This window comes from Suncus etruscus, chromosome 3, assembly GCF_024139225.1.
Source record: "Suncus etruscus isolate mSunEtr1 chromosome 3, mSunEtr1.pri.cur, whole genome shotgun sequence".
In the NCBI taxonomy this organism is placed as follows: Eukaryota; Metazoa; Chordata; class Mammalia; order Eulipotyphla; family Soricidae; genus Suncus; species Suncus etruscus.
Window position 1 is genome coordinate 106,805,541 of NC_064850.1, and position 1,082,417 is coordinate 107,887,957.

General features: G+C 36.2%; 8 protein-coding genes, 9 non-coding genes and 3 pseudogenes across 20 annotated transcripts; 8 read left to right on the forward strand and 12 right to left on the reverse strand.

Moving 5' to 3' along the window:
- Nucleotides 1-1,675: 1,675 nt before the first annotated feature.
- On the reverse strand, nucleotides 1,676-52,078 carry GUCY1B1 (guanylate cyclase 1 soluble subunit beta 1). The gene is made up of 14 exons (XM_049769616.1): nucleotides 51,920-52,078; nucleotides 51,220-51,293; nucleotides 35,474-35,574; nucleotides 34,463-34,581; nucleotides 20,212-20,409; nucleotides 14,937-15,167; nucleotides 13,369-13,485; nucleotides 11,718-11,851; nucleotides 9,235-9,432; nucleotides 6,904-7,141; nucleotides 5,819-5,959; nucleotides 4,654-4,808; nucleotides 4,254-4,380; nucleotides 1,676-2,879 (listed from the first exon to the last, which is right to left on the reverse strand). Exons 1-14 carry the CDS (start codon nucleotides 51,920-51,922, stop codon nucleotides 2,856-2,858), a joined length of 1,860 nt encoding a protein of 619 aa, XP_049625573.1. The 5' UTR covers nucleotides 51,923-52,078; the 3' UTR covers nucleotides 1,676-2,855.
- A 1,564-nt stretch (nucleotides 52,079-53,642) lies between these two features.
- LOC126003439 (40S ribosomal protein S28-like) lies at nucleotides 53,643-53,954 on the forward strand. Its single transcript, XM_049769634.1, has one exon. The coding sequence runs from the start codon at nucleotides 53,659-53,661 to the stop codon at nucleotides 53,866-53,868; it is 210 nt and encodes a 69-aa protein (XP_049625591.1). The 5' UTR covers nucleotides 53,643-53,658; the 3' UTR covers nucleotides 53,869-53,954.
- A 28,512-nt stretch (nucleotides 53,955-82,466) lies between these two features.
- Nucleotides 82,467-907,568, reverse strand: GUCY1A1 (guanylate cyclase 1 soluble subunit alpha 1). Of its 2 annotated transcripts, none has more exons than XM_049769613.1 (9): nucleotides 907,558-907,568; nucleotides 113,510-113,838; nucleotides 107,442-107,503; nucleotides 101,695-101,753; nucleotides 98,974-99,683; nucleotides 96,733-97,218; nucleotides 92,996-93,139; nucleotides 88,852-89,006; nucleotides 82,467-83,197 (listed from the first exon to the last, which is right to left on the reverse strand). In XM_049769613.1, the coding sequence occupies exons 2-9, from the start codon at nucleotides 113,762-113,764 to the stop codon at nucleotides 82,996-82,998; spliced, it is 2,073 nt and encodes a 690-aa protein (XP_049625570.1). In that variant the 5' UTR covers nucleotides 113,765-113,838; nucleotides 907,558-907,568; the 3' UTR covers nucleotides 82,467-82,995. The 2 variants fall into 2 exon arrangements, with proteins under 2 accessions (XP_049625570.1, XP_049625569.1); XM_049769612.1 differs by lacking the exon at nucleotides 907,558-907,568 and adding an exon at nucleotides 139,901-140,256 and having other exon boundaries at nucleotides 113,510-113,867.
- Nucleotides 257,452-257,587, reverse strand: LOC126005010 (small nucleolar RNA SNORA2/SNORA34 family). The gene has a single exon (XR_007494197.1). It is a non-coding gene; the product is annotated as a small nucleolar RNA SNORA2/SNORA34 family (small nucleolar RNA).
- On the forward strand, nucleotides 370,231-370,335 carry LOC126005662 (U6 spliceosomal RNA). The gene has a single exon (XR_007494704.1). It is a non-coding gene; the product is annotated as a U6 spliceosomal RNA (small nuclear RNA).
- MAP9 (microtubule associated protein 9) lies at nucleotides 402,969-437,049 on the forward strand. 2 transcript variants are annotated; one of them, XM_049769614.1, is made up of 14 exons: nucleotides 402,969-403,156; nucleotides 404,018-404,155; nucleotides 404,995-405,079; nucleotides 408,273-408,590; nucleotides 415,045-415,277; nucleotides 421,194-421,287; nucleotides 422,081-422,328; nucleotides 424,399-424,469; nucleotides 426,341-426,509; nucleotides 427,698-427,787; nucleotides 429,990-430,151; nucleotides 430,272-430,417; nucleotides 430,585-430,717; nucleotides 436,592-437,049. In XM_049769614.1, the coding sequence occupies exons 2-14, from the start codon at nucleotides 404,081-404,083 to the stop codon at nucleotides 436,712-436,714; spliced, it is 1,947 nt and encodes a 648-aa protein (XP_049625571.1). In that variant the 5' UTR covers nucleotides 402,969-403,156; nucleotides 404,018-404,080; the 3' UTR covers nucleotides 436,715-437,049. The 2 variants fall into 2 exon arrangements, with proteins under 2 accessions (XP_049625571.1, XP_049625572.1); XM_049769615.1 differs by having other exon boundaries at nucleotides 402,970-403,156; nucleotides 415,048-415,277.
- On the reverse strand, nucleotides 495,937-496,315 carry LOC126003437 (10 kDa heat shock protein, mitochondrial-like; annotated as a pseudogene).
- LOC126004660 (U6 spliceosomal RNA) lies at nucleotides 511,136-511,242 on the reverse strand. Its single transcript, XR_007493926.1, has one exon. It is a non-coding gene; the product is annotated as a U6 spliceosomal RNA (small nuclear RNA).
- Nucleotides 511,998-512,261, forward strand: LOC126003438 (40S ribosomal protein S29-like; annotated as a pseudogene).
- Nucleotides 539,302-540,757, reverse strand: NPY2R (neuropeptide Y receptor Y2). The gene has a single exon (XM_049769628.1). The coding sequence runs from the start codon at nucleotides 540,742-540,744 to the stop codon at nucleotides 539,596-539,598; it is 1,149 nt and encodes a 382-aa protein (XP_049625585.1). The 5' UTR covers nucleotides 540,745-540,757; the 3' UTR covers nucleotides 539,302-539,595.
- On the forward strand, nucleotides 567,969-568,105 carry LOC126005245 (small nucleolar RNA SNORA51). Its single transcript, XR_007494413.1, has one exon. It is a non-coding gene; the product is annotated as a small nucleolar RNA SNORA51 (small nucleolar RNA).
- On the forward strand, nucleotides 604,398-604,504 carry LOC126005706 (U6 spliceosomal RNA). The gene has a single exon (XR_007494745.1). It is a non-coding gene; the product is annotated as a U6 spliceosomal RNA (small nuclear RNA).
- Nucleotides 606,419-606,546, reverse strand: LOC126005374 (uncharacterized; annotated as a pseudogene).
- On the reverse strand, nucleotides 658,946-659,051 carry LOC126004708 (U6 spliceosomal RNA). The gene has a single exon (XR_007493971.1). It is a non-coding gene; the product is annotated as a U6 spliceosomal RNA (small nuclear RNA).
- LOC126004739 (U1 spliceosomal RNA) lies at nucleotides 741,958-742,121 on the forward strand. The gene has a single exon (XR_007494000.1). It is a non-coding gene; the product is annotated as a U1 spliceosomal RNA (small nuclear RNA).
- RBM46 (RNA binding motif protein 46) lies at nucleotides 875,858-896,320 on the reverse strand. 2 transcript variants are annotated; one of them, XM_049769618.1, is made up of 4 exons: nucleotides 896,170-896,320; nucleotides 894,700-895,167; nucleotides 893,176-893,958; nucleotides 875,858-876,057 (listed from the first exon to the last, which is right to left on the reverse strand). In XM_049769618.1, the coding sequence occupies exons 1-4, from the start codon at nucleotides 896,318-896,320 to the stop codon at nucleotides 875,858-875,860; spliced, it is 1,602 nt and encodes a 533-aa protein (XP_049625575.1). The 2 variants fall into 2 exon arrangements, with proteins under 2 accessions (XP_049625575.1, XP_049625576.1); XM_049769619.1 differs by lacking the exon at nucleotides 875,858-876,057 and adding an exon at nucleotides 882,261-882,316.
- Nucleotides 889,794-890,009, reverse strand: LOC126005461 (small nucleolar RNA U3). The gene has a single exon (XR_007494536.1). It is a non-coding gene; the product is annotated as a small nucleolar RNA U3 (small nucleolar RNA).
- Nucleotides 907,569-932,900: 25,332 nt separating the features above from the next.
- LRAT (lecithin retinol acyltransferase) lies at nucleotides 932,901-936,890 on the reverse strand. The gene is made up of 3 exons (XM_049769640.1): nucleotides 936,873-936,890; nucleotides 936,085-936,616; nucleotides 932,901-933,053 (listed from the first exon to the last, which is right to left on the reverse strand). Exons 2-3 carry the CDS (start codon nucleotides 936,613-936,615, stop codon nucleotides 932,901-932,903), a joined length of 684 nt encoding a protein of 227 aa, XP_049625597.1. The 5' UTR covers nucleotide 936,616; nucleotides 936,873-936,890.
- A 35,014-nt stretch (nucleotides 936,891-971,904) lies between these two features.
- On the reverse strand, nucleotides 971,905-972,011 carry LOC126005516 (U6 spliceosomal RNA). Its single transcript, XR_007494568.1, has one exon. It is a non-coding gene; the product is annotated as a U6 spliceosomal RNA (small nuclear RNA).
- An 80,627-nt stretch (nucleotides 972,012-1,052,638) lies between these two features.
- FGG (fibrinogen gamma chain) lies at nucleotides 1,052,639-1,062,211 on the forward strand. Its single transcript, XM_049769624.1, has 10 exons — nucleotides 1,052,639-1,052,781; nucleotides 1,052,883-1,052,927; nucleotides 1,053,089-1,053,272; nucleotides 1,053,387-1,053,480; nucleotides 1,055,893-1,056,023; nucleotides 1,056,326-1,056,459; nucleotides 1,057,507-1,057,691; nucleotides 1,059,306-1,059,583; nucleotides 1,061,348-1,061,514; nucleotides 1,061,991-1,062,211. Exons 1-10 carry the CDS (start codon nucleotides 1,052,704-1,052,706, stop codon nucleotides 1,062,003-1,062,005), a joined length of 1,311 nt encoding a protein of 436 aa, XP_049625581.1. The 5' UTR covers nucleotides 1,052,639-1,052,703; the 3' UTR covers nucleotides 1,062,006-1,062,211.
- Nucleotides 1,062,212-1,082,417: the final 20,206 nt, after the last annotated feature.

Consider the following 1,082,417-nt stretch of genomic DNA (forward strand, 5'->3'; position numbering starts at 1 on the left):
AAATACACCAATTATAGAATTCCATTTAGATAAAGTGTTCAGAAGAAGCAAATATTTAGAAACAAAAAAATTTGTAGTTGTGAAAGGCTGCAGAATACATAATTTTAAGTACTTGCTTATATTTACAGGTAGTCTTTTGAGGAAAATAAAAGTTAATCTAGTATTCACTAATTGTAAACCTTACAATCATTGACAAACATACTTCAAAACTGTAAGTATGTTACCTTTATGATACGTTAAAAATACATTTCAGCAAACTGCAGAAATCTAGAAAATGAATTTAAAGAATTTTGAAAGTACTTTAGTAAACTTTGGTAATTATAAAATATGTGTAGTAGGCATAGAACTGTACGTGTGCTTTTCTTTTGATACTCTCACCAAAAAAATGCTGAGATAGTGTGAGTGATAGAGGTCATTCCTAGTGTGTGAGGCCAATTCCATATTCCAACTACCACATGGGTCCTAAAGGGCAATACAAAGTATGGACTGTGTGGTCTTTCTAGCACTAGCTAGTAGAGTATCACAGAGTAAAAACAGAATACTACTCAGCTTTGAGAAAATATTAAAACCCCACAGTCACTTCAACTTCTATAAAACTGGAGGAAGCAATTCTAAGTGAAGTAAGCCAGAAAGAAAATTGCAGACTATCTTACTCCTTTAAATTATTAAAAAAACAAACAAACAGGCAAGACACTAGACAATATCCAAAGGAAACAACTTTGATATATGTTTGATAGAACTGTGACATGTGTGCATGAATGTGTGTACACTCAGATGTATGTGTGCCCAGGGCAGAAAGTGGCAAAGGGAGAATGGGACAAGACATTGGTATAATGGTGGTGGAATTCTGACAGTCTGGTGGTAGGCACAGTGTGATAACACTGCAAATAAGAAACAAGATTTGTGTACTATTTTTTTAAGTGTGAATCTGAAAAAAATATGTTAGGAAATCATTTCAGAATGAGGAAGAACAAAAAGAGAATTAAGAAAATAAAGAGCTTCCAAGGTAGCCATCATGCCAAGATAATAGAGATACTGATTATATTCACTGAATTTAGAAATTAGGAAAATACATTTAAGTTCAGCCTTGTCAGTGAAACTAGTGCAATTTTGTGTGTGAAGAACAAGCAGAAGAGAAACTGGGGACCTAGTACTGACTGCTGGACCAGAGGCAGAATCCTACTTCTAGTGAAGGTATTTAAACTCTAGCATCATATAAACTACTTATTTCTCTGTGGACTATGTTCCTCTCCTTTTATGTCCTCTCATTTTCTAATTCTTTAAGTTTGTTTTATGCCGCAATAATTTTCACCATACTAAACACCATACACTGTAATTATTTGTATGCATATATTTCGTTCCTAAAATATTCTAAACTGTTCAAGGTCTCATGCCATTTCCTACTGATCTTAGTAGCTATGCCTCCCCCAGGTCTAATCAAATTCCCAGTACTAAATAAAATATACTGTGATGATACTAAAAAATAAAATAACCTTTGAGAAATATGCTTGCTGTATAGGGTCATTCAAATTTATAATAAAAATTAAAGCATTTCCTTTAATAAAATTTTATCAAAATTAATCTAAAAACATAAAGAAAGTTATAAAATGCATTTACAAAATGTCCTGGAAAAGGTAACAATGATGTCAAGATAATTTTATTGAAATAAAAGAACTATCTAAAGACAAGTGGAAAAAATAATTTATTGCCAATTCTTTTACACATGAACATGGAACATTTATACATATATTGATGTGCTGATATGAAATACTAAATATAAAGACAGGTATTTTTACACAAAAGTAGTCGCACTCTAGTTCAAAAAGATAGACATTCATAAATTATTGAAGACGTTTAAGAACAGCATGTTAATTATCCCAACCAGAAAGCTTTCTATGCCAAAATAAACTAAAGTTTCTTAACCAGAAGCTCTAGATGGAGTCATATGCTTCTCAGCTAAGAAAAAGAAACTCAGTTTTGTGAATAAAAGTCTGGGTATGGTTCTGACTAACAGAAATATCTCAGCAGTTCTTTTCCTCTTATTCCTAGATATGAGGAAAGACCCTCAAGATGTTCCCAAGCTAATGTACCATCTCAAGATGCAGCTTTTAATTGCAGCTGCATGGAATTAGGAAGATGTAATACAAGGGTTAACATAAAAATATAGCATTTGGGAGGAATTACAATTGCCACAGGACTTGAATGAACAAACAAATATTTTAATAACAGTAATGTATATTCTATATTACCAAAGGGAAAGAAGCATACTTCAAAATAGACACTATTTTCTTAGCCTGTTCTATTAATTATTATTTTGAAAGTCTGAAAATAAATCACATTTTCCCCTAAATCTAAGAATTCACTCCTTTAGAAAATGATTTCTACAATGACATATGCCAACCAACACGATATAAACTTTGTTATAGGCTATTGTCATGAAAATATACATGTATGGGGATCACTAAATAGAGTTGGCAAACCATGGTTAGCTAGTCACATAGCCAAATACTGCTCAGTTTCATTTCATTCAATTCAACAAATGTTTATTGGGTGCCCACCACGTGCAAATTACCATTTGGGTAGTGCTCATAGTGGATTTTAAGACACATGAAGTTCACATCATTCACATCTAAAGCTAAACTTTAGATTATAGAACAATCTGGGAAATAACTGGAAGCAGAGCTAAAGTTGAAGAGTGAACATTGAAAGATATACCTACAAGAAAGGCCAAAGATAATTGAAAAGGACAAAGCAAAATTGGAATCCATGGGGAATCTGCTTCTGTGTTTGGCCTGTGCTGGCAGATAGATCACTGAAACCTAATCTTCTGTCCTCTTCATCCCACCATTCAAGGTTCAGTTATCATCCTGCTGTGTTTCCTTAAAAAATAAATGTGGAAAATACAGAGCTGATTATTAGTAATAACAAAGCACACCAAACTCTGGTACTTTATGAGAAAATGGTCTATGTGCAGCTTTTATATAGTGTTCCTAGTCTTTTCCATCATAACTCTGGATGAATCGGGACCACCCAGTGTGAATTTAATTGTTCCAAAGAACTTCAACAAGCATGCCACCCCATACGTAAGTCATTTAAATTCAAACCAGCTGGTTTTTCATTTCTTTTAAGATTTGTTACACACTTAAAAACATTTTGAAGGAATGTATACATATAGGAAAAAAAATATAATCAAGTAATCTTACCTCCTCTAAAGACTCTGTGATGACATGGGAACAAATCAGCAGAGTTGCTTCAGAGAACAGAGGCAGGGTGGGAAAGGTAGGGTAGAAAATGGTGTGCGTAACCCTACTCTGAGTCAGTGTGGGACCCTGTGTTTACAGGTTCCCCCAGGCAGAATACCTATATCCCTACAAGCAAAGTAATAGCTGCCTTACGAAACCTTGTTGGTTCTGGGAAATGAGAGTTTCTACTTGTTTCTGGGATGACTCTCAATCCCAAAGATCTCCAATCACTCCAGGCAGAGACTTCTTGTCGCTTAAATGATCTGACCTTTCATTATTAAGACATGGTGGAGCAAGTGTTACTTGCCTTGTAGGTGATAACCTAGGACGGGCCATGGTTCAATCCCCCAAGTCCCCCAAGTCAGGAGCAATTTCTGGGCGCATATCCAGGAGTAAACCCTGAGCGCCACTGGGTTTGGCCCAAAAAACAAAACAACAAAAAAAGACACCTCCTCTTACCTGCCATTCCTTGGGGTAGAATAGAAAGAGCATAGCAGGTAGGACACTTTTCTTGGCATACAGCCAACCTGGATTAAATTATCATTACCATAGAAACTCCTCTAGTACCATTAGGACTGATCCTTTAGCACAGAGCAAGGAGTAAACCCTGAGTATTGTTGACTGCGGCACCAAATCAACAAAGAAAAGGCACTTCTATGACTAGGCTCTGATGGTGATGTTAGGAGAACTGGAGGCTGAATGGAGAGAGGCAGGAAATCCTTTTACCACCTCATTTAGAGCTAAATTAGTAAAAAATAACAAGATAAAATAGTAGGTGGTCTCCCTGTTGGCACCTTGGGCATCAGCTCCATTTCAGAACAAGAATGCGACAGACTAGTATCCCTTGAGAAGTGTTTATTGTTCAAACTGGCATCTACATGGGTCAGAAATTTTTATACTTAAAAGTTCATTGTTATAAACAAGAATTCTTTCTAAAGAAAACACTGTCCATGAATATGCTCCTATGTTTATACTCATTTTTAAAAAACGAATTATACTGATTAGTCATACCTCTGTTTCTGTATTTTTTCTGGAGAGAAACCAAACTTGCATTGGTTCCTTTTTGCCCTTCATGGACACTGGGCCTCTGTGTTCCAAGTGGAATTGAGGATCAGAGTTTTCTGGGGTCATAAGACATCTATGAGGCAGGAGATGGGCAGGAAGATCAGATATGTGGAGAAAGCAAAAAGACCAAAGTTATAAATTGAGACAGTAAGGACATATATTAAAGTAGTGTTTAAAGATCATCCCAAAATTGTCATAATTATTTCAACAGAAATTGTTCAGAGGGCATAAGAAGCATGTTCCATAGAAATACTGACACCATCTTTTCAATCAGGTGACATTAGATAGTAAAGTGACAAAAAGACATTTTTCTTGTGAATTTGGAAATACCAACGTGATCTCTTACCTGTATGTATATTCGGATACATTTATTTTTCCCTTTTCTCCAGTGGTTTCCGTTCTGCTTGTGAGGTTTACAGTATTGCCAAAAAGACAGTAGCGAGGCATTCTCTGGCCAATGACCCCTGTCACAACCTCTCCAGTGTGGATCCCGATTGTTATCTGCAGAAATCAGAGCTCTGCTGTGTCTACTTAGCTCACAGATATACTCCTGGTGATTTATAGTTATAAATATCCAATCCTAAAAAACTTCAACTGGGACTTTAAGTATAAAACAAACAAAACCAAAATCCTGCAAAAATATTCATTTTCCAAAAGAAACATTCTGTCTGAAACACAGAAAAGAGATTTCTAAAAATGAACCAGAAACTGGCCAACATGACAGCTCAGAGGCAGTGCAGCGAGGGAGCTTAATCTGTGCATGGATGGGATTCAATTCCTAGCACTTGGGGGCCCCAGGTATAGCATTAAAGGCCCCAAGGCAGGAATAGGCACTGTCCTGGTTACCTCCAGATATGGTTACTCTGGACAATACTGCATTGCCAGGCTTAGCACTGATTCAGCTGAATATCGTGAATATCACAGGAGCTTTATTTGGGAGACCCCCAATATGACCCAAAGGGACAAGTGATTTTATTTTACCCTCTTGGCTTCCAGTCTATATAAAAGGCTAAGTAATTTCAAATTGGTTGATTGATATTCCATTTCTATGGATAAAATTAATAGCATGAGTACATGGGTTCAATACATTATCAGAAATTTTGCTTTCCTTATATATATTGATAATTTCTTGGTCAAGAATACAAATCAGTTGTCTATAAAGGCCTATCATGTCTAATATATATTATAAATATATATTTAGTTATTATATTTATTCATTTTATATTATATTATATATATTACTTATTACTATATTAACTAACTAATATATCATATTTTAATATTAGTTGGTATTAATATTTTAATGTTATTTTAATAGTCATATCAATAATATTTTAATGTCATAAGTTAAAATATTTTTAAAATTTTAATATTAATTCAATATTTTAATACTAATTAATATTAATGTTAAATAATATTAAAATATAATATATAATTAAATGATTAGTGTATTATATTTTATATTTATTATATAATATATTTATATAAATATAAAATATATATTTACTAACCTGAACAGATTCTCCATCTACTTGAACCTGGCCAGCAATTTCCATCATGTCCAAAGCCAAGTGGCAGATAGATCGTGCATGGTGGATGCATGGTTCTGGCAAACCACTCACTGTCATATACTTATCACCAACAGTCTCAACCTAGCACGAAAACAGTCATTGAGACAGATGTTCAATGGTTAGCAGAAGCACATTGTTTCCTTGGTCACCTTAATGCCAGCCGTGTTCTCTCAGTACTATCAGTAATTTTAAACTTGATGTTCCTAGGTCTTTGATTTTATAACCATTCAACTTCATCAAGATTATCCTTAGAATTACTTTAATGGTAGGCATTAGATCACTTGTTACAGAGAGTGAGACAGTACTACTTTCCTCTAGTAAATCCTCACTTCTTTTATCATTTCTTGATCAAGTTATACAATTTATAACCTTGTTTTTTTTAAGAGAGTGATGCTATGATGGTACAAAAACCACTGCCTGAAGTTCAATGATTTATAACAGACATCAAGCATTTCTATATATGAAGTGCCCCCAAAGTGTTACACTGTAATTGAAAGCATACATAAAATAAATAGTCTCTGTGGCACTATTTATTATTCCAGATGCTTGGGAATGGTCTTTTTAATATCCACTGATTTCACTTGTCTCATATTGTATTTGTTTCTGAGTAAAGCAAAGGTCACACATGCCCTATTAATATACTTAGGTTGATTCATCTACAAGTCAATTGGTCACCCATCCCCTTCTTATGCTTAGAATGCTTCACTGGACAAAGCATCTATATAACTTAGTAAGAAAAAAGTCTCTTTCAGGGCATTAAAAATAATCAGACACTTATAAGACATGTGAAAAACAAATTTCAGATTCTTATTAATATAATTGTATAAAAGCTGCTGAATATTTATTTTGAACAAGGTAATCATCTGTTCCATTCTCTTTGGTTACAAGAAAGAAAATACTATATAACAAGAGGGAATCACTGAAGAAAATGCTAAAAAAATGTGAAGACAATGTCTACATTCAGAGTGAGCAAGTACACAGTCTCAACACTGTGAATGTCGTCAGAAGCTCTGCTGGGGACTTGCCTTATAAACAAATGGATTTTTCCGGGAGTCCGTCAGAGTATCAAATCTGGTGTAGAGATCATTGAGAAGGTTGACAATCTTCATGGCCCCCTCTCCAGAAGCGTGTTTGCTACAGAAAGCATTGAAACCCACAATGCCACTGAATAGGATGGTGACATTATCATATCTCTTGGCAGGCACAGGCCGCTTGTGTCTCAGTTCATTGGCCACAGAAGGAGGAAGGACAGAATATAGCAACCTGTTGGGCAATTTGGAGCAAAAGTTATACTAAGTCCTGCTGAGGTGAATGTAACTGCTTCTTCTGTCCAATTTTGACAACAGTAATGTCACTTGCATTATACAGATTTGGATTTCTAGTACACTTAAATTTTTTCTTTAGATATGCATACTATTTATAAGTAAACACATTTGTAATGTTTAATCACATAAACATAGTCTGAGGTCAAATCTCTTCAAATCAAATAAAAATATGCCAAGCAAACAAAATCAAGAACTAGAAACTAGAAGCTAAATGGTAGCCTTGACTTCTGATCCCACATTCACTATATGATAGTTGTTGTTATCAGCCTGTAAATCTTTTCATTAATAACACAAACCAGAAACATATCTGTCTCTAAAATAAAAATGTGTCTCAGTTGTTGTAAAGTACTATTAAAACAGCTGGCTTTCCTCTGGGCTCATTCAGAGCTTCCTCCATGGAAGTCACTGATAACAGAAGCAGAAACTGGTCTAACTAGACAGGATTTGAGTATATTGGCATATTTTAAATGGCATAGGGATCATGAAGGAAGCAGAATGGGAAGCAGTGCAGAATGAAGGTTCCAGCTATAAAGGGATGGGAGCAGAAACCTGGGAGCTTTAAGTCAGAACCCAAAGAATCACACTCTCAGCCTTTTTCTTCCCAGTTGCCAGAGGACATACTGTGCTTTCCAGTCTTTTGTTTTCAACAATTCCTTGTCCTAAGGAGCAGTCCTTTTGTATACACAGCAGGCACTTTACCACTGTCCCACATTCTACTCAGGTTTTAAATAGAGAATCTTTAATAAAATACTTGAATAATAAAAGTGAACGTTAGAGCACTTAGATTTAAAGCAAATTAAAAGTAGATGGCTTACAGTTAAATCAGCTTCGAAACTAAATAGCTAAGAAAGAATGCCAGATGGTTTTCTAACATAGTTCCCATAGCAGAAAGCTGATTAGCACACATTTATAGACCCATAAGAGAATGAGCCTTCAAAGCATTTTCTTACAGGCTTCATAAAGTGTACTATTTTTTCATGGATCGTTTATCAGGTAGTAATAAAGTATTATTTTGAGTTTTTACCCCAAATAATGAAAATATATATTCAGACTTTCCCTATACTCTTTCTGAGTTTACAAAAAGTCTTAGCTAAAAAGAGGGGGTAAGGAGGACATGAGTAGTTGGTACTGCACTTGACTTGGTCATGATACACCTGGGTTAAATCCCTGGCATTCTATAAGGAGGTCCCTTAAAAACTGTGAGGAGTGACACCTAAGCACAAACCAGTGCCTTTGTACTGCCAGGTGTGGCCACAAAACAAAACAGAGCAAAACAACCCTCCCAAAGGGGACTGTTCAAAGAAGTAAAGTGGTCCCAAAAGAAACAAAGATGCTTTCAGCTTCAACATGCCAAGTATAAAACCGAGTGGATTAAAAGTCTGCAAGTGAAGAGAGCAGTTTAAAATGAGGTTTTCTAGATCACTCATGCTATTCATGACTATTTAGCTGATATATTTCTGAGGAGTACTATCGTTCCATAGGGAATCACAAGTGCATGAGTGGGAGAAAAATACAGAAAGTGTTGTTACTAATATTTTGGGCTTTCAAGTATTGTAACTCTTATGGAAGTAAAGAGGATCATTTTAATTCTCTGACAAGATAGATTCCTATTATATGAGCATTAAAAATAAGTACTAGGGCTGGAGAAATAGTATAGTGGGTAGGGTGCTTGCCTTGCAGGCAACTGACAAGGGTTCCAGCCCTTGTACCCCAAGCCTCACCAGGAGTGATCTCTAAGCAGAAGGCCAGGAAAAAGCTCTGAGTACAGTCTGGTATTAACAAAAACCAAAGATAAAATAAGTAAAAATAGAAACACAAGGACCTGAATAAAAATCCCTTACACATTTATTGTCATTTAGTACTTTTGATTAATAACACAACAAGGCTATATAATATACACACATCAAGTATTTGTTTAAGTGAATTAACGTCAACATCACCTACCATTGTTTACAAGTTTAATTCAGTATCCACAGACACATACTACCTATCCCTATCTGAACCAATCCTTCTTTAACCATAGGCTCTTACGTGTCAGTCTTTTTCTTCTCATCTTCTAGGGCCCGTAAAGTGAGCTGCAGTCTGTCTGTGAGGATCTCCAGCTCCTGAGTGAGTTTGTATTCCTCCCGGAACTGCTCCCCCAGAAGGACAAGGTCGCGTGTGGCATCGTGCAGAGGGATATCACTGAGGTACAGCCCTCTCCTTGTCAGGTCGTCCAGGTTCATCACACTGTTATGTGGTCAAACAAGGCAAAAATCACTCTCTCCTTGACTCTGTGGCAAGACTGACCCTGAATCCTGGGAAGGCGTATCATTCTGTTATTTCCTAAAGTTCTGAATGTTGGGTTTATGGCAAGGAATTACAGTATAGGTGTCAAGGCTTTTGCGTGCCAGAGGGCCAAACATTGGTTTGCTACCAGCACAGCAAATGATCCCTGAGCACCACCAGGAGTGATCCCTCTGCACTGCGAAGTGTTGCCCAACCCCTCCCTCAAAATACAATTGAAGAAGAAATAGAGATTGCAAAAAAGAATAACTTTATTTTCTTATAGTATTAAAAACCTAATCAAAAACAGTGAACTTGCTTTTTAGCCAGGCTAAACTTCTTTTTTAATCCCATTAGCTTGTAAAAGAGAATACAGAGAATATTAGTTGATATTAAGCACAGGCTATTATTTGTTACATCAACAATTTTCCTTACAGTACAAGGAAGAAAAATTATCTTTATTAGCATGAATAAGCAAAAATATTCTTTTGGAGAACTAAATCTTGCCTTTCAGATTTTATGATTTATAACTGTTGGAATTCTCCTTTGAGTGACATTACTGAAAATTTATAACCTGACTATAATTCATTTTTATCAAGCATTCTATCAATTTTTGACTTTCTAAAGTATATTGTATGTGCTATCTGTTTGTTTGTTTGTTTGTTTGGGGATTACACCTGGTCATACTCAGGGATTATTCCTGGCAAGTTCAGGAAACCACAGTGGTGCCAGAGATTGAGCCAGGGTCAGCCACCTGCAAGGCAAATATCCCCCATCTGTAATATTGCTCTCACCCCTATGTGTTCATATTATTTTGGATTTAGGTTGTTTCTGTTTGTTTAGGGGCCACACTTGGTGGTGCTCAGGGGTTACTCCTGGCTCTGTACTCAGAAATTGCTCCTGGCATGCTTGGGGGGAATTATATGGGAAGTTAGGGATCAAACACAGTCTGTCCCAGGTTGACCGGGTGCAATATTATACAGCTGTCAGGAGAGATAAAGTCATGAAACTTTCCTATATCTGGATGGACATGGAATCTATTATGCTGATTAAAATAAGTCAGAGGAAGAGAGATAGACACAGAATAGTCTCACTCATCTAATGGCTTTTAAGAAAAATTAAAGATATTATTGTAATATGCCCAGAGATGAGGGCCAGAAATATTGGCTCATGATATGAAGCTCACCTCAAGGAGGGGTGAGGGCAGTTAGAACACTAACAATCTCAACAATGTTAATGAGCAAGTGAAATAAAATGTCTGTCTTAAATACAGGCAGGGGATATGGGAGAAGGGAGATGGTGGCATTGGTGGTGGGAATGTTGCACTGGTGAAGAGGAGTATACTTTCTGTGACTGAAACCCAACTACAGTCATGTTAGTAATAATGGTGTTTAAATAAAGGTATTTAAAATTTTTTCTTAAAAATGAGGAACATATGTGGTGCCAGGCTTGGAACCAGGACCAGCTGAAGCTAACACAAGCAAAGCAAGAGATTAACCTCCTGTACCATTTAAGTAGGTCCAGAACTATGAACAAGGATAAATGCAGATTTTTTTTTATTTTAGGTGATCACTCACCATAATATGTATGCTTTTCTCAAAGGTGTTACAAAATAATGAGCAACCCTTTTGCTTGTAGCAAATTAAAAATAAATAAGTATTATTAACAAGATACAGAGACAACTCAGGGGAATTTATATGTATTTAGTTTTCAATCCCTAAATTTCTTTTAGGGAAATATGTGTAAACTGAGGAAAATACCAACCTACAGTTTTATTTTTCTCTAATGCTTAAACTGAGTAGCATAATGTATATAAATTTAAATTTAACAGTTTAGACACTAAATATTTTAAATATGAAATTATTCAAATGCAAGAATAATAAAGCATTCATTTCTTGGTGCTCATGGATATCTGCTATAATAAAAGTTTTATGGAATAGCTTTTCTATATGATTTTTGGAAGATATAAAGTTATAGAAATAACTAAATGCAAATTAGTTTTCTTATGATTTACTATCACATATATTACACAAATTGATTAAACTATGGTAAGTAAAAAGAATAAACAATTTTTAATTTTACTATAAATATTAAGTAAAATTATTCTTTTATAGAGAGCTGTATCACAAGGATATGGGACGTAATTATATATACTTCAGAATATGATTCTACTACTGAGTTAAAAGTCATTGAATTCATTGTAAGTAGTAAATACTCATATCTATTATTAATAAAGTAGAACGTATTACCTTGGTGAACACAGGAAAAGTATGCTATCTGCTTCAGGTAAGTAGATCATTTGACCTTTGAGACGTAAGCAGCTGATTTCTGTCCCAGTCAATTCATCCTCACATTCTAATTTTTCTACATCCAACAACCCTTCCTTAAAAAGGAAATATATATTCATCAATCAATATCTTTATTCCTACCTAATAATTTAAAAAAATGACACACATATCTTATCTACCACTATAAAGGGAATAAAAACTCAGAAGGAGTTCTAACTGCACTTACCCCTTCTTGAGGTGAGCTTCATATCGTGAGTCAGGTCACTAACAAATACCATAACAATGTTAATGAGTGAGAAAAGTAGAATGCCTGTCTCGAATACAGGCAGGGGGTGTGGGTGGAGGGATATGGGATGCATTGGTGGTAGAAATGTTGCACTGGTGAAGGGGGGTGTTCTTTTTGTGACTAAATCCCAACCACAGTTTGCAATCGTGGTGTTTAAATAAAGATACAAAAATTTAATAAAGAATAAAGATAAGAGATAAAAATAAAATTAAAAAATCAGAAAGAAGCATGTGCTCTGGTTACAACAGATGGCATCCCACCAGAATCCTATCAATTGTTTAAAAAGCTTTCCCCTCCTTTAAAACTTCTGTATTTTATTTCTGATTTTTCATGTGGCTACAATATTTATCAGCTTCTATTATAGAATAAAGCAAGACTTCTGTTCTCCTTATATTCTTGGAGCAGCAGAAAGGATTGAATTCTAATTATATAAAACATGCAAAAATAAGACCTTTTGGGATGACAAAAGAGGACAACGTATATACTCTAGTACAGACTATTTTGCTATGTATATCCCCAAACCAGAAATGATGAGATATGGCCAGTATGTAAATTATCAGTGATTCTTATTTGTTTGTTTGTTTGTTTTTTAGCTTCACCTGGCTGGTGGTCAGAGGTTACTCCTCACTGCACTCAATCCTGGAATGTTTGGGGGATCATATAGAATGCCAGGGATAGAATCTGAGCTGATCAAGTGCAAGGCAAGCACCTGAACAGCTGTACTATCTCTCAGGCCTCTGAATAAGCCAATGATTGAATCGTTAAACTGAATTTCCCCACAAAAAAAATGCTAAGGGTGAAAAACAGATTACAGAATGCTATATCACTGACTTTGTATTCTTTTGTTTTTGTTTTTGGGCCACACCCAGCGACACTCAGGTATTACTCCTGGGTATGTGCTCAGAAATCTTCCCTGGCTTTGGGGGACCATATGGGACGCCAGGGGATTGAACCTAGGTCAGCCGCATACAAGGCAAACACCCTACCTCTGTGCCACCATTCCAGCCCCTGACTTTGTATTTTTATCAGTTACTCTTCTGATATTTAAAGTAGGATACTGCAACTGTGTAGATGTAAATATTACTATAGAGAATAAGGTACTTCCAACAAGTCATCACCTAAAACTTACTCTTGCTAATTCTGATCAGCTGATAAAAGTTCCAAGGCCCCTCACACCAAAAACCAGTAGCACTTATTTTGAAATAAAACTGGCTTTGATGATGTTTTCAACACATTCTTCTACACATTCCCATCTCATAGAATGTAATTGTCGCTAATTTCCCCTCCTACAATATGCTCACTTTAATAAAATATTAATTTGATTACCTTGCTTCTCAATACAAAAACTGTATTGATGTGTGAAAGGATTCCATGGAAACTTATGTCAATATGAGGCCGAACCAGAGAGAAAACAGATAAAAGGCTACAGTTCCCAGGTTGAAGCTAAAATATAGAAAATAAATAAACAAAAATTTAAGTAATCAAATAACTTTAATAACTTGATAACAATTGTTATATTAAAATAGCTAAATAATATTTATAATATAAATATAAATATGTATGAAAGATATCCAAACTATGAACTTATCTTGACCTATGCAACTCCATGTTTAAAGCCATCAAATCAACTTTTGTATAAACATGTAATATAATATGAACCAGGATATTAATATTCAATTATAAAACTAAAAATAGGTAAATAGAAATGGTTTTTATAAAGTAACTTATTCTTTAAAATATGGCTTGAAGTATCAATATCTATAGCTTTGAAATGTACATATCAAAAATTCAAGATTGATTAAGAGATAATAATAACATCTGACTACTCATTATGGATCAGGAATATGACTATATATTTTTCATGTGCTTTCTATCCGAATAATGAGACAAAAGAAAAATAGGCAGAGTCAAAGAACTGTGTTGACAAACATACCATGAAATGAAGATAACATAATCAGAGAAATGCAGAGCTGGTCTCTGAGGCTGTACTCTTATTTTGTTTCCAGATTTATAGTTTTATATTCTATCCCATTTGAATTATTCTGAATTAATTGTGTCCTTTTAATTTTACGAGCAAAAGGTCAGATGTCATTCATTTCTAGACATATGTCATGTGCAACTCCAAAAGTTATGTTGGAATTACTGTTTTATGTTAGAATGCATATATTACAGATTTGAGGCCCTAGGCCACAAACAAAAAATTGTAGAAGGAAAACATTATTATTTTATACATTTTGTTCTATGAAACTCCCCAAGATACTTTTTTTGGGGGGGAGTTTGTACTAAAAATGAAATTTAGGGTCTCATATGTTGGGGGCATCATGCACTCTACCACAAAACCACATTCTTGGCCTTTCATTCTCTTTAGTAATTTTAGAACATCCTTTTATCTGTCTGTTTACATTGAAAGTTATCTGCTATAGGTGTCCAATGACTATTATTCAATGAATAAATGCATAATTGGCAACTGATTGTTTCTTGCTGTACTTTTACTCCTAACACAAATATGTTTTCTACATTTAACTTCCCCTCTGATTTTAGAAAACATATCTGAAGAAAGCCATACCGCACACACATAGATCAAAATTTAAACATCTGGACTGGGGCTGGAGCAATCGCACAGTGTGTAGGGTGTTGCCTTGTATGCAGCCAACTAGAAACAGACTCAGGTTTGAACTCCAGCATCCTTTATGGTCCACAGAGCCTACCAGGAATGACTTCTGAGTGCAAAGCCAGGAGTGATCTTTGAGTGCTGTGCCTGTGGCTCCTCCCCCAAAAAACATCTGGACTATTCACAGATTATGTGGATATGTCATGCTATATTAAATAAAGAGGCTAACTCTACATGGCCCTGTTTGATATTTTCACCTCAGCTCCCCGGGATTCTGACGTACCTGGGGGAGCACACGATAGATAGCATTGCCACACTGAGTAATCACTAAGTCCCGATCAAAGATGATGTGAAAAGGAAAAGCTTTACAGAAAGTATATGGACTGATACGTGATTCCTGGGTTCCATTTTCTTCAAATCTGTCAAGATCTTCATAAAAATCCTCCTCTTTTGATTCTTTTTCTTCAATTAAAAACTGGGTGTGATCACATTCTTCATTTCTTTGCTGAATAACCTGGATATCAGCAGGAAAACTAGTGTGAATTATCTGCATTTCAACTGAAATCAGACATAAATATCTAAAACACTGGGTTGGAGAGTTGTATTTAGAAGACTTACCAGAACATTTAAACATGTGCCAATACTACTCATATCCAAAATATCATACTATTTATGTGCACTGATATATAAAATATGAAGATTAAATAATTATATACAGAAAAAATGTAAATTAAATATCATCCCCTAATGAGCCCCCCTAGTCTGTTAGGCAAAATGTGAAGAAACAAACTCTTGATGGGCTCAGCATCATCTATCTTGAACACCATATAGCAAATGACCTAAAGATCATATGGAGTGGCACAATTTAATTTTCTTATTTAAAATTATTATTTAAGTAATAGGCATACATATCTAAAATTCACTCATTGTCATTAATTATGTCATCTATAGACAAACATCTCAAGTGCATAAACCAAATTTTGTAGTAAACAGAGAGAGTCAATTCAAAAGGCACTATTGGGCACATAGATTGATCTAATCTTTCTGAAAGGGAGATTTATAGCATGCATTAAAAGTCCCTTCTAAAGGTATATCTTCAGAGCTGGAGAGATGGACAATGGGTAGGGCACTTGCCTTGCATATGGCCAACCCAGGTTCATTTACCAGTATTTCATGTGGTCTCTCTGAGCACTGTCAGGAGTAATTCCCAGAAGCAGAGCTAGGAATAATTTCTGAGCATTGCCAGGGCTAAACTAAAAAAACAAACAATAACAACAACAACAAAAGTATATTTTCTTTGATCTACTCCCAAGCCTAGAAATTCATTATATATAAGCAACCTCAATTGTGAAAAAAATCAATAATTTATTAATAAAACAGAGAATAGCAAGTATTTGTTCCTTTGTGTTAAAAAAATACTAATTAGCATGAATTATTAGACAGAAAAGGTCTGTCTCAACTAGTCAAATCCAAATGCAAAAGAACAGAAGTAAAAATGGGTCTTATTTTGTTTCTTTTTTTTTAATATTTCACTTCATTACAATAAACTCTCAAATATAAGAACAGGTTAGAGCTAATGTAAATGATATTATTTTCTCTTCTCCTCTCCCTTCTCCTCCCCTTTCCTCCCCTCCCCTCCTCTCCTCTCCCCTTTTTTTCTTTTCTTTTCTTTTGTTTTATTTGGTTTACGGCTACACCCAGTGGCAGGTTAGAGCTAATGTAAATGATTTCTTTTCTTTCTCTTTTTTTTCCTTTTTCCTTTCCTTTCTTTTCCTTTCCTTTCCTTTCTTTTCCTTTCCTTTCCTTTCCTTCTTTTCTTTTTTCTTTCCTTTCCTTCTTTCCTTTTTTCTTTCATTTCCTTCTTTCCTTCTTTCCTTTTTCTTTCCTTTCCTTCTTACCTTTTTCCTTTCCTATCCTTTCATTTCCTTTCCTTTCCTTTCCTTTCCTTTCCTTTCCTTTCCTTTCCTTTCCTTTCCTTTCCTTTCCTTTCCTTTTCCTTTCCTTTCCTTTCCTTTCCTTCCTTTCCTTTCCTTTCCTTTCCTTTCCTTTCCTTTCCTTTCCTTTCCTTTCCTTTTTCCTTTCCTTTCCTTTCCTTTTTTTCCTTTCCTTTCCTTTCCTTTCCTTTCCTTTCCTTTCCTTTCCTTTCCTTTCCTTTCCTTTCCTTTCCTTTTCCCTTTCCTTTCCTTTCCTTTTTTTCTTTCTTTTGTTTATGGCTACAGCCAGTGGCACTCAAGAGTTACTTCTGGCTCTGTGCTCAGAAATCGTTCTTGGCAGGCTCAGGTACCATATGGGATTCCTGAAACCAAACCCAGGTTTGTCCACCCACCGTTGTATAAATGCAACGCAAATATCCTGCCATTGTGCTATCACTTTGGCCACAGCTGTAATATTTCTTATATGGTTATGTTGTGACCTCAGACTTAATTAAACATATAGACTCAACATAAAATACTTTAAGAAATAAAAAATAGCTTTGAAGTGAAATGTAAAAAAAGAAATATATTCCAGAAATATGTATCAGAATATTTAAATATATGAAGGTCACAAGACAAAATAGGACTTTATGTATCATGGACCACACAGTAAAGTAAAAATGTGAATGTTATTAATGTGCTAATTCTGTCAACCTCTGATGTCAACAGCTCTTATAACCAGACTGTCCTAATTTCTATTCCTCCAACTGCCCTGAGGCTACTGAAAGCACCTGTTTCTTACTCTGCTTGGATAAATAAAAGTCAAAACCAAGAATAAAAACAGTATTTCAAAAACCCAGAGTCTGCCTTGCTCAGTAGATGTGGTGTGTTTCGCTAGTTTCACAATCTAAGATTAGAAATAAAAGGAATAAAATAATTTGGTTCAATTCAAATGAGCTTCTTAAACAAACATTGTGAGAAAGTGTTCCCTGAACAGAAACCCAAGGCTGGGATAGTCCCTTGGGTAAAACAAGTTTAGCTAGTTTAAACATGAAGGCAGCAAAACCTGCACCCAGGCCACAGCCAAGAATAAAATAAAACATGTTAGGGTAGTTGATTTATTCTGGGCAGCAAATATGCACCTAGACTAAAAAAAAAAACAATCACATGATTTTATATTATACATTAAAGATGACTGCTAATTGGTAATGATAATTTTTTGATGTACCTGCTAACTCTCCTTAATGTACCTGTTAATGTAAATAATGGCTCATGTGTCTGGAGCCAGGATGGGGGAGCAGAAACTGTTCTCAATAAATGGCCAGTTTATCCCCTTGTTTTGCATTGCCAAAGCTAATCTGTAACCAAGACATGGCTCAGCATCGCTTTTTGAACATGGCTCACTTTTTGCAAACAGCCTTCTAGATAGAGACCAAAGGTATCAATCTGATTATCTTTATTGTGGTAAATTACCTCAAAACATAAATTTGGAGGCCGTCCTAGATTGTTCTCAGAGTGTCCAAGAAATATTTTTATTTCCCTCAAAGGATATCCTGTGTTACCAGGTACACCCAATAATCAGCTTTCCTGGCAATCAGAGATCTATATTGTTTCTAAGCTTTTTTGAACATACCTTTCTCCCCCCAAAGTGCATCTTATGGAGCAAATGCTGCCTGGAGTTGAAGCCTAAGTGCAGGGGAGGAGAACATCTAAAACTATGTGGACTTGTGGTCAGATGCATCTTATAGAGTGAAAAATATGGTAAATAAAATCTGTGCAAGGGCCCCGGGAATGCGAACTGCTCAGGCCCTGCAGTGCTTGGGACACATTTGGGGTAACAGTGCCGGGCCCTCCCAGGGCAGCACAGTACTTTGGAGCTGCAGTGCTTAGGAGCTACACCTGACTTGCGGGGGTTGGGGGGCAGGAGGCCGGGAGGGAGGGAAACCATTTGGTTCCACAAGTCAAACCTAGGTAAAGTGTATATTAGGCACATGTCATAATCACTGTATTATCTTCTGTTCTATTAAACATTGATTCTACTCCTTTTATAAGATGCTGATATTTAAATATTTCTGGATTAGATAATATCAAGTCACACACGATTCTAGTTTCTAAGTTACAGTAAAATCATGGATGTACAAGTGACTCTCCAATAAATGCCCAGGCAGACTTGACACCAATTCCTGAAAGAAATAAAGCTGAAACCTATGGCAGAATTACTTGATAAATTATATTTGCTACATTTATAATAGAATCCACTTATACTGTTATAATTTTAAATTTTGTGTGAAACTTAACGTTTGGGACTGAAGAGATAGTACAGGCTTGTTTGCATGTAACCAATACTGGTTTGATCCCCAGTACCTTCATGTGGTCCCTTGAGCTGCAGTAGTGATCCCTGAATACAGAGCCACAAGTAAGCTCTGTGCACTGCCAGGTGTGGCTTAAAGACAAAGCGAACCAAAATGGTACTTTAAAATTTGAACTTGCCACATGCATTAGGACATGACTAGAGAGCTAAGCAAGTGATGACTCATATTTTATAGGAAGGAAATATGTTCTTCTTCTCCCCTCTTTTCTCAAACATAGGGACGCAGATGGACTGCTGAAGACTAGACTGGACAGACAAAAAACAGCTCACTTGGAGAGACCATGTGGGTCAGAAAAACAATGCTAGCTGCATTTCATCCTCATGCCTTTGCACTGATTTCATTTATATGAAATATTCAAAACAGCTTAGAAACAATTTTGATCTGTGGTTGCCAAGAAAGCTGATACAGGGGAGTACCTGGTGATGCTTATAAGATATCCTTTGGGGAAAATAAAAAAAATTCCTTGGACACCCTGAGAACCATTCAGGACAACCCCAAAATTCATGTTTTGTGGTAATTTACCACAATAAAGACAATCAGATTGATAACTTTGATCTCTATCTAGAAGGCTGGTCGCAAAAATTGAGCCAGAGGGATGCCGAGCAATGTCTTGTTTACAGATTAGCTTTGGTAATGCCAAACAAAGGGATAAACTCTCTATTTTTTGAGGACAGTTTCCCCACCCAGGCTCTCTGGCTGCAGTCAATGAGCCATTCCTAGATCAACTCGTTCAATGACTACTCAAAACTAACAGGGTACTTAGCAACACATTTTTAAAATATGAGATCTGGCTTCCTTCCCTAATAAACAACTTTTAGTTAACAGCATGAACTATTCTACCTCTATTTCGTGGGCAGTAAAAAAAATTGGCAAATGAATGTATATCGGTATAAAGTATTTAGTTTTACAATAGCTCAGAAATTGACTTAACATATAGTAGAGTGTGCTTTTTGTATTCTGATCACCACAGCTCTGCCATGCCATGTGCAAAACAACCTGAATTTAAGAAATCCATAGCTAGACAGAAAAATATTCTGCGACAAGAAAAAAAATAGCATCATGTAAAATACATTTCAATTCCAAATATGGAAAACTTGCTTGTGTTGTCACTAATATGGCCTAAATATATCTGTAGTGAGGCCCTAACATTAGTAAAAAAAATAAAAATATAGAAAACTAAAGTTAAAATGAAGAGTGCCAAAAAAATAAAAAATGAAGAGTGCCATTTTGAAGATTCAATGCCATGTGTTTTCAGAAGTCTTTGGAGCATTACCTTCATGTCAATTTCAGTGCCATGGATTTGCTGAGCTACTGTTTTAATGATTCCAATGACAATATCCTGAAGTCCTTCCCGTTCAGAGTAATAGTGCAAAATGAGTCCCTTTCCCTTTTCTGCATCAGTACACCTAAAGGAAGGTGCACGCATGCCTGGGTAGATAGTGGCAAGATGATCATGTAGAGCATCTAGGTTCTGCAATAAAGAGAAAATGAGATTAATAAATATAACTTTCACAATGGCAGCCTGCATTGGGAATGCAAGATAAGAAAACCAGACTCAAATATAAGCTAACTAGGCAGATCAATCAAGGAAATAATCAGTAAACATATGCTTCCATTGCTACACCCACACATCTGTAGCAAAGAACCACAGAGAACTCAGGACTAAAATAGAATATTAAGAAAAACATCTATGGCTATTAAGAGACACAACTTTTTAAGGAAGGATAAATAAGCAAGTGCAATATAAAAAGAATGCCTGGACCAAAGAAAAGAAACTTAGTTAAGAGCCAAAACTAAACAAAACCAGAATAAAACAAAAAGCAAATTTATAGGACTTTTGGGCTATGGTTATGCATGTTATGATAAGCAATATACTACACCCATATGATTGCATAGTCTTCAATTCATTGTAAAATCCTGAAATTTAGTTTTTATAAAAATATAATTAAAATATAAAATTAATTTAATTTTTATAATAATTACCAGTTGTCATCATTAAAATTATTAAAATATATAATAAAATTATATAGTTATAACTGTAGGAAAACATAAAATTATTTTTGTAAAATATATTTTTAGAAACTAAAAGCATTTATTTTGGGGGTTTTGGACCACACCCTGCAGAGTTCAGGGGTTACTCTTGGCTCTGAATTCAGAAATGGCTCCTGGCATGCTCGGAAAACCATATGGGATGCTAGGATTTGAACCACTATCTGTCCTGGGTTAGCTGCATACAAGGCAAATGCCCTACCTCTGTGTTATCTCTCCAACCCCAACTAAAAAATTTTTAGAAATAAAAGCAATATAACTTCTAGAGTTCTATAATAGCCTACATTTCCAAGTTTAATTCCATGGATAATCTGGAAAATAATTAACTTTGGAAGTAAAATCTTAGAAGCTTAACAAGGTTGTTGATAAATATTTTCTGTTCTTGTAGTTTGCCATTCATTTAGATTATGTCAAAATACCTAGCACTTTGAATAACTCAAGTTTATACAAAATAGATTTGTATAACTATTTTCAGAAGAAAATGACATCAGCTATAAACTTTACTGTGTCTAACATGTTTTTTCAAAACATTTAGTTCATAGTGTTGCTCATATACAGTAAGAAAAAGAAATAGCACCAAATAGTGTAGGAGTCATGATCATGTTAAGTGCAAGTCAGTATTAATTAGACTTTGATTTAAAGTATGACATTGCAATCTCATAGTAATGTATCTAAGTTAGATATCTGTTCTAAGACTGTTCTTTGTGATAAAACAGGACAACTAAGATAATATAGTATATAAACATACATATGTAGAGATACATAAATAAAATTCACTTAGCAAAACAGTTACATGGACAAAATAATGGTTCACTCAAGACTTCTTTTTTTTTTTGGTTTTTGGGTCACACTCGGCATTGCTCAGGGGTTACTCCTGGCTGTCTGCTCAGAAATATCTCCTGGCAGGCACGGGAGACCATATGGGACACCGGGATTCGAGCCAACCACCTTTGGTCCTGGATCGGCTGCTTGCAAGGCAAACGCCGCTGTGCTATCTCTTCGGGCCCAGCTCAAGACTTCTTTAATCTCTTTAAATACATTACTCCATTTGAATCTAATGAAATTTTTTCCAGCTGGAATGATTAGGATTATGAATCATGAGTTAGATTGTCATTGATTACTCAGGTGTGCTCAGCCTAATCCTAAGAGTGACAGAAACCACATAAGTCAAGAACTTTTCTTGCTTGACAAGAAAAATGTGCAATAAGTGAGGTTCATGAGATGGTAGCATGACCCAGAAACAGTACTGTCACTGGTTCTGAGAAGGTGACATGCAAGAACTTCAGAAAAAGCTATAGGCCCTTAACACACAGTCCAGTAAGGAAATTCATTCTTTGGCCTTATAATCTCACAGAACTGAATTATCAACCCTTAATAAACAAGAAAATGTCTATCTCTTAGAGCCTTAAAAACAAGGGAGGGCCACCTTGATTAAGCCAAGTGACATCTACAACTCATTAATTGGATGCAAAATAAAAGCAGATGGCCTGCAGACAGACAATGAGATGCACACATGTCTGTGCCATCATGGGCCAGGCCTGGGACATTCTCTATTACTACAAGGAGCATGACCCTGCTGTGATTTTGTCTAGTAGGACATGGTAAAAAATTTAACCTAAAAAAGTTGGACAATAATAAATTAATGTGGTTTTAAAACTTACATTTGAGACAGTGTTATTGAAGAAGTATAAAATGCATCAAGTAAATAATAATCTATTAATAACTGGTGACTATTGCTAAGAATGAGAAAACCAGAAGTTCTCAGAATGTCATTCATAGGGTCTGGAAAGATAGTCCAGTGTACAGATGCTTGCCTTACACACAGTCAACCTGGTTTGAATCTCTGGCACCCTCTATGATTTTCCAAGACCCACAAAAGTGATCCATCCAAGAATTCAGAACCACCCTGGCTTGCCCCCCAAATAAATTCACTTGTAAAAAAATCACTTCTGAAGAGATGTTACATTAGATCAAAATTAAATTTCAGCCTGGTTCCATATATCTCAAAGAGGAGACTAGTTAGGGAAAGAGAAATATATATAGTGGATATAAGGTGGTGTGGGAGGGGCTGAAGAAAAATTATGGGGACTCATGAACTCTCATATTCTATGTCTCCAATAGTTACTGATGTCACTGTGGTTTAATTATCTGTCCTTTCCATTCAATGACTCATTCATTCTATAAAGTTATTTTGATAATTGTACTGCATGTACTCTAAATTTAAGGCCGAGTAGAGGACTGGATATAAATATACACAATAAGAACCCTGAATTTAATCAGGTGATGATTTATATAAAAAACAATGTGTGGAGTTAATTTTCATGCACAAATAAAGAAGTTAAAAGGACTCATATGGAAAGAACTAGGGCCAAAGTCTTCAAAGTGATGAGACCTGAGCTAGTAAGCCAAGCTTACATCCTGATTCAGATCAGTAAATCAGTGTTTTAAAAATATCCTGAATCTGGAAAAGGAAAATCTGGTTTGTTTTTGAATAGCCTTCATGCATGATATTTTTGTTTTCCTTTTAGAAAAATTACACCTATTAATATGAAATCATGCCAATTCTTGAAGAGTACAACCCATTCTCCCTTAATGCCTCTAGAGGCCGCTATTGCTGCATGAATATAATCCAATATGGCAGACATCAAGTTTGGGACAGTTTCTATTAATTACAAGCACTGGTGAAAGGGTATTGTTACTGTAACTGACACCCAACTACAAAAGTGTTTGTAATCATGGTGCTTAAATAAAGATATTATTATGGGAAAAAATAAAAAATACACATTATTAATAGGCAAGACATATATGCAGACTTTAAGTAACTAAAATATCTCATTACAATGTGTACTAAAATGTCTGTTAGCTAATATATTCATTTATTTTATTCAATATATATATATATATATAACTTATATTTTGAACTTGTATCACTTCAAAAAAAATTACAAGCCAAAGCCAGCTGACCTAAAACCTTTTCACTGTTGAAATTCTTCCCCGAGAGGGGGAGATATGAAGACTACTCTTCTGAATTCTTTATTTATTTAAAACAAGGTTCAGTAAAATGTGAGAAAAAATCTGATGAGGAAAAAAAAAGTCACCAAGAGTTTTATATTTATCTCCATTTCCCACAAAGTCTAAGTAGAACTATTGCTGCTGCATTTCGGAAGTTCCACATCATAGGAAGACTTAGCTATTTGGTGGTTCACTTTAAAAGTAATACAACATCGGATACCAAAACACTATAAGTTGGAATGCTCATTTTTCAAGGCTTTTGTGGCAACTCACTCTGTGGAGTTGCTGTTTTATTGAACTTGTCTTAAACAACAATTCAAAATAGACAGACTTCAATAATTTTTTCATTTTTCTCTACAAAAATCAATAAATATAGCATAACTCTGTGTAGTTACATCATTTTCATACTCATCTTTTTTTTTACTGTCTGATTCTACTATGAGCACATTTCTACATGCAGATAGTATAGATGCAAAAAGCAGCAACAATTGACACCTTTTAAGTTAGCTGTGCTATAGCTGCTAAGGCTGATATATCATGAGTAAAAAATAGACACTCTATATGACTAGCAATTTTATTTTATTTTATTTTATTTTATTTTTGTGTTTTTGGACCACACCTGGTGACCCACAGGGGTTACTCCTGGCTTTGCACTCAGAAATTGCTCCTGGCTTGGGGGACCATATGGGACGACGGTGTATAGAACCAAGATCCGTCCTAGGCTAGCGCCCGCAAGGCAGAAGCCTGCCTTACCGATCCGTGCCACTGCTCAGGCCTAAATGACTAGCAATTTTAATTTAAAGAGAGGTATTGCTAATACTGTGTCATGAATATTAATAACAAAAAAGAGCATAAATGTATCATTTAAAAGCATACCGGATACCAAAACACTGTAAGTTAGAATGCTCATCTTACAAGGCTTTTGTGGCAACACACTCTGGGGAGTTGCTGATTTATTGAACTTGTCTTAATTAAATGGACAAGGGAAGTGCTTTTCTGGAGTGTAAAGATTTAACATCACTCAATGTGATATTGATTTTCTTTAGATAGAATGTAACAGAAAAAATACTCTTGGGATGTCTTTGGTTACATTTTGCTTTACTTGGTTGGCTTTAATACCTCAAGTTTTTGCCACAATCTGACTATTATGAGAATGGAATTCATGATAATAATTAAATCAGGCTTTCTGGGGTCACCCGTTTCCCATTCTGGGGGATATGTAGTTTGTGATGCCTTGTTTTATAGTATGCCACCCTGGAAACCACTCTTGTTTAGGGGCATTGAGCTTCCTTTGTTTGAAGTGTGTGTGTGTGTGTGTGTGTGTGTGTGTGTGTGTGTGTGTGTGTGTGTGTGTGTCTGTCTGTCTGTCTGTCTGTCTGTCTCTCTCTCTCTCTCAGCTGTTCTCAGGGTTTACTCCTGACTTGGCTTGTATTAAGGGATCACTCACTGCTGGCAAGTTTGGTGAAATATATAGGATTCTGGGAATCAAACTTGTGTTATCCTCATGGAAGGCAAATGTACTTTACTCACTGGCACCCACTTCAAATAATGTTTAATTAAACGATTTTCACTCAAGACTTATATTGCTAGAAATGTGTCCATATCAGCTTAAAAGTCCTCCAAAGGGGCCTCAAATTTGTGAAGAGAATATGCTCACCTCATCCATTCCATGCTGTTTTTGATGCTGTTTTACCCTCAACTATAGCTAAGTAATGTGGAAGAATTTCATTTATAAAACATATTGCTTTATTTTTTTTAATACTGCAGTGGAAGGAGGTATAGAAAGGAAAGACCTGAGTGAAAAATAGTGATGGCAAAGGACCCATTAAAAAGACTTAGAGAAAATGTAAACGCATGTATTTCAACACAGTAGATTCTCAGAAAACATGAAGACTTAAATAAGCTCTGACTCCATTCTCCTTAGTTTTAGAAAGTAAGAAATCTGGAAAGGGACAGAGGGCTCTATTTCATTATTACTCTATTCTGCCTCAAGTTGCTAAAAGGTTTGTAGATTATTCTTATTTTAGTTCTTTGTGCTTTGACATCATTGTACCATTTATTTTAAAAGCAAAATGAACTCACTTGCTCTACTTGGTAATTCTGTTATCTGAAATTCCAATCCAGCTTGTCACCTAATATTTATTATTTGCAGAAAAAAAAATCAGTGTTGGCAATCCTGTAAAACTCTACTGAATGAAGTAACAATGAAGAAACACTGAAGCTTCATTCATGGCTTAGGAAATAAGTAGGAATTTTTTAATCTTTTGAGCTATGCTTTGAAGTTCCATCCTTTTAAAGTTTACAATAATATTTCAAAATAATTGAAAACTTTTTCTTTGCAATGTGAATGACAAAAATATTTCATCAAAAATTGCAAAAGCAGGGGCTGGAGAGGTGGTAGGGCATTCACTTTGCACATGGCTGACCTAGGACTAACTGTGGTCACCAAGCCAGGAGCAATTTCTGAGTGCATAGCCAGGAGTAACTCCTGAGCATCACTGGGTGTGGCCCAGAAACAAAAAAATAAAGTTGCAAAAGCAAAATTTTCTGGACTTTAACCACTCATTTCCCTATTTCCAGAGCATCTAATTACAAATTCCTAGAAAATCAGCCTAAATGAGTGAAGTGAGAACTTGCCGTTAAGAGGATTGGAGAGAAAATTTTCAGTTTAAGATATTTATCTATGTGGATGGCAAAAGGAAATTGTTGGTGTTATTTGAATACATTGCTGACCTAGAAGGAATATTAAATTCAGTCATTGCAAGATCAGCATCAATAATTGCTGAGAAGGATCCTATAATTTGCAACATATTTCAAGTTTTCTAGATGAGAAATTGTCTTTGAATTGGAAAATAAAAATTTTTAAGCAAGCAAGACCTACATAAGGTGGAAACTCCAGCCCCATGGAACATACATGTCAGGGTATGAGTACTCTAAGATTAAAGCAAGTTGTAAAGGAATGTTTAAATGATGCTTATCCTGACTTGTTCAGTTAACAAGAGTTTTTAAGTCAAGAGCTATCGCCAGAAGTACACAGAAGATGGGACCAAATTAGGCCACATTTAAACTAATAATTCAGTGCAGGACTAATGTTATAGAGCACAGGTAACATTAGGGACAATTAGAAGGTACCAGAAAGAAAAAGGTGGTGAGGAAGGCAGGATCACAGATCAAACTCAGGACCTTGTATATGTTACTGTCCTACCACTTGAGTCGTATCTCTATCACCCAATCTATTTTATTTTTAATAAAAAAAGTATTTTAAAAATAATTTATGCCAGAATCACTGCCAAGTTTTAGAATGGTAGTAATTTTTCAAGGTTGCATAAAGTTGGGCCTGGGGTCAGGGGCACAATCTTTCATATGCAAGACACTATTTCTATCCTTGACACCTCATTATCTCAGCTCAGTTCCTCTTTATATAGCTTTCTTTGCAAGGCCCCCAAGCGCTATCAGGTACCATCCTGAGAGTAAGCTGAGGACTGTTGGGTGTATATGATGGTTCAAGCACCAAGAAACTATGAACAGCTGCATCCTCAGGTCCTGGCACTGGTCCTCTGGAATGGTCCCCAAGTCCACTGAGGCCAACAACATAAAAAGATGTGCTATCTCTACCGTCTTTCCAAGAGATGTATTTTAATAAAAAATATTAATTGGATTACTGGTGAAAATAGCTCATTTATTTACTGCTTTCAACTTCATGGTTTTAAATACCCAGCTTAGATAATACTACTTTGACAATCCTTATTTTGAAAAATCATGTATAAAAATATTATTCAAAAAAAAGATAGTCTTAAATTATAAAACCATTAGCTTCTTTTACAAGTTTTTACTTGTCAATTTTAAAATCACAGGTTATAGAAATTGACAGTTGAGTTGTTGAGAAAACAGTTTGTTTGAAACTCAAACATTCAAAATAAAATGAATGATGAATTTTTTCCCTTAAGAGATATTATAAATATTTAGGGGAAGTCTTAGAAATTCACAGCTGCTCGTGAAATTCCTCAGAATTTCCAAAATATAATTTTTTTCACAAACACTGAAGAATTTTACTTGGCCCACCAATCCCAGTTTGTTTCAGAGAGTCTTACTAAATCACCTTTTATGACCATATATGGTACCACCCTCTGGAATGGAAGGAAAGTTCAACACTTAAAGATTGCTTCAACCCTTGCAGTAAACTTAGACCATTGCATGTTGAACACAGATAGGCCTAAGAACTCCTCTTTAGGAACTAAATTAAACTGTCACCTTCACAATATCACTGTACAATAATAATAAGAAAAAAAATTTTTTTTTTGGTTTTTGAGCCACACCCGGCGATGCGCAGGGGTTACTCCTGGCTGTCTGCCCAGAAATCGCTCCTGGCAGGCACGGGGGACCATATGGGACACCGGGATTTGAACCAACCACCTTTGGTCCTGGATCGGCTGCTTGCAAGGCAAACGCCCCTGCGCTATCTCTCCGGGCCCATAAGAAAATATTTAAAATTCATATTTAACTTTTTCATTAAGAATGACAAAACCCGAGGGGGAGCAATAGCACAATGGTAGGGCGTTTGCCTAACACGTGGCCTATCCAGAACAGACCTTGGTTCAATCCCCAGCATCCCATATGGTTCCCCAAGCCAGGAGTGATTTTTGAGCACATAGTGAGAGTGATCCCTGAGCATCAATAGGTGTGGCCACAGAAACCAAAAAAAAAAAAAGAAAAAGAAAAAGAATGACAAAACCCATTTTAAGTGAGAATATCAAATCTATGTTCAAATAGAAAAAATGGGCACACATAAGACCAATTTTCTTTTCTTATGAATACAGCTAATTATTATTTTGTAATTTACCCAATACATTACTTATACCTATTAAAATATATTTTTGAATGGGAAAGGAACACCTCCAGGTCCTCAGGGCTTACTCCTAGATCTACACTCAGGGATCACTGCTGGTGAGATCACGGAGCCTAAAAGGATGCTGAGAATTGAGCCACACTCAGTAGTGTGCCAGACAAGTATCTTACCCACTATACTCTCACTTTGGCTCAAAAATTTAAAAAAAAATGTAAACCTACATATTAATTTGAAGCTTCCAGAGAACAATAATATTTGTACATACTAATTTTTTCAAAATTTTCCTCTAAAGCTCTTTTTTATATTTTATTATTCCAACCACATAAGGTTTTTAGCTAATTTTGGAAGTAAAAATTATTTGAATAAGCAGGAACATGGGTTAGATATTGTTAACAAGACTTTTCAACAGAGGTTATCTATTACGTAGACTGTTTACTTCATTCAACTTCAATTGATATATTATTGGTCTAGTGTGATAGTATAGGAGATAAGACACCTATTGCCTCGATCTGGCTGTGAAGGCTGATGCCCTGGATTGAATCTTGACACTATATGTCATCCCTGAGTACCACAGGTGTCCTGAGTATAGAACCAGAAATATCTCCGGAAACTGTGGGGTGTATTTCAGGTCAAGGACATCTTATTCCCAAGTATCTCTCCCCAAGGACAATTTAATATTGATGAATTACATTGTGGAGGCCAGGACTAAACTTCAAGTACAATATGACTGTGAACATAAAATTCCTACAAAGAAAAGCATAATTACCTATTTTATATATATATATATATATATATATATATCTGTAGGCATTATATATATAAATGTATGTATACATACATGTTTGCATATATACATATGCAAATATGTAATTCAGCATTAATTTAATTCTATTATCTAAAGACTTTTTAGGTTATTTATTATATGCAGAGAAAGATATTAAAATATTGAAATTCTTAAAAGAAAAAAATGTGTACATTTCACAAAAAGCATTCTCCTTTTATTCAAGATTGATTGCTGACTTAGTCCTGGGGTCAATCCTGGATGTGTTAGGGGCCCCATGTTGTACCAAGGATTGAACCGAGACTCAGCCTATTGAGGTATCTCTTCAACCCATAGAGAGGTAGTCATTTTTGTCTGGTGGTATTCAATGTTACTCCTGGCTCTCTACTCAGTAATCACTCCTAGCAGTGCCCAGAGGACCATACATGATGTTAGAGACTAAACCCTAGACAGCTACATACAAGAACCACACATGACATATTGCCTTTGGGTACGATAAAGTCATTCTTAAAATATCCACTGAGATTTGGGACATTGGTGATGGGAATGTTGCTCTGGTGAGGAGGGGTGCTCTTTACATGACTGGAATCATACAACTACAATCATATTTATAATCATGGTGTTTAAATAAAGATAATTAAAAAATATCCACTGAGATACAAGAGAGAAACACTTACAGGGCATCTCCTAGGAATACCGAGAGGTACACAAAGTAACCCAGCTTAAGGCATGTACTAATGAACTTCTGCATCATGACTGGATTCTGCATCATGATTGACTACTTCACTGTACTCAAAACTTTGGGCAGAAATATAGGGTGAATGTTTTAAAATTTTCAATACTCATAAGTAAATTATATAAATCATTTCATAAACAATTATGTGTATTTTCTCATAAAATGGAAATTGGTCTAATTTCTGTCTATTCTTTTTTATTTGAATTTAGGCTGCAATGATAACAGTAATGAAATTCTATTTAAAATGTTTTTGTGCTACCTCTAATGAAAAATTTAATCACGAACCATTGTGTATTTGCTTCCTGTTTTTGTAACACAGTAATTCTTCATAAAACAGGTATCTGAGGAGATATCATCATTCAGAGATTAAGCCTGGTATCTGCTCTCATTCAGTTTACATTCCAGGCAACAAACAGGAAATGTTCACAGTGAGAAAGGACTGTGTCTGGAGAAAGACTGTGTTATGAAAACATAAAAAAAATACCAATTACTCTGACTCAGATAAGGTGGAGACTGGAGAAAGTCTTTCTGGAAGAAGTCATTTCACCAGCCAGATGAATAAGATTCCTCTATCTGAAAACAATGAAGAATAGTGTCCCAGACAATCAGAAGAGGAAACACTAGAGCTCAGAGGATAGAGGGAATGATAAATGAAATGTCCTTTGAAGATGTGCTGCTCAGGGGCTAGAGAGGTAGCCCAGCAGACTGAGCACATGTTTTGTATATTGCTGACTGGTTCAATCCCAGTTACTTCATGGTCCCTGGACACCACGAGGAATGATTCCAGCACAGACCTTAGAGTAGCCCCTGAGAACTACCAGATCTGGTCCCCAAGACAAAACAAATCAGAAACATTCTGTTTGGCTGCCTGCCAAAAGGAAGCTAGAGGAAGGATGAAGAGGGATATATACAGACTTTTAAATTATTTTTGACAGTTTCAAAGAGCAAAGGAAAGTAATGACAGAGTTCTAACAAAAAATAATATGCTGAGACATTTGCAATTCAGAATCATTATTAGGATGCAGATGAGATTGGAGGAATCATAAAGAAAGGCAAGGAAACTTCACAATCTGTGTCTATGGCAAATTCTTCCAGAAAAATGCTGGGAAAATTAAGAAGAGAGGTAGAATCCTCAAAATTTAGTATTTAGTAAAGAAAGAATTTCTTAATCAATTAAAATGATCAGTGTGAGAGAAAAAGTTATAATAGGCTATGGATTTATCTTACTCTTTTGAGGGTTGAAATCTACCATAAAGATTTATTATGTTTTATTAATTTAGTCAACTATATTATACATTATACATAAGCAAAAGTCTTAAAGCAATTTATCAATTTATAAAAATTAGTTGCTTTCTTATCTAATCTGTGATACAGAAAATATCTATTAAATTTCATTTCATTAGTTGGATCATAACAAAGATCTACCTTAAAATAAAGTGGCATTTGAATATGTTGAATGTGGTCATGATATATCATTTCGAATGTAGAAAAAGAAGATTATGTATTGGTGAGGGGAATGTTGCACTGGTGAAGGGGGGTGTTCTCTTTATGACTGAAACCCAACTACAATCATGTTTGTAAACACAGTGTTTAAATATATTATTTAAAAATTAAATTAAATTAAATATATATATTAGATTAAGGAGCCAGAGTTATAATTCAGATTAGGGCATTTGCCTTGCCATGGTCGATTTAGGATAGGCCCGGCTTTGATCCCCAGCATCCCATCTAGTCCCCTGAGCCTGCCAGGAGCGATTTCTGAGTGTAGAGCCAGAAGTAACCCCAGTACGGCTGGGTATGGCTCAAAAAACAAAACAAAACAAAAAAACAAAAACCCAAAGTCATTAGATTAAAATGCACAATATTAATAAAAAAATTTATAGTACTCTGTAGTACTCTAACTTTCTTTAAAGTTTTATTGTTGTTCACACACTCAAAAATACATAAAATTAAAATGTATATAAATGAAGTCTGTATTAACCTAAGCAGTCTACTGAATTTGAGGGGAAATGGACTTAGAACTACTTAAATAATATTGCTTAGTGAAAATAAAAGACAAAACAGAGACTGCACAGGGAGTACAAAGGGTAAGGCACTTGACTAGCCATCACTATGGCATCACATATGTCCTCCTCCCAGGTGTGGCCATCATAGAATTCCCAGCCACCTAAAAAGCAATGCTAGATTCTAAAGAAGACCAAAAATTATGTTATTAAGTTATGTCTATATGCTAAATGTTTTAGTAGGTGAATTAAATGCAATAATATATGTTATATACTTAATGCATAAAATAATTCAACTTGAAAAGAAGATGAAATATTAATGAACTACTTGATAGTAGTCAGGAGTACTAAATTTGAAATTGGATGTATACAGCACAACACGTTTGAGTTCTTGAGTAGACACTGTGGCTAGTGGAGGTTTCCTTGGGCAGCATTTCTCTAGAGCTATTTTATGACTTGTTTTACCTTTAGTTTCCACTAAATGGCATTGCATTTAATAGTACTGTAGAAGGTTAGAATACTATACACTGAGCCGGAGAGATAGCATGGAGGTAAGGTGTTTTGCTTTGCATACAGGATGGTGGTTCAAATCCTGACTTCCAATATGGTCCCTTGAGCCTGCCAGGAGCGATTTCTGAGCATAGAGCCAGGAGTAACCCCTGAGTTCTGCCAGTGTGACCCCAAAACAAAACAAAACAACAATAACAATAAAAATACCATAGACTTTCCACCAATATTATGAATTTATCTAATGAACAAAGAAATTCTTTTCTCTGTAACAGTTGCTCTCAAGCTTAACAGAAGTTCAGAGAGAAAAGGTTAAGACAAAAATAGCCAAACCATTTGGTGATTTTCTTTGTCATGCAGATGTGACCATTGAGAGAAAAAGTTAAATTGAATGCAGAAGAGCTACCAGTTGGAATTTTGCTAATAAGGTGACAAAACTCATGAGAGTACCAAAAAATGGAACATGCTTTTAAAAAATCGGGAAGCTCAAAATAGTTTTAAATACCAAGCCCGGATTCATTTTAAGTGATTTAAATGCTACTTGTTTAAATTTAATTTAAATATCTCCTGGCAGCTACTTCATTTGGAAGTGGCAGCTTTTTTTGACACCAGTAGTTTGGTAAATCCATGGCAGGCAATTGCAAACCAGCTTTCATTTTGATTTAATGCTGTTTTAAGTTTACATGAAAAATGTCACAATGTAAACAACAGACATTTTGATTAAACACTCAAGTTCTTATTTTGGCTGTTGAATCAATAATGCAGCTGGATTGGAAGTAGTTTACATTCCCTCAAAACTGGGCTTGGGTTCAGCTACTATTGCACTGACATCATTTTCCAGCAAGATCTGGCTGCTTTCAGCAGCCAACTTAGAAATAACCTTTACAAACAACCACATAATTTTCAAAGTTAACACGTTTCCAGATGAGGGTCTCACAAATGCCAGTGTTTAAAATAGAACAGTCTATCCAAAAATAGTGTCTCATCTAATGTGTAATTTACTATGAAAATTTTTTCAGGCAACTTAAACAAGAACAGAAGACAAAAGATTTTAGGGTTCCAATTTATCTCTTTTGCTTCACCTGTGAGTGACTTCTGAAAGTTTTCTAGTTTCCTTTTTATAGTAGTTTAATTGACAGGTAATTCAGAGCAAAGGTTCTCAAATTCATCTTGGTGGCAGAGCACAGTTTTATCCTGAAAACTAAGCATGCTCCAATTGTCACAGCTATTGAAGTGATATGAATTATGCTACCCACGATAGAAATACAAAACAGAAAACAAATTCATATTATCTATATAAAACATAAAATTACATGTTATAATTACTAAAAAATAAAGCAAGTGAACATAACAAAAAACTCTAGTACAATGACTATAACTTATTCAATACCAGTAAACAAAAGTCAAAGAAAAATTGGGATGCAAAAATGTTCAAATGTTTTCAAGACCAGTTAATAATTATAATTTTATGCAACCGTTGATTCCATTTCAGTTGCGAGAAACTTTTTGCTGGGTGTCTGTACATTTTAGAGCTGAAGAGAATGAATCAGAAACTTTAAACTATTGATTACAGGATCTCAAAGTACTTACCTGGAGAAATTCTCTGACGTTAGATCCCAGAACACGCAAGATTGTGTCATAACCAGATTCTTGACAAAAGACAAAAAACATCTTTCCAAACATTTGAAGGATTTCTCCAGCATTGAGATCTATTTTTATAGGTTTGAGGGAACAACAGCAGAGGTAAAGAAAAACATATATTATAGATAGAAAGTAGTTCATGGGACGACAAAGATAAATGCCTAACAACAACAATAACAAAAGATTTTTAAATATACTGTGCAGAATGAATATAGAGAAGATGGAAAACTTGTGACCAGCATAATAGGATAAAATCTGAGAAGACAACAGTGCAATATGCTAAAAGTGTAAAAATCTGCACTCACAAGTAGAGCAATTAGATTCTCAGTTTCCATGACAAACCACTTAATTCGTTCTGAGCTTCAGTAAGCAGATATTCAATGAAGTATATACTTTAAAAAAAAAATGTAACAGAATGATCATGGAGCTATCCCTAGCCCTGTATGGTTTTGTAAAAATCACTAGAGGCATCTGTTGGACAATGAGTTAGAAGAACTCAGTACTCAGTACCACATGGTGTGGCCTGAGAACAAACCAATAAAAAAGTGCATATTATTTCTCTTTTAACTAACTTCCCTGGACTAGCTAGGTAATTTTTTAATTATCAAACTTATATTTAAAGTTATCTTCTTATAGTTTCCAATCTGCTTATCTGCTAATCTGCTTGTATAGTTACCACTTGCTAACACTATAACCTTGAGTTATGGTTACATTATATTAGCATTTTATCCACTTTTATAGCATGGTTTCCAAATATGGGTAGGTGTAGAGTGCTCATACATTTTATTATTAGCTTGTTAAAGGAAAATGAGAATCAAATAAGGCCTGAACTTCATGCTTCACATTCTTTATCAGGGTTGTGCGGTCCACAGCCTGGACATACACTGTGACCTTGAAACAAGCATTCCTTTAGACTTCTATGTGCAATTAAGCCAAAGAAAGGAAACTACACCAACTTACTGAGGACTTTGCTTGCAGCGGCAACCAAATCATAAGTTTTAGAGTCATCGTATATTATTCTAACAAGAAATTGTCCTTCTTCATCTAATTGTGCCTCTTTCCTGGAAAAAGAAAAACAAAACAAGCAAAAACAAAAACAAAAAGATATGAGATAGATGATAAAGACTTGAACTAGAGCAACAATGTTTGTTCATTTATTTGGGGTCATTAAAGATAAAAGCTAAACCTGTTTAACAATATAATGATTAATGATTTAAAAATATTTCAGATACTTTTAAACAAAATGATATATTTAAATATAATTTAGTAAAACTAATTTTATACAAGACTTTATTGCTCATACAACAACTGGCATATAATATAATAAAAACAATAATTAATAGTCAGCAAATATTTGTCGAGTCCTGAATTGTACTAGGCATCATTCCAGGCTCTCGGGCACATATTATTCCAGCCCTTGGTAAAATAAATAAAAATATCTGACCACTTGGATGCAGTGTTCTCTAAGAGATAGCTGAGGCATAAACCTAGTAAGGCATTTAATGATGAGTGGTATGAAGAAAAATAATGCTTAAGGAGTGAATAGGAAGCTAAAACACACTTATTGACAATTAGGTGAGTCTGAAGGATCCCTGGGCTTGATCCAGGAGCAATTTAAGACAATTGTTCTGGGGCCGGGCGGTGGCGCTGGAGGTAAGGTGCCTGCCTTGCCTGCGCTAGCCTAGGACGTACCGCGGTTCGATCCCCCGGCGTCCCATATGGTCCCCCAAGAAGCCAGGAGCAACTTCTGAGCACATAGCCAGGAGTAACCCCTGAGCGTCACAGGGTGTGGCCCAAAAAACCAAAAAAAAAAAAAAAAAAGACAACTGTTCTAAGCAAAGGAAAGAGCACAGGAGAGCAGCGTGTTTAATATGATCTGGGTGTGGGAGGAACTTCAGAGTCTGCTGGGCTGGAACAGAAGGAACAGCAGTGTTGCTTGAAGCAAAAAGAGGTCATCAGGGTCCTAGATGGTCACTGGGATGATAGGTCCTACTTGGAAGATGGAAGTTCCTTGTGTTCAGGAAACGAGCAATGGAAAATTTTACTTAGATAGCAGTTGTTTTGAAAATGGGCCACTCAGATATAGATCCAAATATATTCTGAAGGTTAATTCCACATAACTTTCTGGGAGACTAGATATGGGATGTGAGAGTAGGGAAAAAAAAAATGTAAACTGGAAAGATGATGTCATCAATAGTGGAAAGACTGTAGAGCAGCGGGAAAGACTATTGGACTATGATTAAGATGAAGAATTATTGCTTTAACCCAAACATTGAGTTTAGGTTACAAAGTGAACTAATAATATTTTAAATATATTTTAGCTAACTAAATACATTAACTTAAAGTATATTACTAATTAAAGGATACCATTTTAATAGTTGTTTAAGTATGTAAGTGTATTTTTTTCAAATGAACTTAAATTATTTTTCTTAATCAAGTGTCCAGAAGTGAGGAAATACATTAACCAAAATATTGATAGCTGTGGATTAGAACTGACAAATTCCCACATATCTTTCCCAACGTTAAAAACACAGAAATGCACTGAAAATCAGTGAATCAGTGCAAATCACTTAAATTCATGTATATTGTTCAGAAAAGAGAAATTAGCTCTGATGAAAGTCAACACAGTGACTCAGGTAGCACCTAAATGCTAAAATAGCTCCCTAAATGCTATTGAAAGGAGCTCTGGCCAGCCAAGAACATTTCCTACCCTAGGAAACAGTAGTGTCACAGCTATTCAAGGAAACAAGTCTCTATGGCAGCAAGTCACAGAATCAGGTAGAATGATAACGTACAAAAGAGTGGTATACTCTTAACAACATACCACTTATTTGTCTATAGTTAGGCAGAACAATGCAGAAAAAGAGAGGGAGGAGGGAGGGAGGGAGAGAGATAGAAGGAGGGAGAGAGAATGAATGATTTTGTCAGGCATAGATATCAAAATTTCACACCCTAGAGATCTGAATCAACTTGGACAAATCAAACAAAATACATCAGCACTCAACTTCCTCTATAAAAAAAAAAAACAGGGCAATGATATAACCCACTTCTGAAACTGTAACGATAAAGTGAGCAAACATGCATTCTAATTGGAGATATACTTATGTATATCCCTAATAAAGTGCTTTATGTGTTTACATACTCCAAAAGTTACAAAGCAATATGGAAGATGTAAAATTATTTTTGACAAAATTACAAATTACTGAATGAAAGAAACAAAATATACTCTGAATTTTATGTTCATAAAAAGGCAAAGTAAGATAAAGAGAAAAACTAAAAGAACAAATTGACCCAGGATCTTGAGTAACAGCAATTACTATATTTAAGTTGCTCATGTTTAAAAATGCTTATATAAATAACACACACTTGATCATTCTGCTTTAAAACTATGTTTTGAATTAATATTTGATGTAACCCTTTATATTATGTAAACAATTTTTCTATACCATGGTTGCATAAAAAGTACATTGTAGTGCCATAAATTCTGCAATAAACACAACTTTCTGAAACTTCTACCAATCATAAGAACACCTTATATGAGTGAAGTACAAACAAACACAATCCCTCAGTATAGAGAAGGCTATTTTCCTAGAAATCCCCCATGTATGAATTAATCAATGTGTTTATTCCTTTTATTAAAGTAAGTCCTTTAGCTTCAAAGCTGTATTTCTATTTCTTTTGTTTTGTTTTGCCTTTTTTTGTTGTTTTTGTGGTTTTTGGGTCACACCCGGCAGTGCTCAGAGGAAACTCTTGGCTCCATGCTCAGAAATTGCTCCTGGCAGGCACGAGGGACCATATGGGAAGCCAGATTCGAACTGATGACCTTCTGCATGAAAGGCAAACGCCTTACCTCTGTGCTATTTCTCCAGCCCCCAAAGCTGTATTTCTTAAAAAGATCACTACAACACACTTCCTGGATGAAGGCCAAAATATAAAACAAGTGGTAGTATATGAAAAAATTTATTTCTACCTCAACTTTTCACACTGGATTCCCATAAATTATTCAAAATACCTAGGCTTCTTTATTTGCCTTTATTTAAAAAATAGTTGGGGATTGCAAATTTCCCATGAATTATTCTAAATGCCAACCTTCTAAAGAAGCTTTGCATCAAATATTACTATATATATATATATATATATATATATATATATATATATATATATATACACGAATAGTATTACTAAATATTCCAGGGACTTAATACTCCAGGAATTTTTACTGTAGCTCGGAATGAAATATAGATCCTTGCCCTTATAGGGCTTGCCATTTTGTTGTCAGAAACAACAGATAATAATAAATAAATATAAAAGGTATTCAAATATGTTGATGAAGTGATGAACACCATGCTGAAAAATGGGTATAAGTGGGGAGAAGTGAGAAGTGTGTAGATGAAAGGGACATATGTAACACTTAGTCCCATGAACCCTAAACATTTTCTGGAGAAGTGAACAACTTCAGAAGGGATAGCTTGTGTCTCTTGCCTGTACTTTCTGATTCCATTTTCCTTTAGTCAAGACCTCATTCTTTATGTTCTTTTTCTGAGGAAAAGCCCATTGAAGATATTACAATATTTGACATGAATTGGTAAATAGATCAAACTGTGCACAAGAATGGAGTGCCCAAAAGGAGTATTGCCCAAGTCTGACTTGGCCCAAGAGAACTGGTCATTGAAGTAAGTAGACATTTGAAATCAATGGAACTTTCTCCATCTGTCGGTTCACAATATAATTTCTTGGCAAAGTCAAATTTGTTAAGACTTTATGCAGAGGGGCCGGAGAGATAGCATGGAGGTAAGGCGTTTGCCTTGCATGCAGAAGGTCAGTGGTTCAAATCCCAGCATCCCGTATGGTTCCCCCGAGCCTGCCAGGAGTGATTTCTGAGCATAAAGCCAGATGTAACCCTTGAGAGCGCTGCCGAGTGTGACCCAAAAACCAAAAACCAAAACCAAAAAAAAAAAAAAAAAAGAAAGAAAAAAGAAAAAAAGACTTTATGACATTATGCAGACCCTGTTTTTTTTTTTTTTAAGGGATATGACAATAAACTCCTAGAGAGATCTGCAGGCCAATATTTATATAGGAAGTAGCAATGGGCTTCCTTAAGAAGGAACACACTTCCTTCACATATTATATAGCAATGCCTTGTTAACCAACTACCTGAAATTACAATAAGTAACCAGCAAATGCAAGAAAAACTGGAAAAGAAACATTCTCAGATGGTCAAATAGTTATGTAATTCAGGTTACAGTTGCATAATTCTCCACCCGTCACTATGTCATCCTATAAAATATCTCCTTAAAAGTAGAAGCTAAACCAAATACAGAGATCTAACATTTTTATCAATCTTTGAGATTTATTTTCTTGTGAGGTGGGGTTTTCTGAGTGTTTAAGTTTTCCAAATTTAATCATGTACCAACCAAATTTTCTAGATTAACTCATTGTTTGGGAATAATTATATATATTTTAACACCAGCTTTGTGTACATTATTGCATTACACAAATCACTTATGCAACTTCATATTATTTAAATTAGACTTTACAAATACCTAAAAATTTAATAGTATAAACCTTACTTAGTTTACAAAGACTACTCTGAAAAAAAATTAATTTAAAATTTTCCCTCTTCTAAAACTCAACACTTGTTTTTTTGGTAAATAACATTTAGATAACAAAATTAAATCATAGGTAAATTGGATTAAAATGCATTCACAAATGTTCATTTATAAAATGAATACCAAGTGAATTTTTGTACGATTCATCTTAGTTTGTATTACTACATTGTGTTTACTCTTGTAATTATTACATTATTTCCCTTTACCTGTAGGAATAGATCCAAGTATATGTTTGAAAATATGAATATTAACTAATCTTATATATGTGGTGTTCCAACATATATATGTGTTCCCAAACACATATATATCTGTGATAAAATTTTATAAATTAGGTACAGATTATCAACAAGTAATGAAAAAGAGCACACTTACGATAAAATACTATACCTGAAGTTATTTGAGAGTTATCTATCTCTTTCTAAATATATTGTTGCACTGTAATTATTTTGAACACTGGTAATAATAAAACTGTGCAAGGCTAAACCACTGAAAAAAGATTACCTATATTAAAAAAATGTTTTGGGGGCCAGAGTGATAGCACAATGGTAGGGCATTTGCCTTGCACATGGTCAACCCGGAACAGACCTGGGTTGGATCCCCAGCATCCCATATGGTCCCCCCTGAGCCTGCCAGGAGTGATTTTTGAGCACAGAGTCAGTAGTAACCCCTGAGTGCTGCCGGGTGTGGCCCCCAGAACAAAAGAAAACAAAAAAGGTTTGCATCATTCCAAATAAAAAATAGTCTTAACACTGATTCCAAGTGACTTGCAGTAGTTTTTGTGATTTTACCTGATATTCTGTTTTCTTCTTGGGGAGAAGTGATCAATGACAGAGATAGGACACAGGGCCTTATGTATACATCTATATATATATATATATGTATGTATATATATACATTTATGTATATATATACATGTATGTATATATGTATGCCTACCACTGAGCCACATTCCCAACTTTTTACCTATATTTTAATAATTCTTTTTGGGGATAAGCACTGATTTATCAACAGTCAGTAAAAATATCTAGTGATGATATTACAGTGCCTTCACTGAAATAATATGAGGCGAATGGATACTTTGGCTAATAATCAAACTTTGATCCTTTGTTTATTTTCATGAAAAAATTCAGCATCTGTTCCCTGCACAAGGTGCTAACAAAACGTAGTCATTATAAGAGCCAAAATCAAACAAGCATTATACCCTAAAAACAACACAAATGAAGTCCAAACTCCTATCTAGAAATTGATCATCACATTCAATCTTTTGCAGACATAAAGCCACAACAATTTTTTTTGTTTGTTTTTGGGCCACACCTGGTGATGCTCAGGGGTTATTCCTGGCTATAGGCTCAGAAATAGCTCCTGGCTTTGGGGACCATGGAGGGACTCTGGAGATACAACCCAGGTCTGTCCTGGGTCAGCTGTGTGAAAGGCAAACATCCTACCACTGCATTATCACTCAGATCCCAACCACAGCCATTTCTAAAAGATGATTATATAAAAACAAAAAAATTTTTTCCAGTTAGCAATTAATGTCCTACTTAGTCCTGAAAGGGACTACTTATTACAAATCAAAAGGATTATTTGTTTATACTAATTACCTTTCCTCCAAAGTACAGTTAATTATTATTTAAATTTTTTTTTTGTCTTTTGGGCCATACTCAGCAATGCTCAGGGGTTACTTCCTGTCTCTATGCTCAGGAATCATTCCTGGCTGTCTCAGAGGACCATATGGAATGCCTGGGATGAAACCTGTGTCTGCCATGTGCAAGGCAAGTGCTATACCCGCTGTACTATCCCTACAGCTCAATTAATTATTTATTTTACCATGATAGGTGCTTTTCAGTCCAATGTTTTCTCTTCTTTGATTAAAAAATATTGTTGTGACTCATGTTAACTGAATTGCAAAATATGCTCAATAAACCTGAGTATTTTAAAAAATTTCCTACCCTTTTATTTATTTGAATATTTTAAAGTGAGGGCATGAACTGATTAAATAAATTTCACCACAAGTTTTCAAACAATTTAATGTCCATAAACTTGCTTTCAAACTTGGGAGCTTTTTATAATTTAGTTTTTGAAAAAATGGGTACACAATTTTTTGTTTTGTCCAAAATACAAAATATTTAGGTAGATTCATACATGTCTTTTATTTAGGGGACATCCCTATATTATAAAATGTGAGTGCACAAAAACTAATTCACATTCTGCATCTGGGAACCTGATCTTGCCCATTTTCAAGCTTAGCATACCAGAATTGCAGTTTTCTGGGTAAGTTCCTGATGGAAGTTGAAATAAGATATGGTTGAACATGGGCACCCTAAAAGTGGGATCTCCAGATGGTATCTGGTCTCAGCAAAGAAAGTTAGACATGAAATCATCCATTAACCCAAGGACAAAATCAGAGCATGTGTTGTATTAAAAGATATGAACTTGCCATCATCTTAATTATAAGCCCTAGTTTAGAAACAATTTTTGCAGGTGTCTTTGCTTGGAGGCCACACCTACTGTGCTCAGGGCTAATTCTCATCCTATGCTGAATGATCACTCCTGGTGGGGCTTTTGGGATCATTTTTAGGGCCAGGGATTGAACCTGAATCTGCCACATATAAAAAGCGCTTTACCTGCTATATTGTCTCTGGTCCCAAGGATGGCCCATTTTAAAGAGTTGTTAGAACATCCTAATTGTTGAGTCATATCCTCTATTGTTAAAACTCCTTATGTAAAGCAGAGCTAAATGGCTAAAATTTTATATGGATAGTCTCTGAGTTGTGAAGCACTTAGAGTTATGACATTTTCCCACCATTTTTGATGAAAATTATTTATTTAAGCAGCATGGTTACAGACATGTTCATAATTGGGTTTCAGCCATGAGGAGAAATACAATTCCTATCTAAAAATCAGGCAGATATGGGGGAGAAGGAAATGGGGGACATTGGTGGCGAGAAAGTTGTACTTGTGAAGGGGTGTGTGCACTTTATGGCTGAGTTGTGACACTTTTCAATATTCCAAACAAATGAGTCTCCGTATGTCTGAACCCATGAAGATTCCAGTTTAATGGAGTTGGTGAAGTAAAGACTGTCCTTTACAGTACAGTGACAGGGTCTTTCTATGATCCTTTTTTGGTTGACAAGACCATTCCTTTTAAGTTAATGTGTCTACTCATCAAAGTACTGTTAATGTACTTGTCAAAGTCCTGAATTTAAAGAAAAATTACACTGCTTGTGGTAAAATTTTACACTTATTCTGGCTCTTTTCAAGATTTTAAGAGATTATCTCTAGTCACTTTCAGATTTCTGAAGAAATCCAAAAAAAACACTCCAAATAAACTATTCCAGTGTCTTCATCAAATTAAATACCTTAGACCTCTGGATGTATGTTTCCTAATTGCTTGTTTTAACTTTGAAACACTTTTTGAAATTTGTTTTGTTTTATTTTGGGTTTTGGGGCCACACCCAACTGCAGCACTCAGGGGGTTACTCCTGGGTCTGCACTCAGAATTGGCTCCTGCCAAGCTCAGAGGAACAGATGGAATGCTGTGGGTCAAACAAGCTTTCATCCCTGGTCGGCCACTTGCAAGATAAACACCTTACCATTGTGCTATCACTTGAAATTTATTTTAAGGGCAGCAGTGAGAGTAAAGGGCTTAGGCATATGCTTTGCATGTGACCAACCTGGGTTCAACCTCAAATACCACATATTATCTATTAAGCACCTACAGGTCATTTTATGTTATATTATGCCTGACCACAGAGCTAGGAATAAACTCTGATCACAGCAGGGGTGGACTCTAAAATATCATTTTCAAATTTGTATTATTATGTGGTTTAACATGCTATTAATAACAGTTTCTCATGTACATAATTCCAACACCCCACCAATCACTAATGTATCCACCTCCCTCTTCCAAGAACCAGTAATTCTTTTTTTTTCTTTTTTTTTCGGTTTTGGGGCCATACTGAGTGACGCTCAGGGGTTACTCCTAGCCATGCGCTCAGAAATTGCTCATGGTTTGGGAGACCATATGGAACACCGGGGGATCAAACCCCAGTCGTCATAGTCTAGCATGGGCAAGGTAGATGCCTTACCACTGGTGCCATCAGTCTGATCCCACCAACAATTCTTGGTTTTATACTTACCTTCTGAGTTCCCAAATCTCATCTCTTCTATATATATACAAATTACTCAAAAGCAATACTCAAAAATTCAAAGGCTCTGATATTTCAGTAGATCCATGGGCTAATGACTAAAACAACTTTAACAAAACATGACAGTCAATATCACCTAGACCAGTGATCGGCAACCTTTTTTTTCAACTGAGCCAAATCTCGCCAAAACCACGATTGAAATTTATTTTGAAAGCCACACAGGGCACACTCTGACAGAGGGCAGGAGCAGAGTCCTGACTCCTGGAGCGGTCGCTGGGCACACAGAAGAGCCAAATTAAAGGTGCAAAGAGTCACATGTGGCTCGCAAGCCGCAGGTTGCCAACCACTGACCTAGACAATGCTTAAAATATCTAGGTAAACAAAACATAAATAAGAACTAATAGCTCATATGTTCATACACACATATGTGTTACCTTGCCTAATTTAAACTTCTAGAAAGGAAAGTCAGAGATCAGTTCCCTGGGAAAAGTACATAGCATTATTATTTAGGAGTCAATTACATCCAAATCCCTTCTTTGATCATTAATAGCTGTTGGAATGAGACAAGACTTTAGTATCTGACAGCCTCAATTCTCTTATTGATAAAATAAAAATGATAAAATCTACTTTTGGGGTTAGATGATATGAGAAGTAGGTGAGATAAAGCATACAGAATGTGACTGTAAAAACCTGAAGTGTCCAATAAAATGACTATAAATGTAACAATAAAATTAAACTCAAAATGGAATAATACAGTCAGTATTCTCATATGCTATTTTACAACTAATTTCAGCAGGATTTAAGAGGATTTGTCTGCAGTCTAAGAAACCAACATTATACAACACCACATACACTGCTGCTTTAGACACTTGCTAACGTAGTCACACTTGCCCTGAATGTGATCAAATAATTGACCTTGAAACTGGCCACAAAGCAGTTGTGTTCTGAATCTTGTTAATATAATCATGTTTGAAGGGTGATTATATACAAGGACTTTGAGATTTTCTCAAAAAAAAATGCTTTACTCTATTGCTATGTCCCTTTGCCTTTCCTTATGTAAAATATATTCACTTGGAATATTTTATTTTATTTTATTTTTTAGTTTTTGGGTCACACCTGGCAGCACTCAGGGGTTACTCCTGACTCTAAGCTCAGAGATGGCTCCTGGCAGGCTCAGGGGACCATATGGGATGCCGGGATTCAAACCACCATCCTTCTGCATGCAGGCAAATGCCTTACCTCCATGCTATCTCTCCGGCCCCAAGGAATATTTTATTTATTTAATAAGTAACTGATGATCTCATCAATAAAGGATAATAATTTCTGGTTGCTAAAAATTATAGTTGAATAAAAGTGTGTCTTACTCTTTGGAAATTAAAAAAGATAATGCATATCTATTATCTACTTTATATATTAAGTATAAATAGAACACATCTATATATGAATTTCTGGATACCTTTATAGAAGTATATTTTTATATAACTATACATTTACATCTATTATCAATCTGTCTAGGAAAAAAGCAGAATACACTTCTCCAAGGCATGTTTTCTCTTGGGCAATAGCCAGATTTTAGAATCTGGTAAGACAAAATAGATACTAATGCAAATAATACAAGTACACAATTATACACTCTTGCATATACTAGGAAGGAAATATATAGTTTTGAAGGTGAAAGAAATACCCTTTTAAGTAACAGTGTACAGATGTTAAGACTGGAGACACCAGTTTGATCCCTGGCACTATCTATGGTTTCCCAAGCATAGCCAGGAGAGTTCCCTGAGCAGAGTTGAAAGTAAGCTCTGTAGATTGTGACCCAAGACAAAACAGAAAAAGAAATGATCTCCGTTTTGTTATCCCCAAGATGAAGATTAGTTATACTCATGGGAGGGCATGAGTTGATGAAGAAAATGGAAAGGGAGAAGTATTATACACAAACAGATACAAGTCTACATTTTTACATGAGTTGGTCCATGAGTCTTGAATGCTGATAGCCAGGGAAGCATGTACACTGGACGCTGTCCATGTTTGTGTGACTTGGTAACTGGACATGGAAAAATAATAAAACAACAAGGCAATAGAGCTAGAATGGATGTCAGAAAGATTAGAATAAACAATAGAACCAAACTGTGAAGTGGCAGAATGAACACTTGAGAATACTGAAATCTTTGTAACCTCAACTTATTTGTTCTTTTTGGTGTTTTGGAGCACACCCAGAAGCACTCAGGGCTTAATCTTAGTTAATCTAATTTCTGAGCACTCAGAAATCAGTCTTAGCAGATTTGGGGCATCATATGGGATGCTGGGGACTGAACCTTGGCTGGCTACATGCAAGGCAAACAACCTAGCCACCATGCTATTGCTTAATCCTCCGTATTTTCAGTATAAGAAGCTGGGTCATTTTGCTCAGTTTCTTCTTTAATAAGAGGCAAGTGATTAGTGTGTAGAGAAGCTGCAAGTATGCAAGCTTGTGAGATTTACTCTCTCAACTGAGCCAAATCTACAGATTTTGCTCAAACATCCATTTCTTTTCCTGTGTTCCATTAGTGCCTGTCCTAAACAACCCTAATTTTGGCTTTCCAACACACTGAAAAGAAACATTTGCTCAGGACTGTTATTTTGGTGAGAGAGTAGAGATGACAATATTCCTTGCATGCAGTAACGGTGTTAATATTTGCTATAACTAGGTTTCCATATCTGAAAGTAATGCAGTTTTTTTTTACTTTTCCTCTGGTGTTCATTGTAAAATTGTTTCTAACATCATATTTTCAAAACTTACATAATAAAAGACAAAAAAACATTCCTAGCTCAATTTCTGACAGATATTTAGATCAAAGAAGACAGGCAGAGTCCAGATTCTGGATAAAACCAAGTAAACTAGATAATGTAAAGATAGTATCTGATTCATGTAGAAAGATTTACCCTAGAACCAAATCTTTCAGTTAGTCTAAAAGATAGAGGTAGGTATAAAGAGGCAGGCAAGTTCACTAGTACCTGAAGTTAGAGTGCAAATGCAACTAGCTATTGAGTGTAAACACTTTCAAATACACTGGTTAGCACGTTGGTGTTTCAGAACTATTTACGGGCAGAGGAGATGGGCTTGATTGATTCCTGACACCTCACAATTCCTTCATGCTCTGGAAGAGACCACTCAGCTCTCCTAAACCAGTAAAGAATAGATTTAACCTCTTGGCCCACTTTACAATAGGAAAAATACTAAGTTTAAAGCAAAGTGTATTTTTGTAAGCATGTTAAGATACTTTTAGACATCTTAGATATGTTTTATCTTTATGCTTCTTGAAGTTAAAAAATTTAAAATCAAACTATAATTTATTTAGCTTGTTGTCCTGTTTTGTTTTGATTTTGACCACATAGAGCTGTGCTCAAGGTTTAATACTAATGGCGCTGTACTTTGTGATCAATCCTGATTGTGCTCAGGAGACAATAGCGGGTACAAAGGCTTTAATGCAGGTCAGTTATGTGCAAGGCAAAATGTCTTGCTTTATTGACTACACTCTGGTTCATTAGCCTAGTGATCTGATGCAATGATAAATGTAACCAAGATTAATGGGAGGCTAACAGGGATGATTTAATTAGGTATTGATGCATTTTGCTAATATGAAAATATTGGTTTCATTATTTTCTTAAATGATGCTTGACTTGCACAACCTTAGCAGCCTTGGCTTCATGAAAATTGGAAGGAAATCAAGAACATATGATATAAAGTAGATTTCAAGATTGTTTTGTTTTTGTTTTTACCAGTACTTACTAATTTAATTCATTGGGATATAACCACATTCTGTGGGTCATATCAAGTTAACTACCTGATTTTGTCTGGTTTTTGGAAAAAGAATGGTCTTCATTCTTGGGGGAAGGTTTGCATCACAAGTGGTGGTGTTTAGGATTTATATTACTCTTGGTTCTGTGCTAAGGATCACACTTGGGAGTATAGGGTGGGGGGGACCATACACAGAGCTGGGGAATCAAATCTGGTGTAGCAGTACTGAACTAACCTACCCAGTTTTCACGGTTTTGAATAGCTCTATTTTAGCAAAGATGAACTTACACTATGTCATCAATATTGACTTCTGGCTTAAAATATTATGATTTTGGTCCTCTAGTGGAGCTTTGAACTTCTTGTGACAGATTAAATTATTGGTAAGCAGAAAAGAGAATAGAGAGTTTACAATAAAACACTCTTCCTTATCTTATGTAGAAGTTTTTGGTCTGGAACTTATTACTTATGATTTTATTTGACATTAAATGTTTGACATTCATTCTTGTAAAGGACAAATGGTCATTTCAGACTAGCTCACTAAAGCATTATATAAAATTTTATGTGTCTTAGTTTTGAGTAGGTATTTACTCAATGATATTATTTTCATATACTTATTTTTTTCTAAAAACTTAGTACTAAACTCTTGAGCTATTGCCATTCACAGTCTCAGTGCTATAAGAGGTAGATAGCTGAAAGAGGGATTGGAGTTTCTCAAGGAGCATTTAAAAAGTAAATTCTCAACATCTCACCTGTCCCAAGACAGTAGGAATTGCTCATTCTGAACTAAAAGAACGCTCTTCCAGGGAGCAAGCAGTAATCTCTCTGGGGTATTGTTTGGGAGCCAAAGAGGTAATGTATCTCCCAATGGAGGAAGCTAAATCATATTTCCTAGTCCAGATGCTAAACTGGAATAAAAAAAAGATGTCTCTACCAAAAGGGATGCTTAAATTAACACACAAACAAAAAAACGTTAAAGAGAATTAAAATTAACATGTGGATTACAAATACTACCTTAAATTATTTTAATTCCTTGTAGAGGCATAGCATCTCTGAATCAATTTTATAAGAAGGAGATCCACATCTTTATTTTATTTTATCATAAAAATAAAATAATTAAAACTTCAGCACTTAAGCAGCTTAAGATACTACTTAAATCTACTTAAATATATTTTATAGTTTAAATTTGCACATTGTTTTAAAAGTAGAATGCAGTAATATTCTTTTTCGGAGGCTAAGATGTCTTTCTTTGTTATTATAATATCTTTTTTAAGCACCATGATTACAAACATGTTTGTGATGTAATGCAATAATATTCTTAAAATGATTTTGCAAAGTTATCATATCAGAGGGACACTTTAAAATATTCCTCTTTAAAGTATAAAATGTTTTTACTTTGTGAAAAATGGACCATGTAAACAAGTAGCTTGATGATTTTAGAGATTATTCTAAGTTATTTGTTGATGAAATAGAATTTTAATCTATGCATAATAAGTGATTTAAATTGATATAGGTAGGATGCATGCTCTAAATCTGATTAAAAATATGCCTGTTTAACAATGATAGCTATCTTTTACTTGATCTCAAAATGCTAAAGATATTGTCACAGCACATTAACCAGATCATTGGGGATTTCTTTCTTATAAATGAGAAAGTACTATGTGGGGGTTAGTCTGCTATTCCAAAATTGCCAAAGATAGAGACTTAGAAATAACAATCAGGTAATTGTATTAAATCTTGCTGTGTGCACTTTCTTTACAAATATCTACCAAAAATAGTTTAAAATTTTTTATAAATGTCTGTTTTCACAAGGTGAAAAAATGTACTCAATCCCGAATTAGTTCTTAGTGCCCGAATTCACATTTAATTGAACCACATCATTGCCAACTCTCTACTTTCTTTTATAAGAAGATGATATGCCCCTTGGTAATCAACTGTTAATGGAACATGAAAGAATGCACACTAACATGAAGCCAGGAGGAAAGAAAGAAGTTGCACTGCAGTGCTCTAAGCTTGACCCTGATTACTCTCACTGAAAAATATAGATCTAAAGAAATGACTAGCATGTAATTTCATAGTATGGCCAAATAAGACTGGCTGCTCATAATTGCGTTTATTAAGGGAAAACAGCATGGGAACATCACTTATTTGGTATAACAAAATAAAATCAGTTAAAGATCACAATGCACTCTCCTTTTATCCACCTAAGAAATTTCCCTTGGCTGACAGATTGTTGTTCCAATATGAAAATGCGGAAACATGATTTTGGTGTTGCCCATTGGTTAAGGTTGGTATCGATTAACAAGTGAAATGCAAATTTCCTCAAATTGAGCGGGAGGAAAACAGAGAATATTGTTAGATTGAAAGGTCCGCAGTGATATCCTATCATTCCAACAGATCTAAACTCAGTCTGCTGTGGTACTTCCTTTGACATCCTGAAGTCTGGCCTCAACTCTTCTAGCCCACAACTAGAAGGCTGAAACTAGCTTGTCCCTCTGGTGACCCCTCCACAAGAATCCAAAAAAAAAAAAAAAAAAAAAAAAAACACTAACATGGGATGGAGAAGAGGAAAAAAATGAAAGAGAAATTTCACTTTATTTCAAAACGAAACTCACTTGATGCACAATCCCTTAAGACACGGTGGTAAGAGTTTTTTTGTGTCAGAAAAAAAAAAACGGCTGTTGTCTATATCTGCAAGGTGTGAAAAATAACAGAGTAGCCCCCAAGATCTTCCGTGTGCTGTCAGTTCTAGGGCCTCTGGGAACATGATCGTCTTGAGGCCACTGTGGGTCCTTCCCAGCGCGTGGGAGCCGCCTGGCTTGCAGAGCCTGGGAGCGGTCCAAGGCTTTGGCAGCATAATTCCCACGCTCAGGCCAGGTCGGGAGGTCTCGGCGGCCCCCAGGGGTTCCTTCCCCAGCTCTGGCCTTCCCAGGCCCGCCCGGACACCCTCCTCTCCCTCTCCGGGTCTCGGTTTGGAGCGTGGGAGCGCAGCTGCAGCCGGGAGCGGCGCGCCGAGGCAGCTCCCAGGACGCGCTCCCGTGACCTGGCCAGGAAGCCAAAGGCGAAGCGAGGCGCGGGGACAGCGCCCGAGTCGCCGGGGAACCCCGCAGCCGCCACCACCACCGTGAGTGCGCCGCGCCAGCCCGGGCCGAGCGAGAGGGCCCGGCCACTTACTTGACGTCTTCCCACACCTCCGGCCCATAATTGCGGATCACCAGCAGCTCCAGCGCGTGATTCACAAAGCCGTACTGCGGGGGACAGGGAAAACGGGGTGTCAGGGATCCAGCTGTAGGCAGGAAGGGGCTCCCCCAGAGCTGCTGTATCAGAGCTACCAACCCAGCTGGTTCCACCTTGCACCCTGCTCCGCTGCATGGGTGCTGAAAAAGGGGGCACCATTGGGACTCGATCCGCCTCTCCACACCCAGGTTCACCTGTCACATTCCAAGGCAGGAAGAGTCCGGAGGAAAACCGGGCGAACCCCGAGTCTCAGCCCCCCCCCAAAACACACACACACACACACACACACACACACACACACACACACACACACACACACACACACACACACCAGTCCAGACGGCCTGAGCCTGGGATCCCTAGCGTCTTGGTCACACGTCCCCCTTGCCCGGACTCTGGAAGCCACGCAGGAAGCAAAGGCTTTTTTTTGCCTGCTGGCCCCGCGACTCTCCAGCGTCCCCACCACTGGCTCCCGCAACCCAGCACGGAACTAGGTTCTCCGCCGCCCGCGGGGCTCTCCCCGGGCCCCGCGCCAAGTTCCGATGGCGCTGCGGGTTCCCTGGGGTAAGCTGGTTCCCGGGGGTTGGCCAGGCCCGGCCGGGCGGGAGGCTTCTAGAAGCCCATGGAATGCACTTACCATGGTGTCTGCCACCGGAGCCGGGGAGGCAGGCAGCCGCCAGGCAAAGGCGCGGTGGAAGGGACCCAGGCGGCGGCTGCAGCGGCGACAGCGCAACAGGACCGCGGCTGCAGCTGAGAGCTGGCAGGAACACAGCAGCTGGACCCGCCCTGATTGCCACCTCTTGGCAGCCAATGCCGAGTCGAGCCGCAGGGGGGCGGCCGCTGCCTCGCAGTTTCCAGCCAACGGGCGACAGAGGAGGGAATTCAGATGCTCGTAGTGCCGCTGCGCTCCAGAGCCTTCCCGCCCCCGCCCCGTGACAAGGCTTTCATTTGAGGCCCTAACAATGACGATGAGAAACCCCGGCCGTGCTCAGGGCCTGAATTCTGGGCCAGGGTGAATGGAACTGCTGGGGTTCCACCAGAAGTGGTCGTGACCTCTTAAAAAAGGGAGGATGCCCTGATGAGTTGCAAAACGTGTGTGTGTGTGTGTGTGTGTGTGTGTGTGTGTGTGTGTGTGTGTGTGTGTGTGTGTGTGTGTGTGTGTTTCAGGAGACAAGCCTTAAAAGGAATATGCCCTAATGGTTATTTTATTATTGTCTTGAAGATAGCATTTCCTTTGTGGTTTAGGTCCTCAACAACTTTTGATAAACTAGAAACTAATAATATTAACCTTAACACACTAGTTGAGGGAACCAGGTAAAATGTGCAATAACATAGTTTGGAATGGATAGGTTGAAACCGGTATTGTCCATTACAAAGCTTTCCGCCAAGATGTAATTGTGTCCTGTTTTTGCTTCTGGGGGAATGCATAAGCTACACTGTGGAATCTCTTGATTCCAGGGAGTTTTTAACATGTAAATTTGTTTTTTGTTTCTCCTTCTTGCAGGTAATGGAAATATTGGAGAAGACCAAGTACAAAATTAACAGTTTTGAATTCATATGGTCCAGCAATCCACTTCTTGACATTGATTGCAAAGGCCCAACCCTTCTATTTGGAAAAGCATTTATACTTTTATGTCAGGGGTCTCAAACTCAATTTACCTGGGGGCCGCAGGAGGCCAAGTCGGGGTGAGGCAGGGCCGCATAAGGGATTTCGCTTACCGAATATCAAACTCACAAAAAATCGCATTAAACATTTGCATATCCCTAACGGAACTGCTCGGGATATGCAAATGTTTAATGCGATTTTTTTTCTTACTAATGCGATTTTTATTGTGATTATTCGGTAAGCGAATAATCGCGAATACTGCGATATTTGAAGGCCGGCCGCGGGCCACAAAATGTTGTATTAGGGCCGTGAGTTTGAGACCCCTGTTATGTCCATAGCAGCACTAATCATAATACTCAAAATCTGGAAACAATCCAAATGTCCAAGTGGAATACTACTAGACTATAAAAGAACAAAACCTTCAATTTTCCACTTTATGGATCTAGAGATACTCATATTAAGTAAAGTTAGAACAAGAGACATGAATACAAAATGGCCTAAGTTAAATATGGGAAATAAAGAAACATAATAGGAAAATAATTAATGGATAAGACATACCCAGATAGTGAGAATTGTTCTACAGAACTGAGCTTACCATAGTGGGGAAACAGAAAGGGTTGCTTAAAGGAGATGATATTATGAACATTGTGGTTTAAAACATTTATATACATAAACCTCTTATTAATAGTACTCTAAGTCATTGAGCCTCAAAAATTCTTAAAAATATGAGCACCTCTCTGCCAAGACAGCCACCGCGCTGCACCGCCATCATGGACACCAGCCGCGAGCAGCCTATCAAGTTAGCCCGGGTCACCAAGGTGCTAGGCAGGACCGGATCGCAGGGACAGTGCACACAGGTGCGCGTGGAATTCATGAACGACACGAGCCGCTCCATCATCCGCAACGTGAAAGGCCCCGTCCGAGAGGGTGATGTGCTGACCCTGCTGGAATCCGAGCGAGAGGCCAGGCGGCTGCGCTGAGTCAGGTCCCAGATGTTCTTCTGCCTCGATGTTTTGTGCTCCCGTTGATGACCTGTTGTGTTAATAAACTGTTTCTACCACCAAAATATATATATGAGCACAATTTATGTACAACAGTCTACTAGGCACTTCAGTTAAGCATAGTTCAAACATAGCAGTAAAATGAGTAGGAGGAACCCATGGGGGTTGGCTAATCTTAGTTCAAGAGCAAGGATGGCAGAGTAGGAGAGAAGCTAAAGGAGCTAGACATTTGCCTTGCATGCAGCTGGCCTGGCACTAGGTCCCTAAGCACTATGACGATCCTCGAAGCACTGCTGGGAGTGATCTCTGAACAGTCAGGAATAAGCTATCATTTCTGTTGGTTATGGCACCCTCCCTGGTCTGAATTAAAAAGGTGAGAAAGGAAAGTAAGCTTCTAAAGACATTAGTCTCAAGTGACTCAGACATTTGATTGGAATTCAATGAAAGAATAGTTTGATATGAGAGCAATTTTAATATAACATAGAAAATGTCAAAACCAAATGTTACTTGCTCTTCCCACTATATTTCTGTACCCTGGTGGGCATGAACTTCCTGGTCCATTGGTCAAGAGCATCAATAATGCTGAAAGTGAGGCAAACATCTGGTGCTCAACGGGCCATGTTGCAAGGTTCTTGACAGTAAGCATCGAGCAAAGTTACAGGCAGGAATTAGAAACCACTGATGACCTCAGAGCTGGGAAATTTTTGAATCTCCAGGCAGATTGAAAAAATATGGTGTGATAAACTCCAGATTTGATGTGCATCTCAGAGATCTAGAAAAATGTCAGAAAAACCTCTCTCATCTCATTTGGTTTCTTTGCACTAACAACTTCAGATGGCATTATGGACCATGAAAAGGCAACAAGTTAACAAGAGGGAAAATTCTGGAATTTTTTTTTATAGGATCTGATTTTTCTTCATTATACCTATGAATAAATAAAAAGTCTCAATGGACTCTCAAAATAATCAGTCCATAAATAAAGTTCTACTAGATTACATAGCTAGAGATTAATGTTGAGGCATGATTGATGAAGAAATGGTTATATTGCAGACAAACAAAAGAGCAAATAACTTTTGAACATCCAGTTTCTATAAATGGGAGAATGACAAGGCATAAAACAGAACATTTAATTTCTACAACAAATTTTCTTAAATTTCTGGATCACACTGAAAGTACTACAAATGCTTAGTCATGATTCTGTGCTAAGAGAACATAGATGTATAGTCGGTGATTGAACCTGAGCTGGCAGATTACAAGTCAAGTGCCCTGCCTGCTGTTCTATCTCCTTGGCCACTATTCCATAAATTATTAAAATATTAAACTTTTGTTTATTTTTAATTAATTTTTCCATCAAAATAACACTATATCATAGACAAACATGTAAAAGATAGATAAGGATTTGAAAGAAATATAAAATATTAGCTAGGTAAATGGCACATGAAAAAACTATCTCTCTGTTACACTCTCTGATTTGTTTTTCAGTAAAGGAAGTTAATCCAGTTGTATTACTAATGGAATATATGACCTGTGGCTGAGGAAAATTTTTGAACCCCATGAACAATTTTATATTTGGTGCCCTCTCAAGTTTTTAATAGTTTCACCAAATAGGGTACTCTGTTATACATTGTTATAACTATATTATAGGAAGCTATTTAGGAAAGTCATTTTTTTTGTTTGTTTTATTTTGGGGCCACACTGGCAGTATTAAGGGATTACTCTTGGCTTTGCACTCAGGAAACACTCCTGGTGCGGCTTATAGGGACTATATGTGATGCCAGGGAATGAAACCTGGTTGAGTGCATGCAAGTCAAACATCTTCCTTACTGTACTATAACTTCAGACTTTGTTTAGAAAAGTTTTAATATAGCATTTGTCTGCAACAAGAACCGGTGAGTGGGGAGAATGAGAATTTGTCAGGTTTTGAATTATAACTTTCTATACTTTTGATTTTTGTTTAAGTATAATACTTTTAATGATTTTTTCTTTTTAAAACTGTGCTATATTTCTCTCTGTCTTCTTTTGAACATATAATCAATACTGTTTTGATTGGCATATCACCTGTGTCTTTGTGCCTTCGATTTCCTAGAAAAAAGAGGAGAGTAAACTGCTCTCTAATGATTGGAAGTTCACCTGGAGAAAAACAAGAGAGGAAAATTAAAGATAAGCTTCCAGACTAAAAGCAGACTTTTTTCCCTTCTCTGACGGTGAAGAAAGTATTATCCTCATTAATCTTTTTGTGCTAAAGTATTTCTTTCTCAATTACTGCCCTTTTGTCTACCACCTATTTTCATTTGTAAAATCTATTACATTATTTTGTTTTCAAATTGTGTTAGGTTCACTCTACGTTAATGAAACTTTTAATGTCTTTGGTTTCACCCATGAGATTTTATGATGTTTTAGCAAGAGAAGGATATTCATACCATGAAAGTCCAATATGGGATCACTTTTAAACACTTTTAAGCACTTCTTAAACACCTTACTCATTGTCACCATTATGACAAAGAAACATGGAAATAAGGTGTGAAATATTCATGGGGAAAATATATTGTAATCTCTTTCCAATCTAAGGAGAATCAGAATCAGTTCAAAACAAAAGGGAAGCATTTAGGAAATGGCTTATCCAGCTCTAAGTTTAGCACACATTTAAACTAGTTTATGATCACCTAAAACCTTTAAAGTAAATTAAAAAATATATAGCTTCAATTTTTAGCTTACAACAACAAGTAACATGGGTAACTAAATATATAAGTCATGTAAAGACATGATAACAACTCCTTGGTTGAGGATAAAGAGGAATACATATTTTTTAAGAATATTATGAGGTTGGGGCTAGAGTGGCAGTGCCATGGAAGGGAGCTTGCCGTGCACACGGCTGACCCAGGACAGACCTTAGTTCCATTCCCCAGCATCCCATATGGTCCCCCAAGTTAGGAGAGATTTCTGAGCACATAACCTCTGAATATCATCACCAGGTGTGGCCCAAAAACAAACAAACAAACAAAATATTATGAGGTCTATGCTTCCATTTTTTAACACTTGCTATTTTTTTTCCAGTTTTCCTCAACATGATATTAGGGTTTCTGTTTTTAGTTCATTTCATGAGAATCCCATTCTGTAATGACAAGACTTTCTTGCTCAACAATTTGTGATGTATTCTTTTGCTTCTTTAATATGCAGTGTTTAGAGTTTATTTATTGTTTCTTCATAAAGTACTAGTATTAGTCTTGAGAGAACTCAATAATCACAACTGATTTCTACTAAAAAGTCACTCAGTACACATTTCTGAATGGCTGTAAGTAAAGAGAAAAGTTGATTCTAAATGGCACATTGTATGTTGGAGTTCTGAATCAGTGGGAAAGAAAGAGGTTCATTAATAAACATAACCTCTGATTTATTTAATTTTCAAATTAACTGCAATTTAATCAAAGTGAAACACTTATTGGATATTACAATAAATACATTTTAAAGTATCTCATTAACAAAGGCTTATTTTTTGTTTGTTTGTGTTTGTTTTGGGGCCACACCCAGTGACACTCAGGGGTTACGCCTGGCTGTGCACTGAGAAATCGCTCTCGGCTTGGGGGACCATATGGGACACAGAGGGTGGGGAGAATAGAACCTAGGTCAGCCACGTGCAAGGCAAATGCCTACCATTACAGCACCACTTTGGCCCCTCAAATGTTTTTAAATGTTTATTTTCCATCAGAACTTATATGCAAGAAAAATACATGATCACACACATTAAATATATAATGCTTGTACTCTGTAGGTAAATGGAAAGATGAAAAATGAATAAGAATGATATTTGTTGTTGATAATAAAATAATTAGAAGCATTGACCTAAATTAACTTGCCATTTCTATAAATAAATAAAAGTTGCTTATTTGTATAAAAATGATATCCAGGGGCTGGAAAGATAGCACAGTGGTAGAGCGTTTGCCTTGCACGCAGCAGATCAGGATGGATGGTGGTTCAAATCCCAGAATCTCATATGATCACCAGTGCTACCAGGAGAGATTTCTGAGTGCAGAGCTGAACACTGCTGGGTGTGACCCCCCCCCAAAATAAAACAAAAAATAAAATAAAAAAATAAAAAAGATATCCAGATCTAATATTATGCACTGTAATTATTTTGATTCAAGTAGAAACCAGCAACCAGTTGATATTACTTGATCCACTGTCCAGTGGATCTTGACTGGGAAACATAATCAAACTTTTAATAATGATATAATAAATATAAATAGTTATATCAAACATTAATCTAATTATACAGTTAAGATATTTAGAGTCAGTAACATTTTTTATATATCTCAGGAAATTACTTACATAATTTAATTTGTTGGGGAACAATGACTACATAAAATCTTAGCCAAGATGCAATAATTATTGGCCTCTGAAGCCGTGGAAAATTTTAAGGCTCCCATAGATTTAGAGCTAAATATACTTTCTAATATTTTCATATAGTAGCAGTTACCATGTAACATTTCAACATAAGAGTCCAAGAATTTATCCATTTCTTCCAGGTTCTCATTTTTAGTGGCGTAGAGTTTTTCAAAGTAGTTTCTGATTACCCTTTGAATCTCTGTCATATCAGTAGTGATCTCTCCTTTTTCATTCCTGATACGAGTTATCAAGTTTCTCTCTCTCTCTTTCTTTGTTAGGTTTGCCAGTGGTCTATCAATCTTGTTTATTTTTTCAAAGAACCAACTTTTGCTTTCGTTGATCTTTCGGATTGTTTTTTGAGTTTCCACTTCGTTGATTTCTGCTCTCAGCTTTGTTATTTCCTTCTGTCTTCCTATTCTTGGGTCCTTTTGTTGAGCATTTTCTAGTTCTATTAGCTGTGTCATTAAGCTACTCAGGTAAGCTCCTTCTTCCTTCCTGATGTGTGCTTGCAAAGCTATAAATTTTCCTCTCAGTACTGCTTTTGCTGTGTCCCATAAGTTCTGAGAGTTTGTGTCTTTATTGTCATTTGTTTCCAGGAACCTTTTGATTTCCTCCTTGATTTCATCTCGGACCCACTGGTTATTGAGCATGAGGCTGTTTAACTTCCAGGTGTTGAAGTGTTTCTTCTGAGTCCCTTTGGAATTCACAAATAATTTCAGAGCCTTGTGGTCAGCGAAGGTAGTCTGCAAAATTTCTATCCTCTTGATCTTATGGAGGTATGTTTTATGTGCCAGCATGTAGTCTATCCTGGAGAATGTCCCATGTACATTGGAGAAGAATGTGTATCCAGGTTTCTGGGGATGGAGTGTCCTATATATATCCACTAGGCCTCTTTCTTCCATTTCTCTCCTCAGGTCTAGTATATTCTTGTTGGGTTTCAGTCTGGTTGACCTGTCCAGTGTTGACAAAGCCGTGTTAAGGTCCCCCACAATTATTGTGTTGTTGTTGATATTATTTTTCAGATTTGTCAACAGTTGTATTAAATATTTTGCTGGCCCCTCATTCGGTGCATATATGTTTAGGAGAGTGAATTCTTCCTGCTCTACGTACCCCTTGATTAATATAAAATGTCCATCTTTGTCCCTTACAACCTTCCTGAGTATAAAGTTTGCATTATCTGATATTAGTATGGCCACTCCAGCTTTTTTATGGGTGTTGTTTGCTTGGATAATTTTTCTCCAGCCTTTTATTTTGAGTCTATGTTTGTTCTGACTATTCAGGTGCGTTTCTTGTAGGCAGCAGAAGGTTGGATTGAGTTTTTTGATCCATTTAGCCACTCTGTGTCTCTTAACTGGTGCATTTAGTTCATTGACGTTGAGAGAAAGAATTGTCCTGGGATTTAACGCCATCTTTATTTCAAAATTTGGTGTGTCTTTTGGGTAGTCTTGTCTTAGATTAGGTCTTTCAGTTTTTCTCTTAAGACTGGTTTTGTGTCTGTGAAGTTTCTGAGCTGTTTTTTGTCTGTGAAACCATGTATTCTTCCATCAAACCGGAAAGTGAGTTTTGCTGGGTATAGTATTCTGGGTGAAGCATTCATTTCATTCAGTCTTGTCACAATATCCCACCACTGCTTTCTGGCATTGAGTGTTTCTGGTGACAGGTCTGCTGTAAATCTCAGGGAAGCTTGCTTGAACATGATTTCCCCTTTTGATCTTGCTGTTTTCAGAATTCTGTCTCTATCTGTGGGATTTGTCATTGTGACTAGGATGTGTCTTGGGGTGGTTTTTCTGGGGTCTCTTTTGGTTGGTACTCTTCGGGCATGCAGGATTTGATCACATATATTCTTTAGCTCTGGAAGTTTCTCTTTAATGATGTTCTTGACCATTGATTCTTCCTGGAAATTTTCTTCCTGGGTCTCTGGGACTCCAATGATTCTTAAGTTGTTTCTGTTGATCTTATCATAGACTTCTATTTTCGTCTGTTCCCATTCTTTGACTAATTTTTCCATTGTCTGCTCATATGCTTTAAGTTTTTTGTCCAATCTCTCCTGCTGTATGGAATTGTTATGTATCTCATCTTCCACAGCACCAAGTCTATTCTCAGCTTCTGATACCCTGTCCCAGAGCTTATCCATTTTGTCATTCACTTCGTTTACTGACTTTTTCAGTCCTGTTAGTTGACATGTTATTTCAGTTTGGAGTTTTGTCATTTCTGCCTTCATATTTTCTTGGTTCTTATTAGTGTTCTGTTCAACTCGATCCATGGTTTCTTGGAGTCTGTTGAGCACCTTCCATATTGCTAGTCTAAAGTCCTTATCTGAGAGGTTGATTAGTTGTTCAGTCATTATCTGGTCCTCAGAATTGTCATCTTCATTCTCTATGTCTGATGCTGGCCTGCGTTGTTTCCCCATTGTCACACTTGTATTGTGGGTTTTTCTACGTGTTGTGGTGGTATTCATTGTCTATATGATGTAGGCAGCACACTCCTCTGGCTCCTCCCTTTCTGGATGGGCTGACTTGCCTCTAAGGGAGGGGAGTCCTCCGTGGATGAAGCCTCACACTGGGTCAAATCTTAGGCCCGAGCATGCAACAGAGAAGACAGTCCAGAGAGAAATGTTTGCTTCTGTGATATAGCGCCGTTCTTAGTGTGATTTTTCCTTCTTGTTGCAATGGAGTTCTTTTCTTAGAAAGAGTGCACGGCCGCGTAGCAAAGCGGAGCGGCCGTGCTCCTCTGAGCCTCTTTTTGCCCCACTCGCAAGAGTTTCACGCAAGAGGACAGTAGACAGACATAGACAGGTCACACTCACAGTCTTTCACAGTTGAGCCCCACTGGGCCGGTGTACTTTCGCGGATTTTCCCCGCCTGGTGTCACACACAGGGAGCCGGCTTTTGCCCAGATAGCATTGTTATCTCTTCCCGAATGTAGTTTCTTTGGAGTTATCTTCCCATGGCTCTGAGGAGAGCTTCCAGAGTTCAGGAAAGACAGAGAAGGGTAGGACAGGGCTCCCTTCCGGTGCTCAGTTCCTCAGAAGAAGCACAGCCCGGTGGAGATTCTGCAGGTAGAGCAGTCAGCACTCTGCCTGGAAACCCCCACCTGCAGCCATTTCTCACTCACTCACTGGCTCGCTGGGTAGCTTCTGAATGTAGTTTCTTTGGGGTTCGCTTCCCAGGGCTCTGAGGAGAGCTTCCAGAGTTCAGGAAAGACAGAGAAGGGTAGGACAGGGCTCCCTTCCGGTGCTCAGTTCCTCAGAAGAAGCACAGCCCGGTGGAGATTCTGCAGGTAGAGCAGTCAGCACTCTGCCTGGAAACCCCCACCTGCAGCCATTTCTCACTCACTCACTGGCTCGCTGGGTAGCTCCCGAATGTAGTTTCTTTGGGGTTCGCTTCCCAGGGCTCTGAGGAGAGCTTCCAGAGTTCAGGAAAGACAGAGAAGGGTAGGACAGGGCTCCCTTCCGGTGCTCAGTTCCTCAGAAGAAGCACAGCCCGGTGGAGATTCTGCAGGTAGAGCAGTCAGCACTCTGCCTGGAAACCCCCACCTGCAGCCATTTCTCACTCACTCACTGGCTCGCTGGGTAGCTTCTGAATGTAGTTTCTTTGGGGTTCGCTTCCTAGGGCTCTGAGGAGACCTTCCAGAGTTCAGGAAAGACAGAGAAGGGTAGGACAGGGCTCCCTTCCGGTGCTCAGTTCCTCAGAAGAAGCACAGCCCGGTGGAGATTCTGCAGGTAGAGCAGTCAGCACTCTGCCTGGAAACCCCCACCTGCAGCCATTTCTCACTCACTCACTGGCTCGCTGGGTAGCTCCCGAATGTAGTTTCTTTGGGGTTCGCTTCCCAGGGCTCTGAGGAGAGCTTCCAGAGTTCAGGAAAGACCTAATTTTCTTTTTAATTGACTGAAATGCAAAGAACAAAGTTTGTTTTTGGAACAGAATAATGTGAACTATCGCAAGTCCCTAGTCTTGCAGAAGCAGGAAAATTTTCCATTCTTAGCTCTGTCCTTATATCACTTGTTCTTTTGTATGTATGATGAACAGTGGCTAAGTATTTGTTAGAATGTCTAATAAAATAGAAAAAAAATCAATACTGATGTTATCTTTCACCTGATAACCATGTAGATGGGCAGAAATTGATGAGCTGAATCTTTACTTTCCTTGTTTACAGAAAACTTTTCTTGTTTAACTAAATATCTTCTATAATGTTTTCTGAAATGATTAAATATGAAGCTTCACATGCACAGTACAGTTTAATACATTGTTTTGCTATGTTTTTCTAAATTATACACATTATGAACATATTCCATGTGGAAATGCCATGAAAAAAATAAAAAATATAAAATTTATAGGAATTCAAACTTTAACCATACTATTAAGATATTACTAAACTTTCTAAACTCCTAAAAAGACTAACTTCAAGATAAAATGCTAAATGTAGTTTAAGTATATCATTTGACAAGTCTGGAGATATTTCTCACAATGGATTGAATGAATGTGTCTCAATTCCTGACATTACATGATCCATCAGGAGACATTCCGAAAATGAGCTGGAAGTAACACCTGGGTACTGGCAGTGTGGACCAAAAAGCAAGCATATAAAACTGGCATATTACAGAGCTTTACACATAGTAGATATTCTTTAATGGGAGCATCATTATTTTCTTAAGAAATACGTTTATAAATATGTATACATTGTATTTTCACATATGGTGCATTTGAGTTATGATAGCTTGGTCAATCTCTACTCTTGCATTACAGAAATGGAAGCCAAGGTTTCCTGATTTTTTCTGTGGAGTTCTAGCTCCACAGATGGGTGGAAAGATTAGCAGAGTAAAGTCACCCAAGTCATAGCTCAATATAATATCATAAAGTCAAAATCAAACCTTCTGAGTAGGACTTTAATGTCTAGCTACCAAAACAGCATGCAATTGCTTTATTGAACTGCTCTTCTTTCTTTCTCTTTGGTAATGATTACTGTAATTTTCATTACTGCCAAAAAATCAATAAAAACCATGGATAATTGGCCAGCATTTTTCGTTACTTTTTCCCCCCCTGTTCTGAAAATTTTATTTATTTATTTATTTTCATGGGTAAAAAACATTTAATATGAAACAAAGAGAATTAAGGTGGTGTTATGAGGAAAATTATTACATAATCCAGACGGTAACGATTCAGTATTCTACATTATAAAACCTCTTCACTGGGCATGTGTGAAATGACATTAAGCAAGTAAGCACTTGTACTGAATAAAGGATCAGCCTATTGAACCCTGACTAAAAGATATATATTCTCAGTAAGATAATAGGCCTAAGTACCACAATTGTTTAAATTAAAATTACTTTCAATTTCAATTTCATTTTTTTTGATATTTTTCTTTTTGTTCTCCATTTTCTCAATGTATTGAAGAATATCTTGTTAGAATTCTTTTATTTATAGTTTCTGTAGATTCTATTGTAAGAAAGAATTAGTAAGAAATAAGTGAAGGACATGGCTTATTTTAACTCAGTTTACTGGACAAATATCTCTCTGGATTTTGATTACCCTAATTTTTTTTAGCAATTACCTGTAGATGATAAGTCGAATCTCCTCTTATGTTGTAATATACAGCAGATTTTTTTCTTAATCTTCTAATTGCAGTGTATTCTACAAAATGTTCGGTGAGGACTGAAGGTGTTTCCTACCACACAAAAATCTTAACATCATAGGACTGTCCAGAAAACATTGTTACCACTTGAAAATAGTTTTAAAACGTCTATATATTATATTCAAATATGACTGAAAATAAAAGTAATGAATATTTATCCTCCTGTTTTAAATGTCATAAAAAAGTGAGTATATGAGACACTGGAAGATTGCATTTGCCTTTCAAATTTAGATAGGAGCAGTGTCCCATTGTGAAGCCCTGGAAAAGTCTGTAAAGGATCTTCTTCATATCTATGAAACCAGTTTATATATTTCTTGCTCTCTGGGATATAGATAATTTTACAACCATAACTGTAAATTGCTGTAGGGGAATTATGTTGAAAACTTTTGAAAGCTTCAAAATAATGCCCTAAAGACTTAATTATATTTGATCCATTACTACATTTGAAATAATCTAGTCTTGAGGATTTATCTTAAACCATTTTTCAATCATTATCACATATTTGGAAATTTTATTGTAAGAAATTATTCAAGAGACAAAATTGATTAACATAATGAGGTAAACTAACATAACATAATATAGTGACATAACATAACATATAATATAAATGATATAATAATAATACATGTAAGTCAAAGAAAGTTTCTGATTAAAAACATATTTTTCCATAATGGCTTACATATCTTTCACATTAGTATTTTAGATACATATTAACATTGAGTCAGGGTAATACCCATCACCAACTATGTCCTCCCCGCATTCCAGTTCTCTTTCTACAACCCATATATCCTGCCATCACCCCCCGGGCTGCTAGAGTAGGTGGACCCCTCTTTGTCTGGCTTGCTATTATTAATCACATATCTGTTTGGTCCTGGAACCCTCGTTTCCCCTTCTATTTAAGAGGCAGAGCTAGAAAAATCGAGGTATATGGTTTTGTTTGAAGGCAAGAAAAGCAATAGAATGGGGTACAAAATAAGAGGAGAAAAAAAAAGAAGTCAAAAGTCAAATACGCTGAAAATGGGCTGAGTCTCTCTAGAGGCTTCCAACCTCAGTTTGAGAGAGGATGTGAAAAAGGTAATTGAAATACCACAACAATACAGAAAAAATTATCGAATTAAGTAACCGGTGAGCACTATAGCAATAAAGATAGGCACCACACAATAGTCTCGGTTCTGAAATCAACTCATGCTCGAGTGCAAAAAGAAAGAGAAAGACAAGACAAAATAAAATAAAATAATATTGGAGACATCAACCGTAATCTCCACACCAAAATAAAGACGTCAAAAAAATTGGTCAATCGATAAATAAACATGTGGAAAAATGATTGTTTTGTGCTTTTTTTTTTTCTCCTTTTCTTTATCCCCCTGCATAGGCACAGTAACTATTGGGGTTATTGTAGAGGGAATTCCCTTGACCTAGGAGACACAGGGTTTCTCCACCCCTGAAGTATATTGTCATGGGATTAACTCTAGACTCCTTGCATGATCATTTACTATCCCCTTGCTGCTTTCGTGGTGTGCGGAAGACTTCTGCTTTGCCTTGGATGGTAGAATCAGACCTCTGTTTCTAGAGATCTTTGTGGCTGTGCAGTTCAGGGAATGGAGTTTATGAAGTCTTTCTTTGTGGTTCTAGCAGTTATGTTTCTTCAGTGTCGTTTTAATCCATCTTCTGTAGTTGGTGTTCTTGGTGGTTATGTTGCTCCTAGACTGGAGCCTGGGATAAAGTCTTTCGTTATGTTTCCGCAAGACCTGTTCAGTTGCGGTTGTCTCAGTCAACCTTCTGGAATTGGAGCTCTTGTTTGTTGAACAGATCATATTCCAAAAGCTAGGCTAGAGCTTTTTGTTGCTGTTGGTGGTGGTGGTCCCTGGATGTGTACTGTCCAGTCTTGGTTGCAACAACCAGTATATAGCGATCTTGGCTTTTGCACATATCAAAGGGTGACCTGTTTTCTGATTTTGTCTTATCGATAGCTGATGAGGGAGGACAACTTGCTCTTAGATCTAGTTGTTCCCATTTCCTCCTTGTCAGGTTATCAATTTAGGACTGGCTCATGTTGGTGTCAGAGCAGCGGCTGTAAATGCCCTGGAGGGGATTTGGTTCTTTGAGCTGTTGCGGAGAAATCTGTCATATATATGTCTGGAATCCAGGATTTAAGGCTGAACAGTCAGTGTCTAGTTCCCTGGAGCTTAAGTTGTTTCTGCATGACATACATTCAGGGTGGGATATGTCCCTATGTTGCAAACAAGTATGAGTTCTTATCCCTAGTAGGTAAGAGCTTGTTTTTATAAGTACAATTTCCCCTTTTTTAATATGTCTTTGCAGGAGGAAGTGGTGCTATTATTATATTGCTGGTGGATTTGGGGGGTGGAGAGAAAAGAAACCAGACTCCCAACAAAAACTAAGAATATATATGCTCACACTATCTAAAAGAAAAAAAGTTTCTTTTAAAAAAAAAGAAGATTAAATAAAAGATGTAATTAAAGGGATAAAGTGGGGCCAGGAGAGATAGCATGGAGATCAGGCATCTGTCCTTTCTGTAGAAGGGCAGTGGCTCAGAACCTGGCATCCCAAATGGTCCCCCTCCAGGGATGTTCTCCAAGCATAGAGCCAGGAGCACCCTCCGAGCGCAGCCAGGAGTGACCCAAAAGAAGCAAAAACAAATCAAATCCAATAAAAAAAACTAAAACAAGGCAAAACAAACAAAAGAATCTAACAAGAATAAAAAAGAAAAGACAAATAAAACAGAGAAAGGGAGGGAAAGTGATACAGGAGATCACTTTACATTTGGGGAGAAACAGGATAAGATGTAGTGTTATATAGGTCTAAACTTATGATGAAAGAATAGGGTTCCCCCTTGTCTTTTGAGATTTCATTGTGAGGTGTGGGTCCAGGCAGGGAGGTCTTGGGTAGAGTTCTTGCAGTGGGGGTCCTTTGGAGCTAGTTCCGATATCAAGCCACAGTCCACATTAGGGAGAGGTGATTAGGAGGGCCATACTTCATGAGTCTGTCAGGGTGTTGGTTTTATTTTCTTGCCTGGAACGAGGTGAGAGCTTGAGTGGGTGTCTCTTCACTTGGGTAGTGGGTACTGGCTCGTTGTGGTAGGAGGTCTTTCTTGGTGCCTAGTGGATTAAGAGCTGAGGGTGAAGAGTTAGAGTGTGGTGGGGATGTCGGGGGTGGGATTGAGGGGTGAAGGGATAATCGGATTTCTGGAGGAGGGAGAGGGGATAGTATATGGGAGGGGTTACATAGGGTATAGGTATGAGTTGTTTGTGGTTTAGGTTTGTCCCTTAAGGAGAATTCCTGTCTCTGTGTGCTCCTGCATATATATAAACATATAGAAGTTAGCTTAGGTGTATATTAATGTAGAGAGGTGTGGAATGCAAGAGGTGCGCTGAGTACTAAGTATATTACTTGTAAGGAAAGGAAACATTTGATAGATCAGCTTTTGGGTATGTATAGGTTTCGTGTCTCGAGTACTGACCATTATGTTAGTGAGGTCTATCTATATAGGTGTTTACCCTTTTCAGTTTTGTCCACAGCACCCTATATGTCCGCATTCCTTTCCTATAGAGGAGGTAACCATGTGGTTTTTATTTGACATAGTTTGAGTTGATTATAGTGAGGATGAGAAGGTGAAATAAGAGGGAGAAAAGAAGAGAGAATAGGAAAAACAAGACAAAACAAAACAAACCAACAATCAAACACCCAAAGCAACAAAAATACGAAGTAATGAGAAGAGAGGCTATAAGAGCAAGGCATGTTAGTTTGGTTGAAAGGGATCGATGCTTGGGCCCTGTGGTAGAATGAAAATTTTATTTTTAATCTAACTTAAAAACAGATTTTTAATGAAGCTAGTGGGTTTCCCTCTATATAAAATGTCAGAAAAAACCAAAACAAAACAGTGAACTGAGCAAATAGACTTTGCTGTAAGAGATGAAATACTGCCCTCCTTTTCCCATCCCACACACCCAGACATCCACTCCAGGGGCCGGAGCAGTGGCGCAAGCAGTAGGACATTTGCCTTGCACGTGCTAACCTAAGACAGACCACTTTTGATCACCTTGCACCCACATGATCCCCCAAACCAGGAGCGATTTCTGAGCTCATAGAAAGGAGTAACTAACCCCTGAGGATCACTGGGTGTGGCCCAAAAACAAACAAAAAAATCTAATAAAACAAACTATTGTTTAAAGCCACTACATTTCTAATAATTTGTTGCAACTGCAGTAGGGCACTGATATAATGTGCAGAACAATTATTAGAAACCAAATTCTAAGCTCTCTCAAAGACATTTTAGGGAACTGAATTTTGTACCCACTGAAGTGATGAAATCCTACTTAATTCTCAGTGTGCTGTTGTTATACAATAAGACTTTGGCAAAAATAATTAGTTGAGATGAAGTCACAAGAGTAGGACACTTCTAATGAAATTTGTGTCCTTATAAGAAGGGGGGCTTTACTATGTAACAATTTAGTAAGAAATTAGGGGAGAAGTGCTACATCTACAAACATTTTCTCACCAAGAAAGAAGTCTGTAAGAAACTTGATTTTAGGGGCCGGAGAGATAGCATGGAGGTAAGGCGTTTGCCTTTCATGCAGGAGGTCATCGGTTCGAATCCTGGCGCCCCATATGGTCCCCTGTGCCTGCCAGGAGCAATTTCTGAGCCTGGAGCCAGAAATAACCCCTGAGCACTGCTGGGTGTGACCCAAAAACCACAAAAAAAAAAAAGAAACTTGATTTTAGTCTTCCTGTGCTCCAGGATTTGGAAGAAAATATATATTGCTTAAGATACTCAGTTTATTTGGTATTTTACTGTAGTAACTCTAAATAAGACTCTAAATTACTATTGAATACTACTCTTTAAGAGAACTTGATAAAAAATGGGAAGATCTAGTGAGAGGATGAGGAGGAGGAAGAGGAAACAAAGAAGAAGAGGAGAAGCAAGAGGAGGAGGAGGAAGGAGGAGGAGAAAGAGGTGGAGGAGGAGGAAGAACATGTCTGACATATAGGCAGGCAGAGTGGGAGGAAGGGAAGAAAACTTGGGATGTGGTGGCAGAAAATATGCACAGATGAAGGGATGGGTCGACATTGTATAACTGGAACTAATCATGAACAACTTTGTAACTATCTCATGGTGATTCAAAATAATTATAAAACAACAACAACACCACCAGCAAAAATAACTCAGTAAGAGTAGAACGTTTCCTATTCAACAGAACTCAGTAAGAGTAGAACATTTCTATTCAACACTAATACTGATGCTCTAATTAGCAATCTCTTTTTTTCTACTGGCCAAGTTGCATTTGGTTGAGAAAATGAGAATACTTGTATAGCTTAAATATAACAGTATGATCCCCTTGTACTATACTAGATAGATATAATCTTCCTTAAGAGAGTAATTTTTCTATAGGATTGTTATAAAAATTGTCCATAAAATTTTTACATTACAAACAACAGAAATTAACTGTGGTTGACTTAATCAGAAAAGATACATGAGAGTCTTAGGCAACCTATAAACTCATGAAGACTGGACAAATAGATGTAGTGAAACATATTATGTAATTCTTTTTTGTTATTTTGTGGCCACACTTAGTGATTTTCAGGAGTTACTAGTGATCCAGTCTTCAGGTATTTCTCCTAGGGGAGGTCTGGTAACCATATGGAATGCCTGGAATTATACCCAGGTGAGAACCGCAAGCATGTTACCAAATATGCTATAATTCCAGTCCTATATCTTGTGTAGTTCAATTCATTCATTAAAATCTATTGATTTGGGTTAATTGCATGGCATAAGTGATGTAACTGTATAGATTTAGTGACTTCTCACTACTAATATTATAAGTAGCCTTTTTTTTTTAGCTAAAAATGCTTTCTCCATCAACACTAAAATACACGTTAAATTTCCCAACAATAATAAATTTTTCATATTACATTTTAAAATCAGGATTATGGAGAGAGAGGAAGTTCATCCTAAGGGATAATAAGGTCGTAGAGATGCTATGACTGGGGAAGAAAAAAGAGAGCAGGCAGAAAATGCCTCATCTTTGGTGAGATGCTAAAAATGTTCAAGACAGAAAATTAGTCACACTTTAGTAATGAGGCTGTGGATAGAAATATAAACCTCTCTGGTACTGGAGTACAGTGAGTAGGGCACTTGTCTTTATGAACTAACCAAAATTAAATCTCAGGAGTCTCTCTGAACCCCACCAAGAATGATCTCTGAAGATCAGAATAGCTCCAATGGTGTGACTCCAAAATAAAAAAGACTCCAAAGTATAAACTGCAATTTATGATTAATAGCATTAAATATCTTGAATATGCAATGACAATAAATGCAATAAAGCCCATTAGGCCAATTGTTTGAATGTTTTCAGCTATAAATTCTATTGCTAGCCTGGGGGGTAAAGGAGGAAGGTATGGGATGCATGCTGGGAACAGGAGTGGAAGGAGGACAATATTGGTGGTGGGTAAGCCCCTGATTCAATGCCGCTAAGTACCAAAAATTTACTGTAAAAGATTTGTAATACACTTGGTCAAAAAAATTTAAAAAATTCTACTGCTCAATCTCCTGGACTGTTGCCTACCTAGATTACTCTTAAGCAAAGGTTCCAATATCTGTCATTTATTCTTGATGTGATCAGATATTATATTAACCTGTATTTTAGGATTGTCTTATCAATTTTCTAAGTATTGTAGAAAACACATTAATATTGTCCACATTTGGGGCTATAAAACTACAAATAAGCAAAATGAAAAGAATCCAAAAAAAGTGTTACATTGCCATGCCTTTCTTAAAAAATAGCTATTCGTTTGGAGGTACAAATAATATAAGTTGAAATGCTTACTAGTGGGACAAACTTTTAACTGTGGTTGCCCCTTGCCATCCGCTGGGGAAAAACAGTTATTTTAAAGCTTAAGTACTGGGAATGAAAGCTTTAACAAAAAATTTTTCACAAAGTTCTTTTAAAAGGCAACACTGTGTTTATGGTTGATCTGTGCTTCCTCTTCACTCTCACCCCCCATCCTCCCCTTCTCTAAATCTACAAGTATACTATGATTTACAAAGTTGTTGATAGTTGAGTGCCAAGTATGCAATTTAACAGCTCCAAATTTACCACCAATGTCTATTTTCTTTTATCAATAACCCAGTATTCCTATCAGCCAAACCTGTCTATTAATAAACCTGTTTCTAAGTTTAATGATTATAGTTTGTTTCTCATGCTCAGAGTAGTGTTGGATCTGCATTTATAATCACCACTCTTTCTCCAAAATTTCTAAAGTTGATTATACACTGAGAGGACCATTGTCCCATTCCAAGAATTCAGATCTTCTTTACTTAAACTTATAATTAAAAAACAAATAACGGGGCCGGGCGGTGGCGCTGGAGGTAAGGTGCCTGCCTTGCCTGCGCTAGCCTAGGACGGATCGCGGTTCGATCCCCCGGCGTTCCATATGGTCCCCTAAGAAGCCAGGAGCAACTTCTGAGCACATAGCCAGGAGTAACCCCTGAGCGTCACAGGGTGTGGCCCAAAAACCAAAAAAAAAAAAAAAAAAAAAAAAAAATAACACAGTATACATAGTTTCCTGTGAAAAATGGCAAGAAATACTCAAGAGGCTGCTCAACCCCCCTGGTCTTTATGCACCTTTCCTCTTGACTTTGTTTGTTATTTCTTTGCACCATCTCTGTTGCCTGACCCTTCCATTCCAGTATCTGCATGAACACAAACACGGGGAATACTGAGAACTGAAGGCTAAAACAGCCCCCAGGTAACCAGTCTCCAAAGGAGAATACATGTTTTCTCTTAACTATCTTAGGTAAAATATTATTGATCCATTGTATCAACAAATGATGAGAGACTCAGAAAATGATGAACATAATCAAGAATACCAATCATGATTCTTTTCATTATGGAAAAATAAAAGAAAATACTATTTTACTGTATACTCAGCTAGATATTTTGATATCATTCCTTGGAAGGAAGGGGGCGTACTACCAAGTAGGTAAAGAGGGTCAATTACATGGTAGTAAATGAAAACTAAAAATTCAGAGGTGAACATATGTAGTGTATATCAATATCTCAATAGAAAGCTTAAAAAATAAATAAATTTTAAAAATAGAAAAGATTCTTCCTAATAAATTTAACATTATAATTATATTGATCATTAGCTCCCAAATCTCCAAATGATAAAAGAAAAACTTTGAGTGTTTAAAACAATAAAACATATTTTGTTTCTTTGTCATGACATCATCAGTTCCAGGCATAAATATAGTACTAATTTAGACCAAAATTATCAATTTCCTCTTCATGTAAGGCTCTCATATCATACTTAGAAGAACTGGAGAATAATGCTTAGCCTGAAATACACCACCACCACTGTCTATACCAGGGATCCCAGTAATCATCCAATGCAATGATTCTCATTATTTTTCTAACTTCCTCTGCAGGAAGACTGTCCATATCACTTCAGAAAGGATGTGTGATAGCTCCAACCTGCTACATCCTTCCCAGCTGCTAATGTGTACTTATGTGCACAATTCATAAAGAAAGCTCTGGGTGGCTCTCAAGGTGAGATGCTGCTCGGCTTGGCTACTGAGCTCTTGAAAGTGACATTTCCATTGACTTATTGTGACATGTAATGCACTCCCACCTTGTTAATTGTTGAGTTAATGAACTCATCCTGAAATGTAAACACTGGGTATGAGAGTGATCTGGCAGTGACATCAGCCCCCACCGCCTTCATGGCAAGCATTGATTCAGCACACAAGAGAAACAGACTGTGCTGTAATCAAGGGTATTTGAATGACTGTACTTGCCCTGAGAGAGCTTTCAAACAAGTTTTCAATGACTATTTGTAAGAGAACCTAGGGATATCAGGTTTCCAAGATTCCAGACATCTCCAAATGAGGTGCTATGTGCTGCAGTTGCCTTTCAATTACGGAAAGACAAAAATATGAATACCAGACTGCAAAGTCACAAGGGCCTCATGGGTTAGGCATTCAGATTGATAAAAACCTAGTAGAAAATTTATAATGGCCTTAAAATGACTTGCTTAGTGTCTGCATCAAGGAGATGACAAATCTCAACCTCAGAGGAATTTGGTGCCAACACTGAAATTTCGCAAAGAATCTGTCACCAAATCTGTCACCCTGAAAGTGTGCTACACAAAGATAAATGAAGGGTTTGAAAATCCTCAGTACTCATATTTATCTACATGTTGCTTTTATTTGGGAAGAATCTTAATAGGGGAGAATCTCCTTTAGTATTTATGAGACAAGGTTGTAGGATCTTAGAAAACACCTTTGTAAAACACATTGGGTTGTAGCTGAGACAATATTACATCTAAACATTCCTATAAGCCCAAGAACAAAGTTGCATTTGCTCCCGATTCCCATTATTATACTGCCCAATTCCCATGCATTGTATTTATATGGCCCATTCCATTAAGAAATTTGGCAAGAAGGGCCAGAGAGATAGTATGGAGGTAAGGCGTTTGTCTTGCATGCAGAAAGTCGATGGTTGGAATCCCGGCATCTCATAAGGTCTCCCGAGCCTGCCAGGAACGATTTCTGAGCGTAGAGCTAGGAGTGACCCCTGAGCACTGCCGCATGTGACCCAAAAACAAACAAAAAAATTGGCAAGAGAATGGCTTGTAGGTGCAGAGGCATAAAATTGTCACAGCTTCATTTACCACCCCCATTATAAGGATGCGTCCTCAAGGGCTTGCTCATTTAATAACAGGATTAGGAGAAATTTCTAGAATTGTGTTTCAGTAACTGATATCTGGGTTCTCATTCTCTAAAAAAAGTTATCTACCAGTGTTCTGTGTTCAATGAAAGCCATGAAAGGCTCAATTAGTCACTGATTGTATTAGATAAGGGCTTCTTTCCTGCCAGTCTTTATTTATTCCTTGACTTGTCCAAACATTACCTGAATCTCTGCATTTATATTTGCATAACATTCTCCCTGGGAAAACCTTTTTATAAGGATAATAGTAATAGTAAATAAGACTCCTGCCTTATTTTTGTATAACCTCATCTTAAATAATTCCATTTACTGTAGCCCTGGTTCCTCATATATTCACATTTGATGATTGGGTGATTAGGACTTCAACAGTTAAATTTTGGAGAATATGACGCAAGCCATAACAGTGCCTTTTCTGTGTTTTCTTATGAGAGTTTGGTTCAGAAAATTTTTTTTAAAAAAAGAGTCAAAATTCCATTAGGAAAGTTAGGACATATTGCAAAAACTTCAAGATGTTTACTATCTCTGCTCACAGAAGATGTTGATTTCTTTCCTTTGCATTAGATGCAAATGAACAACTGTAAAACTGTTGTTCAAACGAGTCAGAAATCTCTTATACCCCAGGAATAGTTTCTTTACAATGGTATAAACTTGAGTCTGACAACCTAATTGAAGAAGGAACATCTATTTACCTAGACGAGAATTAGTGACAATACCACCACTCTAAAGACAGCTGTCTTTGATATGTAATGTATAAAGCCCTCACCAATTCTTTCTCACTAACTAATAAAAAGAAGAATCGTTTATCATGGTAGGATATATTTCTGAGTTTGTTCTGAGGAACGATCCCTAGTGGTGCTTGGAGAACATATATAGTGGCAGGGATTCAACAAGTGTAGGGTCTTAACTACATTGCAAAGGAAAAACCTTACCCCCTGAATTATTTCTAAAGCTTAGATATGCAATTTGTTAACTAATTTGTTGCACAATGTTTGCTATCAAGCTCTATGAATTATTTACTCAAATCCTATTTTATAAGAAGAAAGAACCGTAGCTTCCCTTTATCAAGAAGTAATACATGTCTTTGCAAAAACTGCCAATTTCTTCTTTTGGGGGTGTAGGTGGGAAGGGAATTGGGCATGCCAGCTGTGATCAGGGATTATTCTAGACTCTGTGCTCAGGGATCTCTTCTAGTGGTACTAAGGGGACCTCATACAGTGCCAAGGTTTGAACTTGAGTTAGTCATTTACAAGGTCTTACCTTACCTATTTATTATCTTCCCAGTCCCCAAACTTCTAAAGCTTTCATTAACTATAACCAGAATTTTCACTAGCCTGGGAGCCAATAAAACAAACTGCCTCCATTTTACTGAGGTCAGAGACACAAGGATTTTGGGCCAGGGACAAAATATTCTAAGGACTCATACAATAGAGACCATCAGTTTGATCTTGCTCTTTAGACCCTAGTTTCTTCCTTGGAACAATGTGAAGAGGGTCCTAGGACCCCTGCACACAGTGGATTATGCTATTTTAAGGAAGATGCTTGAGTTCACAACTGTAGATTGATTCTAACAGATGTAAATCTACTTTTTACATAAGATAGAATTGGTATGTCCAGTTGAAGGTTTCTTCCTACACAGACATTTGCAAAGATATTTAAGAACAGTGGCTACCGAGCCAATGTATGAACATCTAAGATCCTTAAAACATCCTTAGAGTGACACAGTTGAAAATCTCTTAAATATGGGTTGTAACCAGAAACTAGAGAGCTAATCAGAAGGACAGATGACTGAGGAAAGTAGCATGCTCGGAAAAGGGCCAAATTTGAAAAGAAATGTTGAGAAACACTGGCATAGACCAAAATTATTTTGTATATAAGTTTCTCTACAAAAATGGAAGAAAGTAATGTCAAATTGTTCCCTAAGATACATTCTGAACAAATGACCTCACACTGTGACCTACTGTACTCTATTACACTGAGCAGAGTTTAACCCCTCCCAATAAAATAATAATTTTATGAGTTATTTTAAAAAATTACAGATAAATCCACAGCAGAAAACTTTAATATACCTGAAAATATATTTTGCTTATGCATGAGTAACTTATTAACAATGAGGTTTTGTGCAGTGATTTTGAACACTTTGACCTGAACACTGAATGCTGAAATAATAGTTGTTGGTCCTGTTTGCCCACATAGCTGCTCTTATCAATTGCAGCAAAAGCTACATCAGAACCAATGTATTTTCACAACCTGGAACATTATTATTTTAATTTGACTCTATTGTTCATTTTTCTTGTAATAAGAACTCATTTTAAGTCTTAACGTTTTTATTTGAACACTTTTATTACAATATTTATGTGGCAGTTATTTCTAACAAACTTCTGAGACACAGGAGATATTTTTGATTGACTTTGAAAGTCTGCCAAAACCAAAATTCAAGATAAATATACTATTTAAAAAAAACTGTAAAAAAAATAATAAAAGGAGTGCTGTTAGTATAAGGATTTCAATACAGCAGCTAGTGAGTATTCCAGTACTTAGAGCTAGAGGGAAGAAAGAACTTAACTTATAAAAAAAGTCAATACAAGTTAAAATTTGAGATACTTTTAACAACTTACATTTTCCAAAATCTAGAGAAAAAATATATTGAGAGAAACAAAGAGGTTTACAGAAATCTTTATGTGCTTTTATATAAGGCTCATGAACACTTACAACCTTTATAAACCAATAGGAATAAAATAATAAAACTCTGTTTCTCAAAAATTATCTAACCTAAAGGATGATAAATTTCTTTGGCTAAGTCACTCTTCTCTTATATCTAACATTATTATTGTTCATTACTTTTTTTCTAGATAGCTCTTTGGGAGTTTGTGAACAGTTTAGGGGTATTTTCAAGGGAATCCCCTACCTTAGGATTCACACACACACACACACACACACACACACACACACACACACACTCTTTTATCCTGTCTCAAAGCATATGGCTATATAATCTCGAAGCCTTGGTTTTACCTAGTAAAAGTCAGCACTGGTTAATGGCAACTGATTCCAAAGCAAAATTATGGACAATTCACTGGGGTAAGTAAATATGTGAGATTTTCTATTCTGCCCATTCTCACTCAAAAAATACAGTGAACTCTGTGATGTTGAGAACAACATTTTATTACCTATTTTATTATTGATAATACATTTGAATATACTAAATGGTTTTCTAAATAGTGAGCAGGAATCCACAGGTTTGGATAACATCTTCTAGATGAGTACATATCAAGTTCTGTCACATGAGTCTGCAAGACATCTTTAATTTCCATGTGGGAGGAGGTGAAAGAACAGTAAATGCTCAAATGCAAATATAGTTTTATTCACTTTAAATTTGTGAACTATTATTTATCTGGAGAAGAGAACAGCTCATAGGATTGAACAATGTCTGGATAATGCACTTATTTCTAAATTGATGGCCGTAACTATTCTAAAGGCACAAAATTTGATTACACTATAACTTGCCAAATGTTGTAGTTTTTGGTTATCTCATTACAGATGTTTATAATATATAAGTTGTCTAATTTATTTAGTAATGCTTATTTTGCTTGGTTTTAGATTTTTATTAAACTAATTCATAGTACTTTTGTTTGTACAGATGAGTTTGGAAATAATTCAGAATTTCTCATATTAGCAGATACTTTCGGTAGGACCAGGGTGTCTTACAAAGTTGTTTCACTTTGAGAAATTCTTCATATTCTTCATAGTGTAAGATTAATGTTCAATTTACCACTTTGATGTTGAATACTTAAAACAATAGAAAGACAGAACAACCATATAGTAATTTCCCAACAGATTATTTGTGATTAATATAGATTTGCCATTATTTGTCTGATTTTCTCTCTATTTAAAGTGAAGATATCAATATTTTCCTCAAACTAACTGTATTGTGTTGGAAAGAAACTATACAGATGATTAAGAAAAAAAGCCTGGTGTTAGAAAATCATTTTCCCTCAATTTAAAAAATGGAAAACTATGCATTGCTAAGCCTTTTTTTAATCCCCTTTCCCCCAGCCCAGGTCTGAAGAAATAGAAAGGAATAAGCATAATTAAGAAGGTTAGGGATTTGTTTGTATGAAGCAGCATGTGGTTTGTGTAAGGTAGTGAAAATGAGCATATGTGTGATAGGTTAAGATAAAAGGTGCCTCAAGAGAAATTAGATGTAAAATGCCTGAAGTAGCTGAATGGCAGAATGCTTAATGAGTGGACATTATTGGTATAACAAAAGAAGTCATTGAAAGGGACTTTCAAACTTTACCTAAAATCTAGAATGGAGCATTTAAGATAAGATGAAAATTCAACACAATGAAGACTACAAAAGACTTTTCATCAGCTCAAAGTTTCCACATGGAAGTTACTCTAACTTTCACATTAGAAAAGAGAGATTGACCAGAATCACAGAATGTACAGTATAATTCTCCAAGCCTTGGTTTAAAATTGCACTTTGGGGTTCTCTACTCAAAAAAAAAAATAAAAAAGACAGCTTTTCTGTAGTTGTTTAAAAATAAGACTGCTTCTATATCATGTCACACTAAATGTGTTGGAAGATTGTGGTAGATACTTTACAGACATTGTAACTCCTCCGCCTACCCCTATTTTAATAAATTTGTTTTCTCCTCTTTTGGTTTACTCCCACCCATCCTTTCACCCACCATATATGTCTTTATTTAACTTCACATGTACAACTATTTAAAGAATGTCCAATTACGCAAAATGTGCTATTATTCAGGAAACCATCATCATTGATCTAACCATTTCACCTATATGTATCATTATTTACTTATTAATACTGGTCAATATGAGTCAACTTAAAATGGCCACAATAATTCACTGATCTATTCTCATATATATATATATATATATATATTATTTAAACACCTTGATTACATACATGATTGTGCTTGGGTTTCAGTCATGTAAAAAACACCACCCATCACCAATGTCCCAAATCTCCCTCCTCCCCACCCAACTATTCTCTTTTAAGCTATGAATTTTTGCTTTAACAGAAATTTAGCTATAAACTTTAAACACTATACAAACTTAGACTTCATTTAGACTTTGCATGTAAAATTCAATTTGGGTATATTTCCAGTTGTATAATCCCAGGGGCCATGTGCATGCCCTAGAATCATATGGAGAATAGAAGCTTTTCATTCATCTTTCATTTTCTATGTAGCCCAAAGATCTGTTTTCTGGCCTATCATTGCTTTTAACCTAACTATAATATTAAATTGGACAGGGCCTGTTTGTGTGACATTTTCTGGGAGAAATAATATGGATGAAAGTACAGTTAAACGCAGAATCAATTCTTCCTTTTTATGAAAGACTGTGATGGCCTAAATGGGCCAAGAGTAACATGAAATACCAATGTCAGGTACCCATACTGCATTTTTCATTCTTGTTGTAGTTAGGATAATTTAGAAATCACTTCCCTTGAATATATAGAACCAATGTTCTCTTAGTCATCTGTGCAAGAAAATATCCAACCTGGTCTACGCTGTTTCTGATGCTGCCTTAGGAAGCCACAATTCTTGTTTTTTGTTTGTTTTGTTTTTTTTGGGAGTCCACAATAGATGACACTCGGGGATTACTTCTGGCTATGCTCTCAAAAATGGCTCCTGGCTTGGAGAACCATATGGGATGCTGGGGTAACCATGGTCAGTCCTAGGCTACTGCCTGCAAGGCAGATGCTTTACCGCTTGTGCTACCACTCCGGCCCCAGGAAGCCACAATTCTGATTGTGTAGTTAGCTCTAATATTTGATGTTTCCCTTCCCAGTAGTTTTTAAATAGTTAAAGACAGAGGCAGAGGCTAATGGGTGTGTTTTCTTTTTATTGTTTTTTTTTCATAAGATTTATTTTAAACAAAAAGCTTCAAAGAAATTTAAAATGACTAATCATCTACCTATAACTCCTAAAGTTAACTTCTTTACCTAAAAATAATTCCCTTCATGGTTTGTGTTCAAATAATCTTTCACTTCTCACTCTCCACTAATTCCAAGTAATTTACTGTCCACTATACATAATAAATTTTTAAAACCCAATTTTTTTGTGAAAGTCAGTTTTCCTGTTTAAATTATGCAGTTTTCCCATATTATCTTTATGAAATCCTCTTAGGTTCTCCACTATTACAGGAACTCCAAGTAAGGAGTATTTGATTTGTGTTCCCAAAGAATTTTGAAGGTATTTATTTTATTATGTTCATCTTTCATTTCCTTTTCATTAAAACATACCTTATCTGTCATCATAAAATGATACTCTAAATTTATAAATAAAAATGATAAAATAAATATTTTAGATTGAAGCTTTTTTTATGACCAAAGTCTTGATAGAAATAAAAACATGGAAAAATGGGAAGAGTAATTTTAATGCTATATTTCTCTTTGTTTCTCAATAAAATGTTTTCAGAAAACTTCAATGGAATTTTGTTTGATTAAAAAATAATTATAAAGAGAAAATTAATTTTTATTGCACAATAAAGTAGCCATTAAAGAAGCCATAAAGGTAAAAATAAAAGCAGAATGAAAAGAACTACTAGAATTCTCAGAAAAAGTTAAGATGGATGCATTTAGGAACCAACATTGTCAATTAGAAAAATGGACAATAAGATTTAATATTCTTAATCATTGATCACATCATAGATCATCTTTGCTCACTCTCTTCTATTTCAATTCTACTAATAGTTTCAGAGATTTTTCCTACTCTGATCTTTTACTTTCTTTCAAAATTGCCTCCTAGGTTGTCTGATACTGGCTAGTGATTTGGATTTGAAAAAGTCTCCACAATATCTACCTTCCAAATACAATAAATAAAAGAAAAAAGAAGAAATTCCTTAAATTTTTTAACTTGAATGTTTTTTGTTTTTTAACTACATCCTGCTTAATACTTGGTGGTTTCTTCTGGCTCAGAGCCTGGGTGACCACATGTTGTTAAAGATCTAACTTGGACCTACTTTGAGCAAAGCATATTCTCTAGTCTATTAAGTTATTTTTCCATCCCCTTGAATATTTTCCATCATTAAAATATTGTGTATTCATATCATTAAAGCTCCACAAACTGTAAAACTGTAAAATATATGTATATATATATGTATATATATATATATATATATATATATATATATATATATATTACTCCTAATTTTGTACTCAGGAATCCTATCTGTTGGTGTTTAATGAACAATATGGGGGTATCTAAGATCAAACCTGGTTGGCTGTGTGCAAGTGTTCTGTGTACTTTACTTTAACTCTAGCTTCTATACTATAATTTATGAATTATAGAATTTTGGGAAACTTTACTAAAAATATTCAAGGAATCATAAAAGGCTTTTCCATGTAGCTTTAACTGAGATTATTTAGATTTATTTCTGTGTGCTTATACATAGAGTAAATATGCATTTTCAGATCTAATTTCACATAAATGTTTACAAACCAAGTTATGATCCAATTGATGTCAGTTTAAATTTTTGATGAAGACATTGTATCTTGTACTTAAAATTAAAGTTGATTTAAATATTAATTTTATTGTCTCAATCATAGATGCCCAGTTTCAAACAGAAAATATATTTAAAACCTTTTTGTTTTAAATACTTTCTAACTATAGAACTGTTGAACTCTTTACTTTCCCAGTAATTAGTACTCTCCAAAAACATGTGTAACATTTACAAAGATATTCACCCCTTCAAGACATTGGGGTATCATTTAGTAATAATTAATAATGATTGTAATATTTAGAGTAGTGTCTTGGGATACTAAAATTGGGCAATCAATAATGAACTCCTATTCTCAATTTAACTATGGATATTAGTAGGGATGGTTAAAAAATTGTAATCCAACTTCATTCTAAGATTTTTTTCTAATAATCATCTGATGTATGCATGACTCTACTGATGCAGATTTTTAAAACTATCACTAAAATCTATGACATCCTAGCTTTGAAGCTGAGGTTTTAGAAACAAATATTCAACCCAAATCAAGTAATTTATAAATTATACTATAGAGCTTGCCAGAAATCTTCATCTATAAAAAGTAAAACTAAGCTTTAAAATTCTTCCAAAATATTTAGAAATATCAATAAGGTAATCACAACATGGTATTCTTTTTCAATAATTAACATTCTCTTTTAAAAGTCTTTAAAATTAGATATTTGAGCTAAAATTAAATTTCACAGAAGTGTTCTTAAAAGAAAAGAATCTTGATTTATGACATTGTCACATACCAAAGTTTTCAACACAAATACATTAAAACAAAAATAAAAGTTATCAAGGTAAAGATGTCTCATTTACCACAGTGAAATTAAAAACTTTATTGGAATTCTTAAAATATGGCTCAGCATGGCAATGGAGAATGTCTGCTAAAATAAATTCAATTACTCCATGTATGTGTTTGTGTGTGTGCATAAGTGTGTACATTTGTATAATATGTGTAAATATTTTACCTTAGTCCTTTATAGTGGGTTGATCATATACTTAATTACTCTCATGTTGTTTCTGGTTAAATTAAATAATAATATTATTGCATTTTAATATAAGTGATAAGTTTCTATGACTGATATTACACTAAAATGAATTATTAGGAATTATACTAGTAATATGAATTAAGTAGCCTTCATCATGCACAGAGTAAATGATATCAAACAAAATGTAACATTTATACTCATGGAACATTATGCCTTAGATAATTTTTAAAAACTAATACTTGATTTACAGAAGAACTAGTTAAGGTTCATATTACATATAACCCATAATCACTTATTCTCTTAAAATAAAGCAAAGAGTGTTACAGAAAAGGAAAGATGCATTTTGCTATATTCTTCTGACATTTAAATGAGAAAATTTAACAGGAAGCAAAGTTGAAATGATGAAAGTTTCAAACTTATGGTACCAATGACTATAAACTTTATAAAAAGCTTTGCGGCAACACTATCACAAATATGCTCGGGGGACCAGAGCATTCCCCCAGGGCACAAGACTGCAGGTGATGTCATAAGACTGCACAGGTTACTACAATACATTTTTTACACAATGTGCTGCTGCTTAGGTACATATAGTAAGTGATTATTATCTAAAAGAAATAGCCTCCAAAAAGTCACTTTTTTTTGAGGCATATTTTTCCTCACTGAGGAATTGGAAGCATGAATGTGACTCTATTTTTGTCATGTTAAGTAGAAGAAACAATAGGTCTTGACTTCACTCCTCAAGGCTGAAAATACTGCTCTTTGGCCATCCACAATCCTAAAGTGCTTTCAGTAGCTCCACATCAGCTCTAAGAAGTCAAACCCCAAAGACTAAGAACTAGTTAGAGATTTAGCTAATCAATTCCTGATGCTTTGCCTAAGAAATTGGCATTGCCATCTGAAACATCTTTCTTTTGGAACATGAGTTTTGAATCTGTTCTTTGTTGATAGGATTCCAGAAAATAACAGATTCCAGGAACTTCACTGGGGAAGTTTGGTGGGAGGTCTTCTCTGGATCGAGGGGTAAACACAAACCCAGGGCAATCTTGGAGTAGTCTGAAAAGATGAGAATTGATATATTAATATTGTTTTTAACATTTGTAAACATGAGTAATCAAGAAAAGATAATATAACTACATGGATATTTTCCTGAAACTATTATTAAGTAGAACTTTTTCAGTCTGACTGACAGAAAAGACTTAATAGTGTTAATATCTTCACAGAAGCACAATGAAGCATCAATTCACAATGACAAAAATATCTGGTGAATGATATATTTACCCATATTAAGAACATAATTATGAATTTTTTTTTGGTTTTTGGGCCATGCCCAGGGACACTCAGGGGTTTCTCCTAGCTATGCCCTCAGAAATTGCTTCTGGCTTGGGGGACCATATGGGACACCAAAGGATAGAACCATGGTTTGTTCTACGTTAGCCACTTGCAAGGCAAATACTCTACTGCTTGCTCCACTGTCCAGCCCCATTATTCTATAAAATTGTTAAATGACATTGTGGGCAGGAAATTTTAGAGAAATGTCCCATAAAAATGAAGGGAAAATTCTAATTAACTGTGTACTTTTGTGACATCTTATGTCAAATTTTCTAAATTTGATCGCAAATTTAGTAGGTCTAGACTAGAGAAAGATTTAATTGAACATATTACTTGCTGTTTGGCATTTGCAATGTTTTAAACAGTAAATTTATCTATTCTATCGAATTTCAGTATTTCAGTTCTTTTTGTCTATAAAATAATAAAATTAGTGCAATATATAATATATACAATTTATATATAATAAGTCTAAGTTAATTTTAAATTCTAATTTTATGTTTATGATTTACTAATTGTTTTTATATTAGCTTTCAGTCAAATGTCAATATGTGTCCTTTAATCTATTTTTAAGTCTGCTAATGAAATATGTTGATTATCCTGGCTCTAAGCCAACTTTACAGAAAATAACTTATATCTGTCCAACTGGACCATGGATTTCTACTCATGAAACCCAACAGTCAGGTATAAATGAAATAGAATGATGGTGTTCATTTAATTTTAATTAACCTTTCAAGGAATGAAGGCAAAGCTTTAAGATATATAGACCATGAGAAGATAAGAACATGAAGTGCTCTTTTACTAAATTTTTAGTAAAAAATTATTCCTGGTAATGTGTTTCTCAGAAAACTAGGAGGCAATTCAATGTTGGAGCTTAATGATGTGGTATTGCTTAATCCCTGCTGGGAATTACTGGGGCAACCCAAATACAGTGTTTGATGCTTGGAGGATCAGGCACGTGACTTAAACCTTTAACTTAACTCAGGGCCCACTAATGATTGTTATCAGTACATCAACAACTATGTAATGTACACATAATAAAATGAATTAAAACAATGACTCAGTAATGAATTGTAAATATTTCAAATACCTATCGCTTATAAATCATAACACATTATACATATATTAAGTTAAAGAATTAAAAGAGTTAGCTTCTTGGGGCTGGAGAGATAATACAAGGGGTAGGTGTTTTCCTTGCATGTGGCCAAACAGGTCTCTCTCCCCCACCAAATTTTTTTTGTTTGGTTTTTGGGTCACATCCAGTAGCGCTCAGCGGTTACTCCTGGCTCTATGCTCAGAAATCACTCCTGGCAGGCTGGGGGAACCATATGGGGTGCCAGGATTCAAACCACTGTCCTTCTACATGCAAGGCAAATGCCTTACCTCCATGCTATCTCTCCAGCTCCTCTCCTCAGAATTTTATATCGTTTCCTAAATATTGTCAGGAGTATTTCCAGAGTGCAGAGACAGGTAACCCCGAGTATTGCTGGGTGTGACCCAAGAACCAAAAACAAAACAAAACAAAAACCCCTTCAGAACCAAGAACGTGTTAGCTTCAAAGTCTAATAGATGTAATTATGCCAATTTTCTAGTCTTTGAGAAGTGGGGATAATACTGTATATCTTTTAGAACCAATGTGAAGATAAAACGGCTAATTCAATAATAGAAATCAACTTTATCTGGATATTATAAATACTCACATATTAATAAAAATTATAACATCTAATAACATCAGACTTGGGGGAATAGAGCCTTCAAATATTGTTTAGAACATGTATTAGCAAAACTAATTATGATATATAATATATTAATATATTTATATTATATATATATCACACATGCATATAGATCTTGTGAGAAGAAACTGTTTGTTGGGAATTTTATAAGCCCATTACTGAAGTGATAGAAGCCTGTAGTGATAGAAGAAATTGCCCCTGAGAAATTGGCAAATGTTAGAGAAGAGGAATTTACTCCTTAGTTCCCCCAAACTAATGTTTTTCAGCATCCCATGACATAAAGGTGTACTTTAAATAAATGGACTAGATTGATGTGTCATTTTGTTCACAGATTTCTCCTGAAAATAACAGTTCCCAGATATATTTAAAGTTTTATATTTATACCCACACTTATATATTTACCTACTCACACTACGGGATACCTCCCACACTAGTTTTAACCTCGAACTAACATTTTTGTCTTTAGTAATCATCATCACCACAAAATTCACCACCAACCATCCACTGACCTGTCATTCATGCAACAACTAATCTAGTCCATAAGTTCTATGCATCTGAGTAAAATAATAAAATTAGGGGATTATTATTACACTGTAATACTTGAACTTGATCATTTGAACTTATTCATTAGAAAGTTTGAAGGTAAGATTTTTGTGTGTGTGAACTAGTATTCTCAACCCTTCACATACATTTATTTAACGTAGCAAGAAAGCTAGGCTTGCTATTTCTCTCTCTCTCAAAAATGTCATCCCAGAATTCAATATTCTGTAAAAATTATTCTCCCCCCAAATATCTTTCTTATGTATACAACCTTTAATGTTATTTGTTTGTCCTGAATGTGTAAAAATATAATTTATTGGTTTATAATCAAATTAAAAATTAAATTTCATAAATCACAGACTTTTGATAAAAAATAAAATTGTTAAAAAATTTAAACTTAAAGGGTGGTGATATATTGGCAGGCCGGGACAAGAGGTGGTGTTAGAGGCTGCATTCTGGGTCCTTAAGTGGAGGGAGGTTGAACTGGTGGTGGGAATGGCCCTGATTCACTGTATATCTGAAATCCAACTATGAAGAACTCTGTAGATCACAATGGTTTCAATAAAATAAAATAAAAAATTGTATCTAAAAATTAAACATTTTTATTCTCCTTTCAGTCTTTTATACTGTATAGAAAAAAATATTTTTGTTTGGGGCCACATCCAGCAGTTCTTAGAGCTAACTTCTAGCTCTAAGGATTCCCTCCTGGTGGGACTTGGAGACTGTACACCATGCCAGTGATCAAACCAGGCTTGGTTACTTGCAGGACAAGCACCCTATCCACTGGACTATCAGTCAGGCCCCCAAAATATAGAAAAATATTAAATGAAAACCTTTAACAATCTTGTTTAAAAACATTGTATTCACAAGCACTTGCTCTACAGATTTCATTTTAAATTTTATAACACACCTTATATTTTCTGTTAATTTATAGGATTTTATATGGCAAAATAAATTTTACTCTAATATATCACTCACATCAATTAAACATGGGGAAATGAATCTATAGAGTATCTTACTACAAAAAGTAGAGTGACATTAGGAAGTGCATTAAACTTTACTATAAATTAAATTTTTATTTTCATTTCTGTGTTTAAATGAACATACTAAAATAACAAAAATAGGCAAAATGTGAAATTATTACTTCTGAAAGGTGAGGCTGTAAACTACTTTTATTTAATTTATGTTTATAATAGATACATAATAAATATTTTATTGATAATATTATAATTGAAATAAAGATATATAATTATTTCTGATATCACTAAAATGTAGCTCATATAAAGAGGATATAAATTATTATCCTTATGCTGTCAATGAAAGGTGCATCTGAATATCATGCTCTTCTATTGGTATGCCAAAGAACATGAATTATGTTGAGGGAATAAAATGGGTAACTAATATCAGTGTTTTCTATTAAAGACCACCAGAATCTGAGATCTGGAATAAAAATTTTTTTGAAAGAGTTTAATTTTATATTGCTTAAAAAACCAGTTAAGGGACCAGACAAGTGCTCAATGGGCTGAGCATGTACTTCGCTTTCAAGAACCCCAAGTTTATCCTCGGAACCATATGGTGCCCCTTACCACCTCCAAAATAATTTTTACGTACAAAGCTGTCAAGTGTCAAGTGTGAATTCAAAACCAAAAAAAAAAATTAAAATACATAATTTTTATATTCAGATATTTTGCTTTATAGATACAATCATAGGCAAGGAACCCTCATATTACCCACTAACTTATGGTTCCATACTTAAACCCTGGAGAAGTAGTACATGTATCAAAGAAAGAATTAGAGGTTGATAACTTTGTACTTAGAGAATACTTCCTTGCAAATCCTTCAAAGAGAAAAAAAATAGTTTATTTTGAGACTGAATTTGATGACTGATCTATAGGAAAATTATTTACAAATAACTAGGAACCATATCCAATTTCTCAGGAATTAGAGTGAGTCATTTTCATAACAGTCAGAAAACTGATCAGGTAGTACTTATTTCTTCCCTGCTAGCTTCCTGACATGATCTGTGTGTTGAGGGTACACTGATTACACATCATGACATGTTCTAGTTAAGGAATGGATACATATTTTACTGTGATCCTCAAAGATTTATATTCCAAGCAATCAACATAGGAGGATAATATTCTCTAAAGGGAAGTACTCTACAAAGATAAAGTAAACACAAACAAAAGATCATTTCCGAGACAGTCATGTACTGAGAAGTTCTAATCATGAGAAGGGAAGGCTAATGATGTAGCTATGGAAGTCAAGGAGCAGCTATTAATAGAAGTCTCATGGGGGCCAAGGGCAAGATAATCCAAAGTTAAGTCATATGGTCCCCCAAGCTTGTCAGGGGCGATTTCTGAGTGTGCAGAGCCAGGAGTAACCCCTGAGTGCCACCGGGTGTGCCCCTCCCCCACAAAAAAAACAAAGAAAAAACAAACAAACAAACCAAAACAAAAAGGATTTAGACAGGAGCTAGAGAGATAGGAAGGTGAGTAGGGCACTTATCTTGCATGTGGCAGGCCCTGGCACCACATCTGATCCCAAGACCCAACAGAAGTGAGTTCTGAATGAAGAGCAATGTATAACTTCTAAGTACAACTGGGGTTGTCCCGAAAACTAACATAAAAATAATTTAGATACAGGTGGCACCTGCAGTAAGGATAGTCATTGACAAACCAGCCCCTAAATCTTCATGAGGTCAATGCTACCTTAAGGAAACTCTTTGGAATTGAACTCTAGAGAACCAACTTGGTGTCAGAAAGCTTGAAGAAGTATGGAGTGTTCCAGTGAAGCTTTGAAAAGATGTGTAGATGTGTGTGTATGTGTGTGTGTGTGTGTGTGTGTGTGTGTGTGTGTGCGCGCGCGCGCGCGCGCGACTGTGAATATGTGTGTCAAAAATGGTAGCTGAACTACAACTATCAAAGAAGAGGTGCTCTTTATGAGGCGAATGAGTGGTTCTTATAGTTTAAGTTGAAGAAAATACAAGTTACTGTTTTTCTTCTTCCTTTAAGACAGCAATTAGCATGAGACAAAACAAATGGAGGAAACGACAAATGTATATTCTAGAAAACACAGATTCCAGGCGATTCATACAATCAGTACCTGTATGTTGTTGGACTGACATTGATCTTCCGTGGTACACTGCAAGATTCGAATTTGTTAGCCAAGGTAACATTGTTTCCAAACAGGCAATACCGGGGCATCTTCACTCCAACAACTCCAGCAAAAACAGAACCAGAATGCAGTCCAATCCGCATCTGAAAACACAATGTACATGGTTTTCTTGGTCACTGGTAAGACACTTCTCACTTGTCAGAGTCACTTGAAGGTTATTTAAATAATTCGAATAGTTCTAACATATAACACACCTCTCTTCCTCTAACACTTCAGCAACTTTCCCTGTTCTCACAAACAAGTGAAATACCGTGTAGAATCGGCCATATCTCTTCTCCCTTTCTTTCTTCCATAGACTCTTCTCCCTCTCTGCACTTATGTTTTAAAGCAAAGTCACTCCAAAAGGTTCAGAACATGCATCTTCTTTGGTCACACAGACTATTTTTGAGCTGAAATAGGAGGAGGCCATGTAGGGTCAAGGAAGTCTTACCACTATTTAAAGTACCTAGAAAGATGTCAAATGGAAAGGGGACCTTTCCCAGAGTTAGGTCAGGACCAACAGTAGCCTTTCTATGTGAATAACCTATCGAGATGCAGGGCAAACATAATTATAGATTTACAGAGCATCTGTTCTCTGTCTTGTGAATCATCAGTGATTTCCTTTCCTCTCTCTGGAAAGTCTCAGGCCTTTTTCTATTTCTTTGTTAAAGATATACACATAACATAATCTTTTCTTTGGATTCTTGTCATTGGAGGACCCTGTTACATATAGATTTTGCAAAACTTAATCTAATGTTTTACCGAGTAGAGAAATAACCAGCAAGTTGAGGAAAATCTTCCTCTTCTCCCCCATTGTCTAGTATAGAAATAATTTTAATCTCATTTGTCTTCAATTTCTGATGCAACTTTCCACATTTACCTATCATACTTACCAAAATAGCATGGCTGTGTGTCTATGGGTTGTTTGTGTGAACATGCATTTTTAAACAAACATCAGTGCTTACTAATTTAGCTATAAAGAAGTATCAAAACAACTTTAAGTTCTTAGTTTTACAGGCAATTTTATCTCCTAGTATAAAATTTCCAAAATAATTTTCTTCAAAGATGTCAAGTTGTAAATTCTGCAAAATTTTACACCAGGGCCAGAGAGACAGTATAAGAGGTAAGGTGCTAGCATTGTATATAACTCTTCCCAATTTGATTCTCAACACCACATATAGTGACTCAGCACCCCCAGGAGTAAAACTTGAATACAAAGCCAGGAATAATCCTTGAGCACTGACAAATGTAGTCCTTGAGTAATGAAAGACGGTCTCCTCCAAAACAACCACACCAAGATAAATTTTTAAAATTAAAAAGTTGAAAAATGTATTCTGTAAAGCTTAGATACTATGGTGCTTATATGTGTGTACATATGTACATATATATTATATGTAATGTATATATTATATATATACATTATATGTGTATATATACAGGGTGGAAATAACCCCATGGTACTCAGGTCTTACTACTGGCTCTGTGTTCAGAGATCACCCCTGGCAGTGCTTGGTGGACCATATATGGTTCTGGGGATCGAACACTGGCCAGGCACATGCATAGCAAACACCTTACTTTCAGTACTGTCTCTCTTTCAATATCCAATCATGTGAGGACAGATATGTGGCTCACGTAGTAGAGCTCATGCCTTGCAAGTGAAAGGCAATGAGATCAACTCCCAAAACCCAACAAATGCTACAGTAGTCCTAACAGAACCTAATATTACAGGGTTCTAAAGCATTCTCCCAAACAGAAAATCCACAGGCTGATTATTTCAGACTCTTACTGACAACAGAGAACAAAAGTCCTCTCTTCTGTACAGATATATACTTTTTGTATGTCTAAAAAATTGGATCAACAAGCCACATATCTGTCAGCTCTTGGTCTCTAGAACATAGCTTGGCATAGAAGAAGTCAGCTTTGACTATGAGGATGACATGAAAGCATCACCTAAGCAATGGGGTTGACAGTTCCATGTGAACACAGATTCAAGAATCCCATAAAGAAATAAATATAGATAAGAGAAGTGGAATTCTTGAAATAAGTATTCCAGTTCCAACTGGTACTATTTCAGCCATTCTCAATTCCCTCAATCATGGGAGTAGCTTCAGCTGAGGATTTAGTTGTAGAGCAACAAAAACTTCATGATGAACAAAACTCATCATTAATGTTTCGTGGTTTTATGCTGCTATATTAAAGGGATTTTATAAGACTAACTGGGAGAATAATTTATTTAGAAATCACAGTAAATATTTATAGAAAATACTCTGAAGAAGAAAAATAGGGATAAATAGCTAAGTATTTATTTATTTATTTATTTTTTGGTTTTTGGGCCACACCCGTTTTGACACTCAGGGGTTACTCCTGGCTATGTGCTCAGAAATCGCCCCTGGCTTGGGGGGACCATATGGGACGCCGGGGGATCGAACCGCGGTCCTTCCTTGGCTAGCACTTGCAAGGCAGACACCTTACCTTCAGCGCCACCTACCCGGCCCCAAAGTATTTATTTTTGATTTTCACATATTTCCTTTCATCACACCATATTTATTTTAAAACATTTCAGATAGCATCCTATCTTACTTCAAAGCACATTTCTGAAGATCATCCATTAATGACTGTTTTATAAAAATAAGGTAGGACATTTAATATAAGTAGTACATCTAATGATAACCATTCGTATTAGTATACCTAATAATCCAAACATGTTAATTTCATAATACCATTTGCCATCAAGACATTATTCTAGGATTAGACTGGTCTAAAAATGTTGGCATGTTATATGCCTTGAAAGATGCTAGTGTACATGCCTGAATATTCATCTTATATGATATTCTTCTCACTAGAGATGGAAGAAAACTAAAATTTACATATTTTATATGCTCTTGCAATGTCTAGTTATATATCTCAAATAGATACATTTAATACTATTTGTTATATTATTTGTTATTTTTTATACCAGAACTTATTAGAACTATCTTTTGTGGCACCCAAGGGCAAGCTTAACTTTAGAAGTCTTTGGGTAAAAAAAAATTGGAATTTGTGATTTTCCTTGCGAAGTTCAGTTTTTGTCACTAATTTTATGGGGCTCTGATGCAGAAGTTTCACGTTCCTGACTCAAACAGTAGTGGATACACTTTTGTTCTGTAATCAGTTGTAGAGACAGCAGCTTTCTGAACATGTTTTCCTGACTGATCTTGGGTGCATAGTATGGAATCAATTTCAATATCATGGAAAAGGCAGTGTTTCTCAAAGGTGGCTTGAAAAGACTTTTAAAGACATTCTTGCAATAATTTTCAGAGACAAAAGAGAGGAGGGCTGGAAGTTACAGCCCACTTCATGAACCTCACCACAAAGAGTGATGAGTTTAGAGAAATAACTACATTGCGAACTAGCCTAACAATGAGAATGTATGAGAGAAATAGAAAGCCTGTCTAGAGTACAGGGGGGGCGGGGTGGGGAGGAGGGATATTTGGGACATTGGTGGTGGGAATGTTGCACTGGTGATGGGGGGGTGTCCTCTTATATGACTGAAACCCAACCACAATCATGTTTGTAACCAAGGTATTTAAATAAAATATTATTTAAAAAATTGGAATGCTAGTTTATAACCTAGCTTCTTAAATCTGGTGAGAACACCATATGGGGCCATGGGAATAAAAGTAAGGAGTCATAAAAAGCTGCCATCAGTACATATTTCTTAATGTTCAAGGACCAAAAAATTAATCCTAAATCAAATAAATATGAAGTTTTTCTGACAGCAATGTTGCATTTCTTGGGTAAAACAAGGTCATGAGTTTAAAAAAAAAGAAATTAAGGAACACTGGTTTACAACACTATGTATGTTTTACAGCACATAAACTTCAAATGTACAACATCAGCCCACACCTACCACCACATTTATAAGCTAGTTTTTGAAGACTGAATTATGGATGATATTGATTCCTATCTATGGTTCTAGAAACTCTTTTGTACCCTCTCTAATGACTTTCTGAAAATTCGAGATACTGTTCTCTGTAACAAAACTCTTCTTTTGGTGCCAATGGGGAACATCTGCTCTCCAGGCATGGTGTGGTCAATAGTTGACCTGTCTTACCTTGATAGGTTCTCCATGGGGAGACATGACCTCGTCAGAGAGCTCCATCATCTTCAGGGCCATCAGCGCTATCTGAACAGCGTGGGTATCACTTTCTTTGTGTAACCCTCCAGCTACGCAATATGCATCTCCAATAGTCTCCACCTACACATAACAAATGTTTCATAATTTTAGTACAAGCTCTAGAAGAGACATAGCATACATCAGATAATAGAAGTTAAGAATCATGAAGGAGCAGAGTATTTGAGCCTTGCAGGAAGTGAGAGATAAGTGGATGTTATCAGAAATGTGCTTTTTTCCTTTCAGAAAATGTGAAAATATGCAAGTTTCTACCAGACAACAGGGAATAACACTGAAAGACATACGAAGAATCCTAGGGGCACAGTATCAGAGGAGCCTCCACATCAGACTTGGTTTTCCATTTCATTTAGTCACTTTGCCTTTTGCATTTGGCCAAGAAAGAAAATGATCTTTGAATTTCAAAGACGTGATCATTTAAAGAAATGTCCATTTTGAATTTAAACTGAATGGACCCAAAATATTGAGATCACTTACCAATTCAATATGTTTTCTGCAAAATAGAATGTTTTATGAATGGTGTGCCCCCAAAGTGCCTTTTCTAGATTAGAAAAATAATGCAGAAATTAAGGCATTAATCTTGCATGCTACCCAGATTATATTGCAGCACCACATTTAGTTTTCCCAAGCCCCAGACAAGACTAACCCTTGAGTTCAGAGACAGAAGTGAGTCTCCAGCAAGCTGGTGTGGCCCCCTGAAAAATGTTTGCTTCAAATTTTGTGTTCAAAAGGACTGTGAGGGCATTCCTAGCAACTGTTTATATTAAAGTTGGCCACAAAATAGAAGAACAAAGATGCTATGTTAAAAATAAGAACTACTAATGCCTAGACAATTTTTGAAAATCAGACTATTAAAAATCATACCTTCTTACCATTGTTAGGGCAGGCAATTTTTATTTGGAAATCTGATATAAAGTCACATTAATCTCAACCTAAAGGTAATTTACCAAACACTAATAGTTATATTTTTATTCTTTTCTAAATGCCACTGTAATTTATTAGACCGCGTTCCTCTCCTTTTCTGAAGTCTCCAAGGTGAGATAACATAGACTAGAAAGAATAGCCTTACTGAATAAATGCAGAAACATTATACATGCTCCAAGGTTCCTGACTTTTCTGCCTACTAATCTGATATTTTTTCCTTACTGTCCTTCTTGCATACTCTGTTCTAATACCACTGGTCTTTCAGCACACCTCTAACATACCAAACATGCTCTCACTTGCAATTCCTTTGTCTGGAGCATTATTTCTGAAAATAACACTTGGCTTATTCTCTGTTTCCTTGGGTGCCTACTAAAACATAAAAAGGTCTGTTCTTTCTGACCCTCTATGATACAAAAATCAACACCAGCTCTCTTCTTGTAAAAAGTGAGAACATCTGTTTCCAAGTTTAAGGTGTAGAATGTTAACCTTTGACCTTACATTTCCCAAAACTGCCTTATATTTTCTTCCACTATATTAGGTGTACTGTAATAAAAAAAAAATCACCTAATGTATAGTCTACCTTTTGCCTAGTAGAATAAAAATTCTCTAAGTTAGTCTTTTATATAAACCCATTAGTGTATTTGATAATGAAGGAATCATACAGAAAATGAAGATTTTCCTCAGCATTAATCACATAAAAGTGCTTATCAAGGCTAACAAATCACAGGCATCAACAAATTCTATGAACTAGGGAAAGTGGCTCCCCTCCCTGGTTTTAGAGGCCCTTCTCCCATGTTGCAAGAATATCTGGTACAGTTTGAAAAGGAAATGGACATCCATCAGGCAGTTAAAATTTGGTGGTTTACAATAAAACTAATCACCCACCAAATATAAACTTTTATAGGAATTGTGCCTACTGCAGTTGTAAACAATGAAGGACTCATAAATAGTTGCTCAGATCATAAATGAATATTTGAGTGACAACAAAAATAAAAAGTTAGAAAGAAATTTGAATAAGTTTTAAGTATAATTAGGTCACAGAATTAATAACTATGCATTGTAAGGCAACATAGTATCCTTGGATAATACATCCTGTATATTTTACATGGATTCCATGAATAGGAATATTATTGATTACTAGCAGTCTCCAAGTATCAGAAGTCAGGAGAAAAGAGAAATGAGGACTAATAGAAATGGCCACTATTATCTAAGTCAGCTCTTCTTGCATTAGTGAAGATTCTGTGTGGCTACTATTCTTGGTGAGAAGCACTTAATCTAAATATTTGATAATATTCTGCAAATCATTCACAACAGTTTGCAAAGGGAAGCAAATGTTCTGTGAGAAGTTCTGTGAGAAGGAACATTCTTAAGATAGAAAATTATCTGCAAATAAATATAGCAAATTCCACAAGAGGCCATCAAGCTTAACCCAACAAGCCCACTCATTTATCTGTAATTATACATGAAACTTTTTCCCAAGGGAATCATAGCTTTGCCTGAAATTTCCTGTTAGAAGCTGTAGAAAGAAAAGTTTTACACTTTTCACTTCTACATTGGAAGAAAGCAGAAGGTTATGTATTCTCATAGTAATGACCATTTTCTCCTCAAAAATGTATTTCATGTTGGGGAAGCTGTAAAATACTCGCTTGACTTGGCAAATTAAAAATGTTTCAAAAAAATTTTACAAGTCACAACAAATGAGATGCATGTTTTCTTCCTAATGAATTAATGGCAAAATAAATTAAAACTCATTTCAGTCTGTAAAAATATGTATTGATTTTAAATGAATAAATAGAATGTAAAATATCTCCATAAAGCATATGAAGTTTCATTTTTAAAGATTATTATGGTTTAGAAACAGGCACTTCAGTACCACAAACAACATCATGGACAAAAGCATCACTCAAAACCCTGTTGCCTGATAAGAAACAGATACCATTTTCCATGCTCTTTTGATATTCTTTCTCAGGAGGATTAAGGAGAGCATGCATATTATTCATGCATGTCAACTTTGCAAATACATCTTATTATCTGCTTTAGAAGTGAAAGAATTTAACTTCTTCAGTTTACAGAGTCAAATAGAGAAAAGGCTGGAGGGCCAGGATTCCCTGGTTCCTATGTCTGCAATGATCCTTTCCAAGGTGACTTGCAACCCAGTTCACTGGTAATGAGAAATAATAAGACTGTGTTAAATAGATTTATTTACAGACAGGTTATATAGTACTTAAGTTTCTTGACTTATACAGATAGGAAGGGTACACTTTCCCTGTAGAGGTTCTACTAAGAATACTTTTATATTTCATCACTCAGTGTTTAAATCATGTCAGATTTGTTGACTTTTGAACTTTACCTTTTCATGGAACCACTCCTCTAGACCCACCTTTAGCTCTGTCCTCCATGATATCTATAACCCCTCCATTTGGTGGTTATTCTTGAAAAACAAACAAACAAAACAACAACACAATGAAATTGTTCTTTCATTGAATAATGATTTCTGCTTCTGAGCAGCTGCAGTGGTATTTCTGGCTGGAGAACACTCACATGATTAATGCACAAAGTCTGCTCCCAGGATGGGGTCTGCAGGGCCTGCAGTGCAAGGTTTTATTTTATTTATTTACTTATTTTTATTTATTTATTTATTTTTATTTTCTTTTAACTCAGGTCCAAGTTGCAGTGCTTTATCTACAGCCACTTGGGCTGTTGAAAGGAACATCATTGCCTTGTTCCACACTCACCTTGTATACATCCAGCTCTCCGCACTGCTGGTCAAAGCGAGTGTACAGGGCATTCAACATGGTGATGACTTGGAGGGGTGAGCACTGAGAGCAAATGGCAGTGAAGCCCACGATGTCTGAGAAAAGCATGGTGACATGACTGAACTTCTTGGCTTGCACAACTTGCCCTTGCCACAGTTGTTGTGCAACCTCACAGGGAAATATAGAGCACAGCAAATCAACGGTTTTTTTCTTCTCTTCCTCCAGGGCAAGGTGGGCTTGCTCAAGGGTCGCCTTCAGTTTTCCCATCCTCTTCTTCAGGCCATCTTGAGCTCTGGCTTGTTCCCCGATCAAGACCACATCCCTCAGAGCATTGTGAATGGGGATGTCTGACAGATAGAGCCCTCGCCCTGTAAAATCTTCCAATCTGTCCACACAAGGGGACCCTAAGAACAAGATGGCACTGGATTCCACAATGTAGATCATTTGGCCTTTGAGATCCATAACCTGTGAGGCAAAGGGAAATCAATTGTGTTTTAGTAAAGTTTCCTATAGCTTTGTGAGTTAAAAGGAGAAAACAGAGATACAGCAATCATTCTTTCGTATTTCACATCATTATTTTCTATTTGACAAAAAACATTCTGCTTTTTTATTATTATATTTCAGTTGGAGTTCTTAAATGCTTAGTGACCTTTAAGACTCTATGGGCATAGAATGTACACAGAAATATTGCTTTTCAATGTCCCACATTCTAGCTTTTGTACTATATCAGTAACAGGGTTAGCTGGACCCTGTTGAGCTCTTTGATAACAGAAGCCAGCAGAATAGATGATGACAAGAAAAACTTAGAAGAGATGTGACTTTTGAGTAACCAGATTTACCACATATGGAGTTATAAAAAGAAGTAAATTTGTGATAGATTGCAGCAAAGCCTCAAAGAAGGTCCAAAATATGGCTAGCAAATAAAATAATATTGAAAAGTAATTTTTGTCCTTAGTATAAAGGTATATTAGCTAGGTCTTATTTATTTATTTATCTATTTATTTTTATTTTATTTTGGTGCCATATCTGGCAATGTCAAAGCTTAGTCCTCACTTTGCACTCAGGAATCACTCCTGGTTGTGCTCAGAGGACCATACAAGGTGTGAAGGATTAAACCTGAGTTGGCCACATGCAAGTCAATTGCCTTACCCACAGTACAATTGCTTTGCTCCTAATTCAACAGTTTTTATCTACAGTGAAGTCTTAAATATCATCCACTTTAAAACATCGGGTCTGGAGCAATGTAAATCTGTTAAGATTAAAGGCAGATGACCCAGGTTCCACCCCAGGCACCCCAGATAGCCCCAAAGGTCACTAGAAATAATTCATCAGTGTAGAATCAGGAGTAAGCCCTGTACTATGCCAAACGTGGCACCCAAACAAAATAAGCAAACAAGAAAGAGTAAAACATTTAATTTACATCACCTTTACAATAAAAGATAAAAATCTACATAATCCTTATGAAAAATATAATTCACATCATCTTTGTGATAAAATCTGTCTACATTGTGGTAAACAGTTTGCCTGACAATTATGCAAGTTTCCATGCATAAGTCTGTTAACTTTGCTTGTACTATAGCTATGACTCAGCAAGTACTAAGCAATTACCACAGTTCTCTGCTAGGAGATAACAGAACATCCTCTTGCCACATTCTCTAAAAATTTATCAAGTTATTTATTTTCCATGTCTATTAAATATTGATAAAATATATATTCAATTGCTTTCTATAGGAAACAAGTATTTTTAGTTGTATGGTACAAAACTACCTTATATTGTTTCAAATTAAGTTACTTATGGGATGATAACTCAAAACATTTTTATATAATTTATCTGATTCAGTTATAAAATGATTAATAAGATGATTAAGAACGCAGAACACATTTGTAGATTAACTGTGAGGTGAAAAATCAAGAAAGAAAGCAAGACCAAAAAAGGCTTTTACAGAAAGAATTTTGTTTCAATTGTTTTCTGGCTAAAAATTATCTTAGAATTATTTCGGACATAAATGTCATAATAGTATTTGAAGTGATGCATACAATTTTACCCTCTAGGTTTCATCCTTAAGTATGAGTTCAATCCCTGGCCCCACATTTGATTCCCAGAGCCTGCCATGAGTGATTCCTAGTGCAGAGCCAACAGTGACCCCTGAGCACCAAGAAGTGTGACCTCAAACATTCAAACAACAGTAACAAAAATGTAAAGGGAAAATTTTTTCTTACCCGAGAAGATTTCTTCACCGAGTTGTCCCATCTCCTCACTCGGACGATGAACTGCATGTTTAACATAGTCATGATTCCACTAAATGTTTGTGTGATCTTTGGGGTCAGAATTTCAAAGTATTCTTCAAAGTGAGGTTTTCCTTGAAAATCTCGCCTGTTCATCAGCCTCCGGATGCCATTTCCGAATTGCAGAATTGTCATATCTTTGTCCAACATGAAATGGAACGGAAACGTCTTACAGAAGAGAGAAGTTGGGATGACCAGGGAGGATTGGGGCTTGCCAGGGGACAAGGAGGCTTTGGTGCTCTTGACCTGAACGGAGAACAGCACGTAGGGCTGGTTAACAAACTCGCTGCAGTCATTTCGGAAGCAGGGAGGCAGCAGAGACACATCCACTTCGGTTTCGTACAACGTGTGAGCCGCTGCCTTAATGATGCCTGGAAGAATCAGAGATGTGATTTTCTTGGGGAAGAAATAGTAAACGTTTAGGAAATGGTCGTCCTTTTCCAGGCACAGAATGGAGGCCTCCTCCAGCCGGCCTCTCTTCTCTGCTTCCTGGCAGTGGCTGCTCTGCTTCAGGAGGGTGCTGAAGCTGTTCAGGAAATCCTTGAGGGTCCCCCCGACCACTCTGAGGATGTGCTCATCTTCTTCATAGCATATTTTAAAGAGCTCTTCCCCAAGGGATTCTTTGATGATCTCCACAGGAACTCCTGAAAGCACAGAATATGGTGTTTTCTTCTATACCATTCAGGGGGAATTTTACTATTACCCAATTAGTTTTCCACCTGAACTTGGTTCATCATTTTTGTCCTTTTATAACAGAGAGTAAGTGTTTCTGACCAATTACCAACACATTCAAATCATCTATAATAAATGAGATTCTAAAATTCTGACAATCTGAGTAAAAAGCCCAATTCAGATAATTGAACAAAAATATTAAATCAGCATAAAATACAACTTCAAAAAAGCATAATCAAGGGACCAGAATGATAGTACATTGGTAAGGCACTTACCCTGCAACAGCTGATCTGGGTTTGATCCCTGGCATCCCATCTGGTCCCCTTAGCCAGCCAGGACTGATTTCTCAATGCAGAGCCAGAAGTAACCCCTGAACTCTGCTGGGCATGGCTCAAAGCCCCATAGACCCTCACACAGAAAGATTATTTAAACTTCTGGGATCATATCCATTTCAGAAACTCTTTCCATCCTGTTTGGTAACTACAGAAATGGTACGTCTTCACGAAAGTGCACGTGTTCTCTTTGGCAATCCACTAACAAAGAAAAGTTAATTTAATTTTATTCATCTGGGGAGAGGTGTTTCTGCCACACATACCAGTGCTCAGGGTTTACTCCTGGATCTGTGCTCAGGATAACTCCTAGTATACTCAGGGCACCACATGTTGTGCCAGGGATCAAGCCTGTGCCAACTGTATGCAAGGCAAGTTCCCTCTCTGCTTAACAGTTTCTCCTCTTCAGGTTAATTTTAAATCATTGGTCCTGAAACTTTTTATTTTTACATATGACACAAAATACCTTTTTGTTTCCCAGAGTAAAATAATCTTGTGTTGAAAGTTACCAGAATATGTATTTACTTTTTTCTACATAATTTCCTTTCATCATCATTATTGTTTACATTCCATGACATGAAACACATTTTTATGATTTGTGACTTAAGATAAACAACAGTGCCTTCTACATAGCAGTGTTCCATTGCATGTGATAGTTTAGGCTAGTAACTGCCTCCTACAAAAGTTTCAATGCATTAAAACAAAATTTGGGAGAGGGTGATGGAGGCTACCACACAATTCTCAGAGAACCCATGAATCAATCCTGGAAGTAACAAGACAATGGGCCATATGACTCAAAGGTGAAACCTAGCAATGTAGTAAGCTTGCACCCAGTGATGCTGAGAGTCTCCAGGTCCAGTGGGCCATGATTTGGGGTCCCTACAATGCTAGTGATCAAACTTGGAATCAAGTGTATGCAAACTTGAATTCTAGGACATGTCTGTGCTCTAAACTCTGAACTTTCTCACTACTACCATTATTACATTATCATATGCATTTAAAAAGATTTTTTAACATATCAACTCATATAAAGTTTGAAAAGAAGTCACAAAGCTTTTCAAATAAAAACTAATTAATGTAAAAGCACTTAATGTATTTATTTTTATCACCTCCAACCTTTATGAAAATTTAATTTTATTCTACTTAGTAAAAACTTTCATCCATAATTGGAGAGCACTTAAACATAAGATTATACTTAAGATTAAAATATAAAAATATACATGAGTCAGTTTCCCAAAAGTTTTACCTTTGTCTCAACAAATAATATAAAAGGAGAACATTTTTACATCAAGCAAAAATATGTTATAAAGAGAGTTATTCTTTATGGTAGCAATGCATAATAATACCACCAGCAAATATATGTGTACTTTGGGGAAAAATAGTTTCCAAATATTAGTTCAGTAAGAAATATAGTGTTTAGGGCATTTGCTTGCATATGGAAACCTAGGTTAATCCCCAATATCCATATGGTCTCCCAAACCGGCGAGGGGTGATTCCTGAGTAAAGAGCCAGGACTAACCCCAGATTACAGCAGAATGTGGACCAAAAAACAAAGAAAAATATGTTTCCATCATTGGAAAACAGTATTTTATAAAAATATAGTTTTATAAGTGAAATTATTTTCTAATGGCATATCTTTAAATCATTTTATTACCTGCAGCAATTGCTTGGTCTGTCACTATATTTTCAAAATCTTCTTTCTCCAAAGATTTCCTGAAAATAGTTAAATAGTTAGATCAGAAACTGACAAATGAAAGTTAAAACTTCAGATTATAACACACACACACACACACACACACACACACACACACACACAGAAATGTTACTAGGGAAGGAATAGTGACTTGTTTATGTCAGGTACAATTACTGAAGACACTCATGACAGCTTTGTTGTAGACAACTTATTCATTTAAAAATGTATTTATGTTTCTGTTAAATTAATTAAATGAATAATTAGAGTTTCTGTATTTATAAAAAAAAACAGTATATATTAAAAATTCCAAGGAGAGAATGCCTTAAAGCAGTCTGGGTTTTTCTGTAGTGTAACTAAGAAAAAAAATCTCTAGTGATAAATTTTACTTATACATAAGTACTACTGATAATACATAAATATTAATACTTTTTCTAAAGAAAATACACAAAATAGTATGTTTTGGGTCTTTAATATAGACATATATAACTTTCAGACATTACACTCATGCTTTATTTTTTTTTGTATCAGACATGTATTTAAGTAAATCTTTTATCTAATTTTGGTTCTAGTTTCTATAGCATTGAAGTTGATGACATAATAATCTTAATTTTTATTGTTTGCAGATTTTGATAATTTTAACCTGACAACATGCTAATTCATGTTTCTTAGTTATTTTTTATTATTTCTTATAAATAATCACCCATGTGAACAAATTTGTCAGATCACTAAAGCAAAGCCAGTGAAAATTACTGGTTTGTTTCATTTTTTGTTTTGTTTCGTTTTGGGGGTTTGGGGGGTTTTTTGGTCACACCCAGTGGCGCGCAGGGTTTACTCCTGGCTCTGTGCTCAGAAGTCTCTCCTGGCACGCTCTGGAGACCATATGGGATGCTGGGAATTGAATTGGAATCTGTCTGGGATTGGCCATATGTAAGGCAAAAGCCCTACCACAGTGTTATTGCTCTGGTCCCCTACTGTTTGTTTCATTCAATTTGTTATTAACTGAAAGTTAAAAAGGGTATGTATAAATATACACTTATAAATACATTGCACTAATCTTTGTGTAGAGAAGTTTTAAAAGGAAATATTTTCAATAAGAAAGATTGCTCATTCCATAACTTTTCTACATAAAGGTAAACTGCATTGTATTAAAATAGAAATATTTCTGTACAACTAAGTTCACTATCTTAATACTTTAAGTATAGTTCTCCAGGGGCCGGGCGGTGGCGCTAGAGGTAAGGTGCCTGCCTTGCCTGCGCTAGCCTTGGATGGACAGTGGTTCGATCCCCCGGCATCCCATATGGTCCCCCAAGACAGGAGCAACTTCTGAGCGCATAGCCAGGAGTAACCCCTGAGCATTACCGGGTATGGCCCAAAAACCAAAAAAAAAAAAAGTATAGTTCTCCGACTTTTTGTCACATGTAACCTTTATATTGTATTTTTTATTTTATATTAATTATCCTTTTGGACCTGTTTTTCTCATGTGAGTAACTTCTACTTTTGCTCTCAAATAATAAGATCAAATCTGCTCATAGAACTCTTAGATATGAGTAAAACTTACTAGTCCAAACAGTACTTAGTGCAATGAAAAATAATTTTCCTATCATTTCTTTCAATAAATATAGTTGTAAGTGCATGTGTGCCATGGATGTATGTGCTTTATACACACACAGCAGCTATTTTTATTAATATTATGATATATCAAATGATTCCCCAAAAAGAAAAGTTCTTTCTACAATCAAATTCAGAGGCTTATCATAAATAGTATTGTTAACAACTGCATTATAACTCATTTACTTACCATGAGTAGGGTTTCTAGTCTTTCATTTAAGGACAATTAATTGTTTAACACATTGGGTTTTTGCTTTTCAAGTTATATTAGTGGTAGTCAGTAACTGGCAAGCTCAGAAGAGTAGAGATTGTGGGCAATTGTTAAGAAAAGAGGATGGAAAGAGGAAAAGAAAGGAAGGGAGGGAGGAGGGTTGGGAAGAGGGAGGGAGGGAGAGAGGGAGGAAAGAAGGAAAGGAGGAAGGGTGAGAGAAAAGGAAGAAGGAAGGAAGGGAGGAATGAAGGTAGTGAAAAAGAAAGTGAGAGGGAGGAGAAAGGAAGAGAGGGAGGAAAGGGCAAGGAGGGAAGGGAAAGGAGGAAAGGAAATGGAGGAAGAGGAAGGGAGGAGGGATGAAGAAAGGAAGAAAGGGATGAAAGAAAGTGAGGAAGAAGGGAGATAGGAAGAAAGGGAGGGTAGAGGAAGGAAGAGAGGTTGAAAATAGAGAGAAAAAGAGAAAGAATAAGAAGAAAGAAAAAATAAAAAGAAGAGATGAACAAAAAATATCAGAAAGGAGAAGAAAGAAAGAAAGAAAGAAAGAAAGAAAGAAAGAAAGAAAGAAAGAAAGAAAGAAAGAAAGAAAGAAAGAAAGAAAGAAAGAAAGAAAGAAAGAAAGAAAGGAAGGAAGGAAGGAAGGAAGGAAGGAAGGAAGGAAGGAAGGAAGAAAGAAAGAAAGAAAGAAAGAAAGAAAGAAAGAAAGAAAGAAAGAAAGAAAGAAAGAAAGAAAGAAAGAAAGAAAGAAAGAAAGAAAGAAAGAAAGAAAGAAGGAAGAAAGAAAGAAGGAAGAAAGAAGGAAGAAAGAAAGAAGAAAGAAGGAAGAAAGAAAGAAAGAAAGAAGGAAGGAAGAAAGAAAGAAGGAAGAAGGAAGAAAGAAAGAAGAAAGAAAGAAAGAAAGAAAGAAAGAAAGAAAGAAAGAAAGAAAGAAAGAAAGAAAGAAAGAAAGAAAGAAAGAAAGAAAGAAAGAAAGAAAGAAAGAAAGCAGGCAGGCAGGCAGGCAGGAAGAAAGAAAGAAAGAAAGAAAGAAAGAAAGAAAGAAAGAAAGAAAGAAAGAAAGAAAGAAAGAAAGAAAGAAAGAAAGAAAGAAAGAAAGAAAGAAAGAAAGAAAGAAAGAAAGAAAGAAAGTAAGAAAGAAAGAAAGAAAGAAGGAAAGAAGAAAGAAGGAAGAAAGAAAGAAGAAAGAAGGAAGAAAGAAAGAAAGAAAGAAAGAAAGAAAGAAAGAAAGAAAGAAAGAAGGAAAGAAGAAAGAAAGAAAGAAAGAAGAAAGAAGGAAGAAAGAAAGAAAGAAAGAAAGAAAGAAAGAAAGAAAGAAAGAAAGAAAGAAAGAAAGAAAGAAAGAAAGAAAGAAAGAAGAAAGAAGGAAGAAAGAACGAAAGAAAGAAAGAAAGAAAGAAAGAAAGAAAGAAAGAAGGAAGAAAGAAAGAAAGAAGAAAGAAAGAGAAAGAAAGAAAGAAAGAAAGAAAGAGAAAGAAAGAAAGAAAGAAAGAAAGAAAGAAAGAAAGAAAGAAAGAAAGAAAGAAAGAAAGAAAGAAAGAAAGAAAGAAAGAAAGAAAGAAAGAAAGAAAGAAAGAAAGAAAGAAAGAAAGAAAGAAAGAAAGACAGAAGGAAGGAAGGAAGGAAGGAAGGAAGGAAGGAAGGAAGGAAGGAAGGAAGGAAGGAAGGAAGGAAAGAAGAAAGAAAGAAAGAAAGAAAGAAAGAAAGAAAGAAAGAAAGAAAGAAAGAAAGAAAGAAAGAAAGAAAGAAAGAAAGAAAGAAAGAAAGAAAGAAAGAAAGAAAGAAAGAAAGAAAGAAAGAAAGAAAGAAAAATGAAAGAAAGGAAAGCAAAGTCATTGAACCTATCATCAGCAGTCACAGAAAAAGAGTTCCTTATCTTTCAACAAATAAATGATTGTTATCATTAGAGAAATTTCAAAATGTGACCATCAGCTCTTGAAGAAATCAGGAAAGGGGTGAAAGCATTTGCAAGTTTTCCAAAGAAAATAATTTCTGTAAAGTTTTGAAATTAAAAAAAAATATCTCCATCTCCTGGAAGGCATCCTAATGAAAAATGTCTGCAAGTAGTTTAGGAACATTCTGAACACAAACCCTGAGAATAAATGTGAGTAAACTGGCTGCCAAGGACTGAGCAGAAAGCCCCAGTAGCGCAGCAGCACTGTCTAGCAGTTATCTTATCATCCTGACTGAGAATTCAGGTCAGGCATTCTGGAATGTTTTTCCTATCTTTACTGTAAACAAAGCTCCTGTCAGACACATAGATTCACACTTTCTACTTCTGGATCCATCAATGATCCCTTCTTGGCTTGCTTATTGTCTGCAAATCTGGGACCAGTTAGCCCTCAAGGAAAATGAAGCACACAAAAACCACAGAGCAATTTATCCACTCATATGCAGATGAATACATTTATAAAATATTTCTGACAATGGCACCACTTCAATGTTCAAGTCTGCAAATTTGATCTCAAGCAGTGGATTATGCACAAGTGAAATGATCCTTGGGTTTGAAAAGAACCAGCAAGTTCTCTTCTACCAACAATAAATATGCCAAAATGTATTAGAAAATGAACTATGTAAATGAGATAAATGAAACATCACTTTCTATATAACACACAGCCTAAAATCATTTTGAAAGAAAATCTCAAAAAAAATAAAAATCCAAGAGAAATAATAAATGATTAGACTGGGGACATAAAGGCTGCAGTCAACTTGATCACTAGCACCATGTAAGGACAACCTGGACTCAGCTGACAACAGCTTTGCCAGCCTGCCGTAGGCAAGTAGGTCCCCAAGACTGTCACGATGGTGCTACAGAAGCTAAGCAATGCAGGTCTGAGTAGTACAGCATCCTCAGGATCCTGTAATTGGACATCGATCCAGCTCAAATAGAATCACCAGAAGTAGCTCCTAAACTAAGTGAGCATGGGGCCAGAGAGATAGCAAGGAAGTAAGGTGTTTGCCTTGCATGCAGAAGGTCGGTGGTTCAAATACCGGCATTCCATATGGTTCCCCAAGCCTGCCAAGAGTGATTTCTGAACATAGAGCCAGGAGTAACACCTGAGCGCTGATGGTGTGACCCAAAACCCCCCAAAATTAAAAATAAAAATAAATAAATAAATAATAAAAAATAAACTAAGTGAGCAATGCTTGGGAATTCTACTTATGTCCTACCCTGGACAAAAAACATGAGAACCATACTCAGGCCCTGCACAACAGTATAACCAAACTAGTTATATAAACAACAAAGCATGCACATAAGTCTTAACTTTTGCTTAGAGAGTCTCCAGAATCCCTCCAGCTAACATACTTGATGTGTCCACCTCCTCTTTATGTAGCAGCTAAAAAGTTTAACTGACATGTGACTGTGTGTGTTTCTGTGAAAGTACAAATGGCTATGTGTGGGGAGACTGTCTTATTACAGTCCTGCTTCTGTGCACACAGCATTCTTCAGGCAGGTTCTAATTGTTTGCTAACCATGCCTTATTTGCCTACATATAAAATATTTTAGAAATTAACCTTTAGTAAAAAAAAAAAAAGAATTCCCATGAATACTTATTAAAAGCCACACAATGGATTAAAACTCTCTCTCTCTCTCTCTCTCTCTCTCTCTCTCTCTCTCTCTCTCTCTCTCTCTCTCTCTCTCTTACTCACTCATTCACGCTAACCTAGGCTTAAAACTCAGTCTGCCTTTTCCTATCATCTTATTATCCAAGCATAAAAGGTGGGAAAAGAAGTGTATTTACTTTCAGTTTAGTAACAACTCAAACACTGTGTCCACATGCTGGCATACTGCAAAGCTTACAAAGATGGTGGCATATCCCATCAGAGCTGGATACTTGTAGAGTTATTAGCAATGGTACCCAGAAGTGCCCACAGTTCAAGCAGTTCAGTTTACCTGCTTTCCTCGAGCTTGTGTTTTGCCAGAGTTCTCTGCAGAGCAAGGTTCAGCCTCTCAAACTAAAAAAAGAAAAAAGAAAAGTTTTAAGCACTTGCTTAAGTAATAATTTATTTAAAGGTGCCTATTTTTGTTTCTAAAATTCACAGAAAACGCTCTTTCTGTAGAAGCAGAAATATTATGACTATCTTGATCAAGTGTTGTTTATTGGCATTAGGAAACAAGGAACAGAAAAGAAAATTAGACCTGTATCTCAATAATATTTTATATCAAGGAAAAAGAATGTGAATCTTATGTGGATTTTTCAAATGTGGGAAAATGATGAGCTCTGATGAATTTGAATTTGGATCTGGGTGGTGGCCCATAGCCTTCTCCAGCATGGGTGGTCTCATTGCAGCCACAGAACACGGACGAACTGGGGCAGAATTCAAAGAATGAGCTGGGTTTGGTAAGGTCGGGCCCTCCAAGAAGGCTTTATGGACATTGTTCCTCTGAGTCAGGAAATCCCTTCACAACTGCTGCCAATACTTCAATCTCAACATGGCTCAGGCCAAGTAAATTCTTGTTCTTTTCACAAACTCTAGACCCAGCTGGCCAGTGGCTCTTGGCCCTTAATTACAAGTGTATTCTTACTTTTCAAATATCCTTTTCATCTCTATATCTATATACTGCTTGGACTGGGCCTGTCTCTGCCTATGCACTTCCTTTTTTCCCTTAATTCCAAACTGTCATCAAGGTTAATTGATGATAACATTTACCCACATTTGTATTGAATTTCTTTCGTTGAACTAATGATCTTCACCAAATATTGTCTTCTCTTTTGTTTCTTTCTGAGCACTTTATGAATATCCTCTTATATATATATATATATATATATATATATATATATATATTCACATATTAGCACATATACCTTACTTAATACTTTATTGACTATTTCTCTTAACATCATTATCAAGCTATTCACTATATCTAATTAACCAGATAATAGAGCACTGGGGAGCATCTACCATTTTATTTTGCATTCCACATAAATATCACATTTATAATAATCTTTGATACTTTTTGCACTTTACCCAAAAGAAAGTAAAAAAAATGTTGGCTAAGTTCTAAATTGGGAGTTCAGAACAAATACCCATGCCCAAATCAATGACAATAAAATCAAAAGACCCAAGCTATAACAATCTAAACTTAAAATGTTACACTAGCAGGCCAGGAGACTAAGTGTGGAGGGGTATGGGATGCAAGCTGAAAACTTTGGTGGAGGGAGGTCAACATTGGTGGTGGGAATGACCCTAATTCACTGTCACTGTATGCCTAAAATCCAACTATGAAGGACCTAGAATCCACAATGGTCTCAATGAAATATTTTTTTAAATTAAAAAAATTAAAAAACATAAAACATAACAAAACAAACAAAAGAGTACTGTTTATAGTGTCCTTAGAATTTCCACTGGTAGGGGGAGGGCAACAACAAAAAAAAAAGAATTTCCACTGGTCAAATGAAGCAGTTAGGCTATGCAGAATAGATCAAGAACAAGATTCTATTCTTATGAAAGGAATTATAAACAAAATTGTCTTTTTTAAAGTGGTCATAAAGTTTAGGAAAGTAAAATAAAATGTATTGAAAGGTAAAATTTATTGAAATTCAATCTGGAGATTTCTAATATAAAGATATAAACAATCACCAAAAGTGGCCCCTGAACTAAGTGAGTAATGCTCATTTAGGAAAGAAGAGGAGAATCTTAAGTTGGTGAAATTAAAGTCAGATAAATTTTAAAACTAGGATACTTGAAATTACTCTGCCATCACTGATAATGGCTTAGTAGTATAGAGTTCAAGAAACCGTAGCTCACTCTGATCCCCTCCTGAAAAAGTACATTTTTGTAGGTGAAGACTTCAGAACCAAGGTGAGGGTTTACTATAAATTATGAGCTTTCAGATTTTCACAAATTTTAATCACATAACATTTTTAATTAAACAATTTTTAATAAAAAGGATATTCTGTTATTTACACATATAGTTAACAATGGATTCTCTTGCACCACAGAGCAATTTCAGCACCACACTATCACCATTGTACCTACCACCCTCTCCCAAATCCCCTTCTTTTCAACTCATTGCACAAAACTCAGTTGTGTGGACCAAATTTCCCACTGTTTTGCCATTAACCTTTTGTTACTACAATGCTGTATATCGTTAAGCACTACATACAATAAAAATTTTGTATTTATCATTCTTTATATGACTGACTTCACTCAACATAATCACTCATCATTCGCTCATTCTCTAGTTCCATCTATGTTGCTGCAAATCGCATGACTGTCCCATTTCCTGGTGTCTTGTCAAGGTAATATTTAACTTCTCTATATTTCTTAATATTTTCCTTGACAAAAAATAAATAAAAATATTTTCTTATGATTGAAATATTTTCCTTTGTTTCCATCTTTTCCTTAACCTTTATTAAAATTATTATTTTGAAAGGCTTCATAATATTTTCAGATACTTCTAGTTACTCTATGTATTTAATTTAATGTACTATTTATAAGCAAATCAAATTGAATAGACATAAATTAGTGGAACTTAGTTTGCTCCCACTCTGGCTTCTATTTTATTGTAAGTTCTTTAGCAATACTGTACTTGAAGGTTGCCATAAGTCAAAATCCACAGAAAAATAATCAATACTGTGCAGAATAGCAATAGACTACATATTAGAAACAAAGACTTCTGCAATTCTCTAGGTTTTTAATGTAAGTTGCATAATTTATATGATAAAATTCTTCAAAGAGAAATGAAAAAATTGCTATCTGTGACCAGTCAGATCATACTAAACTCAATGAACCCACTACTCTTATTGACCTTACTCAGACTTAATGTTTAACCCACATAAAAGGATATTGGAGGTAAACTTATTCTGATTACCAAAAGCAGGAACTATACTGTGGCCAAAGGTATTTCAGATCATCCTTTTGGGCTGCCAATTATAATCAAATTAAATATATGCAGATATAAGTCTGAATAATTTTAAAAGAATCCATAAAAGAAAGTTCTTATTAAGGAATAATTTGTTGTTGTGATAATAATTATGATGATTATGAGGAGGATAATGAGGATAATGGTGATGATGATGATGATTTTGGAAGCATATACTGTGTCAAATACTTAACCAGGGCCAGCTACATGTAAGGCAAGAACCCTAACCCCTGTACTATCCCTAAGGCTCAAAGATACAAAGTTTAAACTGATAAGCTATTCTAGATCAGAGTCTCTAAACATTGTCCAACTGGGACAACTGTTTTCTTCCTGGATCCTCCCTTTCCTATTGCTTTATTTTCTAATCTCATCTTGCCAGGTGTCCTCTACTTATCATTTTCACCTGTAACCTCCTTGGAATATCCTGAGCACCCAAGGGAGCCATATGTTGCTAGCTGAGATACACTATATAGATTATTATATATTACTTCTATACAATTCAAATGTATTCAGCACTGGGGCGATTACCATTAAACAGTAAATGGTCTTGGTCATTGGAGACAATTAGAACTAAATATCCCTTTCCTCAGTCTCCTAGAATTTCTATAGCTTTGACTTCTCTGCATTATGGCACAGTAGGAACATTGTGTCAAATATTCTTAAATTCTTACAAGAAAAACAGGTTATTCTAGTTAAAAAAAAAGTAAAATATTTAAAAACTTATACTCAAAATGTTTTTAAGAGTGATTTCAACCTGTAACCAAGTTCCATTCTTGGAATTTATCAAGTATTATGAAGTCAATATGGTCATGTACAGATTCAGGGAAAACCAGGAAACTAGCTCTCCAGTCTTATTGTCACTGTTCATCCAAGTGCACTTCTGCCCTGAGTAAGGAGAATACCAGCCTCTTCCCAGACAGTGATGCCCAATCAGCAACCTGAAAAGATGCCATTCCTCATGCTAGCCAAAGTTAATGACTAAAAAAAAAATAAAATTAAATACCGAATTATTAAAATAAATATTAATTTTAAAAATTAAAATTTATTATTAAAATTAAATAAAATTTAAATATTTCTAATTCAAAGGCCAGTGCAGACTATTTGGCTAATACTTTTTAAGTTTCCTCAATTAATTCTAATTACATTTCAATTTCTATCTCTTTTTTCTCAGTAACTCTAGCCCATATTAATGACAGAAAAAAATTGCTTTGCACTTCCTTAGCTGATTTACTTTGTTCAGGTCACTTAACTTCCCTAGTTTATTTTAGGAATACAAGATCCACTTTAAAGTTCCTTCTACTCCTCAGATTCAATGAGTTTTTGTTATTCAGAGATTACATAAAACACAGAATTGGTGTGGAACTGATTAGAATTACCACTAAATTATGGTAGCTGGAGTCTGACTATATCATTGTCAATCTTCCATGGCGTGAGTTTACACAAAACAGAGGAAAGGAGGTACCATGAAGATAAACAGTGGCTCTTATTTTTAGCCTAATATGTCAAAAAGCACTTTACATGCCCTTTCTATTCTTAAAATACTTAACCTAATTAAGAGAAAGCTCCAGGCCTAGAGATATAGAAAAGGGGATAAAGTGCTTGCATTGCTTGCATCTGATCTGGGCTTAATCCCTGGCTGCTCATAAAGTCCTTTTCCTGTCAGGAGAGATCCCTAAACACAGAGTCAGGAGTAAGCTCTGAGAATAGCAAAATACAGCCCCAACACTAAAAGAAAACAAAAATAAAAGAATATGCCCCCCCACTCAGAATCCTCTTAAAAGTGCATTAGCAGGCTAAAAAGGACAAGCCTCTACATAAAGATATTGTCATAGCTAAAAATAAACTACTTGATTTGCTTAATATTCAAGAAAAAAGGAAACATATGATGCTCTTTAGAATTAGAGGTGGAAAACCAGGTAGGAAATATGTAATGGTCCAAAAGTTTTATTATAAATAATAGTTAACAACTACCAGGCACTTAAGGTATAGAAATGATTTTTTGATTTCACTTAATATTCATTTAAACTCTACAGAGTAGGGACTGTTATTTTTCTGATTAACAAAGAAGCTGACTGGTAAGCATTGCTCAAAGTCACAAAGTCCATCACAGTGCAAAAACCCTTGATTTGTTGTTAGGGAATACCTGGCAATGCTTAGGGGATACTCCTGACTGTGCTTAGGAATTACTCTTAGCACTGCTCAAGGGACTCTATGAGATGCTGGGGGCTCAATCCCAGGTCAGCTGCATGTAAGACAAGTGCAAAAATTTAAATTAAACATAATTTTTTTTAGTCTTGGGCAATACCCAGAGATTCTCAGGGGATACTCCTGGCTCTACACTCAGAAATTGCTCTTGGCAGGCTCAGGGGGACCCTATGGGATGCTGGGAATCAAACCTAAGTCAGTCCAGGGTTGGTCACATGCAAGGCAAATGCCCTACTGCTGTGCAGCCCCTAGATTAAACATAGATCACTCCAATCCTTAGATTAAACATAATTTAAAATTATTATTGATTTAAAAATATTTTAGATGTTTCCAGGAAATGTAATACATTTATTGTAACTTAAAAGTGAGAGAGCAATCGTTATCACTGGAGTGCTCACTGGATATTTGACACTTCTTTTTGTACTGTTGGGGTGTTTCACCTTCTTTTTCTCCTTCATCTTTCAAACCAACGAGGAGAGCCTCTAGAAGGATTCCTCCTATTTTCGGCTTATTAGACTTTTACCCCAGTTTATTACTTTTCTCTTCTTCAAATAAAACCACATAACTTGAACTATCTAATCCTGCCTCCCAGTTAGAGGGGGGAATAAGGGAGGCACCAAGACCAAGACTAGTAAGTAGTAAGCTAGGTACAGAGGGAGGAGGATATGGGAGGTAGGATGAACACGGAGGTGTAGGGAGGACAAATTGGTGATGGGAACCCCCCTGATTTTATGTAAATATGTACCTATAATATTATTGTCAACAATATGTAAGCCATTACGATCAAAATAAAAATTATATTAAAAAAAGTGAGAGAGCAAAACAAAAAAAGTGAGAGAGCAATTTAGGATGTTTTCCTTAGAAAAACACCTCAAAAGGCAAGCACTCACCTCTGGGAATATCAGTTTGCAAATACTCTCTGCTAGCGTGTGAAGATAAACTCGGCTCCGGCTGGTCTTCCTTTGAGGGACATTTCCTCTCGTGTTCTTCTCTGGCTTCCCCTGTGCTGTGGCCTGGGTTAATTCGTGACTTTTTGAGCTTTCTGCTACCTCCTCGGAGGACTCTTTAGGAACCTGTCCAGGTGCCAGCAAGGAGAAAGGACACTCTCCAGTTATCTTCAGATCCTTCAATTTGGTGCAAAACATGGTGTTGCAGGTCTCTTCCCAGATTCAGATATACTATGATAAGTTTTATTCGTATGTGGGGAGATCAAATAAAGGTCCGATATCAGATCAATGATGCTGGTACCTGCAGTATTTATAAGGAGACAAAAGAAGAGAGAGTCTGTATACATCATTGCAAATCAAGAAAGACAAGTGTAAAAAAGCAAAGACCTTTGGTTATTTTCAAGTAAAAAGAAAAAGACATTTTTAGTGGAAAGATTCAATTAAAAATGAATGCTACATTTGGTAAAAAAAAAAACTAAATTGTATTTGCATATGCATTTTTTCTGGCTTTGGGACCACACCCAGTGGTGCTCAGTGATAACTCTTGGCTCTGTACTCAGGCATGAATCACTGCTGGCAGTACTCAGTGCTGGGTATTGTATTCAGGTCAACCATGTATGTCCAAGACATTGCTTGCTATTTATCTTTTTGAGCCCACATATGCATTTTAATATTAATATAGTAGTTAGATAATTTCCTTTAATATTTTAATGGAGCATAATTCTTCCTTAAAGTTTTAATAGAAATTACTAACACATTATTATTTTTGTGACTTATATGTCCACTTTCTCTAATTTTATTTCCCTTGAGACTTCTAAGGCTTTATGACAAAAGTCAAGTTGAAATCTTTGTCCTATTACATTTTCACTATTATTACATTTTCACTATACAATCCTTTCTTAAAAGATCAGAATAGCATAAACCCAAATCTCTTAGATATACCTAAATAAATGCAAATACACACATATATAAATAAATGTATACCTAAATATTTTTCAGACTTAAAACCCTGGATTTCAAATAATAAATTGAAATAATTACTGGAAAGGATAGATCTATCTACAGAAAAAGAAAAATTAGAATATCAAAATGAAAAAAGAATAAATATCTGGGATCTGAGATAGCAGGTAAAGCACTTGCTTTTCACTGGTTTGATTGCCAGAATTTCATAGGGTCCCTTGAGCACTGCCAGGAGTGATTTCTAAGAGCAGAGTCATAGGTAATCCCTGCACACTTTCTGGTGTAGCTGTCACCTCTGCCAAAATGACAGTAAAGAAAGACATATAATCCCTAAGAACATGCTATTAAGCTTGAAGAGGTCTATGACTCCATATCTAGATGTTACTATAAGCTAATAGCTCTCTTCCTGGGGCCCAATAATGTCATATGCTGGGATATTTCTGAATATTTTCTCTGGCACTTTCTTATTGTTATGAATTCCATAAAACTCAACAAACATCATTAGTTATATGTCACCAGAATGTCTGATCATAAACTCCAGGTTTCTGATAAGTTAATGATCTTCGTTGGCTGTGTCTATCAACTCTTTCCAATCTTAGAAAATCCAAAACAATGATAAAAAGTGAAAAATAAATCACATTAATTACCCCTGCACCTACCTGGTATGGCAACTAGCATCACATATCACTTTGTATATTGCTAGGAGTAGCTACAGATTATTACTAGGAGTGGCCCCACAACAAAGGTACTGTATTTATTCGAGTATAGCGCACACCCATGTATAACGCGCACCCCTAATTTTCATTTAAAAACGGTATAAAATTTTGTTTCACACCAAGCATTGTATTTAACAAAAAGACGTGGTTGAATACGTGCGGCCATGATAAAGATCATTTATTGACGACGTAAACTGATGTAAACACAATACCGAAATAAAATTACCGGTAGCAATATTTATTTAAGGGCCCGGAGAGATAGCATAGCGGCGTTTGCCTTGCAAGCAGCCGATCCAGGACCAAAGGTGGTCGGTTCAAATCCCGGTGTCCCATATGGTCCCCCGTGCGTGCCAGGAGCTATTTCTGAGCAGACAGCCAGGAGTAACCCCTGAGCAACGCCGGGTGTGGCCCAAAAACAAACAAACAAGAAAAAACAATATTTATTTAAAATGCTTCCAAGTCAGATTCATCCTTAGATACACTAAAGAGTTGTTCCCATTCTTCTCGAGTTAATTTTTCATCAGTGTCCCAGTTGGCCTGAACATCTGTTTCTCAGTTTCTTCGCTTTCTTCTGAGTCTGAATTCCACAGCAGTTCGTCTTCTGTCCGTCCATCTTATTGCTGATGCCTGTTTTCAAAAAACTCTTGATGATCATTTCTTTTGGTATGTCTTGCCATGATGTTTGAACCAAATCACGAGAGATAGGCCAGGTTTCTTGAGTTTTTTTTGTTGTTTTTTTTTTTTTTCTTAGCCTGGAAAAGGGCAGTGCAAACTCACAATTCGCCTGCGCCCTCATAGGACCGGCCACCACTGCCGCCCCACCCCAGCCCTCATTTATAACGGGTACCCAAACTTTGATTTCTTTTCTTGGTAGAAAATTCTGCACGTTATACTCAAATAAATACGGTACAGGAAAGGCTAGATCTGATGAAGACAGATAATTGCTTCCTAAATTAAGTTATTTTGATACTTTTTAAGAATCTTAGTATTGAACTTGAGCTTATAAAATAGTTTATAAAACAAAAATCTATCAAATAATATTCTTTTATTATAACTAGAGATCAATTTTTGTCTATAAACATTTCAATTTTTATTTTCATCTTCCTAATTAGTCTCTTTAGCAGGAAATAAGTAAGTCGTTCATCAAACTTTTTTCTCCTGTATTACATTGTATAATTTTGCAAAATGTACTTAATTGTTGGAGCCAAAAAGATAACTCAATGGGACTGAGTGTATCCTTCAATATATAAGGCCTGGATTCCATTCACCTAACATTCCCCTGAGCATGACTATGAATAATATAGAACATTAACCCAAGAGTAATTTCCAAGCACTGCTAGGTACAGCAACACATATGCCCCAAATATGTCTTTTATTAAAATATAAACAGTAACAGAAAACAAATTGTGCTTACTTTTTAAGATCATGTAAGTGGTTAGACTCATTGAATTGCATATGTGTAAACAAGCTAATTAGCATTTTCATTGCTCAACTTATGTAATTACATTATGAAACAGATGTACATGTTCCTAATACCTTGGGAACCTATATTTGCTTTGCATTTGTTTGCCAGAAATACAGCAAATGTTCAACCACAATTGTGATGACTATTATGCAAAGCGAAAAATTCCTAGCTAGTTCAATCAGCTGCTCTTCTCAGTGCATAGCTGATTAGAGAAACAAAAAGCAGTTCGTATCAGAGAAAATCACTTTCAAAAGCCTAGACAAGAAAATGACTTCAGTTCTCCACAAAAAACAGTATTTTGGAAATAAGTATAGAGGTCTAAGAAATAGTACAATGGAGAAGATGCTTACTGTGCACACAGTCAATCCTGATTCCATCTTCAGTATCCCTTATGATTCCCAGAGATCCAGGAATGATTCCTATCACACCATCAATAGGAATTTCTGCATATCTATGAGGGCCATGAACAGAAGGCTTGCTAAATCCTTAGCATGGATGGCTATTTCGTATACCCCCCAGAAATATTTAACCAGAAGATCATCTCGAATATTTTTTACTCCTCTGCATGGATCACTGAAAATATTTCTGAGATTCGTGTTATGGTACTGACATTATATTCCCTTCATATTATTTGGCTTAAAATTATTTTTCCTTTTGTTGCATATTTACAGAAAAAAATATAGCCTCAATTAAATTTCTCTTTACCTGGAAGATTTAGTATCAAAACAATTTCTCTTCTTCTTGTCTTTGAATGCCATAGCAGTTTGTAACAAAAAAAAGATTGCTTTGCTTCAGGGACTTGCCCTGGATACTTTGAATACCTGCTAACTAATATACACTCCAAAAAGTTTTGGCCAGAATAGTATTGGGCTATTGAATTTTACTATAGATTCTGTAACCTTTTATACACGTTTATATCTATCAAAACCAAACCTTAGGATGTTAGTCTTAGTCCCTAGAGCTAGAAATCTGTTCCCTTAGGTAAAGAAAATTTCATATAGGAAACTTGGTTTCTTGCTAATATCTTAATTTATGAGACCTTGGGCCAGGCCAGAGAGGAACTAATTTGAAATGTTAAAACTTACCTTCCTTTTATCCTCTGGGCTTCTAACTGAACTGTATTTTATTCTAAGAATAGAATATATATTCTTGTATATAAAAAATATTTATAAGATAATTTCCACTAAATAAAAATCAAAACCTCCAGGACTCAAAGTACTAAATATTTATGCATTAAAACTTCTCTAATGTTATAATTATCAAAATTAAAAATCAAAATCAGCATTTAAAATTGCTTCAAATTAAATAGCATTATTTTTATGATAAGAAGGACATACTGATCATGAAAACTGGATAAAAGTTTCAATATTTGATCTTAAAAACTATAAGACAATTTCCAACATTCTTTTTTTGTTCATTAATTTTTGTTTTGGGGAATGCACCCAGTGGAGCTTAGGGGTTACTATACACTCTGCACTCAGCAATCACTCTTGACAGGTTCAAGGGGTCATATGGAATACGGATTGAATTCAGTTTGGCCGTATACAAGGCAAACACCCTACCTGCTGTACATCACTCCATTTCTAATCCTATCATTCTTTTTTGTTCGTTTTTGGTTTTGGGCCACACCCAGTGATGCTCAGGTATTACTCCTGGCTATGCACTCAGAAATTGCTCCTGGCTTGGGGGACTATATGGGATGCTGGAGATAGAACCCAGGTCTGTCCTAGGTTAGCCATGTGCAAGGAAAGTGCCCTACTGTTTCACTACCACTCTGGCCCCTATTCTAATCTTTCTTATGATAGTTTCATTGTTAAAATATTTTTTACAGAGACTTAGTCATTTTAAAACATATTTACTAAAATATAAGTGATGTGATTCTTTTTAATCATATCTAATTCCATCTATTTTCACATACATGCTATAATGTAACTGACTCATACACAATTAAAAAATAGGATGCTTGGGGCTGGAGCAGTGGTGCAAGCAGTAGGGCATCTGCCTTGCACAGGCTAGCCTAGGACCAACTGCTGTTTGATCCCCCGAGTCTCATATGGTCCCCCAAGACAGGAATGATTTCTGAGTGCATAGCCAAGAGTAACCCTGAACTTTTCCTGATGTGGCCAAAAAACAACAACAACAAAAACAAACGGAAAAATAAAATGCTATCAATGTACAGTAGCAGCCTATATTTGTACCACATCCATTCCATTCTGGACCACTTCCAGTATACTCAGCAGGGATCTCCAGTGGGACATATGATTGTGCAAGAAGGACTCTCGTGGCACTGGGGATCAAGTTAACTTCCTAGCCCATGACTTTCATGTGTACCAAAAAATTGGGTAACTCAAAAGCTTTCATTCTTTTTTTAATTTTCATAAGTCAGGTTGGTCTAAAATAATATATTTGGAATCATAAAAATTCATGGATACACTTACCCACTATTTTCTCTACTCTTTAATGATTTTTGGTGTCTGAAAAAATATATAAGTATATCTTGCATTATCTCTCTATATTGTCATACAAATACATGAAGAGGAACAATAATACCATGAAGGAAGCTTCTTTATTGGAGATATAATTTCTCACCAGTGTAGGTGCTAGGCTCAACTTGTGTGTTGTGTCAAGTCAGTGAGCCATTATAATTTCAGGCTATAATGATCAAGTGCTATGACCTTAGGAAGCTGTAATTTTTGCTCTTCACTTCAAACTTCACTTTACTTCACAGTTTTCTCTGGCAAACAGAGAAAATCACAGTAACACCTTCTAAATATATTCTGAGTAAATAAACCTATCTTTCTAAAGGACAAAGAAATGCCCTGATCCCTTTTTATAAGTAAATATTGATTGTCATGTTAATTTTTGTTTATTTATTTGGGTGATGAACCTGGAAGTGCCAGGGGTTTCTCCTGCTTCTGTACTCAGAATTATTGCTGGTAAGCGCAAGGACCATAAGGGATACAAAAGTCAGCTGAATACAAGGCAAATTCCCTACCAAATGTACTCTAATTCTGGCCCTGTAATATTCACTTGCTAACTACTTAGCAATAGTTGTTTTCTAGGGCATGTTTCCTAGCCTCACTGAGCTTCTTGTATCTCACCTATAAAATGAGTGTATAGAAACTGAGAGGAAATACAGCCTTGGGAATCCTATAAGACACTCAGGCTATCAAAAGTGACAAGACAAATGATTAATACATTGATTCTATATTCTCAGAATGATCCAGTATCATACAGTGACTTTGATCACAGAATCTCTTTACTATTTAGGAAAACTCTGCCCTATAGAAGAAAGTCTGTAGCATCCTAAAATATAGAAAACATTCTCCACGAGAAGAACATTGATTGATACTAGAAAATAATGCCAATGTCAATAGTGTGTTTTTAATTAGATCACAAAAAATAAAAGCTCACAGACAGAACAGTACCTTTCTATCTTAGTTTTACCTTATACATTACCATTATCAAATAAATTTGATTGCAATAGTTTTAGTAAAATACTAGAATACAGACTTATTCTCCACTCCACCATGAATATTGTTCTACATTTTAACCTGTGTGTATTCTCTACTTTTTCTTTTATGAAGAAGGCAATTTTTAAACATCTCTCTCAATTTTTGTCTTTCTTTTTCCCTCTTTCTCTCTTCCATCTAGCATATTTCTGAAGTACATTTCTTTAAAACTATTACTATTAAACTATTACTATTAAAAATTAGAAGACAAAAATTTAAACCTTTACTTAACTACAGTATATTTAAAAAGGTACATATAAAAACAACTTGTCAACATGGCAGAGAGATGGTGCAGTGGACAAGGCATTTACTTTGCATTCAACCAACTTGGTTTATTCCTTATCACCACAAATGGTCCTCAAACACCACCAGAGTGGTCCCTGAGCACCAAGCCAACAAAAATTTCTGAGTAGATCTGGGAGACTCTCCAAAACTTAAACCAAGCACAAAAAAATATTTTAATCATTCCAAAATTTTAGGATGGCCCTAAAAAGAAAAAAATGGAATTAAACATTTTACTAGTTAAGCTAAGATTTCAGGTTTTTATAGCTTTGATAAAGAGAAGATATTTGCATTTGAAGTAAATTAAGAAGAGACAACATTTATTTTTTGTGATTACTGATAATTCCAACATTTTGACTATTCAAAGATTGTATTTACATCTGAGATACAAGGCAGGATGTACCCAAGTATGAGTAAAAAGACATCCTTAGCATGAAACAGCACAGATAAAGCAGGTGGATAAACAAATGAGACTACATTAAATTAAAAAGGTTTTGAGGGGCCAGCGAGATAGCATGGAGGTAGGGCATTTGCCTTGCATGCAGAAGGAAAGTGGTTCAAATCCTGACATCCCATATGGTCCCCGAGCCTGCCAGGAGTGATTTCTGAGCCTATAGCCAGGAGTAACCCGTGAGCATCAAACGGGTGTGACCCAAAAAACAAAGAAAAGAAAAGTAAAAAGTTTTTGCACCTCAAAAGAAATGAAGACTAGGATACAAAAACTGTTCATGAAACAAAGAAATTATTTACTCACTCCCCATCTGCTAAGGGTAAAGAAAACTATGGTACATCTATACAATAGAATAAGCAAAAATGAAGTCATAGCATTTGCTTATACATGATTGGATATGGAGAGTATTATGCTCAGTAAAATGAGTCAGTGGGAGAGTGACCAACACAGAATTATCACTCATCTGTAGGATATTAAAAAAAAAGTAGTATGAGAATAAATACCCTAGTGCAATAGAAATGATGTGGGAGACAGAGTGTAGTGAAGGAAGAGAAGGCACCACTATGACAATAATAATTAAAATTGTTTGCTCCAAGGGCCAGAGCAGTGGCACAAGGGGCAAGGCGTTTGTCCTGCCCACACTAGCCTAGGACTGCGGTTTGATTCCCTGGGCTCCAATATGGTCCACCAAGCCAGGAGAAATTTCTGAGCTCATAGCCAGGAGTAACCTCTGAGCGTCACCGTGTGTAGTTCAAAAAAAACAAAAAACAAACAAACAAAAATGATTGCTCTGGGGGCCTGAGCACTAGGGTGTTTGCCTTGCACACGGCCGATCTTGGACGTACCTTGGTTCGATCCCCTAGCGTCCCCTATGGTCCCCCAAGCCAGGAGCGATTTCTGAAGCATAGCCAGGAGTGACCCCTGAGTGTCACCGGATGTGGCCCAAAAAGCAAAAAATTAAAAAAAAATAAAGAAGATTGCTCTTGGCAAAAACTGGGAACTGATAAAAAATAAAGTGATGCCTCTTCAGTAATAGCATTGCAAACTATAGTATCTAAAAGGGAAAACTAGGTGAGGAATAGAGCAAGAGTGAGAGCAATCAGATGACAGAGAGAGGGAGGGAGACAGAAGAGGGAAAGAGAGGGAGAAAGAAAGAGCGAGAGAGAGCACGAGAGAGAGAGAGACAGAGGAAGAGAGACAGAGGGAGGAAGGGAGGGAGGGAGGAAAAGTGTCTATCATAGAGGCTGACTGGAGATGAGGGAGATGGGAGGGTAACAGACGGAATGGATGTGGGGAAATAAACACTGAACTGGTGAAGGGATGGTGTTGGAACATTTATGACAAACTCAACTATCAGGGCCTGAGAGACAGTATAGTGTGTAGGGCATTTACTTTGCACACAGCTGAACTAGGGTGGATGGTGGTTTGAATCAAGGCATCTCATATGGTTCCCGTGCCTGCCAGGAGTGACTTCTGAGTGCAGAGCCAGAAGTAATTCCTGAGTGGGTGTGAGCCCCCCAAAAAACAGAAACAGGAAACTCTCAACTATCAATAACTTTTTAATTCTGTATCTCATGGCTATTTAATTTTAAAAATATCCTTGATTTAAGGTTTCTTTCTTTGGGGGGGGTTATTTGTTTGTTTTGGTTTTTTTGTTTGTTTGTTTTGGCTTTTGGGTAACACCCAGCAGTGCTCAGGGGTTACTCCTGGCTCTATGCTCAGAAAGCGCTCCTGGAAGGCTCGGGGGACCATATGGGATGCCAGGATTCGAACCACTGTCCTGCATGTAAGGCAAATGCCTTACCTCGATGCTATCTCTCTGGCCCCTGATTTAAGGTATTTTATATTCAGAAAGTGTGTTAAGGAATAAGGCTTTAGATTCTAATTATTGAATAGCCTATTTAATGAAAGTGGCTAGAATTATAAATTGGATTTAGTGATTTTTGTTGTTTTTGCTTTATAGTTCTAAGGAAAACTTTCTCCCCTTGAAAGATGAAAGCAGATGGGAGAAATCCCTCTTGCCCTTTAGAAAACGGTTTCTTCTTTTATAGCAAGATGAAATGAACCCTCAAACACAGAATTCACCACTAAATAACACAAATTAAAATTATTGGAGTTGACACCTGTCATATTTAAAAAGAAGTTTCTAGGAAAAAAGAGACCTCATAATTCTTCTAATGTAGACATTGGAAATAAGAAAATTGAAGGATTGTAAGGATTTGTGGAGACAAATCTTTTCCAACCTAATGCAGAACAAATTGGAAATATAGAACTGCCTGGACAAAGGGCAACAAATGGGGGGGGGGGGCGTAAAGAAAGACAGAAAACAAATGTGTGGATGATGGTGGGAGGTCAGGAAATGCCCAGTTGAGATGGCAGGCATGGAGCACCTGACAATACTAGAGCAACACTGAAAACATGGGGCACTCAAGACTCTGGGATGGGATTAGCAAGCAAAGGCTCTGGACCCAACCAGCCTGCTATTTGTGGACTTCAATTTAAAAATGGTCTTTAAGTTGTCAAATGATGAAATTAAAACCAACAGATTTCATGATACATGAATATTATATGGGATTTAAATTTGTGTCTATAAATAAAATTTCATGGGAACACAGCCAAATTGTAAGAGAAGATATACAAATTAGACCTCTGCCCTTGTTTCAAGGTACTAAAGAGTAATTGCTCCTAAAATCCTCGGACTCACGAAAATGACAAATGGCTTTGTGTAGGCCAAGAGGTTAGTGGATAGATGAAGGTTGCTGGAGAGTCTGGAGCAAGAGCTTGATGCTGGTAATGAATAACAATTTGAGACTTACAATCTCACCAGCAGGGACAGTCCTGGAGAGGAAAAGGATTTGCCATTCTCCATACATTAGCAAGTGCATGTCTTCTATGTGATGGTTTCTGAGTTGTAGCATTTTATAATAAATTAGCAACATAGCAAGTAAACTGTTTTGCTGAATTTTACCATTTACTATGCATATTATGGTACCAAAAGAGGGAATCATGGAACACATACATATATCAGTTGGACAGAAGTAGCAGAGACCTTAACTTTTGATTGACATCTCAAGTGCAGCATATTATTGGATTAAGCTATAAATTTGGTACAATTACTTTCATATAAATCACAGATAAATAATATAATTTTGGGACATATAGCTGGTGTTGGGAAATTTCTTGGTGAAGAGGATTTATGCATTTGGTATCAGATGTGAGGTGTTGAAAGTAGAAGGGAGAGCCAGAGAGGTGGCACTAGAGGTAAGGCATCTGCCTTGCAAGTGCTAGCCTAGAAAGGACTGCTGTTCGATCCCCAGTGTCCCATATGGTCCCCCTAAGTCAGGAGCAATTTCTGAACACATAGTCAGGAGCAACCCCTCAGCATCAAAGGGTGTGTCACCCCCAAACAAAAATCAAACAAAAAAACAAAGTGAAAGAGTTACAGGTTCATTTATGTATTGTTTATGGCTCATATTTTTGAACTACTTTACAAAATAGAGTAATTTTGAAACCACAAGGTTAGCCAAGTTTGATATATTTGCCACCTTACCCTTTTATAGAATAGATTTGCTGAGGTCTGTGTCTTGTTCTATGGGGAAGATTGCATGAGTAGGCATTTTGTACATGTTTGTTTCTGTATATGTAACACACAAAAAATAGATGTGTAGCCAAAATATCATGGTTTGATGACTACCAATGAGTGACAGCATTAAGAAATGAATATACTAACTCTGATTACAGAGTTAAAATTGAGGTGGCCTTGAGAAAAAGGGCACTTTTTATGGAACCTAGTGATTATTATACAAGCTCTTTCAGCAAAAGATAAAACCTGGAAAAACAAAGATTCATTTTCTTTGAAAGACAAAAGAAAATGTAACCTCAAATTTCCAGTTGAATGTAGGAAACATTAATTAAGGCAGTAAGTGTAGATATTCCAGAAATACAGGTATGAGATCTTTTTGGAATCCTTGTGACCTTGAAAGAAATAGTTCATTGTAATATTTTACTTTGAGCCTCAGGGGGTTTAAGTCAAAGTCAAATTTAAAGACAACTAGAAATACAATGGGTATCTCTACATAAAGATCCTTTATAAAGAAGAAAAAATAAACTGGTTCTCTGATTTTCTTTTAAAGTCTTAGAGAAAAGACTGATACAAATGAAAGTAGGAAAATTTCAGCTAGGTTAATGTTGACAGAGAAGAAAACTGCATTATGAATCAGACCTTCTGATTTTACCATTTAACCCAACACTCCCAATCCTAAGGAACCAAAGGAGAAAATTTTTGGAATAATTGTGGAAAAATGTTAATACATTTTTAATTTACTGAGGAGAAATATTTTTAAATTTTCTTCCAAGTCTGGATGGGTTATATGAATATTTAATTTTTATAATTGACCATAATAAAAAGTGGAGAATCAGTTTAGCTGGAGGGTCATTGATATTCTAAGAAATCATACTCTTAAACAGTGTAAGTAAAAGGATAATGAAAGAAAGCTTTTTGGCATGTACAAAATATGATTCCCATTGCAAATGTTTAAAGTATGAATATAATGACATTAGTCAAAGTTCATGCCATCAAAGGAAAACAATGCATGCAGTAAAGGAAACTGTGGTGAGGGGGCAGGAAAGACTGAGTACCAGAGATACTATAAAATTAAATTTTCATTATATTGCAAGAAACTAGATCTGATGAACAAAATGACTTGAGGTTTTGTGTGGAAAGATAATGGGGTCATGAATAAAAAGATGCCACAGGGGGCAGGAGTGATACTGTGTTTGCCTTGAGTGTGGCTGACCTAGGCTGACCTAGATAGGACCATGGTTAGATAGATCCCCCAAGCCAGGAGCGATTCTGAGCTGAGTGTATAGCCAGGAGCAATTTCTGAGCTGAGCGTATAACCAGGAGTAACTCCTGAGCATCACGGGGTGTGGCCCTAAAGCAAAAAAAACAAAAAACAAAACAAAATAAAACAAAAAGATGCCACAGAAGTAGGCTGGAGAAGGGTAGTGTTGAATTTTTTGAATATTTGGACCATGAATGACTAGAGAGTAGAAATGTATTTAAAAATTGGAGTCTAAGTCTATTCAATGCTCCCTAGTTAGGCTCCATTTTTTTTTTTTGGTGGTGTTTGTGGTCCTTTGTAAGGCACGAAGTCATTCAAATCAGAAGTTCAATTGGATTTATCCAAAATCAATGGGCTGCATGCAGAAAGCCAAGGGAAATATTTATATATGAGAATTTCAGAGAAAACAGTTTTTAGCAAAGTGCATTTTCTCATTGGTTTCAATGGGACTTTTCAGCACAGAGACAAGTGACCCTAATTTCAGAGCAAAATAAAATGTAAAATAGTAAGCAAAAATAGAATTATAGAAGGATGACACGACTAAGATAAAAGCAACAGGGGCCTGAACTGTGGTGCTAGAGGTAAGGCACCTGCCTTGCAAGCGCTAGCTTAGGATGGACAATAGTTCGATCCCCAGGTGTTCCATATGGTTCCCTTCACCAAGCCAGGAGCTATTTCTGAGCATATAGCTAGGAATAAACCTTGAGCGTCAATGGGTGTACCACCCCCAGAAAAAGCAACAGTAAGTAACATTAATGATGGACAAGGTGCTGGAATTATGCACATGAAATATTATTATGAATACCACTGTAAGCCATGGAATATCAATGCAAATGCTTTAAAAAAGCAACAGAAATCCAAAACTGCACGAATAAAAATATAAAATGAAAGGGCACATGTTCAAAAAGAAGCATATTTGGGGTGTAGGAAAAAAGGATAAAGTCAGTCTGGATTGTCAAAATACTTGAGACTGGATGATTGGAAACAGAAATTCACTTGTTTGAGCCTGGATGTTCCATCCATTGTCAGGTCAGTCTCTTGTCCTGGTGAAGGCTTTTACAACATGCAGGGGATCACATTTTGGCTATGTGATTGGAAAGGAGAGGGTTGGGAGTGAGGGGGACAGAAAGTGTGACTGCTCTGATGTCACTTCTTAGAATAGCCTACACTTATCTTTTCATGAGGGTGTCACCTTCATGTAATTTCATGTAAACCTAAAATCTCCCAAATGTCTCAACTAACAATATCATCACATTGGAGTTAAGGTTCACCCTATGGATTTTGTGGCAGGAAGTTCGATCTGTAATAGAAGGAAGTGTTCACTGACTTTTAAATTAGAAATGCATTTACAATTTTATTAGATAAATTCTAATAAGAAGAGTAGAGATAAATTGAAAGAAATTAAAAGTAGAGTGAGGAGAATGAGGGGGAAAAGTAGAGTGAGGAAAAACTATAGAGTCTAACTGAACACAGATTACATGGACACGAACCAACTGAGAAATTGCAAGTTTGAATGGATACTGAAGACTGGAAAGTATCCTGTTGCTTATGTACACTGGTAAGAAAGGCATATATTATACACATTATGTATCCATTATATATAAATATAAAGATATACTAAGATCTATTAAGGTATCAATATTTTCTATTGATTTCTATAGATTCAGTACAATCCAATTCTGAATTTCAGCCAACTGTTTACCAGACATTCATAAATTAATCACAATATTTCATAAAAGACAAAAAATAATTAAAAACTAAGGAAAACAATACTATAGGACTTTTATACTATAAAAGTAATAGAAAGTGACATTAATTAAAATTTGGAGACTCTTCCCACAGAACCTATATAACTTGTTTCTTTCTCTATATATATAGAGAGATATCTATGTTCAATGTTATCTGGAGTGAAGAAAATGATTCCCATATCTCCATGTCGGACACAATATTTAACAATGGCAGTAGTATTAAGATGAGGAATAACTGGAATACTTAGAGAAATTCTCATAGGTGATAGAAATCTATGAAGTTGCAACCATTTTATATAAGTATTTCAGTTTTTCCTTCCCTTCTTCCTTCTTTCCTTCCTCCCACCCCTCCCCTCCCTCTCTTCTTCCCTCCTTCCTTCCATCATTCCCTTCCTTCCTTTTTAACATCCTTCTTTTCTCTCATTATGCTTTTGGGTCACACAGTCAGGGATGCTCAAGGCTTACTTCTCAAGAATCAGAGCACCATATGTGGTGCTGGAGATCAAATCCAGGTTAACTGCATGCAAGAAAACACTTTATCCACATTTTTATCTCTCTGGTACCATATGTCATTTTTTTAAAAAAATGTTAAACATGTTATTTCATACCATCCATTATATTTCTCATTTTTACCACAAAATATGCAAATTTTATTTTATAAATAAATTTTATTTATTTAAAAAATGTGAAAATATTCATAGAAGTTTTATGAACAAAAATAAATAAATTAGAGACCTTTCAAATCTTTCATCATGTGAATGCCATTGATACAAGGAACTATTATTAGCAAGTCCATGCAACAAAGCTAAATCTTAAAATTTTGATGTTGAGTAACTGATACCACATATCCAAATTAACACACTATAAGATTCCTTTTATATAAACTGAAGATACTCTGAGCAAACTTTTTTAAATTGCTTAAACTAAAACCTTCAGAAATATATCCAGCAGTAATAAGGGTGGACAGAATCAAACCTATGCATTAATGTTAGTGTGAGCTATCACGCAGAATGTAACAGCGAGAAAGAACTAAACCTTGAAATGGTGTTTTTGTAAACATTTCCTGGAAAAACAAAGGACTTAAGAGAAATCTTGTAGAATAAGAAACAGCAAGAAATTTAGAAAAGGCCTTCTAAGGGTCAAAGCTATAAATGCAAAAGGTAGAGAAACAAAAACAAGTAAAATAACAAATTACAGTGAAGGCAATTTGACTGTAATGAAGTGTTCACCTAGAAGGATGGCATTATCTGAGGTGGCAGATTTAGGTCCTAAATTGTGGCTGCTGGAAGACTAATTAACTTAAAGCTAAAATTATTATAATTGTAATAATAACAAGTATTAATATTATCATCATTATTTTGGTTTTGGAGCTACAACTGGAGATGCTCAAAAATTACTCTTGTCTCTGGATACAGGGATCACTCCTGGAAGCGCTCAAGGGACCATATGTCATGCTAAGGATTGAACCAGAGTAAGCCTCAAATGCTTTACCCCTTTTCTATCTCTCTACCCCAAAGCTACAATTATTAAATCATTCCCATATCACTTAAAATAGTTTTTGATACATCACAAGCGGCAACATTTCTTTAATTTCATACAGTAACTAAACATGAAGTCAGATCCAGGGCAAGTTTGCAACCAAGCCAGAGAGGGACCACTTAGGGTGGAGTGGGAAGGCAGAGGATAGGTGCAAGGAGTCTCAAATCAAACCCTCTGGGAGCAACTTTGGGGAGACTACTTGTTTATTCTAGGTGAGGGTAGGATAGTAATACATGTACTCAACCAATCAGGTTCAAAGAATTGCCTTCACAGGAAGTTTAAAAAGGGGAAGTGAAAGCCATTACTGGTCATAAGATATTCTGGTGACGTTTGTGTAAATACAGTGTTTAGTGTCTTAGGAGAAAGCAGTAATATTTTTCTTTAGGAAGACTATGATAACATAAAACTATAAATTTACCCTACTGAAGCCAACCCAATAGTAAGACAGGAATTATAACTTAATTTTGCACAAGTATTTATCCTAATTGAATTCTGGTTCAGTTGGCTCACAAATTGTTGGTAAAGAAAAATGTTTTAACTACCCCCAATAATGAAGAAAATTAATAGATCACAAAAGTGTGAAAATTAGTCTTTTTTAGAACTTTCTCACCATTCTTTTAGTGTCTTCCAATTGGCATACCACATCACTTTCCAAAGTACTCTTTTATCTGCATTTTCTTATCTATATCTTATATGCTCTGTCTCTCTCCTGTTATTGTCCATGTAAGATTATATTGTTCTTATAAATTAATATCTGTCCTGGGCATCCTAAGAATACAATCAAATAATTGAATGAATTCATAGGATTCTGGGACATATGACAGGACATGTTCCAGAAAAAGTTCCCATGGCAGTGGGAGATTCCTTAATAGACTAACATCTTTCTCATGACCTCAGCAGGGGAGTTGCAGATAGTAACTGAGTCTTAGGAAGGATGATCTTCAAAGGAAGTGAGAGAAAAAAGAGATGGTGAAGGCAGTTGGCAGTTGCAATTAGAGTTGATTACTCCCCCCCTCCAAGTATAAAGTATATCAATAAGCTTTATATTAGGTTCAATCCTCAGCACCATGCATGGTGCTTCAGGCCCAGCCAGGACTGATCCATGAAGGCAGTAGCAGGAATAAGTCCTCAGCCCAGATAGGAATGTGAAAACACTCCCCTAAAAGAAATTTTTCAGCTCTCTTCAAACCACTGTTTATCTTTCTTTTTAGCAAAGGACTATGCTGTGTTTGTCACAAAAATGAATCTGAAGTTGATGTAAGTTGTGGCATGTTGGTATACCTTGGTGAGACCCTGGATTTGGTGTAGATACCTAAGACTCACCCATTTCTGGGAGGGGTCTTGGGAACCGAATATTAGGTGTGACCTTACCTGCAAGACCCGGCCCATTCCTGGGAGGGGTCTTGGAAAAAGTTAGATAAGCCTTGAACCGAGGGAATTCGCCCCTTTTGGCCCTGCTGAGCTCGCTGGCTTTGGGGTCTCTGTTTCTGGTCTTGGACCAGGATGGAGGCCAAAGGGAAGATGGCTGAAAGGGTTAAGACGCAGGGTAGCCTAGAATGGTTGAATGCTTAAAAGGTTATGAGATAGGCCACACACATGTGGTGAATAGGGCATGAATAAAGTTAATGCTTCCTGAGGCCTGCCTGTGAGTGAGTCTTGATTACGCCAATTACCCCGGCTGGATGGGGTTGCAGAGCCACGTGGCCTGGAATGGCATCCACCACCATCCAGCCCCATCGTTAATTATTTGATACAACAGTGGCACATTAAATTCTTATTTGTGGGAGAAGCTGGCAATGAGGAATATTACTTATATTCAGTTAATAGCAAATATTTCAAGATACTTAATAAGTGAAATATTATCCAAAGGGTTTTAATTGGGAGAATTGACTTTTGGTAATTAAATTGACAAGATCTAGAGTGATTACAGTAAAAAGTATATTCTACTTTAAGTCTTGATATAACAAATATGGACAATATTATGTTTATACGAATTCTTTGTATATTATGCAATATATATAATTTGTATGTACTATATGAAAAATTCTTCCTTGTTACACTATAACCCTCTGAATAGTGAAAAAAATGAACTATCTTAATTAAGATTACATGATACTCATATATCATTAGAATTTCTTCCCGGAGTCAGAGCAATGGTGCAGCGGTAGGGCATTTGCCTTGCATGCGGCTGACTCAAGATAGACTTCGGTTCATCCTCAAAGTCCCATATTGTCCCCCAAGCCAGGAGAGATTTCTGAGCTCATAGCCAGGAGTAACCCTGAGCATTACTGTGTGTGACCCAAAAATAAAGATAAAAATAATTTTTTCTCAATATTTTATAAATGTAATAATATATAAATTACATATAATTTTGCTACATAGGATATATCTATAGCTGAAAATGTTAAAAATTTGAGTAGAGACAGACAGCTGATAGCATAAAAGTACATAAAAGTAGACTAACTTAATAACAAATATTCTCTAATAAAAGCATTAAATGTTTAGGGAAGAGGTTTTCTTAACTTTACCAATGGAGCATTTGATGGAAGGTAAAGATCCAAGTAATTTCCTAGCTATGTATAAGCATATCATACAGAATGTGTTGAACTAATTTATGAAGTTCTAATTTAAAATAACAAACCTTTTCCACAACCTCAATAAAAGAAAATGGTTTCACATTACTGAGAAGAAATAAAAGAGCCTAATTACTGGTTTATTGTAACCTAAACTCTCTTTTTCTTAAATAGTTTTTATGAATAACACAACCTTATTGCTATGGGAGACTATATCATATCACAGTTTACTGAGAGTTTATTGCCCATGGAACGTATCTATTAGATGTCTGTGAATAGAACAAGAACTAAACAGAAATAGCATGTCCTCCCACAGAGCATTAGTCTAATGGGAAAAAGAGAAAATTTAGCAAGTGATTCTAGTATAGCATAATAACATGATAGGAAAAGTACAGAGAGTTTCAGGGAATCATAAGGCCCTCACTTTTGGATGGGAAAATTAAGAGAAAGTTTTTTCAGAGTAGAACAGAGTTTGGGATTTTCAGACAAAGAGCTCTTAAAGATCGAAGAAAGGAAAGGTAGAAAAGGAGAGGAGATTGTAGTATTTTCCACCAAGAAATAGTATAAAATTGTTGTCCTTTTCTTTTCTCTATTCTTCTGTGTCACTCTCCCTTATTCTCTCTCTCTCTCTCTCTCTCTCTCTCTCTCTCTCTCTCTCTCTCTCTCTCTCTCTCTCACTCTCTCCCCTCCCTCATTAAAACATTCTCGACCATGACAGCTCTTCCCACTCTTCCCTCTATTTAAAGCCTACAGTTCCTATGAACTGAAAAGTCCAGGGTTGGTTTTCGAACACTCACCAATTCCAGGACAGTCTCTCATGTATCTTCTTCAGTATGGCAATTCTATAGAACTTGCTCCCTTGTTTGAAGTCCCAGAGAATGTATAAACCCACATTACATATACTAATCATAGAGGTCAGTGTTAAGAGTGAGAGTTTTAAGACTATTTCTAGATTCTGTTTTTTCCACATGCAGACTAAATTCCTTCCAGCCATCGACCGTTTCATAAGCTTTGTTACCACTTCCCCCTGTAACAAGCATTATCCATGATAAACTACTGAGAGAAATACCCCAAAAGTGACATCTGAGCAGAATATTGTTAAACAGAAGATATAAACTAAACTTCAAAAAATCATAAATTTAATTGGTTACATTATAAAATTTGAAATTATTTCCAGATAAAGGGATAGTGGTATTTTTATAAACTACAGGAAAAATACGTTGCTGGGAAAGTTCCAATGAGAATACATGACTAGGGAAAGAACTACCCTCAGCCTCCTTGTTTTCTCTCCATTCTTCAAGAAAAGAATAGTCATACTGGCCAAAAAAAAAAAAAAAGACAAATAATAAGACAATGCATTCAAGGTTCAAAATATAGCTTGTTCCTAAATATTTAAAATAAATTCAAAAACATGAATTTGGAGAAATTATATTTGCCAAGGTGTTGCTAAAGGGGACAAGTAAATAGCTAAATCTTTTTAAATATTATGATGTAGTAAAGGGGTAACAGAGTACAAACTATATAAATATTCAAAAAAGAAAGGATAAGCTCTAACAACTTTGGCTAAAGAGTTTGATGGTCTTCCTGTAACCCCCTGACCTACACCAATGAGAGCTTCATGAAATGAAATAAGTACTCAGATTGTAAAGTATGATTACTTATAGGCCAGTAAAAGTTACAAGGCATATATCAGCATAACCTAAACTAATATTATTCACTGAAGAAAAGAATGACTTGATATTTATTCTGCAGAAAGTGAAAAGCATTTTGGGGAAGAATAGGACCAAACCTGTCACATTCTACTAACTCAAGCTACACAAAGCAATGTGAATTCCCATAAAAATAAATTATTTGAACTGATTGGAGAGCTAGAACTAATTCATGAATTCATAGAAAACAAGAGGAAATATCCTGGATGCTGACAAATATACTTCCAATTCAACATTTTATATTTAGTCTCATATTTATATTTAGATTTTAGATTTACATTTAGATGAGGGTATTAATCATATATGATTTTTGTTATGTCTTTAACTTGGGAAGAATGGTTAATATAAATGATGTATCAAAAATAATTCCTAAAATAATTTGATTACATTTAATTTCTAACTTTGAGAAAGTGGGAGACTTACACATATGGCTTGCTCTGTGTTCAGGGATCACTACTGGTGCTGTTAAAATTGACCATTGTAAATCAAGTTGAAGGCAAGCTCTTAAACCCCTGTGCTACCTCTATATTTCACTATAAGTCTTTCTAAATGGCTCGAGCCAAATTGATAAAATATATCATTGTAGAAGAATGACCAAAAATATTGCGTGATTGGGGACTAGAGTGATCATATATCCTCTAGGACACTGGCTTGTATACCACTGACTAGAGCTCAACCTAGGTACCCCAGATAGTTCGCCAAGACCTACAAGGATCAATCCCTGAGTATTGCCAGATAAAGGTCCAAAACAAACAAAAATGCATAATTAAACTGTAGTTTGAATGATATATATACCATCTATAATAGAATTTATATATGTGGTACATACACACATATATACGCATATATATCCACACATACATATGCATATGTATGTATATACAACATATTTAATGGAATATAATGATTTCAATGAACTCCTCTATGTTTAGCTTTGGAGACTGAACTTTTAAGAAAAATGGGCATTCCTTAATAAAAATAAGACCCTCAAACCTTGCATATTAACAATGAATTGAAAGTATAGACTATTACCACAGATTAAAGAACTAGTATGTGTTTTAAAAGTTGGTATAAGTAATATAAAAGAAATATAAATATTACAGATCAGAAACATAGCTCACTTTGAGATCTGCACTGCACAGAACAGGAGAAATAAAAGAAAACTTTCTTACATTTATGATGAATAGTTTTCTAAACTTATGCTAATATTCTTCATAAATTTGGAAATAAGATCATCTGCTAGGAGTGAAAAGAGTGAAGATAACTGGGGTGAATTGGTAGACCTAGAAAACTCTGTAAGCAGTCCTCTGGAGAATTCACCAAAAAAGAAAAAATAACTCACTAGCATTATTAACTATAAATTCTAAATTCAAGTGAATTGGTTTAGTTGATTAAGAGAAAATCATATCACTTGCTAAGCTGCATTTGCAGCAGGGAAGGCAGAAGCTACTAAAAGTGAAGCAGGTAGATAGGACTACATAGGTCTAGCCACAAGGCATTTGATGGCTGAAGGCATCAGTATTGATGTGATAAGTAAAGTGAAAATTGGGTGTTGAAGGAACAATCATGAGGTAGGAGAAATTAAGTGAGTACTGAGTAATTTTAGCTATTTGAAAGGATAGGTGCCAAGAAGAACAGGAAATTCTCAGCTTTCTGAATCAGACCCCTGAAGCTGAGAAGATCCCTGTGAACAAATCCCAGTGAATGCTCAAAAGGATTTGCTCAGCCCATTCATGCAACCTTTTGACAGTTAACCATGTCAATACTGAAGGCAGTGCCTGAAAATGAAAATTGAGTAAATGTTAGAAAGATAAAACAACTCTACATTTTATATTTCTATGAGAGTGGAATGTTAGGAGCTCAATAAACACTAGTAAGTAATAGGGAGAAGGATGCAAATGTAGAAAAACAAAGTACAATTGGGCAAGAAGATGATAAATATTTACATTGAGTTCTGAACAAGGTGAAAGGCTCATGAGAGTAGAGCAGATAATGTCATTTTCCAAACAAGACAAAAATGCAAGATCACTGCCAAATAAATGTTATTCTTTACATTATTTCTTGAAGAGACAAACCTATACTATCAAGGCACACACACACACACACACACACACACACACACACACACACACACACACACACTTACACATACAGTGTGCTTTTGGGTTAGGTGAGGTGGTATGGGTCAAACTTTAGTGTGCCTTGGGGTTATTCTTGGCTCTGTGCTTAGGAATGAGTCCTGTTGTATTTGATTAACTATATGGGATGCTGCAATGTGAATTATATCTCAGGATGCAAGATAAGTGCCTTAACCCCTGTAATATATATCTGGCCCTCCACAATATAATTTAATAATTAAAAGGGGACAAAATTTTATCTGATAAGATACCCACTATATGCCAAATACTTCAAATCTGGTATAAATATATATATATATATATATATATATATTTATATATCTTGAAGGTTATTCAATTTGGGGAGAAGATAAAGGTATCTCCTGCCATTGTACTTTCAATGTAATGTGGCACATAGCAAGGTCAGATCTGGCACAAAACTCAAGAGTAAGCTTTCCTTAGTTTGCCCAGTTAACTTGGCCCAAGGTGCCCATTCCCAAGGCATGGCCCTCTGTTCTCTCCTGCTAATTTCCACTATGGTGAGCAGAAGTGGTGATCATCTTTGACTTTCTGAAAGGGAAATTTCCTTACAATGCATGATTTTAATTGCCAGAAAGTATTCCACGTAAGCCAAGTTACTGAGAAACACATGTTCTTTGTAGCAAAGGACACCGAGTCCCAAGTACCTCCAGTTTTATGATGTACTTATTATTTTAGTTAAGGAGCTAAATGTGGGAGGAAACAGTTTTAAACTCCAATCTAGAAAATACATTTTTTCCACATTCCATAAGCCTCAAGTCTCCAGTAAGATAATGTCTATTGGCCTGAAACTGGGAGAAAGAAACAAATATGAATCAAGCGAGACACTTGTAAACTGTTTGGGAAGACAAAAAGACACAGCACTCATAAAGACAAACAATTACTTCCATCCCATATACACCAAATAATCTATAGCCAACTAAATTTATTCAGACCTGAAAATAGCTCAGAGATCCTCCTGTATCAAGTCAAAATATATTCAAAACAAAAATAATGCTTGGGCACTATAAATACTCAGAAATATATCTAGATACCCAATGTTAAGTCAATAATAGGAATATTTAAAATTCTAATTTAAAAAGAAAAGATATCTTTATGTATCTACATAAAATAGTTGCTTAAATAACATTTATAATACTTGGTATAAGAATTAGTATTTTGGGGCCAGAGGGAAAAAAAACAGCAGTAGGGAGTTTGCCTTACATGTGGGTGATCCAGGATGGACCTAGGTTCAATCCCCAGCATCCCATATGGTCCCTCACGCCAGGAGCAATTTCTGAGCATATTGTCAGGAGTAACCCCTGAGCGTTACAGGGTGTGGCCCAGAAACAAATCCAAAAAATAAAAGAAAAAGAATTTAGTACTTATGTCCCAAAAAAGCAATATATCCTGACATATGTAATGGAAACACTCAACAACTTCCTGGCAAAACCTAATTACAGTTTCTGAAGTATCCCTTCAAATATTTCAAAGTATTTTGAATAACTAGTTTTCTCCAAAATTTTCTTCTTCATCAATAATACCTTTGGTTTGATTTATACTAATGATGCTAATGATGTTAAAAGCTTGCTTACTGGGCTGACTGTGGGTTTTACATGTAGGGGACTTGGGTTCGAATAGAACCCTCTTGGCCCTGAGCAGTGATGGGACAATCCCAGAAATTTTAAAAGCACCGCTAGTTGCAGCCTCAAATTAAAAAAAAATTTAAAATATCACTTATATATTTATTACTCTTTATTTAGAAAACATCCTTCTCAAGGATAATATGAGTTTTATCTTTTTAAAAATTTTTATGTTGAAAAAGTTAGTGATTTGAAGAATTACATGTTGTTTATGACTACTTAAAAATCTATACTCTCTATTTTGTACTCACACTATTTTCAAGTGTAATGAAAACATTTAATTTACCTTCTATGATTTCTAAAATATTCAATGCCATGTAATACACTGAATGTCAAAATTGTTAATGAATACTTTAAATTTTTGAGAACTGTTTGTGACAAACTGTTGACATTCAGTCACCAAATGTTTTGATGTGTTTATAATAATAATTTAATTTTGGTTAGCACCTCTTCCTTTTTTACTACTACATAATATTAAAAACTTTTGAAAATACTTAAAATAAAATCATTGACTGCATTTTATTATCAAATATGTATTAATCATCAAGATGTTGCTACATTGCATTTTTTTCCCTTTGGTGCTTTCTCATTCTCTAAATGACAAAATAATCCCATGTATCTTATTTCATAACATCTAAGAAGAATCTTTATGAGATTAATGTATACTAGCACCAGGAACACCATGCCAATCATGCATATTCTTCCGTTGGGTTTCAAAAAGAGAAAAACGTTTATTTTCTCTGCCATACTTGAAAACATCTCATAATACAAAAATAAGAAAAATGTATTCAACTCTTTAACCACTGCAAGTTTCAAATGCACAAATTCTACCTACCTAAGTTCTTTTATGATGGCATATGATGGTAAAGATCCTCAAATAGGTCATAGATTATACATGAAATGCTTTTTTATTAAAACATCAACCACTCCAGTTGTTCCTAAGTCTGCAGTCTTTATGGGAAAAAAAAAACAACAAACAAATACCAGATTTGGCCTGAAAATCCAGATTAGACCAGATAAAGTGGGTTCTTACTTAATGAAAAACACTTATTTTAACTTTGTGATTCTTTTCTTGTCTGTCTGTTTGGCAGGTTTATTTTTGTTTAGGGGCCACAGACGGCAATGCTCCTGGCTGTGCTCAGGAATAGAACCCAGGTATGTACTTCTGGCATGGCAGGGATCAAACCCAGGTTAAAAAAAAAAAAAGTGCAAGGCAAACCCTTTGTACTGCCTCTCCATCCCCTGAGATTTTATTTATTTTTTTTAATTGGGTCCCACTACCCTTCAGTTATTTCAGGCTTAACTCCCCCAAAATGCAGCACCTCAAATGTCTGAGTGCAGTATCACAAACTTCTTTGCTCCAGAAGCTGGTCCACATATACCTCCTTTGAAAGAACTTTTTTTATGAATTTTAGCAACCAAATTTGAAGGCACTGAAATTTGAGGCATTCTGATATTGCTATTATATTATTATTGATTTCTAACACTCCTTATGATAGCACTTGAAATGACCATTCCTCAAGTAAAAAAAAAAAAGCCATTTTAGAAATAAACAAAACAAAAACAGATGACTTCTCCACTGTGAATCTGTACCTATCATGAAGTGCTTCAAAATGTTTCTGTATAGCCAGAGGGTTAGCCATGTTTCTACAGCCCCGTCCAGTTAAGTGGACAATGCAATGAAACCTCCATGAGTACTGTGATCACTGCTGTGTTACAAATGAAGCCCTCTCTTAACCCCTCTCTCTAAATATAAATAATATACAAATATACTTATTAAATATAAAATATAAATGTGTATAAGAAAAAAATATATAAATATGTATAAATATATAAAAGTCCCGTTCAACAACAAATTCAAAACATCGAGATGCTTTTGGACCAGTCACCCTTCAAAGGAGCCACAGAAGAAAGACCAGGTTTATTTCTGCTGTTGTAAACCCCCTTTCCCCCTTGCAAAGAAAAAGAACCCTGAAAACCAGAGATCAAAGCCACGAAATTCACCGCTTGAAATCACATGGCGGCGGTGTCTGGCCCCTCGCACACGTCACAGACCAGCTCCTGAGACCCCCCAGGACTGCAGGTGCAAACAGAACCGGTGGGGACCCCCTTCCCCGAGCCCGCGGGTTTCCCTTAAGTGCCACAGTTGCAATGAAAACAGAGAAGTCATTGACACTCACTCGCTCCCCGGGCTCCAAGCCGCCTGCGCCTCGCTGGAAGTTTGCTTCCCCGGTGCGGTTCAGCCTCCGCGCCGCCCGCCCGCCCGCCCTCCACGCGGCCCGGCCACAGACACTCGCGATCCAGCTCCGCGGCGGCCTCCAGCCGCTCCAACCCGCGCACTTCCTAACGATCCCGCGTCTCCTGGCCGCCCCGGCTTCTCGCTCGGGTCGGAGGCGCTTCGCGGGCGGGACTGACTGCGGGCTCCGTGGGAGAGCCACGGCCCGGGCGCGCCCGCACGTTCTAACGATCCAGCAGCAGCCGGCGCCGCGCGGCCCCGGGCCCACCCAGCCCGGCCCCCCTCCCTTGGGCGCCCCAGGTCCCTCGGGCCCCGAGCTGAGCCCCAGGCGCCGCTCCTTTGCTCCCTCGTTCCTCCCCGGCGTGGGAACCGGGGCTCGGCCCCGCGGGGCTGGCAGGCTAGCTGGGAGCGATTCCCAGGCCAGCTGCCCGGGGACTTGCTTGCTGCTGGGTGGCCGCGGGCCAGCCCTGCCCGGGCCCGGGAGAGAGCCTGAACCCCCTTGACACGCTGCACCCACTTACTTCGCAGGCTTCCCCAACCTTGGGGCTGAGTGTCCGCTTCGCCAGCAGCTCCGGAATGTGCATCTGCGATCCGTTCAGCCAACGCAGAAATGGGGGTGAACGTCAGGGGCGGGAAGGGGGCACCCCTCTAGGTACCTGTGCTTGAGCACCTTCACAGTCGGGGTGCTTGCTGGAACTTGGGTTTTTACTCCGCCCCACTCAACAGGCTGTGCGGGACAGGAGCTCCCGGGAAAGCGGATTCCCAGCGCGGCAGTGAACGGCGTTACCCGGATTCCTCTAGATCCCTCCCGGCGTCTCCAGATCTCTGCGAGACCCCCTGGCATCCGTCGGAGTGCCTTTTCCTTCAGCAGTTTGACTTCTAGGCTGAATTGCTCCCCCTATGAGCCTCAAAGGGCTGAAAGGAAAATAGCAGCTACAAGGCACCGTGGTGGTGAGGTCACTGGGAGGCGGATTAGGGGGACAACGACCAGGGCTTGCTCTTGGGCGCCCACCCCCGCAGGTGACCTTCGCCTGGCTGTTCCCTTCTTTTCTGTTTCAGCCTAGCAAGAAAAGTAGGAAAACTTACTGGAAACAAAACACAACACATCAAAAAGGCTGTGGAAACTTAGCTGCACTGTTCTGGGTCCCACCCACTATGCCTGGAAGAGGCCCCAGACTAGAATCCAACCCTACCCGCCCCCCAGCACCCAATCACCATCCCAAGATCTACTATCCAGAGGATTTAAAGGTGGCAGGGCCATGCAGGTAAGAGAACCCGAAAGGGAGAGAGAGGATTCAAGGCCCCCTCATGGGATCCAATGAAATAAAAATCACTAAGCTGGACCTGGGAGAACTGTAGTTTTCTATAGTTCAAAACCACTCCATAAATTTGAGGAAGTAAATATTCTCAGGGATGTTCTTGCCATCAAGTTTAAATAATAATAATAATAATAATAATAATAAACATTTTTGCAAATATGGTGGTAAAAGGTATTTTTTTCTAGAAAGATCCGGATTTGTTTGGTTCTTTTATTCTTTGTGTGCATGTTGAGCACAGAAATATTAATTCTAATTTTTACTTTTTGAGTCACCTTTCTGACTCAAAAAAGTAAAAAAAAAAAATGGCCAGTCCCATTCCAGTGATTTCATAGATCATCAGATTTATTCTGGGATCTTTCATCAGACGCAAGAAAAGAACCAAATTGTTATCTGCAAATCTCATTTCTTCCCAAATCTGTCACCGAATCTGGTAATATTTTCAATTCCTCACACTTGTAGGATTTTCTTTCAGTCTTGCCTACTAAATATGCTCTTCAGTAGCAAGTTTCACCAAAATAAGAAAATTAAGGAAGAAATATAAGTGTATGTGGGGGTAGTGCACTTAAATAAACTCTTTTACTACCAGGTAAAAGTTCAGAGCTATAAATTTGCACTTTTTTTTCTATCATTTCTCTACTTTATTAATCACTTCATGATCATTTTTAAGATCAGTGAATTATTTTTTACACAGAACGCCTTGAATTTAGTACTAGAAAGATGAATGAGTAAAAAAAAACACCTAGCATATAATTAAAATGCTCTTTCATATATAGAAAGCAATATATACATATAGATAGATATCTCTATAGATCTCATATACATCTCTCTATAGATCATATGCATCTATCTTTATATGTACAGTACCTCTGATCCAAATCAGTGCCTTACATATGCAAGGTAATTGAGTCAACACTGAATTACACCTTGGCCTAAACTTCATCCGGTTAGAATAAAAAGACATTAAAAGATATATAATGTTTTCAAAACATATAATGTTTTCAAAAGGAATAGCTATCCTCCAAAATAAACATTTTATTATGGGGCAGCAGCAAGGTTGGAACTTAGAAAGAAGTTTATATTTGGAAAAACATGGATAGAAGCACATTTCGGTTTAGTTTTGTTTTCTTCTGGAAGAAAAGTTAAGAGCCAAAGCATAGAGGTAGGAAGGCATGACACCAATTTTCAAGGAACTGGGAGGGAGGCCATTTGGCAGATAGACAAAGTACATTTAAAAATATCTGGGAAGATCAGGTGGAAAGATCAATTGTGTCCACATGGTCTCACTAGCCTGTCCTCTTTGTCACGCATCATAGGTTTATATAAAAACTGTCTTTGTTTCCCACCACTGGCTTTTCCTCTTATCAATATTGCTTTCATCTTGAACATGACTTGATTAACCCATTCATTTCTGCATTTATAGTCTCAATTTGAACAGCACATAAGACTCCGTCTTAAATATTGCATTTAACCTCATTGATTTCTGCTCCAGCTATTTGAGTTTACCAAAGTAGATTCTTAGTAAATGACAGTATTGTTTTATCTTTAATAAGTGTATTGTATTCTCTGATCCTCTGTTTTGAGCAGTAGTATGTGAGCAAATGGAACCAGTCTAGTGGCTTTAAAAAAAAACCAAAAAGTCATTGTGAAAGATATCCCATCATCTGGATGTCTGACAAGCCATGAACATGTACTAAAGGTTTTTTGCATTTAGGGAAATGGAGAAGTAAAATTTGTAACCCAAGTACCCACGAAGGAACCATAAATAAAGCTCATATGAGCACAATTCATTTAGAGATTTAGTTACATAAAAATTTTGTCATCTTCCAGCTCTGTTCTGTTGGCATTTGTGTGCTGAGTAGTTTAACTTCCTGTTCCATTTTGTTTATTTTTTTGTTTGGTTGGTTTTTTTTTCTGATTTTCTTTGTTTGTTTTGTTTTAGGGCCACACCCAGTGTTGATCAGGGGTTACTACTGGCTGTACACTCAGAAATCACTCCTAACAAGGTCTAAGGATTATATGGGATAACCAGGGATTGAACCAGGGGAGCCTCATGCAAGGCAATTGCCTGACCATTGTGCTATTGCTCCAGCACAGGCCCCCATTTTATTGTTAATAGAAATAGTATAATGATAATTTAGTAAAAATGTTATTAGGTATTCAATATAAATTAATCTTCTTTGGCCATATTGTTATCTTATTCTTCTTCTTATTATTATTATTGGCCTTATTATTATCTTATTTCTACCTAAAGACCAAGATTTTTTTCTCAAGAAGTTTTATTTGACCACTACCCACAATTGATAAAAATAAAAAAAATCCAAAAGTGCATTCTGTTTACACTTGTAAAAGGCAGTGGAAACCAGAGATGTAATCTATTTATATGCTGCTCAGAGTGTGGTTTGTGTATCAGTTGGATCAGAGTGATCTACAACCTCCTTGGAGGATCTGTAGTCACCCAAACCTAGGGAATCAGCATATTTAACAAAAACTTCAGAGAATCCCTTTAAAAGCAGTTAAGTTTATATATTAAACTCAAAACAAAGGTTGCCTAAATCTTTTCAAATACAGACATTTTTAGAGTCAACATCTTCCTTTACTTTCTGAAATATTATTACTGTATTTGTTCCAATGAAGAAATGGTACTTATGCATTAATCTATACTGTCTTCTATATCTATACTGTCTTCTATAATAAGCTTCGATAATAAACCAAAGGAACTAGGAGAAAAAGTGTGAGAGAGTCATAGAGTAGGATAGAAAGGAATGAGACAAATATTATAGTCTCAAAATATGTGAGTAGATTTTTCATATGTTTTATAAACAAACCGATCACTGATTATACCATTTATCACACTATGGTAACTCATTAAATGCAACTAGGATAAGATGAACTTCATTAACTTTTTCTTAAGTATTTTTATCTTACTCTTTTTCATAAGATAATTTACTTGCATTTTGTTTCATCTCTACTTAGATTCATTTTATACTGACAATTTGAATTAGAACTGTGTTAGCACTATGAAAGTCTTGTTTTAGCATGAAAAGTTAAAAAATTAAAACCAAAGTTGCTATCTACAGAAGACTGACTTTGGCAAATATGGACTGGACAGAACCTATCAAGGGACCAATGAGGAAGTTCCTAGCCTAGACATCAGCCTAGAATTCATACAAATACCAAGATCTCTAACCCCAGAGGTCTGACTTAGACAATTGCAACCGAGCAGAACTTCTGGAACAATACTGAAAGAATATATCTAGGCTCTGTCCTAGGATCTGAGCAAAAACCAAGACCACTAATTACAGAAGACTGGTTGCAACAACAGTGATGGAACAGAACTCCTAAACCATTAAAAAAAAAAAAAAACTATCTCCTAGCCTTCACTTTATGGCCTATGCAAATAAAAAGATCTCCAGTTACAAAGGCAAGATGTCATCATCCACTTCTGAGGGGAAAGTTTTCTGGCACTACAGAAAAGACCTTGGGGTGTGTAAATGAGTAAGTATGGATCCTGTAATTGTTCCCATGGCAGTATGTTTCAGGGGTGGAGGAATCCTATATCTCCTAGGCAAAGGAATTCCCGTTTCTAGTTTCCCCAATATTTACTGTGCCTATGGAAGAAGAAGAAGAAGAAGAAGAAGAAGAAGAAGAAGAAGAAGAAGAAGAAGAAGAAGAAGAAGAAGAAGAAGAAGAAGAAGAAGAAGAAGAAGAAGAAGAAGAAGAAGAAGAAGAAGAAGAAGAAGAAGAAGAAGAAGAAGAAGAAGAAGAAGAAGAAGAAGAAGAAGAAGAAGAAGAAAAGAAGAAGAAGAAGAAACACCGTTTTATAAGAAGTTTGCTGGTCTTTAGGATTTTGGGTTTTTCTTTTTTCTCTTGTTTTTTGTTACCTTTTCCTTCTTTATTCCCTTTCTTCTTCAAAATGGATATTTATACCACCTAGTTTTTTCTTTTTTCCTTTTTTATTTCTTTTCTTTTTTCTTTACTTCTCCCATATCTTTTCTTTTATATCCAATAGAACTACACTACTTAAATCACCTTAATCAGCCTCATAATTTGAGAGAAAAAATGGATGGTATCAAGACCAGTCATATGTTCACTTGGTGGAAATAAAAACTGATCAGAAATGAATACCAAATCCAAAGTCAACAACAACAGAATTGATACCCAAAATACAACAAGCTATGTAAGGGGGGCAGTTTTACTAGTATTATGGGGATAAAGGAGGGAGATGTGGGATGCATGCTGGGAACAGGGTGGAGGGAGGACAACACTAGTGCTGGTAATGTTCCTCATTCATTGTCACTATGTGCCTCAAATATTACTGTGAAAAAATTGTAATTCACTTTGACCACAATAAAAAATTTTTTTAAAAAGTTAAAAAAGATCAAATGAGAGGCCAGAGTGGTGGTGCAAGTTATAAAGCATCTGCCTTGAGCTCACTAGCCTAGGACAGAACGTGGTTAGATCCCCAGGCTTTTCATATGGTGCCCCAAGCCAGGAGTGATTTCTGAGTGCCTAGCCAGGAGTAATCTCTGAACTCACTAGGTATGGCCCAAAATAAACAAACAAACAAAAAAAAGTCAAATAAAATTAGATATCCTAAATTATTTCCAATCATGGTAAAAGAGTTACAAAGCAGCTTAAAATATAGTATATTTTAAAGAAATTCTGTTGATTTAATTTTCTCAAAATAGTTGCTATTTTTAGTGGTAAGTATGATAGACAGAATAATGTTCACCTAAAAATGTCTGTATTCTAATATTCAAAGCCTGTGATCATATTGTTAAATGACATGTATGCAAGAGAAAATTCAGGTTGCACATAAGTGAATCAAGTGATCTTGAGATGGAGAAATTAATTGGAATTATCTATACAGCTCAGCATAACCTCCAGTTTTTTAATAGATGAGGAAGGAAGGCAGAGAAGTGAGAGACAGTCAAGTGATGCAAAGTGAGCAGTATTTTATTACCAATTTTAGATTTATGGAAAGATATTATTATCCCAGGCACATATGCAATCCCTACAGCTGGAAAATTTACAAAGGCAATTTTATTATAGGGTCTCAAGGAAAGAAGTATTCATGTTCAAATTCTGATTTTAATTTCATGAGAATCACTTTTGATGTCTGGCTTGCAGAAATAAAAGGTTTTTGTTTGTTTTTAGAAATTAGGTTTTCCATAGGGGCTATGGGCAAATATGGCCGATTTAGATTCTGGAAGTGAGATGCTACTATAATAAATAAATAGATAGATAGATAAATAGATAGATAGATAAATAGATAAATAAATAAATACATAAATTTGAGAACACTTTTAGAAGGTACCATGGATAAAACTGGAAGAATTATGTATAGCCTATTTCATAAAATATGTAAGTTGGTTGGATTGATTTACAAGTTAGAGTATGAATAGTCCCTATGGAGGAAACAATTATAGTTAAAAAAGAACATGGGGCACACAAGAATGGAAAACAGTATTTTCTAGCTATCACCTCTATGGCATGAGTGACTGCTGCTAAAAATATGCATTTAAGTGCCACAGATGATTGTGTTGATGAAGGTTAGAGACTCACTATCGAAACCTGAGGAAAGAAGCTCCTTAGACACAGAGCAAAAAAGTCTAATAGCAGAGAAACTTTAAAACTACATGTTAAAGATTCAAAGTGATTTATTTTGCTACTTATTATAAAGTTAAGAGGAAAGATAGAGTAAAGAGGATGGAGAGATATATTAGTTGAGGTCCTTGCTTTGTATACAGTTTAGCCTAATACAATCCGCAGCATCTCATGTGGATGATGATTTTTCCAGCACTGCCAGCAATGATTTCCTAAACCTAGAGCAAGGAATAAGCCCTGATGCAAACAGGTATGACACAAAAACCACCTCCACCCCTTGATCCAGGAAAAAAAGTACTCAAAAGTGCCAAAGATTTGGTGAGCAGGGACAGAGTGATTGTACAGGGGGAAAGACATTTGCTTTACAAGTAGCAATCGGTATGGTCCCAGAGCCCACCAGAAATAATTAACAGAGCCAGGAATAATCCCTGAGCACCACTGGGTGTGTCCCAAAGCCAAAACAAAACAAAACAATTCCCAGTTAAGAACTTGATGATTAAGGAAATCCTCAGCTGTAATTGGTGTCACGCAAGCCTTTCCCAGAAAAATAATAACAATACACTTTGGTGACACTGATTTTATTATCATATTTGAAAAAATTCAAATATGTAATATACAATTGCCTTTACATGTTCTATTGTATGTATTAATTAATATTCATGTAATGAATTCCTTTAGGTTTGTATAATTATATAATACTTGTTGGCCATAAATGAAACTCCCAATATACTTAAAAAGGAGACCATGAAAGTACTCTCTAGAACTTGATGTATTTATTGCATTTAAAATGTATTTATTGTATTTAAAATCCTTCCTTTCACCAGGAATTTGTAACAACTGCATTGAAAAGAAATAACATTGAAAAGAAAGACTAGAATGGAAATAGTGACAAAATAGTCCCCAAAATGAATAGATTGATGATGAAGCAAAACAAAAATTATAGAAATTTATTTGAAAATACTGTAATAATATATAAAATATGTATTAGCTATAACTAGTAGATGCCCAGTAAAGCATTTTTCACTTAAAAATAAAAATTTAGGAGCCGGAGCGGTGGTGCAAGCAATAGGGCATGTGCCGTGCACTTGCTAATCTGGGCCGGACTGTGGTTCGATCTTCCTGTGTCCCATATGGTCCCCCAAACCAGGAGCGATTTCTGAGTGCATAGCCAGGAGTAACCTTTGAGCATCACCTGGTGTGTCCTAAAAAGCAAAAATAAGAGAAAAAGAAAGGAAATTTAAAAATAAAAAAGTCAGCAATACAGAAAAATACATGATAAAGAAAGAAGTACAGAACTATTATTAATCTCTTATGCTAACATTTCAAGCACATATTTGATTTATTGCCTTTTTATTTTCCCTCCATTTTATGAGAAGATTGGTTGTATTCAGCATTTTTTCTGTCATAGACCACAGTTCTGCATTAAGGAGATTCCTTTACTCTCTAAAAGAATTGTTTGGCGCTGTTGACTGAACCTTTAAACATACTATTTTATAAATAAAAATGAATTTCTACTACCAACAAAGATTTGGGCTATTTAAAATGCTCCAAATTTTGGAAAATTGCACACTGATATAATGAACTATTATTCTATAATAGAAAAGAGAGGACTATACACATAGAATTGCAGATGGATAGATAGCAAACATCACTCTTTTAAGAGGAAGTTCATAGCTATAGAGACTTATACCAGTAAAAAAAAATAAAGAGGCTCAAGAAAATCACTTAACTTCATATTTTTAGAAAATAGAAAAAGAACAAGGAAATTAAAAAATAAGTAGAAAGAAGACTATAATAAAAATTAGAGTGAAAAGATGATATAAATAAAGAAAACACAAATGATCAATTGAGCCAAGAATTGTTTTTGTGAAATTATAAAGAAAATTGTCAAGGTCTTAACTAAATATAATAAGAAAGAAAGTAATATTAGTTGTGAAATTTGGATAAATTAAAATAAACAACACAAAACTACAATAAAAAACTTAATATAAATAACTATGTAACACCAAAATTATGAACCTAGAAGAAAAAGATAAAATTTTTGAATCAGTGCTAGAGCAATAATTTAGTGGATTGGGCCCTGGCTTTGTACATGAATGATCAATGTTCAGTCCTGACTCCACATACAAGCATCAAGCCAGCCAGGAGTGATCTCTGACTGCAAAAACAGAAGAACCCTGAGAACCACTGGGTGTGACCCAAATATCAAAAATCAAAGCAAAACTAAAACGTTTTTAGAATCCTACAACCTTCCAAACTGATTTAGGAGAAAAAAGGAAACCTGGAAAGGTGACAGCAGAAACAGTAACCAAAAGTTTCCCTATAATTAGAATATCAGGACTGGTGAGCCTTTTCTGTATCTTAAATTCTACAAAACCTCAAGGACCCCTCCTTGAAAACAATCATTTTTAGAAACAATAAAGTAATACAACAAAGTGGCGAGTTACAATGTCAATGCAAATATAAGTTATATTTATATATGTAAACAATGAATTTGAAGAGAAAAGTAGAAAAAATGTTTTTTAAAAATGTGCCTTTCTTTCACAAAGGAGCTGAAAGATTTGTTTCACACCCTACATAGAAGATTTTAAAAAAATGCTTGGTGAAGATTATAAGAAACTATTTAAAACTAGAAATAGATTCAGGGAAATTGAAAGCTATTTGTGTTCCTGCATTATAAGATTTAATAATATTACTATGCACATCTCATCCAAAATATTATACAGATTAAATGTAATCCCTATCAAAATTCCAATGTCATTCTTCAAATACATAAATAAAATCATTATAGATGTGTGTGGAACCATAAGATTCCTCTAATAGCTAATGCAATTCAGAGAGGCATTCCATATTTATTATAAGATATACTAATCAAGCAAAGAGGTAGTGTAACAAAAGCTGACTCTCATAAAAAATGAAATACAGTTCAGAAACCATAAGTAAGCCATTGGGTGTGTTTACAGTTAAGTTATGGGAAAGGAGTTAAGTGCATAAGATGAAAAATGGAAATCTTCCTCAATACATTTTATCAGGAAAATTGGAGAAAAGAAAGAGAAAATGGGGTGGGAGTGATAGGACAATGGTAGGCCATGTGCCTTGCTTGCAGATGACCCAGGATGAATCCTGGTTCAGTCCCAGGCATCACATATGGTCCCCTGAGCCTGCCAGGAGTGATTTCTGAGCACAGAGCCAGGAGTAACAACAAAAAAGAGAGAGAAGGAGAAAGAAAAGAAAGAAGGAAGGAAGGAAGAAAGGAAGGAAGGAGGTAGGAATGAAGGAAGGAAGAAGGAAGAAAGGAGGGAAGGAAGAGAAGAAAGTATAAAAAGGAAGAAAAAAGAAAGAAGGAAAGAAGGAAGGAAGGAAAGAAGGAAGAAAGCAAGCAAGGAAGAAGGTCTTAAGGAAGTAAAAAATAAAGTAAAAAGGGAAGAAAGAAGAAAGTAAAAAAGAAGAAAGAAAAAGAAAAGGAAGGAAGAAAAAGAGGGAAGAAAAAAGAATAAGGAAGTAAAAGAGGGAAGAAAAGAAAGCAAAAAAGGAACAAAGAAAAAGAAGAAAAAAGAAACAAAAAGAAAAAAGAAAGAAAGAAAGAAGAAAGAAAGAAAGAAAGAAGATAGAAATAAAGAAAGAAAGATAGAAAGAAAGAAAGAAAGAAAGAAAGAAAGAAAGAAAGAAAGAAAAGGAAGGAAGGTAGAAAAAGAAAAAGAAGAAAGTAAAAAGGAAAGAAAGGAAGAAAGACAGAAGGAAGGTAGTAAAAGAAGGAAGAAAGAAGAAAGTAAAAAGAAAGAAAGTAAAGAAAGGGAGAGAGGGAAAGAGGAGAGAGAGGGAGAAAAAAGGGAGGGGAAAGGGAGAAGAAAGGGACTGAGGAATAGAAAGAGGGATGGAGGGAGAGAGGGAGGGAGGGAAGATAGGTTGGAAAGACTGCTTAACAGATTGTGTGCATGCCCAGCCATTCAGTTCCTGGCACTACATTATCCCCTAAGCAGGTTGAAAGCCAAGCAATTCCCAAACATAGAGCTTAAAGTTCTCCTCCACAGAACAGACAAGTACACCCCCAACCCAAATTAAAAGAAATTAAAATAGATGAAAACTATAATATATAAAACTCATGGAGGAAACAGAATTCTACATGATATTGCCTTTAGATATAGTCTTCAAGATTTGACTCCATTGTCAAAGAAAGCAAAGTTGTAAATAAATAATAGGAATACATCAAACAAATACATTCACATAATGTGAAGAAAACTCTGCTAAATAGACACCCCACTCTGCTAAATAGTCACACTTGATAAAGATTAAGATCCAAGATATTTAAAGCACTCACAAATCTCAATAGCCACCCCCCTCAAATATGGAAAAGGAAATCAACAGACACTTCCTCGAAGAAGACATAAATGATCAATATGTATGTTCATCATCCCTGAGTATAAGGAAGTCAAAATCAAATTTGTAATTGGATATAATTTCATAACGGTGAGAACAACCTTTATTAAGTAAAGCTGGTATAGCTGTAGTGAAAACAGACTCCTCATTTGCTATTGATTAGATTGTTTACTGTATATTGATGATTTTGAAAGGTTCAGTTCCTATAGCATGGAAACTATCTAAAAAAATTAAAATATAACTTTTATATGAGTCGGTGACTCTACTTCCTGCATCTGCCACAAACAAAAGACATTAATTTATAACATATACATGCATATAAATATTGTGATTTCATTTACTATAGCTAAGATATGGAAACATGTCAAAGGCTCAACATAGTTGACTTAATACAGAAATTCTGGTGTGCAAATACAATAAAATACAGAGTTATAAGCAAAGATGAAATCTTCGTTTCTATTATATGGATGGAAATAGAGATGGTTCTGTTAAATGAAGTAAGTCAAGGAACATGGGCACTGGATAAATTGACTTGTATGTGGTACCATAAAGAAACAAAATGAGGGAACTGAATGTCTAATGCCTACGGACATTTGCACTCTGACAATAGAACTGAAGCTCCAGCTATTGTAGGTGCAGTAGGTATGAGGGTGGGAGTTTCGGGAAGGAAGGCCTATTGCTGATGGAAAGGGGCCTGGTACAGTGACGGAGCTTTTGTTTCCTTGGGGGGTAGTTGTAGTGTAGAAACATTGAATATTAGAAGCGACAGCATAAATGCAATCATAAATGTTACCACAAAATAATAAAAAATTAACAAGAATAAAAGGGAAATGACTTGATTTATAATGCAGTGTTAGGTATACAACTTTTTGAATATACAAAAACTATAGTGTATACTTTAAATGAGTGATGCGTGTGGTATTGAAGAGGTAAAAAAATTCCTCAGGGAAAAACACAGATGCAAAGTAGTCAATGTACATACTCCCTTTATATAAAATTATAATTAAAAAAGGAAGATCTAATCAATAGTAATAGAGTATAAGCCAGTGGCTTGTTGCCTGAAGTCAGTGAGAAAAATTCCCAGCACAAATCACCAGGGACTGCTGGATGGAAGTTTTCTATATTTAATTTTGGTACGGCTGAGAATCTGTCCATATATCAGAGCTCATTTAACTGTGAACTTAAGTGATTGTACATTGTCCTATGCTACTTTTATCTTAATGGCGTTGATTTAAAATAAGAGCTGAAAGCATCATCATCAATATCATCATCAACAGCAACGACCAAAGTATTTAAAAGGAGGATAAATGAACTCTTTTCTGGGATCATAGCATTTTACTTGTCAAGAAAGAAACATAATAGCTAAGATTAACTATTTTAAGTGCTGTATGCATTAGATCATTTGTTTCCTTAGTGATACTTTGAGGTAAGCACTATTACATCTGCTTAACATATGAGAAAATGGAGGTAATATTGAGAAAATTAAGTGCTATTATTATATCCGCTTAACAGCTGAGAAATTTAACACTATTATTATATCTGCTTAACATCTGAGAAAATTGAGTACTATTATTATATCCTCTTAGTGTCTGAGAAAAGCCACAGCTAGCAAGTGGCATATGCAGGACACACACAGGCTATTTGGCTCATAAACCCAGGGTATGAATCACTCTGGTCATTCTGTAAAGAGCTAATTAATTATTCAAATTAAAGACCCCCAATTCAGACTTACTAAACAGGATACTCTGGGTACTGTCAGTCCTCAAAAATATATTTTACCAAGAATATATTGATCATGCTGATATTTGAGACATACTCTCAGAAACGTTATCTACACCTTGTGAAGCTGCCATTAAAACCAGCTGTTAGGCAGCTGGAGTGACAGTCTGGTATGTAGGGTACTTGTTTTGGACATGGCTGACAGGGGTTCATTCCCAGCACCTCATATGGGCCCCTGAACCTGATAGGCATGATCCCCAAGCACAGAGCCAGGAGTAAGCCCGGAGCACCACTGAGTATGGCCTCCACAAAAACAAACAAAAACGTTGGGAATGTAGGTGACACCACATTATAATGGTTTTGAAGGTTAGTATTTTCCTTTCATCCTGTTTGATCAATAGCTTCTTGAGTTCTTTGCTTGATACTCAGTAAAGTTACCAAATATTCAATGGAGAACATGAGTTTTAATAAGAAGGAAGGAAGGAAGGTAAGAGGGAAGGAAGGAAGGAAGGAAGGAAGGAAGGAAGGAAGGAAGGAAGGAAGGAAGGAAGGAAGGAAGGAAGGAAGGAAGGAAGGAAGGAAGGAAGGGAGGAAGGAAGGAAGGAAGGGAGGGAGGGAGAGAGGAAAGGAGGATGGGAGGTAGGGGAAGAGAAAAAGGGAGGAAGGAAGGAAGTAAAGGAGGAAGGAAGAAAGGATGGGTGGAAAAAATAAAGAAGGAAGAAAGGAAGGGAGAAAAGAAGGAAGGAAGGATGAGAGGAAGAAGGAAGGAAGGGTGAGAGGAAGAGAGAAAGGAAGGGTAGGAGGAAGAGAGAGGGAGGAAGGAAAAAGGAAGGAAAGAAGGAAGGAAGGGAGAAAGAAAGAAAGAAAGAAAGAAAGAAAGAAAGAAAGAAAGAAAGAAAGAAAGAAAGAAAGAAAGAAAGAAAGAAAGAAAGAAAGAAAGAAAGAAAGAGAGAGAGAGGGGGGGAAGGTGGCGCTAGAGGTAAGGTGTCTGCCTTGCAAGTGCTAGCATAGGACAGACTGCGGTTTGATCCCCAGGCATCCCATATGGTCCCCCCAAGCCAGGGGCGATTTCTGAGCACATAGTCAGGAGTAACCCCTGAGCGTCAAATGGGTGTGGCCCAAAAAAAGAGAGAAAGAAAGAGAGAGAGGGAGGAAAAAAGGAAGGGGGAGAGAGAGAGGGAAGTAGGGAGGGAGAAAAGGAGGGAGGAAAGACAAAGAAAGAAAGTGAGAAAGGAAAGGAAGGAGGAAAGTCAAAGGAAGAAAGGAGGAAAGAAAGGAAAAAAATAAGGGAGGAAAAGAGGGAGGATAAAAGTAAAAAAAGTTAAGAAGGAAAGAAGAAAGAAAAGAAAGGAGGAAAATAAGAAGGAGGAAGGAAGGGAAAAGTAGAGGAGGGAGAAAAGAGAGGAGGGAGAAAGAGGGAAAAATGAAGGGAGAAAAAAGGATGGAAAGGAGGAAGAGAAAGAGAAGTGAGTCAAAGAAGAAATCAAAAAGGAGTTAATGAAAGCAGTTGAAAAGGAGTCAAAGAAAAAAGGAAGAGTGTTACTAATAGTTTGCAAAATATTTTAAATAATATTCAACAAAGCTATATGTAGGACAAATATTAAAAAAATCTACTTTGGTAACTTCTAATTCTTCAAATATTGCTAGATCGACTTGCTCATGCCTCTTTTCACAGGCATGTCTTACAGTATACATTAGATAAACAAATGTCTTCAACAGAAAACCATAGCTGTGTGTGTGTGTGTGTGTGTGTGTGTGTGTGTGTGTGTGTGTGTGTCAACACCAGGCAGGACACAGTGCTAACACCAGGCTCTGCACTCATGGATCTCTCCTGTTGGGCTATGGGAAACAAAATGTGCTGGGAATTGAACCTGGGTAGGCAAAGAAAGAAGAAAGGAAGTTACTAGCAGATACAAGCAAGAGTCCTACCTGATGTGCTATCACTCTGGTGTTGGAATCAAGTTTCTTTTGCACTTTCCCTTCTTAGGTCTGGGAGCACAAAAGTCTCACTCATCTATGGGATTTAAAAAAATTAAAGGACATTATTGTAACAATACCCAGAGACAATAGAGATGAGGGTTGGAAGGACTGGCCCATGATATAAAGCTTACCACAGAGTGGGAATGCAGTTAGAGAAATAATTACACTAACAATTATCATGACAATGGTAGTGAGTGAGAGAAATAGAATGCCTGTCTGGAATACAAGCAGGGGAAGGAAGTGGAAGGGGAGGAAGGAGGTGCATTGGTAAAGGAAATGTCACACTGGTGAAGAGGGGTGTTCTTATGACTGAAACCCAACTATAAACATGTTTGTAATCATGGTACTTAAATAAAGATCTTATTTTAAAAAATAATAAGCTCTTTAGCATCTTCTGCAGCAGAATGAAAATCTCCAGCTCCAGAGTTCACTGGGCTTCTGCAGTGATCATCCTTGGGTGATGATCACTTTGGGAGGAAAACATTGACTCAAAATTAAAAGATGTTTTACATGTGATTATAAGTATAGAAATGGCATCAATTCCTTACATTTTGAGAGCAACATTCTAAGACAATATGCTTTACTCTGGGTAAAAAACAGTTTTGTGAAAAGACACATTCGCAACTTTTGAAATAGGGACTTTTCTTCACTTAGGGTAAAAGGAAAACTCTCTAGTCAGTCAAGTGTCCATTCTCTTTTCAAAATTGTGACAGATGAAGCACTTTTTGCTTTTTATGCTATTTTTCTTGGAGTTTAAAGCTCTGAAATACCATGAGTCAAAACACAGCTCTTGTTAATTAGACCTGGTGTTCTTGGTGATACCAGCACAAGACAGTCCCCAACATATGGCATGTTCTACTCATGATTCTGTGCCAGAAATGATTTGTGAAAATCTTCCATTTTTCTCTTCAAGCCATTTAGGGGTTCAGGCAGGCTTTGGGGAAAATGATAGGTGCCAGATTCCAAAGCTGGAAAAGGCAGCCCAGGAGAAGGAGCTGCTCATCCCAGCTCACCAGACTAGACCAAAGGCACATCCAAGACTGGGGTTTAAAAAAGGAAACTTATTCAAGTTTCAAAGTGAAGGGAAGACTGTTTTGACATAAGGAAAAGGCAAATTATGCAGAGGCAGCCTTGTTGAAATATCATTTTATGAAGATGACAGTTATGGCTGCTGCTCTCATATTTATGAAATACTTTGTTTAAACAGTTGACAATATTACCTATGAGAAATAATGTCTTACTGCATCACTTTCTTGTTACTATTTTTAAGTACATGCTATTTTGGTCTGATTATAAAGATAATGCAAGTGAAAAAAGGAGTAACCCATTTCCAAGCCCTGGCAAGTGTGAAGAGACTTTTTTTGTTCTGTTCATATTGCCTTACAATGCTGGATAAAAAATTGGTTTGAGGCTCAACCAAACTATGATATCCTAAAATGGTAAGGGTTGAGATTAGAAGCAAGAACAATGAATTTTACAGATAACAAGTGTAAACACTGAACGTTTATTAATAGAGTAAAGAAAAGATAAATGATGAAACTGAATATAAAGAATGAAAAGACCTTTTGTAACAACAGCATGTCATCAAGATTTGGAAATGTCCTGCCATTTTTTTTAAGTTGAATGGAAGAAGGAACAAAACAAGGCTCTCCTAAGTGTATCTGATGCCAGGAATCACTTTCAGTTTGGATTGGAAATACACAAATTTAATACATTGAAAATGAACAGAAAGAAATTATTTAAGTAGTAAGGTTTTGGGAAACTTTACGTGGAAGACTTACAGAATCATTACAAATCCTTGCTAGGGAGTCTACTTTAAAGAAAGAGCGCAAAGAATTCTCATCGATGACAATTAGGAATAAAATAAGGCTGAAATATAGAAGTCACTCCATGTATAAGGAAAAATACTTTCACAAATATTATAAAGAAAACGTAATAAATTTAAGATATTCCACAAATTTCTACTATTTCATAACAATATAAATATATATTTAAATCTAAAACTCGATGACTTTGAAACTGGAACCAAAAGAATAGATAAAACTAAAAGATAAACTGAAAATTAACATTCATATAAAGGTTGAAGAGCAGGTCAGATAAAACTAAAGAGAAAATTTTTGAATTCAAAAGTAGATCTAAAGAAATAAACAGAATTTAGACAAGGAATTGCACACAGATTGAAAAGGTCATTTGAAATTTAACAAAGATACTGTCAACAGAGTGAAGACTTAATAAAAAGGCAATACTAAAAGTGACAATAGTGAAGGATTTTAATTGAGGCTTAATTTAGTCACCAAATTTTCTTGTTAATCTACATTTTTCACATAAGATAAATAAAAATTCAATAAAATTATTTATAAATGAGTTTGATATAAATAAACAATAGGATTTTAAAATAATACATTTACATATAGTTATATAGCATTACCATTTATTTTACTAACCATATACAGAAACAATTGGAGGTATATGAAAAGTGATAATTTTCACAAATTGCTAGACATGCAAGAAAACATGAGTCACTGATTTAGAATTGTATATTCAAATTCCTTCCAATAATTGAAGAGTGAGGTAAAGAAATAATAAGTTCAGAATTTTGTAATTGATAGGCCCTCAATAAAAAAATTAGAAATGAAACAATACATTGTAATTTGGAAAAAATATTAGTAAAACTATTATCAATAAAATGAGCTAATATAGGAGAAAGAGGAGAGAACAAAATAAACAAATACCATGTTTCTTGTTGCATAAACATTGTTATTCAAATAACATTGTTGTTCAAATAAACATTGTTATTTGAAAACTTTTGTTCAATAGAACCTATAAAGAAACAAGTCAAAACAAAACAAATTTCTTTGAAACATCATTAAAAGCATAGGAACAATTCTAGGAATATATATATCAATTTGTTTAAATTTCTAATATTTTCTCATGTATTTGTAGAAATTAGATCCATAAACAATCAACTTTTATTGTATTTGTACTTCTATATAGAAATCTCTGTCAAAAGAAATTCTGGGGGGCCGCATGATAGTACAGTGATTAAGGTACTACCTGGGGTTTGATCCTCAGCATCCCAAAAGTTTCCCTGAGCATCAGTAGGAATGATTCTTGAGTGCAGAACCAGGAGTAACCCCTGAGCACCATCAAGTGTGACTACAAAAACAAAAATAAATTCTGGGAACTGTAACTGTATGTCTGATTGTCGATTAAAAAGATTAATATTGGACCCAAGTGATAGCACAGTGGGTAGGGTGTTTGCCTTGCACATAATTGACCTGGGCTTGATCTCCTGCATTCCTTATGTTCCTCTGAATCCAACAGAAAAGATTCTTCAGCACACAGCTAGGGATAACTCCTTAGCACCAATGGTGTGACTCCAAAACAAACAACTACACAAAAGATTAAGGACAGAAACAGTAGTAAAGTGGGGAATGTACTTGCTTTCCTATGGGCTGACAGAGTCAGTACATGTTGTCCCAGGAGCACGGTCAGAGTGATCCATTACTTACAGTTTTCTTTGTATAGGACCTCCACTTCTTTAGTTAATTTGACTCCAAGGTATTTTAATTTCTGTGGTGTTATTGTGAATGGGAATTTTTTTTAGTATGTATTTCTTCTTTATAATTATTTTTGTATAAGGAGGCTGTTACTTTTTGTGCATTAATTTTGTAGCCTGTCACTTTGCTATATGAATCTATTGTTTCTAGGAGCTTTTTGGTAGTCTTTAGAATTTTCTAAGTATAGTATCATGTCATCTGTGAACAGGAAGAGCTTGATTTCTTCTTCTATCTGAATTCCCTTGATACATTTTTTTGCCTCATTTCTATTACAAGTTGTATAAGACATTGCTTCAAAAATAAGAGGACACAAGAAAATAAAACATATACCTTGCTCAAGGATTGGAATGATTAAATCATTAAAATGGCAATACTCCCCAAAGTGTTGTACAGATTTAATGCAATCTCTCTAAGGATTCCCATGACAGTCTTCAAAGAAGTAGATCAAACATTCCTGAAATTCACCTGGAACAATAAACCCCCCAAGAATAGCTAAAACAACCCTGAGGGGAAAAATATGAGAAGCATCACTTTCCCCAACTTTAAATTGTACTACAAAGCAAAAATCATTAAAGCTACATGGTACCTATATAAAGACATGCCCTCAGGCCAATGGAATAGACTTGAATATTCAGAGAATGACCCTCAGACATACAATCAATTAAACTTTGATAAAGGGGTAAGAAAGCCAAAATGAAGCAAGAAAAGCCTCTTCAACAAGTGGTGTTAGGACAATTGGTCAGCCACATGCAAAAAAATCAAACTCAGACCTCTATCTAACACCATGCAAAAAGGTTAAATCAAGGCTGGAGCAATAGTGCAGTGGTAGGGCATTTGCTTTGCATGTGGCTGACCCAGGATGAACCTCGATTTGATCCCCAGAGTCCTATATGGTCCCCCAAGCTAGGAGAAATTTCTTTTTTTTTCTTTTTTCTTTTTTTTTTCTTTTTTCCTTTTTTGAGCGCATAGCCAGGAGTAACCCCTGAGTGTCACTGGATGTGCCCCCCAAAAGGTTAAATCAAAATGGATTAATATCAGACCTTAAACTATAAATTAAATAGAAGAAAATGTGGAATAAAAACACTTCATGAAATTGAAACTAAAGGCAGATTCAAAGAGGAATTACCACTGTCCAAGCAAGTGGAAGCAGAGATAAACAAAAAAGGATTACATTAAACCGAGAAGCTTCTGCACTTCAAAAAGAAAAAAAGTAACCAGGGTATAAATGTCACTTATGAAGTGGAAGAAACAATTCATACACCACCCAACAGATAAGGGGCTAATATCTAAAATATACAAGGTACCGACAGAATTTAACAAGAAAAAAAAAGTTTAACCCCAACAAAAAATGAGTAGAAGGAATGACCAGAAATTTCCTCAAAGAAGAAATGCAAAAGACACATGAGAAAAATTATATCACTAATCAGGGAGATTAAAATCAAAACAATGAAATATCATCTCACATCACAGAGACTGGCACACATCACAAAGAACAAGAACAACCCCTGCTGGCATGGATGAGGGGATAAAGGAATTCTCATTCACTGGTGGTGATAATGCCAGCAAGTCAAACCTTTTGGGAAAACAATATAAACATTCCTTAAAAAAAAAAAAAAACTAAACATTGGGCTCCCATATGATCCAGCAAAACCACTCCTAGGGATATACCCTAGGATTACTAAAACAAATACAATAATGCCCTCTGCATTCCTATGTTCATAGCAGCACTATTTACAACAACCAGAATTTGGAAACAACTCAATGCCCAACAACAAATGAGTGGTTAAAGAAACTGTGGTACATTTATACTATGGAAAATACTATGCATCTGTTAGGAAAAATAAAATCACAAAATTTGCTTATACATGGGTGTATTTGGAGACTATTATGTTTAGTGAAATAAGTCAGAGGGAGATAGAAAAGCACAGAATAGTTTCACTCATATGTGGGATTTAAGAAAATTAAAGACAATATAATAATAACACCCAGAGACAATAGAGATGAGGCCTGGAAGGACCAGTCCTTGATACAAGCTTATCACCAAGAGTGGAAAGTGCAGTTAGAGAAATAACTACACTAACAGCTACCATGACAAATAGAGAAATACAATGCCTTAAGACATGCAGAGGGTGGGGTGATGTAGGCATTGTGTAGACAATGGTGGCTGGAAAGTTCCACTGGTGAATGTGGGTGTGCATTTTATGGCTGAAATCCCATTACAAACATGTTTGTAACCATGGTTCTTATGTAAAGAAGTTATAAAAATAAATAACTAAAATTAAGATATATTATATAATATATAACATATATTATACAATATATATGTATATATATATATACATATAAAACATATATATATATATATAAAATAAGTGATCCATGAGCAGACCCAGGAGTAAGTTTTGAGTTCTTCTGTCTGTGCCCTACTCCCCGCCTCCAATAAAAATAAAAGTAAGATTAACTTTAGTCTAGTAAAATGGTTTAAGTGGTATAGGGGGAGCATTTGCCTATAATATGTGACTTTAATATCCTAACTTTGATTCCCAGAATTGTTATAAAGAAAAAAGAGCAAAGAAGGTTGATGAGAGGAGAGGATCGGATTGCAAGTTCTGTTAAACTTTTAAAATTCTTAGTCTCTATTTGTTTGTTTGTTTGTTTGTTTTAGTATCACATCCTGCTGTGCTCCCCGTTTACTCCTGGCTCTGTATTCAGGGACTACTCCTGCTAAACTTGACAGACCATAGGGGGTAGCAGGGATTGAACCTGGGTCAGCCATGTGCAAGGCAAGCTCTAACCACTATACTATCACATAGCCCTTAGAGCTTTTAAAAGACATCTTTTTCTCATTTTTTCCTTGACATTGAAAAATAGAAACAATCTGTGCATTTCAAAAGAAACAGATCATCAGAGAACTATTAAAAGACCTTAGGGAGAAACGTTTAGATGAGAAGATTACTTTGATGATATCAGCTGTCTGCAGCCTGAGTGTGGATGATACAGACTTTCCAAGTCTGTATCTTGGTCTTTGCAGGGGTCTGCTACTGCCAAAGAGAAGGAATCATTTTTGTCTCTTCCATCTAAATCCCACAGGAAATCAGAAAATGAGAGAAATGTTTTGATTTCCTGATGAGATATTCTGGGAACTGAAAGGTCTACTATCTCCATTTAAATTGAAGGAAAAATTCTAGAACAGGAGAGGTTGATTGTCAATTGATAGGAAACAATCTTTAAAACAAGATGCTTGAAAAAACCCACCATTACAGTTGAAGTATGTCTTTTTCCAATTATCCCTTATACTATATTTATTACATGACACTGAATTTGCTCATATAAATTGTAAAAATTTTAAATGTCATGTTATATGAGCATATTATATTTGCTCATATAAATTGTTGCATGTAATTATCATATGAGTTGTAAGTTCTTAATTGTTCAGAAGTTTGGAATCTAGAGAATCTAACATTGTATGGTGGTAGAGTTGAGGTTAACAAGGAAAGAGACTTTCATTTTATGTTTTTTGGTAAAGGCATCAATCAAGAGCTATATGAACTTCAACTCATCAATTGCATTTTAAGTAATTTATGAATTTTACATATTTAAACGCTTTTCTGCCCTTTCATGAGATAAATGAGTGCAACAAATATGTTTCAATTTACCAACTGTCACTTGATTCACTACTATTCTATTGGTTGTGTAGTGTCCTAACCATCAAGACTAAAAAAATCCAAACAAGCAAAACAAACAAAAAAGAACTTATCATGGTCCTCAGGTATCGCAATTTAAAGAAAGAAAAGTAAGTAGTAAAAAATGGCAACTATGATGTCAACAACATATTAGAAAACTAAGAAAGGTAATGAATAATTTTAAAGAACTGATAACAAATTTCTAAGTTTCATAGATAATGTCAGTCTTACATTAAAAAAAAAACAAAGTGTGAAGAAATCAAATAATTGTAAAGTTGTAAGAGTTAAGTTCTTTTTGCAAAAAGAGTTGAATTGCCTTGTAATATTTAATAAATCAAAGGAAAGGTGAGAGATCATCTGATATCCCAGAGAAACAGGTGTAGAGATTATCAAATTTTATTTTTGTTTTGTTTTGTTTTTGTTGTTGTTTTTAATCTCAGGCAGCGCTCAGGAATTACTACTGGCTCTGTGCTCAGAAATCGCTCCTGGCAGGCTCGGGAGACCAGATGGGATGCTGGGATTCGAACCACCATTCTTCTACATGCGAGGCAAATGCCCTACATCCATGCCATCTCTCTGGCCCCAAGAGGATCAAATTTGCTAAAGTTTCCTAAGGTTTATATTTTCAAATTTCAAAAGGCAAAAAGATTACTGTTGGGTTTTCGTTGTTTTATTCACTTATGTTTTTTATGTTCTGTTTTTATGTCTTACATAAATGTGGCAATTTTTTCTAAAATTAATCTGCTAACTAATGCCAACAATGAAAAAAACATAACAGAAACTTCCTGAAGGACCACACTTAAATTAGTTAAGTATAACAAAAGGAACCAAGAGGGTAAGGGAAAAACTTAAAAGGAAACCTACAATAGTTAAAATACTTTATAGTTTTGCAATATCTTTAATATTTCAACAAAACATTTTAAAAATTCTCCAAATATCTTTATATCTGCTTTTAAAAAATCAAGTATTAATTTTAGTGAGAAATGGATATATGTAAGAACAAAGATTTAAAAAAATTTATTTAAAAACGGGCATTACATAGTTGACATAACTAATCATAATACATTTGTTTTAAGGAAAATCAAAGTTATTGAGAAAAATAGAAAAAAAAGGAAAACTAAAAAATAAAATGGAAGAGAAGAAAAAAGGAAGATGAAAAAGCTCACTAGCAAGTAAAATTATTGAATCCTCAGTAAAATCATTAATACCACAGCAGTAGGTTTAGTAAGCTTTTTCATTTTATTAAAGATAAGAACAATGATTTTAGCCTAGAGTCCACAGAAAATGAACAGCTGATGATACAGATTTTTTAATGTTTAAGAGTAAAATTAATCATTTTAGTCATAGCAAACAAGCAAGAATGTTTTTCTTCTATAACTAATCATCCTTCCTTCAACAAATAATGAGTGATTCTTTGGAAGTTGTTTAAATCAAAATAACTCGAGAATTTGATATGTACAAGAATAATTGAATAATTTTTATTAATAAAATATAATAGTAAAATGCTACCTATTAATATTGTCACATTAATCAAAGTGTACTAATGTAATTATTCCTATATATTTTTTGTTATTAGTTTTGAGCTCCACATCTGGTGTCCATAGCTTATACTTAGCTCTATAGCCCCAGATTAGTGGCATGCCAGTCAAGTAGCCTACCCTCTATATTTATTGCCTTAGGCCCTATCTCCTATCTCCCCTTTTAAATAGAGTAATGAGGATGTGAAACATCTCTACAATTATTACTAATTACTCATTATTGTAGGATATTTAGAAAATTTGAGAATATTCAGGAAAAATAGATAATACTTTTTATATTTTCTATAGATAAAATTTTGCATATACACCTTCAGAGAATATTCATTACTAGATAAACATGGAACATTATTATTATTCTTATTTTATTTATTTATTTATTTATTTATTTATTTATTTATTTATTTATTTATTTATTTATTTATTTTTGGTTTTTGGTTTTTGGGCCACATCCGGAGGTGCTCAGGGGTTACTCCTGACTGTCTGCTCAGAAAATAGCTCCTGGCAGGCACGGGGGACCATATGGGACACCGGGATTCGAACCAATCACCTTTGGTTCTAGATCGGCTGCTTGCAAGGCAAACACCGCTGTGCTATCTCTCCGGGCCCAAACATGGAACATTATTAAGGTTAGAAAATTATTTAGTTTCTGAGCTTATAAAACAAATTTGATTATACTTGTAGAGTATTTTATGTCAGATGTTTTATTTTACTTCCAAAAGAAGGCAATTATCACACTGATGATTTGAAATACTTCAGTTTTTCAAAGTGTATTAAGATAGAATTTTGAAAATATAAGTTTTTATAAAAAATTGTTACATTTTTACTTATAATCCATGTTTTTCATGAGCAATACATTCTCCTAAATTCTTGATAATTAACATACTAATTATCGACACATAGACATCCCCTTAATTTGACCCGCATAAGATGACTGAAGCATTTAAAAGAAAGAAAATATTTAACAGTAATTCTCCTTGTTAAAGGGGAAATTTATGAGAAAATAAGTATGACTTTACTATATGGTTATTATAACAATCTGGGCTCTCAAATTTTCCTAAGAGTTTGAATCATGATTTGGGGATTATTAAAATTGTTTGAATGAAATTGCTCTACAATTCAATTTCAGATAAAAGTTATTGTTTTCTGTTGGGTATTCTTTAAAAAGTACAGGGTAATACTTGTATAGCTTCTCTAATGATTGTATGTAAGGAGATAAAAAACAGTTCCAAAAACAGGGATGATTATGAACATTAAGTAATTTAGAAATGTATGTTTTAAGTTCACTTCTGTATTTTCTATGTAATACTTACATTTTCATAAAAAATAAAGACTACCAATCAACTTCTTAGCTAAACAATAACAGAATTTTTAGTTTGTTTTATTTTTCATTGTTCAGTAAAACTTTATTTTTAAAACTTGCTTAATTTAATCTTGTTTTTCTTGAATAACAAAGTGGAATAAATCCAAGTTATTATACCTCCATAGAATAAATTTTCTTAAGTTATTTAAATTTTCTATAAAATAAATCATAATGAAAAGCACTCACTGTCAGAGTTTCTCTTTATTTTAAGTGCTGTAAAAAATATTCAGTTCCTTTCTTTTAACTTATTTTTAAGAAATTCCACAGCTCAGCATTTTCAGTATTTTCTCTCCTAAGTCTAGGTTCGACTCATATATCAATTCTCCTACAGCCATAAAATATTGAGAGAAAATATAAAGACATCCCTAAGTTTGTTGTGTAGTCCTTAGTAATTGTGCATATATTTTAATTACAAAACAATTATTATAATTCTCTAATATTTTAGATAAAGGGGCTTTAATGTTACTGATTTGAGAGGCAGTTACTTAAAATAATGCAGAAGAGAAGATACAATCATCACATTATAACCACAGTTATCCAAGGGCTTAGGCTCTCTAGAGAGCAGAACTGACTCCTTAGATATTCATCCAACATTCATCTTAGTCAACTAAACGTAATAAAGCTAACATTAACCTTAAGGTTATTGGAAATCTTCTCTAGGACATTCTCATATTTAGTTATTTAAAAAGAAAAGTTACTCATTAGAAGGACTCTTCTTATCTAATGATTATTCATTGTTATTTGCTTTATTCTATGAACCTAACTATCAGTTTTAAAGATTTAAAATTCATTTGTTATTTTTCCACTTGTCTCCCAAAAGTCATCATTTGTATTAGTTTCTAAGGGCTGTAAAGGTACATGTTCATAAATTTGGTAACTTTTCACAACAGAATATCTTCTCCCATAGTGCAAGAGAACAATAATCTTGAATTAAGATTTTGGCAGAATAGTTTTTTTGTAATGTCTCCGAGGGAGAATTAATCTTCTCTCCTAGCTTTGTTGGAATAATGCTTAGCCTTTCTTGGTCCATTGCTGTATCATTTTCATTTCTGTCTCCTGCTCTATCATTTTCATTTCTATCTCCTCCTCCAAGTGGCCTTTGAGGCATCAAATCTTCTCCTCTAATGTCTTTTGGATTTAGGTGCCACAAGGCATTCTGAAAGTTCTACCTTCATTTTAATTAAGAAAGCATTCTTAGATTCCAACTAGCTCTATCTTGTGGGGACCAGAATTCAACCTAATATGTTAGAGAAGTCAAAGATTATACAGGTTTGTGAGGTTTTCTTTGCTTTATTTTAGTTTATTTTTAGTTTTCAGGCACTATCCAGACCACTGTTGTGACAAGCATTCAACCAAAGTGGGTTGCATATAAAGTAATTCTCTTACTTACTACACTGCTCTCCATCTCAATTAACTACTTTTAAAGTAATTTTTATTTTGCATGATTTTTATGACATTTTTAATAGTTAGCTTATCATATACACGTTAGCATTATGGCATTTCCAATACTGATAATACTGATAGTGTTATTGAATCACCCCCTTTTTGTGCTATACAAAAAGAGAAAAGTAGAGTCGTTTTTTATCTTATGCTTTTCACTGAATTTAAAGTCTAAGAAGTCTCAGTGAACATAATTTGAAAGAAACTAATCAGTTTGAAAAACAGTGCAATGTAACGATAAGCCAGAGAACTGCAGGGTGTGGTCCCATAACCAGAAGAAAACTAAATGTAAGGTTAGCCCAAAGTTATAGTACTACCTCAAAAAGCAGAGGGGACTGGAATGATATGATAGTATAGTGCACAGGACACAGCTAACCTGGGTTTGATCCTGATACTTCACATAGTCCACAAAGCCCACCAGAAGTGGTCTCTTCTGAGTGCAAATCCAGGAGTAATCACTGACTACTGCTGGGTGTGCTTCTCTCTACTCTTTCCCCACTTTCAAAGGAAAAAGAACCTAGAGAACCCATCTCATTGTTGTTGGGAGAAACTTAATCTACAAATCCCTAAATTATGCATTGTCTGTAAAAAAAATATCTTTTGGGGGTACCGAGAATTATCCTATTTATAAACATGGGGAAGAGGAATAAATCTTAAGGAGAACATAGAGGAAGGATGGCTAGTCTATGGGATGCACCTAGCCACATGAATTAGAATTAGGACTAGGGTTCAGACATGGGAATATGAGTGCCACCAGCAAAGGAAGGGCCATTCTGCTTAGCAACCTTGACAGATGTCCTTGAGGCAGGGGCACTGACAGAGACACTGCTTTTCATTAAAGGAACTCACTTCTTTGCAAAATGGCCTTACCCTTGAAATGAAGAGTTGGGTCATGTTTATTCCTAACTCTAAGGTTACAGAACAACATGGAGAACCTTTGGGACTCCAGAACATTGAAATATATCCTGTTCTATTAATATTAAATATCATTTTTACACATAGAGTGTGGATAGAATATAAATGTTTTAGTAGCCTTTCTTATATTATATTTGAACAGTTCTTGTAAGTAGATATTTTTTTCACAACTATATTTGTGATTTCTTTTCTGGCAACATAGCTCTATAAAAGGCATTTAGATGGAAAAATGTATAATAACAAATTACAAGATCATATTAAAGTAGGGGTATATTACTGTTAGCAAAAATAATTAAGATTACTGTTGTAACTGAAGTATGTATATGATTCTATTAAATTTATTTTAGGCAAATGAGTCAATATCACTATTGATGATTTTTTAATTTAGCAAGATTTTTCATTTCAATTCTTTTTTTTTTTTTTTTTTTTTGCAGGGAAGGTCACATCAGGTGAAGCTTAGGGGTTACTCCTGGATATGTGCTCAGAAATTGCTCATGGTTTGGGGACCATATGGGATTATGGGATGCCGGGGGATCCAACCACAATCCGTCCTGGGTTAGCCGTTTGTAAGGCAAACACCCTACCTACCGCTGCACCATTGCTCAGGTCCCATTATTTTAATACTTTCTGTGTTAATGTTACACAAAAGGAAATATTTGTATGCTAAAATTCTGTAAAGTTTTTAATTGTTTTTCAAATAATTCTTCAGCTCTCTTGTTCTTTTTGGTAAGTGTTCTATTTACAAGTGTTTCTTTTTAAGCATTTAAAAATGTTCACATAGTTCTTGAAATGCCTATTATATTTTTCATCTTTTTCTTGTTTTTTGACATATTTATTATATTTGGATAAGGCTACACGTGTTATATTGGGTCACAGAAATTAAGGACAATAGACATTTTGCACATATTTCAATTATATAGGCATTGGGCTACAATTGATGCTTTCTTTAACTGTCAATATAACTTCCTTATTCCTCTTGCTATTTTAATTTCTGCTCTTTTAATTGTTTTTTAATCTCTGGGCTTTCCTAGATAACATTTTTCAGTATAGTGTACTTCTCACAACAATATTAGTTGTAGTTTACTGCTGCCATAAAATCTTTATAGGTGTGGAGGTAAGTTATTATTGAAAGTTTTTTACTATAATCTTTAGATTAAAATTCAATCACTTAGTAGACATGACTTTGGAATATGACTTCCATTAGCATCACTCTAGTGGATTAGTGTTATTTCTCATGTTAAGGCTTAGTGGTAAGCCTTTGTTACTTATGTAAAAGGAAATGATGGAATTAGATAAACTCCCCCTGACAAGGTATCATTTTTCTTTAATTTATGAAGATGTTTAATTTTTAATTTTAAAAGAATAAAAATTGAAAATAGACATTATGAAAAGATATATATAAAAGTTATTATTGTTAAAATAGACATTTCAAAAGAATTAATTTTAATACATTCCCTCACTCCAAAATGTTTAATTTGAAATAAAAATTATATGGCAAATATCAAGCGCTAATAGATATAAAATCATATTGTCTTAATTCCAGGTCTTTATTCTATCTACAAAGACTCACTGTGTTGTAAACATTGCTCAAATCAAACACTTAATAGATGTAAAATTAGGTTCTCACATTAGCAGCAAATGTAGTATAATCTCCTATTACTAAATAAAATAAACTGTTATAAGCAACCAACAAATATCTGAATATAATATTATCTAAGATTTGTTTTGCAAGATGGAGTAAATCAATTTTTGTGATGAGAATTTATCAAGGATTTGTATTGAAATACTTACATTCCTAGGTGGGAAGAGATGTTAGTAATAATAATTTCTTAGAAGTTATGCAAAAGGAAAAATCTGACTTCCTCTGTTTATAACAGAAGTTTCCTAAGTCCACATTAGAAGGTTCTGTGGCTTAGAGGTCTTTTTTTTCTCAGAAGAAATGTTGTCTAACTGCAAAACTGGATATAACAAAAGAACAGAAAATATAAAAATATGATTTTCCCTAAGCTTTTCTTGAAAATGCAAGATAATTTTCTTTCAGGTTTTTGATATTATAGAAAGAGAAGTGCAATGAAAAAGAAGTAAAAAGTCTGGAATGTTTCATGTTGCAATTTAGAAATAGAGGATATCACAAGTAGACAATGATATAGTATATAAAAAATTGCAAAATTAGTCATATATTTCTCTTTATTAAATAGACTCTTTCCTAAATAAACAGTTGCTAGTTAAAGTAATATCAAATCAGTTTAATATTTTCCCCACTGCCTCAGAGGGAAGAAACACTATGTATATATATATATATAAAATTATGTATATATAATATATACCACTATATAAATTTAATTAGAAGAGTTAAGAATTTAAAGTACAGATAAAGAGGAACATGAGATCTTATAAAGGTATTTCATCTTTGCATGTGGTAGTTGGACATATGCCAAAGGAAACGTCTAAAATGAAGTTAGATGAAATGTGAAGAGTACATGAGAATTGAATGGAGTATTAGGAAAAGTGTTACTGACGGAAGGAATATTAACAGTGAAATATTTGAGAACAGCAAAATGAGTATGTTAGAAAATAAAAGGAATCTAGTTTAGCTGGTTTGGAGACCTAAGGAATGAATAAATTAATATTCTGATCCATATAGAGAAGAAATTATCTCTCAGAGTCAGATCTGTTTAAATACTCTCTAGACCAGGGTAATACAGTAGGCAAACTGCTTGCTATACAACAGCAGACCTAGATTTTATCCCAAGGATTCCATAGCACAACCAGGAGTGATCCCTAATTATATAGACAGAGGTGAGCCCTGAGCACATCTGAACCAGGAGTTACCCCTGGGCACCACTGGATATGGTATATAACAAACAAACAAAGGCGACAATAAAAACAATAAAAGCCCCACAGTATTCTGTGGAGCAATATGAAGCTCACGCCACGAATTTCATATAGAATTTCACACTCTGTACCTTATTTTTACTCTACCTTTGTTCATATTTATTTTTTCCCTGGAAGGTTTTAAATAAAGTTGATTAGAATGGGAGAATGTCGGGCTCCACTTCCTTGCAACCTTAAGATTTGTACTTAGGAAATGAGACATACCAGGCACAACACTGGCATTCCTCAGATTTTACTACATTTGCCTGCTTTATCTTTCTGACATGTCAGGGCTTCCTTAACAAAATTTGAGCAAATCTACATAAGACTCAGAACATTTTATTGCAGTACTTTCTATGTATCTTGTCCATTTCCCAACTATGAGCTTTTTGAAGATAAGAGCTTTCTTAATCATTGAAGATTACTAAATATTTATTGAATGAGTGAGTAAACATCAGCTTAAAAGTCATTTTATAGTTGAAAATATGACTAAAAATGGTAGAGAATAAATCTTCTATGGTGAGGCTCTTAACTGTCTACTGCACTGCATTGCCCCAAACCACCCGGGGCACACCCACACACCCACACAGAGAAGCAATAGTTTTGCTGCAGGCTTTAAGTGAAGTGAGTGATCCAATGATCCAGTGAAAAGGTGCTTCACTCCTTGAAACAATCATAGAAAGGTAACTTTGAAGAACATATGTCAGGACAGAAATTGCTTCCAATATAAATCTATTGCCCTTGACTCTGATTGGCCCTTATGTTTTGGTTTATTTTGAATTTTAGAATAAAATAATGATCTTACTTGAATAGTTTCCATTTAAGAGTCTAATCTAATCTTCAGCTTAGAGTTCCTATGCTTTTATTTATCCCAACAAAGCATTATCTCACAGGTCCCAAGGATTTATTTAAACAATAATTTAACCAAAAGAAGGCATGGCTTCAGTGGACTCATTAGTGACTTTTCTCCCCTTCTACTCAAGAAGACATTTCTTTTTTTTTTTTTTTTTTGGTTTTTGGGCCACACCCTGTAACGCTCAGGGGTTACTCCTGGCTATGTGCTCAGAAGTTGCTCCTGGCTTGGGGGACCATATGTGACACCGGGGGATCGAACCGCGGTCCGTCCAAGGCTAGCGCAGGCAAGGCAGGCACCTTACCTTTAGCGCCACCGCCCGGCCCCAAGAAGACATTTCTAAATGCTAATGAGAGAGAAACCTTTGTAAAAATGACAAATTAACTATATATAATTCACAAGGAAATGTTGCCTAAACAAATGTATCATTGAAAGTGGTAAAGCTTTGAACACATAACACAACTTCTTGACAAATTACAATTTAAAAGGTCTATTTCATTTAATACTGTAGCTTTGCATGAATCAGGATATTTCATCTATTAAACTTAAGGACATTTTATTTTAGGTGAGTTCAACATCAATGAAAGAATCTTATTACAGTAAATACCCAATTTCTACTTAAGCACTCTGATATTGATGTGCATGTTGAATTGTACATGTTGAAATCTACCTATTTAGAAGTAACAATCTCATCATTCGGAGTTTAATTTATAGTTTCACATAGAACCTCTGCTTTATGTGATTTATCAAAATTGGGTCCCAGAGAGTTCTACCTACTTTTTTATTTTATGTCGTTTATATTTTAATTTTTTGTGTGTGTGTATAAAAGTGGTACACCTGTGGTGCTCAGGGCATACGCCTGGCTTTGTATTTAGGGATAACTCCTGGCCATCTTGAGAAACTATATCCTGTACAGGGGATTGAACTCATGTTGGTCGAATGCAAAACAAGTGCCTAACATGTGCTCTGCTTCCAGTGTTAAATGCTTTCAACAAAAATTACATTTAGTTGTGAGAATATTTTAGAAAAAATTAAGTTGTTGAATCTGGTTGACCCATATATCTTGCATATATTAAAATTTATATAGTATATAAATTTAGTTTACATTTTAATATATTTTGTTTATGTGACTGATATTTGATGATGTTTTATCAACTCTATTATTGTTTTTTTGATTGTTTTTGGGTCTCACTTGGCAGCACTCAGGGGTTACTCCTGCTCTGTGCTCAGAAATCACTCCTGGCAAGCATGGAGGACCATATGGGATGCTGGGATTTGAACCACCATAGAATCTGGATCACTTCATGCAAGGCAAACGCCCTACCTCTGTGCTATCTCTCCGGGCACCTGTCAGCACTATTATTACTAAACAAATTCTTAATAATATTTTATGTATTTCAGTAAAAGTCATCAGCTCACTGATTTTTGGTTTGAGATAGGAACTATAGTATTCCATATGCAATATGCTTGGATCATGAAAATTAGTTTTCTGATATTATTTTTGCATCACACAGCAGACAAATCATTTTAATTTTCCCTTAAGATACTTGGTTAGTCAAGAAACTTTAAATACCATAATCCCAAATGAATTGTGAGCTTGATTCAGTTGGCAGAATATTTTCCATAGCAGAATCTGTCATGTATTTCTGTTCAGTTTCTCTATAATATTGTGGCTTCTTTCATTTGTCTTCCTAAAAGTTTAAGAGATGAATGAATTTGACCAAGACTTAAACATTTTATTGACCTGTGACTTGAAATCATATTTTGAAACTAACCTATGTATATTCCATGTAAGCAGAAATTGTCTCATTGTCTTTATATTTACAAACCAGTTGAAAATGTATTATGTGATTGAAACGTTAAATAAGTAATTTTTATTTTTAAGAAAATACTGTAATTTAGAAGCCAATTAATAATAAGATAATTAATAGTAATAAAATTAAGAAAATTAATTTATCCACTTATTATTCAATATTTTAAAGTAGTGATTTAACAATATAAATGTAATTTAAATATTCTGATTTAAAATAATAACATATTTATGATATAATAAACAAAAAATAATAAAAATTTATATTATTGTTATTGTTTCTGTTCGGAGGTCACACCACACCCGACAATGCTCAGGATATGCTCCTTGCTCTGCACTCTGGTGGTGTTTGGGGGACTGTATGGGCTGATGGGAATGAAACTCTGGTTGGCTGCGTGCAAGGCAAACACCTTGTAAGCTGTACTATCTCTACAGCCCCTTTGTTAATTACTAATTTGAAATATATTCTTGATGGTTTGGGGCCACATCTGGTACTGGCTTTGTATTCAGGAATCACTCCTATAGGGCTTGAGCGACCTATTGGATGGTGGGGACTGAGCTCTGGTTCACCTCAGGCAAGGCAAGAGCCCTACCACTATGCTATCTCTTTTTTTATATTTTAAAATATAATATAAAATATAATTTTATTTATAAGTGACTATAAAAACTCTCAGAGCAAGGGCATAGAAATTTGTTACAAAGTGAGTTTTAAATGTGTCTTAAAGAAAGAGTCATATTATGTATTGGTTCAAAAAGCATTACCAAACTCAGTATTTTCAGTATGTTTTTAAAAAACTGCATTTAAAGAGCTCACATTACAAAGAAAATATATCAATAAGATATTATTGGACTTTCCATAGCTATTAGAATTCTATTTCAAGCACTTAATAAAAGTATGTGCAATCCAATAAAGTTATCAAAAATCCCTTCCTAGAATATACAACATAATTCTCAACCCCAAATTTATTGAAACTATCTAAACCTAACTTACCAGGCCTTTACTCCTAAATAATGACAAAGATAAATTTTGCTGGAGATTTGACTTAAAAAGGTACAAATATAAAATCTGGCTCAACAGATGGAATGTTTAAAACAGAAACAGCTGCTTCCCATCAACTCATTTCTTAGCAATTTCCTTTCCACTCATTAAAACTTTTTCAAGTCCAGGCATAAAATTTGATATAGCTATTTTGTCAACACAAATCTGCATGATTTCAAAGGCTACATAGTGTGATTTTCTAATGTTATTACTGGAGCTTATTTGGTAAAATTCAGAATATAAAAAAAGGAGAAAAAATAACTTTCAATAGGAATCCAGAAGATACGTCCTAAAAGAATAATTACAACTTTGTACATTAGTGTATAATAAATGTATGTATTATGATGGCTTTGAAAAGCGCAGTGAAAAGATTAGCTGAGATGCAAAAAATAGATTATAGGTAAGGAGGTGCTAACACAGTGTTTGCATAAGATTTAAAATCGACATACTCTTCCTCTCCTAAAATGAAGTTTATTTGAAATGAGTGTGATAATGACTTCTGAATAAGAATTTAGCAATTAGCCGAAAACATTTTCTTATTTTGGGATTGTAGTGAAGGATGAAAGAATACTGCTGAACAATAATACTGTTTGTTAATAAATAGCATTCATACTGTAAAACAGTAATTGTTTATATATTTTGTGTTGATTCCATACATTAAAAACAACTATTTTCATATGGTCCCTTGTGCCTGCCAGGAGCTATTTCTGAGCAAGCAGCCAGGAGTAATCCCTGAGCACTTCCAGGTGTGGCCCAAAAAAACAAACAACAACAACAACAACAACAAAAATCCCAACTATTTTGAACTAGCAAATAAAATTTACACATTAGATATAGCTATGTATAAATAATTTATGTATTAAAGTTATTTATTACCCTTCTATAGTATTGACTATAATATTTATCAAAATGATAAATTAGTTATTTCTTTTTTGTCAATTCTAGATGATTAGACATAGTTGCCTGGGCATCATGTTGAGAAAGATTCTGAGGACTCAAGAAGTTTATAATCCAGGGGAGTGTTGTTTGATATAGGTTGGATGAACGATAACTCAAATACTTAATGGATGTTGCATAAGAAAGACTAAATTTACTATTATTTACAATTTTGCCTAAAATAGTTTTAAATTTTATTATATGTGTACTAAGGTTTTAATATTTTAAGTTATATTTCTATGGACTGTGGTGACATTCATAAAGTTTTTATATTTGGGGAATTTACTGGTTGTGAAAATAAAAGAATATTATAATTAACTGGTCATACATCCTACTCTTGACAGAGTATTTAAAGCAATACTTGACATGCAATCAAAAACTCAAAATTTCTTTTTAGCTGCTTCAATAGGCAGTTTTAATCTTTTAAAATTATAAAATTCAGGGGTTTAAGTAACAATAAAGCTTACTTGAGTTTCATACTTAGTACTTCATATTACCTTCTGAGCCCTCCAGGAGTGACACCTGAGTGCAGAGCCAGGAGTAACCCCTGAGCACCATTGGGTGTGTCCTTCCCTCCCCACCCAAATTGCAAGAATTAAATAATTAAGTTAAATAATTAAAGAATTGAAGATTGACCCTAATCTACATAAATAAAACTTGCTAAAAAAGAGATTATAATTATGTTTAGTAAAGTTATAGGAAACATTAGTCATTTCAGAGCAAATTCTATAAGATACCTAGAATTTATTTTTAGATTTAAATGTGCTCACTGTTTTTTTTTTTTTTGGTTAATGCTGAAAATGTCACAAGAAAAATTACTGAGGAATTGGTGACATAATTGGAAAATTTAATCCAAATGTAACATACCATTAGAATAATACATCTGTCTGATGGAAATTAATTGGGGTCATAATTGTACATTATGGAAACCTTAAAGTAAATAACATTAAAAATCAACTTTATTTTGTAAAGATATTTTTAAAATGTCCCTTTAGTTTTTATTTAAAAGGAATAGACTCTTATCTGTTAACTGCTTTCAAAGGAAGAATGAGTCATGTCAGAAATGTCTATTTGGCAATATTTGGCAAAGGACTTTCTATTTTCTTCATATTTTATGAGACCTCAAAATAGATTTAGGAATTCCCCATCATGGAGTAAACATTATAATATCAACTTTCATTTAAAATAAGTTTTTGTTTTTCAAAAGACTTTCAACCTATACTATGGAGCTTTTCAAGTCCAAACAACATTCTTCCTATGGAGCAGAGGTGTTAAAAACTCTGTTTTATAAATGAGAAAACTAACAGATGACTTTTAATATGATTTTCCAAAGACACATAGCGCTGGGAAATGAATCCTAAATTATCTTACTCACTAGTCAAATGTTCTGGCTATTTGGTGTTGAGTGATGAGAGCAAGCCTCAGCAAGAGCAGCCTATTATTATTAAGGAACAGGGTAATAATGCAATAGGCAGACTGGCTCTTACTAAAGACCACAGAAAATCGTTTTTATGCCGCATTATCATATGGAAGAAGAGTGGCCAAACCTACTGTTTTTCAGGGTTTAAAAATGGCTCTTTGCTCAAGGATCACTCTTGATAAGGCTCAGCATCAAACCCGGTTGGTTTTGTGAAAGTGCAATGAAAATCCTGGTGCCCTAAACTACACTTCTGGTCTGTGTTTAATACTAATACTATTACTAATACTAATGCTATTTTTAAGGATGATATCAATCAATCCTCACTTTGTCTTGCAAACTATATTCAGATAACTCTTACTTAATATCTCTAATTCAATTTTTCCTTGTTCTATTATTTTAGATTAAAATAAATGTAAAACTAATACCATTTTTATTTGACATTTTTATGTGAAATGTTAGAAAGGAGTTTGTCTGAGGGGTTGTCTGAGGTTTTCGGTTTTTTAGGCGTTTGTTTATATTTTTGTTTTGGCATATGACAGCACTGTTTTCCAAATGTATCAAATAAGAATCCATAAGTTACATTACAGAAAAAAGAGAGAGCACCCTTCGTGTCATTGAATCTAGAGGCATCTTCAACAATTCAATATCATTGGCCAGGCAAACAAAAACAAAGATAAACAAATGGGATTATATAAATCAAAAAACTTCTAAACTATAAAAGAAATGATGAACAGAATAAAAAAACATACCAAAGATTAATAGAAAATATCTGCATACCACTCATCTGACAAAAGGTTAAAGTCCAAGATATTTAAAGCACTAACAAAATTTTGCGAAGGAGGGGGGAACAAATTACTTCATCAAAAAAATGATGGGGAAAGATGAACAAAAATTGTCTCAAAAAAGAAGCATAGAAATCCAAAAGTTATATGAAAAATATTTTATATCACTAAACATTAGGGAAATAAAGATTAAAACAGCAATGATCATCATCTCACACTAGTAATACTGGTAAACATGACTAAGATTTAAATGATGTTGTGTTGGTGGGGGATGTGGTAAAAATAGAATCCTCATGCACTGCTGGTGGAAATGTTAACTGGTTCAACCTTTTAGAAAAAAATACAGAAATTTCAAAAAAATAGGAAGCCATATCCCATATGATTCAGCAATTTCACTTCTTTGGCATTAACCACAATAGCCCCAAAATTCAATTCAGAAAAGATGTTTGCAATTCTATGTTCATTATAGCAATATTCACAATAAACACAATCTGAAAATAGCATGATTCAAAGAACAGATGATTGGATAGTGGCTGGAGGGATAGTATATCAGTACGGCATTTACCTTACACGAAGTCAACCCAGATGGACAGTGGTTTGATTCTCAGCATCCCATATGGTTTCCCAAGACTGTCAGGAGCTATTTCTGAGCACAGATTAGGAGTTAACTCCTGAGTGTTGCTGACCAAAACCAAAAAGTATAAAGAAAGAAACTATGTTGCTTCCCAGAGAACTTCTCAACTACAAAAAAGCTGTAATTAGAAAATTAGAAAATAACTACATTTTGAACTGTCCTAATAATGAGAATGTATGAGGGAAATGGAGAGCCTGTCTAGAGTACAGGCGGGGGTCGGGTGGGGAGGAGGGAGACTTGGGACATTGGTGATGGGATTGTTGCATTGGTGATGGGTGGTGTTCTTTACATGATTGAAACTCAAACGTAATCATGTATGTAATCAAGGTGCTTAAATAAAAAAAAATTGTGTTTTTCCTTTCTCCCTCTCGTCTTCCAATTTTTCCTTTTCCTTCCTTTCAATTATGTCCATTTTAAAAGTCTCTGAACTTCAATAAATTTACTGTAATTAACATTTTAAATGAATCTTTCCATGGATCAGACCTTCTGCACATGGGGATACTAATAGAGAATAAATTTTTTAAAAAAAAACTATATCCTAGATAAATCCTAGATAAATTAGTTGAAGGATAATAGAGAAAATAAAGTATTGGCTCACTGAAGATTAAATATGCCTCAAGATTTTCAGCCTGAGAAAATACTGACATATTGGATGTACTTAAGATAATTTGGTATTAAGGCTTCTAGAATGGATGAGAAGGAAAAGTGAGAGGTTATGCTTAAACATACTGTGTTTAGAAAGACAGTAATTCTTTTAAGTGGAAATATACAGCAGCTAGTGGAGATTTAAAAAAAAATAATGAAAGCCAGAAAGTCAGGTTTGATAAATGATATACATAAGGAGACATATTTTTTAAGTATTCAGTGTGACTCTGAAGAGAAAATAGAGAGACTGGCAAGAGAGTGAGGAGACAATCTCACAATGAAAGCTTCTAGAGAGAGAAAACAGAAAAGATACAGACCAGAGGAATTATGCTTCAAATAACAGTGATATATGTTTTCTGGAAGCCTGAGTGGAAAATATCTATGGGAGAGCCAGGACCACAGGTGGAAGAAGCAAGGAGCTGTGATGCCATATATAAAGATAGTCTAATATTTCTACTCTTGAGTAAGTAAGACTTTAACTCTGAAGAAAAGAAGTTTTGAGGTTGGAATAAACAAGCTGTCTGCACTGTGACAGTGTCAGACTGCTCTTAATTATAAGAACTTGGCATTGTGCAGATACTGCTATGAAGAACCCATCCTTCCCAACATTTAGCATTTTTTTTTTGCAATACCTGGGATTGAATCCAGATCCTCACACATATGAGGCATGTGCTTCCCACTGAGCCATATTCTCAGGCCCTAAGAACTACTGTTACTTTTTTAAAATTTTCACCAGATCTTCAGCATGCTATTGACCATGAAGTAATCCTCCATTTTGGTAAAGATTCTCTTTTACTCAATATGAACATAACATGGTTATTTTGAATGCTACAAAGCACTTGTTAAACTTAAGATCAGTACTGAGGTTTCATTGGAATTAACTAAGGTGTTTGTTTGTCTGATGGTTTTAAGTAGGAATGAGACATAGTAGAGCTATGGGGCAACTAGGGCTACATTTAGTAGTACCGAGGAGGATCCACCAAAGCCACATTTTATGTGTTGGATGGAAGGCCATCTTTTTGTTTTGTTTTGTTTTGTTTTTGGGTCACCCCCAGCTGTGCTCAGGGACTACTGACAAGCACAGGGGACCATATGGAATTCGAACAACCATCAGTCCTGAATTGGCTGCAAGCCAGGCAACTGCCCTACTGCTATGCCATCTTTTAGATATGAGAGGTCATCAATATCTGAGGCTGGGCTCAGGCACAGCTAACCAAACTGGTTTAAAACCAGTTGAATTGCTTCCTTTACCTCCATCAAGCTGTGCTGATCACAGAGATAAGTCAAATGCAATTATTGTCCAAGCAATAGGTTTACCTGAATAGCTTTAGAAAGATGTCTGGACTCTGTATTTAGCATGATATAACCTTCCTCTTAGCTCCATCTCTTTATGAACTAACATATTCTTTAAGAACAAAAACTAGACTACTTACAGAGCTGTGTTCATAGGGAGATAAGCAATCAGAGCATACATTTAATATAAAAGTATATTGATAATATCTTGTTCTCCCCTAGCATGCTTTCTGCTTAGCTTCATGAGCTGCAGTCATCATATCTCAGCTTGTTTTACCCAGGGAACAGTCCTAACGTTGATATCTTTATTAGGGGGATATTTTCTACAAGTAGCCTCAGGAAGTCAAGTGAAATAGCTTATGTTAAGTTAAGCTTCCCATCATAGATCAGAGGTTGTGTAATTGGTGAATTAAATCAGATATAGACTTGAGAAATTTAAAAGTATTATGACTCTAGGGCCAGAAAGAACATTCAATTGGTAAGGTGCTTGCTTTACACAAAGCTAAACCAGATTCAATCCCTGGCACCCTGTAGGGCACCCCAAAAAAGCACAAGGAGTGATTTGCCAGTGTAAAGCCAAGAGTAAGACCTGAACATCACCATCTATGACCCAAAAATAAAACAAATAACAAAAACCAAAAGGATAAAAAAAAAAAAACTATGGCTCTTTACATTTTATTATGTCTAGGATATAAGTGTATGAGAGGTTTCAAATAGTTTGGTGTTAAATATCAAAAAATTTAATATAGTAAAGATAGAAAAAATCAGCCAAATATACAATGTAGAGTGGAGTAACGAGATAAATAGGGGGCCTCTAAAGAAAAGATAATGGCTAATATTATATGTTTTACTGTAATTTTCCTATTCCTAAACCATTAATAGAACTGTGATATTACATTATAATAAATAGAATCACTTAACATATTTTTACCATTAAACTATTTGATCATTGCTGTAGTTGACGTAAACCAAAACATCAATGATGGGAATCCAGGCTTACTGTTTAAGAGAACAATTTTTTCAAGTTATTCCAGTTTCCTGAATTGTGAAACACATTGGAGATATAAAACCCTTGACTTAGAACTAGGAAAACATCCCATCCAGTATGTGTAAAAATTATTGTTTGTGTACTTATTTTTCAGATATGTTTTAGTTGATTTTATTTATTTTGCCACTAGAAATTATGCTTTGGATTCAGAGAATTTAGGAAATGATATCATAATGAATGCAATCATTTTAAATTTTTGCTCAACTATCCTGAGTAGAGGACAGATTCATCAATTTAAAAAGGTTGCCAACAATTTCACAAAGTACTGCTTTCACCAAATCCATAATGATATTAAATGTAAGCTTTTCAAGACTTCTGCTTTTCTCTTTCAAATGTATTTTTTATATAATTAAAAAAACTAAAATTAAAAGAAGTGGGTGAAAAGAATGTTATCAAAGTATGGCATTAAACTAAATTAAAATAAAACATTAGCACTAAAAATGAACTCAGTTTCTTGATAGAAAATATTGACATATTGGGACCAGAGCTGTAGGACATTTGCCTGGCACGACCCAGAATGGACCTTGGTTCGATCCCTGGCATTTCATATGGTCCCCCAAGCGAGGAACAATTTCTGAGTGCATAGCCAAAAGTAACTTCTGAGTGTCACCGAATGTGGCCCAAAAATCAAAAAATAATATTGACATATGTGTGTACATATGTGATTGAGTCAATGTTTTGCCTTCACAGAGCTCCTCCTATGTGTGATCTATCAGGCAATGGAAAAAGTACTCAAGGAATGTGAACAGATGAAAATAGAAGTCTTTGATAAACTCAACAGAAACAACATAAGAATCATTGGAGTCCCAGAGGCCCAGGAAGAATCAACTGTCAAAGACATCATCAAAGAGATACTCCCAGAGGTAAACACTACATGCAATCATATCCTGCATGCCCGAAGAGTACCAGCTAAAAGAGCTCCAAAGAAAAACACCCCAAGACACATCCTCATTACAATGACAAATCCCACAGACAGAGATAGAATACTGAAAGCAGCAAGAACAAAAAGAGAAATTACATTCAAAGGAGCATCCCTAAGACTTACAGCAGACATGTCAGAAGAATCTCTCAAGGCCAGAAGACAGTTGTGACAAGACTGAATGAAATGGATGCCTCACCGAGAATATTGCACCCAGCCCGACTCACTTTCAGGTTTGAAGGAAGGATACATAGCTTCATGGATCAACAGCAGCTCAGAAACTTCACAGATGAAAATCCAGCCTTAAAGGAAAAACTGAAAGGTCTACTTTAAGACAAAAGAGACCGACAAATACAGCAAACTTATCTACAAAGATTATATTAATTCCTATGACAATCATTTCCCTCAATGTCAATGGACTATTTTTACCAATTAAATGACACAGAGTGGCAAAATGGGTTAAAAAGAAGAATCCAACCTTCTGCTGCCTACAAGAAACACACCTGAATAGTCAGAAGAAACAAATTCAAAATCAAAGTCTGGAGGAAAATCATTCAATCAAACAACACCCTTAAAAAAACTGGGTGGCCATATTAATATCTGATGATACCAACTTTATACTCAGAAAAGTTGTAAGGGACAAAGATGGCCACTATGTACTAATCAAGAGATATGTGCAACAGGAAGAAATCAGACTATTAAACATATATGCACCCAATGAGAGACCAGCAAATTATCTACCATATTTGCCGGCATATAAGATGACTGGGCGTATAAGACGACCTCCTAATTTTGCAGTTAAAACATAGGTTTAGGCCTATATTCACTGTATCAAACAGAACGTTCCTGTGCTGCAACTGTATGTACCACAGTGAGCCAATCACAACAAGCAAAGATTCAAAGGTTATACTGTAATAGACGTCCTCTCTGACCCTGGCCAATCTGAGTAGGCTTTTTACAGTGTAGATTCTGGTCCAGAACATTATCTAATTTGCATGCATAAAAAGCCTGCTTAGTTTGGCTGAGTTAGAGAGACGGTCCAAGCAGCCCTGCAGTGATTGGTGCAGGATCGAGTTGGAAAATTCAGACAATTTTCGTTTAGCGGCATATTTAAAACTTTTTCAGGATATACTCGGCGTATAAGATGACCCCCGATTTTTGGTTGACTTTTTTTTGTTTCAAAAGTCGTCTTATATGCTGGAAAATAAGGTAATACAATTACTGACAAATCTGACATCAATAATAACACAATAATTGTGGGAGACCTCAACACGGCCCTGTCAACACTTGATAGGTCAACCAGACTGAAACGCAACAAAAACATACCAGTCCTGAAAAGAGTAATGGAAGAAAGAGGACTAGTAGATATATATAGGACACTCCACCCCAAAAAACCTAGATACAGATTTTTCTCCAATGTACATGGGTCATTCTCCAGGATAGACTACATGCTGATACATAAAACATACCTTAATAAAATCAAGAGGATAGAAATCTTGCAGGCTACCTTTGCTGACCATAAGGCTCTGACGTTAGATGTGATCTACAAAGGCACACAGAAGAAAAACTTTAATAATTGTAAATTAAACAGCCTGCTACTGAACAACCAGTGGGTCCTAGATGAAATCAAAGAGGAAATCAAAACTTTCCTGGAAACAAATGATAAGGAAGACACAATCTGCTAGAATATATTGGACACAGCAAAAGCGGTCCTGAGAGGAAAATTTATAGCTTTACAAGCACACATCAGGAAGGAAGAAGGGGCATCCTGAATAACTTAATGATGCAGATCATAAAATTAGAAAATAATCAACAAAAGGAACAAAAAATAGAGAGACAGAAGGAAATAACAAAACTGAACGCAGAAATCAATGAAGTGGAAAACGAAACAACAATCCAAAAGATCAACAAAAGCAGAAGTTGGGTCTTTGAAAAAATAAACAAGATTGATAGACAATTGGCAAAACTCACAAAGAGAGAGAGAAGGGTGATAACCCATATTAGAAATGAAAAGGGGGAGATCACAACAGATATTGCAGAGATCCAAAGAGTAATTAGAGACTACTTTAAGAAACTTTATGCTACTAAACATGAGAACCTAAAAGAAATGGGTAAATTCTTGGACACTTATAACCTTCCACAATTAAGTAAGGAAAATGTAGCATATCTAAACACCCCCATCACTATTGAGGAAATTGAAACTGTAATCAAACATCTACCCAAAAAGAAAAGCCCAGGCCCAGAAGTATTTACTAATGAATACTTTCAAACCTTTCAAGAGGACTACTACCAATTCTAGCCAGGCTCTTCCATAAAACTGAAAAAACAAGAACACTCCTAAACAGCTTTTATGAAGACAACAGCACCTTGATACCAAAACCAGACAGAGATGCTGCCAAAAAAAATTACAGATCAATATCCCTGATTAATGCAGATATAAAGATCTTCAACATAATCCTGGCAAATAGGATCCATTGCATCATCATCAAGAAGATCATACACTATGATCAAGTAGGTTTCATCCCAGGAATGCAAGGATGGTTTAATATCCATAAATCTATCAACATCATACACAACATCAACAAAAAGAAAAATAAAAATCACATGATTATATCAATAGCGGCAGAGAAAACATTTGATAAGGTCCAACAACCATTCTTGATAAAAAAAAAAACTCTCAGAAAGATGGGAATAAAAGGAACCTTTCTCAATCTAGTTGAAGCCATCTACCACAAGCCAACGGCAAATATTATCCTCAATGGAGAAAAACTAAAAGCCTTTCCTCTACATTCTAGTACAAGACAAGGCTGTCCGCTCTCACAACTTCTCTTCAACATAGTACTGAAAGTGCTTGCTATAGCGATCAGGCAAGAAAAAGATATCAAGGGAATCCAGATAGGAAAGGAAGAAGTCAAGCTCTCACTGTTTAAAGATAACATGATACTCTACTTAGAAAACCCTAAACACGGGGCCGGGCGGTGGCGCTAAAGGTAAGGTGCCTGCCTTGCCTGCGCTAGCCTTGGTCGGACTTCGGTTCGATCCCCTGGTGTCCCATATGGTCCCCCAAGCCAGGAGCAACTTCTGAGCGCATAGCCAGGAGTAACCCCTGAGCGTCACCGGGTGTGGCCCAAAAACCAAAAAAAAAAAAAAAAAAAAAAAAAAAAGAAAACCCTAAACACTCTACCAAAAAGCTTCTAGAAACAATAGACTCATATAGCAAGGTGGCAGGCTACAAAATTAACACACAGAAATCAATGGTCTTTTTATACACCAATAATGATAGGGAAGAGATGGACATCAAGAAGGCAATCCCATTCACAATAGTGGCACACAAACTCAAATATCTTGGAGTCAACTTGACCAAAGATGTGAAGGACCTATACAAAGAAAACTATAAAGCCCTGCTCCAAGAAATAAGAGAGGACACACAGAAATGGAAACACATACCCTGCTCATGGATAGCAAGATTAACATCATTAAAATGGCAATACTCCCCAAAGCATTGTACAAATTTATTAAGATCCCTCTAGAGATACCCATGACAGTTTTCAAAGAAGTGGATCAAAAACTTATTAAGTTCATCTGGAACAATAAACACCCTCGAATAGCTTTTTTCCTAGGGAAAAGGAAAATGAGAGGCATTACTTTCCCCAACTTTAAACTGTACTAAAAGCAATAGTTATCAAAACAGCATGGTATTGGAATAAAGACAGACCCTCAGATCAATGAAATAGGCTTGAGTTCTTAGACAATGTTCCCCAACATACAAAAACCTAATTTTTGACAATGGAGCAAGATATCCTAAGTGGTACAGGAAAAAACTCTTCAACAAGTGGTGCTGGCAGAACTGGTTAGCCACGTGCAAAAAAGTGAACATAGACCCCCAGTTAACGTCATGTACAAAGGTAAAATCTAAATGGATTAAAGATCTTGATATCAGACCTAATACCATAAGGTATATAGAACAACACGTAGGTAAAACACTCCATGACATTGAGACTAAAGGCATCTTCAAGGAGGAAACTGCACTTTCCAAACAAGTGGAAGCAGAGATAAACAGATGGAAATACATTAAGCTGAGAAGCTTCTGCACCTCAAAAGAAATAGTGCCCAGAATACAAGAGCCACCCACCGTGTGGGAGAAACTATTCACCCAATACCCATCAGATAAGGAGCTAATATCCAAAATATACAGGGCACTGACAGAACTTTACGAGAAAAAAAAATCTAATCCCATCAAAAAATGGGGAAAAGAAATGAATAGACACTTCAATAAAAAAGAAATACAAATGGCCAAAACGCACATGAAAAAATGCTCATCACTGATCATCAGGGAGATGCACATCAAAGCAACGATGAGATACCATTTCACACCACAGAGATTGGCACACATCACAAAGCGTGAGAACAATCAGTGCTGGTGGGGATGTGGAGAGAAAGGAACTCTTATCCACTGCTGGTGGGAATGCCGTCTAGTCCAACCTCTATGGAAAGCAATATGGAGATTCCTCCAAAAACTGGAAGTTGAGCTCCCATTTGACTCAGTTATTCCACTCTTAGGGATAAACCCTAAGAACACAAGAATACAATACCAAAACCCCTTCCTCACACCTATATTTATTTCAGCACTATTCACAATATCCAGGCTCTGGAAATAACCAAGATGCCCTTCAACAGACGAATGGCTAAAGAAACTGTGGTACATATACACAATGGAATATTATGCAGCCGTAAGGGAGATAAAGTCATGAAATTTTCTTATACATGGATGTACATGGAGTCTATCATGCTGAGTGAAATAAGTCAGAGGAAGAGAGAAAGGCAGAATAGTCTCCCTCCTCTATGAGTTTTAAGAAAAATAAAAGTCATTTTTGCAACAATCCTCAGAGACAATGAGAGGAGGGCTGGAACTTCCAGCTCACTTCATGAAGCTCACCACAAAGAGTGGTGAGTGCAGTTATAGAAATAACTACACTGAGAATTACCATAATAATGTGAATGAATGAGGGAACTGGAAAGCCTGTCTAGAGTACAGGTGGGGCTGGGGTGGGATGGAGGGAGATTTGGGACATTGGTGTTGAGAATGTTGCACTGATGAAGGGGGGTGTTCTTTACATGTCTGAAACCTAATCACAATCATATTTGTAATCAAGATGTTTAAATATAGAAAAAAAAGTTTAAAATTAAAAAAAATTCTTGACCTAGTATGGGATGTTAGTCATTCACACACATAAGCTTTAATATATATATATACATATATTAATTTTAATATATTAAATTCTAATTAAAATGGATTACTTTTTGATGCCTTGAAAGCTAACAAAATTGACTTGGGTAGATAGCATAGGAAGGTGTTTAGGAATGGCCAGTTATTTGTAATATTTAATTGTTTAATTATAGAAATTTGTATATTTAAGGCTGAGAAATATTTTTACTTTTGAAATTTTTAATAAAATTCAAATATTGTATTCTCTTCCTCTCTTCTTTTTTCCTTTCTTTAAACATTGTAGTATATTTTCTCTGATAGTAGTTATAAAAATACGATCTTTTTAATTATCTGCTTTTATTTTGGTATCACCCCTGGCAGTGCACAGAGGCTACTGTTGTATCTCTGTTTAGGGATTCTTCCTGGTAGTGCTGACAAAAGCATAAAATACTGGGAATCCTATTGAATCCTCCAGTCTGCAAATGCCATATTCCACTCTGTTTAATTAGCCATCTGGCCCTGAGAATAAGGATTGTTATAGTATTGAGAAAATAAAATTGGACCATTTAATGACTGCTATATTCGTGTCATAATGTTAAATTTAAAAACCAAGGCCGGTGTGATAGTATAGCGGTAGGGCGTTTGCTTTACACGTGAATGATCAGGGACTGACCCAGGTTCGATCCCAGCATCCCATATAGTCCCCCAAGCCTGTCAGCCTGATAGGAGTATCTGAAGTCAGAACCAGGAGTAACTCCTAAGCACTGCCAGGGGTAGCCCAAACATTAACCCCCTAGAAAAAAAGCAGTGAAATTTAAAAACCACTTTTAAAATATGGTTCTCATGGTTTCCTCTGACAATAAAAAGTGTATTTTTATTATAATGTCATTATTATATTCTTCGTAGTTACATTGTCAATTTTCTGAGGATAGTTAAATCATTAAAAATTTAATGTCCTAGGGCCGGAGCAGTGGTGCAAGCGGTAAGGTGTCTGCCTTTCCCGCGTTAGCCTCGGACAGACCGTGGTTTGATCTCCCGGCATCCCATATATATGGTCCCCCAAGCCAGGAGCGATTTCTGAGAGCATATCCAGGAGAAACCCCTGAGTTTCACAGGGAGTAGTCCAAAAACCAAAAAAAAAAAAAATAATAATGACCTAAATCAATTATGAACAACTATACTATAATCTGACACTTTTGGAAATTGCAGGTCAGGGTAGCAAAATTCTTCAAATCAAGTCACAGGAGTCTCATAAAAGATTTCAAGGATTACATACCTTCTTTACTATATGATATGTAATATTTTTCTAATAATTCCCTCTAAAATATTTATTCTTTCTTATAATATGGAGGAAGATGTGAAGCTTATCAGGTAAATTTTAGTGTCTAGTTTTCATGAAAATATATTTTCAAAATACAGTCACCATGATTTATAATACTATTCATAGTAATAGTGTAGTCTTACAGTGCTCCAATATGACACAACTCACTGTGCTAGCATCCTACCATGTCTACAGGGACCTCTTGCTATCCCATTACCATTTCAACAGGCTCAGCTCCAAGAGCTAACTCTCAGACTCTATTATGATTAGCTGATTTTCAATCACTTACTATGTTTCTACACATATGAAAGAGATCACTCTACATTTGATCCTCTTCTTCTGATTTTCATTAGGATAATATCCCACTTAGTACAGAGCAATATTTCATCTTTTTAATAGATGAATAATATTTATCTATTTTGTTTATAGATCATAATTTCTTTATCTTGTGATATTTCGAGATATTAGGTTGGTAAACAGTGATAGAGTGAATATAGTATAAGTGCAACTGTCTCTTTAAAAAAAAATACTTTTGGAATCTTGGGCGTAGATGTCAAGAAGTGGAAATCCTGGGTCTTACGGAAGCCAAATTCTTGAGTTTTTTATATGTCTCCAAAATGTCTTTCAGAAACTCAACCAGACTACATTACTGCTGACATAATTTTAAGGTTCCTTCTCCCTCTATCCCCAACAACACGGAGTGATTCTTTTCTTTTTGATACAGATCCATCTCTTTGCAGTGAGATATCTCATTGCTGATTATTTTTAATTTTATCAATTAAACAAAACAGAATTACCCATCATGTCAGTTGCATTTAAGCATAATCACAGAAGGGCCAGGTTTTTCTTAACTGATAAAATATATAATCTTTGGTAAGAAGAGTAACTATTGTTAAGAAAATATCTAAATGCCTAGAGAGAAAATTAAGGGCAGTTAAATAGATGAGAAGATAAGAAAAGTCTCTAAGTAGTTAGTATCCAATGACTACTCAAATTTCAGTATTAATGTCAAATAGCTACTCTGGATATTTGGATATATTTTTTTATTTTTTGGGCCACACCCATTTGATGCTCAGGGGTTATTCCTGGCTAAGAGCTCAGAAATTGCCCCTGGCTTGGGGGGACTATATGGGACGCTGGGAGATTGAACCGCGGTCCTTCCTTGGCTAGCGCTTGCAAGGCAGACACATTACCTCTACCGCCACCTTGCCGGCCCCGGATATTTGGATTTTTTTCTTCATTTTCCTACTATTAAACATGGAGTGTGGTCAAAGTTAAACTTCTACATGCTCTCTTATAATGACAAAAAATGAGAACCATATATAAATAAGCATAGTAATTTCATATATTCTCATGTTTATTTTCTCTGAGGCCTACCATAAAAGTAACAAGACATTTGATTCTTCCAAATTGTCCTTATAACAGTTTCAATGATTTGTGCATGATAAATTTCTTTAAATCTATTACATATTGGCTACTTCTGAAGGGATAGGGTAAATATTTGTAGCTCATTTGCTATTATTTTGTTATGATTTGTTCACAATTGGGAACATCTGCTCTAGTAAAAACAAGAAAAAAGAAAAATTCACTAATAAGATTTTTAAGTCAATTTGAGGTTGAAATGACTAATTGCTTTCTCACCTAAAAAGGAAATCATATTTAATGTTGGTCTTTCATCAGGTTAACTGGCAAAAAGTGATTGAATTAAGTATGGTAAGGGTATTGTTAACTTTACAATTTGCTTGGAATTAGGCTGTGGGAAAGAGGAGTTTCTACAGGAAATCAAGCCAAGTTAAACAGAGAAGGAAATAAATACTATATTCCCTTTACTCCAAGTCTGGGTTAAAGGGCTGATTATGTGGGAAGATGCCAAGGGGTCAGATATTCAAAACCATGGAATTTGGCATCTTGACAAATTCCTAAATATAGCTTATGGTTTTAGATACGTTTTCTTATTTTGTTCCATTAATTTGAAGATTTTTATATAGATAGTAACAAATTCTAAAGAATTTTTGGCTTATATATTTATGAAAATAATTCTGTGTATATGTAAGCATAATTTTATAACATTATTTTAAAATAATTCATATATAAAATGTGCTGTGTTCATTACACAAATAGAATAGCTGTACTGAGACTTACTTCACATGTAATGTATTATGATTTTTAATTGTTAGTAGAATTACACATTTTAAATAAAATTTTATATTTTCCTTAGTCAAAATAGTAAACAACATTAATTGGACACTATTATTCCTTAAAAAATTGACAAAATGGAATCATCAATTAATTTAATTATTAAATTATTGCTCCTAAACTCTGGGAAGAATTTTTCTTTTTAAAATAGTCTTAGTTTGAGGCAAGAGTGGTGGTGCAACTGTAGGACATTTGCCTTGAGCACTGCTGACCTAGGACAGACCAAGGTTTGATCCCCCAGCGACCCATATGGTCCCCTGTGCCAGGATCAATTTCTGAGCGCATAGCCAGGAGTGGCCCCCGAGGGTCAGTGGGTGTGGCCCCTCTCCCCCCCCAAAAAAACAAATCAAAATAAAAGACAATAAAATTGTTTTAGTTTGCTGGCCAGATTGATAGTACAAAAGCAAGGCATTTGCCTTGCATGCAGCCAACCTGGTAAGGACCCTTGTTTGGTTCCTGGCATTCCATATGGTTCCTGAGCCTACCAGGAGTGATTTCTGAGCACAGATAGTAGTAACACCTGAACACAGCCAGAGTTTACACTGTCAACCACTCTGTGGCTGACTATATGCTATGTTGCCTTATTTCAGCAGAATTTTAATTTACTATATATTATCCTTTTTATATGGCAACAGCAAACTAAATAAGATAGGATTGTCTGCTAGTAGATCTTTTATATGTACTATTTATTTAATTGAAAAATGTTAGATTCTTTTCCAAGAATCTTAGTGTTGTTATTCTTTAATTTTAGACCATTGTTGCAAAATTATTAATAATTGGTTTTTAGACATAAAATATTTCAGGTCCAATCCTACCACAGTATCAACCTCCAACACCAATATATTCGCAGCATGCATCCAATATCACTATCCACCCAAGGCTGCCAGCTTAACAGTTCCATTTTTAATTTTGGTTGTTAAAGTTTGGGTCTCTTTATTTCACTGTTGTCAACTCTGGCTTTGATATTTAGTTCTATACTTTCATAAGGCCACCAGTGCATCGGAAACCCATTAGCGCCTGTACCACATACTTTCATATTTGTCTTTCTCCTCCCCCACTCAATTTCATTCCTTTTCCTCAATATTATGGGGGCATGCATAGTGCTATTATTTGGGGGGGGGCACACCCAGCGGCACTCAGGGGTTACTCCTGGCTATCTGCTCAGAAATAGCTCCTGGCAGGCATGGGGGACCAGATGGGACACTGGGATTCTAACCAACCACCTTAGGTCCTGGGTTGGCTGCTTGCAAGGCAAATACCGCTTTGCTATCTCTCAGGCCCCATAGTGCTATTATTTTAAGGTAAGATTTATGCTCCTTTATTTGTAGATTTTTTGGGGGTGTCACACATGGCAGCACTCAGGGGTTACTACTGGCTCTACACTCAAAAGTCACTCCTGGCATGCTCAGGTAATCAAATGGGATGCCTGAATTCAAACCAGGATCTGTCCTGTGTTGGCCTCATGCAAGGCAAATGCTGTACTTCTGTGCTATTGCTCCAGTTCCTTATTTGTAGAATTTTAAACTCAAAATGAATCTCCAAAATTTTCTAGAAACACAAAACAAGATTTTTTCTTTCCTTTTTCTAGCCCAATATCTTATTAATGTTCTTTTTTATATAGGCTTTGAATAAATTGTTCCTATGACCAATTTCTTCTTTTATTTTTTCATTTTCTTCTTTTCTATTGGGGGATGGACTTTGAGGGAGAAACACATCCAGTTGTGCTCAGAGCTTACTCCTGGTTATGCACTTGAGAAACACTTCTAGTGGTACTCTGGAACCATATGAGGTACTGGGAACCTAATCTGGATCATCTGTATGCAAGGCAAATGTCCCACCGATGAACAATTTCTCAGGTTCCAGTGTTAATAATTTTCTCTCATAATTTTTTCACCCTACTTTACTAACTGGGGAATATTTTAAAAATTAATTGTATGTGTTTTATTTTCTTGAAATATGAGAATTGTTATTATTTGTTATCTGACATGTAAGCAAACTGAAACAGCAAATGAGGAATTAAAATCAGATCTTAACCCAGTAATTTAATGAGAACAAATAATTCATACATAGTCTCTTAATTAAAAAGTGTTTTTGGGGTTAAAGAAAATATATATACATATATATAATAGAAGAAATAAAAATAAATTTAAGGGGTTGGAGAGATAGAATGAAGGTAGGGTGTTTGCCTTGCATGAAGAAGGACAGTGTTTTGAATCCCTGCATCCCAAATGGTCCACTGAGACTGCCAGGAACAATTTCTGAGCATAGAGCCAGGAGTAACTCCTGAGCACCGTCAGGTGTGACCACCCCCCCACCCCCATCCCCCCAAAAAACAAAAAACTTTTAAAAAAGTGATGTAAGAGGCTACTTTACATTTGGGAATAAACAGTCTAAAAGGTATTATTATAGAGGTATTAAACATATAAAGGAAATATAGGCTTCCCCATTGGGTTTTTTGAGATAGTGAAATCCAGGGCACAGTTTTATCACCCATCCTGGGCTTGTTGAGTTGAGAAATGATTTGCGGCAGAAAGGGATCAGATAGAGTCCTTGCCCTGGGGTCCTTCTGGAGCTGAATCTGGTATCATGCAAAAGTCCACATTTGGGAGGGTGAGAAGAAGGGCCACAAAGCATGAGTCAGCAGTAGTGTTGGCTTGGTACGAAAACCTACAAGAAAAAGTCTTGCTGGGATAAAAGCTCAGGTCAAAACCAGAGCACAGAGATTGTGTAGCCAGATATTCTTACCCTCAAATGCACCAGCAAAATAATATAGCTCCACTCCTTTTTGCAAAGGCATACTAAAAAGGAAGGGAATTTTATGTATAGAAACAAGCTCTTATCTACTAGGGATAAGAAACCATACATTTTTTAATTTAATTTTTATTTTGATCATAGTGGCTTGCATATTGTTGACAATAATATTTTAGGTACATATTTACATAAAATCAGGGGGGATTTCCATCACCAATTTGTCCTCCCTACACCTCCGTTTTTGTCCTACCTCCCATATGCTCTTCCCTCACCCCCAGGGCTGCCAGAATATGTTGTCCCCTCTGTATCTAGCCTAATACTTAGTAGTCTTGCACCTGTTTGGTCCTGGTGCCTCCCTTATTTCCCCCTCTAACTGGGGGGCAGGACTAGCTAGTTCAAGTTACATGGCTTTGTTTGAAGAAGAGAATAGTAGTAAACTGGGGTAAAATCTAATACGCAGAAAATAAGCGTAATTCTTCTAAAGGGTCTCATCCTCAGTTTGAGAGACGAAGGAGAAAAAGGTGAAACAGTACAAAAAGAAGTGTCAAATATCCAGTGAGGACTCCAACAATAATGCTAAGCACCACAACAACAAGAAAAAGAAAGAAAGAAAGAAAGAAAGAAAGAAAGAAAGAAAGAAAGAAAGAAAGAAAGAAAGAAAGAAAGAAAGAAAGAAAGAAAGAAAGAAAGAAAGAAAGAAAGAAAGAAAGAAAGAAAGAAAGAAAGAAAGAAAGAAAGAAAGAAAAGAAAGAGAAAGAAAGAAAGAAAGAAAGAAAGAAAGAAAGAAAGAAAGAAAGAAAGAAAAAAAACGCCACAGTCTTGAGATAAGAAACATGGCAGAGCACATAAAGAAAGAAAAGAAAAGAAAAAAAAGTGTAAATGGGGGCAACAGCTTCAATAACCACACCAAAACAAAGAAATCAACCAAAAATAGATAGGTAAATAAAAATAATAATGATAATAAATGAAGATAAAAAATAATATATAAAAAGATAAACAATATTTTGTGTTTTGTTTCTTTCCCTCCTGCCCTGGCACAGTAAATATTGGGGTCATTCCAAAAGGAATTCACTTGGCCTAAGAGATATGGGGTTTCTCCGTCCTTGGAGTATATTGTCACGGGATCAACTATAGACTCTGGTCAAGATCCTTTACTCTCCCGGTGGTGCTTTTGTGTTGTTTGGAAGACTTCTGTTCTGTCCTAGGTGATACAATCAGACCTCTGTATCTATCGATCTCAGTATCTGCACAGTTCCAGGGATGGGACTTATGATGAAGTCAGTCTTTGTGAAGAACCCATACATTTTATAATACAGAACTACTCCCACCTTGAACATGTGTGATGTGGACCCAATTTAGATTCCATGTGATCAGAGAGCAATCGTCCAATCCCGAGCCACAGATCCCAGACATGGAACAAACACAGTTCCTTGCAACAGCACCAGGAACCAAACTACTCCTGGGAAATTCCTAATACTGCTCTAGCACCAACTTGTGCCAGTTTTGACATGACATCCCGAAAATGAGAAAATGACAACAACTTGATCTAAAAGCAGGTTGTTCTATCTAATCACGTAACAGTAAGATGAAATCAAAAGATACAGCGGTAAGGTGTTTGCCTTGCATACAAAAGGATGGTGGTTCGAATTCTGACATCCCATGTGATCCCCTGAGCCTGCCGGGGGCGATTTCTGAGCATAAAACCAGAAGTAACCTCTGAGCGCTGCCGGATGTGACCAAAAAAAAAAAAAAAAAAAAAAAAAAAGAACTAAGCAAATTCTCAGTACCACACAGAATTTACCACCCAAACATTTTAAGTTCTCTGATAATTTCTAATTATCATAATAATTTCTAATGTCTCTAATTTTTAGTAGCCATCTTCTCTAAATAAAGTTTATTGTTTGGAATTTCTGTGCAACTGAAGCTACCTAAATGGCACATATTTTACGCAGTGGTTTAAAGTAAAAAAGTCAAAAGAGAAAAAAAATGAAGAGTCAGAGTAGAAATAGAAAAGTAAAACGGGGGCTGGAGTTGTGGTGCAGCAGTAGGGTGTTTGCTTTGCACATGGCTGATCTAGGATGGACCATGGTTCGATCCCCCAGAGTCTCATATTGTCCCCCACACCAGGAGCAATTTCTGAGCGCATAGCCAGGAGTAATCCCTGAGTGTCTCCAGGTATAGTCCAGAAAACAAACAAAAAGTAAAATGAAGATATATGGTGAAAAGTGAGGAGAAAAGGACCATGTATAGTGAGAAAAGAGAAAGAAAAACAAAAGACATATCACATGGATTATAAAAATGAGAATTAAACAAAGTGGGTGAAGCAAATAAGCTGAGATTATAAGACATTATAAAATGTGAATGTTTTTGTGGAAGTTACCTCTGGACATGGAAACTTTACTTTCTTTGCATTGGCAAAGGTGTTGCTTTTAGTGACTTTGAGATTGCAAGAAGAAAGTCTACAGTCCATCCATCTCATCAAATTGATAGATGCTTATGATTCTAATTTAGTCTGGACACCAATATAAAATGCTGCTAAATAACACTTGACAGATGAAGGCTCTGCTGCTAGGACCCTTGTTCAGCTGAGATAGAAAACTTGTTTTGAGAATAAAAATAAAAGAGAAAACTTATTTTGAGTTGAGGGAAGGAAAGAAAAGGGAAGAAGTGAGGGAAGAAAGAAGTGAAAAGAAGGGAAGGGACGGGGAAAATAAAAGAAAGGGAAAGGAAGGAAAGAAGACAGCACTATTTATAATAGCCAGACTCTGGAAACAACCAAGATGCCCTTCAACAGATGAATGGCTAAAGAAACTGTCGTACATATACACAATGGAATATTATGCAGCCGTCAGGAGAAATGAAGTCATAAAATTTTCCTATACAGGGATGTATATGGAATCTATTATGATGAGTGAAATAGGTCAGAGGAAGAGATATAGACGCAGAATAATCTCATTCATCTATGAATTTTATAAAAAATAAAACACATTCTTGCATTAATTTTAAGAAACAAAAGAGAGGAGGGCTGGAAGTTTCAGCTCACGACATGAAGCTCACCACAAAAAGTGGTGAGTGCAGTTAGAGAAATAACTACACTGAGAACTATCATAATGTGAATGAATGAGGGAAGTAGAAAGACTGTCTAGAGTTCAGGGGGGGTGGGGAGGAGGGAGATGTGGGACATTAGTGATGGGAATGTTGCACTGGTGAAGAGGGGTGTTCTTTACATGATTGAAACCCAACTATAATCATGTTTGTAATCAAGGTATTTACATAAAGATATTAATTTAAAAAAAGAAAAGAGGGGAAGAAAAGATAAAAGGAAAGTTAAAGCTCACTTTATTCTTATGGTACCTATTAAAATAGCTCTAGACAACAAAGATAATTCTATCTAAAATGAGTTGTCCATATTCTGTTAATAACTCATATCAGAATGATTCTTCTATGATATTCATTAAGCCTCATAAATATTTCCAAAATTTTTTGGTTTCAAATGATATTAGTTGCTTTGCTAAGTATTTGTGTTGCCAAGCAATACCTCTTTTATATCAACTTTATTTTTAGCTTTATCACTCTTCCATAAGAAGAAAAATAAAAGAAAATGACCCTTTGTTTCCAAAAGACATGCATGATTTCCAACAGCTAATGCTTGCTCTTTTTCTCTTTGTCTGTTCTATTCATTTTGAGGGTATATCACATGAATTGACACCTTTCATTTCATTTGTGGTAATCATCCCAGCCTAGGCAAAAACTGCAGATTCTGATAAATTTTTCATAAGATAAAATTCGCACAGCTGCATACAGATACAAATCTTTTATTCACTTTACAAATGAGAAAACTTCAAGTGAAGAAGATTTAATAACAAACTTCTGTGAGACACAAGTGTGTCATGATTTTCACTTTGATCCTTAAATTTTTTATGAAACTTATAAAAATTCAAATAGACTTCCAAAATATATATCTGCTCATTATTTTGTTAAGTAGCCTCAATACCTAAAATTATTAGCCAAAAGCCTAGTAAAATTCTGCTTAATACAGAAAATTTATTATATTCTGTTATAATAAAGCAAGTTCTATGTTAAAAATAATTTCCAGAAGTGTTACCTCTGAGAATTAAATCTATTATCTTAACTTCACTATTTCAAAGTGACCAGTGATGGATAAATGTGAGCAGAAAAACCTGTATCTAGTTTACAGAGTACTAATATTTACTGAAATGTCAGATTAACTTTTATATCACAAAGACTACTCAGAAATTTAAAAAAAATGTACTATTGCTTTCCAGATATGTAGCCACTGGTTGTTATGATTATGAAAAGTGTGCGCTGATCAGTTAAGATAGAATTTAAAAGAGGGTGACTCCTATTTGATAATGATGATCTTTTTTTCTTACTGCTTGAGGCCAAGTCATGATGAAAACACTTAATTTTCACAGATAGGCTTCTCACAATTTTCTGTCTCTATATGGAAATATTTTAAGAGGGGTTCAAGTATTATAAAGAAAAAGACATAATTAGGATCTAAAACAAGTGTTTACGAAGCTATTTCTTTCTTTGTTAGCCCAAATTACATTTTAATTCTATTATAATGTTGAATTTACTCATTACATTTTAGTAAGATTTCAGTGTTCAGATTCTCTGACAGGCATAAAAATGTAGTGAGATGGACAGATATGTGTTTGTAATATATATTTATATGAAAATAAATAGAAAGGGTATGGGTAGAGGATGATACTGCAAAAGTGTTGGTAGAAACTCCAGACAAGCTCTTTAAAACTGCCAGGGACAGCTGTTATATGCTCCTTTTAGCTCACTTTCTCCCACTTCACTTTCTTTGCATATTTTTATGTTGCATTATCACAAACTTGTCTTAAAGCAGCATGTATATTTTTATTTCATAACTTTTATTTGTATGGAGAGCAGGAAGAGCTCAGATGGGTCTTTATCTTCAGAATTTCTCTGCTGTGAAGCCAGATGATGAATTAGGCTAAAGTCACCAAAGGTTTAATCAGGGTTTTCTACTATTCTCCTTTTTTTTTTTGACATAATTTACTCATTTTATTATATTTTAATTTTAAACATTATTTGTATTTAGGCATTATGATTTATGAAGTGGCTTACAATAGTTATTCACATACCATGTTCCCAACCAGAATAATTTTTATAACTATGAGTCCAGTGGCTTTTTTTAACAGACCATTGTATTTCTAATTTTTTTTAAATTGGGATTTATATCATTCTATATGTTCCAGGACTTATATTTAACAAAACTTTATAAAAGGTGAGTTAGGAAGCCAGAGTAATAGTATAGCAGATTGAGGTTTTGCATTCTACACGGCCAACTCAGTTGTGATCACTGGCACTCCATCTGGTCCTCTGAGCTAACCAGGAGTGACCTCTTAGTGCAGAACCAGGAGTGATCCCTGAGTACTGACATATGTGGCCAAAATTTTTAAAAAGAGAGTTATTTCTCTATGCTCACCATTAAAATACTTAAATCCCTGAATAAATATCTGTTAGATGCTCTCCACTCTTTGTACTTCTTCTACCCTCTCCTTTCGTCAACCTTAGTTCTGTCATCTGAATTCAGAAGCTAGTTTGGGAATGGTTCTGTCTGGTGCTTTTATTTGCTATATCATACATAAGGAGACAATGATTTATTAACTTTTATAGCCAAAGACAAAATTCAAAGGCATTCCTGTTGTAATGATCATTAGAAATGGAACTGTCACCTCAATATGACACTTCTAATGTGAGTAATATTCAGTACTATTATTCAAAACTGAGATGAAAACATCTGATGCTTCAACAAAATGCATGGCAGAAGTTATACCTGCATAGTGATAAGACACTCATCTCAAATTCCATATGGGTGAATGGCAAACAATTATCTTCCACAGTGGATGATATTTGATATCTCTAGATGTTTTAGCAAAACTAAAAAAAGGCAAAAAGAAGAAAGAATACTTTAGCTCTAAGAGCATGCAAACACAGCATAGCAAATTTATTTTCTGCAACTCAGCAGCCTATATGGGGAGGGAAAATAATAGTCATAATACACCACAGCTATGAAATAACACTGAAATACTGAAGCTATTTCTATTGTGTGATTAGTGAAGAGTGTGCATATAACTGAGGAATTAACTTTAAAATTTTTTAATTTAATTTTAAGTTATTGAAATTTTTATATTTATGTTAAGTTCAAGCATCTGAACATCCATGTTTAAAACTAGAATTGGGATACTATAGTTTGGGGAATTTTGTTTATACATGACACAGGTTAATAGCTTACTAAATGACTAATAAGGGCCATGTCATTTAAAAACTTCAGAGAGATTTGGAAGATTAGCAAGACAAAAATATATCAAGAAATTAAATAAAGGTCATGATGCCGAGGGGCTGGAGAGATAGCATGCAAGTAGGGCATTTTCCTTGCATGCAGAAGGACGATAGTTTGAATCCCGGCATTCCCTTTGATCCCCCGAGACTGCCAGGAGCGATTTCTGAGCCTAGAGCCAGTAGTAACCCCTGAGCACTGCTGGAAGTGACCCAAAAACAAAACAAAACAAAAAAAACAAAAAACAAACAAACAAAAAGTCATGATGCCATAGAGATAATACTGTAGTAAAGGCACGTGTTCATGACCACATTGGGGGTGAACTGGGTCTCACAAGTTCCTCCAAATTCTTCAAGGTCTCAGGGATGACCATGAGCACAGATCCAGGAGTAAGCACTGAGCACTGCCGGATATAGTCCATAAACTAAATAACAAAATAAAAAAATTAAAACAAACAGTTAGATATGCAAGGCCTTGAGGAAATAATTCCACAGTGGATCCTTAACAAACAAAGTTTAAGCAAACAACTTCTGAGAAATTTAGAGAGAAAATTAGCAAGTTAGGAAACTTTATGTCTAATTATTTTATCATTCTGATAACAAAATGCGAACAGAAAAACAGAAGAGTTCATGGTTCTTTCATAAAAATTTTTTTAAAAAAATCTTCAAAATTCCAGTGCTAGGATGGAATTTTATGGGCAAAGCACTTTTCTTGCATATGGAAAATCCAGGGTTTGATCCCTGCTTTGGCATAGCCTCCCAGGAACCTGGTAAGACCTTGGTGAGCCTTTGCCAGCACAGTCCATAGATAGGGGTTCTCTACCCAAAACCATCATTAAGTGTGGCCTCCAAACAAGCAGAGGAAATAAACTAAAAAGATATCTTAATAGCAGTTTTGTAAAACACATAATATTATACTACTTAGGTGTAAGAAGTGATACTACAATATGGGTGAAACTAGAGGATGTCCTGTTAATGGAAATAAGTTAGAAGAAGAAAGTTTGCAAATGATTTCATATATGTTGTATGTAAAATGGAATAGACAATGTACAAGGAAAGCTAACACTTAGACTATGACAATAGTACTGAGGATACCACGACTGAGTGACAGGTAGGAAAAAGGGTGAAGAAGAAAAAGGGCAAACAGACAGGGACCTAAGGACAAAAGGAAGGTACTTTGTTGCTTTAGAGATGATTGTGGTGAAGTAATATCATAGAGAAAAAATAAAAAAAAGTTCAATTATCAAACTTTTGTAAAACTTTCAATATATAAAATACTCTGAATTGTCCTTCTGTTTCTATACATATATTTGTATACATATAGGATTACATGACTATATATGTATATGTTTATATATACATAAATCTCATGTTAACACATCTTTGTATAATTAACGTAATTTTTTCTGGTTTTGGTTCATACCTGGTAGTACTCAGGGGTTACTCTTGACTTGGCTTTCAGAGGTCATTCCTGGCAGTGCTCAGGGGACCATATGTGTTGCTGGAAATTGAACCCTAGTCATTGCATTTAAGGCAAATGCCCTACCTGCTGTGCTATTTCTTCAACCCAATTAACATAATTTTAAAATTGATGAATAAATTTTTAATTGAAGCACTGTGAGATACACAGTTATAAAGTTGTTCATAATTTAGTTTCAGTCATAGAATATCCAACACCCATTGCTTCATCAGTACACATTTTCCAGCATCCATGTCCCCATTTCTTTCTCACCCCACCCCACCCACTCCCCTGCCTGCCTCTGTGGCACACATTTTTCTTCTCTCTCTCTTTCTCTTCCTTTCTCTCTCTTTCCCTCTCACTCTTTTCTTTTAGACTCTAATAGTTTATCTAATCAGTGACATAATCTAAATCATATTTAACCTAATTATCTTAGGTTAAGAAAAATAATATAAATACAGATAATGAGTATATTTATGTGATTAGTCATTTATTTTCAGTATTATTTCAAATGGGAAGCTACATATGGTGGTATATAGCCACTGAAAGTTCAGAGTTGAACTAGCTGGGCCCAAATCCCCAGGCATTATTTGCTGTTGTGTCCCCTTTGAACTTTCTTTATCTCATTTTTCTACAGGTTACTGAGACAAGGAAATCAGTAAGTACAATTTATGTTTTACAACACTTGATACAAAAGTTAAATTTTATTATTGTGACTTATAGTTGATATTATTCTATCTTATGACTGCATCATAGTTTAAAATGAAAGCCCAATGATGTGCTTCTCCTTGAGTACCCAGGAAGACTTCAGGTTTTACTTAGAGGTTGAGGGTCCAGTAGTCACAACTCAGTCCTAACAATGCATCAATAGGGTCATCAAAGCCTTAGCTTAACTTTAGACCCAGTATACAAATCCAGGCTGCCCTGCCCCCACTCAAAAATAGTAGAAGATTCGATTTATGTATATGAGTAGAGAAAGAGTGAATGAGTAATAGGCAAAGACTTGATTCACTTGGCTGTGTGGCGGAGGGTGAGGGGGCAATCCCGCCCTGCTATGAAAAAATGAGTGGCTATAGCGGGTTCCACATTTCAGGAAGGGGTGTGGGAGAGCTATAATAGGAGCCCAGAATATTCCCACTTACAATACAAATATTTCGTTTTGCTGACACTTTACATTTTACTTACTATGCAGATAGTCTTTGTGAGTTTCATTGCTTCCACGTCTTGGCTGCTAAACCCAGGAATGATTCCTATCCTCAAATCTAGTTGTATCCACCCCATTCCAATGGTTGGAGAACTCTTACTGATTTAGTGTTGCAAATAAACACAGATGTTCCCGACGTCAAAAAATAAATATGTTCTTGGGGGCAGATTCTAATAAATATGCACATCTTTATTTACTACAGCACTATATGCAATATTCATGCTATGAAACAATCCAAGTGTCAGCAACAAATGAGTACATGAAGAAACTGTGGTCTATATATATATATATATATATAGTAGACTACTATTCAATTATAAGAAAAGACAAAATTTATACTCAGTTGCAACCTGGATGGAACTAGAGAGTTTCATGTTTAGTGAGGTGAGTCATGATGTAAAGGGTAACTAAAAAAATTATCTCATGAATATGTGAATAAAAGGATCAAAAATGGGTTAGACTGTACTCGGTAGAAGTAAATTGAGGATTTGAGATTGAGGATTCAGGAGTGGTTTGGGAAAGGGTACCAGGAGATAATGCTTGAGGGATTGATCTTTAAACTTCAATGCATGAACAGGCACAGTAACTCTGTAACTGTAAAATGACTTTAATAGAAATATACTCTATGATACTACATTAAAATATATAACAAATAAGTGGATAAACTAAAGATTCAACAATTTCAAGGTATTATACATCTTATAAAATCTGTTCTAATATGTTTGAAACAATCTATCTATAGTACATATTATTTTTATATATTTATTATATTAATATATTATATTAATATATATTAATCAATTATATATTAATTAATGTAATAAATTATATATTAATATATTATATTATTTATATATACATCAAATATATCTATTATGATGACATTTCTACTTAACATTTAAAAAGAAAAATAAGGCAAAAATCATATTGGATATGCATATATATATATATATGAGAGTAAATATTCTGGACAATGAGATAGGACAGCTGGTAAAACACTGGCCTTGCATGCAGTCAACTTAAAGTTTTACTTCTGGCAGTATATGAGGTAGAGGGGGTACTAGGAGTAATCCCCGAGAGTGATCTATGAGCATGGTGCCAAGAATAAGCCTTTAGGTATGGCCCAATATGTATCCAAATTTTTATATGTATCCAAATTTACTTTATAAAATTGAGCATTTTTCTTGTTTAATATCTATTGGATATATAATATTAGATCTACTTTATGTGTATATAATAATCTCAAGATATGTGTATAACATAAAATGATTAACACAGTAAATTTAGTTAATGGCAGCACCAGATTTTATGTACTCAAGACTGGTAACTTACAATTGTTTTAGAATTAACATGGTTTCACAAATATTGTATTTAGTAGAAAAACTGTCAATTACAGTTCAACTGTAAATAAATCACTTCAACAATAAAAATGTGGAATAGAACTTTTAGACTATAATAATTCTGTAAGAATCAAACAACTCTTAGTAAATAATTCAGGAGTTTGTCTCCATTCACAGGATGTTGACACTGATTTGCTATTAACCACAATTCAAAACATTGACTAAGGATAACAATACCACAAGTTATAGGAACTACTTGATAGGAAATCAGAAGACTCTTCAGCAAGTCTTCAGCAAGTTGCTGCTATTTTCTACTTATTCCAATTCCTATTCCTGGAACATTGTTGACTCCCATAGTGTTCAGCAATCACATGTGATTACTAGTTCCAATTTGTGGTTTTCAAGGTTACACTGTGAAATAGAAAAATGCCTTAGTTGGGTGGGGAGTTCTCATAAGGCATTGAAGTGACTGACCCCTTGGTATAAACATATTTCAGTATGAGGGTGCTCATTATCAGGAAGGGAAATTGCTAAAAACTGTTTACCTCCCTCTTCTGTAAATCTTTGCCAAATTTGTAATTATAGACTCTGAACATAATACTGAACAATTCAGTGTATCTGGCAATGCCACGAAGCTTAAGATGTATTTAGAAAAGTGTTCAGGACTCTGTAGCTTGTGCTCTGAAAATTCAAAGGTTCTAAAGTCAGACCCATGGAATTCTAGGGTTTCTGGCAGGGCAGTTGCCAGCTGACATGGAGTGAAGATTTCTCTGGCATTCAATCGAAAGATCAAGAGACCACAAGTTTTTCAGAGCATTAGAAAAAGAATTTCTTAGTAAGGAAATGTACTAGTAGATTTTTTTTTTAAGTATCCAGCTTCCTATTGCTAAGAAAATTAGATAATTTAAAAACTGCTAATTGACAATCAGTAAGGAATGATTCACACAACAGTAAATATTTGCCAAGTTAAGACTTAGGAGATCGATTCTCATCATGAGAAATCTGGCACAACTTCACTGGACCTTATGACTCTGCCTTTGATTGTGGGCGCCCTAAGTTTTTTTATTTCCTTCTAAATTCTTTTGTCATCATATTGTTATTCCTCCTTTATTGCCACCCTTCCTTCCTGCCTTTCTTACTCTAATAACTGCTTATTAAGACCATGTTAGAATTGGCATGAAGACTGAAAAATCTCTCACTCATCCTTTGCCTTTTCCTTGAGAAACTGTATTGACTACAGAAAAGATATTTGAAAACCAGATAGATAATTAAGAAGTGTATAATTTTAGAATATAACTTAGGTCTTCTAATATGAGTTTTCCATTTCTTAGATCATGTAATTTCAAATGGAACCTGGACCTCTCTGCCTTCACAGCTCTTTTTTTTCATCACTCAAAGTCCTTCAATCACAGCTCTGGCTAAACAAAGTTTAGAATTCAACCCTATTAAAGTAGTTCAATGGGTCAGATCACATGTTTTGCATGCAGGAGTCCTGACTTCAGTCACTATAATACCATATATTTCCCCCAGTACCATAAGCAAAAATCCCAGAGCCTGAAGCTAGAAGTAGTCTCTAAAATTGCTAGTGAACTCATTTTCTACTCTCCTCAATAAAGAAATCATGAGGACAGAATTAAAAAAAAAAAACCTAGAAACTAATCTAGCTATTCTGATTTAGCCCGATTATCTGATAAATATGTAATTGTAATATATAATGTCTATAAACATAATACATTATATTATAATTCTATAGAATTAGAATACATTCATTAAATTATTCACATTTTTATCCTTTTTTAGATTTTATTTCTTCCATTAGTCTTTTTGGATTTTCTTTCTTCCATTAGCCTGGACTTTTATAATGCCCCTTGTATTTTAAATGTATATGAAACTTCAAAAGGAAGGCTGTTGTATTCTTTTCATACTCTTTCTGACCTTGTGATCATTTGCATGACCTATAGTTTTTTTAATGCTTTTGTGGATTACAGTTTCTCACATTCTTCTTGCTGCACTGGATTGAACAGCAACTGACCTTGGCTCACCTAGAGTGACACAGGTTTGATCCCTGGCAACCAATATTTTTCCTGAACCTACCAGGATCAATTTCTGAATGCAGAGCCAGGAGTAACTCCTGAGCAAAGCTGGGTGTGACCCAATAAACAAACAAACAAAAACTAGGGAGTTTTATTATCTACATTCAGGCCTGAAAGAAATGACAATAAATGACTTGTATTCCTTGTTTCATCGTGTTTCCAATTGTGTACTTTATCACAAGGAAAATAGATGCATCTTACTCCTATTCTGGACTAATTAAAGAAGAAAAGCCAAAGGTTCAGATACTTGAAACAGGTGGCCCACTCAAGGCCACTCGTTGTGTGTCACACAGATGGCTCTTGCTCTGTAGCCCCATAGATGCTATTCTTTATACTGCTCAGTCTTTACTGGATGAATAAGTACTACTAGCTGTGCTCTCTGCTTTTATTGTGGTGATTTCAATGCACTTTTGAAGATAAACAGGAGAGCTATTTTGAAGATGTTAAGAACTTATTAATTACTATTTACATATTGAAAATATTTGTTGGAATAAAAAATAAGTATGAGGGCCCGGAGACACAGCACTGCGGTGTTTGCCTTGCAAGCAGCCGATCCAGGACCAAAGGTGGTTGGTTCGAATCCCGGTGTCCCATATGGTCCCCCGTGCCTGCCAGGAGCTATTTCTGAGCAGATAGCCAGGAGTAAACCCTGAGCACAGCCGGGTGTGGCCCCCAAAAAAAACAAAAACAAAAAAAATAATAAGTATGAGGGGCTGGTGCGGTGGTGCAAGCGGTAAGGCATCTGCCTTGCTCGCACTAGTCTAGGGCGGACTGTATTTTGATCCTCCAGCTACCCGTATTGTTCCCCAAGCCAGGAGCGATTTTTGAGCACATGGTGAGGAGTAACCCCTGAGTGTTACTGGGTGTGGCCCAGAAACCAAAAGAAAAAAAAAAGAAAAAAGTCTAAGTGTTGCTGTGACTATGAGGTCAAAATAAATAAATAAATAAATAAGTAAATAAATAAATAAATAAATTTATGAACACAACAGCACTAATAGTGAAGTGAAATTAGTGATTACTGCTAATGCCTAAATTGTTAGTAACCAGGCAAAATAGCAACAATCTGGTCAAGATTAATGAACATCTGTGCATGCTATTTCTGCTTGAGATCTTAGAAGAAAAAGAATTTTTAATGCAAGACATTTTTCTGCCAAGTTCTGTTTACATATCTACTGTTGAGTGGCATTTATCTCCTTCAGATGACCCATCACAGCAGGTATTTCTGTTCCTGTCTTTCACACAGTTGGATAGATTGTATTTGTGGGATGCTACCCTTTCTAATATTATGTGATGATACTATTATGGAGTATAAATTTTACTTACTTGATAGAGAGACTTAACTGTAACCTGAAGGAACTTTTGGCCCAGGTTAGAAGAAAATTAATGAGCTACGTTCTAAACATGACATGACTTGTTGAGATGATAAAGTGAAACACGTGTTTCAGATGAATAATGCAAATGTATTTATCCAAGCTTACTTACACAATAAAAACAATGGTGTCTTGAAAACAAAACAGTGCTAATCAACACATGTGAATGTAATGAAACTGTCAGAATTATCCTAAACATCAATTGTAAATGGTAATTTCATTGGAATTTCTTAAATAAATCACCATTTTTAAATTTTATTTTTGTTGATTTATAAATGGTTGATAGAATTGTGAAGACGTTATCCTGGGGCCTAACATCACACCTCTATACTTTGTATATAGGCGAATCAGGGTTTAATCACCACCAGTACACGCAAGTACTCGTGGAAATGAGCCGTAGCGCAAAGCTGGGAAAGATGCCTGAATACCACTAAACTGTGGTCCCAAAATGATGTAAATAAATAAATGCAATCATCTTAATATATACAAAAACCACTAAAATACATCTGTGTTTAATACTTTTAGAAAAAATAAAAGTATTCAGCTTGATAAAAATAATAATATAAGCATCATACTACAGTTATTAAATAAAAATGTTTTCTTCTTTCACATATTCTACGGTACTCTGCACTGACATTATAGCTAATTCAAAAGGCAGGAAAGGCAGTTAATTAACATACAGATATACATACTGAAAATAAGAGATCAAAATTTATTTAGAGGTAGTATCATCTGTAAAAAAATACTATAGGACAGTCAATTAAGTGTTTGCAACTTTTGGATGAGAATTTTATTCTTTAGAGGTTTATTCCAATAAATGTCTAGGAAAACAATGGGGACATGGTGGTGATTCAGTAGAAGATACAGTAGAGAGCCGAGAGTGAGCTGAGCCCAGGGTTTACTCTTGACTCTACACTCAGGGATCACTCCTCGCGGTGCTTGGGGTAGCATATATAATGCCGAGGATACAACTGGGGTTGTTTGCCTGAGAGGCAACTGCCTTAACTCTATGCTCTCTCTGAATGAGCAGCTAAAGTTTTATGTTCTAGAATCTTTCCTGGTTTAGAATGTCACTTGACTAATATTTACTATAAAGAGATGATCCCTCTGCGTGAACCATAGAACCACCTGATGTTGGAGATTTCCTTGACCAATTTTAGGGAAAGCAATTGAATGATTGTTTGTAAAAAATGATTTAATAAAATACTCAAAGTGATCTAAAAATTTTTTGGTTTGGTTTGGGGACCACACTTAATGTGTGGTGGTGTAGAGTATATAGTACCATATATCAAACTGGGGTTAAATGCATGCAAAGCAAGCATCTGAACCCCCATATCATCTCTCTGGTTATGTGGTTTTTAAATGTAATGCCACTCTAAAATCAATGCTTTGTTGAGTAAGATGAAGTCTGAACTCAATTGTAGTTATCTAAAGCTTCATTATTTATATTGATTTCCTTTCAATTCTTGTATCGGACAACTGTCAGTACCTAAGTAGTTTCACTAAATTATGGATAGGCATCCAAATTAGTCTCCTAAAAAATTCAATTGGCAGTCTGCTAATCACAGATATCTTGGCAAGACTAACCAAAAAAATTGATTACTCATGCCATGATTCTTACATAAGCATCTCAAGAGGCCCATATGAAGAAACCTAAAATTTAGCTACAGCACAAATTACAGAAAGGACTCCTGGTAACCCTGGGCAGACCATAAAGACGGTCTTCTCTTTTCTGCCAACTGTCCAATTATATAATAAAGTCTACGTGTAATCTGTGCTTCAATTTCTATAACCACTTGAAAGTCACATTGTTTCTCTCCACTTTTATCTCTCCTTTGCACCTAAACCGTAAAGAATGAATTAAAATCTTGCAAGCCATAGAGATAATACATGTGAAGCACTCGTCTGGCACATACCCAACTTTAGTTCAATTCCCAAAATTCCTTATAGTCTCCTGAAAACTGCTAAGAATCCCTGAGCATAAATGCTAGGTAAATCTTGAACATTGTTGGATGTAATCTAAAAAAAAAAAGTAGCAAAATAAATAACTTTTCCTTGCTTTCTATTTCCTGCTTCAATTCAGCAGAGAGGTGATGTGGTTCTTGAAGAGAATAGCAGGACAGATGAGTGTGAAGTAATTTTTAGGGGCTTCTACTAGAAGAATTTGCTGACTGTGTAACATGTCCTTACCTAAAGAACACAGCTATCATCAAGAAACTTTCTTTCTCTACCCACCTCAGTAACTCTCTGAATTTCAGTAATGTCTCCCTCTTTTATTCTAAGAATAAAAATATAACGACTGTTATTTTGGCCAGCTATAGAGTGAGCATCACACTTATCACTTATCACACCCCCAACTCTAAGTGAATATTTTAAATAGTTGCTTTCCAATTAACTGATGTATGTGCCATCTGCTTCATACATAGTTTGTCCAGTGCTAGTGTTGAATGAGTATAAGAAATCTTTGGTTGGGTATATGAAAAATGTAGGGAGGAGCTGTTATTGTGAAAAATTGACCTGATGGACTGACCACGAAGTTTGATATGTAGTACACAAATGCAAATCATGTTGACAAGTATATGTTGTAAAATAGAAAGACACTGTTTTAAGATGTCTTATTATTTATATGAAATAAATAGCTAAATATAAGGCCACTAACATTCTGAAATCATAAAGTTGTATGCAACTTTGTTTGATAGCTAAAATAGTATAGTCTTCTTGGTTCAAAATCTTGGTTTTGATTACTTTATCATTTATAGTTTCCTTTCTAGTAATAGACAGTGAATACACAGGAAAAGATATTGAGAGTCTAGAAGATAGAAAAAAAATAGGATCCTAGGCAGGGGTGGGGGAAAGCCAAATCTGAATTAGTCCTGAAGTTACATTTTTCTTATTGGACATGATTGAACAAAGTTTTAACAAAATGTCTTCCTGATGATTCTTATTGGAACCAACTCAGTTCTATTTTACTGAACACTTAATGATGGAATAAATAAAAAATGATCAAAATTGTGACTTTCTATAAAGCATGAGTATGTAAGTTTTATGAATATGTGTATTAATCAGATTATTATATAAAGGGGAAGTTTTCATGTTGGCATAAATATCAAGTTGGTCTCATGGTGTGTGAAAACCAACAAAAGTCATATGAATTGAACCTGCTTGGATCAGTTTGATTGTATCTTATAGTTCTCTAATTCTGTAGTACTATTTCCTTCAGCCTAAATTCTTAAAATATCCTGAGTTTTGCTATTCTTATTTTATCTGATCAGCCTCTCTTGATAAGAGAAACATTAATAGCTGGACAGTGCATCTAATCAACACTCTCTCTCTCTTTTTTTTTTGTTTGTTTGTTTTTGGGCCACACCCAGTGACGCTCAGGGGTTACTCCTGGCTATGCGCTCAGAAGTCGCTCCTGGCTTGGGGACCATATGGGACGCTGAGGAATCGAAGCGTGGTTCGTCCTAGGCTAGCACAGGCAAGGCAGACACCTTACCTCTAGCACCACCATGCCAGCCCCATAATCAACTCTCTTAAGAGTAGTTTTTTCTGGATAACAGTTTCTCAGATATCAGAAGAATAGAGGATGTTCTACATCCCTGACATTGTGAGTTTCATGAATTTTAATTCAAAAAGAAGTTTCTCAAATGAATATGCAATATTTTGAAAAGTGAAATAAGTTGTAGAAGATGAAAATGCCTTGACAATAAAACCAGCTGGACTCTTTCATTGCTTAAAATGTGGTTTCCTTGATAAATGAATTGGCCTTCAGGGGAGAAATTTCTCAGGAATATAAACTCTGATTACTTTCAATCACTATAAGCTCCAATTAAGCAAAATGATCTGCATAAATAAAGACTATGAATGCTGGCATTTGCTACTGAATATATTTTGCAAAGATATCTTTGTATGTTTTTAAAATGTGAACCTGGGATGGCTCAGACGAAATGGCACCATAAGCCACCACTTTTCACACTCAAGTTTGCATATAAAGATAAAGAGAAAATATTTTATCTTCTTGCAGCAAAAATAGATTCTCATAAAAATCGAAGAGTTTTTCCCAAAGGTTTATGAGAAATGGACTGTTGTATTTCTGGGAAAATAAACTAGCAAAGACTTCCTCAATCCAAAGAGTAAAATATGAGTATATTATGATATTTAGAGTTCCTTCAATTCAAAAGATTATTTATTCTCTGCCTTTAACTTCCATCATACATACTTTCTACTCTAGGGTCTAAAATCATAAAAATAAAGAAATACTTATGATAATCTAAATATTTTGTCAGTACTTGACTTCAATCTTAAAGTGTTGAATTCCTATCAGAGAAAAACGGGAGTCTGATGAGTCTATAGATCCTACTCTAGCCTTTGTCTCTCTGACCTACTTCTACCCCATTGTGTTCCTTGCTTACCTCCCCTCCCCCCCCCCCCACACAACTCTGACCCATGTCTGTTCACAGAACATAGAGGCTTAGTCTTTTCTTTTCTATGGTTGTCCTTTCAGTTACTGGGGACTTAGCTTTGTCCCTCAGACCTAGCTTATGTTCACTTGCACAAGACCAAACTTGGCTGCTTTTCTTCATAATTCAAAATAGCATTCATACTATTTTCTCTTTATCAACTTGATCTGCTTTCATATCCATTGTTTTCAAAGCATAAATCACCTTCTAAAACAATGTATGCAACTTAGTCATAAGTGAATTATTTATTGTTCATCACCACTGACACGAGACAGACACCATTGTTTGGTATTTTTATTAGAGATGCATTATCATTTTCCCCCTTGGGATATTAGTTTATGAGAACTCATGTGTTTTAGGCCTCAATGTTATACCCTTCAAAGCATTACTATAATACTCCCCACCTGTGTGCAATATCACATCCATCCACCCACCCATTCCCACACCAACACATTGAGACAATTGAATCATCTTCCTTTTTGTTCCATCATCTCCTTACCTTCCCTCTATAGTGAGAGTCTTGTTGGTATTGATTTTTTCTGTTCTTGTGCCTCAATTTTCTATATCTCACATGTGAGTAAAGTTACATGCCATTTGTCATTTTCCTTTTGACTTAATTTTGGTTGAAACAATAGTCACAAAAAAAACATTTTTTCTATTTAATTAATTGGGTTCAATGAAGTTAAATGAAAAATATCATTACATATACTTTAGATTAATAGTATTACTTTCACAAATTATATAGGCTGCACAATGGTATCTACCAAAATGTGAGTTTCCATAGTTCTTTTGTCATGAGCATTTCCTTTCTCTGTAGAGCCACGCCTTTTCTGTCTTTGGAATATAGAAAATAAATGTTTGTCTAATTTTGAAGACAGAATATAAAAAAAGTATTCAAGTTAACACATGAATTAACTTGATATACACAATTTTAAAAATTAAACCCCCAAATCTTTCAAACACATGAATTTAACTGAAAAAAAAAGAATTAAATAAATACTTTTTTGCAGCCAGAGTTATAGTACAGTGGATAGGACATTTTCTTTGCACCTGGATAATCAGGGTTTAATTCCCAGTACTCCCTAAGGTCCCAGAGAATGCCAGAAGTGATTTTTGAGAACAGAGCCAGGAAGAAGCCAAGTATTGCTGGTATGGCCCCAAAACAAACAAGAAAGAATTCTAAAGGTTTAAAGTTATCTATATTTTAGGTATACTATATTATATTTATTATACGATTTTTCTTGATTTAATATAGCTTTGAAAATTTATATAAGTTTTAGTTATATATCATAGATTCAAATTTATCTATCTCTATATATATTACATTAAGGGTAATGAATTCTAAAAGTCCATCCTATCTTTCACCATACTCGTTTATAAGCTTTATAGATTACTATCCATGCCAGCTGCAGGTTTGAGTAATCAATTTCATTAGAACATAATCAAGTGCATTGACTTATCTAGAAGATAAGGCTGATTTTTCTCTACTCTAGCTGAACTAAGGAACTATGAAAAAAATAAAAATTTTTATATCTGCAAAAAAAATAAATTTTAAAGAAGACTAAAATATTATCTGGTCTTAACGTTGCTAACCCATGATTTAGTTCAAAGTTACTTACGTCTTCCAGCAGTTATCCAAGTAAATGTCAGAATGTATATGTTAAGAATGGAGGAATTTAAATAAGAGACATCTGAAATGGTCATTTGCTTCTGCATTACACTACTCTCTCTTTACTATCTTTCTCTCCTTATGACATGCTTTATATTTGAATTCCCGAGTAATGTATATATTTGAATTCAAATATGTTTGCCATAATTCTAAATGTATTACATGTTGAGGTTCTATCTTAAATTATATATAGTATTATTTTTCATTTTATTTGCATGTGATAATATATTAGAGCATCCAGTTTAGATGTCTTCAGTGCTGTCTTTCTATTTTAAAAACATTTTTCTTGACATTCTTGGCAAATTATTTTTGGTGTCATACTATATTTATACTTTAATAATTTTCTCAAAGGAAGATATAATTTTCTTTAACATTTAATACAAATGTACAATTAGTTACCTTATTTAGCAACATCATTGTTAATCTAACAGCTTCATTAAAATACATGATAAAGAAAGAAAGAGTAAGATGACAGATTTATAATTAAGCTTAGAAAAAATTTGATATTCGTATTTTAAGGGACTGCATTTTGGTGCTATGCTATTTTAAATAACATTACATTATATACAGAAAGAAATATTCTTTAACAAAAAATAGAATCAATTGGATGGAAGTTTCTGAATAAATCAGGTGAAAAATTATCTTCCTTAATTTCTATAGATATCTTTAAGAGATGTTTATTAAAATATGATAATAATGATGATAAAGAAGTGAAAGATAAATAGATAAATAAATAGAAACAAAAATAGAAGGGGTCAAATTTATTCTGTATGGAGAAGGTTCTTTAAAAATATTTCCATCAAGACTGTTCTTTTTTGTTTTCGATAAATTATTTTATTTCTCTACAAATAGATTTTGGTTGTAATAAATAACTTCTAAAAATTATATTCAATAGAATTTATGGAAAGCACTAAACACATTCTTAAAGTTTTAATATTAGCTGGGTTATCTAGTTAAGCATATTATATTAAATATCCAGATTAAAAATGGCTGTTTAATTTAAAGCTCCATAAAGATGAAACTTAATAAAATTTACTGAAACATATACCTGAGCTTTATTAACAATAGTAGCATTAGTTTTATTGTCAAATATGACTACAGTTAAAGTTTATAATTAGGAAGGAACAAACACAACAAGTACCTGGGACATATTAGTATTCATTTAAGTGATATGTAGAAGGATATGAAGAGAAAGAAAAAGCAGAAGTTTAGATAAAACCTTCATCCCAATTACCTGGAAAAGAAAAATGAATCCAGAAAACATTTCTTGTTTATATCTTTAAAGTTCTATGTGTAGCTCACAAGTACATGAAATTTATTATTTAAAATATTTTAAATTTAGGCAATACTGTTATGATTTATAATACTGTTAATAAAAGGGTTTTCTGCAACAATATTCAACACCATACCTCCCACCAGAGTGTACTCCTCATTTTAACTTAACACACTATACCCTCCACCCACCCCTAAATCTGTCCCTCACCATAATATTAGTTCTGTAGACAAGTTCTCAGCTCTGTTGCCTTTGCTCATTTCCATTCCTAGATCCAGTGAGTAACCAGAAAAATAAATTGTTTTCCTCTCCTTCTCCTCCTCTTTGTTCTCCTCCTTCTCCTTTTCCTCCTCCTCCTCCTTCTTCAGCTTTCTTCTTTTCCTCCTGCCCTTCCTCTTCCTCTTCTCCTCCATCCTTTCCTTCTCTTCCTCCTCCTCCTCTTCCTTATTACCCCTCCTCCTTATTACCCCTCCTCCTTTTCTTCCCCCCATACTCCCCCATCCTCCTCCCCTCTTCCTCCCTACTCTACTCCTCCCCCTTCTCTTTCTCCCCTCTCTTCCTCCCCCTCCTCCACCTTCCTTTTCTACTATCACTCCTTTCCTTCTACTTCTTTTTTTACTACTGTTTCTCCTTTTTTATATGATATTGCATGCGTTTTAGGAGAACATTTTTACATTGCTTCAAATGTTTGATGGACATGAATTCCACCACCAAATACTAATAACCTGATCCATATCCTTCTATATCCCTCCACCATTGCTACCACACTTTGATGTCAGTTCAAAAGCCAGGATTCAAGACTATTTTTGCTCTGATTTTTCTGTTCTTTTGTTTTCTTTATTTATAGTGCACAGATGAAATAATCTAGAATTTGTCTTTCTCACTTGGCCTAATTTTGCATAGAATTATGTCTGCCATTTTTACTCAAGTTGTCACAAATGGAAAGACACGTTTTTCTTGTTTCAGCATTGTGAATTGAAAAGTGAAATTTGTTGAGCTACCAACAAATTAGTTGCACACTTAAATTTGTGATGGAATCACACTCAGTGGAGCTGAACTCAGAGCATCACACATCCAAAGTACATGTTCTAATGTTGATACTTATCCCTAATATTCATATTTTAATTTTTAAAGATAATGGTATCACATTTTGTTTATATGTTACATTTTTCTTCTTTATAGAGTAACATATTTTTGGACACCTAGGTATGGCTTCATATCTTGGTTACTGCAAATAATTCTGCAACTTACACAAAAGTGGATATGTTATTGAAAGTTATGTCTTTAGATTCTTTAGGTAGACACCTTGGAGTGAACTGAGTCATATGGCACATCTACTTATAATTTTTGAAAAACAGTCATAAATGCCAATCTACATTCCACTGACAATGTTAAGGGGTTTATTTCTCTCCATACCCTTTTCCACAAATGTTTATTTTATTTTTGTATGGTAAACCTCATAAGCATGAGGTAATATTTCGCTTGGGTAGGAGTTTTGATGGGTATTGTTTGGGATGACCCATGCTCAGTAATCTGCCTTATCCCAGGAAGACCATGTGATATCAATTATTGAAGTGAAGTTGATCAGATTCGAAGCAAGTGCTTTATTACATGAAATGCTTCTCTGGCTCATCAATTTGGGGGGATTTTATGTGTTTACTAATAAGTTATTATGGTTATTGTTTTGTTGAAGGTCTGTGTATTAGGTTTTTTTGTATTTTCAAAATTTGTATTGTTGATTTTCTCCTTTGTTATTGTTTATTTATATAATTTATATTTTATTTAAAAATGCATCACGTAGTTGATATAGCTGACCAAAATACATTTGTTTTCAGATATGTGAGAGAAAAGTTATTGAAAAAATGGAAAAAAAAGAAAAATTAAGAGAGAAAGAAAGTTTTTTTACAAGGGTAAAAAGAAAAATTACAGTAGCAAGCATATTTGTGAAAATTATTGCAAATTCAATAGTCATTGATGCAATGGCAGATGGCTTAGTAATTTTTGTTTTTAGGTGTCAATTCTGTTGAATTGGTGTGTTCCTACAGGAATGACAGCATCAAACAAATGAAGTTGTCCAAACCTTCAAAGATACTGTAACTTTTAGGGGCATACACCCAGCTGCTAGGCAACCTGAAGATGGAAGATATTTGGGGAGGGTGCCCACACTTGCTCCAAAAATTCCCTGGTGATATCAGCCCCCAAATTGGCATACCTAAAATGTGGTCAAATTTGTGTGCCCTAAGGGTGCTTAGTCAAGACATTGGGAAAATTGTGATTCTGGGTAATAGAGGTAACAGGTGTGGCTTTGGCAGTGAATAAAGTTGGCAACACTGTCTTTATTTTTATAACTTAAATCCTTGTTGGGTGTATGACCTAAAACATTTTCTCCAAATCAATAGAACATTTTTTAATTTTGACAATAATTTAAGTTATTGTGAAGAAACTTTATTTGATATAATCTCATCTGCTCAATTTTGCTTTGAACTCAAATTCCCAAAGATATAACTCAGGTCATACATGTTGTTGAGTTTATAATTTATGACAATACTATGTGCTCTTTTTATTGTTTTGCTTAGTAACCATTTTCTTTATTTCATTTCTTGCTTTGCTAGTTACTACACTTTATTCACATCTCAGTTTAAAACTCTTCTTTTTTTTTTTTTTTTTTTTTTTTTTTTTTTTTTTTTTTTTTTTTTTTTGGGCCACACCCGGTGACGCTCAGGGGTTACTCCTGGCTATGTGCTCAGAAGTCGCTCCTGGCTTGGGGGACCATATGGGACGCCGGGGGATCGAACCGCGGTCCGTCCGAGGCTAGCGCAGTCAAGGCAGGCACCTTACCTTTAGCGCCACCGCCCGGCCCCTAAAACTCTTCTTTATGATAACCATCCTTATATATATTTGACTTTCTCAATTATTATCCCTTAAATATTTTCATAAGGATCATAGTCTTTTTTCATTATATCTCTATATTTATTCTAATGAATATGTCCTTTGTGTAGCATCTATAACTGCAATGACTTGGATAGATACACAATGGATCAAAGAAACTTCTATTGAGAGGGATCTGTCATGAACAATAGTATGTTCCTTTGAGTCTAAAGTGAAGATACCAAGATATTTGTTGAGTTAATCACATACAATTTTTATTTATATGTGAAGCAATAAAATATGGACAGGTACTATGTAGATACTATTATATCTAATCCTAACCCTAACCCTAACCAGATATAACTGGTTTCAAATAGAGTGAGGGAAAAAGAAGAGCGTTGGGTAGAATGAGTGCACCTTTAATAATATTTGTCCAAGCCAAAGGTGTTTCCTGCCAGAAAAACTAATTTAAGAATCTTGTATAATTTAAGTGGTTAGGCCTGAGTATTTCACCATGCTGAATCATGAGATTCACACATCCATAGAAACCAATGCACAAAAATGTGTCTATCAGTCAATTTTACTCCCTGAAGGAGTATATCAATTAGTACATTTTGATGGTATTGTATAGTAATACATAGGAATATTTTTATCAAATTTTATTTTGTATATTCACTTATAAAAAACCCTCAAAGAAATATAAAATATATAAAATATAAAATATATAAAATAGTCACAAAGCAACTCTATGAGTAATAATATGCTCTGCTCAAGTCATTCATTATGTCTTACAGCATGCCTAGCTCTTATATAACTGCAATACATTTTTCTTCTCACATTTTCCATTTCCAAAATTAAAGTAAACATATCTTAGGAAGATTTTAGAAAGATTAAAACAGTGCTTATATATGGTAGCTTCACAATAATTAGTCTATGTGTACTTCCCATACTCTAACCTTTATGCTAAAAGGAAATTTTTTGTCATTAATCATCTCTGATGTACAATTGTAGCCTCTTATGAAAGACTAGCCAAGGAAAGCATTCTGGATGATGTATTCTATGTTCAGTAAATACCCAACCAAGGTACTTTCAACATCTAGGATTTTCTTCAATACTCAAGCCTCATTGCTGCCTGCATTTTTAACAAGCTAAGCTATTTAAAACAGGGAAATGTATTACTTACATTACCCTATAGAAAATATGGATATTTTGACACAAAACTATCCAGAGACTAACATTAAGAAAAGTAGTACAACCCATGTAAGTATATACCTATATACTGACATATATATATATATATTTCATTAAAATATAAAAAGTCTATAGACTATAGACTGACAATGTTTTATGTCAAGTTATTTATCACACTTCATGATAATGTCATAAATCCTTGATTTTATGAGTGGCATTTGAAAATTTTTCTAATTTGTCAGGTGTCTAATTATGACAAAACTACGTGGACCACCAAAGATGCAAGCTGAATTTTAAAGTTCGGGTAAAATAAAAATATCAAATTTCTTCTGTCAAGATTTGAAATAGCAAAGGACTTTCTGTTGTACTTGGAGGATTGATTCTTAAATAATCACTGGGGAAGCTTAAGTTTTTAGAAAAGTTATTTGGGTAGCTTAGTATTTGCTCAAGATCTGAAAAAAAATAGAGTCTAGCAAGACAGGATCCTGAGAAATTCGAAAAAAGGGATTCACTTTGAATATTTTATTTTTTTTCCTTTGAGAAGATATTTACAAAATAAAAGAAATGTGAATGCATTTATCAAATAAAAGGTAGAGAAAAGATCATTAAAGAATATATTCAGGGTGTGAGAAATAATGCAGCATGTAAAGTTAGATTTGGAAACTCCATATGGTTTCCTGAGCCCTTTTAACAGTAATTGCTGTGCACACAGCAGAAGTTAGTCCTCAACACTGCTGAGTGTGTCCCCCCCCCAAACAAAACCAAACAAATAATATTTTCAAGTTTTTGCAAAGTTAAGAATGCTGAAATATAAAAATAATATAAAAGTACAGCATCCAGGAGCCCAGTAGCTCTCTGGAGGACATTTTGCCTTTCTGTTCAATAATCATGTTTCCATGACTTTATTATCCATTTTTCCTTAAAATGTATTTATTGAGTGTCAACCTATGGCTCAAACACTGTTAAAGAAAAGAGAATTCTTGCCAAGGGAGCAAAAACCTGGCCTTTTGGAGCTTACTAAATAGGGTTATAAGATAGCTAATAATAATAGATTTGCATTAATATATTATATGCAAGGATTAGGGGCCGGGTAGGTGGCGCTGGAGGTGTCTGCCTTGCAAGCGCTAGCCAAGGAAGGACCGCGGTTCGATCCCCCAGCGTCCCATATGGTCCCCCCAAGCCAGGGGCGATTTCTGAGCACATAGCCAGGAGTAACCCCTGAGCGTCAAACGGATGTGGCCCAAAAACCAAAAAAATATATATTATATGCAAGGATTATTAAATACTAAAGGTAAAAATTAGAGTACACGATTAGTTCTTGCAGGGAAAAGGAAAAGGGCAGTATGAATGACTTTTCCTAGAATTCTATAGAAAAGCACAGGGCTAAGGTGACATTGGGTAGAAAATAAATTAGGGGAAGAATGAAGAGCTTACAAGTATCTTGGAAAGGAGTAAAACTAAAACATTCAAGGCAAAAGTCCTGAAACTAGAATCCTGTTGGACAAGTTACAGGACTATAGAAAAGACCATTGTGACTAAAATGAAATGAGCAAGAAAGAGTGTAGTAGAAAGTTATCTATGATAAAAAATTAGATATGTGATATGATTATTTGAGGCACCATAACAAGATATCAAAGGCTAAGTGACTTAAAGAATTTATCACCATTCTAGAGGCTGGTAGTCCAAGATGATGGTATATATGTACCTTTAGGTTTTGGTGAAAACGCTTTTGCTGAATTATAAGCAGGTATTTATTTATACCTTCATGTAGTTGAAAGTAAAAAGATATCAAGCATTCCATTTTCAGTCTCTTATTATTGGGGCATTAGCCCCTTTCATTAGGAATCTTTTTTATTTAACTTCCTACAAATCATCTTTTTTTATATTATCAGGCTTGGAAGTAGGACTTCATACTAACTGGGAAGTGAAGATATATAAATATTAATTATATTAATTCTTCAACATTAGGGGTTTCTGGGATTTACTAAACTTTTGAATTTAATGGGAAAGACTGGTGTTCTGTTTTAGAAAAACGGGAACATTTTGAAGCCAGGATCTGAAGATGGCAAGCTTCAGCCCCCAGCTCTGATGAGAGTCATGATTAGGATGCATGTGTGGTAATTCCATTTGCTCTAGGCTTGGTGGAAATTTGTACGAATTCACATACAAATTGTTGATTTCTATAATCCTTATTATAAAATCTGGCTTCTACTCTAACAATTTTAAGAACAGGGCTAGAGCCTTATATATGGCCAACCCATATTTGATCCTGTACTATAGATGGTCCCCCAAATCTTCAGGAGTGATCCCAAAATGCAGAACCAGAAACAAGCCCTGAGCAAGTGAACTATGGGCTAAAACAAATGAATGAAATGTTAGCTACTTGTTTTGTCATCCACAATGTTGCCCTTTTTAAAATTTTTAATTTTATTAAAACCATTGTGATTTAGAGTCCTTCATAGTTGGGTTTTAGACATACAATGAATCATGGCCAATCCCACCACCAGTGTCCACCTCCCTCAACCAATGTTTCCCAATTGCATCCTATTGCACCCCATACTTCCAAGCCTGCCAGTATAACAGGCCTCTTTTAAGTTTAGATTGCTGAGATTTGCGTCTATTGATTACATTGTTGTTGCATTTGGTTTGGATATTTAGCTCTGTCTTTTTTTTAACATTACCAATGCACCTGAGTTCAAAAGGACCCTGGCCCTCCTTTGTCAAAGATTAATTGACCATGTAATTGGAATTTTTTCACTGGATATTATATTCTGATCCATTGGTCTGAAGTCCATGTTCCAATACCATGCTGTTTTGATCACTATGGCTTTGTAGCAGAGCTTTAGATTAGATAATGACATGCCTCCCAGATTCTTGTTATTCAATGTGGATTTGGCTATGCTAGATATTTTATGGTTCCAAACAAACTTTATAATAGATTGTTTCAAGTTTTTGAAGAATATTTTTTGAATTTGAATAGGGGTTGCATTGAATCTATATAGAAGTGTGTGAGATAGTCATTTTGATAATGGTTCTTCTAATTCATGAGCATGAAATATTCTTCCATTTTCTTAGGTCTTTTTCAATGTCTTTCTGAAGCATTTTCAAGTTTTTATAGGAGAGTCCCTCACCTCTCTTGTTAAGTTGATTCTGGACATTTGATAATTTTGGACACTATTTAAAAGGGATACACTCATTGATCTCTTTCTCCTTTGAGTCATTATATAAAAGAATACAACTTTCTTTCCTGTATTGACTTTGTAGACAGACACTTTGCTCTTTATATTTTGGAAGAGTCTAAGTATTAATGGTAGGAACTATTTTCTGTTTGATAAACTCACTTGTAAACCCATCTGATTATGAACTTTTATTCTTGAGGACTTTCTTAATTACCATTTCAATTTCTTTAGTTGTGATTTGCCTGATTAGGCTTTCTACTTCCTCCTCATTTAGTATTAGGAAATTATATTTTTTTCCAAAAATCTGTCCATTTCTTCTAGTTTCTCTAGCTTAATAGAATACAGTTGTTTAAACAAGCTCTCATGATGTCTTGGATTTCTTGGGATTCTGTTTTATCTGTTTTAATCTCTCCCCTTTCGGGTTTTTTTGTTTGTTTGTTTGTTTTTGTTTTTTGTTTTTGGGTCACACCCCGCAGCACTCAGGGGTTACTCCTGGCTCTACGCTCAGAAATTACTCCTGGCAGGCTCAGGGGACCATATGAGATGCCGGGATTCAAACCAATGGCCATCAGCATGCAAGGCAAACACCTTACCTCCATGCTATCTCTCCAACCCCCTGATATGTACATTTTGATCAGAGTTAATATTTATTCTATTGTTCCCCTGATCAATAAGTAGTGTCCATCCTTGTCTCTAAGTACTTTTTTGAGTTTGAATACAATTTGGTCTAATATAAGTATGGCTGTCCCAGCTTTTATTTTGTTTTGTTTTCCAGTAGCTTGTATAATTATTTTTCCATCCTTTTACTCTGAGCCGGTGGCTATTCTGATATTTTAAGTATGTTTCCTACAGGCAGCAGATGGCTGAGTTTTGTTTCCTGATCTAACCCACCATTCTGTGCCTTTTGTTGGGGGAGTTTATTTCATTGGCATTTAAGGAAACCATTGACAGAAAGGGCTCTTGTGCCATTATATTGTGTTTGGGTGTTGCTGTTACAGTTTGGTTTTTATAATTGATATTTGAGTAGTTTATTTATAGTCAATTTGGTTAGTGTGAATTTTGTGAGTTCTCTTTTGTCTTAGAATGTTTTTATCCCTCCCTCCCATATAAATGAAATATTTGCTGGGCCATGGACTCTAGGTTGAAAATGTATTTCATTCAGTAGTTTGAATATATCATTACACTCTCTTGCCTGGATTGTTTCAAATGAGAGATCTGGTTTTATACTCATGTTCTTTCCTTTATACTTAAGGTCATTCTTCTCCCTTACTAAAATAGTCCATATCTCTCTTTTTTTTTAATTTTGCCATTTGGATTATTATATGTCTTGGTGTTGTTCTGTTAGTTTTCTGTCTATTTTGTTTGGTACCCTTTTGCCTCTTGGATTTGTACAGCAGCCTCTTTAACCTATCCCTTTTCCTCCCCTTTTAGTATTTCTATAATTTTTTGTCTTTGTTCATTAACTACCTTCCATTTTCTTTCATTATTTTTTCCTCTCCTTTATTTTTTGACTTTTTTATAATGCTGGTTTGTAATTTGTCTTCAAGCTTATCAATGAAATTATCCACTGGTATAATTTTGCTACTATGACTTGCTAACATTTTTTTTATTTCCTTTAGTTCCATTATTATAGATTTTCTCATCTTCTGAAAGAATTGTTTGAGTTGGTTGAATTGTACATTTATAAATTGCTTAGTTTTGCAAGCTAGTAACTCCTTGATTTGTTTCTAAAACATTAAGTGTTGATTTTAGGTTTTCATCATTAAGTCACAGGTGTTTTGGTAGGCTTTTAAAATCTGCCAGGGGTTCTCTCTATAATCCTAATTGCCATTGTTTTCCTTAATTTTTCAATTGTTCTTTGCATTTATTGGGTTGTAATGCTGGAGTTTCAGGTTGTTTATGAAAGTTATCTATTACTTTGTTTATAAAAGGTGGCTAGAGGTATATCTGATTTATAGATTATTTTCCTAAACATACAAGGTTATCTAAGTCTGATAAAAAAATTATTGCCAACTAATTTATTGGTTTATTCAACTGAGTTTTGAGTTGTATATTTTCTAAAAGAAAGAAGCACAAGGTCGACTGTGCCTAAAAATGTCTAATATAAGTTTAAAATGTTTTTTTTTTTTTTTCACAGTTCCACGCACTTTGGGAAGAGGAGGGTTGATGGAAGGGACCAGAGGGCCTCTTTTTTTGCAGACAAACCTGAGATTGTTTGAGAGATAGCAGAAAGATCAGGACTGACGGTTGGGCATGGAAGAAGCCTGGGGGAAAATTTTGAAGGCAGCACTAGCTGCCTTTGATTGAAGGGATCAGAGTCCCTCTCTCTGCATGCAAGATACAACAGGGATTTCAGCGCCGATTGTGGGATGCAAAAGCAGCTTAGGGGAAGGCTTTAGAGGTGGCACTGGCTGCATTTCCACAATGTTATCTTTCAAGGTGCAAAAAGGTACAGCTTCAAATTATATGAGAATAGCTAGAAATAATTTCTCCATGGAAATGGAGATCTTCCTTAAATTTAGGACTTCCTAGAATTTTGCAAGCACTGTATTTGCTGAAACTAGGAACTCTGAACTAACTCTTGTATGAGATGCTTCCCACAGTGCCCTTCCTCTCCTTGTAATAACTATTCTGGGTGTTGCAGGGAAGCTGGGCATTGTGGCATTGCATACTACAGTTCTTCATACTTTGTATCCATCATGGAGTTAGGGAATCGCATAATTAGACCCTTCAAAGCATGTATTGTCACCTTTGCTTGTCAGACATTCTCCACAAATCAGAATTTAAGAGAACAAAGCTAGAAAATGGTTTTAGGCCTTAATTCTTCCAGTATCAAAATATAGCACTGTAGTAGTAAGAGCAAATAATTCTTTTCTTCCCCTCATTACTTCAGAGCTATGGGAAAGCTAGATAGAGATTACTGTTCAAGATATGAAAAGGTTAGTGTCATTACTTACAAAGCTGATTAGATTGTGCTTTTAGACATGTAGCCAAGCAGGCTTATAAATAATTTATCTCCTGGGGATTAGATTTTTTTCTTTTAGTCACAAGACAACTTCAAGGTTTCTCAGCAGGCAAAGAGCTCACTCAGAAAGGTCAACATCAGGAGTGAGTAGAAGATGGGACAGGATGTGTCCAAAAGACAGAGGCGAGAAGGTCTCCGATTCCACACTGCAGAGAAATGACTTCCCTCACAGAGACCCCTAAATCCCTAAATACAGAAATGTGAAATCAAAAAGATTTCTATAACCCGAGTCTTTCAATGTGGGGACTTAGGACAGAATTCATCCTGATTTGTCTACTGCAGCAAAACCAAAGTAAACAGTAAATTTATACCATAACTATAAATTTTATATGGTATTTTAAAACAAATTCAAGTTCTCTTTCTTTCTATGCAGTTCATAGCATGACCTGTTCATAGCCTTCCTCTATGATAAAATAAATAATGACTCTCACATACAATCTTTCAAGTGTTAGTTTTCATGTCCCAGAATATAATATTTTCAGATTTGGTCCTACTAAATATTTCTGCCTGATTTTGCCCAATAGAAATTACTATACCAATAAAAAAGATTCCAATGAAAATTATTCGTTTGAGTGACATTGCTTTCCTTGTTGTATCCCCAGTCAACCTAATTTTAATCTTTCAGCTCTGTTTTTAACTCTTATGCTCATACATTCTTAAACCAACCAATCAAAATGTCCTTTCTTTTTCGTTCTCATGTCTGTATTATATATTATATCTTTGCACATATTAAGTTGTCTTATTCAAATATTACCCTGTGTGGATGAAAAAGAAGTGCTTTTCAGTTCTCTATTTTTTAAATTTAAAATAAACAAGATTCTAGAGAAGAACCAAGTCTACATGTTGTGTTCGTTGTGTTCTTTCTCTTTAGGCCTGAGAGATCACTATGCAGATAATAGCTGGTCAGTGCTTCTCAGTGACTGTGAGATAAATAAACATGAGGTTGATGTGCTGTGTCACTTCCTGCCTGTGCTCCCTGCCTGAATGGCCAGCTGAACCTTCTCATAGCACTCTAAATTGGGGTCAAGGAATTTGGTCATCAAATATCCTTCAAACATAGTTAGAATTTAAGCTCTTGACATTTTTCCCTTTCTAAAGCAGAGATAATTTATTACAAATATTAAAACACAGTGATTTACAAAATTATAATAGGCATACAATATTTCAGCAACAATCCTACCACCAGTGTCAACTTCCCTCTTCAGTGTATTCTTCTACCTTCCAGCATGACTTCTTGATGGGCCTGTATGTCTAAAACTCAGAGTTAATAATGTCGAAAGCACGAGATCCAACTACCACAACCAAATTTGAAAATGGAATAATACATGTATTATCTTTGGGAGTAGGGATATTGAAGGGAGTCAGAGACACAAGGCTGCTCTTAGTTTTGTGCTCATTCTTGGTGATTCTGTGGGACCATCTATGGTGTCATGGATCAACCCAGTCAGCCACATGTAACACAAGTGCTTTAATTACTATACTCACTCTGGCCACTTGTTATTCTTCTAAGGCTTTGTCTTTTTTCAAAATTAACTAGTAATTAAAAGTTTTGCTAGCAATTTTCAAATTTGTAGTTAGCAGAATTTTTATTTCAAATAAAGTATCTTACTTCTGAATTCCCTAAAAAAATTAACTAGTAATTAAATTATTATAATTACATCAATAAAATCAGCACATAACTTAATTGCAGTTTACTTTTTCATGTTATATGTCTCCTTAGGTTAGTTTCAAATATAATTTATGTTTATCTTACATGTAAAAACTCATGTGATTATTCAAACAATTAAATATAATTTATAGTTATCTTACATGTAAAAGCATATGTAAATACTCAAACAATTAAAATATTTTTATTGGACATGATATAAGTTTCAGTAAAAATAATAAAGATTTATTAGGAATTAGGGAGAATAGTACAGTGGATAAGGCACTTGCTTTGAACAATGCCAATCTGGATTTGATACCCTAGGACTTCATATGATCCTCCAAACCCATCCATAAATAAACGCCCACACTTCTGGGTTTGGTCAAAAAATAAACAAGCAAATAAAAAATTTTGATTGGAGATCATTCAAGTGTAGAAAAATATCCCTAGCATATAAAATCAATCATTGACACCACATTATTCTCCCATTCAGAGTTGCTGGTACAGCTCAACTAACCCTTGAACACTACCAGGTCAAGAGCAACACTGCATCATTGGTTTGAACAAAAAACTTTGGGCTCACATAGACATAGGGAGTGACTCCTATTTAAAAATAGTGTTTATCTGCATGGTATTTTGAGGTTCCTAGGTTTCATATCAGTACTATTTATTATAGCCAGAAAGTGGAAACAACCCAAGTGCCCAAGAACAGATGTGTGGCTAAAGAAACTGTGGTACATGTACACAATGGATTATTACACAGCTGTTAGGGAAAATGAAGTCATGAAATTTGCCTATACATGGATGATATGGAGAATGTTATGCTAAGTGAAATGAGTCAAAGGGAGAGGATTAGACATAGAATAACATCACTCACTTGTGGGATATAAGAAAAATAAAAGACAGTATGGTAATAATATCTAAGATGATATAGATGAGGATCATGAGAACCATTCCATGGTAAGAAGCTTATAATAAAGAGTGGTGAGTGTAGTTCAGGTCAAAAATGTTCACTAAGACAACCATAATTAAAATTGTCACTCTGGACAAGAACTGGGTGCTTAAATGGGATTAGTGAAAACCACAAATGTCAAAAAGGAAATAGGAGAGAGAGAGAGAGAGAGAGAGAGAGAGAGAGAGAGAGAAACAGAGAGAGAGAGAGACAGAGAGAGAGAGACAGAGAGAGAGAGAGAGAGAGAGAGAGAAGCCTACCCCAGAGGCAAGCAAGGGATGGGGGGAAGGTAACTTGCAACATTGGGGTGGGAAATGTGTACTGGTGAAATGTGGTGCATATTGTATGACTGATACTCAATTATGAACAATTTTGTAACCATGATGCTTAAATAAAGTAATTATAAAAATTGTTTATAAACTTCTGCAATGACATACATAAAGATGTGAAATAGCTAAGCATGAAAAATGCACAAAAGTAATACTACTTTTAGCACTTATTGACTGGAAAATATTATTTTTTAATCCAATGAACTATTACCCTTTATTGGTTTCAGTAAGCCAGGGCTGTTTTGGAAACAATTATATCTGGAAATATATTTTCCCTTTATTAATGATATGTACTTTAAATTATTATTATTAATATGTACTTTATATATGAGTATTAAAATATGTTATCAACAGAATTCAAACAAGAGCTGCTCATGCTGTGGATTTAATTATGTCTGTGAATGTTCAGTTAGCTGTGATAGAGATATGAGTTAGAGTTCACATTTTGTCTTTATACTAGGATTAGAAATATTTCTACCTGTATGCACTTGGAAAATTCATCCTTTCTAAAAGCTAATAGACTGTGCACAGTAATCTGCTACAGCAGCCGGCACAATTTTATTTGCCTCTCATAAATGATATGCACTCTGATGTGTCATGAGAACTCGATTCTGTGTTTTAGAGGTCACAGAGTTAATGATTGAGGCATGGCTTGCAGGCAGCCCTTCCCTTTTACAAACAATGATAAACGCTCAGATTTTGCTTATTATATATAATTTAGAAAATAACAATGGAAAATAAATATTTTAAAACAGAGAATTAAGGCATTGAGAGCAAGAGACTGGATATGTGTTTATGGAAGACATCTGTAGACTTTATAATAACAAGTTATTTTTTTCATAGTACCTTTTGTCCTGACTTCATGAGGCTATTTTAAACACCAATAAATTAAAATATGGGAGCAGATTTAATGAACAGCTCACTGTCATACCACACTTGAATGTCTGGGACATGTATTTATATACATCCTATATTTTTTTAAATATATTTATTGTGTGCTCTCTGTTCCCAACACTGTAGTTTAGCTATGAAGTCATTGCTCTTAGGACTTGAACATTCCAATTTGTGTCACATACTTTTCATTTTAAGTTGACATCCTTGGTTCCTACCACATTCCTACAGCATTTTTACATGGAATCTGTCAAAAGAAATGATGGAGTTTCCTTCCAGGTTTTCACAATTCCTCCACAGGCTTCTGTAATCTCAGATGACTGAGCACCACCCACAGAGGGAATCTTGAGACTGCTCTGGGAACTCATCAAGATACACTCTCTCTGGTTTTTGTTTTTGCTTTAAATCACCACACTTTACACACAAACACACACACACACATCCCTCAAGACATTGTTCCATAATTACTTTGAATAACATGAAACTTTATTTTATTCTATTTTACTTTGGGGACCATATCCAGCAGTGCTCAGTGTTCAGGGGCCAAAAGTGTTTAGAGATCACATCAGGGTAGGTTACATGTAATTTTAAAGCTTATTAAGTCCTGGACTATTGTTCTGGCCCCAGGTTCTTCTTGAATGTTATATTAAGTGGTTTTTCTCATGTGTGTCTGGAAGGGAGGGACTTCTTTCATTTTATTACCTATTTTAGGCTATCTTTTATTTTCTTAGTTTCTTTATAGCTATCTTCATTCCTTAGCTTCTCTCTTAGCAGTAACCTCGTACTTAAAATTCCTATTTATTTCCTATTTGCTCCCACATTTACCACATTCATTTGAAGGCAAGTTGTTAAACCTATCTTCAGAATTAAAATAATATGCCTGTCATAATGTATAACATATATATGAGAATATCCATAGTCATATTTTGAGTAAAAAAGAAATCATTTCTTTGGCTACCTATCATCACCTTCCTATGGCAGAGAACTTCTCCCAGTTGTTGGAAGGCTGTCTTCTCTCTCCTGGAGAACATCCACCTCATTGCTGTGTGATGAGCAGCTGTCTACATTCAAAGACTCTCTTCAAAAACAACCTTCCTAAGCAGTAGATTGTGAGGAGGACAAGACAGGAAAGTGACTGACATTTTATATTCACTTTTAAAGCAAATGCCAAGAGATTAACTATCTTTTTCAAGGTTATATTTTGGGTTTATCTGACTTTAAAGCCCAGCCCATGTCTATACCAAATAAGCTTGGCTGATGTAATAAGATTGAACTTCTTATCTGCCAACTTCAACCCTGTAATATACTGTATTCTGTACCTCTTGGAGAAAAAAAAATGTAGGATAATGGTTGCTGGGCAACCAAAGCACCAGGATGTCCTGGTTGCAGGGTAATCAATTGGAATTTGGCACACTTCCCAGAATTAAAGAAACAGGAATAATTATCTTCCTCTAATATACTCTCAGTTTGCCTTGGATTCCAATCTTGTATACAATCTGTGTTAGTATCATGGCTAACTGTATTCCATAGGAAACATAATTATCTTCTTTCAAATAATTTAAAGATCTATTACCACTGATTTTGTCTTTTGATGAGTTTATCCCATATTATGACATCATCCCTGAGACAGTTTTTGCATGAACCATAATTTTTTTTAAAAGAAAATTATGGGGCCCGAGCTATCACTTAGCAGTAGGGTGTTTGCTTTGCAGGCGGCTGACCCAAGACAGACCTAGGTTCGATCCCCTGGCATCACATTTGGTACCCCAATCCAGGAGCGATTTCTGAGAACATAGTCAGGAGTAACCCCTGAACATCACCGGGTGAGGCACCCCAGAAAATAAAGGGAAATTATCTTGACTTTAAGACACATAATCCACCTGCATGAATTATGTATTTAGATAATTAAAATGATTTAAAAATAGTACTTTTGACTTTTGAGTAATTAGTTTTATCATATCAAGTAAATTACTGGATCAGCGTCCAGAGTGGGTCAGGCACTTCCCTTGCATAGAGATATCTCATCTGGAATATCCCATATGGTTCTCTGACCTTCATTAGGAGTAATCCCTAAGTGCAGTGTCAGGAGTAAACCCTACATATGTGAGGGGTTGCCCAAAAGCAAACAAATAAATAAAACAAATCCAGTCATATAGAGTACACAAAGAGGGGTTCCAGAATATTCTGTGTTAAAATGATTCACTCACTGAAAGTAGAAGAAGTTTATAATTGAGAGTTGATTGCTGAGACTTCCTTTGAGGAGACTACTGCATTGCTGTATGCCTCACCCTATTATACCCCACAACTACAGGGAAAGAAGGCAACTGAGTTTTAGACTCAAGAGTATGTATAAGCTTCAACAAAAGGCACAAAAGTAGGTGACACTAAACCTGCATTTGAAGGGCAAAATTAACTTACAATTTATGCTAAAAAAATCTAAATTACCAGTTGCCTGCAATGAGTGCTTTTGTATGGAAACCTGGGAAAATGCTTGGAGAGAACCGAGAGTTATACTGTGGGTGAGATGTTTGCCTTGCACACAGCCAACCTGAGTTTGATCCCCTGCATTCCTTATGGTCTTTGAGCCCATCAGGAGTGAGCTCTGATCACTGTTAGCCAGACTAACCCCTGAACATCTTTGTATGTAGTCCAAAAACTTAAAAAAAATAGAAAGAAAGAAAAAAAAGGAAGTGACTATTCTAAGATATGTGTTTCTAATGGAACTAGGGGCCACTCCTGAGAATGACAGGAGAGATTTCCTAACATTGTAAGATCACCGAACAAAGATAAAAACCTAAAGGAAAAAATTGCCAAAAGGGGCTCAACTATATAGCCCAGGACAAGATAGACATTGAAATGGCAGTTTGTTTATGGGAGATAAAGACATATCTCTGTGAGCTGAGAAAGAATGCCAGTGTCAGGCTTGGTATGTGAGAATAAGAAGACAGTGGCTCTTTCTCCGGTCAGCCAAGTTATGGGGAAGAAGGTACTTTTATCTCGAATCAGTTCTCAGATGGGATTACAACAAATATTTAGATGTTTTTATTATTGAATAGATTTATTTTGGAGGACAGCATGGATGATGGTCTGTTCACTATAGGAGTTCCTAGAAGAATGTATGGAGCTTATTTTAAGGTTTGTGAGAGAACTATTGTTGTCTTTTTTGAACGAGATGGGTGGAAGCAGAGCAGGATGATCATCAAATAGTTTTTGTTTTATTCAAACTCTTTCCTGTTTTCCTATTACGTTCTTGACAGGAGAGCTCTATTTTTAATTCTGCTAATACTTGGGGTATATCTTCAAATTCTTTTTTTGTTTGTTTTTAGGCAACATCTGGCAGAGCTCGAGTTAATCCTAACTCTACGTTCAGCAGTCACTCCTGGCAGGCTCAGGGAACCCTATGGAATGTCAGGTATAGCTCTTGGGTCTGCGATGTGCAAGGCAAACGCCCTCCTCATTGTGCTTTCTCTCAGACCCTATCTTCAAATTCTTAACAAATTGAGTTTGCTAGTCTGCAGAAAATAGTTGGTAAATGGAAAGAGATGGGATAAATCACAGTGATTGGGAATGAATCACAGTGACAAAAATGACAAATGGCAGACACCATTCAGTGTCTGTTAGACTCAGAATCTTCATCAAATGTAATCAAGTCTCGTTAACTTGAGTTGACCGAGTGAAAGTAATAGAGATTTGTCCATGTGCCAGACACAAGATATGTGGTTTCCAAAGCTACCACACTTCTCTGTGCAGTAATGAGAATGAGACATAGTGGGGGAAGAAACTAAGAGCCAGAATGGCTTGAGATTGAGGCAGTCTTACGTCTTTGCTCATTAACTGCCTACATACATTGATTCTTTTTTATACTTTACAAGGCTTAGTAGTGTCTAAGCTTTACAAGTAGTGTTTAAGCCTTATAAAACTTCGTAGTATTCTAGGAAATTGTGAAGGTGTACATTAACAGTCCCATTTCATGAGGAAGAAAATAAAATTTTATAAAGATGGTCTCTTAATTTTTTCCTAGAGAACTAATATTCAGGGCCAGAGATATGTCAGTGCTCTAAATGTATTCTTTGTATATGTGAGGCCAAGTTCAGTCCCAGGTACCTCATTGTTTCCCCTGAATATGTCCAGGAGTGACCTCTGAGCATTGCTGAGTATGGTTCAAAAAATAAACAAAACTTATCAAAATTACCAATGGAGAATTTTGTGCCAAATCAATAGCAAACAAGGAGTTTCCATGTTTGCTGTGATTTGCAAAAAAAAGTTATAATCTATATATTATAAACTATAAATATAATATACAATATAAATTATAATTTATAAATTGTATTTTGTAAATTGACTTTTATGAGCACAATATGGTTCCTAAAATAGAACTTCTTCACAATTGAGCAATTTAATGTTATCTATATGGGCAATAACTTTATGATGTTTGGGAGGGGTACACTTTGGCAATAATCAGGGCTTTCTCCTGGGTTTGCACTCAGGAATCGCTCCTAAAGGTCCTCAGGGGACCAGAGAAGATGTTAGGGATTGAATCCAAATTGGTTATATGCAAGACAAGCATCCTAACCATTATACTATTACTCCAGCCTGTCCTTTATAAATTTTGATTAAAAAATAATATTATATGTTAGAAATTATTCTAGGAACACTTGCATATACATTTATTTTATCATAGTATAAAAGTCACCAAGCCATATTATTTCATTTCACAGAGGAAGTTGACATAAAACTAATATAGTTAATAATTTTACCATCTATATAAGGTAAAAAATTTTACCTTGTATAAAATATCACAGTAAATAAGAAATAAGTCAAATGCAGATGTAGTTAGCCTAACTTTAGAGCCAGTACTATTAACTTTAAAATTTTCATTTTTATTTTACTGGAAAAATATTGAATTGTTGGGGCCGGAGAGATAGCATGAAAGTAAGGCATTTGCCTTGCAAGCAGGACAGTGGTTCGAATCCTGGTATCCCATATAGTTCCCCAAGCCTGCTGGGGGCAATTTCTGAGCATAGAGCCAGAAGTAGCCCCTGAGCACTGCTGGGTGTGACCCAAAAACCAAATATATATAACAATTATATATATATATAAAGCAATTATATATATATATAATTGTTATGCTAGCAACAAAATCCATGGAGAACGGGTTATTATTAAAATGAAGAGCAATGGCTTATGAATTGTTTTAAGTACGTTTTCGTAGCAAGACATATTTTGTCTAAATGATTTATGTAAAAAAAAAACCCTATACATAAAAATTCTCGAGAGTGAATGAAAAAGATTAAGCACAAAGTGGAATGTGAAGCAATATTTACTCAATATTTAGTAACATATTCAATATTATAAATAGAACTCCTAGGAGTTTTATTGATTCTATAGAATCAATGGTGTTATTTAAATCACTTTCACTATCACTATGTGATCTTAGAAAAATCCAATTTGGTTTTTCTTCTATTTATATAAAGATGGATTGTTCTAACATTCCCAATTATCCAATGAGGCTATGCAAAGAAATGCTTCTCATACATTAAAAACACATAAAATTTAGTGGAATTACAATTATTATTATGTACAAAAGTTTTAAAGCATGTTTAAAAGTAATAGCTTGTTTAAAAGTAATAGCAACATTTGGAGCCTGAAAGATAGCACAGCGGTAGGGCGTTTGCCTTGCAAGAGGCTGAGCCAGAGGGACCCTGGTTTGATTCCCGGCAACCCGTATGGTCCCCCAGGCAGGGTCAATTTCTGAGTGCAGAGCCAGGAATAATCTTTGAGTACCACAGGGTGTGGGCCAGAAACCCATCAATCAATCAATTAAGTTAAAAAAATAATAGCAAAATGTTATATCAAAATATTATGAAACACATTTTACAAAATTGAAATTATAATCAATATAGTAAGCAAAATTATTCAACTGAATAATTTCTGTTGCTCTATGAAATAACAGTACAATAAGAAGCAAAAATGAAAAGACATAAATCAATTAAATCCTATGACACTGAGTAATTTATCATGCTTTCTAACTAGTTCATATGACAAAATAATATTTAAAGCTACCTATGAATATTGTGAAAGTATGTTAGCTATGAGATAATGAAAGTTAAAATATTTTTGTAAACTGTGAAAGAATATATAAAAATAATAAATTGTTGCATGAAATATGTCCTAAGAAAATTCTAAATTATGTATTTTCAAATGCTATTATCTTTGATAACTATCTCCAACCAATGCTTAAGTTTGAATGGTCAGTTTTTGTTTATGTATCCATGACATTTTATTGTAAAGTAATATACATATAGGAGAAAAGATATTTTACTACATTTTTAAAATATTAGTGTTTGCTATACAGTAATTGTAGTTACCACTAAAATTATATAAAATGTTGATCATCACAATTATCACTACAAGTTTTATATTAGAATGTTGATCTGGGGGCTGTACTCAGTGGGCAGGACACATGCCTTGGAGATAGTTGACATGGGTTTGAGCTCCCCATTAAGCCATGTCGTCTCCCACGCACTTCTTGGTGTGGGCCCCCCCAAAAAAACAAAATAAAAAACTTAGAATGTTGACTTTTATAGGGTCTTATGAATGATGGTTTTATTTATAAATTTCTTCAGCTGTAATTTTAGAAAAAATTTAATATTTCTGTTTCCTCTGAAACTTCTTTCAAGATGAGAATTACAAAAACTTACCAAGTAAATATTACAAGAATATTTTTTTTGTAAAATAAAATAGTTTGTCTAAAGATAAATTAATTCTGAGAAGTGTAGGTCATGTTTAACATTATCAACTATGTCCCATCCCTTCAAAACTGTTCACTGGACAAGTTAGATGGGCAAAAAACCTTTCAGATAATTTAAGTTTAATTTTAACTTCACATTTATTATAGGCCTATCAGCCAAAGTTTGTTATTCTTTTGTTATCTGTCTGCAGTGTCTCCTGCTGATTTCCTTCACTTTAATCGCATCATGATATCTATTAAAGAAATGAGGAAAGAGGCTGTAGCTAGAATCGGAAGGTTCAGTTGCATCATGATGCACGTACCAACAATCCATCAGGATACAAAAACTGTATGGAACGATGAAGTATTATTGATAGATGCATATCAAAGATTAAGGGAACACAGCAATGATAATAGAACGCAGCAGAAAATAATGATGGGCTTGACTTTTCATTCCTCTTCCTTAACTGAAGTCAAGTTATCAAACTGGGGCCCGGAGAGATAGCACAGTGGTGTTTGCTTTGCAAGCAGCCGATCCAGGACCAAAGGTGGTTGGTTCTAATCCCGGTGTTCCATATAGTCCCCCGTGCCTGCCAGGAGCTATTTCTGAGCAGACAGCCAGGAGTAACCCCTGAGCAACGCCGGGTGTGGCCCAAAAACCGGAAAAAAAAAAAAAAAGAAAGAAAGAAAGAAAGTAGTTAGGGTTTGGGGCCAGAGAAATAGCACAGCGGTGTTTACCTTGCAAGCAGCCAATCCAGGACCTAAGGTGGTTGGTTCGAATCCCGGTGTCCCACATGGTCCCCCGTGCCTGCCAGGAGCTATTTCTGAGCAGACAGCCAGGAGTAACCCCTGAGCAACGCCGGGTGTGCCCCCAAAACAAAAACAAACAAACAAAAAAATGTTATCAAACTGAAATAATAAAACAGATAATTGGGAAGATATGAGCATAACTTGGAGTACTGAATCTATCAGTCTGTTTCAAAACTTGATAAAGATGCTCTAATTTTAAAAATGACTTTTTTTTTGCCTTGTCCCTTGCCCCTCAGAAAAAAAGTTACTAGCAAAATTTGCCTGTTAGTAAAACATTCTGAGTGCCAAAATCACGTTTTCTGTTTCCATAGGAAAACTGAAGAATCTTTGAAAAAGTGAATTGAAATTTTAGAGAGCTGAAAATTGATTTCCACGCAAAACATGCACAGATATTTATAACTGACAAAACATGGAAGTAACTAAGATACCCTTCAGTAGATGAGTAGGTAAATTTACATCCAGATAACTAAATTTTATTCTGCACTAAAAACAAAAAAAAAAAAAAAAACAAAAAAAAACAAAAAAAAACTTGAAAGAACTTGTAAAGAACTGACAAAAATGTCAGTCTTAAAAGGCTGCATACAATATAATTTTATGTATCTAACATTCTAGGAACCAAAATGGCAAAATGACAAATATTGAAAAAGAACCAATGGTTGGGCAGAAATAGGATGGTATATGATAAGTAGGCAAAATACAGTATTTTAGAGCAGTAAAAAATCTGATTTTGCAATGGTAAATATGCTTTAGCTTACATTTGTGTAAAGTTAAACAAAGAATTTTCAACACCATTAAACTCGGAATTTTGAGTGATTGTGATGTCTACAAATGCTATTCATACTTTGTTAAGAAAAATATTTTTTTCTGTGTAAAAGGACAATAAGGCTTTCCTGAAAAATAGAAATGAGAAGTAATTTTGTCTGGGGTATATAGAAAAAAGCATTTTCTTCACACCATAAGAACACCAGGATGAATATTTTTTATTCTGGGATAAGATATTTTTAACTCCTATAAAGATAATTAAATTATAAACATAAGTGAAAGTAAACAAATAATTCTTCCTTGAAGTACTGGCAGCAATGTTCTCAGCACATTATTATTATTATAGAAAATAAAATTAAAACAATTAAATATGGATACATAATAGAAAAGGAGCAGATGCAGTGGTCCTCAAACTGGCCCGCAGGCCACATATTGTATTTGTATCTGTTTTGTTTCTTCATTGCAAAATAAGATATATGCAATGTGCATAAGAATTCATCCATAAGTTTTGTTTTTACTATAGTCAGACCCTCCAGTGGTCTGAGGGACAGTGAACTGGCCCCCTGTTTAAAAAGTTTGAGGTCCCCTGGATTAATGTGTATTCACTGAAGTCTAGGAGGAGACTTAATTTTGCTTTTAAGCTATCTGTGTTTTTACAGACCCTGGAAGTTCTCTAAGAAAAAGATACTCAGCTTTTCACTAATCAGCCGTTAAAACATATTTTAAATATTCCACCATTATAAGATTGTCAAATAAACCTTTAGGGATTGAGAAAGTTTTGTTGCAAATTATCTTTCTGACAAGCATAGCCTGAAGAGGATAAAACAGCTCACATTGTACATTAAAGTAATTATAAAACAATACCCAGCATGAAGCATGCATCAAGAAGGAAATTGGAGAAAGCTAAAAGAAAAGAAAGTGACAATAAAATCAAAGCCTCATCTCATACCCTGAGTCACAATGGGCCACACCTGCAGAAATGACAGGCTTTTGACACATGAAAGAACTGGAAGCAATTTTCTCTTGACAGTTAATAGGAACTTCTTTAAGACAAGTTGGCAAAAATTGCAAGGTAGAAAAAGAAGTCACAAATTTGGAAGTCCCAAGGTCAAAAGTCGGCAAAGACTCAATTAAGTAAATCAGTAACTGCCACTTCAACTTTAGCTGATGGAAATGATATAAACTGACAGCATGCACTGAATAGCTCTGCTGGATGCTCCCAAAATTCAGAGCAGGGTTGGGAATGGAATTGTGGCTGCCTTCACTGTTAGCACAGATTTGTTGAGATTTGTCTCCCCAGGGCACAAATGAACTTTTTATATTAAAAAGATATTTGTATGCAGGTATCATGGTTTACAATATTTTTCATAGCAGGGTTTCAGGTCTACAGAGTTCCAATTCCACACCTAAATTCTGAGTGCATTTTCTACAGTTCCTCCATATCCTGTCCCACATGCTCCAATACCACAATTAGTAAATTCTCAGTTTCTGTTTGTTTGTTTGACCCACACCTGGTGACGCTCAGGGATTACTCCTGGCTATGAGCTCAGAAATCGCTCCTGGCTTAGGGGACCATATGGGACGCCGGGATTGAACCCATGTCCTTCCTGGGCAGCCTTGTGCTAGGCAAATGTCCTACTGCTATGCTATCGCTCTGGCCCCAGTAAAATCAGTTTTATTGGCCAACTCTCAGATATTATTTCAGTTGGCATTTTAATTCCTTTACAGTGTTTCTCTATAGTCAACATATGAAAGAGATCAGTTTGCATTTGACCCCTGTCTTCACTCAAGTTTCATCTACCTAGCAATAAACTGGATGATTTTATCTTTTATCTATATACCACTTCTTTATCTATTCATCTGTTCTTAGAAACTTTGGTCGTTTCCAAATCTAGCTGTTGTGAATATGCTTAGCTGAGTATTAGGAGCACTGGTGAAGTGGGGGCTGTTCTTTTTTTTTATAACCGAAACCCAAATACAGACATATTTGTAATCAAGGTCCTTAAATGCAGACATTATTTTAAAAATAAATAAAATGAAGTAGTGCTTTGGGATCCTTTGGAAAGATGCTAAGAAGAATCACTGGATTGTAGGGAAGTTCAAAGATTAAATTTTTGATGTATTCCTAATTTTTTCACAGAGGCTGAAACTAACAGAATTATCATAGTTCACAAATATTTGTCTTTTACTGCCTCAACACCAGCACTGATTGTTTCTACTCTTTTTATTTTATTTTATTTTATTTTATTTTTATTTTAGGGTTTTAGTGATCTTTCTTTCTTTATTTTTATTATTTTTTAACTTTTTTTAAGCACGAAGATTACAAACACATTTGTACTTGGGTTTCAGTCATAGAAAAGAACACCCCCCTTCACCAATGCAACATTTTCACCACCAATGGCTCCCAACTCCCTCTACCCCACCCCCTGTCTTTATTTGAGAAAGGCATTCTATTTCTCTCATTCATTATCATGATCCTGATAGTTGTTAGTAGAGTTCTTTATCGAATTGCACTCACCACTTTTTGTGGTAAGCTTCATATTATGGGCTTTATTATACCATTTCTATTGTCTCTGGGTATTATTACAATGTCTTTTTATTGTTCTTAGATCTCACAGGTGGGAGACTAGTCTGCATCTATCTCTCTCCCTCTTACTTATTTCATTCAGTATACTATTTTCCATGTCCATCCATGTATATAAAAATTTCATGACTTGTTTTTTTCCTGATGGCTGCATAGTATTCCATTGTGACATTGTGAACTGCATCTGCTCTGTCGTTTTACTAGTCTTTTTGTTGGGTCTCAGTCTCACTGGTATATGGTAATATCTCATTGGTATTTTAATTTGCATTTCCCTAATGATAAGTGCTGAAAAATAATTTTTATAAAGTCATTTGGTATTCTTTGAGAAAGTGTCTGTTCAGCTCTTTGAATCAATTTGATGGTATATTGTCAATTGTTGTGGGTAAGCAAATATTTTCTTATTATCAGTGGGTCCTCTTTTAATTTCAGCCATAAGAAGTATGTGATACTTCTTTTTCTTGTCATGCACAAGTGTCTCAATGTTCATGACCAAGAAAACAAAGAAGCAAAAATAATGGGAGGTCCTACACTTTAAAAAATGTGCTAATAAAGTTTCTATTTATTTCACATGATATTACATTATGTTTGATTCAATATGGCCACAGATGCAAAAAATTTAAACTTTATAAGTACAAAGTTTTTCCTCATAATTACATAATTACATAATTTCATTTTTTTCTCTCACATCCTATACAAATCTGTAAGAAATTCATGTGAATTTTTCTTTCTGAAAATATCCCAATTCCTATCACCCTGCTCACCTTCACTGCTACAAAGTTCCTTTGGACCCCAGCACTACTCATCTGAATAAGCATCACCTATCTTGACTCTTTTTTTAAATGATATCTTTAATTATGCCCCATGATTACAAACATGTTTGAAGTTATGTTTCAGTTATAAAAAAGATCACCCCCCCCCCGGGCCCGGAGAGATAGCACAGCGGCATTTGCCTTGCAAGCAGCCAATCCAGGACCAAAGGTGGTTGGTTCGAATCCCGGTGTCCCATATGGTCCCCTGTGCCTGCCAGGAGCTATTTCTGAGCAGGCAGCCAGGAGTAACCCCTGAGCACCGCCGGGTGTGGATCAAAAACCAAAAAAAAAAAAAAAAAAAAAAAAGATCACCCCCCTTCACCAGAGCTCTATTATTTTACTCATGGTCTTTCTGTAGTACCTTCTCAACATGAGGGAGGCTGGCTCTGACTATAAAATTTAAAATCAATTGATTTATAACCAAGCAGTCTTGTGAGGCTACTTTTGTGGGCAAGCACTGCAGTGAAAAATCTGAAATGCTCCTAGTGATCTCCACGATGCTCCTTTCCATCTCTATCCTCTGGAACTCTGCTCCATACCTGCAAGGTTCTCCTCTATCCTTTAGACTTTGCTCCTCCTGTCTCTTATGTTCTTTCCACAGGTAAAAATATATCCAAGACCGTCACTTGTATCAAGAATCAAGCACGAAATTCTCAATGAGAAATCACCTCCAGCTACAAGTTTCCATACATTTGTATTATTTTTCTTTACAGTACTTTTATCTACTACTATATATACTATCTTTTCACTTCAGTTATTATTATTAACTGTCTCTCTAAACTCCATGAGAATTGAGGTCTTTGTGTTGCTCACTTAGCTAAATTAGACTCAAAAACTATTTGTTCAATTAATGAATTATAGATGATAATATGAAAGATCAAATTAAGACAGAAATGAACCAAACATCAGTTTTTATGATCTAGATTTTTAAAGGTTGTATAGTTCAATGATGAGGCAATGTTCTTGCATGTGTCTTGGTTTGAACTTTTACACCTCCAAAAATAAAAAACAGAAAATGGTGTTATCTTGGATAATTAAAAAAAAAAAACTGAGGGGCCTCAGTTTGAGCAGTGGCTCAAACGGTAGGCATTTGCCTTGCACGTGCTAACCTAGGACAGACCGTGGTTTGATTTCCTGGCATCCCAAATGGTCCCTCAAGCCAGGAGCGATTTCTGAGCACATAGTCAGGAGTAACCCCTGAGGGTCACCAGGAGTGGCCCCAAAACTAAAAAAAAAAAAGAGAGAAAATTGAGCTACATTATTTTGGTATACCTAATAACTAATTTTCACATTTAGTGAAATATAAACATTGTCAGCAACATTTTGAATTGATCACACAAATTAGGCTGTTATTAAGAAATTTACTGTTAGGAAATAACAAGAAATTTATGAATTAGAGTTAAAATGATTAATCTACTTAGAATGGGTTTTCTGTTTATCCATTTAAGTAAACTATGGTAATAGATAGTAACATTTAAACACTAATAACACTTTGCAAAGAACTTTTCTTTGTATTCCATGGTGGTTTATGTTGTTGAGTTGAGGAATAGGGGGTGGCTCTCTATTGCCAAATCCCTAACAGAATGGTCTCTTAATACACAAGAAAATTGAGGCTCAGGACATATTAAGAGTCTTTATCCAGTTTACTAGTTGATTTTAACACTATTCAGGCAACATCTTTGCTGGCGATGCCAAAATTCACATGGTGACTTCTATATTAAAGAGAATGAGAAATTGGAGTATCAATTGCCTTGATATTACTATTAATTCTTCTTTGTTTTTGCTAAAAAGAGGTGTCCTTTATTCATGTTTGTTTCAACTTTTTCTAAAGCACTTTTGCATCCTAATTGAATCCATATAAAATCATCTCTCAATGTGCTAATGTGCTAAGAGCCACTATATATGTCATCTTGATGTTGTGTAATATATATACACATATATATACATATATACATATACATATATATTTTTGGATACATTCTGCAGCACTCAGGGGTGTAGAGCACTCTGGCTCTACACTCAGAAATCTCTCCTTGTCAGGGGACCATAAAGAATGCCAGAGATCGAACCCATATCCTTTCTGAGTTAGCCGCGTACAAGGCAAACTCCTACCACTGTGCTACCACTCTGGCCCCTGTACGATATGTTTATTTTAATTTTTTTTAGTTATTTGATATTGGGAAGAAAAATTATTAGACAAGTCTATTAAGATGAACCATGCTACAGAGATTACTAATTTGATTAGTTTAAATATGCTTTAAAAAATTTGTCAGCATAACCTAGATACCACCATTCCTTTAGTGATTGTGAAGATTGCTGTTTAGAGGCCACACCTGACAGTGCTCATAAAGTACTCCTGACTCTGCATGCAGGGTCCACTCTTATGGAACTTGGGGAACTATATTTGGTGCTGGAGATCAAATTTGGGTCAGCCACATGCAAGGCAATCACTGCAGTTATAATGAATGCTTTATTTCCCCCAAATATACCAAGAGCATTTAGACAAGAATTTGGGCTAATGCAGCCCAAAGATACTCTGTCTTTGCAAAAATAAATTAAAGTGAACAAAGCATGATATGTAAATGTTTTAAGGTATTTTTATATTTACAATATTGAAAGCTTCAGGGATATAGCTGCACAGTTTGACAAGTGTGTATACCACACCACTTCCACTACAAAGAGAATAGCTACTGTCTATACGATCTATCACACTCTTGTCTGTTTCTCCTACCCCTTTATTCTTTTGTTCATCATCACTCTGTTGTCAGAAAATCACCATTTGCTCTTCTTGTTTGCTCTTTTTATTCCTTTAGAATCATACCCACTGCTTATAACAAGTTGTTTTAAAGAAAACATCAGATTGCAAAAAGAAATTATAGGAACTTTTCATCAGATTGGTGCAATATTAAAGTACTACCATGGTCTGAGTCATGTGGTACTCATCATAAGTGTACAGATTGTGGATCTCATAAACTAAGCAGACTCATGTCATTCACATTCAGATAAAGATACAGAACAAATAGGTCTCCTGAAACTACAGCCCATTCTAATCACTTGTAAAACCTCTCCTTACAAAAATGGTCTTCACTATATGTCATGAAATATTTTCATATTTTATTTTTGTTATTTTCTTTTTTAAAATTTAATTAATTAATTTTTTAGATTATGGTGCTCAGGGATTACTCTGGCTTTGCACCCAGAAATTACTCCTGGCTCTGGGAAACATATAGGATGCTATGTCATATGTCAGCTGTGTGCAAGGCAAATGCCCTAACAGGTATGCTATCATTCAAGCCACTTTGTTATTTTCTATCTGTATTAAATTATGATTGATAAATGAAAATTGCAAACATTTTATCACCATACAGTCTGATGAGATGATTTGATATGGACATATATCTTTAATGATCACCACCATTAACTTCACTGATACATATATCACTTTTTTGTGTGTGTCTGAAGTGAGAGTACTGAAGATTCTTTTTGTTGAATTTAACAGTGTGTATGGGGCTGGAGACATAGCATGGAGGTAAGGTGTTTGCCTTGCATACAGAAGGATGGTGGTTCGAATCCCGGTGTCCCATATAGTCCCCCGAGCCTGCCAGAAGCAATTTCTGAGCATAGAGCCAAGAGTAAGCCCTGAGTGCTGTCGGGTGTGACCCCAAAACAAACAAAAACCCAGGGTGTATGAAGTACCCATTTACCCAATGCCTTAACCTTTCTATTGAAATATTAATCTCACCTTGATGGCCAAACCCACCTACACCTGGGAGGGGTCTGTGGTTTGGAATAAAGAAAAAAAGGTGCTGGCTGGGGTAGGGAGGGAGAGGAAGGGAAGTGAGGAAGCATGAAGAGCAGCTGAAAGGAGACAGAGAGCTCCTGAGAGAAAGAAGAGTTAGGCAGACATGGCGCAGAGTCTGTATGATGGTTAGGGCCATAGAATAAATCGATCTGTCTCTGATGAAACTGATTGCTTATTATTTCTCTGCAGTTATCCTGCGTCTTCAGACCCACTGGCCAAAGGGCCTAGAGTCGACGTGTTGAGAAAGACCTCATCCAGACATATGGACTTTAGACTTTTTATGTTTTATATTAAATCAACAAGTGTGCATATTGCTAAAAATTATTCAGCCTATAACCAAATAAGTGTTCCCTGTAGCAGGAATTTAACTATATTGTCCAATCCCAGCTGCTGGAAATCACCATTCTACTCTGGTTCTGAGTTTGACTTTACAAAATTCGGTGTATAAGTAAAATCCTGCAATATTTATCTATCTATGTCTGGTTTATTTCACTTAGTGTTATGATCTCCAGATTCATACATATTGTCATAAATAGATTGCTCATCTATTAATGGTACTTCTACACATTTGGAGTTGAAATTCATATTGGAACAAATATGGAAACTGCTACTCTACAATGAAATGGTAAAAGTTGTGAATGACAGGAAAAGTGTCTTGGTTTTAAATTAAGACTAAGCAGCACTTTTATTTTTTTGCTGTTGTCTTATCATAAAAAATGGGATTCTACATGTCCTGCAGATCATATTGTCATATATATATATGAATTGTATGGGATGTGCATGTTATTAAGAAAAGAGGGAGGAAAAACTGAAGAAATTATTTTATTCTCAGAAATAATACAATTAATTTAGAAATATATTTTAGGCCAAAATATAATAGAAAATATCAATGATTTAATTTTTATAATTAAATGAGTTATCATAATGTTATAATTTTATTTTTATAACTGATCTATTACACTTTTCTTAATATTGACTATTTTAAGAATGTCCAAATGATGTTGATATTTCATTCAAGGATACATCAAATTGCATACATTTGATGTAGTTAAAGTTTTCTTAGGGAAAAATACTGCTGGAAAAGTAGTTTTATTGATACAATATGCTTAGCATTATGAAAAGGAATCTGGTAAGTAGCTACATTTGTCCTATCACACTGAAACTGAGAATATTCCAAACCTGTAAATTAATAGCAGGTTCTTTTCACTACCAAAACATGAGTTGCTTTGTCCCAAATAAAAAAAGAAAAATATGTTTATTTTGTATTGTTTTGTTTTTATACATATGGAATACACTTAATAATTATATAGCTTCATAGAATAAATAAGCAAAATGGAAAATAATTATCCACAGTTCCATTAAAAAAAAAACCTCTGAAATATTTTTCTAAATATTTTCCCTTTTTATTTTACAAGTACATACATGGTTGTTAACGATATCACATAACACTCAACATATATTTTAGAAGTAATTTTTGTTATTTATTGATACATTTTAAATTTATTCTCACATAAATAATTATTGGCTTTGGGTTTTTTTTAAGGAAATTAAAATGTAGAGGGTCTATAACTTGTACAAATTTTGACTGATTTTTGAAGGAGAATATTTAAACTCAGGTATGACAGACAACTGACCAATGGCCTCTTTGTTTCTTTGTACCTGACACTACTTCTCTAAATCTACAGACACTACTTAGTAGGTACAGAGAGTAGCTCTCACTACCATGACATTTTCATTTCTATTCTTCCTTTTTATCTCCTCCAGACAATGAGGATCAGAAAACATCTCTACAGAGAAGATAAACTTTTGACTAGACATGCATCCCATGAGATATTTGCATCTCATTTCTCAGGTTCTCTGAAAAATACACAAGGTGAAGACTCATGTTACATCTTGACTTGCAATAAGAAAGCGGACAGTGAATTGGAGGTCTAGGAAGTGGCCTAGACATGTCACTGTTTACATGGTAAAAGTGGGTCCCCAAAAAAGATGAAGGGTTTCCTGAGTCTCTTGAAAATAATGTTAATTTTTTTATTACTCTAACATGCCAATTATGTAGTAGGTTATTCTATTTTTTAGAACAATGGTAGTAACCTCCAGGAAAAAAAAATTTACTGTTTACTTGCTTGGCTTACCTGTGTCATTGGGTAAAGTTTCTGCTATTGGTTAAAACTAGTAAAGTCATCTAAAAGTCACCTATTTGGTGGAACACTACTAACATCTCACCAACCCCTCAAGGCAACTATGAAGCTGAAGTTTCAGGCTGTTGTAGACTGAGGTTGAAGAGAGTAATTGCTCTGAAAAGAAAAAGAAAAGTCCATCCTATATTATACCCAAGTTCTCCAGCACTGTCATCTTCCCTCACAAAGAAAAATTTTAGAATGTGACAAAATCTCTGTACTAGTCATCTGGTCTGGTCTCAAGTTCTACAGTAAGTGTCTAATCAAATTTGTACTTTGCTTTTTTTTTTTTTTTTTGGTCCAAACCTGGTGTCACTCAGGATACTCCTACCTATGCACTCAGAAATCAATCCTGGTTTGGGGGATCATATGGGACACCAGGGATCAAACTGCAGTTTGTCCTAGGATAGCGCCGGCAAGACAGACACCTTACCATTTGCGCCACTGCTCTAGCTCCAAAATTTGTACTCTTCTTATGTGCCTTTGTCTAGCCATGGAGAACTATAGAGGTCCCAGATTTACTTTGATGTCTTTTTGTGTCTCTGCCTCTCTCTCCAAATCAGTGCTGTCTTTGAATCTCCTAAAGAGTCATTTGTTATTTTGAGATTTATCTTAAAATCTTGGACTCGCTGATATCCTAAGTCTATGCCCAGATATCTATAGTCAGTGAAACTGCGAACTATTTGAGACCAGAAGTCAATTTCTGTTTACTACTTTTTGTTGCCTGACACATAGTAGTTGATACTAAATTTAATGGATCATATAGTCATTACTTCATAATTAACTATCCCCAAACAATACTTTAAAACAATAAAAGTAATTATATGATAATTACATATTTAAGTAATAATTTTGTTAATTGTTGAGCATAATTCTCAATGAAAATACCTATAAGTTTTAAGTATCATTGTATTAAATTAGAATAAAAATTTAAATTTAGATAATAACAGGGATGACTTAGAAGACTTTGTATAAATATATAAAAATACTTATATATTATAATATATATATAAACTATATAAATAAAATATTTATATAAAATAAAATATTAATAAAATAAAAACTTATTTACATATGCAATAAAAATAATACATATTATAGAAAACATTGAAGTAATGAACTTAGTAAGAAAATTTAGTAGCTCTCCACAGATTGTTTCCCGTAATTCCTTATAAAATATTTTTATAGTCTTTATATATTCTATTTATATTTCATTACCTTGGGAATGAACACTAGTAGTTTTCTCCTTTGTTAGCTAAATATAGTTAAAGAAATACATTTCTCTTATTGTCAATCTTCTAAATAAACCAGTCTATAGAAACATTACAGGACAATGTTGTCATATAACAGGAATGAATAATTGTAATATTATTTACTTTTATTATAAATATTAAAATAAGAAATGTAAGATGTGTGAGAACTTTTTTTGCTATACTGGACAGTACTTTAATGGTTTATATTCACTCTTGATCCCTTGTAGTGTTTAGATATGATATTTTCTATATCTTGGAACCATGTTCCAACAGCTCAGAATCATTGATGTAAAATGAAAATATTGGCTCTTTGTTCATGAATCATAAAGAAATAATTTTCTTCTCTTTGTTGATCCACAAGTCTCACTTGAGCTGATCTGATGCTTTCTAGTTGCTATTTAATATTCTTTGAACACAAACATACATTCAGGACAACGCAGAATTATAGATTCTTGTGACCCTATACAAAAAACCATCAGTTTTTAATTTCAGGCTGTAGGCTTGCCTGATCAGGGGGAGAGAAAGGCAGCAGTTACTGAGGAGTTGGTGACTGGAGACCTCCAGGTAGGCAGCAAAAGGAAGAAGAGTCCAGGTATGAGTGAAAACTTTAAAATCTGGAAAGTGTTTCAAAGTGCCACCAGCTGACACTTAACAAGCACAATTTAAAGATAAAATTGCTAAGACTGTCAAAAATGCAGTAAGAATTAAACTACAAGTGAAGGACTTACTTCTGAATGTGAGGTTTAAGTAGGGCTCTGCTAATGGCCTTTACTGAAGGATTATTATATATAACAGACAAATTCCACAATTCTGCTAATTCCATAAAATAGAAAAACCTAGAATTTATGCCACTGCCCAAGACTAGATTTTTGGAGCTATAGCCAGAAGCTTGAACATGTACTCTAACCTTGGCTACTCATTGCATAGGATGAGAACATTAATACCCACCCATTGACCTACCCACCAAACTCCCACCTTGGTTTTCATTTGTTCTAGGTTCCTAAACTTTTCTCTACTTTCTCCTTCAAAGTGACTATACTACAATTTTCTTTGCTTTCAGGGACACATCTTTTGTCTGAAGCTACATGGAGTGAGTGATATGGAGCAAGTGAGAGATCAGAGAGAAATGTTTGTGATGGGGATTCAGTTACAAACCCTTTTTTATTAGATTGTGCAAGGCATATACCAAATCCACTGTACTATTGCTCTCAAACTTAGTTTACTGGGGGCCGCAGGAGGCAAAATCGGGGTGATTCTTGAGTGCAAAGTCAGTAGTAAGCCTTGAACATTGGGGGTTGTGACCCAAACAACTAAAACAAAACAAAACAAAAAAAGATTCCTCGAGGGCAGGGCCACAAAATGTTGTACGAGGGCCGTTTGCGGCCCTTAGGCCGTGAGTTTGAGACCCCTGAGAGTGAGTCCCTATGCAGAATAGTCCTAAGGTCACTATTTTTATTTCTACCTACAAGTCATATATGTATTGTTTTTTTGAAAAGTTTATAAAAAATGGCAAGTTTGGGAAATAGTTAAACTTGCTGGAGTACACACTCTGCATGCAGAAATCCAGGGTTCTGCCTTCAGTACCACATGGCTTCAGGAGCACTTCCAGAACATTGCCAGATATGACCTCAAATAAAAACAACCATGGACATATATTTTCCTTAATAACATTGATTATAATTGTGCTAGTCTTTAAGACTATTGTATCACAGTGTATCACAAACCAGTGACAAAAGTTGAAGGCAGGTGTATGGTTTCTGAGCATGCTTTCTTCTTAAGGTGTAGGAAAGTGTTGTGGCAGGGGCAAACTGCTATTCACCTTCTCCTTTCTTCTGGTGGTCTGTTGGCTATTTTGACAGTGTCCAGTTTCCATGTGATCAACCTGATCTCTGATTTTATCCCCAGATACATTACCCTGATCTCTGATTTCATTTCCAAACCTGATTTTAAAATTTCCACTTTTGTAAGGGCTCCATTCTTAGTAAATTAGAGACCTACTCTATACCAATACATTCTCACCACAACCTATTATGTCAAAATAACTAGTTCAAGACAAGGGTACTAATAAGAGATTAGGCTTTAATAATTCATTGTTTTGTTTTTTTATTTATTTTTGTTTGTTTTGTAGTTGATGGTTTTGGTTTTTGGTTTATTCTTTTTTTCTTTTTGTTCTTTTTGTACTTTGATTGTTACTGCCTTATTGTTTTTTATTTTATTTAGTTTTTTTTTGTTACCTTGTTCTTTTTTTCCCTTTCTTCTTCTCAATGGATATTTATAACCCTAGACAGACTCCTCCTAGGTTTTGTTTTTGTTTTTGTTTGTGCTCTTGTTTTTTCTTTTATTCTTCCTTATCTTATCATATATCTCCAATAGAACCACTTTACTGGAATTATCTTGTTCAGCCTCATAATTTGAGGGGAAATAGTCATATGCACATTTAGTGGAAATAAAAAATGATCAGACTTGAACACCAAACCCAAAATCAACACAACAACCCAATTTACAAAAAGCTGGGAACAGAGGTGGAGAGAGGACAACACTGGTGGTGGGAAAGCCCCTCATTCATTGTCACTATGTGCCTTATATATTACTGTGAAAGATTTGTAACTCACATGACCACAATAAAAATAAAATAAAATAATTCAAGACAGAAATTTGGGTGGGGGAGAGAGGAATCTGGGAAGGGTAGACACAAACTATGACCAAAAACAATAAATCTTTGTAGGGGGGGTTGAGTGACAGCTGGCAGTCCTCAGGGGTTACTTCTGGCTATGAGCTCAGAAATCACTTCTGGCAGGATTAGGGGGAGAGGGATCATATGGGATGCCGAGATTCGAACCATTGTCGTTCCTGGATTGGCTGCATGCAAGGCAAACTCCCTACTGCTGTGCAATTTCTCCAGCCCCTAATAAAACGTTTTTCATCTAATGTAAAACAAAATCTTACTGGGGCTGGAACAGTGGCACAAGCACTAAGGCATCTGACTTGCCCATGCTAGCCTAAGATGAAATGCCGTTCTATCCCAAGCTTCCTATAGACTCCCCCAAGCCAGGAGCAGTTTCTGAGTGCATATCCAGAAGTAACCCCTCAGTGTGTCCGGGTGTGGCCAAAAAACAAAAACAAAATCTTACCATAAATACATAGGAATAAAAATTTGGGATTTACAATCTTCCAAAACGAAGCTATTCAATTAGAAAAAGCTGATGGCATTCTTTTGACTAGTAAGTCTATTTGCATAAATAATTAAAGTGGGGCTAGAGCAATAGCACAGAAGGTAGGGTGTTTGCCTTGCATGTAGCTGATTAGGGTTCAATCCTTGGAATCCCATATAGTCCTTTGAGCCTTTCAGGAGTGATAGCTGAGCCCAGAGCCAGGAGTAACCTCTGAGCACCACCAGATGTGGCCCCAAAACAACAACAAAACAACAACAATAACGTTTTCTGCCATAGTGTACAAATGAAATTTAAGTTTTCCCCAATATATGTTCCTTTCTAATAAAAAATAAACTGACAGTTGAACTGACAGGTGAACTTTAGAATAATCAGCTAAAAGAATTTACTTGGCCAAATAAAATTGGAAAGGCTTGCTTTTAAGGTTAAATATCCTCTTTAAAATTGTGCAATGAACAAATTAATTTAATGATAGACATTATAAAAGTCAATTGAGCTATAAAGAGTAAAAGTGAAGAATAGTTTGCCATTTTTAGATTTTCATTGTTGGGAGGAATAGAATTCCTACGTAAGAATGTCATTACGTATCACTTTTCAATCAGTTTTTGTTCAATTTACTTTTTAAATCACTATTAACTACATTCATTTAGTTTTATACTCACTTTTGAAAAATAAGATTGATGGGTCAGTTGCTTGTACAGGTGGGATAAGACCAGGAAGAAGTTCGAGATTGATGGCTTGTCAAAAATTTGGCAGATACATGTCAAGAGTGACAAACCAAGATAATGAGTTGAAAGTGCTCAGAGAAATAACTATAGTTTTTATGCTAAGGAAAAAGTTCTCAGGTGAAATATTTAATCTGTAACATGAGGCAACCCCAGGTACTCTTAGGCAGTTGTTAAAGTCAACTCATCCTATGAAGGTTCAGGACACAAGATCAGTTTGCCTGTTTCCCATCAAGATTTTCTCCAACTCAGGAGGCTTTTCTTGAGAGAATGTAAGCATCCTCAGAAGATGGTCTAGCTCCTTTAATTTGGTCAAGTAGAAATCGGAAAAGGCTTAATTAAAGTCATTTATAAGATTGGAGGTAAGAGAATCATATATCAGGAACTCAGTTATGAATAATAAATCAAGGTCAAAACTTTATTAAAACTTTTTGAAGGACTATATCAACATCATGTGATTGGAAACTGAAATTTATACAATTGAGTGAGATAGTTCTCTTTTAAAATATATCCTTCACAATTATAAACATAAAACTAGGTTGAGTATAAACTTTAATTTAAAAGGAATTCATACTAGCTTCTAGAAAGATTAATCTTTTTTCCTGAAATATTGTTAGTCAATTTATTGAAAATGTTTTTTTCTCACATGTTCCCTGACTGCAGCATGCCTCAATTTCCTACCTAGATATATTGCTTGTCTTAGCAGCTTCCTTATCTCATAAAGTCCAATTCCAGAGCTTTCTCTAAAGCTAAATCTTCCTTATCTTTGCTAGAATCTATTTGTTTTAGATACAATGCAAGATAATTCTCTATTGACAAGGCTTCGACATAAAACTGACAGTTGAGAATACCCATATTAAATACTAAGTTCTAAAAAATGAGAATTGGAGACCATCTTGACTAAATGCTGTATTTCTCGTATCAGTAAAACTAAAGCTTGATCGATGTGGTGGTGTCGCGCTCTCCTGGGCCGGGCCTAAGCCGCGCCAGACGAGGGACGGACATTCATGGCGAATGGGACCGATCTTCTCGCTCTGCCAGCGGGCCCCTCGCTTCTCCCCGCACCGGGTGTGTCGTGGGTGGGCGCAGGGGTGCGGAATCCGGCCCGACCCCGCTCTCTTCGCTGAGGGCCGGGGTCCCTCTGACGCAGCAGACAGCCCTCGCGTGGTGGTCTTCTCGAGCCGGCTAAAATTTAAAAAAAAAAAAAAAAAAAAAAAAAAACTAAAGCTGAGAATTAAGGGAATTACAATTTAATGACTCAATAAAAACAGAACAAAATATCAGGTAATTATTAAATACATTTTCTGTGAAACATTAAATACTGTATAATATTCCTATTAATAGTGATTAGCATAATAAGATTATACATAATAAGTTAGTATGTGACTTGTTTTATCTCTTCAGGTACCCTGGTCCAATTTTCTGCCATCACTAAGCTATTTTTCCTCTATTGACTTTCCTTTTGGCCTGTCTTTACTAAGCTGCAATTTTGGCTTTAAAATCTGGTTTATTTTCAATTTTCTTCTAGCAAAGTTGTTATACTTCAAACTTAGTTTTGGGAAGGTCAGTGCTTCAACACTCTTCACATCTGCCTTTCATTTCCCAGAAAAGAGTTGTTTGTTGGTAGCATTTCTCATTTGCCTCAGAAACTTTGACCTCTGGAACTAGCTTCTTGCACTGATTGTCTCAGAAAAGCAAAAAGGGGAGGCTGTATAAGTATCTTATTTTGTGATACTTTGAGAAGACATTGCCGCTGCATTCTTTGTTTATTGTAGGGTCCACCTTTGGGTATAGTAGATTTTACTCTGCTGTGGACTTTGTCTTCTCTTGTGTCTTTTGCTTGTGAAATTCTACTGGATTCTGAAGATCTGAACTTTTTCCCCCTGAATTCATTATGCCGAGCTTCAGGGCTGAATACTCCTGCCCCAGCACTTAACCCTGACATGACCTCTCCTAATTCTATGATACTATTTTGAACTCTGGTCCCACATTGATGTCACAGTCTGTCTAGTTACCTAAATCAATGATGCAAGTGGATTTCAGTAGGAAGTTTGTAATTGTCTTATTTTATTTGTCTTATTCCTAATACATGCATAAATTTTCCACTTGTATTTATTCAAGAAATGTTTAGTACCTGCTAGATATTGGGTTTTGTAGATAGATTAAGTTATAATAAAAACATATTTTGCATATAAAATTAATGTCTACATTTTCCATTTTATTATTATCACCAATGTGAACTAAGAAATACTAATGGAAATATATTGCATACATCCAAACTGCAATTTTATAAGAATTTTATACTTTTCTATTTTATGTTTTAGGAGGTACACTGTTAAAAATTATATCCTGACTGCAATATGGGATATGCAGACTCAAGGATCTTTAATACAGAAGCATGATACCAACAACAGAGACTATGTGAGGAATGGAGGTGTATTGCCACTACAGACGATGACTTGAATTGGACAAACTAGTTTGCCTGGAGCCTAGAGTCAGTCCTGTGCCAGGAAACTTCAGGGGTAGGGTCTCCTTGTATTTAGACCATAATTTGTCTTTCCATGTCCCTTATGTTTTGGTGGGCCTATGCAAACAAATGCCATTTTAATACCGTTTTTTACTATGTTCCCTTGACTCCAATCCTTAAGAAAAACAACCCACTAAAACTTTTGAGGTTAACTTAAACTAGTAAGCATGTGTATGGAACTAGAGATATGTACTTTGCCCTCAATGTTTAAGGAGTTACATAAGTCTAATGTCTTTAGATTATATTGTGTGCTGCTAAGAAATAGTATGTACTACAACTGGGGATTTGAGGGACAAAGTAATTGTATTGTACATGGGTTCAGTTTTGTTTTTCTTAATGTTCTTTGGCTGAAAGTTCAAGACTGGGATATCATCGATGGGACTACCGAGAATTCTGTTTATGGGTGATTGGGCTTCCACTGTAACTTTACCCTGTCCTCTTTCTTTCCATCTTTGTTGTCATAATTAAAAAAAATTTTTTTGAGGTTAACTTAAGCTAATATGCATGTACACGGAAATGTAAAAAATACTATGCCTCTAATGTTTAAGGAGTTACGTAAGTTTTATGGCTTTAGATTGCCTTGTGTGCTATTAAGAAATATTATAATGTGGGGCCGGGCGGTGGCACTAGAGGTAAGGTGCCTGTCTTGTCTGCGCTAGCCTTGGACGGACCACGGTTCAATCCCCCGACATCCCATATGGTCCCCCAAGCCAGGAGCAACTTCTGAGTGCATAGCCAGGAGTAACCCCTGAGCGTTACTGGGTGTGGCCCAAAAACCAAAAAAAAAAAATATTATAATGTGTTACAATCTGGAGACTTGAGGAACAAAGTAATTGTACATGGATTCTGTTTTATTTATCTTAACGTTCTTTGGCTGAAAGTTCAAAGTTAAGATATCAGCAAGGGGACTTCTTCTGAGAATTATGTTACGGGTGATTGTCCTTCCACTGTAACTTTACCTTGTCCTCTTTCTTTGCATCTTTTGTTCTCATAATTCAAAATAAAAAAATTTAAAAAAATCATCTCATTTAGATCTTCAAACTTGAATATTCTTGATCGCTGCAAATTAAATTAAAATTGTATATGTGCTATTTTCTTGTGTTTAACACATAAAATGAATCACTTTTGTATAATATTAATTATGTAATTTTAACAAAATCCAAGCTAAATAATTAAGTGATTTTCTAGATACATTGTTATAAACTTCTATTTTAGAGTTATTAATTGATTTTTCTATGCAACCTATAAAAAATTTAATATAAATTATAGAACTTACCAGAAACCAGTTATCCAAAAGAACTAAATCAAATTTTCTTAGAAACTATAATCTGTGAATTTTTTATTTTCTTAAAAATAATACCGAGACATTTTTGTTCCCCAAACCTCATGATGCTCACAAATCATGAGAATTTATTATTCTATTTTGTGGAGATAATACCATTCAAACTGTATATCACTGCTAATTTTCACCATATATAATAAAAAGAGAATAATATTTACCCTCTATGTAAACAAATCAATGAACAATGTAATTTTTTAACTTTTAGAAAATGCTATATCAGAACTGAGAAAAAAATTCCCAGGGTTATTGAGCCAATGTGTACTTCATATTTATTTAAACTTTGCAAACAAAAATTATTTTTGTTATGTATCTTTGAACCATTTTCTAAAATTCCTTTCAATGAAAGCTCAGTTTTCATTATTTTTACTGACCAAAGAAAGCATTGACTCCAGATATCTTGCTTGTCTGGTTAGCAGTGTAGGAAACTGGCCCATGCATTGATCTGGCTCTCTTATAAAATGGACTAAGACAAAAAGGCTCAATCATTGATCATTGTTGTAATTAAAAGCGAACAGACTTGAAATTAAGTCAGGTTATTTGAAACATTCTTAGTAAAAGAATAAAGAAGGGGCCGGAGCTGTGGTCCAGAGCAGTAAGGCATCTGCCTTGCCCGTGCTAGCCTAGGACAGACCATGGTTCGATCCCCCAGCGTCCCATATGGTCCCCCAAGCCAGGAGCGATTTCTGAGTGCATAGCCAGGAATAACCCCTGAGTGCCACCGGGGTGTTGCTGAAAAAAAAATAAATAAATAAAAGAAGAAGAAGAAGGAGGAGGATGAGGAAGAGGAGGAAGATAAGCATTAAAAAGGCAAGGAGGACAGGTAATAGAAGAAAAAAAAAAGACTTGAAGGTCCTTATGGATTCTCTATCCTGCCATTAGGTCCTGGAAGAGTCATCAAGTCACCCAACACAATCTATGAAGTCTTCATTGTACATTCACCCTTTAGTAAAATTGACATTAGTAAATCTCCTCTTCTTAGCAATTATCTCTGAGAGGTACATGCACACATGTGTGTGTACTTGTACTTGTGTACTTGTGTGTGTTATTAATGAAGCCAATTATCTCAAAGTTATCATGTACTTTAGGGAATTCAAAGTTAAGACAATTGGATATAAAATTGTTATTAACTTTCTCTTAAAACAAGAATTTATTAAGGAAATATATATTGTAATTTAATACAAATCACATGCGCAATATGGTATTTGAGGAACATAAAAGAATGCAATCTGTTTTATAAGGAGTTGTGGATGAATGAAAGCAATGTGCTACCCATCACATTTTTTACCAAACCATCATAAATGTATTGTCACAGTCTATCAGCTGAAAAAACAACTATGATATAACACTAGTGAACAGCCATGCATTTTTTATGTTGCCAAGGTATCTTCCCCAGTCCTGAATATGGGGATTTAAGTGAAATATCTGCCTATAAAAAGAAGACATGTTTATAGAAAAACAGCTCTATGGCTTCTGTTCTGAGCAATGGTAATACATTTACATTGGGAAATTAAGCTTTGTGCTTTATTATTGTCTGGTGTTCTTTTTATCATTGTTAGCATGTAATGAACTCTTTAAAGTATCCTCTGCCACCAAGGTCACAAGCAGTGAAAGAGCTATTTGCTAGCTTTCTGTTTGTAAAATGGCCGATGGCGCCAAGGGATTACTCAGGAAGCAACTGCGTTTGCTAACATAAACCAAACTAAAAGTTTTAGACACAAAACAATGAGATTAAACCAGCTGAGCCCTGTGAGGACATTGTATATTCTCACAGATATGAAATGGCCAAGGCATGAACTACCTTTTTCTTTTCTTCAGTGCTCTGGAAATAGAATTATGAAGTTATCCACTATGTTAGAGATATAACTATGGTGCAGATATAAACAGAATTAAACAGTATTTCCTGAGAATGTCGATTTCTATTATCCTTCATACATGTTTATTTGAAAAAAAAAATAAACTATTAAGAAAACAAATTAAGACACCCCCCCCCATGGCCCTGATTAAAAAAAATTTGAGGTCTGGGGCCCGGAGAGATAGCACAGCGGTGTTTGCCTTGCAAGCAGCCGATCCAGGACCAAAGGTGGTTGGTACGAATCCCGGTGACCCATATGGTCCCCCATGCCTGCCAGGAGCTATTTCTGAGCAGACAGCCAGGAGTAACCCCTGAGCATCACCGGGTGTGGCCCAAAAACAAACAAAAAAAAATTGAGGTCTATTTTGTGACACACTTTCTTTGCAATTAAATTAAATAAAGCATAGTCTTTTATTTCATGGACATTACAATCTCGTACAAGTAAAAGAATGGCATATGTATGTTAGCTTGTTTGTACCAAGAACCTACATCCTCAGTTCATGAGGTGAATAGGTCCTTGGACACATTTGACATTAAGTGAAAGCATATACAACAAAAATAACAGTGTTTTTCAACAATGTTCTTTTTATCAAAGTTGGCCAGAATTAGTTTTTATAATTTGTTATAATGAAATCACATTGAATTGAGTAATTTCAGAACTTCCTATGGAAATCACACGGCTGGTCAGTGAGGTTGAAACACAAAGTAACAACACATGCTCTGCCCTCACAGATGAGAAAAATTTCTTTCCTAACTAAGTACCCTAAATTGTTGGATATAATCAGCACAAATGATCATTTTCTCACAGCCTGGATCAAAAGTGGGAAGTCTAGATGTTTGTGAGCTCCTAAAGCCACTTGTAGATTATTTTTAGTTTGTGAGCTGTATCCTAAAGCCACTTGTAGATTATTTTTAGTATCTACTCAACAATCGCAAGTTTTCTTTGACCGCTGACTATTGGTTGGTAACCAAACTACAGTATCTCCTTTTTTTTTTCTTTCTTTTTTTTTTCCTTTCAGATGTTTCTTTCTAACGAATTGACCATTACACTTTCGGATTCTGAAATGGTCAACAGACCATAGAAAGAGATTTCTTTAGGCTCCTGTTTGAAACCAGCAGTGAAAGCAAACTGCAGGCCTTGATTAAAGGACAACAGTATCTCCTTTTGACATCATTTATTCATTATCACTCTATCTTTGTCTCCAAATCATCCTCTTCCAAAGGCAGGTACTAGCCACGTTGGATGAGGGCTCTACCCCGCTCACTACAAATTTATCTTAAGTAACTAAATTATTAGTAAGTTTACTAGTAAATTAGTAAAATTAATAAAAAAAAACTACTTAGTAAAATTAGCAAAAAAAACTTATTTAAATTGATATTTTTTCTGATGTATTGGGATAAAGACTTACTTGGAAAACTTAACATGGCTATAGAAATGTGTATTTATGAAAGATGAAACAACTACTTATCTGCATAAAATAATGATTGAGATACAAAAGCAAGCAAAGGGGCAGGAGCAGTGGAGCAAGTAAAGCTTCTGCTTGTGTGCAGTAGTCTAGGATGGATCGTGATTTGATCCCCCTGCATCTCATATGGTCCCCCAAGCCAGGAGCAATTTCTGAGCGCATAACCAGGAGTAACCCCTGAGCGTCACTGGGTGTGGCTGAAAACACAGACACAGCAAAGAAATATTGTATAAGTGATTATTAAGTTATTTGAGTTTTGGAGTGAATTGTAATAAATTTCCAAATCTTAAAGATAATCTAGATAAACTTTTTATATACTCTAATTCAAATAAAGTTACTTACACTTTTTAGTTTATTTTGAAAATGCAGCACATTGTTGTTATTCCAGCATGCATTTTGTCTAGAGAAATTTCAAGGAAATGAGAAGATATAAACTCACAATGGTCCATTCAATATACCCTGTTCCCAAACTGGTTATTCCAGTGGTAGTCTACCCAGAGTAAACATGGTGCTCACTGAAACACAAATCTCATATGAAGGACACATTGCAAGCAGAGATTTCACTATCATTGGAGTTCAACATCACTGGGCAAAAAGAATAGTTGTGGCAAGTACCCCTCTATGTGATTTGGTCAAGCAGCTGGTAAATATTTCCTCCTGTATTTCCTCATTGATCTCATTATTCTTAACAACTTAAACTCACATATACATATGGACTTTACCATAACGCATTGATATAAAAGGTTTAATTTTTTTGCCTTTGAAAATATTGCAATAATCTTCTTCCAAAAATATCCATTGCATTTTATTCCATAAATAATAGAAAGCACTTAATAGAAGCCGTTGATTCTATTGATCCATCTTTGATTCAGCTTACTTATTAGGATTTCCCCTTCCTTTAAATTAGAAATGTTAAGTGACTAAAAGTAACAGAATGAATTTGATCTGCTATTTTCCTTGAATCCATTCCAGATTTAAGAATATTTATGGAAGTTTTGATATAAAATATAACTTTTAGGTTTTTTACTTCCTAAACTGCTATATACAAACATTTAACATATTTTTCATACTATAAAACAAGCAAATATCACCCTAGTCACTAGGTATTTATACTGAGAAGAATAAAGTAAATAAACCAAGGGAAATATGTAATAAGAGGTGATGGGAAATATCTGGGGCAGAGGGTAGAAGTCTCAGACATATTGGTAGGGATTAGGTATGGTGTATGTATGTATGTATGTATGTATGTATATACATATATTAAATACAGAACCAACAACACTGAAATCATAATATTTAAACTATAGCAACAAAACTTAAAAATGTACTTATCGGGCCAGCGAGGTGGCGCTAGAGTTAAGGTGTCTGCCTTGCAAGCACTAGCCAAGGAAAGATTGCAACCACAGTTCGATCCCCCGGCATCCCATATGGTCCCCCCAAGCCAGGGGCAGTTTTTGAGCTCTTAGCCAGGAGAAACCACTGCGTATCAAACGGGTGTGGCCCGAAAAACCAAAAAAAAAAAAAAATGTACTTATCAGGAGGCAGATGGAAAATGGGGACATAGGTGGAGGGAAGTTGATACTAGTGACAGGATTGGTAATAGAAGACTGTATTCCCAAACTCAACCATGAATAGCAGTAAATTACCATGTCTCAATAAAAAAATTAAGTATGCTCTTATCAGCAAACATTTTTCCTAAGAAGATAGTAGCAACAAATATTTTAAGTTTTTCTTGTAATTGGTGTTCCAAAATGTCTTCCTAGAAAAATCAATGACAGAAAAAATAACAAATATATAACTTTAGATCATAAAAAATTTTTCAGACTTGAAGGGATCTTAGAGATATGCACAAACCTGAAGACAACAATAAAAAAATTATCAAAGATGCTTGTAGTATACTTAGAAGTGTCTAGAAATTAAGGCATTTTAATAAATTATAATATAATATATTAATGAGTTACAAATGCCAAGCTACTTATGTGAATTATTTGATTTCTCAACAATTCTATAAAGTGTTCATTACTGTGTGCTTCTTGAATAGATACTAATTGAGGAATCTGAAAATATTCCTAAGTTACCATAGTGTAGGAAGAATAGACTCAATGACCTACTTCTAAGAATGTTCTTAGAAGTTTAAATGGTAAAAGAACGCTCAGATTCTAAGTGCAGTTGTACTATTTAAATATATTTTTCAATATAAGGTATATAGCAAAAATACCTGTTTAGTAGGAAAAACACTCCAGGACATTGAGAGTAAAGGCATCTTCAAGGAGGAAACTGCATTCTCTAAACAAGTGAAAGTAGAGATTAACAGATGGGAATATATTAAGCTGAGAAGTTTCTGCACCTTGAAGGAAATAGTGTCCAGGTTACAAGAGCCACCCACTGAGTGGGAGAACATATTCACTCAATACCCATCAGATAAGGGGCTAATATCCAAAATATACAAGTCACTGACAGAACTTTACAAGAAAAAAAAATCTAATCCCATCAAAAAATGGGGAGAGGAAATGGACAGACACTTTGACAAAGAAGAAATACAAATGGCCAAAAGGCACATGAAAAATGCTCCTCATCACTAATCATCAGGGAGATGCAAATGAAAACAACTATGAGGTACCACCTAACACCCCAGAGATTGGCACACATCACAAAGAACAAGAACAAGCAGTGCTGGCGGGGATGTGGAGAGAAAGGAACTCTTATCCACTGCTGGTGGGAATGCCATCTAGTCCAACCATTATGGAAAGCTATATGGAGATTCCTCCAAAAACTGGAAATTGAGCTCCCATTTGATCCAGCTATACCACTCCTAGAAATATACCCTAGGAACACAAAAATACAATATAAAAATCCCTTCCTTACACCTATATTCATTGCAGCACTTTTTACCATAGCAAGACTCTGGAAACAACCAAGATGCCCTTCAACAGATGAATGGCTAAAGAAACTGTGGTACATATACACAATGGAATATTATGCAGCTGTCAGGAGAGATGAAGTCATGAAATTTTCCTATACATGGATGTACATGGAATCTATTACGTTGAGTGAAATAAGACAGAGAGAGAGAAAGACACAGAATGGTCTCACTCATCTATGGGTTTTACGAAAAATAAAAGACATTCTTGCAATAATATTTTTTAGAGACAAAAGAGAGGAGGGCTGGAAGTTACAGCTCACCTCATGAAGCTCACCACAAAGGGTAATGAGTTTAGTTAGAGAAATAACTACATTGTGAACTATCCTAACAATGAGAATTTATGAGGGAAATAGAAAGCCTATCTAGAGTACAGGCAGGGGTGGGGTGGGGAGGAGGGAGATTTAGGACACTGGTGATGGGGGTGTTCTTTACATGACTGAAACCCAACCACAATCATGTTTGTAATCAAGGTGTTTTAATAAAATACAAAAAATAAAATATAAAAATTATTCATAGATTGGGACTGGAGAGATAGCATGGAGGTAGGACATTTGCCTTGCATGCAGAAGGACGGTGGTTCCAGTCCCGGCATCCCATATGGTCCCCCGAGCCTGCTGGGAGCAATTTCTGAGCAAAGAGCCAGGAGTAGCCTCTGAGTGCTGCTGGGTGTGACCCAAAAACAAAAACACACCAAAAAAAGTTATTCATAGGTTGCTTTTCCTTGGAGAATCAAAAGGTGATATGAGTAAATAAGATTATCATAACTTTGTATCTGTCTAATCCTAAATTGTCTCTAAAAAACAAAAATTAAAAATGATCAGACTTGAACACCAAATCCAAAGCCAACTACAACAGAAATTCGATACCCAATCTACAACAGGCTAGACACAAAAGAGACAACTTGTACTAGCAGCTCAGGAAGCAAAGGAGGGGGCGGTATGGAATTCAGGCTGGGAACAGGGGTGGAGGGAGGACAACATTGGCGGTGGGAGTGCCCCTGATTCAATGTCACTATGTACCTGAAATACTACTGTGAATGATTTGTAAACCGCTTTGGTCAAAATAAAAATTATTAATATGAAGAAAAAAAACCCAGATGATTGGGGTGGAACAATAGTGCAGAGACTAAGGCATTTGCCAACCAGGTTGATCCCTGATATCCCAGATGGTCTCCAGATTAATCCATAAAAAATAATTCCTGGGCCGGAGAGATAGCACAGCGGCGTTTGCCTTGCAAGCAGCCGATCCTGGACCAAAGGTGGTTGGTTCGAATCCCGGTGTCCCATATGGTCCCCCGTGCCTGCCAGGAGCTATTTCTGAGCAGACAGCCAGGAGTAACCCCTGAGCACCGCCGTGTGTGGCCCAAAAAAACAAAAAACAAAACAAAACAAAAAATAATTCCTGTGGACAGAGCCAATAATAAACCTTGAGTACCCCCAAGTGTGTTTCCCCACCAAAACATACACACACACAATGAATTATTTAAACAAGGACATCTTTCATGAGATAATGAGTATTCTAATGCTAGGTATCATGTCAAGTACTGTTCTTCTTTCATATGGCTGACTATATATAATATAAATCACCAAAAAGACAAGAAGCAAAGGCAGTTATTTCTGAGCCTTCTTCCATCTAGTGTAGCTCTAGTACTGCCAATGTGAAGGCATCCAGTAGGTGCTTCTCTCTCACCAGTGATGTTAATATTCATTTTGTGTTTTAGCTGAAGAAAGCTTACCAGTTAACCATTTGCTTTGCAAACTCTTCATAAAACTTAAATTTTCTCCCAACTCTTTTAGTTGCATGAAAAAATTCTTTGATAAATTGCAGAGGCTATTGAAGAACAAACTTTCTCTTTCTAGCACAGCATAGTATTAATAGCTCTATTTTAATTGAATAGAACTTTCATTTTCATTTTTTCTTTTGAGAGAACCAATCTGTGCTTGTTATGGAAATAATTATCTAACATACAGCTTTAAAATATCTATTAGTACAATCTCTTGAGAAATTCAAAAGTCAGGCAGGATTAGCTTTTCAAAAGGGACGACAGTTGTTTACAGTCAAATGTAGTAAGGTTCAGCAAATCTGCAAGGTTTATTTTTAGTCTAAATTCAGCTATTTCATTTCCTCCTACAAGTGAGTGAGGACATTAAAATGATTTATAGTGTCCTAAATCACTGCAAAAACTTATGTTAGTAAGATAGGAATTAGATTATGTATGTAAGGGAACAGAAAAAGGCTGTGAATTTTTCATTTTTACTTCATTTTATTACAGTAATTTTTCAAATATCATCTTCTCTGCTTCCTTTAGTGTTCCAGTTCTAAAACGTCTGAGAGACCATTTCATAAAAGAGTAAAATATGGGGCCGGTGAGGTGGCGCTAGAGGTAAGGTGTCTGCCTTGCAAGCGCTAGCCAAGGAAGGACCGCAATTTGATCCCCCGGCGTCCCATATGGTCCCCCCATGCCAGTGGCAAATTCTGAGCATTTAACCAGGAGTAACCCTGAGCATCAAATGGGTGTGGCCCGAAAACAAAACCAAAAAAAAGAGTAAAACCTATATTGCCTTTGGAAAAATAAATCTAAATGATTTTCTATTTATTAAATTTATTGAAAGTATGAAAAATAGTTTTATATAATGATGGTAATATTGGTAAATATTTTAAGTTCCAATGAAAATATCCCTGTTTTTAACAGTAACATTTTACTATTAATGAAATGAGGTGGGTATTTTATATACATTTTTAATTGTTGGCCAGAACGGTGGCACAAGAAGTAAAGCCTCTGTCTTGCCCCTGCTAGCCTAGGGCAGACCGTGGGCTCAATCCCCTCAGTGTCCCATAAGCCAGAAGCAATTTCTGAGTGTATAGCTAAGAGTAACCTCAGAGTGTCACCAGGTGTGGCCCCCAAACCAAAAATAATAATAAAAATAAAATAAACTTTTAATTGAATAACTTTGAGATAGTTACTAAGTTTTTTGAGTTTTAGTCATACAATATCCTACATCCATCTCTTCACCAAGACCAATGTGCCCAGTTTTCCTACTGCTCTGCCACCCCTCTCCCTTTCTCCTTTAATTTTCTTTTAGACACTGTGGTTTGCAATATTGTTACTAAAGAGGTATTATGTATATCACTTTACCTCCTTTCAGGAGGTAAAGTGTCCTTTCAGGACAGTTCCTGTCCAGGGTGATCATGGTGATCCAACTACTATTATCATAGTGGTATCTTATCTACCTTAGCTGAGCTCCCCACTCTTTGTGACAAGATTCCTATCATGGACCAGTCATTCTGGCCCTTGTCTCTATTGTCCTTGGGTATTATAACATTGCTATTTTTTTATATCCGTGGGGGGGGGGTTTAAAACTGGATATTTTCTTTATTATTTTTTGTTTTGTTTTGTTTTTTATTTGGGGTCTTGGGGCCACACATTGCTGTATTCAGGACTTAGTCTCATCTCTGCTCAGAGATTGCTATTGATCATGCTAAGGGGACTTTTTATAGTGCTATTTAAGAAACTGTGATTGACACATGCAAGACAACTATCTTATCTGCTCTCTTTCTTGATCACTCACTCTAAATTAGTATAATTGTTAAAAATTTTTGTGGAGCCAAAAAAATTAATCTGAGAACTGTTTGACCAGCTACTACTCAAAATTTCATGAAATTATTGACATCTAAAAAGATTTTTAACTTACTAAAGGGAAAGGGGAAAGATGAGGAATGGCACGTTAGGTACCAAGGTACCAAAGGTACATTGAAAGGTTGAATGGCATTGAAATATTAGTGGTGGTTAAAAAGTGTCTTGTTTACATTTAATAGTTAGGCTATATTCATATAGTTCTGTAATATTGTGATCTAATGATCTGTCAGTTTTTAAAAGATGACTCAATTTAAGTACAAAATTCTCTTGCCTGAAGACAAAATGTCCATTACAAATAAAAACGTTCTTTTTCTTTAGTTTTTATTTCAGCGGGGTTTGTCTTGAACAGATGGAAAGTAATTCAGAAGCAGGTGGGATGTGTATATGTTTGTTATGTAAGAAGAGGCATAAGCTTTGGCTTAATGAGAGTCATCTTTAGTTAAGAGTGTGGGAGGACATTTTCCATTGAAACAAAAGCGTAATGAAGAAATACTAAATCTGTGAAGAGAAAAATTGCTTCAGCAGCTATGTTGAGTTTCTCTGTGTCTGAACAAAGGAAGTGTGCAATGAATGACTTCATGGAAATTTAGGAGAACCAATACTGGGGAAAGCAAAATGGGGTTATGTGACATCATTGTTTCTCATTTAGTCAGTTTTATTCTCTTGAATTTTGTCTATACTGTGACGTATTTTATGTGGAAAAAATACATATATAGACAAATAAAATGCAATCATTGATTTTTTTAAAGTGGGTTATTTCTGGCTCTGTACTCAAAGATCAGCTTTTGTGTTGCTCAAGGAATTGTTTGTGGTACCAGAAACCAAACCAGGAAGTGAGCTGCCTGCTAGGCAAGTGCCTTCCTCTGTACTCTATCTTCCACCCATCTACCTACATATATTTTATTTTACCATTATAAAGATTTTGACTCAGCCATACTAAGACTAACCTGTAGGAAAATACTAAACTTTTAAGACCTTTGAAAGGAACATACTCATGTAATATTTATTTTTCTGTTTCTGTGACTTTAGCTTTGAAAATCAATACAACTCAATTACAGAGAGAAGTAATGGAGGGCATTCCTTCTGGCAAGATTCAATAATTGTAATGATGATTGAAGTAGACATTTTTGGTTTAAGTAGGTCATATCAAACCAGAACAAGAATGGTCTTTTGATTATAGGTATGTTCATTTTTGCCTTGATATGAATATGATGCTTTCCAGGAAAGGGATTACTAAAGGATTCCTTAAATAATTTTGATGCAGCTAATGCTAGAAGGTACTGTTGTTAAATATACATTCAATTGAGTTTTCTCAGAAGTGTATTCATTTATTTTCTTCTTTGTTACATATTTGAAATATAAAATTTACAAAGTAAATTTGTTGACCTTTCTGCGATTAAGCAAATAGGACAGGTACTGGAGAGATTAGACTGGGTATGGCCCATGAGACTGTTTCAAATCTCAGCATCCTATATAGTCACCCAAGCCTCCCAGGATTACTTCCTGAGCACAGAGCCAGGAGTAAGCCATGACTATATCTATGTGTAACCCAAAAAGAAAACTAAAAAATTTAAAAAGAAAAATGAAAACAAGGACTGTAATATTTTTATTCTAGTAACTCAGTTTAGATGTATCTTACAGAGATTTGGTTGGAATAAGTTTAGTTATATGTTCTTAAAACTAACAAAAAATTAATACTAAAAATATCAATGGAAACATTATAGGAGCTCTGTTCTCAGAGACCATATAGCTGAGCTCAGGAAAAAGGTTTCCTCTTTAAAGTAAAAGCTTTCTTACTTCTAAATCTCCTATTAGAACTTTGTGTTTCCAGGGCCTTAAAGAGACAAGAGAAATTTTGCTTTATTATAATGGGTGAACTAGCTAGAAAATAAAATCAAGGAATCATTGACAGACAGCAATAAGAATCAAGGGATTCTTGAACACATGTAAAACATTGAATCTGAATAAAGTTTCATGCCTATAATTTACCTTTTACATATTAATTGCATTCATGAATGCCTCAGAGATAAAAGTAGTGATGCCTATGAACTGTCACATCTCAATGTGCCCTGTGAGGAGGACATCTTTAGAGAAGAGAAAATAGACGGCCAACAACTGTTTCCTAAGTCTACAAGGTTCTAAGAGAGCCTGCACATTTTAGCACTCAATAAATGCCAAAGCTATAAAATAAGGAGAAGAAGGTACAGATATCTGATTTTCCCAGAGAAAGGTACTTAGAAATGTGGTTTTATTTGGGGGATATGAACTAGGCATGAGAAAATTTGTTTGGAAACTTGTTTCAGAATGTTGATCAGAAACAATTGAGGATCAAGTTTGTTTTAATATAAGGACATAAAAAGTTCAATTCTTATTTGTCCAATTGCATACAAAATAATTTTTAATTACCACAATATACATTCAGAAATATATTATTCACAACCCCCAACAATTTGTAGAAACATTATCTTTTAGAAGTAGTAAATAGCTTTAGATATACCTGAGTTCTGGGTTAAAAATAAATGGTACAGACAAGGTGAAGCTATACATATGGTTTCTGGTTATCTTATAAAAATTTCTTTTGTTTTATTTTGTTTGTTTGTTTTAAATTGAATCAGCGTGAATTAAAAAGTGATTTGTGATTTAGTTTCAGGCTTACATTCTCCCAACACCAATTTCTTTACCAGAATCTACTACTTTCCACCAGTGTCCCAAATTGTGTGTCCCCAGACAACCTCTATGGAGAAATTTTACTCCTCCCCTATTGTCCATATCTCTCCCCAAGTACAAACTCAGTGATAAGCTTTTTAGTGAACAAAAGTTTTTTCTTGACTCTCAAAGTTTATTCTTTGTCTCCTCAAATCCATGACTTTTTACCTGGATAACTCTACCCCATTACTATCATTTTCACTTAAAAACTCAAATGGTCAGTTACTGGGCGAGAATTTATTCTATAAGCTCTCTGGTGAAGAATTATAACAATTTTGTAGTGGCTTTTAGGATAAAATAAGGAGTCTTTGAATTATATGAAATTATAGTGGCCTGGAAGATGAAATAGTAAATTCTATGCCACAAAACTACTCAAAAAAAAAGTTAGATCATTACTTAAGAGAAAATAACAGATTTATTTCTTGCATTGAATCATAATAATTAAATAATAGTTAAAGCTTCTTATTTAATAAGTTACACAGTGGGACTTAGAATGATAAAGGGGCAGAAATATAACCACAGTGTAGACTGGTGACCACACACTAACCAAACAAACACACCCAAACACTTATAAACAGAGAAGTTCGCAATTCAAGAACATGGGTCAAATGTCATGAATCAGATAGGTAAATTCAAAAGTTTAATATCCAGAAATATTTTCATACAGGTCAATTTAGGGGTTTGGTATAAGAAATATTTTAAAAGCCAAGGTAAGTTCACACACAAAAGATAAAAGGCTGGAAAAGTCATTGGTCAACTTCTAGGAAAGAAACAAGCCACAGAATCTTAAAAAAAATAATTCTTAAACAAAGAACTGGCTGCCACTCATTGACATGAGAAAGGAAGAGCAAAAGTGAGGTCCAGGGCTGGTAACCATTTTACCAACAATAGTCAGGAAAACCAAAAATGGAATTTGAATGTTTAGAAGAGTCAGTATGTAAAAAATTTGAAACCTAAGACCTTCCAAAACAAGTTTGCTGCTTTCCAAAAGCAGGTAAAGTCAGAGTGGCCAGAACTACACAAATTCAGTGATTAAGGGAAGAATAGAGACAGAAAAAGTGCTATATAAACAGGAATAATATTATTTAAAAATTTTGTAGAATGTATATAAATATGGACTTTATTTCATTTCTGAAAGAAATCACAGCTTTTGTGTTGAGCAGCCCTGAATAGAAAATATAAAAATGGTAGGAAACACACATTCTTTCCTTCAAACTACTATTGCAAAGAGGAGAAAAGGAAAGTTTAAATTATGTCCACATTATATATTTAGGTATGAAGAACATTAGGATTTTTAATCTTGTAACAAGTTTCCAAATTGAGTATGGAAACTGCTCCAAATGTCCAACAAACACTGCTGTGAATTTTATAAACAAAGTAGACATAATACTTCAGCCCTTGAGATATGTGACTAGCTATAATTTTAGAAAAAAGAACTAGTGATGATATCTAATTCCCTAGTACCAGCCAGTAATTGCTTCTATTTTCTTTATAGAAAGACCATAAACCAGGAATTGTGGTGCCTTGGTAAAGCCATCTCTGAAATTAAAGTAAATAGATAAGTACAACATAATCCTGTTTCTAAAGTCAATAAAAATGACACTAACTAAAATATAAACACACTAAAGTTAAGATTCAATTTCAGATACTGAAAATAATCCACAAGTACTGGTATTATAAAGTAGTCTTTAAAACCTTAAAAATGTCAGTGGAGTGAATGAAGAAGGGAATTAGAAGTAACATAAAAATGAAGTTTTGTAGGCACATTGATGATGGTAGATACATACATGCTAACACTTTTATAACCATTTTGAAAAATTATAATAAAATAACATTTTAAAGAATAAATTAACAAATTATAATTAACAGAATAATCTATATAAAGAGTAAATTCAAAATAAGGTATGATAGTCAAGTAATATTTTTAACTTAGCTATCTATAATCTGTATACCTTTCTATTCTTATGGGGTTTTTTTGTAGGAAAGGCTTGGGTTTTAATATCACAGGTAAAGAAAATTATAATGTATCCAAGGTATAATATCTTAGGTTGAGTGGTGAGCTGTTTTGAGTTGATTTCTATGCCAGAGTGAACTGAAATACCTAATTATATTCTGTGGCAAAAAAAATGAAATTAATCAAACTCCCCTGGGGAAAATAGCCCAATCAACAGTACATTATGCATCTTGAGATGTCATTAAAAGAAAATTGGTGTGCTTGTTGTTTCAAAAATGTTGATCTAATCATTTAAAGGAGTACAGAATTATCAGAGTAAGAGTCTTGTCATGTAATAAAACTATAACAACAACTGTGTCTAGCAACATAAAAAGCTGAAAATACTTAAAGAGAAATATTATTTTCAAGACCTTATTTTTTGTATTTGGGCCACATTCAGCAGTGTGCAGGTGTTACTCCTGGCTCTGTACTCAGGTATTACTCTTGGTTGGTTCTTAGGACCATCTGAGATGCTTAGGATCAAACCCAGGTCATCTCTGTGCCAGGCAATTGACCCCTCCACTGTGCTATATCTCTGACCCCTTAAGATTTTTCTTTATGGGGGCAGAGCAATAGTACAGCAGTATTGCATTTGCCTTGCACATGGTCAACACAGGATGAACCCCAGTTCGAATCCCAGCATCCATCTGGGCCTCCCAAGCCTGCCAGAAGTAACCCCTGAGTGCCATAGGATATGCCCCCCAAAATATTTTCTTTATGGTCTCTATCTGTGTACTTGTGCATGACAAACTTCATATTTTCTCATCCATAGAATGCAAAATATATGAATGTAACTAATAAGTCCAAGGAGAGTACTTTTTTCTGAGCTTTCTCCCCAGTCCCTAAACCTTCTTTTATTTACTAGCTTTTTCTGTAATATCATTCATGCTATTATATAAATTGTTTTAATTTATAGTTTATATACATCATATTTAATTCAAAATTTTTGTTTCAATCTAAATAGTATTTTATAAGAGAATAATCTCCAGGTTTAAATTACTTAAATCCATGGTTTTTCCCTGATTCTTATTTGTTGTAATATCTGCTCCGCTCCTGGTTTCCTCATTTAAAAAATTATGATAGTCAGGGCTGGAGCAATGATGCAGCAATACGGAATTTGTCTTGCACATGGCTGACCCAGGATGGACCTAGGTTCGATCCTGCATCGTCCCATATGGTCCCCCAAAGCCAGGAGCGATTTCTGAGCTCATCTGAGGGGTTACTCAGGAGTAACCCCTGAGTGTCACTGGATGTGCTCCCACAAATAATAATAGTAGCAACCCTGTAAGATTACAGTGGTAGAACAAAACAAAACAAAACAAAAAGATTGCAATGGTAGGAGTAAACACTTAGAATTGTGCTCAGACCTGGTTGATTTTCAATGGAGTTGGTCCAATACTATTAATTTTCTGTTATGATATATATATATATATTTGGTTTTGGGGCCACACCCGGCTTTGCTCAGGGGTTACTCCTGGCTGTCTGCTCAGAAATAGTTCCTGGCAGGCACGGGGGACCATATGGGACACCGGGATTCGAACCAACCACCTTTGGTCCTGGATCGGCTGCTTGCAAGGCAAATGCCGCTGTGCTATCTCTCCGATGATATATTATTTATAACATACTATTCTTTTTAATATACTATTAACTTTCCTGGCATTTAGGTTGTTATATATAAAGTAGTAGTTTGTTTTTGAGGATGTTATTTCCTTTTTTTTAATTTGTTTATTCAACATTTTGAATTTAAAATACCATTCTAACAATCTTCAAAAAACTATGTTATTTACTTTCATAAGTAATTATTTAGTGTTATTATATAGATGTTTTCATACAGCAAGATAACTACTGTTTAGTCCTAAAATCCTTCTAATTCACTTTCCTTTCTTATGCCAGTATCTACTAGGTAAAGGATTTTGCTTCTAACTTTGTCTTATAGACAAGTCTAGCTAGAGAGAGCTGTGGAGTTTTACTCGTTCCCTCCCACATATGATATTAGTCAAACTTATTCTTTGAGGTTGACCTGAACCACTCACCTGGTCTTTACATTTATATCAGTAAACACAGTTCCAATATCCTCATGGAGGTAGGAATAACACTTCACATTACATGTTTTTTATGTGAGCTTATTCTCCTCTCAGAAAATATCTCATCTTTGGGTCCTTTCAGTAAGAATTTTTGACAGTCATCACATCTGTACAGAATCTATTTTTTAATCATTTGTATTGTGACTAAAGTGAATTACACATTTTTCACAGTTATATTTAAGGTACATAGTGGCAATGAATCAGGGCCATTCCCATCACCAGTGTTTTCCTCCCTCCATCCCTGTTCCCAGCATGCATCCCATATCTCCCTCCTTTGCCTCCTGGAATGCTAGTATAACTGGTTCCCTCTTGTACAGTTTGTTGTAAATTGGATATCAATTATGTTGTCGCTTACTTTGGGTTTGGTGTTTAAGTCTGATCATTTTTTATTTCCGCTCAATGTTTATATGACTGTTTGGTCCTGATACCATTCACATTTCCCCCCTCAATTTATGAAGCAGAACAAGATGATTCAAGTATGTGGTTTTGTTGGGAAAAAAGGAAAAAGAATTGGGAAGAGTTTGTCTATATGTTATAAATATCAATTTAAAAGAAGAAATAGAAAAAAGAAGAAAAAGATAACAACAACAACAAAAAAAAAACCAGAAACAACAAAACCAAATAAACAAGAAAACAAAACCAGAAACTACAAAAAAAAAAAATACCCTACAGAATCTTAAACATCATAACTATGCTACAAGAGTCCAAGTTTAAAATAAGATATTAAAAAAATTTAGCCAACACATGACATTAGAACATTCCTCTGTTTTTAACTGATTTTGAAGACTAAATCTGAAACAGCATCACTCCGAATGAAGTTCTGTGGGAGTTTTCTTTTAAATTTAGTTAAGATCAACAATTGAAGCACAGAGGGAAAGTTAGGTGGTAAATTCCCACAAAGTAAGTAGTTAGGAATTAAAGTGGAGTCAAATTTACATGTTGATTACATTTTATAAATGCTTAATTAGTGATTTGTTTAATAAGAAAGGTCACATTAAAATGCCATTTGCCTGATATTAAGTTTATTCAAAGTAAGTTTTTCATATTCCCTTGCATTTCCAGTTTTTCTTCCCTTTGTTATTTAAAAATATTCAGATGGGGGAAAACTTTAAGCAATATTCTTTTATTCAAAAACCAATACATAAAAAATTCTACCAGTTTGATAGCCATAAAGCTCAAAATTAAGAACCAGATAAGGTTAATGATTTATTTAAAGTCCATATTGTAGATATTAGGATCAGGAGAGCTTTATTTTGCTATAGAAGAATAAATCATATTGTGCAATTAATGTTATATGTCAATTTAAAATGATAATAAATGTTCATATAATTGGCAAAATACTGAAGATATATTTGTAAGTATACTTCTGAAAGGATTAGCAACTGAACCATAAAATGGATATAGAATAGCATCCTTAAAAGTGTGCATGGAGATTATCCATTGCAGGTTTGAAAAGAATGACAGAGAGGAGAAGCCATTTGCTTTTTTTTTTTTTTTTTTTTTTTTTTTTGGTTTTTGGGTCACACCCGGCGGTGCTCAGGGGTTACTCCTGGCTGTCTGCTCAGAAATAGCTCCTGGCAGGCACGGGAAACCATATGGGACACCGGGATTCGAACCAACCACCTTTGGTCCTGGATCGGCTGCTTGCAAGGCAAACGCCGCTATGCTATCTCTCCGGGCCGAAGCCATTTGTTTTATCCTCTCTTTTCTTTGGGACATAGAAGCTCTGGTTCCCAGATCTTTCATCTTGGAATATAGAACTAAAAACTCACCTGATTCTTCAGCTTGCAGATAGCAAATTTCAGGACAACTTGGTCTTCAAATTCATGCAAAACAATTTATATAATACATCTCTTCACATGATGCCCTACCGCTGCATCATCACTTCAAACCCATCTATCATCATTTTTTAAATGAGGAAAGTAGGAGCAGATGTTTAAAATATTTTTATTCAGAGTTTTACAACAAATAAAAAGCAAGGAAAAACCATGGATTTAAGGTATGTATCTATATCTATATATAGATAGATAGATATATAGATATATATATATACCATCAATATCTATATCAATATATCCAATTGCTTCTAATACACATAATGAAGCAGATAATTTATTATTTTTACTTTCATGCTATTTATTTAAATTGAGAAACAGCAACATTTTGAGCATACTCACTAACCATATATATTACAGTCTGAGTATTTATTGAGGGATACAACTCAAATCCTTTGACTCTTTTTCCATATTCACAAAAAAAGTGCATAGTAAAAATAAAATTAATGTACTTTTAAAAATTAACATACATGTAAATTGTAGATACAGTGATGCATGTTATTATGAATGTGTTTAACATATTCAACTAATGTAAGAGCCAGACAGTGAATCCACATATTCTGTCATTTGCTTCTGCAAATAGAAAATAAAATTCAATTTAATTTTTAAAGAAAATAGCATTTTTTTTTCTGGCTCCTTGACACTCACACAAGTCCTAAGTTCTTTCCCTTAGATCAGTAGCCCAAAATGAACGTTTTATGTGTAGATGAGCAGAAATCCTAGGGTTCTTTTTGATATTGTTAAAGAACATTTGGCCCTAAAAATGCCCTTAGTCTAGTTTAACAGGAACCCCAGGCTCCAAAACGAGGATGTAGTGAGATGAGGGTCTGGAAGCAAACGTCGACACAGGAAACAACCCACACAGTGAAAAGGTTCAAGAACGGGTTCAGGAAATCCAACACCCAAGCCAGGAATCCCACCACACAAGTCTTCTGCTCCTAAGAAGGAAAGCAGGGGCCGGAGAGATAGCACAGAGGTGGGGTGTTTGCCTTGCATGTGGTCAATGCAGACAGACCTGGGCTTGATACCTGACATCCCTTATGTTCCACCAAGCTTTCCAGAATTGATTTCGTTGATTTTTTTTTTAGGGTAAAGCAGAAGACTCAAAGTTCTTAAGAGACTTTTTTTTACTCCTTGTATGAGGCAATCAAATAATCATCAAGTGTCTTCCCATGAGGAAACCAGATAAAAGAGGTCAAATAATTCCTCCTGAATCACATAACTCTGAGAAAGATCATTGAATCAAAGATCAGAAGACTCTGTTATCTTTCACCCAAGAATCTTATGTTTTTGGAACCAACTACATTAAACTTCATATAAATCATCATCAAATTGCTTGAAACCTGGAAGAAGATGAGGGCTTACATAATTCAAATAAATCATAGCCCCCAAAAGATAGCCACAGTTTGCCAACTCACTAAATAGTTGGCAGATCTTTCTTTCCTTTTTAGATTTCTCTTTCTAGAGTTCATATTCAGGTTAAAAATTCTGAGGTCATTATATTAATACCACTTATTTTTATTTAGAACTTCTGCCAATTGAATCATCCCAAAAATGCCAATCAAGAACATTTCCAGTTAGGAATAGAGGATTCCTAAGTGTGAGAATGTAGATCTGGGATAATGGCCTGATATAACTTCAAGCCCCAGTTCTAATAAAAATCTTCTTTAGAATTAGTCACAGCCACCATTTTATCCTCAAGCCTATTGCAATTCCAAGTCAGATAACTTTGAGCAAATGTACCACTAGAACATGCCAAGACTCATACTCCAATTTCTGGGAAATGTTTTTATTTTATCACACTATTACCACAAGATCCTCTTGAATGTTATAACCTCAGCTAAGTAGCCTAGCATATGAGTTATCAATTAATAAGTAGCTTATAATATTAGTTATCAATTAAAAATAAGTAGGTGTACATAAGTAGCCAAAAACTCAGTAGCATAAAAACAATAAATAATGGCATGTTTCTGAACAGCTTCTGTACATAAAATAGCTTTGAAAAAGTCTATTAAAAGTCTATTCTTAGCTAAATAAGCTGATCCCAGATGGGCATTTGTACATAGTAAGAGTCTAGATTCTGACCATATATCATTTTAGCAAAAGTTAGAAAGTTTAAGAACATATGGTAGCATTGAAGGGAAAGAGAATTGTGACCAGAGAGACAGAAAATATATTTAGTATTACCTACAAAATAGAAGACTATCTTTCTGCCACATTCAATAACAAAAGAAGGAAAGAAATTCAGGAAAACTTTAGTGTATAAAAATAGATTCCACCCTGTGATTGGAAAAACTACAATTTCCCATTACAGAGACTATGAATACAACAGAGTGAGGTAGAGTCAGGAGAAAATGGAATCATCTTTGTTTTTTTATTTTTTATTTAAACAACTTTATTACATACATGATTGTGTTTGGGTTTCAGTCATGTAAAGAACACCAGTCACCAATGTCCCAAATCTCCCTCCTCCCCACCCAACCCCTGCCTGTACTCTAGACAGGATTTCTATTTCTCTCGTACATTCTCATTATTAGGATAGTTCAAAATGTAGTTATTTTTCTAACTAAACTCATCACCCTTTGTAGTGAGCTTCATGAGGTGAGCTGTAACTTCCAGCTCTTTTTTCTTTTGTGTCTAAAAGTTATTATTGCAAGAATGTCTTTCATTTTTCTTAAAACCCATAGATGAGTGAGACCATTCTGTCTCTCTCTCTCTCTCTCTCTCTCTCTCTCTCTCTCTCTGACTTATTTCACTCAACATAATAGATTCCATGTACATCCATGTTTAGGAAAATTTCATGACTTCATCTCTCCTGACAGCTGCATAATATTCCATTGTGTATATGTACCACAGTTTCTTTAGCCATTGGAATCATCTTTGTAATTGACATAGCACACATAAGATCTGAATCCCAACTCTAAATGTCACTTAATTCCACTAATGAGTTAGAATAGCAAAGCTGGATCTCAATGAGATTTCTTTTTGGCTGGAAATGGTGATATGCTCTTTACTTTTCTTCCATGTTCTTTATCCTTGACCTTTCTGTTAATTGTCAATGAAAAGTTTCTCAAACAGTTAACACATCTAACAATAGAAAAACACTGCTCTAACAGAATAGTTGTCCATAAATAGATGTCCATAGTCCATAAATCTTCTAAAATAAAACCACTGTATTGATTTACAGAGGAACACCTTCCATTTTTCAAGAGAGAAATGTGTCAACTATCAGTCTTAGATGTAAGTTCTTCATTATTCTGCATATGTAGAAGACTTCTTAAAAACTTCACAGATATAATCAAGGTAGTTCATAGTCAATGTGAAATTAATATATAATTTTATATGTACATGTACATATATAATTAATTTTATTTAACACCCATATATTTTATATGTATTTTTTAAATTTATCTCATTTTCAGTGGTAGGGTGTTTTCCTTGCACGCAACCATCCCAGCTTCAATCTCTGGCATCCCATATGGTTCTTTGAGCCTGTCAGGAGCGATTTCTGAGCTCAGAGTCAAGAGTAACCCCAGAACACTGCTGAGTAATTCCCAAAAGCCAAAAAAATTGTATATATTTGAATCTAGCTGCTTTTCCAGAAATATAACTGATTCAGGGAATCTATTCCACTGGAAAATATGACTATCTTGAGAGTGCAATGACTTAAATTTAATAGAAATTTTATAGATAAATGCAACCATACCTTCACACTCCTGAGCTTTATTAACCATTAAAAATTAATGTGTCAAATTGATGGCAGTTTTAATGATAAAGGGTGATTATAATAAATCCAAAAATTATCCTGATAGAGAATTTAAGGAGGTTTTTAGTCAGTAATAAGGCAAGACTTTTATTTGTTTCAAGTAGGTAATCTTAACAATCATTTAGGTTATATCTAAAAAAAAAAAAAGAACAATGATTTAGGTCATATCTAACATAATCAGATGCAAACAGTCTTTCTACATATTGTGTAAATATATTTTGCAAAGGAAAAGACTGAGATAATACAAAGAACGTCATTAAATTTTTATTTAACAATAAGCGTTTTCTTCTGTAAAAGTTCTGAGTGGACAGACAACTCTGCAGGGGTTAAAATCAAAGTATATGCAGTGCATATGGTTCTACTATTGAACCATGTACAGAGAATATCGTAAGAAGCAAAGAGGTGTTCAACCTAATAACATATACAATTGTAATTTGAAAAAAAAAACAATTGTAATTTTATTTTATATAATGTCACTTTTTACCAGTGTCAAGCTTCATCTTTAGATTATCTCCTGAGACTCAAAAATATTCTTTAGCTTGTTCTTAATCATTTCTCAGCAACCAAGAGGCTATTTGAAGACAAGCATTGGCTCTATAGCTTCTGTTCTTCAACTCCAAAGTATAAAATCCTAGGATATGGACCCTGAAATAGTAAATAGGACATTTGCCTAGTATGCTGCCAATGCAGGTTCAATCTCCAGAATCCCATATGGTCCTGTGAGCACTGCAAGAAGTTATATCTGAGTGCAGAGCCAGGAGTCATCCCTGAGTATCACCAGGTAAGGCCTCCAAAACAAAAACAAATCAATCTATAAAATCCTAGGAGATATCTTTTTCTCTCTTCTTCCATTAAACGGTGTCAAAAATTGTTGGTTATTTTTATTTGCCTAGATAAACCATATTGATGATTGCCTCATGGATATTATAATGTATAACTATCATTTTATTAATTATTTTATTAACACAATTGTGATCTTTCAATTAGAAAGTAATTTTATTTTATAAAATCATTTTAATAAATAGGTTAGTACAATTTTAATAAAATAATTTAATCACAGAATAAATAATAATTGGGGCCGGAGAAATAGCACAGCGGTAGGGAGTTGGCTTTGCATTCAGTCAATATACGACAGAAGGTGGTTTGAATCCCTGCATTCCATATGGTCCCCCCATGCCTGCCAGGAGTGATTTCTGAGCTCAGAGGCAGGATTAACACCTGAACATAGCCAGGTGTGACACAAAAACAACAAAAAAATAGATAATAATGTAATATCAGAAAATACATAAATATCATAACAATGACAATATAGTTGTCATATATAAGTGACAAAATTAGCATGTTAGACACTTAAATTTAGTTAAATGTCAAATATATTTCAATAAAAATTTACTAGTAATTTTCAATAAAAAATTACTAGAAGTCTTAAAATTAACCATAACTGTTTTAGTACATATGTTCTTAGATATAATAATTGTATATATTGTCATATTTATGGCATGCTATTAAATGTTATAGTATGCATGCATTGTTCAATCATATCAAAAATATGGAAAATGATGTTGGTCATTCATTTTTTAATTACAAACTAAATAATATTTTTAATTTAAAAACATGAAAAAGTAAGCCTGGAGAGAAAGCCCAATATTTGTTTTATTCATGGGTAATTCTCATTTAATCTAAGCACTGCATATGTTCTGAGTAATGTCAGTAGTTATCCAAGAGTAAGTATTATGCACCATTGGATGTGGCTCAAAAACTACCTCACACATATATGGAAAGGAACATTGATTTAATTCATATCAACCTGAAGCAAAATCAAACAGCAATAAAGAAATTAAATACCACTAGCATAAATGGATCCAAATATAATTAAAATTTAAACTAATTCATTACTGATATAAGACTGCCAACATTTTTAGAGTAAACCCATTAAGCAAATATTCTTCAAGTATTGTTTGGAATACAGTCAAAGCAGAAAATGTTTTGGAAATGTTTAAACTCAAAAAGAAGGATGAAAATTTGCAAATGCGACAATTTCTCAAGTGCTTTGTAAGTATGTTATTTACTTTCTATTTTCAGAAAAGCCTGTGTTACACCAAAAAAAGTGAAGTTGCAAGACATCCCTAGAGCCCCTGCAATAAGTACCCATTGGTGAATTTTAAAGGAAGACTTGGTTAGCTCAAACATGTTCATTATCTATGTTTAAACATAGAAATCTCTGTTCTCACAACATAGTTTTTGAATTCTCAGACAAAAGCTGAGGTAACAAAATTAAGACACCTAGTAAGAATTTTGAATTAGCTTAAAATATCAGTCATAATGTTTATTTTTTTGTCCAAGATATGCGGTGAAAGAAACAGCAACAACTGTGCGACTAGTCCCTGGATTTGTACTGATGCATTTTCATGCATGTAGGGCAATATTTACGTTTCATTTTGGTTCTATCAGTAACAGCTTTGCCGTTTTATACTTCCGTCCTTGAAACGTTCTTCAAGCTCCAGCATCTTTTTCAAAGGCTGTCTTTTAAATTTGTAACTCAAATGCAAAAGCAGAACTTACTCTAGAGAAAACATTTCTAGCATCTCTTAATTTAGGGCATGAGTCAGAATCCAGCAGAGCTATTCCATAATTATGCTGTATACAATTTAATTTTTGGCATTAGACCAGCAAAACAAAATTAATAAAAATAATTATAAATAACAATTCTTCTAAAATATCATCAAAACTAAAGGAATTAGATGGTCAGACTTTCTTTTGTGTTTTGGTGTCAAGGGATTCAAATGCAACACAGAACAAAGAACTTTCAGTATTTATCAAAACATTTTCAATAATTAAGTCACTTTTTTTATGTTGCCTAACATTTGCTGGCACCAACTGTGCACTAATCTCCAAGAGGCCCCCCCCAAATCAAGAGTAATGATCTTCTACTGCTAATCCATGAGAAAGATAGTGATTTTTACTGTAAAACACTGTTGAATATAAATTGCAAATTTGTCATCACTAAACAAATATCTTGAAATGATAGCAAAACATAGAAGAGGGGGTTAGAGAGAAATGGATGGATGACTATTATAAACACAAACCTTCTGCATAAGTAAAAATTAGAGAAGAATTGGTATAAATGCTGGAATTGTGACAATGAATTTAAAATATTTTATTTAGGGCAAAAATAAAATAATATGATATTGAAGGTATTATTGAGAATATGGGTTCTACTTGATTTTTTTAAATTGATAAATGCATAGAACTTAGAGAGTTGCATCTGTTGTGATTTCTACATGTTCTATAGACTGTTATCTGGAGGAATACAGGGTCAATTTGGAAAATTTACCTAATGGAGTCTGATGAATGGCAATAGAAACTGCTAATCTAATCTGTATGAAAGTATTACTGCCCTCTGATGTTTGAAAAGATACAATCTAAAACAAAAATTAAGATTATTTTTCATGGCTTTCGAAAATGAAACAAAAAACTGAAGAGTCAGGTTTGTTTTGAATTAAATGAGACTAGTTTAATGTTCAATTTGATGTTGTAATCAAATTTCTTCCACCAAAGCTCTGTTGTGTGTGAGTGTGTGAGTGTGTGTGTGTGTGTGTGTGTGTGTGTGTACACATTTTTTTAAAAGATTTCAGTTGATGGGGCCGGCAAGGTGGCGCTAGAGGTAAGGTGTCTGCCTTGTAAGCACTAGCCAAGGAAGGACCACGGTTCGATCCCCCGGCGTCCCATATGGTCCCCCCAAGCCAGGGGCAATTTCTGAGCACTTAGCCAGGAGTAACCCCTGAGCATCAAATGGGTATGACCCAAAAAAAAACAAAACAAAACAAAAAAAGATTTCAGTTGCTAAGAAAGTATGCCTGTTATGTCTTTTGGGGACTGCTTTTAACTCTTTTGTTTGGGGCCACACCCAGCAATGTGAGAGGTTATTCTTTTTGTGTGTGTGTGTGTGTGTGTGTGTGTGTGTGTGTGTGTGTGTGTGTGGTTTTTGGGTCACACCCGGCAGTGCTCAGGGGTTACTCCTGGCTTCATGCTCAGAAATTGCTCCTGGCAGGCACAGGGGACCATATGGGATGCCGGGATTCAAACCGATGACCTTTTACATGGAAGGCAAACGCCTTACCTCCATGCTATCTCTCCAGCTCCGAGAGATTATTCTTAGCTCTTCAATAAGAAATTCCTTCAGGCTCTGTGCTAGGGTCCATTTGGGATCTTGGTGTTGAACCCATGTTGGTCACATTCAAGGCAAATACCTTGCCTGCTGTACTATCTATCACTCCGGTCTCTAATACACTAATGTATTCCTAGAACTTGTACCATGCTAGCGGCTGGGCTAGATATCTTTAGAAGTTTAAAATAAATCTTATTCTTTTACAAACTAAAATTAAAAAAAGATAAAAGACAACTGAGTTTTTAACAAAATTGTAATTATACTGACAAGTCTTTGTGGCCTGTTGAAATTGCTTTAATTCCCTTCTATATGCTTAAACTTTTATTTGGAGAGAGGATGATGGGCCACAGAGAGACCACTGCTAGTTCTATGCCTAAGGCTCACTTTTATATGCTTAGGAAATATTTATACAGGTATGGGAATCGATTAGGGGCTCTTCATTCAACATAAACATACTACCTCTTCAACACCCAGTTAATGCAGTTTAGTGTTCTTTTTTAAAGTAACAATTCATAAACAACAAAATAAACTTTTCTTAATTCTTTTCTTTCAGGGTGGTCACTACAATAATAATGGTTAACATCTTTCATCACAACAAAAATAACATAAAATAATTTTATGTTTAACTTAGTAATTTTAAATCATAGGATATTTATATAGATTTATATGATAACTACAGTCAGATATCTAAAATACTCATGAGTTTAAGTTACTGAGGTGACTTTCTAAAGATAGAGGTTTTAAGATTCCAATCTATCCCCAAAGCATCCTTTTGTTCCCTCTAAAAAGCTAATGATAGAGACAAACTAAAAAAGATGTCCTTTTGGAGGAAATTAAACATACTTCCATGAAAACGGTGAAATTCTGATATTTTTAAAACCTATATGAAATCCATTTTGTGAGCTTAAAGTAATATCAAACTTTTATTCCTAAGCAGTGCTAGAGTTCCCACTATGGAATTATAGGTATATATGTTAAAAAGACATAATGATAAGCATCACCATTTAAAAAGCTGTTTCTGCATAAGGACATAGAATTTCCAAACATTGAAAATTTTCTTTAATTATCTAATTCAGTTTCTTTAAGATAGAAGAATATAAATATATGCCTATTCTTTCTTGAGATTTTAAGAATATAATTTATTTCATGAAGGTTATGTCTTTCATTCACCATACTTACCATATATTTATCCTTAATTAGTTATATCTCTTATTTCTGTACTTAATCTTTCCCTTCTTTTTTGTCATTCTCTCTATTCTTTACTATTTCAGAAACAACTAAACATTTCCTCAGTTTCTCTTTAGGCAGTCTGGATAGAAAAATGAGTACAATAAGCCCATTTGAAACTAAAAAACAAGGTAGAGAGATTCCAATTTAAGAGGTGTAATAAAATACACATTTATATAATGAAATATTCCTTTATATAATCCTTACTATAACTCAAAATATAAACTAATTTTTCTAATCATTTGTCCACATTTATAGTTAAAACTGGAATAAAAATCACCCAGGGAATGCTGTTTCTGTTTTCTCCATAAAGTGATGTTTATTTTTTCATCAATAAAAAAAAGTCTGGTGGCAGTTTGCAGTTGCAAACTTGGACTACACAGCTCATCAAGATGCCAGCTACATTCGACTACCAATCCCAGGAGCTTGGCCCAGGATTACATCCTTCTCTGCATCAATTTCTGTATTGTCAATTTCAAGCTCTCAAACCCAGTGACTTTCTACAATGAAATTCCAGATGAATCAGAGAATCTCTAAGTGAAATAAGTTGGGAAGTGAAACATAACCAGATGGTCACACTTATCAACGAATTATGCATAAGTGAAACAAAAGAATTATCAATAAACAAAAATCTAACACTTAGACTTTAAAAACTCTTGTGACTACCAGAGAGTAAGTAAAACAGTGAGAACAATGAACTAATATCTTTTTTTTTTTTTAGGTAATGGATGGAACTGGGAATTTGCTGGGAGGAAAGGAGAGTAGTGACCACAGAGTACAGAGCTAAAGCCTTAAATTCCATGATATTGTTAAAAAATGTTTTACATTAAAACAGATATAAGTTGTTAGTTATGGCAAATAAGTAACTAAATTTTCCCTGGGAACAAGTTAGAAATTTTTCTCTTCCCTTTTATATTATTGTTTTTAAAGAAAGAACTAAGAAATTATTTTCAAGGCAACTGACACTCATTCTTATAGATTCCACAAATACTAGCCTGAGAAAAAAGCTTATAATTTTGATACCAGCTCCCCACAGGAAAGACTAAACACAGACAATTACAAATTATAAATATATATATGTATACACAGAATCCATTATTTTGTTTAAAGATGAGTGTTCTCAAAGCCATGGGAAAGCTATCAAGAGAGAAACTGCCTGTGGGAAAAGGTTCCAGAGAAATGTAAGCAGTACAAAAGAGCTACTTATAAATCAAATGTGGAACTTAAAGGTAACCTCACTCTGCTAACCCTGATATTTTTCAGGTTATGAAACTATAGAGATGTTATGAATGAAACAAGTACAAAAAATTATACTACAGAGAGTCACATGAAAACTCAGAACTCTTGAGGATTTATTTAGAGTTGCTTCCACCAAGAAATATTTAATTTTATAAACAGTAAGAACTTTGCCCAGTTCTAATCTGGGTGCTGTATATACATTAATGTAAACTTTATACAACAACTTAAATCCTAAAAGAAGGAAATAAGTACCTGGTACTTAAACGAGCAATAGTGATTTGTGTCCCAAAAAGGGTAGAACAATAATCTGCTACATTAAAAACATTTAAATACAACTTTTGATATGTATGAAATGCTCAGTAAATTTCCAAATATTAATTTTTTTTTCTGTTGTATATGCTCTTAAAATAGTTTGTTTTCTGCTTCTATGAAGGCTGTAATTGACTACTGAGCCATAATTTTTTATCTTTTAAACTTTTTGTCTATTTTGAGGTACAGGGGATTGTGCTATATTCAGAAATACTTGGGGATTACTTTAGATCTGGAAAAATTCAGGGCTTATTTCTGATTCTGTGCTTAGAGATCACTCTATGAAAATCTCAGAACCATATTGGAAGCCAGGAATTGAACCTGGATCTGCAACACGCAAGCATTCTACCCACTGTATTATTTCTCTGGCCCTTAATTACATTCCCTCCTTTAAAAAAAATAACTTTTTTATCTTGACCTAAGGGAATTACAAATCTTTCACAGTAATATTTTAGGTACATAATGAAATTGAATCAGTGAATCAGGAGCATTCCCACCACCAATGTTGTCCTCCCTCCACCCCTGTTCTCAGCGTGCATCCATATCTCCCATCTTTGCCCCCCAGCTGCTAGTATAAATGGTTCCCTCTGTGTCTAGCTTGTTACAGACTGGGTATCGATTCTGTTGTTATTAGCTTAGGATTTGTTGTTTAAGTCTGATCATTTTTTATTTCTACTCAATGTTCATATGAGTATTTGGTCTTGGTACCATCCATTACTTCTCCCTCAATTTATGAAGCAGAACAGGATGATTCAAGTTATGTGGTTCTGTTTGAAGAAAAAAAGGGGGATCAAAAATCGAACAAACAAAAAAACTGGGAGAAGTCCTTCTAGAGGCTATAAATGTCAATTTAAGAGAAGAAAGTGAAAAAGGAAGAAAAACATAACAGTATAGAAAAAAATCAAACAAAAAAAAAAACGAAAGTACCACAGTAATAAAGACAACAACCAAACAATAACCACGATCTTGAAATAAAAACAAAACAAAGCAAAAAGAACAAAAACAAACAAACAACAATAACAAAAAAAGATTTGTGCTTTGTTCTTTTCTTTTCTTTCTTATCTTTTCCTTCTTTCTCTCTCTCTTTTTTTTTTTTTTTTTGCATGGGCACAGTAAATATTGGGGAGATCAAAAAGAGAATTCCCTTCGCCTAAGAGATACAAGTTTTCTCCACCCTTGAAGCATACTCTCATGGGAATAACTACAGGCTCCATACATGTTCTTTTACTCTCCCCTGGGTCTTTTTGTGGTGTCTGGAGACCTTTTTTTATTTTATTTACTTAATTTTTAAATTTATTTTTACTATATTTACTTATTTTTCTTTCCTCCTCTCTCTTATCTTTCACTCTCCCTTCCTCTCTTTCCTAAGCCATACCTAAGCTGATTATTTATCTTAATTCAACCAGTCCTTAAGAGCTCAGACCTATCCTATTAAAGTCAGATCTCCAACAACTCCTTAAGAATAGATCACTAATGTATATCTTTATGTGGGCATAAGTACATAGACAGAGGACTCCTCCAGGAGAACCAAACCTAAATTGTAAACAATCCATGCCTACCGTGTATATAGCCCCTCCTATATACTATTCCTCTTCTTATTCAGAAATTCTACTCTCCCTTCACACATACCCCCATTCCCAATTCGATATCACGCCTTATTAACGCTCTTTACCCTTCAGTTCTTAACCCATTAGGTATCAAGACCAACCTCCTGCCCCAGTAAGCCATCACCCAGCTCCCAAGCGAAAGGACACCCTCTCAGCCCCACATCTTGTCCCCTGGCAAGAAACTACAACCAACACTCCTGCTGACTCATGCTTTGTGGCCCTCCTTCTCATCTCACTCCCCCAAATGTGGATTGTTGCTTAATACCATATTCAGCTCCAGGAGGACCCCCAGTGCAAGAACTCTACTTGAGCCCTTTCTGCCACAAATCATTTCTCAAACTCAGTAAGTCCAGGGTCTGTGATGAAAATGTACCCTGGATTCCACCCCCTACAAGAATATCTCAAAAGACAGTGGTTTAATACCTCTATAACACTACCACTTGACCTGTTTATTCCCAAATGTAAGGTAGTCTCCTGCATCACTTTTTTCCCTTAATTACATTTTTAAATTCACTTTTATATATATATATAGTCCTGTTTTTGTTTTCTTCTCTTCCTTAACTTTACCTCTTTTGGTTCTGCTTGGTACAAAAACCTACAAGAAAAAGTTTTACCTGAGATAAAAGCACAGATCAAAACCAGGGCATAGAGATGATGGAGCCTGACACTCCCATCCCCAGATGCACCAGCAATATAAGACAGCACCATTTCTTTTTGCAAAGGCATACTAAAAAGGGGAAAATTTTATAGCAAGCTCTTATCTATTAGGAATAAGAACTCAAATATTTTACAATACAGGGGCGTCTCCCACCTTGAACATATGTCATGTGGCCCCAACTTAGTCTCCATGTGATTAGACAGTGACTGTCCAATCCCAAACCCTAGATCTCAGATATAGAACCGACACAGTTCTCCACAACAGCTCTAGGAACCAAACTCCCTCTGGAACATTCTTAATACTGCTCTGATACCAACATGCACCAGCTTTGACAATGAGGAAATGGCAACAACTTGATATAAGAGCAGGTTGTCTTATCTCATCAATTAACAATGAGATGAAATCAGAAGATAAGTCATTCTTTTATCTGTGCAAAAGAGTAAGCACTAAGCATCATTCAGTTACACACACACACACACACACACACACACACACACACACTCACACTGAAATGTAATCTGGAGCCCGAAAAATAAGGCATTTGTCTAAAAACTGGTGATCAAGATTTGATCCCAGAACTACATAATCTGAGTAGTGCCATGGTGATCCCTGAATTTATAGTGAAGAATTACAATCTGGAATAATTTACCTCCTCCCAGAAACTCTATTAAAATGGATGGGAATGTGACTCAGTGGGAGAGCATGTGCCTTGCATATGGGAGACCCATGGTTGAATTTCAGCATCACAATCAAAAAAACAAAAAAAATGATCTGCTAAACAATTATAAGTGCCTCTTAAAAGTACTTCAGTACTTTCATTTTGATATGTGATTTAAAATAAGCAACATAGATATTTGGTCTTGGTTTCTGTAGCTGGCACCAAGATGTTAATCAACTGAAAAGATTAAATTTCTAAGTCTAAGAGATAATAGCAAAAATGTGTGTGTTAATTTTTTTTTAACTGCACCTTAGGTACAGGGCTGGTTACCACGAGGTTCACTTTTGATTAGATAATTAGAACTTTTTAGACAATATCTTGAAGAGAAAAGGTCCACAAGCTTACAAGTGGCCAATCATTTTATCAAAAATACATATATATTAGTTTCTAGAGAGCAAGAGGTTTAGATGCAGAGATTATCCTTGTTAATTTATAGATATTTGAGAAGTTGTTTACTAGTAGAGTGCAAAGAAACTCTGAACTCATTCTTTCTGCAGGTCTTCCTGATGCACTTCTTCCATTTGGCTGTTTCTGAGTCATATGTATACTTTTATTTAAAAAAAAAAACAGCTAGTGGTTAGCAAAGTGTTTCTCTAAGTTTTATGAGCTGATCTATCAAATTATCCCAAGGAAAGGATCACTGTGTTGCTAGGAAGTTAGAAGTTTAAGCAATGGCCTGTTTAAAAGAGTGGCTGAAGGGTGTGTATCTGAGGTGATTGTTATTGGGTGTTGTATGTGTCTTGGGCACTGAGCCCTAAATTGTGGGATCTAGAGTTGAGTGGTTTGATAGCATTTGGTGCTGGAGAACTGAGATTTCTCACTCCCACTCTCTCACACTATAATTGAATTAAAGAAACAAAACGATGAAATTTTTTTCAGTAGAGTAGAAAATAACAGAAAACTTTCTGTTTGCCATCTGTAGTTTAATGTCCAGAAATCTATTTTAAAACTGTAAATTCTGTATTTTTAAGACTAGGACTCAACAATTCAAATTAATCAGGCTAATTGATAACACCAAAGTAAGTATGAATATGAAACAGATGGTTCTATAAAAGGATAATAGTACTTTGTAAAATGTTATTGATGATGGCCTTTGATTTTACTCACTTTATTATTTTGACTGCTAATATAAACCAGGACTCAAACACACAGAAACACAATTTGATCTCCCTAATTACTCCCTGTGTTAATTTTCATAAGTTGATGTGACAAAATTCTCTCAAATGGGTGGCTCAGTTAACAGAGATTTTCAGCCCTGAAGTCTGGAACTCTATAATCTCTGTATACACAGGAATGCTTTCTATTCCATAGCTCTCACTAGTTTCTGAAGGTTGACTGATAATATTTGATTTCCTTGATCACATAACTATCACTTTGACATCTGCTTTCATTGTGTATATCTATGCATGCATGTTTCCATCCAAATAACCCTTTATAATTTAAATCAATTGAATTTAAACCTATTCCATTCATTATTGTAAAGACCACACCTGGCAGTGTCCAGAGGCAAAGAACCACTGATCCAGTGCTCAATGATCAAACCCAAGTTATACCTACATGGCATATATTCTATTGCTGTCATCTCCAACCCCCAAGCATCATGTTTTCAAAAAGAAAACTATACTACAAAAATTCAATTTTTAAGGGTAGGAGTACTTTGCACACAGCTGACCTAGGATGGCCATGGTTCAATCCCTCGGCATCCCATATGGCCCCCAAGCCAGAAGCCATTTCTGAGCGCATAGCTAGAAGTAACCCCTGAGCATCACCGGGTGTGACCCAAAAACAATTCAGTTTCTACACTATGTCATATTAAGAGATGTTGAGAGGTTTATGACTTCAGCAGATGAAATTCTAGACAGACATAATTCAATTTATAACACCTTTTATTGGAAAATGAGAGAGGTGGTGAAACATAATTCTGTAATAAAAAGTAATTGTTTTTCAGGATAAGTTTAGAAGAAACTGTAGCTAAATGATCGTGTTGGGAATAAGAATTCTAAACAATTACCATATTTTCCGGCATATATGATGACTTTTTAACCCATGAAAAACTTCTTAAAAGTCTGGGGTCATTTTATACAGTGTTATACAGCATGCTGAAACTTATTCCAGTTTCAGTAATGAGTGATCTGCCCCCCTCTTACCACCACATCCCATTCAGCTTCCAGGCGTTATCACTCAGTCCTCTGCTTGTCCTGATTAATCTTTCAGAGCACACAGAGGAGCTGAGTTACTGAGAGCTGCATCCCATCCAGCCACCAGTTTCATCTCGTATGCAGCTTTTTGGTGCTCAGTCCTCAGTTCAGCTTTTATGGGACACAGAGGAGGCACTCTGTCTCCTTCTAGCTGTCCTATTAATCACTGCACCCCAGCCAGCTGCTCTTGGAGGAGCCCCCTCTTCCTGCTCTCAATGTAGATCACAATTAAAAAAGCAGTCACTCACTACAAATGACAAATGTTAAGTGACTATTGTCACTGCAAAGTTTAACTTAAACATATACTGTTAACCTTTGAGAGTTTTACTCTTTTTCTCTTATGTTTTTTAATTTCCATTTGGTGTGCATTAAAAGAGAGGTAGTCTTATACATCGAATATAGCCCAAACCCTATATTTTAACAGGAAAAGTATGGAGTCATCTTATATGCTGGAAAATATGGTGATTCGCTCATGTACCTAAAGAAATTTATATTTCACTTTTGATCAAATGTGTTCTCCAGGGATCAGAGTGGTGGCACAAGTGATAAGGTGTTTGTCTTGCACATAGCTGACCCAGAATGAACTGTGGTTCAATCCCCCAGTGTTCCATATGGTACCCCAAGTAAGGAGGGATTTCTGAGTGCATAGTCAAGAGTAACCCCTGAGCATCACTGGATGTGGCCCAAAAACAAAACAAAACAAAAACAAGAAATATGTGTACCTCCAGCAGAATGAGGTTACTGGTAGATGGAACCAAAAAGATGAAATGGAGAGAGACGATTGATTGATCAATATTAATTTTATAGGCTTGCCTCTATTGTATTCTATTCTATTTGTCTGGTTCATAGGATTCAGTCCATGTAACAAGGGTGTTAATCACAGGGTTGAAAAAGAATAGGAAACAAATGTCCTTGCCTGTTGCAAGGAGACAGAGCCAGACACTTGCATTATAAAACATGGATGTTTGTCTATAACTCAGCCTAATTATCTCAGTAATTTATTATCTAGGGTAATTATTATCTAGGGAAATATCTGGTCCATATGGGCATATGTTCCAGGCTCAATGCTATCCCAGGCAGGCTGTCTCTCAGGCTGCTGTCTCAGTTTCCAAAACATTCATACAAGTGACCATATTTGAACCCTAAGCCTTGGCAATGCTTGTACTCCAATAATATGCAGTTGGTTAGAATGGTAAATGTATAATAAAATAAATGCCTATTTATGAATAAAGTAATACCTTTTTCAAAAAACATTGTTTCAGTTCAGTATTACTCTTATTCTTTATCTTTGTAAAATCACATATTATTTAACTTTTTTGAAAAGTTATTGATATAGAAATAACTACACTGATAACTACCATAATCATGTGAATGAATGAGGGAACTGGAAAGCCTGTCTAGAGTACAGGTGGGGGTGGGGTGGGATGGAGGGAGATTTGGGACATTGGTGGTAGGAATGTTTTACTGGTGAAGGGGGGGTGTTCTTTACATGACTGAAACCTAATCACAATCATATTGTAATCAAGATGTTTAAATAAAGAAAAAAAGAAAAAAAAGGAAAGTTATTGAGACCAGAATATTCAAAATGTATTCAATATACAAGATAAATTTTGATTTGTCATTGTTTCACTAAATTAATAAAGACAGGTAGTTTATTCATGATAATGTGTACTCTGAGCCAAATTTTCTTTTTTTTTTTTTTTGGTTTTTCATTGGCTCAGATTATTTTTAAGGAACTAGCTTTATACCTTTTCATCACACCACCAGCAAAGATCTAATGCCATTTCATTATGTAAAAGATTTTCTACCCATTCAAACTGAACCTTCCTCCACTCTAGTAACCACCATAGATTTAACTAAATTTATAGAAACAGTTACAAAGGTTGAAAAACACTGGTTGAGAATGCAGAAATAAATAATATCCTTATAATAAAAAGTCTGTATATTGATTGTTGTATAGCACCATAATAAATTTCTCAAAATGAAAATTTTATATTAAGGAGAACAGAAAATTTCTAACAACTTTGTCAGATTATTCTTCAAAGTTGTTCTTATATCAACATTGTAAAATACAAAGTAAGTACTTACCCATTGTACTATCTATCTGGCCCTGACCACTGAAATTTTATCATATCCATCTGGAGAAGTCAAGAAAATCTAACTTAGATCTGCTAAGAGCACATGTGAATAAACTATATACCATACCAAATAATACAGATCCACAGACTTTGGAATAAGAATACACAAATATTAAGAAGTATTCAATCTATCTTAAAAAGCTTTTTAAAAAAAGTAAAGCTTTGGCTAGAACCACACAATTTTTACAATGATAGTCTATAGTTTTATAGTTTATAAATAAAGACTATAAGATATATTTCTCAAATTCATCATCAATTATACTAAATATATAACTTGAAGAAAATAAAAAGGTCAAATAATTACAATTTATAATATATTTTTATTTTCTCATTTATTTTATACATGAATGACTTACCCTTATTTCTGTATATTTTCTTTTGGGGGGGCCCACACCCGGTGACGTTCATGGGTTACTGCTGGCTATGTGCTCAGAAGTCGCTCCTGGCTTGGGGGACCATATGGGAAGCCGAGGGATCGATAGTGCAGGCAAGGCAGGCACCTTACCTCTAGCGCCACCACCCGGCCCCTATTTCTGTATATTTGCATCTCTTTCCTAGATATTCTGGTTTTTGATTTTGGGGCTTTTTTGGGGAGTGACACCAAGTGTTACTCAGGGATTGCTCCTGGATCCACACTCCTGGCAGTGTTCAGGGAACCAGATGTATGCCAGGGATTGAGTCTGTGTTAGCCTCATGCAAGAAAACTTCTTTACCCATTGTCCTCACTCTCTACCCCACAATGAACATGCTGAAGGATGACTACTTTTGAAGATCCATTTAAAGAATTGGAGTGGATCATAGACTCAATCTGATTTCCACTGTGGTCTAAAGAAAAAAATATGATGACATATAGTTAAATGTTTTTCACTAATATCCCATAATTATATAGACATTTTTCAATTCATTTCATAAGCTTATTTAATGTGTAGGATGTTGTGGGGGGGCAAAGAAACCTGGCTCTGTATGTGTTTGTCTTTGCAAATTTTTAATGACTGCTTGATTGAACCTTTGTGTTTGTAACATGATAGTTCAAATTTAGATAACTAAACATTTTACAGAACAGTATATTCTCTACTCATCTTTATCTACTACTTTCACTGATCTTTAATTTACAAAAATTTTAAGACATACTTCTTTGCAAAATATTTAGCATCATTTCAGAAAATGTAAGTTCTTTATTTTTACACTACATTCTTTATACTACATTCTTTTGCATCTTTGATGCTTACTAAATATTTCTAAAAGCATAAAATTAAATATCTAACCATGTTATAGCATAACAATTCATAAATGTTTCTATATGGTGAACTATTGTTTAACAATAGGATAAGTAAAGTGGTAAGATCAAATCTATTCAATAAGGAATTCCTATCAGTGATGTTTCTTGATACTAGAAGAAAAATAGAAATTGTTTCATTTAAGTAAATATAGCATTTTAATTGAAGATAGTAATTTAATTTTTCTCGTAAGTATCTGCCCTGAGGAGAATTTCTATTAACCTTCTATGACAGGAGAAATTTTATTGTGTTTTTCCATTGCCTCTTGCAACAGTTTCTTATCATGGGTCTGGAATTAAAGCATATTTTCTCTTTGTCCTTTTGCCAGATTTCAGATTATCTCGCCTCCCTTCTCTGGACAATCTTTCATTTTTCATTCTCATCTTTGACTGATCCAATTATCTGAACAAGGTCTTTCATAAGCCCATATATTACAAAGTCTGTTCTTTGTTTCCTGAACTGGTCTGGGTTCTTAGCTATTCATTTGCACAAATATTGTTCTTCCACCTCTTTAGACTCTAAAAACATTGCCTTCTAAATGTTTCTACTATCTTAGTCTTGTCATTTCTAATAAATACAATATTACTATACTTTTATTTCTTTTTATGTTTGTTTGGTTTTTGGGTCACACCCGGCAGTGCACAGGAGTTACTCCTGGCTCCACAGTCAGAATCGCTCCTGGCAAGCTGGGGGGACCATATGGGATGCCAGGTGACCTTCTGCATGAAAGGCAAATGCCTTACCTTCATGCTATCTCTCTGGCCCCTATTTCTTTTTCTAATCCTTTGCCATGCAATCTCTTTCTCTTCTCAGATTCTATTTATTTCTTGGACTTCAGTACTCCAACTATCAGAAATATTAATTCTAGGATTCTCTCTATCTCCCTCTATTTTCTTGCAGCATATGTTTTGATATCATAAATTTTATTCCTAATGTGGGAGACAGATTCCTCCATCCCCAAAATGATCCACCTTCTCTAGAGAGATCTAGGGAAATATTTCTAAAATAAAACAATTGCTCTAATTTCCCCTTACTATCAAGAACATCATTACTAAGAATTCCTTACTGAATAAATTTAATTTTACCACTTTACTGTCCTGTTGTTAAAAAAATAGCTTAGTTTATTGTAAACGTTTATAAAGTCTTTTTTTAATCTCAGAAAGAATGAGAAAGGCAGGTGCTGGGGACAGAGAAAGCACTCTAGTACTATCTTCTCAGCAGAGGATTGTTATATCACACACACACACACACACACACACACACACACACACACACACACACACACACACACACTATTCTTCCAGATCCAGCCTTTTTTTATTTTTTAAATTAAAAAAGTTCTTGCTTTATAATAGTTAAGAGCCATTCATGTAAATTTCAAAAGATGATTGATAACTGTTGAATAAAACAACTGAAACATTGACAGAAATTCCTAAATTTTCTGATAGTACTCTGACCTGTATAGAAATAAAGGTTATGACTATTATTTCTTTGTCACACTTCAAATGAAGAATACAATATATGTCAAACTGAGAGAAGCAAAGATAATATTGTACATTAATATTAAATCCATTTTATTATTTTTATGCTTGTTATAAATAAAAAGAAAACATAACCCACTTGTGCTGAAACCAACTAAGAACTCAGACTTGTTAACTCTGAATGCAATTTTAGCCTCATACAAAATTTTAATCTTTTTTTTGGGGGGGCCGCACATGTTTGATGCTCAGGGGTTACTCCTGACAAAGCGCTCAGAAATTGCCCCTGGGTTGGGGGGACCATATGGGATGCCGGGGGATCAAATCGTGGTCCTTCCTTGGCTAGAGCTTGCAAGGCAGACACCTTAGCACTAGCGCCACCTCGCTGGCCCCAAAAGTTTAATCTTAAACCTTTCTCTCTGAAGTTCTACAGAATAGTGAGGCAATCTGCAAATGAGAAACCCAGGCCTTTTTTTCAGGAAAGATGTCTTTATAGGAAGCAGTCTTCCTAGATTTACTATTAGCTTTGTCCTAGTACTCCTGTGAGAACCTTTGTTGTGACATTCTACCTTCTATATAGGAGGTTTCCCAAATCATGGGTCATTTGACAAAGTCCAATAGAGCCAGAGAAAAAGTACAAATGTTAAGGTATTGCATGTGGTGGATCTGAGTTTGATCACTGGTAGGTAACTGTAAATTGTGACCCAAACACTCTCCATCCTGAAAAGAATTCAAATAGATTCAAATTAATCAGTTTTGTTTTCAACTTGTCTTTACATGATCAGGTTTACTTGGCATCTATTACATCATAAATCTCTACCTCAGTGACACCCTCATAATTGTAACAGTCAAGGTGAACAATTCTATTAAAACTTCTTTTGGGGGGGGGGGTTTGGGTCACACCCAGCAGCGCTCAGGTATTACTCCTGGCTCTATGCTCAGAAATCGCTGCTGGCAGGCTCGGGAACCACATGGGATGTTGGGATTTGAACCACCATCCTTCTGCATACAATGCAAATGCACTACCTCCATGCTATCTCTCCGGTCCCTAAAACTTTATTTTTTGATGAAAACTCGAGTTATGTCCATTTTAAGTTGGTTTCTAGATTTGTACTGTGAATAATTAAATTAGTAAATTATATTTCTGAGATATCAATTTTAGAACCTATTTCTAGTCTCAGATTGTATTATTTTCATCCAAACTGCCTGAAGTTCTATTAATGAGAACACTCCCTACCATGTTTGAGGTCATAGAAATGAGAAGTGAAATCTAAAACCACTTTCTCATAGCTTTTAGCTTTTTCACTTATTGCCAGTGATGATAAACTTGAATTTTTTTTTTTAATTATGTGCTCATTGTACCAGCACTGGGGAAATGTTTATAGAGTTCTTTTTTTGGTGCATATCAATCTTGGTGCTGCTTTTATTTTATCTTTGTAAAACATTTGAATTAAGAAATTCATTTTAAAACAGAGCCCACTTCGAAATAGCAAAACTGTAAACCACCTAGTTTCTAGTCATAATACCTTTCTCTGTTTATACTCCTTAATTCTACATCTGGAATTGGTGATTTCATGGAAATAAATTCTAAAAGGCATGTGTTCATATAAACAAAAAAAATTAAATGTTAAATAAAGGTTAGGCACTGTCTGCTCCCTTTTCCTTACATTTACTATACAGAACATTTGCCAGTAGAATAGAATTTATCATCTTTATTGCTTCTGTTTAAAAATATTTAATTCTATGGCTTGGAATTAGTTTTTAATAAACACTAGTTTAGTTCTTGGGTGGCCAGTTCATGGGAGAAGAAATTATAACAATATATGTGAGTAGCACCATCTGCTTTATAAATTTCCCTTTGACCATGTAAGTTGTATATGAAAATTAATTAGAAGTATTATTAAAGAATAACCTTAAGGATAGCGGGATTCTTTAAAAGTTGAAGCAAAGGAGAGGATAAGAGATGTTTCTCTAGAAAATTCAATAGTTCTAAGAAGGCAGGGTCAGTCTGAAATGCAGCCTCAACAACAAAAAGGGAGGTGGAGGGGGTGGGGGAGAGATTCAAGATGATAAAGTTGTTTTAGGCTAGGCAAACATCCAGTTTGCTAGCGAAGTCTTTATAATAGATAATAAACAAAAAAAGAACTAATGTGGTAATTAAATTTATATCACCTTCTTTCTGGTTTATGGTAAGTGCCTTAAAAAGATAAATACTGAAATATTACAGAAAGAGATTAAAAGGTCATCTGTGAAGTTTGAAGAACAGGTGAGGAAACTGGCACGTAAAAGGGAGATTGGCTGAAATGTGTTTCCATGAACATAAAGACATACAGAGGAAAACAGAGCCAGAGAAAGGGAGATTGTACAGAACAGAGAGGTAGTAGGATCTGGGTCATGAAAAAAAAAAAAAGGTTTTAAACAACAGTTTTTATCCATGGGGTTTAGAGGTGAATTCGTGTCCCATCATTTCCTTAATTTGCACAAACTCTTCTAAATGCACTCCCTTTTCTTCCTCTCTCCTGTTGACTATTGACAAACCTTGTGCAGCCTGCCAAGAACAAGCCGTCTGTTGCTCAGACCCACCCATCTGCTTGTCACAAGCCTCAGAGTATTCCTCTTGCTTGCTTACTCATATTTACATTTTTATATTAAAAATATTCAATTGTTTCCCCCTTTTCATGCCTTCAGTTTTTCTTCTCAATGGTATGTATCATGTTTTGGGAGATCATATAATTTGTAATTAAGCTTGCTAGTAATTAAGCTCAACCATATAAGTAGAATTTATTTTTTAAATCATTAATCAGTTTTATTAACTAACCATTACTTTATTCTGCAATAAAGTTTCAGAAGTTCAGCTTTACACAGAGCAGGAGTTATATCTAGTTTGTCTTGGTTTTCTTTGTTATTTTCTAGGATCCAAGTGTATGTTAGGTGCTCCATACAGTTTCCTGAAATATATGAATAAAAGAAGGCATCATCTACAGACATTTGGGTGTTTCGGCTCACCCAGCGATGCTCGGGGCTTTCTCCTAATACTGTGCTCATGAATACTTCTGGAGTTGCTCAGGGAACTATGTAAAGTTCTGGGGGTTGAAATGGGGTCAGTTGCATTTAATCAAGTGCATTGCTCTGTACTGCAATCCTGGCCCCTTGCAGTCACTTTGAAGATTGGCTGTTTCTCCCTCAGACCATTTCTTTCTTCCAGACCATTCTTCCTCTCTTTACCACAAAATCACCAATGCAATTTTATACTATCAAACTCCAGTCCTATTATATCGTTCTATGATAATCTTACACCCTCCTGCACACTCTCTTGCATGTAATCATGTCCTTCTTGCTTGTTTTCTCTACCCCAAGCTGTCAAAATGTCTAATAACTTCAATGTTCACACATATGAGAACCAGATTACCCTTCAAATGACTTTGGCTTTTATTTTTTCTCACAATCACATGAGCTTCCAGTTTCATCAAATAATTAATTTCCTTCCACTGACATACCCTTAATCTACTATGAGTAATGATAAATAACTAATCGCACTTTAAATCTATCTTAATTTTCTATAGCTGCTGTATTTCAAACGGGATGACTTAAACCACCATTTCTCAACAAGAGTCATACTGTTCTACTGTGGATTCCAAGGATATTTAAAGGAGCCAAGGAAAAATTGTACAAATGGTGATCAGGACACAAGACGAGAGAGAGAGAGAGAGAGAGAGAGAGAGAGAGAGAGAGAGGAAGGCCATTTGGAAAGAAATTAAGAAACAATGACTTAAACAATTTAACTTTATTTCCTCACAGCTCTGAACTCTGAGAGGTCTGAGATCAAAATATTGAATATTGGCAGAGTTAGTTGCTTCTGAGGACCATGAGAGATCATAGTATTCCAGATGTTTCCCTTGCCTTGTGACTACCCATCAGATATCTTATTTCCAAATATGTTTTCTCCTGATACATAAAATAAAATGATAAAGTCATTGTATATAATTTTCTTTCTTAACTAGAAGCTCTTTAGCTTTATTAACTTACATTTGTTTCTTTTTTTTCTTTTTATTGTCTTTGATTTGGGCATCATATTTTTTAAAAAGAAATCACTACCAAGGTTATGGTCACTCCTAATGTTTTATTCAAGAATTTGTATTGTTCAAATATTACATTCTATATTCCATGTTATCTTTAATCCATACTGAGTTGGATTTTGGGTACAGCATAAAGGAGTGGCATGGTTTACTCTTTTTCATGTATATTTGACTTTCCCCATGAAGTTTATTAAATTGTATATTATGGGCTCCTTTGTCAAAAATAATTGACTATACGTATTTTTTTTCTTTTTTTTATGGTTTTTGGACTACACCTGTTGGCTCTCAGGAGTTACTTCTGGCTCTGTACTCAGAAATGGTACTTGGCTGGCTTGTACCACTGTATGGGATGCCAGAAATAAAATCCGGGTCTATCCTGGGTGGATCACATGCAAGACAAATGCCCTACAGCTGTGCTATCTCTCTGGTCCCTAAACATGAATATTTCTGAACTCTCTGTTCTTTTTTATTGGTCTGTTTCTGCTACACATTGTTATGTTACTTTACAATACAGCTTTGTATTTCCTTTATAATAAAGTTTGGAAAGAGGAAGTGCAATGCCTCTCTTTGTTTATATTTCTCAAGTTCAAACTATAAAGGTTCTCTGGTGGTTAAACCTGAATTCAGGATTGCTTCATCTATTTCTTTTAACTTATCTAAAAATGACATAGTATCAGTTTGGAGAGTTATATGTATTTTAAAATTAACTGTTCTAATTCACAGAACAAGATACCTTTCAATTGTTTATATATTATTTATCATCTTTAATTAATTATTTGTAGTTTTAAGTTATAACTCCATAACCTCATTCTAATGTACTCTTAAGTATAGTATTCTTGTCATTTTCAGTGTAATTCTTTTTAATTTTCTTTCTAAGGGTGAGAGTGGTGGCACAAGCCATACGGATCTACCTTGTACATGGTAGCCTAGGATGGACCACAGTTCGATTCCCTGGTGTCCCCTATGGTCCCCCAAGCTAGGAGCAATTTCTGAGCTCACAGCTGGGAGTAACCCCTGAGCATTACGGGGTGTGGCTCAAAAACAAAAAAAAATTTTTTTCTAATGATTCACTTGTAGCACAAAAATTACTTAATTTCTATACTTCTATACTCTCCCACACTCACCTATTCTTATAATAATAAACTATCAATAAAATTATTGTCAAATATTTATTCTCTCCAAGATCTTTAATAAAGAAACATGATATCAACAACAGAGATTGTGTGAAAAATAAAAGTGTGTTGGCACTACAGACAATGTCTTGGGTTGGACAAACTAGCTTGCCTGGAGCCTAGAGTTGGTCTTATGCCAGGAAACTTCAGGCGTAGGGTCTCTTGTATTTAAGCCAAGGTTTTTCCTTTCCATGTCCCTCATATTCTGGTGGGCCTATGCAAACAATATTTGCCACTCTAACACCATTTTTACTGTGCTCCTTTGACTCTAATCCTTAAAAAACAAACCCACTTAAACTTTTAGATTAACTTAAACTAATATGCATGTGCATGGAAATGTAAAAAAAAATACTATGCTTTTAATGTTTAAGGATTACATAAGTTTTATGGCTTTAAATTGCTTCGTGTACTGCTAAGATATATTATAATGTATTACAATCTGGGGACTTGAGGTACAAAGTAATTGTACATGGGTTCTGTTTTTTTATCTTAATGTTCTTTGGCTGAAAGTTCAAAGTTAAGATATCAGCAAGGGAACTTCTTCTGAGAATTCTGTTTATGGGTGATTATCCTTCCACTGTAACTTTACCTTGTCCTCTTTCTTTGCATCTTTGTTCTCATAATTAAAAATAAAAAATTAAAATAAAAATATTTATTCTTTAAAACAAAACTTATTCACAGAATATTTACTCTATCTTTTTATCAAAATTTGAATAGATATATGGGACCTGAGCGGTGGTGCAAGCAGTAAGGCATCTGCTTTGACTCCACTAGCTTAGGAAGAACCACAGTTAATTCCCCCAATATCCCATATGGTCCCAGAAGCAAGGAGAGATTTCTGAATGTATGGCCAGGAGTAACCCCTGAGCATCACCAATGTGTTCCAAAAAACAAAACAAAAAAATATATATATGAAACTTCACAAGAATACTAACAAAAAATACAAGCACAGTAAAAAATAGAACTTTAGCTTCACAACAGTTATCTTTTCACAGAATAATGCTAATATAAGATTTTTTTCTAAATACACAGAAACAAATACTTTATATAGAATCCTCAGACTCATAAAAGAATTAAAGGACACTTTTATTGTATGATAACCAAAGCTGATAATGATTAAAATTGACATTACAGAGCTAAGTGTGGTAGGCCTGGAGGATCAAACATAAATAAAATGAATCAACTCACTTTACCATACTGTTATAGCATATAGATAATTTTAACCATTTTAAATAATAAATCCCAAATAATATTTTCATATTTGGAGAACCAAGTGTTTCTGACATGAACTTAAAATGACTATAAGAAAATTTACCTATAAAAAATCTTAAATATGTTGCATTTTTAGTTATTCATATCAGATCCATGATATTTTGTTCATTAATTTTAGAATTTATATTTAAAAACTGACTTTAGTGGTGTTTAAAATTTACTGTCCATTAAATTTTTTTCCATTAATAATTGGCTTCTTTGGAGGTTTATTTGCTGATGAAGATGAATTGAATTTATATTTTATATTAAAGTGTTGCTTCAATCAAAAAGTAAAAAAATCAACTATCTGTCGAAGCCTTTATGAACACTTTCTCAACTATCTAATCAAGTAAGAAAAAAATGCTTTGGTTACAATCATGTCTAATTTCCACAAATACAATTAGAATATTTCTTAATCACAATTAAGAAATTGTAATGCTTTTAAAAAGTAATATGGTAAAAATGGTGTTACTTTGTATTTAAAAATTAATTTTTTTCAATAAGAACATTTTTTTTTTGGATCATACCTAGCAGCACTCAGGGGTTGTTCTGGCTCTGTGCTCAGAAATTGCTCCTGGCAGACTCAGAGGACCATATAGGATGCCGGAATTCAAAACACAATTTCTCCTGGGTCAGCTGTATGCAAGGCTAACGCCCTACTGCTATGCTATCTCTCCAGCCCCAAGAACATTATTTTTAATTATATCTTTATTTAAACACTATTTTTATAAACATGACTGTAGATGACTGTAGTTGGGTTTCAGTCACAAAAAGAACACCCCCCCTTCACCACTGCTGCATTCCCACGACCAGTGCCCCCATCTCCCTCCACCCACAACCCCTGCCTGTATTTGAGACAGACATTCTACTTCTCTCACTTATTAACATTGTCATGGTAGTCGTTAGTGTATTGTTTCTCTAACTGCACTCACCCCTCTTTGAGGTGAGCTTCATATTGCTAGCCAGAATTTCCATCAGTCATCTCTGGGCTTTATTACAATAATGTCTTTTATTTTTTCTTAAAACCCATAGATAAGTGACACTAATTTGTGTGTCTATCTCTCCCTCTGACTTATTTCACTCAGCATAATAAATTCCATGTACATCCATGTATAGAAAAATTTCACTACTTCATCTCTCCTAACAGCTGCATAATATTTCATTGGATATATGTACTACAATTTCTTTAGTGATTCATCTCTTGAAGGTCATCTTGGTTGTTTCCAGAGTCTCACCATTGTAAATAGTGCTGCAATAAATATAGGTGTGAGGAAGGATTTTTGTATTGCATTTTTGTGTACCTAGGGTAAAACCCCAGGAGTGGTATAGCTGGATCATATGGGAGATCAACTTTCAGATTTTAAGAAATTTCTATATTGTTTTAAATAAGGGCTGGACTAGATAGAATTCCCACCTGCAGAAAATGAGAGTTTCTTTCTCCCTACAGCCCCCTAGCACTGATTGTTCTTTGTGATGTGTGCCAGTCCCTGTGGCATGAGATGGTACATCATTGTTGTTTTGATTTACATCTCTCTAATGATTAGTGATGTGGAGCATTTTTTTCATGTGCCTTTTGGCCATTTATATTTCTTCTTTGAGAAATTGGCTCTTTGTATGTTCTCCATATTTTTGATGGGTTAGATTTTTTCTTGTTAAGTTCTGTCAGGAACTTGTATATCTTAGCTATTAGCCTCTTGTTTGACGAGTATTGAGTGAATAGTTTCACCCATTCTGTGGGTAGCTTTTGTATCTTAGGCACTATTTCTTTTGAGGTGCAGAAGGCTTCTCAGTTTAATATAGTCCCACCTGTTTATCTCTGCTTCCACTTGTTTGGAGAGTTCTATTTCCTTCTTGAAGATGCATTTAGTCTCAATGTTATGAAGTATTTTGCCTACGTTTTGTTCTATATACCTATAGTTTCAGGCATGATATCGTGTTCTTTAATCTATTTGGATTTGGCCTTTGTTCATTGTGTTAGATGAAGTTCTGAGTTCCATTTTTGCAAATGGCTGATCCATTTTACCAACACCACTTGTTGAAGAGGCTTTATTTGCTGCGTTTTGCATTTCTTACCCCTTTGTCAAAAGTTAATTGATTGTATATATGGGGCACATTCTATGAATACTGTAGTTTATTCCACTGATCTGGGGATCTGTTTTTATTCCAGTACCATGCTATTTTAATGATTATTGCTTTGAAATACAATTTAAAGTTGGTAAAATTATTTCCTCCTATACTCCTTTGCCCAAGAGTTGTTCTAGTTATTCATGGGTATTTACTGTTCCAAATGAATTTCAGTAGTGTTTGATCCAGTTCTTCAAAAAATGTCATGGGTATCCTTAGAGGTATTGCATTAAACCTGTACAAAGCACTATGAGTATTGCCATTTTTATTATGTTAATCCTACCAATACATGAACAGGCCATGTTGTCTTCATTTCCTTGTGTCCTCTTTTATTTCTTGAAACAATATTTTAGGTGAAGTATTCATTTTGTTGATTTTTGTCATTATATCCCACCACAGCCTTTTGGCCTTGAGAGTTTCTTGTGACAGATCTGTGGTAACTCTTAAGGATGTGCCTTTAAATGTAATTTCCCTTTTTGATCTTGCTGCTTTCAGTATTCTATCCTTATCTGTGGTATTTGTCAGTGTGACTAGGATGTGTCTTGGGGTGCTTTGCTTCAGGTCTTTTTTAGCTGGTCTTCTTTGGGTATGCAGGATTTGGTTGCATACCATTTTTAGCTCTTGCAGTTTCTCTGTAATGATGTCCTTGACTATTGATTCTTTCTGGGAATTTTCTTTCTTGGTCTCTGAGACTTCGTTGATTCTTATGTTGTTTCTGTTAATGTTGTTAATGTTGTTTCTGTTGTCAATGACTTCTATTTTCATCTGTTCACATTCTTTGAGTGTTTTTTTTTTCATTGTCTGTTTGCTTTAAGGTTCTTTTCCAGTCTCCTTTGCTGTATGGAGTTGCTCTGCATCTCATCTTCCAGCTCGCTGATTCTATCCTCAGCTGCTATTACTCTGTTGGAGAGGCTCTCCATTAAGTTTTTACTTTCATCTACTGAGTTTTTCAGTCCTAGCATTTCAGTTTGGAGTTTTCTTTTTTTTTTTTTTTTTTTTGGTTTTTGGGCCACACCCGTTTGACGCTCAGGGGTTACTCCTGGCTATGTGCTCAGAAATCGCCCCTGGCTTGGGGGGACCATATGGGACGCCGGGGGATCGAACCGTGGTCCATTCCTTGGCTAGCGCTTGTAAGGCAGACACCTTACCTCTAGCGCCACCTTCCCGACCCCATCAGTTTGGAGTTTTCTGATTTCTATCTTTGTGTTCTGTTTAGATTGATCTATGCTTTCTTTGATTTCTATGAACATCCTCCATATTTCTACTCTAAACTCCTTATCTGAAAGGCTAACTATCTGTTTAGTACTTTTTGGGTAATCAAAGCTGTCATCCTCATTCTCTATAAATGTTGATGCCCAGTGTTGTTTTTCAATTTATATGCTTGTAGTGTGGCTTTTACTGCATTTTGTGGTGGTGTTCATGGGCTGGGAAATGCGTGTGGCTGCGAAGTAAGTTGAGTGGCCGCTGTCTTCCCTGCTTTGTCATTTATGGCTCATCTCCACTTACACAGTTCCAGCAAGGGCTTCTCCTTCAAATTTAATAATTTTCCTATACCCATTTTAGATATGAAAAAATGTTTCCATATTTATTATTACACAAGTTTCAAGCTTTTGTTAACTTAAACCTGCCAAAATCTTATGAACTGGGGAAAAGAGCAAGTATTGGAGACTTTCACATGCCAGGAGTCACCAGAGAAATGAAGACCTGAGAAACCAAACAAAGAATAATTAGTAACATTCAGAGAACAAGAGATTTGTGCTGATGCATTTTCAGCTCTGAAGATGAGCAAAGTCACAGTATTAATGATACAGGTTGTCCTTAGAAGCAGGAAAGGGAATGGAAGAAAATTTCTTCTAGATTCTCTAGAAGACATAGGATATCAAGTTGGCACCTTGATTTCAGCCCAATGAGCCCATTTTTTAGACTTCTGATGCCAGAAATCTAGGATACTAAATTTTGGTTCTTATAAAACAACTACCTCTGAGCTAACTTATTATTACTACAGCTGTAAAAGATCAGTCCAGGATAAAATACCCAACTTTTCTCCATTTATTTTGACTCAATATTCTTTTTAATAACTTTATTTATCTTAATAATCTTAAATGATCAATACTACCACAAAGCCATAGGATCAAGAAGTCCTTCAGGAACTTAGTCTTCTAATAAGGCAAATGAAAGGTTAAGAGGGTTTCTGTCGTCATCCAGTCTTGAACCATTGTTTGCTATGTGGATATATATATTTCAGAGTTTGAGATTTCTTTAGGTCTAGACCCATTATGTTGTTAATTTGTACTCTCTCCCAAATTTTTTCCATTTCCATGGTAAAGAGAATGCCACTACATTTAACCTTCCCTTTAGGTTCCAAACCAGCACATGAATTGTCTATTCAGACATTCGCCTGAATTTTTTCAAATATATCTAAAGTTTAGCATGCTTAAAATGAAATCAGATTGTCCACCCAAATTTGGTTTTGACATTGACCAGAACTTTTTATTAATGAAGTATTTTTTTCTTCAAATATACTAAATAATGTTGGTTCAACATTGGAAGTTTAGAACCTAAGAATTTGTCCATTTCTTCCAGGATCTCATATTTTGTGGCATAGAGTTTTTCAAAGTAATCTCTGATTACCCTGTGAATTATCCTATTAATTTTATGTAATATCTGTAGTAATTTTCCCATTTTTATTCATTAAATTTCTCTTTTTCTTTCTTTGTGAGTGTTAGTGATTTACCAATTGTTGCATTAAGCCCTTAGGATGGACTTGGATAGTTAATGGAGGCCTTTGTCCTTAGGCTCAGGACCATGTGGCTCCATCCTCCATTAACCATCAGGTCATCATCTTCAGGTGGTTACGGCAGGTATTGAACTCACTCACAGGCAGGCTTTATGAGAGATAACATCTTTATTCAGCCCTAGCCAACAGATGTGGCTGCTAACCATTTACGCATGCCATTCTTAGCTTGCCCTGCATCTTAACTCCTTTCAGCCATCTTCCCTCTGACCTCCATGCTGGCAAAGACCCAAAAACCTCATCCCTGGGTCAAAGCCCTTATCTAACTTTTCCAAGACCCCTCCCAGGAAATAGAAGGGTTCTAGCAGGTAAATATAATGTAATATCCGCTTCCCAAAACCCCTCCCAGAAATGGGAGGGTCTCAGGTAGATACACCAGATCCAGGGTGGAGTTACAACCAATCTTGTTTATTTTTTTTATAGAATCAATCTTGCTTTCATTGATCTTTTGACTTGTGTTTTGTATTTTCCATTCATTGATTTCCACTCTAAGCTTTATTATTTTCTTCCATATTCCTATTTTTGGTTCATTTTGTTGATCAAGTTCCAATTATATAAACTGTATTATTACATTATTTATGTAGGCCTCTTCTTACTTCTTCATGAAGGCTTGCAAAGCTATAAATTTTTCTCTTATTACTGCTTTATCTATGTCCCACATATTCTAAAATTTGTCTCTTCATTCACATTTGTTTCCAGTAATTTTTTTGTTTGTTTGTTTTTGTTTTTTTTTTTGTTTTGTTTTGTTTTTGGGCCACACCCGGCGATGCTCAGGGGTTACTCCTGGCTGTCTGCTCAGAAATAGCTCCTGGCAGGCACGGGGGACCATATGGGACACCGGGATTCAAACCAACCACCTTTGGTCCTGGATCGGCTGCTTGCAAGGCAAACGCCGCTGTGCTATCTCTCCTGGCCCTGTTTCCAGTAGTTTTTTAATTTCCTCTGATTTCATCTCTGACACACTGGTTGTTCGGTATTGAGCTGTTTAATTTCCAGTTGTTAAAATTTTTCCACTTCTAATTTCAGTGAATTATAATCTGAGAAGATAGTATGTACAATTTCTGTCATCTTTATTTTATGTAGGTATGTTTTATGGACTAGCATGCAGTCTGTTTGGGAGAATAACCCATGTACTTTAGAGAAGAATGTGTATCCAGTTTTCTGGGGATGGAGAGGCCTATATATATCTACTAGGCAAAATTCTTCCTTTGCTCCTTTCAGTGCTAGTATATTCTTGTTAGGTTACAGTCTGATTGACCTAATAAGGGGTGATAAGGCAGTGTTGAAGTCTCCCTCGATTAATATGTTGTTATTGATATCTTCCTTTATGTTTATCAGCAGTACATTGTATGGTATAAATCCAATTATAAACATGTTTGTAACCATGGTGCTTAAAAAATCAATTTTATCAAAAAATAATTTTAACAAAGTATTAAACCCAAAATAAGTTTTCTGCATGTTACTGTTGAGAGTTGCATTAAAATTTTTGCAACATAGAGAAGTAGAGAATAAAAGAATTTTTAAGTGAATGAAATAAAAATATTATGTAATCTAATAAAAAGTCAATAAACAGTATATATATATAAAGACTGAATAACAAAAGTTGAATCATTGTACTCGTTTTCTGTTTGTGAGTGAATTATTAGAAGATAGAATAATCACATATAATAAATGGTAGAGCAGATTGTTATTAACGTAAATTTGCACCTTTTCTAAGCAGAAGTTAAACTAAGTTTCCTTTTAGATCTCTAGAGAAATATAAATCCTGAAATATCTACCAACAAAGAATTAGCTATTATTTTCTCACATCTTAAAGATGATTAATAGATAATCAGAATCAAAGAGATACAAGCAATTTCACATCTTTTCTTTGAAGGTACATTCAGGAGGTAACAGAAATTTTGCAACAATTTTATGATACATAGATGATAGAATTAATAGAAGAGATGAAAAAGTCTATGGTCCCAAATAAAAAATATTTTTATTATATCAGCAAAAAGTAAAAAATTTAAGAAAATATAATTAGGTTTTTATAAAAGAAAAAGCAATGTGTAAAATGTTATTATCTGCAGACTATCTCAAAGAGCAAATTCAAAGTAACTAAAATTTTTATTTTAATTATATATCCCCTCCATTTTAAATGAATAATCTTAAATGCTTGTCAAACAATATTATAGTACAAATCAACCAAATAATAAAATAAATTATATATCACTTTCATAATGAAAGCAAATTTAAGCCTCATTCTGAATTAATATTTGAGAAACACTTCCCAATACCTTTATAATTGTGAATACTTGCATTAATTTATAGCTATTTTATTTGTTCATCAGAAATAATAGCCTGGGAGTATAAAGTTCAATGTACTTAAATTGGTAACCTCAATGATCAGCACCAGAATATAATAGAAGTACAAATTTTATATACATCAAAAACTCAGAAAATATTTTCAATAATATCAGTCACCTTATGTATCATTTTAATTATAAATTTATTAAATTTAATTTTATGAACATTTAAAGTTTCATGGCAACTTTTTAATGTACGAATGGAGAGAATTTAAAAGTACATTTAAAAAAAAGTGCTGTCTCCTTTCAATCAACTTATGGTGTTGAGACCATTAATGACACTGATGAGACACAAATTTCTGCAAAGAAAAAGAAGACTAACAGCTACTGAGTCATCATCTTGAACACTTTCTATAAACTGAGTATTATTATAAAAACTTATATTTACTTTGTCAATAAAATTGTGCTTCCAATAACAAAGTACCGTATAAATAACATACTTGTTCACAGTTCTAGAGCCAACTTGCTTGAATTCAATTTATCTCAAGCATCCCAGAGCACCATTAAAAGTAATTCTCTTTCTTTTTGCACTCGAGCATGAGTTGATTTCAGAACCGAGACTATTGTGTGGTGCCTATCTTTATTGCTGTAGTGCTCACCGGTTATTTAATTCGATCATTTTTTCTGTATTGTGGTATTTCAATTACCTTTTTCACATCCTCTCTCAAACTGAGGTTGGAAGCCTCTAGAGAGACTCGGCCCATTTTCAGCATATTTGACTTTTGACTTTTTTTTCTTCCTCTTATTTTGTACCTCATTCTATTGCTTTTCTTGCCTTCAAACAAAACCACATACCTCGATTTTTCTAGCTCTGCCTCTTAAATAGAAGGGGAAACGAGGGTTCCAGGACCAAACAGATATGTGATCACCAATAGTAAGCCAGACAAAGAGGGGTCCACCTACTCTAGCAGCCCAGAGGGTGATGGTGGGGTATATGGGTTGTAGAAAGGGAACTGGAATGGGGGGAGAACATAGTTGGTGATAGGTATTCCCCTGACTCAATGTTAATATGTATCTAAAATACTACTGTGAAAGATATGTAAGCCATTATGGAAAAAAATATGTTTTTAATCAGAAACTTTCTTTGACTTACATGTATTATTATTATATCAATTATATGTTGTTATGTCACTATATTAAGTTATGTTAGTTTACCTCATTATGTTAATCAATTTTGTCTCTTGAATAAATTCTTACAATAAAAAAATAAAAACAAAAACAAAAACAAAAGTAATTCTTAATTCCATAACCAGGAGTAAGCCCTGAGCATTACTGGGTGTGGCCCCCAAATTAAAAACAAAACAAAACCCAAAAAATCCCTAAAAATAAAATGAATAAATTTATATATAGGGTATGAAAACAAATTTGAATGATGGGACATGGTGAATACAATATTGTAAATAACTGCCTCTCAATTGCTTAATTTATTTTTAATGGGGTAGAGGAGAAAATATAAATTAAGGATAATCAGATTATTTATTTTAGAGATGAGAATTCTTATTCTACTCTCAATATTATATTTATTAGAAAAATTAAAATATGACCCAGAATGTATAATTCAATTATTTTTCTTTACTATTTTATTATCAATATAAAGTATAAGAAAATATTTATAATCTAATTATAATTGAATAATTAAGTTGTTCAAAGTCAAAATAGGCAACCTCATGTAGGAAAAATTCTCTTTAATATCTTTTTGAACTTTACTTTTCTTGAAGAGTGATTTCTTTTTCTGTTTACAGACAAAAAATTTAACAAATGAGAATGTTTAATATGGGGCCTAAGTGATAATAAGGTGACTAGAGAGCTTGCCTTACAAACTACTGATAGAATTTATCTCTGGTACTGTATATGGTCCCCTGAGCACTGTCAATAGTAGTCTCTGAGCTTCCTTGGGTATAGCCCACCTAAACAAAATAAACACTCAGAAGAAAAGCAAATTATCATATATTATAAAAATATAGCCCTGACAGCAGCAAACATAGCCCACAAAAGCTTCACTATCAGCAATAATGCTTGAAATTCCCAGACAGCTGCAATTTTTTTATACTGTCATTCCAATCAGAACCAAAAATTAAAGAGAAAATGAATATATATACATATATAGTAGAAGAAATAAATAAAAACAAATTTATAAAAACTAGTTGAGGAAGAATAAAGTGATGTAAGAGGCTACCTTACATTTGGGAATAAACAGACTAAGGTATTATTATAGAAGTATAAAGGAAATATAGGCTTCTTGTGGACTTTTGAGATATTCTTGTGGGAGATAAAATCCAGAGCACATTTTCATGACACACCCTGGTCTTTTTGAGTTTGATAAATGATTTGCAATGAAAAAGGATCAGGTAGAGATCTTGAGCTGGGGGGTCCTTCTCATCCCACCCTGAACATGTGGCATGAATACCCAACCTGGACTCAATGTGATCAGATAGCAGACATTCAATCCCTAGCCCTAGAGCCCAGACATAGAACAGACACAGTTCCCTGCAACAGCATCAGGAACCAAACTACCCCTGGGAAATTCCTAATATTGCTCTTGCACCAACTTGTGCCAGTTTTGATATGATATCCCAACATTGAGGAAATGACAACAACTTGATCTAAAAGCAGGTTGTCCTATCTAATCACCTAATGGTAAGATGAAATCAGAAGACACGTCATCCTTGATCTGTGCAAAAACCAAGATCGCTAACTACAGAAGACTGACTTTGACAACCATGACTGGGAGGGCAGAACTAATCCTGGGACCAATAGGAAAAACCCTAGCCTAGGCTTTGGCCTAGGATTTGTACAATAACCAAGATCTCTAATTCCAGAGGTGACTTTGACAACTGCGACTGAGCAGATATTCTGGAAACAATGAAGACTCTATCCTAGGCTTTGTCCTAGGATCTGTGCAAAAACCAAGACCACCAATTACAGAAGACTGATTACAACAACTGTGATGGAACAGAACTTCTAGAACCATAAAGAAAGACTCTACCCTAGGCTTCATCCTATGACTTGTGCAAATACCAAGATCTCTAGTTAAAGAATTGATTCTATCATCCACGACTGAGTGGAAAGTTTCCTGGCACCATAAAAAGTCTTTTGGCTGTGAAAAAGAGCGTGTATGGAGCCTGTAATTATTCCCATGACAGTATGCTTCAAAAGCGGAGAAACCCTGTATCTCTTATGTCAAGGTTATTCCCTTTCTAATTTCCCCAATATTTACTGTGCCTATGCAAAACAAACAAACAAACAAACAAACAAAAACTTGCCACACCAGCCCTCCTTCCTTTATTCTTTTCTTTTTCTTTCATTCTCGTGGTTATTGTTTGGTTGCTGTATTTGTTGCTGTAGTGCTTTGTTGTAGATGCTGAGTTTGGTATTTTGATTTTTGTTTCTTTTTTGTTTTGTTTATTTTATTGTTGTTCTTTTTGTTTTTTATGTTTTTCTTCTTATTTTTTCTTTTTAAATTGATATTTATAACTGCTAAACAGACTCCTCCTGGGTTTTTTTTCCTTTTTTTCTTTTCTTTTTTTCAAACAGAACCAAATAGTTTTATTTTTTTTTTCATAAAAATTTTATTGAAAACAAAGATGCAAAGAAAGGACAAGGTGAAGTTACAGTGGGATGGCAATCACCCATAAACAGATTTCTCAAAGAAATCATCTTGCTGACACCTTAATTTTGAATTTTCAGCCAAAAAAAAAAACATTAAGAAAAATAAAACAAAATACAAGCACATTTACTTTGTCCCTCGAGCCTTCAGATTGCAGTACATTATAACATTTCTTAGCAGTACACAAAGCAATCCAAAGCCACAAATAATTTGAATCATCTTGTTCTGCCTCATAAATTGAGGAGATAAAACTGGATGGTACCAGAACCAGTCTATGGACATTGAATAGAAATAAAAATTGATCATAATTAAACACCAAACCCAAAGTCAACAAAAACAGAATCTATACCCAATCTTCAACAAGCTATACACAGAGGGGACCAGTTATACTAGTAGTGGGGGGGACAAAGGAGGGTGATGCTGGGAATAGGGGTCAAGTGAGGACAACACTGGTGGTGGGAATATCCCTGATACAGTGTCACTATGTACCTTAAATATTACTATGAAAGATTCATAATTAATGTTGGTTACAATAAATATTTTTAAAAAAATGCTGTCATTCCTGGGAAACACACCAATTAAGATTTTTTGTATCTGAAACCACCTAATGTTCAGAAATGAAAGAAGTAACAGAATCATCTAGAATAGATCAACTAGGAACAAGAGCTTACTAAACCTTCTGAAAATGACTTATTGGTATCATTGAGAGACACTATAATTTCCACAAATTTTCTTGATGCTGTACTTTTTTTTCTACTTTTTTCCTTTTTTTAAATTAATTTTGTTTTTACTTACCTAAAAACAAAATGTATTATGCTCAACTATGTGTATATGTGACCTTTAAATAAAGTAATTTGTATTTAAAAATATATTTTCCAATAAGAAATTAAAATTTATTTGCTCATTGTAATTATTTTTTGGTTTCTAGCCACACTATGTAGTTTAGAGAAATGTTTTTCAACCACTGTGTCATGGCACACCAATGTGCTATGAGATATTGTCTGGTGTACAATGGGAAAAATTCCAATTTTATTCATAACATGCGGCTTTGGCTCAGAAATAGACCAATCATTAGATTATTTCATAATAAAGTAATTATAAAATAATTTGTTTATTTGATTCCTATTCAAGAGAATTATTTATATATTAGGCACAGAGTTAAAATTTTTTTCAACTTTTTTTTTTGGGGGGGATCACACCCAGCAGTGCTCAGGGGTTACTCCTGGCTCTATGCTGAGAAATCGCTCCTGGCAGGTTGGGGGATCATATGGGATGCCCGGGTTTGAACCACCGACCTTCTGCATGAAAGGCAAATGTCTTACCTCCATGCTATCTCTCCAGCCCCCTTTTTAGCATTTTTTAGTGGTGTGTGCCTCGTGATTTTTTTTTTCATGAAAAAAAAGTGTTCCTTTGCACAAAACACTGGTTTAGAGAGATGTTTTGGAGTCGATATGGTACCAGGGATTGAACTTGCAAATCATGTGGTCCAGACCTTTGAGCAATGTCTATGGCTGCATAAAATGGCTACTTTTTTAAAGAAGGTTAAGTGTGGGAGTATTTCTGGGACTCAATATTTGGCTGGTTTCCCTGGAGTTGATGGCTACCGTGTAGCTTGCTTGCAGCCGCTTGCAATTCAAGGTATTTCAGTGTTCATGTTTGTGCTGATCCTGAAATGGATGGGTTGGCAGCACACAAGAAACCCAGGACAGAATCACAGGGGAAAAGTGCATATTGGCCAGGGTTGTTGAGCAGTTTCTTGAATCTTACTGAGTCAGCAAAGTTCTAGCTCTCTGTTGCTTTTCCGCTTTTTTTTGGGGGGGGGTTGGGTTTTTGGGTCACAACAGCAGTGCTCAGGGATACTCCTGGTTCTATGTTCAGAAATTGCTCCCGGCAGGCTCAGGGGACCATATAGAATGCAGGGATTTGAATCACCGATCTTTTGCATGAAAGCTATCTCTCCGGCCGCTCTGCTCACTTTTATTACAGAAAGTTTAACATATATCACCTGAGGATTGAATTGATGTTATTAAGGGTAATAATTACCCTAATTAAATATGTGCTAATTAACTCTGAATAGGTGAAAGTAAAATGTTATAGTATGACAACAGTTCAGTTACAAAACAGCATATTTAGATTCTTTTCAGTGTGCTAGAAAATTTAATTTGAAGAAAGTGGTGATTTAAACATTTGGATAGGAGACCAAAGAATTTAACTTATTTGACTACTGATTTTCTAACATCCTATATACATTCTATTTCATACATCTTTGGTTTCACTTTTCACTAGCAAAAATAGACACTTTTCTAATATTACAATTTATTCTATGTGATATGTGATATGCTGAAATGAAAAAGACCTGATAAGTGAAAGAAGCAGTTTGCTCTTAAAAATTATAGTGGATGAAAATTTGATTCTTATTTTTACAGATCAAGTGGGACCAGAAATATAGTACAGTGAATAGGGCACTTGACTTGCATGTGCCTGCCATACTTTGATTCATCTGGTGCATCTCTTGAGTGATGTGTTAGTATATTGCCAAGAGTAAGCACTATAGTTTGTTAATATTATTTCTTTAGACCCAAAGCATACCTACTTACCTGTTTAACTAACTATATACTTATATATATAAATACATGTGTAAGTATACAAAACTCTAAAGAGCCATATCAAAATTGTGAATAGCTTCTCACATAAATCAGTAAAAAAATATATGTAATGTTTAGTTTGGTATATAGCTTAAACTATAAAATGATACAAGAAATATCCTTATCTTTCACTCTTCTTAGAAAAGGGGATCAAGAGAAAGTGTGTGAAAGAATTCACACCATGTATCAATATTCATTACAATAAACATGCAAGCCTGTGGTTATTAGTAAAAGGAGCAACACAGAAAAGTTAGCAAGTGGCATTTGGTGAAAGGGAGGTGTTCAGTTTTATAACTGAAACCCAACTACAAACATGTTTGTTACCAGGGTGCTTAAATAAAGATATTAACTAAAAAAAAAAAAAGAAACATATTGAAGGAGGAAATGTTAAAAAAATCACCACTGATTAATAATTTAATTCTAATAATCGAATTTAGAAAAATATCTATAATTTTGTTTATCCTCTAATTGTAATATTATATAATTTTTGCAATATATGTATTAATTTACATAGAGTATTCAACTCAGTTTTGAAAGCTGCATTCCTGAAAATACCACAGTAATATTAAAATATTCCCCATCTCTCCTAAAGGTTCCTTATGCTCCTCTGTATTTCTTTTTTTACTCCTGGTCTCCAGTTCACTTCTGTTACTTTTTGGTCTCTATAAAATGTTAATTAATCTTTTTGTGTTACTATTTCTTTGTTAAGATTAATGGGAGGTAAGACAGAAACGGGGGTGTAGGGAGGACAATTTGGGGATGGGAATCCCCCCTGATTTTATGTAAATATGTACCTAAAATATTATTGTCAACAATATGTAAGCCACTATGATCAAAATAAAAATTATATTAAAAAAAATACTAACAAAAAAAAAAAGATTAATGTTTTAATGTGTTTTAATGTTTTAATGTGTACCAAATAGGTCCAGATTGTTTCACATGCCAATCCTTCATTTCTATTGTAGAGTACTGTTCATTCCACTGTATGAATATATTATCCATTCTATTTTTATCCATTTTCTCCTGCTGAGGTTGTTTCCTATCTAAGCTATTGTGCATAATGCATCTATGAAAATTCTTGTATAAGTAATAGTATGAAATAAAAGTCACTTTGGGGCCGGAGTGGTGGTACAATGGTAGGGCATTTGTCTTGCAAGCAGCTGACCTAGGAATAACCGAGGTTCGATTCCCAGGTGTCCCATATGGTCCTCTAAGCCAGGAGCTATTTCTGAGCTTATAGTCAAAAATAATCCCTGAGCATCACCGGGTGTGGCCCAAAAACCAAAAAAAAAAAAAAAGTCACTTTATGTTATTACCAAGAGACCAAAATGGAAAATCTCTCAAATAGCTAAGTACCTTTCCAGTCTAAATTTAGCATGATGCTCCTTTTAATTAGGAATTTTATATCATGATATATTTACATCAGAATGAGTGGTTTCTCATCACTAAGGAAACCAAAATATTCAAACAGATCCCTAGTCCCTCTGGTACTTTGTCATCTCCTGAGAGCAAAATTGAGCTAAATCACATGTGTAAAGATAAAATATGTTATCACCATTTCAAGTTCAAAAATTTTAAAGTTTTTATAGAAAAGCAACTGAATGCATTATGATGAAATTAGCTGCTATCTTTTGGAAGAGCAATTAGATAGATAAATGTTAGTTTGAAGTATGAGTTCTATGTGCCCTTAAAATGACAATAGAAAACATTGTCAATCACTTTATTTTAAATAAAGTTTTGTGGGCTAGAAGTCAGTCATTAGAGAAGGCTTTTATTTTTGTTCCTCTGATACTCAATTTCCATACTGGGTGCCAACACATAATTTTTGTACTGTGTAAAATAAGATCACAAAAGCAATTTATTAGTCAAAATCAGAAGCCACATCCATGCAGAACATTTTATGCTGAGATTCTGCTCCCCATTACTAATATCTTTTTTTTTTTTTTTTTTTTGGTTTTTGAGTCATACCCTACAACTCTTGGGGATTACTCCTACCTCTGCTCTAAGAAATCACTCCTGGCAGGCTTGGAGGACTAGATGAGCTGCTGGGTCAGTCCCAAGTCAGCACGTGCAAGGCAAAAAATGCCTTACCTGATGTGCTATTACTATGAATTCCATTACTAATATATTTAGATGATTTTTATTTTTTTACCTAAAGCTACCTTGCAAGTATCAAACTCAAATAATAACAGGAGAATTTGTTAATGTATCTCAAATATGCTTCAGGATTGAAGAAAAGAACACCATAGTAGAGATCTGTTTCCTTGAACATTGAAGATAGCCAATGTCATTTGGTTCTTGGTGCCTCAAATCCATCGAATTCCCTTTTTGCCCCATACTATGTAAGCTCATTCCCCTTAGCAGATCTCCAAATTTTGACCTATTGTCAAACCAATCTTATCCATCACTAAGTTTTATATTTCCTTCATTGTATTTCCTTTTCTTTCTCTCAGAAACAGAAATCTTCAAGTTTGAATGTTTTCTTACATAGCTGAATAAACTTCAAATCTTATATTCTTCATTCTGAGCAGAGGCGAGCTTTCCTATCCAGGTTAAGTCTACCCACCCTTCTCTTTTCAAGTAATTCTTATTTTGTGTTGTGGAGAATCAAACCTAGGGTCTCAAGCATGCAAGATGCATCCCAAACTCCTTGTACCCCTGTGTTAAAAAACTTCACTTTATCAAATATTACTTTTTCACTATATGAGCAAAATATATTTTATCTTTAACAATGTAAATATTACATGTTCCAAGTTCAAAATAAAAAAGTCTCTTGTTTTTATTCGATATCTTTTATAGACATTAACCAATCACCAGTTGTTGACCATATTGGAGTGCCCATTTCTACATATTAATTGTTCAAACCACTATATCCTGCTTCTGTCAAATAATTTTCTTTTTTATCTATACATATTATTTTCCAAAAAGGCTGGACTAGTCAACATTCTCTTTTTTATTTTATTTTTAATGAAAGTAATTTATTTAAGCAGCATGATTACAAATATTTTTGGAATTTGGTTTCAACCATAAAGTGCCCACCCCTCTTCACCAGTGCAATTTTCCACCAACAATGTCCCCCAGTTCTCCTCACCCCCACCCCCTGCCTATTTTGAGACAAGCATTGTATTTCTCTATCATTGTCATGATAGTTGTTAGTGTATTTATTTCTTTAACTGAATTTATCACTCTGTGTAATAAAGATAAATTGTTCCAAATAAATCCCAACAAATAAATTCCAAATAAATTATTTCAACTATTTTAAGATTAACAATGACTTATTTCTAACTTTTATTTTCATCTCTTTGTGGGATTTGAGTCATATATTCACTTCAGTTTTGTTCAATCCTTCCATAAATTTTGTATATCTTCCTATTTCTCTGATATCACTTTTTCTTCATTTCTCTTTAAGTTAATATTTTTCATCACATCTCTATGAACATAAGTCAATCTCTCATCAAATTTTTAGTGCTTCACAAAATAAAAATGGTAATGCAAAATCAATATAATAGAACAAGTCAAAAAGTTCTAGTAGTTAACATATTTATTTTTACCATGGTCTTTACCTGAATTCCCTACACAAAGAATTACACATTAGAAGCATTTTTGGTCCAGTCTAAATATTTTGTATCACTTATTCAACACACCAAATCAATCTCCAACTTCTAAATTTACTATTACCTTCCAGTTGACATATAAATACGTCACAGATATTAAAGAAGGAAGCTAGAAAGGAAGGGAGGGAAGAGGTTAAAAGTAAAAGACAGTCACTTTCCCTTTCTTTATCCAACTATAATCCTTATTTCTCAATCTATAGTCACACCAAATTTGATTATTGCTCCCTATACAATCTTTCCTTTCATCATTGCAGTTGAAGCTAGAGATCCAGACTATAAATCTGATTATAATAAAATCCAGATTATATTATTGACAATAATTATTTATTCACTTAGTTAAGGTAGTTTAAATATTTAAACAACAAGATCCAAACTTTGGTAACACAATGATTTAAAGTATAAAGACACAAACTACCAAACTAACAGTCTTTGGCATCTTCAACAAAGTAGTGGAAGCTAATCAGAATATCACTGTCCTAGGGGACCAGAGCAGCAAAGAGAATGGATGCATCAATAAGAAGCACTTACCACAACTCTCTTCCATTCACTAGATAGATTTCAGTCACCAGGCTATATACTTTCTAGGAGAGTTGACAAAATGGTCAAACTTTGACCTACAAAAAGAAAAAATTTTGGTTGAGAATTATCAACCTTTGTTTCAACCATTCCCACACAGAATCAAAATACATTTACATTCCAACACACTAAACCTGTTCATTTCTATATCAACAAGAATCAGATTCTCTACTACTGAATTTGATAGCCTGTGCTCAGCCATACCAACTGCTTCTCTCAGAATTTCCATTCTCCTTTCCTATTTATAACATCCTTGATGCTCTCCTCTGTCTTTGCATCTTTTTTTCTACTAGCCCTTCATTTCTTTACCCACAATCTCATCTTTATTCACACCTCAACTTGACACTGGTTTCAGATGAGTTATCTGTGTTCTGACAATATACCACAAAGAACATTCAACAAAAATATACACTGATTTATTTTTACAAAATTGTACATTTCTCCCACTGACTTTACTGATAGATCCTATTCATTACAATTATCATGTAAAATTATTTAAGTTATTTTAAATGATTTCTATAATTATTCTTAAGTAATACATTTAGCCAAAATAAATGTTTTAAAAATGTATGAAAATACTGAACACTTTAGTTATTTGTATTTATCAAAAAGATAATAAATCATCCTTCAGTTCACTGTGCACCTCTTGAACTCTAATTAGTAAAGAGCTATATTCATAATCTGAGTTAAAGTTTCTCTTTGCAGTTTATTAACTACAACATTGTAATTGCAAACACAATCCTCAGTAGATTTTACTCACAGGATTATGAGGTGAACCTTCAGACAGAGGTTGTTAAGGGGAAAAGGTGGGTGTCAATTGCATAATAATAATTTATAGTCAAATGGTGTTGTTACAGGTAATAGATGTAATTAGCAGATAATACTTGCACTTAAGAAAGTAATATTTCAGGGCCAGAGTGATAGCATGGAGGTAAGGTGTTTGTCTTGCATGCAGACCCGGCACCCCATATGGTTCCCCGAGCCTGCCGGGGGCTATTTCTGAGTGTAGAACCAGAAAAAGCCCCTGAGCTCTGCTTGTTATGAACCCAAAAAAAACAAAACAAAACAAAACAACAACAACAAAAGAACATAATGTTTCATGAAAAAAATGCTCCACATCACTAATCATCAGGGAGATGCAAAGCAAAACAACAATGAAGCACCATCTCATACCAGAAACTGACGCACATCACAAAGAATAGAAACTATCAGTGCTGATGGGATGTGAAAAGAAAAGAATTCTTATTTGCTGCTGGTGGGAATGCCGTGTAGTACAACCTTTATGGAAAACATATGGAGATTCCTCAAAAAGCTGGAAATTGAACTCCCATATGATCCAGCTATTCCCCTCCTAGGGATGTACCCAAGGAACACAAAAATACAATTTAAAAATCCCTTCCTCACACCTATATTTATTGCAGCAATATTTACAATAGCCAGACTCTAGAAACAACCAAGATGCCCTTCAACAGATGAATGGCTAAAGAAACTGTGGTACACATATACAATGAAATATTATGCAGCAATCAAGAGAGATGAAATCAAAAAATAGAGAGATGAAATCATGAAATTTTCCTATAATGGATGGACATGAAATTTATTATGCTGAGTGAAATAAGTCCGAGGGATAGAGAAAGACAAAGAATAGTCTCACTCACCTATGGGTTTTAAGAAAAATTAAAGACATTATTGTAATACAGCCCAGAGGCAATGGAGTTAAGGGCTTGAAGAGCCTAAAGGACCCACTCACAATATGAAGCTAACCACAAAGAGTGGTAAATGTTGTTATGGAAATAACTACCCTAACAACTAGCATGACAAAGTGAAAGAATGAGAGAAGTAGAATGCCTGTCTCGAATACAGGACGGGTTGGGGAGAAGGAGGGTGGCATTGGTTGTGGGAATGTTGCACTGGTGAGGCAGAGTGTTCTGTTTAAGACTGAAAGCCAACTGCAATCATGCTTTAATCATGGTGCTTGTATAAAGATTTTTAAAAAGTACCAATTTTTGTGGGGGGCATACCCAGCTATGCTCAGGAGTTAATCCTGGCTCTGTGTTTACCAATTTCTTTTTTTTTTGGGAGGGATTTTTTTGGGGGCACACTCGGTGATGCTCAGGGGTTACTCCTGGCTATGCGCTCAGAAATTGTTCCTGGCTTAGGGGACAATATGGGACGCCAGGTCCGTCCTGGGTCAGCCGTGGGCAAGGCCAACACCCTACTGCTTCGCCAACGCTTTAGCCCCTGTGTTTACCAATTTCTTTTTTTTTTTTTTCGGGCCACACCCGTTTGATGCTCAGGGGTTACTCCTAGCTAAGCGCTCAGAAATTGCCCCTGGCTTGGGGGGGACCATATGGGTTGCCGGGGGATCGAACCGTGCTCGCAATATTTCCTTGGCTAATGCTTGCAAGGCAAACACCTTGCCGGCCACGTGTTTACCAATTTCTAAGTAAAAGTTTTTCTCAATCATATGAGATCTCAATAATATGAGGCTTTTCATATGTGATTATGAGCAGGTTTTAAATATATGTAAGACATACATATATGTATAAATTTTGACCTGTGGAAGTTGAAGGTTTTTTTTGTTTGTTTATTTGTTTTTTATTCTTTAATGACAACACAAGCCTGCACCCAGGAAGAACAGTTGACACTGTTCTTCCCATTGGTTACAGCTCTTTACGTGCATGTACTTTCAACAGTAAGCAGTATCATCAACAAACAGAATAAAAGCTTTCTTTCTCCCAGTGAAATACCACTTGAGGAAAGACAGCTTGCAGAGACTAGGTAATTGCTCATTAAATTATATAGAACTCTGAAATCCTTATCTAGTATACTTTTTTGTTTGTTTTTTGGGCCAAATCTAGTGATGCTCAGGGGTTACTCCTGACTATGCACTCAGAAATCGCTCCTGGCTTTGGGAGACTACATAGGAAGCTGGGGGGTCGAACCCAGGTCTGTCCTGGGTCAGCCGTGTACAAGGTATATACCCTACCACTGCACTGCACTATAGCTCTGGCCTCTACCTTTTATTATATCTTAAAAAAAAATTCCCATTGGACTAGGACTTTGTTCATTTATTTTAAACATGACAATTAGTATTCTTGTGCCCAAGTTCCTGGCGAGTAGATCCTTGCCTTAATTTACTTCATTCTCTCTCCAATAATAATAATAATAGGAATATTATGTACATGATGAAAGTTTATTCATCATTTCTGTTTTTTTTGTTTGTTTGTTTGTTTGTTTGTTTTCTTTGCTTGTTTTTTGTTTGCAGGGGCCACAACTGAATTGTGGATTACTTCTGGCTCTTTACTCAGAGGTTATTCCTGGTGGTGCTCAGGGGACCACATAGAATACAAAGGATAGAAAACAGGTCAGCCATGGACAAAGCAATCACCTTATCTCTTGTACTATTTCTCTGGCCCAAATTCTAATTTCTTTTAATAGCTATGTTTACTATCTTGATTGCAACGAATAACTGTTTTTTTTAATCAGTAGTTTCCTTATTCCTGACAGAAGTATAGTACATCCATGATTGATGTCTGTCATCATCATAGTCACCATCATCTTCAGTGTAATCAATAATACTTGCTGAAAACCTGCTAGTTTTACTTTTACTGAAAATAAATGAAGTTAGACTTGGCTTTTCAGTCTGTTTACACATATGCATATGCCTCTCTTCCTCCTACTGAGAGGTTAATCTTCTTGATCTCTATCCCTCCTCAGCAGGATCACTTTTTATCTTCTTTGTTTCCCAGGAGGATATGGCCCAAAGATTGGAGGCCTCTCTATTACTGATGAATTAATAAACAACCTTAAAAGCTTAAATTGTTTGGAAGGGTTCTAAAATCCTCTCTCTTATGGTCTTTTATGAAGTAGAATAAGTTTATGCATTTCACAGGACCTATATTTTTAGATCAATGACCTTTGGGTGTGTGATTCATTCTGATTTCATATTTTCCCAGTGGGAGCCATTTCACATAAGCCTATTTAAAAACAATAAAAGCAAGCAATTTCTAAATGGAATATAATCTATTCTACACCTGTTTCCTTAGACTATTTTGATGAAAGAGAATGGTTTCTATAATAAACAGTTTCTATGATTATATTTTAACAGTGCAAGTAAAATATTTATTTTTTATTAGTGTTTCATATGAATATTTTACTTAAAAAAAGCTAATTAGATATAATGTCTTCCCATAAAGTCAAAAGAAGATATTTTCAACTTAACTGACAGAAATACTCTCTAAGTATCATATAACTGGACAAGAATTTATTGTGTAGAGTTTTCTTGGTTTGTGTTATGAGAAATGCACTAAGCTAAAAATAGCTGCTAAATATAAAATTAGGTAACACAATCTATTTACAAATTTTTGCCCACTTTAATTACCAGAATATAGAGAAATCTAAGTAGTTTTTATATAGCTTCATCTCTTTATATGCATTTACATATAGTAAGTCACTGAATATCTATAATATTTATATCTTTATACATGTAGATATATGTAGCTTTTATATATATTTTATAAACTATCTATATACTATATATTTGTATATAGATAATATATCTATAAACATTATTAGCTATACCTTCACTCACTAATATTTCTTTTTTTTTTTTTTTTTTTGGGCCACACCCGGTGACGCTCAGGGGTTACTCCTGGCTATGTGCTCAGAAGTCGCTCCTGGCTTGGGGGACCATATGGGATGCCGGGGGATCGAACCGCGGTCTGTCCTAGGCTAGCGCAGGTAAGGCAGGCACCTTACCTTTAGCGCCACTGCCCGGCCCCTCACTAATATTTCTAATAATAAAATATAATATTTACTTGAAGATAAGATTAAAACTGTTAGAACTACCACTGGAGCATTGCTGCCTTTATAAACTAGAAAGGCACATAGATTTTACTCTATTTTACTTCTTATTCAATGTATTTAATTTATTTTACATGTTAAAAACATAATTCTGGAGCCTGAGTGATATAGAGTGTTTATCTAGCATGCAGCTAACCTAGATTAACAGCACCCTATATGTTCCCCCAAACCTGCTAGGGGTGATCCCTGAACACTGCTGAGTGTGTTTCAAAACCACAAAAACAAAAAATGAAACAATCGATTTCCTTTATACCTTGAAAACAATTGTATGATCATTCCATGTGTAATAAAATTTCCAGCTAAGGAAAGATTATCTGGTCACTTTCAGCTTCTATGACTATATATTTTATCACCCAATTCATATCTCTGTTAAAAGCAAAAAGGATGACTATTATTACCTATTACCGTTATTATTGTACTAAAAAGAAATATGGTAAAAATCAGGGCTGTCATTTGCACATCAATATATGTCGCCACATTTCTTCCATGCACTATAAACCTCAATCCTTCCTTAATCACTCTCTCTCCACACCAACTCAACCTACTTTTAGGAAGACTGGAAACGAGAAAGGGGCATGTAAGGCTTCTTTTCTTCCATTATCTTCATTGCAATGGTATTTTTCATAGAGTATAAGTGAAAAACAGGAGGAATGGGGTGAAGTGGAGGTGCTTTCCACCTGACTGATACAACTGTCATATGTTGGCAAACCCATTAGGAAAAACAGAGTTTCAGCTCATATTTATTATTCCATTAGAGGAACTAGAATGACTAAAGTAGTAGTTATGCCTCTCTTTCATCAAGGCATTTCTGATTCTCTACTCATCACTTGAAATTATGATAATTTTTCCTTTTGGGGGGTTTGACTCATCATACCTGTAAATTGTCCTGTCAGGCAAGATCCCTCCCAAAACAACCCCAGATTATGCCATTTCCAATAGTTGAAGTCCATGTCAATATTTGTTGTGTGGCAAAGATGTATTTTTTTCTTTGCCTTCAATCAATGTTTATCTTTCCTACACTGCAGCCTTGGGAAACACATGTCAAACCTTTTAAGAAATGTGATTAAAAATTCTTTGTCATTTGGTACAAGTCAGAATAATGCTTCCCACCACTGTCCACTCATCTAAGCTGGGGTCGTGAAATGGGAGAAATTAGTAAGACATAAGTGACCCTCTAAAATGATTACATTAGTCATTAGTATTCCTGCTTACAACCCTGGTGTCTTTTATTTCTTAGATAGGCTGGAATTGGGTGGCTAATTCTTCAAATCTGCTTTCACTATTTCATAGTGGCTCTTGTTTAAGTTATGAAACACTTTGCTCTGGGTTCTGTGTTGGCTTTCAATTGTCCATTATTAACTTTGACTTAGAGGGCTACTCAGTCTCTAGTATTTAATTTGATAAACCTATGCAGGCTATATTAGTTTATGTTAGATTAACATAGCTTTACTTTAACTATGTTAGACTAACATAGCTTTACTTTATCTAAGGTCTATGCTCCAGTATCTCTTGTCAGAATATCATAGAAAATGCACAAGTATGAGGAAGAAATTATTGAATATGATGGTACAACATAGGTAAATTAAATTTATTAGCAATAAATGTAAAAGTAACGAATCAGTAACCTCGTGTATTCAACATCCTCAAAATATAATGTGACTAAAAGATTTAGTCTTATGATATCTTCATTGAACTTTATAGACTCCAGTTGAGTCTAGTCTCACGTCTATTGCTAAAATGAAATTCTTTTTGAGGAAACTCTTCATATAGAATTTAAGAAGTTATTGATATAATTCTAAAAAAATCAACTGTGGAAAATTTCTTTAGTTTCACTAAACTATGGTAAATTCCTGTGGAAAAATATTATAAAATTTATTTGGTTGATTGATATAATATTTGTGATCAATGTGGGATAGCTTGTTTTGTCAGTTTTCTGATAATGGTGTTTTACCAGCAGTAGTAGAATCAAAAATGTTTCAGAAATCAGGGGCAGGAGTGGTGGTGCAGCAGTAGGGCATTTACCTTGCATGCGGCTGCTAGGATGGACAGCAATTTGATCCCCCGACATCCCATACGGTCCCACAAGCCAGAAGCGATTTCTGAGTGCATAGCCAGGCGTAACCCCTGAGCATCACTGGGTGTGGCCCAAAAAAACAAAAACAAAAAAAAAGGAAAAGAAGAAAAAAATGTGTTTTAGAAATCAGAGTGTTTCATGAGAACTTAATGTAGGTTACATAACTTTTCAATACTTTATATAAAGCATACAATATTTTGCTTATCTTTTAAAAGATTCTACATTCTCTAACACCCTATAATTATGGATCCCCATATTACAATATTTCTGAGTTTACAGGGACAAGATTTTTTGTACTATGATAGAGTTAAACACTAAGTATTACACAATATTTTGACATGATAAAATGTGTTTGCATGGAATCCAAATATAAAACTTATTGTCCTGCTATAAATAAGTATTTTCAATGAAACATTTATTTTTTTAACATTTCCCCAGTCTTCATTTTTCTTCTATTTGGTTACCACCATAACTTTAATTACCTTCTTTATTTTAAGCTAGGACTAGAAATTTAGCAGAGTTGAAAGGAACTCATTTTACATACATAATTGCATTAATAACTAATAATTACAAAACAGAGGACAAAATGGAATGGAGGAGCAGTAAGGAGACACATTGTCTTGCTTTTGAGGCTCCTGTGTGTCAGAGGGCTTAAAGCAAGACTGTTCCTGCTATAATATAAAATGTCTCTCTGCTTCAGAAACTACCATACTTCAAACTTTACTCTCCCTACTTTTCAGGCCTATTTGGGACTAATATGCTATTATTTCCAGGAGTATTCAAACTTTTTTTAAGTATTCAAACGTTTTAAATAGCATCCAGTTCACTGTCTCTCATAGCCTTGGAGGGCTGGACTATAGTTTTAAAAAAAAAGAACCATGAACAAATTCCTAACACACTGAATGCATCTTATTTGAAGGAAAAAAAAATCTGGGAACAAACACAATAAATCATGAACAATTTTAGTTAAATAAACAAACGTAACAATATTTCAATGGGAACTATAGGCCTGCGGTTGTTTGAGGACCCCTGCCTGAGATTGAAAGGAGGAGTCAGAGACAGAGAGAAAGAAGAGAGTCAAGAGAGTGGGGCACACCACCCATCCAACGGCCTGGGACAAGTCTGCTGAAAAACAAGATAGGGAGAGATGGCAATTTCTCATACTGGACAGAATAAATGTCTTCAGCAAGCTGCATGTGGTTCAAGGACTGTAGTTTGAAGACTCTTGATTTAAACATTAGTATCAGAGAAACCAAAACTTAACAGAAGATTAAAATTTTTTATTCAATAATCTTTTTTTTTAAATTTTTACTTTGATCATAGTTGCTTACATATCTTTCACAGTAGATTTTAGGTACATATTAACATTGAATCAGGGGAATACCCATTACCAAAATTGTCCTCCCCCATCCTCGTTCCCTTCCTGCAACCATATCTGCCTCCATCACTCCCTGGGCTGCTAGAGTAGGTGGTCCCTCTTTGTCTAGCTTACTATTAGTGATTATATATCTGTTTGGTCCTGGTACCCACCCTTATTTCCCCCTCCATTTGAGAGGCGGAGCTCGATATTCGAGTTATGTGGTTTTGTTTGAAGGAAAGAAAAGCAATAGAATGGAATAAAAAATAAGAAAAAATAAATAAAATAAGCTGAAAATGGCAGAGTCCTTCTAGAGGCGTTCGTCCTCAGTTTGAGAGAGGACATGAAAAAGGTAATTATAACACCACATCAATACAGAAAGAAATATCAAATTAAATATCCAGTGAGCACTACAGCAATAAAGACAAGCACCACACAATAGTCTCGGTTCTGAAATCAAACCATACCGAAGTACAAAAAGAAAGATAAAATAAAATAAAATAAAGTATAATAAAATAAAATAAAATAAAATTGGAGACATCAACTTCAATATCTACACCAAAATAAAGACGTCAATAAAAATTGATCAATCAATAAATTTATATGTGGAACAATGATTATTTTGTGCTTTTTTTTTCTCCTTGCATAGGCACAGTAACTATTGGGGATATTATAGAGGGAATTCCCTTGGCCTAGGAGATACAGGGATTCTCCACCCCTGAAGTATACTGTCATGAGATTAACTATAGATTCAATAATCTTTAACACATGTGTTCCCTTCATTTGTTTTAGGACTAAAACCATTTTTATAGTTTTATGACTGAAATTATTTTTTCTCATAGTTGCCATAAATAGTTCTTCTTAGTAGCTGTAACTCTTCCACTGGCTCTCTTTTGACAAATATTAGGTCTAATAATGCAGAGAAATTGCTACTTTAAGCTGTGCTAGCAATGTGTTGTTAGATCAATGTGCTGTATTCAGTTTTCTTTACCTTATTCCAAGCCTGGATTTCTTCAGAGAACAATTCATAATAATATCAATCCATAAGCTTCCAAAATATTTAGACAAGATTATTCTCTAGCCATGATATCCTCAAGATTGAAAGGAAACTTCTTAAAGGCAGAGAAAGCATTTCTATTATATTTTACTCATTGCTTAAAAGATAAATTATTCCAAAGAAGGTATTACACAACTTGATATAAAAAAGTATTTAAAAATGTAATAACTCTGACAATTCCTAAACCTTTGGACAATGATTTAATGATCTTATTAGATACAGTAACTTTCACAAATTTTCTTGCAGTTGTACTTTTTCATTTTCTCTTCCTTCTTTTTCTCCTTTCTTTAATTTTTTTAAATAAATTTATTCCCACTTACCTGGAAACAAAATGTATTATGATCAGCTATACAACTATGTGATATATGCTTTTTAAATAAAGTAAATTAAAATTTTAATGTAATGATTTATTTTAATATTCATTGACATGCTTAATACTGACAAGATGGGACAAAAATATGATTGAAAAACATAAAAAAGCATAAACTTTCTTGATGTGGGGTATTATTATGGGTTAGAGGAAAGCACCTTGAGATTATAGTTCAGTGATCCTGATAATCAAGTGCTGGAGAGGATATTTCAAAGCCATAGGCAATAATATATTGAAATGATAGATAAACCCAATATCAAAAATTAATTTTTATCTCAATTAAAAATTGTTATCTTTAGCCTTAAAAATAAGATAAGTGTGTTCACCAAGATTCCCTTGGTTTTAAGAATTTTAATTTTAACATACAAATATATTAAATACTTGGACTCCAGTACTCTCTATAATTATATCATTAACAATGATCCTGTGAGAAAAGCTGCCTTGTAAAAGTTTTATGTCATTTGGGTAATCGGTCCTTCAACAATGGAGTCCTGAAATAATAATAATAATCCATATTGAGCTTTGCTCTGGGGAAAAAAATGCCACTACTCTCCACTTCAGTATATGAGGAATACAGAAAACAGAGATAGCAGAACTCTAAAAAGAGAATTTTTGTAGAGAACAGAATGAGCCTGTTGCTCTCTTAAAATAACCAAGGATATTTATCAAAAAAAAAAAAAACATTGTCCATATAAGTAATATAAATAATCTTAGATAAAATGTGTTGGTTTTTATCCTAGGATAATATTGAGTTTCTATGGGTATTTGTATGTTGGCAAAGGAAAGAGGGAGGAGTGCCAGTTATTTTTAGATACTTATGCTTACATTAGTACCAAGTGATTTGTCAGATGTAATATAGAAGATCATTTGACTATCTGAAAATTTCAAAATTTTTCTTCCAGCTTTAAAAGATAACTGTTGTTGGGCCGGAGCAATAGCACAGTGATGGGGCATTTGCCTTGCATACGGCTGATCCTGGAAGGACCTTGGTTCAGTCCTCAAGGTCCCATGTGAACCTCTGAGGGTCACAGGGTGTGGCCCAAGAAGCAAAAAATAAATAAATAAATAAATGATGTTGAGGACAGATTGTAATACTGGCAATTTTCTAGACTATCCACTGCTAACTGCTACTACATATATACACACAATGGGTACTGGAATTTTAGTATTTTAAAATAAATGTCTTCTTGATTTATCAAATAGTCATCATTAATAAATGTCATGTACTACATTTCTTTCTCTTGTTTCTTATTTCTATTGTCCTTCATGGTAATTGCCCCTGTATTCAGAGTTGCTACTAACATCACATAATCACTACAAGATACATTTCTGAGCTTTGTGTTTTGCTATGCATGAGTGATTTCATATGTATGTGATCATACTCACAATTTCTTATTTCAGTTAATTCTCAATGACATATATCTGTATATGTTCTAGGTTGGGGGTTCAATATTCAATACCCACGAGAAAAAAAGTTGTACACAGAAAGGAAACCTCCATCAGAATGCAATTAAATGACATTCAAATGCAATTAAACGAGATAATTCACAACACACTAAATAGTCACAGTATGAAAAATTCATGCTTTTGAATGAATAATAAACTTTTTATGTGACTTAGTTATTGCAAATAAAATATGCCTTACCCTCCAATATTTCATAGGAGAAAATTAAGAAAGGAAATTACAAAGTTAAGAATCCAGTCAAATGTTGCATAAGCTAACCATTGAGGCAAGATTGCAGTCTCCTCCACAGTTTAGGAAATTTATAGGCAATAGCTGACCTTCAGGCACTTTGGTCTGAAGAAAGCATTTGAAAACATTGAGCAACTTATTCTCACCATTCGGGGTGGCCATTTCTGCTTTTATATTCAATCAGCAAAGGTCATGCTGCACTTACTCATCAGTTCAAGTTAACAATAGCTCTGGAATTTATGTTATACTAGTAATTGTGGATAATTCTACCCACAAGAAATCGTGTGAAAGCTGAAGTCATTAAACTGAGATGAGGGTAAGGTCAACCCCATCATAATGTCAGAAAGAAAAAAATACTCAATTTTAAAACAAAAGTAATTCTCAAATAAATGGCACAATAGGAGGTGGCAATGGATTAGAAAAAGAAGGCTCTGTCTTGGCATATGCTAATTTACCTTGTGACTTTAAAGGAGTCAGAGCATACCTAGTTCTTAGTTCACTTTTTTATGTAGCAAAGGAGTAGCATGTCTGCTTGTAAACATAAATCCAGTTTTAACCTTTCTATTTTTGGAGGGAAGACATAAAATGAGGCAAGAAAATTTTATTAGTGTCTTAACCCATCAGAGACTTCATTTAAGAGGGACCAGTTTTTAGTTAGATTCATTTTATGTTCTGCAGAAAAAGATGTGCTGGAGAGAAACTAAAAATGCTTTGTGAGTCTAGGAGCAAGTTCAAAGGGCATGGACACTTGTCTTGCTTATGCTAGTTCCTGAGTGTGCTTTTTGTAGAGTTACAGCCCTTAAGATTGCTTGGAAGGTGGTGGACACATGGAGGGACCTTTCTCTGCCATCCCAGGCCACGTGGCTCTGCAACCCCCTTCAGCTGGCAGGTCTCGGTCCAGGAAATCAGCGGGTATAGAATTCACTCACAGGCAGGCTTCTAGGGAGATAACATCTTTATTGGCCCTGGCCCACATGTGTGGCCTATATCATAAACCTATTTAAGCCTTTGCCATTCTTAGCTTGCCCTGTGTCTTAACTTCTTTCATCCATGTCTCCTCCAACCTCCATGCTGGCAAATTCCCTTCCTTCAGTTAAATGCAAATTCCCCCCTCTGGCCCTGAGGCCACACCATTTTTGGGAGGGACTTGCAGGTAATGATACATGACGTAATATCCGCCCAAGACACCTCACAGAGATGGGCAGGTACTTGCAGGTAGTTACACATAATTCTGTAAATACGGGGTGGAGTCACACTTTCCGGGATCACATGGTCCTCTGAACACTGTCAGATGTGACTAACTGTTAGGTGGTCACTGGCAACTTTGGGTCCCAAGTACTGTGCCATGAAGAAGACACAGCTATGCTGAGTGTTAATGGGAATATTCATCTTTATTCCTTATGCAGAGTTGAGAGATCCCTCACCAAACAAGCAAACAAAACAATTCTCTTCATATTGCTAGTCATGATATATGAAGAAAAAAAACCTAATAGTTTTTAGTTTAGTTAAAAATGCTGAAAGAGGGGCTGGCACGATAGCACAGCAGTAGAGTGTTTTCCTTGCACCCAGGACTGACTTGAGTTTTATCCCCAGCGTCCCATATGGTCCCCCAAGCCAGGAGTGATTTCTGAGCACATATCTAGGAGTAACCCCTGAGCATCAATGGGTGTGACCAAAAATAACAAAAACAAAAACAAAAATGCTGAAGGACACAGTAGGAATAAAGTGTTACCCTCCCCCCAAATATGTTAGGTTAATAGTTTAAAACTATTTTCTGATTTTGTGGCCACACATGTTATGCTCAGGCATACTCTGGGCTCTGCACTCAGGGATCACTCCTTGTAGTGTTCGAGAGACAATATATGTGGGGATTGCACCTGGGTCATTCATATCTGAGGCCTTCCTCGCTATACTATCTCTCCGGTCACTTCAATTTTTTTATATTAGTGATCTCGGGATTCTTTTTTTACTCTTTTTTTTATAATAATATCTTTATTTAAGCACCATGATTGCAAATACATTTGTAGTTGGGTTTCAGTTATAGAAAAGAAAACCCCCTTTACCATTCCAACCTTCCCACCACCAATGATCCCTATCTTTCTCCTCCCCTGCCTGTATTCAAGACAGGCATTCTATTTCTCTCACTCATTATCAGTGGAATGATAGTGTTAGTGTAGTTATTTCTCTAACTGCACTCTCTACTCTTTGTGGTAAGCTTCATAGACATGAGGGCTGGTCCTTCCACACAGACTATTCTGTGTCTATCTCTCACCCTCTGACTTATTTTATGCAGCATAATAGTTTTCATGTCCATCCCTGTATAGTAAAATTTTATTGCTTCATTTTTCCTGATGGCTATATAGTAATCCATTGTGTATATGTACCACAGTTTCTTTAGCCGTTCATCTGTTGAAGGACATCTGAGTTGTTTCCAGATTCTGGATATGGAAAATAGTGCTGGAATGAATGTAAGTGTACAGGAGGCATTTTTGTGTTGTGATTTTGTGTTTCTAGAGTATATTCCTAAGAGTGGTATAGCTAGATCATATGGGAACTCAATTTCCAGTTTTTTGAGGAATCTCCATGTTGTTTTTATAAAGATGGTATTCTTTACCATTTCAAAATAATATGTGTTAATGCCTTAAGCTTACTATATTTAAAGTAACCTCTCAGCTTTTCTGTCCACAGGCATTCTTGGATACAAAGAGTGGACAACCTAAGATGGCACCTCGGAGCTAAGCCACACGAGATACCATACCCAGGTTGCGTTATGAAATTGCCTCGATAAAACTCTTTACATACCCTTTATCTCTAGGTTATACCTTCTTTTAGGACCTAAAGCACGTGACCAGCCAGACCATCGAAGCAGCAACTGTGACCTACAGACTTATACTACAGGGCCTACTCATCAAACACATTCAAGCAAAATAACATTCCCACACTCTTCTCTCCTCTCTTCTCACTACTACTACTTCTTTTTATTCTTTTTTCTTTTTCTATTTAACCTTATTTTCTCTTTTTTTCTTTTCTGCCCCTTCCATATACTTTCTCCTTTCCCCCTTCTAGGAATCCGACTATCCTTTCATCCCTCAATCCCATCCAGATTTCCCACCTTATTAAAACTCTTCACCCTCAGTTCTTAATCTATTAGGCATCAAGACTGACTTCCTACCTCAACGAACCAGTACCCAGCACCCAAGCGAAGGGACACCCACTCAAACCCACACCTTGTCCCCGGCAGGAAAAGACAACCAACACACCTGCTGACTCATGCTGTGTGGTCCTCCCTATCAACTCTTCCTAACCTGGACTGTTGCTGGATACCGGACTTATCCCTAAAAGGACTCTCAATGCAAGAACTCTACCCAAGACCTCCCTGCCACAAATCTTTTACCAATCTCAAGAAGGGCAGGGTGTGTGGTGAAAAGGTTCCTGGGAACCCCACCCCACAAGAAAATGTCAAGACAATGGAGAAACCTATACTTCCATCATAAGTATAAGACCTGTGTAACACTACCTCTTTACCTGCTTTTCCCCAAATATAAGGTAGTCTCCTGCATCACTTTGTTCCATTTATTAATTTTTATTTCATTTTTTAAAACATTCTTTTTTATACATATGTGAGCAGCCCCTGGGGTGAGGGTGAAGGATATGGGAGGCAGAATGGGAACAGAAGTGGAGCGAGGACAAAGAGGTGATGGGAATTCCCCAGAATCAATGTTAAAATGTACATGGAATATTACTGTGAATATATGTAAGCCACTATGATTAAAATAAAAAATATATTTAAAAAATAGATGGTATTCTTACCAGCAGTGAATGAGAGTTCCTTTCTCCCCACATCTCCCCAGCACTGATTGTTCTTTTATTTGTTTTGTGATGTGTGCCAGTCTCAGTGGCATGCATGAGATGCTACTTCATTGTAGTTTTAGTTTGCATCTCCCTTATGATTAGTGATGTGGAGCACCTTTTTTTTTTTTTTTTTTTTTTGGTCTTTGGGTCACACCCTGCAGCACTCAGAGGCTACTCCTGGCTCTATGCTCAGAAATCGTCCCCTGCAGGCTCGAGGAACCATCTGGGACGCTGGGATTCGAACCACCATCCTTCTGCATGCAAAGCAAATGCCTTACCGCTCTGCTATCTCTCTGGCCCTGTGGAGCAATTTTTATGTGCCTTTTGGCCATTTGTATTTCTTCTTTGAGGAAGCGTCTGTTCATTTCTTCTCCCCACTTTTAGATGGGTTTATATATTTTTTCTTGTTATGTTCTGTCAGTAACTTGTATATATTAGATATAAGCCCCTTATCTAATGGGTATTGGATAAATAGTTTCTCCCATTTTGTGAGTGTCCTTTGTATCCTAGTCACTATTTCCTTTGAGGTACAGAAGCTTCTCAATTTAATATAGTCGCATTTGTTTATCTCTGCCTCCACTTGTTTGGACAGTAATGTTTCCTCCTTAAAGATGCCTTTAGTCTCAATGTCATGGTGTGTTTTACCTACTTATTGTTCTACATACCTTATGTTTTAGTTCTGATATCAATGTCTTTAATCCATTTTGATTTGACCTTTGTGCATGGTGTTAGTTGGAGGTTCAAGTTCACTTTTTTGCATGTGGATGACCAGTTGTTCCAACAGCACTTGTTGAAGAGGCTTTTCTTGCTCCATTTTGCGTTTCTTGCCCCTTTATCAAAGATTAACTGATTGTATGTCTGGGGAACATTCTCCAAATACTAAAGTCTATTCCATTGATCTGAAGGTCTGTCTTTATTCCAATACTATTCTGTTTTAATGACTATCTTTTCTACTCTTAAAATTTTTGAGACTTCAAAGAATTTTTCTATATAGGAGATAGATAAATGCTAGATAGATAGATAGATAGGTAGATAAATAGATAGATAGATGGTAGATAGATAGAGTTAGAAAATAAAACTAATACAATTTAAAATATTTCTCGAGTCAGGTGACTTAGTATATTAAGCAAGGCATTTGCCCTTCATGCAACTGATCTAGATTCAGTCCCTTGCATTTTATATGGTTTCTCCAAGCCCACCAGGAGCACTTTCTGTGTGCAGAGCCAGAGTAATCCCTGAGCAACACTGGGTGGTCCCAAAATCAAACAACAACAATAACAGCAACAACTAAATTTTTATTGTGTCCTAAAAATAATGAAAACCCTACTCAATAATAAAAATATAATAATAACATCATTTAATAACCACAAATGTATTTTTAAAAATATATTACCTAGAAAGGTGGCATTTCTTTTTATTTTGTTAATGTTTATAGTTTCTATATAACTTGAACTGTATTCTCATGTTTTCTTCTGTAATCAATCTGTTCTGTTTAGTTTTGGTTTGGTTTGGTTTTGAGACCGTACACAATGGTGCTCAGGGGCGATTGTTGACTCCACTGAGCTCAGTAGTGAACCCATAGTGGTGTGCTGGGATCCACAAGTAGGGCTGTGGATTTAAACAGAAGGTGCCTTACTTCCTGTACTTTCTCTCCAAATATTTGTATTGAATTTATTTTTAATGTACTATCTATTTGGTTGAAGTCTTTTTTTTTTTCAAATTTTGTCCGATACATTATTTTGATTCTAGTGGAGTGTTTCATTACATTTAATCAGTTAATTTTCAAATGCCAAGACAATTTTTGGCCATCTCACTTTCAACACTTTTTTTTAAATAATATTTTATTTAAACACCATGGTTACAAACATGATTGTGGTTGGGTTTCAGTCATACAAGAGGACACCCCCCATCACCAGTGCAACATTACTACCACCAATGTCCCAAATATCCCTCCTCCCCACCACACCCCCAGCTGTACTCTAGACAGGCTTTCTATTTCCCTCATACATTCTCATTGTTAGGATGGTTCGCAATGTAGTTATTTCTCTAACTAAACACATCACTCTTTGTGATGAGGTTCATGAAGTGAACTGGAACTTCCAGCCCTCCTCTCTTTTGTCTCTGAAAATTATTGCAAGAATATCTTTCATTTTTCTTAAAACCCATAGATGAGTGAGATCATACTGCATCGTTCTCTCTCTCTCTGACTTATTTCACTCAGCATAATAGATTCCATGTATATCTATGTATAGGAAAATTTTATGACTTCATCTCTCCTGACTGCTGCATAATATTACATTGTGTACATATACCACAGTTTCTTTAACCATTCATCCTTTGAAGGGCATCTTGGTTGTTTCCAGAGTCTTGCTATGGTAAATAATGCTGCAATGAATATAGGTGTAAAAAAGGGATTTTTGTATTGTATTTTTGTGTTCTTAGGGTATAATTCTAAGAGTGGCATAGCTGGATCATATGGGAGCTCAATTTCCAGTTTTGGAGGAATCTCCATATCACTTTCCAAAAAGGTTGAACTAGACGGCATTCCAACCAGAAGTGGATAAGAGCTTCTTTCTCTCCACATCCCCACCAACACTGCTTGTTCTCATTCTTTGTGATGACACATCACAATCTCTGTGGTGTGAGGTGGTACCTCATAATTGTTTTGATTTGCATCTCCCTGATGATTAGTGATGTGGAGCATTTTTTCATGTGCCTTTTGGCCATTTGTATTTCTTCTTTATCAAAATAGTCTTCACTTATCTTAGCCAAAAGGCCGAGAAGCGATTTTATCAAAGTAGTCTTAAAGAAAATTTGATTTCTCAAAGTTTATAAAGGGGAGAAATAATTTATTTTTCCTCAAAATAGTTGTGGATATTATTTTCAATTTTGCATAAAAGATTAAGAAGTTTTATATGTGTGCATATATGTATATATATTTGGTTGGTTTTGATTTTGTACCCACATCTAACTTTGTGTTCAGGTGTTGCTCTTGCAGGGGTCCTCAAACTTTTTAAACAGGGGACCAGTTCACTGTCCCTCAGACCATTGGAGGGTCTGACTATAGTAAAAACAAAACTTATGAACGAATTCTTATGCACACTGCATATACCTTATTTTGCAATGAAGAAACAAAACAGATACAAATACAATATGTGGCCTGCGGGCCATAGTTTGAGGACCACTGGTACTAGTGGGGTTAGGAATTAAATGCAGGTGTCAGCATGGGCAGCAAGTGCACAGTTCTTAAACCACCTTTCTGGCTTTGGGAACTGTTTCGAAAGATTAAGGAGAGTGGGAACCTGAAGTCTTATCAACAACTTTGTGTATTCTAATACACATTGAATTACTTTGTTTAATTTTGCATTTTGAGTTATCTAATTTCACACTATACTTTAATGCACAGTCATTGAAGAATATTGGTTTGATACCTTATAAAGCTTTCCTCAAATTTCAATACAATATACAAACATATTCACCAGCATGACCATAGAGCCAATTGACAAAGTATATGAGTACTATGAAGTTGTCAAGCTTCTTGAAACAGTTTTTAAATGTTTAATTTTCTGTAAAGCTTGAACTTTTTACCATTACAATACTGTTCAGTTCACTCTGTTCATTTTCACATAATACCTGTCAGTGCCCATGTGTGATTAACCATAGTGCTTCAATCATTCTTTCATACAAAACGGTGATTTTGACAACAACCAAAAAAAAAATTTTGCTCACAATTTAATTGCACAATAATTTTTCTAAAGACAATCATTTAATGGCTCTGCCATAGAAGCTTTTTAAATTAACTTGCTTCTTCACAGAATGTTAAAGATTCAAATAAAAATAAATAATGCATATTTATTTTTCAAAAAGAAACTCTTAAACGATAATAACTTAATAAAAAACGGTCATGGGAGCAATAATACATAGGTGCTTGTCTTTCAAATACTTGCCTTGCAAGTCCTGGTTTCATCTCCACCACTGCATATGACCCCCTAACTACCACCAGCAGTGATCCCTCAAGTCCAGAACCAAGAATAGCCCCTAAAAATGGCTTGATGTGACCAACCCTTAATTAATAAATAGCAAATTTTTGAATAATAAAAATATCATACAGCAGAAAAATTCACAGTAATTTTGGGAATTAATGTTTTCACTTATAATGTAAAATATGTTCTCAGTTTTATCTATCACAGCTTTATTATCATTGTTACAGGTAAAACATTGAATATGCCAAACGAAACACTAAAAAAACTATACAAAATAGTTCACATATGAAATCCTACTAATAGTATTTTGTAAACCACAGTACCTACCCCAAACATTCAATTTTTGAAAAGGAAAGTAGAGCAAGAATCTGGGGAGAGCAAGCATATTGCCTCTGATATTGCCCAGTAAGTGTAAAGACTTTGAATGAGTAACAATACAACTATCAAAGCAAACCAAACAAATGAAAGTGAATTGCTCTCTGGAATATTTCATAGTATTAAAAATTGTAATGACAACTATCCAAAAGCATGTGTCACTCTCAACTTCACTTACTTTACAAAAAAAGTAACACAAACTCAATTGCTAGCAGCTTCAACAAATTTTGGTTTACTTTTCCCCATCAAAATATAAATTATACACTATCTAAAAATATACTACAGACCTGAAATAGCATATTTCTCACATCTTTCCTCATCTCTTCCTTTAATTCAAAGTTTATTAACAAAATATTTCATCTTGAAAAAGTTTAATTTGAAATTAGATAGATTAAGACATGATGTAAATTTGTGTTCTTTGACTCCTAAAAGGGTTTTATATGTACCAGAAAGACTGTAAAGGAGTTAAGTCACTTACTGACTTACATGCAATTGATCCTGGTTCAAACAAGCACTGCCAGGAGTGACCTCCAAGTAGTCAGAGGGCTGTCGAACAAAACAAAGTATTTTATATATTATTTTCCATTGGTCATTTATGCCTATGAAAAGTCATTCAGATCATTCATCCTGTATCGTGACTGAAGTCTAAGAGCTGAACATTATTAGATTTTGTCTGTGTCCCCAATGCACAGGTATAGAAGTGTGTGCATTGCATAGTATAAAATCTTATTCTAGTGGAAATGTACATATAGGTAAAAGACAGCAGAGATCTTCATATGTAAACCTGCATCACTCATGCTAGTCAATAATTCTTGAAAAATATTATATAAACATAGTAAATATTTAAGTACTTATAGTGAATTAATTTCCCTTTGATGAAAAGAAGAATCACTGATACTCTAACTTTTTAAAAGCATACATAATTTGAGAGTCCATCTTTATAAAAAGAGTGCAAATTTAAAATATAAAACTCACGGGGTAGGGGCCAGAGAAATAGCACAGTGGTAAGGCATTTGCCTTAGACGCAGGACAATGGTTCGAATCCCGGCATCCCATATGGTCCCCCAGCCTGCCAGGAGTGATTTCTGAGCATACGGCCAGGAGTAACCCCTGAGAGCTGCTGGGTGTGACCCCCCCAAAAAAACTCATGGGGTCAAAGATAGTTCAGTGGGTAGGGCATTTGCACATGATCATCCTGGGTTTGATGCCTAGCATCCCATATGGTCCCACAGGCATGTCCAGTAGTAATGTCTGATTGCAGAGTGAGGAGTTATCCTTGAGCATGGTTGAGTGTAGCCCAAAGACAAAAACGAAATTTTTTAAAACCAGTGTTTTAAAACACAGTGTGTTAATTATAATGTTTCTATAATAACTCTTTACCTCTTTGTCCATAGTAGTTTTTGGAGATATAGGTTGGTTGCCCTAGTTTTTACATTTTAATGCTATATCACTATAAACTCCAAATACAGTGCTCATTATGGTAATGTCTTGACAAGATAATTTATCCATTTTCCATTTGCTTATGCCTGCTAGTATGATCTAATGTTTATATACACAGAGACCATTGAAATAGACACTGCACACCGTGGACTTTTGTTACAGCCCCAGTTCATTAAGTTTTTGAAATTTATTTTTTCAATTCAAGTTACTTTGCTATTATATCATAATGCCATGTTATCAATTTGCTTTCAGAAAAAGAAACTAGATGCTCAAAACTCAGTAGATAATATTTCATGTAAGACTACTCTTACAGTGCTCACTACCATATTGCTTATTACTTTAGATGTGAAAATTATGATTGTTCCAAGAATGCTCCACACACAATCTAACCCTGAAAGGTTTTATTTAGCAAAGTTTACCCTTACCAATGATGACTTGCCTAGAAACTGGAAAAATTTTCCCCCTGATTTGCCAGCCTCATATTTTTAAGTGCTCTAACTCATCCCACAAGGGTCAGTTCTTCAACTGCAACCTACAAATCTATCTTCAATGTCGGTCTATGTGAGTGTGTGTATGTAGTGGATACCTTTTTGTCTATCTAATCTGTGTTGCCTGTCTATGTAGTATATAGTCTATATATAGTTTATAGTATATTTTCCTGTCTATATATAATGCCTGTCTATGTTATATATAGTCCTTTCTGTTATATTTAATTACTCCTTTTCGCCTGCTCTGTTTACCACCTTGCAAATCCTCTTTGATTCTCTCACCTTTTCAAACCCGATTCATTATGTCTCCCTAATTAACCCTCTTTACCCTCAGTTCTTAACTCCTCAGGAACCAGAACCTTCTCCCTGCCACAGCAAGCTGCCAGCCAGCTCCCAAAACAAAAACAGCTTCCCAGCCCTTTTTGTGTTGTCTCAAGAAGAAACTGCTGCCACTGCTCCTGATGATTCATCCTATGTGTTCCATTTTCTCCCACCACCCTTCAATGTGGACTGTGGCTTGCTACCGAATTCTGCTCCAGAGAGACCCTCAGCTTGAGGACACTATCTGTTCTCTGACTTCTGAAAACTATTTTTCATACTCCACAGGACCACAGCATGGAATGAAACTGTGCTCTGAATTTCTGCCACCCACCCAAATATCTCAAAATATTTAAAGGGGATACCTATATTTTCTTTGTATGTTTCTTTAGATGTATTTCCCTAATAGTTATAATTTTTAGTGTATATTTCCATTTATAAAAGAAGCTTTCCCCATCTTTTCCCCATCCTTGCTTAGTAGGCTTATTTTAGTAAATAAGCCTCTATTGAAATCTGAGTTTAGGTTAGAACCAGGTAATAAAAATTGTTTAATTTGTTCTTTTTTACCCCCATATCAACCAGTATATCATGTGGCATTATTTTTTTTGCATAGACACATTAAAATGGGGAAATTTTACATATAGAAAAGTTCTTATCTAATAGGTATAGAAACTCATAAATTTTACAGTGTAGGAGCACCCTTCACCCTGAACATTTGTCATAGTGACTCAATTTAGGCCTCAGTTGATCGGACATTAACCATCCATCCCTGAACCTTGGATCCCATCCTTATAACTGGCATGATTTTCCTCACCAACATCAAGAATCAAACTTCCACCAGAGGAGAGGCCCTAATACCACCCTGGCACTGACTTGCTCCAGGGTAGTTTCATTTGACACCCTTAGGACCAGAAAACAGCAACAACTTGCTTTCAGGGCAGGTTTCCCTGCCTTGCCACCTAACAATGAGATGAAATCAGAAGATGCTCTATGAGCCCCCCCAGCTTTGACATAGAATCTGTGAAAAAAAAAAAAAAAACACAATATCTCTAATTATAGAAGCCTACAACAACCATAATGGAGTAAAACTTTTGCTGTGACCATAAAGAAAGACCTTAGAGTTGGACAAGTAGTATGCCCGGAGCCTGTAGTAGTTATTATGACAGGATGCTTTATGGGTAGAGAAACCCTGTTTATTTAGGCCAAGAGTATTTCCTTCCTAATTCCCCCAACGTTTGCAGCATCTATGTAAAACAACAACACCCTGCCATCCCCTTCTTTTTTAAATTTTATTTGTATCTAGATAGGGGTTCTAGCCTTTTTTAACAAACCTTGGGATATGAGTTACTTTGTTTTACCTCATATTTTGCATCATTCTACAAATGGAGAAGAGAAAAAAAGAAGATGGGGCCCTGGGGCCAAGTGCATTTGTGGAGAAAAAAAAAAGGTCAGAACTAAATACCCAAACCAAAGTTAAGAACAGTAGGATCATGAGACCCAAACTATAACAATCTAAACTTAAAATGGGCCTGTTATACTGTCAGACCAGGGGGCTAAGAGTAGAGTTATAGGATACATGCTGAGAATTTTGGTGAGGGAGGTCAACACTGGTGGCGGGGGGATGGCTCTAATTTACTGTTACTGTTTGGCTGAAATTCAACTATGAAGGACTTGTAATTCACAATGATCTCAATAAAACATTTTTAAAAATAAAAATTATTAAAATATCTTACAAACATTAATTTGCTTAGACTAAGTTTTAAATCCCAATTAAATATAAACATTTTAGAAATGACGCCTTAGTTTTTCTGAGATCTATTTAAATAATGACAAAGCTATTTATACATATAACTATTTTCATTTTTATTTATATAACATGTCTCTAATAGTGATAATGTTTATGGTATTGATGTACAAAGTTACCAGACTTTCTTTAAATACAAAAATAGGTTTTAATTACAGAAGACATTGCCCTCTGCACATGGAATGTCTTAAAAAAAAAGTTCCAGAAATTCCCATCTTTCATAAAGGCTTAGGCAAGAAAGGAACTTTACAACTTAAATTTCATTAGCTTCACATAAGACTTTGGGGGTGCATTAACTAGTATTGCCTAATATGAAACTATAAGTACTCCACAGGTGTTACAGGATGCAAAATATAAGTACAGTGTTTGGATTATGTTTTAAAAAGTTCAGTAGTTCTACCAAATTGGAGATGAAGGGGGGAAATTGTTTTGTAACCACACTTTCCCAAACTTTTTATCACTGATATTTTTGTTTTTATTGTACTTTTTATTATACTTTTTATTGATTAGATCATTAAGGTTTTTAGTCAAGCATCAAATGTATTTTTATATAACTAAGAATGAACTAATTTCATCTGCTTTCAAGTATAATAGAACATAGCTGAAAAGAAGTCACATATGAAGAAAGACACTTAAATATATACACCTACATATTCCTATATATATGACGATTTGCCTGCAAACCCCACTCCAATTTCCTGTTTTTAAACTTTTAAAAATCTAGTGTCATTATTACTTTAGACAAGAAAATTTCTGCCTAACTCTAATATCTTTAAATTAGCATACTTAAATTACATTTGTTTCTGAAAATGCTTCAGAGATTTTTTTAAATTTTTAATTTGGGAGGTGTGGGGTCACACCCAGCTGTGCTCAGAGGTTACTCTTGAATATGTACTCAGTGATTACTCCTGGCAGTGCTTGAGGGACCATTCGAGATGCTGACTATAAAACTCGAATGGCCTCATGCAAGACAAGAGTACTCTCTCCACCCAGTCTCTGAACCATTTTCATAATTTTTAGATGACACGGTATGAGCCAAAATTATGCACTCCACAGTATCCAAGGTATAATAACCACCCAACCCATAGTGTTAGCATTTCTGCAGAAATAATTCCATTGCCTGTCTTGACAATGAATTGACTTGATTTTGTTCAGGATCCTGATCACCTCTGACACAGTTTCTTTCCCTGGGTTCATAGGTATTTTCCAGAAAGTATGCATGCATATAAAACCTTTGCAAGCCTGTCGCTGCCTAACTTCATTCTCAAAACTAAGCCCACTGTCATCCCAAGCAACATGAAGGAACTCCACCTTTTTCCCCTTGCTGCCCAATGACTTCCAAAAAGAAAACAGCTCTCTCCAACAGAATCAAATGCTATCTATCATTAGTCCCAAAGGCTGTTCTTCTATTCCAATGGGTCCTGGGGTCCGTCTTATCATTTTTCATATGCCGGAAAGAGAACAAAAGGTGAAAAAAACACGGCTTGTGTTTGGCTTCTTGCAGCCTTAGCCTGGATTCTGGCAAAACCTTAAGCATCCTGAGAGCTGCAGCGTTGAACCATACTGCCCCCTGGAGACAGTTTCCGAGAACTGCGCAGTCTGTGTTCCAAACAAAGTGAAGTCTTTTTATAAACACAACCTTTAATTTGCAAGATTCTTTTGATTTTGTTTAATTTTGTCCCTAAATCTGTTAAGAAATCCGAATAAAAAAGCATGGGAATTCTGCGTATCTTTTTTAATAGCCTTCATCCTCCAAAGATCTAGTGGTTTTTGATGATCCGTTTATCTCAAAGTGACACAGAAATTCTCTTTATTAGGTACAGATAACTTTGGATCGAGGGTCACTTATAGTACCGAGATGACTGGCTTATAAATGAGAGAAAAGTAACTTAGTAAAGGCCAAAGTTCCCCTCCCCCAAAGTGGTGGGACAAAGGCAGAAAGATATGGTGCAAGGCAGAGAAAGTAAAAGATTTCTGGGTAGTGTCAGTCAGGAGGATGCAGCTAAGTTGCAAGGAGTAGTAAGTAGGGAGAGTTCCAGGAGGACCATGAATAATCAGAGCAGAGGAATGGAGCAGAACAATAAAACTTCGGTCATCTGTCTCCTTATACACTGTGTGAAATCAAGTGTCCTGAACTATAGAGGATGGAGGATTAAAGAATGGAAAAGAGTACATTTTTATAAAGAATTTTTTCTATTTATTTGTTTATATATACATTTTTGCTGTGTGTCAAGCATATAGTAGATCAGAGACATCTAGACTGATATTCTGCTCATGTATGAACCACTGATTCTCATTTAAAAGTAAAGCACCAGAGAATATTTGCATATGCTATTTTATTTAATTTTTTGTAGTTAACTATACTAGTACATAATATTTTTGTTCATTTGTTTTACTGGAGGAGAGAGTTGAGGGGCCAGTAATACCCAAATGAATAAGTCCGGGGCTTATTTCTGACTCAGTGCTCAGGGATCAGTCTTGGAGGTACTTAGGGGAATCATATAGAGTACCAGGAATGGAACTTGAGTAAGCTACATGCAAAGCAAGTGTTTTTTTTAATTGTTCTTTTTTGTTTGTTTGTTTGTTTGGAGCACACATGGCATTGCTCAGCAATTACTCTTGGCTCCGTGCTCAGAAGTTACTCTTAGCAGGCCCAGGAGACCATGCCAGGGATCAAATCGGTCGGCCATTTGCAAGGCAAGCACTTCCTGCTGTGTTATCATTCTGGCCCCAAAAGCAAGTGCTTTATCCAGGTACTACCTCTTTGGGCCAATATTGACTACATTTAGTATACTTTTATTTTGAGTTTTGATATCATACTTTATGTGCCTCAGAAATTACTCTGCCCAGGGATCACTCCTGGTGGTGTTCTGGGGACCATATCGTATGCTGTAAGTAGATCCACATCAGCCTTTCACAAAGCAAATTCATTAGCCAATGTATTTTCTCTTTCCAGATATAGTATAATTTTCTAATAGTGACTTTGGTTACAAAAATGTATTGAATTATAAAATGTCCTGTTATGTTTTAAGATAATTTTCTAATTAACATTTTTATTTATAAGCAAATATAATTCAACAAAGTTTAATTATATTGCTTATTTGTTTGGGGGGAGTTGTTTGTTTTTTGTTGTTGTTTTTGGGCCACACCCAGCAGTGCTCAGTGGTTACTCCTGGATCTGTGCTCAGAAATCACTCCTGGCTTGGGGGACCATACATGTCAGGGATCAAACCCATTTCCATCCTGGGTCAGCCACATGCAAGACAAACACTCTACTGCTGTGCTACCACTCTTGCTCTATATTGCTTCTAAACTAATTTTGAGATGTAGTTCTCAAAAAAATTCACAAATTAGACCATGTCGAGTTGAGTCACTTTCATCAACTTACTCTTTTCCTGAATCAGATGAAAACCAACCTGTGAAAGATTATAGCTAAATAGGCCTATTCAGCACAAAGCTGGCCATCTCAGGAGCAGAGATGGGCCAAGCCCCTGCCCTGCCAAAGCCATGCTTGCTGCCTCTATCACCTATGTTCACCATTTCCCTGATGGCCCTGCCTCATCTATGACCTTCTCTGATGCCCTTCAGGAATACCAATCTGACCACACTTCATGAACACTGACTAGGGGGCTGATTTACACCACAGCAGTTTGGAATAAGTGTGGGCATGGTTCCCCATATCTTCCTTATTCTGGGAAGCCTGGCAGATGGGTATATGCCTCAAAAAGTCATAATATTAGTAGTATTGCTTTGAATTTCTAGACAACTGTCATCCTTAAAGAAACACCCAATTTGACAGAATGGAAGGTAACAATAAGAGCTTATTAAACCCTTTTTCATTGTATTAATAACTTCATTGGAGATACAATAATTTTCACAAATGTATTGGCTACTGTACTTTTTCTTTTATCTAAATGTGGGATGAGGGACCAGAGCCTGGGACACTGGTAAACACACTATCCTTGAAAGAAAGATTAATCTTGAAAGAAACATAACAGGTCAGGTAACACTGCACCCTTGTGCTGGAGAATCTTATTTTATTCCCACTGTCTCTCACCTTCAACCCCACAGATTGTATTACTTGGTCCATCCAGAATATGGATGCTACTGGGATTCTGGGCAAAATGTTTCTGTCTGTGGTACCAGGGCAGTACCAGTGGCAATCAAGACTCACAGAAGGACTGCCATATCCTCTGTGGATCATGAATCTAGACTTTTTCCTTGAGAATCTGGTGGTGGCACTTTCCCAGGTGACATGAGTTCCCAGTTCTCTTTCCAGGACCCTTCACTCTAGGTGTGTGAGCCTGTCTTCAGTCTCTTGGCATTGCTGCTCCTCTTCTAGTGAGAAGTCAGCATTGTCACAAAAGGGAGAAGCAACTAGAGAGAAAAATGTCTGAGTTGATCCAAGCGAAATACGACCTCATTGATGGCCTGCACATTGTGTGAAACAAGAGTACTTGGATACGCAGACCAGCCTGGAAAAGCCTCAGCAGTCGGGCCTAGCCAAGAATAATATCAGTAACTTGGACAACAGCAAAGTCCTGACATGGAAGGTCAATGCTCTGGTTTAAGAACTGGATGAAGAGAGACGCTGCAGCTCACACCTAGAGGAACACTTGGCAGAGATGCTACAGGAGTTCAAAATCTTAGAAGTGTTGATGATGAAGATCCAGGAACTGCCCTGGATTTTGGTTGTTTTTGTTTTTGTTTGTTTGTTTTAATAGTAACTTGCCTTGGGTTTTAAAGCAGCTCAATTCTCTTCCTTCCATTCAGGCTAAATTTCTAGATTATGATAAGTCCCCTTTGTCACCACTTGATAACAGGAGGTTAGTTAGTGAATACAAGGGAGTCCCCCTCCAATCCTAAGACCACAGTTCTTCCAATTTGCTATGCTGGACACAACTCTTAACTATCCCATCTATAATATATTATGTTGAAGCCTACTTGTATAAGAAAGGGTTGTGCTATAACGCTGGGCTCTTCAGGGCTCCAAGCACCTTTAGAGTATTATTCTATTGGTTCCCCAGTACTCTTGGGGCCTGAGCACCATTTTATCTTGAATTTTCCATCCTGGGATGGACTAATCCTGCTTAGTTTGCTCATCATCACCTGGGGTGTCCCCAGGATCTTCTCTATGTTACCCTCATGTACCTTTGAAGAAAAATAAAATGTTTAATTGCTGAAACACTAAAAATGGTTGAACTGCATTATTCACAAACTGGATTGTCTCATATGCAGAAATGTATGCAAAATATTCTCCATTCCTTCTTTTCATATCTTTGTTAAGTCATAGAGTTCAATTAGTTTTTATAATTATGGAAAAATTGGTGACTCATAAATTTGGTAATATAAAATATTAAAGAATATTAGTCATACAATCCACTTACCATATTGAAATAGCTTGAAAACATTTATGAAATAATAAATTTCTGTTGTCTCTTTAAAATAAAAAAATATTAAAATTTACAAATCAAAAAGTGTCCACCCACTTTATTTGCTTTGTTTAGCAATAGATGCTTGAGGAAGAAAAAATTATTAGGATTTTGACATTTCAAGTTCAATGGATTGAAAAGTACCCAATTTATATATTAAACTCTGTCCAGTTCTGCTGAGAGTTTTCACTTTTGATATTTCTAATAGTTCTATTCTCTTGATATTCTAAAAATACTTTGTTTTAATTTATTATAAGTGCTATAGAGTATGTGGCATTTCAGAACAAGGCAGGACTCTCAAGATATTTTATATTTAATAGTTTTATTTAAAAAATTAGCCCTGGTCATTGAGAAAATTATCTATCTATCTGAGTGTGCATGCTAAGATAATAAATCTAGAGGCAACATATGTATTTGAACAGAGAAAGGAAGTGTCAAATGTCTAAAAAATTAAAAACTTAAAAAGTGGTTTAGTGGCAAAAGTGCCTGCCATGGGGCAAGGTGGGTAAATAAGGGTAAGGTGGGTAAGGTGCTTGCCTTGAAGCTGTCAACCTGGGTTCAATAGGTTTGATCAACCAAGCACCACCAGAAGTGATTCTTTTTTTTTTTGTTTTTGTTTTTGTTTTTGTTTTTGGGCCACACCCGGCGGTGCTCAGGGGTTACTCCTGGCTGTCTGCTCAGAAATACCTCCTGGCAGGCACGGGGGACCATATGGGACACCGGGATTCGAACCAACCACCTTAGGTCCTGGATCGGCTGCTTGCAAGGCAAACACCACTGTGCTATCTCTCTGGGCCCCAGAAGTGATTCTTGATTGCAGAGCCAGGAGTAACCCCTGAGCATATCTGGGTGTGGATCCATAGAAAACAAACAAAAAAGTACCAACCTTGGAGGCTCCATTCCATGTACTCAGCCTGGTCTCATTGACCTTGAAGTTCTCCTGGCGCAACAATTTTTCTGCTCTTATGGAGAATCTCCAGACACATATGAGTGTTACACTAAAATGTGTGTGTGTGTTATTGAAACAATAGACGCAAAAAAAAAAGGAGGGGAGGGGAAAATACTCAGTAAATAAACATAAGGCAGAATGTTATTTTCCCTTAAACCTCCACTTAATTCAGAGTGCAATATGAAATGATATGTTTTTGACATTTATTTCATAGACATTTTCTGATCAGATTTCTTTATTTTCAAAAGTCAAGGTAGATGATGTACTCTTAGAGGAGTTGTAAAACATTATGTGTTCATGGTCAAGTTCCAATAATCAGATATGGTAATAATGTTCCAAATGGCTCAAAAATGTCATCTCATCTCATTTTTTAAAAAAAATCACACAGAAGGACCAAAAAGATTGTCTAGACGAAAGGTCACTTACCTTGTAGACAGCAAACCCCAGTTTGATCCCTGTAAGTGCCTATGGTCCCTGGGCAACTCAAGAAGAGGTACCTGGGCATAGACAAGAGTAAGACCAGAACACAGCTGGATCTTCCTACTTCTCTCCCAAATAAATTAGCAAAATATATATCTATACAGAATGACTATAAAGCTTTTTTTTTGGACAGCATTAAGTGCTATGGACTTTTAACCAAATGTATTTAAAAGTAACTTTTTTTTAAAGAGGAATAAAAGGAAATAAATTCTCATATTACATCCAACTTCCCTTTTCTTTTCTTTTTTCACACCGAGGAGAATGGCCTATATTTTAAAATCCAGAAACAACAAGTACTAGCAGGGATATATAGAAACAGAATTATCATTCACTGTCAATGGAAATATAAACTGGTTTAGCTTCTGTGGAAACAGCATACAGATTTGCTTTAAATTTTTGGGCCAAGTCATAGTACAACAAGTAAGGCACTTGCCTTGCAGCCAATAGGCCTAAATTTAATCCCCAGAATCCAAGCATCACCAGGAGCATTTCCTGAGGACTGAGCCTAGAGTAGCCCCTGAAAATCACCCATATAGCCCCCCCCAAAAATAAAAAATTTTTAAATAAAATTATGGTCCAGCAATTCCACACAGAGTCATCTATCCAAAGAACACAAAAACATTAACCCAAATAGATACATGTGCAGCCAAAATAGCCAAAATCTTGAGTACCCAAAAACCGATGAATAGACAAAAAAGATATAGTAAATATTCATAGTAAAATACTAGTCCACTGTAAGGAAAAACAAAGTCTTGCTTTTATGCTTCTCCTCTGATGTCTTTCTCCTAGAGGAAAAAGACAAATACCAGATGATCTGACTCATAAGCAGTATACAAATAAACAAAACAAGGGAATAGACAATGACCAATGAAAACAAACCCTTGAACTCAAACAACAGAACCCAGGTTACTTAACACAGGGACAGTAGATGGAAAGGCACTATGAAATATGGGGGAAACTTATTGGCTTTCTGGTGGTGCACATAGTATAGAAACACTGTATTTCTAAAATATAAACACATACTCTTTCAAGCGAATGATCCCACATTGAATTAAAAATACGTTAAAAGAGTGAGGCCTGTGTCTGGGTGGGAACAGGGAGGCTCCAGTCCTAATCACCTCTACCAAGCTCGAAGGAACGGTGCCTCCTCTTCTCTCCAGCCTTCCCTCAGTCTCCTTCTGGGTTCCAGGGCCATCACTGTTCATCTGTACTTTGGGACCAGCCAAGTTGGTGCCGGAGAGGGAATAGGGAATGTCACTTCTTAATCCCTTCCACAAAACGGCAAATGGGGCTATCTTTTTGGGTCTGTCCCAGCATCCTTCCTTCCTTTCGATCAGACCTCATTTTCCCGAACCGGGCAGACGTGTCTTTTCAATTTATATAACAGACTTCCTGTCAGATTGGATTTAGCACTTCCTTCAGCAGCCTAAAAAATCCAGCACTCCAAACCACCAAATGTAAAGTACAATGGGGAAGCAAAGGAAGAAGACATCTACTGTGGGGGATACGGAGAGAAATCCTGGCAAATCTCCAAGTCCACCCATATATATGAACTTTATATATGAGGACGAAAATCAACACTTAATGGTTTAGCAATGGAAATCAAGGAGTCACTAGCCTGTGAAATTAAGAAATATATAAATGAACAATTCAACCAACTGAAAGAACTCTTTCAGAAGATGAGAGAATCCATACAAATGAAACTGAAAGAAGTCAAAAGCATGTTAGCAAGCCATAATAGAAGAATAGATGAACTTGAAGATAAATTACAAGCCAGCTGGGATAAGAAATTCAAAAAAGAAAGGAGAAACAAAACCCTAGAATAAAATGTAAGGGATTTAATGAACAAAGACATGAGAAATAATCTTTGAATTATAGGAATTCCAGAAGGGGAAGAAAATGGGAAAGGGGAAGAACAAGTAATGAGGGAGATAATAGCAGAGAACTTCCCCACCCTTGAGAAAGAGGTTTCTCTACAAATCAAAGAAGAAAAAAAGAGTGTCAAACAAATAGACCATAACAGAACAACAACAAGACATTTGGTAATCCAAATAAAAAAAAAAAGAGATAGACTTTTTAAAGTGGTAAGGGACAAAAACCCCTCAAGTATAAAGGAAACAACATTAGAATCAAATTAGATCTTCCATTTGAAACAATCCGGACAAGAAAAGAATAGAATTTCAAATTCAAACTACTAAATAAAAGAAACTTTCAAACTTGAGTCCACTACCCAGATAAACTTTCATTTACATGAAGGGAGGGTAAAAAAAAATTTTCTCAGACAGAAAAGAACTCGCAATTTTTACACTAACCAAACTGACCCTAAATGGACTACTCATAGAGCAATTACACAAACTAAATATATAGTTGTAACAACAACAATCCTACACAATATAATGGCACAAAAACCCTTTCTGTCAATAGTTTCCTTAAATGTCAATGGATTAAACTCTTCCATCAAGAATAGATACAGCTGTTTAGTTTGAACAGGTGTCCAATCAACTATATATATATATATATATATATATATATATATATATATATATCCAATCAACCTGTTTAAAATATATATATATATATACATATAATGTTCTAATGCTTTTATCTACAGATATGGGTGGAGAATGCATTGGAAGCATTTGGACTCCCACTATAGTGGGAGTTTTAAGTAGTTTTAACTACAATGTCTTGAAACAAGCAACCCCCCCCCATTCCTATTCACAATTTATGGCTGGGAACCAATTTAACAAAATAGTAAAATTCTTTATACAAAGAATACTGTAAACACTATTAAAAGAAATAAAATAGGACACAAATAAGTGGAAATACATCCCCTAAAAAAAAAGAAAAAAAAAGTAGTTTTAATGTCTTAATTTTCCTGTGTCTATAATAACTCCTTTATCTTTTTGTCCATAGTGATACTTGGAGATATAGGTTGGTCATGCCAGTTCCACATCCCAATGCTATATTATACTAAACTCAGAAGACAGGGTTCATTATGATAATGTCCTGACAAGAATTCTAATCTATTCATTTTCTACTTTATTATGCCTGCTAATATAATCTAATGTTTATATTCATAGATATGCAACTGCATGAAATGAACTCCTGCTACAGAGCGCATTCATTGAATATGTCATTGTAATCATTTTCAATTGTAGATAGTTTCCTATTATACCATAATCCTCATAATTTTATATTGCTTTTAGTAAAGAGAACTGGATGTTCAAGACAAACTAGACAATACTTCATGGTATAAACTCCTCTTACAGTGTTCATTACCATATGACTTAGTTTTCTAGACTTGAAAATTATGATTGTCTTTAAGAATGCTTTATATACATGGGGCCAGAGTGATCGTACAGTGGTAAGACATTTGCCTTGCACACAGCCAACACAGAACATACCCCTATTTGAATCCCAGCATCCCATAAGGTCCCCTGAGCCTGCCCAGAGTGACTCCTGACCAGGATCTCTAACTACAGAAACCTGACAGCAACAACAGTGATTCTGAGGAGCTTTTACTGGGACCACAGAAAAAGACTTTGGGATTGGACAACCTAGTATGCCTGGAGCCTGGAGTTGGTCTTATGCCAGAATACTTCATGAGTAAGGTCTCCCTATTTTTAGGCCAAAGGTTTTTCCTTTCTATTTATTCCATATTTTGCTGTGCCTATGCAAACAACAACTGCCACACACACCTTTTTTATTGTATTTTTTATTTTTTATCTTTTAGAAAAAGTTTACTAAATCTTCTACTATTGTATTAATGACTTTATTGGAGATACAATAATTTTCACAAATATACTTGCTACTGAACTTTTTATTCTTTTTTCTTTTCGTTCATTTTGTTTTTTTAGTTTTGCTCTCTATTTTTTAAATAACTTTGCTTTCTGTTATCTTGAAACAAATGTACTATGATCATTTATGTCAACTATATGAAGCATTTTCATTAAATAAAAAATAAATAAAAATAAAAATGCATTAAAAACAAATGCATACTTTTCATGATAAAAAGCTCAATAAAATATTGGCCAAATTCTTAGAGGAAAAAAGTGAGGCTGACCTAATCTAATTAGTGACAAATAGCTGCTTTGTCTATAGAATAGAAGAAAGTCAATTTGTTCAAGATATGGCAGAATAAATTTAATTTTGAAAATTCAAAATAAAAGGAGAGAGTTCCATGTGTTCATTTGTAATATATATGCTTTATTTTAATAATTAATTTTGACTCATGTATGGTTTATGTTGCTTATTTTATTTTTAAAATAAGATTTGGCTTTTTTTTTTCAAATTTCTTTTTTTAATTGTATTTTATTGAAACCATTGTGATTTACTTCCCTTTTAATACCTTGCAAACTGGACATATTTTTTACAGGACCAGTAGCCTCAAGCTTTGTATGTCAATCACAGAAAACAAGAGGAAGACCTTGTGAAATCTGTCAGAGAAAGCAAAGACTGACAGCAGGAAAACATTCAGGAGCTTGATCTCAAGCATATCTGTTGGGAGATCTTCTGTTCTCATAAGCCAACTCTCTCCCAACACACACACACACATACACACACACACACACACACACACACACACACACACACACACTTTATTTCACAATTTCTCTCAAATATGTTTTCTCTGCTGTCAATTTTATTGTTATTTGAAAAAATTTAGTCAGAAGTTTTATTTTCCACAATCAAACATTTCTATGTCTTAGACATACTTTTAACTTTATCATTTTTTATACTCAGCAAATGAAAAATGGAAATTCAACAGCACACTCACTCATCTAAAGTAGAATTATTTTATTGGCCTAATTACATGTCAAATGCACTTATTTATTTATTTTAGTCAATTGTCACTGGGTCTTTTAATACAGAAAAATATGAGTTTTTTTTTAATTTTATTAGACCATGAAAGGCAGTTTTAAATCTGAATAGAAAGGATTGGTTCATAGTCGGTAATGAGAATCATGCTTATTCTGTGAAAGGGAGTGGTTGGATTACTGTTCCTATCCTAATAGGTATTTGTTCTCCACCCTAGGGTGGGATCTGATGATGGTATATTGGATTATTCCCTACTGGTATTCCTCTTGATATTCCTGATGCCTGATTCTTGTCAATAAAAGCAGGGGTCTGAGGAAGGCAGAGACTCATTCTTTGGACTTCTTCCACTGAGCTGCGTTCCTTCTCAGGAGCAGAAAGCTTGGGTGGTTGAATTCCTTGCTTGAGCACTAGATTTCCTGAAACCATTCTTGTACCTCTTCACTGAGAGAATTACTTTCTGTATCAGCATTTGCTTCCAGGCCTGTGTCTCACCAGACTCTCATTTTGGAGCCTTACACTCCACTAACAGGGAGTGATAAAGAACCAAAATCCAAAAACTGAATAAATCTGAGTAGAATGACAACATTCTCTCTGTTACCTCACTTGTAGAAATTTTATAGCTTTAATTCACAATTTCAATCTAAACAATAACTGTTATGAAATCTCAATCATAAAATATGAAGGAACTGAATTGTATATTCTAAAACAAAGATCACCTCTTTATATCTTTCTTATTATTCCTGAATTATTCATCATTGTATATAATATATTCATCATTAATTCTGAACACACCCACCTAATTTTCATTTATTTTGCATAACACCATGTTTGTTCTAGTCTTTTCTTATATATTGAACGGGAGGTAAAGTTTCACTAAAAAGAATTTTTATCCGGCTGTAGAAAACATACTATTTTTTAATCACCATACTTAGAAATCTAAAAAATAAGTTATGTTCTATGTAAGAAGATGAAACTTCTCTAGAAAAAAAAAGTTAGAATGCTATAAGAAATAAGCTATGGAAGAAGGGACGTATCAATTGGCAAGTTGAAATCAGTCAGTCAGGCTCCACTTTGTCAGGGCTTTGAGGCAAAATCTTGAAAGAAATGAGAAAGTTAGTCAGGGGTGCAGCTAGAATGTATTGCAGAAGTAAAGAACTGTCTGAGGCAGGACAAAGAAATCTAGGAAGCAGGATATGTGGCATAGTTAGGAATATAAGAAGGTCAGCTTTCTACCCAGAGTGATAGCATAGTGGTTATGGCATTTGTCTTGCATGTAGCCAACCCAGGTTTGATCCTTGGCAGCCTAATGGTCTCTTGCATGATCCCCTATGACTGCCAAGGATAATTTCTGAGCCTAGAGCCAGGAGTAATCCCTGAAAGCTGCCAGGTGTGGCCCAACCTACCCTCCAAAAAAGATCACTTTTATGTGGGGCTGTATTTTTTTTTTTTAGGGTCACACGCGGCGGTGCTCAGGGGTTACTCCTGGCTGTCTGCTCAGAAATAGCTCCTGGCAGGCACAGGGGACCATATGGGACACCGGGATTCGAACCAACCACCTTTGGTCCTGGATCGGCTGTTTGCAAGGCAAATGCTGCTGTGCTATCTCTCCGGGCCCTGTGGGGCTGTATTTTAAAGAAGGGGGGGGTTAATTAGAAGGCTGCTGTGTTAATTCAGAAGAGAACTGATTAATGTCTGGACAGTAAGAGAAGCAGAGAAGAGTCAAAAACATGAACAGGTTCATGGGGTTGGAGAAGTGGAGCAAGTGGTAAGGCATCTACCCTGCCTACTCTAGTCTAGGACAGACCGTGGTTCAATTCTCCAGTGTCCCATATAGTCACGCAAGCCAGGAACGATTTTAGAGTGCATAGCCAGGAGTGACCCCTCAGCATCAATGGGTGTGGCCCAAAAAACAAAAACAAAAAACAATGATCAGGTTCTGAAAATATATTAAAAATAGTGTCAACAGAATTTCTGTGTAAAAGTACTCAGTATATGAGTATTATTATGTATTATTTTTATTTTTTATTAAAAACAAAAAGAGAACACTAGTTTGTCATTTACTAATGCCTTTTAGAGCCACCGTGCTGAGTTGCCCAAGGTCTTTGTGCTTAAATGGCAGCAACAAACAATGCAAGTAAAAGTTTTAAGAGTCATTTTCTAGAACTGGAAATGTGGTTCAGTTGCTGATCACATGTAAGGCCCTGGATTTGAATTATAACCATACCCATAAATCAGTATTTTAAAAAAGCATTTGAAAAGTAATAATGGATTTCCAAGTCTTTTCTTATAACTCAATTTCCTTAACTAATTAACATATAAAGGACTCCAAATATATAGATGCTAAAAGAGCAAGAAGTAGAATTCGACTATTGCCAGATTCTTGAGCAAGTTTCTAAAAGTTAGCTATCTGAGAAATCTAATTGGAGTAAAGAAATCTATAGAATTAGAAATCTTCATCTGGGGGAATAAAAGACTTTTCCAAAAGTTACTCAGAAGTAGATAGGAGACCAGAAGATAAACTTCAAAATAGAAAATTCCTGAGAAAAGCAAAGCTGCCAAACAAAATTCTTATTTCTGACCAAGCATTGAAATGCTATTAATAGTGCAAGCTGGAGTTATACAGAGGCCTCCAATCTCTTATTCACATAACCTTACTTATCCCAGGACTGGAATTATGTGCTTTGTCCTCTACTGAACCCAAAAACTTGTACAAGACTGTTGAGTCTTTGGCTTTCTCAGGGGTAATAAAGTTTATTTCAAATAGATTGATATTAGAGAATACTCATGGCTTGTGCACCAAATATATACAAAGGAATGTCATGTGCATTGTTGGCCACTGAGGCAATGACTCAGTATTCTCATTCTGTGATAAGAAAACTCAGTTTAAAATGCTTCAATATGGTTTAGCCTTGCAAACCAGTAATTGTAGAACTGAAGTTTTCTTTTTTGTTTTGTTTGTTGTTTTTTGGGTCACACCCGGCAGCGCTCGGGGGTTACTCCTGGCTCTATGCTCAGAAATTGCCCCTGGCAGGCACAGGAGACCGTGTAGGATGCCTGGATTCAAACCACCGTCCTTCTGTATGAAAGGCAAACGCCTTACCTTCATGCTATCTCTCCGGCCCCTGAGAACTGAATTTTTAATAGAAATAGGATGCTTAGGTCTCCTTCCTGAAAAATCATGTGAGATCACTATATGCAAAGTTTGCAAAGTAACAGTATATACAGAACAGAAAATCCAGCAGTTTATATATTATCCCTGTGTTTTTCCTTTCCAAATTATATAATTATTGATGAAAGAGGATTCTTTTATCTTTTTAACTCATGACACTTTATCTCAACTATATATCATCATCTTTGATGAGGTTAGAAATTTAACTCAGAACATTCTTTCTCACTAAACATTTCTGCCTCATCAGACTTTGCTTCCTCTCTTGCCCCCTACCTCAGATATTAGAGCTGATTTAAGTCCAAACCACCTGGTTTTCTCTTATCTTCTCTCATTTCAGTGAACTTATAGTTTTCTCCTATTGCTTTTTGTTCATGGCTTTTTGTTTTGTTTCATTTTGTGTCCATACCCAGAGGTGCTCAGAGGTTACTCCTGACTCTGTGCTCAGGAATTACTCCTGGCAAGACTTGGGGACCATATGGTGTGGTTGATATCGAACCTGATATCCTTGCTATGTGCAAGGCAAAAGCTCTACTCAATGTACTGTGGCTTCAGCCCTCTTTTCTTTCCTTTTTAAAATGACTATACTTTATTTTCATTTCTTGGAGGCATACTTCAGGTATTCATCTTTTTCATTCACCACTCCATCCAATTACTCTCATTTGTGCTTTATTTTATCTTATCTCCTTCTCTGAGAGCAATTTCAGGTTAATTTTCCAAGATGTCTAGTCAACTATTGATAAGCCCCATTTGGCTTTTCTGGTGATCAACAGTTAAGTGCTTTTATGTCAAGCTGGTGTTGCTACCTGAAGCTATAATTTTATCCTTTATAACCTTATTATTTCAACCAAGTTAAAATTGCACATATTATGACTAACATTTTTCTTCATTAAATGCATTTCTTCATTCATGCATTAAAATTCTAACTTTCCGTGTACCAAAGCCATGGAAGAGTTTCTGTGATCTAAAAGAATGGTAAAAACAAAGCAACAACTTCAGAATTCCTGACCAAATCACATACTGTTTATTCCTCCCGACCTTGTATTATATATTTAGATGTCATCAAAATTTGTCTCTGATGACAGGAACCAAGTATTCTCAAACTTATGCTAATGCAATAGATGTTCATTAATAATCAAAGACAATAATAGCAAACTAAATTTATAAATAGGAGGGTATTTTTCTCTCCAACTTAGACTAATGCAAGGATATGATGCTTTTAAACAAACACAAGAATTTACAATATGTTTTCCATGATGTGAAATTTTGAATAGCACTTTAATTTGATGAATATTGTCCATTTCTTATATTTTTGATTATTTAGATACCCTCAATTATATAGTAATAGTCATAATTCCTACTGATCTACTGATTTTGATTTATCAAGTAAAGCATATTTTGACTTTAAATAGACATTAACATTTTGCTAAGTGTCAAAATTGTGCGATAAAGATATATTGCATTGTAAATATTAGAATCAAAGTTTAGAAATTGAAAAAAATAGTCTCAATTCACTTTCTCCCATTTCTCTCAAACATAGCAAAATTGTCTGGAACAGAGAGATAGTATAGAAGATAAGGTGTTCACCTTGCATGAAGCAAACCACTGTTGGAATCCCTGAATCATTTCTGGCCTCCCAAGAATCTCTAGGGGATGACTTCTGAGCATTACTGGATATGCTCTGAAAACCAAAATAATAAAATATAATTAAAGAATATAATCAATAAATTTTGATTAACGTGATTATAACTCAAATTGATTGCTTGTACTTTCCAATAAAACTATAATTGCAAGTTATACAGTTATAGCTTCTTAAAAATAATAATTGATATACAATAACTTAAAATAATTACAAAAATAGGCATTAAAATAGTAGACTGAAGAGCACTAGCACAGCAAGTAGGTCTTTTGCCTTGCATGAAGCTGACCATATTTGCAGCATCCCCAGCATATGGTTCCCCAATTCTGCCAGGAGTAATTTCTAAATTTAGCACCAGTAGTAATCCCTGAGCACCATTAAGCATGGCTCAAAAATATTAGCAACAATGACAAAAAAATTGGGACCAGAAAAAATAATACAACTAATAGGGTGCTAGTGTGCTTTATTTGCAGTCAACCAGTTTTTAATACCAGCCCCAAAAGACTGCCAGGAGTGAACACTGAGCACAGTGGCAAAAGTAAATTTGAGTACCATTGTGTGTTGTCCTAAAACAAAACAAACAAAATAACTTAAAAATAAAATAAAAAAGTTATAGACTCTTTCTAGTATTGTAACTATTTTCATGATAAATTATTCATACACACACACACACACACACACACACACACACACACAATTAACAGTTCTCTTTTAGGATCAATAATTGAATAAAATCTGTAGGTTTCCCCAAATTGAATTGCTAGCAAATTTGTCTCAAAACCAAAAATAAAATTTTCTACCCATGCCAAAGAGCTTTTAATTAGTGTTTTAGTGAGTTACTTCTGAACAGTGCGGCCTATCCTAAACATATAATGAACCTTAATGAAAAGTTTTAGTACATAAAATAGAAAATAGAGCAATAGGCCCAGAAGAAAATTTAAATATTTCACAAAAATATAAGAAAGATATCTATCAATTAATAGGGGGTAGTAGAAATAAATAGGCTGAAATTTTGATAACCTTTACAAATAAAACAGGGGAGCAAGAGATAATTTATTGGGTAAGATGGTTGCCTTGAAAGTGGTCAACCACTGATTCTACCAGCACAAGATATATTCCTCAAAGTTATGCCAGCATAGCCCCTGAATATAGAGCCAGGAGTAGGCCCTGAGCACAGTCAGGTATGGTCTAAATTTATGTTTTTTAATCAATAAAACAAAATAGAAAGACACAGGAAACTATCAAACTTCTCCCACAGAAAAAGTTGGGATGGGAAAGGCCTGAAGGATAAACCTTTGATGCTCAACTGCTCAATAAGGAAGTTTTAAGAAAGAAAGAATGAAAGATGAAGGGAATAATTATTAAAACCAGAGTTGAAGATACTGGTAGTTTTCAGAACTGAAGGATATGAATCTTAACTGAAAACAGATATTGTGAAACCAAAGAATGATATGGTACACACTCCAATGCATTTTACTGTAAGTTGCACAGTACCAGAAATAAAAATATCATTCCTTAAATCTCTCAGAAAAATATAATGACCAATAAAAGTTATTTTTCTCAATAGCAAAGTCAGATGAAATAATTTATAAATAGAAAAAATAAAACTTCTTACTTCAAAGTCACAAGGTAGAAGCCAACCCTCTTTGGATCCCAGACACCATGAATTCCCAGAGCACTACCAAAGTGATCCCTCACCACAGTGCCAAGAGTAAGCTCCGAGCAGTGGAGCATAAAACCCAAAAAACAGACAAAAAAAAAAAAAAAAACCAAATAAATAAAGTATTGCATGGTAAGTTTAATTAGTAAGTTGTGAGTTTTAACCAGTTTTTAATACCAGCCCCAAAAGACTGCCAGGAGTGAACACTGAGCACAGTGGCAAAAGTAAATTTGAGTACCATTGTGTGTTGTCCTAAAACACACAATGTGATTTTTCTTTGTTTTGTTTTGTAGGAATGCTTAACTCCTCATGATGAAGGGCCTGAGGATGGGGTGCTTTAGCAACTCTTCTGTGCTCTTTACTTTTTCAAAAAAAATTAAGTAGCATCATACAGATCACTTTATCTCCTTTCAGAAACCAGTTCTTGTCTAGAGTGATTATTTCCATTTATCATTGTCATAATGGTCCATGCTCTGCCCTATCTACACTCTCCCACTATTTGAGACACAAAGATTCTTTGGGGTTTTTTTTCTGTTGTTTTTTTTTAATTAATAATTTTAATTTTGATCAAAGTGGGTTACAAATCTTTCACAGAAGTATTTTAAGTACATAGTGACATTGAATTAGGGTCATTCCAAGCACCAATGTTGTCCTTCCTCTACCCTGTTCCCAACATGCATCCCATATTGCCCATCCTTTGCCCCCCAGGGTACTATATAAATGGTTTCTTCTGTGTTTAGCTTATTGTAGATTGGGAATCGATTCTGTTGAGTTGGCTTTGGATTTGGTGCTTAAGTTTGATCACTTTTTATTTCTACTCAATGTTCATATGACTGTTTGGTCTTGGTGCCCTCCATTATTTTCCCTCAATTTGTGAGGCTGAACAAGATGGTTCAAGTTATGTGATTCTGTTTGAAGGTAAGAAAAAAAGAAAAAAAAAGGGGGGGGGGACTCTTTGTTTTTAGAGTACTTAATTTAAATACCTTGATTACAAGATTGTTCCAAATACAATTGGTTTCAGGTTTTGTTCTCCACAGATACAATGTTGTTCATGATTGATTTTCAGTCATACAATGTTAAACACCTTTCACCAGTGCACATGTTCCACCATCTTGTCACCAGTGGGAAAGGCATTTTACTTCTCTGTCTCTGTCTCTGTCACTGTCTCTCTCTCTCCCTTCTCTCTCTGATTCTTCCCTCTCCTCCTTTTAGACACTGTTGTTCACAACGTTGTTAATGAAGAAGTATCATGCCTATCACTATCTCCTTTCAGCAAATAATTCTTGTCATGAGTGATCATTTCCATTTCCCACCACATATTGCAAGCAAGTGTAAGAAAAAAAGAAGAGGGGGATGAGAAATAAGGGAAGAAGAAATAAGAAAGAAGAAGAGAAGAAAAAAGAAAAGAAGAGGAGGAAGAAGAGGAGAAGGAAGAAGAAAGAAGAGGAAAAAGAGGAAGGAGGAAGAAGAGGAGAAAAATGAAGAAAAGAAAAAGAAAGAGAAGAGAGAAGAAAAGAAGATAAAGAAGAAAGAAGAAAAGATGATGAGGAGGATGAAGAGGAAAAGAAAAAGAAATGAAAGTAAAGGAAGAAAAAAGAAGAGGAGGAAGAGGAAGAAGAGAAGAAAAGAAGAAGAAAGGAAGAGAAAGAGGAGAGGAAGAAGAAAGCAGCAGCAGCAGCGGCAGAAAAGAAGAAGAGAGGAGGAGGAGAGGAGGAGGAGGAGTAGGAGGAGGAGAAGAAGAAGAAGAAGAAGAAGAAGAAGAAGAAGAAGAAGAAGAAGAAGAAGAAGAAGAAGGAGAAAAAAGAAGAAGAAGAAGAGAAGGAAGAAGAGAAGAAGAAGAAGGAAGAAGAGAAGAAGAAGAAAAGAAGGAGGAGGAGGAGAAGAAGAAGAAGAAGAAGAAGAAGAAGAAGAAGAAGAAGAAGAAGAAGAAGAAGAAGGAAGAAGAGGAAGAAGAAGAGGAGGAGGAGAAGAAGAAGAAGGAGGAGAAGAAGAAAAAAGAAGAAGAAGAAGAAGAAGGAAGAAGGAAGAGAAGGAAAAGAAGGAGGAGGAGAAGAAGAAGAAGAAGAGAGAGAAAGAAGGAAGAAGAGGAGGAAGAAGAGAAGAAGAAGAAGAAGGAGAAGAAGAAGAAGAAGAAGAGAGAAGGAAGAGAGAAGAGAGAAGAAAAGAAGAGAGAAGGAAGAAGAGAAGAAGAAGAAGAAGAGGAGAAGGAGGAGAAGAAGAAGAAGAAGAAGAGAAGAAGAGAAAGAAGAGGAGGAGGAGGAGGAAGAAGAGGAAGAAGAAGGAGAAGAAGAAGAAGAAGAAGAAGAAGAAGAAGAAGAGAAGAAGAAGAAAGAAGAAGAAGAAGAAGAAGAAGAAGAAGAAGAAGAAGAAGAAGAAGAAGAAGAAGAAGAAGAGAAGAAGAAGAAGAAGAAGAAGAAGAAGAAGAAAAGAAGAAGAAGAAGAAGAAGAAGAAAGTAATAAAGATAGGGAGATGTAAAGTGGAAATGTGGGAGGGAAACTGGGAACATCAGTGGCAGGAAATCACACTGATGAAGTGTGTTGTACATTATATGACTGCAAACCACGAACATCTTTGTAAAATACTACAGTGAATGATTTGTAATCCACTTTGGTCAAAATAAACATTATTAATAAAAAACATTAGGTGATGAGATAAGACAAAAAAACTTATTAATTAAAAAATTTCTAAATTGGGGCCAGAGAGATAGCACGGAGGTAAAGCATTTGCCTTTCATGCAGAAGGTCAATGGTTTGAATCCCGGCATCCCATATGGTCCCCTGAGCCTGCCAGGAGCGATTTCTGGGAATAGTAACCCCTGAGCGATGCCGTGTTTGACCCAAAACAAACAAAAAAATTTCTAAATGCCTTAAAAGACATCTTTATTTTCTTTATATACTATTCTAGGTCATATCATTCTGGATGTACCCAATCTTGTGTGATGTCAGAAGTGTAGAACCTGGTTATTAATTACACCAACACTAAAATATCTAAAAATTAGAGTAGTTTTCTCATTAAAAACTCTTCCCGGGGCCCGAGAGATAGCATGGAGGTAACGCGTTTGCCTTTCTTACAGAAGGTCAGTGGTTCAAATCCCAGCATCCCATATGGTCCCCTGAGCCTGCCAGGAGCAATTTCTGAGCGTGGAGCCAGGAGTAGCCCCTGAGCGCTGCCGGGTGTGACCCAAAAACAAAAACAAAACAAAACAAAATACTCTTCTCATAGTACAGTGCCATATCATGGGTAATAACTCTCTCTGAAGAAGAAAAATTAAATTCTAGACACAGGTTTTAAAAGTAATTGATAAACTTCTACATAGACCAAAAATAGAATGGTAAACATTAAACAAAATCAGAATTGAAAGGGGAAGCATTATAGCTGATGCTTCAGAAATATGAAAGATTATTTAAATAAAAAGCTAAGTGACCATTTTGAAGTCAGCAAACTGAGTAACCTAAGAAGAAACAAAATTATTGCAAATATACAAACTACCAGTACTAACTCATGAATAAACAAAAATTCTGAAAGCTCATAGACTTTTTATGGGTATTGAATCACAATAAAAATTTCCCCAACAATTAAAAACTGAAAACCAAATGATTACAATGGGAAATTATACCAAACATTTAAAGAATAACTAATGACATTCTCAAGAATTTCCAAAATATTTTGAAGAAGGAAATAATTCTAAACTATTCTATGAAGCTAGTATCACCTCAAAACCAAAGCCAGCAAGCTAATACCACAAGAAAACTAAAAACAATATTATTGCAGAACATAGAGCAAAATAGGGGCCAGAGCTACTGCTCAGTGGGTAGGGCATTTGCCTTGCACATGGCCGGCCCAGGGACTGACAAAGGTTTGATCTCCTGCTACCCATATAGTCCTGCCAGGAGCAACTTCTGAGCATGGAGCCAATAGTAATTCATGACCACCACCCGTTGTGGCCCAAACACAAAAATCAAAACAAAACAAAAATAAAAAAATAAAAGCAAACCAAATCAACATCATGTTAGGAAAATTATAACACCATTAGTCATCATTAGAATATAAGACAGATTCAAAAAATATAAAATCAATTAACACATTTACCTACCCTAAGGTATTAGAATCACAAGATCATGTCAATTGATGTAGGAAATTTACTAAACTATACAACCTTCTCATGTAAAACTCTCAAGTAAGAGTAGAAAGTAAAAGACTTACACACTGAATTACAATTTAGTAAGACACCCTTGAAAAAAACAATCCATGCTCATGGACTAGGAGAAAATATTTTCTAACTGTACATCTCTTAGGTAATTAATTTTAAAATATACTAGGTATTAGATATATTTTTCCAAATAATGGGTATACATGGTTTACTTTCTACAGTTATTCGTATATCTAATAGACACCATTGTAACTGTGATGTAACTATCATAGATGAACACCATCCTAATTATTTAGAAAATGTAAATAAAATCAAAATCATGACATATCTTTTTAGAGTACTATTATTTTAAAAGTATTTCAAATCACTAATGAAATCTAATAAAGATAGAGAAAACTTAGGACCACTGTACACTCTTAGGAGAATACAAAATGTGCGGTCTCATTGGAAACAAATATACATATTTCTCAAATTAAAGCAAACTACAAATATCCAGTGAAACATACAATTCTACTTTAATATATTTGTAAAAAATAATTGAAATCCAAATCTAAAAAGCATAGAGCAAGTTCACATTCATTGCAGCACTATTCAATATAGCTATCAAATAGAAACAACATAAATGTCAATAAATGAGTTAATAAAAAATGTTGTACATACATGCATCTACATTAAGCCTTAAAATAAAAAAATACTTCAAGTATTCTGTGACAGATTAAAACTGGAGATCATTGTGCTATGTAAAATAAACTACTTGAAGAGAGAGAACAAATTGTGTGGTTTTATTATACGAGATTCCTAAAATAGCCAAAATCATAGATGCAGAGATCAGAATAGAATGGTGGTTGCTAAGGGATAAAATGGGGGACAGGAATGCAGAATTGCTAGGCAACCGATATAAAGTGCCAATTAGACAAAATGAGTAAGTTCTAGAGATTTTCTCTATAACATGGTGCCTATAATTAAAAATACTGTAGTTTTACTTTTAAAAAAACCTATTAGAAGATAGATTCATGTTAGGTGTTTTAATTATAATAACTTCTTTTAGGCACCATGACTTACAATGCTATTAATAATCTAATCTTAGTCAAAATGCATTCTAAATCCAAATTCACCAACAACGTTAGGTCCCTCCACTAACGGTTTCCCTTCACCAGGTTACCTCCTCCCACCCACCATCTTTGTCTCTTTGTCAGACTCTGTTTAAAATGTAATTCTTATAATGTGGGTCATGTAATTATAGCAATGCTCTATTTTATTGTTCTGATATATAGTTTTCTCACTTCTATACCTCAAAATGCAGAAGTCTTTGATCTATGCTCTTATGTTACCAAGTGTCTGTCCTCTACCTCCTCCATTTTCCCCTTATTTGATATCCCCACTTCTGTAATCTAGGGCCACGGGACTGATATCTTCAATCTTCTTGTCAGTCTAATTTTATACCTCAGATAAGTGGTATCACATCTTTCTCCTCCTTCTGACTTCACTTAGCACACCGCCCTCTAGTTCCAACCACGTTGCATGGAATTGCATGTTTTCATTCTTCCTTGGGGCTACACCATTCCAATTATTTGGATAATATAAATAAAATAAAAATATTTTATTTTTATATATCTGGGGTAGGGGGAAAGAAAAAATATTTTATTTTTATATATTAAATATTTATTTGTGGGCCCGGAGAGATAGCACAGCGGCGTTTGCCTTGCAAGCAGCTGATCCAGGACCAAAGGTGGTTGGTTCGAATCCCGGTGTCCCATATGGTCCCCCGTGCCTGCCAGGAGCTATTTCTGAGCAGACAGCCAGGAGTAACCCCTGAGCACTGCCGGGTGTGGCCCAAAAACCAAAAAAAAAAAATATTTATTTGTAATAAATAAAATATTTAGTGTATATATGTGTGTCTATATAATAATAATAATAATAATAATAATAATAATAATAGCTTAATAATTTCTTTATCCACTCATTTGTCATTAAACATTTGAGTAGTTTCTATCCTGGCAATTATATTAGGTACTGCAATGCAATCTGTGTATGCATTTTTATTTTTGAATTACTGAGTTGTGTTCTTGAAGTAAAATAGTGAAACCTTTCTAAATGGAAGAAAATGTTTGTACACAGTACATCAAATAAAGGACTAGTATCTAGGATATATAAAACTCTCACAAAACATAAGAGCAAAGTAACCAATAACTTGATTAGAAAGGCAAGAAAGATGAACACTTCCAGAAAGTGGAAATATGGATAATTAATACATATACTTAATCACTTACCAGGTAAGCCAAAATCAAACAAACAATTAAATATCTCATGCTAGTAAGAATGAAATATAAGAAAAAAGAAACAATTGACATTGGCAGGGATGAGGCAAAAAGAGGATTCTCAGTTACTGCTGGAGGGAACAGTCTGGTTCAGCTCCTATTGAGAACAATATAGAAATCTCTCAAAAATATAGGAATTTAGTGCCCAGTTGACCAGCTATTCCATGAATATTTCAAAAGAATCTCTTAAAGATTACCCTCCTAAACATTAAAATAATTAGCCAATAAGAGAAAGACATACAACAAATTTAAGAATGATCCAATCCAAAAGATTAAACAAAGACAAACCAGAGTTGATATTTATAAGAAAGAAGTATACAATGACCTAATGAAAAAATTGGATAGAATATAGGTATGCAATTGTAAATATTGAAGATTACTACAATGATTTTTATAATAGAGAAGCTCTATAGATTTTTTGCTTTTGTTGTTTTTAAGGACATATTACATCTATTGTACTGGGTAAAAAAGAATTGCATAATATCACAAAAATGTTCAGAGCTGTTCTAGAACTGCATTAGCTAATAGTATGCATGTTAATAGGACTTTAGACCTTAGTAGCCAGTGAAGAACTTTCTAAAGATGACCATAAATATACCGTATTGTTGTGTTAAATAATTAACAATGGGGCTGGAAGGTGGATGATGCCATCCAGCCCACATGGCTCTGCAACCTCCATGCAGCCGGCGAGTTCCAGGCCCAGGTGAAATCACTCACTCACACGCAGCCTTCAGGAAGAATCATCTTTATTTATGCCCTAGCCACCACAGGTGTGTGGCCTATGTCAACCTTTTAAGCATTCAGCTATATTTTGCTAGCCCTGCATCTTATCTCCTGTTAGCCATCTTCCCTTTGGGCTCCATGCGGCCCAAAGATCCAAAAGCCAGGAAGCCAAGCCGGGCCAAAAGAGAAACGGCAAAAGGGCACCAGCCCCGAATCCCCTGGCTCAGAGGTTTATCTATCCTTTTCCAGACCCCTCCCAGAAATGGGAGGTCTTGCAGGTAGTTACACCTATTATCCGGTTCCCAAAACTCCTCCCAGATATGGGTGGGTCTTGGGGTACACCACATTTCCCCCTTTTTTAAATATTTTCATGCGCCAACGTAATAAAGTGAAAATTAATATACCAGCCCTTTTCAAAAACATATCATTTGCAAAATATACTTTACACCTGTAACCTAAAATTCTATTAATGCTTTTTTACCAAGCACTATTTCGGAACTTTCATGTTCCTATATTTTTAAACTATATTGGGGGAACTTCACTGTTCCTATATTTTTTCTATACACAAGTACTTCAGCATACATGCATAACATACATTTTAAAAACAGGCTAAGTACATTAAAATACACAGTAAAACATTTTGCAATTGAAAATATTAACTCTGAAAGACAACAAAACACATTTAAATTATAAAGAAAATGACTTAAGACAAAGATGCAGGTGGTTAGAAATTAGATGTTTTAGTTGGGCTAAGCTGTTTTACCTTCCTTTATTTTTATTTTTTAACCACTAACTAGCTAAAACTTATCCCATTACCAACTATGAGTGAAATATATGACTATTTGCTTAGTTTCTACACCTAAAATCACAGTTTAAATGATTAATTTGTCCCACGCTGATCTCACCATGTTGATTTCACCATGTGGCTTTTGTAAATTTTTAGATTTTAGATGCTGGTTTGTTCCACGCTGATCTCACCACGTGGCTTCTGTAAACTTTTAAAGTTCAGATGTTTTGTCCCACGCTGATCTTACCACGTGGCTTTCTTCCGTAGTTCCAGGCTCCGCTGCCGGTTTGTGATCTGGAGCGAGGATTCCAGGTTTTTCGCTTTTTCGGGCCAAACTGAGCCCAGCCAAGCCGATTCCAGCCGATATCCCAGCCGAGCCGAGCTGCTTGGAGCTTGCCGCTTGGAGCTTTTTGCCGCAGGGGCTTCACCGCTGCCTTTTTTCCCCTCTGGGAGCACTTTGGATGTTCAGAGTTCCAAGTGATTTAAACTAAAAGTTCAGTTCGAAATTTCCAAAGTCGAAATCCAAATTCAAGCCAAAGGTCATTTTCAGAAAATCAGTCCACTTTAAATACAGTCTTTTTTCTCCTCCGTTTCCAATTTAAGCTTTTAATAAGTTTTTGTAGAGGCCGAGGTTTTTGGTTTTTGTAACAAAGTTTTAGTTCTGGGCCTTGGCCAGAGGTGGTGCAAGCTTTCACCTCTTTTGTTTTAATGGCCTTTGAACCCCCAGATGGGGTGTCGGCCATTTTTAAAAATGGTTGCACGTGGCCCAGGGTTTTGGGCTCAGTGCACCCGACAAGAGCCAAAATTAAACTGAAAAGCAGAAATGTTACCATTGTTGCTGGTTTCTTGGGTCCAGGATTCAGGTCAAAGTTCGGAGCGCCAGATGTTGTGTTAAATAATTAACAATGGGGCTGGAAGGTGGATGATGCCATCCAGCCCACATGGCTCTGCAACCTCCATGCAGCCGGCGAGTTCCAGGCCCAGGTGAAATCACTCACTCACACGCAGCCTTCAGGAAGAATCATCTTTATTTATGCCCTAGCCACCACAGGTGTGTGGCCTATGTCAACCTTTTAAGCATTCAGCTATATTTTGCTAGCCCTGCATCTTATCTCCTGTTAGCCATCTTCCCTTTGGGCTCCATGCGGCCCAAAGATCCAAAAGCCAGGAAGCCAAGCCGGGCCAAAAGAGAAACGGCAAAAGGGCACCAGCCCCGAATCCCCTGGCTCAGAGGTTTATCTATCCTTTTCCAGACCCCTCCCAGAAATGGGAGGTCTTGCAGGTAGTTACACCTATTATCCGGTTCCCAAAACTCCTCCCAGATATGGGTGGGTCTTGGGATACACCACACCGTATCTTCTAGAATTATGGAAGCCTTGTGAATTTTGTATCCTTCCCATAAACAGAAATAACATTTTATGACTACAGGACTAGCTTAAAGGGCAAATTACATTCTCCTGTACTAGCCAGTACTGTCTTTCACCCTTGCCACTCTAAGACTATTACAGTTAAAATCTGAAAACACTGGGGCCACCATACCATAAAAAATAATCTATCCTACAGGAAGACACTTGCAGAAATTCTGATTGCATTTCTACTTCTATTACAAACAGAAGTTGTAGAGACACTTATGACCTTGTATATGAAGGGCGAGAAACCTGAAGGTGATTCTAGCCTGGGGTTGTCATACCAGCAGAAGTCTTAGTTATCTTGGAGCCAAAAAATGACAAACTATCTCAGATGGTCACCATTCAAATTCTATCCCAGAAGCCATGTGCATGATTAACAATTGCTTTTTATCACTAAGTGTTGGGTTAGTCTATTTTTTAATATCTTAGGAGTCAATTCCAATATGCTTAGAGAGCCAAGGCATCACTCCTAGAATGATGGTTATGTGCTTGTGTTGGTATGGCAGCATTGCTTGATTCAATGGTGCTCGGCGATCAACAAGGCTGTTCTTGAAGTACTCTAAGGAACCACAATGTGCTAAGAATCCAACTCAGGACCTCAAACATAACTCAGATCTTTTCCACTAGCCCCCAGGAGGCTTATTTTACAATAACAGTGATTAAAAGTAAAAGACATAATATTTTTGTTCCAGACTTTTAACTTCCCATCTGTAAACTGGGCACAATAATTCCTTATGATTTTGTGGTGATGCTTTAAAGACCTGGAAACATTTATAAAATATTTGGTTGTAAAATATATGTTGTAGGAGTAACTAAAATTATAGTTTTGTTTTATTACTGAAATTACTCACCTTACCCAAGGATCTGAAAATAGAAAGAGCATAATAATATTTGAGTACTATATTAAGCAATATGGTGCTAAGTAATAACAATATTAAAAATCATAGCAGTGCTCACTTTGGCAGCAATATACTAAAATTGGAATGATACAGAGAAGATTAGCATGGCCCCTGCACAAGGATGACATGCAAATTCGTGAAGCATTCCATATTTTAAAAAAATTATATAGCACATTTATAATAAACATCACTGGCATCCTTACTATACTTGTGGGAATCTATTTTTGTGTCTCCCATTTTGATTTTAAATGATGTAAAAATAGAACTTGTGTTTCTATAAAGAAGGAGAATGTAAAACAGAGACAGAAGCAGAGAAAGAGTAAACAAAGTCAAAGAGATGTTGATTTGTTAAGTTTAAGGGAAACCAGGTGAAGAATCCAAAGTGGTCGAACCAACTGTATATAGATAGTATGTTGTTAATTAGCTAAGTTCTATGTTATACTCAAATAGAAAATGTTTAGATTATATAAATCAATGTATCATAGTTCTTATGCTCTACAGAGATGATTTTTAAGAAACATCATTAGGAATAGCCCCTCTCCCATTAATTATAGTTGGCTTAGGGGTTGAGAATCGAGATTCAGAATTATGAAAAATTTATTGGAAGTTTTTCAGTACTCTTTGTATACTGTATATTAGTTGTGTTGATCACTAACCTGAAGCTTTAAAAAAAATAAAGGGCACAGAGAGTACCACTTGCTGTTCTTGCAGCAGACCAGTGGCACGCCATATGATACCCTAAGCATCATCAAAGAATGATCCTTGTGAACAGAATCAGGTGTAAGACCTCAGAACAGCTGATGCTTAGGACTTAGTCCACTCCCAACCCCAACAAAAAACAAAACAAAACAAACAAAAAAAAAACCACCTAAATTAAGGACTCAAGGATTTATAAATGATAAACTAAAGGATTTCTTGTGATACATTATATCCTGCCAGAACAATGAATTTCTATTGCTGTTGCATCAGGCAGAATTTTATCAGTATTTTCTTAGAGAAGAATAAACAACTAGGCAGTTCTCTTACAGAAGAACATAAAGGACTACCCAGAAATCACTTTAATGTCAAAAGAAAAAAAATAGAATATATTAAAAAATGTTAAAGGTACTTTTTATTTTCAAATATATATAAATAAATATATATAATCTTAGATTTAAAATATATTCTATGTGTTGCTCCTGCATGCATTTAACTTGAAATCCTTGGAGATACTTATATAGTCAGAATCTCATCAACCTTCAGCACAAAGGAAGTGGGTTCAAAATTAAAAAGAAAATAAAGTACTTTGAATTAGGCAAATTTTCTGAAAAGTAGAGCTATGAAACACTCAAAATCATTTATGTCATTTTTAATCTTTTTAAGGAAACAAGACAAAGCAATGGAAAGAAAACTTAATTGGATGTGTGGGATTCAAATATGGAAATGCAAATTGGACGTACTTGAATGACTCTAAGTATAACAAGCTAATTTGGTGTTCTTTATATAAATAAGTTTAAACAAATTGCAGAACTTGAAAAAGAAACCAAGTTTCATTGCCTCAAAATCTCACATCAAAAGCATAAATGCTTTAAGTGAATTTGCCTAATAGCACATAGATAAAATCTTTAATGCTATGTATTCATAAAGAGGACACTGAAGAAATGCTTCCCTGAAACAATAAAATATGCATGAAAGAATACTAATAAGTATATAATTTTATTACAATTTTTATAATTTTTCTTATTGGAAGCTAGATGGTATTTTTTTCCAAAAGTAATCTCAACTCTTGCCATTAGTTGTTGTTTGCCTTTATATTTATTACTGTTACTTTTATTTTTAAAACTTCCTCCACTGGAGTACAAGCTAAAACTCTTGAAATCATAAGATATTTGTTACTTTGATTATAATATGATGGATTTTATGAAAAACAACATAACCTTAAAATTCTACCTCAATTATTCTTAACAGGATTTTTCTGACTGTTCTCTAGAAAATTACCGTGGTCTCTATAAAAGTGAAAGATTGAGTCCTAGAGATATTTGTTATTCATAGCAAGAATAGCACCTAGATAGATCTTAGAAACTAGTTGGGTCACAACAAAATAGGATAATAGGGAATTGATTGACCAATTCCAGATATAAAGTCCTTACACCTGATTCTGAGACAACCTATAAATAAATGAAAGTTAATGACTAAGCAGTAGTCTTTGTAGACTGACTGTACTATGAGGCCAAGGAAGTAAGAGAAGACAGGAGATAAGAAAAGATGTGGTATCAGCAATAGATTAAGTAGGTTTGTCTGGCCTGAAGATGGTTCCCAAAAGTAGGAGTTTTAAGACCAATCTTGGAAATGTCTCAAACTGGAAAAAGTTGGCTTCTGATGTTCAGAGGCTCTCACAAAGAAACTTGGGAGTGTAGATTAGGTCTCAAAATGAACTGATGGGAGGCAACTGACCTATGACAGCAATAAATACAGCCAGGCCATATGTATTTTTTACAGGATTCTGGGGTGCTCACAAGCAGTGCTGGGGCAGAGGGGAGGGGATGGCAGAGACCTCTTTTGCCCTGCTTGGCTCAGGGTAACTATTTGGTACCAAAGCAGGATATGCCCTGCTGCTGCACTCAGGGAACACATTACTTAGTCCAGGCACGACAGCCTTTTTAACTATCTCCCAAACACTGAAAAACTGTCATTTTTGTTTGAAGGGGCCTTCCAAGCTTGAGGCAAGGGCCATATGGTGCCAGAATTCTAAAAGAGTCCTAGGAATTGCTTTGCTGGCATGCAAGAATCTTAAACTACTTCCCTCCCGAGACTGTCTTTATTTAAATGTTGTCCTAAAGAAATGTAAAGTGCTAGGACATTTGACTTTTCAAACATTAACAATAGCCAGGGGGAAGTTTTCTGAATAACAGCTGCATATTTTTCAATTAACTGGGGGAAAGTAGCTCAAAGATGACACAGAACTTAAATAGGGACTTAGGGATGGGAAAGAAAAGAGGGAAACTAGTGAAACTGATGGTGAGAAATGAACACTAATGAAGGGATGGGTATTGGAACATTGTATGAATGAAATGCAATCATCAAACAACTTCCTAACTCTGTATCTCATCGAATTTAGTAAAAAAAATTTTAACTAATAAACTATGCTCAGTTGAACTATGAAAAACATTTTTCTATATACTTAAAGTACTTGAGTTCTGTCAAAATTCTGCTGAGATAAGCAGGTAACCTATTTCTGAAGCTCTTTGAACATAAAAGATATTTTTCCAGTTGTAAAAATAGATTCCAATCAAGATCTCACTCTTCCTAGGTTCCCAAGAGTTGAGTTTCAGAAGTGTTTTCCTTTCAAATTTTTAGCTGTATGAAATTTATAGGAACCTAGGTAACCTGGAATAGTTATTAATGAAACACAAAAGAAATATAAACAAAAGACACCAACATAAAATTAAATAAAATCCCATAAGGTCACCAAGTTTTAAAACTGTGGTCTGAAAAAGGTCCAAATCCACTGTTAATTAGGAAGTTAAAATACATAAAAAGCTTAAAAAAGCAGAGGGGGTGGGGCCGGAGCAGTGGCACAAGAGGTAGGGCTTCTGCCTAGAACAGGACAGACCACTGTTGGATCCCCGGAGTCCCATATGGTCCCCTAAGTCAGGAGCTATTTCTGAGAGCATAGCCAGAAGTAACCCCTGAGCATCAGAGGGTGTGGCCAAAAACAAACAAACAAACAAAAGCAGAGGGGCGAGAGAAAACACAGGTTCACTTGTTTGCCTCGCAGGTGTTCAACCTCAGTTCTTTGTCTGGTATCTGGTTCTCTGAGCAACTCTAAGAGTGAGCTCTGAACCAGAGTCATGTGTCCCCAATTTCCCCTCCAAAAATTGAGGGAAGGTTAGATAATAAGAAGTGTTACGAGGTTATAAGGTGTTGAAATTCTCTCTCTCTCTCTCTCTCTCTCTCTCTCTCTCTCTCTCTCTCTCTCTCTCTCTTGCTGGTACAAATATAAACTGCACATGTTATTTTGGAAAACACCATGGTCCAATTTAATGATTTCAGAAATTCTGAAATCCAGTGACTTACTTTGTCTTATAATATATATGGCTGTGACCAGAGCTATAGTTTGTTTGGATGTTTGTCTTTCATGCAGCTGACCCAGTCTTGATCCCATGCACTCCTTATTGTCTCTCTAGCTTGCCAGGTGTGATCCCTGTGTACAGAGCCAGAAAACCTGAGCACCATAGAGTAGAGCACCAAAACGAAACAAACAAATGAATAAAATATAAAGGACTGCAGAGGGGTTAAGATACTTGCATTGCACACAGATTGGGTGACAGCCTGAGTACAAAACTAGAAATAAGCCATGAACACCACAAAGAGTGACCCAACCCCAAAAACCTACAACTAAAGTTTTAAAAATATGACCCCAACATTTACTGTGCCTATGCGAGGGCGGGGGGAGAGACAAAAAAAACCACTAAATAATCTTTTTTATTATTATTATTATTATTTTATTTTATCTAGTTTTGATCAAATTCTCTGTTTGGGGGTAAATATTGAAGTAGTGGTCCATTTTTTAATTATATACTTACTTTTTCTTTCTTCTTCCTCCTTGCGCCTTGTCATATTTCCTATCTCAAGACCATGGCAACTATGTGGTGCATATTTTTATGGCTGCTGTGCTCTCTGAATATCTTATTTGATTCCTCTTTTTGAACTGCTGTGGTGTTTCACCTTCTTTTCCCCATCGTCTCTCAAACCAAGGACGAGAGCCTCTAGAATGACTCCACTCATAGTCGGCGTAGTCAATTTTTACCCCATTATATTACCTTTCTCTTCCTCAAACAAATCCACATAACTTGATCTTTCTAGCTCCGCCTCCCAACTAGAGGGGGAAATAATGGAGGCACCAAGACCAAACAGGTATAAGCCCACTAAGTAATTAACTAGACACAGAGGGGACCACGCATTCTAGCAGCCCCTGGGGCAAAGAGTGGAGGATATGGGAGGCAGAATGGGAGCGTTTGTGGGAGGACAATTCGGTGGTGGAAATTCCCCTGATTCAATGTAAATATGTACCTGGAATATTACTGTGAATGATATGTAAGCCACTACAATTAAAATAAAAATTATGTTAAAAATATTTCAACAAAAAAAGATACAAATTTTTGTCTGCATAAGTTTAAATTTTGTCTTAGGTGAAATAATTGTAACTAATTTTAAGAATGCAGATTCTGTTGCTCAGCTTAAATTTTTGTTTGTTTTGGGGCCACATCCAGCAGCTCTCATGGGTTACTCCTGGCTGTGCACTTAGTAATCACTCCTGGTAGGCTCAGGAGACCATATGGGTGCCAGGTATTGAAACTGGGTCTACCATATACAAAGCGAATACCCGACCCACCATGCTATCACTCTGGCCCCAGCTTTAATTCTAATATGGAATTTAAGTTCTAGTCAGTTCACTACAGAAACTATAGTGATGTTTGGTTCAGTTTCTGTTTTGTGCCACACCTCATGGACTTTCTCCTGACTCTTGCTCAAGGATTACTCCCTGTGGTGCATATGTGATGCCAGGAATCAAATCCTGGTTGCTTAGTGCAAGGAATGTATCTCCCCTGCTATATTATCTCTCTCTGGCACCATATGAATAATTTTGGTTTTTGGGTCACACCCGGCAGTACTCAGGGGTCACTCCTGGCTCTACACTCAGAAATTGCTCCTGGCAGGATCGGAGATCCATATGGGACGTCGGGATTCGAACCACCGTCCTTCTGCATGCAAGGCAAACACCCTACCTCCATGATATCTCTCTGGCCCCACCATATGAAAATTTTGAAAGCACTATTAATATGACAAAATTCTGGTGTTTTACTGAAAGAAAATAGTATATAACAACTTTGCTCTTTTGTTTGTTGATAAATGTTTATTTATAGAAAAATGTACTATATTACATATTTTGATCATAATTTCATGACAAGACAAAAAAGTAACTGGAATCAATCTATATTTAATTCTTAGTTTCTAAATTAGTTTTATTATAAATAAACTAATGGTTACATGGACCAATTTGAATTGTGTCAGTTCAAACACTTGTTCATGGAATCCTAAAATAATAACTAAATATCATTTATCACAAACATTTGAACCTGATACCCAAGTGTTTATTAATTTCAGTCAGATACAATTTATAGATTTTTGTAAATAGATATCGTAAAACAAATTATTAAATCAACTTTTCAACATTCCCAATAAAATGTGGAAGTGTGCCCTGGGCAGAATTAGAACACTTGTAAATCAACAACTGAGACAAAAGACATTATTCTAATTAAATTACATGGCTTTTAAAAGTGCAGGTACAATTTGTCATCGGGAATATTTTGTGACTATTGTTCAAAATCTTTATAGATGTTCTCTTTGAAGAGAGCAACTCTATATTGTTTATTGAAATAATGACAAAAATTAAAAAATGGAATTTTTCTTTGTTAATTTTCAGGCTTACAAGAGTATATTAATAGTATTGATAAATGTATTATGAAAGGATTTTTTCATAAGCTGTTTGTATTTATTTTGTTTGATTTTTGGTTTTATCCAATTTGTACCGAATTGCGTGATTTCATATTTTTCTTTGTTTTGTTTTGATTTTGTTTTGGGCCATACCCATTTGCACTCAGGGGTTACTTCTGGCTCTGCTCTCAGAAACGGCTCCTGGCAGGCTCGGGGGACTATATGGAATGCTAGGAATCAAACCCGGGCCCTTCACTGATTGGCCATGTTCAAGGCAAATGCCTTAGCACTATGCTATCTCACTGGCCCCAGTTGTTTATATTTTTAATAATAAATATATCATACATGGTATCCTAGCTGCTTATAATATTATCATGATTATATTAATTAAAGTAATATATTTTGCTCCCATCAAGCTGCCATGGATTATTTTTTGTCAGAGTAACATTTACACAAAATACAGGCTTTTGAGTTAAATTTTTTTTAATTAAGTGGATTTATGTATTCAAAATGTTGTGTACCATCACCTCTAAATTGCTCTAAAATGTTTTCCTCGCCAGAAATAAAATAACAAAAATGTTATACTAGTACTCATCTCATATTTACCCATCTCCATCTCTTGGATAATATTGATTCATATTTACTTATTATTGATATTGATTTGATATTATTTCTTATTTACTTATTTACTTATTCTGAAAATTTCACATGAAAATATTACATGTGAGCACTTGGCATGTTATTTTTAAGGTAGCAATAATTCTTTAGAATTGAATGATATTAAGTTGTATAGGCATATCACCATCGCTTATCTAGAGTTTCATTGATGGATACTTAGGTTGTTGGACTTTGAGGCTCTTATAACCAGTATTCCTCTGAATCTTTGTGAATGTACATGTTTTTGTTGAACACCATTTCTATTTGGGGCATAAATTAAGAAGTCATATTACTGAGTCATATGATAATTTTATATTTCATTTTGAGAAACTACCATAAACGTCTCAGTAGTAGTATCATTTTACACTCATATTTTAAAAATACACAGACTGTAATTTTTCCACGTCTTTTTCAAAACTTAATGTTTTTTGTTTTCTAATACATGAATATAGAGTGGTATTTCCTCTTAGACTATTAATTCAAAGTTACTTAGTGACTAATGATGCTGAAGGTCTTTTGAGTGTTTATTATCCACTTGAGTTTGTTTGATTGTTTTTGGTTTTGGGGCTACACCAGTGACACTCTGGTTACTCCTCAGTCCTTCCTAGGCTAGTGTGTGCAAGGCAGATGCCTTACCACTTGCACCACCACTCCGGCCCCTTGAGTATTTTCTTAAGAAAAATGTCATTTCAACTCTTGAGCTAATTTTGTTTTAGATTGGGTTCTGTGTGTATATGTGTGTGCATAAATATATGTATTTATTGTTGTTGAATTCAGGTATAGGTTTTAAACATACCTCTTACAAATGCAATTTCAGAAACTTTTGTGGGATGGAGAAACTAAAAATGCCTTTTTACTAATAGATTGATAATACAGGTGCTCTTCTTGCAGGAGGTTGATTCAGATTCAATGGCTGGCATCCCAATGGTCCCCTAAGCCTTCCAGGACTGGTTCCTAAACCTAGAGACAGGAGTAACCCTTGAGCATTGCAGAGTGTGACTCAAAATAAAACAAAACAGAACAAACGATGGGAATGCCTTTTTCTATACAGTCATAATGGAAAATATAACTTACATGTGTGAATGTAAACAACTAATAACTCTCCTTGTCTCACTGTATAGACAGACCCTGCAATAGCTCACCCAGGAGATAGAGAGTCAAAGAACAAAACTCTTAGCCAGGGTTAATGCCCCATGCCACTCTGAATTAACTGACTTAATAGAAAGATCAAATTACCCTACTTTCAGAGCTTCATGTGGTTAGCTTTGAAATAAACTAAGGATTCTGATAATATAACTCGTTCCAGTTCTATAAAGTCTAGATAAGAGATCATAAAAACTTAAAGAAAATTCTTGAGGCCAGAGAGATAGCATGGAGGTAGGGTGTTTGCCTTGCATATAGAAGGATGGTGGTTCTAATCCTGGCATCCCATATGGTCCCCCAGGTCTGCCAGGAGTGATTACTGAGCCTGAGCACTGCCGGGTGTGACCCATAAACCACGAAAAGAAAAGAAAAGAAGAGAAGAGAAAAAAAAAGAAAAGAAAAGAAAAGAAAAGAAAGTTCTTCAATAAGATGAAATCATATGGGGCAGGAGCGATAGCATAACAGTAGGGTATTTGCCTTGCATACTGCTGACCCAAGACATAATTCAATATGGTCTCCTGAGCCTGCCAGGAGCAATTTCTGACAGCAGAGCCAGGAGTAACTGAGATCCTGAGCGCTTTTGGGCCTGCCCCCCCCCCCCGAAAAAAAAAAAGAACCAAAAAGATAAAGTAATACAAATCATTACAAATTGGATGGAACTGGAGGATATAATTTAATCAAAGTAAGTCAGAAGAAGAAAGACAAATACCAGGTGATGTTACTTATCCATGGTATTCAACAGAATAAGGGAATGCAAGTTACCAAATAGGGATACTTAGATTACTCTGGTCCCTAAATTACATAATAAAGAAGAATAGGTAAGAGAAGATATTAAGAGGAAATATCAAGCAAGGATATCAAGCAAAATGTAAAAAGAGACAGACAGGAAGTAGCAGAGTAGGGATCAGGAAGGAGCCTTGGGCTCTTGGCACTGTAGAGATATGGCAGGTCCTTATATCTAAACCACAGAACTAACAAAAGAAAATGGTCCAAATGACAACAAACTTCAAAATGTGCCTGCCTAAATTCAACAGAAAAGTGGGATCATCTTATTTATTCTTCTGGGCAAGAGAATGCAATGTTCTTAAGAGGAAAAAGGGGACCTAGATAACTTTTGACTGCAGAACAGAAGGAGAAAGACAAGAGGGAAATGGAGTAGGGGAAGGAGAATGTGAGGAATGGAAGTAGTGGGGCAATAGTGGCCAAGGAACTCTGGCACGTTGAGGATCGTGAAATCTCTCCAAACACACACATGTACAATGAACACATAATACCCAAAGCTTTCAGTGTCTGCATGGGGATTGGGAAGGAAACATGGGATACTAGGCAAAGGAAAAGTGTGAAAACTAATTTATTACATTTTGGTATATCTTTATACAGCCCTCATTTTATTTTTAGATTGCATTCCAAAGATAGACATTGACTATTATTATATTAAATTTGTATAATAATCATGTTAATAAGAGCGGAAGGACTAAAAGTAAAAATAGATATCAATAGAAAATATTTATATTGTCTTTGATTTTGTGTTCCTGATCTCTTTTGTTTTCCTTGTTTATTTGTCAATCAGAAAAATATGGTACTTGTTTAAGGATGCATACAAGAGTCTTGATTACCTCATTGAGTCAAACAGGCATTTCACGGTTGATGTCATTTCTTTGAAGCATGTTACTTGAAGCACTGGGAAGTATCTGAAGAACACTGCCTAACATGCTTCAGGGAGCTTCTTATGACCAGTCATGGACTATAGCACAGGACATTCCACATTGTTCATGATCACTCTTGCATTTCTCTACGGCATACCATTATCATTTAGATTGCTTTTCCCTAATTTCTACCCAAAGGCTCTTCTATTATTTAGTAAACATTCAATTCTCTGTGTTTTACTTTTCTGCTTTTCTTCTGAGAGAACTCTGCAAAGAATTTTTTTTTTTTTTTGGTTTTTGGGCCACACCCAGCGGTGCTCAGGAGTTACTCCTGGCTGTCTGCTCAGAAATAGCTCCTGACAGCAGAGCTTCATTGACCCCCAGATAAGGGAGGGAACAGAGAGTCAGGCTCAACAGCGCCCGCAACCAGTGTGGCCAGAAGCGGAACTACACCTGCTGACAGAAATTAAGAGGAAGACTGACTTCCAAGTAGTAGAGGAGAAAAAGGAGAGGAGAAACAGTGCCCCCCACCACTGTGGTCAGGAAAGGGCCAGTACTAGCTGCCAACAAAAGGGGAAAACAACTAACCAGGCCACATAAAGAGTACAGGAGGATCAAAACCTCAGCGAGTTCACCCAAAAGTCCCTCTAGAACCACCCTCAGGGAGGGAACCAACTCCCACACCACAGGGGATCAAAACAGGTGAAAATTAGAAGCACAGCACTCTAAAACACACCATTAAATACAAAGAAGTATGCGTAAATCAAGGAGATCACTAATATCTGGAGATATGGTGACAAACTCTTGCAAGCTTCCAAGTCCACCAAAACGCACAGATACACGCGATGAAGACCTAAAAGCAGCCATGAGGAAGGAAATGCAAGAATTAATAAAAGGAATTAGAGAAACCCTCGCTATCGAGTATAAGAAATCTATGGATGAACAAATCAGCCAAATTAAAGAAGAAATGTTAAAGAACATGAGAGATTCCATACAAAAAGAAGTGAAGGAATTAACAGACAAAGTAACAAGCCTTACAAGCAGAAACACAGAATTGGAGAAACACATTGAAGAACTCGAAGGAAAACTGCAAACAAAAAATGATCAAGAAACCAACAAAGAAATAAAAGGCAAAGCACTGGAAGGAAAGGTCCAGTATCTAATGAACAAGGACAAAAGAAACAACCTAAGAATTGTGGGTATACCAGAAGGGGAGGAAGTAGGGAAAGGGGAAGAACAAGTAGTCAGAGAGATAATAGCGGAGAACTTCCCCACCCTCTGGAAGGATACTGCAATGCCAATACAGGAAATAAAAAGAGTTCCCAATAAGATAGACCCCAATAAACAAACACCAAGACACATGGTAATCCAATTGGCAAAAAACAAAGATAAAGAAGAACTCCTTAAAGCAATAAGGAAGAAAAGAAACCTCAAGTACCAAGGTAGGGACATAAGAATCAAACCAGATCTCCCATTTGAAATAATTCAAGCAAGAAGACAATGGAATGACATATTTAAACGACTGAATGAAAGAAATTTCCAACCTAGGGTCCAATACCCAGCAAAACTTACATTCATATGGGAGGATAGACTAAAAACATTCTCAAACAAGAACGAATTTGAACTATTTGTGCAAACAAAACCGATCCTAAACGACTTACTCAAAGACGAATTACACAATCCAAACCCCCGATTGTAACAAAAACCACCCTACACAACACAACTACACAACAATCCTCTCTCTCAATAATCTCCCTAAATGTTAACGGACTAAACTCTCCAATTAAAAGACACATAGTAGAGAACTGGATTAGGAAAAATAAACCGGACTTCTGCTGTCTGCAAGAAACACACCTACAGATGCAGGATAAGCACAGGCTTAGAATAAAAGGATGGAAAGTAATTATTCAGGCCAATGGGAAAAAAAAAGAGCAGGGACAGCAATTCTTATATCAGACCAAATTGCATTCAACCTCAAGAAAGTGATCAGAGACAAAGAGGGTCACTACTTACTGATCAGGGGAACATTAGATCAAGAAACACTAACCCTGGTCAATATCTATGCACCTAATGTAGAGCCAGCAAAATATGTGAGGCAACTACTGGCAAACCTGGAGAAACACATGAAGGAAAATGTGATAATAGCAGGGGACCTCAATACTCCACTATCACCACTGGACAGATCCACCAAACAGAAAAATAGCAAAGAAATAAGAGCTCTGAATGAAAAATTAGAAGATTTAGGGCTAATAGACTTATATAGAGCCCTCCACCCCCAGAAAGCAGAATACACATTCTTCTCAAGCCCACATGGAACCTTCTCCAGAATAGACCATATATTAGGATACAAAGCCAACCTATATAAGACCACAAAGGTAAGGATCATTAGAAGTACCCTCTCAGATCACTATGCCTCAGAGCTCAAAATTGAGGTCAAGAAGAAGCAATGGAGAAAAACTAATACCTGGAGATTAAACAACATGCTGCTCAACAACAGCTGGATCAAAGAACAACTCAAGGAAGAAATAAAAAGATTCCTTGAGACAAATGACAATGAAGAGACAACATGTCAAAATTTATGGGACACAGCAAAAGCAGTAATTAGGGGGAAACTCATAGCAATACAGGCCTATGTCAAGAATCAGGAAAATAACAAAACCAACAGTTTAAAAGATCACCTCAAAGAATTGGAACATCAGCAACAGAGAAGTCCAACCACATCCAGAAGGCAAGAAATAATAAAAACCAGAGCAGAAATAAACAACATAGAAACCAAGAAAACAATACAAAAAATCAATGAGACCAGGAGTTGGTTTTTCGAAAAAATAAACAAGATAGACAAACCACTGGCAAAACTCACCAAAAAAAAGAGAGAAAACACCCAAATCAGTAGGATCACAAATGAAAGGGGAGAGATTACAACAGAACCCCAAGAAATACAACATATCATGAGATCAACAACTATACTCAACTAGGCTAGAGAACCCAGTAGAAATCGATAGATTCTTGGAAAAACACCCTCTTCCAAGACTGGAAAAGGAAGATCTAGAAATCCTAAACAGACCAATCACCTCAGAGGAAATTGAAGATGTAATTAAAAAACTCCCTAAGAACAAAAGCCCAGGTGAATTCTATCAAACATTTCAAGAAGACTTACTACCACTTTTCCATAGGCTCTTCCAAACCATAGAAAAAACAGGAATCCTCCCCAACTTCTTTTATGAGGCTAATATCACACTCATTCCCAAAGAAGGCAAAGACACTACCAAAAAAGAAAACTACAGACCAATCTCACTAATGAACATAGATGCAAAGATACTCAATAAAATATTAGCAAACCGAATCCAGCACTTCATCAAAAAGATCATACATCACGATCAAGTGGGATTCATCCCAGGAATGCAAGGTTGGTTCAACATACGCAAATCAATCAACATTATACACCACATCAACAACATGAAAGACAAAAACCACATGATCATATCAATCGATGCAGAGAAGGCATTTGACAAAATCCAACATCCTTTCATGTTAAAGACACTCAGCAAAATAGGGTTAGAAGGAACCTTCCTCAAGATAGTTACAGCTATCTATGAAAAGCCTACAGCCAACATTATACTCAATGGTGAGAAACTAGAAGCATTCCCACTAAGATCAGGAACTAGGCAAGGCTGTCCACTCTCTCCACTCTTATTCAATATAACCTTAGAAGTCCTAGCAATAGCAATCCGACAAGAGAAGGAAATCAAAGGAATTCAAATTGGGAAAGAGGAACACAAGCTATCTTTCTTTGCCGACGATATGATGATCTACATCAAAAACCCTAAAGAGTCCACAGTAAAACTCCTAGAAACAATTAACCAATACAGCAAAGTGGCTGGTTACAAAGTCAATACACAAAAGACAGTAGCGTTTCTATATACAAACAATGAAGTTGAGGAGAGAGAGATTAAAAATACAATTCCATTTAAGATAGTATCAAAAAATATCAAGTATCTAGGAATCAACCTTACAAGAGAAGTGAAAGACCTATACCAGGGAAACTTCAAAACACTCCAGAAAGAAATTGAAGATGATCTAAAGAAATGGAAGAACATCCCATGCTCATGGATAGGTAGAATTAACATAATCAAAATGACTATCCTACCCAAACTCCTATATAGATTTAATGCAATCCCTATCCAAATCCAGACACAATTCTTTAAAGAATTAGAACAAGCATTCACAAAATTCATCTGGAACCACAAAAGACCCAGGATAGCCAAACAAATACTGAAAAACAAGAAGCTGGGAGGCATCTCCTTACCTAACTTGAAACTATACTATAAAGCCATAGTAATCAAAACAGCATGGTACTGGAACAGAGACAGGACATCAGACCAGTGGGTCAGAACAGAATTCCCAGACATAAACCCCCAGGTATATAGCCAACTAATATTTGATAAAAGAGGCAAGAATCTGAAATGGAACAAAGAAAGCCTATTCAACAAATGGTGTTGGTACAACTGGAAAACCACATGTACGAAAGTGAAAATCAACCCATACCTTACTCCTTATACAAAAATCAACTCAAAGTGGATCAAAGACCTTGAAATCAGACCCGAATCCATAAAGTTTATTGAGAATAAAATAGGCAGAACACTCAAAGACCTATATATCAAAAAGGTCTTTGAGAATGGAGCACCAATGGCAAGAACGTTAGCATCAAATATAAACAAATGGGACTACATCAAACTAAAAAGCTTCTGCATGGCAAAAGAAACCCTGCTTAACGCAAGAAGACAGCTAACAGAATGGGAAAAAATCTTTTCACTCGACATATCAGATAAAGGGCTGATATCTAGAACATACAAAGCACTCAGAAAGCTGAGCCCCCCAAAACCAAACAAAGCTATAAAAAAATGGGGAGACGAAATGAATAGACACTTCTCTGAGGAAGACAGAAGGATGGCCAACAAACACATGAAAACATGCTCACCTTCACTCATCATCAGGGAGATCCAAATCAAGACAACAATGAGATACCACCTTACACCAGTGAGGATGGCCCACATCAAAAATAATGGAAACAACCTTTGTTGGCGGGGATGCGGTATGAAAGGAACTCTCATCCACTGCTGGTGGGAATGTCCCCTAGTCCAACACCTATAGAGGAAAGTCTGGAGAGTGCTCAAAGAACTCAGAATTGAGCTGCCATTTGACCCAGCAATTGCCCTCCTAGGCATATACCCACAAGATGGAAGGACATTCATTCCAAAATACGTATGCACCCCACTATTTATCGCAGCACTCAGTATAATAGCCAAATCTTGGAACCAACCTAGGTGTCCAACAATGGATGAATGGATCATTAAGATGTGGTACATATACACAATGGAATATTACATGGCAGTTAGAAATGATACAATCACAGACTTTGCAGCAACGTGGATGGACCTAGATCATGTTATGTTAAACGAAGTAAGCCAGAAGACAAAAGATAAACACAGAATGGTAGCACTATTCTGAAACACCTAGAACATATATTTTATACACAACTAATACCTAACAATCATATAACAGGGTTTAACAGGGTAGAAACTCCGATCACTGTAATAGTCAACATATACGTGGGAGCAGTGTCCAAAATACATGAAAAAGGAACAATGCAAACTCTTGACTGCACATTATACCACAAGGAAAACAGCAACAACAGAAACAGCAACATGGAGAGAACAGGTATGTAACCAGACTCCTACAACAAAGGCCCACAATAATCCCTTAGAGATCGTAAACAGGAACACAAGTATAGAACACCGCGGGAAATCACGTAATGCAATGGCAACATACCATAACACTACGTTTTAATCCCTTTACCTTACTATATTTTAAAAATAACCTCTCAGCTTTTCTTTCCACAGGCGCCCTTAGATACAAAGGGCGGACAAACTAAGATGGCAATTCGGGATACCACACGAGATACCATACCTTGCTTGCACTATGAGATGGCCACGAGAAAACTCTTTAACATACACTTTATCTCTAGGTTAAACCTTCTTTTAGGAATCGAAGCACGTGACCAGTCAGACCACCAAAGCAGTACCTGCGATGTACAGACCTAAACTACAGGCTCTAGTCATCGAACACATTCAACCAAACCAGCATTCCCTTGCTATTCTCTCCTTTCTTCTATTTTTTTTCTCTTCTCTTTTCTTTTTCTCTTCTACTCTTCTCTTTACTTTTTTCCCTTTCTCTTCTCCCTTTCTACGGTATTTTCTCTTTTCTCTTCCTTCATACCCCTCCCATATACCTTCCCCTTTCTCCCCCCCGGAAATCCAACTATCCCTTCACCCCTCAATCCCATCCAGATCTCCCACCATATTAAAACTCTCCACCCTCAGTCCTTAATCTTTTAGGCATCAAGATCGACCTCCTACCCAATGAACCAGTACCCAGCACCCAGGCGAGGGGACACCCAACCGAACCCACACATCGTCTCCTGCAAGAAAAGACAGCCAACTCCCCTGTGGACACATGCTGCGAGACCCTCCCTACCAACTCCCCCTAACATGGACTGTTTCTTGAAACCGGACTTAGGTCCAATAGTATCCCCAATGCAAGAACTCTTCCAAGACCTCCCAGCTGCAAATTTTTACCAATCTGAAGGGGGGCAGGGGGTGTGATTGGAAGATGCCTGGGAACCCACACACCACAAGAAAAATCCAAAAGACAATGGGAAAACTGTACTTCCAACATAGGCATAAGACCTGTAATACACCAACTCTTTACCTGTTCTCTCCCAAATGCAAAGTAGTCTTTTGCACCACGTTGGTCCTTTAAAAACTTCGCTAACTCATTTTATTTTTTTTTATTTTTTTTAATTAACTTATTTATTTAAATGTTTGCCTTACATATACATTTGTGGGCACATACACTTTTATTTCTTTTTTTTTTTTTTTTTAAATCGTCTTTGGGTATGTGACCTATCTCTGTTACCCACTCTGTCCACCCCAAATACTCCGACATATAATGGAGCACCACTTCCCCCTGCAAAGGCACACTAAATAAAGGGGAAATCTTACATATTTAAAAAAAAAAAAGAGCTCTTATCTACTAGAGATAGGAACTCATAGTTGTTTACAATACAGGGTTATCTCCTACCTTGAAAATATGTCAAGTGGAATCAACTTAGACCTCAGGTGATTAGATACCATTCAACCAGCCTTGAACCCTGGATCCCAGACATAGAAACGGCACAGCTCCTCACAACAGCTGTAAGAAACAATCTCCATCTGGGACAGCCATATTACTGCAGGGTCAACAACAAGGGCCAGCTCTAACATGATATCTCGACAATGAGGAAAATGTGAACAACTTGACCTTAGAGCAGTTTAGCCTACCTCACCAGCTAACGACAAGACAAAACCAGAAGACGCGGCACCCTTTGGTAGGTCCAAAAGCCAAGATCGTGATTTACAGATGACTGGATACTAGAACCACGACCAGACTGTATACATCTTGGGACCAATAAAAAAGCCCTAGTATAGGGTTTGAACTAAGACCTGCACAATAAGCATGATCCCCAGTCCCAAAGGTCCGGCAGAGACAATTGTAACGGAAAGGGGCTTCTGGAAGAACAAAGAAAGACGCTATCCTAGATGCCTTCCTAGGTTCAGCGCAAAGACCAAGATCACCAACCACAGAAGATGGATTAAAATGGCACTGAGGTAACAGAACCTCTAGATTCACAAAGACTGACTTCACCATAAGTCCCACCTCAGGATATGTACAGATACTGGGACTGCTAAACACAGAGCTCTGACGGTATCACACTGGACAGAGCAGAAGCCTTCCACACACCAAAAAAAAAAAAAAAAAAAAAAAAAAAAAAAAAAAAAAAACACAACCTGGAGAGTAATGATCCTGAGCAAAGACTAGAGCTGATTCCATGACAGTATACTCCAAGGACGGAGAAACCCCATATCTTATAGGGCAAGTGAATTCCTTTTCGAATGACCCCAATATTTACTGTGCCAGGGCAGGAGGGAAAAAAAAAAATACAAAAAACACAAAACCTTGGTTATGTATATATATATATATATATATATATCTTACCTTCATTTATTATTGTTATTATTATTTTTATTTACCTAGCTATTTTGGTCGATTCCTCAGTTTGGATGTGATTATTGAAATTGTTGGCCCCAATTATTCTTTTTTTTTTTTTCTTTTCTTTCTCTTCCTTTCTTTTCTTTCGTTATGTGCTACGCCATGTTTCTTATTTCAAGACCACGGCGTGTTTTTTGTTTGTTTGTGTTTGTTTTTAGTTTGTTTTGGTTTGTTTTTTATCTGTTTTTTTTGTGGTGCTTATCGTTATAGCTGGAGTCCTCACTGGATATTTGACACTTCTTTTGGTACTGGTGGAGTGTTTCAACTTCTTTTTCTCCTTCATTTCCCAAATCGATGATGAGAACCTCTAGAAGGATTCTGCCCATTTTCGGGGTATTAAACTCTTACCCCGGTTTATTTATTTTCTCTTTTTCAGGCAAAACCACGCAACTTGAACTAGCTACCCCTGCCCCTACTTAGAGGGGGAAATAAGGGAGGCATCAAGACCAAACTGATGCAAGACTACTAAGTAGTTGGTTAGAGACAGAGGGGACCACATATTCTAGCCGCCCTGGGGGTGAGGGAAGAGGAAATGGGAGGTAAGACAGAAACGGGGGTGTAGGGAGGACAATTTGGGGATGGGAACCCCCCCTGATTTTATGTAAATATGTACCTAAAATATTATTGTCAACAATATGTAAGCCACTATGATCAAAATAAAAATTATATTAAAAAAAAAAAAAGAAAAAGAAATAGCTCCTGACAGGCACAGGGGACCATATGGGACACCGGAATTCGAACCAACCACCTTTGGCCCTGGATCAGCTGCTTGCAAGGCAAACGCCACTGTGCTATCTCTCCAGGCCTTGCAAAGAATTTCTGAGAGAAATAGCTGCAACCAGAAATAGTTCCAGCACTATTGAAGAGAATGTTCTGTAACAACCCCAAAGAATATCTTCCTTGATTGGGCCAAGGTCATCATTTACTAGAGCAAATCTGAAGTTTAGTCTGATGTTTTTAACTGCCAGTTGAATTTACAAACTGGGCAGCTTTTTTTTTAAGACTTGGTGAGAAAATTATAGATCATGAAGAACTGCACTTGAGATACATGAAGAGAGCAGGCTATTATGATGACCTTTGACCCTTCGATTCTACTGTGCCTGTGCAGAAGAAAGTCTTCCTTTTTTAATTAATTAATTAATTTTAATTACTTTATTTAAATATTACAATCACAAAATTGTTCATTATTGAGTTCCAATCATACAATGTACACCACCATTCACTGTTGTGTATGTAAATATTTTAGGGGATGATGATGTTACTGACCCTAACCTGATTGGTGATTGTGCCCTACCTTAGGGTGTGACCTGGCATTCTGCCCCCACCCTAGGGTGGTACCTGATTCTGCTTCCACCATTGGTTGGTATCTGATCCCACCGTTGGGTGGTACCTGATTCTGGGGGATAAAAACAAGGGTCTGTGGAAGGCGAGAGGCTTTTTGCTGGAACTGAGGCTGAGTCTTTGGACTTCAGTCTTGCCCACCGAATAAAGCTAATATTTCCACAAGCCTGACTGTCTGCGAGCTGCTTACTCGCCGTTTCACCTCACAACCGTCGGCTAGACAGGGTGGCAGACGCATGCTCCGAGCTGAAGGGGAAAGACCTCATCCTCCATCCCTCCATCAGTCAACCTCTTCTGGGGCTGAATTGCAACAATTCACCAGTGCAAATTTCAAACTACCAATGACCCAGTTTTCCTCCCTACCCCGCCCCTACCTGCCTCTGGGACAGACATTTAAACAGTCTTTCTTTATTGGTCTAGACAGAGGATGTTAGGTTTTCTTTCTTAGCAAGCTTGATTTCTTATATGTGAAACATTGTTTTCATTTCTCAGAATACACTTATTTTACAATTTATAATCTCAAATTCCATAACTGAATCTAATTCTGAACATTACCCATGTAAACAAGTAAAAAGAATATGCAAGAGAAAAGATATCATGTATGCCAAAATAGTATTTTTTATAGACTGAAACAAAAAGCTGAGGAATACTTATGGAAATAGATTCTACGGTTTGTAAAATGGAAAGGAGCTAATCTAATACTCAGTATGATCATATTCATTAAGAAGGTGTTTTAGCTCAGAGATTGCCTTTTCAATATGTTATTTCAAACATTTTAGAGAAGTTTTATTGGGTTTCTTTATGGTTAATGAAAACCTGAGCTTAATAGTATTGCATATTTAATGAACTTGATATTCCAGACCTCAAGGGCTATATTGCAGAAAGGAAGTCCTGGAAGAGGTCTTCTCTTAACAGTAGTTCAAAAGAACTATTTTTATAAGTGAAATTATTTTTAAAAATGTTATTATATTCAATCAAGACTAGTACTAACTCTAATGTAATTTTTGTTCCACAGTCTGTTTATCTGTAACAGAAAGCGAGAGTCACAGAGCTTGCTGTTGAAGCTTTTAATAAAAAAAATCCTTTTTTCTATCTAATGATCAGCAAATCACAGAAGGAACAACTTATTTCACATGGTAAAGAGCATTTGTACATTCTGTCTTAAATCAGAAACCCAATTTACCTTTGTCAGAACCAGGTCAAAAGCACATGATAATAGATAAAGTTCCTGACGAAAGATCATTGTTTTTATATTAACATATTCAGTCTATTAACCTGGTAAGCAAGAAGTGGTCTATTGGTAAGCCACATGTTCTCTAGGGGATGAAAGTATACAAATAAATAAATTAATACATACTATTTTAATAAATTATTAAATTAATAAATACTAATGAGCATTTGCCTCAGGGAAGGGCTTAAGACCCAGTGTCCTGGGCATATTTAGGTGCTTCCTTCAGATTAAAAACATGTTGGATCTTCTAAACCTTTCTTATTACTAAGAAAAAGGAAAGTGTTTGCTATAGGGAGCGCAACACAATAAAACAAGTGCATTTCTACACCAAACCTTTCACTATGCAATCTAGACAACTGGCAGATTTGATTAGCTCCAGATCTCGAGAAGACTTACGTTTTTCAGCTTTACCTAATGACTATCTTTGTATTCTATGTTACTACGGTATTTAGGTAAAAGTAAGGATAAGAAAGTGATAAAAAACAATGGCACAATCATGTTTACCAAAGCAATAACTAACCACTTGTTTCTTTGTTGCTTAGTGGAAAATCATCAACTAAGAACACATGAATTGGGGAACTCAGAGAGCTACTACAACCAGTAGGATGCTTGCCTTGCCCAATGAGGACCTGGACTCAATATCAGGCATCCCATATGATACCCCCAGCCCTGCCAGAAGTGATTCTTGATATCTGAGGGCATAGCCAGGAGTAACACCCGAGTGTCACCGGGTGTGGCCCTCCAAAAAACAAAAGACAAACAAACAAACAAAGAACAGTATTATAGGCCTTTGTAGTGAGAGATTGTTTGAACACCTGTTCAATCTAAACATCTGTTTTCCTGTTGCGGGTTTCTTTGTGGCATAAAAGAGAGTCAAGGCTTCATGTTTCTCCTCTTCCATTTGAATTGTTCCCTTCTCCTCGCTATACCTTGGCACCTGCTTTGTTCAGAGTATCTACCATTTAGACCGTTGTATTTCTTTATGGAGTATTATATGTATATATGGTATATATTCTAAATACCACATAGAAATGATATCATTTGTATTTATCCTTCTTCTGGCTTACTTTAATTTAACATAATATTTTCTAGTTCCATCCATGTTGCTTTAAGATTGTACCATTTTTTACTTTTACTTTTTATTCTTTAAAATTAATATCTCTTATTAATTAAGTAATTAAATATCTGATAAGTTTTGTACAGTTTAGTTCTATACCATCATGCTAATAAAGGTTTAGATATAATAGATTAAAAGTTTTTACAAAACATGCAACTTTCAATAAATCATTGTAGAACAAAATTTAAAAAAATCAAAAGATGTAGTCACATACATGATATAATAATTTCCTGTGAGGATTCATTCAATTATACACTCCTTTAAAGTTTATAAATTTCCGAAGGCAGGGTATAGATTTAGTATAGCAAGTAAGGAATTCACCTTGCACCTATCCCTAAAAGGGTTTGATTCCTTATCTGTAGCACCGCATATGGTCATCTGTGCCTCAACTGCTGGGTAAACCCTGAGTGTAGAGCTGGGAGTAAGCCTTGAGTCAGGTGAAACTCCAAAATAAAAATAAATAAATAAATAAATAAATGAAATAGACAAAAATACATTTATAACTTTATTTAGTACCCTAAGTTCTAATCACAGATAGGTCTTTGAAAACTAGTAATAGACGTATTTAAATAGTTAAACAACTTTCTTTGACAATTTGTTAGAGGACCAAAAAAAAAAGGCAAAATAATCCAGGGGCTCCCAATATTTTTGCTTTCTTGGGCAGAAAAGAGACGATGACAGTTCTCTATATGCAGACTTTAGCCAATGGGATATAGCAAAATGACCTTATCTTAATCCTAGCTGAAAGAACATCCACAAACTTTTTTTGTATATGTTTTTTTGCAATGTTAAGCCAGTGTAGGTTGTTCTTTCACCTTTCATCATTACTCTTGAAGGTCAAAATCAAATTATACTGTCCAATAAAATCCCATCCTGGTGCTGAATATTTTTAACTATTAAAATATTAAAGAGGAGATAGAGACAGTATAGAGGATAGGAAACTTGCCTTGAACACTATCAACCCAGGCAGGCTCAATCCCCATCTCCCTAGATGAGCCTCAAGACCTCCAGGATTGACACCTGTGCACAGTCAGCAATAAACCCTGAAGACCCCCAGATGTGCCTACCCTCCAAGATATGAAAAAAATTTAATTGGAGGGAATGTGCAAACTTTTCCAATGTAAAAATTTTATCATGTTTAAAGAGGATTAGATTTACTTGTTCTAAATCTAAAAAGTAAGTATGTCAATGTATAGACAATAAGACCAAAATTAATTATAAAGAATAAAATCATGACATATATATCCTATCCAATGTGAGTTCCTGTGATTGGAAGACTTCAAATGGGAATTTTATCATAATCTTGTCAAAGAAGTACATGTAATTAGAATTACATGTTTTTTTTTTGTTTTTTTTGTTTTTTTTTTTTGACTCTCTAAGGTCCTAAATGTATTCTCACAAGTGTGGACAATGTCAAGTAGTCAGTGCAGTATTCTGAGACATAATATTCTTGAATTGTTTTATCTAAATAAAATATAAAGCATTTACATATAAATACTTGTTATTTATGGATCCCCAGACATAATGAGAAGTAATTGTCAACAGAGTCAAGTGTGCACAAAGACAAAAACAAATTTAATGTGCATAATCATGCAAGGTAATGACTCATTACTTCATTATCTCATTTCACATCAAGCTATGAATTTTTTTTAAAAAGAAAGCCCAAACTTACATAAGGTTTAGAATTTTTAATTAAAACCCTCTCCAAAATATTCTGTCTGTACTATCTATAACTTTTCAGAGATTACTAATTTTTAACTCCAGGCATATGACTCAAACTTCAAAACAACACAAATAAAACAAAAAAAAAAAACAAGAAAAACAAAACAGAACAAAACAAAAAAGAAGAAAACAAGGAAAAAATAGAGAAATTTTGTTTGATCTAATGGACTGGATTTTTTTACTTTCTTCCTGCCTATGGACTGGTTCTTTAGAAGAAAAAATTTTGTGGGCTTTAATCAAAGAAGGAAAAGAGAAATCAAAACATATAATACTGAACAAAAGAAGGCTATAAATATTTTATAGCATTATTCTTTGTTATAGTAAAAATATTTAGCTCACTATGGGTTGCAGGAATCTACTGTTATAAAACAAGTTGACATCTGGTCACTGGCCAAAGAATAAAAGCATCTTTATATATGTTTATTCTGGAATCACAGAAGTTCATTGTAAGGTTAAAAAGCATCCAAAGTAGAATACAATTTTTTTAAACAAAGTTTAAGTTTGGTTAAAGTATGTATACGGCATGTTAAACGGAATGCATGATTGGGCAGCTCTATGTCTTTGAAGTGACATAAAAGGTTTCATTCATCACCACCCCTTTAAAATATGAACAGCTTTCATATTTTAACTTTTGGTTCCCACAACTTTATAGATTTCCTGAAGAGAATTTTATGACATAGTATCTTCCTGGCACTAAAGATAATAATAGATTAATCAAACTGAGATTTTTTTTTTTTAGCCATAGCGCATTTTCTGGTTCTATTTAAGCAATTTCTCCTTTCCATTAATTCTTAGTTTCTTTCTTAAACATGGAATAAACTGATATCTTATGTTGATGGGTAATTTTTTTAGAAATCCTAGACTATATAAAAAATTGTGTTTATGTGGAATGAAACAAAGAAGAATAAATTAAAATTAGTGTATGTTTTAAAGTTATTTAAAGGAAACAGTGGATTTGCACAGAATAAAATAAAAAGTAAACAAAAGTATGTAATCTAAAGCTATCGAGTTAATGATATTGTTAGGGGAAAACTTCCCAGGGAAGGAGGGAAATGGGGGAATTTGAGATATATCTGCCCCCCTGGTGCTCAGGGTCTATTTTTAGCTCTTTGCTCAGGAGTGAACCCTGTTAATGCTCAGGAGACCTTAAGGAAACAAGGAAAATTTCTTAATCATTGTACTAGCTCTCTGACCAAAAGAACTGTTTTGCTGATGTCCACTGAGAGACAATTTAAAACATTTTTTACTCCTTGGGATACGATTCAGTAGTAGATTCCTGTCCTGAAGGCAACAAATTTCAATGTCCCTGCAAGGCTCTACATGCTAGATACTTTCTTGGGAACACTGTCATTTATGATTCCAAATGCTGAAATGCTATTTTAACATTCAGAAGGCTATTTTGCACAAACAAAATGCTATTTCTTGCACAACTCAAGCAAGTGTCTGGAAACATGAGAATAAAGTGAAAACCACAACTCTACACACATACACACATACACACACACACACCTACAAACACCAGAGCCAGAATATAAGTAACACTCCCAAGTATGTGTAAACCTTGGACTTTGCACAAGAGGAAGAGAAATACAAGAGAAAAAAAATCGCATGTTGGCAATAACTATGAAGAAAGTTAATGTACATGTACTTTGATCTAATAATTTCATATCTAGGATTTTATTTACAATAAATAACCAAGAGTAGCACACCATTTATTCAAGACCACTCTTGAAAATTAGAAATAAGAACATAGGAAGTAATTGCAAATACACATAAATCTATAACCAGAGAATAGTAGTTTATTGTGTGATAAAAGTTACATGTAAAGATTATCATGTATAAAAATTCAGGTTTTCAGTAGCTTGAAAATATTTGATGATAAAATTATTCATTTAACTTTTCATTATACTTTTAAAAGTAAACTTTCAATTATAGTTTTATACATATTGTGTATATAGACAAAAGAGTATGTAAACTTATTTACATAATCATAGCTAAGTTTGAGAAAAAAAGAAAATGGACTAGGGGTGAGCTGTTTACACAGTCTTTTAAAATCATTATTATTTTTTTTATTTTTATTTTTGGGTCACACCTGGTGGTGCTCAGGGGTTACTTCTAGCTGTGCACTCAGAAATCAGTTCTGGCAGGCACAGGAGGAAGGAAGGGGGACCATATGGGATCCTGGGATTCGAACTATCATCTGTCCTGGATTGGCCTCGTGAAAAGCAAACGCCCTATGGTTGTGCTATCTCTCTGGCCCTTTAAAATTATCTTAAAAAATATTTTCCTATCAGAATAAACTACAGTATTCCCAACTTTGTAAAATAAGCATTTGATGATCAAAATGCATAATAAAATGACTTTAAAGGTTGTTTTTTAAACACTCTAAACAAAAAAATAAATTCCTAAATTATTATGATCATGTTATATTCCTGTGTCCTAAATCCTTTGCTGCCATCTTCTGGAAATCTGTTACTAATGCATACGATGGAATTTCCCAAACAAAAAATAATGAAGCAATAATTACATTTTTAATTAATGAAATACTAAAGCAACATTAGCTTTTATCCAGAGCTTTGTGTAATTTGTTTCACTCTTGTCACCTACGGTTCATCTCTGATTCTTCCTATGAAGAGTCTGAATGGAATTACTTTTTACAAGGAAATTTTTCAAAGTGATATCAGGCTTTACTTAACACTGCATATTAATTCTACAAAATGTCATAAAATGCATGAATATAAACAAGTACGTATATGATTTTCTTTTCCTTCAAAGAAAGGTACACAATGCTGAAGGAGTTGAACAATTCTTAAAAGGGAAGTTAAAATGGCAGCAACACGTGGAAAAGATGACATACCAAATTGCCTTATAAATGATCAGGAAAGAAAATACTAGACAAACATCTCTGGTAAGAAAATGTGAATTTTTTATATATGAAATGTTATTCAAATAAACCAATATCATAATATCTGTATAATTTAATAAAAGGCTATTAAAATCAGCATTTGATACATTTTACAGGCAAAAAATAGTTTCTTTCAATTCTACCTGTGTCACAAGATGCTACAGTATTTTCACTTTCTTTTTGTCACTATATTCTGGCAAAATTTATCAGTCTTCCTCTTTTCCCATTTCCTCACCTTCCACTCCCTTTGTAGATAAGCAATTAGGCTCCACTTCTCTACTATCTGGAGTACTGAAAAGTGTTTTGCTCTGAATTGGGGGATGGGGAACCTTGATTTGTAGCATTGTTGTATTTACAAAATTGTAAAAAATCACTCCAAGAGTGAAGTCACCGTACAAGTTAATATCATTGGCCTCTGAGCTGGGATTAAATTCATCTCTCGCATGCAGTCATAATTGACCCTAGTAGAAGCTGTCCCCTCATGATGGACCAATGCTGGTAGGCAGCAAAGTACTCTCCTCTATGTATAAATTACAGGGATGTAGTCTCCTAAACTTCCAATACAAACCATACACCTCCTTTAGCTACTTGGCTTCTAGTTGCCCATTATGCCTTTTAGGAAATTTTCTACTCCTTGGGGTTTCTCCTGATTTTTTTTTTTTTTTTGGCAGCTACTTCCCTTCTCATGCTTCTTAAGCCTACCAGCACCCTGCTGATGGTCATCCAGAATTCATCTTTACTTCCTCATATTTCCCTTCCTCATTATCCCAGCCTCATGTCCATTCCCAGGCATTTATCACAGGTTCAACAAATTCAACAACACCCAAACCATAAGGTTTTGTACCCCTCTTCCTCTTTCACTTACCCTCACACATATCACTCCCATCAAATTACCAAGCAATTAATTTGAAATATTTCTAAAAGACATCAATTTTCTATTTACTGGGTTATTTTTAATGTTCATGTCGTATCTCTCCTAAATAAATTCAATGGTTACCTACAGAATATAATTCTTCTGGATTCTTTGATACCCAACCAAATCTTCAACTAATTTACTACAATTTGACAGGAGAATGTGTTGAGCAACACCCTGTAGTACTTGTGAATTTCTCTTGGGTCTGTTTGGGATTGCACCTGGCAGTGCTTGAATGACATTTTGCAGTGCTGGGAATTGAACAAGGTTCAGCTGCACAAAAGCAAACACCTTAATAAGTACTAATTCTCCAGCCCATTACAGTTTTAAGCACCATAAATTATAATGTTTCTTAGTTTTTTTCACATTTGTACTCTTGTCTAAACTTTTAATTAAACAGAAAATTAATAAATTCTCTAACTTCAGATTTCAGTCATTGAATGGACATGGTTGTCTTGTTTCTCAGTAATATATAACAGGCACTATATAAGAATAAGATACATAATATAGGAATAAGATACATAATATACATACATTGCCTAAAATTATGTAATAAATAGTTTACATAAAAATTGCCTAGAATTTTCCATTTTGTAGCAATAGCAACTCATAGAAAATGCATGTATATAAAAATATGGAAAGGGGTCATATTAATATCCTGGTATTGGCATTGCAACTTACCAACAATGGTGATTCACAAGAACACATATTTCTCGTCATCGTTTTGGATGACATAAGTCTAAAATGGATGAACACAATAACATATCTTGAAGGTGTATTTTCCAAGTTTTCCCCTCAGGAAACAACTCTGAGTTCTTGGTGTATGACCACACATCACTTACCTCTATTTCTTTTCATTTCCTTTCCTGGCTCTTCTTTCTGTCCCTTTCTTGTAGCCCACTGTGATTCCAGTGAATCTGTTCAGATTATTCAGTTTTTTTTTTATTTTAAGAATTTTTTGTTTGTTTGTTTGTTTTTGGGCCACACCCAGCGGTGCTCAGGGGTTACTCCTGGCTATCTGCTCAGAAATAGCTCCTGGCAGGCACAGAGGGACCATATGGGACACCGGGATTCAAACCAACCATCTTAGGTCCTGGATCAGCTGCTTGCAAGGCAAACGCCGCTGTGCTAACTCTCCGGCCCCTATTTTAAGAATTTTTAATGTATCTCTTTTCTTTCTATTTTACCATTTTTATTGAGGTGCCATGATTACAATATTGGTAACTGTAACTATAGTTTTTATGTATACATTGTTGTCAGAACAGCACATCTATCACAGAGTGCTCACATCTCTCCTCCGATGTCCCAAGGGCCCCTCCCATTCACCCCCTCCCAGGCAAACTCAGTTCTGCAGGAAAAAAAAAAAAAAAACCTCCAGTACCAATGGTTTTGGCTATTTGATGTTCCCTTACTATGGTTCTTTACATCCAACATATGAAAGATATTTTACAAAGGTATTGTGGAGGTGGTGACAGATTCTTAATTCCACAGAACATGCTATTCACCACCTCTGTGGATTTTGTTGGGATGCCAAGGTCTTGGTGCAATTCCAAGTGCTCGTTGACTCTAGATGAGCCTGCTGGACTCTGAATACTGATTCCATAAGTCATAAGATCTTTTTTTGGAAATAAATTTTTCTTTACCTTCATTTTCACCTTAAATATAGAGATAAAAAAGGGCAGTTTCTCTTCTTTTACAAGCTCAAATAATAGAGAACAATATGAGTTGCAATACAAATAGAAATATACATGTGGTAGAGGTGACATTCACCCAAAACATTTGTCTGTCTGAAATACTACCTGGAGAGGTCATTTAGCAGAGCACATTACCTTTATATAAAAAAAAAAAATATTCAGAATGGCAAGTTAGAATGAAGAATCATGCTTTTCTTGCTGCATAGTGATGCACATATCTATATACAACAAACAAAAATAATATTCACTGATAAATTTAATAATCATGTTGGTTTTCTTTTTTTCAAAAGATGCTGATACTTTTTAGAAGTGTAGTTTGTCATAATTTTCCTTGCAATTCTGGTATTTCCCTTCAATAAAATTCCTATTGTGTTCATCCTAGAAATCAATAGTAAGTACACTTGAACCAGAGCACTTGCTTTCACTCTCTTCTGAGAAAAACATTCAGTGTTTAATTAAGCCGAATCCTTATCAATTGGCACTCAAGGGGATTTACTTCCTGTTATTCATTTCTAAATTGCTAGATAGGTGCTTGAGTTATTCAACTGGGCTGGCTCTGAGTACAAGCTTTTTTGTCTCTAAACTGTGTGGTCAGTTACAGGACTAAAACTATTTTCCTGCTGAGGTGTGGTCAGGTAGCTTTTTAAATAGTCACTTTTCATTTGCTTCTTACTCTAAAAATGGTTTAGGAATAACCTCTTTCTAAGCACCATCCCCCTCCTTTTTTTTTTTTGTTTTTTTGTTTTTATGTTTTTTGTTTTTTGGGTCACACCCAGCAGCACTCAGGGGTTACTCCTGGATATGAGCTCAAAAATCACTCCTGGCAGGCTCAGGGGATCATATGGGATGCCGGGATTTGAACCACCATCCTTCTGCATGCAAGGCAAACATCTTACCTCCATGCTATCTCTCCGGCCCCATCCATCCTAAACTTACTTTATCCCACTAGGTGAAATCATTTATTACCAGACAATATGCTGGCAGTCCACTCTGTTTAAATCTACTACTGATCATTTCTTCTTTACTAAACAAATGTAACATCTCAAATTCTCCAATCTGTGACAACTTTCTGCAGTTACCAAAAAATGATGTTTTGCTCTTTCTTGGCAATTTCTTTGCTCTTTAATTGAGAAAATTTCACATTATGTAGTCACTATGTGTTTTCCTAATGTTCTAGCTTTCTGTTAATCAAATCCCTAAGCAGAGTTAGCCAACTTTACTTTTGAAACTTCAAAATTGCACCCAGAAGGTTATAGATATAGGCATACTGAATGAATGAATCAACAAACAAGTGAGTACAAAGTTAAGAAATAAAAATAATATTTTTAAATGTCGGATAAGGAGTTGTTCAAGGGAACAAAGGACATGTTTTGCATGCTGAAAACCTAGGTTCATCTCTAGCACATCAAGGTCCCTAAGTACCATCAGTGATGACACCCAAGTCTCTGAGCTTCGCTGGGTATCAAGTCAAAAGCAGAAAGAATTTGATGTGCAAATACTTCTAGTCCATAGATATATTAGAAAGATATTCAAAGGTCACTATAAAGAAATTTATGTCGTGACATAAATGAGTTATTGTACACTTCCTTTGGAATGTTTCAAAAGCTATTTTTCAGTTGAAAATCAATTCAATAACAATAAAATAAAATAAATTAATTAATTAAAATAAAGTTTATTCAGTAACAATTATGTATTTACTACAGGCATGCTTTTGGGTAAAATTAGCTCTCAAATCAGATGGCATTGTCACTGAAGTGACCTGAAAATATTAATGAATTATATAAAATTTTCTATCAGTATAATAATAATAGGACTTTGTGTTTCATGTCTGTGAATAAATTTACTAGATTAGGTCATACTATCTTTATTTACAATGGTTTTGTAAGCAATGGACAGTTTGATGTTACTTGCTAATTACTTTTTATTAGATTAAAATAAAAATTTAATGAATTTACAAGAAAAGATAGAAACTTTTCCTAATAGTTTTTCTCAAGATATGTTTGTGAATTTTGTTTTACCATGTCATATCTAATGAAAACTATACCAGTTAAATAGATACACTAGTAGTGTCTTAAGAAAATAAATATTTTAATACAAGCAAAATAGTACTATTCACATCTTAAAAATATGAATGTGTTTTTTCCCTGAGGGCAAAGATTCAATAACAAAATTATATATGTTCATAACATATATATCAGAAAATATATGTTTCTGTGAAAATAGGACTTAATCATATTTATTTTAAAAATTTAAGTGAATTACTCAATAGGAGTTTTCAGAGCAAGAATAAGTTAAGTTTAAGCAGAGTACAATTTATTTTAAGAGCTTTGTCACAGGTATGGATCCTGGACCTGGAGAGAGACTACAGCAATTCACCCCTGGTTCAATACTGGGCATTTAAAATAATCCCCTAAATCTTGCCAAGAGTAATTCCCAAGCACAGAGCCAGGAGTAAGCCCTAAGCACTGCTGGGTGTGGTACCCCCAAATAAACAAACCCCAAGCCATTGATATAGAAAAGAAAAATCACATTTTTGGTTTACTTTTTTAACTAAATTTTATAACTCTTGTAAGTACATTTAATTTTCTGATACATTCATTTATGAAATTTGTTCTCATGCTGTAACTTGCTTATAGTTCTTAACTAGTGCATTTTAAGATATCATGAAAATGTAGGAACAAGATTAGTTACTAGTCAGCTAATTTATTCAAGCTAAGTTGAATTAATCTATTTAAAGTAAAAATTGTAGAAATCCAAGTATTGTAGTGTATTTAATGAGTGTTTTGCCTTGTTTATTTTTTAAGGATTACCTATGCTAAATAAATGTAATCTTTATTAATTTAACAGTACTTGGTCCTCCACCCTACTAAACTATTTTGTTGATTTTAATTAATTACGCCAAGCAAAGAGGTAAGCTTTACATTAAATACAACAATCGGGATGGGCTTTCACCTTTCCAGTATGAGAATTCAATATGAGAATGAGCTAATGTTGAGTAAAAGCAATTCCAGGCAACTCTTGCAAGTAATTCATCTGTGTGGTTCATTCAATATTCACAACTCTTTAAGATAGCTATTAATTGCGAAAAATGTGTGTGCTACTTTGTGAGGATGGGCGTGACTATACAAACATTTTTTTTTTCTAAAAGATTTTTTTCTAAAATCTAAATCAAATTATATGCTGACAAGTGGTTGGTACTTGAAATGTCTATGCACCAATCATTCTTGACTATCCTGAGCTGGACTGAAGAACTTCTTTTATTTTGTGGGAATAAAACAAGCAGAACAGTATATTTTTAACCCTAACATTGGAAAATAAGAGTTATTATTATCATCATCATTATACTTATAATTATCATCATTATCATTATCTCTTGTTCCAGAAGAAGAAACTTAAGTCATAGAAACTCCAGTTTGCAGCATCTGGCTTTAGGACAAAGGAGGTGATGATTCAAAAGTCAATTTAACTCCTGGGCCTGCACACTTCACTGGAGCGCTCTGCGCCCTATTTGTCTCCTTGTAGGTCAGTCCACTATTCTGACTTATAGAACTTGATGCCCTAACTGTACTTAGAAGTCTACAGAATCCATCAGAAAAGACCCTGATTGCAGAGAGGGCTTTCAGGCCAGGTGGCAGCCAGGGTGGGTCCTGTCTCCTAGGAAACAGCAGAAGCCAAATGCAGCCGTCGCCAAATCCTCCTTCAACCTGGACCCACGGCGTGACGTCATTTCCTCCCTGTAGGCCGTTGCCCCAGCGACCGAGGAGCCGAAGGGCGGCGTTGGGTACCCTGGAGACCCGGCGGTCGGGAGTCACTTCCTCCTGGAGACGCGGTTTCCTAGCAACCGCCTCCCACCTCCGCCTTTAGCCCCGCCCCTAGCTCCCGTCTCGACCCGGTCCGCGAGCTGCTGCGGGTGGCCGAGTCGAGGCCGGAGGCGCCTTCCCCGAGCTCGCCCCTGGGTCGCGAGTGTCGCCGGAGGGAGCTGGGTGAGTCCGGAACGCGAGGAGCCAGAGGTTGCGGGAGAACGGGGCGGAGGCTGTCTGCACCCGCCTGCGATCAGGCCTGCGGGGCTCCGGGAGCGGGCGGGCGGCACCTGGCCGGGCCCGTGCAGTGCCCAGGTGCGCGCTGCGGCCTGGGCTTGGGGCGCGAGGAAGGCGCCTGGGTGCAGAAGGATGGACAAGGCTCCGAGGGGACGGAGGCTCCATTGCGGCCCGTTGCAGAGGCTAGGCTTTGTCTCCTTCTGCAATGGACTCTTTCAATGCGAAGAAATTAAATCCCTATTGAGGAGTGTCTCCCTCCCCGTGTAGGGGTCGCCCCTCTGGTTTCCTTTCCTTGCCCTGCATTTGGTGGTGGCGGTGGGGGGATGCAAGGGAGGTGGGGTGATGCACTTGCGTTGTCTCCTCGCTCTAGCTCTCTTTTTCTTGCAGCCCTCGTGTGGTCGCCTTTATGACAGTTTTGGAGGCTGTGTCAATAGCCAATTCTTCTCCCCACTCCCCCCAGTGGAAGAGAAGGGAAAAAAGGCTCTCAGGTTCATTTGCAGCAGTTTGAGGATTAACCACTGGTCTTGCACAATCTTGCAAAATTGTTTAGAAGGTTTTCAGCCTAAAATTTCGAAAATATTATCATGGGGACTTGGTCTTCAGTAAAGATATTGCTCGGGGATTAATGAAATAAGATGCTCTCTTGGTTTTTCTCTTGCTCTCTCTCTCTCTCTCTCTCTCTCTCTCTCTCTCTCTCTCTCTCTCTCTCTCTCTCTCTCTCTCTCTCTCTCTCTCTTGCACCAAATATGATCATAGAAATACTAAAGCACGCAAAAAAAGTCTTGTTTTCTTTTTTGTGCGTTTCAGCTGTCGAAAGTGATTACTGTATTCCTACCATTTACTAACAAAGGTACAGATAATAAAAACACCATGTCCAATGAAGTTTTTAGCACAACGCTGGCATATACAAAGAGTCCAAAAGTCACCAAAAGAACGACTTTCCAGGTACAGTGAGACCATTTTTATTCTGAGCGATTGTACTAGGTGAATTCTGTATTAGGGCTATCCTAGGAAGTTCTATATAAAGCTGAAGTAAATCTTAATTTCTAATAAGAGGATGGTGACAAAAGGAACCTACTATTCTGTATTGCTAACCTCAAAAGCAGGTTCTTAGCTTCTTAAGCATTAAATCAGCTTTTAAACTTAGCAACTTTGAATTGCTTTTTTTTTTCGGTTCCAATATTATGATATTTACTTTTTCTCTGTCCGGTCTACATTTGTGGTTTTGAACTCAAATATAAAATACTGGTTATATCTAGAGAATATATAGAGAGATGGGGACTAGAGAGATAGTTGAGGGGTTAAGGTACTTGCCCTGTGTGAGGTTTACCCTAGTTCAGTCTCTTGCAGCTAATGATTTTTAAATCATCTGGTGTACCGAGTACACAGGTGATTTGAGTAATCCCTGATATCTCTGTCAAACCAGGCATATGCCCCCAAATGTATATTATGTCTGTTTCTGTAGTATACTAAAGACCTTGAAAGTACATGTATTTTCCAGAATACAGGTTTATAAGCAACCCCTTGTATACATGTATTTCTTATTATTGGGTTCCCAGTTGAACTATAAGCCCCATGAGTCAAGTTTCTTTGTGATACTCTTTTGACACTGAGTTTGATGCTCGAATTTATAGCAGAAGGTAAACTCTAGTGAAATTTCATTAGCTAAATGAGCCTATGTTAGAAGCTCCAATTAATCAAGTATTATTTCTGTAAAGAATTAATCTGAATGTCAGCCCTCCAAGTTTATTTGGGTGAAGTCAATTTTTATTCTCTCATTTTAGGATGAACTAATAAAAGCAATTACAGCTCGCTCAGCCAGACAGAGGAGCTCTGAATATTCAGATGACTTTGACAGTGATGAGATTGGTATGTGAGATGGTGGGCAAGGAAACCACTTCTTTTAAATTCCATGGTTACATTTCATCCAGTCCTCCAAAAGAATCACTTTATGTTTCCCAGCTTTTTTTCTGTGAATATATATCTACTCTTAGTTTTCAAGAAGTTGTGAGATTTTCTCCTAGTAGTTTTGAATATGTGTTTGAAAATTAAAATAAACCAACAGCAGATTTGTAGAAATGGCAATTAAAAGCATAGAAATTGGAGAGATTAATGGTTGCTCTACACTTAAGTTTTTTACTCCTAGCTCTGTGCTCAATGATCACTTGGTTGGGGCTTGCACAACCATATGGGATGGACTAGGACAGTTCCATGCAAGGCAAGTGCACTACCCACTGTACTATAGCTCCCCACAGACATTTTTAAGGTCAAACTCTGTGAGATGCTATAGCAAGTTTATAACTACACCCTTAGAACAAAACTTTGGTATATTGGAATGATTTTTATATTTGTGACTATAATCTCAAGTGTGTTAAAAAATCAGTTAATGGGCCTGGAGAGAACATATAGCAGGTAAGGCCCTTACTAACCTTGCATGCAGCCAACCTGTGTTCAGTTCCTGGCACCATGTATGGACACCCCCCCCCCCCAACACCATCATGAGTTACAACTGAACACCGAGCCAGGAATAATTCCTGAGTACAGCTAGGTATGTCCTCAAAACACAAACAGATAGTCCAAAAACCCAGTAGTGAAGTCAGAGACAGAAGATAGCAGGGAGGACTTTTGCCTCAAACACCACTGACCCAGGTTAATTGCTGTCACTGCATACTGTCCCTCAGCACTGCCAAGGATTCTTGAGGACAGAACCAGGAAAAATCCCTGAGCACAGCTGAGTGCACCCAATTAAATAACAAAAAATTAAATAAAACAATCAAACAATAAAAACCCAAAAACCAAAGCATAGTAGAAGAGCTGGAGAGATACTAAAGGGATAAGGATTTTCATGTGGAAAATCCCAATTGAATCCCTGTAACATTTTGTGCCCTACCATGCCAGGTGTGGATCTGAAGGCATGTATTCTTGGGGTTAACCAGGTAACTTGCAACATCCAGGGCCAGAGCAGCACTGCATCGTCAGGCTCTGAACCCCATTTCTGGTTGGTCAGGAGATGCAGGGAAGAGCCTCTTCCCAAATTTGAAATAGTTAATTAAAATATATATACACCAGTACTGATATAAGTTAATTTGTTTTCTTATTTTTGATAAAAAAATTTATATTTTAGGTTTCAGGAGAAAACACAGAATACTAAAACGTAAAATGTGATTTCTTATGCATGCCAGAGTAAGAGCACAGTAGATAGAGCACTTGTGTTACCTGTTGCTGAACCAGTTTTGATCCTCAGCATATACAGTCTCCTAAGCACACCAAGAGTAATTTCAGAGCACAGGCCCTGAGCATTGCCAGGTGTGGCCCCCAATACCAAAATAAGTAAATGTCACACTGTGACCAAAAATTTACAGACTCCAGGATGTGACAGCCACTCAGGCAATAGCTGCTGTTCTGTTGGGCTACATGTGCTACCCTTAACACACACACACACCTGCCTGTGAATACACACACACACATACCTGCCTGAGAACACACACACCTGCCTGAGAATACACACACACACATACCTGCCTGAGAACACACACACATATTCCTGCCTGAGAATACAAACACACACATACACACCTGCCTGAGAATACACACACCTGCCTCAGAATACACACACCTGCCTGAGAATACACACACACACACACATACACACACATACCTGCCTGAGAACACACACATACACACCTGCCTGAGAATACACACACATACATACCTGCCTGATAATACACACACACACACACAGACAGACACACACACACACACACATCCCTGCCTGAGAACTGGCTTGTTCTCTCTGGGCATCCCAGAGGGAAGGAAGATGAGAACTGTATATAGGATGACTTAAATAAAACTTTATTGACTAAATACACTTAACAAATAAGTAAATGGTTTATAGTTTAAAATTCAATGAAAAAATCATTAAGGTCTCCACAAAATTAACCAGAACTGGGTCAGAGAGATAGTATTGAAATAGCTTCTTGCCTTGCATGCTTGGGTTTGAGGGCTTGATCCCCAATACCACAAATGGTTCCCTGTGCACTTCCAGATGTGACTCCTCCGCACCAGGAATGACTCCAAGAACAGAAAAAAAAGGGGGGAGGAGAGGACTATGCAGTAGCACAATGGTAGGGCATTTGCCTTGCACACAGTTAACTCAGACGGAAGGTGGTTCGATTCCTGGCATCCCATGTGGTTCCCCAGGCCAAGAGCTATTTCCCTTTTTTCTTTTAAGCCCTCATTTATTTATTTATTTATTTATTTATTTATTTATTTATTTATTTATTTATTTATTTATTGGTTTCGGGGCCACACCCAGCAGTGCTCAGGGGTACTCCTGGCTCTGCACTCAGAAATTGCCCCTGTCTGGCTCGGGGGACCATATGGGATGCCAGGATTTGAACCACTTTCCATCCTGAATCAGCTGCTTACAAGCAAACACCTTCCTGCTGTGCTATCTCTTTAGCCCACACCAGGAACCAGGAGTAACCCCTGAGATCACCAGGTGTGGCTCAAAAATAAAAAGGGGTGGGGGGGAGAAAGAATATCTCAGGACAATAGTCATGTCATTACTATATCATTACTGTTATTACTATTTTCAAAGTAAAATCTAGATTCTCTATAGATGGAATGCTCATATTTTATGGAAAAAACTGTAAAGATAAGTTTCTTTATTTACATATATTTTAATTTATACCATAAAGTAGTTTGCAAATATATTTTTATAGTCAATTATAATTTAAATATCTAGTACTGATTATTTTTCAAGAGTTTCCGATAACTTTTCTTAGTGAAGTACAGTTTTTATATTACACTTCTTGATACTGGATTTTGAGTAAATGAAACTGACATTTTTATCTTTTGCATATAATTAAGATCTACTAAAGTTAACTTTTTAGTCATGTTTTCTGTTTATAAAATATTCCTACATTTATTTATGATTGTAAATTCATTGCTAGTCGTTAATCTTTGAATCTTTGATTGATGTAACCTCTGAAACTTTAAAATACACTATTAAAAAATACACTACTGAAAGCATTATTCTTTCCTGTCATTTTTCTTTCAGTTTCCTTAGGTGACTTTTCTGACACCTCTGTAGATGAAAATTCAGTTAAAAAAAAAGTTAATGATTTCCACCTATCTGATGAAGAAAGAAATTCTCCCAAACTATCATTTTTGAAAACCAAGAAATCAATCAGTGACATAATGAAAGACGAACCAATATTTTCCATCCAAAATGATGAGGAAAAGGCCCTTTATGGCTGTAAAGATGGAGATATAAAGCCCTTACCTGAATCAGAAAATAAAGACCAGGAAATTGTACAGGAGAAAATTGAAATGAAGCCAAAACCTAGAATTCTCTCCATCCAAAGCACGTCCTCAGGTAATTTGTTAAGTTCCCATAATTGTGTTTCTTAAAAGCTTATATTAAGACAATCAGCCCTCAAATAGCTTGAATTGATAACTGATAGATTTTAAGGGAAAGCCAATGAACTAAATATCTCAGTTTTATAGAGGTAAAATGATAGAGTGGAGAGAAACCTCTGAATTTGATGGGAAGGTATGTGACATATGCTCAGGTTCCTGGCAGGTTATTAAACCTTCACTCATCCACAGCTACAGCCTCTGAAGCCTCTGCCTTTCTGTGTTCAAGGCTCAATAAATCCTCCTAATGCATCTCACTCCAGAGAGTAGAGTAACAGCAGTATTTGAACATTTCCCTAAATCAAGCATTTCCATATCACACCCTTTATCAGAACATCTTTTTTTCTCTTTGTGGGTGTGGGGGGCAAGTTTTGTGGCCACACCTGGTGCTTAGGGCTTACTCTTGGCTCAGGACTCAGGGATCACTTCTGGCAAGGTTCAAAGGCCTATTTGGGGTGCTGGAGATTGAACCTGGGTTGGTATGTGCAAATATATGCCCTTCTCACTGTACTAACTCTCCAGCCCCAGGACAATTTTGACATTTTTATGTTTGAATGGAGGGAGTTCTGTTGTCCTTTGAGCTTCTACATTAGAGGTTCCCAGACATTTAGGGGTTTCTGCTAACCTTTCAGAATGATAAACTCAGCATCTCTGGACAAAACTTTGAAGCCTGCCTCTTGGCCATTCTAGCATCTATTTGGGGAACATCTGCTACAGACCCCTAACTGATGTCAGTCCCCATTTAGTGTTTTTAGAATTTCCCTAAGCAATTCCACCAAAATCCTGTTTTTTAATGGGGTGTTCATGGTATGACCTTGGTATTACAGCAAATTCTACCAGGATCCTTTTGAACTCCAGACAAAGCATAGATAACATGCAATAGACCCCATTCCTTCTGAGATCTAAGGATTACTACACCAAACTATGGGCCCAGAAGCCCAGAGGTTTGATTTATTCCAGGTCTTTTTATTTTGTTACATAGGAAAAAGCAATAGTTGGCGCTAACCTTCTTAAAAATATATTTTCTGGGGCTAGAACAATGGCATAGAGGTAAAGCATTTGCCTTGCATGTAGCTGACCCTTGATGAACCCAGGTTTGATTCCTGGCATCCCATATGGATGCCCAAGCCTACCAGAAGCGATTTCTGAGCACAGAGCCAGGCTAACCCCTGAGCGTCACCAGTTATGGCCCCCAAACAAAACAACAGCAACAACAAAATACATTTTCTTTATATAGTCAGTAAATACTGGTATTTTCTACTTTGGATAGTACCTGTCACTAGTAACACAAGTAAGTCTTTATTTCACACCTGTGTTAGACAACTGTGTCCATTCTCCAACTCAATGAACTTTCAAGTGAAGGGGAAGAGAGATTGGCAGAGCAAGAAAAACTAGAAAAAACACCACTGTGTATTAATTATGTGTGTGACCTCAACATGCAGGATAAGGCTTACTGTCCTCAAGCAGGAACGAAAAACCTGCTCTTCCTGCCCTGCAGAAGTGTTGAGAGAATCCTTTGAAGTGTTTGTGAACTATTAAATTTTACAAAATTGTAAGCAGGAGGCATAATGAAGCATAATTAACATGCTGAAATGTAACTTCCCAGGGCACCGAGTAGAATCAAAAGCAGTGAAAAGAGACATAGCTAACCGTGGTAGATAATCTAGTACTACACTGTTTCCCAAAGTATTCTCCACAGGTAAAACAGTTAAAGAAACTTCAAACTGATTTATTTATAATTTTTATGGAACCATTAAAAAAAAAGTAAGTGGGGTCAGAAATAAAATTTCATGGGTAATGAACTTGTTTATCCTCAGCATTTCATATAGTCCCTTGAGCCCAACCAGAAGTGATCCTAGAGCACTGAGCCAGTACCATAGTCCCAAAACAAAGATATATGCAAGATGTATTTTCAGTGATAATCTAGGCATTAGGCATAGTTGAGCTTAGAAAAATTTATTTACAGATGATTATTTTAATTTTTTGATTTAATATGTATTTTATTAGGTTAGTAAGAAAATGTGAGTATGTAGAGAATAGAAAAATTGATGAGGAGATAAGAAATTTATGGTGCATGATCAGCAATGACCTATTTGATATTTTGTATTTTATTTTTAACAATCTTATTTGAGTCACTATGATTTACACTATCACAGTACTATCAATGCTATTTTTGTGTATAACATTCCAAGACCCTACCCACACCAGAGGATACATTGTCCTTCACCAATGGGAGTCTCCAACTCCCAAACTCCCAACTCACCTTTTTTTACTTCCCTCCCCATCTCATCACCATGGTAAACTAGTTTCCTAGACTTGTTCTTGGATTCTCTTTTGGCCTTTCCTATGCTACTGCATATCACAAATGAAATTATTCTGAGATCCTGCATCTTAACCACAAGATGGCACCAGGATTAAGTGTTACATGCACAAACTTTAGTTTTGAGTCATAAGAATCGTTTGCAACTTGGTATATGTTTTATGAAAACATTCCAATAGATTAATTGCTTATATTAATTTTACAGTAAAGCACTTTGAAAATTTATATGCAATTTTTGCCTGAGAACTTGATACATGAAATTTTTGTACAAAGTATATTAAAGTCATTATTCCTTTCTTCTTTAAGTTGAAAATAGCAGACCTGTAATATTGAGTGTGTTTGACATAAGGAATTCATTAAGTATTGAATAGAGAGATAGCAGATAATTTATTAAGGAATGTGATTCATGCCTATAGAATTCATTATGTGAATATATAAAATTTAATGATTTAATTTATTAAAGTATTTTTATGCCTACAGAATTTATTAGCTATTTGAATATATAAATAGTAAACGATTCTATTCTTAAAGGTACTTTCATGAACCTATCTTTATGCTGCTTTAAATCTTTAGAATTTTTTTGAATCTGGTAGTCTATTTTTCGAGTTGGAACATATATCTAAGATGGCAAAATATTGCTAAGTAGCAATTTTTTTAATAAAAAATTAGAATCTCAGGGCCAGAGATATAGCACAGCGAGCGGCGTTTGCCTTGCAAGCAGCCGATGCAGGACCTAAGGTGGTTGGTTCGAATCCCGGTGTCGCATATGGTCTCCCATGCCTGCCAGGAGCTATTTCTGAGCAGATAGCCAGGAGTAACCCCTGAGCACCGCTGGGTGTGGCCCAAAAACCAAAAAAAAAAAAAAAAAGAAAAAAAGTTAAAAAATATGAATCCCAAAGTTTTCTTTGGTTTTGTTTATCTTTTGTGAAAGATTTAGTTGTCAGATTCTTTGATTTTATAGTATAACTATTGAAGGATGTGTTGTTTTGATGTTTAGTATTAAAATCATAAGCTTTGGAGCAGTCAAAAGCTTTTGCTTTAAACATGTAACTTAGCTTGTATTGACTCTTTGTTCTTTATTTTACTTAATTTTCAATGGGATAATAGTTGAACCACACTAGACTCAGCAACTAATAAATAACTTTCATATATGCAGTCTTAGAACAATATTCACACAAGTTAAGTGCTATATGCCTTTCTTTATTTTATTTATTTTTGGTTTTGATTGAACTCATATTTTAGTGTTTACTCTGTAATTTAATGTTTATTTTATTAATATTCATAAGCATTAGACATTAGGACTCCAGGGTAAGAATTTTGAGGGACACATTTTTCCAAGCACAGCTAAGACTTTACTGTATTGTGGAGCAATGCAGAAAAGGTTCCATAAGGTCATAGGAGAGTTTTCTGTGAGTGTCTGAGGGAAAGACGCTTTTTAGAGTTGTCAGTTATAGCAATAGTGGACAGTAATAATAATCATAGTCAGAACACTTCATTTGAAATGGCTGGACTTGAAGCTTCAGTGGGAAGGGAAATATGTTTTCTTGCTGAGCCTTACTGTTAGAAGCCTCACTTTATTTACTTACTTACTATTTATTCATTTTTATTTCTTGGCCACCGCATACCAACTGTAGCTAGTAGGCCTTGCTCCTGACTCTACACTGCCGGATCAGTCTTGCTTCTGACTCTTTACTGACGAATAAGTCTGAGAGAGTTTGGAGGGTCCATATGTGTTGCTGGAATTCAGTTCTGGGAGGGCCACTTGCAAGACCAAGTGCCCTACAGTTGCACTGTGTGTTCTTCAGACTCTGAAGACCTTGATTTAGGTGGGGTTAAGTTTAGAGACTTAATCATCAGATTAGGCCATCTGTATTCTCTCTCTACCTCTTCCACTCTCTCTCTTTCTCACTTCCTAACTACTATTCTCCCTTACTTCTTGCCACTCTGCTCACACCATACTTTGGTCATTTGATTTCTCTGTCAGGCTGCTCTTCACTTCTCCAGGGCAAGGTTACTAGCAGTTGCCAGACCATATTATCCAGCTTCTATGTCCTCCAACTCTGGTTGGGAAAAGCCTGACCTCCCAACTACCTAACTGGGATCGAGTCCTAAAAGTTCTGTGATAAAACTATGTATTGTGTGTATATGGACCCCACCCTTCTCAGAGAAAATGGAGGAGAAATTATTAATTCAAAACTCATATGTGGATAAGAGGAGAAACTATCCTGAAGGAAACAAGGGTAAGACAAGCCAGCAAGAGAAAAAACGTTTATCACAGTCATTGAAGTTACTCTGCATCAGGCAAGGAGGTATACACTTTGCTTATAGAATTTTAATGAATGCTGGCAGCACTTTACGAATTTCTCCTGATTTTACCAGTAGAAGTCGAAGGTGGACATCAAGTGATATATATAAAGTTATGTGTATATAAGACCTATATATGTGTGTGTGTGACTAATTAATATTGAGATGTGAGCTAATGCGGTCAACTTGGGAGATGTCAGAATGATGATTGTGTAGTGCTGGAGCACAGTGAGATGGAAAATCATTCTTATAAGTACAAAATTGATTTATTCAAGATGAAGTTTGAAGCAACCCACTGTAGAATATAGTATCTGTATTAGTAATATTTATGTGAACTTCATATACTAAGAGGATAGATCTCTTAGGTATTCTTGTGGAAAAAATATTTTTTGAGTTAACATCTTTCTTCAGGCATTATACAATATTTGTTTAAATATAGACTCGAAAGACACGCAAGCATTTGTCAGGAGCTAAAGCAAGAGTCGGACATTTTAGGCAGAGGGGTCAGCTTGGGTAAAAGTAGGACAGTAGGAGGGATTGTAGCATAAGACAAAACCACCATTAGCCCAGAATTTCAGAAACACAGATGACGAAATGGAGTAAAGCCAGAGAGAGGGCAACTCAGGAAGCCGTAGAACAAACCAGGGAAAGCTTTTAGCTGGTTCAAAGGCAAATAAGCTTTTGTTCTGTGATGTAGAGCCATTGAAGAAATTTGTGGAAAGGCACAGCATGATCAGATTTACATAAATATAAGATAACTGTGAGATAGTGCATAGTGAAGGGTAGTATGGAAACTGACAGTGGGCATGGAAAAAGTGAGATGAGTGAGAGATATAGCCAGGCATATGCAGTAAGGTAGTGGATACAGACTTTTGATACAGGAGCAGAAATGACATTCAAAATTGAGCATTTGGCCAGAGTTAGAACAAAGGAAAATTGGTACTGAAACCTTTATGGTAATATGGAGTTGCTAAAGTTGTGGAATATTTTAGAAATACTCATATACATAAAGTGAAATTTTGAATCAGATGTTTTGAAATTTTGGATATGTATAATAAGTCAAATGGTTAAAAATTCTGCGAAAACTCATTATATAATGCTTTGAGTAATGAAGAATAACCAGCATTAGTTTCTTTTAAACTTGCAAGTTACAACTAAGAAATGTGAATGACTACCAGAGCATTCATGAATATGAAAAATTACTTCTAGATCATCAAATTTTTCTTTCCTCCCTCCTGAAAGCTATAGTACTCTGTCCCCTCAGACACCATCTTCACACTTGTTACATTTTTCCCCTTATCTCATTATTTTATTGATTTAGAATGTTCTCTCTTTGCTATCTGAAAGGTCGTGGTCAGGGATATGGTCATTGTCTTGATTGATGTCCATTACTGTCAACATGGCCTGGTAACAGATTTGATGGGCGAGACCCCTTGTTTCATAGAAGTAGTACCCAAGCATTTGGGTTTTTTTGGTTTTTACTAAGAAAGTTCGTAAAGCTGGGTTTACTTTTCACAAAACTAAACTATTGGTTAGTTCCTGGATGGCAGTTTTACTTGCAGCTTTCTATTGTGGTCCATTGCTGGTGTTTTCCTGGAGCCTGTGAGAATCTTCTGGACTCTCTAGGACAAACAAAGAAAGTTCCTAGAGACTCTTGGGCACAGGAGCAAGTTTATGATGGTGCCTGAAGTGTTGGTGGCCCCAATGTACACAAATACCTTAAGGTATTACTTTAAAGCTAAGAGTACCTTACAATTTTAAGTGTTCCTTAAAGCATTTTCTTTATTAGCAGAAAACAATGACAGCCTTGATGTCAGTAACCAATTTAAACCATCCCCTCTGCCACGGAGCATGGTGAGAAAGCAGAGCCACAGAGATGAGAAAGATGAGCTTCTAGAAGACCAAGAAACTGCCCTTGGGGAAGAGTCCAAGACTCCAGATGCTCCCTTGCCCCTCCCAAGACTGAATGGCAGACCCCTGGAGGCTGAAGGAAACTCCTACTCTGAAAACTTTGATACTGAGGTTAGCACCGTACAACTGCTTAGATCTAAGTATGCAAGAGAATATGGGTGTGCTTGGGTGGCACATTTATGGTGATGAGCAATTGATGATTAATTTTAAGTTTCTTTTAATATGCTGCATAACACTGAATCTAATGTGCTTGAATCTAATGTTCTAAGAGAGGCCACCATTTGCTATTGCCAAGAAAACAAAGTCGAGCCATAATGCACTGGACATTATAAAATACATCTGCTTTAGAGAAAGATGTGCAAAAGTAGGTCCTTTTGGATCTCTGCAATACTGTGTCTCTTTAACTTTGAGCTTTTATAGTTTTATATGTTTGATTAAATTATGTAATTTGTGCCTCTGGATAATATAGTTTATCCTTCAGGGCCACAGTGGTAGTACAGTGGGTAGGGTGTTTGCCTGACACAGGACCAACTAGGGTTCTGTCCCCAGCATCTCATATGGTCCCCCAAGCACCACCAGGAGTGAGCCCTGAGCACATTCCCAGGAGTAACCTTTCAGTATCTCTGGATGTGGCCCAAAACAAAACAGTAAACAGTACAAAACAAAAAAAGGTAATCAATCCTTAAGAATTTTATCAGGACTTTTTTTTATATTGTTATTAGGTTAAGCATCAGACCTCTCTTTATTTACACTGGTCAGTGAACTCCCACCTCACATTTCAGAAGACCCGGGTGGGAAGATATTCCTTATATACAAAGGGTTTGAGCAGTATAGGTACCAGATGGTACCTGACTAAACTTTTCATTTTCTTATTTATTGCCTCAGCAAGACCCCATAGGATTGGTTCCCACACGGAGGTAAATTAAAGGGCTGGGCAGAATTCCTTTGGGTTGTGATTCAGGCCAAGAATCCCTCTTAATTCTGAGCAGACTTCTAAACACTCTGGAAAACAGATTTGCATCTGCTGTCTTTAAGCTTTATGGGAAAGCAAACCATCTAATGTTTCTATCTGGCTTCACTGTGGTATTTTCCAATTTGTACTGACATTGGAAAGAAAAGAGGATTTAAGATTCTATTACTTCAGTTCACCACCGCTGCTATAAGTGGTTGCAACTAGAGGACGTACAACGACTGAAATGTATTTTCTTTATTCTGGAGGTGGGAAATCCAAAATCAAGATGTGGGTGACTTGTACTCCACCTATGGGCTCTAGGGAGGGACTTTTCTTGCTTTTAGTCAAGTTTCTACCAGCAGTCTCCAGGTTCTAGTGCATGTTGCTGTTCTGCATTCTGTTAGTCCCTTTCTTTGTCCCTCTTGTCCCTGAAAAAGACACCACACTTGTATCTAGGTACATCCCTAAATCCAGTTGTTCTCATATCAACCTATTGTATCTATTAAGAGATACTTTTAAATCAGATTCTTACTGAGGTCCTGAATGGGCATAAATTTTAAGGAGACAATATTCATGAACCCTTACAAGGTGCAGATAATGACATTTAAATGGTTTTTGCTATCAATTATGTGATAATTTAAAAAAAGATATATCAAAAGCAATATCTACCTGCAATCCTTCTACATAGTGACACACTGTTGTTGTTTCACTTTATCCTCTTTGACTCATTTTTCTGCTTTATCATATTTGCTATGATAACATGCTTACTTTTTATTATGATTTGTTGGATACTTTTTTTTTTAATCTCAGCATTATTCTAGTGTGATAGGGTGAATTTGGAACCATTTTCATATAATGTCAAAAAAGTAGAACTAATTTATAATCTTTGGATATATAAGACAGTTTATTTTTAAGAACATAAGCTTTCTCTTTTTTCTTATTAAAGAGGCATCATGTGCTCCAAATCTTCTTTATGCCAACTCCTCAGGGCTTACCTCTCTCTTTTGTCTGGCCACTTTCCCTGTTGTATCTGCACCCTTTCGTTTTTTACTTTTACCTTTTACAGTTTCGGGGCAATACCTTGTACTCATGACTTGAACTTGGCTTGCACTCTGCTATCTTCCTGGGAGGACATATACAAGGCAAACACCCTACACGTACAATTGCTCTGGCCCGCTCTCGCCCTGTAGCTGCACCTTTTGGGAAGTCTTTTTCTTCCCTCATTCAACTATGTTTAAGATTTCTTGATACTGTATGAACTTCCTTAACATAGCAACTCTCCCTCTATTGCCTGTCTGTCATAGATGTCACAACATTGGAAGACAAACACACATATACATAAGCGAAATAGTCATATATTAAACTAACATAGTATTCCTGGAATAAAAATCTGGTTGATTTGTTATTCTTTGACTTCTGCAGCTGTACTTATAAAGACTATTCATCTATAATTTTTTTGTTTGGGACTCATGAGTTGGAGTGACCGTCCTTCATTTTCTAACAGTGTAGCTTGTATGATATAAAAAGTTTTTTTCATAATTGACAGAATATTCTTGAGAAATAACTTTTTTTGTTATTTTTGGCAACACCCAGCAGTGCTCAGTGGTAACTCCTGCTGCTGCACCCAGGGCTTATTTCTGGTGATGCTTGGGAAATTACATGGGCTGCTGAGAATCGAACCTGGGTTAGCTTCATGCAAGACAAAAATTCCCTACTTGCTGTACTATTTTTCTGGCCCTACTTTTGAAATTCTTTGTACCTGAAATTTTATTTGTGGAAAAGTCTTTTCACATTAAATTTGATATTTTGAGATACGTCTTTGTACTCAAATTTGATTTCATATTTTTGTAATTTCTGTCTGTTGCAAAGTATGTCAGTTTCATTTAAGATGTTGAATTTATAATCATAAATAGCCCTTTATTCTTCTGGTGACATTAAGGAATGTCATGCTTCCATCTTTTATTTCTAGTGTAGTCTATTGTTTTTGTTTTTTTTTTTTTTGCTTTGTTAAATCCCATAATGAGACATTGCTCATTTTATTAAGCTTTTCAAAGAATCAACTTTTAAGTTGGTAATTTTTTGTTATTAATTTGTTGTTTCACTGTTTTTTTCTTTTAATTTCATTCACTTAGGTTGCTTATTTTGTTAGAAAATTTGACATTTCACCTTCCTACTTTTCTAATAACATTATTGAAAATCATAAATTTTCCTCATGCATTGCTTTAGTGCCTCTGCTTTGATGTCTTTTATTTTCATTATAATTTATTTTAATTTGTGTGTATATATACCATATATTTCTTTTCATACTACTTTTCTTTCGAATTCTTTTTCTTTGAGTGATTCTCTGTTATCCCAGTTTGCTGTCATTTAACATCTGGTGATCTGCATTATTCTATTTACAAGTGTTTGGTACATTTACTTTTTAGTGTAAAGACATGTAGGAGCAATTTATTGCCATTGTTTTATCTTTTGTCTTTTAAAAATGATGTTGGGACTAGGGTTTGGCTCTATATTAGAGATTTGCTTGTGTGAGTTTTAAATTTGATGTGCAAACTTGCTTACTAAGAAGAGTTGTTTTCCTCTCTAATAAATTTTCTATCTCACCTCCACCTTTTTTTTGGGGGGGGGTATTGGGCCACACCCGGTGGCGATTATGGGTTACTCCTTGCTCTGCACTCAGAAATAACTCCTGACTCAGGGGACCAAATGGGATGCCAGGGATCAAACCTGTCCTCGATCAGTGCATGCAAGGCAAACCCCCTACCACCATGCTACTACTTGGGCCCCAACTACCTCACATTTTTAAAGTTGATCATATTTTAGTTTACCATTACAATTTCTCTGCTGCCTTTTGAGCTGTACCTATTCTTTGTTATCTTTTTGTGAATTACGAGATGCATTTGTAAGTCATCACCATCTAAAGTTGGTGCTGTCATCTCCTGTAACATTTGTGTCAGTAGTGTCTTTGCTAATTTCTGTTTCTGGGTGCTCTCTTGGTTGGTTGCTATTAATTGCTTGAGTTTTGCTGTCATGAAGAATTGCCATGTTGTTTCTTAACCTCTGATGACTTCTGATTCTTTTATGTTCCTCTGAACACATTTAAGCATAATGAGAATATACTGAACTCACCTTGCCCGTTTTGCTTCCTCTGCCATGCATATCTGTTGAATTTCTACCTAGTATTTCCCTATTCTAGCACTGGTGGTTCCCACAGGTTCTCTGCTGCCTTTTCCATGCAGTGTATAGTATTTCTCCATGTAATGCAAGTATTTTGATTGGATTTTTCTTATATAGAACTGAGGGTCATGTGGCATTTGTGGCTCCTCCCCAAATTTATTGATTCCTAGTCCTAAATTTTATTTTCAACTCCTATGAATTTTCTGGAGGGAATGATTTCATGTCAAAAAATAAAAACTTATGATTTATAAAGGTCAAATGATGCTTTTATTCGTGAGGACTCCGAATTTTCACCCTTCAGCTACTTTGCAAAATGTTTTTTATTATTGACTGCTTTTAACATTAAATTTTCTTTATGTTTTGACAAAATATTGCTTGAAAAAATTAAACAGCATTATTTGTGTAAAACATATGAACTTCCATTATAGCCATCACTTGTAGGTTAGAGTGCTTTCTGTGAAGAAATGTTTTGTCTAGGCAGCAATATTTCTTTTTTTTAATTTTTTTCTCTTTATTTGAATATCTTGATTACATAAATGATTGTGATAAGGTTTCAGTCATATAAAGATCACCCCTCTTCAACAGTGCAACATTCCCGCCACCAAAGTCCCAAATCTCCCTCCATCCCACCCCACCCCCACCTGTACTCCAGACAGGCTTTCCAGTTCCCTCATTCATTCACTTGATTATGGTAGTTCTCAGTGTAGTTATTTCTATAACTGTGCTCACCACTCTTGTGGTGAGCTTCATGGAGTGAGCTGGTATTCCAGCTCTCCTCTAATTGTCTCTGAGGATTGTTACAAAAATGACTTTTATTTTTCTTAAAACCCATAGATGAGTGAGACTATTCTGCGTCTCTCTCTCTCCCTCTGACTTATTTCACTGAGCATGATAGATTCCATGTACATCCATGTATAGGAAAATTTCATGACTTCATCTCTCCTGACGGCTGCATAATATTCCATTGTGTATATGTACCACAGTTTCTTTAGCCATTCGTCTGTTGAAGGGCATCTTGGTTGTTTCCAGAGCCTGGCTATTGTGAATGGTGCTGCAATAAATATAAGTGTGAGGAAGGGGTTTTTGTATTGTATTCTTGTGCTCCTAGGGTATATCCCTAGGAGTGGAATAGCTGGGTCGAATGGGAACTCAATTTCCAGTTTTTGAAGAAACCTCCATATCGCTTTCCATAAATATTTCATGTCAAGTTAGGGAAATAGCTACACTAACAACTAGCATGACAGTGTTAATGAGTGAGAGAAGTAGAATGCCTGTCTCGAATAGGTGGTGGGAATGTTGCACTGATGAAGAGGGGTTATGACTGAAACCCAACTACAATCATGCTTGTAATCATGGTACTTAAAGATTTTATATAAAAAATTAAATTAAAAAATAAAAAATGACTTACAAATTAAAAAAAGAAATATTTCATTTCAGAAATAATTTGGGAAAAAACTAAAGTGAGTGGAATCTCTAAACTTCCCCATCTAAAGTTTACACTAATAGTCTTTTACTTGGCTTTAAAAATTGCATTTATTTGACCAAATTCTATATTGGTTTTAAACAAAAGGTTTTTATTTGCTGTCTTTATACATTTTTAAAAGGAAAGATAAATTATATATTTGTCTTAATTTTTTAGGAGACTTCATTCTAAGTAGAGTGTGAGTTTTGAAGATTGCTTAAACAAGTAGAGAGGAGGATATCTCTTGTGCTCTAGCAATCCAGGCTTGCCAGGAAATGCCTCACTTTCTCCAAATGAACACTATTGATAACTCTGGAGTAGGCTCCTAGTAGTACAAAGTTCAGAGGAATGAATTAGTCTTAATCATGATTGTTAGCCCCCATAACTCTGGAGAAGTAAACTAATATAGCAAATGCATCTTTTTTCCTTTTAACAGGATTCATGGTTAACAAGTCCCTCATCATCATCTCTTAAAGAAATTCTTGAAGATTCCCTTTTACAAGGACCTGAAGAAAAAGTAACTCTAAAAGGTAGTTCTATCTCTGTCTCATTGCTGTATCTACTTCTGAACTCTATAACTTGGAATACTGTTTGTGTTCTGTCCAGAAAGAAATAGTATTTTGCGTCTTTACAGGAATGACATATATTTGCCTTTATAAGTTACAGCCATGCAGTTTGCTGATTTTCCTGCTATTTTAGATACCGAACATAATCTCTCAGCACCCAAGTTTTCCTAGTCCTAGTAATTCCTCAGTAATTAGGCTGTTGTGAAAATTAATACTGTGGTTCTAGCCATCCATCTCTATTCTGGCACAGGCAGTGGTCACTGACTATCACCTTCTAATATGTGTGTGCTGCGCCAGCAGTCTACAGTAGAGCACTGTGGGTAGGTGAGTAGGTAGTAGGAGTCTAGTATGGACTTGGATTCAAGTCATGAACAGAGGAACTTCTCAGGCCATGTATATTCATCCCTAATAAGAAGAGGAACCTGGGACTGGAGAGAAAAGTCTATGTGCTTTGTCTGACTTAGGTTTGATCCCTGGCATTCCATATCTCCTGAGCCCCACCAGGAGTGATTCAGATCCAGGAGTAACTCTTTATTATTACTGATTGTGACCCCATTCCCTCCCCCTAAAAAGATACATCTTCTGATAGGCTAATTGTGAGTTTCAGTGAGTTAGTAAAGATATCACACTTTTTGCAAAAAAATAAATAAATAAAAAGGTTTATAGACATTATTTAGTGGATAACAAATGAATTATTATCCACCTTATTAATTCAGAAGGGAGATTTAGCACTCACTGTTCCTCTGTCTCAAAATAGATCAAAATGAAGAATACACTGAAAATCATCATTCTGTGAACTCAAATGAGAATGAAGAGGATTCATTTTTGATAGAAGATGATACCATTGCACTTGAGAAATCTAATGGAAGTCAAGTGACTTCTGATGACTTTGAAGAAGAAAAGGAGAAAACTGAACTGATTGTAACCGAAGATTTAAAAGTTGATGCATCGCTATCAAAATCTCAGCATACGTTACTGCCTACCAATGCCGCAGAATCTCCAAAGGTGATTATGCAGAACTTTCAAATATTTAATACTTTGTTATATACTTATGAATTTATAAGAAAACTCTTAATAATGGTATTATTCTATAAATGTTTTTTACTCAACAGAAATGTAGCTTTAGAAAAAGTTTCAGTGACTGTCATAAAAGCCAGTATTTTTATTTAAGTTAACTGAGGTATGTTCATTATATAATTTAGAGATCACTAAAGTATATACCACTAAAGTACATGCATACAGAGACATATACATATTTCTGTAGATTGTTGTGTTGAAAAATGCAGCTATCTAAACAGCTTTTGAGGTTCTTAGTTATTTCTTTAGTATGACTTTTAAACTTTAAAAATTTTCATGACTCTTTTAAGAAGCAATTTTTCAACTTTCATGTTTGTTTAAATGGATGAATATGATTATTATCAGTAACATTGTAACTATGGGAATCATTTGTGCTAAATAAGATTAAGTGTTCCGTTCCTGAACTAAAAATATAGCGGAGGGCTATTATATTATAAAAATTTATGACATAGTTCTTCTAGTATTTCTCTTGAATTTAGTATTCTGGAAGCATCAGAGTACTGGAGTGGAGGGGACACCACTCCCTATGATTCTCAGCCAACCAGTCCAGTGGTTCAACACAGGGGACAAGGCCTCAGTATTAATTACTTAGGTCTTTCAGGTCACAACTATGGTAGCCTGAGGGCTTCCTTGGCTGCACCAAGCATGATTGGGGAATGATGTAGTGCCAGGAATAGAATTCTGGTTATTAGCAGTAAAGCATAGGCCTTTGACCTCTGTGCTATTTCTTTAAGACCTAAATTTAGTTTTTAACCTATTCTAGCTTCAGTTAGCAGGTGGCTAGGTGTATTATAATTGGGGAAGACAACAGTACTAACTGAAAAGTTGTGACTAAGCAGGACTTTCATAATAAAGAATATTAGCTCTTTAATAAATTTATGAAGAAGTTTCATTCTACCATGTTCCAAGTGTATTGTTCTTGTCTACTTCTCTAATGAGGAAACAATACCAAAGCTAGAGATGTGTTAATATGTTTGCTCTCTGCTCTCACTTTTTCTTTGTATAAAGGAGAAAAGCTCAAAAAGGAAGAAGGCTAGTCTTGTGTTTATAGACAGAATATTAGAAAATGTATAATGCATGTTATTCTGTATTAAAAGAATTTATATACAAGTAATTTGTGGACACTATTATTATTCTCTATTAAGTTACCTTTCTTAAGTCTGAATCTAATTATTCTCCAGATGAGATCTCTGTTGATTCTCTTCAAAATAATGAAATTGAAACTCTGAACTAATTTGTAGAGATCCCACAGGATTCTTTTGAGACCACCTATTCCTACACTCTCTTCACCATTCTCTGTGTTTTAGTATAATTCACTCCTTTCTTTTTCCCCAGATTTTTTTTATCAGGCGTTTTCTTTTCTGAGTCCTTCAGCATTTCCCGATCCTTTTGTTCTTAACTGCTCCCATTGAAATAGCCCCTCAGTGCCATGCTGGCACTTTTTTTTTTTTTTTTTTGGGTCACATTCAGCAGCGCTCAGGGGTTCCTCCTGGCTCTATGCTCAGAAATCGCTCCTGGCAGGCTCGGGGGACCATATGGGACGCCGGGATTTGAACCACCATCCTTCTGCATGAAAGGCAAACACCTTGCCTCCATGCTGTCTCTCCAGCCCCATGCTGGCACTTCTAAGTCACACTTGTTTATGGCTATATTGTTGATTCTTCACTCCTCTGCCCTATCTCTCCATGGGCCTTAGAGAGAGAGCACTTGCTTTACATACATCCAAGCATAGATGGATCCCTAGTACCACATATGGTCCCCAAGCATCACCAAGAGTGGTACTTGAGCACAGTGTGGCTTTAAAATAAAAAAAAATAACTATAATAAAAAGGTAGAACTCAGGTTCTTAATGGTAATTCATTTACTAGTTCTCAGTGATTATTGTACTTAATGTTTGACTATTTGGAAAAAGATTCATATGACTGGAAACTTAACCTCTAAGATTAAATGAGGTAGTTGCAGGAATTAACCCATTTTCGGCTTTTTCTATTTTAATAGAAAAAAATTGAAGACAGAAATATGAAGACTAAAAAGTCAACTAATAATAGAGCATCCAGTGCCACGGCCAGGTAATAGTTACTAGTGTCCCTCATGTATCTGATTTACATTCCAACAAAATTGGTCTTAATATAACTAATAAGAGAAAAAACTTATTGTTACTTTTTTTCTGTTTAATTTCTATTATATGAGTAGAGTTGTTACTTTATAATAAAACTGTTCAGTTGATTATATTCATTCATAGAAATAAATTAATTGGGCATTCATAGTTCTGTACATAGCTCCTAGGTTAAAGCTTTTTTCTCCTGTTTAACCTGAAACATAAAAATGATGTACCATATTTTCTGGCATATAAGACGAACAGGCATGTAAGATGACCCCCTAATTTTGCAGTTAAAACATAGGTTTCGGCCTATGTATCAGACAGAACGTTCCTGTGCTGCAACTGTATGTACCACAGTGAGCCAATCACAACAAGCAAAGATTCAAAGGTTATACTGTAATAGACTTCCTCTCTGACTCTGGCCAATCTGAGCAGACTTTTTACAGTGTCCATTGTCTAATTTGCATGCATAAAAAGCCTGCTTGGATTGGCTGAGTTAGAGAGGCGGTCCAAGCAGCCTTGCAATGATTGGTGCAGGATCGAGTTGGAAAATTCGTTTTGTGGCAATATTCAGACAATTTTCATTTAGCGTCATATTGAAACATTTTTCGGGATATAGTCGGCGTATAAGACGACCCCGATTTTCGGTTGACTCTTTTTTGTTTCAAAAGTCATCTTATATGCCGGAAAATACTGTAATAATAAATCTGAATAACTTTCTAATCTCTGTTATATGTCTAACAAAAGAAAAACAATGTTCCTAAGGGCTAGTACAATAATAATTCAGTGGGTAGGGCATTTGCCTTATATGCAGGCAACCTGGGTTTGATCCTCTGCACCCTATATATTCTCCTGAGCTCCACTAGGAAATGATTCCTGAATGCAGAGCCAGGAAGAACTCCTGAATATCACCTGATATGGCCCCAAAACAATGACAAAAATAGGTTCCTGGGTCCGGAGCAGTAGCGCAGTGGTAGGGCATTTGCCTTGCATGAGGCTGACCTAGGACAGAGCACGGTTTGATCCCCCCCCACCCCCGGCATCCCATATTGTCCCCAAAGCCAGGAGGAATTTCTGAGCGCCTAGCCAGGAGTAACCCCTGAGCATCACTGGATATGCCCCCCCCCCAAAAAAAAAACAAAAAATATTCATAAAGTTTGGTGGTTTAAGGACTAAATTTATAAAGGTATTTGTACGTTACATCCAAATTGATGATAATAAAGCTCTAACTTACAAATACTAATTAAAATCTTTTGACCATTTCAAATTGTCATTAAGAATAGCATTAATCAAATGGAAATTTTTTTTCTGTAAATTTCAAGTTGGAACATACATTAGGCTTGCAGACCATACAACTTCTACATTAGTATTTTGACACTTGTAGTAAGAAGCAACCAAAGACATTAATGATGAATAATATAGTTGCTGTGCCATCACTTATATTTACCATATTAAATGATGCATGAAATTTTCCTGTAATTCCATGGAATGGAAGGCATTTTTTTCTTCTACCTTTAAAACCGTTTATATAACAAGTGATTTGAGAAAATCTTAAAATACACTTTATTTAGAATGTATCTATGTAGAACTTGAAATGTCATTTCTGTATTTTAAACATGTTCCTGTTGCAAATATTTAAAAAAAGAACTGTCATTTTAAAGCTATATAACTTAATAAAATTTAAATTAGGTTGAATTTAATTTCTAAAAAAGAACTCATCATTTTCAAATTAATTGCAATTATTAAATACAATGTAGGATTTAAATATGAGTTGCAAATTTTGATGACTCTTTCCACTGTATATATATATAAATAATATTTTACTTTGGATCTTTTCAGATTAATGACATCTGAGTTTACAAAGAAATCGAGTGCAATTAGAAAAGTTCCGTCAGCAACTACCTCTTCTCACTACCTAGGAACCTTGAAAGTCTTGGACCAAAAGCCCTCACAGAAACAGAACCTAGAACCTGACAAAGCAGATAGTATAAGGGCAGCTGTTTATCAGGTAGGTATGCAAGAAAAATGGAAGAAATATTCATATATATCAAGTTATTTTTTATCATGGGTAGAATTCCCTGCAGAAATGATGTAATCCTTTAATTTATGGGATTGTCCATAACTATCATAGGGTTTTTAATCGTTTACATCTAAAATTTCATTGATTATAGGTATTTTTTAAATAAATTTGCCATGGTAAGTTATTATAATGGTAAGCCTTTACTTCTATACTTTTCTTAAATTTAATATTATTATGAACAAAATTTAGAATAATAATATTTTTAATTTTAATTTGACTAAAAAAGAAAAATGTTTGGGCACCAGAGCGGTGGCACAAGCTGTAAGGCATCTGCCTTGCACGTGCTAGCCTGGGATGGAACATGGTTTGATCCCCTGGCATCCCATATGGTCCCCCAAGCCAGAAGTAATTTCTGAGAGCATAGCCAGGAGTATCACCTGAGCATTACTGGTTGTGGCCAAAAAAAAAAAAGAAAAATGTTTTACTAATTTTCACTGTTTCAAGAGGCTTTTTGCTTATTATGAATGTCATAAAAGTATACATTTGAATGTTTTAAATTAATTTTTATTGTGGCTGAAGTAAATTACAAATATTTCACAGTAATATTCAACGTTCATAGTGACAATGAATCAAGGGCATTTCCACCACCAGTGATGTCCTCCCTCCACCCCTGTTCCCAGTATGCATCCCATATCTCCCTCCTTTATCCCCCCAGAATATACTAGTGTAACTGGTCCCCACTTGTAGATCTTGCTGTGGATTATATATTTGAATTTTAAATAAATGTCAATATATATAGCAATGTTTGAAATTTGTTATTAATATTAAGAAATCATTATATATTTATATCACTATATATTTATATCATTTTATTGGGGCTAGAGAGATAGTACAGCTTGCTTTGCCCACTGCCAATCCTATTCAATCGGCATTCAATATAATTCCCCAAGCACTATCAGGAGTAACTCCTGAGCCCTGCTGGGTATAGCTCAAAAAGTCTAAACAAAACAACCAAAAAGGAAATAACATGTATGGCATTAGAATATCAGGAAAATAATAGTGATACTTGTTTTATATAGAATGGTGTTTTATTTTAAGTTTACTTAAATATTTTAGAACTAGATAAAAATTCTAATTCATTTTGAAAATGTTGAATATAATATTCTGTTTTTACAGGAGTGGCTAGAAAAGAAAAATGTGTATTTGCATGAGAGGCACAGAATTAAAAGAATTGAAAGTGAAAACTTAAGGATCCAAAATGAACAGGTACTCTGAGACTAAAAAGTGAAGTATATTCTAGACTTTGTTTTTCCTTTTACTTTTTGGAGTGGTAGTGGTTGGGGTCTTACCTGTGGAGCTTGAGGTTTCTCCCCCTCAGGACCTACCCCTGTTTGCCCTCTGAGAACCATGTGGTCGAAGAGCTTGATGTAGGAGTAGCTTGTTGCTACTCCTTTATGGAAAGCTTGTCCTCCTGGCCCTTCGATCCACCTCCCCAGAGCTATTCTAGATTCTCATGTAAAATACTTGAATAGTTAATATAGTTGTGATTTTGTTTTGTTTTGTTTTTGATTTTGATTTTTGTTTTTTGGGCCACACCCGGCTATGCTCAGGGTTACTCCTGGCTCTCTGCTCAAAAATAGCTCCTGGCAGGCACGGGGGACCATATGGGATGCCGGGATTCGAACCAACCACCTTAGGTCCTGGGTCAGCTGCTTGCAAGGCAAACGCCGCTGTGTTATTTCTCCGGCCCCTAGTTGTGTTGTTTTCTAACAAAATAGCTATATAAAAGAATCGGTTTCTTTATTTCTCTGGTACTTTGCACATTTTCAGTTTGATATAAAGATGTAAACTTTTAACATGTTAAAAAAGGCTCTTGGTTTGTAATATATAGAATAGCTTTGTTTCTACTGATTATTAACTTCTGTTGCTTGAATCATGGGTTTTAATCTATACCACATGCACATCCCCCCTCAACTGCAATACTGTCATGTTAAGACTCTGACCCCAAGGACAGCAGTAAACAACAAAAGAATATCAAAGCCCTTCATCCATTAACCTTGAGTTGCTTGTTTTCTGTCACAGATTTTACCTGCATCTCAACACCAACCTTTCACCTTGCTCTTACCGGCAGTCCTTCTTTCTTATTGACTGAAACTTGGCTTTCTTTTCACACTCTTCTGTCTTTCTGTCTCTCTTTTTTTCTGATTCCTGCTCATTTTTCCCCCTTTTCTAAAACAAAAGACCTGAGGAGTTGGGGTCCCTTCATTGTACTATTCAATACCAAATGCAAGAATAGCTCTAGAAAGAGACCCCTTCCCAGATGTCCTATGGTGTCATATGGTGCCTCCCTGCTCACCTTGTGTCTCTGAGCCAAGACATGTCTCCATCTCTGGGGTATCATTGCTAGGACAGAGAGAGTCCTCTTCTCATTTGATCTTTACCATTGGGTGAAGTAGTAGTATCATGTATTCTTTTAAGAATTGTCTCCATAAGCAGTAGCTATGTCCTCTTGTATTTTTCAGACCAGCATACATTTTTAATATTTTTTAATAAATATTTATTTAAGCGCTATGATTACAAACATGTTTGTAGTTGGGTTTCAGTCATAAACAATACCCCCATTCACTAGTGCTACATATCCTTGATGTGTTTTATGTTGTAATAATATCAAGCTTCCTTTTTTAATTCCTATTTAATATAAAACACTGAGAAGTTAGAGGATAATCAGTACTAATGATTGCCTAATATATCACCACAATAAGAATAAGATGCAGTAATTGATTTCAAATAAATAAAAGTTTTACCAACAGTACTGTAACAAAATCTAAGTATTCATCATTTTGTAGCATTGATGTAGTTAGAATTTAAAACGAAGACTGTAATATATTCTGACACTATAAGCCTTGTCTATTTTTTTTACTAAAATAATTATCGTGAACAAATTTAAAGTGCCAGCCAGCCTATTAAGTCAGTTTTGATATTTGTGTAGTGTACTTCTCTCTCCTCCCCAAAAGTTGACTTTCTTCTGAATAATAGTTAATCATATTTAAGATAAAAACGTTCAGAAACATATTTTTAATGCAGTACATTATTCTTATGACATTTCATTTTATAAATTCAGCTAGACCAGAATTTATCAGTATTACTTTAACTTGGGGTGCACAGGACCAATTTTGTGAGGTGTCCATACAGTTAATGGTGCTTTAACTTTGCTTAAAAGGGTAGATTTGATGAGGACTAGGTGTGGGAGTATTTTTTTTTTTTTTTGGAAAGAGGAAAGCCTGTGAAATAGATTTGGGAACCTCTGGTTTGTACTTTTGTAAAATTTCAGCATCACAATTTGAAATCTCTATATGATAAATATCAAGGAGTTAATAAATGCAAGTAATCTGTCTATTCATTTATACATACATATTAAACTATTAATATTAATATTAAACATATAAAATTACTATTTTTCCAAATTAGAAAAGAGCTGCTAAGAGAGAGGAAGCTTTGGCATCATTTGAAGCTTGGAAAGCTATGAAAGAAAAGGAAGCAAAGAAAATAGCAGCCCAAAAACGACTTGAGGAAAAAAACAAAAAGAAAACTGAAGAAGAAAATGCTGCAAGGAAAGGAGAAGCCCTACAAGTATTCATGAGCTTGAATAGTTTTCTTCCCTGATTTTCAGTATTTGAGGTCAAAATTGGTGATTAACTTCATCTTAATATGTTTATAAGTCACACTAACTACAATTCTGAACTTTTTCAGGCTTTTGAAAAATGGAAGGAGAAAAAGTTGGAATATCTCAAGGAGAAGACTAAAAAGGAGAAGGAGTATGAAAGAGCAAAAAAACTGAAAGAGCAGGAAACAGTTGCTGAGAAAAGGAAAGACAATTTAACTGCTTTTGAGAAATGGTAATTCAAAATGATGAATACAGATTTTGGTACAGTACTAAGTTCGCCAAACTTTCATTTACTTGAAATCTATTACTGAATCTTATTCTTATTCTTATTGTGGTGAAATATTAGGCAATCTTTAGTATCGATTATCCTTTAGCTTCTCAATGTTTTATATTACACAGGACTGAAAAAAAGGAAGCTTTTTTCAAGGAAAAAGAGAAGGAAAAAATAAATGAGAAAAAAAAGGAAGTACTGAAAAAAGCTGAGAAAAAAGATAAAGATAAACAAGCTGTAGATCAATATGAAAAATGGCTGGTAGGTATTGTTTATTAATTCAGCACTTGTGCCTTTTAATGTTTTCTTTTGTGATTTTCCTGTCTTTTATTTCAGTTTTATTTGCCCCATGCCTCCTGATCATTGCTACTTAGAAGCTGCCATGTTGAATTCATTCTCCTTGGACAAACAGTTTTGAGTTACTCATCTTTCTTAATGATGCTTCTATTTCCTAAGACATTCAGAACTAAAACTTCAGTTTATGATGTCCTTTTTTCAATAAGTCCTCACATGGAATGAAAATGTAATTTTTGTTGTTGCTTTTTTTTTATCTTTTTGGGGGGCACAACCAGAAGTTCTTAGGGTTGGTGGTGTACAATACCCACAGTATTGTCTCTCCAGCTCTCTTCAGAATATAATTTTATTTTCAGGTATGATATTTATTAGTCTTTTATGACTTTTATTATTTTGTTAAGTAAAAAGAGAACTTCTGTTTAACTTATAATAACTTTATAGTTGTAAATCGTAATAATTTGACATTTGGTCTTATTCTTCTGATGTATTGTGGGATTCCAATTTTAGGATTTTCAAAAGTTTTTTTTATAAAGTAATTTTTCTTCACCCACTGATTTGTGTTATTTCCTAATACCATATATTTTCTTTTTTTTTTTTTTTTTTTTGGTTTTTGGGCCACACCCATTTGACGCTCAGGGGTTACTCCTGGCTATGCGCTCAGAAGTCGCTCCTGGCTTGGGGGACCATATGGGACGCCGGGGGATCGAACCGCGGTCCATCCTAGGCTAGCGCAGGCAAGCAGGCACCTTACCTCCAGCGCCACCGCCCGGCCCCGCATATATTTTCTTATTTTGGATCTATTTCTTGACTTTCTGTTTTATTGTCAGAGCTTTATTGTGTCTTTGTGTCTTCATCTTCTGGGTTAATCTCTCTTCATAGCTCTTCTTAAAGTATCTCTTACTGGTTTTGTTTATCTTTACAAAATTTTTATAACCAAAGTAGCCAAGAAAGCATGTTTTATACAAAGCAGGCTAAAAATAGAGTAAAAGATAAAACATTTGAACTAAATACAAGAAATTTACAAGACCAATATGAAGAAAACTTAAAAAATTTCCTGAAGGACACAAATGAAGACTCAGGAAATTAGAATACAACCGCTTGTGTGTAGAAACACTCAGTCTTACAGTGATGTTACAAAGATGTCAGTCTTCTATGAATTAATGTGTAAGTTAAATTCAATAATAAAAATGCCAATAATTTAATGTTGTTTATTACTACTTATCTGCCAAAATAAGATCAACAGTGGTTCCTGACTGCAATGAATAATTTGTTATAATGTCAGCTTTTATTTATTTATTTTTGTTTTTTGGGTCACACCCAGTAGTACTCAGGGGCTACTCCTGGCTCTATGCTCAGAAATCGCTCCTGGCAAGCTCAGGGGACCATATGGGATACTGGGATTTGAACCACCGACCTTCTGCATGAGAGGCAAACACCTTACCTCCTTGCTTTCTCTCTGGCCTGATGTCAGCTTCTTAAATAAGAAGTTGTCCTCTAATATTGTCCCAAATATGACCTGTAATTCACTGTAAATATTTTAGTTTTGTTTCACATTCTCTCTTAAATGACAGAATTTCCTGAATGATGAAGTCATGCATTTAATTTGTTTTATTTTATCATTTAATCACTTTTTCAATCTAGTCAGTCTTCTAGAGAACAAAAACTTATCTAATAAAGAATGTGGGCAACTGATTGAGTTTGCTATGTAATATAACCTCTTTAAATAAAGTAGTACCGGGCCCGGAGAGATAGCACAGCGGTGTTTGCCTTGCAAGCAGCCGATCCAGGACCGAAGGTGGTTGGTTCGAATCCCGGTGTCCCATATGGTCCCCCGTCCCTGCCAGGAGCTATTTCTGAGCAGACAGCCAGGAGTAACCCCTGAGCACCGCTGGGTGTGGCCCAAAAACCAAAAATAAATAAATAAATAAATAAATAAATAAATAAATAAATAAATAAATAAAGTAGTACCAGGCTGGAGATATTGGGTAAAGCATTAGCCACCATAGGTTCCATTCCTGGCACCCCCCTATGGTTTCCAAACACCGTCAATAATGATCCCTGAACATAGGTATAAGCCCTGGCCACCGTAGGATGTGGCCCCAAATATTAGACAGATAAATACATTTCTACCCTTAAAAGCTTCCATGTACAGTATATTATAATTATCCCACTCTTGTCAATTTTTCACTGGAATTTATAGATAGAATGCTCCATGGCAAGTTGCATCTTAAAAGTTGATATAGTAGCCTATCTAGTGAGCATTTGGTGGGTAATTATTTAAAAAAAAATAATATTGTAGTCAAAGAGCATGTAAGACTTCATGCTAGTTCACAGATCAAATGAGAGCACCTTTAATAAGAAAGTGAACAAAAGATTCCATCTCTAGCAGATGCAGTTAGAGGTGTTTCTCACAAGGTTCATTGAATTATTACTCCAAATTACATTGATGGATGTTAATTGCTATTCAGAGTGATATTTAATTGCTGGTTTTCTCACCTGGTTTTTTTTTTTTATTCTTCTGTTAAGATCATGAAGATTAAACTTGTTTCAAGTTTCTCTCTCTTTCCCACCCCATGCCAAATGAGATGGGCAAAGGGGAGTTTACCCACTCTTATCTGGACACAGTCTTGGTACTGCTCCCTATGCCCCACCTTTCACGCAGTGCCTACAACCTGGTTAGATAGGCTGCCCACTAGCCGTAATCTAATACATCTATTTTTTCTCAATTTCGATTCTAAAAGATACTCTTAATAGGAATAACAAGCATGCAAACATTCTCATGACATGAGAATTAAAATAGAAAAAGAAAAGTATAGGTTTTTCACCCCTTCATTGTATGGGAATAAATCTATGCTATGAAACCTTACATTTCATATTTTCTTCATAACCTCTATGAATTCTGTACATGAACTGACTGAGAGGCATAGATACACAGTCCTGTACCAGAACACTCCCCAAACCATTCAGCCTACATACTCAATCAGCTGCTACTGATTGAGGAAATCCACCAGTGAAGAAACAACAGACCAGATATTATCAGCAGAGACAAGAATGGAGACAGAGCTTCAGGATGGAAAGACCAAATGCTATTACTGTGCCAAGGCTTTCTAGAATTCAATTGCAATTTCATATAGTCAGATAGGTTTTGTGATGTCTTTAATAACAAAGTTCCAGAACTTACCTGGCCTAAAAGACAATGGGAATACACAGGATAATATTTTCCAAACAATCTGAGTCTGTCCAATCAGATGATAGAATATAAACTCAACTTTTCACTCCTCTGTGATTTTCTCATCATATTCCAAACATTCAGTCTAAAATACACTTTCTTACCCCCCCTTAAATAAACTTTTTTAATTCTCCATTTTCCTCTAGCTATGGATCTATTTTTGAGTTTTTTAATGCTAGATTTCTAGAATATCTTGATTACAAATCTTTACATCCTCATGTTTGTTTAATCCCCATCTCTGTCAGAATACTACACTCTATTAGAAAACAGTTTGCCAGGCCATCCACCCATTAGAAAGGTATACTTTGCACTATGTCATAGACCCCTTCATGGTCTGCACTCTGTTTCTCCTTGTCTTGCATTAGCTGTTTGCTCACTAAAGATCAGACCTACTTGGTGTCACTTGATGGTGTCTTACATGCATTCTAAATCTTCATCTTGCCCATTTAACATTACTGCTCTGCCAGTTTATTCTCTACTGGAAGCCTTTCTCCCACCTCCCACCAATTATTGATCCCAAGGTTTATTGACTTTCTGCTACGTGCCAGCATTTTCTTCTTGTCAGAGACCTCAGACCACACACTTATCCTTGCATGATATACCTCTTTGAAATGCCTGTTCTTGTGACTTCTTTTTTTGCATGTCTTACAGAAAAGGTAATTTTCCTAGAATCTTCTTCTCTTGCAAGTAAAGTAGTACTTCCTTTTGTTTTTTATCAGACACAACCATGTGTCTATTTTGTAGAAATTTACACCTGTTGACTTTACCTACTCATAATGCAGGTTACTTATGTTCAATCTTTTTGGGGGTTGGAGCTGGATGTTTGGATTTTATAGTCATTTATCTTGTCCCCCTGCATGCTACTTGACTTAGTATCTTACTTCTGAGCAAGTGAAGAAAGCACAAATCAAATAATATATGTCAAGAAGACAGCCACAGGTTACCTCAAAACTGCCACTGGCTGTAAAGGGAATGGATGAAATGAGATAAATGATTTCTATTTTTTTTTTAATTTTTATCTATAATTTTCATTTGGATTTATGTTTGTTTGTTTTTACAAATTTGTTCTACAAAGTTCCTTCTACAAAGCATAGCAGTAGAAAACCCAAAGGAATTAAGGCACTATATCTATAATACCTGATAATCAAAGAACCAAAAGATAATAAAACAGTATTTGTTAAATCTCTTGAGGATGAGGTGCTCATATATGTCTAAAAGTGCAAAAAGAAAGAACAAAAGCAAAGATGAATAGAGCAGATTTTAAATTATGTGAGTTCTTTAAAAGGTCAGAAAAATTGCTGGCTGCAGGCTAAATTCCTAGCTTTAAGGAATAAAGTTTCAATGTGCCTATAAGTTGGATGTCTAAATATCCTACAAGCCATATATTTCACTGTTAAAGCCTATTAATAAATAAAAACCTTTATATTATGTACAGAGAACCAAGCAAGGATATTTGGAACATTTTTGTCTTTCAATTGGGGGGAAGTGACAATGTCAGGTTATTTGGGGTGCAAGGGAGGGCGCTGAGGCTATATCCAGTGTTGGTGCTCAGGTTTTACTCCTGGACCTGTATCCAGGGATCAGCCCTGCTGAGTTCAGAAGACCAGATGGGATGCCAGGGATCAAACCCAAATTGGCTACATGCAAAGTAAACACCTACCTGCTGTACTCTGACTGTGGCCCTATACTTGCTCAACTTATATTCACAGTTTTTGACACAGACAAGGAAGACCTGACATGTGAGAGGAAGATAAAGCAGGATATCTAATGAAAATTTGCCTAGCAAAAAGGTGTCACAGTAATAAAAGAAAATGTAATTCTGTTAATCTGCTTGGTAGTCTTCACTAAGTTTTAATAATTATTTTCTTTGAGTAATCAAATGTTGGGCCTTTTTGCCATTTCATACAACTTTTACATTTTTGGGGGGCCACATCTGTTTGATGCTCAGGGGTTATTCTTGGTTAGTGCTAAGAAATTGCCCCTGGCTTGGGGGGACCATATGGGACGCCAGTGGATTGAACCGTGGTCCTTCCTTGGCTAGCGCTTGCAAGGCAGAGACACCTTACGTCTAGCACCACCTCTCCGCCCCCACAACTTTTACATTTTTAATATTTAAAAAATTGAGAAATAAAGTACATTAAATTAATATCGGCATTGCTATTCTTTATCGTAGTAATTAAATGGGGAGTTCTCATAAGCCTTATAGTAGGTTTTTTTTTTTTTCATTTGGTTTGGTTTTGGGTTTTGTACCTGAGACCGAGTAGTACCCAGGGTTACTCTTGACTCTACTCAGGGATCACTTCTGGTGGTACTAGTGCTGAGGATTGAACCTGAGTTGCTGGTATAGAGCAGGAGCCTTATTTATCCATTGAACAATCCTTAGCCTGGTTATTTTGTTCTTAAGCAACCACCTCAGTGGGAATAAGGTGTGTATGGGGCCGATTAAGAGGACTGACACCTGTGCTCGAGATTCAGTCCCTGGTACTGTAAGGTCTCAAGCTTTGAGCCAAAAGTATCCCCCAAATACTTTCAGGAATGGCCCCCAAATAAAAATATATGCATAGCTACCATAAATTCATATTTCTAAATTTCTAATTTTCTGTCTTTCCTAGGAGAAGAAAGAAAGACAGGAAAGAATTGAACGAAGACAAAAGAAACGTCACTCCTTTATTGAAAATGGGGCACACCCTGCATGGAGCCCTCCGAACAGAACTGTGTCCTCAAAAGTGTTCTGATAATTCTTAATGATAATGCTAATTATTTAACATTCACCAGGTGAAGCCATGGGTTTTTTTTAACTGCTCATTATTTATAGTTAGAAGAATATTTTAATTAAATGTTAGCACTAATAGTGATAACAAATGAAAAAGATCCTTTTGAATTTATTCACTGAAAATATTATTATTAATGTGCCAGGAATTAAATCTGGGGCCTCACATGTGAAGCATATGCTCTATTGTTGCTCCATATCTGCAGTCCTACAAAATTAAGTTTTGTTTTTAGGGGGCCACACCTGGTGGTAATAAGGGGCTATTTCTGTCTCAGTGCAAATGGATCATTTCTGGTGGTACTTGGGAATCTTGTGGAATCAATGATTGGTCCCTATTTTTCTGCATTCAGACATGCATTTTAGTTCAAAGATTTATCTCACTAACCCACGAGAGCATTTTTTGAACATAGATAAACTGCCTCAAGTGAAAAACTAATGATTAGATTGCTTTTAGCATTAACATACATAGCACTTTATTGTGTTCCGGTGATTATTTGGTAGATTTGACCATGGTTTACTTTTCACCGAACTGTGTAGCTTATTTAAGTATATGTATTTCTGGGAATGAAAAACAAAGAGCCTTGTAGCTGCCCTGATCATAATTCACTGAGTTTCTGAACGCTTGTGGGTCTAGATTCTGGTCTTTAAAATGAATTAATTTTGAAGAAAAAGCATAAATTATTTCTTATAAAATTGGACTTTATTTCAAAGCTCTTGCTTTTACACAGTTCACAGTAGAATTTTGGTCAGTTGTTTCATTAAAATATTTCTGAGCATCAAGATAATTTTATATAAAGTTTTGGCTTTTTTGTCTTAGGGGTCACACCTGCACTAATCAGGAACTCCTCTGGGCCCTGTCAGGGGCAACTTACATTTTAATATTCATTTGTTTCAGGCTATGTGACTATAATTTAATGATTTGACCTATGAAATTATTTTTATATATTCTATTTATCTATTTCTTCAGTGATATCAGAAAATAGACCTTTCATAGTAGTAATGATCTCACATATTATGAGTTATGTAAATTCCATATAAATTTAAAGTCACTATGACTATTGAATTTTCAGACAAAAATGATGATAGGTGATTAAGGCAGTTTCAAGTTTTCTGCTTTATATGTAGAAAAAGCTGAACAGGAAAGAATGTAAGCCAAAAAATGGTTGGGAATTACCTTAAGGGCTGGAATACATGCTTTCAATGCAGGAGGCATGGATTTATTCCTAGCATCCCATTGTCCCCTAGAGCACCTTACCCAAACACCATCATGTATGGCTCAAACCAAAACTAAGGGTTGTTCAAAGAACCTTTCTTCTACCTTTGAATATCCTTATTTTTACTTGCATTAGAATTGACTGCTAATTTATTATAGAGTAAATGTATGCACTTAAGAGTTGAAATGCTACTTCAACCATTTATGCCATGCAGATAATGGATGAGAACATGTTATTATTTATTTAGTACCAGTTGACCTGCTGAATCTTTATTATTATTTCTTATTCCTGGTGGTGTTAAATGCTTCATATTGCAGATAAATGCTGAGGCTCAGAAATCAAGTGACTTGCCACACAGGAGTTGATTTTAGAACTGATTTAGAACTTTCTCCCCTCACAGTTTAAATGCTCTTTCGTGCTCTCCTGTGGCTTCAGAGAATTGTAATTTCTTCATGACCTTTGTACTTTTATCAGTCTTATAAACACATTTTTACCTCTCAGAGCTTAAATCTTTGTGTTATTGTTCAGAGAGTATCTGCCCTTTAAGAAATAATTTTATTATTAGAGCTAGTGGGCCTACTAAGTCTATAAAATAAAGATTTGTAACTGTTAAGGGGCTATTTTACCATCTCATACCTACTATCAGTATGCCAGAAAGTCTTCAGGTTATGGAACATAGCCTTGTTGAAAATCTCTCAGGAGGCTTTGTACTATGAAGATTAACTTTAAGACCTTGTACAAGATTAGAAAGGTGATAGGGATCACTTTGTAGGATTACATCAATGTCTTTTTTTTACTGCCAGAATTAGAAGAATGCTTAATAGAATGGAAATGGTTACCAGTAATGTGTATAAAAACTCTGTCTTTTCTACCTATGCATCCCCATATCAGTCTTGACAGCATCCAGAGCATATTGTGAAGTGTTTATTGTGTAGAAGTAGTATTTATGAACTGGAAAAAATGTAAATTCTAGAAAAGTAAAGTCAATCATATAAGACCTTCCTGATCATTTTTATGTCTTACCAGATTTAGTGATTTATCATCATTACCTCATGAGAATTGAGTAAGTTAGTTAATGTAATATGTAAGGGACATAATAACTTTATATACATATATAATATAAATATAAATATATATACTGTTGTCACTACCATGTGTCCCACATTATGTATTTTAAATAAAAAATTACTTTGTTAGCCAGTTCAGGCTTTACCACTTATAAAGAATATAGAGATTTTCTTGTAATATAAAAGGAAAATATTAATTTCATATACAAAAAGTTGTTTGTAAAGTAGGATGAAAAGGCAAACTGCAATGGTGATAAGACCCAACAAGTTCTACCCCTTAAATGGGATCTCTGTCTTAGTACAAGAAATACTATATTATTTTATGTTTAGAAAAAGCTGTGCTGAAATTATGAATAGAATGTAATTATGTTTTCTCCTGTAATAGAAATAATATTGAGTTTTGGAAGCTAGATGAAAATACAATAATGTTTACATTCTGAATGCAAAAGGGAGAGCCAACCCTTTGTAATGTTCTCATAAATATGTTTTATCTATGGGGTATGACTTTCCCATATTTCCTTAGAACATTTATTTGCTCGTTAATTTATTAATATGAATAAACTATAATACCAATTAAGGACTCAAAGTCCATATATAGACTTTCATATCAAACTTCTGACTTTGGGGCTAGGGCTGTGTCTCAGTGGTGGAGTGCCTTCTATGTATTATACTCTGGATTCAATCTCTAGTATTGCCAAAAAAATTTAAGAGTTAATTTTTTAAATAAGCTTTAAAAGATTTAGAAATAGTGCAATAGGTAAGGCACTTGTCTTTCATCCAGTCAACTCTGGTTGATTGCTGGCAGCACATACAGTTACCCAAAATCCACTAGGAATAATCCCTGAGCACAGCCAGATAAAGCCCTGAGTACCACCAGGTATGGTCTAAAAGCCAAAAAAAAAAAAATTAACTTTAAAATAAATTAAAAAATTAAACTTTATACTTTGTATTGACCACTTAATGAATGCTTACACTTTATGGGGCCGGAGAGAGAGCACAGTATATAGGGCATTTGCCTTGCATGCAGTCGACACAGGTTCAGTCCCTGACATCCCATATGATCACCTTAGCCTTACAGGAGTAATTTTTCTGAGCACAGAACTAGGAGTGACTTCTGAGTGCAGCCGGGTGTGAGTGTTGCCCAAACACCAAAAGAATGCTTACACTTCAATATTAAAAAATAAAGATCTGTGATTATGTTTAAGCTCTGGAATAGTTTCCCTAAAAAGTTAAATATTCATAACAAAATAGGTTTAATATAAAATTCTAGGTTTCCCAATAACAAAGATAAATAATAATAATAATAATATTTCATAAATTAAACATTGTATTTCAGATTTGGAAAAGGTTATGTTTTCTTAGTGGAAGAAACATCAAAGAGAACAAGATTCCAGTGGCCTATATTGTATCACATTCTGTGTAGATCATTTTAAAGTATTGTAAAACATTTTTCACTGTTACCCAGCAGTAATTGGTAGTAGTTAGTGTCCACAGTTGCATGTACAGTGGGTGATATCTGCATATGAAAAGGAGCTCAGTGATTTTACAGGCCTGGTCGATACCATTATTTTTAAGGAAGAAGTTAATATCCATCACCCAACTTGGACCTGCTCAAGCTCAATAAGAAATCGGGTATCAGGGTTTGCAGTTGATCTCCAGGACTCAATTTTCATATTATGATATTTTCACATGTTCATATTGACTCAATTATGATAAAACTGTCACATAGACTTATGTAATTGGCTCCTTTACTTTGTTTTTCTTCTCCTTATTTTTCCTCTGACTTTCATAACTATCAGTAGATAGAGCTGTTTGAGCAGTCACGTTACTAGCTAAAAGTAGTGAAATACTGACTTTTCTTCATTCCAAATCAGGAGTTTAAGATTCCACAGATAAAAGGAATTTCATGAAAAATGAGTTGCATGTTAGTTGTAGTTCCTAAGAAACAGATGTCCCTAATCTCATTTTGACTATTCAGTGGTAAAATATTTATACCCATATGCTAGCATTTTACAGAAAAATAAAAGATTTGCTGTTTTCCAGGTACATTAGTGATAGAATAATAATTACAGGTGTTTAACTGGAGATTTTTGGAATTCCTTTTCTTTAAAATGCCTTGTGACTATGTTTCATAATACATATGTGACTTGCAATCATATCATGTTAACGGGTAGAAGAAATGCTTGATACTGAACTGCGGTTATTTTGAGAATGATTTGAGGAGATATGTTTAATGTGTGCATTTTAGTGGCACATTTTAATGTAATCTTAATTAAAGTGATCCATTCAAGATTTATTGGGTAATGTTGTTTATTGACTGTCAATTTCATTAGTTATGTTAGAGAATGTGGCTTGTGGTTTTTAAGAGGGTTTGGTGGAATAATCTTGCCATATTGATATATCTTAATAGAATTGACTCAATTCAGATATAAAATTTGCCTTTGCTTAAGAAAACTACAGATGGGCCCGGGAAGGTGGCGCTGGAGATAAGGTGTCTGCCTTGTAAGCGCTACCAAGGAACGGACCGCGGTTCGATCCCCCGGCGTCCCATATGGTCCCCCCAAGCCAGGGGCGATTTCTGAGCACATAGCCAGGAGTAACCCCTGAGCGTCAAACGGGTGTGGCCCAAAAACCAAAAAAAAAAAAAAAAAAAAAAAAAAAAAAAAAAAAAAAAAAAAAAAAGAAAACTACAGATTACATAAAGAAATTCAAGTATAATTTCAAATCATTGGAAAATTAAAACTCAATTAGTCCACTTTCATTCACAAAACATATTTGTCTTTCATCGTTAGTTTCAAGTACATTTTTCATTAGTTCTTGTGAGTGTAAGCAAAGAAAGTTATTTGGCTGTCCTCTTTCATGTTATGTATATGCATATAAACATATCTGTGAGACTAAAGTATGCATGCTACACTGAATATGTACATATTAAAATAGCATACATTGTTAAAATGGAAAGGTGATCCTATTTGATAACCAGAGTTTTCTGTATTTGGTATTAAAATGTCAGAAAACTGCAAGGTATGGCCATAGATTCTGAGAAACCTTCTGTCTGCATTTCCTGGGTCACACTGTAAGATCATGTCAGTGCTGGAGAGAAGTAAAAAGTATTTAATTTTTTACTTTTTAAGTTTTGGTACTATACGTGGCCTTGCTCAGATTTTACTCCCCTTGACTCTCTGCTCAGGGAATGAATCACTGGAAGGATTCAGGGGACCATAACCTAGTTCAGGGGTCAAATCTGGTTCAATCACATGCAGTTTCTGCATGTGAGCCTCGTAATCTGCTGTACTGTTTCTTCAACCCTGAGAAATAAAAGTAATTTTAGAATTATTAAAAGCCTATTTGTACATCTTAACCACAAATTTTGAATAGTAGTTGTTTGATGGGTTTTGTGTTTCAGTTTTGGAAGACCAAGTTCTAAGGACTGCAGACTAGAGATATATTTTTTATTTAAGACTTAAGATAATTATTACGGTACATATTTGTATATGTTTTAGTGCAAATTTTAAATTTGTTTTGCATAGCTGAAGCAAGAAAAAGTAAAGAATGCTCATTCACTCTAGAAGAGATCTAAAGACATCATTCTCCCTGATTATAGAATATGTCCTTTCTTTTGATCTGATTGAGCCAAATTGCTTATCCTTGATGACTCATGGTTGATTCAATTACAGTTGCTATGAGAATGTCATCTGCTGATGGGCTTTAATCTAGTTTGAATTCTGAGTAAGAAAGCAATTCAGCTAAACTTCTTAATAATTCTTAAGATTTTTTTCTTGGATATTCTTGCTCACCTAATATCTAAGATAAATTTTGCAATTCGAAGTTTTTAGAGCAAATTTACACTTCTTGGTAGAACTGCAGTAGCCATTAAAATAAATAAGATCTAATGGAATCTTCCCTTGTAGAGGTCCTAATCTCATATTTTGTTTGCAAAGGCATTTGATTTTAGTAGTCTAGTAGTAAAGTGTTTGCTTTGTGCCAAGTACTCTAATGCCTATCCACCCTATATACACAGAAAAACTTAAGTTGCTTTTATAAGCTCTTTTCCAACCCCAAATAGCTAGTTGAAATCCATACCAATGTAAGTGGCGAATCTATTCTAAGGTTTTTTAAAGAATATCAACAATTCTCTTACAACTTTTTTACTTCAACTATCAAAGGACTGTAGCAAATATTTTTTTTTTTTTACTTAAAGAGCAGTTTAAAATGGAATAAAGACCAAAGAGCTAGTGCAGGGAGGGATTAGGCACTTTCTTTATATAACTAATCTTGGTTTAATTCTTAGTACTATATGTGGTCCCCAGGAGTGATCTTTAACAACAGAGCCTGAAGTAAGTCCCTACTTATACACACACACACACGCGCACACACACACACACACACTCTCTCTCTCTCTCTCTCTCTCTCTCTCTCTCTCTCTCTCTCTCTCTCTCTCTCTCTCTCTCTCTCTCTCTCTTCATAAAATGGTGAAATATTTGAAATTGACATACATCTGTATGTCAGTAAAATATATTGATAAATAAAAAAACAAGTTTATATCATAATGCCCTTACAGATTGAACATAAAAGCTTGTGAATAGGGGCCAGAGAGATAGCATGGAGGTAAGGCATTTGCCTTACATGCAGAAGGACGGTGGTTGAAATCCCAGCATCCCATGTGGTCCCCCATGCCTGCCAGGAGCGATTTCTGAACAGAGAGCCAGGAGTAACCCCTGAACGCTGCCGGGTGTGGCCCCAAAAAGGCAAAACAAAAAACTTGTAAGTAGTTAACATTTTAATTTTGAATATTACATACGTTTAGGTTGTAAACTTTTTCAATTTCAAGCAATGCAAAAAAGAAAATAAACTTTTTAAATGGAAATGGTGTTTGTTGGGAAGTTCACATTAATTTGGAAGCACATTTATTCTAATATTGACAAGTGAATAATACCAACCCTTTTTTTTTAAAAAAAATATTCATTCTTCTGTAGTAAAATTAGCCAACAAAGAAAAAAGGGAGCTCAATAGGGAGGAAGGTGGTGGGAAGTTGAGAAAGCCTTTGATGTAAAAGATTGCTTGCTTAGTTTTAAGATTAGAGGGGGCCTCTGGAGAAGGAATATGAGTTGAGCCTTGAGAAAATAGAAAGCAACCATGGGAAGTAACCTTTTGATGCTAAAATTAATATCTAATCACTTAATAAACAATATGGAAAATGTGAATCATCACTTGTTTTCAAAGAAATACAAATAAACACAATAGTACAATGGTGTATTTTCACTGAATAAAAGTGAAATAACCAACCTGTGTTAGCAGGATGTGGTGACAAAAGAACTGTTTTTCATTATTAGTGGAAATGTTGGTTAATTCAATCTCTGTTGGGAACAGTATGGAGACTTCAAAAATTAATGCAAAAAGTATGTCCAACAATTCTATTGTCATATACCTCCAAAACCTTAACCTTAAGTACAAAGTATGCACACACATCTGTGTTCATCACTGGGCTAAGTGCTATTGCCAAGATAGAAACAACCCATATTCCCAAGGACGAATACAAAAGGAAGTTGTGATATAAAATGATGGAATAATATGAGATGTCATAAAAACAAATTTTGCTGTAACTTGGATAGAATTGTAGGGTTCCTGTTAAGTGGAATATGTCAAAGAGAATAAAACTAATATATGATCTAACTCATCTGCCTTATAGAGAAACAAATGGGAATAGATACAAGTGAATGAAAACCATTTGCAAAACTGAGATTACTAAGTGGGAGAAAGAAGAGAAAGAGACAGATTCAAAACTCAAAGTGACATAAGAACAGTGATAGAGGGATTGGGGTACTTTGTTGATGGTGATTGTGCAATAATTTTGCACATCAAAACAGTGAAAGTTAATATAACCATGCTATTTAAATAAAAAATAGATCTAATAACCTTTAAAAATTGGACTAGAAAGATGATAGATACATCAGGTAAATTATGTTCTTCGTATGCAGTGAACCTGGATTCTATCCCAACTTATATGGTACTCAAACTCCTCTAGAAGTGATTGCTGAGCACTGCCAAGTTTAGCCCAAAAACAATAGCAGCAACAACACATCAAATCTGATGCTTTTTCAGGTTCTTTTCCATTTAAAGTTATACATTTCTATCCTTGCTTTAAAAATATAATGGGGTGAGAGAGATAGCATGGAGGCAGGGCATTTTCCTTGCATGCAGAAGGATGGTGTTTCGAATCCCAGCATCCCATTTGGTCCCTTGTGACTGCCAGGCATGATTTCTGAGCTAGGAGTAACCCCTGAGTGCTTCTGGGTGTGACCCAAAAACAAACAAACAAAATATATATATTATACAAACCAGCCATTAACCTTGTAATAATTAATGTTTTAAATTGCTGACATTTTAAAATGCCAAGTTTTGAAAATATTCTATAGATAAATAACTATTGGAAATATGTAATTATATTTACACTATCTATAGAAAATATATTAAATATATATTTATAAAAGTATACCTACACAATTATTTCCATATTAAAGGAAGTACGGGAAAAATAGTTTAATAATGCCATGGATTTATGTTTAGTACAAAAACATTTTTCTTTGCAGAATATCTCATTTTAAACTATCCCCACATCAAAAAAATTCTAACCTTCAAATAAATTATAATAGTTGTCCATGAATCATGAAAGCAAATGAAATATGTAATAATTATACTATATAAAATGACTTCCACATGTTTTTACTGGGAGAAAGTATATATTTATGAGTCATGTGTGAAAGTTAATTATAAATTCCTGATAAGATATATCAAAGATGAAACCAATGTATTCTTGTCATTATGCATTCGAGCTGAAGAAGAAGGTGGTTGTTAACTGACAAATTAAAAATTAAAATACATGAAACTGAAATATAAAAATGTGATTAAAGAACATAAGAATCTTTGGGGCTTCAGCTTAGAAAACTAGAAAACTTTACATTTAATTTCTCCTTCTTTGACCATTATTTTTAAAGTATCAATACACATTTACTTTCCTTTCTACTTGTAAACAATAACTAAGCTCTTGAACAGAGCTGGGTTTTCAAGATGCAAATCAGCTTCCCCATGGAAGCAGAAATTATAAATATAGGACAATATATAGTCTTTCTAGACATATGGCATTTTGCTCACTTTGTCATTTGATATAAACAAATTTCCTCTTCAATTTTCTAGGTTTTTATATATCCTGTAAAAACACACATAATCAAAAAAATCAGGTTAGATTTTTTTCCTTCTGTAAATTAGAGATTATTGTGATAACAATATCACTCACCTAACCAGTGTCTATCAGTGTCAAAATTCTGCTTATTTCTGATAGCTATACAAATAAATGATAGTAAAAAACTTCTCAAAACTGCTGTAAAAACTAATTATGAAAGTTAATGAAGCAAATATTTGTGATACATGCAAAGAGACATACCTTGAGACATTTATAATGGAAATTTTAGGAGTTCAAAAATGAAAGTAAGAATATGAAAAGTGACTCAGGGGAAAAAATAGGGAATTTACAAAGTCATTCCTAATCAGGTTTTTATCAGAATTTTCAACAGATACTTTCTATAGATCAGGAGAAAATCTAATATATCCAAAATAGTAAATGGGAAAAACTGCCAATCAAATATACTATATTTCGGGGCCGGAGAGATAGCATGGAGGTAAGGCGTTTGCCTTTCATGCAGGAGGTCATCGGTTCAAATCCCGGCGCTCCATATGGTCCCCTGTGCCTGCCAGGAGCAATTTCTGAGCCTGGAGCCAGGAATAACCCCTGAGCACTGCCAGGTGTGACCCAAAAACCAAAAAAAAAAAATACTATATTTCATAGTGGTCTTTCAGATATAGAGAAATAAATGCATGCATAGACAAAAGTTCAAGGATCTAGTCAATGCTAGAATTCCTACTCAAGTTAATTGAATATAAAATCTCTTCTATTTATTTTTATTGATTGATTGGTTTTAGGACCATATGCAGTGATGCTCAGGGATTATTCCTGGCTCTACACTCAGAAATCGCCAATGCTGGAAATTGAACTGGGTCCCTCCTGGGTCAGCTGTATGCAAGGCAACTCTCCTACCACTGTGCAATCTCTCTGGCCCCAAATCTCTTCTATGTAAACAAATAAAAAAGTTTGCAAAATATTGAACAAGGAAATAAAGAAATGGAATCAGATTTCTAAAGCCATAATGGCAGGCGTATGCTTTCATAAAACAGTAATCAACTTAGTATAAATAGTCTAAGCTTACCTATCAGGAAATGCAATGTCCAAACATTAAAATACAAACCCCAACTGTAAACTGCAAGATATTTAGGTTATAAAGGCAAACATATTTATTGTAAAAAGATAGTAACTCATTATCATCAGTAAAAGAGCTTTTAACCCCCCAAAAAGAGATGAAAATGAAACTTATATAACATTAAACAAAAGATCATGTAACAATTATAAATATAAACATATACACAAGACAAAATTTGTAGAGTTCTGACACCACATTGGTCACCATATGGAGGGTTCTGGTGCCAGGTCCCCCGACGAGGCCAATTCAAGGGTGGGTAAGGGTCTCTTCCAGCCCATGGCCTCCAGGCCAGACTCGGGAAAGAGAGGGAAGACTGTGAGCCACAGACCACTCTCAGGGAAGCATTGTCAGAGCAATGGACTTCATTTATTGAACGTAGGGACAAGGCTTTTAAGGGTAAACTTTAGGTGGGAAACAGAATGTGGTAATATCGTTTAGACATTACTGCAACAAGATGGTATGCAGAGACAACAGTCCCAAGGTACATGGCATCATTGATTTGGATGGTATGCAAAGATAGTTAAAATGCCCATTGCATCAGTAAATCAGGAAGCATGTAAAGATAGTATAGCAATACTCATGGCATCATTAAATCAGGAAGTATGTAACAATAGCGGTTGCAATGTTTGTGGCACTATTAGCCTAGACGGGTTGTTTGACCTGGATGACTTTCTCCTGTACTCAAAATAGCAGGAACACAAGTCTCTAAACAGAGACTTCCTTTTATATTCAAGGCCAACTTGCAGAAATCTATTTATTTCCAGTCCTCTCTCCCCACAAAAATTACTGAAATATATAAAGCAAATCTTAACAGAACTATCAAGAGAACAGTGACAATAGCATAACAGTAGAAAAGTATTATACTCTCACTTTCAGAAAAATAACCTAAGAAACAAAGACTTTAAATAACAAACTAGATTAGATAGACTTGATATTTATATTGAATGCTGCCTCTCTAAAACACTAGAATATACATTCTTTTAATATGTTCATTAAATTCTCTAGACCATGTTAGGTCACAAGTTATCTCAGAATATTTATAAAGATTGAAATTCTATAAATTATATTATCTAATATAATCATGTGTGAAACTAGAAATCAGCCAAATGAAAGGGAAAACAAAAATTGGGGAATAAAGTATATGTTACTAAAAAAATATTGGTTCAATGAGGAGTTAAAAGTTGAAATCAAAAGATAACTGGAGAAAGGAATTTTTTTGATGCAGAAAAATTAAAACTTAAAAGGAAGTCTTGTCCACCTAATTCTTACTCATCCAGTATGGATCCACTTAGATAATAGTTTTTTCGTAGCCATTTCATCTGATAATATGAATGGTTGCTTATCTCTTTACTCCAATTTCATTATGAAATTTCCAATGCATTATCTTTTTAGTATTTTCAACTACTCTCATGAAAGTCGTGCAACCCATTGTTCTCTTTATTGTAAGTTTTCTTTTTCTCAGAATAGTGCCCAATCAATATGTACTTCTTAAATATCAAACTAGTAAATTGGTTGAATAACAACTACTTATTTGCTCAACATGGACTTATAGCAGAGCACACATCTTAATAAGTCCCTAGATTTAGTGCTCCATCAAATGAATTGCCCCAAACTCAGTGAAGCAGAATTCAAAGATCAGGATCAGGCTTTCAACTTTCAAACCCCACTCTCTGACACTATGGAAGATGCAACCTGAATTTTCTGAAATATTCAAAATAAATTCTACTTGGAGAACATATAGCACAGAAATTCAATGGGGGCATGACTCAGATTTTCAAAGGAACACACAATTACAATCTGAATTACAAACTGAATTACAATCAGCTTTGTGGTATAAGTATATGAAAGAGAAGAATGATGAAGTGTGTAATAGTGTAGAAAGAATATTCTTGCCTACATTTTATGTTTTAATTATATAGTAGCAAACCTATAGTAAGCAAACCACCAAACAAGGTAAAATAGTTCAAATTCTATAAAGGAATTGCCCTTTGATACTGTTTTCTGCAACATTCTTTTTTTTTTTTTTTTTTTTTTTTTTGGTTTTTGGGTCACACCCGGCAGTGCTCAGGGGTTATTCCTGGCTCTAGGCTCAGAAATTGCTCCTGGCAGGCACGGGGGACCATATGGGGCACCGGGATTCAAACCGATGACCTCCTGCATGAAAGGCAAACGCCTTACCTCCATGCTATCTCTCCGGCCCCTCTACAACATTCTTATCTCCAACAAAAATAAAACAGACTGAGCTTCTAAAGCACAAAGGAAAATAACAAGCTAATAAAACAGTTTATCTTAATGGTGAGATAAAAATGAAAAATTGATACTATTTAGCTTTTTTACCTAATGATATAATGTTCCTAAAGGAAAGAATATTTGGATAACTATTGTAGGATCTCTTAAGAAACTCAAAAATAGCTGAAAATAATATTGCTTTGATTTTTTTATTCTGATATAATCATAGATACATACATCCCCTATGAAAAACTAAAACCCATAGAATTTAGGTTTTAATCTCTGACACCCAGGAATAAAATTTAATTAATAGTAGCATTCAATAGAAACAACAATGTTTTTGTTTTGTTTGTTTGGTTGGTTGGTTGGTTGGTTTGGGGTCACACCTGGCTGACTGCTCAGAAATAGCTCCTGGCAGGCACGGGGGACCATATGGGATGCCGGGATTCGAACCAACCACCTTAGGTCTTGGTTTGGCTGCTTGCAAGGCGAACGCTGCTATGCTATCTCTGGCCCAACAATTGTTATGAACGTATGTTTTGGAATTAGAAAAGTCTAGGATTGCATCTGAAGTCTCTTGCTTAAAACTCAAGTGGCTCAAGAATCTCTGTCTTCTTAAATCTAAAATGAAGATACTTAAAAAATAGTTTGGAGAGGATATAAAATAATATGTATGCTATAATGAAGAAAAGTCTCTGTACTGGATAAAACATTTATGTTTTCAACATTTGCTTTTTCTGCCTTAGCCAGAGCTGAAGAAAGTTTTCTTTATGTCCAAATGGACAAATGTCCAAATATCCAAGTTGTTGAAGTGATTTCTCTTTCACATGGACAAATATACTAATTTGGAAGAGGTGCACGAAGCTAATTTGCCCCTGAGATGTTTTTCCACAGAGAATAAGAGAAAAGCCACCTTATGCAAGGGACAGTTATTGGAAGATGTTTGAATTAGGTCTCAAAAGAAAGAGAAGGAGAAGGGAGTCTACTTGCTGATACCCAAAAGTATCCCTAAATTTAATCACAAACATTAGAAATAATGATTGGAAAAGCAGTAAGGAGAGAGTCCAGAAGGCTCAAACTGCAACATGTTTTCTGATAAATACCAGATTTTTTTCCCTTCATTTTTCTATAGCAAGGAGCTGTTTTCCTCTAAGATCAAATAGCTGTTCTATTAAGTTTGGAATAGAAAAGTAAAAACTTTTTATTCTAGACATGAATTAGACAAAATTGTATCTATCTTGTCAAGTGACATCACCCGCTAACCTTTATTCTGCTTCATTCCACGATCGCTATAGTTAGTCTCTCTCTTGACCAACGTGGCCTTCACGTTTGCCTCAGCTTGTCTCAATTTTAGATTAGTTTCCTCTTGGCATTGCCTTTTGACTTCTCTTTTCTTAAATATTTCACGTGGAAGAACTAACCATTATAAATTCTTCTGCCTCCTCTGTGATAAATAAATCTCCCAATCTCTGGCTACTTTTACAGCACAGAAATGTCTTCCTCAAGGAGCTATAATTCACCTCTTTGACGTGAAATCGGCAGAACAGATGACACCTACCCGCTGCCCTTTGGGAAGGAAGCAGCCTCGTATCTGGAAATAGCGACCATGGTCTGATCACCTGGAATCCTAAGAGCTTCCATTTCCAGTCTTTTTTCATATTGAAGGCAATATAGCATCCCAACACTATACCCTCACCAGAGTGTCCATTGCCATAGACTTTCTTGCAACTCTTCCTGCATATCATCCCACCATAAATTAATTCTGCTGCTCAGTTCACGAATTTTGTTGTTTGGGTCATTTATTATTCCCTTACTTTACTTCTTTATACCCCACAATTGATAGAGGTCATTCTATATCTTCCCCTCTCCTTTTGACTGTTTTCATTTGGCATGATGCCCTCAAATCCATCCATATAGCCCCCCAATCCCAGCCAGGATGACCCTGACTTCAGAGCCAGGAGTAAACCCTATGCACTGCGAGGTCTAACTCAAACCTTCCCTTCCTCACAAAGAAAGGACTTTATCCAGTCTATGTGAGCATTCTAGAATAGTAATGAAAAGCAAAGATGCCTAGTAGACAAATTTGAACTGGAAACTTGGATAACAATAAACACATAGACCCTTGCAATAGGAACAATGATACTAAGCAGAAAATCAAGTTAAAACAAAAATGGAGTCTTTTAATTAAAGAAAGGAATTCAGATTTCCAGATGAGTCAGAAATATATTAAGGCAATTGATACTCAGAAAAAGAATCTCATAAAAATAAATTAAGTTGGGATCAGAACTATGACACTGGGGTAGGGCGTTTGCCTTGCACCTGGCTGACCTAGGACAGACAGCGGTTCCATCTCCCAGTTACCATATGGTCCCCCGAGCCAGGAGCAATTATAGCCAGTAGTAACCCCCTGAGCATCTTCAGGTGTGGCCCAACACCCCCCACAAATTAACTTATGGGGCTGAAGCTATAGCACAGTGGTAGGATGTTTGCCTTACACGTGACTGACCCGGTGTCCCATATGGTCCCCAAGCCAGGAGCGATTTCTGAGTGCATAGCCACAAGTAACCCCTAAGAATCATCAGGTGTGGCCCAAAATCCAAAAAAGTTAGTACAAGATAAATAGAGAATTAATATAAATTATACTTTTATCATCAAGACACATTCATACAGGGCCACATTTTTAATAACTTCTATGTGAAAAACATGATTAATTAGTGGATTTAATGTGATGGAGAACATCCTTGGTAGTACAGTATGATCATAGATTGTCTGAGAACTTAAGTAAAATTTATCTATTTATATTTTTTTCTCTAACATCACTATCATTACTTCTCCTCCTAGTGATGTTTGTCCAGAGTACTTTGATGTCTCTGAATATGGTTTCTTTCTGTGACAGGAAAAATAAATTTCGTTATTGAGTAGAAATTCTTTCACAAATAACTTCTATAATGTTTTGAAAGAGTTTCTAACTGAATAATTTGAGTTTTACAAAATAAACAATAAATGTATAGCAAAAAGAAAACAGATTGTTAGCCAAACCATCCAATACATGCTTACAAATTATTAAAAATTAACTACTTATGAAAATATACTTGCTCATATTTTATAAAACACACAGGTACAATCTTTTTTTTTTTTTTTGGTTTTTCGGGCCACACCCATTTGATGCTCAGAGGTTACTCCTGGCTACGCACTCAGAAATTGATCCTGGCTTGGGGGAACCATTTAGGATGCCAGGGGATCAAACTGTGGTTCTTTCCTTTGGCTAGCGCTTGCAAGGCAGACACCTTACCTCTAGTGCCATCTCGACAGCCCCTTCTTTTTTTTTACAGGTACAATCTAATAGAGTTTCACCACCCTGGTAACCTCCCTAAATTTTACCAGTTGCAAATGGAGAACCTGGGGCCTAAGGGATGGTGCAGTGGTAGGGTATTTGCCTTGCATGCGCTAACCTAGGACAGATCGCAGTATTGATCCCCATGGTGTTTCATATGGTCCCCCAAGCCAGGAGCGATTTCTGAGCACATAGCCAACAGTAACCCTGGGTGTCACCGGGTGTGGCCCCAAAACAAAACAAAAATAAATAAATAAAGCAAATGGAGAACCTTCCTAAAAGCATTCTCTGCACTATTTTGGTTATATAGAGTAATCAAAATACTTACAATACATTTGTTAAGATATAAAATTTAAGATTTGTTAATTTTGTCAAGTTATTAAACCTTTATAAACCTCAATTCTCTAATTAAATTATAATCATAATAAGGATGTACATGGAATCTATTATGCTGAGTGAAATAAGTCAGAGAGAGAGAGAGAGAGAGAGAGAGAGAGAGAGAGAGAGAGAGAGAAACCAGAATGGTCTCACTCATCTATGGGTTTTAAGAAAAATGAAAGAAATTCTTGCAATAATAATTTTCAGACACAAAAGAGAGAAGGGCTGGAAGTTACAGCTCACCTCATGAAGTTCACCACAAACAGGGATGAGTTTAGTTAGAGAAATAACTACATTTTGAACTATCCTAATAATGAGAATGTCTGAGGGAAATGGAAAGCCTGTCTAGAGTAAAAGTGGGGGTCGGGTGGGGAGGAGGGAAATTTGGGACATTGGTGATAGGAATGTTGCACTGGTGATGGGTGGTGTTCTTTACATGACTGAAACCCAAACACAATCATGTATGTAATCAAGGTGTTTAAATAAAATATAAAAAATAAATAAAGTGGTGAAAAAAAATAATGCCACATAATTTAGTTACTAGAAAGATTAAATGATAGTGATCAGAATATAAAATACTTAGCAGTGTGTGGATTGTTAATGTTTGTTATTACTATTCTTGTGTCATTAAATGTCAATTTTATTCTTACAAAGATTCAAAAATAATATTAATATCAATTAAAATATGTGATGTTCTAAACTAACTATGGATAGGTTCAAATCTGAATTATTTAAGTTTTATACAAATAATGTAATATTGTTCTCTTTGAATCACTGTAGCATAATATGTAACAATGAAAGTGCAAATAGAATGAGGATGATAAATTAAAATGTAAAATAATGCTTAATTGTATGACAGTTGTTTCATTATAATCTGGAAAATAAATAGAGCTTCTCTAATAAGTCACAAATATGTCATTAAAACTAAGTAAATATTTAATTTTCTATGGGATTTGGAAATACCTTTAAACAAATGTACAATTTACATTACTGATGAGAGGATACCTTGTTTTTCTCATGACAGATTTTAAAGTTCCATGCATTGCTAAAAATTCCACAATACAGAATTAAAAAAAAGCAAACAGAGAAAAACTTGCACAAATTCCATTTACCATATATACCACCCATGCCAGCATTTGTAGCTTCTATTCTGTCTTTCTTCCTTCTATTAGAATAAAATGTTTATCTTCTTTCTAATTATGGTTAGAAAACATTTTATCAACTCGCTAAAGACTTATCTTGTTCAGTAGATTCTACATTCTCTTTTCATCATATTTGTTCAAGGACTAAGTTTTGGTAATAGATCTTTATACCCCAGAGCCCATAGTACCTATCAAGCTAAACTGAATATTTTGTACGATAAAAAGTGAGCACTTATTATTTCCTCAAGAGCTCATATCAGTTATACCATTAGATATACAATATTTTATTTACATATTGAAGGTAGAAATAACTGTTTCAGAGAAAGTTTTCTAATTTCTACATAAGACAAAATGATACAAATATAGGAGTGTACTCTTAAATTATTTGAATCAAAGTGCATCTAAAATGAATTTGTTGCTACATTATATTGCTTCTCCAGAAATATGCTATTCAACTCTTCATTTTCCAAATGTGGAAACTAGTCTAGAGGAGTTGCATGATTTACTCTAACCCTCACAAAATTTTAATATATATATATATATTAAACTCTTTGAATAAAAGTTAAGTTCTATCATGATGAAATAAAGGTTAACATATAGTTTTGTGTTTTGGCAAGATGATAGAAAGTATCAAAGAAGGCAGAAGTGTGGGTCAGACTATTGGTAAAGTCTTCATGAAGAAGATAAGGAATTGGGTATAGGGGCCATAGTGATAGAGAACAGGTAGGGTGCTTGCCTTTCACATGGCCAATTTAGATTAAATCCCTGAGCACAGCTGTGTGTGGCCCAAAAACAAACAAGACAAAGAAAAAATAATTGAATTTGGTCTCAGAGAATACACTGGAGAAATTTGAACTGGGAATACATCCAAACACATGCCCAGATATGCCAAGCAAAGATTTTCAACATTTAAGGGACAAGGCATAAACAGGTGGGATGATATTACGATATGTGTTGAAGACTGATGTGCAAAATAAAAAATTATCCAATGGGTGACCCAAGATGAATTAAGGCGAGTTTTCTAAATAGAGGCCAGCTAAAGATAGTCCTTGCTAATATAACAAAGTAGTACCAAATTAGTTTTTATTATTTATTATTATATTATATTATGTATTATATATTATTCTATATTATAATATTATTTATTAGGTCATTGAGGAAATTCCAGAAGAAGTTACAAAAGTAGATTATACCTGACAGAAATACATGATTATCCGCATATATAGGTTCATAGCTTATCTCTCTAAGAATACATAAATAACTAGACCATTGACTTGTTTTGTAGCTGTTTGCTATGAAGCAAGTGCTAATGATATAGTTCTACCTATCCTGAAACTATACTTTTCATTCCTCTTCCCTTATTGTCAGAGCCAACATTCCCATATATTTGTGTCCTTCCTCCTCCTTATCTCTAAGACATATTTGACCCAGTGTTGGTTCACAAGAATGAAGGAAAGATTCTCACAGGAGCCTCTCCCTTTCTCCATGTTTTAAAATGTTCTGGAAGAATGTGAAGTTGATGTGACTAAATTCACTCTTTAATTGTGAATTTTCATGGCTTACTCTTGAATCAGTCATCTATGCCCACAAAATGTCAATCAAGTCTATTTAACAAAGTACTCATAAAAACGCAAAGGGGCAACATTCAAACAGCTTCCTGGTTAGTGAACACCTGGAGATTCAGGGGGAAAATGGTATCTCAGAAAGGCAAGAAAGTTTTGTGCCCTTATCATGTACTTAGTTTTATGGAATTTTCCTATCTAGCTACACCTGAGGTATATCCTTTGTGATAAACTGGTATTCAAGGAAGGAAAATTTGAACTATTGTGGAAAGTTAATTAACACACACACACACACACACACACACACACACACACACACAATTGAAGGTTCCAATGCATTAGAACCTCTGGCCTCTAGGCAGTTGGTGAACAAAAAGGAGTAATCTCAAGAGACTAAGACTTCACTTTGGGATCCAATTGTCTTCAAGTTGACACATTAAAACTGAGCTGATGTGGAGAACATTCTACTGGGGTCAGAAATGTTTGGTAATGTAGGGGGATATCTCACATTGGAATTAGGCACAGAACACTTAGAACTTGAAGTACATCAGTATGGATAATATTTTCTTTGAAAACAAAGAATAAAGAAAACATTACTTACTTTTTTATCTTTATTTTACAAAATTGCTAATAAGAAAAAAAGTTACTACAATATTTAGGCTAACAGAAATTGAAATAGATCACAGAATCAGACTACTGTTGCAAGCAATAATGGGGAATGGCCCTTCTTACTAAGTCTTTCATATTTCAGCATTTTTGATCATTCAATTCTAAACTGATATTAGGCACAATATTCTTATCTCTTTCAGATATGAGAATTTATACAATTGAAAAAATCTTTCAAGTGCATCTTTTGTTTGTTTGTTTTTTGTTTTTGGGCCACACCCGGCGGTGCTCAGCCGCACCTGGCTGTCTGCTCAGAAATAGCTCCTGGCAGGCACGGGGGACCATATGGGACACCGGGATTCGAACCAACCACCTTAGGTCCTGGATCGGCTGCTTGCAAGGCAAACACCGCTGTGCTATCTCTCCGAGCCCTCAAGTGCATCTTCATGAAACCGTACATTATTTTCTTTTTGTTACCAACTGAATTAAAAGCCTATGCCACACATAGATTCTCGCCTGTCTTATAGATCTGTCATTATCATTGGACAGCATTTAGGGAAATTGTTTTTAGCACTGAAGACCCTGTTGGAATTGAGCCCGGAGGGAAAAGTGCAGGCTCAAACCAAGGCATTTCATCCTTCTTTGCTCCCTGCAGGGACAGATTTAGACCCTAGCAGGGACAACACCAATAAAATGTCACTTAGCAGAACATTTTGTGTGGATTATTTGTCCTTTCCAGAAAGAGAAATAAAGCATTCACCATTAGAGAAGGTACAAGGACTTACAAAAGGTTTATCTAAAATTACTTTGTAATTTTGTTTTCCATTACATAAATGAGTACCTATAAAGTTGTCGATATTTTCACAGGCTGAGTTTTGTTTAAACTGGCTCTATCATACTTGAGTGCATTTTATATAATATGTGGCAATATATTTATAATCATTGTGTCTCACATATAAAGAATTGCTGATAAATGTTACAGTCTTTTCTCAGCAAGGCTTTATATAAAATACCTCCATGGATAGGGAGAAACTTTACTGAGTCTCTGTGCCCAGCATTCAGCCGGAAAGACTCCTTAGTTTCCTGTTTCACAGCTAGACTTCTTTTTTTGTTTGATTGTGAATGCAATTTAATTTACAATATTTTGTGCATCACAAAATTATAAGACCACTTGCCTGTGTATATTCGTGTGTGAGGGAAGAAGCCCACACCAGTTTCCCCAAGCCAGGATGGATCTCACAAGTTAATTTTCGCCTGGGTGGAGAGGTTTCTTCTAGGACTTGAGTCAATTACAGATCATTATCAACTCATTTATTCAGTGAAATCCACTTGACAAAAATATAAACATGCAATTCAACTGTCAGTAAAAGATGCTAGGTGATGAATCACCAAGAAGATATTTAGCAGACCGGCCCAGAAAGCTGTTAGGTTCTGAAATCCAGTTTCTCCTCGCAGCTTCTCACTCAGAAAGTGAAAAGTCATTTCCTCTGAGCAGCGTCAGCTGCAAATATAGCCATCCCCCACACACAGGGAACCCCAGGATTCTCAGACTGGCTTAAATTTATATTATTTTCAAGTTAAATTATTATAGTCCCTGTTAACTTAGGAGGTCTTGGACTCTTGCCTCTTCTTGGTTAATATTTTCCTTCTCATGAACAAGTGATTATGTCCATTTTAACTAGTACACCATTCCACTTCCATGACACCCATTTTTCTTGATCAGTGGAGATAATTATAACACCAATTTATCTAACACCAACTAAGATGATACTGTCAGCACCTTTTTACTGACTCTTTCAGATTTACTGATACCCCTGGTCGCGTTGGAAAGGAGTGTGGTGGGACCATGGATTTTTCCTTAAGGCTGGGATTGTGGGAGGCCCTCTGCTGGCAGCAAATGCAGCTTTTAAAAAAAGGTATTTCATTTTATTGAAACCATTGTGATTTACGAAGTCCTTCATATTTGGATTTCAGTTATACAATGAATCAGGCCCAATCCTACCATCAGTGTCAATTTCCCTTCATCAGTGTTCCCAGATTATATTACATACCACCACCCCCTGCTCCCAGATTGCCAATAGGCCCATTTTTAAGTTTAGAATGTTAAAGTTTGGGTCTCCTGATTCCATTGCTGTTGACTTTGGCTTGGATATATAGTTCTGTCCTTTTATTAACACCACCAATGCATCTGAGAACACTGGCCCCTGGTCCTCATCTTTTCATATTCGAGTTTTTTCTTCTCTACTCAATTTCTTTTATTTTCTTCACTATTTTTTGGGACCTAGAGTATTCACAACTCCCATTTAAAACATTGTGTTTCTTCATGCAGTTATTCTAAATACCGCATATAAGTGATATCATTCTGTGTTTATCTTTCTTCTTCTGGCTTACTTCATTTAACATTGTATCTTCCAGTGCCATCATTGTTGCAACAAATTGCATCATTGCATCATTCCTTACAGCTATGTAGTATTTTAAAAGTAAGTTGAACAACCCAAAGATCATGTAATTTTGATCTAAATTTATTTCTGTTGAATTCTTGATTTAACCTGCCTTGGAACTGTGCATCTCCGGACATATTTTATTTATGAACTAACCTACATTTTCATTAATCAAGCCAGTGTGGCTTTAGTTTTTCTGTGATTTTCCACTGAAAGTATCTATATTGATTTTGCTCCCTCCACCTTGTCCTGAGACAGCTTGGGTTTGGAGACAACTCTCAGCTGAGGCATTATGCTTCAGAGAAATGGACTAAAAGTGTATTCACCCAACAAGGGTAAGTATCATAAGTTCATATTATTCACTATAAATAAATTTCTGTGAGAGAAATTTCACATTTTATAATGATAACAGAAAACAAAAATGCAGAAACTCAATTGTCTTATAGGAAGAAAATATTGCCTGGATCTCCATTTTTATTCTATACATTTTGTAGCTTAGAGAACTTTTACCAAATCCTTTCCTATCATTTCTCAAACTTCGTGCCTCTCAAATGGTTACTAGATTCATGTTTCCAGGTTGCAGATATTTTTTCCTAAAAGTTAAATATAATACTTTCATTTACATCTTATTAGTCAGAATTTGTCCACATGGCCATTGCTGCCAAATGGAAATTGGAAAATGAAGTGTTTCTCTGCGTTTTAATTTTTTGTTGTCATTGGAGGAGAGAGGTAACCCTGGCAGTACTCAGGAAATGCTCCTGGCTCTGTGCGTGGGAGGCCATACAGTATGGGGATTAAATTCAGGCACAAGGCACGCAATGAAGGCAGCCACACTAAGCCTTTGAGTTCTCTCTCTCCTCATTCCTCTGAATTATATTATTCCTCTAAATATAATTCTTCTTAGAAACTCTTTTTAAAAAACTTAGGAATTAAAGACTTTTAAAGATTTTGTTTTGAAGAAAGAGAAACAGAGTAGACTTTGGTATATATATATAAACTCACTGCAAAACAATTTTGTTTGTGCTTATGTAATACTTTTGTCTTCTGAGATTTTTAAAAAATCTGAATATCATAGAAAAATACACATACAAAATAATTTTAACCAAGGACTGCTATTGTTTTCCAAATACATTTCACATCTTCCAAATACATTTTCACAATGACACCTTTTGTTGCTACCAAACATACCTGTTGTTGGTAATCACTTTTTGTCTCTCAATAATGTGCCATGAATATCTTTTAATGAAGGTTTTCCTACTGTGTTGTTTCGATGGGTTAGCTGCTAGATATAACCAATAGTAAGCATAATTCCCTGCTGCAGGTGAAAATAAGATGTAGACTGTGGCTCTAACAGATGTCCTGTGATAAGCTTTGTTTTCTTTAACACATCTTCATATTAATCAATTTACTCAGAATCAATGCTTAGAAGTGGAAATTTCAGGTCAAAATATATTTAACTTTATAATTTTGTTGTAAAATAGCCCTTGGACAGAACTTATAAATGTTTATGGCTCCTAGAAAATTACTTTTAGCATGCTTCTTACTCTACATTTTGTTTGTGTTATCATTCTTATTTCCCACCTGGCAGGAAAAATTAGTGCTAGCTTCATTCTTATTTATTATGACCAGTTGGACTTTTCTTTCATATTCTTTTGCTGTAACACAAGGATTTTTTACGTTAGTCATTGCAAGTTGCTGTATCTAAAACCAGAGATAAGCTAAGATCTTTGATACTGTATTGCTAGGCAAGGTCATTTTGTTTTGTTTTCTGTATGACTTTAAACTTAAACCTCTTTTTTATTGAAAAACCAAATTAAATTTATTTGTTACAAAAATATAATGTGTATTTTTTGTATATGAAACAATTTAAACTACTGTTAGTGATAGGATTTCAGGCATACAACATCACACTTTCATTGCAAATGTTTTGATGGTAGGAAAGTGATTTATATTTTGTGATCTATTTCTGAAAAGTGGAACAATGATTAATATTTAAAAATGAAGAGAAAATTAAATAAGTGCAAGATGAAAGTATACTAGGTATTTTTCTGAAGTCTGCACTTGTTGACTTTCTCATTTTAATGATTAAAAAAATAGCCCATATCAGTTTAAAAATTTTTATTCCTAGAATGGTGTCTAATAAATGGCAAACACTAGTTATTTGTTGAATTAGTGCAGAAATGTAGAAAGAAGAACAACTATCATTTTTATTATGGTTGGAATATGTATCCATGCATATTGTATGAGCAGATTTGTTTCCATGCCATATATATATATATATGCTCAGGGCTTACTTCTGACAGTGCTTAGAATCACTCTTGGCAGTACTCAAGCACCCACATGTGGTGTTGGGGATAGAACTTGGGTTAACCACAAGTAAGCAAGAGTCTTACCTGTTGTATTATTTTTCCCTTCCCAAATTTTTTCAGTTTTATTAAACCAGTTATATTTTCTCCTGCTTTGTTTTATAATTTAATTTTATATATAAAATAACATGATTAGAGAGTAAACCATTAACTGAGAATATAGTTAATTATAAATATATAAAGGATTTCTATACTGACAATTAGTAAGACATGAAAAAGGCAACTTTTGGAATAGGAGGATATTACAGCAGGTAAGATAATGCCTGGCATACAACTAACCTGGGTAATATTACCAGCACCAGATAGTTCCCTGAATATTTCAGGTTGCAGCCCTAGGGGCTGCTCTCCAACACCATAATGTATGGCCTTGACACCCCCAACAATGCTGGTGGTGGCCCTGTCCCCAAGGAACATTACATCTTCAGGTCCTTGAACTGAACTAAAAACCCATTTGGCCAAGAATGAGAAAGGGGCCTCCTTACCACACTACCTCCTGAGCACTGATTGAGAAACCAAAGAAACCAAAGAAAACTCTTTATATAAATATTTAAAAGAAATATTGGCAAATATTGCAAATGCAATATTTATTTATGTTACATATGGAAGCTAGACCTTCACTATTTTCCCAGTCATAATCACCTTGTGCTACCATCCGTCTGTGCTTTCTATATGAGTTCTCTTGTTTTAGTTTTGTAGTTTTAGATTCCACATATAAGTTAAATATGTATTCCTCTGTTCAATTTATTTCACTTAGCATCATGCCCTCAGATTCCATCTATTTTGTTGCAGATGGCTGATTATATATGGTTGAAAACATTTCATTATATATGTGTATATATTTGCTACATATATATAATAAATTCTTTCTGTCTATTCATACTACATTTTCTTTTTCCATTTATCAGTTAATGGACACTAACACTGTTTCCATGTGTAAGCTACTGTAAATAATGTTACAATAAATATGGGGGTGCAAATATACTTTTAAAATTGGTGTATTTGGGGCCGGAGCAATAGCATAGTGGTAGGGAGTTTGCCTCTCACGCAGCTGCTCGGATCGATTTGATCCCAGGCATTCCATATGGTCCCCCAAGCCAGGAACAATTTCTGAGTGCATAGCCAGGAGTTACCGGGTATGTCCCAAAAACTAAAGTAATAATAATAATAATAATAATAATAATAATAATAATAATAATAATAAATTGGTGTATTTGTTTCACTTAGATGTATACGCAGAAGTTGAACTGCTAATGTAAATTTGATTTTTTAAATTTCAAAGCTAAGGTTCTCTTTTCAAGTTATTGAAATCTCTATGCTTTCTTTATCATGACTCCACCAATTTATAGCCCACCAAGAGTGCATATGATTTCCTTTTTCTCTATTCTTACAGGTTTGCCTTTTTTTTTTTATCTTTATGACAATAGTCACACTAAGAGTGATGAAATATCTCATTGCTACTTTGATATGCATTTCCTAGTAAATAGCACCACTGAACACTTTCTTGGGTATCTGTTGCTAACTATGTGTACTCTTGGGGGAAATATCTATTCTGATTCTCTGCCCACTTTAAAAGGAAATCTTTTGTTTGTGCTAGTGACATATGAGTGTTCAAAATATATATTAGATATTAGTAACTTATCAAATATGTGATTTGTAAGAGTGTTCTCCCATCTCATAGATTGTATTTTAACTTATTTGTAGTTTGCTGTGAAGAAACGTTTTAGCTTGATGTAATGCCACTTTAACTATCTTGCCTTTGATTTTTCTGTTAAATCCAAGCCTTCATTGGCAAGGATAACCCAACAAATATTTTCTTTATGCTATTTTCTTCTAGGATTTTTGAAATTTAACTTTTACATCTAAGTCATTGCTATTTTTTAGCATTCATTGAGGTACTGTGGTCTGTGGGTGTACCTATTTAAAACCCTGAGACCCACCCATTTTTGGGAGGGGTCTTGGAAACCGGATAGTAGGCGTAACTCTACCTGCAAGACCCGGCCCATTCCGGGGAGGGGTCTTGGAATAGGTAGATAAACCCGGAAGCCAAGGGATTAGGGGCTTTTTTTGCCTTTTGGCCCTGCTGGGCTCTCGGAGGAAGATGACTGAATTATAAGATGCAGGGCTAAGAATGGCTGTATGCTTGAAAGGTTATGAAATAGGCCACACACATGTGGTGGCTAGGGCATAAATAAAGATGATTCTTTCTGAAGCCTGCCAGTAAGTGAGTTTTGATTACGCCAATTACCTGGGCCTGGAACCGCCGGCTGCATGGGGGTTGCTAAGCCACGTGGCCTGGAATGGCAGAGAAAAATCCACCGCCATCCAGCCCCATCCTTAATTATTTAATGCAAGAGTGGTCCTTAGCATTTTTGAGCACACTTTAAAGTATTGTGATCTTTAGCATTTTTAATATTATGATTTAATAACAATTTTCTACACTTATTTCTGGGGGGGTTAAGCCCAGCAATGCTAAGGGGTCACCTGGCTTGGGGCATCATATGGGTACTGGAGATTGAATTCAGATTGGCCAAATCCAAGAAAAATATCATATCTATTTACCATTTCCTAGTTTTCTAATTTTGAAAAAATGTAGTAATTTAGGATTAATCATATTTATTATAATATTTATTTTACATACTTTATTGTTTTAAGCAATTCATTTTATACTACTAATTGAAATTTTTTATATCAATGCTATGTGGTAAATTATAAATTTGCTATCATGAGTATAGTGACAACTTTATTTTTTTATCTTAGTTTAGCTTTGTGAGTTATACTGCATTCAAACTTACATGTACTACAAATAAGCTGGGTTTTTTGAAATATTAAATATACAACTATACAATAGTTAATAATGTTTCAAATGTCTATTTAAGTACTAGGAAGTCTATTTTTGGATTTGTTGAAGGAAGAAGCCATATCCAAAGTTCTGTGCTCAGGTACGACAACAAGTAATGCTCAAGGGATCATATGTAATGCTGAGACTACAACTGGGTTGACAGAATGAAAGATAAGCACTTTATTCTCTGTACTTTTTTCACTTCTGATTGCCATTTTTGTAATGTTAAAAGGTATTATGAATCTATTACAACTATTAATTTTTTAAAAAATCATATTCTCAGTTTGTGAACTTAACATGTAATTGATTCTTCTCATTTTGTAAATAAATACTATACTGTGAATTCATAAGATAGGTGGCAGTAGTCATAGCTCTATATGTTTTCATCATAGTTTTAAAAAGTTGGGGACAGAGTGATAGTACAGTGAGTAGAGTATTTGTCTTGCACCCAGTTGACCCAGGTTTGATCCCTGGCATGCCATATGATGCCCTGAGCCCAACCAGGAGTAATTCCTGAGCACAGAGCCAGGAGTAATGTCTGAGTACTGCCTGGACTCTCCTCTCAAAAAGGAACAAAAAGTTTGTTTAGAATTATGGTTAATTTGTAGAATGTGTTCAATAAACTATTAGCTATTTATTTCTATTCTGATTCTTGTTATTGTGAAAGTCTTTTTGCCTATAGAAGCTTTCAATGACAACAAAAAATGTTAGTGCTTTATATTTTCAATTTTAAATAATTTTTTATTACTTATGATAAAAAATTTAAAACCATCAATATAACATAAGAAGGTTTAGGACCATATGAAGTCTAATAGACCCACTAAAGAAAATGACTTAAATAATTTCTAGCTATTAGCAAAGAATCAAGTTGGACAAAAGACTTTGAATATATAAATTGTGTAAAATTAAGAAATTAGTAACTAATGTGTACATTTATCATTGTTATCACTGACATTTTTACAGTTCACGGTTGAATATCATGGTTAATCTATGGTGTCATTAGTATATATGAAACATTTTCTCTGAATTCACATTGCATTATAACTAAGGGGATAGTTATCTAAGACTAAAGAAATGCCTCGATACAGCTTTTAAATTTTATATGAAATGTAAAAGTTGGAAAATATTATCAAATAAGAGAAATGACCAAATTAGTATGCTTGAAGTAGGTTTATCAATATTCATGAGTCTGTTTTGAGTAAGAAATGCAAGTACATGAAAAACATATAATACTCAAATTTTTTTTGAGCCATTACACCTTATTTCTTGAAGAGCTGGTTTAACGACAATCAGAAAATGCTAAGAAAGAGACCATATTGCATCAGCCTGAGAGAGAAGCACTAGGCAGAAACATAGATTCATTAAAGACAACAATCTACACTGGGATCCATAAAAATATTTTGTGATAAAAACTATTACTTTAAAATTATATTTTGTGCTATGTGAAGTTAAGGGGCCAAGATTGATAAAAATTATTCTTATATAAAAGATAAGAATTGACAAATTTCTTTTGTATTGTTTTGTTTTGTTTTGGGGCCATAACAGCGGCAGTCAAGGTTTAATCCTGACTCTGCATTCAGGAATCACTCATGGTGAGCTCAGGGAGAGTCATAGGATGCCAGGACTTGAATCCATGTTGGTTGTGTGCAAAGCAAGCATTCTATTAATTTTTACTCTGAGTTAGATCATAAGTAAAATATAATGTCTTAATACTTGGTGGTAGGATACCATATTTCTCTTTAATTACTTATAGACTAAATTTCAAAGCCTAAAATGATTATCTCCATTCTTTGGAGGTGACTCAGCTGCACAAAGTAAAATAGAGAAAGTTGGTGTAGTTTATTACTCATTAGGGAGCTTCTACCTAACAATTTTCAAATTGGTTTGTCAAAGGGAGTTAACAAAACACTTCTGGGCAGGTAGTCTGCGCAGTACATGTTTTTTTTTTTTCCCAGAGGATTCTTATGTATTGAATAAATGGCAGAACTCTGTATTTTAGTGGCTTTAAAAAACTTTTATCTTCAAAGATTTGTATTTTCAAGTCTAACCTCCAGTAACCCAGTGTGTGCTACTGTTTTTAAAAGTTATAACCTTTAAATGATAATTTAGGATTTCAAGAGGAAAATTTTTTCCTAGCTAAGAATATGTTCAAATGGCTCAGAGGTATGTGAATTCACTGATCAGGACAAGATTAACAGGAAGAAAAGAGAATATTCACACATAGTCAGAAATACTCAGTAATGAGAAACTCACTGAATAAATAAAGGAGAAAACTTGTATAAAAGACTAAAAAAAGGTCAGAATGTTATCACAGAGTGGTAGAATACTGGCCTTGCAAGTAGCCAACCCCTGGTATACCTGGACCCCACTAGGAGTAAATACTGGATACAGAGCCAGAAATACATCCTGCGCTCTGATAACTATTGCCCAAAATATAATTAAAAAGAAAAAGACTAACAAAAGTGGCTCTAATAGCATCAGTAATAAAAATATAGGTTTTACTTTATATCTTGATCCTAAATCAGAATGAAAGTTTTCTCATCATATCTATTGCTATTGTAATTATACTGACTGATTAAATTATTATTTACATTGACTTAAAGGTGTGAATGATTAAGTTGAAGTGGCTAGCTTTCTATCACTGCAGAGGTGGGGAAAGTAAACAGAGTGATAAATGATCATTGTAAGTAGACACGTATTAGGAAAAAAATGGATAAATATGTAGACATGTGAGAGGCTTCAAGTACATTAAAATTAAAATTACTGGTCCTAATAATAAACCTGAATTATGGTATAAATTGGGCCATCTAATTGAATTAGATTTGAAAGTCTTTCTGGAATCTGCTTATTGTCTGAAGATCTTTCAATTGAGGGCCACAATAAGTACTGTTTTTTGGTTGTTTTGGTTTTTTTTTTTGGGGGGGGGGGACACCTTTGACGCTCAGGGGTTACTCCTGGCTATGTTCTCAGAAATCGCTCCTGGCTTGGGGGACCATGGGACTCCGGGGGATCGAGATGTAATCAGTCACAGGCTAGTGCTTGCAGGGCAGACACCTTACCTCTAGTGCCACTGCCAGCCCCTACACAAGAAGTACTCTGAAGAGATATTTTCTCCTTTTTGAAAAGGGACTGCTACAAAGTAATTCGGCAAATCTCCACTGTTGTTAGTCATTTAGTTGGTCTCTTGAACCACCATATATATAAGTATATAACCACTATATTTATAGTTTGTACCCCCTCCCTACAATCTTTACTTTAAATTTAACTGTAAGCATATATTGTTGTAATGTGGATTTTTCTAGTAAAATCAGATAGTATATAGAAGAAACTGGTTTGCATTCCAAGGTGAAAATTACCTTTGTAAAAGTGGCAGTTATTAATCTTGAAATTGGACCTGGTATTACACCTTTCTGGGTGAAAACTTTACTGGAGAGACTGGTTGATGTCAATTAAAATTCCACTTTTAGTTATGAGTAATAACCGTCATCTAAACAAGAAATTAACCTAATAGAAAATAGGAATTGTACTTTAAGATTCTTTACTTAAGTTTATAAATATATATGCATACATATATATATATATATATTTTACTTTCCATTGATTGCTCAGATGCTTTTGGTTAAAATAATATAACATTTTGGTGTGCAACTAACTCTATGCTTAATCCACCCTAATGCAATATGGTGTCCTAATAACAACAGAAACCAGATTGAAAAATAAGAAAGTCAAGTGAACAGTAAGACAGCATAATATATATATATATATATATATGTCAGGGAAAATACCAAAAAAAGCAGCCTTTTTAGCACACGGATATCAAGCTCCTTCTGCCTCCAGAACTGAAACAAACTATAATAAATATCATTACTGTTGTTTAAAACTCTCATTCAGTTATACTTTGTAATAGCAACCCCACAAAATGGATCAATTTAATTTTATTCCTTCTAATTTTTATTGATTCTCTCAAAAGAAAACAATATCTGTACATAAGAGAGAAAATAGAACAAGTGTTTACTAAGACTCTGGGTACTGTTGAATGTTCCAAAAGATGTTTTCTAATCTGAAGTGGAAAAGCACAAGAACAAATCAACCTGCTTTGAGCACAGACTGTCAGTGCTATAAGGCCCTAATGAAGTGCAGGTTGGGAAAAATGTTATAAATCCTGTAAGGCACCAGTTCCACATCTTCTTCAACTCTAAGAACTCCAAGAATTTCAACCTAAATTATCCTTAAATAGCTCTGAATAAATCAAGGACTTCACTAAAACCAGTAAACATTTTAGAGAATCTTTGAGACGTAGGGCTAGGCAAAGAGTTCTCAGCTTATTCCAGGACACTCTATCCAGTGTCGTATCTCTTGGCCCCCAGTTCTTAGATTTTTCACCAAAAAACTACAATATTTTAGAAAAACAATTGCAATCAGAGAAATAGCACAGGAGTTAAGTCTCTTGGCTAGCACACAGCCGGCACTAGTTTGAGGTTTGATTCAAGGTTCCTTATATGGTATGTGGCCCACTGAGCACACAGAGTAACTACTGAGCACATAGCCAGAAATAAACCCTAAACATTACCAGGTGTGGCTAAATCCTAACTGCTAAATAAATATATAAAAAATAACTAATAAAAAAGGTCTCAATGCTACACATTTTAAAGAACCAACTTTTATCTTGTGATTTAACTTGAGAGAGAAAAACTACCCTCTTAAAACTCAACCAGAATAAAATATTAAAATTATCGAAGAAAAGGAAGAAAGCAAGAAAAAAGAAAGGAAAGGAAAAGAAAGAAGAAAGCAAGGAAGGAAGGAAGGAAGGAAGGAAGGAAGGAAGGAAGGAAGGAAGGAAGGAAGGAAGGAAGGAAGGAAGGAAGGAAGGAAGGAAGGAAGGAAGGAAGGAAGGAAGGAAGGAAGGAAGGAGAGAAAAGAAAGATATCCACCTGGAATTTTTGTTTGTGTTATAAATAAAAGGAGAGGGGGAGATTTCACATAACAAGGAGGGAGATTATATAATTTTTACTTTGAATTTCTTAGCTAGATTTTTACTGATTAATACCTGATTTATAATTCACAAAGTACATAACTCTAAGTCATTCATACTAAAGGGAGCTATAAGCTTATTTAGTTATGAAAATAAAGTTCAAAGGACAGCAGTTCTGGGGCAAGAGAGTCTTTTCAGATACTAGAGCCATTATTGATTAAATTAAAATAATCTGCATTATTAAAGATAACTAAAAGTTGGCTCTAGTTTGTAGCAGAGAAGACTACTATTCCTCCTGAAGGAACAGTATCATCCACTTTAGGAAAGACTATTCCAGACCAAGAGATAATACGTTTGTGAATAATTGGCAAGACAATAGGGTTTGGGTTAGTGATATTAAATAGCAAATAACTAGGAAGATTAAAATTTAACAAGGATTCTTTTTTTTTTTTTTTTTTGGCGACACCCGTTAGATGCTCAGGGGTTACTCCTGGCTATGCGCTCAGAAATTGCCCCTGGCTTGGGGGGACCATATGGGACACCGGGGGATCAAACCGTGGTCCTTTCCTTGGCTAGCGCTTACAAGGCAGACACCTTACCTTCTAGCGCCACCTCGCCGGCCAAGGATTCTTTGTAAAGATTTCTTTTGTCAATTCTCTGGTTCTGGTATCAGACACTGTTCTGTTCCTAAAGGTTGATTTCCAGTGGATTGCTGAATTTCTGTTTCTTTTTCTTAAAGAAAAAATTTCTTAAAATAAATCTTTTCCAACCCCTGGAAAAGATATAAAAAGTTTCATTTTCTTGTACTCATTTCTTCCTATAAACTTTCCTTTGGACATGTAAAAAAGTAATAAAATATCTTTCTCTCTCTCACTTTCTCTCTTGCTCTCTCCCCCTCACTCTCACCACAACTTCATTGTCCTAGTAGACCCTTTTATACTCTAGCTACATTCACAGCTCTTTTTGGCAAGCTTACTACCCTGGGCTGGACCTCCTGATTGTCTCCTATCAATATCAAACCTGGGATCAATATTCAATATTGATCTAACTACTCAGTATTCAAAACTGGGGTCTAGAGAGGTACTATCGCAGATACAGTAGCATCAGATAGAGGTACTACAGCAGATAAGGTGCACACAGCCTACCAGGATTCCTTGAACCCTCCCAGGGGTGATCCCTGAGCATAAAGCCAGAATTAAGCCCTGAGCACCACCAAATGTGGCTGCTCCTTCGATTCTTCACCTCCTCCTTTGTAAAGGTGGCAGTTATTAATCTTGAAATTACATATTCAGGGACTGGCGCGGTGGTGCTAGAGGTAAGGTGTCTGCCTTGCCAGTGCTAGCCTAGGACGGATCGCGGTTTGATCCCCCGGCATCCCATATGGTCTCCCAAGCCAGGAGCGACTTCTGAGTGCATAGCCAGGAGTAACCCCTGAGCGTTCTGGGTGTGACCCAAAAACCAAAAAATAAAAAAATTACATATTAAAATATATTCAAATCCAATCAGGAATTCAAAAGGGACTAAGGAGAACATTTTCCTACATCCAAGTGTGATGACTTTAAACCTGTGATACAAAGGAATAGTAGTAAGTACATACTGGGACTGTGACCCTGAGCACCAACAGGAGTACCCAGAGCACAGAACCAGGAGTAGCTTCTGAGAAACACCAGCTTCTGAGAACCCCCACAGAAAAATAAAGTTAAAGACATCTATGCCTGTTAAAAACATAGTTTTTAAATTTTCAGAGAAGTGGGGCCGGGCAGTGGCGCTGGAGGTAAGGTGCCTGCCTTGCCTGCGCTAGCCTAGGACGGACTGCGGTTCGATCCCCCGGCGTCCCATATGGTCCCCCAAGAAGCCAGGAGCAACTTCTGAGCGCATAGCCAGGAGTAACCCCTGAGCGTCACAGGGTGTGGCCCAAAAACCAAAAAAAAAAAAAATTTTCAGAGAAGTGTTTAAAACTGTTTTTAGAATATTTTAGTAGTTTTTAGAATGTATTGTAGAATAGTTTTAGGCTTACATAAGATGGGGAAATGGTATATAACACTTCCACTATCTCCTATATCCCTATTACTGACATTATACCTTATATTGGTTACATTTATCACAATGGATGAACCAACATCAATACGCTATTATCTTAGATCTATCTTTATTAGATTTTCTTTGTTTTATTCAGCATCTTAGTTTTGTGCAGTATCTCCTCCAGGATACAGGCTGCATTTATTTGCCATATCTCTTAGATACTCTTATCTGCAAATTTTTGCTACTTTGGGTTTGGCTTTGGGAGATTTTTAGTTTGTTGTTTGTTTTGGGACCATATCTGGCAATGCTCAGAGGTTACTCCTGGCTCTGTACACTCAGGAATTATTCTTGGTGGTACCGGAGACCATCTGGAATTTCAGGGATCTATCAGACCCAGCTTGACTCTGCATGAGACAAGTATCTTTACTGTTATACTATTTCTCTAGCCCTGACTACTTTGGCTTTAGTGAAATTATTCTGGATATATTTGAGAAGTACTAGCCAGGCATTTTGTAGCTTGTCCTTTTTCTTATTGGAATTTATCGAATGTTTTTATCATTATGATGCGTTTGGGGGGAAATCTCATTCTCATCACAGCATATCAAAAGTATTATGGGATTTTAGAATCTGGTATTTTAATATGAGAAATATCACAAAAACTTCTGAAGAAATTCTCAGAAATTGGCTTCTGAATAAAACCTTTGAAGACTGTGACCCATGACTTTGATTTCTGTAAGTACTTTTTCTCTAAGCAGAAGACTCCAATTCCCCTCAGTACTAAAATTCTGTTCCTCATATTGAGGCAGGAAGGTAAGGAAGAGCTTGCACATGAAAATGGATTCTTGAGACAGCAGGGAATACTTAAGAGGTAGTAAATGTTCTCAGGATATAATAAACCCAGAGATTTGATTTTGGGGATCTGGTGGATTTGCAGTGTACTGATAAGATTTTTACCCTGAGCCTTTGCAGAGCAGAGAAGGTTAGAACCCCTCAGAGAAAAGTTCCAGCAGAGAAAAAGTCCAGGAATGGTATGTCAAAGACCATTAATTACCCTAAATTCCCTCTCTGGTAACTAACTACCTTGGGAGAAATCCTCACTGGGAAGATTAGGAGACCCCTAGAATAAGGATGGATGCACATGTGTGTTGCCTGGCCTTGCACAAACATATCCCCAACATGTTCTCACTTGAGATATGGACTCTCGTGTTTTCATCCTTTTACACTTGGATATGTAGTAGGGTTCTTGACACTGGTTTCTTGATCTGTGGTTTATGCTCACTTATTCTTTCCCCCTCTCTCCTTCTATCACTCCCTCCCTCTTCCTCTTCTTCCCCCCTTTCTCACAACTTATAAATAAAACCTATTTTTACTTCACTATTTGTCTTCTGCTGAAACTCTTCTGAGAGAAGGCAATGGGCCTGGCAGGCATTGTTAATGTTTACAACTGACTCCTTTCCTGCAAAAAGAAGGGGTCACAGTTCTAGATCTTCCCAGACACTTCCCCTGGGTGGCAGAGGTGGAAAGAGAGAAAGAGGAGATTCCCTTCTTGAGGTTGCCTCCTCTCTCCTCATCACACACACAAATCACCCAGGGATCAACACGATTCAAGAAATTGACCCTGTTCTGTGAGGGGTTCTTAATATCAGGGCTGCCTCAATGGAATAGGAATTGTGTGATGTGTATGAAGCTGGCAAGAAGGATAGTAAAGAGGGCTTAGTGTATCAGCAATCATACTGCACTGTGACACAGTATAGAGTACTATTAGCCTGTGCAAAATTTCATCAGTGCCCAATCCAAAATTTTAGTTATAAAAGTGGGAGAGATATTTTCTCCAAACTTGGGGAATTTTGCAGTCTCTTCAGCTTCTTTAGAACAATAGCTACAAACCTATGTCTAAGTTAAATCCAACCTTTGTCTACTATAAGTTTTATAAAAACTTTTTAACTAGATTTAAATTGCTTTCGCTCTTAATCGGTTAATAGATCAAGCTCTTAGTTTGTTCCCACTTAAGCATGAAAGATCTAATTAGATTCTTATTAAAATTATCAGAGTTGAGACTTTTAAACCGCCCCTTTTCTTCTTTTGTAATATCCCCTCATATTATCTGGTATAGTTTCCAACAAGCACTCAAATATGACAGAATGAAGAAAAGCTGAAGATGACTTGAATGGTGCACAGATTGGTCCTCATTGACAAGCTGAGAATTTATTGTTCTGAGCTCTGGCATGTGTCACCACTTCATACCCTGCAGATTTCAGCTTTCAGGAATTTTAGTCCTTGCCGTGTCAGCCTTGGGAGCCAGTCACCATGAGAAATGTAAGTGAGGCACACAGCCCAGATTCCTGCAATGTACAGAAAGTTGGATAAATACAGATGGAATCTTCTGAGATAGGTAAATACATCAGGTTTTTTTTCTAGTTCAACTGCTATACTCAAGTAGCAAAAAAGTTCTCCCTGACATTTGGAAAATATTAATGTCCACAGATGGGAAGAACAGTTTATTGGCAATTGAGTTCAGTTTCTGCATTTAATAGGCACAAGATATATCCCAAGGGTGCTCTATGTAACTGGCCTCTGTTTATGAATCATTATTTTTAAACAGAATGCTTTATCTATTCCCATTACAATATTTATCAGTGGGAGAAAGTTAATCATTTTGGAGGGGATGCACCTAGCAGTGCACAATGGTTAATTTTGGTTCTTAGGAATCACTTCTGGTGATGCTCAGAGACCTATATGGGATGGAAATTGAACCTAGGTCAGCAGTATGCAAAGATAGTACCCTAATATTTCTATAGACCCATTAATTGTTATTCCTAAATAGAATACTTTACCTATTTCCATTAAAATTTCTTTTATGTGGGGTTTGGAGTGATAGCACAGCAGGTAGGGCATTTGCTTGCATGCAGCTGACCCAAAATTGATCTGGATTTGATCCCCAATATTCCATATGGTACCCAGAGCCTGCCAGCAATAATTTCTGAGTGCAGAGCTAGAAGTATACACTTGAGCACCAGTGGGGTGTGGCCACAAAACCAAAATAAATAAATAAAAGAAGTTTTAGTAAAGTAATTTTTAAAAAATATTATTCAAACTAACCTTTGACTTTTGGAAATTTTTTAATGTATAGTATAAAGTAAACAAGATCATAGCAGGAAAACTTCCACTTTGATATTTAAAACACCTCTTTCCTTACATTTTGAAAAATATTGCTGATAATCTCAAGGGTTCATGTTCCATGGAATTCTATGTGTACAAGACTACTGATTCAATTTGGTGATTGCCCACTGATGTACATACTTAATCTCTGCCACAGAAACTCTCTTTGTTCCTTCTCTGTAGCCTTCTTCATTTCATACAGAATGATTCAGTACGAGTCTAACTATACTAACAACTAGTATGACAATGTTAATGTGTGAAAGAAGTAGAATGCCTGTCTCGCATACAGGCAGGGGTAGGGGAGAAGGAAGGGGATCATTGGTGGTGAGAGGGTTATACTGGTGAAGGGGTGTGTTCTCTTTATGACTGAAACCCACTTATAATCATGCTTATAATTATGGTGCTTAAATAAAGATTTTATAAAAGAAAAATAGAGTCTAAGATCAAAATTCACACCCAAGTGGTGGCACTCAAGTAGTTTTGTTTCTATATTCTTTCTAGTTATTTCAAACCCAGATTATGATTGAAGAAAATGAAAAACATCTGCTTATAAGTAAACCTTTCACTCCACACTCCTCAGTATCTTTTTTTTTTCTATTACTCAAAAAGCTTAAATTTGATAAAGAATATTATCAAGGACCTTTGTAGTAAAATTTAAACCATCCTTATTATTTGTATTTTGATGTTACCTATATGTCAAGAAATAACTTTTGGGCCAGAGTGATAGTACAGTGGATAGGGTACTTGTCTTATACATGGCCCACCAGATTTTTTTGATCCCAAGACCCCATATAGTTCTGTGAGTATCATGAGCAGTAATTCCTGAGTGCAGAGCCAGGAGTAAGCACTGAGCACCTTCTGATGTGTCACTAAATAAAAAGAAGAAAACAACAGTCAATGTATAATAAGTTTCTCTTGTTTGTTAGTTTAATTAATAGTTTAGTTAGGTTTGGGGAGTTCAAACATCACAGTACTTTCTCCTGACTGGGTTCTGGGGACCATTTGAGGTGCAGAGAGATTGAAGTTAAGTCATTCAAGTATAAGGCAAGTACCCTGCCTACTGTAATCTGGATTCTTTTTTCATCTAAAGCTTGGCACAAGGACAAAAATGTCTTGTTTTGTAAGTGCTTCAGTATTAAAAAAATAAAGGAAAAATTATCTGTTTTTAATATCGTTGTAGGGGACACTGTGTGGTGCTGGAAATGGGGACATGTGATTGTCTAAACCTTACATTCGAGGAACATGCTTTACAGTTGAGCTCTGATGTCATGTTTAAATTAAGATGACTTTTTGAAGGTCATTAGCAATTATGTGGAGGCAACTTATTAGAGGGTGAAGGAAATATAGGGAATCCAGTGAATTTAAGAAGTACTAGCTCTTTTGTCTCAGGGAACTCTTCATATTTTTTGACACCAAATATGGAGAATTTCCAAACTGAGAAGTTTCAAGTTCTCTACAGCCATCAGAAGAAATTCTTGCATTCCATTCAAGATACACAGGGTCAATGTAATATGCAAAGTTTTAGAGACTCAGTCCCATAAGAGAGTATCCTGTGTTAAACAAAAATCCCAACTTGTCAAGTCCAAAGTTTATTTTTAACCAACTGGGTATAAGTTAGAGGTTCCAGTACTCTCTACACAAATTTAAAAATTAGGTTATAGCAAGGTTAACTTATGTTTCTAAATTTATGGTAAATTTATTATATAGACAATAAATGGGCAGCCAGATTAGGTGTTATTTTGGCCAAGGTTGCAAGAATTCTCAATGCTGAAGTTTTATCCCAGTTTAGCTAAAAGCCACTGTATTGGCACATGGATGTGTGATCCAATGAAAGGCCATTTCCTTAACATAGGAAATAAAGTTCAATTACCAGTCTTGACTTTACTAGATACTTAGAATTTCTTCTTGGGGCACCAAAGATCAAAACCTACTGCTGCTATTGAGCCTAAATAATTTTCTGTAGGCAGGTTCTTTAATACCCTATTTATAGGTGATTTAAAATATTCTGTTCCAGCAATCATAGGTAAGATTAATATATACTTCTTATTATAACACAATATGACAGATATTTTGACAAACATATGCAATGAAGGAGAAATCATGTATAAAATGTTTCAATTGTCACAAAGTACCTGATAGAAGAGAAGAAATTTTATTAGACAGATTAAGTGGGCACTGGGTAGTTGCTCCTTTAACCACAACATCTTGTTCTCTTTATCTTCCAGAACTGTCAATTAGGGAGACCACATCCATAGTCCATATGCCACAAGGAACCAAACTAGCTATGACAAAGATGTCCCAAACTAACCCAGGCTTATTTTGGTCAAAAGCTTTAGATCTTGGGGCCGGAGTGGTGGCAGAAGTGGTAGGGCATTTGCTTTGTATGCACTAACCTAGGACAGACAGTGGTTGGATCTCCCGGCATCTCATTTGGTCCCCCAAGCCAGGAGCAATTTCTTAGTGCATAGCCCGGAGTAACCTCTGAGCAACACCAGGTGTGGCCCCAAAAGCAAAAAAAAACAAAAAAAATTAGACTATGTTCATAAAACCATAATTCTAAAATGTGAACAATTGCCAAAAATGTATGTGTTTATCTTAACTAACATTTTTATTCTTAAAAATTGAAATCTTTATTTATTTTGTTTTCTTGGGGCCACACCTGATGACACTCAGGGGTCACTCTTGGCTATGCACTCAGAAATCACTCCTGGCTTGCTGGACCATATGGGATGCCAGGGAATGGAACCATCCTACATTAGCATGTGCAAGACCCTATCGCTTGTGCCACTGCTCCAGCCCCTAAAATTGAAGTCTTTAATTACTATCAACTAAATTTAAGTTTACATATGAGCTAATAGGTTGACAGATTCGGATATTCTAATGATTGCCTGGTTTATTTGAACTCTCCAGTGTCTCCAAATTGAAAGATGCCCAGAGCAAAGTAATTAGTCCTTATCTTAGTCACTTCCTGGGTGACAGGGAGTGGGTGGTTGATTGGCAGGAAAGAAGAATGAAGAAGACTTCTATTTCAGTTTTCAAAATCAGGTATAATGTATTATAGAACTGTTAGTTCTCAAGTAAATCACACAAAAATGCACTGGTCATATGTTTCCTACAATGATCAAATTTTTGTCAGTAGATTTAGAAATGATGTTATGAGGTTGAAACAATATAATCACTATTTCACTTATCTGAGAGTAGAGATATGTAACTATAGAATAAATATGAGTCTAATGTTTTCTTCTCTCCATTATAAAAGTTGTAAAATAAATTCTACGAGTTGTGAAATCACTCCGTGCACCATATTTATAACCCTAGAAGGACAGGTCTGATCCAGATAGGGTAGCATGAAGAATTACCAATAAACTAGTCAGAAAAGAATTATGGAGTCAGTTTGCTTCTCAGCTTGTGGTATCTCTACATGCCACAGGCCAAAATGTCTCTTTTTTATTCTCTAGAACAAAATCCATCATGGCAGGGTAGGGTAAAATGATCTGGGTGAGCTTTTGCATATCAAAGGAAAGGTTCAAAAGAATGTGAAAGATGGAGGAATACCTTTATTTTAGATTAATAGCTGGTATTATCTTACAGTAGTCTCAGCTGAGATTTGTTCTTTACTTTGTTTTTTATAAAATTGCTTTCAGATTATGGTCTAGGGTTTGTGCATTTGTGATATATTTTTTCTCTTTCACCATTTTAACTTATTTTATTGAAATAATATTGATGTATAAGAGTGTAAATTTAAAGATTTAGCACTATGGTTTACAAAACTGTTAAATGTTTTTATACTTTTGAAGTATGAGGTTATGTATATTATCATGCCTATCACTAAAGTGTAAGTATTCTTCTTCCACAGTCCATTGGACCTTTTCAGCACATTTAGGGTGTATCTCTGCCTGCCAACTCACATACCTTGGAAAATTTAATTTCATGATCAGAGTTTAAGGGTTTATTTTATTTTATTGCACTGTTATTTTTATTTTTGGGGTTGTACCTAATAGTGCTTAGGGCTTACTACTGGCTCTGTATTCAGGAAGCTGTTCATTTCCGGGGGCACTCAGAATGGTGTCCAGGATCTAAGTGGAGTTGACATTGTGCAAGGTAAGGTTACAAACTATTCTCTCTCTAGTTCATAAGAATTTGTTTATAAAGCAGGGAGATTGAAAGGGGATCTATTTTAGGAAATATAAAAATAATGATATGATCTAAAACAAAGCTACTCCATCCATCATCAGTCCTAAAGTAGTCCAGAAACTTTAAGCCTGAGCCCTTTAATAGATGCAGAAAATGAGGCTTGATAAGACAAACAAACATGTCGCACTAGACTCTTCAGGATAGGTAAACATCAACCAGGACCAAAAGCTCTAAATAATAATAGAAAAATATGCAAAAAAAATTCCAAGTTCATTTTCCTTAACACCTTCACAAGATGCATTGATCTACAGTGAAACTCCAACCTGGGACAGTATAGTGGGGAAAAAAATGCCTAAAATCCAAATTTACAAAAACAAGCAGAACTCTCTTCCTTTGAAGAATTATTTCCTTTTCTTTAATTTGTTACCCTTTGTCTTTCTACCTTCTTATATTTCCTATGTAAAACTGTTTGCTTCCCTATGTATCTCTTTCTGAAACTCTTTTCCATAAGAGTTTTTCTTGGGCAACCCAAGTGGAGATCATGTCAAATTTTCCTCATACTCCAGAGAGCAAATGCCTCACCTAAGTCTCAGGTCTCAGCTCTTGGAAAACCCTAGTGGTAGGAATCAAATGCCCTGCTGTGTAAATGAAGTGAATTCAGGGGACCTTTGATAGCTCCTTGTTGGGTTGATTGGAAGTTGAGTAGAGCAGGAGGTCCTGGTAAATTTATCACTTTTATTATGATTTAGGTTATGTGTTCAAATTATTGCAATAGTAAGTAATTCTCAACCACAGTTGCAACCTAGGACCATTAGAGAAATGTTGGCTACATTAAAGCCCAAGACATCTCTCCAAGAATTCTGATTAATTGGGCTGAAAAAAAGCACAAAATGTAGACTCTTATTTTTTTTTACTAGGGGTAGCCAAGAGTTCAATCGTGGCACTGCATGATTCTTCTGTAGTTACACTCTAGTTACAACTCTTGAGTACCACTGAGTGTGATCACAAAACTAACCAAGAAACACACTCGTATTCTAACCAGGCTTAGCTACTGACCACCTGAAAGTTTTAAAAAATGAGAACAAAAGCAAAATTCAAAGCTAGGAGGGTATCACTATTTGAAAGGTTGAAAATTGTTAAATAGTGATGGAAAAAATAAGAATTATATTCAAAAGATATAGTAAAAAGAAAATAAATTAATTCTATTAGAAATTTTATGTAAAAATTTTAGAAAACATGGGAATATTTTAAAAATGCAACATACTAAACACAGAATGTTAAATATTAATATCCATTATAGAAAATTAAAGAGTTTTTACTAAGATGCTCTTATGAAAAAAATTCAATAGATGATTTTTTGGTAAATTCTATTAATATTATTCAAGGAGGACAAAATATTGATATTGCACAAACTATTGAGTAAAGTTAGCATTGATTATCATTTTCTGTAACATTATTACTGAATGTATTATATAATTCATTACATTAATGGTCAATGTAACATTAATACTGATCTTACAGATATTATGTGAAAACAGAAAATTGCTACAAACCAATATTTTCCTGTAAATAGATGAAAAATTACATTGAAAACATTAGCAAATTAAATCACTACAAATTATTTATTTAATGCAGATATTGACTACTACAGGAAGTCAATACCGAATAAAAATAGGTGTTTAAAAAAAGAAACCAACAACCAAATATAATTATTATCTACTACAAATAGTTAATTTGTGATTATTTCCAATATAATTATGAATTTGGGGTTTGGGAAAACATCAAAGAGAACACCATAAATACTTAGAAAATTATGTAGTGCTGGGGATGGGATCTGAGAATCTGTAAAAAAATATTTGTTCCAATCCTTGAAACTTGACTCTATCTCATACCTATATTTTTATATGAAGGGTGGTTAATTAGATTTTTTGAAGTGATATCTAGAGTAAGTGAGAGTATCTCCCTACAAATTAGTGGATCAATGTCTAATGCAGAGAAACATATTTGTGATAAATATTCCTAAAGTTAGCTGAAAGATCATCAGGGAGCTGGACTTATGTAGGAACTCATGGCACTGCATGAGGATTACAATGAAGTGCAGCCACAAAAAAGAAAGAAAGATACAGAAAGAAAGAAATAAAGAAGAAAAGATAAAGAAAGGAAGAAGAAAAGATAAAGGAAGAATAGAAAGATGAGAAAGAAAAAAAGAAAAGAGAAAGAAAGAAGGAAGGAAGAAAGAAAGAGAGACAGAAAGAAAGAAGAAAGAAAGAGAAAGAAAGAGACAAAGAAAGAAGAAAGAAAGAAAAAAGAAAAAGAGAAAGAAAGAAAGAAGAAAGGAAGAAAGGAAGGAAGGAAGAAAGGAAAAAGAAAAAGAAAGAGAAAGATACAAAGAAAGAAAGAAACAAAGAAAGAGAGAAAGAAAGAAAGAAAGAAAGAAAGAAAGAAATAAAGAAAGAAAGAAAGAAAGAAAGAATAAAGAAAGAAGAAAGAAAGAAAGAAAGGAAGGAAGGAAGGAAGGAAGGAAGGAAGGGAGGAAGAAAGAAAGAAAGAAAGAAAGAAAGAAAGAAAGAAAGAAAGAAAGAAAGAAAGAGAAAGAAAGAAGGAAAGAAAGAGACAAAGAAAGAAGAAAGAAAGAAAAAGAAAGAAACAAAGAAGCAAAGAAAGAAAGAAAGAAAGAAAGAAAGAAAGAAAGAAAGAAAGAAAGAAAGAAAGAAAGAAAGAAAGAAAGAAAGAAAGAAAGAAAGAAAGAAAGAAAGAACAGAAGGAAAGAAAAGGTAAAGAGAAGAAAATATCTGAAGCTGTTAGGAAATTATAACAAAATCTTTAATTCCTAGTCATCATTCTGTGATTCTCCCTGAGCTAGCATAATCAAACTTTCAAGAATTTATTCTAAACTTGTGGTTCCTTTGCTCTTAATGTACACTTAATATGCTCATTGCAAACCCAGTCATGAAGGCCTAATTACTACCCATATCTTGATTTTTTTTAAGACTAGAGACATTTGCAGGAATTCCACCATCTCTGTAGAATGTATCATAAAATCTTTCTTTTCATTGGAAGGTATTACTTATCTCTACTTTAAAAACACAACATAACCATAAATCTAAATATGTATTTATATAGCTAATTTGTTCTACTCTAAGCAGAATATATGAAACTTTGAGAGATATGCTATTTTATGTCATTTTAGTTATGTTTCTGAACTTCCTTTTTATGATTTGGCACTTACTTTCTTATTTATCCTCTGCATTCTTGGCTGGTATTGCAGAAATTTCGATTAAAACTATCACTTACTTGTGAGCTTTCATCAAGTTTAATCAAGTAACAAAATTGCCTTGTAAAGTCTTGCTTTTTGTATCAAAATTCAATATTATCCAGACATTTGAAAGTACACTTAAAATAAAGATGATTTGGAATAGTAGACAGAACTTTTGGCCTGACAGGCTTACTGTTTTAAGATGACCTAGGAGAGAAAGACTGTAAATTATGATTTTATGATTCATGAAAGCATACTTCAGAGTAAGTAGTTGTTTTAAATCTAGTGCCGATAATAAAACAAGATGTTATTTTGCAGTGCCACTCACTTATAAAGCCATCAGTGTGTGTTTATGATATAGGGTGTGGTTAGAAGGGGTAATGTTCATCGAGTTAAAGAAAGGAGACAGAGAGAAGATACTTAAGAGAAAAATAATTTAAAAAAAGTAATAAACATAAGTGACCATATCTCTCTAGAATTGAGTGCAGAAGTACATAGCAACCAAGTCTCCATGGCTTATTCCTCTTCAGGAATTGCATGCTCTCTGTTCATCATGATCTGAATACCTGAAATCTACATTTTCTATTTTTCATTTATTTATACAGATAGCATTGGTCCAGCTCTTGATAAAAAACATAAAATTATTAAATGGGCATCTAAGATCATGTCATAAAACAGGCATGGACTTGATCAACTCAGGTTTTTTTTTCCTCCTAGAAAAATATTGTGATGCTAGAAGAAGAGGGAGAAGAAGAGCTAACTTGTGATTATGAGGACAAGAGTAAGCCCAGGTCATTGAATCTAGTGGACGCTGATGTGCTCATGGCAGGTTACTTCATTTCAACTTGCTATTTGTGAGAAAAGAAAGCAAATACTTTTTCATCCACTTTAAGTGTGGTTTTATTTTAGTTTCTTTTGCGAGTATACATCCTGAAAGCAGAGATATAACCTCTAAATTGTAGAGGTTTACTTATTGAAGATCTTGTAGTAATAGATAATAATTTTTCCCTCAAAAATTTTTCCAAAACAAGAGAAGCAAAACAGTTTCCCCCTCTGATGAATATGTACCATCATGAAAGATATTGCTCAGTTTTTTTGTTACTCTTTTTCTATGTCAGGAAGCAACATGGAAAGATTAAGCAAAGCATGTTTCTGACTAGAGAATGGTTCTGAGATCTTGTTCTCACATCAACTTTATTCAACAGAAATTCACTGGTAAAATCCAGGAACATTAGAAATAAGGGCCAGGAGAAACAGACCATGTAGGAAGCTTACCACAAGTAGCAGAGCAGTGCAATTAGAGTAGAGATGAGTCCATTATGACAATGGTAGTTGGAACTGATGACTCTGGACACCAACTAGGTGCTAAAGGGGACAAAGGGATGTGCATGGTACCCCTTCGTTAACAATAGTGCACACCACAGTACCAAAAGGAAAAAAAAGAGTGTCTGTGTGAGAGGGAAGTAAAATATCTGCGGGCAGGTGGGAGGGAAACTAGAGACATGTGGTGGGAAATGAGCAATGTGAAAAAGGGTGGTGTACATGGTATGACTGAAACTCAATCATGAACAATTTTGTAACCATGGTGCTTATATAAATTTAAAATAAATTAGCCATTATCCTTTAAATTTCCAGAGTCCAACAGGCCTGAAGCAGGGGTGCTGTGAGATTTAAGAAAATAAGACAAACATATTAGAGAAAATCATGGGGAGGGGGCTCACAGCCTCTGAACCGAGAGTCTTGACTATCCTTCTTATATAGTATTTATTGTTCAGAGACAATCAACATGGGAGGAAGGGCAGCCTCCAACAGGCAAACACCTATCAACTGCTAATCAAGCCTGCGTAGGCCTTTCCATCTCAAAGAGGGATGTGTAGTGAAAGAGGAAGCTAAAGTAAAAATCTCTAAAGAATATTTTTCTCCCAGGAAAGGTGGAAGATAAAAGATTCTTCCCACGCAGGCAATCCCTTCGGGCACTTGCGTTCTGGTAATTAAGAAATTAAAAGCCCTCAGATCTTTTCCTGCTCCTCTCCTCAGCCTATACTCTAGCTAAACTTCTTGATGTAGGGCCCGGAGAGATAGCACAGCGGAGTTTGCCTTGCAAGCAGCCGATCCAGGACCAAAGGTGGTTGGTTCAATTCCCGGTGTCCCATATGGTCCCCCGTGCCTGCCAGGAGCTATTTCTGAGCAGACAGCCAGGAGTAACCCCTGAGCATCGCTGGGTGTGGCCCCAAAACCAAAAAAACTTCTTGATGTCTTGGATATTTTCATCTCCAACATAAACCATAATTTAGGATTTCACAAATTTTTTTCACTGAACTCTTCCTTCTTTTTTTATATTCTTTTTTTAAATTAATATCTTTATTTAAACACCTTGATGACAAACATGATTGTGGTTGGGTTTCAGTCATGTAAAGAACAATCCCCTTCACCAGTGCAACATTACATTCCCATCACCAATGTCCCAAATCTTTATTCTTAAATCTCACTTCTTTTTCTGAAATCTTGAAGCTGGTTTTTAAGTCACTTACTACAAAGACAGTGTGTCAACATGAAATTAGGTGAATTGCTAAGGTTGGACACAATACTCAAGACTTGAAGACAGAGCAAGCAGGAAAGTTAAAGTTAGAAGTAGAAATAGTTAGCTTTTGGGAATTAAACATTTTGAAATATCCCCCCAATTTTTTTCAATCATTAGAAGTATTGCCATATTTTTATCTTTGGATTTACTTAATACTAACTTTTTTTTTTTTTTGGTTTTTGGGTTACACCCGGCAGCACTCAGGGGGTCTCCTGGCTCCTTGCTCTATGCTCAGAAATAGCTCCCGGCAGGCTCGGGCTACCATATGAGATGTGGGGATTCGAACCAATGACCTTCTGCATGAAAGGCAAAGGCCCTACCTTCATGCTATCTCTCTGGCCCCAATACTAACATTTCTTAATAGTTAGTTTTGTGGTTACATGTAACCCATATCTTTATATTTATCTCTAATTACTAATCAAATACTCTTCATAATAAATGTTATAGACTATGACTCTAGATTGAACACTTTCCGGACACTGAAGGAAAAAGAAATAGTGAGTTAGTATATTTCATAAGAAAAAGGTTAACTATACATTTCTCACTCTAATTTCTTAATAAGTTTGCTATCTTTGTTATGCTGGTGTAGAGAAAGACAGGCATCAGTTAACAGGGTATCTAGTATAAAAGAAATTAATAAAAGAGACATTTTAATAAAAATCAAATATGTTTATTTTAAATTTGCTTATAAAAAGCCATCAAGTGCACTCCTAAGAAACACTGATAAAAATCCTTTCACAAAAAGTATTATACAATCAGATCATCTCTGAAAAGGTAGAGTTTTCTTTTCTGTTACTTTGTGTCTTCTCTTTTTCTTCCTTGTTCTTTTTGTTTCTTTCCTTCTCCATTCTTTTCCTTCCTTTTTCTTATTTCATCTTTTCTTTCATTTTTTTCTTTGTGTACTCCCAAGTCTAGAATTCCCATTTAGTGCATTTATGTAATGCATCACCTCATATAATTATTTGTTCTTATATTCAATCATTGGTATTCTCCACAACAGTTCTCTGACACTGCTGTGACATTTAATTAATCTCATTTATGACATCCATAAAATATATTTTAATTATAAGCAGACTTTAATAATAAACACTCTTTAAAATCATCTCATTCTGAGTTCTGGTGTGTATTAGCAGTGAGGCACTTGCCATGCAAGTGTGAGACCCTCAACTCCTAATTAGGCAGATTGTTTCATTTACATAATAACAACCATTTTATCTTTACAAAAACATATATACACTGCACTCACCCCAGAAAAATAATTCAGCTTGTCAAGTCTATGCAACATGAATTTCTATTCATGTTAAGCAGTCATAAATTAAGTAAAACTGCAGGGAAATGGGGTAATTAGTTTTTCTGAAATTATTTTCTTTTTTGTCTCCCTTTAAAAAGCACACACATTACTTACATTTAGATATGTACATTTATTTTGTTACATTTAGTACTTGCAATGCAAATGAGGAAGGCAGGATCAAAAATGAAGACCCTTGATTTTTGCTATTATGCATGCAATTTTTGCTATTATGCATGCAATTTTTGCTATTATATGTGCAGTCTGATTGGTCATTATAAAGGTCATTTGATTATGTAACCAATAAGGTTAATCAGCTTTTCAAAACCTCATTGACATTATACATAAGCAGTTGGACTATAGAAACAACTAAGGATGTGAGTACTGTAAAGTATATAAGTATAGTAAAGTATATAAAGTATAGAAGTATGTGGGATTGTTGAGCAGAGTTGAGGTTGTTGTCCTTGTCACAGAGACTGTTGGACTCTAGTGGACTGTAAAAAAAAATGTAACACTGAGGGCATTTATTTTATCAGAGTGGTATTATTCACAACCCATAAGAATTTCCAAACTTGAAAGCAACATTTATAATGTTAATTATAAGTACTATTACATAGTATGTTTTTCTTTTTCTTTCTTACTAAAAAATATGTCCAGTCAGGCTGGAATACAGCAGATAGGGTGTTTGCCAGCCTGGGTTTGATCCCTAATATCTCATATAGTCCTTGAGCCTGCCAGGAGTAATTTCTGAACACAGAGCCAGAAGTAACCCCTCAGGGTACTGCCAGGTGTGCCTCAAAATCCACGGGAGTGTTTGTATGTGTGTGTGTTTTTGTGTGCAATCAAGAAATACCTCATTACAAGGCTCATGCTAAACGAAATTCCTTTCTATGTACTTATTAGCATATTCTCGATAGGTAAATGAGAATATCCATCCCTCATAACTATCACAAAATAATTAATAATAAATATTCTAGGGGCCAGATAGTACAACTGGTTTACTGTTTGACTTTTATGTGTCCAATCCAGGTTTAAACAAGGCATCATAAATGGTCTGATCCACTCTAGAAGTAATCCATGAGCTCAGAGTGAGGAGTACGCCTTGAGAACTGCTGAGCATGGCTCAAGACATCTATAACAACAAATAATCTATAGGTATAGACTTGATGGATTTTATTGTTTATATCACTACCACTGCTAACAATAGGTATAATACCTCCAAAATAAAACTGTTATCAAATTTTGTCTAGACCTTTTAATGAAGTTTTAGGCAAATTCCATACAATGAAAAACTTGATTAGATGTGAACACATTGCAGAAGGAGCTCCAACTTTCTGAATGACTTGAGCAATGTCAATGTACATTGTAAAGATTTCTCTTATTGTTCTGCAATATGTCATTTTGAAGCAAAATTTTAAATTTATTTTACTTTCTATTGTTTCATGTCCAAATGGTGCAAGGGTTTTTAAATCCTTCAAGTTTAGTTTCTTCTTATGACATTTCATATTGAATTGTCATAGATGGTGGATTTCACTTGTCTGTTTTTTGTAATTTTAGGAATTGAGTGTAGGAAGATTTTGAAATGTATTTTTTTCCTTGATCTCTAGATTATCTTCCCAGGCATTCTGTAGTTTTTCTTTCTCTTGTGAAACAGTCTGCTATGAAGGGACCATTTCTCATCATTTTAATGAGAAATGAAAATGATTCTCAACACTACTATCAAAATAATTGTGGACAAGAGAGAGTTTCTGGGGATGGGAGGATGGCCTCAGCCTGGATTGGTTATATTCAGCTTATCAATGTTCTTCTCCTAGTCATCAAAAGTCCAGAAGGCAGACAGGAACTCTCAATTGAAGATTGATCTCATTAGGAGAAATGTCCACTATGTAATTAATCTCATTTAACAACTATCTGGTTTGAAGAAGGCAGAGGGAGAATTTGGATTCTCTTCTTCAGAAAATGAACAGCATGGAAAGCTGTGTTGTCATGTTACTGGCACCCAGGTATGGGCTGGAGGATATCTCTATTCTTGAAGAGTAGATAGTCAATTGGGGCTAGAAAAGGCTGGGCTGTTGCAAATGAAATAAACTCTTGATGTTATCTGCCTCAACAACAAAGCCTAGAATGTTCATTTTACACTAAACGCAATTTTTTTTTGGTTCAACTCCAATTTTATTAAAACCAATAATGGAACTCAGTTTCCTGAAGTTATCATCTTCTACTTCTCTCCATTCCACCAAAAATAATTTACTGAGAATACATCTTTTCCAGATTGTGTTTTTGTTAAAGTATTTTTCTCTAGAAAAAAATGTACAAAAGCCTAAAAACATAAAAACATGACACCAAAAGCAAACAAAACAATGAAGTGAAAAGACACTATGAAGAAAAACCAAGTGCATACACGCATCTTGAGAACATTTGCATAAAAATATCAAAATTTCATTGTGGTGAAAATAGGAGCTTTTAAAAAAATCTCAGTATAAGTGTTAGAGAATAAAGAGAAACCTCCCCTCTTAGAAATGTGAATGCTCACACGATAATAAATTACTCTCAGAATTCTGTACTCTCAGAATTCTGTAGTAGCAAACTATCTTGTATCAATTGTCATTTTTAGGCAAATGGTTGCATGAATATATGAATCCTTTATGTAGTCCTCATAGTGTTCAGAATGAATATGTTTCTTTTGCATTTACAATGGGAAGAAAATAAACCTTAACTAAATCTATTTGATTCTAGATTAGTAGCACTTTGAGGCAACTAGACAAATAAGAAAAGTAAACTCTTTTTGTAGGAAATTACTTCGTTCATATATTGCAAAAGATTCAAAGATCTGAGGCTGACTGATGGGGGTGGCACTTGCCTTGCTTGCACTTGATCTGGGGTTGATCCCAAGCATCACATATGATCCCCGGAGCCTGCTAGGAGTAGTTTCTAAGAAAGAATAAGGAGTAACCCCTGAGCACCATTTTTAACCTCAGGTTAAATGCTCAGGTTAACATTTTAAGCTCAGGTTTAATCTCATTTTTAAATGCTCAGGTTAACATTTTAACCTGAGCACTCACACAAAACTCCAGGGATCATTATTTGGATTTATTACTTCTCATAAATGAAAAATTACCCAAAGAAAAGGTGTTCACTACAAAGGCTGTGAGAAATTTCAGGAATCAAGATTTCATGGAAAAGGCCAGTGCTTTATGAGTTCAAGACATGCTTGACTTGTCCAGTATATTAGACTTGAACATATTAGAGCATTAGCCAATCTCACGAGAGTCTAATGGAGTAAGAAGAGTATTGCAATGATTTCATTCCTTCAATGAAAGAAAAGCACAATGGACTAATCTCTAGGAGTAAGATTGGAAAAGAATTAGACATACACTTAAAAATACTAAAAACCAGATTGAAAACAGATCAACTCATATTCTATTAAAGTCTCCTGCTTCTGCCTTGATTGTCTGCCAAAGGTAAAAGTAAATCTTTTCTGGAAGACAATAATTATATCCAGAAACTCGAATTACCTCTGTAATTTTTTTCAAACACAATGTCCAGCATTCAAACAAAATAAGAAGACATGCAAAGAAGACAAAAAATTAGACAAAACTCAAGAGAAAAATAAATAATATAAACGTCGCTTCAAGATATCAGAGGTAGGGGTGGAGAGATAGTACAGGAGGTAAGGCACTTGCCTTACACGCTACTAACCAGTTTCAATACCTGGCACTACTTATGCTCCCTGAGCCTCGCCAGGAGTAATCCTTGAGCACGTAGCCAGGAGTAAGTCCTAAATACTAATAGGTGTGGCCCTCAAAACAAAGAAAATGTCAAAGAAAATCAAAGTTTTTCTGGCTCTGTACTCAGGAATTACTCCTAATGGGGCTTTTTGGATGCTGGGATCAAACCTGAGTCTGCAAGGCAAGCATCCTACCCACTATATTAACTCTCTAGCCCTGAAAGTAGAATATGGGGGAGGTATTTGGGCCACAACCAGTGGTGTTCAGGGGTTATGCCTGGCTCTGTGCTCAGAAATTGCTCCTGACAGGCTCGGGTAACCATATAGGGTCTGTCCTGGGTTGGCTACATGCAAGGAAAATGCACTACCATTGTGCTATCACTCCAGCCCTTGAAGAATTTTTAAAACAAATTTTATGTTACTAAATATGATTTTTTTAAATTGTAAGAAAAATACAAATTCCATGGTTTAATTTTAAAGACTACAAATGTTATCTCTTTAACAGCATGGCTTTCTTCTGAATATATTTTTATTCTGATTAGAGTTTATCCTTTTATGATCTCTGACAGGAACTATCTATGTGTCACATACATACTTAATAGTTCCTTTTTAAAAATTTCCCCAGCTGATTGAAGCTCAAAGTGTATTTTAAAATAATACATCATGGCCAAGTAGCACTGATTTTCAGAAAGTAAGAAATTATGCATCAGAAAGATATAGCAAAGTGATTCGCCACAGAAAGTCAAAGGAAAAAATTCTACACGATCATCTCAATACATATGAGACTGTCAATATGCTCAACTGCTAAATTGTCAGCCCTCAACTTTGCCTTACTACACTCTCGCCTAAGGTCTCCTTTGCCTTGCAGAAATTCAGAACCTTATGTCCCAGGATCTCCTTTCCTGCATTATTTCAATCTGTGTTTGCCAACATGAACATCTTTCACAATATTTGGAAAGTGAACTGGAGGAGAGGTTTTTCTTTTGAGGGCGATTGTGGCAACCAAATGCCACAATTTCCCAGATTTCTCACAAATTTCTGCTGAAGACTTATACCAAGACCTCAGTCTTTCCTAGAGGCATGACAATTGCTGAATCTTCCTAGTAAACATGGGACAATCGATCTGAAGCCCTCATTGACCCTTGACCTTCTATGCAGTTCTTCCTGTTCTTACTCATCTAACTCCTCCTTTCCCTTGTAGTAGAATCTCTCCTTTAATAACACAACATTTTTAAAAATAATTTTTATTTCGACCACAGTAGATTAAAAATCTTTCACAGTAATATTTTAGGTACATGGTGACATAATACCACAACTTTTATGACGATAATATTTAGAGTGATCTTGTTTTACTCAGCCAGACGTATCGAAAAAATTAAAAAATTAAAAAGTAGAAAGAAATAAGAAGCTTTTTCTGCTTTTAAAAACAATATAGCCAAAATTTGTAAATAGACTTACAGAAATTTAAACTTATTTTAAAAAATAAGTAAGTTTAATATATAAACTACAGTCTTAAATAAAAAAAAACATTCCCATCAACACTGTAACTATTTAACCAAACTGATTCTAAGTTAAATTATTTCAGAAGATTAGCATTAAAAAGGTAAAGTAAGCATTACTTATGATGATATAGCATTTACAATTAAAATTAAAAGATTTCAGCAAAAGGTTAACAAAGTACAAAGGATAAGGCATTTGCCTTGCATGCTGCTGACCCTAATTTGATACTGGCACCACATATGTTCCCTAGAACACTACCAAGAGTCATGCATCAGCACAGGGATAAGAGGGTCTCTGATCACTACTGGGTGCTCCTACAAATACAAAAAAGATGTTCAATAAAAATATACAATGATAAAAGTATAATACTACATTTGTGAATTAAAATATAGTAGTATTCATACCACCAAAACCAATCAGAAAGTGTAAGATATAAAATAATTACAAAAATTATCAACAATGATTGGGTTCTGAAATAAAGGGAAAGAAGATCAGATCAACTCTGAGATAAGAACAGTTGTGGAAAGTCATGAACTCTTTAGGAGTGTGGTGGATACTAACTTTGTACATCATTACTACAAATGTTTAAATTGTCATAATTATATTACATCAATTATTATTATTGTTATTATTATTATTATTATTTGGTTTTTGGGTTATATCTGGCTTCGCTCAGGGCTTACTCTTGACTCTGTACTCAGAAATCACTCCTGGCAGGCTGGGGAACCATATAGGATGCTGGAAATCAAATCAGGGTTAGTACAGTGTTGGCAGGTGCAAGACAAAAGCCTTACCTCTGTGCTATCGCTCTGGCTTCATTATAAATTTTTTTTTGTTTTTTTTGGGGGGCCACATCCTGTGACACTCAGGGGTTACTCTTGGCAATGAGCTCAGAAATTGGTCCTGTCTCGGGGGACCATATGATACACTAGGGATTGAAACAAGGTCTGTTCTGGATCAGTCTTGTGCAAGGCAAATACCCTACCACTGTGCTATTGCTCCGGTCCCTCACTATAGCATTTTTAAAGAAAAATATATACCACATTAATAGCAATAGCTCTTCTTTCAGCAACTACAACTAAAGCACAATTGAAAAAGTGTGGAGGTTAGACAGTGTAGCATTCCCTGAAATAGTGACTGTCTACTGATCAGAAAGAAATTCAATATCCTGGCTGACCACCTGGTGCTAAAGTCAAGGTACATGTTTCAGAAGTTGTTATGGCATCAATGAATTTCTATGTACCTCTGCAGTAACATCATTGTCTTTTAGCTATAAATATTACTTGACATAATACATGTGTAATTGCATTGACTCTAGGCTACTGTAAAAAAGCATTAAGAATGATTTCTTATTTCAAGCTAAGATCTAAGGAGAAATCTGAGATTTGCTTGCCTCATTGTAGCAGGCTTCCTAAAACATAAGAAGGCAAAACTGAAAAGCTAAAGCTCATTTAAAGTTTCTGTTTCAAAATTATATAGAGCATATCTTCTTATAGCCCATTAACCAACCAAAGTTAACCAGAGAAACAAACCACCTGCAGGAAGACACAGCAAGTGCAGGGAAAGAATAATGTACAACCAGGGAACAATTGACCTTATCTATTTATATGAGATGTGAACATAGAAGCATTCAGTATTTTCATTCTTCTTATTGGATTCCCACAATAACCATAAAACAATTTTATTGCGAGAAAATGACATTTCAGAATAGCCAAATAACTTTTATAAGGGCAGCACTAGGATTTAAGCCTAAGTATTCTGTCGTTACAGATAATGCATTTTATACAACCAGACAATAGTGATCAAATGCAAAATGCTCATAGTGTCCTCAGAGAGACTCTACAATTTTGAACTGAAAAAGCTCCAGCCACTAAAACTATGGCTGATGGATTTTCTGTAGATTATTGCTTATGGAATAAATCTTATTGAAGCGTTAATATGTAAGCATTAGGACATAAGTTCATTAACTGGCTGATATGATAAAAATGTTTTCTATTTCAGTTATTTTAATTAGGGTAAGTTTTACTAATATTTAATTCAACCATTATCTACTTGACAGTGATATTCTTTTAGTAGAGTAAAGAAAACCAGAAACAGAGCCAGTTGTCAGTAGGAAGCTTATCATAAGGATGACTAATAGGAGACACTAGGACAATGGGGAGTGAAGACACTCTGGAAGAGGGAGTGGTATTGAAATGTTTTATATATGAAGCTATACCCATAACTGTTTTTTAAGATATAGAGTTTAAAATAAAATTTTAAAAATATTTGGGTTTACTCTCTGAGTTAGCACTAATAAAATTTTATGCTTATGTGAAAATATCCTTGTCTAAAAATATTTTGCGTATTGGTGATGGGAATGTTGCACTGGTGAAGGTGGCTGTTCTTTACATGACTGAAATCCAACTGCAATCATATTTGTAATCAAGATGTTTAAATAAAGATATTTTTTAAAAAGCATTAACTCCAAACCTTAAAACAACTGAATTTTGCATATAAAAAACATTAAAAAAACAAAAATATTATCAATTTGTGGATATGCTTAGAGATTAGTTTTATGGGGCCTTTTTACATCATATCGTGATACAATTTAGAGTATGGTTTGGCTATAAATACATAAAATCTCAATCTTATGCTCATTTAACTTTGTTTGCATTCTACCTGTGCATAGTCTCATGAAGATGCAGTCTTACTCATTAAGCATTTGTATTCCTTCAATTTCATATTGCACTTGTAATTTGGAGATGGAATCTCGAAGAAGCAATTAAGGTAGCAAGAGCTCTCGAAGGTTGGATACCTCATTATCTTATGATGAGACTAGTCCCCTTACATCTTTTTTTGGGGGAGTCACACCTGGCAGGGCTCAGGGTTTACCCCTGGATCTACACTCAGAAATGGCTTTTGGCAGGCTCCGAGGACCATATGGGATGCCGGAATTTGAACCACCGAGCTGCTGCATGCAAGGCAAACCTTACCTCTATGCTATCTCTCCGGCCCCATCCCTTACATCTTAGAAAGTTTCATTTTTCTCTCATGTTCTCTTCCCTAGTTGTCCCTAGAGGACACATAAGACTGTAAGGTATCAACATCTTGGCAGGAAAAACATTTTTTCCAGACTTTGGCTTAGTCATTACCCAAATGTTTGACTTCCAACATCCAACATATGAGAAGCTAAATTTCTGTCTTTTTATATATTTAAATTTTTTGTTTGTCGGCCACACTCAGTAGTGCTCAGGGCTTACTCCTTGCTCTGCAGTTAGAAATCACTCCTCGTAGGCTCAGAGGACCATAGAAATTACTCCTAGTAGGCTTGAGGGACTATATGGGATTCTGGGTATTGAACCCAGGATGGTCACAGGATGGCAGACTACAAGGCAAATTCCCTACCTGCTGTGCTATCGTTCCAGCCCTTAAATGTATATTTTGTCAAACTACCATGTTTTACAAAATTGTTTATGAAACAATTGATTCAGGACTACAATGTTCCAATACCAATCCTACCACCATTGGGACTTTCCTTCACCAATGTCCCCAGTTCTCTCCTCTCACTCTCTTCGCAGACACATAACAAATTTACATCATATTGCTTGCTTTAACAAAACTTAAAAATAAAAAAAATCTAACCCCATCAAAAAATGGGGAGAAAAATATGAACAGATAATTTCTCAAAGAAGAAATACAAATGCCCTAAAGGCATATGAAAAAATGCTCCACATAACTAAACATCAGGGAGATGCAAATCAAAACAACAATGAGACCACACCACAGAGACTGGCACACATCACAAAGAACAAGAACAATCAGTGCTGGCAGGGATGTGGAAAGAAAGGAACTCTCATTCAGTGCTGGTGGGAATGTCGTCTAGTTCAACCCTTAAAGAAAACAATTTGGAGATTCCTCAAAAAACTTGAAATTGGACTTCCATTTGATTCAGCTATGCAATTCCTAGGGATATACCCTAAGAACTAAAAATACAATTCAAAAATATCTTCCTCACACCTATATTCATTGCAGCACTATTTACAATAGCCAGACTCTGAAAACAACAGATAAATGGCTAAAGAATCTGTGGTACATATACAGAATGAAATATTATGCAACTGTCAGGAGAGATGAAGTCATTTAATTTTCCTTTACATGGATGTACATGGAATCTATTATGCTGAGTCATAAGTCAGAGGGAGAGAGAGACACAGAATAGTCTCACTTATCTATAAGTTTTAAGAAAAAATAAAAGATTCTGAAATAATTTCCAGAGATGAGAGCCAGAAGGACTGGCTCAAGATATGAAGTTCATCACAAAGAAGGGTGAGTGCAGTTAGAAAAATAACTATGCTGAGAACTATCATAACAATGTTAGTGTGTGAGAAATGAAAATGCCTGTCTCGAATACAGGCAGGGGGTGGGAGAGGGAGGAGATGGGGATATTGGTGATGGGAAGGTTGTACTGGTGAAGGGGAGTGTTCTTTTAATGAGACCAAACTACGATCATGTTTGTAGTCAAGATATTTAAATAAAGATATTATTATTTTAAAATAAAAGTTAAAAATAAAAAATTAATTAAAAAATTCAAATCGTTTTATACAATATAATATAATGCTAATTATATTTCAATTCTCACATCTAAAATACTGTATGAGGCTGACCTGGACAGATCCGGTTTGATTTCTAGCATCACATAAGGTTCCCCGAGCTTGCCAGGAGCAATTTCTGAGCACAGAGCCAGAAATAACCCCTCAACATCACCGGGTGTGGCCCAAAAAACAATGAATCAATCAATAAAATGCTTCTAAAAGTGAAAAAATTAAAATTAGTTACTAAGATATTTTTGGAATTTATGTAGAATAGGTGAAACCTACAAATGTAAAATTTAGAAAGAATGAAGAGAATTAAGAAAATTTGGAAGATAAAAAATGAATAGGCCTATAAACACAGTGTTTTTTTTCTTGTATAGCATTAGTTTATTATAAAAGAGACACGGAAATTATTTACATGATGAAAGATTTCAGTACTTCAATGGAATGGGCAGCTTCATAGGATGTCATTTCAAGTGTGGTATTTTCAGTCTGCATACTTTCCAAGAATGTCCCCATCTCTAACCAAGAAATAATCCTTGTCATCTATCACCACTTTGGAGCCTCCATATTCTGGTAGAAGAACTTTATCTCCAACTTTTACACTAGCAGGTTCAATCCCTTTGGAGCCCGATCCAACAGCAACCACCGTCGCTTGCAACACCTTGCCTTGAGATTTTTCTGGAAGCATAATGCCTCCTTTGGTTACAGTCTTAGCCGCACTCCTTTCCACTAGAACATGGTCAAAGAGCTGAATACATTTTTCTAAAGGCCTGTCCTGCCATGATGCCGACTGCTACTCTGTGCCCTAAGCGGTCAAGCCCAGAGACCCGCCACAGTCCAGCCCCGCGGACACGTGAAGGGAGGAAAAGGCCGCACCAGTGTTTTATTTTGAGATAAATTTTAGTCTCTCAAGCCAGCAAATATATTAGATGTTGTATAGCAACCAAAGCTGACTATAATAGTGAGATGAGAGAAAAGATTAATCATGACTAAGACATAATCATCACCTTCGGTCATACACAATCTGATTCTAGGCTTTCTGCATATTAAAAAATTACTTAAAAACAAACTTTGAAGAGTCTTCAGATATTTTTACTGTGATCTTGATTTTTGTCAGCAAGACAATCAGAGACAGATTTTTCTTTTTACATTCTTCTTTTAATTAACTCACACACTGGATTAACCATTAATAAATAGTTATTGAGTCCCAATAGATGTCACAGTGTTAAGCACTAAAGCTGTAAAAAGGATATAACAGAGCAGTTCTATAAAGGTCACTATTTCCAGGGCAATTTTTATAATTGGATTTGAAAATAAACTATGCGTAAGTCCTTATTTTTTGCAAGAGATAGCTTTTTCTTTCTAGGTGTTTGAGCCATATTCTATTGTGATCAGGGCTTGTTCCTGGCTCTGAATTTAGGAACCACAACTTCTGGTAGGGCTCATGGAAACATATGGGGCTGCCGGCAATTAAACTTGAATCAGCCACAAACAGTCCTTATTATTATAACTTTTGTCATACTTCTACTTCTAATGTGTTATTAGAAAGGAACATTACTAATAGATTTTGTGGAGCTTCTATTTTTTTAATTTTCACATGTTTGTGTCCCCCAATTCAGTTTATATTGAAGTTTCATCATTTACAATAGATATGATATTGTTTTATATTTGCAGAGTTGTTACAGGATATCACTACCAGAGTCAAGATTCCTCCACCATTGCCCACCTTTCCCTCTCATTCCATCCTCTGTCCACTGTTCTATTGACCCTATATGTCAGGGTTTGTTGGCCTATGAGGATTGTCTGATTCCTTTCTTTGTGTTTATTTTTTGTACCCTACATTTGAGCAAGGTCTTTTGGTATTTGTCTTTTTACTTCTGATTCACTTCACATGGCATGGTACTCTTCAATTACATTGTAGAAAACTGTGAGATTTCACTTACACTACTCATACTGAGTAGTACTATATAGTGTAATTACATTGCAAATTCTTTTTTGTTGGTTTTGTTTTGGTTTGGGGGCCCACATCCAGTAATGTTCAGGATAACTCCTGGTTTTGCACTCAGGAATTACTCCTGGCACTTCTCAGGAGACCATATAGGATGCTGGGAATTGAGCCTAGGTCACCATGTACAAGAAAGTGCCTTACCCACTGTATTATTTCTCCAGCTCCAGCATTATGATTTCTTGATCCACTCATTTGTTACTGAGCACTTGACTTATTTCCAGGTCTTGGATATTGTAAACATTGCTGTATTGAGCATTGTAGTGCCTATGTTCTTTCAAGTTATATGTCTTGGATTGATGTAAAGAATTGGAATTGCATGGCCATATGAAAATTCTATTCTTAATTTCTTGAGGAGTCTCCAAATCAATTTCCAAAAGACTCAGTAGACAGTAGTCCTATCAGCAGTGAATGAGAATTCATCTTTTAGTACATCTATGCAAGGACTTACTTTCTGACGTAGGCATTATCTCTGATATGAGGTACTATATCGCTTACAATTTATCTTCTAATTTATGATGATGAATAATTTTTCACATGCTTGATTGCAATGTTATCTTTTTTGAGAAAGTGTTCATTTCCTTATCTTATTTTTATAGATTTGATTGATTTTTGTGTGTTGGGGGGAGATGGCTTGAGCTTTGGGGGTGTTTCTGCTTATTTTTTTCTTTGCAAAGAAATCTTATCATTAAAGATTTATCTGAGGTCAATATTATAAAGAATTCTGACTATCTTTTCTAATACAGATTTTGATACATACCATCAGAAAAATATCCAACCTTGGGGGCCATTTCTGCAAAGAATTAATAATGATAGACTCAGGAATAAATTTTCCCAACCAGAGGATGAAATGGCCTTAACCTATGAAGGTTTAAGTATGCACAATCTAAATCAGTTTAAGAAAAGCATGCACTCAGTAGGGTCTTCTTGCTCCTTATTGTATTATTTTATTGTATTTTGGTATCTGGAGTAATGATGCAAATTGGACCCATAAAGATTATAAATGTGTGGTGAAGATCTGTCTCGACCCATCTTAATATTTACAATGGAAAATGTATTTCCGTAAGATTGCTTATGACAGACAAAAAACTAGATAACTCTGGAAAGATGATTGCAGAAATCCAATTGAATTATTATATACTTGTAGAAGAAGGGGAATTTGGAGTCGTGGAAAAGCAGGCTAGATTACCAAGTACTATTTTAAGAATGATTAGGGATCTCGCTTTAGAGACTAGAAAAAAGGTTGACTCTAAAGCTGAATATATTGGTAGTTATGCCAAGATTGTTCAGGAAGCTACAAAGCCATATGCAGATTTTCTAGGCATATTACAAAATGCAGTTCAGAGACAGGTGGAAGATATTGATGCCAGGCAATGTCTAATGAAATCTTTAGCAACTAATAATGCTAATGGTCAGTGTCAGGCAATATTACACCCTATAAGAGAAAAGGAGGATGCAACCTATATGCTTGCAGAAATGTCAAATATTATAATAACCCACATCATATCCCACAGTTTTCCTCCATATATTTTATAGATACAGGTTTTGATACTAAGTTTTTTACTCATTTTGAATTAATCTTAGTGTGCAATATGAGACAAGGGTCTCATTTCTTCACCTTCCTACCTTCCTTTCTTCTTTCCTTTCTTTTTTCCTTTCTTCCTTCCTTTTTTCCTACTTCCTTCTTTATTTCCTTTCTTCATTCCCTTCTTTTGTCTTTCTTTTTTTCTTTCATTCCGTCATTCATTCCTTCTTTCCTTCTTTCTATCTTCCTATACATATTTTTTTCTTTCTTTCTGAGGATATTCCATCCTATTGTCCTGATTCATCTACAACCCTGCCAGAGAATTTTTATTTTATAGTGCAGTCCACTTACCATCCTTAAAACTAGAATAAATTTTCTATAGTTTCACAATTTTAAGGATTGTATCATAAATATTTGTGTCCAAAATCATATCACTAATTTTTATTATTTTTAATTTACATTAGTAATTAAAACTTAGATTATTTACCCCATCTTATAAAATTCATTTATTGATAAGAATAAATTAAATATTAATTAAAATATCAATCAAAATATTTTCCAAGGCTTAATATAATTACAAAATTGTCTAATAATTTTCTTATACAATAAAGGTGAATAAAAATCTTTTCACATATTACAACATTTAAATTTTTTAATGAGCTGATCTTGCTAATCTCTTATAACAAATAAAATTCTATGATTAAAATAAACTCTAAGAATTTAAGTACTAAGGCGTCTGCATTTTCTATATATGATTAAAAGAAATAAAAGTATTAATTTTTCTCAGTTATCCATTGAAAATATTTGATGCAAAATACTGATGAAAATCTTGGTGCTCTATGTCATAGAAATTCAAGGAAGTTTTACTCTACCTCAAGTTATGTAAAATAAACACACACATAAAATGTTTACTAAAAATAAACATGAACAGGTGTAATCCCTGAGTACAGAGGAGCTGCTGAGCATTGCTTTTGCCACCCCAAAATAATAAATAAGTAATAAACTCTTTAAAAAGAATTCTTCATTACTTAATCAGTTACAAAATCCTATATTGGGTTGCAGACTACAGTTTAAGAAACTAGGTTTTAGAGCTAGAAAATCAGTTAAATTTGGTAATCTGTTAAGAATGCTTAATCCTGTTTTATGTTATTTTTACAATTTTTAAGCCAATGTAAAACTAATGTATAACTTAATGTGAACAAAGCAATGCTTTCAAAGAAACTCAAATTAAGAGTATAATTTAATCAAAAAGATATACTGATAGGCCTAACATTAAAATTGGCTTTGATGTTAGAATGGTGTCATTTAAGATCATTGTCTATTGAATTTGCTGCATTGAACATGAATAGCATGGCAGCAGTAAAGAGCTTGACTATGCATGAGTATATTATCCACACTGGTATAATGAATTTTAAGTGCTTAGTCCTTAGTTTTTAGCCCTATTACTGATATTTTCAAAATATAGAACAAAATAGCAAGTTAATTCTAAGAAATGCCTTTTCCATATTTGTATTTTGTGGATTATTTTGTTTGTTGGTTTTTTTGGTTTTGGGTCACACCTGGCAGCACTCAGGGGTTACTCCTGACTCTATGCTCAGAAATTGCTCCTGGTAGGCTCGGGAGACCATATGGGATGCCAGGATTCGAACCACTGTCCTTCTGCATGCAAGGCAAACACCTTACCTCCATGATATCTCTCTGGCCTTATATTTTGTGAATTATTAAATGAGGCAGATTTCACAAAAAAGAGAAGATGAAAGGGTAGGCAGATAGCTAACATAGTCAAATTGTGTAAAAAAATAGAGTGAAGAAATGATTGCTTAGCAAGAATGTTAATTACATAATATAAATCAATCACTACTACAATCAAGATAAAAATACAATAAAAATAAAAATACTTTCTCATTGTTTAAGTATGTATCATAATTAATTGTTTGAACTTTCCTTCTATCTACAAATATAGAGGTCCACCAAATACACTGAAAATGATATGGGGGCTGGTACAGAGATAATAAGATAGTGAGAATTATATCTTACCATAACCCATTGCCTTTCAGCTTCCCTACCTTGAAGTGGTGGCTGGACAATCATTGCTGATTGTGTTAGCCTGGCTGACAGGAACATGCCGCCAAGTTCAGATTCAGTACCTCATTGCTTGGAAATCAGATTAGGAGGATGAAGTGCTTTAGCTTCCAATCGAGAGATTTAAATTAAAAAACATGTTATGAATATAATGGACAGTACTTTTTTGATTGCTTTGAGCTTCAGAATTTGGATGATATGTTTTCCAAATCTCCAAATAGGCAAAAGACCATCAATGGGAGTCAAAGGTGAATATCTCTTACAAATGGCTTCTTTGAACTGCAATTGTTTAAGCAATGGAGGAATTTGGATACTGAAATCGTAACTGACCAAAGAAATTTCATTAGTAACAGTATTAAAGGTCACTGGGACCTTAGATGGCTAAAGATAATATTTTACCTTGGCTTTTCTACTGGCACCAAGAATTTAGGGCAGTGACTTGTGGTCAGCCTGGCAAAGTATTTCTGATGTCCTTCCAGGGAGCATTACTCATATCCTTGATAATATTGCATTTTCTAGAAATCATGAATGCTTTAAACATGGAGCAATGGGACTGTCACTACCTCATAAATTTAAGTATATATGCAAAAGTGAAAGTGGGGACCGACTCAGCATGCATTTAGGAGTGGGAAATAAGTCAATGAGCATTTATGAAATGCCTGTGTGAGAGCAATTAGCCACTTGGGAAATGTGAACTGGGTACTTAAACTCAGCCCTATCATTATAGTTAATGTGACATCCCTGTGGCTTCATTCATCCAAAATATACCTAATGCAGCCTAATGTGGTCAAGGGGTTTACTTACAGCTGCTTTTCCCCCGAATGAATTTAAAATGATTCGCAGCCCCTGTACTTTTCAGTTCTGATGATTGTCTCTAATGAGGAATTCACACAGCTTAATCACTGTTCACCTTACTGAAAATATAATGCTTTGAAGCCCAGTAATGGTGAGACTGAATATTCTGACAGCTTTGCTGGAAAAAAACTTAGATGTTTCAGTCCTTTGCAACAAGTGGTCTTGTTTTTAGCCTTCTGAGCCAGAAGATGAAGAGTTTTCTTCTTTTAATATCGAAACCAGGTAGTTCAGTCCTCAGAATGACTGGAAATATACATATTAATTTCCAAAGATACATAATATTGTAGTACTTTTCAAATAAAATGACCTGACAGTATTATAGTGTCTTGGGGTCAGTTCAAAAATTACAATAGAAATAATTGAATATATAGGTTAATGTTCTTTTGACTTAATATGTTGACAGGTAGATTGAGACCTAACCATCTCATTAGTCAGTAATGATTCTGTACTATAAAATTGTGTAATTAGAAAGGGAAGCACAGAGTTTTTTTATGGAAACTATTAAAATATATCACTAACTTTGTTTGGGGTAATTAGAATAGGTAATATCATCTATTAAAACTAATAATTTTGACAAAATATTAGATGTGGTTGCTGCCACATCTGCAAGCTGCTTAGATCGAGAGTTGCCCTCTGTCTTGAAAGACATGATTTTTTTTTTTTTTAGTTTTTGGTTTTTGGGTCACACCCGGCAGCAATCAGGGGTTCCTTCTGGCTCTATGCTCAGAAATCGCCCCCTGGCAGGCACAAGGGACCATATGGGATGCCGGGTTTTTGAACCACCGGTCCTGCATGAAAAGGCAAACGCCTTACCTCCATGCTATCTCTCTGGCCCCTTGAAAGGACATGTAAACCAAGCGTGTGAGAAATTTAAGGGTTCTCTAGCCATGCAGCTGAAAGTCTCCACCCTGTGCAACCCATAACCCACAATTGCCTCTTTGCCAATGCCCACTTTCACCACTCCTCAATAGTTCTCTGTAGAGGACACCAATATAGTCAAAACTCCAGTTATGTCCATATTTGGGCTGATATTATCAGGGTCTTTTCTTGGAGTGTGTGTGGGCACCCCCCCACACACACACACACTTTCTTGTACTTCCAGAGACCCTGGCACCCTAAAAGGCCCCATAAAATCGCAAAATCAGCAATAGTGTTTGGAATTCCCGGATGTGCTGGAGCACCAACCTCACTTTTGTTTAATACTGCCATCCCAGAGGTACACAAGTTAAACTGCAATGTTTCTCTGAAGCTGCCTAATGTTCAGGAAACAAATGAAGAAACAGAATAGACAACTAGTTATAAGACCTTATTCACCTTCTGACAATGACTTAATGACCTCACTTGATACAATAATTTTCACAGCATACTTATTGCTGTACTTTTTTCTCTTCTTCTTACTATTTTGCTTTCTTTCTTTTCATTTTTAATCATTTCTCTCCAACTTACCTAGAAATAAATGTATTATGATGAGTTTATGTTAACTATGTGTGATAGATACTCCTCAAATAATTAAATTGAATTTGGAAAAGGTAACATTTTCTTATTTTTGATGTTATTTATGGTCCTACAAGAATGGCCAGACTTGGGGCCGGTGAGATAGCATGGAGGTAAGAGCATTTTCCTTGCAGGTGGAAAAAGGACAGTGGTTCAAATCCCGGAGTCCCATATGTGCCCCCCGAGCCTGCCAGAGTGATTGTCTGAACATGGAGCCAGGAGTAACCACTGAGCGCTGTCGGTGTGACCCAAAAACAAAAAAAAAACAACAACAAAAAATTTCAGACATAAAGATATATGCTTACACACAGAAAGTCTAGAATTACATTTATTTGATATAAGAATATTTACTTGAGAGACTTTCTTTTTAGGTGCATACATCATAAATTTTGGCACATTTTATAAATTAGAACTAAAAATAATCATATAAAGCTAATATTTGCAAATATGACTATTTTCATGTTTAATGATATAAGTTATAGATATAAGATATATATATATATATAAATTTATAGGTATAAGTTCTTAGAAACTGTATGTGCTGGAAAATAGTAGAGTTGGTAAGGACTTTGCTTTGCATGTAGCTGGCACAGTTGAGTCCCTGGCACTACAAATGTTCTCTCAAGCCACAGCAACTGTTATCCCTGGACACAGAGCCAGGAGTAAGTCCTGAATCTTGTTGGGTTTGAAAAAGAAAACAAAGCAAGCAAGAAAGAAAAACAAGAAGAGAAAGAAAGAAAGAAAGAAAGAAAGAAAGAAAGAAAGAAAGAAAGAAAGAAAAAGAAAGAAAGAAAGAAAGAAAGAAAAAAGAAAGAGAAGAAGAAAGAAAGAAAAGAAAGAAAGAAAGAAAGAAAGAAGAAGAAGAAAGAAAGAAAGAGAAGAGAAAGAAAGAGAAAGAAAGAAGAGAAAGAAAGAAAGAAAGAAAGAAAGAAGGAAGGAAGGAAGAAGGAAGGAAGGAAAGAAAGAAAGAAAGAAAGAGAGAGAAAGCAAGAAAGAAAGAAAAGAAGAAAGAAAGAAAGAAAGAAAGAAAGAAAGAAAGAAAGAAAGAAAGAAAGAAAGAAAAAGAAAGAAGAAAGAAAGAAGGAAAGAAGGAAAGAAAGCAAGAAAGCAAGAAAGAAAGAAAGCAAGAAAGAAAGAAAGAAGAAAGAAAGAAAGAAAGAAAGAAAGAAGAAGAAAGAAAGAAAGAAAGAAAAGAAAGAAAGAAAGAAAGAAAGGAAAAGAAAGAAAGAAGAAAGAGAAATAGAAAGAAACAGACAAAGAAAGAAAGAAGGAAGGAAGGAAGGAAGGAAAGAAGGAAGGAAGGAAGGGAGGAAGGATGAAGAAAGAAAGAAGAAAGAGAGAAAGAAAGAAAGAAAGAAAAGAAGAAAAGAAAGAAAGAAGAAAGAAAGAAGACAGAAAGAAAGAAAGAAAGAAAGAAAGAAAGAAAGAAAGAAAGAAAGAAAGAAAGAAGAAAAAGAAAAGGAAGGAAGGAGAAGAAAGCAAACAAGGAAGGAGAAAATAAAAATGGAAGAAAGAAAGAAGGAAGAAGAAAAATTAAAAATGAAAGGAAGGAAGGAAACTGAAGGGAGAAAGAAGAAAGGAAAGAATAATTTTTATTGGAATAGAAATAAAAGTTTTGCCTTGCATAGAACTAACTCTAGTTTGATTTCAGGCTAGGATGGTTTAATATATTCCCTTGAACACTGTAATGAGTTGCTCTTCAGTAAAGAGGTAGTAATTGCCCTTTCAGGATTACCAGGTGTGCCCTAAACTTCAGTATCTAAAATTGAATATCACAGTTCTACACGGAATGTAAATACATGTATTTACATTGCAATGTTTTCCAGACTATGCATTATGGGAGGTTGTCATGAGAGCTTGGACACATGGTACCAATGAGGATTAGGAGCATGGTGTTATCCTTGACTTGATCACTTTTTAAGTCACTAATCCATCTTTCAGGCTCTTTTTACATGTGGATTCTAAATAGCAAAGCTATCATGATAGTTGTATTATTAACAAGAGTGAATGAGTAGATAATTCTAATGGCAAAGATAGGAATGGCATGGAGCGAAGCAAAAATATTTAAGGAGATATGTATTTTATTTATATAAGAATATATATTAAGGAGTTGAATTTACTAGTTTAAGCCAAAGGCAATTGTAGATTAAACTTAGGTACTAGTGGATGAAGACATAAGTTGTTAGATGTGAGGAAATTGCATTGAAGTTCATACAACTTGGAATTGAACTGCATATGGGCTATATTGATACTGATCTTGATACTATAAATAACTCTCTTTCCATTTTTCTGAATACTTATTTCCTTTTTTCCAATCCCTTCTTGTGGCTATATCCCAAATCCTCATTCTCAACTAGTACCCTTACTCCCAAGTCACTAAATAAATTGAAGAATTTAAAAGACAAACACAGAACTCTGAAATTGCATGTATCTACTTATCTACCAATATCTGCATCTACATATTTTATTTTCGTATGCTTAGCCTGGCAAATTTTGCAAAGCCTTTGTCCAAAAGTATCTTTCCACAAGAGAACTTGATTCAAACTACTTTAATTCTCTCCTGCATCAGCTTTATCTTTTTCTTGAGTCATTCTCAAATATGTGAAAAATAATCTTTATAGTCCTCAGAAAAAATATGATCTATATTTTCTTATACCTATCATGGTTTATTTTATTTTGTTTTCTAAATTTTATTTTCTTGGTTTGTTTCTAAGTAAACTTACTTTAAAACATATTTGTACCTTTTCCTCCAATTAATCCTGCTACTACCCTTTCAAACCCTTTCTCATCTTGCTATTCCACCAAAGCTATATAATTCTGTCAAAGCTATAAAACACCAAACCAAAGATTTACTTATGCAGAATTAAGAAACACAAAGCACAGAAGAAATAAAGCCCTTTAGCCTCATATAGTGCTATGTTCAACAATCGTTAGGACAAACCAGCAGCCAATATCTTTGGTGCATATTCACAATATTGACTTCCTAGCTGAAATAATTGCAGGAGGAAGGTCAATTGGATAAACACTAACAGTTATAACCTTGTATGTCTCTTCTTAGTTGGCTTCTTAAATACTTGCTGTAATTCACAGCTATCTCAAAAATTTAAATATTGATTTTCAACTCTGTTAAATTTGGGGTTGTTTTTAAGTCTACAATGGTCTTGTCCTAAGATTTCAAATAAGAAAAGTGAAAATGGATGCCACAAGAAGAGCAGAATTTAGAACATATCAAAACAAAGGGAGAGAAAGTCTTATAACAACTGATTTCCTGAAGCAATTTGTCTTAGTCACAATATGTCTCATACTGAAACAGATGAAGGCAGAAAACAGTATATAGTACATGGAGTAAAATGAACAAAGATTTATTATAACTAGAAATATAGTTATGATAGAGTTACAAATGTCACATAAATAAATGGGTCAAAACTAGACTTTATTTTGAGGAATTTAATACAAATTTATCAACTGTTAAGACATTCTACATTTCTGTAGTTATACAGCATTTTCATTCAAATCCAGCATACATCTGGCATACATAAAATTTGAATCTCGAGATTGTATTTATAATCAAGAAAATAAGTTCATTTACAATATCTCACAATGCAATTTAATAATTAAAATTGTTATTTTGGTGTTGATAAGTATTAAGGATTTCAACATAAAGAGCTGAGCTCTTTTTAAAGCATCACATTTTTTGCTAGAAATGTTTTGTTAATCACATTTAATGGGAGTGTGTGACTGGACACCACATGGCAATACTCAGGGCTTACTCCTGACTCTGTGCTCAGAGATCACTCCTGGGGGCCATATGTAGTACCATGGATTGAATCCTACGCATAGCTTTCAAAATAAGATACCTACTTTACTATTTCTTTAGTCCTGATCACATTTCATTTTTCATCTCAACTAAGTACCATTACCACTTTTAATAGATTTTAGTTAAAAAATAAATCTTAGTTATACATTAGTGAAAATATTATATTTAGTTTCCTTATGAAAGTAAAATATCTAGGAAATACTAAGAAAATCAATGACATAAGGACATTGTTTTTCTTTTTTATCACAAATTAAATAACAGCTAGCTGGGATCTTATTTGTTAAAAAAAAAGTAAAATAGAATAAAACAAATGACTATTTAAATGCCTAAATAAGCTTAAAGAAATGTGTAGATGCCAACCCTGAGGAGAGTTTTATAGACTTAGCTGCCAATCATGATTAAGGTCATATTCAAAGGGATGATGTCTTATTTGAAGGGGTAACCCCTTTTAAGGCTGACTGATGCTGGACATCAGTTCTAGAAATCCCCTTTCTTTTCATATTTAGAAGTTTTTAGGGTAGGTAATTCCAGGTAGGCCAGATCCAAAGGGCTGTAGTTTAGTGATGCCTTCAGATGTGTTCAGAGTAATTAGGGCATGGCTGCTTTTCCATCAGCTTCAGCTGATGATGTTATCAGATCTGCTCAGAAGATCAGAAATTAGCACATTAAAGCAAAATTGGTTCTTTGAAAAAATAAACAAGATTGATAAACCACTAAAAAAACTCACAAAGAAATGGAGAGAGAAAAACTTAAACTGTATTAGAAATGAAAAGGGGGAGGTAGCAGGGTGCTGGGGTGACCCAAAACCCTGCTTTAAGAACTAAAAGAGGACACAAGGAAATGGAGACACATACCCTGCTTATGGATTGGGAAGATTAATGTCATTTAAATGGCAATATTCCCCAAAGCATAGTACAGATTTAATGCAATCCCTCTAAGGATACCCATGACATTCTTTAAAGAAGTGGACCAAACATTCCTGAAATTCATTTGGAACAAGAAACACCTGAGTTGAGGCTGGCGCAGTGGCGCTAGAGGTAAGGTGTCTGCCTTGCCAGCGCTAGCCTAGGACAAACCGCAGCTCGATACCTGGCATCCCATATGGTCTCCCAAGCCAGGAGAGACTTCTGAGCGCATAGCCAGGAGTAACCCCTGAGCATCCCGGGTGTACCCCCCCCAAAAAAAAGAGAAACACTTGAGAATAGATAGAACAACCCTTGGGGAAACGAATATGGGAAGCATTGCTTTCCCCAACATTAAATTATATTATAAAGCTATAGTCATTAAAACAGCATGGTATTGGAATAAAGAAAGACCCTCAAATCAGTGGAATAGACTTGAGAATTCAGAGAATGTATCCCAGATATACAATCAATTAATCCTAGATATAGGGTCAAGAAATGCAAAATGGAGCAAGGATAGCCTCTTCAACAAGTTATTTTGGCACAACTGGTCAGCAACTTAAAAAATCAAACTCAGACCTCCATCTAACACCATGCACAATGGTCAAATCCAAATGCATTAAAGACCTGGATATCAGACCCAAAACCATAAGGTATATTGAGCAACATGTAGGTATAACACTCCATGACATTGAGACTAAAGGCATCTTCAAAGAGGACACAGCACGTGGGACTATGTTAAACTGAAAAGCTTCTGCACCTTAAAGGAAAATGTGCCTAGGATACAAAAGCCATCCATAGAATGGGAGAAACTATTCACCTGATACTCATCAGATAAAAGGCTAGTATCAAAAATATGCAAGGTACTGATAGAATTTAAGAAGAAAAAAATATCTAACCCCATCAAAAACTGGGAAGAAGAAATGAACAGTTTGTTAAAGAAGAAATGAAAATGGCTAAAAGGCACATAAAAAATTGCTCCACATCACTTATAATCATGGAATTGCTAATCAAAACAACAATAAGGTATCATCTCATGCCACACAGAAACTGGTACACATCACAAAGAATAAGAACAATTGGTGCTGGAGGGAATGATGAGAGAAAGGAACTCTCACTGCTGGTGGGAATGCCTTTTAGTCCCACCTTTATAAAAAGCAAAATGGAGATTCCTCAAAGAAACTGGAAATTGAGCTCCCATATAAATCCAGCTATACCTCTCCTAGGGATATAAAAATACAATACAAAAATCCCTTCCTCACACCTATATTCATTGCAGTGCTATTTACAATAGCCAGACTCTGGAAACAACTAATACGCTCTTCAACAGATCAATGACTAATGAAACTGTGGTACATATACATGATGGAATATTATGCAGCCGTCAGGATAGTTAAAGTCATAAAATTTTCCTATGCATAGATGAACATGGAGTCTGTTATGCTGAGTGAAATAAGTCAGAGGTAGGGAGATATACACAGGATTGTCTCACTCATCTATGGGTTTTAAGAAAAATTAAAGAAATTATTCTAATAATGCCCAGAGACAATAGGAATGAGGACTGGAAGGACTGGCTCATGCTATGAAGCGTTCCACAAAGTGGTGAGTGCAGTTAGAGAAATACCATTGACAACTATGATGACAATGTCAATGAGTTAGAGAAGCAGAATGCCTGTCTCGAGTATGGGTTGGGGGGGAGAGACTGGGGACATTGGTGATGAAAATGTTGCACTGCTGAAGGGGAGTATTCTTTTTTATGACTGAAACCCAACTACTATCATGTTTGTAATCAGGAGTTTAAATAAACATTAAAATAAATAAACAAACATACAGCTATTACCTACAAAAAATAAATTAGCATATTAGCACATTTCACGATCACTTTGCAGAACATATTTTATGTCTCAGGTGTTCACTACAGGGAGGCTTTTTACTTCATTGTAAAAGGTACAGAAAACATAAAATGGAAGCTTTTTCTTTTAGTAAATATAGGATATCAACAATTACACCAAACTATTTACAGCAATGGAAAATTATTAAAATTTTATAAATTCAAATTTTAAACCTATAACTATGTTGTAATGTAAACTCTGTAGTGAGGAATAAGTATTGGTGTGGTTGTGGGATAAAAGGGACCATCATTCAGTGCTGGAGGGAACATTGACTAATCTAGTCTTCTTGGAAATCAATAAAGACAATTTTGAAAAATTAGAATGGGGGCGCTGAAGTGATAGCACAGCAAGGAGGACATTTGCTTTGCACTTAGAAGGCCAAGTTTGATCCCCAGCACAGCACAGCCTGCCAGGAGTAATTTCTGAGCACAGAACTAGGAGAAACCCCTGAGTGCTGCTGTTACCCAAAATTCAATTTAAATAAATTAGGATCTCATAGTTGATTGCATAATACATGGCAAAGTATTATTTTGGAGTTAGGTCATATAACTTCTGCTGAGCAAGTAAGGAGTGGTTGGCTGATCTAAGTCTCCTTTTCTGGGAAAACCAAGCATAGAAACTCAGTTAAATTTTGAATTGCTGACCTGGGGCTTAACATGAGCAACTCCATCTTGGGTGTAATCAAGTTATTTTAGCATTGCTTGGTGAAGAGCAAGGCATGTGTTAGCATTAAGCAATGCTGGAAGGAAAGGTCCAATTACAAAGGAATATCATCACTTTTAATAAAAAATAAAAACTGAGACAGTGATAGAAGAAATGAAGATAAATGAACACTTAAAAGGATTTTTTTGTAGAAGATGAGAAAATTCAAGGTAATGTCATAGTGGAGTATTAATATTACTAAAACAATCAGAAATTTAAGCAAGAGTAAAAAATGTGAGGGAACATAGTACATGAATTTAGTGAGTGCTAGAAAAATTGTTCTGTTTGGATTTGAGCATTCTCAGGCCTAATCTGTCCTCTCAAATCAGTGTTATGTTTGATACATATCATGAGACATTATATGTAGCTACAATTTTTTTTGCCAAGATAGTGATGTTTATTTCCTTTCAAAAATATGGAACGCTTCATGAATTTGCATGTGATCCTTGCACAGGGGCCATGCTATTCTTCTCTGTATAGCTCCAATTTTAGTATATGTGCTGCCGAAGTGAGCACACAATTTATTATTTAATGCTGAATTGACAATATCATTTTGAGCCTGAAGCTAAAGAGTCGATTTTGAAAGCATAATTTCTATATTCTTAACATGTGGAGACTTCTTTACATAATCTAAAATTCTGCATCCCATTGAAATAAAATGATGTCTCATGGATAGTGTTTGAGATAACATCTAGTGATGAAATGTAACTCTTAACTTTATTAATTAAACCAAATGTCTCATGTATTTGAATATAATAGTATTATTGCATACAGTGCATAATTTATTCAATAAACAAATAATTTCGAGTCATTTGGAAGCACAGGCCTCTTGTTTTCTTAATGTGATAATTTCAGTGACCCCCCAAGGCCTGCATAATTGTTTCTCAGCCTTTTGACTAACAAGTATAGTTTCTTTCTTTTTATTTATTTATTTATTTATTTATTTATTTATTTATTTATTTATTTATTTATTTATTTATTTTTGGGTCACACCCGGCAGCACTCAGGGGTTACTTCTGGCTCTATGCTCAGAAATCGCTCCTGGCAGGCTTGGGGGACCATATGGGATGTCGGAATTCGAACCACCATCCTTCTGGATGCAAGACAAATGCCTTACCTCAATGCTATCGCTCCGGCCTCACACACAACAAGAAAAAATAAAGCATTTTAAAATAAAATGCTGATATATAATTTACATAATATTGACTATGTTATAGGTATATGTGTGTTTCTTAAAGGTCTGCATCTCCCCTTTTGCCTTGATGCCGCCGAGAAAGCAAGATGGGTCACCAGCAGCTCTATTGGAGCCACCCGAGCAAGTTGGACAGAGGTCGCGTTCTTGCCGTGTCTGCTCCAACCGGCACGGCCTGATCTGTAAATACGGCCTCAACATGTGCCGCTAGTCTTTCCGCCAGTACACGAAAGACTGAAGTGGACTTCTGGAAGTGGTCATCAAAGACATCTACCTGACATCAGAAGATGCTGTCCCTTTGTATATAAGATAAAATGACTTCAATTATGGTAATAATAAAAAAGGTCTGCATCTCAACATGAGGTCCTCAAGGTTTTTCTTTTAAGTAGCAAATTACAGAAATAAAAATAAATAAGAAATTCTTAGAAAGTCATTTAGAAAATTATTAGCTAAAGACTCCAAAATTTGGACCATGAGAGTATTTTCAATGCTATGATTTTATTAGCAAAAGAAACAGAAACAAAAATAAACAAATGCGGGGCCAGAGAAATAGTATGGAAGTAGGGCGTTTGCCTTGCATGCAGGACAGTGGTTCGAATCCGAGCCTGCCAGGAACGAGTTCTAGGGGGAAGAGACAGGAGTAAACCTTGAGTGCTACCGGGTGTGACCAAAAAATAAATAAGTAAAACAAAAAAATAAATGTGACTCTATCAAAATAAAAACCTTCTGTATGGCAATAAAAGACATGAACTAAAACTAAAATTTGCTCTCAACAGTAAAATAAATGGTTTAGTATCCAAGCTATATTAAAAAAAACTTTTATATATCAACAAAAAAAATCCTCTCATAAATGGGGAGAGAAAAGGAACAGACATTTTTCTGAGCTGGTAGGTGAATGACCAACAAGCACATGAAACAGTGCTCACTTATTATTAGGAAATCCAAATCAAGTCAAAAATGAGATATCATAGAACACCTGTGATACTGGCATATATCAAAAACAACAACAACAACAACAAAATGGCAGAGCAACCTGTGTAAGTGGGGATGTTATAAAAAGAAATTCTCATCCATTGTCCATGGGATTATTACCTGATTCAACCCCTTTGTAAATCAGTATGAAGATTTCTCAGAAAAGTAAGAATAGAGTTGCTACATTTTGCACTAATTCCATGTCTTGGTATCTACAAAAAAAAATCCATTCAAAAAGACATATGCACACCATTGTTCGTCACAGCACTTAGTACAATAGCAGGGATATGAAATAAAGCTATATATCAAATGTGGATGAGTGAGCAATGAAGGCGTGGTACATATACATAATATAATACTACACTCTTTTTGGTGCAGGATAAAATCGCACAATTTCCTGAAACTTTGAATGGACTAGAGGTTATTTAATTAAGCTATGTAAGTCAGAATAACAAGACAAACAGTAGGGGTGCCGGAGAGATAGCATGGAGGTAAGGCATTTGCCTTTCATGCAGAAGGTCAGTGATTCGAATCTCATATGGTCCCCTGAGCCTGCCAGGAGCGATTTCTCAGAATAGAGCCAGGAGTAACCCCTGAGTGCTGCTGGGTGTGACCCAAAAACCAAAAGAAAAAAAAAAAGACAAACAGTAAATCTGTTTACTTCTCTGTTGTGTATAGAATAAAAGGGCAAGTATATACAAGGTATAAAATACTCTGGTATCTGTATTATAGAATTTAAAACAATGAGGAAGTGAAGAAATCAAGGAGACAAATAAAAAGCAGCAGGTGGGAGGTCATAGGGTAGGGTACAGTAGTCATGGAGGTATAGAGGTATTCTTTATAAATATATTTGAATGTAAAGATTAGATCCAATCTACAAAAGCCAAACTTTAAAATGTTCCTGTCAAAGCTGAGGGGTGAAAGAGAACCTGGGCACATTAGGGGTGGGAGTTGACATAGGTAGTGAGGTTGAAATTGGAATCTGTGTGTCTGACAACCTTTGTAAGTCAATCTACTTTAATAAAAAATAAAAAATAAAAAAGTCAGAGGCATATTACTTCTAATTATTTAAATACTCTTTGAACATCAAAATCCTGTTTAATTTACATGTGTATATATATATACACACACATATATGTACACAAATGTACTTTTCAGTCATGAGAAAAGATAAAATCACAGTTTTCTATAATCTGGCTGAAATTAAAGGGATATCATACTAATTGAAGTAAGTCAAAAAGAAAAAGACAAATACTAGATTACCAGATGATCTCACTCATATTTGGAATATAAAGAATCAAGCAATATATGGTTGCCAAATACCAACCAGGGGTGATCCTGAATTCAGATCCAGGAGTAAACGCTAACACAGCTAGGAGTGATTACCCCTTCCCCAAAAAAGATTCAGTTCTCATTTATCTTAAAAAAGTCTCATACAAGGAAGAGGGAACAATGGGACAGAAATAGAGGGTTATTGACTCGGGTGGTGGAGAGACTAGTGAAAGAATAGAACAATAATATTGAGCTGGTGTATGCCAAGTGATCTACGATCAATAGGGAAATGTATATCTGAATTTACTAGAATTCACATTTCAATATTTGCTAGAATTTATATTTTAAAGCTAAAAATAATGTGCTCTTTTTCCTTAGCTTTACAGATGTTGACTATAAAAATGAACACATGAAGTTTACATGATGCTGCATGCAATGTTACTTTAATAAAATATTTTAAAATAAAATGCTGATATATAATTTACATAATATTGACTATGTTATACATATTTGTGTGTTAATTTGAGTAGATATTGCAGAATTATCATCACCATGATGATAGCTAATACTTAGAACATAATGAAATTTTTTGTGTGTGTGGTGAGAACATTAAGAATACTTTTAATTCCTTTCAATAATATAATACAGTATCATTAACTATAATCATTAAGCCATGCATTAGATCCCAGAACTTATTCAACTTGAAACAGGAAACTTATACTTCTTAACATGTACTTCAGTGTTCCCCAACTGCCAACACTTAGTAGTCATAATTTTTTATGTTTAAACCAGATATTTTTAGGAGCTAGAAAGATAGTACAGGGGAATGGGTCATGTCTTGCATATGGCCAACCTGATTTAATTCCCAGTACCACTTATGGTCCCCCACTACAAAGCATGAAAACTGAGTACAGAATAAGAAATATGCTCTGAACATTGTGGGTGTGCCCCCTTTTTAAAAATTGATATTTTTTATTATTTTAGGTAATATAATACAATGTCTTTCTCTAATATAATTTCATATATCCACAATTCCAATACTGTCATCTAAATACAACTTCTTTTTCAGAATGTATATTTGATTATGTATCTTCATTTCTATTTATATCTTTATGTCTTAGCATCTTTAGACATTCATTTGTAGATACATGCTTAGGTCCTTTGCATAATTTGGCTAATTTGAATAATGCTGCACCAATTCAAGAGTGCATAGAATTCATCAAGACTCTTTCAATGTCTTTTGCAAATATTTTTCTAGTTTATCACTTGTGTTTTACTCTTCTGGTGGTCATTATTCTTTAAAAAATAGAAAATCAAGGGTTTTTTAATACTTTTTAAACATTTTTTCTTGTAAGTCAAAAATTGTAAGTATAACATTTTTTAAGTACCTGACCTGCTTTGAAGCTTGTCTTCTCCCTTGAACACATATCTTGCTTGCTTGTCTCTGTTTCTATGCTTGCTTTTTCCAATCTGAAGAAGCCTGTGTTCTCTCTTGAATATCTATTACTCTCTTTCACTCCTGTCATGTTTTTCTAAGTAAACTTCATTCAAAAAAAAAAGCAAACTACCTTACTTCACTGCAGTTTTTAAAGTAACAAACATTTTCCAGTACTTTAAAATTTTGTTAGTATTTAAGACTGATTAAGCTAGATAGAACAAGCATTATTTTACCCAAAAATGTTACTATGGGCTTTCTGTGGAAAATATTAAGTAAAGGACAGAAATATTATTAAGACAAGTGACATTCAATCTTCTTCTTTATCCGGAAAAGAATGTAGCCATGGAGGCACTGGTTCATATATCAAAATAGCCTGTGTATTTGTTAATGTTTCCTCAGAGATCCTGCCTTGAAATGTGAATCTTTTGCAAAATAAAGAGAGCAAACTTGAGTGAAGATAATGAACTGGGATGTCCAGTTCATCAAGATGCTGTCTTCTAGACCCTCAAAACAATGAAATTGACTTTAATATCCTGGGTGTGACTCTCAAATATATGATCAATTAATCTTTGATAAAGGGACAAGAAATACTAAGTGGAACAAGAAATACCTCTTCAGCAAGTGGTGTTGGGAAAACTGGTCAATTACCTGCAAAAAGCTAACTCAGACCTCTACTTAATAATGTGTACGAATATCAAATCAAAATGAGTTAATGATCTTAAAATTGATTCTGAAACCATAAGGTACAAAGAGGAAAATGTAGAAAGAAAATTCCATGACATTGAAGCTAAAGACATCCTCAAGGATAAAACATCACTGATCAAACAAGTGGAAGGAAAGATAAACAAATGAGACTACATTAAACTGAGAAGCTTCTGCATCTCAATGGAAACAATGACTAGGATACAAAGACTGCCCACGGACTGGGAGAAATTATTCACCCAATACCCATCTGATAAAAGATTAATATATAAGAAAAATAAGGCACTGGTAACATGAAAAACATGAAAAACAATTCTAACACCATCAAAAAGTGGGGAGAAGAAATGAACAGAAATTTCCTCAAAGAACTACAAATGGTCAAAAAGTCATGAAAAAATGCTCTACACCACTAATCAATCATCAGGAATATACAAATCAAACCAACTTTGAAACATCATATCACACCACAGAAACTGGCACATATTACAAGACAAACAAACAAGAACATACAGGCAGGCATGGATGTGGGGAGAAGGGAATTCTCATTGACTGCTGGTTGGAATGTCAACTTTTTCAGCCTTTATGAAAAACAATGCTGCTCCAAAGACTATACCATAGGAACCCAAAATCACAATGCAAAAGACATCTGCACTCATATTCATCACAGCACTACTCACATTAACCAAAATCTGGAAATAAATCAAGTGTCTGAGGAAAACAGATGAGTTAATATAAACTATGGTACATCTACATAAAGGAATATTCTGCAGCTGCTAGGAAAAATAAAATTATGAACTTTATATGTGAATGGATATGAAGAGTATTATATAAAGTTAAATGAGTCAGAGACATTGAATGATCACACTCATTTGTGAAATATAAAAAAGGTAATATAGTAATAATACCCAGAGATAATAGAGATGTGGGCCAGGAGGACCAGTTCATGGTAGGAAGCTTGCCATAAGTAGTAAAGAAGTGCAATTAGGGTTAGAGAAGGGACCATTAGACAATGATAGTTGGAAATGATAATTTTGGATGAGAATGGGTGATGAAAGAAGATACAGTGATATGCATGTTACTCCTACAATAACAGTATTTCAAACTATAATGTCTAAAAAAAAGAAAGGAAGAGAGAGAAAGAAGTGGGAGATAAAGAGAGACAGAAATAAAAAGAGACAGAGGAGGGCATGAGGGAAACTGAAGACCTTGGTGGTGGGAAATGTGCACTGGTAAAAACATGGGTGATGAACATTGTATAACTAAAACTCAATCATGAACGGCTTTGCAACTGTGAGGAGAAAGAGCTGTATGATGAACAATTGTGTAAACCACAAAGTTTAAATAATTTTTAAAAACTAAAAAAAAAAAAGAGGGACTGGAGGGGTGGCGCAAGCGGTAAGGTGTCTGCCTTGCCTGCGCTAGCCTAGGATAGACTGTGGTTTGATCCCCTGGCGTCCCATATGGTCCCCCAAGCCAGGAGCAATTTCTGAGCGCATAGCCAGGAGTAACACTGAGCATTACCGGGTGTGGCCCAAAATACAAACAAAAAAATTAAAAAGAAAAAGATGCCTTGTTTTTAGAGTATTGTCAGCTGTTTACTCTTCAAATTAGGACCTTCGGAAGGTCCACAAAATTGGAATGGTGTCTGCCCATGAAGTGTGAGGCTACTCCATTTCTCCTAAGATTTGGTATCTTTGACTAAATTAATGTTTACTAAATGAATACAATATATGAACTGTAAATAGGGCTGGTAAGGTCAGATTCTGAGGTAGAAATCACTGGTGAGGTCAGATCGGTAGTGAGATCAGAGTCACTGGATGTAGAAGTCACTAGTAACGTCGGATCTCAGGCCAGTAGAGCATTCACAAAGAAACACGCACCAGCCACATAGGGAGAGTAACTCCATTTATTGTAGATGGGAAATGTATATTTATATAAGGGGAGAGTCTGTGTCAGCTGGCTGCACTCTGTGACAGCCATTCAGGAAAGGGGATTAAAACAGGGTGTGTGCTCCTGTGTTTAGGGAAGACAGGGTAAAAAGATTAGGGAAAGCATGGTGTGTGCTCTGGGTGTTAATACAGGGTAGATGCTTAAGGTGATTAGCTACAATGAATATAGTGCCCAAGACAGTAATTATAGTTTTCTTCCTAGAAATCTACAATATCTTAAGGCCAAATTATTTTTTTGTTTTTTTAAGGCCAAATTATTTGTAAGCCATTGGTTATATGATTAATTTGCAACAACTGACTTGAAATTCCACATTTAACATATGTTGCCAGTAATGTGGATTTTTCACTGGACTCATCACAAGTTCTATTTATATCTCAAAGTAGTTTTGGGTTAATGCAAAACATTTCAAGTGAAATGGTTTCATTTAATATTTATCATTAGCTGAACAGTTAGTCATCCTTTTCTCTTGGATTAAATTGCTCCTTACTTTTCCAATAAAGTTTTTAAGTTATCATGACTTTCCAATTTGATTTTAAGAATACGGGGCCGGGCGGTGGCGCTGGAGGTAAGGTGCCTGCCTTGCCTAGGACGGACCGCGGTTCGATCCCCCGGCGTCCCATATGGTCCCCCAAGAAGCCAGGAGCAACTTCTGAGCGCATAGCCAGGAGTAACCCCTGAGCGTCACAGGGTGTGGCCCAAAAACCAAAAAAAAAAAAAAAAAAAAAAAAAAAGAATAGCCCTATAATGCTGAATATTTTTTCATGCAATATATATGTACATATATACACATATAAATGTACATATATCTCAAAAACTTTGCTCCCCTCTGTAAAATTTTAAATCTGTTCTTCATAATTATTCCATGTGTTAACATAATAATTGAATTATTTATTTTGAATGCTATTATGAATAAAATAATTTTCTTTAAATTATAATTATTAATCTATTATTTACATTTAACAAAACTACAGATTTTAGATTTTTAATCTGCACCACACAAGTATTTCTCTTATTTTATTTTCTATTTTTAATTTCTAGTACTGAACATCTAGTGTTATTACATAGTTAGAACTGATGGTAAAGTTTGGTTTGAGAAAAACATTACTTATAATTTGTAACATTCCTATTCCATTATTACAATGTATTTAAATTTTATATACATTTAAACAGTAATACCATGACCAAATAACATTTTTGCAGATATATTACCAAATTGAAATGTTCTAATATGAATATTTAATATTAGGAATAGCCAACAAAAATAAATAATTGTGGTAAGATCACAGCTGATGTTCAAAAGGCACTAAAAGTCATACACATAATCTTCAGGGTTTTTTAAATGTCAAATATTTGTAACCAATGTTGTTCTAGTTTGGGTGAAGGGAGCGGAAGGAAGACTATAAAGGCATGTCTTTTATTCACTGTACTATAAATTCTTGATCAAATTCACTCGTGAAACCATATGGGACCTAGTCAGGAATGAAAAGTCCCACATGAACAGAAGATAAATGGACAAAGGCAGAGAGCAGTGAGCTGGGTAGGCAAGGGCTTGTTCTTTATAATGCAGGAGCTCAGTGTACTAGAGAGGAGCTTTGCTAAGTGCATGTGATGCAGAGATCAGGTCTTTATGAGCGTTTTCAAATATTTCTCCTTTGCCCATTGATTTGTGTTTAGACAGGCTAAAACTTCATCAGAGTGAGTTTGGAAAATAAGTATTTTGCTGGAGTACAATCTATGTTTTCCCAGTTTATTTTCAAATATTTGAAAAATATTCTTAAAAATTTATTGTTAAGTAATTTATACACCTATTATAATTCTACTTAGTTCATCTTTTTTACATGATTGGTGTATCTATATCTATTATGCCTCCTAATTGAGGTTATATTATTTATAACATTGCCTTTTTCTGATATTAATTTTATTAACTCCATTTGATAATAATTTTAAAATTTATTGATTTTCGGCAGAAGCAATAACACAACATCAGGACATTTGCCTGTACACAGCAGATCCAGGATAGATCTGGTTAAATCCCTGGTGTTTGATATGGTCCCCCTACTTAGGAGCAATTTCTGAGTACATAGCCAAAAGTAACCCCTGAGCATCACTGGGTGTGACCAAAAATTATAAATTTAAATTTTGAGTTAACTCAGAAATTTCTCTAAAATGTTATCCAAAAATATCAAGAAAATATACTTGAAATCTCATTATACAATGATAGCTACTACCCTTAATATTGAGGTCTATCATCCAGAGAACCCAATCATGTTAAACTATAAATAAGTAAAATCATGACCTAACAGTTTGATAAACATATGTTTTTCTTTAACACTTTAATAACAGACTTATTTTATTTTTTAAAACGAAACAAAAGTGCAGTGTTACTATCAATTTTAGTGACTTAATAATGTTCTTTTACCTATAACATGGCCTAGCTTAAGCCCCTAAAACATAATTATTCATTATTAATCATTAGCTAATGATTAATAATTCTATTATCTAATAGGTTAATCTTCTATCTACAAGATCTGGCATGCAGAGACCATTTTTGCTAACAAAGTCAACCTTGCTGTTCCTGTTAACACCAAGAGTTCATTCTGATGGTTGTCCCATGTCTGTCTTTGGACTAGCCTACTTACTAACTTTCCTAGTTTGGCTCAAACGACCTTTTATGCAATTTATTCCCTTCTTAGAATAAGCTCAGAACTAGTTTATATGCAACTCTTTTTTTCCCAGAATAGGCTACACATTTCCTGCTCACTCATCTCCCAGAATCAACTAATCTCTAGAAAGCAAAAACCCTACTATGTAGCACAGAACATGCAATAAAAGATTTCCCAAGACTGTGCTCAGTGGATCCTTTTCTTTGAAGGCCCCCACTGTGATCAGGGTTCTACTCACTTTTATTACACTTACTTTGCTCTCAAGTAAAACATTTCACTATCCTGGTAAATTATTTTATCACCTCACCTCTTGGACTCAGTGGACCAGGGTTTGAGTTTCTTCTTTCCCTTCAATTCACAATCCTATGTAAATAAAAGAATTTACTTTCGAGTTTTGTCTTTATTTAAACGTTGTAAAGACTCTCAAATTCTATTTTATTTTTTCCTCCTGACTATTTTAAGCACCATGGTTATATTTTGAAATGCCTCTTTTAAAACGTTTGCTTGTGCATATTTGTTTTAGACAGCTTTAAATTTAATAGCACACCATGGAGCTACTCTAACTCATAAGTAAGATATAAAAATGCATGGTGTTTAATAGCTCCATAGTATAAAATGCATAATATTGTGCTATGTTTTATTCAACAGTTTTTCCATGTTATAGATATTATAACTGTTCCAATTTTGGATCCCTTCAAGTATCTTTCTATATTGCTCCTCAAAAACGAATCCTTCCCACACAAACAAATGTTCCATTTGGAGAATCTATAGGATATGTTGCTGATTTAATGCATTTCTATTACATTTTAATAGTGAAATAATTTGATTTCTGAAATGATTGCAGTAATTGGCATACCTATATTTACTGTATGTTGAGCCTATTTTTAAATATCACCAGTATCAAGAATGGCATTTAGAAAACATTTATTACAAAGTAATAAACATCCAGAAAAATATACCCATCATAAATACAAATTGGTGAACTTTAACAAACTGAACACATATAATCAAGAAACATTAAAAGTATTTTACTAGTCTCCCTGTGCTACTTTTTGATAAATTATTGATTATAAGGCTGCAATTACCCTGACTTCTAACATAAATTCATTTTGACTAATCATTGAATTTATGTGAAAGTAATGGTATAGTTTTAATATCTTGTGTTTGACTTCTGCTGTAATGACTCTTGTGATATTTCTTCTCCCTGTTTCATATTGAGAGAATGTATTCCTCCTTAAACATAAAAACCTATAGAGGTAATGGGCATGTTTATTATTTTGATTGTGGTGAAAGTGTCATGTGTGTGTTCAAATGTTCAAGCTCATCAAATTAAAATGTGTGATTTTCTTTGTATATCACTTACATTTGAATAAAGCTGAAAATGTAAGACTTAATTCTGTGGTAATAAAACTATTCAGTCTGTCAATGTACAATTAATACCTCAATGTACAATCAGTGTCACAGTTTTCAACTATTTTAAATAGTACACATGAATACAAAGTTTCCTGTGAATTATTCTGGTGAATATTGTCATGCATTTCTGCTATAGAGAGAGATAAATTACTTGGTAATAAAGTGGATGATTCACCTATCAGAGACTTTGCTAGATTTTTTAAGTGACAGATAATATTCCCATTTGTGGTACAGGAGAATTGTAGTTACCTTCAATCATTAATAATTGAGTTCTTCATACTTTTCTTATAAGTATTGATGGTATATAGTTAGATATGCCATTTTGTTTGACCTTTATTTTCTGACTCTAGTTTAATAGCTGAGCACCTATTTTAGATGTAGGAGAATAGGAATCAAACTCCAGAAATGTGTAATCCATAAGCACCACATTAGGAACAATTCTAATCACTGAGCCAAGATAAACCCCTCAGCACAGTGGGTATGTCCACAAAACAAAACAAAAATTTGTTTTCCTTTAGATTTTATGGTGAAAAGTGAACAAATAGGCTTAAAATTTGACATATTAGCAAACAGTGATGTGAAAACTACTCGATAGAGGTTAGAGAGATAGTACAGTGGTAGGGAGCCTGCCATGTACATGGTTGACCTGGGTTTATTAGTCATCATTCTCTGTGTTCCCCTGAGTTTAAGGTGTAATGAGTTCCAGAGTGCAGAGCCAGGAGTAACCCCTGAGCATGCAGGGTGTGTCCCCACTAAAATGAAACAAAAATATACCACTAGAAACCTAAAAATTAGAAATGTATTAGTGTTGCCATAATTGAACTCAACTACAACGTAGGCCATATATAAAGTAAAAAAATTTACACGTGAGGTATAGAATAATATATAATAATATGTAGAATAATATGTAATTAAGTAAATATCTGCAGATCAGTTCACACAGAAGAAATGGTTGAGATTAATTTAAAAAGTAATTATACCCAGATAAGAGCTATGGGCACATTCGGTGGAATGTTTGTCTTTTTCAAAGCCTACATGAATCCTAAGAATCCCATATGGTCCCCAAGCCTGCCAGTAGTGATTCCTGAGCACAGATCTGGAAGTAACCTCTAAGCACTGCCCTTCCAAAAAGGAAAAATGATCATAATTAGATCTATGTGGGATCAATATCAAACCCCATCAGAGAAATTATTAGAAATGTTGTGAAGTGGGGCCAGAGAGATAGCATGGAGGTAAGGCATTTGCCTTGCATGCAGAAGGATGGTGGTTTGAATCCTGGCATCCCATATAGTCCTTCGAGTCTGCCAGGAGCTATTTCTGAGCATTGAGCCAGGAGTAAACCCTGAGCTCTGCTGGGTGACCCAAAAAACAAAAGAGAAAGAGAGAGAGAGAGAGAGAGAGAGAGAGAGAGAAATAGAAATGTTGTGAAGTTAAAAACTAGAAAGAACAAGGAACCAAGTAAAGCAAATTCAAGACAAAAGTAGATTGAACTGTCATCACGTTTTGTTTTGTTTTCACAAAGGCAATATTTCAAAAACAATACTTAAATTCTATTTCTGGAAAAATTTTCAAAGATACAAATAGATATTTATCATAAAATATACACACGATTTTGTCTTAGGATCACACCCAGTGTTGTTCAGAACTTCTGACTCTGCATTTAGGAATCCAGTTGGACTTGGGGTACCTACCAAGTGGTGCTGTGGATAAAACCTAGGTCAGGCTCATGAAAGGTAAGCACCTTACACATTTTTTAATCTTCCTAGACGCAATTTGTAGAACAAGTGAATTTCTAGTTATTAAAACTATTAAATTTAAATGTTTCATCTGAGAAAATTGGTACTTGTAAGTAATTTTAAATCAGTATTACATTTTCAGTGGAGCAGCCATTCACTTGCTTTTGCCTTCTCCTCTAACTTTTCCTATCTTGTTCCCGCCTAGACTAAGATCCAAGTATTTGCTGATACTGTTCCAGTACTTATTGAGCATACTGAGTCCTTGGACTTGGCTATTAATTTGATCACCTGATGAAGCTCTAAATGTTGATTGACATTCATTTGCAAGCTAATGTTGGATGTTCAACAGCCAATGTTCATCCATTGCTGCTCTAAGAAATATATTTTAACTTCTCCTGTAAATACCATTCAAATCACCACCTTTCCAGCCAATTGTTGACAATGCACAGGAAGATTGAAGTATGGAAGAATAGAAGAAAGAAACTGGCAAGAGGTAGGGTTGAGAATAATGGAACCTATTGAAAAAGAAAGTATATGAAACTACGCCTGCCCAGTGGGGACCAACTGTGAAAAATTGTGAGGCTGCCTGTGTGTGTCTGTCTCCTGTCCTCTCGTGTGAACCTCTTGAGAGTGGGCCGAAAAGAGGCTCCAGAAAACTCGGTCTCCCAGAGGCTTATTCCAGGGCAGGAAGGCCAAGGAACTGTTTCATAATGTGAAAACCGGCTATAAGCAGTACTTTGCAGAAGTCAGGTCCCCTGCTTCTATGTCAGGATGGGAAAATCTACGAAACTACGTCTGCCCAGTTGGGCCCGACTGTGAAAAATTGTGAGTGCTGTCTGTGTGTGTCTGTCTTCTGTACTCTCGCATGAACCTCTTTGGAGTGGGCTGAAAAGAGGCTCCAGAAAAGCACATCACACACTTCGCTATGAGGCCATGTGCTCTTTCTTTTTTTTTTTTTTGTTTTTTTTTTGTTTTTTGGGGGGGGCACACCCATTTGACGCTCAGGGGTTACTCCTGGCTAAGTGCTCAGAAATCGCCCCTGGCTTGGGGGGACCATATGGGACGCCGGGGGATCGAACCGTGGTCCTTCCTTGGCTAGCGCTTGCAAGGCAGACACCTTACCTCTAGCGCCACATCTCCGGCCCCCCATGTGCTCTTTCTAAGGAAAGAACACAATCGCAACAAGAAGAAAACATCACAATAAGAACTGTGCTGGATCACTGAAGCCCAGCATTTCTCTCCAGACTGTCTTCTCTGGTGCGTGCATGGGCCTAAGATTTGATCCTGTGTGAGGCTTCATCCACGAAGGACTCCCCTCCCTTGAAGGCAAGTCGACCCACCCAGAAAGGGCAGAGCCAAAGGAGTGTGGCTGCGTACATCATTTAGCCAATGAATACCCCCACAACACGTAGAAAAACCCACAATACAAGTGTGACAATGGGGAAACAACAGCCATCTCCAGACATAAAGAATGAAGATAACAATTCTGATGACCAGATAATGACTAACCAACTACTCAACCTCTCAGATAAGGATTTTAGACAAGCAATATGGAAGATGCGCAAAGAACTCAAAGAAACCATGGATCTAGTTGAACAGAACACTAATAAGAACCAAGAAAATATGAAGACAGAAATCACAAAACTCCAAACTGAAATAACATATCAACTAACAGGCCTGAAAAACTCAGTAAACAAAGTGAATGACAAAATGGATAAGCTCTGGGACAGGGTAACAGAAGCTGAGAATAGAATTGGTGCTATGGAAGATGAGATAAATAACAATTTCATACAGCGGGAGAGACTGGAAAAAAATTAAAGCAAATGGACAGACAATGGAAAAATTAGTCAAAGAATGGGAACAGATGAAAATAGAAGTTTATGATAAGCTTAACAGAAACAACATAAAAATCATTGGAGTCCCAGAGACCCAGGAAGAAAATTTCCAGGAAGACTCAATGGTCAAGAACATCATTAAAAAGAAACTTCCAAAGCTAAAGAATATATGTGATCAAATCCTGCATGCTCAAAGAGCACCAACCAATAGAGACCCCAGAAGAAATACCCAAAGACACATCCTAGTCACAATGACAAATCCCACAGATAGAGACAGAATTCTAAAAATAGCAAGATCAAAAAGAGAAATTACATTCAAGGAAACATCCTTGAGATTTGCAGCAGACCTGTCACCAGAAACACTAAAGGCCAGAAAGCAGTGGTGGGATATTGTGACAAGACTGAATGAAATGAATGCTTCACCTAGAATACTGTACCCAGCAAAACTCACTTTCCAGTTTGACGGAAGAATACATAGTTTCACAGACAAAAAAACAGCTCAGAAACTTTACAGACTCAAAACCAGTCTTAAGAGAAAAACTGAAAGACATAAATAAAGACAAGACTAACAAAAAGACACACCAAATTTTGATATAAAGATGGCATTAAATTCCAGGACAATTCTTTCTCTCAATGTCAATGAACTAAATACACCAGTTAAGAGACACAGAGTAGCTAAATGGATCAAAAAACTCAATCCAACCTTCTGCTGCCTACAAGAAATGCACCTGAATAGTCAGAACAAACATAGACTCAAAATAAAAGGCTGGAAAAATTATCCAAGCAAATAACACTCATAAAAAAGCTGGAGGGCCATACTAATATCAGATAATGCAAACTTTATACTCAGGAAGGTTTTAACGAACAAGAAGGGACATTTTATATTAATCAAGGGGTATGTAGAGCAGGAAGAAATCACTCTCCTAAACATATATGCACGGAATGAGGGTCCAGCAAAATATTTAATACAATTGTTGACAAATCTGAAAAATAATATCAATACCAACACAATAATTGTGGGAGACCTCAACATGGCTTTGTCAACAATGGATAGGTCAACCAGACTGAAACCCAACAAGAACATACTAGACCTGAGGAGAGAAATGGAAGAAAGAGGCCTAGTCGATATATATATAGGACACTCCATCCCCAGAAACCTGGATACACATTCTTCTCCAGTGTACATGGGACATTCTCCAGGATAGACTACATGCTGGCACATAAAACATACGTCCATAATATCAAGAGGATAGAAATTTTGCAGACTACCTTCGCTGACCACAAGGCTCTGAAATTATTTGTGAATTCCAAAGAGACACAGAAGAAAAACTTTAACACCTGGAAGTTAAACAGCCTCATACTGAATAACCAGTGGGTCCGAGATTAAATCAAGGAGAAAATCAAAAGGTTCCTGGAAACAAATGACAATAAATACACAAACTATCACAACTTATGGGACACAGCAATAGCAGTACTGAGAGGAAATCAGGAATGAAGAAAGAGCTTACCTGAGTAGCTTAATGACACAGCTAATAGAACTAGAATATGCTCAACAAAAGGACCCAAAAATAGGGAGACAGAAGGAAATAACAAAGCTGAGAGCAGAAATCAACGAAGTGGAAACCAAAAAAAAAAATCTGAAAGATCAACAAAAGCAGAAGTTGTCTCTTTGAAAAAATAAACGAGATTGATAAACCACTGGCAAAACTAACAAAGAAAGAGAGAGAGAAACTTGATAACTCGTATTAGGAATGAAAAAGGAGAGATCACTACTGATATGGCAGAGATTCAAAGGGTAATCAGAAACTACTTTGAGAAACTCTACGCCACTAAAAATGAGAACCTGGAAGAAATGGATAAATTCTTGGACTCTTATAATCCTCCACGGTTGAAGGAAGAGGATGTAGCATATCTAAACACCCCATCACTATTGATGAAATTAAAATGGTAATCAAATGTCTGCCCAAAAACAAAAGCCCAGGCCCAGATGGATTCACTAATGAATTCTTTCAAACTTTTCAAGAGGAACTACTACCAATCCTGGCAAGACTCTTTCATTAAATTGAACAAACGGAAACACTTCCAAATAGCTTTTTTGAAGCCAACACAACCTTGATACCTAAACCAGACAGAGATGCTATGAAAAAAAAATTACAGACCAATATTGCTGATGAATGCAGATGCAAAGATCCTCAACAAAATCCTGGCAAATAGGATTCAATGCCTCATTAAGAAGATCATCCACTACAATCAAGTAGGTTTCATCCCAGGAATGCAAGGATGGTTTAACATCCATAAATCTATCAACATAATACACAACATCAATAACAAGAAAAATAAAAACCACATGATCATATCAATAGATGCAGAGAAAGCATTTGATAAGGTCCAACACCCATTCTTGATCAAAACTCTCAGCAAGATGGGAATGGAAGGAACCTTTCTCAATATAGTTAAGGCCATCTACCACAAGCCAGTGGCAAATATTATCCTCAATGGAGAAAAACTAAAAGCCTTCCCTCTACATTCTGGCACAAGACAAGGCTGTCCTCTCCCACCACTCCTATTCAAAATAGCACTGGATGTACTCACTATAGCGATTAGGCAAGAAAAAATATCAAGGTAATCCAGATAGGAAAAGAAGAAGTCAAGCTCTCACTGTTTGCAGACGACATGATACTCTACTTAGAAAACCCTAAAGACTCTATGAAAAAAGCTCTAGAAACAATAGACTCATATAGCAAGGTGGCAGGCTACAAAATTAATACACAAAAATTAATGGCCTTTCTATACACCAATTGTAATAAGGAAGAAATGGACATTAAGAAAACAGCCCCATTCACAATAGTGCCACACAAACTCAAATATCTTGGAATCAACTTGACTAAAAATGTGAAGGACCTATACAAAGAAAACTAAAACACTGCTCCAAGAAATAAAAGAGGACACACAGAAATGGAAACACATACCCTGCTCATGGATTGGCAGGATTAACATCATCAAAATGGCAATACTCCCCAAGGCATTATACAGATTTAATGCCATCCCTCTAAAGATACCCATGACATTCTTCAAAGAAGTGGATCAGGCACTTTTGAAATTCGTTTGGAACAATAAACACCCTAGAATAGCTAAAGCAGTCATTGGGAAAAAGAATATGGGAGGAATTACTTTCCCCAACTTTAAGCTTTACTACAAAGCAATAGTTATCAAAACAGCATGGTATTGGAATAAGGACAGGCCCTCAGATCAGTGGAATAGGTTGAATACTCAGAAAATGTTCCCCAAACATACAATCACCTAATTTTTGATAAAGGAGCAAGAAATCCTAAATGGAGCGAAGAAAGCCTCTTCAACAAGTGTTGTTGGCACAACTGGCTAGCCACTTGCAAAAAATTGAACTTAGACCCCCAGCTAACATCATGTATGAAGGTAAAATCCAAATGGATTAAAGACCTCAATATCAGACCCAAAATCATAAGATATATAGAACAACACATAGGCAAAACACTCCAGGACATTGAGACTACAGGCATCTTCAAGGAGGAAACTGCACTCTCCAAGCAAGTAAAAGCAGATATTAACAGATGGGAATATATTAATCTGAGAAGTTTCTGCACCTCAAAAGGAAATAGCGTCCAGAATACAAGAGCCACCCACTGAGTGGGAGAAGCTATTCACCCAATACCCATCAGATAAGGGGCTAATCTCCAAAATATAGAAGGCACTGACAGAAATTTACAAGAAAAAAACATCTAATCCCATCAAAAAATGGGGAGAAGAAATGGACAGACACTTTGACAAAGAAGAAATACAAATGGCCAAAAGACACATGAAAAAATGCTCCACATCACTAATCATCAGGGAGATGCAAATCAAAACAACAATGAGATACCACCTCACACCACAGAGAATGGCACACATCACAAAGAATGAGAATAAACAGTGTGGGCGGGGATGTGGAGAGAAAGGAACTCTTATCCACTGCTGGTGGGAATGCCGTCTAGTTCAACCTTTATGGAAAGCGATATGGAGATTCCTCCAAAAACTGGAAATCGAGCTCCCATACGATCCAGCTATACCACTCCTAGGAATATACCCTAGGAACACAGAAATGCAATACAAAAATCCCTTCCTTACACCTATATTCATTGCAGCACTATTTACCATAGCAAGACTCTGGAAACAACCAAGATGCACCTTCAACAGACGAATGGCTAAAGAAACTATGCTACATATACACAATGGAATATTATGCAGCTGTCAGGAGAGATGAAGTCATGAAATTTTCCTATATATGGATGTACACAGAATGTATTATGCTGAGTGAATTAAGTCAGAGTGAGAGAGAAAGAAGCAGAATGGTCTCACTCATCTATGGATTTTAAGAAAAATGAAAGACTTTCTTGCAATAATAATTTTCAGACACAAAAGCGAAAAGAGCTGGAAGTTACAGCTCACCTCAGGAAGCTCACCACAAAGAGTGGTAAGTTTAGTTAGAGAAGTAACTACATTTTGAACTGTCCTAATAATGAGAATGTATGAGGGAAATGGAAAGCCTCTCTAGAGTACAGGCGGGGTCAGATTGGGAGGAGGGAGATTGGGAACATTGGTGATGGGAACGTTGCACTGGTGATGGGTGGTGTATTTCACATGAGTGAAACCCAAACACAATCATGTATGTAATCAAGTTGTTTAAATAAAATATAAAAAAGAAAAAGAAAGTGTTTGCTACAAGCTTGACATAAACTATTGCATACTCATGCACCTATCTTTCAGAAAGTGCTGGTGGGCAATATGTATTGAGTGATAGTGAATATATCAATACAATTGCTAGCACAAATTGCAAAACAGCTCAACTGATTTGCATTACACTTATAATTCTTTTATTTTCTATATTGTTGGTTTTATTATAATTTATTTGACAATACGTTCTTTTGTCTTCTGTTATGTATCAATGTTTTAGATTCTGTACAAGATACACTATTAAAAAGTTACAAATTGAAGAGATATTAAAGCATTTTAGGCACTTCCTTTGCAAGTAGATGATCCTGGTTTAATTCCTGGAAATGCATATGGTTCCTGATCATTACTAAGAATGATCTCTGAGCACAGAGCCAAAAATAGTCCCTGAACACTAGCATCACTTGTGACCAAATTTCTGTTCAAATTCTCTAATTATATTCAGTAGAAAAAGATAATACTGTTTTCTTTTTAAAAAAAATGTTAATAGCCATGACTGTAATTATCTGACTCACTTTGTGTTAGAATATAACAGCAATTAAAAATAATACTCACAAGAGTCCTTATATATAATGAATGCCTACATCTACTTTTAGACTTCAAGCTAAAGTCCAGAAAATATACATACAATTCTCATCTCAGAGACAGACTATATTTGCCTAACTCTTAAAAAATGTTTGAGGTTATAATAAGACATTAATAAAGCATATTTTCTTTATTAGCTGAGGCAATTATGTAAATGGTGTTATTTTTCAGTGAGTAGAAATTATTTCAAAACACCAAAGAAGGCTTTGATTGTCAAACTTTTCTTATTACTTTAATGAACCTAAAAATTGAATTATCTTTGTTTTCCTAGAGTCCATTGCTATATCCCTCAATAGAATCCGGTTCAATAGGATCCAGACATTACAGACTTATTTTGATAGATGGAATGTGAGTCCAAGTTAATAAACACAATGTATGTAGCAATGCTGATCCTACAAATGTCCCTTGAGTTCTTTTTTGTTCTCACTCCAATTGCATTCTCAAAACAAAATTCTGATTTGCTTCTATGTGAGAACACAAATAATTTCTTTGTAGATCTATATGTCCTGAGATGCTGATCACTGGTCATTTTACTTTTTTTATTAATAATTTTAATATTGACCGAAGTGGTTTACAAATCATTCACAGTAGTATTTTAGGTACAAAGTGACATTGAATCAGGGGCATTCCCATCATCAATGTTGCCGTCCCTCCACCCCTGTTCCCAGCATGCATCCCATATTGCCCCTCCTTTGCCCCTCGGGCTGCTAGTATAAGTGGTCCCTTCTATGTCTAGCTTGTTGTAAATTGTGTAACAATTCTGTTGTAGTTGGCTTTGGATTTGTATTTTACTTTAAAAGATGACATTAATCATCGTTAAATATGCCGGTGCTGAGAATAAAGTCCTGGTTTGATATGTGTCATCTTTAATTATCAATCACTTGAGCAGAAAAATTTCATAAACTAGGAGCTTTTAAAATTGCATATATTTCAGTTATGTTTGTTCATTCAGCATATATATCCTTCTCATTCTTTACTACATAGAATCCAATGACTTCTATAGGTACAACAAGAAAAAGTCTAATAGCCACTTTCATATGGTTGTTATTCTCTACACAACGTATATTATGTATGCATATATCATACATTTATATGTATAATGGTGTACACCAGGGATTGTTTGTAATTAAATGTGTGAACACAAAAATCACTTTTCTGCTCTCTCTCCCTGCCCTTTTCTCCCTCCCTTTCTCTCTCCCTTTCCTTCCCTCTCCCCTCTCTTTCCCTCTTTCTCTACCCCTCTCTTCCTTTCTTCCTCTCTACCCCTCTCCCTCTTTCTCATTCTTTGTCTACCTTTCTTCTTCCCTCTCCCTTCCTCTCTTCCTCCCTCCCTTCCTCCTTTCTTACCCCTCTCTCCCCTCTTTCTTCCCTCTCCCTCTCTCCCCTTCTTCTTTCTTCCTTCCTTCCTTCCTTCCTTCCTTCCTTCCTTCCTTCCTTCCTTCCTTCCTTCCTTCCTTCCTTCCTTCCGTCCTTCCTTCCTTCCTTCCTTCCTTCCTTCCTTCCTTCCTTCCTTCCTTCCTTTCTTACTTTCTTTCTTTCTTTCTTTCTTTCTTTCTTTCTTTCTTTCTTTCTTTCTCTCCTTCCCCTCTCCCTCCCCCCCACTCTCCTCCCCTCTTCCCTTGGCTCTGGAGCAATCAGTAGAGAAATTAAAAAATCACTTTTTCCATACCACATGCTAGTAGTATACTATATGCTACATTGTTAGAATAAAAATCAAATTTGTAATTATAATTTTATTTTCAGTAAGGATAATATAACACTTTTACTTATATAATTTTAATATAACCACACTTGCCTACACCTGGGGTGTTAAACAACTAATTTTCTGAAGTGTTTAAACTTGACAGTTTCATGTCTAAAAAGAAGTGAAGATTTAAAATTAGTCATTTTCATTTATATTCATTCAGTAAAACATTCACAAATTACATAGAAAGAGTTAAAATTACAGGTAACATTAAATTGTTATAACTAATTATCTGTATTTCTTATATGTCTTCCATATCAGGAAGATTTTCCAAGACTGTGAACTTATGCCAGGGTCAAGATTTCACAGGCAGGAAAACTTTATTAAAACCCAATCTGTCACACCATCAATAGGAATTTCCATATTTCTTTAGGAGATGAAATAGAGAGCCTCTAAAATGACATATTTTTCATGTGGATGGCTAATTTGTATATCCCCAAGGGGTTTTCACCAAAAGGCCCACTGCAGAAGTATTTTACCCTGCGTGGAGAGTTGGGGAAGTTTCGTAGAGAAATTTTTGAGATTCATATTATGGTACTGACATTATATTCTCTTCGTATTATTTTGGCTTAAAATTAATTCTCCCTTCTGCTGTTATTTACAGGCAAAATATAGCCTTGATTAAAACCCCTTTACCTGGATAATTTTTAGCACCAAATCAAATACAATATTCTCTCTCTCTCTCTCTCTCTCTCTCTCTCTCTCTCTCTCTCTCTCTCTCTCTCTCTCTCTCTCTCTCTCTCTCTCTCTCTCTTCAAATTGTGCTTGCAGCATCAGCTTCTGAGATACAAGGTCTTGGCCAGAATGCAGATTTTGGGATATCTATTGACTTTTTCAAGAAATTGAGAAATACACATTTGTGGATTTAGCTCTCTCTTTCACTTCCACCTCTAAAATAATGGAGCCTCTCCCATTGAAGACAAGAATTCCTATAGAATTTTTTTTACTTCTCACTAATCCCTTATTCCCTTATTTTACATCTGAGGCTAGCTTATCAGGAACTTCTTTGAAATGTTAAACTTGACCTTCTTTGTAACTCAGAACTCTTACTATTTGCACCCATAGCTTGATCTATTATTGTTATGCTCTGCTTTGTAATTGTAAACATTCTTCTCATACTTATGACCAATAATCACTCCCTAAAAAACTCCTAGCTGAAAAATTAAAGTTAGAATGCTGTTCTCCACACCATGTATGTGTGTGCTATTATTGCATCCACTCTCCTCAAGAGGACTCAAAAGAAGCCCTCTAATTCACACCTATCCCCAAGAGCTAGTCCATAACAAATCTGTAATAATATCTTGTTTTCTAAAATTCATTTACCAAAATTTACTAAAATTCATATCATCATTTAGTGCCATGAAATGAAACTATGTTTGAATTATGCGATATGTGTTCTTCTTTTTTAACTTTTAAGGAAAAGTAAATATTGTCTTTTTTTTTTAGCATTAATGTTTTATTTTTTATCACCTTGAAATATTTAAAGACTATTTTCTTCTTGAAGAATCCATCATTCCTTTTGTCCTTATTTATTCCTTTAGAGCAGTGGTCCTCAAACTATGGCCCGCAGGCCACGTATTGTATTTGTATCTGTTTTGTTTCTTCATTGCAAAATAAGATATATGCAGTGTGCATTAGAATTTGTTCATAAGTTTTGTTTTTACTATAGTCAGACCCTCCAGTGGTTTGAGGGACAGTGAACTGGCCCCCTGTTTAAAAATTTGAGGACCCCTGCTTTAGAGTCACTCCAAATTTTTTCTTTTTATTTGCTTTACTTTTGTTGTATTTTGTTTGGGGGCCACACTCAAGTACTCAAGATTTAACCCTTGGCTCTACACTCAGGAATTACTACTGATAGAATTCAGGAACCATATGGGGTGCCAAGGATCAAACCAAGCAAACACTCTACCTGCTGATCTGGCCCCAAAAATGTATCTTTCATATCATGGTACAAGTATTAGTGTAATTCTTCCCTTCTCCATTCTAATTAATTGGATATAGAAATTATATCACACTTTACTCCTCAGTTTATTTTATTAATGTGGGCAATTTGTTCTTTTTTTTTTTTTTTTTTTTTTGGTTTTTGGGCCACACCCTGTGATGCTCAGGGGTTACTCCTGGCTATGTGCTCAGAAGTTGCTCCTGGCTTCTTGGGGGACCATATGGGATGCCGGGGGATCGAACCGCGGTCCGTCCTAGGTTAGCGCAGGCACCTTACCTCCAGCGCCACCGCCCGGCCCGCAATTTGTTCTTTTTAATTCTTGGATTTTGGGCAACAACCAGCAGTCCTCTTGGCTCTGCACTCAAAACTCACTCCTTGCAGGCTCAGGGGACCTTATGAGATGCTGGGATCAAACCTAGGTTGGTCCCAGGTTGGTTCCTGCTAGGCAGTGTGCAAGGCAAATGCCCTACTACTGTGCTATTGTCCAGCCCTGTAAGGACAATTTTAAGAGTAATTTTAACACATTGGTGTTGATAACAGAAAGAAATAAACATGATATAGTTATTGCATTGCATTATTAATCCAAAGAGCCACAGTGAAGAAGAGGATATATTTGAATCCCCAAATTACACCATTGGGGGTAATTATCAAGGGCGTTAGATTGTCTGATAGCAAATGAACATCAAATTGTCTTTTCTATACTCTCCTATAACTCAGGGACTAGAAACCTAATTATTACATTTACCCCAGATCCCTGACAGCCAATGTAAGTTATAGACCACAAATGAAACAATTACATGAATTTTGGAAAGCAGAAGTGAATCAACAGATATTAGTGTCTATGGAAATAGTGTGCTGGTTTCTGTATAGGGATTCTGTATAGGGATAAAGGGTTCAAGAAGATAAATCTGTCTTTTTTCTCTTATGCATCATCCACTTTGGCACCATAGACATTAGTCATGCTTTTCTGCCATTTTGTATTTCTTGATTTCCTCAATGCTAATGGAAGCTTTTCCTGATCATCACTTCTTCAGTTCCTGCAGAGGTTTCATAAGATTTCAGTTTCTTGCATTAAATAGCTTTTAGAAACACTTAGACTGGTTGCTCTTTAGTTCTCTGAATCATAACTAATGCACCTCATTGTCCCCTCTTTGCTTTCCGAGTACCAGGTTTTAGATCATTTGGAGTAAATCATAAATAAAATTCCTGTATAAAATTATTTACAATTATGCAAATGTATATTAACTATGGCAGTTACAAAATTAAAACAGTCCAGTCCTGAATAAACAGCCCTTTTCTGAACTCTTAGAGAGCTAAACCATTCTTCTCTTCAAGTTGAATAATAAAAATGGGAATATTTATGGTGTTTTGTCTTCAAATTGCAGAATAAAAATAGGAAAGCTTGTTTTTATGCCTTATAAAATTATCACCAAATCTTGACTTTAAGATTTGACAAAATAACTTTGGTTCCTTGATGAGCATTTACTAAAGACTAATAGTGTGAGGAATTAAAACTTCCTGATTAAAATAATCCATACCTCATTAATTCAAAATTTAGCTTAGTGGCAAATATTGCATGGTAAGATCATTTGCAAAAGATCAATTTACCTAGAAACAACTACTGAATATCCGTTCAAGTTACATATTTTTAATTCATCATGAAACTCATTGAAGAGTTTTCATCAGGATAGTGATCAGATAGATAAGAGTTGTTTAAAAGTTACTCTCCCCAGTGGGTAAAAGTTGGATTGAATGAGAAGACTGTGCGGGATAAAGAAATAAGTCAGTCAGACAGGTGTCATGTTGAACAAGAAACATAATAAAGATTTGGAGAGGTCATCTCAGCCTGAATTATATAGGGAACATAGAGATACAGAAAAGTGAATTGATTCAAGGTACAATTAAAAGTTAGAACAAAATGTGAAGATCAATTAGACTATGATAAAGAAATAAAGTAAAAAGAATACAAGGGTGGGCCCAGAGACCTGTGGTCCTTCTACTTCTGTGCCTACCCACCCTTAGTTATCCTAACCTATCAATCCTTTGTATCCTCAAAAACCCACCTTGGGTTGGCCTACTTGCGGCAGCCCTGTCTTGCAGCCCACTCTTCCACATCCTGATGTTGCTGGCTCCTTCCCATAATCTGTGTTTGCACAAGTCTCCAGAAGGCCTTTTTTGACCCTACATTCCAAAAATCATTCTTCATACATTCACCAGCTTTATTCTCACGCTTCTTTATTTTTTTCCTGCAGATTTAATTATTACTTATTAGCATAATCTCTCCCCATAAATTAGGCTCTCACATCTTTCGTTACTATAATCTCAACATCTACGTATATATTTTTGAAGGGAGAGGGGTAAAAGGTGACTTCAAAATGCAAGATTTTTCAGAACTGGGTAAATAATATAGTCCTACAGATCAAAAAACAGAGGAACACTCTATGTGTGTGTATATGTGTGTGTATGTGTGTGTGTGAATGTGTATATGTGTGCATGTGTGTGTGTTGGGGATGAGAAAATTGGGTTTAGTGTCCAATGCCAGTTTTTGACAAGCTTGATTTGATTTGAAATTCAACAGAAATTGTATTAAAAGTTAGGTACTGTCAGAATATTGTAACTACTCTAAGTAGATCTTCTAAATCATACATATGTGCAGAATGAAAAGAGAATTAGATCACTAAGAACCACCTTTACATTCCTATTTTAAGCTGTATCAAAAGCTTACTATCCTATCATGAATAGCAATGCTAATATAAAAGCATACAATTTCTTTAATTTCCCAAATTATTTTTATTCCAACAGTTAAAATAACAATCTAAGTTCTATTAATGCATTAGCAATTAAGTTGATCCCATGACTGAAATCTGATAATTTATTAATGGTGACACATGTATGTTAGCAAGCACATTTCTTACAGTGTAAGAATTTTCCAACAAGAAGAAAAATATTTTAACCTACAATTACCTATTAGCATTTTGAACAAAGTAATTGCTCTTTAAAAGACAAAAGACTGCTTCTTGCACATTTATTTCAAATCCAACAGAAAGTGTAATTACTCAATTGATTAATATACCATATTATTGTACATTATTAGCTGTTTAATTAATAGTTTTTCACCTAATATAACTTCTACTATTTTAACTCTTTTTTAAAATTCAAAAAATCTAGTCCACTTCAAGACCAGTCCTTTTTTCTAGCATGAGTATAATTAAATAAGTAATAATTTAAATTTTATACAGTAATAAAATTAATATCTCTAGTTAAAAGTTAATGTTTATAACTAAATACAATACTTATGTTAAATATATTTAACATTTAACTTATGTTAAATATATTTAAAATTTAAGCTACATATTTACAGATTCAGTCACACTTACAAAAATATGATTGCAATGAAACTTCTTTAACAGCATCCAAAAATACAATTATATTATTATCTCAATTATCTTTTATAACATAAAAGTTTTAAGCATCTTTGGTTGGGTACTATTGAGACAAAAATTATATTCAAAAGATCAGCAACAAATACTATAGTATTTATGCTCCCATACTTACAGGTATAATTTAATATGTATTTATTCCTAAGTTATAAAAATATGGCCGATTATTTTGAAAGGATAATTTATTCTGAAACTGTTCCAAAGAGAACATTTGCAAAATGAAACAAATCCAATGTGCTTAGTATTTCTTACCAGATGGGTTCAATTTTGGTGAAATTATATTTTTATTAATCATGAATGGGTCCACAGAAGATAAATTAAAAAAATAATAACATTAGAGTTGTATGAACACATTAAAGCTATGTTTCTGTGCCAAAAATGCTTACAAACATAAAGTGTTACAAAACCCAACAAAATTAGTTTTACTGAAGATAAACTCAGGTTTAACATGGGAATAATTCATGTTCCAAAAGGTATAATAATTAGCAGTGATTATGATTCATGTTTGCTACCGAAATAGAATCTATAGAAAGTAGGGATAGCTTGAAATAAATTAAAATGATGGTTTACATTTCTATAATACAGAGGATTTCAGTCTTTAAGTCTGACTTGAAGAAACCTTTACCAAGCAGTAAAAACAGCTGATGGTGCACTTATGTTTTTCCCTCATCATTTGCTAAAATACGAATAACATAGAAAATATCAGTTTATATACTTGAAGTTACTCAAATAGTAGAGAACATTTAGAAGAGTTTCCTGATGGGACAGACCATTGGAGGGAAAATAAACAACCAAAATACAATAAGCTGAGCGTTTGCAGCTCCAGGGAGAACAGACATTTGGTGATATTTTATTCAAGAAGGAGGAAATAGAGAATCCTTAATTACACCCTACTATGGTGCAAAAGTCAACTCATCTACTCTCTTTAACAATGACAATAATGCCAATTCCTTTTTCAGGTTTCTTTCACTCTGGAAATGGCCAAAAGCATTTCTCTCTGCTTTTATTATAACTCAACTAACTATCCAATGAACTGTCAGCAAATTGTTTTGCTACCCTGTCTTTGGTGAGTTCATTCACCAAAGCTGTTACCCACAAGCTCTCTCATGGCCTACAAAACCGATGCTTCCATTCAGATGCTTTCGGTCTTCCTGTCTGAGAAAGCAGGATGCTCCTGCAAACTTATCGTCCAGAGGTATGCTCCGGTCAAAAATCTTCATGTATTTTCACATTGCAGCTTCCCTAGACATTTGTAGCCCCTGCGAAAGAATCACTGACCCCACTGTTCTTTTTCACTTCCAGGTTCTTTTTGGCCTTGAATGTCACTGACACCTCAGAGTGAATGGCGTCCAACCTCTGCTCACAGCGGAAGGCTGAGAGAAAAGCCTTCCTATAGTTGCTGTTCATCCAGCCATAGAGGATCGGGTTGGCAAAGGTGGAGCACATTGCAATGATGTGGAACACGGTGAAGATGAGTTTGTACTCCTTCAGGTCCAGGACTTGGCTGTCAATGTCAACGGCAAGCTGGAAAGCATGAAGGGGCAGCCAGCTGACAGCAAACACAACCACAACACATACCAGCATTTTGGTGGTTGTTCGCCTGCGCCGATGGTAATGATCGTTAGCAGCTCCAGGACTAACGTGGTTTTTCAGTTTACTCCAGATGCGAGTGTAGGAAATAGAAATGATGAGCAGAGGTAAAAAGTAGAGGATGATTATGGTGGAAAGGCTGTAAATGGTGCCATAGATACTCTTTTCCTCCCCAGGCCACTTCTCAGTACAGGCCATAATTTTAAAATCAGTAACAATCTCAATCAGTGAATATTCGCGAAAGATGGCCAGGGGACTCGCTAGCAGGGCACTGATGGCCCAAGCCAAGCCAATAATCAAAAAACTGATTCGTTTGGAAATCCTGCTCTCCAGGTGGTAGACAATGCAACGATGCCGGTCCAAGGCAATGACTGTCAAGGTGATTGTGGACACTTGCACTGCGAGGGCCTGGGCATAGGGAACCAAGTGGCATAGGACTGGACCCATTGTCCACTCACCCATTAAGGTATAGGTCAGAGTGAATGGCAAGCAGAGGGTATTCACCAGGAGATCTGCCACAGCTAGATTAGCGATGAAGAAGTTGGTTACTGTGCGCATGCTCTTGAATTTGATCACCACATGGATTACCAAAGAGTTGCCAATGACACCAAGCAAGATGATGGTGGAATACGCCAAGATGAGAATAATCTGGACCTCGATCAGCTTGGTACTGTCGATAAGTTCTGGCTCAGAGTCATGAGGCAGTTCCGCTTTAGGAGTGGTTTGTTCTGATCCATAATGCTCCGCCTTCATTTCTTCCACCGTCTGGTTCTCCTCAGCCTCAGCACCAATAGGGCCCATTTTCAGCAACTTGTGTAAGAAACTAAAATAAATAAATAAATAAATAAATAAATGTAAATAAATAAGGATCAAGAAAAACACAAGGGTGAAGCCCTGTGTGGTGGTTTAGGGACTGAAATACCCTGACCCTAAAATTGCACAAAGAACAAGAATTGATCAAAGAAGGTCCTTTAATAAGGACCTGGCCACAGAAAACAAATATGAATATAAAAAAAATCTTTGAAACTTATACCACAAAAGTAAAATATAATTCCTAGGGTAAAGGATAATTCCACTATAAATGCCCCCAAAATGATCTGACTTGTAAAATGGAGTAAATATTAGAAACAGTATCAATTCTTTTTATAATTTCTCAATTTTCTTGAAATTCATTCTACAAAGCATAAATTTTGTTCACTATCTTGACAAATTTACAAATGCTGCACAAATTTCACAGAAAAGAGGAGAGTAAATTTCTTAAGGGAAATGCGAGGTCTTCATTAGTTTTATTGTTTCTAGTGTACTGGTTAACATTTTTAAGAGGAAACTTGTCTTCAACAGCTACTTTTAATTTCTATTCAATTATAGCAGAATTTTACAAAATTATTACATGAAAAAAATATACCCACATCTGAACTATATCATTCTCTTTTGTCTACATATGAAAGCTTCAAACTTTTCTTTCCTACTTAGCTTTCCAAACTTAAAGTTTCCTTCATATGCCCTTCTTTAGTCTATGCTATCACCACTGACCTAAATAAGAAGGGAAACAAAACAAAACAAAACACAAAATCAGCTATCTATTCTAGACTTTTTGATCCCTTTAATTATTAATTTATTTTAGTTTTGGAGTCATACATGGTAGTGTTCAGGGCTTACTCCTGGCTTTGTGCTTAGGGATTATTCCTGGCAGACACAAGGATCAAATGGGGTGCTGGGGATTAAACCTAGATTGGCCCAATACAGCTTAAGTGCCCTACTTTCTGCACTCTCTTCAGCCTTTTCCCCAACTGTTTATTTAACTTACAAATTTAAGAAAACAATATCCCTGGCCTTTTATATCTCACTCCCACCCACCATTTTATTTCTACATTAGTTCTGTTCTTTTCAATTCTTACCACAAATACATTATCTTCTAATTGATATCCTTTTTTTCTTCTTTCACTCATTAACTTACTACAACTGAATACCTCATACATCCTCCTAATGAACAACTTAGCCACGAAGATACTTCTGCTTGTTCACATCTGCATAAAATCAAGATTTATTGCAAATTTACTTATGTCCCCTTGAAGTATATATGTTTTCTCCCTGGACTTATGCCACTTTTAAATTCCGTAGGTCATTTAAAAACTTCTGATTAGAATAAGAATCTGGGGCCAAGAAGATGGGGCCTGGTTCATTCCTTGCATGTGGGTAATCTCTGGCAGTGTAAGGCCTTACAATGAACCTTCATTCAGTTGACTAAGAATTTTGGGGAGGTTCTGAGTCCCTGAGTTCCCTGAAGACTACTGGAGTAGCATCCACCCTCCAGAGAACTAGAACTGGGTGTGGTGAAAACAACAGGATATCTGTTCTAAGATTCTTACATTTCACTGGATTGTAACATGATCTTTTTGTGGACACAGTTCAAATGGGAGAGCAGATTCTGAACATGTGGAAATCACCAGCACTACATGATTCTTGAGCACTAGCCTCAAACAATGTTAAGCTGTACCTGATGTGGCCCAAAACTTCCATTAAAAAGTTAAGAAGTTCAATATGTTGCAAGAGAAAAGAGGTATAAAAATAATAGTCTTTCTAAAAAGCACTTAGATTACCTAAAACAATATTGGTTTCTATTATTGTTCCTTTCCAAGTCTATGAGAATATTCAGAGCTATACATTGCAGGCTGAGTGACCTTTTGAATATCCCTCATAGTTCTGCCATCACCGATTCAGGCCTTCTTGTTTGAATTTATTTTCTTAGTTTTGTTTTGAGGCCACAGCTAGTGGTGCTGGGGATAGAATCCAGAAATTGATAGACAAGTCATGATTTCTGAGCTCACAGACATTGCCTGCGTGGGCCTATGTATCACCTGACTCTCAAGTCATGGAGATGCTGATTGGGTTCCACCAGTGGTCCACAAGGCAGGTAGGTCATTGGACAAGTCCATGCCATAGAGGGAAGCCATAATGTCTTTTTCCTTTCTCTACTGTCTACATAGAGCTCAGCTCCCTGGCTCTAGTTCTTCCAGGACTAATCAAGGGCGACTTTTCTAGCAAAGGGCTCCAGTGCCCTAGTTCTGCTTCCCAGCTCCCTTCAGCTTAGGTAATGAAACTTTTTGTTCATGCTAATCTTAATGTCTCCTGTTGCACAATTGGGAGAGGGGCTTGCACACCCATTTGTGCTCAGGGCTTATTCCTGGCTCAGTTGTGAAGGGATCTTTCCTGGCTGGACTCAGAGGATCACATGCAATACCAGAAATCACACTAGGTATGCTGTATACAAATCAAGCTCTACCTGCTGTAATCTCTCTCCAGACTTCATGTTCTTCTCTTTGGCCTGTTTGAGTAAGGTTTAATTTCTAAGGTCTGCTGATATCATCAAGCATCAGTGCTTTATTTTGTGCTTTTCCACTGAGAGCTATGCATACCAGGTAAGAATGTGGATATAGAGGAAAAAACTCTCATCTTGGGGCAGGACATAAAGAGCCTTTCTGGAATTCATTCCTGCCCAGCCTATTGGCTTTGTGTCTTCTGATATGTCAGTCAGTACCTTATTGTAACATATTGTCTACATCATTGAGGTACTCATTGTCAGTACATATTGTCTACATCATTGAGGTACTCAGTACTTTAGTAAAACAAATGTGCAGCTGAAGGAAAACATAATTTTACTGACTGAGGTCAGTAAAATACAATGTATCATTTATAATCAATCTATGCTTACTCTGGTTCTTAATTCTAATATGATATCCTGGGATAGCAGTTTGGTTCTTAGTGATGTGAATTCTACATTTCCCAAGATGCCTTTTAAATAAGCTCTTGGTAGGACATAAATTATTAGTCAGCAAACACTGAAAATCTTCTGACTCCAGGATAGAAAACATATCCACAGTCAGTCATACAATCACTTCCATACACATCGCCGCTGAGGCTTTTGTACAGAAAAAATTCCACGTGCTCTGTACTAATTTTACAGATCTGTGCTTCTTCCCTCTGCATACATTTCAAGTAGACTCTTTCAATGAGTGCAGGCTCTCATTTGCATTTGCTTCTACACCTTTGGCACCAATGAAATGAGGAACAAACCATTTAAATTTTGCAGTGTGTATTGGATCAGTCATACAATTTCCCTTAGATTAGAAAAGATTGATTTTGCAGGAGCAATTAGTCCATTCTGGCAAGTCATTAACAGAATTAACAAGACTCCAAGAGGTCTGATTTGGAGAACTGCAGCAAACAAAATTAAGAGTAAGCCTAGGCTAAAAGTGTATCCAAGATGCATTTGATTTATTAAAGTGTTTTTTTTTTCTTTCCCCTTCCACATTCTGTTTCGTGGGGTTGTTTCAGTTGCTGTGGCTGTTATTTTGAATGTCAAAATCCCTTTACTTAAAACTTCTCTGCAGGAACAACTACTAACCTATAGTTCACCATCATACAAACTAACACCTGTTCTCCAGCCTTCTACTTGTTCTCTACAAGGTTACAGAATCTCCCATGGGAAATCCCCTTCATCAGTGCTCTTCCAGAAAGTTGGAAGGGGCAAAGGGACATGTAAAACTGTCTGCCAGATCAAACATGCAAAAATTGAAATCTGAGTTAATTCAGAGATAATAATCTCTTTTCCTAAAAAAAAAAAATAAAAGGCAAAAGGAAGCATTCATATTGTTCAATATCCTTAAGGCAAACTTGCATGGTGCTCTCAAGATTTGGTGATAGAAAACATTTCTTTGTAGAATAGGAAAATGGCTTTTTCTTTTGTTTTGTGTTTTCTTCTTTGCTAAATTAAATAACTTCTAATGATCTGAGAAACAAGCTCAAACCATGACTCTATTTAAATTGGTAGATCTCTTTTGCAACAGTATTTCTGCCATCACAATTTCATAATCACAAGACCTTCCAGGAAGTTTTTCCTATAAGGAAAAAAATTTGCCAGAAATCATACGAAATGCTCAATTGCTTGCTTGTTAGTCCCAGAGAAGGAGAGATGTCCAAGAAAGCAGTGTATAAGATTTGATAGCTTAACTGACCAGCAAAATTTTTTTTAAAAAGTGTAAGAAAACACCCATGAAAGACGGAAATGTCTCTGCTGAGAGTGCCTGAACTCTAGACTCCTTGGAAAACACTTTTGTTGTTGTTGTTGTTATTCTTGTTTCGGGTCACACCCTGCGACTCTCAGGGGTTACTTCTGGCTCTGTGCTCAGAAATCGCAGGCACGGAGAACCATATGGGATTCGAACCAAAGCCTGTCCTAAATCTACTGCATGCAGAGCAAACGCCCTGCTGTGCTATCTTTTTGGCTCTAGAAAACACTTGTCTATGTCATACCACTAGGGTTAAATGATGCCAGCTTACCTATAGCAAGGATGTTTTTCTTCTTCTATACCAAAGGCTACTCTGAATAGGTGAACCGTGTTGGTGGAAGACCGATTACTAATCTCAAAAAAAAATCTGTCTTTTCTTAAACAGATTCAGAGAATACAGTCAAAATAAGCTATGCTTTGGGCAGATGTGTTATCACTAAGGCAGGCATGGTAACTTGTTCTGCAAAGCTCATGCCCTTTCACTGGGTCAGGGAAATAATTAAGAATTTTCAGGAGAAATAAATGATTGCAATGAAAGTAGCAAAAAAGGATGGGACCTCCACCCTCATCCCTGCCTTCGACCTAAACTAGAAGGGGGAGTCCCTATACTACGGAAGACTTCCAGCATGCTTTATATAGGACCCCAGCCCTTTCTAGAGGGATACCCCCCCCAGATGAGGAATCCAGTTAGAAGTGGACACTGAACTCACCGGAGCTCCTGTTCCTGCTGAGTCGTAAAAGCCAGACATAGGCAGCCAGGCAATCCGAGGATCCTCTGGGTCTCTAGCTCGGAGAAAGCAGGAGGATGTCTCCTAGATGGAAGGTCCCCAAAGGCACAGGCACAAGTCGACTTGGGTTTGCTGCGACACTCTGGACCGCCCTGGAGAGGCGCGCGGGGAGCAGGGAGCGCAGCGTGCGCCCAGAGTAAGAGCTCCAAAGACCTCCGGCTCGGCGCCGCCCAGAAGAGGGTGCGGGGGGCGGACCCCTACTTCCCTCCAGAGGAAGATGTAGGTGCTGTGTCTGGGGGGGCTGGGGGGCGGGGGCGATGGTCCACAAGCCCAGAGAGCCGGATGAGAAACAAGAAGTTTCCGTGCGAGGGATCCGAGTACTGCCACCCACCCCTTCTGGTCTCAAAGCACCTGAAAGCCCTAGAACTTGGACCCTCGCCTACGCGGCGCCCTCTCGTGGGTCCCAGCAGCCAGCAATAACTACGATTCCCTCTGGAGCCCCATCAAGTTGAAGATGAAGCGTCTTGACAGCCTCTTTCCCTTTGCTTTTGGCTCCTGCAGAGGTGACAGGGAGAGGGCAGAGTCCCCCCATATCCTGCCCCGGGTTCACCAAATATGCCCCCAGGAAAGGAACCAGATGTTGGATCAAGAGGGGGAGAGATGTTGCGGAGTTGGGGCGCATGGGAGGGGGCTGAAAAAGAGAAAAGAATATTTTTTTGCACGGGTCCCAACCTCCCAGTCCGTCCGCGAACTCTCACCCCCTGAGTCGTAGGGGCAGAGGTGCGGTGCTGCAAGAAGAGGAAAACCTTGGGGTCAGCAACTCAAACAGAATCTCACTTTACTCCATGAGCTGACTTGGTTCCTTCGCACCGAGCGCGCATCTCTGAAACTCTCCTAGGAGCTCCTGCAGGCCGAACCCTCCTCCGGAACACAGCCTCTCTACCGCTGAGGTCGGCCTGGGGGGTGCGAAACCCGTTTTTTGACACTGCAGGCAACATAGCTGCGAGCTCATTTTCCCTCGGGGATTCCTCCAGGCTGAGCAGCCCAGTCTTTCCTTCCAGCAGTTTGGCAGCCCTCCTCTCTTTTCCCTGGCTGAATTTGTAGAGGGGCTCAAGCAAGAGCCCAGGGAGGGTAGGAAAAACTAGCCCGAAATTGGAAATCTTTCTTACCACACTTCTGTATATGCTGATCCGCTGCAGCCCGGTTCGGTTCGGTTCTGCAGTGTGGATCGTTGTTGTACTGTTGTTGGTCTCTTGGCAGTTCGCTGAAATATGTACAAAATGATTATGTCTACTGAAAAAACACGCTCTCACACCCCAAATAATGAATTTAAGGCAACACGAAGGAATAAGGGCTGTGAGTGACGGGCTTGCCCCTAATATTACATAGGTAAAGCATCTTTGCACAGCTTAATCTGAAAATTATCTTTGCTTAAAGTAGGAATTATGCCCGCAGGAGTATATAAGTTATTTATAATACAACGGCGGCTTGGGCTTTGCAATTACTTAAACATAAAAGTAAACAGAACTGAAAATATCAAGACGTTCAACACAATTATACTTTCAATATTTGAATTTTTTTAACATGGGGAAAAATATTCCTCGTATATATGTAGTGTTGTGTTTAATTGCAATAGGTCTTACTTTTCTTAAGCTATATCAGTAAAGAATGAACTATGTATTAAGGGAGCCGTCTTTAGAAAAGTAAGCACTGATTGAGATACCCCAAAAAAGCAAAGACAAAAAGAATACTGCAATCCTTTTGAATAATTGCTTGGTATTGAATTTAACTAATTTCACTGAGACTTATTGCACAAAACCCAATTTTTGCTCTCTTCAAACATCTTTGTCTCACTCCCCTTAAAGTCAAGTGTCTTTTGAAGATTTACATAGTCCCTACTGTCTGCAGCCTTTTTAAAGTTAAATCACTAGGGGACTGGAGAGACAGAACAGAAGGGAAGGGTGTTTCGCCTTGCATATGATAGACCCTAGGTGTCTGATCCCCCAGCACTTCATATTGTGCTGGGACTCCTTCTCATGAGTAATTTTTGAACACAGGGCCAGGGACCAAGCTCTGATGAGAGTCAGGTGTGTGCCCCTTGAGACGGACTGGCAGATAGAACGGTATTACCATGCACAAAACTATTTTTAAGAGATTTAAAATCAGTTATTTGACTACCATGGCCCACTGAAGTACAGAGCTGGTTATGAAACATCCATTAAATTAAAGTCAGTTTTATTTTATTTTATTTTTTATTTAACCAACTTTATTACATACATGATTGTATTTGGGTTTCAGTCATGTAAAGAACACCCACTCATCCCCAGTGCAACATGTCCCGTCACCAATGTCCCAAATCTCCCTCCTCCCCCACCCAACCCCCCACCTTACTCTAGACAGGCTTTCTATTCCCTCGTACATCTCTCATTAGTTTGGATAGGTTCAAAACGTAGTTATTTCCTTCTAACTAAACGCATCCCCTGTTTGCGGTGAGCTTCATGAGGTGAGCTGTAACTTCCAGCTTTTTTCTCTTTTGTGCCTGAAAATTATTATTTGTAAATATGTCTTGTTCATTTTCTTAAAACCCATAGATGAGTGAGACCATTCTGCATCTTTCTCTCTCTCTGACTTATTTCACTCAGCATAATAGATTCCATGTACATCCATGTATAGGAAAATTTCATGACTTCATCTCTCCTGACAGCTGCATAATATTCCATTGTTGTATTATGTACACAGTTTCTTTAGCCATTCATCTGTTGTGGAAGGGGTATTTTGGCTGTTTCCAGAGTCTTGCTATGGTAAATAGTGCTAGCAATGAATATAGGTGCAAGGAAGGGATTTTTTTATAATTGTATTTTTGTGTTCCTGAGGGTATATTTCCTAGAGTTAAAGTCATTTTTATTGCTGAGTCATATTGCAAACAATAGTTAGGAAAAGTAGCACATTTGGGGGACTATAAACATCTAATAGGTATATTTTATAGTATAGCATATATGCATATATATGCATTTATATATATACTGTGCAATATAATCACTATGCATCATTTTGACAAAAGTTGTGGAAATGGTGATGTATACAGATGAGTCCAAACGGGAAAGAAATAATTTTTTGCTGGCCTTATTCTCTTATTGTAAAATCTTGTTAGTTTCCTCTGGCCGTTCAGCATCTAACCACTATGTGTGCTCACTGATTTTTCCATAGAGAAACAGCTTCAGAGGAACAGCTTCAAGTCCAGATGTCTACATAACTAGAGCCAATGACTTATTACTGCAATAGCTATGCTGGAGAAGACAGTGGGGAATAGTGGGGGACATGGCATCCTAGAAAGTACAAATACAAGTGTCCTCTCCCCTTCAGAAGATAAGGGTACCTTCAGGTTCCATAGACCTTGCCCTGCAAAATCTAGGACCCAGGATGGTCTAGTAGTTTTACCAAAAATTTACAAAAATTATTGATAGATGAGTTTTAGACATATAATGTTTCAAGCACCAGACCCCATGACCACTGTCCACCTTCTATTCTCTCCACCCAATGTCCCCCAAGTTCACTGCTGCCCCCCTCCTATGACCCCCCCTCACACCCAGTCCTGACATCTTGACAGGTACATTTTAAAGTTTTGGTGGTTGTAGTTTATTCTTACCTGTTCAGCTTGTTGTTAGTCTGTGGTTTGGTCCCTCACATTACTAAATATAATCCCATCTCTTCCATTTCTCATCTTCTTCCTCCTCTTCTCCTTGATCCTTGGTTTCTTTTCTCTCCTTTTACTTCCTTTTCCTTTGGGGGGTCAAAATCCTCCCCCCACCCTATTACATTCTTTTATCCAGTTATTCTTTATATATTCTTTATATCAGCAGATAAGTGGAATCATTATGCTTTTGTAGTTTGTACCTTTTTGGGATTTTTTTCGGGGGAGGAGGGAGATTGGGGACATATTCTGCAATTTTCAGTGCTTCACTTCTGGCTTACAGTCAGAAATCATTTCCTGGCAGGCTCAGGGGCCATGTGGGATGCTGGGGATTGAACCTGGGTCAGCTGAGTGCAAAGCAAACACCCTACCTGCTGCCATTCACTAATGCTTAGGCCTTTCATCATATATTTGTATTTCAAGAGAAGTTAAAAAAAATATATAATATTACAATCTTCCAAATAAAAATAATTCTATTTTAAATGGAGTATAGTAACTTTTAGATGTCCAAACTGTCAATTGTGTCATATGTAAGCATGACAAAATAAAGTATGGGAAAAGAGAAAAGGAGTGAATTGACCAAACTTTAGCCTGGCCCGTGCCCTTCAATATAATTAATAGTAATAAAAGAGTGTTTCACAACCCTATAATTTATTTCCTCAGTGTAGATAAATGTAAAATAAACAGAGCCAAAGGTTTAATTGCCAAGTAAGTACTTTTCTTTTTCACTTGTGATTGAATAGATCTTCCTAATGAGACTCCAACCTCATGTCTAACAATTCTGTATTTCAGAGTTAGAATGAAGCAATTATGGAGATGGTCTTCATTAAAAAAAGAAAAAAGCCAGACAGTAAAGCATAGAAGATCAGTTATAATACATATATTTTAGATAAGTGTATAACCATGGAGTTAGGTTTTATTAAATATAAATTAATTCTAAAAAATTTAAAATTAATTCTGAAGCAAGGAGACTTCCCCCAAGTTGTAAATAAATTTTATTATTGGTGTTGATCATAAAAACCAATTATAATGCTTGTAAAAAACTAAATCAAAAATGGGCAATTAAAGTAATCTACACATGATCTAAACTCAGTTTGTCTCAGAAAGATAATAAAATGTAGAATTGTAAAAAAAAAAAAAGTTAGAGGTCATAGTTTTAAATATACTCCCAGACTTGGGGCCAGGAGAGATAGCACAGCAGTAAGGCGTTTGCTTTGCATGCAGAAGGACGTTGATTCGAATCCAGGCAACCCATATGATCCCCTGAGTCTGCTGGGGGAGAGCAATTTCTGAGCGTAGAGCCAGGAATAAACCCCTGATCATTGCCGAATGTGACCCAAAAACCAAAAACAAACAAACAAACAAAAAACTCCCAGACTGTACACTTATAGTTAATTAAACCAAAATTTAAAAACTCATGATTTCCAAAGTGTTGACTCTGATCTTAAACAAAACCAAATATTCCTTGTGTTAGTTTGGCCTTAATAATTTTCCTAGCATTTCAGCTCTAGAAAAGTATGTATAGCTCTTCTACCACTCTTAAAAAAAGAAGTGTTTCTAGCAACTAGACAGAAATAAAAAAGTATTCCATCATTTGTGTTTTATAAACTGAACTATATTTGCAAAAACTGAGCCTCAAAAACAAACTTTTTATATTTTATTTATTTATTTATTTACTTATTAGGTTTTTGGGTCACACTCCAGCAACGCTCAGGGATTACTCCTGGCTCTATGCTCAGAAATCTCTCCTTGACAGGCTTGGGGACCATAATGGGATGCTGGGATTCAAACTACCCGTCCTTCTTCATACAAGGGCAAACGCTTTACCTCCAAGCTATCTCTCTGGTCCCATGAATGCTACATTTTCAATATCTTCCCATTCTAAAATCTTAATTTGGAGGGGAAAATAACATTTGCTCTGGTGAAAAGATAGTACTTCTACTTTGTTACAATACTTGAATTCCATTATAATAAATGGACCAGTAAAATTCATAAATAGGCATGAAGTGGTCACCATGTAATTTCCACAAAATTGAGGAGTTGATTTTATGAGTCTGAATTATGTTATAAATACAGCTGTAATGATCAAAAAGAGAAGCCAGTCATTCAAAGCAGAAGTTATTGCTTATCCCCCCTAAGAAAGGTTTACATGTTGTTTTCTATGATTTTATTTCTAAGGATTTGGAGTTTTTATTTTGGATTTTCAATATTTAATTGCAGATTCAAAGTAATTAAGCAGGATTGTAAGCAACATATGCAACATCGTGCTGAGAATTTTTATCCTTGTATTCATCCCAAATGGATATTGAAGCTGGTGAGGAATAAAATCCAAAATAATATTTAAAATGCAAATGACTCACAGTTCAAAATTTTAAAACAGAACAAAGGAAGGGGCATTTTTATGGGGAATTCAGAATTTAATCAATGCAAATTTTCATTTGATTATGAGGAAACATGCACCAGAAGCCCATGGCTAAAGAGGAAACATGCGGCCCTTTTTAAAAAATTTCAATTATATTTAATAAGTGTTTATTCTCCTGTCGCATATTAGAGACATACATAAATAGTTTTGAACAATATACTCCAAATCGACTTTAATTTTCAAAAAAAATGAGTGAGTAAAATCAAAGCTCTCTAATTCTAAATTACTCGGGTGTACGCATTCATAAGGTGTTGAAAAATGTGTATTTAATTTTTACATATCATTTTTAAAGATTGTAAAATGTTTTACTTAAGTAAACAAATCCAAATTAACAAAATAAACTGTGCAAGTAAGTTTAGTTCACTAAAACGTCACTATTGTTTTTTGATAAAAAATGATTTATTATTCACCAGGCTTATTAATTCACCTCTAATTTGATATGGGAATTATGCTAGGAAAGATAACATTACATATAGATGAAGTTTACAAAGAGATTTTTCACTGGTTTTCTCTAGACTATTGAGGATATATCAAAGTCAAGCAATAATTATCATAAATAGATTTAGAGTCTCTGAGAGACAAGGGAATAATAAACTTGGGGTTATCAGAAGAAAACCTTAGTTTTTTAATAAGTGTGTGTCTGGGAAAAATTAAGGAAATGATCTGTGGAGGAAGTTATTCAATCAACTAAACTTAGATAGAGGTCCTTGATTTGACCAACAATGGGAACTATTTGCATAGCCTTTACCATTAGTGACTAGGATATGGGCTAAGTGGCAATGTAGGGAAAACATTTACTTATACTCAGGTATGAATTAAAACTTAGGCTCCCAAACCAGGACCTGGAGAGACATGGGTCTGGAAGCAAATGACACAGGAAATAATCTATAGAGAGAAAGGGGTCAAGAACAGGTTCTGGAATTCCAACACACAGCCTTCTGCTCTTGAAAACAAGAAAGGGGGGTGGGCAGTGAAGTGGCGCTAGAGGTAAGGTTCTGCCTTGCAAACACTAGCCAAGGATCAGGACCGCTGTTCGATCCCCCCCTCCCCCCCCCGTCCCATATGCCCCCCCCTCGAAGCCAGGGGGCAATTTCTGAGCGCTTAGCCAGAGTAACCCCTGAGCAGCAAACCGGTGTGGCCTGAAAAGAAACAAGAAGGTCAATGAAAGAATATCAGAGTAATGCATGCCCCTGCCTTCCTGAAACATAGGGCTTTTAGATTAGAAAGAACCAGACCAACCCTAAGGATGGAAAAAAAAATACTAAGTAAGAAAGAACCCAGTAATCTCCAATTACCATATCACACCCTAGGGTAGAGGAATAAATATTGAGTAGGGGCAGAACCCAGAAACCCAACACTGATATGCCCAACGTCAAACTTTTGACAAAATCAAAAAATGGTCATTCTTTAAACAAGATACATAATAGGCACGTGTCAATCAGTGATGTCTTTAACAAAACAAACAAAAAAACCTAGAAGTCAAACTTTATTTTTCAAAAATTTAAACTAGTAGAGAATGAATTTTAATCACAAGTGTAAATTGTAAAATCACCCCCACATACTGTATCTCTAAGGCCCAGGTGAAAGAGTCTAAATCAAGGTCCCACACAAGAAATAATATAAACCAGGTTGAAGGTGGAGCACTCTGGTCATCTTCTACCGAGTATGGGAGTGCCCTCCTGCCTGCCAGAACTACATTTTTATTGAGTATAGAGACTCGCTCCAAGGTGGAGCAGCAATCCTGAGGCCTGCCCTGCCCAGGTAGGGTTTACATATAAGACAATCAGTGTTTTTGGGTGAAACCATGTTGTAAACAAACAGTTTACAAAAAAAATTAGAAAAAACTTTGTTTTAGGTAAAATAAGGTGTATGTTACGTTACCAAAAAAACTCAACTGATTCCTATGCTCATAAGACAGTGTTCCTAGCACTACAAAGGATCAACGCATCTGATTTTTTTTTTTAGTGCTATCCAATAGGACTTCTCCTAAACTTAATGTTTTTATAAAACAGCCGATTCTAGCTTCTAACGGTGAACTATAAATTCAGGAAATGCTTAGAAAAAGTGATTCAGTTAGGATACACCGTGACATCAACTGAAAGGTCAGGGTGGTCTAATTTTCCCCACAAGGCTAATATGCTTCACTCCACACATCTGGATGCTGAGCTGATTGAACATAATTGCTAGAGGTTGGATTGTATTCTTCTCTCACTGCACCTGGCAATCTCAGAATAATTTGGTTTGTGGCATGATTTGTTGACTTTTTCATAAAAGGAAAATTAGATCCCCAGGCAAAACCCTACAAAACTTCTAAATTTGAACCTTTCAAGTCCCAGAATATCTCTTACCGACCCCCCGTCCTTTTGGTTAAAGGAAAAAAAAAATGCTCTGACGTCAAGTCATGGACACAAAAAAAGAAAGGATTTTCTTTGTTTGTTTGGTTTTTGTTTTGTTTTGGGGCCACAACCCCATCAGGATTTTTGCTTGTTTGTTTTTTTTGACAGCCGCAACCAGTGATGCTCCAGTGGTTACTCCTGGCTATGCACTCAGAAATCACTCCTGGCTTGGGGGGACCATGATGGGACATTGGGGGTGGGGGGGGAAATCGAACCTCAGGTCCGTCCTAGGTCCAGCCGAGTGCGAGTTCAAACACCATCGCTCCTGCCCCCAGGAAGGATTTTTCAATCTCTGAGTGTAGCGGGAGAAAGGAATTAATGGTTCTCTCTAACAAACGGTATTCTCACACACCCCTTTCTTTACACTGCATTTTTGTACTGATTTGTTTGCTTGCTTTTTAATTATGTATTCATTTGTTTACTTTTAACCCCCACTAAAAAGGAATTTTCAGGAAAAGAACAAGCTTTTAAAAATTCTACAATGTGGGGCCGGCGAGGTGGCGCTAGAGGTAAGGTGTGATGCCTTGTCAGTGCTAGCCAAGGAAGGGACCCGCGGTTTCGATCCCCCGGCGTCCCCATATGGTCCCCCAAGCCCAGGGGCAATTTCTGAGTGCTTAGCTAGGAGTAACCCTTGAGCATAAAACGGTGTGGCCCGAAAAACCAAAATAAATAAAAATAAAATAAAATAATAAGAATTCCACAATGCAAAGCAGGGTCCAGAGAGCTGACCTGAAAAAATGTGTCGCATTCTCTCAAAGTCACAGTAAACATCTACACCAAAACTTGCATTAATCAGGAGTCAGAGAACTAGTAGAAATTGTGAGGTGCTTACCTTATATACAGTGAAACTTGGGACTAATCTCCAACATCCTGTATGGGTCTCCTGAGCACAGCCATGTGTTGGTCCCAAAACAAAAAGAAAACCCTAAAAAAAAAGCCCTTGCATTTAAATGGAACATGTGTGAAACCTCATCATTCTAGACAGATTTGATCCTGGGTACACCCTCTCCTAAAAAAGAATCCTGCCATTTCAGCAACAAGCTGCAATTTAAAAGAAAAATTTAAGATGCAGGATTCTATCCAGGAATGATAAGTGTATATATGTAGCGGTGGGGGGTGAGGGGCAGGGAGTAATAAATTGTGCTTGTTAAAATATAAAGTGTCAATAAATTAATAAAAACTGAAATTATATTAAGTGTCTTTTCACTATCATAAATGCTATAAAAACGAAAATTAAACAAAAATGAAAGCTGGGGAAAATTCAAGCTATGAGAGCCAGAGTGTAGGGGTGTTTGCCTTGCAATGTGACTAGACCTGGGTGTCAATCCCTGGCATTTCATATGGTCCCTCAAACATGTTCAGGAGGAGTAAATTGGTCTGAGCCACAGAACCTAGAGTAACCTCTGACACTGTTGTGTGCCTTTTACTCAAAATTAATTAACCAAACAAAAAAATCTAAGCTTCTAGAGTTATGCTATTGATAATTATTGATCCAATAAGTTAAGTAAAACAGATATAAAAAGACTACTGTAAATAGTAGTACAATCCACAATGCCCACATAGAAAAGAGGGGGGAGGAGAGAGGGAGGGGGAGAAAAGGAGGGCATCAGTGAAGACGAGAGGGAAACTAATAACACATGATGGCAGAGAAAATGTGCAATGGTAAAGGTTATTGTACATTGTATGACTTGTAAACTCAATTATGAACACAACTTTATCTATAGGGAAAAAACCCCTATATTATGAACAACTAGAATCCAGGATGTTTAAATTAAAAACACATTCAAAAAGAATGTATCTTTATCTTGTCCAGTTAAAGAATATTAAATGTATATTGTTTTCATTTTTGTGAAATCATAATTTTAGCATTTCTTAGGCAAGGTCTGAATAACAAAGTTCAACCAAAATCCATAATAATAAGTAGACTCTATCTCTACACAAAGAGTACTAGCAAACATGGGGCTAAAGAGATAGCACCTAGCAGTAGGGCATTTGCCTTGCCTACAGCTGATTCAGGATAGACGGTTTTGAAATCCAGCATTCCATATAGTCCCCTATGCCTAGTCCCTGAGTAACGCTGGGTGTGATCCAAAAAAAAACCCAAAAAAAAAAAAAAAAGTACCTGCCAAACAGAATTGAGGAAATTTTAAAAATTGGGACAAACTCCAACCTTATGGAAAGCGAATATGGAGATTCCTCCACAAGCTGGAAAATGAGCTCCCATAAGCGATCCAGCTCTCCCACTCCTAGGAATATACCCAAGGAACACAAATAATACAATACAAAAATCCCTTTCTCACACCTTATATTCATTGCAGCACTATTTACAATAGCCAGGACTCTGGAAACAATCAAGATGCCCTTCAACAGATGAGTGGCTAAAGATAACTGTGTACATATACCACAATGGAATACTATGCAGCCGTCAGGAGGAGATGAAGACTTGAAAATTTTCCCTATACATGGATGTACATGGAATCTATAATGCGGAGTGAAGTAAGTCAAAGGGAGAGAGAAGATGCAGAAAGGGTTTCACTCATTTATTGGTTTTGAAAGAAAAATGAAAGAGACATTTTTAACAGTATCTCAGAGACAAGAAAGATGAGGCTGGTAGGGGCAGCTCATGACATGAAGCTCATCACATAGAGTGATGAGTGCAGTTAGAGAAATAACCTACACTGAAACCTATCAGAACAATGTGAAGAATGAGGGAAGTAGAAGCTGCTTCTCGAGTATCAGGGGTGTTGGGGACACTAGGTGGGGAGTAGGGGGAGATCTGGAAATTGGTGGTAGGAATCTTGCACTGGTGTAGGGGGGTGTTCTTTACATGACTAATCATACAATTACTATCATATTGTAATTACGGTGTTTAAATAAAGAATAATTTAAAAAAAGTTGGACAAACTTTTAGAATTACATAGCACCCACAAGATGTAATAGGGAGAAAATATAAATTTAAACAGACCAAAGGACATGGAAGAAAATTGAAATTGTAAACGGACCAAAGACATGGAAAAATTGAAATTGTAATATAAATTTTCCCTAAAGCAAAAAGTCCAAGTCAAGATGAGCTACTAGTGAGTTCTTATGAATTTAAACTACTAACCCCTATAAAATGATTATTATTAAATATAATACCAATAAATACATACCAAATAAAACCTTATCTCTTTCACTGTTTCTAACATTGAAGAAATAGTTCCTTTGAGGATATTAACCCTGATACCAAAAGCAAATAAACCTCAGAAAAATTTACAAATCATTATCCAAAATAATATAGATGCAAAAATAATTCTAGAAAACTTTAGAGAATTTACTTCAATAATGCATTAAAATGACCACATATCTTGACCAAGTGCAATTTTTTCTGAAGAGATGTAACAATGGCTAATTATGGACAAATCAATTAGTATGGTGAAATCAGATATTATATTAAATAAATACATAACTATGTAATTTGATGCAAAGAAAGATTTTGACAAGATTCATTGTATACTTATAAAAATGCTCAAGATAGTGGCGATAGAAGGAATAGTCTTAAATATGGTAAAGGTCACAGACATCAAACACAATCTATTCTACATAGTTTGGAAACTTCTAATTACAGTTTTGACAAAAAAGAAAGAAAAGAGATTAGAATTTAAAGAGTTAAAGTAATTGCAAGTGAACTAGTAATATACATAGAAAATTCCTAAATAATCAAAAGTGAAAGGAAGAAAGAAAGAAAGAAAGAAAGAAAGAAAGAAAGAAAGAAAGAAAGAAAGAAAGAAAGAAAGAAAGAAAGAAAGAGAAGGAAAGGAAAGAAAGAAAGAAAGAAAGGAAGAGAAAGGAAAGAAGGAAAGAAGAAAAAGAAGAAGAAAGAAAGAGAAAAGAAAGAAACAAAGAAAAAAGAAACAAAGAAAAGAAAGAATAGGAGAAGAAGAAAAGAAATCACAAACAATAAACATACATTGAAATGCCCAGATTCCAAAGTGAATTTTTAAAAAATTTGCCATTTCTATAAGCAATAGACTTGAAAAAGAATGATTTTTGTCGGTTTTGTTTTTTCCAGATGATGATCAGGGCTACCTTCAGGCTTTGGCAGTCAGGGATCACTCCTGAATGTGCTTGCGTGGACCATATGGGATGCTGGAAATTGTATCCCAGGCTGCCTATGTGCAAGGCAAGTGACCTACTGCCACTATATTATCTCTACATCCCCTAGGAAAAAAAAAATTTTTAAAACAAGTATTTACTGCATTAAATGGAGTCAATTGGGCCAAGAAATTATTAAAACACAAAGAAATTATTTTATAATTACTTTATTTATTTATTCATTTTATTCAATTATTTATAAAAAATGAAGTATTTTATAATTGTTGATAAAAATGAGTCAATTGCTAAGAATCTATATAAAAGTTGAAATAAATATATAAATCACACTTAAAGGTAATAGATGAAGACTTGGGAAATGAATAAATATCACATATACATTAGATTGTACAAGGTTATTAATTATTAAATAAAAAGGGAAAGTCCATTAAAGAAATAGGAGAGAGCATATTTAAGGGCATCTGACACTGAAAGTCAATGAACTGCTTCTCTTTACTTTTGCATCAAGTGATATTGTATAAATTTAAAATAAGCTATTTAATATTTACAATATTATTGCATAACTTTTAGAAATTTGTTGTTGCTTAATTTGAGCTTCCTAAAGTGGCTATTTGTATATGTTCACACTAGCTAATGTTTGCAATAGATGTTATCTCTAAAACATATTGCACAATAGTGAACAATTTCACATGGCTCTAAGCCCATAATTCTCGACTGCTCTCAGTACTCAGGCTATCACAAAAAATGCAAATGATCCCTTAAGACATATTTTGAATTTTGAAGGGAAAACTTATCCTTTCTCAACATATGTTGGATAGAAATGCTTGACTCTTATTAGACACTGTATAAAAACTACTTGAGTTTAGTTCACAGATTCAACATGAGATTACCAACACTTTTAATGACATCTTGTTTTTGTGAATAGGGTTTGTAATGGCTGTTGGGATAAAAAGCATTTCAACATGAAAACTTCATGGGGAACAGGAAGTGAGAGTGGCAGTGTCACAGCTGATTTGAAAGTGTGAAAAGTTGTGAAGGGTTCCTATCACAAGGGTACATTTTCTTTCCCCTTTGTTTTTGTAATTATATGACATGATGAGTGCTAACTAAACTTAGGAGGTATTCATTTTACAATATGATATTGTGTATATACATATAGCTTTCAAAAGTTTTCATAAAATTGGAAGGGGGAAAACATAACTAGTGAGTGTTTGCATTACAGTGCAAACACTGTAGATTATGTCTCTAGACATAATCATACATTATTAATATCAATTTTTTGAAATAAAATACTTTATTTTGGTATATTTATTTATAGGAGTATGAGGGATATTTGAAGAGAAAGAGGTAGACACCAGATAGAAAGGTGTTTAAGAGTCAAAACAAGATTCTCCGGATGGTTAAAACAATTAAGATGATATGTCACAGATTGAGATGAGGAAAAATGTCCAAGATGGAGAATGGCAGTATTATATTTACTTTAAGAATGAATGGAGAGGAAAAATGAACAGGCACTTCTCTGAGTAAGATCAATAAATGGCCAATAGGAATATGGAAAATGTTCATCATCACTTTAGGAAGAATTACTGCAAAACTGTCTTTTATTTTTCCTAAAACCCATAGATGAGTGAGACTATTCTGTGTTTTTTTTTCTCTCCCTCTGACTTATTTCACTCAGCATAATAAATTCCAAGTACATCCATGTATGGGAAAATTTCATGACTTCATCTCTCCTGACTGTTGCATAAATTCCATTGTGTATATGTACCACAGTTTCTTTAACCATTCGTCTGTTGAAGGACATCTTGGTTGTTTCCAGAGTCTGGCTATTGTAAATAGTGCTGCAACGAATATAGATGTGAAGAAGGGATTTTTGTATTGTATTTTTATGTTCCTAGGGTATATCCCTAGGAGTGGTATAGCTGGATTGTATGGAAGCTCAATTTCCAGTTTTTGGAGGAATTTCCATATCGATTTTCATAAAGGTTGGACTAGATAGCATTCCAACCAGCGGTAAATAGGAGTTCCTTTCTCTTCACATCCCCACCAGCACTGCTTATTGCCATTTTTTGTGATGTGCGCCAATCTCTGTGGCTTAAAATGGTACCTCATAGTTGTTTTGATTTGCATCTCCCTAATGATTAGTGATGTGGAGCATTTTTTCATGTGCCTTTTGGCCATTTGTATTTCTTCTTTGACAAATTGTTCATTTCTTGTCCGCATTTTTTTGATGGGGTTAGATAGGTTTTTTCTCTTGTAAAGAGCCTCAGTACCCTTGTATATTTTGGATATTAGTTCCTGATCTGATGGGTATTGGGGTGAATAATTTCTCCCACTAAGTGGTAGTCTCTGTAATCTCTGGGGGCACTATCTCCTTTAGAGGTGCAGAAGCATCTTGGCTTAATATAGTCCCATCCATTTATCTCTGCTTCCACTTGTTCTGAGAGTGTTGTTTTCTTCCCTCCTTAAAGATGCCTTTGAGTCTCAATGTCCATGGAGTGTTTTATCTACATTTTGTTCTATATACCTTATGGTTTCAGATCTGATATCAAGGTCTTTAATCTATTTGGATTTTACCTTCATACATGATGTTAGCTGGAGGGTCCCAAGTTCGCTTTTTTGCAAGTGGCTAACATTTGTGCCACACCACTATTTGAAGAGGCTTTTCTAGCTCCATTTAGGATTTCTTGTTTCTTTTACAAAAACGAGGTGGCTGTATGTCTGGGGAACATTCTCTGAGCTACTCAGGGCCTATTCCACTGATCTGAGAGTCTGTCTTTATTCCAATACCATGCTTTTTGATAACTATTGCTTTGAATACAGCATAAAATTGGGGAAAGTAATGCCCTCCCATTATTCCTTTTTCCAAAGAGTGCTTTAGCTATTTGAGGGTGTTTATTGTTCCAAATGAATTATCAGAAGAGTTTGATATCTACTTCTTTGAAGAATGTCATGGGTCTCTTTAGAGGAATCGCGTTAAATCTTGTACAATTCCTTGGAGAGTATTGCCCATTTTAATGATGTTGAACCTGCCAATCCATGAGCAGGGTATGTGTTTCCATTCCCTACGTGTCCCTCTCTTATTTCTTGGAGCAGTGTTTTTATAGTGACGCTTAGGGGTTACTTCCTGGCTATGCACTCAGAAATCGCTCCTGGCTCAGGGGACATATGGTTACAACCAGGATTCAAACCAAACGTCTTTCCTGTAGGCAACTTGCAAGGTAAACACCCTATTGCTGTGCTATCCCCTCAGCCCAAGGTGTAAGAAATTAGGTAACAACAAGAAAGATTGATTGCTTTGCAAGTAGCAAGAAGCTGGTTTAATTTTCCCAGCATTCTATAGGGTGCCCCAAGCACCTGCCATGAGTGATTTCTGAGTGTGGAGCCAAGAGTAGACCTTGAGCACCATCAGGTATAACCCAGGAAAACCAAAAGAAAAGAAAAATACCATTTAATTTAGTTAATTATATTATTTACTACTTGGGAATTCTTATAAAATGTCATTAGTTTTGAACATATTTTTAGGAAAGCTATTAACTGACTGAAAGAGTCTTTAAAGAAACACTATGCTGGAGTCAGAGAGAGAAGGAGAGAGAGAGTGAGAGAGAGAGAAACACAGGAATTGTCTCATCGTGGTGGATTTAAGAAAAATAGGTGATAATATATGGTAATAAATACCCAAAGACAATAGAGATGGAGGGCCAGAAGAACTAGCCCATGATATGAAGATTAACACAGAGAGTGGTGAGCACCTGTTAAAGAAATAATTACACTAACAACTATCATGACAATGATAGTAAGATAGATAGATAGATAGATAGATAGATAGATAGATAGATAGGATAGATAGATAGATAGATTATAGGTAGGTTATGTAGTAGTAGGTAGGGTAGAGAGAGAGAAAGGAGAGAGAAGTGACCAGAATAAAACATTACCCAAAAAACCTAATTTCCTATATTTTTTTATCTAAATTATGTCATTGTAATCCTTCATGTTTCTTCTTGACTTTATTGAGTCATCAGTTTGGATAAAGAAGATAGTGGTTCCAGCAAAATGACATGCAGTGCATTCTCAATCTTTATCTGTGCAATTCATAGTATCTCTTAGAAGGAATGGAATCATTATTGTATCATCCAAATAAATCCCCTCTCTTCCAGCCTCCTTTAGTTCTTCTAAACCAGGGTCTTAATTAAAATCAAATTTGGCACTGCTGGTTTAAGGAGTTGGGAAATCTGGTGGTCAGTGCTGACTCTACTTGACTCAAACTTTTCTCACCTCAGATCGTTCCTCGGACAACCCCCTTCCTTTTGGCCATGTTGCAAATCCCCCCCCCCTTTTTTTCTGTGCCCCTAAGACAAATTATACTTACAACTCAATTCCAGACAATTATAAAAAATATTCAAAAGAAATGCTTTACATTCTCAATCCAATTCATTTCAAATCACCAGGAGGTGTTTTCAACTCCCCTTAAAACTCATCTAGAAAACTGTCCTCTACTGCTCTTCCTTTGAGATCATGCTTATGTCCACTTCTGTTCAAGATAATTATTGTTTAACACTTGTGTGTCTCTTGGCATCTTTTTTCTCCCACTCAAAGCACCTTAAAAATTAAACATGTGAGTTTTTATTTTGTTGCTTTTTTTCTTTTTTCCGCCATCATCACCTTCTCACTTGTGTAATATAACACAATGCTGAATAAAAACTGAACAGAAACAAGAAAAGTATGTGAGTCCGTATAAGCTGAGGAATAATAAGTGTGTAAAAATATATTTTAGGGTTTCATTTCACCTTTTAGATTTTTATCAATAGAGCTCTTATGTTTCTGACAATCATGTTATTATGTATAGATGATATATTCGCGGTTGTTTGTTAGGTTTTTTGGAAATAATCTCTGAAACTGTTAATTTAATAATTTACTATCTGCTCAAATAAAAAAATTCATTTTCCAGTGATACAGTCTACAATTTTTATTATCACTAAGTGATTTTCTTGATCCTAATTAATGATGAACAAAATTATTATAGGAAAACTTATCAATCACCTAGGCATTTCTATTTGCTGATACCTTTATTTTTTAAGATGGTACAAAATTTATTCTGCAACTTCAAAAATAAATCAGATGGGTCAGGGATGTAAACCATGTGAGGTAGAGTGCAAGTCCTTACAGGTATGAAGCCCTAGAATCAGTATCTAACACCCATATATCAAATCTCAACCAACAGAGTGCCCCTCTACCAATTTTTTTTGTTTTGTGTTTTGGGTCACACCTGGCAGCACTCAGGGAGTTTCACTCCTGACTCCGAGTTCAGAAATCACTCCTGGCAGGCACAGAGAACCATATGGGATGCCGGGATTTGAATCCCCATCCATCCTGGATTGACTGCTTGCAAGGAAAATGCCCTACCATTGTGTTCTCTCTCTCTCTCCTCTCTCTCCTCTCTCTCTCTCTCACTCTCTCTCTCTCTCTCTCTCTCTCCTCCTCTCATCTCTCTCTCCTCTCATCTCTCTCTCTCTCTCACTCTCTCTCTCTCTCTCTCTCTCTCTCTCTCTCCAACGACAATGACCAAAAGTTTTTTTTAAGTAAAAAATTTAAGGGCTGCATCCTATGAGGGTCAGGCCTCTAACAACATCTTAAGAATAGATCACTATGGGCCGGGCGGTGGCGCTGGAGGTAAGGTGCCTGCCTTACCTGCGCTAGCCTAGGAGACGGACCGCGGTTCGATCCCCCGGCGTCCCATATGGTCCCCCAAGCCAGGAGCGACTTCTGAGCGCATATAGCCAGGAGTAACCCCTGAGCGTCACCCGGGTGTGGCCCAAAAACCAAAAAAAAAAAAAAAAAAAAAAAAGAATAGATCACTAATGTCTGTCTTTATGTGGGCATGAGTTTGTAGGACAGTGGACTCCTCTCTGAGTGCCAAACCTAAATTGTAAACAATCCATGCCTAAAGTGTATATTTCCCCCTCCTATATACTATCCCCTCCCCCTTCAGAAATTCTTCTATCCTTTTATCCTCAGATCCTGATCCTATATCCCTCTTTATATAGCACTCTTTAACCTCAGTTCTTAACTCATTAGGCACCAATACCGTCTTCCTGCCCCAATAAGCCACCCACCAGTTCCCAAAGTAAATGGACACCCCTCTCAGTCCCATATCTCATGTCCTGGGCAAGAAACTACAAACCAACACTCCTGCTGACTCATACCCGTGGCCCTTCATCTCTCCCTCAGTGTATTCTGTTGCATGATTCTGTATCAGCTCCAGAAGAACCCCCAGCATAAGGACTTTACCTGACCCCTTTCTGCTGCAAATCATTTCTCAAACTCAATAAGACCAGTGTATATGTTGAAAATGTGCCCTGGATTTCACCCCCCCATAAGAATATCTCAAAAGATGTAATGGGGAAGCCTATATTTTCTTTATATGTTTAATACCACTATAATAATGCCTCTTAGTCTGTTTATTCCCAAATGTAAGGTAGCCTCTTTTTTTTTTTTTTGGTTTTTGGTTTTTGGGCCACACCCGGTGGTGCTCAGGTTACTCCTGGCTGTCTGCTCAGAAATGGCTCCAGGCAGGCACGGGGGACCATATGGGGCACTGGGATTTTAACCAACCACCTTTGGTCCTGGATCGGCTGCTTGCAAGGCAAACGCCGCTGTGCTATCTCTCTGGGCCCGTAAGGTAGCCTCTTACATCACTTCTTTTCTTTAATTATTTTTTTAAATTTATTTTTATTTATTTCATATATATACATATGTTGCTGGTGTGGATAGGGGTAAGAATGTCAGGTTATTCAATCTCTGTGCCCTGGTTTTGACCTAAGTTTTTTATCCCAGGCAAGACTTTTTCTTGTAGGTTTCATATCAAGCAGAATCAAAACAGGTAAAATTAAAGAAATATATATGCTGATATCTTTTTTAATTTTTCCTATATTGTGGCAGTATAAAAATAGCTATAATAGGACTGTTGACTGGTTCATTCATCTTGCTCTGAGCTTGTTAGCACATTGAAATTTGATTAAGAAATGGTTTGTTTGAAGGCATCAATTACCTCAATTATGTTACTTATCACAGGAAAACATACTTTCCGTCCTATTAAGTGTTGTTGTTGTTGTTTTGGTAGATAAGTATAGTAGAAAGACTAACAAATACTCAGTATGAATAGAATATATAATATATAAGCTAGGTCTGTATTTGTTAAATCAAATTCCTAAGGTTCTGTTGGTCAGAGTCACCTATAACAGTCTTATACCAGAGTAAAGTTCAGGCATTAATCCCCTCCAAAATCCCTGTACAGCAACCCAAGAAACTATTGAGTTGAGAGATACAATCTTCAATTATTAAGCTCCTCAGCTACTTTGAATATGCTTAATTTTTGACAAGTACCAATCGAGGCTGACATACTGCTAACATGACAATAAATGAAAGAAGGGAGAGTTTGATCTGTATTATAAGGACATGTCATGCACTTCAGAACTTGCTAGGCAGTGGTTTAAGAGAAAGTATAGTTGGTAAAGTGTTTGCCTTGCAGTCAAGCCAGAATTGATCTCCATTCCTATTTGGTCCCCTGAGTATCACCAGGAGTGAAACGGATAATTATGAAGGTAAACAATGAGAATGGCCAACCAAAAACAAAACAAAGCAAAGGAAAGTGATCCTGGAGCACAGAAATTTCTGGCAAGTCTAAAAAGGTAACTTAAACTCAGTACTTGTTTTGCATGCACTGGTGCCATATGGTCCCCAGAGTAATACCAAAAGCAACCCCCAGCACCAACTGGGGGGGGAGGGAGGAAGGAAGGAAGGAAGGAAGGAGAAGGAAGGAAGGAAGGAAGGAGGAGGGAGGGAGGGGAGGGAGGGAGGGAGGGAGGAGGGAGGGAGGGAGGGAGGAGGGATTAAATTACTTGTAAATCAGCTATTTAGTGTGAATACTTGGTGAAATATTTCTTGCCTTAAGAAACTTTCACTGGTCAGATAGGGTAGGCACTTGCTTTTATGTGGCCTATGTGGCTTGGATTCCCAACATGCTATTCTCTCTCCCCGCACGCCCCCCCCCCCCCAAATATCAGGAAGAATAAATTTTAGTGCAGAGTCACGAGTGGCCACCAAACAAAAACCAAACAAAAAAAAAAGTAACTTTTCAATTAGAAATCAGAAATGCGTTCAGAGACACAACAATTATCTCATCTTGCTAAACAGCTGAAATATCTCTAAACTAAAAGTTCTTAGCTTCTCCAGAACTCAACTGCCTCACATCCTTTTTTTTTTTTTTTTTTTGTAAGGCTTTTAAGTTTACATAGTTGGGTGATTCTTTTCCTTTCAGGAATACCTGATTTCTTAAATAAAGATCCTAAGAGCATGTTCTATGTCTGTTTCACACCCACAGTTTACCTTTAAACCCTTGGAAAGTGCCTCTGAGGCAGAGATGTCAATACATGCTGTTTAAAGTATTCTTGGGTCATTTTCTATATTGCCCACCTTGGCATCACTATATTTAAGGTCACACCAATTATTTGGAAAGTTCTTCTTTTTAATGGCCAACCTGACCTCTTCCTTTCCCCATAAGACCTAACCTTTTCAAGTGAATACAAATGATGCCATTGCTTCTCCTACACTTTTTCTCCCAAGAACATTATCATCTACTCTGATTAAAGATAGTTTCTTCTTAATCTAAAAAAGAGCAGATATTTGTTTGCTGCCCTTTAGGTCCTCAAACTAGGGATTTCCTGCTTGCAGACAGTACTTCATCATAAGGCAAATCTCAGCCCACCTTTTCTAGACCTCTAATAACCCTTTACTAACTCCTGGGCACTCATTCAGAAGTGATTAAAAGCACTGATGCAACACAAAAACTCAAAAACAATTTACTGCTGAATAATCAGGTGTGTTTATATGTGTGATTGTATGTGTATTGGTATCAAATACATTCTACTGACAGAATTCAGAGCTGTTGCAAACAGAGCATATGGATTTTAAGGGAAAAATAACACTTTCACTTAGAAAAATTATCAGAGATATCAGTCATAGGTATTAAATTTTGCATCCCAAAATATTTTAAAACAATGACAATGGGTACAAATAAGCTATTAGAATTTTGGCTTTGTCTATAATATGTTAGCCTCAAATCAAAAAGTTATTGACCATCTTACATTGTACTTGAATGATTTTTAAAAAGGTATTTCCAAACTTCTAGAATTCTAGAAAGTTCTTGAAGTTATTAATGCTCAAGTACTCTATAACCTCTTACAACAAAATCACAGGTTCTTTCAACAGGTCACTTATGACAAGCAAAGCAAGGCATTTATCTCTGCCAGCCGTCTTGATCACCATAATAATACTGTTCTGAACACAGAATTTATCATCTAAATGGTTTTTACGATTTCATGATCAAGTAAAAATGAATTTGAGTATACAAGGGTGGTCCTTAACTTAAAGAAAAATGCTACAAATATATCAGGTGTAAGGCATTGTAAAAGGAAAGTTAACAAGGCACTGGTTGGAAGAATGAAGCCTTTCAAATTATTCAAATTATAAAGGGATGAGTTTAAAATTTATTAGACATAAATAATACTGGAACGCAAAACATAACTAATAAGATTTTTCTTAAAAAAACATATTGAAGAAAATATAAAGGGCCTCCCAATTCTTACCACAGGCTGTGTTCTTTACACTGACTTTATAGAAAAGAAGAGGTATGGTAAATGCACCCCCAATAAACACTTCAACACAGGTCCTTTGGCCTGGCCTGTATTGTGAATTGGGGGACAAAAAAAAGAAAAAAGAAAAATGTATTAAGTATACCACTATAAGCCAGCCTCTAGTTATCCCTGCAGTATTTGTAACCCACAAGAAATTAAAATCTAGGTAATTAAGTGGCTATATGGAAAATATAACATTAGAAGTCTACAAACCACACATTTAGTCTAGAAGAAACATAGAGTTAATTTCCCCTGTGAAGAACTGAAAGGATGTGGAGTAAGTAGTAAAGTAAACATGAGCAAAGAATTTAAAAGGATGGAGTTAGATTTTGCCAGCCCTGAAAAAAACTCAGTCTCTGTTCCTAATGCTCTGCTTGACCAAGTATTATACCCTCTGTTTTCTCTGGAACCTCCCTTTTTCTTATCTTTCTCTTCCCTTTACTTTTCTTCTGTTCTCACAGTTCTATGATTTTTGAATAAATCACAAGTGCAGTGCTTAATTTTTTCCAACTGAATATTTAATTATCTACTTAGGAAACTTTTTTAAAGTTCCTCCCAGCTATAAAGATTCTGTGATAATTAAGAGACATTTGTTTTCCTCTAATATTTGAATTTAAAATTTGGAAAATGGAAATTAAGTTTTGGAATTGATGACAAAGCAAATGGATCATTTGTTTGTTTAGTTTGGAGACACATGGGGTGGGTGGTGTTCAGTGGCTGTTCTTAGTTTTGTGCTCAGGATAAGCCCTGTGGCTTTGGGAATCAAGCTTTGCTAGGGTAGAGGATAAATTCAAGTTATTCTTTTGCTCCAGTTTATAATAATCTCTTTTTAATGCCCTATGTGTAATAATTGGGGAGGAATCAAAATGGACAATAAAATATGGAATTAGGAGCTGTGTGCTATCAAATAGTGGGTAAGGAGTTGCTTTACAAGCAGCCAACCTGTGTTTGACCCCAGCATCCCCATATAGTCGTGCCAAGCATCACCAGAAGTAGTGATTCCTTAATCAGAACCAGGTTTATTACCTTGAGCCATGCTAAGTGTGACCCCAAAAACTATATAAAAAAAACATAGAATTTGGCATTTTCTACCCTTTAAAATGTCTTGTGAATAATAATTAACAATAAAGTTATTATTACATTGTTATATAATATAACACTAGTTTAATAATATCATTAATGTACATTCACTTATGTATCAAAGAACTTAAAGAACACTCAGTATAACTTCTAGTTTCTAAACTTAATTCTAGTTTTATTGTGTATGGGAAAATTTCTTTTCTAATATCTTCTTCATCCTAAAACAAACTTATTCTTGTGACTATACAATAAAATTCAAATGCCTTAATTTAAAAATACATGGACATACTTTTATTTTTATATCTATATATTTGTATATTTCCCTTAAATGTTAACATACAATTGCAATAATAATATTAATTATTTTATAATTATATGATTTTCTTTTACCCCCGAAATTCTTTTCTGCTAAAAAAGGATTCGAAGCATTTGTGTAGAGGAATGGCCTGAATTTCTAGAAAAGAACAATTTCTGGCTCCAACCGGAGTTTCAAAGGCTCCCGGAGAAATCGTGTGCCCAAGATAATCTCCAAGTCGGGAATAATAAATGAACTCCAGACAAACTCCATGGCTGCCTCATGGATCTGGCAGGACTAAGCATCTGTGCTGTGCTGTTGCTGTGGCTGCGTATATAGGAGGCCTGAGCAGGACTTGACCAGTCTGATCCAAGCCACGCATGTATTTTTTGGAGGGAGGGGGGATGGGGCACACCAGTTGACAATCATCCAGGTTACTCCTGGTTCAGGGGACAAGATGGGATGCCAGGGGATCAACAACCCTCGTCTGTCCTGGGTCAGCCTCATGCAAGGCAAACACTATACACTGGTGCTACTACTACCCCGCCTCTAGAGCACAGATTCTTTTATTCTGTTTTGTTTGTTTTTTTTTTGGGGGGGGGGTTTGTTGTTTGATTTGGGGCCACATTCGTGACACTCAGGGGTTACCTCCTGGCTATGTGCTCAGGAAATCACTCCTGGCTAGGGGGACCATATGGGACTCTGGGGATCCAACCCAGGTCCATTCTGGGTCAGCAGCATACAAGGCAAATGCCTTACTGATGCGCTATTGCTTCTGTCCCTATAGCAGAGATTCTTTTTTTTTTTTTTTTTTTTGTTTTTTCCGGGCCACAACCCCATTTGATGCTCAGGGGTTACTCTCTTGGCTAAGCGCTCAGAAATTGCCCCTGACTTGGGAGACCCGTATGGGACACACCGGGAGATCGAAACGCTGTCTTTCGCCAGACCCAGAATATTTTCTTTTCTTTGTTTTTTGTTTTTTTGTTTTTTGGGCCACAGCCAAGGCTGTCCCTCCCTCACCACTACTATTCAACGTAGTGCTGGAAGTTCTCGTCATAAAAATGAGGCCAAGAAAAAACATATCAAGGGCATCAAGATAGGAAAGGAAGAAATCAAGCCTCTCACATCTTGTAGAAGACATGGATCCTGTATTTGGAGACTCTGAAAAACTCTACCAAAAAGCTTCTAGAAACCAGAGATTCATATAGCAAAGTGCAGGCTACAAAATTAACACACAAAAGCAATGGCCTTCATGTACACCAGTAATTGATAGAGAAGAAATGAATATTAAAAAAATCACATTCAAATTAGTGCCACACAAACTTACATATCTTGGAGTCAAATTAAGTAAGAATGGGAAGGACCTATACAAAGAAAACTACAAAACTCTGCTTCAAGAACTAAAAGAAGACATAAGGAAATGGAGACACATACCCTGCTCATGGATTGGGAGGATTTACATCATTAAAATGGCAATACTCCCCAAATCATTATACTGATTTAATGCATCCCTCTGAGGATATCTATGACATTCTTTAAAGAAGTGGAACAAAGACTCCTGAAATTAATTTTCACAAGAAACACCCACAAATAAATAGAGCAGCCCTTGGGAAAAGGAATATTGGAGGCATCACTTTCCCAAACATTGCATTGTATTACAAAGCTATAGTCATTAAAACAGCATGGTACTGGAATAAAGACAGACACTCAAATCAGTGGAATAGACGAGAATTCAGAGAATGTTTTTCAGGTATACAAAGAATATATCTTTGATAAAGGTGCAATAAATGCAAAATGGAGCAAGGAAAGCCTCTTCAACAAGTGGTGTTGGCACAACTGGTTAGCCATGCAGAAAAAAGAACTCAGACTTCCATTTAACACCATGGACAATGGTTAAATCCAAATGGATTAAAGAACTTTATATCAGACCCGAAATCATAAGGTATGAACAACACATAGGCAAAATATTCCATGACATTAAGCCTAAACATATCTTCAAGGAGGAAACAGCACTTCCAAACAAGTGGAAGTAGAGAAAAACAGATGGGACTATATTAAGATTTCAAAAGAAGGAGTGCCTAGGATACAAAAGCCACGCATAGATTGGGAGAAACTATTCACCCAATACCATCAGATAAGGGGCTAATATCAAAAGTATTCAAGGTACTGACAGAACTTAACAAGAAAAAAAAATCTAATCCCATCAAAAATAGGAAGAAGAAATGAACAATTTCTCAAAGAAGAAATACAAATGGCCAAAAGGCACATGAAAAAATGCTTTACATCACTAATCATCAGGGAGATGCAAAACAAAACTATTCTATCTAGCATGCAGAGACTGACACACATCACAAAGAACAAGAACACTTAGTGCTGACGGGGATGTGGAGAGAAAGGAACTCTTATTCACTGCTGGTGGGAATGCCATTTAGTATAGCCTTTATGGAAAACAATATGGAGATTCCTCAAAAAGCTAGAAATTGAACTCTCACAGCTATAACACTTTTAAGAATATACCCTAGGAACACAAAAATACAATTCAAAAATCTCTTCCTCACACCTATAGTCATTACAGTGCTAATTATAATAGACAGACTCTGGAAACAACCAAGATGCCCTTCAACAGATAAAAGGCTAAAGAAACTGGTACACATACACAATGGAAATATTATATAGCCATCAGGAGAGATGGAGTCACAAAATTTTCCTATACATGGATGTACATGGAATCTATTATGCTGAGTCAAATAACTCAGAGGAGAGAGAGAGAGACATAGAATTATCTCACTCATCTATGGGTTTTAAAAAAAAATTCTTCCAATAATGTCCAGGGAAAATAGAGATGAGGGCTGGAAGGACCAGCACATGATACGAAGCTCACCACAAAAACTAGTGAGTGCAGGTAGAGAATTAACTACACTAGCAACTATCATTACAATGTCAATTAGTGAGAGAAATAGAAAGCTTGCCTTGAATACGGGGGGAGGGAGTTGGGGAGGAGGAATATGGAGGCATTGGTGACGGGAATGTTGCACTGGTGAAGTTTGGTGTTCTTTTTATGACTGAAACTAACTACAATTATTTTGTAATTATGGTGTTTAAATAAAGATATTATAATAAATAAAATAAAGTTTAAAGCTAGCATAAAAAACACATTTCAAATAAATCATTCTCATAAAAAATTTAAATGCTTTTAAATGTCCAGGTTTTAAAAAATGTAAGAAATACTATTTTTCCCTTCAGTATTATAAATTTACTAGTCAAAAAATAAAGACTCTATTGTATCTTATAAAACGTCAGAATTACAAACTGTATAAGCCACACAAATTGGTGAAAATTAATTTTGTCAGCTGAATGAGAAGTACAGTGATAAAAACCAAATATCATTATTCCATTTAATCTACTGAGCAATTATGTTGTTTTGAGATGAGGAAAAATGTAGAAAATCATCTGAATAATGAACTATACTCAAGTAACATTTCATAACAAGAGGATGTTTCAGCATTCTTTTGTGCTGAAAGAAAAATAGAACTTTTCTGGTTGCATTTATAACGTTTATACAGAATTAAAAAATTCTCAGGAAATGTTATTTTCAAAATTACTGACAGCAGTTATTCAGCATGGGAGTAACAAATTTCAGAATTACACTCCTACTCTAAATAAGTGGAAAAATAAAATAAAGACAATCACTATACTTACAGATTAGAAGACACTATGAATGACTATTGTCACTGAAAGAAGTAAATTAACAAAGTCAGCACCATAAGCCCTACACGTTTCTTCCCAGAGAAAATTCTAATCTAGACTAAGGTTAGGTAAATAAGCACAGCCCATTTGGTCTTTTCAGAGACAATGATCAGAGTCTTGAGAGTTGGATCAGAGTCAAGAATTTACAGGGCAGAATATCAGTGAAAAAAGAACCTTGCAGAGAAAATTTTATAGCTGCTCCATGGTGCTTTTTGTTGTTGTTGTTTGTTGTTGTTGTTGTTGTTTCTTTTGGATTTGTGGCTACATCAGGAGCTGCTCAGGGGTTGCTCCTGGCTCTGCACTCAGAAATCATTCCTGGCAGGCATGGGGTACCATATGGAATGCTGAGGATCCCTCAGCCTCTTGTAAGGTAAACACCCACGGTGCTGCTCCAGCCCCCTACATGATCTTTTTTGACTGATAGAGCAACAATCCGTCTATACACAGGCTGAAACCTCATGAAACTTGAAAACGTAAAATTCACTTCTAAAGAACAACTATCACAGAAATGTGAGGTGAGTTTCCAAACCAGGACTTACAAATTATTTGCCTTACTGAGAAGATTCATTAGGTGAACAGAATAAGCAATAGATTGTCCTGAAATGACGATGGTTTAGAAGTAGAACTAAGTGCAAATGTATTTTTTAAATGTTTAAGCAAAGATTAATTAGATGAGATTGTGTCGACAGGTTAATCAAGTACATGCTAGCATTAATTTAACAGAACTTAAAGGATTATGACAAAACCAGACAGATAACAATATGAATTATATAAATAAAGACAAATGAAATAGTGGCATGGCATTTGGTCAAGAATAACTACACAGGAGCTAGGAAGAAAGCTCAAGCAGAAAAGCCAGGAGAGCATATCCCTAATATATGTGAAGTCCTGAGCTTTCTCTTCAGCACTGCCCAGGATTCTGAGCATGTCTGGGTATGGCCCTCGCATCCCAAACACCATTGTTATATTAAAAATATAGTATATATTGTGATATATAAAATATATTATGACATATTTTATAACATATATATATTATATAACATTATATAATACTCAATTGTGTGTATTATTTATATTATATAAATATAATATATTCAATTATATTTATATAATATAAATATGTAATATTGTATATGACAGATTACCTTATAAATATAGTTATAATGTTATATTTCATAATATGATGTATTATATAATTATATTATATCATTATTTATATATGTGTGTGTATGTATGTCCATGCAAGTTCTCAATATGCTCAGAAAATCATTAACCTGTACAGGAAAATCAACTTGAATATCATTCTTATCAGAGTCTCAGAATTATGAAGAAGGTCGGCAAAAATATTTGGATAAATGTCATCCAAAAATATTCCAAATTTAGTATATACTAATGGATACAAAACATATTTAATAAAATACAATATTAGCCAGCCCAAACAAGAGAATTTACAAATGTAAGTTCTACTTTTAAGAGGTCATGATAATCCTACATGCATATGTCTCAGAAAGATCTTCAAATATATAAACTAAAAGTTGGAAGAAGTAAAATGACTGGGCGGAGAAATAGTACAGTGGTAGGGAGTTTGCCTTGCACATAGCCAACTGGGGATGGGCCCGGGTTTGATTCCCAGCATCCCATATGGTCCCTTGAGCCTGCCAGGAGCGATTTCTCCCCCCCCCCTTTTTTTTTTATTTAAACACCTTGATTACATACATGATTGTGTTTGGGTTTCAGTCATGTAAAGAACACCCCCCCCATCACCAGTGCAACATTCCCATCACCAATGTCCCAAGTTTCCCTCCTCCCCACCCGACCCCCGCCTGTACTCTAAACAGGCTCTCCATTTCCCTCATTTCTGAGCACAGAACTAGTTTTAGAGAGAGCTCTAAGTAAGGAGACCCCATTAGGCACATAGATCTTGCTTGGAGGCCTTCCCTGACTTGCGGGGACATGTTCATACACTATAAGGGGGGAAACTTGCTTGCTATTGTGTTACAACAGGATCTCAGACCAGAATTAGGGGCTTTGCCAAACAAGAATAAGGAAGTTGCTGGTGTAGTATAGGCTTGAAATTAGACAAACTCTCTAGGCTTGTTAAGGAAACACTGGAGGGGCTGGATTGGATCTTGTAACTTCTATTGTTAACTGCATTTGGTGAATTCTGTAAAACCTGATTGGCATGCTTGGCACCCCTGAATTGCCCCTTTTTTCATATATAAGTGTGGAAACTGGCTGCTCAGGGCCACTCACTTACATATACTGCTTGGCCAGTCATGGTGGCCCTAGCATGCTAGCTTAATAAACTTGTTTGCTGTTGCGTTTTTCTCAGTCCGTGGAGTCTTCATGTTGAGCTGGCTGGCTTCCTCGGACTTTACAATGGGGGCTCATCCGGGATGTTCAATAAGCCCCTCAACAAGGACCCTAATGATTTAGAGAAGCAAGTTTATCAGAAAAAGGAACCTTGCGGATCCTGATAATTCTGGTATCAGTCTGAAGTTTCATTGGCTGTGTCAAACTCTGGAATAAGACAGGAGTTAGTGATTGCCCTGAAAATCCCTGCCTGGCACAAATTACTGAGGTGAAAGAATTCTAAGGAAAAACCTGCGGGTAGTTGGGGACAGTTTAAATAAAACTGAGAGGCCCAATTTAAGGTTGCCAGAGAAAGTTCTGATATTAAAAAGTAGAAACTGAGCAGGCCTGGCTAATCAGGGTGGTCTGTCTTGAACTGAGAGGGCCTGACTGAGGAGGCCCCTAAAACTGGGGGGCCCGGGTGTGAGACTAGCAGACGTGCTTTATATCGCCCCCAGCAGGAGGTTCTCCAGGCCGCCCCTGTACTCTTTTGTACTTCTTGGAACAGTGACTTCCTTTTGGGTAAGATCAGAAGGGGAGGAAGGAAAAGGCCTTGCATAATCATGCACGCCATTCTAGTGTGTGTCTAATTTCTTTGTTGTCTATGCCACGGGTCTTCAAACTTTTTAAAGTGGGGGCTGGATTAAGGTCCCTTTACAGAGCTGGAGGGGCCGGACTATATGAGCTACTAATTCCTACTCACTACACTGCACATATCTTATATAAATAAAATGAAAACCATGTATAAATAAACAGATCATGCACCAGTATTTCAATGGGAACTGTGGGCCTGCTTTTGCTGAAGAGATGGTCAATGTCCGGTTCCATATTTGTCACTGCCAGCCGGTAACAAGTGATGCAAGTGGGCATCAGTTAATCTTGATCTGGTTGGTGATTTCAGATGTTTCATTCTTGAAAAAGTCTGTTCACAGGCATAAGTGCTACCAAAGATGGTTACTATTTTTGAGTGCATGGTTCCTGATATTTGGATATACACTGTATATGCTGGCAGGTATCTTGGCAACCAAATAGCGCTCACTGCTGGCAGGCCGGGATCAGACTCCTCTGCAGGCCGGCATGTGGGCCCTCGGGCCGTAGTTTGAAGACCCATGTCTATGGCCATTCCATGTGTGTGTCTAATTTCTTTGTTTGTCTACCCTTGTTGTCATTTGTGTTTCTGTGTGTTTCTAAGCCCTGCCTCAGCAACAGTCAAGGGAAGTGCCTCCGTTGGGGCTAGTTGCAGTGCTTCTCAATTATTTTCTGTCATGGCCCCCCTAGGAAAGAAGAAACCATTTTTTCACGCCCCTCCACGTGACTGTAAATAGTATCGTTATTAAAAAAAACTTTAAGCTGCAAAACAAAAATATATAAAATAATTTGAGCTTATTTTTTAATCAGAGGTGGTCTGGATTAATGGCTACATATAGGCACATTTGCAATGCATAGCTTTTCAAAGCTGAGTTTGAAGTAGGGACACAGCAACTCTCAGCTCCAGAGGACATACAGAGACATAAATACGGGCTTAGCTTGTTATGACAGTGTTTGCCGAGGGTCAAACACCCCCTTTCCGGAGCCTCGTACAGGGCTAGTGGAAGAGGCAGTCTGCCTGAGCTGGAGGATGGGGCATCATGGGGATCCATGGGAGTGGGAGGAGTCCTCGACTTAGCCTTGGTCTTGGGCCTTATGAGCTGTGGGGCGTGATCGGATGAAACATAAGTCACCAGTTTGGGGGGTGAATTTTGTCCGACCATCCAAGTCCATGGAAATCTGTCCTGATTCTCTCTGTGCTGCGACTTGGCTCAATTCGGGTCCTTTGCTGGCTTTTTCTGGCCCAGGACTACATTCCAGATGTAGGAGAGGGAAGATATTCACTAGATCTTCACCTGGCTCTTCCAGGCAGTCAACTATATAACTATTATATACATATATATACATATACATATATATAACTATATAACTATATATATATATATATATATTAGTATATATTATATATAGTATGATCTACCAAGAATCATATCCAAGAAGAAAGAATAAGGATTTTTATGATTTCTGTTGACTACCAAGAATCATATCCAAAAGGCAATTCTAGGTACTTTTCTGATGGTTGGTTATGGTAAATAAAACTAATAACAAAGAATTTACAATATACTTAAAAGTTTAGATGATTGTCTAATGATTATGGCTAACACACAATGTTTATTCTATAGCAAAAACATGTTACACTTGATCTGGCCCAACTTCCTACTATTGATAACTTTTTGCTTAAATATGAAGCAGAGTCCCAAATTAAATTGGACTCAGTTTCAACTACCCTTGAGTGTGTTTGGTTTCTGAGTACCCACTCTTTGCTGACTTCCTTGCTCCCATCCTCCCTATTAAATAACCCTGAATCCCCTCTCAGGGCTGTCCTACTCAGCTAGCCTGCAACATGATGTAATCATAGAACTTCAGAGCTAGCGAAGGGTCATAGGATCTAAGTTTCCATATAATGAAAAAGAAGAATTCTCACTGGGTGGATGATAAAGGTAGCTGTGAGTCTATACTGAAGTTGTGTTGTGTTTATGTCTATACCAGTCTTTATAGCATTGAACTTACCACTGACTATACGGTAGGTGACCGTGTATTTTAATTATTAAAAAGTCAAAGAATGGCTTCAATGAAATTAGTTCTCGTGCACACTCAGTTCTATTTCAAGCCCTTGAAATGAATAAAAATTAGTCAAGGGCCAATTTTATAATATAAGATGATCTTATGTTATAATGATTTAAATCAAGATTCCCAAATATATTTATATTCTCTTAAACTTTCCAATTGTACCTCCCAAAACAACCCTTTTCAAACTTTATTCTGTGCTCAGAATTCTTTTTTATTATGGGTATGTCAGACAAATTTAGGAATAAAAGAGAACTTTGTTCTTATAAATTGTGTTTAATGAGTCTGTTTCTTTATGCAAAAAAATAAGATAAATATAAAGCAAGTATCAGAAAATGGATTTTTTTGGTTTTGATTTTTGTCTTGGGGCACACCTTGTGGTGCTCAGGTCTACTCCTGGCTCTGCACTCAAGGATTACTCCTGAATGCTCAGGGGATTCTGTGTATATAAGGGATGGAAACCCAGGTATGCCACATACATCATGCAAGTCCCCCTACCTACTAGAATACATTTCTAGTTGCTGGAAATGTATTTTAAAAACATGACATATGATATTCCAGAATATCCTATCCAAAGTGTAATATTGTGTTTTTTCACTAACAACTTATGTAGGATAACTGTTGTTTTATTTATAAAATGAAAATAGGGAGTATCTGTAAAAACAGAAGAAAATACTTCAAATAAATTTCAGGAGTGAAAAACAAGTGAGATAAGTTAAAAGTATGAAACCTAGAACCTGGTATATATTTTCTAACTTAAATTCAATATTAATTACCTTAAGATAAGCTCAGTTGTAATTTCATTAACAGAAATGAATTAGAAATTAATGAGTTACAAGTTCTTTGTATTTTTGCTTTTATGTTTTTGTTTGGAGTCACATCTCGGGTGTACTCAGGACTTACCTCCTGGCCTCTGTGCTCAAGGTTTACTCCTGGGCACTATTCAAGTCCATATAAAATCCTTGGATGCTTCATGCAGGGAAAAGGGCCTAAAACCCTATATTATCATTCTGCCCTTAATGACTTATTCTAAACCTAGCATTTCTTTAATAAGATCATGTAAATTTCTTACCTAAAAAGTAGGAAAATATTTTTTTCTAAGATATGAAGTAAATGGGATTTCTTTCTAAATATGTCCCTAAAATTGCAACTTGAGTTGACATTTTGAACAATTTTTTTTTGTTTTTTTTTTTTGGGGGGGGGGGCCCACACCCGTTTGATGCTCAGGGGTTACTCCTGGCTAAGCACTCAGAAATTGCCCCTGGCTTGGGGGGACCATATGGGTTGTCGGGAATCAAACCACGGTCTTTCCTTGGCTAGCGCTTGCAAGGCAGACACCTTACCTCTAGCGCCACCTCACCGGCCCCTTGAACAAATTACTAACTTGGACTTTCTCCCAAAATAATTTGGAAATTTGGATAGTCCAATTTGTATAGTATTAAAATATTAATTAAAACACGAGAACTCTGATGCCAGAAAATATTCACATTTACTGACATGAATTTAGGCACAATAATAATAATGTATGTGAAGCAAAATTAACCAAAAACAAAAAAAAAAAAAAAAGTACATTTTGTTTTTTATGTGTGATAGATTTTTAGCAGAATTTGAGTTCATGAATCTTTCTTAATCTAAATAAATTTGTTTTCCAAATACATAAAATCCCTCCATACTCTTAACCCCTGTGAAGTTAAAAGCACAAAAACAAGCAAAACCATGGGAAAGGGGAGACAATCTAAAAGAACTTATGATATAATAAGATGTGGTATTAGAATATAAATAATTTAAGTCCCTGCCTTTTAATCCTCCCTGAATGCTAAATTACCTTGAGCACCTTAAAAATACATGTAAATGCTTGATGTTAAAACCATAGTAATTCTCATTTAATTAGTCTCATTGTGTTGCCAAAATATTTTATTTTAGCAAAGTTGTCCAGGTATTCTAAAGAGCAACAAGGTTGAGATGCAATGAGAAAAAGGATTTTACTGGGATCCAATTTCCAGGGGTTAAAACCCTGGCTTTGTTTTGCACAATTTCTGTGTACACAACTGAATTGCTGAACAGACCCAAGGTTTAGTTGCTATGAAACGTAATTTATTACCCACGTGCTCAGCATAATGCTGATTTTTGTAATGCTATTTTGTTATAAAATATTTTCCAAAAATACCAAATAATAGCACTCTCTGCCCTGTTAGTATGTGATTTTTCTATGTTCTTATTATTCTGACACCTAATCAATGAAAGACCACATTGAGATAATGGGTCATTATTTTTGCATTATTGTTTATTTGGGTAAATACTGAAAATCCTTCTTAAGTGAGCTGTACCTTTGCAAATTGAGCATTTTACAATAAGTGATTTTTAATCTATTAAGAAATTAACGCAGCTGTATAGCATTTGCCTTTGCATGCAGCTGACCCCAGGAAGGACCTGGGTATCCAATCCTCAGTGTCCCAGATAGTCCCCCAAGCCACAAGCAATTTCTGAGCACATAGCCAGGTAGGTAACCCCTGAGCATCACCAAATGCTGGCCCCAAAAATAAAATAAAAAAAAAAATTCACCTCTGAAATTTTATAATGGTGAAAAAATTTTGAGAGGAAAGAGATGACAGAAAGAAGAGATGGGGGAAAGGTAAGAAAGTAAAAAGAGAGATTTCTCATATATTATAGGAAAGAGAAACTAATTGGAATACACCTTGAGCTTTGGGATTCAGAAATTCCATAATGGAATAAGACTATTTTGTATCTCATAAAACTCAAATGAATTACACGATAAGCTGTTTCCAATTATTTCAATGACCTCAAACATGCTCTATCACATCCCTTAGATCTAACTTACAGAATCAGTAGCAAAATGGTCAGAATCATTAATATAAATAATTGTATCTCTTTCCTTTATAAATGTGATATAAAAATCAAAGTTGTGTGGTAAAATTAGGTTAATAAAAGTTTAATTAAATTTATTCTCTGTGATTAAATGATCTCTGATAGGCGGGTCTTCAGGGCCACACCTGGTTAATCGGGTCCTGGGGGTAGGGGGGAGAGAAATTCCTCCCTTATGCATCCACAAACTACAGAGGCAGGGGTTGGGCTCAGAAGACTCCACATGCCAGGACTTCTGGGTGTCTTCAACTGGTATGTTGGGGGGCTCTGGGCAGGACAGCTAGCCATAGGCCACCTGGGCTGACCACGTAGTCCAGGGGGACTGAGATCCCCCCACAACGAGGCGGGGTCTTCAGGGCCACGCCTGGTTAATCACGCCCTGGGTGGGAGGGGGGGAGAGAAATTCCTCCCTGTGGCATCACAAACTACCCACAGCCAATGAGCACTGCGTGTATTGAGTTATACCCTTATCTTTATGTATTGTTTGGCATATCTAGAATGTCCATTTTTGTATTCTGCCCTTTCCCACACCCCTACAAAGCTCATTTTTATTCCTTAACTCTCTTGCAACCCCCCCCAAACATCACTAACCCACATTACTCTTTTTAACTTCAGTACTGGCACAATCCTAATCACAGACCAAAGCCGTGCATTGTGTGTATCAACCCCAAACTGTTTCAAGAGACTTAAAATGAATACATATTTATTAGAATATTTTGTGTTTTTTCTCTGACAGCTATAAGTCTTACTAAATGTCTCTTATATAGTGACAATTCTAACCACTTTTTATCTTCTCTTTATGAGCTGTTAAACAAGGAATTTTGGTGAAAGAGTCCCCCAGTTTAATGCTTATGATTGGAACCATGTCATGAGGATTGTTGGACTTGTTCTTTATGGCCCCCATATGTGCCAATAACACCACGTGGCATTGCTCCTTTTTTGCATAGGCACATAAAATGGGAAAATAATATACATACAAATAAAATCCTATCTAATAGAGATTGGAACACACAAATCTTTAGTGGCAAAGGGACCTTACACCCTGAACATTGACATAACGACCTGGGCACAGGCTTCAGAAGAAAGGGCATTTTCCATTCACTCCCTGAACCAGGGAGAGCTATCCACAAAACATCTAGGTTTGTCTATACTATCACATGGAAGCAATCCTCTACCATGGAAGACCCTACCACTGCTCAGACATCGACCTGCTCAAAAGAGACTTCCTTTAACACTGAGAAGACTTAACAACAACAATGACTTGCTTACAGGACAGGGCCTCCCTGCATTGCCCTTTGATTGTGAGGTGAAAGGAGAGGACGCTCCACAACCTGACTTCAATGTAGGATATGCTGATTCCAGGATCTTTAATACAGAAACATGATACCAACAACAGAGACTGTGTGAAAAATAAAAGTGTGTTGGCACTAGTAGACAATGTCTTGGATTGGACAATCTAGCTTGCCTGGAGCCTAGAGTTGGTCTTATGCCAGGAAACTTCAGGGGTAGGATCTCTTTGTATTTTAGGCCAAGGTTATTCCTTTCCATGCCCCTCATATTTTGTTGGGCCTATGCAAACAACAATTGCCACTCTAACACCATTTTACTGTGCTCCTTTGACTCTAATCCTTAAAAAAAAATAAAATAAACCACTTAAAATTTGAGGTTAACTTGAGCTAATATATCATGCATATGGAAATGTAGAAAATACTATGCCTCTAATGTTTTAAGGAGTTACATAAGTTTTATGGCTTTAGATTGCCTTGTGTGCTGTTGAGAAATATTATAATGTGTTACAATCTGGGGACTTGAGGGACAAAGTAATTGTAGATGGGATTTTGTTTTATTTATCTTAGTGTTCTTTGGCCTGAAAGTCCAAAGTTAAGATATCAGCAAGGGGACCTCTGAGAATTATGTTTATGGGTGATTGTCCTTCCACTGTAACTTTACCTTGTCCTCTTTCTTTGTTCTCATAATTAAAAATTAAAAAATTAAAAAGATGTATCTCTGATAATGTGGAACTGTTTAACTAACTAACTTAAAAAATAGGAATAGGTGAAAAAAGGTGGAGACGTGTATTTTATTTAATATGAAATATCAGAAGACAAGTTCACACTTTTTTAAAGGAATAGTGATCGTTGGCCACACTTTGTGCTGGTTAGAACTTGTTTCTAACTCTGTTCTCAGAATTCGTAGTTGTACTCAGGTACCTGGAATTATAAAAACCTGCTAGCAAGGCAAGCATCTTGTCACCTACGCTGTATTTTTAGGTCTCAAGATCAATTTTTCATGTAGAGAGGGCATTTACTACTCGTATGAATACTTAAAGATAAAACTAGCATGCATATTAAAATCATATTACACATCATATATAATACCATATTAAGATATATCATGTTAGAAGTAATTGAGATACTTTTCTTTTTGAAAATGTATTTTTTATGAAGTAATATCTTTAAATACAATAAAAAGCAAATAAAACAATTTCTATATGCCTCAATTTTAATTATAACTCTAACTTATACAGATACACAACTCTGTTGCCAGAGCTTCCTTGTACATAAATTAGAAGTACTATCATGAAAAAGAAGAGAAGTAGTGATTGTAACAACATACTGATCTTAATAACAGGCTTCAAGTACATCCCATAATTCCCAGCAAGGCTTGGAGGACTGTGAAGTATATACCCTTTCCTTCTATTTGTGGTGGAAATCTTTAACTTCTCCTGGATTACTGAGTGAGCAAAAAGATTAAAATATGTGACAATATTATATACAACTATAATTACAGTCTGAAGAGGAAATGCTTACTGGATTTGAGAAATAAAGTGGTCATATTAGAAGGGTCCATAATGGCCCATATGCAATGAAGTGAAAATCACCTTGGAGCAAGTGCCAACAAAACAATAAAGCGACTGTATGATGGTCAACTTTATTAAACTTATTTTTCACAACATAAAGTGTGGTGAAAAAAGATTATTAATAAGTAAGGGGTTTTCTTCCTCTACAAGTTTTCATTTAGAATCCAAATGCCTTGGATATGAAAAACCAAGATCCAGCTCATGTCTTTCAGGAATTTAGTGCACACTCCATGAATGCTACTTCTTCCAGCATATAACAAAACAAAACAAAAAACTGTACTTGGCAAAGCAAAACTAAATAGGGAGAGGGAGAGTTTTTTAAGTCTTTCTTTTTTAAGTAGTAAATGTTAATTGATGTAAATAATAAATTTAAAAAAGACAACCAATTATACAATCGGTGATTTATCTTTAAATAACCACCTACTATAGCTAATAAATGTCTACATATATAACACTTATAAGAACTCCAAAATCCTCTGCATGTTTTTAAACTTAGCTGTGATTTGGCAGGTAGTCATATTTCCTTAAAATTTTCTTTTTTAATTGAAAAATTTTAGAACTGTAAGCACGCCCACAAACGTCACCATGTTCAAACTGGGCCAGCTCCATAGAATCACTCTTTTTCTTGAATGAGATATAAACTGAGCCAAAAAAGATCATGGGTACACTGGCCCATGTAGCAAAAAAGCTGGCCATCTGAGGTGGAGAGGGTGGGGCCAGAGCCACTACCCTGCCAAAGTCATACTTGCTGCTTTCATCACCTTTTTTTCCCTGATAGCCTTGCTTCATATGTTGGACCCTCTATGATACCCGTGGGGACAATTGTCTGACACACTTCAGGATAGTTAGTGTAGGAGGCTGATATCACCAGGGATTTTTTTGAGCAAATGCAACCCCCGTTATTCCCCCTCCTTTCTCTATTGGGAAGCCCTGGCAGCGGAGTACATGCTTCTAAAAGGCATAGTGTCAGTAATTGTGCTTTGAATCTCTAGACTTTATTTGTTTGGTGCTTTCATCCCTAAAGGAACAACCCAATTTAAGAGAATGAACAGCTAGAGAACAAAAGCTTACTAACCCTTCTGTCATTTTATTAATAACATCATTAGAGATATAATCCTTTTCACAAATGTGCTTACTAATATAATTTTTCTTTCTTTTTTCTCTTCTCTTCCATATTAATGTTTTTTATTTTTTCTATTAAATACACACAATTAGAATGAAAAATACCTGATTAGGTTGAACATTTACTATAGATATTTTCTATATATTTGATAATGCTTCCTGCTATTAAAATTGACCTTGTCTATTTGTAGTTATTTAGAATATTTAATTAAATTGAACATTTAGTAAGCTATTATCAATATTTTTGTGCATGACATTTATGTTTAATGAAATTTTAACCATATATCTTTAATTTAATAACTAAATATGCTAGAGTCTCAAATATATACACCCCATACATACTAAATTGCTGGGAAAAATATAGTAGCAGGGGTGGGCGAACAAGTTGACACAAAGAGGCCAAAATTTTAAACTGTGAGATTCAGAGAGCCACACCACGCAGTGGACCTGCCAAAACAGACAAACACTCACACAAAAGCATATAATTTTAAACAATAATATATTAAACATATATTGCATTTTGCCATTTTGAGTGAGGGGTAAAAAATCCTGTTTGCCACCCCTGATATATAGTATAAAAATTTATCTGTAATCAATATTAATAAATATATATAGAGACTTATAGGTCATGTAGCACTAAAAAAAGTTTAGGTCATTATAAATACTACATTAAATTCACATTTTTTCATGTAACTTGCTGGTAATACACACACACATTTTATTTGGGGCCACAGTGTATCTCCTCAGATCTTACTCCTGACTAGCTCTGCACTCAGGTATCTTTCCTGACTGGGAAAAGGAGACAATATGTGGTGCTGAGGATTGAACCTGGGGTCAGCTTCATGCAAGGCAAGTGCCCTTTCTGCTGTACTTTTCCTTTCTCCAGCCCCATGGACAATATTTAAATTGAAGTATCATAGATAATAGTATTAAAGTATGTAATAGTAGCAGAGTATGATACCAGCCCCTCTGCCAGTGTTTCAAGGGTTATCTTCTATAAATTATGGTCCCTTCCCTTCCCTCCTCCAAATCCCGCTATTCTCAGATATTGATCATGCTTCCACATTTAAAATTTATATTTAACAGCCAAAATTAAATTATTTTAAACTGCTTTTCGTATACTAGTGGAAATAGACTCCTATTGACTCCTATCAATAAAATTAAATAGAATTCTTCCCAAAACCATGACAAAATCTTAATTCCTGGAACAAACATCTTCCTTCCCTTGCCACCTTCCCAATATCACAGCCCTCCTCCAACCAGATGACACTGTTTTGTGCATAAGTAACAGAGACATTCATCTTCTTATCATAGAGACTTTCTCCTCACATTTCCCAGAAAAATAATAAATGGGTGCCTCTCTTTTAGAGTGGCACCATGATAGATGAGCAAATTTGAGAATTAATGCCTCCTTGTTGTACTGAAGAAAGTCCCATCTCACAACCATTCTATATGAGACATAAGTGACTCATTTATGGTCAGTGTTTTGCAAAACAGTGAGATTGAGAGGGCAAAGTCCTATCGCTTATAATTTTGCCTGGCTCATACAGAATGGCATGGGTGTACTTTTACTAGAAAAATAAAATAGTTTTTGAATGAAGGCACTTGAAGTGAGAGGTATTGGTGGAGAAAAGACATAATCAAGATTGAGGGTAAATATAAGGAGAAAAAGTAGTCTTTTTTTTAATTAAGTCATGAAATTTGTTTATATCTGAATGGTATGGGTGAGTATTATGCTGACTAAAATGAGTCAGGAGAGAGATGGATATACATAAAATGATCATATTCATTTGTGGTTTATAAAAAATAGTACAGTAATAAAACCCAAAAGACATAGAGTTGGGGGCCAAGGAAACTAGTTATTGTCACAAAGAGTGGGGAGTACAGTTAGGAAATTAACAGTGAAATGATCACTCTAGACAATACTGGATGTTGAAAGGAAGTAAAGTGATATGAAAAATATACTTTCAGTAACCATATTTCAAACTATTGTGTTAACAAAAAAAGAGGCAAGCAAGAAAGAAAGACAACGAAAAGAAAAATGCCTGTCATGGAATGCAAACAGGGGAGTAGGCAGGTGGGAGGGGGTAACTGGGGACATTGGTGGCAGCAAATGTGTACTAGTGAAAGGATTGATGTTGGAACATTGCATGCCTGAAACTCTATGATGAACAACTTTGTAACTGATCTTATGGTGTTTCAATTAAAAAAATATTAAATGAAAGAAAAGTTGTCATAGGGCACAACCTAGTTTGAAAGAACAAAAGTTTTCCAGCCACATTCTCTTTTGAGACTCAAGAGAAAGTTACAAGATAGAGGTTAATCTTCTTATGTTATAATTCCCTTTAAATTTGCTTTTAATCTTCAGTAGTAACATTTGCCTCTCTTTGCCTAGGATACTTGTTTGTTGAATACCACAAGGAATAACAAATGTAATGTGGAGATAAGGACATGTGACCTTTGTTGATAGAAAGACATTTTCTAGCTAATGGACATAACCCTGTCTACCAGCATAACTCCAATGTAGACATATTAGACTAATACCCAAAATTCCAGAGTCAGTGGTCTAAGAACATAGATATAAATCTATGCTTATAAGTCCAAGTTCAGGGCCCATACTGAGCCTGTTTTTTCACTTCAACATGCTGCTGAAGCTGAATTACATCTTCTTTTATTTTTTAAAAACCTTTTATTAGAAGACAAAATTTTTAGTTTGGACGACTTACAATTTATTGTTCGCTTATTATATTTCTTTGTATTCCACATTCAGGTTGGGGTTTGGGATTTGGGTGGGCCATACCCAAAATCCCTGATTTTGATGCTCAGTGGGTTACTCCTGGCTATGTGCTCAGAAATCGCTCCTCGCTCAGGGGAACCATATGGGATTGCTAGGGATCCAACCGAGGTCCGTCCTGGGTTAGCCGAGTGCAAGGCAAACACCATACAACTACGCTATCACTTGGGATCCTAAAAGCCATTTTTATTGAGGTTCCAGGATTAATAGTATTGTAGATCAGATTTTTCATGTAAACAATACTGCAGCATCAGACCCAGCTCCAGAGAATCTGCTTCCCTTCATCAGTTTTCCAAGGATTTCTTCCAACCACCAAACCCCATTAAGCACATTTAGATAGACAAAATTTTTAGTTTGGACGACTTAAAACTTCTTGTTCTCTTATTATATTTCTTTGTATTCCACATACAGGATATTTGTGTGTGTGTGTGTGTGTGTGTGTGTGTGTGTGTGTGTGTGTGTAGGTGGTGGCACCTATACACATATAGATGAATAAAACTAATATCCACTATTTTGTTGATTTTTTTTGTTTGAGGGGTTTTTTTTTTTTTTCCTTTTGGATCACATCAAATGGTTCTCAAGGGTGATTCCTTGCTCGGCACATAGAAATTCTTCTGGCTGGGCTAGGGGGACCAGAGGAGATAATGGGGATTGAACTTGTGTTAAAAGGGAACACGAAAAGTGCCTTACCTGCTGTACAATTGCTCTGGCCCTAGATCTCAAAATTGTTGTACTAAAGCTTTTTTTTCTTTTGGTTTTGGGCCCACTCCTGGTGACACTCAAGAGTTACTCTGGTATGCTAAAAGCTTTAAACCTTCAAACACCTCAAAAAGCAACTTTAGTTGAAAATAGGTTTTTTAAATAAATAATTGAGATAAAGCAAATCAAACGCCTAAGTGTTAATCTAACAAAGGAAGGCATTGTCCACCAACAGGCTAAAAAGTGACAAAAAGAGCTCAGATGAAAACAATTCTACCAAGACCTTGATCTTGAATTTCCAGTCTCAAGAACTAGGGTGAAAATCTTCCTATTATCTAAATTGCCCAGACGGGTGTTTTGTTATATGACGAGCCCTAACAAAACAATACACATATTCACCCAAAAAAAGGGATGTTTCTAGCTGAATTAGAAGCTCTGTGTTTACCCAGCAAAGTAAGGACATTTTAAAATATTCTTTGACTGTGCTGGTGAATGAGGCACTTACTTTCTTTATATTTTGCAATTAATCGATTTGTTAGAGAAAAAAATGTTCTTTAGCAGAGATGCATTTAAACATTGTAAACCTTGATTTAAGCTGATTCTGTGAGAACTTAGCTAATGGTCCTAATTCTTAGTTTTAACTGTGCAAGTAGCACAATACATCACAGTAATGTCACAAAAAATTGTATAGAAATTACATTTCAGAATATTCATTCCAATTCGTTGCTTTTATAACTACTATAACATTTGGGTACAAAAATCTGTTTTTCACATAGATTATATCAAATGGAAATGTGTTATTAAATTATATTGCCACAGAACACCTTATGTTGGATGGATAGAAAAATGTGGGCTTATGCTAGAAATTGTCAACACAAATTTTTATAAGTCTTAAATTTTATTTTTTTATTTATTTACTGTTTTTTTTTTTTTACCACACTAGATGTGTGCAGGCTGCTCCTCCTCCTTACACATTAAGGAATGACTCCTAGTAATGTTTAGGGGACCAAAGGTAATGCAACATCAAGGCAAAGACCCTATTTGCTATACTCATCTCTCCAGAATTAGAACGTTTCTCTTTTAAATGTGGCATTTTCCTAGTCTAATTGATAATTAGAAAAAAAAAAAAAGGTGAATATAGCAATGAGTTCAATGTTTTTGTTTGTTTTGGTTTTGGTTTTGGGCCAGCACCAGGTTATGCTCAGAGGTTACTCCTGGCTATGTGCTCAGAAATCTCTCCTGTCTTGGGGATCATATGGGACAGCAGGGGATCGGAACCTCTGTCTGTCCTAGGTAGTGCATGCAAGGCAGATGCCCTATCACATGTGCCACAGATCCAGTCCTTGATTCAATATTTCTTATGCACAGTATTTTATAAGAAACACAGATTAGTATAGAAAATTGCACACATTACCTATGCACACATCACTGAACCTCTATCAGCCATGGTTCACTGTATGAATTATGAGCTGTATCACCTGTATTCAATGTTATAACTTCTGTAGAATTTCAGATCAATTTCCTTTTACTACTTTGTCATGATTTATAAGCTGAAAGACTTCTAGTATTCATGTACATAGCAAATTTTAGGTCATGTTCAAAGGAAAGTGCAAAATTAACTATAGAATTTATGAATACTGAAAATACTTAATATGAGTAAAACAGTACTGCCCATTTTAATTAGGTTTCTGTCTTTATTTTTATAGGCCATAAAGTTTTATTGCACTATTTTTGCATAAAGCAGCACATTTTAGGACTATGGATGTTACATTATTTTTTCTGTAAAGAGACATGGGTTTCTCTTCTCTTGAAGAAACTACCCACAGTTTTCTGTGGTGTTTATCCTAACCTTCTGAGAATCTGTTCTTTGTCCCTATCCTCTTTAGCCATACCTAATATAGGCACATGTGTTATGTGCTCTCTTTAAAGATTTCACAAATTTATTAACCTGTCAATTAAGAGAGTGATGATGCATTGGAAAATAAAAGTTCTGATATGTCAGGGTAGAGGAAGATGTTAGTTCCAGTCCATGATGCAGACACACTTCTGTAAACAGGGGAAGTGTGATATATTAGAAGACCATGAGGAAAGGCTATAAGGTACATACTTGTTTTACTTACCACACTCACTAAAGCATGGGACTATTCACTAAAGTGTCAGATCAACCCCCACACTTTATCTTGAGTCTCTTTGACTTCTTGTGACTATTCTGGAATGAATATATTTGAATTATGGCATTGATATGTAAAATAAATTCACACAGTTGTAGATCAACTTATGCACTATATTTCTAACCCCAGGATGATGGATCTGAAGAAGGAGGGTAGTAGCAAAACATTAATAAACCAAGTCAATCAGGAAAGAATCAAGGAGTCAGATACCAACTCATCTCTTGGTATCTTTCTGAGCACCAAAGCTAGAACTCTCTTTATTAACCCATTCTTAATTCACTTGGAGGAAGTTTTGGAGAAAGAAAGGTACCTATCCAGGTACCCTTTTACATATCAAAGGAGAGATTTAAAGTAAAGAGGAAGATGGGGAAATGCCTTTGTGTCATCTTACATTCATGGATATAAGCCTTTGCCTTACTTTATTCTAGCTCAGCCAGAATCTGTGTTGGTGTATCTACACACACAAGACTCATCAACCAGGAGCTGTTGAAAAGACCAGAAGAGTTCAAGGCAGTTGCTTTGCTTCTGAGTCATCCTGCCTGGTAAGCTGAAAGTAGGGAAATTTCATCATAAATTCTACATATAATAAATTTTCTTTTGTGCTTACAACCCTGTATTGCACTAAAATGTTTTATAACATAATATTACAACCAATAATCATAATTTCTTGTCAAACTACAAACATTTTTAAGTTGCTAATTTATAATTAAAGGTAAAAACATTGTAAATTAAATGACAATATCACAGTGTCTTGTATAAAAAACAATAGAAACAGCATGAAGTTCAACCAATAAGAATTATTGAAATAGAAAATAATAATACAGGGAAGCCTTCCTTTTATAACATTTAAAAGATAACAATTGAATTTTTTCTGAGAAATATGACTAGGGAGAATAGGAAGTTTATGTTTTTGTAGTACTTCACCTGGATAACTTTATAATTACTATTACAAGAGCATAAAACTAGAAAGGGGATTCTAAAACTTAACACTAACAGAAAATGGTGGTCAGACACATTCACTCTACAAAGGATCTTCTGACACCTGACAAGCAGTGACTTTGGGAATAAGTGTCACATCAGAAGTTAAGGGGGGGGAAATTCAGAAAGGAAATAAATGACTTATTTAAATGAACTTATTAGTACTCAAGTCTTCAAATCTTGTTTTGTTGCTCTTTCTAAAGTTATGTCACCAGATTATTTTATAGAGGAAAATTCTAAAAGACAAACTTAGAGTAGTTTTGAATGACCCAAAGAGCATAACTACATAGGTAAGTAGGAGTAAGCAAAAGATATGTTGAAGATGTAGCCTCTTCACATCTATAATAGGATCTTATTTGTAAACAGGGTTATTGTTTTCTGCCATCATGTTAAAATGAAAGTCAAGCTGGAAGCTCTGATGGTCTACTCATAAACACCTGGCATTCTTATAAGAACAGCAATCAGACAGGGGGAAAGCCACCATGAGATAGTGGAGACAGAGATCAGAATCATGTTTTGACAGGTTGAGGCACAAAGGATTTCTGGGCAAACATCCAGAAGTGAGAATGAACCTACACAGAGTTTATTTCAAGAATTCATAATGAGGGGCTGGAGTGTGTGGTGTAAGCGTAAGGTGAGTCTGGCCCTGCCCACGCAAGCCTAGGATGGACTATGGTTCGATGCCCCTGGCATCCCATAGTGGTTCCCTAAAGCCAGGAGCAATTTCTGAGGCGAGTAGCCAGGAGTAACCCTTGAGCATCACCGGATGTGGACCCCAAAAAATAAAAAAACAAAAAAAAAATGAAAAAAAAATGCATAATGAGGAAGGGCCGTATAAACACCGTGGATGCCAAACTGCAAGTTTCCAGAATTAGGGAGACAATCCACTGCTATAACAACAAGCTTTCCAGGCGGTGGTACTCTGTAATGCCAGCCCAAGAAACAATCACAGCAGGGTATTTCATGGAAGAGCAGATGATGTATCCTGGCACCAGAGAGTGTGGCAGACACTGTTTGGTTTCCTAGCCAACCTCATCCCTGCAGCATCACTTTTCTACTCTGCTATAAGAAGTCATATTTTCTCCAGATATTAAACTTTCATTTACCCAATGAAAGGCATTGGGTAAATCACACAGGCATGTCAATTTATTTCCTGATGATATATTTTTTACTTTACCACAGTTTCCCTTTTAAACACAGTCTAATGAAATATCTGTTGTATAAATCTGTGGTGGGAATTCTGAGTATCTCTTTTCTGAATAACATTGTCTCTGTTTCTCTCTTGCTCTCTATCCTCCTCTCTCTGAGATTCACTAGTGATATTCAGAGACTACTCCTGACTCAGGGATCAGAAATGCATCTATTGGTGCTCAGATCCAACCTAGACCTCCTGCAAAAGATATTTTCCAGTCAGTGGAACTATCTCCCTGGCACCTACTCAGGTCTTTTTTAATTCACAATCCAAGAATAATACTCATACTCTTCTACCTTAAAACATTATCATATGGGAAAATTAAAATTCATAGATGCTTCAGCTAACAAATATAGTCACTTGTTTCATTCAGCCAGATTGTAGTGATTAAGGGAAAGCAGAGAAGAATCACTGAGAAATCAACCTGGATTCTGAAGAGTGTTAGCTACAGAATACATCTGAATAGGAATTGCCTTATTCTGAAATTTTTACCAGGCAACAGAGCATCTTTTCTTACTATGTAATTGGAGTTTTCTCTTACTTGTTCAGAAAGCGTTTTAATGTATTCAAACATCGAAGCGGTAGGAGGTCCTCAATCTCCACTTTCTTATTTTATTGTCCCTGACGATTCGCTCTAAGTCATAGAACAGTTTTAGAAACTGGTTGTATTTTTACAAAAGATTTCAGATAAGACTGCATCCATTCAAAGAAATGTTACAACATATACAATTATTCACTTTATGCAAAATATTTTTGATAAAATTTTATAAATAAGGCAGCAAGTCAGTATAAAAAATGCATTTCATTTATAACCAATAAAACAAAAAAAACAATAATTTAAAAAGTAAACTTCGGGCTCGGAGAGATAGCACAGTGGCGTTTGCCTTGCAAGCAGCTGATCCAGGACCAAAGGTGGCTAGTTCAAATCCCGGTGTCCCATATGGTCCCCCATGCCTGCCAGGAGCTATTTCTGAGCAGGACAGCCAGGAGTAACCCCTGAGCACTGCCCGGGTGTGGCCCCCCCAAAAAAAGTAAATTTCTTTTCCTGAAATTGCTGCTTTATATTGTAATTTCTATATCATTTCTCTGTCTCTGTCTCTCTGTCTCTCTGTCTCTCTCTGTCTCTCTCTCTGTCTCTCTGTCTCTCTCTCTCTGTCTCTCTGTCTCTCTCTCTCTTCTCTCTGTCTCTCTCTCTCCTCTCGTCTCTCTCTCATCTCTCTCTCCTCTCTCTCTCTCTCTCTCTCTCTCTCTCTCTCTCTGGTTTTTGGATCACTCCTGGCAGCACTCAGGGTCATTCCTGGCTTTAACGCTTAGAAATTGCCCCCGGCAGGCACAGGGGACCATATGGGATGCCTGTATTTGAACCACTGTCCTTCTACATGCAAGGCAAATGCCCTACCCGCTGTGCTATCTCTCTGGCTCCCTTTCTCTTTATAATCTTTAAATTAAATCTCCACATAATTTTTGGCAATATTCCCACCAACAATGCCCTCCATCTCTCTCCTCCCCCATCCACTGCCTGTATTCAAGATAGGCATTCTACTTCTCTCACTCATTAACATTGTCATGGTAGTTGTTAGTGTAGTTAATTCTCTACCTGCACTCACCACTCTTTGTAGTGAGCTTCATATCATGAGCTTCCGGCCCTCATCTCTATTTTCTCTGGGCAATATTGGAAGAATGTCTTTTATTTTTCTTAAAAACCCATAGATGAATGAGACTATTCTGTGTGTTTGTCTCTCTCCCTATGACTAATTTCACCCAGCATGATAGTTTCCATGTCCATTCATGTATAGGGAAATTGCATCACTTCATCTTTCCTGATGGCTGCATAATATTCCATTGTGTATATGTACCACAGTTTCTTTAGACATTCATCTGTTGAAGGGCATCTTGATTGTTTCCAGAGTCTGGCTTATTGTAAATAACACTGTAATGAATATAGGTGTGAGGAAGGGGGTTTTTGAATTGTATTTTTGTGTTCCTAGGATATATCCCTAGGAGAGTATAAATGGATCATATGGAAGCTCAATTTCCAGTTTTTTAGAGTAATCTCTATATTGTTTTCCATAAGAGCTGGACTAGGACAGCATTCACATCAGCAGTGAATGAGAGTTCCTTTCTCTTCACATACCCACCAGCACTAATTGTTCTTGTTCTCTATGATGTATGCCAGTCTCTTTGGTGTGAGACGGTACCTCATGATGTTTTGATTTGCATCTCCCTGATGATTAGTTATGTGGAACATTTTTTTCATGTGCCTTTTGGGCATTTATATTTCTTCCTTGAGGAAATTTTTGTTCATTTATTTTCCCTATTTTTTGATGGGGCTAGATTTTTTTTGTTAAGTTCTGTGAGTGCTTAGTATATATTTTGATATCAGGCTAATTTCCACGGGTATTGGGTGAATAGTTTCTCTCATTCTGTAGGTGGCTTTGATATCCTAGACACTATTTCCTAGGAGATGCAAAAGCTTCTCAGATTATATAGACCCATTTGTTTATCTCTGCTACCACTTTTTAGAGAGTGCTATTTCCTCCTTGAAGATGCCTTTAGTTTCAATGTCATGGGGATTTTACCTATATGATGTTCTATATACCTTAAGTTTTTGGTCTGATAAAAAGGTGTTTAATCCATCAGAGCTTGCCATCTTCATTTAATATTTCTGATGTTGGCTTGCGTTGTTTCCCCAATGGCATGCTTGCTGTGTGGGTTTTTTTCTCCATTTTATGGTGAAGTTCATTTACTAGAGATGCATGCAGTTACAAAGCGAAGTGGAGCAGCCATGCTCCTCTGGGTCCAACCTGCTCAGGTATTGGTTTCAAACCTGCAGTGCTCAGGAACCCTCAGTAATGCCATAGGCAGTGGCAATCTGGACTCACCCCTGTTCAGGCATGTCCAGGTTATCTCAGTCTCAGCTTTCTTCAGGGATCCGGTGCAGGGGTTGGTCTCAAACCCGTGGTGCTCCTGGGAATTGGAGGAGGGAGAAGATTCTTCAACTCTTGTTGAAGTCAGTGCTCAATGAAGGAGAAGGGATGATACCCTGACTATATGAATGGGAGGCCCTTTAATCTGGATTAAATTTTTTGATCCATTTTGCATTCTGTGTCTCTTAACTGATATATTAAGTCCATTGACATTAAGAGAGTTAATTGTCATGAGACCTTAATGCCATTTTTGATGTAGAAGTTTGCTGTGTCTGTTGGTCTGTTGTGTCTTAAAGTAGGGCAGTTTTCAATTTTTCTTTTAAAGGCTGAATTTAAGTTTGTAAAGTTTTCTGAGCTGTTGTTTATCCATGAAGCTATATAAATTCCTTCAAACTGAAAGTGAGTCTATCTGTGTGCAATATTCTATGCAAAGCATTCATTTTGTTAAGTTTTGTCACTATATCCAACCACTGCCTTCTGATCTTGAAGGTTTCTTGTGACAGGTCTGCTTTAAATCTTTTTTTTTAATATCTATATTTAAGCAACAATGATTAAAAACAGTGTTTGTAGTTGGGCTTCAGTCATAGAAAGAAGCACAACCCTGTCACCAGTTCAAATTCCTACTACCATATGTTACTCTTTCTCTATCTTCCCAAACCCCTTGCCTATAGTTCAGAGACAGAATTTATATTTATTTCACTTATCAATATTGTCATGATAGTTCTTAATGTAGTCCTTTCTCTAAATGCACTAACATTTATTTGTGGTGAACTTCATATCGTGAGTCTTCCTTCTGCTCTTCTCTTTATTGTCCTGGGCATTATTACAATTATATCTATTTTCTTTTTCCCCTTTTCTTCCAGGATCTCATGTTTCATGGCATAGAGTCTCTCAAAGTCTCTTGTCACTCCCTGGATCTCTGTATTATTTTGTAGTGATGTTTTCATTTTCATTTCCAATCCAGTTAGTCAAAATTTTCTCTCTCCCCCTATTTGTGAGTTTTGCTAGTGGTTTATCAATTTTGTTTATTTTTTTAAAAAACCAACTTTGCTTTCATTGGTCTTTCAGATTTTCCTTTGGGTTGCCACTTCATTTATCTCTGCTCAAGCTTTGTTATTTCCTTCTGCTTGGGTTCATCTTGTTGATCATTTTATAAGCTGTATCATTAAGCTACTCATGCAGGCCCCTCCTTCCTTCCTGATGTGTGCCTGCAACTTTGATTCTGTGTGTTTTCTGACTATTCAGATGCGTTTCCTGTAGGCAACAGAATGTTTTGATTCAGTTTATTGATCCAATTTTGCCACTTTATGTCTCTTAACTGGTGCATTTGGCTTAGTGACATTGAGAGAGATCATTGTCATGGAATTTAGAGCCATCTTTATGTAGAAGTTTGGTGTGTCTTTAGGCCAGTATTGCCTTAAAGTAGACCTTTCAGTTTTTTCTTTTAAGGCTGGGTTTTGAGTCTGTCAGGTTTCTGAGCTGCTGTTCATCTGTGAAGTTATGTATACTTCCTTCATACCTGAAAGTGAGTCTAGCTGGGTGCAGTATTTATAGGCAAAGCATTCATTTCTTTGAGTTTTGTCACTATATCTCACCACTGCTTTCTGGCTTTGGGGGTTCTTATGACAGGTCTGCTGTAAATCTTAAGGATGCACCTTGGAAAATAATTTCCCTTTTTGAACTTGTTGCTTTCAGTATTCTATTCCTATCTGTGAGATTCCTCATTGGTGAGTAGGATGTGTCTTGGGGTGCTTTCCTTCGGGTCTCTTTTAGCTAGTTCTCTTCAGGAAATGCAGATTTGGTTGCATGTCTTCCTTAGGAAGACTCTGGGAGTCTTATAATTTTCTAAATTTAGAATTTAAAAATATCTGGGAGTTTCTCTGTAATGATGTCCCTTGACTATTGATTCTTCCTGGGGATTTTTTTTCCTGAGTCTCTGGGACTCCAATGATTCTTCTGTTGTTTATATTGAATTTATCAAAGACTTAAATTTTATCTGTTCATATTCTTTGATTATTTTTTCATTGTCTGATCACTTGCTTTAAGGTTGTTTTCCTTTTCAATCTCTTTGGATGTATGAACTTCTTCTGCATTTCATCTTCCATCTCAATGATTCTGTCCTCATGCTGGCTATTACTCTGTTGGAGAGGTTTTTCCATTGAGGTTTTCATTCATCTACTGAACTTTCAGTCCTGTTATTTCAGTTTAAAGTTTTCTGATTTCTATCTGTGTGGTCTGTTCAGCTCAATCTATGTTTTCCTTGAGTTCTATGAGCACCCTCATATTTTCTCTCTAAATTCCATATCTAAGAGGCTGACTAGGTGGTTGGTACTTTTCTGGTCATCAGAGCTGCCATCTTCATTATGCATGTGTCTTCCTGCCTTTGTTTCTTCATTGTTATGCTTGTGGTGTGGTCTTTTCTATGTGTTATAGTGGCATTTATTGGTTAGAAGATGCACTTGGTTATGAAGCTGAGGACCACACTCCTCTGGCTCCACCCTTTGTGGGCAAGTCAGCTCACCTCTGAAGAAGTGTCCCCAAGGAATGATGGACAGGGAGGATCAAGGTTCAGGACACAGGAGAGTAGAAGAACATAGTCCATGATGTCTGCCTGCTATGTTTCAGAGCACAACAGCAACAAACATCTCTACCCTTTATTGGGCAGTACAGCTCACCTCTGAAGAAGCTGTCCCCAGGAAATGATGTCAGGGAGGGATCAAAAGCCAGGACATAGCAGAGTAGAGAATGCAGTCCACAATGTCCTCCTCACATAATTTAAGGCTTAAATATATTAAATTATAACAGATTTGGGAAATATTAAAATTCATTTTTTATCCACCATCCATTTGATTTTTTTTTTTTTTTTTTGGTCACACTTGGCAGTGCTCAGGAATTACTCCTGGATCTGCACTTAGAAGTTGCTCCTGGCAGGGCTCAGGGGGACCATATGGGATGCTGGGATCCAAACCAGGGTTCATTCTGTGTTGGCTGTGTGCAGGGAAAATGCCTTACCACTGTGCAATCACTCCAGCTGATTTTCTTTTCACCAAGTCAGCAAAGATATAGTATAGCCCATGTACTTGGGTCAGGCTTGAGGCTTCCTTCTCTGGCACCACATAGATTTTATCTTTACTACTGCCAAGCATTGACAGATATTACTTGAGAAACAACCAGGAACTCATATTTGGAGATGCCTACCACAATTATTAGAGGAATTATAGTTTTTCAGAAAATTTTCCTTTCAAACTGAAAATGTGTCATCAGTGTATATTTTATAAGTGGCTTTAATTTTAACCACTGGCTCAACAGAGTTGTTTGTTCCTTTTTCCATGTTCTAATCCTAATAATCTATTCTATTAACAACAAAATGTGGTTTCCTTCCAATTAATCTCCCATTGGAAGTTAACTATATAATTTTATACTGCAATCAGCAATTACTAATATAATATCTGTTAAAGAAACTGCTCTGAGACAGATATTTAGAATAGAGTAGAACAATTTCTAGGCTATAAAATATAGTTAAAGTTGAATTTGTGGGTTTTTATTTTACATTATGGTTATATTTAATCTGAACTCAAAGCAGTTTAGAGAACATTATATTAAAAATAAATATCAGCACACATATATACTTAAGACCAAAATGATTTAACCAGTTAAGATGAACATAATTGTTCCTCATATATTAATCATTATAATTTTATGAGTACATTAAAAGACCATTTGGTAATCCTAATTATTACCTACCCTGCCACACATGTTCAACTTGCATAGGTTTACTATGCCAAAATTTTCCTTCTTTACTTATTTTCTTGATATATTTGATCTATAGGTTCAACAATTTATTATTTTTTTGAATCCAGAATCAGCTACCTGCATCGTAATAGCATTTTTATAGATATGCAAGCTATAATAAATGAGAGTCTTTTTTATTGTTTGTATTTTATTGTTTTCTACAAATAAATATAATCAATGTAATTATTTCTTGTGAAGTATAATAGTTAGAGTTAGTGAAATTGGGGGAGGGAGGGAAGGAAAAGCTGAAGGACAGCTTAGTAACTAATTGATTGATCCAGGAAGCATAATAGCATTTGGGCTATTATACTACATTTTATTGCCAAAAACTTAGCCTGTGAGTCTAATATAGATTGTCAAGGAAGGCTATGACTTTAGGAAAAAAGAGATCTTTGGTGGTGTAGTGGCTATTAGGGATGAGAGAATCGTGAGGTGGCAAACATAGGTGAACCCACTGTTTTTAAACTTTGTCTGTGAAGACAGTGCTGAAATTTCCAACTCAACCTATAGTAATATTTTATACAATAAAACAACACTTGTACAGTTCTTCACTTACAATTGCTTTTGTCTTAAGAGCAGCCTATTAGTCGAGATACCATATTTTTTTAGTGATGTCTCTAATGAAAATACAGGAACTTGAAATTGTTTGATTACTATCGCGTCAAGCCAAAAATATTTTCCTAAGAGGATCATACAATAGTAAAAACTATTTTTCAAAACATTTATATGTATTAATATATTATATATATTAAGTATAAATATAATATATATTTATATAATACTAATATAAATATATATATGCCCTTAAACTCTGAACAAAAAGTAATCTATCCATGTTATCAGTAAGACTCATTCTACTTCAGAAATGGTCAATTAAGTTTCTGCTAGATTGAATCTCTTCAGGTTGACAACTAAATATTCTGGGAATGATTATTTTAAAAACTCAGATAATTTACTCAGTGAAAAAATACATGATTTGCACATGGAGAGGCCCTGTGTTCAATTCCTGTTAAGTCAACAACTAACTGAAACACTTGAAAGGAGAAGACTCACATTGATAAAACTTTCCACTAGTAGAAATATTTTCCTTTTCTTTCACTTTTATTATTTATTTTTTGTTTACTGGGCCATATCAGTTTATGTTTAGGGATCACTCATGGCACAGCTTTGGGAATCATATGGGATGTTGGGATTTCAAACCAATGGTCAGACCATGTGCAAAGCAAATGCCCTACCCACTTTATGTACTAGTCACTAAAGGCTCTGTAGTCCTATTACTAAGGTATTACTACTCTCAGAGATTACCACAATCTATGCTAAGAAGATACTTATATTAGAAAAAGTAAGATATACTATGTTTCTGGGTTAAAAGAAGCCATTTTTTTTTCATGAAATCATATGGAGTTTCTTGAAGAAAGTTTGCTTTGAAGAGATGTAAGAGAAGAAAGAGGAAAGGAAAGAATGTATCCAAAAGAGAATAAAGTCCCAAAGAGGAATAAAAGCAAGCAAGCAAAATGACATAGAGAAGAGATGAAGCAAGCAAGATACCTTCTCAAGGAAGATCAACAGGCTTGAAGAACAAGTCAAATTTTAAAAGAATTAATATAGGTACAAAAAATTAAGATCTCTAATTGCAGAAACATGACTGTGACCATTATGATTGAGAACTTTATACTGGGACCAAAGTTGAGGTTAGATAACTTAGTAATGCCCAGAGCCTGTAGTTGCTTTAGGGCAAGATGCTTAATAGTAAAATTCTCTCGTTTTTAGGCCAAAATTTTTTCGGTTTATATTTTTCCAAACTTTTGCTGTGTCTCGCAGAAAACTGCCACCAGTCCATTATTTTTGTTGTTTTTACTTCTTTTTTCATTTTTAAATAGAACTTTGGGACATGATTACCTTGTTTTAATCTCATATTTCTTGCATTTTTTCTAAAAAAATTAGAGAAGAAAGAAATAAAAAAGAAAAGATGGGGCCAGGGACCCACCTAGTCTCAGGTGCATTGGGTGGAGAATGAACAGAATGAAATATCCAAGCCAAAGTCAATGACAATAGAATGAAGAGACCTACAGTTTAACAATCTAAACTTAAAATGGGCCTGTTATACTGGCAGGGTCAGGAAGCAAAGGGTGGTGCTATAGAATGCACTTGGGATCATTGGTGGAGGGAGGTTGGCACTGGTGTGGGGAAAGACCCTGACTCACTGTATCTGAAAGTCAACTATGAAGAACTTATATAGACCACAAAAGTTTTAAATAAAATAAACTATGAAATAAAATGAAATTAATGCCTGTGACCAACACCTGGTTGAAAACTGGTCAGTTGAAACAAACCCAAGGAATCAGCCTCAGAGTTTGCTCTTACCCCAACAGACTGATGTAGCAGAATGCCAACATTTTACACCACCATGGCATATACAAATTGAAGTTAATCAGCATATAAAGACAGAGGATTCTTCATATAATTCACTCTCAAGGAAATAAAACACTCTACTGGGCAAAGATTCAAAGACTATCCATATGCTAGAAGTTAGGGGCTTAAAAGGACTTATCATAGACTATGCCCAGGGTCATAAAAACAAATCACAGAAGCAAAGAACTAAAGGTTGGAGAATTGAAACTGTAAAAATAGAAAATATAAGGAAACAAGTTGTAGTTCTAAAACTGAAAAATACAGTATCAAAAATTTTTTCAAAGATGAATAAAATAGATAAATATAGGATAATAGCAAAGTGCCTATATAATTGAGAACTATATTAATATAAATTTATTTATTTATAGTAGAGGAAGAATAAGTTAAAAATAAGCAAATCTTTAGTAACTAGAGAAACAATACACAATTTGTCTCAGTAAATATAATTAGGATTCCAAGCAAAGCAAATTTTGAAAATTTGGTTTTTTTTTTTTAAATTGATTGATTGATTGATTGATTGATTAAGCCACACCCAGCAATGCTTAGGGGTTATTCCTGGCTCTGCACTCAGAAATCACCCCTGGCAGGCTGGAGGAATATATGGGATGCTGGAAATCTGAGTTCCTCCTGGGTTTGACACATGCAAGGCAAACTCCCTACAGCTGTGCTATCTATCCGGACCCTGGGGCATTAAAAAAAAAAAAAAATATATATATATATATATATATATCTTGTTTGGAGGACTTGTGAAACTAAAATTGACAGAAATTAGAGAAAAATTGACATGTTTGTTTATTTTAATGGTTCTCACAAAGATTTTAAAATACTTAAAAAAAAGCTACAGAAAACCTGACAGAGCTCTATCAGCAACACCGACCTATGACAATCTACAGACTCAGTATTCAACAACCATAAAGTGTTTATTCTTTTTGTTTTGTGTTTGTTTGGGGTCCACACCCATTGGTGGCCAAGGTTACTCTAGGGTTTTTTGGTTGTTTTTTGTTTTGTTTTGTTTTTTTGTTTTCAGAAATGATTCCTGACAGTGCTCAAGAGACCATTTGCCATGTAGTGCTATAGATCAAACCTGGCCTGCTGCATACAAGGCAAGAGCCCTACCTAATGCATTATCTTACCAGCCTCTAAAATGGTTTCACTATGCAAGTTCTCATGGTAGTTTCACTAACACATAACATATGTTTGGCTAGAAGAAAGTCTCTATATTTTAAAAAGAATAAAAATCATACAGAATATGTTCACTGATCACTATGTAAAATGAGAAGTCAATAGCAATAAAATGTTTCTAAACCTCAAATCTTTGAAAATTAAGTAACTGACATTTGTTGATCAAAACATAAATTATTATAAAACATTCAAAATGTTAAATGAAATAATATTAAGGTATGGTGCATCAAAATATTTGGCTCAGTTAAAGCAGTGCAGAGGGAAAATTGTAGCCTTGAATAATTAGAAAGAGTGCAAATATCAACCAGTGTTAATAACTTTTACTAAAGAAATAATAAGAAAATAATGAAAGTATATGCTCTTCAAGTAAAATTTGAAAACATCAGAAAGATCATTAATTAAGTCTGTCTGGCTTCACCATTACCAAAGATGATTAATTCTTTTGTTTTGTTTTGCGGGGGCCACACCCGGTGACGCTCAGGGATTACTCCTGGCTATGTGCTCAGAAATCGCTCCTGGCTTGCTCCACCGCTCAACCCCAAAGATAATTAATTCTTATACAATACCTTTCTTTAAAAAAAATCCCAGCCCGTGTGGTTTTCTAGTGATTGAAATTGAACAGTTACGATAAAAATAACACCTTATTCTTCAGCAAAGATAGGAAAATTCTCACTTCATACCATTTAACAGCATGAAAACAGCTGCAAAGAAGACACAAGAAAAGCATAAAATCATCCAGTTTTCTACCACTTGAATGGACCCGGCAACTCTCATACTGAGTGGAAAAAGAGGAAAAATGTTTGAGCTCACACATCTGAGTTTATGATAGACATGAAGCAAGGATGTAGGCTATATGGACTGATGACAATCTTGATTCCAGAACTAAGAACTCTATGCTGACTGGGGAGTGGGATACTGAAAAAAATGTGTACATGAAAACCAAATATATCAGAGTAATAAAAATACATATAACCTAAAGAATAATAATGTTTAAAAAGACAGTGATGGAGAGTTGTGGGTACTTGAATGTTGATACAATAACTTTGTATATAGAACTAATAAATACTAGAACAATTGTAGCTATCTGACCTAAATTAGAAACACAAGCCACAGAGGCAATGATATTTAACAGAGTGATATCGAAATTTTAATGCCAAAATAAAGAAAAGTGTCCATTTCTCTATGTAACCCTGGCTATTTAGTCTTTAAGAAAAAAATAACACGTGCTTGCTTTGGCAGCACATATACTAAAATTGAAACAATACAGAGAAGATTAGCATGGCCCCTGTGCAAGGATGACACGCAATAAAAAAAAAACACATATATTTATTGAAGGCAGATATCCCATAAGCTATGTCATAAGCATGCTTTCCTCCTTGGCCTATTTGACTTGTTTGGACAGAAAGAGAGTCAGCATTTTTCTGTGTCTGTTGTAACTTGGCAGAAGCTTTTGTTTACTTCTTGAGCTCCAGCCCACAACAGATTGGTCAAATGAACAGGTTGAGCGATAATGAAGGAATTCCTTTTTTTTTTTTTTGCGAGGAGGAGAAAAGTCACATAACAGTTCCCACTAACAGGCATTATTTAGCACTAATATCAAATTTTGTTTTAGTTAAACTATTGATTTTATGCAGCACATTCAAGATCGAATTTTTAAGGAAAATAGAAATATAAATTGAAAGTGTTCAAAGAATGTAATAAGCTCACAAACACAAAATATTCAAGTGGCAGTTCTTAAAATGACCTTTAAAAATATGTCCTCTTTAATTCAGTTTAAAATGTGATAATAAAAAAAAAGAAAAAGAACTTTCTAAAAATAAAAAAGCATGGGGATGGAGAAATAGCATGGACATAAAGCGTTTGCCTCACATGCAGAAGGTCAGTGGTTCAAATCCTGGCATCCCATAAGGTCACCTGAGCCTGCCAGGAGCGATTTCTGAGCATAGAGCCAGGAGTTACCCTGAGCACTACTGGGTGTGACCCAAAATTCAAAAATAAAATAAAATAAAAAATAGAAAGGCAGGGGACTGGAGTGGTGGCGTAGCAGTAGAGCATTTGCCTTGCACATGGCTGATATAGGACAGACCTTGGCTCGATCCTCCTCTGGTGCCCCATATTGTCCCCCAAACCAGGAGCAATTTCTGAGTGCATAGCCAGGAGTAATCCAAAAACAGGGCCCAAAAAACAAAACAAAAATAGAAAGGCAGATAGAAAATTTTTTATCAATAATTGAATTTTTTTTTAATTAAAGTTCTTTTAAGGAGAGATATTAGGCCCTACCCAGTGTACTCAGGGTTTACTTTACTCTGCTCTCTGGAAGCATGCCTGATGGTACTAAGGATTAAACTGAGTTAATTGTATGCACATCTTACTCCTTATTCAATATTTTCAGCCCTCAACTAAACATCTAAATCTTTCTTTCTTCTTTCTTTCTTTCTTTCTTTCTTTCTTTCTTTCTTTCTTTCTTCTTTCTTTCTTTTCTTCTTCTTTTCTTCTTTTTCTTTTCTTTCTTTCTTTCTTTCTTTCTTTCTTTTTCTTCTTCTCTTTCTTTCTTTCTTTCTTTCTTTCTTTCTTTCTTTCTTTCTTTCTTTCTTTCTCTTTCTTTTCTTTCTTTCTTTCTTTCTTTCTTTCTTCTTTTTCTTTCTTTCTTTCTTCTTCTTTCTTTCTTTCTTTCTTTCTTTCTTTTTCTTCTTTCTTTTTCTTCTTTCTTTCTTTCTTTCTTTCTTTCTTCTTTCTTTCTTTCTCTTTCTTCTTTCTTTCTTCTTTCTTTTCTTTTTTCTTTCTTTCTTTTCTTTCTTCTTTCTTTCTTCTTTCTTTCTTTCTTTCTTTCTTTCTTTCTTTCTTTCTTTCTTCTTTCTTTCTTTTTTCTCTTTCTTTCTTTCTTTTTTTTTGTTTTTGGATCACACCCAGCAGCTCTCAGGGGTTACTCCTGGCTCTATGCTCAGAAATAGCCCCTGGCAGGGACAAGGGACCATATGGGATGCCAGGATTAGAACCACCGTTCTTCTGCATGAAAGGCAAATGCCTTACCTCCACGCTATCTCTCCGGCCCAGTTTAAATATCTTTCATACCTGCAGAGCCACCAGAGAAATATGATGCCTTCAAAATATTCATTTATTGAACATTTACTTCATGAGTATCGACAAATTTGAACCAATAGATACTAGGTTCAGTCCCTAGTTTTTTGTATTCAAAACCAATTATTCATCTTACAAAAATATTTCCCTATCTTTTTTTTTTTTTTTTTTTGCAGTTGAGTTTTTCACATGTGGGGAAATTGCAAGGGTCAGCACACCCAAAGTGCAATGGATGAGTCTCTTCCTGGGGAAATCACCTTCATAATTATGATATTTCCCTTGCCAGGTAAGTGTTATTTTTCTATCTTTCAAAAAACTTATATTTCAAGATGAATGCTGAACATAAAATACTGAACATAAAATGCTGTACACTGCTGTACATAAAAAGATTTAGAGAATCTTTTCTGTTTCTGCCATATATTCCTACATTGACATCTGGATGGATAAAAAATCATTTGACCACCATTGTACTATTCTCCCTTGGAATGAAATACTTGGACACACATGGTCCTTAAGCATGACTCACCTTGGTTCTTTACTCTTGGTTCAGCTCCACTCGGATCACTACCAAGCTCCTTGATTTTTTAACCATTTTGCAAGACAAGCTCTCCTCTCCACTTTCAGCCTACAGACTCCAACCACACATACATACTATTACATCCCCGGATATCCATAGCAATTTCCCATTATTCTAATACTATTCTTATTGCTTTTTTAACTACATCTTTTCTATCCTTTCCTCCCAGTGATTACAGTCCCACTGAACTGTTTGTTCTCCCTATAGGATAGGATCTGCCTCTTAGTGTGGGTAGTGCTCTCTATCCGAATGCTCATTATTATATTGGTCATACTTATTTTGTTATTTGTATCTGCTTTTACTTTAAATTTCATTTCTCTTGCTAGAATGTTAACAAATCCTATGTTTTATAGATTATGTGTTAACAAACTTTTCATAAATTAATGCATGATTTCAGCAAGCTAAAGCTTATGAAGATAGAGTTGGAAATCATCGATATGTCAACAAAATGTCATGTTTAAAGCAAACTTGCATTAGCATTAAGTATTGAATTTCTTTAATGTATACTCAGGCATTCTTAGAATTTTAATTAGGGTAATGACATAATTCATTTTACATTTTTCAAGGGCAATCTCACTTCTCTTCTGAATGTCCTCATCCATCGTGTCATGGTTCATGATAGTGCATTTACTTTTAAGTAAATGATTGAATTAGCTTCAATGCTTTAAAAGCTTTTAAGTACTTTAGACAAGGTGTGCATGATTAAGTTTATTCTGTTAAGAGGCCACCCTCAAATTAAATGCTTCCAGTAATGACCTTATCTCTCAGTTCTAATGATTACCTGTTTGCTTCTCTAGATTTGAAAGGGTCTAAGTAGCTTCTTTTAGAGAGCTCTCATCTGTAGTTAAGAGGGTGGTTCACTATGACTAAAGCATATACAGACCTCATTCAGGTGAATCATGGTTAACTGGGACATATTAGTTCCCCCAATTGATGGGGTGACTGGGAAGTGTCTAATTCAGACTGACACGAAGAGTAAAATTAGCCCATCAAAATTAAGAGCTGAAGGGTTGGAGTGATAGTATAGCAGATAAGGTGTTCGACTTGCACAAGGCTGACCCAGGTTCCATTCCCAGCATGCAATGTAGTCTCTTGAACACCAACAAGAGTGATATCTGTGCACAGAACCTGGAGTAAGCCCTGAGGACTGCCAGATATAATCCAAAAATCAAGAAAAAATGAGAAGAATGAAGGTAAGTTCTGAATTACCAGCAGCTCTGCTGGGCAAGAGCAGTTGTCCTCATCTTGACCTTGGCCTAGAAATTAAATTCTTAACTTGTTTAAGTTTGCTGGTGATATAGTGTGCCTCAGATAAACAACTCATGAAGATGTTTATTGATCATTTTGGCATCACATACATCTTCAAGCCACCCTTCCAAAAATTTGTTTTCCTGATCTTTTTCTCTGTGAATTTTTTTCTCGTGACCATGCAGGCAATATCACTTTATGAACATGAGTTCATCATCTTCCAAATTGGTGCCTTGAAACCTTTTCTCCTACTTATCACCATTACTTTCTGTACCTATCACGTTGTGATATATTTAACCCATCATCTGTTTCTTGATAACTGGAAGAGAGGCAATGAAACTAGGTTGTTATAGATAGAAGAAGCAGATATTAAAAATGAGTAAAGGATAAGCTCAAATGCATAAGCCATTTTTGTTTTCATGGTCATGAGGTGCCTCACAAGTAGATATCAGTAGGACATAGAGACCTATTTGGGATTCTCAGGCAACCAGGTTGAAGGTTTAAGAAGGTCCAAAGCCAGGGCTCTAGGGTGTTATGACACTTCAATCCTGTGGGGCCAGGAATTACCAGGATGATCCTGACATTCATACCTGAGACTGAATCTTGATAGAGGATGCTAAATTTTGCCACCAGAAGTGTCTTGAGTTTCACAACATGCTTAAGTTTTAACTTGAGACTCTTGCTAGTTAAAGAAATTGCAAATAAAATAAGTATTTTATTTATATTTATATAAGTAAAATAAAGTATTAATACTTTAATCAATCACAACCCAACTCCTTCATATTCTCTATAAATCTTTTTTCCAAACTCATCAGTCCTTCCAATTAGCTAATCACCTTTTATAACTATATTATCTACAACTAAATAAATGATTATTTCATTTATTTTTATTAGACATTTTTCCATTTATTATTATGTTATTTATTTTTAAGCATTGTTATTTTAGGCATCATGATTTATACAGATAATGGCAAAATTACATGTGAAAAACATATTAGTATCACCTTCTATCAGAACATCAGCTTCTCTCCACCATGTACTAGTGTCCCCCCTATAGTCTATTCCCAAATCTCACAGTGATGTGCTTCCTTTTAAAGACCAGCTTCTAGACTCTGTTGCTTTTGAGTATTTGTGTTTGTTTTATTCCTATGATAATTTTCATACCACATATGAGGAGATCACTCTGTGTCTGTCAGTGTCCATCTAACTTCATTAAGCATATGCTCCAGATCCAGCCACATAGCCACCAATTTCATCTTTTCTAAAAACCAAGTAATATTTCATTGTATAGAGAGTACTTTTCTTTAATCCAGTCATCTGTTCTTAGAACTTTGGGCTCTTTCCAGATTTTTGCTACTGAGAATAGTGTTATAATAAACATACAAGAAGAAATGTATTTTCTGAAGAAAGTTTTTGGAACTTTAGGGAATACATAAATTATATTAATGAAATAATTGGCAGAACCCTTCATGATATTGAATCTAGATGCATCTTTATCTTCAGCGATTTAAAGCCATTGTCAAACAAATGGAAGCAAAGACTAAACAAATGTGACTTTTTATTCAAACTAAGAAGCTTCTGCTCTGTCAAAGAGACAATCACAAGAATAAAAATACCCCAAAGACTGGAGGAGTTATTGTCCTACCTCTCATCTGACAAAGGGTTGATATCAAAATTATATAAAAATAAAATATGTAATAAATTATTATTGTTGTTATAAAAATAATTAATTATTAATAATAAAAAGTTATATAAGAATAAAACAACCCCATCAAAAATGGGTGGAAGAAATTAACATAAACTTTTTCAAAGAAAACATACAGGAGGTCAAAAGATATATGAAATAAATGCTTGGCATTATACAAATTTTAAAAAAGAGAGAGAGATCATCTCATACCAGTGAAATTGACAGATAGAAACACAAAGATAAAAAGCAGTGCTGGCAGGGATGTGAGGGAAAAGATACGTTCGTCCACTGAAAGTGGGAATATCAACTGACCCAGCCTCTATAAGCAATAGGTACAGTTTTCAAAAAATTAGGATTTGATCTCTCATATGATTCAGCAGTTCCACTTCTTATCATTTACCTCAAAGGTCCTCAAACTCTATCATTAGTTTATTTATTTTTATTTTTTTATTCTTTTTCCTTTGGAAGGGCCACACCCAGTGATGTTTAGGGGTTACTCCTGGCTATGTGCTCAGAAATTGCTCCTGGCTTGGGGGCCATATGGGACGCCGAGAAATCGATCCTCGGTTCGTCCTAGCTTAGGGCGTGCAAGGAAAACACCCTACCATTTGCATCACCGCTCCATCCCCCTATTTTTTTTATAACTTTGTTTATTTACTAGTTTATTTATTTATTTATTTATTGGTTCTTGGGCCACACCCAGCGGTGCTCAGAGGTCACCTGATTCTGCACTCAGAAATCACCCCTGGCAGGCTGGGGGACCATATGAGATGCCAAGAATCCAACCGGGTCCCTCCCCAGCTGGCTGCATGCAAGGCAAATGCCCTGCAGCTGTACTATCTCTCTGGCCCCTCTATTATTAGTTTAGAATGCCATATAAATATTTGTGTAATAGCCCTAATCTCTGATTATCACATCAACTCATCAATGATGAGTTTATGTCTCATTAATACTACCAATCAATACTACCACCAAATTTCTTGAGCCACTTCCATTATCCAATGATTATGATATGAAGGTCTTCTTAAAAAATGGTCTTGCAAGGTCAACATTTTCCCTGTATTCCAAAATGCTACAGTCAATCATTTTTAATTACTTAAACATAATTTTATGTGTCACAATATTCAATTTTCCAGTGTGAGATAGAATAAGAAGCATTTTAAGAAGTCAATGTACCAGCCCCTGCTTGCAACCACAAGTTATTTTGCTTATCACAGCAAAAGAAAAAGCTAAGCTACTTGACCTTGAGCTACTTATCTCAGAGAAATGTAGTGGGATATAGTTTAACTTGGCAGAAAAAAAAACAGACTAAAGCATCTTGTGCCAATATGGACTCCAATTCTGACCCATCACTTAACTGTATCCTCAAATTTTTTTTACAAAAATTATATTCAAGGAATGGTAGTTTAAAACCAATGACTTATAGGTTCCATAAAAATGCATACTTTTTCCACTTAACCTGTGCACCTGACTTCCTATATTCTTCTATCCCTACCTGTCTGAATATCATGTCTTTTCCTCTTTTTTTCTAAGTCTTTCTCCAATATTTGAGCAGAGAGTCAGTCAATATTCCTATCCTTGTGCTTAAGTTTACAATAATAAACAGCCTGAATTTCTATTTGGTATCATGACATTTCTTTTTTTTATATAGTAATTTCTTTATTTAAGCAATATGATTATAAAATTGTTTGTAGTTGAGTTTCCGTCATCAAAGGTACAGCACCCTTCACCAGAGTAACTTTTTCCCACCACAATGTTCCCTATTTCCCTCCTCCTAAACCCCTGCCTGTCTTCAGGACAGGCATTCTATTTATCTGTCTCATTGTCCATTTCTATTATGCTGACAGTCAATGAACCCTTTCTTGGACTTCCCAAAAGGTACTGTCCAGTAAATTGTTTCAACGTTAATGTCACATTTCTGTTTAATTTTAATTTTTTGTTAGTTGGAAGCTCCCCTAGTTCAGATAGAATTGTCTATCAGTTCATTTCTACTGCAAAGTAAATAACTGTCCCAAACAAGTGAATTTCACATGGAAGAAGCATAGATCACAAAATTATTTCTTCACTATTTAATAAGTCAAGGTTGGGATAATTCTTTGATGTTGGCTGGCTATCTATAAAGTAATGAAGTCAATAAAGTAAATAAGATGATCATTACTAAATTCTCTCAAACACTCCTTTCAGTTGGAAAGCTGGGTATGTTCTCAAGAATGGCCTTTCACAATATCTGACTCTAAACTGGGTTATAGTTTGTCATACAGAAAGCAGAGTACTAAGAGCATTTAGAGAGCAAGCCCTAGTGTGCAAGCACTTTCAACATGCATTTGCTAATCTTCCATTAGTCAATAAATCTCAGGGGTGACACAGAGTTTTTGGTATGTCAAGGCACTAAAAAGACTAGAATACAGGATAATAAACCATTGCAGCTTTAAATTATATTGCATAAATGAAAATATCTACTATAAACTACCAAATAATAAGTAAAAAGAAAAATAACCACTATACTAGCTATTGGAATAAGATAAAATTCAAGTTATATAAACATTTACAGCAAAAGTCCTGAGATTTTATTTCAGTGAAATAGAAATATCATGATAGGCTGGAGTCAGCAAGCTTTAAAAAATACTTTGAATTTAACCAGTTACACACCACAACTTGTGTGCCTTTAGAGACAAATCAACTCCTTACCCAAGCTTCTTTCAGTTTTAAAAATCCCAAATTTTATGATCCAAGCAGTTTGTACACAATAGTGTTTATCTAGATGGATTACTTTTTGGATTTATTGTAATGGTGAACTGTACTTACAGGCCACCTAGTCTCTTACTTAGAGTTTAGGCAACCTAGAATCTTACTTTTACCTATATTTAACCACCAAGGATAAATGTAAAGGTCTTTGTTTGTTTGGCACTGCTCAGGGGTTACTCACAGCTCTGGACTCAAAAATTACTTCTGGGGGTATTTGGGGAACCCTATATGGTGCTGATCATTTAATCCAAGAAAGCCTTAAGCAAAGCAATCACCCTACCCACTTAATGTCATTCCAAAACCAAGAATCAATTTCAAGGTGTTCACACTGCATGTATTAAATCCCATTTACATGTGAGATAAAGAGATACCATCCATTCTATGTTCAGTGATAACATTTCAAACAGTAAGAAAAGAAAGTTCTAGACAATAGTGAGTTGCTATGCGAAACTGATTTGCAGATGAAGTTATTGTCAAATATTAAAGCACAGAATCTAGGAGACCCATATAATACATTAGCTTTCAAAATTCTAAATAAAACTAACTTGGAATGAGAACTAGTCTTGATTTTTGTTGAATAAAAAAGATTATCAACTATGGCAGCATTATTTAATTGCAGTGAACTCAAATAAAATTGGGCTGGGGCAAGTTCCAAGAGAAATGTGGGGGAAAGTTTAATTAAACATTGTAAACAGTTCAAGAAAATAAGAGAGAAGAGATTATTTTAGGAAAGAAAAGAAATTTTTTAGAGTTGCTTTATTAGATGTGAGCATGATAAGTATATCACATATTTTTATACATACAGATATACACAAATTTATACAAGTTATGAGAATATTAGAGCATAAACATGAGATTATCTGGGATCAAATCTAGGTATTGACACCTATGTCATCTGCTCTACAAACTGAACCATATCTCTAGCTTCCTCCTCCGCCTCCTCCTCTTTTCTCTTCTACTTTATTCTTCTTCCTCTTCCTCCTCTTCCTCTTTTTCTTTTTTCTTTTCTTTTTTTTTTGGGGGGGCGGCATATCCCATGACACTCAGGGGTTACTCCTGACTATGCGCTCAGAAATATATCCTGGCTTGGGGGACCATATGGGATGCCGAGATTTGAACCACCGTCCACCCTGGCTAGGCTACATGCAAGGCAAACACCCTACCGCTATACTATTGCTCTGGCCTTATCTTCCTCTTTTTATTCTTCCTCTTTTTCTTTCCCAACCTCTTCCCCTTCTTCTTCTCCCCTTTTTTTCTTCTTCCTCTCTTCTTCCTCCTTTTTCTCTTTTCACTCTTCCTCCAACTCCTCTTATTATTATTCTCTTTCTGGGTCTCTGGGACTCCAATGATTCCAAGTCTGTCAAAGACTTCTATTTTCATTTGTTCACATTTTTTTGAGTAGTTTATCTATTGCCTAATCATTTTCTTTAAAGATCTTTTCCAATCTCTTCTGCTGTATGCAGTTGTTCTGCATCTCATCTTCTGGCTCAGTGATTCTGTCCTCAGCTGCTGTTACTCTGTTGGAGAAGCTTTCCATTCAGGTTTTCATTTCATATACTGAGTTTTTGAGACCTGTAATTTCAGTTTGAAGTTTTCTGATTTTTATCTTCATATTTCTTGTTTCTTATTTGTATTCCATTCAATTCGATCTATACTTTCTTTGAACTATATGAACATCCCCCATATTTCTTCTCTAAACACCTTATCTAAGAAGATACCTAGATGGTTGGTACTTTTCAGGTCATCAAAGCTGCCATCTTCATTCTTTATACATGGGGTTGTGTAGAATAAAATAATAAAAAAAGGCTCTTTAAATGGAGCTGGATGGTGATGGGATGAATGGAGGGGCCTTTCTCTGCTGTTCCAAGCTTCGTGGCTCCAATCTCCTCCAACTGGCGGGTATCTGGATTCAGGAGAGCAGCAGGTAGAAAACTCACATGCAGTCAGGCTTCAGGAAATATCAGCTTTATTCATGCCCTAGCCACCACATGTGTGGCCCACCATAACCATTTACGCTGGTTTCCTATTCAGCCCTGCATTCTAGCTTTTTTCAGCCATCTCTCCTCCTGCTACTTCTCCATCCAGGCAAATCCCCTTTTGCCCCTCAGGCCAAACCTTTTTTTTTTTTTTGTGGTTTTTGTGGTTTTGGGGTCACACCCGGCAGTGCTCAGGGGTTACTCCTGGCTTCATGCTCAGAAATTGCTCCTGGCAGGCACGGGGGACCATATGGGACACCGGGATTCAAACCGATGACCTTCTGCATGAAAGGCAAATGCCTTACCTCCATGCTATCTCTCCGGCCCCAGGCCAAACCTTTTGTAACCTCCCCAAGATCCCTCCCAGAAATGTGTGGGTCTTTCTTGTAGGTAAGGTAACACGAGGAATGGGGAGTGTGGTAACAGGGTTGTCCTGATTTTTCCCCATTACCATGCTTGTAGTGTGATTTTTACTATGTGCTGTGGTAGGGTTTGTGGGTTAGAAGATGCTCACAGCCACCGCTCCTCTGACTCCACCCTTATTGCGTGGGGACAGCTTACCGGGTGTTGTGCCCTGAGGAGATTATGTTTGCTGTCATCTTCTTGGCTGCCCTCATGCAGAAAAGTAGGCAGAAAGCAAGACAGCAGACCTTGTGGCACTCTTGTGCCCAATGGCTCTCTTGTGTCCAAACACAGGGGAGAAATCAGCTCCCACCTTTCCTGGGCGGGTACAGCTTACTGAGTGTTGGGCCCTGAAGAGATTAAGTTTGCTGTCATCTTCTTGGCTTCTTCATGCCAAGGGAATTTTTTTTAGTTACCATCATAAATCTAGTCATATAGAGACAATAATGGTTTCTAATGGTAGCATCAGAAGTAATGAGTTTCCTTGAGCATTCATTTTTAGAATTTAACAAAAGCATAAGCCTTCATACATAATCATAAACATTGAATAAAAGTATAAAATAATAAATTAATGAATGACCTATTGTGTTGTTCTTGTTATATTTTGAATTCTGAGTATTCAATAGAGGTCATATAAGCAATAAAAATTTTCTCTTTAGCTGTCTGATTAAATATTGTTATCATTTTTTAAAAATAATGTTATCTTAATGTTTATTTCAGCCTATATAATTTAAGACATAGGCAGCTATACTAAAACATTAGTTTACTTTAGCATTTTGAAATGTGGAAATTCTAGGCTATTATATTTAGTTGACTATTATTCTACTAATAAAAATTTTTTTCCTTGTTTGTTTTGGCCCCAGCACTCTAGTCTCAGAATCAACTCTTGACTCTATGTTTAAAGAGCCCTGTGGTTCCTGCTCAGGGAACTATATGTGGTGGAGGGGATTGAATTGTTTTTGGCAACATATAAGACAATGTCTTAACCCCTTTACTTTCCCTCTGACCCAATTTATCTTCCTATCAAGATAATAAAAATCATTAAGGAACTAAGAAATCAATGATGAGTTCTTATGTATGTTATTTTACACACACAGACACATGGAATTTTACACACACACACACACACACACACACACACACACACACACACACACACACCTGGAAACACTTTTAGTTGCTAAGTGAGAGAATAGATTCTTGGTATTATGAGAATACAAAGCACCAAAACAAGCAAACAATCAGGAGCACAAGTTTGAAAGAGGGGAAATGGTTGATGGATAATGTTGACAAAAAGCTCTGGGGAAAAAAAAGAGATAGATGTTTACAAGTTATTAGAGATAAATTTAATTCTAAGTTTAATTATAAATTTAATTCTACATTTGGGCAATTGAATGTTTGAAAGTAGCTGAAAATATATTTATTAATAGAAACATCAGAAATTGGAATCTGACTTTAATATCTATGTAGCCACAACTACCGCCATCATTACTACTTAATAAATGTGTCATGTCCCTGCCGCAAACCTTTTGCCAATCTGAAGAAGGTCAGGGGGCAGGATGGAAAGGTGCCTGGGAACCCACACACCACAAGAAAAACCCAAAAGACAATGGGAAAAACTGTACTTCCAACATAAGCATAAGACCTGTATTACACCACCTCTTTACTTGCTTTTCCCCAAATGTAAAGTAGTCTACTGCATCATTTTGGTCCTTTAAATACTTCTTTACTTTGTTTTTTTGTTTTGTTTGTTTGTTTGTTTTGTTTGTTTTGTTTTTTACTATATTTTTAAATGTGTCTGTCCTACATATACATATATGAACACATATATTTTTATTCCTATATATATACATACATATATATATATTTTTTTTTTTTACCTTCTCTGGGTGTGTGACCTGTTTTTGTTTTCCCCCTTGTCCACCCCCAAATGCACCGACAATATAATGTAGCGCCATATCCCCCTGCAAAGGCACTTTAAAAAAAGGGGAAATCTTACATACAAAAAAAGAGCTCCTATCTACTAGAGATGGGAACCCATAGTTGTTTACAATACAGGGATATCTCCTACCTCGAAAAAATGTCATGTGGAATCAACTTAGACCTCAGGTGATTAGATACCATCTGTCCAGCCTTGAACCCTGGATCCCAGACATAGAAACACAACTACAGGAAACAGATCTCAGCCAGGACAGCCTTAATACGGCAGGGTCACCAACAAGTCCCAGCTCCAATATGATATCCTGACAACGAGAAAAATGGGAACAACTTGATCTAAGAGCAGATTACCCAACCTTACCAGCTAACAATAAGACAAAATCAGAAGACTTGTCACCCTTGGTAGATCCAAAAGCCAAGATCGCGATTTACAGATGACTGGCTGCTAGAACCATGACCAGATGGTATACACCGTGGGACCAATAAAAAAGCCCTAGTCTAGGGTTTGAACTACGACCTGCACAACAACCATGAACCCCACTTCCAAAGGTCTAGCAGAGACAATTGTAATGGAATCTGGCTTCTGGAAGCACAAAGAAAAATTCTATCCTAAGTGCCATCCTAGGTACAGTGCAAAGACCAAGACCACCAACCACAGAAGATGGATTAAAATGACACTGAGGGAACAGAACTCCTAAACCACAAAGACTGACGTCATCATAAGTCCCAACCCTAAATCTGTGCAGACACTGAGATGTCTAGACACAGAGGTCTGATTGTACCACCCACAACAGAACAGAAGTCTCCCAAACATGACAAAAGACCACCGGGAGAGTAAATGATCCTGAACAGAGTCTATAGTTGATCCCATGACAATATACTCCAAGGACGGAGAAACCCATAGCTCTTAGGCCAAGTGAATTCCTTCTCGAATGACCCCAATATTTACTGTGCCAGGGCAGGAGGGAAAAAAAAAGCACAAAACATTGTTTACTTTTTATATATTATTTTTACCTTCATTTATTATTATTATTATTATTATTATTATTATTATTATTATTATTTTTACTTACCTAACTATTTTTGGTCGATTTCTCTGTTTGGGTGTGGTTATTGAAGCTGTTGTCCCCAGATATACCTATTTTTTTCTCTTCTTTTCTTTTCTTTCTTTATGGGCTATGTCATGTTTCTTATCTCAAGACCATAGTGGTTTTTGGTTTTTTTGTTTGTTTGTTTGTTTGTTTTTGTTTTTGTTTTTTGTACTGATGGAATGTTTCATTTTCTTTTTCCTCCTTTACCCCTCAAATCGATGATAAGAGCATCTAGAAGGACTCTGCCCACTTTTGGAGTATTAGACTTTTACCCCAGTTTACTACTTTTCTCTTCTTCAAACCAAACCACGCAAATTTAACTAGCTAGGCCTGCCTCCGAGTTAGAGGGGGAAATTAGGGAGGCACCTAGACCAATCAGATGCAAGACTACTATGTAGTAGGATAGGTACATAGGGGACCACATATTCTAGCAGCCCTGGGGGTGAGGGAAGAGGATACGGGAGATAGGACAAAAACGGAGGTGTAGGGAGGACAATTTGGTGATGGGAATCCCCCCAGATATTATGTAAATATTTAACTAAAATATTATTGTCAACAACATGTAAACCACTATGATCAAAATAAAAATTATATTTTAAAAAAATAAATAAATGTGTCATGTAGTTAAGTGAGCAATATACACAGTTTATTAAATTCTGTAATTTCATAAATCCATGTGAGAAAAGAATATAAATATTTAAACAATTCAATATTCATATCAGCAGAACAATAATTTTATACATTAATAGCTCATAAAATGGATAACTAAAGAGATAGTATGTTTCTTCCTTTCAGTAACCACAGTTCAGCCTCCAGCATCTCAGCACTGCTAATAGGAGCTTCTAAGCAGAGAACAGGAGCACAATCTGGCTTCTCCAGGTGTACTTTAATGACCCAATTTTTATAAAATAGCTAAATTAAAATTATAATACATACTTAAATTATATTATAAGTGTATATATTTTCAGCTGAAATCAAACTATGGAGTTTGTGTATCTCAAATTTATTATGGTACTTCAAGAAGTACCCAAATTTTTGCATTCTAAAAGTATTCCTAAGAATTTAGAAATAATCGCTTCTCGGCCTTTTGGCTAAGATCAAGTGAAGAATTTAGAAATAGTCTATGAGTCAATTAGTAAACCCAACAAATTTCAGAAAGAAGCTGTATAAAAGCAGTTAAGAATTAAAGTACACGGAATCTATTATGCTGAGTGAAATAAGTCAGAGAGAGAGAGAGAAAAACGCAGAATGGTCTCACTCATCTATGGGTTTTAAGAAAAATGAAAGACATTCTTGCAATAATAATTTTCAGACACAAAAGAGAAAAGAGCTTGAAGTTCCAGCTCACCACAGGAAGTTCACCACAAAGAGTGATGAGTTTAGTTAGAGAAATAACTACATTTTGAACTTTCCTAATAATGAGAATGTATGAGGGAAATGGAGAGCCTGTTTAGAGTACAGGCGTGGGTCGGGTGGGGAGGAGGGAGACTTGGGACATTGGTGATGGGAATGTTGCACTGGTGATGGGTGGTGTTCTTTACATGACTGAAACCCAAACACAATCATGTATGTAATCAAGGTGTTTAAATAATAAAAAAAAAAGAATTAAAGACCATTCTTTACAAGTTTTTGTATTGCTTGCTGCCCACCAAGTCATGTAATTCCTCATCAGTTATAAAAATGTTTTGGGTTGAGAAAAATTTATAATATTGTGTTTTTTAATAGAAATGCTAAAAGAATTTTATCAAGATGTTCTCTTTAACCTCTCATTAGGACACTACTCCACATTCTATCAAACAAAATTGTCTTAAAATTCAATTCAAACTACTCTTTTTAGGAATCTCCAAATATAATTGCCCTCTCTAGAACACAATGTTTTACTCTTGTTGACTTTTTCATTATCTTCAAACCCTTTTAAATTCCTGCTTTTTCTTATGAACTTGAGTATCTCTTTAAAGTCAGAAATGGATTTTTATTCATAACAACCACGTTAGTGCTGGATGTCTGAATATTCAGCAGAGAGGCAAAAACAAGATTCCTCTTTAACCATAACAAATTTTACACAACTATTTCATAATCATCAACCTTGAACAAAATATGGGCAATCTACTGGCCTCAGTGAAATGCAATTACAAAACAGGTGGGAAATACATCAATGTTCTTCTGCTAGAAAGAGAAATATAATAAATAAATTGTAATGCCAATTTTACTTACAACATAAGGTTTTAAGATTTTTTTAATTAATATTGTTGGGTTACTGGTCCTACCCTAATCAATAATTGTACTCCATCCTACAGTGTGACATGGTGATAGTATATTGGATTATTCCTTAGTTGGTATTCTTCTCCCACTCTAGGATGGGACCTGATTCTTTTCAATAAAAGCAGGGGTCTGAGGAAGGCACGGGCTCAGCGTCTTCTTCCACTGAGCTGCACTCCATCTTAGGAGCAGAAAGATTTTGTGGTTTAAATTCCTTGCTTGAGCACTAGATTTCCTAAACCCATTTTTGTACCTTTTCACTGTGTGAATTATTTCCTGAAGATCTCTACAACTGGAACTGTTCTCCCTGTCCTAGTTGGACATTGGAATGGGAACTGCCTTTTCAATCTGGGAGCTCTGTGGGAATCAAATCTCAACCAATCTCCTAGAGAATGTGACACTTCAAATATCTTTATTTAAGCACTATGATTACACACATATTTGTAGTTGGGTTTTGGTTATAAAAAGAACACCCCTCCTTCATGAATGCAACATTCCTACCACCAAAGCCCCTCATCTTCCTCCTCCTCCATCCCTGCCTGTATTTGAGAGAGGCATTCTATTTTTCTCACTCACTACCATTGTCATGATATTTGTCAGTGTAATTATTTCTCTAACTGAACTCACCACTCTTTGTGATAAGCTTCATACTATGGTACGGAGGTTTTAAGATTTTGAAAAATTGATGACACTGGTTGTTTTCGAATTTTACGTCAAGAAAAGAAAATCCAAGATTTGACCAGCTTATATACTGAAATGAATCAATCCACTAGTCCATGATTACATGGAACATTTGTTTAATTTGAAGGATGTGTCTAGCATGAAGCATACAGCTTTCAAAATGACATATGAAATACCCCTCATCAAAAAACAAAGTGGATGACTATTATTCACTCTCTGTTGTTGCTGGTTGTTTTTGTTTTTGTTTTTGTTTTTTTTTGGGTTTTTTTTTTTTTTTTTTTGGTTTTTGGGCCACACCCGGTAACGCTCAGGGGTTACTCCTGGCTATGTGCTCAGAAGTTGCTCCTGGCTTGGGGGACCATATGGGACACTGGGGGATCGAACCGGTCCGTCCAAGGCTAGCACAGGCAAGGCAGGCACCTTACCTTTAGCGCCACCGCCCGGTTCCTTGTTTTTGTTTTTACTACATTTCCAGGATTGAAATCCAAGATCTTTAATGTAAAGCATGCACTTTACTATTGAGTCACATCCCTGTTAGTCTCGATTTTCAACAATGAAAGTATAGATAGGTAAGTTCTTCAGATTCACTTCATGAGGAAGTGGAAGTATTGAAATACAATGAGTTTTCTAGCCCCATAGTTTTCTTTTTTCCATGTGTTCAGCTGCTTTACAAAATCCTTAAACATTTATTTTCTTAGCAGAATATGGTGTGCTCATTGCTACCTGATTGAACAGGCTGTACAGCAAAATAAAAAGAATATAAAAAGTACTTCTAGATTTATGATTCATCTTTAAAACCAAAGTGAAATTTAAAAAAGCTGAAAGGAAAAAGTGAATTGCTCTTTGCCGTTGGCTGTATGTTCTCAATTCTTGAAGGACTGGAGACTGACTTCTAAAAGATTCAGATTCATAGAATATTTGACAAAGTTTTGATATGTAATGGAGCCACTCTGACTTTCTAAAGGGAGCTGTTATCTGCCAATTTGTTGAATTCTTCAAGAAAGCCCATGTAAAGTTTTGGAATGTAGATCACATTGATAAGGCAGAAAAGAGAAATCCTTCTTGAAAAACATAGATCTGTTGTACCTAAACACTATTAGTGGGTGTTTATTATTCCAAATGAATTTCAGAAGTGTTTGATCCACTTCTTTGAAAAATATCATGGGTATCTTTAAAGGGAACACAAAAATACAATTCAAAAATATCTTCCTCACACCTATATTCATTGCAGCCCTATTGACAATAGTCAGACTCTGGAAACTACCAAGATTCCCTTCAACAGATGAATGGCTAAATAAACAGTGGTACATATACACAATGGAATATTATGCAGCCATCAGGAGAGATGAAGTCATGAGATTTTCTTATGTGTGAATGTACATGGAATCTATTATGTTAAGTGAAATAAGTCAGAGGGAGAGAAATAGACACAGAATAGTCTCTCTCATCTATGGGTTTCAAGAAAAATTAAAGATATTACTACAACAAGGCCCAGAGACAATAGAGTGAAGGACTGGAAGGTCTGGAAGGACCGGCTCACTATTTGAAGCTCACCACAAAGAGTGGTGAACTCTTTTAGGGAAATAACTACACTAACAACTAGCATGACAATGTTAAAGAATGAGAGAAGTAGAATGCCTATAGCGAATATAGGTGGGGGGGGCATTGGTGGTGGGAATGTTGCCCTGGTGAAGGGGGGTATTCTGTTTATAACTGAAACTTAACTACAAACATGCTTGTAATCATGGTGCTTTAAATAAAGATATATATATATATAAACTCAGCACTGAAAGGAAAGAAACAGATTGACTTTAATTTAAAGGGTATGATAACTTCTCTGTAGGAGAGGTATTTGGCCATTCATTCGTCTCTGATGCAAAACAGAACCCCTAGGACACTTTTGTATTGATCAGGACCACAAGCCCCAGGGTGGTTGGCTTGTTTTAGCTAAAGAGGCTGATCTATGGAACTTTTCTCAACCTCTATGCAGTAGCCTTTTTATCAAGCATACTAAAACACACCATTTTCAATTGCATATGCATGTTGTTTTCTCAATTAATAGTTTGCGTTTTCCTTGAAAACCTACTAGAGTGTATATAAACCCTTACTTTACACTATCTAGCTCTCTGTGACATTAAAATCAGACATATATTTCCTCTCTCCAAAGCTTGTCTTCCCATCTCTCCTGGAAAACATCTTTCCCAACATAATTTCTTTCACGTCTATACAGCCCCTCTTTTGTTTTATGATTCTGATGTTTTTTCAGACAGCAGGCCAAAATGCAGTGCAAGTTTCCTTTGGTACCCATGTGTAGTATGGAAAACTTAGTCAATAGAGCAAGTTTTGTCATCAGAGCTCACAGAAAATAAAACAAGCTCAATTTTGCTTCATTTTTTATTTTATTTAATTCCACCAATTTTTATTACTGTATTTTTTAACTCTTACCCCCTTTTTTTTTTTAAAAAAAAAAAAAGAAGAGCTTACTAAACTTTCTGCTGGTGCTTTAATGAATTCATTGTGATATAATAATTTTCAAAAATATATTGCTAGGGGCCGGCGAGGTGGCGCTAGAGGTAAGGTGTCTGCCTTGCAAGCGCTAGCCAAGGAAGGACCATGATTCAATCCCCCAGCTTCCCATATGGTTCCCCCCCCCCCGCCAGGGGCAATTTCTGAGCGCGTAGCCAGGAGTAACCCCTGAGCATCAAATGGGTGTGGAGCCCAAAAACCAAAAAATAAAATAAAATAAATACTTGCTACTGAACTTTTTCTTCTTTCTCTTCCATCTCTTTAGTTTTTTTTTTTTTTTTTTCAATTTTCTAATTGTTAAAATCATGTTGCTTTTGGTCTTTTTAAAACAAATGTATTATGATCAGGTATGTCAACTATGTAATGTGTTTTCTTTAAATAAATTAAAAATAAAAGATAAAATAATAATTCCACAAATCTATTTTCATTTAAAAAGGTGACAAAATCAAAATAAGATTGCTAATATTCCTTTCCTCCAATTAATGACTTCATTTGTAAAGAAAATATTTTATGTAGGTAATTAGAAGAGTAAATAATTAGCACTTAATTGAATTTTGAGAAATTTCTGTCTCCTCAAATTTAAATTATTTAAATATTAAATTTAAGATTTGGCATTTAGCTAATTAGGCAACATAAAAAGCATACTTTATTTCTTAAAAAAACAAAAGGTATCCATGGGAACATACATTTGAAGTAGGGAATATACACTTATGGATAATAACAATATTAATATTGGTCATATTTCTTCTGGAAAATAATATTAATGGTACACGTCTTGTAATTGGTGCTTATTATTTTCTGAAAGAAACTCAAACATTGTTCACAGTTATCTTGATTTTTAGTTGAAATAAAATATCACTATTGTATGAATGAAAAAATCTTTATTTTCAGAGTTGAAAGCTTAGGGCTACTTGGAGGAAGAAACAAATGGAACTTAGCAACTTTCCCGCTATATCCAAATGGAAAACCCAAGTAGGCAATATTGTTGGGGATTGCATTTGAAATAATAGAAAAAAATAATTGTATTTTTATTGGTCATTGAATTTTCCTATATCCTGATTGCACACACAAAACAAAAAAAATGTCTATGAACTTTGAAATCTGAGGCAAGATGTAGTATACATATAAGGAAATGCAAATTCAAGAAATTAGGATGCATTATACATCACCCATAGTGGGTGAATGTCAGAAACCTTAGCTCTCAGCTGTTAATAGTTAGCCTAACTTTATAAAGATGGTCTCATACAAAGACTGGAATGTAGATAGGTGATGGACCTCACAAGACTTTTACATAGACAATTATAAAAAGGAAGGATGATGTCCACACTCAATCAATCACTAAAAAATAAGGTTCAATGAAATTTACATCTGTCCAAAGCTTACTCCACACTCTTCAGGTCCTGCTGGTTGTAGTTTGGAACAGTTCACATTTCACTTTGATACTTTTATCACTCTTGAACAATTCTTTTGGATAAAAATTAAAGAAATCGGCTCATTCATATGATCAACTTACAGCCTCCACACCAAGAAACTATTTAAGAGCCTGTATCATGAAGCTGGAGTACAGTGAGTACTAATATGCTCCCATCTGTGTTCTATCCCCTGATCTCCGTACTGTCTAATGAATTCCCCCAGAAATAATTCCTGACCACTGAGCCAGGAATAAGCTCTGAGCACTGACAGATATACTCATTCCTATTCCCCAAAAAAGATATTATATCAAGTTTGAAGTTTTGTTTGAGGGTTTTATTACCTGTGTATAGAGTGTTTCAAAAAATATAAACAGTCTCTTTTTGGTCTAAAATTTCTTTATTTTAAATCCTGTAATTAAGGTCCAGAAAGATAATAAAAAGGTTAACATATCTTCCAGTCAGCTGATTCTGGTTTGAACCCAATATAATCAGTTTTCCTGAAAATAGTCAGGAGTGATCCTTGAATGCAGAACTATGAATAAAGACTGATATTGGTCAAGTGACTTTGTGTGATCCAATGTATCCCCCTCAAATTTATCCAATTATGCTTTTTTAATGTATGAAGTTAATACATAAGAAACTTTTTTTTTTTTTGGGTTTTTGGACCACACCAGTGACACTTAGGTATTACTCCTGGCTTTATGCTCAGAAATTGCTCCTGGCTTGGGAGACCATATGGGACACCAGGGATCGAACCGAGGTCTATCCTGGATCAGCCGTGTGAAAAGCAAATGCCCTGTGCTATCTAACCTGTACTGTATAACCACTGTGCTATCTCTCACACTCAAGAAGGAACATTTTTGTTTGTTTGTTTGGTTGGTTGGTTAGTTTTTGCTGTTGTTGTTTTGGGCCACATCTGGTCACATTCAGGAGTTACTCCTGGCTATGTGCTCAGAAATTGCTTCTGGCCTGGGGGGACTATATGGGACACTGGGGGATCGAATCATGGTCCTTCATAGGTTAGCCCATGCAAGGCAAAAGTCCTACTGCTGCGCCACCGCTCTGGCCCCAAGAAGGAACATTTTCTAAGAGAAGAAATTGAATCTGAGATTGAGAAAGCATTAAAGAAGGAAATTTCATAAATTTTCAAAAAGAGAAATATGAAGAACAATACAAGTATTGGCCAACAAAAGTATACTTGAACATTGCCTGGACCAGGCAATCATTGATCTAATTTTTATATGTACCCATCACTGTTGTTAAACAGGAAGCAGGTGAAATCAGAAGTGCCTGTGCCAACAATGCTATGTGTCTCTTAACCTTTCCATAGTCACTTGATAAGAACAAGTCTTCCTTTCTCATGCCAGTTCTGTTTAAATACTAGAAAATGCTCTTACATTTTATTATCTAGAACCTGTGTACTACAGCCTGTAGAGTTATAAAAAGAGAAAAGCTAGAGAAAGACATGTGTCTACATATACACGCACATATGTCTGTGCTCCTATTGCCAGTGGGTACTTGGGGAAATAAACAAGAGAGCAGGTAGCCATTAGAAACAATGTGCTTTAACACCTTATACCTCGTCCCACCCCTGGGATCCCTCTCACCTGGGAGGACTGATGGGAAGACAAGAATCATGAAAGCCTGCAGACACTCCTGCACAGTGTATACTGCAATTCATATCTGCCCAGGTCTCCCAGGCTCCTTGTCATCTCTTACATCAAAAACTTTTATAAGACAGAGTGAAGCAGAAAAATTTTCCTTCAAAAATCTGTGGGAGAAGAGACAAGAGGGAGCAAGTTCCCAAGTTAACAAAGTTTCTACCGAGAAAAAATGTGAAAGTATTATAGATGAGCTGCACACCACTAATTGGGGTGCAGAGGTTAGAGTGTGCTCCATAAATTGAAAGAAAAAGGCAGGCAGAGCAGTGAATTGGGGTCTAGACAAAGCTCAGGTAAGATGGAGAGTGTTTTCCATAAATAGAAGAGAATTAGTTGCTCAAATAGAGTACATAGATGTGAGTTCTCTGAGACAATGGCCAGTATCTGCCCTTGGATTCGCAAAAGCAGATCTTTTCTGTAGTCTAAGCTATCCCAGGTTGGGTGGGTACAAGTGGGTAAAAGAATTTACCAAAGTCAAAGTGAAAAGAATTATTTAGGACATGATTGTAAGTGTGAGTGAGCACATTTTAAAGGAAGATGGCTTTATCTTCTTGAAAGTGTCTGATGAAGTAGCAGGATGTTTTGGTGAGTTGTCCTGAGAGAGTGCCAGCTCCCATTGTGCAGTTAATACAGTTAATACAGTTAATATTAATGCAGTTAATACATTGTGCAGTTAATACATTTCTTTTGGAGGCTTAGACTCTGTTCAAAAATCATTCTAGGGACCAAATAGGTAGTACAGTGATAGGATGCTTGACTTGGCAACAGTAAACCTGGCTTCCATCTCCTCTATGGTCATCCATGCAGCACCAGGAATAGTTTCTGGGTGCAGATCCTTGAATAAATTTAGTGCATCACTGGGTATGTTACAAAAAGCAAACCAGAAAAATAATCATTTCAAAACAATAGAAATAGGATCAACATTAATTCTCTGAACAATGAAAACAGAGGCATCTTCAATTATCTCTGAATAATGAGAAGAGGGGCACTTTAAAAGATAGTCCAGGGAATTTCTGAGTCCTTCAATACAGTCTTTGGAGATAAACATCCCATGAATAATAAACATGCATATCTCCACTCTGCCACTGTCTTCATCTGACACTTCCAGAACTGTGAGAAATAAATCTCTACAGCACTTTCTGAGGCACCAGGTCTTCATTTCTTTAGTTAAATAGCAGCCTAAACAGACCAAGGGAAGAAAGCAACTTTTTCAATACTTACTCAGTTCTTTATTCAGTCTAAGTACTGACTGTGTGAGATGATCATAACTTTTTTTTATTAACATCCTCACCTCTTGAGAGTGCAGAAAGGTTGACTCAGAGCAGAAACTACACCTCCAAGGCAATTTCACATCACTTACAAAACCACTTTGAACCCAGGTTACAGTGAACCTATACTCCTCCCACTCACCTTCTCCCTCTGCTCCAGAGACTCAGAAGAAGGAGGAAAGTTGGGGGTCTAGAAGACAGAGACGTTTATAAAAAAAAAAAACATAACTTAAAGTGGCAACCCTCACAGAGAACATTCAGGAGCTCTTGAGTCTGTTGTTTTGTTTGGGGATAGAATCGATGTGTTCAGGGTCTAATTCTAGCTCCATAGCTAGCTGGGACAGGGCCCAAGTTGGGCCTCTGTTACTGCATATTTACCCACTTCAAAAAAAAATTGAAGGGGACCTAAAAAATTGGAAGAACATCCCAGGCTCAAGAGTAGGAAGAATCAACATCATCAAAATGACTATCTTACCTAAACTACTATATAGATTCAATGCAATCCCTATCCAAATTCAGACATCATTTTATAAAGACTTAGAGCAATCAATTATGAAGTTTGTGTGAAACCACAAAAGACCTAAATTAGCCAAATACACATTGAAAACCAAGAAACTGGTGACATTTCTTTACCTAACCTGAAGCTTTACTATAAAGCTATAATGATAAAAACAGTATGGTACTGGAACAAAGACAGAGTCTTAGACCAACGGTTCAGAATAGAATATTCAGTGACATACCCTCAAATATATGGTCAACTGTACTTGACAAAGGAACCAAGAAATTGAATTGGAACAAAGACAGTCTCTTCAACAAATAGTGTTGAAACAACTGGATAACTACATGTAAGAAATTAAAGATTGACCAATACATCACATATGACACAAAAGTCAACTAAAAATAGGATAAAGACCTTGAAATCAGATATAAGTTATGAAGTTTATTGAGGAAAACATAGGCTTATACCTTAAAATGCCTTTGATGATATAATGCCAATGGTAAGAGCTATAGTATCAAACTTAAATAAATAGGACTACATCAATTTAAAAAGTTTCTGTAAGGCACAAAAACATGGGCTAAAACTAAAAGACAGCTAACAAAATGGGGAAAAATTAGACTCAACACATCGGGCAAAGGTTTGATATCTAGGGTATACAAATCACAAACAAAAGGTTAGCTCTATAAAACCTAAAGAAAACCATAGACAATGCATCCAGTGAGATAGCGCAGTGGCAGGGGGTTTGCCTTGCACGTGGCTGACCAGGACAGACCTGAGTTCTATCCCTAGCATTCCATATGGTCTCCCAAAGCCAGGAGTAATTTCTGAGCACATAGCCGGGGTAACCCCTGAGCATCACTGGGTATGTCCCAAAAAACAAACAAAACAAAAAAGGAAAAAGAAGACCATAGACAAATGAGAGAAGATAAATAGACACTTCTCTTGGGAAGACCAACAGATTGCCAGTAGATACATGAAATCATACTCACCATCACTCATCATTAGGGAAATCCAAATCAAGACAACAATGATGCACCACCTCACACCAGTGAGAATGGCACACATCAAAAACAATGGGACCATTCTCTGCTGGTGGGGATGTGGTAAGAAAGAAACTCTTATCCACTACTGGTGGGAATGCTGCCTGGTCCAACTCCAAGGAAAACAGTATGGAGGGTTCTCAGTAAACTCAGAATTGAGCTGCCATATAACCCAGCAATCATGCTCCTAGTTATCTATCCCCAAGACAGGAAGGCATTCATCCAAAAGTATGTATGCACACCACTATTCAATAAGACCACAGTGTGGGACAAAAATGTGCCCAGGATCTCATTCCCTCCCCCAAAGACTAACTCAAAAGACTTAATGGGGATATCTATATTTTGTTTATAATATAATAATATGCTATATATAATATACTATATAATAATGTACTATATAATAATTATAATAGTTATACCACTTAGTGTGTTTAGTTCCAAATGTAAAGGTAGCCTCCTTCATACCTTTTTTTTGTTTTTTCTTTTCTTTTTTTATTACTTTTGTTCTGATAAGTACAAAAATTCTAGTGGAAAGGACTTGCTTGGGATAATAGCTCAGGTCAAAACCAGAGCACAGATATTGTATAGTCTGTCATTTTACTCCCAAATGCACCAACAATATAATATGGCTTCGTTCCCTTTTGCATCAGCACATGAAAATGGGGAAATCTTATATATAGAATCAAGCTCTTATCTATTAGGTATAAGAACCCATAAATTCTCTAATGCAGGAGCTCCTCTCACCCTGGACATTTGTCATGGGGACTTGACTTAGACCTCATGTGATTAGTCATTGACCATCTATCCCTGAACCCCATATCCCAACCTTGAACTGGCACAGTTCCCAGTAGCAGCACCAGAAAGTAAATTCCCTCAGGGAAGTCCCAATACTACACTGGTACTAATTTGCCTGGAATAGGTTCATATGACACTCTGTCGATGAGGAAACAGCAACAACTTGATCTAAGGGTAGATTGCTCTACTCCATCACCTAATGGTAAGATGATATCAGAACACACTCTGTCCTTTGATCTGCACAAAAACCAAGATCACTAAATACAGAAGACTGACTACAACAACCGGGACTGAGCAGAACTTCTGAAACCATAAAGAAAGACTCTATCCTAGACTTCAACCTAAGATCTGTGCAAAAACCAAGATCTCTAATTACAGAGAATTCATTTTGACAACCACAACTGAGCAGAACATTTCCTGGCACCATAAAAAGACCTGGGCATTCGATGATGAATGTGCCCAGAGCCTGTAGTTGATTCCATGAGAGTATGTTTCAAGAGTGGAGAAACCCTGTACTTTTCTGCCAAAGAAATTTCCTTTCCAATTTCCCAATACTTACTGTGCTTATGCAATACAAACAAACAAACAAAAACCAAGTTGTCACATTAGCCTCTTCTTACTTTTTTGTTGTAGTTATTGTTTTGGTTTTTGTTTCACTTTGTTTGGGTTTTTCTTTTTCTTTTTAAATTCATATTTACAGCTTCTAGACAGGTGCTCCTTCCCTTTTATTTTAACAGAACCATAGAATATGAATCATCTTGTTCTGCCTCATAAATTGAGGAAAAAGAAGAAGGAAGAAAAATAAAGTGGATGGGACTAGGGGCAAGTAGTCTCATGAACATTGAGTAGAAATAAAAAATTATCAGACCTAAATACCAAACCCAAAGTCAGTGACAACAAAAATCAAGAGACCCAAACTACAACAAGCTATACACAAAAGAGACCTGTTAGACTAGCAGTTCAGGAGGCTAAAGGTGGATGTATGGGATGTATGCAGAGAACAGGGGTGGAGGGAGGTCAACACTGGTGGTGGGAATTGCACTAATTCACTGTCACTATGTACTTTAAAAATAACTGTGAAAGACATAATAAAAAAATTTAAAATATAAAGGGAACAGGGAACAGCCACAAAATCTTTGTGACAGAATTACTCTCACTTAACCCCAGGATCCCATTCACTTTTTCTGTGAGTGCATTTCTGTGTCAGCACACATTTACATTCATGAATACTCTAAAACATAAACAGATTGATTAGAGATCAGAAGATCATTTGAGATAGAACTTTTGATAGACTGTCAGAGCTTGATTCCAAAAGATGAAAACTAAAAACAATTTATATTCTTTCGAACAAAGCAAAAAGCAATATATTTTGAGTGTACTGTGTGGAGCATAGGATAACTCCACTAGTACAGTAACCTACTGCTCTGTGTGGGTCTCCATAGAGATAATGCTTGAGCTTCAAACATAACAAACTCAGCCTTTACAGAGACAGCCTTTTGGAGCTTGGTGAAAGGAAATTAACATTACTGATGGAAAAACATGGAGATGAAATAAAAGATATACATTTTTTTCTTAAAAATATCCTACTAAATATTGACAATTTTATAATTGCTTAGAAACATTCATGAGTGGCAATTACTACACATTTAATTCTCAGCAGATACATTTATTTTTTTAAACATCAAAAAGTACTAAAAAAAACCCAAAAAATTATCTAGATTCCCAATACCAGGAAGTAGCTTTATTCTTATACCAATAGGAAATTTAATATTTCAGCATTTCCTCTCAGTTTTGTCATTTTCAAAACTATTGTTTTAGTCAACATTTTTTTTCAAATACAAATTTTAGCCTACTTTAAAAAGTGTATATTGAAGTAACATATTGGAATAATTTATAACATTATATGTAAATTTCAGGTATGCGGCATTACAATTTGATGTCTATGCTTTCTGTGGTGTAATCACTAGCAAAAATATATCCTCCAGGGCTAGAGAAATATTACAGAGGTTATGATGCTTACCTTGCATTTGGAGACCCAGAGTAAATCTTGACACTGAATATAATCACCCAAGCACCAACAAGAATGATACCTAGCCACAGAGTCAGAATCAGTTCCTGAGCACTGATGATGTATCCCCAAAAGTAAAAAAGAAGCTGGGAGGGAATCTCTTAGTCTGGGGAAAGAGAGCTAATACAGCACATAAAGCACTTGCCTTGTATGCAGCCAACCCAGGGTAGATCCCTGCTACTGCATATGGGCCCCTGAGACCACCTGAATTAATTCCTAGACACCCAACAAATATTTTATTACCACAATACAATTCAGTCCTTTTGCCCCATTTTCATACCTTCCCACTTTCCTCTGATCACTTTTTTCTTTTAATCTGAAACATTTTTGTTTTGTTTATGCACTCATTTTATTAGTCATCCGCATATTGACCAATTTACATTTTATTAATCTCTTTCTGACTTTTTCCACTGATCATTTCCTGAATGTTTATTCATTTGTGCATATAGATATAGACAGGTCAATAGAGGTAGATAAATATCAATAGATAGTTATAGATCCCACAGCTTCTTTTGTCACCATTCATCTATTGATATTTAGGTTGTTTCCAAATATGATTATATTTTAATTAAGATACTATTGTGTAAAATATTATTTTAGAAGTACAATTATGAATGTCATTTTAGTAAATAAAATTATGTGGGTATAAGTATCCACATAATTTTATTACATTTTATTTTATTATTTTATTTTAGTATATTTTGTATATTTTATTATTTTATTATATTTAATGGGATTGATTTAATACTTGTTCAAATTGAGGCATCTCAGTCAATAATTATTATTATTTCTTAAATATCTTGAATTGCACACAGCAATTAGTTTCTGCCCAGTCATGGCAGATTTCAAACTCGAGGATGATAAGCTCCTTAAATATGGCTTTCAGCGTTCAGTAGCAATATAGACAGCAGCAGAGCTGTTTCTACACATGTGATCCTCAATTCTTGCTGAATATAAGAAATGCCTTAAAGTTCCTTTTATAAAAATAGGTTTTTTGCCTGAACCTTCCCCCATAATAATGCATCAAAAATCATCAATATATATTAAACACCACTGACATAATTCTAATGCAATAACAGCACTAAGCATCAAACCCTTAGGTGCTGAAAATTCTAAACAGCTTTTTATTTCACTCAAAAGGAAGTTTAAGCAGAATTTCTCACCCAATTGAAAGATAATCATAAAGTCTTTATATAAATTTAAGTGTTTATAAAATTTGTATTTATTTGTATTTAATATTGTAAACACAATTTATTATGCTACTCCTTAAATGTATAACACAGTAGCTAAGCTACATGCTAGCTTGATATCTACCTTTTCAAATACTGGTCTACTGGTCAAAAAATTTAGAAAATATATAATGTTAATCTTTGATCATTTGTTTCCATTTCCTTAACTTCAGATAATTTTATTTTTCAAAAACAAATTATCGTGACTCAAAGTATTTTGAGTACCTTAATGACATAATATATGTACATTAAAATTTAAATTTTTTCCATAACCATGGACATAAGGATAATAGATTTCTTTAGAATTAAACTCCAAAGAAGCAAATGTTCAGTCTGAAGGAAGCATTGTTGAAATCTAGTGGAGAAGGGGGAATTTCTGAATTACTTACAAAACCTCATGTCCTTGGTACTTTGCCAAAAAGCCAATTATTATCCATTGGGGGTCTACTGGCATTGAACAGCAAAAACTAAACATAGCAGCTGACCACTGCAAAAGCCAGCACGATGTACCGGCAGTGATTATGCCTATAAACACTTTGGGAAGAGAGATGTTGAAAAGGACTTATAGGTTCTTGTTGAGTGACAGGTACAAGCCAATAAAGAAGAGAAAAAACACCAGAGTCAGATATAGAGTGCCTAGTGCTCAAAAGATCCTACAGCCCAGAATTTCAAACCATATTAAGGAAAAATATTTTATCAGAGATGATATTTGGGTTAAGGCTGGTGTCAGTTTGATCCCTAGCACTAAATATGGTCTCCCAAGCACCATCAGGAGTTATCTCTAAGAACAGATCCAAAAGTAAGTCCTAATATGGCTCAATCCCCTTCCCAAACATGGCATCCTATCATCCACAATGACAGAGACAAATTTCTATTTAAAAACAATTTGAAAATAATTTTGAGGCTTCTTTTTAGAGTATTTCTGAGAATATCTCTGACACATACATTACCAGCATTGGCATGATTAAGCCCTGCAAACCATTAGAGGAGGACAAAAAGGGAAGCAGAACATGGTCACCCCTTTGAACTTCACCAAGTGGATTTAGTATAAATGCAGTGAGCCATGACTTGTTTGCTTACTAGTCAGACTGATTTAGGTTGAAAAGAGATCATTCTGGTTAAAACTCTGAACATAATGGCAAAAACAGCAATAATCTGCTTTTATTTTCTTGATCTTCAGTAGGCAAGAGTTGATGCATTTAGTTATCTCCCTATTGAAAACAATACACACATCCCTGAAATTGCTATTAGAGATCTCATTACATTTTATTTTATTCAGAAACTTTACTGTACCTTTCCCTCAGACTCTTAGAAAAATAGTATCAATGAATTTCAAAAATTAATTTTGAGTAAATATCACAGAGATCCCTGAAATTTTAAGATAAAACATTATTATTTTAGACTTGGCACCAAGACGAGTTCCCTCATTATTGTCAACAAAATTTTGCATATGCTTTGGAATTCCATATGCAACCTCTGAGTCTACATATTATAAATTAATGTGAATATTAAAAAGAGAGCTTATATAATACTTCCAGTTGGTGTTTTTTGAAAGGCTTGTTAGGTTTCTCTTTTTTTTTTTTTGTTTTTGTTTTTATCACATTTAGTGATTCTTAGTGGATACCCTGACTTAGCACCCAGAAATCCTGGCAATGCTCAGATCAACCTTATGGGATGCTAGGGATCAAATCCAGGTCTGCCTCTTGCAAAGCAAATGGCTCACCGGCTGTACTATTTCTCTAGCCCTAATACTTATAATTTTATCATCAATAGGTTCAATGTCCACTATCAGAACAATCACTTAAGCCACCAGTCTGTGAACTATTCTGAAAAGATTGTCTCAGAAAAGCACATTGTAAACTCTATCCATGTACTCTGATGGAAAGAATATTATCAGGCACTGTTAGAAACTAGCAAGGCATAGAACTCTGAGGCAATTCTTAGATTCATGTCTACCAGTTAAATGTGTAGTTCTTGGTGCTGGACCAATAAATAGTACAGTGGTTAGGGTGCTTGCCTTGCACATGGCCATCCTGGGTTTGATCAGTGGAATCCATATGGTCCCCTGTGCCTAACAGGTGTAATTTCTGAGCACAAAGTCAGGAATAACCTCTGAATGCCACCACATATGGCCCCAAGACACCCCAAAAATGTGAAGTGCTTAAGAAATCCTATAGTTAATAATCATAAAGGGAATATTCAAAATGGAGGCCATTCAAGGACTAAAATATAATCACATCTATTATATCTGATCATGTAAAAGCCTAAATTTATAGCAATGTATCTCCTCACACCCTCCCACCCTACCAACACACACAATATATATAAACTATCACATTGTCTGGGATTTGGGGATTTGGAGATCAAAAAAACACTATTCACTCTGGTTTTGAAGAGGACATGTAGGAATTCTTTCCCTCCTGTTTTAATGTTTATCATTTGGAAACAGTTCTCTATAAGCTTCCTAAAAACACATTGAGGCAATTACACAATGGGGCAGTAATTCCCAGATTGAATTTATTCTAAAGACCCCAAATAGATTTGCTTTTCGCCTATACAGGGCAGCCGTGAGTTCCCAGGACAGGCCAGAGGGAGTGTGGGGAGTTGCCGACCAGAGCGTGTGGAGGGTGCCTATCCAGGGGAGCTGTGAGCCCCTGAGACAGGCCAGGGGAGGGCAGGAAGGCCGCCAACCGGAGCATGTGGTGAGCGCCCACCCAAAGGAGCCCACTCTTTGACATAGCACGGGCAGCCTAGGGAACCCTAGGTCTGTAAGGCTGGGGAGAAAGGCCAGTGGGAACACTTGTGGGGATCGCCAACTCATCAATCTATCATATACAGCTCAGGGAGACAGAGTCAAGAGGACCAGTGACTAGGAGGGGCAAGAAGGAAGCGCAGGCTGGCTCCCAGGTGGGGAAGGCTAGTGATCTAGGCTCAATGACGCCCTCTACCATTGTGGCCAGGAGTGAACCTGCACTGTCTGGCAGGAAGGGGGTGGCGATAGACCAAACTTGTCTGGAGGACGAGGGAAGGACCAAAACTCAGTGACATCACCCAATATACTTACGTAGAGCCACACCCCAAGAAGGGACCCAGCCCCACGCCACAGGTGGCAAAAGCAGGCTGAAACCTGAAGGCACTACACTCCAAGCCAAACCAATAAATGCAAAGAAAGATGGGTAAACCAAGGAAAACATTAACAACAGGGGAGATGGAGAGAAATCAGAACAAGTTTCCAAGTCCACCAAAATGCACAGACCCAAGAGAGGAAGACCTAAAAGCAGCCATGAGAATGGAATTCCAAGCCATGCTAGAAGAAATGAAAGACACACTGGCCAGAGATTATAAGACATCAATAGATGAACAAATGAACCAACTTAAACAAGAATTGCTACAAAATATGAAAGACTCCATACAAACAGAATTAAATGAAATACGTAAAACCGTAGAAAGCCAGAAGAGCAGAATCACACAGCTCGAGAATCACATAGAACAACTCAAAGATAAACTGCAACAAAAGACAACAAAGAAGCCAACAAAGAAATAGAAGGTAAAGCACTAGAAGTAAAAGTCCAGTATTTAATGAACAAAGACAAAAGAAACAATCTAAGAATTGTAGGTATACCAGAAGGGGAGGAAACAGGGAAAGGGGAAGAATAATTAGTCAGGGAGATAATAGCGGAAAACTTTCCCACCCTCTGGAAAGATGCATCTGAGCAAATCCAAGAGGTGAAAAGAGTCCCTAACAAAATAGACCCTAACAAACCAACTCCAAGACACTTAGTAATTCAAATAGCAAGAAACAAAGAGAAAGGCAACTTATTTAAAGCAATAAGGGAGAAAAAAAACCTCACATACAAAGGAAGGAATATTAGAATCAGACCAGATCTCCCATATGAAATACTTCAAGCAACAAGACAGTGGAATGACATATTTAAGCATCTGAATAAAATAAATTTTCAAATAGATTTGCTTTCATTTATAGATAAATCTCAGATTCATGATTGACAGATGACATACACACATTAGACCACTGGGTGCCCATTTCATCTGTAGGTTTTCAAGTAGGGATTTTTAAGAATTTTCCAGAAACAAACATCTGTAAAGGAAAAACAGCAACCTTTTAAAATTGATCAATATGATTACTGCAAATATAGATGGTTTATGCCAATCTAGTCTATGACATCCTCTGCTAACTGAATAAAAATTTTAATAGCTCTATCTTGTCTTCATTTCAAATATATTTACCCTTAATATATTTTTTGTTTCTACAAAATAAGGCAAAACAACTTTTGTTCACTTTTCTCTTAGTATTGTGGTAGCTAATTTTATGTGTCACATTGATTGTATCAGTGAATACACAGGCATCTGATAAAATAAGCTGGATGAGTTTGTGATGTCTCTAGATTCAGTTAGTATTTAAATGGTGGAAGCACTAGATTTTCCTCTTCACTGGCTTGGGAATCATTCATTCTCGTGATTACATGGAAAGAATAGAAACAGAAGGTGGCATGAAATAAAGTATCCCCCCTTTTTCCTGCCTTATCTTAAACATCTTATTTTCAAACACAATTTAAAATAGAGACTTCTTTCATTTTGAACTCAAACCCACTATACCACCAGTGTTCACCTTTTTCGTTACATGACCAATTAATTCCTCATTACATTACTCCTCAGATGTTAAGTTTTATTTTTCTAGCATATTCTTATAAACATGACTACTATTCTGAACTTAATTCATTGCTAGTTCTGCCATCCTCAACCTGATTGCTGATAAAATAAAAATGCAATAGCTGTTCCCCTTGACCATTTTAAAAGTCAGATTTTTTTTTATCATATAAGCCCCTTCTGGTTGTTAAATTTATATTACATAAAGCATTTTAAATTTCTTTCTTATAAGAAATGAACCTTGACAACACATCAACAAACTACTTCTCGGGACATCACAACTGTGTCAACAAGACCTAGTACACCAGGAATGGAAACTAATAATGAACTCTCCTAGGTATAATCATCAGCCTGTTTTCTTCAGAGACCCTCCAGCCAACAAAAGTCTTCCAGCTTTAAAGGAGCAAGATGACTCAATGCTGCTGATATCACATTATCTGTATATCCAATAGCATCTGTGCCTCCTTAAGCTACTTCTTATTGGGATACATTCTGCTTTGGAAGCCCTTTGAACTAGATTAACTATACTATCCATTGTTGTTATAAATTATCAGATAACTGTGGGTTTTTTTATTAGCTATCCAAGAAACATTATGCTATTATACTTAGAGCAAACATCTCTAATACTAATATCTTGCTAAATAAATACTATGGATAAGCACACAAGAATCAATTTTGAATATTGGATTAAAAGGAGGAAGTCAAGACAATGAAGGAGGAAAGGGAGGGGGCTGGAACACAGCCTACTTATTCTGAAAACCCTTTAGGAAAGCTCTCAACATAAATAAAAAAACTTTTTATTAGTATTTGCTTTGTTTGTCTAATTCTTGGGGGAAGTAGCATTCCCAGCAGTGCTTCTGGAGAACCCAGAGAGCATGCCTGGGATATTTAGCCTTGTGCAGGCTCATTGGTGAGTCTGGTGATGCTCTCCAGCTTTAGACACAGAGGTCTTGGAGCCAGAAGGGTTACACTGGTGGAGTTCAGTGGCCATGCAGAGCTGGACTTCATGTACGCAATTCATGTACCCAAGATCTTTGAGTCATTTCCCCAGCCCTGATTTTTCAAGTTTCAAAGTATATTTTCAAGGATATAGTTTAGAGAAATGCAGAATGACTGTTATTTGTAACAATCTTCTCAGTGGTAATGTGTATTTTATGTCAGGCAGAGAACTGAATTAAATCTTGGGTTTATGGATAGGGTGAGTCAGCAGAAGTGATACCTCTTGCTGGAGTTGTAGACTTGTAGTGATATAACTATTACTTTTTAGTTGTTTTTTGTTTTGTTTTGTTTTGTTTTGTTTTGGGGGCCACACCCATTTGATATTCAGGGGTTACTCCTGGCTAAGCGCTCAGAAATTGCCCCTGGCTTGGGGGGATCATATGGGACGCCAGGGAATCAAACCACAGTCCTTCCTTGGCTAGAACTTGCAAGGCAGACACCTTACCTCTAGCGTCACCTCACCGGCCTCATAACTATTACTTCTTGTTATAGATCTCCGCACTTCATATTCTCCAAATCCAATCTATATGCATGTGATGTTATTTAAAGGATAACATCTGAAAGAGTATCTGAATAACTAGTAACTTTAGAAATTTTTTATTTTTTCCTGAGAATTATTTAATAGACGTCAAGATGTCCAAATGTTCAAATCTAAAAAAAATAAATAAATAAACCTTAGATTTATATTCTGATTATTCCTATAAATAAGTTTTTATTTTAAAACTTTTTTGGGGGGCAAACCCATCTGTACTCATGGGTTACTCCTGTCTCTACACTTAGAAATTGTTCCTGGCTCAGGGGATCATATGGAATGCTGGGGATCAAACCTGTATTAGTCCTGGGTCAGCCTTATGCAAGACAAATGCCCTACTGCTGTGCTACCACTCTGGCCCCTCAGTTTTTATTTTTAAATTAATACTTGAAGCTGAAGAGATGATATAACAGTGAAGAGCTTGACTTGCATGTGTCTGATCTGTGTTTGACACCTAGAACCACATGATACCCTGAGCCTTGAGCATAGAGCCAGGAGTAAATCGTGGACACTGACAGAAGTGTTCCCCCCAAAATATATGTGTTCATATGGGATATTTATATATGTGTAATAGAAATTTATTAAGAAAGTTATATATTTTATTTAACCTACAGTATTTAATATTTGCTAAATTATATTTAGTATAATAATAAATCATACTTTTACTGCTGATTTCTTAATGTATTAGATGTCCCAAAGTTATTCATCTAATAACTTAATTTTGGAAAAAAGGAAAAGCAAAACTAAAAATATAAAACAATTTTCATGGTTCTACTTACAGAAAAGCTTCATAGAATAATAAGAAGGTTTTTGAATTCCAGAGTTGTGGTGGTCTTGAGGACATAAATGAAATTATGGGAATTTCTTTTGGAATTCTTTTTTTTTAGTTTCATCTGAAACAATTCAAGATGAACTATTTTGTTCACAGTGATAGAACTGATAAGAAATTATGATACAAAAGATATATAGAAAGTTAGGGCACACAAAGCTCTTCTCCAAGAGAGAAACTCAAGCGATGAGTTTGCTATAAGTCCAAATTGCAAATATTGGGGTAGGGAAGCCTGAGAAAAAAATAACTTTAATCAATTCTTTCCAGTTTTCTGATTTTCCTCAGCTACCTCACTCCAATTCTAAATAAAGGAAAGGGAAAATTTTAATTTAATTTTATAGCTCAAATCACAATTTTAGTACTTGAATGTGAGAGCTCAATTACTCAAATATTCTGGTATTTAGGTAATATTATCTTTTGGAAAAGATTAAACCAATAGAGACAAATGAAAGCAGGACATTAAAAAAGGAGAACAGAGGGCCAGAGGGATAGCCTGAAGGTAGGGCATTTGCCTTGCATGCAGAAGGAAGGTGGTTAGAATCCCAGCATCCCAAATGGTCCCCCAAGCCTGCCGGGGGCAATTTCTGAGCATAGAGCCAGGAGTAGCCCCTAAATGCTGCTGGCTGTGACACCCCCCCAAAAAAAAGGAGAACAAAAAAAGTAATTAAAAGAACAGTAAAAAATTGCGTTCAGCATGCAACATTGAATCTTGTCAACCCAAAAGACAATTCTATCAGGAAAGCCTCACCAAAGTTATTAGCTCAAGAGACGCTAATTTCTGCTATTTCTCTTTTTTGTTGTTGTTATTGTTGTTGTTGGTCATCACTCTTCCTAGCATTCACAAGACTCAGTCCATGTGGCCTTTAGACATCCTTATCTATGAAATGTAGGGAGTCACTATGAAGCTTTAAAAGGCAACAGAGATTCAAAATATTTCTTTCCCTTTCCATTTCCTTGTACTCATGTATTACCAATGTCAATTATTAAAGAAAGTCCTAAAAATAAGAACATTTTACAAAATAATGGGAAGAGGCAAGCTGAATTTTATTTGGTCTGAGTCTCACCATTACACAGTTCAGTTAAACATATATAAACACTTCTTAGATAAAGTCTTCTTGGCACATAAATTATAGTCCCTTTGTAAGTTTTATGAAATAAAAAATATAATTTTAGATATTGCATGTTTATATAAATTCACATGTTTAAAATGTTTGTGTGATTTACTATTTTAACTGCTTCAAGCTCTTGCCTTTTTTACTATATGATGAGAAACAGCTTTTTATGGTAGAAAATAAAAATATCTAAAAGCGGGGCCAGAGATATAGCACAGCGGTGTTTGCCCTGCAAGCAGCCAATGTAGGACCTAAGGTGGTTGGTTCGAATTCCAGTGTCCCATATGGTCCCCTGTGCCTGCCAGGAGCTATTTCTGAGCAGATAGCCAGCAGCAACCCCTGAGCACAGCCGGGCGTGGCCCCAAAACAAAAACAAAAATATCTAAAAGCGGGGCCGGGCGGTGGCGCTAAAGGTAAGGTGCCTGCCTTGACTGCGCTAGCCTCGGATGGACCGCAGTTCGATCCCCCGGCGTCCCATATGGTCCCCCAAGCCAGGAGCGACTTCTGAGCGCATAGCCAGGAGTAACCCCTGAGCGTCACCAGGTGTGGCCCAAAAACCAAAAAAAAAAAAAAAAAAAATATCTAAAAGCAATTTTTAAAGTGTCATGACCTTAGTAATCAATAAAGTAGAATTCATTTGAAAAGTACTTCTTAGAGAAGCTGTTCCATCGAAACAAGCCTTAAGATTCATAAAGAAAAAAAACGGTTCATAAGGAATTCTTATTATATATAAAGAAATTTATTGTGTCCTGAAGGTTTATTTTCATTAAATTTAAATATTGTACTTGTACTTCATTTAGCAGATTGCTGTATTTAATGATAAAATTTAGGCTATTTCCTACTCTATACTGAATTCTAAACATGTAAAGTTGCATATAAAATAATAACAATATATTGTTTCATTGGTTATATTTTTCAGCAACATCAGGAGATACCAAGTAAATTGAAAAGTCACAGCAGTATATGACTGAAAGAGCCCAAGACTTTATTTCTACCTGGCTAAAGAATTCCCTGACACCAGCAGGATGTTCCAGACATCAGTTTAACTCAGGTCCTCAGGTCAGTTCTGTCAGTATCTGCCAAGATAGTATCAGATTCCACTGGAAATGGAGTTAACCTCCCAAGAGTCTCTCTTTAGACTTTTGGTGACCATCTGTTCCATGCTATTGTCCTACTAGTTATAAATCAGAAGTTCCCAGAATCCCCCTCCTCAGTTTCACTTACTTCGTGAGAATGACTCAGAGAACTCAGGAAATGCTTTTTATTTTTCTTTTCAGTCTTTACTACTTTATTGCAAAAGATATAACTCAGAGCAATCATTAAAAGAGAGAGGGAGGGAGGGAGGGAGAGAGAGAGAGAGAGAGAGAGAGAGAGAGAGAGAGAGAGAGAGAGAGAGAGAGAGAGAGAGAGAGAGAGAGAGAGAGAGAGGATAAAGGGTGAGAAAGGACGCATCCAAGTTCTTTCCAGGAACCCCTCCCACCAATACCTCTGCTGCTCACCTGCCTGGAAGCTATCTGATCTCCATACTTCTGGGATTTTGTGGAGATATTATTATTTAGGCAATATAGATTGGCTCTTTAACCTCAATCTCGCTTCTCATTTCCTGCGGGCATAGGATGAGACTAAAAGTTCCATGGCAGATATATCTTTAGTGTTATGCCCCAGGTTGGCAAGGATGGAAGCACTCAGCAAAGTTAGGAATTCTTTTTTAGCTGTGCAGGTATGGCACTTCTCACAAAGGAAAGCAGAGTACGACCCCAAACACAATTCTTCCAACCCTTTTAAAGTGTGGGGACATCATTCTTCAACAGAGAAGCAAAATACAATGTCACAATTGTAAGAAAGGTGGTTACAATTGTGAGGTTATTTTAGCTTTGATGATCAGAGAAAGCTCTATCTTTGGTCTTAATCAATAAGGATTATATTCACAGCTACAATTTTAAGGAGGTTCCTGTCACTGATCTTGACTGATTAGAGGTTACAGTTTCAAGAGTCGACTCCCCAAGAATTGCCCTGGCTGGTCATAAACTCAGAGCACCTACAGTTATATATGGAGCTTGTTACAAGAAACAACAAAACAGTGGTTCTCAGTAAAACTTCAATCAACAGATGGTTATTTTCAGAAGGACGATTCTATCTCAGGACCTGACTAATTAAAGAAATCCTTGTAACCTCAGAAGGTGGCTCCAATGTCTAGGCCACACTAGTTAAGGGAGTCCCTACAATAAAAGAAGCAAATTGTGATAGGAGCATATCTTTGCAACAATAAAGCAAGCAATATTTGACGCAGACAATATTCAAGTTAGCAGATTAGCAGGCAGCTAGCTGAATGGGGGAGGGTATCTAAAGAGAAACCCACAAAAAAGCTTCATAACCGTCAGTCAGAAATAATGTTCAATTTTCGGAACCAAGTTTTCACATTCAGTTCTTCTGGCAGCCAGGCCTCTTTCTTAAATACTTACCACATTCACATAACAAAAGACATCTTTTTGTTTGGGAGTCACGTGCAGAGGTGCTCAGGAGTCACTCCTGGCTCTGCGTTCACAAATCAGTTGTGACGAGCTCAGAGGGCCACAGGGGATGCTGGGGATTTACTTCGTTCAGCAGTATATAAGGCAAACGCCTTAACTGCTGGCCTATTGCTCACGCCCCACAAAAGACATCTTTATCTCTCTCAGTACATTGGAAATTTTGGCATTTGAGGAGCTGTGAAGCAGCAACTATGGATGAAATAATATATCTATGTCTCTTTCTATATATATTTGTATGTATATCATCTATATCTGTATTTATCTATGAAAGAAACATACTTTGATCATCTAAAAGGTCACACAGAAACTTATTCCAAATCAAATATTGCACTAGACATGCCCAGGAGATTGGAGGAACCCATTGAGTGCATGTCAGAGACGACAAACCACTGTGCAGTATGGTAGATGAGCTACAAAAGAAGGCTTTGGCCTGAACAAGCAATGAAGCTAGGAAATGAGTTACAGAATGTCACAGCAGATATCCTTGAAAAGAAAGGATCAGAGCTACAGAGACTACCAAGATATTGGCTGTGCTATATGGCAAGAACTCCAAACCTTGGAAGAGCCTTAAATAGCATAGCAGTTTCCTAAAGGTCCCGGGAGCTTTAGTCCTGAAATGTTATCAGAACTGCACACAAAGTGAAGATAAGATTAGCTCCAAGTGTGTTTAATTCAAGACCATAGCATAAGATTATCCCCTACATCATAATGGAAGAAATTCTAGCAGCTGATCTGATGATACAGGGTTCAAGAGAGCAGGGGCTTTGTGAGTTTTCTGTTTGAGCTTTCAGATTTCTGTTATATCCATTAAAGAACTATCCTGAATTCTCACTCACTATTTTCAGCTCCTAGTTTATGTGTACATTCCTCAAAAGAGTGTTGGAAGAATTTCATATGAGTGTGACCCAACAAATGTTCTGCACCTATTTGCCAGGTTGAAAAGTTTCAAAATCAGAACCTGGTTAGACAAAGCTTAAATGAAAATAATGTGTATATTAAATTGTGCTACTGTCAAGTGTTTCATTCTTAAAAAAATGCCTTCTGAAGTTTTTTTTTTTTTTTTTTTGGTTTTTGGGCCACACCCGTTTGATGCTCAGGGGTTACTCCTGGCTATGTGCTCAGAAATCGCCCCTGGCTTGGGGGAACCATATGGGACGCCGGGGGATCGAACCGTGGTCCTTCCTTGGCTAGCGCTTGCAAGGCAGTCACCTTACCTCCAGCGCCACCTACCCGGCCCCGCCTTCTGAAGTTTTATAGAATGAACAAAACTATTATCAATCACCACCGAGCTGTCAGAATTATGTATTTAAAAATACATATACATACATAAATACAAAATTTCATGTTTATACATATACATACATATTTACAATGTACATGCATGCAAATACATGCTATGTAATCTCACATTTTCTTCTCCTTATATATACATCTGTATGCATGTTTAAATATCTACATGCATATATACTTACATAAAAACATACTATGTAAATTCACTCTATGCAATATAGAAAAATAAATTCTAAACTGAATGAATAAAATCAATTAACTGCTTTTTATTATTTATCAGAAAGAGGTCAGAATTCAATAGCAATTTTCATAGTTGATTAAAATGTAAAACAAAATATTTCCTCTAATCAGAAAGAAAAATGAGAATAAAAAAAAGTATGAGCTCTGCCTGGGATCTGTATTGAAACATAAGAATTTCTGTTAGGAAAAGAGTAGAAAGAAATTTCCACAGGCTAAAAAAGTGAAAATGGGCTGATTTCATCAACATTTATCTTCTTTCTTATATAATTGAGAAACCTGAATATTCATTCTTTTTTTTAATCAATTTTCTGTGTTCAATTTTCTTTTGACTTTTCTTTCATTTATCCTATCTTTTCTTTTTAGGGTCATATTTGCTAGATTATCTTATTTACATTCCATTGGCTTTTTATTTGTTTTATGAAAGTCCACTTATATTCTTTTTTCAATTCCCTTGAAATTGAAAGTGCACATACTTCTACTGTGTCAGAAGGACTAAGCCAGGACCTTTAAATCCTCAGATAGTAAACAGAATATCTCCTCCATTGCAGAACCTCTCTGTCATATCTATTAGAAAAGGTGACTATAGTGACTTCACTTAGAAATCATTTATCAAAGATGTAATGTAGTGAATTTATTTTTATTTGGACGGGTATCTCCTTCTACTCAGCATTAAAAATTTCTTCCCATCAACACATGGCAAAGTTTGAGTTTTACTGTTTAGATATATATATCTTAGAATTAATTTATATACAGTCAAGAGATCACTCAACAGAGATGAAAGATCTTTGTTGGGTTAAGAGTAGACTCAATAGCAAATTAAGTTCAATTACACTTCCAATTCCCTCATTTTCTTGTTTTTTTCCTTATACTATAAGTTTAGGAGTCTTTTTTATATAATAATTTCATTCACTTTTATATATTCAACAATATATAATATGTTAAGTCTGTTATCAGTTTTACAAATCCACAAAGAATCACCCACATTTCCAGTTTTGTATGTTATTTTCATTTGTGTTGTATCAAAGTTTCAAACTTAAACTTAATCTAAACCAGTAGCTTTCAATTTTTCTATACATATTTCTTTCTATAATATATTTAAATTAAAAACAAACAGATCTTATAATTTTGGAGCTAAAGAATAGTTTATTCTTGTTATTAAATCCTTAAAGGAGACAAGTGGACTCTGTCGTAGCCATACATGTAGTAAGAAAGAATTGTCGAGAACTTTTATTTATATTTCTGTAGTTTGTTTTGCATACATAGTGTATATATATATATATATATATATTTAAAATGCCACTTTAGCAAGCCTGCACTCAGAAAATGACTCTCAACAACATTTTAGTAAGAATTTTAAGTTTCTTATACATGGATACAATATATAATTTTCTTCTGAAGAAAGAACTAGTTTGCATGAAGTTCAGGTTAATGGTACTGTCAGTCATCTGTTAATAGTTAATGTTTAATTATATTCAGTGACTTTCTGGAGCTCCACATTGTTTCTTAGGAGTGTAATAATTCATAAAACAACATAAAAACTAGTTTTTGTATTTCTATACCATGATCCTAATTCTGGGGCAGAGGAAAGAGTAGAGGTGTTAGGGATGGGTACCAGGCATGCACCCCACCTGGTTTAGCATTCAAACACTGCTGGATATAGTCCTAGAATACCTTGATCGCTGCTGCCTGTAGTTCTGAGATTCACTCCCCCTCCCATCATAAGAGGCAAACCGTAGAGGTCCCCACAAACCATAAGGTTATCCCACATAACCATAAGGTTAAAGAAGCATCACTTGCTAGGTCCAATCATTGAACTAACACACTGGGGAGTCGATTGAGTCTCCAGAAATAACTCTTAGGTCACCCAATACCAAAAAAAATCAAAAAAGAAAAAAAAAAGCACAAAGCCTTTCTCATCTATCTACAAACTTTTGGCATAAACTTCACTCTCTTAGATTTTTTTAACCTATAATCACAAATATATTATCTCCAATTTATATTTAATCCTGTTCTGTTTTATCATCCACTTTGCTATCATCTTTTTGTTGTTGTTGTTGTTCTATTTTTTGACTCACATTACCTTACATCAGGGTGTCAATGTAGGAACTTAGAGGAAACTGGCCAAGACATAGAATTAACTTCAGACAAATTGGTAGGAGAAAGAGAAAAGTGAATTACATCTCCATGAAGAATCTACATTGAGATAGATGCTAAAGCAAATAGGGCACACACACACACACACACACACACACACACAATTCTCAGAAGTTAGTAAAAAAAGTTAATTATATATATGTATGTATATATATATATATACTCCCTTACTGAAGCATTTCTCCATTCATTCCACATCTATTATATTCAAATTCAAATCTGTTCTAGAATCTCCTTTTATTAACTTTTTTTTACTAACTTCTGAGAATTTTATTTTTCTCAGCTGTCTGATTTTCATTGTCCTTGTTCTCTACCATCTTTCTTTGGCAGGTAATTATATCCTGTTGACTTGTCCTTAATATTATATATCTTAATGTCTACTCTAGACTAGGAGGCATGTCCTTTGCAAAAAGAAACTTCTATTTTCTCCCTCTTTCAACTCCACACACTCAGAACAACTAGAACAGGCTGGGTATGTGGGTGTAACCTCTCAAAATCTCTTGAACATTGTCATCTTTATTGTCAGTCTTGCTGTTAAATACTCTAATCCTTTTATTTTATTCTCTCCAAAGAATCTTTTGGTGTTTTATTATATACTTTTTGTAATTAATTTAAATTACATTAAATAAAATCCAGTTCTCTGGAAAGGGAAGAACTTTGTATGATAGTCATTCTCATATTCCCTGCAGAGTAGATAAAAGACACACAACCAAAATTAGACACAACACATAGAACGGTAGGTATTCCTGGGTTGTTCTGTAGTGTTTACAAGATTATAGTCCAAGTTCCAAAAGGATTACTATTTTCTTTCATTCTATCTCTCAAATGGCTTAAATAAAAAAAACTTGTAAAATTCAAAACTAATATAAAAATATGTGATGGCAGGACTCTAGTGTTTAAGCCAATGCATGCTAGTTCCTTTTTCCTGCCTTTCTACAAACTCACAGAGTTGGTGGGTTCTCGCATGTCCTTTGATTTTTCTCAGTGCACATGAGGGTTAGAGCAGGAAAGCTTTTTCAGGTAACCTGAACTTATAGATACAAATAAACACCCTTTCAAGAAAAAAAATCAACTCTTATTTGAAACCACCTTATATAAAACTCATTTTAAAAATTATGACAAAGGGTCACATAAATATAAATTTAAGCATTAATATTATTTACTCATTAATCTGATGGAGTCACAAATAGAAAGTAGGAATGTAAGTAGTTTGTTTGGTTGTTTAGGGGTTGCATCCAGAAGTGCTCAGGGCTTGCTCCTGGCTTTAAATTGATCCATAACTCCTGGGAATGCTCAGAGGATCATAGGTGGTGCAAGACATTGAACCCAAGTCCAAGATTACTTGAGCATTGCTTTGGAGTCAATATCCCTCCCTGCCCCCCCAAAAAAGAGTTACAGATGGAACAAGGTGAAGTTATCTTCTTAAATTTCAAACAGGATCAATGACAGACATGCCGATTTGGTATAAGTTGATGGCAAAAGGAAGTTGTGTATGTATGCAAACAAAAGAATCTCAGAGGTTTTTAGGTTATTTTTTATTGTGGGATTATTCAAATTGAGGAGGTAGAATATTTTTAAGATAAGTAATTATTTTTAAAGCTAAGTTATATTGTGCTCTAGCACAATTTTCACCCAGTTTATGTCTATGAATTTATATTTAGTTTGTAGGTCATTGCCATTCTGCTGGCCATTGTAGGTAATAGCAATGAACATGTGGGTGTTGGTTTTCTTCATGGCACCAATTTTAATCTCTTGGGATATTTACTCAGAAGCAGCATCATAAAGGATTTCTGGTTTTAGTGTTTTAAAGGAAATTTCATGTAGTTACCAAAATGGTTGCACCAATTTCCATTTTATGTAAAGTGTCTAAAGTTTTCCTTTTCTACACATCTCAGTAAAATGCTTATATTTTGCCTTTTTTGATAATAGTCATTCTGACAGGTGTGGAATAATTAACTTTGTGGTTTTGTATTGCATTTTCTATGTTACCAGTAATGTTGAGCATCTTTCAAGCAACTGCCGATCATATAGATCTCTTCCTTAAAAAAAGTCAATTTAGTACCCAGAGAGATAGCAAGTTAGAAGCTTGCTATGAACACAGCCCACACATGTTGAAAACCATAATAATATGGTTCCCTAAGTACCACCAGGATTGATTCCTGAATACAATCAGGTGTGGCCCAAAAGCAAAAGAGAAAAAAGTTAATTCTTTGTTAGCCAATTTTAAAGAGTTTAATGCTTTTTTTAAGGGGAGTGGGCATAGGCACATCCTATGATACTTAAGGTTTGCTCTGGACTCTGCATTCAGTTGTCTCTTCTGGAGGTGACCTGATAAATACATACATGCATATATATATACATACATGCATATATATACATACATACATATATATACATATATACACATGTATATATGTATATATATACTACTACTACCTCTTCTTGAGCATTGGCTTCTTATCCAATTTAAGGCAGGGGGTGTGTGAATGCAGGTTGAGTAAAATGCAAAACCAGTATTGCTTAGGGCTTACTTCTGGTTCTGTGCTTAGAGGTCTCTCTTGGTTGGGCTCAAGGAACCATATGTGGTATCAGGAATTGAGCCTGGGTGGAAGTACTGCAAGGCAATTACACTGCCTGCTGTAATATCTCTCTAGCCCAAAGTTATTGATTTTATAAAGATGTAAAATGTATGACCCCTTAGTTTACCATTTTGTTGATGTGACTACACTGTCTTCCCACAAAAATACCTTTGAAATTATCAGCATTCTTTACTGACATATAATATTGTTATTTAGTAAAGTCATAGCCCCCAAATTTTCGTCTATCATAAGAAGTTTTCCTGATAAAAAAAATCAAGTGATGCAATAAAGTCCTTAAAAGTTAATCAAGAAATACATTATTAAAAAGCATAAGATCGGGGCCGGCAAGGTGGCGCTAGAGGTAAGGTGTCTGTCTTGCAAGCTCTAGCCAAGGAAGGACCGTGGTTCGATCCCCCGGCATCCCATATGGTCCCCCCAAGCCGGGGGCAATTTCTGAGCGCTTAGCCAGGAGTAGTAACCCCTGAGCTTCAAATGGGTGTGGCCCGAAAAACCAAAAAAAAAAAAAAAGCATAAGATATCAAAGATATCAAAATCTTTTGATATGAATTTTATAATGCATAAAAGACATCCTTTAGAAAATGTTCATTAGTTGGCTTCTTGGTCTGGCACCAATTTGTCCTGGTATTTAAAATAAAGTTAATATTTTGAACAAATCTATGCTAAAATTTAAAACTGGGCTATCTTTAGAAACTTTGAGAGGAGTAAGACATTAAGAGAGATGTATATCTCCTTTGAATAGCTTAGATGTATTCCCTTAACAGCTATAACTTTTATTGAATATCCTCTTACATAGTGACAATTTTGCTCACTATTCTTTTTCTTTGTAATTTGTTCAATAAGAAATTCTGGTTGAAGAGTCTCTCTGTTTAGAGTTCATGTCAGAACCAAGTTACGGGGATTGTTGGACTTGTTCCCTTGGCCCCCAGATGCACCAGTAATATCTTGTGGCATTGTTCCTCTCTTGCATAGCCACATTAAAAATGGGAAAATATTACATCTGCAAACAAGCTCTTATCTAATAAGATAGGAACACAAATTTTGTAATGCAGTTGGGCCTTATACCTGGAATATTAGCATATTGACTTGGCTCAGGCCTCAGAAGAAAGGGCATTGCCCATACATGCGTGAATCATGGATGCCATCTAAAGAAACAACCATAATTGTCTATAGCATCACCAGCAAGTAAACCTCTATCAGGGAAGACCCTTCCACTGTCCTGGCATTGACTTACTCCAAACAGCGTTCTCTTAACACCCAGATGACTTAGCAACTCTTAAATTTTAACTGCAATTAAAATTTTTAATTTTTCTCTTGGCCACCTAAAAAGAAAGATAAAATATTTAGCAACATAATAAAACAGTTTTCTGTTCCTGTGTAAAATTACTATAAAATTGTAATACTAAAGTAAGTGTGTTGTAATGATGATGAACTAGCTAACTGATTAAAGAAATTACTTTAATTAAAATGTTTGTGAAGAAAATAGTTGTAAAAATCAGATTTCAATTTTTATCATCTAAGCAAATAAATATTGTAAAAATAATTTAATAGATACTTATTTTCTTTTGATTAAAATGAAAAGTTATCTACTTATCAAAAGAAATTTCTTAAAGTGAAGATGTATTGTTTATGCAAAAATAAATTGACATCAAATACTTAAGGTATGTACAATTCTACAGAAAAAAAAAAGAACAAATTTTACTAAATTTGCATGTTCCCCCCAATTTAAAAGGTTTTAGGCTGATTTCTTCACACACATACCCTCCCCTGAGGAATGGAACTATGGTCCATCTTAAATGAGCATGTGCAAGGCAACTGCTTGCTCCACTGCTCAGGCCCTGGAAGCCTCTTTTCTTTCTTTATTCTTTTTAACAAATCTTTATTTAAGCACTATGATTATAAGCATGTTTGTATTGGGTTTCAGCTATAAAAAGAATACCCCCTTTACCAGTACAACATTCCCACCACCAAAATATATTGTATTTAAAAAGAATTGTATTAAATTTTCAAAAGAACACATTTTCTTGATTGTTTAGAACATATTGAATAAATGATAGGGTTATAATGAATGTGAGCTATTATAAAATTATTTTAAAATATAATATATAAGATGAAATAATATAATATAAAATATAAAAATTAGTGAAAATTGGGGCCGGAGTGTTGACACAAGTGATAAGGCATCTGCCTTGACTAAGCTAGCCTAGAATGGACTGCAGTTTGATCCCCCAGCATCCCATATGGTCTCCCAAGCCAGGAGCAATTTCTGAGCACATAGCCAGGAGTAACCCCTGAGCATCACCACCAACAAATTAGTGAAAATATTTGAACATAGTGAGGGATATATATCACTGATATAAATTAATATATGTAAATGTAAAAAATAAGATTTTAAAAAACTTAGGCATCTTATTGAAATATTTTATATATTTATTTACTGAAACATTTCCCTATGTGAACTTTTGAATCTTTCTGTGGCTTTCAAATGATCTTTTTCAAAATTGTCTCACAATGGAGAACATAGTTTCTCAAAATTACAGCTGAAGAAGTACTTACAGTTTATAATGTCTTCCAAAAGGGTTATTAAGTCTAACATAGATTTTTATAGAGAATGAAGGAGTCAAGCAAGTAAGCATTGACACTATCATAAAAAATTCTCAACTCACAAAAACATATCTATTACTCTTTGATGGTGGTGATTATTATTATACTTAAAGACTTAGAGTTTTTCCTCACTGTGATTAAAATTTTTTTTTGTTCAAAATGTATTTTCAGAATTATTTTCTACTTTCAACTCTGGTATAATACTTACACAATTGCTTTAATTACCATAATTTCTATGATTCCTACACAAGTAATACACTGACATTAGATATATTTTTTGAGGAGCAAATAACATTTATCAAAATTTATTCAAAGACATCATGTAGGCAGATAGAAATCTTTCGTATATAAAATTTTGTTTTAGACAGGCATTGTTTGTTTCTAAAATATTAGAAAAATTAAACTCACTCTATTAGTTAAATTTAAAAAGAAATTTTATTTTAAGAGAAAGAAGGTTTTGGAGGGGAAGGGCATATCCAGCAATGCTCAGGGGATTATTCCTCACTCTATTTTCAGGGAAAATGGCTGGTAGGGATAAAAGGAACCAATGTGTTGTGCTGGGGATTAAACCCAGGTCGGCAATATACAGGATAAGCCCCTACTCACTATACTGTCTTCCCAGACTCAAAAGGGATTTTTGTGGTTGTTGTTGGGTCAAGGAGCAATGTTTGGGTGTTTCCGAGAGTAATGCTCATGCAACCACACATGCTCTCTATCTCTTTGAGCCATCTCTCTGCATGAAAAAGGAATATCTTATAAAATGGAAAAATTGGAAAGGAATCTAGAAAAGTTGACTATCAGTTGTTAGAAAAATTGGAGAGTTGAAATAGGATATCACATTTATAATTGTATTAGTCCTAGGCCAGTGATGTGGCTCAGTGGTAAAAAAAAAAAAAAAAAAAAAAAAAAAAAAAAAAACCATGACACTCAATTCAAATCTCAGCACTTAAAAGAAAAAAAGAAAAAAAAAAACTAGCTTACCACAGAGTGATGAACCCAATTAGAGAAATAACTACACAACTACCATGACTATGTGTGAGTGTTTGTGTGTGTGTGAGAGAGAGAGAGTGTGTGTGTGTGTGTGTGTGTGTGAGAGAGAGAGAGAGTCTGTGTGTGTGAGAGAGAGAGTGTGTGTGTGAGAAGTGTGTGTGAGAGAGAGAGAGAGAGTGAGAGAGAGAGAGAGGTGAGAGGAGAGAGAGAGAGAGAGAGAGTGAGAGAGAGAGAGAGAGAGAGAGAGAGAGAGAATGCCTGTCCAGAAGACAAGCAGGTGATGCGGGAGGAGGGAAATGGGGAAGACTAGAGGTAGGAAAAAGTTACACTGGGGAAGGTTGATGTTCATTCGATGACTGAAACCCAACGATAAATCTTTTGTAACCACAGTGCTTAAATAAAAATTATTATTTTTAATAAAAGGAAAAACTATATTGATCCTCAGAAAATTATGTATTGCTCTATGCAATAGAGCCTCAATACTGATACCATATCTTGAGTAATCTTTACATAAACATTACATAAGATGATTGTGATCATGATAAGACATAGGAAATACAGAGCTGCTTGGTGAAAATACAAATACAGAGCTGTTTGGTGCATCAACAACCAAAACCTTTGAGAATAAGGTCTATGATTTTTCAAAGAAGATATTACCAGATGTAATAACTGTGGGTATTCTTATATTATGATATGGAGAAAATTGATCAGCAGAGAAGTATGAAAACAGAACATGGAGTTCACATATTTGTGTGATACCATCTCTAGAGATGCTCAGCAATAAGTTTATGAAATATTTTAAGGTGCTGCTAAGGTATTGATTAGAGGTGAACCTAGAGGTCAAGAAAATTCAAGTGTTCCTTCATTTGCACTCACAATTGGATAAGATTGTGTGAATGACTATATGAATGCATTTTCTCCTTTTTCTTTTAACACTCCAAGAGTTAGCTTTGGCTAACACATTTTCTTTATATGTCATTTCAAATTTAGTAGTTAAATATTATAAGTTAACTTGTGTTATTTTAAAAATAGTAAGTTATCAGGTCAGAAGAGTAATTCAAAGGTCTGGAGCATATACTGAAGACTATGCTCCAGTACCACCAGAAGTAACCCCCAAAGAACAAGCCAAGAAGAGCCCCTGACCACCTCTGGGTGTGGTAAAAAATTAAAAGAGATCAAACATACACACACACTCACACACATAATAGCCATATTCAACTACTGCACTTTCTAAGGTGTAACTAACAAGATTAGAGCTCCTTTTGTTTAGTAGGAAACAAAGCAGAAAATAGGCATATTTACTGATATTCTCCCCTAGAATCAATTCTTTAAAACTTTGAATTATCCTTTTCTTGGCAAAAGTCAGTTGGGTTTGCAAACAATTTTTAAGCCCCATTTGTGGAACTCTGGGACCTATGAAGCCATAGCCTACACCAACTATTAAGCGAAATGTTCAAATAATGGCTAACTCTGATTCATAGAGAGCATTTTAGTTCTTCCTGAAGAGAAAAACAATTATCTTTTGGACTTGCATTTAGAGACTTCTTCATTGCTGAAGTCCAAATTGTTTCTACTCTATAACAATTTCCAAAAGCTCAAGAGAAAGTGTGTTGTCAAGGAAACCACTGATGTGCAGCTGAAGGAGGCACCTATGGTATCTTTAACTATATAGTTATGATTTGCGTTGCCTCTAGTTATTTTTTCCGTGTGTGAGGGGCTCTCCTGACAGTGTTCAAGGATTACTCCTGGCAGTGTTCAGGGGGACATGTGGGCATCCATTGTACCCATGTCAACTACTTACAAGGTGAATGCCCTGCCTGCAGTTTTGTCACCCATCACTTGCCTCTAGCTCTTTATGTACAGAAATTTGTTCTTTTTATCCAGGTTACTTCAAAATGACAATCTGTTTCAATTAAGTAGCTCTGACATAGAACAAAATAACTTCCTCAATGCAAACAAGAGATCTATAAGAATGAGTAAAGGCACAATTTGAGCACTAATTCCTTTGTAGGTAAATCATTTACCTTAGCCACAATGTAGTTTGGAAAAAAATATGGAAGATCATGTATAATTATTGAATTTATATGTTTTTATTGGATTTATCTAAGAACCCCAAAATGGATTCGCTTTAGTGCTAATGTCATCTGAAAGAGATTGTGGTTTCTCAAACACTTTTAATTCTCTTATTTTTAAAATTTTCATTTAATTATTTTAGTATAGCAAAATAGTTTTAATTATTTTTATTGTAACACTATGAGATACAGTTACAAATATTTCTATGATTGAACTCCAGTCATACAATGTTCCAACACCCAGCCCTTCACAAAAACCCGGGCACATTTCCTGCCATCAATATCCCAGTTACCTTTCTTCCCATCCCTCAGTCTGCTTCTATTGCAGACTTTTTTTTTTTTTTTTTTCAGAAAAAGAGAACTGTATGGTTCTCTGAACACTCCAGGTGTGATCCTTTCTTTGGATCAAAGGAATTCTTTTTTTTAATTATAATATTTTTATTTAAGCACCTGATTACAGAGATGATTGTAGTTGGGTATCAGTTATATAAAGAATACCCTCCTTCACCAGTGCAACTTTCCCACCATCAATGCTCCCCATTCCGCCCCCCTTATTTGAGACAGGCTTTCTATTTCTCTCACTCATTCACATTGTTATGATAACTGTCAGTGTAGTTATTTCTCTAAATGCCTCACCACTCTTTGTGGTGAGCTTCATTTAGTGATCCAGTCCTTCTGGCCCTCATTTTTTGTCTTTGAGCATTATTACAATAATGTCTTTTATTTTTCTAAAAGCCATAGATCAGGGAGACTATTCTGTATCTATCTCTCTCTCTGACTTATTTCACTCAGCATAATAGATTCCAAATACATACATGTATAGGAAAATTTCATGACTTCATCTCTCCTGATGGCTGCATAGTATTCCACTGTACCACTGTTTCTTTAGCCATTCCTCTGTTGAAGGGCATCTTGGTTGTTTCCAGAGTCAGGCTATTGTAAATAGCACTGCAATGAATATAGGTGTCGGTAAGGAATTTTTGTATTGAGGTTTTGTTTGTTTGTTTGCTTCGGAGGCATATCCCTAGGAGTGTTATAGCTGGATCATATGGGATCTCAATTTCCAGGTTTTTTTGGGAATCTCCATATTGTTTTTCATAAAGGGTGAACTAGACAGCATTCCTATCAGCAGTGAATGGGAGTTCCTTTCTCTCTATATCCCTGCCAGCACTGATTGTTTTTGTTCTTTATGATGTGTGATAGTCTCTGAGGCATGAGATGGTACCTCATTGTTGTTTTGATTTGCATCTCCCTGATGATTAGTGATGTGGAGCATTTTTTCATGTGCCTTTTGGCCATTTGTATTTCCTCTTTGAGAAAGTGTATTGCGGACAATTTTTAAGACAGCCCCAAGGAGGATTCCAGAACAATAGTATAGCAGGTATGATGCCTTACATGAAGTTGATCTGGATTCTACCCTCAGCATCCCATATGGTTCCCTGAACACTGCCAGGAATGATTCCTGAGTTCAGAGAAAGGAATAAGCTATGAGTATCTCCAGGCATGTGGCCAAAAAACTAAACAATAAAATAAAATAAAGGCTTTAAGTATTAATGCCTTCTTATTTTAAAAAAATTACATTTTAATGGCCAAAGAGGAGCACTTTATATGCTGAGCCCATAGTTTACATGTGGGAGGCCCAGTTTCTATCCCAAACATTTCATATGCTGAGCACAGCTGGGAATAGCCCTCAAGAACTGCCAGGGGTGGTCCCAAACAACAAAATATGATATCTTTTTGCATGCCTGAAATCTGGCTTTGATTTATACCACTACAAAAATAAAAATAAATGACATTATTTGAATTAAATTGACCCTCTTTTATTATTTTCATAATAATAATAATAATAATAATAATAATAATGCTTTCTGCAGCATTTTTAAATGGGTATTTTTCATATACTAACAATATCAAATTGCTGAGCAGTGAAGAAAAATGTTGCTTGAGGTCTATTCACAGCATAAAGAATTAATATGAAAAGGTTGTAATGAGAAGTTCTTTGAAGGGATGAAGATTTTTGAGGGGATCAATTGCCCGAGGTGGTTAAAAGTAGCAAATTCATAGACAAATTGAACATCACACTCTTAAGTAAAAAGCAAAGATTATTATTATATAAGTTATTTTGGCTTTCCAGAGCAATGATGAAGATAAAGTTAAAAAGAGGTCTAGAAGTTCTGCTGCTACAATGCTGAATTCAGATTGTACATAAGCATTAACTGCAAGGAATACATTCACATGTTGGATATATCACATAGCAGGAGGTGGCTGGCCAGTGCTGTGCATAATGATAATGGGAGAGATATTTAGTATTTAATAGCATTTAAATATTTAATATTAAGTAATAATACCATTATTACTTAATATTAAATATTTAGTAGCATTTAAATGTGTGTGTGGGGGAGGGATCACACCTGGCATAGCTCAGAGCTTATTTCTTCCTGTCTTTTCAGCCCAGCATCATTTCTGGTAAGGCTCAGGAGATCATATAGGGTGCTGGATATCTAACCTATGTCTGCTGAGTGTAAGGCAAACACATTGCCTTCTGCATTAGATCTCCTGCCCCTTAACATTTAATTTAAGTTATAGAGGGGTCATTTGAAAAATTATTCAATTAAATTTTTATTTAATTATTTTATGAATGATAGTCACATACATAATGCAATTGGAATCTGATTTGGCCCAAGGTTTATACAACAACAAAGTCAAAAAATATTTTAGGTTTCTTTAATAAACTATTCAAAATGGAAAACAAGTTACTAAAGCAATTAAGATAATTTTCTTTTATTTCTCAATTTTTTTGTTTTGTTTCGGTTTTTTTGGGTCACACCAGGCAGTGCTCAAGGGTTACTCATGGCTCTGCACTCAAAAATTGCTCCTGGCAGGCACAAGGACCACATGGGAAGCTTGAACCACCATCTATCCTGGATTTGACTGCCTGCAAGGCAAATACCCTACTGCTATACTATCTCTTCTGCCACAAATATAGAATGCTTCATGTTTTGCATGTCATCCTTGAGCAGGGACCATGCAAATCTTCTCTGTATAGTTCCAATTTTAGATTATGTGCTGCTGAAGCAAGCACAGCAATTAAGATAAATTTCTGAGTGGACATCTAAATATTTTGTCTGTTTCCTAAATTTACCAGCACACTTTTGGATATTTTGCTTTAATAGAAGAAACAGAAACCATCTCCTCAATTGCATCTGAAGTTATTGCCAAACTCTGAGACGTTACAAATGGGAGGGGGTCAGATTCACTGTTTCAAATATGGAATATATTGTCAATTAACCCAACTTCTTTTGGGGGGGATGGGATGCCACACCCAGCTGTGCTCAGGGCTCTCTCTCAGCTCTGCTCTCAGGGACATGCCTGGTAGGCTCTGAGGAACATATGGGGTGCCAAGGTTCCAAGCCAGTGAGCCATGTGCAAGGCCAGCATCCTACCTTCTCTCTATTATTTTGGCCCCAGTCCAACTTCTTTAAGAATTAATTGCAAAGGGCAAATATCTAAAATATATGTAGAAAAGTGGTGACAAATCCTGTAAAAGGCAACATAAAAAGGAGGATATGCCAATTTCTGTGGGACTTAATTTAGTTGGGGTCTCATAGATATCAGAGATTAGAAGGTCTAGAATGCAGGCCAGAAGGCCTCCCTTCAGGCCAGGGGCACAGTAGAAGTTCATACAGAATAAAAAATAAAATAATGATTTCGTGCAAAATGCCTCAGTAATAAATAAATTAGTGAATGAATAAATTGTGAAATCTGTATTTGTCAAAAAGTCCTTTAAACTTACAATAGTTGCATGTAAATTGGTCTAAATTAAACCTAATTAGATATGCCATACCTTATTTTAGTCAAATTTCTACTTAATTAGGTGACTGAGATATCCTGATTATTTTGCAACACTTTTATTTTGATTTCTGATTACAGTTGACAAATGAGCATTGTAATATGAACATTTAACATGTTGTCCATAACAAAGATCAAAGTTTCCAAAGTAATTTATTTATAAAAATTATTTTAACACTTTGCCTATCATAAATTACTGTTCTATTTTGACATTGTATATTTGTAATGTTTTCTTTAATAGCCACATTATTTAACCATTTCTTCATTTGGAGTCAACTATCTATGATGGAATTTCCCTGAACTGGTAAATTCAAGTTCATTTCAGATTCTAAAGGATAATATACCTTAAAGAATAATAATAATAATGATGATATTACTTATATTTACAAGTAAATTATGATATGAATATTGAATCCTAATTATGATGTGTTCATTTATAAAATTACCATTATATAAATGACCACTAGCATTGTTTTTTGCAATCAATTTATGATAGCAAGTTTTAGTATTTTCTTGAACAAATTAGTCTAGAAAGATGATGAAATCAAATCAAATAAACAAAAACATATTCAAGATTAAAGTGAAAAATAAGATTGATCCAATTTTATTCTTTTTCCTAAAGTTTAGACCTTCATATAAACTTAATTTTAACACATATTGTATAGAAATTTTTCTTTATCTATATCTAATTAGTAATAGTCAATTGCAAACATCAGGCTGTTTCTTATTTATATCATGGTCATCTAAAATATTGGTAAAACCTATATTGCTTGCACATAACCATAGAATAGCTGCTAACAATAAGTCAATTTTATAACTGTTTTAAAATGATTATAATCTTTCTAGCAATATCTACTCAAATGGGTAAACTTTCCAAGTGATCTAGAAATAAAGTATTTGAGACTTTATGTAGCCAACATATAAACAAACTAAGAAAAAATGGCATGCACAAAATCTGATTTAATCAGTAGTGTATTAGGATTCAAATATACTTCATCTTTCTCATTTGTTGGAGTCTTACAAAATATTTTTACCTAGAATATAAAAATATTTTCCAGAGTAAGTTATATTACTTTTTAAGCAAAAGGTATAGAAACAGAAATTTGTATTTATTTGGTATAAATTTGGAAGAATAAAAAGAAACCACGAAAATAACTTAAAAAATGTCAAAGAATAATGCTAAAATGAACATTATTATATTTTTAAAGAAATTTGCAAACTTCAACTAATTGTTAAAAAAACTACTTTAAAATAAATTCTGACTCAACTTCAGAACAACTAAAAATTGATCTGGACAAATCATAATAAATAAAGTATCGACCTAAAGTAATGAAACCAGTTTTTAAAAACTTAATGTAATTTCTATCAGTAATACTGTCAATTATACTGAAGAGAAAGAACATGGCATCCTGCATATGTTTTTGTTTAGTGAACCTGCAACATAGGTTTTATTTTTTCATTCTGAAAACAGAGGAAGTTTTACATACTTAAAAATATGACTTTGAAAAATTACTTTTCTTGATAAGATTAAAAATCTTTGAATCTCGGCATAAAATTGTCTCCGTAGAGTGTGAAATGACCTAGATAGTAAAAGAAATGTCAATTTGGAACTATCCTGAAATCTGTTGTTCTCTGGGAACTAGGTCAGATTATATAATACACACACACATAAATAACATAAAATATATGATGTACATTATATTTTATAGAATATATTAGATATAATTTAAAGAAAAACTATTTATTAAAACCTTAATGTAACACAAGTACATTGATTCCCTGCCTAAAAATGGGTCTACTAGAGAATTGTTTCTATGATATTACATTTGTCTTTTTGTCTTTATTCAGCTTTCAATCCAACTGGATTCAAGCTCCCATAGTAATCTTGGTATTGATCTTCTTCCCACATTTGTCTTCATGGGAAATTCTTTTTCTTTTTTTCAGTGTTGCCCACCAAAGGTTACTCCTGTATCTGTTGTCAGGGGCAACTTCTGATGAAAGCCATATGCAGTGCCAAGGATCAAAACCAAGTTGGTTTCATACAGGATTGGTTCTTTAACCTCTGTATTATCCCTCAACTTGTTATTGAAAAACCCTTTATAAATTATCTCAGACACAGAGGACACTGATAAAAATAAAATATTCTACTTTTAATTTTAATTCAACTAATATATTTATGTCTTCCAAATAACTAAAATGTAGAGTTCCCAGCTTCCTCAAGATAAAGCTATTGAATGACAATGTTTGAATTGCTAGGAAACAAGGTTTTAACTCTCTTCATAAGCAAATAGTTGGACTCTCTTCCTTGATGTTCCTTCCACGTGTGTGTGTGTGTGTGTGTGTGTGTGTGTGTGTGTGTGTTGTGAACTCTGCTGAAGAATCTCCAAAAATGGAGAAAACTCAAAAAAATGGCAAAACCTCAAAGGGGTGGAACACCTGCTTAGCATGTATAAAATGATGAGCTTGATCCCAATGAAATGCAGCACTGCACAGTGAGTAGCAAGACCCAACTCATACTACATTGCCAACCCTAGTACCGAAACACAGGCCCTGCCTTCAGTATCACTGAGAATGGTCCCACTGCTTGAGAGCCCTCCACCCCATAGTTGGTTTCTTAATAAAACCCACAAAGTAGAATCTTTCTTACTGTCTCCACCCTATTAAGCCTTCAGAAATCATGAGAAAAAAAGTACATTCCCAAATATAAGAAGAGATTGACTCAGTAACACTACTTTGAAATTCATGAGCAGAAAAATAAATGCTGGTTCAGAGATAAGATCTCAGAGTTTGTCCACTGCTGTAGTCTAAACACACACACACACACACACACACACACGCACACACACACACTCACATATTTATCATTTTTATATCAATTTTTGGGCTACACCTGGCAGTGCTCAAAAATTACTCTGGACTCTGCTCACTCCTAGAGGGACCCAGAGGACCATATGGAGTACCAGGGATCAAACCTGGGTCTGCTGCATGCAATGATAGCGTCCTACTCACTATCAATTCTGTATCATCAATTCTGCCCACATCTGAGCTGTCTACATAATGATTCAAGTTGTACAATAGTGGCTAAAGATCACTGGCTTCCACCACCTAGTACAGCCAGGGAGAAGTACTGTATTGTTGCCCAAAACAAACCAGAGATACAAAAGGACTATGAAAGAGCAAATTTTGTATCAGTATTCTTGACTTTCCATGCTCTAATCCAATGAGAAGGTGTTTCTCTCAGCACAAAAGCAACTATATCGTCTCTATTGTATTTCATTGTATAGTATGAAGGGAGCCAGTAGGAAGGGAACAAAAACTCAACAAGGGATCTGGAGTGTTCAAAGCAGCATCCTCTGTTTATTGGTGCTATAAAAACATAACTGATTATCAAGCTAGTAATTCTCAAAGATGGCAGTGTGTCCACTGTAAACATACTCATGGCTTTTAGGATTACAAGTAAATCTCTTTGCTAGCAGATTAAAATAAAAAGTAGATAATGTGCCAAAAGAAACTGACTGATATAATATATTTATATTCTAATTCTTTGGGATTTGCTTCTAAACCAAAGTTTTTCTATCTCCAGCAGATTTTTATTCAAATAACCTGACTTAAAAGGTTTTTTTTTTTCTTAGTGTTAGTAAGCTGAAACAGGACTCTTTTGATGCATTCACTCTAAAATGTTCTGTTAAATAAGAACTGAAAAAGCAGGGGGAAAGGCAAGGAATGTTTTTATTTGTAAGTGCCTCAAAATTGGAGTAGAAATTTTGTAGCATAAAAATGTTGTAGTATTACTGTTGGAAATAGGGTCTTTCATGACAATGGGATGTCCAGATGGCTCTTGGGGGCAGTGGACAGAATAGTCCCCCACTCCTCTCATTTCAAAATATAATGGAATTTAATGAAAACATTGATTAATTTAAGTGATGAATATGTGATGTGCACACAAGTGGCAAATTGATCAATATCTCATGTTTCTTTTGTGGCTCTGGAGTGATTATTCAGCGCTAGACACAATGGTGATCTATAAGAGCAGAAAAGGTTCTCTCAATTCTTTGCAGCTTTGTATTTTGGGCCTAAATAGACATTTCATTCAAGTTAATAAAAATTTTATCTTAATAAGGAGGTGGAGTCTACAAATTAGGGGCGCAGCAATTAGGGGTTAGGACATAGGTTCTTAACAGGGGTCTGTCACCACCACATGAACATCATTCCTAGAGTATCACTAGCCACAGCCCTAGAGGTCTCCGAATACAATCAGGTGTGGTCCTAGAGGTTCCCAGGAAGTACCTCTACGGAGAAATCCTCAAGACTAAAGGGCTCACACAGCACTGTAACCTAGGACTTTCCATTGCCTCATTGGCCAAGAATCATTGGTGGAGTCACTAGATATCTTGAGAACTGCCTTGGAGTCTCAGCCCACTAAATGGTAAAAATGGTAATATCTATCTCAAACTGCTGTGAGAATTTATCTATTCAGAAAATATGATTAAAATATTGTTGGACAGAATGATAGCACAGCAGGTAGGGTGTTTGCCTTGCACGCAACTGACTTGGGTTTGAACCCTGGCTTCCCATGTGGTCCTCCAAGCCAGGAGTGATGTCTTAGCACAGAGTCAGAAGTCACCCTGAGTGCCACTGTGTATGGCCCCAAACCTAAAAACTAAATAAAATAAAATATTTCAGAGACACATTTGTGCTCAACATTTTATTGTCTACCATTATCATTGTTGTTGCTATTAATATACTCACAAATCAGAAATTGATTCTTTAATGGATATAAATTTTGAATCCCAGCCAATCTGGATTTCTATGATAGTTACTTGTGCAATGAGAAAAAAATGTTCATTTTCTAGAGAAAACAGATAGTTCCAATTGTGTGCAGGCCTTAGAAATTAAGATCAAACACAATATTCAATAGCCTTTTCCCATTTAAATATGTCCTATTTAAATATTAATTATTTAAATATGTTCTATTTCTAGAGCATGGCTAAGAAGCTACCGAAGAATTAATGAAAGAGAAACTAAACAGATATTTCTAAAGTTACTTGGGTTGAGTGGTGATAAGTAAGTAATGTGGCACGATAAAGTAGCACATGGCAATTTTCTGTGAATTTCAGATAAAAAAATTCTTTTGTACTAGTGTACCTGAAACAATAATAAAAATTTCAAAGTTCAAAATCAATTGGATAATTTTTGTTATTATTTTCTTCCTTGTTTGTTGTTAAAATATTGGGCATCATCAGAAAGAAAGAACTCTGACAAATAAGGTTTTAGCTGATTCAAAGAAAATTGCTATTCTAAAAGTAACAATAAATCCAATAGTATGTCTGAATACACAATGCTAAAATAAAAATCGAAAAATGGAGCAACAGAAACTAAGAATCAGTAACATTAACATCAAGTTAGCTACCGCTGAGTTTTATTTATTTTTGTCTTTTAGGCCACACCCAGAGGTGCTCAAGACTTACTCCTGACTTTGCACTCAGGGATCACTCCCGGAAGGGCTCAGGGATGCCAATATTGACTCTGGGTCAGCCGCATTCAAAGCAAACAGAGTACCCACAGTACTATGACTCTAGCTTCAAATTAGACACAACTAAATGTAAATGCATATATACATATTTATTTGTACATACCTACATACATAGAGTAAATTGGACAGAATAATAATACTTAAAGAACAAGTATTAAAAGGATAGGAAACTGGGACTGTGGACATAAAACATGAAAATGTACAATACCAGTACTGCAAGTGGCCAAAAACTTGAATGAAAATTTTAAAAGGTGATAACCTCATTAAATATCAAACAAAAGCAAATGAATGCTACAATGGAAGAGGACAGACTTTTAAAATGCAAAATTTTGATAATATTAAACAAAGCAAAGCTGCCACATTTTATTGATAAGATTGAATACTTTATATATAATGCATTAAACTGAGCACAGATATTGTCTTTAGTAACCTAATAAAACACAGGTAGATCAGAAAGATATGAGAAATAGAAAAGAGAAAGAGAGATAATTATAAGAACTGACTCACAAGCTTCCAAGAACTCAAAAACCTGCCTCTGAAGCTGGAAATACATAAAAGTCACTGATTTAAGTGTAAAAAAACTGAGAACCTGGCATATTGACAATTTCGATCTGATTCTAGGACACAGAGAGCATCAAATAAAATGGCCCAACAGATAGGCACACAGGAAATAAGGGGGGGGGGATTACTTATTAAATCCCTTTCATCCTAGTAGGTCCTAAACATTTTGAAAGGCACCCATACATTTTGTGTAAGTCAAGCTTCTTTACTAAGTTCACTAATGTAAATGCTACTTTTATCCATTCTCAAAGACATACCTGGATATGTTATTTAATGTGGACATAAAATTATCTATAAAATTGATATAATGCACCCAACAGTCCCATTTCCTATTATATATCCAGCAGAGTGATTTATGTATTCCCCCTAAAAGACATGCATGAAATTATTCTTGCAATAAAGATTATCCATAGTAGAGTAATATTAAAAACAGCACAATATCTGCTAGCAATAAACTATAAAGTGTTAGCTTAAAACATCAAAAGATGACAAAGTACATATATTTGGATTTAAACAATTACAGAGTATAGATTTAAGTAGAAGGTCTAGAGAGAGAGTACAGTGGGTCAAGTGCTTACCTTGCATACAGTTCACCCTCTAGGCACCCCATATCCTTCCCTCACCCCTTACCTCTAAGCCAGACCAATAGCAACCCCTTCAAAAGTAAGCTAGTGAGTTTGGCACAAAAGACCTAGGGAAAATAAAACAAAACATATTCATATTAAAAACCTAAAACATCCCCCAAGAAGGGGCAAAGTCAAGGACTTTTACGGGAGGAAAAGAGAAAGAGGAAAAAAGTTTTTTTTCTTATTTGTTTGTTTTTAAGCATTGATTAGTGTTAGCCTTACCTATTTTTGGCTATGCCTAACTCTTACAGACGTCCTACAAAATATGAAAAGGGAAGTATATATCTTCTAGCTAATAGTCCACAGCCACCAGTTCTCAAGTAATAATTTGCTTAATAGTTTATTAAAAGTATTGGTTTTGGCCCAGTTCATAGGAAATTAGATGATTCAATTTCACTACGATGACTCTTCAGCATCATTTTAATTCTGATTTTGAAACAGACCCAAAGGGAATTAAGAACTGAACTCTTCTTGAGGTGGAGGTATTACAAATTGAAAGACTTTCTCTTTTTTTCCTCTTATTTTGTCTCACAAAAGCTAAGGAAAAGCAGAAAAGATGCCAACTAAACCCATCATCACAAGTCTTCCGTTAGATTTATAAATATATCTGAATATGAATCAGAGAAGCAAATCAAAGAAATTTGGTTTTTTTGTTTGTTTGTTCATTTCTTGGTGGGAGGGGGGCAAACCTAATTGTATGTAGGGCTTATTCTAGGCTCTAGACTCAGGTATCACTACTGGCAGGATTTGGAAGAACATCTGGGGGTACGTAGGAGTGAAGCTGGGTCAGCCACATTCAAGGCAAGTATCTTACTCCCTGAAAACAGAACCAGAATTAAACCCTAAACACTGCCATTATATATATATATATATGTATATATATGCATATATATAGACACAAATGTATGTATAGACAAATATGTAGATATATATCTTTATTCTTTTCTTATATAAACTGGTTCTTATAACAAAGATGATTCTCAAGTAATGCTGGTTCATATCTTCCAAGTGATTGGCTAGTGAAGGTCTTTATCTTCCTTTCTTTTTTCTCTCTTGATTAATATTTTCCCTGTAGTAGAAGTGGCACCACTGTAATTACAGCATCATAGTAAAATTTTTTTAATTTATTGTGACCAATGTGAATTACAAGTCTTCCACAGTTATATTTAATGTACAAAATGACAGTGAATTAGGGCCATTCCCACCACCAGTGTTGTTATACCTCCACCCCTGTTCCCCGCATACATCCCATACCTCCCCACTTTGCTCCCTGGACTGCTAGTGTCGGTGGTATTTTTTGTATATATCTTGATGTAGATTGGGTAACTTGATTCTGTTGTTGATGACTTTGGGTTTGGTGTTTGGGCCTGATCAATGTTCTCTTTTGCATGGGCACAATAAAAAATAAAAATATAAATAAGATCTTATCTACTAGGTATAATAACTCATAAATTTTATAATATGAGGGTACCTCATACCATGAACATTTGTCATAAGGACTCAACTTAGACTCCATGTGATTGGACAGCAAACATCCAATCCCGAATCCCAGATCCTAACTGTAAAACCAACACAGTTCCCTGCAATAGTACCAGGAATCAAACTCCCCCAGGGGAGTCCCAAATACCACTATGGCACCAGCCGGCACCAAGTTGATATGACACCCTGACAAGGAAACAGCAACAACTTGATCTAAGAGCAGACTGCCCTACCTCATCACTAATGGTAAGATGAAATTAAAAGACACTTCGTACTTGTGCAAAACCCAAGATCACTAATTACAAAAGACTGACTTGGACAACCACAACTAAGCAGAACTTTTCCTGGGACCAATAAGAAAGCCCCTAGCCTAGGCTTTGGCCTAGAATTTATACAAAAACCAAGCTCTCTTATTCCAGAGGTCTAACTTTGACAAGCGTGACTGAACAGAACTTCTGGAACTACAAGGAAAGATAATACCCTAGGCTTAATCCTAGGATCTGTGCAAAAAACAAGATCACTAATTACAGAAGACTGACTACAACAACTATGAAACAGCAGAACTCAAAGAACCATAAAAAAAGACTCCATACTAGACTTTGTCCTATGACCTGTGCTAATACCAAGATCTCCAATTACCAGGACTGTTTTTGTCAGCCACAACCTAGGAGAACATTTCCTGACATCAAAATGGACCTTGGGGTTCGTCAACGAGCCTGTCTAGAGCTTGTAGTCATTCCCATGACAATATACTTAAAAAGTGGAGAAAACCAAGGGAATTCCCTTTCTAATTTCCCCATATTTACTGTGCTTATGAAAGAAAAAGACAAAACCTTGCCACACCCTCCATCCTCCCTTCCTTTCTTTTTTCTTTCTCACATTTTAGTCATTTTAGCTGGTGTTAATTTTTGCTATCATAGCAACTTTTTACAAAAATCCTGGTGTTGTATGTAGATATTCTACCAATGAGTATGAGCGAAAATATTGATCCACATTATATATGTAAATATTTATACATTTCTAAATCAAAAAGCTTAGCCACAAAATAATATATACGTTCTGTTCTATATATATGATGTCTAAAGCAAGAGAAAATTTCTCCCTGGGTTGGAAATCCAAATGTGGACACTTTTGAGAGGAAGAGTGGAGACCAATTAAAATAAATGATAAAGGATACTTCTGTATATTATTGGATCTATTTGAACAAAGCTGTTTAGCAGTATATATTTGCAAATAATTTTATGTATATATAAGCATTTTACATATACACATGTGTGTGAGTTTAAAACAAAATATATCAATAAATTTTAATATTAAATTAGCTTTATTAGAAAGTTTTTGACCTTGGCAGTATCTCAGGAGGAAGCAGCAAATTTCAACAAAAGGTTGTATAATATGAATGGTCTAGAACAGGGTGGGACAAAACTACTATCAGAAGAAAGGAATGATTGTTTCTGGTAACATCATCTTCCTTTGGGGCAATTATTAGGAAATTTGTTAAACAGATTTTCCCATAAGTGATAATCAGGAAATTTCAATTAACTGGTTTTAAATTTCACTTTGAGGAGAAGCTCAAAGTAAAGTGTATATATATATATATATATATATATATATATATATATATATATATGTATATATATATATATATATACAGTATATATGTTTAGGTTTCATATTGGTGAGACTCATTATGCATGAATGATTTCACTTGGGGCCTATTTCTTTTTTAATGTGTGTGCAAATATATGATCATAAAAATGAAGCTTCACATAGAAACAAGAGATTAGGGCCGTGGTTTAGAAGAATAAAAATTAAGAAAAAAATAACCATTAGTACAAAAGATAATGAAAACCAATAATACATAAGAGTTGGAAACTAATACAAAATAATGAGTCCTGGAAGGAATCCTCAGCTACACAAGGAAACCACCTAGGCCTAGGGTTTGATGACTGATCACCAGTGGTTCCAGTGGTACCAGTGTACCTCAGCTGTGTATTGTGAGTGGAGTCTGTCTGGCAGTCAGACTCTGATGAAATACACAGATTTAGAAACAAAATAGAGTTCTGCAGAGTAGCTATGGTCCCAGACTCAAGATTTGACCATCCCAGCTGGTTGAACACTAGCTTATCAGTGGTAGCCACAGGCCTAGATAGCATGGTCCAATATAGCTCTGCAAATAGGAGGGTGATGTAGGTATATCCACAGGCATAGATAGGGTTTATTTACAGCAACTCCCCCTTTCTCCTGCTGTTAGATGATAAGAATGGTTCAGAGACATTTTATGTTCTTTGAAAAACTTGATTACCCTATTGTTAAATCATACTTGCACCAGAAGCCTTTTCTCAGAAATATGTTTTGCCAGTCTTTCACAAATTCTTCATTCACACTATCTTTCTCTATCCAGAAACTAGTTTTCCCCCAGTCAAGTTGATAAATTTTGTAAATATTTAACTATGTGCTGGCCATAGCATCCTTTGTGTACTGAGTAAAGGAAATGGTGGGTTGCATTTACTTCTGTTTAACAATTAATATGTGTTAGTTAAAAGAGAGCTTTACGTAAGGTTTGAGTTGGGGAGACTTTCCTTAATTCATTTCATTGCCATTTAGGAAGAAGATGCCCAAGGCTTCAGTGTTTTCTGGTTTTGCATGTTCTGTTTATATTTTTGATGAAGTGTCATTTTTGTGGATGGGATGTGGCATACCCATAGATACTCAGGGTTTTAGCTCTGCACTCAAAATTATCACGACTTGTATTCAGAGGACCAAATTATAAACTGGGAATCAATCAAACTCGAACTGGCCAAGTGCAAGAAAAAGCACCCTTTTTGCTGTATATTTCTTCATCCCCTCATAAGCTATCTTTTATTTCCATGCATTTCAAATTTAGTATTCACACAGATGACAAGTGAAAATTTTAAAAATTTTGCTACTAAGAAGTAAATATATATAATAGATATATATGCAAATATATATTTAGTGTAAATTTATTATCTATTTCTAAATAACATCTAATATATTCAAGCTCATAAAATTGTTAGACCTCAGTTTTATCCTTGCTAAGCTATTATTTTTAAACACTAGTGGAATACAGATACTCCTCACTTAACGACCAAGTTCCTTCCGTTGGTCATTAAGCGAATTGGTCATTAAGTGAGGGACTGCATTACTGTATACAGTAGTACAGTATATACACAGTACTTGTCAGTATTCTGAATAAGTAAAATAATGAGAAAGATCAAATTTAAATTTGTTTTAATTTGCATAGGTTGTGTAATTTACACACAGTACTGCAATGTATTACAGAACATAAAGTTAGTAAAGTAGGTACATTAAAGCACCAAAAACCACAGTGATATACTGTAGAGTGTACAAGATGGAAAAAGAATATTAAAATAAAATAAAATAATGGTGAAGAGATGGTCGTAAGTGCGAGCGGTCACTAAACAGGTAGGTCGTTAAGCAAGGAGTATCTCTATACAAATGTTCTGATGGTTTTCAGTTCAGTCATATCATCATCTTGCTCAACGAACTATTTCAGCAAGAATTACAAATTATCTGAAGTCTTACCTCAAACACAAAGTAACAAGTCAACATGCAATGTGGGAAAGCTGACAGAAGACACAAGATTCATGGGTCAGTAACAAAGAACACTATTATTTACTCAGACACTGCAGCAGCATTTTTCCCCCATATACAAGGTCTCAAGAAGGAATGTAAATGCGCCTTAACAAAGAGCTACATATAGGATGGTTTTGAATTAGAAGAGAGAAAACTATCTTTTCTGATCAGCCATGTATATGCTTATACTTCACAGATGAGAGATACTTGGCATAGAAAAAGAAGTATGAAGACTTTTAAACTAATGAGAACTTTCATATGACCCAGCAATCCCAATTTTTGGCACTGAACCCAAGAACATAAACATGTATTTAGAGCAGATAAATGCTAGCCTATGCAGCACTCAGTATTGTAGTGAGGATATAAAAACCACCCAAATATCCAATGACAAATAAATTGATATGTATATACATATACATTTTATAGTATATACATATACATGCATATATAATATGAAAACTGTGAAATTCTTTTTTTGTCTGTTTGTTTGTTTGTTTGGGTTTTTTGGGGGAAGGGGGCATACCCGGTGACTCTCAGGGGTTACTTCTGGCTATGCCTTCAGAAATCGCTCCTGGCTCTGGGACCATATGGTTTACAGGGGATCGAACTGATGTCCGTCCTGGGTCAGCCAAGTAAGTGCAAGGCAAACACCATACCGATGCACTATCGTTCCAGCCCCCAAAACTGTGAAATTCTAAGAAAAAAAATCTCTCAATTTACTATAAGTTGAGTGGATCTAGCAGAGATCATGTTTGCAAAAGTCAGGGAGACCAGATGCTTATCTATAGGGAACTAAACCAGGCGAGATAACAGGCCATAATGAATGAAGATAACACTTGGTTCTGAATTACAAAACTGAGATTTCCAAACAGAGTGGGGTTATAAAGGGAGAAAGGAATGAGAAGATGGATAAGAAGGAACAAAGCCTGGCCCGGAGAGATAGCACAGCAGCGTTTGCCTTGCAAGCAGCCGATCCAGGACCAAAGGTGGTTGGTTCGAATCCCGGTGTCCCATATGGTCCCCCGTGCCTGCCAGGAGCTATTTCTGAGCAGATAGCCAGGAGAAACCCCTGAGCAACGCTGGGTGTGGCCCAAAAACCAAAAACCAAAAAAAAAAAAAAAAAAAAAAAAAAAAAGGAAGGAACAAAGCCTTGGGTGGAGCATATTAGGCATCCTCTGGCAATGAGTTGCAGTAGCTCTTCAACACCACAAACATAAACACACTGTTGTAAACATGCAACCTTAATAACTACAACATTTTCCCCTCAATTAAAAAGGCACAAACTCAACAGAAAATATGCTTGCTTATTTTAAATTTTGAAAGAAAAGTCCTACTTTTCAAGACTGCTTTATAAAACCTTAAAGATAGTTCCGAATAAAGGGCAGTTTGTATCTCTGTCAAAACACATCAAAACACAAGATACCCTTGAGAAAGAGCTCCCAAACATAAAATTATAAAAAAACAACAGCAGTACTATATAGAATTAAATGCATTAAATCCTCACAAGCTAGAAAGAGGGCTGGGCACATGCTTTGTGGGCAGAAGATCCAGGTTTGATTCTCAGCACAGCACTGTTTCTCAAGCACTACCAAAAGCAGTCTCCAAGCAATGAGCCAGGAGAAGCTTCTGAGCAGCCCAGTAACCTAAATAAACCTCCCCACAGAAAGTTCTCCAAATAATCATTTGAATTAGAAGAGATAATTTTACATTGGCAGTTTGTTGTTCTCGTTGACTTATCCATGGAATAGAGATATTCAGGAGGTGATGCAGGAAACAGACATTCAGCACCAGGTCTCAACAGACAGGGCAAACCTCAAGCAAGTAAGGATGTGTCATAGGAAAAAATATTTCCTCAGGGTTAGTACCTCCGAATTACAGAGAATCTGCACAAAAAATCCCATGCAACCCAGCCTAAAAGCTGCACAATGGAACAGAAAAAAAAAAAAAAAGAAAGAAAGAAAAAAAGAAAGAAAGAAACTTGTGATTTTGAAGCTCTAATTTTAGCCTCTGTGAAGGTGTTATGTTATTAAACTGCTCCAACATCAAGCTCCCAAACTCCTCTTGGTATTTAGGAAGAAAGTGCAATGCCTCTTCCCAGCAAGAGGGTCTCTTCATTGAAGGACGGAAGGATATCAAGAGTCCTTGGAGAAAGACACCTAAGTATTACTTGTTTGGAGGAGGCTCTACCAGAATTTCAGAGAAACCAATGATTAAACCTGGGCCTCCCACAGGCAAAATGTGTGTTCTTAATAGTCATGGAGTCACCAGTCACCAGACATGTAATATGTTAAATTGTCATTTTATCCCTTAAACCCAGTGTGATGTTTGGCACCTTCATATCACATCTCTTATCTATCAAATGAGATTCAGAATTCCTCACTGAATAATATAGAGATTAAAGGATTGATCAAAGGCTTTATGCTGTGACTTACACAGAGCAGGTGCTAAATTCCCTTTCATTCCCTTCAGGGATCTGTCATTCTCCAGGTGTTGAGCTCTCTGCTTCCACTATATAGTATTGAAGTTGAATCCAAGATACTAATCCTGAAGAGCTTCAAGTTTCCATCACATATTTCTCTCTTTTTTTCATCCAGTTTTTGTCCTACCTGTTTAGCCTGAAGTTCCATGCAGCGTCATTGTGTCTAGCTTGGATCCGTTCCAGCCTTCCCCTCTGGCTCTGTAACCCACAGCTCCAAGTCAAAACCATCATTACCTTTTTCATTCTCCCTTGTATGTGACTCCTGAATAAATGTTTCTTTCTGAACTTTTTATAAAGCAGTGACCTAGATTAAGTCATTGATGCGAATCTTTAATTATGTTATTCACAAAAACATTAAGCTCCTTTCAGAATAGTACAAGCCTTATTCTTTTAAAAATATGGAATAACCTTAGTTATTGAAAAGACTATCAGTAAGGATTAGAAATGGCTTGATGTATTTTCTTTGACACTAGCACATTTTATATGAAACTTTTATTTTAAAAGTCTTCCTAAATATTTTGGGTTGTTTAACTCAGTGTCTTCTTTTATTCTCAACTTTGTGTCATATAAAACTCTTTTTTAATGTCAGAAAATGTATTTAATTTAAAAATAAGTAAGACTGGTGCCAGAGCAGTGGCACAGCAGTAGAGAGTTTGCCTTGCACATGGCTGACCTAGGACGAATCGCGGTTCAATCCCCCTCATGTCCCATATAGTCCCCCAAACCAGGAGCAATTTCTGAGCCCATAGTCAGGAGTAACCCCTGAGCATCATCAGGTGTGACCCAAAAACAAACAAACAAACAAAAAAGAATAAGTAAGACTGAGCTGCATGGGAAACTTGGAGGGAAGATTTAAAGTGAAGATAAAAATACATTTCTTTATTAAATGAGTCTGATATCACAGGAAAAATCATTTCAGTATCATTTTAGTTCTAAAAAAGAACCTAAAAAGAACCCACTTACAGTTATTTAATTTAAAGATAGGAAATTAAGGGATGGGGTATAGTAAGAGTAAGAGGCAAGGAAATGTAGACTGAAATAGAATAAGATCACCAGATTAATATTATTTCTATTTAAGAGTAAGTAAAGACATGTTAAATATATACAATGGAATACTTTGAAGATGTAGTAAAAATAAAGTCTTATTGCTCATTGCAACTGGTGTAGGACTAGAGGGTATTATGTTAAATAAGTCAGAGAGAAATAGACATGCAGTCTGAACTCATTCATCTGTGAAATATAGAGAAACAATGCAAAGGAATAAGTAGCATCAAACAATGGCAGATTTTTGACAAAATTAAGATTAACAAACAGTTGGTAATTTGGTGAGGGGAAAAATGAGGTGAATTATAGGTGACAGTAGGGCAATTTGTATTTCAATTTCATAAACTTTAACACTATAGTAAACATGTAACCTAAACTATACAAATGATGGTCATAATAATAATGATAATGGGAAACAGAGTCATCGTACAATGATAAGGTGATTTCCTTCCACACGTTTGACCAGGGTTCTATTTCTAAGACCCCTTAATGTTCCCTGAGCCCCACTAAAAGTGTTTCCTGAGCATTGTTGGATGTGGCACATCACCACTCCCTCCCCGCAAAAGAACCAAGTAGCAATAATAGTGAAAATGATGCTTCTGAGAATAGAATTATAAAATGTTCCACAAAAGTAAGCAAAATAAAGTCAGTAAATTAAGAAAAGAAGCAGCTGTTATACGCTCTACAAAGCTATATTTTACTCAAAAATTATTATAATCAGAGTTCAGGAATGTCTGAGACTTGATTGATAGAGTTAGAACAGTGAGAAGGAGCTTGTCTTGCACACTCAATATCAATCCCTGGCACCCTATATGGTCTTCAAAATCCCACCAGGAATGATTCCTGATGCGGAGCCAAGAGTAAACTCTGAGCAAACTTGGGTGTGGTTCAAAAACAGACAAAAATAATATTTGAGACAATCTCAATACTCACCTCTATTTCCTAGGAACTTTGATAGGAAAGACAGTACAAACTCTAGAGCAGTTTCAACCTACTTGATGGGGCTAATCCATTGAAAGCCAGAGTCGTGGTTGAGAAAGAGTTTTATTAGGTCAGTTATTAGCTGATAGATCAGAAGATGGCAGACTCACATCCCACATGGATGGCCATGCAAGCAGTTCTTATAGGAAGTAATAGGGAAGCACCTTTTTAGAGAGACTTGTAAACAACAGAGTTTATCAATAAATTCCCTGTAGTCTGGTACCCGGAGTCATACTACACTGCACCTTCAAATTTGAGCAAAAATCTAAGAGGATTCAAGCAAAACATAATGTGTAGGATAAAATAAGGGAAACCCTCTCTCAATAGTTTATTGGAGTTTTACATTTTGAATTTAGATCTTAATTTGGGATGAGTTCATTTGATCAGCATAAAACAGAAGCAAGTATTTCTTTACAATTCATTGGTATTTAATTAATTCCAATATTTGACTGCTGTATCAGTAAGACCTTTTGGAGTAAAGCTGGAGATTTTCATTCTTAGGACTCATATTCTAAAATTAAATTTTAACTGTGAGCTAACAAAGTCTAACAATCCAGTAGACAAAGGAATAGGAACTTAGTGGATGCAGGTATAAATTCCTGAGCAGAAGGGTATAAAAATTATACAAAAGATGAGGAGGGGAAAGCAATCTAGCCAGATCTTAGAAGAAAAGGTCTTACACAAATGCCAACCTGCAGCAATAGTAGCTCACTCATTCCTGCTAATAAACTGGGAGCTAAGCCTTGTTTCCAGCTCTGGCAGCTGTAATAAATAATTAACTCTTTCCTTGGAGGGACTGTGGAAGAAGGTAAACAAAAAACAAGAAGCAAAGCTAAACTGAAGCATTTCCTTAGTGGCCATAGTATAAGAAATACAAGTACCATGCCAGAATAAATAAGCCCTGATGAAACATGTCTCTTGGGTTCTATAGGGATGGACCAAAAGTCTTGGGAACATGAACCCAGGAAGGAGTTGTGTGATTATTATCAAGTAATTGTGCTTTACACTTCAATTCTTCAATCATGAGTTGCCTTGTCTTCCTGCCTTAACGATTTGAGTCAATCATTGCAACTCTGACTCTAGAGTTATGGAATTCTTGCTTCAGAGCTTCCTGAAAGAAACTGCCACAAAGAGGGCCCATTAGGTTGCTGCCAGGTATTTCTGTTTATGATCCAAGCACTGTACCCTGAAGAAGGCAAAGGAGCAGACCCTTAGAAATGGAGAAATATCCTTCATTTTCTGAAACAGCAGAAGCATGGGTGAACTTCATAGCTGTGTAGAACAAGTGCAATTAATTTCCTGGCAGCAAACAAACTAATAGTACTTTCCAAGTGTGCAGAAACCCCCGACACCTATAAATTTTACCTTTTCAGCAAGATTAGGAAAGCAGTAATTTGCAAAGCATGTTTCTCAATTTCCCTTATACAGCCTGGAGTAACAAACTTGTCTATACTACTTCTATCTCAACTGTGATTTTCTGCTCTGAGAAGCAACGCTGGAGTTTGACAATGACAGGGACAAAAGAAGAGTGGGCAGGACTAGATTAGGAACATGGCCCTAATAAAGAAATTATTGGCATAAAATATTACAAAGGTCAGTGTGAATAGTGCCAAAAACCCTGAATAACTTGAGCTCTCTCTTATAGACTCTGTCTTATTAGCAGAATAATAATCTCATATCATAACCAGTTTCTGGCTCGTCTGCTTTAAAAGCAATAGAAAATGCTCCCTTCCTCTGCTAAAAAAAGTAGAAATGGGGAAAGGTGCCTGCCTTGTCCTGTTTAAGGAGACCCTCTCCTAGTCTAAAGTCTTCCCTTCCTATCCCTTAAGTAAAGTCTTTTCTGAATTCCACTATTCAGTCTCCATACCCCTGCTTTCTTGAGGACAAGAAAGGTAACCCTACAAAGACAATCTAAAAACAAACTGCCTGAGGGCAAGAGCTGTATAGCTGTGCCTCTTATAATAATAATAGTCTGTGCAGCTCAACTTTGTTTCAGTTTCTTCCTGCAGGTGGTTGATCTTGGACAGGCCTGGGTCTCCCTTCCTGAGGCCCAATTCTCAATAATTTTTCAACTCTCTTTATTTACTCAGATTCAAGTGATTCTAAAATGTTTCATATTTCTTGTCATAAGGTGCATGATTCCAAAGCCAGGAACTCAGTGCCGTCTTGATTTGATGAGGTAATTCCGAATATATTGAATTAATTTGTATTCATAAATATGATTAATGTGATTAAGTACAGCTATGTTATTAACTATCCTCATTATTCAGAAACATAAGGATGTACTCTAATTAGAACCAAACTCTTATTATATTATCTGACCTAATAAAGTTCTCTCTTAAACAATTCTTAGACTTATTTAAAATGACATCAACCTACTGATTAATGAATCCAACAAAGGCAAGAATTACAAAATATAAATACTAAAAAAAGAACACTGTAAAAAATATCCTTGTTAGCCCTACTAGCCAATCTCTAAATTTCTACTCTACCCATTTAAAAGACAGAAATAAAAGGGGAGAGTGTCGAGTAGAGTAGAAAGGTGGTCGTTCAAAGCTTCTAGCTCAGCATTTATTTGCTTTATTCTTTACAAGTTCATCAGAAACATTTTCCTTTGTTCAAATTATCAGTACTAAATCCTCCTACAAATATGTAGAATCTGGGGTCAGAGTAATAGTACAAGTAGGAGTCTTTCCTTGAACATGGCTGATCTGGTTTGGATCCCCAGAATTCCATATGGTCCCAAAGCAACACTAAAAATAATTCCTGAATATAGAGCTAGGAGTAATTTCTGGGCACTACTAGGTGTGGCCTATAAACAAATAAATAAAGTAGATTGATCAATAGGAAGTTAGATCAAGAGATAGAGATAGAATATATACATGTATATGATGTAGTCTGCTGAGAAGCCACAAAAATCAATAATGTGTTGGTCACAGTTCTGGCCTTTAAGTTTGTAAGCTTGTCACCCCATTCCAACCCAGTTCTTCAAATGACTTTCCAAATCTTCTTTGCTACCCATTTGAAAGCCAGATTTTTCCAAAGAAAACAAATGTTGTATTAGCACATTCAGGAGCTATGCAATCCCACAGCTACCAGAAAATCATTGAATACACTTTCTAAAATTCTCTCAAATCCACTATAAATGTTAAGAAGACATCTGCCAGCTATTCGAAGAGTGAATGCAGAAAAAGTCTTCTGCCACCCTCTAATCAGGACCAGATGAAATCAAAATCAAATCACTTCTCCCATTCCCTCTCACCATTGAACGGTGCATAACATAGACAAAGAAGCTGAGCCCCGCCTGAGGAGAGGCCTTACAATTTAAAGTGAGCTGTCTGTGGAGATGGGTGGATTTTTAAGGCCTGTGTATCCTACCCAATCAGCTGTTAAACCCAGTCATTTGAGAGATCTGCTGAGCCACGACCGACTGTAGTACAAGTGAAATTTCCATTGACCAACCATTGTCTTAAGCTAACTTTGCTTCTGTCAACCATTTTTAGTATGTTGTTTTAATTCTACATATTTAAATATTGTACATTTATATATTTTCCAAATTTACTTCTGTTATTAATTTTTATCATATTTATTGTTACTGGAAACACACATGATAAGATATTAATGTTTTAATGATTGAAGAGAGGTCTTCCTGGGACACTAATGACTACAAATGGTAATTTTTTTTTAGAAAACTCAATAAATAAGTAAGATCAGCTTATTCTGAGACTTACAAGGTTTTTTGTTTTTGTTTTTGTTTTTTTTTACTGAAAATTGTTGTATGGATGAGTCACAAAAAAGAAAGCAAGAAATTGTGTTTTCTCTCTTCCAAACTCCAGGGTATTTTTTGTTCCCAAATAAAATAGTTTTATTTTTTCATTACTACAACATTTATTATGCTCTGTGCTTTTGACATATTCTAAATCATCTTAACCAAATTTCCCAATAATCATTATAACTTACTTTGTAAAAGATCTTCTCTATAGTTATTACTTTTCTTTGGTAAATTATGTTCACATCTGATTTTTCTAAAAACTCACTGATTCTATTGTTATCTAACTCAGGTCTCAATTCAAATTAAGATAAAAATAATATATTTTAATGGGTAATAGATATTTGGATTTCCTAAATAGTCATTGACAACAGATTTGCTTCTTCATTGTATAAAGACACATAATAGGAATAATTAAATTTGCTTGGCTGCTTCAAATCTAATTACCTCAATACTATTGTGAGACCTTTCTTGTTGACTATAAAGAATGATCTGAAAAATTAAAGGAGAAATTTCAGCCTTCCTGGTTTGTAAGTAAAATGTATTAATTATAAGTGAAACATAAAATATATTTAAATGATTATGCAATTTCAATATTTCAAAGAAATAATAATGTCCAAAGACTGTAATATTTGACTATAAAAAGATGTTTCCAAATAGAATATTATTTATTTATCAAGGATAGTTATAGTATACCTATATCAAAAATTAAAGATCCTGGATATCTGTTAATGTTTTAGTTTTCACAACAATCTCTTATTCTCACAAATCAGTCATAATAAGTTCATTGTATGTTATGGCTCAACAACAGATTAAACTCCTGTTCTCTTATCATCCATCTGTGCTGGCCTTGTGTTTCTGCTCATTGTTCTTTCCTTGGGAAGTTCTCTTTTCCTAATATTATATACATGTTCAAAATGGTATTGATCAAAGACTTTAAAAGTTGTCTATGTACATTTCAGGCAAATGTTCTCTATATTGCTCACTACTTGACAATACTTTTCTCTGAAATTATTAGTAACCTTGAAGTCTTTCAACTCAGATAGACTACTGAATTTCCACTTTGTGCTATTGTCCCATAATCTCTGCCAAAAGGAAATGTGGGACAATAAAGTTGACATAAGATGGAAAGACTTTTCAGTGGACTAGAAAGCATGATTTGCATGTGGAAAGCCAAGATTTGATCCCTGGCAACTGGCACCACTACACAGTTCTCTAACCACTTCTTAGGAGTGATCTCCAAGCACTGAGTCAGAAGTGGCTTCTGAACACCACCAGTTCTGGCAACAAAAACCAACAGATAAAATTTTAAATATATAAAAAGAATAAGAAATTAAGTCAACAGGACTTTATTCTTCCCCATGGGCCCTTCTCCAGGATACCACACACTTGAACTGTTTTTGTTTGTTTTAGGTGCTTCGGTGGGAAGATAACCGCAAATCCTTTTCCACTCCATTATAAACTGAAATTGGAATTCCAAATAACACAATTATAGTTTATACTGTCTTGCATATATATGCATATGTATACATATATATATACATATATATCTCCAAGCCTAAGGCTTAATCCTTTATTCAAGCAAGACAATGAAAGTTACTTTCTAAGTCAGCCCAATTGGCAATGTTTCTAGAATACATTAACATAGATTAGTCTAAATCTGAAAGTAGACACTACTGCCTACTCAAAGCTCAAAACATGTAGGAAAGAGAGATAAATCTTTCTACTTCCTATCATATCTACCACCAAAATCTGGCCTGGATTCTTAGGTGTTATAATCAATGCATTGAAGGATTTTAATGACCAAACCAGAAAAAGAGGCAGGGAGTGTTTCCAAACATATTAATTCTAATTAATTGCAGAGTTGTGAGATAAAAAGGCAATGTAAATTGGGTTCACAAATTCTGAAATTCCACATCCCTGAGCATTGTTCAGCAGCTGTACTGAATGTAAATTGGCTATATTACCTTCTATCATTTTGGTTTCTAAATGCTGTGCTTTTCTGCATTTATTTGATAGCAGCCCATTTTTGGTCTTACAAAAAGTATTGAGCAAAGATAAACAATATGAAACCAAATAGGTGTCACCTGTAGTCAAAACAAATTTTAGAGAGATTTTAGGTACTGCATAATTTTAGAGATGATTAAAATTATTTAGAATTAATGGTGAAGTAAATATGTTTTACTTAGAGGTTATGAGGGAGAAAAAGAGAAAAGTGTGTTCCAGAGAAAACATGGGTTTCTCAAGAGGAGATAGTTGAATATAGATATCTCAGTTGGATCATGGGCTAACCTCCAGAATGGGGAGACAAGTGCTTCCTTAGTAGAGGTATTTTAATGGTTTCCTCAATATACTCCCATCTGAAGCATCCCTAGATAAGAGTTTACTGCTATGGTGCTTTTAAGAAGAGCTTAAAGTATTTTTTGGTCCACCTTTATGTCCTCATCACAACCCATCTTGCTGTAACTTCTCTCCAGAGGGGAGAGAACCTCTGAGTCTATGCTGAAGTCAGTTAAAGTCTTAGCAGACCACATTTTCTATGTCCACAAAGTGGGTCTATCAGAATTCTTTTAGCTACTATAGAACGAGTGACAGATTAACTTCTTCAAATCCCATTCTGGTATAATTATTTCCCAAGAATTCATTGATAGAGGATCTACTTATTTAGCTTCAAGCTTCAATACTATGTTTTAGAAATTATGTTCTATCACTATATATTATCATTTCTAAATTTGCATATCAGTTATACTTTTGTGAACCTACCTGTTCATCTAGCTTGACTCTTCTGGGCAGAATAGTAAGAGAAAAAGACCAATGAATCTTCTAGTTGCATACCTACCACCACATGTATATTGCTTTGTTATATGGTAGTCCCTTAGTTTAACATAGACATGTTCATAAATCCTGTCAATATGTGAAAAACTCTAGATCTTTGAATAATGTAATGGTGTTAGGTGAACATCTATAGGCAGTAAAGACATTTGGGAACAATTGTTCCCAATGCTATTAGGGAGATGTTTTATAATATAAGATAATAACTACCAATTGACAAAATCACTCTGTTGACAGAGAGGAAAAAGAAACTTCCTAGATCTTCAAGTCAAACTCTAGGGCCTTCCTCTGAAGTTGATAGAAAGCAGTGTTGCCATCATAAACTTGGTGAACTGATCTCCACCCGACAGCTCCACATGGTATGTCAAGCTCATATTCTGCCACACTTAGGTATGCACAAAGCAGTGGCACAAAGAGCTCCAGTTGTCCAGCACAATCTCCTGGATACTGGATTAGACCAATTCTTTCAAATATCACAGGAGTGTCTAAAAACTCCATATCATGCCATTTTACAGGTTATCTTGTCTGTCTATGCTGCCTCCCTTTGCTCAGTCATTATCTCCTCCCACCCCATCCTACATGCTCCTTCAGTGAGGTTTAGAAAATCAGTGAGGTTTCTAGTGTTAACATCATCTAGAAAAATATTGCTGGCCACTGACAAACTTCTAGTAAAAAGAACCTGGTGTCTATAAGAAAATGGTTTGGGAATTTCTTTTTTTATTAATATATTTATTTTAACACCTTGATTACAATATGATTGTAGTTTGGTTTCAGTCATGTAAAGAACACCCCCTTCACTAGTGCAACATTCTCACCACCAATGTCTCAAATCTCCCTCCACCCCACCCCACTCCCACCTGTACTCATGACAGGCTTTCTACTTCCCTCATTCATTCACATGGTTATGATAGTTCTCAGTGTAGTTATTTCTCTAACTGCACTCACCACTCTTTGTGGTGAGCTTCATGCCGTGAGCTGGACCTTCCAGCCCTCAGCTCTTTTATCTCTGAGAATTATTGCAAAAATGTCTTTTATTTTTCTTAAAACCCATATATGAGTGAGACTATTCTGTGTCTATCTCTTTCCCTCTGACTTATTTCACTCAGCATAATAGATTCCATGTACATCCATGTATAGGAAAATTTTATGACTTCATCTCTCCTGATGGCTGCATAATATTTCATTGTGTATATGTACCACAGTTTTTTTAGCCATTCACTTGTTGAAGGGCATCTTGGTTGTTTCCAGAGTCTGGCTATTGTAAATAGTGCAGCAATGAATATAGGTGTGAGGAAAGAATTTTTGTGTTCCTAGGGTATATCTCTAGGAGTGGTAAAGCTGGATCGTATGGGAGCTCAATTTCCAGGTTTGGGAGGAATCTCCATATCACTTTCCATAAAGGTTGTACTAGATGGCATTCCCACCAGCAGTGAATATAAGTTCTTTTCTCTCCACATCCCCACCGACACTGCTTGTTCTTATTCTTTGTGATGTACATCAATCTCTGTGGCGTGAGATGGTACCTCATTGTTGTTTCGATTTGCATCTCCCTGATGATTAGTAATGTGGGGCATATTTTCAAGTGCTTTTTGCCCATTTGTATTTCTTCTTTATCAAAGTGTCTGTTCATTTCTTCTCCCCATTTTCTGACCTGAAATCATAAGGTATATAGAACAACATGTAGGTAAAACACTCCATTGACATTGAGACTAAAGGCATCTTCAAGGAGGAAACAGCACTCTCCAAACAAGTGGAAGTAGAGATAAACAGATGGGAATATATTAAGCTGAGAAGCTTCTGCACCTCGAGGGAAATAGTGCCCAAGATACAAGAGCCACCCACTGAGTGGGAGAAACTATTCACCCAATACTCATCAGATAAGGGACAAATCTCCAAAATATACAAGGCACTGACAGAACTTTACAAGAAAAAAAATCTAATCCCATCAAAAAATGGCTTGAGAATTTCTACTGAACATGACATGTAGGTTTTCACTTAGCCCAAGTTTTCAAGAATCATCTGAAGAGAATGTGAGTACTATTCTCAAGACACTATACAAGTTAAATTTTTGTTGTAGATAACTGTTCTCAAATGACTAAAGTTTCCCTTGTCCAACTTTGTACTCCAGTTATTTTAATCTTTAAGATCCAAGCTATATATTCCAGTCTTCTGTAATGTGCTACATAGCATCTATCTGTAATTAACCCTTCTGAAGTTTAGGCCAGCTCTTCCCTTACAAATTCAGACTTTCCTTTCATTAGCCATGTTATATTCTCCCCCCACTCTTACCTTCATGTGATGTTCCAGAGGAAGGCAACAAGGGATGTCTTAGGGCAGTGGTCGGCAACCTTTTTTTTTTTCAACTGAGCCAAATCTTGCCAAAACCACGATTGAAATTTATTTTGAGAGTTCACAGGGCACGCACTGACAGAGGCTAGGAGCAGAGTACTGACTCCTGGAGCGGCTGCCCGGCACACAGAAGAGCCAAATTAAAAGTGTAAAGAGCTTCGTTTGGCTCGCGAGCCGCAGGTTGCGGACCACTGTCTTAGGGGGATTTTCACACACAAATGCTGCCTTTCAATGAAGAATCCTCTGTATAAACTATTTTTATTGTTACTTTTTTTTGTTTTTTTTTTTTTTTGTTTGTTTGGGGAATCATACCTAGTGGTATGTAGTAGTGTCTATTTGTGGCTCTGTGCTCAAGAGTGACTCCTGGTGGTACTCAGAGAACTATATGCATTGCCAGGCATCAACTTAATAGTACTGCATGCAAGGCAAGTGCCTTATCTCCTATACTATCTCTCTATCTCAATACTCTTAATATAAATAAAGAGTACTAAAACTCTACTAGCAAGAATTGAGTTACTTATTCAGTGATGGAGCATTTAGAGGACTCTGAGGATTCAAGATTTTTGAGTACATTAAACCCTCTCCTTCCTAAACATGGACCTTAAGTTAATGTTGCAGACTTTCTGGGGCTCAGAAGTCAGCATTCTTTGGAACTCCAGTGTCCTTATTCTTAAATTTTATGACTGATTTTTTTATTTTTTTGTTTTCCAACTGAGAATGTCCTTTCGTAGATATCCTCTGGCTATTGCAGAGCCTTAAATTGGTGATTAATTATCTTCAGTTTTTCTTTGTCTTTTTCCAGCTCCCAGCAACAGCCATCTGTTGTGATTTTGTTAAATTCACATTTTAAGTAGGACCAAGCGACACATCAGTTGATGTGCCAGGGTTCAACAAAAGATCACAAAAAAGAATAAAAGCAAGTGCTTTTATTAGGATCTTCTAAAGTGCTTTACGGTTCCTAATTAAATGTTTGATTTATTAATTTCATCCTCATTCCATACATATAAACATAAGTAGGTTTTAAATAATTTTGTCAAATTCAAAGATAGGTAGTAAACTAAAGTCATAAGCAGAGTTCCTTCAAAACACAAAACAGCACACAAAATAAGATGAGACAAAATAAGTATTCATGCCAATTACTATAATCACTGCTGTCCTCCTAGGAGGTTCTAGTACCTTAGTTTCACAGGAAAAGGGGTCAGTGCAAAGTATGATTGGTTCCTATGTTTCTATGTGATAATGGAACAGTTTAGTAACTAAGACTTCATTTTCATAGTGTTCAGAATATTTATGTTGATAACTTCCTGGAGAACTAAGAGCACAAGAAGGAATGTCTGGGAAACTAGGAAGAAGGTTTATTACAAGGGTATTTGGGGAAGTTGTATGAAAAATTTGTATACTTTTAACTCTTTAGGCAATTCTTTGGGGAATGAATTCTCAGTAGGAACTAGAATTCATTCAAATTCAAGGTCTTTGAAAACCATATAGACCATACAAAAAGGAAAGTCTGGGAAACTAAGAAGAAGGTTTATTACAAGGGTATTTGGGGAAGTTGTATCAAAATTTTTTATACTTTTAGCTCTTTAGGCTATTCTTTGGGGAATGAATTCTCAGTAGGAACTAGAATTCATTCAAATTCAAGGTCTTTGAAGACCATATAGATGCTGAAGCAGCAATCTTCTTGGGCACATTCACTTTTGAAATTCTTATTTATCCTTATATTCTTCTGAACCTGGACTAGTTAAAAACCAGCAGCCACCCACATATTTTCTTCCAGCCATATACCATCTCAGTTATACCCAGTAAAAAGTTTTAAGAGTCACTAGTCACTAGACTATTGTTTTCCAAGTTTCATCAATATTGTCTATGACCTGTATCAACATTGCAGGTCAGGTAGAGGAGTTATTTACCTCCAAATCTCTTTTAGAATCTGCTCCTTCAGAAAACTTGGTTGTCACAGATCTGTTTTTCTGGAAAACAGACATAGTGATGAAGATTACCATGAAAAAAATTGAATCTTGGTGCTTTGTAGCAGAAACCCAAGAAAACCCCACAGAGAACTAAAGAGCTGACCAGACCCTAGAGAAGTCATGAATCTAGGAGCCAAAATATCTTAAGAGGATGAGCTAGAGGTCTGTCAAATGGTGCTTAGAGATTTTGGGGCCCATTTTTGCAGACCTTTTAAAGCAAGAACCAATGGATATGATGTTGTTCAGGCTCAGGTCTGAGCAATGCTACGGGTACCCAGGTCACCATGGCAGGTCTTGGGACCTACAGAACCACAAACAGAGGTACTCAGGGGACAACTTGGAGCCAGAGATTAAGCCTGGGTTAGACACATGCTACACAAGCTTCCTGAGGGCTATATTTCTCCTGGTCTCCCAGAATCAGAATTTTGTTCTTCTGCTTGAACTATTAATTGAATTCAGAACCATCTCTGAAGAAATTAATCTTTAGCATGACAATTTCTTTTGAGAATAATTAAGGAGGGGGAAAACTCTCTAAACTTGTCACAAAACAACGTTTTGGTTCCTAGAATGTATTTGAACTTGGACTATGACCACAGCAACTGTTTTAGATCTATGTACATCAAACTTAGAAAGACAAACAGGGAGAGAGGAAGGGGAAGGAAGGGAAGGAATGGAAATAGAGGAAGAATTTTTCCTAAAATATATGTCAGCAATAGAAACTGGCAGATGGATACAACTGCATGGTTTAAATTGAGAAAGAAAAATTAAATCTCTTTTTTATAATGGAATGTTCCCCAGTAGTTGGCCACTTTGAACCAGGTAAATCTTTATACATCTTTACTTGGTCCATCAGAAGAAAATGCAGAATTCTCTTTCTAGGTGTCCTACCCAAGTACTATATTTTGCTTCTTGTATCCTTTGACAGACTTTTCTTTAGGGTGATGGGGGGGTCATTCAGGGAAGATCTCAGGTTACTCCTGGCTCTGTGCTCAGAAATTACTCCTGAGGCTTGAGGTATCATATGGAATGCTGGGGATCCAACCTGGGTAGTGCCACATGCAAGGCAAATGTTCTACCTGCTGTGCTATCACTCAGGCTCCCTTTGACAAATTTAGGATTCATTCTATACTGCCTAGAATTTCCCAAGTCTATTTCTCCATGTTCATCTTTGTATTTTCTTACAATGAAATATTCACCATTTAACAAAACCCACTTATTTTATTTATGACTGTTTTTTATTTCTGTTGTATACATTATGCCATTAAGTTGCTCCATAAAAGGCAATTTTTTTTGTTTGTTTTTTTTTTTTTTGTTAATCCCTAACCTTAGAACCTAGAATGAGTGCAGAATGCAGAACATGGGAGAAACAACTGATATATTTATTGACTAATTGAATAATGTAGAGTTTAAAGTAAAGTTGTAAAATAGAATAAGTAACAGTTCATGTAGCATTAATAACACTGGCCCTAGAGATAGCACAGTGGCAGGCCATTTGCCTTGCATGCCGCCAACTCAGGAGAAGGTGGTTTGATTCCCAGAATTCCATATTGTTCCCCAAGACTGCCAGAGAAGATTTCTGAGTACAGAACCAAGAGTAATCCCTGAGAGATGCTGGATGTTATCCAAAAACAAAACAACAACAACAACAACAAAAAGTAATTACAATTTCTTTAAGTATTATCTATGAGAAGAAAACAATACAGTTGAGGAAGAAAAATAAAACTTCATTTTTAATATGAATTTATTTGTTTTTGTTTGAAGGCTACACCAGTGGTGCTCAGGGGTTATTTCTCATTCAGTACTCAGGAATTACTTGTGGCAGTTCTTTGGGAATATGAAGGGATTCTGGGGATCAAACACCCCACAGTTTGCAAGGTAAATACTCTACCCACAATACTATCCCTCCAGCCCCTTATAAATGTTTAATATATCTATTGTAATTTTCATTTTTTTAGTGAAAAGAGACCAATGAGAGGAATCAAATATTAGAGCAGATGCCTGATATGTATCAGCCTCTGAGTTTAATCCCTTGCATAGTTTACAGTTTTCATCCCTTTGAGTGAGTTGAGTATGGCCCCTTTCAGATGATCAGAAGTAAATCTGGTAAGCTTAGTAAATTATAAAATTCTGTGTGTTGTTACTTTGTATAGTTAAATAAAAACTAAAGAATCCCAAGTGAGAAATATTAATTCCCTTATAATTTGCAGATAATTTGACTAATATCCCAAACTTCACAAATTACATGTAGTATACTATGTGTCAAAGTATACAGGAACAGAAGTTCCAACTGTCATCCACCCCGATCCATTTTATGAGTAAATGCCTAATAGTGCTTTGATTTGTTCTATTTAAACAAATGCTCAGAATCCTTCACTTGTTTCAGTCATCTAAAATTAGAAAACAAGTTTGATTATTTACCAGAGATGAACCATAGGATCAAGAAATAAGCCATCTAAATGCTTGCCAGGCTTTTCCAGGTAATGCAGGTGCAGGGGAGAGCTCAGCTAAAAAAATCTGCAGAGCCTGCCCCACTCCCAGGGCCGGGGGTTGGGGTGGGGGACAATCTGTCTTGAAACCTCAGGGATGACTCTGAAGGTCCTCACCTAGGTCCCCAATGAGTTTTCCTCTCCAGTCTGTTCATGATGCAGGTATAATGGTGAAATGCTCAGGGTTTCTTAACAGAAGAGGCTGAGAACAAAGTTTGGACTAAAATACAATTGGTCCTCTGTAGATAACCCCCAATAATCTCTATCTGCTCAAAATTCTAAGAATCTTTGGACGAGCAAGTTCTCAGATATAATTTATATTACATATCACTAAAGCCAAATGCTTTGTGTCAATGACTGAAGAACTACTCTTCACTAAGGAAACCTTAGTGAATAATTTTCTCCATATATATTTTATATCATCATACATCAATCAAATATATTTCAAGGAAAACATTTTTGCAATTTTTGTTGACCAAAGCATAAATCTTGAAATGCTTAAAAGTACAGAAAAGCATAGGGTTTTAATATAATCATCAATGCTGCATTATTTGCCCCCCAATAAAATATTTCAGATATTTTAGGATCTGAGAACCTTATGGGCTTGAAACTCACTAATTTGAACTTTATTTTTAGGTTGAGGACAAAATCAGATCTGGAGAATGAAAATGTATAGCTTTATTTCACTTGCTCTGTCCTGATGTTGAGCTTTTATAGTTATAGAATCCAGCTGTTCTTTTAATTTTTACAATATTACAGCTTCCCACTATAAAGCTATCTCCAAAGGACTGAAAAGTATCATGCGCTGTGCATAGTACATCATCACAAAATTTAAAAACAACTCTCGGGGGGAATGGAATGATAATGGAGCTTTTTGAGAAATTTTAATAGATAGTTGTTTTGTTTTGTGGGATTACTATCAGATAGATATGGGGGATACCTTAGCTCTGTTGTAAATAAACAAATTTAATAAATATTGCTCAGAAGATGCATGTTTATCATTAGAAATGTCTTATGTCTGCCATACTCTGACAAATCACATCTCTAATAGTATCCTTGCTTATCTGTAGAATTGTTTCACTAAAATTACTTTTAAAATCATTTCACAGATACTCCACATATGATAAACTAGTTTATAACCAACCTGCTCCTAGTATTAGGGAATGTCATAAATTTAGAAAATAATCCTATCTGAAATACTTCTGCCACAAAGAAATGGACAAGTTTATAATAAAAAAATTCAGACAAGTTGAAAAATGTTTTTTGTCCCTCATTACACAGGAGTTGAAGTATATTTTTTAATTTCATGAACTCAGATAATCATCCTAACAATATAACTAATCATGATGAAGTGTATAAGGAGTGAAATTTTACTCATCACACTAAAAAGTAATATTTCAAATAGGTTAATATCTTATTACTTTCTCTCACCACAGTCTACAAAACTGACCAAAGCTGATCTGAGATCATTTCAGAACATTTCAGAACAGAGTAGGAGAGTACTGAGGAATACAAGTCTGGCATAAAGACCCCCGAGCAGGTGAGAATGGGAAAAATCTGAACTCAATTTGGAATATCTGAAATGGAGATGCCTTTGAGGCAAGAAAGAAGAAAATAAATTCTATAGGCTTGTTATTCTCTCAATACCTCTGACATGCCACACAAATATATATATATATATACACACATACATATAAATAACTACGTATATAAACACACACACACACATATATATATATATATATATATATATATATATATATATATATATATATATATTATTTTGCTTTAGGAAGACTTAAAAAAAAAGAGCCAAAGGAGTGGAAACAATTTTAAGTTTCTAGCCTTTGGTCAACTTTGTATTTACATAGACTCTACTATTGGGAAGTGAAGACCAGAAGTTCCTTGACGTATAATAGTGGTAAAGGGTACCAAGTCCTCTAGAATCAACATAAACAAGCTACCGTAGCGAGCAGAAATCTTTGCTGCTATGTTCCAAAAGGAGTAGGCCATTTCCATGTAATAGGTAGAAGGGACTTCCTGGCAGCCCCTATTAAGCAGCTTACGGGCTCTACAAGGGTAATTTTATTTTATGAAATCATTCTTGAGTATTTTGTAAAATATAACCTAGATTAGAAACATTTTTGAAGGGAGGTTTCAGTAGTCAACATGTGGTCAAAGCACAGGAGGATGAATTGTGGGTTGTTGTTGTTGTTGTTGTTGTTGTTGTTGTTTTTGTACTTTCTGTACTATTTGATTTTTATATCACAATATAGATATTAATGTTTTGGTAATCAGATGCTCACTTTCTACTTATTGCTAATTGCACATTAGCTGCTTTGTGAGAAGCAATGAATAAACAATGTGTTTTGAGAGAATTTATTCAGAAAAATTAGTAAATTTGATGACATGAAAAGTTAATATTTTTCTATTTAATTATCATGTATTTCTTGTTCTGAGACACATACTTATAATCAACCTTGATATTTTTTCCTAAAAGGCTTAAGTATAACCTATGAGTCCTTCCCAATAGCTTACCCTATAGGTCTTATAAATAAAGGTAACCTGTGCTATGGAAACCAATCCCCAAATGAACAATTCAATACAGAGGCAGCCCTTCCTGAATTGCAATATTAGTGAATCCAAGTTTAAAATACATTTTAAAAAACTAGGCCAGAGATAGTAGAGTGGGTTAGTGCCAACACCTTGCATGCATCCAACCTGAGTTTGATCCCTGGCACCATATCATCCCTGAGCATCACTAGATGAAGCCATGGAAGTTCCAGGCATCACTGGGGTAGACTATGTAGTCTTCAGGCCCTTACATTTAACTTCAGACTGGTTGGCCAAGAGTAATTGGAGGGGAGAATTGTAGGAGCTCCCACATCCAAAATTTTTGAGAAATGACAAAGACAAAGAAAAAAATCAGGTGACAGACAGAGTGGAATCAAGTTTCAGCCCAAGAATCAGTCTCCAATCAAAGAACATGAAGTTAGCTGCTGAAGTACTGTCACCCTGCTTGATACTCTTCCTCTGAGGCCTGCCAGTAGTTGTTTCCAAGGTAGAATGCAGCGACCCATTAGCAGATCCTCACACTGACTTCTCTATAAAAAAAAAAGACTGTCTCCCGTGGTCATCATTTCCTTGTTTCCATTGTCATTTTTCAAACTCTATGTGATAGTCTCATCAGAGGCACTGTAGGATGTTAATAAAAAATAATCTTTTCACTATGTTCTATTAATCCCATGATGACCCAAAGCAGAAAAAAATGCTTTAGAAGAAAAATGACTATTACTGGAGGCCTTAGCTCTTTGAAAGTAGAACAATTCATCTATGTGCTGAAATAAGGCACCCCTTAGCCTGTCAGAAAAAGAAAAGAAAATTCATGTTGCGATCCCTGGCCACTACAAAGGAAAATGGTGTCTTTGCCAGAGAGGTCACAAATATGTGAGCTACTCCAAGCAACTGATGCCCTACCATTAGGTCCTTCAGTGAACCAAATAGCAGTTAAGTATACTAAATTCCCATTAAATGGAAAGAAAGCACTTAATGTTTGAGGACCATTATCTAATACATTCCATGTAATTAATGCATATATCATAATTGTGTCTACAACATACCAGATATCATACTAAATGCTGGTCACAATTCTTGCAAGCAAAGTATGCACTGCAAAACAAAAATATCTTTACTGGGTAAATAATTAGAAGAAGTAAATTGCAGAACAAGAAAAAGGTATCGGTAGCCAGAATGAGAAAGATCAGTGTAAATCAAGGACCTAGAAAAGCTTTATTAACAAGGTGTGTCTATTATGGGGGTCTATACTCACCTCTCTTCCCAATGTGACCCTTTCAATTTCAACACTATTCTCTTTCCCTTTTAAAGATTAAAGGTAGAATTTTCAGCTATGAAAGAAAACTAAATGTTTTGATGATTGCATTACAATTTGAAGGAAAAAAGTCTCCATTTTTATTGACTTCATAAAATTAATTTTTCCATTATGTTAGATGGCCATCTTGTACATTTCTCCAAATCTTTTCCTGTTTCCTATGTACCCCTCATCTACACACCAACAGTTGCTTTCCTAAAGGGTATTTCTGATTTCCTGGCAATGGGGACACTTCAAATAAAGTCATGCCATGTCTGCCTCATAAAAGAGCTACTGATAGCAATTCTATTATTTTAGTGCTGTAGTTTGGGTAACATGTTTATGATTGCATTAGCATTTATGGTTATAAAGAACAATTACTGTATCTCACCACCAAAAATTACCCTAGACTCTTCATCAGTGTCTTATCTTTCTTTTGTTCTGTGTACCTGTTCAGTAATTTAGTATTTTTCATACAAGACCAAGGATATTTTTTGACCATTCAATATGTCTATCCCTTCTTTTGTTTCTTTGTAAGCCACAAATGAGTAAAATCACCAAGTAAATATAAATCATAGTTCATATTTATTATTAGTTATATTTGCAATTTAAAAATAATTCAAAAATACTTTTTATTTATAAATTTAAAACTGCATGTTAAGACTTTTTGTAAAATCATATATGTTTCAGTATACAACATTCTAAATAAATATCTTTATATACCACTTTATCTTATCTTTTAAAAATTTAAGTCCATGTTTCACCAAATAACAAGTTACTTTTAAGAGGCCCCTTTACCATCTCTCAAGCCCCTCTGCTATATATTTGAAATATATAGTCTCTATGTATATATAAATATAGTCTATAAATATATATGCATATATAGTTAATGCATATGTTGAACATGTAGAGTTTCATGTTGTATGGGGAAATTTATATATTTTGGTTTGTGCAGGACTAAATAGGCAAAATGTTTGTAGTTAACAAAATACAAAGAATGACTTGCAACATGAATTAGAACTAGGTCCTATTATAAATCATTTAGTTCATTTCTCAACTTCAACAAGCTTCTTTACTAAACACTTTTAAAATATTTTTCAGGTTTTTATTTCAGAAGAATATATTGTCTCAATATTCCCTTCCCTTTGAATTCCATTATCCTTTCGATAATGGGTAGGAATCACTCATGTGCTTAATTATAGTGTCTCCACTTCAAGTTAAAGTGTTCAAGAACTCAGCGACAGAGCTGTCTGAGTTCAAATATTTTTATGCAATTTTAGGGGAGTGTAGTCTGGGCATTTGGGGGTAACTATACTCAGAAACCATTTCTGGTAGTTTTGGGGTACTATATAGGATGCTTGGTGGTGAACCTGTGCAAGGCCCTACCCTCTGTACTATCTCTTTGGTCCTTGTTGAAATTTTTGACCCTTACATTCAACCATCTAAAAAAAAGCATCACTGGCAATGTTGCCCAAGCATCCTGAGAATAGCACAATAAACCCAAGTAAGAAAAACTAGAACACACAGGGGAGTTGGGGGTAAATAAAGTACAGAGGGTAAGGACGACCCCCAGGAAAGAAGAGGGACAGTGATTTTGGAAAAGAATCTGAGAGAAGCCTGTATTCCAAGGGCAGGAATCTATATTAGCCTGAGTGTAGGCCTTATAATTTGCTCCAGGTATAAAATTGCCTTGTTATGCTTCAAATTTCAGCTACCGGTAACTACTTTATAAGCTGAGAGGGTTGAATTTGAAGGATACATTTGAAAATATTACTTATTAAAGCTTTCTCTTTTTTTGCTGCTTCAAATTCCATTTCCATTTAAATGGAAGCAGAGGCAAATTGCTTTCATGATGCTCTTCCTATTTGTGTTTCTATGGAAATGGATTCTTGATTTGGAAGAGAGCACAAAAATCAAAAGTCTTATTCATGGGCAGAGCATAACTGAGCATGTTTTATTGAGCAGTTGACCATTTGTCACCCAGTTCAAAGAAACAGTCTTCAAATATTCCAAGCTTACAGAAATAACCCCCTTGAAACCCCTATGCTTCTTACAGACTACTTGAGTCTCTTTTATCTTAACTACATCCTTACCAAGGTCCATTAAATATAAGCACCTATAACCTTGACTTCGTCATTTCTTTTGAGTAATTTCTTTCTTTGTTTCATTGGGGGGGAATACTGCCCCCAATTTTACTCAGATATCTCTTCTGCAGTTGCTTAGAAAACTGTATGTGAGGCCAGTGAGGTGGTGCTAGAGGTAAGGTGTCTGCCTTGCAAGCGCTAGCCAAGGAAGGACCACGGTTCGATCCTCCGGCGTCCTATATAGTCCCCCCAAGTCAGGGGCAATTTCTGAGTGCTTAGCCAGTAGTAACCCCTTAGCATCAAATGGGTGTGGCCAAGAAAAAAAAGGAAACTGTATGTGATGTCTGAGATTGAATTGGGGTTGGTCACATGCAAGACAATATCTTTACCTCCTCACCCCATGATATCTCTCTGACTTCTTTTCTTTGGTTTTGCTTTCTAAATATTTATCTCTAAATTAGTTAATCCCCAAATATGATGATTGTTCCATGTGCCCAAGAACAATGGAAACATTGGGCTATCTCTCAAACAATGCAGTCTAAGTAGAAGAAATATTTAATACAAAGTGAAGCTGAATTTTAAAGAATATGTAATCATTTGTTATCACTTTACCACTTCATCCCAACTATTTCTTAATAGTCCACAGTTGAATTTAAAATATCAAATTTGTGCTGCCTCTATTCTGTGAAGAACTGTCAGACAAACTTACTACTAAAACTACTTTACAGACCATATTTGTCAGCTTGTATCAATTTCCAAATCCTTTTGACTTCAAATAGCAGTGCTTTTGGCAAAAGTACTAATGTGGTTTTTCTTGTAACAGTATTGTAGAATAGGTAGCATCACAGGAACAAATTATACTTGTATTTCTGTGAATGTTCAATGCTAGAGAAATGTGCCTGAGAGGTAGTCATGACAAAAAAAAAACTAGAAAAACTTTGCTCTAAAATAAATGCATATAATGTTGTAAAATATTAAATAACAACTCAAATGAAACAGAATTATTTGTATCAAAATATATTATAAAATGCAAGATGGCAAAGAGATATATGAAGTGCTAATGTATAATTAAGCTCATCTGACACCATATGCCATATAATATTATGAAACTAAACAAATTTAACCAAAAAATTGAAGTAAAAGGATCTTCAATATTTTTCAATTAGAAAAATGTTAACTGAAGTTTCCCATGAAGCACTTCACTTCCGTTGTCTTCTCCATTCACCTTTTGATTCATTGAACTAGACTGCCAAGACATATTGATGTCTTATGACAAGAATATTGACATACAATATATTCTTTTCTTGGGCACCCCTTTTATCTGAGAACTCTAGAAGAAGATAGCAATCACAGAGTCCAAGAGAATGGTCTAAGTGCGTAGAATGACGTATGGTAGCTACAGGAGAGTGTCAGATAATGAGACGGCATCAGAAATTTCTATTGAAGGAAGCTCAAACATAAACATAGTTGAAGGTTCTCCAGATTTTGAAGAAATCGAAGAAGCAAAGGGATTCAAGAAAAAGTACTTCAAAGAAAAGGACAGCAAAAATTTGTGAGGAGCTTTGGGCAAAGTATTTTCTTTTTCCTAATTAGATGTCACTTTGAAAGAAAAGGTGTCACTTTTCCCTAGATAAAGGAAAACATATGCAGATTGTTATTTTGTTGGTAATGGGGTTAAATGGATGATTATAGTCAGATGATTAAGTTTAATGAAATAATTACTGTAAAGCAAGAACTGATGTTTCTGTTGATTATCTCTAAAAAGCTAATTATTTGAGGACCAATTCTTTACTTTATATTCAAATGAAGCATTTGATGATCATTTATATTCATAAGGAATTTGCAAATAAATGACAATGCTTATGGAGGAGGGTGATAAATATACCTTTTCCTTATTAGGATTTTCAATTCTCACCAACATATGAGAAAAATGTACCTAGATAACTTCATATCAAATGGAAAAGAGTCTGAATCAGCAAATACCTCCCTTCCCCATACTAATTAACTGAAAAGAAAATTCACATAGACAACAAAGAAATGGGAGAAGTGAGAACTTGACATATTACTTTTTTGTATTTTTTCTTTATTTTAAAAATAATTTTTATTCCAAATATATACCTGCTTATCTATACCTTAAGCTAAAGTTATCACCCTGTCTTCTCTCTGACAAATCAATAACCAATGTAATAAAATAAACTACTAGGGGTTGGAGAGATAGCACAGCGGTAGGGCTGTGCCTTGCACACAGCCAATCCAGAACAAATGGTGGTTTGAATCCCAGAATCCCATATAGTCCCCATATCTGCCATGAGTGATTTCTGAACACAGAGCCAGGAATAACCCATCAGGGCTGCCAGGTGTGACCTCCCACCCGCAAAAAAAAAAAAAAAAAAAGCTACTACAATTGTAACAAATAACAAGATTAGAAATGAAAGTTGAGGGGCCAGAACAGTGGTGCTAGAGGTAAGGCATCTACCTTGCAAACACTAGCCTGGTATGGATCACAGTTCAATCCCCTGATGTCCCAAATAGACCCCCAAGCCAGGAGCGATTTCTGAGTACATAGCCAGGAGTAACCCCTGAGAGTCACTGGATGTGGCCCAAAAACAAACAAAAACAAAAATAGAAATAAAAGTTGAGGAAATAACTTGCCTTGAAGTTTGGACCAGTCATCTGGTTCCACTCCTTGTTTTTGTGCTGCTTAGTCTCCAATCTTTTGTCTTCTTTTACATGATATCTTTCATTATATCTTCCTACCTGCACTATTTCACTTCAAAAAAAATTCCTCACTTTTTTCAAATTTTTTTTTCTTTTGCCTTTTTGGGCCACACCCGGTGACACTCAGAGGTTACTTCTGGCAATGCACTCCGAAATTGCTCCTGGCTTGGGGGACCATATGGGATGCTGGGGGATCAAACGCGGCCAGTCCTAGGTTAGCACATGCAAGGCAAACACCCTACCACTTGAGCCACCACTACAGCCCCATTTTGATAATGTTTTTAATTTGAGCCATGTTGTTTTACAAAATTATTCTTAGTTGAGTTTCAGTAATATTTCAACAACAGTTTCAACACCAGTTCCATAAACTTCCCATGATCAATGTCCTCAGGTTCCTACCTATTTCTCTAGCCCATCTCCTTGCCAGGCACATTTTTAATTTGGTTGTCTTAGTTTGAATCCTATTATTTCAGTTGTTTTGATTCTGTGGTTCAGATATATAGACAAACCATACCTCTACTCCACCAATGCCTCTGAATCCCATGCCATCTGCCTCTCTTTTCTCCCAATCTACTTCCCTTTTTGATCCTTGATTTCTTTCCTGCATCTGCTCATCCCCCTGTCTGTATAGAATATATATTTCACACACAAACATTAATCTTAAATTCTCCCAAACAGGTGTGCTAAGGGGAACTGTAAAGTAAGCAAAGGTTTTTACTTTTAAAATTAAGACATTTATATTAATAATATATTATAGTAATATTATATTATTATATTGTCATAGTTTTAAGTCTTCAAAAAAATATCATTATTCAAGGCCAGGAGAAATATTGCTGTTCCATTAGAGGGGAAATGAAAAAGTTCAATGATCTTAATTCATTCAAGACTTCCTTTGGCTTTTTTCTTATTTGGCTATGAATATTATTCTCTCTCCCAAACCCTGTTACAGAACATTTTCATCTATTTATTGGTGATGGAGCAAGAGAACTGGGGATAAGGATACTAACACTGGGCACTAAGTGAGTTTTTGCCACACTGAAGGATAACCTATGAATTGGCTATGCAGAGTCAGAAGGATACTGCAAATTACTGGGCCATTTTTTCACTGGACCTATAAGGCCTCCCACCAGCCTGAGCACTCAATTGAATTTTGCTTGTATAGAGAGTCCTCTCTTCCAAAGCAAAGACATCCAGCTACAGGAAAGCCCAAATGTACACAAAAGGGAATCAACACAGATAAAAATGGACAGAAAAAAAATGAGGGAGGCAGAGCAATAGCACAGTGGGCAGGGCATTTGTCTTATGCATGGCTGACCCAGGTTCAATTCTCATATGGTTCACATTTTATATGGTCCCCCAAGCCTGCCAGGAGTGGTTTCTGAGAGAAGAGAGGAAGGAAGGAAGGAAGGAAGGAAGGAAGGAAGGAAGGAAGGAAGGAAGGAAGGAAGGAAGGAAGGAAGGAAGGAAGGAAGGAAGGAAGGAAGGAAGGAAGGAAGAGAGGAAGGAAGGAAGGAAGGAAGGAAGGAAGGAAGGAAGGAAGGAAGGAAGGAAGGAAGGAAGGAAGGAAGGAAGGAAGGAAGGAAGGAAGGGAGGAAGGAAGAGAGGAAGGAAGAGAGGAAGGAAGGAAGGAAGGAAGGAAGGAAGGAAGGAAGGAAGGAAGGAAGGAAGGAAGGAAGGAAGGAAGAGAGGAAGGAAGAGAGGAAGGAAGAGAGGAAGGAAGAGAGGAAGGAAGGGAGGAAGGAAGGGAGGAAGGAAGGAAGGAAGGAAGGAAGGAAGGGAGGAAGGAAGGAAGGAAGGAAGGAAGGAAGGAAGGAAGGAAGGAAGGAAGGAAGGAAGGAAGGAAGGAAGGAAGGAAGGAAGGAAGGAAGGAAGGAAGAAAAGATCAGGAATTACTTCTAGTTTTGTACTCAGGAGTGACCCTCCCCCCTTTATAATGGGGGGAGGCCATATAGAGTGCTGGGGATGAAACCAAGATCATAAGGCAGATGCCATAACCCCTGGTATGGTCCCAGACTTTTCTGACTCTACAGTGTGGGTATCTGTTTTTCCATTAAATAGGCTATTTTATACATCAATGGAGTATAAATTAAGGCATAGAAAACTGAAAGTAATGTAGACAATTCTTGTTTAAAAAATATTAGTAAAATGTTACTTGGTAGAAATAAATTCGACTTTTATCATGTAGAAAGGAGAATGTCAAATATAACACATGATGTGTATTTTATTTTCACATAAACTATTAGCCATTTTTACATCTATTAGCAAAATCATCTAATGGATTATCATTCCACCTTGTATAATTGTATTAATCTTATAAACCACCTTTTTATTACCATTTAAATGCCAACAGCCCTCATTTTCTTGGAGGTTCATTAAATGGCATATTTGACTATTTCACACATGTTTGCTCATCTCCATCACTATTTTTAAGAGCTTGTTGACCATGGGATTCTTCCCTTAAGAACTTTTTTTGATCTCTTCAGCATGTAAGAGCTTTAAAGACTGTTCAATTTTTCAGTTGAATCAAATTTTAAAAAATGCCAAACAGAAATAATGAAAATACAATGACATTTTCCTGAAGGGATGATTTCACTCTCTTGCAAAATACAGAAATACTTAACTGATATCCTATATTTCAAGGCAAGAATTTTTCTTTAGTTATAATTCTCTCCATTTTATAAATATTGATTCTAGAAATTAAAACTTACCTAACAAAGGTTTGATTTTGCATTGTAGAATCTCAAGGTATAAGTTACATCAATCGCACTATACAGAGAAGACTTTAGAAGTTTCAAATGAAGAGTATATGAATGTAGCTACATTACCTCAGGGTTCCTCTTAAGATTAGATTTAAAGAACTATAATATGCCCCTTGTCATCACAAATTAAATATCAGTCTGACCTCCAGTATTCCAGACTGTGAAGTCATGAGAACTCTAAAGTAAACAGTAAAAAAAACAACTCCATTCCAGTTATTTAATAGAGGACTTATTTATTCTTTTAATATAAACCAGAAGCATAGTTGAGAGTCATATTTATGGAACTTTCTAAAAAGTTAGAGAATAGAGTGTAACTCCAATCTTATTACTTCCATCTCCCTCATTAAAGAGGACCTTACCAAGTTTAAAAAAAGATATGAAAATATGCTCTCATACTGTTTTCTGTTACACTATGTTTCTTGTATTAATAAATTCTTATTTTGTTTGAGCAATAAATCAAAACCATCTGATCATTTTAAAATGATGAAGCTGCAGGTTAACTGAGGGTCTGTCAGGCACACCACAAAAGTCTACTTTTGTTATGAAACTGATTGACCAAATTTTCATAATATCTATTAAGAATCCATTCATGAAAATTACTTTGAAATGCTCAGATTTCACTCTAATCACAGACACCATCAGCAAATACTCACATGACTGACATTTTGGATTAGGTTCTTAAGTGGGGTTCTTGGAATTATGTTTTAATTTATAAATACTGGAATTTTTATCACCTTCTTTAAAGAAGTCTTCAGATTTCTCACTATGTCAATTGTCAGTTTTATAGCTTAGGCAACAAAGAAAACTGAATGCAAAATATATATAAATATATTATATAAAGGGATCCTATACTCTTTTAATAATGAACTAATCTCTCTGTTAACAAAAAAGAGTTTCTAAAAGTGCTTGAAGTGATAGTGCCTTTGAGGATTGACTGAAGTAAGACTTTTAGAGACACGTTCACTGTGCATTGATTCCACAAATATTAAATACGCCTACAGTGTTTCAAGCATGCCAACTATTCTTGCAGAAAGCTTTACATTTAATAGATCCCACTATCGTCTATTGTATTCTTTCTCCTTTATTTTATGTTTTATTCTATTGACTCATCCTTTGAGTGAGTTGTTTACTTTTTGTTAATTTTAGCTTGTTATTGTGAAGAATATATATATATACAGAGACATGTACAATTGTTCCCAAGATTACATATCTGTGGAGTTTTTTAAAATGACCATGATGTCGGCATTAAAATCAAGACACAGAAATCTTGCCAACGCCCCCAGAAGTCCGCCTCCTGCCCATTCCATCCACCACATTTTCTCTCAGGAAAAGTATTTATCTCAACTGTAGAAAATGAAATATGAATGATGAAATTAAAATATATTAATCATTCTTCTGCTTCTGTGAATCATGCTTCTGCTTAAGTGATTTGTTTAAAGTTTAACTAGAGCCCTGAAGCCTGAACAACGGACAGGACATACCAGGGTAGCCCAGGCCTCAAAGCTCGAGCAAAGGGCAGAACTAGGCAGCTAAGAATGTCTTACCTTTGGCATTTATTAAACTAGTTATTGTCCTAGGGATACCTTGAAACAAACATGAAAATGTTTGAAGGGGCAATAAGCTGATATACACAAAATTCAGGTAAGATGGGAGAGGATGCTGTGGTTAAAAATTTGAGGACACTATTGTTTCAAAATTGCTGCATTGTCTCTTAATGATTTATTGAATGATGTATGTAACATCTCAAAAACGTACTTTAAAAAAAAGCATGGCACTCGGGGTTCAAGGATCACTGGAGACTGTCAGACCCCTTGGCCAAAGTAATATACCCTGATTTATAACTGCATTACCGACTGGTTGTCTTTCTCTCAGATTGGCAGGGAGGGCACCAGGTCTTAACTCGCTGTCCTGTCTTTACTTTTTTCCTGGCTTTCTATACCTCTAAATCCCTCTTCACTGGAGCAGTCTGTATATCCCTCCCTTCAGGCATGGTCCTCTGAACTAAAAGCTCTTAGAGCAGGAGCCCAAGAAGGCACCCATGACAGGATGAGGGGGTTGATAGCAGCTTTCCCCAGAAATAGACCTTCCCTTGCAGAAGGAAAACTACGCATCATTGCTAGGCACACATTAGTTGAAGCAAAATACTGTCCCAAAAATTATTTGGCTGACTGCTCCTCTTTTACTCTTGTCTCAGGCTTCTCTGACTCCAACACAACCACCACACACATAGAGATTTTGGCTTTTTTGTTTGTTTGGTTTGGTTTTTGTGTTTTCGGTCACACCCAGTGACACTCAGGGGTTACTCCTGACTATGCACTCAGAAATCGCTCCTGGTTTGGGGGATCATATGGGATGCCAGGAAATCGAACTGCGGTCTATCCTAGGCTAGCGCTGGCAAGACAAATGCCTTACCATTTGCGCCACCTCTCAGGCCCCAATTTTGGCTTGTTTTTGTAGTTTATATCTAACTAGGTATCACTCATACATTCTGTTTTTGACTTTATATGTTCACAAATCATTTGAGAAATTTATGTTTTGGCAACTGACTGACATCAGTTAGCAGTATAAAGTCTGTGATCCCTTGGAAGTGATTTATGCATTACAACTATATTGCTACACTGCAGAATCTCTCCTATTATCCCCACGCCCAGAGCTACCATTTGTCAATATTACATTGGTGTTATATACAATACAGGCTCAAATCTAAAAAGTCCATACAGGAAGTGTTTTCTTAGCCATCTCTTTCAAATTTTTGCCTTGGGTTTTTTTTGTTGTTGTTGTTGTTGTTGCTGTTGTTGTTGTTGTTAAGGTATGTGGAGAGCTGGGCACCTGCAGTGCTCAGAGACTAACTACTCTTGTCTCTTGTCTCAGGAGTTATCCTGGCAGTTCTTTTTTTTGAAATCAAACCAAGGTCAGCCACATGTAAGGCAAGGGCCTTATCATCTACTATCTCGCTGTTCAAATTTTTCTATTCTATTTTTTAACTGTATTGTATACAAATTAAAGCAGATTCTAGAATATTTACTGGACCATTCGGATTGTTTGTTTTCCAGGAATTTGTAAATAATATCTAACTGTTCCATAGAGCATACTTCTTACTAAGTTTCACAGATTTATCCTCCGATTAAATAATTAAAAATCATATTTAAAAAGCACCTATGGAAAAACAAATTGAATTGTGAGCTCTGACTCTTATATTTGTTAGATCTAGAGCAGTCTACTCATTTTTGAATCTTAATTAAATAAACATTTTAGTTCTGAGAGTATGTCAGTAGTAGACACAGCATTTTAGTTCTATTATACTTTTTTGAAACACTTGTTCATGATATCAAACCATGTTCTTTTTTATAAAGATTTACTGGAGAAATTTTTTTTATTGATGTGACACTAATTATCTCTCCATCCTTTTGCACTGACTGTCCAAACCTTTAGTACTAATCAGTAGATCCTCTCTAGCAAGCTAAGAAGGTCTTGCAATAAACATTTTATGTTGCAATTTAAATTTGTCTAATCATCCCTTCCCTATTCTGATTTTCCATTGTTTCATTTCTGTCACATAACTATTTAATTTTTAATCTTGTATTAAGTCTTCTATCAAATCATTCAAAATATTAGCAGCTCTGTTAAAAATAATTTTTCCCCACATTTTCTGTGAGTCAGGAATCTCAGAGCAGCTGATGCTGGGCACAGAATAGTCTTTCAAAATACTATAATTTAACTGTCATATGGAACACAATCATCAGTGGTTCAAATGAGCCTAAATATTCCCATCTCAGCTCACTCACATGGCTTTGCCAAAGACCTCAGCTTCTCTTCATGTGGGTCTTTTCAAAGCTTACGTACAATATGGTAGCTAAATTTCCCAAGAAAAAGAAGGAAGGTTGGAAGGCAAATTTAAAAAAGAAGTGCTAGTCTTTTATATACCTATGATGAAAATAATATTCCATCTTCTATGTGTGCTATATAAGAACAATCTGGCTCCTTGTGACAAAGAAGTACACATGGATATGAGTATCAAGAAGCAGACTCTTGGGGCTACCTTGGAAACTGGCTACTAAATTTCTCAAAGAGTCCTTAAAAATATAAAAATCTGTAAAAGGTCAAATGTACTGAGGTAAAGAGGGAGAGAAGTTTTGGATTAATTTTTTTAATATACAAGTGTATTTTAAGTTCTTTTATAATTTACCTTGCCGATGAAAAATTCTTAAGGTAAGACTGAAAGCCTAATTTGGCTAGCTAGGATGAGAGCACATTTAAAGAAGAAATTAGGGTTTTTAGGTAAATTTTTTAATGTTGTTGTTGTTGTTAACATAATGTATGACAATAAATTTAACCCAAGGAATGTATGCTAACCAGGATGCTTTGGGTTTCAAATCTCAGCAAATTCAGGACCAATTTTCTTAAAGGAATTAACAGTGTGATCTATTCATAAAATAGAACTACCTGGGCAAGAGGGAGGGATCAAGGCAGCCATTAAGGATAACCAAATATGGGTTTGCTCCTCATCTCTCTCTCTCTCTCTCTCTCTCTCTCTCTCTCTCTCTCTCTCTCTCTCTCTCTCTCTCTCTCTCTCAAGATTGCTACACATTTGCTGCTGTGAAAGGCTGTGTATGTATTTATCTTGCATTTTTATCTTCATTAATGAAGACAGATACTCTCTAATAATGAGAGATTCTACAGCAGGCCAGGACGCACTGCTAAATTGTGGCGGCCCTCAGTGGTGACTGAAATGCCTTCATTTTTCACGACCATTGGTTGGGTGATCAAACAACTACTGTCAACACTTCTTTTTGTGTCTATGACTGAGATGGAAGACTTGTCTCTCTCCTATTATCCTTTGCGTAGAAAAGAAGAGAAAGAGTCTGATTGCCTTTACTCTGCTGTCTTGTGCTTAAGCATTATGAGCATTATATCTGGGTGTGTTCACATTTTATTTGGGAGCCGTGAGGATACACTATATTTTTCTGAAACATTTAAAGGCAGCAGAAATAAGAAAGGCAGAGCCAGGTCCCTGATGACGCAAGAAAGAAATTGAACCACTTACCCATTCACCCACCTTTAGATTTAATATGAAAGACAAACAAACCCCTATTTGACTAAGCCATCTTTAAGGCAAAGTTAATACAACTTATAGGTAAACTTTTGTTTAAAGTAAAACAGAAGGGCACTCTGGATAGAAACCAATCCATCCAACTGGCATAAGGCATCATTGTGTCATGCAGCCAGGTGGCAATTTCCCTAAGGTGTGAACTATCTTACTCCCCATCTCAGCATTTAACCAAAGGATTTGCCAGGAAAAAGCAACAGTCTTTATAAACTAGGATAAACAAATACACCCAAAAAAGATCTACATGTACCAGTCTACTTGGATGTACTGTATTGGAATACAGAGACTCTGAAATCTATTGTGGAGCATGTAGAGTTAAGAAACTAAGAAAGAGCTTTCAAAAGACCTGGAAAATTATTCCTGGTGGACTGGAAGAATGAAAAGATTGAGGGCAAATGATTAGGCTCAGTCTTTGATGACCCTATCATCAACTCAGGCCCTGACCATCTGCTCAATTATAGCCCGAGGAAGGGCTAATCACAGGAGAACAATAAGGCAATTTGGAATGCAGATGCCTTGAAGAAAGGTTGAGTGTTTAAACTTCAAGGAGCAAAGATGAACATTCCCTACTCAAGAAGCACGATTATAAAAAAATACAAAAATGAAAATGTGCAAAGGGGAAATGATTACCAAAACATGTTTGAAACTACAATATGATCTAGTATCAGAGTAGTCAGTAGTGGGTCTAATTTAAAGAGAGGAACAGGGTTTGGGGGTAGGAGGAAAACAAAGGCAATTCAATCAAGATGACCAGGTTTTAAAACCACCTGTTTTTTAAACTGAAAGAATTGTGAAAGGATTTTTATGCCTTGAGAAAAGAAGGTTATTGTTAGATTTTAATATCATCTCTTAGCTTATCATGTCTTATTCCAATAAAATCACAAAGGTGTTCAATTAGATTTCTTCTTAAGAATTAAAGCTGTGTAAAAGCATTGCTTAGCTGTGTGTCTGCAGTTTTTGGTTCTTTGGGAAAATCATTCTCTCCTTTCTCAGGGAAAGAGTGACTCACCAGGATGTAATGAAAACTTCTCACCTTCCTCTACTGGAGAATTTCTGTGAAATTAGTTCTGTGTTTCACAGAATCTGTACTGCTTTACAATAGAAAGATGGTTAGGGCTGAAACAATAAAATAGCCAGGAGTGCATTTGTCTTGAAAAGGGCAGACCCAAGTTGGATCCCCTGTACTTCCTGTGGCCCCCTGAGGTGCCTATGAGTGATCCCTAAACTTAGAGCTAGAAGTGAACCCTGAGCTTTTGGTTTTTGGATATGGTCATCATGTTTCATGAGCTTTGTGTGATCAAGAATGGTCTTCTGACAACATGGGAAAGATCGGGAGAATTGGGACATATATAATATTGTTCCTAATGAATACGGAGCAGATTTTTGGGCTGGAATGGTTACCAATTCTGAAGTGTGACCCATTCCAAAGTCCTATTGTTGCTTATCATTAGAGGCAGGAGTTAGTTTAAGGAATAGAAGTTTATTCAGATGGTGGCAACCAGGTAAGATAGTGGATTTGTTGTCCCCAAAATCCTATCTTACCATTAAAATGGGGCACAGGAAAGATAGTGGATGTGTTATCCCCAATATCCTATCTTACCATTAAAATGGGGCTCATTAAGGCCTACTAGATGAAGTAGGTAAAAACAGAAGAGGGTAGTGAGTGGGAGGCCCCATAATGCAGTTGTTATGTGAGCCTCAGTGGAGGGAGATGACGTCACTGGGGTATATTGGCCAACTCTGTATAAACTAACACCACTGTGAACAGCAGCTTTTAGCAGTCTGTCACATTAGCAGCAGTAGGACAGTTGATTTTGGATTAATCATCTGAGATTAGTTCTCAGTTTAACACTAAATAACTGTTTATAGGAACTTCTTACTAGAAGAAAGGAAGAAACAAGGGATGATCAAACATCCTAAAACCTCTCTGCAGAACAAGATGAAGTCTTAAATGTATTATTAATGACAAAAGAAATGCTTTTTTGTCAGGGTCCTAAAGTCACAGAGCCCCACAAGATTAACTCCAGTATATTGTGTTGTCCTAGTGACAACAAAATCCAATGGACCTGGACCAGCCACTGCACAAACTTTAGAAACCCTCCTGGTGACATGCCAGCCATCAACTGAAAGGAACTAAAACTCCTTTGACAACCATACACGTCAGTGTGGCCCCTGTGAAGACTTGACCTAATGTTATGCTCTGGAGGACTTAACATCAATGAGGGTGTTTCTTCTCTACTGACTCTGAGGCTGAATTTAGATGTGGATTCCGCAAAGGGGATGTGGATTTTTGACTGTTTTTTGGGTTGTTTTATTTTGTTTTGTTTGTTACTTATTTGTTTTTCATAGTTGCTGGTTTTAGGTTTTTGTTCTTTATGTTTTTGTTTTTGTTGCTTTGTGATGCTTTTGTTTTGCTACCTTTTTCTTTTCTTCCTTTCTTCTTATAAATTGAAATTTATAACACCTAGACGGACTCCTCCCTGTTTTTCTTTATTTTTTTCCTTTTTATCTCCAACAGAACCACATAACTTGAATCATCTTACTCAGCCTCATAAATTGAGGGGGGAAAATGGATGCTACCAGGACCAAACAATTATATGAACATTTAGTGGAAATAGAAAATGATCAGATGAGCACCAAATCAAAAGTCAATGACAACAGAATTGATACCCAATCTACAATAAGCTGTACAAATAGGGACCAGATATACTAGCATTCTGGAGGGGAGGTAAAGGAGGGAGACATGGGAATATTGCCAGGAATGGCGGTAGAGGGAGGACACTGGTGGTAGGAATGCCCCTCATTCATTGTCACTATGTACCTTAAATATTACTTTGAAAGATTTGTAATTCACTTTGGCCTCAATAAAATTAAAAAAAAAAACAGCAGGAGGGCACAGGAGTTGTGGAGGATAGAGCATGAAGTCATTTACTGAATTATTTTAAGCATCATCTATCTGAGGTATAGTCAGTCAGAAAGATAATGGAGAAGAGATAACAAACTTAAACTTCAAATGGAGAAACACTGGGAACCGAAATGGCATTTCAACACTGACGTGACTGTAGGGTCAGCATCTTATAGCAACTTCTCTTCATATCCCAATTAGAGATAGCTCTCAGCTTTGGTGTGTAAATGAAAAGCCAAATGGATAAAAGCAGCAATCTGCAGCATGGAGGAACAGACCATAAAACACCTGTAACAGACCAGAGTGCTGGAGGACACTGGACTCATATACTTTAGGAATGGGGAAGATACAGAACTAGCAAGATCCTAGTGTAGAGCAAGGACAGTGTACATGGAAGCAATAGAGAAGCAACTGTGAACTGGACACAGGATCTGAAGGTACTCAAAACTATCTACTTATTTGTTTGGCTTGGGCTATAAGTACTAAAGGCTTAACTCCTGGCTGTGCACTCAGGGATCACTGCTGGCAGTGCTCAGGCACCATATGGAATGCTGTGAACTGAATCCAGGTTGGCCATGTGGAAGGCAACACTACCTGATGTATATTCTCTCTAGCCCCTCAGAACTATTTTCTTAAAACGACTAGATAAAGTACTAACTTTAAGCACATCAAAAATGTTGTATACTAACTTTACATACAGAACTCAAGGACCCAAGTAGAAACTAAACCACCTTCACTTTAACACCACCAAGAACTAGAATTAAGGGGGCCAGAAAACAACTGAGACAAAAGCAGAAAAGGGATTCCTATTAGAATGTAACCTTAATTTGGGCTAAACACTTAAACTTTTTCTCATAATGCACAGTTAAACATGTAAACAAAAACACTTCATAGAGATGCAAGCTTGGAAAATCTCAGAGGTTAGTTTAATACAAATTTTATCAGATAATTATCTCAGATGCTCTATCCTATTTTTTAGCCTCCTTTTAACTCCTTATTTGAAACAGGGTAGGGAAAAAGATGTATTTTGTAGTTACTTTTCCATTGTATTCCAAAGAAATCTGAGGTGACTTAGGGATATATGTGTTGTTCCACATTACCTGGGTGAAAATAAATTATTATACAAGGAAAATATTTCAATAAAGTATAAGATAAAGTTAAGACAAAGAAGGTTATAAACAGCTTGACTTTTGCTTTGCCAGGAGAGAGAAACATGCCAACAAATGGTGTCAGTCAATTTGTGGTGTTAAATTCATTGTCATGCAGTGTTTCTGAAATTACGAAACCCTGAAAACTGCTAGCAGATCTCTCAAAAGTTCTTTCGCTCTCCACCAGTCACTGATTAACTCAGATCTAGAGTGCTTCTCCGAACATGACTTACTGGGGCAACTAGACAGAATTCTTCTATTTGTTCCAAGAACTAATAAGTTAACCCAGAGATTCATGCCACTTGACATGATCCTCAATTCCTAGCTCTATCAGTACAGACTGTGGGAGGCCTGTCCTGATGCTGGCAAGGGTCATTCTGGTTATTTACACTTTCACCTATCTTCTTCTTCATTATTTGGGTCACTTTTTTTTAGGAAGAGATGCCACCCTGACCTGTATCTTGCCTCCAAACACAAGCAGATAGAATCAGACACTATGCAAGACTGCTTTAATTTTTTAGTTTTCCAAGGAAGTAATATACCTCAAATCAGGAAGAAGAAAAAGATTTCTACCTTGTTCGTTGAGCAAAAGATTTCTACACTTGCCGAATTAATCAACCTGAAAGGACAAGGATGTCTTTTGCCTGCACTGGCAATTTTATCTCAGTGATGTTCAAATCCTCTCAATCCTTCATTTCCTTTCTTCACCCTGGTTTGCATCAGTCCCCAACTGTGAAAGGCTCCCAGGGGGGGGGGTCCTAATGCCTTCTCCTGGGGAAATCTAGTCCCAATGTTCTTCCAGTTTGAAATGCTTCTCTCCTGCTTTCTAATCTCCTTGCTTCTGCTCATATCTCCACAAATTAATAAGCAGATCTCCTTCATGTCCATGCTTAATCTTTTAGCTTGATTCTTAGCACATTTAATCAATTCTCCACAACTAGATTCTTAGTCAGTTATTACCTTGAACATTTCTTTAGTTCCTTCCCCACACCAAAGTGACCTATATTAATCAGAATTTGATCTCCTGTGACCAGACAACTCCTGTGCATTTTTGATAAAGACCATTTGATCCGGCCCAGCAAAACTGAGCATGCAGCTGTGGACTGGGAATCACAATGAGGAAAAAAAATATTTTTGGAAGAAATGTGACTTAGAAATGGGCTTGAAAGTGAAATATTCTTCTTTCTTACCCCACCCATTTCCCTTTCTCTTTACTTTTCATGTTTAGTGTTGAGTGCTTGTCAAGCTAACACCAAGTTAAAGGATGGTGAGGTAGCAGATCTATGAGGAGTGAAACACTATGTGCTGGTGGTTCTGTACTTGCAGGAAATAAGGTCCCTGACTGAAGCTTTTCAGCAGCTAACAGCTTCCTAAGTCTGCCAGCAGTTCACACTGGGTGCCTTCTGCCTGGGACCATCCATCCCTGAGAAAAATACTTCTTTACAGATGAATTATTCTCCTGTTAATCATCCCATCCTCTTGCTGTGGGTGTCTGACAATTTCCTAGTGGCTTATCTTTGAAACCTCAGTTTTAGGCATGGGCTCTAAAAAAAAAAGAAAAAAAAACACTCTTTTTTTTTATCTGCCTAACAAGTGTCATTATTCTGAGAGTGGGTGGCTTTAAAAAATTTAATAAGAGGGTATGAAAGGTTAAGTCTTACTTCCACAGATATTAGCTCTGATTTCAAATCAAACCTGTCAGTAATTACTATTAGGTGTATCATTTTATTTCCAGAAAATGGACACTTTGATTCTCATAGTTTGATTTCAAAGTGCTGATTTGTGAAGTTTTTCAAACTTTGGTTTTAGTTTACCTCACTGAGAGTCCTGGCATATGTAAAGGTTTAGATCAGTGCTTCAGGGGAAAAATGACTTCTAAGTAATCAATAGGAATATAAAATTATTGATATCCTTTCTGCTCCAATAATCATATAAATATAAAAACTACAGAGATAACTTTTAGTTGCCAGAGAAACATTTTGCTCCCAGGTCTCTACTGAACATTAGAAATAAGATAGGAACATTTTTAACTTTCTTTTAAAAATGAACATAAATATATTTTAATCTATAGTCACTCTTCCCTCACTCCTTTATCTTATGATAAAGAGTTCGTTGGCCAATCAACTGTCAATTTTTCCTCATTTTCTGTTTTAACATTTTCTTTTATCCCAAAAATCTCCCTTTAGTCACTATCTTCAATCAACTTTCACTGTATCTTCAGTAGTCTCCACTGATTATATCCCATCAATATTGCAAACAGATTCAATTCATAATCTTTAACCAGAAATAATAAAAAAGCAACTTGATTTCTTTTCTTCTCCCTAGCCAACATCATCTACCAGTTTTCAATATCCATGACTTTCTCTTTGTATATAGACTTCTGTATTAGCACCCCAAATTGCAAATCTCATAAGACATCTCAACTTTGTCTCCAACACTGTTCTCTGTTTCACTACCATATTTTTGATGTGTATTATCCTAGAAAACAATGCCATCTATTTATTCATACCTGATTCTTAAAATATATTTATTTATAACATTATAAATCACCCTTCCACCACCAAACAATCACTAGAGCTGCACAATCTACCTTCTGATTATAGTTCAGATCAGTTTGTTTCTTTTCCATCTGCACTGCTAAAAGCAAAACTTGAGCTATCAATGCCTCCTGCTCAGTATTTAGTCAACAATTTCTGAAACAGATGTGTGGAAACTCTTGATTATCTTGTCATTGGCAACTGGGATCCAAAAATGAGGATCTGGAAAAACAAAGTACAACTCCTAGAAAGAGCCACATAAAATTGAGTAGTGGGACCCCTCTCTAGAGTTAAATGTATCTGAATTGATATTTTTCATTTCCCAAATCGTACCTTCAAAAGACTAAGAAATAGACAAGATCTAGATTCCCATCAGATAGACAGTAAGCCAGTAGCAAAATAGTGAGATATGTCCCTTCTTTCTTCGCCCATGTAAAATGTTGATGGTTTCATGAAAATCACCCAGACACTGTAGGTCAGGAAGAAAAGATGTGTGTAATTCTAAATGGAGCAGCAAAAAAAAAAAAAAAAAAGAGAAAACAATCTAGTTAGTTTAATGAGGTATAGTTGTTATAGAGAAAGATTTTAGTAAAATCAATGTTAAGGATGATGAATAAAACTCAAGAGTATTAGCAGAAAATAAAATTGGAGAGAGTCTTATTGTCAAGGCAAATGCTGCAACCTACAATGAAACAAGATTCTGTATAAACCTGAAGCCATTCTAGAGCTACCAGTTGGCAAACATTCTCCTCCATAGTTCATTTAAGCAAGAAGAGATGCCAGAGACTTTCTCTTTTAACTGCAATTTTGCACTCTAAATTTATACATCACTGCATAATTATGATTTTCTGGTACATATGCATGTATATTTTCTGGTATATATACACATATATTTGCATAAATGCTAACTTCTAAGATATTGTACTAGGCGTTTAGGCAGGTAAGAATTTTGCCCTACATGTAGCTGATACACATTCAATACCTGGTACCACATACAGTTCCTGAATTCTGTCAAGAGTGGTCCCAGACTACAGAGCCAAGGTAAGCCCTGAACACCTCCAGGTGCAGCACCCAAACCAAAAATATTTTTCATTAAAAATTAAAATATTATGATATGTTTAAAGATGTTTGCTTTAAGTATGAAAAATAAAATAAGACAATATAACTGAAAAATCACCACTTATTTCCTCCAATACCTATAGTCATACAGTTGCCATTCACAGTTTTGGGATCCAGCTTTGTTGTAAAGTATTGTAAGACCCAAAAAAAGGAGCACAAAAGCATGAAGATAAGATTGTACTGGTTTGTTTTGTTTGTTTGTTTTGTTGGGCCACATCTGACAGTGCTCAGAACTTACTCTTGGCTCTGTGCTCAGGGGACAACCTTGGCAGAATGTAGCAGAGTCACTCAGACCATACGTGGTGCCATAGATTAAAACAGGTCAGCCACATACAAGGCAAACAGCTTAACTTTTGTAATATCTCTCTGCCCAAAGTGATCTACTTTAAGAAGCAAATTCATGCTCAGATGATAAATATTACCCACCAAAGTTCTAGAGACATATGAACTGTACTATGGGTACTATGGACTACAGGTTAGGCTATTCTCCCATTTAAACTTCATCTTGCCACCAGTTAAGTGATCTGGTTGGAATTAGGTCTACTTGTGTTTCACATAACAGCCAGCCTCAATCCTACTGAGACTCCCAGGTACTTTCTCTCACTGGGGACATGACAGAAGAAACACTAGTTCTTGTCCTCAGTAGGAGGCTTTAGTTGGAGGCTTTACTGCCTGCGGATTCTGGAAAAAAAGTCCTGAGTCTCAGGTTATCCCCTCTTAGCTTCATTCAGTTTTAAGTCAGTTTTACCTGCTCAGACAATTTCCAATGGCCTGGAAAAATGGCCTCCTAAGTAACTGGCAGGAATCACACCCATCAGGACCACTAATCAGGACTTGTCACATGCAGAGCTTGTCTATTGTGGATCCTGAAACAGATCTTTGTCCCAGAAGCAGCCCTACTAATAAAGACCATCTAGTTTATCAGTCAATTCAGGTATCAGACAATTCATGAACACTTGAGTGAAAGAGTTCAGGTTTATCATCAGTGGTATAATGGGAAAATATATAGTACAAAAATGTAGATAAAATAATAATACATTAAACAACATATGATATACTTTTTATGTTGTTATAACTTTTGCATTTAAGGTTATATTAAATTAATGAACAAACCTACATGACACATTAGCATAAATATAATATACTTAAAATTTTGGGTTTTTTTGTGCTCATTTGGGGATGCTTGGAGCTTTTTCCAGGCTCTGCACTCAAGGAACAATGCTGGAGGGACTCAAGAAAACATAAATGGTACCAAACATTGAGCCCAAGTTGACTTCATATATTGCAAATGCCCTACCCACTGTACTCTTTTTCCAGATTTCTATTTTTTTCTGAGAAAAAGAAAAAGACAAATAGCTCATTTTATTATGACTCATTTTGCTCCCCTTCATAAATATGTTCTTTTTTCTTTTCAAATAAAAAGTTATAGCAATTTTGTGTTGAGAAAGCACCATTTTTTATTACTATTTTTAAGTTTTTTAAATATCTTTATTTAAACATCGTGATGACAATATGATTGTAGTTGGGTTTTAGTCATGTAAAAAACACCCCCCTTCACCAGTTCAATATTTCTATCTTCAATGTCCCAAATCTCCCTCCTCCCTACCCCACCCCCGCCTGTGCTCCAGACAGGCTTTCTACTTCCCTCATTCATTCACATTGTTAGGATCGTTCTCAATGTAGTTATTTCTCTAACAGCACTCATCACTCTTTGTGGAAAGCACCATTTTCTTAATAAAACATACTCATCCTGATTTTCAGTTATATTTAAGGACTATCGATTGTTTTAAGCACCTTTTTAGATCTAATGCATATTGTACTATTATATTTAATTAAGGAATATTAGATTTTTATATATATATATATATTTTTTTGAAAATTAGAAGTTAATTGTAGATTTACACAGATAATACATCTTCACCGTATAAGAATCAGTCAACATGATAATTCCCCTTGGTTATAAACTAGACTATTTCTCTGAAGGTGTCTAATTTTTAGATTTTCATCTTCTTTGGTTAACTGAATTATTTTTTGAAATTTCTGTTACTTATTTGGTTCAAGTGCCTTAGGTCATGAGTAGTAACTATTGGTAATTAAATTCTCTCCACATTTTTTCTAAGTTTTATTTATGAATCACTCAAAACTTCAAATTTCCAGAAATTACGTACCACTACACAGTAGTTTTTTTTTTCTCTGAAAAACAAAATTTTTTTGAACCATTAAAACATGTAAGTTATTATATTTCAGATTTAGTTTAAATACTTAACTTAAAGGAACACCATAATAAAATAAACATTCAAATATTAATAGAAATTATCTTTCTTGTTTAACATTTTGGGCATGTTTCCATAAATGAACATTGCCTTAAAAGATTTCAGCCACAGTTACAATAAGGATATCAGTATCAGAGAAATCCAAAGCCAACCCCAAAGAGAAAAGTTCATTCTTAGGTTTCCTCTATTTTCTTTTTTTTTTTTAATTTTATAATAGCTTATTTTTATTGAGGATCAGAAGTTAATATACGGCTCAGTGAGCTGCGGGCCGTCGCGGGAGGCTCCAGAGGCCGCGCGCCGAGTCCGCCTTGCGAGAAATAGAGCGGACACCAGGCGGGGAAAATCCGCGAAAGTACACCGGCCCAGTGGGGCTCAGCTGTGAAAGACTGTGAGTGTGACCTGTCTATGTCTGTCTACAGTCCTCTTGCGTGAAACTCTTGCGAGTGGGGCAAAAAGAGCCTCCAGAAACCTCGCTCGCCCAGACGCCATTTTCAGGGAGGGACTTCAGAGCATAAAAACCGGCTAACCTTTGCAAAAGCTGGCTCCCTGTGTGTGACACCAGGCGGGGAAAATCCGCGAAAGTACACCGGCCCAGTGGGGCTCAGCTGTGAAAGACTGTGAGTGTGACCTGTCTATGTCTGTCTACTGTCCTCTTGCGTGAAACTCTTGCGAGTGGGGCAAAAAGAGGCTCCAGCGGAGCAGGGCCGCTCCGCTTCGCTACGCGGCCGTGCACTCTTTCTAAGGAAAGAACTCCATTGCAACAAGAAGGAAAAATCACACTAAGAACGGCGCTATATCACAGAAGCAAACATTTCTCTCTGGACTGTCTTCTCTGTTGCATGCTCGGGCCTAAGATTTGACCCAGTGTGAGGCTTCATCCACGGAGGACTCCCCTCCCTTAGAGGCAAGTCAGCCCATCCAGAAAGGGAGGAGCCAGAGGAGTGTGCTGCCTACATCATATAGACAATGAATACCACTACAACACGTAGAAAAACCCACAATACAAGTGTGACAATGGGGAAACAATGCAGGCCAGCATCAGACATAGAGAATGAAGATGACAATTCTGAGGACCAGATAATGACTGAACAACTAATCAACCTCTCAGATAAGGACTTTAGACTAGCAATATGGAAGGTGCTCAACAGACTCCAAGAAACCATGGATCGAGTTGAACAGAACACTAATAAGAACCAAGAAAATATGAAGGCAGAAATGACAAAACTCCAAACTGAAATAACATGTCAACTAACAGGACTGAAAAAGTCAGTAAACGAAGTGAATGACAAAATGGATAAGCTCTGGGACAGGGTATCAGAAGCTGAGAATAGACTTGGTGCTGTGGAAGATGAGATACATAACAATTCCATACAGCAGGAGAGATTGGACAAAAAACTTAAAGCAAATGAGCAGACAATGGAAAAATTAGTCAAAGAATGGGAACAGACGAAAATAGAAGTCTATGATAAGATCAACAGAAACAACTTAAGAATCATTGGAGTCCCAGAGACCCAGGAAGAAAATTTCCAGGAAGAATCAATGGTCAAGAACATCATTAAAGAGAAACTTCCAGAGCTAAAGAATATATGTGATCAAATCCTGCATGCCCGAAGAGTACCAACCAAAAGAGACACCAGAAAAACCACCCCAAGACACATCCTAGTCACAATGACAAATCCCACAGATAGAGACAGAATTCTGAAAACAGCAAGATCAAAAGGGGAAATCATGTTCAAGCAAGCTTCCCTGAGATTTACAGCAGACCTGTCACCAGAAACGCTCAATGCCAGAAAGCAGTGGTGGGATATTGTGACAAGACTGAATGAAATGAATGCTTCACCCAGAATACTATACCCAGCAAAACTCACTTTCCGGTTTGATGGAAGAATACATGGTTTCACAGAAAAAAAACAGCTCAGAAACTTCACAGACACAAAACCAGTCTTAAGAGAAAAACTGAAAGACCTAATCTAAGACAAGACTACCCAAAAGACACACCAAATTTTGAAATAAAGATGGCGTTAAATCCCAGGACAATTCTTTCTCTCAACGTCAATGGACTAAATGCACCAGTTAAGAGACACAGAGTGGCTAAATGGATCAAAAAACTCAATCCAACCTTCTGCTGCCTACAAGAAACGCACCTGAATAGTCAGAACAAACATAGACTCAAAATAAAAGGCTGGAGAAAAGTTATCCAAGCAAACAACACCCATAAAAAAGCTGGAGTGGCCATACTAATATCAGATAATGCAAACTTTATACTCAGGAAGGTTGTAAGGAACAAAGACGGACATTTTATATTAATCAAGGGGTACGTAGAGCAGGAAGAATTCACTCTCCTAAACATATATGCACCGAATGAGGGGCCAGCAAAATATTTAATACAACTGTTGACAAATCTGAAAAATAATATCAACAACAACACAATAATTGTGGGGGACCTTAACACGGCTTTGTCAACACTGGACAGGTCAACCAGACTGAAACCCAACAAGAATATACTAGACCTGAGGAGAGAAATGGAAGAAAGAGGCCTAGTGGATATATATAGGACTCTCCATCCCCAGAAACCTGGATACACATTCTTCTCCAATGTACATGGGACATTCTCCAGGATAGACTACATGCTGGCACATAAAACATACCTCCATAAGATCAAGAGGATAGAAATTCTTCAGACTACCTTCGCTGACCACAAGGCTCTGAAATTATTTGTGAACTCCAAAGGGACTCAGAAGAAACACTTTAACACCTGGAAGTTAAACAGCCTCATGCTCAATAACCAGTGGGTCCGAGATGAAATCAAGGAGGAAATAAAAAGGTTCCTGGAAACAAATGACAATAAAGACACAAACTCTCAGAACTTATGGGACACAGCAAAAGCAGTACTGAGAGGAAAATTTATAGCTTTGCAAGCACACATCAGGAAGGAAGAAGGAGCTTACCTGAGTAGCTTAATGACACAGCTAATAGAACTAGAAAATGCTCAACAAAAGGACCCAAGAATAGGAAGACAGAAGGAAATAACAAAGCTGAGAGCAGAAATCAATGAAGTGGAAACTCAAAAAACAATCCGAAAGATCAACAAAAGCAGAAGTTGGTTCTTTGAAAAAATAAACAAGATTGATAGACCACTGGCAAACCTAACAAAGAAAGAGAGAGAGAGAAACTTGATAACTCGTATCAGGAATGAAAAAGGAGAGATCACTACTGATATGACAGAGATTCAAAGGGTAATCAGAAACTACTTTGAAAAACTCTACGCCACTAAAAATGAGAACCTGGAAGAAATGGATAAATTCTTGGACTCTTATAATCTTCCACGGTTGAAGGAAGAGGATGTAGCATATCTAAACACCCCCATCACCATTGATGAAATTAAAACAGTAATCAAATGTCTGCCGAAAAACAAAAGCCCAGGTCCAGATGGATTCACTAATGAATTCTATCAAACTTTCCAAGAGGAACTACTGCCAATCTTGGCAAGACTCTTTCATGAAATTGAACAAACAGAAACACTTCCAAATAGCTTTTATGAAGCCAACATCACCTTGATACCTAAACCAGACAGAGACGCTACCAAAAAAGAAAATTACAGACCAATATCACTGATGAATGCAGATGCAAAGATCCTCAACAAAATCCTGGCAAATAGGATTCAATGCCTCATTAAGAAGATCATCCACTACGATCAAGTAGGTTTCATCCCAGGAATGCAAGGCTGGTTTAACATCCGTAAATCTATCAACATAATACACAACATCAATAACAAGAAAAATAAAAACCACATGATCATATCAATAGATGCAGAGAAAGCATTTGATAAGGTCCAACACCCATTCTTGATCAAAACTCTCAGCAAGATGGGAATGGAGGGAACCTTTCTCAATATAGTGAAGGCCATCTACCACAAGCCAGTGGCAAATATTATCCTCAATGGAGAAAAACTGAAAGCCTTCCCTCTAAATTCTGGCACAAGACAAGGCTGTCCTCTCTCACCACTCCTATTCAACATAGCACTGGAAGTACTTGCTATAGCGATTAGGCAAGAAAAGGATATCAAGGGAATCCAGATAGGAAAGGAAGAAGTCAAGCTCTCACTGTTTGCAGATGACATGATACTCTACTTAGAAAACCCTAAAGACTCTATTAAAAAGCTTCTAGAAACAATAGACTCATATAGCAAGGTGGCAGGCTACAAAATTAACACACAAAAATCAATGGCCTTTCTATATACCAATAGTAATAAGGATGAAATGGACATTAAGAAAACAACCCCATTCACAATAGTACCACACAAACTCAAATATCTTGGAATCAACTTGACTAAATATGTGAAGGACCTATACAAAGAAAACTATAAAACTCTGCTCCAAGAAATAAGAGAGGACACACGGAAATGGAAACACATACCCTGCTCATGGATTGGCAGGATTAACATCATCAAAATGTCAATACTCCCCAAGGCATTATACAGATTTAATGCCATCCCTCTAAAGATACCCATGACATTCTTCAAAGAAGTGGATCAGACACTTTTGAAATTCATTTGGAACAATAAACACCCTCGAATAGCTAAAGCAATCATTGGGAAAAAGAATATGGGAGGAATTACTTTTCCCAACTTTAAACTGTACTACAAAGCAACAGTTATCAAAACAGCATGGTATTGGAATAAGGATAGGTCCTCAGATCAGTGGAATAGGCTTGAATACTCAGAAAATGTTCCCCAGAGATACAACCATCTAATTTTTGATAAAGGAGCAGGAAATCCTAAATGGAGCAGGGAAAGCCTCTTCAACAAGTGGTGTTGGCACAATTGGATAGCCACTTGCAAAACATTAAACTTAGACCCCCAGCTAACATCATGTACAAAGGTAAAATCCAAATGGATTAAAGACCTCGATATCAGCCCCAAAACCATAAGATATATAGAACAGCACATAGGCAAAACACTACAGGACATTACAGGCATCTTCAAGGAGGAAACTGCACTCTCCAAGCAAGTGAAAGCAGAGATTAACAGATGGGAATATATTAAGCTGAGAAGCTTCTGCACCTCAAAGGAAATAGTGCCCAGGATACAAGAGCCACCCACTGAGTGGGAGAAACTATTCACCCAACACCCATCAGATAAGGGGCTAATCTCCAAAATATACAAGGCACTGACAGAACTTTACAAGAAAAAAACATCTAACCCCATCAAAAAATGGGGAGAAGAAATGAACAGACACTTTGACAAAGAAGAAATACACATGGCCAAAAGACACATGAAAAAATGTTCCACATCACTAATCATCAGGGAGATGCAAATCAAAACAACGATGAGATACCACCTCACACCCCAGAGAATGGCACACATCACAAAGAATGAGAATAAACAGTGTTGGCGGGGATGTGGAGAGAAAGGAACTCTTATCCACTGCTGGTGGGAATGCTGTCTAGTTCAACCTTTTTGGAAAGCGATATGGAGATTCCTCCAAAAACTGGAAATCGAGCTCCCATACGATCCAGCTATACCACTCCTAGGAATATACCCTAGGAACACAAAAATACAATACAAAAACCCCTTCCTTACACCTATATTCATTGCAGCACTATTTACCATAGCAAGACTCTGGAAACAACCAAGATGCCCTTCAACAGACGAATGGCTAAAGAAACTGTGGTACATATACACAATGGAATATTATGCAGCTGTCAGGAGAGATGAAGTCATGAAATTTTCCTATACATGGATGTACATGGAATCTATTATGCTGAGTGAAATAAGTCAGAGAGAGAGAGAAAAACGCAGAATGGTCTCACTCATCTATGGGTTTTAAGAAAAATGAAAGACACCCTTGTAATAATAATTTTCAGACACAAAAGAGAAAAGAGCTGGAAGTTCCAGCTCACCTCAGGAAGCTCACCACAAAGAGTGATGAGTTTAGTTAGAGAAATAACTACATTTTGAACTGTCCTAATATTGAGAATGTATGAGGGAAATGTAGAGCCTGTTTAGGGTACAGGCGGGGGTTGGGTGGGGAGGAGGGAGATTTGGGACTTGGGTGATGGGAATGTTGCACTGGTGATGGGTGGTGTTCCTTTTATGACTGAAACCCAAACACAGTCATGTATGTAATCAAGGTGTTTAAATAAAAAATAATTAAAAAAAACTAGTTAATATACGGTTAACATTATTTCTGCACACATCTTTCCAACAATACCCCCATGGCCTGAGCACTTCTTACCTTCACAGTAGCCCAAGGGCCCCTTTCATAATAGCTCAATCCAGGGCCTATTTTAGTAACATAGGATTGAAACATAAACCAATCAGATTTGTACAAGTACAACAATTTTAACCAATGGGAGCATAAACACATTTTGATGGCGGGAAGGATAAAGAGGAACCTGGCAGGATGGGGGGAGGGGAAGCAAATTCTTAAACAAATAGCTAATTGATATTTACGCAAATACAATTATTTGTTTAGCCTATTTTCCATTTAGATCTATCTTTTGTGCAAGCAATAAGGATCATAATTTAAACTTTACAAAAACATATATATAACTACATGCTTGAGAGTAGTTACAAAAACAGGTTCCATGGAAAGGTTAAGGCATCTGGTTAAGCCAGATTCTTTGTGCTGAGCTAAATTTATTTGCAGAGTTTTCTGTTGGTTCGGGGTTATGCAAACTTTTGTGGCTTGAATCAGACAGGCGGTGGAAAATTCATTCAGAGTTCCTTTGATATGTGGGGTGCTCGATCTCCCACATTTCCCCCTGTTTAGTATACAATATGGAAGGGACAGACGTGCCTCGGTGGACTGGCCACACTGGGTGAAGAGGTGTGGGGCTTCCAGTCACCGCATCTGCTACCCTTGATTCAGTCGTTTCCAAAGCTTGGCAAGGCACAGATTGAGGTCTATGCGCCAGCTCCTCGATAACTTCAAACTTAAGTGGCAGAGAGTTGGCAGGAGGGGAGATGTCAGGTGTCAGCTGGTCTTCTGAGGTGCATAGTTGTTGGTATAGAACCTTTGAGTCCTTTCTGGTTGCTTCATCCACTTGATTCTTTACGAAGGTGGTGAGTTTGCGAAAAGCCCAAGGACCAAAGGAAACTAGCAACATAAAGCCAATGAAGGGCCCCAAAAAGGCTGGGAGCACTGTTGTTATCCATGGAGTGGTAGAAAACCAATTTTTGTACCAGCTCTCACTCTGCTCTATATCTTTTTGTCTATTTACTAAATTATCCTCTATGTGTTGAATGCTATCTCTAGCTAAGCCGAATTTATTTTAAAAAGCAACATTTTACTCTAAGGATGACACAAATTCCCCCCTCCCTCAAAAAAAATGTTAAATTTTGAACCACGGCGGTTATTCTGCACTCTTTGCTAGGAAATCAACAGTAGTGTAAACTTCTTTAAGTTTGTAAACATTTTTAGCAACAGTTATAAGGCATTAGCAGATTCTAGAGTATGAACCAATGAATAAATATTTGTGCTTACACCAATAACACCTAGGCCTTTTAATAAGGCTAGGGTGATGGCAGTGTTTGATTTTTGTACTGCAGCGGGGAGAGACACAAGATTATATTTAAGAGGTAATAAGGCAATTTTTGATCTAACAGTCAATTTAGGCATTAAAACAACCAAAACACAGTGGTACTAGGACTAAAGAAACAAATGTAAAACAATGGGGGAGATAAACTAGTGAAACAGGCAAAAAAACGTTAAATTGGGGGCAATCATGAACTGAAAGGAGAAATCAACGACAAGAATTTGATTACAATTTTTTCAGATTATTAAAATTTGCGGCAGGGAGGTCTTGGAAGAGTTCTTGCATTGGGGATACTTTTGGAGCTAGGCCCAGTTTCAAGGAACAGTCCGCGTTAGGGAGAGTTAGTAGGGAGGGCCTCGCAGCATGAGTCCACAGGGGAGTTGGCTGTCTTTTCTTTCAGGAGACGAGGTGTGGGTTTATCTGGGTGTCCCCTCGCCTGGGTGCAGGGTACTGGTTCGTTGAGTAGGAGGTCGATCTTGATGCCTAATAGAATAAGGACTGAGGGTGAAAAATTTTAATATGGTGGAAGATCTGGATGGGATTGAGGGGTAAAGGGATAGTTGGATTTCCGGAGGGGAGAAAGGGGAAGGTATATGGGAAGGGTATGAAGGAAGAGAAAAGAGAAAATACCTTAGAGAGAAAAGGGGAAGAGAAAGAGAAAAAAGCAATAAGCAGAATAGAGAAAAAAAAAAGAAAATAAAAGTAGTAAGAAGAGAGGAGAGAATAGCAAGGGAATGCTGGTTTAATTAAAAGTGTTCGAAGAATCGAGCCTGTGGTTTAAGTCTGTACGTCTCAGGTACTGCTTCGATGATCTGAATGATCACGTGCTTCAATTCCTAAATGGAGGTATTACCTAGAGATAAAGTGTATGTTAAAGAGTTTTCTCGTGGCCATCTCGTAGTGCATGCAAGGTATGGTATCCCATGTGGTATCCCGAATTGCCACCTTAGTTTGTCCGCCCTTTGTATCCAAGGGCACCTGTGGACAGAAAAGCTGAGAGGTTATTTAAAATATAGTAAGATAAAGGCATTAAAAGGTAGTGTTATGGTATGTTGCCATTGCAGTCCGTGATTTCCCTTGGTGTTCTATACTTGTGTTCCTGTATACGAACTCCAAGGGATTATTGTGGGCCTTTGTTGTAGAAGTCTGATTACCTACCTGTTCTCTCTATGCTGCCGTTTCTGTTGTTATTGTTTTCTTTATGGTATATTGTGTAATCAAAATTTTGCATTATTCCTTTTTCATGTATTTTGGACACTGCTCCCACGTATATGTTGACTATTACAGTGTTCGGAGTTTCTACCATGTTAAACCCTGTTATTTGATTGTTAAGTATTAGTTGTGTATAAAATATGTGTTCTAGGTGTTTCAGAATAGTGCTACCATTCTGTATTTTTCTTTTGTCTTCTGACTTACTTCGTTTAACATAACATGATCTAGGTCCATCCACGTTGCTGCAAAGTCTGTGAGTGTATCATTTCTAACTGCCATGTAATGGAATATTAGATTTTTAAAATTTTATTCTATTGAATCTATTGTGATATACAGAGTCCTTCCTAGTTGAATTTCAGATATACAGTGAGTCAGGGCCATTCCCACCACCAGTGTCAATCTCCCTCCACCAATGAACTCAGAGTGCATCCTATACCACCACACTCTGTGCCCCCTAGCCTGCCAGTATAACAGACCAATTTAAATTTAGATTGTTAAAGTTTAGGTCTCTTGATTCTACTGTCTTTGACTTTGGCTTAGATATTTAGTTCTGTTATTATTTTTCCCCACCAATTCGTCTGAGACCACTTGGCCCCTGGCTCCCTAACCTTTATTTTTTTCTTCTTAGCTTTATAGAAAAATGCAGAAATATGTGGTAGAACTAAATAATCTGTATCCCAGGGTTCTATAAAAAAAAGGCAGAAAATCCTATTTAAAAGATAAGAAATAAAAAAGAAAATAATTGTGTGTGTATATGTGGCAGTTTTTTGTTTGTTTGCTTGTTTTGTTTTGCATAGGTACTGAAAAATATGGGAAAAATAGAAAGAAAAAAAGCCTTTGACTTAAAATCAGGGAGACCTTCCCATGAAGCATCTTGCCATAAAAACTATAGGCTCTGGGCATACTAAGTTGTCTAAACCTAAAGTCTTTCTTTGTAGTCCCAGTAAAAGTCCTTTTCAATCACAGTTGTCACAGTCAGGTCTCTATAGTTAGAGATCCTGGGTTTTGTATAGAACCTATGTCGAAGTCAGGGTGACATGGAGTGTTTTCTGGTTTCATCTCACCATTAGGTGGCAATGCAGGGAATCCTGCTCTGAAAGTAAGTTGTTGCTGTTACCAAGTCATCAAGGTGTCACATGGAAACACTTTGGAGCAAGTCAGTGCCAGGGCAGCATTGGGGCCTTCCCTGATAGTAGTCTGATGTTGTATTACATAATTAATGATGGAGCTGGATGGGGCTGGATGGTGATGGATGCCATTCCAGGCCACGTGGCTTCACAACCCCATTCAGCCGGTGAGTTCCAGGCCCAGGTGAAACGTGAAATCACTCACTCACAGGCAGGCTTCAGGAAGAATCATCTTTATTCAGGCCCTAGCCACCACATGTGTGTGACCTATGTCATAACCTTTCAATCATTCAGCCATTCTAGGCTTGCTCTGCATCTTATCCTCTTTTCAGCCATCTTCCCTTTGGGCTCCATGCTGCCCAAAGAGCCAAAGGGCCAAGGTCCAAAAGCCAGGGAGCCCAGCCGGGCAAAGAGAGGAACGGCAAAAGGCCCGAATCCCCTGGCTCAGAGGTTTATCTATTCTTTCCAAGACCCCTCCCAGGAACCTCCCAGGAATGGGCCGGGTCTTGCAGGTAGGGTTACACCTACTATCCGGTTCCCAAGACCCCTCCCAGAAATGGGTGGGTTTTGGGTACACTACAGTCTGATTCATGGTGTTGATCCAGAAAACCATGCTGGTTCCATAGATGGGATCCAAGGTTCAGGAGTGACTGGCCAATCAAGCCAAGCCACTATGTCAAATGGTCAGGGTGAAAGGTCCCACTGCAATATAAAATGTATGTGTTTTTATCCCTGTAAGAGCTTTTTACCACACATAAGATTTTCCCCATTTTAATGTGCCTATGCAAAAAAAAGTAACAATGCCACATGATATTACTGGTGCATATGGGGGTAAAAATAAAAAGCTAAACAATCCCAGTACCTGGTTCTAACATGAAGTTAAAACCCAAGATAAACTTACATAGATTGGTTTTTAAACACATTTTTAGACACAATGTATATTGTACCTTTCATAAGCTTTATCAAAATGCAGTAGTTGTTTTTGATCAATGAGTTAATGGGAATTTCTTGCTAGACTGCAAAGACATCATTGTACCCACCACTTAATTCAGATACTTTATCTGTTAAGTAGCAATAACTATTTACAGACTGAGAGTAAATTTCATGAACTGTCACATATCTGTGTTCCATAGGTAAAAATCCACTGTCTACTATAAATATAAACTGGGCAACAAAACATTTGATATGATTTATTTTATTGCAACATTCTCTTTACTGTGGAGGCCTAGAATCCAACACAATAACTTTGACCTGCACCTTTACACAACTAAGAAAGTATTTGAATTTATAACCAGTCATAGTAAGTAATCATTTCTTTTTTGTCTAAAATTTCAGGAATTCCTTTCTACTTTATTAACTTTTAAAAAGTACTTATAAAATAGAACTCTACAAATGATTAGTTAAAACTTAGAACACCCATAGGAAAAATGTGTAGTCATTTGGAAATGCTCAATAATTTAAAATATTCATAGAAAGAAAGATGAAAAAGCTTGGGCCATGCTCAACACAGCTTCTCTGTAAATTATTTGCCATGGTATTTTCATATAGCATTTTGAATTCTAGTGTTGGAAGCTGCAGTCTTCAGTCTTCACTTAACAGCATAAAATAGCACATGAGAGATCTGAAAGTTAGAACACAGGTAAGGAACATGCCATGCTTGTGGCAGAAACCAGTTTAATTCCCAGCCCAATTTGGTCCCCTGAGCACCTCTGAGGAAGCTGTGGAGGCCCCTAAGCACAATAATGTGCAGCTACATGCAAGTTACATGCAAGGATAGTGCCCAACTCCCTTTCTGGCTCCATGAATCAGATCCTGATACTGATACGCTCTTGATACTGGAGCATGTACAGCTCCATCACCATTGTCAGCTCTGAAGAATATTCAATGGCCATAGGGACAGACAGATTGCAATGGTTTAATTCTGATTTTTTACTCATGATATAAGTAAATGCTATGCCATTTGAGATTGGTTGTATTTGGTTTATTATTTCAGTGGCCACCAGTTTTTTGAGAAAACCACCATGTGCCAATGGGGATATGAATACTGGATACACTCCTTTAAATTTATTTTTTTAAGAAGATAAACCTATGTTATATCACAAAGAAGCAATCTAGAAATGATCATGAAAATACAGAGAAAAATTACCCAGCTGGAGAACAGATAGTGGAGTTAACTTCCAAATAAAGATGTGGAGAAGAGTTAATAAATTGGATAGACATTAATTGAATAAAATTAACAGGGCTTGCTCTTTGAAATATATAAGAATCCAATTCAAGGTATAAACTCATTCTGAATGGCAGAGTAGGCCATATCTGAGCCGAACTCAAAATGGCACTCTTACTGTTTTCACGAAAACAGTTGACCTAATATTATGGTTGCCATGTTTTTCTAATATTCTGGTTGCCTTGTTTTTGTTTTTAAAGTCATTGCATCTCTTATTGATTACCATGGGGAAATGATTTGAACTTCAAATGAACTATGTTCTCAATTATTACAAAGTAATACATTTGATTATTTTATAAACATGATTTTCTTCCTAATTAATTATATCATCCAATTTAATAAAAAATGGAATGGTTTATATTTCTGGCACAGAGAAATTTATTCCTCCAATATAGTTTCTGTTGTTTTAGAATCAAGCAATTTTTACTCCCAGCTAAAGTCTAGATCTCCCAGATGATTTTTAAAAGGGGCCTTAATTATAAAGGTGAGGTATCAATTATTAATATCATATATTTTTATTTTTTTATTTTTTTGGTTTTGGGGGTCAAACCCAGCAGCGCTCAGGGGTTACTCCTGGCTCCACGCTCAGAAATCGATCCTGGCAGACTTGGGGACCATATGGGATGCCGGGATTCGAACCAACGACCTTTTGCATGAAAGGCAAATGCCTTACCTCCATGATATCTCTCCGGCCCCCTAATATCATATTTAAAGATAACTCTATTGTTGCCACTTCCAATAATACTTCTTTACTTTATCAAGAGTATAGGTAGGTATTCACCAGAAAACAAAAAACAATAATAAAGAACAGAAAGATAGATAGGCAGGTAAGGCTCTTCTCTTTTAATCAACACTGCTCAGATTTCCAGCTCTACTATAAACCACCTGAGCCTTCCATGGGTGATTCCTGAACAATAAGGAAAAAAGCAAGCTTTGAGCACCTCTGGGTGTGGTCCATAAACCAAAATAATAAGAGGAATCAACTTACCTTGGATTTTTTTTTATTAAAAACTGGTTTTTGAATTGCATCTTCCTGATGATTACTCATGTGAAGCATTTTTTCACGTGCCATCTGTATCTCATCCTTGAGGAAATATCTGTTCATTTCTTTTCTCCATTTCTGGATAGGGTTAAGTGATATATCATCTCACACCATAGAAACTGGCACACACTACAAAGAACAAGTACAACCAGTGTTGGCATGGATGCAGGTAGAAAGGAACTCTAATTCATGGCTAGTAGGAATAATAATGGCCCAGCCTTTTTGAAAAAAATATGGATATTCCACAAAAAACTACAAATTAAGCTCCCAGCAATACCACTTATAGGGATATGTCCTAGGAATTCAAAAATACCATGCAGAACAGCCCTCTGAATTCCTATGTTCATCATAGCACTATTTACAGTATCCAGAATCTCGGTACCCAAGAAAAGATGAGTGGCTAAAGAAACTGTGGTATATCTACATAATGGAATATTACTAAACTATTAGGAAAAATTAAGTCATGAAATTTGCTTATATATGAATGGATATGGAGATTATTATGCTAAGTGAAATGAGTCAGAATAATTCATATAGAATAATCTCACTCATTTGCATAAGAAATAAAAGATAGTATGTTAATAATATCCAGAAACAAAAGAGATGAGAACCAGGATGATAAATTCATGGTAGGAACTTTGTCACAAAGAGGATGAATCCAGTTAGGGTAGATAAAGGTCCACTGTGACAATGGTAGTTGGACCTGATCACTCTAGACAAGAACTAAGAGTTGTAAGGGGGATAAAGTGATATACATGATACCTCTTTATTAATAATAGTGCAAACTACAGTGTCAAAAAGGAAAAGGGGAGAGACAGGTAAGCAAATTGCCTGTCCCAGACACAGGTAAGTGTTGGTGGCTGGGAGGAAACTGGGGACATTGGTGGCAAGAAGTGCACTGGTAAAGGGTGGAGTGCATCCTATGACAGAAACTCAATCATGAATGATTTTGTAATAATTGTGCTTAAATAAAATAATAGGAAAAACTGCTTTTAGATAAAAATTAAAATAATGCATCAGGTCTTTTATCTGTATCTAGAAAATACACTTGATGATTCAATTTATTAAGTTTCCTATTTAATTAAAAAGGTTCTCGGGGGCCGGAGAGATAGCATGGAGGTAAAGCGTTTGCCTTTCATGCAGGAGGTCATCCCGGCATCCCATATGGTCCCCCGTGCCTGCCAGGAGCAATTTCTGAGCCTGGAGCCAGGAATAACCCCTGAGCACTGCCTGGTGTGACCCAAAAACCTAAATAAATAAATAAATAAATAAATAAATAAATAAATAAATAAATAAATAAAAAGGTTCTGAAATTCATGCTTTCTAAATTTTTAAAAATTCTGATTTCATGGCTAGTATAAAATATTTTTCTTGATAAGCAGAGAGGATTTATTATGGTTATGAACATCTTTGTTTCGTAGCCTAAATTTTATTTAACATAAAATTATATTAGAAAATAAATAACTTCACAGAGATACCTCTAGTACAAAAGAACTTTATTCATTTTTGCTGGTAGTTGGAGAGGAATGTTGGTTCAGACCCTGACAGTGTTCAAGAGCTATTCATGCCTCTGTTCTCTAGAATAAATAAACCCACTCCCACCCACAGTAGTCAAGAGATCATCTATGATGCTGAAATTCTAACTGGGGTTAGCAGGATGCAAGGAAAGTGTCTGCACCCCTGGTGCAAGTGCCACAGTTCCTGTTCTTCCTCATCAATTTCTTTATAGTCACTCATTTAATCTTTCTGTTCATAGTTCAAATGATGACCTTCATATATATGTTTTTCCTACTATTTTCTAGTTTTCTGAGTAAACATCATATCCTTTGCAGACTAAAAGTTTAATTTTCTGCTCTAAAATGTATCTTTTATACTTTTATACTTATAATTTATACTTTTATATTTTATGCTTTTATTTTTAAACATTAATAAATTTAATATGTAATGAATTTTACACCTCATTATACAGTCATATATCCTATTATAATTTATATTTCTCAAAGTAGTTATTTTTTTCACTTTTTTATGAATCAATAATTTCCCAGACAACATTCTTCAGAATTTATTATAATACCAATTCATTGAAGAAACACTTTTCTTGTTCATCTAAAACTGATCTTATTGCACTTTCAAATATCTATTGGTTGAATTTATGGCATTTACTAGCAGTTCTATTAATACAGTGACACCTTCTCTATTCTTTATGGTTTCTACTGTTTCTGGTTTCTGAGAAGTCAGCTGTCAGTTATGTGAAATCTTGCTTCTTTGGAAGAAATCAGTGTTACCTTCAATTCCCTGATCCCAGCCTCCTTTTAAGATTTTTCTCTCCCTCATCCCCAGCTGTTCTATTTTGACATGGAAAGTATATAATTCTTTTCATTATTTGGTTTGTGTTTTGGAGAACCTCATGCACCTGCAGTTTGATGTGATTCATCCGTTTGGGAACATTCACAGTTATTATTTTTTTTAAATATTGCTTCTGTTGCATTTGATTCCTCTCTCCTTTAAAAATATTTTAGTTTTATTGTCTATGTTTCTATCTCTTCGTGTATTTTCCATCATTATGGTCTCAGTATTTGATCTTGCATTTTCATCTTTTGACATATCTTCCAGTTCATTATGGCTCTTATCAACTATGTCTAACCTGCTTTTATACTAATCTAGTGCGTTTATAACTTTAGTTACCATCTTTGAAAGTCTAGAAATTTTGTTTTGACTTTGTGTTTTTTTTCTATCTGTTTGTTACACTCTATTATTTGTCAAAGATTTTAGTATTATTTTTTGAGAATAATAAAAATATTTAAAACTAATATAATTTAAATATCTGAAGCCATTTCTGTTTTCTTTTGCTATATAATTCTTTTTCACACAAAATATTATATTTTAAAAATCTGGAAATTTTATATTTTGTTAAGTATTTAATTTGAAAAAATTACAAAAGGGTTTATGATAAAGACATGTCTCAGAAAAAATAACTACAACAATCTGAGTAAAAGAATAAATTATAAGATTGATATAATATATATCAATTATATCTTATAATATATAAGATTATAGAAAGAATCCATATATTAACAGGTAAAAAATGACAAAAATATAACATACGTGGTATCCAAAAGGAAAAAGTGATAAAAAGATAATGTAAATAAATAATATTTCAAAAGAAAAAGAGATAAAAAAATATATAATATAGAAAAGAAACGAATGTCTGAGTCTACAATCAAGCTATTTCTTATTTAGTGGGAGAGACTATCTATACCCAGGACTCAAAATGCCTCTGTTCTTCTGCTGAGCAACATTCCTGGCCCCACAAACAATATATATATATATAGTTTTTTTTTTTGTTCACACCCGATGGCGCTCAGGAGTGGCTATGCTCTCAGAAATCACTCCTGGGTCGTCAGAACATATGGGACCCCTGGGATAGAACCCAGTCCGTCCTGGGTCAGCTGCGGGCAAGGCACACTGTGCTATAGTTCCGACCCCCAAACAATCTATTTTTGATGAAACTATGACACAAAACAACCAACCTCAGGGGCCGGAGAGATAGCACGGAGGTAGGACATTTGCCTTAAATGTAGAAGGACGGTGGTTCGAATCCAACATCCCAGATGATCCCCCGAGCCTGCCTGGAGCGATTTCTGAGCATAGAGCCAGGAGTAATCCCTGAGCGTTGCTGGGTGTGAACCAAAAATCAAAAAATAAAAACAATAAAAAATAAATAAAACCAAACAAACAGAAAAACCAACCAACCCTGAAAAAATAGTCATGATAATTTTTAGAATAAATAATTAGTAATATCCAGGAAGAAGCCAGAAAGATAGCTCAACTGGATAACTTTTAGACAATACAATTTTTGATTTTTTTTGGGGGGGGGGGCTCACGCAGCAGTGCTCAGGGGTTACTCCTGGCTATCTGCTCAGAAATAGCTCCCGGCAGGCATGGGGGACCACATGGGATTTGAACCAACCACCTTAGGTCCTGGATCGGCTGCCTGCAAGGCAAACACCAATGTGCTATCTCTCTGGCCCCAATTTTTGATCATTTTTATCCCAAATAATATCCTAGCAAGAAGCCAGAGAGATAGCTCAACTAGTTCAGATAGCCCAACTAATGCATGCTTTATATATTTGGGAGACCTGAGTTTGATCCCAGGCACCCCATAGTCTCTTGCACCCTACCAGAAGTAGCCCTGAGCACTGCCAACTGCAACTCAAAACAACAAAATGAATACATATTAAAGACAGAGAAATCAATTTATGTGCAAGAAGGTTAATAACTGAGTCTCAGACTGCTTCATTACAAAGTTAAATGCAACTAGTTGTATTGATTATTAAGTGACAATAACTCATAAACATAGAATATTTTAAAAGAAAAACAGAGGCTAGAGCCTCAGTGAGTCTTTCTCTAAAAGGAACTATGCAACCATAAGCCCAGCCAATATATATATATATATACTCTAGAAATCTTATTCTTTTGACACATTTAAGATATTAAAAGCATCCTTAGATATACAGAAAGCAGTGATAGATAAGAAATGCACAGCCTAACCTTACAGAACTTTCATAACAGCTGATAGAAAAGACACAGAAAGAAGGAATTAATGTTAATTTTTAGGCTTTATGATCACAATAAGTAGAAATGCTCTACACTAATAATGTACAAATAAACATAAAAATATTCATCCAGATGAGACAAAAATGGAGAGAAAATTATGTAGATTCCATATTATGTATATCAAGAAGTCTGTTATGTGTGAAATTTAAATGTGCTGATTCAAAGTTGTTGGGTATTTTTTTCTGTTTATTGAGGGGCTGGGAGATTAGTGGGTGCTCCCCACCAGTGCTCAGGGCCAGGCCTCACTTGTGCAAGACAAAATGCTCTCCAATGAGTGTCAGGGTTTTTAATTTTGTTATTAATATGGGTGTAAAAATTAACACTGCTGGGTTCAATCATGAGTTTTTTTTGTTTTGTTTTGTTTTGTTTTGCATATATAGCTCGCAAATTCCTTACAGTTAGGCCTCAAAAGATAGTACAGGGATTATAGTATTTGCCTTGCATGGACCATAGTTGGATCCCACGCATCGCATATGGTCTCCTGAGAACTGCCAAGAATGACCCCAAAATTAGGAGCAAGCCTTCAGCACTATGGGATGTGGAAGATAAATAAATAAAATGCAATCAGAACCCTGAAAGATAGAACAAAGGGTAAGGCTTTTTCTGTGATTGTAGCTGTCTCAATCCTGGCTTGAATCTTGGAACACATGTGAACTGACACTGAATATTGTCCTCTGAGCACTGACAACAGTGTAACTTATGCACTGCCAAGAGTGTAGCCATGAGAGCTAGGTGTAGCCTCTGAGAACCTCTGACTTAAAAAATCAAAAACAAAAATAAAGAAAAAGCAAATTTCCTACAATTCTTTACATTTCTCATAAATTACCATTCCTATAAATAGTATAGATTCCATTGTTTCATTTTTTTAGCTTTTTCTAAAAGTTTACATTTGAAGCTTCATTGAACTTTCTCTGTCTCCTCAGTATCATCCTTTGGATATACTAATAAGTAATTCAGTTATTAAAAAGATATGTTCAAAGCTGGAATAAGAAATAGCTCAATAAAGATACTTACAAATTGATTTTGAATAAGTCAAAGTCAGGCATAATTGAGGCTACTATGTTCAATTTCATGACTCTTAAATGTACTATCCTCTTCTCTAGTAAGTCGTTCAAAGACCTTGACAACTTGGAGCAAGTATCAAATAAAAGCTTATTTTGTTTAAGCAGATAGTCTCTATCTTATAGTAATAGGATGACAGTAAGGACATTTGGGATGACTGTTAAGGGGTTGAAGGAACATAGTGTCTTGTACATGGCCAGCCTGGATTTGATCCCTAGAATCACATATGATCGCTTGAGCACATCATACCTGAGCACAGAGGCAACAGCAAGCCCTGAGCAACACCAACTCTGGCCCCCAAAAGAAAAACAAAACAAAAGGATCACTGGTCAGTCAAAGATAATTTCTCAAGTAATTGTAATGCATCCTAGGTTAATAGCCAGTTTCCTAAAAAATATATTTAACATCATGCCTTAAAACCAACAAGTAAATCTGGAAAGAAGTTGAAAGCATGGGCATATTCAGACATCAATATAGGTTCCATGCAAAGGGAGTCTGCTTTTAAGAAACAATTCACCTTAAAGACAGCAACTTTAGTTAGGCAAAGAAATAATTGAGAACAGCCATAAAACTTGTTGCAAATTGGTAGAATTCCAGCTGTACTGGAAATTATTGCTAAGTCTATGACAAAAAGTTACACATTAATTTTTTTAATTACATTAAAAAGCACATTTTTTACAGTTACACAGGTTTTTTACAGTTACACATAATTTTTTAACTCCACTAAAATAATTAGTAGGGGAAAAATTTTAATTACAGGCAGTCTTGGCAACCTAGACTAGCTGTCACAAATACTCTATCTACTATCAATTTAAGTATTGAGTGAATTGGTATCATCTCCAGAATTTCATTTCTTAATTAAATACTCAACCAAATGAGTAAACATTTCCTGTTTCCATTCTGGTATGGATTATTAATCAAGAATGGAACTATGTTCATAAATATTATCATTGAAACACTCATTTTTGGTACCAGGCCATGCTTAGGATCTGTACTTCAGGATCACTCCTGGAGATCCTAAGCAGAACACATGCAGTGCTGGGGATAGAATCAGGGTCAGCCTTATTCATTATGCTCTCCTTAGAAATATCACACTTTTATATGAGACCACATATATGATGAAACTTAAAAAGACTGAAAATCTAAGAAAACTACAATAACAGTTCTATTGAAGTCCATTGAATTTAGGACATTATTAATTTAGGACAGTTCCTAATTAGAAAAGTCCCTACATGAAACTAAAACATTCTTATAATGTTCATTTTGTGTCATTTTATTATCAATGCATTTACTATTATGAACAGTGAAAATTTCATTTAACATATTAGTAACATAATCAACTGTACTTTCTCTCTCAAATGCTAATGATATTCTCTAGAGAGGACATTCAACTAGTACATTCTGCTCTCACCACACTAGTAATCTCTTGGTGGCATTTGCTCTGAGGGCTTGCTTCCTGTGACACACCAGTTCAACATTTTTATTTCACACAGGATCTGAGGTATGCAAGTAAACCAGCACTCTTTTTAAATAAAAGACAAAAATATTTTAATCATGTACTGGGTTATATTGAAGTCCATGTTTTAGCACCCACAACCTTATATTGTAGGTGTCCTCTTCTATTGCAAAAGAAGTGTCACTTTATATAACAAATTATGTGATTTAAATCACTCTAGCAAGTGATGTATGTTAAACTTCTTGAGAGGAGAAAAATAGCCTGGATTTGGATCAGTGTGAACCCTAACCTTAGGCACATGTACCATCATGAGAGAAAAAGTTAGGTTTTGAGATAGAAGACATGAGGGTAACATAGTCATGGAGCAGATATTGAAGGGAGCTAGTCACAGTCAAGGAATAGCTGGAGCTGGAAGAGGGAAAGGAGTCTCCCCCAAAATCCTTCAAGGCAGTGCACCTGACAGCACCATTATCACAGGCTCCCAGCAAAGGAAAATCTTAGAATAGTATGAGCAGCATTGCCAATTTTTATGGTGGAGGTAAACACACTGCAGCTGATTTTCAACAGAGGATCATGGATCACAGTAAGAAGTAACCAAGTTGTCATCCTGAGCTAGAACCACACAAGCTTCCAGCATCCCACTGCTGTTCCATAGAAGTGCAGCTGTTCAATTCCCTTTCCATTTTTTGCTTAGCACTCATTGCATTTATTCCTACCAGGATAAAAGGACATATCATACACACCCCTCATATTTCAGTCACCCCAAAAAAGGTGACTATGTAACTAAATTTATTGGAATTAGTAAGCTAGTAGAAAGACAGAATTAACATCCATCTCTCAAACCAAAAACATACTATCACCAAATATAAATGGCATTATCCTAGCAAAGGCATAAAATGCAAACTCATATAAGTCCCCTACCATATACTCTACTTAGTAACTGATGACCATTAGCCAAACGACTGAATTTGTTTTCTCCCTAGCATGCAATCACCTTCCTAATACTTTTCAAGAGAAAGTAATAGCTACTTTATGATTCAGGATAATAATAATAATAGTAAAATAGTAGCATGGAAAGCAGTAATAGCATTCCTGTTAAAGATTGGCTAGACAATTTCATTTAATAGGATTAAAATAAAAGTTAAGGTAAATTATCAAGGGGTTTAGACAAAAGTAATTAGTGTAGGGGGGTCAACCTTTTGAAATGAGCCAAGCAGCGTGAGTTCCTGTGGGTGTGACAATGATGATCTGTAGACAAGAGATGGAAGTAGTTAGCTTTGTAGAAAAAGAATGTGAGGAGGCCATGGGTGGTGTTAAGCCACCTTCCAAAAACATACTGCAAGAGGTGCCCACTGCCACTGAGTTATTTCAGCAAACAAATGTTCTAGAAAAGAATTGAGAGGGAGAGTAAGTTTCAAGGTGGTCAAAAATTGATCAGGTTATGCAAAGCTTTGTTTCATCATCTAGGCTGGCAGAATTGATATATAGTTGAGCGATTACTTGAGGACCAGATCAATGAAAACACCTAATTAAGTCTTTTCTACTGCGCTGAAACTCCATTCAGCTAATTCCTTAGACTCTTTTCACTTAAGATACTTTTTCAAGTTGTAATAAAAAAAATAGTGAAGGTAAATTTTTCCTAAATTTCTTTACTCCTATTAAATGCAATATTTAGATTTATTTCTTTTACTTATTTATTAAGGGACAAATATAATAAAGCATCAGCTTTACATTTAGCTCATGTTTGGCTGATATTCAAAGGTCTGAATTTTCCCCTCTTTTAACTAAAAGGCCAGAAGGCAGAAAACAAATTCTCAGAGCAGTAAATATTGCAGGTGGGTAATGAATGACCTCAGTATCAGTGGAATGTGTACTAAGAAAATATTCCTGTTTGCGCCAATATTAATTTATAATTTCCTTTCCCAAATGTACATGCCAATCAAATAATATAGTTTTGACACCAAAATTGCAGAGAAAAGAAATAACACAGCAGATGTAATTTATCTCCTTATCTTCTACTCTTTGACCTGCAGTATAGGCTATTTTATAAGATAGCTTTATAAGCTGATGCCAAAACCAAACTTAATTAAAAAAATCACAATTCTGGGAGGAACAGATAATATAGGAGTTAAGGCACTTGCCTTGCATGCAAATAAACTCAGTACAATCTCCAGCATCACATAAGAGTCCCCAATCACTCCAAAGAGTCAGAAATAATCTCTGTGTACTACCAGGTGCAACCCAAAGTGCCCTCCGTCAAAAATCACAATTTAATTTTTCTGTGTGGAAGAATAATAAGAAATATGATACCATACGTGTGTAACTAACATATGGACCTCACCTTTGTATCAATACCAATTGCCAAATTATCTTAATACTACCTACTCTGAATGTATAAATAAAATTTTGGCATCAAAATGCATCAGAGAACATTTGAGAAACAAAAATTCATATGCTTACCCCAGATTTACCTAAAGAATATCTTTTGAAATTTCAGAGGTGGAGGCCAGAAATATAGAATATCAATGGGGCATTTTTCTTAAGCGCAGCCAATCAATAGAGACTCAGGTTCAATCTCTGCATCTTATGTGCCCCTCACCCCCCACAAGCTTGCCCAGTATCCTATATGGTCTCCTAAGACTGCCAGGAGTGATTTCTGAGTGCAAAGCCAGGAGTAACCTCACCTCCCCCCAAAAAATAAAACTTCAGAGGTGAACTCGATCCCCCAGCTGACCTGAGATCCTAAAACCAAAAGGAGAACTATAGAGATTCCAGATCTCAGTCCAAACAGTGAATTCTCCAGGCAGATTCTCTCAACTCTTCTTTATCAACCCCCATGCCCTCTTTGCTTAGAACTGCCTTAACATTTTTTAATAACAATCACCCAACTGCCCTCACATTTGTAGGAAGAAGTAAAAACAAAACGTATTCCTCCTGGAAGTGCCAAAAGCAAATAGAAAGACATTAGGTTTTGTTGGTGGTGTTCTTTTTTTGTTTTGGGGCCATATCTTGCCTTGCTTGAGGTTATGCCTGGTTCTGCACTCAGGAATCACTCCCAGTGGTCTGTGTGTGAACTTATGGGATACTTGGGACCAAATCTGGTTTTATTACATGAAAGGCAATTGTCCTACCCACTGTATTATCACTCTGGGCCCTGAACATAGTTTTTTAAAGAATTCAAACTTGGCAAATGTAATTTAATTTAATTTTCACAAGCTAAGAGATGATCTGTTAAGAGCCACCTGATTTGACATCTGGGGTAAGAAATGGTTATTATGTCATAGGGTGGCATAAATACTTGAATTGTGAAACTAGAAATGGACCCTGGCCATTTAAATTCAGTAATTACAGCTTAGCCATAGTACTGGACTAGAGAGTCAAAGAAAAAAATATCATTACTTGAGCAATAGACAATTGGAATGAAATTTCCCCATATTCCCACCCTAAAAACCAGATCTAATTCTCAAATAATGGGTGGTTGTTCAGGCTGAAATATGAGACTCTCTATATCACCATACCTCACATCTCACAAGCAGGTTACAACTCTGCTCCCGTTAATTTAAAAAAAAAGTTGAAACACTACCTCATAAATAAGAGATAAGTTCTTAGATTAATGAAGCACAGGACCCATCAGAGGCCTATTTCTCAAGAATCACTGTGGATGACAGACCAGACCAGAGTAGCCCTAAGCATCTATCAACTAGATGTAATTTTATAAGCTCCTTTATGGAGACTTTATGGGCGGTGAGGAGGACTTAGCCTTGCTCTCCAGAACCTGCTCAAAGCCAAATGGGCATAATGACATAATGATACATGATAAAGACACTCAAAGGGATTCTTTAGGCATGAAGAAGGGAATGGACTTATCTGAAATGATAGGAATTATATTAGAAAACTATGTGTCAGGCCCATCCTAATGCTGTGACCAAAAGACTTGCTAATAATATATAACTTGGGAGATGTGATGGTCATTAAACTGAATTGAACTATATTTGTGCATGCCTTTTATATGTTGCCACCCATTGTCTCTGAAGCCCCTATTCTATTCTTATTTGGAAAACTCTTGACTAGAATTTTTTTAGCCTTTATGCCTGACCTACTCAAGACTCAAAAGGAGCATCTGGGTTATTAATGGATACAATGATCCTTATTACCATTTCTATTTTGAAATGCAATGAAAACTCCTCCTTTAAACAGCCCAGGACATCGACCCCATTCCTCAGATTGCAAGCCTGAGGAAGTAGAAGAGAAGGAAGGGGAGCCTAAGTTTAAAGTCCTTTGTTTTTTCCTCTACTTTACTTTGTCCTACCTGATTTTATGACTCCTTCCCATATCTGAGTCTGTGGTCAATACTGGGACAATTTGTTGGTCCATCTGTGGTGTGTCAAAGTTTAACATCTTTATATGCTTAACAGAAGGTAATTAAAAAAAAAGAACTCCAATATAATCATGCTGAAAGTACTGTGTTACTCTCAAAAATGAGGATGAAAGGTAAAAAAACAATGGTTATAGGACAAAGAAGTTCAATTTTCTAGAATCTAAAACCTATTGTGATGTACTGTTCTATAACTTCCTTTTTACAATAATTTTTCAAGCGTGTCTCTAAATGCACTTGGATGAGGAAAGTTCTTTTAACCTGAATCTTCGAGATCCACGTATTCTCTGTGTGTGCGTCTCTTTGTGTCTCTCTCTCTTTCTCTGTCTCTCTGTTTCTATCTCTTTCTCTCTCTATGTTTCTTTGTCTCGCTCTCTGTCTTTCTCTCTTTTAATGGTTGTGCGCTGCCATTATTTATTGCACTTGAATCTTTTTCTACCTTTCCAGTAATAACCTCTGTACTTTCTTGTTTTTTGGTTTTGTTTTTGGTTTTGGTTTTTGGTTTTGGTTTTGGTTTTTTGGGTTACACCTGGCAGCACTCAAGGGTTACTACTGACTCTATGCTCAGAAATCGGCCCTGGCAGGCTCAAGGGACCATATGGGATGCTGGGATTTGAACCATCGACCTTCTGCATGCAAGACAAAAGCCTTACCTCCAAGCTATCTCTCTGGCCCCACTTCTGTACTTTCTAATGGTCCTCTCGTGGTCAGAATGTAGCCCTCGTTTGGACAGACAACTTAGTCATGGAAGGAAAAATTGCACAGAATTAATTGAAGCTCACATCAGAGGGGCCCACTTGACTCCTTGCTGAGGTTCTCCTGTGTTTCTCTTTTTAAAGGCCAAGAAAATGAGGTGGAATGAAGGCCAAAGTTTTATTCCAGCTCCGCAGGCGTTGCCTGGCAGCCTCCGTCTGCTGCCTGGCAGCCCACATATTCCCTAATTTATGCTTATTTTTGACAAGGCTGGAATAGCTAAATAAATTCAATTTAACTTCAAAGGTTAGTCCCTAGAATCTTTGTTTTACATAGAGTCAATTTGACAATCAATTTCCAACAGTGATCCAGATGTCTTTGCTGTAATAAGCAATGCTTCATTATCTTTACCAAATACATTCTGTGATCAACAATTTTTTTCTTAAAACAAAGTACTAATAATACAATTGTGAAATAGTTGTCCTCCAACTTGCTGTTTTTCTACACATTTACGCCATATTATTTTTTAAGAAAATAGTCATTTTCTATACTTACATAGCAGGGGAGATACCATGATCACGAAGGTGGTTTCCTCAGGGTGAGGCTCACCCATTACACTCTGGGTGTGCTGACCCCTGCGATTTTCCCAAATTTGGGAAACTCGACTGCATAATTTGTGGTAGTGGGGGACTGCATTCACGCTTTCCCCTGGGGGAAAAAAAAAGAAAATTGTCATTTTCTCAAAATTGAAGGTCTCCTTTCTTTGTTTCTTTGTCCTTGAAGAAAGATAAGCTTAAGTGTAATAAATCACAACAATTTAGCAGGTACTCAATTTAATTACAAAGACTGCCTTATACCTACTTGACCAAACTCTCTGGTCAGTATAATGCTAATGGAATTTTGATTGTATATATCAGTTGATAGTGTTCTTACTGACTAAAATATTATTAGTCTAATAAATCAAAACATGAAATTCAAATTATAGTATTTGCATTTTCTTATTTTGCAAGCTGCTAAAACAAGCTGACCTAAACACATTACCACACTTTGTGTCATTTCTCCTTTTTTCTCCCCCACCTCTCCATTAAATATCCAGTGCTATGACACCAAGAGTTTAATCAAATTTTTTGACCTTTACTTAATTTAAGAAACACAAAATGTCATACCTGTTTTGAATTTCTAACAGTTCTCTTAGTTCATTGCTCTCACTTAGATTTCTTAGTGACAATGCTTTTATATTCTTCTCCTTCTGCTAATTATTTTTTACTTGCTTCTTGGTTATCCTGTAAACCTAATTGCTAGTAGAGGTTGAATCCAAGAATAGCTGCAAAAACTTTAATGATGAAAATCAACTGGTTGATTTGGACCTATATCTTGCTTGCAGTATGATTATGTAAACAGTTTTAAAAACCTAATTTATCTCAGACACATTTCTGAATTTTTTATCATATAGTTTCTTTATTTAAGCACGATGGTTACAAACATATTCATAAATGGGTTTCAGCCATAAAATGCACACCATCCTTCATCAGTTCAAATTTCCCTTCATCAATGTCCCCAATTACCCTCTTTTCCCATTTCCTGTCCATCTTCCAGATAGGGATGTATTTCTCTCTTTATCATTACCATGGTAGTTGTAACTGTTTTTATTTTTCTAACTGTACTTACCACTCTTTGTGGTAAGCTTCATATCATGGGCTGGCCCTTTTGGCTTTTATCTCTATTGTCTTTGGGTATTATTATTATACTGTCTTTTATTTTTCTTAAATCCCACAGATGAGTGAGACTACTCTGTGTTTATCTCTCTCTTTCTCATTTATTTCACTCAGCATAATAGTCTCCATATCCATCCATATATAGGCAAATTTTGCGACTTCATTTTTTTCTAACAGCTGCATAGTATTCCATTGTATAGATGTACCACAGTTTCTTTAGCCACTCATCTCTTATCAGGCATTTGAGTTGATTCTAGATTCTGGTTATTGTAAATAGAGCTGCTAAGAGCATAGGAGTGCAGAGGGCATTATAGTATTGTGTTTTTATGGTCCTGGGGCATATCCCAAGGAGTGGTATTGCTGGATCATATTTGAATGAAGTCATTTTCTCAAACAATCTCTTTTACTGATGTAGTTATATAATCAGAAATACTACCATTAACCACACCCAGAAGACACATAGGGACCAAATCATACCAATACACAATTCTCAAATGCAAAATACTACATTTATTCTCACTTTACTAAGATGATGCCTATTAGTCAAGTGACCAACCTTTCCAGTTTGCTACTAAAAACTTGGTACAGAAAATCATTTTCCTTGACTAAATCTTATGAATCTTACTTCCTAAAAAAATTCAATGCTCTAAAATTGGTGACATACTCAATTTGGTATATTCTAAATTTGGTAACATGTCCAATTGTCCATAAATTTAGTAATATGTTCATGTAGCTGTTTTTCTTTTTGGTTCCATGACTTGACATATGTAAGAACAACTAAAAATTATATATATATAATAATTTGCATATGCTTTACATCAACACCAAAACTAACTTGTCTTATATTAAAACCACAGGGCAGGTCTATTTAAAAACATCTGAGTGAAAGGGAAGGGAGGTTGGACCAGAGTTAACATAGGAATTAGGGTGAAGGGTCTTGATCACTGTGCTAGTGGTGATATACAATAACTTTACACATCAATATCATCAATTTAATCACTATTTGAAAAAATTAGCTAACTTATAATTAAAAACTTATCTGAAAAAAAGTGAGTAACCTGCTAAAAATATACATTTCCCCCCCAAAGATTTGTGTATTAAGACCCCAAAGCATCGGGTTCTTAAACTTGATTTTGGTTCAAGTTCAGTTGTCAAAAGCTACTTAATTATAATCAGTTTTCATGAATCATTACTCATCAGTCTGTTGTGATAGTATGGAATAATAGAGTAGAACTTCATAGTACTCCATATTTTGAAAAGCAATCATCACTTTTATTTAAATATGGCATGTTTCAAATAGAATAAATAACCACTCGTGGACTCATAAACCATAGTTTAAGGTTATCACACTAATAAAATTAACACTTAAAAATACCTAGCTGTTACTTAGATGTTATTTTTTTCATTATTTTTTTTCTTTTTAGGGGGGATTTTGGGCCAAACCTGGCTATGCTCAGGGGTTACTCCTGGCTCTGTACTATGAAAATACTGTTGGCAGGCTCAGAAGACCATATGGGATGATGGGAATCAAACCCAGGTCAGTGGTTTTCAAGGCAACCATCCTATCTGCTGTGTGATAGACCCCAGATGTTCTTTAAAGATTTAAAAATATTACACACATGATACAGCTAAATTGGGGTCTGAATTCCATTTCCCTCCTCTTTCCAAGAATAAACTCTGGTCTGAATTCTGAATCTGCTCACTATTTTAACAAAACTCTTTTTTTTTTTTTTTTTTTTTTTGGTTTTTGGGCCACACCCGGCGATGCTCAGGGGTTACTCCTGGCTGTCTGCTCAGAAATAGCTCCTGGCAGGCACGGGGGACCATATGGGACACCGGGATTCGAACCAACCACCTTTGGTCCTGGATCGGCTGCTTGCAAGGCAAACGCCGCTGTGCTATCTCTCCGGGCCCTTAACAAAACTCTTACATTTTGCACGATATGCACATAATAGTTATAGTAACTGTTCATGTGCTCTAATGTCCTATAAAATTTTGTGCCCCTAAAATGTAAAGTAAAATGCAGATTGAACTGCATTCACCTTCTAAATCTGTAAGACAAAAAACAATTTGCATCAAAAGAAAGTTCAAGTCAAATTTTAAAGGTATAAGATAAATATATAAAACTAAATTAAAAATATTAATTTCTAGTCTTGCTTAAATACATAAATGATAAGTCCCACAAACTATCACTATCCTGACTCATCATTAATAATAATACTTCCCAAAGTAAAAATACAAGTTAGAATTAAAAGTTATACTCTATATATATATGTATATATATATATATATATACATATATATATACTCTTCCATTGACATAAAATCACATTATCTATCTTTGTAGTGACACTTATGATCCAATTAACATCTAGCTGTTATAGTTTTACCTTGAAAACAAAACAAAAATTGTACAATATACAATTCATAATATAAAAAAGGAAAAAATTTGTCTTATCAGATTTAAATCTGCTTGTCTAACACAATGATAATTTATACATCTATCAATCCATTTCTGTATCTTCTAGAGCAGGGGTCTTCAAACTTTTTAAAGTGGGGCCGGATTACAGTCCCTTAGAGAGCTGGAGGGCCGGACTATATGAGCTACTAATTCCTACTCACACTGCACATATCTTATATAAATAAAATAAAAACCATCTATAAATAAACAGATCACGCACCAGTATTTCAATGGGAACTGTGGGCCTGCTTTTGGCTAATGAGATGGTCAATGTCTGGTTCCATATTTGTCACTGCCAGCTGTAACAGATGATGCAAGAGGGCATCAGTTAATCTTGATCTGGTTGGAGATTTCAGATGTTTCATTCTTGAAAAAGTCTGTTCACAGGCATAAGTGCTACCAAAGATGGTTACCATTTTGAGTGCATGGTTCCTGATATTTGGATATGTCTCAGAGGGGAGAGATGCATAGAAATTCAAAAGGTTATTTGACTTAAATACGTCTTTCAGAAAGTCACAATTCTGCAGTTCAGCCAGTTCCATTTGGTAAATTGTAAGGACATTTTCAATCTCAACAAAAAAAGGGTTACGAAAAAGCTGTATATCCTGTTCATGGAAATGAAGCTCTTTGAATCTAAATTGAAACTCCTTTTGCAACAATTCTAGTGAAGCCAGACATGTTTCCTTTGGGAATGCAACCAATGGTTTGTTTGCTGACAGGTTTTGAGTTGTTGGGAGAAGACTGAAGTTTTCCTTCTGTACTTGTCTGATGAGAAGGCCTAATTTTACTTCTAATGCTTTCATATGCGATGCCATATCACAGATGAGCTTCCCCTTGCCTTGAAGTTGCAGATTGAAAATGTTGAGTAGCTCTGTAATATCTGTTAGAAAGGCAAGTTGCCATTTCCATTCTGCATCATTGAGCTCTGGTACTTCTTGGTTTTTTGAAAGTAGAAAAGCTGTAATCTGTGGAAGTAAGTCATAGAAACATTTCAAAACTCTCCCTCTACTCAGCCAATGGACTTCTGTGTGGTACAGAACATCTTCATGGGCAACATTTACCTCAGATAGAAATTCCTGAAACTGTCTGTGGTTTAGTGCATGAGTTCTAATGTAATTAACACAAGGTACCACAATTTTCATAACAGAGTCCCACTTCAGTGGTTTACAACACAGCACTTGTTGGTGGATGAGGCAGTGTACGGCAATTGGATAAGGATGGTTATGTTTGTCCATCTCTTGTGTAATGTGAGCAATTACTCCTCTCTTAGACCCCACCATGCTAGGAGCACCATCAGTTGTTACACTGACTAGTTTAACCCAGTCTAGCTCCAAAAGATTCACAGTTTGGCAGACCTTTTCAAATATATCCACTCCTGTGGTTGTACCTTTGATACTTTGCAGTGCAGCAAGCTCTTCTGTGACTTCAAAATACTCATTTGTCCCATGCATATAAATGAAAAGTTGGGCAGAATCACGAACATCATTGCTTTCGTCGAGTGCCAAGGAAAAATAGCAAAGTTTCTTTGCAGAGTTTTGCAAATGGTGCAGCAAATTTTCTCCCATTTCTTCAATCCTTCATGTCATTGTAACTCCTGAAAGGCTCACTGTACTAAATAAATTGGCCTTCTCTGGACACATCTCTTTGGCAACAGAAATAAGGCATTCTTTAACAAATTCTCCCTCCACAAATGATTTGCCATTGCGCGCTATTAGCTTGGCAATTTGAAAACTTGCCCACAGTGAGGAAGTATTTAACTGCTTCTGCTTCACAAAAGTATTTTGCTGAGTCATCAGTGTATATTTCAGTTGTGATATTTTATCTTTTCTCACTTCTCCAACCAAACAATCATATTTATCTTTATGTTGAGTTTGATAGTGGCATCGCAAATTGTATTCTTTGAACACAGCAACTATATTCTGGCATATCAGACACACAGCTTTTTCTTTGTACCGCATAAAAAAATAATCGTAAGTCCACTGTTCTTTGAATATCCTACACTCGCCGTCAATTTTTCTTTTTCTTGACATCATTATTTCCTAAGGATTCCAAACTGATATTAGTGAAATACAAATATGTGTGTATATATACACACAGTGTATGAACCCCCATTAGTCCCTGATGTGAACACTTACCCCTTGCAGGCTTTTCTAAGCAGACCAGCTCAGTCCCTGATAGTTCAGTTATATCTCCCTATATAATGCCCAAATTGATATGTTCAGAATCAGCATGTGAACACTGAAAAGAAATTTCAAAATGCATATTAAATTTTCAATGTAACCCCTTTAAAATGCTTCAGCATCAAACCCCTAATTTTCCACATGGGCAATTCAGCACCGAACCCCTAACCTCCCAACCAACGCCCACCCCTAACTTTGATTTCAGCACTGAATGGCCTCACCACCCCCAAAGGGGAATTTTCATATGAGTCACCCACAGCCCAATCGGGCAGAACCCCCCATCTGGCAAAAATTTATTTCTATGGCACTTTTGACTGACCTTTGGCAGTGGAGGGAGTGAAGGAAAACCTCACTGACAGGCAGGCACAGCACACAGACACCACGTTGCCTGGGGGTGGAACAGGCGCCTTTTTACATCATATAGTCACCCACATGTGGTACTCCTCACCACGCGGCATCCAGCGCCCTCCAGTGACGTCATTAGCAACGCAAGCACCAAGCGCCAGGTGCAAAGGTGCATCAGTGTCCCTCTCAACACCGCCCTCACACCCACCCTCCCAGCACACAACATGCCATGGGCGGAAGCGGTTGACGTCATCCCTGAGAAACCATGACACTGAGTGTATATGCTGGTAGGTATCTTGGCAACCAAACAACGCTCACTGCTGGCGGGCCGGATCAGACTCTTCTGTGGGCTGCATGTGGCCTGCGGGCCGTAGTTTGAGAAACTAAATAAAAGTTTCAAAGGTCTTTTACACTGCACCTTAATTACAATAACTTTCTACTCTAAGTATAACCTCATGACCTGAACTTTAAAATTATGATACATGAGCCAGAAACCAGAAACACCATCTGGTAGCTGTTAGAAAAAAAAATTGAGGTCCTTACTCCAGTCTTTGACATGATTCTAATCAAACAGCTTTACATGATAACTTCCTGAAGCATGCTCAAATGAGTTTTGTCTCCATCCACAAGCATCAAAGTACTCTTTAAAAAAGCAGACATGATGACATATAAGTTTATTCTGTGAAGAAACCTGACAGAGTCTAGGAAATAAAAGAGAATTGCATTAAAATTCCAATCAAATTTGATTTTAAAACAGATGCTCACACACATCATTTTAGCACTCACTATTAAGAGGTCTAATGCTGATGGATTCATCATTAATGAAAAATGTTAGTAACATTAACTTTCCATTTAATGTCTGAAGTGGATCAATACTGGTTTTGTCCTGATCAAAAAATACTAAATATTTATCTATTTTATCTGCTAACAAAATCAGTATTTACAATGGTTAAGTGCTATTTTATCACCTGTGTAAATTTTCTACACCATTTCCTCTCCTAAAAAACAACACTAACATGGTAAGATACAGTCAGCATATGTGAAGCTGAATACATATGCAACATATGGAAGCCCTAAGCAAAGGTTGGTGTTAATACTATCTCTATAACAAACATTGAACTTGTAGAATACGGCTTTCCTTTATGCTTTCCAAACTTCTCACTTTTATTTTTTTTTCAGTAAGTTGTATTTTTTTTTCTTAAAGGATAGGAGTAAAAAAATATAGTAAAGGTGTGATAGTGGCAATCGCAGTTGTTTGCATAGGTCCAGAAAAATGGGGAAAATGGAGAAAAACTCCTTGGCCTGATTACAAAAAGGCCTCACCACAGAAGTTTATTGGCATAAGACAGAATCTGGGTTCCAGGCATACCATTCCATCTTACTCCAGTCATTCTCAAGTTACCAGTGAAACTTTTTCACACTTTAGCTATTGTTGGTATCAGATTCTTATATTTAAAGACTGGATTCTGTGCATTTCTTTCATCAATGTCAGGCTGATGTGGAGCATCCTCTAGTTTCAGCATACCATTAAATGCATAGCGATCTGCCCTGCATGCAGACTGTTGCTGAGTCACCTGGGTGTTGGGAGCACTCTTTGGAGTAAGTCAATGCCAAAGCAGTGGTAGGTCTTCCCTGGTAGAGGCTTGGATCCTGGTAATGTTAAAGAAAATTGTGGTTGTTTCCATAGATGGTATCCATTGTTCAGGTGTGTGTGGACGATGCCCATTCTTCTGAGGCCTGAGCCAAATCATTATGCCAATGTTCAGGGTAAAAGGCCTAATTACATTACCAAACTTGTGTTCCCATCTCTATTAGATAAGAACTTGTTTGCATATGTATTATTTTCCCATTTTAATGTGTCTATGCAAAAGAGAAGCCATGCCACAAGATATTGTTGGTGCATCTGGGCGTTTGGCAGCCCTCCACCATGCCAAAGGCTGCTTTACCCAGGCCTAGGAAGGGGTGGGGGACATGGGTCACCCCAGCACCCCCCTACCTCCTTCCTCCAGTACTCCAGGGTTTTTCCTGGCCACATGGCTGGGCAAGCCAGTTAGGTGGGTCCCTTGGAGGAGTTTATTGGTTTTCCTAGGCTCTTCCCATTTCCCTCCCCGCTCCAAAGGGAGGGTCTGGAGGCGGGGGCTGCGACCTTCTGGCCTTCTGGCTCGGGAAGGATCTCTTTTCTTCCTGGCAGCCGAGCCGGGAGGTCCTGCCAACATGGCGTTTGGCAGCCCTCCACCATGGCAAAGGCTGCTTTAACCAGGCCTAGGAAGGGGTGCGGGACATGGGTCACAATAGGTTCTGGCATTAGGACTTATCAGGGAAGTTTCCTTATTAAACTGGTCCATTGTGAAACCACGTGGGGGCTAGTGCCCCCATGCAGAACATTATAAGAAATATATGGATATCATTGTGTTTCATCTGCTTGTCATTATCTGAATGCCGTCCCGATATTCGTTTTATTCCTTTACTCCCTCACTCCCATCTCTTGTTACCCCACATTTAGGCATTTTCTGTACTAATGATTTTTCTTTTAGCCAAGGTGGATTACATATCTTTCACAGTAATTTTTGGGTGGAGTCTGAAGCTTCAGCAGGAAACATGTCACGGCAAGGTTCTATGCTGTAGGCTTTTTGGCCAAGATAAGTTGAAGATGCAGCCTTGGAAGCTTCCCACAGCCTTCTCTCTTCTTCCTCCCCATCTCCAGGGTTATTCCTGGACACCTGCTCAGGGTCCCAGCAAGTGGGTTCCAGTGAGGTGCAATTTAAAAGAGACCCCAGGCTTCCTTGTTCCTGCAAGGCGCTGGGCGGGGACTGCTGAACTTTCAACTTCCAGCAATTAGGAAGCAAAAGCCTCTCAGGGAGTCGGAAGCTTCAGCAGGCAACAAGGGGAGGACATGGCTCCAAGCACTCTTCGCTTGTCCAATCACAGACCAAAGTGGTGTCTTGGAAACACCCCCCTCCCTCTTGACTATTTCTAAAACATAAAAGTGTCACGTATATCTCCTTTGTATATCTCAGATGTATTCCCTTAACATCTATAACTCTTGTCGAATATCCTCATATAGTGACAATTTTGCCCACTGGATTTGTTATTTAATTGTTTTATTTTCCTTCTTTGAGATCTGTTTCATAAGCAATACTGGTAGAAGAGTATCTCTCTATAGGTTTCATGTTTTTACCAAGTTATGGGGAATGTTGAACATCTCACTTTTAAATATTTTCTTCCTCCATCTACCTCCTACTCCTCTTTATCTACCTCTGATCTCTCATCATCTCCCTTTTTGTTTGTTTTACATATAACTTAATTGGTCCTTCAAAACGGATGCATCTCATTTCCCCTACTTTTGTTTTTGTTTTGGGGTCGCACCTGGCAGCGCTCAGGGGTTACTCCTGGCTCTATGCTCAGAAATCGCTCCTGGCAGGCTCGGAGAACCATATGGGATGCCGGAATTCGAACCCCGACCTTCTGCATGCAAGTCAAACACCTTACCTCCATGGTATCTTCTGGCCCCTCCCCTAATTTTTATTTTTTACCCTAATTTTAATTAGAGCTTTTTTTGCTGCATTTTTCTCTAACCTTGCCTCATATTTAGAAATCTCAGACTGTTGACTCTTGACAGTCAGATGATAGTGGTGCTTGCCATTTGGAGCTTGTATACAGAAAGAATTAGATTCTTATTCTTTAAACTACTCTAGGAGATAGCCGGAATTATAGCACAGTAGACAGGGCTCTTGCTTTGAACATGGACAACCAGATTCTATCCCCGATACCCTATATATTCTGAGTCCACTAGGAATGATCCTTGAGCTCAAAGCCAGGAATAAGCCCTGAGCACCACTAAGTATGGCCCAAACCAAAGTAATTTTATAAATAAAACAATCTAGGGCAGGGGTCCTCAAACTTTTTAAACAGGGGGCCAGTTCACTGTCTTTCAGACTGTTGGAGGGCCAGATTATAGTAAAAACAAAAATTATGAACAAATTTCTATGCACACTGCATATATCTTATTTAGAAGTGAAGAAACAAAATGGGAATAAATACAGTATGTGGCCCGCAGGCCGTAGTTTGAGGACCATTGATCTAGGGGATGGATTATGATTTTGTCATTGAGTGCCTTGTAGGTCTGAGTGCCTGGATCCCTTCTTGACACCACACAAAAAGGATTTACTGCTTTGTATATATATTATTACATATTATATATTATTTGTATATATATATATTATTCACCCCTGCAATTAAGGGTCATAAGGGCTAATATGAATTGAATGTAACATCATGGAGAGGGATTTTAAAACAAATTTTTAGGAATCAAAATTTTTATACTAACACCCATAATGAACTGCCTCAATGGCAGGGAAAAAAAGTGTTAATTAATTAATTTATTTATTTATTTTTATTTTGGGGTCACACCTGGCAGAGCTCAGGGTTACTCCTGTCTCTACGGCTCAGAAATTGCTCCTGGTCGGTTCAGGGGACCATATAAGATGACAGAATTCGAACCACTGTCCTTCTGCATTCAAGGCAAACGCCTTACCTCCATGCTACTTCTCCAGCCCCAATAAGTATTATTTTAGAGGTAGATTTAAATTTACATTTAGATTTAAATTTAGATTTAGATTCCTGGCCCTAACTTTTCCACTGCCATTACTACACAGGTTTATTCAAGACCAGTTTTGGAAAAATAATTATTTTATGGATTTATTTTGATCTTTAAAGCTTAATTAGATGGAGTAAAGTATCAAATTTTAGAATCCCAGCTAGTGAGGCTCCTAAAAGATACAAAATTTAGAGAGATGGATTTAGAATGTATTGTTGTTTTATAAGTTTTCATGACTTCTTAACAAATTAAACTTATATTTGGGGGTTCCACCCAGGCTTTGGTATCTGAAGAGACATGCAGTTTGTTAAAGCACTTTAGCAAAAATTTTGAGTAAGTGCTTATGTGTTCATTGATCATGTTGACATTTTGTTTTATAAATGTTTTCAGGATGTCCTGGGCTTAATCAGGATTAATCTGTTTTTGAGATTCTAACTTTAAATATTTGATCTTACATCTCTTTATTTCTTTAAGAGTTCAAGTATTTGTTGACTGATAATTACAGATATATAGGGAGAAAACTGTGATGTCTGATTTTTTTGTTTTAATTTTAGGTGATCAAGGCAGTTAGAAAGACTTTATATAAACAGAACTATTTTGTTTTAATTAAGTCCCTGTGAGATACAGAGTTAAAAAGTTGTTGGTAGTTGAGTTTCATTCATAAAATGTTCCAGAACCCATCCCTTCACCAGCATTAAATAGAGCTACAGTGGTTTTAATTGAACACAAAAGTTTCTAATCTTTTGAATTCTTGACTTTATTGTGCCCTCCATGGCGAATGAAACAATGAACTCAGCTATTTTATGTTTAATTGAAGATTGTGTTAAAGAAAAGTTTCAGGTATGTCATTTCATTAAATCACCAGTTCTCACAATGATTCCCATCAAAAGAGAGGCCACTTTGCCAGGGTCACAGAACAACTTGGTATGACCAGAAATTCACAAGAGTACAAGGTTGTCACTTGGACTCCTCACTCAGTCCTCTTCCTCATTAAAGTCCATTGGTAGTTTAAACTATTATCCTCCCCACCCTCAATAATCTGTTACTTCTTTCCTTCACTATTTCCACTTTCTCACACTTTTCATACACTGTGGTTCCCCAAACTTTCACTCAGTTAGTGGTTTTCACTTTGATACCCAACTATCAGTCAATATTTAAAACACTTCCTTTTGTAAAGGCTTTGGGATTATGTTCATGTAGTATGTTGAGTCAAGTCAAATAATGAACATATTAGTATGCAAGGCTTCCAATTTACAGGTTTAGTTTCACAAGATTTTTCAGCTGGTAATTACATCAGTGTTTTCTGAATTGTTCTCATCACCACATCTTGCTTTCCATCTGCAAAAAAAATTTTTAGAAAGGGGTGTGTGCATTCATGATGCTCAGAGGCTATTCCTGACTGTGCTCAGGAGTAACTCGTGGTGGTGTTCAGATTACCAGTCAGTGCCAGGGGTCAAATTGCATCACCCACAACATGCAAACCAAGTGTCCTTAGCTCAGGACTATCTCCCTGGCTCTCCATCTGCAGACTTTTTTTTTTTTCCTGTGAGCAAAATCAACAAACAGAAACAGAATCCTCTCCTCTGCTGTTTTACATCATCTAAAATCCCAGTTTTTCTTTTTCTTCTTTTTTTTTTTTTTTTTTTGATCACACCGGTGATGCGCAAGGGGACCATATGGGCTGACTGGGGATGGTCCCTCTAGGTTAGCTCTTGCAAGGCAAGTGCCACTAGCGCCACCACTCCAGCCCCTAAAACTACCAGATTTTAAAGTATCAGAAAACTATTGGAACCACAGGGCCAGATTTATAGCATAGCTGTAGGGTGTTTGCCTTGCAAGAGGACAGACCGGGGATTTGATTCCGGAATACCCCATATGGTCCCAAAAGCCTGCCAGGAATGATTTCTGAGCTCAGAGCCAAGAGCAACCCCTGAGTGTCGCCAGGTGTGGCCCCAAAACAAAACAAAACAAACAACAAAACTATTGCACTTCTAAAAGTCTTTACTTTAAACCAAAAAAATCACAGTTGAAAGAAGTTTTTGAAGACCCTTTCTTCCTTTATTTTACTAGTCTATGCAAACATAATAGTGAATTCTGCTTCTTCTTATAATGGAGTATCAGATTCCACTCCTAAGCATAGTTTTTGTCTGCAGTTGCAGCACTAAGGTGGTTTCCTCAGGACACTGTGTGCCAATTTGAGGGTAGCTGCTTAAAAGCACAAAAGCAAAATGGGCTCAGGATATTTGTTCTGTCTTTCTCATTTTTACTCAAGGTGTCAAATGTATGAAATCCAAAGAGTAATTTCAAAAGAAGTTACTGTAAGGATAGGTTAGGAAAATGCATGATTAAAAAAAGAAAATCCCTTTCAAAGAAATGAGAACTTTTTTCTAAATATGTGCCATTATCTTAATTTTGTTACACTTAATCCTCCAAATTCTGTCTTAAATTAAAACAAATGCTCATAAAAGTACTGGAAAGAACAATTCAATTTTTTAAATACTGAAGTGCTTCATTCTTTCCTGTAAGCCTTATTTTTTTGGATTGCAATTTACAGATAACAAAGCACTTTTTAATGCATGTTAAAGACTTTGAAAGCACTGAAGGAATCTTATAAATCATTTAAACCAATGTCATAATCTCCAGTGATTCTGGTAACAATCCTAGGTCATTGTTGTATAAGCACTATTGCCATTTAGAGTTAAAAAATGAGGGTACAGAAATGTTCACTCCTAATTTTAGGCTACAGAGTTAAAAATGGGAGGAATTACAATATTAGTTTTATGAACCCTGTCTGTAGCTGCTTCTAAAACACCCTGTTGTGTTCCAATTTTAGCACCAAAAATATATATTTGTTTTTATTTCAATGAATTTTCTGAAAAAATCAGAGCTTTTTATCTTTGAATTGCTAGATATTGGTCCTCATTGCATTTGTGATATTAATAAATACATAAATATTCCTTTAATTCAAAGAAAGAAAGGAAAAAGTAAAAAGAAAGAGAAAGAGAATGAAAGAAAGGAAGGAAGGAAAAGAAAGAAAAAAGAAAAAGAAAGGAAAGAGAGAGAAAAAGAGAGAGACAGAGAGGAAGGAAGGAAGGAAGAAAGAAAGAAAGAAAGAAAGAAAGAAAGAAAGAAAGAAAGAAAGAAAGAAAGAAAGAAAGAAAGAAAGAAAGAAAGAAAGAAAGAAAGAAAGAAAGAAAGAAAGAAAGAGAGAGAGAGAAAGAAAGAGAGAAAGGAAGAAAGAGAGAAAGAGAGAGAGAGAAAGAAAGAAAGAAAGAAAGAAAGAAAGAAAGAAAGAAAGAAAGAAAGAAAGAAAGAAAGAAAGAAAGAAAGAAAGAAAGAAAGAAAGAAAGAAAGGAAAGGAAGGAAGGAAGGAAGGAAGGAGAAGGAAGGAAGGAAGAAAGAAAGAAGAAGAAAGAAAGAAAGAAAGAAAGAAAGAAAGAAAGAAAGAAAGAAGAAGGAAGGAAGGAAGGAAGGGAGGGAGGGAGGAAGGGAGGAAAAGGGGAAGAGAGAAGGAAGGAAGAAGAAAGGAAGAAAGAAAGAAAAAAGAGAGAAAGAAAGAAAGAGAGAAAGAGAGAGAGAAAGAAAGAAAGAAAGAAAGAAAGAAAGAAAGAAAGAAAGAAAGAAAGAAAGAAAGAAAGAAAGAAAGAAAGAAAGAAAGAAAGAAAGAAAGAAAGAAAGAAAGAAAGAAAAGAAAGAAGAAAGAAAGAGAGGAAGGAAAGAAAGAAGAGGAAGGAAGGAAGAGAGGGAGGGAGGGAGGGAGGAAGGAATTGGGCGGGAGCCCCTGCATAGAAGCTATAAATATGAATTAGTGAGGTGTTTGGGGGGGTTGTTGTTGTTGTTGTTGTTTTGGTTTTTTCTTCATAGGCACATCAAGTATTGGGGAAATTAGAAAGGAAATTCCCTTGGCCTAAGAGATACAGAATGTCTCCACTGGAAGCATACTGTCATGAGCCTGACTACAGGCTCCAGACCTGTTCATTGTTGAACCCCAGCCTCTTTCTTTATGGTGCCAGGAAACATTCTGCTAAGTTGTAGTTGTCAAAGTCAGTGCTCTGTAATTTGAAATCTTGGTTAGATATAGTCTTTCTTTATGGTTCTAGACGTTCAGCTCAGTCTCGTTATTGTAGCCAGTCCTCTGTATTTAGTATCTTGGTTTTGCACAGATCAAAGGATGGAGTGTCTTCCCTCCATCTGATATCATCTCATCATTAGGTAATATAGTACAACCTACATCAAGTTATTGCTGTTTCTTTGTCAACAGGGTGTTGTATGAACCTACTCTGAGCAAGTTAGTACCAGAGTGATATTGGGACTTCCCTGGGGGAGTTTACTTTCTGGTGCTGCTGCCAGGAACTGAACTGTGCCAGTTCTAAAGTTGGTATCTGGGGTTTGGGGCTGGATGGTCTATGTTTGATCACATGAAGTCTAGGTCAAATGCCCATGACATATGTTCAAGGTGGAAGGCACCCAGTATTATAAAATTTATGAGTTCTTATTCCTAGTAGAGAAGAACTTGTTTCTATACATAAGACTCCCCCATTATAGTGTGCCTATGCAAAAAGGAACAATACCATATTATATTGTTGGTGCATTTTGGGATAAAAATGACAAGCTATGCAATCCATGTGCCCTAGTTTTGACCTGAGCTTTTTTTCCCAAGCAAGACTATTCTACTAGAATTTTTACTAAGAAAAAACAGGTACAATTTTTAAACAGAGGAAACAAGTCAAGAAAAAATTAAATTATTTGAAAGGAAAAGATTAGGAGTATTCCATTGTCTACATCATCTCTACACATTCCCCATCACTGAACCCCATCCTATCCACAGCAATGGAATGTTATTTCAAGGAAAGAGGGCAATAAACTACAGTAACATTATCCAGCTTAATGTCTATATGATAATAAAAGACTTTTATAGGGAGACTTCTGTCCCTCTCTCTAGAAAAGTTCTGTTTCCTTGCCAGGTTCATTTTTGTTCTCACTATAAAAATAACTTCCCCACATGGCTTTCCCCATTTCTGGACCTCTGTATCCTTTGTTCAAGTTTGTCGGCCATGAGAAATATGGATTGGTTCACCCTAGATTACCCCAAGCATTCAATGTTGTTGTTGTTTGTTTTTTCAAAAGAAAGACTTTTCTTGTGTCATTGAATACAAAACTATTGGGTAAAAATCTCAATAATATGCTTTGATTTTTCAAGTGGCAAGCTCATTATTAAAAAAAAAAAGAACTAGCTATGCATTGTGCTAGGTTCTGAGGGTACAAAGCTATGGGCCTACTCTTGAGACCCTCAGAGTTCAGAATGAGCTGGTAAGACCACAAAAGTTATTTTATTATAAATATTTGCAAAATTATCCCAGAAGTGAGACTTAATATAGTCTTGAGTTTTGGAACCTCTAAATCAATAAACAAGCATGGCAATTCTATCTACTACCAAAGAGATCTGCACAGGTTTTGGGCTCCCAATTTATCGCAGACTTCTCTTAAATAAGCTCTTGATATTGGCTGTCAATGAGCAACATCCAAAGCAAAATATCAAAATGTCCTGGAAGCTGTATGCACTGAATTTTGCCCATTGTCCTCAGCTCCCAGGACACTCCTTTGTGTCTACTGGTCAGTGATGTGGGACAAGAGCTGGTAATACAAGTCAGATGTCTGGTAACATTTTTGGGGAGGGGGAGGGGAGTTCTGAAAGGAAATAAACTTGCTGGCTATGTTCTATTTCAAGTAGAGAATTCTCCAGTAGGTAAGTCAGATCCTCACTCTGTTTCACCTTTGCAGAACTGACATAAAAAATGTCCTACTGAGAAATATCTTCTTGTAAAAATCATCTCACAAACCATATTACCAATTCTATGTAGACAGATCTGAAAAAGGGTAGCAGTGAAGCATTAATAAACCAAGCTTGTTTGGGCACAGGAGAGCCATTATAAAGGACTGCTGCCTTGCTCCCTGTCTGCTTTTCTGCACAAGACAGCCAAGAAGAAGCCATCAAACACAATCTCCAGGGCCCAAACCAAGTAAGGACCCCACCCAATAAGGTGGAGCCAGAGGAGCATGGCACCAGGGCCTAGTGCATCTTCTCAGCCCAGCACATCGTTAAAACCACTATACAAGTGTTGCAATGGGAAACGATGCAGGACAACACCACGCATAGAAAATGAAGATGACCTGAAAAGCCTCTCAGATAAAGAGTTTAGAGTATTAATATGGAGGATGCTCAAATAACTCAAAGCAAGCATAAGTCGAGCTGAACAGAACATAATGATAGAACTCCAAACTGAAATAACAGGTCTTAAAAACTCAGTAGATAAAATGAAGATCTCAATGAAAAGCTCAATATCCAGGAGTAACCCCTAAGCGAGTGGCCCAAAAACAAACAAACAAAAAAAGAAAGAGTAACCTAGAAGAAAGTTGCAGGAGGTTCTGAAAGCAACTTCTCCTCAATTGGGCTTCATAGGGGCTTGGATTGCTCCATCTCCACCTTCTGCTGAGGTCATCTTGGACTGAAAGGACTTTGGTACCTAGGCCAAAATCTGTGTGGAGGAAGCCACTCATCTCCATGCTGTTGGTACTCCTCCATAAGCTTTTTATTTGGCTTCTACTCCATCATGACCTTGATAAGATGCTTCAGGTTGGGGAGCAAAGGTCCTCGCACAAAGCACATTTAGTAGAAGAAAGGCAGTGGTCATTGGCCTCTGGAACACTGCTCAGAGTGTTTAGCTCTCTCCCTTTCACTGCCTGCTTCTGTCCTGCCTGAAAAGACCTTTATTACCATGGGTGGTTGGGAAGCTGAGCAACAAGACAGGTACAACATGAAACTGTTCAGAATGGGGGCCATGTACCCTGATGGGGTACATGGGAAGGGTACTTCACACTCAGTCCAGCTTGAGGTTGTCATGGTGATGATTCAACAGAGGATCATATCACTCATCATCATTGTATCTTACCAGGTCCCTGATTTGCTGTTCAGGCATTAGTTGTAAAAGTCACCCCACACTGTATTTCCTATCTCAGGTGCACAGGTCTCAAGAAAGTTAGCCACAAATAAGCCAAGACAAACAGGAGAGAACCACGTGTCGGTTTGCTTCTCATAACATGGTCTTTCTCTGCACACCAAGCCGAACTGAAACCTATTTATTTCACCAGTACAAATTTAATCGGCAGGAAGGTCAAGTAAGATCCAGGTGGACTTGTACTAATCTAAGGAATAAGAAAAAACAAAGAGGAATTTGGGGGAATGCCTTTCTTAGTTTTTGGGTAAAAGCTGGGTGTCATCTAACATCTCTACAGTTCTGTCCACTAACTATTCACTATTGGGTTCCCCCAACATAAGGAGAATAGCAATCTTCTGTAGTTGTTTATATATGGAATATCACCCATTAGTAGTGATAACGTTGTCCTGCCTTTGCTATATTGACATCATCTATCCTCTGTGTAATTCATTCCCTATGTGGTCATACTGGAATTGGAATTCTTAGCATGTTCTCTCTTTTCAGTGGCCTAGAGGCCTCTATTGGTTAACAGTGAGGTTAAATGACAGTGCTACCATCAAAGATCACTGCATTTGATCTCTTCATTTTACCTTTGGGATACAAATTAAGTCACACTGTGACTCATTGCTTATATAATATTATTAGAATGGAGTAAATGTGGGGCCAGCGAGGTGGCGCTAGAGGTAAGGTGTCTGCCTTGCAAGCGCTAGTCAAGGAAGGACCACGGTTCGATCCCCCAGCATTCCATATGGTCCCCCCAAGCCAGGGGCAATTTCTGAGCGCTTAGCCAGGAGTAACCCCTGAGCATCAAATGGGTGTGGCCCGAAAAACCAAAAAAAAAAAAATAAAATAAAATGGAGTAAATGTAATAACTGTGTTACTAAGATACGAAAAGGAGAAGCAAAATCAGCAAATCCAGCAGTGGCTTGGCTTTTTTTAAATTTTTATCAAAATTAGGAAGAACCACTTAGATCCAACTTGTCTGGGGAGCTTGATAAAATTACAGGCCCTGCAGTCCAAGATTAACTCCACCATACTATAATTTGAGCAATTATAAATAAAGTCCACTTTAACAAGCTTTAAACAAGCTCCAATATATATATATATATATATATATATATATATATATATATATATATATATATATATATATATATATATACATACATACATACATATTCCATAGCAAAATCTGGAAAACCCTGTAACAGAGAGTGTGAATTTCTATAAGCATAGAAGTTTTCTATACAACAAAAGAGAGTTTATAACATGATGGAAAAGCCACATAAAATGTGAATCAATCTGGCAGGCAAAAACTAGTGATAGTAAAATTTTGAAAGGTAATTACCACATTGGACTAAGTGATAAAAAATGGTTGACACCACCAACAAGGACAGTGCTAATTAAGCGAGAAGATACAAAGAAATATAGGAGATAAAATCAGCAGGATTTGATATAGCATTGACAGAAATAAATGCATTAGAGATAACAACCAGGTTTTTTCTGGAGAGAATGACATTTAAGTGTTTTCTATTTGAAATTCAATGCCTCTGAAATGCCTATTGGGTTTCCAGAGGTAGTTTTTAGAGAGACAATTAATTGGATTGTTAATTGGACTTTAAAACTATCTAATTCTCTAAAATTTACCAATGGCCCATGCCATAGATTGAATCTGTCTTCTACAAAATGTATAAAAATATCTTAGCAAACTAGAATTAAAAAAAAATTTATTAGGCCAGTAGAGAACAAACATAAGTGCCACAAGTGAAGGCCTTACTCAGAGCCAAGTGCTGCGGTTTGTCTTGTCAAATAACGAAGCTCCTTTAATGCTACTTGTAAAACTGCTTCCAAGAGTATGAACTCCCTCTGTTGTTGCCTGTCCCTGGAGCTCTGTATCATTCCTTTAAGTCTGTATAAAAATTTAGCTGGATAGAGTATTCTTGATTTTAATTAAAAGTGAACTAAAACACTTTTTATTTAAATTTGATAGAACTAGGACATGAAGCACAGGCCACTGAGCTTCAGCTTTGCTAGTATATTAAAAAAGAACTGGAGAAGTATCTGTTTATTTCTTCCCCTCATTTTTTGATGGGTTATATGTTTTGTTTTGTTTTTTCCCTTGTTAAGTTCTTATAATACCTTGTATATCTTAGGAATTAGACTCTTATGTGATGGGTATTGAGTAAATAGTTTCTCCCATTCTGTGGGTGGTCTATGTATCCTAGTCACTAATTACTTTGAGGTACAGAAACTTTTCCGTTTAATATAGTCCCATTTGTTTATCTCCACTTCCACTTGTTTGAACAGTGGTGTTTCTTCCTTGAAGTTGCTTTAGTAGCAATGGCATGGAGTGTTTTGCCTATTTATTCATCTATATATCTTATGGTCCCATATCTGATATCAAGGTATCATTTGGACTTGACCTTTGTGCATGGTATTGTATGGAGGTCTAAGTTCGCTTTTTTGCATGTGACTGACCAGTTGTCCCACTAACACTTGTTAAAGAGGCTTCCCTCACTTCATTTTGCATTGATTGTCCCTTTATCAAATAATAATTGATTGTATGTCTAGAGAACAATGAGTCTGTCTTTATTTTAATACCATGCAGTTTTAATGACTATTGCTTTGTAGTACAATTTAAAGTTGGGGAAAGTGATGCCTCTCATATTCTCTTTCCTAAAAGTTGCTTTAGCTATTCTAGGTGTTTACTATTCCAAATGAATTTCAGTAGTGTTTGATCCACTTCTTTGATGAGTGTCATGGTTATCCTTAGAGAAGTTATATTAAACCTGCACAATGCTTTGTGGAGTATTGCCATTTTAATGATGGTAATCCTCCCAATTAATGAAAAGGGAATGGGTCTCCATTTCCTGTGTCCTCTTTTATTTCTTGAAGCAGTGTTTTGTATTTTTCTTTGATTATGTCCTTCACCTCTTTAGTTAAGTTGACGCCAAAATATTTGAGTGTCTATGCCATTAATGTGAATGAGATTGTTTTTTTTTTTTCATAATGGCTTACATATCTTTCACTGTAGTATTTTGGGTATATATTCACATTGAATCAGGGGAATACCCATCACCTAATATGTCCTCTTCTCAATCAAAAATCAAATATACTGAAAATAGGCAGAGTCCTGTCTAGAGGCTTCCAACCTCAGTTTGAGAGAGGATGTGAAAAAAGTAATTAAAATACCACAACAATACACACACACACACACACACACACACACACACAAAAATATCGAATTAAATAACCGATAAGCACCACAACAATAAAGACAGGCACCACACAATAATCTCGGTTCTGAAATCAAATCATACTCAAGTGCAAAAAGAAAGAGAAAGACAAAACAAAATAAAATAAAATAATATTGGAGACATCAACCGTAATCTCCACACCAAAATAAAGACGTCAAAAAAATAGATCATTTATTCTCCTCTTGCTGTTTTCGTGGTATGTGGAAGACTTCTACTTTATCTTGGATGGTAAAATCAGACCTGTTTCTAGAGATCTTGGTGGCTGTGCAGATCAGGGAATGGAGTTTATGAAGTCTTTCTTTGTGGTTCTAGCAGTTATGCTTCTTCAATGTCCTTTTTTTGTTTTTTTTTTATGTATTCTAGGTGTTTCAGAATAGTGCTACCATTCTGTGTTTTTCTTTTGTCTTCTGACTTACTTCGTTTAACATAACATGATCTAGGTCCATCCACGTTACTGCAAAGTCTGTGATTGTATCATTTCTAACTGCCATGTAATATTCCATTGTATATATGTACCACATCTTAATGATCCATTCATCTGTTGTTGGACATCGAGGTTGGTTCCAAGATTTGGCTATTATACTGAGTGCTGCAATAAATAGTGGGGTGCATACGTATTTTGGAATGAATGTCTTTCCATCTTGGGGATATATGCCTAGGAGAGCAATTGCTGGGTCAAATGGCAGCTCAATTCTGAGTTCTTTGAGCACTCTCCAGACTTTTCTCCATAGATGTTGGACCAAGGGGCATTCCCACCAGCAATGAATGAGAGTTCCTTTCATACCACATCCTCTCCAACAAAGGTTGTTCCCATTATTTTTGATGTGAGCCAACCTCACTGGTGTGAGGTGGTATCTCATTGTTGTCTTGATTTGGATCTCCCTGATGATGAGTGCAGGTGAGCATGTTTTCATGTGTTTGTTGGCCATCCTTCTCTCTTCCTCAGAGAAATGTCTATTCATTTCGTCTCCCCATTTTTTTATGGCTTCGTTTGGTTTTGAAGGACTCAGGTTTCTGAGCGCTTTGTATGTTCTAGATATCAGCCCTTTATCTGATATATCAAGTGAAAAGATTTTTTCCCATTCTGTTAGCTGTCTTCTTGCATTAAGTAGGGTTTCTTTTGCCATGCAGAAGCTTTTTAGTTTGATATAGTCCCATTTGTTTATAGTTGATGCTAACGTTTTGCCATTGGTGCTCCATTCTCAAAGACCCTTTTAATATAAAGGTCTTCGAGTGTTCTGCCTATTTTATTCTCGATAAACTTTATAGATTCAGGTCTGATTTCCAGATCTTTGATCCATTTTGAGTTGACTTTTGTATAAGGAGTGAGATATGGGTCGATTTTCACTTTCGTGCATATGAGTTTCCAGTTGTACCAACACCATTTGTTGAATAGGCTTTCTTTGTTCCATTTCATATTCTTGCCTCTTTTATCAAATATTAGTTGGCTATATATCTGGGGGTTTATGTCTGGGAATTCTGTTCTAATCCACTGGTCTGAGGTCCTGTCTCTGTTCCAGTACCATGCTGTTTTGATTACTATGGCTTTATAGTATAGTTTTAAGTTAGGTAAGGAGATACCTCCCAACTTCTCATTTTTCAGAATGTGTTTAGCTATCCTGGGTCTTCTATGGTTCCAAATGAATTTTATAATTGATTGTTCTATTTCTTTAAAGAATTGTGTCTGGATTTGGATAGGGATTGCATTAAATCTATATAGCAATTTGGGTAAAATAGTCATTTTGACTATGTTAATTCTACCTATCCATGAGGATGGGATGTTCTTCCATTTCTTTAGATCGTCTTCAATTTCTTTCTGAAGTGTTTTGAAGTTTCCCTGGTATAGATCTTTCACTTCTCTTGTAAGGTTGATTCCTAGGTATTTGATATTTTTTGATACTATCTTAAATGGAATTGTATTTTTTAATTGTTTTTTTTTATGTTTAATTGTTTTTTAATGTTCATTTCTTCTCTATCATTATTTATGTATAAGTAGGCCATTTATTTTTGCATGTTAATTTTGTAGCTTGCCACTTTAGTCTATGAATCTACTGTTTCTAGATGCTTTTTTGGCAGAGTCTTTAGGATTTTCTAAATATAGTAGCATGTCATCTGCAAACAGTGAGGACTTGACTTCTTCCTTTCCTATCTGGATGCCCTTGATATCTTTTTCTTGCCTAATTGTTATGGCAAGTACATCCAGTACTAAGTTAAATATGAGTGACATGAGGGGGAAGCCTTGTCTTGTACTGGATTTTAGAGGAAAGGCTTTTAGTTTTTCGCCATTGAGAAAAATATTTGCCATGGGCTTGTGGTAGATGGCCTTGACTATATTGAGAAAAGTTCCTTCCATTCTCATCTCATTGAGAGATCTTTTATCATGAACTGGTGTTGGACAATATCAAATGCTTTCTCTGAATCTATTGATATTATCATATGGTTTTTGTTGCTGTTTTTGATATGGTGTATTATGCTGATTGATTTGCCTATGTTAAATCATCCTTCATCTCTGGAATGAAACCTAGTTGGTCATGGTGTACGATCTTGATGAGGCATTGGATGCTATTTGGTAGGATTTTGTTGAAGATATTTGCATCTGTTTTTATTAGGGACATTGGTCTATAGTTTTAGATTTTTGCAGCATCTCTGTCTTTTTTAATATCAAGGTGATGTTAGCTTCATAAAAACTACTTGGGAGTGTTTTTTTTTGGGGGGGGGGTCATACCTGGAGGCAAACAGGGGTTACTCCTGGCTCTGCACTCAGAAATCAGTCCTGGGACCCTCGGGGGACTATATAAGATGCTGGGATTCTAACCACTGTCTGTACTGGTTTGGCTGCATGCAAGGCAAACACCTTATCACTGTGCTATCTCTCAGGCCCTCTGGGAGTGTTTTTGTTTCTTCAATTTCCTGGAAGAGCCTGAAAAGTATTGGTAGTAGACCCTCTTAAAAAGTTTGAAAGAATTCGTTAGTGAATCCTTCTGGGCTTGTGCTTTTGTTTGGGGAAAAAATTTGATTACTTTTCTAATTTCCTCAATAATGATGGATCAGTTTAGATATGCTAGATCATACTGGTTCAATCATGGAAGAATATAAAACATCTAACCCCATCAAAAATGGGGAGAAGAAATAAACAGTCACTTCCTCATAGAAGAAATACAAATTGCCAAATGACACATCACTAATCATCAGGGAGATGCAAATCAAAACAACAATGAGGTACCATCTCATGCCACAGAGACTGGCGCACATCACGGGAAAAAAAGAAACAAAAAATAAGAACAGGGGGGCGGAGCAATAGCACAGCAGTAAGGCAATTTGCCTTGCACTGGCCAAAACAGGATGGACCCTGGTTCAAATCCCAACATCCTATATTGTCCCCCAAGGCTGCCAGGAGCAATTTCTGAGCACAGATCCAGGAGTAACCCCTGGGTGCCATCGGGTATGACCCAAAACAAACAAACAAACAAACAAACAAACAAAAAGAACAATCTGTGCTTGCAGGAATGTGGGGAGAAAGGAACTCCCATTGCTGCTGGTGGGAATGCCATCTAGTCAGCCTTTATAGAAAACAATATGGAGGGGCCGGGCGGTGGCGCTGGAGGTAAGGTGCCTGCCTTACCTGCGCTAGCCTAGGAGACGGACCGCGGTTCGATCCCCCGGCGTCCCATATGGTCCCCCAAGCCAGGAGCGACTTCTGAGCGCATAGCCAGGAGTAACCCCTGAGCGTCACCGGGTGTGGCCCAAAAACCAAAAAAAAAAAAAAAAGAAAACAATATGGAGATTCCTCAAAAAACTAGAAATTGAGCTCCCATATGATCCAGCTATGCCATTCCTAGGGATATACCCTATGAACACAAAAATACAGTACAAAATACCTTATTCACACTTATATTAATTGCAGTGACAGATAACCAACAACAGATGAGTGACTGACTAAAGAAATTTGGTATATATACACAATGTAATACTATTCAGTTGTCAGGAAAAATGAAGTCATGAAATTTTCCTATATATAGATGGACTTGGAAACTACTATCTGAGTAAAATAAGTCAGAGGAAGAGAGATAGACATAGAATAGTCTCACTCATCTGTGGGATTTAAGAAAAATAAAAGACAGTATTGTAATTATACCCAGAGACAATAGAGATGAGGGCTGGAAGGACTGGTCCACAAGATGAAGATTACTACAAAGAGTGGTAAGTACAGTTAGAATAATAACTACACTAACAACTATCATAAAAATGGTAATGAGTGAGAGAAATAGAATGCCTGTCTCTAGTATAGGCAGGGATGGGGGGAGAGGGCGATGGGGGACATTGGTGGTGGGAAGGTTGCCCTGGTGAAAGGTGGTCTTTTTTATGACTGAAACTCAATTACAAACATGTTTGTAATCATAGTGCTTAAATAAAGATATAATTGTAAAAATAAAAATAAAATAATATAAAAAGGACCTGGAGAGCCCAAAGACTTTTCTGGATCTGTATTTCCTTAGCTTAAATATAGAAAGAAGAAACAAATTTATTAAGCAATAGGTTCAATGTATTATCCCACTAGCCAGAGACTCAACAGTTTTTAGTTGATTACTGAGAGCACATCAGACTGAAATTATGGAGCACATTAGCCTAGAACTCACAGTAAGTCACAGAGTCTCTTAAGACTACCAAAAAGCTGATAACCACTAGGTGTAAAAATGAAGACTTGAAACCTGCCTAACTATCCCCACTATTATCCCACCAGTCCCCCCATGCTTTTCTGAATCCCTGAATCAAATTTTCTAGCAATTTAATCTACCAGTGTGATGAGCAATGAAATAATTCACACTAAGGGATAAAAGACAGCTGGCATACTTTATTCTTTTATAAACAGGACTAAGGGCCAGAGACAGAGTTCCATGGGCTGAATGAGGAGACTTTGCATTCAGAAATCTTATATTAGAGTACTGACTTAAGGCCCTACAGGGCCTGAGCACTATTAGGAACAACCTCAGAATATAGAGTAGGGAGGTAAAACAACCAATGTACTCTCCCCAAATAATAAGAATGAAAATGAAAATATGAGGGGTAAGCTAAGGGCACTATGTACCAAATCCTTCTACAGACTGGTAACTAATACTCCTATTTGGGGATTAACAAATGCCCAAAACTCATTTACTTTATGTGTAACATGCAAGGAAAGGCCAAAAATAAGTAAATTTATAATAAATGCAGGGAAAAGGAAATAAAAGACCCAAAAAACCCTGGAAAATATTCAAGATAAAAACCCATTGCCAACACTCATCTGCAATTTGAATCTCTGCTGAGAATTCTGTACTTCTGCTTTTTCTGAAATATCAATATAGCATTAATTAGTAAAAGAAAAAAATCATTAGATTAGAAAAATGACTAAAAAATAGGAAGCCATGAGAATTAACTGTCATAATAAATAGTTGTAATATCTTTATCAGACATATTGGAAATTTCATTATTCTCAAAGGAAACAGAAGCTAAAATATTTGATCAAGGCACTGAACATAAATAATTTTAATAAAGCAAAATTAAAATTAGATGTATTTTTCATACGGAAGTTCATTTTAAGCCTCTCCCAGCATCATTAAGCATTCCTGGCTAATAATCAATAGTCAATAGCCCAGTGTATCATGTTCCTGTGGTGTGAGTGAACAGAAAATTAAAGGTGTATCCTGGCGAAAACCCCCAGACAAATGTATAAAGGAGCTATGTCTGTTAGCTCTGGACCCGAGATCCATCCCACATAGACCAGAGGAGAGGACGATAATCCAAAAAAGCAAAGGAGTTTATCCCAGAATGCTGGGACTGTACCTCTCACAGGTGTGACACCTGCCCAACTTACATTTTTACTTTTATACCAAGTTTAGAGAGTTTTAAAATAGGGTAGGTGACCATTGTGGGGATTGGCTACGCATTATGTCATTGCTAATAGGGAGTTATGTGATTGGTCAGACCTAATAAGGACTTTTATGGCGGTTTCTAGCAGGATGTAAAGAAAATGTTGACCTAGAGGTAAGGAATGGGAAGTGAAGGAATTCAGGCACCCTCTACAGATTGATTGCCTGCATTCCATTTGGGTCCCTGCAGAATCCCCTGATGCTATTAGTCCCCAGGTGTAATTAGATTGCTTCCTGCATTCCTTAATTTATGACCATCCTGGTTTGTGCCCATAAAGTTTCCAGAATGGGCAATCTAGTTCCTGTCCTCTGTATCTTAAACCTGTTAAGGCAGTCCTATGTCAAAGCAAAATAACAGTTAATTCTAAACTTACATTCTAAGAGTTCCTTCTAACATGTCAAATCTGTCTCATTGAAACAGCTTAAACCACTTCATGACAGTTCATTAGTCATTAATAAATCTCACAAAAATTGATGGCATGCCTAAAAAGTAGTTCTGAGGTTACAAATGCAAACAAAATTTAATGGCAGACCTTAAGCCCTGAGAACTCTGTCAGATGGTCAAGAGGAACATTGAGGCTCCCCAAAAACAAGCACTACCTTTGTTTTGAGTTAGCTGCAGGGAAAGACATTCATGGTAAAGGATTGAAGCAGCCCTGTTCAGTGTCCAGTGTTATTTTATTCTTTCAAGTACGTTTATTGAGTGTTTACTATGTCCAAGGCAGTATTTTTTTAATATCTTTTTTAAGCACCATAATTACAAACATGTTTGTAGTTGGGTTTCAGTCAGAAAAAGAGCACCACACCATTTTACCAGTGCAACCTTCCGACCACCAGTGCCTCACTCCTCCTCTTTCTCCCCTTCCCTCCTCCCACCCCACACTGTACCTGTATTCAAGACAGGCATTCTATTTCTCTCACTCATTACCATTTTCATGATAGTTGTTAGTGTAGTTATTTCTCTAACTGCACTCACCATTCTTTGTGGTAATCTTCATATTGTGGGCCTATCCTTCCAGCCCTCATCTCTATCGTCTCTGGGTATTATTACAATACTGTTTTGTTCAATGTTGAGCCAAAGACCAGAAACATTTTGGAGGGGAGAGTCAGGTTTCATTGTTTGTTCAAGCATGGAGGCAAAGAGATAATCAGCAAATGCAAACATCCTGGAGAAAGGGGAAGCATAAACAGAATACAATAAAAAGAGACCCAGATTAAGCTTTTGGAGCTAGATTAAAAGTATAAAAGGAGATTAAGTAAATTGGTAAAATCCAGTTGGGGCATATGGGGATTATGCCTTGGAAATTTTAAGTTTTCTAGAAAATTCTAATGAACATCAAGTGAGAATCATCATATTACAACCTACTTGTTTTTCCCTTTCAATCAGTTTTAGCATTTATTTACTTAATCTGTAACTTTATTTTTGGAAACAGAATAAAAACCCCACATATTTAAAGGAAGATTTGGACACTGGAACCTAGAGGTAAAAAGATTTGGGGCCCTACATGGAAGGAGATAGCGATATAAACTTCACTGTGGGTGCGGAGAGGCAGAAGGTGGGAGCAGAGTTAGGAAATGACCACAATATTTCTCAAGGGATGGCCCATCATGATGACATCACACCTTCTCTTTCATATATCTAAAGTACAAGTACACAGGGCTGGACTGAATATTAACTAAAAGCCATTTCAGCTGGACACCAAAAGACATGAAAAGATATTTTTAGCTGAAAACTATGTATTTTAATCCAGTGCATATCTAGACAGACGATGGTGAAAGGAAAATTTGAGGTATTTAAGAAGTCATTTTCCTCTCTATCATGCCTATCAGCCTCAAATATGCAACAACTAATATTTTTTAAATATTTTGACCTAATGTCTTCCTGTAACTATTGACACTTTTCCCCTGGTCCCTATTACAGCAAAACTTATTGATATAGAGCTTTCACTATAATTATAGCCTAAAAGGAACTTAACTCTGGAGTTTATGGAAATAGTAACTTGACTACAGAAGAAAATATCGCCAGCTTAAAACCTTAGAATAAAATTAAGGTTTTAAAAGAGCTTTGATTTCAATTTTTGCCACTATCCAAAATTATGTACATAGACACTTTTATTCATAAAAGCTGATGTTGGGTAAAAAAAAAAAGGAAAGAAAAAACAAGTAAAATCCTATGTTGTTTAGGGAATCAACACTACTCTTTTCTATATAAAGTTATCTTAAAAATTAAATTCTAAAAGTTGAAGAAATCTGCCAACCTGTGACTGGGTAGAGCAGGACAGGTAACAGGAAGTGTGGAATCAAGACAAGACTGATAAGAAGACAGTAGGCCACAACAAAAAGAAAAATACTATATAACTATAGTAACTATAACTATATACTACTATATAACTGTGTCATTGGGAACTCAGTTTCAATTTTATTTTACTCTTTTTTTTTTTTTTTTGGTTTTTGGGTCACACCCAGTGACCCAGGGGTTACTCCTGGCTATATGCTCAGAAATCTCTCCTGGCTTGTGGGACCATATAGGACTCCTGGGGATCGAACTGCAGTCTGTCCTAGGTTAGCGTGTACAAGGCAGACGCCCTACCGCTTGTACCACCAACTCTGGCCCTTCAATTTCATTTTAAATTACATAAAGGAATCTGAATAGTTTCAGTATTTAGACTCAATATGGCTGCTGTTTGCAAACTAGGATCTAGGAAAGGCTGGAGAGGACACAGACATGGTTTCATTTGAGTCTATTTCTTTCTCTGAGCAGGAAAAGATGGCCCTGTAGATACTTTTCAGTATAGGTACATGATTTTTTAAGCAGGATTTTTTTTGTAAAGTAGTCAACATAATCTGAGTGTAGAACTATGAAAGAAAAGAATAAAGAAAGATCTAATGTATCAAATGAATCAAAGAGATATAGGGATTCTGGAAAAGATATTGGTTAGTAGAATAATTAATTTTATGTGTCAGTTTGGATAGATTATAATACCCAAATATTTGGTTTAAAACCAAATTGAATGTCACTGTAAAAGTATATTTCATATTTTGGTATAGGTAAGCATTTGAATAAGTAGACAGAAAAGCATGCTGAGATAGCTATGAATGTAGGAGATAGGTGATGGTCATATAGATGATTAGATAAGTCAATAGCAAAACAAAAGCAAAAGTATTAAAAATTTAAAGAATGTAATAGGATAATAAAATAGAATAGGATACTTCACATTCTAAGAAAAGCCATGGTTCAAAAATGAAAAATGGAGATGCTGTTAAAAGCTTGAGAAAAATAAAGGCAATGAATTAATTACAAGATTTGCCAAAGGCAGCCTAAGTCATTGGCAGAAATAACTTTAACTTTTTATTTTATTGGCGGGGGTGTGTGTGTATGCACCCTTGGATGTGATTGGGGCCTACTCTTGACTCTGTAGCTGGGATCACTCTTAGTGGTGCCAGGGATCAAACCTGGGTCAGCTGAGTACAAGCAAACTTCCTAGCCACTTTACTATTCTCTGGCCTCATTACTTTTACATTTTAGTGTTCTCTCAGATATAAAAATTTTAAAGGTACAGCCAAGTTTTATTCTTCTATTGTATTCTAACTTATTATTAAGATCATCTTAATCATGAGAATGAGAAGTCAAAAAGAAGTAAATAAGAAAAAATGGTACTTAAATTACCTAAAATTGGCAATATTAGTCAGATTGACAATTTTAGAAGAGTGGGAGGCAATTGAATAAAAGATTACACCAATTTCAAGGAAGTATATTTGAAACTAAGCTATTAAATGCACATGTGACAAAGGTCTTTATATTTATGTTTTAAAGAGCCTCTATGGACTATTACAACTCTAGAATATTGTAACTGTTTGTATACTTTTAACATAAGTTCTAAACTTTACATGTGATTCTGAATTTATATCATAATCATGATTAATTTTAAACATCAGTACTCCAAATTTTAATTTTTATTGGATTTATTCATGAATTCATTTATATTAATAACAATTTCAAAAGAATTATTTAGGGGAAGGTTCTCACCCAACAATCCTGAGGTCTATTCCTCACTCTTTCATTAGTACAGATTCCACTCAATACTCATGGGATGGTTTGGCAGTGCTAGGGATTTGAAAGCACTGAGAATATTACAAGGAATAAAAAATATCAAAAAATCAGGAAGAGATGAACAGAAACTTCCTCAAAGAAGACATACAGATGGCCAACAGATATGTGTGTACTTAAAGTTCAGTAGCTATAAAGTGTGTATATTTTCATATATAGAAAGCTTAGTTTATATGTACATATATGTAAATCTCAGTAGCACTAAATCATCAGGAAAATAGCAATAATAACAACACTGAAATATCATCTCACACCCTTGAGATTGGCACACATCTTAAAATACAAAAACAATTGGAGGTTACAAAGACCAAACAGTCATATGAACATTAAGTAGAAATAAAAAATTATCAGACTTAGGTACCAAATCAAAAGCCAACGACAACAGGATTGATACACAACCTACAACAAGATAGACACAGAGGGGACTACTTATACTAGCAGCCCAGGGTGCAAAGGAGGATGATATGGGATGCATTCTGGTAACGGGGGAAAGGGAGGACAGCATAGGTGGTGGGAATGCTCCTGATTCAATGTCACTATATACCTAAAACTTTACTGTGAATGATTTGTAATCCACTTTGGTCAAAATAAAAATTATAATAATAATAAAAAAGAAAAAATAGAACTGTAAAAAAACAGTATTGATGGATATGGTGGAAAGGAGCCTCAATCACTACTGCTGAGAGTAATGTCAACTGATCCAGTTTTTTGGAAAAGAATTTGGAAACTTCTCAAAAATCTAATAATTCAGGTTCCATATAACCCAGTAACTGCAACGCTTGACATCTACCAGCCCATGGGCTCCAAAACTTTATTCAGTAAAGACATGTATGCACCTATACTAATAACAGCACAATTTACAACAGTCAAATTCTAGAAATCAGGTATAAAACCATGATTGGCAGCATGCAAAGTAAATGTCCAAGACATATAAGTAGATAAATAAGCCACAATGCATATATACAGTGGAACAGTAGATAGCTATTAGAAAAGATAAAATGCAGTTTTCTGCCATGAAGATTGATCTACAGTATAATATGCTGAGTGAAGTTAGTCAGAAGGATAGAGACAAATACAACATGATCCTCTATGGGATATATGTAACAAAGTAGAAGGATAGCAAATGTCCAAAGGCCACAGAAACTGAGAAATCATTTTCAAAGATACCATTTCAATAGGAAGCTTACCACAGTGTGAGGGTTTAAAGAGGTAGGAGACTGCAATTGGAGTAGGAAGACCAAGTGGGAGTGGCACTTGGAAAATGGTGGAGGTAACAGGACACTGGTAAGATTGTGATACTGGAATGTTTTCATCATGAAACTACAACTACAGAATTGTAAACCCCCCTCCAGTGTCTAAAACCAAATAAGATATTTTATCAAATTCAGGGGCCACACCTGGCAGTTATCAGGAGTCACTCCTGGCTCTGTACTCAGGATTTACTCCTGGTGGATTTGTGGAACCATATGGGATACTAGGTATAGAACGCTGATTGGCAGCATGAAAAACAAATGCCCTACCCACTGTATTATTGCTCTAAGCCCAACATTTTTTTATTGATTAAGATTTTGTTCTAAATTTCATTAATAATGGTGTTTCCAACACCACACTCATCACTGTTGTACCTACATCTTTCCCAAAAAATACTAATCAATACTCTCAATCCTCTCCCAAAGTGAACTGTGTCGATCAGTTTTCCCATTTTGTTACCTTTGGATATTTGTTGTTACTTTGCTGTGTTTACTTTTAAATCCCACATATGAGAGAGGTCGTTCTGTATCTATCCCTGTTCTTCTCACTGATTCCATATATTCTAGTTGTATCCATATTGCTATAAATGATAAGATTCTGTTCTTTGAGTTTCATAGTTTCACTGTGCATATATATCAAAGCAAGTGCTAAGAGAAGAGATCCTAAAAAAAAGATATCCATGGCTATAAAAAGAAAAAAATACTAAGAAAAATGTCGTAAGTGGAACTTGATTAAAATTTATATAGCTGTACAGTAAAATATCAAGAAAATAAAAAGGTAAGTCCTGGAATGGACAAAAATATATGCAAAAATCATATCTGATAAAACTAAAAACTAATCAATAAGTAAGTAAATGACCCAGTTAAAAAGTGGTCCAAAATCTCAATAGAAACCTCACAAAGGAAGATAGACAGATGGAAATAAGCCTATGAAATTATGCTACATATAATCAGGAAAATACAAATTATACTAATGATGAGGCAAACTCACTGCACACCTCTCATAATGGCCCAACAACCATACGAAATATTGTCAAGGGAAAGAGATTCTCATTTATTCTCAATAATAGTGCAAAACAAAAATAAAGATTTATAAAATCATTTGGTTGTTTTTATACAAAACTCAATTCATTCTCTGTTAAACTGCTTGATAGATACCCATAGGGGTTGTAAACTGTCCAGACAAAAACTTACACCATGTATATATAAGATTATGCATAACTGCAAAAACTTGAAATCTCAAAGTGGCCCTTTAGAAGGTAAGTGAAAGAATAAATAGACTGATACCTTAAACAATAGGATGCCAACATTAAGGAGAAATGAGACAGACAATGAAAGACAATACTATATGCATTCCATTTGAAATCAGAAATAAAAGTTAATAAATCATGAAAAGATAAAGTTGAAAACTAAATATACAATCTAAGTAAGAGAATCTATTTGAAAAGTAATATAGTATATGATTATATCTATATGATAGTGTGAAGAAGGCAAAAATATGAGGTAATAAAGAGATAACTTTGTTCAAGTGGTCAGGTAGTAGATTGAAAAAATAGAAGAAAATTAGGGAAGTGAGACTAATCTCTATGAAACCATAATAGTATATACTGCATTTTCTAGCATATAAGACAACTTTTTAACCCTTGAAAAACTTCTTAAAAGTCGAGAGTCGTCTTATATGCCGGTGTAGGACATGCTGAAACTCCAGCTTCGGGAACAAGTGATCCACCCCCCTCTTCCCACCACATCCCATGCAGCTGTCAGGTGTCATCACTCAATTCTTTGCTTGTCCTGATTAATCTTTGAGGGCACACAGAGAAGCTGAGTTACCAAGCATCACTGGGTGTGGTCCAAACACCCCCCAGAAAAATGAAAGGTAAATGATGAAGAAAGTCACAGAAAGATTTCGAAGACCAAAGAACAATAACATTAAAAATAGGTAGAGAATCTGAATAGATATTTCCCCAAGAAGAAATATCAGATGATTAACACATATATTCAACACCAGTTATCATTAGTGAAATCAAATCAAAACCATGATTAATTTTGCTTCACTCCTGTTCAAAAAGATATTAACAAATATGGAAAATAGCAAGTGGTGGAGAAGAGACAACATTGAGAACTGTTGGAAAAAATATAAATTGCTGTAGTTCCCTAAAACAGTATTGAGTACCTCCAAATATTTAAACTAGAATTAACTCATAGCATATCAATTCCAAGTCTGACTATATAGAAAAGAAAAATAAAAATACTCTATAGGGCAGGAGAAATAGAACAATGGTTAGGGTACTTGCCTTGCACATGACTAATCAGGGTTTGATCCCTAGTATCTAATATAGTCCCCCAGTACTACCAGTAGTTGATTCCTGAGTGCAAAACCTGGAGTAAACACTGAGCATTGCCTCAAAACAAAACAAAGCATAAACAGAAACACTCTGTAATTTCCAAGTATAAATAATTTAATTTAAACACCAGTATGTAATATATGTTACATATATATGTACTCCCTCATAATTTAAATACCAGTATGTAACATATATACTCCCTCTTTACTGAGCCTTATTTGTAGTAGCCAGGATGGAAATCAGCTAAGTCTACATAGATGGGTTAATGAATAAAAATGTAGCAACTCTATACAGAGAAATATTACTCAGCTATTAAAGAATAATCAAATGTTGCCCTATGTGACAACCCGGATCAACCTCAAGGACTTTATGTTAAGTGAAATACCATATGCATTCCATTTGAAATCAGAAATAAAAGTTAAACTGTTGATAAAAACAAATTGGTGCTTAATAGATGAAGGAGTTAGAAAGCTGATGAAATCAGTGAATCAACTCTAAAGACACAAACTTCAATGATAAATTAAATGTGTTATGGGTGGAAAATACAGCATAATAACCACAGTTAAAACAATAAGGTACTGTATATTTAAATACTGGTAATATAGCTCATCACCAATAAAAAGCTTATAACTATATTGAGAGATATTAACTTGAATGATTGTGATGATCATTTTATGTAATGTAACATTATCCAAACATGGTACATGTTAATTATAATTTTAATTATCAGAGTGCATGTTAATTGATTATAATTCTTAGAAAATTTATAATTATAAACATTAAATAGTTTTCAAAAATAAATCAAATTTGCATTCATGTTATTAGAAATAGTCTGGACACATAAAAACAATATCATGTGATCTCATCAATTTGTGGAGACTGGGAATCAGAAGGAAGTAAGCCCATAAATAATATAGGAGGTTCATTGCTGCTAGAGAAGGGGAGGGAGGGTGGGAGTGATTATACATTATGACGCAACTCTGAGATAGAGTTGGGTAAGAGAGGACTGAAACTTCAATATAATAATTTACACAATTAAGATTTTATTATAAACTCAGTCCTAGTTTTATCATCAAAGAAGGATGTGTTTAATATCTTGATTTATACCAAATTTTCAACTGAACACATTAAACTTTTCTTTTGTGATTTTAATTGAGCATTTCCTACATTTAATTTCTCTCCTTTTTAGGACATCAACTCTTTCTTTTTGCTTCTTACTTTAGAAATTACTTCCAAATTTAGTTCAGTATATAAGTCACATATACTTCCTTTCTTCCTTTCTTTCTTCCTTTCTTCCTTGCTTCCTTCCTTCCTTTCTTCCTTCTATTCTTTTTCTAGTATATAGTGACAGTGAATTAGGACCATTTCCACCACCAGTGTTAACCTCCCTCCACCATAGTTCCCAGCATGCATTCCATACTTCCACCCCTAGCCCCCAGGACTATCAGTGTAAAATGTCTATTTTGTATTTAGCTTGTTATAGTTTGTGTCTCTCTTTTTTGGGGCCATACCCGGCGGTGCTCAGGGGTTACTCCTGGCTGTCTGCTCAGAAATAGCTCCTGGCAGGCACGGGGGACCATATGGGAAACTGGGATTTGAACCAACCACCTTTGATCTTGGATCGGCTGCTTGCAAGGCAAACGTTGCTGTGCTATCTCTCCGGGCCCAGTTTGTGTCTCTTGATTCTATTGTCATTGACTTTGACATGGGTAGATTTGATTTTTTTTCCCCCATTCATGCACCTGAGATTACTTGGCCCCTGGGTTCTATCCACTTTTATTTTTCTTTTCTCTTAATCTGTATTTCTCAGTTTGTAGAAAGACATAGAAATATGAGGCAGAACAAAATGATTATTGCTCTAAGATTCTATGAAAAAGGCAGGAGCCCCTATATAGAAGATATAAATAAAACTTTTAAAAAAGAAGGGGACAGATGTAGCACATATTCTTAATCCCTCCTTTCTCCTCTATCTCATATTATTGTTTCCATGCATTTCACATATATGTAAGCATACATGCATACACATGTATAGAGAACATAATATATACAAATATAAGCATGTATAATTAAATATGCATGTATATACAGAACAAATTAATTAATATAATAATTTTATAATTAAAAATAAATTAATACTTGGAATTAACATCTACACTTAGATCAATTAAGTTAAAGTAATATTACAATCTTAATTTTCCTATTTATTATCCATGGCTTTTCTTTCTTTTTAGTATCTGAATTATATAATTTCCACTTCGCTTAAGAATTTCTTTTGACATCCCTTGCAAGGCATATCTAACAGCAATGAATTACCTCCATCTTTATTTTAAATGTCTATTTCTCCTTTACCTTTGAAGAACAATATTAGAACATACAGACATCTAGGGGCTGGAGCAGTGGCGCAGTGGTAGGGCGTTTGCCTTGCACGCTGCTGACCTTGGACAGACTGATATTCGATCCCCTCAGCGTCCCATATGGCCTCCCAAGCCAGTAGCAATTTCTAAGTGCATATACAGGAGAAACCCCTGAGCATCACAGGGTGTGGCCCCAAATAAACAAACACAAACAAACAAACACAAAAGAACATACAGACATCTAGGTTGGTTATTATTTTTTCTTAACACCTTAAATAATTTTTCCTTGCTGGCATAGTTTCTGATAAGGAGTCAAAGAAGCTATCTTTTCCCCCTCTAGTAAGGTAGTATTTCTCTGTCTCCTTTAAAGAAAGCTCCTTTATCTTTATTTTTTAATCTGTATATTATATACCTTTATGTTTTTTCTTTGGTTGTTTTCTATTTATCTGTTGCAGTTATCCCCTATGGTGGCTCTGAGACTTCTGGATTAGTGATTTTGTGTCTAATATTAATTGGAAAAAATCTCAGTCATTGTTATTTCAAAAAGTCTTGCTTATATACTATTTCTCTCATATCCTCTCCTGGTAGTCTCATTATGCATATGTTAGATTTTTAAAGACTTTGCAGAGTTCACAGATTATCTGGTCTTTTCAATTTGGTTTTCTTTGAACCATTTTTTCTTTCAATTTTGGAAGTTTGTACTGTCATATTCATAAATGGAGGATTTATTTATTAGAACTGTTTATTCATCTATTAAACCCATCAAAGACTGGTTTATTTTTTGTTATGTTTGCAGTGTTTCTTAGTTTTAATTTAAATGTTTTATATTTTAAATTATTTATTGGAATTCTACAACTCTGCTTGCTTTATCCATTCATCTTTAGACATTTCCATTAAAAAGACTTAGAATCCTGGTTTTTAAAAATTGTTCGATCATTTCAAAAATTTTACCATGTAAGACTAGTTTTGATGCTTATTTAACTTTGTTAGAAAGTTTATTCATTTTTAGTATGTATTATAATTTTCTACTGCACTGTATAAAAAGAACTGCAGTCAATCACCCATTAGTAATACAGTGGGAGATTGTGGTAGGCAGTCCTATGATTATGTTTCAGTTTTTGGATGACTATGCCTATAAATAGTGAATTTCACCAGTTGGCCAAATTAAATGGGACTGGAAAACTATAAGAAGGTGAAGTTGTTTTTTTTCTCTTCCCCAGGGAGGTTAGGTTCTTGGGAATAACTATTTCACCAGCAGACTGGCTTTATTAAGAACTGGATGTTCTTGGGCCATTGAGAGTGCAGGGATTAATCTTATGTGTGGCTAGACTGTTTTTAGCCCCAGCACTGCACCCAGAACATTATTATGTGTGAACCCTGAGTAAGCAAGGTTTGAGAACTGCCAGCTATGTGCTCCTTCCTCAAAAAAAAAAAGTTAATGAAAATTAAAGGACAAAATGCCTTGGCATACATTTTTGTTTGTTTATTTATTTGGAGACCATACCCAAAGTTGCTAAGGGGTGAGGGATCAAATTCAGGTTGGTTTTAAGCAAGGCAAGCCTCCTAGTCTACTGTATACTCTGGCCCCACTGACATATTTTTGAATGCTTCCTTTTCCAGACTCCTTGTCAGAAAATTTTGGATTCTTTTTTTCTAATTCTCACTGAGAAACCTTGGTTAGACTGTTGAGCTCTAATTCAGGACACTGAGGAAGTCACCCAATTCTGGATTTTTGATTCTCAGATTGATGCACTTTGAATTGCAGCCATATAAGTCACAGTTTACATGTTAGACCCAGGAGCAGAAGCTTCTTAATTAAATATGGTCTAATTTGTTTATAATGTTTATAATAACTAGAGTCTTATATGGTAAAATTTTTGAAATGATCAAACAATTTTTAAATTGTTTATGGTTTGGTCAGTGACATTTTATTTTTAAAGATGCAACTTTTTATGTAGTTGCTGGGTTTTTTTTATTGTCTTGTTGTTTGATTTGTTTTTTTGTTTTTTGTTTTGTTTTGTTTTTGTTTATTGCTTATTTGTTTTTCTTGAATGCTGGTTCTGTTTTTTTGTTTGTTCTTTTTTTTATTATGTCTTTTTTGTTGTTGCTTTTTTGGGATTTGTGTGTGTTTCATTTTTGTTTTGTTTTGTTACCTTTTTATTTTGTTTTTTTTTGGGGGGGGTTGTGTGTGTTTAGTTTTTTTTTTTTTTTTGCTTTGTTTTGTTACCTTTTTTCTTTTTTCCTTTAGATATTTATAACACCTAGACTGACTCCTTCCAGTTCTTTTTTTTCTTTCTCTCTTTTTTTCTTACCTTTTTATCTCCAACAGAACCACATAACTTGAATCATCTTATTCAGCCTCACAAACTGAGGGGAGAAATGGATGGAACCAAGACCAGACAGTTGAACAAACTTGTAGTAAAGAAAAAAAAAGAAAAAATATCAGACTTAAACATCAAACCCAAAGTCAACCACAACAGAACCAATACCCAATCTACAATAAGCAGTACAAGTGGGAACCAGTTACACTAGCATTCTGGGAGATAAGGGAGGGAGATAAGGGATGCATGCTGTGAAAAGGGGTGAGGGAAGACAACACTGGTGGTGGAATTACCCCTCATTTATTGTCACTATATACATTAGACATCACTATGAAATATATGTAATTTACTTTGGCCATAATAAAATTTTTAAAAAAAGAAAAAAGAAAGATGCCTCTAGTTTTAATACAATGGAGAGATCTGCCTATGTTTTCCTCTATATAACTTATGGATATATTTTTGATATTGACATCTTTAATCCATTTTAGTTTGACTTTTGTGCATGATAACAGGGATAGGTCTAAAAAGTGTTTAGATAGGTCTAATCTTGTTTAGGAATAGGTCTAAACAGACCTGTATTGTTGTGTATGTGAGGAAAAGGGGCCCTCAATCACTGCTGGTGGGAATATTGACTAGAAAATAATATAGACATTCCTCAAAAATCAAGGAATTGACAGTCCATACAATCCAGATTTCTACTCTCAGGACTAAACCCTTATGGCCCAAAATGCAATGCAAAAAAAACAAAAGTGTGGTCACTCCTATGTTCATTTTAATGCTCTTTACAACAATCAAAGTATGGAAAAAATTTAAATAGCCCAAAATCTGGAAATGACTCAAAAGTCCAAGAACAGATGAGTACATAAAGAAGATCTGATATGTCTACATAACAATACTATTCATCATTAGGAAAAACTGAAGTAATTAATTTTATACAGGGATGGACATGAAGAGTAAAATAAGTAAAATGAGGAGTGAAATGAGTCAGAGGGAGAGGGACAGACACAGAATGGCCATACTCATTTGTAAGACTTAAAAAAAACATAGTAGGAGAATAATACCTAAAAACGATACAAGTGAAGGCCAGCAGGATTGTCTTTAGTAGAAAGCTTGTCAAAATTGAGGAACGGCATTTAGATCACAGAAAGGATAACTCTGACAATGATAGTGAGAAGTGACCTCTCTGGACAAGATCTGGACAAGAACTAAGTGTTGATAACAGATAAAGTGATACATGCATGATGCACTTTCAGTAACAGTATTGCAAATCATAGTGCCTTAAAGAAGAAAAAGAAAGAAAAGTATCTGCAATAGAGTCAGACTGGAGGAAGAGAGGGAAGCTGGGGACATTGATAAAGGGAAGTGGACATTGGTTAGGGAACGCTGGTATTCAAATATACAACTGAAACTCAATCATTAGCAAATTTGATTTCAATTTCTTAGTACTTATAAAATGTCACTACTACAATTAGAACTGCCAATCTAAAATTTGTATGAAATAGCTTAGAAGCTTACCAAGTACCATTAAAGTAACTAGTATATTACTTAAATTGATATAATTAAGCTATCATTTTAATTATTGTATATACAAAACCTTTGTTTTATTAAATTTAATTTATACCCAATTATTATATCTTTTGTTACTTTGTAAAATACATTATTTACATCCAGTTTTACTGACTGATAAGACAATACTACTTGATATTTCAGAATATTAGAATTTTATGGTATATTAAAATACATTGAAGAAAATTTACTACTTTCATATTCTTATGCAACTGAGAAATAAAATCACCCAAAGCCAAATAATTACTATACACAAAAGAGAATTTAAACTCAATGTTATGAAACTAAATTTAATAACCCAGAAATAAATAGCCTAAGCTTAGTACCAATTAACTTTTAGTTGGGTCCAGATAGCAGCTTCATCATAAAGATCTTTTCAAGTAATACAATAATATTTTTAAAGATACAATAAATGAAATAAAATGTAAATCTCAAAAACAATATATTATGAGATTTGTGATCCAAATCATGTTTTTCCGAAAATTGTTATAATTCTCCTTGATTTCTCTACAAACTATTTTTTGTTAGTAACTTCAAATTTGCATGCATCAAAAAAATAAGTCACTTTATTTTATGCTTGATTTATTCCAACTAGGAAGTTTCAATTCCTCTAATCCTAAATCTTTGTTTTATAAAACAGAAATAAGAATAATTATATCACTTGCTCTAAAAATAATTTTTCAACAAAACAAAGATGACTCAATGTTCCAAGTGCTTGCTGAGGAGAATAGGGGGCACTTATCTAGGGTCCAGGAATTTTACTTATTTGATTCAACCTTTCAACAAGACCTTGGTGAATACTGTTGAGAACACACTGTTTTTTAAGAATTATGTGGCATAGGGCTGGTTCCTACTTCCAAAAGGTTTAGGTGACTTTATACATGCCAAATGTTTTGTTGTATTGGCAAAGAGCTTCAGAGAGGCTAGAGAAAGGGAGAAAATAATAGGTCATTGCTGGAGGGACACTAATACTGATTGATGTTGGCTTTAGACTTAGAACATTGAAAACTCTAACTCTGCTATTAAAATCTTGGTAAATTATAGTACTTAAATAAAATACTTTCGTAAGAAAGAATTTTTTTGTTAAAAATTAAAAAGAACGTTAGGGTTGGAGAAAGTACAGGTTATGGCCTTGCCAGTGGCTGACCCTGATTTGAATCTAGTACCGCTTATGATGTCCTGAGCACCTTTAGACGTAGACCCTGAGCACTACCGGATCTGATCCAAACAAGAATAATAATAGCACCAAAGATAAATGTAAATTAAAGCAAGCAAAAAAAGTATTATAACCTTAAAAATAGAATTTTACTTGACAAAATTACTATCTTGCCATCTGACTACTAACATTAAAAAAGAAATCCTACTCTATTGGCAAATGCTGAGATCCTAGAAGTTAAACTACATTTAATGTCAAATGCCAAACATACTCCAAACAACAATGATCTGAAAAAACTTTAAAAGTATTGCCATAATTATTATCTTGTTTGGTCAGCTTTTTCTCTACAGAGTTAAAAGAATGAGAATAATGGGTACAAGAGTCAAGGGAACTCAGGTGCACTGGTGGTGTTAAGGAAAGATAGAGATAAATATCCAAACCAGAGTCAACAATAATGAAATAATGAGATTTAAATTTTAACAATCAAAAGTAAAAAGGTGCCTGTTATGATGGCAGATAGGGCTAGGGAGGTGTTATTACATGTAGTCTGGGAACATTGGTAGAGGGAGGTTGACACTGGGAGGGGGGTGGAATTGGTCCTGAAACATTTTATGTCTAAAGCTTAACTGAGAATAACTTTGTTAATAATGTTGCTTTAAATAAAAATGTAATAATAGATAAACTATATTTAATCAAAAATAAAAGTATGGGAACTAGCATGGATTATACTGAAAGAAGACAAATGATATTCCAAAAATAATTTAAATATTTTGCAGAACTGCAGCCCTTATTAGTTGAATACATGAATAAATGCTTCCTTAACAGTGACTGAAAATCCAGATGGATATATGGAATTCTGGTCTATTCTCTGACAATTTTTGTTTATCATTTTGTGTGTGTGTGTGTTTGCGTGTGTCTGTATGTGTGTGTGTTGGGCCATACCCAGTGGTGCTCAAGATTATTACTGGATCTGTACTCAGAGATCACTATTTGTGGTCTCATGGACCATATGTGGAATAGGTTATCAGACCTGTCTTTGCTTATTGTCCTATCACTTTGGTCCCTCCCTATTCTCTGTCTTTTAAACCAACACAGAAACTGATCAAGGGGTGGGGTGGGATGGAGGGCGATTTGGGACATTGGTGGTGGAAATGTTGCACTGGTGAAGGCGGGTGTTCTTTACATGACTGAAACCTAATCACAATCATGTTTGTAATCAAGATGTTTAAATAAAGATATAAATTAAACAAATATAGAAGAAAAGATTATAAAGTAAATTAAAAATGGTCATTGAGGTAAGCAACAATACTTGCTGATAACCAAAATGAATGTACAATGAAGAGCATTGAATGTTGCAACTAAATAAAAAAGGAGTTTTGAAATATGATATTTTTTGTGGACCATGAATTTCCACTAAACAAAATATAGCGAATTAATGGGGAAAGCTGACACTAATGTAAAAACTCATGTGGATTATTTTTTAAGACCTTTGGCACAGGTGAATCTCTCATAAGAGGTTAACTTTTATAAAACAACAAAATAACTCAACTTCAAACAATTTAACAACTTATCTTTTATCACATTCTAAGAAAAGCACTACTGACTTCAGATTTTGTATCTAAACTCATCTTTATGTAAATGATGAAGTTATGTTTGTCCAAATAGCAGATTTCTAGCCCTCTTGAGTGGGTACATGTGAGTTTATTGTTATGTGCATAACACCATAAAATCTGAGAAACACTGAAAGGAATCTCTTACTTTCTGCCTACCTTTAAAATTCTTCTTTCCCACTGTGATTTCTTCCCAATTCATTTAGCAAAAAATTTGAAAGGCTGGGAAAAAATTTAAATCATAATATTTTTTTAAATCTTAAAGTAATTTCAAAGTTTTTTCTTTACTCTGCAGAGTTTTTATCTTCTGGTAATAAAGTGTGGAAAATGAATACATTTGAGAGATATCTACCACCAACAGAGTAATAGCTAAGACTTAAAACATGCAAAGCATTATCTCAATTATCTTAGCTCAATCCCACAAATCTCTAACAAATTTCTGATTTTAGCCAGTTTCATAAGTTGTTTTTTCTCACAGGTATTATTTCTATGTGGCAGTGATGAAAGCTGAAATCCACAGGAGTTAACTAAGCTTCTCAGCAAAAAATAACCTAGCAACAGAGGGGCCAGGGTTCAAACCAAGACAGTTGAGAACATTACCAATGTTCTTAACTATCACATCACTGACTGTGAAAGTTGGTAGAACTTAGTGATGCCTCATAAGTAAAGTCAATGCCAAAAGAAGCACTTGCTTACTGAATTAAGACATAATCAAAGAGAACATAAAGCCAGTAGGGAACTTGACTTGCATGTGGTCGACCCAAGAATTACTTGAATATTACTGGAATATCACATCATACTCTGAGCCTACCAGCAGTGATTCCTGAATGTAGAGCCAGAAGTAACCTCTGAGCAGCACTGGGTGTGGTTCAAAAACAGAACAAAAAAATAAACACACATAAAAAAAGACATAACCTTGAAGGGTCAGGATTGTAGCTTAGCAATAAAGCACTTGTCTTATAAGTGTGCATATCCCATATGTATATATATGTATATATATATTATTTTGACCCAGATCCTTGCTTATTGAAAATACAAATAATGTAGTGTAGTGCCCCATAGAGAATAGTTTTATGGAGATAAAATTAGGCTCTTAAAGGAAATTACATATTTCTTGTGTTGATCAAGTTAGAGTAAGCAGGTATAGATTCCCTTTCTTGCTGTTTACAGCCATAAACCCTGGAGGAAAGTTTTTTTTTGTGTGTGTGTGGTTTTTGGGTCACATCTGGCAGTGCTCAGGGATTACTTCTGGCTCCATGCTCAGAAATTGCTCCTGGCAGTCACGGAGGACTATATGGGATGCCAGGATTCAAACCGATGACCTTCTGCATGAAAGGCAAACGCCTTACCTTCATGCTATCTCTCCATCCCCTGGGGGAAGATTTAAAAAAAATACAATCACCTGGAAGCTAAAAATTATATAACTGAAGAACATCTGAGGTAGAAAGTCAAAACTGGAAAAGTAACCTGAGACAGTCATTTTATAAGGCCTTTCCTCCTTCGTTTATCACCAACTTTGTTTCCCCAAAGTTGGCTAATTGTTGAAACAGTGCAGCAGACATGAACAGTAAAAAGTCTGAAAAAAGTGCCTGTTACTTAGTCAGAAACTCAAGGAAATGTTCTCAGAGCCTTTTCTTTATCATATTCATTTCCTCTGAGGAAAGTGTGTTGCCTCAGTAGTACTAGACCCCTTTCTGAATCCCCCATGTCAGATGCATTGAACTGACCTTTCTTCTGGTGAAAGGAACAGGAAACATGTCTCTTAAGTTTCCTATAGGTGAATATTAAGGGAGTAAAGGAAAAAAGTTTTTTTTTTCCCCCCTGATGCCTTTATTCTATGAATAGCACCAGAACACTGCACAAATTGACACCCAAATGGAGAGCTAAGTAACCTTCAATTTTGATCAGGGTTCAAGAAAATGCCACTAAGAGATTGAAAGTTAAAATGTAAAAACATTTTCACAAATAAAAATCGTAATAGTAATAAAAAGTTTTGGGGTGCCTGCTTTTCAGCACGAGGCAGCCAAGAAGACTCCAGAAAACATAATCTCTCCAGGTCCCAAACTGGTAAGCTCTCCCACCCAAGAAGGGTGGAGCCAGAGGGGCAAGCTGCTCTTCTAACCCATGAACCCCACCACAGCACATAGTTAAAACACAATACAAGCGTGGCAATGGGAAAACAACGCAGGACAACACCATGCATAGAGAAAGAAGATGACCTGAAAAGTACCAAGTACCTAGTTAGCCCCTCAGATAAGGAGTTTAGAGTAGAAATATGGAGGACAATCAGAGAATTCAAAGAAAGCATCTATCGAGATAGATAGATAGATAGATAGATAGATAGATAGATAGATAGATAGATAGATAGATAGATAGATAGATAGATAGATAGAACGAACTCAGAAAACTTCAAACTGAAATAACAGGTCTGAAGAACTCAGTAGATGAAATGAAAACCTCAATGAAAAGCCTTTCCAACAGAATAACAGCAGCTGAGGATGGGATCACTGAGCAGGAGGATGTGATGCAGAACAACTCCATACAGGAGAAGAGATTGGAAAAGAACCTTAAAGGAAATGATACAATGAATAAATTACTCAAAAAATGTGAACAGATGAAAAGAGAAGTCTTTAATAAACTCAACAAAAACAACATAGGAATTATGACAGTCCCAGAGATCCAGGAAGATAATAATAATAATAATAATAATAATAATAATAATAATAATAATAATAGTTGAAGTAATTGTGAGGAGAGGAAAAAGAGGAAGAACAGGAAGGAGGAAGAAGAAGGGGAAGAAAAGGAAGAAGAAAAAGGAAGAGGAGGACTAAAAAGAAGAGGAGAAGGAAGAAGAAAAATGAGATAAGAGGAGAAAGGAAAAAAGAAAAGAGAAGAAAGACAAGAAAAGAGGAAGAAGGGGAAGAAGATTAAGAAGAAAAAGAAAGAAGAGGATGAAGAAAAAGAAGAGGAGAAAGAGGAAGAAGAGAAAGAAGAAGAGGAGAAAGAGGAAGGAGAAAAGAAGAGAAGAAAAAGATGAGAAAAGAAAAGAGAAGGAGGAGAAGGCTAGGGATGTGGTTCAATTTGTAAAGCAGATGACTTATAGATGTCAATGCCAGATAATCTCTTGTTCATGCTCTAATATTCTCACAACTTGTATGAATTCGTGTAGATCTGTATGTATAAAATATACGATAGGGGGCTGGAGAGATAGCATGGAGATAGGTAGGGCGTTTGCCTTGCATGCAGAAGGACGGTGGTTCGAATCCCGGCATCCCATATGGTTCCCCAAGCCTGCCAGGAGCGATTTCTGAGCTTAGAGCATGAGTAACCCTGAGCGCTGCCACGTGTGATTCCCCCCCCCCCAAATACAGTATACTTATGCATGCTCACATCTAATAAAGAAAAAAAAGATACTAGAATTAGGGGAAGGAGAGATCATTCCAGGCAGGGGCTGGAGCGATGGCACAGTAGTAGGGCAATTGCCTTGCATGCAGCTGACCTAGGACAGACTGCGGTTTGATCCCCCCACCCCCCGAAGTCTTATATGGTCTCCCAAGCCAGGATCTATTTCTGAGTGCAGAGCCAGGAGTAACCCCTGAGCATCACAGGGTAAAATAAATAAATAAATATCAATTTAAAATGTCCTGAGGCTGTAGAGATAGTACAGTAGGTTTGCTTGGCATATTTCAAAAGCATCCCCATAATCCCATTTATTCACCAGAGTCTACCACAAATGAATTAGGAGCCAGAGCAAGAAATTAGCCAACATTGCTGAATGTGGCTCAAAAATAAAATAAAATAAAATAAAATCTTCTGGAGGTCAGAAACATAGTACAAAGAGTAGGGGGATTGTCTTTCATGCATCCTACCTAGGTTCATCTCCAGGCACCCCCTATCGTTCTCTGAGCCTGCCAGCATTAATGCTTGAGTGTAGAATTAGGAGTTAGTCCTGAACTCAGGCAGGGATGTTCCAAAAACCAAAATAAATGAATAAATTAAATTATTAAAAATTCTTAGATTTGACAGTACCAGACTGAAGCTGAGTCCAGAATCACTTCGCTTAATGACTTTGAATATTGTGGAGCATTTTGAGTTTCTCTGAATTCAGATTATGCTTGTTGTTTTAATATAATTTAATGAGTCCCAGTGGTGTGGGGATGGTGAGGCCTTTCTCAGCTCAGCCTGGCTCCTGTTGCCCCTTATGCCCAAGGGTCTGAAAGCTGCAGGGTAATGGTGGAGAAACTCACAAAGCAGTCACATGAAATTCCAGGAGTCAGCCAGCTTTATTTCACGGTCCTAAACTAATATATGCATTTCCTCACATGGCTTCTATGCTAAGCCTTTTCCTAGCAGCCACTTCTCTGCTCCTTCTGGCTCTCTCTGCCTCAGTCTCCCTTTCAGCTGCTTCTTCAGGCTTCCTTGCTGACTAACTCCCTTTGGTATTGTTGATGCTGAATCTGATGCTGAATCTCTCTGTTAAATCTCGCTTCTGCCATGCTTCTCTCTCTAACTCTCCTTCTTATCCCCTCTCTCCCCCTAGTCAGCCTCCTCTACCTGACCATTCCAGGTGTGGGCAGTTCTGATCATTCAGGTGGGATAATTAAGAAGTTGGGGGAGGGATACCCACATTCTCTACCTTTTTAGTATTATTACAGAAGCTTTATTGATAAGTCTTCTAGACCATCCAAGTTGGATAAAATAATCTTCTGGAGTTTAGAAAGATAATATAGAAAGTAGGGGGATTGTCTTTCATGCATCCTACCTGGATTCATCCCCTATCATTCCCTGAGCCTGCCAGCATTAATGCTTGAGTAAAGAGTTAGGAGTTAGCCCTGAACTCAGGCAGGGGTGTTCCAAAAACCAAAATAAAGGAATAAATAAAATTACTAAAAATTCTTAGATTTGACAGTACCAGACTGAAGCTGATCCCAGAATCACTTCTCTGAATGACTTTGAATATTTTAGAGCATTTTGAGTTTCTCTGAATTTAGATGATGCTGACAATTTCAGAGAGACTCATATAGTTCTCATTGACGTATAGTTTTATTAATTCAATTATATGTTATCTCTTTTGTTGGCAATTTGGCAATTTGTTCAGTTCTGCTTGTAATCATCTCCTCCCGGCATGAAGCCCAGCAATGCCGGGAAAGCTTTTCACAAAGAAAAATGCTTGAATAGGAATGTTCCCAGGATCAACTCAAAATGATGTTTGTCAATGCACCTATCAACCTTGGTTCATACGAGACAATGCCAAATTCTCAGAAAACAAAATCATCCAGATGAGTGTATATTGACAGAATTGATCTAAAAAGTATATCTTACAAGGCAGAAGTTAGAGGAGTCTCGTCACAATTCCAGGAAAACTACTTAGTAAAAGCAAAACCTGCATGAGGCTACCTAGAAAAATGGAGTGGCCGACATGGTGACCAAAGGAGAACCCAGCAAGAGAGAAAGTACAAAAGTGAACTTGAAAAGGACATAAAAACTCCATAAACCTTTTTTCCTCTTTGTTAAAAAAAAGAAATTAAAGTGAAATTTTACAATCTCTTTTAGTTACAAAATACTATAACTAGGGGCCCGGAGAGATAGCACAGCAGTGTTTGCCTTGCAAGCAGCCGATCCAGGACCAAAGGTGGTTGGTTCGAATACCGGTGTTCCATATGGGCCCCCGTGCCTGCTAGAAGCTATTTCTGAGCAGACAGCCAGGAGTAACCCCTGAGCACCGCCAGGTGTGACCCAAAAACCAAAAAAAAAAAAAATACTATAATTATATCTTTAAGCAAAAAGAGTTCTAGAAGCTCCTGTGGTACTGTCCATTTCTTTTTCCTTTCAGGGAAGTAAGTTATTTTTAAAGATCCCTCAAAGCATTTGATGTATGTTTAATAATGACCTTTATTGACATATAAAAACCCCTTGTTTCTATTTTATGACTATTCATCCACTTATTTATTTTCACTGAGATAGATTTGACACATGACAGGATTTTAGTTTCAGGTGTGCAGTAAGGTGTCAAGGGAAAGCATAATCACATTACAAATACTGTAGACTTCTATGAAACTCCCAGAACTTTATGAGTGAGTTTATATGTGACTGTTAGGTCATAGCAATCACACTTAGTGCTCACAAAATGTGGAGCTCAATTGGATGCCTCCAGCAATCTCTAGATCCAGAAGTTTTATCAATTACAGGTTATCTGGTCTCCCTCATTCTCACCAAGCAAAGATGGGTGCATAATGAGAAGCACCTCTAAAATACAGCCCAAGCTCCACATATCTTAAGGGCTGGGTTCACCTGGCACTAGGGATCCTTTTGTAAGTTTCCATTAACACAGGATTGTATATGTCTGTTGATGCATTGATGCTTCTAACAACTGGGATCAAAATCAATCACTGCAATGCTACTTCTAGACTGTGCTTTTATTGAAATGCTCTTACATCAAAATAACTGATGTACTATGTTTAACTAAAGTCACTATGCTGTATCTTTCACCCCCAGTACTCATTTTCTATTTGACAGTTTTTTCCTTCAACTATCTCTCACCATTACTGTCACTTGCCACCCCTGACTCTGGCAACCCCCTACCCATCTGTTCTCTCTATCAATGAGCTTGTTGGGTTTGGGTTTTCCCCAAAGCTATAAATCTACAGTTGATTGCACACATGATATTTATGTGGAGGAGATACATTTAATAACATTAAAATAATGAGAATTAAATTATACACAACAGATGTTCAAAAAAGAAAAGTAGTATTTGCAATTTTTTTTCATTCAAGATTATTTTCCTGAAAAAAGCCCAGAAGGAAATAAAAAAAATGTAGTGTCTCACTATGTATGTTGAGAGTATAATTCATACATTTCTTTACATTTGTTCACACAGAACATTATTCCCATGTACAATTTTAGTTCCAGAGAAAGAAAATGAGTTTGTTTACAAGGAAAAGGAAGAAAAGGAAATAATAAAAAAAAAAACACACAACCAACCACCTATTTTGAGTACCAGTAATAAAGTATTTTAAATACATTTCAGCTTTCAGTTAAATGCTAATTGCATTGGTACTATTTTCCCTATTCAGTGTTACAGAATATATCTTAAAACAATTTTTAATATTTAATAAAACATGAGTTTCCCAATGCATGAACTCTTCCCAAGTTCTCCCTGCTGCAAATCTTTTGCCAATCTCAAGAAGATCAGGTTGGGCAATGAAAAGGCTCCCGGGAACCCACACACCACAAGAAAATCTCAAAAGACAATGGGGAAACCTATACTACCATCATAAGTATAAGACCTGTATTAAACTACCTCTTTGCCTGCTTTTCCCCAAATGCAAGATATTTTCTTGCATCACCTCATTCCTTTAATTAACTTATTACTTCATTTCTTAAAAATATTTTTTCTTTTCATATATATACATGAGCACATATATTTTTATTTCTATTTTTATCTTTTTTGGATGTGTGACCTGTTTTTGTTTTCTTCTCTCTCCACCCTCACATGCTCCGGCAATATAATGTAGCACCATTTCTCCCTGCAAAGGCACACTAAAAACAGGAGAGATCTTACGTATAAAAAAGAGCTCTTATTTATTAGGGATAAGAAGTCATACTTGTTTACAATATAGGGGTATCTCCCACCTTGAAAATATGTCACGTGGACCCAACTTAGACCCCCAGGTGATTAGACACCAACTGTCCAGCCTTGAACCCTGGACCACAGGCATAGAAACGACACACTTCTTCACAACAGCCACAGGAAACAAATCCCAACCGGGACATCCTTAATAGTGCTCGAACACCAACAAGTGCCAGCCCTAATATGATACCCTGACAATGAGGAAAATGGGAACAACTTGACCTAAGAGCAAGTTATCCTACCTCACTAGCTAACGATAAGATAAAATCAGAAGACGTGTCACCCTTTGGTCTATCCAAATGCCAGGATCGCGATTTACAGATGACTGGCTGACAGAACCATGGCCAGACTGTATGTATCCTGGGACCAATAAAAAAGTCCTAGGCTAGGGCATGAGCTATGACCTGCATAACAACTATGATCCCTAGTTTCAGAAGTCTGTCTGAGACTATTGCAATGGAAGGGGACTTCTGGAAACATAACGAAAGACGCTATCCCAGGCCCCTTCCTAGGATCAGCGCAAAAACCAGGATCGTCAACCACAGAAGACGGATTAAAATGACACTGAGGGAACAGAACTTCTAGAACCACAAAGACATAATCATAAGTTCAACTCCTTGACTCGTGCAGATACCAAGACTTCTAGATACAGAGGTCTGATTTTATCACCCAGGACAGAGCAGAAGTCTTCCATACACCACAAAAGCACCAAGGGGAGAGTAAATGAACCTAAAAGGAGTCTATAGTTAATCCCCATGACAATATACTTCAAGGGTGGAGAAACCCTGTATCTCTTAGGCAAAGGAAATTCCTTTTCGAATGACCCCAATATTTACTGTGCATCTGCAGGAGGGGGAAAAAAGCACAAAACAATTTTTATTATTATTATTTACTTATCTATTTTTTGTTGATTTCATTGTTGTGGTTTGGCTATTGAAGTGGATGTCTCCATTTATATTTATTTATTTATTTATTTATTTATTTATTTTCTTATTTTCTTTTCTTATGTGCTCTGCCACATATTTTTTTTATCTCAATACCATGGCCTTTATATGATGCATATCCCCACCCATTTTATTTGAATGCTCACTGGATATTTTATTTGACAGTTCTTTATGTACTATTGTGGTGTTTCACATTCTTTTTCCCCTTCGTCTCTCAAACCAAGGATGAAAGCTTCTAGAAGGACTTGGCCCATTTCCATCCTTTTTTTCTTTTTTTTTTCCTCCAGGTTATTAATTTTCTCTTCTTCAAACAAAACCACATAACTTGAACTATCTAGTCCCACCTCCCAATTAGGGGGGGGGTAATAAGAGAGGTACCAAGACCAAACAGGTGTAAGACCACTAAGTAGTAAGCTAGGCACAGAGGGGACCACTTACTCTAGCAGCCCCAGGGGTGAGGGAAGAGGATATGGGAAGTAGGACAGGAACGGAGGTAGAGGGAGGACAATTTGGTGATGGGAAGTTCCCTGATTTTATGTTAATATGTACCTAAAATATTATTGTCAACAATATGTAAGCCATTATGATTAAAATAAAAATTATATAAAAACATGAATTTAATTATTCTTAAATTTAGACAGAGGGAAGCATCTAAACTGAAAATTTTCTGGCACATTTACAGTTTAGTAAATGCCATTAGAAAAGGCCTTTTTCAACTGAGTGTGCCCACATAATAAAATAGAATGTGTCCAAAGTCCAAAATGGTATCAATGCCAAAGAGACCATGCAGCAAATAAGACTTGCCTTACATATAGCCTTCCTGGTTCAATTTGCAACACACATGTGGTCCCCAAACCCACCAGGATACCTGAGCTCAGAGCCAGAAGGAAACACTGAGCACCATTAGGTATGATCCCAAAACAAAACAAAACAAAAAATATATACATATATATTTATAAGAGGGTAAATAGATCTTTGTATCCACATAGGGAGAACCAGAAGATCAAGGGTTCTGGGTGATGATAGTAAAGAACATGCCAAACACATCTAGGACTGCAGGAAGAGTCAGGTGGGTTCTCAAACTCATAGTATACATGAGCATTAGATGTGCTCTTTCTCTCACAAGGTAATGTGACAGCATGAGACATAGGGGTCAAGGAGAAATGAGGGATAAAGGATGTGATAGCCTCCAAATACAGAAATTTCCGTATTGCTGTAGGCTATCATGGCTAAAATGGGACTATCAGCTAAGTATTCACTGCAATCCATTTTTAAAGTGTGCAGAATGCCTTGGGGTAGTATCAGGAAAATTACTTATTTTTCAGACTACAGACTAACATTAGTGAGTAATTACAATGTGGTAGGTATTAATCTAAATTACTGCATGTATACTAACTCATTGCACTCTCAGAACAACTAAAGAAACTACTTGTCGGGGCCGGCGAGGTGGCGCTAGAGGTAAGGTGTCTGCCTTGCAAGCGCTAGCCAAGGAAAGGACCAAGGTTCGATCCCCCGGCGTCCCATATGGTCCCCCCAAGGCAGGGGCAATTTCTGAGCACGTAGCCAGGAGTAACCCCTGAGCATCTAACGGGTGTGGCCCAAAAAACCAAAAAAAAAAAAAAAGAAACTACTTGTATTTATGAAAGAGGTAAGCAAAACATAGAAGTGGTTGATGACCTACTAGGACCTGAACTAAAAGTGTTGGGAGCAGTCTTCAAGCTAAGTGGATCCCAGAAGTTGCATTCCTGATATTTTTACTCTACTGTCATTATATAGAAAAAAATAAGTAGATAATGTAACTAGGAATAAAGAAAAGAATTGTTCTGCGTATAAGAAATAATTTTAAAAATTAGCAAAAAGATTTCTTAAAATTCACAGAACAGATAGAACTCTGAATTCATGGATAGAATCCTGTCATTTTAGATAGAAACTATTTTATTTTGGTCTCCATGCTTAAGTTGTTGAGAGACAAGATAATCAAAAAATGTAAACAAGTACCGGTAATATATTCTAAAGATAGATATGTATATATAAATCATTTCAACTAAAGGTTGAACTCTTAGCAGCATATTCAAAGTAATCTTTTCAATAATAATTTAAAACTTGAGGCCGGAGAGATAGCATGGAGGTAAGGCATTTGCCTTTCATGCAGAAGGACGGTGGTTCAAATCCCGGCATCCCATATGGTCTCCTGAGCCTGCCAGGAGCGATTTCTCAGCATGGAGCCAGAAGTAACCCCTGAGCGCTGCCGGGTGTGACCCAAAAAACAAAAAAATAAAATAAAATAAAACTCATTAATTCCCCAATCTAAATTAAATTTGCAGGATACATGAGAAAAATCTAGCATCACAGTCAGGAGGGAAACCATCATTCCATCATTTCATCCTTTAGCACAAATAATATTGGAGTGCATTCTGAGATGCAAATATTCCAGTTAGACAAAAACAATAATAACAAATTGTACTGTTTTTATTTTGATATACATAGACAAAATATCTTCTTGGAAATCAGTGTGTTTTAATATATTGTTCTTACTATAGTGCCAGCAGAGAAACTGATCTGGAGGACTTTTTTGAAGTGTTTAAGAGATGGTTCTAATGATGGAGCAGAAGACTTACTTACATCACAAAGACACCTAGGGGAGATTAAAGGAACAGGCAAGGAGTCTATAGTTATTCCCATGACAATATGCCTCAGGGGGGAGAAACCCTGTATCTCTTAGGCCAAGGGAATTCCCGTTCTAATGTCTCCAATATTTACTGTGCCTTTGCAGGGGAAAAGAAATAAAATACCAGCACAAAATAATCTTTTGTATCTATTTAATTATCTATTTTTTTTTATATTCTTGGTTTTGGTTTAGATATTGAAGTTGGTATCTCCATTTTTTTTTTTGTTGTTGTTTTTTGAGGGTTTTTTTGTGCTTCCTGTTTCGAGCTCTGATATGGATTTATTTCAGGATCGTGGTTATTATGTGGCGCTTGTTTTTATTGCTGTCGTGCTCACTGGATATTTTATTTGATATTTACTTTTGTATTGTTGTGATGTCTTACCTCCTTTTTCCCTTTCCTCTCTCAAACTAAGGTTGAGAGCTTCAGAAGGATTCGGCCCATTTTTGGTGTACTCGATTTTTACTTCATTTTTATTGCTTCTCCCTTCTCCAAACAAAGCCACATAGCCTGAACTATCTAGTTCCACCTCTCAAATAGAGAGGGAGATGGTGGAGGGTACCAGGCCCAAACAGATGTATGATCACTAAGTAGTAAGCTAGACATAGAGAGGACCACTTGTACTGGCTGCCCGAGAGATGAGAGTGGGGGATAGGGGATGCAGGATGGGAATGGGGGTGGAGGAAGGACAACTTTGGGGATGGGAATTCCTCTGATTCAATGTTAATTGAATATTATTATTCAAATATTATTTGAAATATTATTATTAAAATATTATTGTGAAATATATGTAAGACACTGTAGTACAATAAAATAAAAAATAATAAATAAAATTATTTTTGGAAGAAAAAAAAGAAAATTACTAGTGAAAATAACAAAAAAAATGCTTGAAAATAAATTGCTGTAATGCTTCATCAAAAAAAAAAAAAGAGATGGTTCTACTTCAAGTAGGTCATTATTAAAGACTATTGGGCCTTACTACAAAATATTTTATATTTGTCCTTGACTGTTCCCCACTCTGTTAGTTAATCATGGCACATGAACAGCAGTGAAGAGGTGGGTGAAAACATAGAAGAGCACCAATTTAGGTAAAATAGTTCCTTTTCAGTCAAGGATAGCTCTGGAGATTACTACAGTGAATAATAAGTAGCCAACACTCATAGCAACTAAAAAATGAGTAATTCACAAAACATTCATAACACAAATAAAATAAATCTAAAATAGTAGAATGCCAAAATACACATGTATCAGGTTGCAGTGTATTTAGGAATATGCAAAAAATAAAGTCTTTCACTAATTGGTGGTTATTAGAAGAGAAGTCAACTGAACAGTGATTGGCAGAATCAGAATTTTTATCATGAACCTAATGAGCAGATGATTTATAATGGCAGACATCTGAATTTACCTGACATGATAATACAATATTATTCCAGTAAAAGTCTGCATTCCATTAGGTTATCTTCTCCTGCAGTATAGAGTAGATTAGCAATAAATGTGGAATAAAATAGTTATTAAATCACTATTTTCAGAACAATGGCCCATAGGGCACCAATCTAAATAGGTTATCTATGGATTCTCCTAGTTTCTGTTAATAATCCTTAAAATAACCAGGCACTAGTAAAGTTCTGTCAGTGCCAAGGACAGACACTTTGATAAAAAGAAATACAAATGGCCAAAGGGTACATGAAAAAATGCTCCACATCACTAATCATCAGGGAGATGCAAATCAAAACAACTATGAGGTACCACCTCACACCACAGAGATTGGCACACATTACAAAGAATGAGAACAAGCAGTGTTGGCGGGGATGCCAAGAGAAAGGAATTCTTATCCACTGCTGGTGGGAATGCCGTCTAGTTCAATGCTTAGTATTTTGAGAAATGGCTGTATTATTTTCCAACAAGGCTGGAACAGAAATTTTCACCAACAGTGGGTGTCCTTTGTCCTTTTCACCCACATGAACACCAACACTGTTTGAGAATTCTTATTCAGAGGATAACAGAAAGTGAGCTGCATCTGAGAATTCCTGAGTCTTGGGAAGAACTATGCTTTTGAGATCTCTATGCTTGTAGCCTGCTTTCCTTGTTAGGTGAGTCACACTTGGCACTCCTTGGGATCTACCACTGGTTCATTGCTCAGGGTCACTCAGTAAGTCTCTGGAAACCCTCTGGTACAGGATAAAACTCGTAAATGCCTGATACAAAGCAAGTTCCAGCACTTTGAGCCATTTCCTGGGCTTGAGAAATCTTCTTTCAACCCAAGGGAACCTGCTCAATGAGGAGTCTTTATATTGTGCTTCTACACTGCAACTCTCAATGTTTTTAAATTTCCTTTTCTTTTAATAAATTGAAATGCTGGTCTCATTTTTATAATTATATTAGGAGTCTTCATCATTCTTTTTTCTAAGTAAATGGCCCATACATACTTTTACTATACCCATTTCTATGAAACTCCTTAAAAATACAAAAGCAAATCCAATAAAATAATTACTCTAAAAATAATTCTTTATCGCAATATTTTAAGGTCTCTGATAATATTTAAGTTCTGTTTCTCCAGTGCTTTTTTTATCTTTTTGTTTTATAACACACACAGTTGTGCTCAACATTTACTCCTGACTCTGTGCTCAGGGATCACTCCTGGCTAGCTTAAGGGATCGTATCGGGTGCAAAGGATAAACCTCTAGTTAACTGCAAACAAGGCAAGTACATTACGCACTACACTATCTCTCCTGCCCGTTTCCACTTATATTTAAAAAAATAAATTAAATTAATATATGATCTGTTGTATCAATGCACCATAATATGACATGCACTATATATTTCAACCATCATGAATTTCCCTTTTTTCCATAGACATATGAGCTTTTGAGGCTCATTGGAATATAGGATATGGATGCACCATCATTTTCTGTGTGGTTTCCACTCTTTTGTCCATATGCTATGGTTATGAACCAGAGAGCAAATACTGAGAGCTACTGGCAGCATAAGAACAGTAGAAGTGGCTGGAGAAGTGATAAAATGGTAACCCACCTATAAGTTTATGCCAAATGCTCCTTCAACTATGTCCCCAGACCTAGTTTTATTGAACCTAATGACCCTCAGATACCGTCAGTCTTAGTAAGAACCACTCTACCCTTCCCTTGTCCCTTTATTTTCTGCTGTAGTCAAAATTTGAATTTTGTTAGTATCTTTTTGTTTTGTTTTGTTTCATTTTTGGGTCACACCCGGCAGTGCTCAGGGGTTACTCCTGGCTCTATGCTCAGAAATTGCTCCTGGCAGGCTCGGGGAACCATATGGGATGCCGGGATTCAAACTACCATCATTCTGCATGCAAGGCAAATGTCTTACCTCCATGCTCTGGCCCCTGTTAGTATTTTTCATTTCACCCCCCTCCATTTCTCTTTTCACTATATTTTTCTCTGGCAAAAATTTTTTATGATGTCAATCGCAATACTTTTTTCTACCAAATTTTAAGAGATTGAACTTTACAACTTCAATGTTTTTCTCTTGAGGATTTTTTTTAAGTTTATACTTAGTTTTTTTTTTTTTATACTTCTAGATTATATTTGTCTGTCTCCAAATCAGAGGAAGCCCTAGGTCTAAGTGTTAGGTTAACAAAGGGATGATACATTCCAGATAGAAAACACAGGAAATGAGTTTACCACCAACACATATTCAAATATGCAGACTCTGTATTTTGAACTAGGAAAAGACGATGAATGGTATCCATGCCTAAAGGGACATGAGAGATGACTTGAAATGCATGACTGGTGAAATATTAAAATTAACTTTGCTGATTAATTTCCTGTCATCTCTAAAGTGATATTGGAAATAACAACACCGATAAACTACCCTGGGCAAGATTTATATTATTTTTCTTGTGGTATTCATATAAACTCAAAAGCATATCTACTGATTATTCTTTCATTTTGTATAAAATCTAAATGTTTATTAAAAAAAAGTTCTGTCTATGGCCAGTCAAATAAAATAGGCTTGAATAACTTCTCAATTCTTCAATAGCTCATCATTCTTCTGATTACTCTATGAATTTAGAGAAATGGAGTCTTCAGAATTCAGATTAACATCTGGACCTGCTTTTGGATCATTTTTATCTTATTCTGCACTGTATTAATCCAATTATACAGAGCTGTACTTCCCCTCCATCCCTTTTTAATACCAAATTCTCATTTAAACAAGGTTTCCTGTTAAAAAATTGTCCTGAGAGGCCGAAGAGATACCACAGGGTGTTTGCCTTGCAAGCAGCAGATCCAGGACCTAAGGTGGTTGGTTCAAATCCTGGCATCCCATATTGTCCCCCTGTGCCTGCCAGGAGCTATTTCTGAGCAGATAGCCAGGACTAACCCCTGAGTGCTGCCAGTTGTGACCCAAAAACTACAAACAAAATTTTTTTCTGGAACTTTTATTAAAAACAAAATTTTGCAATTAAAACATAAAGTCAGATCTAAAAAAGACTTCTCCCTCCCGCCCCCCTATTTCAGTGGTTCTTTATTTTCATATACTGCTAAAAGCAAGTTCCCTTCTAAGCCTTTGAATTTCCTGGCTTTTATTACCTCAATGCCTCTTTCACACAATGCATCACAAATTACTGTGCATCTTCTGTTTTCTTTCTGGCAGTTCTATGAATGGCATGAGTCCAAATCAGTGCTCTCTCATCCAATTAAAAATTCCTGAAGCCTACTCTATACAGAAACACATAAAAATATTCACTTTTAGTAATTAAGAAGAGGCAATAACTGTATTCAACAATAAAGGAATTTATTAGCCCATCTTATTGGAAAGTCTGGAGGGAGGATCAGTTTCAAAGATTCAAAGTTCACTTCATTCTAAAATTGATTTGACATGACTCTAGAAAAATTACTGATATTTATTCATTCATTAGTGAAAATTAGAACTTTCTTTTTATAACTGTTGAAAATTTCTAGGATTTTCACTGATTGTATCACCTCAGACTAATACCTGCAGCTAAAGGCATGATTTACTTATTTATGAATAACCAGAAATCTGACAAGAAGGGAATCATCTTGTGTTGCTTATAAATAGCCAGGATGAATATGGGGTCCTTCATGCAAACCACAAGAGTTCCTTCCATATACAGCATGATGAGAGAGGGTTTTAAGCAATGGTGAGAAAACCTGCACAACATCCACACACAAAAAATGCTGGCAACCTAAATTCATACCACATGGTAATTGTCTACTATAAAGACTTCTATGTTTTAGTAGAGATTAATATTTTAAAAAGATCTTAATATATTTTTTTTTAAAAAAAAAAGGGATATCGGGGCTGGGGAGATAGCATGGAGGTAAGGCGTTTGCCTTGCATGCAGAAGGACAGTGGTTCGAATCCTGGCATCCCATATGATCCCCCAAGCCCTGCCAGGAGCAATTTCTGAGTGTAGAGCCAGGAGTAGCCCATGAGTGCTGCTGGGTGTGACCCAAAAACCAAAAAAAAAAAAAAAAAAAAGAGGATATCAATTGTGTGGTAAAGACTATAATTAAAATTTTTAGGACATTTTTAAAATATCTTTATTTAAGCAACATGATTGCAAACATGTTTGTAGTTGGATTTTAGTTATAAAAAACAACATCCCACTTCACCAGTGTAATATTCCCACCACCAATACCCCCCAGATCCCTCCCACACTCCTTGCAGTATTCGAGACAGGCATTCTATTTCTCTCAGTCATTATCATTGGCATGATAGATAGTTGTCAGTGTAATTACTTCTTTAACTGAACTCATCACTCTTTGTGGTAAGCTTTATATAATGGGCCTTTCCTTCCAGCCCTCATCTCTATTATCTCTGTGTATTCTTACAATAAGGTCTTTTATTTTTCTTAAAACCCATAGATGGGTGAAGCTATTCTGTATCTATCTCTCACCCTCTGACTTATTTCACTCAGCATAATAGTTTCTATGTCTATCCATGTATAGGAAAATTTCATGACTTCATTTTTTATGGCTGCATAATACTTAATTGTTTGTATGTACATGGTTTCTTTGGCCACTCATCTGTTGTCAGGCATCTGGTTTATTTCCAGATTCTGGTTATTGTAAATAGCACTGCAATGAATATAGGTGTGCAGAAGAAGGTCTTTTGTGTTGGGGTATGTGTATGTGTGTGTGTGTGTGTTCGAGGTATATTCCTAAGAGTGGAATACCTGAATCAAATGGGAGCTCAATTTCCAGTTTTTTGAGGAATCTCCATCCATATTGTTTTCCATAAAGGCTGCACTCGACAGCATTCCCACCAGTAGTGAATGAGAATTTCTTTCTCCCCAACATTGATTGTTCTTGTTCTTTGCGATGTGTGCCAGTCTCTGGGGTGTGAGTTGTTACCTCATTGTTGTTTTGATTTCATCTCCCTGATGATTATTGATGTGGAGTATTTTTGTGTGCCTTTTGGCCATTTGTATTTCTTTGAGAAAGTGGCTGTTCATTTCTTCTCCCTATTTTTTATGAGGTTAGATGTTTTTTCTTGTTAAGTTCTGTCAGTACCTTGTATATCTTAGATATTAGATCCTTATCTGAGGTGGTATTGGGCAAATAGTTTCTCCCATTCTGTGAGTGGCCTTTGCATCCTAAGCACTATTTTCTTTGAGTTACAGAAGCTTCTTAGCTTAATATGGTCCTATCTGTTTATCTCCACTTCCACTTGCTTGGAGAATGAAGTTTCCTCCTTAAAGATGCCTTTAGTCTCAATGTCATGGAGTGTTTTTTTATCTATGTTTTTTTCTATAAATCTTATGGTTCTGGATCTCATATTAAAGTATTTAATCTATTTGAATTTGACCTTTGTGCATGGTGTTAGATGGGGCTCTGAGTTCCCATTTTTGCAAGTAGCTAACCAATTGTGCCAACACCACTTGTTGAAGAGGCTTTCTTTGCTTCATTTTGCATTTCTTGCCCCTTTATCAAAGATGAATTGATTGTATGTATTGGAAACTTTCTCTGATTACCCAAGTCTGTTCCACTGATCTGAAGGTCTGTCTGTTTTTCAGTACCATGTTGTTTTAATGAGGATTGATTTGTAGTACAATTTAAAGTTGGGGAAAGTGATGCCTACTATATTCTTTTTTCCTAAAAGCTATTTAATAATGATATTTGTTCCAAATGAATTTCAGGAGTGTTTGTTCCCCTTCTTTGAAAGAATGTTCTGGGTATCCCTAAAGGAATTGTATTAAATCTGTACAATGCTTTGGGAAGTATTGCCATTTTACTGTTGTTAATCCTACCAATCCATGAACAGGGTATATGTCTCCATTTCTTTGTGTCCTCTTTTATTTCTTGAAGCAGTGTTTTGTAGTTCTCTTTGTATAGGTCCTTCACCTGTTTAGGTAAACTAACTCAAAAATATTTGAGTGTCTGCGGCACTAATGTGAATGATATTGTTTTATAATGTCCATTTCTTTTCTATCATTATTTGTGTATAAGAAAGCCATTGATTTTTGCAAGTTAATTTTGTAATCTGATACTTTTCTATATGAATCTACTATTTCTAGAAGCTTTTTTGTAGAGTCTTTAGGATTTTCTAAATACAGTATCATGTCATCTGCAAACAGTGAGAGCTTGACTTCTTCCTTTTCTATCTGGATGCCTTTGAAATCATTTCTTGACTAATTGCTATGGAAAATACATTCAATACTATGTTGAATAGAAATGATGAGAGGCGCAGCCTTGTCTTGTGCCAGATTTTAGAAGAAAGGCTTTTAGTTTATCTCCATTAGGAATAATATTTTCCATTGGCTTGTGGTAGATGGCCTTGACTATCTTGAAAAAAGTTCTTTCCATTCCCATCTTGTTGAGAGGTTTTTATCATAAATGGGTGTTGAACTTCTCAAATGTTTTCTCTGCATCTATTGATATGATCATATAGTTTTAATTTTTGTTTTGTTAATATGATATATAATGTTAATTAATTTATGCATATTTAACCATCCTTGCATTCCTGGAATGAACCTACTTGGTCATAGTGTATGATCTTCTTAATGAGGTGTTGGATTCTATTTGTTAGGTTATTGTTTAGAATATTTTCATCTATGTTCATCAGAGATATTGATCTGTAGTTTCATTTCTTTGCAGCATCTATGTCAGGTTTTGGTATCAAAATAATGTTAACTTCATAAAAACTATTTGGGAGTGTTTCTATTTCTTCAGTTTCCTGGAAGAACCTGAAAATCATTGGTAGTAGTTCCTTTTGAAAGATTTTAAGGAGTTTGTTAATGAATTCATCTGGGCCAGGACTTTTGTTTTTCGGAAGATTTTTGATTACCATTTTAATTTTCTTAGTAGTAATGGGTCTGTTTAGATAGGCTAGATTCCACCGTGGAAGATTGTAAAAGTTCAAGAATTTATTCATTTCTTCCAGGTTCTTTTGTTTTGTGGCATAGCATTTTTCAAAATGGTCTCTAATTACCTTTTGAGTCTCTGTGATATCTGTAGTGATCTTGCCATGAACACCTATGATATCCTATTTAACTATCCATATTATTTAAGGCAAAGTGAATTAAACTATACAATATCCTATAAATATATATAAATTTTACCTGTGGGAGCAAGAGCCCCCGCATAATTTGAAAATGAGGATTAGTGGGAAGGTAAGTTCACCAGTCCCCTCCCCCAATACACACCACTGGTGCAGGGTGGGGGATGAAGGAGGCCTGGAATCTGTCCCCTTTAAAATGCTCACCGGACCCACCTGACTGACACCCTGGGCAGGCGGTCCAGGGTAACCCTGGGGTCTGGGAGGAAGGAGAAAGAAGTCTGTGGGGGGCAGCCGGAGGCCGCATCTTCCCCTAAGCTTGGCCAAAAAGCTACAGCATAAAGCCATGCCGTCCATGTGAAGCTTCCAACCGCAAATTTCATTTTCTAAACAACTGTGTGATGTTCCATTGCATATATGTACTATGGTTTCTTTACCCACTTATCTGATCTTGGACACTTGGGTTGTTTTCAGATTATAATTATTGTGAATGTCTACAGTGGACAAAGGAGTACAGAGGGCTTTCTGCATTTTTTTATTCCCTAGTCTGTTTCCCAGAAGTAGTATTTTTGGGTCAAAAAACCCTCAATTTTTAGTTTTTTGAGAAATGTACATATTGTTTCCAAAAACCCTGGACCAGTCGACATTCTCACCAGTAGTGAATGAGAATCTCTTTATACCTGCATCAACAACTAGCAGCTGTTCTTGTTTTGTTCCTTTTGATGTGTGCTGGTTTTGGTGGTGTGAGGTAATATATCATTATAGTTTTGATTTGCATCTCCCTGATGATTAATAATGTGGAGAATTTTCTCCTGTCCTTTGCCATATGTATTTTTTCTTTAAGAAAAATGTGTCTTCCTTTCATTTTTTTTGGTATGATTTTTGGTTTTTGGGTCACATCTGGCAGTGCTCAGGGGTTACTCCTGGCACTATGCTCAGAAATCGCCCTTGGCAGGCACAGGGGATCATATGGGATGCCAGGATCCGAACCACTTTCCTTCTGCATGAAAGGCAAACTTCTTACCTCCATGCTATCTCTCCAGCACCTTCCTTTCATTTTTTGATAGATATTTTTTCTTGTTAATTTCTACAAGTTCCTAATATATCTTAAATATTAAACCCTTATTAGATGGGTATTGGTTGAATAATTTCTCCCATTTTGGGGTGGTCCTTGTATTCTGGTCTTCATTTTCTTTTAGGTATAGAAGCTTCTTAATTTAATGTAGTCCCATTTGTTTATCCTTATGTCCAATTGTTTAGTCAATGGTGTTTCATCCTTAAATATGCCTTTAATTTCAATATCATAGATAGTTCTACCAATGTTTTCCTCAATATACTAATATACTTTAAGGTTTCGGTTCTGAGAGGAAGGTCTTCAATCTTTTTGATTTGACCTTCATGCATATTGTCCAGAAGAAGTCTGAGTTTAGTTTCTTGTACATAGCTAACCATGATTACCAGCACCAATTGTTGAAGAGACAAGTTTCCTGGAAACATGAAAATGAGGACATGTACTAACAGAATTTGTAGGATACAACCAAAGCTGTATTAAGAGGAAAATATATGGCTTTACAAACATGCTTTACAATGCATCAGGAAGGAGAAAGGGCCTACATTAATAACTTAAATGCACAGCTTAATAAATTTAAAATCAAAATGAACCAAAAGCAGGCAGTAGGAAGGAAATAAAGAACTTAGAGCAGAAATTAATGAACTAGAAAGCCACCCAAAGCAAAATTGTTCTTTGAAAAAATAACAAGATAAAAAAATTATTAGCAAGACTCACAGAAAGGAGAAAGATCCCTAATAAACTGAATAATAAATGAAAAGGGGATGTCACAACAGATATCACAGCATTTCAGATGCCGCAAAACAAGAGAACCTAGAAGTATAGGTAAATTTTGTTGTCTGGAGGTTTTCTGCACTTCATCTTCCTCTTTTTTTTTTTTTCACTGCACCTATCATTACATCAGAAGTAGTAGTCACAAATGTCCTACAATTATTATCTCACTAAAGCCTAGGTAGATGGGCTATGGCTCCTGATTCACAGTTTTTGGTGTTTGAAAGCAGATAAGGAGTCAAAGACTAGCTGGCCTAGTGAAATTGGTGATAGTGGTTATTTATCTTCAACAATAACTGCTTAACAAGGTGATCTTTGTAGCTGCTAAAACTGCTGCATTTTCTATTACTAGTTCTAAAATGGCTAGACTTTCTCAGCCAAGGTCTGGTGGCGGGCTTATTTCCAGGATGTCTGCTTTCACTGTAGTCTGGGGCAACAACACACAGTCCATGTTTGATCACACCAGATCTCGGTCTCCTCTTAGTGGATGAGGCACAAAGCTGTACTCTTAAAACCATTGTGCTCCACATCACAAAAAAGGAAAACAAGCAGTGCTGGCGGGGATGTGGAGAGAAAGGAACTCTTTTTCACTGCTGGTGGGAATGCCGTCTAGTACAACCTTTATGGAAAGCTATATGGAGATTTCTTCACAAACTGGAAATTGAGCTACCATATGATCCAGCTATACCACTCCTAGGAATATACCCGAGGAACACAAAAATACAATACAAAAATCCCTTCCTTACTCCTATATTCATTGCAGTGCTATTTACAATAGCCAGACTCTGGAAACAACCAAGATGCCCTTCAACAGATGAGTGGTTGAAGAAACTGTGGTACATATACACAATGGAATACTATGCCACCGTTAGGAGAGACGAAGTCATGAAATTTTCCTATACATGGATGTACATGGAATCTATTATGCTGAGTGAAGTAAGTCAGAGGGAGAGCGAAAGACGCAAAATGGTTTCACTCATCTATGGGCTTTAAGAAAAATGAAAGACATTTTTAACAGTATCTCAGAGACAAGAGAGATGAGGACTGGTAAGTGCAGCTCATGACATGAAACTCATCACATAGAGTGATGAGTGCAGTTGGAGAGATGACTACACTGAAAACTATGGTAACAATGTGAATGAATGAGGGAAGTAGAAAGCCTGTCTCAAGTACAGGTGTGGGGGTGGGGAGGAGGGAGATCTGGGAAATTGGTGGTGGGAATGTTGCACTGGTGAAGGGGGGTGTTCTTTACATGACTGTAATCATACAACTATAATCATGTTTGTAATCACAGTGTTTAAATAAAGATAAAAAAAGAAAAAAAAACATTGTGTTCAGTGCCCTTATCTTATGGTGGAGATATAGTGGAGATTTAGATCTTCTGTCTCTGTCTTGGAAAAACTCAGCACTTGAATCTTAAATCATCAGTGAAATGAATGTATACCTACAGGATCAAGGATTGTCAGGATAGAGACAATGAGAATAAAGGTGTATATTACTCAAAATCTGTATTCAAGTTGTTCCAAGTCATCAGCCATAAGTTTTTCAGGTTGACATGGGAGCAATAGTCTTGGTTGCATGTGGAGGAGGGAAATAAAAGTGAGAGCTCTAGGTCTGCTTAAGCCGCAGAGACTTAAGGAAAGAGCACCTCATTTGACCCACTTAACGCTAACTCTTGAGGCAAACAGAAGTTTGCAGGATCAGGTAAATTCAATAGCAAAGAATATTTTAGGCTCATGATAGGCACTGAGTTCAGATCCTAGCACCCAATGATCATCACAGGGTATCAATCTCGTTACCCCCCAAAGCAATATGTATGGCCTAGATTAAAAGAAACTTTCTTGTAATAAGCTAGCATTTAAACTATTTTTATTGAAAACAGCAAATTTTCTCTAGACACTTTTAAAAGGCAAAATAAGGGCATGAGTATTTTAAATTCTATCTCCACATAAGCTTATCAAATGATAAGTTTAACAGTATTTATTAGTTGCAACAGAATAATGTTATAAGACAGCATTTTGGTTGGTGTGGCACCACGAACGGATCATCCTAGTACTAATCTCAATTATGAATACACTTTATAAAACCATGTCCCAGCTCTATGAACTAAATAATCCCAAATGCTTATAAATTGAGAAGATACTTGATGGAAGCACCAATCACTACCCCATCACATATTGTGGCCACAGTCGATGCTATCCTTACCACAAGAAAAGTAAAGGGAGCCTTAAAAGTAAAATTGTTTATTATTTTTATATATTTAAGAGCATGCTTGCTCAACTTTCTAAGCTGGTTTCACATAAAAGCATATGAAAACTCCCATGACTTAAATAACCTAAAAGATCTAGAAGTGTGATTCATTATTAAGATGAGTGAGTCAAGCTCTACCTTCTCCACATAAGAAATAAACTGGAGAGAGACTCTCAGCTCAAGGACATTTTCTAATCCATGACTACTGCAAGCTATTTTTCAGACTATAAGACTACATCACAGACTAAAACTCTGTTTCAGATTTTATTTTAATCCCAAAACTATTTCAAAAGACTTAAAGAGGATACATGTATTTCCTTTGTATATTTCTTTAGATGTATTTCCCTAATATAATTTTTTTTTAGTGAGTCAGTCAAACTTTTATTTCTTTTTTTTTTATTTAAACACCTTGATTACATACATGATTGTGTTTGGGTTTCAGTCATGTAAAGAACACCCCCCATCACCAGTGCAACACTCCCATCACCAGAGTCCCAAGTTTCCCTCCTCCCCACCCGACCCCCGCCTGTACTCTAAACAGGCTCTCCATTTCCCTCATACATTCTCATTATTAGGACAGTTCAAAATGTAGTTATTTCTCTAACTAAACTCATCACTATTTGTGGTGAGCTTCCTGAGGTGAGCTGGAACTTCCAGCTCTTTTCTCTTAAAACTGCATTCTGAAGCTACCCAGCTAGCCGGTGAGTGAGTAAAAAATGGCATTCTTCTCCCTAATATAATTTTATAATGTGTATTTCCTTATGTAGATGTATTTTCCCCATCCCATTTTTTTGATTTGTATAGTAGGAAATTCTAGTAGATAGGTTTCTCTTTGGTTCTGAGTTCATGTTAGTTAGTTTTTATTAGTTCTGAGTTCATGTATTAGAATTGTTTAGTTTGTTATTTTTACGCCCATATGCACCAGTATTTTTATGTGGCGTTGTTCCTTTTATGCATAGGCACATTAAAATGGGGAAATCTCATTCATAGAGATTTTTATCTAATAGGAATAGGAACTCCTAAATTTTATAATGCAGGGCTCCTTTCATCCTGAACATTTGTCATAGTGAATTGAATTAGGCTTCAGTTGATCAGACATTGGCTGTTCACCCCCAACCTTACACCTCATCTGCGGAACTGACATGGTTTTCTTTCTTTTTTTTTAATTTATTTAAACACCTTAATTACATACATGATTGTGTTTGGGTTTCAGTCATGTAAAGAACACCACCCATCACCAGTGCAACATTCCCATCACCACTGACATGGTTTTCTACACCAGCACCAGGAATTTAACTTATACTGGGGAAGGCCCTAAGGCTTCCTTAGCACTGACTTGCTCCAGGGTGGGTTCATCTGACACCCTGACAAGTTGGAAACAGCAACAACTTGCTTTAAGGGTGAGTTTTCCTGCCTCATCACCTAATAATAAGATGTAGCCAGAAGTCCATAACAACTGACTTCTACGTAGGATCTCGGCAAAAACTCAAGATCTCTAATTACAGAATCCTGACTGTGACAACCATGATTGAGAAGAATTTTTCCTGGGACCATGAAGAAAGACTCTGTGGCTAGAAAAATTAGTATAACCATAGCCTGTAGTTGGTACTATGGCAGGAAGCTCTATTGGTAGGGCTTTTAGGCCAAAGTTTTTTCTTTCTATTTTCCTTAACTATTGCCGTGCCTATGCAAAAATCTGCCACCTTTTACTTAATTCTTTAGATGGGGGCTTACTCATTTTTCATAGAACCTTAGGACATGAATTACTTTGTTTTACCTCATATTTCTGCATTTTTCTATAAAATTAAAAAATGGGGAAAAGATGGGGGCCTGGGGCCAATTGGTTTTGATGCATTAGTGGAGATAAAAAAAAAAAGGACAGAATTAAATATCCAATCCAAAGTCAACAACAATAGAATCAAGAGACACACACTATAACAATCTAAACTTAAAGTGGACCTGTTATACTGGCAGGCCAGGGGCAAAGGGTGGTGGAATAGGATACACTCTGGGAACATTGGTGGAGGAAAGTCAACAATGGTGGTGGGATTGGCCCTGATTTATTGTATATCTGAAATTCAACAATGAAGAACTTTGTAAATAACAATGGTGTCAAAAAATAAAATTAAAAAAAATAAAGAATAGAATCTGTATTAAAAAATGAATTCTATGATCATTTCCATGGCAATTATCCCAGGTCTGTAAATTCTGTACATTTCTTTTGTTTATTTGTTTGTTTGTTTTTGTTTTTCGGGCTACACCCGTTTGATGCTCAGGGGTTACTCCTAGCTAAGTGCTCAGAAATTGCCCCTGGCTTGGGGGGACCATATGGGACACCGGGGGATCGAACCGCGGTTCTTCCTTGACTAGCGCTTGCAAGGCAGACACCTTACCTCTAGCGCCACCTCACCGGCCCCCCAACTCTGTACATTTCAGAAGGTTTTTGGTTGCCCTTTTGTTGCCCTGCTTCTTTCATCCCACTTGGAAGAGAAAGATGAAGTTGAGTTGAGTCTATGCATGAATTCTAGAAGTAGATATTTATTCCAGAAGTATTTTATCTTGTTTCTTACTTGGTTTGTGATTATTTACTTAAAATTAGGATTTGCACTTAAATTGTTCAAGCCCAGTATATAATGTATGCTATAACTCAAACTGTTAGGCTTTATTCTCTCAAGTAAAGGAATGATACTTAGATTCATCTAATGGTAGATGAGATGTCTTTAAAATAATCAGTATTTATCCTTAGTGTTTTCTCTAAAGCAAGTTACAAAAGTTTCCTCAGGAAAAAATTTATAAAGTAATATTCCAAAAGAGCAGAAATCTGAATTTTGTACCAGCCCAGTCAAATCATCAATAGGTGGTTGATAAATTGTCATAACTGAATTTCTGACAAATATGTGACTTTCACAAATACTAAAAAATTGTTTTTCTTTTTGTTTCCCCAGTACTATTTTAGTTGACTTTATATATGATTACATCTTATTTGCTGCAATAGCCACACTTTGATTTAATTTCCTAATCCACAGTCATAAAACATTTGAGCTTGCTTACCCAGTCTATCCCTCATGAACTCTTTGAGAATAATGATACAGTGAGGAAAGCATGTGCCTTATTCAAGGAAATATGGCAATTTCAATACAAAAGCATAAATATTGGTAGAAAAGTAATGTACTATGCTATTCTTTTTTTTAATTTTTTCTAAGACATTCTTGCAATAATAATTTTCTTTTTTTTTTTTTGCTCCAGCCTCTATGCCACTTTTTTTTCTTCTTTTTTACACCCATCACCAGTGCAACATTCCCATCACCAATGTCCCAAGTCTCCCTCCTCCCCACCCGACCCCCGCCTGTACTCTAAACAGGTTCTCAATTTCCCTCATACATTCTCATTATTAGGACAGTTCAAAATGTAGTTATTTATCCAACTAAACTCATCACTCTTTGTGATGAGCTTCCTGAGGTGAGCTGGAACTTCCAGCTCTTTTCTCTTTTGTGTCTGAAAGTTATTATTGCAAGAATGTCTTTCATTTTTCTTAAAACCCATAAATGTGTGAGACCATTCTGCGTTTTTCTCTCTCTCTCTGACTTATTTCACTCAGCATAATAGATTTCATGTACATCCATGTATAGGAAAATTTCATGACTTCATCTCTCCTGACAGCTGCATAATATTCCATTGTGTATATGTACCACAGTTTCTTTCCCATACCATCCAGCTATACCACTCCTAGGAATATACCCTAGGAACACAAAAATACAATACAAAAACCCCTTCCTTACACCTATATTCATTGCAGCTCTATTTACCATAGCAAGACTCTGGAAACAACCAAGATGCCCTTCAACAGACGAATGGCTAAAGAAACTGTACTATGCTATTCTTATGTGAATTTTATTTCATGCATTATAACAATAATACTTTTCAGAAACAATATAGACTTAAGTAAAAATTTTTTGCAATTCTTTTCACAAGAACAAGGATACTATTTTCAAACTCTAAAGTAAGCATTTTAAGTGAATAATTATACTATACTATATGAAAAGAGAAATTAAATACTATGATTAAAATGTGCAAATTACATAGAACAATATTTGGCAGTCTTTTAAAACTCTGTGATTAATGCTTCAATGGTAAGTATATAACCTCAATATGACTGAGTTTTATTTGCATAAAACTATTCATATACTATGAATATATCTTTTATTAATAATAAATTTGGCTCTTGAACATTTAAGCTTTATTTTATTTTATTTATCTGTGATATTTTAGTTAATTATACTACTGTCAAATCTATGGTATCAAATTATCAAATTATTGTACTTCATCACCACTATGTTTCTTCAGTAAAATTTAAAGAGACAAGTATCCCAATAATGCCTCTTAACTTAAAGCCAATATGGAATAAATTCTCAGTGGCTTTAAATGCTTGAATAATAAATGCTGAAAAGATAAATTGATTTGCTGCCATGTAATTTAATCTCCACACTTATTTCCATTAAAATCACACATTACTTGCTACTCTGCATATTGTTGATATGCATCTACATTGTTTTTAGGACCGATAACAGGGAAAAATGAGAGCCCTTAATCTTGCAATCATTCTTTTCATATCTTCAGTAGGGTCTGAAAATGAGACAAATCAAAGCACAGATCATAAAAGAATTTGGAAAATAAATCCCATTACAAAATGTAATTTACATAAAAATGGAGACTCATTTGTGGAAAGAATTGAAAGACTTTTGCTAAATTTTTTCCCCCATTAGAAATATGAATTGAAGTAGGGAGAAAAAAATGTTCTCCATTTTCCTCATGATAAGTACATGCTAATATAAAAGATGATAAATCAAATGTTCTCCCATTGGAAAGGAAAATGATGGGTTTCTCTGAACACTGACTTCTCAGATGGGTGGCTGTATTCCTTTCCAGGTCATGGTCACCTTATCAGATCTGATAATTGGCACATCATTAATTGTATGACTATATAGAAACAGAGCTTTAAGTGCAAAAGGATTTGGTTCATCAGTTCACATGTGTTACTCACATTCTACTTTCAGTAAGTAGCTCATGGCACAATATTTCTTTCTTTCCTTTTTTTTATGTAACAGATGCAAAAGGATGTTAAGAATGTTAACAATACAGAACACTAAGTTCTTTAATTATTTATGTTGAATCACTGTGATAAGTTTGAAATATTTTTTCTTTTCTTTTTTATATTTTGGGCCCCATGTGGCTGTGCTCAGGAATTACTCATGGCTCTGTATTCATGATCCCTTTTGGTGGACTTGGGGGACCATATGGGGTGCCAGGGATCAAACCTGGGTTAGCTACATGCTAGGCAAATGCTCTACCTGGTGTACCTGTACCAGCCATAAAATAATTTTCCTATAGATCGGTATGCTATGTATGTGAAATTAAGCATCTAGGGAATTCCTTCTTGAATCCAGCCTCCCTTCCTGAAAGATACTTCAGCAAGCAAGCTAAACTTGCAGGTTCTCAGTTCACATATTTTTACTTTCTTCTTCTCTTCCCTTCCTTCTTTCTTTCCTCCTTCCCTCCCTTGTTTTCTTCTTTCATTCTTTCTTCCTTTTTCTTTCTTTCCTCCCTTCTTCCTTTTTCTTTCTTCTTCCTTTCTTTTTTTCTTTCTTTTTTCATTCTCTATCTTTCTATCTTTCTTTCCTTCTTCCATTTTTTGGTCACACCTAGCTGTGCTCAGGACTTATTCCTGTACTGTGTTAAGGATCAGTTCTGGCAGTAGAGAACCAACCATATGGCGTGTGCAAATTAAGTCACTGCCCAATATTTTGACAATACTTTTTTTTTTGTTTTTGTTTTGCGGTTATACATAAAGATTCTCGGGGATTACTCCTGACTCCGCACTCAGGGATGTCTTAATAGACTTGGGGGATCATATGTGGTAACCAGAATTGAGCCTGGGTGGATTACATACAAGGCAAGCATTCTATCTGGCCCTAGTATTTCTTATTTTTCCCCTCCACAACTCCCCCTTAATCAAGGAAACAAAATGTCCTATGGGAATTAACAGATTTGTGCTCTGCAGTTCTAAAACCTAATGTCTTGGCAATATTTGCCAAATGTAATCATGTCATGTAAATTCCACAGTTGAGTTTCCAAAGAAACATAGAACACATTTACCAGGCTGACCCTCGGAAACTGGCTTAGAATGGAATCAGACAAAGGCCTTATAAAAAATCACCAAAAGCTCTAGTGTTGCTTCATCAGGATTGACTCAAATTGAGGAAAAGAATACAGATTTAATATTCCCTATTGAGTCAGTAATTGGATTTAGGCATACTGGGGAGACAGGCAGAGCTAATTTGTGCTAAGTTTCTCTCTCCAAGAGCAATTATTGTAGAAAGACACAGTTGAAAGTGTTCAGTCACTAGCTTCTAAGCAACCATAGAAATGAGTGTCTCAAGTATGAAGAAATGGTCTACATGCTCCACAGCATCCATTTGATTTCCATGGAGCACCACTCACTTTACCATCATGTTCTCAGCAAAACAATCAGCTGTGATAGGAGGGTGTTTACAGGGCCAATGAATTTCTTGTTACATCAACACAGACAAAGGCCATATTTTTTACATTACTTACTAAAGTGATGTTTTCTATATGGTTCATTGATAGGACTGTTACACTAATAGCTGCTTATTCTACTCTCACACACTAGTCCAGAGGGAGTTAAGATAATTTGGTATGAACATGCTTTTGCATCCTGTAACCAAACTCTTTTTGAGGGAGTTAAGATAATTTTGTATGAACATGCTCTTGCATCCTGTAACCAAACTCTTCTTGAGAGGGATGCTCAAGATAGATGATTTTCCCTCCTTTAGAGTGTTTCTGAGGATCAGGATTTAAAACAAACCCTTCTCTAGTACTTTACTCAATAATTAGGCTATTCAGTTCTATTTGGTCTCTCCTTCCGCTCTTCAGCATATATGTCTTAATATTTCAAGTTCTCTTTCCTAAAGGCATGCTAATGGAAATGATACTATTAAAATGATTTTAAATATTCATTTTATTAAATAATTTAGAATTATTCAATTAATTCAACATTCCATCCAATATGAACTAATAAAAACATAGGGTAAAAAAGCAAAGTAGACTTGTCTTTCCTTTTCAGGGTCTCTCAATTTCATGGGGGATGGATTATGAAACTATGACCCAAGAGGATCACATCAGCCTGATATCTTTAGAAAAGTCACCGTCTCTGGGGTTTTATCTGCGACCCTTCAACCATTTATTTCGCCAGGATCCTTGGAGAGGACATTTGTTTAGCTTGGATTTGTGTAAATCAAAGTAATTAAAAGTGCAAAATTCCAGGCCAGAGAGGTTGAACAGAAGTTAAAGTGCTTGCCTTCCCTATAGTTAACCCTAGTTTAATCCCTGGCACTGCATAAAGTGGTCTGCCAAGAACTGCTAGGTGTGATCTCTGAGTTCAGTGTTGAGCTTAGACTGAGCATTCACAGATGAGCATCTTCCAAAAAAAATTCTAAATCAATTATTAGAACTAAAATAATTATTGCTACTCCATTTCTAGGGCTCCAGGGTCACAGGAACTCTCAAATCTCCAGGCAGGAGGCAGAAAAACAAGCTCCTAGAGTCCCTAAAAAAAATAACTTCCAGAGTCCTACTAAAACTGCCTCTGCTTGCTGGCCCACCCAAAAAGCTAAGCCATAATAAACCCACCTTGACTATGACAGGATCCATATCCCCCTTCAACTCCACCTCATCCATCAATGGTTTTTCACCATCTTGTCTGAAAGGAATATCTACTGAGAAAGTAAATATTTTTCCCAAGTATGCTTGAAACTAGACAATGGCTACAGCTTTAATACTTAAAACCCAAAGATGTGACATTTTCCACATTTAATTGTGTCAAGATTTTGAAAAAACAAACAAACAAAACAAAACAACAAACTAAAAAACAGATCGAGTATGGGGTGTAGAGATGTTAAAAGTCATAAATGAACACAAAAGCCTATATGAATGTGAGTTGTGAATGTATGGATTTGACATCACCTTACTAAACACCAACTTGCCTCAGTGACCAGATACTGATTTAAAGATGAAAAAAGTCACACATATTTAATAACCAGTAATGACCTACCTTTGAGGCAATGGCCTGAAGAATAATGTAATCACAGAAATGGCTACCACTGTTTGTCATTAGGACAGCTGCCATTTCTAGAGCAGAGATTTGGGCCTATCCCACTGGACTCTGTATAATCCATTAAAATAGGTCTTCAAGTATCTGACAACCTAAGGATTGTCAACATAAAATTTAAAATGAAATAGGTATAAAAATAGAAACAGATAAAACACTTTGTTTTTATGAGCTGTTCAAAACAACGAACTCTGAAAGCCGTTCCATTTACAAAAGGAAGACCTGTAAAAGGGTGATTATTTTAATGAAAGCAGGAGCAAGCCATTTTACATGAACCTTCCATTTTTTCTGCTGTGTGTGACCCCTGCTAAAGTGGAACCCTAACATTTAGCCCTGAAGAAATTTGTCCCCCACAAATCTGTGTTCACATGGTAATTCTCCAGCCTCTGAGTTTGTACTAGAGCTATAATAGTAAAGAGGTATTTTGAAGCAATTCTGTTTTTCTTTCCTCTTAGTTGTCTAATGCTGAAGAGATTTGTTCCCTTATGCCATTAGATCTATGCTATCTGATAAAGGACTAATGGGGTCCTCTATTTTATGGAATATTGCACAATAAGAGAAATATAGATGTTGAAAGGTCATTGGCTTTTAAGGTTAGGTATAATTTAGAAATTACAGTGGTGAATTTTCCTGTTTTTAGACAAACCTCAAAAATAATGTTTTTCAAGTAGTAAATATTAAAATAAACTATTCTAAATTTCCTGGAAATGTTTTTCCATGTTAAAAATGAAGCATTTTCCAGCCATGTATTTTTTCCACATGATTTTTTCACTTTTTCTTTATATTTTTTCACATTTTTTTTTTCACATGATTGAGAAACTCAAAATAATTTAAGAGGTATGTCCTTGAAGTTGCTGTATCTGTGTTTGCCTCTGGGGGCACCAGAGGAAACATGCAGAAATAAAAAAAGACCATCAAGAATGGAAAAATCACTACTGAGCAAACCTTAGTTTGAAACAAATTTTATAGAGAATAGTTGCTACAAAGCATCTTTAAAGAGTAGGGGCTAATATGATAATATAGGGACTAGGACATTTACCTTTCATGCAGCCAACCCTGCATAATAGAGCCTTAGTTCTATCCCTAACACCCCATTCCACCCCACCCCCCAGCCTACAGGAGTGATCCCTGAGTGCAAAGCTAGGAGTTTGCAACAGCTGTTCTAGAGGCATCAAACAAGCCCTAACAATGAATATTCACACCTACTTCCTTTCCCAGGAATGACTTCATATGGATGGGATGTCTCTAAGTATTGTGCATATACTGGTAAGTATTTTCCGTTTGTTTTCTTTTTTATTTCGTATGATTTGATGGATTATTTGTGAGTCTAAGAAGGTGAAAATATCTCCATAGGGGTCAGAGTGATAGAACAGTGACAATACGGTTTGTTTTGCACACAACTGACCCACTTTTGATCATCAGCACACCATAGGGTCCCCTGAGGATGCCAGGAGAATTTCTGAGCTCGGAGCCAGGAGTAACCTCTGAACAAGTGCGGCTCAGAGACAAACAAACAAATTCCATATAAATGCATAAAATTGCATTCGTTGCTCTCTTACATCTGACTTATAAATGATACTCTACTTTCTACTTGATACTGACAAGTTTTCTTATGGAACTGATCTGTAAGAACTTTAAAAGTGGTTTGCAAATAATTAAAATTATCATAAATTATTATTAAACAGTGAGCACTCAATATAAACCTTTTTTGCCATTGTTGCAGTTTATCTCTTCTTTTTTTTCTCTTCTTTTTCATATTTTTCTTTGCCCTATCTAAGACTTAAAGGACAGCCTTAGGGAGCAGTTCGTTGGCTCACTGGCTAAAGCACCTGATTTGCAAGTTTGAGGCCATGAGTTTGATCTCCAGAACGTGACAAGCTGTAATTACCATCCCCATCCCTCTGCTGTCTGATTTACAGTGCTGCCTGCTATTCCTAACTGCACTGAAGCCTGATGTTGTTAATACCACAATTATATGGTGCAAGCCCCAGCAAGAACTAACACCAAGTGTGCATAACCCCCCAATCTTCAAAAACAATGGAATGAGGAGAAATTTTTAAATAAGCTAATTAAAAATATTTTTGTTTTGCCATTCTAATTTACTCTACTTCATGTTCCTAAAATCTCTCAATCCCACCTTTGGACCAGGTATCTCTGTCTTTCTAAGGGTGTTGTCTGGAGTCAGGGTTTCCTTTAACTAAGGGAAAGATTTCTTAATAAGTTTTGTCAAAGTAATGGTCTCATTATTGAAACAAATGCATTCACACACACACACACACACACACACACACATCTCTGTAAGCATTTGAAAATGTTTCCACTGTAATATTTATATACTCTTCATAAATTTACAAAATTCATAGAAAAACTTGCCAAAGTTGATGGCAGATTAGGAAATCACAGCTTTCATGAGAACTTTAAGATATTATGGAAATGCATTTTAATCTTAATGTGTTTTCTCAGAGAAAAGAAATATGTTGCTTTTTGATTCAGGTAGCTCCTGAATGAACAAGTTGTTCTAGTTCTTCAGTTAACACACGAAGTGGTCATTATAAATTAGCAAGTCAGTGAAATAATACAACTTAGACATTCTTAATTTCAAGAAGTAGCATGTAATAGTTTCAATTTATCAAACTAGAATAGTCCTTTATTTTTTGAGAAATTTTCCCCAGTCATTAATCAAAATATAAAGTTGATATATAAGCTCTCTGTGAAAGAAAAACTATGCATTTATATAAAAAAGCAAATATTTAAGCTAATATGTGAAGAATGGCTGTCGGAGCACTTGAGCTTTCCATCCAGCTTACTTCTATAAAATTTACAATAGGAACTGGAACACAGCACAACAGAACTAAAAGGAAAGAATCTTGGGTGAAAGCATCTGCCTAACAATAATTCTAAATTAGTGTGATGAGTGTTCTTAGTAGAACTGTTGGAAAATACTAACAACACAACCTGAAACATCTGGAAGTATAATGGAGCTGACCTCCTAGGAATTGAGACAAAATTGAGCTCCATGAATAACATTAAAATGGGTAAAATAAGACAAATAACAACCAGAATTAGTAGGTTTTAGTGGAAATTAACTCAGTAGGTGGCTGGAGCAGGGTTTATATAACAACCAGAGAAATTTGCTTTACCACTTCGCTGGCATTGCTATAAAGAGGTAAAGGAGGAAGAGGTTTCTGCATCCTTCCCTCCTGTATCCTTTACCCATTCAGAATTCTGGAGCAGGCAGTGCTCAGAAAATGACAGAGGAAGTCTAATGTTCACCTGAGCATTCCTGACATTCATTTATTCACTTGAACACTCTTTCCAAAATATAACATCTATTTATATATATATATTTATATATATTTTATATTACCTCTCCAGTATAAAGTAAATTGCACCTCTGGAAATATTTTCTAAGACAGAAAGCAAAATAGAAAAGATACTTAGAGAAGAAAAAAAGATTACTTCTTTGCTTATAGGGGAAAACTATAAAAAAAACTCATCACTGAGAATGAGCACATAGATCATGTTTTATGTATAATATAGGAAGTATACAGCCCTCTAAAATTATGGGTTAAATCTATACTGGAGAAAATTCTAGAATTTAGTGTTACCCTACAAAAACAATGTACAGAGATAATATAAAATGAATTTCATTTAGTAAATCATTAACTATGAAAATGCCCCACAATGTATGTATACATAGACATATAATAGACATATATCTAGTCCAAGATAAATTTAGGTATCTATGTAAATGCAGATATATATCTGCATTTACATAGATATATACATATTTATGTATATTTATACATATACATATATATGCACATATATATGTATATGTATATATATATATATACATGGATTTAGAAAGTAGAGGAGACCAGGGCTGGACCAATACACAGCAGTGAGGACATTTGCCTTGCATCCGGATGATTTAAATTCAATCTCAGGCATCCCATATAATCCCCCAAGCCTACCAGGAGTAACTTCTGAGTGCAGAGATAAGAGTAACTCCTGAGTGCCACTGAGTGGTCAAAAACAAACCAAAAAAATTAAGTAGAGGAGAAAATGCAGTGTTTAATACTGAACAGAGAAAGAGGACTTAAAACAAAGATTTAAGATGTCACACTCTACAATAACCAAACTTAAAAATTCACCTATAACAGGCTAAGGATTGGGGGAGGGGGAAACCTAGGAACACTGGTGGAGGAAGTGGATACTGGTAATTCTATAAATAAATTTATAAAGCTCAGTACCTTAAAAAATTAAATTAAGTTTTTAAAAAACAGTTTATGTCATCAATCACTTAAAGTAAAATGTTAGGTGTGTGGTGAGGAGGCATAAAATGTTAAAGGTATGAGGCATGAAGCTTTAAATTTTAATTTCTGTCTTATATTTTTAAATAAATTTTAGTCTACATTTTGTTTTAAATATTTCTATATTTCCCTACAGGAAGATGTGGTCAATGATACCAATGACTTGATTTGTGGTGATGACATCCTAGTAGTGTCTTTGACACTGGGCAATAGACTATACTATTGTGTTATATCCTACCAATTTATTCAAGCTTCAATTTATCATTTTCTTGGGCTTAAGTCCACTTTAAAATTCAAAGCAATCTTCAGTTCTTCTGCAAATGTTATTCACATAGTCTATATGTTATCATTCCATTACCTTCTCAGATATTACATTTCCTGATAATCATTTTGTCAAAAACAAAACAAAACAAAAACAAAAACAAAAGAAAACAAATCTCCAGCTTCTGTGAATACATACTAGGACAATGTTATCAACATCCTCTTAACACTGGCCAATGGACCTCAAATACATTCAAGTTAAACATGAAATATTCCAAAAGCCATAAATAAACCATGATCTAATTGCCTTTGTCGAAAATTCCCTTTATTTTTATCTAATGGAAAGCATTAAATAAGTTAATAAAAAAAACTTCTTTAAGTAAAAAGAAAAGGAAAATTTAGCCTTCTGTAAATATTATATAGGTCAGATTCAAGAGTTTAAAAACTCATCCATAGTATACTGAGCAGAAACCTGGTAAAATAAAGAAATCCCCGATAGTTTAGGTTTCTGGTAGTAGGTTTCTAGCAAAGTGTAATGGCTGATGATTCCCTAGCAGTGGATCTAGAAATGGGCAAGAGCTTCTCTAATGGACATTACTATTCTTCTTTTAGTGGACAAGGAAAGCAGGGTAAAGGTCACAAGGCTCAGTGAGATAGAAAACTTGTCTTGCAAGCTTAAAGTTGTGAGTTTGACAACCCATCCCCAGTGCTGAGCATAAGCCTGGCAACTCAGCCATCTAGATGCCGTGTTGCAAGTAGTTGACATATACAGTACAGCCAGCTATGTGATAGCACCCAGGTTAGAGGGCAAAAACTCTGACAAATTCCTCACTGTAAAAAAATAAGTGTGCAAGTACAATGGACAGGTGTGCCACACACCAATTAAAGAGTATGGCCCAGGGCTGGAGAGTGAGTATAGAGTAGGGTGTTTGCCTTGCACACAGTCAATCCAGGGTCAATCCCCGGCATCCCAAATGGTCCCCTGAGTCTATCAAGAGTGATTCCTGAGTGCAGAGGCAGAAATAATCCCTGAGCACCACAGGATGTGAATCAAAATCAAAAGAATAATAATAATAATAATGATAAGTATAAGTATAACTCTCGGTAAGAATGTGCACTACAACTACAGGAGTATGATCTCCAACAAGCACAAAGCTAGAGGAGAGAGCACCACAACCAAGTGTGTATGTGGTGCCTGGTAAACAAAACAATAGCATCATACAAATGGGAGCACAAGTCCTGAGCATTTACCAATTAAATTATGTATAGTGCTTCATAATTTTCATAACAATTTCTCATGTCATTTCATTACTTTAACACATTTTTGAATATTTAACTACTATTTTTATTTTATTTTTACAGAAACCATACTTTATAGACAAGGAAAATGCATTGGAATGATTTTAAAGTGTACCTACTTAAATCCATTGCAAAGGTAAATCAGGGTTGTAACTATGCAGAATATCTAGAATGCAAGTCCATGAGAGCAACACCATTACTTGTTATATTCCATGTTGTACCTCTAAATGCATAGGACAATACTAGTATATAAGAGTTTTCAGTAAATAGCTGTTGGGCGTATGAGTGATTTTATCCAATAGAGCATGCCCTTTGCCTCCTATTCAAACTTAAAGAAAGGTTGTCAATATAAGGTGAGTAGAGCTTGAAAGAATAAGATGGCACAGATTAAACCAATTAATGTAAATTCCAGTTGGTTTAAATGCAAACATCTCCCACTGGTGAAAAGCCAGTTCTTTTTAAAAATGTAATTACACATTCATCTTGAGGAGACCTTTCATCTGTTCCTTCTGCACAGATATCTTTGCAATAATTCTGATAATGGGAAACTGCAGGGAGTCCCATGGCAACAGGATTTCTGCTTTGTCAAGAAGAAACACGCAGGTTTCATCATTGTGTGATTTAATTTACTCATGAAGCAGAGAATAGGAACTACAGGAAAAAATTAAGAAAACAGAAGAAGACTAGGAAAAATCATTATCTTGGTGAGTCATTGTTATTTCCTAGGTGTGTGCATCTTCCAAGTTAATAAGTTTGTAAGCAGGCCTAATAAGTTTGTGTCTGCTATTTTCCCACTGGTGCCCTTGGCTTTTTCACTGCCCATCCTGCTCTCTCTGCAGTCACACCAATACATTCCTGCTGTCCCAGTGGCTCCCAATGGCACCCTCCACAGTAATCAGTGCATCTTTGAGCTCCTGCAGCATACATTGATTTCTCTTGATGCTCCCTAACTTCCTTCTTGCCTCTAAGTACCATCTTCCTCCAAGGTTCCATCAGAATCCTCTGCATCTGGGAATGCCAGCATCCCTTACCACTCTATCTCTGTGGATCTGAGTTTGTTTGAATTTCTGGCTTTGTGTGTGACATCTTCAAGAGGGAAAGTAGATAATAGGTTGCATGTTGCAGAAAGGTGAATGTCTGGAGATGCATTGTTTTTGAAGTCTGAGAATAATCCATATTAGAAAGCCATGCATTTTCCTCCATCACGAGGAAGAAAACATCTTGAGTAATTTCTAATCTTTCCATATTCTGGTATTATCAGTTTTATTCAACTTTTCTATTTCAATTCCTCTTTAACTCAGAATCTTGGTCACTCACACACTCATTCCTGCCTCTTCTATTGTTTTGTTTTTATATTCCATTCCTACTCAGAGGATCAGGTTTCACCCTTTTTGCTGGGACTCATCAATTTCCACTTATTGCAGGATTCTGGGAATCACATGCAACTATTTTTCTTGGAAATACCCAGGTCTCCCTCCTTTTGTTGTGAATTAAATCTAATTCAGTTCAACTGCTCACAATTCTTTGAAAACACATGCATATCCTAAGAATGAAATCTGAGGCGATAAAAGGATCCGATAACAGGATATCAGATATCAGTTCTCTCCACTACCTTTCTACTGGGCTCTAGTAACAAATCTCATAACACTTTGTCACATACATCTTTATTAAACATTAGACATTAGCAAGTATCACACATACATGCAGTCAATCCGTTTTGCCAACTCCACTAATTCTATTTTTGTGCAATTACTTCTCTAGTTATCATTTGTGATTTTACTTATCTAATTATTATTAGTGATTAAATGCTTTCCAAAGGCAAATTGATAATATTACAAGGTGGTATTTTGTCTCTCTTATTATCAGGATACCAGAATCTTGACTCCATTAAGGACCCAGAATAATTAAAGATTAAATGTGGCTATTAGCAGACTGGCCTTGTTAGAGTTATAGTTAGTTATAGTTAGTGGTTTGAATCCTGACATCCCACATGATCCCCCGAACCTGCCAGGAGCAATTTCTGAGCATAGAGCCAGAAGTAACCCCTGCGCGCTGTCGGGTGTGACCCAAAAACAAAACAAACAACAAAAATAAGTTGCTGATTGCTAAATGGTGCACATGAAACAAGACCGCTAGACATTTCTAGCAAATTAAAGATTTGTCCAAATTGAAAGAGGAAAGTCCATTTTTTTTTCTTTTTTTTTTTAATTTTTTTTTATTTAAACACCTTGATTACATACATGATTGTGTTTGGGTTTCAGTCATAAAAGGAACACCACCCATCACCAGTGCAACATTCCCATCACCCAAGTGAGGAAAGTCCATTTTCCATATTGATAAAAGAATAATAGAAAAATTATATAAATAATATGAATCCATGAACATTACTTCATCTTAGTAAACATTTGGTAGTTTTATCTCAAATTAACACAGAAACAAATTTAATAAAATATTTATTTAAGCACAATGATTACAGTCATGTTTGTAATTGAGTTTCAGTTATAAAAAAGGAACCTCCTTCACCAGTGCAACATTCTCACCACCAATGCCCCTATCTCTCTCCTTCCCCAACCCTGCCTGTATTCCTGACAGGCATACTACTTCTCTCACTTACTACCATACATGATAGTTGTTAGTGTAGTTATTTCTTTTAATTGCACTCTTTGTGCTAAGCTTCATATCATTGGCCAGTCCTTCCAGCCCTCATCTCTATTGTCTCTGAGTATTATTACAATAATGTCTTTTATTTTTCTTAAATTGTGTAGATGAATGAGACTGTTATGTGTCTATCTCTCTCCCTCTGACTTATTTTATTCAGCATAATAGTTTCCATGTCCATGTATAAGGAAATTTCATGACTTCATTTTTTAGTGAAAGCTGCATAATATTCCATTGTGTAGATATACCCCAGTTTCTTTAGCTACTCATCTATTGTTGAGTATCTGGGTTGTTTCCAGATTATGGCTATTATAAATAGTGCTGCAATATATATAAGTGTGAGGAAGGCATTTTTGTATTGTGTTTTTGTATTCTTAGGGTATATCCCTAAGAGTCGTATAGCATAATCATATGGGAGTTCATTTTCCAGTGTTTTGAGAAATCTCCATATTGTTTTTCCATATAGGATGGACTAGATGGCATTTCCATTAGCAGCGAATGAAAGTTTCTTTCTCCACACGTCCTCACCAGCACTAATTGTTCTTGTTCTTTGTGATGTGTACCAGTCTCTGTGGCATGAGATGGTACCTCATTCTTGTTTTCATTTGAATCTTTCTGATGATTAGTGATGTGGAGCATTTTTTCATGTGCCTTTGGCCATTTGTATTTCCTCTTTGAGGAAGTAGCTGTTCATTTCTTCTCCCTATTTTTTGATGTGGTTAGATTTTTTTCTTATAGAAACTTATATTATCTTAGACATTAGCCCCTTATCTGATGGGTATTGGGTGAACAGTTTCATTCATTTTGTGGGTGCCAGCTTTGATGACCTGAAAAGTGCCAAACTGAAATAGAAACCTTTATATTAATACAAATTTACAGTAATGATGCCTCTACTAAAACTATTGAATAAATACCAGATCTGAGAGAGCAAGCCAAATAAGAGGTCTAGACCAACAAAGAAAGACTGTAGACCTGTACACTTAAGAACAATGCAATCTATTATGATTTTTCTAAAAAAAAATATCTTGGGGTTAGATAGTGTTAATGTGCTTGCACTTGGTTGTACTCAATATAATTCCTCAGTACCAAATGGTCTCCCAAGCATACCCAGGAGTAAGCATTGTTATAAATAAGCCCTAAGCACTAAAAATAAAAATAAACAAATAAAGCAAAGTATATCAATAAATTTGTTCTTATAATAGGAGATTATTATTGACTCATTAATATCAAAAGTCATTGCGGGGGGAAATGAACTTAATCTATGTAGCATTAGCTTTTGAGCTTGGACATTTAGTTCTGAACATTATAGTACTTAATATAAGATAAGGGCCTGGGTTTTATAGATTAAGTAAATATATATTTGTGATCAAGAGGGATAATCAAGGAATTAAGACACTTAACTTACAAGTGGCTTATCCTGGATCTGGTTCAATACCCAGCATCACCGGGAGTGGCTCCTGAACATAGAGCCAAAAGTAAACTATAAACATCCCTAGTGAGACCCCAAAATTAGATAGATAGAGAGATGATAGATAGATAGATAGATAGATAGATAGATAGATAGATAGATAGATAGATAGATAATAGATAGATAGATAGATAGATAGATGATAGTGTAGATACTAAATAGATCAGAAAGAAAACTAATAAATATAGGACACATAACATTCTAAATAATATAAAGATTGCTACCAAATTCATTCTTTCAATATTAATGATTTTCTCTAACAAGTATTTTTTTTTGGCTTTTTGAGCCACAGCCAGTGATGCTCAGGGGTTACTCCTGGATATGTGTCAGAAATTACTCTTGGTTTGGGGGAATATATGGGATGCTAGGGGATTGAACCACAGTTTATCTTAGATTAGTGCTTGCAAGGCAAATGCCCTATCGCTTGTGCCACTGCTCCAGCCCCACCAACAAGTAATTTATAAATGTCATTAGCATCAGCTGGTTTTAGTGTGCATAAATATATATTTGCATGTTAGTTGAATATAATCTTTCATGTCTGGGGGCCTGTTTTTAGTTGTTGGAATGATATAAAATGTTTATTAAATTTGTTTTTTTATAAATGTTTTTTTATAACACATTTGGCTTGCACATGTGTTATCTCACAATATTGCAGCAAGAAATATAAGGGTATCTTGGAATGTCTAAAATCTATGAAACCTGAGGCTGTGTCATGCTGATTACAGGCAGTGATCATTGAGGGCCAAGAGTTTCCATGGAACTCTCAACTGTTCTCTACACCACATTCTAACAAAAATAATTCTACAAGACTTTGAATCCATCTAGTAAGAAACTGACATTTAAACAATTTCTCTACATATGTGTATGCCATGTAAAGTTTTATATATTTTCTCTAGAAGTATATATGCTCCATCTCCCTCCAATCCTATTTGTCTCATCTGAGGTTACTTGGTCTGTCTATCTATCTATCTATCTATCTATCTATCTATCTATCTATCTATCTATCTCTATATATATCTTTATCTTTTTTATAAAAAAGCCAGCAAACTGTGATAGAAAACAACACCTTTTTATAGGCCCTTCAGATCAAGAAAAATACTATGAAGCAAAGTTATTTTTATTGCTGAAATCACCTCATAAGATAGCTAATAGGCTACTGTTCAATACTAGCATATTGAAATACTAAAGATAATTAGATCATAAAGTTAAAAAAAACTACTCCAAGGCAGGATGGAGAATCCAGGACTCTGAATAAGTAATTCATTCAACAAATATTGATTACTGACCTATTAAAGGGCCAAGGACTTTATTCTGTGGCGAAAATACAATGTTGGAGAAAATAGCCCTTCAGTATTTATTAAATAAAGAGATTCTACTTTCTTGTAAAAGAGGGAAAGAACAATAGACACAACATGGAGTTATTCATGCCAAATCCCAACAAGAATCAATACCAACTCTAGCAGTAAAAGTGGCTATTGGCCCCATTAGTGTGGACTCCAGCATTTATGAAGTCCATTGTATGACCTGACCCCTGCCTTCCCCAGGGGAAGTGGCTTTGTTTAAAATAGTATTCCTCTTTTATGAATAATCTTGTCCCTCACCCCTTTTGCCATTCTGAAAGCCCTTCACTGCACAATTTCTTCAGGACTTTTCCACTTGCCCACGACTGTCAGTCGTGAGCTTTAATAAAGCCAATTAGAACTTTAAATTTACTGTAATAATTTTTAACACTTAAAAAAACAAAACGGTTTAAGGAGAATAAAAATCCAGGACATATATCACCGAAACACCAATAAAATATTTCTAAGTTTACTAAGGAATACATCTACAGATAGTTTGTGTGGTTTTAAAAATCTGTTTCATTTCATATTTTTCATTTTTTTGTGGGGGAGAAAGACTCACCTCGCATTGCTTGGCAGCTGCCCTCTGTGCTCAGCAGTCAAGGCTGAAATCACCTTACATCCTACACTATCTCTCTGGCCTCTAATATTCTCATTCTTAAAGAATAAAAATAAATAAAGAACAGTCAAAGATTTGGGATTCACACTCATTTGAATTGGATTTTTAAAATATCTTCCATCACTTGTAAACAATAAAATAGGCCTGGTCCTGTGTAATGTGAAAGCTCTCCCAGCTCCTAAGTGGAAAACTTGCTTTCTAGCAGAGGATGTGTATAGCTGGACCACTTGACAGAGGAAACAGCAGTGGACCCTTTAATAGAACGTTTGTCCTCTCTAAAACTTCAGTTCAATTTCTCGGGCATATATATCAAAGGTGCTGAACAACTCAACTCTCTCCATTTGAGCTGAAATACCTAATCTTGGGAGAATTGCCCATTATCCTCGCTTCTGCTTGAGCAATAAATGAGATTGTAGAAACAGCACTCCTAAGTTGGTTGAGTATGGGTGGCTCCAGCCTCTTCCTTGACAAAAAAGAAATGTAGGTTTTTCAATGCTCTCACAGTCAGGGTCTGGAAAATCCCATTTCATTCTGAAACTACTAGATCCATTGTTTTTCACTTGAAACATGAGGATTACATTCTTTCTCTCTGATAGAGAGGATTCCTTTAAAATATGTGGATATTGGGTATTTTTTTCTTAAGTTCTTTTTTGTTTTTTATATCGTCTTAGTTTTGTTTCTGTCTTGCAGTTTAGGCCAGAGCTGGACGTGCTTAAAGTTGACTCCTGTTTCTGTCATCAGAGCACTCATGGCAATGCTCAAAGAGTCATTGCATATGTGTAAAATAAAAATCCACAAATTGTGAGATCACGCCACATGCTGTGTTATGTGGACAGGTCTGAAGAAACAGGGTAGGGGCAAAGAAATAATAAGCCAAGCCATTCAGGAAAAAACCATGAAACAAGTCTGTTTTTTGCCTCGATGTCTCTCTGCTTCAGCCAAAAGCCAGAACTGACTTTTCTTTATTACCCCAGAACAAAATCCATCATGGTGAGACAGGACAGAGTGATCTAGGTGGGCTTTTACATACCAAAGAAGAGATTTGTAGTAAAATAGAAAGATAGGGGAATGCCTTTGTTTTGGTTTAATAGCTGGATGTATCTTACACATATGCTGTGCTAGGGAATGAACCCAGGTCAACAATTTGTAAGACACTATCCTTCTGTACTGTCTTTGTGACCTAAAGGATAACTCCTGGTGGAGCTTAGGAAATTATATGTGGTTCTGGAATCAAACCAAAATTGGTCATGTAGAAAGCAAGGACCTTAACCTGTGTACTATCTATCCCTTTAGCTCTGTTTCTTAAGAGTAATGTAACTATATTATTTAAAGGCAATTTATGTCTTTAAAATAAGAATGAACGTATTACATGTGGTTCTCTACTTTGTAGGCATTTACCTTCTTTCCCCTTAAGAAAAAAGTCTTGTAAAATACATACCATTACTTTGAAATAAACCTATTTGCCTTTTGTGTTGTTTAATTTGCTTTTTGTATGTTTTTGTTTATATTTTGTTTGTTTGGAGGCCATACCTGGTGGTATTTCTGGTTTACTCTTGGCACTCAAGGATCACCACTGCACTCTCTTTTTGGTTCTCACTGTGTGTTATAGACCTATATAAGTTACTAAACCTATGACCTTACACAAATATCTTACCTTCTCTAGGAATCAATAACTTTCAACTAACCAACTGAAGTTTTTTCATGTGTCTCAGTACCAAGTTCAACATCTTGCTGCCTTCATAGTCTTTTCCCAAAGCATAATTTCATTGATGTCACTTGAAAACTACAATCCAGCTTTGCTGTCATGAAGTCTTCCTCCTTTAATACTTCCTCATCCTTTCAAACTACAATTCAATTTTCTTACCGGGAACTTCCTCCCTCTATCTCTCTAGGAAACAATTGCCTCTTATTTCAATTTCTTTAATTCTTACCTCTTTCTACAGCTAGAAACAAAATATCCCTTTTCTGAAATCTCATAGCACCTTATTAAATAGTTGTTTTATGGTGAGAACCACTTACTTTCTCAGATAGAGATATTATTACTGAACATATTTATCCTCAGGATATGATAAGGCTGATTTTAGTTTCTCTTTTCCTCTATACCACAACTTCCTTGTAAGAAAACCATTGTAATAAAAGAACTTGACATTGCAAATTTATGAGTGATGCATTGTTACCCCTCCCCACAACTTCCTGCCTACCTCACCTGGAAAGGCAGACCAGCCCACTTCTGGGAGGGGTTTATGGAAGTGAATAAAGGGGTTGCCTGAGAGATGTAAGGGAATTAAGAGAGAGATTCAAGGAGAGATTCAAGAAAAGCCTGGAGAGGAAGCAGCATGGAGGGATGAGACAGGTTTAGATGCAAGGCAACTGAAAGAGATTGCTTAAAAGGTTAGCTTAGAAGCCTCACATGGTGACTAGGGCCTATTAATAATAAAGCTTCATGTCTCCTGAAATCTGACTGCTGTCGATCGTTTCCTCACTGCTACCCTGAACCCTCAGACATGCCAGGCCAGAGAAGCTGAAGGCCCTGGCTGGATGAGAAAGGCCTCTCCCGTCATCCACCATCATCCGCCACCATCAGAAACTTTTCTTAATTTAATTAATTCAACAATGGATGATAATCAAGTGATAGAACAGTTGCTGAAGTTCATTTAGTGCATCACCATAATTCGGAATATGGGAAAAATTCAATAACATGGAAACTTAGAAAAATCATTAAATAAAAGCTAAAATAGTACTTGATAACACCAGAAAATGAATACTATATTTTTGAAAAATAAATGTTGATGGATGCCTTACCACTGAATTTATTTTCTTTGATGTTAAGATAATCTATTTGCTAAGTAGATCACTGATTTTCAGAAGCTGCGGCATTACAGAACATGAAGGGTTTGTTTGATCCTGCATTAACTTCTTCAGTTCCTTTCAATCAACTAGAATAATCTTAAAAAGTACATTTTAATCTAATGCTTCAACACCACTGGATTTGTGTAGGAGTTCTGATTTTACGAGTACACCTTGAAGAAAAAAGTGAAGCAAATAATAGTGAATTAGAATCAACTGCTTTATAATAGATAATTTTATTATAGGGCTTCTTAAGTACCACTTGAGAAAGCAAGGCCCAATTTAAATAAAAAATGAATGAATAAAAGAAGCTTTTGAGTATTAGACTGAAAGAGATTAATTTAAGAAAATGTAGGGGCTGAAGCGGTGGCACTAGAGTTAAGGTGTTTGCCTTGCAAGTGCTAGCCTAGGACAGACTGCAGTTCAATCCCTAGGCATCCCATAGGGTCCCCCCAGGCCAGGAGCGATTTCTGAGCACAAAGCCAGGAGTAACCCCTGAGCATCAAATGGGCCCCGAAAGCCCCCCAAAAGCAAGAAAATGTAGCAATATGAACAATTAGGAAGCTATCGTTCATGTCCATTGGGTAGTGGCTTAGATTTGGATAGAAGCAAAAGGCATAGGGAGGAAGTAATAAATTTGGAATATTTCTATTTTTGGGGGGATCACACCTGGCAGCACTCAGGGGTTACTCTAGGCTCTACACTCAGAAATCACTCCTGGCAGGCTTGGGGGACCATATGGGATGCCGGCATTTGAGCCACCAACTTTCTGCATGCAAGGCAAACACCTTACCTCCATGCTATCTTTCCAGCTCCTTAAATTTGTAATATTTCTAAACCAAAACTGTTACTTGAATTTGCTTTAACAGCTAAGTAAATGATAGGCAGAAACACTGAGGAGAAGCAGATATGATAACAGATGAAACTCAATAAAATTATTTTTATGGTATGCATTTTATGCCATATTTTACATTTTTTAATTAGCACCATGATTCTTAAATATGTTAACAGTAATTTTTTCAGGAATAGTGTTACTGTACCCCACTCACTTTCATAATATAGGCATCCCTCCACTGCTATCTCTAGGTCTCCTCATACCTCCCTACTCTCACCCCTACTTAGCAAATTAAGTTCTGTAGACAAAATCACAAGACCTGTAATCACTGGCTCATGAGTTCCATTTTAACCAGGGAATTAGAATGAATATATAATAAATGGAGAATAAAGAAAGATAAAGGAGATAGGTAAATAAATTGAGTACCCTGAGGATGATATTTGTAGCTTATTCCCAAAGACATATACTGGTTACTCACAAATAATTGGCAAGTGTTCTCATTAATTTCTGCTAATATTCTTTAAAGGTTATGAGTAAGGTTCTTTAGAGGTGGATATATAACTTATTTCTCCTCTTACAGACCTTCTCACATAGCTTGTCCAGACTAGTATTAAAAATTATGCAAAAAATTGCTAGAGAGATAGTACAGCAAGTAGGGCAGTTGCCTTGCTTGCATGAAGCCAGCCTCTGTTCATTTCTGGTACCACACATGGTACCAGAAGTACATCCTAGAATGATTTTTGAGAGAGCCAAAAGTAAGCCCAGAGCACAACTAAGTGTGTCCCCAAAAAGGCCCCAAAGAAAAAAAAATAATGAAAACTTTATTGTATACTTGAAATGGAAAAGTTACTCAATTTTCATTGATCCGTATTAGTATCAACAAGCTGGTTACTGCACTAAGAAACCTTAATTTATTCATTTCTGCCTTTTATAGCAGAAAAACATCTTTTTTATTTTCAGAAAAGTATACTTTATATAACTTTTAAACTATGGCTCAAAATATGATTAGTTTTGTATCAGCATAGTACTTTCAGTAGTACAATAAAAATTAAATGTTGGTATAATTAATAAATCACTAATAATAGCTATATTTACATGTATTATGAAATTTATTTTATCATTACCCAGTTGCATAATTTTTTAGGAATAGGAAAGCTTTCCCATTAACCTATAAAGTTGAACTATATATGAACAAATCTATGTGGAGCTATAACTAACCTAGTTAGGTCATACTCTTTGGCCACACCAGAAATGTTGAGCTAATTAGCCCAAACTCATTGGACAAAATTAGACATAATTTACAGTTTTAGTGAACAAATAAGTACTGTTACCTTCCACAAGGGTAAGAAGTGGGGAGATATATGGAGAGAAAAAGAAAGAGAGGGAGGGAGGGAGGTAGAGGGGAAGAGAGGGAGAGGGAAAGGGAGAGAGGTATATATTCCAGTTGGCACTTAAGAATAGAAAATTCAAACCTAACTGAAAGGTCAGGAGAAAAAAGAGAGAGAGAGAGTGCAAGGGTCATGGCTTTTTCTTCCCATGCAGTTGACCCTGATTCAATCCATAGAAACACATCTTCCTCTGAGAACCTCCAAAAACACAAAGCCAGGAGTAAGCCCTTTGCGCAACCAAGTATACCACCAAAAAAATGATCACAAATGGCAAGGTGAGAAGGCAGGTCTGACGATGGTGCAAGATGTGAAGCTCTTGCACCACAGCATTGATTCAAATCCCCTCGCACCATGTATGCCCCCCTGAGTACTATTAGGAAAAAAATAGTAAAGAGGACTAGAGTGGGTACAGCGGGTAGGGCACTTGCCTTGTACATAGCTGACCTGGGTTCAATCCCCAGCCTCAGTATCCAAAACACCCCAAGCCCTGATGAAAATGATCCTTGAGCACTACTGACTAGCCAAAGAGTCTTAATGATAATTTAAAATCATAAACATAAATAAATTTTAAAACACTGGTTATATCTGTATAGTAAGGAAAATTAGTCTGTTCTGGGAGGGAATGGAAAGTTTTTCATGGAGTAAAGTGTTCTACTCTGTGTGAGTTGTACTTTTCCAATTTTTAGTCCCAGGGTGAAAACCTATTAAAATCAAAATTCATTATTAAATAAAAACTGTTAGCTACTTTTAGTGAAAGGTTTTAGAGTAACATTTTATAATAACATAATATTGAATAATACTGTTATAGTAATGATTATGTACAAATTTATGAATATTTTCTATTTCCATTTAATAAGATAATCGTTAGTTATTATTTTGCCTTACAAAGAACCACTGACAAAAATGTTCACTTTCCTAAGTCACCATATCGGCACCCAGCCAGCTCTATAGACTCACTCTGTTCTAGAAACAGATATAAACCAAGCTGTGGAAATTCATGAGTACACTGGCCAAGCAGCTGAAAGTTGGCAATCTCAGGAAGAGAGGACAGGTCTAATTCCCAGTCAGCAAAAGCCATGCCTGCTGCATCCATCATCCCTAATTGCCTCTTAGCTTTTGCTTCACTACTCTTCTACAATTCAAATACAAATACAAATATAGAGATACCAAACTGATCAAACTCCAAGAATTCCAGTATTTGGGCTGATATCACCAGAACTTTTTTGAAGTAAGTATGGACACACACACACACCCTTGCCTTCACATACTTCCAGAAGACTAGGTAACTGAAAATATACTCCAAGAAGCCATCGTATCAACAATAGTGCTTTGAATTCCTGGACCACAAGGCCCCAAATGCAGCCTCAAAAAATTTCATTTGTGTTTAATACTGTCATTCTTATAGGAACACACCAGTTTAGATGCCAATGTGTAGCTGATGTTACTTAATGTTCATAAACATCTGAATTAAGAGATTGGTCAGCTAGCAACAAGAATTTACTAAACTTTCTGACTATGATTTAATGACCTCATTGTAAATACAATAGTTTTCACAAATTTGCTTGTCATTCTACTTCTTTATTTCTATTCTCTTCCTTCATTTTTTTCTTTCTATTCTTTTTTAAATAATTTTGCTCTCACTTATCTGAAAACAAATGTATTATGGTCAACTATGTCAATTGTGTGATATATGCTCTTTAATAAAGTAAATTTAAAAAATAAAAAAAGAATATTCACCGTCCTTACCAGTTTCCTGCTAAACAACTCAATAAGGCTGATTTCAATTACTAATATTTTATTTTAACTTAGATAACATGGCTATGATAATAATATTCTTTATGATATTGACATACAAACTACTGCATCTCATCAACACCAAAGTGCCCAAACCCTCCACCAATGTCCTTACATGTCTCCCATTGCATTTTATAACTGAAGTAAGAAATAAAGAACTAAAAAGATATTTCTCCAAACTTACTAATAATTCAAAGACTATGACCCCTCCAGCAGGGGACTCTGATTCATTAAATCCAGTATGAAGTTACAAATCACATCTGCATTTTTAACAAGTTCTCTGGATAATTCTAATGAAGCTTATTTTCTTTTTGACTGCACTGTAAAACATTTGTTATGATTCATGAGTTAAAGTTTTAGAGACAATGGAAATCATCCTTTATTTTTTCTTTTTAACAAATGATTAAAATGTAGAGCAGAAAGCTTCAGTGCTTTCCAAGATAATTTGGTTATTGCTTTGGGGTTTGTTTGGCTTTTTTGTTTGTTTGTTTGGCCACATCCTGCAGCACTCAGGGATTACTTCAGGCAGGCTCAGGGAACCATTATGAGATGCCAGGGATCAAATGCCTTGCAGCTGTGTTATCACTCCAGCCCAGAATTTGGTTATTGTTAACAAACTGCTCCAGCCTTAAGGGCCAGAGTTCCCATATGGTGCTCCCTTCTCCACAGAACACAAGACACAAAGTTACAAATGTTAATGGGAACTTGAGTGCTATCAAGATAGCCCACCCAGCTTACCGAAAATTTTGCTCTCACTTATGAGAATTTCATCATCACTTAGATGGGCAACAACTTCAGATGGAAAATCAAAAAAATAGTATGGCTCCCAGACTTTTAAAAAAAATAATAGTTAGGGATCTGTGAAGGACATTCAAGTGGTTGAGCAAAAGCTTTGCATGCATGAAGTCTTTAATTCAATTCCCCCTTATAGCTCCACATTGTTCAGTATAATCAATGGCACTGCTGTTTCTGACCTCCGGCTAGTGTATGACCATGGACAAAGCGATCACAACAGTAGTAGTTGCCATCACCACCACCAAGATACTAACAAACCCTTCCTTCCTTTTGTAGAGAATTTGATATTTCACAAGCGTTTCATGCTTACTTCTCTGAATCGTCCCCCATAAAACTCCATGAAATAGAGACAATAAAAGTTTAACTCCAAGAATTCAAGAAAAATAAAATTATAGTTTGAACAATTTAACTAAGGATAAGAAGAATCTCCTGACAGAGCTGTTTGTTTGCAAGTCTGAGTATGGCCTTGCATCATATATGGAAAAGGATATGGGAAATATCAACCCAACTTCACTCAGTCTCAGACTTCCAAGACTTCTAGAATCACTGAATTGATCAGTTGCTCATCTTCACTGAATGAGACCCTCACACACAAATACAATCACTATCTGCAGTATTTGCCCAGTGCAGCAGATGGTCTTAAAAGTGAACCTGAAAAAAAAAAAAAGAGAGAGAGAGAACCTGAATAAGATGGACGCGTGCAGGGAATGCTAAGCTCACTACCACATAGGTGGACAAAGCCCAGATAGGTGACACGCTGGCACAGTCAAACACCCTTCCTACCTGTTCACCCAACAATTAAGACCCCCTCTTTACAAAGTATTCCATATAGGTCCTCAAGACCTAAGTGAGAAAAGGTTCTGAAGCTGAAAGGAACCAAACTGAAATCCTAACAGCATTTTGAAGAGCAATTTTGACCCTAGGAGTTTAGCTTTATACATTGATTTCAGAACTTCCCTACGGATGCCAGATATTCACTGGACTGTTTGAACTGATATTTTCAGGTTTCAGACCCAGGTGTCAAGGCAACCAGAGGAACAGCAAGATTATTGCTTTTAAGAAAAATAGTCAATAACTGCAGGGGAGTGCTTAAATACTCTCAGATTGTGTATACCCAAGATGGGAAAAGAATTTACCTGGGGGCTTTTCAGGGAGCACTAACTGGTAAAATGAAGCAAAGAAGCAGCCAGCATTAGATGCATTCATGAGTAGGTCATTGCCCTGGAAGCCTTCAGGAAAATAAAAGTGACTACTGGCTATTACCTATTGGTGGGCAGGGAAGTTACCAACCAATTTTTCGTACTGATCAACCAACTTTGGTTTTCTTATTGGAGTTTGTTCCTGGTACATACCTTTCCTGGACTGATCTGCAAAGCTAAAGCATCAGAAAGAGCAGGGATAGAAGGTGCATGGAGAGAGAGGCCATTGGCATTTCTGAGAACTAGAGAAGCAGGAGAGAATATAGAGATGGGACACTAATAGTCTATGTTGAATGAAGGTACTGTAAGGCTTTCATGGACTATAGCTATTGAAAACTTTGATTGGTAGAAGGCATCAAGAAATATAAATGAAAAAGATACATAATAAAGGATATGACATTTATGGGAAAAATAAATAAATTACAAACCTATATCTGCTCAGGGAAAAATTAGAAAAAATAAACAACAAAATCTGAAACAGTTATTTTGAATTGCCTTTTGAAACACATCTGATTTTTCCCAAGTTTCTCACAACACATATGTATTATATTTATAATAAGGAAAAATATCTTCACAAAAATGAAATGGAGGAAGGCCTTCCTTGTAGGGCCTTGTCAAAGAGGATGACAGTCTCCAGATGTTGGAATCCCAGAGGAAAACACACAGAACAAGCAAGATTCTGAGAATGGACCCAAATCATCCCTGGGTTGACTGACCTGCCACTGAGGCAAATATGAGTGGCCTTCCCTCAGCTGAAGTCCACAGAAAAAATATAAAGATTTGTTCAAAATTGTTATAATTAACAAAGCAAAGGAAAGTACATTCTCCTGCCTCCCTGATGGCCACTGAAGTTAAATGGAACTCTGAGAAAGAAACACTTTTGTGAAGTTAAATTGAGGAAATAAAGATTGATGGTGGAATGATTTGGTGTCTTTGCCATGATGAGGAGGAGTAATAAGTGGAAATGGCTTATTATGACAAAAGAAATTGGTTGAATGAATTAGCGCCAGTGAGAAATTAAGACTGCAAAAGACAAAGGACAAAATCTCTCTCCCATTATCTATCTCTCTGTTTCTTTCTCTCTTTCACACACACTCTCATTCATATATTGAGTCCAGTTTTACCTCTCTACTGTTTCTAAATTTGCTCTTTGCTGGGTCTAATTTGCTTTGAAGCATACTTATTGAGTCCATATATTTCATAATATTGTTATTATTTCTAGAATTTTTCTTTCAGTTTGCTTGTTATTTTGTAATCTTTTTTTCCTTGTCCATATTGTCAACCTGCTTTTATTTCTTAAATTATACTCAACAGACTAACATTCTGGGTTTACATATGTTTGAAGTTATTTTGTGAGTTCTATTTTGCTATCCTGCATGTCACCTGGTATGCCATATTTCCCTGTGCATTTTGTGGAGTTTTAATTAATTGTATTTTCTCCCCAAAGGGGTGGCATCAGTTTATGCTTGTTATCACCTTCCCTATGAGAATTGAAATACTATTTTGCTTTATTGTTTTTCTGGAGGGGGAGAGTGAACCAGGTGAAGGATGGCAGTTCCATGAGGCCAGGGTGTCATCAAATTGAACCATGCTTCAGAGTCAGGGGCCAAGGCTCAAGTGCTGTTTGGACCCTGAGTTACCAAGGGTTCCCTAGACCATCTCACCCAGTGATACTGAGTCGGCCTCTTGCTAGGAATGTTTCTAAACTCTTGTACTGTTTTTTGGATCACTATAAGAATTGTTTGAGGTCACTGTTCCACTAGAATATTTTGGGCTTGCTTTTACTTCGCACTTAGGGTCAGACCAACCTGGAGCCATTTTATTGTCAATCTTGATGCTTTGAAGCTAAAAAAAATGTGGGTATAAATTGTCAGTCTATGAGAGAGATCTATGTGAGATCACAGATTCTTAGGGAAGAATATTTTACCTCCACCTAGCAACTATGGTTGAAACAGGAAATTTTTCTATATTATTTTGGAAAGATTATGCAAGCACATTAATTTCTAGCATATTTGACATATGAGGGTTCTTTCTAGCAGTACACCTTTATATGCAAGAACACCTAGACTAAAGAAAATACAATGCTCAACATAAAAAAATGAGTGCTGAGTTTATTTTGCCTAAGAAGGAAACAATGACAAATGAAACGGTTCATTGAATAGCTGGTAAGAGATAGAAGTCTGATGTCTAAATATCCTAAAAGGTTTATTGTAGTTATGCCAATTGCAATTAAAGGTTGTGCTTTAAATTAATCAGAAAATCTCTAAGGCATCACTAATTGGTTTCTTTTTTTTTTTTTTTTTTTTTTTTGGTTTTTGGGCCACACCCTGTGACGCTCAGGGGTTACTTCTGGCTATGCGCTCAGAAGTTGCTCCTGGCTTCTTGGGGGACCATATGGGACGCCGGGGGATCGAACTGTGGTCCGTCCTAGGCTAGCGCAGGCAAGGCAGGCACCTTACCTCCAGCGCCACCGCCCGGCCCCACTAATTGGTTTCTATAACTATGTCTAAGAGCATTACTAATTGTCTTATTGAGATTACAAATATTCTTAAACACTTATCAGTTTTGCTTGATGTATTGCTCCAAATATTACAGTATTGAAGGATCAAATTTTGATTAAAATTAGGGCTTGAACCAAACAAGCAAACTAAACATAGCGTTCAGTTTTCATATGTCCTGATCATGGTTTTTACAAAAAGATTATTTTCTTTTGATTTCTCTCTTGCTTAAGAGTCTAACCCCCCAATGACATCAATCTTTTGAAGCCCCATAGCATCAGTGTTTACTTCTCTACATTTCTTTTTTAGTTGATATTTTTCTTCATATAACCTTATCAGCCAACTGGCTGAAGTTGATTATAAAATATTTCACCAGATAGTATTAGTTTTCAGTTGGATGAACAATTATATTCTCATATATGATTAAACTAGAAATAAAAGAAATATTTTATAGGTCCTTAATGGAATAGCAGATCCTGGGAGTGAAATTCAAATGTGTGTGTACTTTTATAGAATATTTATATTTTGAATGTACCCCAATCAAGTCCACTCTTTTTTTTTTCTTGGTTTTTGGGCCACAGCAGTGATGCTCAGGGGTCACTCCTGGTTATGCACTCAGAAATCACTCCTGGCTTGGGGACCATATGGGATGCCAGAGGATCAAACCATGGTCCGTCGTAGGCTAGCACAGAAAGGCAGACGCCTTACCCCTTGTGCCACTGCTCTGGCCCCAAGTCTCACTTATTTTTTAAAGAAATAGTTAAAATTAAATTAATTTTTGGGGCCGGAGAGATAGGATGGAGGTAAGGCGTTTGCCTTTCATGCAGAAGGTCATTGGTTCGAATCCCGGCATCCCATATGGTCCCCCCGTGCCTGCCAGGGGCGATTTCTGAGAGCAGAGCCAGGAGTAACCCCTGAGTGCTGCCAGGTGTGACCCAAAAACCAAAATAAATGAATTAATTAAAATAAATTAACTTTGAAATGTAAGAATTATAAAATGGCATGAAAAGCAGGACTCTTAGACTTCTTATATTCCAGTCCTGAGTGAATAAATAAATAAATCAAGTCTATCAACTTATGTGTTCAATATAAGAATTGTTCTAAAAAATTGTGAAAATAAAATGAAGCAGGGTGTTGTGTTTGTTTGTGCCATTGAGATTATGACACTATAGTGAGGCACTTCAGCTTCCTAAAATTTGAAATGTCTTCATCCATAAAAACACAGTTAACATCCTGCTTGAAAGACTTTGTATGAATCACTGTAGTTCAATTTTCAGATAATTCACTATGAGACACGTTTTTTAAAATTTGTAAATAGTATTCACAAGCAATATATATTCACAAGCAATAAATATTTCAAGTCCTGAAATTGTTAAGATTGATATATTAAGGGCTGGAGCGGTGGCACAAGTGGTAAGGCATCTGCCTTGCCCGCGCTAGCTTAGGACAAACCTCGGTTTGATTCCTGGCATCCCATATGATCCTCCAAGCCAGGAGCAATTTCAGAGCACATAGCCAGCAGTAACCCCTTAGTGTCACTGGGTGTGGCCCAAAAACCAAAAAAAAAAAAAAAGATTGATATATTAAAACAAACCAAGAAGAATGCCATTGATATTGGAAAAATAATAAGAATTTCTATAGGATACAATATTAGAGTTGGAAATGATCACTCTGGACAAGATCTAAGTGCTAAAAGGAGGTAAATCAATATGTATGTCCCTTTGGTAACCATGTTGCAAGCCATGGTGTTTAGAAGGGAAAAAGGAAAAGAAGAGATAAAGTGATGTGTGTGTGTGTGTGTGTGTGTGTGTGTGTGTGTATGTGTGTGTGTGTGTGTAGGAGAGAGATATCTGCCATAAAGGAGCGTTGCAGGGTGGGGAGCAAACTGAGGATATTGGTGGCAGGAAATGTGCACTGGTGAAGGGATAGGTGTTAGAAAATTGTATGACTGGAACTCAATCATGGACAACTTTATAACTGTATCTCATAGTGATTCAATTAAAGTTTACTGGAAAAAAGATACAATATTAGAGCTGTGTAAAGTCAAGCACAACTTTTCATTTTAAAGGGATCTTCAACAAACCAAAAAGAAATTAGGTGAAAATTACCATACACAAGTTCTAAAATCTCTCCTTGTCTAAAGTTCGTAAGGCCATGACCAAATATTTGACACTTACTATTTTCTAGGCAATATGCAACATTGAAAATATCAGAAGTAATATCACAGGTAAATAAGGCCTATTGATACACAAATACAATATTATGAAAAATAAGAATGGCACTATTCTCTTCCTTAAAAACTAAATTCTCTTAAAAATGTATGCAATTAAATGTTGGTTAATCATAATCTAATATTTATAGTCATAGATTTTATTTCATTAACCAGGAGCTAATGCTTAATCCATGATTTTCAAACACAAAAATTCATCGTGAAAATTTGGTCCTTCAGGGTTTTTGCCTTCACAGGGTGTTGGTTAATTTGAATGAAGTGCTACAAGTCTCCTCTTGTTACTTGCTTCCAACATAAAAAGAACATTACACACTCCATTATGCTGGCAATCAGGAGCCTGAGGAGCGAAGGAAGAAGAGAAAAATGAAACTGGGCATTGGAAATGAGTCTTTGAGATGGAAAAAAATCAGAGTTCCATTTCCAGAAGTTAATGGTCCTCATCAAAGCAGAAAGTATAAATGTAAAATCAAATTTCAATGAGCTCAAAAATTCCCCGACTCAAAAAATATATATATATATATAACATTATTGAAGAGCAAACAGAATAAATAAATAAAACTAGGCAGATAAAATCAAACATAAAATATATGAATTTAAATAAAGATAAATTTTTATTCTACCTTGAGTCCTTTACAGAATAATGGCCAATCATTGCTATTGCAAAATAAATACACTCATCACAAGTTCTGGAAGGTTTAAAGAAGTCAGAAAATGTCTGTTACAATGTGGCTTTCCTGATTTCACAAGGACATGAAGAAACACTTGGCAAGTTCTTGTTTTCCAGCCTGTCAAGAGCACTCTTTCCTTTTAACTCAAACCTCTTGAGAATTTACAATCTACAACAGGGTTGACCATTCTTATGAAGCCTAGAGCTCCCTTCTCAGAAAGAAGAGGACTTGGCAACTCCATGTAATCTACCTCCTTCAATCAAATAGATAGTACCCCCAATTTAACACAAGATTGCTAGAGTCCCTCTGGTTCAACACAGTACCCTCTTCCTAATACCTTCCAGGAACAGTAATGACTACTTGATGAAATACTGATGACACCAAGCACTTAAGTACATGTCAAGTCCAGATCACTGCTTGCAAGGCATGCAGTCTGCCTGCAACTGATATCCCAGAGCCTCGTTTGATGTGTGTGTATACAATCTTTAATGTTGAAATTAGCATATTTGAGCAAAATTCTTTTGAAGGGCTTTGGACCATCTCTGTCAGTGCTCAAGATCTATTCCTGGCTCTCTATAAGGGACATTCACAGCAGTGTTTGAGGGATCATAGACAGTTCTGGGGATCAAACAAGGCTAGGTCTCAAGCAAGGCAAGTACCTTATTATCTGTCATTATTTCTCCAGGCCTGTATAATATTTTTTAAATGTAGGCACTAGCATTTACAAATTTGTTAATAACAGAGATTCAGGCATTCAATGTCTTTTTCCAAACCTACCATCAGTGTTAATGTTCCTCCACCGATGAATAACTCAAGATTTCCTCTCTCTTCCATTCTACTTCCTAGGCACACTTAAAAATTTTTATTTTAAGTGTTTTTCTTGGGTGTACTACTTCTTAATAAAGTATGTATTGTTATTCTGTGTGCACACATTTTATTTTTTCACAAATGGTGGAAAAATGTAGATTGCATTCTCAGTTTTATGTAATTTTTCTTACAATTGTTTTTTTCAGCTTTATGTTGTTGGGTGGAAAACTGGCTTTAATTTTGTAGATACTGATTTGGAGGGGGAGCATATTATATTCTTATTACCCTCTGTCCCCACTCCTCCAATAGGTTACCTCCAGCTTCCTGCTTAGTAAATGTTTCTTTGATGAGCACCCATGAACTTGTTTCTTTGTGAACTTATGTGAGAATATTTTATCATTATTAATAAAGCATCATCATGATTATTTCCTTCCACATTTTTGTTCTCTTTTTCTGTGATAAGAAGCAGTTCCTGATGTGTTATAAATATTATTCTATAATTTCACAAATTACTTCACTCAATTTGTCTTTTCTCTGATGCTCTAGTTGCCAAGATTTAGAATCCAACACAAATTGTAAGGGAAATATCAGAAACTTGCATAGTTTCTCAAAAAACTCAAAAGTAATTATTCAAAGCTATCTTAATTTCTTCTCCAAGAAAACTAGTTTCATTGGGATACTAGAATGAATGAATATACCTAAGCCATCCATGGTAACCAGACATAGAAAAGGGAGCCTTAACACTAAAGCAGAGTGTTCCGCAAAGTGCCTTTACAATAAATGCATCTTGAATGTGGTCAAGTAAAGAAATCAAGTACTAGAGAGATTCGCTTAGGGTTAGTACCCAGGGAGTCACTATTGCTAGTGCTCAAAGAAAACCCATCCAGCTGCGCTTTCAAAATCAAAAAAACATGTTTCAATATGTTTTTTTTGTTTGTTTGTTTTTTTGGTTTTTGGGTTATACCCAGTGACGGTCAGGGGTCACTTCTGGCTATGCACTCAGAAATTGCTCCTGGCTTGGGAGACCATATGGGACACCTGGGAATCGAATCGCTGTCTGTCCTAGGTTAGCACAGGCAAGGCAGATGCCTAACCGCTTGTGCCACTGCTCCAACCCCAAATGTTTCAATATATTTTTAAAAGAGTAGCAGTGAATCTCGCAATGCTGAACAAGTGCTAATTCTTACATTTCAACTTACTAGAATTTTAAGTAGAAACATTGAAATATGGATCTATCTCTAGGTACTATTTTTCATGAACCAAAGTAGTTTTTTAAAGCTCCTGCAGGTAGACATTCTGTTAACACAGAAGAAGAAACTCTAAGTTGACCACAATCTTGGCCTTCACCTATATGTCTTTGATTCAATTCAATTGAAGACGAGTGGTTATTCTCTGAGTTTGCGTCATTTCTCATCAAAGAACTACATAGCATTCTGAAAATGTTAATGTTCACTTGTGGACTGGCTCCTAATATGATTCTCTGCTAATGTTTTCCTTTTCTTAAATGTACTGTGTCCCCACTCTTATATATTAAGTGACAGTGTCCTATTACTGCTACATTGGGGTTGGGTAGAATAAAAATATTTAGATATAGAGCGACAAGTGATCACTGAAATGTGAAGTTAATTAAGTTAGAAAAAGAGTGGATATTTAGATAAAGATAGATGTGGTAGCACCCAAAACCCAAAACCTTACTAGAAGTTACCCTAAGCACAAAGACAGGAGTAAGGCCTGATCACCACTGGGTATGACCCTCAAACACAAACCAATTATCACACCAAAAGAAAACACAAAAGATATGAAAAATTAGATGTTTCTAGGGGCCAGAGCAGTGGCACAGTGGTAGGGTGTTTGCCTTGCATGCGGCTGACCCAGGATGGACCACAGTTTGATTCCCTGGCATCCCATATGGTGGCCCAAGCTAGGAGCAATTTCTGAGCACATAGCCAGGAGTAACCCCTGAGCATCACCGGGTGTGGCCCAAAAACCAAAAAAAAAAAAAAAAAGTTTAAATTAAAAAAAACTAAAAAAAAAAAAAAATAGATGTTTCTAAGTGTATCCAGAAAGCACTTTGGATGTCTGTGTCTAAGCCTTACACTAACTTTTAAAGAGTCAGAAGAGAATCTATTGCTCTGATCAAGCATCTCTGTCACTCCATGAGGTTTAATTCTGCATTGTGAGACTGAACTGGCTGCATTTGATTATCATAATAATTATAAGAATTGGGTCATTACAAAAAGCTTCTAGAAACAATAGATTTGTATAGCGAAGTGGCAGGCTACAAAATTAACACACAAAAATTAATGGCCTTCTTAAGTATAAATAATGATAGAGAAAAATAGGTATTAAAATAATTTCATTCTGGGGCCGGGAAGGTGGCGCTAGAGGTAAGGTGTCTGCCTTGCAAGCGCTAGTGTAGGACGGACAGCGGTTTGATCTCCTGGCGTCCCATATGGTCCCCCCAAGCCAGGGGCGATTTCTGAGTGCATAGCCAGGAGTAACCCTTGAGCGTCAAATGGGTGTGGCCCAAAAACAAAAAAAAAAATTTCATTCACAACAGTATCACAGAAACTCAAAACCTTGTTTTCAACTTAACTAAAGAGATGAAGGACCTTTATAAAGAAAAATACAGTGATTCAAGAAATAAAAGAGGAGACAAAAATAGAGATATATACCCTGTTCATAAATTAGAAAGATCAACATTATTAAAATGTAAATACTGTCCAAAGCATTATACAGATTTAATGCAATCCCTCTAACAAAGACATATGACATAACAGTACTTAAAGAAGTGGATCAAACACTCCTGAAATTCATTCGGAACAATAAGTGTCCATGAATTGCTAAAATAATCCTTCAGAAAAATAAGATGGGAGGCATCACTTTCCCTAACTTTAAATTATAATACAAAGCAATAGTCATTAAAACAGTCTGCCATGATGACCTGGCATAGTCCTCAGAGGTTTGGGCATTTTCTAGTCACCCCTGAACCAGGGAAGTCATCTATGAAACATCCAAAGTTGTCTATGACATCACCTGGAAGCAACCTTCTACCAGGGAAGACCACACTGCTGCTCTGACATCGATTTACTCAAAAGAGTCTTCCCTCGACACTGAGAAGATTTAAACAACAACAACAACAACAACGACCTGCGTACTGGACAGGGCTTTCTGCATTGCCCTATAATTGTGAGTTGAAATTAGATGCCGCTTTGTAACATCCTGACTTCAATGTAGGATATACAGATTCCAGGACCTTCACTACAGAAACATGATACCAACAACAGAGACTGTGAAAAATATAACTGTGTGGGCACTACAGACAATGACCTGGATTGGACAAACTAGTTTGCCTGGAGCCTAGAAATGGTGAGGAAACTTCAGGGTTAGGGTCTCTTTGTACTTAGGCCAAAGATTTTCCTTTCCATGACCCCCATACTTTGTTGGGCCATGCAAATGATAATTGCCACTCTAATATTGTTTTTACAATGCTCCTTTGACTATAAACCTTTAAGAAACCACTAGTAAAAATATCTGGAACTGCAAAAATTGGTTTACATTAGTGTTAATATATATGCTTTTAGTTACACTAACATTCTGGGGGATAAAGGAGGGAGATAAGAAATATATGCTTAGGATCAGGAATGAAGGGAGGAGAACACTGGTGGTGGAGAAGCGAGAATAAAAAAGAATAATATTCTACTTAGAAATCTACTTAGAAATATTCTACTTAGAAATTCTACTTAGAAATTGTAAACTGTTTATTCTTACATCATGCTCTCCTTTGTTTTTATAGAAGAGCATATCCTCTTGATAAAGGTTAAAAATAAAAAATATGTATTTAACCCCCCCCAAAAGTGGGCTGGAGAAATAGTTTAGTAGGTAGAGATTTTGCCTTGCATGTAGCCAATTTTGTGGCATCTCACATGGTCCTCTAAAGCAGTACTAATAGCTATCTCTGAGAAAAGAGATAATTGGTAATAGACTCCAAGCACTGCCAACTATAGCCCAAAATCACAAAAAAAATTTTGGGCAAAATTCAATGAAAAAAGCCTGTAGTTACACTGAAGAAGTGTTTTAAAATATTTGTGTCCATTTTGTTCATGAAGTATAAAGAGATGTCTCTATTTCTATTTCCTTTTGTATTCATTTTGTTTTGTCATGTTTTTCCATTTTGTCTAAATGATGATATTATTGGGATAAATTTGTTGTAATATCATTTTAAAAGTAGTTGTCAATTCTGGGGGTTGAAACACATACTTTACATGCGGAGACTGCAATCTGATTCCAGATACTGCATGGCTCTGAGCATGCATGGGAGTGACCCTCAAGCAAGGAGCTGGGAATAGACACCAACACCAACCACCAACACCCCTGGGAGTGAAATACCTAAAAAGGTCTTTGTAGACTACATTGATACACATTTTTATTCTTGATAATGGATATTTAAACTTGTTTATCCTCAATTGTGCCAGGGGATTAACAATAGCCTTTTTCAAATACCAACATGTGCCTTTATTAATATTCTCTGTTACATATTTGCTTTCTAATTCATTAAATCTGTTATTATTACTTTTTTCCATTTTCTCGGGGTATAATCATCAAAAACATTTCTCTATGGACTGCATGGTTTGATCCCCTGATGTTCCATATGGTCCCCCAAGCCAGGAGCGATTTCTGAGCACATAGCCAGGAGTAACCTCCGAGTGTCATTGAGTGTGGCCCCCCACCCCCCAAAAAATAAAAAAAATTCCTAACAGGGAAAAAAAAGAAAAAAAACAGTCTGGTATTGGCATAAAAACAGACCCTCAGATCAATGGAATAGTCCTGAGTATCCATAGAATGACCCCCAGACATACAATCAATTAATCTTTGATAAAGGGCAAGAAATACAAATTTGGAGCAAGGAAAGGCTCTTCAATAAGTGGTGTTGGGGCAAATAGTCAACCACAAGCAAAAATGCAAATTCAGACCTCTAACATACAAAGGTCAAATCAAAATGGATTAAAGACCTTGAAATCAGACCTGAAACTATAAGGTATATAGAAGAAAACATAGGCAAAACACTTTAAGACATTAAGGATAAAGGCATTTCTAAGGAGAAAACACCACTGTCCAAGCAAGTGGAAGCAAAGATAAACAAATGGGACTGCATTGAACTGAGAAGTTTCTGTGCCTCAAAGGAAATAGTGACTCCATTGAATAGGAGAAACTATTCACCCAAAAACCATCTGATTAGAAGTTAATATCTGAGATATACAAGGTACTAACAGAACTGAGTAAGAAAAACAAACATTTAACCCTATCAAAAAATGGGGAGAAGAAATGAACAGACATTTTCTCAAAGAAAAAAATGCAGATGGCACATCAAAGAGATGAAAAAATGCTCCACATCACTAATCATCATAGAGATGCAAATCAAAACAACAATGAATGAGAAATCATCTCATGCACACATAAAAAGGAATAACCAGTACTGACTGTAGATGTGGGGATAAAAGAACTTTAATTCACTGCTGGTATGAATGTCTTCTAGTCCAGCCTTTCTGGAAACAATATAGATATTCCTCAAAAGCTGGAACTTAAGCTTCCATATGACCCAGCAATACCAATGTATAGACATATACCCTACAAGTGAAAAAACACAATAAAAATGCCTCTGAACCCCTATGTTCATCACAGCACTATTTACAATAGCCAGAATCTGGAAACAACCCTGATTTTTGAGAATAGAAAAGTGTCTAAAGAATTAGTCTAGCACATCTACACAATGGAATACACAATGCAGCTGTTAGGAAAAATGAAGTCCTGGAATTTGCCTATATATGAATGGACATGAGTGATATAAATCAGAGTTAGAGGGATAGATACAGGATAGTCTCACTCATCTGAGGGATAAAGGAAAAATAAAAGACAATATAAAAATAATTTACAGAGATAATAGAGTTGAGCGCTAGGATGACCAACCCATAATATGAAGCTTGCCACACGATCGGTAAGTACAGTTTGAGCACTAATTGCAATGAGAACTACCATGACTATCATGACAATGATAGTAAGAGAGAGAGAGAGAAGCAGAATGGCTGTCTCAGAGACAAACAGGGAGTTGGGGTGAGAGAAGGAAATGGGGGACATTGGTGGTGAGAAGATTGCAATGGTGAAGAGTGTTATATATTCTATGACTGAAATCCAAGTATAAACATATCTGTAACTACAGTGTTTAAATAAAAACATTAAAAAAATGTGTTGTTAAAAAGCCCTCTGCATTCTTGCAGCACTACTTACAAGATCTAGAATCTGGAAACAATCCAAGTGCCTGAGAACAGATTAATGGCTAAAGAAACTGTGGTACATCTACACAATGGAATACTAAACAGCTGTTAGAAAAAATTAAGTCATGAAATATATTTTTACATAGTTGGATATGGAGATTATTATGCTGAGTGCAATGAGTCAAAGAGAAAGGGATAGAACAGAATAATATCACTCATTTGTAGTATATAAGAAAAATAAAAGGTAGTATGGACAAGAACTGGGTGCTGAAAGGGGATAAAGTGATATACATGGTACCCTTCATTGACAACAGTGCAAACTATAATGGAGAGAGAGAGAGAGAGAGAGAGAGAGAAAGAGAGAGGAAAGAAGTAAAATGCCTGCCCCAGAGGCAGATGATGGGGAGTGTGAAGGAAACTGGGGATATTGGTGGCAGAAAAAGTGCACTGGTAAAGGGTGGTTTACATTCTATGGCAGAAACTCAATCATGAGTGCTTAAATAAAGTAATTATTAACAACAATATTTATTTAAAAAATTAAATTAATTTAATTTAACAATTAAATCAATATTAACAAATATTGATTTCATAACAAATATAAACAAATTACTATTACAATTGAGTTATTATAGTTTTCAAAACAGGACTTAATTAAATACTAATAAATTATTAATAGTTCTTTACCTTCCAACTTGTCTTAGGAAAAGTGCTTCTAAATGATCCAGAGATTCTCTTTATAACATTTTATTTGGGCCACACTCATTGGTACTTAGGAATCGCTCCTGGCTATATTCAATAGGTCATATGGTGTGCTGAAGACCAAACCAGGTTAGCTACATGCAAAAAAATGCCATATCCACTGTACTATCTCTCCAGCTGCAGAGAGGAGATAACCTGGGAAATGACACCTGGAGACCTACCTGATCAGTTCCGAATCCTCTACCCTCAGCTTGAAACACTGGTTCAAATTAAATGGGCTCTTTCTGGTAAAGCAGTTAACAGGAAATATGGTATCTTGGAAAATGGCCCTTCTTTTGCAATTTTTAAAAGTTCAATTACCTAACCTGTAATTTAGTCTTGCTCTACTTTTTCCCCATTATTTTCAGTGGGAGTTTGGGAGCACAGTTTTTGTTTTAACAAAACCAGGAATGGAGCCCAGGTCTCATGCATAGAAGATAGATTCTTTACAAACAAGCACCTGCCATTACTTCTGGCAGAGTATTCTCAAAATGTTTTCTATTGCTACAAATAAATAAGTCAAAACTGACAAAATATACATAAATTCTTCCTCCTTTAATCATTTTTCATTTCATTTTATTTTCTGCTTTGGGGGAATACTTCTGGTGGTGCTTAAGGCTCTGTGCTCAGGGATCACCCCTGGCAGAGCTCAAGGAACCATATGTAGTGTCTTGGACCAAACCCAGGTCAGCTGTGTGCAAGGCAAAGGATCTTAAATATTAAGGTACTATATGTACTGTTCTATATATATAATATTATATATATATATATATATATATAGTACTATATATGTACTATAGCTTCCGGCCCCCTTAATCCTTAACCCATATACTCAGTAACTGTTTTTTCTCTATTCCCTTTGGCTTTAACTTAAAATTTAGCTTTCTATTTTTTAAATATATAAAATCTTTTTTTAAACACCATGATTACAAGCATGATTGTAGTTGGGTTTCAGCCATAAACAGAATACCCTCCTTCACCAGTGCAACATTCCCATCACCAGTGCCCCCTCCTCCCCCACCCCTGTCTGTATTCTAGACAAGCATTCTACTTCTCTCATTCTTTAACATTTTCATGCTAGTTGTTAGTGTGTTTATTTCCCTAACAGCGTTCACCACTCTTTGTGGTGAGCTTCAAATTGTGAGCCGGTTCTTTGGGCCCTTCCAGCCCTTAACTCTATTGTCTCTGGGCCTTATTACAATAATGTCTTTAATTTTTCTTAAAACCCGTAGATGAGTAAGACTATTCTATGTCTATCTCTCTCCCTCTGATTTATTTAGCTAAAATTTAGTTTTCATTAAAGTTGAACATCTCTGAATAGTATAATATAGGAAAACAAAATACCACTAGAAAGGGCAATAGCTTAGAACTTAGAGCTTAGAGGAATAACTTAGATAGTTTAGATCTCTATCTCTAACTATAGAATACATTAGAGAAAATAGAACCAAAACATTCCAATACATGAACATTGTTGATGACAGGATGCTCAAATAGAATGCCAAGAAAACAAATGCAAAAAGAAACACATAGATTTATATCACACAAAACACTTCATAGCAAAAACAAAAACAAACAAAAATCCACCTATACTAGCATTGACATAAAAAGATATTCTACTGATAGAAAGAAGCTATTTTCACATCACACATTTGTGAAAGGGTATTCAAACATATATATTTTAAAAGTTACATTTTTGGTTATCACAAATATGTAAATATATTCACATCACACATCTGTGAAAGGGTATTCAAAACATACATATTTATATAAACATATACTAGTATTTGTATAGCACTCAAAAATCTCAACAAGAAAGCAGATAAAGAGATCAAACTGGGAAGAAAAACAGAATAATATGCTTCACCAAAGAAGACATACAGGTGGCTGACAGGTACATGGGAAAATGTTCCTTGTCGCATATTATCATGAAAATGAAAATAGAATTGACCACCAACTACAACCTGACATCTGAAAATGGTCTGTATCAAAAAAGGAAACCCAGCAAGTTCTGACAAGTTGTGGAGAGAGTGAAAACCTCGTGTAGAGCTGATGGATTGGAAACAGGTACAGTGTCTATGGAAAAATAATAAATAAACTTCTCAAAACAGTAAAAACATATCTAATTATTAGTAAGCCTAAGTACAGCCAGATGTGGCCCCAAAACCAAAAAATAAAAGACAAAAATTGAAATAAAAATAAATCTGACTGATGAACTAACAATTTAATTCCTCTACTAGATTTGTGCTAAAGAACCGCAAAACCCCAAATCTAAAAAATAATAAGCATACTATGTTCACTGCCACACTACTTACAACATTCACCATATGAAAACAACCACTTTCCCAACAAAGATGCCTGTATAAAATTTTTGTTATTATTTACAATCCAAGAAAAGATCAACTCTTGACCTACATGACAACAGAGGTATAATTGCCTGGGGGCCAAAAGTAAAATCTAAGACAAATTATGATTTCAAAATACATAGGATATAAAGAAACAAAGCCAAGGAACAGACAAAGCCAAATGCAAACACACCCTTGCACTCTAAGCTTTAGAATAGAAATTAGTTATTTAGCTGAACAATGCAGGAGGGGCAGAGGCTTTCGTGGAAGTGGGGAGAGGGTTCAGTGAACTGCAGTGGAGAGTTGCTAGTACTTGGACAATGGGCATAGTGTGGTACCATGCATTTTGAAGAGATCTGAATTTTAACCCAAAAATAAATACAGTATTCTAAACCCAAATTAAGTCATAAAAATTTACATAATTTTAGAAGGCAAGAGCTATGGCACAGCGAGTATGCCATGCATACAGCAGACCCCGGTTTGATCTCAGACATTCCAAAGGGTCGCCCAAACCTGCCAGGAGTAATTTCTGAGCACAGAGACAAAGTTACCCTTGAGCATCACTGGATGTGGCCCCGAAAACAAAACAAAACAAAACAAATGACATAATTTTTGAAAGTTCAGATACGTTATCTGACTGAATCATTTTAAAATTTCATTTTATTAAAGCACCATGATTTTTACAAAGTTACTGAGAGTTGAATTTGTCAAATACCATGTTTCATATTGATCAGCTGCCAATGTCCCGTTCTCTCCACCAGTGTTCCCAGTTTGCCATATTTTTAAGTTGGTGATTGAAGTTGGGGCCTCATGATTTCAGTGGTGTTGACTCTGTGGTTTGTATCTTTAGTTCCATCATGCCTTAACACTACGGAGGAACCAGGATCCCCTTGTCTTCTGCCCCCTGTTGCTCCTCATCTGTCTCTGTTCCCCACATACGCGCTCCCTTTCTTTCCTACTCCTCCCTGTACTCTGAATGAACTTTTCTTTATCTACAGGCAAGCATACAAATAAATGCATAATTAGAAACTAAGTAAATAAACAGAAACCTAACTTATGAGTTCAAAACCAGTCTTTTAGGGGATGAGAAAGGCCACAGCTCGTAGTACTCAAGACTTAAATCCTCCCTATGTACTCAGGGATCATTATGCCTGGTGGGACTCAGAAGACCATACAGCATGCTGGGGATCAAATTCAGGTTGGCTGCATGCAAAACACCTTACCCACTATTATTCTGGCTTTTGTTTTTGGAGGAACATAACTTATCTGAAAATTTCACTAAAGAAGCCACTAAGAGTATTCCAAAGGCAGGATCAACTGAACTTTTGTTCAATAACAGGCAAGCAGATTTTCTCAATAAATAGTTGCCTTCAAGAAATATTTTGGAACGATGCCAAATGATTATACTTAGAAGGTTCTTTTGTTGGATCTATATTTCTGAACAATACATATTTCAAGAGCAAAATATATTTTTCTAATCCAAACTGGTTGCTAACATTCATTTTGCTACTTGACAAAGGATTCAGTGTTCATTAGAGCTAAAGATGTTGAAAAGACATAAGCTCTTTTTTTTTTAATAATAACTTTATTTTTTTAATTTATTTAAACACCTTGATTACATACATGATTGTGTTTGGGTTTCAGTCATGTAAAGAACACCACCCATCACCAGTGCAACATTCCTATCACCAATGTCCCAAGTCTCCCTCCTCCCCACCCGACCCCCGCCTGTACTCTAGACAGGCTCTCCATTTTCCTCATACATTCTCGTTATTAGGACAGTTCAAAATGTAGTTATTTCTCTAACTAAACTCATCACTCTTTGTGGTGAGCTTCCTGAGGTGAGCTGGAACTTCCAGCTCTTTTCTCTTTTGTGTCTGAAAATTATTATTACAAGGGTGTCTATCATTTTTCTTAAAACCCATAGATGAGTGAGACCATTCTGCGTTTTTCTCTCTCTCTCTGACTTATTTCACTCAGCATAATAGATTCCGTGTACATCCATGTATAAGAAAATTTCATGACTTTATCTCTCCTGACAGCTGCATAATATTCCATTGTGTATATGTACCACAGTTTCTTTAGCCATTCGTCTGTTGAAGGGCATCTTGGTTGTTTCCAGAGTCTTGCTATGTTAAATAGTGCTACGATGAATATAGGTGTAAGGAAGGGGTTTTTGTATTGTATTTTTGTGTTCCTAGGGTATATTCCTAGGAGTGGTATAGCTGGATCATATGGGAGCTCGATTTCCAGTTTTTGGAGGAATCTCCATATCGCTTTCCATAAAGGTTGAACTAGACGGCATTCCCACCAGCAGTGGATAAGAGTTCCTTTCTCTCCACATCCCCACCCACACTGTTTATTCTCATTCTTTGTGATGTGTGCCAATCTCTGTGGTGTGAGGTGGTATCTCATCGTTGTTTTGATTTGCATCTCCCTGATGATTAGTGATGTGGAGCATTTTTTCATGTGTCTTTTGGCCATGTGTATTTCTTCTTTGTCAAAGTGTCTGTTCATTTCTTCTCCCCCTTTTTTTGAAGGGGTTAGATGTTTTTTTCTTGTAAAGTTCTGTCAGTGCCTTGTATATTTTGGAGATTAGCCCCTTATCTGATGGGTATTGGGTGAATAGTTTCTCCCACTCAGTGGGTGGCTTTTGTATCCTGGGCAATATTTCCTTTGAGGTGCAGAAGCTTCTCAGCTTAATATATTCCCATCTGTTAATCTCTGCTTTCACTTGCTTGGAGAGTGCAGTTTCCTTCTTGACGATGCCTGTAATGTCCTGGAGAGTTTTGCGTATGTGCTGTTCTATATATCTTATGGTTTTGGGGCTGATATCGAGGTCTTTAATCCATTTGGATTTTACCTTCGTACATGATGTTAGCTGGGGGTCTAAGTTCAATTTTTTGCAAGTGGCTATCCAATTGTGCCAACACCACTTGTTGAAGAGGCTTTCCCTGCTCCATTTAGGATTTCCTGCTCCTTTATCAAAAATTAGGTGGTTGTATGTCTGGGGAACATTTTCTGAGTATTCAAGCCTATTCCACTGATCTGAGGACCTGTCCTTATTCCAATACCATGCTGTTTTGATAACTATTGCTTTGTAGTACAGTTTAAAGTTGGGGAAAGTAATTCCTCCCATATTCTTTTTCCCAATGATTGCTTTAGCTATTCGAGGGTGTTTATTGTTCCAAATGAATTTCAAAAGTGTCTGATCCACTTCTTTGAAGAATGTCATGGGTATCTTTAGAGGGATGGCATTAAATCTGTATAATGCCTTGGGGAGTATTGCCATTTTGATGATGTTAATCCTGCCAATCCATGAGCAGGGTATGCGTTTCCATTTCCATGTGTCCTCTCTTATTTCTTGGAGCAGAGTTTTATAGTTTTCCTTGTATAGGTCCTTCACATATTTAGTCAAGTTGATTCCAAGATATTTGAGTTTGTGTGGCACTATTGTGAATGGGATTGTTTTCTTAATGTCCATTTCTTCCTTATTACTATTGGTGTATAGAAAGGCCATTGATTTTTGTGTGTTAATTTTGTAGCCTGCCACCTTACTATATGAGTCTATTGATTCTAGAAAAATTTTGATAGAGTCTTTAGGGTTTTCTAAGTAAAGTATCATGTCATCTGCAAACAGTGAGAGCTTGACTTCTTCCTTTCCTATCTGGATTCCCTTGATATCTTCTTCTTGCCTAATCGCTATAGCAAGTACTTCCAGTGCTATGTTGAATAGGAGTGGTGAGAGAGGACAGCCTTGTCTTGTGCCAGAATTTAGAGGGAAGGCTTTTAGTTTTTCTCCGTTGAGGATAATATTTGCCACTGGCTTGTGGTAGATGGCCTTCACTATATTGAGAAAGGTTCCCTCCATTCCCATCTTGCTGAGAGTTTTGATCAAGAATGGGTGCTGGACCTTATCAAATGCTTTCTCTGCATCTATTGATATGATCATGTGGTTTTTATTTTTCTTGTTATTGATGTTGTATATTATGTTGATAGATTTACGGATGTTAAACCAGCCTTGCATTCCTGGGATGAAGCCTACTTGATCATAGTGGATGATCTTCTTAACGAGGCATTGAATCCTATTTGCCAGGATTTTGTTGAGGATCTTTGCATCTGCATTCATCAGCGATATTGGTCTGTAATTTTCTTTTTTTGTAGCATCTCTGTCTGGTTTAGGTATCAAGGTGATGTTGGCTTCATAAAAGCTATTTGGAAGTGTTTCTGTTTGTTCAATTTCATGAAAGAGTCTTGCCAAGATTGGCAGTAGTTCCTCTTGGAAAGTTTGATAGAATTCATTAGTGAATCCATCTGGACCTGGGCTTTTGTTTTTCGGCAGACATTTGATTATTGTTTTAATTTCATCAATGGTGATGGGGGTGTTTAGATATGCTACATCCTCTTCCTTCAACCGTGGAAGATTATGAGTCCAAGAATTTATCCATTTCTTCCAGGTTCTCATTTTTAGTGGCATAGAGTTTTTCAAAGTAGTTTCTGATTACCCTTTGAATCTCTGTCATATCAGTAGTGATCTCTCCTTTTTCATTCCTGATAGGAGTTATCAAGTTTCTCTCTCTCTCTTTCTTTGTTAGGTTTGCCAGTGGTCTATCAATCTTGTTTATTTCTTCGAAGAACCAACTTCTGCTTTCGTTGATCTTTTGGATTGTTTTTTGAGTTTCCACTTCGTTGATTTCTGCTCTCAGCTTTGTTATTTCCTTCTCTCTTCCTATTCTTGGCTCCTTTTGTTGAGCATTTTCTAGTTCTATTAGCTGTGTCATTAAGCTACTCAGGTAAGCTCCTTCTTCCTTCCTGATGTGTGCTTGCAAAGCTATAAATTTTCCTCTCAGTACTGCTTTTGCTGTGTCCCATAAGTTCTGATAGTTTTGTCTTTATTGTCATTTGTTTCCAGGAACCTTTTGATTTCCTCCTTGATTTCATCTCAGACCCACTGGTTATTGAGCATGAGGCTGTTTAACTTCCAGGTGTTAAAGTGTTTCTTCTGAGTCCCTTTGGAGTTCACAAATAATTTCAGAGCCTTGTGGTCAGCGAAGGTAGGCTGCAAAATTTCTATCCTCTTGATCTTATGGAGGTATGTTTTATGTGCCAGCATGTAGTCTATCCTGGAGAATGTCCCATGTACATTGGAGAAGAATGTGTATCCAGGTTTCTGGGGATGGAGTGTCCTATATATATCCACTAGGCCTCTTTCTTCCATTTCTCTCCTCAGGTCTAGTATGTTCTTGTTGGGTTTCAGTCTGGTTGACTTATCCAGTGTTGACAAAGCCGTGTTCAGGTCCCCCACAATTATTGTGTTGTTATTGATATTATTTTTCAGATTTGTCAACAGTTGTATTAAATATTTTGCTGGCCCCTCATTCGGTGCATATATGTTTAGGAGAGTGAATTCTTCCTGCTCTACGTACCCCTTGATTAATATAAAATGTCCATCTTTGTCCCTTACAACCTTCCTGAGTATAAAGTTTGCATTATCTGATATTAGTATGGCCACTCCAGCTTTTTTATGGGTGTTGTTTGCTTGGATAATTTTTCTCCAGCCTTTTATTTTGAGTCTATGTTTATTCTGACTATTCAGGTGCGTTTCTTGTAGGCAGCAGAAGGTTGGATTGAGTTTTTTGATCCATTTAGCCACTCTGTGTCTCTTGACTGGTGCATTTAGTCCATTGACGTTGAGAGAAAGAATTGTCCTGGGATTTAACGCCATCTTTATTTCGAAATTTGGTGTGTCTTTTGGGTAGTCTTGTCTTAGATTAGGGCTTTCAGTTTTTCTCTTAAGACTGGTTTTGTGTCTGTGAAGTTTCTGAGCTGTTTTTTGTCTGTGAAACCATGTATTCTTCCGTCAAACCGGAAAGTGAGTTTTGCTGAGTATAGTATTCTGGGTGAAGCATTCATTTCATTCAGTCTTGTCCACAATATCCCACCACTGCTTTCTGGCATTGAGTGTTTCTGGTGACAGGTCTGCTGTAAGTCTCAGGGAAGCTTGCTTGAACGTGATTTCCCCTTTTGATCTTGCTGTTTTCAGAATTCTGTCTCTATCTGTGGGATTTGTCATTGTGACTAGGATGTGTCTTGGGGTGGTTTTTCTGGGGTCTCTTTTGGTTGGTACTCTTCGGGCATGCAGGATTTGATCACATATATTCTTTAGCTCTGGAAGTTTCTCTTTAATGATGTTCTTGACCATTAATTCTTCCTGGAAATTTTCTTCCTGGGTCTCTGGGACTCCAATGATTCTTAAGTTGTTTCTGTTGATCTTATCATAGACTTCTATTTTCATCTGTTCCCATTCTTTGACTAATTTTTCCGTTGTCTGCTCATTTGCTTTAAGTTTTTTGTCCAATCTCTCCTGCTGTATGGAATTGTTATGTATCTCATCTTCCACAGCACCAAGTCTATTCTCAGCTTCTGATACCCTGTCCCAGAGCTTATCCATTTTGTCATTCACTTCGTGTACTGACTTTTTCAGTCCTGTTAGTTGACATGTTATTTCAGTTTGGAGTTTTGTGATTTCTGTCTTCATATTTTCTTGGTTCTTATTAGTGTTCTGTTCAACTCGATCCATGGTTTCTTTGAGTTCTTTGAACATCTTCCATATTGCTAGTCTAAAGTCCTTATCTGAGAGGTTGATTAGTTGGTTGGTCATTATCTGGTCCTCAGAATTGTCATCTTCATTCTCTATGTCTGATGCTGGCCTGCGTTGTTTCCCCATTGTCACAATTGTATTGTGGGTTTTTCTATGTGTTGTGGTGGTATTCATTGCCTATATGATGCAGGCAGCACACTCCTCTGGCTCCTCCCTTTCTGGATGGGCTGACTTGCCTCTAAGGGAGGGGAGTCCTCCGTGGATGAAGCCTCACACTGGGTCAAATCTTAGGCCCGAGCATGCAACAGAGAAGACAGTCCAGAGAGAAATGTTTGCTTCTATGATATAGTGCCATTCTTAGTGTGATTTTTCCTTCTTGTTGCAATGGTGTTCTTTCCTTAGAAAGAGTGCACGGCCGCGTAGCGAAGCGGAGCGGCAGTGCTCCGCTGGAGCCTCTTTTTGCCCCACTCGGAAGAGTTTCACACAAGAGGACAGTAGACAGACATATACAGGTCACACTCACAGTTTTTCACAGTTGGGCCCCTCTGGGCAGGCGTACTTTCGTGGATTTTCCCTGCCTGATGTCACACACAGGGAGCCAGCTTTTGCCAAGACATAAGCTCTTATCTTCTGATTAAATGCCACACCACTATCCCTAAGTGTATACCAGAAAAATAACTACATTGTCTAAATGTATTGATACTTATTAATATACTCCTATATATGATATAGAAAAAAATCTGTAAAGGAAATTAGCACTGGTATGGCAGGAAAAAAATAGCAATAAATCCTTTATTGAACGTTTGAGGCAGAATGTTGGCAGATGTCATGGAGTGGATGGTTGATATCATAATAGGGTAATACTGAAGAGCATGAGCTCTAGAAGAATACTACTAATATTAATTGTAATCCTGCTAATTTGGGTAAATTATCTTTAGGACTCTCAGTGCTCACCCCCCCCAAAAGGGTAAAATTAAAATAACTAGTCATCAGATTACCAATAAGAGTTCATTGTATGCCAAACAAAGTTATAGATGACAATGCAACCAGTTTTTAACCAGTTACCTGCTTCTGGACATCTATTGTTTAGATATCTTAGCTATTGCGAATATATATCATTTTGTATTTCTGTTTTTGTATTCTTAGATACACTCCTGAAAGTGGAATGTCTGGGTAATATAGTATGCATTGTATGAATATGTATGTATATGTGTGTATATAATCATGATGCTATTGTAAACCAAAAATGAAATATTACAAAAAATGTTCATAAAAATTATATTTATGCATCCAAGCAAAAGCAGAAGTGACCACTGGTGCAGAGACAGGAACAAGATTTAACACAACTGGCCCTATAATAAACAAACAATAAACAGCACCAGGAAGTTGGGAATAAATGTTAGAGTCTCATACAAAAAATCATGTAATCAGTGAGGGTGTGAATAAAGAGATGACAGCAGTAAATCAAATACAAGTGTTAATGTGAACCAGGAAGAAATCTCAGACAACCAGGAAACAGTGTTTACTTATTGCCCCTGGCTTTTCCCCCATTATTATGAATTACATGTGGAATTATAATTTAGGGGACTAAAGTAGGCTCTTTCTTTGTGTTGATGCAATAATCCCCAAAATAGAAACTTCAATATTTAAAAGTAATGACTATTTGAATAAACTGACTATAATTGTACAAAGTCAACAAAGTCTAGAGTGAAAAATATTGTCTGATGAATTTAACAAAGATATGAGATAATATGTCTATATTGTGAACATTGTGTGTGGTAAAATATGGGCTATAAAATATTGTGATATAGCTTTCAGTATTGCAGATAAAATTTTTGCTTTATTTTGCTAGCTATATAACAATCTGGTTCATGGAACACTAAGATTTTGCTTTACTTTAACATCTGATTGTAGCTAATTCAAGTATAGTATAGTATTATATTATATTTAGTTATATAAAATTTTTTTGCTAAATTTTTTGTGAATAATGACCACCTTATTTATTCTGATCCTTATGCCTTTTCTCTTTCTACCTTATGAAATGCACTCAAGTAAAAGTCTTGAATGGAAGTAATTATCTGTTTTGGTTTTGGTTTGGGGGTCACAGTCAAGAGCACTCAAGGATTACTCCTGGCTCTGTGCTCGGAATTACTCCTGGCAGGATTGGGGACCCATATAGGTTGCCAGGGATGGGGACTGAACCAGTGATAGAACCAGAAATCACTCCAACCCCCACTTTCACCCTTTCCTTGATCTCAAATGCAAAAAGCTCAACATTTCACCATGAAGAATAATGTCAGTCATGACTATTTTGGACTTAAGAAAAACTGTCCTCTCTTCTATTCCTGTTTGGTAAAGGGAGTTTATCAAAACAATTCTATTAATTTTTTTATGCAATGATTAATGGTCAATGGCATTCCAGACTGCAATATATACTTTCTGTCATTTGCCACTTACTGTTGACAAGCAATGAATAATTTTTTTGTTATGGCAGTAAACCATTCCCAGATAGACATCTCTAAATTGGTTCAAATAAACTTAAACTGTCCTACTGATGAAATCCTAAAACACAACAGACTATAATGATTAGTTTATTTTGTTTTCATTTAGCCCTCTGTCAACTCTTACAGAAATGCTCTGTTCTGTCAGTTCATTTGAGATTATGACAAAGAAAAAATGTGTAGTATGACTGTCATGAAAAATTTCAATACAAAAATTAGTGGTACTGTATGATCGAATTGATTGTAACTCATGATAAATTGTTTCTTCAAATCCCTTCTTATTCCTAGGTACATCGCCACCCTGTTGGGATTACTTTTCTAAGGCTGCCTTACAACCAGGCCTAGTTTTGGCCAATGAGAAGTGAGGAAAAGGAAATGTACACATTCCAGATCATCTTTTTAATAGATAAACTGCTTTTCCGAAACTAGCTCTTTTCTCTTCCTACAAGTAAAAAGAAGATATGCAGATGAAAATAACAAGGGAGAAAAAGGTAGAGCAACTTGGCAAATTCTTACCTGTATTTAATTTGCATGCCCGACTCCATTGACTAAACTTAAAAAAAAAAGTCAGTCAATAATATCAAAGTTTAGAAAATAATTGTGAATTTTCTTCTTATTGTATCACCAATAGAAGATAATAGTGTTAAACTTTTGAGAAAAAAACTACAAAATATAGATTTTTGATGCGAACACATCTTTTAAAAGTTAATCAACAATTCAAGCATTTTCTACTTTTACATTTTCTTTCACTAAATTAAAGACTAATGAAACCTTGAATGAGGACCTATACTTTGTACAAGACATTGGAGATGAAGTGGGAAATAGCCCATAAAATAGACTCCAGGGCAATAATCAGTAAGACAGAGATTTACACCTAATTTTCTTCCATGACTCTCTTTACTCGAGATTGTAAAATTTGGTTTCTGGATGAGGCTAATCATCAAAGCACATATTAAAAGTATTTGGTGTTGGGGCTGGAGAGATAGCACACAAACAGCAAGTTTGCCTTGCATGCAGCAGATGGTGGTTTGAATCCGGCATTCCATATGGTCCCCCGAGCCTGCCAAGAGTGATTTCTGAGCACAGAGTCAGGAATAATCCCTATGCACCACTGTGTGACCCAAAAACAAACAAACAAACAAAAAGTATTTGGTACATATAGGTCAAGTCTTATTATCACACTAAAATTAAACTTTCAGCTGATTTTGAAAAAATCATCAGTTCTGGGCTGGAGCAATAGCACAGGTACGGTGTTTACCTTGCACACTGCCAACCCAGGTTCAATCCCCAGCATCCTATATGGTCCCCTGAATCTGCCAGGTGCAATTTCTGAACTCAGAGTGAGGAGTAACCAAAAAACTATATATATAATCAGTTCTGAAACACAAAGAAAATTTATCATTAAGGTAAGTTACCTGGTTCTGCTACTTTGAAACAAACTCAAATATTAGAATGCCTTTATTTAAAGGAAAAATACATGGACCGCAGGCAGGTCATAACTTCAAGGAGTAACTGACAATAATTCTTAATAGCATTTGATGTTCACAATCTTGATGATATAGTATAAAAGTACTACTACTTGGGCCAGAGCAGTGGTGCAAGCTGTAAGGCGTCTGCTTTGTTGTGCTAGCCTAGGAAAGATCACGGTTCTATCCCCCAGCATCCCATATGGTCCCCCAAGTCAGGAGCAATTCCTGAGCACATAGCCAGGAGTAACCCCTGAGCCTCACCAAACAACAATAAATAAATAAATACCTACTATTATGGAGTACTAATTATATGCCAAGTACTATTCAAAGTATTGAGGATTGATTAAGTATTAATTGATTAATATTTATGCAAATTTCATATAATAACTCTGGGAGGTAACATATTATTCTTCTCATTTTATCTTTATGCTAAGAGGGTGAGTTTGAGCCACACTCAGATGTGCCCAGGACTAGTTTTTTGCTAAAAAATCACTCTCTTTCAGGGGATTGTATGTGATACCAGAGGTCAAACTTGGGTCAGCAACATGTACAGCAAGTGCCTGAAACCCTATCTTATTGGTCCCGCTTTCCTTTTTTGTATATCTTTAAAATGACATAAGTTTTAGTTTTCATCATAAAACCTGGATCTGTTTCTGTCTGTACTTTTGATGTATATGGATTAAGATGAAATAATACCTTTGGTGATATGGAATAAAATTAAATAATACATTTTTTATTTAAACAACTTTATTGTGTTTGGGTTTCAGTCATGTAAAGAACACCACCCATCACCAATGCAACATTCTCATCACCAATGTCCCAAATCTCCCTCTTCCCCACCCAACCCCCGCCTGTACTCTAGACAGGCTTTCTATTTCCCTCGTACATTCTCGTTATTAGGATAGTTCAAAACGTAGTTATTTCTCTAACTAAACTCATTCCTGTTTGTGGTGAGCTTCATGAGGTGAGCTGTAACTTCCAGCTCTTTTTTCTTTTGTGTCTGAAAGTTATTATTGCAAGAATGTCTTTCATTTTTCTTAAAACCCATAGATGAGTGAGACCATTCTGCGTCTTTCTCTCTCTCTCTGACTTATTTCACTCAGCATAATAGATTCCATGTATATCCATGTATAGGAAAATTTCATGACTTCATCTCTCCTGATAGCTGCATAATATTCCATTGTGCATATGTACCACAGTTTCTTTAGCCATCCATCTGTTGAAGGGTATCTTGGCTGTTTCCAGAGTCTTGCTATGGTAAATAGTGCTGCAGTGAATATAGGTGTGAGGAAGGGATTTTTGTATTGTATTTTTGTGTTCCTAGAACTTGTAAAAATGAAAATCACAGTATTGGAAAGTGTTGGCATTGCTGCTTTGACTCTGGCTCACATCCACCTAAACTTCCTATACATGATAGAGAGACTTGGATAAATAGAATTTCATTTGCAGTTCACAATAGACTGCAGTTGATTGTCATCTATACTGTGTGTAACATAATGACTGAGTTAAGTGACAGCTCTAAAACTGAACAGCAGTTGAGTTCCTTGCAGTAAAGAGAGGTATTTCAGCACATGCACAGCTTTTCTCTACTCATAATGAGCTAGACTCCATGTTTCTCTGTTAAATTAAGCAGAAACTGATATGATTTCAGAGTGCTCTCAGTAATGATATTACTTCACTGTAAGTGAACATGAGTTTTGAGAAATATAAAGGTTATGTGAAAGAAATAGGATGGGTGAGTTGAACCAACTTGTGGCACCATGTTGGGACTTTAAATTAGGAGTGACTAAAGAAAGAGATTACTTTTTTTCTGTATTTATATGGCACAAATTTATATGGCTGTAATAAAGTCAACTTCCAACAGTTCTTTGTAACTTGCTCACATTTTGCATTAAGTGATTTGGAGACCTGTTTATATGTATCTTCATATAAACAGAAAAAAGAAAAAGCTTTATATTTACAAGGTGAGCTTCTTGGAGTAACAAATTCACCTAAACAGTTTTTTGTTTGTTTTTACTTAACATCTATAGAGATGGGGGGGGGCAGATCCAGTGTTGCTCAGTGTCTTTGCACTCATCAATCATTCCTGGGGGGAGCGGTTGCTGGGGAAAAATGGACTCTTGGGATCAAACCCTGTTTGGCTGCATGCAAGTCAAGAGCCTTACATACTATATTATATATCCAGACACACCCTCACTGAGATTTTTATAACAATATTTTACTTAGTAATTAAGACACATTAGCAGATTATCTTTGGATTGTCTGGGGGCCACACTCATATGCTGAGGGTTTACTACTGGCTCTGCACTTAGGGATCACTCCTGGCAGAGTAAGAGGATCATATGTGGTATAGAGAATCAGACCCATATCAGCTATGTCTGAAACAAACACTTTACCTGTAATTTAGTCATTCCAGTTACTAATAATATTTTCTAACATAAACTCAATATTCCCTTTCTTAGAATAAAATACACATTTTTATTGTTATAGTCCTATTCCAATTTTCCCCTTAAAATTTGTTTTGGTTTGTGGACCACACCTGGTGGGCACTTAGGGGTTACTCCTGGCTCTGTGCCCAGAAATTGCTCCTGGCAGGCTTGGGAGACCATATGGGATGCTGGGAATCAAACCTCAGGCTTGTCCTGGGTTTGCTGTGTGCTAGGCAAACGCCCTACTGTTGAACTATCACTCTGTCCCCTCCCTTTAAATTTTTATGAAGTTACAACTTACTAAATTTTACATTTTTAGTATTTATCTAGTTCATGTAAATTTTAAATGTGTTACATAGAATTATTCATATTAATTTTTAATACTTTGATACCAGTAAAAATATATACATTTTATGAAAAAATTACTTTATCAATGAATTGATTTGTAATTATTTGAATTTCGGGACTTCAGCTAGGTGTCACCATGTACAAATAATTTTTAAAATCATTCCCTGTGAAAACATAGTAAGGTTATAGCAAATGGCCAAAGTCATTAGAACAGAAGATATTATCTATAGAACTAAACTCTCAGGTAAGAAATGTGAACCTTGGGAAACTGGCAGATGAAAGCCAACTTTCTGATGATGGGTGGAGTGTAATATTACATGTATGAAAAATGTATTTAAAAGTACTATAAATTACAGTAACTCGTAAAAAACGGCTTTATAAAAAGAAAGTATCATTGTACCGAGCAAAAGATTATTCAAGAAAACTAGGATTGTGTATAGCAAAATATAAAATGGTTATATCTTAATGGTGAAATACTACAGAATTTAATTCATTACATATCACCAAGGATAACATTTACTAATTCCTGGGTATGAGAGGGAAGGATTGTGGAATAAAGATGGAGGGATCTGGAATCACTTGTGGAGGCCTCAAAGTAGTAGGTCTGCAGCTATAGAAGAGCCACAATAGTACTGTGAACTCAATCAAAATAAATACATAAAAAATAAATGTAAAATGAATCATAAAATTAGAGTTTGAACTGGGAGTTACAAACACAGACTGACAAAAACTGAGTGAGCATGTCCTTGTATTGACATTATTTTCATTTACCATTAGATAATTAAAGCCTCACTAATGTCTGTATAATGGCTGTATTATGATTTAACTCCAAAGCATTGCTCTTCTTTTTTTTTTTTTTTTTTGATTTTGGGTCACACCCGGCAGTGCTCAGGGCTTACTCCTAGCTTTGCACTCAGAAGTCGCTCCTGACATGCTCGGGGGGACCATATGGGATGCCGGGATTTGAACCACCATCTGTCCGAATCAGCTGCGTGCAAGGCAAATGCCTTACTGCTGTGCTATCTCTCCGGCCCCTGCTTCTGCTTTCTTAAAGGAAAAAAAATCTGGGGCCCGGAGAGATAGCACAGCGGCGTTTACCTTGCAAGCAGCCGATCCAGGACCAAAGGTGGTTGGTTCGAATCCCGGTGTCCCATATGGTCCCCCGTGCCTGCCAGGAGCTATTTCTGAGCAGACAGCCAGGAGTAACCCCTGAGCAACGCCAGGTGTGACCCAAAAACCAAAAAAAAAAAAAAAAAGGAAAAATATCCACCTTGTAAACATGTGACTCAAATACCAAATCAGTGAAATTTTTATATGCCTGCCTACTTGAGGCTAATAATGTCACTCAATTTATATGCAAACTTGAAATTAAAATATTTTGATTTAATTGTATTTTAATTATTTAATTTAATTTAAACATAATTTAAATTAATTTATATGCAAACTTAAATATTTTACTTGTTTAAATTGATTTAAACTTATTATGGAAATCTGATTCATCAAATTCTATCACTGCTCTTCTGTACTGGATACATGGGCTGCCACCCAACAAACTGGTTCTGAGAAGAACCAGTCTTGGGATGACTTGTTAGAATATTAATCCAAATATACCCTAAAGGAAAGTTCTACAAAATAGTCACTCTTCACAGGTAATCAAATTTTTAATACAATTCCTCATCTGTCAAAATCCACATCATTTTTTTTTCCTTTTTAGCCACAGGGTAGGGCCAAATCCAGTGATGCCCAGGACTTAGTCCTTGCTCTGCACTCAGGGATTACTCCTGGTGGAGAATGGGGGACTATATGTGGAGCCGAGATTAAACCCAGGTTTTCTACATTCAAGTCAAGTGCCCTGCCCACTCAACTATCTCTCCAGCTTCCATTGTGAAGAATTTTTTTAACTAAAATGCCACAGTCACAACTTGGAGAATATCAGGGCTGGAGAGGTAGCATGGGGCTTACAGTGTTTGCCTTGCGCACAACAACACTAGGTTTAAATTCCCCAGACCCATTTATGATCCCCGGAGCATTTCCAGAAGTTATGTCTGAGCTCAGAACCAAGAATGGCCCCTAAGCACCATGAGGTGTGATCATGTCCCCCAGGCCCAATAAACACACTTCAAGAATCTAGTACTAGTCATCATCCTTAATAATGAACCCTTTAATAATGCTACTTTTTAATAGAAAAGCAGAGGGAAAAAGCAGATACTTATCAATTACTTTCATACAACTCAGCTACATGGTACTGGCTGAGGAATGCAGAAAAATGCTTTGTAAATCAAATACAAATAAAGCTAAATAACGCCCTCTGCTGGTGCAGGAAGTCAAAGAAAGAAAGGGCCTGCCAGGGCCACTGGGTGCTACCAATGGGTAATTATGCACCCATGACATAATACTCCTTGGTAAATGTTTTCCTCTCTTATCCAAGGAATGGAAATGTAATGTTTAACTTCTTGGTGTTTGGAAAATTCTGTTGTTAAATAAAAGTATAATTCTATTATTGCAGAAGAATATACTTTGTATAAATTGAGTTCTTTAAAAATGTTTTTTAAGTAATGCAATTTGCTGCAAGTTGATTGGAACTGGAAGACAGCATGTTGAGTGAAGGAAATCAGAAGAAAGACAACTATGGAATGATCTCACTTATCTATGGTATCACACAAAAAAAGTGAGTGCAGTTGGGAAATAACTACTCTAACAACTATCATGACTTTCTTAATAAGAGAAGTAAAATGCTTGTTTTGAATACAGACAGGGGTTGGGAAGAAGGAAGGGGGGGGGTCATTAGTGGTGGGAATGTTGCACTGGTAAAGGGGTTGTTTTGTTATGACCGAAACCCAACTACAATCATGTTTGTAATCATGATGCTTAAATAAAGATGATAAATAAAAATAAGATTTTTGAAACTCTAATCATCTTTCTGAAGTTTACTACCAAGTGATTATTTAAAAATGAAGTTAGATTATTTATAGCTTGTTTTGTTAACTTACAGTGAAGCATGGCTATTTTAAAAATTCTGGTGCCAATATTATAATGATTTCCTTATTATTGATAGGAACATTACTTCTGTGAGTTAGGAAATCTTGTTTCTCATGCAGTGTAAGCACTTGAATTCTATTAATCTTGGGGAGAAGTCATTGAGGAGTCATTCAATTTTATCACTGAAATTATGTATTTTTTGGAGTGAATAAGTCATTCATATTTTTAAAAAAGCAAAAATTAGGGCTTGGGTATTACAGGAATTAAAGCACTTGTCTTACATTATGGCTAACTCCCTTGCATAACCAGCCAGTGACCTAGAAAGACCTTGAAGTACCGCTGAGGTGAACTAGGTAAACCCCAGCACCACAAGTCCGAAACAGCACCACAGTGGCTCAGGTCTTCGCCTTGATACTCTGGCCAGGCTGACAGAATCACAAACTGGAGCACCAGGACCTACCGAGTACTGCTTAGGAGACCCTTGAAAAATGAAAAGTATAACCAATTTAAAAATAAAAATAAATAAAGACCAAATGAGCCCCCATTGTCTGCATTTTATGTAATAAAATTTGGATAAATTCAAACAAACAAGTCTAGAATTCTGGGCAGGACACCAAGCAGTAGTATCTGTGGACCAACAGCTATTTGAGGTAGTGTGAAGGGAGCAGTGTCAGATCAAAGCCAGAACTCAATAGAAAGGCATGCACTGCACCACTGTGTTCACGAAGCTCTGTCCCCAGTCCCAGAGTCTACTTTTAATTTTTTCAAAAAAAATATATTTCAGAGCTGACTTTGCCAGAGGCTGGGATGTGAGGAATGGGAGAGATCCTGGAGAGAGCTACTGGCATTACAGAGTCAGAAAACATCAGAATTCGCAGTATCGCAAATGATGGCATCTAAATTAAAAGAAAAAAACTAGAAAGGGAAAATACATATTTTACCAAAATTTTACAGGTAATTTGAATTAAAATATAATAAACATTATATTTTATGATTTGAGGAAATAAAAAAAAGTAATCGCTCTTGACTAAGCTAAATTGTAGATACTGTAGGTTTTCTTTTCATAAATTGGAAGATGTTTCCCCCTGCAGGAAAAGTCAAGTAATTTCATGAACCAGTATGGGAAGATACTTCTGAAAGTGTCATTATTTTTGCTAAGAAGCAAACAATGACTTCACTTGTAAAGGACAAGAGAAGAAAACAGCATGAAGGAAACAGCTCACGAAGCACACTCACAGGCAGAAAGATGCCTTGATATGTTCTCTTATTCATTTGCACCCAAGCAAAAAGAAACATTTGAAAATTCCTTCTCTGGTCTATCCTTAGACCAATCCTGGGTCTGAGTGTTACAGAAAAGTACTGAAAGAGTGAGCTGAGGCAGCCTGTCATCACAGAATTATGTAACAACTTGAGATGCATTTTATCACTGTTTCTTTGAATTTTAATGTTTACTTACTTGTTCATTGTCTGCTTGATAGATAATAAAAAATAGAAACTGGCATTTCTTTTCTAAATGTTTTAATATTTTCCCTAGATACATTTGACCTTTTGTCGATATTGCCTTTCACAGATTTCAATCTTCTAGTACACTTCATCACAAAGTTCAAAACTGTGGAGACTCAGTGACAAAGGTAAATCCCAACTTAGAAATGACTTCCCCTCATAAAGTCAGCACTGGGTATACTTACACATCAGTGGAGGAAAGCAACCATTCTAGGGACTTCCTGCAGAAAGGGATTTAAATGAGGAACTGAATGTTCAAACAATTTCTAGACAGGGCAGGAGCCCTCCAGGGGACAAATTTGAGTTCAAGGACACATCTTCAATCACTGTTGGTACTGTCCTCATGTCACTTGCTGCCACAGCTTGCCCTCACCAGGACCTTGTACAATGATGTGGGTGACTAGATACTAGAACCCAGTATCTGGTCCTGAACACAGGTGTTTTACCCAGTGTTTCTCACAGCCAGCAGGACAGTCAGTAGGCTGTTATACCAGGTGCTTTGTGTGTTCTACTCTCCTTTTGTTGTTCTTTGTATTGTCTGCCAATGTTAGATTTTCATTTTTTGCCCCAGTGATTATTTCCATTTTCACAAAGTTTTGAGGCTTCTTTCTTTTCCCCAAAGCAATGTTTTTTACTACTTGTGGCCAGAGAAGATAACTTGGGGATTAAGGCACCAAAATGCCTTGCAGGAGACAGAAAATTGGATCTCCAGTGCCACAGCTAGTCTCATCCCCAGAGTGGTCCCTAAACTGGAAGCCAGGAGCAAACCCTCTGCAGTCGGGTGTGGCTCCTATTCTCATTAAAAGAAAAAAAATGACTACCTATATATACCAGGGTATTTGTATGTCAGTTTATTTTCTTTTGATTGTCTTAGTTGGTGTGGACTAGTTGTTAGGTTGCCCTTAGCGCTTGAATTCCTTTTTTCTTTCACAAGGTTTATATCAAGACCTCAAAAATTAACTCCTGAAATTTGATGTTCATGTTATTTAACTTACAGGCAGCTTGCAAATTGGTGCTTACTCTGAAAGTACAGTTCACTTGTAGTTAGGTTGAGTTTGTTATTTGGAATATCTAGAGGGGTTTCAGAGATTTGGTCAATAGCATTTTCCTTAGAAAACTAATGTCCAATGTTTTCCACCTTTACCAAATAATTTCAGAAAGCATCCAAATACAGTTAATTTATAGCAAAAGAGCTTGATATATGGCATGGAACACCAACAATTTAATAGTGCCAAGAAACCTGGTAAGTTTCATGCAAAAAAAGAAAAAAGGTAACAACTTCTACCTCACATCGTATTATAGAAACACACATTTGCATATGATCTCTTGTAGTAGGTATATTTTAGAACATGACTAATTTTCATCTTTAATATCTTGAACTTAATGAGTTTTCCAGATAGTCTGATATCAGCCTGTCAGCTACTTAAATTCGTTATATATCAACAGTAAAATTTGAGCTAGAGTGATAATCCAGTGGATAAGGCATTTTCCTTGCACATGGCCTCCCAGGTTTGATCTCCATCATCCCATTTGGTCCCGCAAACCCGCCTAGGTGTGATTCCTGAGTGCAGAGATAGGACTAGACCTTAAGAACTGCCATGTGTGGCCCAAAAACAAGTAAAATCTTGCTCCAGATCTCCAGGGCTTCCCCAGGCCATATGCCTGGGCAAGCCGGTGAGTTGGGCCCCTTGGTGGAGCTTGAAGGTACCCTAGGCTTTCCCCCATTATCCATTCAGTTCCTTAGGGAGGGTCTGGGTGGGGCTCCGAACTTCTGGCCTCCCAGCTTCTCGAAGGATCTCTCTCCTTCAGGGGAGCCGGGAGTCTAGTATGGGGTTCGGAAGGCCTCCGCCACGCTGGAGGCCTCCTTAACCATGCCTAGGGTGGGTGCGGAACTTGGGTAACCCCAATACCCCTCTGCCGCCTTGCTCCAGATCTCCAGGGCTTCCCCAGGCCACATGCCTGGGCAAGCCGGTGAGTTGGGCCCCTTGGTGGAGCTTGAAGGTACCCTAGGCTTTCCCCCATTATCCATTCAGTTCCTTAGGGAGGGTCTGGGTGGGGCTCCGAACTTCTGGCCTCCCAGCTTCTTGAGCAGTCACTGGTACATTAATAGTACTATCATTGAATTATGTTTTTATGTATGCAGAATATCCAGTTTGTACTCTGCCCTTTTGCACACCCCTACAAAAGAACATTTTTCTCTTTAACTTCCTTAACCCCTATCATCATTACTCCTCATTTACCCTTTCTAACTTAAGTACTGTAGAGTCCTAAGTCACAGACCTAAGTGGTGCCCTGGAGTTAACACCCACCCAACTATTCCAAAAGGCATAAAAAGGATACATATGTCTTTTCAACATTTTATGGGTGTTTTCTTTGACGGCTATAACTTTTGCTGAATATTTTTTATACAGTGATGATCCCCCCCTTTTTTATCTTCTCTTTGTGAACAGCTCAATATGGAATTTGGTGTGAAAAGATTCCCTCAGTTTAATGCTTATGTTTCAGCCCAGTCATGGGTATTGTTAGACGTGTTCTTATGCCCCCATGTACTCAGATAACATCACGTGGCTTTATTTCTTGTTTGCTTAGGCACACTAAAACGGGAAAATACTTTACATACCAATAAGTTCTTATCTAATAGAGATGAGAACACACAAATCTTGTAGTGCAATGGGACCTTACACCCTGAACATTGACATAAAGACCTGGCACAGGCCTCAGAAGAATGGGCATTCTCCATTCACCCCTGATCTAGAGAAGACATCTATAAAACATGCAACGTTGTCTATAACATCGCCTAGAGGCAATCCTCTACCAGGGAATACTCTACAGCTGCTCTGACATAGATCTACTCAAAAGAGACTTCCTTAACACTGAGAAGACTTAACAAGAACAATTACCTTCTTACTGAACAGGGCTTGCTGTATTGCCCCTTAATTGTGAGGTGAAACTAGAGGATACTTCACACCAGCCTGACTTCAAAGTAGGATGTGCAAATTCCAAGATCTTTAATACAGAAACTTGATGCCAACAATAGGACTGTGTGAAAAATAACTGTATTGGCACTACAGACAATGACTTGGATTAAATAACCTAATTTGCCTGGAGCCTAGAGTTGGTCCTATGCCAGGAAACTTTAGGGGTTACTCAACAATTTATCTCTATCTGCTCTGAAAACAATTTTTAGTGCTATGATGTTGTACAACAAAAATTGCAATATCCTTTTCTTTGGTCCTATGAATAACCTATGACTGTGTTATCTGTAAGGAAAATTTGTTTCAAGAGGAAGTGACTATAAATCTATGTGTATAAATAAAAATAACATAACATGCATATTAGAAGCATCACATATTTAATGTCAAAGAATTTTAATTCAAGTACAAAATTAAACAACACATGATTTCAACATTAAAAACATAACAATTATTATTCAAACAACTATGAGGTGAATATCAAAAACACAAAGCATAACTATAAAAACCTTAAATATATAAACAACAGAAGTTTATCATTTATTTCTATAACAAATAACCAAAATACTTATAGTTATGTTCAAGGACAATGGTAGAATGTTTCTTTAGTACTGTGTAAAATCTGCATCTTAATCTTTTGCTATTCATTTCTTTCCACATAATAGTTAGATGCTTTAGGTTTTATCACTGTTTTAATCTCTACTAGTGAACCTTGATAATAAAATCTAGCATAACCACTGTCTGTAGTTGCTTTAATATTAGTGAAATGCTATTTAGTAAAATTACTATGCAGATACTTAACAAATTTACCTACTGGGTTCTTCTGCCCAGGTAGGAATCAGAAGTATTTAAAATTCCAAGTTTAAAAAGAATAGTAGTTTAGTGCACCTTTGTCAAGTGAATAGCTTTTTAAACTTTGCATTTATTTAACTTCACTAACCATAGGTTACTCTGAATTATGGTTTGTGTTTCCTAGTTTGAAATAAATATATATTTATCTCCTTAAAACCAAATGTAGAAACCCGATTCTAAAAAATAAAAGAACAGAATTTAATTCGCATGCTTTACAAAGAAATTTTACATTTTCTTCAGAAGAATGAGGCCTGATTGGAGATATATAGTCGCTGTCCAATATGGCTGCCATTAACAAGTGATATTGATGGTGACAAGGGATAGCCTGGATAAGAATAAGGCCTTGAAGTATAAGGAAGCACGCTGGGAGTCCCAGAAGAGAGGGTGGCACTAACAGGGGAAAGACTATTTATTGAGCTGCGACGGAAATTGCTGTCTGTAAATAAATACATGAACAATTATGCAGCACATCTTTGTGGATACAAATTTAATTGAAAGAGACAAAGCGTTTAACTATAATCACAGTTTAACATAATGTTCTAACATTCAAAATCGTGATAATACTATAATGCTGGTAAAGATCGTTTCAGCATTTACTGCCATTGCAAATCAGTTACTACCTTTTATGGCATAATGCTTCAGAGATCTGACTAGAATGCATTCTTGGATAGCTATTCTTTTGCATCTTTTTGACAAAAAATTAAAAACAACTTCTGATTTCTCAAGCTCTACAATGGGCTTCTTTAATTTCTGTTCCACCACTAAGGAACATTCCATGGAGAAAAGATAAAACAGCAAATTCATATTCCTTTTTTGAAAGTGCACTAGGCATCAATCTAGCAAAAACATTTACCACAGATTGCCAAAACATTTGGTGTAAACTGTCTGATATTTCATTATTTAAAATACTAATATAAACATTTAGACAACTTAAACACACCAATTTAATATTAAGAGTACTACTAGTACCAGAAAACAGTAAAAGGACTCATATTTATAAACTTCAATAAACCATTATCAACTTAAAATACAGAAAATCCAAATATTTAAACAAATTTATTTAAAGCCAATTATGTTTGAAATATTACTGGTTCCACAATATCCATTTTATACCAATAATTTCCTGCTTCATTAATTATAATATATATGTGTGTGTTAGAGATCAAATTTTATAAATCCTGTACTTTCCAAAAACTCAACTATGTTCTTTAGAGTAGAGTAAGTCACAGATGTGACAATGACTATAAAATGATCATTTTAAAAAGTTTGGTTGTTTTTAAGGAACAGAAGAAAAGGAATTAGGTCATCCAATGTATAGGTATTTTTTTCTATCTTTCTGGTACCATAAATGAGGCCTAAAACATCTGAACATTAATCTATTTTTCTCATGGTACTTAATGTTTAGCCAACAGGAATGGTATCAACAGCAGAAGAGTAAGCTCAAGCAACATCAGAAAGGACCTAATTAAGAAAAAAAAGAAAAAAATTAAAATCAGTTAAATATAGATATATTTCTAGGATTGTAAAGATTAATTCTAATACTTAAACTTTTATTTAACATATGCTACTACAAAATCAAAGTAGTTTTCTCCAAAATATATAAAGTATGCAGTTTAAAACAATCTCAGTATTTTGAAATTGGATAAAGAATCACTTGGTACTATTTGCTGCCTAGCATTCAGAGTAAAGTAACTCTAGATATTGTTAAAAAAAGTTTTTCCTCTATTAAAAAAAGATCACTTGGGAGGTGGGCTGGAGCAATAGCACAGTGGTAAGGCATTTGCCTTGCATGCAGCCAATATGGGATGGTTCCCGGTTCAAATTCAGCATCCCATATGGTCCCCCAAGCTTGCCAGTATCGACTTCTGAGAACAGAGCCAGGAGTAATCTCTGAGCCTGTGTGACCCAAAAATCAAAAATCACTTGGCCTGATGGGCTTTAGCACTGAGTATATTAACAGAAATTCTAAGACTGCTTTAACTCAAATAATTGGTTTAAAAAGTTCTTACTCTCTCTTCTAGATTACTATGTAACAGAGGTCAGTTACTTAGTAAATATGCATCAATGATATCACTAAACCTTTTCCAATTTTAACAATGTGGTCACAGACAACATAAGCTTCTGTCAATGAAAAAATGAAGGTTTTGAAGAGAAAGAACTTTGACTAGTGTCTACTCATTCAAGAGCAAATATGGACTATTAATAAAATGTGGACTATCTCCAATGGAAGGCCTGACATGAGAACTGGATAGCACTGAATTCAGAACTCTGGGACAGTCTCCTACAGTAAACCTTGAATTGAAATATTATAATCAACAGCTGTGTCCTCATAGTATCAAGGAGATTAAATTATTTAAAAGTGTAAAATTGTGATAAATTTATTGGTAGATAATTTTAAAGAGAATAAACAGTAAAATATTATAAAAATTAGGACTAGAGCTTCAGATATTTAGAAAATTTTGCAAGCATTTTCAAATCCTTAAAAAGACTATTTGGAAAAACATCTAGGAAAATATTTCAGGGGCCAGAGCGATGGCACAGCGGTAGGACATTTGCCTTGCAAGCGGCTGACCCAGGATAGACCATAGCATCTCATATGGTTCCCCAAGCCAGGAGCGATTTCTGAGCTCATAGCCAGGAGTAACCTCTGAATGTCACTGGGTGTGGTCCAAAAAACAAAACCAAAAAAATTCAAACTTCAGATATTAACAGTGATAAACAGAGACATGCAATATTTACTTAGATTTAAATAACATACAATTTATGTCGAAAAATAACAGACTCCTACAAAACAATAAAAAATTACAATTCCTAGCAAATATTACTTGCCCACCCCTAGTTTTTCTTCCCAGTGAACATCCTTAGTTCTTCACCCCCAGTGGTTTTTGCATAAGTCTGGAATCTGTATTTCCCTTTCCCTTATTAAGGGAATAATACAGAGCCAATTTCAGAACTTAAGTTTCATATTATTATTTCACTCTCTTAACAGTTTATACAGATACAATTGACACGCTACAAAATGCATATTATCTAATGTGTGCTTATTTTATTAAGTTTGATAACTGTGTAAATGTATGTCACTAATACTCAAAACAAAAAATAAAAACTATCCAGGGATCCAGAATTTCTCTGATTCTTTTACAGCCAAGGACTTTGAGTGATAGACAACCACTTTCTGACTTCTATCATAGCTTAGTTTCTGTCTTTTCTTGGCAAAAAAATGTATTACATATATTTTCATGTATTTTATATAAAATATTTCATATTTTAAAATTATCTTAAATTTCTATCTTCCTTCTTCCAATATAATTTCTAAAATTAGGCTTGGTTATATTATTTATATTATAAATATATATTATATATTGTATATAAATATATATTATATTATATATGTTCCCTTCTACTGTAGGCAGAATATAAGCACATGTGTATGTGTATGTACATTCTGTCATTTCTCTGAACATAAATATTGAAACATTATGTACTATACTTAATTACTTTTCTTTGTGATTGTCTGGCAATCCCAGCACCACTCATTTTCCTCAGTAATATACATCTGCCTATTCTGAAATCTTACAACTTAAAATTTCCTTCATAGCATAATGTTTCAAGATTTATGAATGTTGTAAGATGTACCAGACCTTCATTCCTTTGTATCAATCGCTGGACAGTAAACCGTTACATGGTAATGTTTTGCTCACTTATCAGTAAATAGACATTTAAGTTGTTTATACTTTATTATAACTAATGTTTCTAATCAATAATGTCTATAAAATCTGTGGATATAAGTTTTCAATTATCTTGGTAAATACCTGGAATGGAATTAGTGCATTAACTCTGTTTAACTTTATATTGTACCTGTAATTATGAGTAAAGAAGTTAATGTTTTAATCTATAAGATACATTTCCTATGGCTTTTAACTATTTAAATCAGTATTTAGAATTATGTGGGATATTTATTACTTCTTTTAATTTTAGAATTTTCTCACTCCAATGTTTTAATTTCTAACAGTTAATAGACAAATAACATGGTAATAGCACACTAAAACAAATTTCATTGGTAACAAACTATCTTAATTGCACTAAAGAGACGAAGAATGTAATATATGGCTGGCATGAAGTTACTGATTTAAAGTCACTGGAAATATAATCAAATGTAGTATTTATTATTTTGTCCATTCAATCCTAAGAAATCAAAAGGTAAATAAGGATTTGTGATTCCTAGTTACTAAGTAACTTTCAACTACATCCCTAGCTCCCTAGTTTTATTTATAATTTCCAAATAATTTTGAAAAAGCTATTTGCATTTTATATTATGAAATTTGACAGCATAAAATAAAAATAAATGCCATACTTTAAAAAAAAACTGTAACCATTTAAATTTACCTTGTATAGATTAAACCTTTAAAAAAAGAGTTTGAAATTCATAAAATGTAAGGAGAATAGTCAGATGAGAAGTTTCCTGGGAAAGCCAGGAGGGGTGATGGTTTTCCAAAAGGTTTGAAGCAATTTTTCAGAGAACTGTTTGTTTTTTGGTCTAAAGTGGCATTTTCATAGGTGCATACAGAAATACCATAAAAAGATACACTTCATTATACTTCAATTACATGCCAATAAATATATATTTAAAAACTTCTTTTTTTTTTTGAACTTCTAGAACTGTACTCCATACAATTCAAGTAACTCAAAACAGGAATTCCTAAGTAAGACAATCTTGTAAAATCTTTAAGAAAAAATAAGTATGACAGGCTATTAGTAGTTTTTGAATAATGTTTCCAATATGCTAAAATGCATTATTTCTTGTAGCAATTTTTCCCAACTTTGCTTAACCTTAGTTATTTCATTGAGCTTTCAAAATTAGTTTGTAAAGAAATTTTAATGGGGATATTATGTAATGGAAAAACATTTAAAAACTAGTTTTATTTCATTAAATAATTATTTAAATATGCTAAACATAGCAATTAAAACTCAAAAGTCTTCAGAAGCCAACTCAAAAAAAGAAGAGGACTCAGAAGACTAAATATAAGGCAAGTAGCTGTAGATAAATGCATTTTCCTTTCAAAGAACTAGAGACCACACCGTTATCTATAGTGTCCTAAATCTTATATTAAATCAGAATTTCCTCTTTGTACTAAGTGACCAATGTCAAATTTTATTTTGTTGCTAGTTTCTAAACGATTTGGAAATAAACTAGTAAAATATTATCACAGGAAAATGTTATGACCTAATCTTCAGCACTCTAGAATTCATAACTGTGCAAAAATGGTAAATCACTAGAAAAATTAGGAAACAGTGAAAAGAAACACCTAACAGGAGAGAGAGCATCTTTTCAAGTTTCATTTCTTTAGCAGAATCAGTAATGTATCAAAAAGTTGTATTACATTAAAATTGCATTTCAAAACAAACTAAGTTGTATTACATTAAAATTGCATTTCAAAACAAACTACATAAAAAGTTGTTGGGAATTATAAGTGGATGACATACTTGTTCGGGGCTTTTTGGTTTTGTTTTGTTTTGTCTTGTTTTTGTATCATATCCAGCAGTTGTCAGGACTGACTCCCGACGCTACAATCAGGATTCTTGGCAGGGTTAAGTGACTATATTGATGTATCAGCTATTAACTGTGTGTAAGGCAAGCACCCTACCCATTGTATCATAGCTCCAGGAACCAACATACTTGTATTTTTATGCTAAGATTATTATCTGTAATAGTATGTATCATAGTATATTCCTCTGTAACTCAATTATGTAGTGAATATGTATGGAGCGCATAATGTGTGTTAAAATAATTACAATAAAATGAGCATTCATCTTTATAATAGCCTTACAAAATTAACTATTATATCTTTCATCTTTAACAATAAGGCACAGAAAAAGAACACAGAACTTATTAACGAACATAACTAACAAGTAAAATGTTGGCTACCCTGGAAACTACATTATTCTTACCTCTACTGCAGAGTTTATATTATAATAAATTATAATTTACTTATAAATTATAAATATTATGGGGCCGGGTAGGTGGCGCTGGAGGTAAGGTGTCTGCCTTGCAAGCACTAGCCAAGGAAGGACCGCGGTTCGATCCCCCGGCGTCCCATATGGTCCCCCCAAGCCAGGGGCGATTTCTGAGCACATAGCCAGGAGTAACCCCTGAGCATCAAAGGGGTGTGGCCCAAAAACCAAAAAAAAAAAAATTATAAATATTACTTATATCTCTAATTTAAATATTTTAACTTCTGTTTATGCCTCTCAATACCATGTTAGAAAAATAAATGGTTAAATGTAGTAAACCTTTTATTTCAAATTGTTATCAATAGTAATTAAACTAAATTTGGGGAAAATTAAGAATTTAATTTTCAAATTAAAGGAACACTAGATATTTGTATTATATATAAGATATATCAATTCCATGCCTTAAAATATTTGTTTCACATCTTAGTGGTTCACAATGTATACTAGCAAGTTTAGAGAAGGCCAACAATATAGAAACCCAATACACTGATAAAATTGTACTTAATGAGTCTATGATTAACAAAGTTATAATGACCAAAATAGTTCAAAAGACTTCAATGGACAATGTATCACTCGCTTTCTGAAAATTAAACATATCACTTAATATTCCTAAGACTTCTTACCTTTTTACTTTCTCCAAATTCTTCTACATAAGTCCAGGCTGAAGAGATTGTGTTCCCTGTCTGTAAGCAGTCAAGACAGAAAGACAGAAAAGCAGTCAAGACAGAAAAGAATTGAGCCTTTAGATTATCCTATCTTGGAAGTACATGGAATCCTTGTTAATTTAAAAACCCTCTGATCAATAGATCAGAAAATAAATTTCAAGAAGAAAAAAATCAAGTAATAAATAGTTATTCTGAAGCTCAGCAAAGATGAAGAACAGTACTCTGATATTTGAATGAAAAGTGAGTTAATGCATTATGGAAAAATTTAGCCTTATATGCTTAGTGGTTTACTGTTTTGAAGTACTTCTCTGATAAGCTAAAAAAAAAAAGGATGTTTAAATAAGCAAGATAGCTGCATTTCTGATAAATGGATATTCAAAGGAATCCAAGTGAAAACAAAATTATCAAGATTTTTGATTCCTTCTTGTTTTAAACAAAGATCAATGGCAAAAATAAAACTAAGCTTGGAAAAGTTAAACTTTATCTGCTTGAGATCTAATTTAATCATATATACTATATAACTCTGGATATCACTCACTGCAATGGTAGTCTTTGTCGTAAAGCTTTCTGGACATGAATATCCAATTCCAATTTCATGTTATAAAATTGCACTTAAAAGTATGAACTAATGAAAAATCCTTGATAAGCTAGCTCCAAAAAATCTGTTTAAAGAACTTTTGAAGATCAGTACACAGAACAAAAAAAAAATCAGTCACGTTTCCTATTTTTCATTATAAAATATATAAATATTAATTAACACAAATGCAAACATATACTAAAAACATGACTCTGCTTGGAAACACTGAAAATAACCTAGCAGAAGAATCACTGGGTTGTAAACAGACGAGTAGAAACTCCAAGAAGTTAACACATTTTGGGGCATGCATTTCCACGACAGGAGCTGGACAATTCTGACATGGATTCTAAGAGGTAAAGGAGGAGGAGAGAGACACATTTTTGAATATAAGAAGTAAATACTAAATTAAATTAAATTAAATTAAATATAAGAAGTAAATACTAATTTAAATTACATTAATTTAAAATCTCAATCCTTGTCTACATTAAGGCAACCTAGAATTATCAGTCCCTTATAACTTTCTGAAACAAAAATAAATCCCTTCAAGAACATGCTAGATTTGCAATTATCTTTTCATTTTTCATATGCAATATATCTTTCAATAAGAATAGCCAGTCATACTAAAGGCATCTTCAAGGAGGAAACAGCATTCTTCAAACAAGTGAAAGCAGAGACAAACAGATGGGACTATATTAAGCTGAGAAGCTTCTGCATCTCAAAGGAAATAGTGCCCAAGATACAAAAGCCACCCACAGAATGGGCGAAACTATTCACTCAATACCCATACTCAATACTCAGACAAGGGGCTAATATCAAAAATATACAAGGTGCTGACAGAACTTAATAAGAAAAAAATATATAACCCCATCAAAAAATGGGGAGAATAAATGAACAGACATTTCCTCAAAAAAGAAATACAAATGGCCAAAAGACACATGAAAAAAATGTTCCACATCACTAATCACCAGGGAGATGCAAATCAAAACTACAATGAAGTACCATCTCACACCCCAGAGACTGGCACACATCACAAAGAACAAAAACAGTCTGTGCTAGCAGGGATGTGTGGAAAAAAAGGAGCTCTCATTCACTGCTGGTGGGAATGCCATATAGTCCAACCTTTATGGAAAGTGATATGGAGATTCCTCAAAAAAAAAAAAAAATGGAAATTGAACTCCCATAAGATCCAGCTATTCCACTCCTAGGGATATACCATAGGAACACAAAAATTCAATACAAAAATCTCTTCCTCACACCTGTATTCATTGCAGTGCTACTGATAATAGCCAGACTCTGGAAACAACCAAGATGCCCTTCAACAGATGAATGGCTAAAGAAACTGTGGTACATATATATATATGTACATATATATATATATATGATGAAATATTATGCAGACATCAGGAGGGATGAAGTCATGAAATTTTGCTCTACATGGATGTACATGGAATCTATTATGCTGAGTGAAATAAGTCAGAGGAAGAAAAATAGACACAGAATAGTCTCACTCATCTATGGGTTTTAAGAAAAATTAAAGGCATTACTGTAATAAGGCCCACAGACAATAGAGTTAGGGGCTGGAAGGGCCTGGAGGACCGGTTCACAATTTGAAGCTGACCACAGAATGGTGAACGCTATTAGGGAAATTACTACACTAACAACTAACATGACAATGTTAAAGAATGAGAGTAGAATGCCCATCGCGAATACAGGCAGGAGTGGAAGGAGGGCACTGGTGGTGGGAATGTTGCAGTGGTGAAGGGGGGTATTCTGTTTATGACTGAAACCCAACTACAAACATGCTTGTAATCATGGTGCTTAAATAAAGATTTTTATATTAAAAAAAAGAATAATCAGTCATCATAACTGTGCATGACCTAAACGAATCAGAAACAACAAAAAGTCAGCAGCAACAGAACTACAGAAAATTTAGATAATAAAGTTTTCAGAACTATTAAAATACCATGATAACAAGGCTCAAGGAAATGAGAGAATTGGAAGTTTGAAGAGAAACTAGAAATCAAATTTAAATGAGATCTTAGAACTCAAAACTTAAAATCTATATGAAGATAATAACATTATAAACAAAAAACTTAAAATAACTCTATGAGCCAAAGACAAGTCTAAAGGAAACATGGGGGAAAGGGAGGAGAGTGAAAGATTGCACAGCAGATAGGGACTTGCCTTGCACAAGGTCAACCCAGCATACCATAGGGCTGCCAAGCCCTACCAGGAGTGATTACTGAATGAGAGTTAGAAGTAAGCTCTAAGTATAATTGGATGTGGCCCACAAAAAAAGTTAAAAAAGAAAGCAACCCAAATATGAACTGGATCTACTATTAAATAAAAAATAATTTTTAAAATTTTAAGTACTTAAATTATCTTAAGTGGTTTTGATCCTGATAAATTCTGGTAATAAAATAATCAAAAAGCAATTCTTGACATGTAAATAAAACAATTAAACCATTTTCCTTTTTATTCAATTATCTACTGTGAAATTATCTCCTGTTTAAACTTTAAACTGTATAAAGTAATGGATAGTAAATGATTCTTGTAAAAGTAACTTTTCGTTTCCAAACAATTTGAATTGGAATATTTATCATGGTAGACATAGTAACAGCTTCTTGCTCTTAATTATTTACCATATTTAGAGAAAACCATCAATTTAATGATAACAGAATTCTGTTTTAGACCCTAATATTTTAGAGGTAAAGACACTGGGTTTACAATTAGTAAATAATTAGTTCCTCTGCCCATTCAAGGTCACACAATTTGTTGGTGGCTGAGGCTACAATATAGACAATTTTAACTTGATTAGTGTATTAAGCTGATCCTCTCACAATACTAATGCCACAACAGTAACAATCCCTAAGATAAAAATTGTGAATGAGATAATTCTTTCAGAGGAAAATACGTTTTAAGAGAAACAAATGTTCCTTTACATAAGTACTGGGCCCTCTCAGAGGGTTAAAGAAACATAGTTGAGTTAATGGAAATTTTCTCTCACTACTTGGTGATAATTATATTTCATTACATAAAAATAAATGCATAGAATGTTGATGCTAATTCTACTTATTTACAAATTAAATTTTAAAGCAAGTTCAACAAATTATTTTCATACTTTAAGTGTATACTATCAGCTCTGACACTAAAGCTCAGAAACCTTCAAAAAATATCATTTTCTTACGATTACTTATAAAAAACGTATTATATAGCATTTAACAAGCATTCTCTTTAATTATTTCTTAAACTGAAAAAAACTTGGAAATAGTTTCTCTATTTAAAAGCAATTTATTGATAATTTTTAAACTGAAAGTATACTTTTACATCTCTGTTCACTAATCTGGAAATTTTAGCTTAAAAGGAAAAAAGCACCATTTATACTTCAGATTATAACTTCCCAGAACAGTGTAGTGATCCTTCATCTTGCTATCTTCTATTTGACAACTTTTACAATAGGTTATAAGTAATAACAGAACTCAAAATTAATATCAATTCAATGATATTAAAGGGACAGCAAACATAATAACCATTACATTTACTATATAATATTTCCATTAAACTGACCAGAAAAAAGGTAAGATTCTAATTATGCATGTCAAACTTGATAAAATGCAAATCAACTACAGTTAATTCTTAAAATGTATTTAACATATAAAATAATCCAGGGATGGAGCCATAATACAATCAGTAAGTTGTTTCTTACCATGCACACAGCCAACCCCAGTTCACTCCCTGACAACCCATATGATCTCCCAGGCACCATATGAAGAGTTAATTTTTGATAGTAGAGCCAGGAGTGAACCATGAGTATTGCTAGGCATTGCTCAAAACCAGAAAGAAAAAAGAAATAATGCATACAAATAAGAATATATCATCTACAAAATAATTGCTCAGAGAAAAGGACTGTACAGTTAACATAGTGTGGAAAAATTTTTTCAGTAAAGTTTTGAAAGTCTGGGCTGATAAAATTTCAATTAACTTGCATCAAGCTCTTTCTATTTCTAGTGTCAAATATGACTGAAATCACCAAGCAAATAATACACAAAGAGTGTTTGTCACTAACCCATAGCCATACTATTTTTCTAGTGTACGTGACTGCCATGTTGTACTATTCTCTAGCTATAAGTCTGCCTCAAGATTTACAATTCAGATCAAAAGTGGTACCACTTCTTTGCACACACCCCAAAATGTACAATCCATAGTTTTGCCAATGCCTTTCTAGAGCACAGAAGCCACAGAGGACTCTTAAGGTTAACAACTGACCATAAATAACTTTAAAATACACAAGTTATATGAAACTAAATGTAGCATAAACTAGTTTTTAACAGAGGCTCTTGACCCTGGTTTAAAGTTTTACTATATATAGAATAAAAACTATCACTTGTGTTTTGAAAATTGAAACCAAAAAACCCTTACATATAATAATTTGCTAATTAACTAATTAAAGGTCAGGTGAATTACAGTGAAAGGTCAGGTGAAATACACTGAAGCTGCCTCCTTTCCAAAATGTTCTGAACTTTTTCAAAGCTGTTAGTCATCAGGAACTTGTCCTTATCTCCCTATTTTTAAAGAACACAAGGTGAAAGCAGTGACAATACTGGAAAAGCACAAAGTCAAAACTCAGGCTAAAATAAAATAAGAATGCCAGACTTCTTCACCCTGATAATCTAATTCATTATTTAAAATATACAAAATTATGAATCAGAAGTCTTATTCTCTAAGATGTAACACTAAACTCACCCATCAAGTGCATAAGTTTAGGACCTACATACCTTGTCCTCAAATCTGTATATCTCCTACCAGACCCACTAAATTACAGATTCTTAAATATAACCTGATGATATATAACTTATCTTTCTGACTTGGATGATTAGTTTTCAGTGAGGTAAGAAATTATTCTATGACATTATGAAAATTAAAGCAATCTAATTTGAAACAGAAAAAATAATCACTGAGTTTTACATTACCCAATTTTCAGTTTATCTTAAGGGTATTTTGCTCAAAACAAAAGTACACTTTAAATAGAAGTCCCCCACCAATATTTTTAAATGATTCTAAAGTTCATTTGAGAAGAAAATGGATTTCAAGATGTTCTCTGGGTGCATGCTACCACGTCAAAAAAAAAAAAAAAAACTTCTGGGACCTAAATAATAGTAGAGTGGGTAGAGCTGACCTGGATTCAATCCCCAGCATCCCGTTAAGGTACCCCAAGCCTGATAGAAATGATCCCTGAACACATGTCCAGGAGTAATGCCTGAGTACCACCAGGTGTGACTTCCTCCCCCTAATACAAAAACAAAAGCTTCTATTTTTCTTGTAACACCAATCATGGTCTTTTTTTTTTTCTTTTCAGGCCACACCCGGTGACACACAGGGGTTACTCCTAGTTATGCGCTCAGAAATTGCTCCTGGCTTGAGGGACCTACCTTATGGGAGGCCGGGGGATCAAACTGCAGTCCGTCCCTACTGCTTGTGTCACTGCTCCGACCCCAATCAATGGTCATTTTAACTGAAGTATATATTTTTAATTTTCAAACTTGAAAATTGGGTATGGTTATGGAGAAACAATATGGAAATTAAAAATTTATTCCTAAATATCTCTTAAATATATCAAACATAATCTAGGTAACTGAAAAATCATGCATGAAATAGCATTAAAACAAAATGTCAGGGGCCGGAGAGATAGCATGGAGGGAAGACGTTGCCTTGCATGCAGATGGTCGGTGATTTGAATCCCGGCCTCCCATATGGCCCCCCAAGCCTGCCAGGAGCTATTTCTGAGCAAAAAGCCAGGAGGAACCCGGGTGTGACCCAAAAACAAAACAAAAAAACAAAAATAAATGTCAGGGCCATAGATAGTGTAGAGCCTGGCTGACTCTGGTTCAATTTCTGTCTCAGCATATGGTTCTTATATTCTTTCTGCATACAAAGTCCTAGTATTTAATCAAAATTTTGACTTATATCTGAATATCAGTTTTGATTTCTGCTGGTGAATAGAATATATAAAATATCTGTTCAACAGTCTGTTATAACCAAATTTGACATAAGTAGATCAAATCTATAATACATAAAAATCAAATTGTTCATGCTCTCTATAGATTTCACTTACTGGAGATAATTTTATTCTCAATTAAAACAATCAAATTGGGTATACTATATTTGAACAAGGTTTTCTTGGGAAATTATGAGAGCATGAGTTACCATATAAAGCCTTAAAAACTGTATCAGTGCTCTTGGCATCAAATTAACATCATTTTTATGGAATATCTAATTAAAAAATCATATCTAAATAGGAGACCTAATATGAAATAAAAATAACAATAGGTATTATGACTCAACAATCTGTTTATTTTATAAGGAAAATGTATCAGAATAAAAAGTTTTAGTATCACCATGTTAGAGCACATATAAGTATCCAAGGAAAATCTTGCTTTTAATTAACCTTTATTACACTCCTAAAGAATAATCTATCCTGGGGCCGGGCGGTGGCACTAAAGGTAAGGTGCCTGACTTGCCTGCGCTAGCCATGGATGGACCGCGGTTCGATCCCCCGGTGTCCCATATGGTCCCCCAAGCCAGGAGCAACTTCTGAGCACATAGCCAGGAGTAACCCCTGAGCGTTACCGGGAGTGGCCCAAAAACCAAAAAAATAAATAAATAAATAATCTATCCTGAGGCCAGCAAGGTGGCGCTAGAGGTAAGGTGTCTGCCTTGCAAGCGCTAGTCAAGGAAGGACCGGCATCCCATATGGTCCCCCCAAGCCAGGGGCAATTTCTGAGCGCTTAGCCAGGAGTAACCCCTGAGCATCAAATGGGTGTGGCCCGAAAAAACAAAAACAAAAACAAAAAAAAAGAATAATCTATCTTTATTTTCTCTAATCTTAATTATTTCTTATCCTAACTTTTTTTTTTTTTTACCACTCAGACTGCATCCTCTACCTCTATCCCTTCCAAAGGAAGAGAATAACGATCATCAATGGCCAATTCAGCCGCAGAAGCATCACCTAGAGCCGGCTTCATGTTCAGGAGAGGATGCTCATCTGGCTCCTCCTTGTGGCTTCAGGTGCTCTACGTGATCAGAGAAACTTCTCTAGTCACAAACTATAGAAATGATTCCTGAAAGTATAGTCTTTATCCTAAATTTTTATATCCTATTTTTTTCTTTTTTGGTTTTGGGTCACACCCTGACACTCAAGAGTTACTCTTGGCTCTGTGCTCAGAAATTGCTCCTGACAGGCAGAACCATATGGGTTGTCGGGATCTGAACCTGAATTGGCTGCATACAAGGAAAATACCCTACCGCTGTACTATCTCTCCAGCCCCTATCTAGTATTTAAATGGTCTTCATTACAAGAAATAATGGAGGGCTTTAATTGTGTGCTTTAAAGAAATCATACCAAAAAATAAGTTGAAAGAGAAGCTAATCTAAATATTCCCAAATTAAAATCTGAGGACACTACTTAAAAATTTTTCCTTAAATGAAACCCTATCTTCAGCACGTAAATTCTGACAAGATCTCCAAACAAAAATCTCCAAAAAAATATTGATGCAGTGTGGAGTCACTGTGATGGACAAGGAAGTATATATTTTATAAAATTAACTTCTGCAACCCAACACCACTGCATTCCAGCATTGGCCAAACATTGGTCAAACACACAGTCAGCTAAGCAGTGCTCGGAGTGGCACACAGAATCCCTGAGCACTGCTTGGAACTGCCCTCTTGACATCCCCCAAAAATATTCTGCCATGGTCAGGGCACAATCCAAAGGGTTAGTGCACATGCTTGGATACTAAAGGCCCCTAATTCCATCCCCAGCACTGCATGGTCATCCCCCAGCATCCTAAGATGTGACCTTAGTGGCTCTAGCACTCTACCAGTACGCTGAGCAGCACCACAACCACAGGCCCATGTCCAAACTCTGAAACCTTAACATTCACTGAGAACTGCTAGGTGGCCCCCAGTATAGCTAAGGAAGGCAAAAAAAAAAAAAAAATTAATAACTTTTCTTTTGACATTTTTTTCTTTTTGTCTTAAAAACACTTAATGTGAGAAGAGCAATTTCAAATAGATACATAAACTTTAGTACTATGGTCCTGCCAAAATATTGTTTTAAAAAATCAATTTCAAGCGAAGAGTTTACCAATTAACTTCAAGAAACAATTCTAATCTTTAGTTGTATACCATTTATGTTGGGGTGGAGAGCAGACCAAGCAGTGCTCAGGGGCTATTCCTAGCTCTGTTTAGAAATGACCCTTGGAAGTGCTTAGGAAACTATACATGGTTCCATGGAAGTGCTTAGAAACCATCCATGGTGCCAGAGATTTGAAATGGGGTCACCAAGATGCAATCAAGAATCTTAGCCTCTGTACTATCTTTCCAGCTCCAGGAGAGTTTTTATTATTGGTGATTCTTAATAAATCACTACTGGGGGTCAGAGAGACAGTACAACATCTCTGAGCAGCACCAGGTTGAGCCAGATAATGTGGGCCCTGTAAAGGCTGAATAGCTTAGAGCTACCGAACTAGAACTGAAATAGTTGGCCAAGAATTGCTGTAAATCAGGGGTCCTCAAACTTTTTAAACAGAGGGCCAGTTCACTGTCCTTCAGACTGTTGGAGGGCCAGATTATAGTAAAAACAAAAATTATGAACAAATTTCTATGCACACTGCATATATCTTATTTAGAAGTGAAGAAACAAAATGGGAATAAATACAATATGTGGCCCGCGGGCCATATTTTGAAGACCCCTGCTGTAAATGGACAAAAGGTCCCTTGAGAAGCACTTTGGTGGTTCCTTACCTCCTTCCCTCCCTCCCTCTTCTCCTCCTCCTTCCCTCTTCCCTTCCCTCCCCTCCTCTTTCCTTCTTCCTTTCCCTCCTTTCCTCCCCACCCTCCCTCCCTCCCTTCCTCCTGGCTCTGCTGCACTCAGAAATCACACAGTGGCAGGCTTGGGGGACCCATTGCAATGCCAGGAGTCAAACCGGGATCCTTCCTGGTCAGATGAGTTGCAAACACCCTACCACTGTGCTATCTCTCTGACCCCCTTCTTCCTTATATTTAAATTTACATATATAATGAGTTAACATAGCTAAAACTTCTCTTACTCATCCTCAAACATTTTAGAGAAAATTTTACTAAAAATAAATAAAAAGAGGGGCCGGAGAGATATGGAGGCAGGGTGTTTGCCTTGCATGCAGGAGGATGGTGGTTTGAATACCGGCATCCTATATGGTCTCCCAAGCATGCCAGGAGCAATTTCTGAGTGTAGAGCCATGAGTAACCCCTGAGAACTGCCGGGTATGACCCAAAAACCAAAAAAAGAAGAAAAAAAAAAAGAAATGAAAGGGGGCTGGAGAGATAAGCACAGTGGTGGGGCCTTTGCCTTGCATGCGGTTAACCTGGGAGAGACCCTCTTCGATTCCTGGCATCCCATATGGTCCCCTGGCCCACCAGGGGTGATTTCTGAGTGCAGAGCCTAGAGTAACCCCTGAGCTCCACTGGGTGTGGCCTAAAAACCAATCAATCACTCAATAAATAAAGTTTTTTTTTATAACAAAGAAGTTAAAGAACAAAATGGTCATACCTGTCTCCATGATGGCTTTTTCTGTTATGAAAAATTTCCAGATTAGTGAGCATACGACTATGGTCCACATATGGGAATGTAAAATGCCTCTGGTTTTTACATATTCTACATTTATCCCTCAAAACTATTGAGTAAACCAACCAAAATACAAACACTCTCTAAAAAAATTGGCTTAAATAATAAATTCTGTAGCATACCGAAATGTATACTCCAAATGAGCATTAGTCATTAAAAAGGCAATAAAGGATGTAAGATTATGATCTTTAAGCATGCTCAAAGTAAATCAAAACCTAGTTTTTCCTTAAGGAAATAACATTTAAAAGATTAAATAGATTTAAAAAAACTATATGAAGGTATTCAGAGGTGTCTCATGCAATATAACAAAAAATTTCTTATATGCGGGGCTGGAGCAATAGCACAGTGAGTAGAGCGTTTGCCTTGCATGTGACCAACCTGGGGTCGAGTTCTAGCATCCCATACCCGAGTCTAGGAGAAATAATTTCTGAGTGCAGAGTCAGAAGTAACCCAAAAGCCACCAGGTATGGCCCCAAAACCAAAAAAATATAAAATAAAAACAAAAAAATTCTTAAATGGAGGTCAACCTGGTATTATACACTTACCACTAACATTGGGATCAAATTATTAAGTTTAAAAATAAACATTATATTTCCTAATTCCATTTTGATCATCAATATTGAAATTTTCTTAACTTACCCAAATGAAGTAATGTGAACTGGGCTGCTAGTTCCTTTGCATCTTCTAATGTAGTACAGAGTTTGTCTGGCATGAAGTAACTCTGGGTGCCATTTGCAATAGCAGGAATAACTACTTTATATACCAAGAGTACTTTCCCATCTTGACTTGTTGTTGAATATAAATAATATTCTGGTGGTGCCCAATTATTTTTGTTGCAGTAATAATCTAGATGCATTACTGCAGAATTGAAATGATTGGATTTTAATGAATACATACTAATTGGAGTAAGCTTTATTCCAGGAAAAAATGGGTATGTGCATCTTTCAATTTCAGGAGGGCTTGGACTATGCTGACCGTTAAGACGAGCTGGCAGAGTAGGAGGTTTGCCTAGAGTTTTGGGGTGGCTCTCTTCTTTATTAGCAAACACAATCAGGTTTTCAGAATTTGGGCTAATCTGACCATTAAGATGCTGCCTCCAAGTATTTTCTTTATTTACTGGCTTTGCCAGGGTTACTTCAATACTTGCTCCATCAATGCACTTTCCATTCATAACAGACATAGCAGCCACAGCATCTTCTCGGTTGAAAAAGTGGACAAATGCATAATCTCTAAGTTTCTTTACTCTTTCAACTGCACTAGGTTTGAATTTATTGAATTCTGCTTTAATTGTTTCCTCTGTAGTTGAGATCATTAAATTTCTTACATAGAGAACTTTAACTCTCTGCATGGTTTCCTCATCCACCTCTTTCTCTGGGTCAGCCCAATCAACTTGAATGGTATGGCCCCACAGCTGGAATGTTCCTGTAAAAATAAAACAGCATTTATTAAAAAACAAATGGAAGTAAAAAAAATTATTTTGGTTTTTATTTTTTTGTTTTTTTCCTTGTGTGTGTGGGGGGGTCATACCCAGAGGAGCTTGGGTTACTCCTGGCTCTGCACTAAGAAATCCTTCTGCAGGCACCGAGGGGGTGGGGCATACCAGACACAGGGAACCAAATGGGCTGCCAGGATTCGAACCACTGTCCCTCCTGGATTGGTTGCTTACAAGGCAAATGCCCTACTGCTATGCTATGTCTCCAGCCCCAGAAATAAAAAAAAATCTTAAGTGAAACTATCTTCAGGAACTCAAGTACAAATCAATAATTTGTTTAATCTTAAGTGAAACTATCTTCAGGAACTCAAGTACAAATCAATAATTTGTTTCATCCTCATCTGAAAGTTTTTATAAAGGTTTATCTAACAAAAACCTTTAGCAGACTTTTAAACAGAACAAATATTCTTCTAACCAAAACCTTTATTTGAAAGATCCTTTAGATTTAATAAAATTCACAACTCCATAATATGTATTAAAATGTAAAGTATTATAAATGACAACTCCATTTGTAGGAGCAACTCCTTGTCTTTTAGAATGAAATAATTTTCACAATTATTCCTTTTAAATGCATTACATATTTCTACAACACTGATCAATGAGGTATCATTCTTTGTCCATATTTATAATCAGTATAATGTGGGAAAACACTTTGAAAAGGACAAATTTACCTGGAATTAGTTTTCTCCTGGCCATAGCAGCAGCTCTATGAGATTCATATTCAACAAAAGCAAAACCACGATTTTTTGTCTTATCAGTTGCACTTGGATAAACAATAACATCTACAACTCCTTCTGTAACTTTCTTCATTTCATCCAAAATTTCTTCCTTCTTCTTTTCCTTGGGAATAGCTCCAATAAATAATCTGCAATTATCTAAGCTTACACATACACCAATAAACTTTCCTGGTCGAATCTCATAATTATTAAGAATTCTGATGGCCAACTGTGCTTCTTCTTTAGTAGTATACATCACAAAAGCATAACCTCGATTTTCACCACTAAATTCCATCATAAGGCGAAATTCATATATCTTCCCAGCTCTTTCAAATACAGGAACTAATTCATCTTCATACATATCACGAGGTATTTTTCCTACAAAAACTTCACAACCCCTAGGTGGGGGTGGGCCTTCCCAACCTGGAAGACAATACACAAGTAAATAAGTAATTTATGAGATACTTATATTCAGTTATTTATTCCCTCATCCCACAAATGTACTCTGTCTTCTATGTGTCATACAAGTGCCAAGTGTTAAAAACAGTGGACAAAATAAAAGTCCCTTCCCATATGACATTTATACTCAATAGCAAAAGGTACTATGAAGTTATGAATAAAAATAAAGCAAGAGGACTGATAGCCATAGTCAGGCGAATTATCTCTAACTAGAATTTAGGTGAGAGAATGAGTTGAGGATACATAGAAAGAAAGTACTCATGTTAGAACACACAGCACAAAGACTTTTATAACCATCTGTATTTATAGAAAGAGTAAAATGGAAGGTAAAATAATTATCACTAGTCTGTTTTATAGAGCAAAGATTTTATTTTAAGTATTACAGAAAGTTAGCTGCAGGGCTTTGAGCAGTTTCTGCATTGGTTATTTGTGAAAAGACCAAACATTTAGTCCATTCTCCTTTTTAACTTTCTATTATACATACCACCACCACCACTCTCCTGCCCCTTTCACTTCCCACTACTCATTTTAATACCTTCCAAAGCAACTCTAAAAAGTAAGGTTTTGATTTTGTTTTGTTTTTTACAACTTAAAAGAACTTTTTCTTGGGGGGGGCCACACCTGTTGACACTCAGGGGTTACTCCTGGCTATTCGCTCAGAAATTGCTCCGGGCTCAGGGAGACCTTATGGGACATCGGGAAATCGAACCATGGTCCGTCCTAGACTAGGACTTGCAAGGCAGATGCTTACCTCTAGCACCACTGCTCCTGCCCCAAAAGGACCTTTCTTTAAATGAAAAATATTTTGATTATTTTAAAATGCATAGTCCATATAATCTACTTCTTCCCTTCAAAACTATAAAAGTTAATGCTAAGTTTTACAAGGAAGGTGTTACTGTTGGAACACTATTCATCTATAAATATAGCTACATCGAGCAATTCAATTTAAAACAAGCAAATCCTTACCTGGAGGAGGACCACCAAATTTCCTTTGCCCATTTTCTTGAACCATGCTGTAACCAGTCTTTTCCATCAAAGCAAGTAAAGCTGCTTCATTTTGAGTACCAGTTCGAACTTTATTACATCCATTTGTCCCATCTATATTTTCTTCATTCATGGTTGCTATTCCTAAAAACACAAAATTCAATAGTTTAAGCTATAACATGGAACACAAGCAATTTATGAGACATTTTATTTGAGTTGATAGCTGCCGCTGCTTAAGTGAGTGACCAATGTGGTTCTGCTCTCAAGTTCCCTATGATCGAATCTTACACCTTAGAAAGAAAGCCACTGATTCCATAAGCAGTATTTTTAGGGCATCTAAGCACAAAGAGGCAAAAGTTTAAAAATAAATAAAAGGCAACAAAAAAGACATAAGTGGGAAACAGAATTGAGTTAAGAGATGAAAAAAGGAGTGATGTACTGAGCACTGCCAAATACGGCCCAAGATTTAAGTTATTTGATGGTATATGACGATATATTTTTGACTTAAACCAATCCAGTAAGTACAGCTTGATGTTAAAAGTGCTAATGTCATCAACAATCTCCAATAGCAATAGCAACTGAGTACATGCTTTGAGGCCTCCAAACCAGGTCTGCCTACTCCCACAGCCACTCATCAAACTCTGCAGAAACTGGAGATTCTGTGATTTCCAATTGTCAGTACCTTCAAGACTTACATAAATATATATATTTTAAGTGCTCTTAAATTTTTTTCAGTTTGTATTATAGAATGCTTTTGATAACCCAAGTTTTAGGACCATTCTCAACTATAATATGCCCTGGCAATTCTCGGATTCTTGGTTAATAGCTGGTCAAGCAATGCAGCACTGCCATAAGGGATTTAAAACTTAGGGTTAGCATGCATACTAGTCCTTTCAGCTATCCCCTGGGACTCTTATTTTTTAAATTAACTTATTACTCATCTCCTTATCAGTCAGATCAATACTGTGAATTATTTTATATCTTAATTTTATGTTTTTATTAGCCTGGAGAAATATATAATCCATACATATGGGAATACATTAGGTCTTAACAAAACTACTTTGACTCCAGAAAATCTTTTCCATTTATAAATGGAAACTAGTCACTGTAGTAAATTATTTTCCAACATCTCTTTTTATTCAACTCCAGGAATCAAAATCAGAGCCTCAAAGTAATTTAAGTGCTCTAATGCTGACCAACACCAATCATTAGGCAAAGCCTTTTAAGAATCATACAAATTCAGGCAACTTAATTTCTTTACACCGTTTTTTGTTTTCATTTTTAAAATGTGAGTACCAATATCATACAATAGCATACAAGTTTGCAAAAAGTATATGTAAAATCTTTGTCTGAGTTACAATAAACCAAATATGTAAGAATTTTGATAAAAATTAAAAGGCATCTTAATTTTGCATGCACCTGCAACTGCTAACACAAGCAATTTTTTTTCCAAGTATCTTTTGTCTTCTTAGAGTTATTTGGCTAGATTATGTGGCAGACAGATACAGAGGGAGGAGAATAAACATCTTTACAATAGATAGAGGGTGAGAATGAAAATCTCAAAGTAAGTAAATTGTCACTCCAGGGATGCCCTCTTGTTCTCAGGTCAGCCAATGGCCCCAGAGCCAGGGTACCTACTTCAACTTTTTTCATTTACTAATTAAATATCTGGAGTAAGTTCTTAGCCTTAAGAGCCTCAACTTCCTCATCTATAAAACAAAAAAGCAAAAGCTTTACCTATCTCAGTTTTTATGACTGTTTGGTTAACTTGTATAAAAAATACAATAGAACTTCTAGGATTCTTTTCACTTTTTAGGTTAAAAATATTCACAAACATTAATTTTATTACTATCGTGGAAGTCTTCAGATGTTCTGACATCCTCAAAGAACTATAGTTTAAAATTCAGATACCCAATGTGTCTTTATAGTACCTGGTTTTAGAACAGAACTGTGACACTAAGAAGATATAAGCTGCGAATACTGATCCTAAAGTTCCCATTATGAAAGGAAGTAAATTTTTCAACGGTACCTCTGGTCTCTGCAACTACTGGAAGGGTGTCTCAAACTTATTAAAAGAAAATTATTTCCACAGATGAAATAATAAAACTAACAAAGAGAAATGGTATTACCAAAAATCTCAGAGCCAAAAAATGACAGAGAGAAATGCTGCCCAGTCAGCTTGATCTCAAATAGCCCCTCCTAACAAGAAAATCATTTTTGGAACTTTATCTTAAAAAACCCTCAAGGAACAAAGAAGCTTTTACACAAATGGACAATTAGAAGTTATAAACTGATGGGACTTAAATGTAAATGACTATAAAGTGCTTCTTAGTTTTAGAATACCTGAGTTTCTCTCAATGATAAACAAAAACAGTGCCACAAACATATCCATTTCATATACACAACATACAAAATATTTTCCATCTGTAGATCTGGTCAAAAGCATTCATCTGAGACATAATTCAGAAGAAGCCAGGCAGTAAAATATTCCACTCATTTATAGTTTCCACCTGCCATCCTCTTTATTTACCCAAGTTTATCAGCCCGTTCCTAAGTGAATCAAATCATTAATCAAACTTCCTAATTCGCATGTATTGAGAAGATGGTCTTAAGCTTTCCAATGCCACATATAAAAATTTGAATGACATTCTTCCTAGATTACTGTACTTCTTCCCACTTGTCACCCATTCAACCAACAAAAGCTACAATAAACACACCCTTCTCCCAAGTGTCATACTCAGAAATGGAACTTAACTTAGATTCACAGATATCAGAACTCCAGCAGTCTCTTGAGATCAGTCTTTCCTGTCCATTCCCAAAGCCAGCTGTCAACTATTATTTGCATTAGTGCTAGATTCCTCATTATTGTTCCTGGCTCCTGTCCTGCTGTCACCTTCAAATGCTCAATGATGCACTCATGGTGTTATAAAATATACACTAGCTATCGTAAGCATCTACTAAAAATCTGAAATAGATGGGAAATGAGTATCTTTTAATCTTATCATCAAGAAATCCATTTAGGAAAATATAAAGGCCTCACAGAATGTATTACTAGATTATACTTACTGCATAATTATTAAATATTTTTAAAACTCCTATCTAATACTATAAAACTAAGAAAATTATGAACAGGAAAAATTATCTGCATCACACCAAATAAAAGGTTAATTCCCTAAAATAAAAGAACAACATGGAATCATAATAATGCACAAACCCAGGTACTTCAAAGATTGCTCAAGTGACAATTGCTCTCTTACTGTGACTTTGAGGCACATTGTTTAATCTCTCTGAGGCTTATTAACTTACCCTAAAAGGTGAGTAAGAAGGATTTTAAGGCTTACTCTTTGAACCCTGTTCTCACTTGTTTCTATATTACTCTGCTTATTTCTACTTTGAAAAAGTCTGTCTTTCCTCTTGAACCTTCTCTTTACTGACATCTTTTTTTTGGGGGGGGGGGGTTTGGGCCACACCCGGTGGTTCTCAGGAGTTACTCCTGGCTGTCTGCTCAGAAATAGCTCCTGGCAGGCACGGGGGACCATATGGGTCACCGGGATTCAAACGAACCACCTTTGGTTCTGGATTGGCTGCTTGCAAGGCAAACGCCGCTGTGCTATCTCTCCGGGCCCCTACTGACATCTTTTTAAGAGAATTTTTAATAAAAACGATTTTGCTTCACAAAAAAATCTTTTGACCTTTATAAATTAAATATTATTTTGCAGCAAAATACTAAAATGGATTTATCTAATTAATACAACAAATATTCCATTCTAACATTTCTACGAAGATATAATAAATCAATTAGTAAAATGTTTAATAAGGCTATAAGAAAAACTGAAGACTAGAGACTTCAAAATATAGTTCACCCATTTGTTCAACAAATGTTTGTGGAATCACAATTTGTATGCTGGAACTATTCCTTATATCTGAGGTACATCCATAAATAAAATACCAAAAATCTTTATTAGCAAAAAAAAAAAGAAGAAAAACCTTTATTAGCATTCTTATACTCTGAAGAAAAACATGAAATAATAATAGTAATAAAATAATAGGTACTAGAATAGAAGAATTCGGGAATGGAATAGGGTGATAGGGCACATTAGTGGTAGCTGATGGCAGAAGTCAGGACACATTTTTTTATGGGGCTTGCCAGAAAGATCACAACAAATGGCGCATTCAGACGACCTGAGAAACCTTGCTATGCAGTCTCCTGAGAAAGTCAGTTGAGACAAATGTGCCCGAAGGCAAAGGCCTAATGGAGCAATGAACATTGCACAATAAGAAGACCAAGTATAGTGACATCAGAAAAGGGGAGCTAGGGCCAACAAGATGCAAGAAGCTATATTATGACTGTGATTAAGGCAAGGAAGGATTTCAGCTTTTATTTTTTACGTTTTAGTCTCATGATCCACTATTCCAAGTTTTTAGCATAGTTTTGAAAAGGTTCATCTGGATATCACGTGAACAAGTCCACAGATGAGCAAAGGTAGAAGCTGGAAGGTCTCCTAAAAGACTCATTTAGGAAAGAGATGAGGACAGCATGCACCAGAGGTGGCAGTGAAAGGTGAAGGGAGTAGTCTCTTAAATATGAACAAAAAGGATAAGCAATAGAATTTTCTCACAGACTAACATAGAGTGGGGAGAAACAGAAGTCAAGGAGAGAATTTTAGTCTGAGTGATGAGATGAAAAGAGAGACAAGGCAGGTTGCGGGATAACAGATTTCAAAATACAGTTATAAATCAAGTTGGACACGTCAAGCTTGGGGATCCAGTAAATAATCTACACAAATATTTATAAAACTATAGTCAAACAAGTTACAAGAGTGAAAAAAATAACCATTAAGAGTCTAAGTATAATAGTCCATGCCTTTGCATCATCTGAAAGGTGTCTATTCAATTATAAACAAGTGTTATAAATTCAGTATGCCTAATTTTTCAAAAGAATTCATGTATCTATGGTCTTTTATGATAATAATCTTCTTTTTGGCCACTCTTGGTGATGCTCAGGAGTTACTCCTGGCTATGTTCTCAGAAATTGCTCCTGGCTTGGGGGATCATATGGGACACCAGGGGATTGAACCGTGGTCTGTCCTAGGCTAACACCAGAATATGATAATAATCTTTTAAAATTATTAAAATAACAAACATATAGTCAGAGCACTACTACAGTGGGTAGGGCACTTGCCTTGCACGTGGCTAACATGGGTTCAATCCCCAGAACCCCAGATCATCCCCCAGCCCTTCCAGGAGTAATCCCTGAGCACAGAGTCAGAAGTACTCTCTGAGCATGCCAAGTATAGCCCAACAACCAAGACAGATTTAATAAATAGTAAATATAGAGACCAGGCACACCTTTAGGTTGCCTATGTTTTAACCTCAGGGCTGCTCAAGAGCAGGGATCCCATTTGACTGGAACACTTTCTTTATTATTCACCATAGTGCTTGGTGCAAGCTATTATTCAGATATTATTTTCTGGATATACAGCCCACTGTAAAATTCTAAAATCCTTAACAGAACTTATACTTTGCTGGTAGGTATGCCATAAATTGTAATTATATCTTTACAAAGAAATGCATCACCATCAAAAATCTGAAATACACATCTATTTAGTAATTCAATTACTAAGGAATCTGTTCATACAGTTATAAAAGTATAGAAAACCATATGTAAGGGTTGGTAGCAAAAATAAAACCATGCCTACGCATGTTCATTAAAATATACATTTTAAAAATCTAGAAATTATCTAAAGATAATCTCTAAAACAGAGGAACTAGCTCAGAAGTTATGGTGTGACTACATATTGGAATTATGTCTTTAAAAAAAGAATATCACAGATTTATGTATGATGATAAAATTCAATAAATCTATAAAAATACTCCTGGCAGTGCTTAGGGGGGCCTAGGTGTTCCTGGGATTGAACCTCGGTCAGCTGTGTGCAAGGCAAATGCTCTATCTGCTGTACCAAAGCTCTGGCCCTTGTTTTTTGGTTTTTTTTTAATGATGTCAGGGATGGAACTCAGGGCCTTATGCATGTGGAGGATGTGCAGTTAACAGTCCCTAATGTGACTTGTTATTTCATAATAAGATCCTATAATGACTGAAAATAAAACTGTAGAAGCATAGATTTATGATATAGGTTACAGAAATTTATTTAGAGCCAGCTATTTAATATAGTGAGTTGAAAGATCTGTTTATAAGGGACATTCTACAGATAAGATGGAAGCATATGTACATTTATCTGTTGCTTTCCTTCATTTCTTTATTTTTGTGGATGCCACTCCTGAATAAGGAGTAAAATCATTTTTAATAGTTATTATTGATTGTTTTAGAGATTCTTATAATAATGTAGAGAACATGTTTACCCTAAGACAGTAAAAATTGAGTGATTTTTTTAAAACAGTAACTAGTAAACTAAAGATAATGACAGATTTACAAATGAAGGGTGTGTGCATCAGGTAGGCTCTTGCCTTGCCAACGCTAATCTGACTTGATCCCTGTGACCCCAGACAGTCACCTGAACCCCATACTAGGACTGATCCAAGCTCAGAGCCAGGAGTAACCTTAGAGCACTGCTAGGTGTTGACTCAAAAACAAACCAAAAATGCATATATTAGCAGATTTAAATTTTTAAAAGAATTTAACATTTAAACTATTTTGCTTACAAAATATTTAACACAAAAGTATAGTATATTATTTGACTCAGAATAATAAGAACCACCAAAAGAACCAAAACTCCTGTTATCTCAATATAGTATACAGCTATATCTTACATAAAGTATTCAATAATCTGACTTCAAATCTGTTGCAATTTTTAAGATGTCTTCACTCATTTTTCTTGCTTCACTGACCATCAGGTTAAAAAATAAAATGGGAAACAGAAAAATATCCAACAATAATATGCAAACCTGGAAAGATTTTGCAATTATTCCAATTATATTCACTTAACCTCTTTAAGCAAGCACTTAAGTTTCTTAACCAAAATACCATCCCTATTAATGTGAAGCTTAATTTCAGCCTATAAAATCAGGTATATTTTGTTACTTCGAAGTCTTACCTCAATAATATGTTCAGAATCATATAAAAATTCATATTTCTTTATTTTTAAACATTCGTATTTCTAATGTCGATAACTGATAATGATCAATAATGCTCAAGACTAACACTATAAGTAGAAATGAAAGAAAGTATCTTAGATTAAAAAAGAAGGCACTAAAAAAGAAAAGAAAAGAAGGCACTGGGTCTGGAGAGACAGCATGGAGGTGGGGCATTTGCCTTGCATGCAGAAAGAGGGTGGTTCAAATCCCAGCATCCCATGTGGTCCCCCGAACCTGCCAGAAGCGATTTCTGAGCCTAGAGCCAAGAGTGACCCCTGAGCGCTGCCAAGTATGATCCAAAAAAAAAAAAAAGTTTAACAGCACCTTAGAAGCTTGTCCATCACTCAAGTTCATGCGGAGCTTTAATTTTAAAAAGCTCCCCAATAGATGTCCATCGAATACAAATACATGTCGTGATTTTTGAAACCAAACCCTTACCCAAACAGACAAAAATCTTATGAATGCGCCTTTGACCCTTCATGCAGACAAGCATCTACTGCTTCCTAGTTCTCCAACCCAAAGGGAGAGCAAAAGAGGAAGAAAGAAAAGGAAGGAAGGAAGGAAGGAAGGAAGAAGGAAGGAAGGAAGGAAGGAAGGAAGGAAGGAAGGAAGGAAGGAAGGAAGGAAGGAAGGAAGGAAGGACGGAAGGAAGGAAGGAAGGAAGGAAGGAAGGAAGGAAGGAAGGAAGGAAGGAAGAAGGAAGGAAGGAAAGAAGGAAGGAGAGAGAAAGGAAGAAAAGAAAGAAAGAAAGAAAGAAAGAAAGAAAGAAAGAAAGAAGAAAGAAAGAAAAGATAAGAAAGAAAGAAAGAAAGAAAGAAGAAAGTTAGAAAGAAAGAAAGAAAAGAAAGAAAGAAGAAAGAGAGAAAGAAAAGGAAAGAAGAAAGAGAGAAAGAAAGAAAGAAAGAAAGAAAGAAAGAAAGAAAGAAAGAAAGAAAGAAAGAAAGAAAGAGAAAGAAAGAAAGAAAGAAAGAAAGAAAGAAAGAAAGAAAGAAAGAAAGAAAGAAAGAAAGAAAGAAAGAAAGAAAGAAAGAAAGGGAAAGAACGAAAGAGGGAAAGAAGAAAGAGGGAAAGAACGAAAGAGGGAAAGAAGAAAGAGAGGGAAAGAACGAAAGAGGGAAAGAAGAAAGAGAGAAAGAAAGAAAGAAAGAAAGAAAGAAAGAAAGAAAGAAAGAAAGAAAGAAAGAAAGAAAGAAAGAAAGAAATAAAGAAATAAATAAGAAAGAGAAAGAAAAGGAAGGAAGGAAGAAAGAGAAAGAAGAAAGAAAGAAAGAAAGTAAGAAAGAAAGAAAGAAAGAAAGAAAGAAAGAAAGAAAGAAAGAAAGAAAGAAAGAAAGAAAGAAAGAAAGAGAGAGAAAGAAAGGAAGGAAGGAAGAAAGAAAGAAAGAAAGAAAGAAAGAAAGAAAGAAAGAAAGAAAGAAAGAAAGAAAGAAAGAAAGAAAGAAAGAAAGAAAAGAAAAAGAGGGAAAGAACGAAAGAAAGAACAGAAGAAAGAGGGAAAGAACGAAAGAAAGAGGGAAAGAAAGAGGGAAAGAGGGAAAGAAAGAAAAAAGAAAGAAAGAAAGAAAGAAAGAAAGAAAGAAAGAAAGAAAGAAAGAAAGAAAGAAAGAAAGAAAGAAAGAAAGAAAGAAAGAAAGAAAGAAAAAAGAAAAACTGATGAAGCCTCTCAGCTCTGACGTCTGTGTGTCTTGGGACCTGCCTGAGCGCCACGTAACGCGGCGTAAGGGCCACCGAGGCTTCATCGGGCCACGCGCGGCGGAGGCTCCCTCAAGGCTCCGCAGCAACAAGCGCTGCACGCCATGCCCACACGGGAGCTCCCGGGCGGGCGGGCGGCGAAGACTTAAGACTCAAGACGCCCGGACCGGGACCGGGACCGCTTCCGAGTTTCCGACGGAAGCCCGTCAAGCCTTGGCAAGCGCGACGCTCCTTTCCTCTCCCTAAAGCCCGGAGAAAAACCTCTTTGGAAAACGGAGCGCTGACACGACCCCGGCCACGACGACGACGGCCGAGCAGCGAGCATCCCCGGGCCCCGTCGCCCTGCCGCCCCTTCCCCAAACCCTCGGAGCCCGGCCCACGCCCGGAAAGGAAAGGCGAGTGGGGGGCCCGTCCTCCTCCCCCGCCCCGCGAGGAAGCCAGCCAGCAAGCCCAGGAACCACCTCGAAGGCGCGGCGCCTTGAGCCGGGAGCGCGGACGCACAGCGAGGCCGGGCCGGACCTGCGGCTCGACGGCAGGAGGCGGGGCGGGGCGGGGCGGACGCGGCGGCGGCAGCGGCGGCCGGAGGGCGGCGGGGGCGGAAATACGGCGGAGACGCGGGCGAACGGAAAAAGGAAACCAGGAAGGAAGGAGCCGCGACGGGCCCCGACGGACCCCCGGCCGCCTTCCTTCCTCCCTCCCCGCGGCCCGCGCGGCTCCGCTCGATTCGCTCGACGGGGCGAGGCCTCCCCGGGCAGCCGTTAGCAGGGCGGTTTGGCGGCGCCCCTCCCCGCCAGCCAGCCCTCCCCTCCTCACCCCTCGGGCGCGTCCGGCGGCGGCGAATCCCCAAGCCCAGCCACCAGCCAACGACCACAAACGGCCGCCACCGTGTCGGGTCGGGGACGGTCGGTCGGACGCAGCGGGGACGCCGCGGGGAAGGAGGGGCGGAGGGGAGGAGGGGAGGAGGGACGCCCACCCGGAGCAAGCACGCGCCGTCCTCGCGCCCCGGCCCGGATCCCAGTAGGCGCCGCGCGTCCGGACCCTCTAAGCCGCCCGGCCCACCCACGAGGGAACGGAGCCTCGGCCAATCGGCGGCCCGGCCCGGCGCGGAAAGGCGGGCTCAGCTCCTAATTGCACACCCGGAGGCCCCGCCCGGCCCGAGAAGGCGGGACTAGGCCCTCGAGTGGCAGCTCTTTGGCCAATCCGGACGACGACAGGCCGTTTGGGGCGGGACCTGGCCGGCCCGAGCCAAGGAGAGTCGACGTCGGGGAAACCAAGACGAGGCTAGGCTGGACTCCACGTGCTGGAGAAAATCAGATCCTCCTCCTGAACGGTATTGAATGTCACCCGGACCTCCATCACTCCAAAATAAAAAATACCCCGGCTAGGAGTTGAAGTCATGTTCTTTTCGAGGGTGCTTAGGGATAAGGCTTAAAGTGTCTTTCTGGTTTTACCGAGTTTGCAGGTTTAAATGACAAATCCCACGCCAGATGCTAAGCAGATCTGTCAGAGGAATCAAACTGATTTGCAAACCAGACTGGAAGATAAAGGTGAAATGGTTGGATTCTCTCTTTAGGACATCAAGATCCCAATTCTAATACTCCGATTTGAGTCTGAACAGTCCAGTTCCTTCCTTCCTTCCTTCCTTCCTTCCTTCCTTCCTTTTTTCCTTCCTTCCTTCCTTCCTTTTTTTCTTCCTTCCTTCCTTCCTTCCTTCCTTTTTTCCTTCCTTCCTTCCTCCCTCCCTCCCTCCCTCCTTCCTTCCTTCCTCCCATCCTTCCTCCCTCCCTCCCTCCCTCCCTCCTTCCTTCCTTCCTTCCTTCCTTCCTTCCTTCCTTCCTTCCTTCCTTCCTTCCTTCCTTCCTTCCTTCCTTCCTTTTCCTTCTGTGCATACTCACGCTCCTGATGCCAGAGGGGTGATCGGGATGGCCCTCTATTGCCAGCCAAGCATTGAACTGTCTGTCTCCTTTTATCACTGCTCACTGACCCTCTTGAACATTGCTTGGGAATTATACCCACCACTCCGCAATCAAAAAAACAAAATTGATCATTTCTGTCATATATATTTATACATACATTTCTTATGTTAGTAATTAGTACCTTCTCAGTCCCCAGTAATTAATTCTAAGTATACATATTTAAAGTTAAACATATTTAAGTATACATATTTAAATTTGAATAAAAAGTATACATATTTAGGGGCCAGAATGGTGACACAAGCGGTAAGGTAGCCTTGCGTGTGCTAGCCTAGGACGCATTACAGTTCGATCCCCCTGTGTCCCAAAAGGTCCCCCAAGCCAGGAGCGATTTCTGAGCACATAGACAGGAGTAACCCCTGAGTGTCAAACCAAAAACCAAAATAAATGCATAGAGTATACATATTTAAAATTGAATCTATATTAGACACATGTAAAAAAAAAGTTTAAAACAACTTTCAGGAAAGCTTCTGAGTTTGATGCAGCCCCAGCTGTTCACCTTTGCTTCCCTTTGCTTGCCCAATGAAGTTTTCTCCTTTAATATCTTTCAAGATGACTTCCATGTCATGGAGTGTTCTGCCTATGTTTCTTTCTATGTACCTTATAGTTTCAGGTCAGATATCAAGGTCTTTAATCCATTTTGACTTAATAACCATTATGCATGGTTTTAAGGAGAGGTCTGAGTTCATTTTTTTTCATGTAGTTGACAAATTTTCCCAACACCATTTGTTGAAGAGGCTTTCCTTGCTCCACTCTGTATTTGTTTCACATTTATCAAATGAGTCAGAGGAAGAGGAATAGAAATAGAATAATCTTACTCATTTGTGGGATACAAGAAAAACAAGAAATAGTATGGTAATATTACCCAGAGACAACAGAGACATAGGTCGGGAGATCCAGACCAAGAAAGAAAGCTTACCACAGAGTGGTGAGTATAGCTAGAGTAGAGAAGGGTCTAGTAGGAAAATGATAGATAGAATTGGTCACTCTAGATAAGAACTCGGCACTGAAAGGGAAGAAAATAATAGGCAAGGCCAAGACCCCCCCCCCCTCCGCCATTAACAATAGTGCAAACCACAGTGTCAAAAAGGAAGGGGGAGAGAGTGAGAGAGAAGCGATTTGCCTGCCCTAGAGCAAGACATGGGTGAAGGATAGGGGATGGGAGAGAAACGGGAGACATCGGTGATGGTGAAGGGTGCACTTGGTGAAGGATGCTGTGCACTGTGTGACTGATACCTAAAGATGGACAAATTTGTAACGACGGTGCTTAAATAAAGCAATTAAATTTTAAAATAAAATAAAATAAAACAACTTAGAGGAAAGGCTGCTGTAGGAACCTTTAATGGTCACAAGGGGGAGATGTTGCTTTATGGAGCGCAAAATATCGGTCCTGGAACCAGCCTCTTGGAGTTGCTTTGCTAAATTTACAGTTTGGAGTGGGGGTTCTGTTTGTTTTGCTTGCTTGCTTGCTTGCTTGCCAGCAGCCAGCCAGCCAAACTTAGTGATTGATGCTCAGGGCTCAGAAAGTACTCTGGAAAACGGGGGGGGGGGGGGGGGTGAGGGGGGGCATATGGGATGCTGAGGGTTGTATTCGGATTAACCTCATGGGAGGAAAGCTTCCTAATTATTTTTCCTACCGTACCCCCAATATAAAGAAAACAATATAAATCAAGCCTTGTCAACATGTATTATATTAACAAAATATAATGTGTTATATAAGGTCACCTTGTGAAAACCTTTTTAGGGCTAATGAGATACAAAAAGAAGAGGCAAAGCTCTTGACTTGCTTGGGCCAACCCCAAATAACCCTGGGGTAACTCCTAAGCACAGAGCCAAGTATAGCCCCTGGGCATGGCTGGGTATTGACCAAAACTCCTTTATACCCTCCCACACACACACACACAACTTACGCTGCATGTCCATGAGGTCAGATTACTTTTAAATCTTTTATTATGCTCCGTATTAAAAGTTGCATTTTTCAAATTCAATAAAAATTATATAATGTGCATGCAAGTTTAAATAAATTGTCTTTTAATACCCACTTGAGGTTGCTAGGAAACTAAAATTCCTTTTCAATAATCCTAATTATGAGATTATTATGAAATTATTACAAGTTTGTTTATGAGGGAAAGTGACCTCAGTGAATTAATTAGAGGAAAATCATTTGTGAAGATCCTGAATGCTGACCAATGTTTATTCATCGGAGAAAGAAAAAGGAATTCTCAGGAAAATAATATTATCATAGAAAATAAAATAGTTAATGAAAGTTGGAAGAAATATGCAAAGATAGATATCATAAAGTCATCCAGATACCATAGAAATGACTTATTTTTTCTCAGTGAAATATAGTACTTTTAGTTTAAATTTATAAAGTTAGATATATAAATACCTTCTGCACAGCAAATTCCCAAAGGGAATCATTTACAAGTGGTCTGAGTGGTGGGGCAGTAGTAAGGTGTTTGCCTTGCATGTGTCTAACTAGGACCGACTGCAGTTCGATCCCCCCACATCCCATATGATCCCCCAAGCCAGGAGCACTTTCTGAGCAGGAGTAACCCCTGGGCATTACAGGGTGTGGCCCAAAAAAACACACAACAACAGCAACAACAAAAAAGAACCGCTTACGAATGTTTAAATTGCAACTGAATCCTATTTGAACAAATAAAAGGTGAATAGCTTATATAACAGAGCATCGTGCAAAGGTCCATTTTGTTTTCTGCACTTAGCTTTTCACACCTCTGACAGTAATGGCAAAACCCATTACTTGAGCTAATTAATGACCTAGAAAATAACTGTTAAGAAGTTAAGGACATTTTCCCCCACTGGTGATTCTGAAAATCTTTTCAGAATTTCCAAGGCTTTATTATATATATAATATATATATATATATATATGTATGTATATTATATATATAATATATATATGTATATTATATATATTATATATATATACTTAGGTTATTTATCGATTCTTTTTTGGGAAGAGTGTCTGCACTTGACAGATGAATTTGAGTTCTTCGTGATTCTGGAACATGAGTACTGGAACTAGGACAGCTGTTTCCCCAGTTGTTGGTAGTGTTTTACATGGAGCCAGTCTCACCTCCAGTATATGTAACTGTCATGCTTGAGCATTTATCTTCCCAAGAGAGCATTCCAAAGTAACTGGAGATCTTTCTGCAGAACATGATGTTGTTTTCAGAAAAGTAATCAAGCCCTCGATCTATCAAGGAGTTAGTCAAATGTAGTTGTCATCAAATCAGACCTTTGCTAAATGGTCATAGGTGCTAGTTAACATCTAGGTTCAGTTATTCCATTTCTAAAATATTAGCTATAATATTAGAAAGTGTTACGTAGCATGAATGGGAGTTTTCTCTTTGAAAGATACTTTTAACTCAGCATCAGTGAACAAACACTATGAAAGTGTAATTTTATAACAGATTAAAATTTTAAGTCTTTAATTGGTAATGAAAACTTTTCTGTCCTGCTTCATTTTGGAATAGACTTCCTTGGGTAATGATGAGCTGTGGAACCTCTTATCTGAAAGATCAGTTGGCTTCCAGTACTGCAAAGTCCTCTCTTCAATTCCAAAGCATGAGAAAGCTAATCTTGGCTCTCATTCTTGCTCTAATTCTCTAATTCTCACTTCTCCCTCTCTCTAATCCATTCTTTCCATGTTCGCTACTAGCTCTCATAGGAATTATTTTATTGTGCTTTCAAATCCAGGGCTCTGGGGAGGAGGTGGGTGGTTGTTAAAACCATCAACAACACATTCCTTCAAGGATGAAAAGTGTTCTGAGGACAAGAGGCAGCTTTTTTCAAAGACATTAGAATTACCTGACTGTAAAAGGGACCCAAGAGAGAGTACAGAAATTTGTCTTGCTCTTGGATGATGCATGTTCAATCCTTTGTATCCCTTTTGGTTCCCTGGCCTGGGTAGGAGACTCCCTAAGCACAGAAGCTTCTCAGTTTAATATAGTCCCATCTGCTTATCTCTGCTTCAACTTGTTTGGAGAGTGCTGTATCTTTTTCTTGCCTAATCGCTATGGCAAGAACTTCCAGCACTATGTTGAATAGGAGTAGTGAGAGAAGGCAGCTTTGTCTTGTACCAGATTTTAGAGGAAAGGATTTTAGTTTTTCTCCATTGTGAATAATATTTGCCATTGGCTTCTGGTATATATGGCTTTAACTATATTGAGAAAAGTTCCTTCAATTCCCATCTTGATGATATCTTTTTAATCAAAATGGTTGTTGGAAATTATTGAATGTTTTCTCTGCATCTATTGATATGATAATTTGGTTTTTTATTTTTCTTTTTGTTGACATGGTGTATTATGTTGATTGATTTATGTATGTTAGAACAGTCTTGCATTCCTGGAATGAATCTTTCCTGTTCTTGGTGTGTGACTTTCTTGATGAGGCATTGGATCCTATTTGGCAGAATTTTGTTGAGAATCTTTACATCTGTGTTTATCAGGGATATTGGTCTTTAGTTCCATATATATATGGAATTCTGGGATTCAAACCACTGTCCTTCTGCATGCAGGCCCTACCTCCATGCTACCTCTCTGGCCTCTGGTCTGTAGTTATTTTATGATACTTCTTTGTGGTTTTAGTATCAAGGTGATATTAACTTTATAAAAACTATTTGGGGTTTTTCCTGATTCTTCAATTTTATGAAAGAGCCTGAAGAGAATTGGTAGACGTTCCTCTTGAAAGCTTTAAAAGAATTCCTTAGTGAATCCATCTGGACCTGGACTTTAGTTTTTGGGAAGACTTTTGATTACCATTTTAATTTCCTCAGTAGTGATGGGGCTGTTTAGATATGTAAGATCATCTTGGTGTAACCGTGGAAGGTTATAAGAGTCCAAGAATTCATCCATTTCTTCAAGGTTCTCATGTTCCATGGCATGGCATAGAGTTTCTCAAAATAGTCTCTGATTACCCTTTGAATCTCTATAGCAGGGGTCTCAAACTTGTGCTTGCGGCCCTCCGTACAACATTCTGTGGCCAGTCTTTAAATATCGCAGTATTTGAGATTATTTGCTTACCAAATAATCGCAATAAAAATTGCATTAGTAAGAAAAAAATTGCATTAAACATTCACATACCCCAAGCAGTTCCGTTCGGGGTATGCAAATGTTTAATGTGATATTTTGCGATTTTTTTCTTACTAATGCGATATTTTATTGCGAATATTTGGTAAGCGAATAATTGCTAATACTTTGCACCTAGCACAGACATTATTTCCACTGCTCCTGCCCGCTGTCCCTTGCATTATCAGAGGCTTAAGGGAGAGAAGTTTATTACAGAATTAGATTTTGTTATACCTTCATCATGACTTCATCAAAACCTGCAGTGAAGAGAAAGATTGATGACGAGCACAGACAATTTCAGGAAAAGTGGGAAACACAGTATTTCTTTGTTGAGCACACGGGCATCCCCACAGGTCTTATTTGCGCAGAGAAAGTTGCGCTGCACAAGGAATACAACTTGAAACACCATTATTCAACTAAACATGCTGAAGAATTGCAAAATATCAAGGAAATGAGAGAGCCAAGTGGGTTGCCAGTCTTAAAGCATGTCTAATGAGGCAACAAGATTTCTTCAAGAAAGCAACCAAAGAGAATGTTGCATCAGTTGAAGCTAGTTACATGGTTAGTGAGATGATTGCTAAGGCAGGGAAACCATTCACAGAAGGAGAGTTTGTTAAAAAAAATGCATGTTACAGGCTGCAAGTATTATTTGTCTGGAAAAGAAAGGTCAGTTTAGCAAAATCAGCCTTTCTGCCCACACTGTGGCAGAGCGCATTTCTGACATGTCAAGTGACATTTATCATCAACTGTGTGAGAAAGCCAAATGTTTTGATGCATACTCAGTTGCTCTTGATGAGGGCACAGATATAACAGACACTGCACCGCTCACAATTTATGTCTGTGGTGCTGATTGCAATTTTGAATTGACAGAGGAGCTGCTCACAATAATTCCAATGCATGGCCAGACCACCACTAATGAGATATTTTAGTATCTGTGTGATGCCATTGAGAATGCAGGTTTGCCATGGAAGAGGTTTGTCGGAATAATAATCTATGGAGCGCCATCGATGACAGGGAGGAAAAATGGACTGGTGGCACTTGTTCAAAAAAAACTTGAAGAGGAGTGTATAGAGAAGGCCATTGCTCTTCACTGTATTATCCATCAGCAGGCCTTTTGCAGTAAATGCCTGCGTGTGACAATGTGATGTCTGTTGTTGTGAAATGCATCAGCCAAATCAGATCCAGGGGCTTAAAACACAGGAGGTTCCATGCTTTTTTAGAGGAAATGGAGTCAGAATATGGAGATGTGCTCTATTTCACCGAGGTATGTTGGCTCAGCAGGGGAAATGTCCTGAAAAGATTTTTTGAGTTGAGAGAAGAAATGAAAGCCTTCATGAAGAAGGATGGGAATGCTGTTTCTAAGTTGAGTGATCACAAATGGCACATGGATTTCGCTTTTCTTGTTGACATCACACCTAAGCTGAATGTACTAAACAAGATGTTACAAGGCCCAGGGCAGCTTATCAGTGCTGCCTATAACAACATGAGAGCATTCTCCACAAAACTTGTGTTATGGAAATCCCAGCTCTCTCAGACAAACCTTTGCCATTTCCCAGCATGCAAGGAATTTGTGGATGCAGGCATACCATTCAGTGGTGAGAAATATGTTGATGCTATTTTTAAGCTAGAGAAGGAATTTGATCACAGATTTGCAGACTTCAAAAAGCATAGAGCCACTTTCCAAGTTTTTGTGGACCCCTTTTCTTTTAATATGCAAGGTGCCCCTCCTGTGCTTCAAATGGAGCTCATTGACCTGCAATGCAACTCTGATCTTAAAGCCAAGTTCCGGGAGATTAGTGGAAAAGCAGATATGCATGGGCAATTTTTGAGAGAATTGTTCCCCAGCTTCCCTGAGCTTTCCCAAATGTTCAAGCGCACCATGTGCCTTTTTGGTAGCACATATTTGTGTGAAAAGTTATTCTCCACATTGAACTTCAATAAGTCAAAGTACAGGTCTAGACTTCATGATGATTATCTTCAAGCCATACTGAGGGTCTCAACTGCTTTTCTCTAAAGCCAAATGTGGTTTCAGATTTGTGAAAAGAAGCACTGTCAAGTCTCTGGCAGCAAGGAATAGGCAAAAGATGCCATGTTCAGAAGAAATGTTCATGATCTTCACTCAATGTTCTATTCATGTTCAGAAGAAATAATTAAAACTGTTAATAATGACGTTTGAGGACTTTTTTTTTGTAAAATTCCTTATGCGGCCCTGCCTCACCCCGACTTTGCCTCCTGTGGCCCCCAGGTAAATTGAGTTTGAGACCCCTGCTCTATAGTATCTAAGTGATCTCCCCTTTTTATTTCTAATCTGGTTTATTAAGTTTCTCTCTCTCCCTGTCTTTGTGAGTTTTGCTAGTGGTTTATCAATCTTGTTTATTTTTTCAAAGAACCAACTTTTGCTTTCATTGATTTTTCAGATGGTTTTTTTGATTTTCACTTCATTTATTTCTGTTATGTTATTTCCTTCTGCCTACCTATTTTTGGTTTCATTTGTTAATCATTTTCTAATTTTAAAAGCTGTGTCATTAAGCTTTTTATATAGGCCCTTTTTTCCTTTCTGATGTGTGCTTGCAAAGCTATAAAATTTCCTTGTAGTACTGCTTTTCTGTGTCTCATAAATTCTGACATTTTGTGTCTTCATTTTCATTTGTTTCCAGGAATGTTTTGATTTCATCTATGACCCACTGGTTGTTCAGTATTGAGCTTTTTAATTTTCATGTGTTAAAGTTTTTCTTCTCTGTCCCTTTGTAGTTCATGTCTAATTTGTAGCTCATATCTAATTTCAGTGCCCTGTGATCTGAGAAGGTAGTCTGTACATTTTCTTTTTTTTTTTTTTTTTTTTTTTTTTTTTTTTGGTTTTTGGGCCACACCCAGTGATGCTCAGGGGTTACTCCTGGCTATGTACTCAGAAGTCGCTCCCGGCTTGGGGGACCATATGGGACGCCGGGGGGTCAAACCACGGTCCGTCCTAGGCTAGCGCTGGCAAGGCAGGCACCTTACCTCCAGCACCACCATGCCGGCTCCATGTACATTTTTTATCCTCTTGACTTTATAGGGATATTTTTATAGGTCAGCATGTGGTCTATCCTGGAGAATGATCCATGTACATTGGAAATGAATGTGTATCCAATTTTCTGGGGATAGAGTGCCCTATGTGTGTGTGTGTGTATATATATATATATATATATATATATATACCAGTCTACTTTCTTCCATTTCTTTTTTCAAACTAGTACATTCTTGTTAGGTTTCAACCTGGTTGACCTATCAAGGAGTGACAGGGAAGTGTTGAGGTCTCCCACTATTATTGTATTGCTACTGGTAACTTTTTTCAGATTTGTCAACAATTATATTAAATATTTTTCTGTTCCTCATTGGGTGTATATATATATGTATATATATTAGGAGTGTGATTTCTTCTTGTACATATCCTTTGATTAGTACAAAATGACCATCTTTGTCCCTTATTATTTTTCTGACTCTAAAGTTCATGTCATCTGATATTAATATGGCCACTCCAGCTTTTTTAAGGGTGTTGTTTACTTGGATGAATTTCCTCAGCCTTTAATTTTGAGTCTATGTTTGTTCTGACTATTCAGATGTGTTTCTTGTAGGCAGCAAAATATTGGATTCATCTTTTTGATCCATTTTGCTACTCAGTGTCTCTTAACAAGTTTATTTAATACCTTGACTTTGAGAAAAATAATTGTCATGATATTTAGTGTCATCTTTGTGTAGAAGTTTGTTGTGTCTATTGGTCTGTCTTGTCTTAAAGTAGACCTTTCAGTTTTTCTTTTTTTTTTGTGTGTGTGTGTGTGTGTGTGTGTGTGGTTTTTGGGCCACACCCAGCGGTGCTCAGGAGTTACTTGGCTGTCTGCTCAGAAATAGCTCCTGGCAGGCACGGGGGACCATATGGGACACAGGGATTCGAGCCAACCACGTTTGGTCCTGGATCGGCTGCTTGCAAGGCAAACACCGCTGTGCTATCTCTCCGGGCCCTCAGTTTTTCTTTAAGGTTGGTTTTGAGTCTATAAAGTTTCTGATCTGTTGTTTACCTGTGAAGCTATGTATACTTCTTTCAAACCTGAAAGTGAATCTGGCTGGGTGAAGTATTCTGGGCAAAGTGTTCATTTTGAGTTTTTTCACTCTGTTTTGTCCCACCACTGTCTTCTGGCCTTGAGGGTTTCTTTGACATGTCTGCTATAAATCTTAAGGATGCTCCTTTGAATGTAATTTCCCTTTTTGCTCTTTCTACTTTCAGTATTCTATCCTTATCTGTGGAATTCGTCATTGTGACTACGATGTGTCTGGGGGTGCTTTTCCTTGGGTCTTTTCTAGCTGGCACTCCTCGGGCATGCAGGATTTGATTGCATGTAGTCTTTGGCTCTGGGAGTTTCTCTGTAATGATGTCCTTGACTGTTGATTCTTTCTGGGGATTTTCTTCTCCATCTCTGGGACTCAATGATTCTTATGTTGTTTCTGTTGAATTTATCAAGGACTTCTATTTTCATATGTTCATATTCTTTGAATATTTTTTCCATTGTTTGATCATTTGCTTTAAAGTTCTTTTCCAATCTCTGCTGTATGGAGTTGTTATGCATCTCATCTTCAAGCTTACTAATTCTGTCCTTTGCTGCTGTTATTCTTTTGGAGAGGTTATCCATTGAGTTTTTTATTTCATCTACTGAGTTTTTCAGTCCTGCTATTTCAGTTTGGAGTTTTCTGATTTCTATCTTTGTGGTCTGTTTAGCTTGATTTATGCTTTCTTTGAGTTTTATGCTCATCCTCCATATTTCTATTCTAAACTCTTTATCTGAGAGGCTAATTAGGTGGTTTGTATTTTTTGGGTTATGAGTACTACCATCTTCATTCTCTCTGCATACTGTTGTCCTGCATTATCTCCCCATTGCCACACTTGTCTTGTGGTTTTCACTATGTGTTGTGATGAGGTTCTTAGGCTAGAAGATGTGAGAGGCCATGGAGTGAAGCAGAATGGCCATGCTCTTCTGGATCCACCCATTGTGGGCAGAGATAAGCCTGCCTTTGTGATGAGCCCTAGAGGTCTTATGTTTGCTAGGGTCTTCTTTGGCTGCTGCTGGAAACTAGGAAACCAGGAAGAAAGAGCAGATGCAGCTCTTTATAGTGTCCCCTTTGTGCCCAAGCACAGGCAGGAAACAGCCCCCAGTTCCTGTGTGTGGAGACAAGCCAACCTTTATGATGGGTCCTGGAGAGCTTATGTTTGCTGGGGTCTTCTTTGGCTGCCACATGCCTGAAACCCGGAGAATTTAAAGGTCAAGCACCAGCTCTTTCTTTTCCTTTGAAGTTGATTTATCAGTGGTTTACAATATAATATCATTTCACAGGGGTAACTTCACTCTTCACACTATTTTATCTGTAAATACTCACACTCTCTCCCACCTCCAAAGTTCTGGTGCCATCCCACCACCAAAAAGAATATTCTTGTCATCTTCTCACTTTTCTCACTTAACTCTAGTATAAATGATAGTTTTCACCTAATCCAGGAGTTACATTTGTTTGCCAATTCTCATAAAGCAAAATAATTTTATAAATCCTTACTTTTTTAACATTGTATTGATCAGCTTGTGTGTAGTAGAGCCAATAATGTATCTCTCTGTGCCTATGCAAAAAAACAAAAAAACAAAAACTGCCACACACACACACACACACACACACACCTTTTTTTTATTATTTATTATATCCTTTTATCCCTTCTCTTTTAAATTGGGGCTCCTGCCTTTTTCATAGAACCTTGGGACATGGATTACTATATTCCCGCATATTCCACATATTTCTGCATTTTTCTATAAAACTAAGAGGAAAGAAATAAAGAAAGTTTGGGGGCCAGGGGTAAAATGGTCTTGGATGCATTGGCGGGAAAATAAAGAAGGACAAAACTAAATATCCAAGGCAAAGTCAAAGATAATAGAATCAAGGGACCTACACTTTAACAATCTAAACTCAAAGGGGCCTGTTAAACTGATAGGCTAGTGGGCAAAGGGTAGAGAAATAGGATACACTCTGGGTCCATTAGTGGAGGGAGGTTGACAGTGGTGGTAGGAATGGCCCTGACTCACTGCATATCTGAAATTCAACTATGAAGGTCTCTGTAGATCTTAATTGTTTCAATAAAATAAAATTAAAAAAAAATAAGGTATCCCAAAATCACTAGACTTTTATATTTTGCAGTTATGATTTACTTCATTCCAACTATCATTCTATATTTTATTTTAGGGGAGTGTGTTCATGTCACAGTAGACTCTAATCAGGGCTTATTCCTAACTTTGCAGTCAGGGATCATTGCTAGTGGTCCTCAAGGCACCAAATGTGGTTCTGAGCATCAATCACGATTTGCCTTTGTGCAAACTAAGTACCTTAAACTCTGGGCCCTGTTGACTTAAGTAGGGACTCCTGAGTGCTGCCATGTGTGACCCAAAAACCAAAAAACAAACAAACAAAAAAATCTGAAAGGTCTACTATAAGACAAGACATACCAACTGACACACCAAACTTCTATACAAAGATGACACTAAATTCCATGAAAATTATCTCTCTCAATGTCAATGTACTAAATGCGTCTATTAAGAGACATAGAGTGGCAAAATGGATCAAAAAGCTGAATCCAACATTCTGCTTCCTACGAGAAATATTTTAGTAAGTCTGATGATTTGAATGTCAATTATTTTGGAGTCAGAATGATAAGGTGGAAATATACTAATGAAACTGTACAGTCAATATTTTGATTTTGGGAACATTTAAATGACTGTTTTATGTCCTTACTTGTAATTATGTGTTTGGGTTTTCTGTTTTAAATTGATTCAACATCAGTATGTTGTATGATTTAATAATTTCTTTATTTCCTCTACATTATCCAACTTATTGACATAGTTTTCTAGTAGTTTCTTGTGATCTTTTTTACTTTTCTTTAGTATCTACCATAACTTCTCTTACTTTAGTGAACTATATTTAACAGATTCTTCCCTTTCTTAAAATTATGCCACTTTGTTTACCTTTCTGATGAATTATTTTCTAGTTGAATTTATATTTTAGTTGTAATTTTACTATATTTCTAACTCTGATTTTTATTATTTTATACTTTTTTATTTTATACCTTCTACTGACTTGACTTTGTTTATTCTCCTTTTTCTAATTTATTTAGGTACACATTTATTTATTTGGGAACATATGTTCTAAAAATATTTAGTGTCCCTTTTGATGAAATGAACTGTAGAGAAGTGTATAATATCCATTCATATCTTACATTACCTTTGTAAATAAGCCTGTTTTTCTTTTTCCGTTGTAATAGATTACTGCCTCCCCATAATATGGTCACTTATTTTTTTATGTTATTTTGCTTTCAGAAATTTTTCTAACCTTTTTCTTTAAACCTGTTATCTTTGGAGCTCAAATGAGTGTTTTTTGAGACATCAGGAAAATTGAATTTATTTACTAATTCATTCAGCCACTCATCTTTCGACTGGTGAGTTCAAACCATTGACTTTAGGTAAATTATTGATACACAATTTAGTAGTAACATTTTTAAGTGAGTGGTGTACATTGCCTTATAGACACAATTCCATTGCACAATAGATTATAATATAACATAAACATGACCTTTGTACATTCTGAAGAAAATTTTGTGTGACTCAGTTTATTGCAATATTTGCTTTGTTTCAGTAGTCTTGAACTGTACCTGCAATATCCCAAAGACATGCCTGAGTCTATGTTTAGTATATATACTATAATTACATATGTATTACATGCAAAAGATCATTAAAGAACTAAAGTAAACATTTAATTATTTTGTACTTAAGACTACATTTACTCCTCTAAGGCAAATAGGCTTTGAAGAGTTGAAAGGATTCCTCCTGTCTTTAGTAGCAACTCTAGAGAGGATGCCCGAGGCAGAGAAACCAATATAACTGAAAAATAATATTGTGTCCAAAGCTGCCATGTCCTGTATAGCAGCTTTATTGGGACTTTGAGAGCAGGAGAAAAAAGATTTATATCTAGGTGTTCCTAGTGTTGCTCACAGTCAACAAGCACTTTCTCTGACATCCAGAGGAAGAAAATTAGATGAAAGACTCCTTTTTAATTCAATCTGTCAGTTCTGATGGACCATCTCCTTTCTTTGGGCATATTTCTAAACCTTGTACCCTAGACCAAGCAGGCTTATCTATATTGTAAACAATTCTAACTCTGGTTGGTGCAAGAAATAACTACAAAATTATTTAGGACTTAAGATATTATGGTAGGGGTTCCTAAATTTAGCTGTGTTCAAGAGCTGTTATTGGGCTCTTTCAAATACTGATATTGAATACTCCCACGGAGATACTTAAATCAGAATCAGACTTAACAACATGGATTAGATTAATGACATAAAATTCCATATATTGTATATCTATACTAGTCATAATTACATTTAACTTCAAAAATTAGTTAATTTCTTCTGGAATAGAACTGTCCAAACCTAGTATTCAATCACAGGGAACCAAGGTTCTTTCTGTTCTGCCTCACCCTCCTTAGTGCCTGATTTTTGTTCATAGTATTATCTCATGATTTAGCATGACTGGGGCCATGTTGAAAATGATGTCAATGATGGGGCCACAGTGATATTACAGTGGGTAGCGTGTTTGCCTTGCACACGGCCAATTCACATTTGATCCCGGGCATTCCATATGGTCCCAGAGCCTGACAGGAGTGATTTCTCAACCCAGCAGGAGTAATTTCTGAGCACAGAGCAGGGTGTGGCCCAAAACCAAACAAAAAAAATAATAAAAAATAAACAATGACCATGTTTAGGCTAACTAACAGCTAAAGAAATGAGAAAAGCATAGGCATGTTCTTCCTTTTCAAAGGACCATCTGGAATTACTCAAGTCTTTGGCTTCTAGGACATTAGTTGGAATATCATCACTTAGTAAAGAAGAACAGTAGATATCATATCACATTATTTATTTCGTTTTTGGCCACATCCATGTGCTCAGGGCTCATCTCTGGCTCTGCGCTCAGATACCACACCTTGCAGAACTCAAGGGATTCTCTATGATAGTGAAGGTTGAACCTGGGCTGGCCATACACAAAGAAAAATCCTTAACCCCTGTGCTACCTCCCAAGAGTAAGGATTTTACCTTAGAAAATGTGACTGTCTGCAGAGATAAAGCAGAGGCTTAAATAAGACATTTCCAATGCCTTATGTTAATGTTCACACACAGAATCCATGGCCTTAATCATAGCACCAATAATTTTGTGAGGCACCAGATTATGAGAAAACAGGGACCGTCTCCCCTGATCACTTTGTTTTATACTTTTTTCTCCATTCCCCACCTTCTACTAGCAACAAAATCTTGGCACCTCACTTTCCACATCCACAGGGCCCAGCATCTTCCTTGCCCACAAAGATCTCAGGGGGATAAAGAGATTAGATGTTTGAACATCACTAAGAAAATTAGCTAAGAAACTAGGCATGAGAAACCTTTCTTACTTTGGCTGTCCATCTGTAGAGCTGAAAGTTGAAAGATACCCATTCTTTGTCCTGCACCATATTCAAACTGCCATCTACTCTAGCAGCACTGTAGTTAGTTTGTGGGCCACATCCAAAAGTACTCAGTGGTTACTCATGCTCTGTGCTCAGGAATTACTCCTGGTGGTACTCCAGTGACCATATGGAATGCTAGGGATTTAACCCAGGTTGGCTACATGCAAGGATGCAAGGCAAGTGTGGGCACTTGCTACCCACTGTACTAACTCTGACCCCTTTTAGCAGCACTTTAAAAGATTATTAGTTCAGCATAGGGTAAAGACAAGCCAACAGTCAATACGGCAAAGTCAAATTTTAAATATACAGTGTGAGCGCCCTGAGGCTTTAAGTGATATGTGGCCACCATTTATGTTTTTTAAGTGAAACACTTTATTAAGGAAAGAAAGAAAGGAAAGGCAAGAGTTTGCTAGATATTGGTGCTTAGGAGAAAACATGGGCTTCTTGAAAGCGGGAAAACAGAGTCCACCTCCCAAGCAGGGATATGAAATCTGACAATTCCCCACAGACCCTGGAAGCTTCACTTGTGTTTGGACCACAATGTCAGAGAGGCAGGATTTGCCTCAACTTTTTTTATTCTCCCAGCTGGAGTTCCAGGGCTTTCATTTAGAAATGAATTTCACTATTTATAAATGACTCCTCTATAAGTACCTAAAAATTAGGTTCATAACAGCATGCTGGCCCTCTAGGAACATGTGTTTTGCATCTGTGTGTATATCACAAACAACCATGCAACTGATCATCATGATAATGTCATTGGTTCCCAAAGGAAGGTATTAGGCAGGACACTGTTGTTGACAATTATAATGTCAGTTCACCTTGCTGACACATAAACTGTTGTCTTCAGCAGAGGACTTCTGGGTGTATTAGGCATACTGGGCACACTGAGTGTATGTGATATGATTACATTAACCAAAATAAAACCAAGCATCAATGGTACCAGTTTAACGGGCAGCCTCTCCTGTCATTTACCTTTCCATACCACTTCCCTGGCAGAGGAGACATAATTCTTTAAAGAACTATAACATGATGTTACATTTTAAATCCAGTCAAAACCCAGGTATGAATGAAGGGGTAAATGTGTTTTCTTACCACTTGCTAGATGCGATAGCAGAGTCTTGGGAAAAAAACGAAAATTCTACTTATTTTCTTGCTCACAAATATGAGTTTGAGTTCTGATAAGACATTGTTGACTGTACAGTCTTGAACATTTCACCGCTTATCCTTAGTTACCTTCATTATAAAACTAGAATAAGTCCTTACTGGTTAAAAATTAAGTCACTTAAGTCATATAGGAACTTTCTTGTTTTCTTTATCAAGCGACAGTTATTCAATGAACAGATATATTCAAAAGCACTTGAATGTGAAAAATGTTAGATATTTTCTTTTTATATCTTTATTTAAACACTTTGATTACAAACATGATTGTAGTTGGATTTCAGTCACATAAAGAACACTCCCCCCTTAACCAGTTCAACATTCCGCTCACCAATTCCCCACATCTCCCACTTCCCTATCACCATCCCTGCCTATATTTGAGACAGGCTTTCTACTTCCCTCATTCATTCACATTGTTATGTTAGTTGTCAGTGTAGTTATTTCTCTAACTGTACTCACCACTCTTTGTGGTGAGCTTTATGTCTTGAGATGGACAGTCCTCATCTCTATTGTCTCTGAAAATTATTACAAAAATGCCTTTTCTTTTTCTTTTCTATTAATGTCTATTTAAAAACCTTGATTACAAATATGATTGTAGTTGGATATCAGTCATGTAAAGAACACCCCCCCTTCACCAGTTCAACATTCCCCTCACCAATGCCCCAAACATCCCCCCTCCCCACCCCACCACAACCTGTAATCTAGACAGGCTTTCTATTTCCCTCATTCATTCACTTTGTTATGATAGTTATCAATGTAGTTATTTCTCTAACTGCACTCATCACTCTTTGTGGTGAGCTTCATGTCATGAGCTGTCTCTGAGAATTATTGCAAAAATATCTTTTATTTTTCTTAATACGCAGATGAGTGAAACTATTCTGTGTCTATCTCTCTCCCTCTGACTTATTTCACTCAGCATAATAGATTTCATGTACATCAATGTATAGAAAATTTCATGACTTCATCTCACCTAATGACTGCATAATATTCCATTGTGTATATGTACCACAGTTTCTTTAGCCATTCATCTGTTGAAGGGCATCTTGGTTGTTTCCAGAGTCTGGCTATTGTCAATAGGGCTGCAATAAATATAGGTGTGAGGAAGAGATTTTTGTATTGTATTTTTGTGTTCTTACGGTATATCCCTAGGAGTGGTATAGCTGAATCATATGGGAGCTCAATTTCCAGTTTTTGTATGAATCTCCATATCGCGTTCCATAAAGGTTGGACTAGATGGCATTCCCACCAGCAGTGAATAAGAGTTCCCTTCTCTCCACATCCTCACCAGCACTGCTTGTTCTTTTATTTTTCTTAAAACCCATAGATGAGACTATTCTGTGTCTATCTCTCTCCTTCTGACTTATTTCACTCAGCATAATAGATTTCATGTCCATTCACATATGGTAAAGTTTTATGACTTCATCTCTCCTGACAGGTGCATAATATTCCATTGTGTATATGTACTACAGCTTCTTTAGCCATTCATCTGTTGAAGATCATCTTGGTTGTTTCCAGAGTCTGGCTATTGTAAAAAACACTGTAATGAATATAGGTGTGAGGAAGGGATTTTTGAATTGTATTTTTGTGTTCCTAGGGTATATCCCTAGAAATGGTATAGCTGGGTCATATGGGAGCTTAATTTCCAGTTTTTAGAGGAATATCCATATGTTTTCCATAAAGGCTGGACTAGACAGCATTCCCACCAGCAGTGAATGAGAGAGTTCCTTTTTGTCCACATCCCCTCCAGCACCAGTTGTTCTTGTTCTTCGTGATATGTGCCAGTCTCTGTGGTGTGAGATTGTACCTCATTGTTGTTTGAGTTGCATCTCCCTGATGATTAGTAATGTGGAGCATTTTTTCATGTGCCTTTTGGCAATTTGTATTTCTTCTTTGAGAAATTGTTCATTTCTTCTTCCCATTTTTAATGGGGTTAGATATTTTCTTGTTAAGTTCTGTCAGTTCCTTGTGTATCTTTGATATTAACCCCTTATCTGATGGATATTGGATAAATAGCTTCTCCCATTCTGTGGGTGGGTTTTGTATCTTGGGCACTATTTACTTTGAGGTGCAGAAGCTTCTCAGCTTAACATAGTCCCCTCTGTTTATCTCTGCTTCTACTTGTTTGGAGAGTGCTATTTCCTCCTTAAAGATGTCTCTAGTCTCAGTGTCATGTAGTGTCATATTTACATGTTGTTCTATACACCTTATAGTTTCAGGTCTGATGTCAAGGTCTTTAATCTATTTGAATTTGACCTTTGTGCATGGTGATAGATGGAGATCTGTGTTCACTTTTATGAAAATGGCTGACCAGTTCTCTCAACACCACTTGTTGAAGAGGTTGAAGAGTTTCCTTGCTCCATTTTGCATTTATTGCCCCTTTATCAAAGATTAATTGACTATGTGTCTACGGGACATTCTCTGAATACTCAAGTCTATTCCACTAATCTGATGGTCTGTCTTTATTCCAGTACCATGCTGTTTTAATGACTATAGCTTTTGTAATACAACTTAAAGTTGGGAAAAGTGATGCCTCCCATATTCCTTTTCCCAAGGATTGCTCTAGCTATTCACTGGTGTTTATTGTTCCAAATGAATTTTAGGAGTGTTTGTTCCACTTCTTTGAAGAATGTCATGTGTATCCTTAGAGGTATTGCATTGAATATGTACAATGCTTTGGGGAGTACTGAGATATTTCTTAAGTCGCTTCAACATGGTTACAATATTCCTCGTTGCAATATTCCTATCTGAGAGCAGAAACTTTTTATCTTTCACTTTGTAGCCTTACTTCCTAATTCAAAGCTTAAGATGCAGGGACCACCTTGCACATATGCTCTGAAGGAAAGGAATGAGGCAGAATCTCAGTTCTCTGATATGGAAGACGTGGGCTGCCTTGTCCTTCCAGGAAGTATTTAATTCATAAATCTGAATATGAATGTGGGGTAGTTGGTAAGTGATTCCACAGATTTCTTGGATTCCTAAACATCTTCCTGAACTCTCCATGTCTTTCCCATATCATGCAAAATTTTTGCTTCAAACCACATCTTCATGTACTGATTTAAAAGCAGATCAATAAAAATTATTTGAATCTCTCTAAGAAAAGAGTCAAGTAAAGGGTTGGGGGTGGAGGAAGAGCAAGGGTCAGATAAAAGTTCATCTTTCTACTTCTCTAGTTGTCTGCCCTCCTTCTATGATGGGCTGATAACTTCAGGATCAAAGACTTTGAGTCAATAATACCTTTTCCAGTTTTCTTTCCAATAAATTCTTTAGGATAGTAACTCTGTAGGAGATTACTGTCCCATACTGGCAAATCTGTGGAACAATATGGAATACCCCAAGCAAAGCAGAGAGTAGGCATCAGGAAAATAAAGTTTTCATTCTGATCAGCTTGGTGCTTAAGTTACACTGAATCATGAGCTTGCATGTAAGAGCTTGCATGAAACTAGCCCCTGTTACCTCTTCCTGCCTTACCATCTGGATGCTCTGAGCATGTGGTCATCTCTGACTCAGCTGACTATACCCCCAAACATTGCCATAGCTACCCATTTCTGAATGACTGATATGCTGGAGTTCAGAAATCTCCACCACCTAAGATTCTTCCCTTGGCATCTGTGACTTGGGCATCTGTGACTACTCCACCCTACCCCTCCAAATAAATGTGGATTCTATTGTAGTAGTGCTGTGCAATATTAGTCACTGTCTATAAGTCAGCAATAGTAGTTTACTACTGACAAAATCAGCTTTTCTAGTCTTTGTCTAAGTGTTTATACTGCATATCATTTTCATTGTCCTCGCAATGAAAACACATACCGGTCAGGTATTGTGGCTGTAACAGAGACAGAGATCCTTGTGATGTCCTGAGCTCAATCTCTGGCACTTCACTTGAAATAGCAAATTTCATTTGACCATAGAAGTCCTAGATCATGGAGACACCTGAGACCACCAAGACCAAACCCGAGGGAACGATAAGCAAGTTTGCCTTCAAATAGGAAATGAGCAAATAAAATAGCAAAAATACAAGAAGGCCATTCTCAAGTTTACAAATTATATGTAATAAAACTTCATTATGCAGAGAAGGGTTATGCGCCCATGAAACTGATATGTGACATCTAAGCCACACAGTCCTCTCAACTCCTACTTACACTTTTCTTACTCTTAATTACAAGATGTCCAGTGACTGCAAGTCAGCTCCCACACTAACCTCAGTTTCTTGAACAAACTAAAGGATAAACTGACTGACATGGGGGGATTAGTTGGAGGCCGGTCAGGAAAACATGAAAGGGTGATATTCCGAGAATTATCACTGTAACATCAGAAAAAGCACACTTTCGTTTCTCCACCTATATGGTGTTGAGGGAGGGAGGAGGAATGTCAAAACTGTTTTACTTAAATGCTCAAAAAAAATGTGGATCAGGGACCACATCTGTTGATTCCATTGTTGGTGCTCTAGTTGTCCAGCTCAGGACCAGAGTGCAATTCAGAGACTCATTCATTGCAGGAGGCTATTTTCTACTACTTATGCTGTGCCCTGAACCTTTAAAGATGTCTCCGTTTAGAGACAAGATCTGCAGAGCAGCAAACAGGAGCACCCACAAAAGGGAAATATCTACATGATTGTGCAACTTGGCAAAAACAATTGACTCGAGTATGTCTCTAGTCTAGAAAGATCTGATCTAAAGGAAAGCCTAAAGGCTAGAGAATTTATTCATTATGAGCACCAATATCACATAATGACGGTAGGCATAAGGAGACACTTTGGCAATATTAATTAATGGTCAGAACCTCGAGAAATTAAGGAAAGAAAAGAAAATAGTGGTTTGAGGAAAGCCAGAAAGTAATGAGGCATTATAATACTGATAATTAAGAGCAGGAGAAAGACAGAGAAGTAGCAAGTTACAGGAAAAGTGGTATTGAAACTACAACCAAGATGATAGAATGTGGATTTTTGTTGTGTCATAGTAGCACTTTTGAACTGATTAAAGACAAATGATAGACTCAACCAGATGATAATTCTTGTTTTGTTTGGGTGCCACATCTGGTAGTATTCTATTGCTACTCCCTGCTCTGCACTCATAAACTTCTCCAGACCATATAGGATGCTGAGGATCGAACCTGGGTAGGCTGCTTGCAAGGCAAATAACTAACCCACTGTGCCATCGCTCTGGCCCCGAGATGATTCCTGTATTTCCTACTTCTCAGTGTATCCTTTAATTAACCTCCATCCGTGAAAGATATTTTCCCCTCAAAAATCGAATTCCACCTCAATGTTTCGTGTTCATCAGATTTAACTGATTGAATCAAGTGCTTGGAAGATTTAAGAAAAGTTTCTTTCCACTTAACCTTTTATTTATGGAACATTCAGTAATTTTGAACCTGTTTCATAGTGTCACCTCAGAGAGTAAAAATATTTTTGGTAACATTCCAATCTCCTTTATGTTAAAGGAGCAACATACACATTGTTGTTGTGATCAAAAACAGGGATCCAAATGGGATGACTCAGCTTTGTTTCTATGGCACAGGTGTCCGCCATGTCCTGGGAAAGAATAGTCTCTTCCTTAACATTCTTTTTATTGTTTACAATTTGGGAGACAACTTTGGGGTTTTCCTCTGCTCCTCTCATACCCCCTATATATGTTATTATTTTGAAATCTATTTACTTGTCCTTTTTTTTTTATCAGATTGAGAAACAATAGGATGGGTTTATTCTAAGTTTGTCAGGTTTCTGTGGTCCTGCTTATACACTGAAGGTCTGCAAAAAAATTGTTCCTTTGTGGGGATATATTTCCAACCTGTTCAAGTTTATGGGGTATCAATGTGGCAGGGTGAAGGTAAGTTAAAGTCAAATTCTGGTTCTGGCTCTAATTATTTATGGAATCTCACAGTATCGCAATACCTGTACCTGATTCTGCACATTTGAACTATGATCAGATATTTAATGTTCACAGCTGTAACTGTTGTGGCCCAATGCAATGCATTTCAAGATTGACCCTTGGACTTGTGCCTTGTCACATCTCATTCCTTTGCCACCCACAGCCATAGAAAATCTACCAGCTGCTTGTATCACTCATTTGCTTATGGGTTCCTGTCCATGGCTCTATTTATTTGTGGTTGCTGTTGCTTAATATTACACAAAGCTCAGATTAGGTTTCAAGATATAGACAAAAGATCATTTCCATTTGAAAACTGGTTCACATAAAGGTTGTATTCCAAAGGTATAGAACTCTGCTTAGTAAAGGAAGCTTTAGGAGGCAACTAGGTTTTTAGTTTTAAAAACTGATCAGTTTTAAAGACTGATGTGATAATGTACATCAAATTCAAGAGTGAGAAGTTCTAACTAAAATGAATTTTATTTAACATGTATGTATATAGTCAAGTTAACAAAATTAGAATGGTTAAAACTAAAAAAGCATGCAAGAGAGGATGAGCCATCATTATTTCTTATATGTCTTTCATCTGTAATAACTGACCTTTGCTACTGGGAAAACTTTAACCATAATATAATAAAATACAAAATGAAGAACACAATACGTATCTATTTTTTAAAGCATAAAGATATGAGGAATACATGGCAGTGTTATAGAGTCACTCCTGGGGGATCACACACAGTGCTAGGGATCAAGCCAAGATTGGCTGCACACAAAACAAGCGTTTTCACTTCTGTGCTATCTCCTCAGCCATTAAGAAAACCAAAAGGAAAAAAAAATTGTACATTTTTTCCCTTAGATAGAAACTCTTCTAGCAAAATAGACATCTGAAGCCAATATGCATGTTGGTTTATTTTTCAGGAACCAATTTTTAGGTAGGAAAGAATAAATGGCTTTTCTCTGGCACCCACCAAAAGTTACTCATGAGACAAATATAAGAATTCAGTTAAAATATATAGGCACTTTCATGACATGTGGCGCTCCTCATAATCTCCTAGTATACTCCCTCTGGTAGGGACCTATCCTCAGCCTATCCCTAAATCCTGTCAATCCTTGCCAATAGTTTTGGGAACTGCCTTTTTTTTTGTTTTTGTTTTTTTTTGTTTTGTTTTGTTTTGTTTTGTTTTGGTTTTTGGGCCACACCCGTTTGATGCTCAGGGGTTACTCCTGGCTAAGCACTTCAGAAATTGCCCCTGGCTTGTGGGGACCATATTGGACGCCAGGGGATCGAACCGCAGTCCTTTCTTGGCTAGCGTTTGCAAGGCAGACACCTTACCTCTAGCACCACCTCACCGGCCCCTGGAAACTGCCTTTTTGAGCCCCAAGACTCCATTACTTTTTCGTGAGGTCCAAAATTCTTGGTCTTCTTAAGACTAGAGACATTAAATCATTGTTCCCTTTTGTTGCATCAGTTTTTAACTCTGCTCTGTTCCAACCTCTGCACCCACTTATTTGACTTTGCCCAAATGTTGATTGGCAACACAATGCAGTAAGTACCTCACTTTTCTCTCTCAAGTGTGTCAAGTTCATTTTAATACATCTGCTCATGAGAGTCTCAACATGTAGTGTTCTGCCCAAAATCTATCTCTCTGGGAAAAAAAAAAAAAAAAAAAAAAAAACATTTCCCCAAGACTCAGCAGTTACTATTTTGGCTTACTTAAATCCATCTACTTCTTTTCCTTTTACCTCAAGCAGCTATATTGAATAGTGGGAGTGGGGGGAGAGGGTTGGGTAGGGAACACACTTGTTGATACTCCTGGGTTACTCCATGAACTATTCCTAGAAGTGCTCAGATTACCATATGGGGTGCTGAGGATTGAACCTAGATCAGCCACATGAGGGAAAAGCCTTACCCACTATACTCTCTCTGACCCACTACTGAATAGTCTCAATACTCTGTTGATTTTCTTCCATAATCATAGCAGAAATACAGTATATTTTCTACTTTGTAACTATCATTGAATACCACAAAGCAATATTTCTCCTCTTCTTCAAAGAAGTTGAACAAATTCTACTATTGTGGAGCACTTAATAAGTAAACCTTTCCATCCAGTTTTCTCTTCCCATTAGTGGAACACATCAGTGTAATAAAATCACTTCCTTCTACTCAACTTAATCCCAACATTATCTCCTTCAAAGGCAGACTTCTCTGAACCCTCAGGAATATTTCATTTCCCTTGCACTTTCACATCATGTATACTCTAAAAAAGGTAACTACAAATATTTATTCTAGACTATGAAAGTGCCTATGTCGGTGTCTGGCATTTAATGAGCTCTCAAATAAATGATGAACTGACTCTTGCTTTAAGTATATGAAGTGAGTCAAGACTAATCATGTTAATTCCAACCTCAAGAACTTCCTTGACATTTAATAAGGAATCATTATCTTCCAACAGAGACAACGTAGACAATGGATTTTACTACTTGCTAAAGTCTAAAAACACAAGGTGTTAATTTTGAGAATATGAATTTATTTTAACAATTATTCCAAGATAGTGGCCAGTATGTGAAAATCCACTAACACAATTGGAGTCTTCATTGTACTCACATGGCACTCACGATGTACTCACTTTTATGTATACACTTAGAATCATTTAATTTGTAAGAATAAGCCCAAGAAAGCACCTGCATCCTGTGTTGTCATTTCATCTATTAATTACTTCAAACATCTTAATGAGTAAGCACAATGTTTAATTATCATTAAAAACCCAACTAAACTTGTTGTGGTAAAATTAAGGGGTGATAAAATGTAAGTGACACTACAATCTGCTACTATTTTTGTTTAAATTGGGTTACTGAGTGACAACCCACCTTCCTTTTACTACTCATTATATAACTCATTTTGTGGGGTTTTTTTAGATAGTTTATCAAGAAATTTTAATATATTTAAAATGCAAGTATGGGTTGTGTCTTAATATTCAGAATTTAGTAATTTTGCAAAAGTGCTGGAGTGCTTGCGTTAGCACTGCCATATATCAATTCTAATATTAAAGTAGTCTCAATAATTCTTTTTTCATGACTGTTAAGTACGAAAATACTTCAGAACTACTTCTAAACAGTTCATTTCTTTGGTCCTGTGTGCTTGCATTTATATGTAAGGCTGAGATAGCCTTCTTTAAAGGATGTAAACTATTTCACATGGAAATAGTGAATATAAACTGGAACACAAATCTAAGGACATTTTAATAAGTATATAGTACATTAGCATGTACTTAATTAAACTTCTATCCAATGATATAAGCAAGGCACACCCTAGAAGCAAGGTCTTAAAAAGGGAAGAAACTTGCTTTTATATTGACCTCTACAAATGCTTTATAATAACTGGTATAATATATAATGCAATTAAGATAATGAAGGTAGCAAAGCAATCAAGAACAAATCTTTTGTTTCACCTGCTGTGTATATGTAGATATTTTTATATTTAATTGATGTATATATACTCTAAGTATCAAAATTACTTTAATCCCATTTCCATTTACTTATCTCTTAAGACTGGTTTAAAGTAATCACACATTAAAAGGGGAAAAATTAAAAGAATGCCAAGTTTCCTACCGAGCAAAGACAAGCCAAATTATTCAACAAATGATAGAGATATTTTGACAAGTAAAGAGTCTTGTATAATTCTAGTCAGTTACTTTATCATAAAACTTTAATTTTGCCAATATGGTTTGAAGAACCATATTGAGAAAATAATGTTAACTTATTGGGTACTGAATGCAGAACATTACATGGAAAAAGTGTCTTTTTTTACCTTTTTTGCCAATCACCAAGCATGTTTTCATCTGAACAAAGAAAATATTATGTTTAATAAAAATTTTCCAGTGAAATAGGATAAATTTTCAGTAAGATATGGTGTCCACATTCGATGAATCTTCTTCTCTTCCAATTCAGGCCTAACAGAAGAGCAACGATTATAGGAGAAATATGAATCACAAATAATCTCCTGTGAGCATCATCTTAAAGACTTTTTTTCTTGTAATGATGAGCCCTATTGAAAGCAGTCACAGTTCCAAGAGCAGCACAGTGCTATAAAGTGGAGCTGTAGGCAAAGATTCCGAAAGCCTTTGTTCTTGGACTTACATGGTAAGCACTTGGCTTGATTTTTAATCACATTTTTATCTAGAACCCAGTTGTAGTTGTCACATTTTTCTCAACAATGCATATACTGATTTGTGCTCTATATAATCATATTTAGCACAGAATACACATACTGACAATGGAGAAATGAAGTTAGCCAATTACCCATAACATAAATGGAATAAAAATTGCAGGCAATGTAGCAAATGATGCCAAGCCCACATAAACTATAAACACCAATCCCAAGATTGCAGAAGCAAGAAAACTTCTCTGATCACGAATAAGTGTCTTCACATTCTCACAAAGCTGGAAAATAAAATTTAAGAATTTTAGCAAAGGTAACTAAACAAAAATAAGGCATATAATAGTAAAAGCATAATTTCCCCTAATCTATCTACCAGCAAAGCTGGAATTTCACTTTACATTGTGGAGTATAAGACACCAATAGTTCAATTTCATGATTCCATGTCAAGATTTCAAAGAAACTAAGAGAACATGTTAGGCAACTGGGTTAATGGTGACAGTTGCTTTTGAAAAAAAAAAAAAAAACTTAATAGAAAATAATACACCTACAACACTACATATTTGGCATTTAAGAATGAAAATAACATTAAACAACCATTGATATTATAGTCTAAAATTAGGTGATCTAAATGTTTGCCTAAATAACTTGCCTAAATAAATAATTCAGTTGTTATATTATAACTAAATTACAACTGTTTTTTGTTTGTTTTTGGGTCACACCCGGTGGAGCTCAGGGGTTACTCTTGGCTCTGAGCTCAGAAATCACTCCTGGCAGGCACATGGGACCATAACCACCATCCATCCTGGATCACTTGCGTGCAAGGCAAATGCCCTACCACTGTGCTATCTCTCTGGCCTCACAACTCAGTTTTTTGTTTCTTTGTTTGTTTTGTTTTGTTTCAATACCACACCCATTGATACTCAGGGGTTACTTCTGGCTATGCACTCAGAAATCGCTCCTGGCTTAGGGGACCATATTGGACACCAGGGACACTAGCGCTTGCAAGGCAGACACCTTACCTCTAGCGCCACCGCTCCAGCTCCCACAACTCAGTTTTTAATTCAATTCCTACAACTGTTTTAAGATTTGGTGATACTCGATAATTAAAAACATTGTCTAATTTTATGATACTATATTTTAGGCCTAAATAAAATAAATTCTCTATTAATTGCATGATATAAAATAGGCTTTGTTTAGGAGAGATAGTCTAGGGATCAAGGTCTGTGCCTGTAACTGAACCATATTTGTTCAAAACAAAGAGCAATGAAATCAAACTTTATAATTCTGTCTACATAATGTAAATCTATTTAAGTGGTGAGGGTACTTGGGCTTAATCCCTCAGGATCTGAGCATGAGGCTTCTGCTTCAAGTGACTCTCAGAACTTGTTCAAAAACTTTCCCACTTCATTAGAAATGGGAAACTTAGCAGGCCATAATGATAAGGCAGTTGGGAGAGTGCTTGCTTTGCATTCAGTTCACCAGAGTTCAATTCTTAGTATGTGATCCCTAGTGCAGTCAAGTGTAATTTCTACATGCAGGGCCAGGAATGACCTCTTAGCATCTCTGGGTGTGGCCTACCCTACAAAAAAGAAATGAGAATTTTGGATGATGATTATTTTTTTGCTCCAGAAAAATCTACACTGTGGCCAAAGGCTTGCTTAATTCTTCAAAAGAGGGAAAACTGTTTCATAAGAAGTACACTGAGGCCACAGCAATTAAACCAGTTCTTTACATCAAAACCATACCAAAGGTTCCATAAAAGAACAAAGATTCCAAACTATTTATTTGGGAAGATTGAATAAATATATTACTACTTTTAAAAAGCACTTGTGTTGCTTTTGAGTCAAAAGATAGAAATATGATATTATGTGTTCCATGAAAGGGTAGTCCCCAATTACTAAGTAGAAACACTGCTTTTCCTTAGAGAAATGATTTGCTTAGTCCCTAATATGATGCGTTTCCTTTGTACATTTTTCAAGCCCACGCTGGTAAATGTGGTGAATGTCATTTTTAAACAGGTCTGAAAGGGAACTATGCTCAACTTTATCTTTGTTTTTCTTGAAAAGACGTCCTAGGACTGAGTTCTTTTGTGACTCCATAAAAACTACCAAGAATTTCATATATTGATATACCCCCAAAAAGGCATATTTTTATGTTCTGTTACAAAGCAATGCTAAAAAGATTTCTCACAAAGTTTCAAAAACTGACTCAAGATGTAGAAAAAATGTTTGAAAATGGTTACATCGCTCAGAATATTTTGATCCAAAACGAATCTAAATATGATTAAAATCTGAGGTCTATGTTGTGATGATCCTGTTTTCCACTAACAGTAAAAGCTTTTTACCTCTTTAACAATCCCAGTGATGGCAGAGAAAGTCTCCAATTCCAAACTAAGTTGCAGAGTTAAGGTGTTTTACTCTCTTTTATAGAGGTTCCCATAGAGAGCTAGAATCAGTGCAGCTCAGAAAACTGGAGGTACAGGTCTGAATCCAAGCCTCGCGTGGTCCCCAAGCATCTGGTGACACCGCCAGCCCATGCTCCTCAGAGCGAGGAACTGCCCCTAAGCTCAAGACATGTGTGACCCAAGCCCAAATACCTGTTTCCCTGGGGTTTTGTGCCTAATCTAAAACGTTTTCAAAAAAGGCAATAAAATCTCAAATTCTCCCAGTCTTTCCCTGGATTTGTGTCTAATTTAATCCTCTTAAATTCTGGTACCTTTCTTTCACGTTTAATGTCTCTGATAATCCAAATCTTCTTTGTTTTTCTTATCTCTAGGGAATCCCATACACAATTCCACTCACCTTTGGGACTAAATGGATCAATGATGTTTCCCAATGAAGTCTAGATGGGGGATTAGAGCCAACCAAAAGTTTAGAAGATTAGTGGCCTGAGTAAGGGAGGTGAGGGGGAAATCGATCTGTCTAAGAAGTCTTCCCCCAGACTTTTAATCCTTCCCATTTGCAGAGCTTTGGGCTAAAAGATTCTCGGAACGCTCCACCTTTCCAGAAGGGTTGTTGACTGGCCACTCTGCCAGCTTTGGTAGCCAACTCGGGACAGCTGTGGAGTCGCTGGCAGCGCAAAGGCTTTGCCACCCTCTTGCACCGCTGACTTCCCGCGATCCTGCAGAGGCTCCGAGTATTTAACCTGGTCTCCCTTGGGAACACCAGAGCGCTCGTGACAGAAAATCTAGAACTTTAGGAATGGCGTAGAAGCGGAGCGGGGGCACCAGTCTGGAACAAGACCCCCAGCTCCCAGGGGAGAGAAAAAAAAAAGAGGACGGGGAAGGGGACGCCAGCGGGTGGCACAGCGCACCTGGTCGGTCTGGGTGCTGATGGGGGTGCCGAATCTGCAGTAGGTCACGAAATGCTCGCAGTTGTTCCAAAGCAGGCTGTAGGGAGACGAACCAATGAGCTTCTCGGCCCGCAGCGCCACCTCCTCGTTTTGCAGCGCCTTCCTCTGGAGGGTCCGGTCCATGTGATTGACCAGGATGTCGCCTCCGTAGGCGAAGTCCTCCACCGTGTCCACGCGGATGCTGGCCACCCGAAAGAAGACGCCCAGGAAGAGACGCTTGCTCGACACGACCGGCTGCGTGAGCTTCGGGTTATCGGTCAGGGCCAACAGGATGTCGGGCATGAGGTGGGCGACGCGGTTGTCGCCCAGATAGATGCCATAATGGGTCAGGTGCAACCGGGGCACCTCCAGCATGTCGCCGCGGAGGAAAGAGCTGGTGTCATAGAACCGACTCTTGGCCTTGTCTTCGCCCGGGTCGGCCGAGCACAAGCTGAAGACGAAGAGCAACTTCTCCAGCAGGGAGAACAGCACCTCCTGCACCGGGTTCTTCATCCTGCAAACAACAGGGAGCATTGAAGGGGGAGTTCGCTGCTGCCTCGCTGGCCCCGCCCGGCTCGGGCTTGCTTGGCCCAAGGGAGCTGGCCAGAAGCTTGCCCTGAAGCTCAGCCAGACGCCGCGGAGGACAGACAACCACTGAGGGCCAGGGCAGGAGAGGATAAAAGGCCAACGGTGCCCGATGGGGCGGCCCTGGAACGGGGCTGACGGCGGCGCTGACGGCCTCCGAGTGCGAAGGAGGCAAAGGGACGCACCTGGAGGCAGGACCGGGCGTGAGCAGCGCTAGGTGCTCCGCCGGGCAGCATTCCCGGGGCCTTTTATCGCCGTCCAGGGGGCGGGACCGATGCCGTCACAGACCCAGCAAGGTCGCTGATTGGGCGGCGGCGGCGAGCCCCACTCGCCGCGTGTGAATTGCAGGACCTTCTGCTACTTGCAACCGGGCGAACAGCGCCGGGGTCCCCCTGACTTGCATTTGCACGGCGACACCTAACAGCGCGGGGTCTCCCGGGCGCTGGAGCTCCAAGTGCTTCCTTCCAGTCTTTGGAGACTTCCGAAGCTGCCGCACCAGTCGGGCCGAAGGCGCAAGACGCGCACTTCGAGCGGGGAGGGAGGGATCTTTTTCGGTGGAAAACGCCCCCCTCCCGGGTGACTTCGACACAAAATCCTTTTCTGGAAAGGATGCACCACAGGAACGACGGTTGTCTGCATCTGTTTGCATTTGCTCTACCCACGATGCAGCGTGCTAGATGGACAACCTGAGGATTCCCTTCCCCAAACTCCTTCATGGCCCGAGCATCTTGCAGATTCTTGCCACAGCCCCCCAACACACACACACACACACACACACACACACACACACACACACACACACACACACACACACTTTTTAAAGGGCCTCCCTGTCCCTGGCTCTTCTCGGGCGCGCGGTGGAGGAGCTGCCTGCGCCGTCCAAGGCTGGCGCGCGAAACTTCAGAACCCGAAGCGTTCACCGGTTCTGGAGAATCCGTAAACCGTTGAGCAGGCAGCACCCAACGGTCTGCATGAGAGGGGAAAAAAAAAACACTGCAAAGCTCCTCCCACGTCCTGCTAGAAAAGCTGATGGTTTGTTTGGTTATAGAAATAACGTAGGTTTCCCCCCACCGCAACTGGGATGCTTTCAGCACAGCGGCCTCGAGGGGCTTATCAAGAAGGTGCATAGGTCAGGTACGTAGGGAACTCGGGGTGTCCAGCCTTTTGAGAAACGTTCCCGAGCTGTGAAGCTTAAGTCCCTCGGACAAAAGACACAATGGGGAGCTTGGTTTGATGAACAAAGTCTCCCCAATTCGGGACTAACAGTGTTTTCATGGATAGCAGGAGTCATGCTAGCCTGGGAGAAGAATTCTTGCTCGCTGAGGAAGATGGATGAAGGGACATGAATCAACCCGGAGGTTGAAGGGGACCGGGGGACCGAGAGGGAAGAAAGCGGCTTCCCGTTATCTGTAGAGGCTGACTAGTGGCTTCCGCCCCCTCTCCTGCTTCGTGTTGACTCTTTGACGACTTGTGTTCACTTCCCAAGCGATGGAAAATCAGAGAATCCAGCGGAGAAAATGAGCTTCGCTTCCCACAGAGGAGTCGGCCACGGAAAGACGAGAGGACTGGCCAAGTGTTTTTGAAAAATCCGAATCCCCGCTTCTTCCTCTCAATGAAACGCGCAGAGCTGGTGGGGTGCCGCGCCCCGGCGGGCGCAGGTTAGCTTGGAGCAGCTCGAGAGTTCCGCGAAGTCCTTAAAATGGGGGGCGGCGGGGTTAGGGAGGGGACTGCGGGGATATTTTAAAGTCTGGCACCTCCTTCTGCTACAGCAGCAGATCTGACACCGGACTCTTGGGCACCAGCCACAGAGATCTGGTCCCATTCAGAAGTTCCGGAGCCCTTGTGTCCAGAACCAAAAGATTTAGGGAGATGGGGACATGGAAATGAGCCATTTCCGTCTCTGGTCATCGCTAATCCGATGTATGGATGTGACTGTCTCCACCTAGGGAAACTGTGGGAGACAAGAGCTACTTTCTCCAAGAATTAATTTTGGGAGGAAAAAAATTACTTCTAGAGTTTCTAGGAGTTTTTGTGTGTGTGAAAGAGAGCTAGGCCTTGCCAGTTTTACCTGACTTCTCCCCCTCACCACCCGTGGCGTTACTCATTTTGGCTCCAACCTCTAGAACAAGGAGTCCTAGAGAGGAAGAGAGAGAGAGAGAGAGAGAGAGAGAGAGAGAGAGAGAGAGAGAGAGAGAGAGAGAGAGAGAGAGAGAGAGAGAGAGAGAGAGAGAGAGGAGAGGGGAGGGAGGGAGGGGGGAGGGAGGGGGGGGGGAGGGAGGGGAGAGAGAGGGGAGAGGGAGGGGGGAGGGAGGGGGGAGGGAGGGGAGAGAGAGGGGAGAGGGAGGGGGGAGGGGGGGGGGGAGGGAGGGGGGAGGGAGGGGGGAGGGAGGGGGGAGAGAGGGGGGAGGGAGGGGGGAGAGAGGAGGGAGAGAGAGGAGAGGGAGGAGAGAGAGGAGAGAGAGGAGAGAGAGGAGAGGGAGAGAGAGAGAGAGAGAGAGAGAGAGAGAGAGAAAGGAAGAAGAAAGGAAGAAAGAAAAAATAGAGAAAGAAAGAAAAAGAAAGAAAGAAAAAGAAAGAAGAGAAAGAAAGGAAAAAAGAGAAAGAAAGAAAGAAAGAAAGAGAGAAAGAAAGAAAGAAAAGAAGAGAGAAGAAAGAGAGGAGACTGCATTAACAGGGAAAATGCTTCTTGTTTTGCATGCAGTGACCCTGTTCCATTCCCAGAGCCACATATGGTCCCCTATACCACTCAAGGAGTGATCGCTGAGTACAGAGCCCTGGAGTAAGCCTTAACCACCCCTGAATGTAACTCAAAACACACATTCACACACACAGAAGATTTTTTTATTTTTGGTTTTTGGGCCACACCTGGCATTGCTCAGGGATTACTCCTGGCTGTCTGCTCAGAAATAGCTCTTGGCAGGCACAGGGGACCATATGGGACACCGGGATTCGAACCAACCACCTTTGGTCCTAGATCGGCTGCTTACAAGGCAAACGCCGCTGTGCTATCTCTCCGGGCCCACACACACACACACACACACACACACACACACACACACACACACACACACACAAGATTTAAGCATTATGAAGACTTTCCGAATTCAGTGTGGTGCAGAGTATTCATAAGTTTACCAATTCTTGTCTTGACCTCTGATAACTCAGTTTTATTTATTTAGAAGATTTTTGTGGGGGCTACACCTGGCTCTCCTCAAGCTTCCTCTTGGCTCTGCACTCAGGGATCACTCCTGCTGGTTTAGGATTTAGCATAGGAGTGCCAGGGAATCAAACCTGGGTCAGCCTCTTTCAAGTAAGTGAACTACCCACTGGATGATCACTGAAGCCTCAATAACTATTTTATTTTTGCTTTTGGGTCACACCCGGCAGTGCTCAGAGGTTACTCCTGGCTCTGCACTCAGAAATTGCTCCTGGCAGGCTTGAGGAACCATATGGGATGCAAGATTCGAACCAGTCTGTCCTGGGTTGGCTGCATGCAAGGCAAATTCCCTACTGCTGTGCTATCTCCCCAGCCCCCCAAAAACTATTTTAATACAAAAATAATATGCCATGAATTTTTTTTCTCGGTGGATCTGTCAGAAAACAGCTGTCTCCCTTTGCAGAGAATTCAGCTTAAGTTCACCCCAAAAAGTCAGTCTTGCTTCTGAAGCTCTCCTCAACATGGTAGGGCCCTGAGAGGACAGTTGGACAGTTAAGCTGTCATTGTTTGGGGGCAAGATCCCATGATACTCAGGAATTACTCCTAACTCTGTATTCAGCCCAATTTCAGGATTCAAGCACAGGGTCCCTGGACCCAAAGCTCACCCCTAAAAGGAAGGCCTGATCATTGGTGTGTTCCCTTGTCACCTGTCACTGAGAACTTGCTGAATATGGGTCTGAATAATCTAACTGCACATCCTTTAAAATTGGAACTACATCTCTCTGCTAGCGAGAGCCTTACTAATGTTTCACATCACAAAAATTTTATTGCAACAGCGAGAATGCTGGTTAACTAGACTGCATTGCTGCTTAATCACATGCTCTCACTATGGCAGAAGGTCCCAGGTTCTAAGGGACCCCAAGGTCCTACCACTCACTTTAGGGACACAACTGGGTCTGAGGAGGGTGAACTTGGTTAAAGGCAAAGCAGAATGTAAACAAATACTGAGTGAGAAGGAAGCCTGGAACACTTGGTTCTCTAAATCTCATGTTTTCAAATTCCTCTCCTCCCCTAGGATTATTTGGTTCTTAGATTCCCCCTCCCCCATGATTATTTGAGAGGTAATTAAATGTTAACATTTGTTTTTGTTCTTAGCTACCTTTATACAGGCTTAGCGGTTGGCCCATAGATGCTAATCAGCTAGTTAAGAGATAAGAGGCAGAGAGCAGAGACTTCTCTTTTTATTTTATTTTTATTTAAACATCTTGATTATAAATATGATTGCGATTAAGTTTCAGTCTAGAGACTTCTCTTAAACTTTCTAAAAGAGCAGATGCCTTTCCTAATCCTCAATTGCTACCTGGGGTTTGGACTAATAGGAGTCAATTACCTCTTGGGAAAAAGAGTTCCTTCCTTCCTTCCTTCCTTCCTTCCTTCCTTCCGGATTGGCACCTTGCTAGAGGGCCTCTAAACTGCCAAATGTTTCTAGAAAGATAAAAGGCTGTGGCCCAGCAAGGCAGGATCTAGCTGAGGAATGGGCTTTCTTTGCTTTTTCTTTGGCCAAACAGGATAGCATTGTGTCAGCAAAGAATTTACATTATAAAGAATCATGCACTTGAACCTGATCATTGAAGTAACAACTTGGAGTCATTACAAAGCCATTTACAGAAAAGAAAAATTTTAAGCCACTTTAATCTTTCAAATAAGCTATTTCAGAAGGTGGTTTTGTGAACTAAAATCTATTGCAAGGGCCTGAGCAACAGTACAGTGGTTAAGGTGCTTGACTTAAATGACAATGACAAGGGATTTGATTCCTAGCATCCCAGCAGTCTAGCAAGAATGATCCCTGAGTGCACCTGGACCCCTCACACACACACACACACACACACACACAAATAATCCGTGGCAGCATAGTATGAACCTATATAGCCTGACACATCATGTAACATGTAGCGTGTGACAAACCAAAAATGACTTAAGGTAAAGGTGCTTTCTTCTTGTTCTACTAGCTGATAGCAATCTTTCAAGGAGGGGCAGTGTAGTCCAAGAACAGCTTTTGCTCTCTGAGAACCAAGGGTTCCAAGGGAGACCAGAAAGCTTGCAACAAAATGTCCTGCAATCCAGTGCAAATCAGAGAGCTAGGTAAGAGGGAGCAAGAAGTTGTCAATGAAGTGGTGAATAAAAACTGTACACTTGCAAAGGTGTCAAAGTGCAAAGACCTGATATCTAATGCCTTTTCAGAAACAGGATGACATGCCAAGGAATGATTTGAAATGATATGGTGATACCCCAACATTTCACTTTAAAATACATGTGTAAAGTCCTGTCACTGCTTAAAGATGTGGCACATAGAGTCAGAGAGGGCACTCAATGGACGGACTACAGGCATTGCACCTGGAAGTCCAAATTCAATCCCCAGTATCATGGTTATCTATTCCTAAGCATGACCATAAATGAACCCTAACCGTAGGAATAACCCCTGAGTATTTCTGGGAATAGGTTAACATAACCTGTTTATAGAAGCTGTAAACAGATTGTATTTACTACTTCTGTAAACAGGTTATATTAACAAAAGCAAACATTCAATTGTAATATCACTGTATATAAGAAATATACAGAGGAGGGCCCAGAGAGATAGCACAGCGGTGTTTGCCTTGCAAGCAGCTGATCCAGGACCAAAGGTGGTTGGTTCTAATCCCGGGTTCCCATATGGTCCCCCGTGCCTGCCAGGAGCTATTTCTGAGCAGACAGCCAGGAGCAACCCCTGAGCACCGCCGGGTGTGGCCCAAAAACAAAAACAAAAACAAAAATATACAGAGGAATCAGGTGATACCACCAAACAGGAGGCCAATAGCAATGATCCAGTCATGCTAAGCAGAACAGTGATAAATTCAATGCTAAATTCAAAGTTTTAGAAACTGAATGCTAGATATCTATTGAGAGCTAACAATGCAGAACTTAACCTCAGATTTCATTTAGAACTTCTTGTCTACCAACATTTAGAGTTAACAAGTCTAGCAGGCTTCATCTGGACCTGAGTAGAACTAAAGATACTTTCTAACCTAACCCCTCTAACATCCTTGATTCTCCTGCTTATGAAATTCAAATTACTCAAGTCCTTTAGGCCTCAACTGTTGAACTTCAGATGTTTTTCACCGGGGGCGATTTCTGAGCATAGAGTCAGGAATAGCTTCTGAATGCTGCTGGGTGTGACCTAATAACCAAAAAAAAAATTTTTTTTGTCACAGGCAATTAATTTCTCCTGAGACCACATCTGTGATCTGTATTAGATGCCTAATTTCTGTATTAATATCTAAGAATCACTGTAGAGAGCTATTTAACAAAGCATATTTCAGCACCTCAAATTAATCGCTTAGGAAAGAGTAGAGACATGAAACTCTACCCTAACAAGAACCTGAGCTGATTCTGAGGCAGATAACTCTCAGACGTTGAGAATCATGGTTGTTACAGAAGCTTCTGTACAAGTTGACAGATCTTCAGGTCATGTCCAAATGTAAAGAGCTCAGTGAGACTAGCAGTGATGTCTCATGGGAAGGCATGCATGGACCTAACAGAAACACTCAAGAATTGTAACTCAAGATTGTAACTTTAAAAATTGCACAGCTAAAAATTAAAATTAAAATATGTATACATATGCCATATATATGTATATATCCATTTGTGAAACTTTGAAACAAATTACTTATGAGGCCATTTAACCAGAAAATTATTTAATGTTTCCTAAAAAGTAAAAACGTTCTCACAGAGCACATTCTAATGGTCAAAATCAAGTATCCTTTCTATAATTTCTAGACTCTAGAAATAAGTCTAGAATATATCTGGACTTATTTAGAATGTTTTGATTGTTCAAGCAATATGTATTATAGCAAAAGCAAATTATCTGCCATGCATTCAGTGGTGCTCAGAGGTTACTCCTGGCAAGGAGTTACTCTGTGTGCTAGGCAAACGCCCTATCCTCTGTGCTATCATGTTTATCACTAGATAAAGGATAGGTTCATCTTTTACCTAGAACAATTCCTCAATATTTTCTTGTGGCATTGACATTTTTGAGGAATGCAAGCTTGCTCTACTCCCATTTCTGTTGGCTCATTCCTAGGGTGCTGGATTTTAGGCAGGCATTCCAAGAGGCTGATGTTTTTCCCCACTTCCAATCAGGTGCATGATGATAACTTGTTACCAACAAGAAAACATCTAGAATCTGAGAATGCTACCTAGTAGGGAGGCCTTGGTATTGTTAGGAGATGCCTGATCACTGGGAACTGGCATTCGTTTTTCATTGACTATCTCCTAGAACAGTGATATTTGCCAAGATATTAACATGTCTGAACACTAACAAAACAATAACTCCATTATTATGCGAATGGAACACATTCCTCTCTCATGACTAGTAGTTTCTTCATAAATTACTCAATTCCAGATTTAGTCTAGTCTTTTCTTCTATATAAGATTTATATAGATACATTTATGGAAGACCACTAGTGCTCTTGATTCAGAACCACTTCCTTAACCCCCCCTGCTCCAATTACTGCACACAGTTGAAGTCCTAAAACCTTTCTCACAATTTCTTACAAATATGCTGCATGGTTACATCTGATATGCATTTTCCTTCATTTCACTCGTGTAGTATATTCATTTGTTTCATCTGCAAGTGTTGCTGGTGGATTCAGGCATAAGCCTTGACACTGATGAAGGTAATGCTAACCTATCAATAAATGAACAGCAAATTTAACCACTGCAAAGTTCCTAGTATCCTTTTATAATTAATGTGTCTTAATGTGTTAATACTCTAAAATTATATAAAGTGCTATTAATATCCAACTTTCTGCCATAGTTTTGGCCAGGGGTGGCCAACACGCGGCTCTCTAGCCGCATGCTGCTCCCGGCCAAATGAATGCGGCTCTTTGCCTCTTATCATGATTTTGTATACTGTGGCTCTTTGCCAAGTTTGGATTTTGTTATGATGCTTCTGAGGAGGGACCTCTGAGGAGAGATCTCCCAGCGCGGAGTCCCACCCCCAGGCTGCGTCCTCCCATCTCCCATCCCTCCGAAACAGCTGCTCGAGCCAGCAAGCGGGGGACCCGTGTGGCACATGCTGGGTCACATCTTGCCGTTAGTTCTGAGTGTGGAGGACGCAGCACACCCTCACCATCACTGCAAAATTTTGACCCTCACTCAAAATGGCAAAATGCTCTATGTGTTTCATATATTATTGTTAAAATTACATGCTTTTGTGTGAGTGTCTGTTTTGGCAGGTCACTGCATGGTGTGGCTCTCTGACACTCACAGTTTAAAATTTTGGCTCTTTGTGTCGAACTTGTTCGCCACCCCTGACCTAGAGATTTATATATACTTCATGTTTGGGTTGAAGCATTAGTAAAGTAGATAAGGAACATGATGCCTTGCACACAGCTGAACTGAATTTGATCCCTGGCGCCCCATAAGCTCAGTCTCCTGAGCAATGAAAATAGTGTAGAGCCAGAAGTAATCTCTGAGCACTGCTGGGTGTGACTCATAAACCAAACAAATAAAAAATCTTCAGAAATAGTTCAAAGGGTAAGGCACTTGCCTTGAACAATTTATGAGGTTGAACCAGGTTCCATCCCTAAAATCCATATATGGTCCCTTTTTCACCTTCAGGAAGAATCCCTCAGCACAGAGCTAGCAGAATGCACTGGGCACCCTGAGTAACCAGGTGTTATTCTAAAAATAAAAGTCAAAATAACAATAAAAAGATGAACTGCTTCTGCAACTCAGCTAGAATTGAAGGGTATCACACTAAGTGAAATAAATTAGAGGGAGAAGCCAAATACGGGATGATCTGAATCATTGCGGTTTAGAGAAAAACAAAAAATGGAAACAGGCCATGTCAAAGGATGACACATCTTTTGTTTCAAATGACAAAACATATTATCAAGCAGCAGATGGAAGAAGGAAGAGGTGGATTAAGTGACCTAGAGACAAGGATAGCAGCTATTGGCCATGTTGGTGGTGGTGGTGGGTAACAGTAATCCTATATATTAAACCCACAAAAATGAACCCATTCAGTGACTACTGGAAACTTAATTAGTTCATTAGAAAATGCCCTCAGAAAACTTTGCTAACTGGATAGAAGGATTCTATGACTTCGAGAATCTGCATTGCACAAGTACAGTCATGAACTCAAATCCTTGCTGCCCACATATAACATCACAATCCTGGCAGCTCTGCAGTCTTTAATCCTCGGTGCTGCAAGTATCCTGGCCACATCACAGCCAGGTATGTATGAGTACCACAGAAAGGGATAAACCTCTGATGAGTACTGAACTAAAATGTATACACAAGTACTAGGTACAGGAAGTGTGGTAACTGCCTACTGTATGTATGAACTAGTCCCCCAGCAAGAGTCTATGCAAATACCACAACCTGATGTGGGCATTCAGTAGAGTAGCAAAGATAAAAATATAAAGATTACAGCCAGCAGCCTGTGCCACTGCCATCATCACAAATTACAGCACTCACCACAGTTAAGGGAAGTAAGATGAAATAAACATTAAAAGTGTAAAGAAGTTTAGAAAATATTTTTAAAAAATTACAGATCTTTTCTAGGAAAGGTTAGTACTCAGCAGAGAAGATTGGGCCTTGATTTCTCTCAAAACTGCCTATCTGCGTTAGAAAAGACAGTACAGTGTTTAAAGTGTTTGTCTCGCAAGTGGACATCCCTGGCTTAATCCCCAGCATCAGAATGGTTCCTTGAATAGTGCCAGGAGTGACCCATGAGCATGAAACCAGGAATAGCCCCTCATCACTGTAAGTGAGGCCCAACAAAACCTGCCAATCTAAATAAAAATGTAATCTCCTACAAAAAAGGGCTGCGTACACCATCCATTGGAAGTATTGTTTGCACACTTGTTTAACTTTCTAAAAACACCACCCCTCACCCGAATGACATACATCTTTTCTCAGCCTGTTTGGCCATTTCCAACCCCTGGAAAGAGGAAAAAGAAGCAGAGAGTAGCTTAGCTTTGGGAGTCCTTTACCCACCTTCTTAGCTCACTGTCCAGCAGAGAATGTCAGCCAAAAACTTTTAGGAAAGAAGAAGTTGATGAATAAGTGGTCATGCAAGAAGGAGGGGATTACTGGAGGACATGGTGGCCCAAACAGGGAAACAAACAAAAATAAATATGAATGTGAGAATATCAGGAAAGGTTTCTAGCTAAATCCCGGTTCAATGACAAAGAAAAATAAAAAATGGAATCTATAGGCAGAGGAGTTGCTGTCAGAGTTAAGGGTGTTGGTATTTGGAAAATGTAATACTTCTTAGCATATGGTGACTATTATGCTATTATGCAGAATAATGACTATGACTGCAATGAGAAAAATAAAGTGGAACAGTAAGCGGCAAAAGAAATCACAGAGCTAGCCCTGTTATACTGGTGAGAGTATGTTTCATTCTTTAGTCAGGAAATAACTATGGTATTTACCTTTTTCTTTATAAATTACTTCATTTAAAGAACATGAATTATGTAATTGCTTATAATAAAATTGTTTCAAGGTTTGGGGCTGGAGCCATAGCTCAGTTTGCCTTGCACATAGCTGACACAGGACAAACCTGGTTGAATCCTCAGCATCCCATATAATTCCCCAAGCCAGGAGCAATTTCTGAGCACATAGCCAGGAGTAACCCCTGAGCATCACTGGCTGTGGCCCAAAAAACAAAACAAACAAACAAAAAAACAAACAATAAAATTGTTCCAAGGCTCGTCCAATTCCACCATCAATGTGAAATTCATTGTCCCCAGTTTTTCACCAATTCTCAAGCCTTGGCAGGCAAAAAATAATATATTTTATATTGCTTCTTTACAAGTAAGTGGAAATTAAATTATTTTTAAGTATAGTAATAAGAATATTTGTGAAAATTAATGTATCTAGCAATAAGATCATTAAGTCATAATGAGTTATAATAAGTCATAAATCTCTTTGCTAAGTGATGTGTTGGAAGCTGATTTACTGTTATTTGTTTTGTTTCTGAACATTAGGTGTCTTTGAATCCTTGTTGATATCTAAATTGGTCTTTTTGTATCAAAATGACAGGATTTTCAAAAATCTGGAATTTTTGCCCTGCTGCAGAGGTAGCCTCTAGATCCAGTTATTCCAAGCTCTGTGGCTGATACTGCAGCTTTTGTGGGCATGATTTTGGCTGTCAGGACTTCAGAAAGTATGAGAAGGTGGGAAGAGGCTATCTACACTCTCTCCAAAACATGTCCAAAAATGTCAGCCCAATGTCAGCTCCAAAAATGTCAGCCCAAATACTGACATACCTAGAGTTACGGTCAGTTTGGTGTCTCTGTAAAGCTTGTGGTTGAGTGGTGAAGCTGTACCACAAGTGAATTATTGGTGGTGGATGATGGGTGTAGCTGGCCTGGCACCTGCAGGGCAGGGACATGGCTCACCCTCTCATCCCAAGATTTCTGGTTTCAGTAGTGTGGCTGGTGTACCCATGATTTCTCATAGCCTGGTGTGCATCATTTTTTAAGAATAAAGTGAGTCTAGGGAGCTAGTCGGATGCAAACATGGCAACTGTGTTTATTGGGAGTAATTTTGGCTGCCAGGACTTCCAAATACTTTTATGAACTATCAGAGTCTCTTGTTTAAAGAAGCTAGCTTGACGTTTTATAGAAATACTTTTATAAATAAATATTAGTAGAGTGGCACAGTTACTAAAACATTTAAGAATATTTTTTGTTTTTTTTTTTTGTTTGTTTGTTTTTGGCCACACCCGTTTATTTGTTGCTCAGGGGTTACTCCTGGCTAAGCACTCAGAAATTGCCCCTGGCTTGGGGGGATCATATGGGATGCCAGGGGATTGAACTGCGGTCCTTCCTTGGCTAACGCTTGCAAGGCAGACACCTTACCTCTAGCGCCACCTCACCAGCCCCAATATTTTTCTTTTTTAAAAAAAGCACAAGATGCCAGGGACAGAGCAATAACACAGCATGTAAGGTATTTATTTACCTTGCATGCAGCTGACCCAGCTTTTATCCATCCCAGCATCCCATCTGGTCTCCTGAGCCTGCCAGGAGTGATTTATCAGTACAGACCCAAGAATAACTCCTGAGCACTGCCATGTGTGGCCCATAAAACAAACAAACAAGAATGTACAGACTTCCTTCTCTCTTTACACTCTCTGTCCACCCTACAGGTGGACAGAATGGACTACAGGTGTATTAGACAGAAGAGCTATATCTGAAAGATTTTCACCTCCAAGCTATGCAAGGTCTCATAGTGGTCTTTAGGAAAGAAGGGTTCCTGTCTAGAAGGGCCTCCATTCATTTCTCCTCATAACACATGAGCCAGCAGTGGTGACATTGTCTTACCCTCTATGGGATCCAGAAAATGAAATCCTATGTGGACCCGAAAAGGGAGAACCAGAAATATTTGATGGACTTGCTTGAATTCTATCTCCCCCATCAGCAATAAATAAGCTCTTAGAAGCCAACAACAAAGAGCAAGCTGACCCTGAGTTGGTGTTTGGACCACATCTGGCTATGCTCCATGCTTATACCAGGTTCTGTGCTCAGGGATCACTCCAGGCAAGGTTTAGGGAACCATATGCAGTTCTAGGGATCAATGCAGCAGTATGCAAGATGATATTCCATAACCTCCACCATGTAAACAGCCCAGATTCAAAGCTTCATAATCTCAGAAAAGAAGTCAAGCTGACAAAACTCCCAGGCACACTAAACTTCGGGATGAGAACTATGGGGCCTTCACAGGAGGGCTAGGTAATAAATTATCTATTGCTCCTGGAGCACACCACCTCCAAATTCCACAGTTCTGACAAATCTATAGGAGATAGGACAGTAGATGGGGAAGTCCATTACGTTCAATAACTAAAAACAATAACATAAATTGCCCAACTAGCAACAAACAACTCAATAAATCCTCAGACCATAATTTAATAATAACATAAAATATAACAATTTTCAGCAATTTTCTTTTACTGAACACTATTTTTGATTTGGCTTAGTATGTAATATAAAACAAATAATTTTGTGCCTGATAAGGAGGCATGCTTGGAAGTTGAGTGAGATAATAGGGACAATAGTGGTAGGAAGGTCACACTGATGATAGAACTTGTGCTGGAACACAGAATGCCTGAAATAATTATATCATCAACAACATTGTAAACCATGGCATTCAAATGAAGTCAGAGGGAAAAAATATTTTATAGATCAATTAATGAATTGTCCACAAATTAAAAAGTATAAAGGTACAGGACATACAATTTGTCAAAAACTCATAAAAATAGAAAATTCCTGGGGCCGGCGAGGTAGCGCTAGAGGTAAGGTGTCTGCCTTGCAAGCGCTAGCCAAGAAAGGACCACGGTTCGATTCCCTGGTGTCCCATATGGTCCCCCCAAGCCAGGGGCAATTTCTGAGCGCTTAGCCAGGAGTAACCCCTGAGCATCAAATGGGTGTGGCCCAAAAAACAAAAAAGAAAATTCCTCTGTTTTGGCTGACACAGTATATCTAGTATGTCTAAACATGATAGGGTATCATCTTAATTACTACTATTAATGCACTTAATTTTTTTAGTATTTATTATATAGATCAACTTCCAGGAGATTTTTCTATTTTGGTTTAATTATTGATAAACTCTAATATGGAAAAAAATTGAACATATGAATTCATTATAAATTTTCATTCATGAAAGTCTGAATAAAAATATAATTAAAATTTTCTGCATTCACTCAGCTAATGGAAATAACAATGATATTACTTAAGCTCAAAGTTATTAGTGAAAGTCACTTGCTTACTAGCCAATGTTAGTCATGATTGGCACCATATGAGTTTGTTCAAAATAACTAGAGATAACTATTTCTTTCTTCTTAATGAAGTTTCTAGATGACCCTGAAAAAAGAACATGTCTTTTAAAAATTATAATTTTTCTCTAATTTACCTTATTCAGAACACAAAACCTTAAAATTGAAGTGTTTAACTGCCTCAATTTCACAGTGATTGAGCACACTAAGATGAAGATGTACAAAGAAAATATCAGCCCTTTAGGACTCAATCTAGGGTAGGTGCCATGCAAAGATATTCAAAGGAATACTTCATGCAATGTTTCTGGTATGAGAAAAAATTTAAAACCCCATTTCTATAATTTTTTTTTTAATGATGAACGATGTTCTTTGTTCTTAGGGAAATTTCAGTTGTGTGTATTTGGGGTGGCATGGCTAAGAGAGATGGTTGTGTTGTATTTCTAGCATTATGGATGATGTGGTGGACACATGTTTCTCAGACTAACAACTCAGAAATTATTTTCCAGGACAAGGAGTTGATTCTTAAAGTACATATTCCAAGATTATCCAAGTTCTAGTCAAAGCTGTACTATTCTAAAATTACTGCTTTCTGGAACAATGTTAAAATCCAATATATGCTACTACTGTTACACTGACTAAGAAAAAATTGACCATGAGTAGTTCCATGGGTATTTTATCTTTCTATTCCTTAATGCAAATGGATTAGATATTAGGATATCTTCTAAAGAATAGAAAAGGCAGGGTAAGAGAGTGGGGATAAAGCAGCAAAATCTATCAATGATTACATGGCGTCTGTTTAGCTATTTCAGGTGAAGGAAAGAAAAATTTAGGTGAAGGAATTTTAACAATTTTTTGGGGGTCACACCTGGCAGCGCTCAGGGGTTACTCCTGGCTCGAAGCTCAGAAATTGCTCCTGGCAGGCTCAGGGGACCATATGGGATGCCGGGATTCGAACCAGTGACCTTCTGCATGAAAGGCAAATGCCTTACCTTCATGCTATCTTTCCACTCCTCCCAAATAACAATATTTTTTGTAGGTGAAGGAACTTTAAAACGTGTATTTTAATAAACTGTAAATCCATCACATGCTTTAGCTCTTTGACTATGTAGTGCTACAGAAATAGTATAGGGCTTAAAGTGCTGGCCTTATGTGTAGATAACACTGGCTTAATCCCTGGCACCAAATCTGGTCCTCAGACAATATTGCCAGGAGAAAGCCCTGAATACAGGATAGGAATAGCCCTGAGTACCAACCACCAGATAGGACCCCAAAATTAAAAATAAACTAAAATATGAATAAAAAATAAACCTGTAGGAACTAAAAAGCTTCTTAATATAATCCTTTCATTTCTACAAATTAAATAAAAACAATAGTAACCTTTCTTCCAACAGCTTAACTTTCCAATCTAGAAGTTTCATTTTAATACCAAGTAAAATGTACCCTATATTTTACAACTTAATAATTCAAATTATTTTTGTTTATTTTCTTTGGGGTTCACAACTGGCAATGCACAAGAAAAATTCCTGGTAGTTCTTAGCACTAGGAATGTGGGGTTGGGGTGTGATAGGTTGGGGGACATCATGTATGGTCTTGGGATTCAAATCAATGTTGTGGTCATAGCTTCAAACAAGTCAAGTGCTTTGACTTTTGGACTTTCTCTCTAGCACAATCCAAAGTACTTTTAAAGTTTCCTTCCCAAAAGAAACTTGTAAAAATGCAAATGTATTTCATGATTTCTTTCATTAATAATAGTTTCTTATCGAAAAACACATTTCTCTGTACCACTAAAGATCAGATTACTAAATGCTACTACTATAAGGGGCTGTAGCTGTAGCATAAGTGGTAAGGCGTCTGCCTTGCGCGCGCTAGCCTAGGACAGACCGCGGTTCAATCCCCCAGCTTCCCATATGGTCCTCCAAGCCAGGAGCAGTTTCTGAGGGCAAAACCAAGGGTAACCCCTGAGCGTCACCGGGAATGGTGCCAAAAAAAAAAAAAAAGTGCTACTACAAATCTAGAAGAAGTGAGCCACAGATTACTCCTGCTGTGAGTAACTGTCATTCAAGAATGGGGTGTCTGGGACATGATGTGCAAAGTCCAAGTTCTTTAGCACAGCAAAGAGTCTCTCCATATTCTGACCAAGACTCCTATACTCAGCCTCCTCTGTTTCTAAGTTCCACTTGCAGTCTTTGAGCTTTCAATTCCTTCTCTTTTCAAATTTCTCCATGCAGCCCTGATCTCTACTTCCATCTCCTCTACCCTCACCTATTTGTTATTCTAAAGTCATTTTGATCAATATGCCCTGTTTTGTCAGGCTCCGTCCCTTTGCTGCCAGTGTACAGAGGGCTTTAGTGAAATCCTCTGTGTGCACTGTTCTGTCGTTTGTGTTTATAGAATATTGCTGCTTTCTTGAAACTCAATGTCTAAACAAAAAAGTACTGGTTATTAATGAATGGTAGAAGTTATCTAGATTGACAATAATGTAGGGGATAATAAAAGAGAATAATCAAGAAATTTTATCAAGAAATAAATAAAATCGAGAATCGAGAAACATAAAGGGCATTAATTAAGTATGTGTGGCAATCACTGGTATTATTTTTAAACTATTACTAGTTCTAGATCCCCTCTAGGGGATATGATATAACTGTACTTCCTGGCTCCCTTGTGAAAGGATTGGGTCATGTGACTATGACTACTGAATTTTAGCAGAAATTATATGGGTCATTTCTCAAAAACAATGAAGTGCTAGTTTAAGAAACTCCATATGACCTCTTTTTTTTCTCTGGCGATAATTCATCAGCCCAAGTCCCTGAACAAAAAAAAAAATGAACAGTTTTCCTGTTTTGACCATACTATGGATACATAAAATGAACAAAAAATTTAATCATAAATTCTTTTCACCCACTGAAATATTCTGAGTTGTGGCAATGCAGCCTAACATATACTGGTCATTGTAGCATGCAATAGAATGAGAATAGATGTTTGGGCAGCCAATTAGGTAAGTCATTGAGAACTATAAATAATTTTTGTGAAAAAAAAAAAAAGGATGCAGTTAACAAAAGAGTTGTATTGACTTCTTCAATTTCTGCTGAATGGTGCTATTCAGCTCATCTTCCAGTTCACTACTTCTATTCCTAGCAGCTGTTACTCTGCTGTTGAGGCTTTCCAGTGAGGTTTTCATTTAACTTACCATGTTTTTTATTCCTGATATTTCTGTTTGAAGTTTTCTTACTTTTACTTTCATATCATCTTAAGTTTTACAAGCTGTTTGTTCCATGGCTTCTGTGAGTTGCTTTAATATTTTTCTCTCTAAAGTCCTAATCAGAGAAAGAGAGAGAGAGAGAGAGAGAAAGAGAGAAAGAGAGAAAGAAAGAAAGAAAGAAAGAAAGAAAGAAAGAAAGAAAGAAAGAAAGAAAGAAAGAAAGAAAGAAAGAAAGAAAGAAAGAAAGAAAGAAAGAAAGAAAGAAAGAAAGAAAGAAAGAAAGAAAGAAGAAAGAAAGAAAGAAGAGGAAAGAAAGAAAGAAAGAAAGAAAGAAAGAAAGAAAGAGAAGGAAGAAGGAAGGAAGGGAAGGAAGGAAGGAAGGAAGGAAGGAAGGAAGGAAGGAAGGAAGGAAGGAAGGAAGGAAGGGAGAGAGGAAGAAAGGGAGAGAGGGAGAGGGAGAGAGGGAGGGAGGGAGGGGAAGGAAGGGAAGGGAAGGGAAGGAAAGGGAAGGGAAGGAGGGAAGGGGGAAGGGAGGAAGGGAGGAAGGAAGGAAGGAGGGAGGAAGGAATGAAGGAAGGAAGGAGGAAGGAAGGGAGAAGGAAGGAAAGAAGAAGAAGGAAGGAAGATAAAGAGAAGGAAAGAAGAAAAGAGAGAAAGAAAAAGTACAGTAGTAAGTACATTTGTGAAAATTATTGCACCTCCAATGAAGTCATTAATACAATAGCAGAAGGAAAGAAGGAAAGAGAAAGAAAAAGAAAGATAGAAAAGAAAGAAAGAGTACAGTAGTAAGTACACTTGTGAAATGTAAATTTGTGAAAATTATTGTACCTCTGCTTTTCTTGTTAGCTATCCATTTTGTTAAATCGGGGTGTTCTTTCAGGATGACAGTATCAAACAAATGAAGTTGCCCAGAAATTCAAAGCACTTACTCACAATAATACAGCTTTTAGGGACATGTACTCAGCTGTCATGCCTCATGAAAGAATGAATATGTGAGAAGGAGTGTGCCCACACTTACTCTAAAAAGCCCTGGTGATTTCAGCCCAAAACCTGGTGTACCTGAAATATGGTCAAATTGGTGTCCTCAAAGGAAATCATAGAAGGTCACAGATGATGCAGGGCCTTTGGAAACCATGATTCTGTGTGATGGAGGCGGTAATTATGGCTTCAGCATGAAGGAGGCTTAACCTTCCTGAGATGGCCAGCTTTGTGCTGTGTGGACCTGTGTAGCCATAATCTTTCATGGCTAGGTTTTCATCTCATTTGACAAAAGAGTGAGTCTATGGAGCTGGCCTGGTTAGAATATGGTGACTCTTCTAGTTTCATAAGGTAGAGAATTACATTGTTTATTATGTTGCTTCTTAATGTACCTAATTATTGATATGATTTTCCTCTCACAATTTCTTTTGCTGTCCTTTTTACCTCAATAAATTTTATTCTTTCCCTTAAATATTTGCTCTGTATATTATTTATAGAGAATTTTTAATTTTTATCTGTGTATTAAGTTTCCAGCTTCTCTCATTCTTAATTTCTAGTTTACTGTAATTGAAATCAGAGAAGAGACTTGGTGTAATTTTAGTTTTATTAGATTTGCTGTGATTATTTTGTGACCTAACACAAGATTTATCTTTAAATAATATTCCACTTGCACTTGAGAAGATATTGAGTCTATATTCTGGATAGAATGCTCTATTTATGTCTGGTAGGTCCATTTGTACAATGTCAAATTCAGCATTTCCTTATTTATACTATCTAGATGAATTATTGTTAGTGGTAATATCTTAAAGACCCCGGATATCATGATATGTTTTCTATGTCTTCTTTACATTTCTCAGTTTAACACCTATCATGTTCACTTTTAGATATCCCTGCCCTTTGGATATCTGAAAGATCTTTTCCCATACTTTCATCCTGTCTATATATGTACTTCAGTTAAGCCAAGTCTCTGCTAAGAAGCATTCTATTGCATTATGGTTTTATTTCATGTAATCATTTATCCTTTAATGTCTTAAGATAGGAAAATATAAGGCTTTGACATTAAAAATAATTGTGGATAAGTATTTACTTGTCATTTTGTTTATTATTTTCTGGTTGCTTTTTAGATCCTTTGTTCATTGGCTTCATCTTGATATCTTTAATGTTTTATGGTGCCAGAGATAAACATCATGTCTTGTGCATGCAAGGACAAGGTATGTGATTTACCAACTTTCCTGTCCCTCTTTTTGTGTGCATTTGAATATCTTTTGGTATTATTATTTTGACTTATTTATCATGTTGCTGTTTTTGTGTCTCAAATAATTATTATAAAAATTTTTGCCTTGTGGTTATTGTAGATTTATAAAAATATTTTAAACTTATACATACTATTATAAATCAATAATAATTTAAATAGTTTGTAAACTTTGTACTTTTACTCCTTCCTCATATATACTGGGTTATTATTCTTGCAGTTTACATGGTTTGTATGTTATACAATTAATGAAATACTCGTTATTTTTACCATGTTCAGTTATTAACCTTTAAACTAGATCTTGAAGTAAATTATATACCATTATTACTATATCATTAAATTCTGAGGACAGAGTTTCAAAAAACTGCCATTGGCTGAGAGCAGTCATATAAGACTGCTGATATGGTTCCTACAGGGGAGGATGCATTCTAGCTCTGTATGTGCCTGGATTCCCTGATCAGGCTTAGCAGATAGTGAGGTGTGTGAATTATGCCCTGAAGTATTCATTTCTCTAACCCAGTACAACAGCAGAAAAGTTCTAGGGCATGCACAAGTTTATTTTTATTTAGGTGAAGTCACTCTGTAGATAGGGGAAACCACAGGTTGTCCTTTCTGCTCATGGCCATAGTCTTGGACTCTCAAACTGGCTAGACAGCCTCTCATGTCCTCTGACTGGACAGGCTGAAGACTGTATTCAGCATAGAGGAGCACGTTTAACTTCAAATCCCTGCCTGGCAGCAGTGGAATAAGCAGCTCGACAGCAAAGCAAATTTCTTTGCCTTGTTTACTTTGTGTACCATTCATAGAGATCCTAAGACACTAAGTCAACACTAGCGTACACTAAGTCTACACTAGTGTAGACTAGACAGGGAAAGCTCCCATTTCCTCTCCTCCTTCAAAAATGCAACTATTATAGAGTCTTCAAATAAAGGAGGTACTGATGAGATCATATTGTGTATTTGATCTAAGTCAAAAGATAAAGAAGCAGTTGTCTGTTTCTATCTAGAAATGACTGTGACCCAGGTTCCCTTGCCAAAACAGTGCATAGGTTTTTGTTTTGCAAACTATTTGCCATGCTTGTTTTTCTCCTGGCTCAGCACCATGGGGGCATTGCTTGCATGGGAGTAGTAGCTGATGGAGCTACTTACTCAGCCTATAAAGGGAAGGAATGTTGCAAGAAACATGAACTTTTCCCCAAAACCATCTCACCATTGGGTATGGCTAGGAGTGATAGCTTGGTTATGAGCTAACTCTTTACTTTGCCTAGCATGAGAACTCTTCTGACCTAGCATTGCTTTTTGGGGGGTCAGTGAGCTCTGCCTCTTTTTATCTTCGGTTGGGTCACTGGACCATTAAGCTCCTGTAAACTTATACAGCTCCTCTGATCTGAAATCACCAGAGAACATTCTTCTTCTGGTGCTGCGTGGCCTGGGAGAACACAGAATAGCCTCCTGTGATCTAATCTTGGTCTATTCTCTGTGATAAATGACATATTTTTTGCCACATCAGTTTGTTCTCTCAATTGGTGTCTCATTAAATAGCTGATTTTGAAAGGGAAGTGAAGTCAAATATAATGTGGGTAACATCTTCTGTTTCTCTGAAATCATTTTTTTAGGAGCTTGGGAATCAGGGAGATAGTATAGTAGTAAGGGTACATGAGTTGTATGTGTCCAACTGGGATGAATCCCTGGCATCCTATGGCCTCCCAAGTCTTGGTGGTCCCCAGCGCTGTAGGGATCTAAGCAACACCGTATCCACAACTCCAGACTCACTCAGCACAGCTGTGAGCCCCTTAAAAATCTGTTTGGAGGTCTTCTTCAGCAGTGTTTGAGGGTGCAAATGGTTACTCCCTGTTAGACTTGGTTTGGTGTTCTGGTGAGGGGAACACTTAAGGAGGGTATCTTCAGAGTCACATCTGTAGGAATTAAGGGTTTATATGATGGCAACGTTAGAACTGGGCCCTCAGGAATGCACTGCAGACCTTTGTGTTGTTTATAATATTTGAGGGACACTTAGTCTTGGTGCCTCTTTGGATTCAGTGGCCACCAAAGAATCAAAGAACACTGTTGTTTGCACTTTGAGTGACCAATAGAATGGAAACATTACTGATGTATAAATGAGAAATAGATGACACTGGCTTTGAAAGAAAAGAGACAGTCACTCAAACTTGTTTTAGTAGGTCTAATGTGTCATGCCTCATGCCTCATGGACACAGACATAAAAGGCACAGTCTGTTGTCTTTTTATAAAATAAGTATTAAGGCATATTTGAACAATAGAGATATTTTCTCTCTTGATATAATGCACTTAATTTTTAAAGTTAGTTTTGTACGTTTTTAGCTTTGCTTTTATTTTTATAAATTCTTTAATTGAATCACCATGAGATGAGATACATAGTTAACGAAGTTGTTTATGATTGAGTTTCAGTCATACAATGTCCAACACCCTCCCCACGATGCCAGTGTCCCCAATAACCCTCCCCCCCAACCTATACCTTCCCTTCTGCCTGTCTCTATGCCAGATATTTTTCTTCTCTCTCTTTTTTATTTTTATTTTCTTTTAGACACGATCGTTTGCAAAACTATTACTGAAGAGTATTATGCATATCACTTTATCTCCTTTCAGCACCCAGTTCATGCTCACAGGGGTCATTTCACTAATTTCCAACAATCAATGTCATGTGGGTCTCAAGAAGCTTCAATTTTCACTCATTCTATTCCTCCTCTTCTCTTCCACCTTCTTTCTTTTCCTTCTTTTTTTTTTGGGGGGGGGGGGAGAGGCAGGGAGGCATGTTCAGTAGAGCTCAAAGAGTTGCTTGTGACTCTGCACCCAGGAATTACTTCTGGCAGGAAAAGAATGGACCATTACTAGCAAGAATGCTGGGAAGAACTAGATATAGCAAGCATTGTCTGGCATGGCAGATTCTGGGAATTCTATGGAATTTTGTGCAGGGGAGTTGGTTTTGCATGCTGTGTACTGTAGCATGTTAACATCCCTGGGTCTTGTCTACTCAGTACCCATATTGTCCCATTCTTGTAATAATCAATGCACACTCTCATTCTAAATGCCCCAGTGAATAACCACTTAGCTAACATTAGGAAGGCTGAGATTACTGTAGAATCAAATTAAAGGACTTTTACCACCTTCAGTTACATTTGGGTACCTAATATAAAAATGTAGAAATTTAAAAGTTTTTATAAGGTGAAAAAAATCAAAGAAATATTCCTATATATGTCTTTCTCCCAATCTGAGACTATATCACCCCCAGTCTTGCTTCAGGGAAATGTTAAGTACATTCAGCAGTTCAAACCAGGCACAGTTGCAAAGATTAATTATTGCTAATTCAGTAACTTTTTTTTTATAGGCAATGTATGTTGAAGCCCGATTCAAAGATTAGCTTTAAAAATTTGGAACTTTGCCCATAATGTGTGGATAGGGGAATAAAAAAAAAAAATCTCACGTAGGAAAGAAAGAAAAACTCAGTTCTTTGTCTCTGGTTCCTTCTGAGGTTTCCAGGTAGAAACTTTCATCTCACACACACCCAGCTCAAGTCTTTGGAGTTTAAACACAAGTGCCACAATAAACACAGTCTTAGCAATGTCACAGATTTGTCCAGGTTACACAAACAGTTCTGGAAATACAAGTATCTTGAAGCCGAACATCTGCTTTTACTTACTGTTTCTTGAATTCTCACTAAAAATTTACTTTTAAAAATCATAAGATCATGACCTCAGTTCTCTTGGGTTAAGGTTGGTTAAGTGCAAGGCAAGTGCTATACCCCCTATATTATTTCACCAGCCCCCAAATAGTAAATTTATCAAAGTTCATTTTCCATTGAAACTATTCATTATTTTTAAAGAAAACATATGAATTCATGTCAACCAATCAACCAATATATATTATTTAGGCATTCTGGGAACTGGGCCATGTGGAGGGAGGACAACACTGATGGTGGTTCATTGTCACTATGTGCCTCAAATATTACTGTGAGACAATTGTAATTCACTTTGACCACAAAAATATTTTTTAAAAAAATGTGTCTGCTATGCCATATTCTGAACAATTTATTAAAATTTGAAAATTTAATTTCAAGAAAATTAGGTTATCACATTTTGGGGGCCTGTATGACCATGCCAATGGCCTACTGTGGTGACCTGAGAATAGTTCCACTCTACTTTGACTAAGAAAACTGGGTCACAGCCCTCTGTTATGTCTTGCCCTTCTTCAACTGCAATCACAGGTGATTTCAAACACTCCTACTCAAAATTCTAGTGGTTTGAGTCTCTTCCTGTCTTTCCAACTCTTGCATCAGCCTTACTGCAATATCTGTGTTTGATATAGGTAGAGCAGTACTTACCAGCCCAAGTGGCAATTGATCTGATATTTGCAAGATTGTAAAGTAGGTGGAGGCATTTCTTAAGACCCACTTTAAAGCATGAAGGAGAGTCTAGAGTAGTACAATGAGTAGGAAAATTGTCTTGTTCGCAGCAGGTTCATTCAGGTTTGATCCCCAGTATCCCATTTTACTTCCTGAGCACTTCCAGGAGTAATATTTTAAACATTGCCAGTATGACCCAAAACAACAACAACAACACAAGTTTGAAGGAGTGCCAAATCAAAGACATTAGAAAGGATTATATAGACATAAAATGGTAGCATTTTTTATTCTACTAACAGCTTTGAATGTCCTGATTGTTGATTTTGGGTGATAAGTTAATTTATATCAATTGAGACATTAAAGTATCAATATGTAAATTTCCAAAAGTCAGTCATCAGAACATGTAAAGAACTTCAATTGTAAACTTATTATGTATGGTGCTATATGAATGATGTGTCAAAATCAAGGCTTTATACAAAGAATAGAAAAAAATTTTGCTTATTTTAGACCACACTCAGTACTGCTCTGGGCTTATTCCTGGCTCTGTGCTCAGGGATCACTCCTGGAACTACCTGGGGGACCATACCTGGAGGATTGATCACAGATTGATTAAGTGCAAGGCAAGTGCTTTAGTCCTTCTACGACCTCACCAGCCCAGGAACAGTAAATTTATCAAAGTTCATTTTTCATTGAAAATGTTCATTATCTTTAAAGAAAACTGGGGCTGGAGAGATAGCATGGAGGTAAAGCGTTTGACTTGCATACAGAAGGACTGCAGTTCCCCAGACATACAACCACCTAGTTTTTGATAAAGGAGCAAGAAATCCTAAATGGAGCAAGGAAAGCCTCTTCAACAAGTGGTGTTGGCACAACTGGTTAGCCACTTTCAAAAAAAGCGAACTCAGACCCCCAGCTAACACCATGTACGAAGGTAAAATCCAAATGGATTAAAGACCTTGATATCAAATCTGAAACTATAAGGTACATAGAACAACATGTAAGTAAAACACTCCATGACATTGAGACTAAAGGCATCTTTAAGGAGGAAACAGCACTCTCCAAACAAGTGGAAGCAGAGATAAACGAATGGGACTATATTAAGCTAAGAAGCTTCTGCACCTCAAAGGAGATAGTGCCCAGAATACAAAGCCACCCACTGAGTGGGAGAAATTATTCACCCAATACCCATCAGACAAAGGACTAATATCCAAAATATACAAAGTACTGACAGAACTTTACAAGGATAAAACATCTAACCCCATCAAAAAATGGGGAGAAAGGGGAGGGCTTGAGGGGGCAAATAAATGGACAGAAGAAATGAACAGACACATTGTAAAAGTAGAAATGCAAATGGCCAAAATGCATATGGTTCCCCAAGCCTGCCAGGAGCAATTTCTGAGTATAGAGCCAGGAGTAACCTTGAGAGCTGCCAGGTGTGACCCAAAACCAAAAAAAAAAAAAAAAAAAAAAAAAAGAAAATATATGAATTCATGCCAACCAATATATATCATCTAGACTTAAAATGTACCTCCTATGCCATATTTTGAATAATTTATTAAACATTTGAAATTTTAATTTCAAGAAAGTTAGGTTATCACATTTCTTAGAGGAAGCAATAAAAATACTTATATTTTATTAGTAACATTTCTCTGATTTCATTTATATTAACAATACTGGAGCCGGAGAGATATCATGGAGGTAAGACAATTTGCCTTGCATGCAGAAGGACGGTGGTTCGAATCCAGGAGCGATTTCTGAGCATAGAGCCAGAAGTAACCCATGAGCACTGCCGGGTGTGACCCAAAAAACAAAAAAATAAAAAATAATAAAAACAAAATACCCAAACAGGTACTTTAAAAAAATTGGGGGGCTTTATAATCCCAGAGGAGATAATCCTACAGGTAAGGTGTATGCGCATGCAACTAACCCATGTTCAATCCCTGGCATTCCATATCCCTAAGCACCACTAAGAGTGATCCCTGAGCACTGTCAGGTATGATCTCAAAACAAAACAAAAAAAAAAATTCTGACTCTGAGCAACATCTAAGAAGGCATTATACTAGGAAAAAAAAAAAACAGACATATTATTTCCATCATGTTTTTCCTGAATCCTTTTTTTTTTTTAATGTGTGTGGTTTTTGGGTCACACCTGGCAGTGCTCAGGGTTTTTTCCTGACTTCGTGCTCAGAAATTGCTCCTGGCAGGCACAGGGAACCATATGGGACTCCGGGATTCAGATTTGAACCGATGACCTTCTGCATGAAAGGTAAACGCCTTACTTCTATGCTATCTCTCCGAACCCTTTCCTGGATCCTTATAATAAAGTTCTCTTTCACGTGTTTGATGAGTTTAGAATAGGTTGGGTAATTTAGAAGTCTAAAACACAAGTGTCACAACAAACAGATTCTTAGAGTTTTAACAATGTCACACAATTGTGGAGAGAATAGGGGTCACATTCACTGATACTGAGGAGTTATACCTCTCTTTGCTCAGCAGTAATCCCTGGAGGCATTTACGAGATTGAATGTGGTGCCAGAGATCAAACTGGGGTCAGCTACTTGCAAGGTAAATTCCTTACTTCTTGCACCATCACTCCAACAACATTAGCTCTCCAAAGTGAATGCTTTGATGAGGAATTCCATTCTCCCTGGTTTTTCAATGTTTAGTTTTTCTCTAGTTTAGGGTAAATAGTGTGATAAAATATTATATAGATGGAAATATAGTAAAAAAAATTTCACTGCTTATCTGAAATTTAAATGTTAAAGAACATGCTATATTAGATCTGAAAATCTTATATCTGGGGAACTATGAAATTCTAAAAATATGTACTTTCATTTTGGGAACCAAGCATATAACTGTTGGGTTATTGATCTTACCTTAATCAATAATCGTACTCCATCCTAAGGATGTGATCCGGTGATAGTATATTGGATAATCCCTTACTCGGTATTCTTCTCCCACCCTAGGGTGACCTGATTCTTGTCAATAAAAACAGGGGTCTGAGGAAGGCAGCGACTCATTTAGGTTTTCTTCCACTGAGCTTCACTTCATTTTAGGAGCAGAAAGCTTGGGTTGGGTGGTCTGAATTCCTTGCTTGAGCATTGGATTTCCTGAACTCATTCTTGTACCTCATCACTGTGTGAATTATTTCCTGTGGATCTCTACAACTGGAACTGTTCCCCCTGTCCTAATTGGACAGGGAAATGGGAACTGCCTTTCCTATCTGAGAGCTCGGTGGGAATCAAACCTCAAGCAATCTCCTAGAGAATGTGATTCTTCATATAGCCACAGCTTACAAAGATAGAATGGAAGACTGATACATAATTAAATAAAATAAGATGTTATCATGTTAGTTTCAAAAAATTACTTTTCAAACATCAAGGATAACATCTAGCATTTGTATTGCTCTATTTCTGCTCACAACTGATATTCTAGGGGAAGGTAAAATAGATATTTCTCTTTTTTTGGTCAAAAAAAGATTAATAGCAGAAATCTCTCTCTTTTTGAGAATTAGAGCTTTCATTATCGGGAATAAAAAGAAGACAAATCCATAGTCTTTAGTCACCTCAAACAGCTCAACTAGAAAGAGCAGGTTAACAGTGAAGTGGAAGAAGTACCAAATAGGTAATGGTGTAGTAGAAGTATCCACATAGCCTGCCAGGTAAAGACAAAGGGTCAATGCTATCAATGTTTATAAAATTTCAAAAACAGGTGTTTATAAAGTTCCAAAGACAAATTCCTAGAAGAATTTGTACACTTTTATTTTTGAGTTTCAAATTTACAAAACAACAGATGTTTAGGCATACTTTAACTATTATATACTACTTCAAACACTTTTAATTTTAATTAATATTTTGTTTGATTTTTGAGACTACACTAGGCCTCAGAACATACTTCTGGATGTGTGCTCAGGGATCACTTCCAGTGATGCCTAAGGGCTATATTAAAGTGTTAAGGTTTGAACGGGGATTGGATGCATGCAAGGCACATACTTAACCCCTGTGTTATCCCTCTGTCCCCTGATAATAATTTTTTTTATTTGTTTATTAGCCACATTTAGTGGCTCATCTGGTGCTCAGTATTTACTCCTGGCTTTTATGTCAGAGTTTACTCCTGACTCCTTGTGTGACTATATGTGCCCAGAAATCTACCTGAGTTGGCTGCATACATGCAAGGCAGGTACTCTATCTGCTGTTCTAAGTCTCTGATCTCCCCCCACAATGGTTTCTATACCATTTTAAGGCATATATTAGAAAACAGTTCAATTACTAGGGAGTATGGGGGAATTTCACAAATCTTATGGGTAAATTGCATTCTATAATGTTAAAAAAGAAAATGAACCACACATATAAACCATTCTGAACAAAAAAAGAAGAGGAAAACATCAGCCATTTTAGAAGAGAAGGAGAAGGTAAAATTTTTTTGTTTGTTTGTTTGTTTTTGGGTTACACCCGGCAGTGCTCAGGGCTCACTCCTGGCTCTATGCTCAGAAATATCTCCTGGCAGGTTCAGGGGACCATATAGGATGCCGGGATTCGAACCACCATTCTTCTGCATGCAAGGCAAACACCTTACCTTCATGCTATCTCTCCGGCCGAAAGGTAAAGCTTTAATCTTTAAATGTACATAAAGTACAGAAGTAGGCAGAAGGAAAACTGGACACATGAAAATACTAATAAAGAATTATACTACCATGAGAAATTGGAGGGAAAGAAGATGAAAAAGAAAAACGGTATTATTAGCAGAAGTTTATTTCATAGAAAGATAAATTAAAATTCTAGGAAAAGGGGGCTGGAGACATAGAACAGCAGTTGGGCATTTGCCTTGCACATGACCAAGACAAGACAAACAGTGGTTTGAATCCCGGTATCCCATATAATTCCTCCAGCCTGCCAGGAGCGACTTCTGAGCACAGAGCCAGGAATAATCCCTGGCCGCTGCTGATGTGATCCCCCAAAAACCAATAAATAAATTAATTAATTAAACAAACAAACAAATAAATAAAACTTTAGGAAAAAATATTGAATTTTCTAAACCTAACTATAGTTAAAACATTTCTTGCTGGGGCTGGAGCAATAGAATAGCAGCAGGGTTTTTGCCTTGCACGCGGCAGACTCTGGACGGATCTGGGTTTGATCCCCAGCACCTAATAGGGTCCCCTGAACCTGCCAGGAGCAATTTTTGAGCACAGAGCCAGGAGTAACCCCTGCCACTAGGTGCTGCCCCAAAACAGAACAAAACAACAACAAATGTTTCTTGCTTAAATGAATAAATTAGTAATTTGAGATGCAGAATTTATCTGACGTATTGATGTATAAATAGATTTTAGCAGTAAATAAATCAATATAACAGTAAGCAAAAGTCATATTTAAGTTTTGAAACCAGATGGAAACATCTTAAATGACTGGAGTCAATTTAGAAATATGGAAAAGGGTTTTATGAAGAAAAAAAAAAAGACAACATGACTATATTTGCAGAACTGCCTTTATTTTCACTGCAGAGGCCAGATCTTCTAAGTGATTTGTTAATGAACCACTCAGTAAATCCACTCTTGAAAGAATCTTTGAGACACATTTGAATGGTAGCATTCTGTTATGGAGGTTGCAAAGAGCAGTACAGTTGGTCACATTTAGAGAATCTTGAGAAAGTTCTAGCATGGTAATTTAATATGTTTCTTTAGACTTCCAAGAGCACAAAATTTAGGAGGCATAAATATATGCTTTTTAAATCTTTCCATGTTTATGCAAGACCAGTAGTAAAATGTGTACTGAACCATTCTGAGTACATCTGTGGGTTTGGAGTCAGTGTAGGAGCAAGTGCCTCTTCTGAGGACAATTATGCACCAAACCCTCAAGTTTCATTTGCTCCTTTGAACTTTGACAGGACTGATCTGTAAACACAGAGCCTGGAGCAAGCCCCTCTGCAGTGCCGAGTGTGACTAAAAAGCTAAACAAAATAAAAGCAAGGGTAAAATGGGACACACCTACAATATCCAAATAAAACATATCTACTATGCTTTGTTATACAAACAAAACATGTCTAATTTAGAGGGGTTTTGTTAGATTATGAAATACATTTTTGTGAAGTAAAATTTTTATTAAAACTTATTATATTTATTTTATAGTTTTTTAAAATAAATTTTTATTAAAAATTATTTTAAAAATGGGAGAAGGGTCCCAAGTGATTGTATAGTGGTAGGGCGTTTGCCTTGCATGTGGCTGACCTAGGACGGATCTCGTTTCGTTCCCCAGCGTCTCATATGGTCCCCCAAAGCGAGGAACATTTTTGAGCACATAGCCCAGGAGTAACCCCAGAGCATCACCAGGTGTGGGCCCCCACCCAAAAAAAAGGAAAAATGGGAGGGGAGAAAGAAGTACATGTTAGAAGAGAACACAGGCTTCTTAGAGTGGAAATAAGCAGAGAAACAGAGACAAGAGACACGCAAACATGGTAAGTGTTCATGGGAGATCCTGGGCTTAAAGAGCAAGCCTAGAATATAGAATACATTTTTATGTAGTGTCCATTATACATATTAACTTACTAATAAATAAATATCATTTTTAAACATCTTAAACTATGTCAAATTAACATTTAGTAACATTGATTTCTCTTTTTCATTTATTCTTTTCAGTAAATATTTTTACAGTAAATATTTTAAATGTCAAGGCATCATGATTTATAGTTATTTACAGTAGAGTTTCAGACTACAATGTTGGAACACCAACCCTATAACCATTGTTGACTTCCCTCCATCAATATCCCATGGTTTCCCACACAAAAACTGTCAGACCCCTTGGGCAGCACATGTTTGATTATTGCACTTTAGATCTCATGCTTGCAGTATTGTTGGCTCTGTAGTTTATATATGTACATTTACACAGAAATGTGAGTCAGTCACAAATTGAATCGTAGAAGGAAGAGCTGACAGTGGGAACATTAACATGTGAAATACTGAGGAGATGGTGAAGCAAATGAATGATAAAAAATAGTGATTCACAGACATGAGACCTTAGTCCTGGGCAACAATGTCAAAAAAGATGAGCGAAACAAAGATAAGCTCATAAATAAGCACCACGGGTGAGGCCCAAACCTCCTCTCCCCACAGAACAAAGAACATCACCTGAAGAAATTCTTTACGTGGGGCTGGAGAGATAGCATGGAGGTAGGGTGTTTGCCTTTCATGCAGAAGGTCATTGGTTCGAATCCCGGCATCCCATATGGTCCCCCAAGCTTACCAGGAGCGATTTCTGAGCATAGAGCCAGGAGTAACCTCTGAGCGCTGCCGGTGTGACCCAAAAACCAAAAACCAAAAAAAAAAAAAAAAAAAAAAAGAAAAAGAAATTCTCTACGACCCTGAAAGTCCTAAAATGGATAAAATTTGGCAACTGAAGGGGGGGGGACAGATGTGATACAAAGAGTCTATAGTTGAGACCCTGAGTTTGATCACTAACATCACATTACCTCCCTGTCTTTAGCATGACTGGTTGTGAGGAAAAAAATGGCCCCCAAAAGAAGAGCAGTCCAAACAACCCAAAAACACAACCCAATTATGTTGGAAGTTGATAAAAATGCAGAAAGGAAATTGTGTAAGTGGGTGAGTTTATTTGCAATCGGCAAGGCATTATATCACACTCAGAATAAAAGTCTTGTCTTTGAAAACATCTCTTAAAATTAAATCTAAACACTAGCCTTCTACTTGTGTAAGTTCTGCTGTCACTTATGCAATGGTCTCTTTCATATTGTTTCCATTCAATTAAGAACCAGGAGAGATCCAAGAAAACAAAAGACTCAGTGCTTTTTCCAGGACCTCAATCTATACATTACCTTCCAGGCATGAACCCCTACTCTGTTCTGCTCACCAAATGCAGGATTGCTAGCCCCTATCCTCAGATATACCCTGGGAGCCTTTCCTGCCCTAATGTTAAATTTCTTGTCAAATTATCGGGATCTATATATATAGATATAGGTATATCTATATATATCTATATATGTGTATACATATATATATATATATATCCCCTAATAAGAAATCAAAAATAAGGAATGAAAGATGAAATGACTACTTTGGAAGAAAGCACGAGGTAAGAAAAAACAAACAAAATTTTGAGGTCATTATCTCTCTTGGGTAAATTTAGTGAGGACATGTCCAGAGGGAAGGTGAAATCTTCATGGGAAGTTTCAATGTGTCCTTCATTACCATGAATCTCAATCTAAAAAAAAAAGGCCAAGAAAGAGGCCAAAGGTATTCTATGAGGGCTGGAGCAATAGTACATCTTGCTTTGTACGTAGGCAGCCTCAGTTCCATCTATAGCACCACATACGGTTTTATGCGCACAGCCCAGGTGTCAACCCTGAGTACTATTCGTCATGATCCCAAAACAAACACAATTTTCAAAAGGTTTTATTTTAATGGTCTGTATTTTAATATCATTTAAGAGGATTTTGTCTAACAAGTCAGATCTTTATCCCTCCCTTAGAAGCTCAGATGTTGAAACTTCTATGGAACTCAGCTGAGAATACTACATCACCATTCCAAGCACAGAACTGAAACTAAAGCGCAGAAGCTGCTTGTAATTGTTGCTGCTGGGCCAACATTCTCCACTTCGGAGCACTAGCTGCCTAATGAGGGTGAGGACAGGACAATGAACTCAGTAGCCTGAGCCAGACTAGTTAGAGACACGCAGGAGCTTGCCCATGTGGTGGACACAGGAATCAAAGATTCTTTGTGTTTTCATAGAATAGAGACAGGTGGCTGTCTCATTGGTTCATCTCCCGAGAAAAGCATTTTCAGCTTCCTCTCCCAGTCCTCCAAGAATTCATTCAGGTCTGAACACACCTTCTCAAGAGTGCCAGAGCCTCACAATGAAACTGCCTGTGTCCTCATCTTTCAATCAGACTGTGATGATCCTGGCTCACACAAGGTACAGTCAATGCACAGCATGGTGAGGAATTTAGAATAACAGGTTTCTAATAAATTTAAGTGACTTGCTCATTTACATATTCCTATGAGGCAGGGTCAACTTTTCCTTAATATCTGAAATCAGTGCCTGTAACATACATATATATGGATATTTATGTTTCTATAGCTGCTGTACCTGATCACACAACTTACTTATTTCTTGTTCTCCAAGGCTATTGTCATCTTGATCTTTTTTGGATTTGAGCCATGCATGGTATTCTGCATTCAGAACAATTTCCTGACAGTGCTCAGAGGGCCATATACTGTGAAGGGGATGGCACTTGGGTCAGCTGCATGTAAGGCAAATATCCTACCCTCTGTACTAGTGCTCCAGCTATCCTTGCCTTCATTTCTGATCAGTTCTATAGCCAAAGCCAGTGCAGTGAGGACTCAAGCAACTTGCATAAATAGAGACAGTGAAAAATAGAATAGACTACCTGTGTGCAATCCAGAATCATTTTGTCCCCAAGAAGTTTTTATCAAAAAGTGGCATACTTGCTCTCTTTCCAGCATGCTTAAAAGTGCTGCTTAGTTTTTCCTGCTTAAAGTTACTAAAGCAAAGGTACTAGTTTAAGTAACAGATATTATTTTAATATGTAGCAAGTTCTCCACTTGCTCATGCAAGGTCTATGCAAAAGTGAGGTCCCTGGCAACAGGCTTCACTCATGTAGTGAAACTAATGTAGTTTAGAATGTGATTTGGGAAAACAAATGCCTCTATGCTTAGTGCTAATGCCTACACTGACTGACATATTCTACTCAGAATGTTCCTTCTTGATGTAAAGAGATATGTTGAAGTACCTTCAGAGGTTCTGAAATATTTATTCTGATAAACTAGCTGTGATTTTCAGATGGATACCCATATTATCTGCACATTAGCTTATATTTTTCCTATTGCTGATGAGTCCTGGATAACTTATAAGGAGGATCAGAGCCCAGAGCAAAGCAATAGGGTTTTTGCCTTGCACATAGCTAACCTGGGTTGAATTCTCAGCATCCCAAATGGCTCCTGAGCCTGCCAGGAGCGATTTCAGAGTGCAGAGCCAGGAATAACCCCTGAGTGCTGCTGGGTGCGGCCCAAAAACCAAAATAAAAAGTAACATAAAGAACAGATAAGATCTTCTTAATGTAGAATAATGAGGAAACTTTTAAATGTCAAGTGATAAAAGAAATTATAAATCACTCAAGGGTTAGCTTTAGCTGTCAGATATTGGTTGCCTCAGAAACTCTTTATTCATTTGTTTTGCCACAGATGTTGAGAAACCTGGGGCTGGAAAGACAGTACAGCAAATAGTGTCTATAATTCAGTGCTGTTGGGGGCCATTAGAAACATACACAGGCAGTTCTTGAGAAGCACACAGATCTGGGTATTACATTTAGGGCCCAACATAGGCAAGAAATTAGTTCTAAGCTTTTAAGCTATCTTCCCATCCAATAAACACTACTTTTCAGACAAGTTTTGGGGTGGTGTTATTTTTATTAGTATTTGGTTTGGGGCTGCACCCAACTGTGCTCAGGGCTTACTCCTGACTCTGCTCTGAGGGATCACTTCTGGCAATGCTCCAAGAACCATATGGGATGCTAGGAATAGAACCTGGTCCTGCTAAATGCAAGGCAAGAGCCCTACCCACTGTATTATCTCTATAGCACTTTGGGTGGGTTCAGGTTCAAAGTAAAAATTAGCCAAATTTAGAAAATTTGGTTCCAGAAAGATAGTATAGTGGATAGGACACTTGCCCTGCACATGGCCTACCTAAGTTCATCTCCCCCCAACCCCTACACACAAACACAAAGTATAATGGTCCCTCGAGTATTGCCAGGAGTAATCCCTGATTGATCCCAATGGAGGGATAAGCCCTGAGCACAGCCAGATGGGGCCCCTCCACAAAAATAATTTGAAAATTTCCACATGCCCTTTATCCCCATCACCACCACCTCCCTTACTATTACTTGCTTGTACCAGAGTAAAACATTATTAGTTCCAATCCATGTTGAGATACTGTTATCACTCAAAGTCCACATTTCATATTAGGGGTCACTCTTGCACTTTAATATTCTATAGGTGAGCAAATGTACAGTAACATGAATCCTCAGTAGAGCATCATATGGAGATTCTTCTTACCCATGAATCTTCCTTTTGTATTTTTTTCCCTCTCACTAACCTTGACACTACTGATTTTTCTATTATCCTCACAGTTCTCTTTCACAAATTATACCTTATGGAATCCACAGAGTGTGTGGGGAGACCTGACATTGACAACAACACTTCAAAAGACTGTCTCTAAACAAAGAATATTTTTCCCACATGTATAATTTTATTATTTCTTTAATCAAAATTTTGATATTTTCCTCACATAGATATAGTAGTTTGTTCATTTATGTTGAGTAATTTCTATTTGGCATCCTGATATGAATATTAATGTAATTTCTTTTTTTTTTTTCTAGAAAAGTGTTTTATTAGAGCGGTGATTAAAAAAAATATGGAACGCTTCACGAATTTGCGTGTCATCCTTGCGCAGGGGCCATGCTAATCTTCTCTGTATCGTTCCAATTTTAGTATATGTGCTGCCGAAGCGAGCACTAATGTAATTTCTTTAAATCTGACTTGTTTAGAGGCTAGAGAGATAGTACAGCAGATAGGGTACTGGCACTTGTTCAGATTCGATCCCTGGCATTCCATATGCTCCCTTGAGCATCACCAAGAGTAATTCCTGAGCACTTCTGGGTGTAACTCCATCCCTTCTGTGGCCTCATCATACCTCAAACATATCAAAGATTTGAGAGTTGACTTATAATTTTTCTGCGTGTATCTTTCTTCCATTCTTTTCTTTTTTGACACTATCATTTAAACTATTGTTAATGAAGGGGTGTAAAATCACCCCATACACTGTATCTCTAATAACCCCAGGTGAAAGAGTCATGCATGAAATAATCCAAACTGGGCTGAGGGTGAAACATATATCTTCTGGCAGTCTTCTACCTCTTACTCCACCAAGCTGTCTGCCAGACCGGCCATTTTTATTGAGCACAGAGACCTCCTCTGGGCAGGGACATATAGCTCAGGTTATCCTGAGCCAGTCCCACCCAGGTTTACAAGTAAGGCAATCTCTGTCTTGGGTTTAAATCCAGGTTATTAACACACATACAAAAGAACTAGGGATGATCTTTGTTTTAGGTAAAATAAGGTATAACCTAACAAAGGGGTACCTTGCAAATCTCTTTATCCCCTTTGAGCACTCTGTTCTTATCCAGTGATTAATTCCAAACTCTCATTGTCACAGTGGAATGCTCACTACTCTAACTTCATTCACTAACAGAAAGCAATTTTGAGGGGAAAAAGAGCCACAGCAGGCAGGGGAGTTGCCTTTGCAGCTGACCTGGGTTTCAATTCCCAGCATACCATATGGTCACCCCAGCCACACCAATAGTGAACCCTGAGTGCAGAGCCACGGAATAAGCCTTGAGGACTTCAAGGTGTGACCAAGATAAATAAACAAACAAACAAATAATGTCTGGCTAGTGACAAAAAGAAAAGGAGAATTTCTTTAACGGGTAGTCATAAGTTCTATGCATACAGATTTACCATAGTTTTGTAATGTCAAGAAGAAACACAGAGCCCTGTATTGTTCAGAGTTGCATATTGCAGTCTCGCTTTCGTATTACTTAGAATGTGTCCAAGTTCTCTCTAAAATTTGCAAATTAATTCCTTTCTGTAATTGAGGACTTAGAGTTAATAATTAATAAAACCACTTATTTTAAAGTTTACCACACCCACTTCTAAAAAGCCCTGGGCAGTTTACATATTAACACATAGTTCAAAGGCACACCATTGTGTTTAAGTACTAAATAAAATAGACTAGAAAACATAATGGCATTGATGCTATTAGGGACTGTTAAGGTTTTACCTTTATTAGATGTTCCCCCATCACAGACTTACAGCCTCCCCACACTCAGAAGTGGAGACTCTTGTTCCTGACCTAAGCATAGGGACTGGTCCCACATAATCACAGTATTGACCTGAGTAAGATTGTGGACTTTGGAGCAAGCTGCCTGTACTGGAATCATTGCTATGTATCTTGAGCAAGCTATTAAAAGCTTCTGGGCTTCCTTCTTCTTACTGGACAAATTAGGGATAATAATAGTATTTATCTCATAGGTGAGAATGAAATGAGTTTAGCCTATGTTACACTTAGAACAGATCTGAGCCTTCAGAAAGTGCTAAATAATTATCAGCAATACATATTCAATATTCTTTCAGTATTTGTGAGAAATTCTTCTGACCTTAATAATTATGGTTGTCAAAGTTATGATTCTCCATCCCTTCTGTGGTTCTCATCATACCTCAAACATATCAAAGATTTAAGAGTTGACTTATGATTTTTTTCTTTCTCACTCTCATTCTCCTGTAATCTATCCATGATCTCATCCATGATCATGTGGGAGTCTCTTCTAATACCCAGTATATTTGACACCAATAACACTCCTTAGATATGAACAACTCATCCTTTTCCTTTATTATCTGGAGCTAATCCACTTGTAAAATTTTAAGCCACCAGAGTTCAGCTTTCTTATCAAGAGCTCACTGCTCCAATTTTACCTGTGCTTAGTCATCAGGTTGAGGCTGAGATTTTTCTCCTCTCAGTCTTCCTCTATTTTGGCTTTAATTTGGCATCTCGAGAAGACCTCAGACTCTAAAAAGCATCTTCAAGTTCTTACATTTTTGGTCCATTTTTCTTCTGTAATACTTATCCTGATGTGGGTAAATCCAAACTAGTTTGCTCAAGTTAAGTCACTCACTCTATTCTGGAACTATTAACTCACAGCACACAACCAGAAAGCTTCCTCCAAGGCCCTCATTAGCTCTGCATTTCTTCACAAACCCCTGCCCCACTCTTGTCACATTTAGTGTTCAAGTTATATCAAACCGTACCTAAATATTTCCACTCCAAAGGTCCCTTCTCTGCCTGTCATCTTATTTAAGCATTACTTTAACCTTCCAAAATCATTTTCTTCTCTGCTGCTGGAGGGATCTTTCCAAGTGCTTGTATGGTATGCATATACTTTACATCCTTCACCAACTCCCTACTGCTTTCTAAGGAAGTCTCACACTAGATGTATGCCCCAAAACTCTTCATGACCATGCTTCTATTTGCTCATCTGGATTGTTTCCCGGTCCTTCCAAAACACTCAATGCACTTAGTTACTTGTACTTCATTTACTATTCTATGCTTTTCCATACCCATATGAATCTCCTAGACTACCTCCCTGGCTAGAAATGCCTTCTTCCACCTTTTCTGTTTTTCTTCAGGTTCTGTTCAAATCCCATTTCTTGCCAACTCTGGTACAAAGACTTCCCTGACTCTTCCCCTAGGTTGATAAGATAGCAAAATTTATTTCTCTTCATTGAGAAATGAACAGAGTGTCGTTTATCATTCTATATTTATTTCTCAGTTGTGGTACTTAGCATGCCCAGCAGCAACCATTATGGCTAACTAATTAGTGAATAAGTCTGTGCATCTAATTTCCATAAAGACAAACACTAAAATAGCAGTTCCCTTTACATGTGCATTGGGACAAAAGTATTTAAACTCTAGAGAAACTAATTTCACAGCACCTGTATTATAGAGCAATTGACACCAAATTAGCTGGTAGGCCAAGCTTTTAAGTAAGTGGTTGAGCAAAAACAAGGACTTGATTGACAAGTATCACTGAGCATCACAGGGGGTCTGACAGGATTATCTTCTAGCTCCTTGCTGGCTGCAAGAAGGTTTAAGCACATCCCATTCATTAACACATTCCCTTTCATCAACATGCAGAAGTCAGAAAAAATTCTGCTTCCTGTACCTATCTGTTTAGAAGGCAAAAAAAAAAAAAAAAATCCCTCTCCTAGAACTAACCGTGCTTTCAATTATTTTCTTCTAATATCACTGACAAAAAAATGGATTATATTGATTCTTTTGGGAGAGTTATTTTTGTTTGTTTCAAGACCACTGGCAGTGCTTAATGAACCCTAGGAAGAGCCAGAGATTGAATACCAGTCAACTAGGTGCATGCAAGGCAAATGCCTTCCCCAATTTATTATCTCTTCTGCAGGGTATATTCTAACTGCCTAAAATAATCACAGGCATGAGAAATGGAGGCACTATTTTGGGCTTAAACTGTTGAATTTTACCTGAGTCACCTGAGAGAATAAAACATAAAGACAATATTAATGTCTATTTAAGAGTGAGAATGGGAATGGATACTGGGTAGGGAACCAGCAGTCTTTGCTAAAAATAGATTTATCCTAGAACAAAGGTTGGATTTGAGATCAGAAATCTTTCCTGAGACCCAGCTTCCATGTCAATATAATAAAGTTCCCAAATCTAATGTTTAGTATGACTATGAAAACTAAATAAGGTAACATATAAAGATGTTAACTTAGGATGGATACTCATTCATTTTAAACCATTTTAACCACTTATCAAGTGCTGGGTATGTATGAATGAATGAATGAATGAATGAATGAATGAATAAAGCAAAAATATGGTCCTCCCATTTATGCCATTTATTAAAAATAAATATTAGGATTTAAAACTTCTTGACGTTGCTAAGAAATTCAGAAACACTTTACACTTTGTTTCTGTATTGATGCATCTTGGTTTAAAATAGCACAGAAGTACCACTTGCAATGCTGCTACACCAATCTACCCTGCCACCATGGCCCACACTTTGCTTCCTTATCTTCCTTAGTTCTCAGTTCTAATCATTTCTCAGGGTTTGATTCCATTGAGGACTGTTTAAACCTTTTTCATTTATTCTTATTTATACTCTGCATATGAGTATAATTATGTGGCATTTATATTTAATTTTCTGACTGACTTCACTTGGTAATATTCTCCAATTCCATCCAAGTTACAGCAAACTGAAAGATTTCTTTTATTCATAGTTGAGTAGTATTCAATTGTTTATATGTAACATAATTTCTTTATCCATCATCTGTTATTGGACATCAGGTTGTATTTCATCTTGGTTATTGTAAATAATATTATGATGACCACAGGTATATATTTCTTTTTTATTTATGTTTTGGTGTTCTTTGGCAGAGGTTCAGATATAGAATCACTGGGCCATAAAAAATTTATTTTTGTAATATTTTGAGAAATCTTTAGACTATCTTCTCACAGTCATAACTGTCGTCCACAATTTTTATGAAAATCCTTCAGGGGTCTCAAACTTGCGGCCTGCAGGCTGTTTGCGGCCCTCCGTACAACATTTTGTGGCCCGCAACCAGCCTTCAAATATCGCAGTAGTTGCGGTTATTCGCTTACCAAATAATCACAATAAAAATCGCATTAGTAAGAAAAAAATTGCATTAAACATTCACATACCCCGAGTAGTTCTGTTCGGGGTAAGCAAATGTTTAATGCGATTTTTTTCTTACTAATGCGATATTTTATTGCGAATATTCGGTAAGTGAATAATTGCTAATACTTTGCGCCGAGCGCAGACATCATTTCCGCTGCTCCTGCCCGCTGTCCCTTGCATTATCAGAGGCCTAAGGGAGAGAAGGGAGAGAAGTTTACTACAGAATTAGATTTTGTCATACCTTCATCATGACTTCATCAAAGCCTGCAGTGAAGAGAAAGACTGATGACGAGCACAGACAATTTCAGGAAAAGTGGGAGAAGTAGTATTTATTTGCTGAGCACAGGGGCATCCCCACATGTCTTATTTGCTCAGAGAAAGTTGCAGTGCACAAGGAATACTACTTGAAACGCCATTATTCAACTAAACATGCTGAAGAATGTGCAAAATATCAAGGAAATGAGCCAAGTGGGTTGCCAGTCTTAAAGCATTTCTAATGAGGCAACAAGATTTCTTCAAGAAAGCAACCAAAGAGAATGCTGCATCAGTTGAAGCTAGTTACATGGTTAGTGAGATGATTGCTAAGGCAGGGAAACCATTCACAGAAGGAGAGTTTGTTAAAAAAAAATGCATGTTACAGGCTGCAAGTATTATCTGTCTGGAAAAGAAAGGTCAGTTTAGCAAAATCAGCCTTTCTGCCCACACTGTGGCAGAGCGCATTTCTGACATGTCAAGTGACTTTTATCATCAACTGTGTGAGAAAGCCAAATGTTTTGAGGCATACTCAGTTGCTCTTGATGAGGGCACAGATATAACAGACACTGCACAGCTCACAATTTATGTCCGTGGTGCTGATTGCAATTTTGAATTGACAGAGGAGCTACTCACAATAATTCCAATGCATGGCCAGACCACCGCTAATGAGATGTTTCAGCATGTGTGATGCCATTGAGAATGCAGGTTTGCCATGGAAGAGGTTTGTTGGAGCGCCATCGATGACAGGGAGGAAAAATGGACTGGTGGCACTTGTTCAAAAAGATTTGAAGATGAGGGTGTAGAGAAGGTCATTGCTCTTCACTGCATTATCCATCAGCAGGCCCTTTGCAGTAAATGCCTGCTATGTGACAATGTGATGTCTGTTGTTGTGAAATGAATCAACCAAATCAGATCCAGGGGCTTAAAGCACAGGTTCCAAGCTTTTTTAGAGGAAATGGAGTCAGAATATGGAGATATGCTCTATTTCACCGAGGTACATTGGCTCAGCAGGGGAAATGTCCTGAAAAGATTTTTTGAGTTGAGAGAAGAAATGAAAGCCTTCATGGAGAAGGATGGGAATGCTGTTTCTGAGTTGAGTGATCACAAATGGCTCATGGACTTAGCTTTTCTTGTTGACATCACACATTAGGTGAATGTACTAAACAAGATGTTACAAGGCCCTGGGCAGCTTATCAGTGCTGCCTTTGACATCGTGAGAGCATTCTCCACAAAACTTGTGTTATGGAAATCCCAGCTCTCTCAGAGAAACCTTTGCCATTTCCCAGCATGCAATGAACTTGTGGATGCAGGCATACCATTCAGTGGTGAGAAATATTTTGATGCTATTTTTAAGCTAGAGAAGGAATTTTATCACAAATTTGCAGACTTCAAAAAGTACAGAGCCACTTTCCAAATTTTGTGGACCCCTTTTCCTTTAATGTGCAAGATGCCCCTCCTGTGCTTCAAATGGAGCTCATTGACCTGCAATGCAACTCTGATCTTAAAGCCAAGTTCTGGGAGATTAGTGGAAAAGCAGACATGCATGGGCAATTTTTGAGAGAATTACCCCCCAGCTTCCCTGAGCTTTCCCGAATGTTCAAGCGTACCCTGTGCCTTTTTGGGAGCACATATTTTTGTGAAAAGTTAATCTCCATATTGAACTTCAGTAAGTCAAAGTTCAGGTCTAGACTTTATGATGATCATCTTCAAGCCATACTGAGGGTCTCAACTGCTTCCTCTCTAAAGCCAAATGTGGTTCAGATTTGTGAGAAGAAGTGCTATCAAGTCTCTGGCAGCAAGGAATAGGCAAAATATGCCATGTTCAGAAGAACTGTTCATGATCTTCACTCAATGTTCTATTCATGTTCAGAAGAAATAATTAAAATGTTAATAATGACATTTGAGGACGTTTTTTGTGAAATCCCTTATTCCACTCTGCCTCACCCCGACTTTCCCTCCTGTGGCCCCCCAGTAAATTGAGTTTGAGACCCCTGCTTTACTTGACTTTTTTTACGATTGTCTTCTAAAAATTCATCCCCAAACACTAAGTTACTTCCAAACTTCTAATACATAAAATTATCACATTTGCTACTTTGTTTTTCATTGTTCAGTCAATAATACAAATGTTAGAAACACATTCTATTCAATGTAGCTATAATTTATTCAATTCCACACAGTAACTACTATATAATAAATTGTTGGTATTTATGGTATTCCATAAAAACAAAATATATGAAATGACAAAACTTACAAATCCATCCTATTCTAAGATGTTTTGAAGACTCAAAGAAGTTTTCATTTCTTCTTTAACCATCTAGTCTTTTAATATATAGTTATGAGCTATATTTTAGTTGATTGAGTCATTTGAGAAAGACAAGCAAAAAAAAGTGCAAATTCTATGTGTGGAAAATTGAGGACATCTTTTTATCTATTAATTCTTACAAACAGCCTGACACAGAGTAAATAAATGTCAATGTATGGTTATTGAAGAGTCAAACACATAAAAGAAAAAAAAAAACATAATGGACAGTTTCTACCCTTCTATTAAAGGAGAAATGATTTGGGTCACACTCTTGGTGTTCAGAGGCTATTCCTGGTTCTGTTCTCTGAAATGAGCCCCTGCAGTTCCCAGAATGTGGTGCCAGAGCTCAAACCCAGGAGGTCATCTGCATACAAGGCAAGTGACTTAACCCTCAACACCCACTGTTTCAATTCTAATTATTTCCATCCCATCCTGTCACCAGCTCACCAGTGCCATCAACACTTTTAAAGCATACATTTCTTTTCCAAATATTTAAGCACCTAATACCTGCAAGCACTCCATTTTTAAGGATATGTATGGCTTGTAATTTTAGACTGAGTAGAGTAGATGGGGCTGGGAAGATTTTTTTTGTTTTTGGGGGGCCACACCCGTTTGATGCTCAGGGGTAACTTTTGGCTAAATGCTCAGAAATTGCCCCTGGCTTGGGGGGGGGCATATGGGATGTGGGGGGGGGGGGATAGAACCGAGGTCCTTCCTTGGCTAGCGCTTGCAAGTAAGACACCTTACCTTTAGCGCCACCTCACCGCCCCCAGGGCTGGGAAGATTTAAGAAGATTTAATAAAATATATATTGTTCAGATGAGACAAAATGCCCTGAGACAATAAAGCCAGGAAAGAGACCTGAAAGGAATAGGAGATTGTTGGTTCTAGTGTATTGGCAAGTTCATAGCCTCTCTTTGAGAATAGTGACCTTTGAATTAAGAATGAAAATGAGGGTGGAAACCAGAGGCTTTTGACTCTGAGAGAGGAGACAGGGTTAAGATGTGAGGCAATCTGGAAACAAATAGCAAAGTTGGCACCTAATTAGTGCTAGGAAACAGGGCAGAAAGGGGAGGAGAGAAGGGGTAGACTAGTCTGCAAGGCTTCTTAAGGGACTTAGTTTTGTAGTCTAAGTGAGATTAAGGATTTTTTGTTTTTATTTTTGTTTTGGGGCCACATCCGTTGACACTCAGGGGTTACTCCTGGCTAAGCACTCAGAAATCGCTCCTGGTTTGGTGGGAATATATGGGTCGCTGGGGGATCTAACAGGGGTTCTTCCTAGACTAGTGCTTGCAAGGCAGACGCCTTACCTCAAGGATTTGGAACTAAAGAGTAACATCATCTGGCTTGCAGATTTTTTTTCATTGCTTTTAAGAAGAGATGAGAATGGGAAGTTATAATAATGAGATCTATTTGAGGATTATTGAAATAATTCAGGCCAGAGATGTGGTGGGTGCCTGAGAAGGTAATGACAGAGGTGAGAAGTGGTCAGTGTTTCTAACATTCAGCTGTGCTCAGAGGCTACCGCCAGTAGGGTATTTGGGGGAACCATGCAGGGTTAGGGACTGAACCCAGGCTCCCTCCCACATGCAAGGCATGAACTGCAGCCTTTTGAGTCATCTACCTGATCTTTGACATACTTCAAAGACAGACACAAAGTTATTGCTGTGGACTATACAGACATAGATAAAGAAGGGACAAGAAATATGGTGCTTTTGACTCAGTTATAGTTCACTGAGAAGACAGGTCGCTTGGTCACTGGTCAGATACAGGTGAGTTTCCATTCAGGCCATATTACATCGGTAGTTGTTTGCAGTCCATATGAATGAAGTACACAGTAGGTACATGAGTGATAAAGGTCAAAAAGGACCTAGAAGCTGGAGAAATAAACTTGAGGGCTATTAGCATGTAGATGGTACTTAAGAGTTAAAGATAGGGCTGGAGAGATAGCATGGAGGTAAGATGTTTGCCTTGCATGCTGAAGGACAGTGGTTTGAACCCCGGCATCCCATATGGTCCCCCGAGCCTGCCAGGAGCCATTTCTGAGCATAGAACCTGGAGTAATCCCTGAGTGCTGCCAGGTGTGACCCAAAGCCTCCCCGCCCCCCCCCCCAAAAAAAAGTTAAACATAGAACAAGATATGGAGGTAATATCGCTAGAAAAGAGGTCCAAGGCCCATGTTTTGAGGCCTAAAAATATTAAGAAGTCAATGAGAAGAAACAAAATCCAGGCAGGGGTGGGAGGGCTGGAGTTCTTTGAGGTAAGAAAGTTCCAGAGGCATGCATGGAAAAATAGTGCCTTGCTCAAATTTTAAGAAAGGAAAAGTGACCCATAAAGTCAACTTATGCTCAGGTTGATGTCAATACACATAATAAGGGTGACTTGACAAAGGCAATTTGGAGGCATGATGGAGAGGAAAGCCATGGGAGCAGTGATTCCAGAGAAAGGATGGGGAAGAAATGTAACATTCTCTTGAGACTTTCTACTTCAACTTGATCTGAAACCAGACAAACCTTGTAATACCACTCTTTATTCATTAAAATAAATAAATCTGTACAAAATACAACCTGGAATGCGAGAAATCTAAAAATCTAAGTAAACTTTATCTCATCTCAGAAGAACAGAACAGGTAAAAGTCAGGAAAAAATCCCACAAATGTACAAGAATTTGCTCACCTCTTACAAACAGAAAGAACCACCAAGAAGATACTGAAGTAGCAATCGTGGGAGGAAAAGTAATAGCCCAGATGAAAGGCTACCAGCCTCTGATTTAGTAATATAAAGCCAAAGGAGCTTCCTTGGTCTGTAAGTAGAATTTCCTCCTCCAGTTTGTAAACAAGAAAGTAGTTGGAAAAGTAAATGAACTCAACGTTATGCTATTCTCTAGAAAAACCATTTATCTCAGGAGAACTTTAACCCCAAGAATCAATTCACCTGTCTGATTCATCCAGGATCAGCACAGGGATTCCCAGATAATGCAGCTCTGTTTCAGAGAATACTTGGTAGGATTCTACGAATTTCAGAGAAGTTCAGAAGGACAGGGGGTATCTGATCCTTATAACTGCCTGGCTCTCACCCTATGAGAACATTGTGCCAAAAATGATACCAAAAAGAAGGACTGGCAAGCTGCCGGCAAACTTACACTTTTGGATGATCTCCAATGGCTGCCTGCCGTCAGAACAGGTACTGAAGAAAATAAAGCAAACTTCCTTCTAACAATATAAGGGTTTGCCAAATCACTACAGCACAACCTCAGTATGCTCCATTGTAATAAAAGATTAATTTTCTAATAAGATGCACCACAACTCAGCTCAGATGAAAGTTCAGATGAAAACAATGCTCAGAATTAATAAGCAGGAGTCAGTATGTGGAGGAATACTTGAACAAATAGTTTTATGGTATAAAGTCCAGTTATTGTCACAAATGAGAAACAGAAAGAGATAAGGAGAAACCATTTTTATCATATGGATTGAGTCATTTCTGTAATTTAAATATTCAATCTGCATAACTATTTTAGCAGCTAACACAAACTGTAACACTTATTGCAGTAAATCCCTTTTCTGGTTGGTTTCATTTTTTTTCTGATGGGGATTCTATGTCCTTGCTCCAAAAACAAAATGCAACTGGAGACTTATTTTTTCTTCTTAATCAGAACCTTTAAGCATGAGGTAGAGAGAGAAAAAAGTGAACAAATTTTTCTTGCTCTCTAACTAGGTACAGTGACATGCATAGTAACTATAACCTTAAACTTAAATTACAGAGTCAAATTAGAAAATAACAGTACCGGGGCCGGGCGGTGGCGCTGAAGGTAAGGTGCCTGCCTTGCCTGCGCTAGCCTTGGACGGACCTCGGTTCGATCCCCCGGTGTCCCATATGGTCCCCCAAGCCAGGAGCAACTTCTGAGCACATAGCCAGGAGTAACCCCTGAGCGTTACCGGGTGTGGCCCAAAAACCCAAAAAAAAAAAAAAAAAAAAAAAGAAAATAACAGTACCTTAAAAATAATGTAAGGAAAGAAATATGAGAAAATGTTTAGCATATCACATATTCTTTCACTATTAAGTATATATATATATCACAGTTGATACCCCGGTGTCCCATATGGTCCCCAAGCCAGGAGCGATTTCTGAAGGCATAGTCAGGAGTAACCCCTGAACATCACGGCTTGGGGACCATATGGGACACCGGGGTATCGAACTGTGATCCATTCTAGGCTAGCATGTGCAAGGCAGATGCCTTACTGCTTGCGCCACAGCTCCAGCCCCTCTATTAAGTATATTTGTATTTTTTAAGTTATCTAGATAATGTGGTGCCTGACAAATGTGTAAAGGCTAAAATAAAAAGAAACAAGAGATTATACTATAGGTAACACTAAATGAATAATTTAAGCAAAATTTTATATCTTTTATACAAAAGTTTTATATCTTGTATATAAAATAGTTTATGCTTAAAATATTTAGGATTTTACATTATGTGAAGGCTATACTAGTATTCAATATTTATATGCATTTCACTAGGTTCCATATTGCTTATAATAGTCCAAAAAGTTCAGAGTATAGATAGATCTTGAGCATCTTGGGGTCTTAGATTTCAGAGCTAGAACTCAAATCCCTTTGCCCTTTTAGATTTAATTTTTTAATTTAATTAAAGAAATATGGTTTTACCAAGTTCTTGATACTTGAATTTTAGGCATATAATATTTCAAACTAATCCCACCACCAATGTCAACTCCCATCACAAGTGCTTTCCATCTCCCAACCAACCTCCGCATTCCCTGCCTGCCATCTTAGTGGGCACATTAAAGTTTATGGTTCTGGAGCTGGAGTAATAGGACAGCAGATAGGGCATTTGCCTTTCACATGGCCAACCCAAGTTTGATCCCCAGCATCCCATGTAATTCCCTGCCTGGAACAATTTCCAAGCACAGAGACAGGAGTAACCTTGAGTGCCTAATCCCCCACCCCGAAGTTCCATGATTCTATCCTGGATCTCATTTCCTGTGTTTTCAAATCTGTGTTTTGGATGTATAGCTGTACCACACTTCGACATCACCCGTTTAACTAAAGTCTAACCCCCTGGGCTCCCATTACTTTCCTTTCTCATCTTCTTCCTTCCTGTGTTGGTTTATTTTCTTCTCTGTTCTTCTCCTCACTAGGAGAAGAATCACCTACAGGTCATCTAGGCATTCCCCTTTTAAACAGTGTATTCCCTAATACAATTATTTTGTATACACCAGTAAGTGAGGTTATCCTGTGTTGATCTTTCTTCTTCTGGCTTACTTCACTCAATGTGATTCTTTTAGATTTTTAAAGCTTCACATAATTGACATATATTATTAGGTGAGGTTCAGGTAGACAATAGGATCCAATACTTGGATAAACCTAATCATACCTACAATGCAAATTAACTTACTGTGGCATCAGGGAGATAGCTCAAGTGGGTTCAATCACAAACCTCGAAAGATCCTGGTCCTGATTGTGAGCCCTAACAGTGCTTGACCCCACACCCTAGAGGGCCTGAGCACCATCAAAGTAAGCCCTGCTAGAACCCAGCACCTCTGGGTCCAAACAACAAAAGCACTGGGTCTGTGCACTGAACCCTGGGCCCAGTTATAAATCAGCAGGGATGGTCCCCAGTCCTTTGAGCACAAAAAGTCTGTTACAGTATAGTTACAAATTTTCTTTCTTGCAATGAGAGAACTTAGGAGATACTCTTAGCAACTTTCAAATATGCAACACTGTTATTTTGATATTGATCAAACTGGACATTATATTCTTTTATTCCTGAAGGTTAACTTTCGATCCCTTCATCTTTTCTCTCAATCCTACAGCTCCAATTCTGGGTCATTATTTTCTTTATCCGTGATTTTTTAAGAAGCTCCATAGAAATGAAATCATACAGTATCTTTCTCTGACTTTTTCCACTCAACAAAATGCTTTCAGTCTACAGCCATGCTGTTGCAAAGGGCAAGATCTTTTTTTCGCTGACAAAACCATACTGTGTAGATACCACATTTTCTTCATCTGGCAGATTTGGCATAAATCAGTGAACAAACATTTTGGTGCTTCCCTCTGTTATTTACTGTAAATAATGCTGTAATAAAAAGGGTCGGGCATAAACCTTCAGTTTTTATCTTCTTTTTTGGGGGGTGACATACTTAGCAATATTCGGGTTACTTCTGAATGTTGGCTCAGAAATCACTCAGAAAGTACATGAGGGTCCATATGGAATGCCAAAGATCAGTCCATATGAGATGCCAAAGAACCCAGGTCGGCTGAATGGAAGGCAAGTGCCTTACCCTTTTATACTCTCTCTCCAACCCAGAGTTTTCATTTCCTTCAGCTAAACACACAGATATTGCATTTTTAGGTGACAGGGTGTTTCTATTTTAAAATTTAAAAAGAATTTGTACACTGGAAACTTTCTCAAAGGATGGCAAATATTTACTTCCCAACAGACAGTGCACAATTCTTTGTATCTATACCCTCAACATCACTTACTTCTCATCTTTGTAATAAAACCATTATAATGGGTAATGGAAGAGGCATGTGAGTCTTCACAGATTTCCTTCTTCCATTGCCCACACCTGATAAAGTAAAAAGAGGGTATACAGAGAAGAAACTATTCAAATCAAAACTACTCAAAAATATGTCAACTCATCTTTTTTGTTGGAAGAAATTAACCAGAGAATCTAATTTGGACTATAGAAGCTTTCCTTTGACTTCATTAGTTACAGAAAGGAAGAAGTAAAAGAAATAGTACATAGGCTAAAATATAATAGTTTATAATAGTGTAAATTCAGAAAAAGGAAATATTACAAGCAAGAAAGATGAAAAACCAAATCAACCAAGAAAAAATAAATTAAAAATATCTTGATTCAAATATTTCCAAAAACAGGAGGAGCTAAGCAAAAATGAAAAGGAAGAATTTTCTAAGGAAAGGAATAGTCCTTTATCTTTTTTCTTAAAAGAGCACTATTGAATAGAAACCATAGCTTCATTTCTGTTTCAACGTTTTATTCCTTTATAAACAATCTTTTAAATAAAAGGATTTGCTACAGCATACAGGAAAAGATAGAAAAGTAATGAAGAAATAAAATATAGTCACATATGAGAGCAGTGCTTCTCAAATAGTGGGGTGTGACCCCAGGGGGGTGCAAGTGCGAGGCTCTGTAAACGGGGGCGCTTTTAACCTAGGCAAACACTGCCATAACAAGCTAAGCCCCGTGTTTATGTCTCTGTATGTCTCTGGAGTGAGAGTTGCTGTGTCCTGCTTCAAACCCTGCTTCAAAAAGCTATGCATTGCAATACGTGCTCATTGTAGCCATTAATCCAGGCATCACCTCTGATTAAAAACTCAGCTCAGATTATTTTATATATTTTTGTTTTTCAGGTTAGTTTTTTTTAATAAAGATACTATTTACAGTTGCATGGTGGGTGCGAAAAATGTTTTCTTCTTCCTAAGGGGGTATGACAGAAAATAATCGAGAAACACTGCATTAGAGATAGCTATTGCTAACATTTTAGTGTTTCCTTCTGACAAATTTGAGTATTAGACAATTTCTATGTCTTAGTAGTCTTGAACATGTAATGTTAAATAACAGCATAATGTGCATATTTACACATCAGAATTCTTCAAAATAGTGTTCTAAACACCAATAGAATTTTTCTCCCAGGGAGAGAGGCCTTTACTATTTTAACAGTGTCATTTTGTAGTATAATTGAAAATAAATGTTTTCCTACATTGGACAAAAAGGATGTCTCTTTCTTTTTCTTATCTTTTTTTTTTTCTTCAGTAAGCTCTTACATGCTCACTGGTTATAGGTATTATTGAGTATTTCTGACTGAATCATTTTTAATACCAGTGATTAATGCTATGAAAAAAGTCACTCAATAATGACTTATTTTCACGTACAAGAAAAAGACTTCTTGTGGGTTAACTTTCTATTTGCTATTTACTCACTTTCGTTAACTACTTACCTAATTTTGAACTACCATATCAAAACATATTGCTGTTGGCTTCTAATTAATTTATTGAGCAATAAAGATGGAGTAACCTATTAACTTTTATTTTTACCCTTATCACTTCATGGTAATTTATCTCAGTCCAAGAATAAATTAGTCGGTCCAAATTTATTACTTTAATTGAGACTTTATTTTCATTTTATCATTTTATCATTTATCATTTTATTCTCACATATATATATATATGCACAGATATATTATTCTTCTTTTAAGTTTTTCGACCACACCCTGAGCAATGTTTGGATGTCTGGCTTAAATTCTGTGCACAGCTTATGTACTCTTTGTAAAGCTCATGCTTAAATTAATGTTTTTAAAGTAAAAAGTGAAAACGGAAGAAAATTATTCACTTCAACTTGTGCCAGACATGCCAATCTCTTTTGTTTTGTGAACTTGTTGGCTGGGGATCTTCAATCTGCCCTCACCCCAAGGTTGCAGGGCCCTCCTTAGAGTCCTAGACTGTATTTCCCTAAATAAAATTTTCCCTAATTGAAGTTAATGCCTTTCTAAACAAAAATAAGTATAATCCTCATGGGAAACATATGAACTCTGAATCACTGATAACTAATTTATCCTGTCAAATAATCTATCCCATTATTCTGACCTTAATTTATCCCTCTGACTTTCTATTTTATACATCTAGCTATTCCAAGTTTTTCTTGCCCAAGAAAGACTGCACACAGAAGCCAAGATGCTATTATATCATGTTCTGATAAACAGAGGCTTGAATGATATTCCAAAAATGGAAATTGAGATAATTTTTAGGAGTAGAGGCTGGGGATTGATGTGACTCTGGTCTAGTATGAGAACAGGCTGTAGAAATGATGTCAGTTAGGAGTTCTCCTTGGCCCCATATGTTCTGCTATAATAAAGGAAAGAGCAAAAGTAACTCCTAGTAATGCATTTTCCTATTACCACTACTATTGATGTCTGTTCTATAAGGTTAACTTGCAGTTTCTGTTATATGATCTAACTACAGGAATCTGAACCTTGGTCATTCTATCCATAGCACCCTTCAATCTTGGTTCTGTTGAGGTCAACTACATGTTTTCAATTAATTCTTTCCTCTATATCCAGAAGATTAAACCTCTGGGGGAAATATTTCCTTAGAGCCCTTAGAGCCCAAAGGGGACAATGTAACAAACTATTAAACCAAGGACCTTTCTCAATGATTTTCCAACACATTTATGAGGTCAGTCATAATATTTACACATGCTCAAGCTCTTTAAAATCTCAAACTGTTTTAACCAGCTGTCACTTTGATGTCAAACTCCGGTCATTTTAATGTGAAACCAAGTTCAACAGTAAATTCTCTCATATTCTTTTCCTATCAGTGAATTCCTTTGTAATTACTTGACTCTGCTTGAACATTTAACAGTAAGTTCCTATTGCTTATTCCTACAACATAGGATATATATATGTATATATATACATATATACATATATATAGGCCATTTAATGTTTTATGTCTGTTCACCAGCAAAATACATAAAAATCAAGAAAAGTATAAATGTCAAACTAATATTTAAAGGAGTATCAATAACCCAAGATGGCCTATACAATTTTAACAATTGTTATTAAGAATCTTTTATGTCTAAAACAAATATCCAATGTATACATAATGCTAATTCTTTTATTAACATCTAAAAATTAGATGGAAGCAGGCATTTTTCCATTACTCATTCCAGAAATTACACTATTAGATGATGATAATTTTTTTTATTTAACTAAACTGTTGCCTTTAAAACATAGCAATGGGGGGTGGAGAAATAGCATAGCGATAGGGCACTTGCCTTGCATGAGGTCAACCCAGAAAGGAAATGGTTCAATTTCTGGCACCCATATGGTCCCCCAGCCACCAGGGGGTGATTTCTGAATGCAGAGCCAGGACTGACCCCTGAGCATTGCTGGGTGTGGCCTAAAAACCAATCAATCAATCAATAAAAAGAAAGTTTAAAAAATAAATAAAAATAAAATAAAATCTAGCATTGAGGCCAGAGAGATAGCACAGCTGTAGGGCATTTTCCTTGCATTCGACCAACCCAGGATGGACTCAGGTTTGATTCCTGGCAACTCTTATGGTCTCCCAGCCTGCCAAGGACTGATTTGTCAGTGCAGAGCTAAGAGTAACCCCTGAGCACAGCTGGGCGTGGCACAAAAAAAACAAATAACAAACAAACAAACAAATAAAATATAGCATTTATGGGGTTGAAGAGATAGTATAAAGGCTAGGGTGTTTGCCTTGATATGGCCAATCTGGGCTGAATCCCTGGTATCTTGTATGATCCAAAGCCAGCCAGGAATAATTCCTGAGTGCAAAGCTAGGAGTAACCTTTGAGGACCACTGGATATGGCCCTCAAACCATTATATACTGTTATTTATTTATTTATTTCTAGTTTTCTTTTCAATTTATTTTTTAGCACTCAAAATAATATTTTGGGTACCATAGCCATTTCTGGCACTTTGGGGGAGGAAACTTATGAATATCATCTTTTAAAAAACTGCTATTCACCAGCACCAGGATAATACATTGTATGGAATTATTTAACTAAAAGTAAGGTGTTTGAATTACACATTCAAATGGCATTCACAATATCGTAACAGGCCATTTGAAAAGTGTTTGAAGGTATTTATGTGGTAAGTGCTTCTGAATCAAATATTCGCCTGGTTCATACTTGGACTGTCACTTGCATGCTATTCTCCCATCCAGCCACTAAATACAAACATAGTGAGCATCTATGCAACATCTATGCAACTCTGATGCTGGAGAGCTGATATTGACGGCATACCCTGAGAGCTGGCCTTTCAGAAGGGAGACAGATAGTAAAGGCACTAGAAAGAAAAAATAGCATTTCAAATAGTTGTTTTATCCAACAGCAGTTGGTTTTACAAAGAAACAACTTCACAAGCCAGAGCATAACTAGTGGGTAACAACACTGTTTAGCCGTGGCACTAAAGTCTCAGTGCAAGTCCCATGAGAGCCAAAAAACAAACTCACAGGATCTCAAAGGATCAAGAATAAGAGGATCTGGGCACCTTTAAGCAGCAGAAAGAAGGCACGAATGCGGGTAAGAGGTAGAGAGGACAAGGCAACAGATGGGATTCCCCAAGTCAAACTCTGTGTCCGTGAAAGGAATGAATCACTTCACTGCTAGAAAAGCAATGGAAAGCCGTGATCTGGTGACCCCTCTGATCAAAGTGAGTTATGGCAATTTTCAAAGATGGGAGTCTATGAAGCTTTCACCATGCTCCATGCAGGAAGACAGAGATCCAAGAGGATTTTAGCACAGGGCATGTAAGGAGTCAGTGTTAGAGGGACCCCTGGGAGGGTTCCTCTAAAAATTCAAGAGAACCTGAGAAGTTCCTATACAATAGCACACCACATTAAAATGAAGCAGGAATATCAAAAAGTACCTAGCAGGGCTCCGGGAACACTATGGATTGGCCACTATAACTCTGGCCCCTATCACTAGTTCCTTAATAGCTCTGCCTCCTCTATACAAATTGAAGGGAATATTTAATAATTTCTCCAAAACTACAGACCTCTTTTACAGACTCTTTTTTTTTTACAGGCTCTTTACTCTTTTTACACTCTCTTTCACCTCTGAACTTTCCTCCGTGCTATTTCCTCAGACAGGAATTCTTTACAGAAGGCAAAGTATCACTCCTAATAGCTCCAGTTAAAGCTATTATTGCCTTAGTACCCTTAGACTGAGAGTAATGCTCCAGCTCCGTAGATCTCTAATAGCACACACCTATCAATGGTTTTGCTCAGAACCTGCTTCTCCAAACAGATTTATCAATTAAATTACAATGCCAGGATTTTAATTGTATTTATACAAGACAACAGTTCTCTTTATGGCATGGCTTTCAACAAAGTTTGCTGGCTGAAGCCCTGGAACATGAAAGATCCCAAAATAAGTGAAAGAGCTGCTCACCTCAAAATGGAGAGACAGAAACACTGGGCTAGAATGTCATTAAAATTACTTTGGTATTCACTAAAAATGGTTATTTCAACTTAGTAGAATGAGCATATCGTACTTTTCAAGGCAAGGAATGATTCTCTATAATCTCTAAAGTATATAAATTGATGAGATTTCCTTGCACAATGGAAATTACAGGGACTAAGATTAAAAAAAAAACTAATTTCATATGTGGACTGTCCCGAAAAGAGTACAAGATGCACTCAAGGGCTCTGAAGTAACATATATGCATACAATTTAATTAAATTATTCTAACAGAATCATTATAGAAGCAAAGTTGGGTGAGATTTTAAAGATTAATAATAAGACTCTTATGTAACAATTTTACAGTAAACTCAGACATAACAATGTGACATTATTAAGAGTGGATTATTGCCAGGATTTACTGTCATTTACTTTTCCTACTTAATATGCATGTGCTTCAGATTATAGACTAAGAAATTCAAATATTATGATGAAAAATGACCAACATATAAATTTTTACTCATTTCCAACAACCTTATTATCACTAAAAAGGAACATGCTACCTGCAGTCAAGATAAATTTTAGGTTGAACTATTGCTTGATTCTAAGTTGAAAAAATATATATAATTTTTGTTGTGTAAGATGTTTATAAAGTATAAGGTGATAGAACCATGATGTTATAGTTTGCTACTATTTTTAAACCTAATAAATGCAACGTTCCAAAAAACGAAAGGCTGTCTATATGTCAGCATATCAACATACAAATCAAGAAAAACATCAATTTTATATTGTGCTAATAATCTTTTAAATAAAATTTGACTTGTCATGGGCATAAAATTTGAGACAAAATGCATGATCAAAAATAAGTTAAAACCATATTCCCTTTTATACTCATCTGCTATAGGACTTCAGATATATCCCCCCAATAAAAGATTAAATTGGGTGTTTACAGTCAAGACTTCATACTCCTCCGTTTGGTTTTAATTCTATAATTAAAAGTTAGACTGACTCCCTAAATGTAAGTACTTCAATGTATTTCCCATGAAGCTCCACAAAACACTGAAATACATAAAAGGCTCCCAAAGAGAGGTAAATATTTCATAATATGACACCTTAGATCTCAGAATTCAAATTATGTTGTCATAGAGTGGGGTGTCTGCCTCAAAATCATTCTCTGCTGGCTATGCATATATAACACACTTTTAGAAAATTGTATTGACTCATATACAGAGATTAAAAATGAGATACAGAGATAGAGATTTAAAAAGTTGTTGATAGTAAGTTTCAGTCATACAATGTTTCAATACCCACCCCTTCACCTATGGTCACTTCCTGCCACCAGTTTGCCTCCCACCCCCATCTGATTTGCCTTCTCTCTCTTTCTCTCCCCCCCCCCTCTCTCTCTCTCTCTCTCTCTGTGTGTGTCTCTCTCTGTTTTTCTGTGTCTCTCTTTCTCTGAGGCATCATGCTTTATGATACTCTTATTGACAGTGTATTATGTATGTCACTTTACCTCCTTTCAGCGCCCAGAATATTTGTCCAGAGTTCAACCACTATTATCATGGTTCATTCTCATGTCACCCTTTCCCTGGAAGCATCGCCTCCTCAGTCACGTGAATAGACACTAATAATCATGATTATAATGGATCCTTCCTTTGGACCTTTAGAACTGGGTGTTGGAAAGAGGAGTTATTCTGTCTATAACCTCTGAGTTACTTAGGTATATACTGTACAGGTCTGAGAGTATCTTTTTCCCTCCAACACATGAAAAAGGAAGATGAAAAACCAGATGAGCCAACAAAGAGGTTATAAAAACCATTAAATCACATTGACTTCCTTCCTCTAGTTCATGTAAAGACTCTACATCTAGAAGCCAGAATTCTAACTAGAACACACACAGATTTCTAGAACACACACAGATTTTATATTATGGTAAGGGCTTTTGGAATTCTTGGGAGTTCAAAATTCTCCTGTTAGGTATTAGGAAATTGGATTAGCGCAGTTAATTGCCTTGCCTAAAGTTTCACAATGAAAGAATCAGGAAACAGGCCAATTCTGCTGTGCTTCAGGAATGGGACACAGGACTGTGAATGTTTTATTAAAGAGTGAAAAAGATAGATTCAGAATAAGTTATCTGAAATGGAGAACCCTGAATTCTAAACTTCTCTGATTCAGTATCACCTGACTTCTTATCTGCCTGTGAAGCCATTAAAAACAACCTGGAGATTTGATTTTTCTCATGCCTGCACAGTAACAAACATTCGAGGGAGACTGAACCCCAATAGCTCCCTGTTCAAAGCAGCAATCTCAAATCAACAAGGCATAAAACAAGGATGCTCTCTCTCCCCACACCTTCTCCCAGCATTCCTTCAGCCTATGACCCAACAAGGCATCTGCAATATGCATCATTTTCTACTCTTCTTAAAAGAAAGAATGGGGCACTAGAAAACAATTTATAGTTTTTCAAAATTAAAAATTATGTAACACTATTTCCTTTGAGATGCAGAAGCTTCTCAGCTTAATATAGTTCCATCTGTTTATCTCTGCTTCCACTAGTTTGGAGAATGCTGGTTTCTCCTTGAAGATACCTTTAGTCTCAATGTCATGGAGTGTTTTACCTATGTTTTATCCTATATTGCTTATGGTTTCAGGTTATATCAAAGTCTTTAATACATTTGGATTTGACCTTTGAGCTGGTGTTAGATGGAGATCTGAGTTCTCTTTTTTGCTAGTGGCTGACTAGTTGTGCCAACACCACTTGTTGAAGAGGCTTTCCTTGCTCCATTTTGCATTTCTTGCCCCTTTATCAAAAATTAATTGATTGTATATCTGGGCACATTCTCTGAATACTCAAGTCTATTCCACTTATCTGAGGGTCTGTCTTTATTCCAGTACCATGCTGTGTTAATTACTATAACTACGTAATAAAATTTTGTTTTGTTTTGTTTTGTTTTTTGTTTTGTTTTGTTTTGTTTTTCGGCTACACCCGTTGATGCTCAGGGGTTACTCATGGCTAAGTGCTCAGAAATTGCCTCTGGCTTGGGGAACCATATGGGACACCGGGGGATCGGACCGTGGTCCTTCCTTGGCTAGCGCTTGCAAGGCAGACACCTTACCTCTAGCGCCATCTCACCAGTACCATCTCACCGGCCCCATCTATGTCATAAAATTTAATTCACCCAATACCTATCATATAAGAAGCCAATATCTAAGATATACAAGGTACTATCAGAACTTAACAAGAAAAAATATTTAACACCATCAAAAAATGGGGAGAAGAAATGAATAGACATTTTCTCAAAGAAAATACAAATGGCCAAAAGGCACATGAAAAAATTTTCCACATCACTAAGCAGGGAGATTAAAATCAAGACAAATATGAGGTACTATCTCACAATACAGAAACTGGCATACATCACAAAGAATAAGAACAATTAGTGCTGTTGGGATGTGGGAAAAAAGAAACTCTCATTAACTGCTGGTGGGAATGCCACCTGGTCCAGCCTTTATGGAAAACAGTATGGAGATTCCTCAAAAAACTGGAAATTGAGCTCCCATATGATCCAGCTATACCATTCCTAGGGCTATACCCTAGGAACACAAAAACTCAATACAAAAATGCCTGTGCACATCTATATTCATTGCAGTGCTATTTACAATAGCCAGACTCTGGAAACAACCAAGATGCCCTTCAATAGGTGAATGCCTAAAGAAACTGCGGTACATATACACAATGGAATATTATGCAGCCATCAGGACAGATGAAGTCACCAAATTTTTCTATACATGGATGTGCATGGAATCTATTATGCTGATTGAAATAAGTCAGTTGAAGGGAGAGAGATAGACACAGAATAGTCTCACTCATCTATGGGTTTTAAGAAAAATAAAAGACATTATTGTAATAATGTCCAGAGACAATAGAGATGAGGGCTGGAAGGACCAGCTCACAATATGAAGCTCACCACAAAGATTGGTGTGTGCAATTAGAGAAATAACTACACTGATATGGTGACAATGTCAATGAATGAGAGAAGTAGAATGCCTGCCTCGAATATAGGCCGGGGTGTGGGGAGGGACATTGGGGACAATGGTGATAGGAATGTTGTACTGGTGAAGGGGGAGTGTTTTTTTTTATACCTGGAACCTAACTACAGTCATGTTTGTAATCAAGGTGTTTAAATAAAGATAACATTAAAAAAACTAAATAAAATTATATAACACTAAAAGGATCTGGGAGAGGATCACATTGAGTGAAATTAGGAGAGAAATAGATATATATTATATCCCACCATTCTCTCTCACCTGTGGGATATAAAGAAAGATTAAATGCCAAACACATTCTATAGACCTTAAAACTGTCTACAGCAGTGAGTTTACCACAATGGGGGTATTGATGTGTGGGGTGTGGGATATGAATAGGATCAGGGTGTGAAGTAATTGGGACAATGGTGCAGGGAAGCAGAATGGGAAGTGTAAGGTGACACCTAGCTATTAAACGAAAACAAAGGCATTCCCCCATCTTCCTCTCTCCTCTAAATCTCTTCTTTGATATGTAAAAGATACATATATTTGTCTCTCTTTTTAGACCTTTCCACTCCTGGGGAATTGGAATGGGTTAATAAAGTAAGAGCCTTTGGCTTGGCATGTTCAGAGATATGATGAGGCAAAAAGTCACTGACTCCATGATTCTTTTCTGACTGATTTGGTTTATTAATTCTTCTCTGCTACCCTATGTGTATTAAAACCTTCTGCATGGGGTTGGAAATATGCTGTGTGGGGTGATCACACCAAACCATGGGGATCAAACGTGGGGATTTATTTTACAATGGAGACTGTAGTTCTGGAATATTCTATGCATGAAACCCTACCATTTATAGTATAGCAAATCACAAATTATTTTGAAAATAATTTTTGAAATAGTTAACAACAACAAGAAAAGTAATGAGCTAGTTTAGATATTAAGGCACCTGCCTTGTAATCAGCCAATATCAGTCCTATCCCCAATACCACTGCTAGGAATGAGCAGTAAACACAGAGCAAGAAGAAAGCCCTGAACACTACTGAACAATGGTCTAAACTCTTCCATCTCCAGGAATTAAATAGTAAATTCAATATTAACTAGAATTAAGTAGTTTAAAATCTTGTGAGACCTGAAGTTAATACATATGACATGAATTTTATTAATAGAAATGACAGAGATTACATGCTGGCACATAAAACATACCTCCATAATATCAAGAGGGTAGAAATTTTGCAGGCTACCTTCGCTGACCACAAGGCTCTGAAATTATTTGTGAATTCCAAAGGAAGGCAGACGAAAAACTTTAACACCTGGAAGTTAAACAGCCTCATACTGAATAACCAGTGGGTCTGAGATGAAATCAAGGAGGAAATCAAAAGGTTCCTGGAAACAAATGACAATAAAGACACAAACTATCAGAACTTATGGGACACAGCAAAAACAGTACTGAGAGGAAAATTTATAGCTTTGCAAGCACACATCAGGAAGGAAGAAGGGGCTTACCTGAGTAGCTTAATGACACAGCTAATAGAATTAGAAAGTGCTCAACAGAAGGACGCAAAAATAGGGAGACAGAAGGAAATAACAAAGCTGAGAGCAGAAATCAACAAAGTGGAAACCCAAAAAAACAATCTGAAAGATCAAGGAAAGCAGAAGTTGGTTCTTTAAAAAAATAAACAAGATTGATAGACCACTGGCAAAACTAACAAAGAAAGAAAGAGAGAGAAACTTGATAATTCATATTAGGAATAAAAAAGGAGAGATCACTACTGATATGGCAGAGATTCAAAGTGTAATCTGAAACTATTTTGAGAAACTCTACACCACTAAAAATGAGAACCTGGAAGAAATGAATAAATTCTTGGATTCTTATAATCTTCCACGGTTGAAGGAAGAGGATGTAGCATATCTAAACACCCCCATCACCATTGATGAAATTAAAATGGTAATCAAATGTCTGCTCAAAAACAAAAGCCCAGGCCCAGATGGATTCACTAATGAATTCTTTCAAACTTTCCAAGAGGAACTACTACCAATCCTGGCAAGGCTCTTTCATGAAATTGAACAAACGGAAACACTTCCAAATAGCTTTTATGAAGCCAACATCACCTTGATACCTAAACCAGACAGAGATGCTATGAAAAAAGAAAATTACAGACCAATATCGCTGATGAATGCAGATGCAAAGATCCTCAACAAAATCCTGGCAAATAGGATTCAATGCCTCATTAAGAAGATCATCCACTACAATCAAGTAGGTTTCAACCCAGGAATGCAAGTCTGGTTTAACATCCCTAAATCTATCAACATAATACACAACATCAACAACAAGAAAAATAAAAATCACATGATCATATCAATAGATGCAGAGAAAGCATTTGATAAGGTCCAACAACCATTCTTGGTCAAAACTCTCAGCAAGATGGGAATGGAAGGAACCTTTCTCAATATAGTTAATGCCATCTACCACAAGCCAGTGGCAAACACTATCCTCAATGGAGAAAAACTAAAAGCCTTCCCTCTAAATTCTGGCACAAGACAAGGCTGTGCTCTCTCACCACTCCTATTCAACATAGCTCTGGAAGTACTCACTATAGCGATTAGGCCAGAAAAAGATATCAAAGATATCCTATCTATATAGGAAAGGAAGAAGTCAAGTTCTCACTGTTTGCAAATGACATGATACTCTACTTAGAAAACCCTAAAGATTACCAAAAAGCTTCTAGAAACAATAGACTCATATAGCAAGGTGGCAGGCTACAAAATTAACACACAAAAATCAATGGCCTTTCAATACAACAATAGTACTAAGGAAGAAATGGACATTAAGAAAACAACCCCATTCACAATAGTGCCACACAAACTGAAATGTCTTGGAATCAACTTGACTAAAAATGTGAAGGACCTATACAAAGTAAACTATAAAACTCTGCTTCAAGAAATAAGGGAGGACACGAGGAAATGAAAACACATACCCTGCTCATGGATTGGCAGGATTAACATCATAAAAATAGCAATACTCCCCAAGGCATTCTACAGATTTAATGCGATCCCTCTAAAGATACCCATGACATTCTTAAAGAAGTGGATCAGGCACTTTTGAAATTCGTTTGGAACAATAAACACCCTAGAATAGCTAAAGCAATCATTGGGGAAAAGAATATGGGAGGAATTACTTTCCCCAACTTTAAACTTTACTACAAAGCAATAGTTATCAAAACAGCATGGTATTGGAATAAGGACAGGCCCTCAGATCAGTGGAATAGGCTTGAATATTCAGAAAATGTTCCCCAGACATACAATCACCTAATTTTTGATAAAGGAGCAAGAAATCCTAAATGGAGCAGGGAAAGCCTCTTCAACAAGTGGTGTTGGCACAACTGGCTAGCCACTTGCAAAAAATTGAACTTTAGACCCCCAGCTAACATCGTGTATGAAGGTAAAATCCAAATGGATTAAAGACCTCAATATCAGACCCAAAACCATAAGATATATAGAACAATCTTTATGGAAAGCGATATGGAGATTCCTCCAAAAACTAGAAATCGAGCTCCCATAGGATCCAGCTATACCACTCCTAGAAATATACCCTAGGAACACAAAAATACAATACAAAAACCCCTTCCTTACACCTACATTCATTGAGCATTATTTACCATAGCAAGACTCTGGAAACAACCAAAATGCCCTTCAACAGACAAATGGCTAAAGAAACTGTGGTACATATACATAATGGAATATTATGCAGCTGTCAGGAGAGATGAAGTCATGAAATTTTCCTATACATGGATGTACACGGAATCTATTATGCTGAGTGAAATAAGTCAGAGAGAGAGAGAGAGGAAAAACGCAGAATGGTCTCATTCCTCTATGGGTTTTAAGAAAAATGAAAGACATTCTTGCAATAATAATTTTCAGACACAAAAGATAAAAGAGCTGGAAGTAACAGCTCACCTCAGGAAGCTCACCAGAAAGAGTGATAAGTTTAGTTAGAGAAATAACTACATTTTTAACTGTCCTAATAATGAGAATGAATGAGGGAAATAGAAAGCCTGCCTAGAGTACAGGCGGGGGTCGGGTGGGGAGGAGGGAGACTTGAGACATTGGTGATGGGAATGTTGCACTGGTGATGGGTGGTGTTCTTTACATGACTGAAACCCAAACACAATCATGTATGTAATCAAGGCGTTTAAATAAAATATTAAAAAATGGAAAAAAAAGAAATGACATAAAATTAAAAATACAAAAGTATAAGCCCCCAAACCAAAAAGTATAAATATATTTCTATATTTTATATAGTGTACATATATACTATAAAACCTTCTATAAAAAGTAAAAATATTTATTCATATATTCAGCACAGCAAATCAGTATGCATTCTTACTATTGATCATAATTTTAAAGTTTGAGCACCACAACTTATTTATGTCATGCAAGATGAAATTTAGAAGTTTCTTTCCACAATATTCAGGAACTTTTCATTTTCTTTTTTTGTTTTTTTCAGCCACACTCGGAGACGCTCAGGGGTTACTCCTGGCTATGTGCTCAGAAATCGGTCCTGGGGGGACCAAATGGGATTCTAGGGGATCGAACTGCGGTCCGTCCTAGGTTAGTGCAGGCAAGGCAAATACCTTACAGCTGTGCCACTGCTCCAGCTCCAGCCTTTCATTTTCTTGAACAAGCTATCTTTAAATAATTTATGAGAACACTCAATGTAAAGGTCATTGATGATTCATTGCAGTGAAGTATTTTGAGTTTTGTGCAATTTTATTAATGTCACTGTCAAATCTGCATGGTCTTTTTCCAGTACATCTCAGATAATTTATTACCCACCATTAATTGGCTTTTTCTATCTGAAATGTATAATTTAATAAATTAGTGCTTTTAATGTGGCTTGAAATTTTACTAACTGATTCTACAAGCAGAGCAAAAGGGATCTATAAAATGGCTCGTGCAAACACAAAGGTGCAGCTCTCCCAGCTCTGGTATGACCTGCCTCTGCTTTTTCCAGAGAACATACTTAATTCCATTTTTCCCTGCTTTGTGGACTGTAGAGCTGACACCAAACATTATGAACATTTGAGGGGCATAATATCATGATTTTATTGTGTATACGTTACAAAATTCTTATAACAAGACTATTAACACCTACACCTCACCTGACTACTATTACTAATTTGTAATTGTTACGATGACAGCATTTAAGTTCTGTTGTTTAAATAACTTTTGAATCTACAACTTTAGTCACAGAGCTATATTCTAGTGCTCAGATTTACTTATGATTGATTTTTTTTTTAAAGTTTGAACAATACCTAGAAGTGCTCAGGCTTACTCCCTGCTCTGTTACTCAAGAATCACTCCTGGCAGTACTCTAGGACCTTATGTGGTGCTGGGGATCCAACTTGGATCAGCTGCATGCAAGATAAGCACCCTATCTGCTGTAGTATCTCCCTGGTATTCTCATAGTTGAAAGTGCTCTTTCACCAACATCTCTCCGTCTTTCCTACTATTTGGTCCCTTGAAAACAGCTTTCTATTCTTTTTCTAAGTGTTCAATATTTTTAGATTCCTCTGGTAAGCAAGACCATGCAGTACCTATCTTTCACTTTTGCCACATGTCATAATGTCCTCAATGGTTTAGCCATGTTTCACAAATGACAAAGTTTTCTTTTTTTTATATGGTTGAATGATACTCCATTATTGATATACATACATGTATGTATATCACATTTTCTTTATCCATCCACCTATCAAAGGATACTTATGGTATTTCTTTTTCTTCACTATTGATAATAAGGCTGCAAGCTTCAAGAGACTAATTTGGAATTGACACAGCCAGAAGGGATTGTAGTCCTGTTTTTTATAGGAGCTTTATCAACTTACCCAGCCACCAAAAATATACACAAATATGATGGAAAGGGATGGAAAGCATATTTTACATGTGAGAGGCATGGGCTCAATGCTCAGCACCACATGCTAGCCAACAGGAGAGACTGGAGCAATTCACCAATTCTCTTTTCTTCAGATTCACATTAGATTTGGCCAGTCTAGAAGGTATGAAGTATGTCTAATTTTGTAGTTTTTTTCTATTTCTAATGAGTAGTTTTTCAAGTAGGTAGTATGTCTTCTTTGGGAAAAAAAGCAGAGAGGATTATTCAAATCTTCTGTTTATGTTTACCTAGTTTTTCATACCTTTTATTGTTGCACTGTACAGGGTTCTTTTTAACATCTTTTTTCATCTGTTAGCAATAACCTCCTCATTCAGTAGGCTGACTTCATATTGACTGATTATTTCTTTTGTTGTAAGGAACCTTTCCAGTTTGATGTGTTCCCAGTTGCTGATTTAATTGTTTTAATGTTATACATTTAATTTTTTAAATTGTATTAATTAATTTATGTATTACTCAGTGCAGTGCTGAGGAAACCTTGGGGTGTTGAGGATTAAATCTGCTCCTCCTATCTGCAAAGCGTACACTCCAGTTCTTTTAACCAGCTCACCATTGTGATAATTTTAAATGAAAATCAGGTATAGTCAACATTTAATTTTCTAGACCTCTACCAGGAGTATAGATAAAGGAAAGAAGTGGACATAGACTAGAACATTTCCAGGAGACACTAAGATTTCTACTAAGTTTGACTAAAGGAGAATGCCTACCTCATCTCAGGTTGCTTACTGTTCCTCACTAAGTGTCGGTTTCTCTTGATGTGAAATGCTAATAAATGAACCATATGAGCTCAATAGTTTGTCAAAACTGCAGACCTTAAGAAGCCTGGTCCTCAATAACAGCCATTTCTTTGTTAGCAAAAGCAAGAACAAGCACTGGAGCAAAAAGTCCTGAGAATCCAGGAAGGAATGTCACAGGACACCCTGAGATCTGTTCCAAGGTCACTGGAAAAGCAAAGAGCATTCTGGGAAAGGAGCCTAAAGTCAGCGAACTGGAACACAAAGTTGGTGAATCTGGCAGACCAAACCCAAAATGAATTTTCAGATCACTTTGTCTGGGAGTATCACCAAAATTCCATTATTTGGCGTATTAGATTAACAGACAAATCCACAACATTGGGGGCCGGGTGGTGGCGATAGAGGTAAGGTGCCTGCCTTGCCTGCGCTAGCCTTGGACGGACCGCGGTTCGATCCCCCGGTGTCCCATATGGTCCCCCAAGTCAGGAGCAACTTCTGAGCGTATAGCCAGGAGTAACCCCTGAGCGTCACCGGGTGTGGCCCAAAAACAAAAACAAAAAAACAAAAAAAAACAAACAACAACAACAAAAAAAAAAAAAACAAAAAAAATCCACAACAATTTCAAGATGTTTTACATGTTTTATGAACTTTAAGAACACCTAAGAAGAGAAATGTATTCGGCAAATATTAAAAGATATTAAAATATCTAAAGGCTGAAAGGGTGGTGATGTGGTAGGTTTTGTACAAATTGCCAAGTTTGGAAGGGTTAAATAATAAAAGATTGTAGCTGATAGGGATGAAGAGAAAGTAAATATATCCTTAGAGCTTTAATTATTTTTTTAAAAATATGTATATTGGGGCCAAAGTGATAGCACAGCAGTAGGGCATTTGCCTTGCAGTGGCTGACCCAGGATGGGCCTTGGTTCGATCCCCTGGCACCCATATGGTCCCCCAAGCCAGGAGCGATTTCTGAGAGCATAGCCAGGAGTAACCCCTGAGCGTCACTGGGGGTGACCCAAAAACTAAATATATATATATATATATATATATATATATATATATATATATATATATATATATATATATATATATATATATACCCATTCCAGTCCCTGCTGGTGCAACCTCTCTTGAGAAACTTTTCCACAGCCTTCTTCTGTTTGTGATGCACCAAAAGCCAAATAAGAAGCTTCTCGAGGACCCTGTAAATAAAGAGTAGGGATTAGCAAACTAAAGCATAGCATTAAAGTTCCAGCATCAGGGCAGGAGTGATAGCGCAATGGTAGGGCATTTGCCTTGCACGCGGCTGACCCAAGACGGACCTCGGTTTGATCCCCAGCGCCTTTATGGTCCCCTAAGCCAGGAGCGATTTCTGAGCCCCTAGCCAGGACTAACCCCTGAGCGTCACCAGACTTAGCGGAAAAACAACAAACAAAACCAAAAATAAAACCCACAAAAAATTTAAAAAACAAACAAATAAAGTTCCAGCATGATTTTTGAAACTCCAGAAATATCTCTGGTTTGTAGGATTATTGTCAATTGCTTTTTATTTATGGTTTTTCTACACATCTAATATATAATAAACATAAAAATTGATGAGAACTGTACTCTAAACATCTAATAATAATTTTGTTTCAAAAGTACAAATTGATACATGGTAATGATATCCTGGGGAATTGTTAAAATTGTATTCCTAAAATCAATTTATTTTTTCCATATGGAGAAATCGTCTTTATAATACTGTTTTCTTCTTGTGTCGAATGACTTATATGTGTGTAACTGCTGTAGCTTATTTCTCTGAAATATCTGCAATCTAGATGACTTATATTCACCAGAAGTTGTAGAATGGTATTTCTAGTTTGAAACAGAATTTTAGTATATAAGCATGCATATAAAAATACCTTAAATTTTAATAAAACCTTAAATTTAATTTTATTTAATTTAACATCTTAAATTAAATATCTTAAATTTTAATAATCTTCCAAGTATACCAGAAGGCCAAAAGAAATAGCTGGACGTTTCTGGACTATTTTGCCTCTTATTTTAAATACTTCTGATCTATAATTAAGCTAATTCATTTCTCATTAACTTAGTTTTCCTTTTGAGTAAAATGCAGATTGCATAGACTTCTTCACTATTTCATAGAATTCTTATGAGGAGACAAGGTGGCGTCATAGGAAAAACTCTTCAAGTACGAATACAACAGTTTTAATAAGGCTAATGATAAAACATGTACTTTCTCAATTATGTCCAAAACCAGCATAATAAACCAATTTGACAATTTAATACTGTTCATAGATGCATCATGAAAATTAGAGGTCTCATTTTCAAATATTCCTAAATCATAAAAGTGCTTTCCAAATGACAGATTAAAAGTTGGTTTCACAATAGTCTTTTATTTTAATATTGACATTCATTATGTTTCAGTGGATTCAAAGGCAACTACAGTGCTTGAACGTTGTAATAGAATGAAACAGTAACACGTGGACAGCTGGGTGCTAGATCCTATTTCTGGGTTTTATCAAGTATATAAAATATCTCATATATTTCTAAATAGTCCCTTAGTTAATAGTCTGACATTACCATACACTAGTCCACAAAATAAAACATTGAAATGGTTGGCATTTGAGGGCCTTTATAAAATGAAATGAATAACAGACTACAGAAATTATAAACTAAAAATTACTTTTCAAAAAAATGTCATCAAAATAAAATCGAGAGTCAACTATTTCAATAGTAAAGGCTATTGCTAGAATATAATTAAGACTATAAAATAATTTTCTTTTAAATTATAATAAAATAATTTATATAAAATATTTTCTTTCAAAATGTAATAAATTATCTTTTGGTGCCAACTCAAATGTTAAAGGTAGTTCAAGAGAAGTCCACTCTGCTGTGTGATTGCTGACTGGGAGAAGCTGAGGGGACCTATTGGCTTTGCGTGTTTCTCTTCTCTGATCTCCTGAAGCTCTCCTCGGAGGGCTAGGAAGGGCCCCCAAAAAAACTGTCTTGTGGAGGCCCCAGAAGAGCATGCCTGCTCCGCTTCACTTTGCTGCCATTCGCTCTTTCTAACTAATGAACCCCACCACAACACGCAGGGAAAAAAAATCACACTACAAGTGAGACAATGGGGAAATCTCGCAGGCAAACATATGCACAGAGAATGAAAATGATAGCTCTGATGACCCAAAAAATATCAACCATTTGATTAACTTCTCAGATACAGAGTTTAGAATAGAAGTATGGAAGATCCTCATGGAAATAAAAAAAAAAAAAAAAAAAAAAAACATAGCCCTAGCTGAACAGAACACAAAGACAGAAATTAGAAAACTCCAAACTGAAATAACAGATCTGAAAAAGATGGTAGTTCAATTTAAAAGCTCAGTGGACAGCCTCTCTAGCAGTGTAATAGCAGCTGAGGACAGAATGAGTGAACTGGAAGATCAAATGCAGAACAACTCCATACAGCAGAAGAAATTAGAAAAAAAAAAAAACACCTTAAGGCAAACGATCAGACAATGGAAAAATTACTCAAGGAATGGGAACAGATGAAAATAAAAGTCTTTGATAAACTGAACAGAAACAACATAAGAATCATTGGAGTCCCAGAAGCCCAGGAAGGAGATCCCCAGGAAGAATCAACAGTCTAAGACATCATCACAGAGAAACTCCCAGAGCTAAAGACTGCATGCAATAAAATCCTTCTTGCCCGAAGAGTACCAGCTAGAAGAAACTCAAAGAAAAACACCCTAAGACACATTTTTGTTTGTTTTTGGATCACACCCGTGTGGCACCGCTTAGGGGTTACTCCTGTCTCTATGCTCAGAGATCGCTTGCTTCTTGCAGGCTCGGGGGACCATATGGGATGCCGGGATTCGAACCACCATCCTTCTGCATGCAAGGCAAACACCCTACCTCCATGCTATCTCTTCGCCCCCCCCCCCCAAGACACATTTTTAAGTTTGGTTGTTGTAGTTTAGATTTCAGCTGGCTCCGTGATTTAAATATATATAAATATCACACTTCTACATCACTGATGTACTTAAGACCATTGTTACCTCCTGTTTCCTTTTACTCATCTCTTCTTACTTCCCCTCCTCAGTTTCTTCTTTCTCATAGCTACTTATTTCTATGATCCAGGCTTAAGGGAAATCTGGGCATCCCCACTTTGATCTCATGCATCCTCTCCTCCTGTTCTTCTCTTATATGCCACAGTTAAGTAAGATCATTTGGTATTTGTCCTTCTGATTTAATTCACTTAACATATTCTTCAGCTCAAGTCACAGAAAAATGCATGAGTTTATTATTCCTTGCAGTTGATATAATTTCACTGTGTAAATATATCATGTTTCCATAATCCATTGTTCTGTGTTGGATGCATAGATTGATTCCATTTATAGCTATTATATTCAGTTCTATAATGAACAGTTGAGAACATATGTCCTATAGCATTAATAAAATATATAATTAGAATATATAATGTAGAATTAATAATGTCCGGGGGGTAGAAACTCAGAAGTAGCTCTACTTGTACTTTTCTAAGAAACTTCCCTACTGTTTCTCAGGGGGGTTGAACAAGGCAACATTCCCACCAGCAGTGGATGAGTGTTCCTATTTACAGCATCACTTTCAAAATAGATTATAATTCAATAATTATAAATAATTATAAACTATTGTTACTATAGCATGTCTACTATTTTTCTTATTTATCAAGAGCCACATATAATATTAAATGAAACAAATATTTCAGAACAGAAAAAAAATTTCTGTTTCTTTGATCTTTGGACATGATCTAAAAGATTACTTTTGGAGGGCTGGAGAGATAGCATGGAGGTAAGGCATTTACCTTTCATGAAGATGGTCATTGGTTCAAATCCCAGCGTCCCATATGGTCCCCTGAGCCTGCCAGGAGCGATTTCTGAGCCTGAAGCCAGGAGTAACCCCTGAGCACTGCCGGGTGTGACCCAAAAACCAAAAAAAAAAAAAAAAAAAAAAAAAAAAGATTACTTTTGGAGAAATGTGTTTCCCATTGTATACCATGGAATATTCCGTTGTGTCAGTGTGGGTTTTATCTAGTTAATCATTTAATGAAACTATCAACTTTCCAAAATGTAATCCAAAAGTGAAAGGCATAATTTCTTAACATAATAGTTATGCAAAAACTCTCAGAACATAAACAATATTTCAAAATTGTCTTATTTAAATCAATTTTGAAATGATAGTATTGCCAATTTCTAATTAGTTAATTCTAACCTCAGTTTACTTTCAGAATAGGGATTAAATAAATTCTTTAATTTTATAATTGTGATATAAGCAGTTATAAAGTTTTTCATGATTGAGTTTCATTTATACAATGTCCAACACCCATCCCTTCATCAGTGCACATTTCTTGCCAACAAAGTCCCCGTTTCTCTATAGCCTTTCCCCCTGCCTGCTTCTATAGTAGACATTTTTCTTCTCTCCTTCCCTCCTTCTCTCCCTCCCTCCATCTCTCTCTCTCTTTCTTTCTCTCTCCTTACTTCTTTCTCTTCCTCCCCCCACCTTGAAGACACTGTGATTTGCAACAGAGAAATATTCTTAAGGTTTTAAAGAATTACTACCAATTAAACTTCCAATCATCTTCTTCAGCTAGGTCACAGACTTTAGAAATAGTCTATTGGAAGTAATCTAAGCTTCCAACAAGAAAGTAATAGTTCAAATGCACTATATGTAAACAATGAATTCAACACCATAAAACATTTTATCATTTTTTATTGAAACCATTATGATTTACAGAGTTCTTCATAGTTGGGTTTCAGATATACAATGAATCAGGGCCAATCCCACCACCAGTGTCCACCTCTCTCCACCAATATTTCCCAACTGCAACCCATACCACTCTCCATGACCCCCAGCCTGCCAGTAAAACAAGTCCATTTGAAGTGTGGATTGTTAAAGTCTGGGTCTTTTGATTTCATTGTTGTTACCTTTGGCTTGGATATTTAATTCTGTCCTTTTTTATCTCTACCAATGCACCTGAGACCACTTGACCCCGGCCCCCATCCTTTCATGTTTATGTTTCTCCTCTTCCACTCAATTTCTTTCCTTCTCCTTGCTATACTCTGGGGCCAATGTTGTTCAAGACAACTCTCATTTAGACCATTGTGTTTCCTCATGCAGTTATTCTAAATACCACATATAATTGCTATCATTCTATATCTGTCCTTCTTCTGGTTACTTAAAATGACAACTTCAGTTCCATCCATATTGCTGCAAATTGTATGATTACATCATTCTTTATAACTATTTAGTATGTAATGAGATATATGTAGCACATCTTCATGATCCACTAATCTGATGTTGGACATCTAGGTTGATTCCTTTTGTACTAAGTGTTGCAATAAATAGTGGTATGCATACATCCTTTGGGTAAATGTTTTTATGTCCTGGGATAGATACCTAAAAGAGAAATTTCTGGGTCATAAGGAAGCTCAATTTTGAGTTTACTGAGAACCCTCCATACTGTTTTCCATAGGAGTTGAATCAGGCAGCATTCCTACCAGCAGTACATGAGATTCCTTTCTCACCACATCCATGCCAACAGAGATTGTTCCCATTATTTTTAATATGTGCCATCCTCACTGGTGTATGGAGGTATCTCATTGTTGTCTTGATTTGTATTTCCCTAATGATAAGTGATGATGAGCATTTTTGTGTGTCTTTTGAGCATCTGTTGGTCTTCCTCAGAAAAGTGTTTGTTCATCTCCTCTACCCATTGACAGCTTTGTATATCCTAGTTATCAACTTTATCTGATGTGTTGAGTGCAAAATTTTTCTTCCAGTTAGTTAGCTGTCTTCTAAATTTGGCCCATGTTTTTTTTGACATCCAGAAACTATTTATTTTGATGTAGTTCCATTTACTCAGATTTGATGTTTTAGCCCTTGCTACATGCCAAAGGGCATCCTATCATTGAATACTTCTTTGATTTCTAAGGCTTGGCGTGTTTTCCTCAATGGATTTCGTGGTTTTGGCTCTAATCTCAAGGTCTTTAATCCACTTTGATTTGACTTTTGTGTAAGGTATGAGATATGGCTCAATCTTTAGTTTCTTACATGTGGGAATCCAATTGTTTCAACAACATTTGTTAAAGAAGACTGTCTTGGGGCCGGAGAGATAGCATGGAGGTAAGGCGTTTGCCTTTCATGCAGGAGGTCATCGGTTCGAATCCCGGCGCCCCATATGGTCCCCTGTGCCTGCCAGGAGCAATTTCTGAGCCTGGAGCCAGGAATAACCCCTGAGCACTGCCAGGTGTGACCCAAAAACCAAAAAAAAAAAAAAAAAAAAAAAAAAAAAAAAAAGAAGACTGTCTTTATTCCACTGCAAGTACTTGGCTTCTTTGTCAAAGATTAGTTGCCCATGTACTTTGGGGTTTGTCACTGGATATTTTATTCTGACCCATAAAAGTATGTCTTTGTTCCAATACCATGCTGTTTTGATTACTTTGGCATTGTTTTACAATATGGATTTGGCTATTCTAGATAATTTATGATTCCACACAAACTTTATAATTGATTGTTCTAAGTCCTTGAAGAATGTTGTCTTAATTTAAATAGGGATTGCAATAAATTTGGATAGTAGTTTAGGCAGATGGTCATTTTTATATTGAGTCTTCCAATCCATGAGCAAGAAATGTTCTTCCATTTCCTTAGGCCTTCTCCAATTTTTTTCTTAAGTGTTTTGAAGTGTTCATGGTATAGGTCACCTCTCTTTTAGGGTGATTCCTAGGAACTTGATCGTTTTGGAAATTATTTTAAATGGTATAGAATAATCTCTTTCTCTTCTGAATCAGTACTTGTATAAAGAAATCCAATTTTCTCTCTTGTATTGACTTTGTAGCTAGTCATTTTGCTGTATTGATTTACTGTTTCTATGAGCTTTTTTTGTGTACTCTTTAGGGTCCTTGATTTATATAATCATGTCATCTGCAAACAGAGATAGTCTGACTTCCTCTTTTTCAATTTGGATTCCTTTGAACCATGAAAACCTTTTAAAATAATGTTTGAAAGTATTTCATCATGAGGATATTCCTCTAATGTTAATTTTATATATAATAACAATAAAATAATACAAATATGGATATTGATGTTTGTTTTAGAGGGCTATTTTTCTTTTTTTGTTGTTGTTGTTGTTGTTGTTTTGGGGCCATATTGGCATGCTTTGGAGTCACACCTGGCTCTTCACTCTGTAATCACTCCTGGTTGAGCTCAGGGAACCATATGGGATCAAACCCGGGTCAGCTATGTGCATGGAGATAAGGTTATTTGCCTTACATGCAGAAGGACGGTGGTATGAATCCCGGCATCCCATATGGTTCCCCGCACCTGCCAGGGGGGTGATTTCTGAGCATAGAGCCAGGAATGGCCCCTGAGCGCTGCCGGGTGTGACCCAAAAACAAAAAACAAAACTCAGTAGATGAAATGAATACCTCAATAAAAAGCCTCTCCAAAGGAGTAACAGCAGCTGAGGACAGGGTCAGTGAGCCTGAGGATGAGATGCAGAACAATTCCATACAGCAGGAGAGATTGAAAAAGAACCTTAAAGCAAATGATCAGACAATGAATAAACTACTCAAAAATGTGAATAGATGAAAATATAAGTCTTTGATAAACTCAACAGAAGCAACATAGGAATCATTGGAGTCCCAGAGACTCAAGAAGAGAATATTAAGAAGAGTTGGAGAAAGTGTGAGAAGAAGAGAAAGAAGAAGAAGAAGAAGAAGAAGAAGAAGAAGAAGAAGAAGAAGAAGAAGAAGAAGAAGAAGAAGAAGAAGAAGAACAAGAACAAGAACAAGAACAAGAACAAGAACAAGAAGAAGAAGAAGAAGAAGAAGAAGAACAAGAACAAGAACAAGAACAAGAACAAGAACAAGAAGAACAAGAAGAAGAACAAGAAGAAGAACAAGAACAAGAACAACAAGAACAACAAGAACAACAAGAACAAGAAGGAGAAGGAGAGTAAGAAAAGGAAGGGGAAGAAGAATAAAAAGAAAAAGGAAGAAGAGGAAGAAAGTGGAGGAGGAGGAAGAGGAAGAAGAAAAGATGGAAGAAGTGGAAGAGGAAGAAGAAAAAGAAAAAAGGAAGTGGAAGAGTAGAAGAAAAAGAAGAGGAAGAAGAGAAAGGAAGAAGAAAAAAGACAAGAAAAGAAGGGGGAAAGAGAAAGAAGAAAATGCAGAAGAGGAAAAAGAAAAAGTAGAAGAAGGGGAAGAAGAGGAGGAAGAAGAAGAGCAAGAGAAAGAAGGAAAAGAAGAGAGAAAAGGGAAAATGGACTGAAGATTTACTTTTAATTTCTTTTAAAATAGTGTCTGTTTAAGCATGCCTGTAGTTGGATTTCAGTTAAAAATTTAAAAAAAATAAGAAAAAGAAAATTCAACTTATGTTTATGATACAGTTACAAAAAGAATGAGATATTTAATTTTCAGAAATCTTGTCTCTGAAGCATTAAGACATAAGTATTTCTTTCATGGAAAATGAAGAAATTTTCAGGTCACTTATACAATGCTTAAGCTGGGAATTTGAAGCCCTGAGCTCATCATTTTTTTTCTCAACTTTATCTGTACAGTTAGAAGCAATCAGTCAATTTCATTACTTCAAATAATTTTGACACTTTGACAAAAAATGTTCTAGGGTTTCAAGTTAAAAAAAAAAAAAGGAATAAGACTTTGGGACACCTGAGCACATATTCAAGAAAGGAAATTACTTTATTTTCCTCACCGGTGAGGCTGTGTTTCCAGGTGAGGGTTAGAGAAGGTTGAGCTCATGAGGGCCAAGCATGCTTCATGTTCTGATCTCAGAAAGGCAGGTGGGCACTGTCTCACATGTTGAGGTCCATTAGCCTAATCTCATTCTGAACTATATAACATCAGTACAACTCAGAATGGATAAATTATGGTCTGAAAAGAAAGTGAGAGTTAAGAGAACTGACACCAAGTGCAGAGATAAAGAATATGCGTACCTACGCTATTTGGCCAGTGTAATAAACTGGAAATCTTCACAAAAAGCAAAAATCTTATTTAGAATTTTCACATCACTGAGAATATTGATAGTCTTTTCATCAAGCTTAATGACACTACGTAGCAAAACAAATAGATACACACAAAATAACTAAATCCTCAAGGATAATTATAATTCCTAGTTTTATTTCATTATTTTTAGTATCAAAGTGACCAAATCAGCTTTTGTTTCTGAGAATATGAAATTGCTGGAGTAAGGTATGAAAGACTGAGAGACACATATTTAATTCCTAATTTGTGTGTTTTTAAGCAAGTTATCCAACCTCTGTGCCTCTTTAACCTTCAATAAAACGAGCAATTAATTATTCAATTAATTTTCCTCTTTCTTTTGAAACAGTGATTCTTCAGATACCATTAATAGGGTCTTTGGAGGGTTTGGGGGCCACCAGTCAACTGTACTCAGGGTTTATTCCTAGCCCTGCACTCAGGAATACTCAGGTTCTGGGTACCCTAGGGTGTCAGGGATCAAACCTGGCTCTGGGCCAAAGCATTTGCCTTGTACCAGGTCCTGGTTCTGGGTCCGATCCCAGGTATCCCATATGGTCCCCCAAACTTGCCAGGAATGATTTCTGAGCACAGAGCCAGGAGTAAACCCTGAGCACCTCCGAGTGTGACCCAAAACCAACCAACCAAACAAACAAACAAACAAAACCAGGGTCAGTCTTATGCGAGGGTAGTGCGTTAGCCACTGTACTATCTCTCCAGTCCTATAACTTCCATAAAACTGTTCAAAAATATTGAATTTCCAGGTGCAAAAGTTCAATCTGAAAGACATGAAGGCTGATTATTCACATTCTAAAATTTTGAAACAGCTGAATCTAAATTATTTGAAATGCTATTATTTTAATAGGTTCAATAAAGTTCATTTAGAATTGGTTATATTTTATGGTCCAATTAGTTTCATCTTTAAGTACATTTGCAAGGACCAAAATATGTGGCCAAACAGAATTGACCCTCTGAATTCCGAAATATACTGTTATGAAGCAGCCTGTGATATTATCAAATAGGCAAAGTAAACACTGCAAAAGAGATAGTGTGTCTTGTCTCTGGTCAGATATGTCAAAGAACTGCAAGTAAAATTATTTTTAAAAAAATCTGTTTATTTTTCATCTGTTGCATTTCTCCAGGGTAACTGGAAATTCATGTGAAAGTTCATTATAAGTTCAAATATGTCATATCAGGTCATTTGCAGGATAAAAGTTCACTGGGAGTTTATTATTATTTTTAAGGACTGAAATGGAAAAAGAATAAACATACTATTTGAAACTATTTTATACTACATTAGGATCACTGCATGTTTAAGCACCATAAATAAATATTATAAATTTTAAAGGGTAATGTACTATGCAGGATGCCAGCAATCATATTTGTAAGAAAGATGGTAGACTATGTCCCTTAAGGAAGAAACTACTTGATCAAGCTGGTTTATTTTTGTGTGTGGCTCAAACTATTTTTAAAAATAGGGAAGATACTTTTGGACCTAGGTCCGGTTTCAAGAAACAGTCCGAGTTAGGGGGAGTTGGTAGGGAGGGCCTCGCAGCATGCGTCCGCAGGGGAGTAGGCTGTCTTTTCTTGCAGGAGACGAGGTGTGGGTTTAACTGGGTGTCCCCTCGCCTGGGTGCTGGGTACTGGTTCGTTGGGTAGGAGGTCGATCTTGATGCCTAATAGATTAAGGACTGAGGGTGAAGAGTTTTAATATGGTGGGAGATCTGGATGGAATTGAGGGGTGAAGTAAATATGTACCTAAAATATTATTGTCAACACTATGTAAACCACTATGATCAAAATAAAAATTAAAAAAAAAAACAACAAAAAAAAAACAATAAACATATACTTAAATTTAAAAAAAAAAGCTAAAAAAAAAGTAGGGAAGATACAGTTCATATTGTATTGAATACGTTGCTTAAATGCTGAATTCAAAAAGTGACACTGAGGCACAAAAAAAAATTACAGAAATAATAAATGAAAATCATTTTACCATTTATCTGAATAAATAAATGCCAGTACATTTGCAAAGACCAAAATATGTGGCCAAACAGAAATCAACCCTCTGAATTCTGACATATACTGTAATGAAGCAGTATGATTTTTAATTCCAATCGCTAAGAATGCTACCTGAGATTCATCATTTGTAGGCTGCTTATGGCAGATACACAAAGCCCCCCTCCACAAAAATATTCTGTTTGGTGCAAAATAATTTAGCCAATGAAATACCATCTAAATCAAACAGACATTACTCAGTATTATTTCATAGTTGGCTAAAAATTAAGTTTTCTTTTGGGTAGACACTTGTGACTCTTCCCCCAACTTCCTGTTTCCCTAACCTCTTCTTTTGGTATGTAAAAGCACACCTGGATTACAGGTCCTTCCCCCACCCTAGTGGGTGGTGTTCTGGATAATAGCGAAAGAGTCTGGCTTTACAGCTTGAGAGAGAAAGCCTATAGATAGGCAGCACATGGCAAAGATTGCACATGGCAGAGAAAGGCACGAGAAAAAAGCAGACCAAATCCAATGGAATTTTAACTCACTGGCTTGATGTATTATTTCTCTGCCACTTCCCTGCTTCATCAGAACCATCCACCTGAGGGTTAGAAACACAGTGCCCGAGGCAGGCTCACCCAACTTGTGAATTATTTTTACATTTTTATTTTACAGATGCTCATAATAAAAACATTGAAAGAAATAACTTTCAAGAAAAATATTAATAGTGAACAGATATAAGAGTATGTGGAGTATTGGAAAGAGATGATGTCTAAAAGGCTAGGGAGAGCCTAAAAGCTCATGTATAGAAGCCAAGAGAAAGCAATTATATAGAGATGGATAAATGAAGACAGGAAAGAACTCAGACATTGCTTTTATAATATGTAAAGATGTTCCTAGGTCTTCTTGATGTGAGGGTGTCAGAGATGCTAACTGAAGTGTGATTTTTGAGGCTGAGAACAAGTCTCTGGGTTTGATGACTAAAGAGAATGGCATCTCATCAGATTCACCTGGTCCCTAACTTGGCTGCTGGCCAGAGGGTCCCTGTTCCCCTCTACGACCACTCCCCTCTCTACTCAGCATTCCAAGCTGGTAGACTTGGACCACAGCTTTCAAGGAGCCTTTATTATTACTTTTAAATAAAATTTCTCTTGGTTTACATTGGTTTGCAATGTGAAGTACATTTTAGCAATCTTGCCTTAATTTGTAAGGTTGTTTCGGGTTTTTGTTTTTTGTTTTTTGTTTTTTTTGGCGCACTCCAAAGTTATATCATATAAGAAGAGAAATAAAAAGGGGAAAAACCAGGAAAACTTAGAGATAAAGTCTTAATCATTAAATTAATGGCCAGTTAATAATGTTCAAAATAAACCATTTTCAAAGGAGATATTTATATTTAATTGTGGTAAAGCTTTGTGTTGAAAAACAAATATATTAAAAAATAAATGCCAATACACATTTTTTCAACTAGAAGTCTAGGGAAATTTGGGCCTACTCAATGGAACTCAGGCCTTACTTCTGTTCCATGCTTAAGGATCACTCTTGGAGGTGCTTGCAGGCAACAAGCACTGCCAGGGATCACACTACGGTCAGCTGCCTGCAAAGCTTTAAGTCCTATACCATCTCTCTAGCCCTTATCTATTAAATCTAAAATTCACTAAAGGACAATAAAACAAGATCTATAAAGTGGAAAGTCATGTCAATTATAGCACAAAAGATAGTACATGGATTAAAGCACATATCTTGCAGGGAGCTGACTCAGTTTTGAACCTGGGCATCAAATATCTTCTGGAACATAGTCCAGAATAGCCCACAAGCAGCACCAGATGAGGTCCCAACCCCTTTTTCCAAAAGAGTATCAATTTTTCCAAATAATGATAATATTTAAAAAATAATAAACACCTAATGGCATTCTTTTGTTTGTAACATGGTCTTTAAGAGAGAATGAGTGAAACCATAATTTTTTAATAATTTTTATTGTGATCAAAGTGAGTTACAAGTCTTTTACAGTAATATTTAAGGTACATAGTGACAAAGAATTAGGGCCATTCCCACCACCAGTGTTGTCCTCTCTCCACCCCTGTTCCCAGCATGCATCCCATACCTCCCCCCTTGTCCCTTTTAAAAGCTGACATTTTAGAAGGTGAGGGAAGGGTAACTGGCTTATCAAATATCAGAACATTATATCATACTCCACAATATGAGGACTGGCACAAGCACTGACATCTTATCTGGTGATCTCAGAGTTAATGAAAAACTGGAGGGCCTGAGCAGGAGGGCACTTGTCTTGCACATAATCAACCCAGCTTTGATTCCTGGCATCAACTATGGTCTCCCTAGATTACCCAGAGTAATACCTGAGTGTAGAGTCAGCCAGGAGAAAGCCCTGAGCACAGCCAGATGTGGCCCGAAAACCAAAAACAACAAAAGATCATGGAAGATTGTCTTTAAAGGACAGCAGAGTAGAGGCAAGGCTGTTAGCAAGACAAGGACCAGGAGAACCTGTCGAAATTTGTGAAGATGATACACTAAGAAGAGGAGATAGGGGCTGAAGCAATAGTACAGTGGGTGCTGCCAGAAGAGATCCCTGAGCACAAAGCCAGGAGTAAGCCCTGAACACTTCTGAGAGTGAGCCAAAAAAAAAAAGATTTCAAAAAAAAAAAAAAAAAAAAAGAACAGATTGGGGCCAGAGCGATAGCACAAGCATTTGCCTTGCATATGGCTGACCCAAGATGGACCTGGTTTGATTCCTGGTGTCCCATATGGTCTCCCAAGACAGGAGCAATTTCTGAGCACATAGCCAAGAGTAATGCCTGAGCATCATCGGGTGTGGCACACACACACACACACAAAAGCAGATAAGCACAACTATCGATACATAGTATTTATGATACATGTGTATAGATAAAGAGAAATATACACCTTTGACTTTTAGGAGAGGAAATAATTCTGGGCAAGGGGTTAAGGAGAACATGGTGGCAACCCATCTTGTGACTGGCTGGGAAGAATAAAAACTGTCTTCTTAACCTCTTTTTGTCACTTTCCAATCACAAATTTCATGCTAGGACTAATTTTCCTTCTCTCATTTTCTCAAAATTAGACAAAGAAGAATGTAAACCGTATCTCAAGACTATCCTGTACTTTCCCCCTACTTGTTCATCCAGATTTTCTAATTCTCCTCTTGCTCAGCTTCTCGTGGCTTCAATCATCTACCCTCACAGGATATCAAGTAAATTTTAGTGTCTTGAATAACAAACTCGATATATTTTTTTAAAAATAAAGTACTGTTACTACCTTTATTGCCACAATTACCACCACTACTCTCATGATACTACTTCTTCCCTTAATACTCTCATTATTATTACTACTAGTGGGTGCCAGGTTACAAGACTCAGCCTAACTGCAATATGTGTATTGGAATCTGTATTATTATCCTTCCTATTTGCTTGAGTATCTCAGGAAGACACATGAGAAGATAAATCACAGTGCACTTCTACTGACTCTCAGGGCTAAGGCCTTCTCCTGTGTCAATCAATCCCTGGCACTGCAAACACAAAAAGATACATCACATTCCTTTTCCTGTGTTAATGCAATAGTTGGTCTAATTGCAAATAACAGACACTAGAGCACACATAAAAAAATAAGAAGAGTAGAAAGAGTCACCAGAGTTTGGTGAGAGTTTCTCATCACCAGAAATACACCATGCTCCAGAGTTCAATCTCCAGCACCAGATAGTACCGTCCTGGTACCATCAGAGGTGACCACTGAGCCAGAAATAAGCCCTGAAAACAACCGGATGTATGTGCTCAAAAATAAAAAAAAGAAAAAAATATGTATATAAGTCTTGGGGTCTGAAAGATAGTACAGGGGTTAAGTCACTTGTCTTGCACATGGTAATTCAGGTTCAATCCTTAGTCACCTGGGCAGCTCATCCTTGATTACATAGCTAGGAGTAATTCCTGAGCACAGCCAGGTATGACCCTCATCGTACACACACACACACAAAGTAAATGTACAAGTCTTAAAGAATCGATGGAGCTAAGGATATGACTCCAAGTGGCAAAGCACATTGTGAGTATATACAAGGTTTGAGTTCCAAACCAGTGCCACATGGTACCCAAGAAACCCTTTAAAAGCATTTAAATGACTTAGGCAATAGACAAGTTCAATTCCTTGAAGTACAATACTGAGCTTAATATAAAATAGTGGCCATAATCCATAATATAAAAACATGGTTTATTATCTCAACATAAAATACAACTTTTATTTTGGTGGATACAATGGGTTGGTTCTAGGGTTGCACACATGTAAGACATACAGCCTCCTGCTGAGCCAAATACCCAGCCTTGGAAATGTTATTCTAAGATGCCTGGAATATGTGCTCATTTTGGCAGCACATATACTAAGATGAAAGAATTCTGAAAGAATTCTTCTGAAATTTAGTTCTGGGTCCAAATAAGATAGTGATGTCTAGAATGTAGTTTGTCAGGGATTCACAATACAAATAAAAGATGATGCAAAAAATTTTAAAAAGAAGTAATGACAGCTAAATAAACAGATGATAGCGTTTCTAAATTATCAATGTTATCAGCAAGCACTATAATCTTTGTAATTATATGTGTAGCTTCCTACCAGCCTGGCACCAAATGCCAATCTGAATTTTCCCACCAATACACTGATTACCACTTTCAAAAAGATGGCCTGCAAGGTTGTAATGCAAGTGGAAAAATGATGTGCAACATTTCAAGGAAGAAAATAATAGGTTAGATATAAAACCTTATTTTTTAGGGTATATTCATTGAAATGGGGAAAATTGAGACTTTACACAAAGGTCACTTTGGTTTTGTTTAATTAATAAGGAAATCAAATTGAAATGCTAGATAAGGACTACAGAAAACATACTGGCCTAGGAATCACAGAAACCTAGGCCAAGTGAGAGATTCTGAGCAAAAGGAGAGGCTCATGCCTTTACCAGGGACATGAGAAATAACAAGAAAAACAAGAGTAAAGGCACCATAAACATTTCACAGTGTTTCAAATGTAAAGCTATTTCAGAATGAAAAAATGTGGGACTAAACTGTTAATACATAAAAGGAGATAAAACTCATCAAACATAAATGTTCTACTTGATATTTTATATGTTCATGATGTAAACCTTGTTATAAAACCCATCATTTCCCCCAAATCCTGGAAGCTCTGAGCTTAGCAAGTTGTGAGTTTGAATCTGTATAGCTCTGAGAGTCACCCTCTTTTAGATGAACTGTATAAATTCAGGATCCACCAAGCTCTGCAATGCTGGGAAAACTATATTATCCTCCTGGGGCCGGAGCAGTGGTCCAATGGTGGGGTGTTTTCCTTGCATGTGGCTGATCTTGGACCGACCGTGCTCAATCCCTCAGCGTCCCATATGGTCCCCCAAGCCAGGAGGGATTTCTGAGCACATAGCAGTGGTCCAATGGTGGGGCGTTTTCCTTGCATGTGGCTGATCTTGGACCGACCGTGGCTCAATCCCTCAGCATCCCATATGGTCCCCCAAGCCAGGAGCAATTTCTGAGCACATAGCCAGGAATAACCCCTATGCATCACTGGGTGTGGTCCCAAAACAAAAACAAAACAAATAACAAAACAAGCAAAAAACCCTGTATTATCCCAGTAGATAATCAATTTCCTCATCTTTCAAATGAAGATCACAAGACCCAAATGTTCAATGAATGATGTGAAAATTTTAAAAAAGTGCATATCACAAATGAAAGATGGTTATTTTGTCTCATAAAATTTATATTTGGAGGCACATTTGTTTGGGGCATATTTATGAAATTTTATGAATCTTTGTTTAAGACATATTTATTTCTTTAGCTTTAAAACCTGACAGTACTAGAATATCAAAATTAAATTTAAACTGTATGTAAGAATCAGGGAGACAGCTCAGGGATCAGTGGCTTTGCATGAACATGCCCCAACTTGATTCCCAGAACTTCCTGGCCCCCAGCACTGGCAGGTTTAGCCCTGGAATCTATTGAGAGAGCAGAGCAACAACAGACCTTATTGGCTAACAACAGACTTTATTGGCTGACTATCCCAGACTCTCCATGATCACTGCTTGGGAGACCACCCAAAAACAAAAACAAAATGCACTTGAGATGACCCAACAGGTTAACAGACCTTAGTTTCTAAATGTTTCATTAAATTTTACTTCTATGTTGTTAAAAGGGTATAAAATTACAACTAACATTAATATCAGACTTAACCATCAGTTGCTAATAAATCAAAATCACTGCTTTTCCAACCAAACTGTGAGGAAAAAAATCAGAAAGTCAATTTGTTTACAATACATCCATTTACACACAGCATCTTTACATAGCATGTGTTTGTATTACAAAATCCCCTTCTTGATCTAAGGTACAATGCAAGATAACTGCAGAGATTCAAACTTAACATAATGTGAAAAAACTCAAATATTCTTTTGTATTTTATACATCAAATACAAAAACTCTATAAAGTTTTTACTTTATGTAAAGGACTGAAGATATAGTACAGTGGGCAATGCATTTGCCTTGCACACAGCTGACCTAGGTTTTCAATTTCTGGCATTCCAGATGGTACCCAGAACCTATCAGCAGTGATCTCTGAGCTCAAAGCCAGAAATAAGCCTTGAACACTGCCTTGTGTGGTTCTAAAAGAAAACAAACAGAAAACTTAAAGTATAAAATTTTCTCTGGGTTGCTTATTGGTGGTATCTGGAGTAACAAGACAAGGGATTGAAAAATTGGAAGTATCAAATGCTGACAAACCCTGTACCCTGAGTGATTGAAATGAGAATATAAAGGAAGAAAGGGAGTGGAATTGAAAACAGAAATGGACAGTCACTATCGTGGACATAAAAATGATATAGATGTGAGGTAACTATATGCATCAAAATGTAAGAGTCAACACAAATATAAGCAAATGACTCAAACTTTAATAATTAAGACAACATTTTTTGGGGGGTCCACACCCAGCAGCGCTCAGGGATTTCTCCTGGCTCTGCACTCAGTAATCACCCCTAGCAGGCTTGGGAGACCATATGGGATGCTGGGATTCCAACCACCGTCCATCTGTGTGTAAGGCAAATGCCCTACCACTCCAGCCCCTAAGACAATATTTTTAAGTGGTTCTTCTAAGAAGGCAGAGTGGGGAAAGGGAAGAAACCTTCAGTCATTAATGGAAGGAATCTATCACTGGTGGTGGGATAAGAGAGAGTACAGAAAACCTGAAATTCTTATATCAACCATTTGTAAATAAGGGCACTGAAATTTTATTAAAAAGTAAAAAAAGGGCCGGAGAGATAGCATGGAGGTAGGGCATTTGCCTTGCATGCAGAAGGATGGTGGTTCGAATCCCAGCATCCCATATGGTCCCTTGAGCCTGCCAAGAGCGATTTCTGAGCGTAGAGCCAGGAGAAACCCCTGAGCACAGCTGGATGTGACTCAACAACAACAACAACAACAACAACAACAATAACAATAACATTGAAAAAGTAAAAAGAAAGAATTTGGGGGTGGAGAGAGAAGAAAACAGATACCCGACAAAAACTAGAAATATATATGCTCATACATATCTAAAGAAAAAAAGAGTTTCTTTAATAAAAAAGATTAAATAAAAGATGTAATTAAAGGAGTAAAGTGGGGCCGGGAGAGATAGCATGGAGACAAGGCGTCTGTCCTTCCTGCAGAAGGATGGTGGCTCAAATCCCGGCATCCCATATGATCCCCTTTGCCAAAAGGGGCGATCTCCAAGCATAGAGCCAGGAGCACCCTCCAAGTGCCGACAGGAGTGACCTAAAAGAAACAAAAACAAATCAAATCACTTTATCCCAGGCTCCATCCTAGGAACAACATAATGACCAAGACCACCAACTACAGAAGATGGATTAAAACGACACTGAAGAAGCAGAACTGCTAGAACCACAAAGAAAGACTTCATCATAAGCTCCATTCCTTGAGCTGCACAGTCACCAAGATCTCTAGATACAGAGGTCTGATTTTACCATACATGACGAAGCAGAAGTCTTCCATACTGCACGAAAACACTGAGGGGAGAGTAAATGATCATGCAAGGTGTCTATAGTTAATCCCATGACAGTGCACTTCAGGGGGGTGGGGAGAAACCCTGTATCTCCTAGGCCAAGGGAATTCCCTCTATAATATCCCCAATAGTTACTGTGCCTATGCAGGGGGAAAAAGAAAAAAAAGAGCACAAAATAATCATTTTTCCACATATTTATCGATTGATCGATTTTTTTGACATCTTTATATTAGTGTAGAGATTGAAGTTGATGTCTCCAATATTTTTTTATTTTATCTTATCTTTCTCTTTCTTTTTGCACTCTGGCATGAATTGATTTCAGAACCGAGACTGTTGTGTGATGCTTGTCTTTATTGCTGTGGTGCTCACTGATATTTCGTTCTGTATAGTGGTGGTGTTTCAATTGCCTTTTTTACATCCTCTCTCAAACTGAGTTTGAAATCCTCTGGAAGGACTCCACCTATTTTCAGCATATTTGACTTTTTTTTCCTCTTATTTTGTACCCCAATTTATTGCTTTTCTTTCCTTCAAACAAAGCCACATAACTCGATTTATCTAGCTCTGCTTCCTAAATAGAGGGGGAGACAGAGGAGGGTACCAGGACCCAACAGATATATGATCACTAATAGTGAGCTGGACAAAGAGGGGACCACCTACTCTAGCAGTCCGGGAGTGATGGTGGGGTATATGGGTTGCAGAAGGGGAACTGGGATGGGGGAGGACAAATTTGGTGATGGGTATTCCCCTGATTCAATGTTTATATGTACCTAAAATACTACTGTGAAAGATATGTAAGCCATTATGATCAAAATAAAAATTAAAAAAAAAAAAGAAAGAAATTTTCTTTTTTTTTTTCTTTTTCAGAAAGAATTTTTCTTTGGGTGAAATGTAATAACTTTCCTCCAAATTTATACCACAACATGAAATCCCAGCCCTTGAGAGACTGAACAAAAGTAAGAAAGAACAGATTCCCTAAGAGATGTGAAATAAGTGAGAAGGGCTTATCACTGGTTTCCAGGCCATGTGCTGGATGGAGGATCCAAGAGGAATTCAATCCTGTAACAAGGAGCCAGGATTTTAGAAAGAATAACATGATGGAGTGTGAAAGCTGATTCCAGTACAGCAGGGGTCTCACACTCGTGGCCCGCGGGCCGTTTGCGGCCCTCCGTACAACATTTTGTGGCCCGCGGCTGGCCTTCAAATATCGCAGTATTCGTGATTATTTGCTTACCGAATAATTGCAATAAAAATCGCATTAGTAAGAAAAAAAATCGCATTAAACATTCACATGCCTCAAGCAGTTCCGTTCGGGGTATGCAAATGTTTAATGCGATTTTTTACAATTTATTTCTTATTAATGTGATTTTTATTGCGAATATTCGGTAAGAGAATAATCGCGAATACTTTGCTCCTAGCGCAGACGTCATTTCTGCTGCTCCTGCCCGCTGTCCCTTTGTGTGTGTGTGTGTGTGTGTGTGTGTGTGTGTGTGTGTGTGTGTGTGTGTGAAATACCTTATGCGGCCCTGCCTCACCCCGACTTTGCCTCCTGCAGCCCCCCAGGTAAATTGAGTTTGAGGCCCCTGCAGTACAGGAAGCTGTTCCGAGGGAGAAGCTGGATGGGGCTTTCAACACTCTTCTTTTCTGCTCAGAACTAGCCAGCACTTGGGCATGACAAAGTATATATCTTCAGTGCCCAGCTGGAAAATCTCATAACTCACAGAAAAACAGTAGGCTGTTTGGAAAAATCTTGCCTCTCTAGTGGAAAATGATTAGTTCCAGACTAAATGTGAGTTGGATCTTGTTCAACAAATGGTAAGAGCAAATCCATTGTAGACGCATTACAAAGTAGAGTATTACAATTCAAAATAAAGCTCCAAACAATATTCAGAAAAAGTAAGTATCCAGTAACCAACCAATGACGTCAAATTCACAATGTCTAACATCAATTCAAAATGAGCAGGCACACACACAAACACTATATATATATATATGACCTAAACTGAAAAAAATATCAACTGAAAATAAGAATAATATTAGACACAAATGCTCAAATTAGTAGAGGCAATTACTATAACTGCACTCCACAAAAATATCTAAAATAAAAATATCTAAAACCAAAACATCTAAAAAGAAAGAACACAAATTTAATCTAGAGAAACTGACAGTCTTGAGATTAATTTAATATGTAGAAAAAAATTACTAGCTAAACTAGAGCAATGGAAATGACCCAAAAGTTATATGGAGAGCAAAAAGAATTTTAAAAAGACAATAGTCAGGATTGGAGCAGTAATACAGCAGATAGGACATTTGCCTAACATGCAGCCAAACTGGGATCAATCACCAGCATGCCATATGGTCCCCAGAGCCAGACAATAGTAATTCCTGGGTACAAATTCAGGAGTGACCCCTGAGCATCACCAGGTATGACCAGAAAATATTTCTTTAATGGTTGGTGCCACTACTAACAAATGGCATCAGCAAGCTGCCGGAAAACTTTCACTGGCACAAATGAGTGTGTCATTCATAAAAGTCCTAGAGAAGGCAAGCATATTTAAAAAAGTATTGAAAAATATTTTTAAATTTGATGCAATTTGCAAATTCAAAGACCCCAGAAGAGCACAAGCACTAAATTCGAAGACCCCAGAAGAACACAAGCACTAAGTACAAGAAAGGAACAGAAAAGGCACATCATAATAAATATGCTGGTAGCCAACTATAAAGAGAAAATCTTAATGGCAGAAAACAAAAGAAAGGCATTTTACATAAAGCTACACTGTAAGAATAAGAGTAGATTCTCACAGGATCTGGGCAGGTGGCAGAACAACTTTAAAGTGCTAAAAGAAAAATCATCATCAATTTAGAATGATACACTCAAGAAAAATAGCTTCTGAAAACAACTGGGAAGCATAAGCATAACATAAGCACAAGGAAGCACAGAGAGAAGAGAATTCATCACTAGCAATTTTGTATTATAACAATTAAAATTATATTCCCAAGCTTTATTTTAGAATATATTCATTTATTTGGTTTGGGCTCAGGAGTTATTCCTGACTTTGGGCTCAGGTGTGACCCCTGGTGGTCAGAGGATCATATGCAGTGCTGAGTAATTTAACTGGTTGGGTGGATACAGGGAGAGCACCCTAACCCTGTCCCCTCTCTCCTGCCCTAATAATAAATTAAGTGACATTAATTTAAATTAACTTTATAATATATAACAATCATGTAGTGTTACAATATATGATATAAATTCCTTAAAATGACAATAAATGAAAATAATGAAAATGTGTTCATTAAAGGTTTTTTCTCTTTTTTATTCTTTACTAATGTCTTTATTTAAGCACCATGGTTACAGAAATGTTAGTAGATGGGTTTCAGTCATTGAATGTATACCCCTTTACCAATATCCCCTATTTCCCTACTCCCCGCCCCCTGCGTGACTTTGGGAAAAACATTTTCTACTGCTCTCTCACACTATCACTGTCATGGTAGTTATTAATTCAGTTATTTCTTTAACTAAACTCACTGCTCTTTGTGGTAAGCTTCATATCATGGGCTGGGCTGGTGTTTCCAGCCCTCATCCAAGATATTTTTCTTAAAACTTTTCTTTTGTTTTCTTTTGCCACCTACAAGCTAGTGTTTTACTCAAGGAACTATCTCTCCAGCTCATCTTTCTTTAACATCTAGTACACATGATAAAGATAATTTAATGTTAAGATATCATTAGGATACAAATACAAAATAAAACAATACTGATTTACTTTTAGGGTTTTAATATGTATAAATGTAATGTATGAAAATAAAAGCACAAAAGACTAAAGGGAAGAAACAGATTTGATTTTGGAATCTTATGCTTTGTGAGGCAGGACAATGTCTGTTAAAAGTTTACTGCTATGTTAGAGATTTGTATAATTAACACTAAAGTCATCACTACAATAACAAAGTTACAGCCAATAGGCTAATAATAATGAGAAAAATGGAATAATTTCAAACAAAAATTCTCAATTTCGAACAAGGTAGAGGGGCCAAAGTAATAGTACAGTGGGTAGGGCATTTGGCTTGCATGTGGTCGACCCAGGTTTGATACTCAGCATCCCATATTGTTCTCATAAACACCACCAAAAGTAATTCCTAAGTGTAGAGGCAGCATCACTACCTGAGCATCGCTGGTGTGCCCTTTCCAAAATCAAAAAGGGCAGAAAAACGAGAACTAAGAGGTAGATGGGCTAATTGAGAATGAAGAGTAAGATTACAAAATTAAATTTAAAGTAAATGGTCTAAAAATTCCAAACTAAAGGGCAGTCTGTTAGATGATATCTATAGATAAAGATTTTTTTTAATAAGCAAGAATGGAGCAGAGGATGGAGCAGATTCCAGCACATGCTTAGCACACAGGAGGTCTGGGCTCCATCCCTTGCATCGCCTGGTTCCCCAGTACCTTGTGGGAGGCAGGAGTAGTCCCTCAATACTGCCTGGTGTGTCTGTCCAAACACTGAAATTAAAAAAAAAAAAAAGAAACTACATTGTCATATCCAGGCTACCTGAAGTGATTTCCCACATGTGGACCAGACCTTTGTTTTTCACTTCTACAACAAAGACGTGGACACTAAGTGACATTTCAGGGGCCAGAGAGATAGTGTAGAGGTGAAGAAGTTTGACTTGCATGCACTTTCAATCCAAGTGACCCCTGAGCATGGAGCTGGATACAGCTGGCAAGCACTGCCCGGACCCCACCCTCAAAGGTAATTTTATACAGATTAAAGAAGTCACTTCCTCCTAAAGTCATAATGAATAATAATGAATAATAAATGCAGTCACTAGGATGAGGGCAAGGGTGCTCTGTGCTTTCAGTATATTCTGGAAGACCAGGAAAACAGCTTGATGGGACATGCTGGAGGCCCAGAGTCCATGCATGTGCCCTCCAGAACACTCCTGAGCATCTCTGGGTCTAGCACTGTGGGGATAGTCCTGGCCCCCCAACACCACTGTAGGGCCCTCTGTTAAGAGATAACAGATGCAGATGTAAACAGCTAGGCCTATCTTCTGAAAGTTCACTCTGTTTCCAATACATGTTCGAAGTGAGGGAAAGGAGAAACACCACTGGGACCCCTCATTGAAGAAAACACAAAACTTGATATTTGCGGAGGCCTAAAGTCAGGATCGCTAAATCAGCTTTCAGGTTTGGATGCCCATAGCATTGATCCTGTGCACATTCAGCCCACAGTATGCTCATAAACAGGATTTTTATTTCTGAAATCACCTGGCAGGCTCGATGATTATTACATGTATTTGGAGTCTTCAATGAAAATATTGTTGTATTTTTTTCTCTTTGGAGGAGAGGAGGGCTCACCCCATGATTCTTAATCAAATGGGAAGGGATGTGGATCTGGGGATATTTCCAGCAAAGACCCTGGGTGCAGGAACTCAAAGAAAGGTACACCGTACACAAGGACAGCAGCCTAAGTCCTATGCGATCTCTTTCTAGAGTGTCTATTAATTTTTTAACGTCAAATTAAACCTAAAAAAATTTCTTTTGAGCTAATAGGGGTTGGTAGTAATGAGAGAAAAACTCCCTGAGAGGAAAACTGCTCATTTTCAGGGCACAATTGAATAGTGAAATAGCGCCACCATGCGATGCTCCTTTTCTATCAGGGGTCCTCAAACTTTTTAAACAGGGGGCCAGTTCACTGTCCCTCAGACCATTGGAGGGTCTGACTATAGTAAAAACAAAACTTATGAACGAATTCTTATGCACATTGCATATATCTTATTTTGCAATGAAGAAACTAAACAGATACAAATACAATATGTGGCCTGCAGGCCATAGTTTGAGGACCACTGCTAGATCATAAAACATTCTAAAAGGAGGTTTTGTCAGGTTTGTCATCTTTCTGAAACTTTTTTCCAGGACCCCTAGTCAGAAGGTCTCCATAAGAAAATCTGAAATTACTCATTAAACCACAACCAACCACAGCTAGTATAAATCACTTTCTGGGCCTTCCCTACATACATGATTTTAATGTCTATGTTTCTAACATATTTTAAAACCAGGCTATTTTGCCATGCATTTCTAATTTTCATTAAATTAGTGTAGGGTCAGAGTGATAACAGAGCTGGAAGGACACTTGCCTAGCAGGCCGCCTACATGGGTTGCATCCCGGTATCCCAAATGGTCCCCCAAGCCCGCCAGGAAATTAACACCTGGAGTAATATCCTGAGTATTGTCAAATGTAGGCCCAATACACAACAAAACTTAAGGTAAAAATGGTGCATATAAATCAATAATGGAGCTCATAAGAAGTTGCGGCAAGTATGACTTGGCTGTTTTTTGCCTGAACTGCATTAACCTTTATAAAATGGATGTGGTGCCCCCTGGTAGAAAGTGATATTTTAAAACAAACAATTCCAATTGCACAAACAGGAACACTGAAGTCACATGCTAACTACATCTGGATTGGTAACTGAAGATTCTAAACAAATCATGCTAAGGAATTTATCCTTATTAATTAAGCAAAGGGACTCTTTGGTTTCAGAATTGAAGGAAGGCACCACACAGTTGAAATAAAGCAAAGCAAAGCTTTATTCCATCTATCACCAAGCTACAAACTTGGCCACAGGAGGTGACCCAGGGGTTACAAGCCAGGTTATATAGGGCTAGAAGAAGGAAATTTTGACTTTTAAGTTGAATGGCTCTTATCTAGGGTGTTTCTAGGGTGTTTCATCAGGTCTTTTTATAGCTGGATATCTAGGGTGGTATATTGTGATTTATAGGGGTCTGCATCATTATTGTTGGGATAAAAACTTAGCCCTTACATATAAATTAAGCTTTGTTAGCCTTAAATAGAAACTTAACTTTAGATTGACAAAATGGAGTCCTTTCTGCTCCAGGTTTTACAGGACATTTTCAATACTGCAGTAGAGTACATGCTTGGCATGCACTGGCTCGGGATCAATTCTGGGCGCTACATGGTGTCTAATACGGTCTTGGAGATCCCCAACATTACTAATGTAACCCCACAAGGTAACCACAGTGCTGAGCAGCATTACAATCTTGGGTCCTCCTTGCACTGAAACACTAGCCCAGTTGGTTGACAGGACTGGTGGGATCTCGGGGCTTCCTGAGCACTATCTGGGAAGCCCCTTTATTAATCAATTAATGAGATATTCAGTACTGCTATCTACAGTGATCTATGCTCAGTTTAGAGCATCTGACTACAGTATTTGCCATCTGATGTTATCTTGGTGCCCAGTCCTATAAGATGGTGCTAACCTAATACATCCCAGTACCACAAGGGGTCAGAGTCTCGGACAGGGATCAAATCTAGTCAGTGGTCAGGAGCTTTTATGGGTCCCAGAACCACTAGTTTCATGATGCTCCAGGGAACTGCTTTCAGAACATCTGCCTGCCTCACACAACAGGTGAAACAGCAAAAACAACTAACACAAATAAAACTCTTAGAAAACAGCTCAAACATGGGACTAGGGCAGGAGAGAGGGTATAGGAGGAAAGAATCTTGCCTTGTGCACCATGATTTGATCCAGGTGTTAATAAAACAATCTATATTTTCGTTATGTCACCCCTAAAAGTAGTATAACTTAATATTTTAAAATTTTATAATAGGGGCTGGAACAATAGCACAGTGGTAGGGCATTTGCCTTGATGCAGCCAATCCAGGACAGACCCTGGTTCGGTTTGATTCCTGGCATTCTATATGATCCCCCGAGCCTGCCAACTGCAATTTCTGAGTGCAGAGCCAGGAGTAAGCCCTGAGTGCCACAAGGTGTGACCCAAAAAGCATAAATAAATAAAAATTTCTATTAAATCACTTATATAAATATTATTTTGTATAATTCTTTTTAAGAGCAAGGCTATATGTTAATAAAATAAAAATGGCATACTTACAGATAATTTTTCTTTTTGCAATGATGAAAAGCACATGGTTGTCTCTGAAAGATAATTAAAAACCAAATAATTTATCTTCTTTATATACAGTAGGTGAGGAATGAAAAGTAAAAGCACAAAGTGCTTTTTTTCCCCTAAAATTCTAACTCAAAATGCTGAGCTTATGTCTGGCATAAGGGAGTCCTGGATTCAATCACTAGTATCACAGGATCTCCTAAGCACTACCAAATGTGGCCGCAAAACAATAATAATAACAACAACAACAACAACAACAACAATAATAATAGGCCTGGAGAGATAGCACAGCAGTGTTTGCCTTGCAAGCAGCCGATCCAGGACCAAAGGTGGTTGGTTCGAATCCCAGTGTTCCATATGGTGTCCCGTGCCTGCCAGGAGCTATTTCTGAGCAGACAGCCAGGAGTACACCCTGAGCACCGCTGGGTGTGGCCCCAAAACAAAACAAAACAAAACAAAAATAATAATAATATACAAAACTCAAGTTTAACATTAACTTAATCACAGTGGAAAAGTTATGAATACTTACATTATACAATTATAGAAGTTGTTTACATATGTTCATACACTTGAGGGTTATACACATTTCTACCTAAATGAGCTTTTGCTTACAGCCTTTTTCAAGCCATGTTGTGGTTGCCATTCCCTTGTTTAGGCATGCTGACCAAAGTCAGAGGACAGACAATAAATGTATCAATAGTAATGGTAGCAAATTCTTCTATTCTCAGCTTCTCCAGAAATTATTTTCTCTTTGTAAGAAATGGTATGTATCCCCAAGAGTAAATAGGGGGAGGAGGCTACCTGGAACTCAGCTGAGATTTTTCTACCCCAGACACTGCATTTGGTCTCCTGAGCATGTCTAGGGATCACTCCTGAGCATAGCCAGGAATAGCACTAAGCATATGTTCTTCCTCCAATGAAATGAAAGAGAGAGAGAGAGAGAGAAAGAGAGTGAGAGAGAAAATAAAAAATGATAGAGTTGGAATTCATCTTGTATAAAATATTGGCTAGTTTAAGTTCCTGATTACTCTGCTTCACCCAGATTTTAGTAAGCTGTAAACATGAGCTTGCAAAGGGAAAATCTGATCTTACCAAGCACATAGCTTGCTTTCTTCCAACATTAGAAATTAATTGACTGTCTTAGAATATGCTCTAAGAAAAAAAATCTACCTGGCATACCCAAATATTACAGAAATCTCGAATTTCTTAACAGCTATAGATTTTATCCTAGCATGCTAAAATTTCTAAAATCTACTAACAAGAATTTTTTCTTTTAGTTTTTATGTCACACCCAGTGATGTTCAGAGGTTATTCTTGCCTCAGCAATGAGGAATTATTCCTCCTGTTGGTGCTTAGGTAACTATATGAGATACCAAGAACTGAAACCCAGGTCAGGCGCGTGCAAGGCAAGGACCTTACCCCCTGTATTCTCTCTAGCTTGCTATCAATACTTTATGTCAAAGTTTTTCACAGACATAAGTATTTTCCATTAGGACAGAGACCATGCCCAGCAGTTTGGCCTAGGTAGATAAAATAAGATAAATATTTTTTAATTACTGAGACAGGTGTGTAAAGGTTTACCCCCTCCAGCATATATAAAACACCAATAAGGCAGGTGAATGGATTTACAATCACATAAGACTACAATTAGAAGCTGAAGGGGCAGTTCAGTGGATAAGGCACTTGCCTTGCATGATTCAGATGCAATTTTGAATCCCAGCACCACTTATGGTCCTTCAAGCCCTGCCAAAATTGTTATGAGTAAACCCTCAACACCACCAGATTTGAACCCCCAAATAAAAACAAAAAGTAAATAAAAAATAAAATAATAAAATCAGATATGGTGTGATAGACATAAAAAACACCCATCCAGTTTTAAGTGAGAAACAGTCTATCAATCATTCAACAATTAGTTAATCATTGATACGTTAATGCTATTTTCCTGGGACACATGAGCTCAGAAGGACCAAGAGCAACTCTACCAAGAGACCAGAAGCAGAACCCTCTGCAGCCTCCCTGGCCCCCAGGGAACCCCGTTACAGACTGTGCCTCAGATCTGTTCATCCCTGATTTCAGACTCTGGTGAAACGTCTCGCTGCGGGGTTTTAGGTGAGATATTCAGGAAGCATCGGGCAAGGACAGCTGTGTCTGGGATAGTGGGAACAGAATAGCAAGGGAGAAAAGAGAAAGATGAGAACAAATAGGTGCAGCAAAAATGACACAGAACCTGCTTTTGTGGGTATGGGGTCCCACAAGACCACCGCTGGCCTCAGAGACAAAGGAAACTCCAAGGCTGAGGTGCAAGCTGCGATGCAACTGAACCTAACTCGCTCCAAAATGCTGCCTTGCTCAGACACATCCATCACCTCTGCCCTGTCTCAATAATTCCAAAACAAGTGGAGTGGCTAGTGGAACCGGAGGAAAGACCTGTAACAAGAGAAATCAAAGGCGGCGAATTTCAGAAAGGAGCAAAGCGGCTGTTGCTCTGATTTCGGGGGCGTCGGGGTCCTGCAAAGGGCCCTGAAGCAGGAGCAGTAGTTTCCCCGGAACACTCCAGGGGAGCAAAGCTGTGGCTGGAAACTGAAGATGTGATCTGAAGGCCCAAATGGGAGGTGAGGGGTGGGATGGCGAGCAAAAGGAAGCTAGTCAGGAAGGGAGTCAAAGTTGAAAAAAATGTCTGGGAAAATCTAATCTAGACGCTCCAAAATTGAGGGTTATGGACACTGACTGACACCTGGGAATCAACACAGACTTACTCAAGACGAACAAATTGCATCTTTCCAAAAAGAGGAGGCAGTGTACGGCAGGCTTCCCTGTAACAGCCATAAAGAGTTGCATTTGGAAACAATGGGCTGTGGGTTTCAGACCTGCCCTTTGACCCTAGGGCCTCCCATTTCGCACTGAATTAAAGTGAATTCGAGTCCCCCAGGAGTTCTGTCAGCTAGGTCTCAAACTCGGGGCCTCAAACGGCCCTCCATACAACATTTTGTGGCCCTGCCCTAGAGGAATCTTCTTTTGTTTTGTTTTGTTTTAGTTGTTTGGGTCACACCCCGCAAGGTTCAAGGCTTACTATTGACTTTGCACTCAAGGATCACCCCAACTTTGCCTCCTGCGGCCCCCAGGTAAATTGAGTTTGAGACCCCTCACTCCTTGTGCACAAATTTAGTCTCCCCGGGAGAGACAATAAATTTGTGCACAGGGAGTTTGTTTCTTGGCTACATGGGACGTGAAGGTTGGTACCCAAAGTTTTACTCCTGGCTCAGTGTTCAGGGGATACTCCTGGCATTATTTGCAAGGCCATAGATGGTGACAGGGATGGACTCCGGGAAGCACGCACAAGGCAAGTGCCTTCATCCCTGTACAGTCTCTGTGCCTCTACACAGACAGTCGTAAGAAAATTGTGTAAGTGAATATATGCGATCTTCCTTGGTAAGGGGAAATTTATGTAAAAATAACAAGATGCTGGACGATCAACTGCCACTGAGTCACTTCCTAACATAGTAAGCTATGAGCACTGACATTCACCCCCCTGTGTTTAATACAAAATTCACATACCATAGTCCTTAATGACATCAATGCCCTATGTGAGATGTGGCTTAGAGTTTCTTTGTTTTCTTTTTTCTTTTGTTTTTGGGCCATATGTATCAGTGCTCAAGGTTGACTGCTAGCTCTGAGCTCAGTGATCTTTCCTGGGAGGCAGGAGAATCATTTATGTGGTGCAGGGAATCAAATAGAGGCTGACTGAATACAAGGCAACTCCCCTACCTACTGTATTATGGCTCCAGTCTGGCTTCAAGCTTTCAAAACTGATTCACACTGAAACGATCAATCTAGCTCCTCAGAATATTTTGTACATATTTATGTTTCACTCTATATACACACTACAACTTTAAGGTATTACAAAATTTAAGCATTAGATTATGCCCATTAGATTGAATATTAGATTATCTCCATAGCAGGGCAAGAGAAAAGCCAGCTGACACAGCTCTAGACCATAAGAACAAGTTTACATTAAAGGGAGGAACAAATAGATTCCTATTCATGGTCCCAGTATGGCAAGACAAAGTTGTTAGTTCCATAGCCAGACAGTGCAGGTAGGGGAGGAGAGATAGGGTAGGAGGTCAGAAATTCGGCTTTAAATATGTGACTTGCAAGATGTTTTTGACAGACGATGAGAAGAAGGCTGGATTTAAAAATGGGGGTAAGGACCAGAGACAGGACAGTAGGTAAGGCATTTGACTTGCACATGGCCGACCCAGGACTGACCTGAGTTCGATCTCTGGCATCCCAAATTGTCCTTCGAGTCTGCCAGGAGTGACTTCTGAGCACAGAGCCAAGAGTAACCCCAAGTGTGTCTAAAAATAGTAAATAAAAAAGAATGGGTGTTATTGGAAAACCAAGATGTCAGTAGGAGAGGCCATTGTGGTGCTCAGATAAATATCCCAGATAAATATCTAGGTAAATATCTTAAAGGGAAGGAGGACTGAAAGAACCCTGAAAGGTAAAAGGCTGGAGGACAGAGGGGCAGGTTAATGCCAAGTGAATTCTCAGGAAGATGCAGGTCAAAGAGACTGGATCCTACTTGGCCCAACACCACAGCTGAGTTGAGATAACTCCTACTAGGCAATATTGGCCCATGGATGGAGAGGTTGGTCCCAGCAGTACTGTCATAAGAAGGTTCTGATATAGACACTCCCAAAGTATCTGGGGTTGTCATAACAGACTCCAGAACTAAACCCCGAAGTTTGCAATGTAGCAGCTCACTGCCTCCCAGACCTGAGTGATGGCCTTGTTCCCTGGAGATGATGCCATCTTCCTCAGGGGTGACGTCTCCCTCTTTCCTCCGGAAATGGGCCTCTTTAATGGGCTGCTCAATGAGCATGAGCGTTGCAAACTAAAAGGAGTAAACCTGAGCCTAGACTGTCAGGGCACAGTAACAAGTGTTAGGCATTTCGTGACAGGGCCTGTGTTCCTTAAATCAGATGGAAAATGCAGAAATAGAGCCCCGGGCTGTGTGGCAAAGGCAGCGGATCCCTTCAGTTCTCCGTGAAGGGTTTCCACTAATGTTTCCAAGTAAATCAATATCTCTGAGTATGGTATGACTGTGACCATGTTGGACCTGGGCTTGAAAAATGGGGGTCTGATTCCCCCAGACTCTTTACCTAAGCTGTACCTACCTAAGCTTTAAATGTGAACAAACAAATTGTGAGGACGCCAAAGACATCAAAGTGCTGTTAAGCCACATGAGTAAAAAAGACCACACTAGTCCTGCCCGCATTCTGATAAGACATTCCCATCCCCACCACCCAAATGCCAGCCTGCTGATCAGAAGAGATGGTTTGCAAAGGAGAGAGGGATAGGTGGAAAGGATACAAAGTAAGGCTCAGAACAGAAGCATGAACTCAGGACAGGTCGGGAGGCAGCAACAGTATCGAGATGATCGGCCACTGATATGGGCAGGCTGGGCCGGTAACGGTGGAGGTTGAGCAAGGCGCGCACTAGGCCAACTTTGCGCCCTCAGAGGGAAAAGGTCGCTGCAGAACTGCAGGGAGGCGGCAGGGCTCCGAAACTAAGTCTCCTCTTTCAGTCTCTGGACCTGGGGCTCGGGGTCCCCATATCCCTACATGCCGGGACAGCCCTTTCGAGGAGAAAGGGGTTACTCTCTACCCCCAGCTGGTCGCTCGCACGGAGCGATCTGGGTACCCAAGGGTCCCGGGGAGTCTAAGTCGGAGCAGACAATGCACCCACACATGGATCCTTTGGACGCGCGCTCGCTCCGGTGCTGCAGTGCCCGGGGCACAGCGCCCCGAGTGCCTCCTGCCGGCCCGCACTAGCTGGCCAGCTCAGCACCTCTCCTCCTTTGGGGTACACAGCCTTAAGACCGCTCCAATCCCTTCCCAGTTCGGTATTGGAGAAGTCCAACAAGCTAGAGAGACGGGATACTCCCCAGTTTCTTTTCGCGGGAGAGAATCTATAAATTAGAATCTAGTTTTTCTAGCCAAGCTCTGAGCCCGCGGGGGGCATGGCCCCCAAACGAAACAAACAGAAATTTGGAGGTTGGCGAGAGCACTTTGGGATCACAGGGATGATACTTAGAAAACTCCTATTTCAGGTGCTCAGGGACAACTCCTGGAGGTGCTTTGGAGGATCAAGTGCAATGCTAGGTATTCAACCAGGGTCCCCTGCATACAGGAAAAGAACCTTACTCCCTGTTCTCTCTCTCCAGCCCTAAGAAATTTTTGCTATAGAAGAAAACAGTATCTGAGTTTTACATAATGATTAATGAAATTCATGGTTTGTCAGGCTAGTTCCATGATAATAAAATAGTTAACAATGAATTCTTGCCATTTATCTAAGCTTCCAAGAGCTTCCTCGAGTTATATAAATTATGTACAATTATTAGGTTCTTATTTTAATAATCATAGATGGATGAAGTAGAAGACATATGCCCCAATCCCAAAGGATGGGGGAGATGTAGGAACAAAGCTGACACAGGAAATAATTCAAACAGATTGAAGGGAATAAAGCAGGTTCAGAAAATTCCACAACAATCTTTCTTTTTCTTTCTTTCTTTCTTTCTTTCTTTCTTTCTTTCTTTCTTTCTTTCTTTCTTTCTTTCTTTCTTTCTTTCTTTCTTTCTTTCTTTCTTTCTCTTTCTTTCTTTCTTTCTTTCTTTCTTTCTTTCTTTCTTTCTTTCTTTCTTTCTTTCTTTCTTTCTTTCTTTCTTTCCTTTTCTTTTTTTTTAGGTCTTTGGGTCACACCAGGCAGCACTCAGGGGCTACTCCTGACTCTATGCTCAGAAATCACTCCTTGCATGCTCGGGGGACCATATGGGATGCTGAGATTTGAACTGCCGTCCTTCTGCATGCAAGACAAACACTCTACCTCCATGCTATCTCTCCGGCCCCAACAATCCTTCCTTTGATTAGCAAGTGATACTAGCAAGCAGATAGACTAGCTGAAGGAAAGAAAGCAGAGCCCTTTCTCCCAGGTACCCGAGGTCTTTATTAGGAAGAGAAAGACCATCCCCAAAGGTGGAGAAAAGGTAGGGTAAGGGACTAATTCAGAAATACTTCTACCAAAGAAGAATTATCCTGAAAAATCGGTTACTCCAACAGATGGACTCTAAACATCCCCATTTTACTTTTGAGGAAACAAGCACAAAGACTGCTGTTCCAGAGTCACACAATAAGTTTTAAATTTGGAATTTTTTGTTTTTGTTGGGATGGGCACCTTACCTGGTGGTGTTCTGGTGATATGTGCTCAGGAGTGGCTCTGGCAGGCAGTCCTGTGAGCTCTCTCCCAGACCCTTATAGCCTGAATATAAACCCAGACAGTCTGGCTCCTCTCCTGTTAATCTACCTGTGAAGAAATGATTATTAATCATGATCCCAGCTAGTCCTCACAGCAAATCTTAGGGCTCAGGCATGTTACTATCTCTGTCTCCCAGACAAGGAAGGTCAAGCAAAACAGTCCGATTTTCTTCCCATGCTTGGTTTTCTTCCTACTTCCTCCCTTTAAGGAGTGAACTGGGAGTTGCCTAGAAACCACCCACAAGTCTTTGGCAGCCTTTGAATACTGATTCCACGGGCTCAGTCCTTGTATTAGTGCTCTGGGTGAATACTAGCTTGAACTGTTTCTCTACTCCTGCACTCATGATGCCAAGAATAGGAAGGGTTCTTTACTAAACTTGACCCAAACTAGTCACTTTGCCTTTAGTTGGGTCCAACTCCCCAGGAGTACACAGCCTATTTAAAGCAGGTTGACTCTCCACACCTCAGCCTACTTAGTAAAGAAATTAGCAATGCCTGTAGGAAGAGCAGCCAAACAATGGGCTTGAGAGATAAAACAGAGCTTGAGGCACTTGTCTTGTGCAAGTAGCAACCAAGCCAGGACTGCCAGAAAAGATCCCTGAACAAAAGCTAAGAGTAAGCCAGACACACACACACACACACACACACACACACACACACACACACACACACACACACACACACACTCACACACACAAACACACACTGAAACCACTGCTAAGTAGGCCCCACACCCATTTTCTTACCTGAGGGCCAACTTTGAATGCTGGGGATTCACATAATTTCAATCTCACCATACCTTTATCCATAACACCGAGAGAATAAATCATAAAAGGGAGGCATGTTTAATTTATAAATATCTATAAGGCAGTAGAAGTGGCTAAGAATGCCAACCATGCCCAGGTCCTGGTTAGTGAAGTCACTTCACCAGCAGGTGGCACTGTGACATTACATATCAGAGAGCTCCTCACTGACAGGTTGCCTAGAAACACGTATGTTTGGAAATTCTTATTTTCTGTCTTCATTCTGGTAAGCCAAAAGCAAGAGTGGACGACTTTAGTGACACAGGCCACACTCAACCCACGTTTATGAAACCTAATAGATTTCTCCACGCTCCTTAAAAAAAGAGCACAACTCCCGAGATACATTTCACAAATTAGTTGAGGCTTTCTTTCTGTTTCTCTCTTGCTGTCATTGTGTGTGTGTGTGTGTGTGTGTGTGTGTGTGTGTGTGTGTGTGTGTGTGTGTGTGTGTGTGTGTGTGTGTGTGTGTGTGTATTTCTCTCCTTTGTGGCTAGTCTTCCAAAGCATACCAACACCTAGATAGATGAACACAATGAATTTCATTTGGGAGACGTGAAAGCCATTAACATTTCATTTGCAGAAATTCTCGCTGTTGAGTCTGCCCAAACTAAGCTGTCACACCGAGAGTTGGAAAGACTGATTTGGGTTTATTACCTTAGTGAACCATACATAATTCTTGCTTGAAAGACTGAGTTCTTGACAAAGTTGGGTATTCCATTTTGTAGGGTATCTGATGAGGTTAGGGGCTTTTTCAGGCAGCTGAAGAGTACAAAAGCAGAAAGTCAAAGCCTGCTTAGTCTAGGCACTAAGGGAATTCTAGGGCTCCCTGCTCAGGAAGGTGTGTACATGAATTCGGCGAAATGGGATCAGAGACTCACACTCAGAAAAGTTGTATCTTGTCTCTTTATTATTGTCTCTATTTCCCTGGGCTCAGTCATAACTATATTTCTCAAGCTAAGAGCACATGGCAAATTGTTCCAGGCAAAATGTCTGTTTATATTTTACAGATGTAGGGCAATTTCAAGCTCCTATGATGCTTTTGCATCTAAAGTTTCAGCCAGAAAGGCCAGTTTCCAGAGACTGGCTTTTTTTTTTTTTTCTTTTTTTGGCCTTACTTCAGATCATATATTCTGAGCTGAGACCTGAAATATTTACTTTTGATATGGCAGCACTTAGACTAACAGTAAAGCTAGGTTAATACTCTTGTAAGACTAAAGAAAGAATACTTGAATCAACACAAATGCTCATGACAATGTGTGTTTATAGATGAGTGATCTTTAAGAGAGACTCAAAGAAAAGTCCTTAGGATGTTAGAGAAGTTATGGCTCGATTAATATTTACGCTATGTCCACTGTTCCTTGAGTGCCTGATGGACAGGCTCTTTTGGCATCCTACTGCCCTCCTTTTGTGGGTACAGGCAGCTTTTCAAGTGCCCTCCCTGGTGGGCACAGGCAGCTTCTCAAAGTGCCCTCTCCTAAAGGTACAGGTGGCTAGGGCCTTCTCAAACCTGGTACCTTCCTTTGGTCTCAGCCTAATAGTTCCTTACACAGGGTTAGACATAGCACATTGCATTCCTTCACTTAGTTATTCTAAATTTTATATATAAGTGATATCATTCTGTATTTATTTTTCTTTTGACATACTTTATTTAACATGATATCTTCCAGCCCATCTATGTTGCAGCAAATTGCATGATTTCATCATTCCATATTGTGTATGGAGTAACTATACCACATGTTTATTATACACTCAACCAGTGGTCCTCAAACTATGGCCCATGGCCACATATTGTATTTGTATCTGTTTTGTTTCTTCATTGCAAAATAAGATATATGCAGTGTGCATAAGAATTCGTTCATAAGTTTTGTTTTTACTATAGTCAGACCCTCCAATGGTCTGAGGGACAGTGAACTGGCCCCCTGTTTAAAAAGTTTGAGGACCCCTGCAACTCAACTGTTCTTGGGCATCTAATTTTAGTCCTAATCTTAGCTGTTATACTAAATTAAACAATGAATATTAAAGTGCATATGCCCTTTTGAATGAATGTTTTTCTGACCTGGCAATAGTAACCACAAAGTGGAATTTATGAGTCATATTGCAACTCATTTTTTGTTTTTTTGTTTTGGGCCACACCCAGTGACACTCAGGCATTACTCCTGGCTATGTACTCAAAAGTAGCTACTGGCTTGGGGGACCATATGGGATGCTGGGAGATTGAATGGTGGTCCATCCTAGGTAGGTCCATCCTGCCACTGTGCCACCACTCCAGCCCCGCAACATAATTTTGAGTTTACTGAGAACATTCCATACTGTTTTCCGTAGAGTTTGAACCAGACAGTATTCCTACCCAGTATATAAAATTTTCTTTTTTTTTAAAATCACATTCCTGTCAACAGAGATTGTTCCTAGTATTTTTTTAATATGTGCTATTCTCACTGATATAAGAAGATATCTCATTGTCATATTGATTTGTATCTCCCTAATAATAAATTATGCTGAACATTTTTTCATGTGGCTGTTGGCCATCTGTTGGTCTTCAGAGAAGTGTCTGTTTATTTCCTTTCCCCATCCAGATATAAAAAGTACAATGATCAAAATAACAACAAATCTAAAATCTTGATCAAAAAATGGGGAGGGGAAGTAAATGTACACTTCTCTAATGAAGTAATCTTTATTTTTAAAGTAAACAAGCTAAGGACTATTTGATGATGATGATTTTTTTTTGGCCCACACCCAGCAATAATGCATTCAGGGATCACTCCTGGAAGGACTTGGCAATTCCATATAGGATGCTAGTGGTCAAATCCTGGTTAGCCTTGTGAATGGCAATCACTCTACTCAATATCCTATTGCTCCAGTCCCTGATTATTATTATTATTATTGGTTCTGTTATCACACCCAAGGGATTTTTTGCTACTGTTTTTGGTTTTAGTAGTTGCTTCCAGGCAGTGCTCATGGTAATATGCAGTACAAGGGATTGAATCCAGGCCTCCTACATGCAAAACATGTACTCAGCCTATTGGGCAATCTTTCTAGTCTGAGAAACATTTTAGAAAATTAATAATGAGGAATAAACTAAATAAAATAGGAATAAAATACTAGCCTTCCATTATTCAATTGTTCTACACATTTACTACTTAATTAGTCACTTGTTATTTCAGCCCATAATTTTCTCCCAAAAAATGAATTGTTCACAAGCATTCTATCTTAGAAGTTTCACATATTTGGTTTCTAGTTTTACTTGATTTGAATGGTCAGTCTTGGTAGAGATTAACACTTCAATTCATATGAGTCATTTGTACTATCTGCATTTGCTTTATCAGATGCTGTATGGGGAGAGGAAGAATAGAGAAATTATAAAGAATAGAGAAAGTAGGTACAACACACACAATCTGGAGGCTTAAAGGTTCCAGTAACTTTCTTTATAGCAAATAGGGGTGTACCAGTCTGAGACTTAATTGCAAATTACTATTGTGGGGCTGGAGAGATACCATGGAGGTAAGATGTTTGCCTTGCAGGCAGAAGGACAGTGGTTCGAATTCCAGCATCCCATATGGTCCCCCGAGCCTGCCAGGAGCAATTTCTGAGCATAGAGCCAGGAGGAATTCCTGAGCGCTGCAGGTTATGACCCAAAAACAAACAAACAAAAAACAAACAAACAAAAAAAGAAAATTACTATTGCCTTATTTTTTCTGAAGTAACATTGATTTATGACATCACATAGGTCAAGAAATAGATGTTAACCAGTGTCTTCTGCAATATGCTCAACATCAAGAATTCAATGTCTATTCATTCATTACTGTGCTGGTAATCTTTTATATGCCCCCTGGCCTTCTGAAAACCACTACTTTACTCTTGATCTTTAAGAGTATGTTTTGAAGATGATGAGGAGAGGAGCAGAGTGGGGTGGCCCGAAATCATGTGATCACTATCCATCAGCACCCTTAACGTGTTGCCTTGCAGCATACTTGAGTTAACTTGGTAATGTTTTGGAGATAAGAAAGAGGCAGGTGAAGGTCACCTGGTTTTCTTTTCCTCTGACTCCAAGGACCACTAGATGCTTCTTTGGGGCAGCTGTGAGCAGAGTTGCTCCAGAACCATGCTCCATCTTTGCTTATGCTCCACAGAACAGACCTGAAGAAGCTCTAATCTAGAGCTCTTGAGAATTCTTCCAGATCATTCTTGAACTGGTCCTCCTTACTTGTTATTATTTGATCAAACATTCAAATGTAGGTTGCTTGTTTTGCCCCTTCAATCAAATGGCCACAGTGAACATCTCACTACCTACTGATGCCACCCAAGAAGAATGAGATGTCTGGATTCATCTGGGCTAGCAGCTCTCACTGAGAGTCATAGCTCACCCCTTGGTAGCCTCTGATTTTCTTGCACATCTACGATAAGATTTTTCTCTAAAAAGGATGTATCTGAGACTGGTACAGTTCTATTACTTGGATAAGCCATTCGTAGCCCTGCACTCAGTCACATAAGTTATATTAATAATTTGTGTTTGTGTTTTGAGAATATTTAGTATGATTTCAATGAGATGCATTTTAGTCATTCAATGTTCCTGCATTAAATATGTTTTATAGGTTGCAGATAAAAGCTGGGTAAAACCCTTACCTTCATGAGACTCAAAATGAAATATTTTAATCTACTACAATATGTGATTATTATTACAATGGCTTCAATTTTGTGGAGTTGCAATACCTAATTCATTTTAGACTATTGTACCAATAAATGGGCATAGACTTATAGAGAAACAACTACAAGGCCTACAAGGCAGAGTTGTCACTTAGAGAGACAAGGGATGTTGGAAGTTTGGGATATGAATGTTGTTATCAGAGGTTCTTCACAGAGCAGCAGGATGACAGCATGTAGATAAGATTCAAAGTGTCTCATGTCAACTATCACAGGGTTTCTCTACTTCATTATGATTGTGGTTTCCTGAATTTGTCTAATATCCGACACCAAACAAGTTTATTGGCTTCACCATCTATTTCTCTAGGTGCTTTCAGGGAGCATTGTGGTGCCAGCCACAAGCTAGCCACAGCCCAACAAGTTTCTGGGTACCTGAAGGAGCGTGGATGCCAGTGGTTTCACTTCCTTCCTTATTCGTTGCTCATTTTATTCAATTTTAGCCATAATTGACATTACTTAATCTATTGTTTTATCTTTCTACTAATGTGTCAATTTTCAGATACATTGTCTGTTTTTCCTTTATATCCAATGAGAAGGACGAGGCGAGAACATTTCCAATAATAATAAAAAAAATAGATTGGGTCTGAGGATTGGGTATAATGAATATCATCGGACAGTGATCCTTTCCAGTGGTAGGCAACCTTCTTTTTTCAACTGAGCCAAATCTCGCCCAAACCACGATTGAAATTTATTTTGAGAGCCACACAGGGCGCGCTCTGACAGAGGCTAGGAGCAGAGTCCTGACTCCTGGAGCACTGCCCGGCACACAGAAGAGCCAAATTAAAAGTGTAAAGAGCCACACGTGGCTCGCGAGCCGCAGGTTGCCGACCACTGCGGCAATCTGGTGGTGGCAAGTTAATCAAAATTTATTTCTGAAATTATTCTGGGTTCGATATAGACCCTGTGTCTGTGCTAGAGTCAACTGTTATAACGTACAGGTATGGAAAAGATCATGAGGCATGATGATATTATAAAATAGTATTAAGTATTGACTTAGGGGTAAGTATTAGTCAGTGACTATCAGGTCATTTTCTGACCCAGAGGGACGTCTGATTAAGCAAGTGGTTTCCTGGATCAGGGTAAAGAGAATTTCCTTCCCGGTGTTTAGAAACGATGAGACGTGGTGTTCCCAGTTTTGACTGATTTGGTTCTTTGCGAATGAGCTTGTTCTAATTTTTCTTCTGCAGGCAGACTGTTCTTTAATAACCTACTGACCTGAGTTTTCAAACAAGAGAGTGGTTTACACTCTGGCCCTCCTTGCAACACGTTCAGTCAATATTTGTGCTTTTGCAGATAATATCTTGATTTATCTGGGACGGTCACTGTCCCAGCATTCAAGGTAAAGCAGGTACAATAATCTACATTTGAAGAAGAGTAAAGGCATTTGGCCACCATTCAGAAGGGAAGTTTGTCTTTCAAACTTCAATACAAAATTAGCCAGTTGGTATAGCATATTCTATTTGGATTTAGTATTGAGATAAAAGGATTATAGAAAGATCAGTCAGTGAGTGACACCAGTGAAGTAGTTAGACTTTGAAGCAAGACACACATTTTATAGAAAAACTTTTTTGCTCTTATCAAAGATTGGATGTTCAAGTAAACACAATCATCCAGCAAAAACGGATGACTCCTTTTTGATGCTCTAATAGCATTTTTTTCTTTCAATTTACCCTCTTTCTCTGGGAAGATGCAATTTTCTTTTCTTCAACAATTCTTTGCTTTGCAAAATAGTCAATTTCCTCATAAGGCCATGCCAGACCCCATAGACTGGTAGCTCTACACAGAAATTTCCCTCTGGAGCATACTCTTGTCATTATAACTTGATCCTGTGTAATATTTTTGTAACCATACTCACTTGCTCAAGTGAGCCTCTGTCCTTGTATTTCACCATTTAGTGGTAAAAGTTCCCCATAGAGAGAGGGATCTGCATTTGAATATTATAAAGAAATAGAAACAAGTCATTGAGACCACTATGGACCAGCAAATAATTCAAACTTACCTCTCTATTACAGTGTATCTCAACCCAGGAAAATCATAGAACATTCCTGAATATTCAACCAGTATTAAAAATGGCTGGGTAAATGACTGGTTCCTGGTCATATTTGGCTCAGGAAGTACCTCTATTTGGGGTAATCCTTCACTGATTGTTTACTTTCCTAAGTCACCTCCCTAGTACTTTTTGAGCAACTCTGCTGCTAGGCCAGATGGCCTAAAGGATAGAGCTGATTAAATTTTATAAGGTGAAGAAGCTTAAAACTGAAACTTAAAACTGCCCAGCCCACTAGCAACACCTTGTTGCCTGCCCCATGTTATTTTTCCTGTCTTTGATTTACATAGTGAAACTGAAAGCACATAGTCTATAAACTATCAAAAAACATTTCATTTTCACTTTCCCTGGGATATTCCTATAAGCAAATATTTTAACAAACTACTTAGTATTAATAGGATTCTATTCAGTTGGACTGATTTTCAACATATCAGTGAGTTTTTTCTACCTATTTTGAGAAAATCCAATAAGTTTGTTAATGCTCTTGAATTTAAAGAAAGATGTATCTTTGCAGGTAGTTCTGCAAGTTACAATTGATGCTGATCATCATATGCCTGTATTTTAAATTAGTAAAACATTTTTAAAACTAGCTTATAATAGCTGACTCCTTAGAATTGGATTTTCTCAAAATAACAAAGGTAAAGCATCTGGAATACATCTTTTAAAGAGATTAAAATATCATTGAGCCAACCTTGTTACTAATCTAGAGATGATAATAAGTGAGATAGAAGTTCTAATGTTCATAGTCTCCTAGCACTTGTATATGTATAGAGATACATTATTTTTGAGTCAGAGCAATAGTGCAGCATGTAGGGTACTTTGCACACAACTGACCAAAATTCAGTCCCTGAGCACAAATACTCAGTACATAGTCACTTCTTGTGTACTACTAGGTGTGACCTAAAAACAAAAGAGATAGAGATAGAGATAGATAGATAGGCAGGCAGACAGACAGATAGACAGAGATTGTTTGGGGCCACACCCACTGATGCTAAGGGGTAATTGCTGGCTTATCTCTGGTGGGGAAATATATGGGATGCCTGGGATTGAACCCAACTTGGCTACTAGCATGGCAAGTACCCTACCTGCTGTATTATAACTCCTGCCCTGAGATAACAGTATTCTTAAATTCAAAAATCTTGTTGTAACCTATTCTACCTGTGGAAAAGCTACTGTATTTTAATAAAGATACAATAAATTCTTGTATCTGTATATCACCTCATATTAAGAAATATTTCATGATTTTTTTAGAGAAAACACAAAACATCAGTTCCTAAATTACAGCATGGCAACTAGCATAAGAGATCATATTTGGTGACACTCCTTAATCCTTGCCCAGTGTATCTTTTCTTTTTCTTTTTTTTTAATAATTTTTATTGTGACCAAAGTGCATTAAAAATCTTTCACAGAATTATTTACAGTACATAGTGACAATGAATGAGGGGCATTCCCACCACCAGTGTTGTCCTCCCTCCACCCCTGTTCCCATATCTTCTCCTTTACCCTACCCCCCCCCCCAGTGTATCTTTTCTTACCAGATTAGGAAGATTTAACACTACATAATCAAGTTTGCGATTCAGTTAACAATTTTGGAACCAAGATAAATCTTATATGTGAACATATAAGATGTTCACATAGTGACTTATTAATATACCTGAAGACAGTTATTAGTAAAGGTTATATTTTCAAATCAAAACAAACAGTTGGAGGACAGATGATTTGGGAAATCATTATTTGAACAAGTACCTTGTTTGACCTTAGAATTCAATTTAATCATTATTTTGACTAAAATACTACCTAGCTATTTTCGCAGAAACCTAACCTAGAAGTAAATATTCTTTCTGAGAATTCATTATTTATAAAGAAAAGAATGACCTAAACATGTAAGCAAACAAGAAGTTAAAGTTTAATAACCCTAAATGATACAAGAGTCATTATAGTCTACTAAATTACTAATGGTCATTTTCTTTCAGAATTTTTTCTAATAAGATTCTGGTTTAGAATTTTAGATTGATAGATAACAAGTGTTTTCTCTGTAATTGTGATCATTTATCTTAGATTCCAATACAAATTGGTAAATATCAGGACCAGTCTTCTACAATTGAATTGACCGAATTTTCCCATATTGTTTCCTATTATCTTTTTTTTAATGATTGGGAAATGTTTGAGATTTAATCCAGAATTATGAATTGTTACCTTAAATTCAGTAAATCAATATTTTATGTTCATTTGTGATAAAAAAATAACCACAATGCCATGCACTTCATTTAGTGTCTTTTACTAATAAGAAATATACTTTGTCCTAAGGCACAGAGTCTAATTCTACTACTAGCTTTGCACCTTTGGTTAGTGGAACTTTTAGGGGTAATTTTTCATCTAAATTAGACAGCTAGATGTAGTTTTCCTTAGGGTGTGTTACAGAATCATTCTAAAGTTAGTCCCAAGAGACTACTTATTAAAGATACTTCACTGTACCTGGAACTACATAATTTGTGTCTCCTTGTAAGATACCTATCAGTAGTTGTCCTTCTAAAAATTCTCTGCATTGAAATACATATTTATACACATTTTTATAACTGTTTTGTAATTCATAAACCTAACAAACATTGTCTTTCCCTGAGTCAGAAAATGGTCCAAGCTGAATATTAATCACTGAATTATTTGTTTTATTTGTGGAGGGTAGTGGTACTCACTGACTCCTGGTTTTGTGCTCAGAAAACACTCCTGGGATATTTGGGGGATCTTATGTAGTAAAAAACCGGAGTCAGTTGCATACAAGCAAGCACCTTACTGCTTGTACTATCTCTGAATGATTTAAGTGAAGTAGGTGCTGCATTGAATATCCACGTATTCAGCATTATTATAAGAGTCAGAGAGTTTAAGAGATTTGTACTGAGTGATACAAATAGTTGTAGATATAAGATTCTAACTTGGGCAGAACACCTAAAGAGTACTTACCTACTTTGAGCTATTTAAAAGTTAATGCTTTAGTTTTTCAACTAAAAAATCAATATTCAAATAAAAGTAAAGAGATAGCTACTAGTACAACAAATAAGTGAATAATCAAATATTAAATAGCTTAATTTTATGAGATTTTGGGGAAGGTAATATGTTCATAAAATATTCCTAATGCAGAGTACTGAGGTAAAATGAAGCCTTCCCCAAACATATTCTCCTATCCGAAACCTCTCCACAGAGGTAAACACTGGTAGACTCTAGTAAATAATCTTGAAATGATATTCATTCTACATATTATTTGTGTTGTGTTGTGTTGTGTTTTACTGTGTTTTTTTGAGCCGTATCTCATAGTGGTCAACTTAGTCCAGACTCTGCACCCAAGAATTACTACTGGCTGCCTTGGGGGACTATATGAGATGCTGGAAATTAAACCCAGGTCAGCCACGTGCAAGGCAAATGCCGTACTTGCTGTACTATTCAGCCATGTATATTGTACTTTCATAGTCTATTTACTCTTTGGTTTCTGAGGGGACTTAAATTATTTTGGTGGATGGTGAGGGTGACACATCTACAACACTCAGGGTACTCCTAGATCTGCATTTAAGAATTACTCCGGCCAATGTTTGCAGGACCATATGAAATATGAGATCATACCCAAATGGGCCAGCACCTAACCCACTGTACTCTCTCCAGCCCTCTTAAATTCTTTGAATATAGTCACAATTCATCATCTTTGAGGGGATTGTGTTTTTCCATCATTAAATATGATGACTATCTACACATTTTTCTTCTAGTATTTTTGTAGTTTTCTTTTTTCATATTTGTTTGATCTGGAATTTATTTGGTATAAGAAGTTATATATCATCACTTATCTTTTACCTAATGCCATGCTAACTCAATATTTTGAATAATATTTTTCTGATGTTACTCCTATTCGGTGGCATCTTTATGACATAATCACAAAACCATGTTTAGGCTTGTATATGAATGGCACTTTATCTACCATGAGTCATTGTTGTATTGTTAAAGAAATAGGACATTTTAGTATTTTAATATTTGGGATATATTTTTGCTCTTGTTCTTGCTTAGAATTATCAAAAAGAATTTTCTTCTTTTATTTGATATTTAAAAAGAACGTATTCGGTTTTCCTTAAAGAAAGACGTGAACTATATATAAGTACAGCTTGCAATTTGAAAGGAAATAACTGACATTTCTATGTATCCATCTTATTTAGAAAAACTAATCTTTATGCTTTTAGCTCTGATTTTATAATCACAAAGTATAAAGGGTAGGGGGAATTTTTTTATGATATCTATTCTGGCTATTTCATTCTTTTTGACAGGTGCCACACCCAGCAGTGCTCTCACACTTGGGGTGCCTGCATTGCAGCACACGGTCTAGTCCTTTGAGTCATCTTGCCAGTTCTCCTGGCTTGTATCTTGTTAAGCTTTTCTTTAGTTTATCCATTTGTAATCGCATGTCTAACATTTTAAGTGTAGGGCTAGAGAGTACAGGGGCACTTTCCTTGAATGCAGCTAACCCTAGTTTGATCCCTGGTATCACAGGTTTCCAGATTGCCCCAAGCACAGAGTTAGAAATAGCACTGAGCATGACAGTATATGACCCAAACCCCACCTTGAAATAAAAATTTAAGTGTAAATTATTTTTCCATTATACATTCAATCATTTATAGAGGTTGATTATTAATTTTTGTTTAGTAATTTTTTAAAATTATCAATAAATATTTCTGATGATTATTAATTTACTTTTACATAAGTAAAAGTACTCTTGTCAAAGTAAGTTATTCTGACAATTTCAGTCTTTTTTTTGAGATTAAGAAATGTACACTTTTTTTTCTTTTTCTTTTTTTGATTATTTTTTGAGGGGTGCTACACTGGTGGTGTTCAGGGGTTACTATTGGCTCTGTGCTCAGAAATCACTCCTGGCTCAGGGGAATCATATGGGATGCTGGGGATCAAACCTATGTCTGACCTGAGTCAGCCACTTGCAAGGCAAGTGCCCTCCCACTGTGCTACCACTCCAACACAGAATGTACACTTTAAAAGCTTATATCCAGCTCATTAAAACTTAATATCATCAAACCACTGAAAAACTAGGTGTAAAATATTTCTATGCTGGGTGAAATAATAATTAAAAATTAATTTACAATATAATAAAGTGGGTATGTCAAGTCTATAACAAAAAGTGGTTGTAAATTCTGTGAAAAAGGTAGAGCTAAGTTCAGACTTTGAGTTATGGTTTTGGAAAATGTAGAATCATAAAATGGGATCCTACTTATGTTTGTATAGGATTTTTGTTTGGTTTTGGTTTTTAGTTTGGGGCCCACACCCATAGTACTCAGGATTCACTCCTGGTAAACTTCAGGGGACTATTCACAGTGCCAGATATTAAATGCGGGTCAATAATGCACAGCCAAGTGCCTTATCTCTTATGGTCAGAAGTACAGTGATGTATAAAGAGACAGAGAACTACCCAGGAGAACATACATATACAAAATTGGGTAGAAAGGACTATATGATATAGGTTAAGTCCCAGGATGGCAAGGATGGAAGCACTGAGCAGAGAGATAGTACAGTGGTAAGGTACTTGCCTTGCATGAAACAAACACTGGTTTGAAACCTGGTAGTACAAGTAGTCCTCTGAGCACTGTCAGGAGTGATAACTGAGCACTACCTGTTTGGGCCCCAATTTCTACATACACACACACATTTATACACACATTTATACATACACAAGCAGTGAGTGAACACTCACTCATGCATACACACAAAGAGAGCTTTGGCAAGTAATTAGTGAATAAATGAATAGTAATTAGAATAAGGAAAAGAATGAGTCTTCGCTGATGGTTATGTCAGTGGTATATTAATTTAGGGGAATTATTAAAAAGAAAAGAAAAAGCAAGAAACCTGGTTTTGTTGTGTTTATTTTATGATAATAATTATTACTTACGAGTAGGAAACAGTCTTTAACATGTTTTGTTTTGAACCACACCCTGCAGGGAGCAGGACTTACTCCTGACTCTGTGCTCAAGGATCATTCCTGGTGATCTTGGATCTAACCCTGGGCAGTCTTGTGCAAGCAAGTGCCCTGCCCATTATAATTTCTCTTCAACCCATGAAAATTCATTTTGTCAGTCAAAAAGTAAGTATTCCTTTTTAAAGACAAAGTATTAAATATACAGGGATATTTCCCTACATCGAGGACTACTTTTCCTACTAAAAAAATTAACTAACCTTTGCAACTAACTTGGTTCCAAAGAAGGAATAATAAAAAAGGATTATTAAGGTTCAGAAGAGTAGTATCAGGTCTTAGAGCATCTATCATGAAAGTCTCTTGTTCCACATGTGCCCATTACAATTCTGGAAGCTTCACTGTCTCAGCCTGGCAGCTCTGTTGTCCATGACCCCTGGTACTGCAAATGATATGTTCACACAGCATCCAGGTATGTGTGCATTTATGTATCTCTCTGGCCCACCAATAGGAATATTAACGATAGTGAGCATGCAAAATTTAAGTCATTAAATGATGATAGGTGTGTTTTCCCTATATACCAACACTCCTCATCGACAATGGAATTGCAACTTAATAAACTCATCATAAACTAAAAATGAACTGAAAATATACATTATTTTCTCAACCTGTGGCACATGGGAGCTTAGCCTAGCTTTCCTTAATGGGCTCAGGACAATTGACCTTAGACTACAGTGGGGCAAGTACCAAGAATTATATAAAGGCTGTGCTCCTTCTCACCAGAAATAGGAGACACACATAAGACTTATGCAGACATGAAGCGATGTGAAAACAAACAACATCTAATAACTACAATGTGCCAACGAGGTACATACGCTGTGAAGCATCCTGTTTATCCTCTTGATCAGTGGCTGATGGGGTGCTATCCTTTGACCAGCACCACTGGGAAAATAACATACTGCATATAAAATGAGCTGGGGTAGGGGAAACAGAAAAGCCAAGTTCAGAGTGACCCTTTCCTGGATTGCATTACTCTCAAATCAACTTGCAGTCTTAAATCACACTACTGGGCTTTGGCATATCTGGATAGAGATAAACCAGGGAAAGAGAGAAACTAATAATTTTTCACTAATAATCTCATTCTTCCCCACTTCCTCCAGCTGTGCTTAGAGACTTTTCTAAGGTCCTCGGGAAAGCTCAGGGAGGAGCAAAACAGACTTATTGCCCTGCAAAGCATATGAGGAACCCCACATTCTCCACCACACAGGGAAGAGTGAGCTCCAAGCCAACCAAACTGGAAGACCAAGAAATATGATCAACACAAGGTCTGGCAAACATGTTCTGTATGTAGCTTCATTAATTGGCGATTCTCACAAACTGGGACATCAGGAATAGTCAAGTCCCACTCTGCCACTACCATAGATTAAAAATAACTGTGCTCTCCACATTGGGCCAAGAAATGGCTTTCTGTAAATGGGTTAGGGTATCAGACCCCATCTTCTGATTGGTCCTGCACTGTTGTGGCCGAGGTCAATCCTCTGTGTTTGCTGTCCCAACTTTGTACTGGAAACGGTTGCAAAATGCAGCCTCCTCTTTGGGGTGGCTAATGCTTCACCAGCCTCTGCAGACACACAGGAGCTGAGCCAGGAAAGGAGGAGCTTAAACAACTGTGTGCAAAATCTGGGAAATGGAGTGAACACAAGGAAGAAGACTGGTGAGGAGGGAGAAGGGAAGGACATCCTCCAGCTTCCGGGTTAAAAGGACCATCAACTGCCCCAGCCACTGGCTGGCCCCGCCATCCGTGGAGCTACATAAAGGGACCATCAGAGTGCAGAGGCCGCAGTGCTGACCCTGCAGGACTCGGAGCACTAGGGATCGGCATCATGAGTGGGTCCTGGCACCCCCGGAGTTTAGTTCTCTGCTTCTACACTCTTACATTGCTCTCAGCAACAAGTCTGGCAGTAAGTGTGGTTCCCCAAACATAAACTTGATTGAAGCGGAAAATAGTTTGGATATATGACAAATCTTTTTTATTTTTTTCCTCTATTTTTTCCTCCTCCAGTATATTGCTACCAGAGACAACTGCTGCATCTTAGATGAAAGATTTGTAAGTACTTTTTATGTTGCCCTTTTATTGGAACTGGAGAGGGATAGTGGAAGGAGATCCTTTCAAATGTTTGTTGTTGTATTTGTCTTAAATTTTACCTTAAAAATTTATGAAACTTTATGATCAAGAGCTTCAGTGGTTCTGTTGTCCTTGCTTTTCAGGGTAGTTATTGCCCCACAACCTGTGGAATTTCAGATTTCCTGAATAATTACCAAGTCAAAGTAGACAAAGACCTACAGAGCTTGGAAGACATCTTTAATCGAATTGAAAATAATACATTAGAAGCCAAAGAATTAGTGAAAGCAATCCAGATCGGCCAGAATCCTGATGAATTAGCAAAGCCAAGTGAGAAACACAATGTCATTTGACCCAGCAAATAAATTTGTGACATTTGGGTGTTGAAGTTTCTGAGGTTCTGTTTGCCTAAATATTGTATGTTTCTGATCCTATATATTACAGATCGAGTAGACCTGGCCACTAAGCAGTACAGGAAAATTATGGAAGAAATTGTAAAATATGAAGCATTGGTTGTAACACACGCACAAAGTATTCGGTAATCATTTTTGTTGTAATATATTCTCCAGCCTGAAATAGTTTTTATAAAATAGTCCAAGCATAGTGGAAACTATCTTTTTTATTGTCAAGTTAAAGCAAATGATTGTACAGAACACCTTGAACCAGTGGAGATAGTTTATATTTATTTTTTTATTTTTATTTTCATTTTTTTTTGGTTTTTGGGTCACACCCGGCAGCCCTCAGGGGTTACTCCTGGTTCAACACTCAGAAATCGCTCCTGGCAGGCTTGGGGTACCATATGGGATGTCAGGATTCGAACCAATGACCTTCTGCATGAAAGGCAAACACCTTACCTCCATGCTATCTCTTCGGCCCTGGAGGTAGTTTTTATTACAATATGAATGATATGGGTTCAAATTGCTTTATAATCATCATGTGGGACAAAGGTGTTTCAAACATCTTTCAATGACATCATAGCTATAGTTGTTAAAAGGTTCTTTCCTGGGGCCGGAGAGATAGCATGAAGGTAAGGTATTTGCCTTTCATGCAGGTCATTGGTTGGAATCCCAGCATTCCATATGGTCCCCCGAGCCTGCCAGGTGTGATTTCTGAGTGTTGAGCCAGTAGTAACCCCGAGGGCTGCCGGGTGTGACCCAAAAACCAATTTTCTTACAACAAAAAATTCAATAAATGGGAATTGGGATGTTGAAAATAAAATTCTCTGTATATGAATGCCAGCAAATTAGTGGTGAGGAATCAGCAAGCAGAGACATGGGAAGAGTGTGAGTTAAAAAAATAAAATATATCTAAGGGAGAGCAGAGAAATAAGCAGGTTTTAAGAGACTCTGTGAAGCAAATGTAAAATTACATCAGGTTTGATGAACCCACAAGTATGTATTCTTCCTTTACTTGAAAAAAGAATGTCTGTTAATAACTTCCTAGGGAGTCACAAACATTTTGAACAGAATTTTAGACAGTTTCTCTTCTTACTCAATCTGCTGGATTTTTCTCTCTAAATTTTCTCAAAGCAATGCCAAGAAAAAATTTAAAATAAATGGTGGTTATAAAGAAGCGTGGGAAGGATTTACCTACTGCTTTCTGCTCTCACAGGTCATAGTTACTATTGTCTTTTTATTGTTATCACTGCAATTTGCTTTATTATTGCCATATTTGAAGTGAAGGAGACTATGGTGTGGAAATATTCTAACACTGTAAAAGATGACCACATTTTTTTATCCTTTCTTCCAAAGAAAAGGAATACAATCTATGTATTGTAAAAAAAAAAAATCCTGTCCTATCTGAATTTTTACATGTATCACTCAAGAAACTATTGAAGCAAAATTTTTCCTTCCTCCAGTTTTCGGCAGCTTTCTCCCAGAGTTACATAAACTAATACACTAAAGAGACAGAGAAATATTGTTTTATTATATGTAAATAGTGCCCAGATACTGAAAACCATAGATAGAGTCAAAAAGAAGTTTTGCCAATAGAATAACTGACTAGAGCTTTTACTTCCTAAAAGAATCTTCTGGTTTAAGAAGCATCAAGTGCCCCTCTCCTCCAGGCTCTTGTCTTTTTGTTTTGTTTTGTCTTGTTTTGTTTGGGGGCCACACCTGTTGTCGCTCAGGTATTACTCCTGACTCTGTGCTCAGAAATCGCACCTGGCAGGTTCTGGGGACAATATGAAATGCCAGGGATTGAAACCGGGTTTCTTCTGGTAGGCCACATGCAAGGCAAATGCCCTATCTCTGTGCTATCTCTCAGGCCTCAGGCTCCTATCTTTTTTGTTTGTTTGTTTTGGTTTTTGGACCACATCCAGTGACTCTCAGGGGTTACTCTTGGCTGTGCACTCAGAAATTGCTCCTGGCTTGGGGGACCACATGGGATGCTGGGGATTGAACTGAGATCCGTCCTGGATCAGCCCTGTGCAAGGAAAATGCTCTAATGCTGTGCTATCACACCCCTGGCTCCTATCTTAAGGCTCATTCTTAGTTTCCCTCTCAGTGGATGAGAACTATTCAAATGACCACTTGCAGTGACTTGTTCATTCATTAGGTCTTTTTAAGACCAAGTAAAGGGATGATTTTTCTATCTAACTGTCTTTAATGAGAATGATGAATCCTCTACACACAGAGAGGTGTGGAGCTTTTCCCCTTTTTTGCATTGTAATGCAAAGTTAACCAATTAAACAAAGGAAACCCAAAAGTAAATCAGTAAACTCGGTATGATCCCTTGATAACCAAAAATATATTTCTCTTCTGTCTCATTTTTCTTTTCCGAAAAAAGCATTAGATTTTAGTTCAACTCAACAGAGTAACCTAATTTTATAATTCTTCCAAGAATGCAGCAATTTATTAGGAAGAATTCTTGAGATAATAATAAGATAGCCATTTTCCAAGGAAATGCAAAATCACCTCTCTGAAAGGAAAACTTCCTTATTTCTTTGTAGGTTTTTACAGGAAATATATGATTCAAATAATCAAAAGATTAACAACTTGAAAGAAAAAGTAGCCCAACTTGAAGCCAAGTGTCAGGAACCTTGTAAAGACACAGTGCAAATCCAGTCTATAACTGGGAAAGGTAAGTGAGAGGCTTTTACTGGGATAAAGTTATCAAAGCAAATCAAAAGTAGAAGAAACTTTACATATTGGGATATATAAGAATAATTTGGAAAGTGCTCATCCGTTAAGTCTATAATGTCAATTGCATAGATTTTTTTTTGAGGAACTACACATAGTTTGAAAATAATAAGAAAAATATACAAATCACTGGAGTACTTTGCATAACATTTATAAAAAACAAACAAACAAAAAACACCTCATTTTCATATATGGCACAGTCTTGACTAGATTCCAAACAGTTAAAGATTCCTTCTTGTTTAGATTGTCAAGAAGTTGCCAACAAGGGAGCCAAGGAGAGCGGACTTTATTTTATCAAACCCATCAAAGCGAAGCAGCAGTTCTTGGTCTACTGTGAAATTGATGGATCTGGAAATGGGTGGACTGTACTTCAGAAGGTAGTTTTCCTCTCACCAAATGACTTTAAAAAAAATGTCAGCTGGGGCTGGAGAGATAGCATGGAGGTAGGGCGTTTGCCTTGCATGCAGAAGAATGATGGTTCGAATCCTGGCATCCCATATGGTCCCCCGAGCCTGCAAGAAGCGATTTTTGAGCGCAGAGCCAGGAGTAACCCCTGGGTGTTGCCGTGTGTGACCCAAAAAACAAAAGCAAAACAAAAAGAAAATGTCAGCTGTTCTTATCAGATGACAGACATTTTCTGAAGCATTAGTTAAGTCTTACAACTTTTTCCAGGATGTAAATCTAATTATTTTCTCTTTCACAGAGGAAAAAAACAGGTACAGGAAGTTAAGTAATTTGATCAACTAACTAGTAAGAGTCAGCATTTGAACCCAGGCATCTGGTTTCAGCGTCCATTACTTGGCTCTGATGACCCAATGTTGTGGGTTCCCGATAGCATTAGTCACAGCAGTGCAGTGCCAAAGAACTAGAATTCATACCTAAGGCTGCATCATGAGAAGAGGAGGTTCCCTGCAAGTTGCTGTAGAGCTGATTAAGGATGAAGACCTGTCTTTTGCCAGCAGCTGGTACCCACTGCAGATGCAGGTTCCTTTAGAACCTGTAGGGGACGCAGTGTGACAGCTGTGGTAGCAGCCACAGACAGCAATGGACAGACCTTTCTTCTATCAGAGTAAGAATTAGCCATACAAAATAAAGATAAATTAAAAAAAAGAATTAGCCATGCAGTAGGAGTTTGCCAATCCTCTAGGTGTCTTAAAAACAAACAATAACAAAACCCTACTAATTTAGAATTTTCCACATGTGAATCTTTCTTTTAAGCACTTCTCTTACATTCTTTCTTGTACCAACCTTAAGAAATCAATGTTGTTATTTCTGGTTGTCAAATGAGGAAATTGAAGCAGCTTGCCCCAGGTCACTTAGTATAGTAGGTGATAGAAACTTGTCCTCCATATTTTTGTCAAATTAACTACTTTAATTGTATTGATAATCTTTTTACCCATTTACCCATACAATTCTGTTATCAGAGGCTTGATGGCAGTGTGGATTTCAAGAAAAATTGGATTCAGTATAAAGAAGGGTTTGGACACTTGTCTCCTACTGGCAACACAGAATTTTGGCTGGGAAATGAAAAGATTCACTTGATCAGCACACAGTCTACCATGCCGTATGCACTGAGAGTCCAGTTGGAAGACTGGAATGGCAGAGTCAGGTACTGTTTTGAAGGAACAGGAGGGCCAGTTTGTGGTAGGGGCAGTTTGGAACACACTTTTTCCACCTTTCAGTACCAGGTAGTCTAACACACATATTGGGCACATCTGAACACTCTCTCCAGAAACCAGTGTGGGCTGTCCAGAGAAGGTTATTTAGGAAGGCTAAAAAATGTTTTGGTGCAATCAAGTGACCCTTGAGCCATAGAGTATAACGGATATTTACTGAGTGTTTAATATGTACCAGAAATGGAGCTTGCAAACAGAATCTAATCCAAATAACTAATGAGGTGAACACTGACAAATTCCATTTTACAGATTAACCTTCCAAGGGCACTAGCTGGTTTGAGGCATAAGATGGTTTTTATGAATGCAGGTTGCCTGACTCTTGAGGGCTTCCTCTGAATGACTTACCTTGGATGAAAAGCAAATCTAGCCTCTTGATACCGTATTGCCTTAGAAACTAGTAAACCCTATGGACTGCCTTAAAATTAAATCAACTGGTGCCTTAGATTAAGATGGCACTTCTCTGGGCCGGTGAGGTGGCGCTAGAGGTAAGGTGTCTGCCTTGCAAGTGCTAGCCAAGAAAGGACCGCTGTTTGATCCCCCAGCGTCCCATATGGTCCCCCCCCCAAGCCAGGGGCGATTTCTGAGTGCTTAGCCAGGACTAACCCTAAGCATTCAAATGGGTGTGGCCCCAAAAAAACAAAAAACAAATAAATAAATAAAAAGATGGCACTTCTCTCTGTTGGAAGCTATGAGGAAAGTTTGAGCTATATTTGCTTAATTAAATTTTAGAAAGCTGTACAACCCTCTAGTTACTTCTGTGAAATATTTTATGTTTCTAAACATGTATTTCAATATTCTTATTTTTTTACCTGGAATGTATTATAGTAAACACTCTCTTCTAGAATATCTATTTCCCAGGAAGATCAGAGAAAGAAACTATTTTTCTGGACAACCTTGTTCATATAAGCTTATCCTTCCCTAAACTACATAGAAGTATGGTCTTTGGTCACACTTGTTTCTGGAGGAGAATCTTTGCTTCTCTGACCCTGATCCTATTTCTCATCTTTTTGGGCTACACAAGATCACATCTATATGATGTTATAGAATTTCTCCTTTATGTTACTACTACATTGCCATGGGACACTTTTGCATATCATCCTTCTGGTGGCATATGAAGCTAAAGAAATTGTAGTTCCTTCAAAGTTTGGCACATTAATTAATGGTCACACACTATTAGTTTAATGCCAAGGCATATGATAATTTAAATTAAAAGTTGGGAAATGGAAAATTAGATATGTGTCTATGATTTTGATTTTAATAACAGGCTCCTCTAGACCAAAAACATTCAAATAGGTAAAATTCACCATTTTCACATTCTATAAACCTATAAATATATAAACTCATCCTAAGTGGCACTAATGAACTCTGGGTTAATACTAACCCACGCACTGGCTTTTCAAATTTGAGCAAAATCTACCAAAAAAAAAACCCACATTAAACACCCCCAACAGGGAGATGTTTAATGAGATCCAGGGAGATCCCAACAGAGGATCTTCTGAGATCCTCCTCAGGCTCACAATATGATAGCTATCTTCTCTTCTTTGTAGCACTGCAGACTATTCCACGTTCAAGGTGGGATCTGAGGCTGACAAGTACCGTCTGACATATGCCTATTTCATTGGTGGAGATGCTGGAGATGCCTTTGATGGCTTTGATTTTGGTGATGATCCAAGTGACAAGTTTTTCACCTCCCACAATGGCATGCAGTTTAGTACTTGGGACAATGACAATGATAAGTTTGAAGGCAATTGTGCTGAACAGGATGGATCTGGTTGGTGGATGAACAAATGTCATGCTGGCCACCTCAATGGAATCTATTATCCAGGTTTGTCTTTCTTCCTTATTTATGCACTAAGTGTATGGTCTCTAGATTATTTAAAACGATACATAAGAAAATGAAATTAATTAGTAACAATATGGGGGGTGAGGATGTAAAATAAAAATACCCACTACTGGTGAGACTGCCCCCACATGCCATGTTTTTAACCCTTTAGGTGGATGGCTCTGATAAAGCAGGTTAGTGGAGAAGAAATAATACCAAAACAGTCAGAACAAGATTTATTAGATTCAGACTGCTTTTCACTTCTTGGCCTCTCTCTGCCATATGCTCCCTTTCTGCCAAGCCCCAAGTCAGAACTGCTCTTTCTTTATTATCCAGAACCAGAACCAAATCTACCAGGGTGGGGGACGGTTCTGTAATATAGTGGGCTTTTACATACCAAAAAAAGAGGTTAGAGAAAAAGGAAGTTGGGGGAAATTCTTTGGTTAGGGCTGTTAGTTAGTGTCATCTCACAAGCGAGTTTTCTCAGATTTCTTTTTTTTAATCCAGAATTGGGTAATATTAAGCTTATACCTCAAATTGACTTTTCAGGTTTCCATCTGGTTTCTCATTGTGTCTGAAACTATGAATTTTCCATGAATGAAGCAATCTGTGTAATCATTCAGTGAGTGAGCAGGAGACTGAAAGAAGAGAGTAAAAAGCTGAAAAATGTTGACAAGGGCAGAGTGCATGAAAGCTTGATAAGACAGAGTCCAGCCCGAACAGTGGAGACTTTGACTAGGATGAGAGACCTGAAGGTCCCCAGCCCTAAGCTGGAGTAGCTCTAAACATTGGCTTTACTTACTGACAAAACTAAAGCTAATCTTTGTACTGCCAGCCAGGGGACAAGGAAAAGGCCAGTCAGCCTCATCTTCTCAATAGAAATGGAAATCTCTCATACTTTGCAGTAAAATTGTGTTTTCCAATAATCAGAGACCACCTGATCAGGAATTGTTAAATACTGCCATAATGATTTGGAACCTGTTCAAGAGAAGGTTAAAATAATGAAAGAGAAAAGCTGGGGTGATAGTACAGTGGGCCTGGTGTCTACCTCATATGTGGCTGATCTGGGTTCAATCTTTGGAACCCCATATGTTCCTTAAGCACTACCAAAAGTGGTCCCTAAGCATAGAGCCAAGATTCTACTACTGCTGAGTGTGACCCACGAATAACATAAAATGAGAGAGAAATGGGGGATATTGGTTTCTTGCCCTTTAATCAGTGACAAACTTTAAAGTATAAAAATGAAGTGATATATACATACATCTATATATGTGTGTATGTATATATGTATATATATATACATAGTCAATAATACTGAAACAGGAAATCCAATAATCAAACTTCAAAATATTCACACTGAGGTGCAAGGTGAGGTTTGAGAGTGTGGGAGAGAACCCTAGGGACACCAGTGAAAGCAAAATGACACTGCTGGAAGGAAAATGACACTGGTGGTATGATCAGTGCTGGAACATAGTAAACCTGACAAACATCTATTAATAACTTTGCACATCACAGTGTCTTAATAAAAAAAACAACTAAATAAATGTGAGGAGAAAGCACAGCACAAGTATACTTAATAATACAGTTGCTACATCATAATACAGTTGTTTCCCTTATAAATCCAGTTTAGGGCTTCATGGAGAGATTTTTTTCCTTGGTAAATAACACTATAGTTTTGATGCACCTATGGACTTTCCAATAGTTCTTTTAATGCTCTTGAGATAAAATTCAAGATCAATGATAACTATGTTCTGTACTTTATTTTAGGTGGCACTTACTCAAAAGCATCCACTCCCAATGGTTATGATAATGGCATTATTTGGGCCACTTGGAAGTCCCGGTGGTACTCCATGAAGAAAACCACCATGAAGATCATCCCACTGAACAGACTCTCCATAGGAGAAGGGCAACAGCATCTTGGGTCAGGCAAAAAGGTCGGACCAGAACACTATGTTGAAATAGAATATTAGGAAACCATTTCACCTGAAAGTTGTTCATTTTGATTAACCAACCAAGTCATAGAAACTTCTCTGAAAGTTTCTTCTAATTTCTTTTAGTATATTTATTCAATTGTAGTCTTTTATAAAGGATACTTAGCCTTCAATAGGAACTAAAAGTTCCTTAGAACTCTATCCTAAAAATTGAATTCAGTTAATTAAATTAATTTACGGAATAACATCTTGGCTTATTTACTACTATATAATAAAATTGTCATATTTTTCCTTTTAATGATAGTGTATTATTTTTCTTTGGCTATTAAATCTTTTAGAAAAAACTTAAAACTAAAATAAGGTATGAGTAATTCCAAATGCTTACATGTTTTGTCATATTTATTACTATGAAATAACTTATAATTAATATATTTAAATTGAGATAATTATACATTCTTTATTTTTTGTTTTGGTCATAGGCTGGAGACGTTTAAAAGACCATTTCAAAAGTGATTTTCATTCATTTTTTAATGGACTTTATCTGAACAGAAAAATATAGTGTTTTTTCCTATGGGACAATGGACTTGCAAAGCCTCACTTCATTTTAAAAATAACCCTTGTTAAAAACTCCACTAACAGTTTTATACTGGTGATAATTTATCTACATGTCATTTCAATAAACTTTTATTTCCTAAAATTAGTAATACTGTACCTTTTATTTGACCATTACAAATCATCACTGTCAATTTAGTGATTTTTGTTGGGCAGTCAGCAGTAGCTGATGAGTTTCTACTTTGTGCTGCATATTATGCATGAATTTCTGAGAATTCTGAAAGAAACTAAAATTATGTTCCAGAAGAGATATTACAGAGAAAAAAAAACCAACATGACAGGATTTCATATGAAAACATAAACACAAATCACAGCCACAAAACTAAAGCAAATGTACTCAAAGCACTAAATAATATCTCAAAGACATGACTGGAGAATTCTCTGAGAAAAATGCTTTGGTTCTTGACTCCTATGACCAGATGTGGGTAACTTTGAGGGGACTGAAACTCTGAGCAGAGTGCTTTAAGGACCCATCTGCTGAGTTCCTCATCATAGGGAGTGCAGGGAGCAAAATAGAGCCATTATTTCCTTCTCAATCCAGGGATATTGGGTTTTAAGCAGCCAAGAAACAGAAATCATCAATTCTATGATGACTAAGGAATAACTAAATCTATGTAAGTGGACATAAATTTGATTACATAAGACATAATTACATAAAGCAGGGGTGGCGAACAAGTTCGACACAAAGAGCCAAAATTTTAAACTTTGAGAGTCAGAGAGCCACACCACGCAGTGACTTGCCAAAACAGACAAACACTCACACGAAAGCATATCATTTTAACAATAATATATCAAACACATATTGCATTTTGCCATTTTGAGTGAGGATAAAAATCCTGCAGTGATGGTGAGGGTGTGCTGCGTCCTCCACACTAAGAACTAATGGCCAGATGTGACACAACATGTGACACACGGGTCCCCCGCTCGCTGGCCTGTGCAGTTGTTTCGAGGGAGGACGCAGCCTGGGGGCGGGACTCCGCGCTTGGAGCTCTCTTCTCAGAGGTCCCTCCTCAGAAGCAGCAAAACAAAATCCAAACTTGGCAAAGAGCCACAGTATACAAAAGAATGATAAGAGGCAAAAAGCCGCATTTATTTTGGCCGGGAGCCTCATGTTCGCTATCCCTGACATAAAGTAATCAACTCTGTTCAAAATATGTACCTAAAATATTACTATGAAAGATATGTAATCCACTTTGATCAAAATAAAAATCATTATTAAAAAACGAAACAAAACAAAACAAAAAACAAACAAGAATATGAAGCCCTGAGCTGTGGCTCTGGAATTTCTTCCTTTCCACAATTTCGCTGTTGTCCTTTCTTTATTTTTTTCCATAAACCTGACTTTCAGATAGCTTCTGGAGAGAAAAATCAAGTAAATTAACTTCTAGGTAAACAGTAAAATGCTTTAGAAAATAGGACACTGATCATTGTTTGCAACACTCACTCATTCACATATGATTAAAACATCCACCAGTTTACACTAAGTGTTGTATTATCCACTCTACTGACCTCTGCCCTTTCTTTTCTATCCAGTTTTCTAGTTCCCCCAAATCCATAATTCATCTTACAGTTTTTCTTGTTCTTTATATCTCACATCATGAGGTCTATAAAAGCCACCTCTTAAAAATTGTTCTTTTGGGGCCAGAGTGGTGGCGCTAGAGGTAAGGCATCTGCCTTGCAAGCTCTAGCCTAAGAGGACCACAGTTCGATTCCCGGTGTACCATATGGTCCCCCCAAGCCAGGAACGATTTCTGAGTGCATAGCCAGGAGTAACCCCTGAGCATCAATGGGTGTGGCCCCCAAGCAAAACAAACAAACAAATGAAAAATTGTTCTTTTTTCTTCTCTAAACCCACTAGTATCATTCTAGTTGGGATACAAAATCTCTTGTCAGGAAATGTAATCTCCATCCTATCCTCATCATGCCTCCATTTTGCCTGGTCCTTTCAAATCAAGTTCTCAACACTCTCTCTCTCTCTCTCTCTCTCTCTGTATATATATGTATATGTATATATAGGTATATGTATATATGTATATGTATATATATGTATATGTGTATATATATGATATGTATATATATGTATATGTATATATATGATATGTATATATATGTATGTGTGTATATATACACCCGGCAGCACTCAGGGGTTACTCCTGGCCCTGTGCTCAGAAATCGCTCCTGGCAGGCTCGATTACCATATGGAATGCCGGGATTTGAACCACCGTCCTTCTGCATGCAAGGCAAATGCTTTACCTCCATGCTATCTCTCTGGCCCCTCCCAACTATATTTTTAAACTTTGAATACAGGCTGTTCTTTGTCATTCAAGAGCTCCTTTGAGTCAACTATTTGATCAAAGATATTTATAGTTATGTATTTCATGTTTTATTTTTTCTTATTAATATATTTATTTAAGCATCATGATTACAAACATGCTTGTAGTTGGGTTTTAGTCATAAAAAGTACACCTCCTGGAGCTGGAGCGGTGGCACAAGTGGTAGGGTGTTTGTCTTGCATATGCTAACCTAGGACAGACCATGATTCAATCCCCTAGTGTCCTTTATGGTTCCCCAAGCAAGGGGCAATTTCTGAATGCATAGACAGAAGTCACTGGGTGTGACCCAAAACAAACAAAAAAGTACACCTCCATTCACCAGTGCAAATTTCCCACCACCAATGCCCCCCATCTTCCTCCTCTCCCACCTCCTGCTTGTCTTCAGGATAGGCATTCTGTTTCTCTTACTCATTACCATTATCATGATTGTTATTGGTGTAGTTATTTCTCTAACTGCACTCACCAATCTTTGTGGTAAGCTTCATATCATGGGCTGGTCCTTTCAAATCTCACCTCTATTGTCTCTGGATAGTATTACCATACTGTCTTTTATTTTCTTAAATTTCACAGATGAGTGAGACTATTTTGTGTCTATCTCTCTCCCTCTAACTCGGGGAAAAACTGCAGCCATCAGGAAAAATGAAGTCATAAAATATTCCTATACATGGATGGACATGGAAACTATTATGCTAAGTTTTTTATGTTTTAAATATCAGTCCATTGATTTCTCATAAGGTCATTTTTGTTATTAATTATTTTATTTAAACATAATGGATACAAGGTTGTTCACAATACAATTTTTTTACAATGCAAAGTTATATATGATTGAGTTTCAGTCACGCAACACCCTTTATCAGTTAATACTTCCCACACAATTGTTTCCAGTCCCCTGCCATCCCTGCTTATGGTATAGTTTTCTCTCTCTCACTATTTTTCCCTACCTCTCCTACTTTTAAACACTGCGGTCTGCAATATTGTTAGTGAGGTGTATCTTGCCTATCATGTTATCTCCGTTCAATACCCAATTCTTGTCCAGAGTGATCATTTCCAACTATCGCTATCATAGTGGTCTCTTCTCTGCCCTAACTATACTCTCCCACTATTTGCACTCTTCCACTAATTTTTTTTATTCAGATAAGACTGAAAAAATAATATACATTTATTCCTGGGGGAAATTTCTGTATCAGGTTATTTCGTCTAAATCTGATGTAGCAAACCAAGAGTAGAAGAAAAATAATGTTAAGAACAATGAGTTAAGGCAAACAAAAAATAAGTTGGTCATAAAAATGGCAAAAATATGGAAAAGACTATTTTGTGGGAGAGCACCATGAGAAGATCATTTTTTAATTGGAGGGATCACATCCAGGGTCCCAGATATACAAAGTATTTACTGGTAAGTTGTATTTATGGTCAAATGGAATCTTCTTTATGACAATAGAAAAATTAGAACATATTTAATGTGGGAAAATGGACAAACAAGGTAGTATTTAGACTGATAATTATAATATATTTGTAAAAGCAAAAATTGTAAGAAAAATTATAAAATGAAAATGTATTTGTGATAAAGACATGTTTATATACTTTAGACAAATTTTCATCTGACATTCATAATTATCTATATTTCTCTTGCAACCAATCCAATCACATAACATTGAATAAAAACACTAAAAAATATTTGAGTGCTGTAATTTTCTCATGATCATTTTCCCAGTGTCCCTCTAACAACTGTCCCATCTTTCAAAATCATGAAGTCCTCTATTTTTTGTGGGAGTGGATCTCCCACGTAGTGCTTCAGAGTTATAAGGGTCCCTCCCAGCAATTTTCATTCTCCCTATCAAACCAGTGGTGAAATACAATGGTCCAAGAAAGCAGTGTAGTGCAGGCCCTGCAGTGACAGCGATTACCTGGGTCAGCCCAGTAGTGATCTGGGGTCTCTAGAACTAAACTCAGTGATGCCTGGGAAACCATGTGGTGCTAGGGGTTGGCCACATGCAAGGGACATGTCTTAACCCTTGTACACTCTCACTTACCCCGGAATCCCATCTTCTATTTCTCTTCCTTCCTTTCCCTTCCTTCCTTTTTTTCCTTCCTTCCTTCCTTCCTTCCTTCCTTCCTTCCTTCCTTCCTTCCTTCCTTCCTTCCTTCCTTCCTTCCTTCCTTCCTTCCTTCTTCCTCTTTCTTTCTTTCTTTCTTTCTCTTTTTTTCTTTCTTTTTCTTCTTTCTTCTTTCTTTCTTTCTTTCTTTTTCTCTTTCTTTCTTTCTTTCTTCTTCTTCTTTCTTTCTTTCTTTCTTTCTTTCTTTCTTTCTTTCTTTCTTTCTTCTTTCTTTCTTTCTTCTTTCTTTTCTTTCTCTTCTCTTTTCTTTCTTTCTTTCTTTCTTTTTCTTCTTTCTCTCGCTCTCTTTCTTTCTTTCTTTCCTTCCTTCCTTCTTTCTTTCTCTCGCTCTCTTTCTTACTTTCTTTTTCTTTCTTCCTTCCTTCCCCTTCCTTCCTTTTTCTTTCTTTCTTTCTTTCTTTCTTTCTTTCTTTCCTTCCTTCCTTCTTTCTTTCTTTCTCTTGCTCTTTCTTACTTTCTTTTTCTTCCTTCCTTCCTTCCCCTTCCTTCCTTCCTTCCTCTTTCTTTCTTTCTTATTTCTTTCTTTCTTTCTTTCTTTTCTTTCTTTCTTTCTTTCTTTCTTTCTTTCTTTCTTTCTTTCTTTCTTTCTTTCTTTCTTTCTTTCTTTCTCTCGCTCTCTTCCTTACTTTCTTTTTCTTTCTTTCTTCCTTCCTTCCCCTTCCTTCCTTCCTTGCTTTCTTCTTTCTGTCTTTCTTTCTTTCTTTCTTTCTTTCTTTCTGTCTTTCTTTCTTTCTTTCTTTCTTCTTTCTTTCATTTTTTTCTTTCTTCCTCCCTCCTCCCTCCCTCCCTCCCTCCCTTCCTTCCTTCCTTCCTTCCTTCCTTCCTTCCTTCCTCCTTCCTTCCTTCCTTCCTTCCTTCCTTCCTCCTTCCTTCCTTCCTTCCTTCCTTCCTTCCTTTTTCTTACTTTCTGCCACACCTGGTGATGCTCAGGGGTTACTCCTGGCTATGCGCTCAGAAGTCGCTCCTGGTTTGGGGGACCATCTGGGAAATGAATCTCGGTCAGTCCTAGGTTAGCACGTGCAAGGCAAACATCCTACAGCTTGTGCCACTGCTCTGGCCCCAGAATTACCTGTTTATGAGGGTATCTTGAACATATATTTTGATGAGCATTTTTGGTAATAGTGTTGATTGGTAAGAAGGACTTCCAGGGGCTGGAGTGATAACACAGCAGTAGACCATTGCCTTGTATGCAGCTGACCCAGGGCAGACCTGGGTTTAATCCCCGGCAACCCTTATGGTCCCCAAGCCAGGAGCAATTTCTGAGCACATAGCCAGGAGTAACCCCTGAGAATCACTAGGTGTGGCCCAAAAACAAACAAAGGACTTCCAGTTTCTTCTTTATATACCTCTGAATTATTATAATGTGTAAATATTCATATTTCAGTTAATTTTCACTGAGTAGAGAAAAATGTAAACTTTCTGTTTACTTTTGGGTAACATCCTGCAGTGCTCAGGTGTCACTCCTGGAAGTGCTTAGGGGACTGCATGGGGTGACAAGAATTGAAACCAGATTGGATATATGCAAGACAAATATCCTAACCGTTTTGTCCCTCTAGTCCCAGAAACTCAAAGTATTAAAGATTTTTATATTCAGTAGTAAACACTAAGGGACAATAGTTGAAATATAATCATGTAATATAATCCCACTGGATCACATCTCCACCAATTACATGGAAATTGAAGAACTAAACTTGGTAAATCAATTTTTTTAATAGGACCAGACCCAAAGAGAGGTGCTCATGACTTACAACAGGTTCTTGTCTCAGTGATCACTTCTGGCAGTGTTCAAGGTACCATGTGTTTTGCCAGGGATTAAGCCAGAGTTAACTGCATGCAAGACAAAGGCCCTTCCTGCTATATTACATCTCCAGCCCAGTAAATTAAAAAGAAAAGAAAAGAAAAGAAATCGGGGCCGGAGAGATAGCATGCAGGTAAGGCATTTGCCTTGCATGCAGAAGGATGGTGGGTCAAATCCCGGCATTCCATATGGTCCCCTGAGCCTGCTGAGTGCGATTTCTGAGTGTAGAGCCAGAAGTAACTAATCCCTGAGCACTGCCGGCTATGACTGAAAAACAAAAATCAAAAAACAAAAACAAAAAAACAAAAACAAAAAAAAGAAAGAAAATAAATCTACTTTTTTTTTTTTTGATTTTTGGGCCACACCCAGCGGTGCTCAGGGGTTACTCCTGGCTGTCTGCTCAGAAATAGCTCCTGGCAGGCACAGGGGACCATATGGGACACCGGGATTCGAACCAACCACCTTTGGTCCTGGATCGGCTGCTTGCAAGGCAAATGCCGCTGTACTGTCTCTCCGGGCCCAATAAATCTACTTTTAATGAAAATAATAACTTCAAAGTCTCATAGAAAGACCTTTTTTCTTTACAGTTCAAACCTCAACCATACCATCTACTTTTCTGTAAATTCCATATTCAGATCACTGTAACAGAAGATTAAGATCAAATTAGATGTTCAGGGTTGCATGACTTGAAAAAATCTACAGAGGAAAGATTTCCCAAAGTAAATATAGGTAGTGATCTACTGATGCCATGAATGGATCATGCAAACTCCAGACAAGAGAAATAATCATTTACTGAATATAAATCAATATTCCAAAATGTACTTCTCAAACCATGTAGCTTATTTTGCTTTTCTGCATATGTGCTTATCTATACATTAAAAATTTTGTCATGTAGCCTGAAGTAAGAGTCCAGTGGTTAAGACATTTGGCTTGCAGGCAACTAAGCCTGGTTTAATATCTGGCAATGCATATGATATTCTGAACACTTCCAGAAATAATCACTGAGCACAACGCCAGGAGTAAGCCCTGAGCACTGCTAAGTGAGGCTAAAAATTAAAAAAAAGTAAACAAATTACATTTCAGGTGTGTAGGTTGGTTTAAGCTGAGTGATAAATCTGGGCCAGAGAAATAGTACAGCAAGTAGGGCATTTGCCTTGCATGTGACTGATCTGGACATCTTCAGGTGTGGCCCAACTTTAAAGAAAAAAAGTGAGAAATAATGATATAAGTATAGATAGTATATCAAATGTTTACACAATCTGAAATTGATAATCTCTAACAGTGCAAATTAGCAAGGTATCTTCTTTATTATTCAGATAAAAATAATGTAATAATATAATATAGTATTAATGTTAATATTAATGTTACTATTCAGATAAGACTGAAAAAATAATATACATTTATTCCTGGAGAAAATTTATGTATCAGGCTATTTCTTCTAAATGTGATATACCCCAGGAAGAGTAGAATAAAAATAGTGTTAATAACAATAAGATAAGGCAAATGAAAAATAATAAGTTGGTCATAAAAATGGAAAGAATATGAAAATGTCTATATGGCATGTGTGTGAGAGAAAAAGAAAGAGAAAAAAAGAGATTTTTATGTGTGCCTTTCAAAGGCACAAGTTAAGTAAACCATACTACTGGTATATTACTATCATTCAGTACTGGGTCATTTTCCTGATAATTCTTCTTTGATTAAAATTTCCTTTTTGTGCATTTTCTTGATCTGGAGGCTGGCTCTAGCTGGCATGGGGTCTTGGAAGAGCCCAGGTCGAAGGCTTTCTCCCTAGCTTGGACGCGCTAGGAGCCTTGGTAGGCCCCCAGCCATCCCCTCTCCTGCCCCTGGGCCTCCAGGCCTTCCTGGGGTGGCAGCCCAGGTGGCCAGAAATTGAGGGTGCTTAGAGCTGTTCATTTTTACTAAGGCAGACTCATGCAATTTCTTAATAGTCTACATGTTCAAAATCACGAGGTATATATTAATAGTATATCCTGTCCTTAAGTTATGTTTTGCGTATGTAGAATGTCCATCTGGTATTCTGCCCTTTCACACAACCCTGTAAATCTCATTTTTACTCCTTAACTCTATCACCCCCAACCATCAGTACACCCCATTTACCCTTTTTAACTTCAGTATTACACTGTCCTAATCACACACCAAAGTGATGCACTGGATTTAACAACCCCCAACTATTTTAAAAGACTTAAAATGGACACATATGACTTCCAAATATTTTATGTCTATTTTCTTTGCCAGCTATAACTCTTACTAAATATTCCCTTATACAGTGAAGATTTTCCCCACTTTTTTTCTTTTCTTCTCTCTGTGAGCTGTTCAGTAAGGAATATTCGGTGAAGGAGTCCCTCAGTTTAATGCTTATGTTTAACCATGTCATGAGGATTTTTGGACTTGTTCTTGCAGCTCCCATATGGGCCTATAATGCCATGTGGCATTGTTCCTTGTTTGCATAGGCACATTAAAATGGGAAAATACTATACATACAAATATGTTCTTATCTAATAGAGGTAGGAACACAGAAATCTTGTAGAGCAATGGGTCCTTACACCCTGAACATTGACATAATGACCTGGCACAGGCCTCAGAAGAATAGGCATTCTCCATTCACCCCTGAACCAGGGAAGCTAACTACGAAACATCCAAGGTCATTTAAACATCATCTGGAAGCAATCTTCTACCAGGGAAGACCCTACCACTGCTCTGACATTGACCTGCTCAAAGGAGACTTCCCTCAACACTAAGAAGACTTGACAACAACCACCTGCTTACAGGACAGAGCTCTCTGCATTGACCTTTTATTGTGAGGTGAAACTAGAGGACGCTCTACACCATCCTGACTTCAATTTAGGATATTCAGATTCCAGGAGCTTTAATACAGAAAAAATGATACCAACAACAGAGACTGAAAAATAAAAGTGTATTGGCACTACAGAGAATGACTTGGATTGGACAAACTAGTCTGCCTGGAGCCTAGAGTTGGTCTTATGCCAGGAAACTTCAGGGGTAGGGTCTCCTTGTATTTAGGCCAAGGCTTTTCCTTTCCATGTCCCTCATATTTTGATGGGTCTATGCAAACAAAAACTGCAACTCCAGCACCGTTTTTATGGTGCTCCTTTGACTGTAATCCTTAAAAAAAAAAAACCCACTTAAACTTTTGAGGTTAACCCAATGGTCCTCAAACTACGACCCATGGGCCACATATTGTATTTATTCCCATTTTGTTTCTTCACTTCTAAATAAGATAATATGCAGTGTGCATAGAAATTTGTTCATAATTTTTATTTTTACTATAATCTGGCCCTCCAACAGTCTAAAGGACAGTGAACTGGCCCCGTTTAAAAAGTTTGAGGGCCCCTGAAACTAATACGCATGTGCAAGGAAATGTAAGAAAATACTATGCCTTCAAAGTTTAAGGAGTTACATAAGTTTTATGGCCATAGATTGCTTTGTGTACTGCTAAGAAATGTTATAATGTACTACAATCTGGGGACTTAAGGGACAAAGTAATTGTACATGGGTTCTATTTTACTTTTCTTAATGTTCTTTGGCTGGAAGTTCAAAATTAAGGTATCAGCAAGGGGTTTTCTTCTAAGAATTTGTTTAGGGGTGGTTGTCCTTCTACTGTAACTTTACCTTGTCCTCTTTCTTTGCATCTTTGTTCTCATAATTAAAAATAAAGTTATTATAAAAATTTCCTTTTTGCTGTTCCTTAGTAGTCATTCAATATATCTTGATGTGCAGATTTGTTCGCATTTTTTTCTTTTTGGTTTTTTGGGTCACACCTGGTGAAGCTCAGGGGATACTCCTGGCTATGCGCTCAGAAATTGCCCCTGGCTTGGGAACCATATGGGACACTGGGATCATCCGCGTGCAAGGCAAATGCCTTTCCACTGTGCTATTGCTCTGGCCCTTTGTTCGAATTTTTGTAAGTAATGTACCTCCTGATCTGTGTGTTTTTAATTATATAAATTAGTGTTACAGAACAGGTTCAGTCAGCTAATTGTTTTTCCTGGTCTGGGTTAAGAAAGGCAAAAATATTTAAGATCTACATTTATCGTATTATGGTCAGTGAATGTAATCTTGGTGATGTTCTTTTTATTTCTTTATTCCTTATCCTTGCTCTTCCCCTCAGTGTAATTGTTGATATTGTTGCAATGACCAGGAATCTCACATATTCCTGACTGTGGTGCTCACACAACTTAAGCTGTGGTGCTCGTCAGAGGTCATACATCATGCTAGGACTAAGGTGCTTGCATAAACCTAGGTTTGCTCTCCTTGCTGCAATACTTATGGAGGGGCTACATTCTTTTGTGAAGAAACATTTAACTTTAGTTAAATACTTTAAATTTAACTGTAGTTAAACTGTGGCCAGAGGCCGCACTTCCTGTGGCACACACATACATGCTTTCCGTTGGGGTGCTTGCTTTGAGTTGCACCTATTTTTGAAGTTTCTTAACCTCATCTGTAGGTTAAGCTGTAGGACAACTGGTACACATTACTTGTTATGCTAGGAAACCACAGACAGCAGAGTTGCTTGAGTAATGTTTGGCAATGGGGATTGAAACTCACAACCATATGCTGTAAGTCACTGTGCTAATCTTCTGGGTCCTAATAACATTGGTGTTTGTTTGTTTGTTTTGGGGTTGATACAGTGGTGCTCAGAGCTTACTCCTGGCTTTGTGTTGGGGAGCACTCTTGGAGGGTCTTGGAGGACCATATGGGTGAAAGGGATTCAATCTGGGTTAGCCACAAGTGTCTTACCCACTGTACTATTTCTGTGGCCCAATAATATTTATTCTTGAGAACAATTTCACAGATACTTTTGAGTTACATGGTGTCAGAGAATTAACTGACCCCAAAGGTATACCAGAACTTGTATACTAAATTTTTCTTTCAAGAAGGAAAGTGAACAAATGAAAGATATAGTCAAGTCTTTCTGAGTTTTGGCCCATAAGCCTTGTGGGGCTGACCATTATTAGCAGTGCTAAAAGCTTTGAGTGCTGGCTCACAGATCAACTTTTGACAATTCTTTCAATGTTCTAAGAATGCCCCATTCCAGCTTTTGTGCACTTTCGTTTCATGGGGAGACATTTGAAGACACAAAGAGAAATAAAACTGAGTGTGACATTTCATCAGGTTTGCAACTGGATCTAAATTAATCTAAAATTCAGTCGCTTTGGCCCTTATCAGAAAAACCTAGGTGAGGGAATAGAGGATCCTTAAAACTTCCCAGAATCAACCAACAGCTTAATATTCTCTAAATACTCAGAGTGAGGCAGACCACCCATTAATAAAAGGGGCCTCTTTCAAATCCTCAAGGGCAAAGAGTCACTTCAAAACAAAAATAAGAATTAAGATTGTCAAGACCTTGGACTGCAAATGTTTTTCTTGCAAATTGTTTTCTCCCTAAGTCATGGTAAAGGTCAAATGAGATAACATATGAACTTATTCCAGAGACCAAAGCAAAATAAAAGCAACATTGGATTAGTTTTGCAGTTGAGTCTTGCATCATGGGTTTGGAATTCATTTTACTTAAGCTTGAAGATATTACTTTTTTAAAGATCACCTTTTTTCAGGGGGAGAGGGGTGTCACACTTGTCAGCCTCAGGGGTTACTCTTGGCTCTGTGCTCAGAAATCACTCCTGGCAGGCCTGTGGACCTTATGGGATGCTGGATTGGCTGCGTCTGTCCTGGATTGGCTGCATGCAAGGCAAATGACCTACCACCGTGCTATTTCTCCTGTCCCTACCTTTTTTTCTTTTTAATTAAAAAATATTTGTGTGTAGGTCCATACCAATCAGTTCTCAGTGCTTACTCCTGGTTCTAATTCTGTTCTCAGAATAGATTTCAGGGAATCACACCTGGAGGGCCTTGGATGGACCACATGCAGTACTGGGAATTGCTCCAATGAACCCAGGTTGACTGTGTATAAGGCAAGTGCTGTGCCTGTTGTACTACCTCTCCTGTCCATTTCTTTAAGTAGCTTTTTAATATAGAATTTGTGTTTACACAATCAGTACAAAAAGATACTAGAAAATTTTCTATGTGTATTACCCAATTTCCTGTAAGGTTAACATTATGCATTGCCATGACTTATTTTTTGTATTTGTTTTATTTGGGGGGGGGGCTCAAATTTAAAAAATAGTAGTTAGCATTTCCTCTTTTTCACACTTCATTTAGATTTTAGTGTTTTCCCTAGTGTCTTTTTTTTTCTGTTCCAGAAACTTACATTAGGTAAGTTTTACATCATTATAGTCAAGCTTTGATAATAGTTTCTTCCTTAGTATTTCCTTATTTGCTTGTTTGTTGTTTTGTGTTTAGAGGAATGCTTTCTGGTATACAGGTTAAATGTTTAATGAATTGACTCTAATTGAGTTTCACCTTTGTGACACTAAATTTTTTGTTGAGTTTTCTCTAAGCAGAATTTTATCCAAAGATCTTTATGTACTGACCTTGTTTTGATGAAAAATGGTACATTAGAAATAAAAGAATTAATTGAAACATGGCAATTAAATGACACCATAATTTTTATATAATTCCTTGCAATGAAGTCTAAGTACCTTTTAGATATTATTTCTCCAGGTCTCAAACATCATTAATATGTCAATACCAATTGGTTGATGATTTGCTAATATTTGTCCTCTCTTTTTTTTTTTAAATACTTTTTGGTTTTAAGCTTACACTTGGGTCTGTATCAGGGATCACTATTAGTGGAGTCCAAGAACAATATAGAGTGCCAGGGAATTAACTCAGACTGGCCACATGCAAGGCAAGTGACCTGTAACCCTCCAGTCCCCCCCCTTTTTTTGCCAATCTTTGACATTTTTATGCTGAAATTGGGAGGAAAGTGTGCCACATTTAATGGAGTAAAGGTGCAATGTGTTAGAAAGTGTCCAGGTTGATATTAACGTACAATCAACAAATCATATATAATGGTTATATTTTTCAAACATCACACTCACAATGCATGTTATGCAAAAAATTAATCTAGCAAAATTTAGTAAATGCCATTATAAGTAAACAAATTTAACTTGAAAAATTAATCATTTAATTAATGAGGCAACTTAAGATCAACATGAAAAGAAATCAAGAAGCAGGGGAAACTCAGAAACTCACTTCCAATTCTCTATTTTTCTTTCTCACACACAAACACACATTCATAATTTCTTATTAGAACATTGATTAGAGTGCTTATAAAAATAACAAAAATCATACAAAAGGACAAAATAGAAATCTTATTGTATTATAACATAGAGCTTGATTCTTAAAATGCTTCAAAATACTAGTCAAATATTAATTTGGAGAAGGTTTAACTGTAAGAAAGTAAATTTCTTTCCTGAATAAGACAATTGAGGTGGTGGTGGCAGCACCAGCAAGTTTGAAAATGTTCCAATTTTCTCCTTTTTATTTTCATAAGGGCACTTTAAATCATTTGCATGTATTTAAGGAAATTTCCATCTTTTTTCTATAGCTATAACGTTCAACGAAGCCAACTAGAATTAAATGGTTAATGGCCTCTGAAAATAGTCTCATAAAGCCACTTTTAACATATAATATCATAATAACTCATTCATTTTCCCAGTAAACAATTGTGTTAAAAATAAAATTTTTGCAACACTTTTTGACATTGTAAGATCAAGATACACAAATCTGAATTACCTTGCCAGGGGTTTTCAGTAAATACTTTCTAGATTGTCACTATAGTAAAACCTGAGGCAGAGGTCCTGAAAGAAATGCTAAAATGTTCTAATTCTTTATGTTAGTCATATCATGATTTAGGAACTTAAAACTTTATATAAATTTTAACAAAATATTTTCTAGTAAATTGCTGCAGTCTTTTATTAGGATACCAATAAATCTACAGACATATATTTAAAATTCAGGGGCTCCACCCAGCAGTGATCAGGGCTTACTTCAGTTTTTATGCACTTCTGGCAATACTCAGGAAACCATGCAAGGTGCCAGGGATCTAATCTTTGTCATGTGTGTGAAATGCAAGTGTTTTAGACTCGTTCTATTTTTTTAGCTTGGTGCAAATAGATTTTTAAGCTAGAGAACACTGATTTTTTTTTCAAAAGCATCCTGCATTTTGCAATACTTCAATTTGACATTTTAAGAAATATTTTTCACTAGGTATAACAGAAAGTGATGCAGAAATTCTATTTTGCTCTCTATTTAATGGCACCCTGAATATACCTCCAAGTATAAATATAAGCCATAGGGGCATTTCCATTGGTTTGCATGAGATTATATCATCTGACATGCAGGTATTTTACTTGTTCATAGATTGTAAATGGTTCAATAGTCAGTAATCTATGTGTTATAGTCCTCAAGTACATAACATGTAGAACCAACATACAGTATATGCACAATAAACAGTTTGGGGGACTAGTGAACAAATAGTAAGTAAAGCACTTGCTCGCATGTGACCATTTCATTCAAGATCTGGAAGAAGCAGTCTGGTGGATGGGAGGCAAACAGGAGTGGGGAACACTGGTGGAGGGAAGTGAACACTGGTTAAGGAACCAGTGCTGAAACAATGTGAGCCTGAAGCCCAATCATAAAAAACTCTGTAAGCTCACAGTGACTAATTTTAAAAAAATTAAACACTATAAAAAGAGAAAGATCCTGGTTTGATCACCAATACCAAAGAGCCAGAATCAGCCTCTGTGCACAACTGTGTATGGCCCAACACTCCCCCACCCAAATAGATAAAATAAATGTTTTCTACCAGGAAATGAATGAATAAGTCACCTGCGCTCAATATACTTAAAATAAATGAATAAATAGATGTTCTACTTCTCTGGAAAGGACAAAGGCCATGCTGCAAAAAAAAAACCAAGTTTGTTTTGTTCAAACAATGGCAAATATTTAAAGACTGGCTGTGTTATCTTCTTCTTGTGTAAATCTGTATGTGTCAACAGATGTTACTTATTTATCTTGGGTCTTGGGCCATACCTGGCAGAGCTTAGTAGCCGCTGCTGGTTTTGTAATCAGGGGTTATCCTAGTCTTTCTTAGAACATGAGATGCCATTGATCAAATTGGGCATCCTACATGAAAAAGTAAGTTACTGAGCTTATTTTATTCAGTTACTGAACTGTATGCTATATATCTTTTGGGCCCAGAATATAGATTATAAATTTATTTAGAGTTATAGATTTTCTATTCTTTTTACTTACCCTTTACACCACATAAAATCTAGAGAGATACCACAACAGGTAGGAAACTTGCCTTTCATTCAGCCAACTAGTGTTCGATTCCCCAGAATCCCATATGGTCCATATGTGCACTGCCAGGAGTGAGTGATTGGTGAGTGGAGAGCAGGAATAAGCCCTGAATATTGCCTAAAAACAACAACAACTATTATAACTCTGCCCAATGTTCTGTTCTAACATAACATGAATGAATTCCTGCCTTTAAATAATTGTGTTTTGTGGGCTTTTGGAGACAGAGAAACTGTACTATCGGCAGTGCACTTGCCTTATATGAAGTTGAACTGAATTCAATCCTCAGAAGACAGATGATACTTTGAATTATGCCAGCAGTGGTAATTTTGAGTACCACCGGGCCTCCAAAACAAAACAAAATCAATAAATGAAATACTCTCTTATGAGAGCTACAGGTATTAGGAAGATAGTCATTTCTGGGGAAATTTAGTACCCAGGAGCTGTGGTTTAACACACTAGAATTACTTTCTGCATTATCACCCCCACCCTTAGTGTTAAGAATTGAACCCATAACATCATACATGCAAGAATGCCCCGTACTACCAAGTCCTACCCTTGAACCTCTTTTTCTTATTTTCAAACTTTATAAAATTTCCTTATAGTCACAATCTTGTAAGAAGTGATATTCAGTCTTTGTTGATAGTTGTACTGTGCTACATACACTCTGAAGAAACAGGAAATTGTCTCTAGAAAATATCTACAGTCATGTAAACTAATGTCATCTCAATCTAACAGTGAAGAAATAATGATAAATAAAATTGAATAATTTTCTTTAAAAAAGGATGGACATGGAAACTATTATGCTGAGTGAAATAAGTCAGAGGGACAGAGAGACAGAATAGTCTCACTTATCTATGGATTATAATAAAAATAAAAGACATTATTTTATAATGCCCAGAGATGTGGGCCTGAAGGATCAAATCACAATATGAAGCTCACCTCAAGGAGGGGTGAGTGCAGTTAGAACACAAACAAGTACTATGACAATGTTTATGAGAAGTAGAATGCCTGTCTTGAATACAGGCAGGGGTTGTGGGTGGAGGGATGTGGGGTGCATTGGTGGTGGCACTGTTGCAATGGTGAAGGGGGGTGTTCTTTTTGTAACTAAAACCAAACTACAGTCATGTTTGTAATTATGTTGTTTAAATAAAGATTTTAAAAAAAGAAATAGGGGCTGGAGAGATAGCACAGTGGCGTTTGCCTTACAAGCAGCCAACCCAGGACCTAAGGTGATTTGTTCGAATCCCAGTGTCCCATATGGTCCCCCGTGCCTTCCAGGAGCTATTTCTGAGCAGATAGCCAGGAGTAACCCCTGAGCACCACCGAGTGTGGCCCCAAAACAAACAAAAAGAAATAAAAGAATGTTCAGCCTTTTGGGTTTTTTGGTTGGGGAGGACAACCCAATGTTACTCCTGACTCTACACTCAAAAGTCAATCCTGGCAGGGTTAGTGGAGCATCTGGGATACTGGGGATTAAACTCAGGTTGGCCCCATGCAAGGCAAATGCCCTACCAGCTGTGTTATCGCTCAGACCAAATATTCATCTTTTAGTGATACTTCTTGCGTCATTTGGTGCTGATTCATCTGCATAGCTGTCTAAACAAAACCTACTTCTTCCCAGTTAGCTGGATTTCCTGCTCAACAGGTGGTAAGAATCGATCTCTCACCCTTGCTCCCACTGCAGTCCCAGCCCCTGCAGTGTGAAGTTAGAGCATTCAGGCATAGAATCAGAGCGATGAAAGTATAGTAGAAGAATAAAAGTAAATGATGTTGGGCTCACTTGTATATTCAACATACTATAAGAGCCATTATGTGTACTATTTTAATATATACCCTATAATATACATGTACAGATGTACTATATGTCTTGAGGTCATACCTGGTAGAGTTCAGGGCTTACTTCTGACTCTTGACTTGGAGATCACTGCTGGTGGGGCTCAGGGGTGTTGCCGGGGATCAAACCCAGGTCAGCTGCATACAAGGAAAGTACCATACCTGCTATACTATCTCTAGGCCTCACTTTATATATTCTTCACAACAACATTCAAGATGAATATTGTCAGCTCCATTCTATCACAATTAACTAACTTAAAAAACCTCATCTGTCCAATCACTGCAAAAACCTGCAGTCCTCCCATCATGCTAGGCCACCACTCTGATGCTTCAGATACTGCAACAGATTTGGACTGTATTTCTCTAAGCCTGATGCTGTGCTAGGTAGTGTGCCTTGCCTCAGGAAATTTAGTGTGTATGGGAAACCTAGACAAAAATTTCTCAAATATATATTACATTGGTGGAGAAAATGTACCATGAAAAACAGAAGAGGGCATTTCAGGAAGGTGGCTACTCTTTAGATTGACAGGGCAAAACAGGCCTCTCTGGCAAGGTGCCCTACTATGAAGAGGGATCGGCTTGAAGTTACTTGAAGGAATGAATGGTGGAACAGCAAAGAGAAAATCTACTGGTGGATCTAGACTTGCTCTGATAGGGCACCACATGGTGGCATTATGACAAAATCCTGCTGTTAACCCGCTTTAGGTAATGTTCAACTCAATCACCAAAGGCCTATCAGATGATTTCTGGAAACTTCTTCCAAATACTGTGTTCATTTACTTAGTCGTACACTTCCTGTGGGCATCTGAGAAAACATCTGAGAAAGTTGAACTTCTGACTCATGTCTGCCATTTGGCCACTTCAATCACTATACAGTTTAACTTGGCTTTCTGAGGTTCAGAACCCTCAGGAACCTGGACATAGTTTGGGCTGAGCCTCGCAGTTGCCATAAAAAAAAAAGCCACATAAGAAATAAACTTGGGCCAGTTAAGACCCTTCCATTGAGCAAGCCTGGAGGCTCAGCTTTGGATAAAACCTTTGAGCCATTTGTGAAAGTCCTTGTCCACAGTAGGACCTCTTCCAGCAGCATACTCAACTTGAGTTTTCTTGCTCAATGAAAGACCACATCTGTTGGAAAATATTAAGAAAGAACATTCCCACTATGAGTTTATGATCTAGTGGATGAATGGACAACACTCAAACCATGTTAAATACCAAGAATTATAAATGGACTAAGAAAGTATGAAAAACTAGAAATGTATTTTAATTAGAGGTAAAATTATATATTAAGTAAATAATATCTCAGGCAGTATCTGGCACTTGCTAAACAGTTAATGTTACCTACTATAATGATCAGAATTGACTTCACAGGGGAAGCAAAATTTGAGGCAAGGTAGGAAGACCAATCCAATTAAAGGATGCCCAGTTAAATAGAAACTCCAGTTAAAAGCAATACAAAAATTTTGTTATGTCATTCCAAATACTGCTTAGGACACTTATAACCCTTCCAATATGTATTTGCTGATTATCTGAAATTCAAATTTAAGTATGTACCCTTCAAAAATATCTTGTTAAAACTAAAACTTTTATCCAAGATCAAATTTAATATAAAGAGATACAAAGAGAAATTCAATTTCTATTTCCAAAGGCTAGAAGGAGATTCAAGCATAAAATAAAATGAATGCAATATAATCTGGAAGCCAGAGTTGAAAACTCATTTATGTATCTTATGATAGCCATTATACTATATTGTATTGATATATGAATTTATTTATTTACATGGGTTAAAATCATATAGCAACTATTCAAATTTTTCTGAATCAAGCAATTAAAGTGAATTTGTTACATCTGTTAAAGGAGTAGGCTGGAGATAGGAACGGGAAGGAAATTGGGGACATTGGTGAAGGGAAGGTCACACTGGTGGTGGGATTGTATGCTTGAAACAACTGTAATATGAAATACTGTTTAAATCACAGTGTTTTAAATTAAAAATTAGCTTTGTAAATAAAGTTATATTTACTCCAAACTTGGTAAGGGATGTTATACATTTTCATAATTAAGTAACATATCATTTATATTCTATGTTTTATTTGTGATTAGGTTTTCTTAAACAACTACAGTGATTTTATTACAATCTTTTAAATAATGTTTATAAGGAATCTTTCTAATATTTTCTAATATAAATCAATATTTTTCTCAAAACTACTTTTACAGGTTTATTCAGTTTTCTCTTTAAATTTTCTTCACTCTTACTAAGTTTTAAATTTGTAGGATTTACCTATTTAATATAAATTCTAATACATATTAGCACAGACTTAAACATAATATTCAATAAATATATTTGGTTTTGATGAAAAATTTTTGATTTACAAATGTGTGGAGTGTAGGAGTTTAGCCCAATTAATCTATATGTGTATAGGTGTCATCAATTCCATGTTCACACAAAGATCTCTCCTACATGTGTGTGGGGGGAATATTAAGAAAAGAATAAGGGCCCAGAGAGATAGCACAGTGGTGTTTGCCTTGCAAGCAGCCGATCCAGGACCTAAGGTGGTTGGTTCAAATCCGGTGTCCCATATGATCCCCCGTGCCTGCCAGGAGCTGTTTCTGAGTAGACAGCCAGGAGTAACCCCTGAGTACCACCAGGTGTGGCCCAAAAACCAAAAAAAAAACAACAAAACAAAACAAAAAACCAAACAAACAAACAAAAAAAAGAACAAATGTTTGAAGTCATCAGAAATGCAGATTTGGTCTAGCAAACTAAGCTTATATAAGAGTGGGCGTAGGAAGGGATCCTTGATGCACCCCTAAAGGAAGCAAAGTCTGGTGTGGTCTGGTGCTGGAAGGAAGTATGCATAAAAAGTGTGACAGTATTGTGAATCCTGACATCTAAATAAAAGTGTTTAAAAAATTAAACAATAAAATCAGATCACCAATCTTAATTCTTAAAGAGAATATACCCTAGCCAAA

Coding starts and splice junctions, on each gene's coding strand:
- GUCY1B1 (XM_049769616.1), bottom strand. Junction 13,486..14,936: donor TCTATCGTGTGCTCCCCCAG/GTACGTCAGAAT, acceptor TCTATATTTTAG/CTTCAACCTGGGAACTGTAG. Junction 9,433..11,717: donor CTTTTCCTGTGTTCACCAAG/GTAATACGTTCT, acceptor ACCACATAACAG/TGTGATGAACCTGGACGACC.
- LOC126003439 (XM_049769634.1), top strand. CDS start 53,659: ATGGACACCAGCCGCGAGCAGCCTATCAAGTTAGCCCGGGTCACCAAG.
- GUCY1A1 (XM_049769613.1), bottom strand. CDS start 113,764: ATGTTTTGCACCAAATTGAAGGATCTGAAGATAACTGGAGAGTGTCCT. Junction 97,219..98,973: donor CGGTGAAGAAATCTTCTCGG/GTAAGAAAAAAT, acceptor TTTGCCTCACAG/GTTATGGATCTCAAAGGCCA. Junction 93,140..96,732: donor GAGAGCTGGATGTATACAAG/GTGAGTGTGGAA, acceptor TGTTATGTGTAG/GTGGAGACTATTGGAGATGC.
- MAP9 (XM_049769614.1), top strand. CDS start 404,081: ATGTCCAATGAAGTTTTTAGCACAACGCTGGCATATACAAAGAGTCCA. Junction 426,510..427,697: donor TAAGGGCAGCTGTTTATCAG/GTAGGTATGCAA, acceptor CTGTTTTTACAG/GAGTGGCTAGAAAAGAAAAA. Junction 430,418..430,584: donor TTAACTGCTTTTGAGAAATG/GTAATTCAAAAT, acceptor TATATTACACAG/GACTGAAAAAAAGGAAGCTT.
- NPY2R (XM_049769628.1), bottom strand. CDS start 540,744: ATGGGCCCTATTGGTGCTGAGGCTGAGGAGAACCAGACGGTGGAAGAA.
- RBM46 (XM_049769618.1), bottom strand. CDS start 896,320: ATGAATGAAGAAAATATAGATGGGACAAATGGATGTAATAAAGTTCGA. Junction 895,168..896,169: donor ATTTGGTGGTCCTCCTCCAG/GTAAGGATTTGC, acceptor ATTGTCTTCCAG/GTTGGGAAGGCCCACCCCCA. Junction 876,058..893,175: donor GTTCACATTACTTCATTTGG/GTAAGTTAAGAA, acceptor ATTTATTTACAG/ACAGCAATTTCCGTCGCAGC.
- LRAT (XM_049769640.1), bottom strand. CDS start 936,615: ATGAAGAACCCGGTGCAGGAGGTGCTGTTCTCCCTGCTGGAGAAGTTG. Junction 933,054..936,084: donor TCAGCACCCAGACCGACCAG/GTGCGCTGTGCC, acceptor TTTATTTTCCAG/CTTTGTGAGAATGTGAAGAC.
- FGG (XM_049769624.1), top strand. CDS start 1,052,704: ATGAGTGGGTCCTGGCACCCCCGGAGTTTAGTTCTCTGCTTCTACACT. Junction 1,053,481..1,055,892: donor ACACACGCACAAAGTATTCG/GTAATCATTTTT, acceptor ATTTCTTTGTAG/GTTTTTACAGGAAATATATG. Junction 1,056,460..1,057,506: donor GGTGGACTGTACTTCAGAAG/GTAGTTTTCCTC, acceptor TTCTGTTATCAG/AGGCTTGATGGCAGTGTGGA.